Here is a 1069879-nt window from a genome sequence, read left to right as displayed (position 1 = left end):
GAGTTGTAGTCCTTGTGGTCTAGACTGCCCATCAGATTTATGTAGGACCCCAGAGCACTTTAGCCCATGGTGAGAGGCTTGCTGGAACTAGCATTCCAACCACTCAGAAGGACAATTCCCCTCTTGCTGCCGCCATTAGCAGATGCCAGCTGAGTTCAGCCTAGTTTGGCTATAATAGGACACCACTGAATTCAATGCAATGTCTCATAGTGCTGTGCTTTCCCTCTCCCAAGTTTACAGGTTCTCTGCACCAGGCAGCTGCTGCCAGGGGAGGGGGAGAGGTGACATCAGCAACACAAGACTCTCTCTCCTACCCTCCTGAGTGCTTCTTTCAGCAATATATAGTCAAAACCAGATTTGGGGAGAGCTCATCTGATTTTTGGTTCTTACTAGGGTGCCTCTTTTGTGTAGATAGTTGTTAAATTGGTGGCCTTGTGGGGGAGGGAGAAGATTGGAGGGGGTTCTATTCAGCCATCTTGGTCCACCTCCTCTTATGCCACCTTAAGAAACAAGAACAAGACTGGGTGCAGTGGTTCATGCCTGTAAACCCAGCACTTTGGGACATGGATCACCTGAGATCAGGAGATTGAGACCATCCTTGAGTGGATCACCTGAGGTCAAGAGTTTGAGACAAGCCTGGTCAACATGGTAAAACCCTCTCTCCACTACAAAATTTAGCCTGACATGGTGGCATGCACCTGTAGACCCAGTTACTTGGGAGGGTGAAACAGGAGAATTGCTTGAACCTGGGAAGTGGAGGTTGCAGCTAGCTGAGAGAGTGCCACTGCACTCTAGCCTGGATGACAGAGAGAGACTCCAACTCAAAAAAAAAAAAAAAACAAGCATTGGTGAAGATATGCAGAAATTGGAACCTTTATACATTGTTGGAGAAAATGTAAAATGGTGTCGCCCCTATGGACACAATATGGCAGTTCTTAAAAAGTAAAAAATACAGTTTCCAAATGACTCAGCAACTCTGCTCCTAAGGTATATACCAAGAAGCTTGAAAAATATACGTTCCTAAAAATCTTGCACAATAATGTGCATAACAGCCTTATTCATAACATTCAAAAAGCAGAAACAACCCAAATGCCCATAAACTGAAGAACAGATAAATAAAATGTAATATATACATATAATGAAATCGGTCATAAAAAACAATAAAGTATTAATATACCTACAATACAGATGGACCTTGAAAACATTATACTAATTTAAAGAAGCCAGACACAAAAGGCCACATATTAAATGATTCAATTTACATGAACTATACAGAACAGGCAAATCTATAAAGATTCCAGGGGATGGGGTGTAGAGGAAACTGGGAGCAACAGAGTTTCATTTTGGAGTAACAAAAATGCTCTGGAATTAAGAAAGTAATCCTAGTTCCACAACATCATGACTATAGTAAAAAGAAAATCCTAGCATCTGCGGATTAGGAAAAAAATAATAATAATAAAGAAAAAAACAACTCCTCTCCATTGTATACGTTGAAATGTTTAAAATTGTGAATTACATGTTGTGTGAATTTTTTTTTTTTTTTGAGACAGAGTCTCACTTTTTTTGCCCAAGCTGAAGCGAAGCAGGGCGATCTTGGCTTACTGTAACCTCTGCCTCCCCGGTTCAAGTGATTCTCCTGTCTCAGCCTCCTGAATACGCTGGGATTGTAGGCACACGCCGCCATGCCCAGCTAATTTTTTTTTTTTTTTTTTCAGTAGAGACGGATTTTTGGCACGTTGGTTAGGCTGGTCTCAAACTCCTAACCTCAAGCCATCTGCCCATCTTGGCCTCCCAAAGTGCTGGGATTACAGGGGTGAGCCACCGCACCTAGCCTGTTGTGTGAATTTTATCTCAATAAAAAATTGTAATTTGAAGGTTAAAAAATAAAATAGGAGGCCAGGCGCAGTGGCTCCCGCCTGTAATCCCAGCGTTTTGAGAGGCCAAGGCAGGCGGATCACGAGGTCAAGAGATCGAGACCATCCTGGCTATGGTGAAACCCCGACTCTACTAAAAATACAAAAAACTAGCCAAGTGTGGTCGCAGGTGCCTGTGGTCCCAGCTACTCGGGAGGCTGAGGCAGAAGAATCGCTTGAACCCAGGAGGCAGAGGTTGCAGTGAGCTGACATTGCACTACTGCACTCCAGCCTGGCGACAGAGCAAGACTCTGTCTCAAAAAAATAAAATAAAATAGGAAAAATAATACCTAGCCTAATACTGGAACATAAGAAATGCTAGATAAATAATTTATTGAATAAGTAAATAAAACTTTAATGAAGTAAATTATTATCATGGGGTTGCTTTCCATATTTAAAAGTTGCTGATTTGATACTGCCAGAGAAATCCTGGATTTGACTTATACACGTGGCATTAAGTTACATATTTTGTATTTTTTTTTTTTTGAGACGGAGTTTCACTCTTGTTACCCAGGCTGGAGTGCAATGGCGCGATCTCGGCTCACCGCAACCTCCGCCTCCTGGGTTCAGGCAATTCTCCTGCCTCAGCCTCCTGAGTAGAGACGGGGTTTCACCATGTTGACCAGGATGGTCTCGATCTGTTGACCTCGTGATCCACCAGCCTTGGCCTCCCAAAGTGCTGGGATTACAGGCTTGAGCCACCACGCCCCGCCAAGTTACATATTTTGTTATGACAATAATGAAAAAAGGAAAGAACAAATGCTAGATAGACTTTACATCAAGAAATTCCTATTTTCAAGAAAGAAGAAAGGTTCACCTGTTGAAATTGTTTTCGTTCCTCCACATAGCTGACAAGCTCAGAAATAAAAGTCCTACCGTCATTGTCACATAGGTTTATGATGATTATAGAAGGTATGTCTTTTTCCTTTTTTTTTTGAGGCAGAGTCTCACTCAGTCACTCAGGCTAGAGTGCAGCAAGCAATCTCAGCTCACTGCAACCTCTGCCTTCCAGGTTCAAGCAATTCTGCCTTAGTCTCTGGAGGAGGTAGGATAACAGCCACATGCCACTATGCCTTGCTAATTTTTGTTTTGTTTTTGTTTAGCAGAGACAGGGGCTTTTGTCATGTTGGCAATGCTGGTCTTGACTCCTGAACTCAAGTGATCCGCCCACCTTGGCCTTCCAAAGTGCTAGGATTACAGGTATGAGCTATCACACCTGGCCAAAGGGTATTTTTTTTTCTTGTTTCAGATTTCAAGACCCTTCTAAGTACACTCTGGGCTTAAGGTATATTTCTCTATTTAAAGAAAGCCAGGCCACGTGTGGTGGCTCACGCCTGTACTCCCAACACTTTGGGAGGCCGAGGTGGGCAGATCACCTAAGGTCAGGAGTTTGAGACCAGCCTGGTCAACATAGCAAAATCCCATCCCTACAAAAAATACAAAAGTTATCCAGGTGTGGGGGCAGGCACCTGTAATCCAGGTGGCAGGCTGAAGCAAAGAAAAAAAGATAGTTCAAAAAAAAGGAAAGAATGTCGAAACAGAAAGAGGGAAAGAAAGGAAAGAAAGAAGAAAGAAAGAAAGAAAGAAAGAAAGAAAGAAAGAAAGAAAGAAAGAAAGAGAAGGAAGGAAGGAAGGAAGGAAGGAAGGAAGGAAGGAAGGAAGGAAGGAAAGAAGGAAGGAGAGAGAAAGGAAGGAAGGAAGGAAGGAGAGAGAAGGGAAGGAAGGAAGGAAGGTCAAAAAGAAAGTTTACGGCTGGGCGCAGTGGCTCACGCGTGTAATCCCAGCACTTAGGGAGGCCAAGGCGGGTGGATCACAATGTAAAGAGATCAAGACCATCCTGGCTAATATGGTGAAATGCCATCTCTACTAAAAAATACAAAAATTAGCAGGGCGTGGTGGCATGTGCCTGTAGTCCCAGCTGCTTGGGAGACTGAGGCAGAAGAATCGCTGGAACCCAGGAGGCAAAGGTTGCAGTGAGCCAAGATAGCTCCACTGCACTCCAGCCTAGTGACAAAGCAAGATTCCATCTTAAAAAGAAGAAAAGAAAAAAGGAAGTTCAAAATAAAGACAGAAAGAATGTTCAAAAGAAATAAAGAGGCCAGGCGCAGTGGCTCATGCCTGTAATCCTAGCACTTTGAGAGGCCCAGGAGGGTGGATTGCTTGAGCTCAGGAATTCAAGACCAGCCTGGGCAACACGGTGAAACTATCTCTACTAAACCACACAAAATCAGCTGGGCATGGCAGCGTATGCCTGTAATCCCAGCTACTCAGGAGGCTGAGACAGGAGAAGGCTTGAACCTGAGAGGCAGAGATTGCAGTGAGCCGAGATCACACCACTGCCCTCCAGCCTGGGCGACAGAGAGAGGCTCCATCTCAAAAAAAAAAGAAAGAAAGAATGTTCAAAATAACGTTTAAAAGAAAGAAACAAAGCTATGTTCAAAATAAGAGTATCATACTAATTAGTTATGCTGATAATAACTTTAAGTATATAAGATTAAATTTTATCCTGAGCATATTTTATTACTGCCTTTCTATTCTATGCTGCCTAGGGAGACTAGATATACCAAGACCACTGCTTCTTCGAGCTGTGCTACATTTAATCTATTTATTCAGAGCTGGGGTCTCTGTCACCCAGGCTGGAAGGCAGTGGAATAACGACAGCTCAAGTGAGCCCAAGTAGCTTCTACTACAGGCACACACCTCATGCATAGCTAATTCTTTTTTATATTTTTTGGAGATGGATCCTGCTATATTGCCCATGCTGTTCTGAAACTCCTGACCTCAAGCAATCCCCCTGTCTCAGCCTCCCAAGGAGCTGATATTACAGGTATGAGCCACTGTACCCTGCCTCATGGTAAATTAAATGTCTGTTCAGAGGACTGAACAACTGCACTCCTGATGTGAGACACGAAGCACATCTTCTGAGATTTTTAAAAAATTTAAACATGTGCTTTGCATGGCATGCCTGGGAACTTTGAATTTAGGTAGGTAATTCCTTTCCTTGTTAGATGCCTTCCTCTACCATAAGCCACTTGCAAGCTAGATTCCCAGAAAAGTCGATGGCGTAATTTCGTCCAAATCTGAAGGTTTGACACTCAGAGGCTCCAAGGTCCAAGGGCAGGAGAAGATGGTTGTCCTAGCTCAATGAGTGAAAGATCAAATTTGTCTTTCCTGTGCCTTTTTGTTCTCTTTGGGCCCTCAGCACATTAGATGAGGCCCACCAACATTGGTGAGGGAAACGTTCTTTACTCTGTTTACTAATTCAAATGCTGGTCTCTTCTGGAAACATTCTCACAGACACACTCACAAAAAATGTTGTTGCTGAAACAGGGTCTCTTACTGTGTCTCCCATGCTGGAGTGCAATGGCACAATCTTGGCTCACTGCTGCCTTGACCTCCTGGGATCAAGCAATTCTCCTACCTCAGCCTCCTGAGTACCTGGGACTACAGGCATGTGCCACTATGCCCTGCTATTAATAATTTTTTGTGTGTGTATTTTTTGTAGAGTTGAGGTTTCACCATGTTGCCAAGGCTGGTCTCGAACTCCTGAGCACAAGCAATCTCTAGGATCGAGGCAGAGCAGCCAGGAGTGGGGCATTTCCTGCAGGCCCCAATACTCCCATGGCTGTCTAGCTCAGAAGGCAGGGAAGACTCACCCTTCGTGGGGCCTGGTGTGGTGTGGCTCACGACTGTAATCCCAGCACTTTGGGAGGCAGAGGCTGGTGGGTCACCTGAGGTCAGGAGTTTGAGACCAGCCTGGCCAACATGGTGAAACCCTGTCTCTACTAAAAATACAAAAATTAGCCAGATGTGGTGGTGTGCACCTGTAATCACAGCTACTTGGGAGGCTGAGGCAGGAGAATCCCTTGAACCCGAAAGGCGGAGATTGCAGTGAGCTGCGATTGCATCACTGCACTTCAGTCTGGTAGACAGAGTGAGACTCCATCTCAAAAAATAAAAAATAAAAAGGAAGAGAACTCACGCTTTGCAGATTTGAGGGAAGGAAACTAAGGCACTAGCTTGGCTGTGCCTGGAGCAGCAAGAGTCTCTCTCCACACCCTGCCTGTGCCCCACATCTCCCATATTCCATGTCCCCACCCAGCCCATCTGGCTAAAGACAGAGCCAAAGGCTGACTCCTGCCAGCTTCATCGCTGGCTTTGACGTCTGGGACCTGGTGTCTTTGGTTCTGGATTTGTTCCTTGCAGACCTGGAGGGAGGAGCTGCTGAGGAGTCTCCACGTGTTGTCAGAGACCCCTCCTCTTCATCAACTCCCTGTGACCCCTGTTTCTCAGACTTGGAGGGAAATAAGGTCACACAAATTGTCACCGTGGAGTTGGGGCAAGGCTGCTAGGAGAAACACGGAGTGTCTGCTACCGAGTTCAGGGTTTCTTTACTTTTTTTTTTTTGAGACAGTGTCTTGCTCTGTCACCTAGTCTGGAGTGCAGTGGTGCGATCTCTCCTACCTGCAAACTTTGCCTTCCTGGTTCAAGTGATTCTCGTGCCTCAGCCTCCCAAGTAGCTGGGATTACAGGTGTGTGCCACCACATGCAGCTAATTTTTGTATTTTTTTTCAGTAGAGATGGGTTTTACCATGTTGGCCAGGCTGGTCTCTTGAACTCCTGAGCTCAGGTGATCTGCCCGCCTCAGCCTGCCAAAGTGCTGGGATTACAGACATAAGCTACTGCGCCCAGCCTAATTTTTAAATTTTTAACTTTTTTTTTTTTTGAGACGGAGTTTTGCTCTTGTCACCCAGGGTGAAGTGCAGTGGCGCTCGGCTCAGTGCAACCTCTGCCTCCCGGATTCAAGCAGTTCTCCTGCCTCAGCCTCCACAGTAGCTGGGAGTACAGGTACGTGCCACGCCCAGCTAATTTTTGTATTTTTTAGTAGAGACAGGGTTTACCATGTTGGCCAAGGTGTTCTCAATCTCCTGATCTTGTGGTCCACCCACATTGGCCTCCCAAAGTGCTGGGACTCCAGGCGTGAGCCACCACGCCCGGCCAGTTTTTCTTCTTAAATTGTCTTTAGAGACGAGCTCTTGCTCTGTCACCTAGGCTGGAGTGCAGTGGCTCAGTAAGAGCTCACTGCAGCCTCAAACTCCTGGACTCAAATGATCCTCCCACTTCAGCTTTCTGAGTAGATAAGACCACACCCTGCAAAGTTTTCATATTTCTTGTAGTAACGGGTTCTATGTGGCCCAGTCTGGTTGAACTCCCGGCCTCAAGTGATTCTACCCTCTTGGCCTTTCAGAGTGCTGGGATCACAGGCCTGAGCCGCTGTGCCTGGCCTTGAGTACAGAATTTCTTTAGGAGGTGATGAAAATGTTCTAAAACTGGTGACAGATATACACTAAAGTGTAAACTTCAAATGGGTATATTGTATGTGAATGATATCTCAGCAAAGTTGGTTTATTTAAAACAACAAAAGGCTGGGCGAAGTGGCTCATGCCTGTAATCCCAGCACTTTGGGAGGCCGAGGTGGGTGGATCATCTGAGATCAGGAATTTGAGACCAGCCTGGCCATCATGGTGAAACTCTGTTTCTATTAAAAATACAAAAAATTAGGTTGGGCGCAGTGGCTCACGCCTGTAATCCCAGCACTTTGGGAGGCCGAGGCGGATGGATCACAAGGTCAAGAGATCGAGACCATCCTGGTCAACATGGTGAAACCCCGTCTCTATTAAAAATACAAAAAATTAGCTGGACATGGTGGCGCGTGCCTGTAATCCCAGCTACTCAGGAGGCTGAGGCAGGAGAATTGCCTGAACCCAGGAGGTGAAGGTTGCGGTGAGCCGAGATCGCGCCATTGCACTCCAGCTTGGGTAACAAGAGCGAAACTCCATCTCAAAAAAAAAGCTAAAAAAATACAGTAAATTAGTAACTTGAATGAGGGCCAGGGCATCCCACCTGCTCTGAGCAGCTCTTCATGAACCCCATCTATTTCTGGGGTCCTCAAACGAAACCTCCCAAGTCATACCCAACATGGGCCTCCTCCCCTGTTCTAGCCCCCCAGCTGGGAGATGATGAGTGACAGATGCTCAGGCTTTGGGTGTTCCTGGCAAAGCCTCACCCCAGGAGCCCCTCAGCTCCGGCCCACTCCGTGGTTCACATAGCCCCATTTCGTCCTCTTTTTCCCTTGAGAGCGGTTTGTCCCTGGGAGATCCTGGATCCCTCATTCAGGCGCAGTGCTGTAGGGCTACACTTCTTCCCAGGGATGACCTAGGCGTACAGGGTTCCAGTGTCACCGGCAGACCTTGACCCGGCCTCCACCGGAGTCCCTGCTCCTCCACTCCCATAGGGAACATGACCTCCTCTTCCCAGGGTACACTCACCTGCTGAGGGCCCAGACGCTTCACTGGAGCCGCTGGATCCTGAGGTGAGCTGGGTGAGGTACAAGAGCCATGCTGGAGGGGAGGACCCTGGCTGCCCTGACCCTTGTGCCCCTGGCTTCCCACAATCATGCCATGCTGCTGACCCTAGACTCTGAGCGGCCGCTGGAGGTGCGGAAGCTGATTGGTGTCCTGCCCCTGGGGAGGTGGGTGAGGCTTCAGTGCCTTAAGGGCCTGGTGGGGGTGGCTGCTGCATAGCCTTAGGGATTGACAGATGAGCTGGGAAGGGCAGAGAGGATAGAAAGTCGGGTTATCTGCTCAGAGGGGGACCCTGCATGGAACCCCAGCTCTTTCTGAGGTGTTGATGTCCAAGCCAGTGAATGTATCTGAGCAGGGCTGGAGCTCTTCAGTGAGGCTCCTAGTGAGTCCAGCCCACTGCCCTCAGCCTGACATGTGGGAACATGGGTCCTGCACCCATGTCAGGAGACAAGGGTCCTGCACCCAAGGCAACTCGGTGCTTGGGGATAAGTGTTCTGAGACATTAGGGGGCAAGTGTTGTGCACCCAAGGCAACTGGGCCAGGGAAGAGGCTGAGCTCCAGGCGGTTGCCCTGGCAAGTAGGACTTCATTCTGTGTGTGTGTGTGTGTGTGTGTGTGTGTGTGTGTGTGTGTGTCTGTCTGTCTGTCAGGGCTGCCTGCCAGGAGCCCTGGTCACCATGAATCCCTGTCTCTGCAGCAGCGCCATTTCGGGCAATCCCCTGGGTATGGAGGGAGAACTGCTCTGAGCAGGTGAGATACCCTGCCCTCCTCCCTAGGGAGAGTCACCCTCAGCACCCGCCAGGACACACAGACACACTAGAGGGAAGGCGGCCTGTGGTCCCTGGTGAAACCATCACTCATTGCCTATGGGCACTGAGCTTATCCAGGCAGGGGTCACCCATGGCAGGGGTGCCTGGTACTGAGAGACTCAGGGCTCCTATCTCCCTCCTGAGACTGGAAAAGATGCCTCCCCCCAGCTCCCACCCCACCCACCCTGATCCTCTTTCCAGGGGGAAGGGGCCAGGCAACCTAGTTAGGGGAGAGGAGGCCACACTCCCTGTTCTCCAGCCCAGCCCTGCTTCCTCCCAACCCCCAAAACTCAACTTTGGTGCCATCACTCTTAACAGCATGGATGCAACCAGTGAGCATGACTCTGTGGGTGAGTGTTGGGGAGCCAGTCCCCTGCCCTGTGCCTCACTTCTGTCCCCCAGCCCGGCGTCTCTCCAGTCTTCTCCTGCCCCTGTATGGTCAGACTGGTTGTGGTGATGATCGCACACTAAAGTGTAAACTTTAAATGAGTAAATTGGGCAGGGCACAGTGGTTCACGCCTGTAATCCCAGCACTGGCCAACATGGTGAAACCCCATTTCTATTAAGAATACAAAATTCAACCAGGTGTGATGGTGGGCGCCTGTAGCTACTTGGGAAGCTGAGGCAGGAGAATCGCTTGAACCCAGGAGGCCAAGGCTGCAGTGAGCTGAGATCACACCAGTACACTCCAGCCTGGGTGACAAGAGTGAAACTTTTTCTCAAAAAATGAAATAAAATAAAATAAAAATAAATAAATGGGTAGCTTGTATGTGAACGATCCCTCAGTAAAGCTGGTTTATCTTATTTTTTGTTTTGTTTTGCTCTTTTGCCAGGCTTAAGTGCAGTGGCACGATCTCAGCTCACTGCAACCTTCACCTCCTGGGTTCAAGTGATTCTCCTGGCTCAGCCTCCCAAGTAGCTGGGGTTACAGGTGCATGCCACCACACCCAGGTAACATTTTTGTATTTTTATTAGAGACAGGGTTTCACCATGGTGGCCAGGATGGTGTGGATCTCCTGACCTCATAATCTGCCCACCTTGGCCTCCCAAAGTGCTGGGATTATGGGAGTGAGCCACCACACCCAGCCAAAGCTGGTTGATTTAAAACAACAATAACAAAAAACAGGCTAGGTGCAGGGGCTCACATTTGTAATTCCAGCACTTTGGGAGGCCAACGCAGGAAGATTGCTTGAGCCCAGGTGTTTCAGACAAGCATGGGCAACATAGCAAGACCCCATCTTTACTCAAAATGAAAATTTAGGTCAGGCACAGTGGCTCACACTTCTCATGGAGAACTTTGGGAGGCCAAGGCAGGTGGATCACGAGGTCAAGAGAGTAAGACCACCCTGGCCAACATGGTGAAATCCTATCTTTAATAAAAATAGAAAAATTAGCTGGCCGTGGTGCCAGCTACTCAGGAGGCTGAAGCAGGAGAATTGCTAAAACCTGGGAGGTGGAGACTGCAGTAAGCCAAGATCTCACCACTGCACTCCAGCCTAGCAACAGAACAGACTCTGTCTGGAAAAACAATGAAAATTTAGCCAGCTCCCCCCCACCACCTAATCTCCTCTCCCTGTATGGTCAGGCTGGGTGAGTACCAGCAAGTAAGGGAGACCTGTGGGGATTGCTCCCGTGTGAGGCCCCTAGGAAATGGGCCTCAGCATACGGTGAGCTTGAGCCCGGACACAGATCCCCGGTTGGGGGAGTCGAGCTGAGGGAAAGCAGGAACCGAGAGAGGGACTATGTTATTCTAAATAATTAACAGACATTACTTTATGGATATGAGGACTTGGGAGGCAATGTGTCCACTTTTGGCTCCTTATGGTTTATTGCTTGATTGTGTTCATTTTGGACCCTTGTTACCTTAATTGTAAAATATTAACTTAAATATTTACACTTGGTAACTTACCGTAACTTACTGGGCGTAACTGTAACTTACTTACCATAGCTTACAGGGTGTAACTGTAACTTACTTACCATAGCTTACAGGGTGTGACCGTAACTTACTTACCTTGATCTATTGGGTGTAACCTACTTACTGGAAGTAACCTACTTACTGGGCTTAACTTACTGGGCGTAACTTGCTTACTGTAACTTAAGTACGTTGATCTGGCGTAAACAACTTCAACTTCAGAAAAGTATATAATGAAACATATTGCAAAAATAAAATTGCTGCATGGGCATAGCGCATGTAGCCCTCCAGACCTCGCTCTTTTCTATCTCCTTTTTTTCCGGCGCACGCTCTCTTCCAGGTTTGGAACCCTCTCGCTGGACGAGATTCCCGGGCTCATGTTCAGTTCACAACAGCTGGCGCCCAACATGGGGCGAGTCAGTTCACAACAGGAGAGGCTTGGTGACTGGGAACCTTTTCTTTCTCCCAGCTGAGTTCCTGTTCTGGGCTGCATTCTTCATGACCCATCTCAGCAGGATGGCCAGGGACCTCATCCTCTGCGGCACCAAGGAATTCAGCTTCCTGCAGCTCTCAGATGCCTACAGGTAAGCCCCAAGCTGCCACTTCCACCTGCCCCTCCCAGCCTCTATATTCCCTATCCCCCTTGAGCATGGCATCCTTCCTCCCCACCCCACCCCTCTGCCAGACCTGGCCAGTGAGGTGGTGGACCAGCGAAGGGCCCAGCCCCTTCAGTGCCTGCATCTCTGTCCCCAGCACCAGAAGCAGCCTGATGCCCCAGAAGAAAAACCCCAACAGCTTGGAGCTGATCTGGAGCAAGGCGGGGTGTGTGTTTGGGCGGGTGAGCAAGGCAGGGAGAGGAGTGTGGATGATGGGGGGTGCACAAGGGGCAGGATCCCGGGTCCAGCCCCTGTGCCTCCCTCTTCCCGCAGTGTGTGGGCTCCTCATGACCCTCAAGGGACTTCCCAGCACCTACAACAAAGACCTACAGGTACGAGACTGGGGACGGTGGCTGGGGGAGGCCTGCCTGCATACACACCACGTGCCAGTTCTTGGGGCTCTGGCACACCCAGGCAGGGGCCCCTGGGATTGCCATAGCTATTCTCCTCCTATGCATTCAGCCCCATCTGTGGCCGCCCTTAGAGCTCTCTGGCCTTCCTTTGCTTGGGTACTGAGTGTTCTTCCCATGGAAGGCAGCAGGGATGCCCAGTGTGGGTTGGGGCTGTGGGAACCCTGGGTTCCAGGGGGCTGCTAGGCCCTCACCTCCTGCCATGTGCCTTCCAGAAAGGCAAGGAAGCTGTGTTTAAACTGTCAGACACCGTGAGTGCTGTGCTCCAGGTGGCCACCGGCATCATCTCTACGCTGCATGCAAGACTACACCCACCTGCCTCTCCTCCCCTAGATCCCAGGCACTAGGGTGGGCTTGCCAGGAGGGTGGCCTTGGGAGGAGGGAGGAGGGGCCGGAGGGCCTGGGGTAGGGAGGGAGAGGTGTGCTCACTCCTACTCCTGGGGAACAGGGAAGGGATAGAAACTGCTGCCATGCAGTGGAAGTAGATGGGTCTCAAGGGACCTGGGGCCCATCAACTGGCCTGACCAGAACCCTTTTAAAAAAAGAAAAGGGTTTATTTATATAAAAAGTTGGCACAGTGGCTCATGCCCAGAATCCCACCCTTTGAGAGGCCAAGGCAGGAGGATCACTTGAATTCAGGGGTTTGAGACCAGCCTAGTCAACACAGTGAAACCTCATCTCTACTAAAAATACAAAATTTAGCCGGGTGTGGTGGCAGATTCCTGTAATCCCAGCTACTCAGGAGGCTGAGGCAGGAGAATCACTTGAACCCAGGAGATAGTTGTTGCAATGAGCCGAGATCATGTTATTGCACTCTAGCCTGGACAACAGAGTGAAACTCCATCTTCAAATATATAAATAAATTAAAATCTAAATAATATATTTTGTAGCAACAGAGCTTCTCTGTCACCCAGGCTGGAGTTCGGCGGTGCAGTAGCTCACTGCAGCCTCGAGCTCAAGTGATCCTCTCACCTCAATCTCCAGAATAGCTGGGACTACAGGCGTGCACCCCCAAGCCTGGCTAATTTTTTTTTATAGAGACAGGGTCTCCCTATGTTGCCCTGGTCTTGAACACTTGGCTTGACCCCAAGCCATTTTTTCCACCTTTATCTCCCAAAGTGCGAGGATTACAGGCATGAACCACTTTGCCTGGCTGATTGCTATTATGGGAAATTTCTGTATATAACAGCTAGAAAATGCATAATGAGCCCTATGTACTGACACCCAGCTTCAATAATAATCAATGCACGGACATTCTGGCTCCAGCTGTCTTTACCCACAGCCCTCCCCCTCCCCAACTCCTTCAACCCCTTATTATCTCAAAGCAAATTCTCATCATTGTATCATTTCATTTCTAAATAGTTCAGAATGTATCTTGAAATCATTGTTTTTTGGTTGGGTGCAGAAGCTCACACCTGTAATCCCATCACTTTGGGAGGCTAAGGTGGGCAGGAAGTCAGGAGTTTGAGATCAGCCTGGCCAACATGGCGAAACCCAGTCTCTCCTAAAACTTGAAAAATTAGCTGGGTGTGGTGGCACACGCCTGTAATCCCAGCTACTGGGTGGGTGAGGCAGGAGAATCACTTGAAGCTGGTAGATGGAGATTGCAGTGAGCGGAGGTGGTACCATTGCACTCCCACCTGTGTGGCAGAGCTCCTTCTCGAAGCAAACAAACAAAAGCATATTTCTTGAAGCTACCACCCCAACTAGCAGTGCCAGTATCACTTAAGAACTCCTGAGAAATGCAATGTGAGGCCCCACCTTAGATGGCTGAACTAGAGACTCAGGTGGTCCCCAGCAATTGGTATTTTTAACAGATTCTTCGTTCGTTAGGCCTGGTAGCTCATGCCTGTAATCCCAGCACTTTCAGAGGCTGAGGCAGGAGCATGGCTTGAGCCCAGGAGTTCAATACCAGCCTTAGCAACATAGCAAAACACTGTCTCTAAAATTAAAAACATTAAATTATCCAGTCGCGATGGCGTGTACTTGTGGTCCCAGCCACTCAGGAGACTGATGTGCAAGGATCCCCTGAGTCCAGGACATCAATGATGCAGAGAGCCATGATTGCGCCATTGCACTCCAACCTGGGTGACAGAGCAAGGCCCTGTCTCAAAAAAAGCCCAAAACAGGCTGGGCACAGTGGCTCACACCTGTCATCCTAGCGCTTTGGGAGGCAGAAGTGAGCAGATGACAGATTCGAGAGATCAAGACCATCCTGGCCAACATGGTGAAACCCCGTCTCTATCAAACATACAAAAAAAATTAGCTGGATGTGGTGGCGCGTGCCTGTAGTCCCAGCTAGTCAGAGGCTGAGGCAGGAGAATCACCTGAATCCAGGAGGCAGAGGTTCAGTGAGCCAAGATTGCACCACTGCACCAGCCTGGTGGACAGATCTGTCTCGGAAAGACTAGCCCCAAACAACAACGAATTAGCTGGGCATGCTGGCATACACACCTGTAGCTCCAGTTACTCGGACGGCCTAGGCTGGAAGATCACTTGAGCTAGGTAGGCCCAGGTTCCAGTGAGCTCTGATGGCCACTGCACTCGCACTCCAGCATGGGTGGCAGAGCAAGACCCTGTCTCCTAAAGAAGAAAACGGAGGCCGGGCACGGTGGCTCAAGCCTGTAATCCCAGCACTTTGGGAGGCCGAGGCAGGTGGATCACGAGGTCAAGAGATCGAGACCATCCTGGTCAACATTGTGAAACCCCATCTCTACTAAAAATACAAAGGATTAGCTGGACATGGTGGCGTGTGCTACTCAACTACTCAGGAGGCTGAGGCAGGAGAATTGACTGAACCCAGGAGGCGGAGGTTGCGGTGAGCCAAGATCCCACCATTGCACTCCAGCCTGGGTAACGAGAGCGAAACTCTGTCTCAAAAAAAAAAAAAAAAGGAAAAGAAGAAAACAGATCCTCCAGGAACTTCTAATGCGTGCTAAAGATAAGGACTCTTTGAAATCATAAAGGCCAGTAAAACATACAGGCCAGTAAGCATTAATAGCACATATAAATGCTATCAATAGTTAATGAACAGATGGTTCAAGCTGAGAGTGAGACACAGCTGAGTGGGTAAGACAGGATCTGCCCAAGGCAGGGACATCCTGGCAGAGGGGCAGGTCCTGGGCCTGCAGCTTCAGACCCCAGGGTCCCCAGGGCTCACCACTCGCCCACCTGTGCCCACAGATTCACCGAGAGAACATGGGACAGACTCTCAGCCCCGACATGATGGCCACTGACCTTGCCTACTACCTGGTCTGCAAAGGGGTGAATGTGTAGCAGCCAGTGGGAGGGGGAGGAGATGGGGTGCCCCCTCGAGGGTGGGGGAGCTCAAGAAGGGGCACAGGTGGCCCTGCCTGGTAGCTCACACCTGTAATCCCAGCATTTGGGGAGGCCTGGTTGGGCAGGTCACTCGAGGCCAGGAGTTTGAGACCAGCCTGGTCAGCATGGTGATACTCCCATCTTTACTAAAGATATAAAAATTAGCCAGATGTGTTGGCACACTCCTGTAATCCCAGCTATTTGGGAAGCTGAGGCAGGAGAATTGCTTGAACCTGGATGGTGGAGGTTGCAGTGAAGTGAGACTCCACTGCACTCCAGCCTGGGTGACAGAGGGAGACTGTATTAAAAAAAAAAAAAAAGGAGTGCTGGCAATGGAGGCAGATCAGGGCATAGAGGAAGCTGCCTCAGTGCCACCTTCCTCCCTGGGCCCACGAGACCTCCAGGAAAGCCATGTTTATGGCCAAGACCAACGGGGGTCACCTTCAACCAGCTGTCACTGCAGGAGCTGCAGACCATCAGGTGCGGCCCACCCCCTGCTCACACTGCCTCCTAGGAGGTGAACCTGGGTGCCTAGAGGCCGGGGTTGCTTGCACCCTGGCCCACCTCTTTCCTTCTCCCCAGCCCCCTGTTCTTGAGCAAGGTGAGCCGCGTGTGGGACTACGGGCACAGCGTGAAGCAGTGTGGTGCCCTGGGTGGCACTGCGTGCCCCAGCGTCAACTGGCGGATCCACCAGGTGCGGACGCTACTGCAGACAGCCGGCCTAGGTCCTCCCGCATCTGCCCCCAGATAAAGTGGGTGAGAGGAGGCTGCTGTGTGTTTCCTGCCCCAGCCTGGCACCCTCGTTGCTGGGCTCTCTGGGACTGGTCAGTGGTTACATTTAGGGACTGGAAAGGCAGGACGGGGTAGTTTATAATCCCAGCACTTTGGAAGGGCAAGGTGCTGGGATACTTAAGGCCAGGAGTTTGAGATCAGCCTAGGTAACACAGGGAGAACCCTGTCTCTACAAAATAATAAGTAATTAGCTTGGCATGGCGGCACATGTGTGTAGTCCCAGCTACTTGTAAGGCTGAGGCGAGAGGATCACTTGCGCCCAGGAGTGGAGGCTGTGCTGAGCTATGATTATGCCACTGCATTCTAGCCTGGACAGCAGAGTGAGACCCTGTCTCTAAAAAAATAAAAACAAAACCAAAATGGAAGTGGAGAAAACTGGCGAGGGCAATGAGAGTCATAGATGGGAAATGAAGAGGGGGCTCCCGACACAGCCTCCTCCCTGTCCAGGACCCATCCCCTTCAAACAGGGTATCACAGTGACCTCCTAGACCAGGAGTAGTGGCTCACACCTGTAATCCTAGCACTTTGGGCAACATTACAAGGTCCCAGCTACCACATTTTTAAAAAGCCATGCTAGGCACATCTGTAATCCCAGCACTGTAGGAGACTGAGACTGGTACAGCACTTGAGGCCAGGAGTTTGAGACCAGCCAGACCAACATGGCAGAATCCGATCTCTAATAAAAATGTAGAAATCAGTTGGGCCCCTGCCTGTAATCCCAGCTACTCAGGAAGCTGATGCAGGAGAATTGCTTGAACCCAGGAAGCAGAGGTTGCAGTGAGCCGAGATGGCACTACTGCACTCCAGCCTGGGCCACAGAGCAGGACACTGTCAAAACAACAAAACTAGCCAGTTGTGGTGTGTGTCTTTAGTCCCAGCTACCTGGAAGGCTGAGGCGGGAGGATTGCTTGAGCCCAGAGGTGGGAGGCTGCAGTGAGCTGTGACGGCACCACTCTACTCCAGCCCGGGTAACAGAGCAAGACCCTGTCCCCAAAAGAAAAAAATGCCTGAAACTTATATTTCATTAACAACAAAGATAAGCTAAACTCAAGGAAGAATGGATAACCCCTACCAGTGATTTTGAGAGCAATGACAGACTTTGTTAACTAAAGAACCAAGGCTGGGTGCGGTGGCTCCTGCCTGTAATCTGAGCACTTTAGGAAGCTGTGGCTGGTGGAGCACCTGAGGCCAAGAGATGGAGACTAGCCTGGCCAACATGGCGAAACCCTATGTCTACTAAAAATACAAAAGCTTAGTTGGGCGTGGTGGCACATGCTGGTAACCCCAGCTACTCGGGAGGCTGAGGCAGGAGAATCGCTTGAACCTGGAAGGCAGAGGTTCCAGTGAGCTGAGATTGCACGATTGTACACCAGCCTTGGCAATGAGAGTTAAACTCTGTCTTAATAATAATAAGGCTGGGCACACTGTCTCATGCCTGTAATCAGCACTCTGGGAGGTCAAGGTGGATGGTTCACCTGAGGTCATGAGTTTAAGACCAGCCTGGCCAACAGGGTGAAACGCCATCTCTAAAAAGACAAAAAATTAGCTGGGCATGGTGGCAGATGCCTGTAATTCCAGCTACATGGGAGGCCGAAGCAGGAGAATTGCTTGCACCCAAGAGGCAGAGGTTGCAGTGAGCTGAGATTGTGCCACTGCACTCCAGCCTGGCAACAGAGCAAGACTCCGTCTCAATTTTTTTTTAAATGAATTAAAAAAAAAAAAGGCCGGGTGCCATGGCTCACACCTGTAATTCTAGCACTTTGGGAGGCTGAGGTGGGCGGATCATGAGGTCAAGAGATCGAGACCATCCTGGCTAACATAGCGAAATACTGTCTCTACTAAAAAAACAATTAGCTGAGTATGGTGGCACATACCTGTAGTCCTAGCTATTTGGGAGGTTGATGCAGGAGAATCCCTTTAATCCGGGAGGAGGAGGTTGCAGTGAGCTGAGATCCCACCACTACACTCCAGCCTGGGTGACAGAGCAAGACTCCATCTCAAAAAATATAGACATGTTAAAATTAAAATTAAAAATTAAAAAAAAACAATTCAAAGGTTGAGTGTGGTGGCTCACGCCTGTAATCCTAGCACTTTGGGAGGCCGAGGCGCATGAGAGAAGTCAGCGGAGGTGGCGGCGTCGGTCCGGTCCAGCCCGGTCCAGCCCGGCCCGGCCCGGCCAGGCCAGAGGGAAGTCCCTGTAGGCGGCGGCTGCCCTGGCCCGGCCCTCGAGAAACGGGCGGCGGCGGTCCTCGAGAAGTCGGCGGTGGCTGCCCTTTAGAGGTCGTCCGCGGCGGCACTCGAGAAGTCGGCAGCGGGGGCCCCGGCCAAGTCAGAGGGAAGTCAGCGGCGGTGACGCGGCCCCATCCCTCCCGCCGGAGGGAAGTCGGTGTAGGCGGCGGCGGGGGCGCGGTTGGAGCTAGTTTCTTTGGAGAAGCTGTGGTGGCTTCAACGTGATGGTGGAAGACGAGACAGGTCTCTGCGGTAAGTGGCGGGGACTTGTACCCCGCCGGGAATCCTCCAGACCTCCCTGCTTTGTCTGGGATGGGTTGGTGGCACTATGGGGTGCAACACTGCCAGCGGCGACGGATGGTTTTGGGGTGCTGTCAGGTGTTACGTTGCCCCCAGTGTGTGTGTGTGTGGGGGGGGGGTGGGTGTGAGATCCACGACATCATTGCCTGTGTCTGGGAGCTGGTTGGGGGCACTATCCAAGGCTGCATCGCCCACATGGGGAGTGGGTTGGGGGCACTGTCTGGGGTTGCAATGATGGCGGTGGAGGATGGTTTAGCGGGTGCTACACTGCTAGTGGGGGGAAGGCGTCATGGGGACTACACTGAGACAGAGGTTGGGGGGCTTGTTGGGAGAGCTACACGGGGTTGGACTGCCTGTGGAGTGGGGTAGAGGGTTGGTGGGGGCACTCTTGGGGCCGGATACACAGCCTGAGTGGTGGGGAGGCGGCGGGTGGGCCAGGTTGGGGGCGGCGCTATCCGGGGCCGCACTGTTCCCAATGGGGAGTGAGTTAGGGCACTCACTATTCAGGTTGCAGCGCCCTCAGTGGGGGGTGGTTTGGGTGCCATATGGGGGCATCACTGCCTGTGGTGGGGGTCTGCTTGGGGACGCTATCTGTGGCTACACTGCCCACCCCAGGGAGCCTGTTGGGGTGCTATCCCGGGCTGTGCTGCCCATGGTAGGGGGGTGGTTTGCGGGTGCCATCGAGTGCTGCAGTGTCTAAGGCAGGGGCAGGTTAGGGGCTGCCATGATGTGCTACACTGCCGGTGGTGGGGGATGGGGTGTTGGCACTATCCTGGGGCTACACTGCCGGTGGCAGCGGGTTGGGGCGCTGTGGGAAGCTGCACTGCCGGTGGCAGGTGATGGAGGTTTCAGTGACAGCGGTGGTCTCTGAGAGAGGAGTGGTCCTCCTCTCCCCGGACTCTAAAGGGCCATCTGCTGCTGTGTGGCGGGCACACATTTCTGTAGCAGACACCATGGGGTGACAGGGCCCTGAGGGTGGAGGTCTCAGGAATGGGAACCAGCACATGGGTGGGGAGGGCTGGCTGGGGCTGAGTTTCTGCTGCTCCTGCTTCCCGAGCACAGCCTGGGTGGTCCCAGTGGTTCCTATGGAGCGGGAAGCCCAGGCACCATGGTGTCTCCAGTCTCTATTTCCTAGCCAGTTTGGGCCAAAAAGAGATGCTGTGGCCTTTGGAGGGTGGGTGTGAGTGCCTTCACTGAAACTGGCCCATGCCACCCAGTGGCCAGCAGGACAAGGTGGGGGTCTAATGCTACCATTCTCTTGTGTCCCGTTCTAGGCTTTTCTGACTTTGCCCCGCCCAGCTGCTCCATGCCACGAGAAGGAAGAGCTATCTGCTGCATGCTGGAGGCTGGAGCCTGTGGCACCACGGCTCGCCTCGCTGCAGTGGGTGGCAGCGGCGGAGACTGCAGAGCGCCGGAGAGGTAGACGCGTGGCTGGCTGCCACCAGGGCAGGGACGGGTGCAGAGGTGGCCAGGTGGCAGCCTCTGAGGTGGCCTTGGTCCCTGGGTTCCCCCCACCGCCCCTGCTGTTTGTGGCAGGCAGAGCTGGGGTTGCCACTGCTTCTGATGCGCCGTGTGTATACAGTTGAGCCGTAGGGTGGCAGTGCTGGTTTCTGTTCTTCTGTTCCTTTTTGTCCCTGGTCCAGGGCACTGTTCACAGGCGCTGGTTACCCTACAGCCACTGGGATGGGGCTGGGCGCCAGTTCCAGTCCTCCTCCTGCTGTGGGGCCTGATTTAGGCGCCGCAGCAGGGTCTGGCCCTTAGGTCCGCGTTGCTGGAGGAGGCGGGCAGGATCAGGGGTTGCCACCACGCTGCCGAATGCCATCTCTAAGTGGCAGGTGCAGCAGAATGCACGGGAGGCTGCAGGGCTGGTCTCAGACACCCTAGGTCGCCTAGGGCACCTCCTCCCCACCGTAAGATCCGTGCTTCCTTGGCCCAAGCCCAGAGTGTGGGGTCGCGGGCTCTGGGCCCACTGCAGCACCCAGGATGAGTCTGAGCGCCGGTTTCCATCACCCTGTAGCTGCGCTGCCGACCGCCTAAATTAGGCACCATGGTGACATCTGGCCCTGGGATTCCTGCTGCTGGTGGGGGAGGACAGGGCCAGGGGTTGCTACTGATACTGACTTGTGCCATTTCCAGGTTGCAGCTGTGGCTGAGCCCATGGCAGATTCTTGTGGGGCTGCTCCCCGAGGGCGTGGGGGTCGGGGAGTGTACCGCCATCCCACCCTAGTGTCCACTTTTCCTTAGGCCTGGCCCAGAGCACAGGTTTGCAGGCGCTGGGCACTGTGCAGCCACAGAGTTGTGACTGAGCGCCTCCTGCCCTCCCGCACCTGCGGGCTGACTGTGGCAGTATCTGGTCCTGGGTTCCATGCTACTGGGGTCAATGTCCAGGGATGCCACCGCTGCTGCCCCATGCCATGTGTAGGCTGCTGCGGCAGCTGATCCCAGAGCAGAGGCTGTCAGAGCTGGTCCCAGATAGCCTGAAGGTCACCTAGTGCACCAGCCAAAGGGTCCGTTCTTTCTTGGCCCACACCCAGAGTGAGGATTGCAGGCTCTGGGCACTGCACCACCGGCATGGGGAGACAAGTGGTGGGGGGCTCCCTTACCTACTCCACACAAAGCCCAGGTTGTCGGGAGTCCGCTCTCTCTCCAGCATGCCCCAGTCTCATCCTTGGTGAGCCCAGAGCACAGAGGCCCACTCAGTCCTGGCTCCATATCTTGTGCCAGGCAGGCACAGAGGCACAGAGCCTCAGCAGCTTTGTCTGTGGCTGGGCTAAACTGGTGCCCGCCTCATCTTGACCATCTGCCCAAGTGGGCACAGCCTCCAGCATTGCTTTCCAGGCAGCACATCTGTTGCCCGTGGGGCACTTACTGCTTGGCCTCCCAAAGTGCTGGGATTACAGGCATAAGGCTCTGCGCCCAGCCTGTGGGAACTGTTTTAAATGTCGGCTGAGAAGAGGAAACATTGAAAAGTGTTGGGGAAACAGCATTTCCTGACCGCACACCCCACACCAGGCTTGTATCAAAAGCTCCGCTAGGAAAACATATTCAGAGAGGTCTGGTAACTTGCCTCAGGTCACACAGCAAGTGAGAGGCAGAGTGGTAGGCAAACCCAGGCCTGCTGGGCTAGTTTCTCCCCCTGTCACGTGGCCCTGGGCCACCTCTCAGGCACAGCAGAAACCCACCCAGGAAGACAAACGTCGAGGACCGACAAGTTTGGAAAGTCGGGAAATCTCTGGGCAAGGCTGAGACCTTTGCCGCCCCTGGGGGAGTGGACTAGGGGAAGTGAGCCATGCATGTGAACACCAGGCTGATGATGTTTACCAGCTGCCTCCTAATGAAACCCACCCCAGGGCCTTTGCCCCAGCTACCTCCTCACCCCGGGGCCTTTGCCCCAGCTGCCTCCTCACCACAATCACCCCGGGGCCTTTGCCCCAGCTGCCTCCTCACCACAATCACCCCGGGGCCTTTGCCCCAGCTGCCTCCTCACCGCACCCACCCCAGGGCCTTTGCCTCTGCTGCCTCCTCACTGCACTCACTCCAGGGCCTTTGCCTCTGCTGCCTCCTCACCACACCCACCCCAGGGCCTTTGCCCCTGCTGCCTCCTCACAACACCCACCCCAGGGCCTTTGCCCCTGCTGCTTCCTCACCACACTCACCCCAGTCAAATGGTATTTCTGGTTCTAGATCCTTGATGAATTGTCACACTGTCTTCCATAATGGTTGAACTAAAGTAATATTTTTCTTAAGCTGCTCATTGGTGATGTGTACTCTCAAAGCAAAAACAGCCAAGTATGTTATTTTCACAGATGTCAGACTACGCAAGTGTGTTTCCAAAATCTCTGGTTACTTGGGTTTCTAACCCTTCCCCTCAACTATGTAGATGGTATTCTGGTGTTTCCCTGAATTTCCTATCACAGAGGAAAAGCCAGGGTCCGCCTGATTTTCATTCATTTCTAAGTACTTTTCTCAGATCCCGGAATGGTTTAAAGTTTTCCAGCATTTCAATACATATTCTGCCAGGATATGTCTATGTGAGGATTTCTTTTGATAGAACATGATTTTTTTTTAAAGGTCAAGAAAAAAATGTACTCTTTGTTGTTGTTTTTTTCATTAGTTTGTTGTTCTACTCTATTCTGAAAATGTTATTGTATTAATCTTGGAGTTTTAAAATTGGGTTTCACAGAGCTCTCGTCGTCATCACTTTCATTCTGTTATCCTTTGCCTCTACATTCTTGGAGGACTTCCCCAATTTATTCTTGATATCACTGATTTGATTTTCTTTTCTTTGCAGTATCAGTCTTGCTGTTGAATATCTTCATGTGGATATTTAAATGCTTTTTGATTCCTTGCAAATCTTTTTGTTTTTTAAATTGTACTTTAGGTTCTGGGTTACATTTGCAGATCATGCAGGATTGTTGCATAGGTACACACATGGGAATGTGGTTCGCGGCCTCCATCCCCCCCATCACCCACATCTGGCATTTCTCCCCATGTTATCCCTCCCCGACCTCCCCATCTTCCCCCGCTGTCCCTCCCTTGGCCCCCACCGCAGACCCCGGTGTGTGATGTTCCCCGCCTTGTGTCTGTGTGTTCTCATTGTTCAACACCTGCCTATGAGTGAGAACATGTGGTGTTTGATTTTCTGTTCTTGTGTCAGTTTGCTGAGAATGCTGGTTTCCAGATTCATCCATGTCCCTACAGATGACATGAACTCATCATTTCTTATGGCTGCATAGTATTCCATGGTGTATATGTGCCACATTTTCCTTGTCCGGTCTATCGTCAATGGGCATTTGGTTTGGTTCCAGGTATTTGCTATTGTAAACAGCGCCGTTACGAACATATGTGTTCATGTGTCCTTATAATGGAATGATTTATAATCATCTGCGTATATTACTCAGTAATGGGATTGCTGGGTCAAATGGAATTTCTATTTCTAGGTCCTTGAGGAAGCGCCACACTGTCTTCCACAATGGTTGACCTAGTTTACACTCCCACCAGCAGTGTTAAAGTGTTCCTATTTCTCCACATCCTCTCCAGCATCTGTTGTCTCCAGATTTTTTAATGATCGCCATTCTGACTGGCGTGAGATGATATCTCCATGTGGTTTTGATTTGCATTTCTCTAATAATCAGTGATGGTGAGCATTTTTTCCATATGTTTGTTGGCCTCATATATGCCTTCTTTTGACAAGTGTCTGTCCATATCTTTCTCCCACTTTTGGATGGGTTTGTTTGCTTTTTACTTGTATATCTGTTTTAGTTCTTTGTAGATTCTGGATATTAGCCCTTTGTCAGATGGGTAGATTGCAATTTTTTTTCCCATTCTGTTGGTTGCTTGTTCGCTCTGTTGATTGTTTCTTTTGCTGTACAGAAGCTCTGGAGTTTAATTAGGTCCCAGTTGTCTATTTTGGCTTTTGTTGCCAACGATTTTGGTGTTTTAGTCATGAAGTCCTTGCCTATGTTACATATATTCCTTTTCATCTCCTTCCATTTCATTTTTTTTTTTTTCCTTTTTTTCTTTTTCGTGAGGCAGAGCCTTGCTCTGTTGCCTAGGCTGGCGTGCAGTAGCACCATCTCAGCTCACTGCAACCTTTGCCTCCTGGATTTCAAGCAATTTTCTGTCTTTGCTTCCTGAGTAGCTGGAATTACAGGTGCCCACCACCTCTCCTAGCTAATTTTTTTGTATTTGGGTCATGAGAGCATGAACCTACATCACAGGGCTGTTTCCTAAATGCCGGGGCCGGTTTTAATTTTCACAAGCTCTCATTTTGCGGAGGAGGAATTCCCACCCGAAGGCCCCGCCGCGCCAGGATGTGGAAAAGCTGAAACCTGAGCTCAGGTCATACCAACTAAATCCAGGTTCCCATCACTCCATGACGCAGCCTTCAAGCCCCTTCCCCCTGGAATGATGACATAGCGGTGGGCTTGGCCATGAACTGCCTGACCCTGGCCGGCAGTGAACCGAGGAGACCACCCAGCTGGGACCCAGGGAGGAGGCAAAGAGGAGACCCCGCAGCAGGGTCTGTTTCTCCTGCCTGGGCTTGTCCTACACCCAGGGCCAATGTGGTCCTAGGGGGTATCCAGAACCCTCCCTTCCCCTTCCACGTGTCCCCAGAGCTTCAGAAAAGTCCGTGCTTAAAGAAAGAGTCAATGAAATCATTTTCAAAAAAGAGGATACATACATACATGCATACATACATACAGAAGCAGGAGTGTACAAGCCCGGACAACATAGCAAGACCCCACCTCTACCAAAAAAAAAAAAAATTAGCCAGGCATGGGGATGCATGCCTGTTGTCCCAGCTACTCAGGAGGCTGAGTCAGGAGGATCGCTTGAGCCTAAGAGTTCAAGGCTGCAGTGATCTGTGATTGTGCCGTTGCACTCCAGCCTGGGCGACAGAGCAAGATTGTGCCTCTAAAAATAAAAAATTTTTAAAAGGAAGTATGACTGTGTGTCTGTGTGTCAGAGCAAGCAAATTCGACAGGTGTGTGTGTATGAGAGAGAAAAGACCACACACACACACACACACACACACACGTGATGGAAAGAATGAGGACAGTTAAAGGAAGGAGAGACACACACATACCCTCAGCCAGAGTGACACTGAGAGGCCTGGCCCACTGGCTGGGGGTGGGGGGCGCTCAGTTGTTTGAAGTGGCTTGGGTTGAACCAAATAAACAAATGTCACAGCTCTAGAACTGGCACACCCGGCACCCCATTGAATTTTCTTTCTTTTTTTTAAGCAAAAACAGGGTCTCACTGTTTCCCAGGCTAGTCTCAAACTCCTGGGCTCAAGTGATCTAATCGCCTTGGCCTCCCAAAGTGCTGGGATTACGGGCGTGAGCCACCAAGTTTCACCTACTGAACTTTCAGAAAAGTGCCATGAGGTCGCTCTTCTAATCCATGTTACATCTGGTGGGGCTAAGGCTCGGGAGGGAAAGCCTGCTGCTCAGGGTTACTTGTGACACTTGAGGAGTCGCCCGTGAGCCAATTCATTCCAAGCCCAAGCCCTTCTCCCATGCACCGGCATGTCCAGGTCCCTCAGCAGCAAGGACACAATGTGGGGCCCCCTCAACTGGGGGTCTCTTCAGGCCTCTTCACGCCCCACCAGTGGCATGTTCATACATTGGCTCTTTCCTTTGTGTGCATTAATTCATTTGTGTGCATTCATTCATTCATTCTTTCTTTCTTTCTTTGGTGTGTGTATTCATTCATTCCTTTGTGTGTGCATTCATTCACTCATTTCTTGGTTTGGGCATTCATTCACTCATTCCTTTGTATATGCAGTCATTCATTGCCCCCTCCCTCCCTCCCTCCCTCCCTCCCTTTCTTCCTCACACGTTTTTGACCCCTCAGGGCTATGCTCATTCCATGTGCTTATTGGCTCCCATCTAGGTCATACTGGGTAAGAACAGAGAGGACACTTCTGCCGGGCCATCGGCTGGGACCTAGTCCAAGGCAGTGAGCTGTAAGTGGGAAAGGACCACCATGCAAGAGCTCAGCAGGACATGGAGGCCTGACAAGGCTGGGGGGTGGGAGGAACACATCCTGGGTGCCTTCCCCAGCCTCCCCTCCCCACCCCTCCTCATTCACTCAACACCTATCAGGGGCTGCTCGGGGCCTGGTCCCGCCTGCCCTCCTCCAGCTCACAGGGCCAGGGTGCCCAGAGAGAATTACAGGACCAGTCTGGGTGCAGTGGTTCATGCCTATAATCCCAGTACCTTGGGAGGCCATGGAGGGTGAATAATCACTTGAGGTCAGGAGTTTGAGACCAGCCTGGCCGACATGGTAAAAACCCGTCTCTATCAAAAATACCAAAAATTAGCTTGGCCCACTTGGTGGTGCATACCTGTATCCCAGCTACTAGGGAGGCTGAGGCAGGAGAATGACTTGAACCTGGGAGTTGGAGATTGCAGTGAGCTGAGATCATGCCACTGCATTCCAGCCTGAGTGAAAGAGCAAGACTCCAACTTAAAAATAAAAGAGAGGCTGGGCGAGGTGACTCACGCCTGTAACCCCAGCACTTTGGGAGGCTGAGGCAGGCAGACCACGAGGTGAGCTGCATGAGTCTTTGCATGACTTCCCTGTTTTATGATTCTGTGTAAAGTCTCTGAGGCCTTTGTCAGGTGTGAGGGCTCTGTGTGAGAACCAAGGAAGGTCTCTGAAATTTGCAGGAGGTCTCTGTGGGACTGAATGAAGTCTCTCAGTGTGGTCTCTGTGGGGTTCTCTGAAGGGGTCTGTGTGAGGACTCTGGGAATCTCAGTGCTGTGTCTCTGTGGGGCACCATGAGGTCTCTGAGAGCTCTGTGGGGTCTCTGGAGGCCGCAGTGTGTCTCTCTCTGTGGCAGTGAGTGGTCCCGGTGGGCTCTCTGTACGAGATGTCTCTGTGAGCTTTCTGTGGGAGGTCTCTGTGGCCTCCACTGCTGGCCTTGCTGCACCCCATGGGAGACTGAGTAGCGGAGGGGTAAGGGCTTGCTCGTGCCTTCCTATGTTCTTGTGGGTCGGCCAGCGTTTCCTGTGGCGCTTCTCCTGGCCTGAGCCGTGGGGTCCACACGCCCAGCTCCTCCACGTCCCAGAAACTCGCCTGTCGGTTTCCTGAGGGAACCCAGCAGCAGCCAGGCATGGCCCATCCTCAGCAGTCAGGCTCCCAGCTCTGTGACTCTCTCTCCTGAGCTCCCCGGGGGGACTGGAGCTGATCTCTGCTCCAGGTCCCAGCCCCTCCTGCTGGTCCTGGCTCTGCTGTCACTGCTGGGTCCACCTTGGAGGCTGCCTCAGTCATCTGGGCCCCAGACAGGCCTGGCCCTAGGACAGGCCACATGCTGGGGACTGTTGCTTACTGCCCCCTTTACCCCAAGTGCCAACCAGTCCCCCACGTGCTGGGGGCAGGGCCATTTCCATTTTCATCTAAATCAGTGGCACTGCCTGGCACGGTCCTCTCCACCATGGAAACGAGGCCCCCGGAACTGGGCCTCCTGCGTGCCTGTATGTGCACAAGGCATGGAAACTCCCTCTAGAGACCTCACACTCCTCTCCCTGATTTGTGGGGACTTCCTGCTTTCCCATAGGGAGAGGGCCCAGAGAGGAGGAAGCTGTGCTGAAAGCAGAGGGAGACAGAGCGGGGACGGCTCCTGCCCTGCCCACCCCATGCCCATTCTGGACAGGTCACTTCCAGCTGCCTTGTGTGTTCAAATCCTGCCTGCCTGCCTGCCTGCCTGCCTGCCTGCCTGCCTCTTCCCCTACTGGTCTGTGGGGCAAGAAAGGACCTCAGGAGCCGGGGGAGATTTGCTGTGTGACCCCAGCTCAGCTGCTGGGGTCCTTCTAAGTCACCACCTCTCCTCTGGGGGCAGTCCCGGGGCTATGTGTATGTTAAAGGTCACCAGACTCCCGAGTCATGCCTGGGGTTCTCTAGTCCTTGCTTTTTCACCTGTCGTCAACACATCCTTTTAAAAATTCAGTACGTAGGCCAGGTGCGGTGGCTCATGCCTGTAATCCTAGCACTTTGGGAGGCCCAAGGCTGGTAGATCACCGGAGGTCAGGAGTTTGAGACCAGCCTGGCCAACCTGGCAAAACCCCATCTCTATTAAAAATGTAAAAAATGAGCCAGGTGTGGTGGTGGGTGCCTATAATCTCAGCTACTTGGAAAACTGAGGCAGGAGAATCACTTGAACCCAGGGGCTGGAGGTTGCAGTGAACCGAGATTATACCACTGTACTCCAGCCTGGGCAAAAGAGTGAAACTCTGTCTCAAAAATATTCAGCAGGTTACTATGCGCAAGCTTATTAAAGATGTTAAGAAATTCATCTTCCCTTATTCACTTTGCCTTCTCACTGGTCTGGCCCTCTGTGTTGGGGGAATTGCGTTTTTAGGTCTGCGGTCTGGGAGCTGGAACCGGGACAGACCCTGGGGTTGGGGGGGCGGGGGGGACCAGGATGAGCCATAGGTCCCTCTATGCCTGTGGAAGGGGTTGGAATGTCAGAGGCTCACAGGTCATGGCACCGCCTACGGAGCCCTCACACCACTTTGCCTCCTTTTCAATTCTCTGTCTGCATCCCTCTGTAGTTCTACAGAGTCCCACCATCGGAAGCCTCTGCGCACACAGGCATGCCCTGCCCATTCACCCAGAGCTACTTCTCTGAAGCTGAGACACTCATAGGTGAGATAGACAAAGGCAGGTGACCCAGGAATAGGGTCATTCACTCATTTCAGGCAGGGGAGCTCAGGGTCCTCAGCAGCCTCCATAAAGGCCTCCCCCCACCCCCCATTTTACATCCACAGTGCTGGAAGGTCTGTCCCCACCCCCACTCCAGAGTGCAAGAAAGGGAGAGGCAGTGGGATGGGGACTCTGAGCTTTGTATGTAGGCTGAGCTAAGAGGGCCCATCTCCATCCCAGCCTTTTTGAGGGAGAGAAGGGGCTTCCCAAGGGCAGGCATTAATATACTCTCCCCCAGGATATCCAGGGTCAAGATTTCCCTGGCTTCTGAACTCAGGGCCCACACTCTCCCACCCGAGCTTCCGCTATTTTGTGACACATGAAGCTACTTGACTGTGGCAGTTCCTGGAGCCTGCATGGAGATATTCAGTCCTATGACATCTCTGCAAACCTTCTTCCTACAGGTGCATAAAGTTTGAGGTAGAGTAAGTAGTAGAAAGATGGGTTTGAACCACATCTCTGAGTGGGATCTTCATAGGTTTTCTCATCTTGTTTTTAGAATTTTTTTTGTTGTTTGTTTAAAGACAGTATTATGGAAACCTAAGTTTCAGTGAAGGAACTTAGGATGAAGGTCAGCTTACAACACCATTCTCAGAATCCCTCCATGTCCTGTCACTTCTAGAAAACAAGCCCACACCAAGCACGACACAAATAAAAGCCATTATCCTTTTATGGGGGAAAGAAAAGGAGATATTTATTTATGTTGGAATATTAAATGTTCTGTCTTCAGTCTGCCCCTGAGGGGCGCTGACTGGGGAAGACAGCCTTCTTGGGGAGCAAGAGTTGGGGCTGTCCTGGCCCCGTTGCTCGTTGTTGCGCCGGACACTTTTCAAGGACTGTTGATGTCTGATATGCTTCTCTGTGTTGGGGTAACTCTGGCTCTTGAGAGTGGCTTGTTGACTGCTGGCTGCATAGCCCAGCATTCTGCTGTGTTCCGGGTGGAAGAGGTGCCTGCGGTTGCAGGGAAACCCACAGACTGGGGCTTGGAACTCCTGTTTGTGCTGATTTATGTCAGAGGCACGATGCTCACGGCAAAGTGTCATTTTTTTCTCCAGCATGTGTCCAGCTGCTGCCGTGAGCCCCTCAGCTTCAGCAAAGCTGCTGTACACATGTGATCTGTTCTTCACTATTTTCTGGCTCTTGGCAGTGACTGGAACTGGCTTGCTTTTTCTCACTGAAAAGACCTGCTGAAACAACTGTTTGATGTTTTCTCCGAAGTCGCATATTGAAGGAGGCTGTTTCTTTGACGGCAGCAGCCGGAGGCCTTCATCCTGACGGGTTTTTTCTGTTTTCCTGACTGGGGTGAGCTGGGGAGTCCTCAGTTCTTTAAACCTTACTTCACGTTTTTCTAAGTTGGGCTTCGCTGGGTTCTCACTGTTGTGAGTAGGGGTAAACATCCGGCTCTGGCTCTTGCATGAGCCTTGACATTTCGGGTTCTTGGGCTCCTTGTACCCCAGGTTTCTCCTTCTGGCTGCCATAAGGTCACTTAGCTCCCGGGAAGCCTGCATGTTCCCGGTAGCCATGCTCTGGAGACGGCCGTGGGGCACTTGAGAAGCCAAACTCTCTGTAGCAAGGGGAATGTCAGTAAAACCATCTGGAGGGAGCACAACGACGCCGCAGACTTGAGGCTGGGTCTCTGAGTTAGGGAGTTGAGAGCCTTTACTGGTTCGTGGAGCCTCTGAACCACTCACATCCTTACGTGTGGCTTGGAGGTTTGCCAAGGTTCCCAAGGGGACTCTGGGTTGTGGCGCTTCCTCCATGATCTTTCCAGCCCTTGAAGACTGGGCTCCTAAGCTCCCGCTCTGCTGGGCACTGCCTGTGAGGCTGCATGTGAGGGGCTTAGAAGGCCACCTGTCCTCCTGTCCAGCTGGAGGAGGCTTCAAGGGCCCATGGGCATTCCAAGACAGGATCCCTTGTGGGGCCGTCTGGAACTTCGTAAATGTGGGTGAAGACACCAGAAGACTGTCTGGCATCTGAACAGATGCTTTGGTCAGCACCTGCTTTCTCAGACCTGCCGGTGGTGACTCTCTTAGGAACGTGGCTTTCTCAACTTTTGAGCTAGGCTTAGATTCATAGGTGGCTGAGGAGGGACCGGCAAGCTGTGTTAGGGATAAGGATGAAACTTTTTCCAGTTTAAAGAGCTTAATGGGCTTGAGGACCCTGAGGGGTAGGCTCCAGTTGTGTTGGGCCCACAACCTCACAATGTGGTGTCCCAGCACCTGTTGAGTGCACGGATCGAGGAAGGAAAGCTCCTGGGATGTGTTCACACTGGCTCTTACACTTTTCGGGGGTGTTAGATTGCTGGTCTTCATGTGGGTGCTGGACACAGAAAAAGCCTGGTTGACAGCAAGCCAGGATCGACGCACACGAATGGGGATAAAGCCCTCATTGATCTGGCCGAACTTCATGTCCACGTGGGCTTTCAGGATGTTTTCTATACGATTTGTCTCTGTGCGTCTTAATAAATCACTTTCTGAGTCTCTCCTCAAGGGCATCTTCAAGTCTCTTTCTGATTCCTCAGAGACTTGAGGTTCTGCCCCCAGAACCTTCCCTGGGAAGCTTTCCATGCACCTGGCTAGATTTTGCGGGGTCTGCCCCCGAATTTGTCCCAGAGGTGTGCACGGATTACTCTCTAGCGGGAACGTCACCTTCTGTATGTCCTTGCTGCTTTCGCCCGTGGACTTGGAGAACTGCAAGAGTCTGAGTTTGCCCTTGGCCTGACTTGTCCCCGGCAAGTTCTCCTGAGGCTGCATCAGATCCGGAGACTTTTGGGTCATTCCCAGGTTGCTCCGGAGTTCAGGACTGACTGGAAGGTTCTCAGGAATGATTGCTGTCAAGCTGCCCTGGGGAAGGTTAGGAGTGGAGGCGCTAAAGACATCCTGAGGTTTTTGGGCCCCAGAGGGTAAAGCCAACCCACCTTCTAGTTGTTTAGAAGACCATTCAGGGCGCTGCATTTCAGGTAAGGTGAGAGCTTGCCTCTTATTCTGCGACGCAAGGCAAGCTACTCTAGAATTATTAATCGGGGATGCAAAAGCAGGAGACTGGACTGGGAAAGAGGATTGAAGACAGGCCTCAGCCTCCGCCTGAGCCATGTGTGAGAGCTGGAATTGGGATGTGGGCGAAATAAAGGGTTGGGACTCAGGCCTCAGATGGGATAGGCGCTGGGCCTGGTAAAGCAGTGGAGACATTGTAGTCTCTGTTTGAACCGGGCGGACATTGGGAATGCCATTGAACAAGAAAGGAGGAGACTGTAAAGTATAAGATCTCTCAGACACCCAGGCATTAGCCTCCAAGGATTCGCTGTGCCGAGAGGGGAGGCCCCAGAAAAGCTGCCTATAATTCTTCTGAAAATGTTCCTTCAGGATTCCAGGATCCGAGAGCTTCTGAGGACTGGACGATTGTTTCAAGTCTTCCATGTCCCAGACGGGTTTTAGGGTTGTGGTGTCCTGCTCAGCATTCAATGATTTCACCAAATTCCCCGAAGAATTCAAGTGCTTTTCCGTGTTCGTTTGTTTTGGAAATGATCCATCTTTTTCTATTTCCTCCCGAATGATAATCCTGGCTCTTTCTGTGACTTGTATTCCCACGACATTCTGGCCATCAGAGCTGAGCAAAAAGGAGCTTCCAGCTTCCATCTGACTGTTTGTGGGGTCTCCCGAGGACGAGGTTTCTGGTGGGTGGCCGGAAAGCTGATCTTGCTGGACCGATGGGTTGGAGACGCACCAGGTTCTGGTAGTTTCCTGACACCAGAATGCAGACACAGAGACATGACTGCTTAAGCCACCAAGGCCTGAGATGGCTGGGCCAGAAGTCGCCAAATCCTCACACGGAGATGAGCTTTGATGGATGGTGCCCAGTGGAAGCGCCACTGAGTCACAGTGAGATGGAGTCATCAGAGTGGAGTCCCGCAGGGGAGGAGCAATGAAGCCTTTCGGAGGAGGCGGAGAGCAGGCCAGAGGATCAGGGGTGTGTGGTGGGTTAGGGAAAAGCTCAAGTAGCTCGGGTGAGGGGTGTTCCAGGGGAAGGGAAGGCTCTGGTGGTTGGGAGGCACTCAGAGGGGAGACTGAGGTGGCCATTGGGCCTGGTGATGGGGTGGAGACCAGAGGCAAAGGATGCTGGGTTTGAGGATCTGGGGAAGCTAATGGGGAAAGCATGGGAGGGGCATCTTCCATCGGCTCCTGAGGGGACTGGGAGGCTCCATCGGGAGCTCTTTTGCACTTCTCACCTGGGGGATCTGGACCAGAGAGCCGACCAGAGTTGCCTTTCTCAGGATGTGGCCCTGGGATGCTGCAGGAGACAGGAGGCACAAGCTGCAGCCAGGAGCAGATAGGGCCGTAGGGCAGAGTGGGCGTATGGGTCCCTGCCCCTCCACCGCCCCACACCCAGACCCCCCAATTCTCCTAAGCCCCTCCACCGCCCCACACCCAGACTCCCCAATTCTCCTATGCCCCTCCACTGCCCCACATCCTGACTGCCCAATTCTATGCCTCTCCACCGCCCCACACCCAGACCCCCAAATTCTCCTATGCCCCTCCACCACCCCACACTCCGACTCCCCAATTCTCCTCCTATGTCCCTCCACCACCCCACATGCTGACTGCCCAATTCTCCTCCTATGCGCCTCCACTGCCCCACACCCAGACTCCCCAATTCTTCTCCTACGCCTTGCTCCAGGGTTTTACTCCTATCCTCTGTCCCCCTGGTCTCCCCATCCCAGGTCAGCTCTAGGCTGCCAGTAAGAAGGATGCAGGGAAGGGGAAGTGCCTCACCGCTGCAGTTGTGAAAGCAAGTCCAGAAGCCGCTCCAGGCCTGTCAGGAGGTCTCTATAAGCTGGAAATCAGGAGACCGGGTTAGAGCAGTGAGAGAGGGGCCTGGGATCTCACAGGAGGCTGAGTGAATGTTTCTTGAGGGAAAACCATGGGGAGTCAGACCCTGGAAACCACATGTCTGTGTCCAAGGCCACATGGCCTAGACAGTGATAGCGAGGCACGGAGGGCAAGGCTTTGTTGTCCACAAAGGGCTTCCACACACAGACCCCCCGTCCCCATAGTCCTCACAGCTGCCCTGTGTGGAGAAAGGACTGGGGTGGTCTCAAAGAGGAGTCAGCCTTAGCAGAGTTGAACAGCTGTCCACAGCCCCCTCACCCCTCTCCTGATTCAGACAGGCATTGGTCTCCTCCCCCTACACTGTGCCCTGCTGGGGAACACCCAGTCCTTGGCCCACCATGGTTTCATGCTAGCACGGAATCTGAGAGGGACCCGGGGTTCTGATTTCCTTCCTAGGAGCCCCCACTTCAGGCTTCTTCAATTGACTTCCTCAGACAGTCGCTTCTCTCCGGGGACAGACGAGATCAAATGAACTCTAGTGTGCCCCGGCAGAGCCTTACCTTTCAGACTGCAGTTTTTCTTCCTGCCTTTGGGCCTCCCCCTCCGCTGACCCTGGGAGAGAAGGTGACCCTGGGAGACAAGAAAGGGCGAGGGGCTGAGACCAGCTCTTGCTCTCCGCACCCAGTCCAGCTGTGGCGCTCACGAACCGCACAGCTCCCTCGTCTTGCTCAGGGAGCGGTGTGCTTCCTCCCACTCATGTTTAAGTAAGTGGATGATAAACTGCTTTTCTTTTTTTTTTTTTTGAGACGGAGTTTCGCTCTTGTTACCCAGGCTGGAGTGCAATGGTGCGATCTCGGCTCACCGCAACCTCCGCCTCCTGGGTTCAGGCAATTCTCCTGCCTCAGCCTCCTGAGTAGCTGGGATTACAGGCACGCGCCACCGTGACCAGCTAATTTTTTTGTATTTTTAGTAGAGACGGGGTTTCACCATGTCGACCTGGATGGTCTCGATCTCTTGACCTCGTGATCCGCCCGCCTCTGCCTCCCAAAGTGCTGGGATTACAGGCTTGAGCCACCACGCCCGGCCTGATAAACTGCTTTTCTTCTTAGAAAAACACAAAGAGGGGGCCAGATGCGGTGGCTCACGCCTGTAATCCGAGCGTTTGGGGAAGCCAAGAAGGGTGGATCTCCTGAGATCAGAAGTTTGAGACCAGCCTCGCCAGCATAGTGAAACGCTGTCTCTACTAAAAATAACAAAAATTAGCCGGGCATGGTGGCGTGTGCCTGTAATCACAGCTACTCCGGAGGCTGAGGCAGGAGAACTGCTTGAACCTGGGAAGCAGAGGCTGCAGTGAGCCGAGATCATCATTACACTCCAGCCAGGGCGACAAGAGTGAGACTCCATCTCAAAAAACAAACATAATAAAACCCACCACAAAGAGGGGTTTACTATATGAGGAAATATATATATAATATATTTCATATATAAACTATAATATACATAATGTATACTATATAATATAAAATATAATGTAAGTAACGGTAGAGGTGCTCCTCTACTCGACAAACACCCAGGCTCAGGCCCGCGGGCACACCTGAGCTGTCAGGTAGGATTCTGCTTCTCAGATCAGAGGAGACTCCAGGCCCAGGTTGGGGGAGGCCCTCACAGGCTCAGCACAGCCCCCAGATCACCCCACACAGACGAGGCTGGGTCCCCAGCCACCTGCCCCAGGAAGGGGCTTATGAGCGCCCCCCCCAGACCTCCCCCATGTCCTGACTGGTCCTCACCACTGAGTCCAGGGGTTTGGTTTTGCCCTGACGCCTCCTGTGCTCCCCCACAGATGGACTTAGAGCTTGGGATGGAAATTCCAGTCCTGACCAACCCGTGGCTGCTCTGCCTCTCCCTGGAAGGACCATGTTCTGGTCTCTCCTGACACTTCCCATTGCGGAAGTCTCTCCACTGGATTTGGAAAAGTAGAGCTAATAATAGAAAGAAAGGAGAGAATTGTGCTGTGTGGGTCTGGCCTGAGGGCTTCTTACCATTCTCTTCTCCCCAGGCGATGGTGAGGGTGGATCATGATGGAAGTAAGAGAGGCAGGGGGCTAATAGGAAATATAACTCCACAACAAATACCAGGGTTAGGAAGATATCCAATACCCATGGTGTAAAGCTGGGGGTGTTTATCCACAAATCACTAAGAAATTTTAGAGGAAACGGAATATTAGCCATCTGAATAGGTATGCTGCCTTCAAGCAACTGAGCTCTGGGCATTCCCTTGCAGACTAGGGACTGGGGCCCAGGCCTGCGTCACAGAGCTGGGGCCTTCACATCACAAAGGGCCCCTGATGGGGGAGGGGCAGCGAGAGGGGGAGGCTGAAACACAGCCCCTCCCCACCTCGCAAGCCTGGGATCCCTCCACCCTCTCCCACCTTCCAGATTCCTCCTTCCCGCTAAGTTTTGTCAGTGACAGAACTCAGCCAATTTTCTGTTCTTTCTCCCTGGAACACAGATATTATCTGGTTCCTTTTATCTGTTGGAGACGGTGGTATGAGGTTATCTATTTTATAATCCTTGAAAATCTGAAGTTGACTCTGAAACTTTGACTATGTACCAGGGATTTTTATTCTCAGAATCTCATTCGTCCTCAACTCCAGCTTTCCCACACAATGTTTTTGTCTTATATCAATCCAGGGACAAAATGTAAATTTGTTTTACTCTTATTTAGTTTTGTAAATTTTGAATAGTAAGGTGTTTTTTTTTAATTGTTTCCATTTCACTTTCAGTCAAAGGGACCTACCCACATACAATTAAGATAATTTTTTAAAATTTTCTTTGTGTGTTTATTTTCTTTATAGTTCTGGGGTACATGTGCAGGACAGGCAGTTTTCTTACACAGGTCAATGTGTACCCTTGGTAGTTTGCTGCATCTGTCATCCTATCATCTAGGTACTAAACTCAGCATGCATTAGCCATTTTTCTCGATGCTCTCCCTACCACTGCCCTCCCCCAACAAGTGCCAGTCTGTGTTGTTCTCCTCCCTGTGTCCACATGGTCTCGTTGTTCAGCTCCCACTTATAAGTGAGAACATGTAATATTTGCTTTTGGGTCCCTGTGTTAGTTTGCCGAGGATAGTGGCTTCCAGCTTCATTGTGTATGAAAAGACATGATCTGATTCATTTTCATGGCTGCATGGTGCTCCATGGTGTATATATACCCCACATTTTCTTTATCCAGTATACCATTGATGAGCATTTGGGTTGATTCCATGTCTTTGCTGTTGTGAACAGTGCTGCAGTGAACATACACGTGCATGTATTTTTGTAATAGAATGATTTATATTCTTTTGGATATATAATAATGATATAAATGCCATTACATATGATAATATATAATATATATAATGTAATATATACATTATAGCTGATTATATATCCTAGCTAATGCATATGTAATATATAACATATTTGGATTTGCATTTCTCTAATCATCAGTGATGTTGAGCTTTTTAAAATATATTTGTATATATATTTAAAACATAACATATAATGTATGTGTGTATGTATATAGTATATATGCATATATAGTATATAGCTTATATACATGTACATATACACACTATATATAATATACTTTATATATATATATATACTATATATGATACATACCATACTATATGTATACAGATGGCGTATATATATATAGTATAAGTAAGAGCCCAACCTCACTCTTTGCATGTGGATATATACATAGTGTATATACATAAACTAACTCAAACTGGATCAAAGGTCTAAACATAAGACTTAAAACTATAAAGGTCGTAGAAGAAAGCATAAAGGAAAAGTTTCGTGATTTGGATTTTGCAATGATTTGTTGGATCAATGACACCAAAAGCACAGCCAATAGGAGAATAGATAGATTTAATCAAAATAAAAGTGTTTTGTGCATCAAAGGACACTATCAGTAGAGTGAAAAGGCAACTCATGGATTGCAAGAAAATATTTGCAGATCATACATACATATATAAGATTAATATCGAGAATATATTTTAAAAATGCCACGTTGATACTTACACGGCCACTTGTTTTTACTTTTGTTGCATTTGGATGATGTGTCTTTGCCCAGCGTTTTATTTTGTACCCATATCTGTTTCTACGTTACATTACTTATTTGTTTACAATAGACACCTTTGTTTTTTTCTAATCCAACTTACAGTCTCTGTTGATAGAATTTTACCTCTATTTACTGTAATAATGATTTATCTGATTGTATGCCTTCCATTTGATGTTCACTATTTAGCTCTTGTTATTTTCTGCCTTTTCTTTATATATTTTGATTGGATGGATGAAATTTCTGCCCATTGTTTCCATTCTGCACCCCATTTTTTCTGTTTTTTCCTGCCTTTGTCTGTCTCACCTATGAGTGTCTCAGCTTCAGAGAAGTAGCTCTGGGTGAATGGGCAGGGCATGCCTGTGTGCGCAGAGGCTTCCGATGGTGGGACTCTGTAGAACTACAGAGGGATGCAGACAGAGAATTGAAAAGGAGGCAAAGTGGTGTGAGGGCTCCGTAGGCGGTGCCATGACCTGTGAGCCTCTGACATTCCAACCCCTTCCACAGGCATAGAGGGACCTATGGCTCATCCTGGTCCCCCCCGCCCCCCCAACCCCAGGGTCTGTCCCGGTTCCAGCTCCCAGACCGCAGACCTAAAAACGCAATTCCCCCAACACAGAGGGCCAGACCAGTGAGAAGGCAAAGTGAATAAGGGAAGATGAATTTCTTAACATCTTTAATAAGCTTGCGCATAGTAACCTGCTGAATATTTTTGAGACAGAGTTTCACTCTTTTGCCCAGGCTGGAGTACAGTGGTATAATCTCGGTTCACTGCAACCTCCAGCCCCTGGGTTCAAGTGATTCTCCTGCCTCAGTTTTCCAAGTAGCTGAGATTATAGGCACCCACCACCACACCTGGCTCATTTTTTACATTTTTAATAGAGATGGGGTTTTGCCAGGTTGGCCAGGCTGGTCTCAAACTCCTGACCTCCGGTGATCTACCAGCCTTGGGCCTCCCAAAGTGCTAGGATTACAGGCATGAGCCACCGCACCTGGCCTACGTACTGAATTTTTAAAAGGATGTGTTGACGACAGGTGAAAAAGCAAGGACTAGAGAACCCCAGGCATGACTCGGGAGTCTGGTGACCTTTAACATACACATAGCCCCGGGACTGCCCCCAGAGGAGAGGTGGTGACTTAGAAGGACCCCAGCAGCTGAGCTGGGGTCACACAGCAAATCTCCCCCGGCTCCTGAGGTCCTTTCTTGCCCCACAGACCAGTAGGGGAAGAGGCAGGCAGGCAGGCAGGCAGGCAGGCAGGCAGGCAGGATTTGAACACACAAGGCAGCTGGAAGTGACCTGTCCAGAATGGGCATGGGGTGGGCAGGGCAGGAGCCGTCCCCGCTCTGTCTCCCTCTGCTTTCAGCACAGCTTCCTCCTCTCTGGGCCCTCTCCCTATGGGAAAGCAGGAAGTCCCCACAAATCAGGGAGAGGAGTGTGAGGTCTCTAGAGGGAGTTTCCATGCCTTGTGCACATACAGGCACGCAGGAGGCCCAGTTCCGGGGGCCTCGTTTCCATGGTGGAGAGGACCGTGCCAGGCAGTGCCACTGATTTAGATGAAAATGGAAATGGCCCTGCCCCCAGCACGTGGGGGACTGGTTGGCACTTGGGGTAAAGGGGGCAGTAAGCAACAGTCCCCAGCATGTGGCCTGTCCTAGGGCCAGGCCTGTCTGGGGCCCAGATGACTGAGGCAGCCTCCAAGGTGGACCCAGCAGTGACAGCAGAGCCAGGACCAGCAGGAGGGGCTGGGACCTGGAGCAGAGATCAGCTCCAGTCCCCCCGGGGAGCTCAGGAGAGAGAGTCACAGAGCTGGGAGCCTGACTGCTGAGGATGGGCCATGCCTGGCTGCTGCTGGGTTCCCTCAGGAAACCGACAGGCGAGTTTCTGGGACGTGGAGGAGCTGGGCGTGTGGACCCCACGGCTCAGGCCAGGAGAAGCGCCACAGGAAACGCTGGCCGACCCACAAGAACATAGGAAGGCACGAGCAAGCCCTTACCCCTCCGCTACTCAGTCTCCCATGGGGTGCAGCAAGGCCAGCAGTGGAGGCCACAGAGACCTCCCACAGAAAGCTCACAGAGACATCTCGTACAGAGAGCCCACCGGGACCACTCACTGCCACAGAGAGAGACACACTGCGGCCTCCAGAGACCCCACAGAGCTCTCAGAGACCTCATGGTGCCCCACAGAGACACAGCACTGAGATTCCCAGAGTCCTCACACAGACCCCTTCAGAGAACCCCACAGAGACCACACTGAGAGACTTCATTCAGTCCCACAGAGACCTCCTGCAAATTTCAGAGACCTTCCTTGGTTCTCACACAGAGCCCTCACACCTGACAAAGGCCTCAGAGACTTTACACAGAATCATAAAACAGGGAAGTCATGCAAAGACTCATGCAGCTCACCTCGTGGTCTGCCTGCCTCAGCCTCCCAAAGTGCTGGGGTTACAGGCGTGAGTCACCTCGCCCAGCCTCTCTTTTATTTTTAAGTTGGAGTCTTGCTCTTTCACTCAGGCTGGAATGCAGTGGCATGATCTCAGCTCACTGCAATCTCCAACTCCCAGGTTCAAGTCATTCTCCTGCCTCAGCCTCCCTAGTAGCTGGGATACAGGTATGCACCACCAAGTGGGCCAAGCTAATTTTTGGTATTTTTGATAGAGACGGGTTTTTACCATGTCGGCCAGGCTGGTCTCAAACTCCTGACCTCAAGTGATTATTCACCCTCCATGGCCTCCCAAGGTACTGGGATTATAGGCATGAACCACTGCACCCAGACTGGTCCTGTAATTCTCTCTGGGCACCCTGGCCCTGTGAGCTGGAGGAGGGCAGGCGGGACCAGGCCCCGAGCAGCCCCTGATAGGTGTTGAGTGAATGAGGAGGGGTGGGGAGGGGAGGCTGGGGAAGGCACCCAGGATGTGTTCCTCCCACCCCCCAGCCTTGTCAGGCCTCCATGTCCTGCTGAGCTCTTGCATGGTGGTCCTTTCCCACTTACAGCTCACTGCCTTGGACTAGGTCCCAGCCGATGGCCCGGCAGAAGTGTCCTCTCTGTTCTTACCCAGTATGACCTAGATGGGAGCCAATAAGCACATGGAATGAGCATAGCCCTGAGGGGTCAAAAACGTGTGAGGAAGAAAGGGAGGGAGGGAGGGAGGGAGGGAGGGGGCAATGAATGACTGCATATACAAAGGAATGAGTGAATGAATGCCCAAACCAAGAAATGAGTGAATGAATGCACACACAAAGGAATGAATGAATACACACACCAAAGAAAGAAAGAAAGAATGAATGAATGAATGCACACAAATGAATTAATGCACACAAAGGAAAGAGCCAATGTATGAACATGCCACTGGTGGGGCGTGAAGAGGCCTGAAGAGACCCCCAGTTGAGGGGGCCCCACATTGTGTCCTTGCTGCTGAGGGACCTGGACATGCCGGTGCATGGGAGAAGGGCTTGGGCTTGGAATGAATTGGCTCACGGGCGACTCCTCAAGTGTCACAAGTAACCCTGAGCAGCAGGCTTTCCCTCCCGAGCCTTAGCCCCACCAGATGTAACATGGATTAGAAGAGCGACCTCATGGCACTTTTCTGAAAGTTCAGTAGGTGAAACTTGGTGGCTCACGCCCGTAATCCCAGCACTTTGGGAGGCCAAGGCGATTAGATCACTTGAGCCCAGGAGTTTGAGACTAGCCTGGGAAACAGTGAGACCCTGTTTTTGCTTAAAAAAAAGAAAGAAAATTCAATGGGGTGCCGGGTGTGCCAGTTCTAGAGCTGTGACATTTGTTTATTTGGTTCAACCCAAGCCACTTCAAACAACTGAGCGCCCCCCACCCCCAGCCAGTGGGCCAGGCCTCTCAGTGTCACTCTGGCTGAGGGTATGTGTGTGTCTCTCCTTCCTTTAACTGTCCTCATTCTTTCCATCACGTGTGTGTGTGTGTGTGTGTGTGTGTGTGGTCTTTTCTCTCTCATACACACACACCTGTCGAATTTGCTTGCTCTGACACACAGACACACAGTCATACTTCCTTTTAAAAATTTTTTATTTTTAGAGGCACAATCTTGCTCTGTCGCCCAGGCTGGAGTGCAACGGCACAATCACAGATCACTGCAGCCTTGAACTCTTAGGCTCAAGCGATCCTCCTGACTCAGCCTCCTGAGTAGCTGGGACAACAGGCATGCATCCCCATGCCTGGCTAATTTTTTTTTTTTTTGGTAGAGGTGGGGTCTTGCTATGTTGTCCGGGCTTGTACACTCCTGCTTCTGTATGTATGTATGCATGTATGTATGTATCCTCTTTTTTGAAAATGATTTCATTGACTCTTTCTTTAAGCACGGACTTTTCTGAAGCTCTGGGGACACGTGGAAGGGGAAGGGAGGGTTCTGGATACCCCCTAGGACCACATTGGCCCTGGGTGTAGGACAAGCCCAGGCAGGAGAAACAGACCCTGCTGCGGGGTCTCCTCTTTGCCTCCTCCCTGGGTCCCAGCTGGGTGGTCTCCTCGGTTCACTGCCGGCCAGGGTCAGGCAGTTCATGGCCAAGCCCACCGCTATGTCATCATTCCAGGGGGAAGGGGCTTGAAGGCTGCGTCATGGAGTGATGGGAACCTGGATTTAGTTGGTATGACCTGAGCTCAGGTTTCAGCTTTTCCACATCCTGGCGCGGCGGGGCCTTCGGGTGGGAATTCCTCCTCCGCAAAATGAGAGCTTGTGAAAATTAAAACCGGCCCCGGCATTTAGGAAACAGCCCTGTGATGTAGGTTCATGCTCTCATGACCCAAATACAAAAAAATTAGCTAGGAGAGGTGGTGGGCACCTGTAATTCCAGCTACTCAGGAAGCAAAGACAGAAAATTGCTTGAAATCCAGGAGGCAAAGGTTGCAGTGAGCTGAGATGGTGCTACTGCACGCCAGCCTAGGCAACAGAGCAAGGCTCTGCCTCACGAAAAAGAAAAAAAGGAAAAAAAAAAAAAATGAAATGGAAGGAGATGAAAAGGAATATATGTAACATAGGCAAGGACTTCATGACTAAAACACCAAAATCGTTGGCAACAAAAGCCAAAATAGACAACTGGGACCTAATTAAACTCCAGAGCTTCTGTACAGCAAAAGAAACAATCAACAGAGCGAACAAGCAACCAACAGAATGGGAAAAAAAATTGCAATCTACCCATCTGACAAAGGGCTAATATCCAGAATCTACAAAGAACTAAAACAGATATACAAGTAAAAAGCAAACAAACCCATCCAAAAGTGGGAGAAAGATATGGACAGACACTTGTCAAAAGAAGGCATATATGAGGCCAACAAACATATGGAAAAAATGCTCACCATCACTGATTATTAGAGAAATGCAAATCAAAACCACATGGAGATATCATCTCACGCCAGTCAGAATGGCGATCATTAAAAAATCTGGAGACAACAGATGCTGGAGAGGATGTGGAGAAATAGGAACACTTTAACACTGCTGGTGGGAGTGTAAACTAGGTCAACCATTGTGGAAGACAGTGTGGCGCTTCCTCAAGGACCTAGAAATAGAAATTCCATTTGACCCAGCAATCCCATTACTGAGTAATATACGCAGATGATTATAAATCATTCCATTATAAGGACACATGAACACATATGTTCGTAACGGCGCTGTTTACAATAGCAAATACCTGGAACCAAACCAAATGCCCATTGACGATAGACCGGACAAGGAAAATGTGGCACATATACACCATGGAATACTATGCAGCCATAAGAAATGATGAGTTCATGTCATCTGTAGGGACATGGATGAATCTGGAAACCAGCATTCTCAGCAAACTGACACAAGAACAGAAAATCAAACACCACATGTTCTCACTCATAGGCAGGTGTTGAACAATGAGAACACACAGACACAAGGCGGGGAACATCACACACCGGGGTCTGCGGTGGGGGCCAAGGGAGGGACAGCGGGGGAAGATGGGGAGGTCGGGGAGGGATAACATGGGGAGAAATGCCAGATGTGGGTGATGGGGGGGATGGAGGCCGCGAACCACATTCCCATGTGTGTACCTATGCAACAATCCTGCATGATCTGCAAATGTAACCCAGAACCTAAAGTACAATTTAAAAAACAAAAAGATTTGCAAGGAATCAAAAAGCATTTAAATATCCACATGAAGATATTCAACAGCAAGACTGATACTGCAAAGAAAAGAAAATCAAATCAGTGATATCAAGAATAAATTGGGGAAGTCCTCCAAGAATGTAGAGGCAAAGGATAACAGAATGAAAGTGATGACGACGAGAGCTCTGTGAAACCCAATTTTAAAACTCCAAGATTAATACAATAACATTTTCAGAATAGAGTAGAACAACAAACTAATGAAAAAAACAACAACAAAGAGTACATTTTTTTCTTGACCTTTAAAAAAAAATCATGTTCTATCAAAAGAAATCCTCACATAGACATATCCTGGCAGAATATGTATTGAAATGCTGGAAAACTTTAAACCATTCCGGGATCTGAGAAAAGTACTTAGAAATGAATGAAAATCAGGCGGACCCTGGCTTTTCCTCTGTGATAGGAAATTCAGGGAAACACCAGAATACCATCTACATAGTTGAGGGGAAGGGTTAGAAACCCAAGTAACCAGAGATTTTGGAAACACACTTGCGTAGTCTGACATCTGTGAAAATAACATACTTGGCTGTTTTTGCTTTGAGAGTACACATCACCAATGAGCAGCTTAAGAAAAATATTACTTTAGTTCAACCATTATGGAAGACAGTGTGACAATTCATCAAGGATCTAGAACCAGAAATACCATTTGACTGGGGTGAGTGTGGTGAGGAAGCAGCAGGGGCAAAGGCCCTGGGGTGGGTGTTGTGAGGAGGCAGCAGGGGCAAAGGCCCTGGGGTGGGTGTGGTGAGGAGGCAGCAGAGGCAAAGGCCCTGGAGTGAGTGCAGTGAGGAGGCAGCAGAGGCAAAGGCCCTGGGGTGGGTGCGGTGAGGAGGCAGCTGGGGCAAAGGCCCCGGGGTGATTGTGGTGAGGAGGCAGCTGGGGCAAAGGCCCCGGGGTGATTGTGGTGAGGAGGCAGCTGGGGCAAAGGCCCCGGGGTGAGGAGGTAGCTGGGGCAAAGGCCCTGGGGTGGGTTTCATTAGGAGGCAGCTGGTAAACATCATCAGCCTGGTGTTCACATGCATGGCTCACTTCCCCTAGTCCACTCCCCCAGGGGCGGCAAAGGTCTCAGCCTTGCCCAGAGATTTCCCGACTTTCCAAACTTGTCGGTCCTCGACGTTTGTCTTCCTGGGTGGGTTTCTGCTGTGCCTGAGAGGTGGCCCAGGGCCACGTGACAGGGGGAGAAACTAGCCCAGCAGGCCTGGGTTTGCCTACCACTCTGCCTCTCACTTGCTGTGTGACCTGAGGCAAGTTACCAGACCTCTCTGAATATGTTTTCCTAGCGGAGCTTTTGATACAAGCCTGGTGTGGGGTGTGCGGTCAGGAAATGCTGTTTCCCCAACACTTTTCAATGTTTCCTCTTCTCAGCCGACATTTAAAACAGTTCCCACAGGCTGGGCGCAGAGCCTTATGCCTGTAATCCCAGCACTTTGGGAGGCCAAGCAGTAAGTGCCCCACGGGCAACAGATGTGCTGCCTGGAAAGCAATGCTGGAGGCTGTGCCCACTTGGGCAGATGGTCAAGATGAGGCGGGCACCAGTTTAGCCCAGCCACAGACAAAGCTGCTGAGGCTCTGTGCCTCTGTGCCTGCCTGGCACAAGATATGGAGCCAGGACTGAGTGGGCCTCTGTGCTCTGGGCTCACCAAGGATGAGACTGGGGCATGCTGGAGAGAGAGCGGACTCCCGACAACCTGGGCTTTGTGTGGAGTAGGTAAGGGAGCCCCCCACCACTTGTCTCCCCATGCCGGTGGTGCAGTGCCCAGAGCCTGCAATCCTCACTCTGGGTGTGGGCCAAGAAAGAACGGACCCTTTGGCTGGTGCACTAGGTGACCTTCAGGCTATCTGGGACCAGCTCTGACAGCCTCTGCTCTGGGATCAGCTGCCGCAGCAGCCTACACATGGCATGGGGCAGCAGCGGTGGCATCCCTGGACATTGACCCCAGTAGCATGGAACCCAGGACCAGATACTGCCACAGTCAGCCCGCAGGTGCGGGAGGGCAGGAGGCGCTCAGTCACAACTCTGTGGCTGCACAGTGCCCAGCGCCTGCAAACCTGTGCTCTGGGCCAGGCCTAAGGAAAAGTGGACACTAGGGTGGGATGGCGGTACACTCCCCGACCCCCACGCCCTCGGGGAGCAGCCCCACAAGAATCTGCCATGGGCTCAGCCACAGCTGCAACCTGGAAATGGCACAAGTCAGTATCAGTAGCAACCCCTGGCCCTGTCCTCCCCCACCAGCAGCAGGAATCCCAGGGCCAGATGTCACCATGGTGCCTAATTTAGGCGGTCGGCAGCGCAGCTACAGGGTGATGGAAACCGGCGCTCAGACTCATCCTGGGTGCTGCAGTGGGCCCAGAGCCCGCGACCCCACACTCTGGGCTTGGGCCAAGGAAGCACGGATCTTACGGTGGGGAGGAGGTGCCCTAGGCGACCTAGGGTGTCTGAGACCAGCCCTGCAGCCTCCCGTGCATTCTGCTGCACCTGCCACTTAGAGATGGCATTCGGCAGCGTGGTGGCAACCCCTGATCCTGCCCGCCTCCTCCAGCAACGCGGACCTAAGGGCCAGACCCTGCTGCGGCGCCTAAATCAGGCCCCACAGCAGGAGGAGGACTGGAACTGGCGCCCAGCCCCATCCCAGTGGCTGTAGGGTAACCAGCGCCTGTGAACAGTGCCCTGGACCAGGGACAAAAAGGAACAGAAGAACAGAAACCAGCACTGCCACCCTACGGCTCAACTGTATACACACGGCGCATCAGAAGCAGTGGCAACCCCAGCTCTGCCTGCCACAAACAGCAGGGGCGGTGGGGGGAACCCAGGGACCAAGGCCACCTCAGAGGCTGCCACCTGGCCACCTCTGCACCCGTCCCTGCCCTGGTGGCAGCCAGCCACGCGTCTACCTCTCCGGCGCTCTGCAGTCTCCGCCGCTGCCACCCACTGCAGCGAGGCGAGCCGTGGTGCCACAGGCTCCAGCCTCCAGCATGCAGCAGATAGCTCTTCCTTCTCGTGGCATGGAGCAGCTGGGCGGGGCAAAGTCAGAAAAGCCTAGAACGGGACACAAGAGAATGGTAGCATTAGACCCCCACCTTGTCCTGCTGGCCACTGGGTGGCATGGGCCAGTTTCAGTGAAGGCACTCACACCCACCCTCCAAAGGCCACAGCATCTCTTTTTGGCCCAAACTGGCTAGGAAATAGAGACTGGAGACACCATGGTGCCTGGGCTTCCCGCTCCATAGGAACCACTGGGACCACCCAGGCTGTGCTCGGGAAGCAGGAGCAGCAGAAACTCAGCCCCAGCCAGCCCTCCCCACCCATGTGCTGGTTCCCATTCCTGAGACCTCCACCCTCAGGGCCCTGTCACCCCATGGTGTCTGCTACAGAAATGTGTGCCCGCCACACAGCAGCAGATGGCCCTTTAGAGTCCGGGGAGAGGAGGACCACTCCTCTCTCAGAGACCACCGCTGTCACTGAAACCTCCATCACCTGCCACCGGCAGTGCAGCTTCCCACAGCGCCCCAACCCGCTGCCACCGGCAGTGTAGCCCCAGGATAGTGCCAACACCCCATCCCCCACCACCGGCAGTGTAGCACATCATGGCAGCCCCTAACCTGCCCCTGCCTTAGACACTGCAGCACTCGATGGCACCCGCAAACCACCCCCCTACCATGGGCAGCACAGCCCGGGATAGCACCCCAACAGGCTCCCTGGGGTGGGCAGTGTAGCCACAGATAGCGTCCCCAAGCAGACCCCCACCACAGGCAGTGATGCCCCCATATGGCACCCAAACCACCCCCCACTGAGGGCGCTGCAACCCTGAATAGTGAGTGCCCTAACTCACTCCCCATTGGGAACAGTGCGGCCCCGGATAGCGCCGCCCCCAACCAACTCCCTGCCTTGGGCAGTGCAGCCACCGATAGCACTCCAAACTCCCTCTCCACCTTGGGAAGTACCCCCGTGGCTAGCTCGGGTAGCCCCTGATAGCGCACCCAACCTGTCCCTGCCACAACCCACACAGTCCAGAATAGCACACGCACCCGCTCTTTACCAGGCAGCGCAGATCCCTGAGAGCACCTGGCCCACCCGCCGCCTCCCCACCACTCAGGCTGTGTATCCGGCCCCAAGAGTGCCCCCACCAACCCTCTACCCCACTCCACAGGCAGTCCAACCCCGTGTAGCTCTCCCAACAAGCCCCCCAACCTCTGTCTCAGTGTAGTCCCCATGACGCCTTCCCCCCACTAGCAGTGTAGCACCCGCTAAACCATCCTCCACCGCCATCATTGCAACCCCAGACAGTGGCCCCAACCCACTCCCCATGTGGGCGATGCAGCCTTGGATAGTGCCCCCAACCAGCTCCCAGACACAGGCAATGATGTCGTGGATCTCACACCCACCCCCCCCCCCACACACACACTGGGGGCAACGTAACACCTGACAGCACCCCAAAGCCATCCGTCGCCGCTGGCAGTGTTGCACCCCATAGTGCCACCAACCCATCCCAGACAAAGCAGGGAGGTCTGGAGGATTCCCGGCGGGGTACAAGTCCCCGCCACTTACCGCAGAGACCTGTCTCGTCTTCCACCATCACGTTGAAGCCACCACGGCTTCTCCAAAGAAACTAGCTCCAACCGCGCCCCCGCCGCCGCCTACACCGACTTCCCTCCGGCGGGAGGGATGGGGCCGCGTCGCCGCCGCTGACTTCCCTCTGACTTGGCCGGGGCCCCCGCCGCCGACTTCTCGAGGGCCGGGCCAGGGCAGCCGCCGCCTACAGCGACTTCTCTCTGGTCTGTCGGCCGGCCAGGCGGGGTTCCGCAGGGGCAGGCAAGCTGACAGACACTGTCCTCAAGGCTGAAGCACCACACCCTTTTAAGGGAGCCGCAGCTCAGCCTGGCTAGAATAGCTTCGGGTTGGATGACAACAAGTTTTAGGTTAGCCAATCAGACTATAGAAATAAAGCCCAGTTAGAGTAGACCTTGAAGTTTGCTCTCATCCAATCCAAACATGTAGTCTAGGAACCCCGTATATAAAGGATGCCAAGCGGGAGTCTCGCCATTTCAGACATGGGCTCACCTGCTCAGAGCTGGCTTCAAGGAGAAATGGGAGTAGCCGGCCACCGCCCATGCTGGAGGCTAGAGTCTGCCGTATCAGCTCTGCTTGGCTCGCCTGGGTGTTGTGCTTGTTGGCACTGACCAAGACTACAGCGCAGCTAGAAAGGTAAGATGGCGGGATCGGTTCACTATCTTGGCCCGCACAGCCGTAGGCATGGGGGACGACTTGGGAGTGACCTGCCCCATGGCAGTGGGCACTATCCAGGGTGTCACTGCTGGTGTTGCGGGGGCTGGTGGGGGGGCGGTTATTTGAGGCGCCACAGCCCGCGTAGGGGAGAGGGTTGGGGGCCCTTTCCTCGGGTGTGCTGCCGATTGCTGGCGGCTGGGATGGGGCCTGTCCCAAGCGGTACTGCCAGCAGCAGTGGTGCTCCTATTTGAGATCCTGCAATGGCTCCTCACTGCTCTCAGGATAAATGTGTACTTTTTATTCTGACCTACACAATCTGGTTCTGTCCAACTTTGTGTTGTGTCTCTGTGCTCCTTGCTCACTACACTTCATCCGCTCTAATATTCCAGCTTCTTAAACATGCTAAGTTCACTCCTATTCAGAACCTTTGCACAGTCTAGCCCCTCTGTCTGGAATTTTCTTGACCTGATTATCTCCTTATCATCTTTAGGTTTCAGCTTCAATATTACTTTTATACAGGGGCCTTCCATAAAAATCCCATAAAAATACATCCTTGACATTATTTTTGATTTCATCACCTCTGTTTCTTTCATAGCATATATTGCAATTAATATTTTTGAACTTGTTTGTGTTGGTTCCTTTCCTTACTTAGTTGTGATCTCCACTAGGGCAGTGGCTCTGTGTCTCTTTGCCATTCTGTCCTGGGTTCTTAGCAAACCGTCTTGCACATAGTAGGTATTCCAGAGATACTTGTTCAATAAATGAACCACTTAATTCAAATTCCTCATAATAAAATGGGAAATTAAGTCTGTTGAGGTGAAGTATTTTACTCAGTGCAACATGAAGACTTAATGACTGGATCCATCCCTTTCTATGTCAGGCATTGGATTTAGTTGTACAATGATGGAAAGGTAGTAGAAATAGTTTCCTGAGCCTCTCATTCAGGTATTGGATGAGACTAGCTACATGTTTTTAAGTTACATGCTTGATTTAGGTAGGTGAAATGCTATGACTCTGTAGTTGGAATTTAATCAACTTCTGTCAGCCTGTTTCTGAATGTGGGGACTGTGGGCTTCCCTGCAATCACATATTCCTGATGACTCGACTTATGAGAATCACATAAACCAAGAAGAAACTTCTCTACTAAAGTTCATAATCTTTTAAAAGGATCATTCAACATGGTCAGTCTGTAAGAGAGTAATTCTTGATAAATGACTGAGAGACCACTGCCTTTTCTTTTCCATTTTCCTGTCTGGAACCTCCTACAGGGATCCTTCCTGACAAGAACAGAAATCGTTCTCAAGAGATAGCCTACAACACAACCAAAGCCTATGTCTAGCCTGGAATAGCTGTAGGGACAGAGGTGGACACTGAGGTAGTGCTTGTTGTGATTCAGCCTTGCATTTATATTTCTCACCTGCACAGCACCTTGGCACATGGTATTTGCTCAGTGTTACAGTCACTGTTGGTTCTCCTTCCTTTAAAGATTCCTTTCATGGGGCCAGGGTGCCTGTTGGCCGCTGCTGTGAGCATTGGTTGCTCACAGTTCAGACTTGTCCCTCTTGTTGGCCTAGAAAGCTGCGTCATCTAGAAATGTTTGGGAGGTACGTTTCTTGCCATGCCTACACTTAACCAAGGGCAACCCCCAACCAATGACTGACAAATATGTGGATAAAAACATCTGGGCTTGTTGAGAAAGTGGGACAATTGGGGTGCTATTCATGCTTTAAAATTCCCTGTGGAAGCAGAAAAAGTGTAGACATTGGCTTAATGTGCATCTTCCTCTAGGTTTTTTCCTGTTCTATCCTCCCATCACTTCCTTACAGATTTTACCTGCAAGCATGTCCTCAATCAGTCATTTGCACAATATTCCCTGTCTCAGACTCTGTCTCTAGGGAACCTGACCTAGAAAGCTTAGAATTTGGGAGCAGTTGTAAATGATATAGTTGAGAGATTATCTTAATGGCTCAAACTGCTAATATCCCTGGAGCCATATTTCAGGGTACCAGTGACAGTCCCTGGGAATGAGATGTACGTATAAAGTTCCTGTTTTCAATTTCAGCCTGATCCATCCCAATTGTAAAGGATTGTCACTATGTATTACTTAGCAACACCTCAGTCTCTAGGGCTGAAGTGAAGACAGAATGGTCTTTTTGTTACCAGAAAAGGGTCCTGATCCAGATCCTCCCGCATCCAAGAGAGGGTTTTTGGACCTTGTCCAAAAGAAAGAATTCGAGGAGAGGCCATAGAGTAAGATGAAAGCAAGTTTATTAAGAAAGCAAAGGAATAAAAGAATGGTTACCCCACAGGCAGGGCAGTGGCATGGACTGCTTGATGAATTACAGTTATTTCTTGATTATATGCTAAACTCTTGATTATTCAGGAGTTTTCTGGAAAAGAAGTGGGCAATTCTTGGAACTGAGGGTTCCTCCCTTTTAGACCACATAGGGTAACTTCCTGAGGTTAGGTTGCCATGGCATTTGTAAACTGTCATGGCACTGGTACAGGTATCTTTTAGCATGCTAATCCATTATGATTAGCATATAATGAACAGTGAGGATGACCAGAGGTCACTTTCATCACCGTATTGGTTTTGCCAGGTTTTGGCTGGCTTCTTTACCACAGCCTTTTATCAGCAAGGTCTTTGTGACTTGTATCTTGTGGTGACCTCCTGTCTCATCATGTGACTTAGAATGCCTAACCTCCTAGGAGTACAGTCCAGTAGGTCTCAGCCTCATTTTACCCAGCCCCTTTTCAAGATGGAGTCACTCTGGTTCAAACACCTTTGACATTTGAGTACTAAGTCATTTCCCTGTCAGTTAATTACAGACTAAGCACCCTTGACAATCCTATTTCATCTATCCCAAAATAAGTTCTTCTTGTAAAAAAACAAAAAACATGGCAGTGTTCATTTGCACACTGCCTCTTCAATTCTTCTGGTCTTTCTATCTTCTTCTGGGACTGCACCAATTTATTCTCATCTTTTGTTATAGTAGTCTAGGAAAATTTTGTCCTAGAAATTCTGATTTAACCCAGAAGAACTTGACGAAACGGGTATGCTCTTAGAGAGTATGGTGACTAAACATTAGCACTACTTGAGCTGTCCCGAAAGCAGATTCTGAGTGGAAATGAATGCACATGAAATTTAAGGAGTCCTTTGGAGACTGGCAGTTGTGGAAGGGAAGAAAAGAAAGTAAGGTTGGGCAGAGGGAGAATTGAACTGCAATGCAGTCACAATGGAAGCCTCAGCCAATCCATAGGGAGCTTTGATGTTGGAATGGTCCTTCAGAATTGTCCTGGACGCACCATCATGATAATTGTTCATCAGACACGGCTGCCCCAGGAATGAGGTGATCTGGAATGTGGAGGCTTTCTTTAACAGAAGCAATCCTTGTGGGGTGAGGACAGCTGAACGCTGTCTTCCTGCAACACTCCCAGCAATGACAGACTAGTTCTTTCATTTCTAAAGAGAAATATGGGTAGTATAGGGACACTTACAGTTACTTCTGTGCTTAGGAAGTTCTGAGACAGACAGAGGCCTGGTCAAAGATTTACTTTATGTGGTCTCACTCTTTCAGGACACACTTGACCCAGAGCCTGTCTTCAAGAATGTAACTGGAAAACTCATACAAGTGTGTAAGTTGCTGGCTCTGGCTGTTTTTAGGTTTTCATAGATGTGTGGGGCTGGATTTGAGCATGGGCTTATTTCTATGGTGGCTCGTAGGTGCTGGTCCAAGAAGAAAATAGAGTTGTTTGAAGTCCTGGGTGTTCTATTCGAGGATGGTGTTTTTGTAACATAAGATTATGAATTCTATTCCTGGGATCATATGATTTATATTTAGCCAGGAGTTGGGCTAGCTGTGTGTCTTTGACCCCATATCTATTAAAAGAAAGCCCTGGGCAAAAATGTCTGTGGTTTGTGTGTGTGTTTGAATTACACATCTATTATACATACATCTATTTCTAATGACTGCTACATACAACTAGAAGAAAGGCTTATCTCTTACCTACTGCTCTAATATGTGTTTATTATGTAATTTCTCTTACCTAATGCTGAAGAGGCAATGGTGGGTAGGCCTCATGAAGGTTTTGTTATAGAGATAACTTCCCTATCTATAGAGGTATTGTGTTATCTAGCTTCTAACTCTGGGAATATCTGGCAAGAAAGACATAAATATTGAGTTGCAGGGAAATGTTTAGTGTGTAAGGAGTAACTAGCTGACGTGTATATAGGTGTTGTAGATTAACTCATTGTTTGGCAAATATTTACTCTTTCTCCCTACTACCTCCATGGGAGGAGTGTATTTCCTTACTCTGCTGATCCGGATTTGGGACTGTGATTTGCTTCAGCTGATGGATTATATAGGAAGTGACAGTGTGTGAGTTCTGATTCCAGGTCTTAAGATGCTTCACGTGTTCAACTTCCACATGAACCTCTGGAAGTCTTCAACTTCTTTTGATATGAGCAGCTGTCTCTCTAGCAAAGGGTCTAGAATGACCACTTGTGGAATAGAGTTATTCTAGCTGACTTGCAGCCTAAAACAAAGTGTATTAGTCTTTCTCACACTGCTAAAAAGAAATACTTGAGACTGAGTAATTTATAAAGAAAAGAGGTTTTATTGAGTCTTGGTTCCACAGGCTGTACAGGAGGAATGGCTGGGGAGTCCTCAGGAAACTCACAATCATGGCAGAAGGTGACAGGGAAGCAGGCACATCTTCACATGGCCAGAGCAGGAGAGGGGTAAGGTGCTACACCCTCTTAAACAACAAGATCTCATGAGAACTCTATCATGAGAGCAGCACTAGGGGGATGGTGCTAAACTATTAGAAACTGCCCCCATGATCTGATGGTCTCACATCAGGCCCCACCTCTAACATTGGGTATTACAATTGAACATGAGATTTGGGTGGGGACACAGATCCAAACCATATCACAGAGTCTTAAGGTGTAGTCACTGAGTTCTAGGTTGGCTTGTTACTCAGCATTATTATGACAGTTGCTGATTGATATAAGAAGTGTGTTTCAACTTATGTGTAAATTTCTTTTTCCCGGAGCTTGTGCTTATACATTAAGTTTGCTTGCTTTTATGGTTGCAAGTTGGATGAAACTTTAAAAAAAAACGGAAAATATGATAATCAAACCTTTGGTTTATTCAGAGTAGTGAGTTTGTGATGAGAAAGGATGGCTGTCAGATGAGGACAGGATAGAGGACTGTGTGTAAGGTCACAGAAGAGCTGCAAACTAGACAACTGAGCAACTGGGCATGTATCACAGGGAAGGTGGGGCAGTTCTTCCATTGCTAGGGATTGCATCTGTTATTTGAATTAGGTAAGTGGCCTAGTTGGACATACACAGTTGAGGAAGAGCCCTATAATGGTTTCTGGTGTAAGGGGAAGAGAGGAGTATGGATTTGCTTTATGATTAACACTGCAATTAAATTTCCTTTATAATTAACACTGCTAGAATACAATATAAAGTTCCTGAGACCACTCAGTTTTAAAACTTTGAAGATAAGCAATTATGTTTCAAAACTGGATCAAAAGCTGGATAAACATCTCCACTCAGGGAGCTAAAAGAAATCTCCAAATTAACATTTCCAAAAATAACTTCCCAGTAGTCTCTCCCATGGTCTTCTTTATTTCAACAAAGGGCAACTCCATTTTCCTTGGTTCTCAGGCCAAAAATCCTGGAAGCATTCTTAGCCCTTCTCTCTCTTTCTAGCACCCTAATAAATCCCATTGGCTCTGTCTTCAAAATATATCAGTGGTTACCTTGGGTAAACTAGGCAGGTACTCCCTGGAAATGGTTTATGTCTTGATCTGAGCAGGGAATATATGGGTATGTGTATACATATACATGTGTAAAACTCTACTGAGATTAATGTACTTTGCATATATGTTATACCTTAATTAAAAAAACACACATGGGGTTTTAATATATATATGTGTGTGTATATATATATATAAAGTGTATAAAATCCCACCCCTTTCATTGTTTTTACTACCTCACCCTCATCCATGCCACCATCATCTCTAGCATTAACACCTGAATTATTGCAATAGCCTCCTAATATATCTCTGCCTCTGCTCTTACCCTCCCTCACCCAACCTTTTATCTACCAGCAGCCAGAGCAACTCTATAAAAAAAAAGGTCAGATTACCCCGTAGCTCAAAACTCTCCAATAACTTTTATTTAGAATAAAAGTCAAGAAATAAAAGAAATATTTAGAATAAATTTTTTATTTAGAATAAAAGTCAAAGTCCTTGCAGTAACCTACAGGGCTTCTCCTACTACTCTCCTCTCTGCTTGTGCCACTTTATCTTACTGTAGTAAGTAGAAGAATTTTAAAACTATATGGGTTACACTAAGAAGCTCATGCCTACCCAATAATCTATACTCTCAAATAGTTGATTTATCTACTGCCTCAAAAATAAAATAAAAATTACCTGTGCCAATAGTTGCATGTAATTCATAATATTTGAGAAGTTCATCATAATCTTTCATAGTACTCTTGGAAGTTTAGTCAGAATTAGAAAAACAACCTGTAAGATAGAGATAGTACATAATCAATAAATGAAATGATGCCGGATCATCTCCACCATTCTTTTTTTTTTTTTTTTTTTTTTTTGAGACGGAGTTTCGCTCTTGTTACCCAGGCTGGAGTGCAATGGCGCGATCTCGGCTCACCGCAACCTCCGCCTCCTGGGTTCAGGCAATTCTCCTTCCTCAGCCTCCCGAGTAGCCGGGATTACAGGCACGCGCCACCATGCCCAGCTAATTTTTTGTATTTTAGTAGAGACGGGGTTTCACCATGTTGACCAGGTTGGTCTCGATCTCTCGACCTCGTGATCCACCCGCCTCGGCCTCCCAAAGTGCTGGGATTACAGGCTTGAGCCACCGCGCCCGGCCTCATCTCCACCATTCTTATAGTAGTATATTCCAGGGGAGAAGACAAAGGCAAATAAGTAGACAACAAAGTAATAATTATAATTTATACGCCAGGCACGGTGGCTCACGCCTGTAATCCCAGCACTTTGGGAAGCCGAGATGGGCGGATCACAAGGTCAAGAGTTCGAGATCAGCCTGGTCAACATGGTGAAACCCCCATCTCTACTAAAAATACAAAGATTAGCCAGGCGTGGTGGCGTACGCCTGCAATCCCAGCTACTCAGGAGACTGAGGCAGGAAAATTGCTTGAACTCGGGAGGCAGAGGTTGTAGCGAGCTGAGATCATGCCACTGTACTACTCCAGCCTACGAGACAAAGCAAGACTGCATCTCAAAAAGTTTTATAATTTATAATAAATACTGAAATAAAAATAAGTAAAAGTGGTTTCTGAGAAGGTAACTTTTAAGGCAAGCTCTAATTCAAAGGATGAGAATTGAGAAAAATCAGCCCTGCATGTAATCAGACTGCCATATTCCTATCAAATCTTGAACAATGGTTTCAATAGAACCTGAACATGACCATGTAAACAATGTTTCCATACAAGGCTGTTTATAAAGATCCTTTATTTGGCAGACTTCATTCTCTTCAATGATATCATTAGCCCCACCTCATTCTTCCCTCATCTGCTCCTTTCAAGCCCCTTTCAACTCACTCTGAGACTACCCAAAATTCTCAGGAGTATGGTTTCTCTTGCTGCAGCAAGCTAAATACATCTAATAATTTTTACTACAGATGTGGTCTTTGGCCTATAGGCCTTAAGAGTCATAGCCCACTAAGACCGGGTGCAGTGGCTCACACCTGTAATCCCAGCACTTTGGAAGGCTGAGGCAGGCTGATCACCTAAGGTCAGGAGTTCGAGACCAGCCTTACCAACATGGAGAAAACCTGTCTCTAAAAAAAAAAAAAAAAAAAAAAGAGTCATAGCCCACAAAGAATTAAATGGAGAATATTCCAGACAGAGGGAATTTAGGTGCAAAGATCCCAGAGGAAGTAAAAGTTAACAGGTACTGAACTGAGACTGCTTTAGAGGTAACAGGTGATGGAAATGGAGATCTGGAGCTGGGACAACTGGTTAGCCATGAGGCGAGGGAAAAAAAAAACACATTGGATCTCTAGCTCACACCATACCAAATCAGTAATAGTAAAGACTTAAAAGTAAAAGGCTGGGTGGGCACAGTGGCTCACGCCTGTAATCCCAACACTCTGGGAGGCCAAGGTAGGTGGATCACCTGAGGTCAGTAGTTCGAGACCTGCCTGACCAACATGGAGAAACCCCATCTCTACTGAAAATAAAAAAAATTAGCCGGGCGCGGTGGCTCAAGCCTGTAATCCCAACGCTTTGGGAGGCCGAGGCGGATGGATCATGAGGTCAAGAGATGGAGACCATCCTGGTCAACATGGTGAAACCCCGTGTCTACTAAAAATACAAAAAATTAGCTGGGCATGGTGGCGTGTGCCTGTAATCCCAGCTACTCAGGAGGCTGAGGCAGGAGAATTGCCTGAACCCAGGAGGCGGAGGTTGTGGTGAGCTGAGATCGCACCATTGCACTCTAGCCTGGGTAACAAGAGCGAAACTCCGTCTCAAAATAAATAAATAAATAAAATTAGCCGGGCATGGTAACACATGCCTGTAATCCCAGCTACTCCAGAAGCTGATGCAGGAGAATCACTTGAACCTTGGAGGCAGAGGTTGCGGTGAGCCGAGATCATGCCATTGCACTCCAGCCTAGGCAATAAGAGTGAAACTCCATCTCAAAAAAAAAAAAAAAAAAAAGAGCAGGAGAATGAAAATGGAGGAACAGGCCGGGTGTGGTGGCTCAAGCCTGTAATCCCAGCACTTTGGGAGGCCGAGGCGGGTGGATCACAGGGTCAAGAGATCGAGACCATCGTGGTCAACATGGTGAAACCCCGTCTCTACTAAAAATACAAAAATTAGCTGGGCATGGTGGTGCACGCCTGTAGTCCCAGCTACTTGGGAGGGTGAGGCAGGAGAATTGCTTGAACCCAGGAGACGGAGGTTGCGGTGAGCCAAGATCACGCCATTGCACTCCAGCCTGGGTAACAAGAGCAAAACTCGTCTCAAAAAAAGAAAAAAAATGGAGGAACAATGGGCTATAAATCCGAATGCATGTCTATATTCCATGCAAAGGGCTGAGCTATTTCAAATTGTCACTCTCAGAAAGAGAAAGCAATTTGTGAGATGTTGGAATTCACTTCTAAGATTAGGGATTTAAGAATGTCATAATTACAAAAATAAAAATAAAAAGTGTCATAATTAACTTGATAGACTTCTCCCAAGAGTTATAAACATCCAGATCATGGCCTCTGGTCAACCAGCAGAGATGGACTAGTTGTCCATTTAACAACTAAGGTAAGAAGCCATGCACTTTTTTTTCTTCCCTTTTCTTTTTTTTTTTTTTTTGAGACAGAGTTTCGCTCTTGTTACCCAGGCTGAAGTGCAATGGCGCGATCTCGGCTCACTGCAACCTCCGCCTCCTGGGTTCAGGCAATTCTCCTGCCTCAGCCTCCTGAGTAACTGGTATTACAGGCATGCGCCACCATGCCCAGCTAATTTTTTGTATTCGTAGTAGAGACGGGGTTTCACCATGTTGACCAGGATGGTCTCGATCTCTTGACCTCGTGATCCACCCGCCTCGGCCTCCCAAAGTGCTAGGGTTACAGGCGTGAGCCATGGCGCCCGGCTTTTTTTTTTCTTTTTTGTTTTTTTGAGATGGAGTTTTGCTCTTGTTACCCAGGCTGGAGTGCAATGGAGCGATCTCGGCTCACCGCAACCTCCGCCTCCTGGGTTCAGGCAATCCTCCTGCCTCAGCCTCCTGAGCAGCTGGGATAACAGGCACACCCAACTATGCCCAGCTAATTTTTTGTATTTTTAGTAGAGATGGGGTTTCACCACGTTGATCAGGATGGTCTCGATCTCTTGACCTCGTGATCCACCCGCCTCAGCCTCCCAAAGTGCTGGGATTACAGGCATGAGCCACTGCGCCCAGCTTTTTTTTTTTTTTTTTTTTTTTTTTCTTTTTTCTTTCAGAGACGGAGTTTCGCTCTTGTTTACCCAGGCTGCAGTGCAATGGCGCGATCTCGGCTCAGGGCAACGTCCGCCTCCTGGGTTCAGGCAATTCTCCTGCCTCAGCCTCCTGAACAGCTGGGATTACAGGCACGCGCCACTATGCCCAGCTAATTTTTTGTGTCTTTAGTAGAGACGGGGTTTCACCATGTTGACCAGGATGGTCTCGATCTCTTGACCTCGTGATCCACCCACCTCAGCCTCCCAAAGTGCTGGGATTGCAGGCCTGAGCCACCGCGCCCGGCTTTTTTTTTTTTTTTTTTTTTTTCAGACGGAGTTTTGCTCTTGTTTACCCAGGCTGGAGTGCAATGGCGTGATCTGGGCTCACTGCGACCTCCTGCCTCCTGGGTTCAGGCAATTGTCCTGCCTCAGCCACCTGAGCAGCTGGGATTACAGGTACGTGCCACTATGCCCAGCTAATTTTTTTGTATTTTTAGTAGACACGGGGTTTCACCATGTTGGCCAGGATGGTCTAAATCTCCTGACCTCGTGACCTGCCCGCCTCAGCCTCCCAAAGTGCTGGGATTACAGGCATGAGCCTGCGCCCGGCTGGTCTTTAGTTTTCTAATCCATAAAATGAGAAAAGGAGGGAGGGTGGGAGGAGGGGGAGAATCAGTAAAATTTATGAATGGATACTATGCTTAATGCCCAGGTGATTAAGCAATCTGTACAACAGGGCCCCGTGACACTCATTTACCTATGTAACAAACCAGCACATCCTGCACATGTACCCCTGAATTTAAAATAAAAGTTAAGGACTGGGTCCAGTGGTTTACGCCTGTAATTTCAGCACTTTGGAAGCCAAGACGAGCAGATCACTTGAGGTCAGCAGTTCAAGATCAGCCTGGCCAACATGGTGAAACCCTTGCTCACTTAAAAATACAAAAACAATTAGCAGGGTGTAGGGGTGCACATCTGTGATCCCAGCTACTCAGGAGGCTGAGGCAGGAAAACCCCTTGAGCTCTGGAGGTGGAGGTTGCAGTGAGCCGGGATTGTGCCACTGCTCTCCAACCTGGGAAACAAACAGACTTTGTCTCAAAAGTAAGTAAATAAATAAACGTTAAATAATAAAATAAAATTAGAAAAATATCTGTCCAAAGAATTATTGTTATACTTTATTTTATTTTTTTGAGATGGAGCCTTGCTCGGTCCCCAGCCTGGAGTGCAGTGGTGCGATCTTGGCTCAGTGCAACCTCTATCTCCTGGGTTCAAGCGATTTTCCAGCCTCAGCCTCCTGAATAGCTGGGACTATAGGCATGCTCCACCATGCCCAGCTAATTTTGGTACTTTTAGTAGAGATAGGGTTTCACCATGTTGGCCAGGAAGGTCTCAATCTCTTAATCTTGTGATCCACCCGCCTTGGCCTCCCAAAGTGCTGGGATTACAGGCATGAGCCACTTTCACGGCCCAGAATTATTGTTATCAGAAACATAAAAAATCTTCAAGGTGGGGCATGGTGGCCCATGGCTATAATCCGAGCACTTTGGGAGGCCGAGGCAGGTGAATCATGAGGTCAGGAGTTTGAGACTAGCCTGGCCAAGATGTTAAAACCCATCTCTACTAAAAATACAAAAATTAGCTGGGCACGGTGGCACCAGCCTGTGGTCCCAGCTCCTTGGGAGGCTGAGGCAGAAGAATCGCTTAAACCCAGGAGGCAGAGGTTGCAGTGAGCCGAGATTGTGCCACTGCACTCCAGCCTGGTGACAGAGCAAGACTCCGTCTCAATTTTTTTAAAACAAATTTTAAAAAAAAGGCCTGGTCCAGTGGCTCACGCCTGTAATTCTAGCACTTTGGGAGGCTGAGGTGGGCAGATCACGGGGTCAAGAGATCGAGACCATCCTGGCTAACATAGCGAAATACTGTCTCTACTAAAAATAAAAAAAAAAATTAGCTGAGTGTGGTGGCACGCACCTGTAGTCCTAGCTACTTGGGAAGTTGATGCAGGAGAATTCCTTTAATCTGGAGGGAGGAGGTTGCAGTGAGCTGAGATCCCACCACTACACTCCAGCCTGGGTGACAGAGCAAGACTCCATCTCAAAAAATATAGACATGTTAAAATTAAATTAAAAATTAAGAAAACTATTCAAAGGTTGGGTGTGGTGGCTCACGCCTGTAATCCTAGCACTTTGGGAGGCCGAGGTGGGTGGATCACCTGAGGTCAGGAGTTCAAGACCAGCCTGGCCATTGTGGAGAAACCCCATCTTTAAAAAATAATAATAAAAATAAATAAACAATTCAAAAACCCAGCCGGGTATGGTGGTTTACGCCTGTAATCCCAGTGTTTCGGTGGAACAGAGTAAGGAGGATCCCTTGAGCCCAGGAGCTATGATTGCTCCACTGTAGCCTGAGTGACAGACCAAAATCTTGTCTCAAAAAAACAAAAAACCGCCGGGCGTGGTGGCTCACGCCTGTAATCCCAGCACTTTGGAAGGCCGAGCAGGTGGATCACAAGGTCAAGAGATCGAGACCATCCTGGTCAACATGGTGAAACCCTGTCTCTACTAAAAAAGAACAAAATACAAAAAATGAGTTGGGCATTGTGGCGCGTGCCTGTGGTCCCAGCTACCCAGGAGACTGAGGGAGGAGGATTGCCTGAACCCAGGAGGCGGAGGTTGCGGTGAGCCAAGATCCCGCCATAGCACTCCAGCCTGGGTAATAAGAGCGAAACTCCTTCTCAAAAAAAAAAAAAATAAATAAATTAAAATAAAATAAAACAAAACCCTAAGGAGGAGAACTTCAAAACAATGAAGCTTCTTCACTGGGCGCGGTGGTGCGTGCCTGTAGTCCCAGCTACTCGGGAGGCTGTGGTGGGAGGATCGCTTGAGCCCAGGAGTTCTGGGCTGTAGTGCACTATGCCAGTGAGGTGTCCGCACCAAGTTCGGCATCAATATGGTGACCTCCCAGGAGCAGGGGAACACCAGGTTGCCTCAGGAGGGGTGAACCCACCCAGGCTGGAAACGGAGCAGGTCAAAATTTCCATGCTCATCAGTAGTGTAATTGCGCCTGTGAATAGCCATTGCACTCCAGCCTGGGCAACATGGTGAAACCTTGTCTCTACTAAAAATACAAAAAATTAGCTGGGCATGGTGGCGCGTCCCTGTAATCCCAGCTACTCAGGAGGCTGAGGCAGGAGAATTGCCTGAACCCAGGAGGCGGAGGTTGCGGTGAGCCGAGATCGCGCCATTGCATGCCAGCCTGGACAACAAGAGCGAAACTCCGTCTCAAAAAAAAAAAAAAAAAAAAAGATGGCGGAAAATTACAGGCCGTGGGTCCCGCCTGTAATCCCGGCACTTTGAGAGGCCGAGGCGGGCGGATCACGAGGTCAGGAATTCGAGACCAGCCTGGCCAGCATGGTGAAACCTCCGTCTCTACTGAAGATACAATAAATCAGCCGGGCGTGGTGGCTCGGGCCTGTAATCCCAGCTACTTGGCAGGCTGAGGCAGGAGTGCACCCAGGCTGGAGTGCAATGGTGACATCTCAGCTCACTGCAACCTCCGCCTCCCTGGTTCAAGTGATTCTCTTACCTCAGCCTCGCAAGTAGCTGGGATTACAGGCATGCACCACCATGCCCAGCTAATTTTTTTTTTTTTTTTTTTAAGTGGAGATCGGTTTTCGGCATGTTGGCCAGACTGGCCTCAAGCGATCCACCAACCTCTGCCTCCCAAAGTTCTGGGATTACAGGCGAGAGCCATCGCTGCACCGGGCAGGCATGGAAGAGGTTCCGCTGGGGTCTGCTTGGCGGAGTCGCGCTGGGGAAAGCAAGTGGAGGTGCTCCTAGACGAAACTGGGGAATCCCAGATCTCATGGATTCTGTCCTGGCCTGCCGCCCTGCATCGTCCAACCTGGACGGGAGCGGGGAGAAGACCTCGCCCTTCTTCACTGGGGCTGCGTGTGAGGGTCCAACTTCGCCAAAGGCCTAGCCCGGGGTTCCCAGCCCTTGGCCCCACCCAGTAGTGCCCGGACCCTCCTCCCCTCCAGACCTAGCACTCGCCCTCAACAAACATGGCACCGACGGCCTCAGTACATCAAGCGACACGGCCACCCGCCTCCTCCCGCGCTTCTATTAATCACCGCAGCCGGAAGCCGAGCGGCAGAGTGGGCAGCCTGGCTTCCGGGCCGGCGGCGGCCTGAGCGGCTGGTGTGTGGTTGCGCGCTGGCGCTGCAGGGCGGGATACTGTGCCCCAGGGAGAGCGCATCGCGGAAGCGCAAAGAGTTGGGCGGATTCTGGAGCTTCCGCGCCGACGACCGGCGCCAGGGCTTCCAGGAGCAGTGGTAGCGGCCGCTGCTGCGGTGCTCGGGGCAGGGCCGGGAGGCGCGCGGAAGCCCGGTGGAGGGAGTGGGGGAGCCCTGGGCGCCCGGGGGTCGGGGGAGGAGGCGGAAGGAGGAGGAAGCGCCCCTGCCAAGCTCCCTCCCGAGGCGAGGGCTGAGCCCGGGGAGTGTCCTTTTTTTTTTTTTTTTTTTTTTATGTTTATTATTTTTAAAACATTTTTTGAGACCGGGCTTGGCCCTGTTGCCCAGGCTGGAGCACAGTGGCGCAATCCTAACTTCTGATCTCAAGCAATCCTCCCGCCGCAGCCTTGCAAGTTAGCTGAGGCCGTCACGCCTGGCTAATTTTTTTAAAAAACTTTTTTTTAAAATATAGGGTCTCACTACTTTGCCCAGACTGGTCTCAACCTCCTGGCCTCAAGCCAACATTTTAGGTTGACCTTCCAAATAACTGATTATAGGCATGAGCCACCCAGACACTCCTCCCACTAGTCAGGCCAGAGCGGCTTGTGCTGCACAGAGCTGGACTCGGGGATGGGAAAGAGGGGACAGTTTGGACATCCTGAGGTCAGCTCTGCCAAGGCAGGAATGTACCTTGGTCCCACATCTGTTTGGGGGCCCAAGAGCTGAGCTCCGGCCTTCTCTCCGCAGTCTGGCCCCACCCTGGACATGCAGGTTTTCTCCAGCTTCAAGAACATCTTGCAGGACTGGCGGCTATGGCATTTTGTCGGCTGGGTGTGGTACAAACGCGAAGTGACCCTGCCGGAGTGGTGGACCCAGGACCTGCACACGAGAGTGGTGCTGAGGATTGGCAGTGCCCACTCCTATGCCATTGTGGTGAGTGCAGCCAGGAGCAGGTAGGGCAGGTGGGTGGGCTTGACTACCGGACAGCATGGGAGTCCCAACGTGCCACCCACAGCCTGTCTCCTGGGATGGGACGGTGGGGGGCCCTTCCTTGCTCTGCCCTGGAGGCTGTGCCCTGTGTAGGGGGATAGGTGACCTGCTCTACCCCACTGGGATGCCATTCTTCCCGTCTGGCTGGCAGGCCTCAGCTCTATGCTGCAGGTTATGAGGGAGTGCCCGATAGCAGGGCCCCTCCTCATGCTCTGACCCACCACCCCCTCCTGATATCTCCGCTGTATGCAGTGGGTGAACGGGGTCGATATGCTAGAGCATGGGGGGTTACCTCCCTTTCAAGGCCAGCATTAGCAGCCTGGTCCAGGTGGGGCTCCTGCCCTCCCACCTCCCTGTCACTATTGCCATCAACAACACACTCCCTCCATCCAGCCACCAGGGATCATCCACTACATGACCGACACCTGCAAGTGGGTACCACCCTGCCTCCACCACATGCCCCCACCTTCCCGCCTCACCCCGTGGTCTTCCTACTCCTACGGACAGGTTTGCCTTCGCAGACTGGAGGGGCCTGGTATCTGGGGAGGCCACAGACATGTGAGCTGAGGTTAAAGGACCCACAGCAAGGGTCCAGCAAACCACAATTCTCCCACCCTGGATATCCCAACGGTTACTTTGTCCACAACGTAGACTTTGACTTCAGCTCAGCGGGACTGCAGCAGTCTGTGCTTCTGTTCACGACACCCACCACCTGCATCGATGACATCGCCATCACCAACAGCATGGAGCAAGACAGTGGCGAGGGCTTCTGGTAGGATCCTTTCTCAGCGGGGCCGAGGGTGGCTTTGTTTATTCCCTGTTTGGAAAGCTCTCCCAGGAAAAATGTTCTCCCAGCATCTCTAAACCCTCACAGGTTCCCATCCACCTACAAAGCTAAAATCCAGACTGTCGGAGCAGGCACTGGCTCCCGAAATCACCTGTGTGGTTGACCTCGTTTGGTGAAGAGTGGTCTTGCCTAAGGTCACACAGCTCAGGATGGCAATCCTGTCCCTTCCCCATGGAGCTGCCCTCATTCCAGCTCCTCTTGGTACACATCATGCTCAAGGAACGGGCAGCTTACCAGGTACTCCCCATGGCCAAAGCCCCTCCCTGTGGCCCCAGGCTCCCACCAAATCCCTGAGCAAATAGTAATGTTGCCAGGGTGTGGTTTCATGTTGAACTAATTATATACTCAAGTGCTGTTTAACTCTGTGCCTTGATGACTGCCTCTCTCCATCCTTTAAATTACCCCTGATGCCCACATGGCTCATGGGTGAAGGTGTCCCCACCCGAGATGCCTCCTCCCAAGGTGTGCTTCCAGGACTCAGCTCCTGGACAGGGACAGTCAGACATGAGGGATAGGGTGGGACCAGGGCAGAGGCTCTCCTGGCTCCTGATAATCTGCTCACCTTCCCCCAAGCATTGCTGCCACCTGCTATAGGTGACTGAGAAGTGGGCCCAGGGCACTTTGAGACTCAACCCCAATGAGGAGGACATCCACACAGCCAGCGAGCGCTGTCTGAAGGTACGACCCTTGCAGCCCCACCGCTTTCCTGGCCTCCCGTCTCCACCTGACCCTGGGCCACTTTGAGCATTGGCACCATCGTTCTGTTTACTTTGCCATTGGCAGACAGCAATGGAGACCTCAGGACATGGGCCGGTTGCGGTGGCTCATGCCTATAATCCTAGCACTTTGGGAGGCTGAGGTGGGAGGATCACTTGAGGCCAAGAGTTCGAGACCAGCCTGGGCAACATAACAAGGTTCCATAACTACAAAAAAATTGAACAAATAAAAAAACAGGGCTAAGCAGAATTAATGAGAGATTTGGGCAAGACCTGGGGCGCTGGGGTAGAGAGGGAGGTTGGCAGGGTTGGCTGATGAAAGCTGCCCTGCCTGGATTGACTCCTCTGGGCATATAGACTGTGACCCTGGGCCTCCCTTCACCTCCAAGAGCTCATTGGCAAAACTGCTGGGAAGCTGCATATGGGGTGCAGCCAGAATGACCAGGTGCCTCTAGCCCCTCCACCCCATCTACTCCGTGCTGTCCCAACCTTGGGGAGCCCGGGGGGGGCAGTTAGAGCTCAGCAGGGTCCTGGCTCCCCAAGAAAGCAGCTCGTCGGCCTCCCTGAGCATCATCCCCTGTTTGCACAGGTGGTCATGGACCTTAGACTATGGATGCGGCAGACCTGCTCTGTGCTCTCCTGCCCCCTCTGTGAGCTCATCAGGACCATGGTGGATCCGACAGAGGTGTGAGTTCCCCAGGGACACCCAGGGGGTCAGAGAAAGGTGCGATGGCAGCCTGAACAGCAGACTAGGTGGCAGGGGTGAACAGGGTGGGCATGCCAGGCCATGGGGGACAGCGGTATTGCGGAACTCTGGGATCAAGGGAGAGCAGCCAGGAGTGGGGCATTTCCTGCAGGCCCCAATACTCCCATGGCTGTCTAGCTCAGAAGGCAGGGAAGACTTACCCTTCGTGGGGCCTGGTGTGGTGTGGCTCACGACTGTAATCCCAGCACTTTGGGAGGCAGAGGCTGGTGGGTCACCTGAGATCAGGAGTTTGAGACCAGCCTGGCCAACATGGTGAAACCCTGTCTCTACTAAAAATACAAAAATTAGCCAGATGTGGTGGTGTGCACCTGTAATCACAGCTGCTTGGGAGGCTGAGGCAGGAGAATCCCTTGAACCCGAAAGGTGGAGATTGCAGTGAGCTGCGATTGCATCACTGCACTTCAGCCTGGGAGACAGAGTGAGACTCCGTCTCAAAAAATAAAAAATAAAAAGGAAGAGAACTCACCCTTTGCAGATTTGAGGGAAGGAAACTAAGGCACTAGCTTGGCTGTGCCTGGAGCAGCAAGAGTCTCTCTCCACACCCTGCCTGTGCCCCACATCTCCCATATTCCAATGTCCCCACCCAGCCCATCTGGCTAAAGATAGAGCCAAAGGCTGCCTCCTGCTGGCCTCATCGCTGGCTTTGACTTCTGGGACCTGGGGTCTTTGGTTCTGGATTTGTTCCTTGCAGACCTGGAGGGAGGCGCTGCTGAGGAGTCTCCACGTGTTGTCAGAGACCCCTCCTCTTCGTCAACTCCCTGTGACCCCTGTTTCTCAGACTTGGAGGGAAATAAGGGCACACAAATTGTCACCGTGGAGTTGGGGCAAGGCTGCTAGGAGAAACACGGATTGTCTGCTACCAAGTTCAGGGTTTCTTTAATTTACTTTTTTTTTGAGACAGTGTCTTGCTCTGTCACCTAGTCTGGAGTGCAGTGGTGCGATCTCTCCTACCTGCAAACTTTGCACCTGCCTCAGCATCTCCAAGTGCTGGGATTACAGGCATGAGCCACCATGCCTGGCCATTGGCCCAGTCAAGCTGACACATAAAATAAACCATCACAATACGGGTCAAATAATTTTGCATTCTTTCCTGCAACATAGGAAATTGACTCTTTTTCCACAGTCTCACTAAAAAAGTATATCATTTAAGATTTGCATTTTTTGCTAATCTGACAAGTGATAAAAGAGATTTCTATGTATTTATCATTGACCAAAAACTCTTTCTCTCAAAAAAGAAAAGGACATAATTTGAAAATATAGTACAGCTCTCTGAACTGAATACATTTCGATTTATGCAAATGTCACTACATATTCACATTTTTATCATTTTTCTCTAGGCTAGTGAAGACTTGTTCACAGATTAGCATCAGTCTGAAGTACATAGAAACCATTGCTCTGGCCAGTGCTTCTCATCCACACAGATAAAATAATAATATTTGTAAGCACTCTGAGGTCAAAGGGTGAGGACGCTCATCGCCAAAGACAGCAGTCTGACCATCCCAAGAATCTGCCTCGCCACCCCAAAGAGAAGACCTTTCATATTTCCACACATCTGGAATCCATACCTTTTGCAAAGCTCTGTATTATAAAACCAACCCAGTCTATGATACATGGATTCTTGTTAGTGTCCATCTCAGAAGTGTGCCTTTTCCTTACGTTGAATTACGACTACATCTTCCTCTGGGGACTGTAGCCTTTTGTCTTCTAAGTGCAGTAATGCCGAAACAACTTATGAGGACAAAGACCAAATTGTTTTCAAGCCCCATGAAGCATTTCAAAAGTTCTAGTCACATCTAAATTTTTCCTCTTTTTTTTGAGATGGAGTCTTGCTCTGTTGCCCAGGCTGGAGTGTAGTGGTGCAATCTTGGCTCACTGCAACCTCTGCCTCCCAGGTTCAAGTAATTCTGCCTCAGCCTCCCAAGTAGCTGGGATTACAGGTACCTGACACCATGCCTGGCTAATTTTTTTGTATTTTTAGTAGAGATGTGGTTTTACCATGTTGGCCAGGCTGGTTTCAAACTCCTAATCTCAAATGATCCGCCTGTCTCGGCCTCCCAAAGTGCTGGTATTACAGGTGTGAGCCAACATACCTGGATCACATCTAATTTTTTAGATGTGATCACGCCTGTAATCCCAGCACTTTGGGAGGCCAAGGTGGGTGGATCACGAGGTCAAGAGATCAAGACCATCCTGGTCAACATGGTGAAACCCCGTCTCTACTAAAAATACAAAAAATTAGCGGGGCATGGTGGTGCGTGCCTGTAATCCCGGCTATTCGGGAGGCTGAGGCAGGAGAATTGCCTGAACCCAGGAGGCGGAGGTTGCAGTGAGCCGAGATTGCGCCATTGCACTCCAGCGTGGGTAACAACAGCGAAACTCCGTCTCAAAAAAAAAAAATTATAAATTATATGCTAGGTATAATATTAATTTTTTATTTGCCCAATAAAATAAGGCCTATGCACTATGCTGCCTATCTGATTTTAGTTGTGACTATGTGTTTTGCTTTGGCCAATGAAATGTGAGAAGTTACTTGTGTCACTTTCATGCTGAATCTCCTATTTTCCTTTGTCGTAGCAACCAGTATTTTTCCAGTTAGCTGCTCCATCAACCTGGGTCTTGGAGTAGGAACCACTGTATTGCAGCAACCAACTCCCCATGGACAAGCAGCCAGAGTGAGAAATAAACCGAGGCTGTTTCAAGCTACTGAAATTTGGGAGTTGCTTGTTAGTGTAACATAACCTAGCCTATTTGACTAATAAAGCAGTCTTTCATTTGACTACATGTTATGGAGATCCCAGGTTTCAATGCAATTGAAGACATTGGAAAAGTATTATCTTTGAAATAGCACAGAGGTACCAAATAATTACTCTGTACTGAGAGAAAAACATGTATGGTCTGTGGAATTAATATCAGCTTACAGGGCAATTAAGTTGTTAATTATTCATGGAATCATAGATGTTCAGAGCTTGAGGGATCTTGGAGATGACCAAGCCTAATACTTGATTCAACACATAGCTCCCCTATACACCATAGCCAGAGGGGGGTCTTCTAGGGTCTTATTGGAAACCCTCATGGATAGACAGCTTATGCCACATGAGGCATTGTGCTCCATTTCCTGGCAACCCTGTTTAAATATGCTTTTTTTTTTTTGAGAGGGAGTTTTGCTGTTGTTACCCAGACTGGAGTGCAATGGCGCGATCTCGGCTCACCGCAACCTCCGCCTTCTGGGTTCAAGCAATTCTCCTGCCTCAGCCTCCCAAGTAGCTGGAACTACAGGCACGCACCACCATGCCCAGCTAATTTTTGTATTTTTAGTAGAGACGGGGTTTCACCTTGTTGACCAGGATGGTCTTGATCTCTTGACTTCGTGATCCACCCACCTCGGCCTCCCAAAGTGCTGGGATTATAGGTGTGAGCCACCGCGCCTGGCCTTAAATATGCTTTTTTGTATAGCAAGTTGACTTCTTTCTTCCTCTTATTGCAATGCATTGGTTATGGGAGCAAACTTAACTCTTCATGCTATAAAGCCCTAATATGCCACCTTCTCATTGTACAGTATTCCTCAATGTCATTCAGACCACTGTCTTTTCCAGTCATTGACCTGGGGTCCACCTGTAAGTCTGGTAGACCATTCTTCAGTCAAATAAAAAAGACTCTTCCAGCCAGGCGCAGTGGCTCACGCCTGTAATCCCAGCACTTTGGGAGGCCAAGGCGGGCGGATCACCTGAGGACCGGAGTTCGAGAACAACCTGATAAACATGGGGAAACCCCTTCTCTACTAAAAATACAAAAAGTAGACAGGTGTGGTGGTGTGCACCTGTAATCCCAGCTACTTGGAAGACTGAGGCAAGAGAATTGCTTGAACCTGGGAGACGGAGGTTGCGGTCGGCCGAGATTCCATCATTTCACTCCAGCCTGGGAAATAAGTGCGAAACTTCGTCTCAAAAAAAAAAAAAAAAGACTCTGCATTTGGCATGCATTATTCTCTACTCCCCACCTTGTCCTGCCCCCAACTCCACCACCTTCCAAACTGGTTGCTGATAAAATAGAAGCCCTAGCATAGTAAAGCAAACCCATAAAAATCTAAAAAATCATAAAAAGTCTAAGAAACCAAAGCGGGCTGGGCGTAGTGGCTCACGCCTGTAATCCAAGCACTTTGGAGGCCAAGGTGGACAGATCACCTGAGGTCGGGAGTTCAAGACCAGCCTGACCAACATGGTGAAACCCTGTCTTAAAAAAATAATAATAAATAAAAAGAAAAGAAATCAAAGGCACATCAAGAAGAATGGCTAATAGTTAGGTCTGGAACTGTAATAATAATAATAAAAGACAATTCTCTGAATATTCCCTTCAGGGAGAAGTATTGGAACAATGGGTTTATTGTATAATTCCAGCCGAATTAGTTTTGGGACCAAGGCAGTCTGAAACCAGAAAAGAGAAACCAGATGCAGTGAATTCCAGGAAATATCAACATGTGTGTACTTCTTAGAGGGAAATTTCCAGGGATTTCTGGGAACATTTTGTAACTTCTGTGCTTACATATGTTTAGTGTATATAAGGCAAAAGCTTACCCCAAAGATATTTAGAAATTGACACAGTATTTTCTTTTTCTTAAGAAAAATGTGTCCTATTTTCTCCTGATTTACAAAAATACTACATTATCACAGAAAGTCTAGAAAACACAGAAGATTATACAAATGTAGAAACTAAATCAGGGCAAATACTCATAATAAATTCTTTATATTATTCAATAGATAATGGTATACCTATTAATGATCACATTTGATGTAAAAACAAATTATGGAGCCAGGTACAGTGGCATAAAGCTACAGTACCAACTATTCAGGAGGCAGAGACAGGTTTTGAACCCAGGAACTCAATGCTGTAATGCACTATGATCATACCTATGAGCAGCCACTACACTCCAGCCTGGGCACATTGTAAGACCCCATTTCTAAAAATAAAAAAATTTTTAAACTAGGTTGAAAATTACTTTGGTTGTGTTCTTAAATTTTGTTGAATACAATTTAAGATTCTCAGAAATTTAACTCTTCTTCGGGCTAGAATTATATGTTAATTTCTTAACCTTACCAACAAGGAAATCAAGAATAATAAACTCCATGACTGTTTCATAGCTGATCAAAATGTCAAAAAGGATTTCTAGCTAGGCTTTTTTCAGTGGCCCATAGCAAATATTTACAGTCATTTCAAACTCAACATGTTTAAAAACTGAGTTCATCTTCCAACAAATTTGAGGTTGTTCCCAGTGATGCCATTTTTTTGGAAGAGACAGGTAATGCTATTTTTCTGGCCCATCAGACAACATCAATGCCCCTGTCTCTCTTATCAACATATTCAAGGGCCTGGTATAGTGGCTTATACCTGTAATACCAGCACTTTGGGAGGCCAAGGCAGGAGGATCACTTGAAGCCAGGAGTTGGAGACCAGCCTGGGCAACATAGCAAGACCCCATCTCTACAAAAAAATTAAAAATTAGCAGGAAATGGTGGTGTGCACCTGTTGTCCCAGCAACTCAAGAGACTGAGGCAGAAGGATAACTTGAGCCCAGGAGTTGGAGGTAGCTATGATTGTGCCATTGTACTCCAGCCTGGGTGACAGAACAAGACCTTGTCTCCAAATAAATAAATAAACAAGTCATATTAAAGAAGATAGCAATTCTTTTTGGGCAGGTGGGGACAGAGTCTCACTCTGTCACCCAGGCTGGAGTGCAATGGTGCAATCTCACTGCAACTTCCGTCTCCCAGGTTCAAGTGATTCTCTTGCTTCAGCCTCCTGAGTAGTAGGGGCTACAGGTGTGTGCCATCATGCCCGACTAATTTTTGTATTTTTAGTGGAGATGGGGTTTCACCATGTTGGCCAGGCTGATCTCAAACTCCTGACCTCAATTGATCTACCTGCCCCAGCCTCCCAAAGTGCTAGGATTACAGGCGTGAGCCACCACACCCAGCCAAAGAACATAGCAATTCTGTTGATTCTTCCTTTAAAATTTCTATAGGATTCGAGCCCTCCCTTTGAAATTTCATGCCACAGCCTTAGGCCTTATCAACTGGGAAGCTATTCATAAAGGAGAACGGGAATTAATCTCCATCCAGCTGCCTTCATTATTCTTCCGAAAGCATCCTTATATTTTCAGTCCTTTTGTTCTTACAATATGTGTTAGCACCAAACTGCTTTCTGACTAGAATCAAAACTCTTTGGCCTAATGTTATTCACCCAAAAACCACTGATTTAACTACTCTGTGCCAAGCACTGTGCTGGGCAGGAAGGATACAATGGTGACCTTGACAGACAAGATTCTCTGCCTCATGGTGCTATACATCTAGTCAGGGAGACAGATCAAAAAAAATGAGCAACAACAAGAACAACAAAATAAATGTTTAACTTGTGGCAAGTGCTCTGAAGGACATCAACAGAGCTCTGTGCCCAAGAATCACGGAGACAGTCTATCTACTCTGGCTGCTGCATGAGGTGCAGATTCGAGGGAGTTGAAAGAGGATGTGGGGAGAACAATAAACAGAATGCTACCATTGTCTGTGTCTGAGCAGCAGATGACAGTGGCCTGGACCATGATGATAGCAATGGAGAAGAGACATGGTCATATTAGAGATGTAGTTAAGAAGTAGAGATGATAGGACTAGCTCATGCATCTGAAACAAGAGGGTGGTAAGAGAAAAAGCCGAATCAAAGATCATGTCCAGCTTTCTGCTTTGAACAATTGGATAGATGGTGGTGCTAATTACTGAGATGAGAAATATAATAGAAGAGGGTATTTGGGATTACAATCAAGGACTGTACAGGGCACTGTGTCTCACGCCTGTAATCCCAACACTTTGGGAGGCTGAGGTGGGCAGATCACCTGAGGTCAGGAGTTCGAGATCAGCCTGGCAAACATTGTAAAACCACATCTCTACTAAAAATACGAAAATTAGCCAGGTGTGGTGGTGCACACATGTAGATCCAGCAACTTGGAAGGCTGAGGCAGGAGAATTGCTTAAATCCGGACCTCAGTGATTCTCCTGCCCCAGCAAGAGGCAGAGATTGGAGGCGGAGGTTGCAGTGAGCCAAGATTGTACCACTGCACTCTAGCCTGAGCAACAGAGTGAGACTCCATCACAAAAAATTAAAAAAATCAAATCAAGGGCTCCATTTTTGGATATAACCAAGCATATAAGGAGCAGAACCAGTCCTGGCATCACAACAATAGCAGCAGCCACTAGAAGCATGTTCCATGTGGTCCCTCCCCTTGAGCCCAGCTCTCCCAGAAGGAATCCAACCCTCTGAGCAGCCAGTGGTTGATCCCTATCCCTGCTGGGGACCCCATTTACAGCAACTTTGACCTTGGCCTATTGAATTTGTCTTCTGCCACCTTACAGGAGGTTCCAACCCTCCAGAGCAGAAAGAGGTGTGACCAAAATACCTCCCGAGATGATTGAGCAGGAGGGACAGAGAAAAGGGAATTTCTCCTGAAGATCCCCTGGCTTAGCAAGGCCACCCTCTCTAGTGACTGCCTGTGGAAGAGAAAGAGGGGAGCCCCTATCTTCCATGGTTCTAAGGATGGGATTCCTTATAAAAAGTCCCTTGGAAGCAATTTCATCCAAAAGGAAGCATTGCTATACCTGTCTCCACCCAATGCTATGTTGAACAGGAAGAGATGGGTCTGCCTCAGATCTGGAGGAGTTGCTCTTTCTGCTGAGAGCAGAGAGAGGCAAAGTCAGCCCCTCCCTGGTCCACAGCCACCTTGAGGCTGAGTCCTGGCATCCTGTCCTGTCTAGTGTTCTTGGCCAGGGCCTGCCAATGGGAATAGGGCCTCTGGCCGGACGGCTTCCCCCCCACCCCGCCAGGTGGCCCTCCCTGGACAAGCTGAAGCAGGTCTGCCTCCCTGACTGTGATGTGTTTCGTGGCCCCTGGAACCTATCCCAGGCTGGCCATTCTTACCTCAGCTACCATGGTGAGGCTCTCAACTTCCTAGACAGAGAGATTAATCTCTGTGCTGCTGCCATTATCACTCAGGCTGCCCAGATCATGCAAAACTCATTCTTTGAGGCCAAGGGCTCAGTCCAGCCAAAGAATATCAGAGCTGTCTGCAGCTAGGAGAGACAGCTCAGCTCCCCTGTTTACAGAGACAGATCCCTTAGAGAGACGAGAGTAGCCCTTTCTCTTGGGTTGGGACAGGAGACAGTGGACAAAGACAGGAACATCTACCACCTGAGGCATTCCTACTTTGTACTTTGCACCCTAGCCACTGACACCATTCAGAGGTAGCTGTGGGCTGACCCTTCATCAGGAATACAACCAAACTGCTTACAGGAGGTACCTGGGAGAATGCTCTTGACTGCTACTGTGACTGGGACCAGGTTACCAAGCCCCAACACCACTCTTGTTGCAACCACACTTCCAACTCCACCCAAGATGAACCCTTCGGTCTTTGGACTCCTTACCTCAGTCATCACTGGGACAGCTTGCTTCTTGACCTCCTCTGAGTCGCCCCATCCTCACAGGCCAATTCTGTGAATATCAAAGAGTTACTGCCAAGTGTAAAATAATCCCTGGGATGATCTGGGACTTGACTACCACTGCTTGACCAGCACCTTCTAGAGCAGGTCTGCCATACTAGAAGGAGAATCAGCCTTCATCAGTGACCTGTGCGTCCCTGACAAGACTCTGGCAAGATCGTGCTCCCTGCTGTGACCAGAAACCTGAGTATATCAGTCAGGGTCCTCCAGAAAAAGAGCCAACAGGGTGTGTGTGTGAGATTATAATATACATGTTTATTATTTGTATAGTAATGATATATATAATATATCTGATGTATCATAAGAAATTGGCTCATGCAATTATGGAGGCTGGCAAGTCTCAATATCTGGAGGCTGAGTCAGCAAGCTGGAGATCCAGAAGAGCAAATGGTTTAATTCTAATCTGAGTCCTAAGGCCTGACAACCAGGAGAGCTGATGGATATGGTGCCTGATTGAAGGCTGGCAGGCTCACTTCCCAGGAAGAACAAATGCTCCAGTTTGAATCCAAGGCAGGAAAAAGCTAACGTTCTAGTTTGAAGGCAGACAGAAAAAGGAATCCCCTTACTTGGAAGAAGGTCAGCCTTTGGTTCTATTCATGCCATCAACTGATTGGATGAGACCCACCAGTGTTAGAATGAGCAATCTATTTTATTCAGTCTACCAATGTAAATGTTAATCTAATACAAAAACACAAAACATTCAGGATAATATTTGTCCAAATAGCTGGGCATCCCATGGCCCAGTCAAGTTGACACATAAAATTAACCATCATACCTGAGGAGGCAGACAAACTACCTCAACACCCTCTAACTGAGATGCGAGTATATTAAGGCCCAAGAGGAAAGAGTATTAGGCCCACTGCAGAACTGCAGAGGGACTAGATAGTGGGTGGTGCCCTACCCCAGCTACTCCAATAACTCACTAGCTCTAGTTTTGATACATTAACTTGAGAAACCTATGAGTCCTCCAAATGTCACTGTCAAGTAGGCAGTAAAATGTTGAAGCTAGGAGGTCAGATGGGAGAGAGTTTGGGGACACATATTTGGGAATCAGCACAGAACATTAAACCAAAGGGTAGTAGGGCCAGGTATGGTGACTCGCACCTGTAATCCCAGTACTTTGGGAGGCCAAGACAGGAGGACTGCTTGAGCCCAGGAGTTCAAGACCAACCCGAGCAAGATGGGGAAACCCAGTCTCTATAAATTAATCAGTTAATTAATTAAACAAATGATCAGAGCCAGTTCTCTTGGTTAAAAAAAATCAAACCAGTAAATGTAATATAAAAAGATAAAAATAATTTTTTAAAACCAACAGGTAAAGATTATAGAGACAAAAGAGAAGAGCATCCAGAATGGATCCCTGAAGAACTAAACCATCTGAGATTGAATAGCAGAAGATGGATACAGATAGGTGAAGAAAACTGAACAGTGCCGGGGTAAGGGGAGGAAAACCAGGAGAATATGGGGTCACCAAAGACAGGAAGAGAGTACGTAGAAAATGATTGTACCAAATGCCACCGTGAGGCCGAGTAAAGAGGAGAACATAGAAAAGCTCAAGACATTTGACCATTTTTATTTTATTTTATTTATATACTACTGATCAGAAGGCAAGACCATTTTCATTTCAAACCTCTACAATTTGGTTCCATTTCCCCTAAATTTCCTGATCTCTTGTTGAATTCTAGCTGGGGTCACATATCCCAGTTTGCTGAGGGCAGTTTTCCAAATAGTCATGTTGTGCTCATGTCAAAATAGAATTTTTAAAAGCAGTTTGTTTTTTTCTCTTTACATATTTTTTGTTTTTCCTTAAGAGGTCATGCTGAAGACCAAATGTAATTATTAACAGTGCTCTCTTTCATTCTCAAAAGTACACACATTGTATGATAAATTACATGGCTACCCTCTTTCTAATACAAACCTTTGTGCCAGGTGAGCAGGGGTAACTTTCCTCCCAATTCCTGCCATTTTTCTTCCGATGGTGGGGCTTCTGCCCAGGGTGCTCCCCCTACACCAGAAATGCTTCTGCTCTTCCCAGGGTGCTCCCCCACACCGGAAATGCTTCTGCTCTGCCCAGGGTGCTCCCCCCACACTGAATATGCTTCTGCTCCTTTCTGGCAAACTCAAGTCTCACCTCTCCATGCTACTTTGATGCCCATCCCACCAACGGCCTAACCTTTCTCTTAATTTTTTTAACAGTATATTTTTATTCCAAACAACATCTGATTTATAGAAAATTTGAAACATTAGAACAAAAACTGTTTTCTCCTCATCTCTTTGAGATTAAGTTGCCAACATGGTGTCTGTGGCCCCCAAATACTTCAGCATTTTCTTATAAACAAGGACACTCTTCCTACCAAAATCAGGAAAGTAGCACTGATGCATTGTTACCGTATAATTCTCACACTCATTCAGGTTTCACTAACTGTCCCAGTAGTGTCTTTATAGCAACTGAGTGCAGTTCAGAATCATGTGTTGCATTTACTTGTCACAGCTCTTTTAGTCTCCCTCAACTGGGAAAAGTTCCTGTTTTTTCTTGACTCTTGTGACTTTTTTGACTCTTTTGCAGTTACAGACTAATTGTTTTACAAAATGTGTCTCAACTTGGGTCTGTCCATGTTTTCTAATGATTAGATTCGGGTTATGTATCTTTGACAGAAATACAAAAGAAGTCATGTGTTCTTCTCATTGGATCCACACTTCAATATGTTCTATTATTAATGATGTTAACTTCAATCATTTCATTAAGGTGGCATCCTCTGTGCTTCCTGGCTGTGAAGTTATTCTTTTTCCTATTGTAACAAATAAATGTTTTGTAGGGAAGAACTTAGAATGTGTACATTTCCATTCCTCTTTAAAATTAATCTTATCACTGTACATCAATAGGGACTCATGAATTATAAAGTATCCAATGGGTATATTACTATCAGTGGGTTATATTACCATCATTATTAAGTTTGATGCTCAGATTGTCTCAGATTTGGCCAGCAGGACATTTCAAACTGGTTACAGTGTCCTTCTTTGGGCACTTTCTTACTTTCTGGCACCAGAAGCTATCCCAGACTCATCTTTTACTTTTTCTTTATTAACCCTTAGAATCAACCATTTCTCTTAAGGGATCTTGGTTCCTGTAAGTGAAGAATGATATTTAGAAACCAGGATTGAAGCCAGGCATGGTGGCTCATGCCTGAAACTGCAGCACTTTGAGAGGCCAAGACAGGTGGACTAAAGTCAGGAGTTCGAGACCAGCCTGGCTAACATGGCAAAACCCCCTCTTTACTAAAAATACAAAACTTAGCCAGACATGGTAGCAGGTGCTTGTAATCCCAACTACTTGGGAGGCTGAGGCAGGAGAATTGCTTGAACCAGGGAGGTGGAGGTTGCAGTGAGCCAAGATCATGCCACTGCACTCCAGCCTGGGTGATAGAGTGAGACTCCATCTCAATAAAAAGAAAAAAAGAAAAAGAAAAACCCACACAAAAAACCCACAAAAACAGAAACCAGAATTGAGACCAAGCACAGTGGCTTATGCCTATAATCCCAGCACTTTGGGAGGCTGAGGTGGGAGGATTGCTTGAGGCCACGAGTTCAAGACCAACTTGGCCAACAGAGCAAGAACCCATCTCTATTTTTTTAAAAATAAAATAAATAGAAACCAGTATTGGTCATCATCAATCTCAGGCCCTCTCGGGACACAGAAGTAGGGACTATAAGGATGTACGTACACATATACACACAATCATACATATATGTACACTTATGTTTCTCCACATATGTAATAAAATATGGATCTTATTTGTTTATTGAAAACCATGAATTCATAACAATACTTCTCATTCCAACCCAACACAGGTTTCATTCTAGTTTTCTGTCTGTCCATAATTTATTTTTTTGAGTTGGGGTCTTGCTCAGTTGCCCAGGCTGTAGTATGGCCTCAGTCTGGGCTCAAGTGATCCTCACACCTCAGCCTCCTTCCTTGAGTTGGCATACAGGTGCATGCCATCACGCCCAGCTAATCCTGTTTTTCAGTATCTGTAGAGGCGGGATCAACCTATGTTGACCAGGCTGGTCTCAAACTCCTGGCCTCAAGCAATCCTTCCGCCTCAGTCTCTTAAAGTAGTGGGATTTACAGGCATGATTTGTTAACTCCTCTAACAGCGAGAAGCTTTGCTCTCATTATCCCTAATATTATACATTTACATACACGGCCTTGGCAATACCTTTCTCTCCCCACTGGGACTCCAACACCCCACGGCAGATTGCTTCTGCCGGGACACCCCTCACCGTAACTTGAGCTCTGACAGCCTGGCCTGGCCTGGCCTGCCCCTGAATGCAATCGTGGTCAGGTTCTGACCACCACAGCTCACCTCCACCCCACTTATAGCTGCCTACCTTGCTTGACCCCGCACCTGATGACTTTTGCATTTGATTTTTCAAGGAAGGAAAAGAGGAACTGCAGCTTCTTTCTTATTACTTTTAAGCACTTCCATTTCATTTATACTTGGACATTCAGAACTTAATGGTTATTTCCTCCATGCACTGTTCTTAAATTGTGTGACGCCTTTAAAGAGCGCCCCTTCAGTGACACTGGGTCTATGTGGAGAGTAGCGGTCCCGCCTCCTCCCCCTTCTTCCTCTCCACCACTGTTTGCCCAGAGCTGGGAAAGCTGCAAACCCTCCTCCTGCCTCCCCCCTTGAAGGTCTCTGGCTGAAAGCTCTGTTCTGTCGGGAGGAAACCCGCTTAGCCTCCAGCTCTGGCCTGGCCTGATTGTTTTGCCTAGAGGCCAGGCCAGCTCTATCAGTTCTGAGCACAGGGAAGCCCTGGTGCAGAGCGGGAGGCAGGTCGGGGAGGAGGAGCTGTCGGTGGGGCCCAAGGCTTTTGCTGGGCCTACTTCCCACATCTCAGGAGAATAAAGTACTCAGCCCAGAAGAAAGATTCGGGCTTTCAGACCTTGGTTCGGGAGAGAAACGACATTCAAAGGTTACTCACGTAGGCATTCGACAACACGTAAAGGAAACTGGATGACTAACAGAAATTACAGGATGGCTCCACCCTCTCGCTGAAATGACACATTCATTTGAATGCCTGGGTAATTCACAACAGGCAGTGCTGGCAGGGAGCACCGTTCCCTCATGAGGATGGAAATAAGGGTAATTGCTAATTTCCTTCCCCTCTACTTCGTTACCTGCCCAGCAACCCGCTGCCAACAGCCTCCTTTCACGGCTTTTCTTGTCTAAAACTTCATGCCTTCAGAAATCAATGTACTCAGCTTTGTCCTGGGCTAGATGAAAAAAAAAAAAAAAAATCAATGTATTCATACAAGTAGGACAATGCAGACAAACTGAGTAAGAAAACATAAATCCAATTACGCAGTTTTTGAGGCTTGAATTCCAGTAAATCAACCAAACTTCGTCTTCTTCCGCCCTTCAGGTGAAGGCATTTGTATTGACACAGCGCCGCCTGCTGGCAACTGGAATCTCAACAGGATATACTCGCCTTCTAGTCCAACGTTATGCTGCTCATTTCACACGTTTTAATTTTTATTTTTAAATTTCAGTTCCCTTTCAAGCTCTAGACTCTTTCATTCAGAATCCATTCTCTGTGTGCTTATAGTAGATGCTAAAGGTCTAAGAAAATATGACTACTTCATGTCTAGCGCAGTGGCTCTTAAACTTGACTTCTCTTAGTCACCCAGGCTGGGGTACAGTGGTGTGGTCTCAGTTCACTGCAGCCTCAACCTCGTGGGCTCAGGTAATTCTCCTGCCTCAACCTTCTGGGTAGCTGGAACCACAAGCGTGAGCCACCATGCCTGGCTAATTTTTGTTTTTGTTGTTGTTGTTTTGTGGAGACGGGGTTTCATCATGTTGCCCATGCTGGTATTGAACCCCTGGGCTCAAGCAATCTGCCCGCATTGGCCTCCCAAAGTGCTGGAATTGCAGGCTTGAGCCATCACCCCTGGCTGAGAAATTTTTTAAATGCAGTCTCCTAGGCTCTGCCCTGCAAAGATTCGGAGTTGGTGGGTCTGGGGTACGTCCCAGGAGCTTGTGTTTAAACTCTCCGATTCTGAAACAAGGAGTCCACAAATCACATGTTGAGAAAAACTAAAGATGGAGAAGCAGACTGGAATTTGTTATTGCAATGTAATCTAGCAAATGCCACGAAGTATGAACAGAGTCTGCTAGGGACACAGAGAAAGGATGTCTAATCAGACTAAGAAAAGAATAGACAAGGCTTCCCAGAAGGTAAGACTCTAGATGAATAAAAGTTGGTGAGATGAAGGGGAGCAGGGGGATCAGATATAGGGCATAAGATATGGAAGGTAAAAGGGCATGAAACTCCCTTGGCCCTGCCAGCAGTGTGGGAGGCTGGAAGGAAGGAGAATGTGGCAGTGTCAGAAAATGAAGGGCCTGGGGCCAGGGACAGTGGCTCACATCTGTAATCCCAGCATTTTGGGAGGTCAAGGCAGGCGAATTACCTTGAAATCAGGAGTTTCGAGATCAGCCTGGCCAACATGGCAAAACCCCGTCTCTACTAAAAATACAAAAATTATCCAGGCATGGTGGTGGGCACCTGTAATACCAGCTTCTTGGGAGGCTGAGGCAGGAGAATCACTTTAACCCAGAAGGCAGAGGTTGCAGTGAGCTGATATTGTGCCACTACATTCCAGCCTGGGAGACAGAGCAAGACTCTGTATCAAAAAAAAAAAAAAAAAAAGAATACCAAGCTATCTTTCTCCCCAAAGATCCAGGGAATGCAGAAATTTTAAGCAGGAGAATGACTCGAGCAGATCTGCATTTTAGGAAGACCCCACTTGGCAGCAATGCTGAGCATGCAGGACTTGTAGCTTGGGTGATCAGATGTCATTTTCTAAGAGCACACAGAGGGAGGGACAGGATTAGGGGCAGGAGGTCAAGGAAGAGTAAAAGAGACACAAAAGGGAGGCCAGGCGTGGTGGCTAACCCATAACCCCCACTACTCAGGAGGCTGAGGCAGGAGAATCACAAACCCAGAAGATGGAAGTTGCAGTGAGCCGAGATCGCGCCACTGCACTCCAAGCCTGGGCGACAGAGTGAGACCCTGTCTCAAAAGAAGGAAAAACAAGAAAGAAACACAAAAGAGAAAGAGGAGGCGGGGTGTGGTGGCTCCTGCCACAGGCAAAGTTCAAGAGATCCATGGACACTGTAGTTTAACAACAATGTATTGTATACTAGAAAATTGCTAGGAGAGTAGATTTTAAGTGTTCTCACCACACACAAAAAAGAAATGTGAGGTAATGTACATGTTAATTGGATTGATTTAGCCATTCCACAATGTGGATGTATATCAAATATCATGTGGGACACCATAAATATATACAATTTTTATTTGGCAATTTAAAAAATTTAAGGCCAGGCGCAGTGGCTCACGCCTATAATCCCAGCACTTTGGGAGGCCAAGCGGGGGTGGATCACGAGATCAAGATATCGAGACCATCTTGGTCAACAAGGTGAAACCCCGTCTCTACTAAAAACACAAAAATTAGCTGGGCATGGTGGTGCGTGCCTGTAATCCCAGCTACTTGGGAGGCTGAGACAGGAGAATTGCTTGAACCCAGGAGGCAGAGGTTGCGGTGAACCGAGATTGCGCCATTGCACTCCAGCCTGGGTAACAAGAACGAAACTCCGACTCAAAAAAAAAAAAAAAAAAGAGATGGGGTTTCACCATGTTGGCCAGGCTGGTCTCAAGCCCCTGACCTCAGGTTATCTATCTGCCTCAATTCTCAAAGTGCTGGGATTACAGGTGTGAGCCACCGTGCCCAGCCTAACTTCTAAAAGAGTTAATTTCCTTTTTCTTTTCTTTTTTCTTCTTCTTTTTTTTTGCTTGCCAATTAACACTTGTGTCCACCTAAAAGGAAGAAGCTGAGGCAAAATTAATATAGAGAGTTTACTGGGGTCAAGATTGAGATCTGCAGCCTGGGACACACTTTCAAGTTGCTTTGGGGAGTGTTCCCAAGAACAAAAAGAGAGACTCAGGTGTTTAAAGAATAAAAGATGAATCAGGAGGGGGGCAATTACAAAAGTCATTCATCAGAATTCTCATTGGTTTACAGAAATAACATTGGTTAGTGATTGGCTAGACTTTGTTGAAATATAGGGTGTATGGCATTTTTTTTGGCTAATTGGCATTAGTTAGTCTAGAGCCTGCATAGCAAGAGACTTCAAGAGATCATTATTTAGCTAGAGAAGGAGTGAGACAGTGACTGCCTTTACATCCTAATGCCTCTCTGGGCCTGATAATGTAAAGGAGTTTGTATTTCTCAGATTAAAAATGTATCTTTCTTCAGTGGCTCGTACCTATAATCCCAATACTTTGGAAGGCCTAGGAAGGCAGATTGAGCTCAGGAGTTTGAGACTGTCCTGGGCAATACATCAAGATCCTACCTCTACAAAATTAAAAAATTAGCTGGGTGTTGTAGCATGCACCTGGGGTCCCAGGTACTCTGAGAGGCCGAGGTGAGAATCACCTGAGCCCAGGAGACTGAGGCTGTAGTGAGTCATGTTTGCACGACTAGGGCAAACATGAGACAAAGTAAGACTGTCTCAAAACAAAACCTTTTCTTTTCCCTCCACACTTGGTAAGAATGGTTTTTCACCTGCTTATCCACAATTTTCCATGCCATTCTCAGGAAAAGTGAATTACAAGCCTGAAGCAAAACTGCAAAGAGGGCGGGATTTGTCTGGAGCCTCCTTCTTCCCCCACTTTATGTTCAGGAGTTTTCTTTGAGAGCATCTAGAGCTGAGAGCCAGAGTATTCTGGATTCCATTCCCATCCCATTCAAATCCCAACCTCCCTGTGCCCAAAGCATCGTGGTTCTGCTGTCTGCTATGACTAATTTGATTAATTAACTTTTAAAAAGTTATTGCTAGATGATAATATGTTAATATACTAACATATTTGTCTTTTAATAGCAGTCTTTAAAACCTGGAGCCAAAGATGGGAGAGTGCAGTAAAGAGAGGGATAATTTTAATGTCAAATTATGCAATTTGCCTGAAGAGATTATTTGTAGACAAGGCCTTCCATTTACATAATGATAGGGAGCCTCACCACCCCTCTGAGACAGGTCTGATCTTCCTTGTGCTGTTCAGACAAGTGTGGGTCAGAAAGGTCAAGTGCTTGCCGGGGTCTGTGGAGCTAATTAGTGATGAAACCAGGAGAAGGACTCAGCTACCCTAGGCTAATTTGCATTTCATTTCTTTGCTACCTTATTCTGCTGTGAGAGAATATTTGATGAGGTAGGAGTTGCAAATATTGACTGAAAAGAGACAGATATTTTTAAAAATTGTCTACAGGTTTACATTATCTTTTGCTTTTTTAAAATAACACTTATTATATTGAAGAAATTGGGAAGAAAGAAGAAAAAATAAGCAGAGCAAAAAAAGAGGGAGCAACTAGTATGTACCTAGCATTTTATACATGCTGAATAAAAATTATTTGGACTAAGTTTCTGCACTAGGCCCCAGCAGATCAGGCTAAAAACCAAACGCTGAAGTTCCATGTCCATGTCACCAAACCCAAACTAAGTTGTTATCTGACCTTCCTAGAAATCTGAAGAAAGAGATAACAGCCTATTTTCCAAATAGGGCAATCTTCAATTGCCAGGATAATGAAGTGCCCTGTGCTTTAATCCCTACCTAATAGAAGTAGCCTGCAGTAACCTGATGTTAACTAATTTTTCTTTTTTTTTTCTTTTGAGACGGAGTTTCGCTCTTGTTACCCAGGCCAGAGTGCAATGGCGCGATCTCGGCTCACCGCAACCTCCGCCTCCTGGGTTCAGGCAATTCTCCTGCTTCAGCCTCCTGAGTAGCTGGGATTACAGGCATGCGCCACCATGCCCAGCTAATTTTTGTATTTTTAGTAGAGACGGGGTTTCACCATGTTGACCAGGATGGTCTCGATCTCTTGACCTCGTGATTCACCCGCCTCGGCCTCCCAAAGTATTGGGATTACAGGTGTGAGCCACCACGCCCTGCGTTAACTAATTTTTCTATTGTTCTGTCTCCACCTCACAGGAAGGCAACTTTGAAATGCCTAATACACATTGTTCTTTGCCTCTGCTTTCTTCACCTTTCCTGTCTGTAAGCCAGCCCCTGCTCAGCTCCTGGGAACACTTACTCTGTTTTACAAAAAGAAGTGTTGTTCAACTCTACAATCACAAATAAAACCAGCTGAGATCTTTAAATTTGCTGTAATTTTGTCTTTTGACATGTACATAATCTTATTTCAATCTTGCAACAACCCCATAGGGTAGGTATAATCCTTCCCCTGTTTCATAAATGTAGGCTTGTGAAGCTAAAAGAGGTTAATTACTTTGCTCAAGGTCACCCAGCCTGTGAAAGTCAAACCCAGCTATGTGTAACTGCAAATCCTGTGATCCAGGAAACTCTTGAATTTCAAGGAGGAGTATTACCCTCATGGGAGTATATGATTACTTTTGAAAACTAAAAATAAAACCCTAAGCTTCCCCAACCAATGGATTAGATGCTTTCTTGCCCAAGAGAAATCTGAAAAACTGAGTCCCTGGCCATGACAGGATGGGAGGTCAGGCGTGCCTCATTATCCCCTCACTTTTGCAGTTTAGACACAACAAATGCACAGCATTCATGTTAAAATAGAGACCATAAGACTTAGCAAGAGGGACTCTTTGTGAAAATAAAATACCAAATTATAAACAGGACCTGAGGCTGTGCCTGAGGAGAGTTAAGTCACATGCCCTGCAGGTCACTCTGACCCAGACATCCTTGACTTAAATGTTCCTTTCTGCTGACTTCAATTTTTTAGACAAACCTTTACTCCTTTAACAAGTTTTTTTTTTTTTTTGAGACAGGGTTTGCTTCATTACCTAGGCTAGAGTGCAGTGGTGTGATCACTGCAGCCTTGACCTCCCAGGCTCAAGTGATCCTCCCATTTCAGCCTCCCAAGTAGCTGGGACTACAGGCACCTGTCACCACACCAATCTAATTTTTTTTTTTAGATGGAGTCTTGCTGTCACCAGGCTGGAGTGCAGCGGCGCAATCTCGGCTCACTGCAACCTCCTCCTCCCAGGTTCAAGCAATTCTCCTGCCTCAGCCTCCCAAGTAGCTGGAACTACAGGCACACACCACCATGCCCAGCTAATTTTTGTATTTTTAGTAGAGACAGGGTTTCACCATGTTGGCCAGGATGGTCTTGATCTCTTGACCTCGTGATCCGCCCGCCTCGGCCTCCCAAAGTGCTGGGATTACAGGCGTGAGCCACTGTGCCTGGCCCAATCTAATTTTAAATATTTCGTAGAGATAGAGTCTCACTACATTGCTCAGGCTGGTCTTGAACTCCTGGGCTCCAGCCATCCTCCTGCTTTGGCCTCCCAAAGTGCTAGGATTATAGGGGTGAGCCACTGTGCCCAGCCCAATTGCAAACTAAATAACGTCTCAGTCCACCTATGACCTGTAAGCTCCTGCTTCAAGATATCTCATCTTTGTGGTCCAAACCAATATATATCTTCCATGTATTGATTTGTCTTTGCCCATAACCCCTGTCTCCCTGAAATGTCTAAAACCAAACTAACCAACTACCTTGGGCTAACTTTCTCGGGACTGCTCTGAGGCTGTGTTTCCAGGGGCCATGGTCACACATATTGGCTCAGATTAAACCTTTTTAAAATACTTTACAGCTTGTTTTATTTCTGGTAGCACATTATACCTGGGATCTGGAGTAGAAAGGCCCTGAAGGGCCCACAGCCTCAGAATTAAAGGGATGTTATTAGGGTAAAATGATGTCTCATTTCTGGAGACAAGGCAGTGCTATGGTGGGGGATGTTCAGTATCAGAGGAGAAGCAATGCCCAAGGCTGAGAGAGAATAACCAAGGAATTATGCTCTATGGACCAGGCTACAGTATTTGCCATCTATATGGAATGCCAAAAATAGATATGTGAAGATTTCTAGAAAATTCCAAGAGAAAAAACTTCAGAACACAAGTGACCTCCATTCCAAAGGAAGCCACTAGCTGTACTTAGATTTCTATGAGCTAATCAGAGAGCAGTCACAATTTATAAAAATAGAACCGGTCACTACACAACCAGATTCATTTGTTTTATTTTGCCTTTGACTTTTAGGGGTTGCTTGCTTCCTTTTCTTTTTTTTTTTGAGACAGAGTCTTGCTCTTGTCATCCAGGCTGGAGTGCAATGGCATGATCTTGGCTCACTGCAACCTCCGTCTCCCGGGTTCAAGTGATTCTCCTGCCTCAGCCTCCCGAGTAGCTAGGATTACAGGTGCCCACCACTATACCTGGCTACTTTTTGTATTTTTAGTAGAGACGAGGTTTCATCATGTTAGCCAGACTGGTCTCGAACTCCTGACCTTGTGATCTGCCCACCTCAGCCTCCCAAAGTGTTGGGATTACAGGCACAGGCATAAGCCACTGCGCCCAGCCTGGGGTTGCTTTTTAAAGTGTTTTAGAAAATAGGCCAGACGAGATGGCTCATACTTGTAATCCCAGCACTTTGGGAGGCCAAGGTGGGTGGACAGCTTGAGCTCAGGAGTTTGGGAACAGCCTAGGCAACATAGTGAGACTCCTTCTCTACAAAACACACAAAAATTAGCTGGGCATGGTGGTGTGCGCCTATAATCCCAGCTACTCAGGAGGCTGAGGTGGGAGGATCACTTGAGCCCAGGAAACAGAGGTTGCAGTGAGCCAAGATTGCACTATTGCACTCCAGCCTGGGTGACACAGTGAGACCCTGTCTCAAAAAAAAAAGGAAAGAAAGAAAAATAAAAGAAAGGAAGGAGGAAGGGAAAGAAAGAGAAAGAAAGAGAGAAGAAAGAAGGAAAGAGAAAGAAAGAAAGAAAGAAAGAGAGAGAGAAGAAAGAAGGAAAGAGAAAGAAAGAAGAAAGAAAGAAAGAAAGAAAGAAAGAAAGAAAGAAAGAAGAAAGGGAAATCTTACCGCATAATTAACAAAGTGAAATCTTCAAAGATATATGGCTTCCATTCCTATGCCTCAGCTCTATTCCCTTCTCCTCCTGGAGGTAATCAGGGTTTTTTGTTGCTGTTCATTTTCATTTTATTTTTCTACTTCTCCGTCTCCTGTGCTCAAGCCATCCTCCTATCTCACCCTCCTGAGTAGCTGGGACTACAGGTACACACTACCACGCCCAGCTAATTTTTGTATTTTTGGTACAGACAGGGTTTCGCCATGCCACCCAGGATGGTCTCCAACTCGTGAGCTCAGGTGATCCGCCTGCCTCAGACTCCCAAAATGCTGGAATTACAGGCATGAGCCACCGTGCCTGGCTTGCTCTTCTGTTTTAAAAATGTAACTATAAATATATGTCCATATCCTCTTCTCCCTTTAGTTAAATGGTAGGATATTACCTTTATTTTTGGCCACTCTACTTTTTTCAGTGGTGATCATGCCACAGAGATACTTTTTATGGGTTCTACAAGTGCATAGTATTTTACCATGTTAATGAATCTCAGATTATTCAATCATTCTGTGCTGAATGAACTTTGGGATATTTCTGGTCTCTTACTATTAAAAGTAGTGCTCACTGAATAACCTTATGTATATGTCTTTTTTGTATTTTTGAGATAGATGGATCAATTGATAAGTGGTATATAAAATTTGGCTAGATATTGCCAAATTTCCCTTGAGAAAGAAAGTAGCTCAGAGCATTCTGAAGAATGTGAGGTATGTGAAATTTATTAGGCCCAGAGAGACATGAGAATGAGTCTTTAGGCCAGACTCAGTGGCTCACACCTATAATCTCAGCACTTTGGAAGGCCAAGGCAGGTGGATCACCTGAGGTTCAAGAGTAGCCTGGCCAACATGGTGAAACCCCATCTCTACTAAAAATACAAAACTTAGCCAGGAATGGTGGTGGACACCTGTAATACCAGCTACTCGGGAGGCTAAGGCAGGAGAATCACGAACCCAGGAGGTGGAGTTTCAGTGAGCTGAGATTGCACCTCTGTACTCCAGCCTGAGTGACAGAGCAAGACTCTGTCTCAAAAAAAGAAAAAAGAATGAGTGTTCAATCACAGGCCTGCCCCTCTTCTCAGGTGTCATCCTCTACCCAACCAGGGTAGCTACTTAAAGACATTTTTTTTCCTTTTTCTGTTTTTTGTTTGTTTGAGATATAGAGTCTGTGGCCCAGATTTGAATGCAGTGATGCCATCTCAGCTCACTGCAACCTCTGCCTTCTGGGTTTAAGTGATTCTTGTACCTCAGACTCCCGAGTAGCTGAGATTACACGTGCACACCACCACACCTGGCTAATTTTTGATTTTCTAATAGAGATGGGTTTTGCCATGTTGATCAGGTTGGTCTCAAACTCCTGGCTTCAAGTGATCTGCCTGCCTCAGACTCCCAAAATGGTAAGATTACAGTCGTGAGCCACTGCACCTGGACTGCTTAAAGGCATTTAGATTTTTCTCTCCTTCCTTGTAGTTTCCAGACTAGCTGATATATTACCTAAAATGCTATCACAATTGCACTATGTGGCCCTCACCCATTATCTTCATGTTCATGGGATTAGTGATATAAAGAACAATGTATAGCCAATCAATAGCTTATGTTCAATTTAGGAACCACCCCATATTTTCCTTTCAAAACTCACTTGTGACTGCTGCTAATTGGAGCATATATTTCAGGGGAACCTGCACATATGTCTCCCAAGTTAAAGTACGCAAATTTATCCCTGATAGACTTTCGATTTATACTAATTTTACCTCAGTTTCATACTTGAGGCTGACACCCTCCTCATGGATAATACCATTTTTGCCTTCCCACTAGCAAAATATGAGTACCTCTTTCCTCACTGCCTTGGAAACACATTGTATTGTCGAACTTTGAGATTTTTCCCTATCTGATAGTTGAAAAATGGTATCTCATTTTAGTTTTAATTTGCATTTATCTTCTGAGTAGTAAGATTCAACATCTTTTCACATATTTAAGGATCCTTGATTTTCTGTGTGTGTGTGGGTACTGCAAAGTGACTGTATCTCTTGCCTATTTTCCATAGGCTGGGTTTCCTTCCCCTCTCCATCTTTAGAAGCCCATCATATATTAGGGATATTTGCAGCAGTGTGCTGGAGCTGGCTAGTGCCAGCTTGCAAGTGCTGACTGTTAAATTTTTAGGAATTTTGTAGTCCAGCTGATGTAGCATTAGTGCAGCTGATGTTACATTATTAAGTTAACATTGGCTATGGTGGGAGTATTTACTCTATGGAAATTGGCAAATGCAATAACACGCTCCTGACCCCCACTCCCTGAAAGAACACATCACTGGTCATTAACCCATTGTCTATGACAGAAATTGGAAATTGAATTCCCAGTTTGTCATTTATCTTTTTATTTTGCTTATGATGTGTTTTGCTATGCAAAAATGTTGTTGTTTTGTATACTTCAAATGTTGGTCCTTCCCTTTATTGCACCTGGATTTTGAGTTAGAAAAGTTTTCTCAATTCCTTTTTTTTGTTTGTTTTTATTTTTTTGTTTTTCAATTTCTTGATTATAGAAAAAATTTATCATAACTTCTAGAATTTAGATAGCTTTACTTCTTTCAAAAAATTAGATCTTTGATCCACTGGAACTCATCTTACAGTGGAAAAACTAATATGATGGTGCTCTGGTTTGAACATGTCCTCCTAATTTCATGTGTTGGAAATGTAACTCCTAAATTTATAGATTGGTGGCATTTGGATGTGGGGCCTTTGGGAGGTAATTAGGATTAGATAAAGTCATCAGGGCGAGGCCTTCATAATGGGACTGGTGGCTTTACAAGAAGAGAGACCTGAGAGGTTGACATGCTCTTGTTCTCTTGCCATGTGGTGCCCTCTGTTGTATTATGATGTAGTATATGAGGACCCTCACCAGATGCTGGCACCACACTCTTAGACTTCCCAGCCCCCATAATCATGACTAAATAAACTTATTTTCTTTATAAATTACCCAGTCTCAGGTATTCTGTTATAGCAACAGAAAACAGACTAAGACAGACTGTAATTTCTTCCACTGGCTACCCATTTATCATAGGACTATTTATTAAGAAAGTCTGCTTTTTCTCTGTTGATTTGAGATGGCATCTTTATTATTTATTATACTTCCAGATGCCATTAAATTTATTTTTTGGTTTTCTTATTTTTCAAAATGTTTGGGCTTTCTATTCTGTTTTACTCATGTGCTGCCATGGGTTTGAACATTTGTCCCCATCAAAACTTACATTGAAATTTATACCATTGAGACAGTGTTGGGAAGTGGGCTCTGGGAATAATTTGGGCCATGGGGCTCCACCCTCCTAAGTGGATTTAGTGCCTTAATAAAGGGACTTTCGGGCATGCTCTCTGTCTGTCTCTCTCTGTCTCTCTCTCTCCCTCCCCACACCCTGCCTCTCTCTTCCTCATCAGATGCTAGCACTCAGATCTTGGACTTCTCAGCCCCCAGAACTATTAGCAAATAAGTTTCCTTTTTATTATAAATTACCCAGTCTCAATATTTTGTTATAGCAGTACAAAATAGACTAAGGTATGTGTCAGTATTTCTTCTTATTGTACAGGCTTCGTCGTTGTCCATTTTTCTTAGGGCTTGCTTTCTCAGATCTTCTTATTTATCCTTCCAAGTGAATGTTGTAATAAAATTGTCTTAGTTCTAAAGCTCCCTCTTCTGTTTCTTTTGCAAAGTGTTAAAAAAATATGACATTGTAGCATCTGAGTTACCTCCTCTGTTCTGTTCCTATCTTTCTTCTTTCTCTAACATCTTTGTCTGGATAATTTGAATTCTACTCCCGTAAGTTTCTCCTGAGAGAAAGCATTTCCTATATTCATCCAGTACATTTTGAAATCACTAATTTAGCTGCTGAATAGTTATGGAATCTTGGGCAAAATTATCCTCATTTTTTAAATCTATACATTGTTAATGAAATGTAATTTATTTAATAATGTGTTTCCTTGGCAATTAAAAAGTAATTTTCAATCAGTTCTCAGTCCTACCTATCAGCAGAATTTGACTCATTTAATCATACTCATGTTGAAACATGTTCTTCAGTTGACTTTCATGACACCGTACTCACCCAGTTCTCCTCCTAATTGGCCTCTCCCTCTCTTTCAATGTTTCTTCCACAGCTTCCAAACTCAAAATGTTGGAGAACCTCAGAACTCAGATTTTAGACTTCTCTCTATTTAAAGTTACTCCTCAGTGAACTCATACCATCTCATAAATTTAAATATATTGACAACTCTCAAATTTATATCTCCAGCCTGGACCTCTACCATGTGGTCAACATTTATACATCTGCCAGCTTCCTTATCCTCTCTGCCTGGATGTCCAGCAGGCATCTTGGAGTTAACTTATTCCAAAACAACCCTAATATTTTCACCCAAACCTGTTTCTCTTATAGTCTTCCCAATCTCAGTTAATGATAATTCTATTCTCCTAGTAGCTCAGGAGAAAACTCTGCTTTTCCTCCACTTTGATCCACCTAATCCACCAGAGACTCCTGTTGGGTCTACATTTAAAACATATGCAAGAAGAGGGCATCTGCAGAGGAGAGCTGCCCAGCACAAGTGACAGAATCCGAATGAAGTGAGGAAGATGTCTCCATGTGGAGGGCACTACAGTGTGGCTCAGGGTTTTGGAGCCTGCGCAGGGTGAGTAGAATGCTCATAGCGATAAGCAGTCTGTCCTGTGACGTCAGATCCCAGAAGTGGCAAGAAGGATGTCTGTGGAGGGGGTGGTCCAGCATAGAGTGTCAGAGCCCCAGCAAGATGAGAAGCATGTCCACATATCAGGGGCTGATGAGTGGTCGGCATGGAATTCTGTAACCCAAGTGGAGGGAGGACGGTAGGCAGTGGTGATGGAAGGTTGGGTATACACAGGGTGATTGATCGTAAATGTGCATACATGAAAGACATGAGAGTCTGTTAGAGACACTCAAAATCCAGAAGCAATGTGTTACTGTGTGTTAGGTAGATAAGAATAAAAGAAGACTGAATGTAGAGGTTCACACCTGTAATCCCAATATTTGAGAGGCTGAGGTGGGAGGGTCCCTTGAGCCCAGGTATTTCAGACCAACCTGGGCAACATAGCAAGACGCTGTCTCTCCAAAATAAAAATAAAAATAAAAATAAAAATAAAAAATTAGTTGGGCGTGATGGCATGTGCCTGTAGTCCCAGCTACTTGGGAAGCTAAAGCAGGAGGATCACTTGAGCTAAGGAGGTCGAGGCTGCAGTAAGCCATCACCATGCTGCTGCACTCTAGCCTGAGTGACAGAGTAAGACCCTGTCTCAAAATAAAATAAAAATTGGTGGCTTCAGTGTATGAGGAGAAGACAAGACTAGGATTGTAGTGAAGGATGAAAGGGAAAAAATTAAAATAAATCCTAGAGTATTAGATCAGAATCGAAGGTGTCAATGTAAACTCATGGCTTCAATAGTACACACATAAACACAGAAATAAATGTAGATGTAAAGGTGTGTGTAAACGAATACAAACATATTTACATATTCCTTAGCTCTGTCCTCTGAGAGGACTTTAAAGCAGCAACACATTAATAGTAATGAGCACACTGAATGCATGACCTGAGTTTCTAAATTCTGTAATCCACTAAAGGGAACCAGGAATTCTTGGAGAAATGATTGATCTCAGCAGTTTCAATGTGTTGCTGGGTCTAGGAAGTACAAGATGAACCTGGACCTTCTTATGCCAGAAAATAAAGAACTGCACAAAGAGAAATGGGGACATGCCAAAAGGACACAGATGCTAGCTGACATGAAAGAGATTCCATTAGCCAAATCTTAAATGATTTGAACATGAAAATAAATAATAACAACAATGGCTTATAACCCATTTAATAAAATAAGAAACCACGTAATTAAATGTAAGGTAAGAGAGTAAATTTAAAGTTTGATGAAAGATGAGGTATTTACAAAGTCTCAACTTCATCTACCTTCTCACAGAATGCCTTTTTTTTTTTTTTTTTAAGACAGGGTCTCACTCCATTGCCTTGGCTGTAATGCAGTGGTATGATCATAGCTCACTGAAGCCTCGACCTCCTGGGCTCAAGCGATCTTCTCACCTCAGCACCCCGCTCAACCCACTCCCTGAGATGCTAGGAATACAGGCTGGACCACCGTGTTCAGCTAATTTTTTTTTTAATTGTTGCCCAGCTGGTCTTAAACTCCTGACCTCAAGCAATTCTCCCTCCTCAGCCTCCAAAGTGTTGGGATTACAGGTGTGAGCCATTGTGCCCAGCCTAGAATACTTATTAACTACAAATGGGAAAAGAGTAACTTTATAATGGAGAGATCTGGCAGACACCACATTAACTAGGTGATCAAAGTTAGCACCATCAATATTCAACACATTAAAATCATATGCCATCTAACAGAACATCACAAAATCACAGCACTATTTCTGTAATATTCTCTACCAAAGATGAATAAGCTGAATATAATAATGAGAAAACATCAGATAAACTCAAAGAGGGTGTTTTACAACATAACCTTCCCACAATCTTCAAGAGTGTCAAGGTCACTACATTGGAATAATATGGGAAGTTAAAAAAAAATTAACAAAAGAGTGTCAAGGTCATAAAAGCCAAGGAAAGACTAAGGAATTACTCCAGATTGAAAGAGAACTGAAAGAGAATAAAGACATGCAAACTAAAAGCAATATGTGATTTTGGAAAATCACACAACTAAAATGTACTGTATGATTTCATAACCTCTGTTATAAAGAACATTAGTGGAACATTTGGGGGAAATTGAATAAGGTCTGATTAAATGTTAGTCATGTGACTTTTTTCTTATTTTAAAAGTTATATTGTGGTTATACAAAAATGTCATTGTAGGAAACATACATGAAAATATTCAAGAGCCAGGCACAGTGGCTCACTTCTGTAATCCCAGCACTTTAAGAGGCCGAGGAGGGTGGGTTGCTTGAGGTCAGGAGTTCAAGACCAGCCTGGCCAACATGGTGAAACCTGTCTCTATTAAAAAAACAATAATAATGAAAATAAAAAAATAAAGTATTCAAGAATGATGGGCATCTCAAATGGTTCAGAAAAAAAGAATCTTTGTACTGTATTTGCAACTCTTCTGTAAGTTTGGGATTATTTCCAAAAAATAAATATTTGTATTTGGAATCCAACTAGCTCTCATCATCTATGACATGCAAGCCCAAGTAATCTTCCTCTCTCACTTGCATTACTTAAAAGCACCATGATCACTTTATTTTCTCCCATGGCTTCCGTGCCTCAGTAATTTAGGAAAAGCTCAGCTATATGGTTTTGGCTTGAGGTGTCTCATGCAAGTGCAGTCAGATGGCTAGAGTTGGGACACCTAGAGAATAAAGCACTCCTCTCTCCAAGTCATCTCAGCACCTAAGTGGTTTCTCCATATGGGCTAATTTGTACTTCCTTAGAGCCTGGTGGCCTCAGGGCAGTCAGATTCCCCATGTGGCAGCTGAAGGCTTCCAAAATTTGTGCTCCAGTGAATAAATCAGAAGCTGCTTTGTCTTTTATGACTTAGCCTCGGAAGTCACATAACATCACTTCCACCATACTCAATTGGTAAAACAGTCATAGAAGCCTATTCAGTTAAAGATGGAGGGACAGGGACCTCACCTCTTGTTTGGAGAAGTGTCGAAGATGAGCTCATGGACTGGGAGTTGGCATCGTGGCTGTTTTTGGACAATATCATTTGCCACGGTGGTTTGCTAGGCCCTGTAGGGTCTGGACCCTTACTAACTCCCTGAGCTTTCCCGCTATTTTCCTTCTTGCTCTCTCTGTTTCAGGCAGAATGGCTTCTTTGAAAACTCAAGCACTCCTCCCTCAGGGCCTTTGCCTTTGTTCTTTTTCTCTCTAGAACATTCTTCCCCTATATATTTATTATTTTGTTTTAATTTTTTTGGAGACAGAATCTTGCTCTGATGCCCAGGCTGGAGTGCAGTGGTGCGATCTTGGCTCATTGCAACCTCCATTTCCCAGGTTCAGGAGATTCTCCTGCCACAGCCTCCTGAGTAGTTGGGATTACAGGTGTGCATCACATGCCTAGATAACTGTTGTATTTGTATCTATCTATCTATCTATCTATCTATCTATCTATCTATCATCTATCTATCTATCATCTATCTATTATCTATCTATCTATCTATCTATCTATCTATCTATCTATCATCTATCGAGACAGAATCTCACTCTGTCAATTAGGCTGGAGTGTAATGGCATGATCTTGGCTCAGTACAACCTCTGCCTCTAGTTAGGATTACAGGTGTGCACCATCACGCCCAGCTAATTTCTGTATTTTATTTATTTATTTATCTACTAAGACAAAGTCTCACTCTGTCACCCAGGCTAGAGTGCAATGGCATGGTCTTGGCTCAGTACAATATCTGCCTCCTGGGTTCAAGTGTTCAAGCGATTCTCGTACCTCAGCCTCCCAAGTAGCTGGGACTACAGGCTAACACCATCATGCCCAGCTAATTTTTGTATTTTTAGTAGAGATAGGGTTTCACCATGTTGGCCAGGCTGGTTTCGAACTCCTGACCTCAAGTGATCTGCTTATCTTGGCTTCCCAGAGTGCTGGAATTACAGGTGTGAGCCACCGTACCTGGCCAGGATATTTCTTTCTTTCTTTCTTTATTGAGACAGAGTGTTGCTCTGTTACCCAGGCTGGAGTACAGTGGTGTGATCACCGCTCACTACAGTGTCGACCTTCCAGGCTCAAGTAATCCTCCCACCTCAGCTTCCCAAATAGTTGAGACCACAGGTGCATACCACCACATTGGCTAATTTTGTTCATTTTGTTTTGTTTGTTTTTTGGTACAGAAGTCTCACTATGTTGCCCAGGCTGGTCTCAAACTCCTGGACTCTAGTGATCCTCCAGCCTTGGCCTCCCAAAGTGCTGGGATTACAGGTGTGAGCCACCACACCTGGCCTGAAGTGGATTTTTATAGCAGTAGATAACTGATGCACCTTCCTTCTCTTTGTCACACTACAATCCTGGTCATGACTTCTCAAACATAAACGCTTCTTTTCTTTTGTTCTCATCTAGGTAGCACATAGTGTGAAGCAACATACAAACACATATACATATATATATATATTTCTTGGAAACAAGATGCATTAGTTCTCTAGAGCTACAGTAACAAATTACCACAGGCTAGGGTGCTTGAAACAATAGAAAGTTATTGTCTCACAGTTCTAGTGGCTGAAATTCACAGTCAAGGTGCAGGCAGGGTTATTCTCTCTCAAGGTCCCTAGGGAGAACCAGCTTTGTGTCTTTCTCTTGGCTTCTAGTGTCCCCAGCAATCATTGGTGTTCCTTGGCTTGCAGCTGTGTAAGCTCAATCTTTGCCTCACTGTCACATGGCATTCTGCCCCTATGTTTTCAGGTCATATTGGATTAAGAGCTGGACATCATCCACTATGACCTTATCTTAGCTAATTATGTCTGCAAAGACCCTATGTGCAAGTAAGGTCATGTTCTGAGGTATTGGGGAGTAGGACTTCAACATATCTCCTAGGGGAATACAATAAAACCCATGACACATGCCTATCATTTCCCCCTCAGTTGTACATTCTAGAGCCCTTAAACATTTCAATCTTCACTGTGACAAAGGCCAGACATGGTGGCTCATGCCTGTAATCCCAGCACTTTGGGATGCCAAAGCAGGAGGATAATTTGAGGGTAGGAGTTCGAGACCAGCCTGGCCAACATGGCAAAACCTCTACTAAAAATACAAAAATTGGCTGGGCATGGGCGCAAGCCTGTAGTCCCAACTGCTCAGGAGTCTGAACAGGAGAATCTCTTGAATCCGGGAGGTGGAGGCTGCAGTGAACCAAGATCGTGCCACTGCACCAGCCTGGGTGACAGAGTGAGACTCTGTCTCAAAAACAAAGAAACAAACAAAAATGACAAAACAGTAATTCTTTGTATTCAATAAACAAAAACCTACTGAGTGCCTACTATGTACAAAGCACTCATCTGGGCTTTATTTGCTTCAATCTAATCTGTATAACACTTGGTCATTAAATTAGAATTTGTACTAATTTGACCTCAGTGTTTTTCCATTGGAACAAGGTAAGCAAGCAATGAGGAACAGATCCACACAAATACCTGTGAATGGTGAAATGTCTATGCCAGGCATAGTTGCCAGACAGACTGGCAATTACTCATTTGCATTCAACAACCTTTTGCAAAGCCAAAGTTGGTTGGTTTTTGTGCGCCGGTTAATATGACCACAAAACTCAGCTTTTCGCCCTTGCAATGAGAGAGGATGATTCCTCAGCTATTGTTGTTCGTTTGAACTTTTTTTTTCCTACGCCAAATTTCCTCAGGATTTTCTTTCCGGTTTCTTTTGGAGTTGGAACCTCCTATGTTCCCACTTTGGAGATTAGAAGTACTTTCTCCACACCTTCAGATTTTCTAGTATTGCAAATTCGTACTTGTCCAAACTTTTTCATTCTTTAGTTAGTTCTGTTTAAGTTTTCTCAGGCTTTCATTTATGTTGTTTACTTTGTCCCGTCCTCTGCATTCCATGGGTTATTTTGATGTCCTTTTCCCAATTACACGAATTCAATGTTTAATTCATTTATTTTCATTCTTTCCTGCTTAGTAATGAGCATGTATGAGCTCGGATAAGCACGGTGGCTCAAGCCTGTAATCCCAGCACTTCAAGAGGTCAAGGCTGGCAGATCACTCAAAGTCAGGAATTTGAGAGCAACCTGGCCAACAGGGTGAAATCCCATCATCTCCGCTAAAAATACAAAATTAGTCGGGCATGGTGGCAGGCACCTGTAATTCCAGCTACTCACGAAGCTGAGTCATGAGAATCACTTGAACCTGCGAAGCAGAGGTTCGTGTCACAGCACTCCAGCCTGGGACCCTGTCACAAAAAATAAAACTGTACAAGGTATGTATTTTCTTTCTTTTTTTTTTCCACAGCAGAACATAAAGGCTAATGCCTTTTCTAAGTATCAGGCTGTCTACCTATTGAAATCTCCCCACCCATTCACCCAACTAAGATTCACTCCCTGAGCAAGTCTTCCCTCAGTGTCTTGCCCTGAAATCATCTCTATCTTCTTTGAAATCAGTTCTACCTTTTCTCTGAGGAGAAAGGTAACTGTGTTTATTTTCACAGAGCCTTCTTTCTGCCTTAGCATAGTGTCCCAGCACAAAGAATAAATGGACTTGACCATTTACCCTGCAGCTGTCATTGCACTAAGTACTACAGTACTTGAACTCCTCCATTCTAATCCTCTATGTCCATTTTACAGACAAAATGCGACTCACTGAAATGTCTGTCCTCTGTTTCCATTCTTGAAACATGCCAAACCTCCAGTTTTAGGGCCTTCCTCCTTGCCTCTGTCTCTCACCTTCCATATTCTAATTCAGTACTCAGCACAAAGGCCATCTTTTCAAAGCTCTTCCGATTGCCTATCTACAGCAGCCTGTTTCCACTCTTTTACTCTTTTATGTTATTTATAAAAGAATCTCACTTGACCAAAGCTGGATTTCCTCTCCTGTAAGATGAGGCAGGCCCTCTCAGCTCAAGGTCACTCCCTGTGATTCTACACAGAGAAGGAGTGGGAAGAGACGGCGCTCCGCAGCAGAGGAAGAGGAGGAAGGAGGGAGGGGCGACGAGGAAGTGGGTGCAGAAGCGGGGCGTCTGGCAGTCCAGGGGAGCAGAGGGAAGGGGATCTCGAGTGGACGCCAGGTGGAGTGGGTTGCCAAGGGAGCTCGGAAGTGCGGTGTGTCTGGCAGGGACTGGGGAGGGCAGCGCCTGCCATGGACCGGGGCGAAGGCTACGAAAGGGTTGATGGAGGGGTGGGTGAGGATGGATTCCGAAACCAAGCGGCTCCCAGGGGCGACTAGAGGTAGGCATGGGGCGCTCAGGAGTTACCAAGGTGGGACAGAAGGCAGCGCGGTCCACCCGGCCGGGACTGGGCCGGATAGGGCGAGAGGTGCGTGGGTCGCGGAGAGGCGTGGAGTAGATCTGAGCTGAGTGGAGGGCGCGCGGAGGTGGGTGCAGAGAGGCGCCCAAGGGATCCGGGCCGAGCTTCCGTTGGAGAGGGACCGCGGAGCGGCGCAAGTGGGAGCCGGGCGGCCTAGAGAGTGCTGAGCGGGTGAGGCTTGCACTGCGGGACCGGGCCGGTAGCCGGGCAGGGGGCGCGCCGGGGTCGCCGAGAGGCGGGCGCAGCAGTGGGTCGGGCGCTAGCGGAGCGGCCCCAGAGGCCGTCGCCTCACTTCCGGGAACGCCTGGGAGCTGCGGTTACCGCCCCTTAGGGCGCTGCCAGAAGGCTGGCGCGGGCCGCAGAGCCGGTGAGCGCACAGGCCAGGCCAAAGCCTTGGTGCTGGCGCGGCGCGGGCCTCGGTCTGCGGCTATGGGGGCGTCCGCGCGGCTGCTGCGCGCGGTGATCATGGGGGCCCCAGGCTCGGGCAAGGGCACCGTGTCGTCACGCATCACCAAACATTTCGAACTGAAGCACCTCTCAAGCGGGGACCTGCTCCGGGACAACATGCTGCGGGGCACAGGTGGGAACTCTGGACCCAGGGCCGGCCGTGCGCTGTCGCCCGGGTCGGGCTTTGCGGGCGAGGGGTTGGACTGGGCACGCGGGTGCCTGACTGAGTGCGCAGCATTTCCCTCCTGCTGCCCGAGACAGAGACCTCGGGCTGCTGAGCGACTGCGCCCCGAAAACTCCGGCCTTCGTGGGCCGCTTTGGGCGGGTTATGGGGTGGGGAAGGGACTGGAAAGTTAGGTCAAGCTCGAAGTCCAGAGAAGAAGGGAAACCACCGGGCTTTGTTTCAGAGCCACAAGTCTCCCCGGTGGCAGCCACTCTTGGGGGTCCATCGAGTTGAGTGAGCTTCGGCTTATTCAATGTGCTGGTGTATACAGAAGACTGGCGTTAGCCCTGCTAGAGCTTGCTTGTCTTGTCTTTTCCTCCTCCCATTCTTCCTTCCCTTCTTTTCCTGCCTCCCTCCCTCCCTCCCTTCCTTCCTTTCTTTTTTTTCTGTTTTCTATTTCTCCTCCTCCTCCTCCTTCCTCTTCTTCTTCTCTTTCTTTTCTTCTTTTTGGTGTGGTTAAGCTCTACAGGATCTTGTAGTTGTGACCTTTCCCCCAGAATCCGAAGGCCAAGTATTATTTACCCTTGTTACGATTCCAAAATTATCTCAAATTTTGATATCCCTAGATTTCTTAGACAGCAAAGCTATTCTTGTACTTGGTTACATAAAATATTTCGTTTCTCATGCCAAATAAATTCTTACAACTCAGCACAAAAGCCAGTTAACAATCTACACTATACAGTGGGTGACTTTGTGGTATGTAAATTCTCTTGAGAAGGTTGTTTTTAAAAAGCCAATAGCAGGAGTTATTTTCTCAATAAATGTTGACCTTTACTTTTCAAAATAGAACCTGTTTTGAAACTCATTTTGAAACCCATTTACATAGAAATAATGCCTACACAGGACTGGGTGCGGTGGCTCACGCCTGTAATCCCAGCACTTTGGGAGGCCGAGGCGGGTGGATCACAAGGTCAGGAGATCGAGACCATCGTGGTCAACATGGTGAAACCCCGTCTCTACTAAAAATACAAAAAATTAGCTGGGCAGGGTGGTGCGTGCCTGTAATCCCAGCTACTCAGGAGGCTGAGGCAGGAGAATTGCCTGAACCCAGGAGGCGAAGGTTGTGGTGAGCCGAGATCGCGCCATTGCACTCCAGCCTGGGTAACAAAAGCGAAACTCCGTCTCAAAAAAAAAAAAAGAAATAATGCCTACACAAGGGCTTTTTTTTTTTTTTTTTTTGGGATAGAAAACAGGATAGAAGTGCGTAGCATAAACAGCAAACACCCTCTTTCGTTCCCTACCTCAGTCCCATTCTTTGGTGGAGAACAGTGTTTCCTTCTAGAGTGGTTTATTTTACAAGCACAGGTATGTATATCCTTTCTCGTATGTAATATGTGATCATACTATGTGTATATACTCTGCACCAGTGTGGTTTCACTTTATATCTGGGATATATTTCACATGAAGATGGACAAATCCATTTCATTCTGTTTTTGTAGACATGTGTTTTCAGAATCTAGTATGATTTATTTAACCAGCTCCCCCTTAATGGACATTTATTTCCAGCTGGGTTTTGTTTGTTTGTTTGTATATTTAAAAATGACTGACGTTTAAGTGAAAAAAAAAAAAAAAGCCCAGCGTTTTTAGTTTGTCTCTTGGAGTTCTTTGGTTCAGTACCCAGCATCTCTGATGCATTTCTACTTTTCTTTCTTTCTTTCTTTTTTTATCCCTGCCCTCTACTTTTCTTTCTTTCTTCTCTAACATCTTAAAAAATAATGAAGTGTCTTGTGGTAATTAAACTTCTTCAGAAGGTTAAGTTATAAGTTAGGCCCAGTTAGGCTCACACCTGTAATCTCAGCACTTTGGGAGGCCAAGGTGGGCGGATCACTTGAACTAAGCAGTTCCAGGCCAGCCTGGGCAACATAGTGAAACTTTGTCTCTATAAAAAATTCAAAAACAATTAACAGGGTGTGGTAGCAGGTGCCTGTGGTCCTAGCTACTTGGGAGGCTGAGGTGGGAGAATTGCTTGAACCTGGGAGGTGGAGGTTGCTGTGAGCCCAGATCACAATGCTGCACTACAGCCTGAGCAAGACCCCATCTCAAAAAAAAAAAAAAAAAAGAAAAGAAAAAAGGTTGTTTGACTTGCTTGCTAAATGTTGTTAATGCAACATATTGAAGTAGTTAGGTAACAGTAAACAGTCCCACATACTAGTACTGTTTGAGTCAGGTTAACCAAAGTATAAGAGAGTAGGCCTGGCTTGGTGGCTCATGCCTATAATCCCAGCACTTTGGGAGGCTGAGGCAGGCAGATCACTTGAGGTCAGGAGTTCAAAACCAGCATAGGCAACATGGTAAAACCTTCATCTCTACCAAAAATACAAAAAATTAGCCAGGCACGGTGGCTTGTATGTGTGGTCGGGAGGCAGAGGTTGTAGTGAGCCAAGATTGCACCACTGCACTCCAAGCTGGGTGACAGAGTGAGATCCTGTCTCAAAAGAAAAAAAAATAAAGCATATTTATTATAAAAGAAGAAAATCGTGTCTATGTCATGCAAATATAAAAAAGGGAAATTAAGATCCCTCATAATTCTGCCTTGCCACACAGAGATAATTATAATTAACCCTTAGGTGCATTTTCTTTTATTCTTTTTTTTCTTTCTCTCTCTCTCTTTTAAATCTCTGTTGCATTTGTATTTGCAAAATGGTTATATTCTAAAAACAAATTGTCATATGCTAAATGATGTTACTTTTGTATTCTCATTTATAGTCAGTATGTTCACACGTCATTAAGCAGTCTTAAAAATGATGTTTAAGCTGGGTGTGGTGGCTCATGCCTGTAATCACAGCACTTTGGGAGGCTGAGGCGGGCAGAGCACCAGAGGTCAGGAGTTCGAGACCAGCCTGGCCAACATGGCAAAACCTTGTCTCTACTAAAAATACAAAAATTAGCCAGGTGTGGTGGTGGGCACTTGTAATCCCAGCTACTCAGGAGGCTGAGGCAGGAGCACTGCATGAACCTGGGAGGCGCAGGTTGCAGTGAGCCGAGATAGTGCCATTGCACTCCAGCCAGGGCTATAAGAACAGAACTCTTTCTCAAAAAAAATAAAGATGTTTAATTTTATCAAGGTCATATAGTTATTCAACATTTTCCTGTTATTGGACATGTGCGTTGTTAACCACTGTTGGTAATAAATACTGTTAACCTTTCACAGAAACATTTGGCATGTCTTTGCTTATTTCCTTCAAATAAATTCCTAGTATAGAATTTCTACAAATGTGGTACTATCAAATAATACAACAGAAGGATTATGCCAATTTACTTTTCAGCCATTGTTTCATGAGAGTGCTATATTCTATAGCCCATGGCTGTATTTTATAGCTAAGGTTTAAGGTCATCCCAGGAAATATATAAGGACTCTGAAAACATTAGGCAACCCATTGACAGTAGCAAAGCTGGAATAACTGTAGATCATCTCTGAACCTTTGAGTCAGGGAACTTGAGTCTGACCTTTAGACATTTAGTCCAGTCCTCTCTTTTATTTTTTTGAATAGAGTCCCACTCTGTTGCCTTAGGCTAGAGTGCAGTGGTGCCATCTCGGTTCACTGCAACCTCCAACTCCTGGGTTCAAGTGATTCTCTTGCTTCAGCCTCCCAACTCAAGTAGCTGGGACTACACCACTGTGGCTGGCTAATTTTTGTATTTTTAGTAAAGATGGGATTTCACCATATTGGCGGGCTGGTCTCAAACTCCTGACCTCAGGTGATCCACCTGCCTCAGCCTCCCAAAATCAGGCCTCTCTTTTAAAGATGAGGAGACTGAGTTCAGCAGAGGTTAAAGAACTTGCTCGATAGTAAACAGCATTTATTGGGGGATTAGGGTGAAAACATAGATTTCCTTTTGTGCTAATTAAATACTCTTTTCTCTATGCAGTATTTCCCACATTGAGATTCATGAGATAGACATGAATAGATATTTTAGGTAGGAAAAAACTTTTTAATCTATTTATTTCAAAGTAGATTTGAAACAACCAAATAGACACAAAACTAGCACACCAAAGCTGTATTTCAGGAAAATTGTAGCTATTAATTTTTAAAGCTAAGTCCCTATAAAGAACTATATAGTAAAGAAAACAGTATAGTGAATAGTAGTTCAACTATGGTAGAAATTGTGAGGTTGGTATGTGGTTGCTCAGTCTGAGAAACTGCTTTTTTTTAACTGTTGAGTTGTAAGAATTCTTTTTATGTATTTATTTATTATTTTTTTTTTCAGAGATGGAGTCTTGCTCTCTTGCCCAGACTGGAGTGCAGTGGCATGATCTTGGCTCACTGCAACCTCCACCTCCCAGGTTCAAACAATTCTCCTGTCTCAGCTTCCTGAGTAGCTGGGATTACAGGCGTGTGCCACCAAGCCTGGCTAATTTTTTTTATTTTTGGTAGAGATGGAGTTTCACCATGTTGGGCAGGCTGGTCTTGAACTCCTGACCTCAGGTGATCTACCCACCTCAGCTTCCCAAAGTGCTGGGATTACAGGCGTGAGCCACTGCGCACAGCCCTATGTATATATTCTTATACTGGTACTTCATAGTCTTGATTACAGTTTTGAAATACAAAATGTGCATCTTGCAACTTTGTGCTTTTTTTTTCAAGATTGTTTTGACTGTTTTGGGTTCCTAGCATTTCCATGATTTTTAGGATCTGCTTGTCAGTTTCTGCAAAGACACCAGTGAAGTTTTGATAAGATTGCATTAAATCTGTAGATCATTTTCAGAGAGTATTGCCATCTTAACAGTATTAACTCTTAGGCCAAGCACAGTAGCTCACACTTGTAATCTCAGCACTTTGGGAAGCTGAGGTGGGAGAATAGCTTGAGCCCAGGAGTTCGAGACCAAACTGGGCAAAATAGCAAGACCACATCTCTACAGATAAAAATTAGCCAGGCATGGTGGTATGTGCCTGTAGTTCCAGCTACTTGGAAGGCTGAGGTGGGAGGATTGGCTGAGGCCAGGAGATCAAGATTGCAGTGAGTTATGATCAAGTCACTGCACTCCAGCCTGGGTAAGAGAATGAAATCCTGTCTCAAAAAACAAAAACAACTCTTAAAAGGTATGGATATGAGATGTCTTTTCATTTAGTTAGATCTTCTTTGTTTTAACATACTGTAGTTTTCAGATGAAAAGTTATGTACTTCTTTTTAAAAAATGTATTGCTTATTTTCTTATACTTTTTTTAAATTTTATTTTAAAAAAAGACAGGGTTTCACCATGTTGGTCAGGCTGGTCTTGAACTCCTGACATCAGGTGATCCACCTGCCTTGGCCTCCAAAGTGCTTGGATTACAGGCGTGAGCCACCACGCCTGGCCAATTTTCTTATTCTTTTTTTTTGAGACGGAGTTTTGTTCTTGTTACCCAGGCTGGAGTGCAATGGCGCGATCTCAGCTCACTGCAACCTCCGCCTCCTGGGTTCAGGCAGTTCTCCTGCCTCAGCCTCCTGAGTAGCTGGGATTACAGGCACGCGCCACCATGCCCAGCTAATTTTTTGTATTTTGAGTAGAGACGGGGTTTCACCATGTTGACCAGGATGGTCTCGATCTCTTGACCTCGTGATCCACCTGCCTCGGCCTCCCAAAGTGCTGGGATTACAGGCTTGAGCCACCGCGCCCGGCCTCTTTTTATGCAACTATAAATGGAGACTGGGCATGGTGGCTCATGGCTGTAATCTCAGCACTTTGGGAGGCTGAGTAAGGGGGATCACTTGAGCCCAGGAGTCCAAGACCAGCCTGGGCAACATGGCAAAACCCTGTCTCTACAAAAAATACAAAAATTAGCCAGGCGCACACACCTGTAGTTCCACCTTCTCTGGAGGCTGAGGCAGGAGGATCACTTGAGACTGAGAAGTTAAGGCTGCAGTGAGCCGTGTTCATGCTACTGAATTCCAGCCTGGGTGACAAAGCAAGACCCTATCTCAAAAAATAATAAAATAAAATAAATGGAATCATTTTCTTAGTTTCATCTTCAGATTTTTAATTACTAGATTTTTGTATATTGATCCTGTACTTGGCAACATCGCTGGACTCATTTTTTTAATTTTTTATTTTTGAGACAGAGTCTTGCTCTGTCACCCAGTCTGGAGTGCAGTGATGTGATCTCGGTTCACTGCAATCTTCGCCTCCTGGGCGGGTTCTAGCGATTCTCCTACCTCAGCCTCCCTAGTAGCTGGGGTTACAGGTACGTGCTACCATGCCTGGCTAATTTTTGTATTTTTAGTAGAGATAGGGTTTTACCATGTTGGCCAGGCTGGTCTCAAACTCCTGTCCTCAAGTGTTTCGCCTGCCTCAGCCTCCCAAAGTGCTGGGGATTACAGGCATGAGCCATCACACCCAGCCAAATGGACTCATTTATTAGTTCCAATAGTTTTTTAGTGGATTCCTTAGGATTTTCTATGTAAAAGATAATGCCATCTGCAAGTAGACATAGTTTTACTTCTTTTTTTCTGGATGCTTTTTATTTCTCTTTCTGGACTAATTGCCTTGGCTAGAATCTCTATTATTATATGAAGCGGCAAGGGCAGAGAAACTTTTCTTAAAGCTATTCATATACAGATGCAATTAAGTACTTTATTAATTAACCCCATCTTTTAACCCATCTGTTGCAGCTGGTTGGGGATTTAGAAGAGGGCTTGGCCTGTTGAGTGAGAGGTAAGGGGAAGGGCCAATAACAATTTTTTTGGGACTTGGCTCTAGAGAATTGCACGCTTTTACAGTTTTTTTCCAAATGCTGTTGATAAGGTTGAAGCTCTCCTCCCCCGAGCAGTGGTCAAAAGCCTGGAGACACAGAGGTTCACACATTAAGTATAAGGCTGTTTTAGTGAGTCCTGAGCTCTACATCTGCCAAGCCCTCTTCTAAGAGCAGTCTGCAAATCCAGCAGCACACTTGCCACATGACAGCCGGTGTCCATGCAGTTATTGTTCTTAGTTAAAAATCTAAAGTTTCATGAATTTGACAATTTAGAATCTGTTTTGAGGTCAGTATGGTAATTCATTCCAAGTTCTTAGGAAAATGTTTATATATACCTTGATCCTTTAATCTGACATCTGGGAATTTATTCATTGGAAATAATTCCAAAGAGAAATAAAAAAAAAAGCAAAGTCAAAAAAAGAAGAGTCTTTGGTGATGAGGAAAAGTCAAGACAAATTTATGCAATTTAAATGTCTAGCAGTACTGTTGTAATAAAGTGTATTTTTATATATTTATTTCTAAAATCTTATGTAGATATTTATAGTGGACTATATGTATTTATTAAATAATACTAAGTGACAAAAAGAACATAAAATTGTAGGTATGCAGATTACAATAGTATTACAGTTCTGAATGTATAACAATAATTTAGTAAAGGAACATGAGGAAATTCAGATACTGTTGCATAAGAGTGACATATAGTTAGTTGTAGGTAATTATTAAATTGTTCATAAACTCTTTTCGAGCGTTGTTTTGTTAATTAAAATGGAATATAATCATAATGCTAATCTGGTTAAAAATTGAATTGTGTCATGATAGCAGCACCTGTTTTACAGGATTGGAAAAGTCTCTACAATAACAGGATAGCAGGCATTTAAACTGAATCATTTCAAAATAATGATAATTTCAAATTCTTATTTTATTTTAAAAACGATTTTAAAAGAAATAATTTTAGCTATTTCATAGTTTTTTTCTGGTAGAAAATACATAAAAATACGTATATATTATTTAAAACACTTATAAACCTATCACACAGAGATGACTATAATTAACTTATTGGTGTATACCTTTGCAGTATTTTTTTCTGTCTGTATATTTACATTTATGTATTTTTCCATAATGAAGAATATGAAGTTTAGATTATTTTGTAACCTTTGTTTTTTGTTTCTTTGTTGTTTTTTTGTTTTTGTTTTTGAGACGGAGTCTTGCTCTGTTGCTCAGGCTGGAGTGCAAATGGCATGATCTCTGCTCACTGTGACCTCTGCCTCTAGGGTTCAAGTGTTTCCTCAGCCTCCCAAGTAATTGGGATTACAGGCACCCGCCATCATGCCCAGTTAATTTTTGTATTTCTGTAGAGACGGGGTTTCACCATGTTGGCCAGGCTAGTCTTGAACTCCTGACCTCAGGTGACCCACCTGCCTCAGCCTCCCAAAGTGCTGGGATTACAGGCATGAGCCACCGTGCCCAGCCGTAACCTTTGTTTTTATCAGAAAAGTTGATGATGCACGTTTTCATATGAGTATGCCATTCACACTTCCCCTTTAGACAACTCGTTCGAGGTGCCTGGAATGGGATAAAACGAATGCACTTACTGATTTTCCCCCCTCTGCTGTAGAAATTGGCGTGTTAGCCAAGGCTTTCATTGACCAAGGGAAACTCATCCCAGATGATGTCATGACTCGGCTGGCCCTTCATGAACTGAAAAATCTCACCCAGTATAACTGGCTTTTGGATGGTAAGTAGAGTGTCATGAGCATATCACCTGCCCAAAATAAAGAGTGCTGGCAGGAGAATGAGCATTTCATGGGCTTTGGACAGATGTCAAGGATGGTGGTTGGGGGTGCTTGGGACTATCCTGAAGCCAGTCATCTTTTTCTCTGGGACCAGTTCTATATCCAAATGGAAAGAGGAAAGTGAATTGCGTGATTTCTAAGCTCCTTTCAGATGTAGCTTTAGTTCATTTCCCTTTCTTTGACAATATTCTGTGATATGGGAGGATCACCACAGAAGAAGCAAAACCCAAGAGTAATCTACAATAACCTGTAAACTTTCCCTAGCCAGAGGTATGGCAGAATCCTTGAGGGTAGGTTGATTTTTAGTTTTGTTAATATAGAGAGGACACAACAGAGATTTGTTTTAATTGAGTCCCGAGCTCTCACTAAAATTGGGATAAACTTGGGATAAGCCTTTTCTTCAGGAAGATCTGAATCATAATATCCTTTTTTGGAAGAGGGTAGCTAATCTAGTCTTGCTGCTTACATACTTTTCTCTCTTACTCAACCCCAGTACTCCACCTTCTCGTACAGGCATGCATGCAGTCAGCTGCCCTCACCAAGCCCTGCAGCCCTGACTTGCTTGCTTTATCTAAGAAGAAGTGGGGAGGCTGAGGTGGGGGGGATCACGAGGTCAGCAGTTCGAGAGTAGCCTGACCAACATGGTAAAACCTCGTCTCTACTAAAAATACAAAAATTAGCTGGGTATGGTGTCGTGGGCCTGTAAACCCAGCTACTCAGGAGGCTAAGGCAGGGGAATCACTGGAACCCAGGAGGCAGAGGTCACGGTGAGCTGAGATCTCACTAGTGCACTCCAGCCTGGGCTACAGAGCGAGACTCTGTCTCAAAAAAAAAGGTTCTAAAGTCCTTGTCCTTATGTAAAGTACATTCTAGTAGAAGACAAGTAGCAAACAAGTAAACAAAAACGTGGGTAAGCACAGATAAAAGTGCCAAGAGGTAAATTAGAAATTGATGTGGGCTGGGGGTGGTGGCTCATGCCTGTAATTCCAGCACTTTGGGAGGCCGAGGAGGACAGATTACCTGAGGTCAGGATTTCAGGACCAGCCTGGCCAACATGGTGAAACCCTGTCTCTACTAAAAATACAAAAATGAGCTGGGTGTGATGGCACACACCTGTAATTCCAGCTACTGGGGAGGCCGAGACAGGGGAATCGCTTGAACCCAGGAGGCCGAGGTTGCAGTGAGCCAACATTGCACCACTGCACTCCAGCCTGGGTGACAAAGTGAGACGCTGTCTCAGAAAAAAAAAGAAGTTGATGAGAATAGAGAGTAATGTAGTGGAGAGACAGGTACTTTTTTTCTCTTTAATTGGGACAGCGTCTGGCTCTGTTGCCCAGGCTGGAGTGCAATGGTGCTATCTCATCTCACTGCAACCTCCACCTCCCCAGTTCAAGCGATTCCCGTTCTGAATGTATATGTGTATATATATATATTTTATCACTAATTGCAGAAAAAATCCTAATATATTACATACCAATAAATTAAAAGTAATTATTTCTAAAGGATATGATCATTGGGGATTGCGAGCCTCTCTGTGATACATTTACATCTTTCTTAATTTTTAAAAAGGAAAGGTATTTTTGCAATAGAACAATAACAAAATTGTCATTGTTGTCCCTCAGTAGCCTCAGGGGGATTGATTCCAAGACCCCTCCACCCACCTCCTGTGGATAACAAAAGCCATGCATGCTCAAATTCCTTATATAAAATGGTGTAGTGTTTGCATGTAACCCACGCCTAGCCTAGCCTCCTGTGTACTTTAAATCATCTCCAGATTTCTTGTAACACCTAATACAATGTAATTGCTATATGAATAGTTTTTATAATATATTATTTAGGGAATAATGACAAGAAAACTAAGTCAGTACGTGATCAGTACAGATGCCACTATCCACTTTTTTTCCTGAATATTTTTGATCTGAAATTGGTTGAATACACAGATGTGGAACTCAGAGATACCACTATATTTGGTATAAGATGTGAGTTAAATTTCTAGCTCCCCTCACCATGAGTAGTATCTAATATGTTTATATCTATTTTGTATAATACATACACATACATATATATATACCATGTTTTGCATTTTGCCTTTTCATTGAATAAATCTGTATTTAACACATAGATTTGCCTCATGAAATAAAAAAATGCATGGGCTTGCATTTTGTGTCTGTATCATAATTTAACTAATCTACTGAGGAACATTTAGGTAAGGCAGCTTGTGTTCAAATCCCACTTCCATCACTTTGCGAGCTTTGTGAGCAAAAGAGTAAGTTACCTAGCCTCATTCTGCCTCAGTTTCCTTATTCATAAAGTGGGAATAATAGAAATACCTCTCTTAGGGTTGTTATGATGGTTAAAAGAAGTGATTCTTGTAAACCATTTAGCATACAGTACTTGGCATCTAGAAAGTGCTTGAGATTTAGTTGTTAAAGTCCATTTGTGCTTGTTAAATGTACTAAATTGTTTTCACCAGGATCACTTACTTTAGTGTAAATTTAATAATAAATACTTTATTTTTTATTATATAAAATTGTATAGATTGAGATTTTGCCATTATAAGCTTTCTTTGGGGGCCATTATTTCTCCCAAATCCAGTTTTCCTGGGTATAGTTTTAGTCATTATCATTATCTTAGCACATTGTAAGGTCTAGGTCACTGGCAAATTTTTCCACATTTCATGGTTAACAAGAAAATGTAATTTTTCAGGCAATATTTTTAGTGCTAACAAATTGTGCATGTGCAGTTTTAACCTTTGTCACTTTTCTTTTCTTATTTTGAGACGGAGTTTTGCTCTTGTTACCCAGGCTGGAGTGCAATGGCACGATCTTGGCTCACCGTAACCTCCGCCTCCTGGGTTCAGGCAATTCTCCTGCCTCAGCCTCCTGAGTAGCTGGGATTACAGGCACGCGCCACCATGCCCAGCTAATTTTTTGTATTTTGAGTAGAGACGGGGTTTCACCATGTTGACCAGGATGATCTCAATCTCTTGACCTCGTGATCCACCTGCCTCGGCCTCCCAAAGTGCTGGGATTACAGGCATGAGCCACCGCACTCAGCCTCTTTTCTTTTTTTAAAATTGGAGATAATGTCTTGCTGTCACTAGGCTGGAGTGCAGTGGTGCCATCATGGCTTATTGCAACCTTGACCTCCTGGGCTCTGGCAATCCTCCTGCCTCAGCCTCCTGAGTAGCTGGGACCATAGGCATGTGCCACCACACCCTGCTAATGTTTTTCTTTTGTTATTTATAGAGAAGGAGTCTTGCTGTGTTGCCCAGCCTGGTGTCAAACTCCTGGGCTCAAGCGATCCACCTGCCTTAGCCTCTCAAAGTGCTGGGATTACAGGGGTGAGCCACCACACCTGGCCGAATTTTTGTTGCTTTTGAAAATATATTATTTCTACCAATTTTAATTTTTTTCTGGTATTCTGGATAAAATGTCCTTAATAACAACATTGCAAAGTCAAACGTTTTTGATCCAAATATTTTAAATTCCCAAATATGCTTGGGTATATTTCTGAATTCACTCATCGGGTACATTTACCTCTCTATTTTTGAATCACATTGTTTAGCTGTATGACACATCTGTTAGGGTTTGTTCTTTTGCATTAATAGTTTTCCTTTAGCTGAACTTCAGTTTCATTTTGTCGTATTTCAGAAATACGGAGTTTTTGTTTGTTCATTTGTTTGTTTGTTTTTGAGAAGGAGTCTTGCTCTGTCACCCAGGCTGGAGTGGAATAACATGATCTCGGCTCACAGCAACCTCTGCCTCCTGGGTTCAGGCAATTCTCCCTCCCCAGCCTCCTGAGTAGTGGGACTACAAGTACCCAGCATCATGCCAGGCTAATTTTTGTATTTTTGTAGAGATGGGGTTTCACCATGTTGGCCAGGCTAGTCTTGAACTCCTGATCTCAGATGATCTGCCCACCTCAGCCTCCCAAAATGCTGGGATTACAGGTGTGAGCCACCATGCCCGGCCAGCCTCTGGAGTTTGACCAAAGATCCTGAGTTCAGTTTGAGTTCAAAGACAAGAAAAGACCTGTGTCCCAGTTAGAGGTAGCAGGCAGGAGGAATTCTCCATTATTTGCATAAAGGTCAGCCTTTTGTTCTATTCAGGCCTTAACATTGATTAGATAAGACTCACCCACATCAGGAAGGGCAATGTACTTTACTCAGTCTGCCTATTTACATGATAATTTTCTAACAAGAGCAGCCTGACAGATATGCCCAGAATAATATTTGCCAAATATCTGGGCACTCCTGCCCTAGTCAAGTTGACAGGTATCCATCAGAGTTGCCCTGCAGCTGTGATCAACCTGCCTGGTGAGCCTCATTCCTTTTGTTCAGATTGTTTAACATTAAGTCTTTTTCTTTCTTCTCTCTCTACCCCTCTCCCCATGCTTTCTTTCTTTTTTCTTTTTCTTTTTTTTACTTTATAAAGGTTTTCCAAGGACGCTTCCACAGGCAGAAGCTCTAGATAGAGCTTATCAGATCGACACAGTGATTAACCTGAATGTACCCTTTGAGGTCATTAAACAACGCCTTACTGCTCGGTGGATTCATCCCGCCAGTGGCCGAGTCTACAACATTGAATTCAACCCTCCCAAAACTGTGGTGAGTAATTGTTGTGGAACTGTCCTATGGCAGACGATCCCTGAGTCCTCTTGCTCTCACAGACATGTTTTATGAACTTGGAAATCCTCTGCCTGACCAAAACTCCTGAGGGTATATTCTCAGGTTACCTGGTATAGTTGAGTGATCTAGTCCACTGAGCTTGGTGCTAAAGGTGCCCCAGGAGCAACAGGGGTTTGTTACTCATTCAAAAATATTTGTTGATTTCCTACTCGGCCAAGGAGTGTGTTAGGAGTTGGGCTGATAGAGATTCATAACACCTTGGTTTATTTAGGACTTGCAGTTGAGATTCCTAGTTTATAGCTGAATCTCTTTGTATATATGTGAACGTACTTAGAGGCTGCTTAGAAAACCTTTTACTCCAAGGCTAAAGTGACTGATAACTATGGAAATGAAACTGGCGTCTCCTGTTTCTGTTGGCGATGATCTGTCTTGAGGTTGGATTTCATTTATTTAAAAGTTAGCACATTTTTGTGCTTGGCACTTGCACAGAGATGTCTGTTTAATAATAATTGAACTGCTTATGAAAATATCTTTCAGAAATATGATATCTGATACTAGTCTCTTCTGATCCTGTTTAGGGCATTGATGATCTGACTGGAGAGCCTCTCATTCAGCGTGAGGATGATAAACCAGAGACAGTTATCAAGAGACTAAAGGCTTATGAAGACCAAACAAAGCCAGTCCTGGAATATTACCAGTGAGTTTTTGCTTTTCCAAACTACTCTTGCATAATGGTGTACTAAGTCTAGTTTTGATTTACCTTATTCTACAGCTGAAATGCTAAAATGCCAAAAGACCCTGTTCACATGGGCTTAAGTAATAAAGGAAATACATTAGCTTGTGTAACAGAAGTCCACAAAGTAGATTGTGCTTCAGTCACACTTGGGTTTGACCATGTTGCTGTTCTCTTGGTTTTGCCTTCCTGTGTGTATTGGCTTTGTCCTTAGGCTTCCTGCATGGTAGCACACATTTGGAGGAATAGCCAGGGCTTCCTCTTTCATGACCTTTCCCCCAGTGAAAAGAAGCCCAGAGCGTCACTCAGACGGAGCTAACTTGAACAGCCACTGCAGTCAGGGAATGCCTGGCACTTTGTTACAGGCTTGGGTTACTGCCCATTGCAGAACCAGTCATTGGGGTGGGAAGGATTACACTGATTACACTAACTAGTCCACATCCAGAGCTGGTGGTGGGACAGTCTCACCCAAACTATGCTATGTACAGATATTCCTCAATGTATCATGAAATTATGTCCTGATAAATTCATTGTAATTTGAAATACCAAGCACCATAACTTAGACTGCCTTAAACATGCTCAGAACACTTTAGATTAGCCTACAACTGGGTGAAATCATCTAACACAAAGACTGTTTTATAATAAAGTATTGAATATCTCATGTAATTTACTGAATATTGTACTGAAATTGCAAAGCAGAGTGGTTGTACCGGTGCTCGAGGTACAATTTCTACTGAATGCATGTTGCTTTCATACCATCATAAACCTAAAAAATCCTGTCTTGAATCATCGTAAGCTAGGGATGATCAGTAGCGGAGGGAGGGCTGGAATGAATGCTGGGGAGGCAAATCTAATATTGCCCACCATATTTGCCAATACAGGATGCTGTGGTATAGAAGAATCTCAGATGAGAGCTACTCCCTCAGACTATGTAATTGGCTAGCAGTCTATAAAATCTTATATTGTAACATTGTTTTGTCTGCAACACATATGGGAACTCTACTGAATAAGTATTTGACTTAAGCTAAGAAACAGTCCAGTTTTCTTACTGAGCCTTCCCTCTCCTTGCAGTGGATTGACTGCCTCCCCTTTCATTCATTTGCTTATTAAATACTGATGCTGATCACAGCAGAACAGTATCACAGGCAGAACACAGTCTCTGCAGCCAGAATTACCATGTTCAAGTCCCACTCACCATCTTTGCCTTCACATTCTGCTTAACCTCTGCCTGTTTTTTCCTCTATTAATTGGGGAAGAGAGTAAAGGGTTGAAAGATTAATGTGTATGACTCTTAGAACTGTGCTTGGCACATAGAAAGCACTATAGAAATGTTAGCTATTGTTATTGTTGTTGTAGTAGAATATGTATGCAGTAAAAATCTGAAGGAATAATTTCCAAACTGTTATTTTGTATTTATTTATTTTTAGAGACAGGGTCTCACTCTGTTACCCAGGCTGGAATATAGTGGTTCTATCATAGTTCATTGCAGCCTTGAACTCCTGGGCTCAAGCAATCCTCCTGTCTCAGCCTCCCAAGTAGCCAGGAATACAGGCTCGTGCCACTACACCTGGCCAATTAAAGAAACATTTTTTAGAGATGAGGCTCTCGCCATATTTCATGGGCTGGTCTCAAAGTCCTGGCTTCAAACAAGCCTCCTGCCTTAGCTTCCCAAAGCATTGGGATTACAAGTATGAGCCACCATGCCTGGCCTTTCAAACTATCTTAATTGTCTTTGGAGCATAAATTTACAAGGTTGGCAATCCACTTTTTATAGTAGCCATTACTGTAATTTTGTCATTTGTTTAATGAGGCTGGTTCTGAAATTTACCATCTCTTTTGCCCTGCCTGGGCAAGTTATTTAACCTCTATGCCACAAATTCCTTATTTGTAAAATCAGGCAATATTAAATAGTATCTACTTTATAGGGTTGTTAAAGGAATTAAGTGTTAGAATTCACTGAGGGTGGTTGGCACAATATTAAGGGAAATATTAGGGAAAGTTATAAGGCTATAGATTATAACTTATAACTTTCCCTAATATTTCCCTTAATATTTTGCCAACCACCCTGAGTGAATCTTAACAATTAAGTGAGAGATCCTAGAAAGTCTTAGAACAGCCCTGATGGCTATTAACTCATTCGTTGTCAGCAATTATTGTTTACTCTCTTGACACTGTGCTAGGCCCTTGGTCCACACAGACAATTAGATCCAGTCCCTGACAGGTCCCAAGAAGCTCTGTATGTGGGTGAGGCGGGGTGCTGGGTAGACAGTATTTATTATTCAATGTGAAATATGCTTATATTAACTAGGAACCTAATTCACACCAGCTTAAGCAAAAGGGAAATTTACTGGTAATGTAACTAAAAAGTCAAAAGTAGATGGATGGGTCCAGGTGTTGAAAACACCCATCATGAGGACTCAGTCTCTCAGCTCCATTGTCCTGTGTTGGCTTCAGTCTCAGGTGTGCTCTCCCTGTGTGGCAGCCCCTCAACTTTCTAGTTTACCTCCTACTAGTCAGGAACCCCAGAAGAAAAGAGCTTCTTTTGCCAGCAAAAGTCTTGGTGTTGGCACCGATTAGCTCTGATCATATCCATCCTTGAAGATGCGGAGTGGGCACAGTCTCTCCTGAACCTCGTGACTGAGTCTGGTGGAGAGGTTGTTTCCCAAAAGTAACCAGAAGGGAGAACGCATTGTTGCTGGGCAGTTAACACCAGCACTGTAAGTCTATGAATAGATAATCCCCCAGTGCAATCACGTACCAGAGGTAGTTGGGATTCGTTCCGTCAAAATATCAAAATATGGGAAGGGACCCGGGACAGTGCCTCATGCCTGTAATCCCAGCACTTGGGGAGGCTAAGAGGCAGAAATTCAAGATCAGCCTGGGCAACATGGTGAAACTCTGTCTCTACAAAACATGAAAAAAAAAATGAGCCAGGCATGGTGGCACATGCCTATAGTCCCAACTACTTGGGAGGTTGAGGCAAAAGGATTGCTTGGACCCAGCAGGTTGAGGCTGCAGTGAGTTATGATTGTGCCACTGCAGTCCAGCATGGGTGTCAGAGTGAGACCTTGTCTCAAAAAAAAAAATGTAGGAAAGGAAATCGAGGGAGGCTGCAAAGATGAAGTGAATGACACAGATCTCTATCTTAGGAGATACCTTAAAAGTCTTTCTAGGCTGCTTCTGGCTTTTGCTGTTAATTCAAGCTTTTCTTTTCCTTTCTTTTCTTTTTAGAGACAGAATCTCACTCTGTCTCTCAGGCTGGAGTGCAGTGGTGCCAACTCAGCTCACTATAGCCTCCGTATCCCAGGTTCAAACTATTCTTGTGCCTCAGCCTCTCCAGTAGCTGGGACTATAGGGGCCCGCCACTACACTTGGCTAATTTTTGTATTTTTAGTAGAAATGGGTTTTGCCCTGTTGGCCAGGCTGGTCTTGAACTCCTGACCTCAGGTGATCCACCCTCCTGGGCCTCCCAAAGTGCTGGAATTACAGACATGAGCCACCGCGCCCGGCCTAATTCACACTTTTCATTCTTGACTCCCACACATAGAACTAGAGCGAGACTTAAAACAGTTATATTTGCAAGAAGATTAGTAATAGTGTTATTATTTTATTTTATTTTTTTATGACAGAGTCTTGCTCTGTCACCCAGGCTGGAGTGCAGTGGCACAGTCTCAGCAACCTCCGCCTCCCAGGTTCAAGCAATTCTCCTGCCTCAGCCTCCCAAGTAGCTGGGATTACAGGCTTGTGCCACCATGCCCAGCTAATTTTTTGTATTTTCAGTAGAAACTGGGTTTCGCCATGTTAGCCAAGACGGTCTCCATCTCCTGACCTCGTGATCTGCCCGCCTAGTCAGCATTGTTATTTAAAAATGCCGACAGCTGTATTGTTGGGTTTTTTTGTTTTGTTTTAAAAAAGCCTCTTAGCTGTGGGACATTATAGAGTAATTGGTCTATGTTTACAAACAACATGATGCCCTTACTCTTTGAAGGACCAATTGTTGAAGCTGCTTCCATTTTATTACACAGAAATAAAAATGACAAATGTTCATACACGATTTAGGATTGAATAGGCGCCTGCAATTGTGCCCTCAGTAATTAACCCACTTGTGACATTGGCTTGTTTTTTAAAGTGGCTCTTCAAGTGGCTTACAACAGTTAAGAAGCTTGCTCCCTTGAAAGCTATACCAGGTGTCTGTGAATTTAGAAGCAGGAGGGTTTCTAATATCCCAAGAATATCGTATTTGCATAATTTCCCATCTTTGCAGTGTTTCTAACCCAGAAAACTGTGGGTGTTATTTAAGTTAACTGTGGTAAATTTTATGAGGTATCAAGAAAGGAATGCTTTTGTCCTTAGTGAAACCCCTGAAAACCTAGTAAGAAGGGCTACAAAAGTATGAGGGATCCTGGTTTCACAGAAAATATTTCTGTGTAAAAATAAACCAGAGTTCTTAGGTTGTCCTTATGCACCCTTTAAACCAGTGCGTATATGTGTAGGTGGGCTAGAGGAGGGGTGTTAGCAAAAGGAATGCCAGAATCTTTGGAGGGAATCTGTGTGACTTTAAAAGCAACCCCAGTATTCTTATCCTCACTCCTCACTATATTATCCGCAGGAAACTGGAGTAAATAAAATATACATTGGCTGCTGGTCTAGTGACAAGCTAGACAAATCTGCCTGGGGAGAAATGAAGATAGTCAATAGGAAACCCAATAAAACTAACACTTTTATTCCCCTTTCTGTTAAAATTCAAAGAGTGGAATAGAGGAAAAAATAAATGTTGGCCTAGGCAAAAAGGAAGGATACTCAAGTATTAGAAAGCAGCTTTTGCAAAGGAGTAAGTAGACAAAAAAAAAAAAAAAAAAAAAAAAGCTGACAGTTGTCCTAATATCTTACAGGTTCTCTTCAGAAATGTACTACCAACTTGGTGACTGGGGCCAAGCTACATTATAAAGATGTGATTTTTATCAGTAAAATAAGAAAATTTGAGCTTTGGAAAGGATTAAACAAACTATTATATGTAAAGCATGTAGCACAGCCTTTGACATACAGTGCATGCTCAATAAACTCAATAAACAATAGGTGCTGTTATTATTTACTTAATTTTATTTACTTACTTTTTTGAGACGGAGTCTCCCTCTGTCGCCCAGGCTGGAGTGCTGTGGTATGATCTTGGCTCACTGCAACCTCCGACTACCTGGTTCAAGCAATTCTTCTGCCTCAGCCTCCCAAGTAGCTGGGACTACAGACATGAGCCACCATGCCAGCTAATTTTTGTATTTTTAGTAGAGATGGGGTTTCACCATGTTGGCCAGAATGTTTCGATCTCCTGACCTTGTGATCCACCCGCCTCAGCCTCCCAAAGTGCTGGGATTACAGGCTTGAGCCACCGTGCCTGGCCTGGTGCTGTTACTTTTTTAAGCGCCCATTTCTGTAAGCCAAAGAGTACAACTGAAACTAAAATCTAAATTTTCCAATGCCCAGCCAAGTGCCTTTCTCTCCTGATTACGCAGACCTATACTTACCAAAATTCCTAAATCTACATCATCATCATTTACAGAAACGCTTTGAAAGAGCTTATTAGGAAGACTCAGACCTGTGTTTGTTTTGTTTTTGTTTCATCTTTAGGAAAAAAGGGGTGTTGGAAACATTTTCTGGAACAGAAACCAACAAGATTTGGCCCTATGTATATGCTTTCCTACAAACTAAAGTTCCACAAACAAGCCAGAAAGCTTCAGTTACTCCATGAGGAGAAATGTGTGTAACTATTAATTGTAAGGTGGGCAGACCTCCTAGTCCTTGCATTTAGAAGCTGCTTTTCCTAAGACTTCCAGTATGTATGAATTCTTTGAAAATTATATTTTATTTCTATTGATTTTGTTCTGGATTAATTTTATTTCTACTGATTTTATTCTGGATACTAAGAATGTGCCAAATGAGTCAGATACTAAGATTCATCCTTTGAAATCAACTAGTGTGTTTTATTCAGTTATCCTCAAAAATATCAGTCATTTCTGAACTTTTAAAACATCTGTTAGAGCAAAATTAAAAGAGCATTTGGTAGTAATCTAACGTTTTGTTCAGTTAATAAGTGGTCAGTAAAGTTTCCATATTTTTCTGGAAAAGTTAAAAAAAGTTACATGTCATTAGGGAAAATGTCAGAAATTTTTGCCTAGAGTGATGCCAAAAAAGACATTTCTAGCATTTTGGAACATGGTGAGACACTATATAAAATTCCAGAAAGAAAGCAACTGGATTTACAGATTTGTTGTAAGACACAAATTCACAGCTGCCTTTACACTAAGAAATGTATATGCTAACCACATATGCTGTATTTTGTTGTTAACCATACTTTGTTTACTCAGAATTTTCAATTTGCTATAAAAATTTATCAATTCACATAAAGAAAAGTCTTACTTTAAGATGACTTGTTTCCTTTGAAAATGCATGTGTACTGAGGGTTATGATTTATGTCAGAAATTGACATTATAAGTCCTTGGACAAGCACCAAAATTGAATAAATTTTCAACAAAATGTAATTATAGTCTGTTTTCAGATGTGACTCAGGTTAAGAAATGTGTTTTAGGATCTACTTGCCAGTTTCTCTCTTTTTTGATCCGAATGATTGATCTGCCCTAATAAAATAACAAGTTACGGTACCGTCCCCAACCCTGCAAAAAAGAAAAAAGAGAAAACCCATGGCACTATGTAAATAAAGTAAGCATACTGTCACTAGTAAACAGATGAGGCATGCCTGGGAAATGCTCCTTTGGCATAAATAACAATCAATCATAATTAGTAAAGAGGTATGCCAATAAAAAGAATTTACATGATATGTTAACAGGAAAGTGAGTTTCCTGAAGGAGTTCTTTGTTCCTGATCAAAGAAATCAATACCTGTTCTCCAAGATGGTGATGAAAAAAAAAATCAGTACCTGTTAGCATTCACTGCCACCTTATTTTAAGGAGAAAGAACTCTATTGGTGTCATCTGAGCAGCCATTTAAAAATTGGAATCTAAAGTGATTCCTTAGTGGGACAAGGATGGTTGCTGATGTACTGTTTGGTTTGGTAGGAGAAGTGGGGCAATATGAGAGGTGGAGGAGAAGCTTGATTATGTCTTTGATGGCATATTTACTCTTAGTTTACTTGGTGCCAAATCAAATGAAACAAGCCCTCGTACAAGCTGTTATTAATTACCTTTAAAAATCTGTTTTTATTTTCTTCCAGGTACTTAAAATACAAGTGCCAGTAAGTGGTTCGTATGTATTTTTGGGGGAAAATTTTATTTTCTTTTTCTTCCGATACTTCAAAAATTCATCGATCTTTTAAGATGAACTAAGGTTTTTAAAAAAGAATTATAGTAAACATTTCATTGTTTATAAAACTTTCTCTAATGTCTTATTTGAATGTTAATCTTATGTGCTTTCTAAAAATGTTGTGAACTACCAAACTTATGGATTATCACTAGGTTATCAGGCATACATTAGTCTTTATTAGAATAAAATGAATTTCATAACTGTGGCTACTACTTTGTTGTTGGTTCTTCACAAGGCCTGCTCCATCCACCTTCCTTTCTGCTGCCTGATGTCTCAGTGGCTTTGAATGTGTTCTCATAAATGATTTTTTTTTTTTGAGACAGAGTTTTGCTCTTATTGCCCAGGCTGGAGTGCCATGGTGAGATCTTGGCTCACTACAACCTCCGTCTCCTGGGTTCAAGCAATTTTCCTGCCTCAGCCTCCCGAGTAGCTGGAATTACAGGCATGCGCCACCGTGCCCGGCTAATTTTTTTTTTTTTTGTATTTTTAGTAGAGACAGGGTTTTCTCCATGTTAGTCAGGCTGGTCTCAGACTCCTGACCTCAGGTGATCTGTCTGCCTTGGCCTCCCAAAGGGCTGGGATTACAGGCATAAGCCACTGTCCCCAGGCCCTAATAAATGATCTTAAAACACTCCATAGGCTTGTTTCAGTTTATGCAGTACTTTATCTCCTGCTATGGTAGCCATACCTGCCTTTGTAATACCCGTAGGAGATTTGGAAATCAAAGTGAGCAGAAGAACATGGCTATGAGAATTAAGACTCTTCTTTCCTGTGACCATTCCCTCCCCACTCCCAAAATACTTAGCCCAAAGTTTTGCACATACATTCATTACTTTGGGAATGAATATGACTGTAATACAACTTTTTTTTTTGAGACAGGGCCTCACTCTGTTGCCCAGACTGGAGTGCAGTGAGTGGCATAATTGGGTCACTGTAACCTTGAACTCCTCAGCCTTCCAAGTAGCTGAACTATAAGCGTGCACCACCATGCCTGGCTAATTTTATTTTTTGTAGAGACAGGGTCTTGATATGTTGCCAAGGCTAGTCTCCTGGCCTCAAACAATCTTCTGGATTCAGCCTCCCAAGTGCTGGGATTACAAATGTGAGGCACTGTTCTCAACACACAAAAAAATTCTGTAATGACCATCATTAAGATTTATGTACCACATGGAAATACATGTATGGAGCTGACTGCCATGGCTAGGAGAAACCACTATGCTTTAAAAGTCAGAACAGCACCTCAACCCATTTATTTTATAGAGTAAAAGTTATTTTGCTATACTTCTTGTAAGCAGAGTGTACTGTGGGAAATGCAAACTGGCAGTTATTAGTACCATCCAGAAGTTTTCTTTCAGTTCTGAGTTCCATTTGAAATAGCTTAAATACTGGCTCAAATTTCTAAACCCCACTTGCTGGATACTTTTCCCCCAGCTATTCTAGCAAGATATTTTGGATCCTTAATAACTTGTGACAAAACTGCCCTATACTAACAACAAATCATTGTAATTATACATCTCAAATTATGTTAAATTGCTATACTTGCAACCAACCACAAGAATTTGTATTTAGAACATGTTGTCTTCTCATTGACAGAAGTCTATCTTCAGACCCTGATAAACTGTAGAAATAGCTTTCCTGTCTTTGCAGTTAGAGATTTTCATCTTGGAAGTTATGGTTAAACAATTTTAAAACACAGTTAAAATAGTCTAGCTGTGTTTAAAGCTTCTGGTAAAAGCCAGTATGCTTTGTAGAGTCCTTATCCCCCTCTCCTGCTTTCTGTTTTTAGCTCACTAAATGATACTAAACACTAAGTGAGTTTTTCCATATACAGTACTGAATAAACTGTCATGCCAAAGTATAAATCAGTCCAGCACTGTGTCAGATTTTTCTAAAAGATTCCAAGTTAAATGTCTCAAGTGTAAATAACATGAAGAATCATGCTGTTAACTATGAGAAAGATGTGGGAATTTTAAAAAATCATTTTCTATATTTAGAGAAGATCAAACAAGTCTAATTCTTCAAAGCTTGTGAGAATGGTTTCACTTTATATTAGAAGGTAAACAATCCATAATGAACTTATATTCATCCTTGTATTCTCCTCCCCTGATCCCCTTGGCTCACATAGTAAGCAAATACTTTTCAGATAAATCAATTTCTCAGAACTATGCAATTGTATATAAATGACCACTACAGAGAAATGGATGGATAGGATTTGAGGATTTTATTAAAAGTATAATGTTTGATATAGTGGCAAAATTGAAATGGAAAGCCTAACCTCAACCCAGACAAGTACCATGGTTTTCTCCCACATGAATTTAAGAACTGAAATACATGACTTTTAGAAAAGTAAGCCTATGTTTTGTTCTCCTCTGAAAATATCCCAAGGTTAACTTCAGGATCACTTTGCCTAAACCTACAATCAACTTTTTTCATCCTGTAAGAAAATCTACTTACTAAAATGGATGCATGTTTTTTGGGCAGCATGTTCATTTTTATTTTTGAGATGGAGTCTCGCTCTGTCACCAGGCTGAAGTGCAGTGGTACGATCTTGGTTCACTGCAACCTTCTCCTCCGTAGTTGAAGCAATTCTTCTGCCTCAGCCTCCCAAGTAGCTGGGACTACAGGCACATGCCACCACATCCAGCTAATTTTTGTATTTTTAGTAGAGACGTGGTTTCACCATCTTGGCCAGGATGGTCTTGATCTCCTGACCTCATGATCTACCCACCTCGGCCCGCAAAATGCTGGGATTACAGGTGTGAGCCACTGCACCTGGCCGTTCATTCATTTTTAAAAGGGCAATATGCCAGTCTGAAAGAAGAGGAGGACCCGATTTTCCTAAAGATGTAAGAGATTGTGAGCTCATTAGACAAAATTTGAAAAAGCCCACTAATGGTATAATAGGAAGAGAATGTTACCCATCTACCTAAGAGTAATAATTTTAAGTCAACATTATCTCCACTACCACTTAAAAAAATGACAATGAGTTAACAGTAAATGGACAGCTATTTATTAAAAATTTTTTTATTTGAAGATTAATTGTATCAAGTGAAACAAGAATCTTTGATGATACTTCGATGTAAAAAATGTTTCATTCATGTGTTTGTACTTCCCATGGTTTAGTTTCAGGGTAAATTGTCCAACCTGAAATCTACATTATCCCTTTGCTTAGTATACTCTCATTATTTCTTAAGAAACAACAAAAAAAAGGACATTTCATTTGGTCGGAATTAGTTTTTAATACCAAAGCAAAATAAAAAGGATGTCAATTGACTGTTTCTAGTGCTAAAGTACGGCCATGTAATTTATAGTCTTTTAAGTGCAAATTATGGCATCAGTCAGTGGTTCCCAAAACAAACCCAATCATACTTTCATACTCAAAACACAGCATTTTCTTTTGCAAGTAAAAATATATAAATCAAGTTTCAAAGAACATCTTTTCAGTAATTCCTGTTTTAGAAACAAAACCCCTCAAGAATAGTTTACTCAGGTTTTGATACTTTCTTTCCCACCAGTCTTCAGTCATTAAATACCTCTAACTTAAAGAAGGCAAAATGAAATTCAAAACAATTTGAATGCTTACAGGCAAATCCTGGGCAAGAAGGGAAAGTTATAGTTCAAGTAATATTTCTGTGAAACTGGGAATATGGCTCCTGTGTCTGCCCATTCTGTCAATTTGGTAGGAAGGGAAAAACAAGAGCTTGCTTCAGAACAGAATAAAAAGAAAAAAATGTCTATGACTAGGTCATGGGTTAAAAAAAAAGTACAGGTTGACAAATACTACTCTATAAATTAGTCAAACATTTTATTATAGAGTACATAAAGCACAAAAAGACTTTATTCTGAAAACCAGGAAGATTGTGATGTTACAGAAGTAAGATTCAATAATTCCAGTCCATTTCTAGGGTACTAAGTGCCTGATCACCTCGGTTAAAACAAGATACAAATGAGGCCAAGGTCACAGGTCTGATCACCCTATGGGTCCCTTAGCACTATTGCGTTTTTCAAGTTGAGACATGTATTCCCAATCCCAGTTAGCCATCTTCCAAGTGTTAGCTACTAGTCTTAGTGGGTACTTAGCCAAAGATTACACCCAAATATAACGAAAGCTTATGTTTAAGTCATAAGATTAATCTTTCAAGCATAAGGATAGCATGATTAGCATTGTTACCTAATTCTAAATAAACTAAATTATCAATATCCTGGCATAACTGAAATGACTTACAGAGGAACTAGTAAAGCTTGGAAGCATTCTATGGTAACTGAGCTGAAAAAGGGGAAATGCCAAATGTTGTAAATACCATCATTACTGATAAGTCACCAAATTCTCAGAAATAGGTAATTGGCAGCTCAAGGCAGTTGGCACTACAAGATTTCTCTTGTTTTTAAAAAAGCATTTTTAAGAGTCCTTATTTAAAGGGCTACAAGAAAAATACAAACAAACAAAAAAAACCCTAAAAGGCGACATCAGAGTGAGACAACCTCAAATTTAAAAATCAGATTATTCCTGTTTGTTCTTACAAGCCATTAGTATTCTTTTAAAACTTAACTCCCTGAGAGATCCCAGACTATGTTAAGAAATTAAGAGTGGGCTTGACATTATTCTTATTAAAAAAGAAAATCTGTATTAGCGCATCACTTTCATATTACTAAAACTCTTAATATTAAAGTTAGCAGAGTAAAATCAAATTCTAAGGAATTCAGTTTTGAGAATCATTTGAGGGTAAATGTAGTGTCCTCAAATTTGAGGGCAAATTTGTATTATAGTCAAGTATTTAACTGATGGTGCCGAAAGTCAAGTATTTAAGAGTTAAGACTTTTAATAATTGTACCCTCCCAACTTTAGTAAAGCCGATTACCAACTACTGATTTATTGCTTTTAATGTGATGAAACACCAGATTTGACAGCTAAATTAGTAGTGGGATACAGGTACATTTTTATCTTTAATCATTTTTGTATAATAGGACATGTACATATCCATATAAAAAGAGACTGTAGCAGATGCCTCCCAGAATCAACCAGTTCTTGTAAACATTGCATTTGTGCAGATTTTCATACTTTGATTCCAAAATTGAGAACAATAAGATTAAAGGCAAATTTAGTAGCCATAAAAAGTCCAGTTTGACTTCCTGCAACATACTGTACCACTCCTCTCTTCAGAACAAAACAAAACAAAAAACCTAGCAGCACATTAAAAAAAATTTACAAAACGTTTCAGTACTCTTTCCCTCCCATCAAAAAAGGAACAAAAATAAAGTGCAGCACCCATAAAAGTGTCAAGAAAATAGCCAAGTTCTTCCTTTCTTGTAACAAAATAGCACTTGGCCTCAGCAGTTTTAACCAAATTATACAGTGTCCATCATTTTGGGTTCATCATCTTCTTTATGTACCACTGAGTTTAAGCTGCAGAGAGCTGTACTGATAGAATACTGAAGGTAATCTGGATTCTGGGGAAAAAGAAAAGGCGGATCAGGGGAGAAAATGCATTATAACCAGTTTTATGATAGTACATACATACATATTCAACTTCACGGTCCTATGTCTCTGCAGTGTAGTAGAGTAGTAGGGAAGATGAAGTCAGACTTGGGCTGAAACCCAAGAAAATAAAGACAAAAACAGGATGCTATCACCTAAGAGATGTGATAAAAGAATGATACATGTGAAAAACAGAATTGTTAACAAATACCACCTTTCTTCTCCATTTAACAAAACCATATATTATTTAATCACACAAGGCAAGGCTACAACTTCCATGTGATTATATATACATAGCTACTGATAATTTAAATACGGTTTGAAGCCAGCAATGCATTTTTAAGATTACCATCTAACTACAACAGTAAACACTAAATTATGCAAATAATCTGAATAAAAAAAATCCATTTACTGGGTAAAAATTATGGGTATCTTCAGGGTCTATTTTGTTTTCCCAAAAGTTAAAACAACTCAGTGAGAAATCTGTACTCTTTTGAGAGGTATTTAGACCCTTATTTTTTAAACTGAGAATAAAATATCAGGTTGTATTATACTATGAATAAAGGTATAGCCCTTAAGACCCAGAACTTTGGAAAATTCTTTCCCAAGAATTCAATTTTGTCTACTCAACTGTTTGAGTATCTGCTAGTTACTTAAGACTTATACCACTTTTATTACTAATTTTATTTATATTTATTTTATTTAATAAACACCAATGAGGAAAATAGTCCAAACAGGAGAGATGCCTTAAACCTCACCATCTAATAGGAGGTTGGGAGGCAGAGTTTTCTAAAGATCCTCCTAAGAAAGTACAACACTTCATGAGATTCCTTCATTGTAAAAGTCAGAAAGCTAGTTGGAGTTTGGATGACTCCCAATCAGGTCTTTATAAAGGAAGTAGCAGAGACAACTGACTGAGGTCTGGGACACTCACACTGGGCCCCAGTTTTAATCCTGCCTCTATTTAGTATAGCAATACTCAAGGAGAAAAAAATTCACAATTTGGTAAAATTAAAATCTAGCCTATAGGATACACCTAAAGTAATTGTTGTTATATCTACATCCAAGACTTGGATTAGACCTCTTAAAAGTAAGAATAATGAATGGTATTTGGCTAATTTCACAAGATTACTGTTAATTATATATAAAAAAAGAAAAACTAAATAGTTATCCACACTTAAGCTTTATCCAAAATGATCAATATTCTTATCTTGTCCCATTCTCCAAAAAAACAGCCTTAAGACCTTTTTCTGACAATCCAAGCCTAATTCTCTGTAAGTTCATTGGAACAGAACTTATAATTAATTACTCTGTTAAGACTGGGCTCCAGTTTTCCATGACACAGTTTTGAATAAGAGAATTGGCTGAGGAGATTCTCCAAAACTCATCCACCCATCTTCCTAAGGACTATAAGATACTATCATAAAGAGACTTTCAAAAATAAGGAATTGATATACCCAACCTAACCTATACTTAAATTTCATTAACTGTCCCATATTTTCATCTAGTAACATTCTCAACACATATGATTCAACAGTCTGTGGTATAGGTAAACAAATAGTGAAGCAGAATAGAAATCCAAAAGTAGAACATTAATCACTTATTGCGCTGACTTCAGGCAAATTACTTAAGTTCCATGACTTTCAGTTTACTTATCTATAAAAATGAAATGAAAATGAATCATAGGAAAACTGAGAAGATTAAATAATATGTGTGAAAGTGCTTTGTAACCTATAAACGGATATAAAAATGGGATGCTATTATTACGGTAAGATTTTTCTTCCAAACCTCTAAACTGATGATTTGGTCCCTCAAGTAGCCTCTTTTGATTTCCTTCAACTAGCCAATGATCCTTTCTGCACATGTAGTATCTGACTGAAATTTTGTCCAGCTCTTGTATCTTTCAGAAGGACTATACCAGGATGCTCAAATTACTCACCAAGAGAAATTGGTCTCCCACCATGAGGAGATTAGCCCAGCTTAATTAAATCTGAATAACCCTGATAATATCAGCAATCCAAAAGTGTCAGAATTGTATAATCCTAGTCCGCCTATGACTCTAAGGGATGCTTAGTATCTGATATCAGTTGCTATCTAATATGTGTAACAAGGACTTACTTCTCTCAAACCAGAGGCAATTTCTAAATAATATAGGCCTAAGATACTATAATGTGTACCTTTTCTTCTTATGTTTAAAATCAATTACACCCTTCCAAAGTCTCTTTTTTCTTTCCCATGCATTATGTGACATTTTAATTGCAGGAGGTTTATATATTGGATTTCACAGTGACTTGGTCACAGAATTCCCCTGGAAAAACTACTTCCCAGTGGGCTACTTCTCAGGAACTGAAGGGAAAAATAATCACTGACATAAAATTAAGAGATAATCTGTAGGAAATCTGTAGGGGGAATATTTCTTACATGTCTAACTAAGGGGGAACATTACTAATTATTTAAAAATCAGACATTTATTATTTCCATCCTTGAGAAATTTTTTTTTTCCAGGCAGCCTCTAGAACCAGAGTAGGCTCAGAGACTCGTAAGAATAATATTTTTGAGTGGGGTAAATATGATCAATTACTTCCTTTAAAGGGCATACACTACATGTAATTGGAATGGTGAAATTACAGCGACATAAGGTCGAGTCACTGAAAATCTCAATTTTTAGCACTTTAGGAGGTTTAAAACTAAATATAGGACTCTCCTCACATTGTCTTTTGAATGAGACTTTCCTTCTTACAATGTAGACAACAGATTAAACTGGCTAAAACTGGTCTTAAAATCTTGGAGCCTGGAAAGGAGAGATGATTGGGCTCTATTGAAGTGCTACTAGTAAAATCAAATGGATAGGAATTATCTAATAACTTAAATCCTAACTAAATGCTAGTTGGAATCCTAATGAGAATCAGGCAGACCAGTGGTCTGATGACCTCTCCTTTTTGATGTAAATTGTTTTGTGTTGCCAATATGACATAGTTTTATCTTGATCAAACCACTGAAGACTTTGAAGAGGCTCAAACAGTTGGCCAATATTACCAGATACAATATTATCAGCTACATTAATGTGTTCTAAAAATGTCACCTCTGGCAGACAATACCAACACTTAACAAGAAAATACTAAATAAATGTAAGCAACAGATCATACTGGTTCCACCTGCATGTTCACTTTGAAGCTAATTCATCCTAAAAAATTCAACATGGCATAGTTCTAACTCAGAATGAAATTTTTAAATCTGAGACAGTCTCGCTCTGTCACCAGGCTGAAGTGCAGAGATGCAATTTCAGCTCAGTGCAACCTCTAACTCCCTGATTCAAGCAATTATCCTGCCTCAGCTTCCCCAGTAGCTGGGATTACAGGCACATGCCACCATGCACAGCTAATTTTCGTATTTTTAGTATAATTGGAGTTTCACCATGTTGGCCAGGATTGTCTCGATCTCCTGACCATGTGATCTGCCCACCTTGGCCTCCCAAAGTGCTGGGATTACAGGCGTGAGCCACTGCATCCGGCCTAGAATGAGATGTTTTAAGGAAGAGCCATCTGGAAGAGTTTATGATTGAGATGATCAATAGCTAACATTTGTTCTTAAGAATGGTTAGGTACAACTAATCACTACCACATTAAAAGGAGAGGAAATCTGGTATCTCTTAAATACTTAATAGGTGAGATTCAGTGCCAAAACATGGCATGAAGTAAGATTCAAGAGTTATCTTCTGAGGCAGGAATATTTAAAATGGTAACACATATTAAAAAAAAAAGGGTGGACCAAAATAACAAAAATTATGTGAACTAATAGGCTTATAAAATAAATATTTGGCCGGGCACTGTGGCTCACACCTGTAATCCCAGCATTTTGGGTGGCCGAGGCAAGGGGATCACGAGGTCAGGAGTTTGAGACCAGTCTGGCTAAAATAGTGAAACCCCACCTCTACTAAAAATACAAAAAATTAGCCTGGTGTGGTGGTGTAATCCCAACTACTTGGGAGGCTGAGGCAGGAGAATGGCATGAACGCAGGAGGCGGAGGTTGCACTGAGCCAAGATTGCACCATTGCACTCCGGCCTGGGCAACACTGTGAGACTCTGTCTCTAAATAAATAAATAAATAAATAAATATTTACTTTTCCAACTTACCTGTGGTAAGGATTCTGATAAACCTATAGATCCAACACCAGAATGGGGAACATGATTCTGAACTGCCATAGGCTGAAAACTTTGTGATTGAGAATAAAGTCTTACTCTTGACTTGAAAGCTTCAAGTTCATTTTTGAATGCTTCAAAATAACCTTCTTCCTCTGCCTAGAAAAAACAAAAAAACAAAGACTGTGTTCTTCAAGATTTCTAGACATAGTAAATTCCAGAAAGCATATAACAAGTCTGAAGTAAAGAACTAATGACAAGGTGAATAGTCTAAACACAGAAACCACTACAATCCCTGCCACATTTGTGAAAACTACCTGATTTATAGGAACATTAATAATTGGTTTGCTCCATTTCCTTATGCTTCAGCAAAGTAAACTGATAAAAAAACAACCCTTCCCTATACATATGCACACAACTTAAAGAAGCCTTTCTCTGTATTTTCCTTGATTTATCTGAATCTTTAACAGGATCCGAAATGGTCCTCATTCAATCTCTCAAATTCATTCTATCATATTCCCACTACCAAACAATCAAGGGATATTCTTAAAACCTTTTAATTCTTCAACAATTTATGAGGGGGCATTATTAACCTGTTTTTAGTAATTTTCTAACTCGATATTCCCTACTTACAGGAGCTATGAAAATCAAATAGAATTCAACAGTCAACACCATTATGGAAATATCTTCTTGTTCTAGTTAGGCAAGTACCTTCTTTTCAATATTGTGGAAAGAAAAAGTATGGTAACTTACATTGAGGGAGAACTCTTAGGCAACTCCCTATTGGCAACTGCCTCTGTTTATGTGTCCTCTGAATACAGAGAAATGATACAGAGATTTATTCTACCAATAGAATGCAGGTTTTAAGTTCAAGTAGTGTGGACTGTAGGTTGTGTAATCAGGTTAAAACCTGTGGATTTGTTATTAGCATCAGCATCTATTCAAATAATGCAGAGAATTATCTGTGCTGCCATCCTATCTTCTTACACATTTAGGAAGAATTTCCTCAATTACATTTTAGCACCTTACTTTATAAGAACTTGTGTGGACACACAGTATGTCATATCCAAAAGTATTCTTTCTGAAAATTAAGAGCCACAATTGCTGACCTCACTGCATGCCTAAGGTTTAGGGATACAGATACAGAGTGATGACAAATTTTGTATTATTAAGTAATCTATGGGCCACTTGCTTAACTTCTTTATGCCAATTTCTTCACCTATAAGATAGCAACAATAATCTTCATAAAATGTTATATGGATTTAATGAGTTAATCCATGTGAAGTGCTTACAACAGTCCCTGGAACAAAGTAAGCAAACCCTGAAAGTGATTATTTCATAATTAAAAAGTATTATTAACAATACAATGTTAAGATTGAAGACTAATGCCTTTCAGTTTTACTGCATTTACTCTGTTAAAGTAAATGTCAAAGAATATATATATGGTTTGGCCATGTTCCATTCTTTTAAGGACCAGTTTAAACATATCTATTAATGTAAGATGAAAAGGAAAGTACAGTTTTTACTACTTTTGTGTGTCAAGTCAAAATTTAGGCTAGATTGGGCGAGGTGGCTCAATCCCAGCATTTTGAAAGGTTAAGGTGGGAGGACAGCTTGAGCCCAGAAGTTCGAGACCACCCTGGGCAACATAGTGAGACCCTATCTCTACAGAAAATTAGCTGGGCACGGTGACATACAACTGCAGTGCCAGATACTTGGGAATCTGAGACAGGATGATTGCTTGAGCCCAGGAGCTCAAGGCTGCAGTGAGCAATGATTGCACCTCTGCACTCTAGCCTGCATGACAGACCTTGTCTCTAAAAGCAAACAAACAAAAATTTAGACTAGTCACCAGAAGTAGCCTAGCTAAAATACCAAGTCAAGCATTTACTATTAAAGTCCAACTGTTTGAGGAAAACTTCGTATTTTGGTTCCATTTCAGAAGAGTTTAGGGCATTTAAGTTAGGACTACTGCCACATTGATAGGTTTTTTAAATATAAAAATAATAATTTTACCTTTTTATAAAAGGAAATGTTCATTGTAGTACAGGAAAAGAAAATGGAAATCATTTTTTTTTTTTGAGACGGAGTTTCGCTCTCCTTACCCAGGCTGGAGTGCCGTGGCGCGATCTCGGCTCACCGCAACCTCCGCCTCCTGGGTTCAGGCAATTCTTCTGCCTCAGCCTCCCGAGTAGCTGGGATTACAGACACGCGCCACCATACTAAAATTTTTTGTATTTTTAGTAGAGACGGGGTTTCACCGTGTTGACCAGGATGGTCTCGATCTCTTGACCTCGTGATCCACCCGCCTCAGCCTCCCAAAGTTCTGGGATTACAGGCGTGAGCCACCGCGCCCGGCCCTTGGAAATCATTTATAATTCTACCACACAAGTATAACCGAAGTTAAACTTTTGGTATATTTCCTTTTAACTTCTAATTGTATATGTCCAAATATATCCTATGTGCAGAAGAGCATGTAAAAGATATATGCACAATTTATTCAGCAAAACCCCCACTATGTACCCATAGAAATTAGGAAATAGATCATTACTAGTATCCTAAAAACTAGTTCACAAGAGCATTCCCCCTCCCTCCCTGAGGTTATCATTATTGTAACTTTTGTCTTCTTAATTATTCCTTTGTTTCTTTGGTTTTACTGCATATATATGTATCCTTCAACAATATACTTAGTTCTGCCTGTTATTAAAAAAATACCTTATGGCTGGGCATGGTGGCTCATGCCTATAATCCCAGCACACTGGGAGGCCAAGGTGGGTGAATCACCAGAGGTCAGGAGTTCAAGACCAGCTTGGCCAACATGGCAAAACCCCATCTCTACTAAAAATACAAAAATTAGCAGGGTGTGGCGGCGCACACCTGTAATCCCAGCTACTCGGAAGGCTGAGGCAGGAGAATTGCTCCAACTCAGGAGGCAGAGGTTGCAGTGAGCCAAGATCACACTACTGTACTCCAGCCTGGGTGACAGAATGAGTCTCCATCTCAAAAAAAAAGTTTATACACACACACACACACACACACACACACACACACACACACACATTCATATACTTATAAAGTACTATATATACTTATAAAGTATATACTTTAAAAGAAATACAAAATATGAACTTTGATACTAGATATATCTATTTAGTCTCTATCTAGACAGATATATCACTCTGTGGTTTGTTCGATTCACTCTCCTATGTTTTTCATCCATGCTGATGTTGGCTAGTATTTTATAGAATGAATATACAGGTTGCATATAAGAAATGCTTGTTACCAGAAGTTTTTCAGATTATGAATTTTTTCAAATATGGGAATATTTGCATTACATTTACCAGTTGAACATCTCTAATTTGAAAACACAAAATCTGTATTTCCTTTGAGTGTCATGGCAATGCTCAAAAGTTTTGGATTTTGGAACATTCTGAATTTTGGATTAGGAATACTCAACCGGTACCACAATTTATTCATTGTTCCCAGGCTTTCTATTATGAACAATCTACCATAAATATTATGGCAATTGAATACACATGTGTTAAGAGTTTTTCAAGGGAAGCAGTTCTCTTTACGGTCTTGGAAATTATTGAGGACCGTAAAGAGCTTCTGTTTATGTGAGTTATATCTGTCAGTATTTACTGTTAGAAATTAAAACTGAGGAATTTAAAAAATATTAACTAAAAATAACAATGACAAACTGATTACACCACCATTAGTAACATTTTTATTAAAAAAAATTGTTTGCCAAAACAAAAAAAATTAGTGAGAAGAGAGCTGCTTTTCCTTCAGTTTTTCTAACTCTAAAGTCTGGCTGTACAGAAGATGGCTAGATTCTCATATTTGTACTTTTGCATTAACCTCTATTGTACACTACTGAGAGAATGAAAATGAAAATGAAAAATAACATCTGCTATTATTATGAAAATAGTCTGGACTCAGGACCTCCTGAAAAGGTCTTGAACTGCCTCAGGGGTCCCTGGACCACACCTTGAGAATCTACTCTCTAGGTTATATACACCTAGGAGAATTTCTGGGTGTTAAGGTAGGCACTTGTTGAACTTTACTAGGAAATTTTGCAAAGTGGTTGTTCCAATTTATACTTCCACTAGCAGTGAATGCAAATTCTTATTGCTCTACTTCTTGGGCAGCTTTTAAATTATTACTAATCTTGTGAGTGTGAAATGTACTTAATCTTTCTAGACATCTATTTTTCTTCAACAGGGCCAACATCCTGTAGTATGTACTGCTTCTTGTGACTTTATAAAATAAGCATTTCTTCTGCTCACTACAAATGATCCATTAATATAATTTTAAAGGATGCATAATATTCTATGTACCATAGGTATTTTTAAATATTCCCTTAACTGATAAATTTTTAGGTTGCTTCTTATATTTTCTTTATAAAAGTCAGATTTTTCATTAAACTGCTGAGTTCTACACATGAAGAATCCTGTATTATTTTGCTCAACAATGCATCCTGAGCATCTGAAACAGCTGTGCTTTGCATCAGGCACTCAATATTTACTGAATGAATTAATGATAGAACACAAGTTTCCTGAATACACACATTCCTTTGAATGAGTCTCAATTTCATACATATGCTATAGTACAGCCTCTTATATAGCTCTTGTAAGTCTAAATTAGCATGAAATTAGCAATATAAATTTTCTTTTCACAAGAAAATCTACAGAATTTAGCGTGTGGCATACTTCTCGGATGCTTTCTATTGATATGAATAGAACAAAGAGGTCTCAGCTGGTGCCTAATCTTCCCATTTATATCAAATAACTACTTACTTTGGCTTTCTGGAAAAATAAACGAAAACACCCTCTTGGATCCACATTACAGTTTTTGGCCATTTCCATAATAAACTGCATTACAACAGCCTGATGTGCTATTTGTTCCATTAAAGCCCCTTTCTGAAAAGAAACAGATTTAAATGATATAATAAATATATAAATATATTTAATTGGCATACTGATTCACATTTTGAATTTTTAGAATACTTTTGATTTACTCTCTTTAGTTATAAGTCAAATACTTTACAAACATATAAACAATATATCTTAGGGTTCTTTTTTTGATAATTTGTATGTGGACCAGAATAACTAATGGAAGACCATGCTCTGAACTTGATTTAATACCGTGATTACTGTCTGGATTTTAAAAAAATATGACTTTCTGCCAGGCATGGTGGTGGCTCACACCTGTAATCCCAGCACTTTTGGAGGCTGAGGTGGGCAGATTACCTGAGGTCAGGAGTTTAAGACCAGCCTGAACAATGTGGTGGAACCCCATCTCTACTAAAAATACAAAAATTAGCCGGGCATGGTGGCAGGTGCCTGTAATCCCAGTTACTCAGGAGGCTGAGGCAGGAGAATCGCTTGAACCCGGAAGGTGAAGGTTACAATGAGCCAAGATCTGTGCCACTGCACTCCAACCTGGGCAACAAGAGTGAAACTCTGTCTCTCTGTCTCTGTCTCTCTCTCTCTCTCTCTATATATATATGACTTTCAGCAGGCCACGTGTGGTGGCTCATGCCTGTAATCCCAACACTTTGGGAGGCCGAGGTGGGTGGATCATGGAAGTCAGGAGTTCGAGACCAGCCTGGCTAACATAGTGAAACCGTTTCTACTAAAAATACAAAAAAATTAGCTGGGCATGGTGGCACATGCCTGTAATCCCAGCTACTTGGGAGGCTAACGCAGGAGGATCACTTGAACCCGGGAGGCAGAGGTTGCAGTGAGCCAAGGTTGCACCATCCCACTCCAGCTTGGGCAACAAGAGTGAAACTCGGTCTCAAAACCAAAAAAATAAATAAAATAATAAAATACTTCCAAATTAGTTTGAAAAAAGATTATAGTGTATGGAAACAGGAGAGATGGGGGTAGAGTGGCAAAGAAAGTATAGTGGAAAAGCCTCTGCATGCTAACTCAAACAACAACAAAATCCCACAATAAACTCAAGCACATCTGAAAGCAGAAAATGGTAATTCCATCTAACAACCTTCCTGCTTTCTTTTAAAGGACATAATATAGAAAACAGAACAAAACATCAATAAAGTATGAAATCAGATTTCCACTAAAGTTCCCAGAAACTCAAGGTTCACATAATAATACCTTCTCAGCTTCTAGGTGAAAACACCATAGAATAAGATATTTAGCAGTTTCTTCACATACAAGGTATGGATGGTCAGACAAAAATCTCTGACTATCATCCCATCGACTCAACATACCTGTAAAAAAAAAGAATTGAACCATAAATGTCAAATAGTTTCTTTCTTCCTATAAGGGAAGAAATGCCAACCATTCTGAATTCATTAATTTCTCAACAGTATTTTTAAATGATTCTCTTTAAAGACAACTCATATTACCAGAGCAACAGATTATGGTAAAAGAGCAAGTGAGGGTTAATACTCTTTAAAGCAATATACAGTAGATTGGAAATAGCTTCTAAAATTTACAGAAAGCTTTATTTCAGATAATTAGGCTAGAGTGGCCAGTTCAATATTAGAAAGTCCTGCCATCTAGGAATGCCCGAAATCTTGGGCAAACTGAGTTAGTTATGTAAGCTATTTATTCATGAGTCTGTTATAAACAAAGTCTTTGAAAAATTAGTTAAGCATATCTGAAAATGATTGCCATTTTATTTCAAGATGTCAAAGAAATCCAAATACTATTAAGGTATATCTGTACCTTTATCTAAATTAGTAGGAAATTTGGTCAAAGTTAATACCACCACCAAGAAATCATGGAACCAGCAAAATGTTAACTTTTTGGTGTTGTCTAGTCAGTTTTTTAAATGAATAGATTTTTTTTTTCTTTTCTTTTTTTCCTCTATGAAGATGAGGGTCTCGCTATGTTGCTCAGGCTGGTTTTGAACTCACGGCCTCAAGAGATTCTCCTGGCTAGGCTTCTTGAATTGCTGGGATTACAGGTGTGAGCCACTGTGCCTGGCTAACTGAATAAATTCAATATAGCAGTGATAGGTTTAGATTCTTCAGACTCATGCAAAGAAGTCTGATATTCATGGAAATTTTGTAGCGCTGACTCAATAGTTAAGCAGTAAGCCTTTCCTGTGGGCACGAAATGAACTCCTATATATTTAATTCCACATCAGTACACAAGAAAGAACAAAATTGAAGACAAACGTCCTAATGAGAATACACAGCAAAAATGCGAGGTCAATTAAAAATAAATGATTAATTTTTCCTCACTTAAAAAAAGGGGATAGGGCCAGGCATGGTGGCTCATACCTGTAATTCCAGCACTCTAGGAGGCCAAGGCGGGCGGATCACCTGAAGCAGGAGTTCAAGACCAGCTTGGCCAACATGGTAAAACCCTGTCTCTACTAAAAATACAAAAAACAGCTGGGCACAGTGGCAGGTGCCTGTAATCCCAGCTACTCAGGAGGCTGAGACACAAGAATTGCTTGAACCCAGGAGGTAGAGGTTGCAGCGAGCCAAGATTTTTCCACTGCACTCCAGCCTGGGTGACAGAGCAAGACTTCGTCACAAAGGGGATAGGCTGGGCATGGTGGCACATGCCTGTAATCTCAGCACTTTTGGAGGCTGAGGCCAGAGGACTGGTGGAGTCCAGAAGTTACAGGCCAACTTGGGCAACATAGTAAGACCCTGTCTCTACAGAAAAAGTTTAAAATTAGCTGGGAATGGCAGTGTGCACCTGCAGTCCCAGCTACTTAGGAGGCTGAGGAGGCAGGATCACTTGAGAGCACAGGAGCTGGAGGCTGCAGAAGGTATGATGGAGCCACTGTGCTCCAGCTTGGCTCACTGCAGTCTCTGCCTCCGAGGTCCAAACAATTCTGCGTTAGCCTCCTGAGTAGCTGGCATTACAGGCACATGCCACCATGGCAGGCTAATTTTCCTATTTTCCTTCATCATGTTGGTAAGGCTGGTCGCGAATTCCCGACCTCGTGATCCACCCACCTCAGCCTCCCAAAGTGCTGGGATTACAGGCATGAGCCATCGCGCCTGGCCAAATGTTAATATTTTTTAACTACCTATTTAATACTTCAGACAAATTAACATTTGACATTAAAAAAAATTTTTTTTTAAAATCTGAGAAATACTTACCATCACTTGATTTCAAAAATGCACACTGAATCAGTATGAAATTGAGAAGGTACAGGTAGTTGATACAGACCTTTGTGGAAATAGTGTGGAATTTTGTAAACAAAATACTTAAAGAGAGGTGGGGTATGGTAGCTCATGCCTGTAATCCCAGCACTTCTGGAGGCCCAAGCAGGAGAATCACCTGAGGCACAGAAGTTTTAGGCCAGTCTGGGCAATAAAGCCAGACTCTGTCTCTACAAAACACAAGATAATTAGCCAGGTGTGGAAGTCCCAGCTACTTGGGAGACTGTGGCAGGAGGATTGCTTGAGCCTGAGAAATGGAGGCTGCAATGAGCTATGATTTTCCAGCCTGGAAAACAGAGCAAGACTCTGCCTCAAAAATAAATAAATAAAAGACAATCAATAACTTAGTGGAACAGAATATACCTCAAAATAATCATATTATTTTGGAATTTGTAAACAAACTTGTATACAAATGGAGAGTAACAATCTAAGACGGTGACTAAGAAAACAGCTTAATGGCCCAGGTTCAAATACTGGCTTCACCATTTTACCATCATGGGCAAGTCCCTTTATATGCCTCCATTTCCTCATCTGTAAAATATGGCTAAAAATAGTATCCAACTCAGGATTTTTGTGACAATTAAATGCTATTAACTCATATAAAGCACTTACAGTGCCTGAGACATAGCAAATACTCGATAAATGATGAACACTAATTAAAAAATGTTTATTTACCTAATCCTTTGGTTAAGGATAATACAGTCATTTAACAACCTAGCCAAACAAATTCTTTGAATGCTTGGCCACTTTGACAAATTTATATTTTAATTATATGCTTTGGCCCATGTATTTCCCTAGTGAACATCTAAGTCTGAATCCATCCATTAACCCTCAATATGCCACCTGCTTCCTAAAATGGTCTTGAAATACACAAATACACATGTCCTTATTACTGATTTCCCTTTCCTCTTTCATTATACTGATAGAATTAATTTTTTTTTTTGAGAGACAAGGTCTTCCTCTGTTGCCTAGGAGTGCACTGGTACATTCACGGCTCATTGCAGCCTCAACCTCCTGGGCTCAAGCAATCCTCCCGCCTCAGCCTCTGGAGTAGCTGGTACTACAGGTATAAGCCTCCACAACTGGCTATTTTTTTTTTTTTTTTTTTGGTAGACATGAGGTTCCACTGTGTTGCCCAAGCTGGTCTTGAACCCCTGGGCTCAAGTGATCCTCCAGCTTCAGTTTTCCAAAGTGCTGGGATTACAGGCATGATCACCATGCCAGGCCTAAAATGATACATTCTAAGACATTACAATAATTCATTTAAATTTCTCTATGTACTAAAAATCTCCCAGCTAGTTTGTGAATTCCTTGAGGAAAGCTGTATGACTTTCCCATATTCCTGAACTCCAGATCTCCTATATTTCCAATCATCTACCACCATATGCATTTCTACCAATATGCCTGCACATAAATCCATCTTACTTGAATCCAAACCCATATTTGTCTCTCTGCCATCCTACAATGCTTCCTGGCCTCCATGTTACTGAATCAAGCATTCTAGAAATTCCTCTGACATTTCCATTTCTCTCATATCAAATTGATCACCAAGTCCTGTGGTTATACTACTCTGATCAATTAATATTGTGAATCACATAATGAATTTTCTAATATTAAGCCATTTTGAATTCTTAGGATAAACTCTTTGAAAATATGTTTCTCAGATTAAAAAAATAAAGTTTATTTATTGTGAAGAATTTTTAGAATCCAGAAAATAAAAGTTATCTGTAATTCTACCACAAGAGATGATTATTAACATTTTGATGTATTTCCTTCCAGGCATATTTTTGAATAACTTTAAAAAATTAAAATCATATACATTTTATATTTATTTTACTTCATACGTAAGAGTGCTTTACATTAAATGTTTTTCAAAAATAGGATATTGATTTTTTTAAAAGCAATAATTATATTGAAGTTGTAAATATTCAGTCAGTACGAACAAAAAAAATCCTATCATAGTATTTGCACAAATGTTTATAGCTCTTGATAAAATTTTCAGTGACAACATCCTACACATTAAAAAAGGCTGAATCAAAGCTAACTTTCCTGAAAGTGAAGATGATGTGCTATGAAAAATTAGATGACTCAAAAAAGCTTCTGACGATTATAAAGCCAGTGATGTCACAGATGCATGTAACTGAATATAACTGTTGTGAAATTTAAAAAAGGTTTTGTTTCTAAATTAATATTTTATATTTATAAAATGTGAATTAACTAAATTAATAAACTAAATACAAATATAGGGGAAAAATCAGATTTCACTGTGTTATAATATTCTATGATACACTGTACCATTTACTATTGGGTGGTAAACTCCACCTAATTTCCAGGGTAAAAGCAGCACAAGAAAAGTAGTCAACAAATAGTGTAAAGGAAAAGTTAGGAAAAACTCTGAAGAATGTTAAGTACAGATTAGACCAGAGAAGCACTGTAGTGAAGGCCCTACAGCCCTACACAACCCCCATACATACCAGGCTCCTGTCATCCAAGAGTCTAGAATGCAATCCAAGTCCAGAATGCCTCCAACTGGAAGCTTTAATGACATCTCCTATTGTAGATGTATTTAAAAGAGTATACCACAGGCCATTATCCTGAGCAAACTAACACAGGAACAGAAAACCAAATATCGCATGTTCTCACTTCTAAGTGGGAGCTAAATGATGAGAATACATGCACACACAGAGAAGGAACTGGAGCTTACCAAATTTGAGTGGAGGGTGGGAAGAGGGATAGGATTAGGAAAAATAACTAATGGATACCAGGCTCAATACCTGGGTAAGGAAATAATCTGTATAACGAATCCCCATGACACATGCTTACCTACGTAACAAACCTGCACATCCTGCAGGTATACCCCTGAGCTTAAAACAAAAGTTCAACAACAACAACAAAAAAACTCAGAGGAGTTCTACCAATATAGTCATCATTTTGCTAAGCTTTCTTCTTAAGCATACATCAGAAACCTTCCATCAAGCAGGTATAGCCACAAATTTTTACTGTCTTGTCTCACACCTCTATGAACTCTGTGCCATAATTCAGTCTACAGGGATTTTTATTATCTCATCGTTCCCCATGACTACAAGTTGGTCCACTCCCCATAGATGGAATTTGGTAATGCAGAAATAGCAGGTATTCCAGGTCCCTTGTTAAGATATATCTATGCCAGAGTGGGAAATAAAACACATGAAAATTTTGGGAGCGTACTACCTTCATACCATTCCTAGGGAATCCAAAGTGCTTTGGCAACTAGTGTATCTCCTCTGAAGTAAAAGGCAATATGCATTTCCACTAAGAAACAGGCACAGTGAGACTCTGGGAAAGGCTATTGATCTGGCCGGGTGTGAAAACAGCAAGGCTCTGGTATTACAAGGTAATATATGGGAAGTTCACAACACACAATGGCAAAAATTAATCACCTGCAGATGTTAAGTCAGTCTTTTTCCTCAACTATCTCATTATTTGCATGACAGTTTCATAAACTCAGGGGTCATGGTAGCACAGGTTTGAGATTATGCATAGATTCAACAGTGTAGGCTTTCCCCATCAAGGATGTTCCGGTATCCTAATCCAGTTTAGCGACTGAACACCTAATTTGCCAGTAGCAAAAGACACCAAAATCTCAATATGGCACAATGCACTGCAGACATCAGTCAGCAATCAAGTAGCAGGTTAATCACCTTGGTTCCATTTCATCTCAGAGGGACTGGATATTCCTCACTGGAACGGGCCCACTCTAGATCTGAAAGTGCCCTCCCTCCTTTCCATGCCTCCAATCAGTAATTTTTCTGTAGTCTTACTAAATGAATTATTCACCACACCACATTATTTTTTGACCCAGAAACTCATTTTACAGCAAAAGAAATAAGACTAGGGTTCATGAAATTCACTGTTCTCATCACGAACATTACTATCCAGAAGCAGCAGGTTTTATAAAATGGTGAAATGGTTTACTGAAGATTTCTAGTGCCAGATGGCTTACAACACTTTGTATTATTTGGCTATTTTCCTACACAAAATTGCTCTGAACAAGGCACTCAGCTTACAGTAAAAGTGAAACTGTTTCTCATTTACTATGTTTCTCAGGGCTTCAAAGCAACCAGCTTTCAGAGTGCCAACTGGGTGAAAACACCTTGAGGAATGTTGTTTCACCAGATGCAGTACATGCTCTTAAAGAGCAATCAGAATATGGTAGTATTTCTCTTTCAGCAGAAAAACATGGGCCTAGAAAGCAAGAACTGTAGGCGGTAGTGGCAACTCACATATCACAAGTAAGATTCATGTGCAAATTTTTTTTGCCTTCTATCCTTATGACTCAAGGCTCTGCTCATTTAAAGATTTCACTATCAGTCCAAGGGAGGCCTGTGTATTCATTTTTTTCCTATTATAAATAATGCCACATTGATTTTATGTTGAAAAACTTTGCCTTTATTTCTTCAGGTACTATTCTTGAGTTAAATACAGTATTTTTTTTCTTTTTTTTTACAATAAAAAGTATGAGCAAAGTGAATATTTTATGAAAAATTTGCAAAAAAGGAAGGGAAAAAATTGTAAGTAATATTTTTCATATTGACATAACTGAAGCATAAATTAAATAAAAAATTTTAGGTAAAAAAAAAAACACCAATAGAAAAAGGATTTCAAAATACTATTTAAAAAGTTCATGAACATATTACAAATAAAAACCATGCTTACTAAATTAACAAACTACTTGGAATTAAAAGTTTTAAATCTTAACACCCAACACTTCCCAGTGGCATTTTCATGCCAGCAGTATCATAATGCCTAGAATTCTCAGAACACACCATGCTGTTCCCTAACTGCCTTTCTCATGCTGTTGCTGTTGGCTTGCCTCCCTTATACATGAAAAACTCCTATCTGTTCCTCAAAATCAAGCGCAGATGCTGGCTCCTTGGGGAGGCCTTAACTTATATCAACCACCCTCTTACCCCTTTTCCCCAGTAGAAAAAAACTATTTCTCAGTTATTTATATATACATTTCTATTACTATATTTATCTGAGTAACAGTTCAAGGATCTGCCTGAATTATAAAGCATCATATCCAAAACCTGAAAAAAATGAATACTAATCTTTTAACCAATAGATAATCAGATTCCAAGAAAGCAAAGAGGAAAATGAAAAAAGACTAGCTAGGAAATGGAAAGAGGCTATGGAATACATAAAGTGGCCTTAGAATGTAGTACTATACAATAGTAATTTTGCTTCTTTTTGCAAAATATATTGGGTTTGCTGTCAATTAATTTTATTTATAACAAAAACAAATTCTAAAACAATATCTATACAGCTGTGCCAGAAGTATTTACAAAACTGGAGTTTGCCACTTTTCTTTTTGCCTCTCATTTTATAAATCCACTTATTGCACATGTACATATGATACCAAACATTACCAAGAAGGAAACCCAAGTAGTAGACTTACCAAAATGTCTGATTTTTTGCTCATATTTTTGCATAAATGATTCTGATTTATCTTCAACTTCTGTTTCTTTTCTTTTATCTTGATTAATAAAACTCTAAAAAAAATTTTAGAAACTTAAATCAGATTTTAAACTCTAATTGATTCTTCTTTCTCTGATACTGAATACCTAGCAATTCTTCCTATGTACAATATATGTGGTATAGTATCATACTGATACTACATGATTAAATTCATCTGTTAAACTTTTTTTAAAATTAAAATTTTCTTATATGGGAGCCTTATTAATTTTGTTTAAAATGATGTATATGTGGAAAATTATAGGTTCATCTTAGAAATCATACAGAAAAGCAACTGAACTAACCTTTTTGGTAAGCTGAATTTCTCAATTAAAAGCAGGTATAGAAACATCCTTTATATTTTACATGCATAATTTACTTTTGCATTATTTATTTCCTATAAATATTTGCAAATCTTGCCTAATCTTTTGAGTTCTTGCTGGAAATAAACTCAGAAATTCAAAGCATATAGAGAATAAAGTATATTTACTATAAATTCTTTATTAAGACATAAATCAGAAATAGATCTTTATTGCATGCCTTTTTTTTTTTGAGACAGGGTCTTGTTCTGTCACCAAGGCTGGAGTACAGTGACACAATTATAGCTCACTGTAAGCCTCAACCTCTTGGGCTCAAGTGATCCACCCACCTTAGCCTCCAGAGTAGCTGGGACTACAGGTGTGAGCTACCATGCCCAGCTAATTTTTAAATTTTTGTAGAGATGGGGTCTTGCTATGTTGCCCAGGCTGGTTTTGAACTCCTGAATTCAAGCAATCTTTTTCCCTTGGCCTCCCAATGTGCTGGGATTACAGGCACGCGCCACTGTACCTGGTCCTTTCTTGCATTTCTAATAAACGTCTTAGAAGAGGCCAAACGGTTTGATTCTTAAGTCAAGTACAAATTTCTATTAAGGAAGTGCTTATTCTCATTTAAATAAGTCATAAAATACACCAAGAATAAAGTTTGTATCTAGCTAGAAAAACTGACAGAAGTTTCTTAGAACATTCTGTGATCACATTTATACTGTTATCATCACTGCCAAAAATGAAAATTGCAAACTAGATCACTGCCAGTTTACAATCAGGAAGCACTCAAAAGGATCTCAAAGTAGCACTCAAACTAGATCACTGCCAGTTTACAATCAGGAAGCACAGACATAATTAAAAAGAAAAGATTTTGTTCTGGCCAGGCACAGTGGCTCATGCCTGTAATCCCAGCACTTTGGGAGGCCAAGGCAGGTGGATCACCTGAGGTCTGGAGTTCAAGACCAGCCTGGCCAACATAGTGAAACTCCATCTCTACTAAAAATACAAAAAAATTAGCTAGGCGTGGTGCCAGGCACCTGTAATCCCAGCTACTTGGGAGGCTGAGGCATGAGAATCACTTGAATCCGGGGGGGAAAAGTTGCAGTGAGCCGAGATCACGCCATTGCACTTCAGCCTGGGCATCAAGAGTAAAACACTGTCTCAAAAAAATAATAATTTTTCTTCTTTGTATAGTCTGCCAGTCTACAGTCTATCTACAGTCTAGATAGATCAGCACTGTCCAATAGAAACGTAATCCAAGTTGCAAATGTAATTTAAAGTTTTCTATTAGCCACATTAAAAAGCAAAAAGAAACAGATGACATTGATACATTATTTTATTTATCCTAACATATCCAACCTATTATCATTTCGACATGTAAGCAATACAAAAAAATTATTAATATTTTACTTTTTTTGCTACTAAGTCATTGGAATATGGTGTATATTTTACATTTACAGCACATCTCAATTCAGACTAGCCACTTTTCAAGCACTCAATTGCAAATGTGGCTAGTGGTTATCAAGTTGGATAGCATAGATCTAGACCAGTTCTCTCAAGTCTCAAGCTCCCAGACAAAACCAGTGTAGGATTTCAGGCAAATAACTGGAACATAAAGATAGTCCTAATTAATTTGTGAGATAAATGTAGGCTATCTTAGAACCTAAGTTTAAAGAAACATTTTCTTTGTGACCACTGTGTTAAAAGAGAGACATTAATTTTACAAAACAAGAAATATTACTTTGAACATTCCTTCTGGAAGAAAAAATTATTTTAACAGTTTTGGGATATAAATGCAGAACAGAAAATAACAAGAAGATGTACTCCTTTCAAACAATATATACAGATAAAGCAAATGATTCAGATAAAGAATAATCCTATTGTGGAGGGGGAGAAAAAGTATATATAAATTAGTACAGGCACAGAGAAAGTTCAGAAAGATATGACTCACTGTTAAAGTACTGATAGGATTAGTGGTGATGTACATTTATCTATGTGTGTTACTGACTGCTGTAGCAGAACTAGAGCTGGTCCAGGGAAAAGCAATTAAGAATGCTCATGAGGGTAGGTAAAAGCCAGGAGGACAATTAACAAGTAGGTTACATGCTAATAAGTCTAGAAAATGATGGTAAAAGATAAGATTCATTGTGGACTTACAGAAAAAATGAGCAGTCTTTCCCTGAAACTTGAGGGTGAAGTACAAATATAAAGAAGTACCATTTTACAAATTAGTAGAAAATGACTGAATTTCATTGCCCCATAAGTTACAGACTAAAGATTTAAATACTTATTTTCTAGGTGCTACATATCATGTCTTCAAAGGAGTGTGGATTACACACATGAATGTATTTGTTAAAAATTTACACCTTCTTACAATAAAACAAAGCCTAAAGCAGAGTAAAAAAAAAAAAAAAAAGAAAAAAAAATTTTTACACTTAAGATTCGTGCATCTCAAAGTATGTAAATTTTACCCAAAAATTAAACAAAAAGTAACAGTAATATGCAGGAATGGGTGTAGTGGAAGGTACAGATGAAATGAGAATGGCAGAATGATGACAGCCGTTGATGTGGACTGTGGGGTTTATCTGTTTACCTTCTGTATGTTGAAATTTTCCACAAAAAAAAGGTTGAAAACAGGTTTAAAGTCCAAATTCACTCCTAGATGATATATCCATGGGCTAATTAAGGAAAATGAGGAAAATTGAAGGCCTCTTTCTCCCTATTCTCTGATGTTTCAGACCTAAAGAACACTCACAGTGGATAACATACATAATATACATTTGTGGTAAAGCTAAAAGCTTTTAGCGTCTATGAACTGTGTTTCTTTCAGCCATTATGGGATAGTGAAAAAAATCAACACCAAAATATCTGTACCCATCAGCATGTTCACAGACTTCTTTATAAATGTTTCTCCAAAATAAGGCTTAATATACACTATTTTTCTTTTTTTTTTTTGAGATGGGTTTTCACTGTTGCCCAGGCTGGAGTACAGTGGCATGATTTTGGCTCACTGCAATCTCCACCTCCTGGCTTCAAGTAATCCTCCTGCCTCAGCCTCCTAAGTAGCAGGGACTACAGGCACACGCCACCATGCTCTGCTAATTTTTGTATTTTTTTGTAGAGACGGGGTTCCATCACATCACCCAAACTGGCTTCGAACTCCTGGACTCAAGTGATCTGCCTGACTCGGCCTCCCAAAATGCTGGAATTACAGGTGTGGACAACTGAGCCTGGCCTATTTTTCAATACATATCATTTTATTCCACATTTAAAACATTCGTTCACGAAGTTATTAGGCTTTGCCTTTCCCCCACTTTTTAAGCATTTGAAAATCAATCTTTAGAAACTTTAGTTTTCAAATGGAATACTGAGGTATAAAACCCTGAAGTCTGAATACCATGTGATTTTAAAAGTGTAAGCCATCATTCTTAAAGGCACTTAATAACGGATATTCAACATTTCTCTTTATCTTGTCTCTCAATCCCACAGTCAGGAATTTTTCACATTTAATCCACCACTAAGTTATCAAGTCACTCTATTCATTTTTCTAGTTTCTTCATTTATGAAAACAAGGTGGTTGAATTAAAGGAACTCTAAAGTAGTGACAATAAATGTAGCAGGTACAAAATATGAGATATGGAAGAAAATATTTCATAACTGATATATTTTCTTATCCCAATAAATATCAAATTTTTCTGAATGTTGTTTAATATATGTAATATTTGTTGGGCAGTACATTTATATAAATATGTATTTGAGACTGGTCAATTAACTGCCTAGAGTCTGTAGTTCTAGAGCAAGAGCTCTGAGATGTTTTGACTTTCATAAACTTTTCAAGTCCCTTTCACTAACTGTCAAAATTGGACACTGTTTATGGGATTCTGCTACTTTGCTAGCAAATATGCACAACTGGTTTGCACAAACATGTAAGTTTTTCTTCTTTCATTATGGCTCCATAAAAGGTCATACCTTATTAAAAACATCCTTGCTAATGGCATCCATGCTCCACAGACACATCTTTTCTCTTTGTACCAAAGCCTCTTCTTTCTGTCGCCACTCTTCTTCCCGTTGCCTCAGTTCTGATACTGCTGTTTGTGCTTTGGCATGCTCCTGATCCAAGGACTCAGAATTATGCAGTGCTAAGCTACCAAGTTTCTGTTGAGCTTCAGCGAGATTCCACTTGCATGCTACAGAGCTCTTCACAAACTCTTTCTGCTTTTGGCAAGCCAATTCAATTCCATGGCTATACATCTGGATAAAAACAATATTTGTAAGAAATGAAGAAAGCAATGGATGTTTGTGTAGCACAGTTCAATTTCTTTTTAATTCAAAGGATTTCTGTACAATAATTTGGTACATAGGATATCCTGTGTTCCAGATCTGCAGTCATGTTTTTATATCTTGGTCCTTGTTTCATCAACTAGATTCTAAACTTCTTTGTTAATTTACACCTATGCCATGACAACAGCAACAAAAAGCCTGGCAACTATCACAGTGTCATGCATAAAACTAGTGCTTAACATTTAATTAATAGTCTTCATAATCCTCAACAAAGGGAATGAGAATGAGGTTTAAATCTAGTTCACCACCTCAATACTCAACATGCTGACAACCAGACCTTTACAATTTTGTTCTGCAAATTCGTCACTCCAAAAAAACCTCCTTTCATCTATAAGTAATTGTTTCTTGGTTTCTATTTTCTATCTGTATAGTTCCAATCCTTGGTGATTTAAGAAGTTCTTACTGGAAATTTCTATTTATAATTGATTATATCTGACAGATATCCTTTAACTTATTCCTAATCAAAATAGGCAAAGTTAACTTTCTTTGAAGTGCCAATGGTCTACCACGCTGACTGTACTACTCAGAAGAGTAGTAATTAGTTTTAATATTTACTTAATTATTACATGTAAAGTACTGTTATACACATTCAATTCTCTATATTCCTTGGCTCTATAAAGCAAAAGCTGAAGGTACATTCTTCATGACTTCTTCATCAAATGTAGATCAACTTCAAACATTTTATTAAGAATAATTTCTCGGCCGGGCACGGTGGCTCAAGCCTATAATCCCAGCACTTTGGGAGGCCGAGGCGAGTGGATCACGAGGTCAAGAGATTGAGACCATCCTGGTCAACATGGTGAAACCCTGTCTCTACTAAAATACAAAAAATTAGCTGGGCATGGTGGCGCATGCCTGTAATCCCAGCTACTCGGGAGGCTGAGGCAGGAGAACTGCCTGAACCCAGGAGGCGGAGGTTGCGGTGAGCCGAGATCGTGCCATTGCACTCTAGCCTGGGTAACAAGAGCGAAACTCCGTCTCAAAAAAAAAAAAAAGAATAATTTCTCTCCAATCTGTTCCCATATCTGGATTACTCTTTAAGCCCTGATTTTGGGAGGCCGAGGTAGGTAGATCACCTGAGGTCAGGAGTTCGAAACCAGCCCGACCAACATGGCAAAACCGCGTCTCTACTAAAAATCAAAAAATATTGGCCGGGTGCTGTGGTGAGTGCCTGTAATCCCAGCTACTCGGGAGGCTGAGGCAGGGGAATCACCTGAGCCTGGGAGGCAGAGGTTGTGGTGAGCCAAGATTGTGCCACTGCACTCTAGTCTGGGTGACAGAGTCAGACTCTGTCTTGGAAAAAAAAAAATTAGAAAAAGAAGGAAAGATGACAATATTCCAAGAAAAGTAATACGGATACACAGAAATATCTTGCATTTTCAAATCATTTGGGAGCAAATATTCTTTTCTCAACTGAAACAATTCTAAAAATAATTTATGTCTAAATTCTCCACAAACTACCCAGACAACATTTGGCCATTTGGGCACACTATCCAACATGTATTCAGGTGATTAAATAAAATATTATGTCACATTCTAATCCATGAACATACAGAAGTTTTGGAGGGACATTAAACATGGTCTTCCTTTACATTAATTGGATCTTAGAACTACATATCACATACTACATTAAGGAGTCTAGATCCCCCCATTTGACAAAATTAAGCCAAAGCTGTTTTTTAAATATTATAAAATGTAATTTAACATTTTATTTTTTCCAAATTGGAATATTTTTCCAAATTGGAATATTTCCAGATTGGAATATCTAAAAATTTAAGTCTTAAAGCCAGCAAGACCAATAGGTAGGTTTGTAATAAACACATGAACTTAGAATTAATAATCACTTTGCAAATTTTTTTTTGAAACGGAGTTTTGCTCTTGCTGCCCAGGCTGGAGTGCAGTGGCGTGATCTTGGCTCACCTGCAACTTCTGCCTCCCAGGTTCAAGTGATTCTCCTGCCTTAGCCTCCAGAGTAGCTGGGATTACAGGCACGCTCCACCACATCAGGCTAATTTTGTATTTTTAGTAGAGATAGGGTTTATCCATCTTGGTCAGACTGGTTTTGGAACTCCCAACCTCAGGTGATCTGCCCAACTTGGCCTTCCAAAGTGCTAGGATTACAGGCGTGACCCACCACTCCTGGACCACTTTGCAAATTTTAAAGGTGGTTTCAGACAAAGTTTTACAGTACTTCACAGGGTAGGCAGTGCAGTAGGTGGGAAAATATACTGGACTAGGAGTTGTAAGTGGGTTCTAGTTTTAACTTGGGCACTAACTAGTTATATGGTCTCTGGGAAATCCCTTTTAATGAGAGAGACAAGCTTACTTCTAAAATCTCTTCCAGCTAAACGAATTTATAAGTGCACAAGTAAGAAACTTACAGATATTTCTCTAGAATACTTCTGTGATTCAACCACAATGCAATGAAATTCTTGACACCTTTTTTTCTCTTCATATGCCTTCAAAATTGACAATGGTACCTACGGTTCACTCTTTCTTCCCCTCTCCCTAACACATCATGTGCTTATAATACATTTTGTATATAAAGATGACACTAGTGATCCAAAATTAGAGGGTGACTAACGACAGACCCATCAACTCTCATTCTGTCCTAAAAAAATGCCTTGTAGCTCCCCAGTAACTAGCTGGCCACAGTACAGACTGTGGTTATGAAACAGCATTTTTCTCTGTGTGAAGCCAACTAACCCTGTTAGCTGGGCATAAGATCAATAATCTCACGCTTACTGGCAAACAATTTAACTCATCCTCATTTAACATCTAGCAAAATAAGTCGAGAGGAAAACTACTCTTAAATCTGTTACACTCTTGGGAACCCCATTTAGCAAGAAGGCGGCAGAACACATATTAGTGTTCAGTCTGTGATCCTCAAATATACATCCAAAACACACATGGATTTGGAGAAAAAAACAGGACAAGGTGATATGAGTATGTATCTCCTAAGATAGGTCCCTGAAAAAAGGCTTAATAGTATATCACATTTGGATACGTTTCAAACACAGGAAGGCAGGAAAGCCGGATTGAAAACACAAGTAAGTATCAGGAACCTAAGAGAAGTCTGAAGGAAAAGGCAGATATTTGCGTATATATTTTCACTGGAGAATGACGTGAAGCAAAACTAAAAAAACAAAAAAGTAAGGCAAAAATAGGCGAATGGGAGAGGCGTACGCCAGCGACAAAAGCGAGGTTTAAAGAATTTAATCAGTTGTCCATGTGGGTGAAATAGGATGTGAAATCTTTGTCAGGACTCAGTGTGATGTTGAACTGCAATCATTCACTGTGCCTATCAACTGTGCACAAGTATGCTTAAGCCTTTAACAGAATAAAGTGCTCGGGGAAAGCCTCTCATAAGAGGACAAAGGGTCAATGTTACCGCACGGGCCGCCCCCAATCTGGGTGCTGACAGGAAGGGGAGATGTAGGAACGTATTCCAAGCGTGAGAAGCAATCAGCCAAGGCGAAAAAAAAAAAAGGTGTGCGTAGAGGTGGAGGTTGGTAATATAGGGCCACCCTGTCCCCCCTCCGAAGATGCTATAAAAGGGGTGGGATGGCATCAGGCATCAGGTCCCCGGCCCCCGGCCCCCGGTCCCCAGCAGTGAGGTGGGCGCAAAAAAGACGTAGAAGAGGGTCTGGGAGACGCGGCATTCTAGCGGTTTGGCGAAAACACCACTCCATCCCTCCGCAGAACGCGGCCCCTCTCACCTGGGCGCCGCTGCCCGGCAGCTGCGGGCAGCGGGGAGAACTGGGGGACACATCCAAGTCACTCTCTTCCTCAGCCTCACCCTCGGCCCGAGGGAGGCTCCAGGGGCCCGGAGGCGGCCACGGTTGCTCCATGTCCGGCTGCCCCGGGTCCTACAACCGCCCCCGGCCCTACAACTGCCACTGCCAACTGACTTGGCGTGAAGTGGAACCTGCTGCGCCGAGCCAAGAGTCCTAGCCGGCCGGGGCCGTTACCCAGAATCCCTCTACTGGCCGCGACGCCACTGCACACCCCGCGATAGCCTGGGCCTCGCCACTGGCGGACGGCGGAAGAAATAGTCGGCATGGTGCGTCACTTCCTGTTGGGGCGGAGCTGTGGCGGCGAGTCAGTGGACCAGCTGTATCTGCAATTGTATTCCTGTTTTAAGCACCGTTCTTTGGAGTATTTCGGCACTGGAGCTTTAACCGCTGATGGCGCTGTGGGTGGAGAAACGTTTGTTAGGTAGTGTTAGATATTGCTATGTGGTGTTCCCTACGCCGAAAACGGCGGGTCCCGGCCGCCGGGAGGTACTCAGACCAGGTGTCCACTTTGCATGTTGCTTGAAAATTACAACTCATTCCTTTACATTGACATTGAAGCCAGTGATTCTAAGGCAGAGCTGGGGTGGCAGGAGGAAAATTTTGAATAAGCGGAGCCAATTTTCCTCTCATTTCTAATTACAAGCAACAACAGAATTCTGAGAAACTTGGTTGGTTGGAGGAGTACACCAAAAATAAAGTGCCGGAGCGAGCACGGGTTCAAAAAATTAGGATCAGTACCGCTAATAGCGAACGTATAAGGAGGGCTTCCTGTATTCCTACGTATCTTGTTTAAGCCTAAAGATATGTGCTCTCTTTATCGCCTCTTTTTGAGACGAGGAAACAGAGGCAACATGCTCGAGATCATACATTTTACGAGGAAGAGGTAGGATCCAGCCCAGGGAGTTTAACTTAAAAACTTGCACGTTTAACAATCAGGTCTTGCTGCCCTACTCATAGAGACCCAAATAAAAAGAACATGACGCCATTTTTTGCCGTGTATTTAGATTGGCAAATTTGTGGAGTCGCTTAATACCAAATGTACACCAAGACGTAAGGAAATGATGTAAGAATGTCATTTGTGTAACCTTTTGGGAGGAGTAATTTGACAATGTGAGAGGCTTGAGCGGATTGATTCAGCAATTTCACCACCAAGAAAGTATGCAACAATTATTTTTGCACCAATATCCAAAGATTTATCTACAAAGATTTTTGGCAGCAATTGTGTGTGTGTGTGGGGGGGGGGGTGGGTAAGTAAAAAAAGCATTCTAGTTGTCCATCAATAGAGAAACTTAAATTATGGAATCTTAATACAGTGGGATATTATCTGTTTTTAAAAAAGCAAATTGTAGCAAAATATGCTGATACAGAAATACCTCCTAAAGGTATTGAATTTTTAAAAAGAAACTTGCAGAATTAAACATGTGTGTACCTATACAGAAAGAGGGGAAGAGAAAGAGATCGTATTTATTTGCGTGCAGTGTGTGTATGTGTGTGTGTGTGTGTGTGTGACATTCCTGGAGAGTATACAGGAAACTTAATGAATGATTACCTCTGGTAGGTGAGCCTGGGAAGGAAAGCTTCTGAGGATCTTTTCCTTTCCACATTTAGCTTCTCTGTACTGTGCTGTTTGAATATTTTTCTAATTAAAGTATACTATAATAATAATTATAACAGTACCAGATTACCATAAAATTAATTCATTACAAATAAAAGCTAGAATCACTTTTGCACCTAACCCTTTTGAATTTAGGGGTGAAAGTCACAGGAGAGACTGGAAAGGGAGGAAAAAAAAAAAAGAAAAATTTTTATTTTTGCTTCCATGAAGCCATAAAGTGCTTTGAATAGTGCCTAGTGTAAAGTAAGCCCTATAGAAACGCTGATGCCGTTGTTTTTTCTCATACCTCTTTCACTACTTCTCCTTAGTCTTCTTCCCTTCTAGCTGATCTCTAATTTTAGAGTTCCTCATATTTTGGCCAGTGGGGAGAATCCTGTTTATTCCTGTGGCTTTAAATAACACCTGTGTATCTATAATTCCCAACTTGAAATCCAAGTCCTGACCTTACCCCTGTGGTCCAGACTCATGTCTACCTGCTGATTTGACATCTCTTTTTAAATGGTTCATACACATCTTAAATGTAACACATCCACATCCTTGATCTCAACCCCTTCCCCAAACTTCTATCTTCTCTGTGTCAATCAATGGCATTACCGTCCAGTCCAAAACCTAGAGTTCAGCCTTAGTTCCTCCCTCTCCTTTACCTCTCATACCAACAGCAATTCCTGCTGTTTTTACTCCCAAATACACCTTGAATCTGTGTACTTTTCTCAAGCTTTACTTCATCCTCGCTAGGCCAGAACACTATGATTGCTTCTAAGAACTACTGTAGTAGTCTTCCTTGCTTCTGTTCCACTCTTGCTCCTTACAATCTCTTCATACTCTTACCAGAGACATTTTTTAAAAATACACAAATCATATCATGTCTCACCCCTGCTGTATCCATTATATGCTTTCAATGCAAATAACTAAAACCCCAGCTAAAAGAAACCTAAACTATAAGGACATCTATTTAACAAAAAGAACGATCCCAGGATAGGCTTAGCAGTTTGAAGAAGTCATTAAAGATTCAGGCTCAGGCCAGGTGTGGCGGCTTACACCTGTAATCCCAGCATTTTGTGAGGCTAAGGCAGGTGGATCACTTGAGGCCAGGAGTTCAAGACTACCCTGGCCAACAAGCCAAAGCACCGTTTCTACTAAAAATACATAAGTTAGCCAGGTGTGGTGTTGTGTGCCTGTAATCCTGGGAGATGGAGGTTGCAGTGAGCCAAGATCTCACCATTGCACTCCATCCTGGGCGACAGAGCGAGACTGTATCTTAAACGAAAAAAAAAAAATGATTCGAGTTATTTCAATCCCTGTCCCTCCTCTTTAGCATCCTAAATCTGTTGACTTCCATTTTCAGGCTTGTTACATCATGGTTGCAGGATGGTTGCTACAGCTGTGGACATCACATCAAAACATGGCAGAAGCTAAAGCAGGAAGAGAGAGGAGGAGGCAAAACAGCTTTATTCACTTGTGGCTCTCATGAAGAATAAAGATATTTCTCAAAAGCTTCTAGTGAAGTCCTTATATCTTACTGGTGAGAACTGGCTTAAATAAATTATGATTCATTCTCTGGAGCTGGATGCATTGCTACCTAAACAAAACTGGAGTTCTGTTAGCAAGGAGGAAGAGTGTCAGGTAGGCAATCACCTTCTCTGCCATAACTGATAAAGTTCCTGTGCAACCTAGTGGCAGCCTAACTCCTGAATGTCAGAATGTAATTTCTTTTCTTTTTTTTTTTTAGATGGAGTCTCACTCTGTCTCCTAGGCTGGAGTGCAGTGGCACGATCTCAGTTCACTGCAACCTCTGCCTCCTGGGTTCAAGCAATTCTCCTACCTCAGCCTCCTGAATAGCTGGGATCACAGGTACGCACGCGCCACCATACCCAGCTCATTTTTGTATTTTTAGTAGAGACTGGGTTTTGCCCTGTTGGCCAGGCTCGTCTTGAACTCCCGACCTCAGGTGATCCGTCCACCTCAGCCTCCCAAAGTACTGGGATTACAGACATGCGCCACTGTGCCCGGCCCTGAGTGTCATTTCTTTTTTTCTTTTTTTGAGATGGAGTTTCGCCCTTGTTACCCAGGCTGGAGTGCAATGGCACAATCTCGGCTCACTGCAACCTCCGCCTCCTGGGTTCAAGCAATTCTCCTGCCTCAGCCTCCCAAGTAGCTGGGACTACAGGCATGTGCCACCATGCCCAGCTAATTTTTGTATTTTTAGTAGAGACGGGGTTTCACCATGTTGACCAGGATGGTCTCAATCTCTTGACCTCATGATCTGCCCGCCTCGGCCTCCCAAAGTGCTGGGATTACAGGCATGAGCCACTGCGCCTGGCCTAACTGTCATTTCTTAAACCCTTTCCTTAACACCTTCCCTGCCCTCACCCACCCCGATATCTCTCTTGGCCTTCTTTCAGTTCCTCAAACATACCAGTTCCTTTCCAGACTCCTGGCCCTTTGGAGTTGCTGTTCCCTTTGCCTGAATATCTTTTCTCTTACTTTGAAAGGCTTGCTAGTGGTCATGCTTCTCTTTGTAGATCTTAGATAAAATCTCATACCCTTAGGCCAATCTGGCCAATGAGTCTAGAAGAGGTTCTCATTTATTCTTTGATCTGTAACCTTCTATCTCACCATCTTGTATATTTCCTTTCTACTATTCATCATACTATTATTTTATGTTCACTTAGTTATTATGTTTCTTCCCCCAGTAGAATGTAAGCTCTATGAGAGCACAGATTGTTTCTTATTCACCCTTGTGCATGCATGGCTCAGAATAGTACCTGGCTTACAGTAGACACTCAGTAAATGTGTGCTGAATAAATGGATAGAGAATGAATCAATGGAAACAAGGATAAAAGAAAAGGTTAAATAAAGGCAGAAGATGGTGAAAAGAAAACAGAAAGAAGTATATTTTGGTAGGCGATAAGGGGTGGATATAATGACATCAGAAGTAGCCTCATCTTGAGCTATTGCTGACTTCAGGATCAGAATTCTGTGCCCTGGCATAGTAAACACTTTTTATTTATTTATTTTTTTTTGAAACAGTTCTTGCTATGTTGCCTAGGTTGGCCTCAAACTCCTGGGCCCAAGAGATCCTCCTGCCTTGGCCTCTCAAGTGGTTGGGATTACAGGCATGCACCACCAGGCCCAGCTCCAGTAGATACTTTTTAAGCAAGTCTTGGAATGTAATCATACTCTTCTACTTTCTTATTTTGGGTAATAAATAAAATTCCTTGGAAATTGCTTTGGGTCATAATTTGCCTACTACTTCCATGGTTATAGAGCTAGCCAGCTGAAACTCAAAGGAGCAAATTGATTTTTTTCTGGGTTGAAATTACTTTTAAATGGAAAGACTATGTAGTCCAAAATGCCCAAGGGCAGCCCTTATGGAAGAGCTTGTGTGGCATCATTAAGCATTGAGCCTACAAATGCCAGTAAATCAAAGTGCAAGCCAAAGTGTAACATATGAGTCTGACTCATGAACTCTAATAAAGTTTTGTGAAACAGAACCCATGTGTGAGTCCAGATCCCAAATGACTTCAAGATTGTTAAAAACTGTGCAATTGCAATTGCAATTTGATTCTGTCCTTGGAAGATTCCTGGAAAATTCTTGAGAAGTGTGTATATGTAAATAAATACTCAAATTGCCAGCTCCTGTTTTCGAGATTCATGCAGAGATCACTATTTTAATACAGAGCTACTTTTTTCCCTTTAAGTGGATGTCCCTCTGAATTACTTGTAAGGTTTTATTACACACCACAATAATTTTCTCATCCTATCTGCATTTGAGGTGAATAGATCCACTGTATTTTCTCTTTCAATATGTATAAGACTCATATTGAAGGGAATTGTATATGTTAAAGATTTTTTAAAAGTGTTATTATGGTTTTTTTAAGAGACAAGATTGTGCTCTGTCACCCAGGCTGGAGTGCAGTGGCAAGATCACTGCAGCCTTCAACATCTTGGCTTGAGGGATCCCCTAGCCTCAGTCTCCTACTGCTATGCCCAGCTAATTTTTTTTTTAATGTAGACATGGAGTCTCACTAGGTTGCCCAGGCTGGTCTTGAACTCCTGACCTTAAGCAATCCTCTGGCCTCTGTCTCACAAAGCACTGGGATTACAGGTGTCAGCCACCATGCCCAGCCTATTGTGAAGTTTTTGAACACACAAAAGAATAGAATTACAGAAACACCATTCATTCATCATCCAGAGTCAATAATTATCAAGATTTTATAGCATTTGCTTTATCTATTCCTTTTATTCGTTGATTGGAATACTTAAAAGCAAAATCTTAGACATTAAATAATTTTACCACTACATACCTTAATATATATCTCTAAATGTTAATATTTGCCTTACATAAACACAAGGGCATTATCATATGTATCAAAATTAATTGCTTGGTGTTATCTAATGCCCAAACCATAATCAAATTTCCCTGATAGTCTCAAATATTACATTTGGTTTGTTTGAATTAATGTCCCAACAAAGTCCACATATTCCATTTGGTTGTGGGATCTCTTAAGTATCTTTTAATCTAGAGCCGTTCCCTCACCTCTTCCCCTTTTTTTTTAATTTTTTTAAATGCCATTGATTACATTTGGTTTGTTTGAATTAATGTCCCAACAAAGTCCACATATTCCATTTGGTTGTGGGATCTCTTAAGTATCTTTTAATCTAGAGCCGTTCCCTCACCTCTTCCCCTTTTTTTTTAATTTTTTTAAATGCCATTGATTTATGGCAGAATAACTGGGTTAGCTGTCCATTAGAATGTCCAGATTCTATTTATTTATGTATTTGCTTATTGATTGATTGATTGATTGATTGAGACAGGGTCTCACTCTGTGGGCCAGACTAGAGTGCATGGCACAATCATGGCTCACTGCAGCGTCGCCCACTCAGGCTTAGGCGATCTTCCCATGTCAGGCTCTCAGGTAGCTGGGATTGCAGGTATGTGCTGGAATGTCCTGCATTCTATTAGATATGTCTGCCTGCTTCCATATGTTGTCATTAACATGTGTCTCTATCCTTCATATTTCCTTTAAGTGAAAAAAACTCTAGAGCAATGCTGCCCATTAGAACTTTCTATGATGATGGAAATATTCTTCCTGCACTATCTAAAACCAGTAGCTACTGGCAACATGTGGCTATGTGTGCTCTAAATGGGACTAATGCAAGTGAATAACTGCATTTTAAATGTATTTAGTTGGCTGGGCATGGTGGCTCATGCCTATAAGCACTTTGGGAGGCTGGGGCGGGTGGATTACCTGAGGTCAGAAGTTCGAGACCAGCCTGGCCAACATGGCAAAACCTCGTCTCTACTAAAAACACAAAAAATTAGCTGGGCATGGTGGCGGGTGCCTGTAAACCCAGCTACTTGGGAGGCTGAGGCAGGAGAATCACTTGAATTCAGGAGGCAGAGATTGCAGTGAGCCAAGATCATGCCACTGCACTCCAGCCTGGGTGACAAGAGTGAGACTCCATCGCAAATAAATAAATAAATAAATGTATTTAGTTTTAGTTCAGTTAAGTAGCTATAAATGGCCACCATATTGTTATTGGACAGTGCAACTCTCAGTGTAGTTGATTAGATTCAGCTATAATTTTCTTGGTAAATGTGCTTCATAGGTACTTCCTATGAATCACATAGGGAAGTATATGATGTTAACTATAATAATGTAGATTAGGGCTGGAATTGATCAGTGAGTTCATATGGTGACAGCCAGATTCCTCTAGTGTAAAGTTTGCCCAAAGGATATAATGTAAAGTTTGCCTAAAGGATATTATTTTAACATATATATTATATAAATTATATATGTGTATATATGTATGTATGTGTATAGTATATATGCACGTATGTATATATATGCACACACACTTCATCTTTTTTTTGAGACTAAATCTTGCTTTGTTGCCCAGGGTGGAGTGCAGTTGCATGATCTCGGCTCACTGCAACCTCCATCTCCCAGGTTTAAGCGATTCTCCTGCCTCAGCCTCCCAGGTAGCCGGGATTACAGGCAACTGCTACCATATCCAGCTAATTTTTGTATTTTTAGTAGAGACAGCATTTCACCATGTTTGTTAGGTTGGTCTTAAACTCCTGACCTCAGGTGATCTGCTCACCTCAGCCTCCCAAAGTGCTGGGATTACAGGTGTGAGCCACTGTGCCCTGCTATACTTCATCTTTATGCTATTTGTTAGAACCAAGGAAAGAACTCAGTGTAGTTCATTGGGCTTTCTCATACACACAAAAGTGAGAAAGGTAAAGCTTTCTTCTCTGTATATCAGCGTATGAGAAAACTAAACTCTTATAGAAAATTTTAGAGAAAGACTTTGGAGAATGCCAAATATAAGACAATTATTTCTTGGGTCTTGAGGCTGGGCCAATGCTTTAAAAGAAATAAAAAATCAATGACCTGGAAATGCACTACTACTGAAATAATCGGATCATTTCATGTTCTTGGGTGTTTTTTGTTTTTGTGTTTCTTCCTTTGCAGGCAAAGGCAAGTGACCAACTCACTTTGGAAACTCAATCTGCTGGTGTTATTCATACTTGCTAATGAATAATTCACTGGCTTAAAAGATTGTAGGGCCTGACAAATGATTCTGTTGAGTTCAGATATAAACAAATGGCTTAGAACAGGACTTTGAAGGTCTTTTTTTTTTTTAAAATTACTTATTATGGAATACAGCTGTCTTTTTGCTCTAATAACAGCCCTTCTTTTCTTACCTGTGACCTTGTCTGATAACCCAGGTGGCCTTTCTTTTTGCTGTAGGTGGGGAACTGATGGCAGGAAGAGGACTCAGCATGCACTGAACAGTGTTGTAAAACCTGACTTGACTAACCTTTCCCCTTTCAGATTATGAAAGCTACAGACTCTTTTCTGGACAAATGCATATATGCACATGTGGAAATGTCGCCTATCATTTCAGGAGGTTCATGACCCCTGAGATAGCCAGGGATCACCGGATAAGAAGACCTGCACTGGAAGTAGAAATGGCAGACACACTTGCATGGATATTTTTATGGCATACTGTATATACAGTTTAGCTAAAAAAGCTGAAGAGGCCAGTTTCTGCTGCTTTTGATATTCCCAGACCAATCCTTTCTATTATTTTACATTTTCTACTTGTTTTAAGGTGGCTTCCTTTTTGGACTAAATAATGCAAGTCCTTGGCAAAAATATATTTTTAAGTACCTAAAGGTATTTAAAGTAACTTCCTCTCTGCTCCCCCACCTTGGGTCCCTCCCCAGAGGCATACATTATTAGCAGCTTCCAGTGTATCCTTTCTGGGATATTCTAAAGCATATATGTAGATATAATATTCTCCTTCTCTCCCAAATGGCAGTACACTGTGTACATTTTTATGCCATTTTTTTCTTGGCTCTATAGTTTAGAGACTATTTACTTTTAGAATGTATAATTCTGTCTGCCTCATTCTTTTTCCATGCTGCATAATATTCCACCATATGGCTAAACCATAACTGATTTAATCCGATCCTAACTAATAAACATTTAGTTGGTTTCCAGTATTTTTTTTAACTAGAAATAATTGTGTATCATATGTTTTTGTGAAAGTATACCTATGGGATAAATTCCTGGTAGTAGAATTGCTGAGTCAAATTAAACATTTGACAGACATGATCAAATTGCTCTTCAGAGAAGTTATACATAGTAGGCAAAATAATGGCCCCCAAAGATGTTCACATCCTAATCCCTGGAACCTGTGCATAGGTTACGTTACATGGTAAAGGGGAAATTAAGGTTGTAGATGGAATTAAGGTTGCTAATCAGCTGACCTTAAATTAGGGAAATTATCCTGGATTATCTGGGTGTTCCCAATGCAATCACAAAGGCCCTTAAAAGTGAAATGGAGGCCGGGCATGATGGCTCACGCCTGTAATCTCCGCACTTTGGGAGACGTAGGCAGGTGGATCATGAGGTCAGGAGTTTGAGACCTGCCTGACCAATATGATAAAACCCTGTCTACTAAAATTACAAAAATGGTGGCACACATCTGTATTTGGGATGCTGAGGCAAAATAATCGCTTGAACCTAGGAGGTGGAGGTTGCAGTGAGCCGAGATCGCCCACTGCACCCCAGCCTGGGCGACAGAGTGAGACTCCATCTCAAAAAAAAAAAAAAAAAAAAGGAAACAGAATCAGAGAGATGGCAGCATGAGAAGACTTGGCTCTATATAGCCACTTTTGAACACGAAAGAAGGGAACTTTATTTATTTATTTATTTTTAATTAAAAAAATTTTTTTTATTGCATTTTAGGTTTTGGAGTACATGTGAAGAACATGCAAGATAGTTGCATAGGTACACATGTGGCAGTGTGATTTGCTGCCTTCCTCAAGAAGGGAACTTTAAACCAAGAAATAAGAGCAACCTCTAGAAAAGTAAGAAAACAAAAAAGGCAAGGAATGCAGCCCTGCTGGCATCTTGATTTTAACCCAGTGAGATCTGTGTTGGACTTCTCACGAAATTATATGATAATAAATTTTTCTTGCTTTAAGCCCCTAAATTTGTGGTAATTTGTTAAGTTGCCATAGAAAACAAATACATTGTATGTATTTACACTCCCATCAATGTGTTTTCCTATACCCTTCCTATCAGTCCTGTCTTTTTAATAGTTTCTTCCTTTCCTATGAATACACCTATTATTTGAAATATTTACAGTTTTTCTCTTATAATTAATTTTAGTTAAAAGAAAAATTTGAGCCATAATTATCTGTCATATTCTTGTTCTTTATAATTTACTCTTTGGAAAATCCCCACTTGGGGCATGTTTCTTTTTCTGGTCTGGGGCCCCGATGTGAACAGGATGTGCTGCTGTATCATTTCTGCAATGCTGATGTCATTGCTGGCCAAGCTGCACTGCAGACACTCTCTGGAAATAGAGGTTGTTCATTGAAATATTTGCTGTCACCAAGAGGTACCTACCCAGGTAATAAAGCCTATCTTTTGAAGTGGTGACAGTTCAATTCTTAAAAGGCTTTGTTGGCTCCCTGCAGAGGTAGACAGCCTCGATGATAAATTACTTTGCAAGATGAGTGAGAGGCATCATGTAAGTAGCAACTTCCACATTTCCACAGCAGCTGAGAGCCTCAGGTGACCATGGTGGGTGGGGACAATTAAGAGAGTGTGAAGTATCCCCATCAACTCATTTAATATCACCATAGCAGACTAGCAGAAGTAGCTGTGCCTGGTCCTTTCTAATTCCACAGATTTCTTTTACCCCATGTAATGGGACCTCTCTTTACCCATGTACGTTAACCCCTACAGGTTGGTTTGACCATCTCTGCATTTAATATTCAAAAATATTTGTTGAGTATCTTCTATTCTATTTAGGGTATAGACACTTAGCCATACAGAGTTTACTAATTATGGAGACAAATAGTAATCAACAGTCACAGGAACAAATGTAAAACTGCTATTATGGCAGTAGCTACAAAGAGGAGACACATATTTATATGTATGATATAAGATATGATATTGAAATTCCACCTTGTCAGGGGCAGCAGAAGAGAGATCTTGGTGGGGTATGTAAATCTGTGTACATGTGTTAATCAAAACCTGACACTCTAAGTTTCAATGGATGACATTCTAAGTAAAGGGTAGAGTGAGGAAAGGAAAGGACCTAGAAACATTGCTTAGCTAGACAGAGGAGGATAAACAGACAGAGAAAGAATGACCAGAAAGTTGGAGGGAAACCAGAAAAGAGCTGTGCCCTAGCAGCCAAGCAAGGAGAGTCCAGTTAGATCAAGAGTTAAGACTAGGAAGGGCATAGGATGGAACATTGTGTCTCTAGAGATCAACAAGATGTCTATGTTGCGGACCCAGTGACATGGTAGGGCATGCCTGGATTCAAATGTGGCTGCTCCCTTATTAGGTCTGTGGCTTTTAGTAGAAGGCTGTCTAGTTTCAGATTCTGCATCTGTAAAATAGGGATAATATCTCCCTAAGAGTTATTGTGGGGATGAAATGAATTAGCATATGCAATGTGCCTAGCACTTTGCAGATCCTCAGTAAAGACTGATTCATGGCAAGGCACGATGGCTCACATCTGTAATCCCAGCACTTTGGGAGGCTGAGGCATGTGGATCATGAGGTTAGAAGTTCAAGACCAGCCTGGTCAGCATGGTGAAACCCCATCTCTACTAAAAATACAAAAGTTAGCTGGGCATGGTGGTGTGCGCCTGTAATCACAGCTACTTGGGGACGCTGAGATAGGAGAATCACTTGACCCTGGGAAGCAGAGGTTGCAATGAGCTGAGATTGTGCCACTGCATTCCAGCCTGGGTGACAGATTGAGACTCTGTCCCAAAAAATAAGAAGACCGATTGTTCTCTCCCAATAAATCTCCAGCTATTTATTAGTTTTGCTCGTCACTCTCCTTGATTTCTTAGCATTGGTGCTGGTGACCTACAGAGGTAGACAGCCTCAGTGATAAATTAGGATCATCACAGGCCCTGTCCCACATTATTCTGGGTGTCAGCAAGTTGTGAGTGACAAATCAGTGATCTGGACACTATAGGTAGCTAGGTTTCCACCTGTATCTCTTGGTATGCAGAGACACACAGAACTAGGAACTGGATAAGAATACAGAATACCCTTCTTCATCGTACCAAGTCTTTCCCTTCCAGGGAAATGAATACCTAATCTTGTCTTGACCATCTTTCTGCACTATTTCCAATTGTATAACTCTCTAAGGCAAAATATTAGTAATAAATGACAACACAATTTAGGATTTTTAATACTTTTTCAGAGACAGCATTGGCCTTACTAGATTTTTTGGATTGCCAGAAGGAGCCACTACCTTCTCCTTGCCTTCATTATTGTCTATTAGACATAGTGAACATCCCCTGTTCATTCAGAGCTCTTGCTATGTCCATCACCTCTGACGGTTTTCACAGCGTAACTGTGGTTTTGGCAAATACAGTAACAACCCATTAGGCTACTTAATTCTTGCCTTAAACAAAACCCCAGAAAAGTCTGGAAACCTTTATGGAGAGAACGACATACTTCTATTGTTGCTAACACGGGATACCTAACTTTTAAATCTGTTGAAAAATTAGCCCTGTATTTCTAATTAGCACACGTTTATTATTATGACCATGTTTTCTGAAGCAACTATGAGGACCTAACATTTAATAAGCAAAAGACCTTTTAGAACAGGCAACTATTTTAAATGAGAATTGTTCCAGAAATTTCAAGGCTTTGGGGGTCGTACAGCTACTAAACATGGGTACTATTTAAATTATAACAGAGATATATAGACACTTCTCATTCTACTTTTAGAAGGGAAAGGGTAAACATTTTAACATGGTAATTGGGGATAACAGGAGCTGATGGAAGGAAATCTGGTATTGTTAGCATTTCTCGATCCGCCTACCACGCCAGACAGGGCCAGTCTCTCTGGTTAGGGCACTGCGTGGGCAACTGCGGCAGCACCTCCAGGCGGCGCACCGCGAGTGCGCTGGGGCCTCGCGCGCTTTCCACAATGGAAGACTGCGCATTTGAGTGTCCCTGGCAACGCCATGCTTCCGCCTTCTGGAAGCCTGCGCTCCAGCTTCGAGTGTGAGAGACCCGTCCTGGTGGGAGGGACCCGGGCTCGTGGAGGACGGATGGGGGAACAAGGGGTGGGGGGCTGGGGAAGCTTCTGGGAACATTTGCTCTAGGAATTGAGCTAAACTAAGAAAAATTGGTCCAAGGCTCGGCACAAAAGGATCTTTTCACTACAGTCCTTTCGCCCACGCAGGGAACGATGCCTCTGGAGGTGGTGGTGGAGCTGCAGATCCGGGCGGTAAGAGATAAGTGAACTCCCCTCCTTAACCTCAAGTCGGACTCTTAAACGCTCTCAGGTGGTTTTCAAATCCTTCCCCCATCTCCCCCACTTACCACAAACACATTATTTTCTGGGACAAGTCGTACCTTTGTCCAAAAGATTCTCCATACTGGTGTTCCCAGACTTCCTACCCTTTAATTCAGCTCCACCTGTTCCCACTCTTTTTTTTCTGTTCTAAAGCTAACATGTTTCTTACCTTTATCATGAATTTTTTGTTCTTTTGAAGCAACCCTGCATTAAGTCCAGGTAGAATTTTATTTTCTTCTCCTGGATAAAGATTTGTTAAAGCATTTTAAACTTAAGTAACCAGGGAATGATTTTAAACAGCTTCATCGCTTCCTGATTATTTGCCAACTCTATGAACCAATCAGATATTTTCTATGCTATTTTCCCCTCAGTGATGGCTCTGGCTTGCTAATTCCAAAAGGGGAATCAATTGATCAACAAATATTTTGTAATTAACCACCAAGTCTTTCCTAAGTGAGGTGCTGTGGAAGAGTGACTTCATGGTTCCTACTTGGGGTTCGCCATTCCCTTATTTCAGTTTCCATGTTACAATCCTTCCATGTAGTTAGTGACAGAATGTCATGCACTGGAGGTGATTACAAGCACAATGCTAACAGAAAATTGTCATGGAATCTGGCTAGCCTCCAATTGGCAAATGCCAACGGATGTTTCATCATACATTCGGCTGTGAAACAAAGGTGATCAAAACTTCCTGGATTTGTCCCACTTTGCTGACAGCAAATAAGGCTAGATCATATTAGTCATGCTCTCAAACTTGTGCAGGAAGATGAAGGAACTTTTGAGAAGCTAAGTGATAAAGCAGTCTCCCTCCTCATCAAGGCAAAAATGAAGCAAGTTGTCATCTCACTTTGTTCAACATTATTGGTTAATTTTATTTTGATTTTTAAAAGGCATTCCTTAGTGTACAATTAACAAAGAAATCCATTTTCTACTCCACAGTACTTAGGATGCTTCAAAAACATCAGGTGAAATTGACTTATGCTTTAAAAGCCAGAAAACTCAGGCCCCAACTAAAACAGGAAATTCCAAAAGTGTAGTTTCGAACCAAATGGTAAGCTTAATTTCATGCCCCTAATATTCAGATTTGTGGACACTGCAAGAGGAAATATCATTTGCTTCCAAATATCTGGCCTGAATATTGCTGCAGTTAAAACAATCTCCCTAAGGTTAAACAACAAACCCAAACCACTTAGAACTTCACAGTTTAGCTGCTTTAGCAAGTGAAGAGGTAGTCGGTGTTCAGGGTGTTGTGGGAATGCAAATCATTTGATTTTGAGGCATAGCTGTTCCTTTTTCAGTGTGCCCCTCATTCTCAACAAGTTCATGGTGTCACTCAATCAAAACATACTTATCACAGCCATTCTCCAGGTTCCTATCCACACCTCAGTATGGTAGATAAAAGTCCATAATCATTTCTATTTATAAATGCCAAGATAGTCATTAAGATTATCTACGGACAACACTCCCATAGGTAATTTAAAGGATTTCTTTTCAGGCAGAGCAGCCCTTAAAGCACATACCTTCTCCAGTCCTTCTGGGTCAAATAATAATGAGCAGAGCTCACCATGTGTTTGGTGGTCTTTGGTTTTATGATTTGGGGAGGCACCATGGATGAATAGCTTTAAATGTAAAGATCAATGTAAACAGAAATTTAGGAGTTATACTTTGTGCCTGGTATAGCAGCAGACTCCCCTGATGAATTTCAAGTTAAATACTGTTACCTAAAATGTGCTATATCTCGGAAAACGGAATTCCATGTGAAAAACTGTAGCATACAGATATATATGAGAAAACTTAAGTTTTTGCATTGAGAAGACATTCTTTCCCCATTTTATTACCCTGCTAGAGGAACATTATTCTTTATTCAGTGGAGATGACTGGCAGCAGGGCTCCATCTCCTGTCATACTGGTAACTGGCATAACGTGGTCAGTCTATTTCTAAACTTTCAGTTCCTCTTACTCTCCCCAGCAACTTAGTTTCTCTGCCCTCTCTCATGCCATGTTAGGTTGTAAACAGAAATAAGCATGGGGCCATGTCCCATTCTTTCTTTTCTATGAGCATCTTAGATATGCCTACCTTTGAAGTGTTTCCTCTTTAAGTAAGTTCTTGGCTTTTTCTCTGAATGTTAAAAGGCAGGGAGTAGTGGGAAATCAAGCTCTTTTGAGGGTTGGAGTGAGAGGAGAGAAAGACAAGTATTATAATTTCTTTTCCCACTACCCTATCCACAAATATGGATAGAGAGAGATAATAAATAAAAGAGATAATAAAGTAAAAAAGCTTACCAAGAAAATCAGGATTAAGAAGAAATCTCCCAACTGTGGCAACAGATCTTCAGGGAATAAATTAGAAAAACCTATTTTTAAAGTCTCTTGGACTTTAAAAATAATGTTTAAAATCTACCTCAGGAAAAGGACTAGGATTATTATGTGGCCTGTCTGCATGTATATTTACAGAATGAAGATGATGTTTCTTTTTCAAAGTTCAGTTTACAAGTGATATGTTGATTTAGGGATTACCACAAAACACAAATCTTACTGATATCAACTTTTGAAAAACAGCAACAGTACAGCCACCTCAGCTTGGCTTCTTTGCAGTTGTCCTGGAGATAGAAACAATTGTTGAATAAATATACAATAGAGGGTTTTGGTTTTTTTTGTTTTGTTTTGTTTTGTTTGCTTTCCCTAATATGGCTGTGTTCAGCAATGGCCAGCGTGTGCTCCAGCCTAGCAGCACATCAAGATGGGACACCTGAAATCCAAAGGAAGCCTGAAATGCCTAAGAGGGACAAGCAGGATGGCTGCTGGTTTAGGTTGGCATCATCGAATGTTTCCACATTCGAACCTTCCGACTTCCTGGTGCCATAATCAATGAGATGGTGTCACTGTTGACTCCACAGTAAAAAGAGGACGGGAGCATTATGGGGTGAGAGCCAGCAATAGTCCACGATGCTGTACTGCATGTATCCCAGAAAAAAGCCAAAAGCCACGTCGGTGACATTGTGCCGCCCCAGCATGACCCTGGAGAGGCCCAAGACGAAGGCCCACAGAACCACCAGCACCCTCAGTGGAATGGCCAGCACCAGGTGGTTCAGGATGAACCTTGACATCAGGGCGGCCCTTGTGGCATGGCCTGACGGGAAGGAGTACTTGTCCACCGAGAGAGTGACAAACATGTCCATCTGGTTGTGGGCCGGGCGGCGCCTGCGGACCAGCCCTTTGATCAAGGCCACCAGCAGCAGGTCCAAGAGCAGGGCGAAGAGCAGGTTCATCAGCACCTCGCGCCCGGCCCAGCTGTCGCTCCTGCACAGGCAGTAGAGAGTGCCCACCAGCCAGGGGATGCCGTGTCCCGAAATCTCCAGCAGCTTCATAAGGGGTCGCACGCTGCCCCACGACGAGCTCTCTCCCGCGCACACCCCCAGCTTCTTGGACAGCCACAGGTCAATGGCCAGCAGGGAGCGCAGAGCGATGCCCAGGAAGGACGGGTTCAAGTCCATGCGGTCCTCCTCGGGCAGCGGAGGCGGGGGCGCCTGCGAGGGGCCCGCCGCGGCCTGGGGGAAGGAGCCGCGGCAGTGCACCGGGCTCTCAGACGCACGGAGCCGGGCGCAGGCGGGGTCGACGCCCGTAGCGCGGCTGCTGAGCAGCGACTGGAACTCAAACCTGCTGCCGCCGCCATGGGCAGGGCTGCCTGGGCTGCTGCTGCTGCTCGAAGCGGAGACGCCCAGGGGCCGTCCCTCGACGCTCCTCCGGGGACTTGGCATCGCGGCTGACGGCCCCGACCCCGGGACCCGGCCGTACTAAACAGACGCTTCCCGGCCCGGCAGCCTCTTCCGCTTCCGCACTACCATCCTTGAGGGGCGGGGAGAGGAGCCGGGGAGAGCGCGACTGTGACACCTGGTGGAGGCGTGGGAGGGAACTGGAATTTGCAATGTGAGGAGAGCAGAGGGGAGGATGTTGGCGCTGGGAGGTACAGGTGAGGGAGTGAGGTGTTGGGGGAAATGTCAGTGTCTGCAGTAGCTTAAGAGAAACAAAGCAAACAAAACAAAAGCAAAGCCTGTTTTCGCTCTCTTGTTTGTTTTCTTTCTTTTTAAGATTTCTTGCCCGGGGGTGTTCCTGCCTGGAAAGCAAGATGTGTACCTCGGGGTCTACCTCCTGAATCAGTACCTGGAGACAAACAGCTTTCCTTCTGCGTTCCCCGTTATGATTCAGCAAAGCATGAGATTTGAAAAGGTGTCCTTGACTTTCTTACTGGGTTTTGTTGTCTAAAGATAACCTAATAGTTCTTGTAAAGAACACAGTTTTTACAGCATTATTTTGTAATTTTCCTTTAAAAAATTATCCGAAAGCACTTCAGCACAGTGCAAAACCGCAAGTGGCCTTGAAGCAAACCCACAGTTCAAGACTTGCTTTTGTAATGCAGGTCTGAGCCAAGTTCTGTCAATCTAGTGCTAAATACCCCGGTTGATGCTTCCTATTCTTGGAACTCCCATGGCATTTTTTAACTGGAGCAAAGAGAGCATTTCTGAATGTTTTTGGAGGTGTTAGAGGTAGTTGCATCACATTTATGAAAGGGATTATTAATAAACTGTGGACCTGAGGAAAAAAACTGTATTAGACCAAGAAAAGTAATGAAATAACTAGAATGAAATTAGTTAAATACTGTATTTGAAATTCTGAAACAAAAAGTCTGTTCAGATTTACTGTTTCCTCAGATCTACCTGTTTTTTTAACTACAGTGATAAAGGCTAGATTCCATTCTGGTAAATAACGTGGTGATATAAATAGTTAAAACATTACCAGCCCTCTTCCCACTAAACTATTTCACAGAATATTGATGCCATTACTATGTCATCACTGACAATCTCTTAAGGTTTTTGTTTTGGAATTTGGAGATGGAATCAGTTTTAACCTTAATAAGTCTAATGATTTTGCTCCAAACAATGTCACTGAGGGAGATCTGGGGAGAAGGAAGGGTACAGAGTACAGCTTGTCACTTTTCAAGCTCTGGAAGGTGATGCCCAGAAAGTGACCTGTTTCAACCTGAGATTGAGAGAGGAGAGAAGGATCGATTTTCTGAAGGGCTAAGTTTGTATGTAATATTTTTATAAATCACAACCTATTAATTTAAACGAAGAATGTACCAAACTGGCTAGATAAAAGAGGAGAGAAACAAATGGCTTATTACTGTGGAACATAGAATCTAAAGGAACTTAGTTCTCCTATTTAGATGTTAGAACTAGTAAAAAGTTGGTGGTAAAATTTCAGTCTTTCCCCCACTCCCCGCCGAGAATTTTCTTATTAGTTACATCAATTTTGAATTTGCTCTGTAGAAGTCTTTTTTTTTTTTTTTGAGGGGGCAGGCAGAGTCTTGCTCTGTCACCCAGGCTGGAGTGAGTGGCAAGACCTTGGGTCACTGCAGCCTCTGCCTCCCAGGTTCAAGTGATTCTTCAGCCTCAGCCCCCAGAGTAGCTGGGATTACGGGCATCTGCCACTACATCAGGCTAATTTTTGTATTTTTAGTAGAGTCAGGGTATCACTGTGTTGGCCAGGTTGATCTCAAATTCCTGGTCTCAGCCAGGCACAGGCTTATGCGTGTAATCCCAGCACTTTGGTAGGCTGAGGTGGGCAGAACAAGGTCAGGAGTTCAAGATCAGCCTGACCAACATGATGAAATCCCGTCTCTACTAAAAATACAAAATTAGCCGGATGCGGTGGCGCGTGCCTATAATCCCAGCTGCTCAGGAGGGTGAGGCAGGAGAATCACTTGAACCTGGGAGAAGGAGGTTGCAGTCAGCTGATATCCCACCACTGCACTCCGGCCTGGGCAACAGGGCAAGACTCTGTCTCAAAACAAAACAAAAACTCCTGGCCTCAAATGATCTGCCTACCTTGGCCTCCCAAAGTGCTGGGATTACAGCATAAGCCACCGTGTCTGGTCTGTAAAAGCCTTTAAAAATATTTTTATAAGAAGCCCAAAGATACAAAATCGTAGAAGCACATAAGTAGATAACTAGATAACTAGTTAAAGAGTAAGCCTGAGTCACATTTCTGATGCCACTACTGCTGCTCTGTTGAAAGCTGTACATTTCAGATTACTAGTCAAAAAAACTAGTATGTTTTTCGTTTTATAAAATTAAGTAATTGTCCTCTTGCACGAGTTGTTTGGGTTCATATTCTTTTCTTCCTGTTGGTTTTAGCTTCCTTGTATCTGTTCCCTTCTCTAACTGCAACTACTTGCAGCAGGTAGTGACAATATTTTCTCTTCCTTGGATTTTCTGTTTAAAATATAGTCAGGTCTGGTGGTGTGTGCCTGTAATCCCAGTTACTCGGGAGGCTGAGGCAGGAGAATCATATGAACCTGGGAGGTGGAGGTTGCAGTGAGCGGAGATCACACCGTTGCCCTCCAGCCTGGGCAACCATGCAAGACTCTGTCTCAAAAAAAAAAAAAAAAAAAAAGAAGAAGAATATATGAGCCATTGTTCAAGCAGCTCATGTTGATCCTTTATTTTCCAAGATCATACTTGAGAAAATCCTTAGATATGGATATCTTAGTTTCCTAGAGCTGCTATGCAAAAGTACCACAAATTGAATGGCTTAATCAACAGAAACATATTGTCTTACAGTTCTGGAGGCTAAAAGTCTTATAATTGGAGTGTTAGCAGGGCCATACTCCTTTTAAAGGCACTAGGGAAGGACATATTCCTGGCCTCTCTCCTAGTTTCTGATATCGTTTCTTGGTTTGTGGCAGCATAATTCCAATATTTACATGGCATTTACTCTGTGTGTACATTGTTAGGAAAATTGGAGGTCAGGAGGCCATTAGACTGGAGTGGCTCTAGTGCCTTAAGTTCCTGTGTAAGCAAACTGAAGCCAAACATACTATCAACTAACCTCTGACTAGAGATTTTACCAATAAGAAGCTGCCAAGTTTTAACTGGAGACTTTACTATCAGAAACTGCCAAGTAATCTCTAACTAGGGTCTTTCCATTCCAACCAATTTAATGTATTTTCTTTGTCTTATTTTCATATTAGGCTGTAAAAGCTTGCTGCCCACAATGCAGCAGGGAGGTCTCTGAACCTCTTTTAGTTCTGAGTGCTGCCCAGTTTATGAATTGTTCTTTGCTCAAATAAGTTTAATTTTGCCTAAAGTATTTTTCTTTTCTTTTTTTCTCTTTTTTTTAAAACAGTTTCTGTGCTCAAATTTTTGCCTTTCATAAGGACACCAGTCATATCAGATTAGAGGCCCACCCTATCCTGGTATGACCTCATTCTAACTTAAGTAATTTTATTTGCAGTGACCCTTTTTGCAAACCAAGGTCACATTCTGACATACTGGGTTATAATAATTCAACCTATGAATTTTAGGGGGGACACAATTCAGCCCATAACAATGGGTGAAATGAAAGGATTATTAAAAATAGTTTAGGCAAAAAATCCCACTTACCCACGTTTGCTTGATAAATTCAAGTCAGTAGGACAAAACTGGGTTATATGAGACAGTTTCATTTTTGTTTAAGTTTAAACACCATCTAAATCAGAACTTTAAATCCCAAAATCAAATTCTGCTGAGAATGTTTTGTTTTTCTTAGGGTTCTAGAGTTTAGGTGGAAAGACATGGTGTACCTTTATTTCAGTCCTATCCCAGGCCCTTTTATTTCAAGAGCAAAATATAAAGATTTGGCTGTGGCTAGACAGATATTACAAGGTTTTTCTTGTGCTTCAAGATACACTTAAAACTTATGAGACTTTTCTTTCTTTCTTACTCCATGGGAATGTAGCTGCTAGTACTAGCTTTTGTGTTACACATAGGTAAAATTTCTTATGTTCCTTTTTAGCACAACCAATTACCTGGAAGATCAATCATTCATTGAGTTAACATTGAATAAGTATCTGTTGTATACAGAATGTTTTCCTAGGTGGTCAAACAAGACTTTTTGAGGTTGATTCAAGATGTGCTTTTAGCAACAAAGAGTAGAGCTAGGTCAACTTAATAACATTTTTAGCATGTGGTAGACTTAGCTAATTGAGATTTTTCTCACACTGCTTATCATTGTGTTAGTTATCCTTCATTTATTCTATCATCACTTGTTGAACTTTTAGTCAGAAACCTACTAAACATGCATTTGTTGAATTCTAAAATGTTATGTGACTGGATTTTACATATATTATTTGGAAGAATATAATTTACAGTTTCTTTCTTTTTTTTTTTTTGAGACATGGTCTCACTCTTTCTCTCATGCTGGAAAGTGGTGATGTGATCTCAGCTCACTGCAACCTCTGCCTCCTGGGCTTAAGTGATCCTTCAGCCTCAGCCCCACGAGGGATACAGGCACGAGCCACCATGCCCACCTAACTTTGGTATTTTTTGTGGAGAAAGGGTTTCACCATGTTGCCCAGGCTGGTCTCAAATTCCTGAGCTTAAGCAATCCACCCACCTTGGCCTCCCAAAGTGCCAGGATTACAGAACTGAGCTACTGTACCTGGCATTTACAGTTTCCATATGCACTTATTAAGACAAATTTATTTTCCTCTGCAGGTATTTGAAAATGCAGTAGATCCTGGAGCTGTAGCAGACATTTTGGAAAGTAGGTACTCTGAACAAAAAAGACAACCAAAAGACTATTGTGTGTAATTCACAGTTTTAAAATTCTGCTGTTTTCTAAACTGTGATATATTCATGTTTCATAAATATTTACATTCAAGACAGTCTATATACAATTTGAATCGTGTTTTTGATTCTCTCACATACCTTTTTAAAATATAGATGGCTTTGATGGATAGTATGATTCTATTTGGTTGTTTATTTATAAAAATTGTTTTTGTGTATTTCATTTAATTAAAATATTTTTATCATCGCAAAAGGCAGCCCTATGCCCAATAGTAGTTACTCGCTGTTCCCTACCAACCCTCCCAGCCGTAGGCAACCACTAATCTTTCTGTCTCTATAGTTTTGCTTATTCTGGGTATTTCATATGAATGAGATTATACAACTTGTGCACCTTTGTAATTGACTTCTTAGTGGAATGTTTTTAAGTTTCATCCATGTTATAGCATGTGCACACTTAATTTTTTATAGCCGAATAGTATTCTATTGGAGGAATATATCACATTTTGTGTTTCTAGTCATCAATTGATGGACATTTGGGTTATTTCCACTTTTAGGCTATGATAAATAATGATGCTGTGAATATTTGTATGTAAGTTTTTGTGTGAACATATGTTTTAATGCCTCTTGGGTATACCTAGGAGTGAAATTGCTGGGTCATATGGATATAGGAGTGCTGGGGAGGGAAGAGGGTGGTACCTTTAAATGATAAGGAAGAGGGAAGAGAAGTGCTGGGTAGAGGAAGGGTGTGGTCCCTGGCTGGGGCTCCATCCACACGGACCTAGGTCAGGACAGACACTGTGCTCAAATGTTGCATCTCCCAAGAGCATCCTGGCCTGCCACGCTCCCATCTTTTGCCTATAAAAACCCAAGACCCTAGCAAGGCAGAGACAGAAGTGACTGGACATCCAGAGGAGTGCCTCAGCCTTGTAGAACAACACAGAGTTTGGCTGGGGCAGTTGGAGGAGAGCCAGGGCTGCCAAGTGGCCCAACTCCAGGGGAAAACCATCTCCCTTCTGGCTTCCCCATCTGCTGAAAGCTACTTCCACTCAATAAAATCTTGCACTCATTCTCCAACCCCATGTGTAATCCGATTCTTCCGGTATGCCAAGGCAAGAAACCCGGGGATACAGAAAACCCTCTGTCCTTGTGACAAGGTAGGGGTCTAATTGAACTGACTAATACAAGCCAGCTATAGATGGCAAACTGAAAGAGCACCCTGTAACACACGCCCACTAGGGCTTCAGGAGCCATAAACATTCACCCCTAGACACTGCTGTGGGGTCGGAGCTCCACAGCCTTCCCCTCTGTATGTTCCTCTAGAGATCTGAGCAGTGGAACACTGAAGAAGCAAGCCATGACCTTATCGCATGTCCTGTGAGGGGGAAAAGGGACCTTTTCCCATTTCAATATGGTAACTGTATGTTTAACCTTTTAAGGAAGTTTCACATTATTTACCAAAGCAGCTGAATCATTTTACATCCCATCAACAATGTATGAGGATTCTATTTTCCCATATTCTGGCCAACACTTGTTATTATCTGTCAGTTTGATTGGTAGTCATCTTTGTGAGTGTGAAATGGTATCTCATTATTGTTTTGATTTGCTAATGATGTTTTTTCCTGAGATAATTGGCCATTTGTATATTTTTTTGGGGGGGAATGTCTATACAGATCCTTTGTCTACTTTTTAATGGGGTCATTTGTCTTTATTTATTTTTTTGTTTATTTTGAGACAGGGTCTCACTCTGTCACCTAGCCTGGAGTGTGCAGTGGCATGATGATAGCTTATTGGAACCTCGACTTCCTGGGCTCAAGCAGTCCTCGCACCTCAGCTTCTGAAATAGCTGGGACTGTAGGTACACATCACCATGCCCAGCTAATTTTTGTTTTTATTTTTGTTTGTAGAAACAGGATGTCACTATGTTACCCAGCTGGTCTTGAACTCCTTGTCTTAAGTGATCCTCCCTTCTGGGCTTCCCAAAATGTTGGGGTTACAGATATGAGCCACCATTCCTGGCCTGTAAATATTCTTTATATATTCTACATACAAGACCTTTGTCAGATATATGATCTGCAAATATTTTCTCCCATTCTAGAATTGTCTTTCACTTTCTCGTGGTATTTTTTGAAATGCAAAAGTTTTAAATTTTGATGAATTTCAATTTATCTGATTTTTCTTTGTTGCTTGTGCTTTCGGTGTCATGTCTAAGAAACCATTGCCTAACTTAAGGTCGTGAAGACTTACATCTATGTTTTCTTCTAACAGTTTTGTAGTTTTGGCCCTTACATTTAGCACTATGGTTTATACTGTGTTGAGTTTTGTAGACAGTGTGAGGTTGGGGACCAACTTCATTCTTTTGCATATGGATATCCATTTGTGTTAGCACCATTTGATAAAACACCTTTCTTTCCCTCATTGAATTGTCTTGGCACCCTTGTTGAAAATCAGCTTACAGTAATGTGAGGATTTACTTTTAGGCTCTCAGTTTTATTCCACTGATTCATATGTCAATCATTATGCCAACACACAATCCTGATTACCATAGCTTTGTAATAGATTTCTTTTTTGTCTTTTTTGAGACAAAGTCTCGCTCTGTTGCCCAGGCTGGAGTGCAGTGGCATGATCTTGGCTCACTGCAACTTCTGCCTCCTGAATTGAAATGATTCTTCTCCCTCAGCTTCCCAAGTAGCTGAGACTACAGACGTGTGCCACCATGCCCAGCTAATTTTTGTATTTTTAGTAGAGATGGGGTTTCACTGTATTGGCCAGGCTGGTCTTAAACTCCTGACCTCATGATCCGCCTACCTTGCCTCCCAGAGTGCTGGGATTACAGGTGAGAGCCACTGTGCCTGGCCTAGCTTTAGATTAAATTTCAAAACAAGGAAGGGTAAATCTTCCAGCTTAGTTTTTCTTTTTCAGAACTGCTATTTTGGGTCATTTAAGTTTCCGTAAGAATTTTTGAAATAGTTTGTCAATGTCTGCAAAGAAGCCAGCTGGGATACTGATAGGGATTCCATTGATTATATATCAATTTGGGGATTATTTCCACCTTAGCAATATTAAGTTTTCCAGTCATGAATGTGGGATGTATTTCCATTTATTTAGGTTATTTTAAATTCATTTCAATAATGTTTTGTAATTTTCAGTTTACAAGTGTTGCATTTTTTGGTTAAATTTATTCCTTTGTACTCTGAAGCTGTCGTAAATAGAATTTTTAAAAATTTTGTTCTCAGATTTGTTCAAGTTTATAGAAATGCAATTGATTTTTATATACTAATATTTTATCCTGAAAACTCACTGGACTCATTTATTAGTTTTAGTAGTTTTTTTCTTGATTCCTTAGAATTGTCTATATATAAAATCGTGTTGTCTGCAAATAGAAACAGCTTTACTTCTTCTTTTACAGTTTGTATGCATTTTATTTCATTTTCATGTCTAATTTCCCTGGCTAGAATCTCCAGTACAGTATTGAATAGAAGCAATGAAAGTGAACATCCTTATCTATTTCTTGATAGTAGGAAAAAAGCATTCAGTTTTTCACCATTAGTTGTAATATTAAATTATGGTTTTTTATAAGTGCTCTATATCAGATTGAGGAAGCTCCTCTTTATTCCTAGTTTATTGAGTTTTTATCATGAAGGAATGTTGAATTTTATCACATGCCTTTTCTACATCTATTGAGATGATCTATGGTTTTTTTTTTTTTTTTTTTTTTTTTTGAGATGGAGTCTTGCTCTTGTTGCCCAGGCTGGACTGCAGTGGTGCCATCTTGGCTCACTGCAACTTCCACCTCCCTGGTTTAAGCGTTCTCCTGCCTCAGCTTCCCGAGTAGCTTGAATTACAGGCACCTGCCATTCATGCCCACCTAATTTTTGTATATTTAGTAGAGATGGGGTTTCACCATATTGGCCAGGCTAGTCTTGAACTCCTGACCTCAAGTGATCCTCCCACTTCAACCTTCCAAAGTGCTGGGATTACAGGCATGAGTCCCTGAGCCTGGCCAATCATGTGATTTTATCCTTTATTTTATTGATAAGTGATTTTTAGATATTAAACCAACCTTATGGTATATAATCCTTTCTATATGTTGCTGGATTTGCTTTGCTAATATTATGTTGATGATTTTGGGGCTTACAATCATAAGAGATATTGGTCTGTAGTTTTGTTTTCTTATGATGGCTTCATCTGATTTTGGTAATGTTAACCTCGTGGAATCCGTTTCAGTGTGTTCTGACCTCTTCTATTTTTTGGAAGAGTTTATGAATAATTGATACTAATTATTAAGGTAGTATTTACTAGTGAAGCCACCTGGACCTGGGTTTGTCTTTGGGTTGTTTTTTGATTTCTAATTTCTTTCTACATATTATAGGTCTCTTCAGATTTTTTGATTTTTCTTGAGTCAGTTTTATTAGTTTGTATCTTTCTAAGAGTTTTTCCATTTCATTTATCTAATTTATTGGCATAAAGTTGTTCATAGTATTCCCTTAATGCTAGTTTTTTTGGAGACCCTGTCCATACAACAACAACAACAACAACAACAAAAATTAGTGGGGTGTGGTAGCATGTGCCTGTGGTGTTCACTCCTCAGGAGGCTGAGGTGGGAGGATCACTTGAGTTAGGGAGGTTAAGGCTGCAGTGAGCTATGATCATATCACTGCACCCCAGCCTGGGTGACAGAGCAGGATTCTGTCTCAAAAAAAAAAAAATTATTTCTAGGCCGGCATGGTAGCTCACACCTGTAATCCCAGGACTTTGGAAGGCCAAGGTGTGGGGATCATTTGATGTCAGGAGTTTCAGACCAGCATGGCCAATATGGTGAAACCCCGTCTCTACCAAAAATACAGACATCCCCCCCCAAAAATTAGCCAGGTTTGGTGGTGATTGCCTGTAATCCTAGCTACTTGGGAGGGTGAGGTGGAAAAATTGCTTGAGCCCCAGCAGCAGAGGTGGCAGTAAGCTGAGATCGTGCCGGTGCATTCTAGCCTGCACAACAGAGCAAGACTGTCTCAAAAACAAACAAACAAACAAAAAAATTATTTCCGTAAAATCAGTGGTAGTGTCTGTCCTTTCATTTATGATTTTAGTAATTTGAGTCTTTTCTGCTTTTTCTTGGTGAGTCTAGCTACAGGTTTGTCAGTTTTATTGATCATTTTAAAGAACCAACTTTTAGATTTATTGATTTTCTGTGTTGGTCTTCTGTTTTCTATTTCATTACTTTTTGCTTAATCTTTATTATTATCTTTCCTCTGTTTGCTTTAGGTTTAGTTTGCCCTTTTGTTTTCCCAGTGTCTTTAGGTGAAAGGTTTGTGGATGGTGTGACTTTTAATCACATTTTTAAGCTTCATGAAATTTGCAGCTGAGATGTTACTCAGTTGAAAGAATTGGACCAAGGTCACAGATAATAGCAGAATCTAGGGAAAGGACCAGAATCTAGGGAAAGGACTAGAGAACTTACTCATGTAATCAAGTACCAAGTAAGCTGAGGCCATCCTGGGTAGAAGTCAGAATGGTAGCAGGCTGTGCCTCAGGCTGACATACCTGGTAGATTAAAGAGTTTGAAATTAGGTAAAGAGTAAGTCAGTGCCTACAGAGGTAGTATGGGTTAGGGTAGTCACTGAGCAAGTACGTGTTTCAGGAAGCCATCAAGGCAACTGGGTATAAAAAAATGATGCCTTTGGCATTGGCCTTTTAAAAAGTGGATTCAATACCAAGTTGATTTACTGCATTTATGTTTCTATCTGAATGTTAAAAAGCAGGAAAGTGAAACATCTCTCTGAGATGGGTCACATCTGTAAGAACACTGATTCTCTCAAGCCTCTTTGACTTCAGAAGAAAAATTCAGCATTTTAAATGATCCTATAAGAATAGGGATATTTTAATTTCATTTCCCAATATTAATCCTGAGAGGTGGACTGAAGCATAAAAGAACATAAGAACAGTTCTCTAGGTCACTCATAAGTGATTTCCTCTGTCCTTGATATTTAAAGCAAGTATGAATTATGTTATGCCATTCCAGAAGGCAATTAAAAGGTGTAGTTATTTTATCAAGCATCCTAATTAACTCGCTCTGTGGAAGAATATAATTTTTCAATGAAGTATCATGTGGATAAGAGGACAGGCCCTGAGAGCAGACTACTTGGTTTCAAATACAGCCCTGTCACTGTTAGCCAGTGTGACTTTGCCTATATTACTATAGTTTCCTCTTTGAGATTTAGTTTCTTCATTCATAAAAATGAGGCTAGCTCTTATTTTGGACTCATAGAGTAATGTCGAGAATTAATTGACTATATAGAATTTAGAGCCTGACCATAATAAAAAAATAAAAAAATAGTAGATGTTGGCATGGATACAGTGAACAGATAACTGTTCTACACCACTTATGGGAATGTAAACTAGTACAACCACTATGGAAAACAGTGTAGAGATTCCCTAAAGAACTAAAAGTAGAACTACTATTTTATCTAGCAATCCCACTAATGGGTATCTGTCTACCCAGAGGAAAAGAAGTCATTTCAGTAAAAAAATACTTACACTTGCTTGTTTATAGCAGCACGATTTGCAATTGTGAAAACATGGAACCAACTCAAAGCCCATCAATCGAGTAGATAAAAAACTGTGATATATATATATATATATATATATATATATATATATATATCATACATATGTATACATATATATCATACATATATATGTATATATCCCATCATATATATGATATGATGGAATACTACTCAACCATTGAAAGGAGTGAATTAATGACCTGAATGAAATTGAAGACTATTATTCTAAGTGAAGTAACTCAGGAATGGAAAACCGAACATCGTATATTCTCACTCATAAGTGGAAGCTAAACTATGAGGATGCAAAGGCAGAAGAATGACACAATGGACTTTGGGGACTTAGGGGGAAAGGGTGGGAAGGGAGTGAGGGATAAAACACTACAAATAGGTGGCAGTGTCTACTGTTCCAGTGATTGATTGGTGCACCAAAATCTCACAAATCACCACTAAAGAACTTAAGTAATCAAACAACACCTGTTCCCCAATAACCTGTGGAAATAAACACATTAAAAAAAAAAGAATTTAGAGCCTGAAACAAATGAGGTGCTTAAATTACCATTGGGGTGATGTCTGGTAAATATATATTCCCTCCTCTCATTTTGAAAGCCTAAAGTTTCAGGCTGTCTTGGCTTTTAAGGTTCTTGGCATTTAAAGTTTTGTCCTATAAATTCAAAATTTTTTCATAAATCTACAAAGTTAGAATTTTACTTTTCTTGTCTATTTAAAATGTTTTCACGGCTGGATACAGTGGCTTACGCCTGTAATCCCAACACTTTGGGAGGCTAAGATGGGCAGATCACCTGAGGTCAGGAGTTTGAGACCAGCTTGGCCAACATGGTGAAACCCCATCTCTATTAAAAATACAAAAAATTAGCTGGGCCTGGGGGCAGGCACCTGTAGTTCCAGCTACTTGGGGGGCTGAGGCAGAAGAATTGCTTGAAGCCAGAAAGTGGAGGTTGCAGGGACCCAGAATTGCACACTGCACTCCACCCTAGGTGACAAAGTGAGACCTTGGCTCAAAAAACAAAACAAAACAAAAAAAACGAAAATGTTTTCACTTGTTATGTTATTTTGTGAGAATTATCTTTGTTGATGTTTAAATTTTATAATTGCACTAACCTAATATATCATTTGTTTTAAGTTGTCTTAAAGATCTGAATTTTATTCTTGTCCTTATTTTAGTTTTATTCTTGTCATTGTACATAGGCTCACTGTTTCTAAATATATTTTGAACTCAAGAAAAGTTTAAAAACTTATATTTTATATCTAATTTTTATAGCCATATTGCACACTTTTAAGCAAGATAAACTTTTGTATGTTAATGGATAACAAGTGGATTTTGAATTTTTAAGATGAAAAGTGCATTGCTATTTTAAAGCTCTATGTATACACTTATTTATTTATTGTATACACTTTTAGGAGACAAAATATTGCATGATTTTTTTCCCAACACTTTTCAGGAGGTGAAATGCTGTTTTTTTTAATTAACTTTTAGGTTTAGGGGTATATGTGCAGGTTTGTTATATAGGTGAACTCATGTCATGGGGGTTTGTTGGACAGATTGTCACTCAGGTATTAAGTCTAGTATCTAAGAGTTATTTTTTCTGATACTCTTTCTTCTCCCACCCTCCACCCTCAGGTCGGCCCCAGTGTGTATTGCTCCTTTCTGTGTGTCCATGAATTCTCATCATTTAACTCCTACTTATAAGTGAGAATATGCTGTGTTTGGTTTTCTGTTTCTGCATTAGTTTGATGGCCTCCAGATCCTTCAAAAGACATGATCTTGTTCTTTTTTATGGCTTGTAAAATGCTATTTTTTTTTCTTTTTTTTGAAACAGAGTTTTGCTCTTGTTATCCAGGCTGGAGTGCAATGGCATGATCTCGGCTCACTGCAACCTCTGCCTCCTGGGTTCAGGCAATTCTCCTGCCTCAGACTCCTGAGTAGCTGGGATTACAGGCACGTGCCACTATGCCCAGCTAATTTTTTTGTATTTTTAGTAGAGACGGGGTTTCACCATGTTGACCAGGATGGTCTCAATCTCTTGACCTCATGATCCACCCGCCTCGGCCTCCCAAAGTGCTGGGATCACAGGCTTGAGCCACCGTGCCCTGCCTATTTTTTTTTCTTTTGAGATGAAGTCTCACTCTGTTGCCCAAGCTGGAGTTCAGTGGCTGTGATCTTGGCTCACTGCAACCTCCACCTTCCGGGTTCAAGTGATTCTTCGGCCTCAGCCCCTCAAGTAGCTGAGACTACAAGTGTGTGCCACCACGCCCAGCTAATTTTTTTGTATTTTTAGTAGAGATGGGGTTTCACCATGTTAGCCAGGATGGTCTTGACATCCTGACCTCGTGATCCACCCGCCCTCCCAAAGTGCTGGGATACAGGCATGAGCCACCGTACCTGGCCCGAAATGCTATTTTATAACTGTTACTCTCATTCCACTCTCCTGATCTTGGTTGATTAATTCTAGAAATACCTGATTTGATGTTGATATGGCAGTTATTTTTAATTACTGTTTTTATTATTGTTACTATTAAATGGATTTTATGACAGTTTAAAACTTAACAATTATTGAAAAACTGTGGCAATTTTTGGAAGTATTAAAATCTCATTTTTTCCTTTCTAGGCTTCCTAACCAGGTTTGAATTAATACAGCTAGTTCCTCCAGGTAATGTGCCAATAAGTACATTTCTAAATTAGCTTAATTTTAAAATAAACTTGGCCTGACAAAATGGGGACTGTACTTATGAGCTGTGTTTTAAAATAACATATAACTTCAATATCTGTAAGTCTATATAACACCTGCCTTTTTTCTGCCAATCTATTAAATTTTGTCTGTTTTCAGAAGAATAATTTTATGGTGTTTGGTGGCAGGGAGCATAAATTAAACAGGCTCCTTATCTTTCCATTTTCAAATAACTTTAATTGTTAAATATTTTTTCAATTCTGGCTTAGCTGATTTCAAGTTTTGGCTTTTGGCTGTGTTCTAATTTGCAGTGTGTGTGTGTGTGTGTGTGTGTGTGTGAGTGTGTGTGTGTGTGTGTGTGTATGTAAAACCCAAAGGTATTTTTCCTGTTAGATGCTAGAACAGGGTGGGTAAACTATAGTCCCCGGCTAAATCCAGCCTGTAGTCCCTTGCTGTATGGCCTGCAAACTAGGAATGGTTTCCATATTTTTTGTTGTTATTGAAATTTTATATCATACAATTCCTCATTTTCAAATGTCCACTTCATTGGTTTTAGTATGTTCATAAGATTGGGCAGCCATCACCACTAATTCCAGAACATTTTCTTTACTCCAAAAAGACATTTTATATTTATTAGCAATCATTTCCCATTTCTTCTTCCTCCAGGCCCTGACCACCACTAAGTCTGTCTATTGATTTTGTTATTCTAGACATTTCATATAAATAGAAGCCTACAATATGTGGCCTTTTATGTCTGGTTTCTTTTACTTAGCTTAATGTTTTCAGGGTTCAGCCATGTTGTAGCATGTATCAGTTCTGAATTCCTTTTTGTGCCTGAATAATATTCTTCCATATGGATTGGGTAATGAGGGCTCTGCCATTATGAATGGGTTGATCTATTCATGGATTAAAGGATTGATGGGTTATCATGGGGGTGAGACTGGTGGCTTTATAAGAGGAGGACGAGAGACCTGAGCTAGCATGCTCAGCACCTTCACTATGTGATGCCCTGTGTCACCTGGATACTCAGCTGAGTTCTCACCAGCAAGAAGGCTCTCACCAGACACAGCCCCTCAACCTTGGACTTCTCAGCCTCCGTAACAGTAAGAAATAACTAGTGTTTTAAAAATAAATTACCCAGTTTCAGGTATTCTGTTATAAGCAACAGAAAATGGACTACCATATTTCTACTTTTTGGATGTTATAAATAATGCTGTTATGAATGTTTATATACAAATTGTTATATGTTTGCTTTCAGTTCTCCTGTGTTGATATCTGGGAATGGGATATATGATAACTGTTTAACTTTGTGAGGAACTGTCAAACTATTTTTGGCTTTTACATTTTTAAATGATTGGAAAGAATTTTTGAAATGAATATTTAGTGATGTGAAAATTATATGAAATTCAAATTTCATTATTTATAAATAAAGGTCTTTATGGAACATAGCCATACTCATTTGTTTAAGTAGTGTTTATAGCTACTTTGGCAGAGCAATGACAGAGGTGAGTAGTTCTGAACAGATGGCTACAAAGCCTAAAACATTTATCTGTCTGACCCTTTACAGAAAAAGTCTGTGACCCCTGTGCTAGAATCATGAGATTCTAGGAGGAAACTGTTCTGTGGTACTTTTGCTTTGCGGTGTGTCTTGAGTGACATAAGACCTGAACTGGTGAGAGAGGTTAGGACCTGATACCCAGTGGCACCAATTCTCACAAATAGTCTTTCAGTATAGCTATCTAGTGATTTTAGGGTTGTCAGCATAGGAGTGAGGACGTGTGTGTAAGAGAGAAAGAACACTAAAAACTCAGAAAATTCTTTTCTAATCTTTGCTACTACACATTTCTGCTTTTTTTCTTTCTCAAAATGAAAATAGCTTCATAATTTTTACTTGTAAAAACAACCCCAATTCACATAATCCTGAGATAACCTTTATTTATATTTTGGTGAACGTACTTCTTGATATTTCTCTGTAGATGGAAGAATAGATATGGAATTTTTACATAGCATCACATACATTTTTTTTCTTTTATTAACTTTCCCCATTATATGTTACCATTATATTGTTTAATTTTTTTATTTTTTTGAGACGAAGCCTCACTCTGTTGCCCAGGCTGGAGTGCTGTGGCATGATCTTGGCTCACTGCAACCTCTGCCTCCCAGGTTAGGCAATTCTCCTGCCTCCCTCCTGAGTAGAGGGATTACAGGCATGTGCCACCACGCCCAGCTAATTTTTGTATTTTTAGTAGAGATGGGGTTTTACCATGTTGGTCAGGCTGGTCTCGAACTCCTGATCTCATGATCCACCCGCCTCGGCCTCCCATAGTGCTGGGATTACAGGCATGAGCCACTGTGCCTGGCCAAATTTTTTAAATTAAATTTTATTTTTTATATATATTTTTTGAGATGGGATCTGACTCTGTCACTCCTACTGAGTGCAGTGATGTAATCATGGCTCAGTGCAGCCTTGATCTCTGGGGCTCAAGCAGTTCTCCTGCCTAAGTTTCACAGTAGCTGGATCTACAGGCATGCACCATGCCCAGCTAATTTTTTTTTTTTTAAATAGAGATGGAATTTCACTATGTTGCCTAGGCTGGTCTCTAACTCCTGGATATAAGTGATCCTCCCACCTTGGCTTCCCAAAGTGCTGGGATTATAGGCATGAGCCACCATGCCTTGCCTATGTTGTCATTTCTAAAAGCATAAATCTACATCATTTTTATTTTTTTTGAGACAGAGTCTAGCTCTGTTACTCAGGCTGGAGTGTAGTGATGCAACCTCGGCTCACTGCAACCTCTGCCTCCCAGGATCAAGCGATTCTCCTGCCTCAGCCTCCTGAGTAGATGGAATTACAGGCACCTGCCAATGCACCCAGCTAATTTTTATGTATTTTTAGTAGAGATGGGATTTCACCATATTGGGCAGGCTGGAGTTGAACTCCTGATCTCAGGTGATCTGTCTGCCTTGGCCTCCCAAAGTGCTGGGATTACAGATGTGAGCCACTGCACCTGGCCTACATCATTATTTTTGATAACTATAAAGAATTTCATTAATTTATATATCTGTTTTTATAGATCTATAAATGGTATTTACATAGTATTTTGGGTTTTACTTTTCTTACTTACATTGTTAACCTATAGTTTACTTGTCATTTTCAATAGCTATGTATTTTTCCATAGTGATGGTGTTATCTATAAATTAATATTGTTGAGCATTTAGGTTTTCTTTGTCTTTCGCATTTTTATAAAAACAATATTTCTCTCTTGGTATATTTACAAATAATAGAATTACTAGATTGAGCCATGCCTTCTAAACTGGGGTAGATGAATCCCCAATAAGGTTCCAATGCTTGTACCACATTCAGGAGTGCATAGTGTGCCCATTCCTCCTATCGTGGTTAATGCTGGATACTGTCATTTGGATTTGTTGTGTTTGCAAAGTATGTCATGGCTCACACATGTAATCCCAGCACTTTCGGAGGCTAAGGTAGACAGATCACCAGGTCAGGAGTTTGAGACCAGCCTGGTCAACATATTGAAATCCTGTTTCTACTAAAAATACAAAAAATTAGCTGGGTGTGGTGGCAGCCACCTGTAATCCTGGTTACTTGGGAGGCTTAGGCAGGAGAACTGCTTGAACCTAGGAGCTGGAGGATGCAGTGAGTGGAGATCGTGCCACTGTATTCCAGCCTGGGCAACAGAGCAAGACTCTGTCTCAAAATAAATAAATAAATACATACATAAATAAAAATAAAATAAATTTTATCCTATTTTATGATCTGTCTCCTTTTCAGATATGACTTGTGACAACCCTAAATTTAAAACTTCTTAAAAATTTCCATTTTACCATATTATGATTCGTTTTCTTTATTTCCTTCTGTATAAAGTGACTGTCACTGTCTTTTGATTACTTATGGAGTGATGTCTGGACATAAATGTTGTATTTTGGTATGAATTCTTATTTTTAACAAAGTTTTAAATCAGTTATGCTTAAAACAGTTATATTTCCACTGTTGTGTTGCATTATTTTGATGTTTTATGGTGTGTGCTTTTCTTTTTCTTAAGAGAAATGGGAGAAGGAAGATGAGACTAGCAAATGCCTCAGCTAAAGCAGAGGGGACTGAGGAGGCTTTTATAGGGATCATAGTCCTGCCTGTTGTGAATATCACTGGAGCAGGTCAAGGGCCCGAGGGAAGTGCAGTGAACCCAGGAGTCTGTAGTTCTTTCTTCTGCTACTTTGTTCTCTAGCAAAGGCTGCCTCTGGAGACAGATAAGAACCCCACTCTGTGAATTTAAGAGTAAGTGTTTATGGAGATGTCATTACCTTCATAGGTAGATGCAAATGAGCAGGTGCCTCCTGCCTACTTTTTAGAAATTCTCATGGAATGTTTTTCATCCTAAAACTGACAGGCTGAAATCAGGACATTGAGTTTTTTTCCATACGTTTCTTATTCTTATTTGACCCAATTTTATGTTCAAACATATCACTACTGGCAAATTATATTTTAGTATGCTAATAAAGTGGAAACATCCCCAGTTTGGTCTTATGTAATTTCACATGGATTTTTAAAAAGTTACCCAATACCTAAGTAATCTCACTATAAAAAATTCAACTAACATGAAAGTATATAAAATAAAATGTCAAAAGCACATTCAACAATCTCTGACAGATAATTACCATTAACAATTTGATATGGGCTAGTAATCCCAGCACTTTGAGAGGTAAAGGTGGGTGGACTGCTTGAGTGCAGGAGTTCAGGTGCAGCCTGGGAAACATGGTGAAACCTCATCTCTAGTGAAAGTACAAAAATTAGCTGGGTGTACTGGTGCATGCCTGTAGTCCCAGCTACTTGAGAGGCTAGGAAGGAGGATCACTTGAGCCAAGGAGGTTGAGGCTGCAGTGAGCCATAATCTTGCCACTGCACTCCAACTTGGGCGACAGAGTGAGACCCTGTCTCAACAAAACAAAACGGAACAAAACAATTTGATGTGAATCTTTTTAGACCTTCTAAAACACATTTAGTATTTTCAGCCAATCCTAAAATACATACACATGCACATGCATACTCCATATATGGTTAGACCTTCTGATTGTCAAGATCCACAGCCATGAATTCAGCTAACCATGAATCAAAAATGTAGTTAGACCTATGATGGTTGTGTCTGTACTGAACATGTACAGACTTTTTCTTGTCATTAGTCCCTCAATCATATAGCATAATAACTATTATATAATATTTACATTATATTAGGTATTATAAGTAATCTAGAGATGATTTGGAGCATATAGGAGGATGTGCATAGGTTGTATGCAAATACTACACCATTTTATTTATTTATATTTATTTATTTATTTGAGACAGAGTTTTGCTCTGTCGCCCAGGCTGGAGTGCAATGGTGCTCACTGCAACCTCTGCTGCAATCTTGGCTCACTGTAACCTTTGCCTCCTGGGTTCAAGCAATTCTCCAGCCTCAGCCTCCTGAGTAGCTGGGACTACAAGCATGCACCACCATGCCCAGCTAATTTTCATATTTTTAGTAGAGATAGATTTTCACCATGTTGTCCAGGCTGGTCTCAAACTACTGACCTCAGATGATCCTCCTGCCTTGGCCTCCCAAAGTGCTGGGATTACAGGCATGAGCCACCGTGCCCAGCCTATTTTTTATTATTATGTTCTTTTTACCTTCAATCAAGTTACCCCAACTACACCATTTTATATCAGGGACTTGAGCATTCGTGGATACTTTCGTATCTGCAGGGGTTCCTGAAACCAACCCCTGCAGATACTTAGGGATGACTGTATATTAAATATGGTATATATAAACATGAATATTTTTAGTATTTAGTATATATAGTTGTGTGTGTATATATTTTATGGTTGGTTGAATATAATAAATGTTGGTTTTCTGGTTTCTTGAAAAACATATGACAGTCCAAGAGATATTACATTTTAAACAGCCAGTTGCAGAATATGTATTTAGTTAGTATCGAGGACACATACACACATGTATGTTGACTATATATATTCTACAGTTTGCCTGTTAAAACTTAATATGTCTTGGACTGTTATATGTTTTTCATGTGACCAGAAGCCTATCTGTGAGAAGATTATAAGAATAGTTGTTTGAAAAGAATGATTGCAGAATATTCTAGTTAAGGGCGTAAATACCGGTTATAACTAAAAAGTTAATCAGATGCAAAATGGAAGCTGTGTTATACTTGTTTTCTTTTTATCTCCTATCAATTTCAGTTTGCAATTTTAGTGGAATTGCTCAAAATAACAATTCAATTGTTTTTACTTAGCTTCAGATGTAATACAGAGTGATCCATTAATTTGCTCAACATACGTTACTGCAGGCATACTTTGCACATGATCTACACTGTGCCAGTCTTCGTAGTGTGATGTTGGTAGCACTGGGCATGTAGCCATGGCAGTGAGCCCTCATCAAGGATCTGCTGGTCCTCGATACTAACTAAATCTTTTTTTTTTGTCTTAAAGTCTCTTGTGGACTGCACTCTGGGGTCACATGGGCCACATTTAGGTTCCCAGAAACTAATTTCTTTATTGGCTGAATTGTTACCTTTTCATTTTGCTGAATTTATTGCTTGATTTTTTTCTCATTGCTTTCAAACACACTTAGAATCAAAAGACATGTTACGATCATTAATAATACAAGTAATAATATCCAGATGTGCATATGACTTTACTTTCAAAGAATGAAGAAGTCCAGTGATTTTTGCAGCTAAGTAGTAAAGATCCCTCCTGATCTTCAGTTTACAAAGTGGGAAAAAGGGAATGGACACAGGGGGGCAGTGTGATCCTGTTTGACAGTCAGCTTGGCGCTTTCCTTTTATTAACCTCTGAAATAAATACCTTTACTTTGGGTAAGTCATGTATATTCAATCCAACTGTAAGAGCCTATTCTAGTGGGCACCCATTCATTTAATCAGAGCTTAATTTTATACTTTTATAGCAATACTTGTATAGCAATATGTTATACTTTTATAGCAATGCTTTTTTTTTTTTTTTTTTGAGACGGAGTTTTGCTCTTGTTACCCAGGCTGGAGTGCAATGGCATGATCTCGGCTCACCGCAACCTCCGCCTCCTGGGTTCAGGCAATTCTCCTGCCTCAGCCTCCTGAGTAGCTGGGATTACAGGCACGCGCCACCATGCCCAGCTAATTTTTTGTATTTTTAGTAGAGACGGGGTTTCACCGTGTTGACCAAGATGGTCTTGATCTGTTGACCTTGTGATCTACCCGCCTTGGCCTTCTAAAGTGCTGGGATTACAGGCTTGAGCCACCACGCCCGGCCTTATAGCAGTGCTTTTATAGCAATATTTTATACTTTTATAGCAATGCTTTTATGCTTTTATAGGCACCAGCAAGGAAAGAACTTTTGCCTCAGATGATTTGGTTTTGAATTCTCCTTTGCCATGAGGTATCTATCACTAGCCATGTGGCATCGTGACAGGTCAACTCTCAAGCCTCAGTTTCCTTATCTGTAAAGAGGGAATCAAATGTGATCCTGTATCTGGAAGCACAGTGTCAGTTCTGATATGCACTAAAAATGTTAGATATGCCTCCAGCCAATGTTGTTATTAAAATTGTTATTTCTCTTAAAGTCTCATTTGTTTCCTTTTTGGGGGAGAAGTTCATTGGTGCCATTGATGATGTCACTGTCTGTGTAATTAGCTCTTTTTTTTTCTTTCCTCTTCCTAAAGCTTTGAGCAAAATGTAATTCGCTCTTTAAGGAGAGTACTGAGTTCTTTTAGATACTTCCCTTGACGTATAAGACTTGTTCAGCCTGTAAATATGTTTATTATTTATAACCTAGGCTCTTGCTGTACCATCCTTTTAGTGTGCTGACATTTTCACACTGGGTAACAATTTGGATTTCTAGAAAATGACTATACCAGAGACACTGTCTTGAGAAGCTTCATAGCCTTCTATTTATTTATCTAACCATGTTTCAGTCTATTTTTATTCCTGTGATTCTAAAAATAGAGTATGAGCTCACTTTCAATTTTCCCAGCCTCTTAATTTTTTATCTAAATTCCTGCTAAACACCGGAATAATATTTTAGCAGTTATTTAGGTGCAGTGACAAGAACTAGACAAAAGCACATGAAAGGAAAGAGGGAAAAGGAAAGGCATCCTGTGTAGAGCATCATATCATACATCTACGTGTTTGTTTCTGATAGGAACATAATGATGTTTACAGAGACCAGAGCAGTTCTGGGTCCACTGCTGGGCTGGTGTCAGGGAGCAGTTGTGGTAATAGTAGGTAATGTCAGGTGCTGTGCTCCGCACTCTACATACCTTTGTCATTCATCCTCACAGTAATCCTAAAGGGCAGGTACTGTGAAAGTTTTTACATTTTCTTGAAGAGGAGACTGAAATTAGCTTACATGATTTGCCCAAGATCACATAGTTAGTAGATGGTGGAGCAGGGGTTTGAAACCAGCCCTGCCTGACCCTAGAACTTGAGTTTTTTTTTGAGACAGAGTCTCACTCTTGTTGCCCAGCCCGGAGTACAGTGGCACAATCTTGGCTCACTGCAACCTCTGCCTCCCATGTTCAAGTGATTCGTCTGCCTCAGCCTCCCGAATAGTTGGGATTATAGGCGTCCACTACCATGCCTAGCTAATTTTTGTATTTTTAGTAGAGATGGGGTTTTGCCATGTTGGTCAGGCTGATCTTGAACTCCTGACCTTAGAGATCTGCCTGCCTTGGCCTCCCAAAGTGCTGGGATTACAGGCATGAGCCACCACACCTGGCCTGAAAATAAATTATTGAAAAATGAATGAAGGGTAAGAGTTAGAAAAGCTTTTAGAGAATACTTAGTCTCTCTTTACCCCTCACTCTTTTTTAATAGTGTGGAAACTGAGTCTCGAAGAGGGTAACTAATGCTTATTGAGTGCTAACATAAGCTGGCACTTAAGCAAGTTACCTTACTTTAGTCCTCATGTTCATTCATTTAAGAAGCATTTATCAGGTACCCATTATGTCCCAAGCAGTGTTCCACAGGGTTGGGGGCAGCATCCAGGATGCTGCACTTCACTACTCGTCTCTGAACATCGTTGACGTTCAATTTTAAAATATCTGTCTTTAGTGATATTTCAAGTGGCTTGTTGAAGATGCTGACAGTGAGGCCCCTTTTCAGGTGTAATTGTCTTGGCTAGGCCCTGTACTAATTGAACTGCTCTGAGTTCACACCTTTCTAGTGACAGCTCTGCCAGAAGTAGAATAATGTGCAGAAAAGACAAATTCACTGCTTTCATGGAGCATTGATGGAAGCAGATCATGAATAAATACATGAAGAAATATATCAGTTAGTGGTAAATATTATGTTGAAAGTAAAATAGCGTGATATGATGGGGAGCATCTGGGAAGGAGTGCTCTTTTGGGTTGGGTTGCCACCTTCTGATAAGATGACATTTAAACCAAGCCTGTTATTCAGTAAGAAGGAGCCAGGCATGCAAAGACCTGGGGAGGGAACCTTACAGGGAGGAGAACGATGAGGCAAAAGCCTTACGTAGAGGTGAGCTTGGTGTATTTGAAGGACAGCAAGAAGGGTAAAGGATGACAGGGAACAGCGATCAAGGAAGAGAGTGGCAATAAATGAATTAGGAGAGGTTATTAGAAGCCTGATTATATAGAATCTTGAAGTCTAGGGTAAGGTGCTTAGATTCTGTTCTAACATGATGGGAAGTCATTGGAACATTTTAAGCAGGAGAAAGGCACAGTCTGATATATTTAAAACATCGTAGTATGTGGACAGTGGATTTGAGTGCAGGAGAATGGAGGCAGGGAGGTCAACTAAGGCCATCACAGTAGTGCAGGAGAGAGGTAGATGGTGGGAGCTTGGACCTGATAGTAACTTAAAAATGGAGAGAAGGGGACAGAGTTTAGATTTGTTTTGGAAAGAGTCAACAGTACTTGATGATGGATTGATGTAAGGTGTGAGAGAAAGAGCAGAATCAAGGATGAATCCTAAACCTTTAGCTTGAGCAACTAGTGCAGATTCCTCTAGGGAGAACTGATGTTTAGGAAACAATCAAGAGTTCCACTTTGGACCTATAAGGGGAAGATACTATAAGACATTTACAGTGAAACTTTAAAGATTAATAGGGTCCCAACAGGATGAGAGGAAGGAATAGCACGCATGGTGGAAGTACATTGCGGAGGAGGGAACATCAATCATTCGTGGCTAGAGCATGGCTGGGAACATGAGTGGAAAGAAATGCTGTTTATGATGAAAAATGTAAAATAATTTCTTTTTGCCCTTTGATTCTTTCCTCAGTAGAACCCAAGCATTCATATTAAATGGAGTTAGTAGGAGGAAGAATTTAATGCATCATATTATTTTATGTAAGGTCAATTATGTTCTACAGTTGATGTACCGAAACAAAACCACCCTCGTCAGAATTCTTTTTAAAGTAAAAATTCTTTGCAGTAACTAAATAGCAAAACTGCCTCATTGGCTACAGTTACTTTTTTGATGGTCCTCTGTGCAGGGACCACTCTCAGTCCACATCACTTGCGTGGTACCTGCTGTGCGGTCGAAGATGATTCAGATGGTAGCTTTCTGTCCTTCAGCTCAGTAAATGTCCATCCCATTAGACCCAAGATCTTTTGGTAATGAGTATTTTGTAGGATCCCTTTTGCAATAATGAAAATAATATTGTAGTTAATATAATCAACTTTTACAAATAAGTTGATTATATTGATGTAATATGCTGACTAACATAAAGGAGAAATAAAAGGAGAGTGGTTTATAATAAAATGTGTATGTTAATAAGTAAGTGTCAAGCATAATCAAGCATTTAGATGGGACGTGATTTTCAAAATGTCAAACAGGTCTGGTTAAAGATTCAAACAAAATAAAATACAATTTTTTCTTGATTTACATGATACTTGGAAAAATTCAGTGTATTTCTAAATCATGTAAAAAAAGTGCTTTGTGTTTACATGTAACACAGAGTTAAGTTCTAGGCTTAGACAATTAAATAGTTTTTAGCCTGCAAGAATGCCTGTAGGATATTAGAAAGTTATTGGGGATGGGAAGATTGCATGATATGCATGAGTATCTTGAGCACTGCAGGACTCCCTCACACCTCTGATTCCTGCCCTTGAAATATTTCCACAAATGTCCAGAATGTCCCTGGGGTTGGTACCCCTCCTGAGAACCACAGTTGTTGCTGTCTTCTGGGTCCTTGGCATCCATGTATCACAGAACACATTGAAACCCAGTCTAGATTGTAAACTTTGTATGCTATGTTCACCTTGTTCCTCTTCTATCTGCAGTGCCTGGCTTCCGGTAATATTAGTAAATATCTGTTGCAGGAAAAATTGGATGAATAGATGGAAAGATAGATTTTCCTATTCTGTTTTGTGGAACACCTCTTTAATCTTTTTTTTTTCTCTGTTATGACTTGGGAAGGCTTTAAAAAATTATCCACAAGATAAAAAGTAGTAGAAATTAGTCTCCTCTTGAATAACAGGTGCTAGGATCAATATGTCTATTTTTACCTGAGTGCCATCTCTGCTGTCATCTGCCTAAACTTTTTGTTAAGCCTGGAGCTGTAAATATAGACATTTATGCTTTTTTCCCTTTCTTTCTAGTATGGGATGAGTTGGCCTGCTATGAAGAAAACACACGGGATTTTCTTTTCCCTGAGCCCAAGCTGACACCTTCATATTCTAGGAGGTATAGGGACGTGCTCATGAAGACGGCTGTAGGTTTTCCAGTAAGTGATTCACCCATCTGGGCTTCTGTTAGGAGAAAAATTCTTGGGACCTGAACATTTTATTCCTGACAGGGTTTGATATTTATCTTGATTAGTATCCCTGCTGTTCTGTTTAGTAGCTGTGTCTAGATGCCCAAATCAAGGTACCAAAGTATACTGATTTCCAGTATTGATCTGAGAGGTGGCAGTTTTATCTAATCAGGCTAAAACCATTGCCATATTTACATTGTCATATAGTTATAAAAGCCTCCTTTTGTTGCAGATTAGCAGAAAGATTTGTTTGTTTAGTCATAGCTATTATGACTAAATAGCATAGCAATAGTAGCTGTGTTACCTCTCATTTATTTTGCGCTTTCAATTTTTTACATAAGATTTTTTCCTCCCAACAATTCTCAAGTTAGCCAAGGCAGATATGGTCTCCATTTAACAGAGAGGAAACTGACAGAGGCCCACAAATTTATATTTCTGATGGGATCTTAAAGGATACAGCAGATATTCTGTTGATAATTTAACTCTTAGGGGGACATTATCTGAGCCCAAATTCAAGATATTCTTTTTGATGTGTCTTTGACGATTCTATCCCGACAGCAACCCTGACGATTTTCTTGACATTTACATCACTTGAATGATCTCCATTTAAAGGGCCACACCTTTGAGAATTATAAAAAATTTTGATACTCAGCTTTTCTCTTATTACCCCATGAACTGCAATCATTATAATTAGATGAAGTGTTATTGTTTCCACTTTGTTGAGAGTACTGTGTAGAATATATTTAATGTAACAGTCAGGAACTCTGTTTCTGTGAAGCTTAACATGACAGAGCTTCTAATACTTCAAATAGCAAACATGCATCAAAGGTTGTCCTAGTCAGGATTCCTAATGACTATAACCCCAAGCCCTTCATTATCTTTGAGAGTTTAATGACTCTCACTGAAACTATCTTTGTTTCTCCAATATCTTTGTGTATCATTTAAACCCATGGTACATGTGAGAAGCTTGCCTTTAATTATTTTATTTCGAGTTATTGGGATATTGCTCTTTAGAAGCTGACAGGGAATAAAAACTGATGAGAATCAGTTAGGGGATACTTTGTTATAGTAACTTTGGTTTGCCTAGTTCTCTGTTAAATAAAAGGCATCTACAAACACTGAGCTGGCATGCAGCTAAGTATGAGGATAAGAAGAAACAAACTTTCTTATATTTTTTTGAGTGTTAACTCTATTTAACTTTATGGTCATAAATAAGAAAAATGACCTGTAGGAGGTTGTATTTATAGTTATTTATAAATGCAGTTAGTCATTAGAGAAAGGGGTTTTTAAATGTGTGGAAATACCTGCATGCATTAGAGGTATTCTTACAATTAAGTTTATCAAACTGTATTTTAAACAATTTGTGAAAAGATAGAGGAACTCAACGTCTCTCAACCATTCTATAAAACAAATTAAAATAAATTGCCATTGCAATGGTTTTTGGAGGGTGGGATCTGATCTTATTTGTTACTCAAAAATTTTATTTTTTACTGGACTCAGAAGTAAAAGCTCGCAGAGAGGGCAGCCTGCATCTGTTGGCAATCTATTCCTGGCATTTTTCTTTCATTCTCTTGGCCAAAAGTTTAGCGTATTCTGCAGCCTTTTTCTTATTTCCCTTAGTAGTCTGTTTCTTCAGAGCAATATACCAGAGTTTGTGTTACAGGACATGTGGAGTAACAAGACACTGAAACTTGGGTGCTTTAGTTCTAGATTTCTTACCTTCTTTGTTTAAGGCCTTTATTACAATATATTGGCAGCTATCATCTTTTTTAGAGTGATTGAAAAGTGCAATCTTTTCTGCTAGGTCTTTTGGGCCCCAGGTGACAAGGCACCATAGCGTCAGTCAGTCCAGGAATATCCTTCTCTCCTTTTCTGATGATAACCAAGTTGAGAATGATCAGACTGGTGACCACATTGTCACCCTGAACATATTTGTACTTTCTTTTTCCAATTCTCTTTGGTTTAAAACAGGAATACCCCTTACACGGTAACAGGTGGACATGGCCGTGGGTCAAGACACCCTGCTTTCCAGAGAAAACATGTTTGTCATTCCACCACTGATTTGGATTACATAACCCTCCCATTCTTCACCTAGAGCATCTCACTTCTGTGGCCATATGCTTTTCATAAAAAGTTTGCTTTCATCATCGCCTTCAATGAGTTTCTCGCAGCCAGTGGCTGGAAAGGAAATATTCAGCTTCAACTTCTTTTGTTTATTTTTGAGATAGAGTCTTGCTCTGTCGTCCAGCTGGAGTGCAATGGAGCCATCTCGGCTCACTAACCTCCACCTCTAGGGTTCAAGCGATTCTCCTGCCTCAGCTTCCTATGTAGCTGGGATTACAGGTACCCACCGCCACACCCGGCTAATTTTTGTATTTTTAGTAGAGACAAAGTTTCATTATGTTGGCCAGGCTAGTCTCAAATGCCTGACCTCAGGTGATCCCCCTGCTTTGGCCTCCCAAAGTGCTGGGATTATAAGGATGAGCTACTGTGCCTGGCCTTCAGCTTCATCTTCAATTAGCTGATTACCTCCAAGATACCACACAAAAGAGCCATCACTTTCAGAATAGCTGATGTTCCAGCCTGACCAACATGGTGAAACCTCATCTCTACTAAAAATACAAAAGCTAGTTGAGCATAGTGCCGGACGCCTGTAATCCCAGCTACTCAGATGCTGAGGCAGGAGAATTGCTTGAACCCGGGAGGCAGAGGTTGCAATGAGCCAAGATCGTGCCACTGCACTGCAGCTGGGTGACAGAGTGAGACTCCATCTCAAAAAAAAAAAGCTGATGTTCACTGTGTGCTACCTGTATACCAGGCACTGTGTTAAGCTCATTACATGGATTATCCTATTCAGTTCTTCTCCATCTTGTGAGGTGGCAGCTATTCTTTCCCCACTTTAATGGTGAAGGAAGCTGGTGTAAAGAGTTTCAGAAATGCATTCAGTGTCACAGAACTGGTGAGTGATGGAGCAGGGATTTTCATGCTGGCCTGTCTGGCTTCAGAGACTGCGCTCTTACTCACTGAATGATGCTCATTTTTTTTTCTTTTTTCTTCACATGTCCTTGAATTAGATGCTCATTTTCTTATATTTATTTCAGCCCACTATCTGATTTCTTTTCATTAATATTGTAAGAAGTAAGAATGAATTACATGTACATGAAAAAAATCATTCACTTTATTTTCTTCTAATTTATCAATTCATTAATTAGATTTATTTCCTCCCCTAGAATGTGGCTTTTTCTTTGTATTTCTATATTTTGTTGTTTTATTTCACTTGATACTTTAACAGTATTTTTCATTTCCTGGTGAGGTCAATTTTTTTATTTTTTATTTTTGCAATGGTATCTAGTCTCATCTATTAGATAATACTATGGTCTCATCTATTAGGTAATAGATAGTAAAAGATATTGGGAGGCCAAGGCGGGTGGATCATGAAGTCAAGAGATTGAGACCATCCTGGTCAACACGGTGAAACCCCGTCTCTACTAAAAATACAAAAGTTAGCTGGGCATGGTCGTGCGTGCCTGTAGTCCCAGCTACTCGGGAGGTTGATGCAGGAGAATTGCTTGAACTTGAACCCAGGAGGCGGAGGTTGCAGTGAGCCAAGATCGTGCCATTGCACTCCAGCCTGAGTAACAAGAGCGAAACTCCGTCTCCAAAAAAAAAAAAAAAAAAAAGGATAATAATACTGTCTCCCTATGAGGCAGTGACAAGATTGCACAATTATCTATTATCATGTTAGGTTAACATTGACTTTGTAAGGTGAGCAGAAAAAGCATTTTAAAAAGATTATTCTTTATTTTTTTGGTGGAATGATTCTAGAAAAATTCTGTTAAATCCTTTAATTGACCTATCCATTATCACCATCATTCCATTGGTAAGGAGAGTGGATAAGATATAGTCTCTGAATTTCAACTCTAAACTGTTATGCTAAAAGCAGCACTGTATGAAAAAGAAAATACGTTATTCTTTATTGTCAGTAAGTCATTGCAAGGAGTGGAGATCAAATAAAATAAACAAAAATGTGTTACAGAGTGTGCATTCCTTACCAGCAGGGGACTTCCTTCCTCCTCTCTAGGCAAAGTGGATCAGGAATCTGTTAGGCAGCTGCATGTATAGTAGTTAAGTGTGGAATCAGATTGTCTGGGTTCGTTCCCAGTTTTGTCATGAATGGCTGTGAGACTTTGGGTAAATTAATCTCTGTATGCCTTAGTTTACTCATTTGTAAAATGGGACTGTAAAAGTACATCTCTTCTAGGATTATTGTGAGTGTTAGATGAGGTAATATATAGTATTTAGCACAACACCTGATAGTTAAGTGTACAATAAATATGTTATTATTTATTGTGCTGTCATCCAAGGGTTAATACTGTCTCCCTGTGAGCCAATGAGAAGATTGCACAAGTCTGTGGCATGAGAGATGATGTTTTCGGGCTTAGGCCACTGGGCTGTGGAGGACCTGGAACTTGACACATGTGTGAGGGTCTTGTGATTCTACCAGTAGCACTGTGGACACTGCCTGCCTTCTTCATGTGCACCATCTCATTAACAGGAGATGAGGCTGTGCTAGTCATATTATTGTATATTCTTTATCAAATGTCCCTTTGCATTGTCTGACTCTGTGTAGCATCTTGGCCCCTGTGTTTATATGCCCCAAAACATTTCCTTGAATTGCCATCCAGGCTTTGCACTCTTGTGTGCATACTGTGCATCCCACAGGCAAAATAAAAAGGAGTTAAAGATGTAAATTGTACCTGTAAGGACTTGTATAGACAGGATAGGTGCACATGAATGAATGAATGCACAGGAAACAAGCGGACTAGCTGATTCACAAGGCCCCTCGAGAGATAGCATGGGGAAATGGAAAGAAGGTAGTTTTGCAGTTCAGTGGAGTTTCAGATCCTGTCTCTACCCACCTGAGTGACATTGGGCATACTATTAAACCTCTCCACGCCTGTTCTCTCCTGTGTAAAATGGGGATACAGTAGTCTACTACACAGGTTATATGAGGATTAGGTGAGATTATGCCTCTGGAAATTTTTAATAGCACTTAACACATGTAATAAGCATCCAATTCGACTTCTTTTCCTTCGAGGGCTTTATTTAGCTGGGGCAAACCCTTTTTGGAAGCACCTTGATTATAAATTTTATAAATGAAAATGAAATATTAGAGACTGGAGGGAGAGACTACTGTCGGCTTACTTGGAGGAATTAGAGTGAGACCAGACATTGAGAGATGGGCAAAATTTGGATGGAAAAGAAGAGAAAGAAGGTGCCTCGGGGCAAGAGGTAACTTGGCCAAGTGGTGTTTTCTGGGGGAAGAGTAGAGCAGAGAGGTCATGAAGAGGGGCCACAGGTGAGTTGATGGGGTCAGATGGAGAGAGTGTAATTTAGTCAGATCCTGGTCCTGTCACTGTGGTGCCATTTATAAGCCTTGTACATTTCAGAAAGTTGCTTTAATGTCTCTTTAAGCCTCATTTTTTGGGGGAAAGTAATTGTATTTTAAAAATTATTATACAACAAATTGATGCTTTTTTGGTCTACAGTTCTATAAATTTTAACACATGTATAGATTTGTAAAGCTACTGCTATGATCGGGATATAGAACAATCCCATCACTCCTAAAATGCCCCTCATGTTACTCCTTTATAGGCACACCCTTCCCCTGACCCTAAGTACTAGTCTTTTCTCCATCACCATAGTTTTGTTTTTTTGAGAATGTCACATAAATGGAATCATACAGTCTGTAACCTTTTGAGACTGGCTTTTCTCACTTAGAAGAATGCTGTTGAGATCCATCCATGTAGTTGTGTGTGTCGGTCATTTGTTCCTTGTTATTGCCAAGTAGTTTCCATTATGTAAATCACCACAGTTCATCTATTCACCCATGAAGGACAATTGGATTGTTTCTAGTTTTTGGCTATTTTTCAGTTTTGTCATCTACAAAATACGATGATTATAATAATTGTACCTACCTTATAGGATTATAAAAATTAAACAGGATAGGATATATATATATATAAAACACAGTATTTTAGACAAATGGTACTGAGGACAAAAAATAGAAGTATCAAATCAATGAAACAAAATGAATTTGGAATTCGATCTAATAAATATAAGTATCTGATATGAGATATAAAGCAAGTTTTTCAAAGCAGGTAGGTAAAGAGGAAGACTGTCTATTCACACCTCTCCCTAGATATTCTCATTTAATTCCATGCTCCTGTGTTTTAAATAGAGTAGCTAACATCATGGACACTGGAGCTGGAATGCCTGGGTTCAATTAATAGCACTTAGTACTAGATGACAAGTTACATAAAACTGTGTTTTAGTTGAGGAGATACTACCATAAAACCTGCCTCATGGGATTGTGTTAGGAGTAGATGAATTAATATGTACAAATTACTTAGGCCTGGCTCTGATACATAGTATACACTACATAAGTATTTAGCTATTTTTATTACAGATATATTTTTATATAATGTGTATAGATTATGCCAACCACTTAGTTAGGTTCTTGTATGATTTCAAGTTAGAATGAGATGGCCAAATAACTGTTTCTAGTAATTTTATTTGCTTTTTTATGCTGTTTTATTTTTAGGGCATTGCTCCCAAAATAGAGTTTTCTACAAGGACAGCCATCAGAGAATGTGTGTTTCTGCACAGAAACAGATTTCTTGTAAGTACAATAAAAAATCTAGTGATAGAAATGACCGGATTTTTTTTTTAATTTAAAGAATTTTTGCCCAAACTCAGTTTATCAAGTTTACATGAAACTAAACAAGAAGAAACTTGGAAAGTTTTTAGTAGGTTTGAATTTCTGTAATTCGAACTCTGCTCAGCCAGTCATATTAGAGTATGTTCGGCACATATGTTTGGTAGCATGATAGAGCTGGAAGCAGGGTGATTTCGAAGCTAAAATCACAGCTCAGCTACTTAGCTTTTGTTGTTGTTCTATGACTTTTACTTTTTTCGTTGTTGTTTTTTCTTGAGATGTAATTTCGCTTTTCGCCCAAGCTGGAGTGCAATGGCGCGTTCTCCACTCACTGCAACTTCCACCTTTCGGTTTCAAGCGATTCTCCTGCCTCGGTTTCCGGAGTAGCTGAGACAACAGGCGCCCGCCACCACGTGCGACTAATGTTTGTATTTTTAGTAGAGACGGATTTCACCATGTTGGCCAGGCTGGTCTCACTCCAAGTCCTGACCTCGTGATCCTCCCACTTCGACCTCTCAAAGTGCTGGGATTACAGGCATGAGCCACTGAGTCCGGCCGACTTTTACTTTTGATCTTATGAACAATAGTTTACATCTTTCTTTTTTAAAAATTAAAAAATTTTAGGCTGGGCGTGGTAGCTAACGCTTTTAATCTCGGCACTTTGGGAGTCCGAGGCGGGTGGATCACTTGAGGTCAGGAGTTACAGAAGAGCCTGGGCAATATGGTGAAACCCCATCTCTACCAAAAATACAAAAATTAGCTGGGCTTGGTGGCATGCACCTGTAGCCTCAGCTACTTGGGAGGCTGACCTAGGAGAATCACTTGAGCCCAGAAGGTCAAGGCTGCAGTAAGCTGAGATGGCTCCACTGTGCTTCAGCCTGGGTTACAGAGTGAAACTGTCTAAAAAAACAAACAAACAAAAAAAACCAAAAAATAAATAAAATAAAAATTTTATAATTTAAGTTTTTGTTTTTTTTTTGAGATGGAGTCTCAAGTCTCACTCTGTCGCCAGGCTGGAGTGTAGTGGCCCGATCTTGGCTCACTGCAACCTCCACTTCCCATGTTCAAGCGATTCTCCTGCCTCAGCCTCCCGAGTAGCTGGGACTACAGGCGTGCGCCACCACGCCCAGCTAATTTTTGTATTTTTAGGAGAGATGGGGTTTCATCATGGCTTGACCTTGTGATCTGCCCACTTCTGCCTCCTAAAGTGCTGGGATTACACAGGTGAGCCACTGCACTCGGCCAGAAATTTTAGTTTTTTATGGATATATAGTACCTGTGTATATTTATGGGGTACATGAGATATTTTGATATAGGCATACAGTGTGTAATAATCACATCAAGGTGAATGGGGTATCCATCACCTAAAACATTTATCATTTGAGTTGCAAACAATCCAATTATATTATTTTAGTTACTTTAAAATTTACAATTAAATTACTATTGACTATATAGTCCATGTTGTGCTATGAAATACTAGATCTTATTCAGTCTATTTTTTTTGTACTCATTAACCATCCCCACCCCCCACTACCCTTCCCATCCTCTGGTAACTCTCATTCTACCCTCTGTTTCCATGAGTTCAGTTGTTTTAATGTTTAGCTCCCACAAATAAGTGAGAACATGTGATGTTTGTCTTTCTGTGCCTGGCTTATTTCACTTGATATAATAACCTCAACTTCCATCCATGTCGTTACAAGACAAGATCTCATTCTTTTTTGTGGCTGAATAGTACTCCATTGTGTGTATATATTTTCTTTATCCATTTGTCTGTTGATGGACACTTAGGTTGATTTCAAATTTTGGCTATTGTGAATAGTGCTGCAGTAAACATGGGGCCATCTTTCTTTTGCTGAGGCTGACACTCAGAATTGTATTCATGGTCCATCTTTGGTAAGCGTGATGGGTCTTAGGGCATCCATGTGTACTACCGCAATTTTACTGTCTTCTTCAGTCCTAGTGTCCCTTCACCCCAATTTCTTTCTGTTTTGCTTTTACCTTATTGTATACAATGTTGTTGCCATTTAAAATCCTTTCTAGACAAGATGGAGAAGAAATAAAGGTAGTGTGTGAAACTGGGACAGGGTAGAGTAAAACCTGTAAGTGAAACAAAATGCTTATCCCAGATCCCATGTATGGTCATAGAAAAGACCTTGAAAATGTGGGCTGTGTGTTAAGGGCTATTGAATGAGAAGAGCCAATAATCTGTACAAATCTATCAATCCTCTCAGCATAATAACTCATATAATGGGAGACTGATGATTAATTTTAAGGAAGGCATTATCTGCTTTTTGATTTATCCTTATTTATCCTATCTTCTCACCAATTTATTTGTGATATGTTTATAGCAATTGTTCAGTGTTTCTTTCTCTTCCATTCTACCATTTAAATTCTGTTCCTAGTATAGGTCTTCCTTTCAGGGTTAACTTTTTAAACAAATAGGTTTTTGTTTTCTTGAACTCCTGACCTCAAGAGGTCCTCTGCTTCAGCCTCCCAAAGTATTGGGATTACAGACATGAGCCACCACATTCAGTCTGTTTTTTTCTTAAAATAAAATATCACTTTATTTTAGAAAATTACAAAACAAAGATAAATAAGCAAAAAGGACCAAAAATTAAAAAAAACCTGTCTCATTCTTGCCATTTAGAGATCAGCATTAATGTTTTTTAGTATATTCTGTACACACATACATACTTTTACAAAAGATTGAGATCACGATGCAGTGCATATTATTTTGTACCCTTCGTTTTTCTTTTTTCCCTAAGACATCGTTGCTTTGGAATGTACCCTTCTTTTTTTCATTTAATTTATCACGAACATTTTCTCATGTCCCCAAGATGCCAGACAATTTTTTATGGCTTCCTGGTATTCCATATGGAAATAGTATAATCTATTCAGCCAGTCTTTTCCTTTTGTTGAGCACTTAATCGATATATCAGTAAGGGTCCAGTCACGAAACCATACCAAACTTGTGATTGTGACAGAAAGATTTAATTTTTAAAAATTGCTGGTGGGGCGCAGTGGCTCATGCCTGTAATCTCAGCACTTTGGGAGGCCGAAGCAGGTGATCACGAGGTTAGGAGATCAAGACCATCCTGGCCAACATGGTGAAACCCCGTCTCTACTAAAAATATAAAAATTATTTGGGCGTAGTGGTGAGTGCCTGTAATCCCAGCTGCTTAGGAGGCTGAGGCAGGAGAATCACTTGAACCAGGGAATCAGGAGGTTGCAGCGAGCCGACATTGCACCACTGCACTCTAGCCTGGGAACAGAGTGAGACTCTATCTCAAAGAAAAAGGAAAAAAAAAAAAAGGCTAAACAGGGGTGGGAAGACTGAAAGATAAAAGGGGAACGCTGAAATAACAGAGTAACTGCAGGAAGCAGCTTCCACCTTTAGGGCTGGGAAAACAAAGGGAAGATATTGGGTCAGGAAGAACACAGAAGCTTAAAGAAGAGACTGCAGAAATGGGACCCAGATTTCTGGAGAGGGGCTGTTTTCCTGGATGCTTCAGGAATTCAAAGGTGGGACTCTGATGAGCTGGGACTCAGATCTCTAAGGAGGGGCACTGCTCACTGCTGGTGCCACAGGAGCTCGGAGGAAGGTTCCTGTGGTGCTAAATGCAAATCTGAACAGGGGGCTTTGGCCAGCAGCTGCTGCTATGTCTGAAGGGGTGCAATGGAGCTAGGTCTGGCATAATAGGGGAAAGGCTGTAATGTGGAGCCATTTGCAGCTGTCAGTGCGAACAATGGTTGCTGGAATGATGCTAACAGGAATAGAATGCAAAACTGAAAGTAGCCAGTCACCATAGCTCCTCCAGCCTTGCACTTTCTATAGCACCCTCTAGTGGCAGAGGCTACAGAGACCAGCTGGAAAAGCAAAAAGAGGGTTTGTAGAGTCCCTGGACCAGTCTCATACAGGTGAGGTGGATTTGCAAGTGAGCACAATTGCTTACTCACTAATACAGTTGATTTCTAACTTTTAAACTATCGTAAGCATTTTTGTAGATATACATATAGCCATAGTTATTTCCTTATAGTACATTCCTGGAAGTGAAATTGCTAGACCCGTCAGTCAAATTCTTTATCGTGTATCTATTGGAGGTGTCTGACACTTTCTAACTTTCCCCTATTATAAATGAAGGTGACTGTTAATTAGTTGAATATATTATACTAGCAAGTTATAAATACTACTGATGTTAAACTGAACAGGAAAAAAAATTAGAGAAATGTCCTTCCTTAAGTTTATGTTTTATATATCTGAGATGTCCAGTCTTCTACCTTAATTTGTAAAAGTTCAGTTAAATACAGTTATATTCTGATAGAATTTTCTTCTTTTCTTTGTTTGTTTAAAAAAATATTTTTTTTTTGTTTGGTTGTTTCAGGAAGAAAGACATAAGTCACGAAGGCCTTTATTTACGTCACATGAACCAATATTAAATACTATAAAGATGAAACCAAAGGAGAATAATCTCAATAGACTGCCCAAAGGCATGCAAGCTGGGGCTCCCTCTCCATATTCTACCAGGCGTTTCTTCCAGGACCAGCCAGCTCAGTTGAACCTTGGAAATAATTTCAAAATCTTCAGTGGAAGCAAGCCTCCATTTGTTGTTAGACACGTGAGCCTAAAATTATTTTTTAGAGTATTTTGCAATAGTGAGGGTGTGGATGAGAGTAGAATAAAGGAAGGTTGAGCTATAAAAACAAATGAGTAATATTAAATAAAAAGGGACTTCAAATTGAATAATAATTGTGATTAAATTATGTTAATTACCTAGATCATTGTCAGGAAACTCCTAGAAAGGTACCTTTACAGGGGATTTGCTCAGTAAATGTCAGCCATCCCTATTTTTAATTTTTGAAAATTATTAACAGAGTATAATGTCTATACATGATAACTTGCCATTATCCCGAAGAGTCAATGAACTGACAGAGGTTGAAGACACATAACAAAGGTTGACATGAACTCTGTATCAATCCAAAACTAAAGCTTAGTCAGTTTTAAAGAAAACTGCCTGAGTTTTCTTTCTTTTTGTTTTTTTGAGATGGAGTCTTGCTCTGTTGCCCAGGCTGTAGTGCAATGGCCTGATCTTGGCTCATGGCATCCTCCACTGCCCAAGTTCAAGCATTTCCCCTGACTTAGCCTCCTGGATTTTCTGAATGAGATTGGTGCTCAGTGGCCATACTTTGAAAAGCCAGAAAAGTTTGTTTGCAGGAAGAAGCAATGTTGTGGCATACTCAAAGCCCTTAATTAAAGTCATCTTAGATTTTGCCCTCAAGTAGTAGTGGGTAAATTTAATCACACTAATTCTCTTAGTCTCTTTACAAGTTTTTTTTTTTTGAGACTGAGTCTTTTTCTGTCACCTAGGCTAGAGTGCAGTGACATGATCTCAGCTTACCGTAACTTCTGCCTTTTGGGTTCAAGTGACTCTCCTGCCTCAGCCTCCTGAGTAGTTGGGATTATAGGTGCTCACCACCCCACCTGACCAATTTTTGTATTTTTAGTAGAGATGAGGTTTCACCATGTTGGTCAGGCTGGTCTCGAACTCCTGACCTCAGGTGATCCACCCGCCTCAGCCTCCCAAAGTACTGGGATTACAGCATGAGCCACTGCACCCAGCCTACAATTTTTTTGCTACTATAAAAGTAACGGAAAACATGGAAAAGTTCAAGAAAAAAATTATCCATTGGCTCACCAGTATAATAAAATCATTGCTTGATTTAATTTGACACAATGTCTCTGCCTTATTTTTGCATTCATAGGCTTTATTTTTTCCACAAAGTTGTAATTTTACTGTATGTACAGATTAGTTTTCCTATATATTCCAATTAACATTATATTAAAAATTTTCTGTATTCTTTTGTAGTCTACATGAACACCATTTCATGTTCTAATTAATGACTTATTCTCCAGAATGTTAACTGTTAATAGTATCATTACATTGCTATTTTGATTTAAAGCCACCCCTGGTAATGTTTGTGTATTAGACAGAGACTGTGAAGTGTAGTAAGTCTTGAAGTGAAGGTGCTGTTGAGATGACTGTATGTAGAGTTGGTTTGTAGGTAGAACAGAGCTGTTTGGCTAGAAACTGCCGAACAGCTACCTACAAAAAATATACAACAGCTGTTGTCTTGGAGGCCTGGGTAATAACATTTGGCTAAAAATCTAACGACCAATCTTTAAGCATGGCACCGTAAAATATCTAATTTAGTTCATTTATTTCATTTTATTGAAAATAAATCTGATTTACTTCATTTGATGCAAATTATTGTAAAATACAACTTTAGTCCATGTCTTTATGAACTAAGTAACCTTAAAATCTTGGTAGATTTCTTAGGGGATTAAAACTTGCTTGATACTTATTTAATTTGACAAATTCTTATACAGCTTTTCCTATGTGCCAAGCTCTTTTATCAATGATTTTACATAATTTTTTTATTTAGTTAGATTTTCTGATATGTGATATTTCCTTAAGTAGAAGCATTAAAATTTAGAAAACCTGATGCTGTAAAGACTGTAAATTCAAGTCAGTATATTAAAGTAGAATGAAAAGTAACATTATAACCTGCCTTATTAAAATTTAAAAACACGGAAGTAAGCAAAGTAAAAAAAATTCAGCAACTCTATATTGTAGATATTTTAGAAGAGTCCCTAGTTCAAGTATTTTGACCTGTTTGCAGATCATGTTACCCAATTTTTCTTTAGGAAAATATGGTCAGTCACCATAGGTAAAATCATAGTTATCATTATTCTTTTTTCAAGAATGTAGACACTCAGCCCAGAAACGAATGTGCAAAGTAGAAATGTCATCTTGTGGGATTCCCTTGCTGTCAGTGAGGACCCCACTTAGGCCAGCACTACTCATAGTGTTTAAGGAATATGAGATGCCGTCCTATTTTACGAGATTGTGAAATAAAGTTTCACTTGCTCTCTTTCTGTGTGGGATCCTTACCAGTTGTTGGAATATAATGTGGGTCCAACCATAGTTTTTTATGCTAATGTTTAGCCCATGTCCTCAATGTTCTAGCCTCAATGAAGGACAGTTTCTTCTTTTAGGCATAACATGTAACACACTTGGAGTCTGTGATGTAGATAGTTTTCCAGCCTTCTCTTTACAACTGTGTGATTGAAGGGGAGACAGTTATTACCAGTAATGAGGGGAGGGTTCTAGAAGCTACAGTGGATTCTAGTCTTCTTTCCTTTACTTTCAGGTGGACAGTGCAAAGCCCTTTGGTGAGAATATTTCAGAGCATCATTTGAGGAGGTCTAGAAGAAAATCTAAGTTTTCAGACTTTCCGTTTCCAATGAGAAGAGGTACTTGAGTTTCTTGTTACTCCTGTACATTTCTCTATGGCCACAAATGTGTCCTATGTATACTCTTTCATTCTGAGGAATCACAGGTTAAGTTGGGAACTTTGGGCCTAATTCTCAAGTACTTGCCAGCTGTGGAATTTCCAGGGCAGTATTCCCACAAAGCACAGTCAGCTGAGAAGCTTCTGTCTGAGTTCCCCTTACCGTTGGAGGGCACGGTTCTGAGAGGCATGCTGAGTGAGCTGTGGTTGCAATCGTTCCCTAGCTGGGCTGGGAAAGCAGAGTACAGCTTGTCCTGCTGCGAACTCCTTGCAGAGTCGCCATTGATGCCTAATAAATAAGGCTTTTCATTTTTCTTAATGGAGAAAAACAGGATATTGATGGTGAGCAGGTGATGTAATATTTGCTTTAGAAGATTTCATGTGAGGTAGGTGGGAAGCCAACTCTATCTGAAGCAGTTAGATGAAGGCAGGGTGTTCTCAAACCTTTAGATTTCAGGCCCTTTTGCATTCTTAAATATTCTTGAGGAGCCCAAAGAGCTTTTCTTGATGTGGATAATATCAGTATTTAGTGTGTTAGAAATAAGAACTGATAATTTTTTTTTTTTTCTGAGACAGAGTCTCCCTCTATTGCCCAGGTTGGAATGCAGTGGCATAATCTCAGCTCACTGCAACCTCTGCCTCCTGGGTTCAAGCAGTTCTCCTGACTCAGCCTCCCAAATAGCTGGGACTACAGGCATATGCCACCAGGCCCAGCTAGTTTTTTTGTATTTTTAGTAGAGATGGGGTTTCACCGTATTGGCCAGGCTGGTCTTGAACTCCTCAACTTGTGATTCGCCTGCCACGGCCTCCCAAAGTGCTGGGATTACAGGCATGAGCCACTGCACCCGGCTAAAACTGATAAATTTTTAAAATACAAGAATAGACTAGCACACATTTCGTTAGCCATCCAAATGGTGATACCATGACATCATTGTAGCTTTTGGAAAACTCCATTGTGCAGTCATGAGAGAATAAGAATGAAAGCAGCAAATCATGTCTTAGTATTATTATGACAACAGTTTGACCTTGCAGATCTCCTGAAAGGTCTTGGGAACCCCTGGAGGAGATCCCTGGACTACACATTGAGAGTCACTGGGTTAAGGAATCCCTTGTAGGCTTTTGACTGAAATCCATGAATCATGGCAGTAGTGAAGGTGGTGTCAGTGAAGATCAGTCATTCCTGAACTTACTCAAAATTCTTAGGCTGGAAAGGAATGGTGGTGGTCCATTCTTTTGCCTGCTGGTAGTACTGGACTTTTCATCTATTGCCATCCCTGACAATAGAGTTTCTTATCTTAGACTTAAAGGTTTATACTTTTAAGGGGCTACTTTTAAGTCTCTTAAGGTGACTTAAGCTAGTGTTCTTAGACTGTGGTGGCTGTTTGACAGCAGCTGGCCAAGGACAGAGTACAGGGTTTGAAGCAGAAAGTGCTTCATTACCTATGGCATTTAATTTAAGTTATTTGAATTGAAAATCACCTGTGTAGCTTATAAAGCAGCATTGTTTTCCCTACTGTAGAGAAATCAGGCAACAGCAAATGTCCTTTCCTGGGGAGGACAAGCTGGGTTAATGCAGGCTCTATTGTGATGGGACTCACATATCACATTGGTCTCGGCCTTTGTCTTTTCTTAATCCTGGCAGGTGGAAAACTAAGGTTCCGGAGAGGTTACAATGTGTGTAAAGGTCACACATCAAGTTTTTGGCCTACCTACATTTAGAGAAGACGTTCAAACCTATGGGCTCAGACCCTTGGAATCTCTGTAGCTTTCAAGCCAGACCTTTGCTTAGGTCACCTGTCAGCTCATTCATCCAGGCCTAAGGTAGAACACAGAAGTGCTTCTCAAACTTGAATGTGCATTTGAGTCACCTGGAGCTCTTGTTAAACTGCAGATTCTGATTCAGTAGGGCTGATGTGGAGCTTAGGATTTTCCTTTGCTAACAAGCTTCCAGGTGATACGGATGCTGCTGGTCCATGGACTGCACTTTGAGAAGCAAGGGAATGAAGGCAAGCCCCTCCTGTGAAAGGAAGGGCTCAAAACCAGTAGGAAGGAGGTTATGAGGCCACAGGGCAGGTTTGTGGCTATTGCTGAAAGGGCCTTAGCATTGCTAATTCTCTGCCCAGCTGGGGGTGGGAGAGAAGAGAGCTCCTGGGACAAGGTGGCACATACATATGCGTATGCCCAAAGGAAATGAAAATGGTCAGACTTTTAAAAAATCTCATTTTATATCTACCAGTGACATGGGGAGGGGGATCAGCAGTCCAGAAAAAGTCCCTTGTCATTGCCTGAGTCCCGGTCACATTGGGGGAAGCCATGGTGACCTTAGCATTGCCTTACAAATACTCATTTTAAAAACATTTTTAAATCAACCTGGAAATGCCCAACCTAGTTTTCACTTTCCCTATATGTATTTTGTACTTAATTTCCTAGTCAGCCTTACTGTACTCCAGCATTAGGTCTACTTACATATCATGATCATTGAGGGTCATCATAATGATTTCTGTTTTTACTGTGTTCTTTGTTTCTCCAAGCTGTTACATATTTGTTGTCTCAATTTAACATTGTGTCCATCTTGGACAAATATATTCAAGAGCTCCTGCATAAATGGGATTCCATGAAACCCAAAGAAAGTGGCAGGGGAGGCAGAGTTTATACATTTTATATTAGACCACAGTGCTTTCTTTCAGGTTTTGGGCACCTGCTCAAATATGAGTTTTTTAGGCTGCTTAAGGGTTATTGAACTTCCACATTCACTTTAGACTTGCTTTACCCTTCCCTCTTCCATATATTCTGTCATTGAAAAGAAAACCTCATTGTTGACCTCTCAAGGGAGACTTAAAAGTGATAGTGTAATTTACAAGGGAACATTTAAGTTTTTAAATAATTCATTCATTGTCTAAAATTTTTGTACTGCTGTTGAATAAATATAATGGCAGTTTTAAAGTGAAATGGTATTAATGAGTCATTGAAACACCTGTTCCTCTTTCTTATAGCTTCTTCTCTTGACAACCTTGCAGCTAACATAAAGGTAATTTTAGAAGTAGAATTTGTAAAATGATTTACTTCCAGCTATCTTATATCAATTATTGTGCTTTTTCCAATCAGTGGTGGATATTTCTAGTTAGTCTGCTTAGGTGGAATTGTTGTAGTTTAGTGTTTACATGAAGATGTGTCCAGACGCCATGTTATACTTTGTTTTGGGGTTAGTGGTTTGTGTCCCTTATATAAGTAGGGTGAATCACCAAAGAGAGTGTGTCTATACCCAATACCTACTTTATTGGTAGTTATTTTCATTGCTTTTTCTTTAATCAAGTACCTTTATACATAGAGGTGGCAAATCACTTGTTCTTGAAGTTTGATTGGTTTGTCAAAGTGAAGCTTAAATTTCTATGGCACAAGATGAGAACAGATTTACACAAAGAAAATGGAGTATACTATATTTCTTAAGCCATAGTCCTTAAATATTTTGTTAAAATTATATTCTTCCCAGACCCAATAATCCCTAGTCCCCAGAAATCAAAGTTCAGAGCATGAGTTTATTTTGGTTTATTAATATATCCCAAACATACAGACTTTTGGTTATTTTTCTTTAGTCTTAACTCCTGAGCATTTTGTCGCTGGTCTTCTCTGCTCCACACCCTCTTCTATTTGCAGGACATCCCTGGGCCAATATTCTGTCACATTAGCTCTAGTTGTCTTCCTTGTCCAACCCCATCCCCAGCTCTAAATTAAGCAAACAGAAGCAAAATTACAACTAAATAATGTTCATTGTCACTCAGGTTATCAAAGAGCCAGATGAACAGATTGTTTTAAGGAGCAAGTCATCATCACGTTTAGATTCAAGTAAATTTGGAAAGCCCTCACCCAGTAAACAAGGGGATGCCAGATTCCATGGGAAAGCTTCATTTTCTGCCTCCCAGCATTCCAGATCTCCTGGCCCTCTGGATCAACCCCTTTTCCGAGAAAGGTCAGTGGCTAGCACCCATCTGTTTGCCAGAAGAGTGTATTATGGCCTGGCAGAGGTAAAGCCGGGTCATTTCATCAGTTTCTTTTCTTAGGAATATTCAGCTGGTGACACCTTGATATGAAAAAATGATTGTTTCTTTAAAAATCTACCCAAAAGTCAGAGTGGAGCCTTTCCTCTTGCCTCTGGAAAGCATATATCAGGATATTTGCTATAAATGGGATAGACATCTAACTTTGACATAGGTAGTATTTAGATACCCATTTTTATTTGTCATAAATTTAAAAACTAACCCTTTTTATTTTACCAGTACTAAAATGTTCACCACAGGAAGTTTGAAAATTACAGAAAAAAAAAAGTGAAAAAAAATTACACAGTCCTTCTGCCCAAAGACCAATATTGTTAACATGTAGGTGTATAATCTTTGTTTAGACTTGATTTCTTTGTTTACATTATTTTCACAAACAATAAAAATGCGTTTGCATATGTCTGGAGAGCAGGTCAGAGAGTAAGAGCAGAAATCTTTTTTTGCTAAACTGCAGTCTCTAGTAGAGTAAGGAACCATTGGTTTGCTTGGGTCTACCTAATTTTAGCCTGAAAGGCCTGCATTCTAGGAAACCCTTGAGTCTTAGGCAAATCAGGACAGTTGGTTACTTCAACTTCAGGGAAGTGGCACTGAAAATAATATTTATAAGATCATTGTTTTGAATGAATGATATGCCAATCTGCTTTTCTCTGCATTATTAGTGACGAGAATAAGAAGCAAACTCTGCCCACCAAAATAACACAATTGCTCACAAAGAGACTCAGAGTAAATATATCCCAGAATCACATTAACCCTGAAATGTTTACAGGAATTATATTAACTTTGAGGTAGACTAAGAAAGTGGCAATCCTTTCTTAGTGTTTTCAGAAATGACAAAATAACTCTATATTCAAATGTTAAATCATAAATTTAAGAAAGTCAGATCAAATATTTTAATAAAATCAATTAATGTATGGTGAGCTTTTGATTAGTTACTTTATTAGAAGAAAAGAATACAACATAGATTTTTAAAAAACTGACTCTGGCACAGAGACAGGTGGTCAGAGACACACTTAAACCCCTTTCTGTGCCTGGCCTCTGGCCCCTCCTGTCTTATGCTTTTGCCACCAGGCTGGAATTCAGCAGATTGTCAAAGTACAGGAGATAATCCTAGATTTAAAGACTTATAGAGGATTGGTTTTAAATGAAGAATGGAAAGAACTTTCAATTGGCAGTGGTCAGGAGACATGCGCTCTAGTGTTCAAGTGTCTCTAAGTGCTGGGTGATTTCACACAGCTACTCAATCTATTTTTTTAATTAATTTTTATTTTTGAGGTGGGGTCTTGCTTTGTCACCCAGGCTGGAGTGCAGTGGCACAATCACAGCTTACTGTAACCTTGACCTCCCCAGCTCAAGCAATCCTTCTGCCTCAGCCTCCTGAGTATCTGGGACTACAGGTACACATCACCATGCCTTGCTAATTTTTTTAGAGATGGAGTCTCACTGTATTGCCCCGGGTCTTCTCAAACTCCTGGACTCAAGCAATTGTCTTGGCCTCCCAAAGTGCTGGGTACAGGCATGAGTCACTGTGCCCAGCTTCAACTTTTTAGACCTCAGTTTCCTCATCTTTAATAAAATGGCTGTGACGGGCTGGGTGCAGTGGTTCATGCCTATAATCCCAGTACTTTGGGAGGCCGAGGTGGGTGGATCACCTGAAATCAGGAGTTCGAGACCAGCCTGACCAAAATGGAGAAACCCCATCTCTACTAAAAATACAGAATTAGGCAGGCATGATGGTGCATGCCTGTAATCCCAGCTACTTGGGAGGCTGAGGTAGGAGAATTGCTTGAACCTGGGAGGCAGAGGTTGCAGTGAGCTGAGATCGCACCTTTGCACTCCAGCCTGGGCAACGAGACCGTCTTAAAATAAAATAAAATAAAATAAAATGGGTATGATGATCAAAGATCCATCTTCTTACAGACATAAAATGCTTCTCAGCTGCCAGAACTGGGGATAGCCATGGTTTCTGTCCCTCTGCCTTGTATATATAACACCTCCGAAACTCCTTAAAGTCAGTACAGCAAGCTTTTCTGAGAGACTGTATTGAGCACACTGTTACTGGTCAACTGTTATGGGCAGTAGACAGCATCACGACACATCTCTGCTTTCCACTGGTCCACACACTAGACAGGAAGGCAGACATACTGCCATGTCACTGAATATCAGATAGATTTGTGGTAGGTACTTAACAGAAGTACAATCCAAATGCAGGGGAAAGACAGAGGGGGAGGAAATTAATTCCATCAGGAGAGAGATCTGAGAAGGGCTCTTTTCTTTTTAAATACATATTAGATGGCTTATGCATTCATTCAGCCAGCCTTTCCTGAGTGTCTTTATGCAGCAGGCCAGCAATTCTCAACTGGCTAAAAGAAGAATTGCCTCATGTTTACTGAGTCAGAATCAACTGGGAATGGAATTGAGTATGTGGGTGGGGAGCACATGAAATCCGTGGTTAAGAGGGAAAGCAGGATTGATACTCAATCTGCTAGGCCTGGAATGGGAACACTAACATTTAAGACGTTTCTTCTGACTCTGAAAACTTGCAACCTAGCAGAAGATATAAAAAATAAATAATAATAGAAAAGCATGCAAAGAGCTTTCTACAAGGCAGAACTTTGTGAATATTGTGGAACAAAAGTTACCAGGGTATAAACAAGAAGGTGGTACTTCCAGAGTGTTTTGTGGAGGAGGTGATGCTTTCTTGTGGCCATGAGGGGATAAGATTGGATTATGATAGGGTTCAGGGAGGTGAGTGAGGGGAGATGGGAGGCAGGGGCACTGTCAGCTTCCAGCAGTGAGATGAGTTTGGGAGAAAGTGGGTGCCAGGGCTCAAAGTTCTGAGGGGGACCTTGTTGGCTGACCTAAGGAGTTTGAGCTTTGCTTGGAAGGAGTGAGGCGCTCTGTGATGTTAGTCATAGGAGTAGGCACAAGTGATTTCAGAAAGATGAGTCTTAGCAGCAGACCAGAGTTTTATTGACCGTCTCTGATGAGGCAGAAAATTCTTTGTGCCCAAAGTCTCTCTAAACTGGTAACTTGGGACTAGTTGGACTATGTGTTTGTAAATAGGCCATGATTATCAGCGACAAAGAATAACACAACCACAGAAAGGCCATCCAGTTTGCCCATGGCTGTCCTGGTTTTAGTACCAAAAGTTTGCACCCTGGGAAACCCCTGAGTCCCAGGTAAACTAAAACAGCTGGTCACTTTAACACCAGAGAAGTGGCCCTGAAGATAATATTTTAAAAACAGTTCTTTTGAATGAGGGATGTGTCCTTCCTATTCTTGCAGAAGAACCCATTGCCCATTGGCTTTAGAGTGATCATAGGGGCAGATTCCTGGGACACTGGGTGTTGCCAGCACTGTGCCTCCACTCATTCACCGCTCTTTCCACCCCAGCACTATCAGGATCGCTTTTTCTGTGCACAGATCACAAGGGTGCATGAGAATACCTGTTGCATTTCTGCAGCTGAACTCAATAAGGGCCAAACTTGTAGGGACGAATTGGGAGACAAATTTTGGAGTGAGAGTCAGCCCAAGGTTTGAATGGAAGAAGTAGAAAAGGCTTTATCAGAGTGAACAATGGTAGTACTAAAGGAGGGAGGAACACTGCCACGCCTGTTCCCTATATCCACCTTCTGAATAGTGTCATGCCCCTTCAGCATATCCTCTCCCTCCACATTGCTCGAGGAGAAGGTAGATCCCATGGAGAAGGCTATAGTAAAGGCACAGCCCTGCTGCCGTCTGTTGAGTCATCATTCTCCAAGATCTTCAAATGTAAAATAAATTGCATGTAACAATCATGGTAACAAATATAGGAGTCACTTTGGTACTGGTTACTCTAAACCTATGAAAAAACATTTACTGTATCCAGCTGCTGGTGGCTGTTTTTAAATTATGGCTTTATTTATAGCTTCAATATATTTCTATTCCTTCCTCTTAAACATTCTTCAAGAAAAGCTGGGCATGGTGGCTTACTCCTGTAATCTCTGCACTTTGGGAAGTGAGGTGGGCAGATCACTTGAGATCAGGAATTCAAGACCAGCCTGGCAAACATGGCAAAACCCATCTCTACTAAAAATACAAAAATTAACTGGACATGGTGGCGCATGCCTGTAGTCCCAGCTACTCGGGAGGCTGAGGTGGGAGAATTGCTTGAGCCCGGGAGGCGGAGGTTGCAGTCAGCCGAGACTGTGCCACTGCATTCCAGCCTGGGCAACAGAATGAGACTCTGGCTCAAAAAAAAAATTCTTAGAGAAGTGTAGAAATAATGTATGTAGTTTTAAACATGGGCAGTGCTTTAGGTGGTGCTTCTATTTGCTATGAGTTTTCTTGGTTTGGCATTGGATTTGTGTAGATTCATTCATGCTCTTGGTCTTATCTCCCTGGAAACCAGTGGGACATGCTTGTTGCAGAGAGAGCTGGAATGGAGGCCCGGATGTGGGGCGGAACCAGCCAAACAGAGGGGCAGCTGCACAGTGCGGTCATTCGTATGGTAGCCATAGTAACAACTAAATTTCCAGATGTTCCTGTCATTTCCAGTGTTTACTGTACATTAATTAAAGATTATCTTTTTTCCTTTCCTTTTTTTTTTTTGAGATAGAGTCTCACTGTGTCACCCAGGCTGGAGTATACTGGTGCCATCTCGACTCACTGCAACCTCCGCCTCCTGGGTTCAAGCAATTCTCATGCCTCAGCCTCCAAAGTGTCTGGGACTACAGATGTACCACCACCACAATGACTAATTTTTTGTATTTTTATTAGAAATGGGTTTTCACTGTGTTGACCAGGCTGGTATGGAACTCCTGGCCTCAAGTGATCCACCTGCCTCAGCTTCCCAAAGTGCTGGGATTATAGGTGTGAGCCATTGCACCTGACCACAAGTGGCTATAATTCTTTGAGTGTTTTTAGAAAACAGTATCTGTGCCTTTCATTATTAAATTGCTATGTACACTTTTAGCTTAGTTATACCTCAGACTTTAGGATTTGGTAACAATCCCTCTCCTGAATACAAATGAATGGATGAATGAATGAATGAATGAATGAGAGAATGAATTCAGTCACCCAAGAAATATTTGTTAAATACTTACTGTGGTGTTCAGTTCCTCTTCTGTCCTGGGATGAGTTATTAAGCAAAGATTTTCAGTCCCGATTTCACTCTAGGAGTAAAGACTGCCACTAACCGAATAATGACAAAATGTCCACCGGTGCAAGTGGTGTTAATGAGGTATAAATAAATGAAACCACAAGTGCGTATAACAGGAAAGCTGACCTACTCTGCAGGAGAGGGCTCAGGAGGGATTTGCTGAGAACTCAACAATTGAACTGAGCTCTGAAGGGTGGGTAGGAGTTAATAAGAGTAGTGAGAGGGGTTGGAAAGTAGGAGAGGGGTTGGAAAGCAGAAGAGGGAACAAATAGCTGTGCCAAATGCATATGGAAGGTAGAAAATGTTCTGTGTTTGGGGAACTGAAAGAGACTATCAAACCTATGGTTCAGTTTGGAGTTTGGGTGGCCTAAAGAAAATGAGATATAAGATAAAATCCTGGTGGTAGGGTTTTATCCTACCAGGATTGGGAGCTGGGCATAGTGGCTCACACCTGTAATCCCAGCACTTTGGGAAGTTGAGGCAGGAGGATCACTTGAGTGCAGGAGTTTGAGACAAGCCTGGACACCACAGGGAGACCCTGTCTCTACAAAATATTTAAAAATTACCTCCTCCTGGTGGAGCATACCTGTAGTCCCAGTTATTTGGGAGGTTGCGATAGGAGGATCCCTTGGCCCAGGAGTTTGAGATCATCCTGGGCAACATAGCAAGACCCTATCTCTTAAAGAAAAAAAAAATAGCCAGGCATGGTGACATGTACCTAGTTGGTCTTCTGTATGTGAGAGGCTGGAGTTGGAGGATTGCTTGAATTCAAGAGTTCAAGGCTATAGTGAGCTATGATCATGCCACTGTACTTCAGCCTGAGTGACAGAGCAAGACCCTGTCCCTAAAACAACAGCAACGGGGATTAAGTTGTATATTAAACATTTTTGGATTAAAATTTTAAATGCAAAAGTGGGGTTTGTTCATGAGAGAAATATCTGAAAAACACAGAAAAGTATAAAGAAGAAAAGAATCACTCAGCCACACATAGAAACACAAAAAATTCTTAGTATCTGAGCAGTTTTTATTCCCCAGTGTTTTCCCTATGGGTAGGTTTAAGAAAGATGTTGAAATCACACTACGTTTACCATTTTGGATGCCGCTGTTTTTTGTGATGATTAAGTTTTAAATATCAATCCATATTGTCATATGCTTTAAGTGTCTTTTTTGGTAGATGGTTACTACTCCACCCTATTCCATCTGTTGTGCAGGTTCCATCCTGGTTCTCAGTCCACATGGAAGAATATCCATGAGAGGGTATGCCATCTTCTGACAGCCTACAGAGCTCAGCAGCACAAAAACAAGGTTAGACTTTCTTATAAAACTAGATATTTTCTCACTAAATAATATGGGAACAGGGACTTACAGTCTGGTCGGGGAGACAGACATTAATCAAATAACCACAAAAGTAAGTGGAAAATTGTGAGGCTTACTGAGGAGATTACCTGTTGTCTTGAGAGTGAATGGTAGCAGATATTTGACTTGGTTGGTAGTCAGATCTGGCTCCCTGAGGATGAGACAGTGGGGCTTGGATCCGACGGAAAAGTAGTAGCTAATTTGATTCACAGCAGTCATCAAGCAGAGGTCCTTTCAAAAGACCAATAGAAGACAGGCCCACAGAGCATTCTCTTCCTCTGCACACATGACTCCCAATCCAGGGAAGAATACAGTTGGATGTGTGAGCTCTGTAAGGCCACAACCTGAAAGAAACTTGTTCTAAATTTAATAAGGTGGTTTTGGCTGTATGACTTTTATGGAGGTGTGGGGAGTGCTTCTGATTCATTGGTAGATATTCCCAGTCCTCTGTCACTGCTTCAGATACACAGCTAAGTGGCCTTTCACCAGTTCAAAAGAATTCAAATAAAGGGTAACAGTGCCCCCAGTGGCTGAATTTAACGATGCCATGTAGTTGAAGGAGTCTTCTTGACTTATTAAATACTGGCATATGCTAGATTTGCAGGATGACACTTAAATGTTGTTTACCCTAACCATGGGGGTAGCGAATTATTTTACTTCTTTTTTTTGCAAAGTCATTGGCCTTGCTTTAATTCCCAACCTTTTCAAGTAAGGAATCTCTTTAAAATGTAAACAAAGGCCTGGTTTGGGGCTCAAACATGTAATCCCAGTACTTTGGGAGGCTGAGGAAGGAGGATCCCTTGAAGCCAGGAGATTTGAGACCAGCCTGGCAACATAATGAGACCTCATTTCTACAAAAAAAAGAAAGACTCCACATACACACGTATATAGTGAATTGCATATACAGCATAAATGGGATGCACAGACCTCTTACATGTAAAACTATACATCTGGGTATCATCCATCTATGTTACATTATTGATAATATAATTGCTGGATTTGTTTTTGTTGTAGGAAGATTCTACGTCTGAAGTAAATTGTATCATCGAAAGACCAAGCTGCCCTCTGAAGCAATACCCACTGAGATATTTTTAAGCTACTGTCTTATATAAGTAAGCAGCTTAAGTGCTTTTCCTTATATGGATTTGCTAAAAGACTTTCAGTTTCATCCTTTCACTGTGAAATAACTAGAAAGTGTGGAGGATGGGAGACTTGGAAGAGACCTAAGAACCACGTTCTCTCCTCACTCTGTATAATAATGGCAGTGCATGTGTCTTCCAGCTCTCTTGACTCCTCTTGTAATCATTTCCCCGGCCCCAACATCACCCTTTATCTAATGGGCCTCTGGCCTTCTTTCAGCTCTTTGAACACGAGCTCTTTCCTGCTGTGGGGTCTTTGCACATGTTGTTTTCTACATCTGAACTATATCGTCCTGACTCTGCCTGGATAACTTCTATTTGTCCTTCTAGTCTCATGACTTTCTATGACACAACACTCCTTCTCCCTCCGATGTGTACCCTTTAGCACCCTGCATTTTTCCTTCATAAATTATGACACAATTTATTATTATATTTGATCTGGGCTGCTTGTTTAAAATCCATCTCTTCTACCAGAATGAAACCTTTATGAGATGAGGGATCTGTGCCTGTTGCTCACTGCTTTATACCCAGCATTTAGTACCATACAATGGAATCACATTTAATTTTTCAAACACATGTACTAGGTGTGTGTACTGAACAAGAACCTGCCTTCCCACCTCCACCTTGCTGCTGTCCCTGTATCATCTGACCCTTCACGATGGTTGTTGCTCAGTAGAGAGCTTTTATAAATGTATGTTGAATGAGGTAACAAGGCAACTCTAGAATTCAGATTGGTGGCAGGTAGTTAGTCACATTTTGGGACATCATCGTTTCTCATATGTTCTTTTGTTTTCCATTTCTAACCCAGGCCCAGAATAATAATTGCCCTTCCTTATAACATGCGGCCTGAGTGCTGAGACTTGTCCACATACTTCACATATATTAAACAAGTTCATATCTAATTCTCAGGACAATCTGTTGAGTTAGGTACTATCATTAGTTTCATCTTACAGATAGGGAAACTGAGACATAGGTTAGGTCCCTTGCTCAAGGTGACATGGCTAATGAATGGTGGAGCTGAAAATATGGACGTGGGTAGTGTGGCTTCAGAGAACAGTCTCTTAACCACCACATTCTATCGCATTTCCAAAGCTAGAGTATAATCATACATGGAAATCCATGGGGAGAAAGAGCAGGTGTGTGAAAGAGGGCCCTTTGGAACCCAAGCAGAGTTTGTGGGCATTACCTTAAGAAGCCTCCCACTAGGATCCTATAGCTTTGTACTGTGTAGTCCTCATTCAGCAGGATCAGAATAATTATGCATCTTTCTAAACAGTAAAGGAGTGTGGGATGACCTGCTAAGTTTTCATTGTAGTCTGGCTCCTGAAAGTCTGGTTTGAGGGTCACCCGTGCTTTATAGCACAAGTTGGCTTACCCTAGGAGTGGCCAGGGCTCCTCACCTTTAGCACAGAAGAAGGTGTATGTAGGACAGCTAAGTAATTGCCCATTCTGCAGGCTTCTACCTTAGAACATTCTGCTTGCTAGATTAAAGGATGGATTCTGGGCCATTTACTCTCTGGTTACCAAAATAGCCATCTAGGCAATTACTTAGGTAGTTACAGGAACATAGCCCACATGATTACTAAATGCCAAATTATGTTGAATTTCAACATGCGTAATATCAAGTTACATAGAGCCCTGAACCAGCTGATATATGTACTCTGATGTTGGGGGATAGAGAGTAGGTAAGAAAAGAAAAAAAAATCACATCAATTCTATCTTGGAAAACAGGTTTCCTGCGTAACAGGAATTCCCACCCAGTGGTTTGGAACACGCTTAGAATACCTTCTCTGGAAGCTCTCCCCTGACCCCACTCCTTGAGTCATGGATTCCTGGTGAGGCTGGGATCCTGGAGGGTCATTTTAGTGAAGGTTTAGTGATTATGAAAAAGACTCTGGCTAATCTTAAACAAACAGGGCATGTATTTGAAAGATGCTGAGTATCCATCTCAGTGAGTGCGGGAAAGATCGAAACAAGCAGGATGAAAAAGCTAAAACAGGACAGCCAGAGCCACTCCTACGGGTTGGGAAGACAGATCCCAGGCAGGAGGCATCTGACACACACAACACAGTGGCTCCCACTGTGTGTCCCAGTCCTGGCTTTTCTTGAGGACTCTCTTGTAATGGCAGCACCAATTCCTGTCCCTCCCCTTCTCCGTATCACCTGTTTCACTGCCAGCCAGCTTTCCCTCTCCTGTCTCCCCAGCGATCTTGAGATTCCAGGGAGATGAAAAAGTAGATTCTTACCACAAAAAGGTCAGGAATTCTTGAGCCAAAAACAATGAATCCAATTGTCTGACTAGGTAGAGGGAGGGAATGAGTGGAAGAAATGGGTTGAAGGGGTCGGAATACATCTATTTCTGGATCTTTTGGGACTTGGTACTTTTGGTATAAACAGAGTATCCCTTGTATATTTAGAAATGGTGAATTTTACCACACAAGAAACAAATACCCCTCAAAAAAACCTAAACAAAACCTCCCACAAAGAAACCCCTCAGATTATCCCTAATTCTCTTGGAAGGCATGATTGCCATGACATTGTGGCCTTGCCAAGTGTGTGACCTGGTGTTCGTTGACTGAGATTCTGCTTCCAAGGAGGGCTGACAAGGTCGCTGCTGTGACACCTCCGGTCCCTCAGGCAGAGTCAGGCTCTCTGCCTCTGTGAGGTGGCGGAGATGGCTGAGCTGCATCCACCCTGGCCTGCTGACTTCTTCCTCCCTGTGCTTCAGCAGCTCCCTGTGATTCCAGGTTCCACTATGTGCCTGGCCTTCAGCAGGAGCCAGTCCCTTTGCAATGCTCCCAACTGGAGTGTCAGCAAAGAATTCAGACCTAGATTTCCTCAGATGCAGACAAGAATTGTAGTTCTAAACCTTTGATAAATTAAAGAACAGCAAAAAGGAAATAGCCAAAACATTTTTTAAAAAGGGAAAATTAATTGACGTGCTGGTTTCTGACCATGTTATTGCTCGTTAGGACTCCAGTTCCTAAGACAGTGGCTGGTACTGGTTCTAACCTCGCCTGTCTCCATTGGGCAGGGGTTATTTTACTTTCCCTCATGGGGTTCCATTACAACCAGCCTGCAGATTTCAGCTCCACTATTTGGCACTCACCCTCTCTGATTTGGTCACCAGCTTCTGAGGAATTGGTCATTTGGTAGCTTGTGGGCATGGATGCACAGATGTACCTCCCTTTATCCCAGTACTTCCTGGTCTTGTCAGGGTCCAACAGACCACACAGGGAGTGACCATGCACCCAAATCATAAGGCAAATTCCTGGATCAGCTGTCCTCAGTGGGTGTTAGAATCATCTGGGGAGCTTTGAAAAATACCAATGCCCAAAACCCACTTCAGACGAGCTTAATTGGAATCTCTGCAGGTAGGGCCTGGCATTGTTTTTTTTTTTTTTTTTTTTTTGAGACAGAGTCTCGCTCTGTTGCCCAGGCTGGAGTGCAGTGGTGTGATCTTGGCTCACTGCAGTCTCTCTCTCCTGGGTTCAAGTGATTCTCCTGCTTCCGCCTCCTGAGTAGCTGGGACTACACGTGTGTGCCACCATGCCCGGCTAATTTTGTACTTTTAGTAGAGATGGGGTTTCACCATATTGGTCAGGCTGGTCTCCAACTCCTGACCTGGTGATCTACCTGGCTCGGTCTCCCAAAGTGCTGGGATTACAGGTGTGAGCCACCATGCCCAGCCACATTGGTATATTTATAAAAGTTCTTCAGGGGAATTTTTTTTTTCAGTTTTCCAGGCTGTAGTGCAGTAGCGTGATCTCAGCTCACTGCCACTTCTGCCTCCCAGGTTCAAGCAGTTGTCGTGCCTCATCCTCCTGAGGAGCAGGGATTACAGGTGTGCACCACCACACCAAAGTAATTTTTATATTTTTTGTAGAAATGGGGTTTCATCATGTTTCCTGGGCTGGTCTCAAACTCCTGGCCTCAAGTGATTTACCTGCCTTGGCCTCCCAAAGTGCTAGGATTATAGGCATGAGCCACCACATCAGCCTCTTCAGGGAATTCTGATGTACATTTAGGATTAAGAATCTCTGCAGTCAGATGTGAGTTTCTTAAGGATGGGGAATTTGGAAGCTTCCCATCCCCAATCCCATAGTGACTCCCATTTATGCTCAAATATAATTATTCTGGCTGGACGTGGTGGCTCTCTCCTGTAATCCCAGCACTTTGGGATGCCAAGGTAGGAGGATTGATTGAGCTCAGGAGTTCAAGACCAGCCTGGGCAACAGAGCAGCACTCTGTCTCTAAAAAATAAATAAAAAAGAAAGAGGCCAAGTGTGGTGGCTCATGCCTGTAGTCCTAGCACTTTGGGAGGCCAAGACAAGTGGATCACTTGAGATCAGCAGTTAGAAACCAGCCTGACCAACATGGTAAAACCCTATGTCTACCAAAAAAAAAAAAAAAAAAAAAAAAAAAAAATTAGCTGGGCGTGGTGGCCAGTGCCTGTAATCCCAGCTACTTGGGAGGCTGAAGCAGGACAATTGCTTGAAACTGGGAGGTAGAGGTTGTAGTGAGCCAGGATCACACCATTGCACTCCAGGTTGGGTGATAGAGCAAGACTCCATCTCAAAAGAAAAAAAAAAAAGAAAAGAAAGAAAAATAAAGAAGAAAGGAAAGAGGGAAGGAAGAAAATTTGTTCAGTAGAATATAGTTGATTAGAACATGTTTAACGGCTCAACTGAATAACACCTATTTTGGCACATTTACTATTGTAGCAAGGACTCTGCTAACTCGTCACAGTAATAATAGAAGGTAGATACTCTGTCGTCATCCTGATATTTTACAAAGATGTCAAGTAACTTGCCTAAGGTCACAGAGATGCTCACTGGGTAAACCTGTTGTAGGAATCCAGGGAAAAAAGGCTCAGAGACCAAGTGATCCCAAGGCATAGCAACATGCCAAGACTGGGGTAGTATGAAATCATCTTTTTCTCCTTACTTGTATTGGATTGTTCACCTTTTTCTCAATACCACATGTAGAATGTGATGTTTCAGATTTTGCATGGGAAGTGAATGAAAGCCGAATGAGGATCATGAAGAGCTCATTCATCGAGACAATTGAAGCATCCTTAGAGAAATGAACAATTTTTGTTGTCTGTGTTGAGTCACTGGTGGCTAATCCCCTTTAAACCAAACCCTGTACTCAAGTCTTTGTGCCCAGGTAAGAATTGTTGATTAAAGTGTTTGCTGTCTGGGGGCTCACATTTTCTTGTCAAGCTGGAAAATTTGTGTTTTTGTATGTTTGTTTTGAACATGAAATAGAAAGCACCATAGTTGGGTGACAGGTGCTTTTCCATTTGGAAAGGACTTCTTAGAATTCTAACGAAAATGTCAAGATGCCTTTTAAGGTATTCTTCATTTTTAACAGTGAATGTGTTCTTGAAAACTTCTTTTCTTCTATTTTCCTCCTTCTGATCCCTTCTTCCTCCCCTATCTTTCTTTCTCTCTCTCTCAAATTAGTTATATATGAGCTAGAGGAAGGCTATTCAGAGGAATAGCCTGATAAATCCTCCAGGAAAACTGTCAACTTGACCTTCTCTTTTTGGTAAATCTGTTTTTGTTGTTGTTTGTTTATTTCTTAGTGTTAGGCTTGATTTAGATGAAGTCCGCTAAAAACCTAGACAAGAGAGCACTGCCTCTAGAGAATTCAGATCTTGTTTTAAATGTTGAATTTCTATAGTAAATTGCAAGAGGAGGCTAGTTCCTTTGGAGTGTAGTTTAAACTACTCCTTCTGTTTCCTACTCCTTTGTTCCAGCAATTCTTTGTAAATTTAGATGAGGAACAAAAGCTTCCTCAAATATTTCTCCAAAAGAATTACATTAAGTGAATAGGTTCTACAGATAGGACTACCAATGTCATGTTTTAAAGTTGGTTAGGAAGGTGCATTTATAAATTGCTTATGCAGTTTGAGGGAGCAGGAAGAGGACGCGGATGGGATAAAGACAGACTAGAGGTACATTTGTCTTCGTTGATACAGACCCAGAGAAGAGGAGCCTGAAAGTGGAAACTCATGTCCCTCCTTCGCAGTATAACCATAGCGTTTTCCTCTACCAGCCCTGCTATAGTGTGAATGTTTGTATCCCCTCAAAATTTGTATCTTGAAGTCCTAACCTCTGAGGAAATGGGCCTTTTGGGAGGTGAGGTTGTGAGGGTGGACCCCTCATAAATGAGAATAGTGCTCTATAAATAGGCTCAAGGGAGCTCGTTTGCTCCTTCCACTGGTGAAGAGACAGTAAGAAGGCTCCATCTTTGAACCAGGAAGAGGGCCTTCACCAGATTCTGAATCTGCTGACGTTTTGATCTTGGACTTCCCGGCTTCCAGAACTGTAATAAATAAATTCCTGTTGTTTATGAGCTACCCGTTTTATGATATTTTGCTATAGAGCCTGAGTAGTAAGATAATACCTTAAAACTTGTTCCATTTTTAGAAGATTCAGTGAGAGCCAAGTTTTTTTTTTTCCTCATTGTGATAATAGTGATTAGTTCATTAGGTAAATTAAGAAAATGAAATTAAAAACTAAAACAGAAAAGGGACTCCAGAAACAAAACAACGAAACAAAATTCATTTATCTTCTTAGAATTTCAGCCAAATAAAGGTATATCCAAGTTGAACATCCCAATCTAAAAATCTCAACTCTGAAATGCTCCAAAATCCAAAGTCTTTGAGTGCCAATATGACACCATAAGTGACTGCATCTGTGGAAGTGCATTCCACATCTGACTGCATGTGGCAGGTTGCAGTCAAATGCATTTGGAACTTTGTTTCATGCTCAAAATTATTTAAAATGTTGTGTAAAGTTACCTTCAGGCTTATGTGTATAAGGTATATATAAAACATAAATGAATTTCATGTTTAGACTTAGGTCCTATCCCCTATCCTGAAGGTATTTCATTGCATTTATGTAAAAATTCCAAAATACAAAAACAGAAACCCAAGTTTGAAACACTTTTGGTCAGACCCAACCATTGAAGATAAGGGAGATTCAACCTGTATTACAACCAGCATTCCACCTTGGCAAGGCCGTCAGCAAGCTTAAATTAAATGTGCTAATATGTTCTCGGTCTCTCTGAAACTATAGTTGTCAATTTATAATTTTGATGTCACCTCTAAATAGTCATCAAAAATAAGAAAACATTTTGTTACATTAAGATTATTCCCTAAGTCTCAGGAGAGGACTACTTACGTAAGAAGCTGAAGGAAAGCAGCCCTAATTAACTGGTATACCATTTCAGTTATTATTAAAATATACACCATGACATTCAATGTTCAGTGTTTTTTTGAAATGGTTTGAGAATAACTCTTTAATTTAATAAGATCTTAAATGCCCATTCCTAAAGTCATTTTTATTTTTCACACTAAATTGTGCTTTTTTCTCTCTACTTTCAAGTCTATTAACTCTATTCCTTAACTTATTTTTGTTTTAACTTTTTGTTTTTCAAGGAATTATTTCAATTTTGAGGAATCATGCTGGGGCAAGGGTTTCAGTTGAGGTATTCTGCTTTTGGAGCATGAATAATTTTGTGATGTTTTGGGGTTTGGATTACTTTGGGAAGATCTGCGTCATTAAACATCATAAATAGGATTCCCGTCTGTCTTGCTTCAGTTTATAATTCCTTTCTTGACTTTTATGGTTGCAAATCTGTCAAAGCCTGGAGCATATTTCATGAGCATGTTTCATGGGGTCTTGGTTTGCAGAGGCTCCTAAGAAAATCTCTTTTGTGGAACCTGGGCCCTCCAAACAAAAGCTGCTGCACAATGAGGCCATTTCTCTATGGTCACCTGACTGACCCAAAGTTAGCCGAAGCCTGTAGGCCATGAATTATAGATGAGATTTTTAAAAAAATGAGAGTGCAGATGATATGTTTGACATAAAAGGAGTGGTTGGTTTTAGGTGTAATTTTAGAACTGATGGATGTGTGTGAATTCAGCCCTAGCACCCAAATTCTGCATTACTCTCAGTATAGCCAGTATTCCCCACAGTTGCTTACATCAAAGAAGCCAAAGTCTCTGGAGAGCAGCCTAAGGAACAGGATATGCCCTCTAGTCCATGCTGCGACTAGAGAACCCGCTAGCACCACCCGATGGGACTGCTGTCTTTCTCTGGTTAGGGGACCCCCTCCTAGCACTACTTGGGGGACCTCCAGGTCTTGGGGAGACCTCCTCTCCTCTCTTCCCTTGTGCTGGAAACCCTGCTGACAGTGATAACAGCCCCAACTCTTTGCTCCTTTGGCGTGGGAGCCTTCTATCCTCCACAATGGATCTAGGGGCACCAAATTATGGCAGTAAAGTTACTTTGTTTATCAAAGGAAAGAACCTATGCTTAATTTCACATTCTAAAATAGGGAATTTGGTCAAAATAGGGTCATGTCTAGGACAGGAGCTTTTCCTTGGTGCAGATGAGTCCTTTTCTTGATGGCTGAGTTGATGGAGCTTCTTCAACAAAATGAGGAGTTTCTAGTCCAAAATTTTGCCTCGGGATTCTGTATCTTTTAGAGTGATTCATTAGCAGCGCCCCACCTCACCCTCCTCACCCTCCACCGTGTGTGTGTATGTGTGTGTGTGTGTGTGTGTGTTTGTGTGTATGTGTATTTTTATTTATTTATTTATTTATTTAAATATAAAAAATAGAGACGGGGGTCTTCCTATATTGCCCAGGTTGGTCTTGAACTCCTGGCCTCAAATGATCTGCCACCTCAACCTCCTAAAGTGCTAGGCTTACAGGTATGAGCCACCATGCCCCACTGAATACCTGGATTTAAATCCTAGTTCTGCCATTTACAGGCTGAGTGCTGTGGACAGATAATTTAAATATCCTAATATTATGATGTTTAAAGACACTCTTTGTGTCTCAGTGTCCTCATCTGTAACATGGAGGTAATGATAGTATCTATCTAGTAATGTTATTGTTGGTAGATAATACATTTAAAGCACGTCAAATCAGTGCCTGACACAAATAAGCAGTGAGTGAGCATGAGCTGTTCTTATTCTCATCTCATTTAATTTTTTAAGGAAAGCATTGCTCCCCCTGTTTCTTGCTAAGGACACTGAGGCTCAGAAAAGCAAGTGTCAGAGCCAGTTTGCAAACCCTGCTCTGTCTCATTTCCAAGCCTCAGGTTCTCTGTACCACTTCCTGTCACCCTTTGGCTGCCACCTGGTTGGCCCTGAGGCATCCCAGATGATTCAACCTAAAGGGTTTGAAAAACATGAACTCAGAACATTTCAAAATAACAGAGCAACTAAGGTCTCTTGACAGAAGTTGGAACAATTAACCACTTCTTATTTAGGCCAACAAGAGATACTTTCTGCTGTTATTTCCTGTCATTGGAATGCTATGTTTGTAAACAGCATTTTTAGGAAGTCCCCTCCTTCCCACCACCCCCAGATAAACTTTCCTGTTCCTTTTCCTCCAGGAACTGACACTCACTAGAATTGGAATTTTGAACTGGGATAAACATCTTACTTGTTTTATTGGGATGACTTCCAGGAACAGTCTGTAGGCAGTAGGTGTTATTGCTGGAAGTGTGGCATTTGTGGTGGGAGATCTTCATTATGAAAACTCATTTGGTATTGCGTAAGGGATAGGATGACATCCTTTGTTCAATGGGTCTCCTCCCAGCCCTGAAGTTAACCAAATTGATTCCACAGCTTTGCATGGACCCACTCAACTTATACTGATTAAACTCCTTCTGTGTGCTCAGTATTATGCAGGACCCTGTGGGGCAGGGAGGGGTCACACTAAGGGGTATAAAATACAACCTGTGCCCTCTTGAAGTTTGCAGACTTACTGGGGTAATAAGATGTGAAATGAGGTATTTCAAGTGTGATTCCCAGGTGTTGCAAACTCAGATGTCTTTAGGACCAGGCAGGATTTGTGACTGTCAGAAGCAGTGGAGTTTGAAATAATGGTGAGTGAAGGAAGCTGGAGTGAAGTGGAGCATATAATCCTCCACCTCCCACATGATGCGCTTCTTCAAATTCAAATCTAAATCAGCCAAAAGCTCTACAGCCACATAAAGCTGGTCTGAAGCTGGGTCTTATCCACAGCCACCAGTTTTGACTCCTGTTTAGTAGTGTAAAATAATGATTTTGATTTACAGTAAGGTTTGTGGAACAAAATTTTATTACTTTATAATCAAGTCTCATATTGATTTACTTAATAATATAAGGCAGTATTTGATTATGTACCAAGATACTGTTGCTTCTGTAAGTTTCAGGAGGTTAGAAACAATGGGGCTTTGGGGTTGGAGGCCAATAATTTATTTTCAGTGTTTAAAAAATACGCAGACCAGGTAGAGAAGAGATTTGGGAGAAATGAGGCAATTGGGGAGAGTATAATGAAGCATATGTGTATGGAGAAGAGGAAATATCCTCTGGGGTATCTTTGGAAGTATCCTAAATATTCAGGCAAGTATTTTAAACTTTGTGCTATAGACAATAAGAAGCCATGGAAGGATAATTTAAACATCATAATGTTATGATGTTAAAGACACTCTTTGTGTCTCAATGTCCTTATGTGTAATATGGAGGTAATAATAGTATCTAATAATGTTATTATTGGTAGATAATACATTTAAAGCACATTAAATCAGTGCCTGGCTTAAAATGAGCACTCGGTGAGCATTAGCTATTCTTATTCTCATCTCATTTAATTTTTTGAGAAAATTATTGTATGATATAAAATGCTCATCAGGTTAATACTTTGCTTTCTGGCTCTTTTATATCTGTTCATATGAAAGCATTATATGAATTATAAAAGCAATTTTAAAAAAGTGAGTGCAAATGATATGTTTGACATAAAAGAAGTGGCAGAGGGGAGACTCTGACAAAGCCTTTGAAGAAGTCTAGAAATTAGGGCAATAGAACCTCAACTGAGTGGGAGAGTCACAGGAAAGAGAGGGCTGATTAGAAATTGGGGCTGGGAAGACATCAGGAGACAACTTATTTTATGGGTACTTAAAAACCTGTGGGTGTATGGGGGAGGTGTCCGGCCCTTTTAAGGAAGAAGTGGTTAAGTCAGGTGGCCTGGGCTTGTTGTAAGTGCAGGTGAACTACTTAGCAGAATGAAGCACTGATGTAAAGAATAATTGCCCTGCAGAAATGAGGACATGGTGTCCTTCATTTTGTGGATTCATATTCTTCAGGATGTGTGAGGCAAGATGAGCTAAAGGACTAAGAGAACAAAATAGGAGCCCAGATGAATTCCTTTAGGGAGGGACTTTTGTTTTTGTGGTCTCTTTTTGACCAGGGAGATAGAATAGGGAACACTCAGAATTACTAGGGGTCAGGGTGGGTGTTTCAGAAGCAATGGAGGCCTTGTCTGCGATTTTGTTTAGTACTTTTTAAATCCCTCTGAATCTTGTTCTTATTGTGAAGGCCTCATGGTTGTAATTAGACTTTAGAGGATGATCAAAATACAAGTTGTTTATTCAAGAATTGCATGGGAAGAGAAAATACTGGAGTACACCATGTCCTGTGATTCATGTCTGGACAGTGGCTAGGCTTGGGCCACTCACTTCACAAAGTGGCATGACTGTTCACTCAGGGTTCTCACCTGAAGCCCAGAGCAAAGGGATTCAAATAAATGGACCAACCTCTATAGACCCGTCTTGCAACCTCTTGAGGTTAAAAACAAGAAGAAATGTTTATGATCCTAGATTGCAGGAGAAATAATGATTTTTAAAAACACAATTCCCAATCTAAGAGAGACTACAGAAAAGATTGAAGAGATTGATTTTGGATAAGTTCGGTTTAAAAAGATGGTGACAAGGCTAACAGGAAGTGATCATTAGAAGTTGGAAGTGCGGAGCTGAGGTTTAGCTTGGAGATCAGGACAGGAGAAACCAAGGGCACCTGCAGATTTTGTGGATACACATTTTTGTTAATCATCTGCATAGAGATGGCAGTTGAATCCATAATGTTGGAGGAGTAGCTGGCGGATAGAGAAAGACCAGAAGAATGTAAGCCTGTTCATTCATTCCACAAATATTTGTGGGGACCCTGTGTGTGTGGCCCAGGTAGAGATGAAACCCACAGTAAGTGGAGCAGCAGGAGGAGGAGATTACAAAGGTGATGGAAGAGTGGTGGAAAAGGTCAGGTGGGGCAGAACGTGATAATGTCTTGGAAGCCAAGGAAAAATAACTTAGTGGAATAGAAAGCTAATTAGTAGTGACAAATGTTGTAGAAGAGTAAAAATTGGGCGGGGCGCAGTGGCTCATGCCTGTAATCTCAGCACTTTGGGAAGCTGAGACGGGTGGATCACGAGGTCAAGAGATTGAGACCATACCGCCCAACATGGTGAAAGCCTGTCTCTACTAAAAAAATACAGAAATTAGCTGGGCATGGTGGCGCACACCTGTAGTCCCAGCTACTCGGGAGGCTGAGGCAGGAGAATCACTTGAACCCGGGAGGTGGAGGTTGCGGTGAGCTGAGATCGTGCCACTGCACTCCAGCCTGGCGACTAGTGACGGAGCAAGATTCTGTCTACAAAAACAAAACAAAACAAAACAAAACAAAAAAACAGTAAAAATGACTGTGAAAATACCTTTAGGATTTCATGAGCAGGGCATTGATGACCTTGGAATTTCAGGAGCATTGTGGAAGCCCGACTATAGGGAATTAGGAGTTTGTGTGTGGGGAGGAAATGGAGTCACAGCATAAAAACCAAAAAGCAGCCCCCAAAATTTGGCAAGAAAAGGAAAAGAGAAAATAGGGTTCCAGTTTTTATTCTGACACCTCCCCATCCCTGGTTTTGGAAAAGAAAGGGATTTTGGGAAGACTTAGGGTTTGAATGAAATATTTAAAGGTGAGATGAGGGAGGGATATGATGTTACTGTATACCATAAAGGAGGTGAGTCTGGGCAGCTAGATGAGGTGGGAGATAATCTAGACATACTTTAACTTAATCTTTGCTAGAATGAGAAAACAAATGGGCAATTTGAGGGAGCAAATTTGGTTGTATCAAATAAAATGATATGATTAGAAAAGGTAAACAACTTTTAAAGAGGTGATGATTAGATACTGTCATGCATTTCCTCGTATCTTGTAGGCATTTTGAAGCACTGTATCTTAATACCTAGGAAAAGACTTAGAGTCATGTGAGTCCCAACTCTGTGAACTTGGGCAAATTACTTAATCTTTCTAAGCCACAGTTTCTTCAACTGGGAAACAGATGGTAATTATGACCTGCCTAATAGGGGTGGTTGGAGGAATGCGTGAGACTATGCATGTAAAATATTTAGTACAATGTCAGCACATAGCACTTGGTATTAGGAGTGATTCTTTTTGTCTTAAACTACTTTATTGAGGTTTGACTGGCATACTGAAAGCTGTACATATTTAGCATGTACAACTTGGTGAGTTTGGAGATAAGTATATCCCTGTGAAACCATCGCCAAAGTCTATACCATAAATCTATCCATCACCTCCAAAAGTTTCCTCTCACCATATTTATTCATTTATTATTTTGGAGGGCATGATAAGAACACAAGAGCTACTATATTAGCAGATTTGTAAGTAGACAATGCAATGTTAACTACTATGCTAAACAATAGATCTAGCCAATGATTCTTATCTGCTTTGAAAATTTTAGACCACCCCAGTCTTGAGTTATCATTAATATTCTAGCACTCCTGGCACTCTCTGCCTTATAATGCCTGGTGAAGAACCATGATACTGGAGCTGAATGGCTGAGCCACCTATTTGTTGTGTGGTCTTTGGGGAATGTTGCTTAATGTTTTGTGCTAGTTTCTTCATTTGTAGAAAGGGGGTAATAATAGTACCCACTTCATGATGCTATTATGAAATTAAATGAGTTCATATTTAAGAGGTATGAATAGTGCTTGCTACATAGTATTTGCAATGCCAGCGTTTGCTGAGTAAATAAAAATGTTTTTCCTCTGTGTTGTTGTCGCTGGGTTTTTGTTGTTGTTGTTGTTGTTTAGACGGAGTCTTGCTCTGTTGCCCAGGCTTGAGTGCAGTGGCATGATCTTGGCTCACTGCAACCTCCGCCTCCCAGGTTCAAGTGATTCTCCTGCCTCAGCTGCCTGAGTATCTGGGATTACAGGTGCGTGCTACCACTTGTGGCTTATTTTTGTATTATTAGTAGAGACAGGGTTTCACCATGTTCACCAGGCTGGTCTTGAACTCCTGACCTCTGGTGATCCACCCATCTCGGCCTCCCAGGCATGGGATTACAGGCATGGGCCACCTTGACCGGCCTATTGTTGCTGTTTTTCCTTCTGGGCTCAGAACATCCCACTTGCCTGGGCACTCATCCTAACAGGGAGAAATCTCAGAGGATGCCTGCAGCTGTTAGGTCAACACCTTAAAAGAAACTGGACCTTGGTTTGCCTTAGAATGTCATCTCTAGGAAAGGTAATGATGCCCAAGAATAGGGTAGGTGACTGTCTGCCTGGATTGATATAGAAGGAAATATTCTCTTAGTGGCAAGAAAAGCAGACTAAGTGTCCTTGCAGGCAGAGTCAGCCTTGTTTGCATGTCTAATGTTTTCATCAGCTAAAAGTGGTATGTTTATCTAACTTAACTGGCCCCTTCTGATGGAGCAGAGAGCCTTGGGTTTGTGATTCATAGTTGACACATTCTTGTCTATCTTAAACTTTCTGGCTAAATTAGGAAATGAGAGGATTAGCTCCAAAGTACCTGAGAGTTAAAGCCAACTTAGCATGCTGGGAAGACAGAAGCAGGTGTTGAGGACGGATCAGCCAGGGTCCCTCTGTCACTGACTGGTATTGCTTTCTTTCTTCACATGAGTTTACACAGTAGTACTTCTCTGACACCCGTCAGACCTACCTGGTCTCCTGAAGACCCGGACAGGATAACCTTGGACTCATTTTGGAGAATGTTTATAATTTTTTTTTAAGCCCTTGGCTCAGAAAAGCCTTTTGGCTGGCCTTTTGTTATTCTTGCCAAGCTAAGCTAATAACCTTGGAAACACAACACAAATGTTCTTTAAATAAATGTTAAGTTTGAATGCTTGGAGGAGGATCAAAGTCATCTTTAAAACGTGCGATCTTTGTGAAGACATGCTCATAAACTGAAAGGAGTAGTGCCTTTTCTCCAGTGACTATCCTCCCAGGAAGACTGAAGTCATTTCAATCTGTTTTACCTTCACCTTGGAAAAGGTACTTTTCCATGGAGCGAAGAAAAGATAAAGCAAATCCTGGCTGGTGTTAGATCTCCAGACTCCTCACCCTTTTCCCTGCAGCCACACCCTTGGCCCTGAGATGCTCAGATGATATAACTCTGCATCACATTGCCTCAAGTGCCCCAAAGCCAAAGAAGATGATGCAACATGGTTTAAACACTTGGTGATAGCTTTCCGGAGTTATGGAGGAATGGCAGCTACCAGAGCCTGCAGTCTGTCAGGAAAAGGCAGCTCTTGGAGGGAAAACGGGGGGTACACACCCAGACACTACTGCTCAGTTTAGTTGATTCTGCATTTAGTTCCAGCGTTATTGCCTTCCTCCATTTTTTTGTAAACAGTACTTTTGCAAGGCAAATTCCTCTTTAGGTGATATCGTGGTGTTGTCCCCATGGAGCAAGAGCTTCCCGGCTACAGGCTGCCAGAGCTTTCTAGAAACCAGTGGAACTTCTCCAGAAGAGGCCATGGCATTCCTTTCTCATTTTCTTCAACCAGAATACCCAAAGACATATGAATGTTTATCTTGTCTTTTGGGGGTTTACTCATAACTGTTTTGAACTTGGTGATACTTTAAAAGTGGCAGGTCAGGTGGAGATTTGTAGATGAAATCATGTCACCCTAATTCTGGAGAGACACCTTTCAAATCACACATGACAGTGGTTGGTCCTAGTGAGGGAGAAATGGAACATCAATTGTGTGGTTAGATTTCACTGCTTGCTTAGGAGCTTTGTGGCACTGTGCATGTAGCCTAGGCCATTGAGAAATGTCCCGATCATTTCCATCCCTGAAAGATAACTTTATACCCTTAGGTGCAATCACCCAATTCTGTATATACAGGCCACTCTGTTGTTCCCAGCCAGGTGCAGTGGCTCATGCCTGTAATCCTAGCACTTTGGGAGGCCAAAGCAGGCAGATCATCGGAGGTCAGGAGTTTGAGACCAGCCTGGCCAACATGGTGAAACCCCGTCTTACACAAAATATAAAAATTAGCTGAGGATGGTGGTGCATGGCTATAATCCCAGCTACTTGGGAGGCTGAGGCAGGAGAATCACTTAAACCTAGGAGGCAGAGGTTGCAGTGAACCAAGATCACACCACTGCACTCCAGCCTTGGTGACAGAGTTAGTCTCCATCTCAAAATAAAAATTTAAAAAAAGGTATATATATTGTTCCCAAAGATAATTTAACAAAGTCTGCTTATTTATATTATCTGGCTTTCACTTTAAGAGTCTATCATTACAGAGAGGTACATTTCTTCCCACGGGGTGTTTTAAAAAGTCCCAGGTGGGGCCCTGCTTCCATCAGGTGGGGAGAGAATTTTTGAAGAGTCACATGAGATTTATAGGCTGACTGCAAAAGTGAACTTCATGGTGTACTCTCATTTTCAGAATGTATGAAGGGGTGTTGTTATGCGAAGGTATATCTCAGCTTGACACAGCCCAAGCATCTCAAACCCCTCTCTGTGTCTCAGGGCATAGGAAAAGGACTGCAAACACTTATTGTTTGTTTACTTCCTACTTTATATGTTTACTTCCTACTTTATATGACACTTTGTAGGAAAAATTCAGTTTGATACTCTTTAGATTAAAATGTCCCAATTTGGGATGTAATTCAACAAAAGAGCTATGCACAGGAAAAGAAACTATAATCAGAGTAAACAGGCAACCAATAGAATGGGAAATTTTTGCAATCCATCCGTCTGACAAAGGGCTAATATCAAGAATCTACAAGGAACTTAAACAAATTTACAAGAAAAAAACAACCCCACCAAAAAGTGGGCAAAGGATATGAACAAATACTTCTCAAAAGAAGACATTTATGCGGCCAGCAAACATATGAAAAAGAAACTTACCATCACTGGCCATTGGAGAAATGCAAATCAGAACCACAAGATACATCTCACACTAGTTAGAATGGCGATCATTAAAAAGTCAGGCAACAACAGATGCTGGAGAGGATGTGGAGAAATAGGAATGCTTTTACACTGTTGGTGGTTGTACAAATTAGTTCAACCCTTGTGGAAGACAGTGTGGCAGTTCCTCAAGGATCTAGAACTAGTAATACCATTTGACCCAGAAATCCCATAACTGGGTATATATTCAAAGGATTATAAATCATTCTACCATAAAGAAACATGCACATGTATGTTTATTGCAGCACTACTCACAATAGCAAGGTCTTGGAACCAACCCAAACACCCATTGATGATAGGCTGGATAAAGAAAATGTGGCACATGTATACCATGGAATACTATGCAGTCATAAAAAAGGATGAGTTCATGTTCTTTGCAGAGACTTGGATGAAGCTGAAAACTATCATTCTCAGCAAACTAACACAGGAACAGAAAATGAAACACCGTATGTTCTCACTCATAAGTGGGAGTTGAACAATGAGACCACATGGACACAGGAGGGGGACATTACACACTGGAGCCTGTCGGGGGTTGGGTGGCTAGGGGAGGGATAGCATTAGGAGAAATAACTAATGTAGATGACAGGTTGATGGGTACAGCAAGCCACCACGGCACATGTATACCTATGTAACAAATCTGCATATTCTGCACATGTATCACAGAACTTATATTAAAAAAAAGTAATGAGAAAGTTAAAAGACAGCAAGACAAGTCCCCTAGAAATGAAATAAACCCATTTAGAAGACAAAAAATAAATAAATAAATAAAATGTCCCATTTCTGGGAGAATTTCCCCTTTATAGAAAGGGGCTGTTTGTGAACTCTCACTAGGTTAAATATACAGTTCACTCTCATAAACCAAACAGGACCATGTGGTAGGAGCTACATTCCTTCATCATGTAAGGGACATGGGTCCTAAAACACTGGAACAGCAATTGCATCTCTGTGGATTACCCATGTTAACAAATGGGGGAAGGAGAAGGGTGTTATTTTTTCCCAGATGCAGGAGTTGGGGAGAAGAGTCACTGGCGTTTATTAGACATAGTATGTCTTCATGCATCACATGCATTTTCTCATTGACCACTGAAAGCAGTCTCATGAGGAAAGAATTGTTATTTGTATTTCATGGAAGAGGAAACCAAGGCTTAAGTGGTTGGCAAGGGACACAAAGCTGGCAAGGAATCAGAGCTGTGTGCCCACTCATTGTGTTCCATGGTCCCTTGCTGGGCAGTTGGGGAATATAGAATATCAATCTTGTTGCATAGAAGCTTCTAGCAGCCTTCCAAGGTTTCCAAAGGACCATTTCTTATCTCCTGTTTCAGGAGGGAAGATTCCTGAACCCCTGCAAAGCAAACACTGCAGCTAGCTTACTGCCTGATTATAAGCCCAGTACACTTCCCAGGGTTTTTCTCTAAGAATCAGGGTGTGCTGTAATAAAGGGCCTTGTATCCACTGGACTCATAAAGATTTGCTGGAAGAATAAAGTCATTTGCCAGCTGATAACACCATTTCTCTGTTCATGAGTAAACTTTGGCAAAATCAAAATCACATGGAGGCCCAGGGGCACCAGCTCTTCCAAACAAATATCTTTTTCTAAGGAGTTGTGTTGTTGAGTATTTTCTCCCATGTTGTACACAAAGGAAACTACCCAGTGTTCCTTTGGCCAGGTAGTGATAAGCATTTTTATGAGGAGGTAGGATCCTCTCAGTGGGAAACAGCGAGCTGGCCTTTCCTTTGTTGTCTATCACAGCAAGTGAGTCGATCAACCCCCAACCCCTACCCTGCAGAATCCCCTCATGACTGGGGTATTTCAGGCAGGACTGCACCATCCCATCAGAGATTACTCTGAACACAACCATTTGTAGCTTGTAATTGTATTGCAGAGGGCAGGATTGGTCCTTTAGTGAAACCAAGCCACCACCATATTGAGAGAGAATACTTTCTTTTTTTAAAAAAATTTATATAGGATATCTGTTGCTCAGCCAGGAGTGCAGTGGCACTATCACAGCTCACTGCAGTTTTACCTTCCCCAGGCTCAGGTGATCCTCCCACTTAGGTCTCCCGAGTAGCTGGGACTACAGGCACACACCACCATCTCCGATTAAGTTTTGTATATTTTTGTAGAGACAGGGTCTTGCTATGTTGCCCAGGCTGGTCTCAAACTCTTGGCCTCAAGTGATCTGCCTGCCTCAGCTTTCCAAAGAGCTGGGATTATAGGAGTGAGCCACCGCACGTGGCCAACTATCTCTTACTAACAAAATTCTACTTTCATCTCCGTCACAAAATATGCATGCAACTATTCATAATGGCACTGTATTTCCACCTTGTAATCCCACTGGCTAACATGAATGATTGGATTATTTTCCTCAAGCCTCACTTTTCATTCTTGGCGTATAAAGTTTTGAAAATCATAATCCAGCTAGGCACAGTGGCTCACGCCTGTAATCTCAGCACTTTGTGGAGGGGAAGCAGGGCATCACTTGAGGCCAGGAGTTCAAGACAAGCTTGGGCAGCATATTGAGACCCCGTTTCTACAAAAAAATAGAAAAATTAGCTGGGAATGGTAGTATGTGCCTGTAGTCCCACCTACTCAGGAGGCTGAGGTGGGAGGATCGCTTGAGCCCAGTAGGAAGAAGCTTCAGTGATCTGAGATTGTGCCACTGCAACTCCAACCTGGTTGACAGAGCGACATGATGTCTCAAAACAAACAAACAAAAAAACTGTAAAATCTGATTCAACTGACCATATCTCTGCCTTTCCACAGCCATCCAAGCACGTAAGATAAAAGGACAGATAACAGGAAAAAGAAGTCAGGGGAGAAAGAATAAGGGAAGTGTTTATTGAGACTGAAATAGAACATTGTTCTCTTTTATGAGTTAACAGCACAGTATGTTAAGAGGCTGATTACAAACTGACTCCAAAATAAGGATAATTCGCAGCTCATGAACAGCTCTGTTAACTCTAGTGCCACTAGTTGGGGCAACCTAGTAAGGGATAGAACCATTCAGCCCAAGAGAAATTACTGATTCAACTTTATTTATATTTAGATTTATTTCCTATAAACAATACCAGTATTTGCATTTTAAAATTTACATTGAATCATTATTTACTATTTATGATGTTTACATAACAATTCAGTATCATTATGTTGTAGATTTCCGATGTAGGTGGTCAGTGCTGAGCACTTATTTACTCTTCTGCTATCTTTGGCACAATTTCTCGTTTCTTAAACATGAAAGCACAGGTTTAAGTTGGCTACACAATACTGCAGAAACATGACTACTTTGGATCTCTGTAAGTACAAGTTTATGTTAAGCATTATTTACAAGATGAGAACTGAGGCACAGACTTTAATAAACTATCTTCATAAATTAGCAGAATGATAAGCAGAGGGTATAATGAATAGGGCCAAGATTACTAGTTAGAACAGTCCTCCCTGGAGGAGGAGACAAGTGTCATAGAATGGAACTATTTACCCCGAACCAGTGATATCAGTTTATGTTGTGGGATTTACTCTGCAAGAACCCAGGTTAGGGGCAGCTCTTTTTCTGCAATGTGGCTTGTTCAACCCATGGAATTTTTATTAAAATACAACTTAGTTGGTAGCTTGCCACTCTTATTTGGGCCCTGAAAACAGAAGTGCAAGGATGGCAAAGTACTGGCCTCTTTGAGTGTGAATGAACTTGGAAGAATAAAGCCTTCCAGTTGGATAAAATCACATCCAACCTTTTGTGAGTGACACCTTTGTATATAATATTACGCAGAGTTGATATGGATTTCCTCTAGGCAGCTCATATCTGGAAGTTTTATATGAATGGCTATGCTACCTTAGAGTATCACAATAATACATCTCTGCTTTAGGGCCGATATACAGATGTGAAATGATTGAACAACATGATTTCTCTTCTAGTGCTCCTGAGAAAGGAGTTCTGATAAGCCCCAAAGGAGACCTGGGTTGGAATTGTAGTTATTATTCAAGTACAAGGAGAACTCTTTATTTCACATTGACAGTTCAATTCTGATCTCTGTCTGGCAAATTATATGAAAATAATAAATACACACACACACACACACACACACACATATATATACATATGTATCTATCTATCTATCTATCTATCTATATATATATATATATCTATGCTGAACACTGAATTAACAGTTACCAGTGTCCCAGTACAGTACATTGAAAAAACAATCCTTCTCCCTTCCCTCCAAACCCTATGCCTGCCTTAAAACTATTATTGCAGAACTGTGCTGGTCTGTTTTCTTTGAAATTGGCTGGAGATAAGTTGAAAATGGACATTTTGGCACATTAACTGGGTAGAAGTGGTTTAGATGCATTATAATTTATAAAAAAGTGAGAGGTCAAAGGAAATCCATGCCAATAGAAAGCCTGAGTAAGAATTTGTAACTGATGACAGAATATTTTTTAAAAAACCCAAAACAGTTGTCTGTGCATGAGAAAGCATTTTCTCTTTCATATCCATTACCTAATTCTAACAGTTATTACTTTATATACTTCCAAACTTTGTCTCTTATAGAATTTCTAAAACCCAGATAATAGAACTTTCCTTTTAATCAATTTTCCTTCATCTTACCCCACCCCCAAATCCTAAAACTTGGAAAGCAAAGCCTGAATCCAAATATAGAAAATAATCTGGAGGTCTGTATATCAAATCAAATGTACACTTGGCCATTGGTGTTTCTCTTTTTCTTAACCAGTGTTTGAGATGACTCTCATGGAGATGTCCTTCCTTGTTTCCAGTCATCTGCAGCCAGGGGCCCTAGAACTGTGAGGTCTGGGTGAATGAGATGGTATCAGACTTGTCTACTGCAAAGCCTCCATTGACATAGGACTTCTTGGTGTCTGAGTCTTCATTATCAAGGGTTGTGGATTCCAAGGCAAAGGGGTTCACAATGTTGACTTCAGATGAAACATCCATCTGCTCCAGCTCCTTCTTGGAGAGCTTTTCCACGATGCCTGTCCCGAAAGCATCGCCGAGGACATTGACCATGGTCCTGAACCGGTCCCTGGGGAGAGACAGGAGGAGTCAGACAGGAGGCCCAGATATTATTTTCCTTCATCATTGGAGAGATGGAAGGACCTGACGTGTTCAGTTTCAACTTAAGTAAATGCAGAAAGTGCTGTCCTCAATCTTTATTAAAATACAACTTAGTTTATTATTGTATTAAAATATAACTTAGACTGTAGGCTCCTCACAGGCCTGGGGTTTTTTATAAAGGCACAGCATGAGCTCCCCAAAAGTAACAAATGACTCCCCTGAGTCTCCCTAAATTCCCTCCTCTTCTCCCAAAGAAACATGAATAGAGTCTTTCCAGATATTTCGGGGGGACTGAGGGAGGTTCAGAATTCAGTAAGTTTTTCAGTTCTAACCCCTCTGTCTTGTGGTTTTCTAGATCCCAAAAGCCACTGTGGGAAATCATTGGGCTAAGGTCAGAGAACTTGGGTGTTTTGTGGGTAGTGTATGTGCCAAGTGCATGTGGGGTATGTGTGTGTTTGTTCAGGTCCATGGTGTACTTGTTTATTTACCAATTTAGGTCACTCTACTTATGAGCAAACCAGTAGGCATGGCACAGAGAACAGGGTCAGAAAACACAGGTCAGCCCAGGAATGGATTTCTCCATGAGTCACCCTTATCCAGTCTTAACTCCCAGACAGCCTGGAGAAGAGGCCAGTGGCAGGAAGACAGGTAGAGAAGGCCCACTGCAGAGGGGAGAATCCAGTTTGATACTGGTGCTTTGTTGATAGGAACAGCGTGCAGGGGGAATCTTGTGAAAACGACACCTGCAGAATAGAAAAGGCTGACAGTGCTTACCCATGGCCACCCTGGATGCCCTTCTCTTATTTACAACAAGGCCAGGGATTGAACTGGCCCTAGTGTCTTTTTATCCCATGTCTCCGATTGGAACTTTGACTCATCTGGGTATCTTGGCAATGAAGGTAACTGGTACCAAGAAGACTCAGGGAAAGGGGAAAAATGCAAATCAATAATTATCACTAGAAAGAACCAAATCTTTCCTCAATGACAGGATATCTTTGCAAGAAGGGTGCCACCTCATTTGGGCCTATAGCCCAACTAGCTGCTGAAGGGGTGCCCCATGGCACAGCTTTCAAGCCAGGTGCAGGGGCTTTTGCCTTCTGAAAGGTGAATCTGTGTTTTCAAGCCCTTCCCTTTCCATCTCATCTGCCACCTGCAAACTACAGTATATAGCACTGGATTCCCCAGTGAGCCTGAGCTGGTTCTGAGCAAAGGCTCTATGTGGAGCGACACTTACCTACAATGCCAGCGGACAGACCCAGACCTAGATGCTGCAAGATCCATGCACAGGAGTGGGCATCAAGGGTAAAGCTAGGAGTCAGACTGGTTCTAACTTTAACCTTGAGGGTCACTGAAGGTACGTTCTCACCCAGATGTTCTACTGTATTGTGTGTGTGCGTGTGCGTGCGCATGTCTGTGTGTGTATGATGTATGTGTGTGAATGAGAGACAGAGACAGAGAGACAGAGAGAAGTGTTGTTGATTAGGGCCTGAATAGTCCAACTCATTCTAATCATAACAATAAAACATGCCATTTATTGAGCACATATGGGCTGCCAGACACTGTTCTAGACACTCCATTCACATGAACTCACTCAGTCCTTAAAACAACCCAATGAGATAGGCAGACTTTTTCCCATCTCACAGATCATGCAGCTGAGCCTCAGGTTAAGGAACTTGCTCAAGGTCAAGAAGCTGGTAAGACACTGGATGGAGATTCAAACCCAAGTCAGTCTTACTCAAGCCTTTCCTCGTGCCACTGTCCCTGATGGTTCAGAAGATGCTTAGGGTAATGGACTGATTTTGAACTAGGTGGTTCTGAGCCCATGATGCTGAACCAAGGCTGTGCTAGGCCAGGATGGTCCCAGGGCCCTGCCTGGCTTCTTCAGCTTGTTCTTCTGTGTTTATCTTTGTCCCACACCCAGCTCCTAACCTTGAGCATTACCAGATATAATGAGCTAATGGAGCTCACTGGCTTTTTAAAATCACTGCTCCACGTTATGAGGAGTTAATTATTAATCACGTTATCAGATGCCCTGGTCAGAGGAAACAAAGCAGCAACAGGTGGCTCATTAGGTAATCCGAGGAGATAGTTGCAGAGCTCATGAGGCTAGGAAGCTCGTCTGCATATCCGGCTGAGGCAGTGCATTTATTCCAACTCACAGGAGCCAGTCGACAGCAATGATCAGGGTGACATCCTCGGCGGGCAGGCCCACGGCACTCAGCACAATCACCATGGTCACCAGGCCGGCCTGGGGCACGCCGGCAGCCCCGATGCTGGCAGCTGTGGCTGTAATACTGGAGAAACAAACCAGCAGGAAAGGAGTTAGACATTTACCTCTCCTGTTAAAGCCTCTGGCCTGAAATGGTTAGTCCCGCTTAGTCCCGATGGCTATTACTGCTGTGTCCTTAAATTGGGCAGTCAGAATCTGTGACCTGCTGAGTCCCAGCTCTGCCTCATTACAGGATGAGAGCTGTGGGATGGGGCTGAGAGGGGTATAATGCCATCTCCTTGCAGAGGGAGATATGGCACACCACTCTAATGTAAGGAAGAACTGCATAAGTAGCACCACAAAAAATTAGCAAGATAGATTTTCAAGAGGAAGGCAGGAGTTTACTAAATGAGGTATTAAGAGAAGGCTTTGTCTACTCATCTACGTATACATACACTCGTCCTAATTAAGTGCCAGGTACTTCTGCACCTGCCTTCCTACTCCTTTCTTCCATCTACTCAGCACCTAATAATTTACTGAGCACCTAATATACGGCAGGAATTTAAGTTGCCCTGAAGGATGGACAGAGGGACGGTGGTAGGGGCGGATGGGCAATGGCATTTCAGGTGAAGGCAAAGGAATGAGACAATGGTTAAGCAGGCTTTATGCACTCTCTTTACATCCCAGGACTCTACCTCTGGGAAATGCTCTTTAGGGCACTGAATTGAGAAATAGCTGACTCCTGTCCAAGGTACAAGCATTTACTCCTGACTGAGATGCACTTTGTGTGAAAGAAAGATCTGGAGGATGTGGAGAAAAAGGAACACTTTTACACTGTTGGTGGGAGTGTAAATTAGTTCAACCATTGTGGAAGACAGTGTGGCGATTCCTCAAGGCCTTAGAAATAGAAATTCCATTTGACCCAGCAATCCCATTACTAGGTATATATCCAAAGGACTATAAATCGTTCTACTATAAGGACACATGCACACGAATGTTCACTGCGGCACTGTTTACAATGGCAAAGACCTGGAATCAACCCAAATGCCCATTGATAATAGACTGGATTGGGAAAACGTGGCACATATACACCATGGAATATTACGCAGCAATCAGAAATGATGAGTTCGTGTCGTTTGTAGGGACATGGATGAATCTGGAGAACATCATCCTCAGCAAACTGACACAAGAAAAGAAAATGAAACACCGCATATTCTCACTCATAGGCGGGTGATGAAAAATGAGAACACATGGACACAGGGAGGGGAGTACTAAACACTGGGGTCTATAGGGCGGAAGAGGGGAGGGCCAGTGGGAGGGGGAGGTGGGGGGGGATAACCTGGGGAGAAATGCCAAATGTGGGTGAAGGGGAGAAAGGAAGCAAAACACACTGCCATGTGTGTACCTACGCAACTGTCTTGCATGCTCTGCTCATGTACCCCAAAACCTAAAATGCAATAAAAAAGAAAAAAAGAAAAAAAAAGAAAGATCTGGAATCCAGGAGAGGCAGCCAGATGAACTTTATTACCAGGTATTTAAAAAGATCCCGCTTGGTAAGATCAGGTGAGGCAGTAGATATTTTTCTGTTTGTAATGTGCAGTTTCTTTTTATCAGCAACATCTTTCTTATTTTAACCGTATCATTCTGAAGGAAGCAAGGACTCACCATGCCCTGAAAAGTCCCTGGACTTGGATAAGCTTGAGGCTACACCCATGATACTTTCTGGAGACAAGTCCTTGCCCTTGGGCCAAGGCCTCAACTGCTGCCTAGGTGCCACTGGGTTGAAAGGTGAAAATGTAAAAACTGCCAATTTAAATGGGAAGAATCCCTGATTCTATCCACAAATCCATATTCTTTGGGGTTAACAAAGTCTTAAGAGTTCTTAGGAGGCTGATTTTTCTGCCCATTCATCTGCCTACTGAGGTGTTGCAGAAAGCATTTGAGGGTACAGTCAAACACAGGCCAGATGTGACAAACATCTTTGACAAATGTGTTTTCATTCAGTGGTTTGACCACCAAATTACAGTAAATTAGAGATTTGTGTACCAATCACTCTAAAGGTTTCTGGCCTCTATAACCCTTCAGATCCCTTCTGACCTAAGTCCTCTTTGGAAGGCCCAAGTTTATTTTAATGCTGGTTCAAAAAATTTAAATGGAATGCATCAACAGGTTTTCTTTGTCAGCAGTGATTTGTGTCCATACCAACAGATCCCTCTTAGAAACCCTGATGTGTCACAGTTAACCATATCTCTATAGCCTGAGGCTGGGCTTGAAACTCAAAATTCATTTAGTCAAAGAAAACTCTGTCTTTGAGCCTTGATCTTGCTTGCTAGACTATGGCCATCTGACTGGCATTGGTCTGAAACTCAGGACTATAAACCTTTAGATGGGAGAAAATAATATAAAAAGCTATTCCTGCTGCTTGAACATATTCTACTTTGAGTTAGAGGATTTTTACAGAACTATCAGTGGTACAAAGTTGTTTCCTCACACTGAGGCCTAGTTTTAGGACAGACCATTGAACTTGGCTCTCTAAACGGGTTGAAGGATGGGTTGTAAATTGGAGGGAATACAGGTTTTGGTGTCAGGCACACCTGGGTGATATACTTTGGGCTCTATTGTTTTACTGATGGCATTTCTTTAGGGAAATTACTTCTCTGAATCTCAATTCCTTGCCTGTAAGATGGGAACATTATGTCTACTGCAAGCTGCTATGCAGATTAAATGAGGTTTATACACATAAGGTATCTGGTATAGCACCTGTATAGTAGATGCTTAAAAACATGCCATTTCCACGTGTATACTTATGTAACAAACCTGTACATTCTGCTCATGTATCCCAGAGCTTAAAGTAAAATAAAACAAAAAACAAAAAAAAAGATTGAAAACATGCCATTTCTGCTGCTGCTTCTGAAATAACAGCAGTGGCTGCTAATGCTTCTTCTACTGTCGCTGCCGCCGCTGGTATTATTACTACTGCTACTGCAGCAACCAAAGCAACGATTACAATGACAACTACCACTGCTATCACTACTGCTACTTTTTTTCTATCAGCCCTTCCCAGGCCCCAAATCTTATAATTATTTTTCTTCTTTATGATTTTTTTTTTCCAGAGACAAGGTCTCACTCTGTTACCCAGGCTGGAGTACAGTGGCATGATCACAGCTCACTGCAGCCTCTACCTACTGGACTCAAGCAATCTTCTTACCTCAGCTTCCTGAGTAGTTGGGACCACGGGTGTGCTCCACAATGCCTGGCTAATTTTTGTATTTTTTGTAGAGATACGGCTTCCTCGTGTTGCTCAGGCTGGTCTCAAACTCCTGGGCTCAAGTGATCTGCCTGCCTTGGCCTCCCAAAGTGCTGGTATTATAGGCATGAGCCACTGAGCCCTGCTGTATAATTCGCCTTACTTTTTCTTTTTTTTTTTTTTGCCTAGACTAGAGTGCAGTCGTGCCATCTCAGTTCACTGCAACCTCTGCCTCCTGGACTCAAGTAATCCACCCACTTCAGCCTTCTCCTGAGTAGCTGAAATTACAGGCGTGGGCCAGCACACCTGGCTAATTTTTCTCTTTTAGAATGTTTTTGGTAAATATGGGGTTTTGTCATGTTGCCCACACTGGTCTCGAACTCCAGACTCAAGCGATTCACCCACTTAAGTCTCACAAAGTGCTGGGATTACAGGTGTGAGCGACTGCTCCTGGACCTAATTATCTTTATAAGACAATTCATCCAATTTCTTTTTGACATGCATACTCACACCAATTTTCAATCAGTTGTAGCCTTTGCATATTATGATAAAGCCACAACAGGGCATGTTTGGGGTAGATGGTACCTATGTTTCTTTGATGTCTAGTCCACAGAAACATACTTTGGGCCTAAAAACTATTAGCCAAATGAAATATAACTGTAACTCTCAAGTAAAACCAACTTTTATTATTTCCCAATTAGAACCAGCGACGATTTTTAATTTTAAGCCAATGATTACTTTGGGTTTCACAGTTGTTACAGGTTCTGGGCCAGTAGTTATCAGCAAATCTGATTCAAGAATACACCAGAGAGTAGGGAGAGAGCCTTTAATGTGAATTGACTATTTAGGCTCTAGACCCAGAGTTGATTCCTCTGGCAGTCAGGTTAAAAAAATGATTAGAAAGATTTAGAAAACTTATAACTAAAAAAGAGGCAGGGATTTCATCATAAAGTGGCAAATACAAAAGAATTGGCACCTCATACAATCACTCCTTGGAAATCAGTTCAGTGGAGAGTGGGTTCCATAGGCCAGGGTTAGGGAAGTGGGAAAAAACCCTTGGAAATGTAAAAGTAACAACTGTTGGAAGAACAGGGGTGGTTACGGAGCAGAAACTTTCTCAGGCATGATTCCAGATTTCAATTTTAACATACTCTCTGCTGTTATAATTACAGGACTTTACTCAATCTCTTTGGCACGGACTTCTTTAGCCACTAACACTTTTTATAGATTACACGGCATTGGGATAGTTTCCCAGCTGGTGTGCCAAATGGTGTATTTTGCACTTGTCTTTAGCCAACAGAAATACTTTGTGATTTAGGGGTGGGGAGGATTTAAAAAATGCATTGTATTAGAACATTGTTAGTTAACAAACTCTGACTTTATGCCTAGAATTTATGTCTAGGCTGGAAACACAAGAATGAATTGACTTAAAAAAGTTCAGATTCAACCTTGAGCAGGCCTAGGGACCCAGTTTAGTCTTAAACTTGCATTCTAAACTGAACAAAAGCCTCCAGGTTAACTCTAATCCCAGCCTATCACTCTAACACAACACTGTCCAAAACACCTTTTTGCAATGATGAAACTATTTTACGTTTGCACTATCTAATTCGGTGGGCCACATGCCTAGTGGTTACCATACTGTACAGTGCTGTCCTAGAGAAACAACTTTGGCAAAATCCACTAATGACAGTTCTGCCATCTACTTGGGCAGACAATTTCTGTCCTTATTTCGTTAAAATTATCTGCAGCATTTGACTCTGTGGACCATTTCACCTTTGAAAATCTCTCTTTTCTGCATTTCCATGATACCAAGGTTTACTGGCTCCCCTCCCATCTCTATCCTTCTTCCTTTCCCTCTCCCTCTTGGATTTTTCCCTTCTCTATCTGCTTCTAATATTAGGATTTTCCAAGCCTCAATCCTTAATCTCCTTCTCTTCTCTACAAACTCTCCCTACGTCATGCCATGCATACCAGGATATAGTTGTATTTAATCTTGGAAATGGACTTTGTAGATCAAGAAAAAGAATCCATCACTGGGACATTCTTGGTGTCCCTTCACAAACCATTTTTAGTGGAGGTAATCCCTATATCACCAATGACAATGAATGTGACACCACACCCCACCTGATGGTGATGATCTGTCCAATGCCCAAGTCCAGATCATTCAACTGTGCGATAAACACTGCTGCCACTGCTTCATAGAGCGCCGTCCCATCCATGTTGATTGTAGCACCAACGGGTAACACGAATCGAGTGATCCTCTTGTCCACTTGGTTCTTTTCTTCAGCACAGCGGAAGGTGACAGGCAGTGTTGCCGAGCTGTGTGATGAAAAGAGAAAGGAACTTAGGGCCTAGAATGCCAGTCTTCAGTCCCCACCTGAAGACATGCCTGTCTTCCAGAAAGGAAACAAAGGGTCCTTTTAGGTTATCTTGTTGAGAAAAGTAAAGAAAGCTACAAAACAAAACAAAAAGCAAAGGGTCCAAACTATGCTGGCCCTGTTGGCAGGTCCAGGAATCAGAAGGTGTTGTGTGCATTGCTGCTCCCAGTGACACCATAACCCTTCCCTGAGCTGCAGACCATGCTAAGAGGGCAGGAAATAAGCAACAGCATGAAGCAATGTATTCAGGGCCAGGGGCAGAAAATATGGAGGTCATTTCTCAAAGGCAGCTACAAAACCCGCGAACTGGAGTCTGTTTTGTGAAATGAGGTGAGAGTTGATAATGTTAGGTCTGGAGGCTTCTTCCCGAAACCCCTTGTCTGTTTACCTGGAAGAGATCATGAGAGCTGTCAGGAGAGCCTGGGCCATTCCCATGGCAAATCGGAAAGGATTCTTTCGTACGACTATGAAATATATCAGTGGGAGAATTACAATGGAGTGGATTGCAAGCCTGTAAACAAGAAAGATAATTTAAAGTTTCAAAGATAATACTACCTCCCCACACTTAATCCTTTTATCAAACAGCTTTTTAATTTATTAAACTATTCGACTTTCATAAGAAATGGGAGTAGGGCAGGAATATACATCCCCATTCCACATGAGGGTGTGGAGGCTCATTCAGCAAATGAAGCATCTTGTCAGAGTTAATGACAAAGCTAGTAGCTGAATCCAAATTTGAGGCTTCACAGAACAGAGTTATGTCATGCTGCCACACCCCTGTGTGTGCTATTCCTGCCACACGCACAAAAATGCCCTTTATTTCCTTCTGCTGCTGCTGAATTCTTCTCCTCTAAGACTCAGCTAGGCATCCCCCTTCCTCCAGGAAGCCTTCCCTCACTTCCCCAGGTAAGGCCCAGCCTTCCCTCCTTGGTGTCCGCTGTGTCACTACTACATTATACCTCATTATACCCCTCATCACAGGGCTGAGTCCTCACCCCCTCCATCCCCGTACCAAGCTGCCATCTTGCTGGTGGGGCCCACTGCCCAAGAAGGAAGTCAGAGTTTCAGTAAGGAAAGAAGTCTCAGCTCTTCCAGTCATATTTTAGGATGGACTTTCTTTTCTTTATTATTCCTGCCTTCTCAAACTGTTCCTTATTTCACATGGAAATACACAGGTCACATGAACTAGGGGGCTTAATATGAGCCTCATTTGGCAGATGGATATATATGTAACTGGCAACTTAGAGTTTACAGATCAGTTATGTGTGTTTGAAATAATAGGAAATGGTCGTCAAAAATATAGATCCTGGAGGTCTGGAGAGAGGATATTCTTGAGAGAGAGCTTGTAGCTAAAAACCATGAGGATTGACTTTTAGTTTTCTGTTAGACACCTAGCTGGGGTGAAAGAATAGAAACCGGCAGAACTCCATTATGAAATGGCTCAGCTCATACACTCCAGCCACATCACTGCTGAGAAACAATCCCTGGCACTGTCTGTTTCAGCAGCCCTGCAGCAGGGTGGCCTCCAGTGAGGTGGAGGTCCTGCCTCCCTTGGCACCATGGTCCTCACACTGTAGGGACCAAGGCTGCCTCTGTGTTGATCTGTGTTTTGGCAAACACAGATTAATAACTAAATTCTCTGTGCTGGAAATCTCCAGTGCGATCAAGTTCCAATAGATGAGTTGATTGCTCAAGTTGGGTGTTTGTAGGTATTGACTTGTGGGGTCAAATCAATGATATTTACTTGTTCCCTTGGTCTGTATTTCTTAGCATATGTGACATATTCTGTCCCTGGCTAGGTGTCCAGGGGCATCATTCATAACTTACCACATCTTTTCTCAAGGAAACAATAGCTAGGCTGCAATAAATATGCAAACAACCCATTCCCTCTGCCTTCCTGTTTAATTGCTTCTATAAAGGCCCATGTAATTCCTCCCAGCCTTGAGATTCTCCTGGCACCATCTCTGACATTCTGATGGTGTAAGCCATGGTGGTGGTTAACAGCCCCAGCGACAGTGTTGGAATGAACAGCCATCTGGCTCCTACTTGCTCAAGTCTGACTTCATTCAGGCCCTTGCTAATTTCTTTCAGGTTCAGGGTACATGGAGGCTATTCTTACTTACTTAGCTAGTTTACATTCTTAAGGAAATGAAGGCCAGGGGAGAGCCAAGAGAGGCTACAAATGGGTTTCTCTCTTATTTAAAAAATTGTTTTAACATAACCAATAAAGGCAGTGACAAAGCCTGGTCCAGGCTGTTCTGCCAAGAGCTGACAATTAGCGCAGCATGATCCACCTACAGTATGGCTGTTAAAGGGCAGCCTTCTTCCTGCTCTCTTATCTCTGAACCCTATCTTTCCCAGCACATAGGAGAGAAGCCAGTTTTAACCAACTAAAACCCAGCCTCTCAGTGGCCATCCTATTGGATCAAAGGAGCTTTCTCTCTCCTCACTTGAGTCTGACATACCCAGTCAGGACTGTAGCCATGTAGAGGCCCAGCTTGCGGAATATTTCCCAGTCTTCAACTTCTATGATCTTCCCGGCAATCAGGAACAAAATACCTAGTGGCATGTAACTGGAAAGGAAGCACAACAGGGCGTGATTCCGTCATCAAGCGTCTTCTCATGCTGGGTTGGTGGGGAAGGAACATGCCAGAGTGTACACCCCCAGCTGGCCATGAGCACAGGATGCAGAATTGAAGCTAAGAGCTGTTTCAAGTCCTGGGTGAACTATATTGGCTCTAGTTTTTAGTACCTGTGTGCACCTTAAATTCTACCCATCCAAACTACCATAGGGTAGTTTGCAAACTTGGCAAGAACATGTGGGTAGATGGGTGCACACCTCATGCCGTGTTCCTAGTGCATATATATCCTGCTGATTGTCGTATCTGCAGCTCTCACTTGAGCTTGATCCTTACTGCCAAATATGGCTCTTTCTAGCCATGGTCATCTCTCGTTTCCCATGTATCAGCAATGGAGGCAATAGTATTAGTAATGGAAGTGGTCATAATAGCTCTATTTGTGGAGCTCTCATTACATCTTGTGTTAGGAAAAGTATTTTATGTGCATCATTTCATTTGATTTACTTCTATCCCTGGGTGTAGGTTTTATTGTCCTTTTTAACAGATGATGAAGCTGAGGTTTCTGCAGTATTAAGTGCCCTGTCTGGCCGTTTTTACTGAACCCTTTACGTCACTGTCAGTGCCTACACTTTGGATTAAGTAATGTTGAATCAATTAAATATGAGGTAAGTGAGGCAGATGCCTCCTAAGAAAGGCGGGCTTTTTGGCATCTCCAGGAATAAGGCAGACATTTACACAGTGTCACTGGTATGCCCACAAATTGGCATGGGTTAGTGCCCATGCTGTACCAGTTATAAATATTTTGAAACTCACTTTTGCATGGGGCATAATAGGGAAAGCACTTTGTGTTCTTATGTACAATGAACTCCTTCAGATCATTTTTTAAAGAATTACTTCTTACATGAAGGCTGGTTGGGTGCATGATCCCCCAAGGCTTTGAGGGAAAGACAATGGTTGAAAGCTAGACTTTTATTCATGTACTCCTGTGTAATAATGTGAAATTATTTAATACTCAGGTGGTGGCTGGGTATAAAGGTTCATGCCTGTAATCCCAGCACTTTGGGAGGATGAAGTGAGTGGATTGCTTGAGCCCAGGACTTGGAGATCAGCCTGGGCAACATGGCAAAACCCTGTCTCTACAAAAACACAAAAAAATAGCTGGGCATAGTGGTGCATGCCTGTAGTACCAACTACTCAGGAAGCTAAGATGGGAGGATGACTTGAACACAGGAAGTAGATGCTGCAGTGAGTTGAGATTGCACCACTGCACCCCAGCCTGGGGTGACAGAGTGAGACCCCGTCTCAAAAACAGAAAGAAACAACAAAAGCCCCCACAAAATACACTGGTGACTTCTCTAGCATGAGGTCACTGAGAAACGTAAACCTCTTCTTTCTAATTTTGAGGAGAGAGAATTGTCAGGGGAAGCAAAATGATATTAAACAGTGTCTGCTCACCACATGATGATCTGAACGATTTTCATGGTTGCATCACTCAAAGCATTGAAGAAATCAATCAGAATCTGTCCCTTTTCTCCCATTTTTCCAATGACAAGTCCAAAGACAAGGCAAAAGACAATCAAGCCCAGGACATTTATGCCATCTGAATACATGCCAACGATTTTATATTCCTTTGTTTTGTTCTGTAGATCAAAACCAAGAAAACATAATGATGCATGATTATAATCTTGTTAGAAAGTACAGGTCCTGAAATGAGAAGATACAATGAACAAACATAATAAACTGGTGGTCTCCCAGGGAGAATCAACAAAATTTTAGAAAATATAAAAACAATAATAAAAACACTTATGCATGTAACAAACTTTACCCTTGCTCCCTGAAGTTAAAATGCTTTTTCTTCTCTCAACAAGTTCATATTTGAATATTTCTTATAAAGATTTCCTATTCTGGAATGGTTTACATTTTTATTATGAATTTTAGAATCAGGGCACTTTTCAGGGTCATTTTAACTACTAGCTATATATGGAGTCTGCTTGAAAAAAGACAGGAATTAATAATGTAGGAAGTACAAAGTATTTACCAGTGTGAACACTTTTAGGACATCTTACCATCTGTTTTACCCTGGTAATGAAGCACAGTAACATTCTTTATGCCCGTGGTCTTGGATGACCAATAGAATGTTTTTTTTTTTTTAGACTTGCTCTGTCAGGCTGGAGTGCAGTGGCATGATCTCAGCTCACTGCAACCTCTGCCTCCCAGGTTCAAGCAATTCTCCTGCCTCATCCTATCGAGTAGCTGGGATTACAGGCACCTGTCACCATGCCTGGCCAATTTTTTGTATTTTTGGTAGAGGCAGGGTTTGCCATGTTGGCCAGGCTAGTCGTGATCCGCCTGCCTCAGCCTTCAAAAGTGCTGGGATTACAGGTATGAGCCACCGCGCCCTGCCAGGATTTTTTTAAACTTTTATATTTAGGGGTACATGTGGTGCAGGATGTGAAGGTTTGTTACACAGGTAAATGTGTGTCATGGGGGTTTGTTGTACAGATTATTTCATCACATAGGTATTAAGCCTAGTATCCATTAGCTATTTTTCCTGATCCACTCCCTCCTCCTACCCTTCACCCTCCAAAAGGCCCCAGTGTGTGTTGTTCCCCTCTATGTGTTCTCATCATTTAGCTCCTGCTTATAAGTAAGAACAAGTGGTATTTTGTTTTCTGTGCCTGTGTTAGCTGGCTGAGGATAATGGCCTCCAGCTCCATCCATGTCGCTGCACAGGACATGATCTTGTTCTTTTTTAATGGCAGCATAGTATTCCATGGTGCATATCTTTAACCAGTCTATCATTGGTATGATTTTAGACATATAAAAATTAATCTAAATTCCTACTACTGTGATATGATCATAGCTCACTGTAGCCTCAAATTCCTCAAGGGAGGGCTCAGGTGATCCTCCCACCTCTGATTCTCCCACTTCAGCCTCCCAAGTAGCTGGGTCCACAGGTGCATGCCACCATGCCTGGCTTAATTTCTTCACTTTATCCTGGGTAAAAGCCTGAGATTTACAGAGAGACAACTGAGTGGTGCCAACTAGGTTTATAAAGAATTATGTTGGCCAGGCACGGTGGCTCATGTCTGTAATACCAGCAGTTTGGAAAGCTAAGGCAGGTGGATCACCTGAGGTTAGGAGTTCGAGACCAACCTGGCCAACATGGTGAAACCCGGTCTCTACTAAAAATACAAAAATTAGCCAGGAATGATAGCAGGTGCCTGTAATCCCAGCTACTTGGGAGGCTGAGGCAGGAGAATTGCTTGAACCCAGAAGGTAGAGACTGCAGTGAGCCAAGACTGTACCACTTCACTTCAGCCTGGGTGATAGAGTGATACTCCATTTCAAAAATAAAATAAAATTATGTTGAGGAGCCACTGGGCTGCCAGTCATTTCTTATGATCAAACATATATTTAGGGAAAAGCTAGAGCATTACTACACTGGCTACAGCATAAGGTCTTAGGATTCAGTTGGAGAAACAAGACTGTGAGAAGCATGAGCCAATCACAGCAGGATGGTATGTAATTAATTATGCAACCAAACTATGAGATACAAGCATCAAATGGAGAGTGGGACATGAATGAGGGTTTCGAGATTAGGGAAAGCTAGGGCTGAGGAGTCAGCAGCCAGGAGAAAAAGCATATTTCAGAAAAATGGCAAGCAAAGGCAAAAATCATCATGCATTGGGCCTTTGCACCCTGCTTGAATATAATTATTGCGAATTCATCATGGCCCCCAGATTAATTTAACACCCCTTGCTGAATGCCCCCAAAACATCCCATTCTTCCTGATTATAATACTCATCATTCTTTGCATGAGGACAGAGACCTGACATCTGTCTTTTCACTGTTATAATCCCAGTGCCTAGCAGGGCCTGGTGTATGGAGGGTGCTCAGAGAGTATTTGTGGAACAACATCAAAAGGCAGGAATAAGGAGTGATGGAGGCAGTGGATCTGGAAAGAAGAGAGGTGCCCACTAGAGGTAAGTCCTGAAAACTAGAGAGGAGCCAGGTCATGCGGGGCCTCTGAACCCAGCCAGAGGAGTTAGGGATTCCTGCAGTAGGAAGCAGGGAGCCAACCGTGGTTTATTGAGTTTGAATTTTTTTTTTTTTGAGATGGAGTTTTGCTCTTGTTACCCAGGCTGGAGTGCAATGGTGAGATCTCGGCTCACCACAACCTCTGCCTCCTGGGTTCAAGCAATTCTCCGGCCTCAGCCTCCTGAGTAGCTATAAAGTCCCCATGAACACTGAATTAGCAAATACTGAACTCTTGCCCCTGAGGGAAATGCAGGGTTAACTTTCTGGGAACCTTGGACACATCCGTTTCAGCAAACAATCAATATATAACATTGTTGTATGTGTTTCTGTTTAAAGACACCTTGTTTCATATAGATTGTTGACTTATTAATATTGACCTCATAGCCAACAGACTATAACTCATGTCTGAATGAAGCTTGTCTAAAGCACCAATTTTCTCCCTAAGGCACATCACAGTCTCCTTGTGCTTAGCAACATTGGAGAGCACTTCAGCATGATGATTTGGTCCTTCTTTTTTTTTTGAGACAAGAGTCTTGCTCTCTCACCCAGGCTGTGGTGCAGTCACAGCTCAAATGATCCTTCTGACTCAGCCTCCCAAGTATCTGGGACTATAGGCATGTGCCACCACACCTGGCTAATATTAAAATGTTTTTTAGAGAAAGGGTCTCACTATATTTCCCAGGCTGGTCTCAAACTCCTGGCCTCAAATGATCCACCTGCCTTGTCCTCCCAAAGTGCTGGAATCACAGGTGTGAGACGCCATGCCCAGCCTGGTCCATCTGGTTCATTTTATTCTTTTTTTTGACACAGGGTCTCACTCTGCCACCCAGGCTGGAGTGCAGTCATTAATCATGCTCACTTGACTTCCCTGGCACAAGCAATCCTCCCACTTCAGCTTCCCAAGTAGTTGGGAGTATAGGTGTGCACCATCACACCTGCCTATTTTTCTTTTTTTGTGGAAGTGAAATGTCATTATGTTGCCCAGACTGGTCTGGAACTCCTGGGCTCAAGTGATCCTCCCATCTTGGCATCCCAACATGCAGGGATTATAGGCATGAGTCACTGAACTGAGCCCTGGTCCATTCTGAACAGTGAAAGCAGCAAGAAAAATCACAAAAATGCAAAAAATGTGACATGAACACACTGCAGAATGGACACTGTTTCCAGTATGAGAACCAAAGCAAGGCAGAGCCCAGCCTCATTCAACCTCAGCTGGGAATGTGCCTGTTGGGTGACTCAAATATTTTGCCGCTATTTGTGTGCCTGCAGATTACTGAAAGCCCTGTAAGGATGGGTTTTGGGATCAGAAATAAATTTTAGCAAGTAGGTGAATTCACAAGTGCAGATATTATGAATGATATGGATTGACTATATTTCCTGCTCAGTTATGACTCAGTGCCTGCCTCCTGGGGAAGAACAACAGGAAACAAGAATGGTACCTTGGAAATAGCAGTTGTCATGACGGCTGTGAAGGACTGTTCTGTCATGTTCGTATCTGGGTCGCTGGGAGGCTTCACTTCTTCACGCTTAGTTTTGTACTGCATGTTGGAGAAAATCAAGGACAAGCAAACAAAAAAAGACTCTTTTAAGCTTTTGAGACCAAATCACAGGGACATGTTATTTTGGCCAAACATGAGCCACTGAAGAGATCTACCTCCCATGCCTCTTTTGGCTCCAGTTGTCAATGATCCCTCCCATCACATTTTGGAACTAAAAGCAGGACTGAGACATTTAAACTCCTGACTCCCACAATCCCATTCAATTATGTCAAAATGTTCCTTCACTTTCACAGTAAGTGACAAGTTGATGGAGCAATAATACAAAAGAGAGTACTGGCTAGATCTGCAGGTGCTTTCAGAGACAGACTCTGTAAGGATTCCTGTCAATCATTTTTGTTTTTATTAATTCATAAATTATTTAATATTTATTATTTTAAATTAATAAAATATTTTAAATATGAGCAAAAACACTTCACCACTTTGATAACATCACCACAACTTTAATAAGTGTCAAGAAAGGTTTAATGATATGGGTTGTTTCAAAATCAACAGTCCCCCTAGGGCTATTCAGTGAGTGAGACTGCTGTTGAATTCTCTTATTTCAGCCCTGTTTGGTTCTGTGGAGCTTCCACATGGGAGTTTAAGAAAGAGTGAGTATATTATTAAACCAGGGATAAATGTCCCCCCACAAGGCTCTGCCAACACCGAGAACCTTACAAACAACCACTGTGACTGATCTGCAAGGCCTCCCTGCAATAGAGGAGGTTCTGTTCCTTGTGGAGGCCAGCAGGGAGCAAAAGAATTGCCATTTTTGTTGGTATATACAGAAGTCTCTGTTAATGCAATTTATGTAAATGAATACAGCACTTTGTGATGGACTCAGCTGTCTTAAAGCACACAGATAAATAGGAGGGAAAGGCTTGAAGTAAATGGATTGAAGAGATTGTTCAATTTTCCTAGAGAAAAAAAAATCATGGCTTTGTTACACTGCTCTGTAGAGCTCCAGCAATGGGGATGAAATGATTTTTTATTTTATTATTTCTTTTTAGAGACATGGTCTTGCCATGTTGCCCAGGCTGGTATGGAACTCCTGAGCTCAAGAGATCTGCCCACCTTGACCTCCCAAAGTGCTGGGATGACAGGTTTAAGCTTCTATGCCTGTGTGGGACACAATGATTAAGGAGAAGACTGAACCCAGACGTGGACCACACCATGAAGGTTAGATTCTGGGTTCTGATACCAGAGGAAAAGGAAAGAGGAGATAGAGAGCTACCTTTTTTTTCTGCAGACAGTTTAAATTTCCATACAAATATATCATGGTTCTCTAAAAGTAGGTACTGGAGGCCACATTTTAAAATACTCATTATTTGACAGATTTCTGACTTGTACTATTTGAGCCTTTTTGGGGTAAAAAGCATAAAGGAAAAGGAAGCAGAGTAAATTGTGACATGCACCTTACTGTGAGCCAGCAAGGCTGGACACAAAACAGAGACATCACCTTAAACTCTGCCAGTCACAGGTGTACTTCCTGCTGCCATTTTCATCAGGCTTATTCCATTTCTTGGGAAAAAAAATCTCTTAATTAATAACGGGAAGCAGAAAAAAATCTCTTAATTAATAACTGGAAGAGAGTAGCAACTTAAGGGCACAAGTAATCAATATTACCTGCTGAAAACAGGCCTGGACAAGATTCTCAGGGAACATATTCCTGTTGGAGACATGAAAGGCAGTATTATGTAGGGCAAACAGTCTTGTTTTGTCATACCTAATATATTGGTGGAAATGAGTATAATATAATATTAACACTCTGGTTTCTCTTCTGGCCTCTCCTTTTCCTAATACTTCCTTGTTTTGAGATTTCTTTTTTCCTGCTGTACTTCACTCAAGTATAGAGAGCTCTTCTAATCAGCCATAGAGGAGGTTGTATAGAAAGCTCTCCCAATCAACCGTCACTTAACTGATTCACTGAGTAACTGACATGCTTGCTTTCCTTGGTGAAATGGACACTCACAGTTAAGAGACTATTTGTTCTTTAATATTCTGAACATTTCTGTTTTCATCATCGAGGATGTATGCTTATTGATATGATTTGGCTCTGTGTCCCCACCCACATCTCAGGTCAAATTGTAATCCCCACAAGCCAGGGGAAGGGCCTCATGGGAGATGATTGGATCGTGGAGGGCAGTTTCTCCCATGATATTCTCATGATCATGATTGAGTTCTCATGAGATCTGGTTGTTGAAACTGTGTGGCACTTCTTCCTTCACCTCATTCTCTCTCCGGCAGCCATGTAAGATGTGCCTTGCTTCCCCTTTGCCGTCTGCCATGATTGTAAGTTTCTTGGGGCCTCCCCAGCCATGTGGAACTATAAGTCAATTAAATCTCTTTTCTATATAAATTACCAAGTCCCAGGTAGTTCTTTATAGCAGTGTGAAAACAGACTAATACACTTACCAAGAGTTCATTGTATTTGTTCCCAAATTCTTTATACAAGTTGCAAATATAATCATAATTACTGAATTACATATTATATCAACCAATAAAATATGAATATAAAATGAAAGGTATGGTTTCTGAAACTCTAAGCTGCATGCCTGGAAACTCAATAAAAGCCAGTGACTAATATGTTTATGGTTAGATTAGTTATGGGGAGACTATAGAAATAAAAAGAAAAACTGGAAAGATTTACACTCAGCTTTCTTTGCAATGTCTAAACGTTTTGGTGCTCTCTTCTATAGAAACTTTATCTGGAAATTGCAGATGATGCATTTATTAGGGCTGCATATGCAACAGAAATTGTATGAAATTACCATGAGCTGACAAACTTGAAGAAAAGACCTTGGCCTTATGTCAAAAAATTGGTGAATAAATTCATTAAGTTTTAAGTGAAAGCAAAATATGTAACATGTATCTTATATCATTTTTTATGAGACTCTGCTTTAACTGGCATTTTTTTATTGACTGACCTATTTACAGCTCTGGTTGCTCTAGATAAAAAGGTTTCTTCTGTACAATTTAAAAATGTATTTTTCTAAGGGTGCTCCAGAACTGACTACCAATCCATCCCAGCATCTCTCTGCAACATGCATCTGCATCTCTATTGATTCTAAATCCTGACGCAGAAGCCTGTTTCTGTCCTTCCCTCTTGGAACCAAAACTTGGCAAGTGGTATTGGCTATGTAATTTGTGGGTTCCTGGGCAAAATGAAAATACAAAATAATTCAAAAATTATTAAAAATTTCAATATAGGAACAGCAGAACATTAAATCACGCACAAAGCCTTGTGCTACTATAGGGTTGCAGGCCCTTGAAGCCACCTTGTGGCAAGAAACTTACCTGATGAGGTCTAACATGGCATCTACTGTACTGACTTCAGGGGTGCTGCCTGTCCTCTCGATTTCAGTCACCTTCTGGGTGACACCAGGCTTGATGCTCACCACCAGCACAATACCTGTGGCCAAGGACAGTGTCCACAGAGCGTTAGGAAACTTCCAGGGCACTTGGCACACCTAGCACCTTTAGAACAGTGGGCATGGTTGTACCAGACAATACTGTGATGGGGAAGACCCTGAGGTCCAGCTAAAATGCTGAAAATGCTGAGCCTCCTCTGGAACCTCAGCAGCTACCTTAATTACTCTTCCATTTAAATGAGTAAACAGAAAGAACTCCGTGTGTGTGTGTGTGTGTGTGTGTGTGTGTGTGCGTGCGCACACACATGCTTCTGGAAACACCTGCTGATGAGAATATTCTATTTCTTGAACTTATGAGATCAGTCTAGGAAGGTGTTAGGGTAGGGATGATCCATTTTCCAGCCCAGAGAATGCATTGATGTCTTTCTGCAACTTTTATCCACACATGCTACAAAACAAGCCTTGCCTTCCTTCCATACAATAGGTCTTCAAGTATCTAGAAAGCAGCCATGTGGGAAAATGTTCCAGAGATTGAATGAGGAAAAATAGATGGAAGTTATAGGGAGAGAAGGTTCATCTCTTTGTAAGGAAGAACTGTCTACATGACAGAACATCTGACAGCACCATTGTGGCCGTGGGAAGTAATGGGTTCCTGTCACTTGAGTGTCCAAGCCAAGGTGGGAGGAAAAGAGACCAAAGCATTGGAGGGTGTTTGACTGGAGGGAAGTGAAGAAGAAAAAGGACCTCATGTTCTTTATTGCTCCTCCCTCAAGAGGAGGCAATGCTAATCCAAGGGGTATAGGGCTCTGGGATGCTGAATGGGTCCATTTTGCTAGTGGGAGGAGTCACAGGGCAGTAAGGGACCATGAGTGGGCATGGCCCACTCTTTTCCTCTCTCAGGGTTCTAGAAGGGATGTACACCTCCAGCTAATAGGAGAGCAGTATATCGCTTCTTAATGCTACTTTTTCTCTGTGTCTGTCTTCCTCAGCAAACTCATGAGATGATGTGATTTTGTTTTATGGCAGAGTTCAGGCCCTCCTGGGTCCTTTGGCCTAATACCACTAAAGCCTCACCACATCCCACCCCTTCTTATCAGCTCATTAAAGCAGAGCTACAAGGGCCAAGCTGCTGCCACATCTGAGTACATGCTCTTTCTGTCTTCCCATTCTGGGCATTCTTCTTAAAATGTCACACAGAGCTACAAAGACTAAGCATTCTTCAAGACACCATGCTAAACGTATAAGAACAGCTGCTCCTTATTAGAATTTTGTCCCTCTTACAAGTGGGGTTTATCCTTAGCAAGCCCCTATTAGCTGTTAGCTCTTGTTACTGTGTGAAATGCACTAAAATGCTATATTTCTGGAAATGTTTTATAAGTATACTCAAGTCCACTATTAGAGAGTAATTATCCACTTTAAGAATTATATAAATGGCCAGGTGCAGTGACTCACACCTGTAATCCCAGTACTTTGGGAGGCCAAGGTGGGAGGATCACCTGAGGTCAGGGATTCAAGAACAGCCTCGCCAACATGGCAAAACCCCGTCTCTACTGAAAAAAATACAAAAATTAGCTGGGCATGGTGATGTGCACCTGTAATCCCAGCTGCTCGGGAGGCTGAGGCAGGAGAATCGTCTGAACCCAGGAGGCAGAGGTTGCAGTGAGCTGAGATCGTGCCATTGTACTACAGCCTGGGTGATGAGAGTGAGACTCAGTCTCGAAAAAAAAAAAAAAAAGAACTATACAAGTGCTTGGCTTCCTTTCCTTCTACCTAGTGATCCTGACAAGGCATAAGGCATAGACCTGTTACCCTCTTTCTGTTTTTCACTTGAAACTTTTATAAGTAGCACCATGGCTCAAATATAGCCAGCATTATATTCATCACATGAAAGAAACCATGCAGACAGACTTCAAAGGAAAAAGCTTCATGGTACTTTGACAGTACTACTTTCTGATATAAAAAAATTATGTGTTAGAAAAAGCCCAACTACTTTTTAAAAAATATATTTTTCTAAATTATAAGGAGATTTGGGGGTCTTGCTATGTTGCCCAGGTGGGTCTTGAACTTGGGGATCTGCCTGCCTCAGCCTCCCAAAGTGCTGGGATTATAGGCATGAGCCACTGTGTCCAGCCCTAACTACTTTTTTTTTTTTTTTTTTTTTTTGAGAGGGAGTCTCACTCTGTCACCCAGGCTGGAGTGCAGTGGTGTGATCTCAGCTCACTGAACCTCTGCCTCCCAGGTTCAAGCGATTCTCCTGCCTCAGACTCCCAAGTAGCTGGGACTACAGGCACACACCACCATGCCCAGCTAATATTTTTGTATTTTTAGTAGAGACAGCTTTTCACCATGTTGGCAAAGCTAGTCTCAAACCCCTGACCTCAAGGGATCCTCTGCCCACCTCAGCCTCCTAAAGTGCTGGGATTACAGGCCTGAGCCACTGCGTATGGCCGCCAACTACTTTTTGAATGAAGAAATCACCATTATTAGAGTAATAAGGATTAAGAAATAAATTTTACCTAGAACTACAGCAATGACAGTCGTACAGAAATAATACACAACAGCACGTAGACCAATTTTTCCAGATATATTGGAATCCAGTGCAGCAACACCTGAAGCGGGAGACAGAAATGAAATCACATTAATTTTAAAAGACAGGTTTCCAGGACGGGCGATTTAATCCTCAAGGTGTGAAATAAAGAGCTGAGGGATGTTCTCTGCATCTACCAGACAATGGGCAACAACAGGCAATGGGCAAAGGCAACACTTGAAAATTTCAAAAAAAGTTAAGAGAGGAAAGCCCAGTGAGGTGCAAGTCCCTCTGCAGGCAGCTTCCCGCAGCCTTAGCCTACAGGAGAGCCCTGCCTTCAGATCTTCCTGGAGTTGGTCAGGAAATAGTCATAAGGAGACCCCCTTTTGCATTTGCGCTAAGAACCTTACCAAGATTTGTATTATGTCATTCAGCATCCCTTATGGTAAACCTCTTTTGAAATTAGTTATCAAGGAAAAGTTTATCTTGAAGAACTGAGACAGTTTTTTTTTGTTGTTGTTGTTGTTGTCTTGAGACAGAGTCTTACTCTGTTGCCCAGTCTGGAGTGCAGTGACGTGATCTCGGCTCACTGCAACCTCTGCCTCCCAGGTTCAAGCAGTTCTCCTGCCTCAGCTTCCTGAATAGCTGGGATTACAGGCGTGCGCCACCACACCTGGCTAATTTTTGTATTTTTTGTAGAGATGAGGTTTCACCATGTTGGCTAGGCTTGTCTTGAACTCCTGACTTCAGGTGATCTAACACCTCAGCCTCCCAAATTGCTGGGATTACAGGTGTAAGCCATCATGCCTGGCTTGAGAGAGTTTTGTTTTTTTTTAAACACTTAATGAGAATCATGTAACTCATAATAGTTTTCCTTTCTGGCTTTTCTGTCAGGAAGCTCAGGTGCAACTGAAAAAATAATGTTTATATACGATTGTAAAGGTAATATATATTCATTACAACTATCTGAAAATAGGAGAAAAGGTAAAGATGAAAACAAAAATCACATCATTTCAACCACCAACTTAATATTCTGGTGAATTTTCTTTTAATATTTTTCTCAATTTTTTGTAAATAGCTGAGAGGATTTTATATTTTTTAACCTTCTCGCTTCTTAATATTGTAGTTGTAAGCATTTTCCCTCATTGATACAAACCCTGGCTCAATAATCTGTCATGTGGCTGTACCAGAATGTATTTAATGATACACTTACTGCTGGATCTTGAAATGATCCCGGGGCCAAATTCACAGTAATGTCATTAAGCATTCTGGCTAGCGTGTTTCCTTCCTCTTTTCATGATTTTCAAATTGCTTCTACGTGAAAAACCTTCTTATGTATAGCTTTTATTGTGAGACATCTTAAAATTTCCATTTGAAAGAGGAAGGATATAAATAAATAATTTCCCAGAACACAGGTAATGTCAGAGACTTACGATCAGATTATTAGATCTTGCTTCAAACGGTCCTTGGCTACCAATAAGGTGACTAAGTGTTGCCCACATTTGAAAGAGCTGTCTGAAATGTCAAGAACAGCTGGATTTGAGGTGGAAGGCAGGCATCCCTCTTTGCCAGAAACCCTTGCTCTCTATCAAAGATGCTCATATAAATGGAGTCAAATGCCACTCTTCAACTGGACTTGGACATGGGAAATGGGCCAAGTTGAGAAGCAACTGAATCATCCTTCAGCAAGCTGTTTTTGGAGGTTTCAGACACTACCCAGCCTGATTTCCAAAATGACGGTAATATTTTGAGTCAAAGGATCATCACAGAAAATTATTTTTGCATCTTCAACACACATAAGTTGTCCCATAACCATTTGCAAAGCCTAAAAGTACAGGGTAGCAGGAAAAAGGAAGAGGTGGTCAGAAGGCAACCCCGAGGGAAAGGGTAAACCTGTATGCCTATCAGCGTGCACACGTCGCTTTTTTATTCATTTCCCACATTATTCAAGGCATAGCCATTTTTTTTAAGTAACTAGGGATTATGCTTCTCGTATATAATCATACATATTTGACGTACAGGAAAAAAATCTGCAAGGAAGTGATCATCATTATGATGACAGAACAAGTCACTTCTCACTCTAAACACACCATTTCTCTGGCTGTTGATTGCTCCTTTGGAAGTTAATATTTTGAGAGAAGGTACTCTGGCAGCTACCCCAGGATGTTGTTAAGGGGCCATTTGCCAACTTCCGGGAAAAAATTGTGCAATTGCCGTATAATGGGCATACTGCAATAGTCACATTCTAGAATAACCTTGATGATGGATTCTATTCATTTTGAGAAAAATGCAGTTTGCTGTGCTGAAGAGACTTTCTTTTCTTCACAGTAAAACAATTAAAAATGACAATCAGGCAAGGAACAACAGCAACAACAAAAAATTCAAGAGGGATCGAAGGCCAAAATTCAGAAACAAATTCACTATCTCATATTTAGTTTAGGTCTCTTAAAGAAAGAGCAAATCATTATGCAAGTATGTAAGCTTGCTAAGTATATTATATAATTTAAAATATATGCCTATTTCACTTTAGAGCTCAGTACATTATTTTGATAACTATAATAATTATTTCTAACAATAATCATAGGTTAAAAAGAAACAAAAAAAATCACCTTAACAGACTCCAAGTAACTCACATAACTACCTGTAACCCTAACATGGGATCTATTTCCAGATATAACATCTTTCTTTGGTAGATGGCCAATTTAGGCAGATTCCAGCCCCTAAAGCACGGTCAAGTGAGAGTCACAGAGTGGGTACAGAACTGTTCTCGGGTATGTGTTTGGTGCCCTCTCAGGATTTTCTTCCAGCAGTGAAACAAACTAAATCTATATGGGTAATTGTTTCCAGCATACGCTAATATATCTTAATTTGTCCTAATGATTTGGCCATGGGCTGGTGCCTCTGCTTGTATTCCAGGACTCAGCTGGCAATAAAAGGCTTGATAATAATGAGCTCCTTGGTGGAAATACCTTAAATAGTACATCCCCAAGTAGTCATCCAATTTCCCCTCTGTCCTGGAGTACAGCAACTATCCTGTAATAACTTTCAGCAAGGGCCTTCGTTTCCCATTCCTCTAATCTGCCTCCATCCTATCATTTTCCTGGATATATCGGAAATGTACTCAAATCAACAATTATACTTCTCTACACTGTATAGTTACCCCTCTTCCTCTCTAGTCATCACTGACGGGGGCAGAGCTGGCCCCCCAAATCCAGGCTTTTAGATGATTTATTGCATTGTTGGGGATAAGGGTGGTGACCACTGTAGAGGGAGAGGAGAAATACAGGGCAACAGCCGAATCTTTGAAAACCTCTATAAATAGGAACATTACAGAACTTAATGACCATAAAATGTCTGTGTGGATGGTTATAAACACCCCACCTGCCAATAATGTCAATAATGATGAGAATGATCATTATAATACAAATAACGATAATGATCACAACAGACACCATATTGAGCAATGACTACATGTTAATGCATCATCTTTAATTCTCATTGTAACCCAAGGAGGCTGGCATTATTACCCCTGTTTTACAGAGGACAAAACTGTAGCTCAGAAAGTCTAAGTACCATACGATCATAGAGCTGGTGAGGTGAGTGGATTGCTGGGATCCCAATCTACGTTTGACCTCAAAGGCCATATTCTCAACCACTGTTCCATATTGGCTGTATCCATGTGCTACAAAATTCTAGACCAGCGTTGTCCAGTAGAGCTTCCTGATGATAGAAATGTTCTATTTTTATGCTGTCCCCTGCAGTAGCCACAAAGTACACATGGCTAGCAAGCACTTGGAAAGTGGCTAGTGTGACTGAGTTTTCATTTTAATTAATCTCTCCTGAGCTCAAGTGATCCTCCCACCTTGACCTCCCAAAGTGCTAGGATTATAGATGTGAGTCACCATACCTGGCCAATTTTAATTAATCTCAATTTAAATAGCCACACATGGCTAATGGCTATCATATTGGACTGCCCAATCTCTCTAGACCCTACCAGTGTTTCATGTTTCATGGGTGCTCAACATGTTGAGTGAACCAACTATAGCTTAACTCCATTACCAAATTCGGGAAAAGCTCTTTGCCTTGCAAACATGGGCAGGGGAAAGGAAGACACTAAGCCCAAATCTCCTGGCACGTAGTTCCATCACTGCGCTGACCATATTGCTCTAAGGCCTGAAGCTTATTCTTAACTGGGTCCCCAGTGCATTAAATAAGGTTCCCCATGAATGTTTGTACTAGAAGCTTTCCACATGACAGAAAGAGCTGCATTTTTACAAGTAATCCTTCCCTTACAAATGACTGTACTTCAAAGATCCACTTGTGCGTTCGAAACTTGGAACTCAGCATGTAGTCTCCTTAGAAACCACTTGTACATGGTGGTTTAGTTTGGCTCCCAGGGCAGCCAAGGAGAACACTTTTCAGCCATAAAAGACTTCATGAGAACATATGTAGCATCTCAGTGTTTTTCAACCTTGTTTGTTGTCATTATTGTTGTGCAAACCCCACCCCTCCATGCCTTTTTCCTAATCGCCACCCCTGTGAAATTCGAAAACCACAAACTATATCTGGTTATACAGTAGATGATACATGTGTTGTTGTTGTTACATAAAAAGAGTAAGATTTTCTCCCCGAACCCACCACCACCAAATAAAAACAGCTTTTGTTGCTTTGGAGACGATATTGTCTTGGTGAGAACTGGTGCTCTAGCTCAATGAATGTTGACTGTGAGAATGATAATCCAGGCATTAGACTATAACTGTTGGGACGTCAGACAGCTGGCCCACCCTAGTCCCAAACAAGTAAACCATTTGTGCTTTATTTCTGAGTTTTTACTCTCAATGGCCACCTGGGTTTCTTGCTCTCAGACCATCTTTGGTGGCTGGCAAGGCCTCGAAGACCCCCTCTCTTTACAGTTCACTATCAGAACTCGTTTCTCCAGGGAGCTGAAAGCTGTCCTATGGGAGGTGATAATGACAGGAAACTAAGCAGGTGTGATAGCATCTGCACAAAAATCAACAGTGAGTATTTAAAATGTTTATAGTAATTGGACAGTAACTATTTCTGTTGAAGGTAATAATAAAAAATAGAGGCTGGGCGCAGTGGCTCATGCCTGTAATCCCAGCACTTTGGGAGGCTGAAGCAGGTGGACTACCTGAGGTCAGGAGTTCAAGAATAGCCTGGCCAACATGGTGAAACCCCATCTCTACTGAAAAAAAAAAAAAAAAAAAAGCTGTGTGTGGTGGCATGCATCTATAACCCCAGCTACTCAGGAGTCTGTCAGGAGAATAGCTTGAACCTGGGAGGTGGAGGCTGCAGTGAGCTGAGATAGCACCATTGCACTCCAGCCTGGGCAATAAAAGCAAGACTCCAACTCAAAAAAAGCAGGGAAGAGGGCTAGTATTTTGTATGTGATATAATTTCTCTAGTAATTTGCTTTAACTATAGTTTACAAAGGTTATTAATCTGTAACAGATCATAAATTTTAACAACTGGATTTGCTCCAACCAGTTTAAAAACTAGATGCTTTGTGAAGCCCTGGTGCAGGGAATAGGTACTGTGGGCTTTCAGAAGAGCCTGAGGTGGCACCAGATTGAGATGACCAGGAGAGGCTTGATGGAACAGGTAGCACCTGAATTGGGCAGAAAACGAAGAGCAGGATTCCAGTTCTCTATGAGCCCAGAGTTGTCCGTTAGAACCTGAGACAGTTTTGAGGCTGGGCTGTGGCCTAGAAACAGGGATAAAATCCCTGGTTGTCCTTGGAAATCAGGGGCACCTGCTAGCTCTTTATTTTAGGAAAAGGCATTTGCTTTCTTCACCTCAGGATAAGGCTCTGATGAGCAAGTGCATTGGCTCCCAGCCAAAGCAGTAATCATCTGAACTTTTTATAAAAACACTCCAAAGGAAGCAGTTGCCTGGCTAAACAATAGCATGTTTTAAAAATAAACATCCGAGGGCAAAAGACTCCTCCTAGAGCTCTCTGATTAGGCAACCACCCACTGAGAACAAAGCTTTCGTGACAATCTCTCCACATTGTTGTTAAGGTATCAAAATTAAATCCCTTATTGGAAGTTCTTTTAGGTCTGGCATTTGGTGGTGGTATACCATTTTGAGCGGATACCACATCCAAGAAACCCATTGTTGCATAAAGTTAAAATCCACCATGTAGATGACTCCTGTCTCTGTCACCAGCCGAGAGGCCACCTGCGCAGAGAGAAGGCATGGGCTTTGGTGGGACAGACTGGGCTCAAATCCCAGCCTCCTCCCGGACTCAGCTTCTCCATCTATAAATTGGAGGACCTAAAATGCCTCTATCGTCTTAAGGTTGTGAGGAACAAAAGTGAACAACCTCAGCTTGCACAGCTGTTGTGAGGATTAGAAATTATGTCTATAACAGGCCTAGTACAGTGCCCAGAACCAAATGTGTTCTCCATGATTACTGAATAAATGATAAAGATGACGTGTGTCACTGAGAAAATGGAAGGCATTCAACAAGCATTAACTGATTCATTCCCTCCCTCATTCATTCCTTCAGTACATGGTCACTAAAGAGATCTTTTACAAACATAAATCAGGTCATTTTTTTTTTTGGGACGGAGTTTCGCTCTTGTTACCCAGGCTGGAGTGCAATGGCGCGATCTCGGCTCACCACAACCTCCGCCTCCTGGGTTCAGGCAATTCTCCTGCCTCAGTGAGAATTTTAGGTCTGGCATTTGGTGGTGGTATACCATTTTGAGTGGATACCACATCCAAGAAACCCATTGTTCTTGGCAGTGAGCACGCGCCACCATGTCCAGCTGATTTTTTGTATTTTTAGTAGAGACAGGGTTTCACCATGTTGACCAGGATGGTCTCGATTTCTTGACCTTGTGATTGACCTGCCTCGGCCTCCCAAAGTGCTGGGATTACAGGCTTGAGCCACTGTGCCCGGCCCGGGTCATTTTATCTATCAGGATAACTCTTCAATGGCACTGAAGATAAAATGAGAAAATCCTTACCTTGGCAAACAGGCCTTGCAGGGGGGACACTGTCTGCCTCTCCAGCCCTGCCTTGTTCCATCTTCCTGTCTTGTCACCTCCTCCAGCCTTTTCTGGAACAGACCAAGCTCCTTCCCACCCCAAGGCCTTCAGGCACTTCCATCCGCCTGGAGTGCGTGTCCTCATGTTTCATTTGCCTTTTAAGTCCTTTCCTCAGAATCCTTCCCTGCTTATCCAGGCTAAACCAGGGAGTCCTGATTTCCTTGCTTGGCATCCTGTGCATATCATGTCTTAACAATTCTTATCATGGGTTCATTATTTTACATCTCTTTCTTGCTAAGTTTTAAGCTCCATGAAGTTTGGAGACCTTGACACATGCTTGTTCACAAATGTATACTCAGTGCCCAGCACATAGGAGATGCTCTATAAACATGCTGATTGAATGAATAACCGTCATTTAAGTATGGCTGCCTGCCCTGGATCCCTCTCCCAGGCTCTGACCCACTGGCAGCAGCATGTTGCCAGAACAAAACTCGCCAGTCCCAGGTGCTGCCCTTATGATCTGTGTGATCTTGAAAAAGTGGCTTAATCTGTCTTCAACCTCCTGTTTCCTTATCTCTAAAGATGGAGTTAAGGTCCCACCTACTTGACAACTTCATAGGGCTACTATGAGGATTAAATAAACAGGTTCACAATTTTCAAATTCCAAAATGTTTCTTTTATTCCCCAGGGAAAACAAGGCAGGATATGATCTTACTTTGTTAATCCAGGGCATAGGGAAACCTCTGCAGCCTGGATTAGTACTCCCTGGATGTTCAAAGGGAAGGGAAGAGGCAAAGGGGAACATGCGAAATATCTTTCTGTGCATGTGTCACCTACGACATCTACTTTTCTTAGAGACATTAAGAACTCCCTTAAAATAGGTAATATCACCACTCCAGGCTATTTGGTGATGTTAACAAAATAAACTGGTCTTTGAACAGAATCAGCTAAAGATCCCCTTGAAGCATCTGTCAGCTGGTCCACATTTGATGTTCAAAACATGCATCAAGAAGCAGGGGGCTGGACGGGCGCGGTGGTCCATGCCTGTAATCCAGGCACTTTGGGAGGCTGAGGCAAGTGGATCACTTGAGGTGATGAGTTCAAAACCAGTCTGGCCAACATGGTGAAACTCTGTCTTTATTAAAAAATACAAAAATTATCCAGGAATGGTGGCACACACCTATAATTCAAGGTACTCGTAAGGCTGGGGTAAGAGAATCCCTTGAATCCAGAAGGCAGGGGTTGCAGTGAGCTGAGATCTCCCCACTGCTTTCCAGCCTGGGCCACAGAGTGAGACTCCATCTCAAAAAAAAAAAAAAAGGGGTGGGCTATGTCCTGGTTTCAGCAGTCCAGGAGCTGTTTTAACATTTTTACATTTTTTTCATTACTAAGGAGCATAGTGGTATTTGTAGTTAGGACCAGGTTTTCAGAAGACTCTATGAACTTTTTGACTCCCTGAACTCATTGTCCAATAAAAGCATTAAACACACGCCAGAGGATCTGAGGAACTCCACTCTTCTCTTCCAAAGTCCGTATGATTGCTCTGACAGCAGCAGCTAGCTAATGGGTCAGTGAGACTTTCCCGGGCTTTTTCCACAACCCACCCCAAGGCCTTCAGGCACTTCCATCCGCCTGGAGTGCGTGTCCTCATTTTTGTAAATGTGGTCATTTCATCTTTGGAGGCCAGGCATTACAGAAATCAAATTGATATAATAAGTCCTTTTGCTTCAACATCTGTATTCTAAGTCAACACAAGTTCTTGACAATCTTAGGGAAAGGAGCACTTAAAGTACAGGAAGACACCACTGGTCCCAGATGTTGCAAATGGGACAAGAAGTTCACTCTCAGACTATAGTCTTAGGCAATAACTTTGTCTTCCCCAGCATGGAGTTTTAAGTTTATAAACCACTTCGAATGGCAATTTTTATAAAACTAAACTGCACAACAGACCATGAATGTTTCAAGAAAAAGAATGCATACTTCTCTCTCATAGCTAAAGGTGACATTAAATGCTCTTAGCCACCTATGTTTATGAACAGAGGCTTATATTTAATAGCACGTTGGACAACGAAGTGATGTGCATCTTCAAGTCTTACAATTCTTGCTAACTAGGGACTCCTAGATCTGGCTATCAGGTGACCTCAGCTCCATGACCATGTGAGTGGCAGGACCTCATATCTTATATATGTTTTCTGTTAGTCTGCTTTCATGCAATTGGAGTTAACAAATGTTAGCTGATTAAAACTGAACCTTGTCTCAGGGAGGCACGTGGCATGGTTCTTTTCAATGGAGGATGTGGGATTCTTTCCAGATACACAGCCGCCTCTGAGTAAGTGAATACATAGCCTTTAAAAAAAGCCTTCCCCAGCACCAAAGATTTAAGTGTGTTGTCTGCTGTAAAGCCTGAGTTTACGAATAAGGTGCTCTAAAACTATCACCAACTGCACTTGATTCTGCTGATTCTCTATTCTTCAGTCTCTTCAGTGCATTCATACTCATTCCCTGATGTGGTAGTTTATTTTTTACCCAGATTCACCCTCAACTAGATTGCATGTGGAGTGTCAGAGTCTAGCTGGGCAGGGGTCAGCTCCAGGCTGGCCACCTGTTTTTGTAAATAATTGTTTTGTTGGCACACAGTCACCCTCAACCATTTACATATTGTCTGTGGCTGCTTTCCCATGACAACCAGAGATGGGTAGTTGGGCAAAAAACACAGGGCCTGTAAAACCTAAAATATTTACTATTGGACCCTTTATAGAAAAACCTTGCTTGAAAGGTAACCGACTCACATACGTATTCTACATCTGGCTGTTGTTTAATAAATACTGAATATATCCAAGCTTTTATAAGGCTTTAAACTTTTTTACTTGGTAATCACAGCAGTTTGGGAGACCGAGGTGGGAGGATCACTTAAGGCCAGGAGTTTGACCAGCCCTGGCAATATATCAAGACCCCATCACTACAAAAATAAAAATTAGCCAGGCATGGTGGTGTACACCACCTGTAGTCCCAGCCACTAGGAAAACTTAGGTGGAAGGATTGCTTGAGCACAGGAGTTCAAGCCTGCAGTGAGCTATAATGGTACCACTGCACTCCAGCCTGGACCACAGAATGAGACCCTGTCTTCCCACCCTCTCCCCAGAAAAAGTATTAGAAAACCTCTGATCTTATGGTTGAGGTCAAGCCCTAAAAATTTTGAAATCCTGACATGAAAACTGTAGTAACAATCATCTAAAACTCTGGAGCAGATTTTTTTTTTTTTCGATCTTCCAAGGGTAGAGTGTTAAATTTATCTTTGGAGAAGTTCCTCACTTGTAAATTCAATCACCTAACCAGTGTCTGGCGGAAACTGAAAGTCATTGATAAACAAAACACAAATATTTTCTCCTGATGTCTAGTGTTTAGTAATGTGACTTGCCCAGGAAGCATAATCAGTACTAGGACTCATACTCAGTGGCTGTGGGGAGAGAGGAGAGGACGGAAGGGAGGGAGTTTTCTTGGGTTGATATCTGCTGAGCTGCAAACTTGTGCTATTTCTTGAGGAGCTGTGTGTGGCCTTGTTTGAGCAGGTGTTTATAGGAAATCCAGAGCTGCGATATCATAGGAATGGTTAGGAAGGAGCTTCTCCTTGCTCTGCAGGAAGAAATGTGCGCAGGAACTGGCATAGACTGACCTGGACATACTCCCAAGTTCTGCAAGCAGGGTGGTTGCAATAACCCAGCAGGTACTAAGGTATGGATTCTACTGAAGGCTCCTGGTGGAGTCCATGAGGAAAAACTATCCCCCTGTGGCTGTGAGCGGGGGTGGATCTAGAAGATCTCTGAGGTGGATCTTCTAGAATGGCAAGCATTCCAGGAAGAGGTCACTCCAGGTCAGAACAGGATGGCCTGTGTGATAGTGGAATTTTTCCTTCTTAGAACCTGGTGTCAGATTCTGGGATCTGTGGTGCAGGGACTCTCTAAACACCGTCAGTGGAGAGATGAGCTGGTCCCAGCCCCCTAGAGGCAAGCTGGCAGCTAAGAAGAGGGGCATCCCTCTTAAGGGACCCTGGGAGCCCCTTAGGGAATAGCTGGATGTCACCAGTGGTGTTTCATCTGCTTTTGGTTTACCTTTAACAAAGATTATGTCCTAAGTAGCAGTGTGGTCTCACTGCGCTTTGGAGAATTAAGCTTCTGCTCCTTAGGATGGAGAAGCAAAGACGGGAACTCCTCAGGTCATAGGGGTAGTGGCAGCTGTAGCAGACACCAGGAGGTGGAGCTGTGCCCACTAGAGCTTCTGGCCCAGGCAAGGGTGGCAGAGGCTGGAGTGGAAGAGCTGGAACCTCTGCCTGAGCAAAGTTATGAGCATCAGGGAAGGATGCTCAGGGGACCTCTGGGAGTGGGACTGGAGGTGCTGTTTTGTTCCTGTGCTGATCATAGGAGGCTCCAATCATGACAGTTTAATTTTGAGGGGTATTAAAGAAAATGTGACCTGAATTTAAACTCACTGGCTACTGAGACATGGATCAGGATTTTTCCAGTGCCACAATTCTCAGGCATATTCATAAGCTATTTCCTGTTATTTCTCTGGTGGTTTGACATAAATGTGACTTACAAGCCTAAGTGTTAGCAGACCCCAAGCACAGATATTCCTTGGCATGGCATGAGTGTGTTCTTTAGGATGTAATTTATGGGTGGGTTTCTATTAGTACCCACAATGTCTGTCTTGGAAAATGTCTTGACTTTATATCGACTGTGCCATTTCTTTCTTTTTTTTTTTTCTGTTTTAAAGTAAATTTGAGACATTATGTCATTTCATGACTCCATATGCATTTAAAAAGTAAGGGCATTTTCTTATACCACTATATGCCATTATCATATTTAAACAATTTATTGATACCATCTAATAGCCAGTCTGTATTCAAATTTCCATGGTAAATATGACTTCTTAACCTTACCATCACGTAAAAGGGGGTTCTTCCTGTTTTTTTTTTAAAAAACCTATAAAATATTTTTAAAATCTCACCAGAGACTTTGATGACAGGATTTTTTTCTACCTGTTAATTTGGCAAGAGAGTTTCCTTTAGGCAGGAGCATAGATGATTAATCTTGTGTCTGAATTCCAGCTGTGTTTCTGCTTCTAATTTACGTATCCTTAGGGGACTCATTCAACCCTCCCCAGCTTCCCACCTGCATCCTCCTTTGGCCTAATAACTGTATACATTAAGCTACCAGCCTGGCAGACTTATGAGGGTGTTTGCAATGTGAAAAGGCCCTTCCTGTGTGTTTTCCACAGCCATCTTCTTTGTTGGGAGGCTGAGGACAACTGCAGGGTTTGGAGGAAGGAGCTACATACCAGGTAGAGGTGGTACTGAGCTGGCATGGGCAGAGAGCAGAGATGGGGCAGAGAAGTGACCAGAGGCAGAATTGGAGGGGCTCAGGGCAGAATCCATCCCCATCTCTTTCATTAAAAATACAAACCAAACAAAAACACATGTTCACTTGAAAATGTAAAGAAAGCACAAAGGATCACGTTTTCTTACTTTCCAGATCAAAATGTTAATCTTTTGGTTTTGATCACAACTTTAAAAAACGTATATACACAACAGGATATTGTATACAATCCAAATTTTAGTAAAATTGGATAGAATACAATTTGGTTTCTTTTCCCATTTCATGCTGTATTGGGTTTCCACATGTCATTAAACATGATTCTAAAACAAGTTTTTAATAGTTGCTTAGTATTCGAACATGTATACTATGTACACATAGTATACAATATAAATTTGTATACACAGTATACATTTATACATTTGTATGCAAATACACAAGTATACAAATGTATACTGTATTTAGGTATAGTATACCTAAATGTATACTATACATTTAGGTTGCCTATAATTTATCACCATTATAAAAAAAATGCTACCATGAATATCCTTGTACTTAGGAGTTTGAACTTATCTCTGCTTATTTCTTTATGATCAATTCTGAGGAACAGAATTACTAGATTTGGAGATTAGAACATGCTCCAAACTATCCTCTAGAAAGCTTGTTCCAATTTTTATATGGTAACTGAAAGTGTATGAATGAACTAACTTTCCCGTAACTGTGCCAACACTAGTCTTGTTGCTCTTCCCCTGTAATCTGACAATTTAAAACATGAATATGCCATCATTGTCCCCACCCTGCTTTGTTCATGTCCCTTGAATCTTTGACTATTTCATTGCCCCAAATCAAAAGATGGGGTGGTGATTTTGCTCGCTGTCTCTGGTTCTTGACTGGCTGCTGGGATTTGGTGAAGGAAAAGTAGAGAAACTACCTGAGCCATACTATAGCTTCAAAAGTAGCTGGGCTGTCAATGGAATGCTGAGTTGTAAATTATTTTCCTAGATTATTTGCAAGGTTGAGTTAACACACAAAACATCCAGACTGCAAAAATCTCACTAGAGGAAGTACCTGCTTTTGGCTTCTGGCCAGAGAAAAACAAACAAACAAACAAACAAACAAACAAACAAACAACCTCATTTGTTATTGACTGCCAAGAGTGGTGCGTATTTTCAAACATCTGATATTACAGAATTAGTATATTCATACATGTATTTTTACCTTTTCTTCTAAAACTCGAGTTTTGGGTTTGCTGCATAACTTGGATCAAGTTTCTGTATTTCCCCTCAGAGACACGAGTTAAATAGTATTGCTCATCAGGTGGTTTATGCATCTTGTGCATAAGCACTGCAAAATACAGTATATATGTACAATTGTGCATGTTTTTCTTGAAAAGAAGTCCAAGGCTTTCATTGTATTCTCAAAGGAGCCCACTGAAAGATTAAGAATCTTTGGCTGGGTGCAGTGGCTCACGCCTATACTCCCAGCACTTTGGGAGGCCAAGGTGAGTCTTGCTTGAGCCCAGAAATTCGAGACCAGCCTGGGCAACAGAGCAAGACCCCATGTTTTAAAAAAAAAAATTTTTTTTTTATGGTGAAACCCCATCTCTACTAAAGATACAAAAAATTAGCTGGGCATGGTGGCGCATGCCTGTAATCCCAGCTGCTCAGGAGGCTGAGGCAGGAGAATTGCCTGAACCCAGGAGGCGGAGGTTGCGGTGAGCTGAGATCACGCCATTGCACTCCAGCCTGGGTAACAAGAGCAAAACTCCGTCTCAAAAAATAAAAAAAATTATTTTTTTAAATCTTTGATATGGAGAAGATTCTAAGGGATTATAACTGCAATCCTTATAGGGGCCAGGCAGGTAGTGTAAGAGTGAAGTGGACAAGGTATTAGACAATAGGAAGTGGTGGAGACTGTGATATTCTTAAATGCATTTTCTCCAGCTAAATGGAGTAGCTTTCTCTTGGTTTCAGACCACTGTTGGTGGGTGGAAATATTGGGCCAGTGTTCCCAGATCTTCATCCCCCTCACCCGTGACCTGACAGAAGAAAGCCTGCAATCTGGATATTTACATGAAATCTTTCCAATTTTGAATGCTTATGACAATTTAAACAAACAAATATATGGGACAAACAATTGGTCTGCTACTGTGTCACTCAGGCTGCTAGGCTTAGAAGAAACCAGGCATTTCCAAGCATAATTAAATACATTCATAAAATAATTAAATGTTCTCTTTATGTTTTTCATAAGCCAAGAACATCAAGACCATTTAAAGACAAAGCTCCCAAGGGACTCTAGTTTGTTTGGAGTTTGGTGATTGGGAAATTCAAAGGCCAAATGAGACAGCTCTTCAAGCAATACGGTTGCTGAACGCAGGAGATCCTGATCCCCACCCTCCCTTCCCCCCACCAATGTCCAGTACTCTACCAGGTCCAGTCCTGGGCCTTTACAGTGGCGGTGGAGAAAAATGTTCTAGAAGGGGACGTGTCACGACTTCTACTTGCATGTTTACATAAGACCTTGATTTTCAAGCCAACAACACCAGCTACTATCATGCCAGGTTTTACCAATTACCAGAGTTAAGATAGGTGCAAGAAACTATGCAATGCAGAGAAACTTACCACACCCAGACAAATGACATTTTTGTAAACCAAATTCATCTCTATCTATATAAGGAAGCTTGGTCTTTAAAGGAACACTGCAATATGATGATCAATAAGGAAAAAGTCATTTCCAAATGCAACTGTATCACAAGTTTTAAAAATACTGGGCTTTTCAAATATGTTGCACATCTGTATTTAAACCCTTCTCACAGAACTTGACTGCTGGTCCCCACAGCAAATATGTAGGGCATGTACATAGCAAGTTCTGGGTTTGAGTAGAAAGTAGGGGAGGAGTAGAGAGATCTTGAAGGCAGCTGCTGAGAGGCTCGGGGCAGCACAGCTGCAGTTGGGAAGTAAATGAGTGAATGACTGAAAACATGATCAAAATTGACAACCATATTTTTCCTGAGGACACTAGCTAACATTTCAGTGACCAAATATGCCTTTTTTTTTCTTCTATGCACAGAGAGTGTTTTGTTTATATTATGTTTGAAAATGACATTTTCCTCCCAAGACATCAAACGCTGGTCAAATGAAGATTTGAGCAGTGGTGGACAGTGCTGTAGGCACAGCATATGACAAAGCAATGCCATGTTGAGAACAGCGAAATGTTTCCACAGAAACAAATATAGACATTCCAGGTGGAGAGAAGTGGAGAAAGATGGGTGGGGTGGGGGCAGGAGGGGGGGGGGAGAGAGAGAGAGAGAGAGAGAGAGAGAGAGAGAGAGTGTGTGTGTGTGTGTGTGTGTGTGTGTGATGTATCTAATGCATTTCAATTTTTCCCATTATTAGAAAAGAACAACTTAGGTGAAAGCTTTTTAAATAATTATAGAAAATGACATGGTTAGGCTTTGTGTTCCCACCAAAATCTCTTGAATTGTAATCCCCATAATTGTGTCAAGGGAGAGACCAGGTGGAGGTAATTGAATCCTAAGGGCAGTTTCTCTCATGTTGTTCCCGTGATAGTGAGTGAGTTCTCACGAGATCTTATGGTTTTATAAGGCATTTCTCCTTCCCGCCGCCTGTGAAGAAGTTTGCCTTGCTTCTCCTCTGCGTTCCACCATGATCCTAAGTTTCCTGAGGTCTTCTGAGCCATGCTTAACTGTGAGTCAATTAAACCTCTTTTTTTTTTTTTTTTTTTTATAAATTAACCAGTCTCAGGCAGTTCTTTATAGCAGTAGGAAAATGGACTAATACATGAAACATTAGTTTTCTCAAGGTACCTGTAATCATGCTGGATATAATTAATGGCAAAATGATGAGTTTCAGCATCCGCATTAGAATTTCTCCAGGAAAAGCAAAGTAGAATTTGTCCAGATTTGAGAGATTGCTGTGTTCTCGAACCAAGACTCCTATGGTAATGCCTAAGAAAAACAAGAGTTAGAAAGAAGGAAGAGGAATGTTATTGAGTTCTCCTGTATCCATTTTTATGAAAAAAATACCCGAAAATGCACATTTTAATGGCAAGAAAAATAGTTTAGATTATCTCCCATGAGTTTGTAAAATTTAGACTTAAATTTATATTTTAAAAGGTAGTGAACAGAAAGTACACATTACTCAGTAAACCTGTAAAAAGTATTCTACACATGAAAGCTTTGTCGTCATTTCTTCCTCAATTATACTTATTATAATGACAAAATATCAAAGAATACTATGAGAAAAAAATTCATCATCTTAATCCAATATAACTCTTTTGCTTTTACATACCACCTTTGTCTACCTGCAGAGATATTTTACATCTTTCATTTTATTATTTATTTTTATTGAGATGGGGCTCGCTCTGTCACCCTGGCTAGAGTGCAGTGGTTCCATCTCGGCTCACTGCAGCCTTCACCTCCCAGGCTTAAGCCATCCTCCCACCTCAGCCTTCTAAGTAGCTAGGACTATATGCACACCACTATGTCCAGCTAATTTTTTTTTTTTTTAGAGATAGGGTTTCATCATGTTGCCCAGGCTGGTCTCAAACTCCTGGCCTCGAGTGATCCACCTACCTCAACCTTCCAAAGTGCTGGGATTATAGGTATGAACCACCACTATTGACTATTTTACATATTTTATAGTTTACATATCAGTTTGTATTTTTCTCATATTTTTATTGTAAGTACTTTTTATGGTATATTTGTATAATCTTTCCCGTTTATACAACTTTTATAATTTTAAGAGGACTATATTCTCTTGATTTGACATATTTACCATATTATCAAATGACTGTTCTATAATGTTTGATACTCTTTTCAGTTATTTCTAGATAATATGTTCAAATTTATCTGATTAAAAGGCTTTTTACAAAGTTTCTGATCTTGAGTACCTTGTACATGAAGACTTATAATTATGTGAGTGTAGGGATGTGTTTACTATTAAGAAATGTTAACATTCTCTGAAAGCTTTCCCTTAACAAGATGCCCATATTGAAATTCTGCAGTTGTATGGATAACACAAATTAATGACTTTGATAACTAAAAATCACAAATTTTTAATTTCTTCTTTATTCTCTTCCAAATATTTCTAATAGCATCTAACTGCTTTACCCTTTCCTTCTCCCAGTATACACACCCACATTTTATTATTATACTTTAAGTTCTGGGGTACATGTGCAGAATGTGCAGGTTTGTTACATAGGAATACATGTACCATGGTGGTTTGCGGCATCCATCCCTCCTCCATCTTTGGGTATTTCTCCTAATGCTATCCCTCCTCTAGCCCTGCATCACCCAACAGGCCCTGGTGTGTGATGTTCCCCTCCCTGTGTCCATGTGTCCATTGTTCAGTGCCCACTTATGAGTGAGAACATATGGTGTTTGGTTTTCTTGTGTCAGTTTGCTGAGATGAGGGTTTCTGGCATCATCCACATCCCTGCAAAGAACATGAACTAATCCTCTTTTTATGGCTGGATAGTATTCCATGGTGTATATGTGCCACATTTTCTTTATCCAGTCTACCATTGATGGGCATTTGGCTTGGTTCCAAGTCTTTGCTGTTGTGAACAGTGCTGCAATAAATATACATGTGAATGTGTCTTTGTAATAGAATGATTTATAATCCTTTGGGTATATACCCAGTAATGAAATTGCTGGGTCAAATGGTATTTCTAGTTCTAAATCCTTGAGAAATTGCCACACTGTCTTCCACAATGATTGAACTAATTTACACTCCCACCAGCAGTGTAAAACCATTCCTATTTCTCCACATGCTCTCCTGCAACTGTTGTCTCCTGATTTTTTAATGATTGCCATTCTAACTGGTGTGAGATGGTATCTCATTGTGGTTTTGAATTGCATTTCTCTAGTGACCAGTGATGATGACCCTTTTTTAATGTGTTTATATGTTTCTTGGCTGCATAAATGTCTCCTTTTGAGAAGTGTCTGTTCATTTCCTTTGCCCACTTTTTGATGTTTTTTTTTTCTTGTAAATATAAGTTCTTTGTAGATTTTGGATATTAGCTCTTTGTCAGATAAGTAGATTGCAAAAAAATATTTTTCCCATTCTGTTGGTTGCCAGTTCACTTTAATGATAGTTTCTTTTGCTGGGCAGAAGCTCTTTAGACTAATTAGATCCCATTTGTCTATTTTGGGTTTTGTTGCCATTGCTTTTGGTATTTTAGTCATGAAGTCCTTGCCTATGCCTATGTTCTGAATGGTATTGCCTAGGTTTTCTTCTAGGGTTTTTATGGTGTTATTAGGTCTTATGTTTAAATCTTTAATCTATCTGGGGTTAATTTTTGTATAAGGTGTAAGGAAGGGGTCCAGTTTCAGTTTTCTGCATATGGCTAGCCAGTTTTCCCAACACCATTTATTAAATATGGAATCCTTTACCCATTGCTTATTTTTGTCAGGTTTGTCAAAGATGGAATGGTTGTAGATGATACACCTGTATTTTAAGGCAAAAAATAAATAGGATGACTTTTGCATCTTTTTCCTTCATTGGCCTCTGATGGATGTTAAGATACTTGGAAGTAAAATGACTAAATGGCAGAAAGATTCAAGGAGGATATCACTGGGTATGTGAATCTATAAACTCAAGTAATTAGTTTGTGAATACCAAGAGTTGTTTGGGCACAGTTAAAAACTATAGAGCAATAAAATGATATGTGAATTATAATCAGTACTAGAATTTTCATTTAAATTCAGGCATCCTTACCATGCCCACTAGTAGACCAAACAGATGAACCTCACAAGATGCATTTTGTGTACTAACCTTATCCTTAGCTTAATTTTATTTCCCTAAATATTCTACCTCCGCTTTGATCTCTGTTTTGTGCACACACTACTGTAGGCATTTCTGGTGATTCAGTAGTGTTTACACACTACTGCATTGTGAATACAGAATTTTAAAACATTTTGGAACAAACATATGCACATAAACATTTCCCAAATTGTAGCTAAGACAAAGATGATATGAAACTCTATTGTTAATGCTATTTTGTTTCTATTTTACAACCCTAGTGTTAGAGACTCTTGAATGGATAAGAACACCAATAATTCAAAATATTTTAAGTGAATCTAAAAAGCACAATGTGCTCACTTCCTGCTTTATAAACTGTGTATGTTCAGCTGTTCTAGATGAACATACCTGTATTATGCCCTAAGGATGCTCTGTAATTCTCAGGACTTTAAAAAACAAACATTCTCTCACACTATTCAGGTTGCTTCAAGTAAATTTTTGGCTTGTATGTCAAAGAGAGCTCAGTACATAGAAAATAAAGATGTGTCTGTGCTCAAAAACTAGACACAAAAGGACTCTGTTGAGTAGCAAAAGAAGCCCATGTGCTGCAGTCTCAGGGCTTATAATACTAATGATTAACTTTGCCTCTAATTATCTCTGCACTAAATTAATGTAGGGTCATTAGAAAGATAGGTACTTGCTATTTTTCAGCCTTCAGCCAGATACAGGATTTTTTTAAAAGGGAGAAATAAAAGAGTTGCCAGGTACAGTAGTTTGAAAGCAGTCAATGTCGACATGCACCCTAAGTAGGTTACTGTATTTGGCAATTACAACTTTCTGTCAAGCTTGTTCTTGAAATTGAGTGCCACAAATTGTACTCCAATCTTTCTTTCTTTTTCTTTCTTTCTTTTCCTCCCTCCCTCCCTCCCTCCCTCCCTCCGCCCCTCCCTCCCTCTGTCCCTCTGTCCCTCCCTCCCTCCCTCCCTCCCTCCCTCCCTCCCTCCCTCCCTCCCTCCCTTCCTTCCTTCCTTCCTTCCTTCCTTCCTTCCTTCCTTCCTTCCTTCCTTCCGAAGAATAGAACTACCAATCTAGTGCTGGAAATGAAGTTGAGAGAGTCAGCAATGTCACCCTGCGACCCTCAAGTACAAGAAATGGCCAGTGAATCACCTCACCTAGGCGTTATGCCTGGTAAATTGGTGTGCTTCATCTTGGTCTCAAGCAAGTTTGGAAACAGCAGATTTGGGACAAGGAAAATCACCAGAAGATTTTCCAGATTCCAAGAGGAGGTCAGAGACTCATAGGGCACAACCTTTCCTTACCCATTAAGAGTCAGAACCTTGGGCTGGATTAAGGATTACGGAGAGGTCCCCAAAGTCAAAGGCTGCTAGGAAGAACTGCCCTTCTGGGAGTCTGCAGGCCAGGCCCACGTGGTAGGGCCACTCCCAGAACTAAGAAAGGTGAAGATTGTGAAAATAAGTAATTCAAAATATCACCTGTTGAAACTTTATTTTGAGCCTTAAGGGAATGTGATTATGGAACCTGAGTGGAATAAATAGACAGCTGTAATGTTTGTTTATCTGATTATAGATTAGCCTTTGCCTTACCTACACATTGCTTTGTAAAATGTTGTAAATGACTGAAGGGTGCCAGGGAAGACCCCTTCCCTCTAAGTGTGGATCTTCATTATAGATTAACCTCCCTGTTTCCTCTTTCACACAAAGGCTTCATGATTATCACACTGTCTAGGATGGAATGTTAAATACTCACTTTTAAGTTGGAAAGGAAATGAAAAGCTGTATGGAAAAGAAAACAAACTAATTAAATTGTTACACATAAACCAGCCTTGTATAGAAAATATTATAATCCTACTAAAGTTCTTTGTTTGCTGTACGTAAGCAAGTACTTAACTTTTAACTTCGAAGCACTGACCCCATTTCTCTGGGGTTCATGTTTCTTGGATGGCCATTCCCAGTTTTTCACTCGAATTAATTCTTTAAAACTGGATTCAGATCCTTTTGATTATTTCAGGTTGACAAGATCAACAGTTTCCCTGAATGGTATAGCAGGAAGGACTTCAGCAGGGCCAATAAGGAATTCCCAAAGGTAAACTAAGTACCTGGACCCCTGAAGCCTCAGCAATGGATGCAGGACACCATTCTTGGGCTTCCATCCTGCCACAAGGCAAGGTGATCCCAAGCAGATGCTTGGGAGGCTTGAGAAAGACACTGGTATTAGACAAGCAGGCTCAAGTCTGGTTCTTCCAATTGTGAGGTTTGGAACCTGGGCTATAACTTTAACTTCTATTGTCAAGGGTTAGATGAGCTGCCTTCAAAAGTCCCTTCTAATGCTGCTAATCACCTCTGAGCCTTAATGTCCTCAACTTTAAAATGAGATTACATTATCTCATTTTTAAGAAAGCTGTCTGTGCTTTTGAAGCAGGAAATTTCCCTGACACCTTTGCAGGTGGGAACTGGAGTGCTGGATCTAGCTGGCCGCTTTGGCTCTGGCAGGGGCAAACTCCACTTACTTGGACCCATTGCACTTCACCTCTTGCAGGAGGGAGTCCGCAGGTGAGAAGGTGCAGGAGCCGGGGCGAGTGCTTTTGGGCACTGGCCAGAGTGAACTCCCTGCAGAGTCCTGAGGCAGCGAGGGCATGCCTACTACCCCCGAAGCCCTAGAGGGCATGTGTTTCAGTCAGTGCTCTTTTAGGTTTTGCCATCCATGGGTGGCTCACATGTTAACAATTCAGTGGGCCCTCTGTCTTTTCACATGAGACAGTTGCTCTCCACCGAGGGTAGAGGGTCAGTGTGACAGGCTTTAGCATCGTCACTTACAAGAGCACCCAAGCTCTTGTTCGGTGTTCAGGAAAAATCAGGTTACACAAACGAATTGAAGGGTGGTCAATATGGAGGATTTTGTTGCTGATGATGAAAGTAGCTCTCAATGGGAAGGGGAGCTGAAAAAGGGATGGAGTGGGAAGATAATCTTCCCCTAGAGTCCAGCTATCCCTGGCCAGACTCCTCCCCGAGGCAACACTGTCAAGCCATCCCTCTGAAGGGAAGCTGCTTCTCTACTGTCCAGCTGCTTCTCCTCTTCTCCTCTCTCTGCTGTTGAAGCCTAGAGTTTTTATGCGCACAGGATGGTGGGTGGGTGGGCCATGGGTGGTCTTGGAAAAGGCAACATTCCAGCAAGAAAACAATAATGCATGTTCTCACTTTGGGCTGTGGATCCAGGTTTCAGAGTGAGGCCCTTGCTGGCGACTGCCCTCTTCTGCCCAGAATTACCCTGTCTTCTTGCCCCTATCACTTTCTCCAGCTTTTATGCTAAATATAAGTAAGTTGGTAAAACATGAAGAAAGAAACATGGGATGAAAACAGCCAAGATCTCAGGTAGGGATTCTTTTTTTTTTTTTTTTTTTTTAATTTTTTATTGGATTTTAGGTTTTGGGGTACATGAGCAGAGCATGCAAGACAGTTGCGTAGGTACACACATGGCAGTGTGCTTTGCTTTTCTTCTCCCCTTCACCCACATTTGGCATTTCTCCCCAGGCTATCCCTCCCCACCTCCCCCTCCCACTGGCCCTCCCCTTTTCCCCCCAATAGACCCCAGTGTTTAGTACTCCCCTTTCTGTGTCCATGTGTTCTCATTTTTCATCACCCACCTATGAGTGAGGATACAGCTAGGGATTCTTTAAGTTCAAAGACGAAAATTTAAAACAGAAGATGTACAGAATGTCATTTCTTCCGTATTGTCTCAAAAAACAACTGCCAGTCCACAGCCTTGTCTCAGAGGTTCTGAGGTGATTAGTTTTTTTGTTTCTAAATTTATTTAAAAAAAAAATGCTGCACGGGAAGCAATACTGGAAATCAGAAAAGAACAAAAAATTTGCATATCATTACAACAGTCTCTCTCTCTCCCTTTCTCCTTATTTCCAGGTCCTAACCAGTCCTTGTTTGTATGCACACACACGTTTTCCAGTTATAAAATTCACCTGGGGATAGTAGTTGAACTGCATTTGACTAAGATCTATGAAAACAGCATTGTTTTTCTTTTGGGGTATTTGCAGAAAAGAGATTAAAATCATACATGGTTTTTAAAATGAAAACCAGAGTAGTTCTCTGGTACAAAAATTAATTGTGGCTTGATTAAATAAGAATTACTGGCAAAGGAAAAGATATTTTTAATTACTGCTGAAACAGATATCTAGCCATCTCATCATGCTAGGTACCACATGAAGCAAATTAATTATGTGCCTTTTTGCCCTTTGGGAGCTAATCTAAGATGAACGTTGATATGAGTAAATAAGTATATAATGAACACTTATTGACGAATGACTACATGCATTCGGTGGATAAACAGAAGGATAGTTTCTCCATCCTGTCCTTATGCTGTAATATCTGTACCTCCTTCTCATCTCTTTTTGCATTCCTAAAGAGCTGACTAGCTCCACCAGTACAGGCTCTTCACAGGAATTCTGCCTCAAAACACAGATGCCAGAGTCTGTAAAGCTTATATTTTTTGTTTTCAAATCCTTTAAATAAAGTATTTACTATACTGGCAATATATTGTCACAGCTCTACCTGAAATAAAAATAAGTGCAAAAATCATCCACAAACACGCCAACTCTAATATATGCAAGGTTGAATTGTTCCTACTTTTCCTTATACTATGGCAGTTGTGAAAGGAAAATAAATCTTGGGGCCCCCAAATCACTAAGCTAAAGGGAAAAGTCAAGCTGGCAACTGCTGAGGGCAAACCTGCCTCTCATTCTCTTCAGTCATCCCTCTGCTCACAGGGATAATCCCGTATCTCTGATTATTGCAATATCTGATTGCCTCCTCTGGAAAGGCTAATCAGAAACTCAAAAGAATGCAACCATTTGTCTCATACCTGTGACCTGGAAGCTCCCTCCCTGCCTCAAGTTGTCCCACCTTTCCTGGGCTGAACCAATGTAGATCTTACATACACTGATGTCTCATATCTTCCTAAAATGTTGAAAGCCAAGCTGTGCCCTGACTACCTTGGGCACATGTCCTCAGGACCTCCTGAGGCAAAATAAACTTCCTAAATTAACTGAGACCTGTCTTAGATATAGTGAACACATACTATATGTCAGGCTTTGCACTAAACATTTCAAGTCAATTATCTCTTATATATTATCTCTTATAATTTTAAACATTATTTAAAATCTGTATTCTGAAATATCTCATAATTTTAAATAGCTATATATGAAATTTTTTGTATGCTTTTATTGAGATCAAATTCATTGAACGTAAAATTTACCATTTTAAAGTATATAATTCCATGGTTTTTAATATAAAATGTTGTACAACTGCTACCAATGTCTAGTTCCAGTAAGTCTATCACCCCCCCAAAAATTCCATACCTGTTAGTCATTTCCACTTCCCCTTACCCCCAAGGGCTCCTGGTAACCACTAATCTACTTTTCTGTCTCTATGGATTTGCCAAATCTGGCATTTCATATAAATATGATCATGTAAAGTGCAGTCTTTTATATCTGGCTTCTTTCACTTAGCATGTTTTCAAGGTACATCTGTGTTGTAGCTTATGATTTTTTTAAAGGTACTTTTCATTTAATATTACATCATAAGCATTTCCCCCACATTAAACATCTTCATCTTTTAAAAACACTGAGTAATACTACTTTGGCTGTTTAGATAGACTTGCCTCTTGACTATCAGCCAACTATTAAATGTTTCAATCCTTGTCAATTTTGCTGAATATTGCTGACTTTTTCTAGCAACCAAAGAGGCAAGCACTTTGAATGAATTGGATCTACTCGTAGTAATATAAATATATCTCAAAAACACAAAGAAAACAATTTCAGAAATACAAAGCAAGTTGCAAGACAGTACATCCAGGCTGATACTGTGTGAGTTAAATTTTCAGGCACAAGCAGCATAAGACCTTTTCATGGATAGAAACATGTAGTAGATTTAAAAAGGCATGGACTAAAAGTAGGCTCAAATTAGTGATTATCTCTGAAGAGGGAAAGAGAGGATGGAATTGGGGAGGATACAATGAATTCTCAACCATAATGATTTGTTTGAAAAAAAAAAAAAGATCTGTGGAGGATTTGTTCAGTTTGTATGGTGGGTGTAGATATGTTTTATGGTTTTTTACTTTTCATTGAAATATTTCAAAAGAATACTCTTTCAAAGAATCAATAATTCAGATTCTGTACACTGAATAGAATTCTAACAAAATTACAATTAAGAAATAAAGTTAATGCCAGCGTTACATGAGGTTTTTACTCATGTGGTTTGGTTGTGGGAAGGGATCTATAGTAGATGTGGTAGGCAATTCCAAGATGGTACCCAAGACTCCCACCTCTTGGCAAACATACCCTGTGTAATCCCCTTCCTTTAAGTGTGGATATCATGGGATTTCATATTTGTGATTAGATTAAGTTCTTTGGCAAAGGTAGAGAGATTTTTGCAAATGTCCTTAAAGTCCCTAATCAATTATTTATTCCTTACCTTTCCAATATGCTCATTTTAAGATGGATAATGGAGTCAGTAAATATTAAAATTGAGAGTTCCACAATATATAGGAACGATCTTGCTACATCAAGCACTCATTATATTAATGCAATCATTGCTTTTCAAGGTACTCCCATGTAAGCATGTAGAATAAATCATCCAGCAATCATTTACAGATCACCTAATTTATACAATGTATTGGCCAACAGGGAAATATAGATTAATATATAAACTAAGGGCCTTTAATATACACAATGAAATAAGGCATGTTAAATCACATGAGGCACTTTTGAAGAAAGGAATTCAGCAGCAACCCTTCAGATTCTGTAAGGAGAGACCGTGTTCAAATCTTGGCCTCACCACTTTATTAGCTGTGTTATCTTGGACAAAATGCTTATCCTCTAGCCCGTGCCTCTGTTTTCTCATCTATAATAATGGGAATAACAAAATATCAACCTCATAGAGTCATTAGGAGGTTTTAAAATGAGAGTGTATATAAAGTACTTAGAATAAAAAATACCTGGCTCACACTGTAAGCATAGCTAATAAATGTTAGCTATTATTACAGGCTGTATACTTTTTATAGATTTTCTCATGAAATGCTAAAGAGTTTTGGCTCTGACAGGTAAGTCATGGTTACAGAGCTAAAGAGCAGCAGAGTCAGAAGTTGAGGAGAGGAATTAATGTTGAATATATTTGGTATGACCAAATTTATAAAATTCTTCCCTCAGTCATATTTATTTTGGTAGAGAAATATTTACTTTTGTTCTGTAAATTAAAAACTTCAAAATTAAAATTATGATATATAAAGGATCCATGAAATGAATATAATGTTTGTTAATGTTTATACCACTTGATATCACCAAAATAAAGGTCTCAGGGTCTTAGTGGTACTAGAACAAATGGCATTTGAAAAAAAAAGGAGGAAAAGGCATTTGGTATTTTCTGAAATAATTTCCAGTGTGACTCAATTAAACTTAATTAAATGTTGCTAATATTTACTATGTCCAAGGACCTGTTTTAGGTCCAGGGGTGGGAATCAAGATATAAAAATGGATGATGTAAAACCATCTAATGAGGGCTAATCATAGATGCAACTCAGCACAGGCAGGAGTCAGAGTGGGGTACTGAACAATGGAAGGTGGAAGTATTGAGCTGTGAGAAGACAGGGAGGGTGAGAAGAAGGAAGGGGAGAGGGCTGGGGAAGGCTCGAGAGTAAACACAAATAGGTACCTATCTCAGGATTTCTACGAAATTGTTTATAAGTGTTTCAGGGAAACACTAGTTGATCAAGAGATTGTTTTTCTTTGCCCAGTAATGAAAGGAAGCTGCAGCTAGTACCAGGATGGTGATAGGGTTTGGCTGTGTCCCCACCCACATCTCATCTTGCATTGTAATCCTCACGTGTCAAGGGAGGGACCTGGTGGGAGGTGATTGGATCATGGAGTTGGAATGAGTTGTCATGAGATCTCATGGTTTTATGAGGGTATGAAAGTTCCTCCTTCACATGCTCACACTCTCTCCTGCTGCCTTGTGAAGAAGGGGACTGCTTCCCCTTTTTCCATGATTGTAAGTTTCCTGAGGCCTCCCCAGCCATGCAGAACTGTGATTCAGTTAAACTCCTTCCTTTATAAATTACCAAGTCTCGGGTATTTCTTTATAGCAGTGTGAGAACGGACTAATACGGATGGCATCAAGAGTAAATCAGGTGAAATCCATGGAAGACATGAGAAGAAAGAGGAAGACTGACTCGAACAGACATTGGACTGAATAACCATGTGAGATGTGTAGGGATAGAGAGAATATAATGTACATTTAAGCTTCTTAAACTCTGATGTGCCATGAATCACCTTGGGGTCTTGTTAAAAAGCAGATTCAGATTCATTAGGACTATGCTTAGAATAGCAAAGAAGGAAATGAGCCTAGCAAGGGCATCCGTAAGACCTTGCCGCCAATAGCAGCACTCCCTTTGAAGAGCATAAAGATGCTACTGCAAGCCTCAAGCAACTGGACACTGAGGTTTGGTTCAACCAACATGCAAACAAATAGGGCTGCACCCTTTGTAAAGGTCCTAAATAAATAACTGTCTTTGCTGACTTACTCTCCCACTTAGTTGCCACCTTAAACTGCACTTCCTCCTTCCCTCTGCTGCCTCAGTGTGGGGCTCCAGGACTTCCATAAAGTATGCAAGTATAAAGTCACAGTTGAGCCTAAATGAGGGAAAATGACACTTGCCAGCCATTATAAAGCGTCTAACCATACCATCTCAAACAGTAAACTCATCATGATGCAAATATCCTTCCTGGATGATGATGGGGGTTCATCTGCCCCAGAATTCTTCTTTAAGACCAGTTCTGAAGCAAAAACAAGGTCTCCATCGCGCCATGGATAAAAATGGATAAACCCACATGCTTCTTCCATGACATGCATCCTTAGCCACCAGGCACTTTCTACTATACCAGATGTAACCACAGCTTTCCTTGAGGTGGTGGAGAGGATTAATGCATGGCCTCAACAGTAACACCCTCTCCAAACAAAGTGCTTCCTTCTCACCCCAAACTCCATTTTTGAGCATAAATCCTGATGACCTTCCAAATACTTATGAGTAATTAGGAGGTAGGACCTGGTAGAGACAACCAAGCTTCACAATGTAGCAGAAAGTTAAAAACTGTCTTGTAAAATGTTGCTTTGCAATTTATTTAAAAAACAGAAATGTGAAAAGTATATATCTAATAAGGGTCTAGAATACATAAACAATTCTTACAACTCAACAATAAAAAGACAACCAACTTTTAAAAAATAGACAAAGGATTTAAATAGACATTTCTCCAAGGAAGATATACAAATGAATAGTAAGCATATAAAACGTTGTCCAACATTATTAGTCATTTTGGAAATACAAATCAAAACCACAAAAGATGTCACTTTGTACTCATTCTCTCAAGCCTGTAATCCCAGCACTTTGGGAAGCTGAGGCGGGTGGATCACAAGGTCAAGATATTGAGACCATCCTGGTCTACATGGTGAAACCCTGTCTCTACTAAAAATACCAAAAAATTAGCTGGGCATGGTGGGGCATGCCTGTAATCCCAGTTACTCGGGAGGCTGAGGCAGGAGAATTGCCTGAACCCAGGAGGCGGAGGTTGCAGTGAGCTGAGATTGCGCCATTGCACTCCAGCCTGGGTAACAAGAGCGAAACTCCATCTCAAAAAAAAAACAAAAACAAAACAAAACCAACAAACATGAAAAAATGCTCATCATCACTGGTCATTAGAGAGATGCAAATCAAAACCACACTGAGATACCATCTCATGCCAGTTAGAATGGCGATCATTAAAAAATCTGGAGACAGCAGATGCTGGAGAGGATGTGGAGAAATAGGAACACTTTTACACTGTTGGTGGGAGTGCAAATTAGTTCAACCATTGTGGAAGACAGTGTGGCGTTTCCTCAAGACCTTAGAAATAGAAATTCCATTTGACCCAGCAATCCCATTACTGGGTATATATTCAAAGGACTATAAATCGTTCTACTATAAGGACACATGCACACAAATGTTCATTGCAGCACTGTTTACAATAGCAAAGACCTGGAACCAACCCAAATGCCCATCAATGATAGACTGGACTGGGAAAATGTGGCACATATACACCATGGAGTACTATGCAGAAATCAAAAACGATGAGTTTGTGTCCTTTGTAAGAACATGGATGAAACTGGAGAACATCATTCTCAGCAAACTTACACAAGAACAGAAAATGAAATACCACATATTCTCACTCATAGGCAGGTGAGGAAAAATGAGAACACATGGACACAGGGAAGGGAGTAGTACACATTGGGGTCTATTGGGGGGGAATAGGGAGGGACAGCAGGGGGAGGGAGCTGGGGAGGGATAGCCTGGGGAGAAATGCCAAATGTGGGTGAGGAGCAGGAAGGCAGCAAAACACCCTGCCATGTGTGTACCTATGCAACTATTTTGCATGTTCTGCACATGTACCCCAAAACCTAAAATGCAATAAAAAAAACACAAAAAAGAGAAAATGATATATGTTGGTGAGGATGTGGAGAAATTGGAATCCTTTTGCCTTTCTGGTGAGAATGTAAAATGGTGCACCCTCTGTGGAAGACTGGCAGTTTCTCAAAAATTAAACACAGAGTTACTATATGATCTAGCAATTCCATGCCTAGGTGTATGCCCTCTGGAATTGAAAACACGTCCTTACACAAAAACTGCACAAGAAATGTTCAGAACAACATTATTCATAATAGCCAATAATAAAAACAATCTAAATCCCCAACTTATTATTGGATAAACAAAATATTGTATCTCTACCCAATGGAATGTTATTCAGCCATAAAGAAGAATGAAGCACTGCTGCATGCTATGCTATAGATGAACCTTGAAAACACTATACTAAGTAAAAGAAGTCAGTCACAATAGGCCATATATTGTATGATTCCATTTATATGAAATGTCCAGAACAGGCAAATCTAGAAGCAGAAAGCAAATGAACCAAACTGATTTTTAAAATGAGAAAAAAGAAAAGTATAGAATAATAATATTAAATGTGTTCGTAATTTAATGGCTTTTTCATGATGTGGGAAAGCTGATGACATCACAGTGAAACTTTTTTTTCCTTTAATCATCATACTAATAGCACAGAGATTGCCAAAGATGTGACATTTTGCTCAAACTTACACTTGGCAGGATGTGTGTGAGCTTATCAGATCTGAAAGTCTCACCATCTGGAAATAACAATTTGAAAACCTACCTGAAGCCAGATATGTTTATTAACAGCTCAAAAGAAGATGATCAATTTAAAGAAAAGTTGTGATTACAGATTGTGGAATATAGCCTGTAAAGGAGATGCTTAAGAGCTTAATTTTCAGTTACAGTATCTAAAGATAAAACAGACAACAGAAAACCAGAATTATTTTTAGAACAGCGTGATCTGAAAATCCCTGTAGGAATAATAAAATAAAAACTAATGGCTCAGAAAAAAAAATCAGCTAACATTAATCAATGACTTGCATACCTGTGCATACAACCATTTTGCTAAGCTCTGTGGAAGATGTGGTCCTGGTCCCCATGTGGCTTATAATCGAGGTGAAGATGTAAGACATAGCAGAAATTTCCATGAGTCACCGAGATCTGGAGTTGAGTATGTTCTACCAGTTACTAGCAGTATGACTTTATATAAGTTACTGAATCCCTCTAAGCCTTTGTATCCTCATCGGTTAAAGAGAAATAAGAAGAGTACCTGTCATATGGCTGCCGTGAGCATTAAGTGAAATAATGAATACACAGGACTTAGCCCTGCCCTTGGCCAGCAGGAAGGCTCAATAAATGTCTATGATTGAGTAATAACAGCAGATAAAATAACAGCACAAGTAAAACGAGAAAGCTTTCAAAATTAACTTATGGCCTGGTGTAAGTAAAAACAAAGCAGGATCAGATAATGAAAAGAGGAGTCAAAAATCTGGATTCCGATTCCATTTCTACCATATATATACTTAGCTATGTCATTTAATCCTCTTGCTTTTTGATTGCTTTATCTAAAAACTTCAGTGAGGGTATCTTGAAAATGTTGGGAGAACCAAAGGAGAAAATGTACATAGGAAACACTGTGCAATCGAAACCAATGTCATGCATTATTCTTATTTAAAATGTATTTATTATTCTTATTTGTTCCTATTACATTGGAGACCACTCAAATTATACAGATATTTATGGTTTAAAATTTAGAGGCCTAAAGACGCACTCCCAGTGGAGGGTTGAACAGAAACTTCTCTTTAAAGCAAACAGAAACCAAAGTTTTATTTCAGCTCAGTTTGTAGCTGCCTAATAAACAGACCTGCTAGTTTGCAGGACTTATTAGTTTATAAGCAGGGCCGCAAACACCAGTCTTATAAATATAGCTGCAAGGAGTTGGAGAGCCCTGAGGCAGATAGACTAGTGGAAAAACATGACACAGACACAACTGGGCCCAAATCACTCATCATTTATTCTCTCTGCCCCATTAGTTTTGGAACAGAGCATAAATGACAACCTCTATGTGCCTTAATTTTGCCATAAGCCAAGAAGGAATGATGCCTGACTCAGACTCAGAGTGAGTATTAAATGCAATAAATCATAATGTGAGAAAATTCTCTTCTTTCTTCCTTCCTTCCCTGTCACTTCTGCCTCTCCCCTTAGGGAGTGGAGCCATCAGTGCTGATAGGTGGTAGAGGCAGCAGAGTGACCTGATATCTTTCTCTCTACTCTGATGGACTGAATGGGACTGATGGCTTCTCCATCTGAAAGAAGCTACAGATACTGTATTGACAGGCAGCTGGAGTTGGAATAAGGCATGAGGCTTCCATCACCGCAGATTCTAAACAAATGAAAGATGTTTGCAGAGGGAGAGCACAAAGATATTTAAAAACCATGCTGCAGGCCAGGTGCAGTGGCTCAAGTGTATAATCCAAATTACTCGGGAAGCTGAAGTGGGAAGATTGCTTGAGCCCAGGCTGTTGAGGCTTCAGTGAGCTGAGATCATACCACTGCACTCCAGCCTGGGCGACAGAGTGAGATCCTGCCTCAAAAAAACAAAAACAAAAACAAAACATGCAGTAGAAGAACCTTTTCACCACTCAAGGAAATAATATCTCCATGGTCATCTGTCCTAAAATAAAAAAAAGTAGCAACTTCATTCATTTTTTTTTTTTTGAGACAGAGTATTGCTCTGTCACCCAGGCTGGAGTGCAGTCGTCCAATCTTGGCTCAGTGCAACCTCTGCCTCCTGGGTTCAGTGATTCTCCTGCCTCAGTTTCCTTGAGTAGCTGGGATTACAGGCACCTGCCACCATGCTTGGCTGACTCTTTTTTGTATGTTTAGTAGAGACAGAGTTTTGCCATATTGGCCAGGCTGGTCTTGAACTCCTGACCTCAAGTACTCCACCCACCTCAGCCTCCCAAAGTGCTGGGATTACAGGCATGAGCCACCGTGCTCGGCCACCACTTCATTCTTAAAGATAGAGTTGAAATACATTTCAACAATTTGCAGTTGACATCAAAGACTGAAAACGTCCAAGGCTACAGGGGTCAGGGCAGAAGTGAGGGAAGCAGGCTTGTGTGTCTGTGGTGGTCCTGATGTCTCTACCCAAGCCCTGTCACAGGAAAGTGAAGGTCCAGGGTACCCATGTCTTCTAAACTTTTAAAGAGAAACTAAAAATCTAGGTCTCTATGTGAGACCACCCAATTTTTAAAATCTTTCCAAAAGCTTAAAAACAATTGTTAAATTCTGTGAGCTCACCCCAAATACCTCTGCAAGCCAACTTCCTCTTGGCTATTGTCTTTCATTCTAGTACACAATAAAAGAAGAGGGAAGGTGACCAGTGTTCAGCTGAAAGCCAATATCACAGCAATCAGGAAATGAGCACGAGGAACACAAGAAGCCTCCCGTGGTCTTGAGTCAATCTTACAAATATGTGCTGGGTGACTTCTTTGTGCCAGCATAAAGAGGAGGCGGTATGTTGTGAGGTCAAAGAGAGGACTCTGCTCCTGCCACTTGGAAATCATATTCTAGTAGGCAGGACAAAACGGAAGACAACAGAACAAGCTGGTCTGCAGGAACGGCTACCCCAAAGTTGTAGTAGTTCAGAGCCACCCTTGAAATTCCCATTAGGTGGGATTAAGAAAGGAAGAATTTTAGATGAACCTTGGATATGAGAGTAAGTAGGAATTCACCAGGTGGGGACTACTGAGGAGGGTGGAGAGTGGAGAGAACACCTAAAGACAGAGGAGCATGGGAAGAAGAAACTAACATGTCAAGTGTCTATGGCCCAAACACCTTTATAATATATTATTTAATCATCTAAGCTAACAAGCCTGTTATTTACAGATAAAGAGACTAATGTGAGACAGGTTAGGAAACTTGTCCAATGTCACATGGCCAGCCTCGATATCCAGTTCTGATGGACAGTAAAGTTCTGTTTCTTCCATAAAGAGGTGATAAGAGTGTGCTGTCAGTAGCTTGGCTAGTGCTTGAGGAGTGGTTTAGAGAACCAGCACTAGAAAATCCCTGGGGGCACACCATGAAAAGCCTTGAATGCCAGGGAGGAGAATTGCTATTTCTCTGCCCTATGTTCCCTTCCATTTACAGGTTCGTTATGAGGATTAAATGAGATAAACCGTGTGTTAAACTATAAAGTAATATACAAAGATTAGACATTAAAAATGATGAATAGCCATTGAACATGTTTGTATAAGGGCCAGCCTAGATTGGAGATAAGCCCAGTATGTGTAGAATGGGCCGTGCGTGGTGGCTCACACCTGTAATCCCAGCACTTCAGGAGGCTGAGGCACGTGGATTATGAAGTCAGGAGTTCTAGACTAGCCTGGCCAAAGTGGTGAAACCCTTTCTCTACCAAAAATACAAAAATTAGCCAGGCATGGTGGCGAGTGCCTGTAATTCTAGCTACTTGGGAGGCTGAGGCAGGGGAATTGCTTGAACCTGGGATGTGGAGGTGCAGTGAGCTGAGATCATACCATTGTACTCCAGCTCTGGGTGGCAGAGCAAGACTCCATCTTGGAAAAAATAAATTGTGTAGAATGGATTGGCATAGGGAAATTAGGCAGTTGGGAGCTGTTTATAGGCAGGAAAGTAAAGCCCATAGAATTGCAAGATGAGAAGGAGCATCAGGAGTGGGATAGATTGAAGGCAGGAGAAGAATAAGAATCCCAGACCCATGATTTGGATTGGGCAAAGGTTTGGTGAGATGATAAGCGTGGTTTATTTCAGACTTTGGGTAAAAGGGAGTATGAATCAGTTTGTTAGTTCATCTTGTTTCCCAGAGAGAAGAAAAGATCAAGAGAAGCCATTCTGGCTCTGCCACATCCCCACAGCCAGTCCTGTTTTATTTCAACTGTTTGCTCAAACTAAACCCAGCACAGTGGGGTGCAACCTGACAGGAGCCAGCTGGGGTGTATTGTGTTCAGTTGTTCAAATAGTTAGGCCTGTTCTGGGTAAGTTCATGCTGGTGCCTCTTGGAGGGATGCCTAGGGTGAAGAGCTGAGCTCTGAAGTCAGACAAATCTGTTTTAGAACCTGGCTGTTTCATAGATTGCAGGTCACTTCTTCTTTCCTTATGACAACTCACAAAAAGAGGAACCAGGGAAGCTTCTATACCAATGTGGCTCTCTAACAGGATCTGGAACTGAAGACTAATTATTTGGATGTGGCTTGAATTCAAAAGGACATTTTAAAGTGGTTGAAGAGGAGGAACTTTCCTAACAACTTGTTCAAAGACTCTTTTACTCCAGGGGACACAACTGACTGGAATAAGGGTAGAGGAGCTAGTGCCTTGTCCCACACTGGAAACACACAGGACAGAAGGCTCCACAACAGACCCTGGCCTTGGGAGGAATGTAGGAAGTCCTGACTCAGCAGCCAGCTGAGAGAGGTGGGAGAAGACCCTTGATCTGGGCAAGCAAGCGTCCAGTCCTGCTGGAAAGATGACTCTTTAACCAAGCGAATCCTGAATCCCAGAGATAAAAGTCTCAGACTACAGTATTCTAGGAGTGAAATGAGATGGACGTCTAGAGGAACTCATTCAGACTGGGAAAGCTCTCATTTCTCCCTCCTTTGAGACTGTGCTCCACACCGATGTTGATGTTCACCAGTGGTTTTGTCTTCCACCCTGTTCTAGGGCAGCACACTCTCCCACAGGGATTCCATCTGCTCCTATGGCTTCCATCTCTGTCTCTATCTTTGCCTCATTCTGTTTCCCAAGTGACAAACTCAATATACAATTATCTGCCAGGAATCTACCTGGATATCTGCATATGGGACCCAACAAGGGAAGAATAAACTTATCTATCCTCCCTTAAGAAAACCTCAGACTTTTCATCTTGGGCCCCTTGCTGGTTTAAAAATAGGACTATAGAATATTTGATAACTCCTGCCATCAGAAAATGGAGGCTCTGTCCCTGCCTCTTGAACCTGTGTTGGCGTTTGTGATCACCTTGATAGACAAAATGTAGCGATAATGAGGCTGTGTGGAGTCCAAAGCCAGCATCTGATGAGCTTTCTTGGGACACTCACTTTGAAGCCCTGAAGCGTCATGTAAGAAGTCCAGCTACCTCGAAGCTGCCATGTTGGAGAGACAACATGGGAAAACCAGAGCAAGAGGAAGGGTCTTGGGGGTGAGGGGGGAGAGAGAGAGAGAGTCAGAGAGTCAGAGAGAGAAGGATACAGGAACCCCATCTGCTTGAATCTTGGCAGCCCAGGCAGAAGACAAGCCTTTAGATGATCCCAGCCCCAGCTACCAGCTCCCTGCAATCACAGAAAAAGACCCTGAGTGAGAATTGTCTAGCTAAGCCCAGTCAATCCTCAGAACTGTGAGCAATAATGATACGGTCATTGTTATTTTAAGCCACTAAATCTGGGGGTGATTTGTTATCTAGAAATAGATATTGGAGAGCTTACCATGTACCAGACCCTGGGTTAAGCATAATTAACTCTGATCTGCTCAACAACTCTATGAAGTAGCTTGATTTTCAGGTGAGAAACTGAGGCACAAGCAAATGAAATAACTTGTGTAAGACCCCACAGCAAATAACTGATACAGCAGATACATTGAAGCAGTTTGGGTCCAAAGTGGTACACTTTTGGAACATTCCAACTGACTCTGCGTTGCAAGCCACATTCCAAGTTCTGCTGATTTTACTGGCCAAATAACTCTAATTCATCTCTTTCCCTTCTACCCTCACTGACACTGCCTTGGTTCAGGTCTGCTGCAGTTCTCACCAAGGCTACTTCATCAACTCCCTAAAACTCTTTCTGCATCCAATCGTCTCTGCTGATTTCATTCTGCGTTCTAAGTCAGAGCTATCTTTCCAGGATGCAAATCTGGCAGAGTCACTCTCCAGCTTAAAGCCCCTTCAGTGGTTCCCTAACACAGGGTGGCACGTGAGCTCCATGACCCACCCTAGTCCCAGCCACAGCCCCAACCATGCCCACTGTATCAATTCTGCCCTGTGTTCATGTCTTTGAGTCTTTATTTATTGCTCCCTCTGCTCTCTCATTTATCTGATTACCATTTCAGTGACTTCAAAACTCAGCTCAAGCATATTTGGAAAGCCTTTCCAACCTCCTCCATGACCCACGTGACATGTGTGTCCTTGAGCCGGACAACCAGGGAGGCTCTGGTTGGACCTGTGGATTTTATCTTAAGAAGTCAGTGAACCTTCCATGCCCAACAATACCCAAAACAATTAGGTCACATATCCTTAGTGGGAATTAGGGCAGCATCAAGCACTCAAGGTTTTGCTCTTTGCAGGGATGAGAACTCACTAGAAAACAGGAATTCCCCAGCATTAAATACAGACCCCCTCTTGCAAATGCTGGACATGTGTCTACCAACTGACTTGTAAGGAGATGTATGTGTACATGTGTTGATCATATAATAAAATTGATTTTTTTTTAGTGTACAGTTCTATGGTTAACATGTTAAAATTCTTACAACCACCATCAAAATTAGAATATAGAACTCCATCACACCAAAGAGCTCTCTCATGCTATATCTTTATAGCCACACCCTTTCTCCACTTCTAACCTCTAGCAAACACTAATCTGTTTTCCATCACTATGGTTTTGTCTTTCTGAGACTATCATGCTGATGGAATCAAAGTCTATGGAAATTTTGAGACTGGTTTCTTTCACTGAGTATAATGCCTCTCAGATTCACCTGAGTTTTGTGCATGTCGATCCTATGTTCCTTTCTCCTGCTGAACGGATCAAATTTTATGGATAAACTGTAGTTGGTTTATTTACTTATTGAAGAATATTTGAGTTGTTTCCTGTTTTGATTGATTATGCATAGTGCTGCTATAACATTTATATACAGGTTTTTGTGTGAACATGTTTTCCTCTCTCTAGGACCTGTATGTAGGAGTGGGACTGCTGGGTTATATCATAAAGCTGTATTTAAGATAGTAAGAAAGTGCTAAACTGTTTTTCAGAGTGGCTATATCATTTTACATTCCCATCAGCAACGTCTAAGGGTACTAGTTGCTCCACATCCTCATCAGCACTTGGTGGTGGTGGTGTTTTTTTTTTTAGCCACACTAATAGGTATTTACTGTTATTTTCTTTTTCTTGTGGCTTTAATTTACTTTTCTCTAATGGCTAAAAATGCTGAACGTCTTTTCATATATTTATTTGCCATCAGTATACCCTCTTCAGTGAAGTTGCTGTTCTGGTTTTTGCCTTTTTTTTTTGAGATGGAGTTTCGCTTTTGTTGCCCAGGCTGGAGTGAAACGGCATGATCTCAGCTCACCGCAACCTTTGCCTCCTGGGTTCAAGCAATTCTCATGCCTCAGCTTCCCAAGTAGCTGGGATTACAGGCATGTGCCATCACGCCAGGCTAATTTTGTATTTTTAGTAGAGATGGGGGTTTCTGCATGTTGGTCAGGCTGGTCTTGAACTCCTGACCTCAGGTGATCCACCCACCTCGGCCTCCCAAAGTGCTGGAATTACAGGTGTGAGCCACTACGCACAGACAGTTTTGCCTATTTTTAGAGTTTGATCATTTGTTTTCTTAATACTTAGTTTTGAGAGTTTATATATTCTGGACACAAGTTTAGACATATTGGATATGTGATATCCAATTCTTTTCTCCCAGTCTATAGCTTGTTTGTTCATTCTCTTAAGTGTTTTTATAGAGAAAGAGTTTCTATTTTTTAAAGTTTAACTCATCAATTTTTTCTTTTATGAATTGTGGTTTGGTGTCTAAGATATCTTTGCTTAATTAACTCTGGGTCATGAGGATTTTCCCCCTATGTTTTCTTCGAGAAGCTTTATATATTACTCTTTTCCTTTTGGAGTTAATTTTTGAATGAAATGTGATTTTAGGTTGAGGTTTATTTTTATTTTTTTCTGCATAAGATGTCTAGTTGTTCTAATACCATTTGTTGGAAAGACTATCCTTTCCTCTTTGAATAGCTTTTGTACCTTTGTCAAAAATCAACTGGAGGGCCAGGTACAGTGGCTCATGCCTGTAATCTCAGCACTTTGACAGGCTGAAGCAGCAGGACTGCTTGAGCCCAGGAGTTTGAGGCTGCAATGAGCTATGATCATGCTGCTGCACTCCAACCTGGGAGAGAGTGAGACCCTGTCTCAATTAAAAGAAGAAGAAAAAAACACCAACTGGGCATATTTCCATGGGTCTATTTCTGGAATCTTTGTTCTGCTTCATTGATCTATTAGGTTGGTGCAAAAATAATAGTGGTGTTTGCCATATATGTCTTTCTTTTCACCAATATTACACTTGGTATCTTGAAGGTTATTTATTTATTTATTTTTTTGAGATGGAGTTTTGCTCTTGTTACCCAGGCTGGAGTGCAATGGCGCGATCTCGGCTCACCGCAACCTCCACCTCCTGGATTCAGGCAAGTCTCCTGCCTCAGCCTCCTGAGTAGCTGGGACTACAGGCACACACCACCATGCCCAGCTAATTTTTTATACTTTTTTTTTGGTAGAGACGGAGTTTCACCATGTTGATCAGGATGATCTCGATCTCTTGACCTCGTGATCCACTCGCCTTGGCCTCCCAAAGTGCTGGGATTACAGGTGTGAGCCACCTCGCTTGATGGTCATATTGAAGTAAGATAGGATGATTCCTCCAACTTTCTTATTTTTCAAAATTAGTTTAGCTAATCTAACTCCTTTGTCTTTCCATATGAATTTTATTTTTGTTTGTTTGTTTCTTTGGAGACAGGATCTCACTCTGTTGCCCAGGCTTGAGTGCAGTGGCATGATCATGGCTCACTGCAGCTTCCATCTCCCGGGCTCAAGCAGTCTTCCCACTTCAGCCTCCCAGATAGGTGAGACTATAGGCACGTGCCACCATGCCTGGCTACTTTTTGTATTTTTTTGTAGAGATGGGGTTTCCCCATTTGCCCAAGCTGGTATTCAGTTCCTGAGCTCAAGCAATCTGCCCTCCTCAGCCTCCCAAAGTGCTGGGATTACAGGTGTGAGCCACCACCTCCTGCCTCCATATAAGTTTCAGAATCAGCTTCTCTGATATATCTAAAAAAAACCCTGCTGGCATTTAGCTCAGAATTGAATTAAACCTATAAATCAATTAAGGGAGAAATGACATCATTATTATGTTGCATCTTCCAGTCTAAGAACAAGCATGTCTCTCCATTTATTTAGGTATTCATTGATTTCTGTCATCAGTGTTTTATAACTGTCACAGTATAGATCCCACATATATTTTGTTAGCTACATGCCTAATCTTTACTTTTTGGAGCTATGATACACAGTGTGTGTAACTCTCCATTTTCAATTATAGATTGTTAGTATATAGAAATAGCAAGTGATTTTTGTGTGTTAACTTTGTATCTTGTAACCCTGCTAAAATCTCTTATTAGTCTTAAAAATCATTTTGTAATTTATTGGGATTTCCTATGTAGAAAATTATGAAATCTGTCAACAGGAACAGTTTTCTTTCTTTATTTTCAATATGCCTTTTATTTCTTTTTCTTGCCCTGTTGCACTGGCTCAGGGTTCCAATGAGGTATTCAATAGAAATGGTGAGAATGGAGAGCTTTGTGTTATTCCTGCTCTTAGGAGGAAAGCACATTCAGACTTTCAGCATTAAATAGAAGCTGTAGGTATTTTGTGTATGTGTGTGTGTGTGTCTGTGTAAAATTCTTAAGCATCTAAGGCAAAACTTGCTTAATTTTTCTCCTCTCCTCTATGGTATGAATGTGTTTGTCCTCCCTCAAATTTATATGTTGAAAACTAATCATCAATGTGATGGTGTTAGAAGGTGGGGCCCTTGGGAGGTGATTAGGTCATGAAGACAGAGCCCCCCTGAATGGGAATAGTGCCTTTATGAAAGAGTCCCAGAGAGCTGCCTTGCCACTTCCACTTTGTGAGGCCACAGCTAGAAGGCATCACTCATAAGCCAGGAAGTGGGTCCTCAGCCGACATGGAATCTAATGGCCCTTGAACTTGGACATCCTGGCCTCCAGAACTGTAAGAAATTTCTGTTCTTTATAAGCTACCTGGTCCGTGAGATGTTATAGCAGCCAGAACAGACTATGACACCCTCTCTCAGGTTTTAAAGTGATTTCTGTCTAAATTCCATCAAATTTTTTTTCTTTTTTCTTTTTCTTTCTTTTTTTTTTTTTTGAGACAGAGTCTTACTCTGTCAGCCAGTTTGGAATGCAGTGGCACGATCTTGGTTCACTGCAACCTCCGTCTCCCAGGTTCAAGCAAACCTCCTGCCTCAGCCTCCCAAGTAGCTGGGATTACAGATATGTGGCAGGGATTACATGCCCTGCTAATTTTTCTTTTTTTAGTAGAGACAGGGCTTCTTCATGTTGGCCATTTGAAACCATGTGGTTAATAACTAAACAACTTCACTGGCTTTTGTAACTATGAATTCAATAAAATTTAACTTATGAGCGTTATATTGATTGCTCTCAGGAAATAGCTCAGGAGCATAACAGATAAAAGGCAGGCTTGTTGTTCTTGTCAAGGGACAGTATCCCTTGTCCCTGCTGTGAACAGCACACCTGCTAATTCTCAATTTGTTTCCAGCAGGCTGAAGCCCTAACTAGTCCAGAAGCTTGGGGGAACACAGTAGGATGAGGGAATGACTCTGGTCTAGCCAATCAGATCACCATATTCATTTGGTCCCAAGACTGCATTGAGGAATGGAGCTCTGACTCAGTTAGGGCTGAGTTAGCCTGAGGCTAAGGCCCAGGCATCTTATTTAAACTAGTAGGTATCAGAAACTTTATCTTTCCTGCTGGGTGTGGAATTGGGAAAAAGAAACCTCTACCTGTTCTGGCTATCTCACCACCAGGGAAGCCTGGGAGTAAAAACAACACAGGTATAAAGAGACTATGTGTAAAGAGAGAATAGGTCTAGATGATATTAAACCCCTGTACCTGAAGCCAGGTACTGTTTCTAGACTCTTAAGTTGTCTGAGCCATAAATTTTATATGTCACCCCCCACCCCTGACCTTCCACCTTTCTGGATAAAGCCCTTTTGAACTGAATTTTCTTTTACTTAGAATTAGAAGAGTCCTAAATTATAGTGGGGAGACAGAGAAGGTATCACTGGTATTCTGGGTGCCTTCTCCACCAACCACACTTGCCTTCCATGCATGGAAGAAAGGCTGGTGGATGCAGGAGCAATGCCCTCTAGATGTGGAGGCCCAGGTGAGGCTTGTGTGACCATCAGAATATGGTCCCACTGGTACCTAGTTAGAGGCTGTGGGAGCAATTCTTACCTCTCATTTCCCACAATGCCCATAAGTAGCAACCACCAGTATCACCAGATGTCATCAAAATAGGCCAGGCATGGTGGCTCATACCTGTAAACCCAGCATTTTGGGAGGCCGAGGTGAGTGCATCACTTGAGGTCAGGAGTTTGAGACCAGCCTGGCCAACACAGTGAAACCCCATCTCTACTAAAAATGCAAAAATTAGCCAGTCATTGTGAAACGTGCCTATAATCCCAGCTACCTGGGAGGCTGAGGCAGAAGAACTGCTTGAACCTGGGAGGCGGAGGTTGCAGTGAGCCGAGATCATCCCCCTGCACTCCAGCCTGGGTGACAGAGCAAGACTCCAACTCAAAAATAATAATAATAATGATTTCCCTGCCATCATTCCTAGACTTTGTATCTTTTCAATACTTCTTGATGTCCCGAGAAAACCTTTCACCTGGTACTTCATGCCACATGGCTCTGTGCTGTTCACTCTCCATTTGCCCTCAGATTCACCCTGTCTTTCTTTGTCCTGATCTGTGTGCTGGGAGGCTAATCCAGGGTTCCTTGCCTCTGGTTTTGGCTGGGTTTAGCAAATGAAAGGCAGTAGCTGTAAGTCTTAACGGTGGAAAGAGACAGAGGTTGGGGTGTTTCATTTTCTCCATCCTTCCCTGCCTGTGTTCCTCTGCTGCCACAAAGGCTCTGCCCTGCCATTTGGTCCCTGGCACAACTCAGCTTTCACTGGACTGTAGAAACCCCATCACCCTCCCTTGCCTGTTCAGGCCTAGAGGAGTTAATAGCTTACCAGTTATTCATCACTGGGTGCCTCACCATCCCTTGCTGATTCCTTTTATCCTGCAGAACTCTATAAATAGTCCCTTGATTCAGTTCTGCTCAGTGAAACCCTTTTGAGTGAGTGCACCATCTGCTTCCTGCCAGGTCCCTAACCAATACAGGCCTGCATGTCCTCACTCCCAATCCCAGCAGATCCCGTCACAGCAAACTCCTTGCTAGTTCTTAAAGATGCTCCGTGCTTTTTTGCTTTCACACTCTTGTTCACACAGATCCTCCTCCGTGGAAAGCCCTTTGCCACTATCTCTGCCTAATAAACTCCTACTCACCTCTTAAGGCTTTTAAAAAGCCACCTTCTCCAGAAAGCCTTTCCCAGGCTCTCTCACCAGGTGGAAGGAATCTCTCCTCTGGATCCTAATTGGTTTTATCTGTATTTCTAATACCCCCTCAAAGAGGTCTAATTCATGCTCCCCTTCCCTTTTATCTCAAGTTTCCGAGGCAGAAGCATTTGTCTGCTCATTCCCATACCCCCCCGCCCCTGGCAGAAAGCTTGACACACTGTAGGTGTTTGATTGACACCTGCTGCATTGAGCCGAACCAGGAATGCATTTTAATTGCAATTTAATGCACAGGCCCAGGAAGCCACTGTGTTTTCTACCCTTTGCTCATCAAAATTATGAAACTTTGAAAGGCAGGAGAAAATCACTGAGGGAGAATGTCATGAGCAGAGCATGAAAACTGGGCCACAGGAATGTGGATAAATTCTGCCACATTGTCTCAGGGCCATCCAACCCAGAAGTGTGTCATAAACATAGCCTCTCCAGTAACTCCTGACTTGTGAGATGTTTTCCTTTTGCAATGGCTATGATGCTCTTGAGAAGTCGAGTGCCCAGCTCCTCTCCTGGGGATGCCACCTGGGAATGCCTCCTGGGGATGGAGTCTTAAGAGGCCTTTGGGCTTAGTTGGGAAAGTTAGGACCAGCCCACAGGAATCTATTCTCTAGAGCGAGCATCCAGCTGGCTTAGAGCCCAGCAGGTGGGTGAAGCTCTAAGTCTCAGAACAACCAGACTCTCACTCCTCCACAGGTGTGTCAGTCCCACTGGATTATTTTCTGAGATACGTATCTGTGACTTGACTTTTGGATACCAAAATCTTGCATTTTCTACCTGTGGTTCTATTTTTCTTTATTCTACTTTTTTCCTCTTCAAGTGATTCCTTTGCTAATATAATGGGTGAGTCTACCTATCAACTTGTTTGCAATTTCTGTGAAAATCCTCTATCTATTCTTTAGCCACATTCCACTCTTTCCTCTCCTCATATCTGGGCAAATATTTGGCCTCCAAGCCACTGATGGAATCACTATCCCTTCACTCAGAATTGTAAGGTTTGGAGAGGCCCTGGAATCCTCTGCTTGAAGGACACACCTTTCCCTCCAGTTTAATATCACGTCTCCCTAATATCACGTCTCCCAAGATCTCTTCCTCTTTACAATAACCAGTTTCACATGCCTGTAAACACCTTTGTGGTTCACTACACAATTTTAGGAAGACCTCTCCCTGTGTGTAAATAAAATCCAACCATCTCTTCTCCAGCAAATTTAAGTCAGGTGCAACTTAAGATCAGATTATCAGATTGACCTCTGGGAGAAAGAAGGTGGCCCATCATCCTAGATTTTCTAGACCTGCCACAAGCCTGGAATTCCTGGATGAACCCTCAACCCAGAATGCTAAGTCTAAGTAACTGGGTCTCTAGGACTTTCTTCAGCCTGTTCCTTTTCTCTGCTTATAAAACTCATGTCATCTTGAATGCTCTTCTTCATGACTCCTAACCATGCTGCCTGCCTGCTGTCTACTTTTCTCTCCTAATGTTTGTGGAACTGTAACTTTCCTGAGTCCCAGAAGGACCACAGAAACATTTACTTTTATCTTCAAGTGAGTTAAGACATATTTTAAGAATTTAAGACATAATAACATTCGTAAGGTACTTTATGATTTCAGAAAGTACCTCCATATAGATGAGCTTATTTAATAACAATAGTGGATTAGATTAAAGGTCCAGAAATGACTGAATGCATCTAGGATGACCACCAAAGACTAAAAGGAATCAAACATGGTGAGTATAATCTTTCCACAGTAACACTGGAGGATTTTGTTTACTCTTGGAATCTTTTATTATATGTTTGTGAGAATCTTCAGCCCCCTTAGTATGACCCTCATGGAAAACAGATGTTCCCTGAAAAATGAGAGGAGGTTGTAAGAGGGGAGAGAGAATCTAAGGAAAAAGTCCTGGCTGCATACTCCACACACTGCAATCTGCCAGCGCTTTTTCCTGGTACACAGGGTCCTGAATAGGCTTCAGGAAGCCTACAGGAGCTCAGTGATGAGCACCGATTCAGATAATTTCAGGGTTCTAGATCTTAGATGCAGTAAGTCCAGTCTTTTGTGGTTATTAACTTGAGGTTAAAAAAGCAACCAAGAATTACTCAATTATTTCCACTTAAGCAAAAGTAGATGTAGATTTCTAATTTTTTTTCAAAATAAATAAACTAGCTGGAGATTATTAGAAAATACAAATATCCAATGCAGGTGTTAAACTAGATACAGAGGAAACCCAGGCATTCTTTTTAGGGTTATGGTTTCTGAATTGGCAACAAGATCTTGTCTTAGGTTGTATCAATTTACTTCACATAGAACAGTGTATTTCAGGCCTTTTCCATGTAGTAATAAAAACCATCTGTACAGAAATTCCAAACACAACCATATAGCATTATATGTAACATGTGAAAATGTACTTTAAAATGCAAGTTATTCTATAGCACTTGCAGGATAGAATTTCATAGTAATTTGGCCAGGCACAGTGGCTCATGCCTGTAATCCCAGCACTTTGGGAGGCTGAGGTGGATGGATCACTTAAGGTTTAGGTGTTCTAGACCAGCCTGGCCAACATGGTGAAACCATGTCTCTACTAAAAATAAAAAAATTAGGCCAGAAGCAGGGTCAGGCTCCTGTAATCAACAGCACTTTGGGAGGCAAAGGCAGGCGGATTACTTGAGGTCAGGAGTTTGAGACCCGCCTTGCCAAAATGGCAACATCCCGTCGTCCAGTAAAAAATACAAAAGTTAGCCAAGCATGGTGGTGGGCATCTGTAATCTCAGCTACTTGGGAGGTTGAGGCAGGAGAATCACTTGAACTCAGGAGGCGGAGGTTGCAGTGAGCTGAGTTGGTGCCACTGCACTCCAGTCTGGGTGACAGACTCTCCATCTCAAAAAATAAAAAATAAATAAAACCACAAAAATTAGCTGGCCATGGTGGCACACACCTGTAATCCCAGCTACTCACGAGGCTGAGGCAGGAAAATTGCTTGAACCCAGGAGGCAGAGGTTGAAGTGAACCAAGATCGCACTGCTGCACTCCAGCCTGGGTAACAGTGTGAAACTCTGTCTCAAAAAAAAAAAAAAAAAAAAAAATTTCATAGTAATTAAAGAATATCTTCTTCATCCTAACTTACTTAATCTTTTACATGAAGGGTCAATGGAAACCTACAAGGCCCAACTTAGCATTGATGCTAAATTGTGAAACAAACACCCTCAAATTATTTATTTGAATATGCTCAATTCTAAAGCTTTATAAAGTATTACACTGATAACATATGTGTGGTCAGGACAAACTGTTCCCTGAATTTAAAAGGTGAAAGACAAGACCCTATATTGCTATCCAGTATTAAAAAAGAAATATAGGCCAGGTGCAGTGGCTAACCCTTGTAATCTCAGGTGGATCACCTGAGGTCAGGAGTTCAAGGCCAGCCTGGCCAACATGGTGAAACCCTGTCTCTACTTAAAATACAGAAAAATTTTTATTAGCCAGGTGTGATTGATGTGCATCTGTAATCCCAGCTACTCAGGAGGCTGAGGCAGGAGAATCGCTTCAACCTGGGAGGTGGAGGTTGCAATGAGCTAAGATCATGCTGCTGCACTCCAGCCTGGGTGACACAGTGAGGCTCAATCTCAAAAACAAACAAACAAAAAAAGGAAATATACATATATGGAAACACACAGACCCAGCCCCACATCACATGCATGAAACTCCCTATAATCCAAACAGAGGCCATTTCCTTATTAGCAAAGGTATTTCATGACAGTTGAAAATTATTTACCACCTGTTTTGGTCAATCTTGCTACAAAAAGACAGTGAAACAGACAATTTTCTTCTTCAAGGTAAAGATGATGTCTAATTTAGAAGATCTTCCAAAACTCCAGCAGGGACTCAACAAAAAAAAGAAAACTTCAGGCCAATATCCATGCTGAACATAGATGCAAAAATCTTCAATAAAATACTGGCAAACTGATTGCAACAGCACATCAGAAAGCTTATACATTACAATCAAGTAGGATTCATCCTGGGGATGCAATACTGGTTCAACATACACAAGTCTATAAATGTAATCCACCACATAAACAGAACCAAAGACAAAACCACATGGATATCTCAACAGATGCAGAGAAGGCTTTCAATAAAATTCAGCAGCGCTTTATGCTACAGACTCTCAATAAACTAGGTATTGATGGAACGTATCTCAAAATAATAAAAGCTATTTGCGACAAACCAACAGCCAATATCATACTGAATGGGCAAAAACTGGAAGCATTCCCTTTGAAATCTGGCAGTAGACAAGGATGCCCTCTCTCTCCACTCCTACTCAATACGGTACTGGACGTTCTAGCCAGAGCAATCAGGCAAGAAAAAGAAATGAAGGGTATTCAATTAGGAAAGGAAGAAGTCAAATTGTCTCTATTTGCAGACAACATGATTATATATTTAGAAGACCTCATTGTCTCAGCCCAAAATCTCCTTAAACTGATAAGCAACTTCAGCAAAGTCTCATGATACAAAATCAACGTGCAGAAATCACAAGCATTCTTATATACCAATAATAGACTAAAAGCCAAATCAAGAGCAAACTCAAATTCACAATTGCTACAAAGAGAATAAAATACCTAGGAATGCAACTAACAAAGGATGGAAAGGACCCCTTCAAGGAGAACTACAAACCACTGCTCAAGGAAATAAGAGAGGACACAAACAGATGGAGAAACATTCCATGTTCATGGTTAGGAAGAATCAATATTGTGAAAATGGCTATACTGCCCAAAGTAATTTACAGAATCAATGCTATCCCCATCAAGCTACCATTGACTTTCTTCACAGAACTGGAAAAAACCACCATGAACTTCATATGGAACCTAAAGAGAGCCCGTGTAGCCAAGTCAATTCTAAGCAAAAAGCTGGAGGCAACATGCTACCTGACTTCAAACTATACTACAAGGCTACAGTAATCAAAACAGCATGGTACTGGTACCAAAACAGAGATATAGACCAATGGAACAGAACAGAGGCATCAGAGGCAATACAACATATCTACAACCATACAATCTTTGATAAACCTGACAAAAACAAGCAATGGGGAAAGGATTGCCTGTTTAATAAATGGTGTTGGGAAAACTGGCTAGCCATGTGTAAGAAAACAGAAACTGGACCCCTTCCTGACACCTTACACTAAAATTATCTCCAAATGGATTAAACACTTAAACATAAGATCTAACACCATAAAAACCCTAGAACAAAACCTAGGCAAAACCATTCAGGACATAGGCATAGGCAAGGGCTTCATGACTAAAACACCAAAAGCAATGGCAACAAAAGCCAAAATAGACAAACGGCATCTAATTAAACTCCAGAGCTTCTGCACAGCAAAAGAAACAATCATTAGAGTGAACCAGCAACCAACAGAATGGGAAAAAATTTTTTGCAAGCTACCCATCTGACAAAGGGCTAATATCCAGAATCTACAAAGAACCAAAACACATTTACAAGAAAAAAACAAACATATGCATTCAAAAGTGGGTGAAGGACATGAACAGACACTTTACAAAAGAAGACATATATGAGGCCAACAAACATGAAAAAATGCTCATCGTCACTGGTCATCAGAGAGATGCAAATCAAAACCACATTGAGATACCATCTCATGCCAGTTAGAATGGCAATCATTAAAAAACCTGGAGACAACAGATTCTGGAGAGGATGTGGAGAAATAGGAACACTTTTACACTGTTGGTGGGAGTGTAAATTAGTCCAACCATTGTGGAAGATAGTGTGGTGATTCCTCACGGACCTAGAAATGGAAATTCCATTTGACCCTGCAATCCCATTACTGGGTATATAGCCAAAGGGTTATAAATTGTTCTATTATAAGAACACATGCACACGAATGTTCATTGCAGCACTGTTTACAATAGCAAAGACCTGGAACTAACTGAAATGCCCATCGATGATAGACTGGACAAGGAAAATGTGGCACATATACACCACAGAATACTATGCAGCCATAAAAAACAATGAGTTCATGGCCTTTGTAGCGAAATGGATGAATCTGGTAACCATCGTTCTCAGCAAACTGACAGAAGAACAAAAAATCAAACACCGCATGTTCTCACTCATAGGCAGTTGTTGAACAATGAAAACACATGGACACAGGGAGGGGAGCGTCACACACTGGGGTCTGTTGTGGGGAGGACTAGAGGAGGGACAGTGAGGGGTAGGGAGCTTGGGGAGGGATAATATGGGGAGAAATGCCAGATATAGTTGATGGGGGGATGGATGCAGCAAACCACATTGCCGTGAATGTACTTATGCAATAATCCTGCATGATCTGCACATGTACCCCGTAACCTAAAGTACAATAAAAATACATATATATATAAAAGAAAATCTTCCTCTTAAGATTGCACAGTGAAAGGTAACATTCAATTAAATATAAAAGCTTACTGCCTTTAAAGAAATTATTTAAATCTACACAGAAGAAAACGTCAAGTTTTTAAAAACCAGTAAGAGCACTGTCTGCAACACAATCCAAAATCTTTCAAACCCAATCACAGTGCTCTTTGCTGTTTTATGATAACAAGACCTTTATCTCCATCACTCTGTAGAGCTCAGAATCTCTTCAGTCTTGTGAAATGTCAGAAAATTCTCCACATGCAAGAAAGAAATTCAAGAAGCAACAGCAGAAATGGAGCAAGCCTGTTACATCTTCTGGTTGACAATTAACTTTTGCTAATAAAAAAGTAAAAACTTATTTTCAGACTCTTTAATGACCACACCTAGTGTTTGCTCACTCAGTTGTTTAAAGTATCCTGGAACAGATAGGACAGACAGGCTAATTAATGTCTTATCACATACATAATCTCCAGACAGGGAGAGAAATGGGCAGAATTTGGATAATGATACTTGGAGGGGGAAAATCCCAAAATAAATTCACTAAATGGTGTAAGCGTTGCTAAATACCACAGATGAAAACCCACCCAGGGTTGATTAGACTCCAAGCCATGGTGCAATTATAGGAAAAAGAAATGGATATTCCATTTTCTCTTATTAGCCCAAAGAATTCTCTGGAGATCAGACTGGCTCTGGCACTGGTTTCTTGAGAAGGTCAGAGCTTCCTTAGGGTACAGAGATGCTCTCCAGTGTGGGAGCATCAGGGCTATGCTATGCTCACACTAAAATGGCTTCAGAACTGTTAGTAACCAGACTTGCTCTTCTTCTAGTGTCCCCAGTCCAGGAGTTAAGTATGTTTGGGATGACTCAGGCTAGCATAAGAGTTCCTCATGGTCTTCACTCAAGAACTCATACAACTGAGTGGGTTTCTAAGGGATCAATGAGACTGGCTCGTCAAAGATTTACTTTTTTTTTTTTTTTTTTGAGACAGAATCTTGTTATTTTGCCCAGGCTAGAGTACAGTGCCACAATCTCGGCTCACTGCAACTTGCACCTTCTGGGTTCATGTGATTCTCCCGCCTCAGCCTCCTGAGTAGCTGGGACTACAGGCATGTGCCACCACGCCCAGCTAATTTTTTGTATTTTTAGTAGAGATGAGGTTTCACCGTGTTAGCCAGGATGGTCTCAAACTCCTGACCTTGTGATCCACCTCGGTCTCCCAAAGTGCTGGGATAACAGGCGTGAGCCACTGTGCTCGGTGAGATTTACATTTTTTATTTTTCAATGAAGAAAGTTGTAATAAGCCAAAAATATTTGGGGGCACCTCCTGTGAAGTAAGTGCCATGCTAGATGCTAGATACTACTACTGTGTAGTACTGCATTCTTGTCCTAGGAAACAGGTAAGAAAAAGTGGGAAAGCACAATAACACATTAATTATCGTTCCATGTAATATTGAAATTGAACCTAAGAGATGATAAGCCCTCCTTACTCATATCATCACCTTTATGCAGGCTTGCTCTTACTAATCTTCAAGCCCAGAAATCCTACCACACCTGCTCAAGGCCATTCCAACTATGGCCTCCTCCAGGAACTTTCCAGTTGTACCTGTCTTCTTTGAAGGCTCACAGCATGCTGCAGCCTTCTTGCAGCATTTACCACACTCAGGATCATGTTAGTGATTGTGTATGTATTGCCACCAGTGGACTGAGAGTACAAAACAGATTTTGACTCTGCTTCTTCTCTTACCAGTATCATCAGTAGTTGCTCAATTTAAATTCAGTTTCTAGTTGGTTGCCAAATGAATAGATTTTTTTCCAGCAACAAACAATACTTTTCATCTTATGTGCCAGTTCTGCTTGATTAACAGTGGTTGCCTGGAGCAAAGTTTTGAGGATTCTGAGGACATGACAGAGCTCAGTAGTGAAGAGTTCTGTAATCAATTAGTGATGTCTGCCACAGAACAGGCATGGGAATGATAGTGCAAATGCCGACAAATCAAGGATTAAGAATGCGGAGAAGGGATATTATCTCCAACCACTGTCAGAGAAATCTACAGGACAAAAGTGGGGATTGGATCCATCTTCAAGGATGGGCAGGTTAACAGTGAGTAAAACATTTGAGCAAAAGGATTAGGGGATGAATGTACAACAGTTCTGGGAAAGCAACCAGACAAGTTCCACTAGAATTCAAACAGAAACAGAAGATTTATGTAGGAGAAGTGTAGGGGAAAGGACTAAGCACACATGATAAAGAAGAGCAACAAGACTGACAAAGGATGAAGCAAGAAGGAGGAGAATAGGCTTTATTTCGCTACTTTGCAAGAATAAAGCCTGTGTTAGGTTTGCTAGGAAGGAAGAAGACTTGCTTAATGGTTCATAATTAATAACCTAAGCTTTGGAATCAAGACAGTCCTGGGTGCTAATCCTAGCTCTGACTGTGTGCTCAACTACATGACCTAAGCCTTGTAAATTCCAGTTTCCTCATCTGCTAAAATGGGAACTCCCTAACTCATTGTGCTGAGGGTCAAATGGGAGATAATTACAGTAAACTCTCAATAAATACTGATATTAGGGTTACTTAGCCACAAGAGAGAATTTTCAAAAGAGAAAGTATGTCACTCTCTCTCTCAGTGTCTCTCGTACTTTAGGGAATCTTTTCTTTTTTTTTTTTTGAGACAGGATCTCATTCTATCACCCAGGCAAGAGTGCTGCTGTGGCATTATCTTGGCTCACTGCAGACTCAACCTCCCAGGCTCAAGTGATCCTCCCACCTCAGACCGCTGAGTAGCTGGGACTATAGGCGTGAGCCACCACATCTGGTTAATTTTTGCATTATTTGTACAGATGAGGTGTCACCACATTGCCCAGGCTGGTCTCAGACTCCTGGGCTCAAGCAATCTGTCTGCCTTGAGCTCCCAAAGTGCTGGAATTAGCACTTTGTGTGTGTGAGCCACTGTGCCTGGCCCAAAATTTGGGTAAATCTTTTTTTTTTTTTTTTTTAAATTTGGGTAAATCTTAAATGAAACCTGAAAAATGGCTAAGTGGCTCAGAAAAAAAGTCTTTGAGATACCCACAGAAATTGAGCAGTATCAGTTTATTTTCCAGTAATAGGGAGAGGCTGAGAAGTCAGGCTGTCTGTACTTTAGGCATTTCTGGTAATGGTGCATTTTTTGTTGCTGACTTAATTCCTTACTGAATTATAAGTAACTAGATAACTCTTAAGCAACAGAACAGTTGTAGAAAAATAATTGTACAATCTCACCCAAGCTGTCTCCTATAAGGATTTCCCCCTTGGTTGAGTGAGCGCTGTAGTTTTAACCATTTGAAACTGTTACATCTGAATAGTTGTCTCAGAGAGATTGTAAGAATAAACACACTGTGTGGCCATGTGGACCCTCTCTGAAGGTGTTTCTGAAGCCAGGTTCCAGTCCCAAAGACCACTATTGCTTCAATATGCAGACCAAGCAGAGTCACTTGATGCTACTATCAAGAGCCTTCCTAGATGTGTGGAGATCTGCTGTGACAATTGTCCTGTTTTGGACTCAGTGAGGGACTCCAAGACTAAGAAGGGGCCGGGAGCGGTGACCTCAGCCTGAGTGCAGAGTGACTGGTGGAACGCCTTGTCTCTCAGGGCTGGTTCTAGGGCTTAGTAGCAGAGAACAAGGCACTGTATCCCTCCCTGTCTTGTCTGAGTGGGGACCACTGCCCTGAGCTCACATAGCTGAGGCTGGGCCTGGGAGAGGAATGTGAAGCACCTGTGAGCTGGGATGAGGTCTGTCCATCCCAGAAAGTACAGGACTATTTACTAGAAAGGAAATATTCTACCTTTGGTAATGGAACAGGCAGTCAGCAGATATTTTTCAAAGTAAGGTTAGTAACATTTCTGGCAGAGTGAGTCACTGAAACACTTCCTTTCCATTAACAGAGGTGTTACTGTGGAGTGTACCAATTACAACAGCGCACTCTTTGTTGCAGTTTGGGGCTGTTCCCTGAGCAAGTATAGTGGATTAACTCTTTCTAAATCAATCTCTGGAGTGAGGCAGCTCACACCTGTAATCCCACTGAGGTGGGCAGATCACTTGCAGTCAGCAGTTCAAGACCCTCCCGGCCAAAATGGTGAAACCCTGTCTCTACTAAATATACAGAAAATATTAGCCAGTTGTGGCAGGCACCTGGACTCCCAGCTACTTGGAAGGCTGAGGCAGGAGAATTGTTTGAACCTGGAAGGTGGAGGTTGCAGTAGCCAAAATCACACTACTGCACTCCAGCCTGGGTGACCGAGTGAGGCTCTGTCTCAAAACAAAACAAAACAAAACCAGCAAAATAGAAAAGGTCATTTAAAACACTTACTACTTTAACAGACACTGCTATGGAGGATTTAAATGGGCCACTCAGTGTCATCTAAAATGAGTTCATTTTATTTGAGAGTGCTTGAGTTGCCAGAGCATATGTGACCCTAGATCTCCAGCGACATGGGAAATTTGCAGTTCCTCAGGCGAACACAGCTTCCCTGGCACCAGGCCAGTGTGTCATGGACTCTCTAGGATAGTTATTTTCTGTCTCGGTTCTGTTAAAGGTAGTCACAATTTCTCACAAGTAATTAATGTGGAAAGCTTTCTTTCTTTATAAGCAAGGGCTCTTTTTCACATGCATACATGCTCTGTAATGACTGATTTCTAATCTGACCTGTTTATACCTTGTCTGACATAACCCAGGCTTTATTCATCTGAGCTCCACCACATCCTGAATTTGCACACAAAAATTTTCTATGCAGTGTGTCTTCATTTGAAGCTTTCTTTTTTCCTTTCTTTTTCTTTTTTTTTTTTTTGTGTGTGTGATGGAATTTTGCTCTTATTGCCCAAGCTGGAGTGCAATGGTGTGATCTCAGCTCACTGCAACCTCCCCCTCCCAGGTTCAAGCAATTCCCCTGCCTCAGCCTCCTGAGTAGCTGAAATTATAGGTGCATGCCACCACACCTGGCTAATTTTTTTGTATTTTTAGTAGAAATGGGTCTTCACCATGTTAGCCAGGCTGGTCTTGAACTCCTGACCTCAGGTGATCCGCCCACCTCGGCTTCCCCAAGTGCTGGGATCACAGGTGTTAGCCACCATACCCGGATGCTTCCTTTATTTCTTATGTCCAGTACTCAAATTTTTGACCTGTGGGCAATTTCTATTTTGTAATTTTACTATACTAACCATATATCTTTTTTTTTTTTGAGACAGAGTCTTGCTCTCTTGCCAGGCTGGAGTGCAGTGGCGTGATCTCAGCTCACTGCAACCTCCGCCTTCCAGGTTCAAGTGATTTCTCCTGCCTCAGCCTCCTCAGAAGCTGGGATTACAGGCACCTGCCACCACAAACACCATATCTTAAATTAAGCAACATCTAACAAGATATTCAATATTTGCCAGGCATTAGCAATTTGTATTCAAAGTCTTCCCAATAGGTAGCATTAAGATTATGTATTCTTCTCAAAGAAAAAAAAAAGATTATGTATTCCAACCTGCATGTGCAGAGTCTAATATGTAAAATCATTTTCAAGATTCATTTTATAATTTTGTGTTTAGATCATTTTGTTTGGGGTTTTGATTTGGTAGACTTGATTTATATATACCTTGCATAGAACAACCAAGATTTTCAGAATCTTTTCAGTGATGCTTCAAATCTGATTCTGATTTGGCTGCAAAAATGAAACATCAGGCACAGGCATTCAAAGCTCAAATTCTCTTTATAATTCTTTAATATGTAGAACTTTGGCTACACCAGAAGAAAGATCTCTTCTCTAAGGTACTTAACTAAGGGGATAAGTGAGATAGATAGATGATAGAGATACATATTATATATACATATATAGAGAGAGACAGAGAGAACACATATCTCTCAGTATTTTAAAGAAAGTATAAGCAATATCATATATATATATATTCTAATGAACTTAACCCACTATCAACTCCCACATTTCTAGAAGATATTGTGGAAACCAATTAGTAGTGCTCATTATTTTGCTAATATTGTCATGTCTGTGGCATGCTATGGAATAAATATATTAATACAAATTAAATATATATGAATCAACAAGAAACCTTATCTGTTTTCATCAGTTTTCAGAAATATATAAACATAAAGCTATATTCCTCATTAAAAGCTAAAGTCCCCATTCTGTATGAATAACTATGCTTTTTTTGTTTTCCCTATGTCAAACTGATTATTTACTGTTGTGGAAATGACTGGTTTTAAGGATATAGGAACTACGCTATTCCTATCATTTTAAAGAAACTATTATTTTATTTAGTGTTTTGGAGCATTCTGTACTTCGCAAATATTTTAAGTTAGAGATATCTAAAGTTCAAAAACATATATATATATTAGAGCTTCTATTACTGTCATAATAATCTAATACGGACACAGAACATATTACCATGGTAATAGCCCTGTATACAATTTACATTTATTATCCTTATGTCACTGATCAGCAGTTCAAACACAGAACAGTTGACTCAATGTCAAAGTCATTTCATCCTCTGGTAATGCCCTTTAATCCTCACTTAGCTCCCTACAGAAGAGTTCCTCTGGCTCCAAGCAATGTACGGAGGAATGACTATACAGTCATAGAGCTAAAGGTTCTTAAAGCTAGAAGGACTGTGAGAGATTTTATAACCCAAGTTAACAATTACTCAGCACACATTCCACTAGTTCCTGATCCTAAGCCCTTGGCAGACAGCAGTAATCAATTTGAGAACTTTTGTTTTCAACAAACATCATACCAGATAGTCCACTACCTATAAATGGTAGTAGGCATATGAATAGTCTTCTTTGCTCTCCCAGCTAATCTAAATCCCTTTCTTGTTAATAAGAAACAAAAACCCAGAGAGTGTAAGTATCAGATACACTTAAAAAATTATTTTTAATTAGTTTTTAAGAGTCAGTCTCATTACTTTATGGTCTCATTTTATTTTTTAGTGCCTGTTAAATGTAAAAAGAGGGACCTCAAGGGGTCTGTAATCCAGTTTTGAGAAAGAAAAGGTTAACATGCTTGATATTTAGGCAGACTCATTAAGTGTTAATTTGTGTTGCTGACATAGATCAGAGGGGGCTGAAACAGGCAGAGGAGAATTTATGAAGGAAATAGAGTTTGATCTAAGCTTTAGGCTCTTTTATTCCCTTGACAAAAAGGACAGCCTTTTACTAACTCTCTGGGTCATAAATGGCTCAACAATTCAACAAATGTATTCAGCCTACTGTGCAATGTGACAGATACTGTAGGCACAGAGAAGAGCAATACAAAATTCCTTTCCTCGGGGTTGGGTTCATGAGTTGGTGAGGGAGGCAGAAAAATCAGAATATAGGATGAAAAACACCACACAGCAACAGGAGAGGATAGTGGTTAGAAGCAGAGTTTCTGGAGCCAGACTTCCAGGGTTTGAATCCCAGCTCTGTTCTTGGCCTTGGGAAAGTTTCTTAACTCTCTGTGCCTCAGTTTTCTGAAAATATCCTTGATGGAAAGATTATATAGATTAGTAAGTATATAGCACTCAGAACAGTACTTGGCACAGAGTAATGGATACATAAGTCTCAGAAAGAAATTCTGTGTTGTTTTAAGCCCCCTGGTTTGTGGTAATTTGTTACCATAGCCACAGGAAAGGAATGCAGTGCTTCACCCTTAACTCCTCCCTTCCATCCCAGGATTATAATGTCGTGTTCTCTGTTCAGGGCCAATCTGTGACCAGATCCCCCACTTCACGCTTTTACTATCCAAAGCCTCACTCCACCCAACATCATTCATTGTTTTCTCTCTCTCTCTTCTGCATTTATTATTCTTATTATTTAGAGACAGGGTCTCACTCTGTCACCTCGGCTGGAGTACAGTGGTGTGATCACACTCACTGCACCCTGGAACTCCTGGCCGCATGTGATCTTCCCACGTCAACCGCCTGAGTAGTTGGGGCTACAGGTGCATGCCATCATGCCTGGCTAATATAATTTTTATTTTGCAGAGACAGGGGTCCTGCTGTGTTGCCCAGGCTGGTCTTGAACTCCTAGTCTCAAGTAATCCTTTCACCTTGGCCTCCCAAGGTGCTGGGATTACAGACATGAGTCACCATGTCCAGCTGCATTTTTATTTTTAATGATTGTTTCTCTTCGGGTTCAATTAGACTCCGGTCTCCTTAAAAAAAAAAAAACAAACAAACCAAAAAAAAACAAAAAAAAACAAGGCTGGTGCAGTGGTTGGCACTTGTAATCCTGGAACTTTGGGAGGCTGAGGCAGGAGGACAGCTTGAAGCCAGGAGTTGAAGACCAGCTTGAGCAACAAAATGAGACCCTGTCTCTTAAAGAAAAGAAAGGAAAGAAAATACTCTCTGGATTTTAAATGTGACTTCCACTTTCTCTGAATTCTTTCAAACCTAAGAGCCTCCAGATAAAAACCCAGAAGGTCAGGTCTATGTCTTTTGTTTTCCCAATCCTGCTGAACATCATCCCCAGACTCCCTCACTCCTGCCCCTGTCTCTCACCCATCACTGTTCCTGTTTTTAATTTCTGTCACACCACTTCCAGTTTCTCCTATGGGCCCCTTCTCTATCCAGGCCTCCAATGTTGGGGTTGTCCAGGACTCTGCCTTTGTCTTCTCTTCTCCCTGTTCTCCGAGAATAGGTTCATTCATTCCCAAAGCCTTAACCAGGTGCCTGTTATGCTCTCTTAAGTCAACACTTCACTTCACATTTGTCTCCTGGGCACTAGACTCACTTAGCCAGCTGCTTGCTGCCTATCTTTACCCAAACACCGCCTGGCTCCTTGAACTCAACATGTCCACAGTGGAACCTGCCATGTTATTTTCCAAGTTGGTGTCCCTTCCAGGACTGTCTATGCTGCTAGAGATGGCCACGCCTTCTCCCTTGGACCAAATCCAGCCAGGTCCTGCAGGTTAACCTCGAGCAGCTGTTTTTTTCATTCTGTTCCACTGCTGGCTGCTTCACTGAGGCACCCATCCACCCTTGCCTGGACCTTGGACCTGAACCACCCTATTGCTCTCCCCCCGACCTCACCTTCACTTCATCTCCTCCTACTCTCTCCCTCCCTCATTCCAGTCCTTGATGTTTCTCAGACAAACTAGGATGCTCCCCAGGTATCTGTGCGACTTGTTCCTTCACCTCTCCTCAGTCTTAATTGTCACCTCCTCAGTATGGCCTCCCTTGTCACCCTGTTTAAAACTGCAACCCCCCACCTTGCCAGCCCACTCCCTGTGCTAAACTACTTCGGAACACTATTCCCATCTAACACACTCTATACAGTAGCTTACCTATATGTTCTGTTTATGGTCTACCTCTCTCTACTTGAACATTAAGTCCCATGAGAACATGTAACCGGGTGACAGGAGCAGGGCTGTGGGGGTGTCCCAAAGATGCTCACTGTTCCCCTATCTTTTCCCAGGTCCTTGGGCCTCACTCACCCAAGAATGGGGAGGGGATTCCAGAGAAGGAAATCTGTATAGGTGAGGGAATAGGGGGAATTTAACCCTGGAGTTACTTCCGCTGCATTTAAGTTCTTGTTCAGTGAGAGGAGCTTTTCCAGACCTCCTCTGGAGTGATCGATCTTTGACTCTGATATAGGATTGGTTGCCTGGCCCGCGATCAAAGCCTCCTCCCTTGGAGCTTTTGGCGGGCTTTCTAAACAAAGTAAGCTCACCTGGGCTGTCTACCTAGCCCATGCACCACACAGGAAAGTTCTACGAAGAACTCTAGGCTCCCGGATGGGGAGGTGGATGGAGGCATTGCGCTGGGAAGTTCTTGCCTTTGAAACCGCGCCCCTTGTGGACCCAGGAAGAGAAGTTAACATAGTCCCTCAGACATGTTGTGTGACCCAGCTCTAGAACAGTCCCTGGTGCATAGTGGGTGATGTCTGATACATATTTGTTGAACGAATGGCTGAAGTGTTGATTGCTGCAGGGATATTCCTACACACAGCTGAGCCAAGGTTCTGTGCAGATGCGTGGCCGGGCCGGGCCTTGCCCTCAGGGCCTTCACAGACAAAGCAGGAAAGCCTATGCCACGTCTCAAATTGGCACGGCCAGATGCATGCTACATGAGCTCCAGGGTAGGAGACATGAGGCTGGGCAAGGGTATTACTAAGACCGTGAAGGAACTGTTTCTGATTTTAGACAATGGAATCAGAATCTATGCATGATTGCTTCCTTAGCACTCCAAAGAAAACAATTTAGAATGAATAAGCTTGCCAGATCTATCATGTAAATCCCAATACCTATTGCTTTATCTGAATATCTCTAAGTTGAAATCATAGAGTTTTCAAATGACTGAAGTAACAGCATAACTGGTCTGGAAAGATTATGTTTTATATTGTGACTAGGGTAAGGATATAAGAAGTACCTTAACAACATTATGTACTATCTAATCATTATTGAGTGGCCTGAATTAGAAGGGTGGCAGAATTTTCACTTAGTAATTCTGCTGGGACAGAATTCCCACTTAGAGCAAAAAACCTTATAAATAATATAAATTAAATATATAATGAATATATATAAATTATATATTTAAATATTGTATTTAAATGAATTGAGGATTAGGGTGTGGGGCACAAAACAAAATGATTTATTCTACTTCCCCTTTAAAAAAATGACTAATACTACAGAGGCAGGTATTAGCTCAGACAAAGCATGGCATCAGAACACTTGAATCACCCTAGACTAAATTATAGGCTGGACACTAAGCAAAACTGAGAAAAAAATATAGCATGAGAAAATTTATTTCATAAGAAAATTTTAATTTTCTCATAATCAAATTATTCCGATTTACCTTAAAATAACAACTATTGAGTGCTGAATATATTCCAGCCACACAACTGAGTATTTTCACATTATCTTAATCACCTGTAATAACAAATGAGGTAATGACTGATATCTCCAATTTCCAGAAGGGGAAACTGAGGCTTGAAGGGAATACACAATTTGCCTAAATGATAGAGCTTGATAGTCAGGGAATTCAAATCCCAAGGATTCTTCTCTCCAGGCTCTGCGTTCATTCTGCCATTGTATGGAAGCAGAGAATAAACCTATGAGAACTGTAATGAAAGCCATGAAAATGTTCCTAGTGGTATGTTAGTAGCGGATTTTCCTGTGAAAATCCAAGATATTATTTTCAGGACCATGTAGGGTGTCACAGAAACTGACAAAGATGGTCAACTAGCTATTCAACCCCTTCATCTTGTGAACAAGATTTTGAGAAATGTTAGTTCTTAGCATTTTCTTGTCCATGAAAAGAGTGAACTTTCACACCTAATAAAGATGACCTTTTATTACATTTTCCCTCATGTGGTATATCTAGAAAAATCAGAGGCTTTAAGTTGGCTCATAAAAATCTTTGTCCCTTATTTCCATAATCAAATATTTTAAAGAGTTAGGGCTACTGAGTTATATATAGCAGGGACCTAAACTACATTTTTAGGAATAGAGATGAGATCAGGCTGGTCTCAAACTCATGACTCACTCATTCCTCCCTCCTCGGCCTCTCAAAGTGCTGGGATTACAGGTGTGAGCCACTGTACCTGGTCAGGGACCAAACATTTCAATGGCTATAATCAGAAGATGATGCTTTGTCATGATAGTTAATACATTTCACAGGTTTGTTTCTTTTTGAGTTGCCCAGGCTGGAGTGCAGTGGTGCAATCTCAGCTCACTGCAATCTCCACCTCCCGGGTTCAAGCAGCTATCTTGCCTCAGCCTCCCGAGTAGCTGCGATTACAGGTGCCCACCACCATGCCTGGCTAATTTTGTATTTTTAGTAGAGATAGGGTTTCACCATCTTGGCCAGGCTGGTGTTGAACTCCTGACCTCGTGATCCACCTGCCTTGGCCTCCCAAATTGCTGAGATTACAGGTGTGAGCCACCGTGCCCAGCCAGTTTTTTAATTCTTTAAGTTCCACATGCTGAAAAGTCCAGAAGGGTGGCGACATCAGAACTCTTGTGATTTTCCTAGATCAATTAAGGCAGTTATAAAATAAACTCTTACTATCATGATCTAGCAAAAGCTTATGAATAGACTCAGCATCACTGTTTTAAGTCACTGGAATTTCACTGCCAGTTAAACAAGTCAGCCCTTACAGGCCACACAAACAGAGGTATGATTTTCCACTCAGGCACAGTACTCTGAAGAAACAGGAAAAGAGAGGACCCCCGTTAATGGTGTGCAGTGGCGGATCTAAGTTTGAGACTTCTCAGACCAGAAGCAGGACTGCCCTTTGTTGCCATCTGAAGGAACAATATCCAGGAAGATTTTAGCTGGGCACTTAACAATTTTTAAGTAGTGGCTTTCCTTTCTGGAGAAGAGTACCTAAACCAAGCTCACACACATTAAAATTGGAGGAAAGTGTCAATCTGAGACCAAAGGTCATGTCTGCAAAATGGGCATGTATTTCTTGACCCTGAAGATGTATTCATGCAACTGGTTCCAAAAGCCAGGGAACAGTTGCTTAAAATATTTTCCAAACCAGTCTCTAGTGAATCGGCATGCTGACCACCTGTGCAACATTTAGGTAACAAGTGAATGTCTCTGGAGAGCCCCATGCTGAAAAGGCAGGATTACTTCACTTTCACAGGGAATCAGGAGGGAGACACAAGCCAATTTTTACCTTGAAAAGTCTTTCTTTTCTTTTAGACAGGGTCTCACTCTCATTGCCCAGGCTGAAGTGCAGTGTCATGATCACGGCTCACTGCAGCCTTGACCTCCCTGGGCTCAGGTGATCCTCCCACCTCAGCCTCCCAGGTAGCTAGGACTACAGGTGTGTACCACCATGCTAATTTTTATTTTTTTTTAGTTTTATTTTGTTTGTAGAGATGGAGTTTCACCACATTGCCCAGGCTGGTCTCCAACTCCTGGGCTCAAGCAGTCCTCCCTCCTTGGCCTTCCAAAATGTTGGGATTATAGGTGTGAGTCACCAAGCCTGGCCCTCTAAAATTCTTCTTTTTTTTTAAGGTGGATTCTTGCTCTGTCACCCAGGCTGGAGTGCAGTGGTGTAATCTTGGCTGCCTTCAGCCTCTGCCTTCTGGGTTCAAGAAATACTTCTGCCTCAGCCTCTTGAGTAACTGGGATTACAGGCATGTGCCACCATGCCTGACTAATTTTTTATTTTTAGTGGAGATGGGGTTTCACCATGTTGGCCAGGCTGGTCTTGAACTCCTGATCTCAAGTGATCCACATGCCTCAGCCTCCCAAAGTGCTGGGATTACAGGTGTAAGCCTCTCTCAACGTCTTTAAAAAGAGTTTTAACAATTAATCCTCAACTCTTGTCACTAGAAAAATAATCTCCTCTCTTTGCCCTAAAGGAAATAAAATTGTTCTTTGTAGCTGTGATTTAAATATGGTGGAGTAAGATAAACCTTCCCTTAAAAATGTCCAAAACCACTGGGCACTTCTTGGGGGAAAATATTCCAGATTTGCTTCTCTACTTTCCTTCTTTCATCCTACAAATAGCCTCTCCTAGGGCTATTCCAGGATGTTATTTATTTACTAGAAACCTCACTTTCCTTTGCACAAGGTTCTGGAGAATCCAGTCTGACCCCAAGAATCCCATTAACTTCCAAAGGCCATTTCCCTCCCCTTCCTCCACCCTGAGGGAGAGAGGGGGGTTCAGAGGGAAAGGAGGTAACACCATGTATTCTGAGATTTAGAAACAGCAACTGGAAAGGAGCCTGAGGTTGGGAGGGGACAAGGTGTCCCCACTTGTGTTTTGGAAGCAGCAACTGGAAAGGAACTTGAGGTTGGGAGGGGACAAGGTGTCCCCACTTGTGTTTTCAGCAGACACTTCTGCAGTTTCCAAAGGGAAGGTGGAGACTGCCAAGGAATCCACATTCCCCGGAGGGTGCAACAGCCCTTACCTGCCGAGAGTCCCTACTTTGGAGCTATCACAGGAAAAGGAGACAGATAGGGCCCTAGCCCCAAGGAATTGCATCCCCAGGCCCAAGCTAGAAAACACACAATCAGAATCTAACCTATGCAACTGTCTTGCACGTTCTGCACATGTACCCCAAAACCTAAAATGCAATAAAAAATTAAAAAAAAAAAAAGGAATAACTCATACCTCTGAGCAATGGCTCAGACATCCACCTGGTCCAGTGATCTATGAGGGGTGGATCACTTAAATACACCCTTGTTTAAAACAGGCAAGAATGACTTAAACATTATTTTAAATACAAAAACAACGTGGAGAGCAAGGAAGGCAGGAGTTCTTTTAGCTCTCTTCCCCTTAACCTCCCGTGGGCCACAATGGCACATCCCAGAATTCAGGCATGAAACTGGCAGCTTTTCAGAGCCCGAGTGCAGGCAGTTGGCGCTTGCCGCGTGGTAAGGCACCTTTCCACGCACTGCCCAGGGTGAGCGGCGGCAACGTTCTCAGCCTCCCGTCCCTAAGGGTCCGGCCCATCCCGGAGGCCAAGGTGCCTCTTCCAGTTCGACTGAGAACTGTAATCCACACTCAATCTCTGTCCAGGCAGCGTGGCTGGGGGTGGGGGATGAGAAAGGTGTCGGTGGTAGGGGGAGATACGGTGCAAGATTAACAAAGAAAAAAATCGAACCCTGTTTTCAAACGAGCAGAATCGAGAGCTGCTTGCTTCCTTTTCCACCCCCAAGCCCCTTTGATCATTTTGAGCAGGAACCAGCAGCTCAAAGAGCACTCACATGCGAGTCCCTGAGGAGCTTTGTTCTTAGTGTGCAGTAATCAGATCGCTTGGGGTAAAGCCCCGGCCAGGAGAGTGGGGCGAGGCTAAGACCTAGGGGGCGCCGAGGGACCCTGCACGGAGTGCGCCAGCGCCAAGCCCACCCTCACTGCCGCACGCGGCCTGGGCGCAGGGAGCGCGTGAGGGTGCGCGCATCTCCCACCCACCGCGTCGCTCACCTAGCACCACCGCGGCCACGGTGGACAGCAGCAGCCAGTTATTCTTCAGGAAGCGCTTCCACTCGCATCCCTTCCTCGCGGGTTTCCCCATGGCGGTCGCCGCTATTGTGCGCGGAGCTCGGCCGTGCACGCGTGCTAGGCGACCCGGGGACCGCTGGCTGCTAGGCGGCTGGCGAGATGCGGGTGTATAGGAGAGAGGTGAGCGCTGGTCGCTGCAGTCGCCGCTGTCACCACCGCCGTTGCTGTTGCCACCTGGGATCGCGCACCGCACCAGCCGCCCTGCCAGCCTGGTGGCTTTGCGTGGCAGGCGCGCCCGGCTCCTCCTGCCGCCGCCGCGCTCGGCGGCGCCCGGGCCAACCAGCGAGGCAGGAGGGAGGAGCGGCGAACCCGGGGAGGGAGGGTGGGTGCGTGCGTGGGGCGCCCGGGGTCCCCAGGGAGCAGGCGTGGGAGGGCGCCCAGCGCTGCGGCAGGAGCTGGGGCGGCCTCTCTGGGAACCCTGCGTCTTACTCCACAGCCTTCCGCTGGAGTTTGTCTCGCTTTCCACGTCCCCACCTTAGGTCTTTGGGTTTAGGGTTTTCTTCTGTTCCTACCCCAGAGAGGCGGAGCCACTGACCCCCCTTGGCGTGAACTTCATCCTGCACGCCTCCCTCTCCTTTCTTCACACCAGCAATTTCCAGTGCTGGCACCTGGAGAACCGGTGCCCTTTGGAGTTGGGGGAAACTGATTTTGCCTTGGGTCTCTCTTGCCCCGGCACGCAGGCTGGCATTTGACAGCAGCCGCAAAAGCCTGAAGCCTCTGTGAGGAGAGAACGGAGTCCTGTGGCAGAACAGGGCTTTGGAAACTTTAATGCGGAGCTTCCGTTGCCCCACAGGGATTATTAACTCTCCTCTTCGAGTCGCGGGAGGTGATTTGTCTGTGGACACTGGGCTTGGAAGTGATCCCTGCACACGGAGATTGTGATGCCTCTTAGAACTTTACTTCCGCTCCTTGGGACTTGCTCTGTGACCACAGGCCCCGGAGCTTGGAGAGTTGGTGCAGTAATTAGGACTGAGAACCCACCGGGGAGCTGTTCTGGGGAGAAAGTGGGCGGCCCATCCCTAAGGCCAAACCCATTGGAAAGGCAAACACAGGAGAAACTAGGTTAGTGGTGCCAAATATACTTGGTGTTGCTAAGTGAATTTCTGATTCTATCCCATTTTTCTACCCATTTTTTTTTCACTTTCGCACAAACTCTTTCTCTCCCCTTACCAAATGAGTACCTCCACAGCTGTAAGCTGTCTTCTTACCAGCTTTCCTAATATTAAGCGAGCCTGGAACACTTTTTGCTTATGGTAGAATCTACCCTGATTGCGGGTAGGGAGAATTTCCCCTACTAGATTTTCTAATGACTAAATCCTCACAATTAGAGTTATTCCTTTGGCGTAAATTGATACAAGCATCTTTGAAGCGATAATAGATTAAGATTTACAACCCCGTAGACTTTGGTATGAATGAGTTTATCATCTCCTTTCTAGAAAGTAAACTTTGAGAGAAAGAAGGGTAGAGGAATATTAAAGTTACTGGGTGTCTGAGGAGGATGTAAAGAAATGTCAGAAGGGAAACTATCAAGAAAGAGAGAACAGTGCTGGGCACGGTGGTTCACACCTGTAATCCTAGCACTTTGGGAGGCCAAGGCAGGCAGATCACTTGAGGTCAGGAGTTCCAGAGCAGCCTGACCAACAAGGTGAAAGCCCGTCTCTACCAAAAATGAGCTGGGTGTGGTGGCGGGCAACTGTGGGAGGCTGAGGCAGGAGAATCACTTGAACCCACGATGTGGAGGTTGCAGTGAGTCGAGATCATGTCACTGCATTCCAGCCTGGACGATGGGAGTGAAACCCTTTCTCAAAAAAAAAAAAAAAAAGGAGAGAACAGATTTATCCCACAGTAAAAAGCAGCTGGAAAAAACTCAAATGTCCAACATGAATGGTAAACATAATGTGGAACTGCCAAGCAATATTACCTTATGCAGCCTATATAAAGGAAGTTTATGAAGTTTTTAACATCATGGGATGGGATAGCATGTTATAAATCTATATTTATAAATATAAAGGGAAGAAAGAAATACTAAAATTGTATATACAATTTGGTCACATATATGTAAATTAAACATACTGGCCAGGTGCAGCGGCTCTCACCTGTAATCCCAGCACTTTGGGAAGCCAAGACAGGAGGACTGCTTGAGCCCAGGAGTTCGAGACCAGCCTGGGCAACGTAGTGAGACCCCTGTCTCTACAAAAATTAAACCAACCAACAAGCAGATGGGAAAAAAACCATGTACTTAGAAAAAATAACCAGAAGAAATATGCCAAAATTTTTAACAATGGTCATCTTTGCCTTCTATCTTTTGTATTTCTAAAGTGTCTACCATAGAGCTGGTGTGTCAGCTCACATCTATATTCCCAGTGCTTTGGGAAGCTGAGGCAGAAGGGTCACTTGAGGCCAGGAGTTCAAGACCAGCCTGGGCAATATAGTGAAATCTTGACTCTACAAAACTTAATAATAATCTGGGATAGCCGGGCGTGGTGGCACATGCCTGTAATCCCAGCTACCTGGGAGGCTGAGGCAGCAGAATTGCTTGAACCTGGGGGGCAGAGGTTGTAGAGCCAAGATTGTGCCATTGCACTCTAGCCTGGGAAACAAGAGTGAAACTCCATCTCAAAAAAAAATAATAATATAATCTGGACATGGTAGCATACACCTGTAGTCCCTGCTACTTGGGAGGCTGAGGCAAGAGGATGGCTTGAGCCCAGGAGTTTGAGGTTGCAGAGAGCCTTGATTGCACCACAGTACTCTCGCCTGGATGACAGAGCAAGACCCTATCTCAAAAAACAAAAAGCAAAAAAAAAAAAAAAAAAAAAAAAAAGGGTCAACCATAAGCATACCCATGCTCATCACAGTTGTAGATAGGGCAGTACTTACAAAATAAACATTCCTGAAGGGAGAAAAAAGCGGAAGCATCTGAGAATCTATGTGTACATCACAACTATTTGGGTTGTAGTAAGACAATTACACCTGGGTTCTGGGGGTATTTAAGTTCAAATCCCAGCACCATCACTTATCAGCTCAGTGACCTTGGGCAACTTGCTAAATTTTTTATGTCTCAGTTTCTTCATCTGTAAAATGGGGGCATTAATTATCTTTACCTCTTGGAGCTATTTTAAGAATTTAATATAATAATGGGTGTGAAAGGCTTAGGACACTCTGGCACAAAACTAATATCATCACCAATTTTACTTGGAGTCAACCTGAACAGACATCTTTTAACACCATCTTTTAATACTTGCCTGTCATCGACACACCCTGAACCACTTCAGACCCATGAGAATGCTTGCTTATTGATTAACAGGAATTGCCCTTTAGAGGTGCAAGGGGCCTTATATCACCCATTGCACTTTCACATGGCAGGGACCAAGGCCGCTGGTCCCCTGAAGATTTGCTGCAAAATCACTCACCTGAGGCAGATTTATTTATTATTATTATTATTATTGTTTTTTGAGACGTAGTCTCGCTCTGTCACCCAGGCTGGAGTATGGTGGCATGGTTTCGGCTCACTGCAACCTCTGCCTTGTGGGTTCAAGTGAGTCTCCTGCCTCAGCCTCCTGAGTAGCTGAGACGACAGGTGTGTGCCTCCACACCCAGCTAATTTTTTTGTAGTTTTAGTAGAGAAAGTGTTTCACCATATTGGCCAGGATGGTCATCTCTTGACCTTGTGATCCACCCATCTCCACCTCCCAAAGTGCTGAGATTATGGGCTTGAGCCACTGGCCTGGAAAGAGGCAGATTTATTAATAGGAAAAAAGGCATACAAATGTGTTTGACACATATACATGGGAGCCTTCCAAATTAAGCCCTAACCTCCCAATGAGGTACAGCAGTTTATATACCATCTTGAGGTTACAGAAAGAATGGGGGCTTGAATCCTGGTAAAACAGGTTGTGGGAGGTAGGGAGAAGACAAATTGCTGAGGGAATTACTAGGGGAATGAATGGATCCCTGAACACAGATTAATTTGTGAATAGTTCTCTTTGATAGTGAAAGTGTCTCTTCTAGTGTGGTTACATTCTTGTTCTTACAGGGAGGGGAAGAAGAACAAACAATTATTTTCTTTGGTGGGTCTGACTCTTAGGCAGATAAAGGCACTTCCACTTCTTTGTGAGAGATGGTGGCTGGGGAGGTCAGAGAGAACTTGAGGTTTCTCCATTTCAGCATGTCAAAATGCCATATTTTGGGGTATTGGTTTCTGAGTCCAACAACACTTAAAGCCTCTATAGTGCATACTTGTTTTATGTTCATTTAAATTATGCATTGAAAATAGTACAATATAAAAGATTAATAAATTTCAGTATATACAAACATTTTGAAATAATAAAAATCTCCCCAACTAAAAGCAAGTCAGGCCAGGTGCTGTGGCTCACACTTGTAATCCCAGCACTTTGGGAGGCTGAGGTAGGTGGATCGCCTGAGGTCAGGAGTTTGAGACCAGGCTGGCCAACATAGTGAAACCCTGTCTCTACTAAAAATACAAAAAAATTAGCTGGGTGTGATGGTGGATGTCTATAATCCCAGCTACTCAAGAGACTAAGGCTGGAGAATCGCTTGAACCCAGGAGGCGGAGGTTGCAGTGAGCTGAGATGTCGTGGCATTCCACTTCAGTCTGGGCAACAAGAGCGAAACTCTGTCTCAAAAAAAAAAAAAAAGCAAAAGTCAGGAGTCTCAAAAGCTCAAAGCCGATAGTGTAATCCCCTGATGGGTTCTTCTTGCCTGCTGCACAGATAGAGCTGATTCACTGAGACACTGGAATTGTTGTCAAACAGTTTAATTAATGCAAAGCTAGTCACATGGAAAGATAGGAGGTTATTACTCAAATCAGCCTCCCTGGAAACTTAGAGACTGGGGTTTTTAAGGATAACTTGGCATTCAGGGTTTAGGGAATAGATGCTGCTGGTTTGCTGAAGATAAAATCACCAGGGGCGTGGAAAGTGGTCGTTATGCTCTGAGTCAGCCTCTGGGGTGGGGCCACAGGACTGATTGAGTTGTGGATCTGGGTGTCGTCAGCCAGTCCTCAGAAATCCAAAGGTCTGAAAAACATCTCAGAAAACCAACCTTAGGGCTGAGCGCAATAGCTCATGCCTGTAATTCTAGCACTTTGGGAGGCCAAGGTGGGTGCATCACTTGAGGTCAGGAGTTTGAGACCAGCCCGGCGAACTAGGTGAAACCCCATCTCTACTAAAAATTCAAAAATTAGCTGGCCATGGTGGTTCACGCATGTAATCCCAGTTACTTGGAGGCTGAGACAGGAGAATCACTTGAACCAAGGAGACAGAGGTTGCACTGAGCCAAGATGGCACCACTACACTCCAACCTGGTCAAAGGGAGGAAAAAAAGTAAGAAAAGGAAAAGGAAAACCAATCTTAGGTTCTACAATAGTGATGTTATCTACAGGAGTAGATTGGAGAAATTACAAATTTTGTGACCTCTGGAACAATGGTTGGTTATCATTTATGCCTACATCTTAGCAGAATTCAGGCCCCCTTCACAATCCTAATCTTGTGTCCTTTCATTGGTTCTACAAAGATGATTCCTGTTCTCCAATGAGGAGGGGATAGTTTGGGAAAGGGCTGTTGCTCTCCTTACTTTAAGATTAAACTATATATACTTCCTCCTAAAGTTAGTTTGGCCTATGCTGGACACAGTGGCTCAAGCCTGTAAGCCCAGCAGTTTGGGAGGCTGAGGCAGGTGTATCACCTGAGGTCGGGAGTTCAAGACCAGCCTGGCCAACATGGTGAAATCTGTCTCTACTAAAAATACAAAAATTAGCCAGGCATTGTGGTGGGCACCTATAATCCCAGCTACTCAGGAGGCTGAGGCAGGAGAATTGCTTAAACCAGGAAGGAGGAGGTTACACTGAGCTGAGATCACACCATGCACTCCAGGCTGGGCAACAGAGCAAGACTCCATCTCAAAAACAGAAAACAAAATTACCCAATGGCCTATGCCCAGGAATGAACAAGGACAGTTTAGAGGTTAGAAGCAAAATGGAGTCAGCTATGTCAGATTTCTCTTACTGTTATAGTTTTGCAAAGGCAGTTTCAGCGGGCCAAGTGGATTTTAAACTGTGTTTATACTATTGCTACATTAGAAGTTCCATTTTAGTTGGTAATACACACACACACACACACACACACACACGCACAAAATAAATAAAATAAAACAAACACTTACAAAGCACTTACATACCAGGCAATGTTCTAAGCACGTGACACAAATTAATTCATTTGGTCCTTTCAATAGCTCAGTGAGGTAAGGACTATTGTTTCCTCATGAGGCTGCTGGAAGAATCAAATGAGCTATTGTGGCTCATCATCCTTATCTTACAGCTGAGGAAACTGAGGCACAAAAAGATTCAGCTCCTTGTCTAAGTTTCCCCTGTTAGTAAGAGGAGGAGCAAGGGGTGAGTGAGGTGGTCTGGCATGTAACCAACACCTCTTATGTAAGGAACAAATATAGAGTTGTTACAAAAAACTAGCCGAGTTACATGTTGTATTTTGCACAAGGTCTTTAAGGTCCATTTGCCTGTGTCCAGCAGATACTTTGGTTTCTAATGTGCTGTGCTCAGTTGGGCACTAAATACATTTTATGGGGGCAGTGGTTGAAATCCTGAATCCTCTCCTTGTAACTGCTGCTGGCACCTATTTCTATGGCATTTCTCTGTCTAAAGCAAGCCATAGTATATGAAGCATCACTTTGGGGACATGTCTAGTGATCCTAATCTTTAGATTCTTTTTTACTTTATTGCCCTGTGATAGTCATGGACAAAAATGATCTCAAACTGGACAAAAGTTGAGAGGCATTTCCCTTGCAATCTCTACTTAAGAACTTGGCCACTCAGTTCCTGGAAGAAAAAGTTCTCTCTCCAAGCCATATAGAAAGAATTGTTAGATTTTTTTTTTCCTTCCGGTAAATCTTAGCGTCTCTCTCTTTTTTTTTTTTTTCATAAGTCCTTTGAATTCCATTGTCCAAATAAGCCTTTGGCTTGTTTTTATTAATTGCAGTTTACTCATGTGCTGCTGCTGCTTTTTAAAGATTTAAGTAACTCTGGTATTTCCTTTGTTATTTTTTCCCTTTTTAAAAAGTAGTTGACTCATGGACTCTCCTGTTAGTTATGAAAGGAAGGAGACTTTGACTTAGCCACACAAAGTTACATCAGCAGGACTTATATATTATTTGGGACGTAAATGAAAAGGCATTCAGAAACAAAAAGTAAGACATCCGCTTCTGAGAGTCTCTAGAAATAGTTTCCTGGTGTATTCTATCATCATAAAACAACTGTGGTTGGTTGCTTTGTCCACATGCTGTGGCAAGGGAGGAGGAAGTCATGGAGTACCAGAGTCTCCTTCAGCATCTCAGCTGCACAGATTTTTATGACCCATGGGTCATGGGTCAGGGGAGAAAGATGCTGTGAGCACAGCTAGATACCCTTTTTAACAGTCTCTTCATCTTCCAACCTCAACTGAGATCTCACTTATCTTGGAATTATAAATTGAAGAGCAAAAGAACTGTAACTCATTAAACTTTCACGACAATTCTTCAAGTAATATTTTATAACGATAATTTGGCTGGAAGGAACTTATCTATTAGTTATATGACCTTGAACTCTTGGCTTCAATAGTACTTTACCCCATGGGCATTATTGCTCACTCTGACAAATTGAAGAACAATTTTATTTCATTTTAGGATATGAAAAAAAAGTTCTCTGCCTCAGACAAGCTGTGCGTCCTTGACCAAGTCATTTAAACTCTCTGAAACTCAACTTTCTTATTTGAAGATACCATTTAAATTAATAAATACAAATAGTCAATATGTATTTGAAACATGAAAAAAATTTTCAGTCTCACTAGAACTAAAGGAAATACAAGTTTAAACCAATATTTAACAGCTGGGTAAAGATATTTTGCCATAAAGTATTTTAAAATTTACAATTCCAAAATTTATACTTTTAACACTATAAACTTAGAGAAGGTATAGAGAAATGGGCAGTGTCACACCCTGCTGGTGGACCCAGAAAATGCTGTGACTTTTCTTTTTTAATAAACAAAACTTTATTGAAGTTAAATTCATGTAACATAAAACTATACACTTTAAAGCTAACAACTCATTGGCATTTTGTATATTCACAACGTTGTAGAATCACCCCTTCTATCTAGTATCAAAACATTTCATCACCCCGAAATAGAACCCATTAAACAGTTACTCATCATTTCCACTGCCCCTCAACTGCTAGCAACCATGGATTTACCTATTCTGGATATTTCATATACATGAAATTATAGAAGATATAACTTCTGTCTGTCCTCTTTTACTTAGTGTAATGTTTTTGAGGTTCATCTACGTTATAACATGTATCAATACTTTATTCCTTTTTTGGACTGATTAATAGTCTATTGTATGTATGTGCCAAAATTTATTCATTCATTGATAGACATTTGAGTTGTTTCCATATTTTGGCTATTGTGAATAATGCTGCTATGACCAATTGTCTTACGAATATTTGTTTGAATATCTGTTCTCAGTTCTTCGGGTTGTGTATCTAGAAATGAAATTACTGGAACATTTGGTAATTTTATGTTTAACTTTTTGAGGAACTGTCAGTGTTTCCCACATCTTTTTTTTTCTTTTTAAAAATAATTTTATTTATTTATTTATTATACTTTAAGTTCTGGGGTACATGCGCAGATTGTGCAGGGTTGTTACATAGGTATACATGTGCCATGGTGGTGGTTCGCTGCATCCATCACCCTGTCATCTACATTAGCTATTCCTCCTAATGCTTTCCCTCCCCAATCCCCCCATACCCTGCTATTTCTCCCCTAGCTCCCCGCCCCCCAGGCCTCGGTGTGTGATGTTCCCCTCCCTGTGTCCATGTGTTCTCCTTGTTCAACACTCACTTATGAGTGAGAACATATGGTGTTTGGTTTCTGTTCTTGTGTCAGTTTGCTGAGAATGATGGTTTCCAGTTTCATCCATGTCCTGCAAAGGAAATAAACTCATCATTTTTTATGGCTGAATAGCATTCCATTGTATGTATGTGCCACATTTTTTTAATCCAGTCTATCATTGATGGGCATTTGGGTTGGTTCCAAGTCTCTGCTATTGTGAACAGTGCCACAATAAACATACATGTGCATGTGTCTTTATAATACATTTATGCAGCCAACAAATATGAAAAAAACTCATTATTACTGGTCATTAGAGAAATGCATATCAAAACCACATTGAGATACTACCTCACACCAGTTAGAATGGTGATTATTGAAAAATCAGGAGACAACAGATGCTGGAGAGGATGTGGAGAAATAGGAACCCTTTTACACTGTAGGTGGGAGTGTAAATTAATTCAATCATGGTGGAAGACAGTATGGAGATTCCTTAAGGATCTAGAAATAGAAATGCCATTTGAGCCAGCAATCCCATTATTGGGTATATACTCAAAGGATTATAAATCACTCTATTATAACACTGTGACTTTGCTGAGGACAGTTAGGCAATTAGTAACATCAGTCATGAGGGCTTGTACTCTCTAACTCAAACATTCTATCTCTAGAAACTTATAACAACAACCAAAAAATACCCTGAGATGTGCACAAGGGCTGTTCATCCCAGCTTAGTTGGAAACAACTTAACTGTCTGGGAAAGTGGACTGCCTATAGATTAAGTGTGTAAAAGTACACTAGATAATGGAACATCACTTAGAGATTGAAAAGCATATTTTAGCTTTGACCTGAATTACATGGGAACTACATGGGATAATGAATTACATTGGAAAATGGTGCACACACACACACATGCACACACGCACACAATTATGTTTATATTTTTAAATTTTATTTATTTATATATTTTGAGATGGAGTCTTGCTCTGCCGCCCAGGCTGGAGTTCAATGGTGCGAGGCTCACTGTAAGTAACCTCCACCTCCCAGGTTCAAGCGATTTTCCTGCCTCAGCCTCCCAAGTACCTGTGATTATAGGCGCTTACCACCAGGCCCAGCTAATTTTTATATTTTTAGTAGAGAGGGGGGTTTCACAATGTTGGCCAGGCTGGTCTTGAACTCCTGACCTCAAGTGATACACCCGCTTTGGCCTCTCAAAGTGATAGGATTATAGGTGTGAGCCACTGCACCAGATCTTTTGTTTTATTTTAAAGTTTAAAGTATTAGTACAAACACATGGATTTATATGTGTTTTGGATAGATTTTTGTATTCCAATTACTTACAATCATGATCTTTTCCCATGCTCAAATCATCCCATCTTTGGTCAATGGGAGCCCCTTCATTTTGGCAGCTGTGTTTTTTAAGCAACGATTTGTCTTCCATAGTGTCTTTGTTTTCTGACTCAGCAAGATGTCCCAAGATCATTTTGTATATTTTTTTGCCCTGAAACCAGAATCAGTTATTTCTCTAAAGGGTTCAGGTTTCTTTTCATGGGGAATAGTATTCAGGAACTACAGTCTTGGTCCTGGGGGTTCATTGCTATAAGGTTGTCATTGTTTCCAGGCCTTTTCAGTGGAAGGCTTAGAAATAGGTATTTCATAGCAAGAGACAAATAAATAATAATTTCATATTGTTATTTCCAATTTTTTTATTATGGTATAATATACATAATGAATTTTACCATGTTAATGTTACTATGTTTTTAAGTTTACAGTTCAGTGGCATTAAGTACATTCATATTGTTCTGCAGCTGTCACCACTATCCGTCTCCAGAACATTTTCATCTTCCTAGACTGAAACTCTGAACCCATTAAACACTAACTTCCAACCAGGAGTGGTGGCTCATGTCTGAGATCCCAGCACTTTGGGAGGTCCAGGCAGGAGGATCACTTGAGCTCAGGAGTTCAAAACCAGTCTGGACAACATAGGGAGATTTTATCTCTGCAAAAAATACAAAAATTAGCTGAGTGTGGTGATGCACATCTGCAGTCCCAGCTACTCCAGAGACTGATGCAGGAGGATTGCTTGAGTCTGGGAGGTTGAGGCTGCAGTGAGCCGTAATCATGCCACTGCATTACAATGTGGGTGACAAAGAGAGACCCCATCTCAAAAAAAAAAAACCCAAAAAGCCATCCATTCCAAAACCCACTAACATCCTATTCCCCACCTGCCACCCACACCCCACTCTAACTCACAGCAAACATCATCCTACTTCTGTATCTATGAATATTTGCTCTTTTGTGAGTGGCTTATTTCGCTTAGCGTGATGTCCTTTAGGTTCACTCATGTTGAAACTCGTGTCAGAATTTTCTCCTTTGTAAAGCTGAATAAGATTGCATTGTGTGTGTTTACCACATTTTTATTTGTCCATCCATTGGTTGATGGACACTTAGGTTGCTTCCACCTTTAGGTTACTGTGAATAATAATGAATATGGATGTCCAAATTTGTTTGAGTCCCTGCTTTAAATTATTTTGGGTATATACCCTGAAGCATAATTACTGGAGCATATGGTGATTCCATATTTAATTTTTTTGAGGAGCTACCATACCATTTTCCATAGCAGGGGCACCATCTTATATCCCACCAGCAATGAACAAGGGTTCCAGTTTCTCCACATCCTCACCAATATTTTTAATTATATTTTCTAGCTTTTAAAATTCAAGAAAAAAGCTATTCTAACAGAGATTAATCAATTTAAATTTAAGATTAGAGAATTTTGACTATACTTTAAAAATTTTAATTTTTTTTCTTTCTCTTTACCTTGAAAATCTTGATCCTTAAAAACATTAATTCAAGTCCTAATACTGTAATGTACACATAAAAGTTAAAAAAAAACAAGACCCATATTACTTCTAATAATAAGACCATTGAATTCAGTTTAAGATTTCTCTGTTGTTCTTGTGGTCCCCATAGAAACACCAGTAGAGATATATAATTAAATTACTGTATTTAAAAGTTACTGTAAATAATTATTTTCCCTGTTATTTCATCAATTTGATATACAGTTATGATTATATTCATCAATGGATTATATTCATCCATTTGTTTTCAGATGTTAGAAACTGGTTTTTAAGAATTTAATAATTTTTAAATTATATAAAGCATTTACATAATCACTCAAAACTATAAAACAATACAATCAGGCCAGGCATGGGGGCTCACATCTGTAATTCCAGCAATTTGGGAGGCTGAGGAGAGAGTATTACTTAAGCCTGGGAGTTTGAGACCAGCCTTGTTAACATAGCAAGATCCCATCTCTATTTCAAAACAAACAAACAAAAAAACCAACCAAACAAAAAGCTGGCATGATTAGAGAATTCTCACATTAATATCCAATCCCTCTCTTCTTCTACTATCCTCCCTCCCACTGTAGGTAGCAATTATTTATCTATTAGAGTGTTTAGTTTATTCTTCAGTTGCTTCTTTTTAGAAAATATAAACACATATATTCATATTCTCTTCCCTTGTACACAAAATGGCAGCTTGTAAGCCCTGTTCTGTGCCGCTTTCTTTCATTGAACAGTATATCCTGGTGCTTACTCCATATCATAATACTGAAATCTTCCTCATTCTCTCTTCTACTTAATATTCCTCTGTGTAGGTGCATTATGAAGAAATCTTCCTCATTCTTTTGCATTGCTACAGAATACTACACTGTGTGGCTGCATCCATAGTTTATTTAACGAGTTCACTAGTGATGGACATCTGGTTTGTCTCCAGTATTTTGCTATTACAAATAATACCACAAGGAATAGCACTGACCTCACTCAAGAGTACTCTGGTAAATGTTTACCAACAAGCTCTCTGGAAAAATGAAATGAAAAAACAAGCTTGATTGAGCACCTTTTCATGATATTTAGTGGGCATTTGGATAGCTCCTCTTCAGTGTAGCATCTGTTTAAGCCTCTTCTTACTTTTCTATTAGGTTGTTTATCTTATTTTTTCCTCTATATGATCCCTTTGCTGAACATATGTATTTCAAATACCCTTTCTCATTATTCACTGTCTTAGAGATTTCTTCTGAATTTAAAAATTTTAAGATAGTTCAATTTATGAGAAGTTTTCTTTAAGTTTGGAGCAGGGTTCTGTTTAATAAATATTTGCAAGCCTGGACAACCTAGGGAGACCCCATCTCTACAAAAAAAAATTTTTTTTAAGTGAACTGGGTGTGGTGGCAGGTGTCTGTAGTCTGAGCTACTCCAGAGGCTGAGGTGAGAGGATCACTTGAGCCTGGGAGGTTGAGGCTGCAGTGAGCCATCTTCATACCACTGCACTCCAGCCTGGGTGACAGAATGAGACCCCATCTCAAGAAAAAAAAATTGCTTTGGACTTCACATTGAAAGTAAAAAAGAAATAAAATAAGAAAATACATATTTGCTTACTCCAAAGGTATGAAGATATGATATGTTTTATTCTAAAAGCTTTATTATTTTGCTTCTTTCATTTCTATCTAAAATCCATGTGGAATTCATTATTTTCTATGACATGGATGAAGATTAATTTTACTCCATATGGATATCCAATTAACCCAGGAGCATTTATTGAAAAGATCATCCTATCTCCACTACATTGCAATGTGACTTTGGCACATGAATCTGTTTCTGAACTTGTGTGTGTGTGTGTGTGTGTGTGTGTGTGTGTGTGTGTGTGTGTGTATTTAGGGTTTTGTTTTGGAGAGATGGGGTTTCACCATGTTACCCAGGTTGGTCTTGAACTCCTGAGCTCAAGGTATCTTCCTGCCTTGAACTTTCTATTTTGTTTTATTGATCTATTTGTCCATCTTTCCATTAATATTCTCTGTCTTGCTTGTCATAGCAAGACAGAGAAAGACATATGTGACTTTGATATTTGATATTGTAAATCCTCTAACTTTTTCTAAGATTGTCTTGCTTATTAATGATCTTTTGAATTCCCATAAAAAATGTAGACAGCTTTTGAATGTACACAGAAACGCTTTCTGAAATTTTGTTTGGAAGTGACTTGAATCTATAGATCAATTTGGAGGAATTAACATCTTTACAATATACTAGGTTCATGAATTTTGTTCCTTCTAATACATAAAGCTGGTCTATTTTTTCATTTATTTTGGTCATTTTTAGTTTTTCTGAATAACATTTTGCAGTTTTCTGCATAGATGTCTTGTGCATCTTCATTAGGTTTCTCTTTCAGTATCTAATGTGCTTTGATATTATTGTAAATGGCATCTTTTAAAATTTTTATTTAACTTTTAAGTTTAGGGGTACATATGCAGGTTTGTTATATAGGTTAACTTATGTCACAGGGTTTGTTATACAGATTATTTCATCACTCTGGTACTAAGCTTAGTTTTTTTTTTCCTGATCCTCTCCTTCCTTTCACCTTCCACTCTCTGATAGGCTCCAGTGCATGATTTTTTTCTTCCATGTGTCTATGTGTTCTTATCCTTTAGCTCCCACTTGTATGTGAGAACATGTGGTATTGGTTTTCTGTTCCTGGGGTAGTTTGCTAAGGATAATGACCTCCAGCTCCATTCATTTTCCTGTAAAAGTAGACATAATCTTTTTTTTTGAGACGGAATCTCCCCTTGTCGCTCAGGCTGGAGTGCAGTGGCCCAATCTCAGCTCACTGCAACCTCCACCTCCTGGGTTCAAATGATTCTCCTGCCTCAACCTCCTGAGTAGCTGGGATTACAGATGCCAGCCATCATGCCCAGCTGTTTTTTGTATTTTTAGTAGAGATGGTGATTCACCGTGTTGGCCAGGCTGATCTGATTCTTTTTTATGGCTGCATAGTATTCTATTCCATGGTGTATCTGTATCACATTTTCTTTATCCAGTCTTTCATTGATGGCCATTCAGGTTGGTTCCATGTCTTTGCTATTGTGACTAGTGCTGCAATAACTGGCAAGGTTGCAGAGAAAAAGAAATGCTTATACACTGTTGGTGAGAGTGTAAATTAGTTCAACCATTGTGGAAAGCAGTGTGGTGATTCCTCAAAGACCTAAAAACAGAACTACCATTAGACTCAGCAATCCCATTACTGGGTATATACCCAAAGAAATGTAAACAGTATTTTTAAAAAGATCTTTCAATTGTACATTAGTGATATCTAGAAATACAGTTAATTTTTAAAATACTTCTCTTTGTATCTACAATTTTGCTAAGTTCATTTACTAATATCAATAGTTGTATATGTGTTCTGATTTTTTATATATACAACATGTTATCTGTAAATAATGACAGATTTAGTTCTTTCTATTGATTGGGTTTTGCACGATACATCAACCTGCATTCCCAGGGTAAACTCCATTGATTATGATGTATTATCCTTTACATATGTTGTTAGATTAAATTTGTTAACATTAAAAATTTTTTTATATCTATGTTATGAGGGCTAATGTTCTGTTATCCTATCTTTTTGTGGTGTCTTTGGAATAGGGTAATACTGGCCTCATAAAATGAGTTGGTGTTTCCTCCTTCTCTATTTTCTGAAAAGGTGTGTATAGGATTACAACCTTAAAATGTTGGGTAGAATTCATTAGCAAAGCCGTCTCGGGCCTGGGGTTTCTTTGTGGGAAGTTGTTAACTATGAATTCAATTTGTTTTACTGGTGTTGGGAAGTTCAAATTTTCTGTTTATTCTCAGGTCAGTTTTAGTAATTTGTGTGTTTCACTGAATTGTCTATTTTATCTGAGTTATCAAATTTATTGGCATAAATTTGTTCATAATATACCATATATTTAACGTCATTTAGGTCTGCAGTGATGTCTTCTTTTTCACTTTTGATATTGGTAATTTGTGTCTTCTCTTCATTTTCTTCTTGATCAGTAAAAATTTATGAATTTTATCATTTCCCCCATCAAAGAACCAGATTTTGAGTTCATTGATTTTCTGTATTGTTTTTCTGTTTGGTGGGCCACATTTTTAAAGTACTCTCATCTCTATGATCTTTTGCTCTCAAATCTTGGCAATTTTCTGTCAACTTCAAATGTATTTAATACTTCCAAATCGATTTTTAAATTATGTTTTCTGGCTTTTCAAGTGGTTCTCAGCAGGAGCACTGATCTGCCACATGTTACTTCATTAGAGCCAGAGGCAGCAATCCAAGAGGTGTAATTTTGTGTGGCTAGTATTGCATGATTCCTGGTTGCAGGATTCCTTGGTTCAAGACTTTTTACTGTTGCTTACTAATAATGCTACTAATAGCCTTGAGCAAGTAATACAACTTGATTAAGCTTTCATTTCCTTTTTCTGTAAAATGAAGCTAATAATGTCTTACATTGCAATGTTTTTGTAAGAATTAAGTAATTCAAAGTGAAACTTTTATGAACTATGACAAATTTTTTAAATATAGCAAGGCTCATATTTAATGTTTGTAACTGTCAGTGTCTTGAAGGCAGGACTGTGTGTTTTTGATTTTTGGCTCAACACCTAGAGCGGTTCTAGAACATATTTTGGTGCTTAATAAATGTGTTGAGCTGAACCAAAGCTATTATAATTCTCACATACTGACTCCAGAGTATGTGTATACTGTATACCCTAGTTACTGACAACATCTGAATTAGTTAGAATCATGCTGATTTTTTTTTTTTTTTGGAGACAAAGTCTTGCTCTGTAGCCCAGGCTGGAGTGCAGTGGCATGATCTCAGCTCACCGCAACCTCTGCCTGCAGGGTTCAAGTGATTCTCCCGCCTCAGCCTCCTGAGTAGCTGGGATTACAGGTCCACACCACTGCAACTGGCTAATTTTTTGTATTTTTAGTAGAGACGGGGTTTTACTATGTTGGCCAGGTTGGTCTTGAACTCCTGACCTCAGGTAATTTGCCTGCCTCACCCTCCCAAAGTGCTAGGATTACAGGCATGAGCCACTGCACCCAGCCTGAATTGTTTTTTGTTGATTTTGTAAATTTTTAAAAAATTTTTATGGGTACATAGTAGGTGTATATATTTATAGAGTATGTGAGATGTTTTGATACAGGCATGCAACATGAAAGAAGCACATCATGGGGAGTGGGGTATGTATCCCCTTAAGCCTTTATCCTTGGACTTACAAATAAATCCAATTATAAGAATTGTTATTTATTATCTTTTTTTTTTAATAGACGGAGTCTTGCTCTGTTGCCTAGGCTGAAGTATAATGGCATGATCTCAGCTCATTGCAGCCTCTGTCTTCTGGGTTCAAGAGATTCTCTTGTCTCAGCCTCCCTAGTAGCTAGGACTACAGGTGTGTGTCACCATGACCAGCTAATTTTTTGTATTTTTAGTGGAGATTTTTGTATTTAGGGCTGGTCTTGAACTCCTGACTTTTGGTGATCCCCTTGCCTCAGCCTCCTACAATGCTGTGATTACATGCATGAGCCACTGCACCAGCCTATTTTCTTTATTTAGACTAAGAATGTATGCAATGTTATATGTAAATTTCCTGCATTCTTACAGGATTACCTTTTCTCTGGTCATGAACAGAAAAATGTGCTGAAACATCTGTAATTGATGGACAGTCCCCATGGACAATTTTATAGGAGGAAGAGAAAGGAAAATGCCCTGACTCTGGTAATGTTGTAGCTTGAGTATGCAAATATAAGGCAGAGTTTCTGAAGAAATGTATCACTGAAGTTTGTTATTGCTAGCCATTTGGCCACATCCATTTATAGCTTGTGCAAATATATTTATTTAGAGGAATAAACTACTCTAACTACCAGTGACAGGTTTGTGTTTTATCTTAATACCTTTTTGGGGGATTTTTTTTCCCACATTCACATGTGTCTTTCCCATCAAGTTCAATTGTGAAGTTTATTAAGGTCAGATCAGCATTTCCTGGCTTCAATATTCTGCATACAATCTTTATAAGTCTTTGCTTCTTCTATGTGCCACTTATATTATTTGCCTAAGATTTTCTTCGAACTCCTTTTCTTTTTCTTCAATTAATGCCTTTTAAAAGAAAATACCAGGCTGGGCATAGTGTCTCATGACTGCAATTGCAGCACTTTGGGAGGACAAGGTGGGTGGATCACCTGAGGTCAGAAGTTCAAAATCAGCCTGGCCAACATGGTAAAACCCTGTGTCTATTAAGCATAAGATAATTAGTCTGGTGGTGTTGTGGGCACCTGTAATCCCAGCTCCTCAGGAGGCTGAGGCAGGAGAATCGCTTGAACCTGGGAGGAAGAGGTTGCAGTGAGCTGAGATGATGCCACTGCACTCCAGCCTGGGTGACAAATAAATAAAAATAAAACAAAATAAATAAAATTTTAAAAATAGAAGAAAATATCATTATCACAAATTGAAAATCAATGCTGCTTGTCAAAATCACGGTAAAAATTAAAACAGTGAAAATAAATCAATTTTATTAAATGCTACAAAGAGACCATGACCTATTGAAAACTCTGACCCACAGCCTGTTCTCTTTAAAAATAAGCAACGCTAGAGAGTTTTTTTTTTTTTTTTTTTTTTTTTAACAGCAGGTAGAGTGAAACTTCAGAGAGGTTTTAAAGCCCACATAAGCGGAGCTGTTCTTCTTGATATAATAAGAAAACCTGACACAGAAATGAAAAGAGAATGATTTCTTTCGTATGCGATTCCACTTCATTCAGCAATTTGCCAGCGTACCACATAAAAGCACCTCATACTCTACACTTCAGGATACACGGGATCGGATCATCTCCAAAGTTTCTTTCAGCTTGCATCTATAACGTTCCAAATATTTTTCAAAGTATTTTTGTATTTCCTCCTTCCGTTCTCACTCATGGAAACTGCCTTTTACTTATACCACGTGTGCAAACGACTCCTTTCTAGCAGTGACCGCCTGCACTCCTGCACTGTTAGTGCTGAATGTCACTGTGAAAAAACTTGGGAATTTTATATAAGAAACAGAAAATGGGAAAAATGGGAAAAGTAGGATGTAATTAGGAGACAATGGCTCAGACAAAAGGCATCCTGCATCTTTGACCTGGAACGTTTTTATCTTTTCCCCCAACATTTTTTCACTTTCTTATATTTCCCATTTGAGGTTTTTTGGGTTAAAATAAGCGTATTCTCCTAAAAAGGCAGATATCTCTAGGAAGATTAAGATTCCACCAGCTACCCACACTTTAGCATAAACTAATCTTAGCAGCTTGTGTATTTTCTTGATGCCTAAGATAGCTGACGTTAAAAGAAACAGAAATAAATAATTTTGATGAGTAGTATATTTTCGGGGCCTGGGGGAGCATAAGAAAAGAGAGGGTTGGTTGAGAGAGCATGAAGAGATAGAAGAGAAACAATAAAGGAATGTGAGAGAGCCCCCAAAAAAAGTTTAAGATAATTTAAGTTTTCTCTCTTTCCCCTCCTTTTTACTTTATCAGCTTAATTCCTGTCCTACAGATGCAGAAGTCAGGTGAATATAGAAAATGACAGTTAAGCTACTTCTTAAAGTCAACTTTTATAGGCAAGGACTCTCCCCACCATTAGTAAAATTGCTTCTAAGGAAAAATGTATTCTGTGTCTGTGATGAGCAGCATATTCACTGAGTTCTGTGACACAGTATTTGGTAACCTGACACTATCTGTGTTGATTCTGTGTACAATTGGTAACTAAAAAATGCTATTTATCTTTCTGCCTTTGTAAATCTCCAGTGGGACAGAAAAATGCCAGGAAGATTGTTGGTACAGACATGGATTTCCTTTAGAGAATGGTTCAATTTTACATAAAGTGTTCCTGTGCCCTTTAGGTCCTGTGTTAGGTTTCCTGTCATGTTAAGTGCAATAGTTCTATTGATGACTTTCAAGCAGGTTCTAGGCCAGTGCTTTTCAAACTATCTGGGATGAAGGACCAGACTTTTTTTTCTTCTTTTTTTTGAGACAGGATCTTGCTGTGTTTCTCAGGCTGGAGCACAGTGGCACAATCATGGTTCACTGCAGCCTCAACCTTCTGGGCTGAAGCAATCTTTCTTCCTTAGCCTCCTGAGTATCTGGGACTACAGATAAACACCAGGCCCAGCTTGTGTGTGTGTGTGTGTGTGTGTGTGTGTGTGTGTGTGTGTATTATAGAGATGGAATCTTGCTATGTTGCCCAGGCTGACCTTGAACTCCTGGCTTCAAGCGATGATCCTGCCTCTGCCTCCCAAAGTGCTGGAATTACAGGCATAAGCTACTGCTCCTGGCCACCTCCTTCTTTTTAACTCTCTGATCTGCGGTAGTGTGGTAGAATCCTAGAATACAGTTTACGCCACATGTGACTCAGCATACAAGTCTGAAAACATTGGTCTCTTACCTCATTCAACAAGACAATGTCACCAGTCTTGAGCTTGGACATCCTGGCAATGTCAAGTTGCTATAAGAATTTCTACACACTTGTTCCTGATTTCTGGGCTTATATTATTGCAGACTGGTGAAAAAGTTTACAGATCACACTTTGAATAGTGGTCTTGTAGGTGTGCTCTGAGAGTCCTTCTTATAAAATGACAAGACCCCTGTACCCCTGGGGAGTCCTTTTATTGACCTAGAGCAGATATATCTAATGGGGTTGGCCCATGGCCAAAAGTAATCTAAGAATTATTGGTGTGTAACACAGAGTTGCCAACTTACTTGGCGTACACTTCTTGCTATTCCCATTCCTTTGAACTGTACCAGAAAATCTGGAGATCTTATTGTTTTTACCAATTATTATAAAATTTGTGTTACAAAAACATAATATGTAACACAATCTACAAAGCGCTTTGTCACTGCCAGACTGTTTTGCTGCAGTAACAAATGATCTCTGAAGTCTCAGAGCTTGGCAATAGCAAACTTTTCTTATTCATGCTTTATGTCCCTTAAGGGTCAGTCAGAACCAGCTCCACTTGGTCTTCATTTTAGGACATATGATAGGGGTGTAGTGCTAGTTGAGACATGGCTGCTGATATTGGGTGAGGGAAAAGAGATGATGGTAGCCATGTGATAGCTCTTAAAGTGCTACATAAAAATGCACATATTATTTTATCTCATATCTCATTCGCCAAAGAAAGTCACAGGACCAAGCCTGAAGTCAAGGAGGCAAGGATGAACAAGCTCCCAGAGGAAGGATCTTGGATCGAGAGGCAGCAAAGAATCCAAACCCTAGTAACACCTACTGCAATCATTCCAAAAATTTGAGTGAGAGTTGAAGAAAGAGTAGAGTGGCATTTCAGAATGTGAGAAATCTATCCCATAAACAAGGAAGATAAAATTACTTTTACTAATTTTAATACCAATTTGAGAACATTTTACTCTGATTTGAAGGCTCTTTGAGAAGAATTGGTTCTCTAAGTGCATAATTGAAAAATGTATTCCTTATGTAAGAATTACAGATGATTCATATTAAAAAGAACACCATAATGGGTATTGATCCATCTTTCTGGAGTGTATAAGGCTGACATACAAAGAAGCATGAAGTAAACACAAATGAGAATGAAGTCCCACCTGATATGAACTTAATTTGTGCCTGAGGTTTCAAAACTTTAAGGTCTTTTATTTTGATTTGCATGGTTCATTTAAAAGGTGAGGGTATCACAGAAAAAGAGTGACATATTCATGCTCTGGGACTTGTTAGAGAATTCCTCATTTGGTAAAATAAGAGAACATCTCCAACTCCCAGAGAAGAAGTAAGAATGGTTTTAGTAGTTGTTAAAAATTCTTAATTCTCTATGGATGAGAACAAAATTTTCTCACATTTTTGTTCAAATAGTACTCATTTTGGTATCAAAGAATTAATAAGCCTCCTTAAGTACCTGACATACAGCCAAGGAGTAATTGGGTTCATCTGGGGTTAGGGCTCTTCAAGATCTCTTTTTATATTAAAAACACTTCAAATTTGAAATACTTTGTCAGAACTAGAAAGAAAGAACAAGGACAAATCCCCATAGCATACAGACATGTAAAAGAAAAAAGGAAAGAGAACTCCTTGATTTGCTTCTTTTCTTTCCCTCTTTGCCAATGATTTCTTATTTTTCTTGGAACCTTACATTACTACTCTTTTAAACTCCTCTTGGGATGGCTTCTTCTACTTCTGTTTAGTGAGATGTTAACAGCACATTTTTCTAAATGCTCCTCATATTCAAACTCAGCTCAGGGATCAATGAATAATTTTGACCTTCAAATTTTATTATTAAGAAGTACATTGAGGAAGGTGATGGCTGCCATAGATAGCAGTTTCTGTAATGAATGTGGGGAAAGTAAATTGAAGACCTTCTGGAAATGATTCACCATTCTATATGCCACTAAGAACACTTACAATTCATGGAAGGAGGTTTAAAAAACATTAACAGGGGTGTAGAAGTTGATCCCAGTACTCATGGGTGACTTTGAGGGGTTCAAGAACTCAGTGGAGAAAGTCACTGCAGATATCATGGAAAAAGCAAGAGAACTAAAATTAGAACTGGAGCCTGAAGATGTGACTGAATTGCTGCAATCTCATTATAAAACTCGAACTGATGAGAAATTGCCTTTTATAGATGATCAGAGAAAGAGGTTTCTTGAGATATAATCTACTCTTGGTAAGGATGCTGTGAGCGTTGTTCAAATAACCACAAAGGATTTAGAATATGCCATAAACTTAGTTGATAAAGCAGTGGCAAGGTTTGAGAGAACTGACTTCAATTTTGAAAGGTCTACCAAGGATAAAATTCTATCAGATAGCATCACATGCTACAGAGAAAGCTTTTGTGAAAGGAAGAGCCCATCCATGTAGCAAACTTCATCGTTGTTTCATCTTAAGAAATTGCCACAGCCACCCCAACATTCAGCAACCATCAATCTGATCTGTCAGCAGCCACTGAGGCAAGACACTCTATCACCAAATATTTACAACTTTCTGAAGACTCAAGTGATCATTACCATTTTAAGCAATATTTTAAAATTAAGATATGTACATTGCTTTTTAAGACATAATGCTTTTTTTTTTTTTTTTTTTTTTTTTGAGATGGAGTCTCACTCTTTCGCCCAGACTGGAATGCAGTAGTGCAATCTCGGCTCACTGCAACCTCTGCCTCCCTGGTTCAAGCGATTTTCCTGCTCAGCCTCCTGAGTAGCTAGGACTATGAGCGTGCACCACCACACCTGACTAATTTTTTGTATTTTTACTAGAGATGGGGTTTCACCACGTTGGCCAGGCTGGTCTTGAACTTCTAATATCGAGCAATTTGCATGCCTCAGTCTCTCAAAGTGTTGGGATTACAGGTGTGAGCCACTGTGCTGGGCCTAAACATAACTTTTATATGTACTAGGAAATGAAAAAAATTCATGTGAATCACTTTATTGCAATAGTCTTTTTATTCTGGAACAGAACTTGCAATAGCGCAGCAGTATTCCTTTTAGGATCTGGACAGATACAACCAACACATTATTTTTGAATGTCCCATTATTGATCACTTCATGAAGATATTAAGAATAGAGTGTTTTTGAAAAATTAGTTGCATTAGTGACTGGAGAAATCCTACAATGTTAGATTTGGAAGGAATGTTAGAGGCAACTTCATCCACCCAAACAAATGATAGGATCCACCCAGGATAACTTGTTTAGTGACAGGGCTGGAACTGGAACGTAAGATCCTATGTCTGTTTGACCCTCAGTACAGGCTTTTTTTTACTATACAAGATGCCTAATTTTTTCTTGTCTCTCTACTTCCAACCTGTTCTCAGAGGTTGCAACCTGAGAACACGTAAACTCTGTTAATAATCTCTCCATCAATAACTTGCGGATAATGCTATTTAGTTGTCTACAAAGAGTGTGGTGACACATTTTAAATGAACTGAGAATAACTGAAGACCATTAGATGGAAGGCAATCTCATGCTAGCTATGAATTAAATATAAATCAATCCAAAGTTGGCAATTTATGGGCTCACCCACGTGAAAGAATAATAACTTTAGAATATGCCACAAAGGCAGGCTTAAGGCTCATTGTGAGTACTCTTTTTATATTTCTATTTTAGAATGAGAAATGGATTATTATTTTAGAGCTATATTCTACTTTGCCCTATCCACCCAGGACTCTGAAAAAAGGTATAAATTACCCAGTGAAGTGGAAAAACACTAAGCACTTCTTAATTCTTAATAGTTTTGAGGAAGTGTATAAGAATAAGAAAGAGTTATTAAGAAAAAACAAAGGAAAAACAGAATTAAAGGCATGTGTGTGTGTATGTGTGTATAATTCAAGATTATATGAAATAAAAATTTCTTCAAATTTGTGAGATCCTCTGCTTCAGGGTGCCAGTAAAGAAATGTATCACCTCCAACTATACGTTCTTTCTTGAATAATTCCCCTCATTTTGGAATTATGAGGGAGAGAACTTGACTGTCCCAGCCCAGAACACATCAAACCCACAGACCAGAGGAAGGCAAGGTATATTCCCTGCAACAAAGGAGAGCAACTCCTCAAAACAGAAATGGAGCTGCATTTACTAAAATAAGAGGAGATACATGCTAGAAAGAGTGAAATAACAGGTGTTTACTAGTATCTCCTAGATTTACCCTTTCATCCTCTCTTCCATACTATCATAATGTGTTGAGAAACAGCAAGGTGTAGGGCAAAGGGACCTGGACTTGGATTTGACCTTCAGCTCTCCATAACTTTAGACAAGACACATATAACCTTTATGGGCTTTATTTTGCTCATCTGTATAATTAGAGGACTTTAGCATAGTATTGCTAAGATTTCTTTCTTCTGCAGATGAGTTTATCATGCACACTTAGGTGCTGTCCATGGTTCTGCCAATTTACAGTGAAATTTGGTAAAGGTACTTCAAAGAGTTTAGAATTTACGCAGGTTAAACAGCAAGATTCTGGTGTGGGGCAGATAAAACAGACAAACAAACAAACAAACAAAAAACAGCAAGATTCTGAAGGCAGGGAGTCAAATAGCCACCCATTTTACGGTGACTAAAAGCTGTGGAACTAGGTTCTGGTTCCAGCCCTGTCACTAAATAAGTTATCCCAGGTGGATCATATCATATTGGTCTTGGTCCAGGAATTAAGAGGTGTAGGGCAAGGCTCATCTGTGCTTTTGTCTTTGTGGCATTTATTTGCCCTTCGTCAGTTAACAGCACCACAATTTCCCTTTGATCAATCAACTCCTATTAGTCCATGTGATTCAGGTTGGGTTGGCCTCCTTCCCACCTCTCCTACCCACCCCGTACCCCTCATTGTTGCAGTGAGGGACTGTAGTTGTGTACACAATTCCAACCCTGGATGACTGCAGCTAAAGGCAATCCTGGGATTTCAACTGAAAAAAATTTAAATTCTATTTCAACTGAGGTTGACAAACTAGTAACATGTTATCTTGGACCTACTTGGGAAGAAATCTTGTGAGAATAAACACAACATAGAAAAAAATTCAAACGTGAGAAATGGGAACAAATAACATTTTTAAAGCATCTGAATCAAGTTATGCCTGGAACCCATAACTCATACCTGACTATTTTGATTTTATAAGCCAATAAATACTAACAATTTTTCTTCTCCTCTTTCTCCTCCTCCTTCTTTTTCTTTTTGTTGTTGTTGTTAAGGCAGTATAAATTTGGTTTTAGAGCTTGAAACAGAATTATGTCCAAGTACATCTAGAATAGTGGCTCAACTCTGGCAGTCCTAGGTCATTTACCTTCTCTGAACTTCCACCCACTCACCTGGAAAATAATAGAATAAACAAATCAAGTCTGCAATTCTTTAGTTTTTCATTGAACCAGCAGCATGCTTTCTCAAAGTCCTCTTTCAATGAAATACAATTTTTTAAAGATACTCTTTGGAGATATTCCACTAATAGATGCAAGTAATTACCCTTAGAGATAAAGGTGCAGGTGCCAACACTGAGGTAAAATTTGAATCCCAGGATAATTCCAGTCTCTGCTAAGGGTTCAAGAGCTTGAACAAAGTAAAATTAGGATTCTGGCCTGTCAGATATTTGTGAACTTCTGCTGCTCTGCTCAAGAGTCATTAATTTAGATTTGTTTAAATTTGTGTTCATTCACAATCCCATATTCCCTCTTATGGCATAGCCCCCTACTTTTTCTTTGAGGAATGATTTGTTTCCCAATTCACATGGTCTTGCTAAGACTATCAGTCAAGACATCCCACCACCCTCTCCAGCTGGTCAAGAATTTTGGGGGAATGTGAGTCTTGAGTGACACAGCTGTAGCTGATTCCTTCTTTATTTATGATATATTGTGAACACATTTTAAAAATATTTATTTTGAAATAGTTATAGACTTACAGAACATTTACAAGAATAGGATAAAAATTCTCAAATACCTTTTACCCAGATTTCCCAAATGAAAACATTTTACAACTTTCTTTTCATCTCTGTTTCTTTTTTACTCTGTCTCTCTGTATCTATCTACTTATCAATTATCTATTTATTTATTTACATCTATCATTCATCTACATCTACATCTATCTAGTTTTCTGAATCATTTGATAGTAAGATATAAAACAAAATAACATTTTTTTTTTTTAGACAAGGTCTCACTCTATAGCTCAGGCTGAAATGCAGTGGTATGATCCTGGCTCACTGCAACCTCCATCTCCTGGGTTCAAGCAAGTCTCTTGCCTCAGCCTCCCAAGTAGCTGGTTTTACACCCACCACCACACCCAGTTAATTTTTGTACTTTTAGTAGAGATGGGGTTTCACCATGTTGGCCAGGCTGGTCTTGAACTCTTGACCTCAAGTGATCTACCCACCTTGGTCTCTGAAAATGCTGGGATTACAGGCATAAGCCACCATGCATGGTCACAAAATATACTTTTTTTTTTGAGACGGAGTTTTGCTCTTGTTACCCTGGCTGGAGTGCAATGGCGCAATCTCGGCTCACCGCAACCTCTGCCTCCTGGGTTCAGGCAATTCTCCTGTCTCAGCCTCCTGAGTAGCTGGGATTACAGGCACACGCCACCATGCCCAGCTAATTTTTTTGTATTTTTAGTAGAGACGGGGTTTCACCATGTTGACCAGGATGGTCTCGATGTGTTGACCTCGTGATCCACCCGCCTTGGCCTCCCAAAGTGCTGGGATTACAGGCTTGAGCCACTGCGCCTGGACCACAAAATGTACTTTTTAATTGTAAATATGTTAGTGTGTACTTCCTAAAAACAAGGACATTCTCTTATATAACCACAGAAAAATTACAAAAATTAGAAACTAATATTTATACAATATTCTTATGTAATCTACAGATTATATCCAAATTTTGCCTCATTTCAATAATACCCTTTATATAACTGCATCATTCTGGTAGTGGTTCTTTAAAGATGCAGATTATCATTAATTCTTTCTCCCAAGACTGCTAGAGCTCCACTGATTTCTGCCCTTCATATGGCTTGATGGTCCAACATTTCTTTTGAATCTCCGGGTCACACTATGTAGAAGAGATAGTTGTGTTTGCCAAATATGCTTATGCATGCCTATATTTCTCAGCCTCCTTATGTATATGGGTTCATATTGTTAGATATGGCCAAGAGCTGTAAATGAAAGTGACATGGCACACTTAAGAGTGGGCATGGATTCTATGGCTTACACTACTTTGATAATCCTAAAATTTCAAATTGCCAAATGCAGGAGACTTGTTCTAAAGAGTTGTCATCATAATCTCAGACATTTCAGAAATGAAAATATACATACTTGTCTTAAACCATGAGATTATGGGGTTGATTTGCTACCACAACATAGTTTAGTTTATACGAAGCAGATACCCAATATCCTTCCAACATTTTTCCTTGGTGTAAGTTAGCTAGGGTGGTCTTCTCAGTTCATGAAATTAAAGAACCCTAAGTACATACACCATGGTTACTGTAACAGTCTCCTAGATGGTTTCATTGCTATCTCTCTAGTCTCTGCTCACTCCAGTACTACCTCCAAACTTCTGCCAGTGTAATCTTTGTACAATTTGGGATGGATCACTCACCTGTTCTCCACTGTTTACTGTATGAAGTGAACTTAAGATTCTTCCTAACGAGGTTAGCTCTATATTTTCTACCACCTTTCCTCTAGACGTATGTTGCTAGTCTTCATTTCCCCAGCATTAGGCTTTTACAGATAAGGAACAAAGTTGTGTTAATCTCTGTACTTCTCAGCCTTTGACATCACTGGCACAGGGCATTTTCCTATTGGCTGTTGTTTCTATCTAAATGCATGGTCACAAAGTTTCCATCTGTTTTCCTGACAGAAGCTCTCATCAGTGGGCAGGAGCAGATGAGATAAAATGCAAGGGGAGAGGCTGAGCAGAACTTCCACTCCGGGTTAATACCCTGGTTCTACCACTTACTGCCCGTACAATTACTTAACTATGGAGAGCCTCATTTTCTTCCCATAGATTAAGGATGACCATATTTAACTTGCAGGGTTTCTGGCACAGGATGCTGGGGGTACCAAGAAAAAAACAGTCACCCTCCTCTTTCTCTTAACAAACCAGAGATCAGGCAAAACAAACAAACAAACAAACAAACAAACAAACAAAAAACTGAACTCTTGGCTTGTGTGATTTGAAGATTAGCCTCTCAGTAAACTTGGAATTTAAACTATACTACAAACTACTCTGCAAACTTTGTGAATTATGAGCTAGTTGAGGTGTTTCTAGTTCCAGATTTTTTTTTCAGAATTTCCTTTCCTTTCAGACAGAATATATACCTCATGTAGATACTATGATCTCTTGATTCTGAACCCTTGCACATTATGACAAAGAACGGAAGCATTTTACAATAAAAATCAAGCATGTACTTCTTGACTAAAGCAGAATTGTTAGGAGGCAGTTCTTACAATGGTTGGAAAATTATACTGATATAAGTGTAGCTGCTACCAACAAGACATGTCTCCCACCGTATGAGCATTTATAAAATTGATTAAGCATTATGTCAAAATGGGAAACTTATTAAAATCTCAAATGTAGAAACCTTCAGGCTACATTTCTTAAGTTGCAAAATATGATGGAAAGATACTTTTTTAAAAACCTAACCACATGGGATTTAAAAATACAATAAAACCAAAAATTTTCCAAATAATTATTTTATACATTTAAAAAATATTTGTAATTAAAAAAATAGAGATGGGGTCTCACCATGTTGCCCAGACTGGTCTCAAACTCCTGAGCTCAAGTGATCCTCCTGCTTTGGCCTCCCAAGTGTAGGGATTACAGGCATGAGCCACTGCACCAGGCCAATAATTCTTGAGTGAACGTGGAAAAAATGAACTCATGTGGTGAGGTCCCATATAAAAGCTATATGACTTCATAATCATTTATGTATGTATAATCAAGATAGTCTAGACTTCAATCACAATTCCAAAATACTGTTTCTTTATGGAACAAAAGGTTACTTCTACAACAAGACATATATCTGAAGTAGTGTGGTGGCTCATGCCTGTAATCCTAGTACTTTGGAAGTACCAAGGCAGGAGGATCCCTTGAGCCCAGGAGTTCGAGACCAGCCTGGGAAACATGGGGATATCCTGTCTCTAGTTTTTTTTTTTTTTCTTTTTTTTTTTAAACAACCCACAAAGTAAGCTGGTAACAAAATTTAGCATAGTCATCCAGGCTACTGGAAACTTCAATTCATCATGGTTCCAGGGATCAAAAGGGAATGATGATTCTCACACAGGCTCTTAGAGTTTCTGCCCAGAAGTGATATGTTACTTTGACTTTATTGTCCAGGACAAAGTTATATGGTCATACCTACTTCAAAGCAGGAAAAGAAATGCATCCCACAGCATGCCCAGAAGAAGCTGGAAATATCTGTAAATGTCTCTAATGACAAACACAATGTGTAAAAGAAAGAACATGGGGCTGAAGTGAGGACATCACTTAAAGATCGACTGCCCGTCAGCCACTCTGTTCATTGGCTCAACTTTGAGAAGTGGTTCAACTTCTTTGCCATCAGGAGATAATGAAGCTGTTGAGACACTTTCAGCCTCTGTGCTCACAGGCATGGGAATGGGTCTGGTTGTTTGAGTAGCTGGGCTGACCAACTCTACTTGTGTGGGTTTGTTGGGTGTGGATTTGCCCCAAGTTCTCAAGTTCTAGGAAAGCACTAGATGATATCATCCCTGATAGATGAATAGACAAATGGGATTGGGGAGTTTGCAAAGAACCAGACTATATCTGTAACTAAGGAGATTGTCTTAGAAGACAATCAACCTTAGGTGGGACAGGAAACAAGGAATCATATGAGAGCTTTAAGGAGATAAGTTTAGTAACTGGTATCAGTCAAGGAAAGCTGAGCTCTATAGAGTATAAATATGAACAGGCCAGTTGCAGTGGTGCATGACTAATCTCAACCCTTTGGGAAGCTGACATGGCAGGGTCACTTGAACCCAAGAGTTTGAGACCAGTTTGGGCAACATAGTGAGAGCTCATCTTTATAAAAAATAAAAATAGAAATACATTTAAAAAGGACAGACACAAACAGTGAAAAATATTGTAAAAGGGAACCAGAAAAAGAAGGACCAGAACATGGAACAGGCTGGTCTTAGGTGTTGAACAGAGGACTGGCCTTAGGAGGCTGGCTGCTTTCCATGACTTCTTGGCAAAAGAAGAGGTAAAGTCATCGAGTCCTTGTGGGAGGGTGTCCTCCATGAAGCCATCTAATGGAGAAAAAAATTTCAGCATTTCTTTCATCAGATCAGCAGTACCTAGAGGCAAAAATCAGTCTAGAAGCAGACTGAGGTTCAGGAAGGGAGATTCGTTGTCACTTCTGAGCAAGAATGAAGAGTTTAATTTTAACTTAACATTCGCTGAGATTCTGCTTGGGACAGCAGGCATAAAACAAGTACCTGTAGTACTTTGGGGTAAATGAAATAAGGTGAACATGTTGGTGGTAGTGTTGTGGTTGGGAGATAGTTCAGGGACCACTCCTTGTAGAAATAAGATTTGAACGATCTTAAAAGAGATTTAAGGCCAGGCTTGATGGCTCACTCCTGTATCAGGCATGGTGGCTCAAAACTGACTCAATCTTAGGACTTTGGGAGGCCAAAGCAGGAGGACTGGTCAGGCCAGAAATTTCAGACCAGCCTGAGTAACATAGTGAGACCCATCTCTATAAAAAATAAAACTAGCCAGGCATGGTGGCACATGCCTTGTAGTCCCAGCTACTCAGGAGGCTGGGGTGAGAGAATAATTTGAGCCCAGGAGTTTGATGCTGTAGTGAGGTGCGACTGTGCCACTGAATTCCAGACTAGGCAACAGGGTGAGACCCTGTCTCTACTTAAAAAAAAAAAAAAAAAAAAAGTAAGCATCATGGCATAGAGGTCCATTGCAGGCATAGGGTACATCATGAGCAAGGAGCAAGGGTAGCTGAATGAGAATCACTGGGGATGTTTGCAAAAGTTGGTGGATGTGTTTGTTGAACCATAAGCCATTCGGTGCAGCTGGAACCTAAGTACAGGCAGAGAGGTAGAAAGTGAGCTAAAGAAGGAAGCAGAGGTCACATAATGAAAGGATTTTCACATCATGAGAAAGAATTTGGGACCAGGGGCAGTGGCTCATGCCTGTAACCCCAGCCATTTGGGGAGGTGAAGCAGGTGGATCATCTCAGTTCTAGAGTTTGAGACCAGCATGGTCAACTTGTTGAAACTCTGTTTCTTCTTTAAAAAAAAATTAGCCAGGCATGGTGGTACATGCCTGTAATCCCAGCTACTTAGGAGGCTGAGGCAGGAGAATCACTTGAACCCCAGAGGTGGAGGTTGAAGTAAACAGAGACTGAGATCATGCCACTGCACTCAAGCCTGGGCAACAGAGCAAGACTCCGTCTCCAAAAAAAAAAGAATTAGATGTTTCCCTGCTGTCTTAGTCCATTTGGACAGCTACAACAAATTATCTTAGACTGGGTTATTTGTAGATAATAGAAATTTATTTCTCATGGTTCCAGAGGCTGGGAAGTCCAAGATCAAAGCATCAGCAGATTCCGTATCTGATGAAAGCATAGCTCTCTCTTTCATCGATGGTGCCATTGGGTGCATCCTCACGTAATGGAAACAGGCAAGGATGCATCCTTCAACCTCTTTTATAAGGGAAATAATCCCATTCATGAGAGAAGAGTCCTCACAGCTTAATTATTTACTCAAAGACCCCATGTCTTAATACCACCACCATAGAATTTCAACATGAATTTTGGAGAGACACATTCAGACCAGAACACCTGTAAATTAGAGATCACAACCTGCTAAACCACGGGCTGGTTTTGACCATCAGATATTTTGTTTGGCAACACAACATTATCTTAAAAATTGAAATATAATTTAAAAATTGAGAGATTTCATATAACAAAAAAAAATCTGTAATTTTGGTCTTTCTAGGGAAAATGAAGAAGTTTGGCAATCCAGGGCCTATATTCTGATATGGTAAAAATTACTGGAGATAAATATAAGCTGTCTTCTTGGATGGGACAGGTCCATTTCCAGTTTCCTACAGTCCCCACCATGCTGTTGATTCCTCAACTAGCAGCCAGCTTCTCTCTCTCCTTTTATCTGCATGGCCCTCATAGTGAAGTGTGTACTTGAGGATTCAGACATCTGCATGGAAAGTTTGAGTTGCCCCTAACATGCTGTGTCCAGGAGTAGGTCATTTGGTCCCTCTTGTCCTCAGTTTTCTCTAGTTTATTTTTATTACTTATTTTTATTTTTAGAGTGGTACAATCATAGCTCACTAGAAGTTTGAATTCCTAGTCTCAAGCAGTTCTCCCACCTCAGCTTTCTAAGTAGCTGGGACTACAGGTGTGTGCTACCATGCCTGGCTAATTATTTTTATTTTTACCTATTGTAGAGACAAGGTCCCTCTATGTTGCCCAGGCTGGTCTTGAATTCCTGGCCTCAAGCAACCTGCCTCCCAAAATGCTGGGATTACAGGCATGAACCACCACACCTGGGCTAGACAAATTTATTTCTATTGTCACTTCCTGCTTCATCACTCTATGACTTGATATAATAAAAATAGTGATGAAAAATGCTATAGTACTTTACAGTTTTCAAAGATTTCATATACATTCTGACAGCCTTTGTTCAATAAATAGTATGTTCCTGATTGAACAGATGAATAAACTGAATTCAGTGAGGTGAAGAAACAAATCCTGTGCCTTTTCTCCCACACCTTATTGCACCACTGTGCCGTGCTTGAGTTTCCATCTTTTTAATATTCTCCAGAGTTGATTCATAATGATTAAAATAATGAAAGGCTACCAACGAGCATACATGAGATAAGTATGAGATGTAACTCCAAGGCAACGGGAGAGGTTCCATGTGAAAAACAAAAAATAGTCGTGTATTTTTTAACCCTCATGTTTCTTGTAAGATGCTTTGACATCTTAGGCAAGAAGGAGCTCAACTGAGCCCCTATGGAGGTTTTTCACTTACCACTTTTCAGAAAATTTATCCAAGCCTGAAATCTTTGAAGCAATTTTGTAATCAAGTCTGAAAACAAAATTTCAATCCCCAGATGCAGCAAAGCCTGTATAGTTAGAGAGAGTAGGTGTGTGTAAGGAATGCAAATGCCACTGGTTCCATATACCCCAGGGGCTTTGGCTCTACTTATGTGTTCATTTGAAGGGAGTGGAAGATGGCTTGCTTTCTTCATGATAACCAACAAAGTTATCAGATTACCAGACCTGCAAAATCACATCAGCAGCCAGATGTTTTATTTGATATGTAGGTGAGTTTGAAGTTGTTGGAATACAAAGCAATTACAGGAATCTGGCTTAATGATTCGCATATGACAGACAGATTAGAACCAAGAGCTTGTCATTCTGTTCATTCAAAAAGAGTGTATACTGAAAGATAATTGAGCTAATGATGTTAACTAACTCAGACAGGAAGATTGGGGGAAAACATAAGCTGAGCATGTGATTACATAATATCTCTGATGGAGAGGATGGAAGGACATTGCTTAGGTGTCTTTATTATTGTGTATGAGAAGCATAGTAATTATTATGCTGTTCTTGTGAGTTACGATAAGTGTGTATTTTATTTAGCAGAAGAGCCTTTGTATGTCTTTGTATGCTGCTTGGTAGAAGGACATTCTGAACTGAATGAAAACTGGATCACATTTCAGACAAATAGCTCCCATCACTTTGTCCTGGTCATCGCTTCTATGACTGATCACCAGATCAAGAGGTTACTCTTCTTTTGACCATGGTCCCACCCTTTAATCCTTTTCTTGTTGGGGTGTCTCCTCTGTGGTGAATCATCAACATATTACACAGCTTTAGTTGAGACTCTTTGACTGCAATGTAGAGAAGCCTGGGATATAACCTCTCTGCAACAGGACAATAGATACAAACACACACAGTGGAATTGTAGAGTGTCAACCTGAGACAGATTAACATAATTTGGACATGAGTCAAGCTTTTTGACACCAGGCCCGCTAAGCTATTTCTTTTTGCATTTGGGAAAAACAAGGACCTTTCTAAGTTCCTGGGCAATCTGGAATTTAAGTAAAAGCTGCTTTCTTTGCAATCACTTGACATATAAGCTTCTTATTTCTTTTCCTGTTTCCCACAGCCACTGCTTGAACTGGAAACATGCTTTGCAAGTGACTTTTTTAACAGTGTGCTCTTGCTTCCTTTAATGTCATCTTACTTCCCTTTTCAACCCTGGTTACTTTCTTCTTCATCATTACTCCCTCCTATATTGGTCTCCTTAAATGGGTGACACTGCTTTCCCTTGCTTTCCTCTGATCTTAAGAACCTGCATCTTCATTGTTTATTTTTCTGTTAGTCAACTTCTAATTTATTATGAATGAGAATTCTCTTTCTCATTCATTCATTCATTTTCTTTTCTCATTCATTCTTTCATTCATTCATTCTAGGGAAATAAGAAACTTCTGGTCAAATTGGAAAAGTAAATTTATATTTCAGCACTTTCTCACTGCCCTATAATGTAGACATGGACAGAAAAATTTAAAGAAAGTCCTTGCTTATCAGAAATGAACAATGTAAGCATTAAGTGGGTCTGGAATTACAGGCTTGCCTCTAGAAGCAGACAGAAGCTTGTTACTGGAAGCAGGGACTCAAGAATGTTCCATGAGATTTGGAGACCTGGACACAAATTTGTTACTTGAACTAGGTACTAGAATGGGACTCACTGTTTCATAAAAGAAGGTTAGGGGCTGGGAAACTGCTACCAATCAATGCTTGGAGCCTCTGTATCCTGGCAAATGCATGACTTGAGAGGTGGGAGGACACAGACTCAACGGCTTCACCAGCAGCTGAAACTAGCTGCCTGCTGACTCAGTGTCTAGATTTGTAACACCCCAATTATCACCCTAGGGAATCTCTTTATGAGCTTGTGTTCTGGATTGAGGTCTGGGAAACTAGATGGAGGCAACTTCAAAACTCCTATAGTGAGGGAAAGAAAAAGGGAGAAAGAAAATAAAAACAAAATCCATTCAATTTAAAATAAGTCTTCATTTCAATAGCTGTAAACATGTAAAGGAATCTAATGGTAAAAAGAAATGGATTAATAACCGATAAGATTAATTTATTAATTTTATTTTATTAACCTAGTCAGACCAAGACTTTGAACTATATATGTTTAAGATATTTAGGGAGAAAAAGGAAGTCATAAAATTTATGAAAAATAAGAAATTATAAAATAAAAGCAAGACAAATGAAATCTGATATGAGAAGAAATGAATTAGAAATTTTGGAAAGTAGAGCACTGTTTTGCTTATTATCTGGTTGTGTTTTCCTTCCACAATTCTGGAATACTCAGGGTGGTAAACTTGCCACTGGATGGTTACCAGTTGAAATGTTTTGGGGGGTAGGAGGGAAGAGAACCCAGAGAACTTTCTAAAAGATAAACAAAATCAATAAACCTTCATCTAGACTAAGAAAGAAAAAAGAGAAGACCCAAATAAATAAAATTAGAAATGAAAAAGGAGACATGATAACTGATGCCAGAAAAGCACAAAGGATCATAAAAGACAATTATGAACCATTATACACCAACAAATTGAAAAATCTACAAGACACAGATAAATTCCTGGGCACATGTAACCTACCAATACTGAATTGTGAAGAAATAGAAAATCTGAAAAGCCCAATAATGAATAAGAAGATTGAATCAGGAGTAAAACATCTCCCATCAAAGAAATGCCTAGAACCCGATGGTTTCACTGTGAATTCTACCAAACATTTAAAGAATAATTAATACTAGCTCTTCTTAAACTATTCCAAAAAATTGAAGAACAGGAAATTTTTCCTAACTCTTTCTATAAGGCAAGTATTACCTTGATACCAAAATCTGACAAAGACAACAATGACAAAATTATGGCCATCTGTGTTAGCTGGCTCATGCCTGTAATGGCAGTATTTTGGGAGGCCTGGACAGGCAGACAGCCTGAGCCCAGGAGTTCCAGAACAGCCTGAGGAACATGGCCAAACCTCGTCTCTACAAAAAATATGAAAATGAGCTGGGTTTGGTGGTGAGCACCTGTAATTCCAGCTACTCTGAAAGCTGAGGTGGAAGGATGTCTTGAACTCAGGAGGTAGAGATTATAGTGAACCAAGATCACACCACTGCACTCCAGCCTGGGTGATAGAGCCAGACCTTGTCTTAAAACAAACAAACAAACAAACAAAAACAAAAAAAAAAACCTACTAACAACAAAAAAGAACACCTACTAGCCAATATACCTGATGAATTTAGACACAAAAATCTTCAACAAAATACTAGCAAATCAAATTTAACAACACTTTGAAAAGATTATTTATCATGATCAAATGAGATCAAGATGAATCCATTCCAGGCAAGTGAGGATGGTTCAATAGATGCAAATCAATAAATGTGATTCATTAACAAAATGAAGGACAAAAACCATACGATCATTTCAAAAGATGAAGAAAAAGAATTTGAGAAAATTCAACATCACTTAATCATTTAGGTATTATACCAACAAATTAGGTATAGAAGGAATGTGCCTCAACACAGTAAAGGCCATGTATGACAGATCCACAGCTAACATCTATTGGATAGGGAAATGCGGAAAGCTTTTACACTGAGATTTGGATAAGGCAAGAATGCCCATTTTTACCACTTTTATTCAACATAGTACTGGAAATTCTAGCTAAAACAGCTAGGCAAGAGAGAAAAAATAAAATGTATCCAAATTGGAAAGGAGGAAGTAAAATTATCCCTGTTGGCAGAAAACATGATCTTACATATAGAAAACCCTAAAGACTACACCAAAAAAACCCCCAGAGACCGATCCAAGATGGCCGATCGCTAACATCCCGGGATTGCAGCTCTCAGGGAAGGCGCGAAGAACTAGAGGACGCCACACTTTCAGACAAATTCTGGTCACTCACGGAGCAGGAGATCCCCCAGTGGAGGAAACACACGGGTGGCCAGCGCGACTCTCCTGGCCGGTGCAGCGGTTCCGCCGGCACCTTGGCGCGGCAGCTCTCGGAGCAAAGTAAACAGGTTCGGAGGACCGGCCCGGGTCCCCAGCAGGACACCAGAGCCCGGCAGCGGCTGTGACGGCACCTCGGCGCGGGAGCGCTCGGCGCAGAGTAAACAGGACCGGTTTCCCTTCTGACCGAGGTTTGGAGCCCCAGGAAGGCAGAGTCGCCTACTACGGACACAAGAAGGAAGCCCGACAGGAGAATCCTGGGCAGAAAAGCACCATCAGTTTTAACGCCACTGCTCTGGCCCTGGGAACTAACAACCTGGACGTCCACTCAAGAGACCTAATCTGAAAGTTGGTAATTTCAAAGAGACAGGAGGATAAATTTACAATGATGGGAAGAAACCAGCGTAAAAAAGCTGAGAATACTCACAATCAGAACGCCTCTCCCTCTAAAGATGATCACAGTTCCACATCAACAATGGAACAAGGCTTTATGGAGAACGAGCGCATCCCAATGACAGAATCACTCTTCAAGGAATGGATAATAAGAAACTTCGGTGAGTTAAAAGACCATGTTGTAGCCCAACGTAAAGAAACTAGGAACTTTGAAAAAAGGTTTGATGAAATCCTATTGAGAATAGACAACTTAGAGAGGAGTATGAGTGAATTAATGGAACTAAAGAATACCATACAGGAACTCCGAGAAGTATGCACAGGTTTAAACACTCGAATTGTTCAAGCAGAAGAAGGGATATCAGCGGTCAAAGTCCAACTTAATGAAATAAAACGTGAAGAAAGGATTAGAGAAAAAAGGATAAAAAGGAATGAGCAAAGTCTCCAAGAAATGTGGGACTATGTGAAAAGACCAAATTTACGTTTGATAGGTGTACCTGAATGCGATGGAGAGAATGAATCCAAGCTGGAAAATACCCTTCAGGATATTATTCAGGAAAATTTTCCTAATCTAGCAAAGCAGGTCAAAATTCAACCCCAGGTAATACAGAGAACACCACAAAGATATTCCTCAAGAAGAGCAACCCCAAGGCACATAATCGTTAGATTCACCAGGGTTGAAACGAAGGAGAAAATACTAAGGGCAGCCAGAGAGAAAGGTCATGTTACCCACAAAGGCAAGCTTATCAGACTTACAGCAGATCTCTCAGCAGAAACTCTACAAGCCAGAAGAGAGTGGGGGCCAATATTCAACATTCTCAAAGAACAGAACCTTCGGCCCAGAATTTCATATCCAGCCAAACTAAGCTTCACAACTGAAGGAAAAATAAAATCTTTTATGAACAAGCAAGAACTCGGAGATTTTATTACCACCAGGCCTGCTTTACAAGAGCTTCTGAAAGAAGCATTACACACAGAAAGAAACAACCAGTATGAGCCTTTCTAAAAATACACCAAAAAGTAAAGAGCACCACCAACATAAAGAAGAATTTACACCAACAAATGGATAAAACAGCCAGTCAACATCAAATGGCAGTAACCCTAAATTTAAATTGACCAAATCCCCCAATCAAAAGACACAGCCAAAACCCAATGGCATGTTACATCCAGACCTGTTTCACATGCAAGGATACACAAAGACTCAAAACAAAGGGATGGAGAAAGATTTACCAACCAAATGGAGAGCAAAAATAAATAATAAATAAATAAAAAGCAGGAGTTGCAATTCTCATATCGGAGAAAATAGATTTTAAAGCAACAAAGATATAGTGGTAAAAGGATCAATGCAACAACAAGAGCTAACGATCCTAACACCCAGATAAGAGACTTAGATTCAATGAGACAGAAAATTAATAAGGATATCAAGGACTCGAACTCAGATCCGGAACAAGTAAACTTAATAAATATTCATAGAGCTCTCCACTTCAAATACACAAAATATACATTCTTGTCAATACCACATCACACCTACCCATAAGTTTAAATGAAACATTGATTGGCCATTATTAATACTCAATTTTTTTCAAAATAAAGCAATATTTCCATTTACTCTCCCTCTTTCTCTTCCTCTTTCTTCCTCTCCTTTACTTATTTTTTTTTCTTTCCTTCTCTAAAAAAAAAACAAAAAAAAAAAAAACCCAAAAAACTAGTAAATAAATTGAATAAAGTTGCAGAATAGAAAATCAATATGCGAAAATCAGGAGCTTTCCTATATGCTAATAGTAAACTATCTGAAAAAAATTAAGAAAACAATTTCATTCATATGAGCTACCAAAAATACCTAGAAATAAATTTAACCAAGGAAGTGAAAGATCTTTATAATGAAAACAACAAAAAACTGAGGAAAGAAATTGAAGACTACACAAGTAAACAAAAAGATATCTTGTGTGCATGAATTGGAATAATTAATAGTGTTAAAAATGTCCATATTACCCAAAGTGATCTACAAAATCAATGCAAACCCTGTCAAAATACCAATGACATTTTTCATAGAAACAGAAAAATTTCTAAAATTTGAATGGAACCACAAAATTCTTGAATAGTCAAAGCACTTCTGAGCAAAAAGAACAAAACTGAAGGTATACCACTACCTGATTTAAAAATATACAACAAAGCTAAAATAACCAATAAAAACAGACAAACCAATGGAACAGAATAGAGGGCACAGAAATAAATCCACAATTTATAGCCAACTGATATTCATCAAAGCTGCCCAATACATATTTTGGGAAAGGTCTTCAAAAATTGTGTTGAGAAAACAGGATATCCACATGCAGAAGAAGGGAATTAGACCATTATCATATAAAAAATGAACTCAAAATGGATTAAGGACTTAAATCTAAGACCCCAAACGTTGAAACTGCTATGAGAAAACGTTGGAGAAATGCTTCATGACATGAGTTTGGCACTTTTTTTTTGGATAAGCCCTCAAAATCACAGGCGACAAAAGCAATATTGGAAAAATGGGATTACAGCAAACTAAAACACTTCTGCACAGCAAAGAAACAATTAGCAGAGCAAAGAGACAACTTATAGACTGGAAGAAAATTTTTGAAAACTACACACCTGACAAGAGATTGATATCCAAAATATGAAAGGAACTCAAACAACTCAATAGCAAGAAACCAACCCTATTTCAAAACGGGCAAAAGACTTGAATAGACACTTCTTAAAAGAAGACCTGTAGGCTGTGCATGGTGGCTCATGCCTGTAATCCCAGCATTTTGAGAGGCTGAGGTAGGCAGATTGCTTGAGCTCAGGAGTTCATGACTAGCCTGGGCAACATGGTGAAACCTTGTGTCTACAAAAACACTCATAAAAATTAGCCTAGTATGGCAGCATGTTCCTCTAGTCTCAGCTGCTTGAGAAGTTGAGGTGGGAGGATCACCTGAATTGGGGAGGTTGAGGCTGCAGTGAGTTGTAATTATGCCACTGCACTCCAGTCTGAGCAACAGAGTGAGACTCTGTCTCAAAAAAACCCCAAAAACCAAAAGCCAAAAAACAACTGCATAACCTCGTGTGAAATCTAAACAAGCTATTCTTATAGGAGAGAGTCGAATGGTTACCAGAGACTGGAATGGTTATGAAAAAGAGAGGATGAGAAGATGCTGGTCAAAGGAAATACCATCAATCACACAGTTAGACTGGAGAAGTAAAAAAATTTTGCCCAGAATAGGCAAACATATAGAAACAGAAACTAGACAAGTGATTGCCTGAGGCCAGAGGGTACTGGGGAGAAGATAGAAGGAGAAGAAGAGAAATGGGGAAATTACTGCTAATGGTTGTGGAGTTTCTTTATTGGATGATGAAAATGCTCTAAAATCGATCATGTTGATGGTTGCACAGCTCTGTGAACATACTAAAAACATTGGAGTGTACATTTTAAATGGGTGAATTGTATGATATGTGAATTATATCTCAATAAACGATTTTAAAAATAGAAATCTTGGAAAATAGAAAAAAATACAGCTTTTGTAATACAAAAATTTTATACTTACAAGGATGATTAGGGATTTGAAAGGTAGTACTGAAGAATGCCCTCAGCATGCAGCAGAGAGAGAGAAAGGGGTAAAACATGAGAGCTCATTGAAGAGACAACAGATGCTAGGTGGTGAGGAATCAACATAAGCCATAACATTTTAATGGCACATTATAGCCCCATGTATGTAATTCTTAAAAGCTGGTCAAGCAATGCTACATTTGAAGAAAATTGACATATAGAGTAGGATTATACAAAACATATATATTAGTCTGTTCTCATGCCTCTAATAAAGACATACCTAGGATTGGGTAATTTATAAAGGAAAGAGGTTTAATAGAATCACAGTTCCACGTGGCTGGGGAGCCCTCACAATCATGGCAGAAAGTGAAGGGGAAGCAAGACATATCCTACATGGCAGCAGGCAAGAGAGAGCTTGTGCAGATCTCCCATTTATAAAACAACCAGATCTCGTGAGACTTATTCACCACTATGAGAACAGTATGGGGAACCCACCTGCATGACTCAATTATCTTCACCTGGTCCTGCCCTTGACAAGCAGGGATTCTTATAATTCAAGGTGAGATTTGGGTGGGGACACACAGCCAAACCACATCAACATGCAAAGTAAGAAAAACACCAAAATCAGGATAAGCTATTTCTTCTGATGTGAGATGAGGTGAAGGTGGGAAAATCTTCACACTGCCACTGTCTCATCATCTTTTTGACTCATTCCACCCTCCTTAGGAAAATGATTATGGGGTGGAGAGGCTTCACTGGGACATGAACAAATGAAGTCTATTTGTCATTTCACCTTTAACTGCTTTTGATTAATGTAACCTTCACTACTAAAACATTTTAGCTATATCTGTAATTTTTTCTTTAGATATTACATATGTAAACAAAATATTGCAAAACATTAAGATTCATTAGGGTGGCATGAGGGGTACTTGAACATTCATCATTTTAGCCTCATTATTATACTTCTGTGTAGAATGGAAATATTTTATTTAAAAATAAATTTCCAAAATACAAAAGAAGCCATTTAGTTAGCATAGTGTTCAGAGCACTGGTTCTGGAGTTAGGTTTCTTGGGGTTATTTCCTACCTCCTCAACTACAGATGACCATTGAACAACATAGGAAATTAGGGGCACCAACCCCCTATACAGTCAAAAATACACATATAACTTTTAACTCTCTGAGAACTTAACTACTAATAGGCCACTGTTGAACAAAAGCCTTGTTAGAAACATAAACAGTCAATTAACACGTATTTTGTATGTTATATGTGTTATATATTGTATTCTTACAATAAAGTAGGTAAGAAAAGATAATGCTATTAAGCCATGTGCAGAAAGCAGAAACTGGACCCCTTCCTGACCCCTTACATTAAAATTAACTCCAGATGGATTAAAGACTTAAATAGAAGACCTAACACCATAAAAACCTTAGAAGAAAACCTAGGAAAAACCATTCAGGACATAGGCATAGACAAGGACTTCATGACTAACACACCAAAAGCATTGGCAACAAAAGCCAAAATGGATAAATGGGATCTAATTAAACTCCAGACATTCTGTATAGCAAAAGAAACAATCATTAGAGTGAACCAGCAACCAACAGAATGGGAAAAAATTTTTGCAATCTGTCCATCTGACAAAGGACTTATATCCAAAATCTACAAAGAATTAAAACAGATTTCCAAGAAAAAAAAAATCATTCAAAAGTGGGTGAAGGATATGAACAGACACTTTTCAAAAGAAGACATATATAAGGCCAAGAAACGTATGAAAAAATGCTCATCATCACTGGTCATTAGAGAAATGCAAATCAAAACTACACCGAGATACAATGCCAGCTAGAATGGCGATCATTAAAAAATCTGGAGACAACAGATGCTGGAGAAGATGTGGAGAGATAGGAACACTTTTACACTGTTGGTGGGAGTGCAAATTAGTTCAACCATTGTGGAAGACAGTGTGGCAATTCCTCAAGGACCTAGAAATAGAAATTCCATTTGACCCAGCAATCCCATTACTGGGTATATATCCAAAGGATTACAAATTGTTCTGTTATAAGGACACATGCACACATATGTTCATTGCAGCACTGTTTACAATAGTAAGGACTTGGAACCAACCCAAATGCCCATCGATGATGGACTGGACAGGGAAAATGTGGCACATATACACCATGGAGTACTATGCAGCCATGAACAACTATGAGTTTGTGTCCTTTGTAGGGACGTGGATGAACCGGGAAACCATCATTCTCAGCAAACTGACACAGGAACAGAGAATCAAGCACTGCATGTTCTCACTCATAGGCGGATGTTGAACAATGAGAACACATGGACACAGGGAGGGGAACATCACACACTGAGGTCTGTTGTGGGGAGGACTAGGGGAGGGACAGTGTGGGGGTAGGGAGTTGGGGAGGGATAACATGGGGAGAAATGCCAGATATAGGTGATGAGGATGGAGGCAGCAAACTACATTGCCATGTATGTACCTATGCAACAATCCTTCATGTTCTTTACATGTACCCCAGAACCTAAAATGCAATTATATATATATAATATATATTAATATATATTATCTATTATAAATATATATTATATATATCATATAAATATATATTAAATATTATATATATTAAATATATATTATAAATATATATAAAAGAAAGAAAATCATAAAGAGAAAATATGTTTACTATTCATTAAGTAGAGGTCTATCATTGTAAAGGTCTTCATCCTCACTGATTTCACGGGGAGTAGGCTGAGGAGGAGGAGGAAGAGATGGGGGTGGTTTTGCTGTCTCAAAGGTGGCAGAGGCAGAAGAGGTGGAGGAGGTGGAGGGGAGGCAGGGAAGGCAGGCACACTTGGCATAACATTTTTTTTAAAATTTTTTCTCTCTTTTTTTTTTCCCACTCGATATCTGAAACTTTTATTGAAAAAATTCTGCGTATAAGTAAACCCAGGCACTTCAAGCTCATGTTGTTCAAAGGTCAACTAAAATAGTTTTTTGTAACTTTTTAAAGTTTGGGCCTGCTGCCAAATCTCTCTCTTTGCCTCAGTTTCCCCATCTGTAAAATAGATGCCATTATGGTGCCTAATTCTTGGAGGTATTTGAGGATTAAATGAAATTATCTATCTATCTATCTATCTATCTATCTATCTATCTATCTATCTATCTATCTATCATCTATCTATCTATCTATCTAATCTGTCTATCTATCTAGATATACATACAGTCAAATATTTAGAAAATATGAATACATAAAAAGCATAAAACAGTCTCATTCAAATCATATAAATATTTTGATGGCTAAACCTGCTGTCTTTTATTCTCTTGTGGCTGTGCGTATAAATATAATAAACCCAAGACCCCCATGTGGTTTGGGGTACAGCAACCAAAAATAGTATTTAAAGAACTCAAATACTTCATTGCCACTTCTCCAAAACCATGAAAGGATTCAAATACATTTCATAAAAAACTTTCAAGACTCTTCCTTTTCCATTCTGTTTCCTCATACCCTGGTGCTGTTCCACACCCCCTAGAAAATTCTTCCTTTTCCCAGCTCAAGATACCTTCTCTCTACACTCCTACTGCAGCACTTTGTTATGTAGATTTAGTTGTCCTTTTGGTGGAAGTCTTGCTCCTTTTTTTTCCTCTTTAGTTCCTGTTCTCTCTCCATTATTCTGACTACACCTCACAAAACATAAATAATTTGGCTGAGAAAACAAGGCAAATTCTTGTCTTCTCTCTCACTCTCTCTTTTGTTTGAGATGCAGTCTCACTCTCTTGCCCAGGGAGGAATGCAATGGCTCAATCTCAGCTCACTGCACCCTCCACCTCCTGGGTTCAAGCAATTCTCCTGCCACGGCCTCCTGAGTAGCTGGGATTGCAGGTGTCCACTACTACGCCCAGCTAATTTTTTGTATTTTTAGCAGACACAGGTTTCACTATGTTGGCCAGGCTGATCTCAAACCCCTGACCTCAGGTCATCCACTCACCTTGGCCTCCCAAACTGCTGGGATTACAGGCTGAGCCGCTTGGCTCAGCCCTTGCCTTCTCTTAAGGTAATATGTCATTGATGGGGATGGTGAAGGTAGCTTGAGGGTCATGGTGGCAGTGATGTGAGGAACCTGAGCAGACAAAAATTGAATTCACTTTGGAGGTAGAATGTGACTATCATCATGTTACAATTTTATCTTATTTCCTATTAACACAAGCTAATATTGTTTATATTAATTTAAAACTAACTTTTAATATATTACAAATATTTCCTTTGTCTGTAACATTTTTCTATACCACCATTTTTCTTTGCATAATATGTATTAAATATTTCCCTATAGTCGTTTCCAATTTTTTATTACAAAGCTTTGTGATCATCTTCATAGATGTAATTATGTTCATACATAAATTCTTAGAAGAAGCATTGTTGAGTCCAAGGATACAGCAAATGTCTAAAATATGTGAGCATTAGTTCTGTGAGCTACAAATGGGCTTTTTTCAAATATTAACATTTACAACTAATATTCTTAATATATTACAACCCACAGATAATTTAGGGGAAGATTTTTATTATCAGCTATTGTCTCAGCTTTCTCTGCAGAGGTTTAAATATAAAAGCCTTGGGCTGGGCGCGGTGGCTCACGCCTGTAATCCCAGCACTTTGGGAGGCCGAGGTGGGTGGATCACGAGGTCAAGAGATCGAGACCATCCTGGTCAATATGGTGAAACCCCGTCTCTACTAAAAATACAAAAAATTAGCTGGGCACAGTGGCGCGTGCCTGTAATCCCAGCTACTCAGGAGGCTGAGGCAGGAGAATTGCCTGAACCCAGCAGGTGGAGGCTGCAGTGAGCCGAGATCGCGTCATTGCATTCCAGCCTGGGTAACAAGAGCCAAACTCCGTCTCAAATAAATAAATAAATAAATAAATAAATAAATAAATAAATAAATAAATAGTCTTTAAAGGAGTGATAAATCTGTCTTTAAGTACTGGTTAGATCCAGGATGGTACAAAATTAACATCCAAGGACCTTTGTAAAACAATGCCTTTTGATGATCTTGTGACAAGAATCAGAAGATCATCATCGGATGCAGAGAAGACAAAGGGAATTGGTCTGGCAGACTGAGAAATGTGCTCCACTTGCAAGCGAAGAAGCAAGAATCTGCTCAGCTCTCAGAAACTCTGCCTCTTGATTAGTCACCCTGAGACTTTACCCAGCCTTCCTTATGTCTGTTGCTGCTGTTTCATAATCCCATTCAATCTACACTGTAATCCCATTCAATCTATACTATAATCCCATTCAATTTACACTATCCATTATAATTATGAGTATGAAACAGACAATGAGGGAAAAGGAGAAGGGAAAAAGCAAGCAAAGAAAGTTTCTGTCAGACCAAGCATTCAGTCATTGAGAAGAAAAATCTGGAGTTCTTCAGGTTGACCACATTAATTCTCTGTCAACTAGCTCAAAGAATCTTATCTCCATGGTGTTCCAGAGAATTGTCTGTGAGAGAAACATTGAAGCTTCTGCTGTATTAATGATTGTGAACAACCCAAATTCTTGTACAAACTTTGAGTCCAAATCATACAGTTTGGTACTTGACAGCTTTATTTTGCTTTTTGAATATATACTCATGATTTTCCAGTGAGGTAATAATTTATTGGTGGCCTGGATCACATCTTCTTTAATCTCTCTCTAGTACCCAGCTCAGCAGTGGTCTCACATGGGTTGTAGTCAGCATCCCACTTGCTTAAAATGGGCATTAGAATGAAACCCCCTCAATGTCAGGATTTTTAAATTTTAACTTAATGGAGTGAGAAAAACTAAATGTCTTCTGGGGAAATTGTAATCAAACTTCAAGACAGACTGGAGATCTGTAAGGAAGAAGAACTGGCTTACATCTGGGTTGAGGGGAGTATTGGAAAATATACAACCTCTAGAGAAGATTTCTTCACCTCCATGTATCCATCTACTCATCCATCCATCTATCCATCCATCCATCCATCCATCCACCCATCCACTCACCCACCTATTCATCCTGTCAGCAAACATTAATTGAATATACACAACCCTCCCTAATGACATGCTTTGGGTATTTGCTGGTTTCCCTGCCTGAGATGCTGTTCTCTCACTCTCCCCGAAACTTCTATTATTTTTAATGTTTCAGCTCAGATACTATCTCTTAAGAAAGGTTTGTTTGACTGCATAGTTTTAGGTGCTTCTTTTCTTATGTACTACTTTGACTTGGACTTACTCCCATAAAATAAATTATAATATTGTCATGTTAACACTTGTTTCAGGTCTGATCTTCACAGACTACTGCTACCACTAACACCAGTAGGGTAAGTATCTGGTATAGAGAAGCTGCTTGAAAATATATAAAATACATGTGGAATAAATAAATGGACAAATAACTGTATTCATTAAATGTTAAAATGTGGCAATGGCCTCAGTATTCCAAATTTTGAGGCTTTTTACACAATTGCAATTTAGGTAGAACACTCTTAAATATCAGAACAAATTGCTCCACCAGCAAGTGGAAGCAGGGATTTCTGTGCAAAAGCCAGCCAAAATCAAGCTTTCAACACAGATGGGCTCTGACAATAAGCCCAACAGGTTTGCATCACTTAGAGATAAGTAGTTCTTTTTAGGGATCTAGAAATGAAGACCTAGCTAAACATACTTCTGACTTCATAGTTTCACCTTATGCAAATCATTTCTCAGTATCCAAATGAGTTGGCAAGAAAAAGGAGTTCATATTTTATCACGGCACGCCCTTCCAGGAATTTCAATAGTTGGCTATAAATCTCTGTATGTGTTAACTGAGAAACTTCTCTATGAAAGCTCATTTTATTTATGTATTTGTTTTTGAGATAGAGTCTCACTCTATTGCCTAGACAGGAGTGAAGTGGCTTGATCTCTGCTCATTGCAACTTCTGTTTCCCGAATTCAAGTGGTTCTTCCACCTGAGCCTCCTGAGTAGCTGGGACTACAGGTGTACGCTACCATGCCTGGCTAATTTTTGTATTTTTAGTAGAGACAGGGTTTCACTGTGTTTGCCAGGCTGGTCTCAAACTCCTGATCTCAGGTGATCTGCTTGCCTGGCCTCCCAAAGTGTTGGGATTACATGTGTAAGCCACCACACCTGGACATTTTAGATTAAGATCATGATAATCAGAGCAACATTTATATACCTCCATAGCTGAACTATTTTCTGTGCATGTTGAGTAAAACAATTCTCCTTTGTAGATAGGTAAGGGTTCTAAACACCTGGGAAGCAGGCTTCTGTGAACCAGGCTGGGACTTGAACTCCCATTGCTTACACTGTGTTAGAAAACAGTCTGTGTTTCAAACAATGAATTTACAAACATTTTTGGAACACAAGGCTTGTGTATGTAGTTCTCAACAAATTTACTTGACTCCCTATTGCTGCTGAACATCTGAACTTTAAACCTGGCATTTGAAGACTTCTTACCTTTCCAGACTTACCCCTCATAATGCTCCACATAGCTGTGTTATGGCCAAACTGAATTACATGTGCTTAGTCAGCCTACAACACTTTCTTGCTGCTATACATTTGTTCATGCTGTCTCCCAACTTTTGTTTGTTAAAAGCCTACCCTAGCTTTATGAATCAACTCTGACCTTTCCTGATCAATTAAGAATGACCACTTCTTCCTGTAAGTACTAAAGGTACTTTATCATTTAAAAATGATGACAGTTGTCATTTACTGGCAACTCCTATACACTGACCTTTGCACGAGGAACTTTACAAACATTGTTTAATATAATCATCATGACATTGTATGGGGATAGGCATTAATTTCAGATGTGTCTCTTTTGTGGTGCTCTTCCTTTCTCTACTGACTGGCCAAATGCACAGGAGGACAATGTTTGAGAGCAGAAGTCAGCAAACTGTGGCTCACGGGGCAAATCGGTCCTGCTGCCTGTTTTTGTAAAGCAAGTTTTACTGGAACACGGCCATGTCCATTCATGTACATATTACCTATGGCTGCTTTTGTGCTACAGTGGCAGAGTTAAATAGTTGTGACAGAGACCATAGGGCACACAAAGCCTAAAATACTTACTATATGGCTTTTTTTTTTTTAAACAGAATTTTGCTCTTGTTGCCCAGGCTGGAGTGCAATGTTGCCATCTAGGCTCACTGCAACTTCCACCTCCCAGGTTCAAGTGATTCTCCTGCCTCAGCCTCCCAAGTAGCTGGGATTACAGGTGTGCACCACCATGCCTGGCTAATTTTGTACTTTTAGTAGAGATGGGGTTTCACCATGTCTGTCAGGCTGGTCTTGAACTCCTGACCTCAAGTGATCCACCCACCCCAGCCTCCCAAAGTGCTGGGATTACAGATGTGAGCCACCCCGCCCAGCCCTACATGGCTTTTTACAGAAAACATTTTCCAACCACTGAACTAAGAGTATGGTGGAACCACAGGATAAAAAGATCCTGACTCCCTGATTGACTATGTAGAGCAAAACTCCTCATCCCCCCAATCATCCTACCAATCTACACTGAACTGTAATAGAAGTAAGAAACAAGTTTTTATTCTGTTAATACGCCGAAATCTCCTAGTTATTTTTTCCTGTATGTAGCTGGCTTCACTAATAGAAGAGCAAAGTAAGGTTGCTAACTATCTGGATGGCAGCCAAACAATTCCTCTATCCATGATTCACGAATATGTGAAAGTTATTGCTAAATTATTCCATTGGCATCAAATGTCTTTTAAAATTAGAGGAGGATAAGGGAAATTCTAAGACCTCAAAATTTTGTGCCTTTTATTTTATGGAATGTGCTCCACAAAATAACTTTCAGGAAGTGAGTGGTGCCTGGGTTGCTGGTGATTTAACTGAGTCAGTAAGAACTATAGAAAAAAAGACCCAACAATTTCTGATCCATGTATTTTGTTGGGGTTCAATTGAGGAAGGAAAGATGGAGAAAACGTGTGAAGCTCTTCTGTATGCCAGGATCTTCCAGAGTTAGAGGAACTGAAACTGAGGAGCAGATATGCACTTCTCATAGCTTCTCTCTTGGAAGAGCAGTTTGTGACATCCTTTTATTTCTCTAATGAGAAATGAACCTAGAGATAAATATAAACTTTCCCATGGTCTCTGGCATGTCGAAAGTGACTACAGTGCCCAAATGGGAATTTGAATTAAGTCAACAACCTTTATCTGCTTATCTTTGGATTGTATTTTCTTTGAAAGGAGAATAGCATTCTCAGTAATTTATACATTCTCCAGTGGCCATGGGGCTCCTAACCATTGCCTTCCTATGTTCTGATAAATCAAAGAACAACTAGCAAGAGGATAGACATCTTCATACTGTGAGGTATCTTCACTCTGTGAGATATCTATCCTCTTGCTAGTTGTTCTTTGATTTATCAGAACATAGTGATCTTGAAACCATAAAGCCAGTTATAAATTAACTGATCCCAGTTTCTCAGTCTCATGGAATCATCAAAGTTCAAGTTGGATAACTATTGCTATGATTATTTATGAGGGCCCTGCCCAAATATTTTCTATAGAAGACATAAGCACAGGTGACTACTGGCAGTAGTGCAGCTTCTCAGCTGATCTCCCATTCATCTGGACTGGGGGCTTCAAAGTGGTATCCACGATCCACAGTCCTTTTTCAGATATGTTATGCGTGATCCATATATTATTTCAAAATCAGAAAAATTTAACACAAAAATGGAGCTTTGAACTTCTCTAAAAAGAAAATAGGATGACCTAACAATGCTGGACCCATATTCTCATGCATTAATGATAAGCTGGATCTAGAATTAGATGGGCATGCACATTCTAGCTTAGTGTGGTTTCCAGAGCCCTCTCTTACCTTAGCTTTGGCCTGCTAGTTTTTACATTTCCTTACTGGAATCTGTAGGCATTAGAGTTCCTGGATCTCATTCCTGGGCTCCTTGCTGTCTCCTCTGCTTGTCTCAAAGTTTTGTTTGTTTGTTTCTTGGTTGTGTGTGTGTGTGTGTGTGTGTATGTATGTGTGTGTGTTTTAATAGAAAGAGGACAGAATTTGGATTCAGATAACCTGGACTGGCATCTTAGATCTACCATTATTTGACCCTGAACACAAGTTATTTATGTCTCTTGTTTCCTTGTCTATAAAATACCTAAATCAAAAGATGGAGTATTCAGAACATTAGCTAAGGTAATGCATGAAAAGCCTGCTTTAGATTCAGGTCCTCATCTTTTCCTGTAGGGCCACTGCATCAGTCTTTACCTTGGTCACCCTGCATGCAGCTTCATCACTCTTCCATTCCATAATTTTAAATGTTTTGTTTAGTTTAGAAATGTGTTGAGCACTCACTCTGTGTCTGACATAGAGCTGGGGATTCAATGTTTGGGAAAAACAGACTCAGTCTGTATTCTCATGAAGCTTATAGAGTTACTAGGGGAGGCAGAATTAATCAAATAGTCACACACATAGAAGTAAAATTGTCATGAGGTCCAGAACTATGAAGTGGATGACCTTACCATTAAGAGAACATGTGACAAGATTCTTGACAAAGACAGGGGGTCAGACAAGGCTCTTGTGGGGAGCATCGCTAAGATGAAATCTGAAGGTAAGAAGAAATTGTTCAGTTGAAGAGGGGTGAGAAGAATATTCTAGGCCATAGGAACCACATATGCAAAGGCTCTGTGGGAAGAGAAAACATGGAAAACACAAGGCACTAGAAGAAATTCGGTGGGTCAAGAGGCAAGGGAATAAGGAAAATTGGGGGGCATGAGACTGGAGAGAGAGAGAGATAGGGGCCAAATCACATTGCTGGTAATACTCACGAACTTTATCATCTTAAGAATAGTGGGTTGTAGATGTGTGACTTGCCTCCGAGGCATCTACAACCATCTGATCTTTGACAAACCTGACAAAAACAAGCAATGGGGAAAAGATTCCCTTTTTAATAAATGGTGTTGGGATAACTGGCTAGCCATGTGCAGGAAACAGAAGCTGGACCTCTTCCTGACACTTACATTAAAATTAACTCCAGATGGATTAAAGACAAACATAAGACCTAACACCATAAAAACCCTAGAAGAAAACCTAGGTGAAACCATTCAGGACATAGGCATAGGCAAAGACTCCATGACTAAAACATTTGAAATCATTGGCAATAAAATAGACAAATAGACAAATGGGATCTAATTAAACACCAGAGCTTCTGTACAGCAAAAGAAACAATCATTAGAGTGAACCAGCAACCAACAGAATGGGAAGAAATTTTTGCAAGCTACCCATCTGACAAAGGGCTAATATCCAGAATCTACAAAGAACTAAAACAGATTTACAAGAAAAAAAAAACCATTCAAAAGTGGGCAAAGGACATAAACAGACACTTTTCAAAAGAAGACATATATGAGGCCAAGAAACATGAAAACATGCTCATCATCACTGGTCATTAGAGAAATGCAAATCAAAACCACATTGAGATACATCTCACACCATTTAGAATGGCAATCATTGAAAAATCTGGAAATGACAGATGCTGGAAAAGATGTGGAACACTTTTACCCTGTTGGTGGGAGTGCAAATTAGTTCAACCATTGTGGAAGACAGTGTGGCAATTCCTCAAGGACCTAGAAATAGAAATTTCATTTGACCCAGCAATCCCATTACTGGGTATATATCCAAAGGATTATAAATCATTCTATTAGAAAGATACATGCACACGTATGTTCATCGCAGCACTGTTTACAATGGCAAAGACCTGGAACCAACCCAAATGCCCATTGATGATAGACTGGACAAGGAAAATGTAGCACATATACACAATGGAATACTATGCAGCCATAAAAAAGGATGAGTTCATGTCCTTTGTAGGGACATGGATGAATCTGGAAACCATCATTCTCAGCAAACTGACACAGAACAGAAAATCAAACACCGCATGTTCTCACTCATAGGCGGGTGTTGAACAATGAGAACACATGGACACAGGAAGGGGAGCATCACACACTGGGGTCTGTTGGCGGGGACTAAGGGAGGGACAGCAAGGGGTAGGGAGGCGGGGGGAAGGATAACATGGGGAGAAATACCAGATATAGGTGACAGGGGAATGGAGGCACCAGACCACATTGCCATGTATGTACCTATGCAACAATCCTGCATGATCTGCACATGTACCCCAGAACCTAAGGTACAATTAAAAAATATATATATGTATATGAAAGAATAGTGGGAAAGCCACAAAAGATTTCAGTGAAGGGTAGGTGCAACATGATTAAATTTCCTCTATGAAAAGGTAACTCTATCTGGAGTGTGGAAATCAGATGGGAAGAAATATTAGGTTGAATCCTATGAAATTGCCACTTCCAGACTGTTTTTGACTTACAAGATAGCAATTTTATATGGTACCATCTGATAGAGTAGATGCAGGGTAGACCAGTTCAGGAGTCTGGTGAGAGATGATAGTGGTTTGAACTTTGATGAGGTTTTGGAAATGGACAGATTGGGTAGATCTTTAGAAGGTAAAATCAATGAGGCTTAGTGATGAACTGATGTGGGGGTGTCAAGGAAAACTCCTCGCTCATGTGCCTTAATGGGAAGTGGTGTCATTCATCAGTAGGGTACATTGGCAGATGAACAGGTTTGGTAGACAGGAATGACTTCCCTTTAGCTAAATGTGCCTTTGTAACAACTAAGAGGAGATGGTCTCTCAAGTGTCTCTATAGAAATATCTTGCCTTGGCTTTTGCTGGATTCCTAGGGCTTTAAATGACCCTATATGCTATGTTAAATTCACAGTTTAAGATTCTACACCATGAAAGTTTTAAAAATTAAGGCCCCAGACTTGTGAGCAGTATAGGCTCAGAGGTTGATTTTCATTGGTGAATTTTTTTTTTAACTCTTCCAAAACCACAAATAATAGCTTGTTTATGCAGATAGCTCAATTTTATTCTTTCCCTCCTTTAGGCCTAAACTGACTTTTTTTTTTTTATTGAGACAGAGTCTTGCTCTGTCGCCCAGGCTGGAGTGCAGTGGTACAATCTTGGTTCACTGCAGCCTCCACCTCCCAGGTTCAAGCAGTTTTTGTGCCTCAGCCTCCAAAGTAGCTGGAACTTCAGGTGCTTGCCACCAAGCCTGGCTAATTTTTGTATTTTTAACAGAAATGGGGTTTTGCCATGTTGATGAGGCTGGTCTCCAACTCCTGGCCTCAAGTGATCCTCCCGCCTTGACTTCCCAAAGTGCTGGGATTACAGGCATGAGCCACCACGCCTGGCCTTATTTTATTTAATTATTTATGTTTTGGTAGGCATGCGAAACCTAGCTCTCCTGCCCTAGGGGGTCCATATTACCATATAAAACTCATATGGCCTCCTCCTGTTATCAGCTCATATTTATTTCTCTGATTTGATTTCATGCTATTCCTGGCACTGGAGATTTCTCCTTTTCTGATTAAATTTAGTTATGTGAAAAATATTTTTGCTATATTTTGTTCAGGATTTCTGTGTAGTAAGGGACCTGTTTATGCCAAGTCAGTGGTCTGGGGTGGTCAGCAGCAACCTACTTAATTTCCTACATAGGTTAGTACGATTATTTTCTAATTGAAAGATGACATACTGTTATGCAACTTTTTTTTATGGAGTCTTGCTCCATCACCCAGGCTTGAGTGCAGTGGCGCAGTCTCAGCTCACTGCAATCTCTCTTCCTGGATTCAAGTGATTCTTGCACCTCAGCCTCCTGAGTAGCTAGGATTACTGCATACCACCACACCTGGCTAAGTTTTATATTTTTTGTGGAGACAGGGTTTCACCATGTTGGCCTGGTTGGTCTCAAACACTTGGTCTCAATTGATCCCCCTGCCTCAGCTTCCCAAGTGCTGGGATTATAGGCATGAACGATCGTGCCTGGCCACTGTTCTGCCATTTGACATAAATATGCATCTTTTGTCACATGGTGGGGAAATCCTGCAGACCAGTTGTTATCTGGGACTGGGCTTCAGGCTCAAGGAATATAAAAGTGTGTATAAATCCTGAGTGCTGAGCTTGAAGTTTGATGTCAGATAGAAGTTGCTTTGCAGGACCTTTGGAAGGACATCACTGATTCCCACCCCTTACCACAGTGTCTGGCATCTAATAGTCACTAAATAAATGTCTGTGTCATTGAATTGAAATGGAAACAATTAGAAGTGGAGAAGATGGGAATTCTTGCTGTGTCCTTCATGGTGATATAAAAATCCTGGGATTGGAACAGAGAATTGCAATCAGGATGGTTTTTCCAAACCCCAGAGTGATTTGTATTCTCGATGGAGCATCCATCTTACTATTCCATGGCCTCTTACCCATGCATAAAATATAGATGGCAATGGTGCTGTGTGAAGTTCTTAGATAAAACTTTTATGGAAAATTCACTTTCATTCACATATTATACAGGGAGTATGTACAAAGTTTTTGTGCTAGGTTCTATCAGGTACAAAATGGTGACTAAGACCCAGGCTCTACTTTCTGTCTTCATCTACTCTACAGTTTAACTGCAGTGGGTGTGGACAAAAGTGTATAAGTAACTGACGTCAAAGTTATGATTCCTCATCAGATACTTTCAATGTGCCAGGAACTGTGCTGAGACTTTTACATGGATCAGCTCGTTTAATCCTTACACAACCCTGAGAAGTGGGAACTGTTATTGTCTCCATTTTACCAGTGAGGGAACTGATGCACAGAAAAGTTAAGAAACTTACACAAGGTCACAAAGCAAGAAAGAGACAGAGCCAGGACTGAAACCCAGTCATTCTGGTTTCAGACCTCAACGATTCAAATATTTTGCTATATAGCTGCCCAAACAATCCGTGATGGATGGTGATATGTTCTGGAACAGATGTTCAAGCTCAGGCTGTGTGCACAAAGGAAGGCTCAGGAAAGCTTTATAGAGAAATCTGTTTTTCCACAGTCTTAAAGAATGAGTAATATTCTGACAAACTGTGATGGGCAAAAAGGTATCCTGGGAGTAGGAAATTGCCTGAATGGAGACAGGGGGCAGAAGAAGGCATCACTGCCTGTGTGGGAAACTGAAAATAAACAGTTCAATGTGGCTGAGTGTGAGATAAGACAGGAAAGAAGAGTTGGTTGGGACTTAAGTTTCAGATGAAGAACTTTGGAGCAGGAAGTGGAGAGGAGGCAAGTGGCATTTCTCTCATAAAAACCGTACAGCATGTGAACAACTGAAGCTTCTAAAATTGGCTCAGTCTTCTCACTGTTTGGGAGAAGTAGTGGGGCTTATCCCAAGGAGGAACTCAGATGACTTTAGAGGTTTTAAAATCTATTCTGGGGTTCAAAGGCAAGGCTTCTTAGCCTGGGGTCTCTGGACTCATGGATGGGTGTCGGGAGCTTGGCACCTCAGGAAATTGTGGGCCAAGTTTTGCGTTGCATGAACATATGTACTTTTTGTCAAGGAAGATGGTTCATGAGACACATCACTTTCTCTAAGGGCTCTTGATCAAATAAATATTGTAAACCACTGCTCTGAGCACAGAGACAGCAACCATCTTTCTGGGGCCTTCCTTGAACCAAAGAACTGGAATTAATGTTCTGCAAAAGTCAGAACTGAGGGTTTAATTTCCAGATTCACAAGTAAAACTTTCCATGGAAATACCACCACTGTGCATCAGTGGAGGCCTGCCTACTGTTCACCTCTGCCCTGGGATTGCAGACTACCCAGGTGGTACCAGGTAAAGGCACATCTCATGTGAGGTGTCAGCAGGAACTGGAGCTTCTGTCCCAGGAGGTTTACAAGAGTAATAGGAAGCTGAAATTTCCAGGCAGATGACAGCTCTCTGGTAGTATCTCTACCCACTGCATTGCAAGCCCAACCCACTGGAGTCACTCAGCAAGAAAGCAGTCTTGAGAATGGGGCAATCTGTGGGCAAAGCCTATGAGAAAATCCTTCATTTCCTTCTCTCTGTCACATCATTTCAAAACTTGCCCCACAGGCCCTGCCATTCCCAATACCAGATGAGGTGACTGAGGGCAGCAAGGCAGATATGTCAGTGATGAAAACAAGGTTTCCAGGCAAATCCTTTGATTCACGGAAACAGTTGTGGTAGAGGCTGGTTTGGTCATTAGTGGCATATTTTGCGTAATGATACTCTTTGAAAAAGGGAAACAGTCTTGTGTATATTACTTAGGATTAAGACTCTCTGCATATGACAGAAAACTCAAGAAAGCAGTGCCTTAAACGTGATACAAATTTATCTCATTCTCATGTAAAACAGATCTGGAGTTGAGCAATCAGGGTTGTTTTGGCAATGACTCCATGATAAGCAGGGACCAAGGCTCCCGGCTTGTTCTTCTCTCAAACTTAGGGGGCTGCTTCATGATCCAGGTTGACTCCTCAACTTCCATTGTGTTCATATGCCAGCACAGAGGAAGGAAGAAGAGGGAAACACGGGAGCTCCCTTCCTTTTAAGGACACTTCCCCAGAAGCCTCAAGTCCCAGTCTATTTACACTTCATTGTCCAGAACATGTTGGCCGTTAATATAATGCCTGGTGTGTTCTTTTAATCAGAAATCTCTGATTAAAAAAATAAAAATTGGCTGGACACAGTGGCTCACACCTTTAATACTAGTGCTTTGAAAGGAAGACTGCTTGAGCCCAGGAGTTTGAGACCAGCCTGGACAACATGGCAAAATCCCATCTCTACAATAAATAAAATAAAAAAGATTAGCCAAGCATGATGGAAAGTGCCTGTAGTCATAGCTACTCAGGAGGCTGAGGTGGGAGAATCCCTTGAGCCCAGGAGTTTGAGGCTGTAGTGAGGTGTGATCATCCCTCTGCACTCCAGCCTGGATGACAGGGTGAAATTCTGTCTAAAAAAAAAAATAAAATAAAATAAATAAATAAATAAATAAATAAATAAATAATCCACTATCTGCTGTCGTTTCTCAATGAATGTGGCAATAATCAAGTATTCTCTAGGAGACCACATTAGACCTTTAAAGATTATTTTCTGGGGTCACACTCCTGTTAGGAATCTAGGCTAGAATCTGTTGCCTGGTACTTACAGGCCTGTTCTAATAAAAGAGACAGAGATTTACAATGGTTGAGAGCTTCAAGAGGGCTTTAAAGTATTCCTTCTAACTGTATAATTTCACAGATAGGAAAACAGAGACCTGTAGAGACTTAAAAATACAGAATAAAAGCAGGTTGGAGTCACCAAGAAAATCAGTGGCAGAACTTGCTCTGGAACGTATATCAACTGATTTTAAGTCCAAAGTTCTTCCTGCTACCTCACAGGCTTTTTTTGAAATATCACTTAAAAAAGAATGATTCACTAGAATTTCAAGGATATTGGGAGTTTTCTTGTAATTGAACTTTCTATCAAAAGTCCTTTTGCCTCAATTGATTTTGGAGGATATTTCTAGCATTTACCAATTCTTTTTCCTGTCCTCATTCAACTGAAGTGTGATAGATGGAACTTATATTTTCTTTAAGTTTGTACTATTTTTTTTGTGGATTAGGGTCATTGTTCATCAGATCACATTTCCCACTTCACTACAAACAAAAGATTAGACATGTTTTCTAAGAGATGCAAAATCTTCACTGATTTTCTTCTGACGTTATAAGTATGTCTGGTATGTGTGGATGTTATGATCAAGAGTAAGGCAGCTGAAGGTCTAGAAATACCAGGAAAGACAGCCTGATAGAAGCAATTGGCTCATTTTTCAATAAAAATGATTCCATGTACCCTTTATGGCATTTGTGCAATAACTTAGCCAACATTTATTATAGGGCATTGGGCAGAACAGTCTGTGACCTTGTGATATCCTCTAGAAATTATTGGTTTTTCAAAAATAAATCCCTTATATGAGCTTGTTTAATAGCTGCTAGGTAGGACTTTTGTGGATTTTAATAAGGTATAAGTGATGTCCTATAGGCTGCTGCCAGATAGGAGCTTTGGTGTCATTTTTTATTAGGAAAGAGAGTGGTTTTTCTAAAGGTCTAGGGGAGGGGTGCTGGAAGGTGGGAGAATGAATAGCTTTCTCTGGATCCAGCTGGGAAAAGATGGGTTGAGTGGAACTCTTGTGCCCACCAGGAGGCCTTGGGAGCTTAGACTAAGATGCAACTCAGAGAGAAATAGCTGCCCGTCCACATGGTGTGGTAGAGGGTAGTTTCAGCTTCAGCTCCCTGAAAATTAGGGGGCTCAGGCTTTGTCTGTTAGGTGATAAATATTTGTGGATCCTCTCCAGGCCTGAGGAGGGTCTTCTGATGTTCAGAACTTGTTTAAAAGGCAGACGGTGATGAACTGGGCTAGGAAAGGCTCAGAGTTGCCCAGAAGTGGGGAGGGGTGGGCCCTGACCTTATTCAGGGGACTCCACCTATGGAGGTATATACTGCAGCACTTGATCCATGTCTCCACTGCTGCCTCTGGCCCCTTGTGTCCACCTGATCCTTAGACCACCCCTAGTTTCTTCTTCTGACTCCTGTGATGTGCTTCTTTCTCCAAAAGCAGGGCTTAGCAAGGCAACAATAACCACTATTTAAGAAGTCTGGGTCCTGGGGTTCAAAGGAACTGAGGGTTTACTTTTTCCATCTCAGGGTCTTTGTCTTGTGTCTTAAATGTATCCCCCATATCACTTCCTCTAGGTTTCACTGCAAATGTCAACTCTGCAAGAGGTGTTGTCCAGGCTTGTCTCAACTTCCCTGTGCTGCCCCCTCCCCCAGCACCCTCTGACATTCACTCTTTATCTCATTACCCTGGTTCACTTTCTTCAGGGCTCTGATCTCTAACTGAACTTATCTGAGATCTGCATTTCCTTATGTATGGTTTGCTCTGACTTCCGCCAGTAGATTGGCAGGCAGAGATTTTGTATCCCTAGTGCCCACACAGGACCTGACACAGGAGATATATGTAACTGATACTTTTGATGGACTTGTTGACTGCAGCAGAATATGATGTTTTCCTGGGGAAACAGAATCCAGGTGGATCCCACTAGATTCCTGGGGGTAGCCCACTAACCCCAGATTCTGGGAGAGCTGTATATTCTTTTTTGTCATCTCACATATGTGGGCTTTTTCTTTAGAGATCTTAGCACTGTCTATAAGTATGTATTTGTAAGATTATTTCTTTAAGGCCCATCTCTCACTAGGACAAGGATTCATAATGATTTTGTGCCAAGGTTTGCTTTGGTATCTGCTGAAGCCTATGGACTCTTTCTCAGAACAATGTACAAAATAAAACACATAGGATTATGAAGAAAACCAATTATACTGAAATATAATCATTAAAGTGTTGAAATACAAATTTGTGATATGGTTGCTTTTTCATTAACACAAAATCTTGCAGAGGAACTGAAATCTACCATAATCCTTGAGTGGTGATGAGCACAATTGACTTTTTGGGAAACTTGCAAACACTGTAACTTGATATGAAAGTGTCTGTGATTTCTATTGGTGACAGAGGCACACGACCTTTTTTACTGCTGTGGTTTGTTGCTTACATTCACAATTGAGTAAAATGCTAAATTTTGGTTAGAGATGAGTGAAAATAAAGGCCTGATTGTTTTTCCACTCGTGTTTAATGACTCTCTGAAGCCAATCCATGCATTCTAGGGGGCATCCCTGAATCCCACTTTAAGAATTCCTGCACTAGAATATATCCCTTATTTGGTTTGGTTCACTATTTTAACACTAGCACCTAGGACATAGTTGGTACTCTTTACGTATTTGTGGAAGGTGGGTAGGGAAGGAGGGAGGGAGGGAGAAAGGAAGGAAAGGAAGGAAGGAAGGAGGGAGGGAAGAAGGGAGGGAAGGAAAGAAGGAAGGAAAGAAGAGACTTTTATGTGTCTAACACTATTTTCAGAACAAGTTTGCTGAATGAATTAGTGAATTCTGCAGACAAGGCAGTGAGCTACTCAGTAATAAATGAGAGTACCCTCTTCCCCTGGCAGTTCTAGTAATAACTGTATCTTGGGTGAGATCCTTTGTATTCTAGTGAAATCCATTGAGTGCCTCACCCAGAACTAACACTGAGTCCGTATTTGAATGTTGAAATGCCTCTAAACCTGAGAAACAAGCACCATCTGTAATTGAGCAGGTATGAAGGCTCAGTGCATTGGGACTTCCATCAGACCAGCCAGCTTTCTCTTTGGGCATCCTTTGGTTTCCTTCCCCATCAGCAGCCTCAGCAGCTTTTGTTAGCCAATGTCTTTTGCCTGACAGCATCTCTCAGTTGGAACCAGCCTTGTCTTCACCACCTCCTCTTGGAGAATTGTCTTGGATAGACCCCATATCCTATTCTGTGGGAAGAGAGAGTCCTGTGGGATAGCAGCCTCACTCAGAAGTTGACCCTGTCATGTGACAGATTAATTTAGGTTTTCATGAATATCAACTAGAAAGACCACTGTTATGTAGATTATTGCATTCACAGTGCTTTACAAGTTAGCAGTCACTGACAGTACTTAAAACTCAGTGCTAGCGAAGATGTCAAATTCACTATTTGGTGCCTCAGAAAGATTCTTACTATATCAGCAGTGCAGAAGCAAACATGCAACTTTTGGTAGCAGACACTTCTTTAAAATTTTGGAATGCTAAGACAGGAATAAATAAATATTCATGCAAGTGCTATAAAAATGAAGGCTCTATTTCTTAATGGGGAAGATATAAATAACTTGGGGAAAATATATAACAACTTAAGGTGGCTGTTATAACTAGGTGTTATACATGGACTAGCTTTATTGTAATTGCACAGTGCAATCCATCTTTCTGTGTTATATGCTCAACATGTATAACATAAGACATGTGGATTCTCACCTCTTTTCTTTGCAATTTACCCAGTCCCAGGTATTTCTTTGTACCAATGCAAAAATGGACTAGTATACTGGGGCTTGTGCTTGTTTTTTGTTTGTTTTTGCTTTGTAGACACCCCCAAAATGTAACAAAGTCATATTGTTCACCTCTCACAACTTACTTCCATGTTATGACATGAAGCTATCATAGCAGACTAAGCCCTCCACCTTGGTTGGCCTGAAGGTATGCCTTCTTAGGAGAGTGCCACCTAAACTTTGGGTTGGCTGTTGGGCTGTCTGGGTGGTAGGACAAGCAGGACATTTTCAGAAACTCACTTAGACAATTTTGCTAGATGATTTGAACCTTCTCTCTTGATACTTAAGATTGTGTGCTGTCTCTTAAAATAAATGTTTCCGGTGTTTAAAGCTCATTTGGTATTAGGCCAGATTGGTAGGCCCTAAACAAGTTAGGACCATACATGAGCCAAAATGTTCAATGGCATTTTAACCAAAAATGTTCTTAAAAATAATTCTATTAGCGTTCTCTGACTTTGAGACCACATATTGAAAGCTCATAGAGAGGAGGATTGCAGAGAAAAATGCGAAACCTTTAGCGTAAGCCTGTTGTTCCTTTGGGAGAATGAGCTGTGAGTTTTTATTTTGTCATTTTAGAAGAGTTGTTAAGGGTGTGTACCATAGCGCATACAGCACCATAAATCAAAAGTATGGATTTTCTAAAAATAAGATCAAATGGAAAATGAAAGTAGAATGAGAAGATGGGATAAAGGAAAAATGGATACATCACTATCTCCCAAATTAGTGATTTCCAAACTGGAATACACAGACAAATTCTGAGGGATTGCCAGTTTTCTGTGAGCATTTAATACGTTTGTTTGCATGTTGATTTTCACAATAACTAAAAAATATGTGCAAGAACATTATGGGTCATCTGTATCACCACCTCGTAATGCAGTACTGCCATGACATTGTGTGCCTGAGGTTGTATTTCTGTTTACAGTTGGGAGGTCATGTGGGCGAATGAAAAAGGTGTGAAGATAGACCTAATATCTAAATGGTTTGTTTGTACCAAATGAAGGACAGAAGTCATTACAACACATTGTAGGAGTGAAGGTTTCACAGTAGTTTAAATGGAGAAAAGGTGTGAGAGAATTAAGTTATCACATCACACATGTAAGCCCGAAGTTCAAGAGGATATCATGAGTAGTAACCAATTTTGACAATATGGCTTCACCTATTGTGTTTACTAAGACTATTTAGATGAATTGTACTGGTTCTATCATTTTGTTTGGTTTAAATTTTATATACTTGTTTTGGTTCTTACAAATGTTTAAAGGTTATATACATAAGGAATTATAATCCTTTTTAGGCTCATACACAATTTAAGAAAAGAACACAAAGGTTTGTGAGAAATATATTTCTCACAGTGACTAAAGGTGGGCCACAGAAATCTGCACTGACCTTTCTCATGGCTAAAACTAACAGAGAAACTTGATCAGCTAAGGATTAATTTTATCAGTAAAATTAAAATATCCCATTTTCTCAGAAGGACAACTTTGGCTGGCAGTTAAATGTGAGCTAAATTTTGCCAGAGAGTACCTATCAGAGTGATGCTGATGAATGCAAAGTTCAGTATCCTTGACAACATCCCATGATCACTAAAACAGTGAATTTAATGCTGCTGTTTCTATAGCATCCTTTTATGCAAGACAATGGAGGCTACATGGCGATTAAAATAATTTTATGCTGGATCAAAGCAAATGTACCACCATCTGACCTCTTTTAGTTTTTAATAAATTCAATAAAATTTTAACTGATTTATGTGAAATTCTTATGAATTTTTTTAAAATTATATTTTCAATAGATGCATGAATTTATTATATATACTTAAGATTCTAATATTTTACTTCCATAATTAATGTTTTCCTTTTTGGCCTATAACTATAACTAAAATAAGGATGTTTTTTCTCTATACCTCTATGCTAAAGAGAAAAAGCAACTGCTTCTCTGATACCTTTTTCTTAATATTCAAACCCTAATAAAGAACCGAGTTTTTTTAGGCCAAGTGTGGTGGCTCATGCCTGTAATCCCAGCACTTTGGGAAGCCAAGGCAGCCAGATTGCTTGAGGCCAGTAGTTTAAGACCAGCCTGGCCAACATGGCAAAACCTTTTCTCTGCTAAACACACACACACACACACACGCATGCACGCATACACACACACGCACACACACATGCACACACACAAAGTAGCTGGGCATGGCGGTACACGCCTGTAATCCCAGTAACTCAGGAGGCTAAGGCACTAGAATCGCTTGAATTGGGAGGCAGAGTTTTCAGTGAGCTGAGATCTCACCACTACACTCCAGACTGGGTGACAGAGTGAGGCCCTGTCTCAAATCACCACCCCCTAAGACCTCCAGAAACTTAGTTTTTAAACCACAGTATTTCTGTGTTTATGTGTACTGTCAAAAAAGATACAAAAATAACTTATAGGCATCTGGAGATGGGGGAGCTTCTAGTAGCCATGTCTGAAATTGGAACTAGCCAATAACAAGCAAGTTCAGGCTTGTTTTTCCTGTAAACAATATATTTTTTCTTTGATAATCTTTGTTTTATGAGAAATTACCTTTTTCACATTGATAGTTTGTGATTTATTACTTGTTCCTTGCTTCTTTAACCCGTATTTAATAATTCCCTAACCAAATTATTGCATCTAGAAGCATAATTTGGTTGAACTTACTAGAATCTTCAATATTTTCTCTCTCTAATTATCTTTGTTTAGGACATCACACTGTGACAATAATTCTCATTGTGTATGTTCCATAATAATCATTATACTAGTAAGCATGTTCACCTTATAATGAATGACATAGGAGACTGCCTTTACAGTCATGGCAAGGGCAAATTGGGCCATAAGTATATAAGTAAAATGATATTCATATCTTGATTTGGAATTATTGTTAGAATATTTTAGATAATATACCTCAATATATGATAGTAATATCCACTAAGTGAAAAATGGAGAACATTATCCTGATGTTCCATCTCCCTCACTCACATCTCATCAGTTAAACCCTGTTAAAGTTTACCTTGTCAACCTGAAATAATTTAAAGGATCAGAATCAGTTTAAAAGAGCTCATTCAAAAACAAAACTGATAATAGCCATTCTGGTAACACAGACTCCAAAAGAATGGTCTCAGTGCTCTAAGATGAGAAGTTAAGGTCTTGCTTATATAGGCAGAAAACAAAGAAATTTACCAGGATTACAACATTTCCCAAACAAGACTGGTATAGAAATTTGGTAAGTTACACCCTGCGTTCCTCTTTTCCAATTTAAAAGATTGTGTGTGTGAGAGAGAGAGAGTGTGTGTGTGTATAAGTATATATATATATACACACATATACCCACATATATACATATCTATTTAATGGTTTAATTTTTATTTTTTGTGGGTACATAGTGGGTGTATATATGTATGAGGTACATGAGATATTTTGGGAGAGGTATGCAGTGTGTAATAATCCCATCATGGAAAATTAGGTATCTGTCTCCTTAAGCATTTATCCTATGTTACAAACAATCCAATTATACTTTTAGTTATTTTAAAATGTACAATTAAATTATTATTGACTATAATCCCCCTGTTATGACATCAAATACTAGGCTCTATTCATTCTTTCTATTTTATTTTTCTTTTTTTTGGAGAGGGAATTTCACTCTTGTTGCCCAGGCTAGAGTGCAATGGTGCAATCTCAGCTCACTGAAACCTCCAATTCCCAGGTTCAAGCGATTCTCCTGCTTCAGCCTCTGGAATAGCCGGGATTACAGGCATAAGCCACCACACCCAGCTAATTTTGTATTTTTAGTAGAGACGAGGTTTCTTCATGTTGGTCAGGCTGGTGTCAAACTCCCAATCTCAAGTGACTCATCCGCCTTAGCCTCCCAAATTGCTGGGATTACAAGTGTGAGCCACCATGGCTGGCTCATTCTTTCTATTTTTTTTCAATACCCATTAACCATCCCACCTTCCTCCCTACCGCCCCAGGTAACTATCACTCTATTGTCTATAGTGAATAGTTCAATTATTGGCTCTTGTGAACAGAGCTGCAACAAACATGGGAGAGTGCAGATATCTCCTCGATATACTGATTTTCTTGCTTTTGGGTATATACTCAGCAGTGGAATTGCTGGGTTATGTGGTAACTTTATTTTTAGTTTTCTGAAGAACTGCCACACTGTTCTCCATAGTGGTTGTACAAATTTACATTCCCAAATCTTTGTTGAAAATGAGTTTACTGTAGGTGTGTGGATTTGTTATTCTCAATTCTGTTCCATATATCTATGTGTCTATTTTTATACCAGTACCATGCTATTTTAGTTACAGTAGCTCTGTAGTACAATTTGAAGTCAAGTAATGTGATTCTTCCAGTTTTGTTCTTTTTGCTTAGGATAGTTGTGGTTATTCTGGGATTTTGTAATTCTATGTAAATTTTAGTTTTTTTTCTATTTCTGTGAAGAATATCATTGTTATTTTGATAGAAATTGTACTGAATCTATAGCTTGCTTTGGGTAGTATGGACATTTTTAACAATATTGATTCTTCCAATCCATGAAATGGTGTATCTTTTTATTTTTGTGCATGTCTTCAATTTCTTTCATGAGAGTTTTAGAGCTTTTATTATAGAGATCTTTCATTTATTTTGTTAATTTCTAGGTACTTAATTTTGTGTATGGCTATTGTAAATAGAATTATTTTTTAAATTTCCTTTTTAGATTTTTCATTGTTGGCATATAGAAATGCTACTGGTTTTTGCTTGTTGATTTCATATCCTGCAACTTCACTGAATTTGTTTATCAGTTCAAATGGTTTTTTGGTGGACTCTTTAATTTTTTTTCCAAGTATAAGATCATATCATCTGCAAACAAGGATAATTTGACTTCTTCCTTTCCAGTTTGGATGCCCTTTATTTCTTTCTCTTGCCTGATTTCTATAGCTAGGACTTCCATTACTATGTTGAATAATAGTGATGAAAGTTGGCATCCTTGTCATCTTCCAGATCTAAGAAGAAAGGCTTTCAGTCATTCCCTATTTGGTATGCTACTAGCTGTGGGCCTGTCATAATTATGTTGAGGTGTATTTCTTTTCTACCCAGTTCTTTGAGGGTTTTTGTCATGAAGGAATGTTAAACTTTATGAAATGCCTTTTCAGCATCCACTAAAATGATCATGTGGTTTTTGTCCTTTATTCTGTTGAAATGATGTGTCACATTGATGAATTTGTGTATGTTGAACCATCACTGCATCCCTGGGATAAATCCCACTTGATCATAATGCATGATCTTTTTAATGTATTGTTGAATTTGGTTTGCTAGTATTTTGTTGAGGATTTTTACACCAATATTCGTCAGAGACACTGGCATTGTAGTTTTTTTTAAAAAAATGTGTCTTTGTCTGGTTTTGGTATCAAGGTAATACTGGCTTTGTAGAATGAGTTGGGAATTATTCCTTTCTCCTCTATTTTTCAGAACACTTTAAGTAGGGTTGGTGTTAGTTCTTCTTTAAATGTTTGGTAGTATTCAGAAGTGAAGCCATTGGGTCTTGAACTTCCCTTTACTGTGAGACTTTTATTATAGCTTCAGTCTTATTACTTGTTATGGGTCTGTTCAGGTTTTGGATTTCTTCCTGATTCAGTTTTGGTAGGTTGTATGTGCCTAGGAACTTACAACCATTTCTTCTAGATTTTCCAATTTATTGGCATATAGCTGCTCATAGTAGCCACTACTGATAATTTGAATTTCTGTGGTATCAGTTGTAATGTCTACTTTTTCATCTCTGATTTTATTTATTTGGGTCTTCCCTCTTTTTTTCTTAGTCTGGTTAAAGGTTCATCAATTTTGTTTATCTTTTCAAAAAACTTAATTTTTTGTTTTGTTGGTCTTCTGTATTGTCTTCTTCATTTCAATTTCATTTATTTTGCTCTGATCTTTATTATTGTTTCTTTTTTTCTACTAAGTTTTGATTCATTTTGTTCTTTCTTGTCTCGTTCTTTAAGATGTATCATTAGGTTATTTATTTAAAAATTTTCTTCTTTTTTGCCATAGGAATTATAGCTATAAATTTCCATCTTAGTATTGCTCTCACTGTATCCCATATGTTTTGGTATATTGTGTTCCCATTATCATTTGTTTTAATAAATTTTTCAGTTTCCTTCTTCTTTTCTTCATTGATTCACTAGTCATTCAGGAGCTTATTGTTTAATTATCATGTGTTTAATAGTTTCCAGATTTCCTTTTGTTATTGATTTCTAATTTTATTCCAATGTGGTCAGAGAAGATGCTTGATATTATTTTAATTTTCTGAATATTTTAAGACTTGTTTTGTGACCGAATACATGGTCTATTCTTGAGAACAATCTATGTACTGAGAAGAATGTATATTCTGCAGCTGTTGGATGAAGTGTTTTGTGACTACTTATTAGGTCTATTTGTTCTATAGAGCAGATTAAGTCCAATGTTTATTTGTTGATTTCCTGTCTGACAAATTTGTCCAATGCTGAAAGTAAGGTGTTGAAGTCTCTAGCTATTATTGTATTTGGGCCTGTTTCTCTCTTTAACTCCAGTAATATTTGCTTTGTATATCTGGTTGCTCCAGTGTTAAGTGCATATATATTTACAATTGAATTCTCTTGTTGAATTGTCCCTTTTGTCATTACTTAATGACCATATTTGTCTTTTCTTACAGTTTTTATCTCAAAATTTACTTTTTCTCATAAGTATAGCTACTCCTGTTCTTCTTTGGTTCCTATTGTCATGAATTATCTTTTTCCATCCCTTTATTTTCAGCCTATGTGTACCTTTATAGGTGAAGTATGTTTCTCGTAGGCAACAGATAATTGGATCTTATATTTTCTTTTTTTTTAAATTTTTTATTGCATTTTAGGTTTTGGGGTACATGTGCAGAACGTGCAAGACAGTTGCATAGGTACACACATGGCAGTGTGTTTTGCTTCCTTTTTCCCCTTCACCCACATTTGTCATTTTTCCCCAGGCTATCCCTCCCCAGCTCCCCCGCCGCTGGCCCTCCCCTTTTCCCCTTAATAGACCCCAGTGTTTAGTACTCCCCTCCCTGTGTCCATGTGTTCTCATTTTTCATCACCCTCCTATGAGTGAGAATATGCAGTATTTCATTTTCTGTTCTTGTGTCAGTTTGCTGAGAATGATGTTCTCCAGATTCATTCATGTCCCTACAAACTCATCATTTCTGATTGCTGCATAATATTCCATGGTGTATATGTGCCACATTTTCTCAATCCAATCTATCATCGATGGGCATTTGGGTTGGTTCCAGGTCTTTGCTATTGTAAACAGTGCAGCAATGAACATTCGTGTGCATGTGTCCTTATAGTAGAACGATTTATAGTCCTTTGGATATATACCCAGTAATGGGATTGCTGGGTCAAATGGAATTTCTATTTCTAAGGCCTTGAGGAATCGCCACACTGTCTTCCACAATGCTTGAACTAATTTATACTCCCACCAATAGTGTAAAAGTGTTCCTTTTTCTCCACATCCTCTCCAGCATGTTGTCTCCAGATTTTTTAACGATTGCCATTCTAAATGATGTGAGATGGTATCTCAATGTGGTTTTGATTTGCATCTCTCTAATGACCAGTGATGATGAGCATTTTTTCATATAATTGTTGGCCTCATATATGTCTTCTTTCGTAAAGTGTCTGTTCATATCCTTTGCCCACTTTTGAATGGGCTTGTTTGTTTTTTTCCTGTAAATCTGTTTGAATTCTTTGTAAATTCTGGATATCAGCCCTTTGTCAGATGGGTAAACTGCAAAAATTGTTTCCCATTCTGTTGGTTACCAATTCACTCTAGTGACTGTTTCTTTTGCCGTGCAGAAGCTGTGGAGTTTGATTAGGTCCCATTTGTCTATTTTGGCTTTTGTTGCCAATGCTTTTGGTGTTTTGTTCATGAAGTCCTTGCCTACTCCTATGTCCTGGATGGTTTTGCCTAGATTTTCTTCTAGGGTTTTTATCGTGCCAGGTCTTATGTTTAAGTCTTTAATCCATCTGGAGTTAATTTTAGTGTAAGGTGTCAGGAAGGGGTCCAGTTTCTGCTTTCTGCACATGGCTAGCCAGTTTTCCCAACACCATTTATTAAACAGGGAATCCTTTCCCCATTGCTTGTTTTTGTCAGGTTTATCAAAGCTTGTATGGTTGTAGATATGTTGTGTCGCCTCCGATGCCTCTGTTTTGTTCCATTGGTCTATATCTCTGTTTTGGTACCAGTACCATGCTGTTTTGATTACTGTAGCCTTGTAGTATAGTTTGAAATCCGGTAGTGTGATGCCCCTGCTGTGTTCTTTTTGCTTAGAATTGACTTGGCTATGCGGGCTCTCTTTTGGTTCCATATGAAGTTCATGGTGGTTTTTTCCAGTTCTGCGAAGAAAGTCAATGGTAGCTTGATGGGGATAGCGTTGATTCTGTAAATTACTTTGGGCAGTATAGCCATTTTCACGATATTAATTCTTCCTAACCATGAACATAGAATGTTTCTCCATCTGTTTGTGTCCTCTCTGATTTCGTTGAGCAGTGTTTTGTAGTTTTCCTTGAAGAGGTCCCTTACATTCCTTGTGAGTTGTATTCCTAGGTATTTTATTCTTTTTGTAGCAATTGTGAATGGCAGTTCGTTCTTGATTTTGCTTTCTTTAAGTCTGTTATGGGTGTAGAAGAATGCTTGTGATTTTTGCACATTGATTTTATATCCTGAGACTTTGCTGAAGTGGCTTATCAGTTTCAGGAGTTTTTGGGCTGAGGCGATGGGGTCTTCTAGGTATACTATCCTGTCGTCTGCGAATAGAGACAATTTGGCTTCCACATTTCCTATTTGAATATCCTTTATTTCTTTTTCTTGCCTGATTGCTCTGGCTAGAACTTCCAGTACTATATCAAATAGGAGTGGTGAAAGAGGGCATCCTTGTCTAGTGCCGGATTTCAAAGGGAATGCTTCCAGTTTTTGCCCATTCAGTATAATATTGGCTGTTGGTTTGTGGTAAATAGCTTTTATTACTTTGAGATACATTCCATCGATACCGAGTTTATTGAGGGTTTTTAGCATAAAGGGCTGTTGAATTTTGTCGAATGCCTTCTCTGCGTCAATTGAGATAATCATGTGGTTTTTGTTTTTGGTTCTGTTTGTGTGGTGAATTACATTGATAGACTTGCATATGTTGAACCAGCCTTGCATCCCCGGGATGAATCCTACTTGATCATGATGGATAAGTTTTTTGATTTGCTGTTGTAATTGGCTTGCCAATATTTTATTGAAGATTTTTGCATCTATGTTCATCATGGATATTGGCCTGAAGTTTTCTTTTCTTGTTGGGTCTCTGCCGGGTTTTGGTATCAGAAAGATGTTGGTCCCCTAAAATGATTTGGGAAACATTCCCTCTTTTTGGATTATTTGGAAGAGTTTCAGAAGGAATGGTACCAGCTCCTCTTTGTGTGTCTGGTAGAATTCGGCTGTGAACCCATCTGGACCTCGGCTTTTTTTGTGTGGTAGGCTCTTAATTGCTGCCTCGACTTCTGCCCTTGTTATTGGTCTATTCATAGTTTCAGCTTCCTCCTGGTTTAGGCTTGGGAGGACACAGGAGTCCAGGAATTTATCCATTTCTTCCAGGTTTACTAGTTTATGTGCATAGAGTTGTTTGTAATATTCTCTGATGATGATTTGAATTTCTGTGGAATCTGTGGTGATTTTCCCTTTATCATTTTTTATTGCATCTATTTGGTTGTTCTCTCTTTTCTATCAATCTGGCTAGTGGTCTGTCTATTTTGTTGATCTTTTCAAAAAACCAGCTCTTGGATTTATTGATTTTTTGAAGGGTTTTTTGTGTCTCTATCTCCTTCAGTTCTGCTCTGATCTTAGTTATTTCTTGTCTTCTGCTAGGTTTTGCGTTTTTTTGATCTTGCTCCTCTAGCTCTTTCAATTTTGACGATAGGGTGTCAGTTTTGGATCTCTCCATTCTCCTCATATGGGCACTCATTGCTATATATTTTCCTCTAGAGACTGCTTTAAACGTGTCCCAGAGATTCTGGCATGTTGTGTCTTTGTTCTCATTGGTTTCGAAGAACTTCTTTATTTCTGTCTTCATTTCGTTGTTTATCCAGTCAACATTCAAGAGCCAGTTGTTCAGTTTCCATGAAGCTGTGCGGTTCTGAGTTAGTTTCTGAATTCTGAGTTCTAACTGGATTGCACTATGGTCTGAGAGACTGTTATGATTTCAGTTGTTTCGCATTTGCTGAGGAGTGCTTTACTTCCAATTATGTGGTCAGTTTTAGAGTAGGTGTGATGTGGTGCTGAGAAGAATGTATATTCTGTGGATTTGGGGTGGAGAGTTCTGTAAATGTCTATCAGGTTTGCTTGTTCCAGGTCTGAGTTCAAGCCCTGGATATCCTTGTTGATTTTCTGTCTGGTTGATCTGTCTAATATTGACAGTGGAGTGTTAAAGTCTCCCACTATTATTGTGTGGGAGTCTAAGTCTCTTTGTAAGTCATTAAGAACTTGCTTATGTATCTGGGTGCTCCTGTATTGGGTCCATATATGTTTAGGATCGTTAGCTCTTCTTGTTGTATCGATCCTTTTACCATTATGTAATGACCTTCTTTGTGTCTTTTGATCTTTGTTACTTTAAAATCTATTTTATCAGAGATGAGAATTGCAACTCCTGCTATTTTTTGCTCTCCATTTGCTTGGTAAATCTTCCTCCATCCCTTTATTTTGAGCCTTTGTGTATCCTTGCATGTGAGATGGGTTTCCTGGATACAGCACACTGATGGGTTTTGTTTTTTAATCCAGTTTGCCAGTCTGTGTCTTTTGATTGGTGCATTTAGTCCATTTATATTTAGGGTTAATATTGTTATGTGTGAATTTGATAATGCCATTTTGATGCTAGCTGGCTGTTTTGCCCGTTAGTTGATGTAGATTCTTCATTATGTTGATGCTCTTTAGCATTTAGTGTGATTTTGGAATGGCTGGTACTGATTGTTCCTTTCTATGTGTAGTGCCTCTTTCAGGAGCTCTTGTAAAGCAGGCCCGGTGGTGACAAAATCTCTGAGTACTTGCTTGTTTGCAAAGGATTTTATTTTTCCTTCACTTACGAAGCTCAGTTTGGCTGGATATGAAATTCTTGGTTGAAAGTTCTTTTCTTTAAGGATGTTGAATATTGGCCCCCACTCTCTTCTGGCTTGTAGTGTTTCTGCCGAGAGATTTGCTGTGAGTCTGATGGCCTTCCCTTTGTGGGTGACCCGACCTTTTTCTCTGGCTGCCCTTAGTATTTCCTTTATTTCAACCCTGGTGAATCTGATGATTATGTGCCTTGGGGTTGCTCTTCTTGCGGAATATCTTTGTGGTGTTCTCTGTATTTCCTGAATTTGAGAGTTAGCCTGCCTTGCTAGGTGGGGGAAATTTTCCTGCATAATATCCTGAAGAGTATTTTCCAGCTTTGATTCATTCTCTTCGTCCCCTTCTGGTACACCTATCAAACGTAGGATAGGTTTCTTCACATAGTCCCACATTTCTTGGAGACTTTGTTCATTCCTTTTTGCGCTTTTTTCTTTAATCTTGGTTTCTCGTTTTATTTCATTGAGTTGATCTTCGACTTCTGATATTCTTTCTTCTGCATGGTCAATTCGGCTGTTGAAACTTGTGCATGCTTTGTGAAGTTCTCGTATTGTGTTTTTCAGCTCCTTTAATTCATCCATATTCCTCTCTAAGTTATCCATTCTTGTTATCATTTCCTCGAATCTTTTTTCATATCTTTTTTCAAGGTTCTTAGTTTCTTTGCATTGATTTAGAACATGTTCTTTTAGCTCACAGAAGTTTCTCATTACCCACCTTCTGAAGTCTAATTCTGTCATTTCGTCACAGTCATTCTCTGTCCAGCTTTGTTCCCTTGCTGGTGAGGAGTTTTGGTCCTTTGTAGGAGGCGAGGTGTTCTGGTTTTGGGTGTTTTCCTCCTTTTTGTGCTGGTTTCTTCCCATCTTTGTGGATTTATCCACCTGTCATCTGAGTAATTGCTGACTTTTTGATTGGGTCTCTGAGTGGACGCCCAGGTTGTTGATGATGAGGTCTTTCTGTTACTTGGTTTTCCTTCTACCAGTCTAGCTCCTCTGCTGTATGACTGCTGAAGTCCACTCCAGGCCCTGCTTGTCTGGGATACACCTATAGCAGCTGCAGAACAGTGAGGGATGCTACCAGTTTCTTCTTCTGCTATCTTTGTCCCAGAATGTTACCTGCCTAATGTCAGTCTGATCAGTCCTTTTTGAGGTGACTCTGGATATACAGGGGTCAGGGAGCTGCTTGAGGAGACAGTCTGTACTTTATAGGAGCTCAAGTGCTGAGCTGTTAGCTCTGTTGTTCATTCAGGGCTGTTAGGCAGGTGCATTTAATTCTGCTGCAGCACAACTCTTATAACCCCTTTTTTTCCTCAGATGCTCTGTCTTGGGGGGGGTTGGGGCTTTCTTTATGAATGTCTGAGGCACTATCCTGCCCAGCTAGGAGGCAGTCTAGTCAGTATTTGCCTGCCAAGGCTCCGCCCTGCTGATGTGGTATGGGCCCTGTTGCTGCAGGCTCCGCCCTGCTGCCACCAGCTCCGCCCTGCAGCGGAGTCTGTCTGTTATGGTGTATTGCCTCGGCAACGGCAGGCTGCATCAGCAATGGGAGTGTACCTCCGTAGGGGTGGATATCCTCGGTAATGGCGAACGCCCCTCCCCCACCGAGCTGCACCGTCCTGGGTTCAGCTGTGCTCGCAGTGAAACTCTCCACCTGGAGTGTTTCGAGTTGCCATTTTGTTTGTCCCTGTGGGGGTGAAACCCACCAAGCCCGCTCGCCTGGCTCCCTGCCTCAGAATGCCTTTCTTTCTTTCTTTCTTTTTTTTTTTTAAGTTGAACGGATGGCTCTCTCCCAGGTGTTTCAGTCGCCTGTTGTTAGAGCACCGGGATCTGTGTGATTTCCCGTGCAGCTAGCCACTGTGCTGGCTCAAACGCCACTTCCCAGGAATCTCCTGGTCTGGCTCACTGTCCAAGCCTGTTTAATCAGATGGATATGCTAATCTGCCCTCCCAAATCTCAGATTGCCAGTTTAGCAGGGCACCTGGGCCCGTGTGTTTTGTGCGGATTGTTGGAGAGTGCCTGTGCTGCGGTGCCGGCCGAAGCGGCCGCAACAGCAGAACCGGCTGCGCTTGTGTCCCATGTCTTTCCTACACCTGGGACTTTCCCCGTTCTGTGGGCAACAAAGATCCATCTGGAAATGTGGCTTTGACTCACCCTCTGAGCATTCGCTGAGAGCTGCGATCCCGAGTTGTTCTTACTGCGCCATCTTGAAAAACCCCCTGGATCTTATTTTTTCATCTATTCAGCCACTCTCTGTCTTTTGATTGGAGAGTTTAGTCAATTTTTCTTCAATATTATTATTGATAAATAGGGACTTACTCCTACCATTGTATTCTTTGTTTTCTGGTTGTTTTGCAGTTTTTTTCTTCCTTCTTTCCTTCCTTCTTGTCATCCTTTTAATGAAGGTGATTTTCTATGGTGATATGGTTTAATTTCTTCCTTTTTATTTTTTGTGTATTTGTCATTATGTTTTTGTTTGAGGTTACTATGTGTCTCTCAAATATTATTTTTTAATCCATTATTTTACACTGATGACAACTTAACACTGATTGTATATCCAAAGAAACACACATCCTAAAAGAAAACTAATAAAAACTCTACACTTTATAACTTTGTCCCCCTGCTTTTTAATTTTTTGTTGTTTCTCTATATGTCTTATTGTGCTGTATATGTCTTAAAAAGTTGTTGTAGTTATTATTTTTGATTGGTTCCTCATTTAGTCTTTCTACTTAAAACAAAGGGTAGTTTTCATACCACCATTACAGTGTCACATTATTCTGTGTGCTTACTATTACCAGTGAGTTTTTTGCCTTCAGACAATTCCTTCTTGGTCATTAACATCCCTTTCTTTCAGACTGAAGAACTCCCTTAAGCATTTTATGTAGGACAGGTCTGGTGTTGATGAAATCCCTCAGCTTTTGTTTGTCTGAGGAAGGTTTTTATTTCTCCTTCCTGCTTGAAGGATATTTTCACCAGATAGGGTAAACATTTTATTCCTTCAGCACTTTATATATGTCATGCCATTCTCTCCTAGCCTAGAAGGTTTCTACTGAAAAGTTTGCTGCCAGGTGTGTTGGAGTTCCATTGTATGTTATTTGTTTGTTTTCTCTTGCTGCTTTAGGATTCTTTCTTTATTCTTGATTTTTGAGAGTCTGATTAATAAATGCTTTGAAGTAGTCTTCTTTGGGTTAAATCTGCCTGGTGTTCTATAACCTTCTCATACTTGAATGTTGGTATCTTTCTCTAGGTTTGGGACACTCTCTGCTATTATCCCTTTGAATAAATTTTCCACCCCTATTTCTAGCTCTATCTCTTCTTTAAGGCCAATAATTCTTATATTTGTGAGGCTATTTTCTACCTCTTGTAGGCATGCTTCCTTGTTTCTTTATTCTTCTTTCCCCGCTGTGTGTTTTCAAAGAGCCTGTCTTCAAGGTCAATAAGTCTTTCTTCTGCTTAATAAATTTGACTGTTATGAGATTCTGATCCATTTTTCAGCATATCAGTTGCATTTTCCAACTTTAGAATTGCTGCTTGGTTCTTTTTAATTGTTTTAATCTTTTTGTTAAATGTATCTGATATAATTCTGAATTCCTTCTCTGTGTTATCTTGAATTTCTTCAAGTTTCCTCAAACAGCTATTTTGAACTCTCTGTTTGCAAGGTCATATATCTCCATTTCTCCAGGATTGTTCCCTGGTGCCTTATTTAGTTCATTTGGTAAGGTCATGTTTTCCTGGATGGGTTGATGCTTGCAGATGTTAATCACTGTCTAGACGTTGAAGAGTTTGGTATTTGTGGTAATCTTCACAGTCTGGACCTGTGTGTGCCTGTCCTTCTTGGGAAGGCATTCCAGGTATTTGAAGGGACTTGGTCCTCAAGCCCAATAATGCTGTGATTTTTGAAGACTTGTAGAGGTACCACCTTGGTGGTCTTGGATGAGATTTGGAAGAATTTTCTGAAGACTTTTGTTCTTTTGCCTTACTCTCTGTGCTAAAATGGCCTGGAATTGGAAGTGTGATGATTTGAACACCTCTGTGGCCACCACCACTGGGACTGTGCTGGGTCAGATCTGAAGCCAACACAACACTGGGTCTTGCCCAAGGCCCTTCCTTTCAGGATGGTGAGTTCCCGTAGGCCCTGGGCATGTCCAGAGATGTCATCTGGGAGCCAGGGATTGTACTAAAAAATGGCTGTTTATCTGTTGTCTTTTTCTACTATAGCTAAGCTGGTGCTCACACCACAATATGAAGTGCTTCCTGCTCTTTCCACCCCTTTCCACAGGCAGAGGGACTTCTCTCTGGGGCCATCATCACCATGATCCACAGGGATTCTGCCAGGCCACCACCAATGCTCACTTAAAGCCCAAGGCCAACAGCCCAGGCAACATTGTAAAACCCTGCCTTTACTAAAAAAAAAAAAAAAATTAGCTGGGCATGGTGGCCTGCATCTGTAGTCTCAGCTACTTGGGAGGCTGAGGCACAAGAATCACTTGAACCTAGAAGGCAGAGGTTGCAGTGAGCCGAGATCATGCCACTGCACTCCAGCCTGGGCAAGAGAGTGAGATTCAGTCTCAAAACAAAACCAAAAACAAAAACAGAAAAACTCCAAGCACGGGGGCTCACGCTTGTAATCCCAACACTTTGGGAGGCTGAGGTAGGTGGATCACCTGATGTTGGGAGTGTGAGACCAGCCTAACTAACATGGAGAAACCCCATCTCTACTAAAAAAAAATAAAAAATTAGCCAGGTGTGGTGGCACATGCCTGTAATCTCAGCTACTTGGGAGGCTGATGCAGGATAATTGCTTGAACCCAGGAGGCAGAGTTTGTGGTGAGCCAAGATCACGCCATTGCACTCCATCCAGCCTGGGCAACAAGAGTAAAATTCCATTTCAAAGAAAAAAAAAAAGCCCAAGGTCTCTTCTGTCAGCTCATGGTTAATGCTGCCAGGTCTGGGACTCACCATTCAGAGAAGTGGGGGCTCTCCTCTGCCCCAGGACAGGTACAGAAATGCTGTCTAAGAGCCTAGGTCTGCACTTGGCCACCTCAAGGGCCTGCTTGTTGCTCTGTCCTACTGTGGCTGAGCTGGTACCTAAGGTGCAGAACAAAGTCCTCTTTACTTTTCCTTCTGCTTTTTTCAAACAGAAGGAATCTTTCATCATAATCACAATAGCTAGCAATGTGTTAGGTTTCCCCTGAGGCCAGCACGTCTCAGAGCCTTAGGCCTATGGCATACCCTCTGGGTCCAGCTGCTGGTTATTCAGGGACCAAGGGCTCTTTAGTCAGCAAGTGATGAATTCTGCCAAGACTGAGTCATTCCCTTTGATACAGTAGATATCCTTTTGGCCCAGGGTACATCTAGAAATGTCATCCAGGAGCTAGGGCCTAGAGTGGGGTCCTCATGAGTCTGCCCAGTGCCCTATCCTACTGTGGCTAAGCTGGTATCCGAGATGCAAGATGAAGTCCTCTAAAAGAGTATATTTAACATTCCATTTTAGTCAACGTGTTAGTTGTGTGGTTTTTGTGTAGGAGAAGTAAGGGAAGTTAATCTACAATGAAATCAAGAGTGAAGAGGAAAGGAGTCTTCTCTGGTGCCCTTTAGTCTTTTACAACATTTGACAAAACAGTATAGGTAACTAAATGACTCATCTATAATCAGAGGAACAGAGGTTACAGCTGTGTAGGTTACAGCTGGCTGTCAAATAATTCAGGTCCCATAATCACATTATTTTAAGGCTCAAAATAATTTAAGTTCCAACAGGTTTGATTTTGAATTACTTATTTTTACAGCCTCCTGAAGAGCTCTACCTTTTGCTTCTCTAGCCTGCCTGCTTTTATCCCAGTGCAGGTCACCATCATTTTTTGTCCATATTATTTCAACTGCCATCTAACTCCTCTCCATCTTTCTTTACATGCTCTCCCTTCAATCCATTATCACATGGAAGAGTGATCTTTCTCAAACACACATGTACCTCCTGCGCTGAAAATGTCAGTCATATTCCTGGTCCTTGGGATTCGGAGCAAACTCCTTACATGGCTTCCAAGATTCTTCATAATATGAATCCTGCTTGCCCTGGGGCCTTCTCTCATCCCGTTGCCCATCCTCCTCACTCTCCACTCCACTCCCACTCCCACCTCCTATTTCTGCTCCAAGCATGCTGTATTGCTCTCTGTTCCTTGAACAGATCACATGGTATCTCACCTCTGACCTTCACACTATTTCCTTCACTTAAATATTCTTCTCTCCATCTTTTCCTTCAGGTCTCAGCTACAGCATCATGCCTCAAAGTAAACTTAACCTCATGCCCAAGGCTGGGTAAGATGCCCCTTCTGGGACTGCTCATATCACCCCACACATTGCACTGTTGTAGCATGTATCCCATTGTATTCTACTTCACTTGTTCGTAACAGCCTCCAGATGTGGGCTGCATGAGGAAAGGGACAAAATCTTGAGGGAAAAAAATAACTCTCTGATGTACATATTTAGATATAAATTATCTCGATCCTGAGCACCAAGTAACAAATTACAAAATCACACCTAGCATCATGGTTATAAAAGAAAGGTAGCATGGCATAGGGGAAATGGCAGGCCAGGACTTGATCTTGCCTCTGCCTCCTGGCCAGCTATGAGACCTTGGGAAAATTGTTTTATCTTCCTAAGCCTTAGTTTCCTCATCTATAAATTTGGATGAAACTATTCACTTTCAGGACTGTTGTAAGAGGGTCAGTTTAATGATACATATAAAAGAGCTTAGCACAATGCTTGGCACATATTAGAATACTCAGAAGATGCAGGATTTAAAAAAAAATTATCACTATGTACCCCATATATATTATTTATCAATTAAAAAAATTTTTTTTGTTTTGATACATATAATCTATAGTGCTCAGATAAGGATAATTAGCATATCCATCATCTCAAACATTCATCATTTTTTGTGTTGGTGACAGTCAATATACTTCTTCCAGCTATTTGAAAATACATATTAGTGTTAACTATAATCATCCTAAGATGGTATAGAATATTAAGAAGTGGTTGTTACTGTAAAGTGTTCTGGTCTTGCCCCAAGCATGAAATATATGAAAGTGGAGCGGAAGACAAAGGAATCTAAGAGCTTGAGCAATGGCTTTAAAGTCCAGAGGATAATAGTGAGTGGGGGGTAGGAGAAGAGGGTGAATGAGGAGTCACATTCAGCTAAAGGTAGGGCTACTAACCTAGCCCTTAAATTGAACTGGAGCAGTGGTTGGAAGAAGAAAGAGGCAGTGTTCTCCAGGTCCCCACCCCCTCAATGCAATGTACAGGACCCCAAGGCAACTACAGCATGGGTGATAAGGCTATGAGGAAAGTGGTAGAGGACACTTTAATGTGCACTGGAATCACTTGGCAATGCTGTTTAAAATGCAGATTCTGATTCCATAGATGTGGGGTGGAGTCTGAGACTCTGCATTCCTGACAAGCTCCCAGGTCACGCTAATGCAGCTAATTCAGGGATCATATTTTGAGTATCAAGGATGTAGAAAATAACCACTTACGCTACTTCTTATTGTGTAATTATATATGTATGTATATATGTATAAATATATATATATATTTAAAAAACCATCTGCCTCTTAGCAATTTTGTGAGGATTCCATTGGGGAAGAATATTCTGTGTGTTTGGAAAAAATATTCTGATAAATCACTTGGGATTGAGGTGTAGGTGGGATGACTCACCAAAGCATGCATTGAAATAGTAACTGAGGATCTTAAACTGCTTTCTCAGGAAGGGGTCCCATTGACTCAAAGTCTTTTTGTTTCTGCATCACCATGAGAGGGGCATTTGGGTTTGAGGGCAGAGCAGAATGGCTATCTGTAGGGTGAGGGGGAACAGAGTCTGAGTGGGGAACTGAGTCTGAGTGGGGAACTGGAGATGTAGGGAACTACACTGGTGGACTGTCTATAGAGAGCTTGACACTATGCTCATTTTTCTTCATTCCATCCAAGGAATACTTTGGATTGCTTAGCAGTGCTTTTGTGTATGCAATTTTCTTTCTTTCCCTCTCTCCCTCTCTCCTTTCCTTCCTTCCTTCCTTTTTTTCTCCTTTCTTTTATTTCTTTGCAGGAGGAAAGGGCTTGAAGAGATAGATGAGGGGACAGCTCACAGCAGGATAATACTAGCCTTGAAGGCCCTTGCTAGGTTTTCTTCAACAGTTTCTGGGTAGTGGGGAGGCAGGAGGAGGCAGTGGGACACATCCTACCTTCTGTGGTTGAGTATTGTGACTGTATTGCTATCAAAATCAGTAATTGAAGCAAAGAGCAATAATGTGTTGGAAAATATTTTCAAACTTGCAGTAGGTTAAAAACTAACCAAACAAAACCCACAGAATAAAAATAATGGATTGGCACAAACAGAGAGGAACACAATGATATGGGAGACAAGAGAATAGGCTGTTTATTAAAAGGGTAACAGTGCCTGGATGTTTTCCTAGAAAAGAGGAGGCAAAGGGGCAAAACTCTGATGAAGTCAAATTGATCAGACGTAACCAGGCTTTCTTTATTTCAGAAACTCACAAGCCCATAACTCAAGGGACTGGCATTAATTTTAAAAGAGAATTCTAACCTGGGGTCCATGAAAAGACTAAAGAGGTATGCCCTAGAATCTCCTAAAATCATATGTGAAATTTATATCTGTACATATGCATATCATTCCAGGGAGAGGCTACTTAGCTCTCATCAAATTGCATATCAAATTGTGATATTAAAATGGTCAAGAATCACTGACTTCAAAATTAAAACCACCTAGAAGTCTGTGTTTGATCATCTTTTCTATAAAAACAATGAGAAAGTAGAAATGAAAGGAAACTAGAAATTTTGTTACTAAGAAATCAAAGGAATCAGTTCAGAGGTAACATTGTCATTTATTTTAAAATAGTGAAGTCCAGTTAGAGGATAATGAGATGTTTATATCTGCTTAGAAAAGTAAAAATGGGCTGGGCATGGTGGCTCATGCCTGGAATCCCAGCACTTTGGGAGGCTGAGGTGGGCAGATCTTGAGTCAGGAGTTCGAGAACAGCCTGGCCAACATGGCAAAACTCCATCTCTACTAAAAAATACACACACACACACACACACACACACACACACACACACACACACAAACTTAGCCTGGCATGGTGGTGGGCAACTGTAATCCCAGCTACTTGGGAAGCTGAGGCAGGAGAATCGCTTGAACCAGGGAGGTAAAGAGTGAGCCAAGAGCATGCCAGTGCACCACAACATGGGTGACAGAGCGAGACTCCATCTAAAAAAGAAAAGTAAAAATGGCTTCCCTTGATGTTATTCAATAGAAAATGGTGACCAGGCCAGGTCCGGTGGCTCACGCCTGTAAACCCAGCACGTTGGGAGGCTGATGTGGGAGGATCATGAGGTCAAGAAATTGAGAACATCCTGGCCAACATGGTGAAACCCCATCTGTACTCAAAATACAAAAATTAGCTGGGTATGGTGGTGCATGCCTGTAATCCCAGCTACTTGGGAGGCTGAGGCAGGAGAATCACTTGAACCAGGAAGTTGGAGTTTGCAGTGAGCCGAGATCACACCACTGTACTCCAGCCTGGCAACAGAGCAAGACTCCATCTCAAAAAAGAAAAAAAGAAAATGGTGACCAATTATTCTCAATGTCCATAGTAAATGGCAACAAAAACTTGGCGTCAGACATAAAATAAATTCAAGTTAGATCAGTTAGTTTTGCCCCACAGAGAGCACTTGCCAAAGTCTGGAGATATTTTTGGTTGCCTCAACTAGGGGGATACACTGACATCAAGTGGGTGGAGGTCAGGGATGAAGGAGAGGTGTTACCTTCCTGGGCACCAGTACCAAAATTACTAAGGAGTTACAGGAAATTCTTCTTTAGCTAGAGCATCAGGGCTGGGTTTGGGTAGCAGATACCACCAGCTATCTCAGGTTGCCTACTGGAGGCCTAAGAAATCAGGTGGATTAAAATTTCTATAAGGATCACACATTCACACTAAAATACTGTAGTAAATGAGAAGGGAGAAATAGAAAATCATGTCAGCGCCTCAACAAAATACACAGAGTATATGCAACACTCACCTAGTTTTGGAGGTCATGTAAATAATTATGAGTCAATGAATACATTTATATTTGACTTGTAAAATAGTGCCTTTTAAGGGAGAAGATGTGACTGGAGTTTAATATTCTGAATTACTAAGACTTAAATTCATGGGCACAATTTGTAAATGTATGAACATGGTCTGCATAAAACCCTTAACATTAACCTTTAAGTATGTTGGAGACATGCAATAAATGCCCCTTTAATTCTTAATGAATAATTCAAAAACATTTTACACCATTATAGACGCTCTAGATTCATGGTTCCGAATTTTTAAATCAGCAATTAGTCATCTACAGGATATTCAGTGCAAGAATAGCACTCATAAATAATAGTGTATTTTCCCTAGTCAGACTGATTAGGTAGCTAATTATAGTGCTAGCTATTACGGCTGTGGTCTCCAAGTATAAAGACATTCATAATAGTTAGACATGGCTATATTTGGCAGTGCTTTGTTATTGCTATAATACAGGGAGAGCTATATGAGGTTATAATCTTTCTCATTAGTGGTGAAAAGAGTGAAAAGTGTGCTTGCATAAGTCTGTACTCAGCAAAAACAAATGCAGAGTCAAATGTGCAAGATTAGGTTTTTTTTCAGAAGAATGGAATGAGTGCAGTGGGCTTCCTGTTCTGAAAGATTTTGGTATAAGATATGAAGCTGACCTTTTGAATGGCTATGAATTGTTTCTCAGATATATTTCACCTGAATTAAAGGTAAATCTTCCTTCCACCCACTCAACAATACACAGCATCACCAAATTAAAGCTAGACAGTTACGGGTTTCCTATGCTTGTTGTTCAAGAACTTTGACCATAAAGAATTCTTCTATATTTGATCCACAGATCCCAAAGCCTAATGCCGTGTTTCCTGAGAGAATGAAGACTCACAACAACCTCACATGACTCCTTTAGTCCTTGAGTTAGGGACTGTGAAATAATAATTTTAAAAAATTGAATCAAGGTCTCCTAAAAGAAAATCTCAAAAATCTCAAGCCATTCTGGGCTTTATGCACTCCTTGAGAAGAGTTCTGGGTCTTCAAGGTTAGCAACCAAGGGGGTCGTAACAAATTCAGAAATAAATTCAGTCAAAAACTCAAAGTATGAAAGAACCCTTTTAGTTTTTTATTTTTGTTTTCATTTAAAAAAAGAAAAATTTTTTGGCCGGGCATGGTGGCTCAAGCCTGTAATCCCAGCACTTTGGGAGGCCAAGACGGGTGGATCACGAGGTCAAAAGATCAAGACCATCCTGGTCAACATGGTGAAACCCCGTCTCTACTAAAAATACAAAAAATTAGCTGGGCAAGGTGGCGCGTGCCTGTAATCCCAGCTACTCAGGAGGCTGAGGCAGGAGAATTGCCTGAACCCAGGAGGCGGAGGTTGGGGTGAGCTGAGACCGCGCCATTGCACTCCAGCCTGGGTAACAAGAGCGAAACTCTGTCACAAAAAGAAAAAAAAAAAAAAGACAAATTTTTCTGGGATTGGGCCTTTAATGGAACTAGGTTCAGCAAGTCCAAATTTTCCCCCTACTGGGTCACTGACCATTTTCTGTTTGAGTTTAGGCAGCTTTGTAATTAGGGTAGTAAATTCAAACTCGGGCCCACTGGGTCATAAAGGTCATAGAAAAGATAATTTATTATTGGCAGTAAAAAGAGAATCAGATTAAAACAGAGCCCTTCTTACATGTTTAACAACAGTAAAAAAAAAAAAAAAAAAAAAAAAGATCATCTCCTCTTAACTAATAAAAGTTAACATTACTAACAATGGAGAAACTAACATAATGTGCCTCCTGATTTGATGTAGGAAGAAGGACAGCAATTACTTCTTTAGTTTTCCTGCCAAAAAATGCATAACCTGAATCAAATCACAAGTAAACATCAGCCAAATTCAATATGGGGGACATTTTACAAAATAACTGGCTCCTTTCCTTCCTTCCTTCCTTCCTTCCTTCCTTCCTTCCTTCCTTCCTTCCTTCCTTCCTTCCTTCCTTCCTTCCTTCCCTCCCTCCCTCCCTCCCTCCCTCCCTCCCTCCCTCCTTCCCTCCTTCCCGCCTTCCCTCCTTCCCTCCTTCCTTCTTTTTCTTTGGCAGGGTCTTGCTCTGTTGCCAGGCTGGAGTGTAGTGGTGCAATCTTGGCTCACTGCAGCCTCCGCCCCCTGGGTTCAAGCAATTCTCTGCCTCAGCCTCCTGAGTAGCTGGGACTACAGGCACATGCCACCACACCCAGCTATTTTTTTTTGTATTTTCAGTGGAGACAGGGTTTCACCGAGTTGGCCAGGAGGATCTCGATCCTCTGACCTCGTGGTCCACCTGCCTCGGCCTCCCAAAGTGCTGGGAGTACAGGCGTGAGCCACTGTGCCCGACCCAATAACTGGCTCTTAATCTTCATAAATATCAAGGTCAGAAACAGAAAGAATGACTGAGGAAATGTTCCAGATTAAAGGGGACTAACAAAACATGACAACTAATGCAATGTGGGATTAGATCTTGGGATGGAAAAACCAAATGGTTAGAAAAGATATTTTAAAGCAGTGGATGAAAAGAGAATATGGAATGTGGATTGGGTAATAATACTGTATTAATGTTAAATTTCCTGGTCTTGATAGTCACAGTTTGGTTATATAAGAGGATATCCCCTTTAAAAAGAAGTAAAATATACAATTAATATTTAGTAAGGGGCATAGTGTCTCCAAACTTACTCCCAAATGACTTAAGGGATAAAAGTCATAACTAGAGTTAGAGCTAGAAATAGAAATCGTAACAAAAATAGAAACAGAAATGCGTGTGTAGAGAGAGACAGACATGCATGTATAACAAATGGAGAAAATAGAAAATGTAAGCAACCTGTGTAAAAGATGTAAAACATTTCTTGTACTATTATTGCAAAATATACACATTAATTTATAATATAAAAAGACTGCCATTGATTAAAATAAACAATTTGTATACACATCATCATGCAAGTCATTTTTTTTCTATTAAATTTTCCAAAGTGGGATTGGTGGATCAGGAAAAACACCCTCACTTTAAAAAACAAGTTAAGATCCAATATGCGGTGATTCAGGAAGAATAGTGACCTAAAGACGTAGCTTTGGATTTCCTTCCAGTTATTTCATTCTGGCAAAGGGCATCTATTGCATAATGTCCTCTTGTGTGTTTCTACTTATCATTATAAGCACTTGCAGGATTGACTCAGAGAATGGGGCTACTTTGAGGTGCTCCCTTGGGTGATCACAGAAGCAAATAATTCATTGATTCAGAAAGATAAGAACGTCATGAACAGGGTGTCCCTTCTCCCTTAGTTTTAATACTTCAAAGGATGCTACATTTACCAGGTAATTTGAGAGAAAGAAGAAAACATTAAAGCTCTGGACCAGATGAGAAAGAAAAGCTGGAACTATGTCCCCTGTTAGAATATAAGGTTTGGTGCCATACTGAAAGATAATTGACTTCAATCTCCCTTCCCCAGAAGAGGTTACAGATACCAGTGAGGTGGTGAGGAGGCAGGATCTACCTAGACCATCCTAAGATCCCCTGGGAAAGATGTATAGTTTTTAAAAAAATTTAATTTAATTTAAAATTCTGGGAAACATGCAGGATTTGCAGGTTTGTTATACAGGTAAACGTGTGCCATGGTGGTTTGCTGCACCTATCAAGCCATCACCTAGGTATTAAGCCCAGCATGTATTAACTATTTATCCTGATGTTCTTGCTCCCCTCATCCCCCACAGGCCCCAGTGTGTGTTGTTCCCCTCCCTGTGTCCATGTGCTCTCATTGTTCAGCTTCCACTTATGAGTGAGAACCTGTGGTGTTTGGTTTTCTGTTCCCGTTTTAGTTTGCTGAGGATAATTGCTTTCAGGTCCATCCATGTCCCTGCAAAGGACATGGTCTTACTCCTTTTGATGGCTGCATAGTATTCCATGGTGTGTATGTAACACATTTTTTTAATCCAATCTATCATTGGTGGGCATTTGAATTGATTCCATGTTTTTGCTATTTATTGAGAATAGTGCTGCAATGCATATGCATGCATATATCTTTATAATAGAATGATTTATATTCCTTTGGGCATATACCCAGTAATGAGATTACTAGGTCAAATGGTATTTCTGGTTCTAGGTCTTTGAGGAATCGCCACCCTGTCTTCCACAGTGGTTGAACTAATTTATATTCCCCCCAAAAATGTACATTTATAAGAATATTAACAGTACCAGGTCCTGGATGTGTGTTTTATTATACTAAGTGCTTTACCAAAACCCTATTGGCAGTACAAATCTCTATCTGAATTTCCTGCTCTTAATGGAGATTATTTAAATGTGATTTTTCCCCAAATTTCAATTAAATCTTTACATATCTAGTGGAATAAACTGAACATCTCAACCTACCCCAGCCCAACACACACACACACACACACACACACACACACTTAGAATGGTAGAAATCTAGCAATGAGGAAGAAACTACTTGAACTTGGTGTTAGGTGACACAGGCAGAACGATTTTCAGTTATTGGGAAAAACCTTAATAGAAGAGGGAAAGAAAAAAAGTCTACTGTTATTAATTCAAAAGAAGTAGAGTTAAAGTTATACCAATAAGATAACACACCCCCTATATAGACTAGGCAAAGCAATCTTTGGAAGAACTTGCTTTTCTCACAGACACATTTGACTGTCTGTAAGGAATTTCTGAAGCAAATCTAGAGGCAGGCTCTTCTGGAGGTGAAGTACCCCCTGCCCCCACTGTCCCTTCCACCAAAGATGAGTGTGTCTATGAAAGACAGCTCAGAGGAAGCCTCACTGGCCTGCAGCTAAAGCCAGAGGCAGCAGAATATTACAGACTAAAGAAGTGACTGGGTCTAAGGCTTTCTATCCTTGCAGGGACAGTGGGCAGTGCTAGAAAGGGAGAGGGGAGACAGAGAAGAACGACATCCAAACAGAGGAGAAGAAGGCAGGAAGATAAGGAGACAGAGAAATAGGTAGGAAGCAAGGCTTTGTGGTGATACAAAGGCCCCAAATGTGGAGAACTTACTTCCCTTCTGAGACATAAGAAAGGGCATTAACTTTTTTAAAAAGATACAATTCCTGTTTCTGCCTCCAGCTTTTTACTGCTTTGGTTGTAAATGAATCCTTCAGAAAGACAACGATCTAAACCCTCTCCCAGTGGAATCCAAGGAAGGTAGAAAGTTGGGATAAGGAAAGGTAGCCCCGTTGTATAGGATGGGCATCTGTCCTGTCCCACAGTGGACTACTGGTTGGGGAAGAGTCACCACCAACTCTGGATCATCCAGCCTGAGAGAAAGGCGATTTCCTTACTCCTTTGACTTCTTACCCTCCTCAGAGTGTTGCTGAAGGTATCTTTATGGCACCAGAGAGGCTGGGCACACCCGTGGGTATAAGCATATAAACTCTACCTGCAGTTTCAGAAGTTTATCAAGCACCACTGGGCACGAGGTCATGTGCCCATAGTCTCAGCTACTCAGGAGGCAGAGGAGGGAGTATCACTTGAGCTTAGACATTTGAGACTGCAATGAGATATGATGGCACCACTGCACTCCAGTCTGGAAGTCTGAGCGAGATCCTGTTTAAAAAAAAAAAAAAGGCCTTTTGTTAAGTAACTAATATATAAAAAACAATGTCTGGGTTTGGACTGCCATGAAGTCTACTTGTGCTGTTTCCTTCACATAGTGCAAAGTATTGCACCCTCTGCATATTATGAATGATTGCTCTCAATACATAGAAGTGATTGCACATTTCAGCTGCAGCTGCTGCTTTCCCTCTCCAATTTTATTCTCCACAATTCGAAATGTTTCAGAGATCTTCAAACATGTCATGATCTTTCAGACATCTATACATGTCTATAGTTTCCTATGCCTCAAATGTCTGTCTTGTCTCCTCTGCCAGAAACTTTTTATTTGTCTGGGTTTTAGCCGATTGCAGCACATAGTATTTGTTCAGGAAGTGTTGATAGAATGAAAGAAAGAATGAATGAATGATTCCCTTCTCCACTGTCTTAGAAACTGTATGTGTCACTCATTTTACTTATCACACTGTGTTGCCTCTTACTTATCTGCCATAGATTCTTGATAGCTAGCACTGTTGCCTGGCAGGATAAACCAATAGAAGAATGCCTGAAATATAGCAGATGTTCAGCAAATTATTGCTGAATTGATCTGAACTGTTCACTCACTCTTGGACATCTGCTTAGCCCAGTCCAAAGCCACACCAACCTGCATGTGCCCAATGTTGTCTCTTGGAAATACAGCGTGGAACATGGTCTGTAGATGTGTCCCTATTGGTGATAGAAGAACAATTAAAGAAACTCTGAGCTTACCCACCACACTTGGGCACCTGTATGTCTGTATGTGGTGTAGTATGTGTGTATTTTTTCAAGTGGAGGTATCTTTGTAATAGGGTTTTCTGGCTTGACATGACGTGATTGTCCTGGGCGGAAGTCAGCACATTTCCAGTGTCCGGGACTAAGAAGTATAACCAGCTGGTTATTTTGATTTAGATTCTTTTCTTGAACTCTAAATTTTTAAATTAGTTCAAGATCTAAGAACCGTTGGACATGCAGACTCTAAAGGACCATATTTCACAAACATGGGCTTCTAAGTTCCAGCAGACTTTGGAAGTCCCACGTGGTTCCATGCACTGTGGGATGTCCAGGCAAAATGAAAGGGGGATCAGAGGAAGCCTCACTGGCCTCTAGCTAAATCCAGAGGCAGCAAAATATTACAGACTAAAGAAGTGACTGGGCCTATGAGTTCTAGGCTGTGAGTCATGTCACTCCCCACATTTGTATAGGGGGGAAATCCAGTACTTCCTTGAAGGGGAGGAGATATTCATGAATGAGTAACCTAGATGAAGGCAAGACAGCAGAGCTGTTAGGAGAATAGATTTTGAAATTAGCCCTGAGGTCGAATCTCATCTCCAACCCTTATCAGATGTGCAACTTTGGGCAAGTTACTGAACAGGTCTTAGCCTCAAATGATACCTATGTGACAGGGTTCCCTAATGATTCAGTGAGTTAATGCCCATCAAACATGCAGCTCAGAGTAGGTACTCTGGGTCATTCAACCAATTCAGGTGGATGAAGGCTGTGGCACCTCAGTCGACCTAAGTGCTCTTACTTTGGTTTTGCGTATAGAATCCCCTTAAAATCAACAACGGTTGGTACCCCCATTCTACTCCCTTTTCTTCACTTTCTGACATTTTGAAAAATCTAAGAGCTTAGATTTCCCAAATGTATAATCTAGAGCGTATCTTTTGTTCTAGGAGCAGCTTACTATCTATTGTCATTTGGAATATTTTTTGACTATTATTATTTCAAATACTTTTCCTGCTTTATTCTCACTCTCTTTTTTTGTGGGACTCCAATTACATATATGTTAGATGACTTTATATTGTACTATGAATTCTGCAGGCTGTTTTATTTTTTGTCAACCTTTTTTTTTTTTGCCTCTCTATTCTTAAGATACATTTTATTGATCTGTTTTCAAAGTCACTGACTTTTCTGCCACTCCAGTCTGCCATTAAGTCCTTCTGGTGAATTTTTCATTCGTTGTTGTCATCCTTATGCTTTGTTAGGGAAGATCTGTGGAAAGCTCATGGCATTTCCCAAGCCCCTCTCACTTGGCAGAACTCAACTTCTAAACTCTGTCTCCTCTGTAGATCTTGATGGGGCTTGGTTGTGAGCATTATTAGGTCAGGTGTAGAGTATGCCTTGCTCTGAATCATGCTCCTTGCTGCCATGGCATAGCTATACTGGTGTCTCAGCTGATTCCTGGCTTTGTTAAAAGAGATGCAGCCCAGTCCAAAGCCATACCAACCTGAATGTGCCCAATGTTGTCTCTTGGAGACACAGTGTGGAACATGGTCAGTAGATGTGTCCCCATAGTGATAGAAGAACAATTAAAGAAACTCTGAGCTTGAGAAAGACCTGTGTAGGGAGGGAACGGTGGATGGATGAAACATGGGAAGCACTGTCACATCACAGAAAGGAGGGGCAATTTCTTTATGGCTTAGACCTAGCACTCATGAATGGAGACTGAAAGGAGATTGTTTTCAGCTCAATATACGACGACTTTTCTAATTGTTATAGTAGTCCAAGTGAAATATCTAGCGGGGAACAGGAGAGAGAAAGATTGCTATCAGCAAAAGTAATAAAAGGTTAAATAATCCTTGTGAACAATGTTGAGAGGATAGCCTCATCAAATGAGCATTGAACTTAAGGACTTTTGTGGCTCCTCCCAATATGGCATCATTTGGTTCATTGATTATTGTGAGTTCTTTTAGTAAAAACACTAGTTGTGTATTCACTGTAGTGAGGGAATCCTCCTTTCCTTTCTGCAACTGCAGGTTTCTGGCCGTGGTCATTGAAACTAAGGGGTTTCCATCTGGAGACACCTAACTGCCATGGCCTGGTTCACTAAAGGAATCTGGACCTTTTTTATGGTTTTTCCTCTATTTCTTTTTTGGTCTTTCAACAACTCTTTTCTAGTAGCCCCTTGGAATTTGAGAACAATTGGCTGGGGTCACACATGTTTCAGGGGACTTAAATCTTCTTTTCTTCTGCTAAATTCTTCCCTTATACTCAACTGTCTAAGGGCAAAGGAAACCCACCCAGCCTGTAGTTCCTATCATTAAAGTTCATGGAAAGAGAAGCATGGGAAAGTGTGGCCTTATCAAATTATAAGGATGCTAAAAGTCGGGGATTTCCTGGTACCAAAGGAAAGCTCACAGCAGGCTCTGGAGGGAATGCATGCAAAGTGGCATTAGTGCTCACCTAAGGCCAGAGATGTCTGGAACTCTAAGATTGGAACCCTGAGGAGGATACTTCAGAGGATCCTCCTGACCTCAAACTCTTCAAAGAGGATGCTCTTGGCAGAGGTTCTGAGGACATGTGGAGTTGGCCATATACCTAGCTATGCTGGATATAGTCAAACCTTATCGGAACATAACTTACGAGGTCTTATGTTGAAATTTGCCATTATAACATGCAATTAAAACTACTAGCAACAGTTTTACATGCAAGGTGTGTAAGAACAGTAGAATGCTTGCTTTTTTGGTAAAAGGTTATAAAAGATTTTTGCATCTTTATAATTTCTGAGTCATTATTTTGACAACATAAATAATTTACGGTAATCTGGAATTCCAAAATTAAACTTCAGTTTCAAAATTGTCTTTCCTAATTCCTGGTTTTCTGGATGAATCTGAGGTACCTGAAAACACCCAGAAAAGAAGTAAAAAGGATTATTTGACATGTTTAGGTACATGGGATTGCCAAAATGATGTTTAATCTTCTTTAGGTTATATTTTTGTGAATAATACTAATAGAGATTCCTAAATTTTATGGGAGTTCTAAAACTCTAATGTCTAAGTGTATGCTATCAATTATAATTACAGTTATACTAAGTTATAGTAAACTGCAAAAATAACCAAATTTTCTTGTCAGTGCTATGTACCTAATTTGGAGAAACAACTGGTATTTAAGAGGGTAAGTCTAATGTTAATTAAGCATGAACTGATGGAGAACCAGGATATAATGATCCAAATTTAATACATTGGCAAAGTGACTTATAAATTACTAAAATAGTTTATAACCAACACTTGATCCCGTATTCCTGGGAAAACAATTAAAGTTTCAGGTACATTTGGTAACCTGGCGGGCCATTTAAACATTTTTTAAAGGGATTTCATTCCATTGTTATTTTTAATGCATGTTTTCTGGTTGTATAAAAGCATTCCCATGCAAGAGAGCTGATGTTATAAAGTAGATTATTATTATTATTATTATTATTTTGAGATGGAGTCTTGCTCTGTCATCCAGGCTGGAGTGCAGTGGGGTGATCTTGGTTCACTCCAACCTCCACCTCCAGGGTCCAAGCAATTCTTGTGCCTCAGCCTCCCAAGCAGCTGGGACTACAGGCCTGTGCCGCCAAACCCAGCTAATTTTTTTTGTGTTTTTAGTAGAGACAGAGTTTTACTATGCTAGGCAGGATGGTCTTGATCTCCTGACCTCGTGGTCTGCCCACGTCGGCCTCCCAAAGTGCTGGGATTATAGGCATGAGCCACCATGCCTGGCCTATAAAGTAGATTATTATGCTACAGTGTATTTTCACCAGGCAAAAAAGCTTTTTATGGTTTGGATCCTCTGAGAACATTGGAAAAAGACTGTCTTTGCCATCCACACTACAACAAAACTTTGGGAACTTGAACTTTGGGTTCGTGGTCTCACAACTGAGAAGGGTCCCTCCATGCTCTTGGAATTGTGCACCCATTGCATCCCTGGAGGTAAAGCTAACCAGGGAAATTTCTCCCAAGAAGACGTTGCATCCTTGATGTGAACAGCTTTTCCCAAGTTCACAGATTAAGACTTCTACTATCATGAAACTCTTACCTTTTCTCGCTTATGCCTCTACAAACATAGAAGTGGAAAAGGAGTCTGTCATGTGCATTTATGGGGTATACTTTTATTTGTGAAGAAGTTTGCAGCCAGTCTTATACATGGATAACTGTATACTTTGACAGATAAAAGACAAAGGCCCAATGCAGGTAAGAAACTTTAATGGTACATGTGTTGTCTCATAATCAGTCAAAAACAAAACATTGGTTCACTCCTCTTAACCCACATCATGGGTTAAAGAGAACATTGCCAGAAGGCCCCCACTATTCTAAAAGGGCATCATTTGTTAGGTCCTTTTTCAATGGTTTAAAATAAAAGAAACTATGATTAGAGATATATCTCTCATGATAGGTTCTATAGTAAGTTCTACTGTAAAGGCTATAGTTACCTAACAGACTTTAAATCCTCTTGTGAAAGTTATGCCAAATAATAGAATTGGCTAAACAGAAAAATAGCTGTGCAGCTGCTGGCACTTGTGGCCTATGGGGAAATACATCAAATGAAATTCATTGGTAGGGGATTGACGAAGAAATTGCTTAGTCAAGTGTGTGAACTCTTTACCTAGCTCATTCTTCGATTTATTTAATTCTAGGAGGTTTTGTTTATGGGTAACTTGGATAAGAAGCATACACCAAACTCTTGGTATTATTCTCACAGTAGTCATAGTAATAGTCTCCCTGGTGCTCTATATTCTCTCAAAGGTTTTAAATGCTTGCATGCAGCTTGCATGACCAGAATGTCATATGGTCTCTTTTCAGTTTGAATGACAAGAGCTGAAAGAAATGTGCAACCATAAGTACACTGTAACCTATGAATGACATGCTGAAACCGGAAACCCAAAATGATGGCAACTGAGAATGGTGATAAGGTCATAAGATTTTGTCACACTCTCACCTAAGTAAGAACCTGACCAAAAAAGGGGGGAATTAAAAAAACATTCTGGGAGGCCATTGTTTTGGATTGAGCTCATGCACTAGGCCTCAGCCAACCAAACAAAACCAAAATGGAATCGCTCCTGCTAAGACCTTAAGGAAACACATAGATTCTAGAACAGAACAGATTTGTTTTTTTCCTCCTGCAAATCTCTATAACAAACATTTCTGACAGCATAGGTATCCACCCCCTGAAGTTCCTGTTAAATCTTTTAACCAAATTCATTTCCTGTTGCCCAGAGATCATCAAGCCTCGGATGATTATGCAACAAAGTTTCCAGCCAGTTCCTGGTGAAGACACCACCCCCAGCCATTCAGTCCCAGCTACTCGGGAGGCTGAGGCAGGAGAATTGCTTGAACTTGGGAGGTGGAGGTTGCAGTGAGCTGAGATTGTGCCACTGCACTCCAGCCTGGCACCTGGAGACAGAGCAGGAATATGTCTCAAAAAAAAAAAGATTTTAGTAATTTTTAATATTTTTTTAAAAAGGGAAGAGAAAAACTAATGAAAATAAAAACAAAGCTAAAATATTCCTGGCTACACACAAAAGATTTGGCCATGAAAATGTTTATTGCAGCCCTATAATACACATTTAAAGATAAAATTTTTATTATTATAATAACTGTAATATAGCTTAGTAAACAAAGTTCCTTCTGAGAGAGGAGATTCTATTTTTATTCTCTCTCTATTGTTTCCTCCTTAATCTCTGCTGTGGACATGTGCTATTACAATAAAGAGAATAATCCAAATAAAGCATTTAAGGAAGGGATAAATTCCTCATCCCAAGGGGTGGTTTGTCACTGGTTGGCCATGAGTGGTGAGGAAGCAAAGATGATGGGAATAGGGATCTCAAGGTATTTCTTTGTGTCCTGAGGCATTCTCTGTTAAGTGTCACTTGATTGGTACAGATGGTAAGCCCATCCAGAGATTAGAATCTCTCTCTGGATGGGCTCAGAGGTGGCATGAGCCTGTGGACCAAGAAAAAGAACTGCATTTTCTTTCTTTTCTTTTTTTTTTTATTTTGAGGTAGAGTTTCGGTCTTGTCTCCCAGGCTGGAGTGCAATGGCACAATCTCGGCTCACTGCAAATTCTGCCTCCTGGATTCAAGCATTTCTCCGGCCTCAGCCTCCCGAGTAGCTGGGATTACAGGTGCCCACCACCACACCTGGCTAATTTTTGTATTTTTAAATAGAGACAGGGTTGCACCATGTTGGCCAGGCTGGTCTCGAACTCCTAACCTCAGGTGATCCACCTGCCTATGCCTCCCAAAGTGTTGGGATTACAGGTGTGAGCCACTGCACCTTGCCAAGAACTGCATTTTCTAGAAGCCCAGGCTAGGTCTAAGGTTCATGAATGAGTCTAACATCTATATTGCTTGGAAAGTGCAGCTTTTGGGTTTCAGGTATCAATTTCTATCTTAGGGGTTAGGAAAATACTTGAACTTTTTAGTTGCAGAGGGAATCCATGGAGAAATGGAATGTGGAAAATTCAAGGAATTGCAGAAACAGTCCTGCAGGCAGACTGCAACCCATGAGATCCTAGCCGTTATCAGTTCACTGTGTACAGTAAACTGTTCCTGAGGAGTGTTAGGAGATTTTTCCTGTTTCTAGAAATTCAAAACACACTTCAAAATATATTGCTCCATTATTGTTTTACAAGCAATTTCTTTTTTTTTTTTTAAACCCCGAACCACATGGAATGGATTTACAAGTAATTTCTAAAAGGCTGAGGCATCTGCCCTTGGTTTTTGCGGCTCTGTTGAGCAACATTCTGAAGGTGGTATAGCTGAATGCTGACAGGTGAGTTGAAGTTGTGACAATGACCGTTAGAACCCAAGGTTGTACAACAGCATCTGGCTCCAGGTTCCCAGTTTGGAACCGAAGGAAAGGAAAGTCTTTTAGCTGATATGTTTTGGATGTTTTCAGGGGGAGCCTGAATGGAGTGGGAGTGGGAGACATGAGATGGTAGGAAGGGGAAGACCCACAACTCTGTAGATATTAACCAGCTAGTGTCGGAAAATTTTTCAAAAGGAAATGGAATTTATTACCTAGGCCTTGAATAAGCAGTAAGCTGGGAGACCATGATTTAGGTTAGGGGTAAGGCAGTGGGTAGCATCTTGCTGTACAGGGAAGAAATGAGATGTGTGTGTGTGAAAGAAGTAATGAAGGAAAGAAAGGAAAGAAGAAAGGAGAAAGAGAAAGAGAAAAAGAAAAAATTTCAATGCAATTAGCAAACATTGACCATGAGTAATAGTCCTTGTTAAAGAACACAAGCTGATATTGACAACTTCGAAGATAAATTTTTATCTACATTTGAAATTTCTAGAAAGTTTTTTTCCTATGAAGGTGAGTCCTGGCTAACTGAACAGTATTATCTAAAAAGTGGTTTCATTTTCCCCCTCTGGCAGCATTGCTATTGTTTCAAAAGATCCCTCCATGATGGAAACCCCTTGTGGGGTCCAGCAACCTGTGTTCACCACCAGTGTGCTCCACAAAGTGAGCAGGAGGAAAATGTGTACACCTCACTGGCACAATCTGTGAACAGTGTGCTGGGCAGTAGCTGGTTAACCCCCAAAGGTCACAACTTCTTCAGGACCAAGTGGGAAAGAAAGGAGACTACTTTCATCTGATCTATAAATGAAATGACTGATCAGCAGCCAGTGGCGCACAAACTCCCCCAACAGATCACTGAGAAATGGGGATAGTTCCGTGGATATTTAAGGCTGGAAGTCTTGAAGGAGAGTAATTTAGGGGTTCGTGTTCCCACCAGGACCACCTAGCTAACAAAGGCCTTTATTGTAGACAAGGAGAAGCCCATTTCAACTACTGGAGATCCACTTACCATTCATTATCTCCCTCTTAATTAAAATTTAAACCTCTGAACATAGAAGTTTGTGGTCAATCAACACAAAGAGGCTGATTATCCAGAAAAACCACTTTTCTGGAAGTGTTCAAATAGTGATGGTCAAGTCATAATATTACCTAAGAAGGGTTTTAGGGGACATTTGGAGACTTCTTTTGGACACATAAATCTAGATTTTATTTCATTTTAACCATCTGAATAGATTTGTAATGCATCCAGAGAATTAGAATTTAGAAATGTTGAAATATGGCCAGGTTTGAGCTTGTATAGAAACTTCTTTTGGAGAACATGCTGCTCTTAATCTGTTAGTAATTAGAAGTAATTACTAAACGGCTTCTTCCAGAGATGAAGGTTCTATGTCAGCTTAGATGATACATAATAAATGGTAGAACTCATTTATTGTAGACTCATGGTAGAACCACATTAGTTTGCTTATCCATGAATCAAGAATAATTTAAGTCAATAAGAAAGTAGTAGATAAAAAGGAAAATTAAGCTTTCAAACAATACCTCCAAATGTTATGGAAAATGAATGAGATTGTAAAAGGTGAATAAAAAATGCAATCTAGTTGGAGTTTGGTTTTGCTTGCAAATTCGTTAAGCATTTATTTCTGAAGTTTGTTCTATAGAATGTTAATGCCAAGAAGCTAGTGCAATGAAATCTTAGGCCTTGGGCCAATGGGAGGCCTACTTCTGCTCTTTTTAGTTCTTGCTTTCTCACAGGAAGCCTGGCAGCCTCAGAGTGTGCCATCATTTCCTTTCAGAAAACACAAGTTATTGGTACTGTTGAAGTTTTGCTGTCTATTTTCTTGGTAAGTTTTCTGCAACTCCCTCTGAGGAAAATAGATGGGAAGGTGGATTCAAGCACGTAATTAATGAGTCCAGGAAGGTCAAATTTTGCTATGTGAGATGCCCTTCCCTGGGCCAAAAATATTAATTAGGCGGTAGTGACACCAGCTGGTCTTCCTGGGAATTTTCCCTCATGTAATTCATTAGAAAATAAACAGATTTTTGTGGTCTGCCTAAATTGTGTTAGGTAGAGTAAAAGCTACATAATAAATGAAAAGGCCCTGATCTTGAAGGGTTTATCATCTGAGCATTATAAAAATATATATGGATGCTGTCTCAACCCTATACTACCCACCCCTCACTGTAGAATTTTGTCTCAGTAGGTTAGGACAGGGAGTAGGGCCTGGTATCTATATTTTTCTGAGAATTCTGATGATCACTCAGGTTGGGGAGTGATCAAGAGGAAAACTGATTGACAACATACCTGGAGAAACACTCTAGAAATCAGAGAACAAAAGAACCATAGGAATTCAGAGTAAGCACGATCATGTTTGAGTGAGGTAATCAGGGAAGCTTCCAGGAGGAAGAGATTCTTGTAGAATTGTGTGAAAAAGTAGAGGAGTTAAAAACAATCACAGTAATAAGGTATTATAATCAGGGAGGTATTCCAGGATGGGGAAAAGTCATTTTATTACCTACACATATGTTTAATAATGCTCTGACTCTCCAATGTAATTTCAGTTTTCATTCTGGATTCTTTTTGAACAAACAAAATGTTCTCCAATTTGTACTTTCAACACGTAGTGTAATCATATTTACCCTGATTTTTCCAGGGTCTGGCCAGAAAAACAAACCACTCTAGATGTTTCAAATAGAAGAGATTTGCTACAGATTTTGGTATTATGGGTGTTGAAAGAGATAAGCAAGGGAGCTAAAGAAGCAAAAAGGGAAAAGGGTGACATTCAGAGATTAGTATCTGCAGAGAGAAGCTACCAGCCTTAGGAACTGGGGGAATAAAACTGAAGAGGAGTTGTCAAAGTCCGGGAGAGGCTTTAAGGAGTTCCACCCAGCCTGTGCTGGGACTGCCAAGCATAGTCTCCCTGGCCACAGCTGGGACCAATAAAGAAGGGCAATTGCAGCAGAACCTAGGATCACTGAAAGGACACAGCTACTTCCAGAAGCAGCAGCAGAAACAAGAGAGTATAAGTAAGAAATAATGGCTCTTCCTCTTGCCAGACATAACAGCCAGCACAGCCCATCAATACAGACTGGATGGAATAAGGTGGAAGTGGCACTGAGGGGCAGCGGGTAGACAACTGATCCACCAAGTAAAATGAACCAAGAAATACTTCCTTCAGGAAGGCAAACAGACATGCCCCAGCTGGAGGATCATGCATGCAGTATTACAATAAAATATGCCTGAGTGCTGTGACAACCACTTAGCAGCATAAAAATCAAACAATGAAATCTGTGACGTTTCGGGAGTACTATGTGATCATGCAATTCTTGTCTTGTCTTTTCCTGTGTTAACTTGATTTACCCATCCATTTGTCCATCTGGTTTGGCCTACTATATGTCAGACAATGTTGAGCTCTTGGGATCCAAAGATAATGCCATACTGCCCTGTTTAACTATCTTATGCCAGGCAGGCAGTGAACAAATTTGATAATCACAGAAAATACTGCAAGTGATAACCATATAATTCATTCTTTATACTTTTCAAAGTACTTTCTCATCTTCTATCCTAAAATTCCTGTAAGATATTTCTAAAAGGTATTTTCATGTTGAATTCACTTTATTTCCCCACCAACAAATTTTCCATGAAGATTATATGTCATTTTCTTATAAATGTAAAGTCATTCACATTTTTGCTGTTTTTTCACTTAATTGGTTATTCCTTTCCTTTTTGATGAGTAAGATTTCCCCTCTGACCAGTGACTTTGCTAAATTTCTCCCATATTTTTACACCTCAACAATTTGATCATCCCCCAGACTAGTTATCCTGTGGCCATTTCTGCCTGTCCTCCCACACTTTTCTTCTAATTGTATATGGCTTCTTTGCCCTTGGGTTTGTACGTTTTCCTCCATGGTCTTCACTAACTGGCTCTTGTAGATCCACCTTAGCGACATTTTGAGAGATAAGACCGTTGGAGGGAGTCCTTCTCTTCTCACTCCACCCTTGGGTCTTGTCTCTCCCATCCCAAAACTTTATATTGAATTAAATCCGCATTCTGCTTTCTACCAGTTTCTTTCTTACTTTATTTAAAAATCTTAACTATTGTTTATATTTGATTGGTAATGACCAATGTTTCTCAAAGTATCCTCAAAGTACTACTTGCTTCTGAATCAGCCAGGTAGCTTCGTAACTATCCAGATTTCTTGGCCAACTTCAATCCTACTGACTCAGAATCTCCGGTGTGGGGCCCAGAAATCTACATAGTTAACAAGTTCTCCTAGGTGATTCTGCTTATGCAAAAGTGCGAGATGTACTGATAGAGGTCTTTGTCTTCAGCTCTGACATTTACATTTTTATGTCCTTTGGTGCTTTTAAAAATATTTTTGTTATTAACAGAATAATCTTATTTATCACCAGACTTTTTGATGGGCAGTAATGATTTGAAGTTTCCCCCCTTATTTCTGAAATCATTTTGCTTTGAGCCAATTGTTATCTTTGTGTATGTGTGTGTGACAGAGGTTTTTTATTACTTAGAATATTTCAAATAATAGCAGAGAGTTATTAAAAAAAAAAAAGAAACAGAGTTAAATACATGTCTAATTAGCAGGCACCAAGAAGTCAAATTTATTCTGTTAGAACTTCTTAAGGAAGAGTCAATAATGAACCAATTATAAATCTTTCTCCTAGCTATATACAGCTAAGATGCCTTCTAGGATTGAAACCTTGTCCCAAAATGCTCCTGTGGAAGAGAGCAGATATTGATGCACTATAGTGAAAATGAGGCTCAGAAAGAGTAGGGAATTTGTGGGTGGTCACATAACTAGTTACTTGCAAAGCCGAGATTGGAACCACGTCCTTCTGGGACGCTTTCACTCTGCCTCTAAGTCAGACCTCCTCTTTTTAGTTTGATGTCTGTGCTAAAACATATGCAGATGCACACACACACACTTGCTCCTATTCTTTGCAATGTAATATGACGTGTGTCAAATATTGATCCTTTTTGCACCTGTTTTTTGCAAAAGCAAAGTGAGCTCCTTCCTTCAAGAGCAAAAAGATATTTGAAAATGCCTCTGTCATTGTTAAGGAGACTGCAAATGAATATATTTTATTCTCTGAGTGGTGGGGACTGCAAATGGAGTGGGATGGTGTACACTGAAGTGATGCAAATAGTAACGATAATTTCAAGGTCCACCGAAACAGCAGAAAACAAGTCAACTGCCACCACCCAGTGGAAATGAAGCAACTTGAGGTTTAGCTGTCAGATCCTAAAATCTCATCAACTCAAAACAGCTTATAAGCATTTCCACATTTGATCTCCCACCTCTGGATTATTGGTATTAAAAGAAGGGACTAGTGTTGCCAATCTTCAAAAATGGCTGAAAAATCCAGGGTCATTTAGAGTCAGCTTTGCAACATATTATCTTTAGCATTTGAATTTGGGCTTAATATATTTTGAGAATTGTTAACATTTTAAATAACATTAACATGGTGTTTTGCCAAACCCCTATTAACCTTAGTAGGGAAGGCACCAGGTTCAAGAGGGTAAAGAAGAGACCTATAGCCAGCAAACAAGACATGGGGCTAACATACAGAGGAGAGAGTGCAGTGACTGGGGGCTGGACGGGAGAACTGCCTTATGTACAGAAATGGTACAGTGGTGGTGAGCTGGACAACATATCTGCCTTCCTACAGTTCAGCGGTGGTGGGCTGGATAACATAACTGCGTGGCTCAGAAGCTGCAGGCTAGGCAGGAAAACCACAAGCACTTGCAAACAGCATGCAGCTTATGTAGCGTTTTTACTAACAATCTCCACCTGTCAGCCTTCATTTAACCCAGAACACTTGGCCTCAATCCGCTGTATAGCCTGGCGGGGGCTCAGATGTCCCTCATAGACAAAGAATCAATCTCTGGGTTGGCCGTACCCAGATTCTTTAACTTGGAATTCAGGTACTTCTGCCATACAGGGTCATTCTAAAGGTATGTTTAAGTTATTGCTCTCAGGGGAGTTTACCCTACACATGGCATTGAGAACCAAGAAATAATATGTGCCTTTCTCATTCTCCCTCTGGATTTAGGATTTCCTCCTTTATATAATCCATATTAGGAATAGTGGGTTATTTCCCATTGCACCAACCAAAATGGAATCTCTCTTTCTCTCTGTTTCCGTTATATATATAATTATTTTACCTGTTTCATAGGATTGATGTAAGGTTGCCAGAGAAAGTACAGGGTGTCTAGTCAAATTTCAATTTCAGATAAACAAATACATTTTAGGTATAAACATATTTTAAGGCCTTCTCTTCCTGGTTCTTCCTGTTTCTTCCTGGAGTCAGGAAAAGCTGGATTGAGAGGGCAAAAGAAAAAAGTTAAAAAAAAAAGATGTTTAAAATATTTCAGAGAAACAATGAATATGTTTTTAGGGTATCCAAAATATTTCTGATAAACATTGAATAATTGCACATGGGATATACTTATACTAAAAAAGTAAGGTTGCGGTGAGCCGAGATTGTGCCATAGCACTCAAGCCTGGGTAACAAGAGCGAAACTCCGTCTCAAAAAAAAAAAGGATTCATTTTTTTATCTGAAACTCAAATTTAACTGGCATTATGTATATTTTCGAAACCTGGCAACCCAGACTGAGGATGAAATGAAATAATATCTATACAGTATCTGGCATATAATAAATGTTCATTAAAATTATTTTTATAGTTGAGCTTCTACAGACCCTAATAAGTGGTAATAATTAGCTGTGGTGTATTACCTTACTATCTCCAAACTCCTCTCATGTTCACGATCATTCTGATCCTTTAATGGTTCTGTGGTATCCCCATTTACCAGATGAATAAATTAAGCCTCATACACATAAGTTTTACTGGCTTAAGAGTAATCCACTGTATGCTTTACAATCTTTTACTTTATAGACATGTATTTTTGAATATTGATTTAATATTGGTTGCTATTATAAATATTATTAAATGAGCATCTAAGAGCATGTTTTTTTACAACTATGTTAAAAACTTCTTAGATTAGAGATCAAGACTGTTTTTTCCTCCACTGCCCACCAAAATGTAATGCTCGGTAAATATTGCCGAAACAAATACAACTTTTAGATTATTGCTAGCTTTGTCTAATAATGGAAAAAAACAATAATATTAATAACATCTTATGATACATCAGCCATATTCTAGATGGCCTACATTTCCTAATAGAATCTTCACACTACTTTGTGAAGTAAGATAGCATTATTACCCTGTGTTAAGGTTCTCCAGAGCGACAGAACTAGTAGGATGTATGTATATATGAAAGGGAGTTTATTTGGGAGAATTAGTTCACATGATCACAAGGTGAAGTCCCACAACAAGCCCTCTGCAAGTTGAGGAAGAAAGAAGCCAGTAATAGTTCAGACCATAGCAGGGAAGCTGACAATGCAGCCATCAGTCTGTGGCCAAAGGCCTGAAAGCCCCCAGCAAACAACTGGTGTAACTCCAAGAGTCCAAAGGGTGAAGAACCTTGAGTCTGATGTCTAAGGGCAGGAGGAACAGGAGGAAGCATCCAGCACAGGAGAAAGATGAAAGCCAGGAGACTTAGCAAGCCAGCTTATCCCACCTACCTCTGCCTGCTTTGTTCTAGCTGCACTGGCAACTGATTGAATGGTGCCCACTCATGTTGAAGATGGGTCTTCCTCTTCCAGTCCACTGACTCAAATGTCAGTCTCCTCTGGCAGCACCCTCACAGACACACCCAGAAGCAATACTTTACCAGCTATCTAGGCATCCTTCAATCCAGTCAAGTTGACACCTAACATTAACTGTCACACACCCCATTTTACAGATCAGGACTTTGAGGCACAAAGAGGTTAGAGAATTTTCTGCCCAGTTATTGGGCTAGTGAGTGATGGGGGTAGGAGGCAATCTCAGGTGGTCTGGCTCAGAGACTGCATCCTTTGCCATTGCACTATTCAGCCTCCAGCAGTGGAGTCAAAGAACATGCACATTTGCAAGCATCCTGATGCGTATTGCTGTTACCTTCTGGACATGAGTGTCTCAGTGCAGCCTTTCCAGCATTGAGTATTCTCTTCAAAACTTTTTTTCTCATATTTGATAGGTTATAAATAGTATCTAATAGTTTTTGTTATATTTATTTGATTACAATAGGTTGAGCTTTCTTTTTCATCAGATTGAAAAAGTTCTATTTCTTCTTTTGTAAGATGTATAGTTACATTAGTACTCTGGCATATTAGGATGAACTAACTACCTACGAGACTTCTATTTTCATGTCTAGCGAATGACTTGCAAAAGTCAGGTTTGCTTGTCTTTTAGCGTTGTGTTTGGACATTTGGCTTATGAAGTTTAAACATAAATAGAGAGAAATATGTCAGTCTTTTGTGATTTCTTTTGTTGCTCTTGTGTTTAGAAAGAGAGCTTATAGGTTCTACTTTTTAAACTGGATATTGTCTTCCATTGTTTTTTCAAAAGCTCTCCCTAGGAAAAACAGTCTTCAGCCTTTGCAATCAATTCTTAACACCTGAAAAGATGGATTACTTTTTTTTTCCATAAGCTTTCCCCCACCAACCTGTTTCCTTCCTAACAGAGGAACCCTTTGTCTCTGCTTCAGGGACAATCTCTCCACCAGTGTCATGCCTGAGAACTTAGAAGGAGTGCATACCACACCCCACCCCATTTTTTTTCAATCCAGATTGCTAACCCAACTGTTCTGAACAATCATAAGGCTTTATATTTTGTCTGATGTCTTAGCAGAATTCAGCACCTGTCTCATATATTACCTCAGCATTCCTGTGACACTCACAGCTCAGGGACTCTCTTCCTTTTACAGATGAACAGAGACTGAGAGGTTAAGTGAGCCAGTGAAATGTGTAGCTGGCACTAGAAACTGGTTATGCTAATGCCTGTTCTTGTGATCTTAGTACTACTCCAAAGTGTCTTAGGAATAACTTACTATGACAACAGGAGAACTAAATACTCACACAGTAATGTTTTCTGTCAATTACTAGTGTTTGAGAAGGTTCTAAAACTTTCCCACTCACACCGGATTGTTATTTGTTGACAACAGGAAATGCTTTTAACATTAGTTTTATGTGCACGTATTTTTTAAAGCCACTAAACAATGATGAGCATGCTTTATTACTGTAGAAGCAAACATTCCCTTAAGGAGGGGCTTGTAGTTCTACTTAGTTGTTACTTCTCACATCCTTGCACACTGGAAAGCCATGTGTCTTCTTTGGATTATCTTTTGTGTCAGCCACAAGATGGTACCATTGCACAGCCTAGAGAGAGCATCAGTCAGCTGAAAACGTCATCAGAAAGATTAATCTTACATGTAGTACAAACACAGAAGAAACTTTACATTTATATTATAAAACAGCCCCAAGTTGTTTCCATTCTTCATTAAAGGTATAAAGGAAATTTGCATGTACTATAATTTGTTATATCCCTTTTCTCTCTACACCCACACTCTCATCCTGAAAAAAAGCCAAAGTTCTCTTTGTCCTACAAAAACATTGAGATCCCCTTCACTTCTACTGAAGGAGATACTTGTCATTCTGATGTTGGGAGTTCACGAGGCTTGACTGAAACTCCCCTTCCTTTCAAACCTCTTTCGAAGGAGGCTGACTATAGGAGGTCAGCACTCCCGAAAGAATTCGAAATTCGTTTTTGCAAAATGGGAAAAGCCTAAGAACAGTGAGTTGTGTCAGGAGAAGATAGGATTTGAATTTAAGATCAAGCAGAGAGCAATCAAAGCATCATTTCGTTATAATGGTAAAAAGTTAGAAACAACACATATGTCCAACAGTAGGGATGGTTGAAACCACCATCTAGAAGCAAACTGTTGTGGATTGTAAATAGCAAGCTGCAGAATAGTATTTCACTATATAGAAAAATGCTCGAGATGGGTTGTTGGGTGGAAAAAAAATGGATGGCAAAACAGTATATTCAATTGTGTGCAAGTATGTGTATGTGCGTGATGGCAGACATGCACAATAAACGAGTGATGGTGGTTCTCTCTGAGTGTAGCTAATTGACTTTCTTGGACCTTTGAGTATTGTCTACATTTTTTATTATAAGCCTGTTTTGTGTCGTGATCATTCATCTCGAAGATGAGAGGGCTCTCCTGCTAACTTAGGTCTCATTCCCTTCCACCTGATGGGGAAGACAGGATACTCTGATTGACAGCCTTGACGGAATCACACAGAGAAGGAGCGGGGGATAGTTCCCCAAGAAACGGATGCGAGAGAGAGCTGTCATGTGTGAGCTTTGCCTGGACAGGCATAAGGGCATCTTAAGGGCCTCAGGCTGGGCCTGTGCAAGAGGCTCTTTTAGAGACTGGCCAAAAATTAGTTGGAAATCCTATCCGTATTAGATTCAATATTGGTTATTTTGAAATATGCTATAAAGTGGAAGTTTCAAGATAGCAAGGAGCCCAGAGAACAGTCAATAGTGCCAACCAGCCCTTTCCATCTTTTTGCTTTGCTGGGGTGGATAAAGCAGGGGGTAAGATGTAGAGGATTTAATCCGTAACAGCCATTGCTTCAGAGAAGAGGAGTTGTTCTAATTCATTTTGTAACTTTTCTTGGAACAGAAATACCTGACGGTGCTGGCATCCAGTTAGAAGGCAGTATCACTGAAGCAGTTTCAACAAGCAGGCCCTTCTCTGCACTTCAGTAGCAAAATTAGAGGTATGCAGATGGACAGGGATTTCTTGTATCTCCTGAAAGCATCACCATTACCTATTCCATTCATTGCAAGATGTGAAATGTAACTGTCAAAAAGGTGCACTTGTATGAATTGTTCAATAGTCACAGTTTGAAAATTACGGTTTCCCCCTAGATAACAAAAACTCATTAATTTCTGAGTGTTAGGAAGTATTTTTTAGCTCCCAAAAGGAGAATTTGGCGAGGGAGTTTATATCACATTTATATGATTTAAATTGATTCTTGGTGTAAATTGAGTGGTCCCAGAAATATGTGCAGCTTCAACAGTTAGTCATCCCAGAGCAGTTTGTTCCCCAGTGCTGGCTTAGGATCAACTCTATCAGAATCATGTGGAGAGGTTTAACCTCCCACTCCCACCCGCCACCTCGCTCAGATTCTGAATTAGTATTTTTTTCAGTGAATCTTAAGATTCCTTAGTTTCCCCCAGGTGATTCTGAAATACAGCCAGGATGGGAAACTGCTGATTTAGGTGACAGGGACCTGGAAGCTGTTAACTGCTCAGACTCCACCTTAACGCATGTATGATCAGCAATGTCTGAGAATGGCATTCTGGGTTCTCCAGGTGCTGTCACGGTGCCAGGGAATTTCAGTTTTATGTAGGTAAGCATCATTTTAAGATGTGGAAATCACAAAACCCCATATTTTTCTATGCTTGGAACTTAGGAAACAGGGAAGCCACTTTTCTGAGGCTGATCCCTAGTTCTGAGATATGCCATTTAATGTTCCAACTTGTGTTTTTCCTTCTGGTACATTTTTGCTTTCTGTAAACTTTTGTGCAGTGCCTACTAGCACCGATCACTGGATGAGGACTTGAAGTAGATAGAAATATCAGCCATTCTCTTTGTTCCTGAGAAGTCACTGCCCATTAGAGGATAGGGAAGAATGGTGGAGTTCCTACCATTGCGTGGGATAATACCTGCCAAAGTGGCAGGAGGTGGGAAGAACATGGGTGAAATAAGGATAATAGCACAAGATTCCTTCAGAAGTTAGATGAGTTGTCATTACTTTATAGCATCTTCCCCAATTCTTGATTCTATTTTTAGGAGTCTCTAGGAAAATCATCTATTTAAGTTGATCTGGATCTCCCCAACTCACAAGACTTTATCCTTTTGGTCACCAGTCCCTCAGATTAGTGGAATTTAAAAAGTTTTAAATTTGAAGCAAATTCCTTAAGTTGGAATTTAGGTGCACATGCTATGTTTTATTTTTTATTTTTCTATTATTATAGGGTCGCTGTGCAGAGGAATATTGCCTCCTAAAGTGGAAAAGCCAGATAGGGGAGGTGATTTGAAGTATTGACTCTGGACTGGTTGGTTTGCATGTTGAAGACATGCTCACAGGCAAGTTGATGTTTGCTGTCTCTAGGAATTAGCTAACCATGGGAGGGGCAGTCCCGCCTCACGTCCACAAAGCCCCAAGATGTCAAAGCACCATAAAACACATTAAAATAAATTATTAATACAACTTGGTTCAAAAATAGAGTTATTAAAATTTTCAAGATGGCAACAGCAGAGCAAGTCCATCTGAGCACAGGGTCCTGTGCAACTGCACAGGTTGTACATATATGATGAAACTTTCATTCTCTCTTTCTTCAACTGGAATTCTTCCTAAACTAATTCCTCCAGCTTCAGGACACTTTGGCCACCCTTCACAGCATAAGCAGAGCTAGTTCAATAGAAGTTACACAGTCACATTTTCAAAATAACAGGGATCCCACAGGAGAGGAGGGGCAAGACCCAAGACCAGACCTATTCATAGAGGCTGGACAAGAAGTGGGCTGACAAAGACCCAGGGGCAGTTATGGCCAGCGAAGGGGTAAGCAGACCAGGCAGAGCTGAGCATCCAAGTGGTTGGGAGGACACAGTTCAATTCTGGAAGCGTTTATTGTATGATAATCAAGAGAACTAAGAGGTGTCCTCTATCTTTGAAGCAAAAGTTCAGATCTTCAGGGGGACTGGAGTCGGGCTAAGGAATTTAAATTCATTTTGTAGGAAATGGAGACCCATTTTAAAGCCTAAGAGAAGTAATGTGGTGTGATTTCTATGTTTTGGAAAGATGACTTTTGCCACAATGTAGTAGTGGGCAGTGAGAGGGACAAGTCGGGGCAGAGGCCACCTGGAAGGTTGTAGTGGTAGTCCCATACCTAGTGGATCCCAGTGAGAGATCAGCAAGGAGGGGCACAGGCTGGGGGTTGGAGGTGGTGAGGTGTACCCCTTGGCAAGTCTAGGCAGGGAAAACCATCAGAACTGCTCTTACTGGGCCAGGATTTGTGAACAAGACTCCAACCTTTGGGTCAAGGAATTTGCAGGGCAACACAGGCCACATACAGAAGCTCAAAGGAAAGGATTAGCACTTATGGGGAGGAGGAGCCTGGGGCTGAGGACTGAGGTCATATCTGGTAGAAGTGGAGTGGGTCTTTGGCGACAGCCCATAGAAGGACTGACTCAGCCATGCCTAGTTCCCAGCAGTGCACTGTGGCTGCTTAAATGCCTTCTGTCCCAGTCAGCCAGGACTTGCCATGAGCATGCACTGAATCAGCCAATGGAAATTGTGTTTCCTCTTTTGAGAAACAGAGGAGCTCCAAGCCTAGGAACCAGGCCTGACCAAATGCATTTTTTAAAAGAACCAAAAAATTATATTTTTTCTTATTACAATAAATAGAATTTTAGACAAAACAAGTGAATAAAATGAAAAAGCCAAGGCAAGTCTAATCCTACCACCCCAGGTCACTGTTAACATTTGAGGGTTCACATCTTCAGTAGCTTAATCTTTGCAATTTTCCTCCTTGATTTACAAAAACAGGAGTCTTTTTTGCTATTTTGAAGGAGTTATGATATCTTTCACCTTTTGAGGTTTTCCTAATTTGTGGTTCCTATATATTCATATGTGTTTATTTTGAGTCTTCCTCTCTGGAAGCAGGAGCAGGTCTGTTGTCTTCTTTTGAATTTCCAATATACATTGAGTATGGGAGAACTTTATACTTTAATTGAACAAAAGGATATAATACAACACTAAATTTAATTAATTACAAATAATATGTTTTATTTATGTATTACAGAAAATAAAATACACTTTATTATGTATATTGAATATATATTAAATATAGCATATTTAATATTTGGAAATTCTGATTTATGGAGCTTCTATTCTTTTGTTCTTCCACATAAGCTGCAGTTTGAGATCCATCATGATCCAGAGGAACAGGGACTGTGATCAAATAAAAGTCTTCAAAAGTCTTGACCATTTAGAATAATGAAGAAAATGAACTAGACTTAAAGAGATTTAACTAAGTGAGATACAGTCCTGTATTTACAGCTGAAAATCTAATGAGAACCCAAGAACAGCACACAACACTGAGCTAGAGACGAGGCAACACATCATGGCTCTGAGGGAAGGGTTGGAGGAGCAGGGCTGCTGTCCTGGAGAAGTCTGAGGAGGTGATCCTGCTCACTCATCTGAAGACTGTCACATGGAAGGGGAGGGCCCCACTGATCCAGAAACCCAGGACAATATGAACTTTTTTTTTTTGGAGATGGAGTCTCGCTGTCACCCAGGCTGGAGTGCAGTGGTGCTATCTCAGATCACTGCACCTCCGCCTCCTGAGTTCAAGTGGTTCTCCTGCCTCAGCCTCCCAAGTAGCTGGAATTACAGACATATGCCACCATGCCTGGTTAATTTTTGTATTTTTAGTAGAGACGGGGTTCACCATGTTGGCCAGGCTGGTCTTGAACTCCTTACTTCAAGTGATCTTCCTGCCTCGGTCTCCTGAAATGCTGGGATTACAGGCATGAGCCAACATGCCCAGCCTGATTCTCTTGAATTCCTTTCACTCTCTCTCCATTCATGTCCTCCTGCAATTGCATGTTTCCTTTTTAGTTGTTTATTTTTTTGATCATGAACATAGGATTTTATCTCTATTAAATAGACTCTTTTTAGATCTAGTTAATGGTTTCAACTTGTCAAGAGGTCCTTTGGGATTCTGATGGTCAGTGAGCCTCAAAGCCAAGTTTTCCAAAATAAGCACATTTGAGCAGCATGCCATTGTTATATCATAATCCTCCATGTGCAGATGAGGAATGGAGGGCTAAGAGGGATAACTGTTCATACAAGGCCCTACAGCCAGGGTAGGGTGTATCAGAGCCCGGACTACACCTGAGTCTGCTGACTCTCAGGCTAAGGTTCTTCCCGTGGCACTCTGCTATCTCAAGACAATTTTGATCATATGGTAGAACTTAAGGTAGAAGTCCTAGAAACAACAGAACAGAAACCTGCCCTTGGAGTCCTGCATGCATGAACATTTTGCCATCAATTCTTCTGACAGCATTAGAATTGGTATTAGGGTTCTTATTTTATAGATGAGAGAATCAGGAAGCTTAAATATTTTTATTCCATGTCAGAGAGCAAAGTGGATGCTCATATCCAGAAAACAATTAGATTGGAAATTAGCTTCCCTTCCTGGGATTCTTAAAATACCTTTAGGAACACTCCTTTAGAAGACCTAGAAAGGCGGCTGAGTAATCCATCAGGCATTATTAAAATGGGAGGACCTCAAGGTCTGATTGGTGGAGATGCTAGTCTTAACAATGTGCAAAAATTCCAAGATGAAGCTGATTTTTAAAGAGATACATAATAAGAAAGCCTGTAAGTACTTGGGATCTGATTAGAATTCCGAGTCTAGTTCTTTACATTTAGAAATAGAGAAATGGAGAAAATTTTCAGGAAAAAAGAAAACATCATTCTTTTGGCCATTATTTGTTCTGTTTAATTAAGCCCTTGGTTAATATAAACCAGGTTTAGATTATTCTCACTGGAGAAGTTTGAAGAGGTCTTTTAATACCAAACAAAATTGCCACCTTGCTTCAAGTATAAACCAGCAACTTCTTAGAGACCAGTTCCACTTTGAATTAGAACAACAGAATTTAAGAGCAAGAGGGGTCCTTCAAAAATGACTCCAGTCCATGCTACTATCCACTTCTTTTTAAAGCCAAGGAGCCAAGGTTCAGAGGCATGAAATGGCTTAGTCAAAGTCTAATATTAGGCTCTGGCCAGTGCTTCGCTTAAGAATAGGGGTCTTATGCACTCCCTCCCCAGTGCTCTTTCATTTCTCTCCCTCGTGATGCTCTATTGCCTTCTGGCTGAGAAAGCTCCATAGTAAGGGCTTTCCAGGATGACTTAGTTATTTTCTTTGGAGATATTGAGAACATTAAAGAAGTCCTTTTTTTAAAATGTAAGGAGAAAAACACCACTTAAAAGCTGATATAAGTGATTTTAGGGTTATTCACTATTTGAGAATAGTCATGCCATGTGATACATTCATTAACATGAATAAGTAAGATTTGACTGGTTAACTTGGGCTACCTAAGAGGAAATATCATACAGTTTGGAATTACACTTGGTTGCAAATTCTGGATTTGATATGTTCTTTTGTGTAGCTTTGGCTATACTACACAAACCTCTCTGAACTTAACTTTCCTTACTATAAACTGAAGGTAACAACATTTTCCCTAGTTGTATTAAATGAAGATTAAATGAATTGATAGATGTGTGAGTATCTAGCCTAAAACCTGGCTCATATCTGGCATGTAATAAAGGTCTCTTTTTTTCCATTCTAGAATTTGGTACTTCTTCAAATGGATATTCTCTCAATAAGTATGTACAGTACTTGTGTGAGGTATGGATATATTGGTAAATGACAAACATAGTATCTGCTCTCATAGATAACTTTTTTTTTTGACATAGTATCTTGCTCTGTCACCCAGGCAAGAGTGCAGTGGCATGATATCTGCTCACTGCAACCTCCACCTTCTGGGTTCAAGCGATAGAGAACCTTTTTTTTTTTTTGACACAGAGTCTCACTCTGTGGCCAGGCTGGAGTGCAGTGGCATGATCTCAGCTGACTGCAATCTCTGACTCCTGGGTTTAAGTGATTCTCCTGCCTCAACCTTCCAAGTAGCTGGGATCACAGGCACACATTACCATGCCCAGCTAGTTTTTATATGTTTAGTAGAGATGGGGTTTCACTATGTTGGCCAGGCTGGTCTTGATCTCCCAACCTCGTGATCCACCTGCTTCTTCCAAAGTGCTGGGATTACAGGTTTGAGCCACTGTGCCCAGCTAAGAACATTTTTTAATGGGGAAGATAAGCATTAAATAAGCAATTTAATGATTACATATCATAAATTTAATGATTGCTTATCATAAATAAGTAATTTAATGATTGCTTGATTCCAGGGGGATCAAGCAGGAAGACCTAGTTTAGGGGATCAAGAAAGGCCTCCAGAAGATGAGAGTGTTTCAGTTGAATCCTAAAGGATATATAAGACTTAGCCAGATTAGATGGCTGAAAGTGGGGAGTCACAATTATCCCAAGCAGAGAGAGCAGTCAAGTGTGAAAATGCTGAAGGGAGAGAGTTCAACAAATGTAAAACGGGAGAGAGAGTGGTGACTGATGAAGCTGGAGAGTGGGCAGGGTATATACCATCGGTGGCTTGCAAGCCATGATAATGATTTTGTAAGTTGATTTCAAGGGCAATAGAGGATCACTGGAGAGCTTCGAGTTTGAGTAATATGATTTTTGTCATTGAAATTAGAAGGGCTTTAACATTAGCTCTGTGGAAAGATGAAGATAAATGCCACTATTCAAACGGGCTGATAGGATTGCTTTAGAAAGCATCCTCATCATTCATGGAATTCAGGGATGTCTTTCTGCTGGAAAGTGGCAGAAATTTAGTCATTGTACTCCACCACAAGAGGGAGCTAGTGGTCTTCCACGAGCCGGTAATTTTCTTCTGGCCCATTGTTTCCTGACAACATGGTGGCATTGGCAGTTGACTCAACTGTTTGGCCATTTTCCAGTGACAAGGCCGTTACAGCAGTTGGTGGTTGGTAAATTCAGTCCCTGCTCTCTGTGCCCAACCATATGTCCAGACCTTATTGGCACTCGGAGGCCTGGAGCCTCCAGCCAGCTCAGAACAAAGACAGTCTGAAAAGGCCTCTCCTCGTCGCCATCGCAATCACTTGAGCATTTATGCTCACAACAGCTCTCTTACAGGAAAACGTTTGTGTTCCTTGAGAATGTGAAGGAAGGTTCATGGTTTTTAAAATTCATGAATTGCGTGGAATGGAACGTTCCTTCTCTGAGTACAGGAAAGAAACAGAGAGGCAGTGTCTTCATGACACCCAAGCTGTGGGTCATCTCAGGCAGGAAAAAATCTAGTCAAACCAATTATTTGGCATGGTATAGACCTGTTTTCCTCCCATCCCAGGAAAAGGTTGTGAGTTTTGTTTTTTCACTTTTTAACTCGTTGCCTTGGATTCACTTGAAAGTACTCAGGCTTAGGCAATTAGCTAAAGAAACCTAGTGTTTCTCTTTTCTATTTTAAATTATTTGAAGGCAATGATTCTGGCTGGGTATATGATCTAAGCAAAATCCAATTAAAATATTCAGGTGACCTGCTTTGCTTTGGTTGGTTTAAATACTGCCATGTGGGTATGATAGACCAAATTGTGGATGGTTAACGCTAACTCCACATCTCCCTTTATATGCGCTTCCATATCTCATTGGGCCCATTCCTTCCATTTCTACCCTTATGCCCAAAAATCAGTCCTCAGTTCCTCACCGAAGCATTTTCAATGGCCTTTACTTCCCTGCTAGCTTTCCCTCCTACACTTTTCAACAACACCTTAGAATGTGAATTTGAAACAAAGAATTTGGTTAAGTTGATTTTAATAGACTCTAGTGTGTTAACACGGGAATGCCTATCACACTCTCCATAGCTCCTTGACCCTTTGGGGTGGAGGGGGTTGCATTTTAAAGGGTGGAGGGGGTTGCATTTTAAAAGAAGAAATTGACACCTCAAATGAATACTTGGTGGTGACATTTTAGATGTAAAGCATAACATGATTTTTCCACTATATTATGTAAAAGTAATACTTTGGCAGTCAGTGGAGTAGGGTGAGTTTGAGCAGAGCTTTGCAGCATTGCAAACCAGTTTTTCAGATGAGGTTTTTGGAGTCCCAACTTTTGTCCATCCAAGTGAGCAAGTCAGGGTGATAAGATGCAAGGCAGGGTTTTTATTATGTTTGATTTTATCTTTCTTTTTTTTTTTTTCTTTTTCTTTTTGAGACAAAGTCTCACTCCGTTACCCAGGCTGGAGTGCAGTGGTGTGATCTCAACTCACTGCAATCTTCTCTTTTCAGATTCAAGTGATTCTCCTGCCTCAGCCTCCTGAGTAGCTGGTACTACAGGTGCCCGCCACCACAACTGGCTGATTTTTAATATTTCTAGTAGAGTCAGGATTTCACCATATTGGCCAGACTAGTCTCAAACTCCTGACCTTGTGATCCTCCTGCCTCGGCCTCCCAAAGTTCTGGGATTACAGGCGTGAGCCACTGCGCCTGGCCTGATTTGATCTTTCTAATTTGCATATGATCTTTCTCATCTCTTACGCCATGCATGTGATCTTTTGCATGGCATAAGCCATCTCTATTCCAACTGCCTTTCTCCACCCACTCATAACACTTAGCAGTGTGTCTGTGGAAACTGGAAATATTGTTTGCTGATAATATCTGATGACCTACACCAGACACAGGATCCTCTGAACACAGAAATTTCTCTCTTATAAAGAAAGTGTCTTGAAGGAGCACAGACTTTCTTCATAAGTTAAAAATATTGAATTTATTTTCACTTCAAAATAAAAATCACTGTATAGTTTTCTTATTTTAAATACCAGGTACAGTAGCACACACCTGTAGTTCTGGCTACTTGGGAGCCTGAGGCAAGAGGATTGCTTGAGGCCAGGAGTTGAAGGCTGTAATGTGCTATGACTGTGAATAACCACTGCGCTTCAGCCTGGGCAACAGGGCAACATAGTGAGACCCTGTCTCTTAAAAAAGCAATACATGATGACAGCATAAATACATAAAATATATATATATTAAGTATAATAAAAATATAAAGAAAAGAGATAAGTATGATCCCATCTTTAGAAAATAATCACTGTTAAAGTATTAACGTTTTAGACCATGATATTTGAGATATTTTTCTATGCCTGTAAGACATGTTGAACCTCAGCAATATTGCATTATCGACATTATTTTGTAACCTGACTTTATTCACTAGTTACATATTGTGAGCTTTATTTATATGATGATTTTAATTGGTAACATACGATTCCTTTAACTGAAAATATTGTCATTTATTTAAGCAATTTAACCAATTTCCTATTAATGCAACTGTTCACACTTAAAAATGGCCAAATATTGTACCCTAAGACTTATCCTTACCCAAGGTATGCTACTCACTGTTTCTGAAGAAGCAATTTTCCAATGTAAACCAAGAATACTGTGATTCTATCCAGTTTTTCAGAATTAATTTCAAAGAGAGGACCAAAGGTTTACAGAGATTTTGGGAGGGATTAGTTGTTCTGCTTGTCAATAGTTCTTCAGTGGACTCAGGGATATATCTGAAGATCAAATGAAAAGTATTAAGTATTTCCACTTTTAGAATGAGACCCTTGAATATTTTATTTAGCTGATGGACAGATTTTGTGAGTTGACCACACATTTTGCATCAATGGTATATGTTTTTAATATATAGGTTAGTCTCTATAGGGATTTTCACTCCTGTTTCCCAGGCTGGAGTGCAATGGCACGATCTCGGCTCTCTGCAACCTCTGCATCCTGGATTAGGCAATTACTGCAACCTCTGCATCCTGGATTCAGGCAATTCTCCTGCCTCAGCCTCCTGAGTAGCTGGGACTACAGGCACGCGCCACCATGCCCAGCTAATTTTTTGTATTTTTAGTAGAGAGGGGGTTTCACCATGTTGACCAGGATGGTCTTGATCTCTTGACCTCGTGATCCACCTGCCTTGGCCTCCCAAAGTGCTGGGATTACAGGCATGAGTCACCGCGAGGGATTTTATGTTACCTACTGTTGAACCAAGGCTACCAAAGGGAAATTTAAGCCAAAGGTTGAGAACTCCTAAAACCTCTTTTATAATATTGGACTAGGAGTCCTGCCTTGCTTCATCATAACTGGCAACACTCTTGGAACTTAGCAGGAGTTGTTCCAAGAGGTTGTAACCCAGCTCATTAACCTCAACAGCCATCCAGCTCTTGTGGGATTATTTAGCTGGTACTAGGGTTGATCAATGATAGTTGCATATTTTTATGCATATGTTTTCAGAGAAGATGAATGAAATTTCTAGGGGTAAAGCAAAGATGTGAATAAAAAACCAGTGTACTTAGAAATGTTGCAGAGTGCCTATCAGTTGAAAACTGATAGAGGTAAGGAGAATCCAGTTCTGGATTAAATAGTTCTGGGTAAACTGACCACCAGGGGCTCTTTTAAACAATGCTAACTACTCAGATTCTAGGAAACATTTCTTGGACAGGACTCTTGCTGTTGCAATATGATTTGCAGAATTTCTACACTGAAATTTGTGTTTAATTTATAAATATCTTAAATATGTTTGACGTTTAATTGCTTTTTTTTAAAAAATAAGTTAATTTTGATCACTTATCCTAATGGTTCCCAGTTCCTTGGTGTTAAAACAACCAAGTTATTGAAAACCTTCTTTGCTTATTCTTTTTTTTTTTTTGAGACAGGGTCTCACTCTGTTGTCTAGGAGTGCAGTGGTGCCATCTCGGCTCACTGCAACCTCTGCCTCCCAGATTTAAGCGATTCTACTACCTTAGCCCAAAAATGTTTTTGACCACAAAAATAATATCCAGGCATTGCCCCATAAGGTAAGATCCCTTTCCCACTGGAATCCTTGAAGGTGGCAAGCACATGACCATGAGCAACTTTGAGGGAAATTCATCATAAAATGCCTGTTTTTGAGTGCTGTTTGAAAAATAAGCCGTTGCTATAGGATTTTAATAAGACTGGCCCCATGCCGAGATGGAAAGCGTGTGGTCATCAACTACAAAGGGAGCTTCAGCTGAGATGGCTCATTTTGGGATGAAAATTGTCTTCCTGTTTTCTTACTACATCAATGATACAGCAATTTGTTTTATAATTTCCAGTTGTGCACAAGCCAGTCAGCAAAAAGAATGAGAGTTTCCTTCCTAGCTGAGAGAATATTCTTTTAAAAGAAAGGAAAGTAGGTAAAAAGAGAGAAGGAAAGAAAGAAGTAAGGAAAAAAAATCCACAGTAAAAATGCTTTTAAAAAATCTCCCCCCTTTCCACTGATTTCAGGGAAAAGAGACTACTTTGACACATGATGGCCAGTCCTGGGTTTTGTCTTGACAATTGCCTCCCCACGCATGTGTGGCTCTTGAGGGGAACTGGTGAGCACTTTTTAGTGATCCAGTATTTTGTAAGTAGATTTATCCCCCTTTGCTGACCATTTATATTTTGCTAATCTAGAGAAAGGATATCAATTGATCGTTGGAATTTCACTTAGATTTTTCTCATTAAACTGCTTGCACATTTTATTTCTTTTGGATGGGGAGAAGAGAGATAACATTCCATACTTGCAAAAACAACATACAAACTTCAAAGATTACAAGGTCCTTCCTTTTACCATCAGGGAAAAAGCTTCAAATTAGGCTGTAGATTTTCTACTCATCTGCAACCAAATTTAGCATTTTAAGATGTAATAAAATCATCATGTTACAACAAGGTAAGGAAATGTGTTTAGGAGCTTCACTGATTTTTAATGCCAACTCTTCCCATTATGTTTGCAAGGTCAGAGCAAGGTCAAATCACAACTGCTTATAAACTGGCGAGGGTAGAAATGTGGGGATCTGAAAGCTTGAGCTTCTACTTAGATTCTGTTCCAGGGTAGACCTTGGCATCTCAGGTGAGTGACGGGGAGAAGTGGTTCATACACCACAGCCTTGTAAATCTAAATCTCTTTGCATGTACAACATTATTGATTAGAGAATGGAAGGGAAAGTCATCAACCCTATTGTATTTATATGAACTGTTGTCTTAGATCAGGTTCCCCAGGAAAGGGAACAGCATCTTTTGGGGAGTAAGAGAAGCAAGATTGGTTAGAGGGAGGAAGAGAAGTTGAACTTTAGTGCAATTGCAGGAGACATTTCAGACAATCTCACAGGGACCTTTGGAACTGAGATGACTCGTCAGAGGAGCCACTTATTGAGACAAGGAAGTCAGTCTTTGGTACTTCCTTATTTCCACCAGTCATTACATGAAAGCTTCCCAAAAGAAAAAATGAAACTGCTCCCTTCTACAGAGGACAGTTTCCAAAGAGGGACAGCTGGGAGCTGTCAGCAACAACACTCCCAGGTATGAGGGCACTGACCGTAAGGTAGAGATCAAAGGTGTTCCATAGCATCCAGTAACAACAGTGTTGAGTTTCATGTGTACTCTAGATTGATGCTGCAAAGTGGGGCCTATTTCAGAAAGAAAATGTCTCGGCTAGGATAAAGGCATCGGGACAATGTGAGAATGAGGTCAAGGCTACTGGAGGCTGGCTATTGTGGAAATAACACCATCAGATATTCCTCTGTTTCTTCTTGTCATATGCCTTCCTGAGCAGCCAGGTCCTCCACCTCAGTGGCATCATTCCCAAATGCACATGGCTAGGAAATGCCTCCTTACAAGTGAACACCTCCTTCTGCAGCATCCTTCAAGGTATCTGTGCCTCAACACACTCAACACAACTCTTTCTATATCAGGAAAAGGCGACCTAACATAATTTTAAGAACATAAGCTTTGGAATAAAAAAGCATTGACTCAGACGCCAACCCTGAAACTTATTAATGGGGGCCACAATCAAAGGACTGGACATCTCTCATCTTCAGTTTTTTCTTTTATGAAATGTGTCCAATAATATTGACCTTGGGGAGTTAAGATGAGGACTAAATGAGATAATCCTTGGAAAAGGTTAAAGTGGTGAAATAAATACAAAGGGCTTGATGTATGTTAGTAGTTATTGAACGACAGCAAATTAATATTACTAGTAATATTTGTATTAGTATTACTGGCTATCAGTTACATCTGTCTGAGCTAGTGGGGATGATTTTCTGGGGCAGAAAGCAAATGGACTTTGGCTGGGAGCATTGCAATCTCTGAGATGGGTCATGTTTTTCTCCTAATAACCAAACGTAGTCAGTCGCATGCTCTTTTGTTACTGCTCCTCTTACATGTGGAAAACATGCTGAGACACAGAGCACTTTGATGTTAAACCCACTAAAAGCCACAAGCGGGTCAGGTGATTAGGTGATGATTCCAATCCTTCTCAGCCTGCTGCCTCACCAGGAACAAACGGCACGGCTTGCATAAAACCTGTGCCCTCATTGAGTAAAAACAGCAGAGGGAAATGACAACTTCATTAGGATGTGGGGAATACCTTAGATGGGCTTCCATTTGTGTAATTTGCCTTTTTTTGCAAATCCTGACATTCCAGTAAAATGCTTAAAATATATGTACATGTAAACACACTTATAAATATATACAGAAAATAAATGTATATATAAATACATACAGAAAATAAATTTTTATGTCATATACTTAACATTCATCTCAGCATAGAATGAAGGAAGAATACATATATTGGTGCCAACTTTTATTTAACATCAAGATTAATTATTTTTCAAGGTAAATATTAACTAAAGTGGAGACCAGGGCAATGTGTACCTCTCAGTTCAATAATTCTTGATGTTAACTTCAGCAGAAATCAATGTCTGTTTATTGTACTCCCAAGAGCCAATGCAGGCAACGTTACCATTTTAAATACATTTTAGTTCTAAAATTAAATTAAAATCCTGGTCTTGGATCTCACAGGTACTGTGTACTCCCAAGTTCTTTCTAAAAAATATGAAATAAAACATTTATTGGGTCTATTGCCCCTGTTAACAGTCAGAAGCTATTATTCCCCTGCAGATGAGAGGGAATCACTCAAAGGTGGTAGGACGTGGGCAGTAGCTCACGAAGGGGTCAGCTGAAAGATTGTAGGACTTAGTCTCATTACAGTAAAAATTGCATTCAGAAGCCTGTTCTGCTCTTTGCTGTGAAGGAAGTTAAGCAGCTGTTTCTAAGGCCAGTGGTTCCAAAAGCAGTTTGGGTAACCACTAGGTAAAAGCCGGAAAGTAAAGATAAAAGATCTGATGAGTCATACGCCAGTTGCAGCCACTCGAGCAATGGAGCCAGGAAGGGGCTGTGAAGCAGGAGTTGCTTGGGGAGATTTGCACTTCTTAGTGTAGGCACAGTGGTGGGCGTTCCTGGCATGCTGAAACAACCGTTGCAATTGAGTTAACTGGAAGAGCCACTTTCAACCCCAGGAAAGTAGTAAACCTGGATGACCAACAAACCAGAATGAGGTATTTGTAACCTCCCTTTCAGGAAACTTTGCAAGCTTCTGTCTCTACAAGCCACCATGGTCCTACCAGTTGGGAATGTTGAAGATGGGACTAGTGAGGAGTGTTAGGAACCTAGCCACATCTTGAACTGCAGCCAGACTGAAAGGCTTGGAGTGGAGGAGTGGAGGCAGCAGCAGCAGCAGTAGCCCACACTGAGTTCTATAAGATGACTTTGGTCATTACTAAGACTTTACATCTTACAGGGACCTTTTATACACCTCATCTGCCTACCATATAGGTTGTCTGTTGAATGCCAATCAGACTATAACCTGGACATATATCATGTACACACATATAAACACACACACATGTGTGGCCATGCCTCTGGAGCATTTGTAGAAAGACTACGCACAAGGCATGCCAAGGCCACGTGAATGTGGTGCACAGACTGCAAAATTCCCATCTACATAGGGAGATGGTAAGAACTACGAGGGCCAAGGTTTTTTCTTCTTGGACACTTGTGTATCCCCAGGGACTAGAAGCATGCTGGAGCATAGTAGGTAGACAAAAATGTTTGTTTAATTCACCACCTATAACATGAACACCAATTATACTACCAGCAACAACTATACAAACAAATAAGAAAATTTCACTGGACAATGAACATTTCAATTTGTGAAGGGACTTAGCACATTGCTTGATACATGATAATTATTGAATAAATTGATCAACATTTTTTTTAATTACAAAAATGATGCTAGGCCATGGTTTTTTTTTAAAAAAGCAAACATTAAAATGAATATACAACAAAAAGTAGAATTCTGGTCACTAGTCTCACTTTCCAGCAGCAACTAGTATTTACGGTTTACGCAGACTTCCAGAAATTTTCTTACATATATACACACATACACATATATACATATGGATATGGATGCACACGCACATGTTCGTCTACATGCACGTAAATGGGAACATACTCTACACACTGTTCTGCCCTTGTCCTTGCCTTTCTCATCTTGGGCATCTGTTCTTATCAGATCATATAGCCCTATCTTATTTTTAAAGAAACAAAGGCATAATATCCATGGTATCCTATAATGTAGATGTAACATAACTTACTTAATCATCCTCCAATGGTGGAAATTTGCATTGTTCATTTGCCATTTCAAACAATTTAACAGTGAACATCTTTGTCTTGCTTCAGAGGCACCACTGACACAGACTCAATGGGAATGGAGCCCCCTGACACTGCAATGTGGTGGCCCTGATCCCTGTACTAAGTTCTTTGACTGTGTCCAGGTATTTCAGTAGGATAAATTCCTAGAAGGTCACTCTTTGGATCAAAGGCTACGCTCAATGTAAATCTTGATACCTAATCCCTAAAAAGTTGAAAGTTGAATGATGTTCACACGAATCAATGAGTCATTTGAGTGTTCTAGAGAAACAGAACCAATAAAAGCACACACACACACACACACACACACACACACGAATTAGTTCACATGATTCTGGAGACTGAAAAGTCTCAAGATCTATAGTCAGCAAGCTGGAAACCCAGGAATGTTACGGGATAAAGTCTGAGTCTGGATACCTGAGAAGCAGGAGAGCCGAAGTGCAAAATCTAGTCTCAACTGAAGGCAGGAGAAGACTGATTTCCAGCTTGAAAACAGGCAGAGAGGGAATTCTTCCTTACTCAGGTTATTATTCTATTAAAGCTTCTAAGGGACTGGATGAGGCTCATCCACAATGGGAAGGGGCAATCTGCTTCACTCAATCTACTGATTCAAATGTTAATTTCATCCAGAAACACCTTCACAGACACACCCAGAATAGTTGAAACATCTGGGAACCTCGTGATCCAGTCAAGTTGACACAAAATTATGGATCACAGGGTTATTCCCCAAATATTTTAAATAAGAACAAATTTCACTCATTTTCAAATGCAACTTGAAACTAAAATAGAACTTTTGTTTCAAGTTCTGTTTGTACAAGTAAACTCACTGATATTCAATGATTTGTACATGTTAGATTTCAATTTTAGATTTCTAGTCTTTGGAAATGATAAGATTTAGTACCAGTCAATATATTCCACCTTTTGAAATACTTATTAAAATATTATGACAATGCCAATTCCAGCTCCTGGTTAATGCTCTCCTCTGATAGTCCAATTTAACCTTCTTTTTACATGTGTAATCTTAAAAACACTGGTGGGCATTTTGTATCCAAACGGCTTTGTAATTAAACCTTTAGAGATTTCCTTACTGATGGTTTTCAGCTTTTGGTTCATCAGCAAATTCTAAATTCATTCTTGATGATCTTTGTTGCTCTAATAGTCATGAAATTTTATTTATAAATGAAACAAGTGGACTTTGATTACACACTCTTTGTAAAATCTGATGCACTCTGTGAATCTGCTGTGTTCCCTTTGTATTTTAAAAGCAATAGCTGCAATAGAGACAGCTTGACCTTACCGTGAGAAATAGCATTTTATCATGAAACTTGGCAGAGCCTTCAATTTCCTCCCATCTAATATCTGTCAGTCATTCCCATTGTCCAGGAAACATTTTCTCTGCTCTCCATGTGAAAGTTGTTATCTCTGGTGGCAGATACAACTTTTCTGAAGCCAGATCATTCTCATCCCATGGCTCAATCATATTGCTTTGTTGGATCCCTGTGGAAAACCAATCGTGCTCTTTAAAGTGTAGCTGGAGAGTTAGAGTGATACAAAAGAAAGACACTGGATCACTTGCACATACCATTAAGTTACTGCTCAGTCCCCCTAAATTGTGTGTCAATCTCTCTGGCTCTGCTGCTGAACTCAGTGTGAATAAAATGGAGATTGAAATGAAAGAAAGAGGTCCTGTTTACCAAATCATATTGTTGAGCTGGAAGGAACTTTGTCTAATTGTAACCCATCATTATAAGGAAAAGAAAGGTAAAGCCAGGACAGTTGACTTGGATTGACTTGGCCAAGATCACTCAGCTCTTTAGTGTCAGAGCTGGGGCTGGAAAATGTATTTTTGATTCATTTTCCTGACGTATAATTTGTGTACTATAGAATGCACAGAACTTAAGTGTCCAGTTGATGCATTTTGATAAATGTCTATACCTATGTAACCATACTCAACACATGCTAATCAAGATATAGAACAATTCATTGCCCCCAGGACTTTCCTACATGCCCCTTTATAGTTAGAAAGCAGATGTTTAATTCCTTATCTGGTGTTTTTCCACCACTCACTCTTTCATCATTGTACAATGGTCAGTTGGTAAAAAGAGTCCATGGTTGGAAACAGGTGTATAGGCTCTCATTCCAGCTGCTACTGAATTAACTATGTGACATTCGGTAAGTAGTTTTGCTGAGTTAGTATCTCTAGCTGTTAAAAGATGGGATGTGAGTGTGAAACCACATTGTAAATAAGGGTGATAAAACTTGTCTTTGATTCCTCCTTCCCCTCTTTTCTGAGATTCTTCTTACAGTTCCTGGGCTGTGAGGTGTTACTAGGACTGTCTAGCACCCATTTCATTTTTTACCTGATTTTGAGCTAGCTAGGTACAATGACAAAGGAAACAAGTCTATTTTATGCCAAGTTATTTTTCCTAGAAGTGCTTATATTTAATAAACATAGTGATACCTATAGTTTATTGGGCACCTACAAAGTATCAGCCATGTGCTTAGCCTTCTAGATGCATTACTTAAATGAGCCCTGCCTTACAGGAGCCCTCTAAGTTTGTCGTGTTTCACACAAAGCCAATCTGACGCTCATGGAGGTTAGGTTGCTTGCAGACAGTCACACAGCTGGTAAGTGGCAGAGTTTGCACTGGGAACCAGATGTGCCCAACTCCAAATCCAGGACACTTTCCCACTCTACTACTTTGACTCAGGGAACTCTTAAAGGTGACAGTAGCTTATCCCAAAGGAATGACTCTTTGAAGGTGGAATTTGAGGTAGCATGTCTTCTAAAGGGAGAGTGAAATCTGATCAAGGAGCTCATGGACACTTACGCATCACTCCAGTGTGCCAATGGGTTACTCTCCTGATCCCAGGACCACAGTGAGAGGCCTGAGAAAGCCTGTTGAATAGTGCACTGTTCCGTGTGAGTGCAGCTGTGCCTGTGTCTGGGACAATCTCATGCACTGAGGTTTTGACCTGTGTAAGATGAGTCACATGAATTCTGGAGGGTAAGCAGTTATAATAGGGAATATCGTCTATAGAAAGTGGGCTTCTGAGCTATAGTGTATAATTCTTAATTAAATACAGCAAAAGAAAAGAAATAATCACCACTCACTCAAGGAGGTGACTCTGGCTAGGGAGCCCATGCTGTAACAGAGTGCTTATATCCTCCTCCTTATGGCATGAAGAGAGGTGTCCTGTTTCAAGAGTGTGAGCTAAATCTCATTCAAACACACAAAAAGGTCTCAGGAAGTTTGGCTTGAGAGAGTACTCAGTTTCAGTTGGGGAATCTAATTTCACATGGCGTTGCTTGCCATTGTCTGATTTGTAAGTTTAGCATAACACTCTTTTTTAAAAAGCCCTCTTGGCTATTAAGAGTTTTCCTGCAGTTGTTCAGAGGAGATTGAGAAACAAAAGTAAATCAATAGCTACAGGCACCAAATTAAATATGGAACATATAATTCAGAACATACATCTCTGTGCCTAGGATAGACAAACAGACCCCCAGAATAATGATGGAGGATTATCATGCTGTGTGGTTTAGGGGTCTGGCTCTATCTCCAGAGCATCTTAGACTCTAACTTACTCCAGATTATGGCCCTTTTTGGGTAACTTCTTGACTTTGGACCCGCTAAGAGATACTGTTCGGTAAGGAATCAGAGTGTAGTCCTTCGTTTTGTTGGCAATACACAAGTATACATGCCAGTGCTCTGAGGCAGTTCTTGATGGGCACTCATTTCTTGGCTGGGCTGAGTCCAGAGACAATCCCTGGCCCTGAACTTTGGAATCCTGAGACTCAATGGACTTGATTAGTTTTGCTGCTGGTGAACTCACGCACCTCTTTCTCATAGTTTAAGGAAAGCTGCTGGAGGTCAGAGGATTGAGAATTCACAAAATCAGATCATATAACAAGCAATTTCATGCACAAAAAGGGCAGTGGAATCTTTGAGGGGTTGCTGGGCTACCGACATCTGTACCTGGCCTGTGGTTTTGCCTGGCTGGTAGGGCACAGAAGTCTGCTCACTTTTGCCTCAAATTTTAGCCTTTAATGACACAGGGATGTCAAGAGAGGAAACTTCTGAGTCTGAAAGAAGCAGAGATTGGATTAAGTTGTATTGTTCACTCAGGGATCCAAAGATGAGGCTGAGTGTTGACAGGTGGCCACCATAGCCCAGGCTGAAATAACTTTCCAGAGAGAGAACTGACCTCCTAACCAAACCAATGAGCCAAGAAACCACGGAGGGCTGGAATCCTGAAGGAGCAAGAGGACCCCATATCTCAGCCTGAGGACTGGCTATTTACACCTGCTAAATGTGTAGTAAACTGGATTTATTCCATGCACCACAGAATATGGTTTTCTTTTAAAGTTCACAACATCTCTTCATGGTTTACCTGTCAATATTCATTTTGGCTAATGTCCGAAAAAGTTTATTTATGATTAATTCTGTATTTTGATCTGATCATCAAATATTGTTTCTAAGAGCCAGCGACACAAAGGCACAAGGGCCAGCTGAACTGCCCATGGCCACACATGGCCCTTCGGGCCTGCATTGCTCTTGATCATCTCCCACTAACCAGGTCTATGCCCACAAAAGCCTACGGTGGCCAAAGGAAGAAACTTCCCTCTACAGAAGTAGTCTAACCCAAGACAGAGTTCACTTAAATGGCCATTTCTAAGGCGCATGGTTATTTGGTTTCAATTCTATGCTCTCTGATACAGTGGGTCAAAGAAGGTCCTTGGGTTTACCCAAAAGTTGCCCGCCGTGCCGTAGTCCTCTGTGTTTCTATGCCTCCATGCCCTCACAGGCCGAAAGGACCCAAGGTGAATTGTTAGCAATTTTAATTTGGAGATAAATGACCAAGGGACCGTACACAAAGGGCCCAGTGTAATTTTAGTAGTCGTAGGCCAACCCCAGGTTTCGCTCTTGTTCCTGAGCCATATTCCTGCATGACTTTGAGAAAATCACTTAGTTCCCCAAAGAGAGCACAACTGGGTGTTGCCTGAGTCTTACTGATGTCGGCAAATTTTAACACAATGACTGTATTTTTTTATGTAAAGGAGACAAAGAGTGGATTGAGACAAGCTTTCTCTGTAATAACAAAAATCTCCTTTTCCATAGTAGTTGTGAGTCTGTCTTCACAAACACCATAGCTTGGACTTACACTGATGTTTACTTCATGAAAAGAAAGAGATTTTAGAAAATTGATCTTGCTTATTTACTTTTTAACCAAGAACAGCTATTAACCTTCTAGGAGTTACATTAAACTCTTTAGATCCAAAATGCTACTCAAAGAGAGGTACTGCTAGTTTTATATTTTTCTTCAGATTCAGAATCCTGCATGCCTTTTTTTTTTAAAAGAAAACTGTGCATTCATTTTCTCTGAAAATGACTTCTTTGTGCTCCAGTTTTCTAGCTTAAAGATAAAATTGGATTCTTTAAAGAGGCTCAGAAACTAATTTTAAAAATCTAATGCCCCATCAGTAAGTGACAGAGAGTCCTTTGGGTACCATTTTATCCTCCCTAGTTCAAGGAACCAAAACATTTTTTAAAAAAATGAAATCTTTCCTTATCATTTGATGTTCATCATTACCAAATTACATACTTTTTGCTCTTTTTGCCCATGAAAATTTCACTGATTGTGAGCAATTAAATGGAAAGTTCATTTTCAATTAGTGTAATAAATTGAGTAATAAAGAATTCTTAGAGAAAGATATTTTTGTGTTTTGAAGTATATATTCTAAAATTCTGCAATAAATTCAAGCACTAAATATTTTATCAGATATGTAAAAGGTTTCTCCTCACCCTCCAATTTTTTTTGGGGGGACACTCTGTTGCCCAGGCTTGAGTGCAGTGGTGTGATCACAGTTCATTGAAGCTTCAACCTTCTACAGTCAAGTGATCCTACATCCTCAGCCTCCCAGGTTGCTGGGACTGTAACCACACGCAGCTAATTTCTATTTTGTTGTTTGGAGACAGTCTCACTTTGTCACCCAGGCTGGAGTGCAGTGGCCTGATCTCAGCTCACTGCAACCTCCACCTCTCAGTTCAAGCGATTCTCCTGCCTCAGCCCCGTGAATAGCTGGGACTACAGACACACACCAGCCCGCCCAGCTAATTTTGTATTTTTAGCAGAACCAGGGTTTCATCATATTGCTCAGGCTGGTTTGGAACTCCTGAGCTCAAGCAATGCACCTACCTCGGCTTCCCAAAGTGCTGGGATTACAGGCAGGAGCCACTATGTCCAGCTATCCTCCGAAATCTTAATTCTTTTTTTTGTTTAATCTTTTTATTTTGGAAATTAAAAAAAATACAGAACAGTATAAGGAATGCTAAACAACCTATGTACCCACTACTCATTAATCTTATTTTGTTTTTAGTCTTTTTTAACTAAAAAAAATTACAGATTAACATCCTCTTTGTTTCCCATTCTGTTTCATCTTCTTCCCAGAGACAGTGAATGTTATGAATTTAAGGTGCATTGTTAAAATATTTTAGAATACTTTTTACATGCATTATTATGTATCCAAGGACAACATATGCTAGTGTGTGTGTGTGTGTGTCTTAGTATGTTTTAAATGTACACCAGAAACACTTTATTCTACAGTTTTTCTATGTATCATTTTAGAAGTTTCTTTTTTTAATGTAATGTTGATTGATCCATGGATATCTCTATTATGAGTGAGTCTTATTTGTTTGCGTTATTTGTGGTATCTGACATACTTGGTATCACTTATGCCATTTTAATGTGGTAGTTTTTGTTTGCTTTTTATTGCTCTTCTCATCTTCTATTGAAGGTCAATTTTTCTTTATTTCCTCTTCTAGATTAAAAGTTACACATTCTACTTTTGGTCCTTCAGTAGGTACCATTAAAATATTATTATACACGATTCACATTACTTTTGTTTTTACTTTTTGAGACTGAGTTCCCCTCTCACCCAGGCGACAGTGCAGTGGTGTGATTATAGCTCAGTGCAGCCTTGACCACCTGGGCTCAAGCGATCCTCTCACCTCAGCCTCCCAGTAGCTGGCACCACACCTGGCTAATTCACATTATTTTAAAATAAATACTACAGTTTCTTTATATTCTCCTAAACAAGAAAGGAATTTAACACATTGGCATTTTACTCTATAAAATCTCCTTCTGGCTCCCATGTTAGCTATTGTCTAGTGTTTTAGTTCTACCTTGTTTTTAAAGATTGATTATTATTAGCAATTCACATATTTTCACCAGATTCCCCCCCCCTCACTATTGTTGAATTTCATCTTTCATTCTTGCTTTTTTTTTTTTCTTTTTTGTTGAAATCTTACTTTTGGTAGCTTTTTGGTGAGAGTTAGTTAACTCTCTTGGACTTTGGATGTATTAAAAATAGGCCAGGCACAGTGGCTCATGTCTGTAATCCCAGCATTTTGGGAGGCCAGGCAGGCGGATCGTGAGGTCAGGAGATCAAGACCATCCTGGCTAACATAGGGAAACATTGTCTCTACTAAAAAAAAAAAAAAAAAAAAAAAAACAAGAAAATTAGCCGGGCCTGGTGGCATGTGCCTGTAGTCCCAGCTACTCGGGAGGCTGAGGCTGGAGAATTGCTTTAACCTGGAAGGCAGAGGTGGCAGTGAGCTGAGATTGTGCTACTGCACTCCAGCCTGGGTGACAGAGCCAGACTCTGTCTCAAAAAAAAAAAGTATGCTGGTCACATCTGGTGATTCTCGCCTGTCATCCCTTTGGGAGGCCAAGGCGGGCATATCACTTGACATCAGGAGTTTGAGACCAGGCTGGACAACATGGCAAAACCCCATCTGCACCAAAAATATATATTTAAAAAAATTAGCCAGGTGTGCTGGCACATACCTGTAGTGCTAGTATACCTTCAGCTACTCAGGAGGCTGAAGTGAATGTATCACTTGGACCCAGGAGGCAGAGGTTGCAGTGAGCTGAGACTGGGCCACTGCACTCTAGACTGGGGAAGAAAGCAAGACTCAAAAAAAAAAAAAAAAAAGGAAAAGAAAAAAAAAGGTAAACTATTTTTACTCTTGAATGATCACTTATTTGGGGATAGAATTCTATTGTGTCAGTTTTCCTCCCTGATGACTTTGAAGATAGAATTCATTCTCTTCTGGTACCTGTTGCTTCTGAGGAGAAGTTTGTTGTCAGTCTAGATGTGTGATTGTTTGTTTGGAGATACGTTGCCTTCTCTTTCTGTTTGCTTCTAAGATTTTCTCTTAACAATTTGTAGTTTCACTCTAACTTGTTGGAGTTTGAAAATTTTAATTTATGCTGCTCATGAGCAGTGTGATTTCTTTTGTTCTGAGAAATTCTCACCATTCTCTCTATTCTTCTAGAATTTCTACTAGAAATATATTGAATAGTCTCTTTTTTTTTTTTTGAGACAGAGTCTTACTCTGTCACCAGGCTGGAGTGCAGCAGCATGATCTCGTCTCACTGCAACCTCCGCTCCCAGGTTTAAGCAATTCTCCTGTCTCAGCCTCCCTAGAAGCTGGGACTACAGGCACACACCACCATGCCCAGCTAGTTTTTGTATTTTTAGTAGAGATAGGGTTTCACCACATTGGCCAGGATTACCTAGCCATAGATATTTCTTTATAGAAACACAAAATGGACCTGAAATTCCATCCATTAGTAAATCTTGTTGCCTCACTGCCTGTTAGTCCTTCTAGAGAAGCTGACCAAGTATGGGTGTAAAGGTGCAACTAAGACTGGCAGTTCTGCTCTTTTCCATCAGTTGATTGACATTTTGTGGCTCTGGATGTAAAATAATCGCCACACTTATGAATAATGGATATGATACTTTAGAAATTATTTAATGTATTTTTCATTCTCCCTAAATCAAGATGCCATATGGCTCTCTATCCTTTTAATCAATGGGTTTTAATGCTTCAGGGGCAGGGCAGTCATTGGCTACAACACGAAAGTCATCACTCAGCTTCAACTGTCAAATGAAGCTTTTTATGTATTGTATCCCCAGGGAGAAAGTGCTGTTGAAAGCTAGGCTGCATCAAAAGAGAAAAGGAATTTCTAAATTTCCAAAGCTCTCTTTATATATCATTTATTTCTAATCGTATTGGATTCCTATTAGAGAATGAGGTCTGTAAAATCTCCACTTTTTATATTTGCTTGAGGTTTTTTTTATAGCCACATACATGATCAATTTTTGTAATATGTCTTTCTTTCAATGGATGTCAAATTCTTTAGCTATTAAAACAAGTGAGTTGATCATAATTTCAGTTCTTCTGTGTCTGTATTTATTTTTTGTCTCCTAGATCTCACTGATTTGAAAGAAGTATATTAGAATCTCCCACTCTAACTATATTTTATTTGTTCTTTTTGAATGTTGAATATTCTTTTTGAATTTAAGTTTTATTTTTATCAAAGGAATATTCTTTTGCTGTCAAATTATACTCTGATGCTTAAAACAACCAGAAAAAAAGGCGTGTCATTCCCTGCCATACTCCCCTCTTCCCCAGATTCTCACTCCCCAGAAGCAATCACTTTCAACTCTTTTTCTTTATCTTCTTGTGGTTACCTGCATATTTCGAAATTCCATATGAATTTTGAAATTCGTAACTTTGGCTTTTAAATTTTAAATATTACCTATTAATGTTCTACTTTGGAAAATGAGTTTGGAGGGAAATGAAGATAAATTCCCATATCCAATCTGCTAGACTAAAAATTTTTAAGGATGGGGAAAAGAGGAATAAGGGCAGTTGGTAAGATACATGGAACCTGGTTCTTCCTCTCCAGGCCAACATCCCAGGTGGGAGTTTGATGAGTATTCAAAATTATGATACACTTACAAATATTTATTAAGCACCTATCATTCTAGTGAAAATGACCTTATGAACTTGCATTCTAATGGGAGAGCCAGACAATAAACAGATTTGGAAAATTTATGTCAATTGATACAAAAAGGAAAATGCTATGAAGAAAATAAACAAAACACGGTAGATAGATAGGGTAGGGAGGGGGTTAAGTGGGATAATTAGAGAAGGTCTGACTGAGAAGGTGGCATCTGAGCAAAAATGCCTGAAGTAGGTGAGAAAACTGGCTAAGTGTGTTCTGAGAAGAGCAGAATGAAGGAAGGGCAAAGGTTCGAAATGAGGTCACAGAGGTAACGCAGGGGACCAGTGGCAGGAAAGGATGAGACTCAAATTGTGTAGGATCTTGTAAGCACTTATGCTTTTACTCTGAGAGGGAAACTTCTGGAGGCTTTTGAATAGAGGAGTGAGCTGATTTACGTTTAAAGGGATCACTCTGGCAGGTGTATTAACTATAAATAGACTGCAGGGGGAGACAAGGGGTGGAAGCTGGAGACCAGTGAGAGGTAAGTACAACTTGGACTGGAATGCAATGGTGAAGATGGTGAGGAATGTGAACGCTCGATATATTTCGAAGGTAGAGCCAGTCAGATTTGCTGGTGGGTGAGCCTTGGCAATCTGAGAGGAAGAGAGCAGACAAGGAATTTTGACCTTAGGAACTGGAAGGATTGAACTGCTGCTTCCTTGGAGGTTGCAGTGAGCTGAGATCGCACCACTGCACTCCAGTCTGGCGCCTGGCAACAGAGCGAGACTCTTTCTCAAAAAAAAAAAACAAAAAAAAACAAAAAAAAAAAACGAACTGCTACTTCCTGGAATGGGGAAGATTGTGGTACGGAACATATTTTAGGAGGAAAAAATTCAGCTGTGGATAAGTGTCATGTTTGAGCTGCCTCTTGGTGATCCAAGTGAAACTGTGAACTAGACAGTTGGATATTTAAATCTAAAATTCACTGGAAAGGTTTAAACTGAAGAGTTATTAGCATAGATGGTATTTAAAGCCAGAAGCCTGGATGAAAACACCCAGGGAGTGAGTGAGTTTGAAAGAGAAGAGGCCTAAGGGCTGAGCTCTGGGTTACTTCACACTTAGAGGTCAGAGGAGGAGGCAGGGAAGACTTGATAATGAAGTCAGAAAAAAACCAGGATTTCCAGGAGGCCAAGTAAAGAGTATTTCAGGAGAAAACACAACTTGGTTAAATGCTGCTGATACGTGAAATAGGATGAGGACTGAGAATTAACTGCTGGATTTACCAACTTGGAGGCCTTGAAGAGAGCTGTTTTAGTGAAAGGGTAGCGGGAGTCGGAAGGAGGAAAGGAAATCCTGGAGGAAATAAAAATGGTGAATATAAATTGTATCAGGAGATTTGCTGTAAAGGGCACAAGACAAGTGGGGGTGGTAGATGGAAAGGGATGGAAGAGGGTGTTGCATTAAGGTAGGAAATGAAATTCTGTGTGTTTATTTACTATTGTTATTTTTTTGACTTATTTTAGGTTTGAGGGAGTACATGTGCAGGTTTGTTATGTGAGTAAATTGTGCGTTCCTGGAGTTTGGTGTACAGATTATTTTGTTACTTAGGTCATAAGCATAATACCCAGTAGGTAGATTTTCAGTCCTCACCCTCCTCCCACTCTCCACTGTCAGGTTGGCCCCTTGTGTCCACTGTTCCCTTCTTTGAGTCGGTGTGTACTCAATGTTTAGCTCCCACTTAGAAGTGAAAACATGTGGTATTTGGTTTTCTGTTTCTGAGTTAAGTCACTTAGGATAGATAATGACCTCCAGCTACATCCCTGTTGCTGCAAAAGATATGATCTAATTCTTTCTTATGTGTGCATAGTATTCCGTGGTGTATATGTACCACATTTTCTTTATCCAGTCCACCATTGGTGGGCATTTAGGTTGATTCCATGTCTTTATTATCACTAATACTGTGATAAACATACATGTGCACATGTCTTTATGGTTAAATAATTTATATTCCTTTAGGTATATACCAAGTAACAGGATTGCTGGGTTGAAAGGTAGTTCGGTTTTAGGTTCTTTGAGAAATCTCCAAACTACTTTCCACTGTGGCTGAACTAGTTTACATTTCTATCAGCAGTGCGTAAGTGTTCCTTTAAGTGTTCCTTTTTCTCCACAACCCTGCCAGCATGTTTTTTTTCTTCCTTTTAATAATAGCCATTTTGACTGGTGTACAATAACATCTCATTGTTTTGTTTTGTTTTACTTTTTTGAGACAGGTGTTAGTTCTGTTGCCCGTGCTGGCGTGCAGTGGCACAATCAGAGCTTACTGGAGCCTTGAACTCCTGGGCTCAAGCGATTTTCCCACCTCAGTGTTTCAAGTAGCTGGGACCACAGGTGTGTGCCAGCATGCCTGGCTAACTTTTTTAATTTTTTGAAGAGATGAGGTCTTGCTGTGTTGCCCAGGCTGGTCTCAAATTCTTGGGCTCAAGTGATCCTCCCACCTTGGCCTCTGACAGTGCTGGGATTATAGGCATGAGCCAGCATGCCTGGTCCTCACTGTGGTTTTGATTTGCATTTCTTTAATGATTAGTGATGTTAAGCATTTTTTCATATGCCCGATAGCTCCTAGATCTGATTAAACAAATTCGGCAAAGTTTGAGGATACAAAACCAATGTATCAAAATCAGTAGCATTTCTCTAATCAGCAATGCCCAAGCTGAGAGCCAATTCAAGATTACAATCCCATTCACAACAGCCACACACACAAAATGAAATACCTATGAATAGGGAGGTAAAAGATCTCTACAATCAATTACAAAACCCTGCTGAAATCAGAGATGACAAAGTGGAAAAACATTTCGTGCTCATGGATTGGAAGAATCAGTATTGCTAAAATGGCCATGCTGTCCAAAGCATTTTACAGATTTAATGCTATTCCTGTTAAACTACCAATGACATTCTACACAGAATTAGAAAACAAATTTCTAACATTCATATGGAAACAAAAGAAGAGCCCGAATAACCACAGCAATTCTAAGCAAAAAGAATAAAACTGGAGACATCACATTACCCAACTTTATACTGTGGCCTTGAAGTATACTTTAAAGTTGAGTAATGTGATGTCTCCAGCATGGCAGTTATACACAGCATGGTAGTGGTACACAGACACATAGACCAATGGAACAGAATGGAGAACCCAGAATTAAAGCTGCACACCTACAACCACCTGATCTTTGACAAAGCCAACAAAAATAGACAATGGGGAAAGGAATGAAAGCACCAGGCCACAAATGGGGCTGGGATAACTGGCAAGCCACTTGCAGAAGATTGAACCTGGATCCCTTCCTTTCATCATATACAAAAATTAACTCAAGACAGGTTAAAGACCTAAATGTAAAACCCAAAACTATAAAAGTCCTGGAAGACAACCTAGGAAATGGCATTCTGGACATAGGCCTTGCCAAAAGATTTCATGACAAAGGTGCCAAAAACAATTGCAGCAATAATAAAACTTGACAAATGGGACCTAATTAAACTAAAGAGCCTCTACACAGCAAAAGAAACTATCAACAGAGTAAACATACAACCTACAGAATGGGAGAAAATAAACTATGCATCCAACAAAGTTCTAATATCCAGAATCTACAAGGAACTTAAATTAACAAGCAAAAACAAACATCCCCATTAAAAGATGGGCAAAGGACATGAATAGATACTTCTCAAAAGAAGACTGACACATGGTCAACAAGCATGTGGTATGTTTAAATGTTATGAGATTTAATCAGTAGTGTGAAAAAGGTAAGACAGAGGAAAAAGGGGAGATCCCAATTGTTGGCAATGGGCTCTAATGCTGAAGTGGAGGAATTTTCCTTAGAGAATTGATTGCTTGTCCCTAAGAGGGAAGGCAGAGTCTATGGACACAGTTATCAGAGCTGGGTAGAGGCACTGGTGCAAGATTGTGATTTTTTTCTATTGTTTTTCAAATTATCAATAAATTGGATGAGCTTGGATTGAATGAATTGGTTGAATTGGATGGAAGTGAATATAGGTGAGGAAGTGCTAGGGGTCTGAGGACAGAAGAGAACAAGGGAAATAAGTCATGGAGGAGAGTGGGAGAAAAATGATATAGGGCAGCATTATGAGTCTACTGGAGATCAGTGACCTTGAATGTGAAACGAGACAAGTCTTCACAACGGTGAGCTTTTCTCCATTACATACTGAGCTGTGTGCACGTCAGCCTAGAGAAGAGTTAATTTGAACAGGGTCAGATGTTGCCAGATAACTCCAAGTGTGTAATCCCAGAGTAACAGAGTTTATCTTTCACTTGTGTGAGTGCAGGCCAGGAGGTCTTTAAGCTCCAATGATCCAGATAGGTTGGAAATGGCTGAAGAAGTGGAAGTAGATGGATAGAGAGCAGTCTTGTTTTGTCCTACAGAATGTTGCACATGTCTGTGGATCAGATAATGCAACTAGGAAAGTTTGTCCCGAAAAAGAGAACACAGAAATTCTAAGGATACCGATCAACCAGAAGAGATAAGAGATCATGTGGATTGGAGATAAGAAAGACTTGCAGCCCAGAGGCTACTTCAAGGATGACAGATGCCAGTTGTGAGTGTTACCAGAGTTTCTAAAATGATCAGGTGGGGCCGGGTGTGGCGGCTCATGCCTATAATCCCAGCACTTTGGGAGGCCAAGGCTGGTGGATAACCTGAGGTCAGGAATTTGAGACCAGCCTGGACAACATGATGAAACCCCATCTCTACTAAAAATACAAAAATTATCCGGGCATGGTGGCATGCACCTGTAATCCTAGCTAGTCAGGTGGTTGCGGCAGGGAGAATTGCTTGAACCTGAGAGGCAGAGGTTGCAGTGAGCCGAGATTGTGCCACTGCACTCCGGCCTGGGTGACAGAGTGAGACTCTGTCTCATCTCAAAACAAAACAAAACAAACAAAACAAGAATCAGGAGGTAGGATTGGGTCCTGACAGTGATGTCCAGGTTGAAGCGTACATGGTGATCAATGGCATGGATGTGGAGATGAACACATGGACTATCACCCTCACTCCCTCACTCCTGCTGTCCTGGCACCACAAATACACAGAAGCTTACCCCTAAGACCCAGGAACCATCTGGGCAAGAAGAACAGGGATGGAGGATGCATCCTGAAAGATGGGGAAATTTACCCAAAAGACACAGAGTGAGACAAAATAAAAGAATGTTTTATCCTGGAATTGAGTTGCCTTTTAATGGGAAAGTTGAAGTTTTCCCCCGACCTCCTCACTTCGATTCAGCTCAAAAGTCAGATGACATCAGTCATGGGAAACAAAGGAAAATGACATACTTTTTTCCCCCTCATTTGATTTGCAATTACTAAACTATCTGGGTACAGATGTTTTGGATTATTCAGAGAATTAAAACATACACACTACTTCTGTTCCCCTGTGGTAATTAAAAGTTGGCCATGTAAGAAAATATTAAAAGTATGGAGAAGTCTGTAGAAAAAAGGGCTAGATCCAGACATTTAGGGGAATATCAACCTCATGCTAAGTCAAGCCATGAAGACAGGGTGAAATTACTGATGAGTAAGAAGCAAAGCCGCGTGTCAGCCGGTATTAAATGTGGACTTCTCCCTAGTCTTAGTGTCTTGGTCAATACCAAATGTGAAAATGTTTGCCCTTAAGTTCACTCTAGGAAAGTAGCCGCCGAAAACATGCTTTACTTTTCTTTCTTTTTTTATCTTTTCTTTAAGCAAATACTGTCACAGACTTTTGAGCATCACATACATTAGGGAGATGTCGTTTTGGACTTTGACCCTGGCATGCATTAATGATTCCCCCCACATCACTCATCAGCCGTTGGGATGCATCCCTGATGTCACCATGGCCTGAATGTCCAGTGTCCTGTTTATTGATAGTGCCACAGCTGTTTGAGAATTTTGCCTTTATTCAATCTGAGCCAAAGACCACTGCAGCTCAGGGGAATTGTGGACTCAAAATTGGAGGGAAAATAAAGGCAAAGTGGTTTGACCAAGGACTCTCTGCAGAGTTCAAAGTTGTGTATTTATCCAGTAACCCAATGGGAAGAAAAGGGCGTTGAGGAGGTTTCCCTGTGGAATGCAAGGCAATAGCACTTGAGAAAATGGGTCGTCCAGAATTATCCTGGGTCACATCTTTACTTTCACCAGGGGCTCAGGTTGGCAGAATGTTCCTCCTTGGAACTGGAGCTGTTTTATGTTAAATGGCATCTGGATTTGGACAAATTTGCTGTTCTTCATGCTCTTACACCAATTAGGCTACCATTAAGTAATATCATAAAATAGGTAACTTATACGCAACAGAATTTTATTTCTCACCATTTTAAAGGCTGGGAAGTCCAAGATCAAGAAGACAGCAGATATGGTTTCTGGTTCTGGCTCATTTTTTGTTTCACAGAAGATACTTTCTTGCTGTGTCCTCATATGGTAGAAGGGGCAAGAGGTTTCTCTAGGTCCTCTTTTGTAAGGGCACTAACTCATAAGGGTTCTGTCCTAATGACCTAATCACCTCCCAAAGGTCCCACCTCCAAATATCTCATATTAAGGATTAGGCTTCAACATATGAATTTTGTACAAACCAGTGGCTCTCAACTCTGGCTGCATATTAAAATATTAAAATAACTAGAGAGTTTATTTACAAAACTTAGAGAATCTCTGGGCATGCAGACAATGGTTTTTAAAGAGCTTCACGGGATTCTAACGTGCCACTAAAGTTTCTACACTTTGGTTCATATCATTATCTGAGGTGCTTGTCAAAAATGCCCATGTCCAGGCCCTGCTGTTGCCATATTGAATCAGATCTCTTTGAGTGGAAGCCCAAGAATCTGCATCCTAGCAAAGCGTACAGGTTAATAAGAACAATTTTGAGAACCACAGTTCTAGACCAATAATTCTCAAACTTGGTTGCACATTGGAAGCACCGAGATAATTTAAAAAGTATTTATAGTCTGATCCCACCCCCAGATATTCGGATTGAATTGGGATGGGATGTGGCCTGCTCATTAAGATTTTTTTAAGCTCTTTAATGTCCAACAAAGCTTGAGAGCCAGTGGTAACTGGACTAGTAGCATCAGCATTATCTTTTGAGAATTTGTAGAAATGCAGATTCTCAGGCCCCACTCAAGATCTACTGAATTGAAAACTCTGGGAGTGAAGCCCAGCAATCTGTGTTTCAACAAGCCCCCAGGTGATCCTGATATGCAGTAAGGTTTGAAAACCAGGAGTTTAGACCTTACCAGTTAGCACTAATCAGCTAGCAAGGGTGAATGGTTCACATTATCTGGTGGGTACTTTCAAGTCTCAGCCCAGTCAATTTCAGCTGGGGGTTAGGGAAGGCTGGTAAGACACACCCGTTTGAGAGGTGCACAGTGCGATGCGGTTTGCCCAGAGAGGTCAACCTCAGAGTTGATGAAGAGCTCTGATCTCTGTCCTGAACAACTAACTGGCTCTTCCTCAACTGAAAGCTGTGCTCCACAAAAAGGGAGCCCAGACCACCATTCAGGGCAACCCAAGGGCTTTCCACAGCTGTTCCTAGGCTTTGGTGCGAATAACCACTAGCCACCACTTGCAGTGGCCTGTAGAAATTCACTTTCCTGAGCCCCACACCTGTAGTTTCTGGTTCTCTGGGCACATTTTGACCCCAGTGAGAAGCTTCTTTGGTCTCAAACTTCCCAAATCCCATCGCTGACTTTCTGTCTGTCTTTGAAATGCCACTGTGGCATCCCCACCCTTGCTTGGGAAACTTTGCTGAATGAAAAGTCCAATTAGCTTTACCTGACCTTAAATACATGGAACAGAGACAGAGATCACAGTGGGGCTGGAAGCAACAGGTTGGAGAGGCTCTTTCCGGTTAGAAATCCAAACCTCTGCACATATTTGGCCTCTAGGCGGCGCCAGCCCTTCAAAAAACAAGGCTGTTTATGTAACAGATTGGCAGTTTGAATGTCTATATAAATGTCATTCTTTAAAAATAAAGTTGAAACTCTCAGTTAACTCAAACAGGAGCAAATTAAAAAGTAGAGTGAAGCATGTATTTCACGAACACAATTCATCGGCTGTCTTTGGTACTTCAAAATGATACGTTTTCTCCAAATAACTGGCACCCTCCCACTGGCTCTAGCTGCACAGTGACAAAACAACAGATCAATTCACTTCAGTGAAGAAGACAAATCCAGTCAGTGAGGACCGGCTTCATGTGACTCATACACCTGGGGACAGAATTCTATCTATGCCACCAAATACATAAGCCAAGCCACTACGCCATGACTGTGGTGTTGAGTTTATCCTCCAAAACATATTGAGGAAGTTTCGTATGTTTTGAACATGATTATTTTTCTTCATGAACTCACCAGGAGGGTCCTTGAAATGCCACTTTTCAATAGAGTTTTAAGGGTAAGTCTGTAACACATAAAGCCATCTTATTTTGAGAGCTTTGTATCCTTGTGTTAATGCAGCATCTCAATCTTAGCTTCAAAATAGAATCACTTGGGGAGCTTTTAAAAAATCCCAAGGCTCAGGCACATACCCCATACCAATTAATGAGGATCTCTGGGGTTGGGACCCAGGTAACAGTATTTTTTCCAAGCTCCTTAGGCGATATAATACAAGGCCATCTTTTTGGTTCCTCTGCTTTCCACTTGCAGCTCTTTCTGCCATGGGGCTGGAAACAGGAGCCAATATCCAATACTTACACTGCTTTCTCCCAGTTCCTTTTTCTCCTTGGGTCTGCCCCCAAATTTCATGCAGACCAATGCCTGTGAACACGTCACACGCCCTTGAGATTCTGCCCAGACCTATTTGAAATTCAATGGTAGCCACGTCTTGACCTCAATTTGGGGCCCTACATCATCATTGACAAATATGAACAGTACCTCATAAGTTGTCTAGTATGGTGGCTCCCAAATACCGGTCCTGAGATGAATTCTCATCCTGAATAAGAATAATCCAAGGATCTTGTTTAAAAAATTATGTGTGTGTGTATATATATTATATATATATATATATATATATATATATATATATAAAACAGATTGGGAAAGGGAGCTCCACAGAGCTTTACAGGACAACCTGAAAGCTGTGTTTTAACAAGCTAAGCTTAAAGGAATCTGATCTAGTCCAACACTGCCAACACATAGCAGTAGCACAATCTCAATGACCTAGGACTCGTTCAAGGAAACTTGGCTAGTCAGGAGGAGAGACAGTATTAGAATCAGGTGTCCTGACTCCTGTGAAAAGAAGTCATGCTGTGGACAAATACAGTTTTGCACTTCAAAATTAAAAAAAATACACATAGCCAATGAATTTTCTTGCTAATCTTACCAGACATTAGAGAAAGAGCAGAGTATCCTGGGAAATCAGAACTGGGTCCTAGCTCCTGCTTGGTTACATAAGCTGTGTGGTTTGGACCAAACATTTTTATCTCTTTGAACCCCAGTTTCTTCATCTTTCCAGTGGTGGTAATAGTTGTCTCATAGAGTTTTGTGAGAATTAAATGATACAACTTACCTAAAAGATGGATAGTGGAGGCTGGTACTGAGTAAACAAAACTGGTTACTACAACTTCTGCTATGATGATGATGATTATTAATGTTACTCAACTTTTGTCTGGCTTCAGAATATGGTAGAAAGAGTCAGATGTTGGCCCAAAAGGATTCTCCATGTTCTTGTCCAACTCAGCATGTCAGAAAGACCTGAAGGAGCCTGAAGCTTTTTGTTAGTTAGATATATTTTTTTGATTATAAAGAAAATACACATCATTGTAGAGAACATAGAAACGTTCAGACTCATTGCAAAATACTGCCTTCATCCTTTTAAGTCAAAAGTATGATAATACTGTCCATACAATTTTATTTATCTTTATTTTCAAATTAACATTTCCTATGTTATCAATTTTTTGACTTTATCACTTTAATAGCTGCATTGTATCTAATCACATGACCGTATTTAACTATTTTCTGATTATTAGACATTTATGTTATTTCCAGCTTTGTTACAATAATTAACACTTTGATGAATGTCTTTGTAGATAAAGTATTTTTCTGAGTTTCTGATTATTTCCTCAGGACTGAGTTCCACAATGAGAGTTTGGGGTTAAATGATTTGCACTTTTAATGATTCTGGTTATGTGCTGCCAAATTGCTTTCTGGAAAAGTAGTACCAATTTGTTTGTGTACTAGAAGCCAATGACACTACCAACTTGGAGTATTTTACTTTTCCTATTTTCTCATTTTAGTGTATTTTAAAACATTTACCAGTAATATTAGATTTTTTATATTTATTAGTCATTTATATTTTGTCCTCTGGAAATTGTTCATTTACTTGACCTATTTTTCTCTTGGAATTTAGTGATTTAATGTCTTCCTTATCAGATTTTATGAGTAGTCATACAGAATTGACAGATAACTTTGTAGACCTCTTTTTTAGATCTTTTTAGCAAATCTATAGTGCACTTAGTATGTACATCTCTCTACTATCATAAAACGTTGCCAACTAAAGGAAATAACACACAAATTGTATAGGACTTGGGACGTCAGCTCTAGAGCAGCGAACATCCCATGTTTCTCATAAGCAGTAGTTTGGTGGAATGGCAAGGTTTAGAGTTAGATGGATCTGAGTCTGAATCCTGGTTTTGCCACTTACTGGTTTTGCATTCTTGGTTTTGTTGTTTATCCTGAGTCTTACTTTCCTTTTCCATAAAATGGAAATTATATGTCTAGTTACAGGGCTCATGTGAGGATTCCAAGAGATGGGGCTAATATTAACACCCTGACTCATATATCAGTGCCCTCAGGGTCAGGCACCAGAAACTGTAGTAATGGTCCTAAGGGATCCAGGTCCCTGGCCCAGAACTGGCACCCAGAGTATTGGTGACCTGGCCTGGCCTGGTGGCTTTGACTCTGTGGAGCAACTTTAATGCTGGTTACACCAGCACCAGGGGCTTAGTGAACAGCAGAGGCCGTGGCTATGGAGAGCTCTGAACGTGTTCCGAGCTAAAGAAGAGGGAAGTCATATATCCCATGTGGCCACGGAGAGAACTGATTTTGAATGCATATGAGATGCTTTTTGGAGACTCCTAAAATTAGAGAAGGGAAAGGATTTTGCAGTGGGCTAGAGCCAGAGAACTATTGCTTTCTGCTACTGCTATTGTGACCCTACTTTAACATCATGCTATATGGCTTATGCGTAACAAACAAGTTGAGAAATGGAGGCCCCCAGAGGTGTAATGACTTGCTCAAGATCTCGCAGCATATCATCTCCAGACTCAGGTTTTCTAATTGCTTGCTCCCGGACCTTTTTCTCCATTGCCTGCCACCAAGAAAATTTACCTAAGTCAGCAGATTTTTACCTTAGGTGTTCATAGACCTGTATAAGCTAATTGAATTTCTTGGAACTGGATACAAACACTGAGGCTGGAATGAGGGAAGAATCACCTTGTCCTCTTAAATCAGGTTCAATAGGAAAAGGATACTGGGGCAATTCAGAGTAGGGTAAGGGACCCAGGGCGGTGGGGGGGCCCAGTGGGTTCTGAGGCTTCTTGAAAGGGTTGGATGCCTCTAAGAGAGGTCTAAATGGATCCTGATGTTTCAGGGTTAAACTGAAACTCCAAGCCATGTTGAAAGTGCCCCTGTTTAATCCCGGGCTACCTAGGGTATTACAGGTGAGATGCCAGGTATAAGCTAGGTTAATGCCATCCCAGGGCTGGTGGCAGGGATAGACACCAGAACCACTGAATTCTGCCTCTCTGTTTTCCACACTTGAAGACTGTCCACACAGGAAAGCACGTGGAGCAGAAGTCACATTTCAGATGATTAGAGCGGAAACCCTTTGTGGAGTAGCAGTACTGGATATTTTTATTTGCTCTATCTGGCAAGTTTAGGAGCAACTGAGGATTTACTTTAACGGAACCGTTTGGTTTAGCTGTCTATAATTAATTGATCAATTTCACAGGTTAATTGGCTTAGGACTTCATTTCACTTTGTGGTATAGACTTTGATCATCACCAGAGTTATTTCTTATGCTTCTAATTTGCTTCAATTATGGCACTAAGATGCTCAGTAAAAATGGATGGAAATGATTTCTGAGAGCTGCTCTTATTTTAGTTGTGGGTTGAAGAGAACAGTCATGACTGCCCATGGCTGGCCACGCTTTTGAAGGTCGGAGTACAAAATGGTCCTGGACAAGCCCCCTTCTGCAAGTGGCCTTCTGTAGCACCTTTGTGTGTCAGAATGAATGCTGTCACTCATAAATGCAGCAGTGTGGATTGAGGCAGTGAGGGAGTATAAGGAGAGGGCAGGCAAAGCAGTATGGGGACAGTGGCTGAACAGGCCCATTGCTCATTGGGCCAGGATAGGCCTGTTTGGTGTTCCCCTAGGTAACCTGTTGCCAGGAGGACAACTTCCCCATGGCAACACTGGAGCAAGATCCCTGGCACTGCAAACAGGGTCAGAAAAGTCTGCCCTAGCTTGGACTTGCTGATTAATGAGCATGCATTTGCACTACAATTGTTTCAGGAAGGGTGGAGGGGACAGAGGGCACTGACCAGCTTCCTAGCCTCTCCAGCCACCAGCTCCTTGACAGCCAACATTTTCTGTCCACCCACATACCCTGGAGCTGCCATTTTTAAATTGTTGCCTGTTTTGAGAGGTTCCTTGCTCTCTCTGTAATTTGTAGAGGGACTGAAAGTTATATCCAGAAAGCTCCTTGGGAAACAGATTTAGAATCGGCCTGGAATTTCCACCATCTGATGGTCTTTCACTATCCCCTTGACTCAGTTTCTTCACCTGTAGTAGAATCAATTCCTGATACCTAAATTTGGGTGAATTTATATGAGATTACACTGCTCAGTCACACTTTTTGTAACTGTCTTGATATTCAAATTCAAGCCCTCTGAATTACGACACTAGCATATTATCTGCCTCATGCAAGAGATCACTTTTGTTTCTAAGCACTTAATCTCCTAACAGGAACCCTAGTTCTTTCCTCTCCTTCAGAGGTCATCAGAGCAGACAAGGTGGCAGCATTCCAGGGAGGATTTAAAGCATCCAAGAAATTCTGAATGCAAGATGGTTTTCCCTGGTGTTGCCTGAAATTCCAGCTTTTTGTAGAGCTTTCTTTGGAGTTTTATGATAATGTCATTTCTCTTGGGAGGATATTTCCAATCAGGTGTAACACTTGGAAGTGATGGGGAATCAAAACAGACAAAACTGGGGCGGGGGTCCCCCATCACATTGCTTCAGATTACGTCTAGAGCCACCCTTTCCAAAGTCCTACGGGAAGCTAACACATGATTTGAAAAAAGGTTCTCATAGCCAAGTATGTTAGGGAAACATCGGGTTAAAACACATTGAATGGGTTCCTTTTCTGAACTATTGTTTCATGTATCAAATTTGGGAAACTTGTGTAGAGCAATGTGGTCACTGAGCAAGATCTTGTTCTGTCACTCTTAACTACTCAGAAGAGTAGAAATCTCTCCTTCAGTTTTAAGATTATATTATTTGCTTATTCCGAAGCAAATTAAAGTCAATTTTTTAAAAAGGCTTAGTTCCTTCTTTCTTCCCTCCCTTCCTTCCCTTTTTCCTTCCTTCCTTTTCTTTCTCCTTTCTTTCCTTTCCTTCCCTTCCCTTTTTCCCTTTTCCATGCCCCTACAATTCCCCCTCCCCTTCCCATTTTCCTTTCTTTTCTTCCCGTTTCTCCTTCCTTTTCTTTTTCCTGTCCTTCCTTTCCATTTTTCATTCCCTTCCCTTTTCATTCTTGTCTCACTGTGCTGTCCAGACTCAACTCAAACTCCTGGTCTCAAGTGATCCTCCTGCCTCAGCCTTCTGAGTAGCTAGGACTGTAAGAGTACAGTGGCTGGTTAAGGCTTAGTTTCTTAATTTGTAAAATTGGAGGCATAACACCTGTCTCATCAGGTTGTTCTGAAGATTGAAGGAGGTGACTTAAAGCAGCTGTCACAGAGTAAGCACTCAAGTTATAAAACTTAGGGAGCTGAAAACTATTGAATCAAGATTAATGTTAGTCCTGTTAGTCACAATAATAAAGATTGTAAACAAAGAACACTATGCTGCCCATCCCAGAAACATTGATACTACCATGTGTAAGGTTCAGAATACATCGTATCTAGTACCCAGTAGATGTTTTGACATATTTACTGAATAGATGGGTAGAGGAACACCTGTCAGCATTTGTCTCAAATTCAATCTGTATCAATAGAGAGCACATGAGGCTGACTACCGCATATTAGCTACAAGAGCTCAAAGGTTAGAGAACATTTGATCTCATCTAATAGTCCAGAGGTAGGCTGGTAGTCTAGAGTGGGTATACTGCTCTCTCTCCCGAAGAAGGCATCCAGAGCCCTGGGTAGGCTGGTTTGTTCTGCTGTCTTCAGTGTAAAGCTTCCATCTGGGTGCAAGGCTGCTACCATCACTGTTTCAGGCAGCAAGATGGGAAAGAGGAAGACAAAAGTAAGTGGTTTTGTTAAAAAGATTCTGTGCACCAGAACTTAGTCACATGACCATATTCAGTTATAAGGAAGGCAGGGATGTTAGTTCCCAGCTGAGCAGCCATCTGCTCAGCTAAAGCTTGGGTGCTTCTGTCACTGAGAGGAAGAAGGTGGTAGTGGATAACGAGGGCCAGTTAACAGTCCCTGCCTCCAAAACCTAGCCCAATTCTACACCTGGATCTGGAAAGGAAAGGCGTTGTCAGTGATCGTTGACCATTAGAGTCAGCATGTCAATCCTATAGCGTTGGGTTTGGGTATTTTCTTCTATTTTGGGATTTCTATTTCAAGAGATTTAGATAAGCGAGAGTGGATTTGCAGAATTTCAACCTGAATAGCTATTGATGGGATAGGAATCCAAAGGATATGAGAAGGCATCCTTGGAGGCATTAAGTTTTTTAACCTGAAAGAGAGAAGATTTGGACAACAGGTTTCTGTCTTTAAGTACATAAGAACTTCCAAGTTGAAGAAGAGTTAGGAGGGGCTCACGCTTTAGTCTCCCTGGTACCCTTCCACCCCACCCCTTGCACCGGTCAACAACCCTGGCTTTTGAATTTCTTTTTGTTCCTGTAATACGTCACATTTTCTCTTGCTTCTGGGCCTTTGTCCATGTATTCTCTCTGTCTGAATCACTCCCAATTTCTCTCTTCCCACCCAGACGTTCATCTGGTTCTTTCCTGCTCATCCTTCAGGTCTCACCTTAGACATTCTGAACTTTAGGAAACTTTTCCTCACACCCAAGACTGTGACCAGTGCCTGTCTTCCATATTTCTTCATCATAACTTATCACACTCTATCATCATTGTGTAATCGGGTGAATTTACCACTGACCACTCTCACTAAAATACAGGCTCCATAGATTTCCCTATAACTCCATTATTTCTCTGGTTGTCAAGAACTGCAACTTCTGCTTCAAGGGACTAATCAGTGTTATGAGCTGTTTAAAAGAGAGAGAAAGAAAAGTTCATTGATGGTAGCTTGGATGTATGGTAGGTTGAATAGTGTCCCCCCAAAATTCACATGTATCCAGAACCTTGGAATGTGACCTTTTTGTAAATAGGGTCTAGATTTATGTAAGGAATTATGTAAGATGAGGTCATAGTGGATAAAGGTGGGCCCTAAAACTGATGATTGATGTCATGAGACAAGGAGAGGATGCAGACACACACACACACACACACACACACACACACACACACACACACAAGAAGGCTTTGTGAGGATGGAGGCAGAGATGAGAATTATGCTGCCACAAGCCAAAGAGGGAGTGTAGGCCTGCTGACAACTTGATTGCAGACTTACAGCTGTGAGAACTGTAACAGAATACGTTTCTGTTGTTTTAAATCACGCAGTTTATGCTAGTTTGTTATGTAGCCTTAGGAAACAAATGCTAATGACTCAGGGCAAGATGGACCTCTTTGCTCCTGGACAGTCTTAGGGTAACAGGCATGTAACTGCCAGAGGGTCCTAACCATACACAGCAATGAGAAGCACAGCTAACGTGATCCTTTAGCACAGTGACACAGTGCTTGCGCCAGTGGTAAAAGGTGATCTGCAGGCATTGGGTTAGCCCCCTACTAGCTCCCCTGGTGCTGGTGGTAGATGATTCTGAAAACTCTCTCAGCATTGACTGAACTTTTTCTAAGTTATCCCCTGAGTCCAGTCCCTCTTCTCAGCAGGCTCTCACTCCCTTCCAGATATTGCCTCTGACTTCATCTCCATCCAACCTTCATCTCCACCTTTCTTCATTTCCGTACAACCTTCATCTCCACCTCTCTTCATTTCCATCCAACCTTCATCTCCACCTCTCTTCATCTCCATCTCAACCTTCATCTCCACCTCTCTTCATCTGCATCTCAACCTTCATCTCCACCTCTCTTCATCTCCATCCAACCTTCATCTCCACCTCTCTTCATCTCCATCCAACCTTCATCTCTACCTTTCTTCATCTCCATCTCTCTTCATCTACATCCAACCTTCATCTCCACCTCTCTTCATCTCCGTATCAACCTTCATCTCCATCTCTCTTCATCTCCATCCAACCTGCATCTCTACCTCTCTTCATCTCCATCTCAACCTTCATCTCCACCTTTATTCATCTCCGTATCAACCTTTATCTCCACCTCTCTTCATCTGCATCTGAACCTTCATCTTCACCTCTCTTCATCTCCGTATCAACCTTCATCTCCACCTCTCTTCATCTCCATCCAACCTGCATCTCCACCTCTCTTCATCTCCATCCAACCTTCATCTCCACCTCTCTTCATCTCCATCCAACCTTCATCTCCACCTCTATTCATCTCCGTATCAACCTTCATCTCCACCTCTCTTCATCTGCATCTCAACCTTCATCTCCACCTCTCTTCATCTGCATCCAACCTTCATCTCCACCTCTCTTCATCTCCATCCAACCTTCATCTCCACCTCTCTTCATCTGCATCTCAACCTTCATCTTCATCCAACCTTCATCTCCACCTCTCTTCTTCTCCATCCAACCTTCATCTCCACCTTTTCATCTCCATCCAACCTTCATCTTCACCTGAACCTTCATCTCCATCTCCCTTCATCTTCTCCACCTAAGTGGAGGTTGTTTAACTCTTTGACTGACTGGGTCTTTTTCTTTTCAATTAACTGTCAAGGCCTAAACACTGCACCAATAGTTTTCAAAGTGTGGTCCTGGACCAATAGCCTCAACAGTACCTAGAAAAGTTTTAACAGTGCCAACTTGCAAGTCCTATGCCAGATCTACTGAATCAGAAACTCTGGATGGGTACCAGCAATCTGTGTTTTAACTGGCCTTCCAGGTGATTCAAATGTGCACCAACGTATGGGAACCATTTGTCTACATTTTGCTGTCTTGTGAGCCCTGCTTCTTGAATTTTCTTTCCTTCTATTGGTAAAATTCAAACATCACAAAACAAAAAGGATTCGGCTTTCATAACCATCATTTCTGATATGGGTTTTGGGAGTCTACATTGAATTTCATAAAACTAAGTTTTGGCCATTTCTGTGTATTTGCATTCCTGATGGAAAGCATTAATTTTCATTGAGGATATGTGAAAATCTCCAGCTTACTTGGGGAAGGGTCCTGTTCAAGGAAATATGGGAGAGAAAAATACAAAGATTAATTGAAATTAATTGATACACTAATATAACCTAATATCACACTGCATTCACTTATTTACCTGTGTCCCCATCTAGACTAGAAGCTTTCTGAGGGCAGGAACTGTTTCAGTCTAATTCACCATTGTATTGCCAGCACCAGATGTAGGCCTGGTCACTTGAAGAAATGACAGTATTAATATGTTATAAAGATTGTGAGTTCCCCATTACTAGAGGTATTTAAACACTGGCTAGATGCTACTGGCACGGATATTCTGCAGGAAGTTCACATATCAGGGGGATGGGCACACTAGATGAATTTTAAAGTTACCTCTCATCCTGGAATGCTGTGAACCTTTGTTACGGCACCCTGTAGAGATTGAAGGTGGGTTGTGCTGTACTTGGCACAGTGTGTAGCACACTCTTATAGATAAATGCTTTCTAGCCTATTGACTTCTCTAGTGAGGGTGAGGTAGATGGGATTATGGTGGTTTTGTTATAGACCCCCAGATACCACCTACTTCTAGGGCAAATGGTAAGGCATTTGAAATACCATTGGGAGGCATTTTACCATTCAGAGGTATCTTTTTTTAGTTGCCAATATTTGTAAATTTGGAGAGTTACCCTGACGTCAAAATTAAAACATTAATTATTGGAAACAAGTTAACAGAGAAAAGTCTGACAGTATGAATGGGGAAAAAGGCACTGCACACACACATGCAAGGTTTCCCCTGGCTGGTTACATGCAGGCCTGGGGGTCATGGACTCATAGAATGTTATGGCAGGAGTGGGCTTCAGAGAGCTTTTGGTTCAAGGAAATGGAAGCCTACAGAGGTAGAAAATTTTTCCATCTCACACAGCTGCTCAAGTAGGCAGTATATTAGTAGATCGAAAAGGGTCTAGGCTATTTCTTTAAGTGTAAAACGATAGCCTGGCAAGCAGGCAAGATTTGTGAACATCTTATTCATCATTCTAAACTTTTTGTAACAAATGCTGTTGGTGCCCTTACACTCACCTCAACAGCTGTGGTTGCTGGAGCTTGTGAGAAGCAGTTAGTGAACTGTACCCTGTCAGCCTGACGTCTTTGGCCTGGGAGCCACGTCACACTCCTGTTCTAATAGTAATAACAATGAACATTTATTGCATGCTTGCCATGTGCCAGGCACTGATCTAAATGCTGCATGTGCCTTAATGCTTTCAGTCCTCACAACGCCTGGTGTGGTAGAGAGATTATGACCATCCCTGTTTTACAAAGGGAATAACTGAGGCACAGAAAGCTTAAGAAACTCATCCAGGGATGGTGTAGTGGCTCTCACCTGTAATCCCAGCACTTTGGGAAGCCAAGGCAGGCAGATCACCAGAGGTCAGGAGTTTGAGATCAGCCTGGCCAACATGGTGAAAGCCTGTCTCTACTAAAAATACAAAAATTAGCTGGGCGTGGTGGCACACACCTGTAATTCCACTTGGAAAGCTGAGGCAGGAGAATTAGAATTGTTTGAACCTAGGAGGTGGAGGTTGCAGTGAGCGGAAATTGTGCCAGTGCACTCCAGCCTGGGCAACAAGAGCAAGACTCCATCTCAAAAAAAAAAAAAAAAAAAAAAAGAAACTCATCCGAGGTCACAAGCTATAGACAGGCAGAGCAAGATCCAGCCCAGGCTGTCTGGCTTCAGGGCAACTGCCTTGCTTCTTAACATATATAATCGTGCTTGGGTTTAGAAGTCAGGAGCTTTGTCTTTCTTGGGATCCAGGTTTTGGCTCCTCTAGGTTTCCACTTAATGGAGGGGTTGATCTGGCACAGGATCTTGGTTTATGGCAGAGCCACATTTTACCTGTCCAATCTGGTGAGAAGGTAGGGGCAGAATGACGTGTTGAGGATCCATGGATTCCACGTAGTGCTCCCTGTTTTCCTGACTCTCTGAGGCATGAACACCTCTATCTGCTGCTGGTTAGTGGATTGAATGGGTTCTGGTTTCATTCAACTGGAACCTCACGTGGAGCTGGGACCAAGCTCTCTTCTTTAGGGGCCACAGCATAATCCAAGCTGCCTTGCAGTCTCCTGCAGAGGAAATGTGGAGAGAACGTTGTTCTCTTGGTCCTGCCCTCTCAAGCTGCCAGGGGTGAGTCAGTGGCAGGTCTTGGGGCAGATTCTAACAGGACATGACTTACTGGCACTGGATCCCTGGGGTAGCAGCATCCATCAGTGGGCCACATGACCAGAAGACCCTATGTGCTGGGCTCTGTGAGCCCCAATAACAGTGAGGAGTGGGAGAGTGAACAACCCGGGAACATGCCTTCAGCATGAGTCATGTGCATGTTGAGGCTTTTGCCTTCCTATTTTCCTTTTGCCCCAGATCCTTCTGAAGGCCCAGGTTCTTGATGCAATTTCAGTGGGATTAACTTGGACAGCTCAATATGAGAAACTTGATTCCACTGGGCTTCCAGTAGTACATCAGTCACTGAGCACAGCCTTCAGATGCACCTCGTGGAGTGACATGTAGGAGGAAGTTAGGTCCGTGTCCAGGGAGACACTTCTCACCTGACGTGCTACTGCTCATGCCACAAAGGCTGTTGCTTGTGCAAAATTCCAGGGGCACCAGTCCCATTGGCTGCAAAGTGGATGGTGCCCCCTGGAGTTGTGTGGTGTGGTGAGACTAATTGGCCTTTATTCAGTGGGTCTGAAGGTCCTCTCTGGCCAGCTTCACAAAGCAGAAAGCTCAGAGTTGTTGGTGACCCCTCCTCTCTCACACTTCCTACCCAATTCATTTCAATGTATCCTGTCTTTTCACTTCCTATATCCCACTTGAATCTGTCTAGTCTCCTCTGCTGCTCCAGAGCTTCCCTAGTGCCCGCTTCACCCCACCTCACCTGGACTACTGCAGAAGCCTCCTAACTTACCTCCCGAATTTCTCTTGACAACTCTTTCCAAAGCTCAAACTGGATCAAAGCATCCCACCCTCCCCACCTTCCTCTTCTACTCTAATGATTTCTCTTTGCTCTGAGGAGAACATGGCCCTACATCCTGACATCTATCCTCTGCGCATACCCACCTCCCCAAATCCCCCACCTCCCTCTGCTGTCTCAGTCTCACTGCTCTGGCCTTTTTGTTCAGATCCTTGAAACCTACTGTTCACTCTGGCTGGGACACTGGACACTCCTCCTTCTCACCTCCACACCCACTCCATCATTAACTCTCAGTCAATCTCACTGTCAGCCTCTGTGCCACTTTTTCATCTGACCTCCTTAACACAGATCACATTATAACCTCCATTTGTGAGATTATTTGTTTCATGTCTGTCTCCCTCATGTGACTCTAAGCTGTATGTCTTGCTCTATACTGTACCCTCAGTGTCAGCACAGGGAACTTAATACATATTTGTTGTTGTTAAAGGAATCACTTTATCCATTGGTGGCAAGAAGGGAAAACGTTGCTGGCCTGAGAGGACAGGCAAGCCCACAGCCAAGATGCTCCATGCCTAAGCCAGTCCCTATGTACTTGTTCTCCCAAACCCAGCCCCAAACCTTTCTCCTCTGCAGGCACTGCAAGCCTATGTTTCCAGTTCTCTCTTATTTTTTGTCCTTACTGTTGCTATAGATTCCGTTTTTTATTATGATAAAATACATATAACATAAAATTTACCATTATAACTACTTTTTGGTGTATAGTTCTGTGTCACTAAGAACATTCACATTTGTTGTGCCATCATTACCACCATCCAACTCCAGAATTTTTCATCATCCTTAAACCAGAACTCTGTACCTAATTGAAAAAAAAGCCCATTCCTCCCTCCCCCTAATAGCCACTACTTCACTTTCTGTCTCTATGAATTTTACTATTGTAGATACTTCATAAAAGTGGAATCATACAGTATCTTTTTGTGACTTGGTTATTTCACTTAGCACAATGTCTTCAAGATGTATCCATGTTGTAGCATGTGTCAGCATTTCCTTGCTTTTTAAGGCTGAATAAGATTCCATTATATATATATATAATTTTTGTGTATCCATTTATCCACTGATGGACATTTAGGTTGTTTCTACCTTTTTCACTATTGTAAATAATGCTACTGTGAACATGGTTGTATATATATTTCTTCAACAGATTATTTTCTTCTTCAAATTTTATTTTAAGTTCCTGGGTACATGTGCAGGATGTGCAGGTTTATTACATAGGTAAATGTGTGCTGTGGTGGTTTGATGCACAGATCAGCCCCTTACCTAGGTATTAAGCCGAGCATCCATTAACTATTCTTTCTGAGGCTCTACCTCCCCACCACCCCCCAACAGGCGCCATTGTGTCTTGTTCCCCCCGGTGTGTACATGTGCTCTTATCATTCAGCTCCTACTTATAAGTGAGAACAGGTGATGTTTAGTTTTCTGCTCTTTTGTTAGTTTGCTGAGGATAATGGCTTCCAGCTTCATCCATGTCCCAGTAAAGGACATGATCTCATTCCTTTTTATGGCTGTATAGTGTTCCATAGTGTATGTACACCACATTTTCTTTATCCAGTCTATCATCAACAGGCATGTAGGTTGATTCCATGTCTTTGCTGTTGTGAATAGTGAACAGACTCTATTTTTAATGACATACAATAATTGTGAGATCAAATGCTATTTCCCTCTTCTTCATATAACTGAGCCTTAAAAAAAAATTTGTTTTGAGAGGGGGGCTCTTTCTGTGTTGCCCAAGCTGGTCTCAAACTCCTGGCCTCAAGGTTTCCTCCTTTCTCAGCCTCCTGAGTAGCTAGGACTGCAGGTATGGACCACCATGCTTGGTTGTATAACTGAGTCTTGAACTGAGTATTTATTCCTTCCAGCAAGTACCTGCTAACCCTTTCACCTAGCTAGCTTCAAGTTAAATATTGTCCCCACTGAGAAACCAAACAAGCACAGGGAAAGTCTATGCCCTAAGGGGCTTACACTAGAATGAGGAAACAGACTTTGTGGAGTTTGGAATGCTATGTTGTATCTTCAAAGTAAACCGAAATTCAGAGAAGGAGAGATTGACATGAACCCGAGGGTTAGAGAAGGTGTGTTAGTTTCCTATGGCTACTGTAGCATACCAGTGATGTAAAATAACACAAATTCATTCTCATTGTTATGGATGCCAGAAGTCTGAAACCAGCTTTCACAGGGTTAAAGTCAAGGTGTCAGCAGGACTGTTCCCTTCTGGAGGCTTTGAGGGGAGAATCATCTCCTTGCCCTTTTCAGCTTTTAGTGGCCTCCTGTATTCCTTGACTTGTGGCCCCTACCTGCATCTTCAGTGTGCAGCAATCCAATCTTTACTTTCACCATCACATTGCGTTCTCCTCTAATTATAACTCCTTCTGTCTCCCTCTTATAAGGACCATGATTACATTGGGCCTGCCTGGGTAATCCAAGATAATCACCTACCTCAAGATCCTTAACTTAGTCATGTCTGCAAAATCCCCTTTGCCATGTAAAGTAACATGTTTACATATTGTGTGTGGTGGAGCCTGCCACCAACTAGACAGTAGGCTTTGCATGAGCTTCTCCTCTGACATAGGATTCAACAAACATGTGCCAAGGGCCACTGTGAGCCTAGACTCTCATTGCACATGCTTGAGTGTTCTGTATCCCACAAGTGCCCAGCAAATGTTTCTGACAGGTAGACAATGTCCTCATCCCTGACAGCACAGCTGCAATGGAGAACATTGGCAATGAATGCTCACAAGTCTGTAACAAATTCATTCCTTAGAAACATTTATGGAGCTTCTGCAAGTGCTGGCCACTCTGTTAAGCTCCATGGACACAGGTAACTGACACATAGCCCCTATGTCTAGGGCATCTTTTTATTCTTTTTTTTAAACTTTGATCTTAAGGTCAGAGGTACAAGGGCAGGTTTGTTACGCAGGTAAACTTGTATCACGGGGTTTGCTGTACAGGTTATTTTGTCACCCAGGCATTAAGCCTGATACTCATTAGTTGTTTTTCCTGATCCTCTCCTTCCTTCCACCCTCCGCCCTCTGGTCAGCCCCAGTATGTGTTATTCCCCTGTATGTGTGCATGTGTTCTCATCATTTAGCTGCCACTTATAAGTAAGAATATGCGGGTTTTGGTTTTTTGTTCCTGTATTAGTTGGCTAAGGACAGTGGCCTCCAGCACCATCGATGACCCTGCAAAGGATATGATCTTGTTCTGTTTTAATGGCTGCACAGTATTCCATGGTGTATATATACCACATTTTCTTTATCCAGTCTATCATTGATGGATGTTTAGGTTGATTCCATGTATCTTTTTATCATTTATTTCTCAAGCTTTGCATCAGGAACAAAATTACTTTGATAGATGAAAAAAATAAAAATAAACATGACATTTGTCTCAAAAAAAGGGAGTTGATTTTGGCTCAAGTGCTAGTTGAAAGTGAATCTCAAGTGTACCTTGTCTGGTTCCAGTGCTAGTGCAGGTTAAAAGAAAGTAGAAGAGGCATCCTGGAGGTTATTAGTAGAAATGTGGATATTTTGCAAGAAAGGGAAGAATTGTAGGAGAATAGAGAGCAATTAGAAGGTGCAGTAGGGATGGTTTTGAGGGAAGTGGGCTTAGTAAAAATTTTAGTGAGCTCTGAAGGCTGTCACAAATGCTGATTTAAAGATGAACCGTATATTATACCAAAAACTTATATTTCTTTCAGGTTTGCCCAAACATTATACCTTAGCACACTTTTCAGGATTCCAGTCACCATATAAAGGGGTATTCTACCCTTTTTAAGTGGTTTGAAGGGGAACTTGTCCTTCATCAGGAACACATAAACAGCCCCAGAATAGGTTCTGTGCTAGCCTCAAATGTAAAACATACAGGAGGAAAACTGTGATTGTATTTGCAGATTGGAACACTCACATTTATGCATTCAAGGGTAGAGAGTGGGATGCAGCTATGGGCTTTATAGACATATCAGTTGGATTGAGGTCCCAGTTTGAGGACTTACCAGTTGTGTGGCCTGGACAAATTATTTAATTTCTGAGTGATTCTGTGGTCTCAGCAATTAGCTGTGGACAAAAATAGTACCTACAGCATTAGGCTGTTGTTGAAGATTAAATGAGAGTATTTGACATATTATCCAGAACACAGAAGGTTCTTAATAAATGTTAACTGCCATTCAGCACATAAAGATACTACCTAAGGTTGTAGGGGTACAACTTTTAGTTTTTAAAGCAAGGTAAGAGAAAATGATGATCAAAGTTATTATTTTATTTTTGGAAACTTGAAACAAATCACTCACAGCCAAAACAAATCAAATGACTTACAGAAAATGGTACAAAGCAAATCAAGTGATTTACAGAAAATGGTGCTTTGCTGAGTCACTGGCAGGCTTCCCACTTCCTTGCATTTTTCTTAGTGATTTATTTGAATCCTGGACTATGTGTTCAGATTGACCTCAGTCTCTTTATGAGAAGATATTTCAGAATTCAAATCTGCTGCCAAACTTATGTGCAAAAGGAGGAGAAAGAGTTTGATATCATCAAGGAAGGATACAAATAACAACTACCATAACGTAACCAATGTGTATTTTCTCTTATTGTTGACAAAGACCTTTTCACCTGTTTTATTTCATATGGTTCTCAAAAACAATCCTGTGAGGTGTCTAGGGCAGATGTTATTATTAATCCCATTTTACTGATGAAAATACTGAGGTTGAAAGAAATTAAGTGACTTATATACGATGACACTAAAAATAAGTGGCAATGATCCTGACTCCATATCCTCTGTCTATAGGAAGTCAGTATCCTAAGCTCTCAGCATCACTGTGAAGTGATCTTTTAAATAAAAACACCCAGCTTTACCTAGCCACATTTTCAGAAGATGGCACAGCATAAATAAAGATAAGGTGATGGGAAATTATCAGGTACAGTTTAGGGAACATAAAGTGCAGCTCTTCTAAATATGAGTTATATGTGCAGGAGTCACATAGGGCTGAGATGGTGTATTGAGATAAGCACCATTTTCAAAGAAGAACTAACAAAAGTGAGCAAATGATCAGATGTGAAGGGTCAATTTTCTTGGGTCAATTAGGCAAGAAAAGATCTAATATCAAAATTTTTGAGGCTGGGTAAATGAAAGAATGATGATGGTGCTAAAAATATAAGAAAGTCGTGCAGAGAGAGTGGTTTCACAGTTATTTCTTTCTTAATGTGTTTAGTGACATGTACTGAATAGTAGAGAAAAATGCTTCTTTTCATGATTCATCAGAAAACAACTTCTGCTGAGCCCCTATGATGTGCTAAAGGCTGAGGCTTTAATAGCACTGAAACATAGATATGGTGCTGCCCTTAAGGAGCTTCTAGTCAAGTGGAGGAGACAGGTCCCAATCATACAATCATGCAAATGTGAGGTTGCTATGGTAGTAATGACCACAGGGGAGACCTACATGGTGCTTTGAAGGTCTATAATAAATGAGTGGGTCTGACCTAGTTATGAAGGTCAGGAAATATCTCCTGAGGAAATGATACACGAGCTAAGATCTGAGAGGTAAATAGGAGTTAAGTAGGCTTAGAAGACAACATTGCAGGCAGGAGGGCATTCACATAATTGACTATTACACAGCAGTATAAGTGAATGAATCCCTGCTACACACAGCAATGTGGATGAATATGGACAACATAACATTGGGTGGGAAAAAGCAAGTTCTGGAGACTATACATAGCATAATACTCTTCTTAAGTTTAAAAGCAAGGAAAACGGAACAATATGTTGTTTACATATATAAATATATGTGATAAAATAAAACAGCACTTTGGGAGGCCAAGACAGGCAAATCACTTGAGGTCAGGAGTTCAAGACCAGTGTGGCCAACATGTCAAAATCCCATCTCTACTAAAAATTCAAAAATTAACTAGGTGCGATGGTGCACATCTGTAGTCCCAGCTACTTGGGAGGCTCAGGCATGAGACTCACTTGAACCCAGGAGGTAGAGGCTATACGGTGGACAAGACTGAGCCACTGCACTCCAGCTTGGACAGTGAGACTCTGTTTAAAACAAAACAAAATGGCCAATAAAAATAAACACAAAATGCAGGGTAGTTAGGTAGTTACCCTTGGAGAACGGGTGGCAGAGAAAAATGGGAGGTTCACAAAGATACATATAAATTATTGGTGATGTTCTAGATACTGGGTGGGTGGCTGGGGAGTTCTGAAATGTTCGTTGTCTTATTTTAATTACATAAATAAAGAGGGCCATGCATTGGCTAATTTAATAGCATTATGTAAACCATGGATTATGATTAATCCAATTTTAGGCACCTGAGATTTTTTAAAAAAGGAGAGACTATGCCGAGCACTGGGGACTTAAAGACTAACAGGTGACTGGAATAGAAAAGCAGAATAGGGAAAGGTAGGAAATAAGGCTGCAGAGATGGCTGGGGTCCAGACCAAGCAGAGACTTGCAGGCCTTTTCAAGCAATGTTCCTTGTATCTTGAGAGCTGTGGGAGCCATTGAAAAATGTTCAAGCAAGAGACAGACTTTCAAAACTTGCATTTTGAAGAAAGTCGTTCTGCCTTCAATGTAGTGATCAGATTGAAGAGAGACCAGAATGAATATGGATGCACCACTTAGGAAGCCTTCTTAGACATAATCTGATGGTGGGTGCTTGGAATAGTGTATGACGGTGCTGAAACTAATAGTAGTGATGATGATGGTGATGGTTCTGGTGGTGCTGGTGGTGACAGTAGAGATAGTGGTAGTGATGATGATGGAAGTCGTTATGACAGAAGTCATACTGATGGGTCAATAGCAATCATGGTGATGGTGTAGGTGGCAATGGTGGTATTGGTAGTGTTGGTGATGATGATGGGTTTTGTGTTGGAAATAGAGATAGACAGATTTGAGAATATTCAAAGAGTAAAATCTACAGAATGTAGAAATAGATTTGATAGATGTGTTGTAAGAGAGAAAGATGTCCAGGATAAATCCCTAGGTTTCTGGCTTGGCAATAAAGTTGGGATGGGTCAGGAAGGGGAAATTAAGAGTTCAGTTTGAGGCATGGTAAACTCAAGATGACTTTTCAGCACCACCTCCTTCTCAACTCCCTTCCAGAGGTGATGGTCTCACTTTCCTCTGTATTCTTTATTAACTAAAAGTCAGCTCACAAGCTCAGATTCTTTTAGGGCCTAGGCAGGCAACTGGAGTGAGTGAAGCATCCAAGGTCAGGGAGAAATTCAGAATGGTGGGGAATTTGGTGACCTATAAAAAACATGAAACATCAAAAGCAGGGTAGCTGTGACTCAGATGAGATCATTGGGAAGTCAAATGTTGCCAGCTTTTGATTTTTCGAAAGAAGCTAAAAATCATGATTTTTATGTTTCTTACTTAGCAACTAATTTAACTCTTATACACACACACATACACACATACACACACACACACCCACACATGCCCACACCCGCTAACCTACTGTAAGGACCAATTCTATAGGCCAAACAAAACAAATCTGTGAGTCATGCATAGCCAGATTGGAATTCTGGTTCTAAATCATGTATTAATATTAGTTTACTCATATAACTATCAAGTATACTTCAATAACATTATTGGGGTAGAAATTTTCTGATAACATTTTAAGAGGTACTAGTGGGAAAATGAGGTGGGAGGATAGCTTGAGGACAGAGTTCAAAACCATCCTGGACGACATAGTGAGACCCTGTCTCTACCTCCCAAAATAAAGTTGGCCAGGTGTGGCGAACACCTGTAGTCCTAGCTACTTAGGAGAGTGAGGCAAGAGAATTGCTTGAGCCCAGGAGTTTGAGGTGACAGTGAGCTATGATCATGCCACTGAATTCCAGCCTTGGTGACAGAGGCAGACTCTGTATTTTACCGAAATGAATTACATAATACATTTTAAAATATCATTTAAAAAATTTAAAAATCATTTCTTAGAAAAACATCAAGTTCTCAGAAAAATTGCAAGAATAGAATAATGAACTTCCTCATATATTCTCTCTTGTTCGCATTTTGCCATATTTGGGTTCTGTTTCTTCCTGCTCCCCCATCTGAATCATTTGAGAGTGAACTATGGATATAATGACCATAAAACTTTAGTATGTTCCCCCTAAGTACAGTGATATTTTCTAACGTAACCACGATACAATGATCAAATTCAGGATCAATACAATACCATTACCTAATATACAGTTAATATTCAATTTTGTGATTTTTTTTTTCTGATTCAGAATTCAGCCCAGATCACTCATTTCATCGTGTTGTTATGTGTAGTTAGTCTCCTTTACCCTAGAATGGTTCCTCATGTCATTCACAACACTGACATTTTTGAAGGGTACCAGCCAGCTGTTTCATAGAATACCCCTCTAATTGAGTTTGCTTGATCATTTCCTTATGATTAGATTCAGGTTATGCATTTTTGGCAGGAATACCATGTAAGTACTGTTGTGTCCTCAGCAGCTCACTCCAGGAGACACATATGTCACTTTGATGAACCCACTGTACAGGAACTTCCCCCCTTTGCAATCAGCAAGTAATCTGTGGGGAGATGTTTTGAAGCTCCAAAAATATCCTGTTCACCAACAAACTTTCACCTAATAGTTTCAGCATCTATTGAAGACTGTCATCTTAATTTGCTATTACTGCAGAGGCTGCAAGTTTGTGATTTTTAAAAATGAATATTTCTTCTATGTTAGCATTTCACTGTAAAAAAGAGGTATCTCTTCCCCTTTATTTATTTATTTATATATACTTTTAAAAATCTTGTGTGGACATTTGGACTCTTTTTGCTGCCAATGTTTTATAACTTATTATTGTTATTTTGATGCTAAAATTGCCCATAATTGGTCAGTGGGAGCCCTTTCAAGCTGGCTCCTGTGTTATTTTGACACTGCTCCTTATATTTTGGAGGGTTTACTTTCTGTCACAAGCTGCTTACGGTTCACTTTGTGCTTTCCCTGCCCTAGCCCTGGAATCAGCTATTTGCCCAAGGGGCTCGGCTTCCTTTTAATGGGGGATGTTTTCAGAAATAAAACTCTGGGCCTTGGGTGTGCCCACAATTATTGAGATGTCATTGATTCTAGGTACTTCCAGTGAACAGAACTGGGAGATACACATTTCTTTAAATTTGTGGGTTCATCTTGGTTTCTAGAATTCCAATCCAACACCAGAGAACTCTTCCTTACCTTCCCACTTTCCGTCACTGTAACCGCCCTCCACCCACGGCTTCTCCTGCAGCGAGTACCCCAGCTCCCAAGGATACCAATACATTTGTTCAAAGCATGCATTTTAAATCAGAAGTGCTTTCCTTCCTTCTTTCCTTCCTTCTTTCCCAGCTGTTGAAATAACTTATTTTGACATTCCTCAGTTTCTATAATTTTCTAGTTACTTTTCTCACATTATACACATGTTGAGGTTTTTCTAAGTATATCTTCACAGAGATTTTACTGTGTAGATGTGCTATTTTAATATTATTGTTCATCAATCATGCAAGGAATAATTCCCTTGGTTTGAGTAAGGCTGAAGGGGGTTATTGATAATAACTTCCATCTGCTTGGCAGCTTAGAGTTTACAAAGTCCTTTTTTACGTGTTCAACTTCATTCACTCTCCATGTTTGAATTCTTTAGATCCCAGACAAAAAGAACAACAAATAAATTCTGAGCTTCATGGATGTTTCACATAGTAGGGACTTTAAATAATGCCTGCTCATTTTCTTTCTCTTAATTTTTTTCTGTAGACCACCTCTGTGTGACTCAACCTGCTGATTTTTTTAAAAGATACATTTAGAATCAGTGACTAATGAAAACAGGTATCATTTAAAAGCATGAATAATCTTAAGCAATAGGTAATCTAAAATGTTTTATACTCACTTTAACATTTTGTGCCATTGTTATTTCATAAGGATTTTATGTCTTCTTTGGATATATATTTTTAAAAAGACATCTGCTTCCTAAAGACACACCAATTACAAATACCTTTAAAGCAGTGGTTCTCAAATGTGGCTGCAAGAAGAAGGCCTTGGGGACGTGTGTGTGGGGGCTGCATCCCACAGGGATTAAATCAGAATCTCTAGGATAGGCATCAGTACTGTAAAAAACTGCCTGGAAGATTCCACTGAGAAGCCACTGCATGGGTAAGGAAAGGCGGTGCTAAGGATTGGTGAGAGCACCTTGGGTCACAGGCTAAGCACAGGAGAACTTGACCTGTGCCTCATTTCTCATGTAAAGACCGGTACTTAAAGTTTACAAGAAAATGTTTTGAGCTTAACCTTGCAGTTGAAAGGCACTGAATACATTCTTCTTTTACTTAGCCAATATGGTATTAAAGACCATCTTTTCTTTATTCTAAATGCCCTGCTCAAGCATCCTCATTTTTCAACTAGATTAATCTCTTTGAAGGGACAGCAAGTCCTCACTTAACATTGTCAATAGGTTCTTAGACACTGTAACTTTCAGCAAAACAACATATAAAAAAAACAATTTTACCAGAGGTTAATGGATATAAACAAGAGTTAAGTTCCTCTGATGGTTTTCTGGTCACAAAAACTTCCAAATAAAGACCCAAGACACTTCTCATATTAAACACTGAAATAAATGTGAGCTATGCATACATTTTTAAAAGATTAATAAAAATAAGTAAGATAATTATTTACCTGCTTATTCAAGTTCAGGGTTGCAGAGGGTTGAAGTCTGTTCCAGAAGCTCAGGGTGCAAGATAGGAACCAACCCTGGACAGGCTGCCATCCCATCACTGGGCACACTCACACACATAGCCACACTTACTTGCACTGGGACCATTTAGACATGCCGATCCACTGAGCATGCACACTTTTGGGTGTGGGTGGAAACTGGAGTACCCAGACAAAACCCACATAGACATGGAGAACATGCCCATTCCACACTGACAGTGGCTCTGGCCAGGAATGGATTTTGTTTTTATCATCAATGTTATCACAAAATGATGTTAAATGAAATACCATTATTTAAGAACCTGCTGTACTACTCTGTCCCTAGTAAGTAGTAGGAGCCGCTAGCTAAAACATATGTTGACTTGCAATAAAGTCAGCCAGTTAAGGACCCACAAAAAATGAAGATGTGGTTGGGCACGGCGGCTCATGTCTGTAATCCCAGCTCTGTGGGAAGCCGAGGAAGGTGGATCACCTGAGGTCAGGATTTCAAGACCAGCCCAACCAATATGGTGATCCCCCGTCTCTACTAAAAGTACAAAAAATTAGCTGGGCATTGTGGTGGGCACCTGTAATCCCAGTTACTTGGGAGGCTGTGGCAGGAGAATTGCTTGAACCCAGGAGACGGAGGTTGCAGTGAGCCAAGATTGTGCCACTGCACTCCAGCCCAGATGACAATGCATGACTCTGTCTCATAAAAAAAAAAAGATGTATTTTAAATGCAAGACAAGTTGTGGGACCTTATGGGAGAATCTGTGAATTGGTTATGTGAGCAATCATTGGATTTGCAAAGCTAGATGAGTTTAATGATTATTCTTTAGAGTGTAGCTTGTAGGAATCCTAACCTCTCTTCAGAAAAGATGGAGAAGTCTTTCTTTTTGAGGATAGAATGACAGTGGCATTCGGAAAGGTGTGCTGGTGTGATGTATGCCTCATAAAGGGGAATGGCATATGAATGTATTTAAAATTTCCATGGTGATCATCCCAGATGAGAATGTGTTTTCTTTTAAAAATACACTATGTAATACCCTGCTTCCTTTATAAAATTTAGGGCAGCAGAGTTTTGTGAATAACTTGATGTTTCAGGACAACAATATCCCAAGAGGTAACATGAGACTTCTGGTCTAAGAGGCCTGCATTCTTGAAGCCCACACCTGGAAGAACATGTCCAGGTACTTCTGAGCTAGGGACAGGGCGAATGCTGGGGAACGGGCGCCACCTACTGACAGCCCAAGTCACCCTTTCCCCTGCCAGGAACCTCCCTCTTGGTTTGGCTAAGAGCAGGCATCTCAGAGAAGCTGACCCCAGAAGACCCAGGGAGGTTGTCTGCAGTCCCCACTGTGTTTCACGGGGAAGTTCTTGAGAATGTAGCCACACAAAGTGAGGTGTTCTGAGTGTATGTCTTCCATAAGAATCTCTGTCAGGAAAAGAGTTTTCCATTGAAAACTCTTCCATTGCACAATGTATTAACAGCCTTGGTGCAGAAAATAACAGAACCAATATTTGATTGAATGCTGTTATGTAAAGTTATGGATCTGCAACATCAGATTTAAAGACAGTTGTATTTCCAAGGCATATGGGTGGCAGAGGGTGAAGTTTAGGAATTAACTCTGTTTTAGAAGGGTTTGAATCAATTTAAAGGCTTTAAAAAATAGAGGTTTGTTTTATTTAAAAACACATCTTTAAACTTATTATTCAATGGAGAGCATTTAGAAAGGTGTCATTGTATACAGAGTTTTAGGACATGGACTGAGTGACAAGGCCCTGAGATACTAACAGCAAGGAGCCCAGAGTCTCCTGGCAAACCATTCAGTCTCAGGCTTCTGGTGTAGGAGATGGGCATGATCACTTGTCCTCTCAACATCATGTTGGGTCAGCTTGAAAAGTGCACTAGAGACTGACAATATGGACGGATGAGCTTTGTTTCTTCCACTAGGAAATGCAACTAGGACACATGATTTTAAGTGTGAGAAAGGCCACTTTCCAAATTAACTGAGATCCAAAATTAGACTCTTCCTCTTCTCTTTGGTGGGAATTGTATCTACAAGAAAAGACACTCTGGTTGAGTCAGTACAAAAAGAACAGGAGAGAGTGGAAGGACCAAAAGGGAAGAGAGGAAATACTCCTTCAGCAGCTAGAGAATGCCTTCACAAGGTATGCTCTTGGCAAACTGGCTTTCGGAGCTTCCCATTTTTGCCCTCAGCAGCACTGAATCCCTGGGAGTTCCAGCACTACTCAGCCCAAAGGAATAGAACTAACAGCAGGGTTTGCTGAATGCTCAGCACTGAGCTTAATGCCTTTTGCTGATTGGTACATCCATTCTCCTTACAGCCCTATGCAGGCTCAGGAACAGAGGTTAAAAGAACTTGCCCCAAACCCCAGAGCTAATAAATGAGAAGGCCAACATCTAAACCCAGCTCTGCCTGGCTCCAGAAAAATCAGCATTCTTGTACATGAGGGTTCTGAACTTCCCACGGTGACTTTTCAGAAACTGCTAGTGGAATTATCTTGGAGCTAGAGAAAATATGAAAGACTCCACAGCTCCCTCACTTTTTAGATGGAAGAGGCTTATCCTGCATTGTGGGTCACAGAGGATCCCCTACTTCCTTTTTTTTTTTGACTGAAGACCACGTTGAGTCTAAATCATAGTTTAGACTACCTCAAATGGAAAAAGCAGTATTTATCTATTGACTTGAATGTATATGCACATGCAAATATATTGTGTGCATGCATCTTTTTTGCATGGAGTGGGGAAGTTGAACAATAGTAAGGACACTGAGGAAACAGAGAGCATTGAGTGGCAGGTAGTTACATAGTGCCAAGACATGGAGCCTGGGAGAAAGAGCACTGAACCGGAAGTCAAAAGTTCTTGATTCTAATTTTGATCCTGCCATTAATAAAAACACAACACTAGCTAACATTTGAATGCTTACAATGTATAAAGTGCCATTTCAAACATTTTATATGTATTAATTTACTTAATACTCATGACCATCCTATGAGATAAGTACTATTATTATTCCCACATTATTGCTGAGAAAAGTGAGGCACACAAAGGTTAAGTTACTTGCCCCAGGTCACACCAGCTAATAAATGCTAGAGAGTTAGCTTAAACTCAGGCAATATGGCTAATCACATTTTTACGTAATATCTCTCAATTAACTGATTTATTGATTTTGTCAATGAATCTTTCTGGACTTTAGTTTTTTCCATTTATACATTTATAGTTTTAACAGATACTGAGGCCCAAGCCTGTGTAAGACCTTATAAATCAGATAGAGATGGAAAAGACCATGAATACTGATCCCCTACCTCCCTCAACACACACCCAGTGCAAAATGCGAGGGAGAGGAAGTCTACGTGCAGTTGAGACTCCCAGGGAAGGCTGCAGGAAAAGCTGGCATTGGAACTTGATGTTAAGGTGGGAGACTGGCCCAGGAAGGGCCTCTCAGCAGAGGTAACACTCAAGGTGTGTTTGGAGACTCTATAACCAGTCCATTTTGACTCAAGAACAGAGTATTGGGCAGGGGACACTGCCAGAGAGAAAAATCAAGATCCAAGATCAAGGAGTTACATGCAGGATGATTGATCTGACAACAGCATGTCAGCCAAATTTGTGTGGGGAGAGACTGGAGGCCAGGAGACTTATGAAGAGGCCAGAGAAATGTTCTGGCGAGAGAACTGAGGACCCCAAGTTGGATGGTGGAGAAGATGGGTTCTGAACAATGGGAGCTGATGCCAGAGACATCCAGAGAGCAGGGAGGGCAAGATGGAGTGGGGGAGGTGGTGCAGTGAGCAGAATGGTTGAAGAGAGACCAGCAATGGTTCAGAAAGAAGACAGCTGCTTAAACTAAGATCCCTGTGGGCTGTGGAGGCAGATGCACTTGCCAGAGTTACTGGATTTGTGTGGAGGAAGCTTAGGGTGATGCTCATTAGAGGAGTGTGATGACAGCTACCTGCTATGTGCCAGGCATTCTTTATGTCCAGCCTCCACCTCCATGTTATCTCTAATCAACAAAAGAGTACTATTACACAGGTATGTGGACTTCAGTTTGAGGTTTTTTTTTTTCTCCTTCTCCAAAGAAGCATTATAGCCTAGTGCTCAAAGGGCAGACTCTGAAGCCAAAAGACTGGAATAAGCAGAGGAGCTACTACCATTCTCTATCCTGGGCAGGTGATTTAATTTTTCTGTACCTCAGTGTGTGCATGTGTGAGATGGGGCCAACGTTACCAACCTCATAGTGTTACTGCGAGGATTAAATGAGCTAATATGTGTAACATGCCGGGCCTGAGTAAGCACCTGGAAAATGTTAGCTCTTCATATGGATGAGTAAACTGAGGAGGAGAGACGAAATGATCTGGCTGAAGACATAGCCCACAGGGCTGACATACCCAGCTCTGCCTGCCCCAAGGCCTCCTTCAGTCCTATAAGCCACACTGAAGTGAGCAGAGCCATAAAACAGAGAGAGAGAGAGAGAGTATCAAAGAGGCCTGAGATAACAGCACAGTCAGGTGAAGAGAGGAGGACGAGTGCAAGTACAATCAAGGAGAAATTGGAAGAGCGGATTAGTTTTCCCTAGGCATAACTACACTGAAAATAATTTATTGGCAAACTTTGCATGTATGTACATGCATGCTCACATGGGTGCCTATGTATGTGTATTATTGGAAAGTTTCTTTCTTTCTTTTTTTTTTTTTTTGAGATGGAATCTCACTCTGTCACCCAGGCTGGAGTGTAGTGGTGCAATCTCAGCTCACTGCAACCTCAGACTCCCAGGTCAAGTAATTCTCCTGCCCCAGCCTTCCGAGCAGCAGGGGTTACAGGCACACACCACTATGCCTGGCTATTTTTTGTATTTTTAGTAGAGATGGGGTTTTGCCCTGTCGGCCAGGCTGGTCTCCAACTCGTGACCTCAAGTGATCTGCCAGCCTCAGCCTCCCAAAGTATTGGGATTACAGTCATGAGCCACCATGCTCAGCCTATAGTTTCTTTTTCTAAAAAAGACTTTTATTTTAGGCTTAGAAGTACATACTCAGGTTTGTTGTACAGGTAAACTCATGTCATGTGGGTTTGTTGTACAGATTGTTTTGTGACCAAGATACCAAGCCTTGTACCCAGTAGTTATTTTTCTCTGCTCCTCTCCCTCCTCCCACTTTCCACCTTTGAGTAGACCCTGGGGTCTCTAGTTCCTCTCTTTGTGTCCATGTGTTCTCATCATGTAGTTCCCACTTACAAGAGCAACAGGTTTTTAAAAGATCTTTTCTGTTTTCTTAATCATTTAAGTAATATGGGCTTGCTCTAAACATGAAGACATCATGGAACTAAATTCCTAACTACCTCCCCTGATCCCCTGTCAGACAAGCACTGCTGACAGTCTTTAAACATAAAACCCAAACTCCCAGGACAAGACAGTGTTTTATAGAAGGTAGGGGAGGTGACTCTAAAAGAGGGAGGCGGTGGGTGATAAGGCTGATGCAGAAGGGTCTGGGCCACCACATTGCCGTTGTGGAAGACAGATGGTGGAAGTCAGGGCGGGGCTAGGACTTGGGGGATGCAGATCTAGTCGTTGAGTTTGGAGTTATTCTGTCTTGGCAGGGAGGGGCAGTGGGCCCTTGCAGTTGCAGGGGTTGGAAACTTATTGTGTAATGGATTCCTTTGGGAGTCTGGTGAAGCTTGTGCACTGGTTCTCAGAATAAAGTTTTAATGCCTAAAATGAAATACATGTGATTACAAAAGGTAAATACTTTATGTTTATTTAGTCACTTTTTTGAGGCGGAGTCTTACTCTGTTGTCCTGGCTGGAGTACAGTGGTGTTCTCTTGGCTCACTGCAACTTCTACCTCCGCAGCTCAAGCGATTCTTATGGCTCAGCCTCCCAAGTTGCTGGGATTACAGGCATGTGCCACTATACCTGGCTAATTCTTGTATTTTTAGTAGAGATGGGGTTTTGCCATGTTGGCCAGGCTTGTCTTGAACTCCGGGGCTCAAGTAATCCTCCTGCCTTGGCCTCGTAAAATGCTAGGGATACAGGCATCTGCCACCGTGCCCAGCCAGAAGGTGAACACTTCTATCCACAGACTCCTTAGCATTAAAACTCCTGCAAAGACACTCTGGCTTTAGAATTAGGTACTTGTATGAAGTCTCCATCCTTAGAAGTTAGTTGTCCACTGCCCTCCAATCCTCAACACCCTGTGTGTATTGAAATCTGAAGATGGACCCTGAATGCAGAATGGGTCCAAATCCCTAGTTTCAGACAACAATTGTAGACAAAGACCTACCTTTGGGTGATATGGATGCCCTAAAATGTAGAGAAGTGTAAAACATCAACATCACCATTTACTTATTTAAGAAGGAAGTGGGCAGAGTGGAAAGTGCTTCAGAGACTTTATGTGCTGATCAAGTCCCCATCACCTTCCCAAAAAATCCTTCTGAGACCCAAAAGCAGGTAGTCCTGGTTGATAGGCTCATTACAGGAGGTTCTTGGTGTATCATGCATGCTTGCAAGATGGCTGGTGCATGTCATCGTGGGGCTGGGTCCGTTCCCCTTTTGTGTGTATCTTCACACACACATAGTTTGGCGGTGGGGGCAGGGAGGGGCACTACAAATGTGATTTGACATTGAGACAAATGTATATATTTGGGGTTTAGATTTGCAAATGAAGTTCAAAAAATCAGCAGTGACTCTTTCTTGGATTAGGTGGAGAGCAGGAAGAAGGCTGGCAGCAGGTGTGGCTCGGGCAGATTGGAGAGGCATGCTGGGGCACCCTCACTAGTTAAGTGAGTTTCTGAAATGTTCCTTATTCCCTATTCACATGGAAACTGGCTGAGTTTGCCTAAGAAGTATAGAAGAGGCAAATCAATACAGTATAAAAGAGGGAATAATTCCCATAATTCCATTTACTATTCAATTGTATATATATATGTGTGTGTGTGTATGTGTGTATATATATATGTGTGTGTGTGTATATATATGTGTGTGTGTGTGTGTGTGTGTATGCCACATGAGCATGTTGGTAAGAAAAGGGCCCATCTACCCCTTGCGCATAACTTGATGTGAAATTATCATACCAACTACATCCATTGTTGGAAGTACTATTTTGGGTTGGCCCTATGTAATGTGAAATGAAGAGAAAAAGTGTGTAGCAGAATCCTGATATGGAAATCCAGACTTAAAAACATTCTCTGATGGTTTGGCATCCTCAGGATAAATTGGTCATAGTTTTCAACAACTCAGATCAAAGCCAAATGTTGTTTGCGTTCAGACAGTGATTCAGGGACCATGTCTTATTTGGTTTCTTTGAAAATACAGCACAGACATTTTCTCATACCTTTGAGAGAAATATTTGGCCGCCAAATTTGTGCATTATAAATTTTATTGTACTCTAATATAAAGTTCTACATCTTGTCTCAAATGTCCTTCAGAGTTATCCCAGCATTTCTAAGCTGAGTTGCTTATTGCAATGATGATCTCCTGATGTCATGTGAAGAAAAAAGAAATAGGCCAACTGGTAAAGATAAAAAATAAATGAGAGTAAATAAAACACATATGGAACTTCTACTTTCAGAGTTAAAATGTATATGAGTGTGTATGCAAATCAGCCATCAAAATAGAAATGTAGACTGGGCCTGACTTAGGCACAATTATAAAGTAGTAAAGTTTGCTTTTTGTGGCCTTTTATTCTTCTGACCTGGGTAGTTTTTCATAACCTCCACTTCTCTTCTTTCAGCCTACTTTATGACCTTCAGTAACCTCAGTTAGATATCAGAATTGTCCAATTTCAGAACTCACTTCAGGACTCTTCCTTATGCCACAGATTTCCTGTTACTTATACCGTGCCCCCCCATCCTCTTCCTAAAACCTGTGCTCATAAGAGGAAATTGTTTAAATGACAATTAAAAAAAATTAACTCACAGCCGAGTCTTAATTTGAATGAACAGGTTATATATATTTTGGAATAATTTCTTTCTTTTTCTATGTTCACTTCACAGACTATTGAGTGCCTATTAGGCAGAGAGCAATGGCTTTGGTGTGGGTGAATGACAGAAGAGTGTGGTTATAAGCTGGGCATGGCATGCATACAAAAGGTTAAACAGCTTGACAAGATAGAATAACAATTCGGAGATGATGCAGGCTGATTTTGTTTTATCTAAAAAAATGCTTTCATCTTACATTATGTGTGACAGCCACTGTTCTAAGCACTTAACAAATATTAACTCAGTCTCCAAAACAATGCTGTAAGGCAAATACCTGACTATATTCATTCTCCTTTTGCAGATAGAGAGACAAGCACAAAGAGCTTAAGTGACTGCCCTAAGGTTGCTCAGCTATTAAGTGTGGAGTCAGGACTAAATCCCACCAGTTTGGCTCTGGGGTCTGGGTTCTAATATCATCTCAGTTCAGCTTCTCCAGCTGTCAAGTGTGAGACCTAGACCAGGGCTCTGAGTTTGACTGTAGGAGCCATCCCAAGTGAGACACAGAGATCAAAGAGGGTTTTATAACAATGGCTCTTCACCCTGGCTATCCAATTGAGTCTCCTAGGAAGCTTATAAAAAGTCCCTGTGCCTAGATCTCATCCAGGCTAATTAAATCAGAATCCCTGGGGGGTGGGGCCTGGCAAGTTTCTCCAGGTATTTTAAGGAGTACCCAGCACTGAGAACCACTGCAAAGAAGAGGCACTAGGACTGGATCCTCAAGGCTGCGGGAGATCTCAGGGAGGAGGAAGAAGAGGGAGGAGAGGATGTTGAGGTGGGAGATGGGTGGGGGCAGAACAAGGTCCCTCTTCATTCTCTTTTCTCCTCTTCCTTGGCACCCTAACTTCTGTATCCTCCTCCAGCGCCCTTCCTTCCTTCTCCTCTTCTTTGACCGTGTTTTCCCCCTTCATTTCTTCCCTCCCTTTGTTTTCTCACCTCTTCTCCTCTGGTAACTCCTTTTCCTCCTCCTTCCTGCATCCCCTTGCTGCTCTCCTCTTATTTCCTTTTTCTCCTGCCCTACCTGTTCCCTCTAGTTCATGAGCTGTGGGTCATTTCACTTCACAGTGCCTGTCCTTCCAGCAGAAAGTGGGTGGTGGCAGCGTGAAGGCTCTCAGATGGGTCGTGATACCCAGCCACAGTTCCTGAAGGAGCTAAAGGAAGGATGGCATGTACGTGGCCAGGCCCCACATAGTATCAACAGCATTAAATACTCTAAGGACAATGTTCTGTGAGATCCCGGAGCCAACAGTGTTTGGCTCTGGGGGAGAAGGGAGAGAGGAAAGTTGAGAAAGTACATTACTTTTCTATTGTTGCTGTTACAAATTACCCTAAATAGAATCTTAAACAACCCACAATTGTATGTCACAGTTTTGTAGGATAGAAATCAGACATAGATTTCCTTGGGCTAAGGTCAAGGTGTGGCAGGGCTGCTGCCTTTCTGGAGGCTCTAGGAAAGAATTATTCCATTGCCGTTTCTAGCTTCTAGAGCTGCCCACATTCCTTGGTTAATAGCTCCTTCCTGCACCTTCAAACCCAGTAACATAGTCTCTCTATGGCTCTGCTTTCCTGACTTCCACATCCATAATCCAGGGCTCACTTCCCTAGTCCAGGATAGTCTCCCCACCTTAAGGGCAACTAATTAGCAAACGTAATTCATTCAATAGTCTTAAGTCCTTTTGCCCTGCAATCTAACATATTCATGGGTTGCAGGAGTTAGGATGTGGATATGTATATATATATATATATATTTTTTTTTTTTGCAAGGGGCGGGCATTATTCTCCCTATCAGAGAAAGCCTTACAGAGTAAGACAAGGTGATAGTAAAGGTCATTCCGTGTAGATAAAATAGCAGGTTTGGAGGCTAGGGAGAGTGTGCAAAGCAGGCTTTGAGGAACTATAAGAAGTTCAGTATCACCTGGTAGTTTTGTATAAACAGGTCAATACATATATAATTTATACAATATATCTTGTTCTTAAATTTTACATATGTTTATCACATATATCATCAACATATATTACAATAAGTGTACTTCACGGAGGCAGTAGAGTGCTAGAGCTAAGAGCATGTGCCCTGGAGCCATGGGAGGCTGGGTTCTACTCTCACCTCTACCACTCATTAGCCCCTATACTGTGAGAATTAAATGAGATCAAGAATCTTAAGTACTTTGCTCAGCCCTGGCACATAATAAGCCCGGAATAAATGTGAGTTGTTATCACTGCCATAATTAAACTGCATCATCATGTATAACTCACCACCCTCACTTTCTCCCTAATGTCCACTATTTGCTGGAAGGAAAAAGAAAGCAGTGACAGAAAGAACATTTCTGACTTATTCAATCTAGTGAGATAACATCATTATTACCAAGTTCCCATTGTCTAACTGCTGGACCTTAAATTCAATCTAGAATCTAAGCTGCCCCTGTTGCTTATGCCAGGAGGCATATCTATAGCTAGAGTTTTAAATGACATTGAGTTATAAAACAGAAGACAGAAAAGCATGGGGGTGGGGAGGATGTTCAAGAATGAACTGAAAATTTCCAAGGTAGAATTAATAACAGGAGTGACAGCAAAAAGGCATGAAACTCAGAGATGCCTGGGCAGACACTTCTATATGATTCCCTCTCTATTTCTGATTGCCATTCCAGGAAAATCTGGCTGTCTCCATTTTATCTAGGAATGAGAAAAATCCAATTTCAGTAGGAATTTGGAAATACATGTATTTCCTATTAGGTGCTGAATTCTGGGACAACATTTGTTAACCAGTAACTGAGAACATGTAGAAATGGCCTGGCTTTTCAAGGTAGCTGTCTGACAACCAAATGGATAAACTACTCTATCTGATCCTCACAGGGTTGACTAGCTGGTCTGAAAGGGGACATTGTGAAACTACTGGGGAAATGGAATTTCTCTTGCATAATATTACACTGACCAAATGGTAGGAGGGTCCTGAAGAGAACATGAACCATAAATTTACTTGAAAAAACCCACAGCCTGGACAACATAGTGAGACCCCCCCCCGCCTCTACAAAAATAAAAGAAATTAGCTGGGCATGCATCTGCAGTCCCAGCTACTTAGGAGTCTGAGGCAAGAGGATCGCCTGAACCCAGGAGGTTGAGGCTGTAGTGAGCTATGATCACATCACGCATTATAGCTTGGGTGACAAAGTAAGACCCTATTTAGAAACAAAAACAACAACAACAAAAGACTAAAATGATGTCATAAAAACTAAGTATAATATTTATTAGGTGGTGATCCCCTTGAAGTCTGTCTTGCTTATGTTTGTATTCATGATGGTGCCTGGAATACCTTAGGTACCTCTATAAGTTGTTGTAATTACTGGTTTAAAAATTAAAAGGGATTTACTGACTCTCACAAATGAAAAAATTAAGAGGTCAGGTAGAAATCAGGTGTGGTTCCATTAGGGCTGTTCTCTGCAATCTTCTCCACCCTTCCCTCCACCAAGTGTGAGCCTTTCGTGTATGCTGAGAAGACAGTTTTGCTATTTTTCTCTCTAGGAAAGGCCACCTCTCCAGTGGCTCTCTAGAAAGAAGAGAAGCTACTTTCCTCAGAAGCTATCAAATAACTTTCCCATTCACATCTCATTTAGCTCAAACTGGGTTACATGACCATTTTTTAACCAATCCCTATGGCCAGGGGAATGTCTTGTGTGGATTGACTTAGGCCCAGATTTATGACCTATTCACTTTGACCAAGAAAGTGAGATTCCTCTCTGAATCATCAAATCCATCGGTAGAGCTGGGGCTGGGGTCAATTTCCATTGAAGCTCTTGAGCTGGGCTCCTTATTAATAGGGGATGCCCCTGGTTTTACATGTGTTCTGGCCAGTGTCACAATTCCCGTTGAATATTTGCAATAACTCATGTAGTGGAACTGAAGTCCCCCATGGTTTAGGAACCAGCACAAGTTCTTCCGTTAGTGGTGAGGTTGGGATTCCAGGTTTTCTGATTCCCAAGTCTACTTTTCTTCCAACATACCACCTGCCTGAATGAAGAAACAAATAAATGTTTTGTGGAAGCAGGGTTTCCTGCCTTGAAAGGGTAATAGAGCAATGGTTAGGGTGGCAGTGGTGAGATAGCCTACCTCTCTCTGCCTCTGTTTTCTCATCTGTAAAATGGAAGTTGTGCTAGGTCTTACCTGATTGGGATGTTATGAGAATGAAGTGAAAAAATGTAGATCATAAACTTGGAGCCGTGCCCCAGTCTGAAGGAGGTCAACACTTTTACCCAGAGCGGTCTGCTTTGAGGGCAATTGGTCCTTTGTTCCATGGACAATAAAATTACACTCTTCCCTGCTCTACAGGGTTAAGTAAGAACAGAAACATGTATATATGTGAAAAACTCCTGAGTGCTTTTAACATTGTAAGAAGTTAGGATTTGTGGAAAATTTCCAAGTTTCTTCAAACTCATTTGCAGGTATACTTAAGACTTGAGGTGAGTTGGGAAGGAGTCTGAAAAGCCACTGAATAGCTTTTGTTCCAGAGCTGAATTCTGCTGGAAACTAACTAATTGCTCTCAATTATCCTCATGTCCCAGTGCTGTGCTGCCTTCTTCATTTTCACTAGTTTTTACATAATTCACCTTCTTCTCTGCACCCTCCATCCCTATTTTCCATTTCTTTCTTCATTTTTCTCCCCATTATTTAGTATATATTTTTATTTTGAGGCTGGAATTCAGGATATGAGGCAGATGACCTGGTTTGGTAGTGGATGTCAGACAGGAAAGGGTCACTAGTGCAGGGCAGAGACAGGTCTCCTCCTTACTCTAAACATTGTATAGTCTTTGAATTTTCTTCCTCAAGGAATAGGAAGAAACATTTAAATCTTTAGTTTACCATAAAAAGCCTAGGGAGTATAGAAAGGTACTTCATATCACATTGTAGGAAGTTATTCCTGCCTCCTCCACACTCCCTACACACTAGTTGTGCTAATCTGACATAAATCACAACATGCCTTGTACTTTATACACTTGCAATGTGCTTTGCACACATTCAAAGAGCATCTGTTAGTGTCTTTTGGAACACTGAAATGATACACATACGTAATGATGAGTTGTGTTAGTCACCATCTCTAAAGGTAATTCTTTCATTCCCTCATTAATTAATCCATTTATTAGATTAGCATTAGTTACTTACTAGTGCCCAGTACTATTGCTAGGCCATAAAAGGCATATCAAGAAAAGTAAGTTGCAGTCATTAAGTGGCACTTATAGAAGGCAGTTATAGATAAGATAGCATCGTGATTAGGTAACTAATTTTACAACATCACATAGAGTCAGTCAGTGTAGATTTTAAATGGTGAAAGAATAACTGGCTGTCTGTAGAATATTGTATATATCTATGAATTTATGTTTGTTTTGGTAAGCTCTTTGTAGGTATACCTAAGTAATATATCAAGGAATACCTTGTCACCCTTTCTCTGAATTTTAGATGCATCTCAGCTTGGTTTGCATTAAAAAGGAAGAAAAATTTCACCAATTAGACAAGATTGAGAGATATTGTATGGAGTAAAATATTTCAAATTTTGTTCAGTTGCATTTGGTATGATACATTCTCGACTCTGATTTACAGTTTTGATTTTGAAAGGAAAAGAGGTATGATGCTGTGAATGTGATAGGTGTAAGTAAGAATTTTTTTGAAAAATTGCCGTCACTGATGTGTATGTAAATTGAAGAGTCTGTGCTGAACATGTTTGTGAGACATTAGTAGAAAAATCAGCTTAAGTTTTCTTAGTATATCGCACACTGATAACGTGAAATTTGCTGCATTCCACTATTTGTACTACTCACTCAGGAAAGTTAAATGGAAATTTTCCATTTTACACATTTAGTTCCCCTTCTTAAAGTTGGCAAACATTAACTTTTTCCGCTGCATTTCTACGTAATTGGCCTCTTGCCAGCTAATATGTGTGTGTGAGTGTGACTGTGTTTGTGTGTCTGTGTTTTAATAGCTAGGCTAGTGCTATTAACTCAACTTATCTGCATTTTGAGGTTCAAACTTGTTTCCTTTCGTGGACACTTCATGGCAGTGGGAATCTGATCATAGTTCTTTGCAAGTTTGTAAGTGGTTTACTGTCAGAGCACTCAGAGTCACTCAAATAATAGTTGTGAAGCTTTGCTGTTAGGATGTTCCTTCAGGAGTGTTTCCTTGCTATTGGACTGCGGATGTTCCTATTTTGTACTCTAGCTTTGAGTGAGCTGCTTGCTTCACAGGACTTAACGCTTTCTGTGCCTCTACCTGAAATGGTCTCCTTTGCTTATCAGTTTTTTACTCATTCTTTAAAATTCAGCTCAATCAGCCAAGCTAGTCTATGTCACATTGCAGGAAATTATTCCTGCCTCCTCCACACTCCCTATAAACTTCATTGTACTCATCCAACATTGATCACAAGATGCTTTGCACTTTATACACCTGCAATATGTTTTATACACATTCGAAGAGTATGCACAGTTATTTCCTAGTACAGTAATGTTGATTGAATTTGGGGCTTCTAAACTGACATAACTAGCTCTGCCTCTGCCTCTCTTTAATAGTTTATTGAGCTTCAACTTCCTTGCTTCTAAATAGGAGATTATTCATGGCCATCGCATACAACTGCTTTGAGGATTAGATGAAGTAATATATGCAGAGTCCCCATTTCTTGAGGGTTTGCTTTAACTGAGACACTGGGCAAAAAGTTTTCTGTAATATCCTCCCATGTACAATGCCTACAAATGTTAATTCCATTAGTCCCAATACTTGGACAGAGTATGTACTCACTGAATATTTCTCAAATGAATGAGAACTGGACTGGAGTTGGCAGCAAGGGTCTGTCTGCTGAGTCAGCTGCCCTGAGTCAGCGGTTGAGGCACATACAACACAGGTCTCTAGAGAGGGAAGATACTGACTGGGCTGCAGTTCCAGCTATCTGACTGAAAGGTTGCCAGAGTGTGATTCCTAAGCATGATGGAGAGCTCGTGGGTAGGGGAGAGAATCATTTCAGAACTACATTATTTCCTTTCTCACTGTCTCTCATTACCACCCTCCTTCACCGCTGCTGACCTCTTCTGCCTAGAAGAGGTACAGATCTCATTCTGAGTCACTTCAGGGTTGTATTGGTGCAACAACAACTGCATTTTTACTATGACCCATGGAATATGTTTTTATGTATTGTGTAGATCTGTTATTGCAGAGCTACAGAATCTTGGCCAAAAAAAAAAAAAAAAAGAAGGAAGAAAAGAAAGAAAAAATTCAACCAAAGCACTATACCCCTTTAGTGGTAAATATTTTAGGAATGTTAGAGGCTCATGAAAATCACACCTAAATATAAAATGACATTCCCACTCTTGGGCTCCTATAAATGAAGAGATTTTGGGGATCTCCAGTTTGATGACTCATAACTTTCCCAGTGTTTTATTTTCATGAGCCATTGATTAAAGTTGGGTGTAGCACTATATAATTTTTCTCTTCCAGCTAAGCTGTTTCTATTAGTTGGGAAGTTTTAGAAGCTTCTGCAAACCCCCATGATACCATTCTATGCATCAAAACCATTGTATTTAAAATGATATTTGAGGGACATTGGAAAGGTTTTTTTGCAGCCTCCACCCAGGCTTGTCTTACTTCTGGGGAACTGTTGTACAGCACAAGAATCTGATGAACAGAAGTTCCCATGATGCATTAAAGGGTTAGTCTTCCCATCTTGCTGTGTTCCTGAAGGCTGGAGTTAATGAGGAAGAGTTTTTATGGTGAATGTCAGGCATGTTGCAATAACTAGCCACAATGGAATAGTCATGGCAATTTCCACCACTTAGTTTCTTTGTTTTTGTGATGTTGCTGCATGCTTCATTTATGAGTATTTTCTTTTCTTATATCTACTGCCATCTTGGGCTTGGATACTTGTATTTAAAAGAGAGGAACAGAGAGAAATTGTAAAATTGACAGAATGACGTATCCTAAACGTATCAATTTATCTTCCTCCACTTCTGACAAATATTCTGGTGATAAATATTCTGATGAGTTTGTGTCCCGAGGAGAAGGAATAGAAAAGAAAAAGTACTGTGGAAACCAGGCTTCTTTTGGTTATGTTAACATCATGGATACAGACCAAGCCTAGTAATATTTCCACTGAAATTCAATAAATGAAAACTGCCAACAGTCTTTGAGGTTTGGTTTTCTGGGGTAAGTCGTTTGTGTCCTTGAGTACTTCTATCTTTATCAGATAAAGACTTCTATCTACTACCTGATTGCTAATTTATATTGGAGTGGGAGCAGTAGAATAGAATATAAAGACTTATGAAATTCTAAAATCTGGTGGCATCCTCACTCATTTCATTCATGAACGTGAATAATCCTCTCGACTGCAGAAAGGCCTACCGGGAGCATATTGTATGCATTACAAACCTAGATTCCCAAGATCAACACAAGCAGAAGGGGTGGTGGGTCAGGTGGGGTATGAGGCTGAGGAAGTTGAATTCATAAGGATAAAGCACCAATTTATGAATGTAACATACACAGGGAATATGCCTCCATTCCTAACAGCCTGTGTTCAGAATTGTATACCTTGACAACACTTTCATCACCTTCCTCTCTTCCCTGCCTATACTTGGAAAAGATGCCAAAGGCATCCTTAGTGCCTCACCTATTCAGCTTCAAAGTTGTCATGTGCATCGGATACCGTATTTCGAACCCACCCTTCTGCCATTTTAAACCGTGTTACTCTCTCTCTCCGTGGTTACTACTGGGTTTTTTTTTTTGTTTATTATCTGACATCAAATCCTGTCTAAACACTAACACTTTGTCTTGTTAAAATAAAAGTCAGTGTAACAAACAAGGCCGGGAAGAAGGCGAAGTGTCTCTCTGCTGTGACCCTGTTCTGTAGTTCCTCGACTTCTGGTGCACGAGGAGAGAGAGAGAGAGAGAGAGAGAGAGAGAGAGAGAGAGAGAGAGAGAGAGACAGAGAGGAGAGAGAGAGAGAGAGAGAGAGAGAGAGAGAGAGAGAGAGAGAGAGAGAGAGAGAACGCGTCAAGAGGGAAACACAAGCAGGGCCTTCGAATTGGCCAGCCAGGCGACCAGCGAGCCCGCCCCCACTCCTCCCCCTCCCCCTCCGGCGCTCACACTCAGGAAGCAGCTGGCTACAGGCCGGCCCCCACGGCCGCACACACATCCACACTCCTCGCCGGGCCGCCTCCCTCCCTCCCTCTTTCCCCTTCCCCTCTCCCTGCAGCAGTGTCCACACTGCGCCGCCAGGCCAGCCCAGACCGCGGCGCACACGGGCACCGGCGCCGAGTGCCGCCGCCAGCCGCCCCTCTCGGGACCCCCTATACGCCGTCCAGCCGTCCAGGGTCGCACCCGCGCTCCCCCAACGGAACCCGCCAGCAGCAATTAGCCAGCAACCTGGGGTCGGCCCCCAGACGCACCCCCTGGCCCAGGACGAGGATGAACAGGGCAGGCGAGGCACAGAGTCGCAACTCAACTTTTTAGAAACATTATTTGCGTGTGTATGTGTGTAGCAGGGGAGAATGAGCTGATGCCGAGGGTCCAGCCACCCCGCCTCTGCCTCCTCCTCCCTCTGTCGCCGCTGCCCTCGCAGACGCGCGCGCACACACGGCACTTGGGCCGGGTTTCCGTGCTCCGTCCCCCGGCTTGGATGGGGGTTTTCATTTCCGAAGGAGGCAGAGCCTGCGGAGCTCGCTGAAGGGCTGGAGCCCCAAGTTACTCCTCACCAGCGCTGGCCACCCGCTGTCACTCGCACTGGCTGGCTGGGGGAAGGGACCGGCACACCGGGCTTTGTTGTGGAAATCCCGGTTACCTGGTAAGTGGATGCCATAGGAACTTTGCTCACAGGCGAGAGACAGGGAGAAGCCGGGCACTTGAGAGTGTGGGGGAGTTAAAGCTCAGAGACGCAAACTAGGGATTAGAAATAGTTTTCCACGCTGAGCTGGTGGCGTTAGCGCGGGTTTAGGGATATGCGCAACCCCCGCCCCCCCCCCTCCCCGCCCCAGTCACAGGTCACTGAGAGACCTGCGCTTACTGAGATTGATAGCAACAATTAAGGTTCAAACTGTGTTCCTGTCAATGGCCGAAGAGCGCCCAGTGTAGAAGACAGAAAGAGCAATAGCGTTTTAAAGTTTCGCCAATTAGAAACAGTTTTTGCTTTTTCTTTTCAAGTAGAGGGGGCAGAGGGGTAAACAACCAGGGCAAGTTACAGGACGCACGGGCAAGGGGCGCGCCACTCCAGAGTCCCCACTGAAGGGAAACTTTGGAGAAGTGGGAATTGACGGGTTGACGTGAGAATTCTCGCGCACACACGGGGCTGTAGTTGTCTTTTAAAGTTCCACGTGTTTGTGGAGCTTCACGAAGGCAGTTTTCTATGCCTGTGTCTCATCCAAGCCGGTGTCCCCATGGTTGCGGGAGGTGGTCGGATTGAGGGTACCGGCCCGGCGACCCGCAGCCGCAGCCGCCGGGTCTATAACTATAACCTCCCACGCCGCCAGTGCGCAGACACAGCCAGACATGAACCCTCCCCGCTGGGTTCGTCACCTCGCGTTTACATTTTTATGGGGCCCGACAAAATGTCAGCACTGTTTGGAAAATGTCTCAGTCTCAGAAACTTTGTCCTGCACACGGCTCCAGTCCCTATAAATGACCCTGTGTGTATTTTGAAGTCGGCCCGGGTCGCTCTCTGGAAAGCGTGAGTGAGCTGCCGGCTCTCTCCTAGACACACACCTTGCCCCGAGCAACAGTTCCAAGTTACTCACTGGAGCTGACAAGTCACCTCGGGGACAAGGAAGTCACCCAAGTGTCTGGAAATCTTGGCCCTGGCTGATTTGTCATCCTATGGATGATTCAATTAGCTACCTGGCGGGAGAAACTTTGGGGAAGGTTTTCTGGCTCTGCGTTTGCGCCCTCCGAATTCTGGAGACGAGAAGCGAAAGGAAACCCGAAGGTTAGGACACTGGTTCAGCGGGGCTCGGGGGCCAACGTGCGGGGACTGCGAGCCCAGCTGTAGCTCCCTCGGGCTCTAGACTCCGGCTGGGCCGGGCCGCGCGCGCAGGTCCCGCCGCCCCGCTTCCCAGCCGCGGCGCCCTTTCGGTCCCCGATTTACTCAGGAGCTGGTTGCACAACAGGAAGCCGGCACTAGTTTGTTTTGTTTTGCTGCGTTTGCTAGCTCGCTTGCTCACGGGCCGGGCCGAGGGTTGGGGGCGGAGGCGGCGGGGGAGGGACGGGGTCTCAGCGGCACGCACCCTTGCTGGGCGCTGTCGCCTCCGCCTCTGGACCCGCCCTTAGCTCCGCGCCCTGGAGCCCGGACGTCCGACCCCGGCAGCAAAGCTAGTGACACAGGGAGCCGATAAGGGCTGCCCTCCTCCTGCCTTGTCCCACATGCCTCTCCCTGGCACCTCTGCCTACTTCTCCAGCCCTCCTCTTCGCAGGAGAGGTGGACCTGGAGGACTAACGCGGTCTCCGACCTCCTGCTCTGTTTGCCTTCCCGAGCCCCACGCTAGGCTGCTCTGGCAATAGCTTGGCCCTCGCATCTCGGGAGCATCAAATCCCAGGGCAGAGGTAGGGGCTACTTTCGGAATCGCAGGGAGCAGGGTCCATAGAGACAGGACTCCTGCAGCGCGGCCCTGTTTCACAGACAGGAGGGCTCTTGTACCCTCTCCTCGAGCTGGTAGAGCCACCTTCCTCCAGGATTTCAGCATCTCCCAAGAGTTGGGGCCCCGGGGCCCTGGAGTTTGTGAGAAGAGAGAAATTCTGCAGCTCCCCCAAGTGGACCAGTTCCCTTTAGTAGGGGACCAGGAATCTCAAGGATAGACTGTTAAAGCTAGAGTGGACCTTGGCGTCACTTACTGGTGAGGAAACCAAGCCTCAGAGACAGGGGTTTTGCCCAAGGCCTCACAGCCAGTTGTTGCACACCCAGGACAAACCCCTAAAGTTCTCAGTTACCTGGTTAAGAGATCATTTCTTGGCGCGAAGACGAACTCAAGATAAATGCAAAGTCTGGTTCTGTCCGCTCTGAAAGCTTTGATGAGTCATGAATCTACCTTGAGAGTTAGCCAGACGTCTGTTTACCCCTCTGTCTTGTACCTTACTGGACCTCCCTTTTTAGACTAAACTTTTTTTTTTTCAGTACACAATCGATTTGTGTTCGTTTAAACCTTCCTATTTCTTCTCTTATATCTCCTCCTAGTTTGCTTCCAGTGGTTCTGTGTGAAGCAGGTGCAACCTGCAAAGGTTTGCAGAAAAAGAATCCGCCATGATGAAGGTCGTTCTGAGAAAGTTTGAAGCAATTTAGATAGCAGAATGTGACATTATATGCATTTTCTTTTCTTTTCTTTTCTTTTTTTGGCAATTGAGAACAAACTGAAGTGTGAGGATCATCTTTAACCGTACTACAGTTTTCTTTTTCTTTCTTTCTTTCTTTCTTTTTTTTTTCTCTGAGACGGAGTTTCGCTCTTGTTACCCAGGCTGGAGTGCAATGGCGCGATCTCGGCTCACCGCAACCTCCGCCTCCTGGGTTCAGGCAATTCTCCTGCCTCAGCCTCCTGAGTAGCTGGGATTACAGGCACGCGCCACCATGCCCAGCTAATTTTTTTTGTATTTTTAGTAGAGACGGGGTTTCACCATGTTGACCAGGATGGTCTCAATCTCTTGACCTCGTGATCCACCGGCCTCGGCCTCCCGAAGTGCTGGGATTAACAGGCGTGAGCCACCGCACCTGGCCCTACAGTGTTCATATATTTTTTACTAGTTACCTGTAGAGCCAAACTAGTTTTAAGGCTACCTTTGAATGCAAGAGTCGAGGGCATTTTTTTCTCTGTTTTCTTTTTTTTGAGACGGAGTTTCGCTCGTTACCCAGGCTGGAGTGCAATGGCGCGATCTCAGCTCACCGCAACCTCCGCCTCCTGGGTTCAGGCAATTCTCCTGCCTCAGCCTCCTGAGCAGCTGGGATTACAGGCACGCGCAACCATGCCCAGCTAATTTTTTGTATTTTTAGTAGAGACGGGGTTTCACCATGTTGACCAAGATGGTCTCGATCTCCTGACCTCGTGATCCACCCGCCTCGGCCTCCTAAAGTGCTGGGATTACAGGCTTGAGCCACCGCACCCGGCCCCTCTATTTTCAAAAACCTTTCCTTATTGGTAGTTTGTTAATTGCTTTCTTTTTTTGCGCAGAAGACTCAGTAATCCTTGATTACATCAATTTAACTGCTGCTAACTTCTCCCATTGGTTCACCTTAGGCCAGTTTGGGACAGCATCTTTTCTTTGATCCCCTAATTACACTGAAGGTCCTTAGTAGTCGTCATGTTATCAGAGGTTGAATACCTAAGGTTAGTTGGTTTGCTTGGAAGAAGTGGTCATCACCTCAAATAAGAAAGGAAATCTTTATTGGGGTGGTGGATGGACTCCAAGGTCCACATAGTGGGCAAAATTCCTACTGAGCTAAAATAGGCTGGGTTAGGGGAAGTTAAGTAATACCCAGATAATGTTTTGTATCAACCCTGCTTTCATTTATGCAGGAGAAAGTGGTGTTTCTGCCATTTCGGAAGAGAGCTCAGTGTTCTCCACCTTTTTTTTCCCCTGACTGTTCTTTCCGGCTAGTTAATTAAGCCTGAGAACATTCATTCTTTCCACTGTTGTCGCTTTCATTTTATAGTTACTGATCTTTGTAGTTGGAGAGTTAATTTGCTGTTCTCCCAGATTATAGAAGATATACTTCTTGAAGGGGATAACTCAGAAAGTGGCAGCACATGCACATTCTCATCTCTGGAGAAGTCATTTTCTGTGTTTCTGTAATTATTTTCTGTAGAGGTTATTATATTGTAAATAAGGTGGAAATACAGGACTTAACTGTTCTACTTTTCCCTAAGTTTGGTTGGTTCATAGACTATCAGGATTGGGGAAAAAAGGCACATAGGAAATCTGTATGATAAAAATAAACAAACCTGTTGCCATTCTCATTCAAGGAAGATGACACATAACAAAACCTTCAAAATGACATTGATACATAGTTTCATTAAAAGATGCCAAAGTCCCCAGTTTTCCTGGTTTCCCACTTACTTTTTGACACAAAAGCCAAATTTTCTGTTGAGATAAAATAGGATATCCTTATGGAAAAGCGTACTTATCTTGAGCTTGATGCATTTTTTGCAAGTGGAACACACCCACATAACTAGCCTCCAGATCAAGAAACAGAGCATTACCAACACACCAGAAACATCTCCCACACTCCATTCCAGTTAGCACCTCTGCCTAATGTAACCACTGCCATGGTTTTTAGCAGATATATTAGTTTTGTCTGTTTTACAAAAAATCTTATGTAAATGGAATAATTTAATATGCACTCTTGGGTCTGGCTTCTTTCTCTCAACACAACAACCTTTTAGTAGGTCAAATAATTTGGACTCCCCTTTAAGGATGATGGAAACAGTCTGGCTTACAGAAATTAGTTAGTGAGGCATTACTTAATGTGATAGAATTAAGGAAAAACACTAACCAAACTGAAGCCATATTTATATTCTGATGACAGTCTGGTTAGGAAGACTAAACAGACACAAGTGAAATGTCTAATGTGACACCGGGGTAGGTGAGCAGGAAAATCCAGAGGAGTTCCTTCCGCTAAGACAACCCAGAGTATATTTCACAGTCCCTCCGTGAGGGCCAGCAGTCCCCATAATAAAAAAAAACCATAAGTGCCTGGTTTCAGTACTAAACTGTTCATTCACAACTTTTAGCTGGGAGTTTTCATTGTTCACCAGTAGGCCAAGATAAAGGCAGAATAACATGCCTACCCAGAATAGTAGAGTAGAATTTCTGTGCTACTTTTTCCTAGCAGAGAAAGGAATAAACTAGGAAACATGGAACTGTAATTAAACTGGTTCCACAAGTCATGGGATGCATGATTATGGTCACACTTCACTTACATTTTATTTATTCAGGCAATACTTTATAGATATGGGTTATAATTATATATTTATTTCACTTATGCCGTATTTCTCAGTATGAATGATCAGTATAAAATGAATAATATAAATGGAATAAATATATGTGAATATGTAGATGTAACATAGAATATATTGTGAAAAATATAAATAGGTAGGTATAGTATTAAAAAAAATCTATGTACATGTAAGGGCTGGGGAAAGTTCAAAGATTAGCTATAACCCCAAATTTAATAAAATTAGAATTTATTCTAATTTTAGAATAAATTAGAAATGAAACATAGGTAAATAACTGTAATGCAGTGTAGAAAGTTACGAATGTTTAAAGAGAGGCACGTAGAGTAAAATAACATTTATTGGGTCCTTTTATGTACTGAACAGTGTGCTAAGCATGTCATATGCCTTCTCATTTATTATTCTGTAATTTTTTTGAGACAGAGTTTTGCTCTTGTTGCCCAGGCTGGAGTGCAATGGTGCTATCTTGGTCCACTGCAACCTCCGCCTTCTGGGTTCAAGCGATTCTGCTGCCGCAGCCTCCTGAGTAGCTGGGATTACAGGCGTGTGTCACCATGCCTGGCTAATTTTGTATTTTTAGTAAAGATAGGGTTTCACCATGTTGGTCAGGCTGGTCTTAAACTCCTGACCTCAGGTGATCCATCTGCCTTGGCCTCCCAAAGTGCTGGGATTACAGGCGTAAGCCACCATGCCTGGCCCATTATTCTGTAATGTTACGAACTATGCACAGTAGCGGCATTATCCCCATTTTGCAGGTCAGATTTGTAGATACTATAAAAGGATCAAGGAGGGCCTAAAGTGGATATTTGGGGTGGGCCTAGAGGGTGAGTAGGATCTGGATTTGAGGGAAAAGAAAAGGAGGAGGGGAAAGACCATCAAGGTGGACTCTAAGGCAGTGTGTAGAATGAATGGAAACAAGGATCCAATCACGTTGCACTTTGGGAAGAAAATCAAGGAATTTGTAAAACTTGAATCATGAGGTTCTCAGTAGCTGAGGGCATACCTGAGTCAAGGACAGCTGGTGGGGCCATCCTTGTCTGATGTGATCTCTTCAAAGCTAGGAACAAGAATGACTGCGCGTTCCTTCAGGCGCAGCAAGCTTTGCTGAACTACAGATGGGCAGATAGCATCACAGTGCAAGATCAGATCCTGTCCTATGCTCCATGATAAAGAGATCAGACTTTCTGAATACCAGTGATTTCTAAAGTTCTGAGCCAGCTCCATCAAATGTGTTTTATAGGTGAGGGGAATATTGTACACAGAAAACCAACCAGATGCCAGGGCTAGTTATGAATTCTTGTTATTCTTGTGTGTGAAGAAATGGATTAATGTTTTCCCAACCTTTTCAGCATGACTGATAGATTCCACTTCTGTCTGTAACTTGGCTGAGTCATTCATGGAGGTTTTCAAAAAATCTTTTTAATAAATATGTTGTCATGTTGGTTAAGGGCCTAGTCATTGTTGTGGACATTCATACTTCCGCAGTGATGTCAGTGGACATAATTTAACTTGTGTAAAACTACTGTCTACCAACAGCCAGAAATAGTTACATTGGTCACTTTTAAGCAATAACTATGTTGAAGGAAAAAAATTGCTCAGTTAATGTGTGATGGGGGCACAATAAGATGCCTAAATATTAGGGTTTAAGGAGTGATACATTTTATTTCTAGAATCTTCCACAGGTAGATGTTACCCTTTTTAAAGTATTGTGATTTTTAGCCTTGAGAATACCGAGTCATGTGGACTGAGTAGTTAGTTATACAGTCTAAAGGATAATGAATGGTCTTTTCATTTGCCACATTTTATTTCATATGTACCCTCTTGTGCGAGGATGGGCTTTTTTTTTTTTCCTCAAAAGGAAAAATCTCCAGCCATTTATTTTATATTTCTGAAGAAGAAGCTTTTGTGTCCCAAACCCTGGCCATGTGCTATTCACTTTTTGCAATTCAGGTAATTAATTCAGCAGTGACATCATAGGGAATGTGTTCATTTTTCCATCTCAAATTCCTCTTTCCAGAATCTGATGGCTAACTCATATTAAGAACACATTTTGAAAGACTCAGTTCTTAAAGACATTGTGTGTTAATTTAAACTTTACCCACTTTAGCAATGTAAGAGGGGGGTCTGATTCCAGGGAAAGTTATCTATCCCCTGCTGTGAAGAAGATCCAAAATTGTCAGTAATTTTAATACTGATTCTGTCAGTTGGTTGATCAGTTGTTACTAATTGAGTGCAATTGATCAATTGATATTTATTGCACAGCGAAAGATAGCAGTGGCAGGAATGCAGCTTTATATCATTTAATCCTTATGTTTCATAAAGCCAAAAACATAGAACCTTTAGATCCTTTCTGTTCTTCATTCCAGCTATATTTTTTCATTTATTTTACTTCGACTGTTCAACTCTGTCTATACCTGCAGATGTTCTTTGTAAGTTCTTGGGTAGGCAGTTAGTCAAAATGCTTTTCAACAGTGACTTTTATTTTGTTTTGACTGTGACTCACCTTACAGTATATTTTTTATCTTACCCAGAAGACATATATGCATACAAATGGGCAGATAGATACACCCACAAATAACTAATAAACAAATACTTGACCACTAATGCATTTGATGTACTCCAATAGCTTCTATTTGATTCTACTAGTCCTATTTCATTTAAAAATGCTTTCTCTGTTGAATAATTAATCTCATCGACCACCAATGAATTGCAATCCAGTTTGAAAAACACTACTTTAAAATGAATACTTCATTAAACGTAGATGTAGGAACTTATAGCCTTATGGGCCCAAGGTGTGGAACTTTCTGAACTTACTATGTTTGTCTTCAAAATCTTTTTGGTTCCAAGTTCATTTGCATTTTGTGTGATTTCTTATAGCTGACCAAGAAAATCTTTAATTATCCTCTTCTCCCTTGCCATTTTTGGTAGGACCATGGCTCTCTAGACCTTTCTCTACTCATTGTTGAGTTAATGACTGAGGCAAAGTAAATGAAACACTTCTAAGTAATTGCTACTAAAAGCTGTGACATTTAGTAAACCAGGAGGACATAAAAGTTATATATATGCACTGAAGAGTGGGATTCTAAGAGAGGTTATTGAACTTTTAATATTGCCCTCCAGCAGTCTATTCCTGAAGGCCCTGAATTTCCTCCAGCAATCTGTAGCCACTATCATTGTGTGGAAGGTTCTTAATGCTACTTCTGATTTTTAAATGAGGATTGACTAGGAGGAATAAATTCCTGAATTGGATGTGGTTATTCCTTTTTTTCCTACTCCCTTTCCTTTTCTCTGCTTTCTTTCCTCTGTGTCCTGTTCATATTTACCACCCATATTTTGAATGTGATAGCCATTAATTTAAATTTAAAGTGACATGGCCAGCAGTCCTTTCACTCTAGAAACTTAGGAAAGATTATTTTAATTTTTGAGAAAATTTTATAAAATATAAAAATGAAAAGGTGAAATATGTCTATCTCTAATTAGATATAGATAGCAAAGGGTTTGAATTCACAGATAAAACAAAGTCAGTGTTTCTATTAGGTGAGGTCCCTCATTTTCATTGCATTGTCTTTTCTGAGTGGTCTTTGGAAGAATAGTCTTGAAGAATCTCTGCAGAGGACATTAATTTGCCTTCATATTTTTCAATTGGAATAACTCAGAAATGAAACCTCTTTTATTTCATCTTATTGGCGATTATATTGCTTAAATAACATTTGTACATCTCAGTGTTCAGAATAAATGTATTCATATTCTCAGAATTACCAACGTTAGGATTTGGGAGTGCCCAAGGGAATAGGTCTATACGTGCTAGTTATTAGACATAACCTTCCTAACTTTCTGCTCCAACTTTCAATAATGAGGAATTATCTCAGCTCTGTTTCTATGTAACTTCTGTTGTAAATTCTATGAATTTGTCAGTTTCACTGAATAAAGTTGTGGAACCACAGAAATGATCAAACTCTACCTTGTTATGGGTTACCATATCATAATATAGTACCCTTCAGTTTTAGTTTGGAGAAATAATATTGTACACATCCAATATATTTCCTCTATAATATCCTCTAGTTTCACAGCCACATGTTTGCACTTTCCTCTTGTTAAAATTGCAGACAAGAATAATTTTGATTTATAGGTGACATCTAATATAGCTGTGTTTATATTGTTGCCAATAAAATGACTTACATGATTGGTTTTTGTTTATACAATCTTTTCTGAGGAGTCAGTCACCTGTGTTAGGACAAGGTACATTCTGCTTATTTAAATGAACTCCTAGGATCTAAGAACATTCAGCTCTATCTGTCCTTGATTGAATTGCAAAATGTGCTTCACACTGCAGCCGTGCATGAGAATAACTTATATTATCTATCAATAGGCTTTTCATTTCTATATTCTTCTGGCTACAAAAGCTGTAACAAGAGAAGCCCATGGGAATAGTAGAGGCCTATTAACAATTAAGGCAGCGATGTTGAAAAGGCGGCATTAATGAAATTATACAGTCATGAACCTGAAGGGAAAAAATAAAAAGAACCAATAAAAACTCTTATTGTAGATGGCTTAGACAGATATATAAGAAGTAGACTCAGAAGCAGTTTGTTTGCTGGCCAGTATTTTGTGCCTCATTATCAGGTTTTGTATGCACAGTTAGAAGTGCTTGTGGCATAAGAAATGGAAAATGTAACAAAGGCTAAATGTAGCCTAAGGAAATGAAATGATGTATGAAAATTAATAATTAACTGGCTCATCTGATGAATTATGACTCTAGATGAGTCTATTAATGATATTTACTAAGAAAGGGCCTTTGGCTGTAAATAGGCATTATAGAAGTCGTGTTTTTGAAATTTTCTGGAATGGATGAGTTAACATTGCTTGTCGTTTGTTTAATCTTTTAATCCATGACGAGCAGTGCCTGGAGCCTTGGGTAGAAGGTAGAGTCATGATTTTATATTTTGATTAAAGTCATGCTTTTTCAGAAAACTAGGGGAACTGCTAAGTGGTTTTGTGCCTTAGTTTCCTTAGGGGTTAAGTAATTTCTTCTCTGACCTGATTTACAGAAGTGTGTTCTAAGAGTTTGAACGTGGTCAAAAGGAAGGATTTACTAACTTTGATGTTGACTCATATTAGCAGAATGAACATTTTTATTGTAGGAACCAATGTAGTATTAAAACTCTTAACTATGTCACTGTGTCAGATCCAAAATGTCCTAAATCTCTACCTCTGGGTATTCCTTGCTTTTTCTTTTTCTTCTTTCTTTTGTCTTTGTTATTGGTAGCCTAGGGTAGAGTAAGTAGTTGGATGGAGAACAGAGGAGAAAATGCTGACTAGAATAATGTGATTGGATTTTTAACTAGAAAGGTGCTCTTCCAGTGGACTCCTGCCAGTTAAGTTTCAGACACTGATTAGCTGTGATTTTGCCTTTTTGGCAAAGTGTAAATGTAATGTTAAAATTTATTCTTCATGGTTATAGTTAGTATTGTGCATTGACACATTGCTGATGGGTGCGCCTATCAGCTCGTACTTTGATGGGGGTGGTAGAGAATGCTATTATTTTTCTTTCTTTGCCTACCCTCCAGATTTAAATGCCATAGGTTTAAAATCTACATGTTTACTACTGATTATAGCAAATGGGTGTTCTTGATAGTCTTTCTTTTCTAAATTGCCTGGCATAACAGAATTTCAAGAGACCATAGTGAATACATCCGAACTCCTCAACTTTTATGGATGGAAAAACTGTTAGTCCAGAGAAGTTATAAATGATTTGTCAGAAGTAGAACCTCAGGTATCTTGACTTTCTGAGTGCTATTTGACTCTGATTTTATGAGGGTCTTTCTTAAAAGTTACAATAGCAGTTTATCCCTTTTTTTGTTACCAAGTGGACTTAGAATTATATCTTGATCATATGGCCTAGCTAAAAAGTATACAAAATATTACCATACAAATAGATGAAATTTATTTTTACATTTTGATATCCAATGTTTGAGAAATCTGTGGCATAATTAATGTGAAAACTGGAATATTAGGCATATTTTCATGTTTAGTTTCTTTTATTTTTGTCTTGAGGCTGGATTTGCTCAGCCCCCATGCGATTGACCTATTGGGTTTTTTCTTTATGGTATTAATCACTTTACCTTCTGGCTGTTGCTTTCTTAGTAATAAAATTTAAGTACATTTTGTTGTTGTTTTTACTTTCAACCTAAAACTATTTAAAACAGGAGTGCAGTTTATAAAAAATAAATCAAATAAATATTCAGTCTAAGACAGGCAAGTGTGAATGTCTGATAATTAAGTTCTCAGTGCTCTAATTATTTTTCCTTCTTGCAAACTCACCTTCTTAATGATCATGCCTAATGCTAAGTATCTCCTTATATGTTTTTATCCAGATTTTGGATGAGAATTCCTGCTTGTATATGATCTTTCTGCCAAAAAAAATGACTCCCTTATTTTTAAAAACCTGGAAATGGGCACAGTCTGCAAATCTGCAGACACTTGTCACTTGGACCATGGTCTTACTGACTCATATTTCCAGTCATGTTGAACAATTCTTTATTTCTGAAAAATTGCCAATATTACATATCTCTTTTGCCTTTTTTGGGGATTTGCTGCTGAATAAGTGCTTTCTTCTGTAAGGTTCAGAGTGCTCAGAAAACACTATTTTATCAATGAGAGGAAAATAGATGGCCAATTTTATCTGGCATAGTACAGAGACATTAAATGACCATTACTCATGATCTACCAATGAATGGATCAACAGACTGACTGATGACACACAAAAGTTCTCCTACATAAACATAACATAAAAAGCACTGGAATTTTTTCAATGTAAGAATTGAGGTTTTCTTGTCACTCCTGCTTTGTTCTCATGGGAGGAGAGGGTAGGAGTGAGACCCGACTTAGAGGAATATGGTTGAATGTTTCCCCTAACTAGATGGCAAGACAGTATTATGTCACAAACTGATGGAATTCTTAGTGAAAATAAAGAATTGGTAAGAATGAAGAAAACATTCTAAATTTTATATTGTTAATTACTTTTGAATTTCCTCAACATAGGCACACACAGCAAACTTTGCAGAAGGCATAGCTCACTATGAGTTAAAATTAGATATTTTTGATGTTCTAAAAATGAAAAGAAAAATAAACTTTTCACAAAAGATTTTTTCTCCTTGATAGCCTTTTCTTTATTATTTATGGAGTCATTTATTTGGAAGTTAACTTGAAAAATGTTTGTTCAACACTTTGTGTGGATTGTACAGAAAAAAGTAGGAATCATCCACTTGAGGATATCTGGTCATTCCTGGTTTGTACTCAGTCCTTATTTCCTGTGTTTGTTCAGCTTTGGCTTGTTTCCATGACTGTCATCTCTAAAAGACTGATTGTGACAGTGTCTATAATATATTTGGCCTAGTGGCACAACCATGGCACTTTGCCACTTCATTGCATACATTTTGGGGAGCTATTGGTCAAGGGAGGGAAGGGCCTTCCTTAGTGATTTACAACCGATCATGATCACATGGGTGTATCATGATGTCCTGCGATCATGTCAGTACTTCTCTTGGTTCTCATTCTGCTTCCTTAATGTTAGGAAGCTTTATGAAACTATGGTAGATTTACTGAAAGTCATGCATCATGTTCATACTGGACAGGTCACTTTTAGAAAGGACATTCTCTCCTTATTCTCCCTGTAAGGCATTTTGCACAGCCCTTCTCTTTTCTAGGATTTTAGTAGAAGGTAATAGTATTGTGGTGTTGATTCTTTTCCCCTCCCTATAACTCAGGATCAGTATGGAACATAGACTCTAATGCTGCCATGAATATTTGAATATATGGATATATGAAAACCTTATGGTATTCCCAGGCCTAGGTGTTTATCCTTTTTGAATCTAGGGACTGTGAAGAGATAGTTCTTAAGGTGGAAATCAGAGATGGTTTAGTGTCCCCATAGCCTCATTTAGATGCCAGGTCTGCTTCGTGTTTGTTTACTGGAACTTTGAAGCATTGGTCTCACAGCTCATGTAGGTGGTGCTTTTGGGTTTCCCAATACCTGCTGTAGCAAAAGTGAACTAGTATGGACAGATCCTCTAGGGAGCAAAATCAGTTTTGTTTTGCAAGCTGGCACCAGAAGATTGTTGTAGTTGCCAAGAGCACTGTATTGAGAAGGGCTCAGTGGCAAACAAAACAATGCAGTGATCCATAATCCATGTCCACCATGAATGCGGAAGGGGAGAGTGCCTGCCAATGAGCCATGTATTTGAGGACCCTGTTCTACATAAAAGGCCATCTTGCTATGAGTGCTTCTTTTCTTGCTGATATGAATGATACACAGGTTGAAAAACTCACTGTATCTTATTTTCATTTTTGCTTTTAAAAATGCCTGCATTTATTTTTTTTAAACAGGCTTATAACCCACATCATGGATAACTTATTGGACTTTGCCTGAAAGGAGTCATTAGTGACATTGGATATTTGACCATCTTGGCCACAGGTTTTTCAGAATGAACGGAAGATCATGCAGCATGAGTCTCCACCGGACATCAGGAACCCCACAGGGGCCTGGGATGGTCAGTGGCCACCACATTCCTGCCATCCGAGCCCACTCCGGGACTCCTGGTCCCTCACCCTGTGGCAGCACATCGAGCCCCATTATGGGAAGCCTTGCTAACAACCTCAATCTCAAGATGCCCTCAGGAGGAGGGATGGCTCCTCAGAACAACGTGGCTGAGAGCCCCATCCATCTGCCTGCCCTAAGCCCCAGGCAACAAATGCTCACCAATGGGAAGCCACGATTCCAGGTCGCCCAGGCTGGAGGCATGTCAGGGTCACACACTTTAAAGCCAAAGCAGCAGGAGTTTGGAAGCCCTTTTCCTCCAAATCTTGGGAAAGGTAGGATTATCTTTCTGGGATCTTTTAAAAATGGAAACAATTTTTTTCTCCCCCATTCCATTTTCTGCCAGCAAATCCTTTGGAAAAATACATGATTCAGTGTCAGGGTCAAAGTTGATGGTCTCTTACTGATATATAGCTTGCTCAGTAAGGGAGTGGGTGTGGATGTGTTGAAGTGGAGGGGACCATAGGGGTAAATACTGAGTATGAGACATCTCATGGCATTGTGAAACAGAGTAACAGTTAGATAGAAAAATGGGAAATAGGGAGGCAGACTGGGTGGTGGTGGTGGAAGGGTAAGAGCCAGTTTAGTAAGATCCTGCCCTCCGGACACATGTAGCTCTGTTCTGGCTCCCTGGGGGCTGAATTCTGCAGGCCGTGGACAAGATGAGTATCTGGAGCTGTCCTTATGCCAGTGCTAAAAGTATAGTGTAGAAGAAAGGTAGGGTTTGGAAGGAAAAGGATAAAAAAGGGAGAAATTTTAATAACCAATAAAATGAGGAATCAGTACATATAAATGATAAGAAAAATTACTTTAAGATCAAAGCCTGTAATTTTTATCATACAGCTAGTAGCAAGAGGGAAGCAACCTAGAAGGGAATAATGAAAAAATGTATTCGTGCTTGCAGAGAACTAGAAAACCTCATCAGTTTGAAGTACAGAAATAATGTGCTTTTAATTCAATAGTGTTTGAATTACCGTATATTTTAAATAACAATTGTTGGTGAATAGCAAATTATTTGAATGACACACTATTTCTAGAAACTGATGTTAAATTAATGAGGTTATATTATAGATGACATATGTATTTGGAGAAAGAGCATGCACCCCATGTAAAATATAGCTTTGCTGTATAAAATAGCACAATTATATATTCTTTAGGATATTTTTAGCATTCTGTCTTAAATGTTTATGTTAAAAATGGTTACAGTACCAAATAGAATTATTAGCAACCTTCAGAATAGCCACTCATTGCGTTAATTAAGGTGAATAATGATTTCTATCAGGCAAGTAGCCAGAAAGTTGTTTGTTTTAGTGTCTGTATTTCTGTGTTTGGAGAAATTGGTATAAATGGGCAGGTTAAAAAAAAAAAACAATAGCACTAAACATACACATGCCTTTTAAGTTAATTAAGTAACTTTTTGAGACAGGGTGTCACTTTGTCACCCAGGCTGGAGTGCAGCGACATGATCTTGGCCTCACTGCAGCCTCTTCCTCCTGGTTCTAGTGATCCTCGTGCTTCAGTCCCCCAAGTAGCTGGGAGCACAGGTGCCTGTCACCATGCCTGGCTAATGTTTCTTTTTTTGAGACAGGATTTCACTATGTTGCCCAGACTGCTGGTCTTGAACTCCTGAGCTCAAGTGATCTGCCAGCCTTGACCTCCCAAAGTGCTAAGATCACAGGTGTGAGTAACTGTGCCCAGCCTTAATTAATTAATTTTTTTCTTCTTCTGTTTTAGTGTAGATTAGTTTTGAGTCATTTTATTTCTTAGAGGTACTGATATTTAATGTAAGTATAGGAAGAAGTTTCCCTGGGGCTACATCCAAAATAGGTTTCTCATTGTCAGGTTGCTGTGTTCATGGCGTGGCAAGCTAAGTTCCCTCATATTAAATTTAGGTGTTTAGATTTTCAGGGGCTGAGGCCCAGTAAAACTTTTCATCTCATGCTTGACTAGTGAACTGCAGCTTGCTTTTATATGTACTTATGTTTGCAATCCTGATTGACAATAATAATGCTGATAATATTAATAACTTGCTTTTATTGTATCATAACTCAGCATATGTCAGGCACTGTGTTAAGTACTTTCTAATACATGGTCTCAGTTATTCCTCAAGTAGCACTGAGTTGTATGTTATGGTTGATTTAACTGATAAGGGAACTAAGGTCTAGAAAGAACAAGTAACTTCAGAGGCAGCAGTCAGTAAGGAGCTTGGGAATATTAACTTTGATGGTGATCAGAAGGGGCGGTAATTAAAGCCATGTTTTTTAAAAAACTTCAAGTTCTTAAGGAATAGTGAATTCTCAGGGTCAATATACCTTGAAATGCCTGTCAGAAGTAGTGCTGCTTCCTGATTCTCTTCCCTCTGGCTTTTTGTCTCCTTGCTCAGCTTCCTAGCTTACAGTGCCCCCCTAGATCTGCATGGTTGGGACATGCACAAGCGCAAATGAGGGGTGGAGGACAGCTGTATCATTATCACCTCTAGCTTTGGAGCTCATATACCCTTAGTGGTCTGAGTGGTGAGAGAAGTGGCTCCATGTATTGTTTCTTTCAGATTTTACTTGACAATTCCTAAACAAAGCCAATAATTGGTTGAGGACTGTGATCTAGGATTGTTCGAACTTTGATCATTTACTCTACAAATAATTATTGAGCATATATTATGGGTGAACCACTGTTCTGGAGATGCAGTAACCAATAAAGCATAGTCCTTTCCCTCAAGGAGTTGGAGAATTCATACACACAAGTGGTCAGTTAAAATATAGCACAATAGGCCAGGTGTGGTGGCTCACACTTGTAATCCCAGCACTTGGGGAGGCCGATGTGGGCAGATCATTTGAGGTCAGAAGTTGAAAACCAGCCTGGCCAACATGGTGAAACCCTGCCTCTACTAAAAATACAAAAATGAGCCAGGTGTGGTGGTGGGTACCTGTAATCCCAACTACTTGGTAGGCTGAGCAGGAGAATTGCTTGAGCCCAGGAGGCAGAGGTTGCAGTGAGCAGATATAGCACCATTGCACTCCAGCCTGGGCAACAGAGTGAGAGTCTGTCACACACACACACACACACACACACACACACACACACACAATAAATAAATACAGCACAGTAAGGACTGTGGTAGGGATATGCTCAGAATGATATGGCCACATTTGAGAAGGGTTCCTGGTCCATGCTATATAGGCAGACACTTGAAAGGTAAAGAGCTAGCCTTGCAGTCATGCAAAGTGTATGTTGTGTGTGTGTGTGTGCATGCATATGTGTGCATGGAGGGGGTTGTCTGGAACAACTGGGAAGGAAGAAAAATGCACTCAAAACCTGGAGGGGAGACATCCTGGTGCATTTCATGGACTTCCACCTGGTTCCACATGGATGGGGGTACAGAAAACTGTGGTAAGAGATGAAGCTGGAGAGGGATCAGCAGAAGCCAGAGAAAGGGCCATGAATGATATACCAAGGAGTTTGGATCTATTTTGAGGACACTGGTGGAACATGAGACTCTTGTGGGTTTATTAATTAGGGTTTTCCAAGAAATAAACAAATAGGATACATATGTACATATGTATATTTGTGTGTGTGTATATATATATATATATGTATGTATATATAAAGAAATTTGTTATAAGAAATTAGCCCTGGGGATTATGGAGAGTGGCAAGTTCTGGGATCTACAGGGAGAGTCAGTCAGCTGGAGACCCAGGAAAGCCAATGGTTTTGTTGGAGCCTGAGTCTGAAGGCCTGAGAACCAGGAGGACCCATGATGTAGTCTTTGTCTGAAGGCTGGCAGGCTCAAGACCCAGGAAGAGCTGATGTTTCAGTTTGAATTCAAAGGCAAGAAAAAAGCCAGTGTCCCAGTTGGAAGGCAATCAGGCAGGAAAGAATTTTCTCTTGTTGGGGGCAAGGGTCAACCTTGTTCTATTCAGGACTTCAGCTGATTGGCTTAGAACCACCCACATTAGGAAGGGCAATATACTTTACTCAGTGTACTGATTAAATGTTAATCTCACCCAAAAACGCCCTCATAGAAATGCGCAGAGTAGTGTTGGACCTAGTGTTAGGGCACCTAGTGGCCCAGTCAAGTTGACACATAAATTTTAACCAAAGCAGTATGATTGCTTTGGGACAAAGTACAATTTACATGGTGGCTAACAAAATGCATTTTCTACACTTTGACAGTGATTATAGCAGCTCTTAGGGATGCAGTAGCCCTGTGTACAGAGGGTTTAAGTTGCCTAAGAATTGCTACACAGACAAGCATCTGACTTGGAGACTGGAGAATCTTTGATGGAAGCCTCATGAGAAGTATACATTCGATATTAATATTTATATTATTTAAAAACTGAGTTCTGCTCAACTGAAAACTCAAGTAACAGTGGCTTTAACCTCATAGGTTCTGGTTCCCAAACGCACATTCCCAGTGTGTTAAAGTCACTGGAGTGCCACAGTGAACTTGGTGAGTCACAGGTCATTATAAATTTAGAAGGAAAGGGGGATATGTGATATCCTTTGGACACCAGGTAAACTACTAGGTTGAGAGGTTGACAGTTTTAACAGTAAGTTGCACTGTTTCTTTTGGTGACATCATGTCTTGAGAGGCTCCAATTTCAGTAATTGTTGTATAGAAGAAGCAAGTACTTTTCACACCCATGTCCATGGAAACATTATTTATGATAGCTGAAAGGAAGAGGCAATCCACTGTGGTATATACATATAATGGAATATTATTCAGCCTGAAAAAGAAAGGAAGTTCTGACACATACTACAACATGGATGATCTTTGAGAAAATTATGCTAAATGAAATGCACCAGTCACAAAAGGACATGTATTGTATGATTCCTCTTGTATGAAGTTCCTAGAATGGTCAAATTCATAGAGTCAGAAAGAGTGGTGATCACTGGGAGTTGTGGGGAAGCTGGAATGAGGAATTAGTGTTTGATGGGTACAGACTTGCCGTTGGTGAAGATGAAAATGTTTTGGACATGGGCAACGGGGATGGTTACATGATAATGTGAAAGTACTTAATGCCACCGAATTGCACACTTAGAAATGATTAAGATGATCACTTTTATGCTGTGTATATTTTACCACAATTTTAAAAAAGCAAATAATAAGTGAAAATCAATGTGGAAAGGGTGATGGTGTCCAATCTTACTCCAAAGTTTGAGAAACATTAGAGTACACAATTGACCACATATCCCATTAGTATTTGTGGTTATTTAAGAATGAAATAAAAATACGATTTTTCTTTTAATTTACATGTATTATGTTTTCAAACAACTAATGACTGTTAGTACATACATGTTATTGAGTTGTTTACACCTAACTACATAATACATGCAATTGTAGGTATTTCTTTTGGCCTAGGGGTACCTTGAAAAAATTACTGAAACACTGAGCTTTCCATGAACTGAGAACATTTGGGAACTTCTGTTGTAGGACTTTATTTTTATCACACAGAGAAGGCTGGAATAGGTGCTTGCTGCTAGTGATTGGCTACTCCGTTCTCTCTGTCCAAGATGATGGAGCTTTCTGTAGTCTTCCTCTTGATTTCACGCCTGCCTCCTTTCAGCTCCAGCTGTCAGTCTGCCTTCTGAGAAAAGTGAGGAGGAAGGGAGAGGACAAAAGGCAAAAGACAAAAAGGACAACTCCTCCCAGATCTGTACCTTTTTTTAAACAGCTTTCCTAGATGCTCTACCCTGCTATTCCCACTTAAATTAACCAATCATTACATACCTTCTTTCTTTATTCTTTGTCGTCTTTTTTTTGTTGTTGTTGTTTTGAGATTGAGTCTCACTCTGTTGCCAGCCTGGAGTGCAGTGGTGCGATCTTGGCTCACTGTAGCCTCTGCCTCCCGGGTTCCAGTGATTCTCCTGCCTCAGCCTTCCGAGTAGCTGGGACTACAGGCGTGTGCCACCACACCCAGCTAATTTTTGTATTTTTAGTAGAGGCAGGGTTTCACCATGTTGACCAGGATGGTCTTGATCTCTTGACCTCGTAATCCGCCTGTCTCATCCTCCCAAAGTGTTGGGATTACAGGCATGAGCCACCGTACCCTGCCAACTTATTTCTGAAATGCAGTTCATTCTTTGATGCTGAGTTTATCATTTTTTAAAGTTTGATCTTATGCTGCTTTGTATTATATTATATGGTATTTAACGTTTTTTGCATTTTGCATTTATTCTCTCTCTCAAGTAAGGTGAACCACTTGAAAGCGAATTGCAGACATTATGAGCTTTCACTTCCAAATTCCTAAGCCAGTATCTTTCATGTTATATGACCAAAATATATTAATTATAACCAAGGAATTTAACTTTGAAACAGAATACTATTTATATATAGTTAAATTTTAAAATACACTCCAGGCTGGGCACATGGCTCACACCTGTAGTCCCAGCAATTTGGGATGCCAAGGTGGGAGGATGGCTTGAGGCCAGGAGCTCAACACCAGTCTGGGCAACAAGGTGAGACCCCTGTCTCTACGAAAATTAAAATAATTAGCTGGGTATGTTGGCATGCGCCTGTAGACCCAGCTATGCGGGAGGCTCAGGTGGGAGGATCACTTGAGCCCAGGAATTCGAGGCTGCAGTGAACCATGATTGTGCCACTGCACTAAAGCCTGTGTGACAAAGTGAGACCCTGCCTCAAACATAAATAAATAAATAAAATGTCCATATTTAAATTTTATATTATTTTATATTTTATAAATTATATCATTATTAGTATTTATTTATATCATTATTAGTATTATGATATAAATTATTATTTTCTTTCCCCACTTATCATCCAAATGTCCTTTATAGCTGTTTTTTTTCCTTTGGACCAGGATCTAATCAAAGATCATATATTACCTTTGGTTGTCATATCTCTTTAGCCTACATCAACAGATGTTTTTCATTGTCTGTTGTTTTCCCAGGGATAAACTTAAGTAAAGGAATGATATAGGAAGATATGGATGATAAAGGAACGATATAGATAAATCAGTGTCAGTATTTTTTAATTTATGATGTGGCAGTGGAGAAAAACAAGCAAGCTCTAATCTAAGCCCTTGATTAAAACGAATTGAAGTAGCCAACCACAAACAGTAAAAAATAAACATGAAACTTGATGTGTTATTTAAAGTACATTAATTTTTCGACCTCCCAGGTTCTTACAATACATTATCTTTCTTAACCAGGTCTTTACAAGAGACACCAACCTTAAGTGACCTAAGAGTTTTTTAATCCCAATTAGTTTGGTGTCTTTTTTTTAAAATATATAATTCTGGTTTTTTTTTCTTCTGGTTCTTCTACCTGTTCTTTGTGTTTCATGAAAAAAAATACGCTGATTTTTTTTTTTTTTTGAGACAGAGTTTCACTCTTGTTACCCAGCCTGGAGTGCAATGGCGCCATCTTGGCTCACTGCAACCTCCGCCTCCTGGGTTCAGGCAATTCTCCTGCCTCAGCCTCCTGAGTAGCTGGGATTACAGGCATGCACCACCGTGCCCAGCTAATTTTTTTTTGTATTTTTAGTAGAGATGGGGTTTCACCATGTTGACCAGGATGGTCTCAATCTCTTGACCTCGTGATCCACCCGCCTCGGCCTCCCAAAGTGCTGGGATTACAGGCGTGAGCCACCACGCCCGGCCTACGCTGATATTTTTAAAGAGTTCGGGTAAGTTGTCTTCTTCCACAGTCTGGTTTGTCTGATAATTTCTTCATGATTGAATTCAGGTCAAACATTTTTGACAAGAATATTATGTAGGTGATTTGTGTACCCTCCATTACGTTATACCCAGAAGCACTGAATGCTGCTTCATCCTAGTATTTGTGATGCTGTATTTTATCACCTGGCTAAGGTGGTATCACCAGATCTCTGCATTGTGAACGACACTTTCTCTTTCAAAATGTATAAGTGATCTGGTGCAAAAATCTTGTCCTCCAACAGTCTTTCATAGCATCCATTGATATTTGCCAGAATCAGTTTTTACATTGTTGATTGTGCAATGGTGATTTTCTGATTCTTTTATTCCTGCTATGTTTATTAACTGGCATTCTTCTGGAAAGAAGAGCTTCTCTTCCTTCCCTTTTTGTGAATCACTATAGAATCACTCATGAGTTTAAAAAAATTACTCTGCTATAATTCATTACCATCATTATTCTTTCTGATGCCCAAATTTTCCCAAATCTGACCAGTGGGAGCCCCTTGAAGTCAATTCTTGTCTTTATGATTTGACTTTTTAAGTTCCCATTAAGTACTTCCTTGCTTTCAGGCATAACAAGATGTTCTACACTCACTTGTGGTTGTGTGCTCCAGACCTGGAATCACCCATTTTCCCAAGAGACTCAAGGCCCTCTTAGTGGGGAATATTTGGAAAACTGGCTAAAAGGGTGTTCTTTTGACTTTTTTTTGTTCTTTTTGCTTCTTTTTGAAGCATTGACTGTGAGATGTCATTGCTTCTAAGCTCTTTCCATGGACAGATTTAGGAAATGTATTAGAGAAAGTTAGTGAGTTCCTATTAAAATACAGCATTACTGAGTTCTTCCTCACGCTTTCTTATTGCACACTTGTCAGTGTTCTCAGCAACATCAGTGTATTTTTATTTGTCCTGTCTACGACAAAGAAGAGTAACTTTTAGTTTTATCTTTCTAAGATAATAGAAATTAGTTTAAAAATTGATCACTTACTACATGTAAATTTTTAATGAGTGGAGGTGAATGTGTTCCTATTTATCTTGACCACTGAGTGAGCACGGAGGACAGCGTGCAGTTGTCAACTCACTAGGCTCGCTAGGATTTCTGTGTGAAGGATCCCAGTTATATTGTATTTCCCCTACTTCCTGCTCCAACAGTTACTCACTGTAATTAGACTGGTAGAAATGCATTTTTAAAAGCATCTGGGAAATCAGTTTTATGATCCCCACTTTAAGCACATTTGACACAACTATTTAAATATTTAAGACAATTTTACATTTGTAGTACCCAGAGGAGTTTATAATTGGGAAGATTTTCATTATAAGAGTTTTTATTTTACTTCAGGGCTTCTGACATTTCTTGCTGGGCTTTGCTGTCCTTGGAGACAAAGGGAGTTAGTTATTCATTAGCGTTTGTGGGTTATTCATTATTGTTGGTCAGAAAAGAAGACAGAATAATATCAACAAAGGACACCAAATTAATTGGGATTAAAAAACTCTTTTGTGTCACTTAAGGTTGGTGTCTCTTGTAAAGACCTGGTTTAAGAAAGATAATATATTGTGAGAAGCTCAGAGGTCAAAAAATTAATGTACTTTAAATAACACATCAAGTTTCATGTTCATTTTTTACTGTTTGTGGTTGTCCATTTCAGTTGGTTTTAATAGAGAGCTTAGGTGAGAGCTTGCTTGGTCAGTGGGTTAGATAGCTGTGTGTTTTTCTCCATTGCCACATCATAAATTTTAAAATACTGACACTGATTTAAAATGCTACTTTCCTATATCATTCCTTTACTTAGGTTCATCCCTGGGAAAACAACAGACAGTGAAAAAAGTCTGCTACCACCAGTGTGTGTACCGTGTCGAATGCAGCCATGTTAGAACTGGGATAAGAGTGGTGATTGAGGTCCCGCAGTTTTGAAGAGATGCAGTTAATACATTACCTAAAAAACGTTGGGGCAAAATCCTTGGTTGCTTTTTTTCACTTCTGCTTTCTAATCACTGATATTTTCTTGCACTTCCAATGTGGCTTCCTGCAGAATTAGAGCAAATAAAGTTAATATTCCATAAACTGTTCCAAAAATAACCAAACAGCCAGAGACCAAAGGCATTATTCTAGTGAGATAGCCAGAGTTTTCATTTTGTCTCGCCAACAAGTCAGGTGAAACACAGTGTTTACTTTTGTTTACTCTCTTAACTACACAGGGTCTACTTTGTATGATTTATTGATGCTGCATATAAATCAAATTGATAATGGATTTCCAAGTACTAATCAATCACAGGCATGATTTGTTCCAATTATAAAAGTGGTTTGTTAGTCTCGTAACATTACATCTTTTAAAGAATCTTCTCCATTAATGCCCTTTTTCACTTCAAATGCTATAGGACATGAAGCTGAAATGTAACTCATTAGTCACCTATAGCACTTTCTTTTCTTTCTTTTTTTTTTTGAGACAAAGTCTTACTTGGTTACCCAGTGGAGTGACACTATCTCAGCTCACTGCAACCTCCACCTCCTGGGTTCAAGCAGTTGTCCAGCCTCAGCCTCCCAAGTAGCTGGGACCATAGGCACTTGCCACCACCGGCTAATTTTTATATTTTTTGTAAAGATGGGGTTTATCCATGTTGCTCAGGCTGCTCTTGAACTCCTGAGCTCAAAGAGATCCATCTGCCTCTGCCTTCCAAAGTGCTAGGATTACAGACATGAGCCATTGCTCCTGGCAAACCTGTAGCATTTTCTAAGGCTGTTAAAGGGGAGCAGTCTTGGACCTGTACGGTACTTTGTAGTTCACAAACTTTCATATTGATTATCTCATGTGATTTGATTAAAGGCAGCATCTTGTGAGATGGGGCAAGGGTAATTGGCCCCATTTTAGGGATGAAGAGACCAAAGAGACCAAGGCTCAGTTTGCTGGTTATCTCATTCGTTTTAAACATATTTATTTATTTATTTATTTACTTATAGAGACGATCTTTCTCTGTTCCCAGGCCAGAGTGCAGTGGCACAATCATGGCTCACTGCAGCATTGAATTGCTGGGCTCGTGATCCTCCCACCTCAGCCTCCCAAGTAGCTGAGACCATGAGGGTGTACCACTACACCTGGCTATTTTTTTTTTAAATTTTTGTAGAAGTGGAATCTTGCTGTGTTGCCCAGGATGTTCTCAAACTCCTAGGCTCAAGCAATGCTTCCACCTCGGCCTCCCAAAGTGCTGGGATTACAGGTATGAGCCACCATGCCCTGCCCAAACTCACTTTTTATGTGCTGTGTGGTTTTACATTGAATAGGACCCCACAGTCTTAGGTCTTCTGCTCTATGAGTTCTGAGAAATCTTTCTCCTTCTTTCTGTTGGAATAGAGGTTGCTGCCATTCCTGAAAAAGTATATTTTTAAAAACTCAAACCATTCAGCTGTCACTTTCATCCATGAGCTGAGGAAATGGGCCCTTACTTCTGTTTTGGAAAATTTTACTTGATAGTTTTCAACAATTGGCACCTCTGAGCATGAAGAGTGTTGTCTATGTTGGAAGGAGTGAGGCAGCCTTTTGTGTGGCCACCTGAGTGACATTAGTATATGCATAAACACCTTTCCATGCCTCTATCTGTATGAAGTCTTTAAACTCAGGCAGGCAGTTACCATGAATGCGAACAGATTTGCTACTTCTGACTTGTCACATTTTAAAGACACAATAGATGGTGACTTGTATTTAGTACTTATTTTTATGGCTGCCTTATTTGAATAATGAAAGACTTAGAAGGTTTGTAATTGTCTCTGACATAATAAACAAGTTACAAAATGCAACTTGTGGTGTAGGACCTTGCTACTAAGTATAGTCTGAGGACCAGCAGTTTTAGCCTTCCTCAGAAGCTGGTTAAAAATTCACAGGGCGACTCCAGACCTCCTGAATAGAATGTGCACTTTAACAAGATTCCCAGGTGATTCGTGTGCATAGGGCTGGCTTCATGGATATGTGAGCAGTCACTGCACAGGGTCTCCTGCTCTTGGAAGGAGTGCCCTGTGCTTAGGGTTTAGTGTTCTGTGGTCACCATCTTAACATTCTTAATAATTTTGTTTTTGAATCTGTGTTTTGCTAGTGAAATCACATGGGACTTCTGGAGCGGTTAATGCGTGGTCCCTCTCCCTGGCAGGATGACCACTGACTCTTCCACTTCCACCCAATATCCACTGCCATCTTCTGCTTCTGGCAGGGATGGGGCCTTGCAAGAAGGTGTGGGGAAGGTGGGGTGGGGTATGTGTCCCTATGTGCTCAATTGTCAGTAAGGTTCTGGGTACCTTTCAGGGTCTGCACTTGTCCTGAGAATACCCAAGGAACCCAATCAGTGTTAAGTAGCAAATGAAAAACACCCCAACAAGTTCAGAGAGAGACCTAAGAAGAAAGGAAAAAGCTTTTTTTTGCTTTTTGCTCAAGGGATGCAGCATTTTTATTTTGCACTTGTCCCCACAAATTATGCAGCGACCTTGCAGATACACGTTGACATTTGAGAAGCACTGCTGTAGAGAAACAACATGGACATTGGACTCAAGACCCACACTCCAGTTCAGGCTTTACCACTATGGGTGACCTTTTCAAGCCACCAGGCCTTTCTGCCTCAGTTTCTTCATCTGGAAGATGGGAGATAATATCACATCCTCATTCACAAATGGGCAGAGTCTAGGCAAAGGGCAGTCTCCCTAGGCAAAGGGAGACTTTCCTACTCCATAACATGCTCTTTTCTTTGGTTTCATGAAGCTGATGAACAAAGTTGCACATTATGGCCTGAGAGTGGAATGCAGGTACAGGACAGGGTATGAAATGGAACAAGAAGGCCAGAAACCAGTTCTTCAGATCCATGGGAGCATTTGGAAATTTGGAGTCAAGAAGCTGAGGAAGACAAAGATTGGGATCTTGGGTAGGAGGAGAGTAAGCATCAGAGAACCTCTGAGTTATATGGATTGACTTTTCAGATAGTCACCCACTTGTGTGGAAATCTCTGGCACACGTAAGATGATGGAACAGAAAATGGCATTTGCTTTTGAGGTTGTAATTAGATGATAAATGTGAAAATGCATTTCATGAATGAATGAATGACATGGTCTTGCTTGGTCACCCAGGATGGAGTGCATTGGTACCATCAGAGCTCACTGCAGCCTTGAACTCCTGGACTCAAGTGATCACTCCACGTCAGCCTCCCAAGTAGTGGGGACCACAGGCATGAGTCATCATGCCTAGCTAATTATTTTATTTTTCTGTAGAGATGGGATGTCCCTATGTTGCCCAGGCTGGTCTCGAATTCCTGGGCTTAAGTGACCCTCCTCCCTTGGCCTCCCAAAATGCTGGAATTATGGGCATAAGCCACCATGCCTGGTACAAAAGTACATTTTAAAAGGCAAACTGGTAGGGCAGGTAAAGTGTAGTCGTTCCTTGATTACACATCCATGTGAGGTAGTGTAGATCTCTATAAGCCACAGCAACTGTGCCGCACAAGAAGGGCTCACTCCGTTGCCGTCTTCATTCTTGTTACTTGTCTTTTGAAATAAAGGTCTACAGCTTAGTCATAACTCCCCAGTCTAGGCAGTATGAAAAGCTACCTGATATATGGCTTTAGAACCCTAAAAGCTCTATATTTTCAGTTTACTTCAAACACTAAGAGAAAATAAAATCTAAACAACAGTACACACAAAGTGAGGTGAAATAAAGTATTCTAAACACGTATTTCCCATCTAAAGATTTTACTTTACTTAGGTAGGTCATATAATTTTACTTTACTTAGGTCATATAATTTGTTATACAAACTTGGACACTGTCAGGACTGAAACAAGACCCTATTAATAGTTATACTTAGGACTATCCTGGTTGAACTGGAATGTCAGGTCCCCCGACATTTGGGGAGAGTTTCGTCACATTTAGATTCAGAATCTTACTTAACGGCCTTCAGGTCAAGTCATTGAACCTACTTGACAGGATTAGCCTCATATAAGTTAATAGCAAAATTACTTCTTGGGGTCAGTGAGTTATTATTAGTGTATTACATAAAACACACAAGTTTCTGGTTATTCTAGAGTTGAAAATATAATAACTAGCAATTATTTAGCTTTTTTTTATGTTCTAGAACTGTGCTTAGATTTATATATCTTAATCCTCCATAACCCTATGAGGTATTTCCATTGAAAATATGAGAATAGAGAGGCTTGGAAAGATTAAGAAACCTACTCAAGCACACCCAGCAGAAGAGGTAGGTATTTTTTATCCCATGTTGTGCTGACTTCAGAGCCCTAAACATTTCCATAGGATGTTGTTTTGTTTTTTGGCAGAGATTGCCTCAAAAGGTTGGGTTCTTGGCAATTGAGAATAATTTCCTGAAAGATATATTATGTCTACCAGAATTTCTACTATGTGTGGTGGTATAGTGTCTGGTATATATTTATTTCGAAAAGAACAGCAAGCTGAAGCAGAGAAACCACTGCCAACTGAATTATTGCAGGTGTTTGTGTCTATTTGAGTTAAAAGAGCCACTCGCAATTTGCTTAAAATGGTGGTTTTGGTGCAGTCAGGTAGGCAATTAGAAGTGAAAAGGAAAAATAGAGTAATGGCTAAATTTTGAGCCCTTATTCTGGGTCAGCTATTGCACTGAGCCCGGTTGCTTGGCCGCATGATGAGGGCACAATCTGCAAGCCTTTCTATGATGACTCTGGAGCTCATTTTCTCTTAATTCTCATAAAATCAGAACTTTATGAGATCCCCTGCATCATTTTATTAAGAAAATGAAGTCTTGAAGCAATTAAGTGACTTAGCCCTGGTCATATGGCCTGTATGTGGCAAAGCTGGGAACTGAATCCAGGTTTGCTCTCACCCCATGGTCTTGTATCTTAAACGTCTTACTGTGTACTGTTGGGATGTCAGAGAGCCATGTTTCTGGTAGCATTATCGTGAGCAGCAGGAGACGGGTGCTTTCTATAATAATGCGTTCATTCCCCAAGTATCTTCTTCAAGACTTTCGGTTGCTGGTACCTGAAATTCACTGTGCTACCTTATGTAAAAGGGGATTTAATTATAAAATCTCAAGAGTTGCCTTATGGCACCTAAGAGGAGGATATACAGCCAGATATTTTGAGGGATTATAAGAACATGCCACTTAACTCATGCTGCTGCTTCCTAGGCAACATGATCTTGCCTCTGCTTCTCTTTATACATCGCTTCATTCTTCTCCCTAGAGATTACTTTTCTCTGTTTTTTAGTATCTGTGTTAGTCAGAGTTCTGCAGGGAAACAGAACCAATAGGATGTATATCATTGAACAACATGGGTTAGGGGTGCTCACCCCTCATGCAGTTGAAATCTGTGTGTAACTTCTGATTCCCCCAAAACATAACTACTAGTAGCCTACTGTTGACCAGAAGCCTTGCTGATAACAGAAACAGTTGATTAGCATGTATTTTTTTTTTTTTTTTTTTGAGATGGAGTTTTGCTCTTGTTACCCAGGCTGGAGTGCAATGGCGTGATCTCGGCTCACCGCAACCTCCGCCTCCTGGGTTCAGGCAGTTCTCCTGCCTCAGCCTCCTGAGTAGCTGGGATTACAGGCACGCGCCACCATGCCCAGCTAATTTTTTGTATTTTTAGTAGAGACGGGGTTTCGCCATGTTGACCAGGATGGTCTTGATCTCTTGACCTCATGATCCACCCGCCTTGGCCTCCCAAAGTGCTGGGATTACAGGCTTGAGCCGCCGCGCCCGGCCGATTAGCATGTATTTTATATGTTATTGTATATATTGTATACTGTGTTCTTACAATAAAGTAAGCCTGAGAAAAGAAGATTTTATTGAGGAAATCATAAGAAAAAGATATTTACTATTCATTAAGTAGAAGTGGATCATCCTAAAAGTCTTCATTCTCTTTGTTCACATTGAGTATGCTGAGGAGGTAGAGAAAGGGTTGGTTTTGCTGTCTCAGGTAGTTGAGGCAGAAAAATTTGTATTTAATTGAATCTGTGCAGTTCAAACCTGTGTTGTTCAATGATCAATTGTGTATATACACATACACACACACACATACACACACACACAGATTGAGAGAGAGATTGATTTATTATGAGGAATTGGTTCATGCAGTAATGGAAGCTGAGAAGTCTTACCATCTGCAGTCTGTAAGCTGGAGACCCAGGCGAGCCATTGGCATAGTTCCAGTCTGAGGCTGAAGGCAGGAGGAGACCAATGTTCCAGCTCAGAGATGTCAGAGAGAGTGAATTCGTTAGGCTACAAAAAATTTGACTTCTGTTTATTGTCAGACTCTCTATTGTCTTTTTGGTTTGTGTGCTTCATGAAGCAAGCTGCCATGCTGGAAAGGCCTGTGTGCCCTCTGGCCAACAGATGGAAGAATTGAGGGCTCAGTCCAACTACTACCTTTGAGAAACTGCTTTCTGTCAACAATCCTGTGAGGCTGGAAGCAGATGCTCCCCCATTTGAGCCTTCAGATGGGGCTCTAGTCGGCAACTCAATTACATCCTAGGGGGACTCTGAAGCAAAGGACCTATCTAAGCCATGCTCAGATTCCTGACCATGGAGACTGAGATGATAAATGTGTATTGTTTTAAGCCACTAAGTTGATGCTAATTTGTGATGTAGCAATAGACAATTAGTACAGTTATTGTCTAGGCTTTCCTCTTTTAAGAAATACTAGAAAATGAGGGAAAATATAAGAGCAGGAAGGCAGGAAGTAACTTCTGTCAAGGGCCTGTGATACACCAGACATGGTGATAGGCTTTAGGATTCAGCAGTGCCAATTTGTAAGGTTTTTTTCTATTATCTCCATTTTAGAAATGTGGAAACTAGTATTCAGAGAAATGAAATTACTGTTCAAGGTCACAGGACTGGTAAGAGTTGTCTAGAGCCAGGGTGGGAATGCAGGTCTGTTTTACTGCAGAACGCTGGTTTCTTCCACACATTTGGCTAATTCCCATGAACCATTACAAACACCTGTATGGCATTTTTGCCTAGAGGAAAGGTAAACAAAGACAGTTGATCCTTAAGCATTTATAGATACCTTGTTTGGGCTTGTTTCCAGGCCTCACTTTCCACCCACCTTGTTGTGTGTTCCACCAGATATTTGTTTGCTCTTCCTGTCCTGCCCTCTATCTAAACCTGTGCTTCACAACACTATATTTTTTTACCCTCTTTATTATTCTCAAACAAAATTAATAGTATTATTTATGAACAATAAGTTTTAAAAATCAGTATAATTTCCTAACTGAAATACAAAGGAAATATAAAAGCAATATAATTTATAATAAAATAATATACATTTAAATATGAAAATACTCCAGCACAACTACACTAGCAGATATAATGGTGTAGTCAGATAAGCTTGTGTCTAAATATGAAATCGGGTAAAATTCTGATGATTTAAGTAGATCATGTTGGTGGTTCAGACATCTAGTTATTTGCCTTCAGTGATATAATTGATAAAATGTTAGACAATACTTCATAATATTTTAATCAAAATAGTGATTAATTTTCCCTTGATGTGCACTGTAGCTGGTAGCATAAGTGTAGCCCAAATAAGAATCATGAAATAAAAGGGACATAGGTTTTAAACTCAGATCAAGACTGGTGGGACAGGTCTTGTCACATGACTTGTGCATATGATATATATCTGCAGGCAGGGAGGATTATGTCTATGGTTTACAATAATGACAGGCTGAGAAAAGAAGATCACAAATCTCAAGTAGAGGAATTGAAATTAGACATTGAGTGGCGCTCCCTTAGAGTAACGTATAAACACTTTAACATGTTTCATGTGAAGGATTGGAGTTGCCTTCTCTGTCAATTTTAACGATAAGGAGTGATTCTGTGTAGTGTGAGAAAGCTTGGACTAAATGTTTATGTGATGATATATTAGCTAACATCCAGTCAAGCAGAGAGATTACTATGGTGATTTTTAACATAGAGAATTTAATACCAGAGTTTTGTTAAACAGCTGTTGAAGTACTGAACAGATAGAAAAAGAGAACTGTGAGGAAATGTGTAGATAGTAGCTGCAGCAAACAGCTACTGCCCCAGGGCTCAAGGATAAAAGGGAAGAGGTTGGGAGATACCAGAACCTAGAGTCTTGGAGCTGGGACCCAGAGCTGAGGAGGTCCTGTCCCACTGGTGCTGGGACCTTGGAGATCTGGAACAAACTATTCTTTCAGCAACTCTTCCAGAATAAAATCAACGAGTGTGGGTTCCCACTCTGCGACACATCACCACCAGTCCTAGAGTACTCTATATGGGTGTTGATCAATAATGATTCTTAAAACAGAAGTCAGGGATTATACCTATGAATAATAATACCTTTCCCATCTTTTATTCTTGTTCTTAAATCACCTAGAATGATGGGACTACTTAGGTGTAGGCAAAGTACACTAAAAACCATGTTACTGAATTCCTTTCAGAATGCTCTATATCAAATGAAGCTGATATATTTGAAAAGTATTCAGAACATTCCTAGAGAAATAATGCAAAGCAAGACCGTGACCTCCTTTTCAGGATTTCTTAATAGTCTTAATCATATTTGAAAGAATAATGGTAGGTAATACATAGATGACACTTATGATATGGTAGATGCTATTTTAAGTACTTGAAATTTTAATTTTTTCATGTGTTAACATGAGACATCATCTCATTTAAGCTGTCCAAAAACCCAGTGAAGTGGGTACCATTATGCTAGCTGTTGTTACTATTATTATTATTCCTCCTGTTTTATAGATGAGGAAATCAAGGTATAATTGAGTAGTTTTCCCAAGGTCACACATCTAGTGAATGGCAGAGCCAGGATTTGAACCATCCACTTTAGCTCTAGAGTACATGCTTTTAATAACTAAGCCATACTGGCTACGTGTGTGTGTGTGTGTGTGTGTGTGTGTGTATGTGTGTGCATATGCATATATATACACATCTATGTATATATACACACACATGTAGCTATACATATGCATACACACACGCCCATATATTTACAAACACACACATATATTTTTATAATCTGCTTTTTACTTATCTGTGGATGGATGGATAACAAATCTATTTGTCTTTAGCAATGATCTACCTAATAGAAATGTTGTCTTGGGAATTAGGATAATGAGTTTTAAAAAACTCAATCCTGGTACTAACTTTGAGACTTTAAGAGACTAACATTTGAATATGGGCTCTTTATAAAATGGGGAAGTTGAATGAAATGACTTAAAATATTCCTTTCTAACAACCAGTACCAGCCACTGCAAAAACGTACCAAATGGTAAAGACTATTGACACAGTGAAGAAACTGCACCAACTACTGGGGAAAACAACTAGCTAGTATCAAAATGGCAGGATCAAATTCACAGTAACAATATTGACCTTAAAGGTAAATGGGCTAAATGCCCCAATCAAAAGACACAGACTGGCAAATTGGATAAAAAGTCAAGACTCATCAGTGTGCTGTATTCAGGAGACCCATCTCACATGCAAAGACACACATAGACTCAAAATAAAGGGATGGAGGAAGATTTATCAAGCAAATAGAAATGATAAAATGGACTTTAAACCAACAAAGATCAAGAGACAAAGAAGGGCATTACATAATGGTAAAGGGATCAATGCAACAAGAAGAGCTAACTATCGTAAATACATACACACCCAATACAGGAGCACCCAGATACATAAAGCAAATTCTTAATGACCTACAAAGAGACTGAGACTCCCACACAATAATAGTGGGAGACTTTAACACTCCACTGTCAATATTAGACAGATCAATGAGACAGAAAATTAACAAGGACTTGAACTCAGATCTGGACCAAGTGGACCTGATAGACATCTACAGAACTCTCCACTTCAAATACATAGAATATACATTTTTCTCAGCACCATATTGCACTTACTCTAAAATTGAACACATAATTGGAAGTAAATCACTTCTCAGCAAATGCAAAGTAACAAATCATAACAACCAGTCTCTCAGACCACAGTGCAATCAAATTAGAACTCGAGACTAAGAAACTCACATAAAATCACACAGCTACATGGAAACTGAACAACCACTCCTGAATGACTACTGGATAAATAATGAAATGAAGGAGGAAATAAAGATGTTCTTCAAAACCAATGAGAACAAAGATACAGCATACCAGAATCTCTTGGACACTTTAAAGCTGTGTATAGATGGAAATTTATAGCACTGAATACCCACATGAGAAGCAAGGAAAGTTCTAAAATCAATACCCTATTGTCAAAATTAAAAGAACTAGAGGAGCAAGATCAAACAAATTCAAAAACTAGCAGAAGACAAGAAATAACTAAGATCAAAGCAGAACTGAAGGAGATAGAGACAAAAATTTCTTCAAAAAATCAATAAATCCAGGAGCTGTTTTTTTGGAAAAGATCAATAAAATAGATAGACCACTAGCCAGATTAATAAAGAAGAAAAGAGAAGAATTGAATAGACGCAATGAAAAACGATAAAGGGTATATCACCACCGATTCCACGGAAATGCAAACTACCATCAGAGATTACTACAAACCACTCTATGTACATAAACCAGTAAATCTAGAAGAAATGGATAAATTCCTGGACACTTGCACTCTCCCAAGACTAAACCAGGAAGAAGTTGAATTCCTGAATAGACTAATAACAAGGTCTGAATTTGAGGCAGCAATTAATAGCCTACCAACCAAAAAAAGTGCAGGTCCGGTCCAGACAGAGTCACAGCTGAATTCTACCAGATGTACAAAGTGGAGCTGGTACCATTCCTTCTGAAACTATTTCAAACAATATAGAAAGAGGGAATACTCCCTAACTTATTTTATAAGACCAACATCATCCAGATACAAAAAGCTGGCAGGGACACAGCTAAAAAAGAAAATTTCAGGCCAATATCCATGATGAACATCGATGCAAAAATTTTCAATGTAATATTTTTGCAAACTGAATGCAACAACACATCGAAAAGATTATGCATCGCAATCAAGTAGGCTTCATCCTGGGGATGTAAGGCTGGTTCAACATAAGCAAATCTATAAACGTAACACATCACATAAACAGAAGCAAAGGCAAAAACTGCATGATTATCTCAATAGATGCAGAGAAGGTATTCAGCAAAATTCAACAGCCCTTTATGCTAAAAACTCTCAATAAACTAGGTATTGATGGAATTTATCTCAAAATATTAAAAGTTATCGATGACAAACCCACAGCCAGTATCATACTGAATGGACAAAAAATGGAAGCATTCCTTTTGAAAAGTGGCACTAGACAAGGGTACTCTCTCTCACCACTCCTATTCAACATAGTATTGAAAGTTCTAGCCAGAGCAATCAGGCAAGAAAAGGAAATAAAGTGTCTTCAATTAGGAAAAGAGGAAGTCAAATTGTCTCTATGTGCAGATGACATGATTGTATATTTAGAAGACCCCATTGTCTCAGCCCAAAATATCCTTAAGATGATAAGCAACTTTAGCAAAGTCTCAGGACCAATGGTACAGAAAAAAGGCCTCAGGAGTATAATGCCACACACCTACAACCATCTGACCTTTGACAAACCTGGCAAAAACAAGCAATGGGGAAAGGATTCCCTGTTTAATAAATGGCGTTGGGAAAACTGGCTAGCCATGTGCAGAAAGCTGAAACTGGACCCATTCCTCACACCTTACACAAAAATTAACTCCAGATGGATTAAAGATTTAAACATAAGACCTAACACTATAACAAATCCTGGAAGAAAATATAGGCAATACCATTCAGGACATAGTCATAGGCGAGGACTTCATGACTAAAACACTAAAAGCAGTGGCATCAAAAGCCAAAATAGACAAATGGGATCTAATTAAACTTAAGAGCTTCTGCACAGCAAAAGAAACAATCATTAAGAGAACCAGCAACCAACAGAATGGGCAAAAATTTTTTGTAATCTACCCATCTGACAAAGGGCTAATATCCAGAGTCTATGAAGAACTAAAACAGATTTACAAGAAAAAAAAACAACCCCATCAAAAAGTGGGTGAAAGATATGAACAGACACTTTTCAAAAGAAGACATTTATGTGGCAAACATGAAAAAGTGCTCATCATCACTGGTCATTAGAGAAATGCAAATCAAAACCACCTTGAGATACCATCTCACACCAGTTAGAATGGCAATCAATAAAAAATCTGGAGACAACATATGTTGGAGAGGATGTGGAGAAATAGGAACACTTTTACACTGTTGGTGGGAGTACAAATTAGTACAATTATTGTGGAAGACAGTGTGGCAATTCCTCAAGGATCTAGAAATAGAAATACCATTTGACTCAGCAATCCCATTACTGTGTATATACCAAAGGATTATAAATTGTTCTATTATAAAGACACATGTACACATATGTTCATTGTGGCACTATCTACAAGAGCAAAAACTTGGAACCAACCCACGTGCCCATCAAGGATAGGCTTGATAAAGAAAATGTGGCACATATGCACCATGGAATACTGTACAGCCATAAAAAAGGATGAGTTCATGTCCTTTGCAGGGACATGGATGAATCTGGAAACCATCATTCCTAGCAGACTGACACAAGAACAGAAAACCAAATACCACATGTTCTCACTCATAAGTGGGTGTTGAACAATGAGAGCGCATGTACACAGGGAGGGGAACATCACACACTGGTGTCTGCTGGGGGGTGGGGGGCTAGGGGAGTGATAGCAGGGGGTGGGGAGGTTGGAATGGCTAACATTAGGAGAAAAACCTAATGTAGGTGAATGGGGAATGGAGGCAGCAAACCACCATGACGTGTATACCTATGTAACAGTCCTGCAAGATCTGCACATGTACCCTAGAACTTAAAGTATAATAACAAATATGAGATATTTCTTTCTACTTATCATTGTTTTATGATTTGTGAGGATCCTGGTCACCTTTTAGGAACTGGGAGCTAGTAATAAAACCTGATTTGCAGGATGAGTTAGCGCAGTTTCCTAACATGTGCCAGACATAGACTTGGTAGTGGTGGTGCTATCAGTAGCTAAGTAGCTAGGGATTGTCCAGGACAAAGAGATTACAGACTTGTTTTATTCAGATATTTGGGCACTGTGGGTTTAGAAATTTCAATTTCCATTTTTGCTCTATTTTCATTTTTTCTGCATGCAGAAATCAATTTTGCGAGGAACTGGCAAAGCACTGCTTTGAAGCCATTACATCTCAAGATTTAGCCATGAAACGATGGTCTTTTCTGCTATCTTCACCTAACCTGAAAGGGCTGTTTAGTCTCTTAATTTATAGATGATCTATCTATAGACTCATCTTTGATCTGAATACTGGAGACCTGGAGTCCAGATACCAGAAACTGCCCAGAATAGTCTAGGAAAAACACTCCCAAATTAGAAGATGGGAGATGTGATGGCTTAGGAAACCCTGTAAGGTTAAGGAAGAGGATAGGGGTGTGTGGGGGGTTGGGAGAGCACGGGAGACAGCTTTTCTCTTTTTCTCCAAGCAATGACACTCACCTTTTCATTCATGCATTCTCCTTTTTGCTTCCTGATTATTTTCGCAAACGAACATTTTTTCTAAGTCTTGATTTTTAGGAAAGAATTGAGTCTATGAAGCTTTCCATAAACGGGTTATATCACAGCATGTAGCAGTTGTCAGCAGGTCTGTAAAGTTTATGAGTTTATTTAGAGTCAAAATGGATTTCAAATTAGGTTCTGAGAGTTGCCAAATGTTACATTTAATGTTGCTTTTGGTAAATTTAGAAGAAAAGAATAGTTTTGGCTCCTGTTCAGTAGTAAAGTCGAATGCAGATGTATAGTTTATTTTCCGAGTAACTTCTAATCTTTGAATTGCATCAGTGTAGTTTTACTATTTATCATATTTTACAGTAAAGTAACTATGTATCATTATCATAGTGGATGATATTCATTCTGTATACAACAAGCATGATGTTAAGGGGGGAGAGAGAGAGAGAGTGTTTGTGTGTGTGTGTGTGTGCGCGCACGTGCACATGCACCCATGTGTAAAATGTAGGCCTATATTTGTGTATGCTAAAGAGCATGGGCAGTAAGAACCAGTGTTACCTGAATAGAGTACACTGATGGTTTGTTCCTAATTAAAGGAGAAGAAAGAAACAAAGTGACTGTTGTATCTCTTGAACTTGTGGTGATGGCTCTTTTGTACGAGCTGGTTTTGGATTCAGATGTAGCATCTCAGAAAATTTTCTTAGAGCTATGTCAAACTGAGAGGGGTCCATCAGAGGCACTCTATCCATCCTCCATAGTCAGATACTGAAAGTTTGAGTCAAAGAATTGTTTTTTTTTCTTCATGAGCGAAGTGGCTGATTTTCCTGATGAGAAAAAGTTAAGAACCAGGGTGAATGCATTTTACTAAAACATTCTGCTTTTGGTTGACACCCGGTTGTGAATTTGTCACCTTTGGTAGTTCTTGCTTAAATTTATAATTTTTAGAGGGGGAAAACTCATACTCTGGGTAATATGATGCTGAAATGGCATGACAAAAGTTCCATTTGATGCCTCTGCACCCTAACGTGACATGTGATCTCTGTGTGCATGCTTCTGCATTAGTCCGTGGACAGCTGTCTTTATTGAACTGTATTTGGATAAAAAAGTTCTTGTGATTTAATATAGAAATTAAATTTCAATCAACACAGGTGGCAACATTTTTGTTTGTTTATTTTAGGACGTAGAATCGAAGCATTAGAGGTAATTCTAGCTTTATCATCCCATTTTCTGGAAATGACAGATAGAGGCAGTACATAGCACAGCCTAGTGGCTCAGGGTGTAGAGTGTGACGGATGTGAGATTGAATCCCAGTTCTGCCCTGACCAGCTCTGGGACCTTGCACAAGTGACTTACCCTTTCTAAGGGGCAATATCTGTACCTACCTCATAGAAACCTGAAAAGATTAAGTAAGGCAATACATTATGCTAGAATTTTTGTATAATACCTTGTACATGAGAAATGCTACTGTGTTAAGTAGCCTATTATGAGATTAGCACAGACTGTAAACCAGACAACCAGTTCTTTTCTTATCACATTTCACCAGGTGTAGACCCTGTGAAGGCAGAAGATTATTATTTCACTGAATATTTTAAAGTCCACTGCATGTTGTGTGAATAGTAAGGCAAAGTAACTGCATTTACTTTATGTTCTAATGAAAGTAACAATCAGTGAGTAAACACCTATGATGTAATTTCATGGGGGTTAATAAGTGCTTTAGGGAGAAACAAAGCAGAATAATGGGGTTCAGAAGGATGAGAAGAATAGCATAGAAAGGACATCTAGGGAAGGCATCTCTGATTCAAGTGAAGAGTGTGGCATCTGCAGACCTAAGGAAGAGCATTCCCAGAAGAGAAAAAAAGCAAGTGCATTATGTCCTGATTTGATTCAGGTACAGCCAGGTCATTTAGGTTCTTATAGACTGAGATAGGAAGTTCAAAGATTTCAAGTGTGATAGGAACTCTTCTGTGTTTCAAGTAAAGGATTAACATGATGTAACTTACTCTTTAAAAAAGAACATCTTGTTATTATGTTGAGAACAGTCTGTATGGGAAAACAAGAATGAAAACAAGAAAACCAGTTAGGTGATTGTAGCAACCCTTGGGAAAGAGATGGTGGCTGGAACTAGCGTCATGGTGGTGGTGGTATGTTTAGATTCAGAGTAGGTTTTGAAGGTAGAGCCAAAGGGACTTACTGAGGATTGGTTGTGCAGCAATAAGAAACAAGAATCAGGCTGGGTGCAGTGGCTCACACCTGTAATCCCAGCACTTTGGGAGGCCAAAGCGGGTGGATCTCAAGGTCAGGAGTTCAAGACCAGCCTAGCCAATATGGTAAAACCCCATCTCTATTAAAAATGCAAAAATTAGCTGGGCATTGTGGTGGCGCCTGTAGACCCAACTCCTCAGGAGGCTGAGGCAGGAGAATTGCTTGAACCCTAGAGGCAGAGGTTGTAGAGCTGAGATCACACAATTGCACAAAAAAACAAAAAACAGAAGAATCACCAAATACTTCTAGGGGTTTGATCTGTACATGTAGTAAATAGCAATACTATTTCCTGAGATGGAGAAATCTGGGGTTGGGGGTCAGGGATCATGTTTCTTGTCTGAAAATATTATATTTGAGATACCTATTAGGGCTTCAAGTGGGGATGTTGAGTACATGGTTGGATATACAAATCTGGAGCTCTGGAGTGAAGAGATAGAAATGTAGGAGTTAATAGCATAGAGATGATATTTGATGTCATAAGACTACAAGGGCCAGGCACGGTGGCTCACACCTTTAATTGAAGCAGTTTGGGAGGCTGAGGCAGGTGGATCACGAGGTCAAGAGATCGAGACCATCCTAGTCAACATGGTGAAACCCCGTCTCTACTAAAAATACAAAAAAATTAGATGGGCATGGTGGTGCGTGCACCTGTAATCCCAGCTACTCGGGAGGCTGAGGCAGGAGAATTGCTTGAACCTAGGAGGCAGAGGTTGTGGTGAGCCGAGATCATGCCATTGCACTTCAGCTTGGGTAACAAGAGTGAAACTCCGTCACACACACACACACACACACACACACACACACACACACAGACTACAAGGGACCACCCCAAGGAGAGAGTGAGGATGGAGAAAATGGCCAAGAACTAAGCCATGAGGAAATCAACATTGGAGGCTAGAAAGAGGAAGAATCTAAGAAGATACAGCTAATGAGGTAGGAAGAAAACCAGGATAGAGGGTATTTTGGAAGCCAAGTGAACAAGTGAAAGGAAGGGAGGAGTGATCAACTAGGTCAGATGTTGCTGAGCGATCAGATAAGATGGAGCCAGAAAATTCTCTATTGCATTGGGGAAGACAAAGGTCACTGCTGCCCTTGACAGGAGTTGAAAGGCCATGTTGTGGTTGGCGTTTTCACTTCTGTGTCTCTGATGTATTTGGAACATGACAGAAACTTTAAAACATCCATAGAATGAATGAATTGACAAACCTGAATTTCCTCCTCTTTTTTTTGGTCTCAATGCAATCTTTGCTTGTCTTAGACTTTATCTTTCTTTTAGTCTTACGAGGGGCAAAATTATATGATTATCAATAAAACGTACACATGGCATCTTCTTTCTCTGTTAGTTTGTATTTGATTCAACATTTATCTCACATGTCAAGTAACGAAAAACATCTAAACCGTAATAGTTCTTAATAATTGTCTACATTATTAATTGTCCACTCTATACTATAGAGTGAAGTAGTTTTTAAAAATGTGATCTCACTCATCAACATGGAACCACTTGTCCTCTCTGTCCCAGAGTCTACAGAATCTCTCTGTGAGCCACCAAGAAGTTTATCTCTTACCCAAATGATGCTGTGAATTGAATGTGGAACACTTTTAAAAGGGCAGGGCAGAGGTTGCTTTAGAGGTCAAGCCCATAGCCATTTCAGTGTGGGTCACATTTTTTTAATCGTGAAATGTAAACCAGAGAGGATACTCTTAATTGGTTGCATGGGGAAGAATCTAGCCTTGCCTTTTTCCAAACTATTCTCTGAAGGCACCCTGGAGTGTCACAGTGAATTCATGGAGAGGCTGTGGGCCTTTTTTTTTTTCCCGAGGCAAACACTGAAACAATCAGCATCTGTCAGCTACCATGTGAACTACGGGCTTAAGGTAGTTCATAGTTTTAATATTAGATCACTACATTCCTTTCAATGAAGTCATATCTTTGAAAAGCTGGGCTTTCAGGGGTTGCTGTGATAAATAGCCAGTGTGGTATAAAAATCAATGTGAAGCAGGAAATGGGGTGGCAGAATCCCATCTAATTCCAAAGATAGAAAAGCTGTGTAGTGCCCAGCACCATATAGGTCTCATTAAAAATGATGATTATATAAGAATGAAATAAAAATAGCACCTTCACATCAATTTATATCTTTTTCTTTTTCTTTTCAAATAGTTACTAAGTTATTAGGACATAAATGCTTTTTGAGTTGTTTGGATCTACCTATTTAACTCATGGAACTGTTAGGTATTTCTCTTTGCCTGAAAGTGACATGAAAAAAAATACCTGAGATACCAGAGTGACATGGACTGAGAATGTTTGAGAACCTCTGATTTAGCTTTTTAGGTGCCCATCCTGCTGCCCTCTCCAGTTTGCTTGTTTGCTGCCCAGCATCCTTCCCAAATCCATGCCACTCTGCACTCTGTCAAGTGTTCCCTTGAGCTACAGAGTGAGTCTGCAAAAATAGTGGGTATCAGGGAGCAGTGCAGGTTCTCTCAAATGAGGATTTTTACCTTATAGCTTGTTGGGGACCTCAAGAAATGGTTAATGACACCTCCCATCCAGGAGGTAGCCAGAGTTTTCCGTCTCCTTTTCCTCTCTTTCCGCCTTGCACTGTACCATGGCTCCCAGATCCAAGAGCACTCTTCAGTTGCATAGTTCAGACACATGGTTAAGGAGACTTTTTGGACTAGACTGGGTCTCTTTCCAGCCATTCATTTCTGTTTTAGTTTCCTCTCCATGAAAATATGTTCTAAGCACTAGACAACCACCTTACACAGGAACTTTTAGAATGCAGCCCTTTGTATCATGGGTACCCCCTGCATCTGCTGGAGAGCCCTCTTTGGAGACAATATTATAGGGTATACTAGTTGTGATGTGCTATAATTGTATCTTAAAAACTCAAAGAAGTCCATATCTGTTCATAGCAAAAGTATGCTTTTTTTTGAGATTCAAGATAAGAGAGTGAAAAGGACCTATTTTCATGGGTATGCGAGGCAGTGCCGCCTGCTTTAAAGACTCTCTGGAATGGGAATTGCACTTAGCGAAATTGCAGGTTTATGGCCATTGACAAAGATGAAAGGCAGAGAAGCGAGTGAGTTACATAATGTGGTTGCATCCATTTGCTCAGGAGTATTCTGAGGGCTGCCTTTCTTTGAGTGGAGCAACCCTCTTGAGTTGTTTCTCTAGGCCATTGTCACTTCATTTTTGATACTGGCCTTCTTAGTTTAGCCTTCAGAATTCCTTTAAGCAGTAAGAAGAATGCTTGGCTTTATTCTGTCTTAGAGATATTCTTCCCTATCTCTGTCTGTTTCTTCTTAATCTCCATGTTTCCATTTGTACTTTCACCATCCCTTCTATTCTCTTTTTATCTTAATCTATACCCTCCCTTCTTTCCTTTCTTCCCTCCTCTTCTATCCCCAGTCTCCTCTCACTGCTTCCATCATAGCAAAGTCAGCAAGCCCCACGCCTCACTGTCATGTATCCCTAGAGTAAAGAGGTGCTCACGTTGAAATGGGAGCATTTATTCTGCACCTGAATGGAGCATCAGAATTTTGCAGTATTTTCCATGTTGAACTCATGGATAAAAGTCAGATGATCCTATGAATAAATTTTACCTTGGGATGAGTTAATCAAGACGTTGTTCCTGAGTTTTCTAGAATGCCATAAAATTTAGAAAGATTAGCTTATACTTGCTATTTGGGCTTAAACATCTCTAATTCTAGTACTATATTATCTTTATAGCAGTGTTGACCTGTAGAAATAATAATTATAGCCACAAATTTGAGCCATAGATGTAATTTTAATTTTTTTAGTATGCACATCTCAATTTGAAGTAGCCACATTTCTATTGCTCAATAACTGCATATGCTCATGGCTGCTGTATTAGACAGTACAGCTTTAGGCAGTAAGACATGGAGAGAAAGAGACAGAGGTATCAGGCCAGTACCAGAAGTATCTCTTGAGTGAACGGAACAAGTGTTTGATAAGTAAAGTGAGCCTAGGAGGCACCTTAAAGTTCAATGCCAGTCTTTTTTTTTTTTTTGAGACAGAGCCTAGCTCTTTCACCGGGCTGGAGTGCAGTGGTGTGATCTCAGCTCACTGTAACCTCTACCTCCCAGGTTCGAGTGATTTTCTTGCCTCAGCCTCCCAAGTAGTTGGGACTACAGGTGTGCATCACCATGCCCGGCTAATTTTTGTATTTTTAGTAGAGACGGGGTTTCACCATGTTGGCCAGGATGGTCTCGATCTCTTGACCTCATGATCCACCTGCCTCGGCCTCCCAAAGTGCTGGGGTTACAGGTGTGACCCACAATGCCCGGCCCAATGTCAGTCTTTTAAGAACATTAATCAGATAGCTGGTTAGCTGATAGATATGGGGAATTGGCCTGAAGTGGGTAGAAGACCAAAGGTTACTGTTGTTTCTTCCATAGAACCACCTAATTTTCTTTCTTTTCTGTATCCATGCTTTCACTTCCCTTGCTTAAATTTCCTCACTTCTTGGAAGACTAGGGATTACACAAAGACAAGGTCTGCTGGTGAAAAGAACTCAGCAGTTAAGAGCATAAGTAGGTCCTTTAAATCTTGAAAACACATTTTCTCTCTTTTACATCTTAGTTCGCATGGCAAAGGAGATTTATTATTTGTCCTTGAAATTACAAAATGGCATCTACTTCCAGAAGGGCTCAAAAGCAAGAGTTCTGAATACATTTTCTTAGCTCACATGTTACCGTGACAAGAGGGTGCTGCCCACTTCACCCGCATCTGTGAATGGAGCAAGTTTGAACAGGCCCTGCTTCCTTCACTTAAGCATTATCTTGTATTCTTTGGGTTACTCTTGCCTAACACCAACACAAGCAAAAACTGAAAGCATCCCCATTTAATTCTGGTCTGAGTTTGCCCTGAGGATGAAGCGATAGGATTATGGGGGTGGGGAGTTGGTGAGTTGTCAACAGCTAGGTAAATAAGAATACAGTCAACTTTAACTCCTCCCACCTTAGTTCCCCTACTCCTAACTTCTTTGTATTTTCTTCTCTATGAAATGAGGAATTTGAGTTAGGTGAGGAATCTCCAGTTTTTTTCATGGGGAGGATCTGTTTTCAATCCCCCATATGGAGAGGGGAAGGTAGAGGGGATCTGAGTGCTAGTTGTGGATTGGGGGCTCTTGGTTCTGCAATCAATTAGCTCCTCTTAGAAATGAGCAACTAGAGACCCTGACCCTTGCTTGGATCTCATGAAATCTGAAGTTTCTCAGTAGTACAGGTTTCCAGGTTTCTGAGTCTTGCAGAAGAGTAAGAATGTTCATCTGTGCTCTTGCAACAAAGAGCTAGGATCCAAGTACTGAGGTCTTCATTAATTACAGAAGTATCTGGAATGTTTGGGGAGGAGTTATACAGGGAAGCATCTGCAGCAGGCAGGAGATGGCAAACCCACGAGAGTCCATTGGCGTTTCTGGAGTAAAATGGTTTGCTAGGTTATATCTGGGGCTTTGTAATAGTAAGTCTGAAAAACTATGTTTATAAATATGACTGGAAAAGTACAGATGTTGAATTTTTACCACATTTTAGGAATGTGGAAGGTTGCTTGGATAAATGAGAGAAAAAAAAAAAAAGAAAAGAATGCAAGTAATGTCCTACTGGGGTAGCCCAGTATTTTGTTTCCAAGTAGTTTTAAAGTATTAAATATATTTACATTAACCCATGAAGCTAGCAATTAATAAAATAAATTAATAATTGAGAACGTAAAATCACCCCCAGTTCTGCCACTCAAAACTAATGAATGTTTCTGAGGTTTCTAAGGGGCGATTTTCAAGTGAACATGCTTCCTCTTGGTGATGATGTTCTCAAAAGCAACATCTTCCAGATATGCAAATTCTTTACTCATTATGAATCTTCTTTTGTTAAAGTAACTTTTTCTTTTAGCATAATTTTAGATTTACAGAAAAGTTGCAAATATAATAGAGAGACAGAGCCCCAAAGACAAATGGCCAATACTTCCCAGCAGACCAGTTATCTGACTAAGGGAACTGAACTTTAAGGAATTTCTCAATGCTGTCCTAGTCACTAATATTACCTCAATTATGTTATATCACATTTATCAAAATTAAGAAACCAGCACTGGTATATATATTACTGTAAGCTAAAACTGTAGACTTTATTCAGATTTCACTATATTTTGTGGATCTATTATCTATGAATTTAAGTCCTTTTTTGAATTCTGATATTGTCTGTAGTACCTCTTTATTTAAATAATGCTGTTTTCCTCCCTCTGAAAACAAAACAAAGCAAATATATATATATATATATATATATATATATATATATATATACACACATGTATATACACACATATATATATATTTTATTGTAGAGTTGGGAAAGTACTGAAAAATATAAAGAATAAAATAAAATTAACTCTAGCCCTATTTCTGTTCTGATTTTGTGTTGTGTATATGTAGGTATACATTAGCAAATGAAGTTCATTATACCTACAGTATTGTTTTGAATTGTGTGTTTTCTATATAATATTACCTTGAGAGAAATTTAATAAAAAATCTTCAAATTAGATATAAATGTATATATTTTAAATGTATATACTTAAGGTGTAGACCATGATGTTTTAATATACATATTAACATATCAAGCAAATTAACATGTTTATCATCTCATATAGTTACTTTTCTTTCTTTTGGCTTGTTTTTTTGTGGTAAGAGTACCTAAAATCTACCCCCTTGCCAAATTACCAATACCATATAATTAACTTTAGTCCTTTTGCTCTATGTTAGACTCCAGACTTGTTTATCCTACTTAACTGCAACTTTGCGCCCTTTGATCTGCCTCTCCCACCCCCACCTCCCTTATCTACTCTCTGCTTTTCTGTATGGTATTCAGTACTTAAAAATTTTAGATTCCACGTATGAGATCATACACTGTTTTTCTTTCTGTGTGGCATTTATACTTAGCATAATATCCTCTAGGTTCATCCATGTTGTCATAAATGGCAGTATCCCTTTCTTTTAAAGTCTTAATAATACTTTATTGTATGTATATATGTACATATCAGCAGATGAATGGATAAAGAAGTTGTATACATACATACATATGTACATATAATACATGTTAATACATATATATACACATGTAATTATTAATACATATGAATGTACTACATTTGTATTAATATGTATGTATACCACAACTTGTTTATCCATTCATCTGTTGAGGGACATTTCAGTTGTTCTGATAACTCAGCTGTTGTGAATAATGCTGCAATAAACATGAGAGTGCAAATATCTTTGCAAGACAGTGATTTCATTTTCTTTGGGTGTATATCCATATGACGTATTGCTGGATCATATGGTAGTTCTCTTTTAAATTTTTTGATGTGCTTCCGTACTCTTTTGTGAATGTGTAATTTTTAAAAGTCATATTCCACTGTGTAATTACTCAGTCCCCTACTGATGAACAGCCCTTAGGCTCTTTCTACTTTTGACTACAGTAAGGTGAATTTTAATGTGAATTGTGTTACATAGACCTTTTACTACCTCTCTGATAATGTTCTAGGAATAGAATTACTGGATCAATAGGCCTGACATTTGATATATGCTGCCAAGTTAACATTCAGAAAGATTATACCAGTTTTTATTTCCAAAATGTCCTTTAGGATACTCACCAAACTTCACTTTTACCAGCATTCAACATAATGATTTTTAATCTTTCACAATTTAAGTGGAAAAATTAAATGTCTTTATTATTTTAAATTGTGTTTCATTCAGTGTTACTAAAATTGTCCAGATATTTTCTTATCTCATGCAAATTCACATTTTATTCTTAATGCTTTAAACCATCCCTGATTTAATTTGCAGAATGGTATGATACAAATATCTAAAAGGACTCTTTTTTTTACACAGTGTTCCCTCAAATTATAATTAAATATTGACTCTCTGGTTCTCATTGAACTGTGATGCTCTTTTTAGTAGAAGTGCTTTACCTGGGATCACTCATCTGTGTCAGTGACTTTTCTGTATCTTTAGCCGGTACCATTGTTGTTTTACCTTTATAACTCTTTTTAAATAAGGGCTTGGACGAGTTCATTATCCTTTTTTTTTTTTTTTTTTTAAATATACTTAGTTTTTAGAAGAGTTTTAGTTTCACAGCAAAATTGTCCAACAGGTACAGAGATACCCCATATACTCCCTGCACTCACATATATATAGTATTCCTCATTATCAACATCCCCATGGAGTGGTACACTTGTTACAGTAGGTGAACCTGCATTGACACAGTCTTATCTATCTTTGTACCCCTTGTGCCTAGCCTGTTACCTGACATGCAGTAAATGTTAAATAAATGTTTGTTAAAATGAACAATCAGTTTTTGGAAATTTATCTAGTTATCTAGTTATCATTAAATTATTTTACTTGAAGTGGCTGGCAAGATGGTTGAATGGGAACAGCTCCAGTCCGCAGCTCCCAATAAGACCAATGCAGAAGGTGGGTGATTTTTGCATTTCCAACTGGCTCATCTCAGTTGGACTGGTTAGACAATGGGTGCAGCCCATGGAGGGCAAGCTGGAGCAGGGTGAGGCATCGCTTCACCCAGGAAGCCCAGGGGGTAGGAGAACTCCATCCCTTAGCCAAGGGAAGCCATGAGAGACTTTGCCATGAGGAATGGTGCATTCCAGCCCAGATACTACACTTTTCCCACGGTCTTTGCAACCTGCAGACCAGGAGATTCTCTCAGGTGCATACACCACCTGGGTCCTGGGTTGCAAGCACAAAACTGGGCAGTTGTTTGGGCAGACACCGAGCTAGGTGTAGGAGTTTTTTTCATAACTCAGTGGTACCTGGAACACCAGTAAGACAGAAGTGTTCACTCCCCTGGAAAAAGGGCTGAAGCCAGGGAGCCAAGTGGTCTAGCTCAGCAGATCCCACCCCCACGGAGCCAGCAACTAAGATCCACTGGCTTGAAATTCTCACTGGTAGCACAGCAGTCTGAAGTTGACCTGGATGCTCAAGCTTGGTGCAGGGAGGGACATCTGCTATTACTGAGGCTTGAGTAGTTGGTTTTCCCCTTACAGTATAAACAAAGTGTCTGGGAAGTTCAAACTGGGTGGAGCCCACTGCAGCTCAGCAAAGCTGCTGTAGCCAGAACTGCCTCTCTAGATTCTCCCTCTCTGGGCAGGGCATCTCTGAAAGAAAGGCAGCAGCCCCAGTCTGGGGATTCTAGATAAAACTATCTCCTTGGGACAGAGCAAAGGGGAGGCTGTGGGTGCAGCTTCAGCAGACTTAAACGTCCCACCTGCTGGCTCTGAAGAGAGCAGCAGATCTCCCAGCATAGCACTCAATCTCTGCTAAGGGACAGACCACCTTTTCAAGTTGGTCCCTGGCCCCCGTGCCTATACAGTAGATCTTCAGCTGCCATCTGGTAGGTGCCCTTCTGGGATGACGCTTCCAGGGGAAGGAACAGGAAGCAGTCTTTGCTGTTCTTCAGCCTCTGCCAGCAAAACCCAGGCAAACAGGGTCTGAAGTGGACCTCCAGTAAACTCCAGCAGCCATGCAGCAGAGGGGCCTGTTAGAAGAAAAACTAACAATTAGAAAGGAACAGCATCAACATCAACACAAAGGAGGTCCATACAAAAACGCCATATGAAGGTCACCAACATCAAAGACCAAAGGGAGATAAATCCACAAAGATAAGGAAAAGCCAGTGCAAAAAGGCTGACAATTCCAAAAACAAGAATGCCTCTTCTTCTCCAAAGGATCATGGACCTCCTCGTCACCAAGGGAACAAAACTGGATGGAGAATGAATTTGATGAATTGATGGAAGTAGGCTTCAGAAGGTGGTTAATAACAAACTCCTCCATGCTAAAGGAGTATGTTCTAACCCAATGCAAGGAAGCTAAGAACCTTGAAAAAAGGTTAGAGGAATTGCTAACTAGAATAACCAGTTTAGAGAAGAAATAAATGACCCAATGGAGCTGAAAAACACAGCACGAGAACTTTGTGATGCATACACAAGTATCAATAGCCAAATCAATCAAGTAGAAGAAAAGATATCAGAGATTGAAGATCAACTTAATGAAATAAAGCATGAAGACAAGTTTAGAGAAAAAAGAATGAAAAGGAATGAACAAAGCCTCCAAGAAATATGGGACTATGGGAAAAGACCAAGCCTACATTTGATTGGTGTACCTGAAAGTGACAGGGAGAATTAAACTAAGTTGGAAAGCACTCTTCAAGATATTATTCAGGAGAAGTTCCTCAACCCAGCAAGACAGGCCAACATTTGAATTCAGAAAATACAGAGAACACTACAAAGATACTCCTAAAGAAGAGCAACCCCAAGACACATAATCATCAGATTAAACCAAAGTTGAAATGAAGGAAAAAATGTTAAGGGCAGCCAAGGAGAAAGGTCAGGTTACCCACAAAGCGAAGCCTATCAGACTAACAGTGGACCTCTCTGCAGAAACCCTATAAGCCAGAAGAGAGTGGAGACCAATATTCAACATTCTTAAAAGAATTTTCAACCCAGAATTTCATATCTAGCCAAACTAAGCTTCATAAATGAAGGAGAAATAAAATCCTTTACAGATAAGCAAATGCTGAGAGATTTTGCCAGCACCAGGCCTGCCTTACAGGAACTCCTGAAGGAAGCACTAAATATGAAAAGGAAATACTGGTATCAGCCACTGCAAAAACATACCAAATTGTAAAGACCATCAACACTATGAAGAAACTGCATCAACCAACAGGCAAAATAACCAGCTGGCATCATAGCAACAGGACTAAATTCACACATGACAATATTACTCTTTAATGTAAATGGGCTAAATGCCCCAGTTGAAAGACACAGACTGGCAAATTGGATAAAGAATCAAGACCCATTGGTGTGCTGTATTCAGGAGACCCATCTCACATGCAAAAGCACACATAGGCTCAAAATAAAGGGATGGAGGAATATTTACCAAGCAAATGGAAAGCAAAAAAAAAAAAAAAAAAAAAGCAGGGATTGCAATCCTAGTCTCTGACAAACCAGACTTTAAACGAACAAAGATTAAAAAAAAAAAAAAGAAGAAGGGCATTACATAATGGTAAAGGGATCAACCCAACAAGAAGAGCTAACTATCCTAAATATATATGCTCCAAAAAAAGGAGCTCACAGATTCATAAAGCAAGTTCTTAGAGACATACAAAGAGACTTAGACTCCAACACAATAATAGTGGGAGATTTTAACACCCCACTGTCAATATTAGACACTGTCAATGAGACAGAAAATGAACAAGGATATTCAGGGCTTGAACTCAGTTTTGGACCAAGCAGACCTAATAGACACCTACAGAATTCTTCACCCCAAATTAATAGAATATATATTGATCTTTGCACCACATGGCACTTATTCTAAAATTGACAATTGGAAGTAAATCTCTCCTCAGCAAATGCAAAAGAATGGAAATGGTAACAAACAGTCTCTCAGACTGTTCCCATAGAAATACACCACTGTTCCCACAGAAATGCAAACTACCATCAAATAATACTATAAACAACTCTATGCAAATAAACTAGAAAATACAGAAGAAATGGGTAAAAACAGCCTCTCAGACTGTTTGTGCAATCAAATTAGAATTTAGGATTAAGAAACTCACTCAAAACTGCACAACTACATGGAGACTGAACAACCTACTCCTGAATCACTACTAGGTACATAATGAAATTAAGGCAGAAATAAATAAGTACTTTGAAACCAATGAGAGAAAAGACACAACATACCAGAATCTCTGCGACACAGCTAAAGCAGAGTTTATGGGGAAATTTATAGCACTAAATGCCCACAAGAGGAAGCAGAAAAGATCTAAAATCAACATCCTAACATCACAATGAAAAGAACTAGAGAAGCAAGAGCAAACAAATTCAAAAGCTATCAGAAGACCAGAAATAACTAAGATCAGAGCAGAACTGAAGGAGATAGAGACACAAAAAACCCTTCAAAAATCAAGAAATCTAGAGCTGGTTTTTTGAAAAGATCAACAAAACAGACCACTAGCAACACTAATAAAGAAGAATAGAGAGAAGAATCAAATAGACACAGTAAAAAATGATAAAGGGGATATTACCACTGTTCCCACAGAAATACAAACTACCATCAAATAATACTATAAACAACTCTATGCAAATAAACTAGAAAATTCAGAAGAAATGGGTAAATTCCTGGACACGTACACCCTCCCAAGACTAAACCAGGAAGAATTCGAATTCCTGAATAGGTCAGGATCAAGTTCTGAAATGGTGGCAGTAAGGAATAGCCTACCAACCAAAACAGCCCAGGACCAGACACAGCCCAATTCTTTCAGAGGTACAAAGAGGAGCTGATACCATTCCTTCTGAAACTATCCCAAACAATAGAAAAAGAGGGACTTCTTCCTAACTCATTTTATGAGGCCAGCATCATCCTGATAACAAAACCTGGCAGAAGCACACCAAAAAACAAAAAGAAAATTTCAGGCCAATATCCCTGATGAACGTTGATGCAAAAATCCTCAGTAAAATCCTGGCAAACCAAATCCAGCCGCACATCAAAAAGTTTATCCACCATAAAGTCAGCTTCATGCCTGGGATGCAAGTCTGGTTCAACATATGCAAATCAATAAATGTAATGCATCACATAAACAGAACCAATGACGAAAACCACATGATTATCTCCATAGATGTCAGAAGAGGCCTTCAATAAAATTCACTACCCCTTCCTGCTAAAAACTCTCAATGAGCTAGGTATTGATGAAATATATCTCAAAATAGTAAGAGCTATTTATGACAAACCCATAACCATATCACATTGAATGGGCAAAAGCTGGACGCATCCCCTGTGAAAACCCCAACAAGAAAAGAATGCCCTCCCTCACCACTCCTGTTCAACATAGTATTGGAAATTCTGGCCGGGGCTATCAGGCAAGAAAAAGGAGTAAAGCATATTCAAATAGGAAGAGAGGAAGTCAAATTGTCTCTGTCTGCAGATAATACAGTTGTATATTTAGAAACCCCATCGTCTCAGCCCCAAATCTCTTTAAGCTGATAAGCAACTTCAGCAAAGTTTCAGGATACAAAATCAATGTGCAAAAATCACAAGCATTTCTATACACCAATAATAGACAAATCATGAGTGAACCCCCATTCACAATTGCACAAGGAGAGTAAAATACCTAGGAATAAAACTTATAAGGGATGTGAAGGACCTTGTCAAGGAGAACTACAAACCACTGCTCAAGGAAATAAGAGAGGACACAGATAGAGAAACATTCCATGCTCATAGATAGGAAGAATCAATATCATGAAAATGACCATAGTGCCCAAAATAATTTACAGATTCAATGCTATCCCCATCAAGCTGCCATTGACTTTTTTCACAGAATTAGAAAAAAACTACTTTAAATTTCATATGGTACCAAAAAAGAGCCCATATAGTCAAGACAACAAGCAATCAGGAAAGGATTCCCTATTTAATAAATGGTATTGGGAAAACTGGCTAGCCATATGCAGAAAACGGAAACTGGACCCATTCCTTCCACCTTATGCAAAAATTAACTCAGGATGGATTAAAGACATAAATGTAAGATCTAAAATCATAAAAACACTAGAAGAAAATCTAGGCAGTACCATTCAGGACATAGGCATGGGCAGAAACTTCATGACTAAAACACCAAAGGCAATGGCAACAAAAGTCAATATTCACAAATGGGATCTAATTAAACTAAAGAGCTTCTACACAGCAAAATAAACTATCATCTGAGTGAACAGGCAGACTATAGAATGGGAGAAAATTTTTTCAATCTCTCCATCTGACAAAGGGCTAATATCCAGAATCTACAAGGAACTTAAACAAATTTACAACAACAACAACAATAACAAAAATCAACCCCATGCAAAAGTGGGCAAAGGATATGAACAGACACTTCTCAAAAGAAGACATTTATGTGGCCAACAAACATATGAAAAAAGCTCATCATCACCGGTCATTAGAGAAGGACAAATCAAAACTACAATGAGATAGCATCTCATGCCAGTTAGAATGGTGATCATTAAAAAGTCTGGAAACAACAGATGCTGGAGAGGATGTGGAGATATAGGAATGGTTTAACACTGTTGGTGGGAGTGTAAATTAATTCAACCATGTGGAAGACAGTGTGGCGATTCCTCAAGGATCTGGAACTGAAAAAACTATTTGACCCAGTAATCCCATCAGTGGGTATATATCCAAAGGATTATAAATCTTTCTACTATAAAGACACATCACACATATGTTTATTGCAGCACTATTCACAATAACAAAGACTTAGAACTAACCCAAATGCCCATCAATGATAGACTGAATAAAGAAAATGTGGCACATATATACCATGGAGTACTATACAGCCATAAAAAGGATGAGTTCACATCCTTTGCAGGGACATGGGTGAAGCTGGAAACAATCATTCTCAGCAAACTAACACAGGAACAGAAAACCAAACACCTCATTGTCTCACTCATAAATCAGAGTTGAACAATGAGAACACATGGACACAGGGAGGGGAACATCACACACCAGTTCCTGTCAGAGGGTGGGGGTCTGAGGGAGTGATAGCGTTAGGAGAAATGCCTAATGTAGATGATGGGTTAATGGGTGCAGCAAACCACCATGGCACATGTATACCTATGTAACAAACCTGCATGTTCTGCACATGTATCCCAGAACTTATAAAATAAAATAATAATATAATAACAATAAAATAATAATAAAAAAGTTGAATTCATAGAAGAATAATGGTTCCCAGAGGCATGCGTAGGGGTGAAAGAAAGGGGAATTACTGGTCCAAGTGCACAAAGTTTCATCTAGATAAGAGGAACAAGTTTTGAGATTTGCTTCACAGAGGATGACTGTAATCAATAATATGTTGTATATTTCAAAATAACTAAGAGAGTAATTTCAAATGTATCACCACAAAAATATTAAGGAAGTGAAGTGATGGATATGTTAATAAGCTTGATTTAATCACTCTGAATTATAGACATATATCAAAACATTACATTATGCTACATAAATGTAATATAATTATGAAAAAAATTCTCAATTTATAATCTTGGGATTTTCTCAATATAGTATCATATTCTACAAGTAATAATAGCTCTGTTACTTTTATTAATATTTAAATCTTTGCTTTTTATTTTACTGAATTGTCTATATCTTATCCCAAGTGGTAAATTGTAATGGTGGTAGTAAGCTTTCTTGTCCCTCATTTTAATAAGGACATCTCTGGTACAGGAATTAACATTCCTAGGGAATCTATGGATGGGAATTAGAGACAGTCTCTTAACCTCCAGAATATATGTGCAAATTTGATTTGATGAGACAGAGTGCACAAGAGAGTACATTTGTATATCTATTCTTATAATTGTTTTTGCATACTTTATGCCTCTTTATAATTTTAAACATGTAAATAATAATTTTTTATTCCTCTACTTTTTTTTTACCATGAGATTATTATCCTTTGAGTTCACCGTTCCTGTTATTTGTTTAAAACAAGTGTACTTTCAGGTTTAACGCTATGTCCCCTTAAAACAACTGCTTTTTACTGATGAGTATGTTAACATAGGAGAAACAGCTATTCTCTTAATCCAAGTAGTTGTGAAATTCAAATTTTGTGGAGGCTTGAGATATTTACAAATGGCAGAGGGAGTCTATTTTCGTGGCACTTTGATGTGTACCAAACTCAGGAAGACCAAGACAAGGAGGGCTGACAAAAGCCACCATAGCTTTTAAAACCCAAAGTGGTTTACAAACTCAGTTGTTCCAGTGACAAAACGTAGAACAGAGAATTCAACCACTTTTCACAAATGTATTATGTTTAAATCAAACTAGATGTGAGCTGGTTTTATTTCCCTTATTGCCAATGTTTGGGTAAACAATGTGAAAAAGCCTGGAGAAAATGACAGAGACGATCTCATTGGACAATATTCATTAAATAATATTCATAAAAACCAATGAAACACAATTTACAATTTATATCAGGGGTTCCAAAGAACAGAATTTGAAAAGCCCGTTTAAGAGCCCCAAATAGCTACCACAACAGGCCATATACAGTTTTGTTTTAAGAAATGATATGAGGAAAAGGATGAGATGAGTTCTTACCTATAACTTTAGCATATTTCATATCAGGTAGCTGCTTTGAGTCAGCAGCAGTCAGCAGGGATACTGAACTGCAGTCTCAGTTTGGAAAATGCTTTGCTGCATTGATGGGCTATGGTTTCTTACGTGATTACTCACAGCTTAGGTTTTAAGGGTAACAGACATCCTGAAACAACCACAGATGGCACTTAGAGAAAATGCTTGGAAATGATAGCCATATAAGACCATACCTCTTGAGTTGTGAAACTATCTTACTTTAAACAAGATCTTGAGAAGTACACTTCCTGTCTACATTCTTGGGAACATCAGTGGTCTGTTTCTTCCTCTGGGAAGTGACTAGCTTCATATTAGTTGGTTGGTGTATGTGAAGGTTCTTCATTGCTGATCAACAAAAACAAAAGCATCACTAACCATTTAAACAAAATAGATATTTAAATTGTGTTTTATTTAATTGTTTTTGTTTATTTTGGCTTATTCTTGTATTTTTGGTAGAAACCGGGTTTTGTCATGTTGCGCAGGCTGGCTTTGATTACTGGTCACAAGCAATCCACTTGCCTCAGCCTCCCCAAGTGCTGGGATTACAGGCATGAGCCACTGTGCCTGGCCTGAAATAGGTATTTTAAGAGGGTTTATTGCTTCTTAGCCTCATGAATGAAATGGGTCCTACTCACAAAGGACTTTTCCTTTTCTGGCAGATAGGGGACATAGAAACACAGCCAAAAATTACTTTTCCCTGATTATTCTTTATGTGGTTTGCTAAGACAATTTGGAAAAAGAAAAATAAATGCTAGAGCAAGGAATAGAAGATATGAAAGCAAACAAAACTTGTGAACTTTATCTACTTTGCTAGTCTGTTGAAATTCTGTGTTCAGGCCAACTTTGCATCAATACAGGGCACTTTATTATTCTTTTTAATAGACACATAATAACTGTATATATTTGTGGGGTATAGTGGTATTTATATACCTGTATATAAAGTGTAATGATCTTATCAGGATAATTAGCATATCCATCACCTCAAACATCATTTAGAAATTATATCAATTTTCAAACAATCCTTTCTCCATGCCATTGGAGTCTTAGAGAGTTGCTTGTTTCCATTGTTCTTTTATATATATGTGTATATATATATATATATATATATATTATTTTTTTTTTTTTAATTGCACTTTAGGTGCTGGGGTACAAGTGCAGATTATGCAGGATTGTTCCATGGGTACATACATGGCAATGTGGTTTGCTGCCTCCATCCCGTCACCTATATCTGGCATTTCTCCCCAGGTTATCCTGCTCAAACCTCCCTACCCACTGCTATCCCTCCCATAGTCCCCCTAAACAGGCCCCAGTTTGTGATGCTCCCCTCCCTGTGTCCATGTGTTCTCATCGTTCAGCACGTGCCTATGAGTGAGAACATGTGGTGTTTGATTTTCTGTTCTTGTGTCAGTTTGCTGAGAATAATGGTTTCCAGATTCATCCATGTCCCTACAAAGGACACGAACTAATCATTTTTTATGGCTGCATAGTATTCCATAGTGTATCTGTGCCACATTTACCTTGTCCAGTCTATCATAGATGGGCATTTGGGTTGGTTCCAGGTCTTTGCTATTGTAAACAGTGTCACAATGAACATACATGTTCATGTGTCTTTATAATAGAACGATTTATAATCCTTTGGATATATACCCAGTAATGGGATTGCTGGGTCAAATGGAATATCTATTTCTAGGTCCTTGTGGAATCACCACACTGTCTTCCACAATGCAAGGACTTCATGACTAAAACACCAAAAGCCAAAATAGACAAATGGGATCTAATTAAACTCAACAGCTTCTGTACAGCAAAAGAAACAATCATTAGTGTCAACCAGCAACCAACAGAATGGGAAAAAATTTTTGCAATCTACCAATCTGACAAAGGGCTAATACCCAGAATCTACAAAGAACTACAACAGATGTACAAGAAAAAAACAAACCCATTCAAAAGTGGATGAAGGATATGAACACTTTTCAAAAGAAGATGTTTATGAGGCCAAGAAACATATGAAAAAATGCTCCTCATCACTGGTCATTAGAGAAATGGAAATCAAAACCACATTGAGCTACCATCTCATGCCAGTTAGAATGGTGATCATTAAAAAATCTGGAGGGAACAGATGCTGGAGAGGATGTGGAGAAATAGGAACACGTTTACACTGATGGTGGTGGGAGTACAAACTAGTTTCCATTGTTCTTTACTCCCTTATTTAAGAAAAACGTATTTGGCATCCACTGCACATCCTTATGCATATATAGCTCTTTTCACTTTTCAAATTGCCTTTCTAATATTGTCTACCTGTTTCCTGTACATACAACATGAAGTAGTTCTAGTGTTATGGTTCCTGTTTTATACATGTAGAACCTGAAAATTGCTCATAATTGAAATTGGGCAGAGTGGCGAATTTGCACCAGAATTTGGGTCTTCTGATTCCTAGGCAACTGTGACCCTGGCCTTTTGTAAAACACTTGATCCTGTGTGGAATGCTGAGGACTGTGGACCACAACAGTCTCTTCTCTGAAAGAGGTAATAGTAATCATTGTGGGTTTGAGGCCACATACCTACAAAAACAATAGAATCCCTCTAAACTAACATGATCTGGACTGATTGTTGCTCAGATCATTAAGGAAACATGGTTCAAGTGGGAAGTCATAAATCTGTGATACATACATAGCCTAAACACATTACAGCAACTTAAAGCATCTAGATGCGTATTTACTTACCAGTCTTTTGATGTAGAACCATGGTCTTTTATTTGATTATCAATCATTTTTTTCTTGGATAACTCTTTTATAATTTAGAAGTATTGATTTCTTTGATGTAGAATAAGAACTTAAAAATATTTGAAAACCACTCTTGAGTATAGGATCATTTTAGATTTAGAAATTCCCTGTGGTTGGGCACAGTGGCTCACACCTGTAATCCCAGCACTTTGGGAGGTCGAGGTGGGTGGATCACCTGAGGTCAGGAGTTTGAGACCATGCTGGCAAGCATGCTGAAACCCTATCTCTAATAAAAATACAAAAAGTAGCTGGGTGTGGTGGTGGGTGCTTGTAGTCTCCATTATTCATGAGGCTGAGGCAGGAGAATCACTTGAACCTGGGAGGCAGAGGTTGTAGTGAGCCGAGATTGCACCATTGCCTGGGTGACAAGAGCAAAACTTTGTCTCAAAAAAAAAAATTCCCTGAGATTAAAAAAAAAGATTCCCCGATATCTATCTCTTACCTAATTCACCAGCAGTTTTTAAAAAGCAGTTCACCTTAAAAAAACTCTTCCAATGTAGTGTTCAGAATAAAGCAATTTCTTTCTTTTCATATTCATTTTATGTAATGTTTAATTGAATTATGTAAATACTAACAGCATACAACTGTCATAAGCATGTGTGTCTTTAACAGGTTTGGGAACAAACACAATGACTCTTGGTAAATATCCAACCAATAGTTAGGGGCTGAAGGACACTGGCATATTAGAAAGTAACTTCCTAGCCAAGTGTATTTACTGTGCCATGTACTTTTCACACAGGGAATGAAGGACATGAGCAATTCTGGAGAGTTGAGAGATTTAGCTGCAATTTAATCTACAGCTGCATATAACACTAAAGAGGTCCAGAGTATGGATGAGCTGAGGTGGTCCTGAAGGATTTATGGAAGGCTTGGAATGTTAGTTGGGGCTGGAAAGATGGGTGGGATTCAGGAAGGGAAATTTTAGGGGTGTGTGTGTGTGTGTGTGTGTGTGTGTGTGTGTGTGTGCGCGCGCATGCGCGCGCACGTATGTGCATGGGGGTTGAGGGGAGAGGAAGGAGTAGGCAGGGAAAGTTCATTTTCTTGTAATACAAAGAAGTGGCATACTCATATAGACCGTCCTTTATTCCAGATCCTGTTCTAAGTTCCACCTCATGAAGGAAATCTTCCCATACCAGGTGGATTAGGTGGTGATTTTGATTTACTTCCTAATGTAAATCATTGCAGTAGTTAGAAACTTGACAGCTGTTTTGCCTCCCACCTTCAATGTGGATTACACCTTATCCATTCCAGGCAGATGAGAGGCTGCTACACTATTTTAAGAAAACTGCCAGGGAGACATTTCGATTTTCCTTAGTGATACACTGTGATGTTCTGACCCTGTGTAATAACCCTTCACATATTTGAAAATGGTTATTAAAAATCTTTTTTCCAATGTCTAGGCTGTATTATCCCAAAGTAATATAACCATCTTTTCATATATTTTTTATTCTAAATCCATTAAGTAGAAAGAATGAGAAATTAAAATCCTTAGAACTGTTTCTTACAGTTTTCAAGATTATCCTGGTGTTAGTACTAAATATGTATATATGTGTTAGTACTCTATGTGTGTATGTGTATGTGTGTGTATACATATGCATGTGTAAACGTAATGTGTATTGAGGTTCTGTCTGCTGGGATCACCTGACTACAGGGAAAGTTGATTTTTTTGATACCCTCTCACCTCAATCAGTCTGACAGATCCTTTGCAGCCACTTCCTCTTCCTCCTTCCTGTACTGTACTCTGTCACAGGTTAAACAAAATCTGACCCTCTCAGCTTGCTAAGCTCCCTTAATTATTAAGTGGGTTTTTATATCAAAAATGGATTAAGGTGTCAGTCTCCCTAGGGTTATTTGTTTCTCAAGAGAGGATTCTTAATGACAGCAGGCCTTGAAGACCCAAAGCTGGAATCTCTAATGTAGAACCAAGTGGTTGAAGTATTAATTATGGTAGATTATCTGGAGTGCACTAACTCTCACTGATGTACATATAAGGCTGGCCTTTTCTGTATTTATGGCTTATCAAGAGTAGTACTATCTAAGAGAAATATAATGTAAACTATACATATGAACGGCATACATAATTTAAAAGTTTTAGTAGCCACATCAAAGGCATAAAATGAACCAAGTAAAGCTAATATTAATAATATGTTATTTAATCCATTTTATCTAAAATATTATTTCAGTCCATAATCAATATAAAAATTTGTTAATAATATATTTTATATGTTTTTGCAGAGTCTCCTGAATCTGGAGTGTATATTATATATCACATCTCTATTCCTACTAGGTGCATTTCAAGTACCCAGTGGCCACATACAGTTAGTGGCTTTCTATTGGATAAGCATAGATATAGAGTATCCCATGATGAGGACAAGGAGTATGTTACCTTTTAAGTCTTGGAACTCACTGGGTATGGGGAGCCTGTTGTGAGACAACCTCCATCAGCCAGGGTCGTTCCATGGTATGCATTGGTCATGCCCAGCAGCTAGCTGGAGTCAGTGTTTGGTGGAGCATGGGGCTTTGAAATGCCACTGTGGTTGGTTTCACCTCAGAGGGAGCAGCTGGATTCCTATAGAACTCTGAATAAAGGGAATTGTTCCTCAGAGAGCAAGCTGTTAAGCAACACGTATAGGATTTCCTGGATAATAGCCAAACCTGGGCAGGTTTTCTATAGATTGGTTGGCACATTTTTTCCGCACTTCCTGGAGATGTCCTAGAATTAGAAGGTAAAAGACAGCCCTATGTTACTGTGGAGAATCATAAATGGTAACGTTTATCCAAAATTGACCAAGGTGGAAGGTGTTTCATGGGGTTCAGGTTAGTTCAGGAAGTATACACAGCAGCAAACCGGCTTTCCCTTACTGCTCAGACTCCTGGGGCACCCCGTGTGCTCTTTTTCATTGCTGAGAGACCCAAAGCAGCAGCATAAATATGGCATAATTTTACTCCAAGATGTAAGAAGAGAAGACCAGTATGATTTTTGTATTAAAGCAAATGTGCTGTGGGGCCAGACGTGATGGCCCATGCCTGTAATCCCAGCACTTTGGGAAGCCAAGGCAGGCAGATCATTTGAGGTCAGGAGTTGGAGACCAGCCTGGTCAACACAGCAAAACCCTGTCTCTACTTAAAAATAAAAACATTAGCTGGGCATGATGGCACACGCCTGTAATCACAGCTACTTAGGAGGCTGAGGCACGAGAGTTTCTTGAACCCACGAGGCAGGGGTTGCAGTGAGCCAACATCATATCATGCCACTGTATTCCAGCCTGGGCAACAGAGCAAGTGAGGCTCTGTCTCAAACAAAACAAAACAAAACAAAACAAAAAACACAAAAAGCACCAATGTGCTGTGAGTATAATGTAAAATTCCCTTGCATTAATTTTTTTTAATTGATAATAGGTGTACATATTTTGGGGATGTATGTGATAACTTAATGCATTTGTATAACTTAAAAAGATCAAATCAGTGTAGTTGGGGTGGGTGGACATCATCTCAAGTATTGTCTTTTCTTTAAGCTAGAGAAATGTTTGAATTATTCTCTTCTAGCTGTTTTGAACAATAGAATAAATTATTGTAAACCATAGTCAATTTACTGATGTATCAAACACTAGGTCTTATTTCTTCCATCAAACTGTATATCTGTACTTATTAATCAACCCCCTCCCTTGTATTTTAAAACATAAAATACAAGTCTTGCAAAAAAAATAGTTGAGCTGACAGTGAATTGCTTTGGGACACACCCTCTTTTGCCTCAGGCTTGGAGTGCATTTTCTTTGGTTTATTAGGAATACTTGCATAAGTACTGCTTTTCCTGTCTGCTCTACCACACTTCATCCAGTCTGGAGTTGAATGTACCTTTAGATTTCAGAGTGTGCACAAACAAGCAGGGAAATTCTGGTTAGGTCACAATTGTAAAGGTGGTTTGTCCAGTCAGAGAGAGATGTTTATTTGAAATCAGTATTTTGAAAGAATAGGATAATAAATACATGTTAAGATTTATTTCAATGGAAAATTAGTTTAAAATATGTACACACATATATATATCACCCCCACACATGCACACACACACACACACACACACACCCATACATATTTTCTTAAAGAATATCCAAAGTTCTCTTTTTCCTCCTATGTCATTAATTTTTATTTACTTTGAGTTTTACATTTTTTTTTTTACTTTTATTTTAAGTTCAGGAGTACACGTGCAGGTTTGTTACACAGGTAAACTTGTGTCATGACGGTTTGTTGTACAGATTATTTCATCACCCAGCTATTAAGCCTAGTATCCATTTTTATTTGAATGTACTTCTACTGTGATTTGATGAACAGGACTATGTTAGATAGTTGTCTCATTCTTTTTAGGATTCCAACTTGTCTTGGAATTTTTTCTAACTTTTTTACTTTTCTGTGATTTTAAGGCTAATGCATATTGATTATGTGAAGAAGATAAAGTGTAATATTAGTACCCTTTTGTAATCTTGTTTATACTTATTACTAGTTTTATTTTTTTGGAGAGAAAATCTCAGGAATAGACAGTTGAAGTTATGCTTTAGATCAGGGGTCCCCAGTCCCCAGACCGGAGACTGCTGCTGGTCTGTGTCTATAAACTGTTAGGAACCGGGCTGCACACCTCTCCGTGGATGAGTGAGCATGACTGCCTGAGCTCTGCCTCCTGTCAGATCAGCACTGGCATTAGATTCCCGCAGGAGCGCAAACCTTATTGTGAACTGTTCATATCAGGGTACAGGTTGTGTGTTCCTTATGAGAATCTAACTAATGCCTGATGATCTGAGGTGGAACAGTGTCATCCTGAAACCATTTCCCTCCATCTTCCCCTCCTTTGTGGAAAAATTCTCTTCCATGAAACTGGTCCCTGGTGCCAAAAAGGTTTGGACTGCTGCTTTAGATGGTAAGAAATATAAAATATGTGTCCACTACTTAACATAATTTTATCTATCTTCAGTTGCCACTGAAAAAAGATCAAGTTAAATGGTTGCAGAAATAATTCAACACAAAAAACTGAAGTAAGGAAAAAGTAACTTAATAATGACTAAGGCAGATGAGTTTGAGACAGGTGCTGTTAGCCTTTATTCTTATAAAGGTCTAATGATACAAAGTTAGGAAATACACAGTGTCATTTGCAAACACTCCTGAAATCTAATGACCATGGTAGATGGTACAAATCGACCACAGTCCTTTTATCTACTGCATTTAGACATAGCCTCAAAATACTTTGCAATCGGCTGTTAGTATATTCAAATGAAAACCTATTTAATGTCCTAGATGCAATCTAATAAGGGAGGGAAATAGGTAATGGAAAAATTGGAAACAATCTTTAGATTACTTATTCAGGTCCAGTACAGCCTCCAAAGCCTAGACCTTCTGTTACATTGAATTTATAGAAAGATAGAGTGCATTAGTATGGTAGTTCTCAATCTTGATACAAAGATCTCAATGACTGTTGCTTTGGGATAGTTGTCACAAATATTTTCTCATTAATGATGAAGTAGTTTTTGCTCCCAGTTCTCTAGGAATAGTCCCAAGCCTGCCACCTGTAATCTGGGTTCGTTCATTGGAATACAAATACGTAAGTCTGAGAACTTCATCTTCCTCATCACAGATTAAAAAAAAAAAAAAAGAAGCCATGAACTTGTATGGCTTAAGAGAACAACCAACTAATTGTTTGTTTTGAATTGGCTTCCTAGTGATGAAAAAGTCACTGTAGTAGCTGTTGCAGCTGTAGTAGTCTTAGTAGTTAGAGTCCATATCTCTGCCAGTCATTGCAAAAGTCTTAACCCCAGGGAAAGCCTGACTCATAGAATGCTTTGGGACATTAGTGCTGAAGGGTTTAATTAAAGAAAGCCAACTCTGGAAGAAAGATGTCAAGTGGGCACACACTATAGTGGATAGAAGGTGTCTGACTCATGAGGAATGACACACAGAGAGAACACGTGTTCAGTAAATTGTTCTTTTTTTTCTTTGTTATGAAGAACTGAGAGAACACTGGTAGAACTTTTATTCTACTTCCCAGAAAGGGTTAAGCTTTCTTTGGTTGCTTCACAGGGGCCTTCTGAGTTCAGGAGCCACAGTGGTTTTAGACTGTAAGGTGAGGGCATATTTGTCACTTTAAAAAAATTATTGTAAACTGGTAAAAGTTATTGTAAATATTTCAGGAAGGAAGTTAGAATGTTGGGGGATGATTTACATCTTCTCTCATGTGGGTAGGCTCTCTTGTTCTCAAACCAAATGGAGTATATTCAGAGTCATATTCCTCTTCTCTACCAAAACAATTCTCTTTCTTCTGTGTCATCTATTCTGGGCAGAGGTTAGGGGTGGGGAGGATTAAATACTGAGTTCTATTAAGAGATCACCTTTTGTTTCAGTCTCTCGGGAGGTTCTTTGCGGTGGTTGGGGGGATCGGAAATAAACTTCATGTGAAGCAGGAATGAGAGGTCCCAGTTCCCTTTGTAGGGAGTGATCCTAAATGCTTACGCCTGATGTTGTGCTCACTGGTATAGAAACAGGACAGGGTAGCAGCAGGAAATTCCTGAGGAAGATTTTTGTTCTAGAACATTCTTAGGTAGAAATTCTGAGGAAGTTCTGGACATCCCTGCTCAAAGGTAGACTAAAGGGAACATGGAAAGTATTCATCTTGTCCCTGGAAGCTGCTGGGCTAGTGAATTAACTAGGGAAGGGAAAGTTGTTTAAAGCCACACCAAACTCAATAAAATGCTGAAGCTGGAGAGAATTGGGAAAGAGAAAATGTGCTTACAGTGTGTCCCAAAACAGGAAGAGAGAAATGAACCTGTCAGTAGTTATTCTCTCAATTTAAAGTTAATCTCAAATGAAACAGTGGAAAACATACTGCAAAACAAAAGGCATGTCTGATTAATGAGTGGGTTAATCAGGTCATGTAACAGTTTAACAAACTGTACTTTTAAATTTACATTTATGGAATTAGGGGTTAAAAATGGTAACAGAATTTGGTAATGAAAGTGCTACACTGAAATAGCTGGTTTAAAAAAGTACTATCATTTTGAATGATAATGATGCCATTTGTAGGTTTTCAGCCATGCCTCAGGGCTCAATATACTGAACCTGAAGTTGAGATTTCATCTATCTTTCACATCAAGCTACTATTGTTTTGCATATCTATGTTATATGCAACTTGTAGTTATATAATAAAATTTGCATATCTATGTTATATATAACTTGTAGTTATATTATAAAATTAATTCCCTGTTCTGATTTTTTCCCAGTTAATATAAAGTTGCCATGAGTGGTTATTCATTCTTCATGTTGTGTCATAATTTTTATGGTTGTATAATATTTCATCTAGAGACTGTACTGTACTTAACTGGCTAGGCCTTTAATACTTAAATTATTTCAAAGGGTATTTTAGGTTATTTTGAAGGATATTTTCTTTATTCTAAATAACCTGCTATGATACATAATACACTTTCCCCTTATTTTGGATTATTTTCTCAGGATTATTTTTGAAATGAAATGAGTGAAGGACATGAGCATGTTGGTGATTCTTTATTGCTAAATTGCTTTCTAAAACACTTCTGTGACTTCCACATGGCAGAGTAAGAATGGCCACTTGTGCCTAATGAGGCTACAGAGTAAGGCTTCCCTAGATTTAGTGCAATTGGAAACGATTCTCACCTGAGATGATATTGAGCCCATACTTGTTTCAAAAAAATATTTTTAATGAATTATCATGGAAAGAAGTAAGAAAAGCATTTGCCAATCAAAAGAGAAGTTTTATTCAGCCTCAGCTGGAAGGACTTCTTTTTCCGGTTTACATTGTCTTATGTAATAGATTTAGGGCCTAAAAACTTAGGGATTAAATGAAACTTTAATAAAATTAATCTTGTTTTATGTAAACAGCACCTAAAATTGCCTTACACATAGTGGGAGCTCAATAATATTTATGAGTAAATGAGGCACTGTGGGAACCTTGTCATTGACAGTAACCCTGAAGTGAATTATATTTGGTCATGTGGTGGAAATTAGACTGTTGTGCTTGAAGTTTCAGATGTTTTTTTCCACCAGGTTTCCTTAAAATTAGGTATGCCTCTACAGTTCATGGTTGCAGCCAATATTTGCAAATACTGTAACATAAAAACTGTTTAACTTAAATATTAAATCCTTCCCATCCCAACCCATGTGGAAAAGAGAGGAAAAGGGAAATACTTTTAAATAGTGGGAATTCTTAAATATGATACTCTGTTTCGAGCAGGAACTATTTAAAAACTCACAACTTTAATAAGTGAAGGAGACATACTGATGTAAACCACAAACATGTTTAGGGCATGAGATCATCCAGGCTCCTTCTTACCTTCAGAACAAAGGTTTCCCCTCTTCTCTAGTTTTTCTTTTTTTTTTCTTTCTTTCCTTCCTTTTTTTTTTTGACAACCACGTCAAGTTTTCCTGGCTGTGGCCAGGGAGCAGTACTCCAGCTATTAAGCTGTGTGAGAACAGTGAACTTGGTCAGCAAGGATCATTTGTCTCCAGTTGTCAACAAAGGCTTGTTTTACTAGGAACAATGACTACACAGGTTTGTGTAGAGTGTTGTGTGCAAAAGCGTTAATCAGTAAGCAGCTTGAGCCATACTCAGAATCTCTTTTACATAGTTATTTTGCTCTTTAGAGGTGATCGTTGTTTCTGTCAATTGGCACCATTTGAAAAAGAAGTTCATCAGTATGCCAGGATGCTTTCTGCATAGTGAGATTCTCAGTCCTCTGTTTCTTTCTTTTGGTCCTCTTTAATCAGTTTTCACCAGAGCACAGTCCTCTTATTATTGATGTTTAAGTACAGCAAAGCAGTTAAATGATAATAATCTTGGTTTTCATCCAAGATAACAGATTTTCTTTTTTTTTTGCTTGGGGAGTACTTCAGTGCCCCTGATGGAGTGCATTTTTTTACACACTCACACTTGCATCTGTACATTCACACTCATATTAAACGTTGGTTCCAAAGAAGACAGACAGGAGGACTGCTGGCCATTGGAAAGGGTGCTAGTCTAGAGCCAGCAAGAGTAACTGGGGGTAAATGAATTCTTCTGCTTGGTTTGGCACTTACCCAAAGGACTAAATCACTTCAAGAAACATTCTGAGAGTAATTCCAGCATGGCTGAATGACTGAGATCAAGTTGTTAGAAACTTAAAGTTGATAAAAGTTTCATTTTGAGTCTTCTTTTTTTTTTGAGATGGAGTCTCGCTGTCACCCAGGCTGGAGTACAGTGATGTGATCTCAGCTCACTGCAACCTCCGTCTCCTGAGTTCAAGCCATTCTCCTGCCTCAGCCTCCTGAGTAGCTGGGATTACAGGCACACACCACCATGTCCAGCTAATTTTGTTTTTTTGTATTTTTAGTAGAGATGGGGTTTCACCATGTTGGCCAGGATGGTCTCGATATCTTGACTTTGTAATCCACCCACCTCAGCCTCCCAAAGTTCTGGGATTGGAGGTACATTTTGAGTCTTAAGCGGTGGTACATTCATGAACCTTCTGTCTGTACACACATTTCAGGAGACCCTCCCCAACTTTACCCACTCAGTGACTCCCCCATCACGTTAAGTCCAGTGAGGTGAAGCTTTTCTTGCCTAACTGAGGCAGGTGGGACTGATGGTATAGAGTGTATATGGCAGTGCCTTTTTTAATCCCTGAAACTCTAGGGATTCTTAGTGAGGGAGCAAAGAGCTTGGACTAAGAGGCCCATAGTCAGATAAGCCTATTTTCTGAAACAGTTGTATGACCTTGAGCAGGTCACTTAAGGTCTTAATATTAACAATAAACACACAAATATAGGCATGCCTCATTTTATTGTGCTTCAATGTATTGCACTTTGCAGATACTGTATTTTTGACGAATTGAAGGTTTATAGCAAACCTGCATCAAGTAAGTGCATCGGCACCCCATTTTTTCCAAACAGCATGTGCTCACTTCATGTCTCTGAATCACATTTTGATGATTCTAGCAATATTTCAAACTTTTTCATTATTATTATTATATCTATTGTGAAGATCCATGATCAGTGATGTTTGGTGTTACTACTACAATTGTTTAAGGGTGTTATGAAATGGCCCATATAAGACTAAAGTGTCAAACTTAACCCATAAATGTTGTGTGTGTTCTGACTGTTCCACCAAGTGTCCATTGCTCTGTCTCTCTCCCTCTCCTTGCGCTCTCCTATTCTTGAAACACAACAATATTAAAATTAAGCCAATTGATAACCCTATAATTGCCTCTAAGTATTCAAGTGAAAGGAAGAGTTGCACATATCTCCTTTTAACTCAAAAGCTAGAAATGATTAAGCTTATTGAGGAAAGCATGTCAAAAACCAAGATAGGCCCAAAACAAGGCTTCTTGTGACAAACATTTAGCCAAGTTGTGCAAGGAAAAAGGAAATGCAAATGAAAAGTTCTTGAAAGAAATTAAAACTGCTATTCCCATAAACAGAAGGATAGGAAGCAAAATATTCTCATTGCTGATATGGAGAAAGTTTGAGTGGTCTGGATTGACAGTTATACCAACCACAACATTTCCTTAAGCTAAAGCCTAATCCAGAGCAAGCCCTAACTCTCTCGGATGTTATGAAGACTGAGAGAAGTGAGGGAGCTGCAGAAGAAAAGTTGGAAGCTAGCAGAAGTTGATTTATGAAGTTTAAGGAAAAAAAAGCTGTCTCCATAAGATAAAAGGACAAGGTGAAGCAGCAAGTGGTGATGCAGAAGCTGCAGCAAGTTCTCCAGAAGATCTAGCTAAGATCATTGATGATGATAGTTACACTAAACAGATTTTCAATGTAGATAAAACAACCTTCCAGGAAGATGCCATCTAGGACTTTCATAGGTAGAAAGGAGAAGTCAATGTCTGGCTTCAAAACCTCAAAGGACAGGCTAACTCTCTCATCAGGGGCTAATGCAGCTGGTAACTTTAAGTTGAAGCCAATGTTCATTTACTGTTTGAAAGTCCTAGGGCCCTTAAAAATTATGCTAATCTATTCTGCCTGTGATCTATAAATGGAACAACGAAGCTGGATGAGATCACATCTCTTTGCATCATGGTTTGCTGAGTATTTTAAGTCCACTGTTGAGACCTACTGTTCAAAAAAGAAAGATTTCCTTCAAAATATTATTTCTCATTAACAATGCACCTGGTTACTGAAGAGCTCTGATGGAGGATGTGCAAGGAGATTAATGTTGTTTCCATGATTGTTAGCACAACATCCATTCTGTAGCCCATGATTCAAGGAGTAATTTCAACTTTGAATTTGGTCCTGGTATAAAGTACAAACCTATTTGGAGGGGACCTGGCTAGTGCCTAGATTGAAGGTTTCTGTGGTGACAGTGGGCAGGGTGTTTGAATGGAGATTATCACAAGAGAAGCAATAGCTAACCAAGAGTATCAGAGTATTATCTCATCTGTCAGGTTTGAAGATCAAAGACAGTGAGGGAACACACTCCCTTTGAAAAATGTCAAAGATGTCACCTTTGTATTCATATCATTGGTATCAAAATTATGGAATTGGCCATTGGAGCTCATCCTCATTATTAAAATAAGTATTGCTGTTGTGTGGTAGTGGTAGTGGTCTTGGGAGTGGAGTAGCAGATGATATTCCAGGCCCAAACACAAAAACATTTTGTCTATCTACTGATTCTACCACTGGTAGTATAATAAGATTAACAGTCTACTCTTTGGGATGGCCAAAGTTCCCTGGGTAATTTTAACTTACCACTATTTACATCTTAGTGCCAATTGTTTAAATAAGAGTTAGTGGATGAACAGTTTAGGAGGAAAAACAAAGAATAGGAATGACACAGATAGTCTTCTAATGTTAGATAACTTTCCTAGCTCCTCCAACTCCCTCATCTTTATTCTAAGTACTTCCAGAAGCCTTTATTGATAATGGTAATAATAACTACTATTGTTTTGAAATAGTCTACCTGTTGCTAGTACTGTACTGGTATAATGTTTAGGAAACTTCTTGTATGTTGACTTCCAAACAAACCAATAAGTTAGAGATTATTATCTATATTTTCAATAACACTTCTGAAATTCAGAGAAGTTATATTGCTCAAAGTCAGACAACCAGCAAATGCAGTGTAAACACAGGAACTTGAAGAAGTGTTGTGCTAAAGGTAGGTGTCTTTGTTTCTTTTTTCTTTCTTTAAGAGATAAGGTCTCCCTCTGTCACCCAGGCTTTAGTACAGAGACACAATCATAGCTCACTGCAGCCTTGAACTCATGGGCTCAAGTGATCCTCCCACCTTGGCATCTCTGGTACTGAAGGGGTACATGCCACCATGCCTGGCTAATTTTTAATATTTTTGTAGACAGAGCCTTGCTATGTTGCCCAGGATGGTCTTGAACTTCTGGCCTCAAGCAGTCCTCCCACTTCAGCCTCCTAAATTGCTGGGTTTACAGGTATATGCCACCATGCCCAGCCCTGTTTCATTTTTTAAAATATTTTTTTGAGTTGTAAAACAGCAAGTTACATTTATACAAATCCCAGACAAAGCTAAATGTCTAGAGAAATTATTTTTCATGATTTCTGGTTACCCAAAAAAGTATTGGTTGGGCAAATTGCCTATTGTAGATCAGAGGGAAGGGCTTTAACAGGAACATATGACAACTACAGACTTTGTTGCAGGCCTTCCATTAAGTTCATTTGAAGTATATCCTTTAATATTTCCCACATGGGCCTGTGAGTAGTAGAACCATGTACTTGTACTTCCTACAGAAGTCTGTGAGTGGTAAAATTTTGATCTTTGAGTGCCGGAAAATGTCTTTATTTTGCTTTAATGATTGAATAATACTTAGTTGGTCATAAAATTATTGATTTACAGCTATTTCCCTCAGAAATTTGAAGATTTTGACACTGTTGGCCTTGATGTTTACTTTTAAGATGTTTCCTAAGCATCTAATTGTTGTTCCTTTAATAGTTTTGCTTTATTCTAACGTTTTTCTGTTCCATCATAATCTATCTAGAACGGATTTATCATTGTCCTGCTCATTCTTTCTATGTAAGGACTTCTTTCTCTAATTCTGGGAGATCTTTCCAAATATTCCATCTTCATAAGTCTTTCCATTCTTTTCAGAAATTGATATTAGATATATATTGGAGCTGGCCAATCTATCTTACAACTGTTTCAACTAAACCTTAATTTTAAAGAACAGACTCTTCTCTCCCATGCTTCCTCTAATGTGAAGCAAGATAACAGCTTCTTGGCATTGTCTTCAAATTGACTGTTCTTTTTTAATATGTCACATATACATTTGAACTCATCTATTGAATTTTTCTAGTTCAATTGACTATACTTTTATTTTCTAAGATTCTTAATTGTTTTTTATATCTATGTGTTCTTGCTCTTTAATTTTCATAAATTTATAATTATTTAAATGGATGTTTATCTCATTAACTATCCTAACATATTTATCTTATTTTATTTTTTTATTTTCTTTACAGACAGTCTCAATCTCTTGCCCAGGCTGGAGTGCAGTGTTGCTAAATCATAGCTCACTATGGCCTCAAACTCCTGGGCTCAAGTGATCATCCCACTCCAGTCTCCCAAGTTGCTGAGATTATAGATGTGAGCCACTACACCTGGCTGTAAACATATTTATTTTAAAGTCTTAGTCTGACTGTTCTATGAAATTTATTTCATTTGGACTGAATTTATAATTGGATGGAGGATTTGACTTTCTTAGAATTTGATTCTTTTATATGTTATGGAATTTTAGTTTGCAGGTTCACTTTGAACTTGAGAGATTTTTGCTTTTTATGGTATTTCTTTTATTCTTCCTCTTTGACTGATGCTTTTGTAGTTTCACAGTTACTTTCACCTGGTTCTCCAGGCCCAGTTCATAATTAGGCATTATAATGGTCTTTCATGTTTCCCTGCTCTGTGTAGACTTGGGCAATATCACAGATGCACTGAGTAAGCAGAGAACCTGACTCTATTCTTTTCCTAAGACTTCTTTCTTCGTTTTCTAGGTCCAAAGCTGCTGATACCCCTGGAGCCCCAGATAGTAGGTCCTCCGCCATTTTGTACAGCTTTCTTTTATAAATGTGTGACTATCTGAGTATTTGCAGAGAAGGGAGGAGGCCCTACCTCAGTATCTGGCTTGAAGGAGTGAGCCAGACTCCCTTCCCATCTAGAACATGGCAGTTTGGGTTCTCACACCCCTCAGAAGTCCAGTTTTCTGCTGCCCCTGACTGCTTCTGGCCTGTAGTTTGGCATTTCACTGAACTTAGCCTGACTTTCTCTATTTCTGTTTCTTTTTTAGTTGATGATGATTTAGCTGGCCTTTAAGACTGATGATGCTTACTGGTTTTCACGTTTTAAAATTAAATTTTCAAATATAAAATATGGTTTTAGATCAGAGGGACTGTTTTGGACTTTGAACTTACAGAACTGACTTGACCTGACCTATACCATTTCACTTGGCCTGTCTGCCTTTCTTTAAAGTCCTTTCCCCAGGAATTCCAAGGAACTATTTTATTGCTGTCGCCTGTCCTTTCCTCCTTCTCTTGCAGAGTTTCTTCAGAAATTAAGGGATTTACTTTCTTCCTAGTTACCTTGATTGGGCAATGTTCAGAATAAATTTCAAAGCTCCACCTTCAGTGTAAATATCAGTGTTATCCCAAGCTAGGGAGAATAATATTAAGAAATAAGTAAGTTTACAGAAACTATTCTCAGGAACCAATTTTCAGGAGATGTGACATTTGATATCATGTATATTCAAGTACAAACTTCCACTTAGCTTTCATGTGTGTTATAAAATAGCTGAAAGAGCTTCATGTGTTGTTAGATTTCTCTTTCTTTTCCTTTTGAATAAGAAGTAATATTTTAATAAAAACCTTCTTTATATCAAAGCTCTTTAAAAGTAAATGTTAATAAAACTGGAAAGTTTTTTTCTTCATTTTAGTAAATCCAGAGAACCAGAAAATATCCATGTTTCAGGATACTTTTAAATGTACCCTGAATCCTTTAGGTTTAAGAATAACATTGTGCTGGAGACAGCTTTTCTTGCCCTCCTTTAAAATCTTTTGAAGACCCACTCTAACTTTCCTGTCGTTCCAGTAGGTTGTGCTCTTTTGCTCAGATCCAGAACTCTGGTCATGCTGATCAACCAAAGTTAGACAACTTGCAATGCTTTCTTTATGTATAATAGTTTAATATTAACTATTGTTTTCAAAATTAGTATTTATTTTTAAAACAATTATTTTAAAAATCTTTTGAAAGTATGTGTGCATGGTAAAATGTTTGCACAAAGTGAAAGTGAGTTCACTAAAAGCAAATCTCTAATTCCAGCCGATGCCTTCAGGCTTCCTCTTCAGAGATGGCCAGTGTTGCTGTTCCCTCATGTATCCTTCCTCACATCTTTTATGCATGGATATTATCTTTGCCATCAATGGTAGTATATCATACCTACTCTTATGAACATTGTGTTTAACACTTAACAACTTATTTTTGAACTTATTCACCATCCATATGTACACAGCTCCCTCATGATTTTTTACATTAAAACAGTTAACTGTGGCTAGAATCTTGCTGTACTCAACAAAGCATGATGTAGGAGTTGTTAATGTCCATGGCATGTTTGTTTTTTTTTAAAGTAGGATAAACTGTCTTTCTTTGGCCCTCCGGGTGGGTAGATTTTGAAACATCATACTCAGAAAGTTCACAGAGCAGAGTTCCACTGTATGGCTCTTCAGTTCCGTGTTTTCAACAATAGGTGGCACCAGCAATTTCTGTATTTGGGCTGTATGTAGAGAGGAAGCATCATCAATTTGATCATTTTTCATTTCATATTGTGTTCACGGATTATTAAGAGCAAAGATGTGTTTACCTGAAGGCCTAGAGGCTTGCACATGGATACATGCATATATAGGGGATTAAGAAGCACTTTGTAGAATGGTACCTGTACTATGATGCTACGTCTCTTCCCTCACCCCAGCCGTACTTGCAGCTTCATCTAGTGAGACAAGACACTTTGTTAACACATAATATTTTATAATTATGAATATGATTTTATATACAAAGTAGATTTTTGCAGGTGCATCTTTTGAGATTTATCGTGGTAGAAATTTGGTTTTGGCCACACATATGAGAATGTATCACTGCACTGGAGAGTTATGTACTCGCAGGGCATCACCTGTTACATTTGCATGGACAGTTCTCCATCTGTGGCTCAGCTCCGCCTTCTCCCCCATGCTCCCTATCAGTTGTGCCTAGCAGTCCCATCAGCATTTAAAACAGCATTTTAAAACTGAAGTCAATCATCATTCTTGAGAGTGGTTCCCTTCTTCTTTTTTTTTTTTGCCACTTTAGACTTCTCTTTATCAATTTCTATTTACCCTTCCATCTTTCAAAAAATTTCCTTTATTGCTATTCTCTGGCAAAAAAAGCCCTGATCACTTCATAACTGTGTGATTCTCCTGGCCATTTCCCTTTCGTTCTTGTAAGATGAGGAGAAAAATTCTGGTTTGAGGATGGGAAATGGATACAGTGGTCCTCATTGAAGTTTTCTAAGTTAAACATGTACTGATCCCAACACATGTGTGATCCCAAACAATTTTGACACAAAGTACATTCTGATGTCACCATTTCTTTGCCTGTGTCCCTTGGGTCCCTGGGCAGACCTTGGAAATGAAGTGAAGAAGATTTCGTTCTATGACCCTTAGCAGCATTGGTTTTTAATTGAATCAGAATTGCCTTTCCCTTGCTTTTCCTTCCTGAAGGGAGTCCAGAGCCCCTTGGCTTCACCTGGCTTTATGCAATGGTTTCATCCCATGATAATATGTTGCGCTTCTGTCTTAATAGAACCTTTGGTCTTATAGAAGTCCCAGATAGGTCTGCTGTGTATCTTTATCCCAAGACTTTATACATTCCAGAGTTCTTGAAAGCTCTTGCAGTTACTGGCTTTTTCAGGATTCAAGTCACTCTTGCAGTCAATAGGAAGATGCTCACATGGAAATATTACAGCACACATTGAGAATTATGAGTATTCTTTGTGCCCAAACTTTTGACTGATATTCCCCATATTTTGCCATTGTGCTAAGATGGAGTTCCGTACCAGAGAGGCCAATGCAATCTGAAAGTCACTGCCTCTTCTATAAGTCCTGCTTTAAAATCTTCAGTAACTCTTCTTAACTTTCCCTTCTAGGCTATCATTGTGCGGCCCTAACTTACTTTTTTTTTTCTTTGTAACATAACATGACATAGAACCATCTTTAGGAGTATGGCAAATTCAGCCCTGTCTTACTAGGACTGGGGAAGATAAGCTGTTTCAGGGTGGAACCCCCAACAGAGGGAGGAAGAGAAAACTAGGGGTGCTTGCTGAGGTTGCCAGCTACCACAGAAAGACCTGAGGCTACAGTGCCTCCTTCTGTGCCAGTTCCCATCGGCAAAGCAAAGGCCCAGAACTGATGTGTCATCCTTCCACAGACCTCTCCCTGCACCAGCCTTCCTCCTTGCATGCGAGGACTCTTGTTTTTCCTTTTCAGGATGCTCCCATTGCTAGTTCTCACTAGATTTCATCTCTGTATGGCTGAGATCAGCTGTGCACCTCTGAAACATGAATAATTCTGATTCCCTTTAAAACTGGATGGGTTGGTTTTCCAGGAATTTACTTCAAACTAATTAATAATAATTGCCACCACTTACTGAGGCCATGGGCACCCACTGTCTTTTTTATCCTCACCAACAGCTCTTAGGTGATAAATATTGTTACTCCTTATGTATTTTCAGTAGCGGAAGTCAAGATTCATGAGAATTAAATAATTTGCCTAAGGTCACACAGATAAGGAGTAGCCAACTAAGGAGACTTGGCTCTTCTCCTGAGACCTTGCTATCTCCAAACTTTGAAGCAGTGCTATAAAGTTCTACTTCAGAAGGAAGCAGGAAGCCATATCATTTTCTTATCTTGACCTCTGCTTAGCTCCGCCTTACCGTTCACTCTCCCTTAGGCGTAGTTGGATTGTTTCTGTGAGGCACAGCTTGAGCCAAAGCTAGCACACCTTAACCTTCTCTCTGGAACAGTTCATCTTTCTGTTTGAGTTTCAGATGTTGTCTCTGTTGGTAGTTTCTTCATTATTCAATATATATTTATTATATTGACTACCTGCCAAATACTGAGTATAAAGTTGTTAAAAAGATGTATATGGACCTATCTTCATGGAGTTTTATAGATTAGTTGGGAAGAAAATGCAGGCTATATCTAAATAAGAAAAACAATTAACCAAGAAAGAGGTCAGCTTACTTCTGTTCATTCTTATTGTCAAGATATTGGAAAGCAGAATTAATTTGAGTATCCAATATGTAATCTGTTGAGAAGAGCCACTTATGTGAATATGACTGTCTCAGAGGCAGGAATTAGTAATTTAAACCAGAATATGTTTGAAGTTGATTAAAGAAAAATATTCAAATTCCTGGATAATGATTTAAATGTGCTGGAACATTACCTATTACCCACACATTACATTGATATATTTAAAAAATCTGGCCAGTGTTAAAATGATAACATTTCAGGTAGGTGGCGCTAATAAGTGTTCTTGCACTCACAGAATGTTGAGTTAGAAAATGTTGTGGGTTGCTTTGACCTTCTCCTTCCTCATTTTCCCTGAAGAAATTAAAACTCAGAAAAATTGCATATGCATTCTTCTCCTTATTTCTCAAATTCATGACTCGTAGGATGAATAGACTCTGGTTTATTCAAGGTCTCAAGAGTTCAAGTTGTCAACATTTCACCCTCTCATACATTAGCAATGTCAATGACTTGGAAATTAATATGATTTGAACTTCATGAGTCTTTCCCTTAGATGTGGTTGAAGTACTGTGAGCTCATCATTAAGAAGCAGTTAGTTAGCTCTTCTCTTTAGCCTGCCTTGTCTAAATTTCATCTTCTACTACTAAATGGTTTTACTAGTTCTAGTGACTCAAGAGGCAGTCTTACTCTGTGTGACTACTTTAGCAGACCACATTAAAGCATTTATGCTCCTTGTTAGGTTGCAGGAATGAGTTTTCTTAATGCCATCACTGAATTCCAATGGAAGAAATAGATTACTCATGCATTTTCTGATGGTTAAAAAATTTTCCACTTTCTTGGCTGTCTAGTTCTCATCATGCAGAGGTTCCATTACCAAAGAGTAATTGTATAATTTTGACTAGCAGGTCTATACTACTTAGAAAATCAACTAAGTAAAACATTTGAGTCATAGGTTCTAGGCCAAAATTTTAGAGTGAAGTATATGAGAGTCGACATTTTGCAGTTATAGGGAAAAACACAAGACTTAGAAGAAAAAAACTAATCTCATCTTATTATCAACTTCATATATATGGGCAAGCTCCTTAACATCTCTGAGGCTCATTTTCCTCATCTGTAGGAATGAAGACAGCCATAATAATGCCTGCTTTAACTATCTTGTATGATTATTGTGCAAACCAAATAAGATTGAAAATTACTAGGAAGATCTATATAAATAGTGTATTATTATAGTTTAAAAATATTGTAGTAATGATAACGATGCTCATAGTGATAATTGTGATCTAAATCTTGGCATAAAATTATGTATACCAGAACATTACGTGAGTTGGTATAGTGACAATGTTTGAAAAATGCAAGTCGCTAAAGGAATGATTTTGCTGTTCAACATTGATGTCAGTAAATGAAAATACCTTGAAATGCTTCCTTTGTTTCAAAAAGAATTGAAAGCAGCTTTCAAAGACAGAAAAAAATAAAAAAAGATGGAAAACAGGTAAGTGAAGGAATAGGAGAAGGGAAAGTGGGATGTAACAAAGGGTAAAGTTAGGACTAAAAATGCATCTCGTAAGCCATGTTCCATTTGCTAGAGGTGTGTCAGAGATTTGGTTCTGGATTTTCCTGTGGCCAATGTGGTTAGAAAACATAATCAGCTGTGTAGGGGCTTAGTGTCTATAAGGTTAATTAGTGAAGCCCAGAACTCTTCCTCACAATGGGACACAAGATAATGATTTTCCCAGGGAGTCCTCATAAGGAGAACAAGTGTATGATGAACAACATCTCACAGAACATCTCAACGGTAGACATTCAGACACCTTTGGAAGCTATCACCAGTAAGATGATCAGATGAAAAATCATTGAAATAGTCACAGTTTGTTCGCAAGCTGTTATTTACTTGGTTATCATCACGATCGAATATTTTAAGACTGGAAATATTCTCTGAGATCATCTTGGTCAATCACTTTCTTTTCTAGATTAGGAAACTAAGGCCTGCAGGACTTGAGTGAAGGCTCAGGGTTATAATGTGGGTTTGAATCGGAGTGCGAGGGGCTCCAAGTGAAAGTGTGCAGTTTGCTCCCAGCCCATTGGGTGTGATTTGGGAGCTTTCCTTGTCTCAGAGAAAATACCATTTGGCACTTTCAGTGTGTTTCCAATTGTGAGTTTAGCAGTTTACTCTGGTGTGTTTTTTTTTTTCTGGATGTTTATTGTAGAAGTGCAGAAGCTATTGAATTTGATGGCATGTTTCCCATGTTGTTTATTTGTTTGCTTTGTTTTCACTATAGGAGCGACAGTGAAATTGGATCCTAAATTTACTAGAGAACAGGTCTTCACATGTAGAAATCCCAACATTTGTAATTATGCTACCTGGGATGCTCCTCCTCATAAAATATCCTTAGTCCTCAAAATGAGAAAATAGAGAAAAAAATCAGTATTTTAAGCAAATAGAAACATAGGTGGAATTTTAAAATATTGGCCAGAAGCCTAAGGGAGTTTTAGGTTAGCTTCTCTAGCAATCTTGTTTGCTCACATCCATGGGAAGTGACTTTGAGTAGCAGTTGTTCACGTGGTGTTTTAGAGGCCAATTAAAACAAACTTCTTTCATAAAAGAACTTAGATCAACCCTGTGAATAAACAGGGGACCCAGGTTCTAGAGAATATAAGGGTGGATCTCTAAAAAGAGGAGGCAGTGGCCTTGAAAAGTATTAGAGAAATGTGGCTCTGTATGGTTTGTTTGTGAGGCAATCTGATTGAGTCTTTGAGGGAGGCACACTTACAAGCTTTTAACCTTGGGGGAGTGAATCGTAGAATGTAAATATTAGGAGCAGTGATCCTTCTCACCCACCAGATTAGATAACTTGTCCAAAGTGACACAATACAAGTGGCAGTAAGTTTTGAGTCTTTTTACTCCAACTTCGAGGTATGTGGGAATGTGCTGGGGTGGAGAGGAAGAAGCGGTAGTGCAGATGTGAAATTCCTTTTTCCAGCTGTCATTTCATTTCCTAAATTGTAAAATGAAAAATTTGGACCAGATTATCTCATAGACACTTCATAAATATGAGAAGGTTTCTGCTTGTGAAGTATAGGTGATATCTGTACTGAAAAAGTGATCTTTCTCTTTCCTGGAAAGATCCCTACCTACCTAAGGGGTGTTGTTTGTTCCCTAATTCCCTCAGGAACAAGTTAAAGGAGTAAACCTGAAGGCTACTGAGATAAACAGAACAGAGCATAATCCATTATTCCCTATTCCCTCTGCTCAGGGCAGCCTTGTGAATGAACATGTCAGCCCGAGAAATGGAATCTTACTAAATCTTACTGACAGCAAAATGAATTTGATATCTTTTATCTCAAACATACACACTTGCTAAACAAATTCGTTAAGATACAAAACGTATACCACATTTTTAAACTCATATTACTAGCCCATAGTTAAAGTGTAATGCACTCCTCTGGACTTGGTGCTTCCCATATCTAGTCTGTGTGATGTTTTTATTCTTTCTTTTAAAGTAGCACTGTTTTTTTGACCTTCACATCTAAATGCTTGCCTGCTGAATTAGTGATCTGTGTGTGTACTTGACATTAGATAATGACACTGTGACTTGAAACATTTGGCAAGCTCCAGTACTATGGAGTTAAGCAAAGTCTTGGCTGGGTCTATTTATGTTTATTGCAGGTGGTGAGTGTTAAGTGATTCACAAAAGAAAGGGTCAGGTCAACAGAGGGGGATAGAGTAGGCTAATTCTAAGTATCTCACTCCTTCCTGTCCATTTTCTAGGTCCTAAGATGAATCAGCATGTGGCTTTCTGGAAGAACTGAGTCATGAGAAATCTGATGCAGAGAGAATTTGTCTGTTCAATAAGCAGGTAGTGGGAGGAAGTTCGGTAGAGAGCATAGTGTTTTGTTTGGGGTTGCAATAGAAGAGAAGGAGGAAGGTGTACTTTGCTACAGTGTTTAGAGAAGAAGCTGTGGTCCACAATGGCCTATAGCTGTACTGCACTTAGAGCTTACAAAGTGATGGAATGCTCATCATCTCACGGACCCTGGTGGAGAAGAGGGAGGGAGGAAAGGAGCCTGGAGGCGGCACTGGCAGCATGAATGATCAAAAACAGATAAATCCCGATGCTTCCCTGAGGCCTGTGGCTAAACTTCAACTCAAGAGCCGAAGTAGTTTATCCTTCTTCCCCTTCTGGTTCTGTGCATATGCAGTGGATCGGGTCCCAGCTTGCTTTGCAGAGCTATACACAGGATGGAGCCCAGACTCTTAAATAAGTGGCATGAAGTCTTCTTGGATTTGCAGTAGAGATGGATCCCAAAAGAAATATTTTGCATAGAAGATGGAGATATGGTGTCCTGAAAGGCAAGAGTTCTGGGTTCTTGTTTCAAACTGGAGACAAGTTGTGGCCCCTTTCTTTCACTGGAGGCCCACAGTGCTTTTCTCCACTATTTCTACCCCTTGGTAATGTGTTTCCATATGTTATCTTTGTCCCTTTCTCTTATGGTATAATCACATGGTAACCAAAGGCAGGTATTAGATTTTCCACTCCATGTACTGGTAGTTCTTTATTCAGACATTCTTTGATATTAAAAGTAGGGTCTTGCAAAAAAAATCAAGTCAGGTATCTAAATTAAATCTAGAGAAATTTCAAAGCCACTTGCTTCACTAATTGATCTTTACATTTCCACTCATCTAAGGAGAATGGGAGAAGAATATTTTCAGTTAATTCATGGACTCTGCATGATACATGTGTTTTGCACATGTTTGTAATTTCCAAGAAAATGCCTAATAAAAAATAATTTATTTCTTTTTCTTTTCATTTGTTACCAATATATTTTTGGTTAACTTTTTAATTTTTAAACAATTTTGAACTTACAGAAAAGGTTTAAGAATAATATAAAGAATTCCCATATTCTTTTCACCCAAATTCCCATAATTTTAACATCTTACCTCATTACTATCTTACCGTTTTCTCTTTCTACTCTTCAAAAATGACAAGAGTTGATCTGGCGTGGTGGCTCACGCCTGTAATCCCAACACTTTGGGAGGCTGAGGTGGGCAGATTACTTGAGGTTGGGCGTTTGAGACCAGCCTGACCGACATGAAGAAACCCCATCTCTACTAAAAATACAACATTAGCTGGGCATGGTGGTGGATGCCTGTAATCCCAGCTACTGGGGAGGCTGAGGCAGGATAATTGCTTGAACCTGGGAGGCAGAGGTTGCAGTGAGCTGAGATCATGCCATTGCACTCCAGCCTGGGCAATAAGAGTGAAACTCTATTTCAAAGAAAAAAAATGACAAGAGTTTTTACCTGTGTATATATGTATGTTTCTTTGCTGAATCATTTGAGGGTAAGTTGTAGGCATATTATCTTAAAACTTCAAAATACTTCAGTACGTAGGTCCTAGAAAACAAACAAAGAAAAAAATATCCTCTATTTTTCCCTTTCCTTTTTATACTAGGATCCAACCCAGAGACACACTTATTAGTTAATTAGTTAATTAATTAATTTATTTGAGACAGGGTCTTGCTGTGTCTCCCAGCCTAGAATGCAGTTGCACAATCACGGCTCGCTGCAGCCTCCACTTCTTGGGCTTAAGTGATCCTCCCACCTCAGCCTCCTGAGTAGCTGAGATTACAGGTTTGCACAATCATGCCTGGCTAATTTGAGACACATATTGTTGCTATCATATCTCTTTAGACTCCTAAAAGACTGTTCCTCAGTCCTTTTTTTTTATGACTTAGCTTTTTATTTTTCTTTGAAATGGGGTCTCACTTATGTTATACTGGCTGACCTTGAACTCCTGGCTTCTAGCTCAACCCTACTGCCTCAGCATCCCAAGTAGCTGGCACTGCAGACATGCAGCAGTGTGCCCAGTTTGACTTGGCATTTTTGAAGACTTGCCACTCACTTTGTTGATGTTGCCTCATACTGAGGCCCAGGCTATATACTTTGGGCAGGAATACCACAGACACGATGTATGTTCTCAGTGTCTTATATCATTGGACATCCATCTGTCTAATGCTGGTGCTGTTAACTTCTATCCCTCAGTTAAGATACAGTGTGCCAGTTTTCGCTACTGTGAAGTTAATTAATAAAGATTTCATACCCATGAATTTACAAGTGATTAATACATTTTTGATGTGAAGCTATTTTGAGATTATTTAAATATCTTATTGCTCATCAAACTTTTACCCTCTGCTTTTAGGGTAAAAGCAAATCATGTTTGAGCTCCATCATTCTTTCTAAATTTATTAGTTGTATTCTCACAAAATTTTTAAAAAGAGATTACTTATTTCTATATTATGCCATGGATTTTTACTGTTACTTCATTGCATTATAGTTCATTGTTATCAATATTTATTTTGATGTTAAAAATGTCCCAATGTAGTCAGTGGGAGTCATTTCATGCTGCCTCCTGAGTCCTATAGAAATGCCCCTGATATTCTTTGATCAATTCCTTACTTTCTGGTACAGAAAGATGTTCTGAGCTTATCCACTACTTTCTTGCCATAGCTCTGGAATCAGCCATTTCCACAAAGAGCTCTGGTTCCTTTTAGTGGAGAGTGGTATTTAGAAACCAAGATCTGGGTGCTAGGTGTGCTTGGCTACCGAGGAATCATTGCTTCTGGGTTTTCTCAGCAGGGAGACTTAGGAAATATGTAGCAGCTGGACAAACTCCCACCCTGCTTTGCCCTGCTTGGGCCTGCTGCATGTGCTGCCTATACCAGCCAAAGCTCCCCACTTCCTCCTATTTGTGGGTTTTTAAAAAAAGGTATTCATGTTTTTTTCATTGAAAGATGCTTAGAATAGTGGTTGCCTTAACTAACATCAAATTAGGAACTGGAGGTATTTTATCTTTCTTTCTGTTCACTATGGGTTTGAGAGATGTGACTGTGTTCCAAATATTTGAGTGATAGTTTGAGATTGCTGGATTGGTCACATTTATTGAGGGTAGGCTCAGTGGTTTAGAGTGCTTCTTAACCCTTTTTGTATCCTGATGTACATAGGAAACAGTGATATTTGCATACCACACTAAGTTAAATAGATATAATTTGTAGAGGATGCAGTCAATGGGCCTGGGGCCTGTGGGTGTCCAGATACCCTTGTCTTGTCATACCTGTTACCCAGCAAGAACACAGTGTTTAAAAGTTTCTAAGTTAGAACATGGTACTCCTAAGATGCTAAGATTGTTTGAAGACCTAGCCTATGTACTTGATGTTGTCAGATCTCATTTGTGTCAGTGGTCACAAGGGAAACCATAGAAGAGGGCATGGATGTCTCAGGACAACCTACTGGCATGTCAGGTTCAGAAGCTCAAAGCACTTGACTATATTCATGGAGGATTCACTAATCACCTCTGTTAGTGGAGGACTGTGGTAAATCAATAATTGATTTCTGTATTGGATTATTCATTTATTGATTTAGTATTTATTGGGCTGTTACTTATATGTCAGGCAATGTTGGAGATAATAGGAATACAGTTATGACCATTTTTATCTTTCATGAGGCTCGCATTCGAGAAGAGGAGGAAGAATAAAGGAAGAGAAGGGGCGATTGTAGGTAGTTTATGAGTGCTCTGTGGAAGATAAAGCCCTGAAAGTGTTTTGAAGTTGGGAGCTGTGATTTACATTTTTAAAAGATCAGTTCAGCTCTAGGAAGTGAAGAGTGGTTGTGAGAGACTAGGAGAGTTGACGGTCCAATATGTTAGCCATTAGCCCCATGTGGCTATTTAGATTTAATCCAAAATTAATAAACATTAAAACAATTCAGTTTTTTTCCCAGTTGCACTAGCCACATCTCAGGTGCTCAATAGAAACATTTCGGTGATATCTACCAGACTGGACAGTAACATATAGGATATCTCCATTATTGTAAAAAGTTCAACTAAGCAGCTCTGGTTTAGACCATGGTAGTTGCAGTGGAGATGGGGAGAAGTAGACGGATTTGGGATAGGTTTGTGAAATATAATTAAAGACTTGCTGATTGATATGAGGTGGTAATAGAAGGGAGGAGACAAATTAGGGATGGAATGTGGCTTTTTAGCTAGAGCAACTGGGTAGATGGGTAAGACTGTGGAGGAACAGGATTGGGTCTGTGAATCAGGAGATCCACTTGGACATATTATGCTATGTGTTTTGTAGCAGAATCCAAGTAAATCTTAATGGAAGTGGAGGGAGAAGGAAAAGTCCATTTTGATGAGCTTTTCAATCTCATAGCAGATGCTAAATAAGTCCCATATGTTTGCAAGTCCTCATCTTGCATTAATTTTAAAGAGGCCATTATTGTCTGTTGGTTGTTTTATTAAATGCTATTTCATGCGGCTGCAGAATTTAATTCCACAGAAATCCCTTTGTTTATTTTAATTTTGTTTGAATTGTGATTTGGGATGCCAACTGAAAGTGACCAGAAAATGAGGCGTTATTTTTCCTCATGGCTTACTTACTAAGAGACCACAGGTTATAGAATCCTGCCCTGGGCCTGTGATAGGTAAATTAAACCATACCAGCTTTATCTTTTTGGAGTTTAGAACCATAAAATATGTACATAAGGCATGTTGGAATAACTGTGGGGAGATGAGGGTATTGCAAGTAGCCTGCCTTAAAACCCAATGACATTTCTTGATCTCTTTATAGACAGGTGATACCTTGAGTCACATGGACAGTAGTCCATGCTGTATACTACATATAAGTGCACTTCAGTCTTGGAAATGTCTGCCCATGTTGTCCCTGCTTGGAAGCAGTCAGTTGCCTTTGTTGTGACAGCTCATACTTAGGGTGAGAGGCTGGATTCTGACAGTAGTCATGGGATGAAGACTAAACAAGCTTTTACAATTTTTATTTTTAATTACTACAATGCTTTTAGGGCAAGTGGTTTACAACCAGGTATGGAGTGTGAGCTGAGTGAATGAGTCCACATGCATACACTATGTTCTTCACAGCACATATTCTTCTGAAGCTGAAGGTCTTCTTTGGGTGCTAGGGTTTTGGGTTCCCCACTGTGTTCATGAGCCTGTCACCTTGGTTCTCTACTTCATGTTTCCAGACCCCATTTAATTGTTCCGTGGGAATGTGAGAGATCACAGAGGGGTTGACCAATGCAAATGGGAGTTAACTTTGGAAACATCACCCTCTCTTTTGTTCACTTCACTCTTGGATTTTACAGAACCACAATTCCTAGTAGCAGACAAATCCCCTTAATGTGGCTCCATTCTCCTTTGAATGTTCACTTGTTAATGTATTGAGGTCTCTGTGCTCTTAGATTATTGTGTAAATCAAATCAATTCCATTTGCTATTCAAGAGAGGAGGGGTTTTGATTTTTAATATAATACACGTGACATTCCTTGTCTGCTTCATTTCTGTTTGTTATGACAGCCCCTCCCCCACAGCCTGCTCTTCAGGTAGAGAATGAATAGCTATGGTAAGAATAAATTTACCAGGAAAGTGTTGGGAGTTCTGAAACCTGAATCCTAGGCCACATTGGACTTTGAGTACACTGGAAAGCATAGGCATATTGGGATAGAACTTAAAACAAGAAACAGCTAGGTGTGCATCACCATGAACTCATAAATGGCAGCTGAATATTGGCTTTCCCCATCCTTCTTTCAGAACTGTGGCTGGGGTTCTCTAAGTCCATTGAATTTTCCAATGCAACCCATATTTTCTCCTTGCATGGAATTACTTTAGAACCAAGGAATAAGAACTACCCTGGCATCTATTTAAATGGAAGAAAAAGTCAAAGTTTTTTTTAAAAAAACTACATATGTCTTTGAGCATATGTAGTCAATTTATGTGGACCTAATTTTCTCAAACATAGGAAGGCCACAATGGGACCATCACCCCAAGCAACATGGAGTCCAGCATCAAAATGAGAGTTATATTTGAATTAATAATTTCATTAGAATCAGCTTTTTTATTTTTAAGTTCTTGTATGTCTATCCCTATATTGCTTGAACCATTTTTGAAAAGCATTTTAAAAACAACCAAGTGCGCCTTTCTTTTAAAGGCAGGCAAATACCAACCAAGTATTGTCATACTATTAAAGAAGTAAACACTGAAAGCTGGAACATGACTTTGTAGTAACACAATGTTATGAGGAAACTTTGAAGTGGTTAAATTATATGGACATATTTTCAGAATCTACGGCTTTCAGTAGGTATTGGAAATGGAAGCTGATGATGGGAACATTTATTGTGTAGAGATCAAATCATAGAAAGATGATTCTGTGGCATAGATCCAGGCGATGGCATTATAGTGAAGCTCCGGAGTTTTTGATGGACGCTTGGAAAATGAAAGCAGAGCATTGGGAAATCCAGGAGTCTTTTCTTAGTAGAGTTGTAATAAGGCCAAACAGATTTTTTTCTTCACCATAAATGATAGGCTGTGTGTCATCCCCCACAACACTTGCAATCATGATTTAAAAAGAGGTGAACTTCCTTTCCAAATGTAAGTTGAGTGTATATATAACATATGCATATGTATTTATATGTACACACACACACACACACACACACACACATACACACTCCTCTTATTTCTCCCCTCACAGGCAAACCTATTGCCAATAACTGTGCATGTGGATGTTTAGTCCAGTTTTAACTAGAGACTTTCAGAGGGGATGGTGGAAGGCTTTCATGTAGATTTATTTGCTTGTATATTAATCCATTTCTTCAAGGAGTAGGTTGGAAGTGGTCTTAGAATTTTGTCCTTACCTTCATGAGACTGCGTTTCCAGTCTCTCTTCTTTGCTCCACTCTTTGTGATTCTGTGCACCATCAACTAATGCTGTAAAGGTAGAGCCATTGTTTTTGTTCTAATCACTGTACAGGGCTTTTCAAAGTACAAGGAGAGCTGCCTCACCCGCTCTCACTTAACACTCACAAACAGGTGAGGTTAGCAAATAATTTTAAAGTCCAGGTGAGCCTGTCTGTGAATCCCCTCTTGGATAAATGATTAGTTCAGGTTATATGCCATTGACCAGCCTTGCAAGGTGAATATTTTCCAGCCTATGAAATGCACTTTATAGTCTAACATGTTTCCCAGCTGTGCAATTTGTAATCTCAATGGTGTAACAAGCCACGGTAGCTAAGGAAAATTTCATCTTATTCAAGATGTGAAATTATGAAATAACTTTGGTTTTATGAAAGAATACGGCATCCTTAGAGATTTTATGACCGGGAAAAAAGAACATTTAAGGAAGCTAAATGAAAACCAAAAGAAAGAAAGTGACACACTAAGCTATGCCCACATTGTCTTTTGTATTTTATGTGTGATTTCTCTTGTTCTTCCTGGCGTGGGAGCTTGGGGAGGGCAGACACCAAACAATTTCTATCTTGGGACTTAGCATAGCCCTAACACTTAGGGAGATTCTCAGTAAGTGTGGGGTGAATATTATTGCACACAGAAGACATATATGTAGATGGAGATATTGATTGGGTGCTGATTCCGACACATGTTGTGACACTAAGTAATCCAGAAGATGTTTTTCTTTAAAGTTTGCAGAAATTCTCCGCCTGCTGGGGCCAACCATTTGACACATTAATAGCTTTGAAACAGAATATGGGTCAATTTTGCCACTGCCTCCTTTCCACAAAAATGCGTACTTGAAAGCTTTTATGACAAGATGATCAGAGAGCAGAATTTATTTTTGAGCAATTATCCTACTTTCTGTTAAAGTTTGTTCCATTAACTTTCATCATGAGTTTTGTTTGATATGTATTAGAATGCAACCTGTGCTGGGCAGCAGAGGCTCTGGCAAAGGCTATTAGTGAGATGAGGTGTCACTAAGACCACGTATACTCTCTCCAGCACTATTTCTTAACCTTGCCTTACTTACATTTTAAATAACACCTGTCTCTCTCTGAAATTTTTTTTGTTTATTTTTGTTTGGTTTTTGAGTTTTTTTTTCTTCAATGTTATTTTCTGCCTTCCCTATTAAAACATAACCTCCACAAAAGCAGGACACTTGATCTGTGACCCTGATAACTAGAACACGATTGGGCCCATTATAGATGCTTGGTTAATGTTTGTTGGATGAATGAATAAATGAGTAAAAATATGTGTACTCAGAGCCCATATATATTATACATTAATTCCCAAATATTTATCAAGTTTCTATTATGTGCCTAGTGCTTTTCCACATGCCACGGTTTCAACAGTGAACAAGGTACACAAGTGCTTACAGAATGTAATGTCTAGTGTTGTGCTGTTCAGTATGGTAGCCCCTAGCCACATGTGGCTATGTAAATTAGTTAATCTTAAATAAAATTAAAAATTCAATTTCTTAATTACACTAGCCACATTGCAAGTGCTCACAGGTAGCTACTGGCTACCATAGTGAAGAGTGCAAATGTAGAACATCTTTATCATCATCAAAAGTTCCACTGGACAGTCCTTGTTTAGTGATACGACAGATCAACATGGGGATACTTCCATTGCAAAGGGATAGAGTATATGCTGCGTAAGGAATATGTACAGGGTTTAAAGGGAGCAGCTAGTAATCTAGTAGAGGCTACTAGCCCAGATTAGGGTGTGGCTGGGTTGTCAGGGATGGCTTCCTGAAGGACTTCTAACTGAGACAAAGATGCATAGAGATCCGACAGGCTATGGGAGACAAAAGAAGGAGGAAATCTAAGTCAAGGAAACAGCTGGTGTAGAAAGGGCTTGAATAATAAGTGTTTTATCTGATCAACTCTAGGATACCCTAGTATTTTATACCAAGGTCTAAGGAAGGTGAATAGATGACATGTAGGAATAAGCCACTTCTGGTAAGGGAGATAGTTTCTTTCCATGGCAGGCTCTGCCTCTTCACCAACCCAGGTCACAATCTCCTACAACCTCCTAATGAATGGGTCTTTCTGCTTCTAGTTTTGGCTTCTTCCATCCATCTCCAGCAAACCCCAAATCTGATTATGTTATTCATTCACTGAGAACACTGCATTGCCTCCCCATACCCCTCAGGGTACAGCCCCAACTCCTTAATGTGCCAATGAAGCTCTTTGTGGTCAGGCCCCCATTTACTTCTCTGAAACTTCTCTTCTACTCATCTCCTCTAACACTGTGACCCATCTAGATGGAGTAGCATCCATTCCTCACATGTTCTATCTCTGTTGCCTCTAGGCTTCTGCATCTGCTGTTTCCTCTGCTGACGAAAACTCTTCATCTCCTGCCTCATTCTGTTTCCATACTTGCCTTTTAGACCGCAGCTAAAAGTTAGTTTTTCAGGAATCTCTGATATCAAAATCAAGGTGAGGGGCCCCACCTGTGTGCCCTGTGTGTCTTCCCCACCATCCCCGCCCCCACTGTAGCACACACTGTGCTGTATTGTTTTGTCTGCTTTTGTGTCTGTAAGGCTCAGCCCTGGGACTGCAAAGGACCACATTTGCCTTGTTTTCTGCTTTGTCCTAAGTATCCAGCACAGTGCCTGGCTCATACAAAGACCTCATAAAATCTTTTCTTACTGAATGGATGAATGGGTTCCATGATCTATCCACATCTCTGTGGATCTTTAGAGGAAGCCCCTAAACTCAACCACTGGCGAAAAGAGATGAAAGTCAGTGTTTGAAGAAAGCAGATTAATGACCCTGGTTATTTGTTTTTATACTTAATTTTTAAAAATGGAGGTATAGTTTTCATATGTCATTCACCCACTTGATGCATATGATCCAGTGACTTTTGGTAAATTTATCAAATTGTGTAGCCCTGACCATAATCCCGTTTTAAAATCCCAGTAAGATTCCTCTACACATTTACAGTTAATCCTCTTTCCCACTCTCAGCCCCAGGCAACCACTAATCTACTTTCTGTCTCTATGGATTTGCCTTTTCTGGGCACTTGATATAAATGGAATCACACAATTTATGGTGTTTGTGTCTGGCTTCTTTCATGTAGCAAAATGTTTTCAAGGTCAATCCATGTTGTAGCATGTATCAATATTTCATTCCTTTTTATTGTCAAATAACATTCCATTGAATGAGTATTTCACATTTTACTTTTCTGTTCATCGGTTGGTGGACACTTGGGTTGTCTCTTCTTTTTGGGTATTATGAACAATGCTGCTATGAACATTCACATACAAGTATTTCAGTGGAAGGATGACTGCATTTCTTCTGAATATCTACGAGTGGGATTTCTGGGTAAATTTATATTTAACTTTTCAAGAAACTACCAAATTATTTTGCAAAGTTGCTGTACCATTTTACATTTCTACCAGCAATGCATGTGGCAGCCCTTAGTCTCCAGGGCTAACTTTAACTAAGGTTATATGCCCTTTGTGTTGTGTGCTGGCTATTAGAAAGAGTGTTTCTTTCCTTACAGAAAAAGGTATGTGCAGGATGGGTGAGCTGGTGACAAGGCTTGATAGATCTCTTTCTGCCCTGAGTGTGAATGAATTTAGGACCTTCTAAGTGATACTGTCTTAGGAGCCTACTGAAAAGCCCACTGTTGACAGTCATCCAATGAGAATTATATTGTGTGGATTTTATTAGAGTAGAGCCCAGTAGACCTTACACTTACACAAGTCACGTGGAATTCATGAAAATGCACATAAAGATTAGGGCACAAGTTCATATATTCAGCACAGTCTGGAATAGTCCAGCGAACACATTTTTGCTGATTACTTACCATGTGGTCAGGATGGAGCTAGACGTTGGTGGAGCATGAATGGTGCAGAAGCTCAGGGAGTTTAGCCTTGTTGAGGGGGCCTGTTTCTGTTTAATCCATAGGAAAGTAACTGTAAATAATACGTACAGTTTTAAATAGAGATTACTAGATGCTCCCTTCAAATTACAGCCTAATCTTGCAAGACAGGGTTCACATAAGTGGAGAAGAGTGTGGTACAGATTCCAAATTTATCAATGTAGTGGCGACTCTGCACAGAGGATGGCCTATGGAGCTAAAGCTGTCAGAGAAGCTTCCTAGATAAGGAGAGTAGATGTGTGTGGAATTTACCTTAGAAGAAGGAAAATGGTGGACAGTTCAATTGGGGAGACAGCACAAGAGGAAGCTCAGAGGTGGGTAGGCCCATGGCTTGCTTATTGGTGAGATCATGAGGAGACTGGCTTGAGCGGGTGAAGCTGCGTCAAAGTGTACAGCTAGTGGGGCCTGGAGATACCCTGCCTCCTTGGACTATCAAGGTAAGCATTGTATTTCTCTCTTTATTTTGAAACTCTGTCATTTTCCAGAGAGCGTTACTTTTTTTTTTTTGAGACAGAGGCTTTCTCTGTCGCCAGGTGCCAGGCTGGAGTGCAGTGGTGTGACCTTGGCTCACTGAAACCTCTGCCTCCCGGGTTCAAGCAATTCTCGTGCCTCAGCCTCCTGAGCAGCTGGGACTACAGGCACACGCCACCACACCTAGATAATTTTTGTATTTTTTAGTAGAGACGGGGTTTCAACATGTTGGCCAGGATGGTCTCGATCTCTTGACCTCATGATCTGTCCGCCTTGGCCTCCCAAAGTGCTGGGATTACAGGTGTGAGCCGCCGCACCCAGCCAGAGCGTTAGTTATATTTAAACTGAAGACTTAAGTTTTCTGAATTGTAGAATTCCCACATAAGAAAAGAGTCCCAGGGTAGCTCACTAAAATTTGCTCTTAAAAAAAATTCCCTGCTTAGCAGTCATAAATAGCTTGCTGGATATGAATTTAAGCAGGCCACATTTGAAATTCTATTCTATTCTAATTCAAAGCATGTTGTGAAGCTCTGTTTTCAGATTGGCAATTCAAATGCTTTCCCAGATAATGCAGAGGGATGTTAAGATAAACTAAGGCCACCACAAAATAGAAAAGGCAATTGGATGCTGAACTTCGCTGATAACAAGAGGCATGATAATCTGATGGTTACTTTCTGGTTGGGTTGTTCAAAGATGGAATGATTAACCATACCACAAATCCTTTACATATTGCAAAGCTATCATAATAGGTACTTTCTGATGTTTTCTCAAGAAGGTCTTTGGGGCTTCTATTACTGGAATTAGGCTCATTTATCAAGGCTTGAGTTAACTGAGGTATGTATTGTTTGAAGAAAGCTTCTTTCATTCAGTAAATACTCAATGGGGTGCCCACTATGTGCCAGAAATTACACCAGCACTGGGGACACCAAGCTGAACAAAACATCATCCCTGTGTTTCCTGAAATGTGCAGCCTATCTTGACGTTAAGAAATAGACACACATTGATGGAAAACATTAAGGATGAGGGGATGGCATGTCCTGTCTCCTTTATGTTTATACACAGATCCTCTTTGCAGTTGGCCTAGAGCAGTGGTTCTCAACTTGGGGTGATTTTGGCAATGCTTGGAGACATTTTGATTGTCACAACTGGGGTTGGGAGAATGCTACTGGATTCTGGTGAATAGTGGACAGGGATGTTGTTAATCATCCAGAGATGCACAAAATAACCCCAAAACAAAGAAGTAGCTAGCCCAGCATCTCAATAGGAGTGACATTAAGAAACGCTGGCAGAGTAACATGATAGGAACTCTATGAAGGCTCTAGAAATGAGGATCTTTCTGACAAGTACTATTATTAACATTGGAGAGAAAAAATAAAATGGAATTAACGTGATTTATAAGAGTCCAAGAGAATGGCAGGCACAATGATAATTGCACAGACTTGTTGGTGAAGTTTGTATTGGGAAAAGGAGTCCATCTTGAGAAAGTTTCTTCAAACAGGGGCTCTTTTGCCCCCTAGAGTAGGAGGGTTCTTTGTGTGTGGGACTGTTTTACAGATTGCAAGATGTTTAGCATCGCTGGTCCACACACATGAATGCCAGTAACATGCCCTGACATTGTGAGAAACCCGGTACCTCAGGCATCCAAATGCCCCAGAAAGGAGGTAGCACAAGCACCTGTTGAGAATCTTCAGGAAGGAGCACAGGTCTATTGGTCAGGATATGTGGGTTCTAGGTGGACTTGGGGAGTGATTTTCATGGGAAGTAATTTTACCTCTTTGAATGAGCAGCTTCATTTATAACATGAGAGGGTTGGGTTAGATCAGGGGGTCTCCAAAGTGGTGCATGAGCATCCATTTTGATGCAGGAAGAAAATCTTAGGACTTCTGTAATTTTATATGTCATCTTTCAAAATGACATTTTTACATATATCTTTTGATGCACCTGGCATGAGCAGTAGCATGACTGCAATGTTATATGAAAATGTACATTTATGAGACGTGTTCTCAAGAGGGCTTTACTGAAGAAGTGCACCATCAGAGAAGTTGGGGATCCAGACCTCCTCCCATCCAGACAGCCTGCATTATGGAAAGGAATATCATGAAAGCCTGAGTGTTTCTAGTCACAGATTCACTTCCATTGAAGGGCAGGCAAAGTATTGGTCACTGGTGTCACCAAGAGCCAGCCACCCACTGAGTTCCATCTCCAGGCATTTAGAATGTGGCATAAGGCTTTGGGCAAAAATGGACACATGTCTTTGTCACATAGAGTCAGAATCTTTAAAAGTTGGTAGCCATCCAGGGTTTTTAAAATTATTCTCTACCCAATTGTGGAACATACTATTCCCTGAAAGAAAATTTGAGTCATGCTTTACAGAGAGCATGGGGATATGGTTAAACTGTAAAATCTCCTCTCCCAAATGGGCCCTCAGTAGAAACGGCTCTTCCAATCCTGCCCACTCTAGCACTGGCAGAAGAGCACACTTGTTTTCAAATGCTCATGTTACACCATGTTGAGCAACTTAGCATGACTTTATATTCTTAAGATCACTTTCTGGAAGCTGTTCAGAGGCATGGTCCTTGCTCAGTCCTTTTGCCATTGACGTCAGGCCGAGCTGCAGGGAAGTGTGCCCACTGAAGATCAGAACTTGTTCGTGGCCATTGCAGTCTGGAAATTTAAAGCAGAAATCCTCTCCATCACCCATGCCCAAGTGGCTTAATTATCAGATCTCCTTTGTCATTTAACTTGGGGAGAATGTATACTTATTGGTATGTAAATAAACCATATTTTAGGAATCAGTTAGTTTCTTAGATTACTTATGTGTGGCAAGAATCTGCTATGACAAGTACAAGCTTTTCTCCCAGGGGACTGAACTCAAATGAAAACTGCAGGCCTGGTTAGGCCTGCTCTTGGCAGGCAAGGAGGTTAATGTGACGTTAGTGGAATAAAAGTAACTCTCCTGTTGGTATACAGAATGATCATTGAGTCACACACACTAACTGTGCTGTTTTAAGCACACCATTGCCCCCAGCGTGGTTCAAGGGACATACAGTGTTCTCGTGGCCGCTAAAATGGAAGTATTTTAGCCAGATAATGAAAGCGAAGTTAGAATTATAGAATCAGTGACCCAAAAGTGATCTTAAAAAACCATTCCCTTTGTTTTTTTTTCTTTGCCTCATACCCTGCTTGGAGGAAGTATGGTATAATGGTTAATACCGGTCCTGGACCAGGCTGCCTGTTCTGAATTCCCCCTCTGCTCCTCATGAGTTGTGTGGCTTTGGGCAACCAGTATATCCTCTCTGTCCTGCTATTTTCTCATCTGCGATGCAGGCACAATGAAAATGATTATGCTTATGTCATACATAGTATGGGCTGTGGAGATTAAAGGCAATAATGACTGGGAAGAACTTACTATGTGTAAGGCAAGTAGTAATATGTTAACTATTTGTTTAGTTGTTATTAACTTTAAACAGGAATAATCACGAATCCTCCCAGATATGTAACCTGTTTCTAAATTGCTCCATAAGCATCATTTTGAGGTAAAGGCGTAATGAAAAAAATACACATTTTAATCCTGCAAATGTTTATTTTGCATCCAATGGAAGAACATAAATCACCGATTATTTGCCTTGGACTGAATGGAAATTCCTAAGTTGAGAGTGCTCCTCTTCTTGTGCTGGCTGTTGTAAATATTTTGTGTGCATCCTTAAGTTTAGGTAAGGCTGGTGGAGGCCACTTTCCCTCTGCATTGTGTGGGGACAAAGCAGGCAGCTTCAGCACACACGTGGCTGCTCTGTGTTGGGAGGGAAGTTGGGGTTGGATGATAATATTGGACTGGGTTATGAAAGATATTATGGATTATTCTCCACATAGAATTATGGATTGGGAAGTGTAGCCCAGAGGTAGGGATGAATGTATTGCCTTTGTAGGGGCCTCTGGTCTAGGGATTCTCTCATTTTAAAAGGGTGAGTTGTCTTCGTTGGCTTCCAGTCCCTCTGGCTCCACAAAATATGTATTTGGCGTCAGTGGGTATGAATGTCCAAATAGGGATATTAAGCAGTTGTTGTTTGTCAGTATCACGATCTTCGTCTTTCCCCTTCCTACCGGCGCAATATGCCAAGTATCTACATTAAAATGTGAAAACTATGTTAATCCCTCAGTTGTACTCAGATTTGACAGGTCACATTTCAATAGACAGTTAAACAGTTCAGCTCTTGGTAAACTGACCCAGAGTTCCTATCTAGCAAAGATTTTTATTCAAGCTGTTACCACAATTCTGCATTTTTTTTTTTTTTACCAATATATCATTTCATTTATGGATGGTTCATACCCCTTATTAAACCTGAGAATTTAAGGTCTGAGGCCTATAGTTCTTCCAGTCCAGCAACATGCTTTGGGAGAGATTATAAAGTATTCTCTTGTTTTATTGACCTCAGAGGTCAGGGAATGTGGTGGTTTAGTTACATGTCTACTGCACATAGGATTTCTGGGATTTTCCAAAGCAGTTTATAAAGCTATGCCTATATATTTTGCGGATAGGCAGTCTGAGTTTTATATTGTCATGACTTTCGGTTGGAGATAGTAATTCTATTTGTAGAAAATAAGCTTCTTTCAAGGGTAGATGTCAGGCAGTCTTTATATACTGCAATTCGGTGAGAGAGATCCTGTTTATGCCAGTTTTTTAGTAATTTCTTAGAACACTCTCATTACAGCCTCTCTGAGCTTTTTTCTTTCCAGAATAAAACATTTTGACCCCTTTTGAAAATGTTTTCAATAAAAATACAGAAGATAAAACTCACTTGCAATATTCCTTGGTCACTATTAAGATTCCTTTTTTAGATAGTTCTGTTAGAGATTTCCTTACATCTAGTGACCAGAAGGCATGTAGAGTTTGCCTTTGTAATTTGAAAATGGGAGGATCTTGTACTAGTTATACATTTTCCCTTCCATACCTTCAGCTCTTCTCTCTTCTAGATCAATTCTGTCAGTTTCTAAATCAGGTTTAGATATCTTGCATCTTGGAACAAGCAAGCAAACAATGAACACAAACAAACTAAAAAAAGAAAAAAGAAAAAATCCTCTGTTGACCACAGCTAATCCTTTGAGTACAGCCTAAACAGTTTCCTTCTATTCATATTTCTTAAAGGAGAAGTCACCCATATTTAATATGTCCACCTATCCATTCAAACTGCTTTCCTTGAAGTCACTGCTGACCCTCTCTGTCTGCCTGGATTCTTTGTCTTGTCTTGCGGAACAATTTTAACTGGCTTAAACAATCATGGAGAATTCTTGGCTCATGTAACTGAAAGATCCTAGAGTGGGTGCTGGCCTTAGGTGAGGTTTGATCCAGTGCCTGAAATGATTCACCAAGAACCTGGATTCTCTCCACATCCATGTTTTGGCTTCATCCTTTAGCTCCTCCATGCTACTTACTCATCTTCCAAGCCCCTACCTCTAGACTTTCTTCTCTTGTAGCACTAGGTCTACAAGCGGCTCCAGACATCACATTCTCGCATCAAATCTTCCAGGGAAGAGAGACAACATATCCTCTTCTCAGGATCCCCAGCACATATCTCCTTGTATCCCATTGTCTCTGCTTGAGGTCCTGTCTATCCCTGAACCAATTTGTAACTCTGGCCAGGGACTTTGGAATATGAGGATTGACTGCACCCAGTCATGGCCTATCCTTGGAGTTGTAAATCCAGGTTACGTGACTACAAATGGGGAAATAGTTGAACTGTGGTGCTGTACATAAAGGGGGGATGTTGAGCAGCAATAATAGTGACTTGCTGTCTTGAAATGGTCATAGCTGATTGCTGCTGCTTCTTCTTCCTGGATTCAACCTCCACCTCCTGGATTCAAGCAATTCTCCTGCCTCAGCCTCCTAAGTAGCTGGGATTGTAGGCATGCTCTACCAAGCCCAGCTAATTTTTGTATTTACTAGAGACAGAATTTTACCATGTTGACCAGGATGGTCTCAAACTCTTGACCTGAGGTGATTTACCTCGTACTCCACCTGACTCCTTCCTTTTTCTTTTTTGAGATGGAGTCTTGCTCTGTCATCCAGGCTGGAGTGCAGTGGCACAATCTCAGCTCACTGCAACCTCCGCCTTCTGGGTTCAAGCAATTATCCTGCCTCAGTCTCTCGAGTAGCTAGGATTACAGGTGCCCACCACCAAGCCCAGCTGATTTTTTTGTCTTTTAGTAGAGACGGGGTTTCACTGTGTTTCCCAGGCTGGTTTCAAACTCCTGAGCTCAGGCAGTCCACCCGCCTCGGCCGCCCAAAGTGCTAGAATTATAGGTATGAGCCACCGCGCCTGGCCTGATTCCTTCTTGATACTTGACTTCCTCGGTATCAACTCCCTTCCACCTTGGTATGTCCATCCTCCCTGGTTCTCTGCATTTTTCTTGGGCTGTCATACTTTAGTTCCTTTGTGGGCTTCTCTTACTCACTCTGCTTGTTAATAAGCATTGGTTTCCCTGGGTTGTAGCTTTTTCTTCCTCCTCTTGCTTTCACTGGTTCCTTTCATATTGTATCTTCTCAGCTTCTGCTTGCAGATGTATGCATGGAGTCTCTTACTCTCAGACTTAATGAGTTCCTGAAAGTGTATCAGATGGTTGTATGTACAAAAACCAAAGCCAAATATATACTAGAAGGCATTGGGATGGATGTGTGAAAGAATCATTATAAAATTTCTAATTATACTTCTCTTTTTACATTATCTTCAACCAGAAGGTATTTTCAAAATTGTGTACCTGTTTTCTTTAATTTAGTGCTTTTCCCTCGTAATAGATCATTCTTTCATCAGCTTAAACTCAGTGGCTGACATTTTAGTAATCTCTTTTTTAAGTAATTTCAACTTTTATTTTAGATTCAGGGGACACTTGCATGTTTGTTACCTGGGTATATTGTGTGATGCTGAGGTCTAGGGTACGATGGATCATGTTACCCAGGTACCTAGCATAGTACACAACAGTTTTTCAACCCTTGCCCCATTTCTCCTTCCCCACTCTAGTAGTCCTCAGTTTCTATGGTAGCCATCTTTATGTCTATGAGTACCCACTATTTGGCTCCTACTTATAAATGAGAACATGAAGTATTTGGCTTTCTGTTCTTGCATTAATTCACAGCCTCCAGCTGCATCCCTGTTGCTGCAAATGACATGATTATGTTCTTTATTATGGCTGTGTAGTATTCCATGGTGTATGTGTAACACTTTTTCTTTATTCCATCCGCCATTAATGGACACCTAGGTTGATTCTGTGTCTTTGCAATTGTGAATAGTGCACAATGTCTTTTTGAGTGCATATGTCTTTTTGGTTGAATAATCTGCTTTCTTTTAGATATATACCCAAATCCAGTAGGGGGATTGTTGGGTGAAATCATATTAATAGTGCTGGTTTTTTTTTTTACCTTTTCTTTTAAAATATTTATTCATTTATATTTTTAATTTAATTTAAAGTTCCAGGGTACATGTGCAGGATGTGCAGGTTTGTTAAATAGGTAAATGTGTGTTCTGTTTTTAAGTTTTAAGTTTTAAATTCCTTGAGAAATCTCTGAACTGCTTTCCATAGTGGTTGAACTAATTTGCATTCCTATCAACAGCATATAAGCATTCCCTTTTCTCCAGAGCCTCACCAGCATCTGTGTTTTTTTCACTTTTTAATAACAGCCATTCTGACTGGTGTGAGATGGTAATTCAGTGTGGTATGGATTTGCATTTATCTGATATCTAGTGCTACAGAGCATTTCTTCATGTCTGTTGGCCACTTGTATGTCTTCTTTTGAGAAGTGTCTATTCATGTGTTGTGCCTTTTTTTTTGTAAATGAGTTACTTGTTTTTTGCTTGTTCAATTGTTTAAATTTCTTATAGATTCTGGATTTTAGATATTTGTCAGATAAATATAGTTTGCTAATATTTTCTTCTATTCTATAGGTTGTCTGTTTGCTCTATTGATAATTTCCTTTGCTGTACAGAAGCTCTTTAGTTTAATTAGGTCTCACTTGTCAACTTTTGTTTTTGTTGCAATTGCCTTTGATTTTAGGACTTAGTCATAAATTCTTTCCCAAGGCAATGTCCAGAATGGTGTGTTATAGCTTTTCTTCTAGGATTCTTATAGTTTGAGGTCTTACATTTAAATCTTTAATCCATCTTGAGTTAATTTTTGTATATGGTGAATGGTAAGAGTCCAGTTTCATTCTTCTTCACTTGGCTAGCCAGCTATCTCAGTACTATTTATTTTATAGGGAGTCCTTCCCCCATTGCTTACTTTTGTTGACTTTGTCAAAGATCAGATGCTTATAGGTTTGAGATTTTGTTTCTGGATTCTCTATTCTATTCAATTGGTCTGTGTGTCTGTTTTTTGTACTTTCATCATGTGATTTTGTTTACTGTTGCCTTATAGTGAGGTTTGAAGTTGGGCAATGTGATACCTCCATCTTTGTTCTTTTTGCTTAGGATTGCTTTGGCTATCTGGGCTCTTTTTTGGTTTCATGTGAATGTTGTTTATTTTTATTTTATTTTTTGAGACAGAGTGTCGGTCTGTCACCCAAGCTGGAGTGTAGTGGTATGATCTCGGCTTACTGCAACCTTCGCCTCCCGGGTTCAAGCAATTTTCCTGCCTAAGCCTCCCCAGTAGTTGGGATTCCAGGCGCATGCCACCACGCCTGGCCAATTTTTTGTATTTTTAGTAGAGATGGGGTTTCACCATATGTTGGCCAAGCTGGTCTCGGACTCCTGACCTCAGGTGATCTGCCAACCTTGGCATCCCAAAGTGCTGGGATTACAGGCATGAGCACTGTGCCTGGCCTCATGTGAATTTTAGAATAGCTTTTTCTAGTTCTGTGAGAAATGAAGTTATTAGCTTAATAAAATAGCACAGAATATGTAAATTGCTTTGTCCAGTATGGCCATTGTAATGGTATTGATTCTTCCAATCCCCAAGTATAGAATGTTTTTTTCATTCGTTGTGTCACCTGTAATTTTTTTCAGCAGTCTTTTGCAATTCTCATTGTAGATATTTTTCACCTCCCTTGTTAGCTCTATTCCTAGGTATTTTATTTTTTGTGTGGTTATTGTGAATGGGATTTTCTTCCTGATTAGGCTCTCAGCTTGAATGTTATTGGTATATAGAAGCACTACTTATTTTTTTACAGTGATTTTTGTATCCTGAAACTTCATTCAAGTTGTTTATCAGTTCTAGGAGCTTTTTGGTGGAGCCTTTAGAGTTTTCTGGATATAGAATCAGATTGTCCACAAAGACAGATAAACTTTTTTTTTTTTCTATTTGGATACTTTTTCTTTCTCTTATCTGCTTACTTTAGCAAGGACTTCCAGTACTCTGTTTGATTAAGAGTGATGAAAGTGGTCATCCTTGTCTTGTTCCAGTTTTCAAGGGAATGGTTTCAGGTTTTTTTTCTATTTAGTATGATATTGGCTGTGAGTTTGTCATAGATGATCTTATTATTTTGAGGTATGTTTCTTTGATGCCTGTTTTTTTGGGGATTTTTATCATGAAGGGATGTTGGATTTTATAAAAACCTTTTCTACATCTATTGAGAGATCAAATGGTTTTGTTTTTAATTCTGTTTATGTGGTGAATCACATCTATTGATTGGTGTATAATGAACCAATCTTGCATCCCAGAAATGGAGCCTAATTGAACGTGGTGAATTAACTTTTTGATGTGATTCTGAATTTGGTTTGCTAGATTTTGTTGAGGATTTTTGCATCTGTGTTTGTCAAGGGTATTGGCCTGAGTTTTCTTTTTTCAGTGTGTCTTTTCTAGGTTTTGGTCTCAAGGTGATCCTCACTTTATAAAATGAGTTGGGGAGGAGTCCCTCCACTTTGATTTTTTTGGATAGTTTCAGTAGAATTAGTATCAGTTCTTCTTTGTATGTCTGGTAGAATTTGATTATGAGTTCATCTGGCCCAGGGCTTTTTTTGGTAGGTAGGTTTTTTGTTGTTGTTATTGTTGTTGTTGTTTTTAAATTACTGATTCAATTTTGGAGCTCAATATTAGTCTGCTCAGGGTTTTAATTTCTGTTTCAATTTTGGCAGATTGTGTGTTTCCAGGAATTTATTTATTTCCTTTAGATTTTCTAGTTTGTGTGCCTAGAGGTGTTTATAATAGTCTCTGAGGATCCTTTGTGTTTCTGTGGGATTTGTTGCAATGTTGCCTTTGTCATTTCTGATAGTGCTTCTTTGGATCTTCTCTCTTTTTTTCTTCGAATAATCTGGCTAGCAGTCAACCAATCTGATTTATTCTCTCAACTTTTGGATTTTCTGACTCTTTGTATGAATTTCTTGGTCTCATTTTTCTTTTTTTCAGTTCTTCTCTGATTTTTGTTATTTATTTTCTTCAGCTAGCTTTGGAGTTAGTTTGTTCTTCTTTTTCTGGTTCCTCTACATTCGAGGTTAAATCATTAATTTGAGATTTTTCTAACTTTTCAAGGTAGGTATTTAGCACTAAAAACTCCTGTTAGCACTTCTTTTTGCTGCATCTCAGAGATTTTGGTATATTGTATCTCTTGTTTTAATTTATTTTGAAGTTTTTTAAAAAAAATTCTGCATTAATTTTATTGTTTACCCCAAAGTCATTCTGAAGCAAGTTGTTTACTTTCCACATAATTGTGTGGTTTTGAGAAATCTTCTTGGTACTGATTTCTATTTTTATTCCACTGTGATCCAAGAGTATGATTGATTTGATTTCAATTTTTTTTTTAATTTATTGCAACTTGTCTTATAGCTGAGCATGTGGTTGATTTTGGAGTATGTTCCTTGTGTAGATGCAAAGAATATATATTATTTGGTTGATAGGTGAGTATTCTGTACATATCTATCAGGTCCAATTGGTCAAATGTTAAATTTAACTACAGAATTTCTTTGTTTTCTGCCTCAATGATCTGTCTAACGCTGTCAGTGGGAATGTTGAAGTTCTCCACTATTATTATGTTGCTCTCAAATTCTTTTTTGTAGTGTAGAAGTACTTGTTTTATGAATCTGAGTGCTCCAATGTTAGGTGCATACATATTTTTTATTTATTTATTTATTTGTTTGTTTGTTTATTTTTATTGCATTTTAGGTTTCGGGGTACATGAGCAGAACGTGCAAGACAGTTGCATAGGTACACACATGGCAGTGTGTTTTGCTTCCTTTCTCCCCTTCACCCAGGTGCATACATATTTAGGACAGTTAAGTCTTCTTGTTGAATTGAGCCCCCCTCCTTTTTTTTTTTTTTTATTATGTATTACTTTTTTTGTGGTCCTGTTTTACTCTTGTTGGCTTAAAAGTCTATTTTGTATGATATAAGGATAGCTACCTCTGCTCTTTTTGTGTTGGATTTGTGTGATATCTTCTCTAAACCTTTACTTTGAGCCTGTGATTGTCATTACATATAAGGTAGGTCTCTTGAAGACAGGAGATACATTGGTCTTGCTTTTCTATCCAGATCACCACTCTGTGCCTTTTAAGTGGGGGCATTTAGGCCATTTCATTCAAGATTAACACTGGGATGTGAGATTTTGACCCTATTATGAAGTTGTTTGCCGGTTGCTTTGTAGTTTCTATTGAGTGGTTGCTTTATAGGATCTGTGGGCTATGTGATTTAGTGTGTTTATGTGGCAACAGGTATAGTTCTTTCCTTTCCATGTTTGGAACTCTCATGGTTATCTTGTAAGATTGATCTAGTGGTGATGAGTTCCCTTAGTGCTTGCTTGTTTGGAAAAGATTTTATTTCTCCTTTGCTTATGAAGCTTAGTTTGGTGGGATATGAAATTCTTGGCTGGAATTTCTTCTTTAAGAATGCTGAAAATTGGCATCCAGTCTATCCTGGATTATAAGGTTTCTGTTGAGAAGTGTGCCATTAAACTGATGGGGTTCCCTTTGTATGTGATCTGACCTTTTTCTGTAGCTATCTTCAAGATTTTTTTCTTTAGCGTTGACCTTGGACAGTTTGGTGACTATATGTCTTGGTGATGTTTGCTTTGTTTAGTATCTCATAGGTGTTCTCTGGATTTCTTGGGAAATTTTCTTTAATTATTCTCTCAAATATGTTGTCCAAAGTATTTTCTTTTTCTCCACTTCTCTCAGGAATGCCAATAATTCGTAAGTTTGGTCACTTTATTTACATAATTCCATATTTCTCAAAGACTGTTCATTTAAAAAATTCTTTTTCTCTTTATTTTTATCTAATGGGATTAGTTTGAAAGACTGGTTTTTAAGCTCTGAAAATGTTTCCTTTTGCTTGGTTCAGTCTATTGATGAAATTTTCAATTGTATTTTGAAATTCCTTAAGTGAGTACAATTTCTAGAATTAGGTTAATGATTAATTTCTTTTTAAGATGTTTATCTTTTCTTTCATTTCCTGGATTGCTTTAGGAAGTTTCTTTGTGTCGATTTTTCAACCTTTTCTTGGATCTCGTTGAGCTTGCTTGCAGTTCATGCTTTGAATTCTTTATCTGTCATAACTGAGTTTCCATTTTAGTTAGCGGCCATTGCAGAGAGTTAGTGTGATTTTTTGGTGGCATTACTACATTCAGATTGTTCTTGGTGATAGAATTCTTGTGCTCATCCCTTCTCATCTGGAAATGCTGGCACTTCTGATTTTTGTAATTAATTTCATGCAGGTAGGATGTTTTTCTTTTTCTTTCCATATATATTTTTGTTCTTTCTCTTTTTCTCTTTCTCTTTCCCTTTTTCTTTACCTTTTCCCTCCCTTCCTATGGGGTGTGACTATAGAGAATGCTGGATAGAGTCTTTTGGCTTTACTTCTGTGGCCCTGTGCACTTTTGTTGGTAGTTTTACATTGGACAGTGCAGTTTGACCGACAAGCCAGTAGATGGCGCAAGTGAGTAAGAGCTGGCTGTGGCCAATGTGGCTGGGTGTTATCTTTGATCCTTGTTTACTGGGAGAAACTATTGCCTCAGAAAACAGGCTATATTCATGGCGTGCATAGTGGTTTGAACTCCTTCCTCAGCCCCAGTGGGGTGGGTGGCAAGATGGGCAGGGCTGGACTGGGCAGGTTTGCCTATATTTCCCCTAATGGCAAGCACAAGCACCAGCACCAGCACCAGCACCAAGGGAGAATCCAGTGGGTGGTCACCAAATGCCAAGATGTGTGCCTAGGCATGGAGCTGGGAAACCTCCTCAGCCTCAAGGTCTCTGCAAGGGGATGGAATGAGGGGTGGAGGCAGAGGCGCAGTCTAAACTGAATGCTCCAGATGCCTGAAGATCTGCCTTGTGTGGAGCAGATAATGCCTCCCCGTACCACGATCTCTACACTGGAAAAGTAGATCTGGAGATCAGCTTGGGCGTGAAGTGGAGAGGGCCCCCTTGCACAGGATCTCTGCATAGGAAGGGTGGGGCAACTCAGGCTGCTAGTCTGTGTGAGTCCTCCAAAGGCCTGAAGATCTGCTTACTGCCTACGTGTGGAGCAAAGAGAGCCCCACTGCACCACGATCTATGTCCATAAAGGGCAGGGTGGCTCAGGCTGCTGGACCAGGTAAGCAGATGCTCCAAATGCCTAGAGTTCTGCCTAGGGGTGGAGTGGAGAGGGCTCTACTGCATCATGATCTCAGGGAACAGGCTAAGGTACTTAGCAGTGACACATGCAGACTGGTTCCAGGTTGCCAGCCTGGTCTTGGCTGTACATCTCATTGTCTAGGAGAAAGAGCAGCTGTAGGAGCTCTTCTCCTGCCCCAGGCTTACAATGGGGGAGAGGACAATTCTAGCCTTACTGCTGCGGCACTTTTCACAGTTGTGGCTTTGTAGGCCCCTACTCTACTCCAGAGAAGGCACTGTAATCTCTGGCCTGAGACTAAAATGCCTTTGTGGCTACTCTGTCAGGTTACTACAGAGCAACTGACTGTGTGTGCATTTGGATTAAAAATGGCATTTTGCTCTTGGTCCTTGGTCTGCAAAAACATCTACAGCTTTTCCCAGTGTCTTTCCCTCACTGCATCTCCAAACCTTTCCCCAAGTTAGCTCCAGGGCTTGGGAGAAACAAAGTACTCTTCCTCAGCCTGGGTTGCTCAGACCCCCAGTGGAAAGGTCAGTCACAGAGGGAGACTCTCTGTCTCTTTTATGTAGTGAGGCTTCACTCACTTTTAACAGCCAGATGCTGCACATTCTCCTCCCTTGGATCTGAGGTGTCTATAGTGATTCTGATGAATTTCCACTTTCTTTCTTGAATTAAAGCTCACAGAGTTTATCTTTATGCACTATTTTGCTATTTCCAAGTGGCTGAGGCATGCTGAAACCCTCTCACATAGGCAGATTTCCAGGCATCTGGATGAGAGTATCCACCATGTTGGAAAATTTTTTAAATAATTTCTGACATTTATGAAGTTTATATTTGTTACTAGTGTCAACATGTTAATTTTCTTTTTATTTTTTACTTCTCTGTCTTTTAAAATAATAAAGCAGCAAGGCCAAAATGTAATAAACACCAGCAGCCACAAAATTACACAAACATTGTTACATAAAGATGTTGCTGTTACTGCCAGAACCAAACATCTGGTTGTTAAGGACACTTACCACATGATGGGTTAACATGTTCATTCATTGGCCAGGGGAACAAAGTCCATATTTGGCACATGAAAAGTGATTTATGGATTTTAGTGTATAATTTGCAAGGTGAAATGAATGGGTGTTTGTTGCAGCCTGCATTTTTAGTCTCTGTATCTTCATTTGCCTCTATGACACCTGCACAGACATGTCCTCAAGAGTACCTCATTCCTCCCAGCCTCCCTTCAGCTCAGGTGGAGACACCACTGTCTTCCCTAGTTATTCAAAAAAAGAAACCTGAAATTATCTCTGACATTGCCTGTGTTCTCACACCTTGCAGATTTTATACCCTAGGTCATTAAAACTGCATTGCCCTTTCCATTTTTATTACCACTAACCTAGTTCAGCCTTGTGTCATTTTTCAGCTGTCTATTGAGTTATAGAGCCATCTTGCTAATCTTCCTTCCTTTATCCATATTCTATAACAGGGATCTGCAGGCCTTTTCTGTAGTGGGCCAGATAGCAAATGTTATAGACTTTACAGGCCATATGGTTTCTGATCTAACTACCCAACTCTGATAGCAACCATTGACACCATGTAAATGAACAAATGTCTGTGTTTCAATAAAACTTTATGGGCACCAAGATTTGAATTTCATAAAATTTTCATGTAATACAATTTTTCTTTTAATTTTTAAAAGCCATTTTAAAATGTAAAGAACATTCTTAGCCCATAGGGACATACTAAAGTCTCGCAGGCTGTAGGCTTGCTTTACCTGGTTACCAGAATTAGCTAAGTAAAATCTAAGTCTGAACATTTCATTTGAATGCTTAAACCCATCAAATGTTTGCCAACAGGGGCTGAAAGAATAAGGCTCCTCTTACTTAAAATGGTTTATTGATTCCCTCATGATCGCAGTTCCAGCATCATAGCTTGCCAATTTATAGCTCGCACTGCATTCTTCAGAATACTGACCTCCCTGCAGTATCTGGCCCACACTGAGATACTTCTTTTTGAGGCCTTGGCCTCCCTTTCTGGAGTGTCTCCCATGCACATTTCTTTTTCCCTCCCTTCCTTCCTCCCTCCCTCCCTTCTCCTTTTCTTTTCTTTTTAAATATTGTATTAGAATTGTTGGTTTATTTGCTACACTAAGAGGTTTTCTTAGTGAGACATGGTTTACCACGTCTCACTCTATACTGTGTTCCTATCATTTCACTTCCTGCCCAGGGCCCTGCTAAAGTAGACACTTCATAAATATTTGCTGAATGCATGTATACGTGCATGCATGCATGAATGAATGGACAAATGAATAAATGGAATGGAATAGTTAAATGAGCCAATTTTGCTATTTTGCTAACAACCCTGACCAAGCTGTTGGTGAGTTCACAGGTTGAAACCAGTACAGGCAGTTCTTAACATAGGAATGGGTTGAGTTCCAAAAGTTTGTTTGTAAATTGGTTGTTCGTAACTTGGAATATATTTTCCCATATAAATGATGTTATAAATTATGCTTAACTATTCCTCTTAGTCCACAAAAATATTATCTAAGGTATCATATCACTGAAATAAAATGAGAAAATAATAACTGAGGTGTCACTTTTTAAACTTCATTAAAATATTTTAAGCCCACATTTCATCTCAAGAAACTCTGAAAGACATTTTCTGGTCCTGTGTAACATTATAAATGAAACAGAAATGAATGCTAGTGAAGGCTTAGTGTGGGTAAAGCAGGGAGATAAAGAGATTCTGAAAATTTTATGGGAAACTGAGTGTTTTTAAGAAATCAATCCTTTACTCTTTTTGTTCTACCTCAGAAATTATGGCTCTCTTTGCCATGCTCAATGTTTATCACAAGAACATCTTTTGAGATCATTGTAAAGATTATGGCCCTTTTTCGAGACTCAAATGTAAAGATGTATAGACACATTTTAGAGACTCCTCCAAAAAACTCTTTTTAATCACTCATTTCTAACCTCCTTTAGCAAAATTCTTTAAAATCTAATTTGTTTCTCTTGCTTTAGAAATATTCATTAATATTCAATATTAATTTTCTTTTTCTCTTTCTCTTCATTTTCCTTTCTGATTCATCAACATTTTTCATATGGTCTTCAATTTCCTTGGACCTTGGTAGAGGAACAGGTAAGTACCAGTGGGGCCAATGATTAAACTACTTTCCTTAATTCACTTTCATTTGCTAATTGACTTCTTTGTTAAATCTTCCCTTTATTTAACACATATTTATTAAAATGCTTTCTAAATGTAAGGCAGAAGGCCAGGCTCTGTATCAGTTAGAGAAAAGGGTTTGGAAAAATAAAAAGGAGTTAATAGGAATGAAAGGAAGTTTGAAGAGGAAGAACGAGACTTGGTGTTCAGAAACCATGAAGATCTAGGTCTTTCTTGGTAATAGGACATGCTCATTGTAAAAAATCCTAAAATTACTGAAGTGTTTAATGCAGACAAGCAAATTTCATCTTAAACTCTCCTCTTGTAGATGAGGTGTTTGTCTCCAGATTTTTATACATATATGGACATTATTATGCATTAATTATGATGATTTTTATGAAACTGGAATCTTTCCTTATTTCATCAGGTCTAGAATGCTCAGTTGAAGATACGCCATTATTTTGTGTATCACTAAGAAAGAAGAAAACTCTGCCAGTTTAGCTTTGAAACACTGTGCCAGATATATATTCTGATTGTCCTTCTGTATCCCTTCTCCACCTTGCTCTCTTCCCTGAAAGGCTGGTTTGTGTGGACCATATCACTGGGCTCCCTTGCCCTCCAGCTTCTAGTTGGGTCTGGCCAATGGGGCCTTGGAAGAGGTCAAAGGAAAGGAAAAGAGTGATGGAGGGCAATTCATTTTTATAGCTTTGTTCTTGACTGATGCCTTGTGCTGAACATGGTCCTAGCTAGAAGAACACTTTCTTCTCAAGGTGGCAGACTGTTATCCATATGACTGACTCTCTTCTTTTTCAAACTGGCCATTACCTTTATTAAACCTTCCCTTATTAAACCTTATTAAACCGTCCTAAAGCATTGTGATTTGAGTGTGCCATCTGCTTCCTTATAGGACGTTGATGGATACATAAACCATGAACTCTAAGGTACATCCTAATTTCCAGGATATTAAACTATAAAGCTCTTAGAATTGTTGATATTCTATAACTTTTTTCCCCTACAAAAAAGTATATATTACAAAAAAATACACATATATTAGTATGTCAAATCAAAAACCTGCATGTGAATATTCATGGGAGCATTATTTATAATAGCCCAAAATCAAAACAACCCAAATGTCCATCAGCTGGTGAATGGATAAACAAAATATGATATAGCCATATAATGGGATACTATTCAGCAACAAAAAATAATGAATTCTAAAACATCATAGGCAAACTTCAAAAACATTATGCTAAGTGAAAGAAACCAGGTGCAGAAGACCACATATTGTGATTTGCATTTTTCATTGGTACAAATGTTCAAAAATGGCCGGGCATGGTGGCTCACACCTGTAATCCAAGCGCTTTGGAGACAAATGTTCAAAAGTGAAATTGATAGGAATGGACAGTTGATAAGTTGTCACCCAGGGTTAGAGATGGGAACAGGGATTAACTATATATAGGTACCATGGATCCTATTGGGATGGTGGCAGTTGTCTAATCTTAGATTATAGTGATAGTTACATGATTTGATAAGTTTGCTAATAATCAAAGGTGAATTTTATTGTGTGTAAACTGTACCTCAATAAAGTTGTTTTTGAAAAAGTACACATTGACTCTCTTTTTGTGTCAGCAACTGTGGCTCTAATGTAACCCATATGTTTGATGCTTTTGTATATAATGCATTGGCTTTTTTTTTTTGCTATGTAATGTTGATAGATATACAACCTCAGTTCCTTTTCACTCCTTCCTCCACCCCACAATAATCTACTTACATGAAAGCAGTAAATATACTATAGACTTTATCAAATGTTGTACAGGTAGAGTTAGTATCCACACAGATAAATCTGCTGTTCAATTCTCCCTAGATTGCTCCTCCAACCAGCGGTTCCCCTAGTAGGAACTCTTTGTCTATATGAAATGCCAGCTTGGGTTGGGTGCTCTTTTCTCCTGTCTTCCTTTTAAGCAAACACATCGATCATACTTATCGCAGACCAGTTCTACCTGTGTCTCTCAGTCCCAGATGCTACTGGCTCCTGAGTCTCAGATGCCCACCCAGAAGACTTATCCAAGCAGTTGCCCAACAAAAGCAAGTCTCTCTCTTTTGAGTGGGGGTATTCTAATACAGCTGTTAGGAAAAATGAGATTATATTATAACATTCATTATTTTATTGCTGCATGATATTTTCTTATATAGATAAAATAAGCTTTTAATCAAGTTTTCTCCTTAACAGCATCCTTGTGCAGTCACATATCTTCATGCAAGGACACCAGGGTGCCCTATTGTTGAATTTAGGTTAGATTTAGTGTTTATCCACAACTGTGCTTAAGCCATGCCCTCCACATTGCCAAGGATAATCAAGAGTTGGCTGTAATCGCTTATACCCTTGATTTTGGAATGTGTGATTAATTATATGTAAATATTATTTCCTGTTAATTGGCATTTTCAGTATAAATGGTCTAAGTTAAAATTTTTTTCCAGTGTTTGTTTCTTTTATAATCATAAAGTCATTTTTCATGTTCCTCATTGATTTCCTATGGAAATAAAAATGAAAGGCATTGAAATTTGTCACATGAATTTAAATTGCAAGTACAGCTAATTTAACTACTTAGTTTAATTAAAGTGCCTACTATGCTAGACAGGAGCAGTATGTTAGAAGGATCACCTATAATTCTCTGCTCTTAAGGATCTGATTAATAGAAAGTCAGACATGTAAACAACTTTCATGTGAAAGATTCAAATAAACAGTCAGAATCATGACCAGACAGTAAGACATAGAAAGAACTTTTATTTTTTTGAGACAGTCTTGCTCCTTTGCCAGGTGCCAGGCTGGAGTGCAGTGGTGCAATCTCGGCTCACTGCAACCTCCACCTCCTGGGTTCAAGCCATTCTCTTGCCTCAGCCTCCCAAGTAGCTGGAACCACAGGAGCGCGCCACCACACCCAGCTAATTTTTTTGTATTTTTAGTGGAGACGGGGTTTCACCATGTTGGCTAGGATGGTTTTGATCTCTTGACCTCGTGATCTGCCCGCCTTCGCCTCCCAAAGTGCTGGGATGAGTGCATGAGCCATAGAAGGAACTCTCGAACCAGTTGTCATGTAAATCTAGTCTAGTTGAAAGTAATTTAGGAAGTATTATTTTTTAAATTTTTGTAAGAGGTAATTAACATATTAAGAAGTTTAAGCTGAAAGAGAACTTCAAAGTAAATATAATCAGTGCCCTTGGTTTACAAATGGAGAAACAGAGGTCTTGAATGGAAGAGGGACTTTATAGGGTCACACAGCTTGGAGTCAAGGAACTAGGGCTCAGAAAAAAATTCACTTTCAGGATCACTACTTCCTCCAGTGCAGTAGGGTGTGCTGGGCTATGCAAATGAAGCTGAATTAAGTTAATGAAAATGAGGCAAATTGAATTAAAGGAAAAGGCATGGAGTCTTTGCTTAGGATATCTATTATATGAGTAATGAATGGCATGGAAACCTTTGGGTGTAGGAATGTGGGTTCCTTTTAGAACTCTCGAGCTTACGGCTAGTGTTGCTTTCATAAAACCATGGGCTCTTATGGCTGAAGTGACCCTAAGAGTCACTGAATTTCTCCTTAAACATCTATGTTGAATTTAAATTTTTGTTTCTATGATATCTACCTCCCGGTTTCAGCTTCTTTCTCAGAATTAACATGGAAGTCACGTAATGCTCTTTCCTTGTGGCAGTGTCTTAACAACCCAAGGATAGCTGTCTTTTCAAGCCTCTCCAGGCCAAAGAGCACCACAGGAAATGACTTCCAGACAGCACATGGCCTCACCACTGTTTGTTTTAACTACCAATAACCACCTTCCACTGCGACTGAGAAAGAGGGGTTAGAGGTTTTTTATGTCCTTTGGCAAGTTCCATGTATTTCTGCTCCTCAGTTCCCCTATTAGTAAACTAGGAGTTGTGGGGAGAATCAGACAGGGTGATATATGCAGAGCACTCAGATGCTTTTATACATGGTAGGTGTTCAATAAATGGTAGCAGTTGTCATCACCCTTGAGTGATCCTGGTCATTATTACTATTTCTTTTTCAAGACATTAGTGGTAGCTAGACTCCAAGATAGTCCCCAATGATCACATATATTATCTTGTGTTTTATTCCTTTATTGGGAGAACCATGACTCATGGAGACCTTGCCCATATAAAGGAGGAAGATGAAGAGTAAGCTCTTATAGACTGAATCTCTTTCCCTGTGAGCGTTCTCCAAGATGTCTGTGGTGACACCCCCAACTCCCCATGTCTTATCATCATCTTTTCTCATGTTTTAATCCATTTTTCAATTCAACCTCTGCCCTGTACTGTCACTGATGGTAAAGTATCCCCAACAGTGTGGGGAAGGTTCAGGTTTTCTGTACCTAGTGTCCCATAATTGATCACCTTACCTAGTTAAGAGTGAGGGAAAATCAGGTATTTCTCAAAGCCGTGTAGGTAATTTAAAAGTGTTGAAGAAGTATGGACTATAGAGTGATGAGGACTGTGGCAGAACTGAGGAACACATGCCCCAATATGAAGGAATTCACATTCCAAAAAATTTTTAACACACTGCTGCTCAGTTAAACTATTTGTCTACAGAATTCCTCCAGATGGCACCAATTTGAAAACTCAGACCAAAATGAACAATAACATTAACAAACCCCAAAGCACAAAAGGGTCCTTACAGGAACCGTTTAATTCTCTGCTTGTCTTCCCATTGGCACATCATAGCTCACCACAGATATACATAGAGAATGGATGCATTTGCCTCTTCAGAAAGCTATACTTGCTTTATCAGTTATCTGTTGTTGTTTAACATCCACCCCAAAACTTTGTGGCCAATACGTGATTATTATTTCTTGCAATTCTGTGGCTTGCCTGAGTGCTTCTTATGGTCTGGGCTAACTGAGTTGGGGCTGGATGGCATAGGATAGCTTTACATTTCTGGTCCCTTAGCTTGGATAATTGGAACAGGGTCTGTCTCTATGTGACCACTCAGTCTCAAGGATGCTAGCCTTCTTTGCCTGGTGATCACAGGACTCCCAGCAGCAATAAGCTCTAATGCTCAAGGACTTTTCAAGTCCCTTCCTCTCCATCATTGGCCAAAGCAAGACTCATGGCAAAGTATAGCTTCAAAGAATACACAGATAGGTGCCACCTCTCAATGGGAGGAATAGCAAAGTCACTTCGATGTGCATGGGAGACTGTACAGTACTTTTAGCTTCTATAGAGAAAGAGGGCTGTGCTTGGTGGGAAAATTTCCAAATATAGGAAGGAAATTATGATGATGATGAAGCAAGAAGGACAAATGTCCATTATAGTGCCTTTGGGTCTCATCCCTCTGTGTAAGCCAGCATGGCATTAGCAGCATGGATGCCATGGAGCACAGTCATGCTGGAGTACCTGACCCTTATCAGCATGGAAGCAGAGCTCAGAGAGATCAGAAGGAGTAGGCAGGGGAGCCATGTGGCTGGAGTGGGTCTGAGGATGGTGCCTGTGAATGGTGGAAAACCAAAAATAAAAAGCATGGGGTGAGTGCTGTCCATGGTCAGCCCCAGTGTCCAGGAGACAGGTGGGGCCTGGCCCACACATGTGGATCTTTAAAGGAGCATCTCTGAATGATGCTTGCAGAGAGGAGCTATACCTGAAGCCCTTCTCATGACCATGAGGCAAAAGCATCCTGAGGAGCTGGCTGGTTGCCAGGCATCTGCTCATCTTACAGTAGGAATCATATGCCTGTGCCTCGAAGCTTCACTCAGCTCATCTTAACTGTCTGAGGTGGACACCCTACTTAAGCATCCAAGGGCAATTGTTATCCCCTGGTTCCCCACCTCCAACATAGAGTGACTTTCAGGATGCCCAGGGAGATGGTGGCAGTCATTGAGCAAAAGGGACCTGTACTTGGGATGAGCACCTGTTCTTGGGTGGGTCGGAACAAAACCAGTTTGAGATTTTATTCACCGGTATTTTGCCCTCTGCTACCCCACCACCCCTCAATTTGGGATGGTGGTGAACTTATTTTTAGATTGTGGCTGTTCAATTTATAATTCTTACATATGTAAAATGAAAAATCAATGCATAAGAATTGGGAGTTTGGCTTGCATATAAGATGGAAGGATTTTATGCTTCCTTCTTTTAAAATCATCTGTTCTCTGATGGAGCAAGAAGGACAGAATCCTCAGATTAAAATTGGAAAGAGAAAGTTTCCAGAAACTAAATACTTCTGATGATAGGCCTGATATTTGATGAGTGCCAACTATGTGCAACACTGGGCAGTATGTCACATAAGGTATTTCATTTGATCCCAAAGTAACCATAAAAATTGACGTGGGGGCATCATTGTTGATGAGGAAACAGAGGCCCAGAGCAGCTAAACAGCCCAAGCATGCCCACTGAGCTAAGAAGAGGCAGAGGCTTTGTTCTTTCTGTTGTGGCATATTTCCTCCTGCAACTAAATTGGTGAGCAGGGTTGGAAAAATGTGAATGGGGTAGGATTATTTCTGTCCTAGGACCAGAGTAGCTTTGGAGATCATGCCGCTAGGAAACTCTGTCCCATCTTTGTTCCCAAGTTTCTCCAGTCCCCATACTTTCCTTGTGCATGGTCCCCCTCTAACTCTCATCCTGTTCTCTGTCCCAGAATCTCTGTCACTGCCTCTCACTGACTCTCTCCAGTTCAGCTTTGACATAGGCAATCATTGATAACTTAGAGGTGGCAGGGTCTTTAAATCAGGTATCTGTCAAATGGCATAAACAATGTGTGGCAAATCCAAGAAGGTGATGCAGGCTCCTGGAGAATGTCAAGTTTGAATTTCAAGCCTAATTTTTCATAAAAATGCTGTTATATGGCTAGAAATTATTATTATTTTTATTATTTGAGATGGAAATCTCATACTTTGTCACCTAGGCTGGAGTACAGTGGCATGATCTTGGTTCACTGCAGTCTCTGCCTCCCAGGTTTCAGTGATTCTCCTGCCTCAGCCTCCTGGGTAGCTGGGATTACAGGAATGCACCACCACACTCAGCAAATTTTTGAATTTTTAGTAGAGATGGGGTTTCACCATCTTGTCCAGGCTGGTCTCGAACTCCTTACCTCAGGTGATATGCTCACCTCAGCCTCCCAAAGTGCTAGGATTACAGGCATGAGCCACCATGCCTGGCCTAGCAATTAGCTTTTAAATGATGATCTTTAAAGGCTTATATTTCTTCTCTCTACGGGAGATTGTGTCCTGGGTTAAAAACTAGAGAGACTTAATAAATAGGGTTTCCAAATAATGTATCATCTAAACGGAGCTCTTTTGGGGGTTAAAATGATGCTATTATTAATACACCAGGACTATCCCAAACAAACAGGGATGGACAGTTACCTACATAAGGGAGTCTTAGAAGATCTTTGAAAGCTGGGGATTACTCACACATGTTTTGTAATTTGCCTGCAAGTTGTTTTAGATGATGTCTCAATAATTTTAAAGAAAAGGCATGCATGTCTCTGGGGCAAACCTTGACGCAGGGAAAGAAGAGTAACTTCTTGGCTTGCTCGTTGTTAAGAGCCCCCGTGCTCTCAAATTGCCAGTAAGTTTCTCTTGTTTAGTTCACACATTTGGATTCAGTCTTTCCTGATGAACATTTGCAGACTATCCAAACATAAGCATCTTTAATGAAGCAGTAAGATACTGAGATGAAACAATGTCCAAGGTGTGAATTATTGCACCATCCAAAACTCAGGCTGAAGTGTGACTTTTTGTGTTTGCAGAATGGCTGTTTGCCAAGTTGTATAACAAAAGCTCTGGTAATTGTAGCCGTAAATCATTCATATTATCCTTAAACTATCTATTTTTAAGTTGGCAGAAATTGTAAAATAAACCCCAAATAGTAAAACCTCTTCTTCAAATTCTTAAATTTATTAATATTTAACTGATGTTGATGCTAGATACTCTCAAAGATTTTTGTTTCTTAGTGCTTTTATTGTGAAATTATTATTAGTGAATAATGGGTATGGGGTAGGTAACTGATAATATTTTTAGTGAAAACTGATCAACCTAAATACATCAGGAAAAATTGTATACACTCTAAAATTGCGTATTTATTCTGAATTTCTGTAGAAAGTTTGGGACTATATTTTCCTGTGGAACTGTGGTTCCTGTGACGGGGTTATATTTGCACTCATGTATTCGGAATACCTAAGGCATATGTAGGCCGAGCCCTAGGCAAAACCAACAATCAGGCAAAACTCAGCAAAGCTTGATAGCTATTTATTGTATTCAGCAGCAGTCTAGACACTGGATGCTCCTTGCTGCAGATTTTTCCAGTATCTTTTCTCTCTTCCCCTCCTTCTCCTATTTCATTCTCGTGACAGTCACATCTCTACTCAACCTAAAGGCTGTTCATAAGTGATAATAGGTCACAGTATCTCCTATCCAACCTCTTCCACCCTCGTTTGCAGGATATCTTTTAGAAAAGTGACCTAGAAGAGTAAGTAGGTATCTCAGGCACTGTGGCAGAGTAAATTGTGGGGGCAGAAATTTTTGGAGCAGAGCTGTCTTACTCAGCAACTCTAAGATCTCCTGTGTAAATGCCTAGTCCACCTACCCATCCTGCATTATGCAACTGACCAGAGTCATTCTAGTTCACTTGGAGATAGGAACATATCTTTAAGAATAAGAAACAGTCCTATGAAAAGATGTTCTGAAATGTGGGGCTTTTGAGAAAGGACATAATAATTGCTAGCTTCACTCCATAAATAACTGTATTTCCCTGAAGGTAGTGATAATCAATGTGCTTTGACGCTCAGTTTCAGCTGGAAGAATCAAGGAAGAAATATTTCACGTGGATTCACCTCATCCAGGACCCACGCTGTGATGGGAGTTAGTGAATTCTGAATAATGGTTGACGCATCTGCTGGAAACATTCAGCATTGTGAATACTGTCTTTCTGTCACATAGCTTATTCAGTACTGCTTTCTTTGTTGGCGCCAACTGCACTTTCAGAAAGAAAAAAAAAAAAACTTCAAACCCACCAGGAATACTTTCCATATGAAGATTTCTTACTATGTTTCTTGGATGCTGGCTTTCCCAAGTCATCCAATCTTAGTGTAATTTCTAAGGTTTCTTTTTACACCCTGAGAAAGGTTGGTTTCAGAGAAGCTAAAATAGATCTGAGAAATCAAGAAGCTCAGTAGCATTTCATTTTATTAATTAGAACTCTAGGGTTCCTCTGTGGTGTCTTGGAAACTATGGGAGGAGTTGAGTGAATGAGGGGAAGGTGGGGTACCTGCTTCAGCTCCAGAACCTTCACCCGTATCTGTTTCAGACATTGGGCTGTGTAAAATTTCAATTGACCCTGTCAACCAAAATTTGAAAATTCTGATCCAGAAGTGATTAGCCCCAAGTGTTCTAACTAGTTAATGGCAAGGTCTAGGTCTCCTGATTCTGTAGACTCCTTGTTTTGTTATACTGGTGCACCTTACAAAAAGATAATTCAAGGTCATATGTTGCCAACCAGTAGATAAATGGGCAGAGTCATGAAGAGACTATTCATAAAGGGGAAATAATCCTTTGGAGAAAACTGAACTCAGGAATATAAATTAAAGCAGGGGTAATTTTGTTTTTGCTCATCATATTGACAAGATAACACTCAGTGGGAAAGTAGCGCACCTTGAGACTAGGGTTCCCATACATTGGTAATGATGGTACAAATTTGAAGGGATACCCATACTGTCAGAGGTTAAATATATTGATGTTGCTCCAACACATAACCCAATAGCCCCATTTCTACAAATTGATCTTGAAAAAACCATTTGAAGTATGGTAAAAGAGACCGGGTGCAGTGGTTCATGCCTGTAATCCCAATCCTTTGGGAGGCTGAGGCAGGTGAATCACCTGAGGTCAGGAGTTTGAGACCCGCCTGGTCAATGTGTCTTTACTAAAAATTCAAAAATTAGCTGGACGTGGTGGCAGGTGCCTGTAATCCCACCTACTCAGGAGGTTGAGTCAGGAAAATCGCTTGATGAACCTGGGAGGCAGAGGTTGCAGTGAGCTGATATGGCACCATTGCACTCCAGCCTAGATGACAAGAACAAAACTTTGTCTTATAAAAAAGAAAAAGAAAAATGGTGAAAGAAATGTGCATAGAGATGTTCTTTGCAGTATTTTTTCTTAAAACAGTGAAAAAAGATCCCTTCTACCCTGAAAGTGCAACAGTAAAGAAATAGTTAAGTAAACTTAATGCTGTATGATAAAATGCTAAAATTAAGTCAACAAATAGTTTTAAGAAGTGTTAAAATAATTTTAACGTACAATTAAATGAACAGAATTTCATGTAATATTGCCTATAAAATATAAGTTGAATGTTTCCAAAAACGTATAGATGGAGAGGACAGACTTGAGAAAGAGCCTAAAATGTTATGATTATCCCTGGGTAGTTGTACCATAAATTGTTGTTAATTCTTCTTTGACTTTAAAAATATTTTCCCATTTTTTTATATGCGTGTTACTTTTGTAGGAGAGAGATAAATGATTTTTTTTTTCTTCCTGACAAGTCCACTGAAAGTGCCACCAGATCTTGGTTCTGGGTTATTTTCCAATAGAATCCAGGATTGAGGAGGTGGCTGGAGCCTGCCTTTCACCGAACGGTTTTGGTTCTGTGAACAGAAGACATTTTTCTTGTGTCATTTGGCATGCTCCTGGGTCTCTGTGTGCAGGGTTGGAGCTCAGTTAGGGCTCAACAACATAAAGGCACTTTCGTTAGCTCAGAAAAAGGAGCAGCCCTGGATTTCCATTCTGGCTACATCATCCCCTATCTATGGGTCTTTGACTAAACTGGGAAACCTTTAGCCTCAGTTTTTTATCTGTCAAATGAGGATGATGATACTTCCTTTATAGGGTTACTGAACCAAAAAAAGACAGGTAACATGCCTAACAGTGCATGAGTTGATGTAAAAGAAATATTCAATCCCTGTTCATTACATTGCTTCACTTCCCCTGGGCCTTCTCCCAGCATTATGGTAGTTATATATGGGGGAAAGCACTTGGACTTTGAAAATTTATTTCTTATCCAGTGCAGTGGGGACTTAGGTAGAATCAGAAGTACAGTCCCAGATGGCTAGATCATTCCAGCCTTGCCAAGAGAGTAACAAATGGCAATTTCTGTTTTTCAGGGGCTGTGGGCCGTCATGGTTAAGAACCTTGTGTGTGTTTATGTGTGTGTCTCAGAGGATATATAAAAGTTATAGTTATTTGTCTTCAGTAGCTGGAGGTCCAGCTTTTTGTTATGTATTCATGACTAGAAGAAGGCCTAGCATGGGACAAGTTCCAGAACTGTGGAGAAGGAGACATTTCTTTTCAGACCTCTTTTTCTGCTTCCATTCACCCAGTGCCCAGTTCCCTAAAGCTCTGTCTCCCTTCTTTGTCCTTTCAGAAAACTGCTGTCACATCCTTCATTTTGACAAAATAACATTGCCAACAGATTTCGATGCTACCTTTCTTCAGTGCCTTTGCTTTTAATAAAGAGGCTTGGGGTCGAGAGTATGAGGTTCTAATGGAGGAATTCTCAGGTCCAGTTAGCAAGGGAGAATTTTGGATGTAAACAGCCCATCCAGAAAGTCCTGGAAAGAACTACTGAGGAAACTTCCTGCTTGAACTGTCTGCTCTTTAAAAGAAGGAAGGAGTGGTGAGCTTGGAAAACCATGTGCTTGAGGAGGGCCTGGCCCTGTCAGTTAAGTGCACTCTGATGCCTTCCCTTTATACACTTGACCTATTTCTGAGCCATGTCACTACTTCCAGCATCTTTACTCCTATTTGGTGTGAAGATGGTCAGATCTAGATTCTTAGAGGCCTGTTGTTGGAAGAAACTAAAATTAAACCAGGTCAGATGCCAATATATAAATAAAATGCAAATGAATCATTAAATAATTAAAAGTGGAATCAATATGTACTGCCTCCTGGAATATAGCCCGAGAACCTGAATGTGAGATTGGCACACATCTCCAAGATGAAGCAACTGCAGCATGGGATTTAAAAGCCAGTATTTCCAAAGGAACAATTAATTAAAAAGGGAGGTTAATTCACAGTTTATAGACTTAGCATCTGCTTGTTTAGCATATGCAATAAACGGCGAAGTAGTGGTAGATTTGTAAAAATGTCAGTTAGATAATTGATTTTATATATATATATATATATATATATGAATCATTTTTTACACAATCCTCTTTTTCTTTTGATGATCCTAAGATATCATTTTAGAACAGAATGTGGTATTTGTACCCTATGTATTTTATGATTTAGTTGAAAGAATTTATATATTTTTTGTATACCACATTTGTTACTGGATCTCTGGAACTTTAAAAAAAAAATCAGTGAATTGGAAAATATCTATTTGTATATTTTCCTTGGCATGTCCAAGCTGACGTTCACAGGTTATGTTTTAAGTAGGTATAATACATGAGACCTAATTACTTTGCTGATGATAAGGACTTAAACGCAGCTTATTGTGATATGAAGAGATTCATGTTGTTGCTTTATGTTTTGCATACTGATTGTTACCTGTATTCTCTGGGGAAAATCCATTATATTAATTGATTTTTCTCCTAGAGTGACGTCTCCACTGTAAAAGGTTTACAGTCTGACCTGCTTAACCAGACTTTCCTAAAGAGCCCAAATACACTGAAACGTAACAGTAAAACCTGAGGCAGACATGTGGAAATTATGTTTTTTTTTTTAACGAAATTTATTTATAGGAGTGTTTAGGTTATTTTTCTATACAGAATGTGTGTGTGTGTGTGTGTGTGTGTGTCTTAACTGGGTACTCAGACTAGGATTCATGTCTTCTTTAGCTCAAGGCCCAAGAACATAAATCATCTGAAGAAAAGATCTTCCAGTATTTTTCAGTGTTAAATTTTGGATATAGAACTTTTCAATAACATGTATTGCTTCAGAAAAATCTTACCCTTCAGGGATCACATCTTGTTTCAAAAATATATAATTCTTTAGCTGGGCATGGTGGCACATGCCTTTAGTTCCAGCTCCCTCCGGAGATGCGAGATCATTTGGTCCCAGGAGGTTGAGGTTGAGGCTGCAGTTAGCCGTGGTTGTGCCTCTACAATCTGGCCTACGTGACAGAGTGAGACCCTGTCTCAACAAACAAATTTACACACACACACACACACACACACACACACACACACACACACACACAGTAATACACTTGCCTGTAATTAGAATGTGAACTTCTGAAATACTTTTTTTTTTTTTTTCCTCTCATTCAAAAAGTTGTCTTTTCATTTTATTGATTGTTTCTTCTGCAGGGCAGTAACTTTTCATTTTTTTTTTAAATTTTTCATTGCATTTTAGGTTTGGGGGTACATGTGCAGAACATGCAAGACAGTTGCATAGGTACACACATGGCAGTGTGTTTTGCTTCCTTTCTCCCCTTCACCCACATTTGGCATTTCTCCCCAGGCTATCCCTCCCCACCTCCCTCTCCCGCTGGCCCTCCCCTTTTCCCCCCAATAGACCCCAGTGTTTAGTACTCCCCTCCCTGTGTCCATGTGTTCTCATTTTTCATCACCCGCCTATGAGTGAGAATATGCGGTGTTTCATTTTCTGTTCTTGTGTCAGTTTGCTGAGAATGATGTTCTCCAGATTCATCCATGTCCCTACAAATGACACAAACTCATCATTTCTGATTGCTGCATAATATTCCATAGTGAATATGTGCCACATTTTCCCAATCCAGTCTATCATCGATGGGCATTTTGGTTGATTCCAGGTCTTTGCTATTGTAAACAGTGCTGCAATGAACATTCATGTGCATGTATCCTTATAGTAGAACGATTTATAGTCCTTTGGATATATACCCAGTAATGGGATTGCTGGGTCAAATGGAATTTCTATTTCTAAGGCCTTGAGGAATTGCCACACTGTCTTCCACAATGGTTGAACTAATTTACACTCCCACCAACAGTGTAAAAGTGTTCCTTTTTCTCCACATCCTCTCCAGCATCTGTTGTCTCCAGATTTTTTAATGATCGCCGTTCTAACTGGCGTGAGATGGTATCTCAATGTGGTTTTGATTTGCATCTCTCTGATGACCAGTGACGATGAGCATTTTTTCATATGATTGTTGGCCTCATATATGTCTTCTTTCATAAAGTGTCTGTTCATATCCTTTGCCCAATTTTGAATGGGCTTGTTTTTGTTTTTTTTCCTGTAAATCTGTTTGAATTCTTTGTAAATTCTGGATATCAGCCCTTTGTCAGATGGGTAAACTGCAAAATTTTTTTCCCATTCTGTTGGTTGCTGATTCACTCTAGTGACTGTTTCTTTTGCCGTGCAGAAGCTGTGGAGTTTGATTAGGTCCCATTTGTCTATTTTGGCCTTTGTTGCCAATGCTTTTGGTGTTTTGTTCATGAAGTCCTTGCCTACTCCTATGTCTTGGATGGTTTTGCCTAGATTTCCTTCTAGGGTTTTTATGGTGCCAGGTCTTATGTTTAAGTCTTTAATCCATCTAGAGTTAATTTTGGTGTAAGGTGTCAGGAAGGGGTCCAGTTTCTGCTTTCTGCACATGGCTAGCCAGTTTTCCTAACACCATTTGTTGAACAGGGAATCCTTTCCCCATTGCTTGTTTTTGTCAGGTTTATCAAAGATTGTATGGTTGTAGATATGTTGTGTTGCCTCCGATGCCTCTGTTCTGTTCCATTGGTCTATATCTCTGTTTTGGTACCAGTACCATGCTGTTTTGATTACTGTAGCCTTGTAGTATAGTTTGAAATCCGGTAGTGTGATGCCCCCGCTGTGTTCTTTTTGCTTAGAATTGACTTGGCTATGTGGGCTCTCTTTTGGTTCCATATGAAGTTCATGGTGGTTTTTTCCAGTTCTGTGAAGAAAGTCAGTGGTAGCTTGATGGGGATAGCATTGATTCTGTAAATTACTTTGGGCAGTATAGCCATTTTCACGATATTAATTCTTCCTAACAATGAACATGGAATGTCTCTCCATCTGTTTGTGTCCTCTCTGATTTCGTTGAGCAGTGGTTTGTAGTTCTCCTTGAAGAGGTCCCTTACATTCCTTGTGAGTTGTATTCCAAGGTATTTTATTCTTTTTGTAGCAATTGTGAATGGCAGTTCGTTCTTGATTTGGCTTTCTTTAAGTCTGTTATTGTTGTAGAGGAAGGCTTGTGATTTTTGCACATTGATTTTATATCCTGAGACTTTGCTGAAGTTGCTTATCAGTTTCAGGAGTTTTTGGGCTGAGGTGATGGGGTCTTCTAGGTATACTATCAAGTCGTCTGCAAATAGAGACAATTTGGCTTCCACCTTTCCTATTTGAATACCCTTTATTTCTTTTTCTTGCCTGATTGCTGTGGCTAGAACTTCCAGTACTATATTGAACAGGAGGGGTGAAAGAGGGCATCCTTGTCTAGTGCCGGATTTCAAAGGGAATGCTTCCAGTTTTTGCCCATTCAGTATGATATTGGCTGTTGATTTGTCATAAATAGCTTTTATTACTTTGAGATATGTTTCATTAATACAGAGTTTATTGAGGGTTTTTAGCATAAAGGGCTGTTGAATTTTGTCGAATACCTTCTCTGCGTCAATTGAGATAATCATGTGGTTTTTGTTTTTGGTTCTGTTTATGTGGTGAATTACGTTTATAGACTTGTGTATGTTGAACCAGCCTTGCATCCCCGGGATGAATCCTACTTGATCATGATGAATAAGGTTTTTGATTTGCTGTTGCAATCGGCTTGCCAATATTTTATTGAAGATTTTTGCATCTATGTTCATCATGGATATTGGCCTGAAGTTTTCTTTTCTTGTTGGGCCTCTGCTGGGTTTTGGTATCAGGATGATATTGGTCTCATAGAATGATTTGGGAAGGATTCCTTCTTTTTGGATTATTTGGAATAGTTTCAGAAGGAATGGTACCAGCTCCTCTTTGTGTGTCTGGTAGAATTCGGCTGTGAACCCATCTGGACCTGGGCTTTTTTTGTGTGGTAGGCTCTTAATTGCTGCCTCGACTTCTGCCCTTGTTATTGGTCTATTCATAGTTTCAGCTTCCTCCTGGTTTAGGCTTGGGAGGACACAGGAGTCCAGGAATTTATCCATTTTTTCCAGGTTTACTAGTTTATGTGCATTGAGTTGTCTGTAATATTCTCTGATGATGGTTTGAATTTATGTGGAATCTGTGGTGATTTCCCCTTTATCATTTTTTATTGCATCTATTTGGTTGTTCTCTCTTTTCTTTTTAATCAATCTGGCTAGTGGTCTGTCTATTTTGTTGATCTTTTCAAAAAACCAGCTCTTGGATTTATTGATTTTTTGGAGGTTTTTTCGTGTCTCAATCTCCTTCAGTTCAGCTCTGATCTTAGTTATTTCTTGTCTTCTGCTGGGTTTTGAGTTTTTTTTGATCTTGCAACTCTAGCTCTTTCAATTTTGACGATAGGGTGTCAATTTTGGATCTCTCCATTCTTCTCATATGGGCACTTATTGCTATATACTTTCCTCTAGAGACTGCTTTAAATGTGTCCCAGAGATTCTGGTATGTTGTGTCTTTGTTCTCATTGGTTTCGGAGAACTTCTTTATTTCTGCCTTCATTTCATTGTTTATCCAGTCAACATTCAAGAGCCAGTTGTTCAGTTTCCATGAAGCTGTGCAGTTCTGGGTTGGTTTCTGAATTCTGAGTTCTAACTTGATTGCACTATGGTCTGAGAGACTGTTTGTTATGATTTCAGTTGTTTTTCATTTGCTGAGCAGTGCTTTACTTCCAATTATCTTGTCAATTTTAGAGTAGGTATGATGTGGTGCTGAGAAGAATGTATATTCTGTGGATTTGGGGTGGAGAGTTCTGTAAATGTCTATCAGGTTTGCTTGCTCCAGGTCTGAGTTCAAGCCCTGGATATCCTTGTTGATTTTCTGTCTGGTTGATCTGTCTAATATTGACAGTGCAGTGTTAAAGTCTCCCACTATTATTGTGTGAGAGTCTAAGTCTCTTTGTAAATCGTGAAGAACTTGCCTTATGTATCTGGGTGCTCCTGTATTGGGTCCATATATGTTTAGGATCGTTAGCTCTTCTTGTTGTATTGATCCTTTTACCATTATGTAATGGCCTTCTTTGTCTCTTTTGATCTTTGTTGCTTTAAAGTCTATTTTATCAGAGATGAGAATTGCAACTCCTGCTTTTTTTTGCTCTCCATTTGCTTGGTAAATCTTCCTCCATCCCTTTATTTTGAGCCTTTGTGTATCCTTGCATGTGAGATGGGTTTCCTGGATACAGCACACTGACGGGTTTTGGATTTTTATCCAATTTGCCAGTCTGTGTCTTTTGATTGGTGCATTTAGTCCATTTACATTTAGGGTTAATATTGTTATGTGTGAATTTGATACTGCCATTTTGATGCTAGCTGGCTGTTTTGCCCGTTAGTTGTTGTAGATTCTTCATTATGTTGATACTCTTTAGCATTTAGTGTGATTTTGGAATGGCTGGTACTGGTTGTTCCTTTCTATGTGTAGTGCCTCTTTCAGGAGCTCTTGTAAAGCAGGCCTGGTGATGACAAAATCTCTGAATACTTGCTTGTTCACAAAGGATTTTATTTTTTCTTCACTTCTGAAGCTCAGTTTGGCTGGATATGAAATTCTGGGTTGAAAGTTCTTTTCTTTAAGGATGTTGAATATTGGCCCCCACTCTCTTCTGGCTTGTAGAGTTTCTGCCGAGAGATCTGCTGTGAGTCTGATGGGCTTCCCTTTGTGGGTGACCCGACCTTCCTCCCTGGCTGCTTTTAGTATTTTCTCCTTTATTTCAACCTTGTTGAATCTGATGATTATGTGTCTTGGGGTTGCTCTTCTTGCGGAATATCTTTGTGGTGTTCTCTGTATTTCCTGCAATTGAGTGTTGGCCTGTCTTGCTAGGTGGGGGAAATTTTCCTGGATAATGTCCTGAAGAGTATTTTCCAGCTTGGATTCATTCTCTTCGTCACATTCTGGTACACCTATCAAACATAGGTTAGGTCTCTTCACATAGTCCCACATTTCTTGGAGACTTTGTTCATTCCTTTTTGCGCTTTCTTCTCTGATCTTGGTTTCTCGTTTTATTTCATTGAGTTGATCTTCGACTTCTGATATTCTTTCTTCTGCTTGGTCAATTTGGCTATCAAAACTTGTGCATGCTTTGTGAAGTTCTCGTATTGTGTTTTTCAGCTCCTTTAATTCATTCATATTCCTCTCTAAGTTATCCATTCTTGTTATCATTTCCTCGAATCTTTTTTCATATCTTTTTTCAAGGTTCTTAGTTTCTTTGCATTGATTTAGAACATGTTCTTTTAGCTCACAAAAGTTTCTCATTATCCACCTTCTGAAGTCTAATTCCATCATTTCGTCACAGTCATTCTCCATCCAGCTTTGTTCCCTTGCTGGTGAGGAGTTTTGGTCCTTTGTAGGAGGTGAGGTGTTCTAGTTTTGGGAGTTTTCCTTCTTTTTACACTGGTTTCTTCCCATCTTTGTGGATTTATCCACCTGTCCTCTGTGTAGTTGCTGACTTTTCGATTGGGTCTCTGAGTGGACACCCAGATTGTTGATGATGCAGTATTTCTGTTACTTGGTTTTCCTTCAACCAGTCTAGCCCCTTCACTGTACGACTGCTGAGGTCCACTCCAGGCCCTGCTTGTCTGGGGTGCACCTATAGCAGCTGCGGAACAGTGAGGGATGCTACCAGTTTCTTTTTCTGCTATCTTTGTCCAAGAATGATGCCTGCCAAATTCAGTCTTTTGGATATAGAGGGGTCAGGGAGCTGCTTGAGGAGACAGTCTGTACTTTATAGGAGCTCAAGTGCTGAGCTGTGAGCTCTGTTGTTCATTCAGGGCTGTTAGGCTGCTATGTTTAATTCTGCTGCAACATAACTCATAAAAAAAAACCGTTTTTTTCTCAGATGCTCTGTCTGGGGGGGGGTTGGGGCTTTCCTTGTGAATGTCCGCCGCGCTGTCCTGCCCCCCTAGGAGGCAGTCTAGTCACTATTTGCCTGCCGAGGCTCTGCCCTGCTGGTGTGAGGTTCGCCCTGTTGCTGCAGGCTCTGCCCTTCTGCTGTGATCTCTGCCCTGCTGCCATGGGCTACACCCTGCGGCGGAGTCTCTCTGTTGTAGCGGGTTGCCTCGGAACGGCAGGCTGCGTCAGCAATGGGCGTGTACCTCAGTAGGGGCGGTTTGCCTCGGTGATGGCAGACACCCCTCCCCCACGGAGCTGCGGCCTCAGGGAACCCCCTCCATGGGGAGCATTTGGAATCGCTGTTTTGTTTGTCCCACTGCGCTACCCCAAACACTGTCACCCTGGAATCTCCTGGGCTGGCTCACTGTCCAAGTCCCGTTCAGTCTCAAGTTCAGCCCTCCCAAGTCTCAGGTTGCTGGCCCAACAGGGCACCTGGACGAGTGCGCTTTGTGCAGGGCGCTGTGTAGCGCTGCCACAGCACGGTCCGCCTCCGCACCAGCTGCCAGCTGCGCCAGCCAAAACCTCTGCCTGGAGTCCCACGTCTCCTCTATACCTAGGAATTTCCCTGTTCTGTGGGCAACAAAGATCCGTCTGGAAATGCGGCCCCGACTCACCCACTCCGCGCATTGACCGTGAGCATCAATCCTGGGTTGTTCTCACAGCGCCATCTTCACTTCTGAAATACTTTGTTGAAATTTACTTATGCCCACCTTGTTCCAAGAATTTGAAGCTATTTACAAAATGATAAGAAGACATACATGGCAAGGTTAATAAATAGGAAGAGTTAGGGACAAATTAGGGGATGAGAATAAGGGTGAAACAAATAGGAGAAAACACATTACCACCTGAAGTTTGAGCATAATTCCTGAGATTGAGGGCATTAAAGTCTTAATGTAATATAAGCTTTTACTGGAATGTAGCCACTTAAAAGCTCTGCTTGTTTTTCCCACTTGTATTCCTGTTTTGGCTAATTTCTTTAGTGATATTGGTATGACACCACCACCTCTCACCCTTTGCCAGATTTAAAGATAAGGTAAAAATAAGCAATGAGTTATTGATATATAGAAAGATTTAGAGGTGAGGTTACAAAGGGATAGTCCATGGGTGGAATGTGGCCCACAGCTATGTTTTGTTAAGTCCACGTAGTGTTAAAAAAATAAATACAGAGACAACATTTAGAAAGGAGAGCATTTTACAAAAGGAATCAGAATTTGGCTTTTCTCAGAAAATCGAAAGAGCAACTAACCATCTGGCCTGCTTCCTTACATGACAGCTTGATCTTTAGATGGAGCCTGTACTGTTTCCATTTGCCTGGCCTTGGAGAGCAGTTTTGAGTATGGCCCTGATTAAGACAGCCCTTGCTTGCAGAGAGCTTGCAATCTTTCCAATGGTGATCAGTATTGCATAGCATGAGTTTATTTCCTAATGATTTTATGATTTTTGCCTTCTTATAGACTTTCCTCACCCTAATCTGTGGAGAGGACATGCAAAACTCTTTTATATCATGATTCATTTCAGATGACACATCCTCATTAGATATTTTTTTTTTTTTTTTGAGACGGAGTTTAGCTCTTGTTACCCAGGCTGGAGTGCAATGGCGCAATCTCGGCTCACCGCAACCTCCGCCCCCTGGGTTCAGGCAATTCTCATGCCTCAGCCTCCTGAGTAGCTGGGATTACAGGCACGCGCCACCATGCCCAGCTAATTTTTTGTAATTTTTTAGTAGAGACGGGGTTTCACCATGTTGACCAGGATGGTCTTGATCTGTTGACCTCGTGATCCACCCGCCTCGGCCTCCCAAAGTGCTGGGATTACAGGCTTGAGCCACCGCGCCCGGCCTCATTAGATATTAATTCACTCACTTATTCATTTATAATTCATTCGGAAAATATTTATATCATATTTGCTATCAAAACCCAGGTCCAGAAAACTGTCTATAGTTGATATTTTTGAAAATGCCAAATACCCTATATAAAAGGGGACTTTAAAAATACTGTATGTTCAGATTTGGAATAATCTCAGATGTTGAGAATCAACTCTAGATTCCCACTTAATGTATCATACAAAACAAGGAGAAACTGCTTGCATGTGTCTTACTCAGTAGGGGACCTAGTGACCTCAGTGGAGTGGACCATCCTATACCTGTTTTGGTGCCCTGCTTGCCCTTGGAAATGGAGTTGTAGGTAAGGGGCTACATATACTGAAGACTGGAGCTGAGCCACTACCCTGGAAAAGAAAGCTCATTGATAGTAAGAAAGACAGATGCAAATATAAGACTTTCCAAGTAAATAAGAAAATACATATTCATGTGGATTTATTCCAAGCCTGAATGTGATTCATTTTGGGGGCACATATTTTTTTCTCAGATCTTAGCATTTGGAGGCAGAGCTAAACTTCATTTCTCATATACCCTTAAATACAAGAACGTGATATAAAAGAGGCATTTTACAAAAAAAGAAATATTTAGCAGATATGTTAATTGTTGGAATTTAAAAAAAATCTACCACAAAAAAACCCTTTTGGTGATTGTCACCTCAAGTAAAATAAAATAAAATGAAAAGATATTCTGCCACTTTTTGACCTTTGGTTGTTGGTTTCCCTTTAAATGACTTGTTAAATGTATTCCTTAGCAGCCAGCCCTCTTCAGTCGTTTAATCATCAGCCAATCTGACATTTGAGTATTTGTTCTGCGTATGGTACTGTAGTTCCAAATTACACTCATTATAAATCTGCAATGTCTAACCATTGTAGACCAAGTTCTAAGCTTAATCTATATCAAAAGAAAAACAGTTCAAGCCATCTTAGATTCCTTCTATATGATTGCTTTTGTCATAAAATTTTATATTATGTGATGACTTATCAGTTCGCTAAAGGTCACACTAAATGTAAGCAGTTCTCCCCTCAGATAACTAAAGATAAATTCTTTAACGAAATCAACCAGCAAGAATCTTTTCTTATTCCAAATTTTGAAGTCTGCATCTGATTTTCAAATTAAGTGAATGAGGTTTATTCCATCTGTGTTTCTTTCTTTCTTTTGACACTAAAAATGGAAGCCCAAAGACAGAGTTTAACATTTTTTTCAAGTTGGAGAACAGAATGTGATAGGTTAAATTTCAATCCAATCTCTCTCTAAGCAGTATCTATGGAATCTTTCTTATTACTAGGCTTGGGTACAACACATTTCATTTTTGAAGCCTTAACTTCAGCTATTTCCTAGACTCTATGTTAGGGAATCAATAGAACCCTTTTATCTTTATACTGTTATGGTGAATAGTGTACTTATATGTATGTGTATATGGCCATGACCATCCCTGCAAAATTGAATTGTAATAGCCCTTCAATGATGGAAACTGATAGTATTTCAGGAGTGAATGTCTGGTATTCTAAATATGACTTACAGGTGATACTCACCAAAGTGCATTCACCATATATGTGGGTGGTGATAAATCTCATCTTTTGATAGAAGCTTGATTGTTCTCATATGATTTCCTTTGTGTGATCTGCATGCGCTGAGTACCATGACACAGTTCTAAATGTATTCTTTCTTAATTAAATAATTGTTGATTGAAATGAAATGACAAAATTTTCTGCCTCCTGTGTTTCCTGCCTGTCTCTAGGTATGATCCCCAGTTACGAGACATCATGAGAATTTCATGAACATTTTTTACTTACTATTTAAAAAGGAAGTCTTTTGAATGTTCCTGCCTGTGTGGATTTAGGTAGTTTTTAATAAAACATACACCCTGAACATGTAGGAAAAGTCAGATGGTATATGGGTAGCCTTTCAAAGTCTTTGAAAAATAGAGAAAGGAGTTCCACTGTACCTTTAGTCCTGATGGAGGCTTACTGTTTTAGGGTCAGAAGAATTGTTCATTGACTGCACACATGCTTGATAACTGGCATATTGTGTTGGGTATGTGCTTGGAGAACAAGATTGAACTGTGCTCCCAGATGACTGTCTCAAAGATGTTCAGACACTGTACTTGGCATGTGGAACTGGAGATTTCCCATAGAGCTGGGAGGGTATTCTGACACCATGTCCCATGCCTTGGTTGCTGACTCATGTGTGGTTTTGGAAACTTGACCAGAACAGTGCAGATCTGTTGACCTGCCCTGCTTCACTCATCCCAGCCATCCATACCCACTTGCCTGGTCATTCTGGCAAGAGACTTCTTCCAGCCTATTTCCATGCCTCTGTCCAAAAGAGTGGCCCTTTCATAAATTTTTTTCTGATTTTATTCTTAATGCCTATCTTTATTGCCTTTAAGAGTCCATTTCAAACTTGTAATTTCAAGAAAAGTTTCTTCAGATCACTTTGACTCATCCTGGACACTGATTTATTTTTTATCACTTCAGCCTTGGTGAAGGCAGGAAGCATGTCTTCCATTGTTGTTACTGTTTTCTCCATATGTTATAGGGCAATTACTGTATCTGTGATTTACTACTTATCACAGAATCAGAGACAGTTTGGGCTAGCCAGGTTTTAACAATTCTTTGGCTTATCCCTTTTTCATTTTGCATATAAGGATACTTGTGTCTAAGAGAAATTAAAGTGGCATTTGGTGAATATTTACTGATTGCTAATTATACTTCTATGCTTTATTATATTTTAAGCTTTATTTTGATATAATTTCAGAAAACAGAAAAAATTGCAAGAACAATACACCAAAGTCTTCTATATTTTTTACCCAGACTTCCCAAATGTTAACTTTTTCCACATTTGCTTCATCATTTCCTCCGTTTTATCCTTAACCATTTAGAGTAAGTTACAGACTTGATGCCCCTTTACCCCTAAATACGTTAATGTGCAGTCTCTATAAACATGCACATTCTCTTACCCAAGTTATTCTCTTAACTACAGTAAAATTGTCAAAATCAGGAAGCTAATACTGATATATACTATTACCTAATATACAGACCTTAGTGAGTTCATCAATTTTCCCAGTGTCCTTTGTAGGAAAAGAAAATACTAGATCACAAGCACAGTGTCTAAAGCCACACAGCACATTAAGTGGTAGGTATGAGACTGGCACCCAGATCTTCCAGCTCATTCTGCTGTATTCTTTCTGCCTCATTAAATTAAAATGACATCTGTAGACCTCATCTCTGACAACACCATGGAGTTATCTGAAAGCCTTGGTAAACTTAGGGTGTTCAAACTGATGAGTAACTTCCAGAATCTGAGGCTAGTAACAGTGATATTTTTTTAAAAGGTCAGTGATTACAAAGTAGAAATCTTGATGACTTTTCTCATGCAGTAGAGGTCTCATTTATGACATAAAAATTCAGAGAAGTACCACTTGATAGTTGGACAGCTGCAGAAAGCTTGACTAACAACTAACTAGAGTTACAGACTCCTAAAATGTAGAGATAGGACAATCAGTTTTCCCATCTTTCTCATTAGAGATGATGGTGATGATCTGTGACCCATGGGAAAAAAATATCAAAATGCTACCTGAGGCTTAGTTTGAAAAGCTCATCGCTTATAAATTAAATAACATACTTTTTCTATGTTGTTGCCATGATTTGCATAACCAAATTTTCTTGTTATCTAGCAGTTACAGAATCTAGATTAAACAGATTGATGTTTTGACAATTAGGCCTAATGAGGGACCAAGGCTTCTGTCTATTTTTATGGAGTCCCTTGTTTAATTCACCATAGGCATCCCAACGTGGCCTCCAGCATTAAAGAGAACATACTACAGCAGAAGGTTCAGCTGGAAAAGTATTTGGCATTGTTCAAAGGTTCAGAGGACAATTACAACACTCATAAAACCAAAAAATCATACATAAATCTTTTTTAAAGTAAAAATGTTGGCTTATTTCTCAGAATGTTTTTATTACTTAATAATATGAGTATCAGAGCCTTTGTTCAGCACATAATGTTCAGGATAATTTAGTAGACATGAACTAAAGAGCCTTTAAACAACTTGCTTTTATCACAATTCAATTTCATTCTTCTATTCAAGCATAGTGACATTCATTTAGTGACTTTGTTGTGGGAACATTTCTTTGCATATAATATACAGAACCATTCAGATGGAGTCTGTTTTGGATCATTATCCATTTCATTGGGCTTTCTTGGATGGAACAAATAGAGTCCGGTTTTCAGTCTGAAGTCAAAATTATCTGGAAGACATGACTTGTCTTATATGTATAATTAGGAAAAAAACCCTTTTATTTAAAAATATTCTTTAGACAGTGATTTACAACAGAGAGTGAATCTTTGGCAAGTGTGTGTGTGTTTGTGTGTGTGTGAGAGAGAGAGAGAAGAGAGAGAAGACAAGAAAGGCAACAACTGGTCTGATTTACGAGCTGAATTTTTAGTTGAGAGCCTTTGGTGTCAAGGAGGTGAAGAAAAGATTGCATTTAACCAAGCCAAGTATGTTATCTCCACTTGGTAGGAACAGACTCCAACTAAAGCCCTAGGCCACGGTGCTCCTCCTGTGGTTCCTTGCTTCCTTGCTTCTGGCCCTTAGAATGTGTCCTGGTTAGGGTCTTTGGAGATTCTGATCAGGCTTGGCCAGTGTAGAGGAGTAACCAGACTGAAAATGGCACCTTGAAACAAACACTTTGAAAGAGGAAACGTGAAGAGGATCTGACAGCCATAGGTGCCATGTAAACCAGTCAGTCCATCTGTTAGAAAATAAGTATTATTATTGGATTTGCAGAAATGTATATGAAAGGCAGCCTGTCCAGTGAAAGGAACATGAATGAGCTGTGGTATCAGGTAATCCTAAATTCAAATCTCGATGCCGCCACTTGTACTAGCAACATGTACACCTTGAATAAGTTTTTTAATCTCTCTGATCCTCACTTTATACACCAGGAAAATCTTACATTCATTCAGCAAGCATATATTGGGCACCTACTGTGTACCAGCACTCTGCCAGGCATGGAGAATGTACTGATGAGTGAGACACTGCCCTCTCTTCAGGTGGCTTAGAGGTTGCTAGACTCACAGAGTGTCAAGGCTTATGTGAGGATATATGTGAAATTACTAGGCAGAATATCTGGTGCATAGTAACGGCTTAATATATTTATTTTCCTTTCCTGTTTGTCCTCTGAGCCTTTCCTGAACATGGGGAAATAAAAAAAAAATTCCCAAGAATTTAGCAATTTCAGTCAATTACATCCCACATGGTCTCTTAGCAGGAATTGTCATAATTTGGAATTTAACCAATTAGATACATACTTCTGTGGAATCTGTACTGGACTGAGTCAGCCAAACAGGAGCTGCTGTTCCAGCTTTGCTCTTGGGAACTTTTCTTAACCTATTTGGACGTCATTTCTGTCAATGGTACAATGAGGGTTTGGGATTAATTAGGCATGATCGTTATCCTTTCGGATCCAAATGAATTGATTTTACTTCTGATTCTCCACTTGCAGCAGTGTTTTGTTCATTTGTCTGTCTTTCTGATATCCATCTTCTCCTGGCTCTCACAATCAAAGCTTTGTTGGAGTTGTTTGCGAACAGGAACACACTTGGCTTTTGTTTTCAACCTTGATTTAGCTACTTTTATCCCCTTCCTTCCTCTCATCTCTGGTTTTGGGGCAAATGGAAGGGGAAAGAGGAGGAAGACTTGGCTATCTTTTATCTTATAGTCTGCCCTCTTAATTACCCTAAGGTGATTTTGGGGTTCTCTGTTTCATGCTGGGAACACAGGAGGCTGAAGACCCTCTGTTCCCTCATGTCTTCATCAGAGTAACCACTTTCATTTGTAACAAGGTAATCCTTAAGTGAAATTATACAACAGTAAATTGTAAATGGTGCAAACTGCAAGGGACTTCAATGGCCATTTGGGAAGCCATAAAACTGAAATCCTGGAAGGTGAAGGAACCTCTCCAAAGTTGGGAGGTTGGTTAGTAGTCAGGCCAGTGCTTGAACTTCTATCATTAGTGTAGTTTTCCTTCACTCTGCCCTTTGGTTTAAGAACGGTTATTTTTGTGTTGTTTATTCTTCCCATGACCTCCTAAGTGACCAAATATCATATACCCCTTTTTATAGTAAAGATTAGCTCGAGGCTCTCATCTGCCTTGTTCTGTGTTTTTTTCTTGTCCTTATGGGTTATTTCCAGTGTCTCCTGGACTGCAACTTTTCTTTCCACCCTTCGGTGTATCAAAATATACCCTGGGAATGGATCTGAGGTGCTCCTAGTCATCCTCAACCTTATAGATGTCTTCCATTCCTATTTGCCTCTTAATAAACATGTTGATTATAGCTAACAGTTTTTGGATGCTTAAAATGAGCCTGACACTGTGAGAAGTACCTTCCCTCAGAACAATTACATGATGTGTGTTTGTTTTCTGCATTTGCCAGAGGTGGTAATTGATGTGCAGAGAAGTTCTGTGCTTAGCCTGAGGTTCCAAGTCCAGTAAGCAGCGGCCCAGGCTTTGAAAGCACCTGCTCTCACTTCAGAAGCTGTGCTGTTAAATATTTTGCTCTGTTTCCCTTCCAACCAGCTCTCTCATACTTCCCTGCCCCCAAGCACAACAGACTTCCTCCCTTGTATGCAGATTCCTTTTTTCCTGCCTCCCCAAACACTGGAGAATCCCAGAGTTCTATCCTTGACCCTGTTCTTATCCCCTGTATGCATGATGCCTGAGAAATCTCACCCACATTGAAGACTCTTACCTAATTGATATTCCCAGAAACTTGTTCTAGCCCCATTTTCAGGCTCTTCTTTCCAACTCTATATGTGTAGTTCTATCTGGATATCTGCACAGGCACATCATACTCAAGTTGTTCAAAACCATGTGGCATCTTAGGTGGTTGGAGTAATGCCTATCAGGCATCAGCCCAGAGGAGGAATTTTGGAAGCCTTCCTGATTCTTCTGCAGTGAAACTCGGAGTATAGTTTTATGTCAGACTGTAGGGGTATGGATACTGAAAACTATTATTCATAAGCATTTATATATAAACAAATCAATTAGAAAATATTTTCCCCCCCTATGGAAAATAATGTAGGGTTTTTTTTTGTTTGTTTGTTTTTGTTTTTGTTTTTTTTGAGATGGAGTTTTGCTCTTGTTGCCCAGGCTGGAGTCCAATGGCAGAGTCTCCGTTCACTGCAACCTCCACCTCCTGGGTTCAAGCGATTCTCTTGCTTCAGCCTCCCTGGGATTACAGGAACCTGCCACCATACCTGGCTAATTTTGTATTTTTAGTAGAGGCAGGGTTTCACCATGTTGGCCAGGCTGGTCTTGAACTCCTGACCTCAGGTGATCCACCAATCTCAGCCTCCTAAAGTGCTTGGATTACAGGCATGAGCCACCATAACCTGCCAGGAATGTAGTTTTAAAAAGAATAGGGTGATTTGTTTTTTGCCTTGGGTAGTCAAGGAGGTGTTCATATCATCTCTGCAGAGATGATGTTAGGAATGGTCTATTCGCTATGTGTGAGGGGCCCTCCAGCCTCTGTTCTCCTGCATCCATGGACCCTCAAAGGCATAGGTATGTTAGAGCCTCTCACAGTGTGGATGAAACACAGCCTATGTGGGTTTCCACAAGTCCCAGTAACCCAGTGTACCCAACCAAATATGATACCTTAAAAAGGAAACCAAGAACACAATTCAGAATCAATCTCTCTTCACTCCCCTTCACTTCCCCTAGACTCCAGCTGCTCTGCTATCTTTGGTTTACACAGTGCTATTTTTGTCAAGATTAAGCATCTTTTGGTTTCTTTTAAGTCTGGTCTTCGCTTTGCTTGGAAGTGTTCATCTGGGTTTTACTGTCTTCCTCCCTGATCTATTCATTTTCATTCTTCAATAAGCCTCTCACTTTATACAATATCTTTTGCTTTCCAATATTGTTTGTTCCATGCTTATGGGATGTTCTTTGCCATCTAATTTTAGATAATACATAATGCCCTCTAAGCAGCCTTTCCTTTGGAGGGATAAAAGCCATGGTTAAGATGTCACTTCCCATAAATCAGTTTTGGTGAAGATGAAGGCAGCTGTGGGGAGAAGCGAGGGGAGCAGGAACTCACGAAGTCTGACCCTTTCAAAGTCGAGTTAATCCTGCCTCTTATCCCCCGTCATCTCTGTGCTACTCTCCAGAGGGTGGATGGACCCTCTAACAAGAAGAAATGAGCTTTTGCATTGTTCCTCTTTGTCACAACAACAAAAGCTCTGGAAAATTCCAATTAATTAGCAAGCCTTGGGCTAATGAAAGAATCAAACTGAAAGCGAAGTCCTCTAAGCTTTCGGAGAGGCGTAAGCGTGGGAGGACAATGCTGATTTCAAATATTTGGGGCTGTTTGTATAATTTTCCCAGGGTTTGCCTTCCTGAGACAGAGCTAAGCCGAAAGAGACAAGAGCAAGGATTTGTCAGAGTCAGGATATAATAACATTGTTGGCTTTTAAGGACACTAAATGACCTACTGTCATTTGAAGGAGGCAGTTAAATGTGGACTCATAGCATCTGGGAAATTAAAACTAGCATATAGACCTTTGCACATTTTGTGTTTAGAGGAAGACATGATGATTGGATGGGCATAAGGTAGATTATGATATAAGGTTAAAGTTAATTATTATGAAGGACCAGGAAATCACCATACCATTGTATCCTTGAATGAGGGCTTATAGCCAGTGTGGTTGCTAGAAATACATGGTGATGAAAAGCACTGGCCTTACTCATTTATAGCCTTTTTATTATATGTTGTTATTGTTAATAGTAATAATAGTATAATAAGCACAGCAAAACCACCACCAGCAACTAACATACTGAGCATTTACCGCACACTAAGCATTATTCTGAGCACATCTAATTTTCTTAACAATCCTATGAGATACTAAATACTATGTGGCTGATGCTTTTATTACCTCCATTTAAAGTAGTTATACTAAACGACTGGCCCATATATATAAGCAACAGGCCTTGATGTGAATCTATGCAGTCTAATTTCAGTGTTCACCCTCCAAATTGCCATGCTGTCCTGCCTGTGAAATGTGGTCTTACTGCCTGGGTAGAAATACCATTTGAGAGGCTACATGTTGCCAGGCTGGACTAGGAGCCATGAAGTCTGGGGCCTTATTCTCAGTTTGATCACAAATTATTCTCATGATCTTGGACAGATCACTTGCTTATCATTTCTTATTTATCTATAAAATGAAATTGTTATGTTAAATGATATCTGAGGTATCCTCCACCTCTAATATTCCATGGATTTTGAAAATGATGCATTTCAGGCATAGGTAAATTAAATGGGCATGTTTGAAAAATAGTGTGTGTGTGCATGTGTGTTCACGCATGTGTGCACATGTGCACACATGCCCTTGTGCACGCATGCCCAGACATAAAATATGAGGCAGCAGCTATGGATCCACGCAGATCTGTGTTCAAACCCTAACTCTCCTGTATGACTTAAGGCTGATTGCTTTATCTCTTTGAATTTGAGATTCTTTTCTAGTGGAGGTGATATATTACATGTATAGCGTCCCTAGCATTATGCCCAGGCATTGTTGGTACTTCCCCTTTTGATCCTCATGTGGATGGTGAGAGGCAAAAGTACCCTACTTAGGGAGCTGGGTCTAGAGAGGAGATTAGTTTAGTTAAAAAGAACATTTTCTTGAAGAGGTGGCTGTGTAGGTATTTTTGCATGGATGGATCTGTTGGTCATTGATATCATACATGAGACTCTTCCATTCTGAAACCATCAGGCTTCTGGTGGATATTCTGAATAGACTTTTTCATGGAATTATATCACCTTCCTTTCATTGTTCTTGCTTGGGTAATTATTTTGTCTGCAAATGTTCTTCAGATTCCTTGGACCAAGTGATAATTGAAAGGATGCTGGCTGAAAATCTCACTGGCTTGAAAATAACCCCCCAAATTCATGCCCACCTGGAACCTCAGAATGTGGCTTTTGTTTTTTTTTGGGAAATAGAGCCTTTGTAGATGTAATCAAGTTAAAAAATGAGGTCATACTGGATTAAGGTGGGACCTAATCTGATGATGATATCCTTATAGAAAGAAGGAAATTTGGACACAGAGACAAGAATGCAGGGTGAACACAGAAGACGCACAGGGAGAACACCACGTATGACAGAGGAGGGGATGGGAGACTCGTGTCTATAAAGTGAGGGATGCCCAGAGTTACTGGCAACCACCAGAAGCTGGGAAGAGGCAAGGAAGGATCTTCTCCTAGAGCCTTCAGAGAGAACCTTTCCCTGCCAACACCTTGATTCCAGACTTCTAGCCTCAGGCTGGATGCAGTGGCTCACAGCTGTAATCCCAGCACTTTGGGAGACCAAGGTGGGTGGATCACTTGAGGTCAGGAGTTCGAGACCAGCCTGGCCAATGTGGTGAAACCCTGTCTCTACTAAAAATACAAAAATTGGCCAGGTATGGCAGTATGCACCTGTAATCCCAGCTACTTGGAAGGCTGAGGTAGGAGAATTACTTGAACCTGGGAGGTGGAGGCCGCAGTGAGCCAAGAGTCATGCCACTACTGAACTCCAGCCTGGACGGCAGAGTGAAACGCTGTCAAAAAAGGAAAAAAAAAAAGACTTCTAGCCTCCAGAACTCAGAGAGAAGAAAATCCTGTTGTTTCAAGTCATTCAGTTTGTTGTACTTTTGTTACAACAAGCGAAGTGTCTTCTTCTAACCATAATAGTTGGGGCTGGTCTAGTGGGAGAGAAAGTGGACACTTACTAAAGGGGAAAAGAAAAGAAAATCCAATGCATCCACGAAGGGGTGTTTTTGAAACCCTTTATTTGTCATGGCTCTTCCCCATGTGTATGAGCACTTTTTTATTCTTATTGTTCATGATCAGAACAAGTGTTGTCAGAATGCTAAAACAGAAGTTTTCAAATTGATGAAAATTTGAGGCTCATATTATTTTTTATTTAAATTTTAAAATTTTCTTTCTTTCTTTCTCTCTCTCTCTTTCTTTTCTCTCTCTCCTTCTTTCTTTCTCTCTCTCTTTCTTTCTTTCTTTCTTTCTTTCTTTCTTTCTTTCTTTCTTTCTTTCTTTCCTTCTTTCTTTCTTGTCTTTTCTTTTCTTTTCTTTTCTTTCTTGACAGGTCTTGCTTTGGTTCCCAGGTGAGAGTGCAGTAGCACAATCATGGCTTACTGCATCTTTGGTCTCTTGGGCTTAAGCAATCTTCCTGCCTCCCCCTCCTTAGTAGCTGGGACTGCCACTATACCTGACTAATTTTTAAACGATTGTCTTTTTCTTTTCTTTTCTTTTTTTTAAGAGATGAGATCTTACTATATTACCCAGGCTGATCTTGAACTCCTGAGTTCAAGCAATCCTTCTACCTTGGCCTCCTTAAGTGCTGGGTATGAACCACCATGCCCAGCCAACATTACTTTTTAAAATTTGACTTTTGTAAAATCAGTATCTTCTAGACTGCAGTGATTACCAGTACAGATATGGAAGTGTTGCATGCACAACGAGTATTGAGACAGGTGCCACTGCCTGGTTTACCACCTGATTTAAATACTCTTTTGAAGTTATCCACATGCTTCCAGAAGTTAGAAAAGAATATATTTGAAACTTAACTTGGCTATAGAGTAGGTTGGAAAGTATAGAGTTTGTTAGAATTACATTATTATTTGTAATCTGGGATGTGTCTTGAAATTGTAATAAGAAAAGTAAGCGTTACTTACCTAAAATATAAGGACATTGGAGAAAATAACATGGTAAGACAAAACTTGTCAAACAAGCTTGGATTAACGTGGACTTAGTTTGTTCCAGAAAAGCTCAGAGTGAAGACAGCTCGTGAATTCTGTCATCAGGCAGTAAGGCCTGTATCGCATGTCACTTTGCTTTGTTTTTAACATGTGGCTCACGCTCTGCCAGGCCTACTGCTGTGCGGGAGATGTACTTTCTGACAAAATAAGGCATTTTCCTGGCATCAGACCCTTTTGGAATTTTTACTGGTTTGCATAAACCCGGCGAGTTTCTATTTCCCACACATATCCAATGCAGTCACACTGGCATTGCAGATTTATGGTGGTCTTGAAGCCCATCAGTGCCAACGTGGTCAGTTCTTTATCACCACTGCAGGTTATTCTGAAGAAATGAAACCAGGTATTTGTTCATCCATTGTTTAAAAATTGTCTCCCACCTACTATGCCTGTAATGAGGAAGAAATAGTGGAGGCAAAATAGATAGACCAATTTTGGAAGGACTGAAAATATTTTGTGGAGTGGAAAGTATTTCTAGCAGGCTGTCTCCTTTTCCTCTTTCTCCTCATCCTTTATGATAATAAAGTTCACTGCAAAAGTTCGTTTGCATTATTTTGTGTTCAAAGCGATGATAGTGGTGATGGTGATCACAATGATGATATTAATACTAACATCCATTCTTGGTTGTCTGTTACCGGCTGAGTTGAAACACTGTATAAATAAACAAGTCCCAGGACATGAGGCTGAGCTTTTCTGAGCTACTTTTGGAAACCCTATTGGCTTGCCGTCTTAATTCCTGGATCTTCTCTCCTGAATGTATTTCATTTTTGGTCACAAGAGAGATCTGTGGAACTACGTGGGCCAACCCCCAAGCACAGATTTATTATTATTATTATTATTATTTTTGAGATGAAGTCTCGCTTCTTGATCCATGCTGGAGTGCAATGGTGTGATCTTGGCTCACTGCAACCTCCCCTTCTGGATTCAAGTGATTTTCCTGCCTCAGCCTCTCCAGTAGCTGGGATTACAGGCATGTGTCACTATGCCTAGCTGATTTTTGTATTTTTAATAGAGACGGAGTTTCACTATGTTGGCCAGGCTGGTTTCGAACTCCTGACCTCAAGTGATCTGCCCACCTCAGCCTCCCAAAGTTCTGGGATTACAGGCATGAGCCACCACACCTGGCCACAGATTTATTATCTCTTATGGAAAAATAACTTTAAGAACCTTCTCCAGCATTGAGAGCCCATGGTCTATTAACTTTGCATAGAAAGGATAGTACACGATCATCCATATTGAAAGAAGGAGCCAAGACAAGGCAGAGATTGTACAAAATGCTAGAAAACTCTCCAGTGTTTCACATATGACCCTGGAGATGGTTCATCTGGTTTATTCATTCAACCCGCATTTGTTAACCATGAGAGTCATATATGGAATGGGGACTAGTAATGCAAGCTCAAGTACTACACAGGCCCTGTTCTCTAGGAGCTTATAGTCTGAAGTTGAGACTGGCAAGCCATCTGCAAATTTATCTGGTACCACACTCTCCCTTGCCGAGTACATTCCAGTAGCCTAGCTTATTTTTCCTTTTCTCCAGCACACCAAGCTGGTTCAGCCTTCAGGTCTTTGTACTTGGCATTTTTTTTCTACCTGGGACTCTACCTCCATATTGTTGCATGGATGGTTTCTTCTATTTGCATCCCAGCTGATGAGCATCCTCTTCCACGGGCCTTTTCTGCCACTCACTTCAGAATAGTCCCCCATCTTATCTGTCTGTTTTGTGTCTTTCATGGCACTTATCCTTATTTGAAATTATATTCTCCACTTACTTATTTATTGTGTATTGCCTCTACACCACAATGTGCACTTTATGAAAAAGGGGGAATGTTACTTATTTACCATTGTATCCTTGCTAATATGTTTTTATTGAATGGATGAACAAATGAATGAATGCTATCATACATTATAATGCATTCAGTAGTGAAAACCTTAACAAAGTGCTATAGGAAAATGAGGAAGAGTGACAACTTCTGTGTCTGAGCATGTTGGGGATATCTTTACAGAAAAAACATGTGAGCTGGACCTGGAAGACAGGAGACAGTATAGCAGAAGGCACTACTTCTGCTTAGGTAAATGGAACTCTTCTTTTTTGATCTTGACACTTCCTGCCTGACCCACTTCATGCTGGTATTTGGTGAACAGCCCAGATAATTCCCTGACAGAGGGGACAGTAACAGCCCAGTAACTATAACCCCTGCCCTCTTTTGGACACATGTATCAGAGATGTGGCAAACATGTGTTTACTGAAAATGTCTCTTTCATGCTACAGAAAGTTGCTAAAAGCTTGTCTTTCCAATAAAGAGAAACTCAGAATTGATGTAATGGAGAAAAGGAGCTTATGAAACATAAGTAGGCATTCTCGACAGAATAAAAATAGAAGTTTAAAAGAAGCATCATTTTGGAAAGGAAGAAAAAGATTTTTTCCCCTCTACTGTAAGAAAATATGTGTGGATGAGGCATGTGTGTTAAACTACAGAATAAAATTTGCATGTTACTTCAGGGTGCTGCAACCATGGCAATTCAGAGTTTTGTCGGTCCTGATAGGCATGCTTGCAATATATACATCCATTAACAAGATTATCACTTGAAGAGACAATCATATTTTTACTGAAAAGGTTTTTTGAGGATAAAATTTATTGATATTTAATGAAGCATGAAGTTTCTAAATGAACCATGGAAGCAATAGCTAAACTAATTAACTGCACATAAAGGCTCCCAGAATGCATACGTGATGTGGGCTGTGTGCTTATCAATCATGCCTGGTTACACTGACGTCTTGGATAACATGCTCCTCATATATGCTTTCTGGAAGCACTAATAAATCCTCCTGTAATGCATGCACTAAAGGAGGAAATAACCATTTAGATTTCCTGAAAATGTGGGATGAATATTTAAGTCAAGAACTGAGGGTTTATAGGTTAGAATTTAGCAGAGTTAGGACTAGTAATAACAACATGTTATTTCCATGCACTTGATTTAAGCCTCTATGTATGTTGTTTCACTGAATGATAAATCATTCCCTTGTACTAAAATTTTGCATATTCCTTCCTCCTCTCTGCTCCCCACCTCAAAGAGAGACCAAGGATGCTAAATAACATGAGATGAACATTTCATTCTGCAACAGGGATTCATGTGGTCCTTTTTCAATTACATGCAAAATCATGCCCTATTGAGAGCTCTGAGAATTTTCAGAAGTAGGCAAAATCAGGCCTGCTTTGGTGGTCACTGTAAGTCACACTAATTTGGGAGGCAGATGACTAACCCTAACGAAACTGTTAATGTTGACCTTTATCAGTGGCCATCTTCCTTTCAACTAGTGTTTCCTTATTCTTAGCCACATGTACCTACCTCTACCCCATTACCACAGAGCCTAGCTCTTAACAAATAACTTATTGGCCTGGTGCGGTGGCTCATGCCTGTAATCCCAGCACTTTGGGAGGCCAAAGTGGGTGGATCACAAGGTCAACAGATCGAGACCATCCTGGCCAACATGGTGAAACCCCGTCTCTACTAAAAATACAAAAAATTAGGTGGGCGTGGTGATGTGTGCCTGTAGTCCCAGCTACTTGGGAGGCTGAGGCAGGAGAATTGCTTGAACCTGGGAGGCAAAGGTTGCAGTGAGCCGAGGTTGCACCACTGCACTCCAGCCTGGCCCCTGGTGATGGAGTGAGACTCTGTCTCAAAAAAACAAACAAACAAAAAACCCCACAAATAACATCATTTCTGCATACACCTTTCTGAAAATAATATTCATATACTAATGAAGGAGTTTGACAAATTATTAGGACCTGTAGTAATTGTATATATTAATGGGAGAGATACAGGGATTGTGACAGATTTTACAGCAGTACTTTTCAAATGTAAGTGTTGAAAATGCCAGTGGGTTGGCCCTGTCTGTCCCCAGTCCATATACCTACCGAATCAGAAACCCCCAGGTTTATGGTGGTCTTGAAGCCTGTCAGTGCCAACGTGGTCAGTTCTTTATCACCACTGGAGGTTATTCTGAAGAAATGAAACCAGGTATTTGTTCATCCATTATTTAAAAATTGTCTCCCACCTACTATGACTGTAGTGAGGAAGAAATAGTGGAGGCAAAACAGATAGACCAATTTTGGAAGGACTGAAAATATTTTGTGGAGTGGAAAGTATTTCTAGGTTTCTGATTCAGTAGGTATGGAGTGGGTACAGAAACTTTGTATTTCTGACAAGCTCTAGGATGAGCTGATGCTGTTGGCCCAGGCACCACACTTTGAGAGTGACTGCAAGGTAAGCTAGGAAAGGGCATTTTTTCAGGGACACTCTTGTCATATACCCTTTTGATCCTTAAGGAGTGTTTCTGTTCTTCAAGATAGCCAGTGTCCTGTTCATCAGATAAAGGCATGAAACTTACTCACATTTAAGCATAATGATCCTTAAAAAGGCCACCCTTCACAAAGAATATGTACATTTTAATGGGGTGAAATCAAAGGAATGAAACCCTGAAGAAGGTATTTTAGATATCTACCAGTGAGTGGAAGGGTTTTAGGAAACAAAATTTAGATCTGAACTATTGATGATTAAATGTATTAACAGATACAAAATAATATACTGTTAACATGAATAATAGGGGATAAATAAATAGCAGTAGCAAATAGTGGGAAGATGCTTAGCTGATCCTATAATCTTCTTGAGCAGTGGTTCCCACAGCAGGGGGGTCCAGGGACCTGCAGCATCAGCGTCACCTGGGAACTTGTTAGAAATGCAAACTCTCAGGTCCCACCCTACACCCACTGAATCCGAAACTCTGGGTTGGGCCCAGCAGTCTGTGCTTGTTCACCCCTCTGTGAAATTCTGATGCACACTTAAGTTGGAAAACCATGTGCCTGGGGAGTTGCTTGACTTCTGGATCCTCCATTTGAAGAAGTAGAGATTGTATCTGACTCGGATCCTCTGAAATTCAGGTGGGCTTTTGGTTAAAAGATGACTGGTGACTAATGTCCTATGTGTGAGTACAAATTATTGCTAAATATTTCATCATTTAAAAGGCCTATGAAGGCAGAAACGTTTGAGTTCAGCAAAGAAAACAAATATGCTAAATACTGAAAGGGGTAAAAGTTTAGAGTCATGCCACGCAACTGCCTAAGAATCTACGCTATGGATGGGTCATGAGCCTGGGAAAGTGACTTGATTATGGATGAAATGGGCCATGTAATGGGTCAGTGGTTCCAGGTGTAATCACTGCTGATGTCATTGGTTGCACAATCATGCTTATTCTACTGCTTTTTAACTTGCTTTTAAAAAAATCTTTTGGCAGTGATCCTGTAACATGACCTTTTTAGTGTTTTACCCATTAACACTAGTATTTCATTCTTTAAACAGCATTATTTTTTCAGTGTAGAAAAGTTATACATGTTTACTGTAGAACATTTTTAAATACTGAGAAAAAGAATAAAATAAAGTTACCTACAAGTACTTTGTAGGTGCAAATATCAATTGTTAATATTTTAGGAAGCAAATACATGTTTATCTTGTGCCTTTACTCTTAATAAAGTTTCGTGTTCTCTTTGTCCACATTGTGATACAAACTTTCCCCATGTTGTTCGGTATTCTTTGAAAATGTAATTTTTAATTACAGCAGAAACTTTTTGTGTTCAGGAAGTGTACTATAATTTGTTTAATTGTTTGCTTTCTTTTTTATTGAAATTATATTGTAACAAATATCTTTAAACATGACAGTCTAAAATATCTAAATATTTCCATAGGGTAGATTATTTGGTCAAAAGGTTATTTAAAATACCTCTGACTGTGTTACCAAGTTGCTTCCCCAAAAGTTTATATAACATACTACCCTCTCAACTCAATCTGTTGGCAGAATCTAGTGTCCACTTTATGTCTCATCTAGTAGATTATTTTGTGAACTGTTTAGGCCCTTTGTTTTTCTCCCTACATGAATGTTTATCTTTATCATTGATTCATAAGGACTCTTTATTTAAGTCTTTAACTCTTTGTGATATAGAATGTTAATATATTAGATATAGAACGCTACTATATTTCTTGGTCTTTTGTTTGCTTTCTCATTTTGTCTGTGGTGGCTTTTTGAGCTAAAATATTTTGTAGTTATATCAGTTTATCTTTGCCTTCTGCATCCTAAAATGAAGAAAAAAATTCAAATACATTTTCTTTTAGTTGTTTTATATTTTAATATTTAGCTCTTTATTTCCCTGGAATTTCTTGTGGCATATGATAGCTGATTGTATTTTCCAATGATGACTGAAACCATAGCTCCCATTCTTCTGTGGTATGACACTGCCACTCTCATGTCAAGAGATGGAGTCTATTTTTCTACCCCCTTGAATTTGCAAGGGCCCCAAGACTGTATGGGCTAATGATATACAGCAGGAGTGATGCTGCATCTGTTGGAGGCATGTTTCTAACTGGCCTGAAATTCCCCTCTTTCTGCCTCTTGGAAGCTAGCCACCATGCTGCAAGAAGCTCAAATCGTGTGCAGAGGCCATGTGTTGGTGGTCCTATTGACAGCCCCTGTATAGCTCCTAGCTGATGGTCAGCATCACCTGGCAGCATGGGAGTGTGCCACTTAGATGTCCATCCAGCCCACCCTTCAGATGACTGCTGTCCTAGGTGACATCTAACTGCAGTGCATGAGAGACACCAAATGAGAAGCATCCTGATGAGCCCAGTCAACCCCTAGAACTACAAGAGATAATAATAAATTATTGTTTTAAGGATGCTAAGTTATTGAGTGGTTTGCTATATAGCAGTAGATAATCAGAACATCTCTACAAGTAGTAATGTGAATAATCATTTAGCTTTGATTTTTCCTTCCAAACTATAATAAACTGTTGCCCTACTACCATTTATTAATCTCCTTTTCCCCACTCATTTGTAGTGCAACAAAGTGCTAATTTTACTATATATTTGAGGTCATGATTTTATGATTCTGTTCTCTTTCTTTGTTCAGCTTAATTAGTCTTCCTTCTGTGTTCCACAATATGTATATATTTTTGAAACAGAATCTCTCTCTGTTGCCCAGGCTGGAGTGTAGTGGCGTGATCTCAGCTCATTGTGATCTCTGCCTCAGGGGCTCAACTGATTCTCCTTCCTCAGCTTCCCAAGTTGCTGGGATTAAAGGTGTGTGCCATCACACCTGGCTAATTTTTGTATTTTTAGTAGACAGTTTCAACATGTTGACCTGGGTGGTCTCCAGCTCCTGATCTCAAATGATCTGCCTGCCTCAGCCTCCCAAAGTGCTGGAATTACAGGTGTGAGCCACCATGCACGACCCACAATTTTTATTTTCATATTTCTGACTATTGGTACTATTTTATTCTTCTAAGTTAGAATCCCATTGTGAAGGTAGCAAATAAAGAAAGACCCATTAAGACTTTGCATAAATTCAGTGGTTTTCTATCTGCATGATATTGCCCCTTGGGAACATTTGACAATGTCTAGACAGAGTTTAATTTTGGTTGTCACCACTAGGGGTGCTACTGGCATCTAGTGGGTAGGGGCTAGAGATGCTGCTCAACATCCTAAAATGCACAGAGCAACCTCTGCTCTTGCAACAAAAAACTATGGAGCACAAAATGTCGGTAATGCAGAGGCTAAGAGACACTGCATTCAACCTCTAGGAAGGTTTGGAAGAATGAGCATAGTACATAGCTTTCTCAGCCAGAAACATTTACGTAACTATGTTTATTTAGGTCTTCAGAAACAAGTGGTTTTCTTCATATTACATGCCATTCTTAAGAATTTTTAATTCAAAATTTTTTTCCAACACAAATATAATTGAGTTATATTTTAAAACTCATAATTGATGGTATATAAGAAAACTATTGCTTTTGTAAAATTTACATTGTGTCTTGCCACCTTACTGAATTTTCATTTATAGCACTTTTTATCAGATTCTGTTGAATTTTATAGGTAGACAGAATTCCTGAAATTTGACTTGGTGAAAAGGGGAGAGAGTGAACACAGCATTTACTCAGAAAATGGGTTTGAAGGGTTTTGAGAGATTACTTATTTCCTTGCCTGCATTTTAGTGGTGATAAATCTGAGGCCTAGAGAGGTTAAATACTCTGCTTCATGTCACATAATTTGTGTAGGATCCTAGAATGGAAAGTAGCCCAAACAATAGCTTTTGAATGAAGGCAGTGAAAGTCCTCATAATCTACATAAAAATGTAAACCTTGGCATTGTGTTTAAAGCCTTTGACATGTTACGTATGGAGTTGGGAATGGCCTTAGGGATTTTCTCTTCCATTCCTCTCCCCCTACATTCTCTGCAATATCCTGGCAACCCCGCCATGTATTCTTCCAGGGACAAGAACTCTGCCTCACAAAGGTTCCCAGTCACTTCTGATTTCTAGAAAGTTCTTCCTTTGGTTCCTTCCTGAGGCTCACACATCCTTTATGGTTGAATGGTGTTAGAGGAAGCGGAGCTTTTATCAGCTGCTGAAGTGGCAACTAATAGAGATTTGAATGGCCGTAGAGAAAGACCGTGTTACTTGTTGGTTGTCTAGGTGAAATATGAGACTGGGAGGGTTTGAGGTCCTGGTTTCTTCATACAAGACCTGTGCGAGCTGGAGATCCCATACATATTTGTTAAATAACACTGAATTTTACGTGATGTTTTTATGTCTTCTCTTTCTTTTTTATGAGAGTCTGTGGTAAGAGTTCAGCCCAAGGAGGACTGAGGGTCTTAACCTCAAATGCCCCTCATTCTGTCACCTTTCAAAGGTTCTCTCCTGCTGTGGAAGGTATGAGCAGGTTTAACTAGAAAGGGATGATTATTATGCTTCATTACCACGCATGGTCTCTGTGCCACAGGACTCTATCCAAACTCATAAACGTAATGAAGAGCCCTTTCATTGTTTAGGACTCCTGAAGGTAGAATTTTTCTTTAGAACAAAGATGAAGAAAGTAAGGCCATAGTGCAAAGAAATCCCCTCAGTGCACAACTGTGAATTGGACAATTGTTCTGACGTTATCATTTTGCCAGGAAATAATAGCCTTAGCGCCTCACCTACTGCTTGTAAACGTTCTTTGAGATGAGAATCTTTAAAAAAATTATGCTGTCAATTTCCATATGCTTAAATTAGACTTTCCCCCTTTCTTAGCAAGGTGCTTGCTCTCCCTGAGCAGTCTGAATGTTGGTTCAGTGGCAAATTTACATTTGGTGGATGAATACACAGGCACCAGTTCCAATAAAACCTGTGGTTTAGCTGTACTTCTACTAAAACCTATCGTTTGAGGAGATAGAGGCAAACTCAAACTGAACCTCTTTTTAAAAATGTAAACAATCTCATTTCTTTTTTCTCTTGAGTTATATATTTTGTCTGATCTGGGAGAATGCAGGCTTTTGTATCTTCTAGGCTCAAAGACGAATGGAAGAGAGAAGTCTCTGGCAGCATTTTCAGATTCAACTTGTGGACTAAAACAGAGTTGATCTCTAGGCACAGTTGTTAAGTTGGCATCTCTGTGTCACTGTTCGTCCTGATTTCTTCCTCTGTGCTTACCCTTTTTCCCTTCAGCTCTTCATCTCTTCATGGACGCTCCTGTCCCCAACCCAATGCTCATTGTGTAGGAGTCGATCATCTGCCATCTTCACTCTATTTTGAAGGTAAAAGACATTTTTAACTGCCTCAGAGGTATTTGCATCATTAAGCACCATTTATAACTGACAGCCCCAAAAAAGTAGTAAGATACATTAGAAAGTGGGTTTAGTTGGGTGCCCAAGTACTTGGATTTTGTCCTAATGCTGCCATTAACTAGCCATGTGACCTGGTGAAAGTCACTTTACATCTCTGGAGTTGAATTTTACGATTTATAAAATTTTACAATTTACATGTTGGACACATGATTTCTAATCTTCTATCTTGGCATCTAAATCTATGAATTCAAAGCATTGTGGGGGCAGAAATACATCCTTTTCTTATGAGGGAAACACTTGAAATTGTTTAATCATTTATTCTGGTTCAAAGATAGTCTTTTAAGATATGAAAGAGTACAGGTTTTCTGATGTGATTTGCATATGGGAAGAGGAATTGGTATTTATTGAACATTTGGTTTGTGCCTTGGCCTCCTGGCCTGTGACTTTGTCCTGGCATAGATTTGTCTTGCCTCCCTATAGCTGGCACCATCTATCTACACAGTTACCTCTTCTTCCTCCTCATGTTAATATTTTTATTGGTTAGTGAAAGTAGAGAACAGTCAGTGACTGGTTGGACTCTGCTTTTAGGTCAGTCCAGTTTTGCAAGATCAAAGCTTAAGCTACTGAAGCAGAATTTTAGAAAAGACCCCCTTTCAGCCTTATTATATTGTTTTTAAAGTAGATTTGTTTCTAGTAGAAAGGAACCCTGTAAAAGCTTTGGGTCTGTATGGGAAGTTGCTTCTCTGGGGAACTAGGGAAACTACCTTTTATTGTACCTGATACATTGTGAAATTGTCTTTGTGCTCATCTGTGTGTGTGTGTGTGTGTGTATCCCATGTGCATTATGTTCTTATATCCCTAACATATATCCATATGAACTGTGTGCACCCAAGACTCTTATTGAATAAAAAGTAAATCTCTTTTGTAATAAGATATATGAAAGTGCAGATATTTCATATCTTGTTTCTAAATATCACCATCATCATCATCATCATCACCATCTTTCTCTCGATGTCCCAAGTAGCTTTTTTATCTTACCTTATTTTACCAGACATCATTTCGTGCTGTGATTCTCTTGACCTGTTTCACCTGCTCTTACCATGCAGTTTTTGACTCCTGAATGAGTGGAAGAACAAATGAATTTAATATTATGCATCAAAAATTCTTGAAAGTAAGAGGGGTTATATAATAGACACTTAACCACTACTTTTAAGGTTAAACTAGTGTCATCTATTTATACTTGCATGCCTGACACCATTTATGGTACCTACACAGAATAAATTAAGGTGTCATGATGACTATTGCTTATATATGGAAACCAAGAGGTTGGAGGCTCTAGGTGAGTGTGAGTTCCAGCTTTGGGAAAATAATGGCAGTTGTCCTGTGTTCTCTCCATCTAGAAGTATTTGTCTAGTTGTATGGAAGGTGATGGTTAGGGGAAGATGACTGAACTCATAGCCATCCGTGTGCTTTGTTTGAGTTGGGCTAGCTGGCATTTGAATACTCTTAGCAAGTTAATATGGTCCTGGAATCTCAGTTTTCCTCCTCTGTGAAATGGGATGGTAATAATCAAGGTTGTTGTGGGAGCTAAATGAGTTAATCTGGGAATATAGCCAGGCATCCTCCTCTGGCACCGCCAAGTAAGCCTTCCATTAAGTCTACTTTAGTTTTCACTTCATTTTTAATGTATAGATGAATCACTATCATTATTATTGTTAATAGTAGTAGTAGCAGCTGTAATAATACAAGTTCTTGGTGAGGAAGTATGATCACCATGTTGATAGCTAGGTAAACTCTGCATCTCCTTTGTGGTATTTATGAATAGCTAAGAAAGGGGAGAGGAGATACAGGTTTGTTATAATCTTGTTTCCACGGAGGGCTTCACGGGAAAGGTGACTAGTCAAACAGTTTGGAAAGAGCTGTGTTGATAGGGAGGAACTTTGTGTGCAATGAAGTGTGGAGTCGGCCTGGGGAGGAGAGAGAATGGGTTAGGAATGGCCAGAACAACAAAAAAGTGGAAGTGGCAGCTCTGGCCACATTACCCCCTCTTCAGGCTTCTCAGCAATTTCTCTGTTTATTTTTAAAAAAATTTCCCCCTATTTTAAATTATACAATCCCATCCTCCTTATAGTCCTCTGCCTACCTACCAGTGAAAAGAGGTTCTTTACTAAAACTTGCTACAGGTGTGGCGTGGGCATTACTTGTTCATAGCATTTAGTGAGTGTCTGCCCTCTGCAGGAAGCTCTGACCTGATATTCTCGGGGTGATGGGTAGGGGTCCAGGCAGATAAGATATAGTTCCTGTTCTCATGGACCTGCCAGTTTAGGGGGAAAAGGGAGAAATAGGTACATAAGGAATTGATCCACAGCACAAAAGACAAAGAAATAACTATGTGGGAGTTTAGAGGAGGGATAGAGCACTGTAAACCTGGCATAGGAGGCAGGAATCTGGAAGGTTTGCTTCAAGGAGGAGGCAGCATTTGAGCTGATCTTTGAGGATGGAACTATGGGGAGTATGGGGATGTGTGGGGTGTGGTTGACCAGGAATTTCAGGCTGCCTGGAGTGGAGTATGTCTGAAAGAACTGTAGTGGTGAATTCAAGCTGAAATCTAACCTCCTGTGAGTGCAGCAAAGAAACTGATGTAGCCAGATCTCATCTAGAATCAGCAATAATTAGTAAGAGTTTTCCTGAAGCTATTTTTGCTATAATAAGAAAAAGGGGGGAGGGATTAAGAGCTCAAGCATTCCCGGTGTTCAAGTTAAATGTTAACTCCTTTGTGTAGTTAACCAGTAACTTACTCTTTTCTATGCAGAGGAAAAAGAGGAAAGGGAGAGTGGTAACCACCTCACTTCAAAAAATCCTTGTTTGTTTATGTGGTTGCTTATTTTCAATGTAATACATATGTAGCTATTATAGAGATGTGTGCAAAGTTAAACAACAGACAGTAAGCAGACTTACCTTTGTGAATTCCCTGGATGTCTTCTGCAGGGTTGCAGAGTTAGCTATTTTCAGACACATTCCTAGTTTAGCAATTAGAATATTATAGTTTTTTTTTTTTTTTTGGTATAAACTCAGCAGGTGAAACTTTGCTTCCAGAAAGGTGGGTGGGTCTGACCCAGGCAAGTTAATGACTTGCCCAAGTATTGTTACTGCTGGCCAGTGCTGGCTGACTTCACCAGCAGTTCCACTTGAAGGGAGACATTGTTTCTTATCCTGCATTTGTCAGATTCTTTCCTCTCTGCACACCACACCAGCCTTTGCTGAATGTCCTAGCAGTCCCTGAATGTTCCTGCTGCCTGTATTTTATAAAACCACAGAGCAAGTAGCCCTGGAAATGTATGCAAAATACTCTGCACAGCTGTCTGAGGCCCCCAGCAAAGAGCAAGATGTAAACACCTCTATACCCACATAGGTACACAAGCAGACACTGCATATGGAAGCCCCACAGTGCGACGACTTCTCACTTCTAACACTGAAATGTCAGTGGCCAAGCAGCCTGGGAACACAAATAATTTAAGCACAAGGTGCTTTTGGTGATGATTCTGATCGTTTTTCAGGAAGAATAATGGTAATGTATGGAATGGAGTTACTTGAAGGAAGGGGACTAGGAATTGTAGAGTTTGTATTTTCCGTAAGAAATTAAAATATAGTATGATGTTGAACTTTCAGAACTTTTTAGGATATTGCCTGCCTAATGTTCAATTTGGGGAAGGAATGAATGGCCAGAGAAGATTAATTGCAGTGGGCTTAAAATTCTAATGTCACGTGCCAGGGCAAGGTGGCTAGAAAATGAGAGGAACATGGTGAAATGTTTTTAATTTGGTATAAGATCAAGTGCATCTAACTCTCAAGATGATTTTGGACAATTACATTGAAAAAGAATAGCAAGATGATTTTTAAAAGTCAAATGTAGTGCTCTTCAGAACGGTGCCAAATCCTTGTACATTGGTTCTGGCCTGTTTTAAATGAGTAGCTCTTGTAGCATCCTTCCTCGTCTGTGTTTATCTAAAGAACTGTTTAATTTTTATTAGTAAGCTAATTCTTGCATTAAAGACATAAGAAATTGCATATTTAGGTAGGAGAATAGGCACTTGAGATGAAGTTTATTCAGGGTTCTGTCCCTACTGCTGAAAAATCTAATTCGCCATTGAGTGGATCATAATTGCAGTTGCTAATTTCAAAATCCATTCGCCAGATTCCAATGACTTTGATAAGACTTTTATTCTTTTCAATCTTATGTATTTGTGAACACATTCTTGGGAAGATTGCTGCTGGGTAGTGTTGCATGTCAAAGATGAGGACAGTTTAGTTATTAACCCTAAATAGAGGGTAAAGACTGGCAATAGGCAGCCTGTGGAATGAGGAAAGGGCCAGGCTGAAATATTTCTAAAAGGTATTTTCGTTGTTTACCCTTGTTAATTATTAATACTAATTATTGATGAAAAATAGTTTTGAGTTACATGCCACACATTGTTTAGGAATAAATTATCAAATTCCTTATCTAGAACTACGGTAGATATTCAACTATTTCAAATAATCAATATTTATTAATTTAGTAAGATGTCCTCCCTTCCTTCAATATTAAAGACAAAAATTCGTAATGTTCTGGTACATAAGGAATATATTTCATGAAAGTACACTTTCCTCCCAGCTTGGGTAGCTTCTTGCACTAGATGAATGTGTTAAGAACTGAATTTGACAAAATTAGTTCAGTAATTAAAAAGTATTTTTAGCACAAAGTGCCTATCTCATGTAAGACATGTAGATAATATATAGGATTTGTAGGTTAAAATTACCAAATTAGTTATAAATGTTGTGCTGTCTCACTTGTCCATGCCTTTGCAGATTTGTACTTAAAAGTTGGCATTCATGCTTCTTAGGCATTATGGGATTTTTGAATGTTATTAGATTCATTTCAGCCTCAATCTTAAGAACTGTGTATTGGATATCCTAGGGGCTTTGGTCATTTTTAGTTTTAGATCATGTTGTTCTAATCAATTAGCTGCACTACGTATCACAGTAGTTGTGTGCAAAGGTAGTAGCCTTGGCAACCTAAAGATATGTTTGGTTACAGAAAATAACACACACAATTGAACCACATTTGGGTGTAGTTTTTCATTTGCCAGGGTGTTCTCCAGAGGTAACCTGTATTGGTGTATTTTCCCAATAGTGTGAGGTTGTAGTATTGGCTTAAAAACCTTACCTAACAAGGAGTAAGTACGCTGATCCTGGATCAGTTCATTTTCTCTGTCATTTGAAAGACTTGCCCACTGACCTCATCCATAGTGTGGTGTTTGGTCTATGAGCAGTTGATTCACCAGTTTTCAGAGCCCAAGTCTAAAATCACATATTCTGTGGGGGATCTGGGAATGTCTGCCTTACCTTTATGAAGGTTATGGTCAGTTAAACTTTGCTTTCAATGGGCTCGTTTCACGATGGGAAGAAAATTCTGCAGTTGTTAAAAACGAAAGGACGCTGCCTTTTCCAAGGGAGCTGACAGCTATTGCTTTTTCCAGAGGGGATTACTGGTGAAGACAGTTATGAAGAACAAGTAACTCTTATAAATGAACAACATGTTTTTGCTTAAATATTTCCCAGAACAATTCTAAAGAAATATAATACAGGTAAGTTTTGTTATGTTCTCATCGTGAGTTATGTTTACGAGAAGCAAAAAATAGGGATTAGAATCACAGAGGAGGAAAAAAAGCCTTTTCCTAACAGTGGCTTATGTTTTATATCTCATGAATTCTAACCATTTATAAAATTATCTGGTTTCTCGCCCCTATTCGTGGTTGATTTTGTTTCTCTTTTTCCATCTAGAGACCTATGAATTATTTTTATTCATAAGTGAAAAATGTATTACAGCTTTATTTCCTTTTATTAATAGTTCCTTCTTGCCCTTAACCACATCTCTGACTTTTTGGCATGTAGAGTCCAATGAGCTCATGCTTAATCATGTATAAACAACCATCTAATTATATGGTTTTGAATTTTCATTTGACCGACTAAACAAAAATGACACAGAAACGAGAAACTTGCAACCTTCCTGTCTTCAGATACCTGGCCTTTTTCTTCCTCACTCTCTTTACATGCATTTAGTAAAATGCATGTTATAACCTATCAAAAAATATCACTTTGCATTTGCCAAGTTTATGAAGTAAAATTGTTCTTTTCAAGGCTACGTGTCAAAAAACAAGTTGGCGGAGCTGAATTATCTGCCTTCCTTTCAGATTTCTTTCAGACTCTATTCTTTCCTCCTTTGGACCAAGGTGTTACTAGCATTCTTGTGCTGTGGTGTCAGATGACAGGACAGCATTTATGGAGCAAGGTTTCTCAATCTTTCTTCCCTTGCCTTCAACCCTGAGGTCCCATGACATCTCTCCCACTTGCCCTGTCTCCCACCCTCCCTCAAACCATGCTGAAACATTTTTGAAAGAAGATAGTGGGAAAATCTTTCCATACAAAGGTGCTCGCTGTGTTTAAACAGGAAGGGAGAAATCATCTATTCTCTTTTCTTTCTCACTGGCTTGATTGATCCTAGAAATGTGAAGATGATGGAAAATCTCTTCCAAACATTTAGATGGTTTCACCAGCAGGCAAGCCTGTAATCCCAGCACTTTGGGAGGCCGAGGCGGGTGGATCACGAGGTCAAAAGATCGAGACCTGGTGAAACCCTGTCTCTACTAAAAATACAAAAAATTAGCTGGGCATGGTGGCGCATGCCTGTAATCCCAGCTACTCAGGAGGCTGAGGCAGGAGAATTGCCTGAACCCAGGAGGCGGAGGTTGCAGTGAGCCGAGATTGCGCCATTGCACTCCAGCCTGGGTAACAAGAGTGAAACTCCATCTCAAAAAAAAAAAAGAAAAAGAAAAAGAAAAAGACAAAAGATACCACAGAAAGGCAAATACTGGCTGATCTCACTTAGGTGTGAAATCTAAAATACTGGAACTCATAGCACTGGAGGGTAGAATAGTAGTTGTCAGGGGTTGGGAGGTGGGGGAAATGGGAGATATTGGTCAAAGAGTACAAAGTTTCAGTGAATGCAAGATGAGTAAGTTCTGGAGATTGCTCACGCACAGTGTGGTGACCATAGTTGACAATACTGTATTGTTTACCTGAAATTTATTAAGAGAATAGATCTTTGCTTTTCTTCCCCCCTTTTTTTTTTCCTTTTCTTTTTTTTTAAAGATGGAGTCTTGCTCTGTTGCCCAGGGTGGAGTGCAGGGGTATAATCTTGGCTCACTATCAGCTCCACATCCCAGATTCAAGCAATTTTCCTGCCTCAGCCTCTCAAGTAGCTGAGATTACAGGTGCCATGCCTGGCTAATTTTTGTATTTTTAATAGAGATGGGCTTTTACCATGTTTACTGGCTGGTTTTGAACTCCTGACCTCAGTTGATCACTCACCTCAGCCTTCCAAAGTGCTGGGATTACAGGTGAGGGTCACTGTGCCCATCCAAGAGAGTAGATCTTAACTTCTCACTACACACACACACACACACACACACACACACACACGAACACACGTATGCACGTGCTAAGGTAACCATGTAAGGTTATGGGTTATGTTAACTACGGCTTGTGGTAATTGTTTCACAATGTATACGATGTCAAATCATCATGTTATACACCTTATATTTACCTAGTTTCTGTTTGTCATTTATGCTCCAGTAAAGCTGAAAAAATACACATAGCTTTATTCCTTTTTTCTGGATATTTTGCAAGGTGAGTATGTCAGAGAGTAGGTTTGGCTAACTAGTACTTAATAGCTATAAGAGAAGAAAGGGAAGTGGATACCTGTGAAATTTGGCCAAAGTGATTTATTTCCTCACTAATCTTTCAGCCTTAAAACCTAATATGATTTCTTAAAATTTCTCTGAAACATGCATATCCTTAAGTGTGAAAATTTCATACACTTAGATGGGTTAGGTTTGGAAGGAAATTGTATTGATTCCATTTTAAGACTTTAGAGTTAGTACGAGCTTGCTGAGATTAATACTTAACAGTCATCCTTACTGGAAATATTTAGGAGATTACTTCATAATTTTCCCACCCATTGTAAGGTGCTAATATTACCCAGTGACTTTTCGGGATTTATTATAATATTTTATTTCAAACTGTGGATTTGTTTCAAGGTTTGTATTCCACTCATTGTACAAGAAGATCAAAGTGAGATTTCTGCCTGTCCTTTTGTTATTTTTGTTTTGCTGTGGAATATTTAGAACACAGGAGATGACATCTTGGCAGAGTTTATAATTTGATTCACCTGGAACAGTTGAATGAGGAGACACTCTAACCCCCAAGCTAAGACCTCTACTTAATTGACCCTTTGATACTTAGGAAAGGAGTTTGTTTCTTTCCTTCTCATTAACATTGAAAGCCATAGGATCTTATGTTGTTTATTGTGTGTTATTTACTCCCTTCTAGATTTTATGTATTATTCAGGGAATAAGCTATCAACTTGATTAGCATTTAACTTTTTATTCATGTTTATTCTCAGCTTTAGCATTCAAATTCAGATAAATAACTACTACTTTTAAAATAGTATTTTAGGGAGAATATAAGCACAACTCTTAATTTAGATTTTTTTCATACTGGCATCAATATTTATTATGGTTGCTTTTTCACTTTGATGGGAAAGAATTTGGATTGAAAGTGAGTGCCTACTCTGTTCTTCCTCATTTTTTGACCTAATTTCAGATATTAGTTAGGAGTTATTGCTGGTACAGTGTCTGGATTTGCATCTACAAGGTGCAGAGATAAAAGTCACATTTACTTTGATACTAACTCATGTTCCAATCATGTTTACAGAAATACTTACATTACTCTAGTTCTCTTGTAAGTTAAAAAATAGCATTAAATAAAAGAAACAGAAGGGAATTACATTATGCAGGACTCAGCCAGATTGCCTGTGTGTTGAGATTTGTGATGTTAAAATTTTATTTTTATATTTTGATATTTTAACTAAAGTTATGTGATTTTATACAATGACAAGTTTTCTGGGCCAAAAGGTAGATATTTCAGCCTTCCTACCTCTCCAATTTTAAGCAAATCTGTAGTATGACTTATTCTACCAATTCATGTATACAAGAAATGGTTCTTTAAATTATTTCCTTTAAATCACAACAAATCAGATGCCAAGATTTCATCTTACTTATTAGTGGGAAATAATCTCAGTCATTACTAGCTAGAGTGGCCTGATATGCTACCAAGGTGACACAGTATCCCAGGGTCTTTATGGAGAGCAGAACATTCCAGGAGCTTTTCTTACCATCAGATTACTGCTGACCTGCCTTTTGACCAAGCCCCACATGTCCTCGAGGAGTCTGCTGCTGTGTGCATTGCTTGGACACAGGAAGTTTTGCTGGAGCTGGGAGGCCAGGCCCAAAGGTCTGGCCTTTGTATGTTAGCCATGCTGCCATACCTTTTACCCCCACTGTCTTCCTTGGGAGCTGCCTTGCTACTCAGGGACCATCAAACTATTGTTCTTCTCACATTTTGGGCAATCCCACCTCTTTCTCTCCTCCTGTCTCCCTCTTAGAGGCGCTCTCCTCTTTTAGAAGGCTCTGCCACCTTCAGAGCACCTAGGATAATCTCAGCGATTTAGATTTCTACAAAAGGCTGTAAGAGAGGATGAATTTGGCTGGGTGCAGTGGCTCACACCTGTAATCCCGGCACTTTGGGAGGCTGAGGTATGTGGATCACCTGAGGTTAGGAGTTCAAGAACAGCCTGGCCAACATGATGAAACCACGTATTTCCTAAAAATACAAAGAAATTAGCTGGACATGGCGGCCTGTACCTACAATCCCAGCTACTAAGGAGGCTAAGGCAGGAGAATCACTTGAACCTGGGAGGTAGAGTTTGCAGTGAGTGGAGATCGCAGCACTATACTCTAGCCTGGGAAACAAGAGCAAAACTCCATCTCAAAAAATAAAAGATAAAAAGAAGATAAGAAGATGAATTCAAGCAGTGCCTACTCTTGGCTCTTTTTATAATAACCTCTCTTTAGACGAAGGAGCACAAAATACAAATAATAGCTCACTGAATTTTCTTGCCATAAACATGAGCTGCTGAATGGTCTTTGGAGCTCAGAGTTAAGAATCTACAATCCACAGGAGAAAAGGGTATCTAGCCCATAAGACAGTTGAGCAGCTCTAGAGGACTTCTGGGAGGAAGCTGAGCACTTTCCATTTCTTGGAAGTATTGGTGACTTAATTTTAATGCAAAATAATGTAACCTTCCCTCTGGATCTGAGGCTTCTGGGCATCCCATCTGGACTTGCAAGCCCATGCAGAATATGGAACAGAAACAATTTATGACACAGAATTTGTCTTCTTTGGGCAATAATGGGAAATTACTAGTTGGGGAAAAACAAAGGTAGTCCGGCGGCTTTTTGTTTTGTTTTGTTTTTGTTTTTTTAGACGAGGTCTCACTTTGTCACCCAGGCTGGAGTGCAGTGGTATCCTGGTTCACTACAGCCTTGACCTCCCAGGTTGAAGCAATTCTCACACCTCAGCCCCACAGGTAGTTGGGATTATAAGCATGCACCGCCATGCCTGGCTAATTTTTGTATTTTTTGTAGAGACAGCATTTCGCCATGTTGCCCAGGCTGGTCTCAAAACTCCAGAGCTCAAGTGATCTACCTTGTCTGATGGCTATTATGACTATGTAAGATATACATTTTAGATACTAAGAAACTATATCTCATGTGAAGAATTGGCTGGGATTTTGCCTGTGAACCAGCTCTTAGATACTAGAAAAAAACCTCCCATTGATTTATATAGAGTAGCTTAGACAGGGGTGTCCAACTGCCAGGCCGTGGACCTGTATGGGTCAGTGGTCTGTTATGAACCAGGCCACACAGCAGGAGGTAAGCAGGTAGGCAGCAGGCATTGCAGCCCAAGCTCTGCCTCCTGTCAGATGCAGTGGCATTAGATTCTCAGAGGCAGGAATCCAATTGTGAACTGTGCATGTGAGGGATCTAGGATGCACGCTCCTTATGATACTCTAACTAATAATGCCTCATGATCTGGGGTGGAACACTTTCATCTCGAACCCCACCCCAACCCCCAACCTCCCAGTTTGTGGAAAAATTGTCTTCCATGAAACCAGTCCCTGGTGCCAAAAAGGTTAGGGACTGCTGGCTTAGACTACCCTTCCTTCACATTGAATGTGTTTGTGTATATCTGTATGTAACAGGAGGGAATATTGACAAAGGAGGCAAATGAGTAATATTTCTGGCTGTCCAGTGATTTAGAGACATATCAACAGTTGTGTCCACCAGGGACCTCTGTTTTCTTCAGCATCATAATGCACACATTTCAGAGGAACTGCTCAGTTTGATTCGTGGTCTTGAACTGTGCTTGACTTAGGAATTATTCTTACAAGTTGTGTTTGTTACCTATTCATCCAACAGATATTTGGTGAGCACTTGCTATCTGGGGGATACCAGTCATTGTTCCATACAGTGAGGGTTCTCACCCACAGGCAGCTTTGCCATTTCTCACCCAGCCTCTGCTTTTGGTTGTCTTGGGGCAGGGGGAAAGGCAGGTGGGGAGACATACAACCTTGATTCATGGAAGAAAGGTTTTGAATCTAGTACTTCCTAAAGGCACTTCAGCAACCACCTTACCTGTTTTCTTAGTAAGATAAATAGGGCTAGTCCTGTTTGCTCCATTTGCCTCCTCCCGGCCTGGTCTCATCCTGAAATCAGGGCACCATCTTCCTAGCTTGGTTTTCTGCCTTCACCCTTTGCTCTGCTTCCAAATGTATAGGAAATAGTTAGACTGCTCTCTTCTTGCTCCCTCCTCACAACATACCCATGCTTACAAACCTACTGTAGCTTTCTGGGGTGGCTGGTTTTGGAGGTTGTGTGCAATCTGATAACACCTTAGTAATAATATGAATGCTTACAGCTTATACAGTACTTACTGTGTGCTGGAAACTGTTTTAAGTGGTCTGCATACATGACTTATTTAGTACTCCAAATAGCCTTATGAAGGTGGGAAGAGTTATCATCCTAAGTTCTCAGACTAGGAAATAGAGGCACAGAGAGTTTAAGGCATTTGGCCAAGGTCACACAGCTGGTAAGTGAAGCTATTCTGGCCCTAGTGTCTCATTCTTTACTGCTTCCCCCATGCTGCCTCCATAATACTTTCTCAGCACATGCCCCTCACTTCATTTTGGCCATTCAGCTCTTCATACCGCCCTTTCCCCTCCTGCCATTAAAAGGCTCAGCTGCAGTCCCACTCCTCTACTAAGCCTCCTCCAGTTTATACAGATCTTTTCCTTGTTTGAGCTATTTTTGTACTCAGCAGCAAGGCAACTCAGTTTAAGATTAGGTGTTTCCCACTTGTTTCTTGTGTTAGTTAAAACTCTCCTCCAATTGGTTGGAAGATCTTTGACCAAACGCTAGCCCTATGGCCTAGGACCAAGCCTAATACGCAGTAAATGTGTCTTTGGGAAACTGAGGCAGTTTTCTCCCATGACAACATGCATTCTCCCGCCCTTCCCTTTATTCTTTCTTATATCTGTGGAAGTCCTATGGCCTAGGACCAAGCCTAATACGCAGTAAATGTGTCTTTGGGAAACTGAGGCAGTTTTCTCCCATGACAACATGCATTCTCCCGCCCTTCCCTTTATTCTTTCTTATATCTGTGGAAGTCCTCTTCTTCTACAGTAAGCATAATAATTCCACTTTTATATATTTTCACAGATGAATCCACCAGATGAGGCTTGATCTAAGCCCATTAAATTAGATGGTAGGCAAGAATGATTTGATGAATCTGTGTGTCCATAATCCCTAGAGTATATAGTGTAGCACAGAGTAGAGACACAATATACAAATACCTGATCTGTGAGCAATAAATTACTAAGTTGTGCCTCTACTGGCGTTTCTGTTTTTCAAAGTACTTGTTTGCTTAGCTAGCAAATGTATCTGCTTTCTTCCCCTGGGATTGCTAGAAAATTTGTCAAGGGAGAAGCAGTAAAATGTTCTTATATTTCCTCTTTGGGTTTTCCAGGCTAATTGTTGGTGAACTTTATTTAACACTCTTGCTATACTAAGAGTCTCTATGGAGCAGAGCAGCTTTCAGTTAACTTGGCAAATCATTACAAGAGAGAACAGAAGGGTCAGTATAAGCACTCTCTACTAATTAGTTGATAATTGATGTACAATAGCTGACGGTTGGGACTTTAGAATATAAACTCCAGGAATATTGTTTAATTTATGTTTGCATCCTTATGAAGTGGTTCAGAACTGTGGGTTCTTAATATCATCTTATTGGGAGTGCCCACTGGTGGGGAGCAAGATTGAGGCTTCATGTACAGAAATCCAGGGCACTGAGGGGTACAGAAAAGAATATGATACTTTTTTAATCTCTTAGATATAAATGTGATTCCATTTAATTCAGGGATAAATGCAGTGAGTAATGCTGGTGATTCCATATTTGGTGAACAACATTCCTGAATGCCGACTAAGGTTGGAAAAATGTTGGTGTGAAAGTTATATTCTTCGTGGGATAAACATGGAAGATTAAAACTGAACTCCTGAGGACAAGGTGATGGGAGATTGCATGATTCATGGGAATCTCCCTGGGTTTAGATTTGACCTATATATTGGCTCTCTTCAGAATGATGTCACACAACAGACATTGTATGACCCCCTCTCTCTCATTAAATGTTATTGCCTAGATCTTTAGCAAAACTAACTATAAAATCCTTCCTCTAACTTGCTTCATAACCATTTCTTTCTTATTTTTTTTTTACCACCCTGTGACTGCCACATTGTCTATGCAGCTGTGCTCCTCCAACCTTTCTCTCATCTCTTCCAGATTAATCTTGGGTAAACTCTGCTTCCAATGGAATACACCACTACCACAGGGTCCCAGGTGAACATCAGCTGACTGACTAATCATACCAGCATCATCTGGTTTAGTTGGTTTGTAGTGGAGCCTAGGATTTGCATTTGAGAAGCTTCCCTGGTGATGCTAATATGTAGCCAGGCTTGAACCACCATTGGATAAGTAATGTCCAGCTTTTAAATAGTTCTTCAGGGCTGACTGAACCAATCCTCTAAGCTCTGTCTCCTCCCTTTCTCCTGGTCAGAGCCTCCTCTTGTAGGCAGCTCTAGCTCATCTTTATTTGTCCAGGATGCACTGTGCCTCCTCCCTTTTGTTTCTGTGTCTATACCTTACTCCTTCCTTCTCATTTGCTGCACTCATTCTTCCTTCATGTTTTAGCTTATTGTTTTCTAAAGGGTGTTCCTTAGAATGCCAGTCTTAGGTAAGTCCCTGGGAAAAAGACTCCCTAAAAAAATGTACTTTAAATACTGTATGCTCTTCTGGGACATTTATAATATGCATTCACATTTTAAAGGATCTGAGAAGACTGATAGTAAAGATATATGTTTAACTTTGTTGTTATTAGGGGTTCTCAAAGTTATTGGTCCATGGACATCTCCATGAGGCTGCCTTAATTGTCATTTAATATCTTTAGACATCCTGAAGGACTTTGGGAAATGTATTTGTAGTTGATACTCTTCTTCTTTGATGAATTACCTAGTACAAAGAGGTTGCCCTCTCCTCTGAGCTCCTGTCTCTATGATTTAGCTTCCTGCTTAATTTTCAACAGTCCAGCAACATTATCCAATTGTTCCTAGGTAAATATATCTTATCTCCTCAGAGCCTGTGAGCTCTATGGAGGCAGGATGTTATATATAGCATTCCTTATCTCCCATAGGTTAGCACAGTTTTGAGCATTTGTTACAATTGCCAAATTGAATTGCTTTGCCCTTGAATGTAGGAGCTGGTTATTTCATTCTGATTCTCATCCTTTGGTGTTCTTAGCCATTTAGCCATGCCTTACTGTATTTCAGAGCAATGCACCACATATTCACATATATTCATTAAATTGTTACTAATGTATCTCAGCAGTGAAATATTACGCATTTGACAAAACATTACATAACAAGCCTAGGGTGTTTGGTATGCAGGATGTTTCTAGCTCTAGGGAGAAGCCGTCATGAAAGGTGAGAGAATTTGATGATCTGTGCTTAACTTCATTGATCTGTTTTTGCATAGCAGATGAGACAGAAGGATACCTGTTTCTTTCTGTGATGAAAGCATATACTTTTTTCAAAGTTCTTTCATATACTTGATACTTCTCCCATTTGAGAAAAGAGGAAAGGCTTGGATTGATACTATGCCTTGCCTAAGATTCTGTACTTTCTTTATTGGTGAGCCTCTATGTTTCATTATGATATGAGAATGAATATGTATATTATATTAGACATGTTATTTCCGTATTAGTTAAGAGATATTATTCTTTATCAAAACAGTCATAATTTGGTGACTTCTCTCAAGAATATAGGGGTCAATGTGCGCCTAACTTACATTGCCTTCAAAATTAGAACATACATACTCATATTTGAATGAATTCAGAGAAGAATGTGGGAGGATACATGTTAGGCCATTAGAGTTTATTATCTTAAGAGAATGGCATGGATTGGGGGGAGAAGATGAGCTTTTTCTTTTTATACCTTTGCATTATTTGCCTTATAAAGCACATGCACACATACACAAATACATATTATTTTTAAATTTAAAATAGCAATAAAAGGTAATCCCAAATGAAAGAGAGATAATGCTATCTTAAATAGACAGTTCTAGACAATGCTTTGACATGTGCTAAGCTAATAAACCTCAGGGATGAAATGTATTCACCATAATTTCTAACATAATTTGGGGGTTATGAGGGGACCCACAGTAAATATTATATTTCTTTTCCATCAGAATATCTCTTTTTTTCCTGATAGAGGATGTGTTGGAAGGCATAGCTTTGTGTGAGCATCCAGTGGACCTGCTGACTGGACCATAGAATTAGGCCATCTTACCTACCTAGTCCAGGGCAGCTCTTTCAGGACAAGCCTCCTAGGTAAGGCATATATCATGTGGCAAAGAACTCTGTCTTTCCATGAGTAGGTAAGCTTAGTCCAAAGTGGAAAACAAGAAGCGTTTCCTGAATTACTCATCCCTGCTTATTCTTTCTACTTTGGCAGAGAAGGGCCAGGGCGTACTGAGAGACGGTTCCTTTCCTTAAAAATGAGGAGCCAGAAAGAAGTGTATCCACCATTTTGCACACCTAAGTTAGATAATTATTCTCCCCATTATGGCTCAATTTACATGACTAAAAATATCATTCCATTACATAATGATAAGAATAACATTAACAAAAATTATAACTACTCTTTACTGAGCAGGCACATTATATATGTTGAGTCTCACTAATCCTTGAAGCAACCATGTAGAGTGTATAGTATTATTTGTCTTTTAGACATGGAAGAAACTAAGGCTAAGAGGTAAAATTATTCTGCTAAATGACCATAACTTCCATGAGCTAGCTATGGAGGCCAGCCACCATTTCCCATGCAAAATCAAAATATTTTCCAATAGCATCTGGAATTTATTTGCTTTTTTGAAGGAGGTATAAGACTCATATTTTATATTAGGCATTAATTTCATTATTAAAAGAAGTCTTGCCAGTTAAGGATAGTTAGGTGCTTAGAACTAGAAGTAATGGGAAACTTTGAGTCTCAAAGTTACAGAATCTTCATTTGCAGGTGATCTAAATTGCCTTTCTACTTCAATTGTGTATTGAATTTGTGCTTGCTAGGAAATAAAAGGGCCAGGCTTATATAAAACAAGTTTGCACAGTAAAAGGGTAGGTTGAGAGGTTTAAAAAAATATTCCTTCAGTCTTTCTTGCCAAGTTTTGAAATTTTAACTATTTTCTATTGTATTATTGTTTTATAGTCAAATGTTCTTGAGCTTTGGCTAGTCATTGACACTTTAGTTTGAAGTAATCATTCTTTTCTAAAATAGCTGAGAGAAAAAGAAAATGGATGTGAGGAACAAGAGTGGCCTAAAAAATCCTGGAGCCCATTCAGGAGAGAACAGATGTGCAGTGTGTGTGTGCATGGATGTGTGTGTGTGTGCACGTGTGTGTGTGCACGTGTGTGTGTGTGTGTGTGTGTGTGTGAAGAAGGTCTTGGGCAGGAAGGCATCAGCATGCTGTTTCTGGGCACTCAGGAGAAGAGGTACTAGAAACAGTATCAGAAAGGTACCATATAAGAGACAAGTTCTTCAATAAAATATAAATGGCACTAACAATGAATTTATTAAGTGCCAGGCCCTACTACATATATTAGACTTTTTAATTCTCTAAACTGAGGTAACTGCTAATACTAACTTCATTGACAGATCATGACACTGAGGCACAGAGAGCTTGAGTAACTTTTCCAAGGTAATGCAGCTTGTCAGTGCTGGAGCCAAGATGGAAATCTATGGCTCTTAACTACTGTGCTGTGTACTATTAACCTCTCACTTCTTTCCTTCCACCATCTTTTCCACTTCTCTGTCTGCTTTAGTGCCCAAGTCTTGAGTGATATCCCAACCCTAGTTGGTGATATCCCATTCTTGAATGCTTACCTGAATATGAGTCTCAAAACCTGTCTTTGCAAAGCATGATACTGGATTAGAAAACAATTGTTCTATAAGTAACATTTGAGTATAGATGGTATATTACATACTAATACTATATCATTGCTAAATGTCTTGAATTTGATGATTGTGTTGTGGTTATATATTTAGGAATGAAGGACATGAAATCTGCAACTTATTGCTAAATGGTTCAAAAATTAATACTATTAATAAAAAAACAAGTTTGTATATAGAGATGGATAGATAGACCATTAGATAGAGTTGAAGCTCATTGTACTATTCTTGTGACATTTCTGTAGCTTTAATAATGTTTTCAAGGGCAAGTTTGGGAAGGAAACCCTGCTACTTAGTGGTAGTGAGGCATATATTAATATTTACTAAACTTTTTAATCCGCAGAACAACCTTATGACTTAGGTACTATTACTGTCCCTACTTTAGAACAGTGTGCTGAGGCACAGAGACCTTAAGGACCCTCTCAATATCACACAGCCAGTAAGGCAGGAAGCAGGACTCAAACCCTGATAAGTGTATGTCTGTTTCTGTAACACCTTGCATATGTGTTAGGTTGAACCATATAGAAATTGCTCTTATATAGTCATTTTGGACCTATTAAGAATGTCATTACATATGACCCTGCGTAAGAGCAGGGATCACCTCTTTTATAATGAATAGTTGGTTTGGTGTGCATCTTCACGGCCAGACTCTGGGCTCCGTGGGGGACTGGGTTAATCTTGCTCACCATTGTCTCTGCGGGCTGCCTGGCTAGTGGTTGGCATTTGATAAGTGTCAGATAAACAAACAATAACAACATTACTGTTGGTTACTTCTTTTTGCTTTTCCCAAATGTATTTCATTTTTGTTCCCCCTGTATCTATGTTTAGAACCAGTAGATAAAATAGTTCTGAAGGATGCAGCCTCAGTAGTGATAAGTGACATAATCAGCCATTTGATTTCAAGAGAACCCTTTTAACTAATGAAGACATTAATTAAAAACATGCCCTGCTAAGATGAACTCTAGGTTCAGAAATTTGAAAATGCAAAACATTTGCATTCCCTACTAGCATACAGTGATTTTGGCTAGAATGTATGTCAGACTCAGAATGCCAACCACTTAGGTCCTTATTTGAGCAGTAAACACATTTTTAAAACACATCGTGTAGTCTCTAAAAATAAGCAGTCTTTCAAAATGAAAACCAGTGCACAAGTAGTTGGCACATCTGGTAGTCGGAAAAGTTGTATGGTTTGTTTTCAGGAATAACAAGCTAAGGAATATTCAAACTTGGCCAATTGAAAACTCTTCTTTTATCTGTGATGACACGTGATTTAAAAAAAAATTGGCTGTAGACTTAAAGCAGAAAGAATATTGGAAATGAGAAGAGAATTAAACAGCATCATTTACTATCTTGTTTCATGCAAGAATTACAAAGGAATGTTTTCTTTAGAAAGAGAATGGAGCCAAAAAGCAATGACAGGCATGTAACAATCATAGTAACAACAACAACAATAGCAGTTAACGTCCATTAAGTACCTACTATGTGGTTGAGGGTGTGTTGAGTCCTCTATGTATGTTGTTAATACTACTAGATGCACAACAACCATATGAGGTTGTATTAGTCCATTCTCACATTGCTGTAAAGAAATACCTGAGACTGGGTAATTTATAAAGAAAAGACGTTTAATTGGCTCACAGTTCTGCAGGCTTAACAGGAAGCATAACAGTATCTGGGATGGCCTCAGGAAGCTTTCAGTGATGGCAGAAGATGAAGGTGAAGCAGTCACATCTTACATGGCTGGAGCCAGAGGAAGGGAGAGCCCAGGGCAATGCCACACACTTTTATACAACCAGATATCATGGGAACTCAAACATGAGAATAGCACCAAAGGAACAGTGCCAAACCCTTCATGAAGGATCTATCCTGATGATCCAGTCACCTCCCACCAGGCCCTGCCTCCAAAATTATGCATTATAATTGAACATGAGATTTGGGTGGGGACACAGATCCAAAGCATATTACCCCATCCCTGACCCCTCCCAAATCTCATGTCCTCACCTTGCAAAATACAATAATCCCTACTCAACAATCCCCAAAGTCTTAACTCATTCCAGCATTAACTCAAAAGTCCAATGTCCAAAGACTCATCTGAGACAAGGCTAGTTCTTCCACCTATGAGCCTGTAAAATAAAAACACAAGTTAGTTACTGCTAAGATACAATGGAGGTACGGGCATTGGGTAAACATTCCCATTCCAAAAGGGAGAAATTGGCCAAAAGAAAGGGGCTACAGGTTCCATGCAAGCCCCAACCCCAACAGGGTAGTCATTAAATCTTAAAGCTCTCTAACTTCTTGTTTCACATCTGGGGCACACAGGTGCAAGAGGTGGGTTACTAAGGCTTTGGGCAGCTCTATTCCTGAGGCTTTTCAGGATGCAGCCCTGGCATGTTTTCATGGGCTGGCATCGAGAACCTGTGGCTTTTCCAGGTGCAGGGTGCAAGCTGACAGTGCATCTACCATTTTAGGGTCTGGGAGATGGTGGCCCTCTTGTCACAGCTCCATTACGCAGTACCGCAGTGGGGACTCTGTGTGGAGGCTCCAACCCACATTTCACCTCCACACTACTCTAGTAGAGGTTCTTCATGTGGCCTCTGCCCCGAAGCAGGCTTCTACCTGGACATCCAGGCTTTTCCATACATCCTCTAAAATCTAGGCAGAAAGTCCCAAGCCTCAACTCTTGCACTTTGTGAACCTACAGGCTTAAGACCACGTGAGAGCCACCAAGGCTTATGGTTTGCATCCTCTGAAGCAGAGGCCTGAGCTGTACCTGGGCCTCTTTGAGCCAAGACTGGAGCTAGAGTGGCTGGGAGCAGGGAGTAGTGTTTGAAGGCTGTGCAGTGCAGCAGGACCCTGGACCTGGCCCATAAAATCATCCTTTCCTCCTAGGCCTTTGGACCTATGATAGGAGGGATGCCAGAAAGTTTCTGAAATGCCTGTGGGGCCTGCCCCCATTGTCTTGGCTGTCAGTATTTGCCTCCTCTTTACTTTTGCAAATTTCTGCAGCCTACTTGAATTCCTCTCCTGAAAATGCTTTTTTCTTTTCTACCATATGGGCAGGCTGTAAATTTTCCAAACTTTTGCACTCTGCTTCCCCTTTAAATATAACTTCCAGTTTCAGGTCATTTCTTTGGTCACACATATAAACATAGGTTGTTAGAAACAGCCAGGCTGCTTCTTGATTGCTTTGCTGCTTAGAAATTTCTTCCCCCAAAAGATACCAAGTCACTCTCAAATTTAAAGTTCCACAGATCCCTAGAGCAGGGGCACAGTGCCCACAACCTCTTTGCTAATGTATAATAACAGTGATTTGCTCCAGTTCCCAGCAAATTCCTCAACTCCAGCTGAGACCTCCTCAGCCTGGACTTCACTGTCTATGTCACTATCAGCATTCTGGTTATAATTCAGACAGTCTGTGGGAAGTTCTAATTTTTTCCACATCTTCCTGTCTTCTTCTGAGTCCTCCACATTCTTTCAACCTCTGCCCATTACCCAGTTCCAAATCTGCTCCCATATTTTCAGGTATTTTTATGGCAATGCCCTTCTCTTTGGTACTACTCTTCTGTATTAGTCTGTTCTTGCATTGCTATAAAGAATTAACTGAGCCTGGGTAATTCATAAAGAAAAGAGATTTAGTTGGCTCATGGTTCTGCAGGCTTAACAGGAAGCATAACAGCTTCTGGGGAGGCCTTAGGAAACTTTCAATCATGGTGGAAGGCAAAGGGGAAACAGGCATGTGTTACATGGCTGGAGCAGGAGGAAGAGAGAAGGGGAGGTGTCACACACTTGAAACATCCAGATCTCCTAAGAACTTTATCATGAGAACAGCACCAAAGGGATGGTGCTAAACCATTTACGATCCATCCCCGTGATCCAATCACCTTCTATCAGGCCCCACCTCCACAATTGGGCATTACAGTTGAATGTGAATTTTGGGTGGGGACACAGATCCAGACCATATTAGAGGGAGGGTTAACTTTATTCCTGTTTTGCAGATGAGAAGACAAAGACATGGAGATATAGCACAAAAATGATAAGTAATTTGCCTAAGTCACCCAACTAGCAGATCTCAGGCAACCTGCCTCCAGAGCCTACACTACAAGGCACAGGACAATTCTGAGTAGTCTGGAGGTATAGGTGTTCGTTATGTTTCTGGCATTATGAGAAAAATTTAGATGGTTGTATTGAGCACAGTGGTTCTTGGTCAAACTTGTTTGCCTGCATGTGTGACACAGATGATGCCATTTTCCAGAGCATCCTCATAGTTGTACCACAAACATTTACATGTTTCCAAGAAATTCACTGTCAATTTTCATGCTTCAAGGACACCATTTGTGATTCACTTGTGGTTAGATGAGGTTAAAGTTGACCAGTAAACTTGGGAGCAGGAGGTAGTATTGTAAGAATGTGGAGATATTAGGGAGAGAATTAACATTTCTTTCTTACAAAGCAAGAAAACAATGTGAATGTATGAAGCCAGGGTAAAGTTTTACACAGGCAGCCTTGACTAGTGTAAAGTCTGGCCCAGGAAGATGGATTTATAATACTACCTCTGCTGACTTCATATTCTGTTCAGACCTATTAGCAATTCTGTGGAGAAGCATCAAAAGATTGACCTAGTGTTTGTTTCTGTTTTTTGAAAAATGGCACTGTTTATCAAAAAAGATGACCAGGAGGGTTTCAGTGGAATAACTTGTCAGTATTTACTATTCACTTATAAGTGTTTTTTTATTTTCATTCATTCATTCTAATTTCACTGGATAGAGTTTATTGAGTAATGTACACCAGACCCTAGGTTAGGTGCTAAGGAAGTAGCAATGCCTCAAACAAGGGCTTTGTCTTTAAACAGCAGTGAAATATAAAAGTGAGAGGATGGCAAACATTTAAAGAGCTCAGTTACCTGAAGCACTGTGTAGGTGCTGAGGCACATGTGTGATGGGAGATGTGGCCAAATGAAAGAAGCAGTGTTCAGATCTGCCTAACAGGTAGCGGAAAAGGAGGTCATATAGAAGGTTTTCCTTGAATTAAGACTTTAAAGATGCAGAGGTGCTTACTAGGTGGATAAGTTAGGGAAAGGGCATTCCAGGCAAAGAGAAGAGCAAGAACAAGATAAGGATTAAAATAAACGTTTCAGTGATCACATTCGTTTTTATTGGCTCTAAGGTGTGCATGTTTTTACATGACAACATCTCTGAAATCTTGGACATCATGCACTAGTTGGACTGGCAGTTCATGTTCTTACTAATACATAAAATAATGATTCACATTACAATATGCGGCATTTTCGTTTTATGAAATAATCTATTTGTATGTTTTGCCATCAAGAAGTATTTATTGGATGCAGTTCTGGCTGCTGTGTCTTTGTTTTAGAGGTAGACAGATAATTAATACATTTTTACTGAAGAGGAAACAGGAACGAATGACTGAATTTCTTAGATAAATATATGACATTAAATTTGACAGAATACTTGACTTTTGATGTTGCTTTTAATAGTAGTGGCTAGTAGCAATGGAACCTGGGGAGAGAATTCATATAGATGATTCATTCATTCAGTCTTAATATATTGAACTAGGCTATGAACCATCACATTGCCTTTTTTTTCAAGGTAGAAAGGGAGTTTGAAAAGCTAATGCATGTAGCTTATGGAGATTTTTTAAGATATCAAATTTATGATACATCACATAAAAATGTACCTACTATTCTTGGTGTCAAGATGAAGCCCTTATGATACAGAGCTTTATGAGTTATGAAAACAGAATATCTATAACTGATCTTTTAAGGCACAAGAAGATGGATCAGATATAAACCACAGTGGGAGGGGTAAAGGTTTATGTATCTGGGAAAGAAAATCAGAGAAATTTCGATTGCAGCGAATGATCTTGGAACGTGTACAAAGAAGAAACTAGGCATGTCAGAGCCTAAATTTAAGCACACAGGTGTTATGAAAATACACTCTAGTAGAATTAGCTTCTGTTCTCTCTTTAAATCCCTGTGCGATTTTGGGCAGGTCAATTACCACTTGGAATTTAGTCCCATAAGGCTACACTAGATCAGGGTTCCTGGCAGCTGATAACGCTGTGATTCCCCCACCATTTTTGAGATATGGCTGCATTGATGGAAACAGTGATTGCTCCAATGTTTTGTTTGTCCTATTGTTTTGGGGGATGGCACTCATAGAATGTTACAAAAGGTGACAAGTAATGGCACTTTGGGGCTATCAATTTAATTTGGGGGAAAACAAAACAGGAAATTATGCCCCCTACAGCTAAGGAAACTGACAGTGACACTTTGCCTCCTACTTTGATCCCAAATATAGCAACAAAAAAGATGGGAAATTTGCTGAGAAAAATGTAAAGCTTAATTTTTTAGAGATTGAGATAACATATATTTTTGTTTGCTAGAAATGGAAACAGAGTGTATAGTTACTGAGACTTGACCAGGTAGTTGATTAAAAAAAGGTTTGAAAAAGTTCACCCATGTGAAAAGAACGTCTAGAATGATTCAGCTCGTTATTATTTTTTAATAAATGAGTCATGGCAGTGTTTGCCTTTCTCAAACTCTTTGCTTTTCACTTTTCCATAACGATACAGATTCTTGTGGGTTCCTTTTTTCTTTCCTCATTGGGTATGTACCAACTTTTACTACACTGAAAAATTGTTACTAATGAAAATGAAAAATCTATGTCCGATTTGGTTACCATGTTGTTTTACCAATGAGCATTTTGTTTACAACTCTCTCATCCTGATTTTTTAAAAAATTGGGTAGATGTCCAATCACAATCTATTCAGATGAGGAGAAAAAAGTCAAAGTTAGAGAAACACAGCCAGACTACATCCTTGTAAAGAGACTTTTTGGAAGTACAGATTTGGAATGAAGAAAACCAGTTAAACAAGTTTTTTTTTGTTCCAGTAGTGTCAACTTTCCTTGCTGGGTGATTCAAGATATTAGCTATTCTAGGAAAAAACTTGGTTTGATACAGGTAATCCCATCTACTTACCACCTTAACCCTTTATGTAAGGATATTATAAAATAGAATTTTTAATATAATTGGAAACTTCTACACAGAAGGAGTAAAATTTAAGCACATTTTGTGTGAGTGCTGATTATGGGAACGTTTCTATTATAGCATTATGACTTTGTCATTGGAATTAGAGAAAGCCTTTTGGTATCACCAATACTAAAAAAATAAAGAAATGATCCAAGGACTGTCTCTAAAGATGGGTCCTGATATAAACGTGCACATGTCTGTATTTACTGATTTCTGATGTAAGGGACATGAAAGCTAACCTGATTCATTTGTTTTTAGGGGCTCTTGGCTTTGGGCCTCAGTGCAAGTCCATTGGAAAAGGCAGCTGCAACAATCTAGTGGTCACCAGCAGTCCCATGATGGTTCAGCGACTGGGACCCATTTCACCTCCAGCAAGCCAGGTCTCTACAGCATGCAACCAGATCAGTCCTAGCTTACAGAGGGCAATGAATGCAGCCAACCTGAATATACCTCCTTCAGATACCAGGTCTCAAGTTAACTTTTTTTTCCCCCTTCTTTATGGTATAAACACACCCCACGAGTGTCTTCCCATCTCTTTCTGAACACACACACACACACACACAATACTCATACACTTACACACTCAAGCAACTCTCTCAATTTGAGGTTTGTAGGGGAATATGTCAAAAACTAAGTATGTGCCATCATATCATCTTAATTGGAAGGAATGGTTTAATACCTACTGTCTTGTGGTGTGAGTGAAATGAATACCTAATTTGAGATTGTGGGGCCTCAGTGACTGAAACACGGTGTGTAAATTTGTCAATTTCGGTGAAGCAATCGTATCATGGCCTAGTAAATTTGCATGGTCCATGCACACCTATCTTACTTGCCAGGTTTTCTGTGAATATGAGGCAGAGTTTCCAGGCTGTTGTACTATCTGTTTTATCCATCTGTCTATCCATCTAGCTATGCATCTATTTAAGTACTTGTTAAATACCTACGGTCTGCATAATATAATAGTTGAAGTTTAGGGAGAGAGTAAAGATAGAAAGCATAAATTTTAAGACTTTCCAAGGTATCTGTAAAGGCATATTTTCTTGTTTGAGTTACATAACATTTCAACATAATGTCGATTAGGTTCCAGAGTAAGTAGGTATTATAAATGCCATATATCTACCTCCAAGGGAGGGAATCGAATAGAAAAGGGAAATTAACCCCTCAGACAGTTTAATTTCTCTCAAGGTTGATATTAGGTGTGAGGGGGCATAAAACCAAAATACTGTGCAGTGTTTAAGGTCTATTTCTATGTTCAAAATAAATTATTTTATCGTCTTGAAGTTATCTTCTTGGAAGAGCACAATCCATAGTTTCTGCCTCTTAGTCCTGGTTCTGCCATAGCTATGATCTTGCAAGGGAATTTTACTCTCCAAGCCTCTGCTTCCACTTCTTTGGGATCTGCAACCTGCTCTGTGCCTTGCAGTTCTGGGATCCTGTGTCTTCTTCCTTTCCTTCCTCCTAACCCTGTTTTCCCCTTTTGTATCTCTGTGCTGTTCCTCCTAGTCACTATTTGAGACTCTGAAATCAGAGTTCCTGGATCATTTATTTATGCCAATTTTTTCATGAGATAGAAACTTGTTTTTCACCTGTGACTTTTTGTGATGGGAAGCTGCTGTCATTTTCCCATTGATGATTATGCCTTAAGGGACTCCTCAGACTTGCCGAGTGCTGCATGTAAAATGAACCGTGCTCATGGGGTGGGTGTCATTGGGAAGCCTTCAGCTTTCTTTCTGTGGCAAGTCCAGCCCATGCCTTGAAGGCAGAAGTCATAATTAATGGCGAAACTGACAGTAGTCAGGGCACAGAATGCTTAAGCCATGTATCTTATGCAGTCCCTTTTATGGGTCGGCCAGAGAGGGGTCATTATCTCAGTGTTTTCTGGCATATTTGATTGCTTAGCATAATTTTATAACCTTAAAAGACAACACCATAACAATGCACTGACGAGTGTTTTTGACTAGGTATTTATTCTTTGAGTCCTTCTATAGAATTTTTTTTTTCAGGATGAGCAAAGAAAAAGGAATTGGGAATTGGCTTGGTGAAATATGGAACCTACTTTTAGCAATTTGGAAAGGTTGCATTTATTTGTAATCCTTGGTTTATGTATTTCATCAGTGGAGAGAAAGTAAGAAGCAACAGTTCAATAAGAGGCAAAGTTCAACATTTTACTAGAGATAAAGAGAAGATGGAGAGAGAATCAGCTTAGTGTTTTATACATTGGGGGCATGCTGGGAGTGGATGGAAATGGAAAAGGGGGCATGAACTGTCCAATTTGAGAGATGCTGCCCTATGAAAAGCTGTAAAATGTATTGTTTTTCCTGGTTATGTAATTCTTATTCATTGTAGAAAATGTGGAAAATATGGAAAAGTACCAAGCATTAAATGATAGTCATCCTTCATTCTATCTCCAGAGATAATCATGGGTGGAATTTTGATATACATCCTTCCACTTGTATTCAAGCACATACAATAAACATAGGCTTTCCTTTCCACTAAATCAATCTAGTAATCTACCTAGTTTTTAATTACCTTTTTCCAGTTAATACATTATACACTTTTATAATAAAAGCCTCTTTCAGCATCATATAATGGCTTCTTCCTGATCAGGATTCCACTTTAAAAAGAAAGTATAGAAATAAAATTATAATTTTAAAAATCAGTCTTTTGTTACTTGGCACTTAGTTGTTTCTTTTTCTTTAGATATTATAAATAGTGCTTTATTGGATCAACTCTGGGCATCTTTTGTTGCACAATTCTGATTATTAGAATATTCTTAAAAGTAAAATTTGTCATGTTAAAAGTTTTGAGGCTTTTTATATGTATTCTCAAATTGTACTGCAGAAACTCACCAGCAGTCCAAGAGAGTGCCTGTTTTCTAAGATACCATTCATTATTATTTTTAGAACTTTTGACAGTTTGATCTGTAAAATGTTATTTTATCTAATTTGCATTCTTAATTATTAACAATATTGAAGTTTTCATAATTTATTGGTTGCTTATATTTTTTCTTTTGGCCTTCTTTGGGTATATTTTTTGGGGGTGCTCATCTTGGGAAAAGCTCTTTTTCCTTAGCTTTGTTGGATTCTACTTAATCCAATGATAAGAATCATGCCCTAATGCTGTATATTTGCCTAGATTAATTTCCCAGTCATTTCTGATTACCTGTGCTTAATGATAAATGCAAACTCTACCTTACCATCTTGAAGATCCAGAAGTCATTCTTGATTTAGGAATTGCCAAAACTCGAATACAGAGGCCATTGTATGTATTTCTCCTAACATGACAAGTCTGAGGTGCTGATATAATAACTTCATCAGCATTTTCATATACCAACCTAACAAACATTGAGCAGTAGAATAGATCAGATGCTACCTAGATGGGTTTTGTAGCATACTTAGCTTTTCTAGTGTTTTCGCATATGTTGTAATCCTGCATTTTAGGATTGAATATTCATAAACTACCTGCAAATATTTCTCTTTAAGACCCGATGGGACCAGAACACAGAAAGTCCAAGTGCTTCACTTGTCAATGAGAAAGTTCAGCCATCACCGAATGTCATTTTATATCCAAAAAGGCACCATATTTAGCTTTTTATTTTCTAAATCAGAAATTATTGGTGATGGTTCCCTTTGAGAGTGTATCCACAAAGGTCAGAGAAGTCTAAGGGGTCTGAGGATGCACTCCAGGCTGTCTGTAAATTTTAACAGTTTATAAAGCCATCCTGTCTTTAGATATAGTACTAATTCTTTTGGGGGATTTGCTGAGGTACATAGACACAGATTTCCAGACAGACTAGGACTGGCCATCTTTTTCATGATCAGTATATATAGGAAATGTATCTTTTCTCTTGAGGAATTGTCCATGTGATCTGTTAGAACTTCTTTTGAGCTTGGCATTGAACTATGCATCTAACATTGTCATCATGCCTCTCATGCTCTTATGGCCCCATACAAGTTACTGAGTTCTTGCTTGACCAGCCACCCTAATCATTTTTGCAGCTGGTTTTGGAATTTTTCATGGTTTTATTTTGTTCAAGAGGCATCTCCTTTCCTTTTACATATAGTTTCAGATTAACCAATCACCAGAAATAATATCATTAGGATCAGATGAGGATATGGAAATGGAGATTGCTCTCAAATGATGATAGAGCTGTCACTTTCTTTGTCATGGGCCTGGTGTGGGTAGCAGCGGGGGTTAGAGGTGAGAATCCTTTGGAACCATTCACATTCATTCAACATATTATTGCAGAAAGAACAGGAAATTTGGGTGCCCATCATAGCTTGTGTGACTTTAAGCCTGTTATATCAAGCAGAGGATTGTGGGTCATGTGGGATACAATGTAAGGAAAACAATAGAGAATTTGTGTGATCCAGTAGGCCACTGCCTGTCAAGCACTGCTTCACTTGTATTTCTCTAAGAACTTTGTTGTGTGTGACACTGGGAAAAATTTCCCAAATCCTGTTTTATTCTTTGTAAAACAGAAGTTATTTTAAGGCTGGGTGCGGTGGCTCACAATTGTAATCCCAGCACTTTGGGAGGCCGAGGCAAGCAGATCATGAGACCAGCCTGGCCAACACAGTAAAACCCCATCTCAACTAAAAATACTAAAACTTAGCTGGGCATACTGGCGTGTGCCTGTAATCCCAGCTACTCAGGAGGCCGAGGCAGGAGAATTGCCTGAACCCAGGAGGCGGAGGCTGCAGTGAGCCAAGATTGCACCATTGCACTCCAGCCTGGGCAACAAGAGCGAAACTCCATCTCAAAAAAAAAAAAAAAAAAAAATTAGGAGGGCGTGGTGGTGGGCACCTGTAATCCCAGTTACTGGGGAGGCTGAGGCAGGAAAATTGCTTGAACCCAGGAAGCAGAGGTTGCAGTGAGCAGAGATCGCACCACTAAACTCCAACCAGGTGACACAGCTAGACTCTGTCTCTCAAAAGAAAAAAAGTTATTTTAAAAATCCAGTTTACTTACCTGACAGGTTGTATCAAATGAGATCATATATAGAGAAAATTCTTTGTGAGCACTATAAATAATGTTCAGTTGTCTTCATATTGGTTAATTCTTTACTTTCCTAATCAACAGTGTTTTGAGTACTTAGTATGTATCTAACATTCTGGTAGGCACTGGGAAGAGAAAAATGATCCCTTCTGTTAAAAAGCTTTGAAATTTATTGAAGAATATAATACCCACAGATGCCTGAAGTTAGCTACATTTAAGATATGATGCAGACAGTACACTACTTCTTTGGGAAGAGAACTCTCACTGGGAGCTACTGTATTGGGGAGAGATGTCATGGATTAGAGCTTTGAAAGACTAAAGGATCTGAGTAATCACACAGGAGGGAGACTGGCTGCTAGACAAAGGCCATTGGGGAAGTTTTGTTCTTATTAGGTATTTGAGATAGAAGAGAGTTCTCTGTTCTTATTAATACATTAATGAAGAAAATATAGAATTTGCTTTCTGAAAAATATATGACAATTCCTAAAAACTCAGATGTCCAAGAAGTTATAGAATGTGCCTTCATGGGTTTATGCTCAGATTTAAATTGAGCCATATTTTGGTATAATTTGGGAGAAATGAGAATCATCTCTCAACAATGGAGCAAATGAACGTTTTACCATAGGCTGCCCTGAAACTAAGTAATACAATTTTATAAGCAAAGTATATATAGATGGATAACATACTTCTGTCTATTAGTCACTGCTTAACAATCTAATATGCTCCAGTATGACAGTGACAGGCAAATGCAGCACCTGAGAATATGCATCCGCTCAGGCGTGCAGCTCTGCCACAGCTCTGGTTCTTTATGTTCTATGAACCTTTTCAACCTCAGGGTGTAAAGCAGTCAGTTGTCTCTGCCTCATATATGACAAGACTACTAATTTAGTTTGGGTCCGAAAGCAATTCCTGGATCTCACTGGGCAAGAGACCAAAAGGCCCTTGACATCCAATCACCAGGAGCCTTCAGCTGAGCTCTGCAGGAAGAGCCACATGCTGCAAGTGTTCTGGGAAAATAATTGAAAAGTGTCCATGAGGAATTAAAAACTAGATGGTTCCAAAACTACTTTGGGGCTTGCAAAAAGACCACAGCCTGAATTAAGGATGTGGACCTAGAGGAAAATCTGTGTCAAGGGCAACTGCATGTAAATTCCTGCTGTGTTTATCATTGGTAAACATTACGTCACTCAACGGTAACATCTCGTGGATCATGGTGTTATCACCTTGTACTCTGTGTTTCGGAGCTGAGATGTTTTTCTTGCTAATATCATATGCTTGTAGGAAATGGTGTTTGTGGCTTCCATTTTGTAAAATGGAGTAAGATGAACAGGTGGGAAGAAAATGCCTCTCTTTTCCTTCAGTTCCTTTGCCACAGGTTGATGTTTAACAGCTGGAAATAGTTAATGTGTTCATTTTGAGAAGACACACGCTTTATATAACGTTTTGTTGTGATAAATTTTTTTGTCAGAAAAAAATCTCAGTAGAAAGTCAATACAGGTACATATAAAAAGCCAGGTTTTTCTGATACACACCATCTCTGAGTCAAGAAATACAATGTATTATGTCTTGCCTCTGTGGCAAATTTGCCATCCAAGAGACAAATCTTTTCTCCTCAATTATGTTCACACTTGACATTAGCCAAAAGGCTGAGAAGTGATTTTTATTTTCAAGGCAACAATGTCACAGTAAAGCAAAATGAATTTTAAAGTGACTAGAGCTACATTCTGAACCATTTTGATATACAGTTAATATATTGTGAGAGATAGGGTGTGCTTTGTAAAGGGTAAGAAGAACAGGAGAGGAATTGTTGCAAAAGTGAACTACAGAAAGTGGATGATCTGCTGTTGGTCCAAAGCTGCTTGGATTTAAGAACAAGAGTTCACAGAAAACCCAACTAGCAAGTGTGATTAAATCCTGCATGGCTCCAGGGCATAATTCCAGATATGACTTGTTATCAGTTTGTTACTTACTCCCTTATATATTATAGCTGTGTTTTATCCATATTTTTTTTCATTTCCTGGGATGATTTGATGTGACCAAGTATTGGCAATGTGATTTATTATCTTTTAAAAAATCAGAATAATTCCTTAATATCAGTGAAACTAAATTGTGAAATTATTAAGTCACCTGGACAACCATTTGACTTTGAGGGTTTACTTTTTTTTTTTCCAAATAAATCATGAGTTTATATGTTACTTTCTCAAACAGATTTTACTGGAAGGCTGAGACTCTATTTAGATCTGTATTGCCTGCAAAGCCTGTCATAACATGCTGCGCACAGTAGGTGCTTAACAAATACTTATTTGGTTGGCTTTGACAGATATTAGTAATTTTTCCCAGGTCTCTAATTTTTCCCCCATGTTGAAAACGTTATTTAAGAACAAAGCAAGGACTATTTATTATTAAAGTATTAAGATTATTTGTAACAATAGCTGTTTTGTTATATTATTTCAGTGAGCATTAGGTTTTATTGTTCTTCTTGGTAAAATGTTATTTACCTGGAACTAAAAGCCTTGGATTTTATCTCAGCCCAAGAATGTGTGTTTAGCAGAGAATGTAATTAGGGGAAATACTTAAGGGATTGTCAATGCAGTGTTCCTTTAGCGCTTAAGCAATCCATATCCTGCTAAAATGTTTATCTTGTTTTTTTTCTTCCTTTCTGGCTGCTGTTCCAGGTCCCTTATTTCGCGTGAGTCTTTGGCGTCCACGACTTTGAGTCTGACGGAAAGTCAGTCGGCCTCGAGCGTGAAGCAGGAGTGGTCTCACGGCTACAGGGCCTTCCCTTCGCTTTCCTCCAACCACGGCTCTCAAAATGGCATTGATCTAGGGGACCTCCTTAGCCTTCCTCCCGGGACCTCCATGTCCAGCAATAGTGTCTCTAACTCCTTGCCATCTTACCTTTTTGGCATGGAAAATAGCCACTCTCCTTATCCTAGTCCTCGGCACTCGTCCACCAGGTCCCACTCGGCTCGCTCTAAGAAGAGAGCACTGTCCTTGTCCCCGCTGTCTGATGGCATCGGGATAGATTTCAATACCATCATCCGCACGTCTCCCACGTCCTTGGTGGCCTACATAAACGGGTCGAGGGCTTCCCCGGCCAACATGTCCCCACAGCCAGAGGTCTACGGGCATTTCCTGGGCGTGCGTGGTAGCTGCATTCCCCAGCCGTGCCCGGTGCCCAGCAGCCAGAAGGGCGTGCTGGTGGCCCCTGGCGGCCTGGCGCTGCCTGCCTACAGCGATGACGGGGCCCTGGAGTATGAGCGCATGCAGCAGCTGGAGCATGGCGGCCTCCAGCCAGGCCTGGTCAACAACATGGTGGTGCAGCACGGCCTGCCTGGCCCCAACAGCCAGCCAGCCGGCCTGCTCAAGACCGAGCGCCTGGAGGAGTTCCCAGGCAGCGCCCTGGACCTGCCCCCTGCGCCCCCTCTCCCTCCTCTGCCGCCGCCCCAAGGTCCCCCACCCCCTTACCACGCCCACCCGCACCTTCACCATCCGGAGCTGGGGCCCCACGCCCAGCCTTTGTCCTTGCCCCGGGCCACCCTGGACGATGACGGGGAGATGGATGACGTGGGGGGCAAACACTGCTGCCGCTGGATCGACTGCAGCGCCCTGTACGACCAGCAGGAGGAGCTCGTGCGGCACATCGAGAAGGTCCACATTGACCAGCGCAAAGGGGAGGACTTCACTTGCTTCTGGGCTGGTTGCCCTAGACGATACAAGCCCTTCAACGCCCGCTATAAGCTGCTGATCCACATGAGAGTCCACTCCGGGGAGAAGCCCAACAAGTGTACGGTGAGTTTCCGAAGCGCAAGGGGTTACCTCTCTGGAAGGCCTTGCTTGCTTCACATACATGCTTTCCCCAACTCAGCCCATGGGACAGGTGATCTTTTCTTCTTGTATGGAGTTTGCGCATGTGGTGGTCTAGGTATCCATGAGATAGGGCTCCTTTTCAGCTTAAGGGGAAGGTTTCTTCCATGATTAGTGGCTCTTCAGTTCCAGATTTCCTTCTGCAAATGTATATACATGATCCATCCCAGTATATACTGATCCCAGCAGGGGATCAGTCTGCCACCCTGTCTAAAATTTTGGAATGGAGATGCCAGCCAGGTACCAACTTTGAGTTTCCTTAATGTGCATGGATGTGCCAGAGCAGAAGGACACAGACTGCACATAAGTAAGCTTTGGTTCGTTTCCAAAGCAAATATTCAGTGACTTTTCCTTCCCTTGAGTAACTGGGCTAGAATTGGGATGGGAAGAAGAGTGGTTTTGATATTTGAAAAGGAACTCACCACTTAGCAACTTGGCTAGTAAAACTATTTCGACATGTGTCCTCATGCCTGCACTCTGTACCTTCCAGGGTTGAGAGACTAGTTAATGATTTATAGTCGGAATAAAATCACCCAGGGGATACACTGGAGCAAAATCTCACAGGATCTCAACTAATTTTAAGAGGTAGTTTTTTTTAGAGAGGTATGAGGAGAAAGAGCAGAGATGCCTCTGATGCCGAGGGAAGTGGGCCTGATGTCGCTTTCTCTTTGCCTCTGCCTTTCACAACATCCATCCTGGAACTCTCTCTGTTTCTTGGCAAAATTTACTATTTTAAATAATATGATTCTTAAATGATTTCACAACAATTTCACACCTCACAGAAACCCTCAGGGTTTATAAGCAGGGCATCACCCGTGGGATCACAGGATGGCTTTGCACAATCTCAGACAGCTCACTTAAGTCTTGGAAAAAGAAGAACATATGTTTTATATTAGTTTAGATGGACAGAAATATTTCATTTAGAGTTAGAGTCTAAGATTTCTATGTATTCCCTGGATATTGAGTATGGCGCAGGTCACTAAATATGTGAAATATATAAATAAATTTGAAAAGAACCTTATTTGTACTGTGGTTCCCCAGCCGTTCCTTCTTTCTGTAGTATGTCAGTGATGATAAAGAATCTGAACCATGTATATGTTTGATTATAGATTGGCCAAGGTTTCTCATTCATGTAAAAGCAAACCAAACAGGTGATCACTATAATGCAAGTATTCAAAGCACCTTTTCACTGCCCAGTAGGTATTTTTGAAAGAGTTTTTAAGAATTTCTTATGGAATTGAATTACATTTCTTGTCACTACGTTATGCATCACATTGTGATTTTTCTCAAGGAAAACCTGAAGCTGATACATTGCGAGAATGCCAGGTTATATGAGTGAAAAGAATAATTACTTTCCAGGTGGCAAAACCTTACTCTGTCACTGGGGTTCTGCATTAAAAATGCCAGTAAGAGACAAGCAATTGAAGGCAATTTCATTTACTTTGGAACACACCGGCCTATTGCAGGCAGGAAAGACATTCAGACTCTGAAGGAAAACAGTCCAACCTTTTAGTTCTGACTAATCCTGGCTGAAAATAGTTTACTGGATTTGGCTTTACTAAAATAAACATAAAGGCTCGAATTATCCAGAAAAATATTTTTTGCATTGCAAAATTAATTTTTATGCAATAGGACTTCCCCATTTTTCTACTGTTCCCAGACTTTGCAAAGACATATAACTTTATAAAGTTGACTTTTGCTAAAGTACATGATGAATATCAAAAATAGAAATAGTTTAGTGAAAGAATAAGCTGATAGGTTAATGTTTGCAGGCTTATACATAGCTTCTGATTTTCTTGTTCAGGATGGGTATAGGAAGTGATTTCTCTCCTCCTGATCTGCCCACTCTCCACTTCTAAATGGAATCTTTATAAAATTCAGATTGGTGATTTAACAGTGTATCGAATCTAGGACCACAAAGCATTTATTTACACATGTAATAGTGCTAATAATAAACAGGGTTCTTAGGAGCTGACTAATGCTGCAATTCTAGTTCTGGGGCTATATATTTTTAGCAAAAAGCCTTCATTTTCTTATAAAACATACATATCATAGGCAGTATGTCTTCTGAAAACTGTTATGTTTTACATGTCATTTGCTTGACTTCTAGGGTGATAGCAAACTGGCAGCAATTAATTTTGCTGTAAAAGTTTAGCAGTCCTCTTAAGTTGTAATCCACAGATAGAAGACCTGGTTTTTAAAGTAGATGTACACCTGGAAAAAATGCATTTTTCTGCCTTTTTCAAAATGCATATTTATAGACTTGGAGTCCAGACACATACAACTGTTACAACTAAAATGTTTCATCTCCCACTTATTTAAAATCTGATGGTAATTGATTCAAAGCTCAAGATTCTTGCCAAGTAAAATGGCCACATTCTTCTTTTGGAAATGTGAAGTGATCTTTGGTTTTTGTGGCTGTGTCATACACTGCAGGGCTAGGAGCAGTCTAAATTATAAGACCCAGGCCATTTTTTGTTTTACGTATGTTTAACTGCTATTTATTTTCTGTGAATGGTAGAGTTAGTCATCATTTTTACTTGCTTAGCTTATTGACCCAAGAAAGAAATGATGACCACATTGTGTTTGGTGACCATGACTACAAGCAGCACAGAGAGCTTCTGGAAGTTATGATAAAAGAGGGGTGTGTGAGAGGGCTACTCAGTGACAGCTTGCTTACAGTAAGCGGCTGCCGCTGGTCTCCTGCCTCATGCCAAATTCCATGTCATGCATGAGAGAACACATTCTCAGAATCTCTGACCATGACTCCCTGGACTTATCAGAACCCTGGGATTCACATCACTCAGGATTCTAGGTGACAGGACTGCGGGAGGGCTGTGAATGTATTATTTGGTTAACTTACTGGAAGAAGAAAATGGGTTCTTTTCCTTTTCCCACCCAACCGATTCTACCCTTTTGTAGATATCTTTCTTATTGCTTCTGTGGAAAACCCAACCAGCTGCTCTCTTTCCAGGCCTGGCCTCGATTGCAGAGACATTCCCATCCAGTGGCAAAGGGCTTGAGAAGTAAAGCCTCCATAGACAGACAGGCAGACCTCAGCTAGTCAGAAACCAGGATATAGCAATATTATATTTAAACATACCTGACTCCATTCACTGCTGTCTATTAACTATAGTAATTTTTAGGTGCTGAATCATTCTATTTTGACCTTCCTGAGCTTAGACCAACTGCAACCTTCGTAAATCTCAGAATTATCAAAATATTTGAACATTCTCAGGTACAACTGTGGAATTCTATTAAATTTTTCTCAGATGGCAAGGTTTCACATTCTCAGGTCAGAACAAGTCATGGAGTCTCTGTATTTGTCCCTTTCCCAAACCAGTTTCATGTTCCTAAAAGGATAACATGAAGTGTATCCCCAAACCATAGATGTACACTAATCATCCTTAACCCTCTCCGTAGTAATGGTTCCAACAGAGTGCACTCTGACAGTATTTTTACTGTAGATCTTTTTGCCATTAAGTTGAAGAGTGTGCGATGGCTGGGTAACGTGCCCAGTGTGTTCTGAATGATCTTAGGCATGCTCTATCTGTTGGTGCTTCTGATGAGAAAGCTTGTCTGCCTGTCTGATGGAGGCAAAGTGAGTAGAGGGATAGGTTCTGTTGCTAGGATCAGAAACTCTGATGACTTGCCTTAGCATATGATTGAAAGCAGTTGTGCTAGCAGGCTAGGGAGTGCCGATAAGTGAATTAGGGGTAATATGGGTCACCACTTAAATGTTTCTTGTTTTTCCTGGATGAATTTTATCCAATAGCAAAAAGGAATTTTTCAAAACTTTTACCCACCCACGGATTTTCATGAAAATGTCACTGACCAAAGACCAGTTTTGAATTTTGTATGATTTGACTCATTTCTCTACAGGCATTTTGCCTGGCAAAATCCAGAGTATTTGCTTTGGCTTGGATACTGGGTGGTGGTGCTTTTTAAGTAACATTGGATTATGATTTCAAGAAAATAAATACAGAACTAGGGCCATGTCCCCATTCCTCTTTTATGGCCTGATGGCCAGCTTTGGCCTTGTAAGACATATCTTGAGGAAATGTAAATTCATTGTAAGCTGTGGAATGTCTTCTTCACTTCCACTGTTATTTTGATAAGACTTGGTGTTGATGTGGTCTAGGAACACAGGGAACTTAGGAAAATATCATCTAAGCATAATTCTTAATCGCCACTTCATAATGCTCACATTGGCAACAATGAATAAATTATCATAATACCAAGTATCAATAAGGGTATGGAGAAGTGGACATACTTTAGCATTGTTGGAGAAACTAAATTAGTATAACCACTTTGGAGATCAATTTGGTAATACCTAGTAACGTATAGCCAATAAAACTGTATCTAGGTACCTACCATAGAGAAGCCTTTGTACATGGTGGCAAGGAGACATGAAAAAAGGTGTTTATTGCTTTTGTTTTTTTAAAAAGTATAAATTATGTAACTGTCCATAGATAAGTCAATAAACTGTGGCTTATTTCTAATGAAATATAATAAAGGAGTTTAAAGTTAAAATACACATACATACATTACATATATATCTATTATCATGGATACATTTCAAAAAACAATGTTGAGTGAAAAAATTATGTGCAAAAGGGTATATGTGGTATTAATATAATTTATGTATCTTTAAACACAAACTGGGCAATATTATATAGTTGTAGATAAATATATGATTAAACAGTAAAATCATGTGGGCAGGGTACTTAGTAACGTTAGGATAGTGGATACATCTAAAAAGGAAAGAAATAGAAAGAGATGGGATATGAGGATTTTACTTTCTCTTTTTTTCCCAGAGAGAGAGAACTGAAACAGATATGGCAAAATATTGCTATTTTAACTTGATGGTGGTAATATAGGTGTCATAAGTGTCTGTTTAACTATTTGGTATACTTTACTGCCTATTTGAAATATTTCATAACTATAATATATTTTTATCTAAAAATATATGAAAGCCAATTAATATCACACTCCAATTTCTTTCCACCCATACCAGCTTTTCAGATGAGAACAAAGCCTAGAGAAATTGTTTTTTCCAACACTGTTAAGGTATTTAGCTTTCCCATACTTAGAGCTTCTGAGGCTGTAGTTTTTAACCTTGGCAGACACTGGAATCACCTGGGGAGCTTTATGAAGCACCCATACCTGGGTCCCACCTTCAAAATTTGTGATATAATTGGCCTGGGATGCAGCTTTCAAGGTGATTCTAATGGGTAGCCAAGGTTAAGAACCAGTATTATGAAAGTTTCCCAGTTCTGACATTAGTGCTAAATAAATAAAAACCTATTCTGCTATGTCTGTTGAGATGCAGGAATGCAGTGTTTAGTAGAAAGTACATCTCTACTTATCAATGTCCTGGCAATGATACCTACATTATCATCAGTGTCCCGACAATGATTCGGTGAGTTTAATGTTCTCTTGTAATAAGATTCAGAGACAAGATAAGATATTAGAGTGATTGATAGTGGCAGAAGGCTTTCAACTGAGTGTCTATTTCATGTTCTGAGTATTCTTTTTTTTTACAATTATTAGTCAGAGTTTGGGAGGAGTCTTGTACTGAGCCATGTGTACATTGTCGCCACCTCCCTGCCTTCTTGATTTAGAAGTGGAACTGACAAATCTGTCACACTGTTTCCATTTTTAAAGGTAAGATAGAGTGTTCTCTCTTCCAAACACAATGCAGACTTTCAGCTTTTAATAGAAAATGATCTTCAAAACACTTTTGCTACTATGGACACTTCTGAAGAGTTGGTAAGTTACCAAAATATTGAATTTTCTCTTTTATCAAATCTGCCTGATGTGATTAAATAAATAAAATTAACATTAATATCCTTTTTGTCTCCTGAGGCTGAAACACTACCAGTGAACATCTGGTAAAGATCAGAGCCAGTGTAGCTTCCAAGTCATATCCCACAAGGCATCGGTATGTCAGATATTAAAAGCAAACTCAATGATTTAAAAAATAAAACCAAATCTTAAGATTTCTTTCCCAGCAATTTTATATGAGATACAAACATATTTATCTGTGTAAATACATGTTCCACATACTGTAGACACATATATGTCACCATGAATTACAAATCCCTTAGTATAGGTAAAAATGAAACCACAGAAATTCTCGTTAGATGGGGCATTGACTACACTCTATAAGGCATCTGTCAAATTGGATTTCACATCCCAAAACACAGTTTAGAAACCTGCCATTTGGTAAAGGTTTACTTTGGTTTCCCTTTAGAAGGCATTTAATTCAGTTTACCTGGGGAACTGACCTTTCATGAACTTTGTCCTGAAAACAAATTCATTGCAGATTTGGGCAAATGTTTCAAAGCTAATCGTGGTTTATGTTTCTTTGCCCTGTGAGTCTAGGATTAATGAAAAACAATAGATAATGAGAGCAACCCTAAGAGGTTAAATATTTGAGGCTTTATCCTCATTAAACAAAATCATTAACTACATGATGGTTAATGTTCCTTTTAGTTCGTATTTGTTTTGTGGTTTTTCTCTAATTTCATGCCTTGAATAATGTCTTTAAAATTACGAAGATTTATGTAAATCTTTCATAAATGATCTGATTAAGGGAATGTATGTCAAACCTTTGAAGATTTATTCATATATAAATTCTGAAATGTGTTTTCTTAGTTCTTTCAGACTGCACCAGTGTGGAAAATTAGTTTGACAATATATTAGAAACATTCTTTTGACCTTAGGAATATTTCTTGATTACCTTTTCTTTGAGTGGTCATGTTGCCATCTTTGGGTCCAGATAGAATTTGAATGTGTAGAGTGAAAGATCAAACACATTTAGTTTTCCAAAAAGAAGAGGTCATCTGATTCTTTTTGATCTTTCAGAAAGGTTTTCTCTAAGTTCGGAGTAGAATGATTTGGAAGAGAGATGTTTACTGTAATTACTGACTCAGGGCTTCTAAGCTATCAATAAGACAATGCTTGTTATAACCCTGGGCAGTGGATCTGTGGCTGGTGAACCCAGAGCCTGAGCACAGAAGGCTTGATTTTACATCTGCTCTAATTCTGGAAAGCCATGTGTCCTTCATCCAGAGGGAAGACCAATCTCTTTAATAGGTGTCATCACTCATATAGGAGGTTGGCGTAGAAAGGAATGTGGTAAGAAAGTGGGATGAAACCTCTGTGTTTTTATTGTGCAGCACTGTATTTATTTTTTTTTTCTTGGGCCACAGTTACTGAGCTTGAGTAGGGAGAATGGTTAATCTATTAGAAGGAGAGAATTTTGAATAATATTTTAATGATTAGTTTAAAGAGTTGTTGAGAAATTAAAAAATGATATGACCAGTTTCTGGGCTGGCAGAAGCAATATGCTTGGGTAAATATATAGCCTAATGCTCTAAAATTAGGGTGAGCATATATTTTATTTTTCAAATCAGGACACTTTTGAGAGTGAAAGTGGGTTTGTCTCACTGAAATGTCAGTCTAAATCAGGACTGTCCTGGAAAACTAAGGTATATAGTTACCTTACCCAAATAGTATGTGTACTGATGTGCCTACTCATTGCATGTTCATTCATTCTTTGGATCACTGAATGAAAACTGTGTATTATATCTTACCTGGGAGGTACAGAAATAAATGAGACATTCCCTTTGGGAGCTCACAATCTACTAGGGGTGACAATTGTGTAAATAGTAAAACAAGAGCTGTGATATGTGGCTATGCAAACTTTTAATGGGAAACCTACGGGAAGAATCTCTCAAGTATGCCTTTAGAGTTTGAGCAGGCTTGTTAGAGGAGGTAACTGCATCCTGGAAGAAGACAGTAATTCTTAGAGAGAAAAGAGAAGAGGCTGTTTAAACCTGCACACCACCATGTGAAATAGCACAGGAGTCTGAAAGAGCACAGAGGAAGAAACAATTCCCAAGCAGTTTGATGGTCCAAGACCAGGTAGGAGTGGAAGGGAGGTTGGAAGAAGTCATGAAGGACTCATACTACCAAATAGGGATAATGTTTAAGAATTGTGAACCTAGTTAATATAAATACAAATCTAGTAAATAAAAAATATCTTAGGAGGGTAGCATCACCGAGTAGCAAGGACTGTTTCAGTGCACGTGAAATGAAACTTTGACTTCCCCAGGCCTTCTCCATTGTCTCTTAAAGCTTATAGTTTAATTCCTCATTAAAACATATCTCTTGGCAGCTATCATATGAAACACACATTTGTCTTATGCCAAGTGATCAGCTAGGGAAACAAGTACATGTAGACTAGTATGAAAGCATTTTCTGTTGTGGACTTTAAAGAAAACAATTAAAAAGCTGGGGAAGACTTAGAGACCAAAGTTATTTGATCAATTATGTAGAATGATTAAGATGTGGACGGAGGCTGCATACATTATCCTGTGTATGAGTAGCTTTCCATTAGTTAAATATTTCCTTTTATAATCTGTAAAGAGAGTGAAGTATTGTACTGTTAAACAAAGGTTTGGTCTGGTGCTCATTATGCTGAGCTTGTCAGCCTTTTCAAGATATTTTTCCTTCACTGCTGAGATTTACTTTGGAAATTTTTTTTTTCCTGCTCAGACTGAATTAATACAGAACAGAGTGAAATGCTTGAGCTGTTTAGAGGAGAACAAATTAAATCAATTCCCATCAAAATGGCACCCGTTCACAGTGATTCAGTCCTGAACACCACAGGGCCCCATGTCTCTCTAGACTGGGGAAGGCAGTATGAAAAGAAGTCTTGCCTTTTGTTACTTGAGCTTCTTGCTCTGGCTGTGTGAGCCTTCCCTGGGTTTGAGCCACCTAAGGCTGTAGAGTCATTTGCCTGTTGACCAAAGGGCACAGCTGAAGCTCAGGTCAGTGGACTCAGGCATTCAGAGTGTTTTTAGAGAGGGCATCTGATTGGTCCTGGATCCTTGCTTTAAAAATTTATGCAGCAGCTTCTCAGGCTTCTCTCACCAGAACAATTGTCTTTTCTGTGTTTTAGAATGTTTGTTTGAAAGTGCTTTCATTTTCAAGTAGGGGCCTTGGTATTGGGCCTGTTGTGTGTGTTTTGATGAGAAATATTGTACTGCTGACTCTCTTTTGTCATTGTCTTTCCCTATCCCTACTCCCAGTGTCTAGTATGAAAATTGTCCAGAAAAGAGCAAATGGTGATTTATTAGCCAAGAGAATGGATTTGGGGTTGGGAGAACAATTGTAATGAAGCGAAAATGGAGAACTCAGCCTTAAACAAAATTCTGAAATAGAAGTTTGTCTTTCATCTCATTTGTGGTGACCCCTACTGCCTTCTTTCCTCAGAGTTTCCATGCTGCTTCACAGGCCCCATGCCTTGCTCCTTACTTTTCCTCTCCATTGAATGGAGGCTTGCTTTTGGAAAAGAACTGTGGAAAAGAGAAATTCATACATATAATGGTGAACAGCTGAGAAAAGATTCAGTGTGCTGGCTCTCCCAAGGGTAGCTACATTTTAACTAGAAAGAAAGTATTAAACCTCTTCCTTAAGACCAAAAACTCTTTCAGATAAATGGAGGTGAAAGAAAATGACTATGTTACACAAATTCTGAGCTACCATATTACCTTAATTCTCACTATTGCCCTTGGAGCTAATTTGTGGGATTTGAGATTCAGACTCTCTTCTTCCTACTACATATTCAAAGATCATTAATTATTCACCTTTGAGTCCTACCCACAGCACGTGGCTCAATGATTAACATACTGTAGACCTCAAATGTGCACACATACACACGCACGTGCGTGCGGGCGTGCACACACACACACACATGAAACTAGGTGTTGGATTCATAGAGGTTTATTATTATTTTCAGTGTGTGAAGATTTGAAATTTCCAATAATAAAATGTTAAAAATAAAGAAATAAAATTGTTTTGAGTGAATTCATAGGAAAGAAAAGAACAGTTTGTTCTCTCTAGCACCTCAGAAAATGATGCCAGCCACGTGTTTTCTTTAGGTAACTTGTGTTATTCTGATCTGAAAAGAAATTAATTTTTCCATTGCTCTTGACAGTCTCTGAGATCACTCTGCTTAGGAATGAGATGAGAGATACTCTTGGACAGTAACATGATATTTAAAGAGGCAAATGATAAGAAGGGAGTACTATTGGAATACATTAAAATAATTAAACCCAAATCTCAGCAGGTTACTATGATAAGAGTTTATTTCTTGTGCTTGTTCTAATATGGCTAACTCCTTATGATCATATAGTGACTCAGGATCCTTCAACCTAATGGCTCTGAAATCTGAGTCTAGGGTGAAAGAGATGTTGAGGATTGTGGAGAGGTTTTAGGAGCCAGGCATAGAAGTGACAGGCTTGACTTCTCTCACCCCTCGGGCAGCACTCAGTCACATGACCTCAGTTGGTCAACTAACTGCAAGGGCAGTTGGAAAGAGTGGTCTTCCCGTGTGTCCAGAACACTTATATATGCAGTATTGGTGAACACAGAGTATCTGCCACAAGGATCTAGAAGTGTCCCCTGCTTCTCCTCTGACTTACCCCAGTTTTCTGTATCCCCTTGAAAAGAAAAAACATTTCAGTCTTGATCTTTGAGCTATCTGTGTGTGGCAACCCGGTCTCATCAAAGAGCTTTAAAGACCACTTATTTTTCTCTTACCAGTGCTGGCTCCTGTAACTTGCTTTTGAACTTATTAAATCTTTCCCAGCCCAACCATATTTTTTCTTATTGACTCTCCAAGGATTCCATTGACATACAATCACCACTGCTGGGGAAATGCTCCTTATCTCAAGCAGATTACTCAGTTTTCCCCACCTTGTCCAAATTACATGTTTTTGGTGCACAGTTCCCCCAGCTCGTCATCTTTCTAAGCCATGAGTATGTGTGATGTGTTCATGTCCCATGGGCACTAACCCTTAAGGGAGATCTGCTCATTATCAAGGGCAAGGTTATAAATGAATCACTGAGAGTTCTACCATTGTGCACAGAAATTTGGTGTGAAGGGCTATTTTACTAAGACCCTGAAACACAATATTCCCCATCTATTCATAAAGTAGCTTATTTGATACACACAATGTAGTCATAAATGCTCTTCTATTCTCTGAATGCTTGCTTTTGGTCATGAACTGGCACACACTCAAGGAAAAAATGACAATGTGCCTCTATGGACACTTTTGGTCCATTTCCATAAATATATTCAAACAAAATGAAATTGCCTGGCTCTTTATAATATGTCCTTTAGTGTGTTTAAGCTTGCAAAATTACCCCCAAGGATGACAAATTGTAAACATCATGCAATACCACAGCCCTGGGTCAAGGCCTGTCTCAGTGTTCTACAGACATTCGCCCTTCTTAGAAATGTTTAAAGTGTTTTAGGAAAATGAAGCTAGGCAAACAAGCTTATCGGGAGCGACAATAAAGAAAAATCATTGATTCTAATTAGGAGGCGTCACGTATACAGGAACAAAGCTGCTTTGTGTAGTTGAAAAGTCTACCTGTTCTCTGAAACACATAAAGTACTTTCCAGTGGCTTTAGATAATCATGCTGACAAAGTTTCAGGGCCCTGACCTTTTGGCCCATCTCAAGTGATTCAGCTGCACTTGTCGAAACTTGTCTAAGGTGTTGGTGGAAAGTGTACTGGGATACAAGTTGTTATAAAGGTGTGACAATGGGACAGGTGCCGTTTGCTTCTGAAAGCCCCAAACTGCATCATAAATTGAGGTGGGAAGTATTCAGATTCTTAAGGCATGGATTGAGTTTATTGTAATTATCTCTAGTTGTCCCTCCCTATAGCAATTATTCCCCCCAGCAACGTAGTGCAAGGACCCACTGCTGGTGAGGACTCCAGCTTCTTTTGGCTTGGGTCACCCCATCCTGTCTATTGTGTGTCCTGGGAAGGCCAGCCTTAGATTGCGACTCTGGTTTTGTGCTGTACCTATAGAATGAGGCCTTTATAATGGAACAAGTCAAGAAAAGAGCTGTATAATCTGAACAAATAATGGAGAAATCACTCTAATTGCTTACTCTATTGAGATAGTAAATCAAAATAAACAACTGTGTCACTGTCACTTTTCTTGAATTCAGAACTTTGGAAAAAAATGAATGTCACTAGCCACAGAGTCAGGAAAATAGATCTTCATAAATAAATGGGCAATTTAGTTTAAAATTAAGAGTACATATTGACCATTTGCAGTGTCAATGATTTATTTTCAAGGAGGAGTTTCATAAAAGGCATTTTCAGTTGCCTGATTGTACATTTCCTCCAAAGATGGCTTGCTAATTACCATCAGTGAGTAATAGGGGTTGCCAAAAAGAAAAAAAAAAAGCCCATTGTGTTCCAAAGGAATGATGCTGCCAAGTGTCTTGACAGGCTCCTGCTGCACTTGTCAAACAGCTGTGCCTGGGAGTGAAATTATGAAGTTGGATTCTCACTTAGCCAAGATTAGAATAGGCTTAATTGAAGGTGTCTGCGGTGGGGGACAATTTAAAATTCTTAAGTACAGAATTCATGCATTTCTAAAAAACATTCTACTGACCATCTCTAAATTACTTTGTTTTGTCTCTACCTTCATTTTCACTCAGATAGGTATGATATAAAATTCAAAAGAGGAAAGGAAATAAAATTGTCTTTATATGGAAAAATTCTAAGGTTATTAATGTAATTGTTTCACTTAAAGATATTTCAGATCTTTAAATATTTGGCTTACCTTTTAATACTGAATCGTTTATCTAGTTCATCTAATTATAGGTTTGCATGTTTTCTGTGGTCTCTAAATGTGACTTTCAGGTGCAAAACAGAAAGTTCTCTGACGACTATTCTATTTCAGTCATTTAACTATTTCTTAAGCAACTGTGTCATGCCAGGCTCTCTTCTAAGCACTGGGAATACAGCAGGGAACAGATCAGACTCCTAACTCCCATCCTCCTGGAGCTTACACCCTGGAGCGGGAAGATAATAAATAGATTTATTATCTTCTCACAGATACCTGTGGGAAGAAAGTTCCAGGCAGAGAGAATAGCAAGTGCAAAGGCCTCAAGGCAGGAGTGCTGGCCAAGTATGTTCTAGAAACATCAAGGAGTCCAGGGTGGATGAGGAGAAGAGATGGTGTGGGAAAAATGGGGGCTAGATTGTTTAGGAGGCCACTGAAAGGATGATTTTGAGTAGAGGAGTGATAGGGTCTGACTTAATTTTTAATAGAATCCCCAAATGCTACGTGGAGAGTAGATTGAAGGGGAACAAGGAGTTGAAGTTAGAAGACCAAACCTCTTAGGATTGGAAGCACTGTGGTAGCATTCTGTCTGGTCTTTCTACTTAATATCCAGTAGTAGAAGTTGGGATAACTGGTTGGATTCTAGCTATATAAACATAAATAGCTAGACCTGAATTGCATATTAGGTGTAGAGACAGAAGTGTCAGAGGTGACTTTAAGGTTTGGCTCATGCACCTGGAAGGAGAGGCAATTGTAGGAGATTTAGGGAGGAAGCAGATAGTTTGATTTTGGACTTGTTAAGTTTGAGGAGCCTTTTAGACATTCAAGTGGTGAATCTGGAGATCAGAGGAGAAGACTAGACCGATACCGTTTTGGGGACCACCTGTTTCTACATAACATTTAAAATTTAGGAGATTGATCTAATTTAAGTCTCTACGTCTCATGACAACATTGGTGCCTACCTGGGATTCCATGGTTGAAGGGCTGGTTGGTGGAAAGTGAGAAGAGCAGAAGAAAGAGTGAATTTCTCTTTACCAGACACCATGTAGCTCCTTCATCCTATGTTGCTGTGTTGCCCTGACCCCACCTTGGATATATCAAGGAGAATTGCAAGGGGCCATTAAAAGCAACAAGGTAGAGTTGAAGAGATTGTTCCAAGTTAGCTGCCATCAAAATACCTGTATTCATGCTTCCAGACCAGAAGATAGGCAAACAGAAAACCAAGGGGACCTTTCCCAAGAGAATACATTGATTTCTACCCTCATGGTCTTATGCTCTTAAAATTGGTAGGCATTGACAACAGGATCCATACATCTTAGTTCCTACAGAACCCAACAGTGTGTAAGCAGACACTCTGAGAAATGGTATTATGTTAGTTCTACCGTGAGGGTGACATGGGCATGACAAAGAGTCCAGGAACAGACTGGAAGACTTTTTGGTCAGTGTGTGTTGAGAGGATTCAAACTGCAATTGGCAGTTTTTTTCTATCTTTCTAATAGTGAGATTCTAAGATTGTGTCTATTAATAAATTAATCTCTTGCGTTCCCCAAATACATCTTCTCAGTATCCTGGCTGACTTTTCCTTAGAGTGCCTGCTCTGGTAATGTCTCTATGGTGTTGATGAGGAACAATATGAAATGGCTACTGGCTGGAATGTCTTATGGGTTGTACTCAGGTTCACATTCTCAGTGCTAAAGGCTCAGGTACAGTTCTTGACCAGTGAAGCCCAATGAGTCTGTGAAAATAATTTTATTATTTTTTTTTTGAGAGGGAGTCTCACTCTGTTGCCCAGGCTAGAGTTCAGTGGTGTGATCTTACTCACTGCAGCCTCTGCCTTCCACCTCAGCCGGCTGAGTATCTGGGATTACAGGCGCATACCACTATGTGGCTAATTTTTGTATTTTAGTGGAGATGGGGTTTCACCATGTTGCCCAGACAGGTCTCAAAGTCCTGTCCTCAAGTAATCCACCATCCTTGGCCTCCCAAAATGCTGGGATTACAGGCATGAACCACCATGCCAGCAATAATTTTAATTTTAAGATCGCACAATTATATTTCTTCTCACTATAGAAACAGCTAAATGAAAAAACCTTTTGTGTACCATGTGTTGAATTTGTTTACTGTGATTATGATAGCTAGGGAATAAAACTTCATGTTTTAGCTTTTGGAAAATTTTATGATGTTCATGTCTATGCCAATAAAACTTCATAGGCTCCAGCAGGATGCCTCTTTTGTTTGACTGGAGTGTTATGTCCAAACCCAGAGAAAGGATAGGGATTTTTTTTTTCATTTTACATTTATTTTTCCTTTCTATTGCCTCCTGTCTTTCTAACACCTACTTATTCCTCTGTCTTTTCCTTCTATGTAAAGCTCTTAAGAATAACATCAAAAAGAAAATGGAGGTTGCAACAGTGCTTAAAAGGTGTGTGTGTGTGTGTGTGTGTGTGTGTGTATTTTCCATACAGTGACTATGAAAGAAAGCATAATCAGTGCTTAAAAACAGTGACATTTAATATTTAAGACTATGTCTTATAGACTTGATTTATTTGAGGACCATCTTAAATATTCTCTAGTAAGATATACTGTACTGCTTGTTAGGGCAGTACTTTGTGAGCTCAGCCCTATTGACATTTTGGACTTTTGGCCTGGGTAAGTTTTTGTGGATGAAGGGCTCTGTCGGATAGTGTTGGTTGTTTAGCTGCATCCCGGGCCTCTAACCACCAGATGCCAAAGCACCTTCTGTACCCTCAGTTGTGACAAACATGTCTTCAGGCATTGCTGTATGTCTCCTGGGGAGAAAAACTGCCCCTGGTTGAGAACCACTGGGTTAGGGGAACCACTGGGTTAGGGGAACCAGAGTTTATAAGCCTTATTCATTGTAGAGACAGGACCATTTTCTGAGATTTCAGTCAATGCCTGAAACACAGATACTTGGCTTAGAAAACAACTTCACTTGGCCACTTCCCCAACCTCACAAGGACCCTGGCCATGACCTCTGCAGCTTCTGATGACTAGTTGAAGAGGGAAGTAATTCTTTTTGCTTCCAGAATTGTAGTAGAAAGGGATGTAAACTGTTCCAAGTACTTAGTTGACACTGGGATTTTCTTATAGAAATACTGATATTAATGGAGAATTGTCTTAGAAGAATGGTTGTGTCTAGAATTTATTCTCTTCTGGTAGAGAAACTCTAGGGCAGTAATAGTGCAATACTTTAAGCCGGAATTCTAGACTTAGATGGAGAATAATCCTTGTAGATGATCAATTGCTCATCCATTTCAACATTCATACTAAAACCATAATATACTGAAAATATACAGAAAATTAGTGGTCTAAGTTTGCAGTTTTACAGCACCTGTGTCCTTGGATGCTCTGACACTTTGTTCTAGAAGTGAAACCCAGTTCATTCTTCTGATTAGAATAAGTTGTAAAAAGGGTGCACTTTTGGTGCAAGATGGCATGAGGTACAATGACTCATTAATAGGAAAGAGTTCTCTTTCTGTCATGACCCAACTTTTATAAGAAAAGCCAAAAAGAAGCTTGAGATCTACAACTGTGTCAAGCCGGCAGTGCTTCTAAGATTAAACTTTTTTTTGAAACAGCTAATTGGAAACAGTTTAAAAACAAACAACTTTCTGAATCTTAATCTGGAGAATAGTAGGCATAATTATTGGTAGTTACATGTATTACCCTAGAAAATTAATTTTTAAATTATAAGATTGTTTAGCTAATGTGTTCCACCCAGGAGACCTCAGTCTAGACTGAGTTTGGGGATATTTTGTATAGAACAACTAGTAGCAATAATGGACACTGACAAATGAAAACAGCTTTATATGGTTTATACAGAATAATAAATATCCCACTATGCTCATGAAAGACCAAATTAAGTAAGAACAGCTGCATTTGTACATTACATTTTGGACCCCAGGGAGAAAAGAGTTTTCATAGTTTGAGACAGACTGTAGGGAAGCTATACCCCAGATAGTAACATCTTCCATTAAAGTCAAGTTTACAAAGCAATGTCCCATGTATAATTGTTAGATTCTCACAGTAATCCTTTCCAGTAGAAAAGATGGTTGCAATTTTTATTCCCATTTTAAAGCGAGGAAACAGCTCAAGTGATTTTGTCTAGGATCACACACCAATAAATACTGGATTATGAACCAGGACCCAGGGTTGTTTGGCTCCTTGGCCAGTGCTCTTTCTGTTCCACTACAGTCTTCCATGAAGTTGCTGTTAATTATGTTTACTTCATTTCATATTCTGCTGTTTTCCAGGGTCCCCCATCCCAATTCCTTCCTACATTCCTACCAGGGCTGGCTATGAAAATTGCCTAACTCCAGCAGTACCATTTATTTTTTGTGCCCCCTAATATTGTACAAGAAGATTCCACAGGGATGCCATGCATATACATTACATATAATTGCATCTAAAGGGTCAGTTTCTACCCCAGTGTTAGTTAAAATTGTGGAGTGATACCATAGATGAGGAAAATGGCTCTTTATGCTCGAGAGACTTATAAGAATTCATTTTATATGTGTATCTATATCTATACATATATATATATTTTATTACACCTTAGGTTCTGGGGTACATGTGCAGAACATACAGGACTGTTGCACAGGTACCTACATGGCAATGTGGTTTGCTGCCTCCATCCCCCCATCACCTATATCTGGCATTTTTTCCTCATGTTATCCCTCCCCAACCTCCCTGCCCCCCGCTGTCCCTCCACTAGTCACCCGCAACAGACCCCAGTGTGTGATGCTCCCCTCCCTGTGTCCATGTGTTCTCATTGTTCAATGCCCACCTATGAGTGAGAACATGTGGTGTCTGATTTTCTGTTCTCGTGTCAGTTTGCTGAGAATGATGGTTTCCAGGTTCATCCATGTCCCTACAAAGGACATGAACCCATTGGTTTCTATAGCTGCATAGTATTGCATGGTGTATATGTGCCACATTTTCCTTGTCCAGTGTATCATCCATGGGCATTTGATTGGTTCCAGGTCTTTGCTATTGCAAACAGTGCCGTGATGAACATATGTGTGCATGTGTCATTACAATAGAACAATGTATAATCCTTTGGATATATACCCAGTAATGGGATTGCTGGGTCAAATGGCATTTCTATTTCTAGGTCCTTGAGGAAATGCCACACTGTCTTCCACAATGGTTGCACTAATTTGCACTCCCACCAATGGTGTAAAAGTGTTACTATTTCTCCACATCCTCTCCAGCATCTGTTGTCTCCAGATTTTTAATGATCGCTATTCTAACTGGCGTGAGATGGTATCTCGTGGTTTTGATTTGCATTTCTCTGAAGGCCGCTGATGATGAGCATTTTTCATATGTTTCTTGGCCTCATAAATGTCTTCTTTTGAAAAGTGTTCATATCCTTTGTCCACTTTTGAATGGGTTTGTTTGTTTTTTCTCATATATCTGTATTAGTTCTTCGTAGATTCTGGATATTAGCAGTTTGTCAGATGGGTAGATTGCAAATTTTTTTTCCCATTCTGCTGGTTGCCGGTTCACTCTAATGATTTTTTCTTTTGCTGTACAGAAGCTCTGGAGTTTAATTAGATCCCATTTGTCTATTTTGGCTTTTGTTGCCAGTGCTTTTGGTGTTTTAGTCATGAAGTCTTTGCCTATGCCTATGTCCTGAATGGTTTTGCCTAGGTTTTCTTCTAGGGTTTCTATGGTGTAAGGTCTTATGTTTAAGTCTTTAATGCATCTGGAGTTAATTTTAGTGTAAGGTGTCAGGAAGAGGTCCAGTTTTTGCTTTCTGCACAGGGCTAGCCAGTTTTCCCTACACCATTTATTAAACAGGGAATCCTTTCCCCATTGCTTTTTTTTGTGAGGTTCGTCAAACATCAGATGGTTGTAGATGTGTGGCATTGTCTCTGAGGCCTCAGTTCTATTGCATTGGTCTATATCTGTTTTGGTACTAGTACCATGCTGTTTTGATTACTGTAGCCTTGTAGTATAGTTTGAAGTCAGGTAGTGTGATGCCTCCTGCTTTGTTCTTTTTGCTTAGAATTGTCTTGCTATGCAGGCTCTCTTTTGGTTCCATATGAAGTAGATGGTGGTTTGGTTCTGTGAAGAGGGTCATAGGTAGCTTCATGGGGATAGTGCTGAATCTATAAATTACTTTTGGCCATATGGCCATTTTCATATTGATTCTTCCTAACCATTAACATGGAATGTTTTTCCATCTGTTTGTGTCCCCTATTATTTCCTTGAGCAGTGGTTTGTAGTTCTCCTTGAAGAGGTCCTTTACATCCTTTGTTAGTTATATTCCTCGGTATTTTATTCTCTTTGTAGCAATTATGAATGATAGTTCATTCTTGATTTGACTCTCTTTAAGACTATTATTGGTATATAGGAATGCTTGTGATTTCTGCACATTAATGTTTTATCCTGAGACTTTGCTGAAGTTGCTTATCAGTTTAAGGAGGTTTTGGGCTGAGATGATGGGGTCTTCTAAATATACAATCACGTCAACAGCAAATAGAGACGATTTGACTTCCTCCTTTCCTAACTGAAAATTTCTTTCCTTTGTTTCTTTTTCTTGCCTGATTGCTCTGGCTAGAACTTCCAATACTATATTGAGTAGGAATAGTGAGAGAGGACATCCTTGTCTAGTGCTGGATTTCAAAGGGATTGCTTTCTGTTTTTGACCATTCAGTATATTGGTTGTGGGTTTGTCATAAATAGCTTTTATTATTTTGAGATATGTTCTGTTGATACCTAGTTTATTGAGAGTTTGTAGCATAAAGTGCTGTTTAATTTTGTTGAAGGCCTTCTCTGCATCTATTGAGATAATCATGTGGTTTTTGTCTTTGGTTTTGTTTATGTGGTGGATTACATTTATAGATTTGCGTATGTTGAACCAGACTTGCATCCCTGGGATGAATCCTACTTGATCATGGTGGATAAGCTTTTTGATGTGCTGTTGCAATCTATTTGCCAGTATTTTATTGAAGATTTTTGCATCTATGTTTATCATGGATATTGGCCTGAAGTTTTCTTTTTTTGTCGAGTCTCTGCTGAGTTTTGGTATCAGGATGATGTTGGTCTCATAAAATGATTTGGGAAGGATTCCCTCTTTTTGGATTGTTTGGAATAGTTTCAGAAGGAGAGGTACCAGCTCCTCTTTGTGTGTCTGGTAGAATTCAGCTATGAACCCATCTGGACCTGGGCCTTTTTTTGGTCTGTAGGCTATTAATTGCACCTCAACTTCAGCTCTTGTTACTGATCTATTTAGGGTTTTGACTTCTTCCTGGTTTAGGCTTGGGAAGGTGCAAGTGTCCAGGAATTTATTCAATTCTTCCAGGTTTACCAGTTTACATGCATAGAGCTGATGGTAGTTTGTATTTCTGTGGAATCTGTGGTGATATCCCCTTTATTGTTTTTCACTGCATCTATTTGATTCTTCTCTCTTTTCTTTTTTATTAATGTGGCTAGTGTTCTGTCTATTTTGTTGATCTTTTCAAAAACCAACTCCTGGATTTATTGATTTTTTGAAGGGTTTTTTTGTGTCTCTATCTCCTTCAGTTCTGCTTTGATCTTAGTTATTTCTTGTCTTCTGCTAGCTTTTGAGTTTTTTTCATCTTGCTCCTCTTGCTCTTTCAATTTTGATGATAGGGTGTCAATTTTAGATTTTTCCTTGCTTCTCTTATGGGCATTTATTGCTATAGGTTTCCCTCTAGACACTGCTCTAAATGTGTCCCAGAGATTCTGGTACATTGTGTCTTCATTCTTGTTGAAGAACATATTTATTTCTGCCTTCATTTCATTGTTTATCCAGTCAACATTCAAGAGCCAGATGTTCAATTTCCATGAAGTTGTGTGGCTCTGAGTTAGTTTCTTAATCTTGAGTTCTAATTTGATTGCACTGTGGTCTGAGAGACTGTTTGTTATGATTTCTGTTCTTTTGCATTTGCTGAGGAGTGATTTACCTTCAATTATGTGGTCAATTTTAGAGTAAGTGCCATGTGGTGCTGAGGAAAATGTATATGCTATGGATTTGAAGTGGAGAGTTCTGTAGATGTTCATTAGGTCCACTTGGTCCAGATCTGGGTTCAAGTCCGGATATCCTTGTTAATTTTCTGTCTCATTGATCTGTCTTATGTTGACAGTGGAGTGTTAAAGTCTCCCACTATTATTGTGTGGGAGTCTAAGTCTCTTTGTAGGTCATTAAGAACTTGCTTTATGTATCTGGGTGCTCCTGTATTTGGTGCATATATATTTAGGATCATTAGCTCTTCTTGTTGCATTGATCCTTTTACCATTATGTAATGCTCTTCTTTGTCTCTTTTGATCTTTGTTGGTTTAAGGTCTATTTTATCAGAGACTAGGATTGCAACTCCTGCTCTTTTTGGTCTCTATTTCTTTGGTAGATCTTACTCCTCCCCTTTTTTTAGCCCATTTACATGTTCTTATGTGTGAATTTGATCCTGCCATTTTGATGCTAGCTGGATATTTTGCCTGTTAGTTGATGCAGTTTCTTCATTGTGTCGCTGCTCTTTACCATTTGTTACATTTTTGGAGTGGCTGGTACTGGTTGTTCCTTTCTATGTTTAGTGCTTCTTTCAGGAGCTCTTATAAGGCAGGCCTGGTGGTGATGAAGTCTCTTAGCAATTGCTTTTTCATAAAGGATTTTGTTTCCTTTGCTTATGAAGCTTAGTTAGGCTGGATATGAAATTCTAGGTTGAAAGTTCTTTTCTTTAAGGATGTTGAATATTGGCCCCCACTCTCTTCTGGCTTGTAGGGTTTCAGCTGAGAGATCCGCTGTGAGTCTGATGGGCTTCCGTTTGTGGGTAACCCGACCTTTCTCTCTTACTGCCCTTAGCATTTTTTCCTTCATTTCAACCCTGGTGAATCTGACGATTATGTGCCTTGGAGTTGCTCTTCTTGAGGAATATCTTTGTGGTGTTCTCTGTATTTCCTGGACTTGAATATTGGCCTGCCTTGCTAGGTTGGGGTAGTTCCCCTGGATAATATCCTGAAGAGTATTTTCCAGCTTGGATTCATTTTCTCCATCACTTTCAGGTAAACCTATCAAATGTAGATTATGTCCTTTCACATAATCCCATATTTCTTGGAGGCTTTGTTCATTTCTTTTCACTCTTTTTTCTCTCATCTTGCCTTTCTCACTTTATTTCATTGAGTTGATCTCAGTCTCTGATATCTTTTCTTCTGCTTGGTTGATTCACCTATTGAAACTTGTATATGCTTCGCAAAGTTCTCATGTTGTAATTCTCAGCTCCATCAGGTAATTTATATTCTTCTCTAAGCTGTTCATTCTCAATAGCATTTTGTCAAACTTTATTTCAAGGTTCTTAGTTTCTTTGCATTGGGTTAGAACATGTTCTTTTAGCTCAGAGAAGTTTGTTCTTATCCACCTTCTGAAGCCTGTTTTCATCAATTCATCAGACTCATTGTCCATCCAGCTTTTCTCTCTTGCTGGTGAGGAGTTGTGATCCTTTGGAGGAGAGGCATTCTGGTTTTGAGTGTTTTCATCCTTTTTGTGCTGGTTTCTTCCCATCTTTGTGGATTTATCTACCTGCGGTCTTTGTAGTTGGTGACTTTCAGATGGGGTCTCTGAGTGGACATCCTTTTTGTTGATGATGAAGTTATTTCTTTCTGTTATTTTTTAGTTTTCCTTCTAACAGTCAGGCCCCTGTGCTGTAGGACTGCTGGAGGTCCACTCCTGACCCTGCTTGCCTGGGGATCACCTGTGGTGGCTGCAGAACAGTAAGAGTTGCTGCCAGTTTCGTCTTTGGTTATCTTAGTCCCAGAAGGATACCCACCAGATGTCAGCCTGAGCTCTCCTTTATGAGGTGTCTCTTTGAATACATGGGGGTCAGGGAGCTGCTTAAGGAGACAGTCTGACCCATATAGGAGCTCAAGTGCTGAGCTGTGAGCTCTGTTGTTCCATTCAGAGCTGCTGGGCAGGTACTTTTAAGTTTGCTGCAGTGGAACTCACCACTGCCTTTTTTCCCAGGTGCTCTGTCCTGGGAAGGTGGGTTTTTATTTATAAGTTCCTGACATGCTGCTGCCTTTTTTGAGAGATGCCCTGCCCAGCAAGGAGGTAGCCTAGTCACAGTCTGCCAGCAGAGGCATTGCTGAGCTTCTGTGGGCTCTGCTCAGCTGCTATGCGAACTTCCTTACAGCTTTCTTTATAGAGATATAGTTAGAACTGCCTCAGTAATGGCAGTCTGCCTCAGTAATGGTAGACTGCCTTTGTAATGGCAGACTGCCTCAGTAGTGGCAGACTGCCTCAGTAATGGCGGACACCCTTTCCCCCATAGAGCAGGACCATCACAGGTCCAGCTGTGCTTCCTGTGAAACACTCAATCCAGAGTGTTTCAGATTGCTGGTCTTTGTTGGGGTGGGACCCACAGAGCCAGATCACTTGGCTCCGTGTTTCAGCCCCCTTTTTTGCAGTCAAATGGGTGGCTCTATCTCCTAGGCATTCCAGGTGCCAGTTTAAATGGCCACCCAGATTTCTTTGAGTTTTTCTACAGAGACCTGCTGTGCCGGCTGAAACAGCCGTGCTGGAAACTCATGGCACTTTTCAGCTGGGGAATTTCCTGGTCTGTGGGCAGTAAAAACTCGTTTGGAAATTGGTGATCACTCACCCTCTGCATTGTTCTCGCTGGGAACTGTACTCCAGAGCTGTTCTTATTTGGTCATCTTGGATCTGTCCTCCAAGAATTAGCTTTTTTCCTTTGTTTCCTCCTCAATATTATAGCACTTACAGCACTAGATAATTCTGTAATACTGCTTGTACAAACAGCCAAATGAGTCCTGCTAAATTAAAAAGACACCACTGGTTTATTCCTTTGGTTAAAACAAGACCTCAGAATTTGACACAGAATCATTTCATTCTGTTTAGGATTACATAATTTTGTCCTTTTAACTTTGGTTATTCTAGAAAAGGTACATTTTTACTTAATACAAAAAGTGTACATCTCTGAACCATATTTCCAAGGAGTATCAGAAGTGAGCTTTTTTCCCTGTTTGTTTTCCCTGATCATCCAGGTGTCTTTTATCCTATGTTGTTCTACACCCCCATTTAAAAAATACAAATATTCTCTCTCATGTTTTACATAAGTTATTTGTCTTTTTTTCATGAGACTAAAATGCATGTAAGATTGCAAGCTTAATGACTAGAATAGTATGTGGTTTAACAGTTCAGCCTTGGCAGGGAGCAGGGCCAATTATGATGGAAGAGAAATGACTTCCCAGTGTAAACTTGGTACCCACATACTACACCACCTGTTCTCCTTTCTGTTGTAGGAACTCTTTTACCAATATATAACAGAAAGAAAACTAAGTCAGACTGAGAATACCATGACCTTTCCTTATTACACAATTTTACGTTTCAAAGCAATCTTCTATAGTATGTGTCACTTTGTTCTTACAAAATCTAGTATGGGAGACAGAATGGGTGGTCTAATTGTTTCCAGTTTATAGGCTGGGAAACTAAGAGTCAGAGAAATTACGTGAGAGAATTGCCCAAGTTAAGAAATTATTAAACATATGACAAAGTCTTTATGTTATGATGTAAATCTTTTCATTTCCCCTCAAAATAATATTAGGAATTTGAGGGTGAAAACAGATCTTAAGCAATGTAAATTCTTTGTGGAACAAGGTGAGGTATGAGTGCAATGCAGACAACATTTTAAAGTATGATATTTTTCTTCATACTTAATATGCAACTTACTGTATCCTACAAAACAGAAACCAATAGAAATTAGGTTTGGAAGGGATGTAGAGAGAGCCAAATCCCATTTTGAAGTGGGACTTTGTAATGGGTTGAATTATGCTCCCCTAAACAGGTATGTTGAAGTCATCGTCCCCAGCACCTCAAAATGTTACAGTATTTGAAAGCACAGTCTTTACAGAGAGACTCAAACTGAAATGGGTTCATTAGGGTAGGCCCTGGTTCAATGCAACTGGTGTTCTTATGAAAAGGAGAAAGTTGGACACAAAGACCAGTGTGCACGGGGGAAGATGATGTGAAGAAACAGAGGCACGGGGGAAACTCCGAGTGAAGGTGATGCCAAGGATTGGAGTGATGCATCTACAATCCAAAGACTGTCAGAAAACCACCAGAAGCTAGCAGAGAGCCATGGAACCGATGCTCCTTCAGAGCCCTCAGACCCACACCTTGATTTCAGACTTCTAGCCTCCAGACCTGTGAGATGATACATTTCTGTTATCTTTAACCACCCATTAAAGTCAATGCATTTCTGTTATTTTAAGGTTGTGATGCTTTGTCATGGCAGCCTTAGTTATCTAATCCAGACTTCCCTCTGTGCTAGCCACCTGCAGGCTGCAGGCGCCCCCATCACGTATTCCTATTCCTTCTTGCCATCAAGACTGCAGCAAGCCATGCTGTGGGACATTGCACTTTGTCTTGAGGGCAGTGGGAAGGGTAATCCAGATGTCTCTTTGGGACACATTCTGGTCTGCTACGCATCAGGGCTTCAGAATTAATTGTGGTGTGTGTTTTCTGAAGCTGACTATTGGGAATATTGGGATCAACACTTTGAGACCTGGATATGAGTATCTCTTACTTTAAGCTCTGGATACAGGTTTATTTTATGTCTGGTGGCAGTACGTGAGAACTAATTTGGGGTGATAAACAAGTAGTTTTTAGGGGAAATTAATTCAAGAGTATATTTTTATTTAAATCATGATCCTTGGAATTTTACCTCTCCATTTTGATCATAACTTTTTACTATAAACATAAAGTAAAAAGGTAAAGAAGTATGACATTACAGCAAGGGATGAGGCAGAATAGTTCAATAAATTTGAGATTACGTTTTCAGAACTGCACCGATGGTTTTAAGGCACAGTTGTAGGATACATGGTTGGGAGAAAGAAATGCTGCAGAGGCCTGAGTTCATATCCAATTAATCTCTCGGGGTAATTTGTTTACTGGATTCTGCTGCCAAACCTATGGGTTGCTTTCTTCAGGGGTGAGGGTTAGTTGATGAAGCCATTTGTTATGTTTCTGTTACACAGTGTATCGATCTTGCTCATGGAAAATGTTAGTGGTGTCCCTTCTATTATCATTCATCTTCCACTCCCCCCATTTATTCTTTCCAACCCCCTATTAGTAATTCTTGTGTCACAGAGGGACATCTCATTAGGAATATACCAAGGTCAGTGAATGACATGGCTTTGTGTTGCTGCAAGATTTTTTTAAAAGGCAGTCATTACTCAGAATTGCAAAAGGGAATTAGCATTTAAGTAAGAAAGGGTTACAAAGTTTTGAAAGTGAATTCTTCTGTAGTTTTGGTGAGATCCTGAGAGATGGGAATTTGTTTTTGTTTTCATATCTCTCAACTGCATCAGTTTTCTTTCTTTAATCATCCAATGTCCTGCTGTGTAGAAGACTCTATGGGCCTTTCAGTGTGATGCTGAGTCCCTCTTTTTAAAAAGTTATGAACTATTTCTGATATACATAAAGCTGTAATAGTAATATGGCAAATACCAAAAATAGACTGATGGACCAGAATGGAGCCCAGAAATTACCCATGAAATAAACTTAATATTTTAGAATTCAGACTTTTTTATTTCGTGTGTGTGTGTGTGTGTGTGTGTGTGTGTGTGTTTGTCTTAATTGGTTAGTGGGCCTTCCCACTGCTTTTGTGCATGATGCAAATCTGGCACCATTGAGTTCTTAGGATATGATCCCAATAATCTGCTATGTCTATCAGAGTCAGGATCTAACCAGGAGGTATTTTTGATATTGAGCAATTCAGTGTGCTTCACATTCAACAACAGCACTGCACATATTAATGATTGTTTTTATTCTAAAATATTTTATCCTGGCAAAATATTTTGGTCAGTATGTGAAGCTGGTGAAATCTCTGGTATTCTGCATTGAATTACTCATAAATTCCTGAGGTCTTTAATCAAAAAAGAGGGAGGAAGAGGGAGAAGAAGGAGGAAGCTTGTGGAGGTGGTCCTAGGAGATGCCTCCTCCATTCCTCTGCCTTCTCACTGAAGGGTGTGCCAGTGACTTCTAGGAGGGGGTGACAAGACCATCAGGTGAGCCCACCCCTTCTTGCCTAGGTGGGCACTGAGTCCCAGGATTTTATCTAGGCCTACGTGTTTCCCTATTCTTTCTTCTAGGGTAGATGTCCCATTATGTTATAAATCTTCACTCAAGCAGAGACTCACTCATACTTTTTTTTTACTTTGAATCCTGAAAGAATATTTTCCTTTTGACTCTTAATATATGGTAGAGTCAATCTCAGTTCTCTGTGGCATCAGGTGACAGGAAAATGGAAGAAAGGGTGCTCTGCTCCAATAAGTTGGAGATGTGCAGCTTGCCAGACTTGTAGGGCCCTAAAGGAAGGAAGATTTCTGTGAACAGAAGCCCTCCCCCCCGCCATGGAGTGAGGAGTGACTTGTTTCTAGCATATCACAGGCTTTATTTCCTTTCCTCCTTTATTAATTAATTAATTTAAGACAGAGTAGTGCTCTGTAGCCCAGGCTGGAGTGCAGCGGTGCGATCTTGGTTCACTGCAACCTCTGCCTCCTAGGTCCAAGAGACACTCCTGCCTCAGCCTCTGGAGTAGCTGGGATTACAGGCATCCACCACCATGCCTGGCTAATTTCTGTATTTTTAGTAGAGACAGGGTTTTGCCATGTTGCCCAGGCTGGTCTTGAACTCTGGGATCAAGCAATGTACCCGTCTTGGCCTTCCAAAGTGCTGGGATTACAGGCGTGAGCCACCATGTCTGGCCAACCTCCTTTAGTTTAGAAGCTGTCCTGCCCCCACTTCATTTCTGCCTCTCCCCTGTCCTCTCCCTCCAGCCTTGTTAAGAGGACTGGATCACATCGTAGATAACTCTCCTGAACTCAGGAAGGGAATCGTCCACACTAGGAGTAAATTCAGATTAAACATAATTTTAATCCTTCAGCCACTAACTTTAGGTAAATTCAGTAAGGACTCCACCCCACCAGCTCCAACCCCATGTTGAAAAATTATAAATGACTACTGAATTAAAGAAAGGGCCATTGAGAATGTAAGAGTTCTGGAGTTATTTACAGGATGAATGTGTTACTTTTGTTTTTCGTATGAGTTAACAATACAAATGACCTTTCAGTTGAAAACTATTTCTGGACTATGTAGGAGTGATTCACTGTATGTCCTTATAACACAACTGGTAGGAAAAAGAACCAAGCACCCAAATTTTCCTTAGTCTAAACAGAGTTAATTAACTGCCCATCGTCTGGTTATTTTAGCACTATGTAGAAACATAGATTTTAAGTAACTTCTGGTGATTCAGAGAAGTTTTTTTTTTTTTAATGTGAACTTACGAACTATTGAATCCTTTGGTTAACAAATTTATCTTTGTTTTTTTCCTTATTTTCCTTTAAAAATATGTCTCCTTTGCATTCGGATGTGTTTCTATTGTGACAAAATCTGTGATAGAGACTTTGTGTGTGTTTTTTTTTTAAAGTATAGGTTACTGGGTGTAGAGAAAATACAATGAAGAGCAAGGAGTCCCACTCTTGTAGGTAGGATCATTTAGGCTTGATTCCTTGTTCGGTAACTTGTTGGCTTTGAAACCAGGACAGTGACAAGAGACTTCTCTGAATGTTGGTTTCCTAGCTTGTGAAAAGAGATTGATAATACTTAACCCTTGTGGCAGGGTTAAGAGACATAATGGAGAACTACAATGTCAGACAATTAGTAGGAACTCACTTCCGAAGTATTAATTCCTTTTTCCTTTTGTGTGGGTTTAGCTCAGTTTAGTCATAGTATACATGGATCATTAAACATGAGGCAAATGTATAGCTCATTCACTTTCATCATTCATGGATGAGTAGAGGTGTCTTATTTAAGAGGACAGAATTGTTGGTAGAGGAAACATTAGAACTTGTATATCCCTTTCTTGGGCCCAGAACCTTCCCCTTCTAGTATAGCTTGAGCCATCATTCAGTAATCCTTACTGTTGAATTCTATAGAATGTAGCAGCCACTTCTGCAAACCTCTCAATCTAGTCCCACTGAAAGATATGGAGTTATGAGCAAATGCAATCTCCATCTACTTGCTAATGAAGACAAAGTTATAGTACACATAATTTGTAGGTCCTGTGGTTGTTATGTTATTATGAAACCCCTTCATTACTATCTCTCCTGAAATTTAGAAATACTCAGAATTTGGATACTTTTTTGGTATAGCATGAGATGACACCCAGTTAAAGCATTTATGTCTAGAGGTAGAAAGGCTAGTTCAAAGGAGGTGTACGTAGAACAGAGAATACTAGAGACTGGGAAGGAAAGAGGGGAAGGCAGGTAGGGAGAGATTTGTTAAAGGATACAAAATTACATCTAGATAGGATGTTTCATTCATTTGCAGGATGACAATAGTTAATAATAAATAGAGTATAGTTTCAAATAGCTAGAAGGAGGATATTGAATGTTCCCAACACAAAGAAATGATGAATGTGTGAAATGACGGATAAGTTCACTGACATGATCTGATCACTGTATACATATTGAAACATCACTATGTGCTCCATGAATATGTACAATTATTATGTTAAATAAAAATAAAATTAAACAATTAAAAATACTGCTATATATCATTTGATATGTAGCAATAATCTTTGCATTATGATTTAAAAATTTTGTCCTAGTTTGTGAGCCAAATACCTTCAAGTGGCTATATTAAAGTAAGCCATCAGATCCAAGATCATTAATTTTAAGACCTCCTAATTTTAGGAATGTTAAATGAGAACATGTTGCCTTAGAATAGAAGAAATGTGGTACAGGCTTGGTCCTTTAACACTGGCTAGTTGAGAAATAAGAGTATTTGGATTTTGGTATGTGCACACAAATACTCTTACAGGTTTTATGACTTTCATTCAGTTATTTATAAATATTCAGTTGTATTTGCCATGGTAATGGCACATTCCTGTTCTAGGCCGAGCATTGTAAAACATTACTGATCTAAATTGTTCAGGATCAAACTATCCTACTTCAACCTTTATAGCACTGGCTCAGAACCTGTCTCTATAAATAGGAACTAGTAAATATATTTTATTTAGAGTAAAAAATAAAAATTAAAATGGAGTAGATGTTGGCAATTTCATTTACATAGGAGATTGTACTGATTTGCACTCTCACTAGCCATATATGAGAATGTTAACTTCTTCTACAGCTCTCCAACACAGTATATTAGCAAAATTCTGATATTTGCTAATCCGGTAGGTGAGAAATGTTTGTCTTTTTAATAATTTGATGACCCAGCTTATTTTCCTCAGTTCCTGTTGTTCCTCATTTCCTCTTTTCTTCCATGTTCCATTCCCATCTCTTTCTGTCATCAGGTATTTTTGGTTGAGATTTTCAATTGCTTAAAATAATTTATTGGGAAAACTCCACTGAACAGATGATCTAGAAGAACCCAAAGTTAAGGTATTTGTAGGAAACTGAATTCAACTAGGATGAAAAAAGCCTTGAATCACTCTTAAGAACTAGTCAGTAGCAAACTATCAATTCAATACACAGTTGACCTAAAATTACACAGTTTCTGGAATGAAATTTTATAAGGTGAGACCTCAGGGTTACTGAAGTATTGATAAGGTCATCTGGTCAACTTGTCTTGTCATGGCCAAAGAATACATGTTTGGCCTTAAATGGCCTAAACTTAAAAAATATATATTTTTAGCAGTATGAAATCCAGCATACATAGCTGCAATCTAGAAGAGCTGTAGATATACAAGTCAAATTCAGCCAGTGGGTTAGCAAGGAAGCTGAAGGTATCTTGTCCTGTGATAAGCTTCCTCAAGACCAGTATCCGATCTTCTGACTGGAGTATTTACCTTATGGTACCACCAGAAGGCCAAGCCCATAATAAGCATTTGCTCCTTGCCAGTTTAAAATGTGCTAGGAAACCAAGTGACTTTGGATTTAGGGCCAGCACCCCGAGTTAGTTTTGAGCCTTCAGGCCATTCTTCTGTTCAGGCTTTGGCTGAGAAGCCCTGCCAAGCCTGGGGAGGAAGTACCAAGTATCTGAGTCTACTCTCCTCTGTCCTCCACATGCCTTGGTTCTTCTCTTGTGCACGCTTTGCAAGAGCTGGCCTTACTCAGTGAAAACATCGGGAGAAAAGTGACTGACTCTTTTCAGTATTTTTCCAGCAGGAACATTCATTCATTATATTAACATTTTTTTTTTCCAGGCAGCATAGCATAGTGATTAAGAGCATGAACTCTGGAGCCAGACTGCCTGGATTTAAATCACGACTCTGCCACTTACAGGCTGTGAGGCTAGCATGTTACTTATCCACTTAGTGCCTCATTTTTCTCATCTGTAAATGAGGATAATTAAATATACATACAGGCATGTGCCACATAACATCATGTTGGTCAAGGAGAGGCTGTGTACACATACAACAGTGGCCCCATGAGATTATAAAGGAACTGAAAAATTCCTATCACCTACTGACGTCACTGCTAATGTCACATCATGGAGCAATTTATTATTCACATGCATAGGGGTGATTCTTGTGTGTACAAACCTATTGTACTGCCAGCTGTATAAAAATAAAGCACATACAGTTATGTGTCTCTGTTACTGGTTTATGTACTTACACTTACTAAACTATACTTTTTATTATTATTTTAGAGTGCTTTCCTTCTATGTGTAAAAGAAAAGTGAATTAAACAACCTCAGGTTGCTCCTTCAGGAGGTATTTCAAAAGAAGGCATTGTTATCATAGGAGATAACATCTCTATGCATGTTACTGACCCTGAAGATCTTCCAGTGGGATGTGACATATAGGTGGAAGACAGTAATATTGATGATCCTGACCCTGTGTAGGCCTAGGCCAATGTGTGTGTTCATGTCTTACTTTTCAACAAAAAAAGTTAAAACAATTTTTAAAAAAGCTCATGCAATAAGAAAATAAAGGAAATATTGTAATTGTGTACAAGGTATAGCTGTACAGTGTATTTGTGTTTTAAGCTAAGTGATTTTACAAAAGAATCAAACAGTTACAGTTTATAAGGTAAAAAAGTTACAGTAAGATAAATTTATTATTGAAGAAAGAAAATTTAAAAAATTTTAAAAATTAGACTTTACAAATACTGTATACTTAGGCTACATCTGTAGGCTAAACTGTAGACTTTACACTAGATGTAGCCTAAGTGTGCAGTATTTATAAAGTCTACAGTTGTATACAGGAATATCCAAGGTCTTCACATTTCTCAGAACTCACTCACTCACTTACCCATAGCAACTTCCAGTACCACAGACTTCATTCCTGGTAAGTGCTCTGTACATGTGTACCATTTTTTGTGTTTTATATGATATTTTTTTACTGTACCTTTTCTATGTTTGGATACTGTACCATAGTATGTTTGGATATGTTTAGATACACAGATGTTTATTGTATTAGTCCATTCTCATGATGCTATCAAGAACTGCACGAGACTGGGTAATTTATAAAGGAAAGAAGTTTAATTGACTCAAAGTTCTGCAGGGCTGGGAAAGCCTCAGGAAACTTACAATCATGGTGGAAGGGAAAGCAAACACATCATTCTTCACATGGTAGCAGGAAGGAGAAGTGAGAGTGGAGCGAAGGGGGATGATCGACATAAGTACATGCTATAATGTTAATCCAACAGAATCACCTAACACATTTCTTAGAATGTGTGCCTATCATTAAGTGACACTTGACTGTACATTCATACTTATATGGTTTTGTGTGTGTGTGTGTGTGCACGTGCGCATGCATGCATGTAGCCTAAAGAAGTGCCTGGCTTATTGTAAGTGATCTGTGTTTATTACTATTGTTTTTATTTTTATTTCCACTAAGGATAAGTAGAAAAATGCTTACTATGTACCAATCTCACAAACATTTTATTATTTTTTTAACTTAATTTTTTTTGAGACAGGGTTTCAAACTCTGTTGCCCAGGCTGGAGTGTTATGGAGCAATCATGGCTCACTTCAGCCTGAAACTCCCAGACTCAGGGAATCCTCCCACCTCAGTCCCCCAAGTAGCTGGGAGTACAAGGGTACACCACAATGTCTGGCTAGTTTTTAAAATTAAATTTTTCTTTTTTGTAGAGATAGGGTCCCACTGTGTTTACAAGGCTGGTTTCCACCTCCTGGACTCAAGTGATCTTCCCACTTGAGCCTCCCAAAGTGTTGGGATTACAAGCATGAGCCATCATATCCAGCCTCAAACATTTTATACATAATAACTTTACTTGCAACAACTTAATGGGTATCATCATCCTTTTTTATATATGGACACTAAGGCACAAAGAGGTTAAATAAATTGCTCAAGGAACTTACCTAAGTCAGAAAATGGCTGAGCTGGGATTTGCAGTCAGACTCTAGAACCTGCAGTTGTAACCAGTGTGCTATGCATGAAACTTCTCTTGCGGGATGTACAGTCTAGTGACTCCACCATACCAGCAATAGTAATGGTCGCAGCCACAGCAGTATCAGTATCAGTAGCAGTAGCAGTAACAGAGGGTGTGTTTTGTGCTATGCTTGCCATTTCACATGCCTCAGCTCACCTGTTCTTCCCAGATCCTTATAAGGGAGCTACTATTAGGGGAAACTGAGGAACACCGGTTACCTATCTGATTAGTGGAGACACCTGATAATTCAATTGTTACGGTTTTTTTTTTTTTTTTTTGAGTCAGGGTCTTGTTTGTGGCCCTGGCTGGAGTGCAGTGGCATGATCAGAGCTCATCTTAGCTTCGAACTCCTGGGCTGAAGCAATCCTCCCACCTCAGCCTCCCACGTAGCTGAGAGTACAAGCATGCACCACCATGCCTGGCTAATTTAAAAAAATGGTAGAGATGAGGTCTTGCCCAGGTTGATTTTAAACTCCTGGCCTCAAGAGATTCTTTTGCTTGGGCATCCCAAAAGCGCTGGGATTACAAAAGTGTGAGCCACCACACATGGTCAATTTTTAATGTTTTTAACATATTAATATTTGGCAATGTTCTTCCTTAATAATTCCTCAATAATTTTCTAATAATAATATATTTTCCTTTTTTATATTCATGTTGATTGAATTTGTAAGGTCATATATGTAAATACACAGTTTTTATTAATTTATACATATACATATACATTTTCTCTTAAAACTTTTGTGAAGGAAAAAATGTTATCCACTCTTCAAGATTAGACTGTTCAGACATTTTCATTTTTGAGATACACCAGCATTAAACAGCAAGGTTCAGAGGTGATATGTGTCTTCTTAGTACTGTTCCATTTATACAGTGGATCAATGCATCCCCATAGAACCTGAGTTTAAACTTGCACACTGCAGTTGAGACAGACATGAATATTTGGATTATTAAGAAACATGAAAAACTAGGCCAGAACAAAATATTTGGGACAAGTTCATAAAAATAAAGGTAAAACAAACATTTACAGTTTGTTTTAAAGCAAGTTGCAGGGGAAAGTCTTTCCACCAGCTTTGTTTTAACACAGCTCATGGATATAGACGTTTCTGTCAAATTAAGTCATTGGTAACTCCATCTGAGGAGTTATCTATTCTATTTTCTTTTCGAGGAATGAAGACAGGCCTTTTGGGGTGAAGCCCTTTGGACTCGTAGCCTGCCATGTAGGATTTTGGCTGTGAAGTATCTCAACTTTTGAAAAGAAATATCCATTTTGGCCTTGGCTTTAAAATGTGGGACTTCATAAATATGAAACTACATAATTTTATTTCCATCATAGTAAAAGCCACTAAAATTTACAAGGAATGAGGAGAAGGGACAAGGTCACATTTATCGCTTTACTCTCTGGCATTCGGAATACATCCTATATATAGTTGGGGCTCAGTTAATACTTATTGACGTGAATTCCATCTACGATGGGGAGTATCCAGTTTTAGGAAATAAGAAGATAATTGTCCTGTGAATTTTACCTTGTAATCTTCTTTCAAAGTTGGTTTAAGGAACAGGCACAAGATCAAATCACTCAGGACCAACTTAGGATAGGAAAATAAGGGAGGATTATACGTCTGTTGACTGTCATTCATCTCTCATTTCAGGGACCCTAATCAAGTGAGAACATTTATTTTTCTTACCTTCTTCTATTCTTTATTTGATTCACCAAATAATTGTTAGCCTAAACATATTTTTTATGACAAGGATTTGGCTAGTCCCACAGGACTGCAAAGGCAAATAAAAACCAATGCCTTCTCCCAAAAGGAGGCAGGTGCCCTGATAGAAGGATTGATGTACATGATACTAACCTCTCTTTTGTCACTTTCTTTCCTATCTTCTTTGTTCTTTCTCCCTTTCAGAAATTGATTTCTTGTGGATTATGTTGGGGTTGAAGACAAATCCAGGTCTGCCATGGCTATGCTCACACCTTGTCTAGCTAGTGAGATGAGTTTGACTGTGGCAGAGGCATTGGGGAGTTGTTAGTGCATGGATGAGATATGGAGTCTGCCCAGAGCAGTCTAAAGTTCACTGGGGACCAGTCCAGGTACATTGCTAACCACAATGCAAGATGGACAACAGTAAATGAGGTAAGCAAGGTATGGATAGATCCCTGTGTTGAGGAGCCAAAGAGAATAATTCCTTGTGGGTATGGGTGGGAAGAAACTGAAGGCTTTGTGGAGGAAGTCGTCAGGCTTAGACTGTGTAGCAGGAGTGGTACCTTACCCTTAGCTCATATAGGAATGTGCATACTAAAAATTTCAGTATTAAGTACTCAGAGTTTTTTTCACCTATATCAATTCTATGATGATATATCTTTCCCCCTTAAATCTGTTGTTTTTTAACTTTTTGTGTGGGTGTCAATACAACTCCATTTTAAGCTCGACGAGGACAGAGCCCACATCTTTTACTTGTTGCTTTTCTCCATAGCAGGGGGTTTTCAAACAATTCCCTGGCCCTAAACAATTAAGTTGGGGTATTTTCACTGGAGGAGGGAGGCCTTAGCTCTATCTGGAAATTACTGATTGTTTTCCTGTTTTGTTTATGAAGCTATCATTTCAGAAACCATTTTCCTTTTATTTCCTTCATCTCAAAACTTTTTTTATCTTCACCCAGTACTGGTTCTATACAGTTTTGGATGTGTATATATTTAAGGCTCTCACTTGAAAGTATGTTTTGCCACCACAAGTGGAGAAGGAATAATATATATTTATCCATGACCTAAATAAGGGATGAAAAAACAGCTGATATGTTTTTGTAGCTATTCTACCTCTGTACTCATCTGACTGTAGCAAACTTAGTATTTATTATTATTACTTATTAGTAATAATTTAGGTTTTATCTTCTTTGCCTCCACTTAACATAGTTTATTGGCTGCAAACAAGTATAGTCATTCTTTTTATTTTCATTTCAGGCTTTGCCATTTCTTCAGGGCCAGTCCAACTCAGTTAAACAATAACGAGTTGGCTACTACATGTACACATAGCACTATACTAGGATTTTGTAGAGGATACAGAGGTAAAGAGTAGGGAGTCTCTGCCACCTAGGGGTTCAAGGTCCAATGTGGAGGGAATGTCTCTAAATCATGCCATTATCAGCTAGACTATGGAGAATGCCACAACTGAAGAACAGCAAGGCTCTGTGGGAGTTGAGGGGAAAAAGATTAACCTTCACAGGGGTTATTCAAGTTCATGGAGCTCTCCAGTTAGTGAAGTTGTTCATGACACCGAAAGTCCCCCTGTGCACAGTGCCAGGCACATGCTGTAGAGTCTCCTCAGCACTGTGTTGACAAGTGATACACTTACATGATAAAAAATTCCAAAACTCTCCAAAAGCACATACAGTGGAAAGTCAGTCTCTTAACACATTCCGTCATTCTTCCTCTCTGGAGACATACACTTTTCATAATTTCCTGTGTCGGAATGATTGTTTTCTGGAATATCCTTTTTCAACTTTATTGAATTCAACCCAATGTAATAAACATTCTGCATATGTGCCAGGTGCTGTGTTAGGTCTTGGGAATACCAGAAATCAGATCCTGGTCTCTGAGAGCTCACAGTATGATACACATAAAGATATAGCTTGGAATATAACATGTTCAGTGATATGATTGAGATATGGGGAAGTACTGTGATAACTCAGAGGAGGGAATTAATGACTCATTGCCCCAGGGTGGGGGTTGAGGAAGTTTCATAGAGGTCATGATTCTTCAGCTGGGACTTGGGGGATGAGGATTTCACAAGATTGAGGTGAAGACAAGTGAATTCTAGGCTGAAAGAACGATATGTTCAAAGAACTAGTAGACTCAAAATACATGTCCGAGTAGGATATATGCAGTGGTAGATACATCTGGTGGTTGAGGCCAAATTGTCAGGGACATTGAATTTCTGATCCTGGGAAGTTTGGACAGCATCTCATGTAAGAACAAAGATAAATGGTTGGAAGCATGTACACATGGTAGGCACTTGAGCATAGCTGTCTCTTAGCAGGATAATTGTATTAGACTGTTCTTGCATTGCTATAAAGAAATACCCAGGACTGGGTAATTTATGAGAAAAGAGGTTAATTGGCTCACAGTTCTGCAGGCTTTATAGGAAGCATGGTGGCATGTCCTTCTGGGGAGGCCTCAGGAAGCTGTAATCATGGCAGAAGGTGAAGGGGGAGCAGGCAACATGGACATCACTTAGCAAAATCAGGAGCAAGAGAGAGAGTGAGGTGCCACCATTTTTAAACAACCAGATCTCATGAGAATTCACTCACTATTTTGAGGACGGAAGGGGATGGTGCTAAAGGAGTGATGACAAATCCACCCCCATAATAAAAGCCAGTCACCTCCTCCCAGGCCCCATCTCCAACACTGGGGATTATACCTCAACATGACATTTGGTCAGGGACAATATTTATAATATATTAATTTTGATGATTCTCGGAAGGATAGAGTGGGCAGGGGAGGAAGGGTCAGTATAGATAGCTGTGGGGATTTTAACTCAACTATCATGTGGACAGGATAAAATAAGAAGGTGGCAGTAGCCATAAAGAAAAGTGAGGTCTGAGAGATACTACAGAAGGAGAAATGGTGAGCTCTGCTGGCACAAGAAGATTCCAGCAATCTGGAGAGAAACAAAACAGCCTCAAAATGCAGAGTAAGAAATGAGAAGAAAAAAGAACCTTGAGAAAATATCAATATTTAAATGGAGAAAAGATTTGAAAAAGCCATCAGTGATAGAGGCAAACCAATTGATTATAAAGGTAGAATGACAGTAGAGAATAGCACAGTGATGGTAATTTGAGCATGGAGTGTTCCTTAGTGTCTGACCATTGCTTTACTTGACCTGAAGTCAAGTGAAGATTGAGAGAGAGCTTTTTATTGATCTATTCCTTCATTTGCAAGCTGTTTTATTGTTTCTGATGAGTATATAATTTTACATATAAACACAAACAAGATTATTTTCTATGGGATTTTTTTCCCCTAAAAGTTTTGCATTGCTTTGTTTGTAAAACTTGATAGTCACTTTTTATCTGGGATGGAGTCACCCCTATCTGTGTCTTTTTGACCTGCGTCAATGTGAATACAAGAGGCTTCTTTAAGAACCCAGTGTCAAGCATTTTGGAAGATTCCTGTGTGTGGATTGAGATGTACAGATTTAATGGCCACAAACCTAATGTGGTGTTCTAGAAACAGCATCAGTCCACACGAGGAGGAAGCCAAGGAATTTGTTAGGTCACCAGAGCCCGGAGCTGGAAGCACAGCTTTACTGTACGGCATGCTTCTGTTGTTTATAACTTTCTGTAATGTGTGATAACAAAGAGCAGTGTGTGGTAACAAAGAACACTCTGTTACCACGAGTTATTTTAACCACCATCCTTCGGCTGCTCAGCCTTTTTTCCCCTTCTTCCTCACAGCTCTGTTTCTGGCTCTATGTCTCCGTCACCCACTTCCACCTCCTCCCCAGCTGCTCCTCTTCGTCTCCTTGTGTGAAGTCCTTTCCCGTGGCTGTTTCTCCTCCACCACGCCAACCTGCTGGAGGCTCTGGGCTTGATAGCATCAGCAATTTGCCATTATTTTTTCCTCTCCTTGCACATGCATTTCTACCAAAGGTTCTTCAAATGTAGGGAACCACAGGCAAGAGATATCCCATAGATCCCTTTAAGATGTTTAAAGGAAGACTAGGAATAGAGTGTGTGTGTGTGTGTGTGTGTGTGTGTGTGTGTATGTGTGTGTGTGTGCATGTGCTTGATAGTGAGAGAGAGAGAGAGACGTGAAGGAGAGAAAGAGAGATTACACATTGCTGGTGTCCCATCACTCTGCTCTTGGTTTGAGGGCTTTGTAGTCTTTTTCTCTTTTCCCAAAGAAATTCTTGCTGTCTTTTTAATGCTACCAAGCCAAAAACACAGAATGGGCTTTTAAAAATCAGACCTGGAAAAGTTGCTGTGTTTTGTTCTAAAAAACCTTATCTCAGACTCTGAATGGTAATGGAGCTGCCCTGAGCAGCTCAGTGTGAACCCCTGGAGAGGGGCGGGAAGTCATCTGCAATAGTGCAAAGGTGATGAACCCAGAATAGTTAAACAGAGGCAGTTTCATTCTCTAGAGTTGATTTCTACATGTATTGGCTTTTATTCTGGTGTGAAGTAGCAAATGGAATCAGAAATTATTGATGTAAGCAAATGGTACACAGGGCAAGAATACAGTAAGCTTTTCTGGTCATCTTGCATAGATTTCAAGGTAGAAGGTAATTTTTATAGCTCTTTCTGCAGTGGATTTTTTTTCTTGTGTTTTTGGCTTGGTTTATAAAACACACCTGAGATATTTTTCTTGACCTCATTACTTACTCTTAAACCTTGTCATGAACATCTTCAGTTGTATAAATCATACCAAGAAGGAAGATAAAAAATAACTCAAAGAGTTTAATTAAAAAGTCCCTACAGATTGGCTGTATGGTCTATGGAAAGTAAATTAATGTCTCCATTTCTCAGGGATTTTTTACCCATAGAATGGGAGAATTGAACAGCATAAATGCCAACATCTTGTCTATTTCATTTATTCGTTTGTAACGAGATAAATTCAAGGCTGGGAACTGCATTTCAACTAGTATTTAAGTTCCCTGTATCTGGTAGCAGCTATCTAGAGGGCTGTGGTAAGGATTATGGACTGCCAGGCTCAGTGAAAAGAGTAGGGTATTGATTAGTGATGTCTGCTTTGGTTGCACCAATGAGTAGTGGCATATGTTTTGTGCTTTATTCTTGCCCAAATGCTAGTAAGAGGGACCACAAGACAATTGTGTTTTCATTAAACACACACACACGTAAAAACGCACACCACTTAAACCAAATTGTGGATGAAGCTACATGCATGAGTTCTGTTCCTTTTTCAGATGATTCAGCTTCAATTAAATCAAATTTCTGTTTCCTTATTTATATGTCTCCAAACCAAAGGGAACAGAGAAAAGGGTTTGTGGATAACTCAGTTTAAACACGTCACCACTTCAGACCTAGGTCTTCTAAAAACTTTGGCATCTGCAGAGAACAGGGTACTAAATTACAGCTAGTTACCCATCTAAAATAGCATTAAGCCCCCAAACATAACTTTTTTATGACCATGGGCCTTGGAACAAAAAGAGGTGTTGAAAAATACGTGTGGGAAATGATACAAACTCCATCTTAAGTCTATTTCGAAAGTGAATATGAACAGTTTTTAGGGCTGCTTTAGTATGTCTGACAAAATTGTGTTTCCCGAATATCCAAGGAAAAAGTGGAGAGTTACAAAACAGCGTTTGTAGAATGTTAGATGGGATGGTGAAGTTAATCAGATTTCAGGGTTCATCTTGACCCCCTGCCTCCCGGGACACTGATCAAAGTTTCGTGAGTCCTTCTGATGCAGAGTTATTCATTAGAGTTCTCAGCACATAATTATGGACTGTCAGAAGATTTCAGTTTTGTGTAATAAATGAGAAGCATGCCTGCAGCTTGCTGAGGTGTTAGCTTAATAGCCTCATAAGATAGGTTGTTTTTCTTCTCCCTCAAGACCTGAGCAAAATGGCTTATATTTTGCCCACCCCATTTCAAATGAAGATGTAATGTTTAGGACTTAGATTTCGTTAAAAGTTTATTTCTAAGGGGAAGAAATACAGCTTCTCATTCTATTTCCCTTTTCTTTGTTCTATTTCTCTTGAATTGGAAGTGTAACAGATTTTGTTTTTATGCCTGAATCTTGGTAAGGATGTAGAAGTTTTTCTTCTACCACACATAGTTATATACAGTAAGATGTTAGTAAATTGGTGCTGATAAGCAGTGCCACATTGAAATTGCTGCCTGCATGATACTCTTACTCAGAGATGCAATTATTTCCCTTGGTTTTGACAAGATGTCAACTGCGATATGCACAAAGCACAAACATATCCTAAGACACCATAGCGCATTAGAAATCTTTCCAGAGGAAAACTCAAGTTATGTGTCAGGGGCTCCCATTCTGATTCTGTCCTCTGTCTTTGGATATTTGTTTATATTTAGATTATTAGCTGATTATGCATATGAAGTGGCATTTAAGAAGCATGAATTATTCTTTTTAGTGATCATAATTAACAGTGGCTTCTAGGAGTATTTTGCCTTTATTTTCAAGTTTGAGAGTATAAAAAGGAGAACAATTTACTATTAGTAATTTTCTTGGTAATGATGGTAGAGGTACTTCTGGAGGGAAATTATGGTAGCTAATTTATGATAGAATTGTACTGCAGTGCACCTCACTGTTGAGAATACAGAGATGCATCAGATTCAGAATCTGCCAGTGAGGAGTTTATAGTCTAGTCAGGGAAATGTATTAGTCACAATAGGCTGGTTGCTATTACAGTCCCCCCAAATCACGTGGCTTAGCACAATAAAAGTATATTTCCAACTAGTTGGGAGGGCTTTACACGTGTTTATCTAGGGACCCAGGCTCCATCCACCTTAGATTTCACTGTCATGGGTGTCTACAGTGTTTTCTCCATTTAGCAGATTCAGAGCAAAGAAAATGAGATTTCTCATGAGGGGACTGACAATGGGTAAGTCTCTCTCCTCACATTGCATTGGCCAGAACCCAGGTACATGGCCAAATGTAGGTGCAAGGGAGGCTGGGAAATGTAGTCAGATTTACTATACAACCGTTATCCTCTGCCATTGTATTACATATGAGACAGAGAAAAAGGGTTAATGTGGTAAGAACAGGATGGACAAAGGACAGTAGAGGCCTGGCTGGGAGGGTCCAGATGCTTAAGAATACTTTGCCTAGAAGGTAACTGGGTCATTTTTGTACCAGCTCTACCTGGTAGTCATGCTCCCCTCTAGTACAGTATTTCTCAGTGATGTGCAAGAATTTGAGTGCCTGGCCTGCATTGAATATGAAGCTCATTGTGTAACCTAAGAAGAATGGCCAAACGGTTCTGGGGAAGATTCTACCCTCTACTGCCGTGATCAAGGACAAGCCAGGTAAGTTTGGAAAAAGGCCCTGTGGAGCAGAAACCCTGCTCATAACAGTCAGTTTCCCTGTGTTGCTGCATGTGTACAAGGACTGTGGTGAGCAGACCTGCCTCAAACACCATTTCCTTGAGTGGTGAAGGGGTCGTTCAGGTTGTATGATGTATGCCCGGGGCTTGAGATGATCCAACGGAACGTCTGGCTGCAGGTATTGCCATTCAAGAGCCTTGGGATAGCTGCCCCCTCTCTTTTTCTTTGGTATTTGTAATATATTTTAATGCCCCTAGACTTCTCCCTTGTGTTGACGTTAGTATTTCAGGTTTCAGCCAACTACAAAATATGTCCAACTGAGGCCCAGTATTAGTGTCAGAAATCTAAGGGGGTGCCAAAAGCTCCATAATAAGGGTAAATAAAATTTTAATGTAATATTTAATCAGTATTAATTTCTAAAATCCATGCTGAGGAAAATACCAACATTTTAAATAAGATAGAATACATATTAGTGATTTTTTCTTTCCCTCAGCTCCAGTATGGCTCAACACCACAGTATTAAATCATCTTGTCTTTATTTAAAATTTTGATATTTTTTATCCTACATTTTATTGTATTAATGTTAATTATTTTAAATATTGCATCAAAATGTTTCTTATCCTGATTACTGAGTTTTTGGAGCCCCCTTCAATCATTCACCTATGGGGAATATATCATGCCTCTTCCTAGTCTACGCTCTGGCACTTATTTCTGTGTCTGCAGTGTCTAGACATGGTGAGTGCTCAGGAAATGCTTACAAATGCAAGAATACTGGAAAAACAAACGGGAAAACTAATAGGTGAGTTATCTTGGAATTGGAAGAAAGGATGGTATAGGAACCACAGCACACAGTTTCCAACCCAGTCATAAAGCCGGGTTTTAGGGGGCTCCAATATAGTCAGTCATTGAATTTGACAAGCTGGCAGATTCCTGCACAAATGCTTTTGCGATAGCATTTTCCAAATGGATCCTGTGTGTCACCTTCTTAAATCATTGTGCGTATTTTCCATACTTTTTTTTTTTTTTTTTTGGGAGACGGAGTCTCACTCTGTCGCCAGGCTGGAGTGCACTGGTGTAATCTTGGCTCACTGCAACCTCTGCCTGGGTTCAAGCGATTCTTCCGCCTCAGCCTCCCGAGTAGCTGGGACCACAGGTGTGTGCCACCAGGCCCGGCTAATTTTTGTATTTTTAGTAGAGATGGGGTTTCACCATGACCAGGATGGTCTCAATCTCTTGACCTCGTGATCCGCCCGCCTCGGCTCCCCACAGTGCTGGGATTACAGACGTGAGCCACCGCGCCCGGCCCTATTTTCCATTCTTTTTTTTTTTTGAGACGGAGTTTCGCTCTTGTTACCCAGGCTGGAGTGCAATGGCGCGATCTCGGCTCACCGCAACCTCCGCCTCCTGGGTTCAGGCAATTCTCCTGCCTCAGCCACCCGAGTAGCTGGGATTACAGGCACGCACCACCATGCCCAGCTAATTTTTTTGTATTTTTAGTAGAGACGAGGTTTCACCATGTTGACCAGGATGGTCTCAATCCCTCGACCTCGTGATCCACCCGTCTCGGCCTCCCAAAGTATTTTCCATTCTTAAGGAGGAGAGTATTCATAGTGTCCTTCCTTTTTAAAATATCTGTTAAATAACTACTGTTTTCTTATTTCTTCTATATTCTTCCTTTTTTTTTTTTTTTTTGGAAGAGTAGTGTTTATGTTTGCTTATCAGTACCTCTGATTCATTGAATTTCCCTTATGTATTGGGTGCTTTGAATGATCACTGTTTTAGGTAGATTTTCATTTCTTTTGTTCACATCCATCTTTTGAAGGTAGAAAAGAAGGCCTTTCCTTATTTTGAGTGGATTCAAGGCTAGAATTTTAAGCTAGGTTTCTCTGGCTCTATAGCCATGCTCTTCCAAGAACTGAGGACATGCTTAGGGATAAAGGCATTCCTCTGGTTGTGACTTTAATGGTATCCCAAAGGCACAGGAACAGAATGAGGACTTTGAAACTGCCCTGACCTCTGCTGATGACAGAAACATTCCTGGAGCAGTAGATGAGAATCCTATCAGTGGGAGGAACTGCTGCAGACTTGCAGAAGCTTCCGGATGGTGGGCTACCTTTTTTGCTCTCTTCACTATGTCTGGCAAATACTGCAGGAGTTTAAGGAGGCAGCATACCTCTCAGTGGAAGTACAAGGAGGTCTTTTTTCCTAGTTTGCCTTTGACTAGGATCTTAAGCCAGTCAGACTCTTCGAGCTTCAATCTTTTAGTTTGCAAAGAGAGGGCAAAGAGGGAATAATTCTAATACCTTTAACTTGCCACCCATGTTGACCGTCATTGAGTATTTGCAAGTCATAAATGTCATCTGTGAAAAATTTAAATGTTTGGAAATTACTCCAAAAGCAATGGGACCCTATTTCAAGGAATCAGAGAAGGTAATGATGACATAAGCTGAAACCAAAGCACAGTAGAACCTGGATATAGGAAACCCATCTTTAATATGAAATACCTTGTTTGCATTGAACTGTTTTGCCTTGGAAGAGTTTGGTTCTATTTAGCAATTTCCTAAAGAAGCAAGGCTATATTTTCAGCCAATGACCTGGAAAACATTTGTTTTTAAGAAAAGGTAGCTTAATCATTTTTCTGATGTGGTGAGGAGCGGGGCAGACGGGAGGCATTTCAAAGCACAGATTTCTCTTATTCAGATCTTCCAATGCCCTCTCTGAGTTCTAAAGTAGCTAAACACGTTCTTAGTAGCTTCACTGAATGTAAGTACAGCCTAAAGCCAAAACTTTCACATCAAACTTTAAGCTAGGACAGATTTTTTTGTAGCCATGTTAGAAACCTTTGGAAGAAGGGGTATTATAGTGAAAAATGCCGACCTGTCCTTAACCTAATAGCAGGAATGACAGCACCACAATCATAATGGTTTCTCCACTGTGTTATCCTGCCTGGTTGGCAAGGATCTCTTGGTTTCCTTTTGTGGCCTGATCTGTAGATGGGACAGCTAGGTGTATACCAGGCAGCCTGTGGAGTTCCTCTGTTTTGCTTGAGCTGTTATTGGGCCACATAGATATCCAGAGAGCCTTGAGGCCATGCAAGAAGAATTATATAGTTACAGAATCAGAAGATCTGGAAGTGTACTTGAGTTGTCTAGTTCAGAAATTGTCAGACAGACACCTACTGAACCCAGGGCTTCCCAGAATGGGGCAGAAGCAGGACTTTGCAGAAGCATCTGGTGGAGGGGGGTCAGGCAGATAGGGACAGGATACTCCATACCTCCATTTTAGCCAAAGCCTCGCTGCTTTTATGCATATTGGGTTTGACATAATATTACATTTGCAAAAGGGATTGTATTGAAAAAAATGATTTTAAGACCACTGATCTGGTGCAGCTTACTTTCAGTCCAGGAACTTCTTTTACAAATTCTTAGGCCAGAGGTAATTAATTCTTAATTTCCTCAGCTCCAGCAATGGGGCGGGGGCGCATATCAGTCAGGGTCCAATGAAGAGACTGGAATCATTTTAACAGAGAACTCTCTATAAAGAATTGTGAACTAGGTGTCAGAAAACTTAGAAAGTAAAAAAGGGAAGAAAGTGACCTGTTCCCTCTTGAGACAGAAACAAAGGAGAGAGGTTGCAATTATTAAAACTCAGACGCTCAGAGGAAGGTGTGGAGCTGGGAACCAGATTTCTGAGGAAGAGACTGCTGAGGAGGCTGGTTCTGGGAGTGTTGGAAAAATGATAAACTGGAATCCACTGCTCTGGTCAAGATGAAGAACCATGAGTGGAGGGATGCTGATGAGAGAACAGGATGAGCCAACCCTTTCTTTTTCCTTCAGTTTCCCCCCCAGCTCCCCCTGTTGGTAGAGACTGACAGGGAATCCCCTGGCAAAGGAGAAATGTAGATTTCCAGTGTCACAAAGAACAGCAAAGAAGGATAATTTTGAAGCTGAGATGTAATAGCTTAATAGCCAACCCAGGGTTTCCTATTCTGTTGTTGAATCAGCTTTAAATGAAAAACAAAGAAGCAGACAGAAAAACAAATCTCTTTCCTTTTTTTGAGGGAAATTATCTTTTTTTTTTTCTAAGTTTTATTTTCTCCAGGACAGCTATGCCCAGTCTCCTCTCTTGTTTCAAGGACATGCGGCGTGGACGTTTTGGTTGCCATGCTTTGGACACATGCCAGTTTGTCAGCATCTCTTTTAAATGTGGTCTCAATTTGTCAGTGCCATTTGAAAGCCTTAAGAATGTGCAGACTTTCTGTATTAACAATTACACTTCTAGGAATTTATCCTTACAAATTTTTGTTTGCCTAGAAATTAAGCTATAAGGACATTAATTTCATCTTTTTTTTTTGTAGAAAGTGATTTATTTAGAGAGAGAAAAAGGAGAAGGAGAGAGAAACAGCTAACTCTCACACTGAGTGAAGAGAAAGAAAAGCCGTTCTCACACTGAGTGAGAAGCGTTCCCAGAGGGGGAAAACCAGAGAAGGAAAGCTCTTCTCACACAGAGTGAGAAAATCCAGGAAGATGGAATCCAGGAGAGGAAAGCAGCTTCCACACTGAGTGGAAGGGAATAGAGAGAGAGATGCAGTTTAGGAGAGGAAGACAGGCTTCCATGAGTGAGTGTTCATGGAAGGGGACCCAAACATGGAGTCCAGGATATTAATTTCAAAGTTGCTGACAATTTTTTTGAAATGTGGAAAAACCCTAAATGTTCACTAATAGGAGACTGCTCTAAGACTGTGGAGTACTCAGCAGATACCACTGACAAATAAGAAGAAAATCTAACATTATTGTCACTACTATGTTTTCAGTCAGGGTCTCCATCTGTCACCCAGGCTGGGGTGCAGTGGCGTGATCTCAGCTCACTGCAACCTCCACTTCCCTGGCTTAAGCCATCCTCCAACCTTAGCCTCCTAGGTATCTGAGACTATAGGCATATGCTACCCTACCTGGCTAATTTTTGCATTTTCTTTCTAGAGACAGGGTTTTGCCATGTTGCCCAAGCTTGGCTCAAACTCTGAGTTCAAGCCATCCTCTTCCCTTGACCTCTCAAAGTGCTGAGATTGCAGGCATGAGCCACTGGGCCCTGCCAAAAAAATTAACGTTGTGAAAAGAAACTCACATTATACTTTTACGACAAATAAGGCAGGCTATGAAGTGGCATCACAGAAATACTCTTTAGTACATATTTAAATTCACATTTTTGAAGGAGAGGAGGATATATTCTACAGGTAAATATCCAGCATATGATTGGTGGCTATTTTCAGGTGTTCTTTTTTTTCCTACTTATTAGTATTTTAAACATAGTTTACAATTTACAGTTCATTGAAATACACTAATTATAGTACATTTTCCTTTTGAAAGAAATAAAAATTAATGTGGTACTCAGAACAAAACTTCAGGTATAGGAGCATAGGAGTTGGTCATAGAAGATAACACTATAGGTATACTATGACGAATGCAAAGTATAATAGGATCACAATTTCCCTTCATCTGAAAAACACAGTTCTAGTAAGACAACCTAAGATGGCATTCATTTTCTTTTGCAATTATGTTGCTCCAAGGTAAATTTATAATCATTTAAAATTTAATATATTTTTTCACATGGAGATTATAGTTCTTATGGAATAGTAAATGGAACTCATTAATCAAGTTTTCCTACCCTCTACAGATTTAAAACGTATTCTTTAATCAACTATCTGGGCCATAATTTACATTTAATAGAATGTACTCATATTAAATATAAAGTGTGTACACTTGTGAAACCACCATCACAGTCAATATATGGAACATTTCCAGCACCTTACAAAGTACCCTTGTGCCCCTTTGCAGTCAGTCCTTCTGTTGGCTCTGGGCCTAAGCACCCACTTCCCTACTTTCTGTTTCTATAGATTAGATTTGCCTTTTAAAGAATTTTATGTAAATAGAATAATCCTGTGTGTACACTTTTGTTTCTCACTTCTTTTGCTCAGTATAATGTTCATGAGAATCATCTGTTCCTGCATGGTTAAGTAGTTCCTTTTTGTTGATGATTAGTGTTCTGTTCTATGACCACATCACAATTCGCCCATGCATACACACTTCTTTGTGGGCACTTGGGTTGTTTCTAGTTTTGAGCGATTTTGAATAAAGCTTTCGCAAATACCGTAAAAGCTATTTTTAGCACCTATGTCGAGGCTATATATTGATCCCTATTGAATATCTTTTCTTAAAGTTTTTAAAAGGTCTGACATCTGATAAAAATTGCACATATTTAATGTATACATTTTGATGAGTTTGGACATATGCATAAACTCATGATACCATCACCACAGTCAATATACCAAACATATTCATCTCCTCTAAAAATTTCATTTTGTTGTTGTTGTTGTTTATCTCAGTTTTTTAAAGGCTCAGTTCTATCACTGAATGAATTTCTCATCTTTTTCCTCCTATGGTAGCTACTTATTTAATGAGTATGTCTGTCATCTTCATCATGAGATCAGAAAATATGCTGCTCCCTAACTATGTGACCTTGAGCAAGTCTCTTAAAGGAGAACTTCAGTTTCTGTATTTGGAGAATAAGGAAGATTATGGTAGATGAGCCTCTTGAATTGGCTTCAGGCTCCAAAATTCTATAGTTTGGTAAAAATACCTAATGACCAAATGGAGGCAAGATCTCATTACCAAGATCATGGTGGCTTTGGAAGAGACAGAGATGGCCGAGACCAGGAGGCGGAAATGTAATTAAGTCCCATGATGTTGCTTTAAGCTAATGCTATTGGAGAAAATGTTCTGGTAGAGGGGTGTGGCCCCAAACTTAGCTTCATAGTGATGGAGTTTCCAAATCACTGGAATAGGGAAAGCAGATTTCCTATGATACAGTAGATGATTCAGTTAAAAATAAAGAACCATAAGAAAATATAATACAATTGGGTAGAATCTTCGTATCTGACAAGGGAGGAAACCACCATAGGACATTGACCACAGAAGAGTTGAAGAACCAGGATGGAAATTCGTCTGAATCTCTCAGGATTGTGGGGCTTGATGACATCAGCCCTCCAGAAATCACTAACAGAAGGAGTGTGTTTACAGATATGTTACTGAGTGTGTTTACAGACATGTGAGCCACAAAAAGAATTCAAAAGAAGTATTCAGAAAAGAGGAAAACTAAATATCTAGAATTTCGATGACAAAGCCCAGATGATGAGGACACCAAGTCATGGCTTAGGCGGGATGCTGTTTCAACCTGAAACTAAACTGTGGTTTGGGGACCCACACAGAAATGACCCTCCTCCTCTGGAGACCCCAGGTTCATGATATTGACCATCTCTAGGCTGGAGCAGCTTAATGATAAATTAGCAAGAAGATTAACTGGTGACTTGTATTGAAAGGAGGAGGAGCCAGCCAGGGGGAAGGGAGTTAGAGAAACAGAAATACTAGAGAGTGGGAGGAAATGCTTGGAGTGCATGCCTTGTGCAAATTTAAATGAATACAACTTCAAACTTGCACCTTGGCTCTCAGTTCGTTTGATGGCCTTCTACAGCTTACTTCTTCAGTGATTGTTTTACTCTGCATTGTAAGCGAGTTTGTGTACTTATATACATTAGACACACAGAACAATTACTGAGCATCTCCTATATGTCAGGTGCTTCCCTATATACACTTTTATGCATCGTTTTACTTAAAGAATTTATTTAAACAAATTTTAAAAACAATTTCTAGTAACTCATTATTATACCCATATGAGAGATGAAGAAACTGAGGCAGAGAGAAGTGGAGTGAGGGTGTGAATCCGGGTAGTCCGACTGCCGCATATGTGCTATGTCCTGGTCAGGGTTAGGGAGGAGGGCTTCAAGGGAGCTAAATGTGATATGACAGCAACATCTGCCCTTTGATGAAGTGTTACCACCAGCAGGGGCAATCCTGAGTTTCTGCTTTGCAGCTGTGCATTGTATTTCTTAGCTAGCTTTGCTTATGTGTCCCACCCCGAGAGTCTGTCTACCAACTCTGTAAGTCTGAGTGTGGAGATGCAGGATCCACTTATGAGTGACTCCCAAAATTTGTGAGACCATGAATGCTTTAGAATGACCTGGGTGCTCATTCAAAATTATAGGCCTTATCCAAGATGGTCTGAATCTTCTTCTGAATTTGAAAAGTGTGCTGTGAGACCTGATGACTGGAAGATACAGCAAATCCCCAGGTGATTTGATTGTGCACTGAGGTTTGAGACACACTACTCGAAGCATCCTGTATTTAGATAAATGTTGCCGTCAGTGCTGTGTGCTAGCCCAGCTGTAGTGATCATGGTTGTAAATTGTGGCACATGAATGTATCTCTGACTCTAATATATATTTCAGTTGGTGGGTGTTTGAGGAACAGGTGTGCAACTCAAATGTATTGGTTGCAAGGTTATAAACCTGCTTTCCAATTTGAGATTCGCAACCATTTGTACCAAAAAGGGGGTGTATAATTACTTAAGGGACCTATATATATATATTTTTTAAAACAAAGCAGTAAACCCAAGTGAAAAAGAATTATAAATACAAACATCATACTGTATGGTTAAAGCATATGCTTATATTTAAGAGTTATTTTACTGTTAATTTGGGCTTTCAGTTCTATTTGGGGCTGTACATGAACTATAAAATGATAAGTATGACTCGGTGAGGTTGTTCATGTATATCACAAGGTTCTCTTTTAAAATTCACTCTACTTATAAAGAAGAAACTAAACAACCACAATAGCAGCACAATGATATAACAATAACAAAAGAAAACAAAACACAGTTCTCTTTAGAAAGTCAATACCCTGTCATGAGCAGAAATCTCAGTAAGAAGCAGGATGTCATTAGGAAGAAGTTCATGCTTGGCTAAACTTTTCAGCAAATTATAAAGAGGAAAAATGTCATGTTTTACTTACAGTGAATGCATTTTATACGTGGGAATCAAATCCTGATAGCTCAATAATGGCTATTTTTAAAATGTCCCTGGAAGTTTTAAGAAACATCCCCCACAAAAAAAAAAAAAAAAAAAAAAAAAATTAACCCATTACTGCTTAAGTGTTTTGGATAGATTAAAGACATTCTGACTCCATTGTGGTGGGGGAGTTGACCTGCTGTGAGACTCTACCCACCACGTGAGAACATTGTATACTGTGTACTTGTGAACTAAGGGCTTCGTAGCTAGAATATTTTCACAATATTTCAAGCTGCAATGATTGTGAATGGCATGGAAAGCCCATCTTTGATGGGTTTGAGCTGTGTGTGAGCCTATGCTTAGAAAATGCTCAAGCCTAAATAATATTATCAAGTTGACCTCTAAGAAAGAAGATCAGTAACTTGAAAGCAGTCCATCCTATAAAGGAAAGACCCCTAAGACAGAATACAGAATTGGAAGTAAAGGATGAGGAGTTGATTTTCATAATTTAAGAAGACATCCCTGCACAGCTTTGCCTGGCCTTCTTTAGTGGCTGAGACAACAGGAAGACCTAGCAGGTGGGTATATGTTGAGCTCAGTCCTTTATGTGGCACAGAGCTGTCTGCGTCATTCTCTGGCCAAAGGAGGTGCTACCAATGCAGGTCAGTGTTACCTGTTGCCTTGCCTCTTCTGGTGTGTTTCTTGATATTATATTATCTTTTGCATTCTTGTGGCTCTTATGAAACTGAGTGACTTTTAAAAAGATATATTAAGAAAATACTTTAAAATTATAAAACCACCTTAATAATTTTTTTCCCAAAGATAAAAATGCCAAATTAGAAATTGTGGATTTCAAGGAGTATGGGAAAGGGAAAAGTGAATTTGTCCTTCTTTCCTCTGATTTTAGCAGTTCTCAGAAGAGACATGTAGTAGTAAGAGTACCAATATTAGCAGCTGCCGTTTAAACTTTTGCATGGTATTCTTTTCCTTAACATGTAGGAAATATTCATGCACTCCATTTAAAACTGAAAACATTGATGGAGTTTTCAAGGTCATAGATAAATTAGAAATAATTTATTTCAAATCTTTATTCTAACCTAACCCCATTGTACCTTAGTGGCAAAGTTAGTGTTTAGTTTGGCGTCAAGAGAGTTAATTGATAACATTTTCTGTTTCTCTAGGATCATTTTGGATTGTTGAAAGCATTCCTCTGTACCTTGAAAAGTCCACAGAGTAAGAGAAAGAAAGAAACTGCAAGGTTTTGATTAAGGACATCTACTTCTGAGTTATTTCCTTATTCAAATTGGACCAATGGTTACATAACAGTTATCTGGTGGGAACATTTCCAATACACTGTACCTTTGAAATGTGTCTTAAGGCATTTGAAGCCCATGCCTCCCAATGTTGCATTGTCTCCTTATTTAAATTCAAGAAGTACTTTGTGACAATTGCTAATTCCTGAGTGGTAACTTCTAGTGTATTAGTTCAAACTGAGAGAGCTTATGGATCTCTTTACATAACATTGGTCAAAGCATCATAAACGAGTTTTATAGGAAGTAAAAAGACTCCAGTGGTGAAAGAAAAAAATAATGACAAAGCTGTTTCCTCTGAGTGTCCATGTGCATATTTCTGTCCATGGGCTAACATACAGGGTGCTTTAATTTTGCTACTGTGTTGAGAAACTATTTTTTATCTTACCTAGGCTCTTATGGCTAGCCCATCAAAGAACTGTAAAAAGTTTTCTTGTAAATAATTGGAGACTTGCTGGCAACAGATGACTTAATTTATTAGTCGAGTGCATAATTATTTAAATATCTGAGTGCTGATAACTTGCTTTGGGATATAACAATTTAGATATTTTGAGCAGAGTAATAACACAATAATAACTCAAAGTGTTTCACCTGGGTATGTAAGAGAAAGAATTGTGTATAGCTTATGTATACCCACACATACCCACTACCCACATACACACACTCCTTTTTCTCTTGCTTGCTCTCCATCTCTCTCACACACACACTTATGCACATACCCAGAGTAACCACCACTTCCTTTGGGGACTGTTTGGTCACAGTGTATAGAGAGACAGTACTGTGTCTAGGTACATAGTCTTCGATGTCTGAGAGACCTTCTTTAACAAATAAAACTTCCCAGTAAGTAGTCTTTGTCAGTTTGCTTATTAGTTTTCCCTGGTACAAACTTGAACTTATCCCAAGTCATTATCCATTAAATTGTTATACCCAAGAGAGGAGAATTCAGCTCAGAATGGATCTGTATGGAACTTTCTGATAAGGAATGGGTGAAGTAATTGAAGAATCACAAATACTATTCTGTAAAGCTGACTGAACCACAAAATCTCAACCTAAGCCAAGGTAGTGAGAACAGAATTGGGATCTAATAATGGAAGTCATATATATATCAGAATCACTTGATTTCAGATAAAAGAAAGCTGTACCAAACGGACTGTGGCTGAAATGGCTGCCCCTGTGCCTTGATCCCATAGACCACGTCGCTGGGTCTCTCCTGGCTCTGACAGTCATGTCAAGGACAGCTGGAGAATGTCCAGAGCTTCTCTTCCTGACACCCACAGGCTTCTGCATCCAGATGGAAATGCTCAGAGTTACACCTTAAGCTAGAGAAGGCATAGTGTCCTTGGAGGGAGTTTTTCTTTTAAAATCCACCATGGTATTTTAGAATGATTCCCAAATCTTTCATAAAAGAGCTTTGGCAAAATAGCAAAACAGCTGTAAAAGGCTCTTGACTAAATTTAATGGCTTAATTTCCCTGTAAGTATGCACCGTAGACCAAAAAAAGCACCTCTCCACACTTACTTTCATTTCATTTCAAGGCACTTCTCGCCTCAATCTGAATGTGGGTATGCAGTTGAAAAAAAGAAACTGTTTTATGTTCTGGAGAAAAACAACAACAAGCTAGTATTTGACAGATAGGTTAAAAAGAAACCTTAGTTTCACAGATAATAAGTATCTGTGAAAGTCACTGCTGGCTGTTCTAAACTCAGCGACTGGTCTTTTAGTGTGCATTGAGGCCCATGTACTTTTTAATGTATTAATGATTTTATATGGAGATATCATATCTCCAGTCTTGCTCTCTCCCAGAGATAGCAACTGGAAGATTTCTGAGCCTGTGGTTTGGGATGGCTGAAAAGCTGATTCAATAGCTCAGCTATCAGCCAGCCAGGCTCTCCAGTGGTTTGAGGCTGGAATCTGAAGGGCAACCTCTAAGTCTCAAAATCTGGAAGACACAGTAGCCAGTTAATTCCTGCAAACATAAAGTTTTAGAGCTGGCCAGTATCTTAGAAATCTGCCCAGCAGGTTCCTACATATTCAACACAGCATTTTTATTGAGCCTTATCCAAGGCCCTCAAGGCTTCATAAAGCTATGAGTTTTATAGTATTTCTGCTAATCCCATACATTTATTACAACTATTGGCTCTGTGTGAACGTCTATTGGCCTGATGTGAACAAGCCACTTACTCTTCTGGCCCTTAGTTCTCCACAGGTAGGGCAAGGCGGTTGCATTTCCAATGATTTTTAAAATCCCTTATGTTTCTGATACCTTTAATCAGTGGACAGACCAGGATTTATTACCCAAATGTTAATTGTGAGGAATTAAATAGACATATTAAACACCCTCCCACGGCACCTCCTGACACATGCACACATACAAAATAACAAAAACCTGTAGTCAATAAAGAAAAAAAATACCTTGACAGTACTCTTTTTTGAGGTTGTCACTGTGTGACTAGGCTCTCCTTACATGGTCATTTGAGGGCATTTGTAGGTACACGTTGACTGACTGACTTCGCAAGTGGTGACAAATGGGCATGTCTCTTCTGAAATTCTTGCTCTTTGAGCTCCAGAATTTTCTCTAATATTTGTTTCTGGTTTCTGATTATACAGGTTATACTTAGTCATTCTAAACAAAATTGAAATTAGCTATAAAAGATATAAATTCACCACTCAAACACATTTTAAAAAGATACCATTAGCCTTTTTTTTTTTGCCTACGTAAAATATTTTTGTCCTTTTTGCCTTTTGCAACTTGGAAGTTATAAATCTTGTGTTTTGTTTCAGATTAATTTTCTAATTAAATATTTTACTGCTTATTTTTCTCTAGTTTTTAAAATCATGAATAAAATATTATTGATTCTCTGTAACATAAGAAATGTAGCATCTTTTCTATAACTTTCTTGCACTGAAGCTTTAGGATTAGATTATTATGATGATTTCAAAATTATTGTTTTTATTGCATTTTGTATTTTAAGTAAAAAACAGCTTTTAAAATTTGCCTTGTTTTTACGGTCTTGCAAATGACATTAAATTTTAATTAGAACATTTAAATTCATGCTTGCTGCCAGCCCTTTTATATTAATACTTCTCCATTTTTTGAGCTCTCAATTTTGAGTGTTTTCTCTACTAGTTGGAGGTTATTTGAGGATTTTTTTCAGGAAAAATACATAGCATAATGCTTTTTGACTTTACATATTCTGAGGACTTTTTCTATTATCTATCTTTACCCAAGAATGATGACACTACTGGATACGGAATAATTGCATCATAGTGTTTTTCTCAGTGGTTATTGCTTTATTTTTATTTCTAACTATTATTGTTATGGAGGAGAAGTCTGGGATCAATCTATTCTTTGTAGGTAATCATATTTTTTCTTGCTCTAATGTTTATGTTTTTTTCTTGAAATGAGATGTTATTAATTTGTTTACTCTCCTATAATCTAATCTGCAATTCATGTCTTTATTGAGTTTTAAATTTGGCAAATTTATTTTTCATCTCTATACTGTCTTTAGGAGTTCCCCCTTTGTGAGTGTTTGTTCTAGTTTCATACATAAAGTGCCTGCTTGAATCCTGTTGCATTTGAGAAGATAAATTGGGAATTATAAGAAATATTCTCCTTTTATTTCATAGGGATGTTTTTACTCTGATTTCTTATGGCTGTTTCATTCTTTTTGATCTACAGCATCTTTTTCTATGTTCCGTGCTCTTTCTCTCATTGTTCACTCCTATAAAGGAGCTTCTCTGCTTCTGTGAAATTAAGTGTTAAGACAGTGTATCAGTCAGTTTCCAATCAGGAGACAAAATTCACCAGTTGGAGAGAATAATTATATCATAAAGTATTATTACAAATTATAGAAAGAATATAATACAATACTTTATATTAAATAATTTTAATATAAAGTAATTCTTTGATATGAAGTAATATAATACTTTATATTATACTTTAAAGTAACATAAATAATTTTAATATAAAGTATTAACCAGTCAAAGGTGTTAAGTACTAAAAAAAAGAAAGAAGATCCTAAGACCACATGAATGGCACATGCATGGAGCAGTTACCCTCTCCAGGGCAGAAGGGGAATATGTAAGGAAGGAACTAGGAATTTGGAAGAAAGATAGCTTCCTGTCCAAATAAAGTTGAGAATTAGATCCCGTTGGAGAGGATCTGGCTGCATGTCACTGTGTGGTGGAGAGGTTTGTGGGGTGCTGGTGGACCAGAGCTGTTGAACAAGAAGCTCTCTGCCTGGGTGTCAGTGGGCTGGGTCTAGTTGCCAGAAGGATACCCACTGGGGTACTGGAAAGGCTTGCTGCAGAGTAAGTGCCACGGGTTGTCCCACACACGACTGCACCAGTGCAATGAAAGCAAGCAGAAAAGCACACTAGTACAAGGATGAAAACCCCTTCTTTCACTCCACCTTGCATTGTCTCTCTAGCTTCCTTTATTGGCAAAGCCTAGTATTTCTACAGCTGGCAAAGGAGAAATGTTACAGGGTCCAGCTGAAGTATCACAGAGCAGGACAAAAAAGGGTAGAATTGAAATTGACAGTCAATTATTTGATAACTGTCACAGATAGGTTCTCTAAGGCTCAGATGAAAGAAGGAGGAAAAAGTTTTAGTACAGTTTTACATTACCCAGTCAGAAATCCAGCAGCCTGGAGTAGTAGGGAGAGAAATGGGGTTGTAGCAGCAGTGGCAGGGAGCTTCACCTCTGGGCTGGTGAGTTGCCTTTTTACTCTTGTTTCATAACCAGGAAGTAGCTGCAAAAATACATGTGCTCTGCAGAGGATGTACTCATCAGCATCAAAGATAAGACAGGAATATGCAATCTAGAGGATTTCCCACCCAGAGTGCCTCCCTGCCTGGATGCTTCTGGAAACCCTAGTGAGGTTCAGATAGGCTCCCATCTGCCCCACAGCAATGAGTGTTAATGATCTGCTGGAGTCTCTTTCACTTACTTCTGTGCCAGGGTATTGCAGACAGTGATAGCCTTACCTAGAAACAAGTACCATTTGCTCTTTTATTAAATAGAAATGCCTTGAAATTTCTGGCGTGTGAATTTTTTCCTTATGAATTCATTAAAGAATTTAAGTTTCACCTTTTTTTTTTGTAATGCTCTTTGGGTCATTTTAATGAGATGTTGGAAGGAGGCAGAGCAATAGATGTATGATTATACCATTTTTTCCCCCAGGAAGTCTCATATTTTTTATGTGCCAAAAATCTATTTTCCTATCCTTCTTTTAATCTTATATTGAAAAGTCCAGTCTTCTTAGCCTGTATTTCCTATATCCTTTCTAATTAGAGTTAGAAATATGTGATATCATCTCAGGGCTAAAATATATTGCACGCTTTAGCCATGTAATTTTTATGGATGTCATCTATACATACAGTGTAGCCAAAAACTAACATCTGAGACCTCTTCACCTGGAACATTCTATGCTTGTCAGTTTAGTTAATTAATATCACGCTGATTTGTGGATTTTGAAGCATTTGCAACTTGCCACTTAGTTTTTTTTTTCTGACCCAAAGAAAACTTACACAGTTAATACATAAAGTTCTGTTTTTGTATGCCTGCTTGCTAATTGGTAGAACATATTTGTGTTACTGAATACGTTAAGGCAGAAGAGTTGGGAATTTGTATAAAACAAACAAATTTGATATTAAATTTTGAATAATGACAGAAAATTTCTCACTTTGGCTGTTTTACAGTGTTAGTATGAAAAGATTCAAAAGAGGTAAAATGAAAAGTGAAGGGCTTTATACAGTGTATGAAAATAGAACAAATATTATAGTACTTAAAAAATAACCCATTCCACTTGCTCTTGAATCATCCTTTGTTCAGTTTCTCTGATGCCCCTTTTCCTGACTTGGGCTGTGTTTCTATCACAGCAGGGCACTGTGGAGGGTAGCTGTGAGTTAGGGAAAGCCTGAGAAGGGACCCAGAGGTATTTTCGCCCCTAGGAAGGACTGGTTTATAAACTCCACAGCCTGGGAGAGTTGTGGGAAAAATCAGAAACCTAGGCCTACAAAAGAAGAAACTAGCTAGCTCTATACACTTGACTGGGAATGGGACTAAAGTCTTTGACCTTTTATAGTTTCTAAACTCTTTTCTAAAAACTTAGGAACGGTGCCAGTTTTTATCTTCTAGCCTCTTTGCCCTGCCCCCAAGGGATGAATGGTGATACTCCAGTCAAATCTACAGATGCAGCTACCTGGGCTTTCAGGACCCATCGGTGTCAGGACATTGGGACCTAGTAGACATGCACTCGTGTTTTTTTTCTTTTTTCTTCTGAATTAGTCCTCAATTTCAGTTTGAAACCTACTTCCCTATATGAGAAAATGGAAATGAAATAGGTTTTAAATAGTTTCCTCTGTGACATTGGTGAATTTTATACATTTTCCTTGAGCAGAGGTGGCTCTGATTACTGGTAATAGGCAAGGAGCTAAGTGGGGTTGTGAATCTTTTTTTTTTTTTTTTTTTTTTTTTTTGAGACAGTCTTGCTCTGTCACCTATGCTGGAGTGCAGTGGCACAGTCTCAGCTCACTTCAGCATCCATCTTCCTGCCTCAGCCTTCCAAGTAGCTAGGATTACAGGTGTATGCTACCACACCAGGCTAAATTTTTAGTATTTTCAGTAGAGACAAGGTTTCACCATGTTGGCCAGGCTGGTCTCAAACTCCTGACCTCAAGTGATCTGCCAGCCTCAGCCTTGGGATGTGAATCTTGCATAACCATTATTATAAATCCAGTATATATATTTTCTGAAATAAAAATTTTAGAACCCCATAGAAAATATGACAATGAATGAAACCTTTGAACTAATGCATCATTTTATGTAAGCATCATTTCTGTGCTTTGTTGTATAAAAGCTTTAATTTTTTGGTAGGCATAGGCATCAATAACTTCTATGATTTGTGTATTTTTATCTTATTTAAGAAGGTTTTCTTTAGCCTACTATTTTTAAAAATTATCTGTTTTCTAATGCTTTTTATAATTTTTCTTCTCTATCTCTTTATTCCTTGTGGAATTTATTTTTATGTACTGTATAATGCAAGGTATGAATCTAGTTTTTTAAATCAGTAAATATGGTTTCTCAACATAATTAAATAAGATATATCATTTTCCTATTGAGATAATATGCCTTTAGCATAAACTATATTTTAATGTTGTCTTATTCTATTACTTGATTCTTTCCTCTGTTTCAGTGGTCTACTTGTCAACTATTGAGGTTCCACATTTCAGAGTTGGCAAAAAAGTTCATTAAAATGTATTTGACATCTGAAACAGGACCTTTTTTGTTTTGCTAAACAGGAAATTTTATGATCTGTTCTTTACTTTAGTATTTCACTTTTTTCAGTAGGTATACTATTGAATATTGGGAACTCATACATGTACACTGAATGAGATGAAATCCCGTTATGCCTTCACTTTTTAATTAGTTGGTAATGTGTAGAGAAGTTATTGTTCTGTGATGATTTTGTGTCTGACCAACCTGCTGAACTCTTTCATTTGCCTTAATTTTTCTCAATTTATTTTCTAAGATGTTCTAGGTAATCCATTCTAACATTTATATCTCTTTTGTTTTCTTGTTTGTCTTATTTAGGACCTTTTATACATTATTGAGTTCTAGTAATGAGTTAATAGCAAATATGTAGTACTTCTGATTTCAGTGAATATGTTTTTAATACCATACCACTTTTAGAATTTTAATTTTTTAAAAATCATGAACTTGCATGGCTCTTACCAAGGGCTTTTAAAAGCTCTATTGAGACAATCACCTGGTTGGTTTTTTTACTCAGTTAATGTGCTGAATTACATGAGTAGATTTATTAATCATCATTCATTCCTGGGGTAAGCCACTCTTGGTGGTGGGATGTGGTTTCAATCATGTTATACTTTTCTGAACCAATAGGCCAAGTATATCATCCCCTTTCCAAAATAATTCATTACATACTCATAAAAATCTCTTCCATACTGAGTTATCAATCATATTACTTATGTTTGATAAAATCTAAATTTTACTAAGTGAGGAATAAAAACACATATGAGTAATAAGTAAGAAAGAACACATCTTATATATTTTGCTCCTGGTATATTGTGAAATGTGCAAATCAGATCCCTAGGCAGACATAAGGTGGTTTTGACTCAGACATGTATTTTACTTTGTGCATTCTTTTTTTTTTTTTTTTTTTTTTTTTTGCAGAAATGGAGCTCAGTTTGCCACCTGTATATCAATCTGGTGAGACCAGGAGTTAAGAGAGTTTATTCTAAGTGTTTGGTCCATAAAGCAGCAATAAGAATTTGGATCATTTGCATACATGCTTCCTGTGTACTTCACATTCGTACACATGCTATTTCATCTTCACAGCAATGATGGGGTAGGCAGAAGAGTTATAACCCCATTTTATAGGTATGAAACAGAGGCTCAGAGAAAGTAAGTGCTTTAACCTAGATCACATAGCAAATATGTGATATAGTTGACACTAGACCCTCAAGCCTCTTAATCCTAAACCAGTATTCATTCTATCTCTGCCTTGGATTATTTTGTATGATTAAAGCTAGGCCTTATATGTAGCAGAAACTGGCAAGAAGTAAAACAAGTTTAGAACTTCTTCTTTTCACCTCTCTCCCAATCCCACCAGTATGTTCAATATGAGGAAACTGACAGTGAATCTTCAAGGAACACTGATACAACATCATGAAGATTTTCATTATGAAGCGCCATTTCTTTCTCTCCTAAGTTAGTCACTAAGGCACAGGGGCAACATATCATTTTAATATGACTTTGAATTTGTTGAACTCCTTTGTATCAAAGAATGCACAGTCCTTTATAGACATTAACTTTCACAACCTATGTAGTTAGTGTGGCAAGGAAGTAATTCAATTTTCATATCTTGGTAATAAAATTGTGTCCAGGAGTGATGTTGGGACAGCCTGAAACCTTGAGGTGAATGAAGTGAGGACAAGGAGGATGAGGACTCCTGCCACTTTCCCAATTTTCCATGCTCTCTTTTGCACATGACTTAAAGAAGCTCAGATCTCCCAGGCAGAAGAAGTTGTCTCAGGACATGCTGAACACTGATAGACCAGGAGGAGCAGAGTAACATGTGCAGTGACAGTTATTCTCACTTGTGGCATTCTAGCATAATTCTTCATGGACACTGCGCAGTATAAGCTTGCAGAAAGAATATCATACCACTTTTTTTCTCTAGAAACATTTTGGGACATCGTGATGTTGGCCATCATGAAGCTTTTGATAATTCAAATATTTTGCTGGACTGTCATGTATACCTGAGACTTTAAAAAGAATGAATATCTCATTTTTACACTAAACTGTGTTAATATATATCCTTTGTAGTTCAGTCTTTACAAGTGTCCGGTTAAATCATTTTATGGCTATTTACATGAGGTTCCAAGTATAGAATGGAATGTCCTCCTTTTTATTCTCTTCTCATGTTGTGATTTAATGTTAATGATTGATCAGCAGCCATTATGAAGCAGAGGATGTGCAAGTGTGACTGAACCGGAAGAACGGGGTATTGGAAGCATGCAATAGATAGGCCAGAAAGTAGGAACTAGTAGGCAGGTTGTGAGTCTGGAAAATTCATGGGCAAAGTGGAAGTGGTGGTACATTCAAATGGTACCTGTGAGCACAGTTGGGACTTGATTACTGAGCAGAGGCTGGATGACCTACCAAGAAGAATAAATTAATGCCACATGTCTTAGTCCATTTTACTGTTGCTTATTAAAAGAATCCCTGAAACTGGGCAATTTAACAAGAAAGGAATTTCTCTCTTACAGTTGTGGAAGCTGAGGAATTCAGGTTGAGAGGCTGCATCCAGTGAAGACCTTCTTGTTGGTGGGGAATCTCTAAAGAGTTCTGAGGCACACAGGGTATCACCTGGCAAGGAGACTGAATGTACTAACTCAGATCTCTCTTCCTCTTCTCATAAAGCTGAAAGTTCCACTCCCATGACCACCCATTAATACATTAACACATCATTCATGAGGACAGAGCTCTCATGGCCCGGTTGCCTCCTAAGGCTCTACATCTTAATACTGCCATATTGGGGATTAAGTTTCAACATGGGGACAAACATTAAATCATAGGACCACATATTAGTGAGCTGGGAAGGAGCAAAGCAAGGTCCACTTGAGAGGGATGACAACCGAAGGTGACAAGAAACAGGCTGGCTGCAAGGAACCAGATTTATGGTTCAAAAGACAGTGTTTGTTGAAATGGAAAGTTGAAATGAAGACTGAAATGGGAGGTTTAGTCCTTTAAATTGGCAGTTAGTCTTGGAGAACTGAGAGTAGTATGAAGTGAGATATGAAAATTCTATTGAGAGGTTCTATTGAGAGTCTATTGAGGGTAGACTGGGATGTCCAAACTCAGAGTTTGGATAAGATATCTCTCAGTAAAATGCCTGGTATGTGCTACGAGGGAGAGCAGATGGGTCCACATGAGCTGACCAGGTTGGCCAGGAACCCTGGGTTCCAGGAAGAAGGATGCATTCAGAATTCAACATGCCTTAAAAGTAGGGGTAAGGTTCTGGTTCAACATGTGTAGAAAGTTGCAAGAAACCTTCACACATGCATTAAAAATGAGAGTAAACAACAAAATCATAGACTTTTTATTTTTTGAGCTAGTAGGAGAGCCAGTCACACACACACACACACACACACACACACACACACTAAATTTGAGAAAATGACAAGCCCTCTCAGGAGAGAACAAGCTGAGGCCTTCTTTCATCCCTGGCAGAGTGCTGGGAGGAGGAGTAATCTCTCTTTTTCAGGGTAAGAAGAAAGTAGCCCAACTTAACTAATTTTGAATGGCTACATGTTGGCTATTTGGAATCCTAAGGATCTCCTGCCACAAAGCATCCCTGCACCATTCTCAAAGTCACTCCCCTGGATGTTCAAGTGCAGAAGGGTGATAGACAGAAGGCTGAGAATAGGCTAGAAAAGCCAATGGAACTTCTCTGTAAGGTGTGTGTGGTTTTTCCACAAAGCAAGGCAATGGCCTGGTATAGGTGAAAACAGGGCAGGAGAGTTGAGAGAAATCCCATCATGGCACTCTGGGAGTTTTCTATAGTCACTGTCTGAAGGATGAAGGCAGAGCAGTATTGCAGAGGTCTCCAGAAGTGCAGAAAGCCAGAAATATAATGGAGAATGAAGAGAATTTTTTAATCACTTAAAAAACAGCCTCCCATGCTTTAAAACTGAGAGAAATGTTCCCTAGTTTGGAAAACTGATGGCTTAGCCATAAAGCATAGAGAAAAACATCTTAGAAATCTTCTGTGATCAGAACTCAAGCCTCACCAAAAGGGCAAGGCCTGATCCCACCCTCAAAATATTTAAGCTGGTGGTGATTTGAATCTAATTAAAGCTGCAGTAACACTCAGACCTAGATCAACTTTAACTTAGATGACTCTGGGCCCCTTTCCTCAACTAGTGGCCTGACAGAAGAAGGTATGAGGCCATTTCTGTAGATAAATATTAACTTAATCTCTGTGGTTCTTTTACACAAAATGTTTGGCAAAAAATAAGTTATGAGACATAAGAAGGAGTAAGCAAATGTCGCTCTTGGCCAAGAGAGGAAATAGTTAATAGAAGTAGACACAGAGATGACCCAAATTTGGAATTATTAGTCAAGATTTGAAGTTATTATGCTAACTATATTCCAGGATCTCTTGGAATAAATGGGAAATTTGAGCAAAGAGATGGGAATTATTTTTTTAAGTAGGGGCAAGAAAATATGTCTTGGGAGTCTAGAAAGTCAGAGAGATCAGTAGGCAAAGAAAGACACTGTTGAATATGGCTGTGATTTCTGAACCCAGAGCAGTATCTTCTTACTCTCTGCCATGCTGTTTTTATGCCCTCTTGTGTATGTATGGTTCATAGTTGTTAATTACAGACAAGCAAATAAAAAGCAAAGGCAAAACAAGACAAGAAAAAATACAAGGCCTGCAGATAATGACTGGCTGGAGAAATCAGTGACCCAGGAAGCTAGGCTCATAGCTAAATCCTGGATTTACTTCCTTTTTCTTTTCTCTAGAAATAAGGCTTGTGATACAGGTACATTTGTGATTCAGTACAATCCTTCCATCAGAGGATGTTTTCTTTATCTTTTGTCCTTAGCTCTGTTTGGAGAGGTCACTCATTCAAAAGACCAGGTGTGCTGGAAGAAAATGTTTGAGTTCTAAAACCCAGAATAAAGATAAACACCTATACATATTTTTAGAATATTGTATTTTCTCTGCAGTTCTGTCTTTTCTTCATATATGTAAAAAAGATCAAGGTTCATAGCAAGGCATGTACATTTTGCATAAGCCCATCATCAAGGCCTCTTTTCTGAAGTTTTCTCAGTGAAGATTCTTTTTTTTCTTACAGCGTTAAAAGTATTGTCATGTCTTTGTCAAGAAGTGTCAAAGGTTCCTTTTGGTACCATTGAAAAAGTTGAGTAAACTATTATTTTTTTCTAGCTGCATTTTTCTGTTCCCTAGGAAGTCGATTTGACCTTTCTTTCTTTTTTATTTCTTTTTCAATTTTTTTTCATTTGAAGAGGAGTAAACTGGTTCACACAAAATGTGACTTTACATTGTGCTTTTTATTCAAGGCCAAATAATGATTTTGAAACAGACCCCAAATGCCTGCTGAACTCAAGCTTTTTTCAGGAAATGAAAAAAGTATTGCTTTTAATTTTTCTGTGTTTATCCATTTAAAAATTGTGTATTTTTACCTGTTTTTGTGCGTTCCTATCTAGCTCTTTAGAATAAAACTGTTATGCTATATTCATTAGAAATGTTTCTTGGGGATGGATCCAACCATGGAGAATTTAGTCCTAAATTAGGGAGAATGAGTTTCATAATTGTCAGGACGCAGTGCAAAATGAAAATGTGGGACCCTTTGTTCGAAAACGATTAAGAATTTTAAAATGGTGGCAGCAGAGCATGAAACCTAGTGTGGAGCCCTTCTAAGGGTAGGGGCTAATGGGACTGCATACCCTTTGATGCCTACGAAGCCAGCCCTGGAATTAGTATTATCACTACTTCTAGTTCCTTAGGGCATTGTTGACTCTTCATGAAGCTTCATATCCAGGTGTTCTAGATTCATGGTCTGAAATGAGATTAAATTTAGGAGCCTAGTTGTAAATGTGTGATGCATGGCCAGTATGTAAGACCATGCAGATAATGCACTGGATAATTCTAGGGAGCACGATTCACATTCTTAGTCATCATAAATTTAGATGATTATTGTGGCTTTTTTTTCCTGGCAGATGGCAAAACAAGTGTCTTGAAGATGAGCAGCTTTTTCTATTACCCAAAGATGATCTTATTTGGACAATTTGTTGGCTGCTTTTTCCAACTCCTTTCCCTATCCATTAACATTTTCTCTTCTCCTTATAGATTGATTCTACTTTTTTACTAAGTGCCCATTTGACCTCATGGTTTGTGTGTGCATGGTTGGGGGGTGTGTGTCACTGCATGTATATATGCACATGTGTGTGTGTCTGGATTTGTCTCTCTTTTCTCCTTTCTCTCGTATCCTGTCTCTCACCTCCTCTCTGTTTCTTCCCTTTGCTTTTTTCTCTCTTCTCTCTTCAACTTTTACTTTTTTCCCAAAGTCTGGCTCCATAGAAAGTCTCCTGTAAAGCTGGCATTTGAATCTTAGGTTGAATTTCATTTCATTTGTCACCTCTCCCAAGGGTATTCAATTTGAAAGTCTCAATTCTAAATGGGAAAAGGAAGATTTTAACAACTTAAAGGAAACCCTGTGAGCAGATGGTGCCCATCTCAGCTACTCTTAAAACTAGTAGCTTAAAAAGGAGTCTTGTATTTGAAGCTGCATCCACAGATAGTTTACATTGTGACAGTGAGATAAGAATAAAATCCCCAAGAGGACAGTTTGATTCCTAAGTCTTCAAGGTTGGTCCTCAAAAGTAGGTTCTGTGAGCTGGAAGGGATTTTAAAGATAAATTAGAAATTCTGGTTTGCAGGACACCCTGCTATTAGAATTGCTATTGCAAACCCCATTTGGTTCCATTCTTTATACACTAGGATGAATCATATCTAGGGTCCATATAATTAGGGCCAAATGGGGGCTGGATGATGCCTACAATAGGGACAGTTGTAGCTGATATGTGGAACTAATCAAGGCATAGTATGAACTGCACATGATCATCCTATCAACCCTTTACCATTCCCCCTGTCACCTTCACAAAGGAGAAAGAGAGTTTCCTTTCCCTGCTTACCCTTTTCAGAATATAGACTTCTTTCCTTCCTCCGTCACTGTCATCGATGTTTATTTAACCCAATTTTAGCTGCAAATGGACCATTGGTAGGGATTCTTTACATCCCCACAACAAAGCTGGAAGTTGGCTATTGTTGAACTTGAGCCAGCTTGTTGTGGTTGATTCATGGAAAACAAAAGCCTCTGTGCATTTTGTTTTGGACCTGATGACAGAGGCCTGCCATTGACAGTGATAACACCGTCATTCCTTATTTCCTCTGCAGGCCTTTGAACATGCAGCAGAGCAACATACTTGCCTCACATTTCAAGTTGAACCTTCCATAGGAAGGTCCTGCAAGCCTTCTTAGGAGGTTTAACATCACAGAATCTCTATGGTGTAATGATATGTTTTAGACTTCTGTGCATCTCAAGATTGCAAGCTTCTGAGAACTTACCCTTTGTTGATCATCTTGGAATTCCCATGGTCAGGCCCTGAACTTGGCATATGGAAAGAGCCCAGTAAAAGGGCTTGCCAGGGATACTGAGGGACATACAAAAGTAGGATCAGGAACAGGGATTCACAGAGGCACCCTTGATTTAGTTGCACCTGGAATTTAGAGTAATCTGAGGCCAGATTCTGCTTAGTCAGACTCGACATCTGTAGCTACATTTCTCAGAATAGCCCGGGAAAGAGAAAACAGAGGTTCTTGCCAACTCTGTTGATATCAAGAATGACAACTCCATATGCTGAGAAGCAAGGACCCCAGTTGCACTGTTCATTCTTGGTTCAGGATGCAGAAGTAATGGAAAGGAGAAAGAGGAAGGAGGCATTGCCTTCTCTCATTCCTCACTTACCCACTGGACCAGGAAAAGAGGAAAATACAATTTTAAAAATCAAGTACCATAATCAGGATATTTTTAAAAGCTCTCTAGATACAGTGCTAGCCAGATCCTTGTAAATCCCAGGAAGGCTCATTTGTAGCTCCCGTGGGAAGACTTGGGAGACCATTATTTAGACCAATATCTTCATTTTAACAAATGGAATCTTCTGAGCCCTGGAAACCTATTGTGGTCAAACATGTCAAGGGGCAAAATGTGGAAAACTGTCAGTTTCTCAAATGTTTTGCTCAAGAACACACACATACACAAACATACAGAGACAATAAAACAAAACATAAAAAAAAATCCACTTCAACTTCAAAATGTTCTAGTTTGGCCAACTGCAATGTGCTATGACTTTTTTTGTTGAGAAATAGCACAGGTTTACAGGGGAAATAACTAAATAAGTCAAGGTTCAGAAAGAATGACAATTAGATCTTTAAGCTCTGAAGTGTCGTGGAGGCAGTTTTGTGGCAGTGTGACTTGTGCCCTTCTCCACACTGATCAGACTTGTGTTTGCGTCCTTTTCTGTAAACTGCCATTTCTGTACTTGCAGAACCCAAAGGCCCTGACTGAAGAATTCACCCAAGAGCACACCCTCCTGTGACTTTCACCAAAGTGTTTATAATCAACCATTAAATTCAGGTGGTTCCACTGAGCTTGGGAATATATTTGTTGGTCTGTGTCTTTGAGAGTTTGGGAAGTTGGAGGTCTTACGGAGTTGTGGAAAAATATATAAAGTATGTTTTTTGCAGGCTCTGATCTGGGCTGAAAATAGAGCAGTGACCGTGAAGGATGAGGTCTTTGCCCTCACGGAGCTGATGTTCTGTTGGCGAGTGTGGACAGGCTTTCTGCTGTGCCACCAGAGAGTCCTGTGACTTCAGATGGATAGTTAACCTCTTCAAGCTATTCTGTCTTCATCTTCAACTCTTCATCTTCAAAGGAGTTTGATCTTTTGAAGGCTTTGTGCTTAACTCATACATTTTTTCTTTGTTCTTCTTTCTCATTCAACTAGCAAGAAGCTATTCAAAGAGTAACTTGACTTTTTGTTTTGACCTTGAAATAAGTTCTGGGAGGCTTTTATTTGATAAACAAAGCAGAACAAAATAAAATCTCAAAGCCTGAAGCAAACTGTCTTTACCTCAGGAACAAAAACAACAGATTGCCATGTCTGATGGTCTATGCAACATAGAGAAAGGCAGAGCTTTACAAGAACATTGGAGGCCAGGCATGGTGGCTCAGGCCTGTAATCCCAGCACTTTGGGAGGCCAAGGCGAGTGGATCACCTGAGGTCAGGAGTTCGAGACCAGACTGACCAAGAAGGTGAAACCACATCTCTATTAAAAATACAAAAATTAGTTGGGTGTGTTGGCAGTCAAGGTTCAGGAAGTCAGTAGCTGCCCCTAGTCCCAGCTACTCGAGAGGCTGAGACAGGAGAATTGCTTGAACCTGGGAGGTGGAGGTTGCAGTGAACTGAGATCACACCACTGTACTTCAGCCTGGGCAAAGGAGTGAGTCTCCATCTCAAAAAAAAAAGGAAATCTCAGCAGTCTACAGTTGGCCAATGGTGTCACTAATTGGGTGGCCTCTGGGGCCATATTTTTTTCTCTTCTTGGGGCTCTGCTGCCAGTGCTATCCAGAATTGTTTTTTCTTTGTGGAGAAAAAAAAAATAGGCACCGAGTCTGGCTCTTCCTCTGTCTTGTACTTTTTTTTTTTTTTTAGCCTGGAGCACCATTCAGACATTTATCCACTTAGGAAAGACCTGCTATGTGCCCGGGACTGTTTTAAGCACGAGAAATACTGTGTTGAACAAGACAGGAAGCGTCCTGCCCTCATGGAGTTTAAGTCTAGAAAGGAAGAGAGGTAGACAATTAACTAGTGAATGAATAAATAAATTGGGGGAATCTGAAAGTGAGAGATTGAAACAATGATGTCTGTGAAGTGCCTGGGATGGGGAGGAGGAGCTTTGTAACTTGCTTGACCAAAAGTATCTGTCAGAGGAGGTGTTCAGTGAGCTGGGCCTGGATAATAAGGAGAAGCTATTGCTTGATTCTACACTGGCCCCTTGTGCTAGTTAACCGTTGGGTTGTAAAATCAAACATGAGGCTGGAAGCGGTGGCTCATGCCTGTAATCTCAGCACTTTGGGAGGCTAAGGCAGGCAGATTGCTTGAGGCCAAGAGTTCGAGACCAGCCTGACCAACATGGTGAAATCTTGTCTCTACCAAAAAATACAAAAATTGGACATGGTGGTGTGCGCCTGTAGTCCCAGCTACTCAGGAGGCTGAGGCAGGAGAATTGCTTGAACTTAGGAGACAGAGGTTGCAGTGAGCTGAGATCGTGCCACTGTACTCCAGGCTGGGCAACAGAGCAAGACTCTGTTTGAAAAAAATAAAAATAATTAAATTTAAACATGAATGCAAAGTGGCATAACTGCTGTGGAACACAGTTTGGCAATTCCTCAGTAGGTTAAACAGAATTACTATGTGACCTAGCAATTCTACTCATATATATATATATATATATATATATATATATACCTAAACACACATGTGCAAATATTCAGGTGTGCACATCTTTCCAATGATTCTTTTAAACCCTAATTTAGTTATCCATGGCCTCTCCCAGTGCACTCTAATCCGTAACTGTGTTCTACAAATGAACAACGAGACAGATCAGCCCCTGTATATATGCAAGATACATATACATTCAGCATGTATGTGTCACCTGTAAGAATTAGTAACTTCCACTGGTTCAGCACCTAAAATAAATGCAAATGGCAAAAAGTCCACCTTTGACTGAACATTAAAATAACAGCCACCGCAGTTGTGCCATATTTGTTAGTGGAGTTTGGTGTGTCATCCCTCTGATATATGGGAGAAATTGGTGAAAATTCTGTAGCCTAGAAAAGTGTTTGATGACATCTAAAGCATTTTCAAACTTCTGGTAAAAATTATTGCTATGTTCTTTAAAAAAAAAACTCAGTTCTCAATATACATTCACTTTCTCAAGTCTTTATGACCTGTTCTTTCTTTAAATGACATGAACATAATGCTAGTTAGGCCTCTTTGGCCTTTTCTTTCTGCCAGTTCCTCTGATCCACATAGTTATTAGAAGGTGGAGATACGTTTGGGTACATTTTTCAAGGGGTATATTTTGATATATGCAGGCTTAAATACAATGCTCTATACCAGCCTGTCTTAGAAAACATCAAGACGATAGCAATTTCCAGCAGTCCAGAATGTTCCCAATAGCTTCTGTCTACCTAACCACTTGTAAGTGGCAACCCCCATCCCCACCCCGCCACATACACCTTTCCTTTTCCTTCAGATACTTTTTCTACTGCATTCCACATTAGAAATAAGAAATTATATGTCTTATTTAAGCCATGTTTGAATTTCCTCATAAAAACACACGTGGGAGAAGAGAGGCTCAGTCTGTTCTGTTTGTTTGAGGCTCATTGTCTGCTTCCATTTTGACCCAGTTTCTTTAGGGGCTGAAAGTACAAGGGAAATTTTAGGCCTCACAGGAGTTTATCAATGGATGCTTTCAGGCAGTTCTCTGAAACATGTGCCTTAGTAGTAATTATTTGCCTAGGATCCTACATTCACCAGAAGGAGCTTATTGTTCTCCAACAGGAGGAAAAATAAATCTTTGTCGTTTATTGTGAAACTTTCGGCTTCCTCCAACTGCAAGGACCTTATCAGGTTTAGGATTTCACATGCAGGTGTGAAGGCTTACACTTTTTATCTCCTCTTACATGGAGGCCCATCTCTGATGAGGGGGGAGGGTTAGGGCCTAACCAGTCTTATAAAAGTGATGCCAGTGACTTTCATGATGCTAGTGTTTGAAGGCTTCAAAAATTTAGCACTGAAAGATTAGAATCCTGCAGGAAAGGTATAAAAACAATAAAGGTCCCTAATATGACATAGGGTATCTTCGGTACAGGATATATACTCCACATTCTTGACACATCTTCAGAAGATTCTTATGTAGGAAGCTTACTCCTACGTGTATTGGAGCACAAGTGTGTTAGACGTGGGGATATATGTATGAAAAAGAATGAAGGAAAGAATCAGACTATGAGTAGCTCAGCACAGGACACTCCTGCTAGCATCCGTGGGTTGTGGGCACTGGCAGTAGCTACAGTCTTTAATAGTCAGCCTGGCATAGGCACTGACCAATTGAAATAGGCATCAACTAATGGAGCAGGTCCTGGATGGCCCAATTCATGCTAGGCTTTTATCCTTTAGCAATCCTGTTGTAGGGTTTGAGGAAGGGGCCCTGCAGAAGGAGTCCAGGTGGCCAGGCCAGTAGCAGGCAGATCTTAGGTATCAAGGCAGAGGTTATTTATCAACCAGTATGATTGTATTTGAGTATCTTGACAAGCAGTACACTGGCTGCAGCTCTGGAAATCTCTCTGTATCCTAGACTTCTGGAGCAATTCCTATCAAGGTGCAGCTGTTGCTGTTGTTAGATGTGTGTTTGTTTCTTGTATTGTGTGCTTGTATGATAATTTGCTCAGACATCATTGGTGTGTGTCTGAACTGCTATTTGGTTAGAACCCCACCATTTGTGTTTAGCCCTCTCTGTAGGCCCATGATGTTCAGTGCAGATTGAGGTTGCTGACTTGGTTGGTTCCCAGAATGATTTCCTGTCCTGCCACATGTCGGTGAATATTTGAAAGTGAAAGCATGCAGTAGGGTCACTGGCATTCCAGAGATGGTTGTTAGGAGGTCTGCATTTCCTGTTTCCAGAAAGGGGCTCAAATGTTGGAAATAACAAAAAAGTTGTTCGTCAGACATTTGTGCAGGAATCCTAACAGGCGCACAGACTAGGCCTAGTCACCTGATGGGTGGCTGGAAAGACAGCTATCGAGAGGGGTGAAATTACGGAGAAAGTTTGCTTCATGAGTCCCACAGAGAGGACTTCAGTGCTGGAAGAGACGCTGCCACCTATTGATCATAGTCTTAAAAGATGCTTTCATGCTCTCACGAGATGCTTCTCTCTTCATTAGATCATTGGCTTCAGAGCGATTTGATGCAATTTAAAAATAAGCACACAGTTGAATACCATAATGTGGTTAAGCCAGCTGTTTCTGACTGTGCTAGCTAACTTTTTTTCTATTTATGAGAGCAGCTTATATTATATTATGCACATTCTGAGCCATGGTGTGGCTATATGATAGCCCAATATAATATCAGCATTTCAGGTGGACTGGCCGAAAAGATCCACAGGAATTAAGTTTCCAGCAGGATCCCTTACAGTGCATGAACCATCTTACAGCTTGATTTTTACCCTTCCATCTTCTGCTAAATGTGTTTTCTTCTCGTGATCCTCACGAATATCATTCTGAATTAAAAAATACTGTTTACTTTCCTTGGTTTTGCTTAAATGTTGCATTATGTTTTACTCTAGCCCTACATGATAGAATTTTCTAAATGTTCAGAGTAGGCCTTGTCTTCCCAAGGTTACCCCTTACTCTTCTTCAGGGGTTGGATAAATTCAGTGTGAACACACAGAACCGCATTAAATGGGGGCAAAGGTTTTTGTTTGTTTGTTTGTTTGTTTTTGCTATAAAAATGTTTTATTAGGCCAAACTAGTTACTATGAAAATGCTTTAAAATGCAGCAGGAGGAGATGTAAAGACTCAAAGAAGTGCATAGTGACAATGGCTATCAGAACACACTAAAGAATCCACACTGCTTCCCCTTTTACCTAGAAAAGGAAGTTTCTAGGCTACCTCCTCCTCCTCAGTTTTATTTAGGGCTCTCTATTCATGGGTTCAATTGGAGAACCCAGTCAGGCCTCTTTCCTCACTGCCTGAGTCTGGAGTCTTGCCCACAGTTCTCACCCAGAGATTGTTGGAAAGTTGGAACCAGAGAACAAAGACCTCCTTGGGCCTACCAGCTGGTGAAGCAGCTATCTGTGGTCCCAACAGAGTTCATCTCACAGAAGTTCATTGACCTTGCCTAAACTAATTGGAATTATTTTTCTGTGTAACCAAAAAGGCAGACAGAGAGGTTAGGAATTCTGGCTCTGGAGCCATAACACCTAAGTTCATGTCTTTCCCAGAACATTCCTGGATCAAATAGGGTCCCCTTTTCTGTGCTGGCATGGGGCAGCATACTGAGCTGACTCAGTATTATTTGTGAAGCTAAAATGCAAAGTAAATGAACCAGAAGGGGTAGGTCACAGGTGTGGATATAAGTTTGTTTGTAATTTGGAGCAGTGACAGATTTTTGAGTTAGTGAAATGATCAGAACTAGAATATAGGACTAAAAAAGTAATATAAAAATACTCTTAAGATTTAAAAGGACCTTAAAAGATTACACAATTGTATCAGTCCATTTTCAAACTGCCATCAAGATACTACCTGAAACTGGGTAATTTATAAAGGAAAGAGGTTTCATTGACTGACAGTTCTGAATGGCTGGGGAGGCCTCAGGAAACTTACAATTGTGGCAGAAGGGAGAGTTGTCACATCTTAAATGGTGGCCAGCAAGAGACAGAACAAAGGGGGAAGAGCCCCTTATAAAACCATCAGATCTTGTGAGAAGTCATTCACTATCATGAGAATAGCATAGGGGAACAGCCTTCATGGTCCAGTCACCTCCCAGTCAGGCTTCTCCCTCTACACATGGGGATTACAGTTGGAGATGATATTTGGGTGGGGACACAGAGCCAAACAATATCACCAGCTCAGCAACCCATTTTAAAGTCTACACTCTGACAACTTTTCCATTAGTGATTGTTGGGCCTTTGAGCATCTGCCAGGGCTTATTCTGTTTTCACAAAGAGCTAAAATATCCTTTACAGCTTTCATCCCTAATTGTGTCCTCTGGCGATACCTAGATGAAGTATTGCTTCTCTTCACTTCTCATTTATTTGAAGAAGAATTGCCAAGTCCCCCAACCCATACTTTTCAAGTAAACATACCTAGTTCTTTCAGCCATTCTTCATATAATGCAATTTAGAGTTCCTCCATTATCCTGGTAGGTGAACTCTAAATATATTCCAGTGAATGTACATCCCATAAAAAATGTAACACTAGAAGTGCAGATATTTCAAGTATGGTCCAGAGTAGAAAAGATTGATCATCTACCTAATTCCAAAAATCACATGCACATTAAATGCAACTTACCTTATTAGCTTCATTGGTTGCCTGGCCTTGCCTTTGACCCATGTTCAGCTTTCTGTTGATGAAAGCATAGCATTTCTTTATGCTGCTGTTTAAACCATGTATCTCTCAGCCCCTGCTTATATGGTTGTTTATTTGGGACCCAAAGTGTTATATCCTGCTAGATCAAACCCATCTCTCATGCCTGCCAAACCTCTCTTTGGATCCATACTGTACCATGCAGGGTCTTTACTCTTTTTCTCAGCACTGTGCCTCTGAAGATTTGGTAGGGTTGCCTTTACTGTCTTCATGTAGGTTCATGATGAAAATGTTCAACTGGGCAGGTCAAGAATAGAGCCCTGTGATAAGCTACTAGAATCCTTTCTTGAGGTGATTATCAACTTTGAAAACAGTTTATAACAAGTTTTATACTTCCCTCCACAATTTATAAGACTACCATAAGAGACTTTATAAAATACGTTGTTGAAGTCCATATTCTGGTATAATAATACAAATAAAGGGAAAAATGAGCTTAGGCTTATGTGGCCAATTGTGAGTAAAATTAAAATTTTGCTGCCTCCTGGTAATTGCACTTTTTTTCTGTCTTCTCATGAGCAGCCTAATAAACCATTTAGTATTTCCCCCCAGATCTCCCAAGGTGACCTCTGTGTATTTTTTTTAGAATCTACCTTCTTCAGTTTAAAAATATGAATGACATTTCCCAGTCCTCCAGCTTTTGGCACATCTTCCATTTTCCAAGATAACTGGAAGCTTTCTGATGGGCAGAACATTAGTGATCTCTGTTGCAAAGACTCATAATATCTAGAGCTGTGATTCCAAGACTGTGTTTAATTTCACCTTCAGCCTGTTGTCTGATTCTTTCCAGGCATCTGCTATTGGGGCCAGGATTTCTTTTTTTTTTTTCCAAGTTGTTACATTGCATGTACAAAAGGAAAAAAATTCATTTTTACAGCAAAAAGTCCAGAACACTTCATCTTTCTGCAGCTTTCTAGCTATGTGAAATCCACAAGGCCCAGTGTACACAGCAGTTTCTTTCATTTGCCAGGGGACCTTCTTCAAGTAATAGAGCTTATGATAAGGATGTAGTATCAATATGGCCAAAATGGCCACTTGGAAACAGAAAATTGAATCAATAAATGGCAGGACTTGGAATTCAAAGATCTAAGGCAATTCTAGGTGCTAGGTTATCTGGACACTGCTGTTGACAGCAGGAGTTTGGTGACTTCCACCCCAGTCCTATGCTAGAAACAGACTCTGCTTTGCTTTTTATTTCTGCACTACCAAACAACTTCCTGAGTCTTCCCTTTCTCAAAACTTACATCTACCCTTGCTTCTAGCGTAATCAAAAGTTTTTCCTCACCCGCTGCATTTCGTAGTCTGTTTCTTACTCATTCTGTTATCCTGGGGGACTTTTCAGACGGTATCTGGAAAAATTTAGCAATGAATCTGCCCAAATGTCAAAAGAAATTAAAGAGTCTGTGTTTGTCCCAGGTTTTTGCTTTTCTTTTCAAAGAAATATGAGGAAACATGCCAGTTTCTCTAACTCTGTGACAGTACTGTGAGCAGTCGCCCCTCGGTCATGCCCATCACCTCTTTCTGAGGTAATGGTTCATCTTGTAGACCATTGGGTCTGCTCTACCCAACCTGGACTGCAGATGTGCACCTGACTCAAAGACAGTCAATCCATGGGCTGGCCAGCAAAAAGCTTTTTCCCATGTAGGATAAGATGGACCCATTGGATTCCTTCTCTCCAAATAATTTTCACTGAAAAACAGGAATAGGACCAGGCATGGGGTAGCAGGAACAGAAAATGAAAGAGAAATGAGAGACTATCAGAGAAAGATTATGTGTTATTTTCTTAAGGGAAAGGAACAATCAGGAAAACAAATGCTGATGTTCTAAGGGGCTTTGGGAGGTGACTTAATATCACCTACAGTCTTAGGATAGATCCATATAATCACATGCATAAATGCTTTATGCCTATTTTATTGAACTTGGCACTAAGGGATGGAGTGTGTGGTTTCGCAGGCAGAGTTAAGAGCCACATACTGTTCCAAAGATTTTGATCTCCCTTCTGTTGTAAGAACTTCATTCTCCTCTTGAACAGACTCCCTCCCACATGTCCTTTCTGATGGGCATCCCCAGAAGGTTGTTGAGCTTCTCTGGAACACTGACGGTGTCTTCCTGTTTTCTGTCCTGTGCCAGATTCTGTTGGTGATGTTGCCTACTCTGCCCTCTTGGCCCTTACCTGTGCTATTGACAGTGCCCATAATATTGCCTTTTATTGTTGGTGACAACAGCTGGCTGCAGGTGCTGACCAGTGCTCCAGGTGCCAGGTTCTGCTTCTCTTGCAGCTGATATATCTGGGAGACCCCAACCTACAATTTGTATTGTGTTCTTTAGAACTACAAGTGAACTGAAGCTGCATCCTGTTCTTGTGTTCATAGGAAATAATTACTCTTCTCTCCTTTGTGTTACTCAGTCATGTTATTCTAAAGAGGTACTGGGTCAGTTCCCAGTAGCTAAAATATGTTGTGAAAACAGATATTTCTGTTATTGTTTTCAGGCTTATTCACATGTCCATAACTGCTAGGACTTGTATAGAAGAAGATTTTTCCTGGGAGCAAACTCGGTAATAGAATAGTGCACTTACTCAAAACTACCTACCCAGCCCTCCAATAACAGGCATTGTTTGGGATCAAATTTGTGGGGCTGACCTTCTCCTTCTTTAGGATATGATTAAAAGGTCCCTTCCCAGCCCTGCTTGCAGACTGACTGACAGAGCCTTTAGCCTGCCAGTCACCCCAAATCAACTGTACTTGAATATCTCCTGGGAATCCAACCACAGCTAAAGCCAGAACTGCTCCCCACCCTTTCCCCACCTGCTTTAATTCTTATAAAAGAAAATACATTAAATAAAACTCAGTGTACCTCACTCTGATCTCCCACCTCAAAACTAAGAAAACTGGATTTCTTGCTCAACACTCTGTAGTTCATATTTGAAAAAAAAAATTCTGACAGAACCACCTCTGGCCCCTTTCCAAAGATGTGAAGTCTCACTGAAAGTGACTGGGAGGAAAGGAACAAATGGGTGTTTAAAAGGATTAAAATGCAGGAGTTAAATTGGGACCTTGAGTGGGGCTGTGGGAAGGGGAGGGACTGGGAAGCCGCAAGTGCAGAGAGAACCACAGCTGAGAGCATTGTGGCTCCGGGGAAGAAAACCATTTTGGGTTCTCGGTAGAAGAATAGCCATTTCTTTTGATATTTCCAAGATTGTCACTCTTAGGGTTTGTGCTCTTTCTCACTGTACCTTTTTTTTTTCTTTTCAAGCAAGCTCTAATGACTTGGCATCCTGGCACATAGCTGCATTCCGCTCATAATAATGTGTACTTTCAAGTCTTTACTCAAACTCAGTATAATTTCTTTTAGAAAAACGTTTTTAAGAAACACAGTATTAAATCAAGAAAGTCCTTGCTGCTTTTATTGTCACTAAAATCATATATTGTTTTCCAAAGAATACCGCCATTTGTTTATATTTCCCCACAGTTTTTGTTTTGGGGAGTTTGTTTTGTTCTAGTGGCAGCTGAAGTGATTTTGAGTGTTTGCAGCATGATGTTAATTAACCAAATGTTTCAACCTGGAACTTCGAACACCTGGGCTGACATAAATTGCTCAGAATCAGTGTGGAAATCTTCAGAACAGTGGATGTGGAGGATTTGGGATAAAACAGGCCGTAGATGGTGAGGGGTTTTATGCTCTACTTATTCTTTAGGCAAAATAAAAACAGACAAGTAAGTGTTGGTCTCTTTGGTACAGTTGATTCCCAGCAGCAAAAGGCATGTTTTATACACTCATGGTTTTACCGGCAGCAGCTCTCAGAATCTATTTGAATGAAGATAGCTTAGGTTTAGTCTATATTTGACTGACAGTTAACCCTGTTCTCATCTCACTTCTCTATTCTGCTGACCCTTGGGATTGATCATGTTTACATCTTGGATACTTGCAAATGCAGAATCAAGGCTGGCCGTGGGGATTACTAGGGTGTCAGAGTGAGATTTTGGTACCCAAATCTCTCAACTCATCCTTCCTTCCTTCAGGGAGCTCCTGACCAAGAGATTGTTGACTAAAGAAAAAAAAAACCCAAGCTTTTGAAGGGATTAATGTTAGTTTTATTCAGAAGTCTTATTGAGGACTGTAGATGAGGCCCATAGCTTGAGAATAACACTCCTGAGAGGTTCTGTCAGCACAGTTTCAGTCCACTGCATATATACAGGTGGTGGAGGTTCAGAACCTGCAAGATCACATCAAACTTGCTCAGGATTACACTAAAGCAGAGTCATATCAAGGTTTGGGCATAAGTGTACACCTGAATGTAGATTACAGAAGCATGATCACTAAGACTGTCAGGCATTATCTTATGTGTAGAAAAAGGCAAGGACTAGGGTTATTTATCTTTTAAGGAAATAGTGACTCAAGCAAGAGACATGGGGGGCTGTGTGCTCTATCTGGTTTTGTCTTTAGGACTTCTTTCTGGAGAGCTTCACATTGTCAGAGTCAGGGACTTTGTGAATATTAGGTTCCAGAGAAGGAGAAATGAAACATGGTGTCTTACATTTGTTACTTGGTCTCACAAGAGCATAGACAAACAAGAACCATACTGACTAGGAAATGAAGCACCGTTTTATGAATAACTGAGCAGGCACCTGATAATATCACTGAGACACAAACACTGAAAATGGGGCTCTGGTAAGGCAGAATGAGACAAAATGGCAGTGCTCATGAAGTTGATCCAAGCTTTTTTTCACCAAGTCTAAGGTGCAACAACTAAAACAGATTGAAATAGTTGATTTGCCTAAAGCCAGGGATTCCTCAAAAGCAGCACTAATGACACTGGGGGACAAGATAGGTCTTTGAAGTGGGGGCTGTTCTGTGCACTGTAGGATGTTTCGCAGTTTCCCTGGTTTCTAGTTGGCAGAGGGAACTAGAGGCCAGTAGCAAACTCTCACTCCCAACCCCTTGTTTTAACAACCAAAGATATCTCCAATCATTGCTGACATCATCTGGGGCTTTTAATAAGCTTCCCAGGGATTCCCATGTGCAGCCATACTTGAGAACCAGTGCTTTAAAGAAGTACAATCACTGGTGGACATGGCCAAAATGCCTGCCTTGCAAGTGTCCTGTATAATGAACAGCTTCTTGATGTTACTCACTCCACATAACTATCAGTCACTTTCAAAGTGTAGTATGCATCAGAATCACAGGGTGGGGCAGGGTTAGAGTGTTGAGAAAATAATCTTTCTCATTTACTAGGTCTGGGGTGGGTCCTGATGTTTTGCATTTCTAACAAGTTTGCAAGTGGTGCTGCTGCTAAACCAGGGGCCCACCTTTGAGAACCACCGTTGATGACCTTCACTTCAACTCTTACCTAAAGAGCAGTGACCCAGTTGTCCCAAGGTGACAGCACCACTCAAAGACTGGTAGAACGATTTACTGAACACCTCACTCCACCACCTCTTTTCATCTTTGTATAGTGTTTTCTCCTTTTCTCCATCTTTTATAACTCACTGCCCACTTAGTTCTACTGAAGGAAATCTATCATTATTGTCCACTTTAGTAGTTCTCCAAAGTGCTGGGGGTTCCCGTTCAAATTCTTTTCATTCCTTCCATATCCTTATTCACTAAATATTTTTCTTCCTTTGCTAACATTAAAGATTTTAGGAAAAGATCTAAAATCTAGTTTTGTTGTTCAGATTGTCCTTATTTGATGAGATACCATCAGTGGGGATTTCTTCCTTTTTTATTGTAAATGTAGCATGCTGTCATACTTTGTTATCGAAATAGACTTTGGGAGCTAATTTAAAAATCTGAGATAGCCTGGGGAGAAATGCCAGATATAGGTGAAGGGGAGGAAGGCAGCAAATCACACTGCCATGTGTGTACCTATGCAACAATCTTGCATGTTCTTCACATGTACCCCAAAACCTAAAATGCAATAGAAAAAATCTAACAACCATTTCTAAACAACGAATTAACAATATTTGACAGAAAATCTTTTTAACTAGGGGACTGTATATTCAATGTAGCATGTTTTTTGGGTTTTCTTTTTGGTCTGTTTTTACCTTGTGAGGTACAAGGTTTTATAATTTAGACATATTATTTAAAACCCTTTGAAGTTTGCAAAACTCTTTGAAGACCAAGGCTGTGATTCACACGTCCCCATTTATATTTTTCATTAAAATCACCCCCCTTCATAAATAAAGGTGTTAATGGGTAAATATTTGGCCAGTTAAGTACCAGGACTATGTAGGGGGCTTTCCTGCAGGATGTGCTGAGGATGTCATTTCATCAAGCAGGAGTCTCAGTTACCCTCTGTTTGGAATCCACTGAAGCAAGGCTTCCCTTGCCTCTCCTTTTAAGACTCAAGTCTTCCCAAACAGTTTTGGCGTCCGTATTTGTGATACACTGACCCTGGGCTTGGTGTTTACTCACTGGCTTTGTCGATCCTCCAATTTATACTGTGCAGTTAAATTCTAAAATGATGCTTTTGCTCCATCTGTTTCTAACTTGAGTGCTCTAACTCCTGTAATACTTGACCATTGTGACATTATACTGCAGTAATCATTGAAAAACACTCAACATTTCCCAGACACTTCTGTGACCATAACAGAATTTGGACAGATGGTAGAGGAAAACACATGGATCTTAGAAAATATACTGGGAAAGAGCACTGGGCTGCGAGTCAGGCAGGCTCTACATCAGGCTCTGGCACTAAATAGTGGTGTTTCCTTGGACAAGTCACTTCTTTTGCCCAGCCTCTATTTTTCTGGCCTGGAAAATTGAGGGAGTTAGATGAGGTGGTCTGTAAGCTCCTTTTTGAGGCATCCTGTGGCTGTGAAGTTTTGTATTTTGTGGACTAGAGACCCACCAGAGCAGCCTGTTTCACTTTCCACATAACTCACAGGGAGTACATTGTCTGAAAGAGAGAGAGAGAGAGGTGCTTAGGAACCCATAGAGAATGTTTGGGGCTTCTCTGTTTTGCTTTTCTATGGCTAGAGAATACTGCATTGGGCAGATGGGAAAAATAATTTTTTTTCACTCAAGTCTTCAAATTTTGGTCCTCAGCACCAATTATATAATATATGCAGAAATATCTTTATGAATAAGTATGAGAGACCCTCTCCAGAGAATAACCAGGTGTCCTATTAAATTCCATATGAAATGGGTAGAGTGTGGAACCACCCTGGCTGTGAAAAGAGTCCTTAAAATGTTGGCAAAGGGCAGGATTCGCACAAGGTGTGGTGCCCAGCCTTGTTATATTAGCTTTCTGTTTTTATTCTCCCTCCTCAAGTTTGTAAGAGATGGATGATTCCTATTGTTGTGGCAACTGTCCAACTTTACCGAATGGCTCATAGTGAGAGAAGACATGGGGTGGGCAGAGGAAATGAGGCTGCCTTGGAGATCATTGGGGGCAAAGGTGATGATCTTTGCCCAGTCTGTCATCTCCATGATGTTTCTAAAGACAGGGATACTGGAATGCACAGTCTTTAATTTATTTAAAGGCTGGATCCACACATTTAAGAAATCAGGATTAAGGAAGTTGTACAGATGTAAACTTTGAAGAAAACAATGAAAAAAGGAATACTGGAGAGTTGAATACATGTGACCAAACGATGTCACTCACCAAAGGGCCAGTTGTCACTTTTTATATTATGCTAGCATAGTGGTTTGCAGAATGTATTCTCCATGCCCACTTTCAGGACAAAAACATTAAAGGGACAGGCCCAGGAAATTCCTTTTCCTTTTAATCAGGATAAAGCAGCCTATTGAGACCTGAGAAATCGTATTGGATTTCACCTTTGATCTCCCACACGTCAGTCTCTTTATAAGTGGTCATTTCTCTGAAAGGTACAAGCTGCGACTATTTGGCATTGAAGTCCAGAATGGCCTTTATCATCTTGATGACAATTTTTCCAGTTTCATTAACAGTTTATTCAGTTGTAAAACTGCAGTGACTCATGTAATTAGAGGTTTCCCTCAGTGTCAACAGAGAGGATTTTGGAACCTGGTAACAAGTTGGACAACTTTCCTACTACACTTCAAAAGAAGTAGTCAATCATGGGATAATATTTTTAGAATGTCAAAACTGGAATATGGCTGGCTGCTAATCATCCCCAAATAAAACCCTTGATTAATTACAAGTAAATTAATCCAAGAGTGACAACATTTCTTGGGCCTTACTGAAGTTTTACCAGGTTGCTTCCTCCAAGCCAGGTGAACAGGAAGTGGGAAAAGCTGTTCTCCATCATTAAAGTTCCACTTAAATAAATAAAAACAAAAACACTCTGAACTCACAAAGACAGATGGGCTATCTTGTAAAACATTTTATCCAATGAAGTGATTTTTTTTTCTGGCACTTCCTGGATTTTGTATCTCCCCTGAATGTGATTTTGTATCTCCCCTGAAAAGTGTGTATAAAATATTCCTTCAGGAAAACACCAAAGTGAAATTTCTCCACAGCTGTCATAATAATAGTTCATTAAATAAAATGGTGTATTAAAAAAAAACGAGCGTTTCATAAGCAACTCTTGGAGAGATACTGCAGATTAATTAAGTGACCAGAAGGGCATGATAAAAATCTGAGGTTTAAACTTCAGGAGAATTGTGACTATGAGTCTGTTGGCAAGGTTATTATCTATTTTTCTGTTCCTGAGAAGTTTATCTCCTAATGCTTGGATCATAGATTAAAAAAATGCCTGGGCCTATGAAATTTCCCCTAGGATTTATTCTGTGTGTGTGTGTGTGTGTGTGTGTGTGTGTGTGTGTGTGTGTGTGTGTGCACATACGTATGCCCACTGCAGCACTCAGCATGGTACTTGGCTTATAGGGTATTCTCAACCAGTGTATTTGTAAAACATGTGTAACATTTATTATATGCCAATCCTTGTTCAGGTAAAAGCATAGCTAATTTAATCTCATGATAACCTATCCGATAGACAATCTTACCATCCTATTTTAGAGATGAAAAAACTGAGGCACAGAGGGGTTAGTAACTTGCCAATAGTCACAAAGTTAGGAAGTGATAGAATTAGAATGCAAGCCCTAGGCTTTGTTTTAGGACTCCCGTGATCTAGACTCCTGTGTTATGATGCCTCTCTCAAGAAATCTTTCTTGAAGTGAAAATAACTGTTTTGTCTATGAAGAGTTTATAAAGCAAGTTCACATGTCATTTTATTCAGTCTTCATAGTATTCTGTGAGGAAGGTAAAGCTATTCCCATTTTAGGATGGGGAAAACTGGTGCTCAGAGAGTGCGGTGATTTTCCTCAAGTCACCTTCCCCAGTAAATTGTACAACAAAGGTTAGAACATGGACACCCCTGTCTTCACCTCTGGCTTTTGATTTCTGCCATAGCTGCAATGGGGCAGTAACTCTGAAATGACCAAGAATCCACTACAGACTGCCCCTTTTCTTTTTAGCCCCTCTACTGGTCTTTATTTTTCCTGCAGATCAGTAGTTATACTCAAACACAAGAAGTGGGGAGGGATTTTGGCATCAAGAATGAGTCCTCCAAGTACCAGCTTTCCTGAAGTTCCTTGTGGTATATCACCCACAGTTTTTCTCCCACCTCTGTCCTATGAACAGCTAGCAATCACTATGGTGGAAATGAATTTGGGAGTCAAAGTTCAAAGAAAAAATTCTCAGGTAATGCACCATTTACTGAGCACCTATTTAGTGTGAGAGTCTCGGTGCTTAAGGCTGCAGGTCTTCACAGTAGCCTCTGTTTTTCCTCTAGCACTCTTAGAGTCTCAAGGAGCAAACTGCTTTCTGGTTTGAGTCTTATATCCTCCCGTTTTGGCTATTGATAGAAACTGTTCCCAATTCGGGCTGAGTTCTCTACTTTCCCAACAGGAGTCTTGCTTTCAATTCAAGTTGTCAATCATTTTTCAAAATCCCACTCTTTATTTATACATCTGTTTATTTATATCCTATCTTGTTCTACTGACATTAAGGGAAACAGAGAATAGTAAAAACACAAGTATAAAGTAGAAAATAAAGATTAGAGGCTGGGCGCAGTGGCTCAAGCCTGTAATCCCAGCACTTTGGGAGGCCGAGGCGGGTGGATCACGAGGTCAACAGATCGAGACCATTCTGGTCAACATAGTGAAACCCCGTCTCTACTAAAAATACAAAAAATTAGCTGGGCACGGTGGCGTGTGCCTGTAATCCCAGCTACTCAGGAGGCTGAGGCAGGAGAATTGCCTGAACCCAGGAGGGGGAGGTTGCGATGAGCCGAGATCGCGCCATTGCACTCCAGCCTGGGTGAAAAGAGTGAAACTCCGTCTCAAAAAAAAAAAAAAAAAAAAAAAGATTAGAGAGGATAGAAATTAGAATAGGACAAGGCCTGAGAGAGAAAAAAAAAAAAAGAGATTTGATTTCTGTTTTCTTGGCCAGAATAAAACAAAACAAAGAAACAACAAAAACATAATGTAAAATGCAGTCCATCCCAGAATTTTTGTTGCTGGTGAGGAATAAAAAAGTCTTCAAAACTCTAAAAGAAAATCCTCACTTGGGGCTTTTTTCAGATGGTAATTCCCCGTGAAAAGCACTGAGGTTTTAAAGATGACTTTGAATCTTTCAGCATAGCAAGGAAATCAGGCAAATTGAAACTTATAAAATAAACTACAGGCAGCTCAAGGCCAAGTCATCTGTACAGAAGGTTGTAGGAAAGGATTCATTCTGACAGAGGGATCTGGGCAGGCAGCAGGAAGCTCCACCTGAGTGAGCCTTGAATGAATGGATAGATTTTGGCTAGAAGAGGGAAGACATGAGCATCCCAGTCCCGGGAGACGAAGGAGCAATGGTCCAAGGTGTGGGCTTGCATTTGGGTGGGGCAGGGACGCAATCATTTGGGTCAAGTACAGGAAGACTGGTGTGGTAGAAGGTAAGACAGAAAGGGAGGTTAGTATGAGACTGTGCCTTCTAGGAAGCTGCATAGTTTCTGAGGAGGGGTCATCCCTGACCCATGCTTTGGGAAGCTCATTCTGGCACTGGGTGGAGGATGAGTAACAGAAGTGAGAGTTTTATGGAGATGAGTTAGGGCACTGCTGCTTAACAGAGGAGAGAAGAGACTAGAGCCTCAACAAGGCCACTTCCACTGGCAGGGGGAAGGGAAAGCAAAAAATGGAGAATCCATGGGAGCTAAAGTTAAAGAATTTGACCAGATGTGGAAATTTAAGCAGGAGACAGATAGAAGGTGGAATGGGAGATAAGAGGTAGCTTTGGGATATTCTGGGGTTATCAAACATGCAGGGATCTAGTTGGACCTTCAGGAGCCTTCTGTTTTTTGCTACAGTGTAATACACTGGTCAAGGGTTTTAACTTTAGCTAACTGTCCTGGTTTTTAATCATAGCTCAGTATCTGTAGGTTCTTCTAACAAGCAATCCTAGTCTTAATGCTTTCATCTGTAAAATGGAGATGACATCTGCCACAAAAGGTTATAGTGACAATGAAGTGACAACATGCATGTTTGGAAACTGCTTAGCACTCTGTACAGCTGTAGTAAGCAGTCTTGTTGAGATGATTTCTACTCCGAGTACTTTTAGGCTAGTGTTGCTGCTTCTCTGTGTTTCTGCTTTATTGACTCGTCTGTAATTCTTCTATCAGAAGCAAACATATTCAGAAACTCCATGTCCTGGCTCACCTAGCAATAAAATAGTACACAGAACAGCATGGTGAAGTCAGGCGCCCTCTTGCTGCTGTGAGAGTAGGCGTGTTTTAGCTCCCACTCCCCACTCCCCTTCTGAAGAGGAAGGATGTTCTAAGACTCCAAGTGACATTCAGGTTCCAAAGGCAAGAAGTCATACTCCGGGGTGTGAACAATCGTGCTGTTGAACTCTTCTCCCAAGAAGTGCTCAGGTTGAGGTTAAAGGGCCCCTAAGGGCAGAAAGGTAGATAGTGTCGAAAAAGAGAGTTCCTGTGATCCCAGCATCATGTGGCCCCCAAACAATTTCTTGAAGACTTGTAAATGTGACAGTCTGCAAAAGCAGCAGCAAAAGTGACAACTGGGAAAAATTGAGACACCGCTTTCTGTGAATCACCGAGGAGAGCCAATACTACAAAAGAGTCTCTGAAGGGTCAGTGAATTGTTATAACATTCCTAATTATCAGGTGTTGTGGGCTGAGCTTCTTATTGGGAAATTCTGTCATTAATTAGCATATACCTGCTCTGAACATGCTTACAGGTCTCTGCTAATTCAAGAAACAAGGGGAAAACATACCAGGAGCTCAGGTTTAATTGAAAACATAATAATTAGGTTATGGAATCCTGCTTTTGATTATAGAAACAGACTTTTTTCTGTTTCTAACTTGTTTTCTGTTGGTGTTATGCTTTGATAGAATTAATAAAGCTTTTGGGGATCTGTTACAATTTTTTTTGAGACAAGGTCCTACTCTGTTGCCCAGGTTGTAGCACAGGTGTTGTGATCACAGCTTACTGAGCCTGGACCTCCTGGGCTCAAGCAGTCCTCTTTCCTCAGCCTTCTGAATAACTGGCACTGCAGACATGCATCACCATGCCCAGCCAATTTTTTAACTTTTTGTTTTTCGGTAGAGATGGGGTCTCACAGTGTTGCCTAGGCTGTTCTTCAACTCTCTGGGCCCAAGAAATCCTCCTGCCTTGGCCTTCCAAAGTGCTGGAATTATAGTATTACAATTTTTTTTAAACTTCATGGCTCAATCTGAACCCAGAAAGGTAGATAGAACCTATCTCATTCTAGTTCTTTCAATCCTTTGCCTATGTTTTTGGGATAATTAAACAAGTCCTGTGTTGCCACTTGCATGAATGGGATTTTAGTTCATCTTAAATAGCTGGCATTCATTTTTGAAGCTGGTTAAATAGCAGTTTCAAGGATTTATTAGTCTCTGGATACAGCATCATGCTTTGATTTGGACAAAATGGGTTCCTGTTTTAGTACCTGCCCTATAACTTGAATGTGCATAGGAATCACCTAGAGATTTTGATGGAATAGGTCCAGGGTGGGGCCTGGATTCTCCATTTCTAGCAAGCTCCCCAGGGGCAGACCATGCTCCTATTTGGAAAACACTTTAAGAAGCATAGCTTTGAAGGGCCCTACTCTGGCCCTTCTCCATCTTCTCCTTTCCCCATGGGACAAGGAGTCTGCAAGCCCAGGGAGCTGTGACTGCTCACAGCCCATGTCTCCTCCTTCTAGACCTTGCTTTGGATATTTGGGGCCCTAGAATTCCCTGCCCAAATTGCCTGGGGTCTTCTAGGGCCTTCTCTGGCTTTTTCTTTAGCTCCATCATCCTGAAGTAGATGCATCGTAGGCCTGAGGGGTGACCAAGGGACAGCTGTTTTGGGTGAGTGCACAATATCCTTCATGAAATAAGAAAGATCTTAGGGTGGAAAGAGAAAGGGTCAAGTCAGGGTATGGGATGCTCTCCCAGCACTGTGCCATTTTGGTACAGAACTTGGAGAAGTTCAAGAATTCTCCATTTCACTTGGAATTTCAGCCTCAGGATTTTTGAGGAACTTAAAAGGAGAATGCTATTGGCAGTAGGGGCAGGAGCATCCTGGTGGTGTAACCAGGATGGGGTAACCAGAAACCTTGTGGCAAAGGGTATATGGGCTTCCATATACTTGCCTGTCTTGAAAATATGGAAGCACATCTAACTGAGTGGAAAAATTTTATTCCTTTGTCACTTGACACTTCGCATATGTTTTCCTTGATGCACATTAGAAATACTCAAATTTGTTAGGCTGCTACGTGATATACAGCTCTATGCCTTTAGTTTGTTTTATGAGCCATTCTGCCATCTCTAAATATATTTGTCAGCTGACAACTTCTTTTAAAGATATTTTTAAAAATATATAAAACTTAATATGAAATTTTGAAAATAGCATTCTATGAAGAAGAAAGTAAGAAGATATGCTTTTTGCATCTTGTAATTTTTATAGCCTTGTGTGAAAGTTGGTTCTTGGTGATTACACTGCTGAGGACTTAGGTTTGTAGCTGGAATGCAGATTTTAGAGCCAATTCCAAGAAACCTGGGAAGGCATGAAGGGTCTTCTTCTGAAACCAACCCCTCTTGCTCTGCCTTAAGTGTTCACTTGGACTTTGGAAACCTCCTCCTATGTATAGTGAACATCTGTGGTTTCAAGGTTTCCACATCCGTACAGCAGGCAGGCTGCACAAGACTGAAGGCATTTAGATCTCACTGACAGTGGATCTCACTTGGTGTCCCTGGCTGTGCAGGGCTGCTCAGGCTGCCTTTGTCTCACCTCCTGATCCCTGCACCTTACCTGCCCAGGCTAAAAGGACTTCCTGGGCTCCTTTGATTTCACTCATCCTAACCTCCTTCCTCTCTTTCTAGACTCTTGCTATCCCTTTCCTGGCTAGCCAGAGTCTAGGCTCCTTGCCCTATATATATTGGCATGAAAAAATGACAGTTTAAAAAGAATGATTTAAAACCTTTATTGTATTCCAAAGAGAAAGGGACTAGAACCAGTGGAACAATTTCTAATTACCTCTCAGTTGAATTGCTTGGTTGTTTCGTCATCACCTTTATACTTGAGGAGTATTTTTTTCCTTTGTTACCTATGAGCAGTATCTTTGTTTCCCTCTTTTTGTTTTTTATTTATCTCTCTTGACATTGTAAGAATGGAAGCGAAGTGCACATGGCATAAAATTAATCGTTTTTAAGTCTATAGTTTGGTGACATTCAGTACATTTGAAATGTTTTGTAATTGTCACTTATATCAAGTTTTAAAACATTATCATCACCCTAAAATAAATCTTCTACCCATTAATCAGTAGTTCTCCCTTCCTACCTTCTCTCAGCCCCTGGCAACCACTAATCTGCCTTTTGTCTCTATGTACTTGCATATTCTGGGCATTTTGTATAAATAGAATCATATTTTATATGACCTTTTGTGTCTGGCTTCTTCTACTTAGGATGTATTCAGGATTCGTCCACATTGCAGTACGTATCAGTGCCTCATTCCTTTTTTAGAGCTGAATAATATTCCATTGCATGTACATAGCACATTTTGTTTACCCATTCATTCATCTGTTGATGGAAATTTGGGTTTTTACATCTTTTGACAATTGTAAATAGTACTGCTATGAATTATTTGTTTGAGTACCATTTTCAATTCTTTTGGGTATATACATCTAGGAGTATAATTATCAGGTTATATAGTAATTCTGTTTAACTTTTTGAAGAACTGCCAAAATGTTTTCCATAGCAGCTACACTATTTTACAATCCTACCAGCAGTGCATGAATGTTCAAATTTCTCCACTTCCTGGACAAAAGTTATTTTTCATTTTTTTTGGTAGTCATCCTCATGGCTGTGGTATCTGTCATGGTTTTGATTTGAATTTCCCTAATGACTAATGATGCTGAGCATCTTTGTGAGCAGTTTATGATAATGACAGCACATGATGCTACGATGTCAGTGACTAAGATTCATTATATAGTAGAATATTTGAAAAGCAGGTAACTCAGCATTTCTTGCTTCATCCTAGCATCCTGTACTCTTTGTTAACCTCTCAGCGAGTTATGTAAAGTTCCAGTCATGCCATCAAAAATGATGGGGTCAAAGGTGCCTAGAACACAGTGGGGAATAGACAGTCTCTTCAATAATTGGTATTTGGAAAACTGGATACCCATATGCAGAAGAATGGAACTTGACCCCTATCTCTCACCGTGTACAAAATTCAAATCAAAATGGCTTGAAGACTTAAATCTAAGACCTCAAACTATGAAACTACTATAAGACAACATAGGGGAAAAATCCCTAGGACATTGATCTGGGCTGAAAAATAAAAAGAGAAAAGCTCTATTTCTTTCTCAGTGTCCTATATGCTCTTGATTTTAATATAAGGGCTGCATGATTTGAGAAAATGGAAAATTCTTTGGTCCTGAGAAGAGAACCAATATAGGGTTGAAATGTAAATGTTCTTTGCATGCAAGAGAATTGCTTTTTATTGAGTAGCTCTTTATGAAGTAACATGTTATGCTAGATGTCTTACAAAATGCATCATCTCATTTGATCTTCACAGAAATCCTGTGAACTGATGTATATTATCACCATCTTGCAGATGGAGAAACTGAGGCCCAGAAAATTTAAGATACTTAGGCTCCTATATGTGCCCTGGAGTCAGGAATGGACCCTAGATGTTGTCTAGCTTCACAAATTCTCTATGGCACATGGTGTCTTTGTGACCTGGTTGATATTTAATTACTATTTATTTAAAGGATGAATGAATTACAGGAAGATAAGTGCTATGCTGCTGCTGTAGTGGATCTGGGTTGCACTGGTTTGATTTGGCATACAACCTTGCATACAGATCCCTTGGAATGAACTCGACAGGATTCTCACCCACTGGGTTCTGCCTTGATTGAGGCTCTGAGCTGGCCTTCAGAAGGACAAGGCTGAGGGGGCTTATGAGCCACTGACAGATTGACGGCCCGTTAGCTGGAGCATACCTCTCCACTGAGGGTTCCACCAGAGCTGTTCTCATTTAGAGACAGGTGTCTGAATGCCTCATCTGCCTGGAAACTGGCAGAAATAATGGACTGGTTAAGAGGCTGGATAGAACAGGATTCTAGAGAGCTGTCAAATGTGATTGCTGAAATGATTTCAATATGAGCTTATCAGACTGTTTAGGAACAGAGAACAAGCACAGTACATGTTATTTATGGCATTCACACTCTTGCAGCTAGAAACAAAATATAGCATATTCCAGGCTCAGATTTAAATTAGAATATTCTGGCATTCATGCACAGATTAATTGAACAATAGATTTGGGAGAAAAGAAGAGCCTCAAACCTAGATCGGGGTGGGGGAGGGAATATGTCTAAATTTACAGTGCTTGAAAATGTTTCAATCCTCAAATGAACTGGTTGTCCTTTACCAAATCTGGGAATGAGACAAGCATTCTAGTGTATCCAATTGTGAACTATTTTAGCAAAACTCCTGCTGTGAATAACTGCTAAATTACCCTATTTGTGAATTACATTGTCTTCTTGTGCCTTAAAGACCTGCTTGGATGAATCTTTCAGAATCTTCTGGAATCTTTGTAGTGACTCTGAAATGGCTAAGGGTTGTTCAATTAAATAAATGTGTACTTCTAGCCAAGTTACTGACATTGTATCCGGTGGATTGCTAACTACTATGTGAGTGGAACTGATTACAGTGTTGTGTTTGTGTTCAAAGGTTTGCCTTACATTTATTGTTGAGAGAAAGATGGGGCAGGGTTGAAATGTAAAGAATCGTCATTGCTCTCCCTGGCCTCTCTATCCCTTTCCCCCATGTGTCCTTAAGTTGTGAGACTCCGTGGAATTCAGTATGAGACAGTCCTAGCTTTGACTCCAGCCCCACCTCTTCTCAGCTGTGTAAGTTTTACCTTTGTTTGTCCCTTTTCATCTGTAAGAGAGTAACTAGACCTTCTTGAAACAATGCTGTGAGGATTAAATAAAATCATATTTACAGCGTTTGGCCAAAAACAGTTAACTTTATCACTTTTACCTCTTTTCCCCCTGATAATTTGAATAGATAAAATGATATTGGTAAAGGTGCTTTAATGCATATCTTAAAAATAATAGCCCAATAAGTATGCTTCAAGAAAAGAGATGTCAAAATATCCACTAGTTAGGTTTAGAAATATCTTATTTATTACAAAATGATTTCTATTTTATTGAATTACTTTATTTTGAACTACATTACATATGCAGATGAATTTTTTTCCTTTCTTCTGTCTCATGTGTATACATATATACATATATATATTTATTTCCTCCTTTTTTGAATCATTTCAAATGCTTTTTGGAAAATGGAGAGCAATAAAATGTAAAGTATATAGATTTTTATGCTTTTGTTGAGCTTACTTCAATGCATGTTAATGAAACTCATTGTAAGCACTGTTGCTTCATGATAAGAGAAAAACATTATTATTCAGATAGTACAATGATAAAAATAATTTGTGTTTGCTAGGAAAAAATTAATAGACCTATGTTTATGTGGCTTGATAATTGAGACTAGTCTGTAGTCTATCTAATGACACTGTTTCTTAGTAAATAAATTTAAATATATACTAAGTGGGTAAATCCACTCTCTTCAACTAAAATTGAGACAGCTTAGCCACTGGAGTGTTGAGGGCCTAATTGGTAAAACACCTGTGCATTTATAATCTTGAGGTTGGAAGAAAGCCTTTGTAGACTAACCATATCGTCTCAGGTTTTTACTATTTGTAATTGATAATGTTAATGTTCTAGGGATTATGATTAGACTCAAAGCATAGATTATGTTAGCAAATTTGTTCTTCTCTATCATGACTTTTACTTTTAAACATTGCCTGTAGCATTCTGTCCTAATTGTAGTACAGAATAATTAGGTCTCTTTATTACTTCTCAATAATGTATTGATTATTCCAGAAAAGAGAACTGCTTCATTTATAAGACTCTCTCTGGGCAAGAACCCTGTTAGTATATTTCTTACCCCTGAATACTTAGGAATGTTTCCTTTTGAGTTGATAATAAGAACTCTGTGGCCTATCCTCTCTTCTTAAAAATTTTAACAATAGGCCAGGGGCTGTGGCTCACACCTATAATCCCAGGACTTTGGGAGGCTGTGGTGGGCAGATTGCCTAAGGTCAGGAGTTGTATTGTAAAATACAAAAAGTTAGCTGGGTGTGGTGGCAGGCACCTGTAATCCCAGCTGCTTGGGAGGCTGAGGCAGGGAGAATCACTAGAACCCATGAGTTGGAGGTTGCAGTGAGCCAAGACCATGGTGCAGCATTGCACTCCAGCCTGGACAACAGAGCGAGACTCGGTCTCAAAAAAAGAAAAATTTAATAATAATGTGAGACTCATGATTAATTCTATTGTTTGATCTAAAATGTGAGCCAAAGTATTATATATATGGTCTGATATCTAGAGACTTCGTTTTCCCATCAATCCATTCATTTACTCATCCTTTCAGCAAATGTTTGGTTACGTTCCTTTTTTTTTTTTTTTTTTTCTTTGAGGTGGAGTCTCACTCTGTCTCCCAGGCTGGAATGCAGTATGCAATCTTGGCTCAATGCAACATCTGCCTTCAGGAATCAAGCGATTCTCCTGCCTCAGCCTCCCAAGTAGCTGGGATTACAGGCGTGTGCCACCAAGCTCAGCTAATTTTTTTGTATTTTTAGTAGAGAGAGGGTTTTGACATGTTAGCCAGGCTGGTCTTGAATCCCTGACCTCAAGTGATCCAAAGTACTGGATCACAGGCGTGAGCCACCACGCCTCAACCTCCCAAAGGGCTGGGATCACAGGCGTGAGCCACCACGCCCAGCCTCGAGTACATTCTATTACTCATCACTGTGCTTAAGTGCTAGGGATTGAATGATGAACAGGACAGGCACCATTACTGCCCTGTGTAGATGACTGAACTGTAGGGGAGATGGATACCAATCTAAGAATCACAGAACTAAATTGGTCATAACTACAAGAAACAGGAGGAAGCAATCTAATCTGTGAAGTTGGGGAAGACTGTGACAGTTGAGCTGAGATACAAAAGTAGAAGAATTAAGTAAATCTTGCCTGTAAACTTAAAAGTCCTGGCCTCTATCTTTGCCCATGTGAATCAGTACAGTTTTATCAGCAATTAGGAAGAGCAGACCTCTTCGCATGTATTCCCTGTGTTATGCCAGGTTACCTATCTGTCATATACTCTGAGCTCCCACCAGTAAATCATTGTGAAAAACAGGAGAAATGAAGAGACTGAGTTTCCTGGGCTTCATTTAGTTCTTCCCTAATTAGTTTTAAGCAGTGGCCTCATGGAGCAGCCCCATCTGTGTCTGCTGCCTTGGCTGCTCCAAAAACTAATGGGGCTGATTCAAGAATAAGTGTGTTCCTACAGGGATGCAAAAAAAATTAATTAATTCTATCCACGCAGTCATTATCATGACCTTCATTTTGATTCTTGATGTGATGACAACAGTATTTGCAGCTTCTATAGCCGTGATGCTAATTAGAATGGAAACATAGCACTTTGGATAAACTTCCTTTTTGAGAACATTTATTTAATTCACCGTACAATCTCAGTCTGAACACCTGCAGTCAGACTGGGGGTTGCATGGATTTGACTGGCTATTAGAGAATTGCTTCTTTCTGGCTCTTGCCATCATCACTTTGGGAAAAATTAACTTTCATGGACCAAGCAGCACTATACAACTCTGCCTCTCAAACCATCTGTGGAATAGGACCACTTGTTTTTTTTTTTGTTTGTTTGTTTTGTTTTGAGATGATGTCTCGCTCGGTAGCCCAGGCTGGAGTGCAGTGGTGCGATCTCGGCTCACTGCAACCTTTGCCTCCAGGTCCCAGTTCAAGCAATTCTCCTACCTCAGCCTCCCAAGTAGCTGGGATTACAGGCAGGAGCCACCATGCCCAGCTAATTTTTGTATTTTTTAATAGAGACAGAGTTTCACCAGGTTGGCCTGTCTGGTCTTGAACTCCTGACCTTGTGATCTGCCCACCTCGGCCTCCCAAAATGCTGGGATTACAGGTGTGAGGCACTGCGCCATGTCTGTTTTCTTTAATTCTTAATTGTATCCTCTATGAATGAAACATGGTCTTACTCTTCATGACTAAATTCATCATCCTTGTTTGGCAACACTGGATCCAGTCTATTCCCTGTTTAACAAGCATTGAGGCCACCGATCACAGCAAAGTCAAAATACTGTATGAGTTTCTGAACACTCTCTCAGTTTCTGTACTTATCTAATTGAGTGTCAGGAACAAAGTTTGTGAGCCAGTACAGTCAGTCACATGGATAAAGGCTTCAGTCTCACTGCAACAGGAAGGAGAGGAGATGAGAGCAAACCCACAGCTGAGAATACTTGCTGGTCTCTGACCTCTGTGGGAGGTCTCTGTATTGTCACCTTCTTTCCCCTTATCCTTTGTCTTATAGAAAACCTGAAAGTTCCAGCACATAAGATTGTACTTGGCTTTCAGAGGCAATGCTTGGTCTGTGGGCCACAAAATCTAACACGTCTCTTAACATAAAAAGGATTTTGGAAAAGTTCTGAGACTTTCTTGCAGGTGGTTTTTCACTAACTGTCTGGAGATTTTGGCAATCTTTATATGATTAGGAACAAAAGCAAACATCTCCTTGATGACACTTTTTTAGGGTCTAATGGCCAAGCTAGCAGGCTCACTCTAGATTCTGTTCCCAAGATTTCCTTGGAAAGCAACAAAAAATAGCAGAATGGAGTTTTGTTTAAATTTTCTGAATACTTTCCCTGCCTAATGCTGTGTTGGGTAGTGCACATGACTTAAACTAAAAAGAAAAATTTGTCCTTGACTACCAGGAACTTAGAATCTAAAACAAATAATGTAGATAGCTCAAACCATGTGTAACACTGGATAAGGACTCAGCACTTTCAAAAAAATTTTAAGTATGTTTTTAAAAAGGTTCGATCACTGGAGTTCAATATATAAATGCTTTCCTTTACAAACCTATATAATTTATTTTTAAATTTGTTGAAGTATTATCTGTACGTAATAAATTACATTCTTTTAGAGAGAGAATGCAATGGGATTTGCATCTGTGTACATCCATGAAATCACCACCATATACAAGACAATAGAGAGAGCATTTCCGTCACCTCCAAAGTCGTCTCATGTCCCTTTCTTATCCATTCATCTTTCAGCCCCTGGTCCCAGGCAGCCACTGATCTGGGTTTTGTTACTGTAGATTAGTTTGCATTTTCTAGAATAAATGGTATCATATTGTGTATACTTTCTTGTGTCTGGTTTCTTTCACTACTGTAATCACCTTGAGATATTCATCCATGTTGTGGCGTGTATTATTAACTCATTTCCTTACTTTGCAGAATACTACTTCACTGGGTGGATACATACCACATTTTGTTTATCCACTTCCCTATGGGACCATTCCCAATTTTTGACTATTGTGAAAAAAAGTCCATGAACACTTGTTTACAAGTCTCAGTGTGGACAGATGTTTGAATTTCTCTTGGGCAAATTACTAGGAATGAGATGGCTGGGTCACAGGGTAGGTGTGTGTTTAATTTTTTAAGGTATTAGGACAGGATACTTTCGCTAAATCCAGCCACCAAACAGTCCATACATATTTGCATTTTGGAAAGTTTAAATTTTTTTGCATAAATGGATAAAACCAGGTTGGAGAATGGATAAGGATTTTTCCATAAAAAGGAATGCTGAAAATGTGCTGTGATAAAATATATTCTCAAGAAAGGAGAAAACCTAAGATATCAATGGAGTGAATTGTAATCATCGAGGTATCAAAATAAGCATGGGACCCGAGATGTAAGCTGTAGCATTTTCTAGCCATGCAATGTGCATCAGCTGCTTAATCTCTCTAAGGACTCATTTTGCTTATTTATGAAATAGGGATGATATTAGTAGGATGACATTTTATCAGGTCGCTATAAGAATTAAATGAGAAATTCTATATAATGGTCTTAACACAATACCTAGGCATAGCAAATCTCCGGACATGACATTGTCACCATCTGTCTTATAGTTAGGGAGGTATTTAATCAAACCATCTTAGAAGTGCCTAGGTGCCTTGGAGACTGAAAAACCAACCAACAAAGAAACACAATAACCGAACCACTATTTAATATGTTTTCTTTGTGACTGTGTGTATCTGCTTTCTACTCTTTGGCTAAGGAGTGAACCCAAATAACTGCCATGACAGCTTCAAATTTTAGAGATATATTACACCTGATAAACTGAAAAAACTATTACTTTGTGAATTAGCCAGGTGAAGCCCAGCTGGTCACATGCTTTGTTCTCGAAAAATTTCAGAAAGCTTGTTAAGGGTTTTTGCAGCTTGTTTCTGACAGAATACTGGGAGACTTCTTAGAGCTAGCTCAAGGGAAGTCTCTAAGCTCCAATGTATCCCGGGAGGAATCTGGCAATAACCTCATTCTGTTAAGTGCTCTGTTATATTATTTGAGAATGAGATTCCACCAATGTTCATCTGTTGAACAGGAAATTTGACTAATGTACAATGGATGCTTATATTTGTAAAGCACAAAATAAAGGATGAGAATTTACCCAGGCCTTGAAGTTACCATATATCAAGAAGATATGAAGCTACAGATTGCCTTATTCTGTGATGATTTGCTGTGTATAGGATACAATCTTGTCTCTACCTGATGGTGACATTAACTGATTAAACATTAGTCAGCTAAGTTTGGCTAGGGTGGGTTTTGCAAAGGACCATGAGAAATGTCTTATTTGGTTGCATCAAAACCACATATAAAATGTTATAAATCATTTAGAAATGAATATGAATTATTGATTCAGGTTCTTTGATGGCCTACATTATGTAGTTTGAACCATCCTCCAAAGTTGGTTTTTATCTCTAATGTAGTGTTGTATAGTGTATATACACATATACATGTACAGATATTATAGCATACTACATATAGCACACTGTATATATAGTATATATACTTCGTATGATGTAGTAAAATGCTAAGGTGACAGTCTCGGACTCTCTGAGCTCTTTCAGCGTCTTGTCCAAGAATTGCAGATGCTTGGTTCCTGTTACTCTTGAACAAGTCCTGCATCTCAGCTGTGTCTTTTTCAATCCCTAAGACCAACTACTTTCTCTAGCACACAGAAATCTCTGTGCTGCTCTATTTTTGGAACTGCGAGCAGGTGGAAGTTGATTTGTGGTGAGTGTTACTGGGGCTGTGATCAGGAGATACACGACTGGTATCATTTGCTTACATCAGGGTGGCAGCAAGAGAGAATTGGAAACACAGCCCTCCATGTGTGCTGCTGGTAATTATTTGCTTTGTTCTTGCAGCTCAACACTAATTCTCATAATATCAGACATTTATCATCTAACACTATGTAAATAATTGGGAGAAGTCTAAAAAGCATCTCATAGCTCAGGCTTTTACTGCAAAATCGATTACATCTCAAGATTAGAACAAAGGTGAAAAGCCTGGGGACAGAATCCATATCACTGCATTAAGTATGTGGTTTGTGACTCTTAGATTACACGTAAAGCCAACCTAATTGGTTTAAAGGATGAAAAACACACTATGCTCTAATACTAAACAAGAGGATTGGTGAAATTTCTTCAAATTGACCAGGCGTTTGGTTATGAGGTAAATGTAAACACTCAATGAACAGCATGCTTGGTTTGAGAGGAGCCTTGACAACCCAGATCTCTGCCTGGAAGAATGGCAGTGCTCATAGCACCCTTGCACCAGTCTTAAGAAAAAAACAGAACTTTACCTTAAGTTACCCTCCTCTTTTACAGGCATTCCTACCACAAGGGCGGCTGTTCCTGCTGCATGCACACTGGGAGGAATGCCCCTGACTTAGCATCCTTCAATGGAGTGTTCCCTTTGCCTTGAATTCTCTTCACCTGTTTTTACCTGCTTTCTCACTCTCTCCCCTCCTTCAAGGCTTTGCTCAGATGTCACTTTCTTGATAAAGTCTATTGTTACCATTGTCTTCAAAATTGCAGGCTGGGTACAGGGGCTTATGGCTGTTAATCCCAGTGCTTTGGGAGAAGGTGGATCACTTGAGGCCAAGAGTTCACAACTAGCCTGGGCAACATAAGAAAGACCCATCTCTAAAAAAAAAAAATCTAAATATTATCCAGGTGCTAATTTTTTAAGTGGCACTCACCTGTAGTCCTTGCTACTTGTAGGGGTCGGGTGGTGACCTGTGGCGGGAGGATTGCTTGAACCCAGGATTTCGAGGTTACAGTGAGCTGTGATTGCCCCACTGTACTCTAGCGTGGGTGACAGAGTGAGACGCTGTCTCTAAAAATAAATAAATAAAAATAAAATAAATAAAATTGCAGCTGCCACCTTCCCCTGACCCTCACATTATCAATCTCCCTTACTCTAATTTTTCTTTTGCTTTACTCCATAGCACTTACCAACATGCAGCATGCTATAGGCTTTGCTTATTTACTGTGTCTCCTGCCTGTAAATTTTCCCTGCCTTTCCTCTCTACTGCCCTCTCTCCCTGAGAGCAGAGATCTTTACTGTACTGTTCACTGATGGATGCAAGTGGCGCATAGTAGGCACTCAATACATATTTGCTAAGCAAGCACATTTATGGTGTGAGTGCTGACAAAATACTATTGTGGGTGGTACAGCTGCCAGACAGTGAGGCTGTGTGATGTAGTCAGAGATGTGCATGTCACATCTATTTCTATCTCTGTATTTCTTTGCTGGCTCTGTGATGTCAGGCAAATGACTCAACCTCCTAGGCCACCATTACCTTCTAATGATCCTCAAGGATGATTGTGAGGGACAGAGGAGTCACAAAGATGAGAGCACCATTTAAACTTTAAACACCATTTCATAAGAACTTCCATCTTTTGTTATCAAGGTTTAATGTTCCAAAGAATAAACATTCTTTATTTTCATTAGATTCTTTATATTTTCTTCTAATTCCTAACCCCATTCTTCATCCTGCATCAAATGGATTGAACTGGTGTTTATCAGCTGCCTCCTCAATGACACTGTGCCAGGTCCTTGACTCATGTCACCTCCTTGCCCCTCACCACCCCTGCATGAAGTAACTGCTATTATCTCATTCCTTAATAGGAATTCGAGACCCAGAGGGACACACACAGTAAGTAGAACCCTTGAAATTTGAAACACAGCCTGTCACATTCAAAGATTATTCACACTTGCTTTTCTAGCTGAGAACACAGGATCTTTCTTACCCATTCAGGGAAAGCTGGTCTCATTAGCTTGCCCCCATTTATATTCTTTCCCTCCATTGCAGTGACTCCCAAGGGGCATCGATCAGAATCACTGGGGAAACTCTCTTTTTCCAGGTGTGTATACCTGCCTCCCTAGGGATTGGGGATCACTGACATAGCTATTCCCATGGGACCGTCAGATCCCAGAGTTTAGATGGAAAACAGTTGAGAGCCATTGCACCTTTGATTTGGAAACTACTCTCTGTCACCTTCCTCAGCGTTTCCCTTCTTGAAACCCACTAACCCCACTCAAGATCCCAATGATAGCTAAGAACCTATGAAGCCCCTCGTATTTTCTTCTGTTTGACAGGCTTAATGTAATTCAAAGATGATAAACAATGACTTGAAAAGTACATCCCAAATGTTCCTTTAGTTTACGGGAAACAACCAGCAAGAAAAGCACTTCATCTTGTTTCCTTCCTTGGTGACTTTCAGCTGTGCGTTCTGGGGACAGATATGTGCATCCCTGCCCCATGGATGCCAGAGCCAGCCCTGTGTAACCAAGGAGAGAGGATAAAGAAGCAGAGCCTAAAAGTTACTTCTAAACCTCATCCTAATTGCTTACTTTATATTCAGTCCTCCTCCTGTGAGGATGTGACAAAGGCCTAGCAAGTTTACTTCAGTTTTCCTACCTCCTTTCCTTTCCTCCTGCCTTCCTTTTGGGATGTACTTTACAACTGTGATTCCTTTATAGGAAGAGTTTTGTCTCTCTTTCAATCCAAGATTTCAAAATGCATGTTTATGAGGATTACCACAGCACTGAGAGGTAGATGTGTTTCATTAGAAGTAGGTTCCCCGGCATGGGACTGAGCCTTGGGACAAGGCCTGCCCTCCTGGCTGATGGGGAAGCTGCCATGTTAAAAAGACATTAGAAGACGTTAGTTTCATTCAGTGTGGTCAATTCATCTCACAGTCCTACTGCCCATGTTCCAATTACATACTAAACGGACTGACCTTTGCAATCACACAGCTTCTGATGAATTCTTTTCATCAGAGTCTTAGTGCCCATTCTTAAATACTGCTGAAAAACTACCACTTTGGAAGCATGTATTTTTAGGAGGCATGTTTCCCCTGCACATTCTTGGATTTCTCTACCGACACTTTGATACTAGGCTGTTCATCCTGAGTTCTATCTTTGCCTGTGACTCTTCCCCTCCTGAGAATCTCCACAAACTAAACAGTGTATCTAAACCCCAGCCACCTTTCACAGCTCTCTCTGGTCATCTCTACTCTGGGAAGACTTCTAAGACTACTTCTGCTCAAAGAGAGATGTCTCCCTTCTCCAATGCTTATGTTTCCTTGGTTTCTACCCTTCATGTGATGTTTGTATACTGCCTTGTATTACTAGTGTATGTGCATGTGTTTGTGTGTGTGTGCAAGCTCCCACAAATAGATTGCCAACTTCTTGTACAGTGTATCTTTTGTCTCTTCTGTATCTTTTGCATTCAGCACCCAAATTACATCTTGTGTTGGTTGAAGGACATGCTGCTTGCTATCCTGCTGCAGAGTATAGACTAGTTAAACCACGCTGCCTAATAAATATCTTTACAACTAAACCAGCATCTCTCTTCACCTAAGCAAATGTCTACCTTATGTACAGAGACATGTACAAAGCTAGTCTGTAGTAAGAACTGATCTTTGCAGATACGGTGGGAAGAAGTCTAGAAAAACAGTGGTTTCTAAAAGAGAAAAGGTTTGCAGAGAATAACGGCCAAACTGCCTTTCTCAGAAGCACTCAGGACCAAATGACAGGCACATGATGGCCAATTGAATGGTTGCTTCTGGATATCGAAAGCATTTTGTAATGTGATTGTTTGGCTTGTGGATTGGGTGTCAGAAAATCTCTTGGGCTGCATTAACCAAGAGTGAGACCTCAACATTTCCTTGTGCTGTTTAAGTGTTTGTGTTCACTTTAATTATCATCTGATCATATGCTTGTCGGTAATGGGATTTGCACAACAGTGGAGTCCTAAAAGGGCTGAGGAAACCTGACAGATATGGTGAGTGGTAGAACCCTTAGATATCTCATCAAATGCTGGGTGATTGAGTGCATCCATGTGGAGGAGTTTTTTCAAGTCTGCATCAGAGCAGAGCAATTGCGGAAAGACATCACAGCCTTTCCTAAAGGAGGTGGGATGGGTAGGCAAAGGCAATTACTGCAAACACACTCAGAAGTCTTGAGGCAGAGGAGTTGCATTGTTTTTCAGCATTGGAAAACCTCTCTGTCACTTCACATGAAATCTTCTGAAATGCCTGCTTGGCATTTCTGAACTGATGTATTATGTTGAGCTCATCCAGTCTCTTTGTTCTGTTGAGGAATGTATAATTCTTCTTATTTATTTAATGTAGAATAGAAATGAGAAAGTAAATGAATCCCCAAACTTAAGGTCCCACTATAGAAATAAAATAAGGCAGCTTGGCCAGGAGCTCATTTTAAGAAACAATGGGAATTTCAGTTGTTTTGGAGTCTTCCTGAATTCATGGTTAGACTCCATATAAAAGAGCTTCAGAAGTGTACAGCTTTTTATGAGATGACAGTGCTATTGATCACTGACTTTCTGGGGTCTGGGGTTAACCAGTCATTCACTCACTCAGTTTACTTTGAATGAAATGAACTTGAAGTGGAAAATATGACCCATTTTGAATTAGCATTTGGTGCCTTCTTCAGAGAAGCAATGCTGTGTGCAGGACAGTTGTAATAGTGCCATACATTTAATAGCCTTCCTATCAACCTTTGAATTTGATAGGCATGTATAATTGAGACAATTGATCAGCTATCCAGTATTTACGAAATTCTTATTTATGAGGGCCAGGTTGGTTATGACGGTCGTTGTGGAGGAAAATCTTTATTATTGTTGTTGAACTTCTTTTGTAGGCAGGATAGATATAACTTCATATATGGGATAGGTGGATTGGAGAGGGTGTTCTCAGCATCACAAAAGGTGAAAGTTTTCAGGTAGCATGTTATAATATTTCTAGCAGATACATAGTTTGGTTCATGCTGCAAATGAGAGTTTCCTCTGTCTTTTTTAGGCTGTAAATATTTTATAGTTAACATCTCATTGACAGTTTTTGAAAGGACAATGATATTGCCTTATTTTGGTATGAGTTTCCAGGAAAGGCAGTATAGAAGAAAGAAGATTGAGGAGAAGGTTAGACCCTTTGTCTGGCCTGTTCTCTAATCCTACCTATTTACCCCCTCGAAAGTCCCCTTCCTCATATCCCGCACACCGAGTCTTTTATGCCATGGTCAGCTAACTCTAATATATCCTCTAGATTTCCTTTCAAATGTCTCTGTCTCATGGACACTTTATCTAATTCCCAGGTTAGGTCAAATCCCCAGGTGCTCTTATTGGACACAATGTTTTCCTGATAGGTGAAAACCTTACTGGCAGTTAAATAATTGATTGTGTAAATAGTGGTTTATTATCTATCATTCTTTAAGAATGAAAGTTCCATGTAGGGAAGGGTCTGTCTTAGTGTTCTTTAATCATTCCCATCGTCTGGCACAATGACCTCAAAGAGCTCAATGAATGTTGAAAGGAATGAAAGAACCAGTGAGGAATGGTAGAATTGTCTCAGCTCTGCAAGTATTCAGCCCTGTGACATTGGGTAAGCTATTCAAGTCTCTCCAGGTCTGAGTGTGTACATCTGCACTTTGAAGGTACTAGACTAGGTGATTTCCATATTAGTTTCTTGTGGCTGCCCGAACAAAGTACCCCAGATTGGGTGGCTTAAACAAATCTATTCTCTTTCAGTTGTACAGGCTAGAAGTTTTCAATCATGTTCCTTGACAGGGCCATGCTTACATTGATGGCTCTAGAAAAAATCTTCTCTTGCCTTTTCCTAGTTTCTAAGGATTTCTGGCAATTCTTAACATTTCTTGGCTTGTAGCTACATCATTCTAATTTCAGCCTCCATTTTCACATGGCTATCTTTCCTCTGTGTGTCTTTGTGTCTCTCTTCTTCTTATAAAAACCAGTTATTTTCTATTAAGGGCCCACCCTACTCCAGTATGACCTCATCTTAACTAATTACATCTGCAGGGACTCTATTCCTAAATAGGGTCATATTCTGATGTCCCAGGTAGACATGAACTTCGGCAGTGATAGGGAGGTAGTGGACACTATTCAACCCAGAACAATTTCTAAGGCCATGTCTCAGTTTTCTGATTCTGGGACTTAGCCTTCTACAGTTCTCTTCTTTCATATTCAAGGCCCCCTTCTCTCCACACTGGTTTTACAAACCTCGTAGGTTTCATTGAGGCCAAATCCAGGCATTGGTTTTGCTACCAGAAAGGCAAGTATCAAAGCTTACTGGCTAGGAGAAAATCTTGAGTTCAAATGGGGGTCTACTTGATTCTTGGAACACATATGAAACCTCTTCCACAATTTGCCTGCCTTTCCTTTTTCAAGGCTCTCTCAGAGTCACGGTGAGCCATGTGATACCATTACATGAAGAAGTAAAAGGCACTGCCCCATGTTTGAGATTTGAGAATTCTTGTACTGAATACAGTCTGCCCAACTGTACATGGAGGCCCTAGCCTCTCCAAATTTTTGGCAAGTGCTACCTGGACTTATGTTCATCTGCTTTGCCTTTTCCCTTCACAGTTGGGTCATCCAGATTTTATCTCCTACCTGGCCTATACTATTAGTATTGGCCTTCCAATACTAATTCATGGAAGAGTTCTGACCCTCAGATTCTTTTCACTCAATACTTCCTCTTGCCACCAAAAGATCAAGCACTGACTGGAAAAGTGAAAGGTGGCCTAGTACTTTCTACCCAGAGAAGAACATAAGCCAATAATAGTAGCTCTTGAGCCCTCCTGTGTTCTACATTTGCTAGAGAAGCCAAGTAACATTTACTGAAGTCTTGCTATGAGCCAGGCCCTGCATGTAGGCTATAAATGTACAGATGTGTACACAGATCAGTCTTTTATTCATATTAGCATTTTTAAATGCTACAATCATACAGAATGAAACAATGAATCTCCAAAGACAATAGATTATATTATAAGAAAGTATACCTTGAATCTTAACGTAATTATGACAGTTTCCTTGGATGTTGGGAATAAAATTCACAACAACCTTAAAAAAGAAAACATACAAGAAAGAAAGAGAGTTTGCTATGGGAGCAGTATTTAAACTCATAGGCTGTCTAAAAGACTATTGTGTAAGTCTTCAAGCTGCTTGAATTCTGTAGTGGCTCTTCCTCTGGGAAGTGCATGCACTGGTGTTTGTGAGGTTGGGGATGTGGATGTCACAGGCCTAGAGGACCCAAATTTACTTACAGGCATCACAAGAAACTACACTGTCGCAGAGAGCTGAAGATGCCCAAAGGACACCACATTTTTGTTCAATTTCCATATAAGAAACCAGAGACAACTATAACCCCAGCACTTTGGCATGATGTCAGGAGTTCGTGACCAGTCTGGCCAACATGGTGAAACCCTGTCTCTACTAAAAATACAAAAATTAGCCAGGCGTGGTGTCTGGTACCCATAATCCCAGCTACTCGGGAGGCTGAGGCAGGAGAATTGTTTGAACCCAAAAGGCAGAGGTTGCAGTGAGTCAAGATCATGCCATTGTACTTCTGCCTGAGCAATAAGAGCAAAACATCATCTCAGAAAATGAAAGAAAAAGAAACCAGAGACATGTGAAGATCTAACACATGAACAAATAGAAGGCAAAGATGAAGAGAGATGGTGGCTAGAGTCCACCAGCCCCCGCATTTCCTGACAGCTCATAAAAGAACATAGTGGTTTTCACAAAAATGTATGGAAGAATGTTTTTACACACTAGTCCAATGGAAACATGAATCACAGTGTCCTCAAGAAATTTCTTGAATATTTAAAATGCATCAAAAAGTTTATATCCCCAGTGTCCTTTAGAGAATTATTGGAAGGAAGTTAGAAATGATCATTGACTTTGTGTGTGTGTGTGTGTGTGTGTGTGTGTGTGTGTGTGTTTGTGTTTTGTCCCCAATACAGGTAAAGTAAGACATATAGCCATCACCAAAAGGAATTTGGTTTGCTAGATGTTCTATATTGGGTCTTCCAAATGTACATTAACTACTTTAACCCACACTTTTCTGATAACTAATAGAAATTCATTGGTTTGTTTATTCATGAGCATTTATCAGTGTTCCTCATGCCAGGCATTTTGGTGCCTGCTGTAGAGACATCTGAGTTACGGAAAACACTGCCCTATACTTGCGGTGTGTGCAGCCTAATGAGTAGGTATGAAGAGGTAATGGGACGGTGGTTTAGCCCCTATATTTAAGAAATTTCTCTGAATAGCACATAGAAAAGTTAGAAGTGGTTTTGTTGTATGTTTTTACATTTTTTTCATTCTTCCCATGATGTTTGTTTTACAGGAAGCCTTTCTGCAAATGGAAAAAAAATCTCAGTGCCTCTAATACCTCCCTTTTCCCTGTCACCTTTCTGACTTCTGCTGCCAAAAGTAATCATTTTTAACGAGAATTCTCAACCATAAAAATCTGACTTTTGAAAGCAGTGCTGTAAAGAGAGACCAATCTCTTGGTGGGTGTGTCAAAACAATAAAAAAATGTTAAGTGTAGATATGTCCAGTTTCCCCTGAATACCTAGAGTTTCAGGAAAAGTAGAAGCAAATGAAAATGAAGTGTGAGAGCAGGGTGTCCAGCCTACCCAAAGCAAACTGGCCAGAGGAAAGCAATTTACCAAAAATCAATTAGAAAATAAAGATCATAAGGCAACCTCCTCCTATTCAGTGAGGTTGGCTGGACTAGAGATGGAGGGTCCAGGGCAGTTCAGCCACTCTTCAGCAGGTACATGGGCCACCAGATCTTAGCTCGAGCAGCTTTATATTCTAGACCCTTTGTGAATGAGCTGCCCGTCCTTCTCTATGAATCAATGAGAGCACCGTGCTCACCACACAGCCCAACATCTATTCCCCAAGGTCTTGCTAATAGGACCTAAGACACTCAGGCCACTGAATGCTGAGTGCCTCATACCAAGACACATTTCTACATTCTCTTTCTCTTCTGGTCCCTTGCTTCTGTTTTCATCTGCCATTTGACCACAAACTCCATGAGGACAGAGACTCTGCTTCTTACTCACCCTGTTTTCTCCCTGGGGCCTGGCAGAGTGCTCTTACAAGCCTGACTTTCCAGTACTGCACCTCGGCAGCTGCTTGCCACCCTCTTTGTGCTCTGGACACACTTTATTTGAACTTCTGCTGTAACACTTCCTATGCATAAAACTGGCATGCATTTTGGATCCTGCTCTTACTAAAGGGATTTGCACACAGGGTGTTTCAGAGCCTCAGGATTCTGCAGGTGTGGGGAAGAAAATGTAAGTGAGTGGTCAGTCCATCTAACTTCACTCCCCACTGGGCTACTGTCCATCTTGAGTAGCTCGACTTTGACCTATTTTCTATTTTGCGATTTAACAAAAAAGTAAAGGTTCTACTCTAAGTACATCCATACACATGCATGCATACCTGCACCCACACCAGGGCATTTGACTCCCAGGAACATTTTCCTAATGGTAGGACTTTAGAACCTCCATCAAGTTAATGGCTTCATAAGTCAGAGTTTGGTCTAGAACACATGACCCACTCTAGGTATTTGATGCATGAAAGGATTTAGTAAAATTATGCTTTACAGGACTACTAGATGAGCTGGTGGAGGATGGGACAGGAACAACTGTATCTGGCTTTTTGAAGATTAGGAGGCTTTAGAAATCAAAGGAAAGAGCCATAGATGATCTCAGCCACTTACAATACCAAAGCAGGCAATTTTCATGGGAAAGTTTGGAAGCCGAGGCAAATTTCATGTCTGTTCTTTCATATGGTCCTGGTTGCTATTACCAGAGGGGAATTGTGACTTCTTCTTCACTTCTGCTTTCCAAGTTGTACACAGATGCCTCTCAGTGGTAGACTCTAACCTGGAACCCTGCGGTAAGGAACTTGGAGAAATGTAGTATTCCTGGGCTTCTAAAGAGTAGACGAATGCTAACTCTGGGCCAGTCACCATTCTGAGGGGTTTGTCTGTAGGAAATAAATTAATAGTTTCAACTGCCCTGTAAAGTGAGTGATATTATCATCTTCCTATATTACAGCTGAGAACACTGAAGCACATCAAGTTGAATAACTTGGTGGGGATTATATGTCTAGTAAGTGGCAGAGTTGAGATTGAATTAGGCAGTCTGGCACCCAACTCTGTGCTCTTGACCTAGCACATCAAGTTGAATAACTTGGTGGAGATTATACGTCTAGTAAGTGGCAGAGTTGAGATTAAGAGTTAGGCAGTCTGGCACCCAACCCTGTGCTCTTGACCTCTATACCAGTGGCTCTCTATTGACAGCTATTCTATCTATCTTGTTACCCTTGTCCCCACCCCACCCCAGAGGAGATCCCTGGAGATATTTTTAATTGCCACAACTTGGAGGGTGCTACTGGAGTCTAGCGGGGAGAGGCTAAGAATACATGCCCCTCCCACCACAATGAAGAATTATTTAACCCAAAACGTCAGCAGTGTTGATGTAGAGATCCCCTGCTCCACACTCTGCTGAGCAGGTTGGCAGAGGAAAACTTGGAAACAGAAGGGGCTACCGAAAGCCCCTACTACTTGAGAGCTTCCTTTGTGTCCTATGACCAGGGTGGCCAGACCCTTCCTCAGACCCTGTCTCTCGCTGCACAAGGGGCCTCTTCTCCATGTGCGTTGAATCCAGGTGGACCTTGCCAGGTTGGAGGGCAAGAGGCTCTTCCTGCACCTGAGGTTACCAGATTCCTAAATGTTTAGCCCATTGTTCTGGTGGTGCCTGGGGTGTGTTTCAGATGCAACACTTTGCCTCCTGTTTCTACTTTTTGCTCTTCTGGAACTGTCATTCTTCTACCAAATGTAACACAGAACCTTGGGGAGCATTGGAACAACTGTTGGCTCTAACCATGGCCCCAACCACCTGGCCAGAAGGAGTATGCTGGTGCCTCCTTCCCCCACTCCCCAGCCTGATGCTGGTCCCAGTTCTGCTCTCTGCTAGGAAGTTCTGTGGAGGGCTGCAGGTCTCAGGCCCAGGGCCATGGCTGCACCTTGCTGGCCAGCAGGGATGCCACCCATCTTCTTGAGTGGCAGCTGGTGCCTGTCACACATGTCCTGGTAGTGCCTCTGTTGGAAATGAGGAGTGATCTGTGCCAGCTGGCTTGTTAGCTGTCACAATAAACAATGAGCATGAACCACCTTGTGTATGCAGCACAGCTGAGGGGCTGTCTTTCCACACGGGCTGTGCCAGGGAGGTGGGCAGCCTCTACATGCTCCGTGTGAGCAATTTTCATTCTGTTGTTTTATCTCACACATGGTGTTCTGGAACAGCTCTGGAAGGAGAGAGAAAGCGAGAAATACTGACTCAGTATGTGAACTTAGATTCTATGACATTCATCGATAAGTGCATCATTTTCTTGTGAGTAAGAGAAGGAATATCAGAGGACCAAGTGGATGAGTTGCATGTGTGGCTCCGGTTCAGGAGCGCATCTGTCTCATGCATTTCAGAATGCCAACCCATGAAGAACAGAGGCTATAGTGGAAAGAGCTCTAGGCTGTGAGTTAGGGGACCTGAATGTTACTTCTGACCCTGCTGGGTCCAGTCCATGACCATGTTACGTTACCTCACTTCTCCGCATCTCCATTTCCTCACCTGTAAAGGATAGATGTTGGAATAGAGTCATCTGTAATGTTTCTTCCAATTCTAAATGTCACTGGCTTTAGAGTTCATTTGGTGGCATTTAGACCAGGGTCAAAAGCCTCCAGATTCCTAGCCTATAGCTCTTTTTACGTCAGGAAATTCACGTGAGCATGTACTTTGTAAACTGCTCACAGTCTAAGTGGGGAGATGAATACAGAGTCTTCTGAGAGCCACCAGCTGGCCACAGAAATCAACTCTTGCCCCTCTTTTAAAAGATGTCAAGCTCAGGATAAGAGAACCTGGAGGTATGTCACCTACACAGAATTCTGCAAACCTTGCTTCTTTTATTTAGGGGTCTTAGAAGGGGTTGGATTTTGAATGTACACTGGGAGCATTTTGAACAAACACATTCTATTCCCCTCTTAACCTTGGTGTAGAATGAGGGCAGGAAAAGGCACTGGCTACTCTTGTTAGGACCAGTGTTCTTACTGGGGTTTGATGGATACTTCTGACCCTGCCTGAGATGCTATACTTGTCATGGCCAAGTGATTCAGGGCCACTAACCAAATATAATTTTAGGGCCTACTCTGAGTTAAGCGGATGCATTGCTGGGCCTGTGGAAATGAACCTTAGAGATCTTATAGGATCCCTCTGAGCTGTGCAAAAACTAGGCCAAGCCCTCTCTCAACCATTCTCAGGCCCTTTAGAGTCAACAAACATTTCACAGACTGGGGGCATTTGCTGGATAAGTTTAGATAGAATCTAAGAAACTTTGGAATTAGGGCTTTCTTCAGGCCAGGGGAGCCTAGGTGCAGAGGGAGTGTGGTCATACAACCCTGGTGTACACAGAGAAGGACACTGACAGAAGACTGGCCTTTGGTCTCAAAGGCCCAGGCTATCTGGAGTGACAGAGGCTAGAGTGACCCTGCCATGGGTATTTGGAGGAAAGCAATAGCCTTAAGAACGTCTGTGATTTCTACCCATGTCCTGATCCTTCCAAAGCAGGAGGGCATATAGGTACTTCTTGATTTATGTGCTCCAGATATACTTTCTTTTATAATTATATTTGTGTTTGTTATCTTTCTTTTACATATGTCTTATGTGTGCCTATGTGTGCACACAGAATTTGTATAGGCTGGGAGTGGTGGCTCATGCCTGTAATCCCAGCACTTTGGGAGGCCAAGGCAGGCGGACCACATGGTCAGGAGATCGAGACCATCCTGGCTAACACAGTGAAACCCTGTCTCTACTAAAAATTACAAAAAACTAGCCATGCACCTGTAGTCCCAGCTACTCAGGAGGCTGAGGCAGGAGAATTGCTTGAATCTGGAAGGTGGAGGTTGCAGTGAGCCAAGATCGTGCCATTGCACTCCAGCCTGGATGACAGAACGAGATTCATCTCAAAAAAATAAAGTGTAAAATTTGTATATTTCATTAGTTTCTTTTCCAGAGTATCTGAAATTCTACCATCAGATATGCATTCTTTTAGTGTCTTTAGGCTTCCTTCTTAAAGTGTTGATGAATCCCCATTGAAATTCCAACTATCCCTGAGACTGTTAGTATCATACTTCTGTTTTAGTTGACATTTTAGCAAAGATTGATACATCTCTTACCTGGGGCAGAAAATGGAGAGGAAGACATTCAGAAGGAAAGATGTAGCTGGTACCAGGGTAAGGAAGGGGACCATGAACCAGAAAGAGGAAGAGAGATAAAGAGAGCTTTGGACTTCACTTCTGTCTTCAGCCTAATGTGTGGGGGCAGAAACAGGTGGGGTAAAAAGCTCAGATCTTGATGGTTTTACTGACCATTCAGAAGGAAGGCAGCCAGGGCTTTTTGCTACTGTACCTAATCCTGTTGCCCTCTCTATTTTAGGGTCTTCTGAGGCAGGCAGCACCAAGCAGGCTTGATCAGGACTAAACCAAACACTGTGACCCTGCTGGGTGTTTGGATGTACAATGGGTATCCTGGGCTTTTCTCCTATCTGTCTTTTCCTCTAGAAAGATGAGTTGGATTCTTGGTCTCAAGGTTTATTCCTTGTAAACAAGAATTTCTGTGTCAGTCTCAGGAATGCGTAGCTCACCAATATATCATCACTTCATTTTCTCCAACAGTAAAGTACCTCAGTGACATTGGGCCTTGGCTATAACCTTTGCTTCTTCCCTAGGCAGCTTGCATCCAGGACTTTATGAAACATCTGCCACCTTGTAGCCTTGCTGAATGCAGCTGGACCATAGGAGTTTTTGATAGAACTGTTCTTCAGTCTTACCCTCAGCTTTTACTGTTATGGAAAATCTAATCATGAACTCTTACCTGGACTTACTGGTCTTTAGAAGAAAGAGCAGGGTAGTTTTAGAAAAAGCCAGCTTGGATTTTAAATATAAGCTGTATGCATTTCCTGTTAAGTAAACTTAGGCAAGTCTTTAAGGCCACTAAACCTCAGTGTTTTCATCTACAGCATGGAGATTATGGTGCTCCATTCATTAAGATTGGTCTGAGTACTTAATGAATATAAAGTGCTGGGTGTTTGGTCGTCAAGGAACATTCCTGCATTCCCTGCTCTTTCCTGTACCCTTCACCTGGAAACCATCCTAGGTCCTCAAAATGTTCTTCATCTCAGTGATATGTTCAGGGCATGACTTCCATTAAATAATGGCATGCTTTTGTAATCTGGTCTACAACTAAATCATATTCTTGACTGGCTTACCCATTTACTTAATTTTTTTAATTGCATATGTATGGCTGTTTACAATTTAGAAATACTCCAGTTTCTGTTTTTGTTTTTGTTTTGAGACATATGAGTAACTTTAGTTAAAAACAGTTCTCAGAATAATCTGTGAAAGGAGCTCTCATGCTGTTTACCTGTCAGGCAAGGAGTGTGAAAAAGAGAATTTATAGCAAAGGGCCTAGCATTGTAGATCCAGGCGGGAAAACACATTCTCTCAAATTATTTTGGCAACTTTTGTGGAAAGTTCGTTGAAAGCAGAGGAGAGAGAAAGGTAGTTCATATGTTTTATTCCCATAATAGCTAAGAATTTCAGAGTGGAAGGGTCTGTAAAGATGCTATGTCCATGTGCAAGTATACTCACATTTCTGTCCATCCCAAACCACTTCAGAGCACAGTAGTGCTTTACTAATTCAACAAACGACTAGCAGACAACTGAAGAGAAGAAACTCTCCAGAGAGCCCCAGAATAGAATTCTTTGGCTAACAAATGTTTGTTCTTTCACTTCTGGGCAAGCCACTCATATAGATAATTTAAGTATCTTTGATGGCATTATTTTCTTTTATATGGATATATGATCATGAATTCATTCTATTCTTGCCAGATGTTTAGGTTATTTTCAGATTCTTTTGCTATTGCAATGTTTGATATTCATGACAACAGCTACCATGTGTATAGTATGTAATAGTGGCTGGCCCAAGTCCTTTACATGTACAATTAATTTGGTCCTTTCAGCAAACTTATGAAGTAAGTTTCTTAGTCTTCTTTGTCTCCCTTTATTGATGATCAGACTGAGATTAGAAGTCCAAGAGGCCAAAGGTCACAATTAGAATGGGTAGAATCAGAATTTGAACTCATGCAGTTTAGCTCCTAGGGCCATGTTCTTAGCCATGTGTTTCTCTGCCTCCTATTGGCCTCTTGTGAGTATCAATATGTATGTATCTGTGGATGTGTGCATGATATACGTATGTGTGTGTATATACATATCTGTGTGCATGCATGCATGAATGAACGGCAGAACGTACTCTTATTGTCTAACAACAGGGGAAGTTTATAATAGTAGTGTTGTGAGACAAAGAGTATGCATATTTGAAATTTTAATAAGCATTACCAAATTGCCTGTCCCCCACGCTCCAAAACAGAATGCACCAGTGTATTCTCTTACAGCAGTTATTTCAAGACATTTTGGGTGCCACAAAGAATACCAAATGCAGAAATGACACAAACATGTGAAAGTAGGAGCTGTAGTTTGAATGCCTCTGATGACAGTTCAGAACAGAATGGAGAATTCACTGGACACCGCGGGACTCAGGGGCCTAGATTTCTGACTGTGAATTGAGGAGCTGTAGCATTTAGTCCTACTTTGGTTTTGCTGTGCTTCATTGGGAAGGTTACTTCTTTATTCAATTACATTTTAAATGTGTGCCATTGTAGAAACAATATATGATAGAGCTAAAACTCAAATATAAGTATATATTAAAAGTCCATATTCTAACGTCTACTAAATCGAGGTCACTAGTAAGAATCTCATAGGGTTGTTGAAAAGATTAATGGGTTAACTTCCATAAGGCCTACACAGTATGTCTTCTCAGTAAATGTTAGTTTCCATGTGTTTTAGTGTTCTGTGAAACTTTAGGGCTAAGAAACAGTACCCCCACTTCCATTGTGCCCCCTAAACCAAGAGATCTGCTCGGTGGCCTGGCCCTGGATATGCCATAGAGATACTCAGTGATGCCAAATTTCTCCAAATTGCCCTTTATTTTCTTGTAGATCAACATTCCCAGTCGCTTGCCAACTGTTTGAGTTGAGTTCACACAACAGTATCTGGCTGGATCCTCCTTTCATCCCTTCGCCTTTTGGATGACTTTGCTACTAGCCGTTAACTCATTCCTCAGCCTCATCCTCAAAAACATTTTTAGGTATTTGTAGGGGGATTTAGGTGATTCATGTATTAAATCACCCCATCACTTCCATCCAATCTGTTATTTTCTTTACTGAGAACAGTCCTTCTCTATTAACCTACCAAATATCAAGGAGTCTTTTTCTTGTTTACTTTCCTTGGTCTGGTCATCAATCATCGATTGATAAAACGGAGTTGTTTTGCTCATATTTTTAATTCATTGCCTTCTTACTCCAAAACCACTTGCAATTCCCTTTTTATAAGCTTTAACATACCATATTTATTTGTTTACATCTGTTACTTGAATAAGAATCTGAAATTCACAAGATCAAGAACTGTGGTTTCCCTTTGCCACAGTTTCTCATACTTCACCTGGCATAGAGTAAGTAGTTGATGCAGGTTGTTTACTTCAGCTTCTGAATGTTTTGCTGCACTGAGGCATCATGATAATAGTCATCATAAATGGAATGTCCTGATGAAAAAGTTCTTTTAAGATCTCTGCTTTAACCACGAAAGATTTACCAAACAAACATTAACAAATCTCAAATCTCATAGGGTAATCCATGATACAAGCATCAAAGAGAGAATTTTAGAAAGTTGTAAGAGTAAGCGTCTGTCTGCATTGACACTAATTTCCATGAGACAGCTCTGCACTGTCCAGATGATTGCCCTGGGAACTGTATTATGTGGATTCTCCAGCTCTCTGGAGCAGCTTATTTGGAACCAGTGAATGAAGCTTCTTTTAGCAATTTTTTGAGTTACTTTAGTATTCAAATGTGCAGAATGGTGACGGAGAGACTTAGAGACACTCAATACATTGAGCAAGATGTTAGATGGATTTGCTGGAAGCTTGGGATTCTCAACCAGATTCTCATCGCAGTTCTTCAGTGTGTATTTACAGCATGGAATTTTGTAAGACTGAGACAATTAAGGTGGATGTCACTGTTCTTAAGCATTTATTTTTAAATTTGTGATTTGGTACCAGTGACTCAAGTTCAGGTTTAAATTTCTTCCTTTCTTCTCTCCTTCTTGTGTCTCCTACCTCTACCTCTGTCCTCTTTCTCTTTAAAAATATATATAGCAATGTTTATAACTATGTGCTATGGAGAATTCTGTTATATATTTTACTAAACCTCAGTGGACCATTTTTATGTGGTATAATGGAGGCTACCAGAAAAACAGACTATATTACATTTTTAAAATAGAGATAGGGTCTTGCTATGTTGCGTAGGCTGGTCTCAAACTCTTGGGCCCAAGTGATTCTCCTGCCTCAGCCTTCTAAAGTACTGAGATTACAGGCATGAGCCGCTGTGCTCAGCCTATATATGAAACTTTTAAAAGGTGGCATATTAAATTAGAAATACTTTCAGCTTCAGGTAATACCAAACCATACTACAGTGACTTAAACAAATACTGTTCTCACAAACCAGATGTTTCCAGAAGTATGCAACTATGGCTTTAGATCTGTGACTTAGCAATATCAGAGCCATGTCATTGTGGGTCTCTTGACCTTTGGCTCATGGTTGTGACAGGACAGCTATTGCAGTTCCAACTATCATACTCATATTTAAGGCAGACAGACAGAGAAATGGTAACATTGATCATATCTTTCCTTTTTACCAGGGAAACAAATGTTTTCCTCAAACATTTTCTTTCTCCCAGCAGACATCCATGTATGCCTCATTTTTCCAGAACAGAGTCATATTGCCATCCCAGTTGCAAGAAAGATTTGGAAAGAGTGTTTGCCTTTCTAGCCACTGCAGAATGAGGAGGCAAGAGAGCATAAGTGGGGAATAATTTGAGGTAACCAATCAATAGCCTGTGTCACAGGTGAAAAACAACTATCAGGTTAATAGAAATCATGGCAGAGTATGAAGGATTACCAATGAGACATGAAGATAGTTTCAAATATGAGAGAACTGAGTATTATGTAGGGCCCAGAGCGATGCTGGGGCAAGATAATGCAAGCAGGGATGGATCCCACTCAGTGGGTGAATTAGTTTTCTATTGATGCTGTAACAAATTATCACAAATTTAGTGGCTTCAAATATATTGTCTTAATATATCTGGAGATCAGAAGTCTGAAATGAATTTTCCTGGATTTACTTGGTGAAAGTCAACAGGGCTGGTTCCTTCTTGAGGCTCTGAAGGAAGAATCTGTTTCCTTGCCTTTTTCAGCTTCTAGAGGCCACCTGCATTCCTTGGCTTGTGACCTCTTACTCATGTCACTGCAACCTCTTGCTTCCATTGTTGCATCTCCTACTACTCACTGATCTTCCTGTCTTCCTCTTATAAAGACCCTTGTGATTACCTTGGGCTCACAGTTCCTCCCTCAGAACTGTGGAGGGAGGAACAGCAGGTTCTCCTCTGGCTCAGCCTAAGCATTTGTGTGCCCACTGCCCCTAGGAGCCCTTCTGGGAGGCCACCCTGTGGCAAAGGACTGATTAATTCAGGATAATGATACTCTCTCCATATCAGAAATCCTTAATTTAATCACAGCTGCCAAGTCGTTTTTACCATGTAATGCACATCTTCACAGGGTGTGGGGATAGGAAGTGGACATTATTAGAGGGGCCCCTGTTTATAGTATCACAATGGGACTAGTGAGAACCACCAGGAGGGCCAGAATAAGATATATGTGGGAAAATGGTAGTATTGATACATTTGTCCCACTGAAGGATAGAGTCCAGTTTGGGAAGAATGAAGTTATATCCAGATGGCATAACCACATTATACCATCATTATACCAAGTATATGTTAATCATATATTGATCAATACTTGCCTTCCTATATTTATTAAAAGCTGGCATCCATAAAATGTATCATTGAAAGTATTCCTTAGCATGTAATATTCATAAGTGGCAGATATGATGACTGATTGCTTACTTAGATGCCTGAAGCTATTTAGAAATTAAAAAGTTTTAAAGAAAGCTTAATTTGAAATCTTTCTTGGGGATTTTTTTCCTTTTAAAGAAAATGAACAGTAAGTAAATGTATTTACAAGCACAGCTTCACATGGGAGAGACCAAAAAGGAACTTTCATTAACATTTTCCATTAATACAATGTGTCTTGTGTTATTGTTTGGTATTGTGGTATAATGAATCTGAGTTTTAATTGGTTGGCTAAATTCATTTGTTTCTGGAAGTTGTCTGAGAATAATGAAAATACACCCATTAAGATCAACATTTGGTGTTTTATCCTTAAGTAAACTTTAGTCTTTGACAGGCATATGCAATTTACAGCCTTAAAAAATAATGGATAAAAGCCACGGAAAGCGTGATTCTTTGCCAAAAGATTTTTGTTTTTGAATAAGAAAGAGGTAATGAGTCTTTCTCTCTTAATTTGTTCATTTATTCATCAGACATAGTTTAAGCCTATGCAAAATGCCAGGTATTGTAATCAGCATGAAGAACACAGACATGAATATGAGTAGATTGCAAGCTGTTTGAGGGGAGGAAGTAGAGCTTACTTTGATAAATTTAGTGTCCGACACAGTGCATGACATAAAATTAACACACAGGAAATGTTGGTTGAACTGAGCTGAAAACACATTTCCTGGCTACAAAAATCTTACAGGCAAAGGAGGAGAGACATATAAACAGAAAAAATGACATAGAGCTTTGTGAAAGTAGGGAGGAGAGAGTGACCATCAGAACAATCAGGGAGGACTTGACTGAAGATCTGACATTTGCTGAGATTTTGGAAGTGTAGGAGCTGACCAGATAGAGACAGGAAGAGCACATGCCTGGCAGAGGGAGCTGTGGGTACATAGCTTAGCTATGGGCTTGGGCATCTGATAATTCACCGTGTCACTAGAATGCAGGCAAGTGACAGGGAAGAGATGTGAGATGAGGCTGCAAAGGTAACTGGAGGGCTGATGGGGAAGATTCCAATTTGCCTTGCTAGAAGTTAAAATTTGTCCTGTAAGTGGCAGGGAGCCACTAGAAGCCTTTAGACAAAGGACTAAGAAAAACAACCTTTTCTTTTTCTTTAAACAAACTTTGGGTGTAGATACATTTGTCTACACTCTGGTAGATAAATGTATTTTACCTACCAGAGTGAATGTAACATTTAGGTATATTTTAAGTAAAACGAATAATAATTAAATAACACTGATGAATCCAACATCCAACTTCAGAGACAGATGATTCTTGATCTCTTAGAATCTGTCTCTTTCACAAATCCTCTCCCTCCTCTCCTCCTCAGAAGAAATTCCTACTTTAATTTTCATTTTGTATTAACAATTTTCTTGCATTTCCTCAAAGTTTTACCACACATATAGGCATCCTTAAAAATATATTGTTTAGTTTTGCCTTCTTTTGAAGTGTATATAATAGAATCCTCCTGAATGTATTTCTTCCTTGATTTCCTTTCATCACTCAGCATTGTTTTCAAGAGTTATCCATGTTGATGTGTGAATCTATGGATCATTAATTTTTATAGCTATGGAATATTTATTAAGTAATTATACCAAATTTTATTATTCATTTCTTCATGGATAGGTGGATTTTTCAATTTTTTTCTTATTCTAAATAGCATTGTTCTGATTATTTCTATACGTGTTTACTGGACGCATATGTACAAGAGTTTCTCTTGGAGAGAAATCACTCTTTTGTACCTTTTCCATATATTAATGGTTCTGTTTATGGGATCCCTGTTCTTTTCCATTTCTCTATTTTTCTTTTTTTTTGAGACGGAGTTTCGCTTTTGTTAACCAGGCTGGAGTGTAATGGCGCGATCTAGGCTCACCACAACCTCCGCCTCCTGGGTTCAGGCAATTCTCCTGCCTCAGCCTCCTGAGTATCTGGGATTACAGGCACATGCCAGCATGCCCAGCTAATTTTTTGTATTTTTAGTAGAGACAAGGTTTCACCATGTTGATCAGAATGTTCTTGATCTCTTGACCTCGTGATCCACCCGACTTGGCCTCCCAAAGTGCTGGGATTACAGGCTTGAGCCACCGCGCCTGGCCCCATTTCTCTATTTTTCTATCCCCACATTTAAATGTTGCATTGCGTAATGACTATGTTTTATTATTTGATGGGCAAGTCCCCCAGCCCTATTCTTCTTTACACCTGACTTGGCTGTTCTTGGCTATTAATTCTTCCATATTCATTTCAGGATAAGCAGTTCATTAAGGTCCTTGAAAAATCCTCTTAAGATTTTGGCTAGAATTTATTAAATATGTAGATCAATAATAGAATCATTGACATGTTAACAGTGGTGACTCTTCCTATTGAATTGCTGTCCATGAATATGCTTTGTCTCTTAATTAATATCTTTGTTAATGTCTTTCAATAAACTTTTATACATTTATTATTTTAAAATTTCATACAAGTTTTGTTAGTCCCCCCACCATGGCATATTATTAATTTTTATTATTGTTTAATAAATGGTAACTTTTAAAAATTAAATATTAAACTCTTCATTGCTGGTGCATAGAAATGCACCCTTAGTTTTTTTAGAAAAGCACTCTTGGAGAATCTAGAAAAACAAGCATTCCGATTCATTGCTAGTGAGAATGCAAAATGATTAAAACTCCCATGGAATGAAATTGCATACAGATTTTACATCTTTCAAGCTAACAATTTGACTTTTAAAGGTTTATCTTGATGAAACACCTCTACAAATATGAAACAACAGAAATATCTGTTGTTTGTTGTAGCAGTATTTGTAATAGCAACATATCCGAAACTCAGATATGCCATTATAGAGACTGGTTTAATAACCATGGCATATCCATACAGTTGAAAATACCATGAAGCTATAAAATTATGAGGAATATTTCTATAAACTGATATGGTGCAATATGCAGGATAATTGTTAAATGGAAATAAGCAAGGTACCAAAGAATATGTTTTTTATGCCCCACAGTTTTTCTTAAGAAAGAAAGGGAAGTAACTCTATGTATGTGTGTGTGTTTGTGTTGGCATTTATTTGCTTAATTTTGCAAAAAGAAGCACAGGATAGATAAGCCCAAAGGTAATAAGAATGTTGACTAGATGGTGTTGGTGGTAATTGTATTGAAAGTGATAATGACTGGAGAATACCTATTTATATAGTTTTGACTTCTAAACCAATATGTATTTTAATAAAATATTATTTAAAATTTAATAAAATATTTTACTGTTAAATATTAATAACATGATATTAATATTCAATAAACAAATATAAATATTTAATAAAATAAATTAAAACCATGAAGGATGAAAAATAGTAAACCTTAAAACTGAATGGAAACAGAAAGAAAAGAATTTTAACTGTATATCAAACAGATTTCTTACCCGCAGAGCTACTAATTAATTCACACTATTTTTAAGCTTAGTGTTCTGAATATATATTCTTATGGGATAAATTTTAAGGACAAAAAATATGCAAAACATCTTAAATGCTACTTACTAGATTTATTGTTACTGTTAATATTTATATTGTAATTATTAAAAGTATATGTAGTAATATAAAGTAGGTAAGTACATTATTGTAATTATAAACCCCAATTTTTACTATAAAAGATGTATAAATACAAGAGTAAGAAAAACTCTGTGATATATTTGAATGGGCTCTATTAAATGAATTTATTATTTAAAATAATCTATTTCCTAGCTCTGTGCATTGAAGGTGCCTGGAGTATGATAGCATGCACATTCAGCACTCACAACTTGATTTCTAAGCACCATTTTCTACCCAAAGGAAACAGTACTTTTTATAGAAATGCCTAATTCCAGATCTGGATTAGGGAAAGACTAAAATGAGTCTGGATCATCTTTTTGGACCAACAAGCAAGGAGTTGCTCAAAGAGTAATGGGAATCATGTCACAAAGATGCAGGAGCTGGCCTAAAGGGATTTCCACAGGCATGTAGGGCGATTTAAACACCAAAAAGAACAGTTACAATACTGGATTATCATAGAATGATAACACAGAAATGAATGAAGCTTCTTTAAACTCTTAATTCTGGTAATTAACATATTCTGTAGGGGTTTTATGTATAAGATTATATAACCTATATGCATTTATTTTTATGGCTTTTTTTATTATCCTGATACATTTTATTTCTTTTCCTTATCTTATTGTTATAAACTAGGACTTCCAAAGTGATGCTGAATAGAAATGCTGATAGCCTCTTTTTCTTATTTATATTTCCTTTAAAGACATTTAAAGAAATATTTCCCCACTAAGTATGATGTTTGCTACATATTTTTAACAGGTTAACAAGTTCCTTTATATGCTTAGTTTGCTATGAGTTTTTACCCTGAATACTTGCTGCATTTTTTTAAGCTTTTTTTTTTTATCCTGTAGACGTAGTCATGATTTTCTCCTTGATTTCTTGGTGGCATGATCAATGAATCTTACTTTCCTAGAAAAATGTTCAACTTGGTCATGATGTATTATATTTTTAATATATACATTGAATTAGGTAGTTTGTCGATATTTTTCTTAAGATTTTGGCACTATAGTCATGAGTGGGGATCACATAAAACTTTCATTTCTTGTCCCATTTTTGTTCTCTGATAGATTTTATGTAAATTTGAGCTTTTCTGTTTATTGAATGTTACCACTCATCTTTTAAGGCATCTAGACCAAGTGGGAAGATTTTAAATTTCAGATTCAATAATTTTAGTGATTATGGTATTAATATTTATTTTTTCTCCTTAAGTGTTCTGTGGTAATTCGTGTTGTTCTAGACACTTGTCCTTTATCTCAGTTTACAAATTTATTGACATTTATTGACATTTTTAATCTCTACTACATCTGAAATCATATCAACCTTTCATTCCTGTTATTATTAACACATGTCATCTTTCTTTCTCCTTATTAGTCTAGGCAGGAATTTGTCAACTTTATTATTCTTCTAAAAAAATCAATGTTGGACTTCATTCATTCTCCATATTGGGTCTACATCTTCTGTTTTGTTAATTAATTTTCTAATCTTCGTTATTTCTTTCTTCTACTATTTCAGGTTAGTTATGCAGTTTTGTGTTTCCTGACTCCTAAGTAAACAATTTTTTATTTGCTACCATAACCATATCAGGTTATGAATTTCCTTTGAAAAACTGCTTTAGCTGCATACTATAAGTTTTGATATTTCAACATGCATTTTTGATGTAACAAGAAGTAAAGTTAATCAATGTCTTTACCTTTATCCCAACCAACACGTTAGCTCAACTCACACGCCACTGGAATGTATCTATATTTATATTTTGATCTCACAAATTAAACCTTGGTGTTATTATTTTAATGACTAATCTTTTACTTGCCCATATTTTTCTGTTTTCTTTGGTCTCCATTCTTTGTTTTATATCTGGACTTACTTCTGAGATATTTTTTCTTTTTTCTGAAGGACATCTTTTAGAAGTTCCTTTAGTGAGGATCTCTTAGTTTTTATTTTTCTGAAAGCATTTTTATTTCATTCTTGCTCTTGAAAGGTATTTGTAAATTGCATGCAATTTTGATAGTTATTTCTCACAGCATTTTGAAGATATCTTTCCACCTGATGTTGCTGTTGAGTATAATGGTCATTTTTTAAGAAAGTAATCTGTTTTCTTTTAGGCTACATTTAAGGTCACCCTTTTATCTTTGGTGTTTTGCTACAATGAATTCATTTTTATTAGTCTTGTTTAGACCTTATTAAGATTCCTAAAACCTAACTTGTGTTTTTTTGAATTCAGGAAAGTTCTTATTCATTATTTTTCAAAATGTTGCCATTCCTCTATCACTGTATTATCACCTCCTGGAACTCTGATTTAGCATTCTATTATGTGTTTTAGTCTACCTTCTGTGTCTTTTAAACAGTCCTTCATAATTTTTTCTTGATTTGTCTCTTTGCTGCATTCTACTTAATTTATACACATCCATTTTCACAGTTGCTAAGTCTCTCCTTAGCTGTATCTTTTCCACTGTTTAATTCATAAATCAAGCTTTTCTTTTTAATAATTACATTTTTAATTTTTAGAATTTTTTTAAACTTCAAGTTTTATAGCTTCTTCTTTGTTATACAATTAGTTTTCTTTTTAAAACATTTTATCTATTACTTATATATCTGATATTTCCATACTTACATAGTTGATCATCTTTTCAGTTATTTTTTATATTGTGTTTTCTACTGGCTGTTGCTGCTACTCTTTACGATAGTAAAGTTTTTAGTATAACCTGCCATCCTTTAAAACTTTATCTTTGGGAATTCCTTGACACCTAGGTTTAGATGCATTCTTCCAGGGAGTAGTTATCATTGTTGCTACCTAAAGCCTAGGGACTATATTAACTCTATATAAATTGAAACTAAAATACCAGCTTTTGAGTGTTTTGGACCACGTGAAAAACATGAATTCAGGATTCAAACCCAGATTTTGTGGTTACAAATTCTTAAGAGATTCATTTTTTCTCTCTCCACCAAGAGCCAAGATGTCTTTGCCAATTGCCTCACTCTGTAGGTCAGTCTTCTATTTTGTTTTGTTTCGTTTTGTTTTGTTTCTCCTTGTCTATTTGCTGACTGTGTTGCCATGTAGAAGTTCTTGGTTTGTGAATGTGGGTTTCTGTTTAAACTCAGAACCAAATCCGAACTCATGCTCTTTGTTTCTTCTTCTCGGCTGACTCCTTAGAAGCCAAGCACTAGGGTTCCTGGAATTGATAGAATAGTCCCAATTCTTGCTCTCTACTCCTGATTGCTGGGCTTTTTGTTTGCTTGTTTCTGGCCTCTGAGGCATTCCCTCACTTTATCTCTAGGTCAGCCATGCATTAAAAAAGAGATTCTTTTAAACACATTAGCCGCCATTTTAAAATGTGCTGCATCAGAGTGGTTTCCCTGAGCATTTTATTCACTATATTGCTGGGGAAAGAAATAAATAAGGAATCAGTTTTGATTTTTAGAAAGACAAAATTGGTGCAGGGTTGAGCACAGGCTGACATCAGGGAGTTGCTGGAGGTCAAGAGACCTCCACGTTTTAGTTCTGATAATTTATTCACACAAGAATGTAGAAATTCCATGTAAATACTTAGATCTCATTTTACAGGCAAATTATGTAAAAACTAAAAAATATGTTTTAATAATTATTAGTTATGGAAATAGCTGTTTACTCCTTGTGATGTTTTTAAGCTAGGTTTGTGAGTCAGAGCTTATTTTCAGTCTGACTTTAAGGAAGACGTACACTTGCCAAATCTTGAGTGAGAAAAATGAATCCAAAATCATGGTGTAGGTGTCAAAACTGCAGTTTTTCTTGCCAGCATTCCTTATTTGCCAAATATTTTCAACATAAAGAGGGCACCTGTGGACATTCCAAGCCATGGGCTGTACTGTGAAATGGCAATTGAAGTAGTTTTGTATTTTTCAATGTAAAAGAGAATGAGACCATAATGAGAAACTACTGGCTGCATCAGTTTCATAGATCCAACAGGTGCTTTTTTAAAAGGCAGATTTATATGCTCTGAAGAAAAGCCAGGGTATAAAACAGGTTATTTGGAGCAACGGTTCTCAAAGTGTGGTCCTAGACTTCGGAACTTTTTAAAAATTCAAAGTCTTGGGTTCAGCCCAGACCTTCTCAGTCAACAAACTCTGAGGGTGGGAGCCAGAAATCTGTTTTAACAAGCCCTCTGGATGATTCTGATGTGTAGTAGAGTTTTAAAACGACTGCTCCTAAGAAGGCTAGGATAGAACAGAAAGGAAGTGAGTATTCAAAAAAGATAAGGCAATACTTCCTTTGCCAAAATACTTTTAAAATATAGCACTGCAAATTACTTATAACAGAAAATATGACAATTTTGTGGCATTAGCAGTAATCCAACAGTAGGCCAATAGTAATCCAGGAGTGGGCCGATATTAAATGATTTATGGTATAGCCATTAGCTGAAATCATGCAACCATCAATGTTATTTAATGTTTAGAAAATGCTTATGATCAAATGTGTAAATGAATGTTCATATATACACACAAAAAAACATGCTTATGATAGCATATATAGGTATATATGGGCATTCATTAGGATCCTAGGGAATTCCTTACTTGTCCTTGGAAATACATGAAAATGATGTTAGTTTTCCTTGGATAGTGAATTTATTGTGGATTTTTACACATACATGAAATGTACATATAAATTCTTACTTTTACATATTTCTAAATTATCTATGATAAACAAGTGTTAGCATAGTATTAATAGTATTTTATTGACAAATTTCATAAAATACTATTAATATTAAGAAAATAAGCTACTTTAAAAATGGTAGTTGAATTCCACAGAATTTCAGCCTTCAGAAGATTAAAGATTACACCTGCCTTGCCGACTTCCCTCAGAACTGTCAGGGGAAGCAGCAGTACAAAGAGATCCTGATCAGACAAATAGTATGAGGCGATGGCAGAGTCAGGTGTTTTGTCAGTGGGTTTTACTCTGGGATATTTCAGGCCAGTTCATGACACTGTTGACTGGCCATGAATCTTGAAAGTTTGAGAGCTGGAGTGAGAACACAGGAAATACAAAAACCTTTTCCCCCATGATCCTGTAGCTCAGAAAATCCCCAACATCTGGCTCACGTGTAAAGGCAGGAAAGATATGATTTACCCTGGCAACCGGCCTTACTGAGAGCCTTAGCTGGTTGGCTCCATGTCACACAAGGAAAATACTCTACAAGGATTTGTTGAGGATTTTATTCGCAAGTGGAAAATCTTCATACATATCAAAGTAAACTGAAGAAAATTTTGTATGATACCTCCTGGGGAATAAAGTGTTTGACCTTATCAGAATTGGTCATGGTAGAGATTATTAGATGTCACACTGTCTGATCTTTTGTTTTCCACCGGCTAAATTAAAACTGGAATAACATTGAGAGAGGAATACCTTTACAAAGACAGTGAATATACTATCAATTTTTTGTTTTTATTTTTTGATGAAAATTTACAAAAATTGTCAAAAGTTGAAAAAATAGTTACATTGAAAATGTCCATCATTCAGCTTGAACACTGTTTACTCCTTAATAATGGAAATAAATACAATTGTTCATAATGAGTTTCTGGGTAAATAACTGTACCGACTCTATCCCATAAATGAGCATTTCCTCCTTTACGCTGAGAGGGATTTGGTTTAGTACCTCTATGCATTCACTGTTTACCCATGAAAAAGGAGGGAAATGCAGGTTTTTTGAACTCTTCTCAGCAGAATCTTTAAAAAGGAAACACATTTCTTTATTTCCCTCATTTCCAAGAGAAGCAACTATCATTAAATAGACAACTCATTTTTATTAATTCCTTTTATTTACTTACTTTAGTTTTCTTCGTATTTCAAATAACTGAAATGAATCACTTTTTCCCCAAAAAATTACTTCTGGAAGACATATATATATATACATTTACACTAATCATTAGCCTAGGCACTATATGAAGTGAAAATGAATGCCACTACTCTTGTCCTTGAAATGTTCACATTCTAGCCTCATTTGTTGTGACTATGACATGAACACACAAAGCTGCTGTAAAGCAGAGTTTTAAATGGGGAGTCTTATTTTCTCATGTACTATATATTATAAAATCTAACCTGCATTTTTCTTAAAGTAATTGGCCTTAAGATATAATGTCTCATTTAAAAATTCAGCCTACTTAATGAAATTATGAACTATATAGTAATAAAACAGGAATCCTAAGATAAGCAACAGTTAAAATATGAAAATATCATTAAAACAAAAATGAAAGTATCAGTAGTTCCACTGATGACCATGTGAAGTATGGCAAATTAAGATATAGGAAGTTAAGACTCTGAGATGTGTATAATTTTTCTAAGTGTTCCCAACATATTAAACCTTCAAATGGAATCACAACTTCAGCTGTTATGTCCAGGTTTTTTAACTTATTCATTTTGTTTACTTTCTGCTATCTCTTGTACTTACTAATATCTCTTCAGACTTGGACCCAGTGACATCTGCTGTGACACTATTTTTTGTATCTTCATTAAAGAGGCTTTGAGTGGAAAAATAAAAGTCAAATGGACATTTGTCTTAACGATGGCTACTAATGTACCCATTTGTACTCTCATCTTCAAGGCATCCTAATGAAATGTCTTCCCACTTTAAATGCAATCCCAGCTTCCTTCTACAATATGTCTGGCAGGTGACTGCTTTTTACCTAACATTCTCTCCCTACCAGTAGTTGCAGGAGCTGGGTGTTTCTGCTGCTATGCTGAGAGCTACCTTTAGCTTGAGAACTAGTTGAAATAAAGAGACTTTAAGGTTCTTGTCAAGTTCCTTACCCCTAATTTTTGACATCAGAAACATCAGTCTGGTTCCTGGCTAACAAAACTGTTTCACTTTGACAATCCAAGTTTCAAAGAACCCCTTGGTTGGTTATGCCTGTTTTTCAAAACTGGGGGCATGCTTGATGCCAGGGATACACCTGCATATTTTGGAAGGGAGGGAAAAAGTCAGTTCTGTTATTAAATTTGCATGAAATTTAATTTGTAGAAATTTTAACATTTTTAAATATTAAAATAAACGGATATATTCGGCTATTTGAAAACTAATTTCCATGTTATGGCTGGACAGTTTCAGGTTAGTTACTTCCTTGGCTGTCTGAGTGTCAAGTATTTCTTCCCTCTCCTATATAGTAGAAGACAAGTGCTATTTTGGAGGGAACCTTTAAGCAATAGGGGCTCCACATAGCCAAGTTAATTCTAAGCAAAAAGAACACATCGGGGGGCATCACACTACCGGATTTCAAACTATACTACAAGGCTACATTAATCAAAACAGCATGGTACTGGTACCAAAACAGAGATGTAGACCAATGAAACAGAACAGAGGCATTGGAGGCAACACAGCATATCTACAACCATACAATCTTTGATAGACATGACAAAAACAAGCAATGGGGAAAGGATTCCCTGTTTAATAAATGGTGTTGGGAAAACTGGCTAGTCATGTGCAGAAAGCAGAAACCGGACCCCTTCCTGACACCTTACACTAAAATTAACTCCAGATGGATTAAAGACTTAAACGTAAGACCTGGCACTATAAAAACCCTAGAAGAAAATCTAGGCAAAACCATTCAGGACATTGGAGTAGGCAAGGACTTCATGACCAAAACACCAAAAGCATTGGCAACAAAAGCCAAAATAGACAAATGGGACCTAATCAAACTCCACAGCTTCTGCACGGCAAAAGAAACAGTCACTAGAGTGAATCGGCAACCAACAGAATGGGAAAAAATTTTTGCAGTCTACCCAACTGACAAAGGGCTGATATCAAGAATTTACAAAGAATTCAAACAGATTTACAGGAAAAAAACAAACAAGCCCATTCAAAAATGGGCAAAGGATATGAACAGACACTTTACAAAGAAGACATATATGAGGCCAACAAACATATGAAAAAAATGCTCATCATCACTGGTCATTAGAGAGATGCAAATCAAAACCACATTGAGATACCATCTCACGCCAGTTAGAATGGCGATCATTAAAAAATCTGGAGACAACAGATACTGGAGAGGATGTGGAGAAATAGGAACACTTTTACACTGTTGGTGGGAGTGTAAACTAGTTCAACCATTGTGGAAGACAGTGTGGCGATTCCTCAATGCCTTAGAAATAGAAATTCCAATTGACCCAGCAATCCCATTACTGGGTGTGTATCCAAAGGACTATACATTGTTCTACTGTAAGGACACATGCACACGAATGTTCATTGCAGCACTGTTTACAATAGCAAAGACCTGGAACCAACCCAAATGCCCATCGATGATAGACTGGACAGGGAAAATGTGGCACATATACACCATGGAATATTATGCAGCAATCAAAAATGGTGAGTTTGTGTCGTTTGTAGGGACATGGATGAATCTGGAGAACATCATTCTCAGCAAACTGACACAAGAACAGAAAATGAAATACTGCATATTCTCACTCATAGGCAGGTGATGAAAAATGAGAACACATGGACACAGGGAAGGGAGTACCAAATACTGGGGTCTATTGGGGGGAAGAGGGGAGGGACAGTGGCGGGGGAGCTCGGGAGGGATAGCCTGGGGAGAAATGCCAAATGTGGGTGAAAGGGAGGAAGGCAGCAAAACACACTGCCATGTGTGTACCTATGCAAATGTCTTGCATGTTCTGCACATGTACCCCAAAACCTAAAATGCAATTAAAAAAAAAAAGCAATAGGGGCTCAATCAATCCAGATGATGCCATTTCTGTTCACCCTACAGAGCCAGAATATTGTAAACTACTTAATGGGAACTTCTTTTGCATTTCACAGATTAGATTGCAAGAAAGGTTAGGGATGCATTAGGTATGAGTTTTTTCCTCATACACGGATCTACTCTACTGGGTTTCTTTCCATCATGATCCAAGGACTATGCCAGGTGCAGATCTGCCTTTGGTGAATAAAACAGATGCACCATTGCTATGTGGAACTTAACTAGCATCTACCTTCCTCTGGAATGATTCTAATATTATGTTAATGTAACATTCCCTCTCCTTGCTCTTATAAAATTGTGGCTTTTTGGTGATGATTAACAGAATGATGAAGTACTATGCAAAAAGGCAGTTTGCCCATGACTCTTTCCACACTGTACAGCAGGCCTTGGTTGTAACATGCCATGTTTAAAAATGTACTTCATGGTAGAAATATTGCCTGGTTTCATCATTCACATTGTGACAGCTTTCACATTGTGACAGCCTTCAAGTGTTTATTGAGATAATTGTAAATTCACATGCACTTGTGAGAAATAATAGAGTCCTTGTACACATTGCCTAGTTTCCCCCAATGTTAGTATTTTGCAAAACTCTACACTGTGATATCAACCTGAATATTGAGCTTGATACAAATCATGATGTATTCAGGCTTCCTCAGTTTTGTAGCGTGTGTGTGTGTGTGTGCATGTGAAAGTTCTACACAATGTGTTTCCAGGCAGTTTCTTGTGTTCACCATCACAGTCAAGATACTAAGCATTTCCAACACTACTAATATCTATCCTATTTCCCTTTCATAACTACACCCACGTGCTTCCTAGCCATGTCATCCCTCACATTCCTGGAAACCACTTATCTGCCCTCTTTTGTTTAGTTTTTTCATTTAAGAAATGTGACATATATGGAATCATACAATATGTAACTTCCTTAGATTGACGTTTTTTACTCAACTGGATTCACTGGAGATTCATCCAAGTTGCCATGTATTGTATTCCTTTTTATTGCTGAGTAATATTCCATGGCATATTTATTCTACAGTAGTCCACATTTTGTTTAACTATTTACCTGGTGAGAGACATCTTGTCTGATTGTAGTTTAATCTATTACAAATAAAGGTGCTATGGATATTTGCAAACAGGTTTTTGTCACAACATAAATTTTCATTTCTCTGGATAATTACCCACTACTACAATTACTGGGTTATATGGTAATTTTATGATTAGTTTTATAAGAACACTGTTTTCCAGAGTGCCTGTAGCATTTTACATTTCTACCAACAATATATGAGTGATTCAGTTTCTCCACATCTTTGCCAGTATTTGGTGTTGTCAATATTTTTAATTTTTAGCCATTCTGATAGACATGTAGTAATATTTCACTGTAGTTTTAATTTGCCTTCTCCTAATGGTTAATGATGTTGAACATCTTTTCATATGTTTTTGTCATTAGTATATCCTCTTTAGTGAAATGTCTTTTCCCATTTTCAATTTAGATTGCTTGTTTTATTACTATTGAGTTTTGAGATTTTTAATAATATACTCTATATACTGGTCCTTAGTTGGATATGTGATTTGCAAATATTTTCCCCAATCTCTTTGTCTTTTCATCTTCTTCCCATGAGGTTTCACCAAACAAAAGTTTTTAATTTTGATGAGAACAAATTTATCAATTTTATGGATTGTGCTTTTGGTATGAAGTCTAAGAACTCTTTGCCTAACTCTAAATCTCAACAGTTTCTTTTTTTTTTTTCTGAAAGTTGTATGGTGCTATTTCTTACATTTACATATATGATCCACTTAGAGTTCATCTTCATATAAGGTATGAGGTTTAGGTCAAGATTCTATGCATGCTTAATGGCTCCAGCATCATTTGTTGTAAAGACTATTTTTCCTTCCCTGATTTGATTATGCATCTTTGTCAAATATCAGTTGAGAATATTTATATGGGCCTGTCTGGATTCTCTATTCTGTTCAATTGATCTATGTATTCACTCATCAATACCACATTGTCTTGATTACTGTAACTATACATTAATATAGGGTCTGTGCCTTTTCACATGTATTTTGAACAAATTATAAGAACCTCACTTCCATTTAGGTTTCTTTACCTTTCCCATTTTTAATTATCGTCATTTCGAGTATCAAGTGGTATTATAATTTTTATTTCAATCATCAAATGTGATTTGTAAAACTTACTAAGCAAGTGATAATCCATTTTACCTAACAATAAATTTGCTTTTTTTGTTGTATCGTCTTCCTTCTTGATGCCTCAGGATTTCTTTCTTTATCGTTTTCTTTCTGTTGGAAGATCTTTCTTTAGCCAGTCATTAAAGGTGGGTCTGCTAGTGACAGATTCTTTTCCTTCATCTGAGAATGTTTTTATTTTTTCTTCATTTCTGAAGGATAGTTTCTCTGAAAATAAACTTCACAGTTGGCAGGGCTCTCATTTCACCATTCGAAACCGCTTGATTCTGGACTCCATGGTTACAGATAAAAAGCCCAGTCATTAGCTTGATTGTGTTGGGTATTTCACAGTTTTCTATATATACATATACCGAATCATCAAGTCATAGACCTTAAATATATGCAATTTTAATTGCTTCCATACCTCAGTAAAGCTGGAGGGAAAATGTTCTGTTATTTGAATTGATGTTCATGTATCCTTTTTCCTCTGGATGATTTCAAGATATTCTTTCTCTTTTGTTTTCAAATTTTAGTTGTGATGTATTTTAGTCTACACTTTCCTGAGTTTATCTGGTTTGGATTCATTGTTTAATGAATCTGTAGGTTTATAGGTGGGGGAGGGGGTTCCAAATTTGGGGAGTTTTCAGACATTCTTTCTTTTTGGTATTTTTAGTAGAGACTGGGTTTCACCATGTTGGCCAGGCTGGTTTTGAACGTCTGACCTCAAGACGATCCACCTGCCTCGGCCTCCCTAAGTACTGGGATTACAGGCATGAGCCACTGCACCTGGCCCATTATTTCTTTATATACTCTTTCGATTCTACTCTTTGTTCTCTTCTGGAACTCTGATACAAATGCTGGGTCTTTTGCTAGTGTCCTACAAGTCCCTGAGGCTCTGTTAATTTATTTTATCATTATATTTCTCTTTTCTGTTGAAACCAGGTAAATTCTATTGTTCTGTCCTCAAGTCCACTGATTTTGTCTTCTCTCACCTCTGCTTTTGAGCCCTTCCAGCAAGTTTTAAAATCTCTATTATTATTTTATGATTATAGTTTTATACTTTTCATTTTTTATAGCTTTCATTTCTTTTCTGAAATTTTCTAATTTTTTCCATTTGTTTCAAAAGAATTTGTAATTCATTGTTGAAACATTTTTATGACAGCTGCTGTAAAATCCTTTTCAGATCATTTCAAGATCTAATTCATCTGATCCATTTTGGAATTGGCATTAGTTGATTGTCTTTTTTTACTCAAGTTGTGATTTTTTGGTTCTTAGTTGATGGGTGATTTTAAATTATATCCTGCACATTTCGTATGTTTGGAAACTCTGGGTTGCATTCCAAACTTTTACTTTAGCAAGCAGACACCCTGTTAAGTTTAGCACATGGGTCTTTGCCTACTTTAGTGGGCTGTGTTTCCAAGGGCAGTGATTTTCAAAGCATTTGCTATTTTTGTTTGGCTCAGTTTATCAGATGCTGCTGGGGCTTCCACTGGTCCCTACTGGTACTGCCTGAGGGGACAAAAAGTCTTCATAGTCAGGCCACCAGATGACTTTCAGTGGAGGACACATGTGGTGAGATTTCCTTGCGAGTGCCTGTAGTAGGAAAGGAGAGCATCTGGCTCCAGGGGTGAAAGGTTCCCCTGATTGGAAGACTTTTTGTATCCAGGTCCTTATTGCTAGTTCCACTTGCCCACCCTGAGTATCTCTTAAAGGATTTTCTCTATTGTACCTTTATTATAAGTATTTGTGTCACAATTCTTGATGCATTTGTGAGCCTCATTCCATCCTCCATTACTGAGGCAAAAGTTCCATTAGTCGGTGGCATTTTGGGTTAAGTGGCATTAGGCCTGTAGGATCTTACCAGGTTGATTTCTTATCAGCTGTAAAGTCTGCCTCTGTGCTTTTGATTGTGTGTGTGTTATTGGATCTGGTTCTGTTTGCATGTCCATAAAACCTTCCATCTCTTCCATTACCCCATTTCCCAGGCCACAGTGCAGCTGGCATGAGGTGCATGGCCCTTCCACGTGGGTGGCCTCCTATGAGCAAAGTTCCCACCAATTTGAAGCTTCTTCCTGGTGTATGCAAATGGCATTATTTTGTTGTCCAGTTACCATGTTACTAGGACCTGCTCTCGAGACATTTAATATTTAATTAAGAGACCATTCCTGTGCCTCTGGGGAATAGGTTATATGAAATGGGAACTCATTGGTACAAATGGAACTGGGGAAGAAAGATCACAGGGCAGGATTAATGGTGATAGAAAAGTTTCATAAATCTGCCTGAGAGATTAAGATGGAGTTGGGAGAAGGGGGTGGAATTCTGTGAATTATATGACACAAGAAGCTTCAGTCCATATTTAGAGTTTGATTCATAGTGATCATCAAAGCTGAGTAAAATTATCTACAGTCACATTTGTTCCTTTATCTTTTAGTCATAATGGACTCCTAAACTGCTGAGAGAGCACATTTAGATCTGCTTTGCTCATGAGAGGTATTAGCGGAACACAGAGGTCATCTTGTTAGAGACAGCACATGCCTGCAATGTAGACATGCAAAACACCACTGTTCACCGAACCCAGTGTCTCCAAGGTATTGAGAATGCATTTTGTAGCTTTAATTTTCTATAATTTATTCTATAATTTAACTAAAGAAGTCTTCCTTTTTCTTCAGGAAAGTCCTTCTTGACTGTTTCTTGCTTAATTTTTTTTTTAATTAGCATGACTGATTTATTTCTCTCCTTTTTCTCCACAAATGGATTTAATAAATTACTCCACAATTTATAATTGATGTGGGTAGAACAAACTACGTAGTTTATAGTTTAGCAATATTGTAAAGTTTTAATTTTAACTGGGAATGGCAGGAACTAGAAGGAAAATAACATTTACAAAAGCAGATTGTTGCATCATGAAATTGTCTGGGTTTGTACATAATGACCCTACCATGGATGACCTCTGCTTCTGTTGAATGTTGCATATGAGGAAAGCTTTCCTTTCCGAACCTTAGATTTCTCACATGAGCTAAAACTTTGCTTCCTTTGCTTAAATTTTTATTACTTGAAAAATCTCTTCCTATTACTAAATGACATTGTTTCTTAAAAAATAATGAATCTAGTAGAAACTGTTGTATATCCACACAATCTGTGGGAGAAGATAGCATTCTAGAGAGGAACATTCATCTGCCTCCTGGTCCCAAATATTCGTGTACCAAGAAGCAGTAATTGTAATTAATGATTCCTCAAATTGTAGAAGTTCCATTCCGACAGGACACTTGTATTTAATGTTGACTGGGTTTGGGTACAGCGGCTCACACCTATAATCCCAGCTCTTTGGGTGGCCAAGGCAGGCAGATTGCCTGAGCTCAGGAGTTTGAGACCAGCCTGGGCAACATGACAAAACCCTGTCTCTACTAAAAATACAAAAAAAAAAAAAAATAGCCAAGTATGGGACCACGTGTCTGTGGTCCCAGCTACTCAGGAGGCTGAGGTGGGAGGATTGCTTGAACCTTGGAGGTGGAGATTGCAGTGAGCCAAGATCACTCCACTGCACTCCAGCCTAGACAATAGAGTAAGACCCTGTCTCAGTAATAATTAATAATTATTATTATTTTGACTGAAATGGTGAGGAAAAATAGTGTGTTTTTTCGGTGAATTAAGCTCTGTACTAGTCTGTTCTCATGCTGCTAATAAAGACATACCTGAGACTGGGCAATTTACATAAGAAAGAGGTTTAATGGACTTACAGTTCCACATGGCTGGAGAGGCCTCACAATCATGACAGAAGGCAAGTAGGGGCAAGTCACATCTTACATGGATGGCAGCAGGCAAAGAGAGAGTTTTATAGGGAAACTCCCCCTTTTAAAACCATCAGATCTTATGAGACTCATTCACCATCATGAGAACAGCACAGCAAAGAACCGCCCCCATAATTCAATCACTTCTCACCATGTTCCTCCCATGACATGTGGGAGTTGTGTTCCCACACAGCCAAACCACATCAAGCTCCATGTACAGCAACTATACCAAGGAAAAGAGAATGTTGTTTCTTGGCCAAGAGAGCCTCAATCAATGCCCTTCAGTTCAATTTTCACTCGGGTTTCTTCTAATTCTAGGAATTATAGAGACGGCTTCATCTGTGCTTTATATTTAAGAGCCAGTGACCCTATAGTGATGTAGGCCTCAGTTATCCTACCTTCTATCTGGGTAGCTGCCTGAAGCCTTCCATATAGCATGGAGAAAATAAGAGAAATTGTGATGCAAGCCAACATTTTTTCTCTTTTGGTGAGAAAAGTTTTGATGAAGAAAAGTGTTTGAAACTATCTGTTGACTAAAATCAAGTCAGCAGATATGTAGTATCTTTGCTAGGCTTGGCCCTTCTGACTCACCAGAAACAGAAAGGATCTTATAAATGTATTAGTTTTCACTTATTTAGATATTAAATATATAGCAAATCTTTTCCTGCATTCATGAAGTGATCCAGCTTTTGTCCACAAGAAAAAAAAAGAAACTTCTCCTTTGTTTTCTGTCATGGGCTACTTGTTAAAGCGGAATGAAGTCAGTCATACAAACATTGTAGTACGTAGCAAAACATTTGAACTTTATAATTCCAGATGACTAGAGTTGTACTAAGCTGTGGAGAGCCTGGTGAGAGTAAGTAGGACTGTACTGGGGTAGGGGAGATGTGGAAGAGATGAGGTCTTCTTGCCAAGATTGCCTTGGATAGGAGCTGTGTTTAATACAAAGGAGTGAAAATAGAGACAAGAAGAGGCAGTGCAGTCCGATGATCTCTTTTTTAAATTTATATAGCTGTGTAGGAAAAAATAAATCAGACAGAGGTAAAGGTACCTCATGCTGGTAGAGGAAGGGCAAATCATGGGAAAGAGTACATTTTAGAATGTCATGTTCTTTTCTGTTCCCTGCATTAGCAAGTAAATACAATAGCACTATGCGGAAATAGCAAAGGAATTAAAATGTGCCATTCTTTAAAGGCATAATAAAATTAGACAGGCCAATACAGCATTTTTTTTAAGTGTAAGCAATTACTTTGCAGGTGGAATAAGATTAACGCTGTTACATGACTCTCTCCCTCCCTCTGTGGCAGATATACTGGAGCTTAGACCCTGCCAAAGCTCTCCAGAAACTTTTGAAATAACTCTAAGGGTTTTGAATGTCTGTGAAAGCAATTTGCCAGAAAGTGGCTGGGCATTAACCTGGAGAGGTTCTAGTCTTCTGGATCTGCTTAGTAACGTTATATGATACAAGAGGTCTCATGAAAAGTATTAGCTATGATGTCTTCCAAAGCCCCGGAAAACCAGCCACATCATGGCCCCAACCCAGCCAGAGTTCTTGGGTTAGATTTAGGTTTATCATAAACTATGGATGGCAAGAGTCTTTTATGGAGTCTCTAGTTAGAAGACCTTCAAGAAATGTGAATATGTTAGCACAAAGAATGAATATACTAGCTTCCATCTATCTACTCATCCATCCATCCATGCAATGGGCTTTGAATTTTTTATTTATTCAGAGTGTTGAGAGATGTGCCAACTTTATTAAGTCATTGAGGGGCCATAGACCACCTTGTATTTTAGTGTGTTTTGTCACTTCTCTTGCAGTGCTCTGTTAATAACCCAAGAAAGAGTTAACTCCTCCCTCCCACAAAAAAGTTTCTCACTTAACTATTTATTAATAAGACATATTTTTAAGAGAGATTTAAATTTAGTGTCTAAGTACTTCTTGATTTCCAGAATAACAGATACCATGGTAAACTGACAACATTATGAGTAATGTGGCTGTAAACCAGCCCTAAAATGAATAAACAACTTGTTCACACATCTTGGGAAGCAGGGTTGCACCCAGGTTAACAGGATAAAAGTCTCCCTGGATTCACTCTGTTAAAGGGGAGCCTGGGAAAAGTATCAAGTCTTCCGAGTGTGACTTGTGGATTCCTGCTGCCTCGTTTTTGTTGTGTTTTATCTCGGAGATTGAATTTGGTGTCTGCTGTTGCTCCCGCTCTCTTCTTAGCTAATCAATGCCTTTCAGTTTTATTTGCCCCTTGCCAGTTCCCTGACAGAAGTGACTCTGACATCAGCCCTTGGGCCTCCTTGACTGCTGAACATTTAGTATGCATAGGTTTCCATATCTCGCCTCCTACTCCCTGCATTTTAATCTTATTCTTTCAAGTACAGATGAAAGTCAAGGCCTAGGGGACACTGGGAGGGGGATTTCTTCAAGAAATGATTCCACAGTGGGCCAAGTTTCCCTGTTGAGGCCAAAAGTTTCCCATGGTCTGTGGATAGGAATTTCTGCTATGTTCAACCCATGTCTTCCTATCCCTTCTCTGCAGCCAGTTCTCTCCCCTGCATTCCAATCCCCATCCCTCAACCCCTCCCCATCCCAACCCCCATACCTCAACCCCTCCCCATACAGCTCCAAGTGCTTTCCTCTCCCCCATCTTTCCCAGGGTCTTCTTCACAATGAAGGTGACCTTTCTCCTTTATTCTAGCAGACGGTTTAAGGCCTCCTCAGTCTTCACTTCTCCATGATCCTTCTGATCCTCCTAACCTATGATCTCCCTTCTCTCAACTTTCACTGCCTTCACCTTAATCTCCCAAAACTGTTGACATTGAATTATTCTCTCTGTGTTTCATATGCCTTCATTTTGCCTTCCCAACAACAGTGGTAAGCTGTTTGAAGATAAGAATGAGGTTCTTCTTGTTTTCTTATTTTTTTTTTAGCTGACAAATAAAAATTGTGTCTATTTGTCAGGTATAGCATGTTTTTTCTTAATGTGTACCCATTGCAAAATGATTAAATTGAGTTTGTTAATGTGAGGATATTCTTCAGGATGGCTCATAGTGGCACCAGAGCTTTGCCTGGCAGCAGGTCCTCATGGGTATCAACTGACTAGGGCAATGATTGCATGCCTGTGAGGAGACCCAGTTCATGCTTCCAAAGAGCCTCTGTAATGTTGAGGACGGTAAAAAAACATGTTAATTCAGCCCCATCTCCCAATCTCTGTGAAGGCCTGCTTTAGACAGTTTTGTGCTGTTGTCACAAAATTCCTGAAACTGGGTAATTTATAGAGAACAGAAATTTATTTTTCACAAGCTGGGAAAGTCCAAGATCAAATCACCCACAGGTTTGGTGTCTCATGAGGGATCTGTCTCTACTCCCAAGATGGTGCCTTGAATGCTACATTCTCCTGAGGGGAAGAATACTGTGTCTTCACATGACAGAATTACAGAAGAAAGTGAACCCACTCTCTTCCAGCCTGTAATTCCACCACTATGGGAGTCTGAGGCAGGTGGATCAGTTGAGGTCAGGAGTTCAAGAACAGCCTGGCCATCATGGTGAAACCCCAACTCTACTTAAAAAACATACAAAAATTAGCCAGGTGTAGTATGGTGCACACCTGTAGTCCCAGCTACTTGGGAGGTTGAGGCAAGAGAATCACTTCAACTTGGGAGGCAGAGGCTGCATTAGCTAAGATTGTGCCACTGCACTCCAGCCTGGGTGATAGAATGGGACTAGGTCTCAAAAAAAAAAAAAAAGAAAAGAAAAGAAAAGAAAAGAAAAGAAAAGAAAAGAAAAAGAAAGTGAACCCACTCTCACAAGCCCTTTTTATAGCAGCATTAATCCAGTCCTGGGGGCTCTGTCCTACCTTTTGTTAGACTGACACTGTTACATTGAGGGTTTAGTTTCTTTTTTTTTTTTTTTGAGACAGAGTCTCACTCTGTTGCCAGGCGCCAGGCTAGAATGCAGTGGCACAGTCTCGGCTCACTGCAACCTCCGCCTCCTGGGTTCAAGCAATTCTCCTGCCTCAGCCTCCTGAGTAGCTAGGACTACAGGCGCGTGCCACCACGCCCAGCTAATTTTTTGTATTTTTAGTAGGGATGGAGTTTCATCATGTTGCCTAGGATGGTCTCGATCTCTTGACCTCATGATCCGCCCACCTCGGGCCTCCCAAAGTGCTGGGATTACAGGTGTGAGCTGAGGGTTTAGTTTCAACAGGAGTTTAGGAGGGGACAAAAACATTCAAACCATAGCAAGGCCCAGGAAAGAAACAGGAAAAGTTTGTTTAAAGTAGGTAGGAAGAAAAAACTTCCTGGATCCTGCTTGAAATTCAAGAGACTGGGATTAGTGATAGACTTGTACCTTATTCATCTGAATCAATTTGGAGCCCTTTAAATCATGAAAATGTAAATACCCTTAAGCCAGGCAAATTTTAGTGAGATGTATTCAGACCAATAATTTTTATATCTACTATATTGCTGTTTCCTTGAGATGTTCTTTCTTTCTACATCATTTAAGTACTTTCTATGTGTGGCTATATTGACTGATTTTAATTTTTCAGGTTAATCTTTCTTATTAAGCTGTAAATTCTGTAAGAGTAAAGAGTATGCCTCTAACACTACTCTTCCTGTGAAAACAAATATTTAGGGTCTGGCATCTGTGTGTCAGTAACTCTGATGATTTTGTATTTAAAATGCCAGCAAGGTGAGTATCCTAATTGCATTTCTCAACGTCAGATACAGCAGTAGGTGTCTCGAGCTAATTATATTCCATCCATGAGGCGGGCCGGAGAGGAGATGGGGATAGAGGCAGTGGAAGGAATTTGGGGTAAGGAAAGCAAAGGTATTTTGCAAAATTTGTCATTCTATAGATAGTTACTGAATGCCTCCTATGTGTCAGAAATTCTGCTAGTAATCTGAGAGTACAGCTGTGAATAACATAAAACAAGATCTCCACCTTCATGTGCTTGCTACCCTATGAGAAAGATTGATAGTATGGAATTATTTACTTCACTTGAGAACCTAGCTATAAACAACAAAAACAAGATCTCTGCCCTCATGGTGCTTGCTACCTTGTGGGAGAGACTGATAGTACAGAATTATTTGCTTAAAATGGATTAAGAGCCACAAATGAAAAATAACAGGGTGCTTTGAAGCCATATAAGGGGAGGAAGGCTTCTACCAGAGTTACACTGAGAGATCCATCAAGATTCAGTTGGCCTGAAACTAATCTGAAATGCTTTTTCTCAGTGTCAGGGAGAAACACCATTCTTGTGTCAGGAAGAATTTTCCAGCATTAGGAACCAATGGCATATTTATAGCCCCTTTTACGTCAACTTGTCAAGCAGCATCTTTAACAGCGGCTGCTCCCTAGATGCATCTCATGCTTGTTGCAGGCTGCGGTGACATTGAAGCCAGACATTCTGTGGTCTCCGTTTCAGCATAGCAGGGGATGCTGGGAGTTAATCTGCCTGTAGCATATTGTTAGCACAATTGTTCTGAGCAAGTAAAAAGACAATGGCAGTTCTGATTCCCTGGAGTCCAGAGGTACTTATGTGGACAACTGGTGTCATATGTAAACCTCTAGACCTTGGAACTAGATGTTGGTAACTAATCAAGAGGCTTAATTCTGTGGTCTCATTTGTGTTTTTTAAATGGTGATGATGAGATGTAATTTTTTGGACTCTAAATACACCTTCAAGGGTAGGTTGTTAGAATTTTTGCTGCATAATAGTGTATTGGGTCTAATTTGGATGAGTGCAGTGATGCTTAATGCTATTGGAGTGCTCCATGTTACAGAAATGTGCACATAAAAAGAGTTGAGCCATATTATGCTGAAGGAGAATTGCATTATTCACAGAATGAAACCTCAAACAGAATATAAAAATGAAGACTATGAAGAAAAGATCAACAAAAATCCAGCCTTGGTGATTCAGCTACCTTGGCTTAGGAGTCCAGCCAAAAAGGCTCCACTATGGACTAGGTTGAATTAGCTCTCACTAGTAAATAAGGTGACTAGACTTTGTGCACAATTACATATAGGAAAGCTCAGAGTAAGAAATCACGTAATATTCTTTATGAAAAAAATCACAAGTGGCTCATAGCTCATCTCTAAGCTCAATCCCACTTTGATCTGTGCAGTGAGGAAAGTGTATTCATACAGCTGTGCTTTAAGCCATCTCAGATCTTCTGTTCAGAGGAATGGAACTTTCTTTGGGCTTTCTTTGATGACTATCTGAAACCTGGATATGGCACAGTTGAATAGAATTCTGAATCATAACCATTGTGAGACCTGGGATTAGGAGGGAGGGACTGCCTTGGTGAGTCAGGGGAGGTTTCTCTAAGGAGGTGACATTTGAGCTGCATTTTGAGGATATGCAGATTATACTCAGAGCAAAGGTGGACAGAAGAGTGTCCTTTGCAGGGAGCACTGTGTGCTAAAGCACATGGGTACAACATATGTAGGAAATACCTTACAGCTAGGTGTGCCTACAGGTAAGATCATGGCAAGAAGGGGTTGGAGGTTGGGATTTGATACCTTCCTATCCTGGCCTCAAGACTTTCTCCTGGTAGCAGTGAAGATGCATGCAGCCTTTTTCAACAGCCAAATGATAGAATCTCATTTGTTTTTCAGAGAAGTTGGTGGCAAGTGAAAAACATACACAGTAAGAGTTATGATGAGGGTAATGTAGGAGGTGCTGAAAACCTAAGGCCTTTATGGCAATGGCGAAGGGAAGTGGGAACAGAGAGAAGAAATGCTTAGGAGAGGTCTTGGTCAGAACCTTCATCATCAAAAGAGGAGACACTCTAGGAAGACATGGCACATCCATTGTAAGAAGCCAGATATGAAGAATTATTGCAAGAGATGTAACCAGCTATGACTTTCATGCCATTTTAAACCTGGGTACCTGGGATCTGGAGATTTTTCTCTTGGGTTCTAAGACTGACAATGGGAGAATTTATTTAAGGTTTATTATGCAACTGGCACTGTGCTAAGTATGAGCACTTTACTGGTGTTATTTAAGTGAATCCTTACCAGAAAGTTTTGCTATAATGTAAGTATTCATGTGCCCCCCATTTTGTAGATGAAAACATTGAGGTCTAAGAGGCTAGATAATTTACCCAGAAATGTGCACATTAAAAAAGAGTTGAGCCATATTATGCTGCAGGAGAGTGACATTATTCACATAATGAAACCTCAAACAGAATATAAAAGTGAAGACTATGAAGAAAAGATCAACAAAAAGCCAGCCTTGGTTATGCAGCTACCTTGGCTTAGGTAAATTATCTCAGATCTTCTCTTAAGCAAATTATCTTCTCTTAGGTAAATTGTTTAGCCTTTTAGACCTCAATACTCTCATCTATAAAATGCCTTTCCTACAGTATTTGCTTCAAGATTGGGTGTTAGAACCTAGAGCTCAACCTTTTTGCCCTTATACCCACTGCCCAATGAAACATTTCTTTGCTTCCCCATAGGTATATAAAAAAGAGAAAGTCCAAGACAGAACTTTGTGTGTCATCATTGCATCTTTCTCTGTATTAGTTTGTTTTCCCACTGCTGATAAAGACATACCCAAGACTTGGTAATTTATAAAGAAAAAGAAGTTTAATTGTTCCACGTGGCTGGGAAGGCCACACAATCATGGTGGAAGGTGAAAGGCACATCTTACATGGCAGCAGGCAAGAGAGGGAATGACAGCCAAGTGAAAGGGGTTTCCGCTTATAAAACCATTAGATCTTGTGAGACTTACTACCATGAGAATAGTATGGGGGAAACTGTCCACATGATTCAAATGTCTCCCACCAGGTCCTTCCCACACATGTGGGAATTATGGGAGCTATAACTCAAGGTGAGATTTGGGTGGGACACAACCATATCACTCTCCTTCTTTATTTCCTTGCCTTACTAATGACAAACACTCTTTTCTCAGTTACTGAAACTAGAACACATGTAAGGTCTTACTCTTCCTCTGTCTTCCTTTCCTCCTTGCACATCATCAGTTAGTCACCAAATCTGAACTCTTTCTGCTCCTAAATACTTCACATAGGTGTTACTTCACTAAGAGTCAGTCTCTCCTCTCAACCCCTCTATCCTTCATAAGTGCTTTGTACAGTGTATGAATTACTTCTCTCTTACCTTCTCTATTGGATTATAAACTCCTTAAAGGTGGGGACTGTGTTTTATGGGCATATTTTGTATGCCTTGTGACCTCTAACATTCACTCTGTCATAGCAACAGTAGAAGCTTAAAATGTTTTCCTGATTAGTCAAGGCAGCTCTTTATAATGAAACTTTTATCATGGTTTACTATTTGTGCATTTAGAGTTCACCCAAATAAGGAGAATAATTGTGGGTGTGTGTGCTGCAGAACGACCAGAACGTTTTGTATGATTTCTAAGTAGAGAACAGCAGATGCAATTAATGGGTTGGACATAGAGCCAAAGATTGGTTCCCAGACCTTCTCAAAAGGGGAGATTTATACACGAAGGACTTGGAAAAAAACATTTGGACTTCATATGAGGCTCAGGTCTTAGGCAGCTTCAAGGATTAGCATGGGGTTTGAAGTACTGGAGTGCTTAGACAAGAGTGCAGACATGTCCCAACTTCAGGGGATATAAGTTGCATTGCCAGACATTACTCAAAAAGAGGATCTGTTCTCTTTTTTTTCTCTCACATTCTCCATCCACTTGGCCTTTTAAAATGATATGTGACATAGTTTGCATTTTTAATTATGAAGAAAAACGAGTTTCATAATAAATTACTTTAAAATTGGCAGGCATTATTTTCATAATAAAATAGCTCCATTGTATTTACAAGTGAAAATTTAACTTTCTCTGCTATGCTATTCTATATTTAGTGATCATCTAAAATATATCACATGATCTCCATTTTTGTTTTCTCTGTCATCGTTTTAAACTTCTACTTTAGTGTCCCTTGGTGAGGGCTAACGTTCTGCTCAATCATTAGAACTGTGGACAGGGTACAGGCCAATGCTGAAGATTTTTCATGCTGTAAAACTCATTAACTTGAATTACATTGCTTTATATTTGTGATAATTTAGGCCTGGAAAGTGTAACTGACATTGAGTAGAATGGCCTTTAATGTATAAAATTTTCATTTTTTCCAGTAATTTTCAGAATGGTATTGCTGAAGGAACTTAAGCCTTCTTCACTGATACCTTAGTTGACAGATAAAGAAATGGAAGTAAAGAGGGTGGAAGAATGCCTGAGAGTAGCAAAGTTCTGGTCCTCTAGCCTCAGATCCCATAATACTATATACAAAGGAAATACCTTTTTGTTAAGTCCTAAACTTTTCTCACATTGAACCCCATGCTGATGTAAGCGAGGCTTTCTTTCCCATCATTTCCTCACCCCTCTCCGATCTCACATTACTCCAACTGTGTGATTATCCTCATGTGCCAGTGGGGCTTTAATCAAGCCATATATACTTTTGGCATTTTCAGAATACTGGAAATGCACACTTTTGTGTTTTTTATCTTCAAAGACAACCTGAAGTGGTCACTTCCAGTTGAATGGACAGAGAGGACAAACCTGTGTGGTCCCCTCTCCTTCATGGCTGATGGTGCAGTCTGTAACCAGACTACTTTCTTTTTCTACAGAAAGCCTTTGATTGAGCCGTCAGCCCTCTAGGCTGGCTACCAGGTTGGCCTTATAATCCCAAAGGTTCTTCAAAGGTGGGCAAACTCAAGGAATTGCTGTGAGCTACAGTTGTCTTGGGGGCTATTTCCATTCCCAGAATCTTAGAAAAGCACTACAGAAGGTCTAAAGTGACTTGACATCTTTCCCTGCAAGATCTAGAGCAGTGGTGTACATCTGCATCTGTTGGGGAGAATGGATGACTTTGTAAATCCAAGAAAGGCTGTGGCCCACTCCTCCTGCCCTAGCCCTAAATATAGAGAATCATGTACACACCTGCATTCATACAATTTTGCATGCTATTTCAGAGGGTCTGTGGATTTTCTGAATCCCGTCTATGGAGTATAAGAATCAGGCTCCCTAAGCTAGAGTTTTCAAACTTATGATCAATACCACCTAAATTTGTACAGCACTATATTGTGATGACACCTTTGACATACAGTATAGGATTTGATCACGAATATATTCATACGGTACATATATTTCTCCCATTTAATAGATGTGAAATGATAGAACATAGTAACGGTAATAATAATAGTATTACTTTCATTATTATTTACTGTTGTTGTTAACATTTATTGTTTGCCATATGCCAGGAATTGTCCGGAGTACCTTCCATGTATTAACTGTCCTTCATTATGTCCTTTAGAGGTAGGAACTGTTATTAAACCTAGTTCAAAGGTGAAATGACTAAAGGGTGGGGCAGTCACAGGATCCGTGAGGGTCTTGAGGACCATGCATGTGATTGAGTGGAACCCAAGGCATTTTTCAGAGTTTGTGAATGGGTCTGATTTCTGTTCAGCACACTTTCCCTATGATGAACAACCTCCAACTGATTCATTAACAGTTGAATTACTTATTCAAAATGCAGTGCCCAGGGGAAATTATCCTACAGTGGCCCAACTTTTAGTTTTTGAGACAGAGTTTTGCTCTTGTTGCCCAGGCTGGAGTGCAGTACATGATCTCAGCTCAATGCAACCTCCACCTCCTGGGTTCAAGTGATTGTCCTGCCTCAGCCTCCCACATAGCTGGGATTACAGGCATATGTCACCATGCCTGGCTAATATTTTTTATGTTTAGTAGAGGTGGGGTTTCACCATATTAATCAGGATGTATTAATCAGGATGGTCTTGATTTTTCTGACCTCAGGTGCTCCACCTGCCTTGGCCTCTGAAAGTTCTGGGATTACAGGCTTGAGCCACCTCATCCAGCTACAGTGGCCCAACTTTTAATAGATATTATCCCCAATCCCTGGCTGAACTTGTCCTTTTGGCTTCTATATAGAGTAGCCAGTTCCTGGATTTATCCTTGTACTCATACTGTACTTACTGAGGAAGAGCTAATTCTCCCAAAAGAAATTGTGGTAAATTAGTAAGGCAGAATGCATGTTGGGCAGCTAAAAATGATACATGGACTGATGGTCTGTTGCTGTCTCTCCCAGCCATGAGATTTTTGACTTGGTGATCTGGTGCCATCTCTTGATTGAAAAATTGAATGAATCGTTGATGATTGAGTCCATGCCCAAAGTCTGGTGCCAGCAATTGGAACTGTTGCTGCATCCAGACCCAGGGGCCCAAGATGCCACCACATGCTCTTGGAAAGGAGATAGGAAGCAAAGCCTATTTTCCTTAGGGAAATAAAAAGCCTTGGAACTAATTGTCATATTAATGGAAGCTATTTTCATTAATTCTTGGAGAAAGAATTTTATGTGTTGTGATAATAGGCTATAGTACAAATTTTATTTTTATCTTTAATTAGATGCTGGTTTTCAGATGCTTTGGACCATACTAGTCTGTGAAGAGTAAATTCAAAACTTACTGGGTTTTTAGAGGGTTTTTTGTGTAAAAGCAGCTCCTTGCTCCACTATAGTTTTTCCTGATGCCTGATCACTGTAGCCATAGCCAGCATGCTGGGGACTGAGTTTTGTACTCAGGACACAACCCCACATCTAGTCATGTATTTCTGCCCAGGTCTGATATTTATACTGGGAAGGTCATGAATATAGATTACCCTCACACACACACACACACACACACATATACACACACCACCATCATCATCCATCATCATCATCTGGAATAGCCACCTCAATGAGGCAGTCAGATGGTGGCAGTGAAGGCGTGATTAACCACCATGGAGCTGAAGTAGCATGTCAGGGTAGAAAGAACACAGGCTATGAAGCCACACATAACTGGGCTGGCTCACAGATTCTATGATCACAAAATTCTTTTTTCTCTATGTTTCTTTTTAAACACAATTCTCTTTAAAATTTATCTTTTCTCTTTATGTTTCATTTTGAATATTTTCTATTTCTTTGTCTTCATTGTGACTAATCTTTGCTTCTTCGGTGTCAACTCTGCTGTTAATGTTTTCTAGTGTAATTTTCCTATCAGACATTGCCATTTTCATCTCTAGAAGTCTGATTTTTTGAAATATATCTGCTATGTCTATTATTAACTGTTTGAATATATAAAAAACACAGTTACAACAACTAATTTAATGGCATTTTCTGCTAACTGTAACATCTGTGTCAGTAATCACATCCATCAAAGCTGGTTTGGTTCTTCTTCACATTGGGGGTCATTTTTGCCTGCTGTGTTCCATGCCTGACAGTTTCTGAGATTTTTTTTTCTCTGATCTACTTTCTTTTTTTTTAAATTGTACTTTAGGTTCTGGGGTACATGTGCAGATCATGCAGGATTGTTGCATATGTATATACATGGCAAGGTGGTTTGCTGCCTTCATCCCCCCATCACCTGTATCTGGTATTTCTCCCCACGTTATCCCTCCCTACCCCCACTGTCTCTCCCCTAGCCCCCCTAACTGACCTCAGTGTGTGGTTCTCCCCTCCCTGTGCCCATGTGTTCTAATTGTTCAACAACTGCCTATGAGTGAGAACATGCAGTGTTTGATTTTCTGTTCTTATGTCAGTTTGCTGAGAATGATGGTTTCCAGATTCATCCATGTCCCTATAAAGGACACAAACTCATCGTTTTTTATGGCAGCATAGTAGTCCATGGTGTATATGTGCCACATTTTCCCTGTCCAGTCTATCAATGATGGGCATTTGAGTTGGTTCCAGGTCTTTGCCATAGTAAACAGTGCCACAATGAACATACGTGTGCATGTGTCTTTATAACAGAACAATTTATAATTCTTTAGATATGTACCCAGTAATGGGATTGCTGGGTCAAATGGTATTTTTATAGATCCTTGAGGAATCACCACAGTATCTTCCACAATGGTTGAACTAATTTACACTCCCACCAACAGTGTAAAAGTGTTCCTATTTCTCCACATCCTCTCCAGTATCTGTTGCCTCCTGATTTTTCAATGATCGCCATTCTAACTGGTGTGAGATGGTATCTCAATGTGGTTTTGATTTGCATTTCTCTAATGACCAGTGATGATGAGCATTTTTTCATATGTTTGTTGGCCTCATCAATGTCTTCTTTTGTAAAGTGTCTGTTCATGTTCTTCGCCCACTTTTGAATGGGCTTGTTTGTTTTTTCTTGCAAATCTGTTTTAGTTCTTTGTAGATTCTGGATATTAGACCTTTGTCAGATGGGTAAATTGCAAAATTTTTTGCCCATTCTGTTGGTTCACTCTAATGATTGTTTCCTTTGCTGTACAGAACCTCTGGAATTTAATTAAATCCCATTTGTCTATTTTGGCTTTTGTTGCCAATGCTTTTGGTGTTTTAGTCATGAAGTCCTTGCCTATGCCTATGTCCTAAATGGTTTTGCCTAGGTTTTCTTCTGGAGTTTTTATGGTGTTAGGTCTTAGGTTTAGGTCTTTAATTCATCTGGAGTTAAATTCTTTTTAAAGACTTTAGTTTTTGTTTTTTTTTTGAGATAGAATCTCACTCTGTCACCTAGACTGGAGTGCAGTGGCACAACCTCAGCTCACTGCAACCTCAGCCTCCTGGGTTCGAATGATTCTTCTGTCTCAGCTCCCCTAATAACTGGGACTACAGGTGCATACCATCATGCCCACCTAATTTTTGTATTTTTATTAGAGACGAAGTTTCACCATATTGGCCAGGCTTGTCTGGAACTCCTGACTCCATGATCCGCCTATCTCAGCCTCCCAAAGTGCTGGGATTACAGGCATGAGCCACTGCACCCAGCCAAGATTTTAGTTTTTTTAAGCAGTTTTTGGTTCATAGCAAAATTGAGAGGAAGGTAGAGAGATTTTCCATGTCTCCCTGCCCCCATGAATGCAGAGCTTCCCTTATTATCACCATCCCCCATCAGAGAGGTACACTTGTCACAATTGATAAACATACACTGACACATCATAATTGCCCAGGGTAGTCCACAGCATACGTTAGAGTTCACTCTTGATGGTAAACATTCTATGAATGTAGACAAATATAAAATGACCTGTATTCATCATTATAGAACTATACAGGGTCATTTTACTGGCTAAACATCCTCTTTGCTCTATTTATTCATCTCTTCCTCCCCGCAACCCCTGACAACCACTGATATTTTCACTGTCTCCATCGTTTTGCCTTTTCTAGAATGCTATCTAGTTGGAATTATACAGTATGTAGCCTTTTCAAACTGACTTAAGGTTAGCAGTATGCATCTAAGGTTCCTCCATGCTGTTTCATGGCTTGATAGTTTATTCCTTTTTAGCATCAAATAATATTTCATTGCCTAGATGTATCACAATTTATCCATTTACCTACTGAAAAATATCTTGGTTGCTTCCAAGTTGGGCAGTTATGAATAAAACTTATGACTAAAAGAAGTCTTTTCAAACTGACTTAAGTTAGCACTATGCATCTGAGGTTCCTCCACACCTTTTCATGGCTTGGCAGTTTATTCCTTTTTATCATCAAATAATATTTTATTGCTTAGATGTACCACAATTTATCCATTTACCTACTGAAATACATCTTGGTTGCTTCTAAGTTTGGGCATTTTTGAATAAAACTTATAAACATCCATGTGCTGGTTTTTGTGTGGACATACATTTTCAACTCCTTTGGGTAAAAGCCAACATGCATGATTACTGGATTGTATGTTTAGTTTTGTAGTACGAGAACATTTGAGAGTTGGAGAGTTTGTTTAGCTTTTTTAAGAAACTGTTAAACAGCAGAAAGTGAGTTTCTGTTGTTCTACAGGTTCGCCCACATTTGGTGTTGTCAGTGTTCTGGATTTGGTCAATCTAATAGGTGTGTGTAATGGTGTCCCATTGTTGTTTTAATTTGCATTTTCCTGATATTGTATGACATGGAGCTTCTTTTCATATGCTTATTTTCCATCTGTATATCTTCGGTGAGGAATCTGTTGTTTACTAGCTTTTGATTGAATGCCAGACAATGTGAATTTTATCTTGTTGAGTGCTTAATATTGTTAGGGACATTCCCGTAAATATTCTTGTACTTTGCTCTGGCATGTAGGTAAGTTATGTGAAAATAGTTTGATCCTTTCAGGTCTTGTTTTTATGATTTCTTAGGCAGATCTGGGGAAGTGATCATTCGAAGGCTTCTTGCTCTTTCCTACTGAGGCAAGACTCGCCTGGGAACTCCAGTCAATCCCTGTGAATTAAGTATTTCCAATCTTGCTGGTAGGATTGACAGGGATCCTATCTGAGTATCCAGCATTCCCCCTCCAATTACTTGGTTAATTCTTCACACTCAGTTTACTCCTGTGCAATACCTACCAGTTCTCTGCCGAATATTTGAGGGGGGTCCTCTGCAAATCTTCTTTTTCTGGGATGATCTCAGTTTTGCTCTTCTGTCCTGTGAGCTCTAGCTTCCTTGATATCCCCTTGCTCTACTTCCTCAACTTTTGGGGATGTGCTGCATTCTGCCTAGGTCTTTCTTCCTTGTGCTGCTGCCTGGAAACTTTCTCAGAAAGTAAGCCATGGCAATAGTGGGCCTCATTTCATTTTAAAAAATTATTATTTTTCTTTTGGGAATCACTGTCTTTCATTGCCCAGTGTCTAGTGTCTTGAAAATCATCGTTTTATATATTTTGGATTAGGTGTGTGTATGTGTGTGCATTTTATATCAAAGTATAAATCCAGTCCCTGTTACCATCTTGGATGGAAGCAATTTGTAGATTAATGGGAAGTGGGGAAGCATAACGGTAACATCCCACTCAAGGACGTGTAGCCTCCTTGCATGTTAATTATTGATTTCACCCCAAATAAAATTCCCATAGTAAATTATTTTCATGTAGGTTATACTCTTTTTTGCCTTTTTTGTATCCCTAAAATGCAGTAGTGCCTCCACACGGACAGAATAGTAAAACTGAGTTACTCACTTATTCACATTTTCACAAATACTGATTTAGCATCTACTAGATGCCATATACTCTGTGAGGGCTTAGCAGCTCTGTGATGTGATGGCTCCTGCCTCAGACTAGCCATGATATGGTCACTGATTGGAAATTTTCCCCAAAGCACTCATAACCCAATTTCTTACATGTAGCCTGTGAGTTGCTTTTTGGTTGGAGAAAGTAAAGACTCTTACAGGAGGAAGAAAGAGAATATTTGAATAGGGAGTCCTTTGGACAATGCCTGGAAAAATACTAGGTGGTCAGTAAATATGTGTTATTTGAATGGATGAATTAATAAAAATTTCCTATGAATTTAGTAATCATATTGATTTTAAGACCATATGTAGCTGAATGTGGCTTAAAGGGATTTGAAAAGACTTTTTCAATCTCACTTGCAAAGCATTTTAATTGAAACTGTGTATACCCCTGATATGTTTCAGGTACTCTGTTTGGCATGGGACAGTGGCAATGAGTAAGACAGGGTTCCTGTCTCTAAGTTTATGGTCTAGGACTGGCTGCATCAGAGCACCTAGGAGGGCACTTAACCCAGACTCATGGGGTCAGGGAGGGCTTCCAAGAGAAAGTGATGGTTAAGCTGCAGGCTGAACACATGACCCATATGGTGAAGAGACACATTTTGAATTAGGCAGGACTTCCAAGGTCTAAATTACAGCCTTGGAAGCTAAAGTCAGACTTTTGCATCCAGTGTCTACTTCCATCTGACAAATAGCTTTTGTATAAAATTGGGTGAGCTTATAAAGGTGAATTCATTTTCTAATTCATGTATAGTGCAATATTATGGCAGTATCTTGTTGAAATGAAAAGACCTAAAGTTCTGTCCCCTTAAATACAAAATCCATTTTAAAAATGTCCCAGTAGAGGGCTGAACACAGAGGGCTAAGGTTTTAACAAATGCTTGTGTAATTGAAATAAGGTCATAAACTCCAAGAGGTGGCAAGGAGAGAAGTTAGGGAATCTGCTGACTCCCCCTTCTCAGTTCTGGGCTGCTGCCCGAGTTCATCTTTCTTCAGTTTGTCCAGCTCTGCAACAAAGGAACGCTTCAGTTCAGCAGAGCAGCTTAGAGCTTGCACGCATGCTGAGCAGGAGGGCTGTCGAGATAGACCATGTAGTAAATACAGAGCACTCATTGAAATGCCAAGTGTCACTACTTTGGCATTTAGTTATCTGACTTGCTGGCAGCTGGAAGTAGGGAAGCAACCAGAAAAAAAGAAGAAGAAGAAAAAAAAAGTCAGTGAGAAGCAGAAGGCAGAACTGGACAGTGATCTGATGTAGAAAACCGGCCAAGGGCAATACTTTCTAGGCACATTCTTACAAAACCTTTACCTTGTATTTACTGTTTAGAACTAACTACACTTTTTGAAAAGAAACTCTGATTAAAATGCCTTCTGATTAAAAAGCATTATCACTGAACATACAGAGGCACAATCAATGAATTCTTACAGTGATGACCATTTTAGGTATATTCAATATGGGCTGTCAAAGGTGTCTAAATACACAGCAAGGTCGTGTGGGAAGCAAATGGGAACAAAGCAATACCAGTGCTGCGGCAGCTCCATCAAATTTGAATTAAAATGACTTGGCAGCCTGCTGGTCTGGCTGGCTTATATTTCAGGGAAGAGAAAAGAAATGTGGACTCTGGAGGTAGCAGACAAGGAGTTTAATCCCAGCTCTGCCACTTACATTGAGTGTGAACTTGGGCCTCCTCTTGGTATAACAGTCTCTCAACACTTACGTGCTTCCCACCAGAAGCTTTCATTGTTTGGGGAGTTATGCCAGCTTCAAAGTCACACTATCTTGTGCCTAGCACAAAGCCATTTACACTAGGGACTATGTTTGAAAAATATATCTTTTTCTTGGTAAGCAGCAGACCTCTTATATTAAACAAAATATGATATAAGGCTTGTGTTTCTGAAACCAATAGGAAGAAGTCAGCTGCTCAAAGGAAACTGGTCTCTCCCAACTCCAGACACCAAGAGATCTCTCTTCTGAGGTCATTTTTTTGGGGGAGACCTCCTCTGACCCCAAACAGCAAGTCTGACTCCTAAACAGCAAGCCCACCCCCCTGCCCCCGTCTTTTGACTGCCTCCATGGTAGTTACCATTATCTGCTGTGCTTATATTGACCTGTTTTGCTGTCGATCTGCTTCTCCCCAATGGAGAGTGGGGACTTTATGTGTTGTGTTCTCTGCTGTATCCCTAGTTCCTCCAGATATACCATCTGGAACTTAATACTTACCTTTTTAAAGTAGGCACTCAATAATTATCTTTTTCAATGAATGGCATATAAGTAGTGACCAAGATTGATACCTGTGGATCCTACTCTGATAGTCTAGTGTTGGGGGAAAACAGATAACCAGGCATCCATAAAACTCTGTGCTAAATGTTGTGCTGAGTGAAGTATGGAGTGTTGCAGGGACACAGAGAAAGGCCCTAACCTAGAGGTCCAAGAAGCCTTTCTGAAGGAGGTACTCAGAATATTTAAGAATCTGAGGCACATAGAAGAAAAGTCACTGTCACAAAGTCACATAGCCTGAGATGAGGCAGATGCAGAGCAATGAAATGGCATTGGCACATGGGCCTTGGTCTTCACTCAAAACATTTGCTATTTAGATGTGGCAGAAGTCAGCGTTAAGACAACATGAAGGACATTAGTCAGGTCTATGAGGAATCAATGCACCTTTGGCTACATGACTGAAGGTTGACCAGAACAGGGAGGGAGACTTGCAGGGATTGGGTCCAGAGAATGTTCAAATTATTCTGGGGAGTGATGAACAGCATTACAGAGGAGGTGGAGATAGAATTGTGGATTTGAATGATGCTGTGAAAGTGATAGTAACAGGTTTTGAGTATTTTGTCAGGATCTGATCCAGGAGAAGATGCTTCTAAAAAACACATTCTGTACCCATTAAAACAGTGATATAATATACAGTCGTCCCTCAGTATCCATGCAAAATCGGTTCCAGGACCCCATGAAAATACCAAAATCCATGGGTCCTCAAATGCTTGATATAAAATGGTGTAGTAGTTGCATACAACCTATGCAGCCTGTATACTTTATATAGTCTTTAGATTATTTATAATATCTAATATAATATAAATAGTTGTTATACTGTATTTTTTATTTGTATTATTTTTATTGTATTTTTAAAAAATATTTTTAATCTGAGGTCAGATGATTTTCTGCACATGTGGAACTCAAGGATATAGAGGGCTGATTGCATGTGAAATCTTTTTTAAAAATGCCGATACTTTGACCCGGGAGTGCCAGCTTTAATAATTTGTCCTAAGATAATTTACTCTAATATAATCAAATGATATAATGTGTGTGTATAATACATATTCATATATAGAGTACATGTTTATGTACTCTATATAACATGTACTCTATATTAGTATTAATAGGTACATTAATAATATATACATATTAGTATTAATATGTAGTATTAATATAGACATATCATTGCAAAATAATCTAAGACTATCTAAATGTCCAGCAAGAGGGGATTGATTTAATAGTGTATGGATTATTTGCACAATGGAATAGTATATAATTGTTAAAATTATGACATTAGTATATATTTATCAACATGGAAAATAACCATATTAATTAGAAATATTTATAGTAGGTATAGAATGGTTTCATATTTTAAAGAAAAGTGTACACACATATTCCCATCAAAGTATGGAAGATATATATCACTATAGTAATGGTTTCATTATATTAGAATATATGATATTCTAATAGTGGTTATATAGTATTTATTCAGCCAATATTTTTATTTATGTAACAAGAATCAGTGGAAAGGGATACAGTGAAAACTCTTTATTATCCCCACCCTGTTAAAAAAAAAAGTTTGGAGTTTGGCCAGTTCTTCACTCTGAGATTACCATGTACTTTCCTGTACCATCTGAGCAGAGGAGTGTTCACAGTTAAATGGGAACTTCTCTAGGGGGCTTCACCCTTCATCCCAGATTGAGTCCTCCCTTCCTTCTCTGGGAGCTTTTCATGAGAAAGACTCGCTTGTTTGTCAGTACTCAACTAAGACCTCCCATGTGTCTCTCAGGTCTGGACCAGTGGAGGGTGCACCCAGTGGTGTCAACTGGCCTTTCACTGTCATGAAATATTACCATTTCACATTCACAAATAGAAGTTAGCAGAATTTCATTGCTGTGTGGTGTGAAATTAGACCTCCTAAGCAGCTGGATACAATAGCCTGGTGTAGAAATGGTGATGACTGCTAGTGTTCCTGGTTCAGCTCAATTAAGAATATTTTTTTCTCCTCTTTGGTGAAAGGGGTAGTCCAGATGAATGCCTTGAAAACTTCTGAAATATGTACTTGTATAAAAGAACTATTAAAGTAGAGTAACATCTCTATGATCTTTGAACTAAGCCGTCATTGTGCCATTATTGATGTGGCTGCTTTAAGCCGTCTAATTAAAATCGGAGTGACAGATTTGTTATTGAAAATCCGAAACCCAGCTCACATCCCATACAGCACATCTGAGCAGGGTATATATCTGCTGTTTTGATGGGCTCTCAAAATTGCTAAGCTGTGCTGGGTGCCAAAAGGAATTCAATAAATCTTTTCTTTTCTTACTGAGCAGCTCTCATTAGTCTTTTTAATAATAGCACTAGTGGATATCAACCTCAGTTCTCCAAAATAAATTAAGTGTGTCCATTAGGGTTGTAATTACAGCATCAGATAGGAGTTTATTCTGCTACAAAGAGATGGCAAGCCTGATAGAGCCAAGAGCTTTCCTTTCGGTTCTCACTTTTTAAACATTGCTTAGTGTATAAAATGTGGATCTAATATCTGGGTGGAGGAGGGGTGGCCTAGCAAGGTCTTTTGTCATTTCAACTGACAATATTTCTCCCCTCTTGGAGTTCTGAGCATACGGTATCAAGTGGTGTGAGTTCTGCAGATTCTAAGTGAAAACTGGTCATCAACTAGCAGTATGCAGTTCAGAGCCTGCTAAACAAACCGCATAAACCTCAGAGTAGGAGAACATGACAGAAGGCTGCGTTATCTGAAATTTTAGCTAATTTTTTTTTAACTAGCAGGAGCCATCTGTCATGATTATTCTGATTCAAGGGGTAAATTGAACGGAAGGCATTGCTGGGCGATCAAACAAGTTCTCTCAAAATATTTTCATACCTTTTCGTCTTGTCAGAAGCTTTTTTTTCCTCGGAAGATTTCATTCGATTGTGGGACTTTTTTTTTTGGCGGGGGAGGATTTCTGTCTCATATGCCATAGAGAAACCTTGTCACTGTGTTGGCACTAAGGAATGGGATGAGATGCGAGTAAATGGATGTCGTATTTGAAGCTTATTCTGCACTTCTGGCTCTTGCAGCTTCATGATGGTGTTACTCTCAGTCCTGATTGAGATGTTCTGAATTCATCCAGATGTTCTAAATTAATCCATTAGAGAGTTCTTCAGAGGGTGTCAGAGGGGAGCATTTCAACAGAGTCCTTTCCCTCCCCATGCTTAGAAAAGGGGAAGGAGTTACTGAGCAGATAAAAAAAATAGGCAAGGGGGCAGAAGACTGCATTTGGTGGCAAGAATCTGCCATCACTTTCTTGTCATTCCAGTTATTTTTCCACGTCAGCCTCCAATTTGGAAGAAAAATTTCTGTGATTTCCTATGTCATGAGCAGTAACACAGATTTTGGAAGCTCTGTCCTCTTGGACAAGTGTGGAAATATGAAGTTTGGAAAGATACTTACATCTTTTAAAGATGTATGGAAGGTAACCTGCCTCCCCTCTCATCTTCTAACTTCATTATTAAAAGAAAAAAAATTCACGTGTTGATGTGAAGGCAACTGGGTGTCATTTCCCTTTAAATAGTACAAAACATATGGGGGCAGGATTGCATTTGTCACCAATTGTCAAAATATTTTTTTAAGGAAACCAAAATCTTCTAGGGATGGTTCCAAATGTGCCTGATTTCCCTGAGCAGTAAGCAGTGCGACCTTTACATTAGCAGATATATTTATAAATACACATATGGCCCACCAGGACCTGACTGGCTCCTAATCTGATGAGACAGCGACAGATTTATGGTGTTTCACCTACATGAGGTTTAGTTTTTTGGGTTTTTTTTCTTTCATTACTGATTTACCTTAGCAGTTTTCACTTACAGTCACCTAATTAATCTGCATTTTATTGACAGGTGCAATTTTTTAATGAGGGCTATGGAAGCAGAGAGAAGTTTTGAATTTCTTGATGTTTTCTGTGGGATTTTATATGATGATAGTTTGATATTTCTTCCCCCTAATGAATCTGTGAGACTTGTCAAGATGGACAAAACACAGTGATATAAAGAAAAACTAAATATGTTTATTTGGAAGAGTGCAAGTAAAACCTTAAGGAGGGGTGTTACTGTCTATTTTAGACTTTTTATTTTATTTAAACATTTACATCTATAAGGTTCTTTGGGCTTCTCAAAAAAAAAATGCTGCTTTGCAACATAGAAACACAATAAAGTGCCCTGTGCAGAGGTCAGCGAGGTTCCAGAAAGTCTAATGCCCCAAGGTTACTTTGGCAGATTCAGCAGTAATGGCTCCTATTAAACAGGGTGCTGAAGGTGGCAGTGATACCTGTAGGATGACTTCGGAGACTTTATTCAGTCTTTTAAAATGTAATGCCCTCTTCCGATCAGCACAAACCAAATCTCAGTCCTTTCCCTATTCCTGTACCCGCCTGGGGTGTACTTCTTTTGTATATTACTCTTCCAACTGCTCACTCCCTCTCCTGTAGAGAATCTTCTTGGCTGCTGGTTTAGAATGGGCTTATCACCATCAGCCAAGATTTCTTAGGGCTAGACTCACCAAGGTTTGTGTTACAAAAATGAAAGGTATTTTTCCATATTCACAATATAAGATTATACTGTTTAATGTCCTTTTGCAAACTACACCACAACCCCAGGAAATTCTAATCTTTTCCCATCCCAGCTGCAAATCCCTGATTTAGGAGGCTTCTCTCCCATCTCCTCATGCTTCTTCCTCCAAATCCCATGCATCCTCCATGTGCCTTATCACGTTTATAGTCCTATCACCTTTCTTTTTCTTTTTAATGTTAACATTTCTGGTGCTTTTTGGTTCCTAAATATTCCCCTTTTCCTAGCTGATGTCATTAAAGGACATTTTCTCCTACGCTAAGACAATGAAATTGCCTGAGCGAACTGCATACTTTTGCAACTGAGTTCATTTCTTTTTCAGCTTTGCAGGCACACTAAAATGTGTAAATAGGGACTTTAATTCTCCCTCAGCTGCAATTCATAGTCTTTAACACTTCCTAGGTGGAAAAAAAACATATGAATGCTGTTCTTTTAAACTTGTAATAGTTTCATTGTAAATTCCCCTTGTACTCTCTGCCCTCTACATTAGGGAGTGATTGGTTTTTCTGTGGGCACAAATGGTGCTGATTGACTTTTAGAAAATAGCAGAGGCCCCATATGTCTGTTGATGGGATAGTTTTCTGCTCCCAATCAGTGCCTCGATTGCATTAAAAGCACTAACCAATAGAGATTTTGAATGGGGACAGAGATTCTTTATGGAACTTGCTACGTTTTTATATGTGTGGACAAGGTAATTCAGCAACTTCTGTTGAATAGAAACACAACCCCACTGTTAACTCTGCATTTTTTTTTTTTTTTAATTTTTTATTGGATTATAGGTTTTGGGGTACATGAGCAGAGCATGCAAGACAGGCTCTGTATCTAGAAGTTAATTAGAAAAGGAGGAAAAAGTTAAAACTAAACCATAGTCTATTTGTATTCACTGAATTTGTCGATTGCAGAAGAAACCATTCATTAATTTATTCAAACTCAGTTCTTGACCTGCCACTGTGTGTAATTCATAAAATTTCATGTTGGGAAAGAAAAAAAAAGGTGTAAATCCAGAACTCTTTCCTCTGTTTTCATGTATGGTAGGGAAGGTCTTGAAGAGCTTTACACATCTCACTTGCAAAATAAAGTAGAAATGAGTGAGAATTTGTACCATATGTCCACTTATTTTTTGTGCTTACAGAAATCATACGTGATCTGAGCTCATAAATGTTTACTTTTTACAAGAATTTTCTTTTAAGAAATCTAACATAGATCTGTGAGGCTTGAGATTACAATAAAAACATTGGTTAGCTTTCAGCAGCAACATTAAATAAACATGTAAAAGTTTTACAAAAATAAAATGTTGAAAACTGTAATGGTTTCCCTTCTTAATTATGTGGCTTGAAATAGTGTATATTTTTCAAGATCTTTCTCTGTGACTTATTTTATTTTTAACTGTTATTTGGATGTTGCCTTCTGGTTTTGATAGTCTTAATTTTGTGTTATTAGCGATATTTATTCTTAGATTTAATTTGTTTCTCATTTAAAAATTTCCCAACAGTTTTGTGTGAAAATGATTTTTATAGTAAAGTATCATAGTTAGAAATAGGCTAGGATTAGCACAATTAGTAATAACAGGTAGATTTTTTGTGTAATAAAGAACTTGACCTTACCCAAAGAAAGTTCTCCTTGCCCTCAACTTCTGGGAGGTAATTCATATTCATATCTGATAGGAGTGTCTTTGTTTAATTTGGAAGTTGGTCACACCAGATCTTAGGTTGGACCAGCCACATCCAACAGTGTTAAGGTAGGACAGGCCATGCCATGAAGACAAATCAGGTAATCTAGAGTGGGGGCTTTGGGACACAAGATATCAGTCAACTTGGAGACTGAGATTTACCTCATGAACAATTAATCACTGATGCAATGCAGCCCTAATAAAAACTCTAGACACCAAAGCTTGGGTGACCTTCCCTGAATGGCAGGGATGACCTTCCCTGTGTATATTGTCACACACTGATCCCAGGAGGGTAACACACTCTGATAACAATGGCAGCATGTGTATTTGGAACCCTACCAGACTTGCCCTATGCATCTCTTCCCTTGGTTGATCTTAATATGTATCTCTTCTCTGTAATAAACCATAACCGTGAATATGATAGCTTTAGTGAGTTCTGTGGATCCTTCTCATTAATTACTGAACCTGAAGGTGTTTTGAGGACCCCCCCCTCCACTGACTTATGTTGTAAATGTGAAGGAATATGCCCTCAAACTTAACTCGTGCAATCAGCATCAGAAGAGAGATGCACTAGAACTGCCCTGATTCACCCTAACTTGTGTTTTGGGAAGAAGTATTATAATGCAAAGATCAACGTATGCTCTTCTATAAGTGAAGTCTCTCTGAAAATCATTTTTAAAACAATTTTGAGGAATAAATTAAAACATATATACTTACTAATACTAGAAAAGTAAATATATCAACTAAACACACAGGTAGAAAGTTTTCAGAGTACTATTACCTCAAGTCCTAAAGCTTTTTGCTCACCACATTTTGTAGCATTTTACAAGGAGAAAAATGCTTAAAGATAGCTTGAAATGTGACCCTATGATAATCTATTAGAAACGAAACAAACAAACAAAAAAAACCCCACCACCTTTCTGAAACTACAGTCAGGAAACCAGAAATAGAATAGAAGCTTGCTCTGAATACTAAAAGAGAAGCTCATGCTTCCTATGGGGGGGCTCCCCTCCAGGACCCCATTATCCATAACACAGGGTCTTTGCAGCTCGAAAAGGCTAACACGCCCTCCAAAACTGAGCAGTGACCATACTCTCCCCTCCCAGTTTTAGGATCCAGAGGTAACCAATAACCAGAGTACAGAATGAGAGAAGTTTGAGGTTATATTAAGTAGAGGAATAAATAACTGGGATGACTTGTGTCATATGCACAGATTTCATCCTAAAAAGAGAAGAACCATCTTAAACTTTACTGGGGGGGTAAAAAGGGACCTATATCTAATTTTGTTTCCCTAAATCAAGCAGTACCCATCAAAGCAGAAGTTTTTTGTAAATAGCATAGACGTTTACTCTTCTATAGGAAAGCATCTCTTTATATGGCAGTATGATCTAGACATAAAAACTAGTAGAGATATGAAATGCTAACACACTAGTGTGTTATGTGAGCAATAAGTGTCCCAAAACAACTTTCTGGACAAAAGCCCCTTCTTGGACCACAAATAGCAGGATCTTGCCTTTTACTCACTGTTTCCTCAATAGCAAACACATGCCACTCAAAACAGCAATATCCTCAGTATCCTCAGCACTGCCTCTAGTGCCACTGCTGACCTGAGTGAGGTGGATGAGATGTGAGTCAGGCAGCAAAACAATCCAGCATTCTAAAGTGTAGTAGGATTTAATTGCTGGAGCCGATCATCAGTTCAATACAAGACAGTGCTTTTCAAAGAACTATTACTGCAGGCTTAAGCGTAAATCCATGAAATAGAGCAGTTACAGTGTACCAATCAGGTAACCATAGTCCTGCCATGCTACTATGTGTGCCGTGGGTTAGTTTGTTGTGCTTAGACCCAGCTTTGCATCCTGGTGGTCATGTGCCAACAGAGCCTTTGCAGGTCAGTTGTGTCTGTGTCTTCATTTCTCTTTCTTTCTTCTTCTCATAAACCTGTTATTAGTTTCCCCCAATGGCTTATTTCAAATTTTCTCATTTCTGAAAATGCCATTTTTGGGTGTAAGGGATGACTGCATAGGAATCAGATAATGACTTTTTATTTTAAGACTGGGTTACTTTTCCCTCAACCCAGTGAGGGCTGCTTTGTGCCAGTGACACTATTAAAATGCAAAATAGAATTCAGCCTCAAGCTCCTTCTGATGTGACATAACCAGAAAGTGTGTAGCGTCTTCATGTGGACAGGAGTTCTGAAATGAGCTCCAAATGTTCTCCACTTTGAGAGGGGTGGGTGACATGGCTGTCTTATCAGTGCTCTATTCTTTGGTGGTGATGGAAACCATAAGGCTTCCTCCCTCCCTCCCTGCCTCCCTCCCTCCCTCCCTCCCTCTCTTCCTCCCTTCCTTCCATCCTCCCTCCCTCCCTTCCTCCCTCCCTCCCTCTTTCCACCTATTCCCCCTCCCCACCTCCCTCCATCCCTCATTCCCTCCCTCCCTTTCTCTGTTCCATCCCTTTTTCCCTACCTTCCTTCCCTTTCTTCCTCTTCATCCTTTTCTTATTTCCCTGCAGAAGACTAAAGTCATATAGCAGGGCAAATACAGCCAATATTCTGCTTCTGAACCTGCTTTGAACTCATTGTTTAACTTTGGGAATACTCATCTTCTCATCCTTGTCTCCTCAATTTCCAGCTTCACACTAGGATATTTACTTGGTAAATTGTTCTCACTGTGTTGAATGAGAGTTTTATGTGTATGATCAACTTGATCTCAGTTTCTGCTCCCCTGAATAAAGCAACTAACTCCATGCTACAGGACAGGGCTTGTCAACTTCTACATTACTAATATTGTCACCCAGATAAGTCTTTTTATGAGGGCTGTCCTGTGCATTGCAGGATGGTTTAGCACCATCCTGGGCCTCCTTCAGGGGCAAGGAAACACTGGTAGTCTCTTATTTCTGTATTGTTTAAGAAGATGTCTATGGTAAACTTTTAAGTTGATAAAATAAAAATTTCTTCTACAAATAAAGCATTTGTTTGCCCAAATTGTCTAGGAAAGAAAAAAATTGCATTTTGGACTTCCCGTTCCATGAATTACCAAGAGTCTCTGTCAAAAGAGAATCAACACAATTCATATTCTCATAATATAAGGACTGTAAGATTAAATTGCTTTTGAGTTTTCCACCATTAAAAAATCTTGTTTATGACTATTTTAATCCCTTTCCTACCATCAGTGAAACAGAGACAGTCTTGTTTACTCTCCTCTTTCGGAAATCTCTGAGCTAAAGTAGAAGGATCTGTGCAAGATATTTGGTGATTATGTTTGTGGACCAGCTCTGAAACCCACCCTTAATAATTGTTTTCAAATTACCTCACATGCCAGATTTTTGCATTTAGGCAGAGACAAAAGCTAGCACTAAATTACTGACTTCCTGGTTGTATGTGAATGCAGCAAACGTTATTCACTTGGAACACGAAATTACTGTACAATTCTAAATAAAGTATTTTATCATAGGTAGCATTTGTCCACCAAGTTGCAAGACTTGCCCCCGAAACAGGAAATAACAGAATTGATCTAAAGCCCCTCACCTAGCTTCCTTTCCTGAAAGTATAGTGTGAAAATGCCTCTTTTTGAATTTTACTCAGTTTCTGGACAGAGGTGCTGAATTGCCTAACTTTCCTGTCATTGGGAGCGACTGAAAGCAACCATCTGGGGCTTCTGACAAGCTGGGCATGGAACTCAGAGACAAGGGGCCCAAGTTATTTTGGTTGCTGCATACACAGCAAGCTGAGTTCTTCACAGTGGCTCTATTTGGTTGGGGGAAAAAAAAAGATCTCCAGAAGAATCAAAGAACTATACTGGGCTTTTGGAAGATTGAGCATGGCCGAAAGTGCCATTTACTATAAGGAATAATCACTTCATAGTCCATATTCCTGAGATATCTCTGCTTTCATGAAATTGATCTTGATTACCTTAGATCAGTTCTGATTAAGTCAGCAAATAGCTATGTATCTGATATGTGCAAGACCGAAAGAAGGTCTACTTTGGATGAAAACATCGGGCTTTAATCAATCCTTCCTGCAGACCTCTTCTTCTTTGGAGATATTTCCTGCGAGGTGTAGGGAGCATACCACAGATTTGCTCACTTTTGAACTTCTGCATTTTTAACCGAATGTGAATTATAAGCAACCTTTTATTCAAAGAAAGAATAATAGACTGAAAAAGAGATTGATATTTCAGCCTTCTGAATCTTCACGTTGTGCTGACAAATTAATCATCTGTTTTACCTTCTTTGAACAGTGAGGCTCATTGTTCAGTTTGCCAGGTCATATGCATTTCATTACACTACACCTTGGTGACAAAGGAAACAAGGGTAAAAATGAGCCTAAAGATGAGTCAAGAGTTTGGCTTTAGCTCTGTGACTCAAACATGGACAAGTCATTGATCCTGACACTTGCTCCTGTGACACAATGGAAAAAATGCCAAGCCGTGTTGAGGGAGCCTAACACATTTTTCCAAAGGATGTTTTGTTTCTAGACTCTGTAGAGTCATATTTAAATTTGCTCACTCACTTATTAGTTTTTACCCAGATAGCCCATTCTAACCCCAGTGGATGGAGTAACTCCCTAAATGTACCAAATGTATTTGGTAATTTTGACTTTCTTTCCTGGAATTAGAGATTGAATAGGATAATAATGAAATGATCTATTTCTTGATCTACGGTGGTTACGTGAATTCTTCAATTTATAACAACTAACTAAATTATATACTATCATTTATGTAGTTGCCTGGGTATAATACTTTAAATTAAAGTAATACTTGCCTGGTTAAAAATGATGAAGTGGTTAAGAATAACTAAACATTATAAACTTACCTATGGAAAAAATAGAACTACAGTACCTTAGCTTTCTGATATCATTTGTATTATTTAATCAAACATTTTTCCTTAAATATTACTATTAAGCATTTTTATAGGTGGCTTATCACACAAATATACATATACATATGTATAGATACATATGTATATGTGTGTATACACACACACACACACACACACACACACACACACATATATATTTCGAGACAGAGTCTCAGTCTGTTGCCCAAACTTGAGTGCAGTGGCACAATCTTGGTTCACTGCAACCTCCGCCTCCCGGTTCAAGCAATTCTCCTGCCTCAGTATCCTGAGTAGCTAGGATTATAGGCATGCACTATCACACCCAGCTAATTTTTGTATTTTTTTTTTTTTTTTTAGTAGAGATGAGGTTTCACCATGTTGGCCAGGCTGGTCTAGAACTCCTGACCTCATGATCTGCTTGCTTCAGCCTCCCAAAGTGCTGGGATTACAGGCGTGAGCCACCACACCTGGGCGCAAATATTTATTTTTATATGCATATAGTCAGCATTTCATTTGGTGATACTGAAAATGCTACCTCCTTTAAAAAATTTTTTATTTGTTGCTTAACTGATATGCTTTCTGTATTATTTAATTAGACTACCATCAGTATTGAGATAAGTCCTGTTAAGCTACCTATCATCAGCACTGGGAATCTAAGCACTTAGCATATCTCCACTGTCCTATACAGTTAGAAGAACTTTGAAAGCCACTAAAGGTGAGGCTTCCTGCTGATAATCATTCTGCTCCTGTTACTTGATAAAATCATGTTGCCAAGGTCTTCACCCCTTAGACTAGTGACAATGGGTTTGAAATCCAATTTTGAAATCTCTAAAATTATAATCCAGAGATCTCAAGAATCCACATCATATTTTAGCCCACACATTAGGACAGATTGTATTAATTTAGGTTTATGGCAAAAAGGCAGGGATGAGAAAGTTAACCTGAGTTAATGGAAAATGTAATTATATTTTTTTGGAGATATGATTTATGAAGTCTTTCTTTTCAAACAACAAAGCATTATTTGCTCACAACATTGCACAAAGTATTTTCCTCACCTCCTGAGCCTCCATCACTCTCTCCCTTAAAATAGTAAGTGTGAAGAGCTTGGTGTCCGTCCTTGTGCATATTTATTATGCTTGTAGAAACATACAAATATATACACATATATGATTTCTTTTCTTTACAGAAAATGGGATCATATTATGCATCTTTCTCGTGACGTTGCATTTGTCTCTTAGCATCATAGTACGGATATCTCTCCAGGTCACTTCATGTAACTCTACACCGTCTTGATAGCTGTGTCACAGTTCACAGTATTGATGTATTGTAACTGAGGATTCAGGCATGTGTCCTGTGTTTCTGCTCCTGTAACAAATTAAGCAGTAAATATGCTGGCATACTTATTTTCATGTACTAATATCTTTATTTCAGCTGGATAGAGAATTTTTTTTTTTTTGAGATGGAGTCTGCTCTGTTGCCTAGCCTTAGGTGAGTGGTGTGATCTTGGCTCACTACAACCTCCACCTCCTGGATTCAAGTGATTCTCCTGCCTAAGTGGCTGGGACTACAGGCGTGTGTCCATGCCCAGCTAATTTTCTGTTTTTAATAGAGACAGGGTTTCACCATGTTGGCCAGGCTGGTCTTGAACTCCTGATTTTTGATCTCCCAAAGTGCTAGGATTACAGGCATGAACTGCCATGCCCAGCAGAATAGAGAATTTTTAAAGAAAATTTGATTTAAAAACAATTTTTAGGTACACCCAATGACTAAAAATGAATTGGCCAGATGTTGACAGGTAGAGATCCTTACTGGACTTCTTTATGAAATGCCCAAGAAGAACTGCATGTATATATCAATCATGTACTTGATTGAGAAGTCCTAAAAATATCTTTTTTTTGTTTTAATTTTTTGCAGAAAGTAGATTAGAAGTTGTCTGGGGTTGAGGGTAGGAATAAGGATTAACTGTAAATGGATGTGAGGAATCTCACGAGGGTGATGAGAATGTTCTAAAACATTATAGTGAGAGTTGCAGACCTCTGTAAATTTACCAAAAAATCACTAAATTTCACTTTTATATTAGGTGAATTTTGTGGTACTAATTTATACCTTTAAAAATTTGTTTAAAGAGGTAAAGCCACCTCCTGGGTTTTAAGTGATTCTCCTGCCTCAGCCTCTTGCGTAGCTGGGATTACAGGTGTGGACCACCATACAGGGCTAATTTTGTAATTTTACTAGAGACAGGGTTTCACCATGTTGGCCAGGCTGGTCTCAGGACCTCAGGTGATTTGCCCACCCTGGCCTCCCAAAGTGCTAGGATTATAGGTGTGAGCCACTGCACCTAGCCTAAAGAGGTAAAATTTTAAAGCAGTTCATGTGACATCTTTTTTTATATCATCAGTTAGCATTATCTGAAAAAAAAAAAAGCTTCGCATTATTGAAGTCAAATTTAGCCTATCAACACCTGTTTGATTTAATACAGTCTCATAATTCTTGGAATTTGCTCAATAAATATTTTCTGCATTTAATAGAATACACGTTTTTGCTCCTGCTGATTACAATAGTCATGCCCCATAATGGCATCCAGGATTTTGTTGCGATAGTCATTGCTTTCATCAATCCTATCCATTCATTTAACAGTTATATAGTAAGCATTCAGTATGTGCCAGACATGTGTTCTAATCATTAGGAACATATCAGTTTCCAAAAAGGTGAAGAGATCTTCCTTCTTAGAGCTCATCTAGCTTAAAGTTTAAGAATGGACAAATGACCACAATTTCACATTTTAAACCTGCGTTTTCTGTTGAAGTAAAAATTATCATTCATTAGGAATTGGGTCTGGAATTCTGAATTTCTATCAAGCTTCAGGTGATACTGATACTGCAACTGGCCCGAAGACCACCTGGTGAAGAACAAGGTGTTAACATACAATGACATGTGCATACACAGTGGTCACAATTGTGTGAGGTTTTAATATATCTCTTACCTTTTGTTTTCCCCAATTCTCTTCATTTTCTGGGGTCCAAATAATCAGCACAGAATGAGAGAGGAGGAGCTGGTTGCCAGTAAGTAACTCTGGGTCATCACCTGGCACATCGGCCATTTGTCTTTGCTCAGTGAAAGATGTACTGCCTGCTGCAAATACTAGGAACATAGCTTGGTTCGGAAGCCACGCCTTCCACTCCTGCTACACTGGCCTTCCCGTGCACGTGTTTGGTCAGGAGGTTAGAGGGCTTAAATTTTTCTACAAATCTTTTACAGCTCTTCTTTAGACTGCTGATGATAAAGACATGGGATTTGACTCAAAGTTATGAACCAGTGGATTAGAGTGATAGAATTAGGAAAGAGGGGCTGGTCACAGTGGCTCACACCTGTAATCCCAGCACTTTGGGAGGCTGAGGCAGGCAGATCATGTGAGGTCAAGAGTTCGAGGATAGCTTGACTAACATGGTGAAACCCATTCTTTACTAAAAATACAAAAATTAGCCAGGAGTGGTGGCTCATGCCTGTATTCCCAGCTACTCAGGAGGCTGAGGCAAGAGAATTATTTGAATTTGGGAGACAAAGATTGCAGTGAGCTGAGACTACACCACTGCACTCCAGTGAGACTGTCTCAAAAAAAATATTAATTAGGAAAGAGGTAGGGTGAAGGAAACTACTGTTGTTTGACAGCCTACTGTGTGCATTTAAGCACCATGGAAACCTTAGGAGAGATTTATTATTTTCATTTTCAAGAATGACAGTTGTGAAACTGGCCCTCAGAGTATTTTATTTCATTTTGCTAATTTTTGTTTTTTGGTTTGTCCAAGATCACACAATTGGTAGTTAACAAAACTAAGTTTAGAATATAATTATTTGTATCTGACTTCAGATTTTCTTCAGATTTAAGATGTTCTTAATTCAGGAAAATTTCTTTTCTTTTTAAGATAACCTTCACTATTAACAACTTTTGAGCACCATAATTTCCTTAAAAAGCATTACCTCACATTCATATCCTACTACTACCCAGAAACACTGAAAATTCAAAGGCGTTGGCTTTTTCTATTATAAATAATTTTACCTGATGTCTATTGTGAAGACAAAATATGAAAAAATTCTGTCCCTGTGTCTTGTTCTTTTTCAGTATTCCAGCATGACAGGCAAGGTATGTTCTAGACACAGGCAACTTTAGAAATATAGAAACATCATCTGCTGGAGAATAATTGATCCTTGTTATATGTCTGATAATATTTCTGGCTAGTCATCTTCAGAACATCAGATTTAATTAAATGTAGTAACTAATTAAAGGACAGAGTATGGGACTGAATACCTGGAAAATTAGAAAAAGAAAATTTTAAATAGGTGGAATTATCTTCATTTGTTCCTTTTTTGGGGGTAACTTCTTGACCTTTTGTCAAATGCAGCGCAAAGAAAATGTAATTAATGCAAGTGTGTTTTGTATGCCCAGTAATAGATTTTTTCATTGAAACATAACCTTTATAAGATGCTTCTGTTATTACTAGCTGTCAGGCGAAAATTAAATGAGCTTGCTCTGAGCTTCAGATTTATTTTTCTGTCTACAAAAGGCTATGTGAGAGACTGAGGAGATACATAGCATTTACTGATGATTCTGTAAATTAGTCCCATCAATCTGTGGTAAACACAATACGTCCTGTCCCTGAAGCTAATGGCTTGGGCCAGCAGTGATACTTTGCAGCCTAGCACTCTTTTCATGTCTGCTTGGAAAATACCTCTAGCTACCAGGAGCTTCTACCAGTTAGTGTGCTGATGGAGTTGTTTACTCAGAAGATGCATGGCAGCTTGAAGCAGTTCATGCACCATCACAGATTGGAAAAAGGGTCCAGTTTAACAAGTGGTATAGAGTGTTTGGTTTATTGAAGTTTCATGGCAATCAGATTCAGAAATGAAACATGAAACTGACTCAAGTGATATGGAAGGTCCTTCCAAGCACTGTCTCCAAAGGTCTTATTCTTTTAGTTTCTGTTCCGGGAACTGTCATCCTTGGTGTCTCAGTGAGGCCTGATGCCACTTCAGCCTCACAATAAGATTATCAGTCTGGATTGGCAATGAAACCCTATCTGTGCTTTACCTGCATTTCTGAAGCTGAAGAACTAAGCAGAAGTTAACTCGTAAATGTCTGCCCTGCTTTGAGAGTCAAAGAGGAAACTTCTATCATTCAGAAATTAATTTTCCTCTCATTTGGTCTCTGTGTTAGAGGATGGTCTCAGTGAACACAGAGCTGACTTTTACTCTGGCTGAGTCACCAGTTATTTGGAGATGGGAAACCACTTGGCTAAGCACCAAATATTTTCAGTCTCCTGTGATAACTCAGACTACAGAAGGGTACAGAGTTTGCCTTAATATCCTATGAGAAAAAGCGGCACATCTCCAGCAGGGCCAATGATACTGGGGGAGCAGTCCTCACTGCAGTATTCCAGCATACTCTTGCTGCCAGTTTTGTTCAGAGCTCCAGAAGTGCAGGGGATGTGTGAACATGTCGAATTAATGAGAAACAAAGTTAAACATTTCAGAACCTGCAAAAGGGTTCAATTCCAGAAATGAGCAAAGGTTTGGGAAGAGCCTTATTTTTTTAAGTGAGGTTTATTCATCCTCCGTAGACACAAAAATAAGTCTTTCAAAGAACATGAATATTTGAGGCACTTGGCAACATGCAGTCTTTGGCAACCTCTCCCTTATTTATACCATGTAATTATACTTGCCTTTATATGTGTGTCCTTTTCATTATTGAGCCTAACATGGTCTTTTGTCAAAATCCAGTTATTGATTAGCACTGGCAACTCTGAAATGTGGTTTTTTATACCTCAATAAATCTCTTTCCCCCCTTCTTAAATCACAGCAGATCTTGTTGGACATTTGGGGAGAAAACAACTTAAAATTCACATCCAGATCTTGGCTGCCAATTCAGGACTTTGTTACTATGCCATTTGCCAAGTTTTTAGCTTACACCTCCTGAAAGTGCAGGGTTTGGGGGTGGGGGATCCCCGTTGCTAGAGTGAAGACCAAGTGACATCATTAGTACTCCACTGAATCTGTGACTCCCATGAAATTCTGGCCTTCACATTCCCCCCAGCTTTCTCTTGTTTCTCCCTTTTTACTGCTCCTCAACTCATCCTGTAATCTCTTTTCAAACAAAAAGCAAAGAAAAAAACTGCTCAAAGGCATGACATCAGTGACAAACTATGAGCCTACAGATTTGTTTGAATAAATATAAGTAAACAACCAAAGACTTGGCCTTTTGTCAAGAGATTTAATCCTTTTGCCAGTTGTACCCTTACAGTGTTAATTTTCATTAGGCAACAGTACCCTGTTTAAAAAGAGAAAATTAAGATTGCTGGGGAAGAAACTTGTGAGGCATGAGTATGGCCTCTAAATTATTCTAAATTCAGTTCTATTTAGGGTTGAATCTTTTCAGGAAGAAAAAACAAAAGTTCCTTGATACTGCTATTTTCCCCTTTCTTTCTCTCTTCTTTTCTTTTCTTTTTCTTTCTTTCTTTTTGTTTTCTTTCTTTGTTTCTCTTTCTTTCCTTCTTTCTTTCTCTCTCTCTCTCTCCCTCCCTCTCTCTCTTTCTTTCTCTCTCTCTCTCTTTCTCTCTTTCTCTCCTGCCTGCCTGCCTTTTAGAAACAAGATCTCACTGTGTTCCCCAGGCTGAAGTGCAGTGACACCAGCATGGCTCACTGCGGCCTCAGACTTGTGGGTTCAAACCATCCTCCTACCTCAGCCTCCCAGGTAGCCAAGACTACAGGTGTGCACCACGACACTTGACTTGTTTATTTATTTATTTATTTTTTTGTTTGTAAAGACAGAGTCTCACTGTTTTGCCCAGGCTGGTTTCAAACTCCTGACCCCAAGTGATCTTCCCAAAGTGCTAGGATCACAGGCATGAGCCACCATGCCAGACCAGTAATGCTATTTTCATATTTCATGTTTATATCAAGATTCTTTGAGATCATAACTAATTTTTTTTGAAAGTTTTTGTATTAAATGGTACCCTTCAGCCTGAAAGAGTTAATGCAACTTTTCATGATGCTTGATTGGCAGTCACCGAAGATACCCTCATCCTTTTGAAATTAATAGATTTGTTCTTACCTTTGTCTAATTGTGCAGAGACTTGTGTGTAGACTCACTAAACCTGCCAACTCTAGCAAATGGTGTGTAACTATTCTCAATATGGGAGAGCCTACAAAGTACTGTTTCAGAACGGGATGCTATTTCCTCACAGCAAGTTTCCTTCTTCCTATTGAATGTTGGCAACCTTGATTTTGGAATATTTTTGCATTTACAATCAAGAAACTTTCAAAGAATGTTATTCTGACTGGCTTATTAGAGACACATGATTTATGGCATGTTTAATTCCACCTGACTTCCATCGGATGGTTGCATGGAGAGAACATGTAACATATTTGAATTTTGTCAAAGCTGGAGAATAGTATATTTTTGTCACATATCAGATTCAAGCTTGTATTCCAAGCATTTATTCATTCTACTTGTTTATTTATTTTTAATAACACCAAAATGATTAGTACAAGGGTTTTGTGACCTGTGTCACTCATGGGATACTGTTTCCACATCTTCTGGAGTCAGAAGGCCATTATAAGGCACACAGCAAGAGCACAGTGAGTTCTGATGAGCCATTTACTTTCTTGTAATGCAAGAGCCTATTTAGGGTGATCCTTGGGCTGCTGTCAGAGCAATGCGGGTCAGCAGCTGTGGTGACAAATTAGTTTTGACAAGCTTAATGACCCCAGAGAAGAAAAGTCTGTGGCTCTGATAGCAACTGGGGAATAATTGGTGAGCTCAGCCAAACGGGGAATGTGTTAAAATCCCCAAATTCCTTATGGCAGGTCAATTACACCATTCAGCAAAGGGGTGGAAGGTTGCCATCCGCTTCTTTAGCCTTACAAAAGCATCAGCAGGCTATATTTCAATCAATTGAATTTGGTTTGGCGAAACATCAGGACATTGAAAGAAACAACTGGATCTTTCAAACTATGTTCATATGAAAAACTTGGGCAAAGAGCAAAACGAGAATTTTTGTAGGCACCAGTGGGTAGTGCTGACCTCACTACTGGTAAATTCTGTTGATTCACAAAGGGCCGGTTTTCTCTCATCTCCCCAGGGTGGGTAGACCGTGTTACCAAATGTAGGTTCATAGAGTGCATTAAAAAAAATGATTACCAATTATCAGTCCACCAAAACACAATCTTTTCATTAACTTATTCAACGTATTGTGGACTCACTGTGTACCAGCATCATCCTGAGTGTCAGAGAATGATGGACAAAGCAAGTGAAGAACTCTGCCTTCATGGAGACTACATTCTATTGGATAGGTAGAGTAAGAGACAAGTAATAAATACACCAGACGATTCCAGATGGTGGCAAATACTGTAGAAGAAATAAATAGAAAATGTGGCAGATGAATTAGTTTGCTAGAGCTGCCATAACAAAGTACCACAAACTGGGTGCCTTAATGAACAGAAATTTATTGTCTCTCAGTTCTGGAGATTAGAAGTCTGAAATCAAGGCATCAGCAGGTGGGATCCTTCTTAGGGCTGTGAGAAGAGGATCTGCTCCAGGCTTCTCTCTTTGGCTTATAGATGGCCATCTTCGTATTCACACAGTGTTCTCCCTGTATTTTCACATCATCTTCCTCTGTGTGTGTCTCTGTGTTCAAATTTCCTCTTTCTTTTTTTTTCTGTCTTTTTTCTTTCTTTCTTTCTTTTTTTTAGATGGAGTCTTGCTCTGTCACCCAGGCAGTAGTTTGATCTCAGTTCACTGCAACCTCTGCCTCCTGGGCTCAAGCGATTCTCCTGCCTCAGCCTCCTGAGTAACTAAGATTACAGGAGCCTGCCACCACGCCAACTAATTTTTGTATTTTTAGTAGAGACAGGGTTTCACCATGTTAGCCAGGCTGATCTCGAACTCCTGACCTCATGTGATCTGCCCACCTTGGCCTCCCAAAGTGCTGGGATTACAGACTTGAGCCACTGCACCCGGCCGAAATTTGCTCTTTCTATAAGGAGACCACACATAATGGATTAGGGTCCACCCTAATAACCTCATTTTAATTTGATTACCTGTGGAAAGACCCTGCCTTTTCCAAATACAGTCACTGTACTGTATTTGGAGGGGACAGGATTTCAACATATGAATTTGGGGTAACACAGTTCAACCCATAATAGCAGATAAAATGCCTAAGAGAAGGGTGATCAGGGAAGTTTTAGAGGGAGTGATAATGAAGTTGAGACTCAAGGAGAAGAAGGGTTCCTGAGAAGAGCCAAACTGCTGGGGCAGAAGATTGCATGTGAAAGACATGCAAGGGCTTTACAAGTTTTAGGAAGAGCAGCTGAAGGGCTTTCAAGGATGAGGGAAGGGGTTTTGCCAGAGATGTTGCAGAGACCAGATCACATGGGCCTTGCTGGGCAACTGCAAAGAGGAATTTGGATTTTCTTGTGAGTACTTTAGGAAGCCAGTGGAGGGTTCTAGTCATAGGAGTTAAGTTTCTGATTGTCATTTTAAAGCTGCCTTAGTCCTCTCAGGCTGCTATAACAAAAATACAGACTGGGGGCTTATAAAAAACAGAAATGTATTTCTTACAGTTTTGGAGGCTGGGAAATCTAAGATCAAGGTGCCAGCAAATTCAGTGTCTGGTGAGAGCCTTCTTCCTGGCTGATGGACAACACCTCCTCCCTGTGTCCTCACGTGGTAGAAGGAGCTACCTAGCTTTCTGTAGTCTCTTTCTATAAAGGCATTAATCCTATTCAAGAGGGCTCCGTCCATTAATCCTTGTAGAATGCCCTCCTGGCTTCCCAAAAGACTCACTTCCTAATATCATCATCTTAGAGGATGGGATTTCAACATATGCATTTTGCAGGGATGCAAATAAGGGACTCTGAGGGTCTGCGAGGGGCAGGGTTTCAAAGGCAGATGTTTCCGGCTCTACTCCTCCATCTGGGAATGTAAAGTTATTTGTCTGGGTTTCCTGGCTGCGGGCTAGGTAGAGATATCCAGGTGGGCTTCTTTGTCCAAAAAGCCCTCCGAAGGCTCTGGGAGGAGGGGGCTCTAACTCAGAGTTGTGGACCAAGTAGCCAATCCAGTATCAGAGTCAAAGATCCATCACTCCAGAGGAAGTTTGAAAAAAACTCCTTTCATTGGACAAGAAATGAATGGGGAGGGAATAACTCAAGGGTTAAAATCCTGCAGCTCTCTCTCCCACCCCCCGACCCCAGTCTTTCTCTCTCTCTCTCTCTCTCTCTCTCCTGTCATAAATCACTCTCCACAAAACTCTTTGGGTCCATGATATTTATTTGAAAGGCAAACTTACTGTGCCTCCGGGACCCCTTTCCCCATTCTTAGGGGTAAGAGAGGTCCTGCCCCCCAGTTACACGAACATTCAGACAACAGCAAAATCCCATATTCACAGAGTGCCTACTGAAAATAAAGCAATATGGGAAGTACAGAGTAGAGCCCAAGGCTTTCCTGTAGTCTTTACTGAAGATTAATCTAGACTTCTCACCTCATGTTTAACCAGGAAGAAGTTCTTGCTGCTCTCTTATGGCTTCCTCCAACACTGTGTTGTCTTGTTTTTCCATCTCTGGGCTTTAGCCAGTATTATTTCTTCTGCCTGTTTCCCTAAGCACCCACTCTGCACATTGAACTCCTATTTATACTTTGACACCCAACTGTATAGTATCCCAGATTTACAATCTCTCTTCTTTATTTATATCTTTTATTACATCTGATTGTATTGCATTTGTTTGTTTACATGGCCACCTGACCAATACTGGGCACAAGGAGACTATCTCACTCATCTTTGTGTGCTAAGATCCTAGGCAGCATCCAGCCCAGAGTAGAAGCCGAGCCCCTGTTGATTAAATGAAGTCTAAGACAGTCTGCACTTAAGAAGAGAAGCCTATTGAAAGACTCTTGGAATAGCAGCATAGAGTGGAGAGAATGAGGAGATTTGTACATCACTCTGACTCCAGCCCCAACTGGGCACTACTGCTTAACTTCTTTGAGTCTTGATTTCTTTATTAGTAAAATAATTCTAATGAGTCATGACTTTTTTTTGAAAAAAGAATTGATTTAGGGAACATTTATGAAAGCATCTGGTCCATGTCGTAGCACATACATACTAGATGCTCAATAAAAATGGTGCCTTCTTTCTTTTCCTCTCATCTTCAAAAAGCCTTATTGTTATTATATGTGTGGGAGGGAGAGCTCATGAAGATTCGTGAAAACTATGAATTGTGTGGTTGTTCACTTAAGGGCTTGGTAGTTGTATATGGCAGACATTTACCTCCAAAATACATTTCCAAGGAACTGAGAGAGTGGAAGGCAATGTTGGAACAGTCTGGTGGAAAGTCAATCAGAGGTTATTAGTATGACTGAAGGAGCCACAGCTTTCCATTACCAATCAGCTTTTCATAAAGAACTTTAAGAGTGTAATATTTGCTACCACAGAATTCCCTCACTGAAGATGTGATTCATTAACCATGATAATCTCTTTGTTGGGGGCCTTATTTCCCAGTCCCACAAAACTCCCTGATTTGCAATGTGGGCATTTCAGGCAGAACATTTTGCACAGCCTTGGAATATCTACGGTGTGTGTCTTTGTGTGAATCTGAGCAGATGCTATAAATGCTTAATTTTTCAGACAAAAGAAAAAACATGAAAAAGCTCTTTCCTTTGTGCATCTGAGCTGGACTGGGAATGTCAATAAAAGAAACCTCACCAAGAAGTCTATTGGTGCTAAGATTTCTTTGTCTGTTTTCCAGAGTCATGGTATATGTATGTGCCTAATAGCAAGGTTTTAAATGTGACTTATATTTAAAATCCCTGTTCTCTAGTGTTGCCTCTGGGGTGAGGATCTAATTTTCTCTGTCAGTACTGCCCTGGTGGTATATCCTTAGGGCTGCTTGATAAGTCCCTTGGTTGACAAGTCTGCAATATGCAAATCCCATCTCATGGTTCATCTTGCAACTCCCTGTAGTTTGAGTCTTTGTTTCTCCTGCACACGTAGGCTCAGTGCCTTCTCCTCACTGCCACCTCAATAGCAACTTTTAAAATCTTCTTTTAAATGTGCTAATTATAAAGGTGAAAGCAAAGACATTAATTGGCTAGGCAGCCAAACTGGGGAAGTGTTATTCAATCCAAATGCATTGATTACTGCATAAACAAGAACAGGTTTAATGTGTAGGCAGTGTAAAACACTCTCAGGAAAGGGCTCCAAACCCACTGCTTGATGATTATTTTATCCTGCTTTTCCATTTGAGACCCCTAGGCCATACCTTCAAAGAAAGAATAGATATATACTATAGATAAGGAGTCACTTTGAGATTTTCCTCCCATTCTGCCGCACTATGGGAGGCAGGTGGCTTAGAGGCCTAGTAAAGATTTTTCAGGTTTTAGTTCCAACTGCTTATGCCCTGCTGTGAGTTCTGGGGCAAGTTCTCAAGGATGGAGCTCTTAGACAATTTGCCAGGGAAGATGTGGGAGCTTAACCAGCTGGTGACTGCAAGTATAGATTGTTCTTGTTACTGATGAGCTGAGGCAGAAGCCTGCCCTTTTTGGGGAGCTGTCATCATGTCAGTGAATCGGCAAAAGAAAAAGCCGGATAAAGACGAAACATCCAAAGTCATTACAGCCTGGTCAGCTCTCTCAAGTACAAGATTGTTTCTGTAATGAAATTACTGTTTGAGGATTATTCAAAGTTGGCTCATGGAAGGAGCTACTTTGGTAATGAAAGGAGGAAAAAAATACAACTGGTCTGTGAGATCAAAACGGGAAATCAAAACAAAAACACCAACCCTTCATGCACCATCTTTTGGTGTACCCTAAAGCTAGGGGTTAGATCCATTGTGTTGAGTTACTTAAGAATGGGCTGAGAATCTGAGTCATGTCTCCAAGCCCTTTGACTTCCTGGGAAAGGCTTTTATTTGATGGGCCAAAAATATTCTGCTTGAGGATTGGGTCTCCACAGAATTAGACAAAGGGCATCAAAGCCTGTTCCATGGTGATCTGAAGGCTTCTGTCCAGGACATTTCTGTTTATTTGGATACCATCTATAGTCTCAAACCCATGGCGGTTGGTTGTAACATTTTAATAGCCAGCCTGGGTTTTTGGCAGGCTTTTGTTTAGTTTATTTTTCTCGAAGCTTGCGACTTGAGAAACTGAAATTTGAGAGCATTGCTGTGTCTTGGAACTTAAAATATAAAAAGCTATTGGAGGTGATTTTTTTTTTCCTTTCAACTGGTACACGGAAGAAGGGAAGCCAGCTTTTGTAAATGACCATTAGGTAATGTAACCAGAACAGTTATTTTCATAGACAATGTAAGCAGGTAGTTTGACCACAGATAAGGAATTCTTTTCATTTTTCTTCCCTTTCTTTTCTTTTCTTTTTTTCTTTTGCTGAATCTGGAGAATGTCGACTGTGGTAGGAAATACTTATGGGAGCAGTCTATGATACAGTCACTTGTATGTATATACTACTTCATTCAGGTTTGCCAACTTTCCCCATAGCTGTTGTTAAAAGGGAGGCTTCTCATTGCTGATTATATTAACCCCTTTCTTTCCTCTAATTTTCCCTCTTTATGGTCTGTCTCTTAAGTAAGTACACTTATCATGAAGATTTCTGAAGAGCTTTGTGTGTTATTCAATCACTAGGTGAACAGTCTATTTCTTTAACTATAATTTCTCAATTATTATTCTCTATGACTTTTGAATCCCTAAGTGCAGGGACAGAAAATTAATCTCAGATTTTGGTACTTTCATGCTTAGTTCTTTACAACCCTATTTGGTAAGAATCTGTTTCAGGATCCTGGAAGCATCTTGGCTATTTCCCGTTCTTTAATCCAATGCCAACCATAACTTGCTCATGACTCCTCTTTCAATGGTATGATGTTTTTAAGTTTGTAAAATATCATATATATTATCTCTCGTGGTGTCACAACAGCCTCTTGAAGCAGGCCATCCTCAGGGGTGGAAATTCCTTCTCAGGCACCATGACACCTCCATCCTGTCTGCCATGGAACACAACTTCAGGGATTTTTTTGTTTCTCTTTCTCTCTTTCAACAAATAGAAAATATCTTAAGCTGAGTTGAGAAACTGTCATCCTTTTTTCTTTAAGCACAAATTGACCTTCAGCTTTCAATTTAAAACCTCACAGGGATAGGCAGAACACCACGTGTCTTCATGGGTGCAGTGACTAAAGATGGAAAGGCCTGACTCGTGCTGGCCGTCTTCCCTGGCTACTGACCTGGGAGGCCATGCATTTGCAACATCTCTCTGATTTACAGCTCTGGTCCCCTGGTCGTCTTCATCTGGCACAACCACTAACTCCAGCCAATGCTCTCTCTCTCTCCCCAGCCTGTCCCCTTGTCCCCTCTACGTGTTGAATTCCCTTGCTTTCGCAGAATTTCTGCTCACTGGGTGGGTCCTTTTGAGCTTTCATATCTCTCTTTTATTTATTTATTTTTACCCACCAGCTTATTCCATGTGCACCATTGTCTGAATTGTCATGCATTTTGGATTTAATTCCAGATCGTCAAAGGCATGTTTTCAGCTGAACAAACCAAATGAAGTAAAAAGCTTCATCCTCTTTTACTTTATTCTCATTACCCATCCCAGCGGGGAGGATGAGTAAAGAATGCATCCTCTAGATCCTGAAAGAATTTCTAATATTCATTCTTTCTCCATAAGATACAGAGCTTAATCCTTCCTTTAGACATTTTCTTTTTTTCTAAATAAACAGGGCCTAATTGGAAAAAGCTGAGAGAGCTAAGCAGAAAAGAATAGAAAACATTTACTGAGCTTGGAAGTGCATATTGAATACTGCAGGAAATTTGCATATGGATTACTTGGTGAAAAAATAGAAACATTCTCAGCCCATTAGTTACTGTGATGGACTCCCACTGACTAAAATCCAAGTACTTTTGCCTTGTTTTCTCCAACTGTTCTTTTCTGTAATCATTTCTCTTTAACCACGGGGCAGCTATTCTGTTACTGCACTTTGTACTAAGGAAAAGACAACATAGAGATTGTAGCTGTGCCTAGAATGTGAGCAGACTGGCTCTGATTTAATCCTCCAGCGAACATTGCACCATTATTTCTAAGCTTTGGCAGGAGGGTTGCCTCTCTATCGAGCAGCTTCTGGGTCACATCTGCAGGTCCGCAGTTGTGTTAAGTGACAACCCATAGATTTCTCCTGGGTGCCTCAGTTTCTCCAAATGCAAAAAGAAAGGGATAATGTTTAGCACCATTAATAGAGTTTGGAAAAATCAATGAATATTTATAAAAGTAAATTGAGACCCTGGAATATAAGATCCCACAGAAATTCAAAGCATAATTAAGGTAGGGAGAACAGCTTAGTGTTAAATATATGTGTGAAACACATTTTACATTTCCTTCCAACAAAGGCTGAATTTAATTTACTCCAAGTGAGAGGGAGAAAAAAGGGAAAAAAGTGGTATTGTGAATTAGGATTCTAAATTTGGATTTTGATATGCTGATTGGTATACTACAGACATAAAGCCACATGTTTACTTTTTCAGCAAATGCATGTGTGTGTGTGCGTTTGTGTGTGTGTCTGTGTCTGTGTGTATGTGAGGTGGAGGAGATATATATATAATGGGCAAATCTAATTACCATTGGCAGTATTCCTCCAGGAAAGCCAACAGCAAGTACTAACAAAAGAATTGTTATCAAAAAGATGTTTTCAACAGCTTACTTTTAATCCATTGAAAAGTCATTAAATATGCATCATCAGCTCTTTGCATTGTGGTATGAAGCAAGACCATTTGTACAAAGAAATATCCAGTATTGCCTGCAGAAAACATCTATATTACTGTGTCATTGTTTGAAGAAACAACTCAAACCCTCACTTCACAAAGGAATCACTGAATATTAAGAGATGTGGAAGTCAGTGTAAAGATCAAAATATCAATATCCATCAGCCCATTTTAGTCTATCCACAATGGCTTAGAAACAGTTGGAAAGAATGATCTGTGCAATATTGATTGCATAAATGGAAAGAAATCCTAAGAGATAAAGGGGACCTTCTGTATATAGTAAATACCTAAGTGCTGCATATGTAACAATTTCTTAAAAAAAGATAAATATTCTCAAAAGATTCTGTCATAAAAAGAACACCTTATGGAAAATCCAAGGTGACTTATTTCCCCTGGCCAGATTCCCTTGATGCAAGTGAATCTTTCATTGGGGTAATAAAGATATGGCTAAATTTTCTGGTGAGAGGAAGAATTTATCAAAGAATATATGTAGTGTAGACTTCTCAAATCCCGGAGAAAACCAAGAAGTGGTGACTAGACTCTTCATCAGCCCAAGAATACATCTTTATGAATATCTGAACCAGGAACTACCTAGGTAGCAATCATAATATGATTTTTTTAATGAAAAATAAATAAGATTCACATAAGGGAAAAGCTGGGCTGGGGTTGTCAGTTAGATCCCTCAGGACCTTACTAAATAAAGTGTGGCCTTAAGACCAGCTACATCAGCATCGCTTGGGAGTTTTTTAAAAATGTAGCATCCAGACCCCATCCCAGACCTATTGAATCAGAGTCTGCTTTATAAGGAGCTCCCAAGGAGATTAAAGTCTAAGAAGCACTGCGCTAGAATACCATTTGGTATGTTATTGTTTCAGGTATTATGTGTTGTTTCCATATAAAAATTACCTGATAAAGTCTCAGGAATTGACTTTTGGTCATTGAATAAATGATGATCCAAAGAGTGGCTTTAACATTTGGATAATCTGATTCATTATTATTACTCGTCAATCCAAGAATTTGTAATTTTCATGCACTGAGCACCTAGCAAGTTCCAGGCACTGTGACAGGCTCTGGAAATAGATTAACAAAATAGATGCAGAACTCGGGAGTGGGCTGTTAAGCAGATGATTACTGAAATGTGTTTTTAATGGCAGATAGGTAAAGAATTAGGAAGGAAAAATATAGTGTGCAAAGAAGATGCAAATTGGGTGAGTCTGCTGAGGTCTGGTCTGGAACATCAGAGAGTGCCAGAGATCCCCTGGGTGGTGGTGCCTCTGGGAGGCTTCCGTTTCAAATGGGCCACAAGTAGGCGGAAGAGCAGAGAGGTGGATTACGATTTCCCAGTAGTAAGGTGACCAAAAAGTAAACGGACCTCAGCAAACCAGCTATTTCCCCCTAAACAAACATTTTATTGGCCATATGATTTTAGTTTTGAGATATCAAAAGCTTACATGGTTTGCACAAATTAGAAAAATAATAAGGCCAGTCGTGGTGGCTCACGCCTGTAATCCCAGCACTTTGGGAGGCCGAGAGGGGTGGATCACGAGGTCAAGAGATCAAGACCATCCTGGTCAGCATGGTGAAACCCCATCTCTACTAAAAATACAAAAAATTAGCTGGGCATGGTGGCACGTGCCTGTAATCCCAGCTACTCAGGAGGCTGAGGCAGGAGAATTGCCTGAACCCAGGAGGTGGAGGTTGCGGTGAGCTGAGATCGCGCCATTGCACTCCAGCCTGGGTAACAAGAGCGAAACTCCATCTCAAAAAGAAAAAGAAAAATAATAAACACCAAAAGTCCAGGGAGCATGCAAACAGAAACTGTAGATAGGATATTTTTTCCAGATCTTCCTTGAGGATCGTCGTTCTCCAAATTCTCTTGGCCTGGGGGGACCTGTGACTAGGCAGTTTCTGGTTTTCCCCCTCTCACCGTGGTTGTCTAAAAGTTCCATCAGTGAGCCAATGATCAGCCAAATCCCAGATCTGTCTTTACTGTGTCTTCAGCAAACCTCAAATCATCTAGAAAGGCATGTGTGTGTGTGTGTGTGTGTGTGTGTGTGTGTGTGTTGTGTGTATTGTGTGTGTGCTGTGTGTGTATTGTGTGTGTACTGTATGTGTGTGTGTTGTGTGTGTGCTGTGTGTGTGTGTTGTGTGTGTGCTGTGTATTGTGTGTATTGTGTGTGTGTGTGTTGTGTGTGTGTGTGTGTGTCTTCATGCTTCTTTCTCTCTTTGTCTCTCCTCTTTTCCCTGTTGAGGTTGCTTTTCCATCTCAGTCATTTCAAGTTTGAATTTGATTTGCATTTCTAAACTGCTAATTATACCAATTACTTGCAGTGCTTCTGCATTCTAAAAAGAAGTCTGAAACTGACCCCTTTTATTAAAGTCAGTGTCAGTTCACTCTGAAATTTAGAGCTATGGAGACAGGTCCCTTTTTCTTATTTTTTTTCTTGTATATTTTTAAAAGGCCAACTGCCAGTGACCATATTTCTCAGGTCTCAAATACTTATGTTTCTGGTCATGTTTTTCTGTAGTCCAGCATACATTCCTTAACTAAATACTACTCTTGAAAGATCAAAAGGAGTACTCCCTGCTTTCATTTTGTTCTTGGCTGTAGCTCATGGATGGCTTGCTTTTTTTTTTTTTCCTTTCTTAATTTACAAAAAGCTTTCTTTTCTTCAGAAGAAAAAGAAGTGGCTCTGTGGATCATAAAGAGATCATTAGCATTTACTAATACAGTATGTTCTTAAGTTGCTTTACTACCATGTCTTTTCAGTATTATTTACTGAGCAGCTGAAATAATTGGGCTTTGAATTTTTAGATTACTATAAAGCAAGACCTATTGTCACTTATTGCTGGGTGTAATTGCACCATATGTATTTAGTGAAGCTATTTATTCATCTCCCTGGTGGATAACTTTGTCAGAATGAGTTGAGATATTTCTGTGTGTGCACTTAGAATCTAGAAAACATGCATTTCATGTTGAACTTAGAAATTATAGAGGGATTCACAAACATTTTTTTTTTGTCTCCAGACCCGAGGGTCTGTTCTGTAAGTTTGTCTCATCTTTCATTATTCCCCATTGTTAGAACAAGCACTGTTCCTTTTAATGTACTGTTATTCTGAGTGGATTTTAAGCCCTAGAAGCATAGTTTCAAAAAGAGAAAGAAAGGGAGGAAGGAGAAGAGAGGAAGAAAGCATTTTAATATGAATGACTTGGATTTTAATTTTTAACAAGTCACTTGTCCATCATTTAATACATCTGCATTGGGTCCATCATTTAATACATCTGCATTCCTACACATGCTGCTGCAGCATGAAAAAGGAAAGGCCTGGTTCCTGTCGTAATGGACTCACATTCCATGAGGATGCTATAAGGGCATATATGTGAGAGACTAAACCTAACCACCAGGACAGAGAATGCTTTTCTAAAAAAGGAATATTTCAGCTATGCTCTAAATAATGCATAGGATTAACCAGGCAAATAAGGGGAAAACATTTTTCCAGGCAAAGAAAATAGCATGTACAAATGCCCTGAGGTGAGAAGTGGCATGGCACCCTTGAGAAACTGAGCTGAGGGAGCAGGGGGAAGGGGAGGTGAGGATGAGGCTGAAGAAGTAGGGAGGAGCCACACCAAGCAAGACTTCGGGGCCATGGTGAGACTTTGAACATTATCTGAAAACCAGTGAGAAATCTTTGAAGAATTCTCCACAAAAGAGGAACATTATCAGATTTCTAGTTTGCAAAAGTGACTCCAGCAGCAGTGTGACACCAGATGGTGGATGAGGATAAGAGTGGGTGGGAGAGACCTTTTAGGAGATCACTGAAGTTGACCAGGTGGGAAACCATGGTGGCTTAGCTTAGGGAAGGTCAGAGGGTGATGGAGAGAAGTATTTACTCATGTTTGAGAGATACTTGCAGACTTGGAGATTAGAGGTGGGTATGTGGGAGAGGGAAATGTCAAGAATGACTTGTAGGCTTTGGGGCTGGGTGAATAGAGAACAGGGAGTGAAGACTCTGCGGGGAAAGGTCATTGTTAAGTGTTGGAATCGGTACTTTGAGGTGCCTGTAGGCCCTCAGTATAGAGACATTGAATAGGCAGTAGAGCTTGGAGTTCAGAGAAGAGAGGTAGGTAAAATAGTAAAATGAACTATTTTTCTCTTTCTTGAGGAGTTTTGCCTCAAAGAAAATTGAAAGTGTTACAACGAATATTTAGGCAAGTATTCCATTGATGTATTATTTTTCCAAAAAAGATGCTTTGTTGAGCACCTAATATGTACTAGGCACCTGTTAGATTATGGGAACTTCTAAAACATCTTTCTTTTTTCCATTAGTAAAGTTACTTTGAAGAAAAGCTAAGCTAAGAATGCACCTAAGAAGGGCCAAGTTTTGTTACTGTTGGTAATTTTTCTTTCTTTCTTTTTGTTTATTTTTCCTTTGGTACTGTTGGTAAATTGGTAGTAATTCTCAGGATCCTACATTTGATAAAATGAAAAGTGATTTTGCTGTAAGGTATTTTATTGTTTGGCTGAATGTGCAATCTTGTAGGTTCTTCTAGAATTGCCATGTTGACTCTTTTATGCCAGGTATCATTTTGAATTTTTCAGCAGCCCAGGCTGCTGAGTGGCTCACAGATGCATACCACATTTGTTTTTATTTGAGAAGTATAGTTAGTTAAAAGGAAGATCATGCCAAGGACATAAGGCTCACAGTACTTTCTAGTCATTGCTAGTGGTTTAATTCTGTGCTCAGATTTTGATAAGAATGATTACTATAATTTAGGATAGTTGGTCTTTGTGAATTTAAATTTATTAACATCTTTTACTTTGTAAGAGAAAAAAAAGAAAGAGAGCAACTGGATTCCTCCGAAGACATGTTTCTTTCCTTATCTCCTTGACCTCTTGAAAAGTAACATTCCTTTGGAATTACATGGAGGGAATACTTGGTTAAATAACTGAACCAAAGGCCATGATCCCAGCTGGGGCTCTTTACTTACTAGCTGTGTGACTTTGGCAAGTCACTTAAACTCTCTACATCTCAATTTCCTTCACTTGTAAAATAGGAACAATAATGTTAGAGCATTTGAATATATATGGATGATGATAATGACTAACATTTATCGAGAATTTACTATGTGCTAAATACTTTCCTGCCAATATTGTTGGCCTGGTAAAATGGCAAGGAGATTGTGTAAAGGGAGAAACATACCATGGAAACAACTCATTTTACTCATTCTTTTACTTTTTGTGGAAATAATGAACAATAGTAGTTAAATTCAATGCAAAGACCAACTACTCTAAATAATTAGACCCATATTCTCATCAAATTTATAGTATCTGAGATGATAAAATATTCTCATTTATCCCAGACTTTATAATTTTAGGCAGAATTTTTCATAGACCTGTGATTCTTGTGATAATTGGAGTCAAGTTCCAGAGAGAGGGAATGGAAGGTGTGTTAAATAGAACAGTCAGGGGGATTGAGGTTACAATTCTGAGCCAAGGCATTTTCATAAGAATTATAGGGATCAAAGTGCAGTGCATGCATGACAGTGATTGAATAACATGTGGGTCCTAAGACCTTAAAGTGGAAAGAGTTAGTGTATTTAATGACAGCGTCTTACCCACGAGTGAACATATAGGAAGAAGGGCATATAAGAAGAACAGGCAAAGTGTGAGAGAGATTTCCTCATCAACCAACAGAGAGAGAGAGACATTCAGAAATGGGATAGAGTAGTTTAAAATCAGGACAAGAAAGGAGAAGAGCAAGTGGAAAGAATGAAGGATTTTCTGAGTTCCTGCTGTGTACCAGCGAGGGCTTGTGATGGGAGAACTATGCAGAAAAGTTCCACCTTGAAAGAAAAAAAAACTGGAGATGATGCATTTTTGAAGCAAGTGAGTGGTTTTGTTGAACCAGTGTGGGTTGTCACAAAAGATTGTCAATCCTAGGACAATGGAGCTGCAGTGAAGGCATCACTCTGAGGTCTCCCCTTTGTAATGGCCGCCAGGGCTAATGCAAGGTTTTGAGTCCCATTATTTTCATATCTCCTTCTTTTTTAGGCAGCCAGTCGCAGATGATTTTTAACAAGAATTACAGAATTTATATTTAAGAAGCGCATAATGGAAATCGATGGCTTTTTGTTGAGAAAAGCAGTGTCAGGAAAATATCGCTGCCACTCTCTTTCCCCCTGTCACAGTGGTGGAAATTTTACATTTGAAAGTGAAAAGGCTTAAGATATAATTTTTTAATCCCATCTTTCCTGCCCACTTGCATCTCTTCCAAAGCTTGTCAGGGCCAGATCTGGAATAGCAAGAGCCATTAAAAATTTGGCATCTTGCACTCCGTTTTTTGGAATAAACTCAGTGTGGGCCAATTTATGGTAAATTATTCTCTTCGTGTGTGAATTTCCTTTTCTCTCTTGGCAAATTTATGCTTGCTTCTACACCCCTGCACACAGATCTTAAACACACACATTTATTACAGAATCTGTGTGGGATATGTGTGCAAGTGTTAAAGTGTGTGCCCATGGCTGTACCCACAAATGCATATGCACATATTTGCACCTATATGCCTATATGATGAGCAAATTGACTTAAACAGTTTGTCTTGGAGGTTTGTGTTGCTGTATGTATGTTAGCATACATTCTGTTGCAACCCGCAAACAGTTTCTCAGTCAAGAGATGACAGAATTCAGCAATCATTTTGGGAAACACCATAGTAAATAAATATATTGCTTAGTTCTGTTAAACCAAGCATGCCAATTCTTAATAAAACTGAAGGCAAGCAGTGGCAATTCTCATCTTTGCAGTCAAAGACAATTAATTACTGGGCAGCCAAGTCCATTGCCAACAGGGAAGACAGAGCCAAGGCTTTGCTTCAGCCCGTGTGCTTTGAACACAAACCCTGTAGCCAAGCATAGTTATAACCTCGGACACCGGATTGGAGTCTTTGCCTCCCATTCAGAGAGGTTGGTTATAGGATGGTTGACAGAGGCATGGCATCATGGGAAACTGCTTGACCTGTTCTTTGGGGACACTTGACTCAGGGCAAATGAGGGCAAGGTCAAAAAGATCTTTTTTTCTTTGCATGAGAAACTCGATGAGAAGCTCTTTTCTGGCATATTTGACAGCATATTAGCTCAGCTTTTAAAGGGCAATTCAAAACAGTTTCTTTTCCTTTATGTTTGAAGAAGGCACACATTTATGTGCCTTGAATTATTGCTAATAACATGTTCCCAATGGATCTGTGTGTTTAGCTCAAATTTGGAAAAGGGAGTGGTAGGAAAACAGCTCACTTACTTCACCAGTGTTGCTAAAGATTTCTCAGAATATCAATAAAGAAGTAAATGCATCACATTCACAAAAAATATAACCATATGTTGTTATTAGTATTTTTCCTCATGTGGTTAAATATTAAAACAATTAAGATACATTTTACAGTGGGTCTATAGGACATTAAAATTCAGCATCTAAAGCCTATAAATGCATCTTATAAAAGCTTTTGCAGTGTTGACCATTTGATGTCATCGTGAGCAGTAACTAACCCAATCTAATTAAAAGGCCTTAATGAGCTTACTGCACAAGGAAGTCTAGGAAATCAATATGCTTTCTTACAAAGAGTTCATTCTCTCCATTTTCTTCAGCATTTATTTAGCAAATAATCTACAATCACTTGCCAAGTACATGCCAAGCACTGTACCTAGTGCTGGCAACAAAAGTATTAATAAGACTCAGCACCTTGTCCTTATAAAGCTCACAGCCTAGTAGGGGAAACAAACAATCCAAACACTGTACTTCCAAGTGTTAGCAAGGCAGTAGGCAAACGCATGGTGGGGATGTGTGGTCACTGATCTGTTCTGCCTTGGCAAAAGCCTCAAGGAAGGCTTCCCAGAGGAGGTGGCACCAAGCTAAAGGGTTAGTAGGATGTAATCAGGCACAGGAAGTTGTATATGCAAAGGTGAGAGGCAAAATGCAACAGGCTGCTTAATTAGGGAATTGCAGCTGGGCTGGGCTGGCCTGGAGGCCAGGTGGGAGATGTGGGGGAACAGGGAAGAGGGGACAGGCCTGATCACATTATGGTAAGCCATAGGTCTCATACTTTTTCCTTCCCCTTCCCTTCTTTGACCTGTAGTCTCTTTCTGTTTTTGTTGTTTTTCTGCTTTTTCTTTCATTTTGCTTAATTATTTGTCTTTTACTTTGTCTTTCCCTTTCTGACTTCTGAAAGTTGAAAATATATTTCTGAGGCAGATCATTTGGAGAAACTAGAGTTACAGAGAATGCTTCTGACTTTTATTTTAAATACAAAAATTATTACCTAAAATCGAAAGGATGAATTTTCTAACCTTCTCTTAGCTTCCTCACCTCCCCAATAGTCACCTCATTTTTATATATAGAAAATAATATGGGGGTGTTCGAGCAAGCAGGTCAGATTCCAAGTTTATTCTGCATGTATTTCTATCTCCTGGAACACATTATGAACACAGGAAAGGTAAGATGAAAACCAATGTTACTTTTGCATCATCTGCAGGGCCTAATGAAGTACTGAATGTGTGAGAAACTCAATATGTGCCTGAGAAACATCAATGCGTCCATGAATGGACTAGGGAATTGGTCACTTGGTATATTGCTTGTACTTAGAGTTTGAAATAATTATTTTCTTTAATATAGAGTAGTAAAATATCTGAGCACTGCTTTTATTTGTGTGCTTTATACTTTATACTTTTTATTTTGATCACCACATAGCCAGGTACAATTCCATATACAGGTATCTATAATATATAAGCATAATACTTCTTATACATAATACATGTATTCCATATATATAATACATGTATATGGAATTATACCTGGCTATGTGGTGACAGGTATCTATAATATATCAGAAGTATTATGCTTATATATTATAGATACATATATATGGAATTATACCTGGCTATGTGGTGATCAAAAACACAGGTACACAGAAAATTAAATACTTTGATTCCTTTTAGCTATTGCTATGGTTTGAGTATGATATCTGGAGTTTATGTGTTGAAAATTTGGTCCGCTATGCGTCAGTGCTGTGAGGTGGGGCCTTTAAGAAGTGGTTAGGTTGTTAAGAGGAATTAATGTTCCCATGGGCCTTGGTTAATTGTCACAGGAGTGAGTGAGTTCTCACTCTAATGGGACTGCATTAGTTGTCTCCAAAGCAGGCTGTGGTAAAGTGAGGCCACCCCTTATGTTCTGCCCCCTTTTCTCACATGCCAACTTCCCCTTTGGCTTCTCTGCCATGATATGACACAGTATGAAAGCCCCCAGCAAATGCTCCTGCCATGCCCTTGGACTTCTCAGTCTTCTGAACTGTGAGTTAAATAAACTATTTTTTTGAAATAAAATACCCAGTCTGTGGTATTCACTTCTAGCAACAGAAAATGGACTAAGACAGGTATGTTTACGCAGAACTAATTACATAGCCATGCTCTACTGGCATGTTATCAAATGTATTTTTTTACTGTCTGTCAACCCCTGAAGTATACATGTTTTTGTGGATATATATTCACAGAATGCATGAAATCAATGCTAATAAATAACAGCAGCAACAAAAACTTATTGTTTTGCTTACACAACCTCCAGGCAACCAGTTTTTATTATTTACCTACTCACAGAAATAATTACTCACTTGAAATTGTAGTTTTCTGGCATTGTATTGATATAACATGTATAACATATGATACCTTGTATGTGTATAATAACTAGAGAGGGCCATATGATATGTCTTAAATATCAGTGTTGCACTGTGAATATTCTGTTTCCCGTCATGATAAATGCCCATGATGAGGTTCCATTTGTCCCCAGCTCCTTTCAATGTTACAAACCAGACACTTGATAATTTCCATAAAAATTTAATATGGTTAAAATGCTGGCACAGAAATAACATATTTCTCTCTACATTGTCTTGTGGCTTCCTAAAAAGTTTTTCCATTTTCATTTTTTAAGTTGAACTCTCATTAATTTTGCAACCTTATTTAAAGGACCCTTTTAAGAATCAGCTGCTTCCTCATGACCCAAATGTTAGAAAACAACAAATTCCTTTAAACCAATATGAAACATGTATCTACTGTCCATTTCAGTAACCCTTGTTTTATACAGATTTCTTCATCAAAAATAAGCCGAACAACAAGCCAGGAAGTTGTATTTAGGAGCTAGTTAATAGGTCCATTTTGTACACCAGATTATTATACAAAGGAAAAATACAGTAACTTGAATCTCTTTATTACAGTTTAGGAAAACATTCCAGAAAGAGTTTGATATTAATTCTACAACATTTTTAATAGTTCCAGATAATCTGGCTAAATGAGGACTGTAGGCCACTTCAGAATGCCAGTTGACTGGTATGCACTCAGTGAGTGGGTGATTCATTGAGACCAAAGTGTCATAGCCTTTTCTCTCTTCCACCTGCCCCATCCAAACCCAGGGTCAGGGAAACATTGAAGACTGTTGTAGGAAATGCAAGTGAAAATCTGTTTAGCTACCTGGAGCTTTTGGAAACTCAATTTGGGTTACACTGATTTCCCTGAAGTTAAGAGGACTCTCAAATTAACCAGGGGCAACCCCATCCTAACTTTAAATAATTTTCCAATGAGAGAGTTATTATTCTGGATCAAACCTTTGAAATGTTATAAAATCAGATATTACCTTTTGGCAACCAAAAGGAAACACAGAAACTCCTGAGTACAATGCTCTGTTAAGGACAAGAGTGTGATTTGACATGAGTAAAATCGCAAAGCAAGAATACATAGAGACGTGTTCTCTATTCCCATTGTGGAGTTATTAGTCTGCACAAAACAAGGAGCAGAAGGAATTCCCTATTATTCCATGTAATCGATTCATGAAGTAGATACTTTTGAAAAGCCTCAAAACATTTGAATGATTTTCTTTTTCTCTCCTTATGTAGCACTTTCTACAAACTGATGTAAATATTAAGATTTGCTAGAGCATCCAGTACTATTAAGAATGCATTGGAGAATGTGTGCGGTGGCTCATGCCTATAATCCCAGCACTTTGGGAGGCCGAGGTGGGTGGTCACGAGGTCAGGAGTTTTAGACCAGCCTGGCCAGCATAGTGAAACCCCGTCTCTACTAAACATACAAAAATTAGCCAGGCTTGGTGGTACACACTTGTAATCTCAGCTACTTGAGAGGCTGAGGTAGGAGTGAGGTTGAGGTAGGCTGAGGTTGCAGTGAGCCGAGATAGTGCCACTGCACTCCAGCCTGGGTGACGGAGCAAGACTCTCTCAAAACAAAACAAACAAACAAAAAGGAATACGTTGGAAACAGAAACCAGAGTAGCACAAGGTGAGCCATATGTCCAAATGCAAAGTCTGCAGAAGGAGAAACAAATCAGATGGCCCCAGTGTGCTTCTACAGTCTTTCTTGTGATTCTTGGTCTTTTTTTCCTGACCTTTCTTCTACTTTTTTCCCCTATTATTTTCCCACCTACATTTTGCAATTAGATTGAACTGTTTCACAATCTAAGATGTAGAACTGCCACAGTCTGTTTCTTTCCTTTAGTATTTTATTAAGTTTCTAGTTCTTTTAAGTCATTTCTTCTTTTTAAAATCCCACTATACATTTTCAAGATTAGGGTGACCTAATGATCCCTAGAATGTTGCTGCTCAAAGTGTAACCTTCAAACATCTACCATTTAGAAGTATCACCTGGGAGACTGTTAGAGATCCAGGATCTCAGGTCCCACCTAGCCCTACTGAGGCAGAGTCTGTATTTTAACAAGTCTCCCAGGTGAAGGTGGGAAGCACTGCTCTAGAAAGAAGATTCCAGAACTAAATCCCAGCTGAAAACACGCATCAGCTTTCTCACCTCTCCTCAACTGTATAAGGTGGCCTTTTGACCATCTTTTTCTGAGTCACAGAAGTGACCTTTCACTTACAGCTTTGAGGTATGTGCTTGATTCAAGTGGACTTGAACTCTTGGACTTATTGTGGAAGTCACCTTGACAGTATTTGCAGGATTAGAAATATTCGCTGATCCTCCCGCCCATGTCTTTCTTCTCTGTTATCTTTGGGCTGTGTGTGGAGATGTGAACTGGCATATTTGTCAGTTCTTGCTGCATAGCTTGGCATCAGACATCACTAATTGGATTAATTGGTCTTATTGACGAAATTGTGAAAGTGTGTACCTCCCAGGGTCATAAACACTAAGCCTTAATTCAAATCAAATGTATATTTTAAAAAGCATGTCCGGCATCATAGACTCCTTTCTGTTTGGATTTCATTGACATTAGTGATGGTATGGAAGCCTGATCAGGAATGGTTTGCTGTTATTACTGCTTTGAATATGAACTTATGCTTCTCAGCACTCTAAGTAGCTGATTAAGGGAGGGAGTAATATTCTACTTAATTATTGGTTACACATATGGAATAAATCCTATTTTAATGGTGTCTAATGAGCCTTTCATTTTTAGAACCTTACACAAAAGCCTCTAATAGAAAGAGAAAGTAATATTTCAAAGGTCTTCTTAATGCCACTTAATGTCAACAATCTGTAATCAAGCCAATATATATAGATGGTGATTACAGTCCAGTTATGATTCTTTAAATATAAAATAATCTAAATTAGCACAGTGGTACAAGCTAAGGTTCTTTAGGTTTGCAATAACTTACACTTTCTAATTAAAGTTTGTTACTTGAAAACAACCTCAGAGTTAAAGAAATTTTTCTCAAAGTGAGGCTTCATGCAATGTAGTATTTTCAAAACCCATGAGTATAAGTTCTGTCACTTACAGTTTCATGCACCATTCCCATATGTGTCCGCAAAGCCACTGAAATGTGCAAATAGAAAATGATGGCTTCCCTTCTGTGCTTTTTCTCAACAGTGGAATATAATGGGCAGTAGAAATTTGGGATGTTTTATTGGTCAGGAGGCCACTGAGGAAACTTGTAGGCACACCTATTTCAGAACCAGATGCCTGCCTGCTAGCAAATTAAAAAGCTGGGAATTTAAAGAGTCTCCAGTAAGAGATGGAGATTCTGAGACTGTGCTTTTTGCCCTGCTCTGTAATGGAGATGACTTTTCCATCCTAGGATGGTTGCTGCTACACTAGTCCATGCAACTCTTGTCTGAATTAGAAATGGGTAAATTCTGCACAACACTTGACTTTTGTCACAAGATTTTCATCATAAATGGACAGTGATCACAGTATGAATGGCATTTCCTAACTCACCTGCTCACACTGTGGCAGTGTTCATCAGAATATCCAAATCTTCTTCAGGGCTTGTTAGCAGTCAGATGGCTTTCCTTTTTAGACCCTTACACAAAAGCCTCTAATGGAAATTTTTCTCAAAGTAAGGCTTCATGCAATGCAGTATTTTCAAAACCCATAAATGTAAGTCTATATACTATTCTATAGGTCTAGGATGGGGCCAGAGAATTTGTATTTCTGACAAGTTCCCAGGTGATGCCAATGTTGCTGGTCTAGGGACCTCTTTGAGAACCACTCCTCAGGGGTGCATCAGCATGTAACCTGCCCAGCTGTATATATTGACCTTGCTTCCATGCCCATAGGGCTTACTCAGTATTTGTTGGGGAAAAATAATGCTATTTAGATAAAATCACTAACATAGGGGAAATTTTCTAGCAAGAAACTTGGTATGGAAATAAGTCCTCAATGCACACCAGGCCTCTTTTCCACCACTGCTGCTCCCTACACGTTCACCCTGCATTTGTCCCACTTATGGTCTATTCAGCCACTTTCTGTTTCCCCCTTAGATTCTGAGGGTTTGTTTGTTGGTTGGTGTTTCTCTTGTTTTTCTGTATGTAGCCTGTTTTTGAACCTTGGACAAACTTTGGCCTGATAATTCAGTCGTGTATCACTGAGTCCTGGGCTCATGGTCTACAGCTAGCCCAGAAAGCTGAGTAGGAGTTGTCCAGTGGCAGTGATGCAAGCAGTCAGTTGACAATGTGGACCTTAGGTTTCAGCATGAACTTGAACTTTAGGAACCTCAGTGAGAAAGCCTCTGCATCTGGCCAAACCCAAGGAAACACTCCTAATGGTCCTTGCTTCCCTAAGCTTAGATGTCCATTTACAAGGTGAGACATGCTCACTCATGAAAGATTTGGAAAACGTGAAAAAAATAAGGATAAAAGGCATCCATTTGCTCAGACAGCCAAAGAATCCAATTTTGTTGTATTTCATAATAATCTTTTATAAGCCTACCTAAATGTTTTATTTTTAATGCATTTGCATTTAATTGAACTTATAAATCTAGGGGTAAAACTGTCCAAGGGAGGGGAAATTCTTGTGATGAATTACAGGGTTGTTCCCATAATAAATGATAATGATTCATGATAAAATTGTTTGCTTTCAAGTTTCATCCAGATGCTGTTAGAGAAATGAACAGCACCTCCTTTCTCTTTTTGCAGAATTGTCAGTGTGACAAGTTCATTCAGGTGTGGTGCCCTGGACACTCCTGTGATGAGCTGGATATTTGGCACCTCGCTAAGTCATTTATTAATCCTTTAGTGCCTGATTTTACTGGTCTTAGGTTCTGTGGTTCAAGCAAGTGAATTTTGTCAACAAGAGTGAGCTGGTGTTGTTATGTTATGAGCCCCTGACTATATGAAATTGCCTTTCTTTTGCCTTTATTCATACAACATAATGAGGTCAAACCCTTCATTCATAATCTTTTCCCCTGAGAATATTGTAATGCTATTCTATGGTCTTCTGCCTTTTCTTGTTACAGAGGAAGCATCTGATATTAGCTAGATTTTGATTATTTTACACATAATCTTTTTTGTTGTCATTTTCAGTCTGGGTGCCTATTTTTCTTCTATCCTTGCTATTTGGAAATGGTCAGGATGAATCCCAGCACTTTGGGAGGCCAGGGTGGGCGGATCCCGAGGTCAGTAGATCGAGACCATCCCGGCCAACATGGTGAAACCCCTTCTCTACTAAAAATACAAAAAAATTAGCTAGGTGTGGTGGCGTGTGCCTGTGATCCCAGGTACTCAGGAGGCTGAGGCAGGAGAATCACTTGAACCAGGGAGTCGGAGGTTGCAGTGAGCCGAGAATGCGCCACTGCACTCCAGCCTGGATGACAGAGTAAGACCCTGTCTCAAAATAAAAAAAGGAAGAAAATGGTCAAAATGTCGTGAGATATTGTTCATTTTGCAATGATTTGCTTGGAATACAATAAGCCCTTTGGTCTTTGATTATCACTTCTGTTAATAGTAATCATAGCAATTATTTTACTTTTAACTGAATATTTAAGTGGACATTTAGCTGGAAAGAACTTGGAAATGGTATTCTTACATATAGTTTATATTGTATCAAGTGAACAGTTTGAATTCATCAGAGACATGTCTTGGATCCTTATGATCCCTCTGTAGTAGAACTAGGGATCTTGTTTTATCCTATACTCACAGCTTATTCTGAAGTAGTTCTTCACTCTCATCCTGCTGCTGAAACAATGCAGCTTTCTCTCAGACCAAGATCGGGGTGACTGTGGACCAGAGTGGATGTGGGGCCTACTCAGGTTTGGGAATGCGGCCCTGGAGCTGGCCCCAAAATGGAATCCACCCTACAAAAGAGCCTTGCTAGAAACTAGGCTACAGACTTGGCGTGTCTAAAACCACAAGCTCATTTCAGACCTAAGTGTGGTCCACCAGGTGATTCCAAGTCAAATAAACTGAGCTCCAAGAGTTTTCTCTGAGTTGTCATTCAAAGAGAACCCTAAAAACAGAGGTTTGGTCAGCAGAGGCCTCTTAGCTATGAGTTGAGGGTTAATTTTGATTCCCTTTATTCTTAAATTTTAGAGTCACTTGAAAACCTGCAGAAATGAGCCCCCTCACTCCTCTCTCCCTCTAGTGACGTTTCCTTTTACTCTGCTGAAAAAGTAGTTGGCTTTGTCAGCATTCATCTTCTGTTCAGGCTAAATTTATTTTTATGTGAAATAGAAATCAGGAAAACACCAAAATTATTTTAAGCAAAATATCAAAATTGAAATAAACCAACATATGTCTGTGAAACATGTATAACTCTCAATCAAAAATAAGTGCAACTTTCATAAATTTCTTAAAATACCCCAGCATGCAAAATCTGGACAACTTAAATAGATGGAGTTATGACATGTTTAATTATTTTTTTTTACTTAGTTCATCCTTTTCTTAAAGATGAAAATTCCAATAACCAAAACTTGGCCAGTTCTAGGTCGTTCTGTTGTGAACAGTGTCCTCTACCATCTATTATAGTAAGAAAACCAGAGAGTTTTATAAAATTTCTTGTAGCAAGTTTAATTCATACCTGCTAATTTTGAATGGAAACCATATGGAACTTACTTTCCTTCCTTACCCACCCTCACCCCCCTGCATTCCTCTATCAAGATGTGAGTCTTCTTAATTGCTTTAAATGTATTATGCTTCATTCTGGTAGGTTTTCCATATTTCTCAGTTTCCCTTCCAGTGGGAACTCAAATGGGATTAAAACTGTCTAAGTAACATAAATTTTCTGGGGTTTCGCACCAAAGAGAGAGTTGAAAGATAAATCCCCATCTCACCTTTATGCTTCATTTATAGGACTTCTCCAATACGTTCTCTTTATTAGATCGTTACTCCAAAGTTTGACCCTATTAACAGTAGCTGATATTTTGTCCTTAGAAGACATTAAGTAAATGTTACTGTCAATAAATGTTATTGACAAACCAGTGGACACATTTATTGAAATCTTAAGCCTTTCATCTTCTTTTCCTCATGAATTAGATAACAAAATGTTTAAAAAATAAAACAAATATTAGAATATTACAGTACTTTATTTGGAAAATGGTTTTACACTAAATGAATTGTCTTTTAGTTTCTTTTATAAAACGTGTTAAAAACTTTATCTCGTTAGTCTTGGCATTACCGTATATGTTAACATGGTCACTCTTTTGAGAGTTGGAAAAAACTTACAAATACAGTTAAGGAAATTTATGGTCATTTTGATCTAATGTACACATGCCTTTTTCATCCTGGACTCACGGATCTTCAATTCTCCTTTTTCTCATATATCACTCTGATTTTTTATTAGTTTATTATTTGTCAAAAAGTTTCTTCCTTTCCACTTCCTTCAATTTAGACCAATTTGGAAATGGAAAACTGTGTTAATTCTCAATACATCTTTAAGACACACATGACTGTTTTTTTTATTAACAGAGCCAGATGGCTCACAGTGAATTTTCTCTGACATAAGTAATCACAGAAATAAGTTTGGGACCCAAATCTGGTACAGAAAGTGGCATCTATATTCAGTGGAAAAATGCACTTCACATAAACATTTGGATATTTTTAGAAGCAATATTTATTACTATTTGGGTTTGATTTTATTTTATCATTTTAGGCAACGTAGAAACGAAGGACATTATTTTTCCTTTCCCCTAGACTCAAATATTCAAGGTTCTTCTCAACAACCAAAAATTGTTTTCTTTTTGCAGTTTGAAGGTTGCAAGAAGGCCTTTTCAAGGCTTGAAAATCTCAAGATCCACTTGCGGAGCCACACAGGCGAGAAGCCCTATTTGTGCCAGCATCCGGGTTGTCAGAAGGCCTTCAGTAACTCCAGCGACCGCGCCAAACACCAGCGGACGCATCTGGACACTGTAAGAATGGCAGGAGTTTGCACTTCCCAGCCCAGAGCCCAGCGTGAGGAAGTACCTGCTTGACAGTGGGCTGGTGAAATATTTGCTTTACGGTCTGCAGGTTACAGGGACAATGCCAAGGGCGGCAATGGAGTCTAGTAAAAGGCCAGATGGGGCCCTATTTGGCTGTTTCATTTTTCTGTAGTAGCAGGTTATTCTAAATATTACAACCTCCTGGGACAAAAGGGTTACTCGGTCACTGCTATGTACAAAGCAAACGCAGTTTAGGGGCTGTCCTGTAGCAGATTTTAGTACACAGAGTGATCAGTAGAGACTGGCATTAAACTCAGTATTCAGATATCAAGTCGGTAATGCATGCTATTGCTAGGAATATGAAGCAGTTTTTGGTTTTTTTTTCTTTGTTTTTTTTTTAATACCCTGGTTCTTTTCCTCTTGACATAAGAACTTTGTGGCTGGAATGATTTTCGAGAGTGAATTTGGCCCTTTGCTTTAGAATCCACCTGGTATTTCCACCTTCAACTGATCTAAGAAGAAAGCAATTCTTTCCCAAGAGTTCAGTTTCTTCATGCTTCCTATCTGTTAACAGCCACATATTCTTTGACATCAACCCTATGAGAACAATTGATTTTCATTATGACACCCTTAACTCCCTTAACGCTACATTTTGCTCATTCCCAAATGCCTTTTCTATGATTCTTGTCTTTTATTTTCTCAATTACATTGATAGCCCTCCTTTGCATTTCCAAGGCTTTGATGCCATTTTCCTTACACTAGGCCAGATAGACTCTAGGTAATTTCACTTCACTTAACAAAGCCATCAGGGTAAGTGTATTATACACATCACAGATCTCTTATCCCACGTTCCTGCAAATAATGTATTCATGACAGTACTTTTTCGGTGCCAACATTCTGATATCTATTATTAAACTACACCAGAGTTTGAATTTTGAAAAGATACTGTTATTTCTACATACCTTCTCATACATATTTAAGATTCTTCTGATGTTATAGTTGACATATTTATTAAATTTTATATTAGTCTCTATTAGTCATATCGATAGAAGTCATTTTAGCTATATGTCACATAACTTTTCTAAACAGAATTATCCCCTAATATGCATAAATGTGATGATTTGCCTAGTGAATATCTCAAATATAATTAGAGAAACAAGGGTGTAGGATGGACCCAGTTTCTACTCTACCTGAATTCAGTGATTTTGGGACCAATAGAATAATAGAATACTATATAAATAAATGTGGTGAATAGTGGGATTTTTTTTAAGTAGAAAAAGAAAAAAAATAATAAATTGTGTTAAAATGCCCTATTTTCTTGTGCTAAAATGGTCTTGGTAGGAACCAATAAATTTTCCAATTTGTCATTAACCTTTATCATGGAAGAATGAACATTTATGAGACAAGATTGTCTTGAGAAATTGCTTCTACTCCAGCTAGTTATCTGTAGTTTGAAAGACTATTGTGAGGCTAAGTGTTACGGTTCTGCACTGCCCTCCTTTGCTTGGAGCTAATTTTAGCTAATCAAACTAAGAGCATTTTCAGAAATCATTTTGGAATAAAAATCTATATCTTTGTTAAAAACTTTTGGGGATAGCTACCTAATACAATAATTTCCTGATTTTTATTCAATGGAATTGCTTTTAAAAACTCAGCTACTTTTTTTTTGGAAAAACTATTTCTCTACTAAATATTTTTAAACCATTGTTCTTCCTTTAAGCTCCAAACTAGCTCCTGTTTAAATTTTTACTACATTTAACAAATTAGTAAGCTCTTTTAAGAGCTTATAGATATCACACACTTGTTTTAAAAAACAAACTGTACTTGCTTGAAGAATTTATTATTTAAATTTAAGTTCTTATTCCTTTTCATTAAGTACTCCTTATGCTAATGCTGTCAGAATTTTAGTTAAAGTATCTTTCTTCAACTAAGTGGATTGGATGCTTTATTAGTATAAAAAGTCACCTTCCCATAAAGATTATTGAGTTCTTAATTCTAACCCTTAAAAGTTGTATTAATTAATTTCTCTATTAGAAACTCAGTATCTAAACAGGGAAAGTAATCATACAGTACAGGTGGAAAATACAAAATATATGGTTGGATGAAGTGTAGCATGCTAGTTAAAGCTTAGGTAACCTGAGATAAAATGACAGCTGCAGCAGTACTACTTAACCCAGTACCTGACATTGCTATTTTGGCATACCAGTTCCATCCTGGTGGCTGACAACAAGAGAAGAAAATGAAGGTCAGCTGAGAGGAAAAGTGGGTGTGTAGTCAAGCTTTCTCTAGAACATCTCAAAATCAAATAGAAAATGACATCACCAACCTAAATTGTAGTGATCATGGTAATAATAATGGCATCAATTTATGTAACTTCTTAATAGTCATTAAGCCTTTTGTACATGCAACATCTCCTCTAATGCTCAAAGCAGAAGCTTTCACAATGGGATTGCCAGCAAAGATCTTAGCTAGTTGTACCCCTGAGGCCAACGCAGGGTAGGGAAGGCTAGTGCAAGAAGGCTATGTGAATTCGGAAAAGATTCCCAAGTTAAAGAAAACCTTTGCTTGCTCAATAGAAACTAATTGGCAAGTGACTTTAGCCAATAATAAGCTCACTATTTTGTGGAAGCCATGAGGTATGGAGAAGCTGGTTTATCCGTTGTTCACCTTTAAATCCCTAATCTGAAGCACAGTGCCCAGCACATCCTGGGATTGTACTTTGGAATGATTCAACCAACCAGTCAAATAGTCAATGAACATAGCAGATATCAAACACAGTATTCAAGTTTAGTTTCCCAAATTAAATTATATATTCATGATTTTACCTTGTTCTTAGAATCAAAAAAGACACAAAAATGGAGTGAACCATAAATATGGCTTCTAGTAGGTTAAATGATATAATCCACTTATTTCTTGGCCCACAGAATGACACACATGCATATAAAAACAGAAGCAACATTAAAAAGAAATTAGATATATATATTTTAAAACTATAGCAAGTTTCTAGAGCAAGAATCCCAAGATAGGCTTTCAGGTCTCTTTTTTACATTTCACATTATACAAGCGCAGCTCAAATACCTTACCTGAGGAGACACTAAGCAGACCAGTTACTATTAATATATGTTATGAACATAGTTAATCATGTGATTTTTAATTTTTCATTTCTTGAAATAAGCAGAAGATTTTGATTTATCTCACAACTGACGAGTCATAGTCTCAAACCTTTGATGAGTTTAAGGATCATAACAGTAGGAATAGGTGCTGAAATGTGAATGGATATGAGTTGCTCTTATTCATTCATTTCTATTTTGTACCAAGGACGAGGAATACAAAAATAAAAAAGGCCGGAGGGGGTGGCACACGCCTTTAGTCCCAGCTACTCGGGAGGCTGAGGCAGGGGAAATCCCTTGAATCCAGGAGGCAGAGGTTGCAGTGAGTGGAGATCAAGCTGCTGCACTCAAGCCTGGGCAACAAGAACAAAACAACATCTTAAAAAAACAAAAGCATAGCCTAGACTCAGCTTTAAGCACACACCTCACATCTTTCAGGAGCATGGGGGGAATCGGAATAGCCAAAATGTGTGTTCTGATTGCACTCCATCAAGAGCTTATTCAATTAACTCAGGCTTACTACCTGGACTCCTCTGCAACTAATATTATTAATGCTTCTCTGGATAATTTTTCACATGTCCGTTTGAAACCTACTGTCTCTTACTCACTTTACACTAATTTTCTCTTCTTAATTCTCTCCCTCTCTCTTTCTGAATCAGGTTTCTTCTGAAAAATACCCAGTTTTTTTCTGGACTTTTCTACAGCTTCTTTACCTGAACCCTTAAAGAATATGTGTTTACTAGTTTCTGACAGTACCAAAGATTATTCTCAGGGAAACATAACTGTAAGTATGACTGGAGATGCTTATTAATAATTTCCACATTAAAAAATGCCGCAAGAGGTTTTGTGGTTAGAGTGCACACTAAAGCAATCTCTTAGAAATCATCAAGGATAGGGCATCTCTTTGTTCCTTGAAAGTTTACCCTTCTCTTTACCATCATGCAAAGTTGCTAGACTTTGTAATTAAAATGCATGAGTGTTAGCCAGCATTTCACATTAGTCAGTTGGTAACAGTTCATGCTCTGAAGTCAATAGTCTTTGAGTAAAACATTCCCCAGTTACCTTTATGATTTAACCACAGCTGTTTCTTTCTTTCTTTCTCATTTAGAAACCTTATGCTTGTCAAATTCCAGGATGTACCAAACGCTACACAGACCCAAGTTCCCTAAGAAAGCATGTGAAGGCACATTCTTCCAAAGATCATCAAGCAAGAAAAAAGGTAATTTTAAAAGAGAATTTTCCAGCCAGGAAAAGCATGTTTAAATTATTATTTCCATGCACAGAACTTCTGTAGGGTGCTTGAAATTCTTATACTTCTCATGGTGTAACCTGCTTTATAGACCATTTGAGGAGGTAAGTCTCCCATGAAGCAATAGCAAGGCTATGCTTTGCATAGCTGGTATAGCTCTGCAAATTTCTGGAGAAAGCTTGTATAATAGGAATCAGAGAAAAGTAGTGAAAGTCCCTTAAACTGGAAAGCAACATAAAAGCTTTTATGGAAGTTAAAGTTAAGTTCAGATAGCGAAAGAAAATTGAATTGGGAAAAACAATGCCACAGACGTTTTCTCTAGAAAGAAGTACTTTTTCATAAAATATCAATTGGCCAAAATCATAAAGCTCTAATGAAGAAGGTAAGTAAGTCTCTAGGACAAGTAGAGAGCATTCTTTAAGCTTAGAGAAAAAAGCAGATTTCTGGATTTTTATGAAAATCTGAAAAAGGAATTGAACTTAAAATCACTTTGACATTAATGAGGGGTTAATGCATTTTCAAAGTTCATAAAAATAAGAATATCTTAGATTTGTTCTAACTCCATAAGATGTCTAGCAAGTGGTTGGCTGTACTGTACTTCAACCCCTCCAGAGACAGAGAGCTTACTACCTTTCAAGGCATTTCCTAATAACCAAGTTTTTAAATTTTTGGACCAGTGAGAGTATCTTCTATTCATGGCAGAAAGCATGTTGAGCTGACCTTGGGTTTTTGAGTGTTTCATCAGTATTGAGATAGGTGCCTGATTCATTTAAGGGCCCTTTGTAGCAAATTTAAGGGCAGTTTTAAGACTCAACGTATTTCAAGTGATTGAACCCCATGGCAAGGGTTTTCAGGTCACCGTGGCTTCTACTTAGAAATCTTGCATTCTTTCATGGTTTATAGGGATTTAACACTTTTATGTTGGGAAATTCTCTATAGTCTTTTTGTTACTTGAGATTTTTTTTTTCTTCCTTGAGAGGTATTAGCACAATGCCAGCTGAGGGTGCATATATGGAAAGAATTTGACCTTTCCCTGTGAGTTAGAAAAATGCTCAGTCAGGGGGATTTGATAGATAGTCGTAATTGCATACAAACCCACTCTTGTAAGTTAATTGTTAAAATAATTTACCAGAAATATAGTTAAATTTCTTTAATTGGAATCCCAGGAAATTCATATTGGTGATCATTAGACAGACACTGAATATATTCCTGTATTTCAGAAAAGCAAAGGAACTGCTAATTGATAATGTAAATAAGTTAGAAAGGGTGTGCTCAATCTTCTTAAAATAACACACCCTTTTTGTGTACTATTAACTACTTTCAGCAGGACCACTGTCTATTGTTTTTGTCATCATCTATATATACCTTATAAATTTGAAGTAATGATTAAAAAAAAAAAACCTTCTAGATGAGAGTTTTTCCCCACTAAGTCTGACCATTTTCTGCCTCCAAGTTGTCCGAATGTGTAAGGTTTTATTGTAATAGTAAATCTATCAATAACATCGGAGAGTATCCTTGTAGTGATTAACAACTGTCATGGACATGAAAGAGTATAGGTCCCCTATCTAGACAAATAAACAACGCTGTGATGTTCAAGTTAAGAAGATAACCTAGGTTGACAGGTTTGGAAACATAATAGGGAATATTTTCAGCAATTATTAATGGTTTCTGTTCAAACATGACGTGTTTCAGCCTTTATATAAAGAAACAGTACTTTTGATTGTGTGGACGATTCTTGAAGCACCGCCTGAAAAAATAAAACCAGATATTGAGACTACAAACTATTATTTTATTGACAATTTGGAGACAGCCTTTAACAAGCAATCTAAATAAACAAGGGCATACTTTTAAGGAGCAGTATTATACTCTCATGTCAAATATTGCAGTGTTCTCTTAATTTTGTCTTAGGTACAAGGAGATATTGTCTCTCAAATAGATTAGCATTTCATGGTCACTGTTTTCTGCAAGTGGTTGAATTTGATTTCATTGACTTGTTGACTTGCATTGCCCAGCCCTTAGTGATGTATTTGCAGTGTTTACTTTCCAAATTTTAGCCTGCTTTTTATCCAAAGATTATAGAAATTCTTTATGAATCCATGATGGATTAATTTGTGAAAATTAAAATGATGAAAGTTGCTCCATCCAACAAAAAGAGGAAATGTCACTCCCAGGAGAAGCAGTTCCTAATAAAGCTGAAACTAGTCAATCCACATTTTCAGATCTTGTGCTGATATACCAGTGTGTAATATTTACATGATACAATGTTGTTACTAGACCTTGGAGAGAATCTAATTGCTCACTCGCATCAGGACTTGGTATTTGAAATATTTCCTGGCAGCAATAAAAAAAAAAAAAAAAGAAACAATAAACCTTTTAAGGTAGAATTAAGATTATTTATGACTTTAATTAAAAATTGAAAACTGGCATCATTTCAAAAAAGCCTTTACAAAAATGTGAATTAATCAAAAATAACCATAAAAATTCCAGCCTGATAAAGGCACAGTGGAGTAATGGTCCCAGTCCTAGGGAACTGTTCTGTTGAAAAGAATAAAACCCTTTTCTGTCATACCCTGTTAGTCATGGACTTATTTAATATACCCTGCTTGCCTGCCTGCCTCTAATCCTCTTTGTAACCTCCCCCTAGACACTAAATGACATTATTTTGGTCTTAACGTTGCCAGCTTTATGAGTCCTACTGTGGAATTGGGGCCAGTGACAAGGCATCCATAGCCATAGATAAATGGGTGTGAGGAGGGGCAGGGATCTCAAAAGTGATGCCCTGACCATGGGCATGTGGCCCTTTTCCACACCTGTCGGATCCTACTGCAAACCAAGAAAAACCTGAAATCTCAGCCAAACATTATTCAAACTGTGAAAAGAAATAAAAGGAAGAAGGAAAAAAACCTCTCCTGTAAAGGAATGGGGATAATTTGGTTCATTGCATGCAGAAGAGTAACTTTTCTCTTTGCATACTTTGTGTACACCCACACATCCCATCAGTCGATGTACAGACGTCTTTCATGGAATGTGCTTTGCAGATCTCAAGTCCATTAAATCAAGGGCTACACAGATAAATGGGTGGCGAAATACTTAAGTAACCAGCTATGGTCTCCACAGAGAATAGAAGTTAGCCTATAGAGCAAAAGGCAGAATCTGTCCTTCAATTCTGTCTGATAATGAATAAGTGAAATAAGAGAAAACTAAGGCAATAAGCCACTTGAAATTTTCCTCAAGGCTATGAGCTTTATCAGAATTTTTCATTTTCACCTTGGAAGTGCCATGAACAGGCAGGTTTCCTTTAACTCCAGCCTGGTATTGAAATGGACTTTTAAAAAGTGGATACAAAGAATGCCTGGCCAGAAGTTAGAGGTGACAAGAATCTTTCATCCATTTCACGCTTCCACAAAGATTCAAACTTTAGTTGTGATTTGTTAAATGTTTGTTAAACATTGACCTATGATCCACCATGGTTGATGGCTTTCACTTTTGTGACCTCAAAACAGGCTGTTATAAACCAAGGGCAGCATTTTAAATGGGTGTGAATGCAACACACATTTATATTTCCTACTTAGAGAACAGCACTGTATTGCTTTCTGGCAAAATTAGGGCAGCCTGTTAACTGCAACTCTTTATTGAGAACTGGTAACTTTTTGGAATCTGTTCAGAGCCACCACCACCTCTCCCCCAGATATACTCAAAAACAGAACATTTTCATTAAGTACCACATAAGCTCACTTTGCTTTGTACAGTTCTTTGAATCTTTAAGAGCTATGTGAAAAAAATATATTTTTTCCTTTAAATTGAAGCATAGCTTAAGTGGACCAACAAGGCTCACTTTTTGTCAGTTGCTTTTAGTCATGGTCTAGATGGCAGATGGTTTGGTATATGCACAAATGGGTACACGATTAAGGGCCACCCCAGATTTTGCAATCCCTTTTCATTTTTTTCCTGTTTCTGCTCAGGAATAAATTAAAAATCAGTCTTACTATTAATAGAATATTAGTAATAGGCACATACCACAGACATATCATCTCAAGATTAACTAGTCCACCTCTTCCTCTCACATTTTAGAAACTATATTGGAATACAAGTGAGGGAGAGTAATGCTGTTATAGGGATGACATTCAAATAGCACTGATTTTTTAAAAGTGAGTGACAAACTTCTGTACTTTCACCATTGTTGATGATGCATTACTTACCTCACACCTCAAAATAATGGTGAGACATACCTGAATATCCTGATGTTCATTCATTTGAAAGTAAATTATTTCAAGAAAGCTCTGGGAGATTCTTTTGTAAAACAAGTGTTTTTGGTTAGAAATTTTGATGCTAATTAATAATTGAACTCAAATGAAAAAATAAGCCATCTTAAATTTAACCCTGTGCCGACAGCACTGATTTGGAGTTGCAACCAATTTCTTGGAGGCATTCCTTTTAAGTAGACCCAATATGATGTCAGCTATGCTTTTAAGACCATTTTGATGCTACATGGTAATGGAAGCTATTTAAAAAGAAGTAAGAATCCATAATTTGCAGGAGTTGGGAGACATTGTCAATGAAAGTGACCAGTTAGTGAGAATAAGCTTTTCTTCCTTTCTTGAGTGATCAGAAAAAGCTGTCTTTGGCCTTTCAACAAATACAGAAAAATATCTACCATCATCTCTAGGGTAATGGTCCAGGATCTTAATTGGTGCTTAAAGCTATTTCACAAGGTGTGTTCTTTAGAATACATTTCACAGAATGTTATTAGATAGTTCTTTTAAAAAGTTTTTCTTGGTCATATAAATTTAGAAAACACTAAGCACTAAGTTAAGTACTATTAGTACTATAGTACGAAGTTAAGTACTGTTCAATGGTTTCCTTCTTGCAAAAGTTCTCAGAGCCTTGGACATGCCAATATTCCAGAAGGAAGATAATGTTAGGCATTGCTCAAAATTATTTGGCCAACTAAACCATCTTTTCTCCAGAGATCTCAACCGACTACCCTTCTACTAAATTAGCACTTTGGGAGGCTGAGGTGGGTGGATCACCTGAGGTCAGGAGTTCAAAACCAGCCTGGCCATCATGATGAAACGCCATCTTTAAAAAAAAAGTATTGAAAAGTACAATCTCAAAGAATACCATTTATTCCACTCAACAGATAAATATATTGAGTACTTACTGTGTGTCAGGCATGAGGTTATATCCACAGATAAAAATGTATATAAAACAGATGTATTCTGTGCCCTCATAGATTTACATTCTCTTGATAAAGTCCAACACCAATGAAAAGATAAACAGAAAATCAACAACATAAATACAGACAGGGAAACAATAAGGGAATTGATACAGATATTAACAGAGGGTGGCCTATTAAGGTGAAATGGGCAGGTAAGGCCTGTGTGAGGAGCTGAGCATATCTTTAGTGGGAACACATTTAAATGATTAATTTAGAAATAAGGCCAGGTCCCGTGTCTCATGCCTGTGATCCCAGCACTTTGGGATGGTGAGGCAGGTGAATCACTTGGGGCTAGGAGTTCAAGAACAGCCTGGCCAACATGGGGAATCCGCATCTCTACTAAAAACACAAAAAAATTAGCCGGACACAGTGGTGTGTGCCTGTAATCCCATCTACTCAGGAAGCTGAGGTAGGAGAATCGCTTGAACCTGGGAGGCAGAGGTTGCCATGAGCTGAGCCAAAATGGTGCCAGTGCACTCCAGCCTGGGTGACAGAATGAGACTCTGTCTCAAAAAAAAAAAAAAAAAAGAAATGAAAAAATATATATAGATTGATATAGATTGGCTGCAAATTTTTAAAAAGCATTGCTTTAGTTGCAATACTGTACCTTCCTTTTTGAGCTTTTTAAAAAAGAACCTGATACTACTAATACCACAGCAATCGATGTTAGGATCATCTTAATTTGTTTTAAATGCACCTTTCTGCAGCCTGTCCTCCTTAATTGAGATGGCACTAGAGGGACTGCATTCTAGACAATGAGAAGCATAGCTTAGTGCTTCCATCTAAGAAAATGACTCAGACGGTCAGCATATGTGATTCTCTGAGCACACTGTGTCCTCATTTAATGGCCTCAATAGGTTCTTGAAAACTGCAACTCTAAGCAATGTGATATATAACAAAACCATTTTTACCAAAGGCTAATTGATAAAACCAGAATTAAGTTCCTATGGCATATTTCTGGTCACAAAAACATCATCAAACTTCTAAATAAAGATCTCAATCACTTTTTTTTTTAAGGAGAGAAGGAAAGAAAAAAAGGAGTGGAGGAGAGGAAGAAAGAGGAAGAAAAAGAGGGAGAGAGAATGGAAATGTTGCTTTATTCTAAAAATAGGTATTAATTATGGCCGATCAATAATTCATTTAAACCTATGAGTAGGTGTGATGTGGTATTGACAAGAATGTATATTTTGTATATTTCAAGTGGAGAGCTCTATAAATATTTATTAAGTTTACTTGTTCTGGATCTGAGTTCAAGTCCTGGATATCCTTATTAATTTTCTGTCTCGTTGAGTCTAAGTCTCTTTATAGGTCTTATGTATCTGGGTGTTAGGATCGTTAGCTCTTGTTGTTGCATTGATCCTTTTACCACGATATCTTTGTGGCTTTAAAATCTATTTTATCAGAGGCGAGAATTGCAACTCCTGCTTTTTATTTATTTATTTATGCTCTCCATTTGGTTGGTAAATCTTTCTCCATCCCTTTGTTTTGAGTCTTTGTGTATCTTTGGATGTGAAATGGGTCTGGATGTAGCATACCGTTAGGTTTTGGCTGTATCTTTTGATTGGGGGATTTAGTCGATTTAAATTTAGGATTACTACCATTTGATGTTAACTGGCTGCTTTATCCATTCGTTGATGTAAATTCTTCTTTATGTTGATGCTCTTTACTTTTTGGTATATTTTTAGAAAGGCTAATACTGGTTGTTTCTTTCTATGTGTAATGCTTCTTTCAGAAGCTCTTGTAAAGCAGGCCTGGTGGTAATAAAATCTCTGAGTACTTGCTTGTTCATAAAAGATTTTATTTTTCCTTCAGTTGTGAAGCTTAGTTTGGCTGGATATGAAATTCTGGGTTGAAAGTTCTGTTCTTTAAAGATGTTGAATATTGGCCCCCACTCTCTTCTGGCTTGTAGGGTTTCTGCTGAGAGATCTGCTGTAAGTCTGATAGGCCTCCCTTTGTGGGTAACCTGACCTTTCTCTCTGGCTGCCCTTAGTATTTTCTCCTTCGTTTCAACCCCAGTGAATCTAACGATTATGTGCCTTGGGGTTTCTCTTCTTAAGGAATATCTTTGTGGTGTTCTATGTATTACCTGGGGTTGAATATTGTCCTGCTTTGCTAGGTTGGGAAAGTTTTCCTGAATAATATCCTGAAGAATATTTTCCAGCTTGGATTCATTCTCTTGGTCGCATTCAGGTACACCTATCAAACGTAAATTAGGTCTTTTCACATAGTCCCATATTTCTTGGAGGCTTTGCTCATTCCTTTTTATCCTTTTTTCTCTATTCTTGTCTTCTCGTTTTATTTCATTAAGTTGGTCTTCGACCTCTGATATCCTTTCTTCTGCTTGATCAATTCGAGTGTTTAAACCTGTGCATACTTCTCGGAGTTCCCATATTGTATTCTTCATGTTCCATTAATTCACTTATATTCCTCTCTAAATTGTCTATTCTCATTAGGATTTCGTCAAACCTTTTTTCGAAGTGCTTAGTTTCTTTACATTGGACTACAATATGTTCTTTTAACTCCCAGAAGTTTCTTATTATCCACCTTCTGAAGCCTGATTCTGTTAATGAAATGCACTCGTTCTCCATCAAGCCTTGTTCCCTTGTTGATGAGGAACTGTGATCCTCTTTAGAGGGAGAGGCATTCTGATTTTGAGTATTCTCAGCCTTTTTAGCTGGTTTCTTCCCATCATTGTAAATTTATCCACCTGTCGTCTTTGTAATTCCCAACTTTCAAATTAGGTCTCTGAGTGGACGTCCAAGTTGTTAATTCCCAGGGCTGAAATCTGAGCAACCCACTGCACCAAAACAGCGGCGTTAAGACTGATGGTGCTTTTCTGCCTGGGAATCTCCAGTCTGGCTTCCTTCTTGAGTCCGTAATAGGCGACTCTGCCTTCCCGGAGCTCCAAAAGTTGGTCAGAAGGGGACCCAGTCCCGTTTACTCTGCACCAAGAGCTGCCGCGCCGAGGTGCCAGCAAAACTGCTGCGCTGGCCACAAGAGTCACACTGGCGACCCGCGGGGCTCCTCCACTGGGAATCTTCTGGTCCGTGAGTGACAAAAATTTGTCTGAAAGTGTGGTGTTCTCTCGTTCTCTGCGCTTTCACTGGGAGCTGCAATCCCGAGATGTTAGCAATCAGCCATCTTGGATCGTTCTCTCTCAATCACTTTTAACACTAAACATTGAAGTGGGGCCGAGCGTGGTGGCTCACGCCTGTAATCCCAGCACTTTGGGAGGCTGAGGCAGGTGGATCATGAGGTCAAGATATCGAGACCATCCTGGTCAACATGGTGAAACCCTGTCTCTACTAAAAATACAAAAAATTAGCTGGGTGTGGTGGCGTGTGCCTGTAATCCCAGCTACTCAGGAGACTGAGGCAGGAGAATTGCCTGAACCCAGGAGGCGGAGGTTGCAGTGAGCCGAGATCGTCCCATTGCACTCCAGCCTGGGTAACAAGAGCGAAACTCTGTCTCCAAAAAAAAGAAAAAAAGAAAGAAAGGAAGACTGTTAAAAGCAAATTCAAAAGTTATTTTCCAAGTTGTTTAAGTTCCAGGTTGAGGGTAGCTGGATCATACTCAATGGCTCAAGGCCTGGGGAGTATACCATCTCATCACAGTGTGCATGTGCACACACACACACACACACACACACACACACAGGAACCATGTAGACACACCCATTCACCTAATGGTCACATCTTTGGTATGTGGTAGGAAACCAGAGTACCTAGATAAAAACCCATACAGACATGGGGAGAATGCACAGACTTCACATAGACAGTGGCTATGGCCAGGAATCGATTTTTTTTCTCATCAGCATTATACAGACACCACATTATTCGAGGACCTGCTCTATCAGTACAGTTGAGGCCCTGTGGCAGCTTTGAGGATTTAGAAACAAGACCTAGCCCTGCCCTCCTGAAGATTACATTCTAACAGGAGACACTGAGCGATGTTTGCTTTCAGTCCAGTGGAGGAAATGCTGTGATAAAGTCCCACAGAGAAAGCTTCTGGAACATGGTGCTTGGGAGTTCCTTTGCAAATGATAGAGATTGTTAAGGAGTAAAGTCTTACAGTTTGCTGTCTAAAAGCAATAAGGAGATCAGTATTATTCTTTATTACATTACAACATTTTGTCAAATGTAGCAAAGTACTTTTATTTCTGTTCCTCCTGAAAATAGGCAATTGGGTCCAAAAAATATGTTTTTGGGGCACAGTTCTGGCCAACTATGTAAGGAATGAGGACCCTCTGACAGGTCCTTTAATGAGCTATTCAGGCTGTACAGTGCCTAGCACAGCTACATTATGGAAAGGGTTCCTAGATAGTTGTTTTTCTGATTGACTGACTGACAGAAGCCTTCTAAGCCTCTTATTCCTTTTCTCTTATTAAATTTTATGCATTCTTGATGAAAGTGATTTTGGAATAAAAGCATTTAGCTCAGGCTCTCTACTACCTAAATATAGTGTCCTAAAATATCATAATACAGCTCACTCTATTGCCTTTCTCAGATGCTCCCTCTCCATCCCCATTGAAGTGTTCATGTCCCTTGTGCAATTACTGCTCCCTCTGCCAGTTCTCTCTTGTCTTTTCCTTTTCAGCTTCAGTTGAACTTTGTCACTGATATCCATAGGCAGTATCTTCCCATTTGTTTGTATATTGGATCTCTGATCTGTGAAGATTTGTTTTCAGGGTGACTTCATACAAGGGCGTGGATAAGCCTAATACAAAAGCTTTTCATGGTGGATACTGGGCAGGTGGCCGTGTCTTAGAGAGGTGTTTGGATTGGATATCAAAAGGTATGGTCTTCTTTTAAGCAGTGCCACGAATGCTTCAGGACCTAGCTTAAGTTACATATCCCTGGTTTTTCCATTTTCCCTTCTTTGCAGCTAGCTTGAAAGGCAAACATGGGGCCCCAGAAGTGAAAGGGGAGCTAATTCAGTAGAAAGCATTGTTATGCCACATACCTGCAATCCATGGCAGTCTACTGTGACTAATAACAGACCAGTAGCGTCCTTGAAAATACTTTCCTTTTTAAGAACACAATATTCTTTTAAGTGGACTCATCTTTCAGTGATTACTAGAGCCAGTCTTTCTGGGTCATAATGGATACTCGGACAATAGCACAACAGAAGATCCAGACAAAGGAAAGGAAGCTAGAACCCAAACTAGAGGGAATTTAAATCAAATCTGAACCTGTGAAATCTAATTATATTCACGGGTTATTGACTTGGGGCTCATAGACCATGGGCAAAGGCCCATAGATGGCTGTGTTTTAGGAAGCTCATGAACTCCCAGAAATTATATGCAAAATGTGTTCTTCTGGGGAGAGTATAGATTTTACTGACTCTCCCAAATTAAGATTCTCTGAGATAAAAGAAATGCAGGACTTCTAGTATTTGCTTCACCTGGCTTTAGTTATAATATCCCAAAAGACTTTCCCCAACTAAGAAGATTATATGCCTTGTATTCATTCCCTGGAGGATTGACTCCTATGCCTTCAGAATTTCAAATTCTTCAGCAAACACCTGATAACTATGGAATGTCTGATATTTTACTAAGTGTTTGAGAGTACAAAAATGAGATCAGCTCCTTTCTCTTGAGATAATCAGAGATGTAAAAGCTGGATTTTGACAAGACTGACCACATAGATGGTGAATTAAATCACTAAGTGGAGATAGACTAGGAAAATTGTACCAGTTAGGACTGTGTGCACTTTTAACAAGATTTAATAGAGGCTTAGACAAAAGTAGTGCCAGTTGGGATGAAAATGAGCGGACAGGAATTGGTGATGGACTGAATGCCAGGAGTGAGGGAGGAGAAAGAGTAAAGATAGCAGCAGAGTTCCTAGTTTGTGAGATTTGTTGTACAGGAGCTAAAACTCCGGTCCATAGGTAGAATCCATTCTTCCTCTGGTAGACCTCAGTTCTGCTCTTAAGGCTGTTCAGCTGATTGAATCAGGCCTACCCAGGTTATGAAAGATAATCTCCTTTACTTAAAAGTCAATGGATTATAGATATTAATTACGTCTAAAAATACCTTGACAGCAGTACCTAGATTAGTGTTTTGTTGAATACCCAGGGACTACAGGCTACCCGAGTGTACATGTAAAACCTACCATCACACTCACACACTAAAATTCATTATGCTAAATTTTCACTGAGGTTACTTTATTTGAAGGTAATGCTGGCCACATGAAAATGGTGACTCTCAAATTATCCTTTATATTAGTGCACTAGAAAAACACAAGAATTTTTATTTATTTATTTTTAGAGACAAGGTCTCATTCTGTCTCCCAGGATGGAGTGATGCATTCATAGCTCACTACAGCCTCCAACTCCAGCTCAGGTGATCCTCCTGCCTCAGCTTTCCAAGTAGCTAGGACTACAGGGGCAGGCCACCCCACTCATTATTGTTTTTTTAAATTTTCTGTAGAGATAGAGTCTCGCTATGTTGCCCAGGCAGGTCTCAAACTCCTGGTCTTAAGAAGTTTTTCCCAAAGTGGTAGGATTATAGGTGTGAGCCACTTTGCCTGTCTAAGAAGGAAATTAATTATTGGATGTACCTGGTCCCACTCCCTTTCATTTATGAAATTGACTGTTCAGAGCAAAAATGTCCCTGACAATTAAGACATCATGCTGGGAGAGTGAAAGATTAAACTTTAAGCAAATACATAGATACTTTATTATTTATTTAACTTAGATTTTGCATTATTTATAACAAAAGTTACACAATACATGCTTATCACAATATGTTAACTTGTAAATCAGTCATTTTTGTCATAATTTTATATCATATAATGTTTGTTAAGATTGTGTGTTTGTATCATATTAAATAAGATAATGACAGTAAAACACTCAGCATGGTACCTGACACATTACACATACCCAATAAAGGTTCACTACTACTACTAGAATTACACGTTGTCTATTAAAGTTTTTAAGAGAGAAGACAAGTGGTTGTTGAAATTTCAGTAAACTGGGTTTGTCTACTCTGGAATCCTCTACTAATTAACTTTTTCCTTAAAGAGAGCTTCCTTGTTTAAAGTGATTAATGAAACTTAGATTATGGTATAAATATGAATTAGTTATATATCTATTTTGTTTTTCCTTTATACAAAACATATATGTGGTTATGTTTATGTGTTTTAAAATCACAGCCAGACACTCTACTAACCTAATGTCTGTTTTCATCTAGAACTCCATGTCTTTGGATCAAAAATCCCTGCCAATTGTCAGTTCTTCCATAGATACTGTTATATGAATGGGAGATATATGAGTTTAGATATTCTATTAGTCTGTTTTCATACTACTGATGAAGACATACCCAGGACTGGATAATTTATAAAGGAAAGTAGGTTAGTGGACTCACAGCTCCACATGGAGGCCTCACAACATGGCAGAAAATGAAGGAAGAGCAAAGGGATGTCTTACATGGCAGCTGGCAAAGAAAGAATGAGAACCAAGTGAAATGGGTTTTCCCTTATAAAACCATCAGATCTTGTGAGACTTACTCACTACCACAAGAACAGTGTGAACAGTATGGGGAAAACTGCCCCCATAATTCAGTTATCTTTCACTGGATCCTTCCTACAACACATGGGAATTGTGGGAGCTACAATTCAAGATGAAATTTGGGTTGGGACACAGCCAAACTATATCATTCCACCCCGGCCCCTCCCAAATCTCATGTCCTTACATTCAAAAAGCAATTATACCTTCCCAAAAGTTTCTCAAAGTCTTAACTTATTTCAGCATTAGCTCAAAAGTCCACAGTCCAAAGTCTCATCAAAGACAAGGCATTTAAGTTCTTCCACCTATGAGCCTATAAAATCAGAAGCAAGTTAGTTACTTCCTAGATACAATGGGGGACAAGCATTGGGTAAATACAGTCATTCCAAATGGGAGAAATCGGCCAAAGTAGGGGACTGCAGGCCCCATGGAAGTCCAAAATCTAGTGGGACAGTCAAATCTTAAAGCTCCAAAATGATCTCCTTTGACTTCATATCTCACATCTAGGTCACACTGATGCAAAAGGTGGGCTCCCATGGCCTTGGGTAGCTCTGCCCCTGTGGTTTTGCAGGGTATAGCCTCCCTCCTGGCTGCTTTCACAGGCTGGCATTGAGTGTCTGCAGCTTTTCTAGGCACTTGGTGCAAGCTGTCAGTGGATCTATTATTCTGGGGTCTGAAAGATGGTGGTGGCCCCATTCTCACAGCTCCACTAGGTGGTGCCCCAGTAGAGAGTCTGTGTAGGGGCTGTGACCCCACATTTCCCTTCTGCACTGCCCTAGCTGATGGTCTCCATGAGGGCCCCACCCCTGTGGCAAACTGCTGCCTGGGCATTTAGTCATTTCCATAGATCCTCTGAAATCAAGGCAGAGGTTCCCACACCTCACTTCTTGACTTCTGTGTACCTGCAGGCTCGACACCATGTGGAAGCTGCCTAGGCTTGTGGCTCGCACCCTCTGAAGCCACTGCCTGAGCTGCCCCTTTCAGTCATGGCAGGAGTGGCCACCAAGTTCCTATGAAGATCTGTGACATACCCTGGAGACATTTTCCCCATTGTCTTGGTGATTAACATTTGACTCCCTGCTACCTATGCAAATTTCTGCAGATGGCTTGAATTTCTCCTCCAAAAATGGGATTTTCTTTTCTATCACATTGCCAGGATGCAAATGTTCCAAACTTTTATGCTCTGTTTCCCTGTTAAAACTGAATACTTTCAACAGCACCCAAGTCACCTCTTGAATGCTTTTCTGCTTATAAATTTCTTCTGCCCAATATCCTAAATCAGCTCCCTCAAATTCAAAGTTCCACAGATCTCTAGGGCAGGGGCAAAATGCCACCACTCTCTTCGCTAAAGCATAACAAGAGTCACCTTTGCTGTAGCTCACAAGTTCCCCATCTCCATCTGAGACCATCTCAGCCTAGATTTCATTGTCTATATCATAATCAGCATTTTGATCAAAGCCATTCAACAAGTCTTTAGGAAGTTCCAAACATTCTCACATTTTCTTGTCTTCTTCTGAGCCCTGCAAACTGTTCCAACCTTTCCATGTTACTCAGTTCCAAAATCACTTCCACTTTTTGGGGTATCTTTACAGCAGCACCCCACTCTACTGGTACCAATATACCATATTAATCTGTTTTCACACTGCTATTAAAGACACACCCAAGAAAGGGTAATTTATAAAAGAAAGAGATTTAATTGACTCACAGTTGTACATGGCTGGGGAGGCCTCACAATCATGGTAGAAGACAAAGGAAGAGCAAAGGGACGTCTTACATGGTGGCTGGCAAAGAGAGAATGAGAAACAAGTGAAAGGGATTTCCCCTTATAAAACCATTAGACCCTGTGAGACTTGTTCACTACCACAAGAACAGTGTGGGGAAACCACCCCCATGATTCAATTATCTTCCACTGGGTCCCACCCACAACACATGGGAATTATAGGAACTACAATTCAAATGAGATTTAGGTGGGGACAAAGCCAAACCATATCAGATTTCATCATGAAGAGTTTTACCTTTATGACCATCTTAGGCCTTGGCTGTTTCCTGAATCTGCCTTTTCTAAATTGACAGAAGACTTACAATTATTACTTATTCTTTTAATTTTTTTTGCTATTTTATTTTCTCTCGTGATTATCTGCTCATTTCTTTGGCATATGGACTCTTGAGTCATGGATCTGGATTCAGAGCCCTCCTTCACCAGTTTTAATAATATAACCTTAGATGAATTACTTAGTATCTCTGAACTTCAGGCCCATATTTGGAATGTCAGGATGGTAATAGCAATCTTGTAAGATTTTTGTAGAGATTCATGAGGAAATACACAAACAGTGCATGTTGCAGTCCTGTGCATAGATGGAGTTCAGTCATTAGAGGAGGGGCAGTGGCCTCAGGGCTGTTGGTAGTGGTGATGGTTATTATTAGAAGGTGATACAATACAAAGGAACATGTCTTGTTATCCTTCATTTTTTTCTGAGGAAACTGGTATAAGATGTAAAAGTCAATTAATAGCAAGAATTTTCTATGAGAAGAGTATTTTTCCTGCCCTAGCTGGTTTAGTTGGATTCTGGCTTGTGAAAGGAGAACTTGACTACTAAATACATCTTGGAGCCTTATACAGTCTCCATTTGGAACCCAATCTCTGATTCAGATGCTTTAATTCAGAGCCATTTTATAAATATTATTTTCTTTTGGCCTTTAGATTCAGGATGCATTTTTAAATTACTTCTTCTACCCTCTTTAATTTGTTCTCAAGAAATGAGAAAGTTTAGAAATGGTAAGGGAGCCAATTATGATACCAAAAGGTAGAATGCTGTTTCCTACAAGCCAAAAGACCTGCAGAATATGCTACAGGATTAGTTAATACTGCTTAATGCAAAGCCGTTCATTAAGTCTCAACATACTGTTTACAATCTTAGCATTCCAGAAAATGTTTCAGCAAAAGAGTATTTTCCTACTCCACAATCTAGAACCCTCTTTTAAAACCTAGCAAAGTGTCATGTGACATCTTAAATGCCCAGTGTTTCTCTGAGTAAGGACTAACTTGATTTAACTGTTCAAATACTACAGACACAGTAGCTGCCTCACTAAGGCTATTCTTTTTTGCTTTTCTTTTTTTTCTTACTTTTTTTTTTTTTTTTTGAGACACAGTTTCACTCTGTCGCCCAGGCTGGGGTGCAGTGGCACATTCTTGTCTCACTGCAACCTCCGCACCCCAACTCAAGCGATTCTCGTGCCTCAGCCTCACCAGTAGCTATGATTATGGGCATATGCCTGTAATTTTTGTATTTTTAGTAGAGACCAGGTTTCACCATGTTGTCCAGGCTGGTCTTGAACTCCTGACTTCAAGTGAATCACCTGCCTTGGTCTCCCAAAGTGATGGGATTACAGGCGTGAGCCACTACACCTGGCTCAAGGCTATTCTTGTAACTAGTATAGAAAGGGATGGCTTTTAGGACATTTGCTTGCCACTACATGAGGTCTAGGCTACAGCTCATCAGCATTATATGCATCCTTAAACGTAATCTTATGCATCCTGCAGCCTAGTATGGGAGTCACATTTAGGAAGTCCCAAAAGATATTGATAAAGCTTCATGTAATCTTAAACTTTCTGACTTTTGTGGTATTCCTATTATTTAGCAAGTCTAATATGTTCAAACATTCTTTATATTATAGAGTAAATTAAAAAAAAAAAAAAGCTTTCTGAATCACCTGCACATGGGCTCTACTTTTGTCTTCCAAATGTGCTGCTGCTTTTCTATGGTGACCTTGCTGATGTCTGTGAAATTTTGCTTTAATATCTCTAGTTTCCCACATTTTTTTCTTATTACCCAGATTCCAGGTTTTTTGGCATATGGATTACATTTTTCTCTATGCTCTTTATGTCATTCTTGTTGTAGAGTACAGTGTCAGCAAGGGTCACATGAGGCTTGCAATGTCATTTATTGGCTATTGAGATACGCATGGGGGTAAAAAGGTCGACAAAGGAACCAGTCCTAAAGGGCCTTATATGCCCTGCTAAGATGTAGCACATCGTGGTCAGATCTGTGATTTAGAAAGATACTTCTAGTGGTAATGTGGGAAATGAATTAGGTATTTACAGTGAAAGGAGACAAGGCAATTAGTTCGGTTGGCATATTGCCATTAATCACCAGACTTTAGATACAGTGGCATATCCAAATATGACTATACCCAGCCATGCTGTCATCCGTTCTAGATTTCTCAGTCTTTTTCAAAATGCTGTCATGAGAGACTTTGCTAATTATCTTGGGATTCTAGGAGCGTTATATGTGTGGCTTTCACCTAATGGTATCTAAAAAGGAAATGAGGATTCTCTGGTTGTTCCCAATAACCCCATCCTAACTCCAACTGATGTCCTTCCTTCTTTACTGCTGGGCAACCCATTATTCTTCCTAGACTCTTTCCAAGCATGAAGTTGAAGCTCTCTGGTAATTAGGTACAATTCTAGGCTCTATCTGTTTTACCTTATTGAAATTTTGGATATGCATGCTTTCTCCATTTTTTGGCCTTATCTCTTTGTATTTTTTCAAAGCATACTTTTATAATCATACTTAAGAGTGTTTTTGGTAGCAGAGTTTGTAAAGACTTAGGACTTTGAATTCCTTGACTAGCCAGATGAGCTCTCTCGTAATCTTCTTCCCTATTCTTCCCCACCTTACCCTCAGCAATTGTTTTTCCACATTTCCCCTTCAGCACTCCCTCCTGTGGAAAAGATATAAGCCAGGTAGTAGCAGATTCGTTATAACATGCTCAGAGTCTATTCTTTTTTTTAAATTACATAAGTGATACCTATTGGTGTAAAAGAAAATGAGGACATAGGCGGACTTTCATTGAATCCAAGACACCACTGACAGTAAGACTGGTCTTGATTTCAGAGTCTTAAAATCAATGAATCGCAATGGCTTAACATTGGTGCCTATCTTTCTGTATATTATTTCCTATCATATGTAATCATATTATCAGTCCCTCTGTTTTGATTCTTCTTACTAAGTGGTATATAGTGAATATATTGCCTTGACAGTAGCTATATTTTTAATGTCTCTATTTTAAAGATATACTGCATTTCACTTAACCAATTTTCTATTTTCAGACAATTAAAGATTGTACTATCACAAACAAGTCTGTAGTGCATATGCTAGTATATAGATCTTAGTACCTATCCTAAAGTGGTTCAAATAAATTCCTTACAACATGATTTCCCCAAAATTTGTAACAATTTGAGTTTCTGTTAGAACTATATAAAACAAACTTTTTTCTTATACTTTACCAATATGAGGTGATGTGTGTGTGTGTATGTGTGTGTGTGAACACAGTATGATAGATGAACTATTGATATAATATACAGTTCTTAGATTGCTGGTAGATTTAATTATTTCTTCAAAATTTATTAGCCATTTATACTTCAATTTTATGAATTATCTGTTGTCTTCTCATTTTATGGATAATTTTTATATTGATTCAAAGTAACTATATATAACAGACATTAACTAGTTAATTGTCATAAATATTGCAATATTTAGTAGTTTGCCATTTTTGAAACTTGATTTGTTGTGTGGATTTTTTAATAATAGAAAATTAACTATAGATATGCTTTTATATATTTTTAGATTTTTCTCCCCCATCTAAAGCTTTCTGTTTTTATGTCACTTTTACAAAGGCCAACTCATTATTCCATTATTTTGTTTAAACTCCAGCTTTCTCCTATTTTAGTTAAACTACTATTCTGTTGGTGGTAGTTCTTGTTTTTGTAAAGAACAAGTAACGCTTTGGAACTATGCCTGACTGAGTTTGAATCTTAGCTCTGACTCTGGGAGAAATTACCTACCTTCTCTGAGCTTCAGGTTCCCATGCTAAAATGACCTACCTCCACGGGGTGATTGTGTGAGTCAGATGAGACCATGCCTGTGAATGGACTTAGTGAAAAACCCAAACTACAGAATATAGAAGGTGCTCAGCATGTAATTTTTTTTTCTTTTCTCCTGGACACAGCTTAGTGAAATGAGAAGGGCACTTTCTTATGGGGTGATCTGAATACAATTTTAACTGTCCTCATTTTGTGATACACATCACAGGCAGCTGTTGAACTGCACACCTTATGTTGAAGGAATAGTACATGACACCACTGTGCATAATCAAAATTTTAGCTCCAATTTGCTTTCAGATTCAGTGACAGCCATACTGCAAAGTCCTGTAGCATTATGATGCAAGATCTTTAAGTCTGGTGGTAAAAAGGATAAATTACTATAATGAGAAGTTTTCCTCATTTCATATCTCTAAGGACATCACTGAGCTTTGAAAAAGGAAACTCGAAAGGGAAAATGTAGGTAGAGAGCTGGCAGGGCATGATGACAAGAAGCTCTGTTTCACAATAGTGCTTTGGGCTACCCTACCACACAAGCACCAGCCAGGCTATAGGAATTTAGATAATGTTTACCCATTGTAGACTTTGAATAGAAACTGTATTTTGAGATAATAGTGCAAAGGACATCCTTGACATTTCATTTCCTCATGTGTACATAAGCAAATACAGAAATCGGATTTCATTTCTGTGTACTGAAAATAGCAACCAAGGATCCAAAAGTGATCCCCCACCTCTTCTTTTTTTAAAAAAAAATCCTCTTATTTTATATTCAAAAATATGTCGAGTAAGTTCCTGAATTTCTGAGTCACAAAGACTCAGACACATAGGGAGCCCTAAATCATGGCATAAATGAACTGAGGAACCTAATGCTTCATAATATTTTCTCCATCTCCCATCTCTACCCGCCTTATAATTTCACTTCCCCATAGAATATTAAGCTTAAAATTGATTAGAGACTTAACATAGCAAAAACATTCACAAACTCACTACATTTTTATCTGTTCAACCATCGCCGAAAGCAAGGAAGGGTGATGTGATATTTAAAACATTCACTAAGAACATAATGCATGCCTTTATCTATTTTTATTCTCTTTACGTACGAAATAATAATTTTTAAAAAGTGGGAGGGCCAACAATAATAATCACCAAATACCAGTTTGCTGGGTATTTTCATGCATGTTTACTTTTTCAGTCTCCACAACAATTCTATAAGGTTAGTGTTACAATTATGATTATGGCCTTCTGTTAGAGATGGTGGAGCCTTCATTCTTTGAAGTATCTTTTGCAAAATTCTCCAAGCCCCTTTCTTGGTAACTGGACCAATAGCACCATCCAGTTGGAGTATGCAGGTCCCATTTCACATGATTTTAGAGATGAAAGACCTCAGGTACAGAGAAGTTAAATGACTTACGAAGCACATTCAGTAAGCAGTAGAACTGTACTCAAGCTACATTTTCCTAACTTAATATGCAGTGCTCTTTTGGTTTTAACATTCTAACTATGGCTCTCTGATCTCCCAAAATTGAACATTTTGTAACTTGTCAACAAGTTCTTGGCATGAGTTCTATAGTGGCTTCTGTTAGAGATGGAGGTAGAGTTTCCCCGTGCTTTGACATACCTAGCTCAAAATTGACTAAGCCCTCCTCTTGGTGGCTAGCCCAGCAGTACCATCCAGGTGGGCAACCTGATCCTACACTGAGACCCATATGGGCAATGGCCCCCCTTCCATCCTTCAGGGCACTTTCCCACCCTCTTCCCTATATGTAGGGTCAACTATGTACCCTAAGGAGCTCTAGAATTCACACCTATCCGATCCTTCTGGGGCCTTGTAAGCAGAACCTAATTCCAAGAGGCTGGTTGGTGAACATTGGACATTGTGGCATTTCTCTGCTGACTTGGTTGAAATTGGACTTCTACAGTGGTGCTGGCATACTGATTGGGGGGTGACTCAAATTGATTATATAGACAAGAATCCCATAGTTTTTTTTCTTTTTTCAATGCCATGTGTATCCTAGGGATGGCCCTGTATCAGGCAAGAATTGCAGAGTCTGAGATTTTACTCTAGGTACACGCTAGCAAGTTAGCCTGTCAGAGTTTCATGGATACTGGCAGAAGACATGAGACTCCTGGATCAGAGTCTGAAAGGACAGTGTATTATTTACAGTAGTAGTGGTAGCCAGAGTATCATCATTTTCTTATGCCAGTTTTTTAAGTACTAGTTCCTGTAACGTGCCATAAAGAGAGCCAGGCACTAGGTTATATTACACAAAGGAAATTCTGAGTTTAGGAAACTTGGAACTTTATAATAGACATAAGCATGCTTGCCTTTTGATCAGGAGGGAGGCACTGTCATGGTTTTTCAAAGCATCTTTGAAAAGATAGTTCAGAAAGATTGTCAGTGCCCTTCCCTGCTCACAAGATACATCATGGAGAATTGCCTTTCAATATGAAGTTCCTGTTGGTCCCTCTTAATTGCAAATGTGCAAGGACACCCAAACACTAATCCCAGGCTGCCCTCAAATGACCCCAAATCTTCAGGATAGTCCTGAAATAAAAGTAGTTTCCAAAAGAAAAGACTGAAACCAGGAAAAAGGGAACAGGGATATTTGAAAGACATGAGTCTCTATCTTGACAGTCTATTTGCCTTAAACATTTTCATCCACCTTTGCTTTAGATTCTATAGCCCTGCCCATGAGTGCCATCAGTTATCTCATGATTTGATAGAAGTTCCTCACTGCCCCACCTGAAATTTTTCTTACCACTAGCTTTCTACAAAGCATAAAATTGCCACCATTACAATCATTCTTTTCAGTTAAAGGATGATCTCCAGAATATCCCTACTAGTTATTTTTTTGTTGTATAGCAAAGACAGTGCAACAGCCCCATCACTCCCACTAATATCTCAATATGGCTTCAATTACCAATTTTCAAGGAGTAGCTATGTCCATTTTCTATGGATACTACACAGGAATGGTGGTTTCAATAGGAATATGGGGTTGAAAAAAAGTCAGAAACAGAGCATACTTGGACCAGGGTGAGGTCATTTCAGTGAGGTCCCCCCGGAATAAAGGAGTAACTTGAAACCAGTAGATGACAAGGCAGAGAAAAACTCAGAAGTAGAGAGCATTGAAAAAAAATGGTTGGAGTAGTGTTCTGGAAGTCACTTCACAATTTATACTGGAGCTCATTCTGCCATTGGGCTTTAAGAATAGACATTAAAAAGGAGTTTTATTATGCTCCATCTCCTCAGTTTTCCTTGGCTTTTTAAAGGAATGTAGGCAGTTTATTCAAAAATGAATTTCAATGGAGTGCTTTTAGAGGAACAATTCAAATGGAGTTGTGTTTGCTCACTTGTCAATGTCACCCTTTCTTCTGGGTGCCTGACTCAGCCTCAGCCGAGTGCACTGTTCATGCAAACATCTTCAGCTCTGACATGCTGTTCATGGTATCACCCCTTTGGCCACACTCCTGTGACATGTCGGTACCAGGAAAACTAGCAACTTGGATACAAAGCAATGATATTTACATTGTTATGGTTAAGTTAACTTTGTGGTAGTGAAAACCTCAGTTTTTCCTTTCCGGGCTAGTATTTTTAATTTGGAATTGCAACACTGCATTTGCATGCATTTTGCCTTTTAAATGTTCTGCAGTATTGCATCATTTGAGAAATTCCCAGGGACCCTTAATCTTCCTGCAAACACTGGTTTGTAAGGTAAGGAGACCAGCTCACTATCTCAGTTATCTTTTTGTGCCCCTGCTGAATAATTCTGATTTTGCATTGTACATCTTTAGACTGTCCCTGTACTGTCTTTTAGTTCAGGTTTCCCTCCTGAATGTACTAATAAAAGGACAAAGAAAAAGGATTAAAAAAAATGTAGCTGCTTATTTCAAGAGCAATTGAACTTAAAGCTACTTTTCCTATTGTTTTCCATGAAGTCTCATTTAAAATATTTTATTAATGCAAAGAGATGTGCATTCAGGGCTAAGGAGCAGTGAACAGTAGCCATGGCAACCAGGAAGCCATTCGGGAGGAGAAAAAAATGCAGTAAAGAGTAAGTGTTTTAATCCTTAACTTTAATCCTTTTACTTCCTGTTCTCAAAATGAAATATAAATCAGGCACCATGCAGCGCTGCAATTTTTCTCTGAAAGGGATGTTGGCAAAAGAGGATTAGTAATGGACAGACGTGTTTAAGGAATGTAATCACACAATTTGTTGTAAAACTTTTGAGACCACGAGTGACCAGTTCCTTTGAGTGGCGTCAATGAGAACCAACAAAACATACTTTGAACATGATTAGAGAGTTGGCGCAGGGGGACACCCCTGTTTGCTGTTATTGTTACATCATTTCAGGCTGTAGTAATGACATGAGAAATCAAGGAATTTGCTTGGTCCCCCAGTGGGGAGGTAGAAGACTTGGGGTGTCTCCTTGGTAGAACAGAGATATTCTTTTGATCTTTGCGATGCTAGGGAAAAATTAAGTCGCCTGTATTGCACATACTACCTTTTCTTGATGTTCGATTGCTCTGGGAGTTTTACAAAGACATGTGCTTTCTATTGTCAACAGACTCTTGGGTTTCTGCTGAAAATCTCAGGCTTTTTATGGACAGTAAAACAGCATTCTCAGAAGGATTGATTGTTATTTCTTAATGTTTCTACTGACTGTTTCTAAGATTTTCTTCTACATGGACTAGAAGACTTGCTCTACTTGTTAATTTCTAATTGTAAAAAAATATCTGATTTTCTTTCTTTTAAGTCAGATAAAAACTATGGCCTCACACTGACTTGCCTTGCCTAATTTTTTAGAGGATGACTGGGGAAGAAAGAGAGCTTTGTCCTTTTTTTGCATTTTCCTTCCCTCAGCATATATAAATTTATTTCTTTGATAAATTTATTTCTAGTGAACTAAAAGTTACCAGCACACATGGCTCTTTGCAGAGATCTGAGGTACCTACAACTTATACTAGCTTCCTGCCATGTGAGAATGTGAAATTACTTCCAGTAATAGCATCTTTCCAGGGGGCTGCTGATAATTATGACAGACAAGCAACATTATGAGGGCTAGAGCATTTGCAAGTGGAGTTAGACACAGCAGACTGCTGAGCTTGGAGTTTCCTGTAGACCTCGAGAACAAAAATATACAAGCTAATACCTGAAGATAACAGGGCATCTGGAAAAGAAAAATACTATCCTGTTCTCTAGCTTATAGGACAGCATGCAAGGTTGATCACCTGTTCCTGATTCCTCCTCTTGACCGGAGGAATCAGGAACAGGTGATCTTATTTCTCCCCATTCTGTCAGAACCAGCAAGACTAATGTGATCCTGGGCAGTGCTCCTGAGATGGAATCTGTACACTGTGAGCAGCCACTGGCTGTCGTCATCACCCCTGCCATACTTTCCTTAGATTTTTGACTTTCTATTCTGAATTTCTGGGATGTAATTTTGTTTTTTTGAGAGAGGATTGGGGTAATTGCAGGGAGTAGATGATAAGAAGAAAGATAAAATAGTGTCAGTACCTGAAGGAGGAATAGTAGATGATAAACATGAAGATGACTTTGGCAGAGTCTACATATGCTGCAGGAATGCTGTGGGAGAGTCTAGTCCCCATCTTGGGCTTCACTCTGAGGTACTTCTTCAAACCAGTCCTCTTTTCGGATGAACAAGGAGAGGAGCTTTATGGTCATGCATTGCGATTCATACATTGCTCTAAGGCATACACTCCTTAGATAAGAAAAGGGAAGTAACTGACAGCAATTCCGTGCACTGATGAAAAATACACGACCGGCAAGCTCTTACTTTAGTGGCATTACATCAGGGGGAAAAACAGCTTTGTGGCAGTGTTAAAGACTGGGTGTGGAGCAGGGCCAGTATGACCAGGGTTACCAGCTGGTCACTTACTTAATCCAAGGTCTGAAGGAAGGTTCTCATCTTGGCTGTGCAGTCTGTCAAACAGGGGACTGGAGTGTATAATTTGGGACTCAATCAGCTTGAAATTTCTGTTTTCTACTTATCAAATTTATACTAGACATGGACTCTTTAGAAGCAAGGTGGAAAATTGGATTTGTTTCCAGCCCTTCCAGATTAATGAAAGATATGAAGTATAATGTAATGAATTAGCATTTCCTGTTGGAAGGATTGCTCATTTGCACATTCCAAGAGGCAACATATAAATGTGAATAGTGTTATATAGTGACATTTGACATGAATGGGGGCTGAATATTATAAAGAAATAAACTTCAGCTGGGTATGGAGGTTCATACCTATAATCGCAGCACTTTGGGAGGCCAAGTCCAAGGAAACACTTAAGCCCAGGAGTTTGAAACCAGCCTCAGCTGGTTTGAGAGACCTTGTCTCTCCAAAAAAAAAAAAAAAAAAAGGCCAAAAACTCAAAAATATTTAGCCAGATTTAGTGGTGCACAGATGTAGTTACACTACTCAGGAGGCTGAGGCAGGAGGATAGCTTGAGCCTAGGAGTTCAAGGTTACAGTGAGCTGTGATCACGCCACTGCACTCCAGCCTGGACAAACACACTATCACTAAAAAAAGAAAAAGAAAGAAAGAAACTCCCCAAGTGTCTTTTAAAAAAAACTTCTGTTCAATGTCACTTGGCTATTTTCTGTTTTATTCTTAATTGATAATGTAGGCATACTTAAATTGCCCCATTCTTTTCTTCCCTTGGGGTTGCAGGAGACATGATTTCATTTTTCTTTGGGGCCTGCCCCAAAGGTTAAGCATGGAGTAATAAACCCTCTGCAGGCATTGACTCATTTGTTATTCATTCATTCACTTGTTCACACATTCCCCAAACATTTATTGAGTACCTTTCATGTGAAAAGAAGGACTGTTTTAGATTGCATGATCAAACACTCAAGGGTTTATAAAGCCCTTTTTGTCTTTTATGATGTGCATACATATAAATATAATTTCTAAATAGCTATTATAAAATGTAGAAAACCATGAGTGCCAACAGCAAGATGAAGAGAAATTGCTCTTAGAATATGAAAAAGAATGAAATTACCTTGGAATGGAAAGGCCTGGTAAAACTTTAAGGGACAAGTGACATTGAATTGGACCTTGGAGAATATGTAGAATTTATTGTAGACATGTAGAATCCAGAGAGAAGGGGACTCCAGATGAGGGAGGTTTGTGGCCAGAGTACAGCATGAGACTTGAGTGAGAATAAACAAAGACTACAGGAATATCTGGGTTCTGCACGACCTCCAGCGTGGACATGAAGCCACGTGAAGCTAGGTGAGAGCCAGCGTGTTAAAGCCCATGAATTTGGGCTGTAGGTAATGTCTGGGGGGAGAGTCACTAAAGGGCTTTGAATGAGAAGAAAAACTAAACTGACTATAGAGTATAGAACCGATGGGAGAGGAAAAAAGCAAGTGTTCTCCATTGAAACAACAGCCTTCAACTTTTAGAAGTAGGTACTTTTAAAATTGTCCAAACACTCATGCACATGAAAATCAACCTTAAATCTTCTTCACTCAATCTGTTGTGATTAAATGAAAGGCAGAAAAAAATGAGATCCACTGACTTTTATAGTGAGTCTCTCCCCACACTTCCTAAGCTGTAACATAGGCAGGAGCGGTAGTCAGAAATCAATTCAAGGGAAGACAATACAGAGCTGGTAAGATGGACGGGGGAAGTAATTACTAGATAGCTGGCTGCTTTAATTAAACCTTGAGAATACTTGAATAGAAAGAAAAATGCTACACTTGAATGGATGGGATGGAATGTGTGTGGTCACATTAGTGCAATGAACCAGTGTCAGAGGAATTTATGAAGCTGTGATAAAAGTAAACCCTTCATCTTGCTTTGAGTCTTCACAACCCCATAACCAGGCCCCAAAGGGTGAAGGGGGATGTTTTTCATGGCAAAGTGAAATTCCATATTAACATTTCTCTGTTTTTCTAAAAGAAAGAATGCATTCTTCAGTTTAGTCGTCTGCTTTTAAGAAGCGCCTCTGAATGAAGCTTGAGTTCACCTTTGGCTGTGTCATTTGTGTATCATTTTCCAGTTAGAAAAATAAATGTAAGACTCTCAGTGTCAGTTTTAGAAAAATATTGACTTAGGAAGAAAATTATGTTTTCACAAATGTAACAATGCAAAAATTACAAGTTGCGTGCCTTTCTGATTTCAACATCCTTTTGAACTTCAGGTCCTCAATTCTGTCCAGCATAACTAGATAGTGGGACAGATTTTGGTATTAGGACATCTAGATGAAGTTCTCAGAGTGCTCTAAAAATGTTTTGTTGTTGGTTCTGGTTTCTATTATGTGTTAGTCTCTTCTAAGAGGGTGAACACTGGCTGCATTCTCCTGAGATAGAATAATTCCATGGTTCTATGTACCCTCGAAAACTGTGCTCATATCTTGATTAGGACACTGGCCAGGACTCTAGTTCTGAGGCTAAGCAAGACCCCGGTGTGTTACTAACAAAGGTCTCACTCTTAATGAATATAATAGCCTCTTCTTGAGTAAAAAAGAAAATTAATTATATGCAACAAGAGCCATTGTCCTTAGGTTACCACATGTAATTCTGTTATAAGCCTATGGAGTTAATGTTATCAATCCATTGTGCAAAGGTTCTGAAATCTTGAGAGGTTATCTTGCCAAAGGCCACACAGAGCTGAGATATGAATCTGTAGCTATTTGACCCCAAAGTCTCCATCCATTTCCCCTTGCCGTGTTGCCACACTTTGGCTTACAAAAGGAAGAAACTGATAAAGAAAGAGAAAATATATCCCCCAAAAATGGGTGGGAGAAAAGGAAAACAGGAGTGCATGCTATGGAGTGTTAACAGTGCTTCTACACTGAATGTTAGTAAAAATTATAATAGAAATGGCAGCGTGTGTTTAACATTGATTATATACCATGTATTGGTGAAATGCTTTCTTATCTGTTTGTGATCCCTAACAGCAGCCTTATAAATTAGGTGCCATTATTATCCACATCATACAAAGAAAACAAAGCTAAAGAGATGTTAAACATCTTTCTCATAGTTGTCTAACATTTTGTTAGTAAGGATACAAAAGTTCAAATCCATGTAGTCTGGGTCTTATATTTTGTGATCCATATTGTGGATAAGCTATTATAAGTGGTTACTAATGACTTAGTGTAATTCATAGGGTGGAGATAATTTTTTTAGATAACTCACTTTGGGGCAGACATTTAACATCATCCTTAAATGCCAGTGAATGTTTTAATCAATTTTTCACAAGGCACTGAAGAAGGGTACACGGTAGCCCACTGAGTGCTTGACTTGAATGATATGTAGCCAAGAAGAGGTTCTGTACCACTCAACAGCAATGCAGCTTTAGAAAGCTAGCTTCTTCCCAGGATAAAGAGCCATCCGAAACAAAGAGCGTAACATCTAGAAAAAGATCTAAGGATTTTACTTGATGATGAGCTTTATTCATGCCACACTGAACTCTGCGAGAGCAAGGAACTTCACCTGTCTTATGCAGCACTTAATCTCCTGGACCCGGCGTAGTTGGGGTACATGGTACAGAATCTAGAAATAATGTGCTGAATGAACGAACGAATGAAGGAAACAACATGGATTTTAAAAAGCTATGACTATTTTAGTTTGTATGAATAGAGACAGAAAGTCTAGAATGAGCGATGTGTTTGTTCTGTTGTATTCTGTTCTGGTCAGACAGCTGGTTAACTATTAATATTTGGATGTCATTTACATGTAGGCCATTGAGCCTCAGTATACAGAGTAATTATGGTGCTGAATGGAATAACATGCTATATGAGAGAGCAGGGACTGATGGTTTATAAATGACTTCTGTGTTCCAAGCATAGGGTTAGATGCTTTTTGTATCTTTTTTTTTTTTTTTCTTTTTTTGAGACTGATTCCTGCTCTGTTGCCCAGGCTGGAGTGCAATGGCATGATCTCGGCTCACTGCAACCTCCCTCTCCCGGGTTCAAGCGATTCTCCTGCCTCAGCTTCCTGAGTAGCTGGGACTACAGGTGCATGCCACCACACCTGGCTAATTTTTGTATTGTTAGTAGAGACAGGGTATGTTGGTCAGGCTGGTCTCAAACTCCTGACCTCATGATCCTCTGGCCTTGGCCTTCCAAAGTGCTGGGGACATGAGCCACTGTGCCTGGCTGGTTTCTCCATCTTATCTGATTTAGTTCTCAAAACAACCAAGATCTCTACTGGTATTATCCTTATTTTACACAGGGAAACTAATACTGAGGAAAGTGAATATACTTGCCCAGTATCACACAAGAGTTGAACTAAAAGCCCCAAGCTCTTTCTACCTAAGTGTCCTCTTATCTATATAAAAAACTTTGCCTGCTTGTAATTTCAGCACCTTGGGAGGCTGAAGTGGGAAGATTGCTTGAGCCCAGGAGTTTGAGACTAGCCTGAGCAACATGGTGTGACCCTGTCTCTAAAAAAAGTTGGTTTTTAATTAGCTAGATGTGGTGGCCCATGCCTGTGGTCTCAGCTACTTAGGAAGCTGAAGCAGGAGGATTGCTTGAACCCAGGAGATTGAGGCTGCAGTGAGTCATGTCCATGTCACAGCACTCCATCCTGGCTGACACAACAAGACTGTCTCAAAATAAATAAATAAGTAACTAAAATAAATAACAAAATTTTTTTAGTCTGGAGAAAAATCTGCTAACAGGGAAGGGACAACAAAGAAGCTAAACCCATGGCCCCTTCCATGGCTGAAATTCTGTAATTCTACAGCATTTTGAAGCATCTCAAATACTAAAGTACTGTAAAAGTAGACTATGAGCAGTTATTCTGTGTGGGCTAGGGGATGAGGGGAGGAATAAACCCCAGGGGTGTGGATCTACAGTTGGCAGATTATAGTTCAACTTGAGGCAAAACTTTTTAAATGATGAGATCTGTTTAGCAATGGAGGGTGCTTAGTGGTAAGGAAGGAAGTTCCCTGTCATCAAAAGGATTTAGACAAAGGCTGAACTGCTACCATGGTATGCAGTAGTGCTGTACACTTCATTACTATAAGTTTAAATTTAAATTAATTAAAATTAAATAAAATTAAAAGTTCCTCAGTTGCATAAGCCACATTTTGAATGCTCATTAATCACATGTGGCCAGTGGCTACCAATTAGTGCAGTGCAGATGCTTTCCAACATCACAGAAATTTCAATTGTATAGCCTTGCTGCAGAGTTGGCGGGTAAGAATTTTGTGCCCTAGTTCCTTTTTGCTCTGAAATTGTATGTTTCTTTGAACAATTTCCATAAATCATCATTTTTTTTTACTAAATAGTTTTATTGTCTCCTACTGGCACTGATTTTTCATGACCTTATTGAGATATACCCCAGCATGTGTAACCATTTACATATTTTGGAATGTTCATTAATCAGCTATGGATAAAATTTTGCATCTTTGGAGTCACTGCTAACCAAATAGGTATCCCCTATACAGATGTTCAGAGCACCAAGTTGCACATTTATGTTCTCGAAAAGATTTCTTCCCATGCCGTTTCTCTAAGTCTTCACTCTCATTTCTGTTTGCAAATTGGTCCTCTTTACAAATTGGTCATTCCTAAAGGAAACGAATTTAACAGCAGATTGTTGGAGATTAATTACCTATCATATGCCAAAGCCACTTCCTATATGTCAGTGCTAAGGAATCCCCCAGAGATGGAATTCTTAGATTCAACTGAAAATTGTGATTAATATAATAGGTTAATTCATTGTAATTATTTTTAAGCCTTTTGGCAATGAGTTAATTCCCCAAGATCTACATTGCTTGAAGTGTCATAGAGAACACTTGATGAGAATGTTCTGGTAATAAACCTTAACCCTCTGGGAAAAAAATCCTACTCATCTTTCCTTCTGGCTTAGTTTCTTCAGAAACATATTTTGGTGGCATTTGATTTCTGGAGAACAAAGGGATCCCTACAAGGTGATGCATAAACATGCATGGCCCAGATGGACTGTGCTCATTGGAGAAAGGGAAAACAAAAGGCCCCTGTGCCTCGTTTTCTTTGGAAGTATGTCTCGCTTCAGACTAACAGAATGCGTTTGCTCCTAGAATAAAATGAACTGAAAATTGAAGATTCTGGGCCTTTTTCCCTTTCCTAATTATTTCCACTTGACTCACTTAATCTTGGACGATTATTCAATCATATCTGAAATGAGAAAATGACAGGAGTGAAATTTCCATCTCTTGTTGCAAGAGCTTATAAACATTAACAGAATAGTCCTGTACAAAAAAAAAAAATTACAAATCACAATTGATGGTGCCTTGTTTTTATATATTAGAAAAAAAGTTCCTGCATTGTTAGGGAAGCAGCTCAAATTTCGGCATATAGGAACCCTGTCAAACCCTGATAGGTGATTTCACTATTAAGGTTGAAAAACTATCATTCTAAACAAATATTTCATATTGGGAGACTGTATAAAAACGAAGGAGCCAATTTGTTTACTTGTACCTGGATAGGTTGGGAAATTGGGCCCTAAAATAGTTCCTTGAAGACCAGAATCACTAACATTCAGAGGCTCACAAACTGGTTTCTGAGACTCAGAGTTGTCCCAAGTCTATGTCCATGAGCCTTCCTGCAGGTGTGTGAATAAAAGGATACAAGCGATTCTAATAGTTTCTGAGGGTCAGATTAGGACTCAGTATACAAAAAGTCTTTTTGACTATGGGAACTGTCTAAAGTTGTGCCTAACAACCAAAATGAGGTCATTGCCCCTTACTATACTGTATCAAGCAGCAAAGTCTGACAAGCTACTACAGGTTGCTGTTAGGGAAGTCACGCATAGATAGAGGTTTGGACACAGTGACATCTGAAGCCCCTTTCAGTCCTGATTGTTCTGGCAAATTGGGGTCTTATTTTTAATTTAGCCTCCACAATTATGCTTTTGGTATTATCCAGAATGGTTTAGAATACCCCACTTCCATTACACATCTACTTTCCATACTCCTGGCATGTGGGTAAAGCAGGTACAGAATATCCTTTTAAGTGCTGCTGATTGTCTCTCGACATTCCTGAACCAAATCAAAGTAAGTTTGGAATGTTTACTAAATTGGCTGCCCCACAAGCCCACTGTGAGCCAAGGATTCAGGTGCATGTAATTTATGAAGGGCGTGCTTGCAAGAGAACTCAGGAGAGGATGGGGGAAGGGTAAAAGCTAGGCACGGGTGTCAGTTCAGGTGATCTTAGCCTAGCCCAATCCCACAGGGAGCTCCGGAACATAGCATCTCAGCATTTGTCCCGCTTTGAGTCAAAAAAGTACTGTTGTGTGTGTGTGTGTGTGTGTGTGTGTGTGTGTGTGTGTGTGTTAGGTATGGAAAATGCTAGACATTGGATCTAAAGTACACAGAAGCTGGGGCAGGGACACACCAAAGCAGAGGGCGGCAGCACATTGCTAATCGAAGGGATCAGAGGGGAGCTGAGCAGAGCATCAGTAGTCTCTCTGCCACATTTATATTACCAGTAATCTTTGAAAATTCTCCATTAGGAAGGTAAATTAAGAGAGGATCACATTGTCTATTTTAAACATATTCACTCATCAAGAGATTATAGCTTCCTTTGCATAAAGAATTGTGGCTCATTCTTACAAATCCACTTGGCAGTTAGTGATTAAATGATTAACCATGATGCTAGTCCCACACTGCCAGGTGTTGCGGAGTTTTAAAAGCTTAAGAGGGAACCAGCCTGGTCCTCATGGACTGACCAACACAATTGTGCAGATTAAATTTATAACAACGAAGACCGCTTTCCCTAAAGGGCATGGTGTCAGAATATACACAGTGGTGACAAGGTATACTAAAGACTTTTCCAGAGAACCTGGTTACCCAGGTTCTTTCCCTCCTAGAACAAGCTCTGAATGACAAGCTTCAGGCTAGAATATAAAAGAATCATGAGACGAAGAGAAGGTGTGCGAGCCTGTAAGGTGTAGTGTGGTGTGGACACAAGGAGAAAGTTGGGGGTGGGCTATTTTTCGAACCAGTATAATGTAATGTCTGAAAGCCCGATTGGGATTCTAACACACCCAAATCCACACCTGACATTTGGTAGCTGTGTAATTTATTTTCGATTTCTTATCTCTACAATGGAAGTCACAATAGTATGTACCCCATAGAGTTGTGAGGCACACATTATCCAACACACTGTAGAGACTAGTATCTATTTAAATGAAATGCAGTCTTTAAAAGCATTTCCTGTTGACAATCCACATCCAACCCTTTTCTGTAGGATTCAGCTGCATGTTGCTCTTTTCCTTCCTGACCTGAAACAAAGTGTCATATGGTAGTGGTTTTAAAGTACATTGTAATAGTATCTGTATCAGTCAGGGTTCTCCAGAAAAAGAGACTAAGATAAACATCTATATATTATGTGTGTGGGAGTGGGGAGAGAGATACTAATTTCAAGAAATTGGTTTATAAGATTATCAGGGTTGACAAGTCAGAAATTTGTAGGGCAGGCCAGAAACTGATGCTGTGGTCCACAGGCAGAATTTCTTCTTTTTTAATGAAATTTCAGCTTTTTTGCTCTTCAGGTATTTCACTGATTGGATGAGGCCCACCCAGACTGTAGGAGATAATCTGTTTTTAAAGTCAACTGACTGTAGATGTGAAGCCCATCAACAGAATTCCTTCAGAACACAGCAGTCACATACCTAGATGAGTGATTGAATAACTGGATACCAGCTAGTTATTTCTGACCCCAGAAGTGGAAAACTGCTTGGGGGTGTTCTAAAGTACTAAAGAGTATATGTATATCATACACCAGTTACCCTGCCCCTGTGGCTCCCTCGTGGAGAACGCTTTCTGGTTTGCCTTTGATCAGTGGTAAGCAAGCACCAGCTGCCTGCCTAGTTTATCTTGGTTCTATGAGAAAACACAGAACACCTGCCTGTTGATAATAATCACCTGTTCAGAGAAGATAAATACATGGATCAGCGTCTACTCAAGACACATAGCGCAGAAGGCTGTGTGTGAAGCATGGCCTTGGATGCTTTCTTTTTCTCTCTGTTTGCTGTTCTTAATACTTTCAGCACTAGATTTTCGTTTCATGAGCATAGTTCTATGTGTACGGCTCTCTCGGAAATTTTACATAAGGTCTCTAGGCACGTTTAAGAAGCATATTTCTAGAACTATGCTTGGGTGGGTATTTCTACAATCGAGCTGGTCTCGGTACTCCAATTTTTTCAAGGGTTTCCTCAAAAATCTCTCAAGAAGTTCCCAGTTTTCCCCATCACTTGCAATCTCATCTATGCTTCTGTTTTTTTCTGTAGTACTTGTCACTTTCTTCATAATTTAGTTTACTGTTTATTATCTGCTTTCTCTCAAATGGAAACTTCTCTGAAGTCTTTTGATTGCTGTTGTATTTCTGGCCCCTAGAATAGTGCCAGGCATGGGGTTGAGGCCCAAGAAATATTTCATAATGAGAAGGACAAAGTGGGGCAGAACCTCTCTGGAACCAATGGAGTGTGATTAGGGCAGAAGAGCTGAATGATTTCAGGAATGGGGTTCACATAACTACAATGTGAACAAAGGTCCTTGGTGTCCAGTAACACAGCTGTCCTTTGAAAGAAGTGAATTGACTCAATGGCTTCAAATTCCACTTTTTCTGCAAAAAGCAGTCAAGACTTTAAGGGCAAGTCCTTTGCTCTTTGCTAAAAGCACATAATAAACTAGATTGAAATTTAACATTTTATTCCTGTGAAAATACAATCCAAACCCTTTTTAAGACAGCCTCATTTAACCACTTTTTATAATGAGGTCTGAAGAAAGTCAGATGTGTGTTACAGGAAAGCTAAGAATTATTTTGCGTGTATGGTCCTGTGCTTAATGGTTGCTTCTCACTGGAGATAACATTACACTTTAAAGGTCCAGATGTCCCAAGGAGGCTTCTTAGAAAATTGTCAAGATATGACAACAAGCTACAAAACATGACGTGTTCATCCCTGCATGAGCTGGAATTTGCTTTCCCAGTATCTCCAAGTCCAATGACTTGCAGACATTCTAGCACTTGGACATATTCTCTCCTCATGTAGTACCTCACCTAGTACCTGTGAACTGGAGTTCCAAAGTCACTGCTTCAGAAAGATCTTTATTAGTCACAGCTAATTAAGGAAAATAAGGTTTCTGTTCTCACAGTAAAAAACACTAGGTTTTTATATTTCCTCGTTTCCACCGTTCATTTCCTCTTTCCACCACCAGAAAAATCTTAGGTTCTCCTCAAAATTTTTATAGAGACTGGTAGTTCGAAAAGTGTAATCCCAAGACCAATAGAAGCATCCTCACCTGGGAACTTACCAACACTTGGCAGACTTACTGAATTGGCAGCTTTGGGGTGGGGTGCCGCAGGTGATTCTGATGCATGCCCAAGATTGGGAACCACGGATAAAGACCCTCCCTCCTGCAATTGAAAAATTTCCCTCTGTCTTTATTCCTAATAGCTAAGAAGATGTTGGTAAAACATTCATTATACAATTTTTTTTTATCAATAGTTGGGCTTCTTATTTCAAATATAAAACTATTGAGAGACCAGCCTCCCAAGAGATTCTGCTATGTGCCTCCTGCCTCACCCTTTAGATAATTCCTGTACTAGAGAATGTTTAAAAACCTTAAGGGGTCTGAAAGTCCCTTTTCTGGTCTGAAGATCTGGGCAGGATACTATACTTCCATGTGATGACTGCATTTCTATGCATTTGGCTTTCTTTTGGAAATTTTACATCAAGTCCCTAGGCATGTTCAATTTAAGCACTTTGTAGAACCATGCCTAATCCCAAAGAAAACCAAATTAACTCTGACCATAAAGTTGTATGGAATCACACTGTTGGAAAACATGAATGTTTAGTGAAACGACCAAAGAACTACCAGCTTTTGATGCCAGGAGTAACCCTAGCTGTGAAATTCCTTGCGAAGACCTATTAGTACTGATAACTGTAAAACCCTAGAGTAGTTGGTAATAGAAAGCAGAGAGGCATCCTTGTCTGCCCTTAGTAAAACATGTGGACCCCAGATCACTTTTAATTTATGTTCCATCATTAAAATGTGATCACCAGAACTCATTCCAAGCCTTGATTTTTGTTTTTGTTTTTGTTTTTTGTTTTTCCCCAGTGTTTCTTACACAGCATGTGTTAGGTTAGTATCGAAATAACGAACATATCTTCCAAAAAGTCCTGAAAGAGTTGGGCACTAACAGTCTTGGCCAGAGATCCCAATGTGCCACAGCTGAGGAAATTAGAAGTCACGTCTCAGTCCCTACCTGTGTTAAATGCCCCTTCCCTGTATTTAGGGTCACTGTGCCATGTTCATATTCTTGGGCTAAATAAAACCAGGACATGTATTTGTCTCTTTATGAAGCTTTCTGAGATCCAAGAAATACTTCTCTAAATAGTAACTTATTGGTGTATGTATGTGTTTCTTTCTGATCAGAATTTGGTCATTGTCCTTGCCAGTGGTGTGCTGGTACTGTTTAACAACCAGCTCTTTAGATGGAAAAACCTGTTTGTAGAATTGCCAATTTCCATTGGTGTAAATACTTCTCTATGACCGATTTTGAGCTATCAGTCTGTCATCATTGCATGGAAAGTTTGGAAAAGATGCACACAATTAGCACCTCAGATTGGTGCAAGCCAGCTTTGGAACATTATTGGAATATAGAAAACTTGGAAAGCAAAAGAAAAGGTTTTTAAAAAGGGAAAACACGTTCATAATAGTGCTACTGAAAGCAAAAATCAGTTTTAACGTTCAATCACATTACTTTCTGATATTTTAGCTATGTATTTTTATATAATTCTCATATTTGTTTTGCTTTTATGTTCATGAATATCATTTTAAGTGCATACTACTCTATCAAATTGATGTAAAAGCATTAATTAGCCCTACTTGTGGACGTTTAAGACATTAAGTTGCAATACCAAATCAGAAAATGTTATAAATGCTATTTTTATATATTTGCATATATTTAGGGGAGGTACAAATCTTTGACAGGTCTATTTAAGACAAGTTCTAGAATCATTGATTATGGACCTTGAAAAAATATATTCTCATATACTCTCTAGACTGTTTATACCTGTATTCACTCCTATAAACAGTGTTTAACAATGTCTCCCACTACCTTCACTGCTACCGTTTTTAAGTTTTTGATAAGTAAAAATGTTTTAACATCGCTCTTTGCAAGTGTGCTGAACATTTTTTATATTTATTTCGGTTTCTTCTTTTTCTCTTGAACAGTTTCTGTTCATGTCAAGGCTTTATACAATGTTTCCTTCCCATTTCCACGTCCCCACCTTTCATCTCTAGTTTTATCTATTTCTCTTCCCCAGGTCCCCGGCTCACCTGCTTGACCCTTCTCCACACAATATCCAGGCACACTTCAGGGTAGGCAGGTTCTCTTGTAAGTCTGCAGGGCTTATTCCTCACTTCTTTCAAAGTTTTTTACGAATGCCATCTCCAAGAGCCTTTCCTTGATCGCCTGTCTGAGGTTGCCATCCCTTACTCCTACTCATTGTCTGGCTTCTCTGCATTGCTTTTCTCCACAGTATTTATCACCATCTGAGGTTATATGTCCTTTATTTGTTCATCTGCTTCCCCACCTAGAGTCTAACTTTCATAAAAGCAGTCAGTATTGCTAGGGTCTAGAGAAGTACGTAACTCAATTGCTGAATGCATAAGCATACTCTAAAGGTTTAGTCTGTATAAAATCAATTTATACACATGTGTTTTAAATACCAAAGATGATTACCATTTGCAATATTTATATTTCTAGATTGCTTTCAAGGTATTTTTTGCAGAAGCAGAACGTTAATATTTTTGACACAACCTCTTCCATTGTTTTATTTCAATTACACTGACACAATTTTTAAGAGATCAGATAACTTTTCACCTAAGTTTATTCTAGTATTTATTTGGCTTTATTTTTTTTGACATGTAACTCATCCATGTATAGGATCTAAATTGTTCTGTTTTTGTTACTTACTGTTTTGTTGCTCTTAATGACATTTTTATCTTTGAATCATGTTCCATAATATTTGAAAATTTAACTTGAGTATTTTCCTTTCATGGAAAATCTATAGGAGCTAAATCTCAATGGGCATTTCTTAATCATTTCTGGGATATTTTCATGACAGTGTTTCTATTTTAAAAGCACTTTCCAAGACGAATTAAATCTACTTGAGTTTGTTCTTGTTATCACTACAAGTTCTGATAAGATACAGAGCAAATAAAAGGAAGTATAATAGGAAGTTGAGTTCCCAGAAGTGGAAATATCAAGGACTGAAGTCAAATCCGCCTCTAGCCACATTTTTCCGGAAGCGCTTGCCAGGTGTTAGGATTGGAGAACTGACCCTTTTATTGACACTCGGTTAAGCTCTGTGCCTCACCCACAGTTGCTGCTTAATTTTTTGTGGGTTGAGTTGTACTGATAGAGCATGATGACTTTCCAGGAAAATAATCCAAGGACCAGCTTTCCTTATCGATGTCTCTTCCGTTTTCTTCTCTCAGTTGCGGTCCAGCACAGAGCTCCATCCAGACCTGCTCACGGATTGCCTAACTGTGCAGCCCCTACAGCCAGCCACTTCCCCTAGAGATACTGCTGCTGAGGGGACTGTGGGACACTCCCCGGGACCTGGGCCTGACCTGTATTCAGGTAAAGACAGCAAAGGAAGAGCCAACCACAACTCCTTTAGGCCCTTTACTCTGCTTAAAGGGAATGCTCACCTGAGAAAAATTCTGTTAAGATCATCTGTTGCTTATCAATGGGCTGCAGATTGCTCTCCACCCCTTCTGATGCCTTAGCTGGGTTTGGCAGCAGATTTTTTCTCATAAAGAAATAAAAATAGTGCATTACCTCTTTTAGTTCTGGACTTCTGCCAGAAATTCACTGCACCTAACCCTCACAGGTATGTTAAATTTACTCACTTGATTTAGACTTAAAGGAAACGTTTCCCCTTAAGCGGGTAGCAGGCTGCATGTGGATTTCTTAATGAAACAGTTGTCATCTTTGTTTTAAAAGGAAGCCCCAGGTCTCTAAGGAAATTTCCACATCAGCAAACCAACTTGTAAGAATGTTTGTTCATGTTTGCCAACCATTGTGGGAAAGAAGATGAAATGACACTCCCAGACCACCTTCCATCTGCCTAGGTTTGAATAATAGGTGACTATATTTGGAAAATTACATGTATGTAATAAAGAAAAACAAGAAAACATTAATATGCAATAAGGAAGTTATTTTTTCTTAGCCTGGATTTTTGTGCATTTTCTACTCTGTAATGGTGACATACTTATGCAAACATAATTAGTGATTGTTCTTACATATGGCATGCTCTTACTGTCATGCTATGAAGATGAAAAATTTACCAGTTCCACATTCCAGACAATGAGAATTTTCTATTTTCTGTGGTTTGCAGATACCACTCCCACCCCCATCTGATGCCAGGTTTGGCAGCAGACTGTTTCTTTTGAAAAGTATGAATAAGCCATTTGAATTTAAAATTTACAGATGCATTGCAGTGGAATGGGAGAAAAACATGCTTGTATAACTTTTTTAAACTTGACAGTTCTCAGTTGATTCAGATGCAGGGGGAAAGGGCAGTAAGCAAGTATTTCAAGAGTCATTTTCCATGATTGAGAACACTTGAAACAGTCAGAGGCCCATCTTGTTCAGCTTTGTTCCCAGAATTTCACTTCTCCAGGTAGCTTATCACTGAAAGTGTACCCTCTCTACTCCTTGCCTTTTTTTGTTTTTTAATTCAGATGGAGTTCTGCTCTGTCACCCAGGTTGCAGCACAGTGACATGATTTTGGCTTACTGCAACCTCTACCTCCCAGGTTTAAGCAATTCTCCTGCCTCAGCCTACCTAGTCACTTGGATTACAGGTGTGTGCCACCACACATGGCTAATTTTTAGTAGAGACAGGTTTTGCCATGTCGGCCAGTCTGGTCTCAAACTCCTAACCTCAGGTGATCCACCCTCCTCAACCTCCCAAAGTGGTGGGATTACAGGCGTGAGCGACTGCACCCAGCCCCTACTCTCCTTATTTCACCTTCTCTCGGGTATAATTTTGCTTTCTAACTTCTTGTCTTTAAAAAAAAAAAAAAATGGATTATGCCTTTAGTTGATTGGCAACAAACCAAGAGGCAGAACCAAGCAGGAGAAAAAGTTACAAAACAAAAATTGTAAGCCTTTCTTTTAAAGTTCCAGAAACATGCTTGTTGGAGTGCGTATTAACATCTGCAAACCTTTTCCCTAGATCTATAGAAGGAAGCCAAACCATGAAAAATGGAAAAGGTGCAAAAGGAAACTTCATCAGTTAAATGTAAAATCTGAAGCGTTAAGACAATTTGATGAAGATTAAGACTTGGCTAAATAGCAAAAGTACTTGGAGTTACTCCCTTTGTGTCACAAAATCAAAAAAATTGTTTAATGATTGTCAGGCACATCTACCTTTTAAGTGCTAGTAAATTTATCACAAATGTTTTGATGGAAACCCATTGAGTATGAGCATAGATTAAGAGGCGGTTAAATTTGACTTTGAACACTAATCTTTCAGAAGCCACAGCAATTGAACTTGGGGTGTGAAGTAATGATTTTGCAATGGAAATTGTCAAGTAGATGATGCTTTATACAATTCTAAGAAGGATAGTTGCATAGCATGAAGATGAACAGAAAAGATGGCAGTTTGGCACATACGAGTCTTGCACATCTCCTGAGGGAACAGCCTTCCCTCATTGAAACAAACTTTTCAGGTTGAAAATTCAGAGCTTGATTAGGAATGATTACCTGAAAAGACTTATTTCTGTGAAAGATAGTGTCTCAGGTTAAAGCAGCCAAATACTACTTGAGGCCATGCTGAGGGTGACTTCAATAAAATTAAGATATTTACTAATCTATTCTGAGAATCCCAGGGCTCCCCCACCCTGCTCCTGAGCTAACCTGAGAGCAGTGTTGTAACCTAACAGGAAAGCCAAAGCAGCAATGAGCAGGCCTGAATGAAGAACGGCTCATTTGTACTTTTTGCCTGTTTGTTCAAAGGTTCTGTGTTCCAGATAATGCCACAGGCCAGGCCTGTAAATTTAGGTGATTTTAACTGATAATCTAAGGGGAACTGTTTCATAGCCAGTAGATCAAAATGTGAAAGCCGCTTTCAAGAATTTGTACTTGCATAGGTCTTCTGATGAACACCTGTGATGAACTAATGATGTATAGAAGCTCACAACTTGGTGAGTCTGAGATACCGTGGACTGTATGGACCAGTGCCTGGTCTTGGCAGGGAGTCCATTTATTAACAGTGAATGATGTATGGAAGACGATCTGTCCCATGAGTGATCACAAAAATTATGGCTCCTTTTAAACCTAAGCTATACTGCAGATTCAGTAAAACGTGACCTTAATAACCTATGCCATGAAGCCATTGTAGAGGCCAGTGTGGTTGATTTGAGTCCCACAAACTACTCGGGAACAAACACAGCTGGACTAAGAGAAATCTACAAAAGGAATTTTATAACTTCTCTTGGTTTGTAATATAGTTATGTTTAGAGCTTAAGTCCTGTTGAATTATCCAAATTTTGAATGTAAACTTGGATTTTTTTTTTTTTTTTTTTCAGTAAAAAGGTGCTTTGTTCAGGTAATAGGGAAATGTAGAAGCAAAAAGACTCTTTAGAGCAGGGTTATTTGAAGTCATGTGGTGTTCTCTTCCCTCTACCCTCCTTACTGGGAGGTGATGGCTTCTCTATTACGACATTACTTTTTGTGATAAATAGCACCTTAGAAAATCTATACATGATTTAACATGAATTTGTGAAAGTTAATATTTCATTTTAATGTAATTTTATGGTCTGTTTCAATACCTTTTCTACTTTCTTGAGTACTTGCTGTCATGGGACAACTTGCAGAGTTGTTATAAATTTTCTGTAAAAGTGCCTCATACAGTATGTCCTCCAAAAACAGTAATTAGCAATTTATTAGAGGTCCTAAACTAACAAATCTCCGAGTAGATTAAACCTCATAGGAGAGTTGTGAAGATTAAACACAACTATATAGAAGTCTTTAAGAAGGCTTAAGACATAGACCATTGTAAAAATGCATAGTTATTACTTGCATTAAATTCATAAATCACTGCTTTGCTTGAAATTCACAAAGGTGAAAGTATCATTTTGGAAACTGGTGGTGGTCAAAAGGGCGTGGAAACTCAAGGCACAAAAGAAATTTAAAGGGAAACATTTGGCAAAGTCTGAATCATTTTTGAACTATCAAAACCTTTCAGTTTTTGTAACCTCTCTTGCATCTGGATTGTCCACCAAGTTAGATTGGGGAATGTGATGAGGTCTGGAGCACGCCTCCAACTTCTGTTGTAGGCACTGTTCGTTTTAACCTATTCAGCCCTCTGTAGTCCTAAGTCAGTCCTTCAGTATGCATTAAATCTGGAAACCTTGTGAAAATAGTTTGCTGGGCCCCATCCCCAGTGTTTCTGATTCAGTAGGTCTGAGTGAGTCCCAAGAATCTGAATTTCTGCCAGGCGTTTCTAACAAGCTCTCAGGTGACACCACCAGGCGCTGCTGGTCCAAGTGCTGCTGGTCAAATAGTTTTTACCCTTTGAAAACAATTGCACTGGATCATAAAACTTAGGAATATGACTTCTGGCAAAACATGACCTGAATTTTGAATTTCGACAGAGGAGTTAGAATTGTACTCTAGTATCTATTTGTTTCTTGCTACATAAAACCTATAGGTGGATTTTGCTCATTACCCCACAGCAGAGTTATAATGGCACTGCTCATATTTTAATTAAGAATAAGATCTTATAGCCACTTAACTGAAGAAAATGAAGATTCTGATTCCCAGCCAGCGCAGGGCACATCTGCATGTATGCAGCTAATGTTAATGCCTTTATATGTTTGTAGGCTGTTGAATTTGGTGCTTCAATTTTTCATATCCACTATTCCCTTGTATTCATGTTGGTTTTTCACGCAAGATTAAGTTGAATTACTCAGTCTTACAACATATGCAAGTTTTTGCTGTAAAAATATTTTTGTGGGTGAGCAAAAACAATTCCCTACCTCATTGAGGAGGAGAGGCAAGTAGCAAAGCTGGGCAGCTGTAGCTTCATCCTTATTGGGAAAAATACTGGTTATTTTTATATTTCTCCCATCGGAAAGCAGAGGATGAGAGGAGGGAGAGGATTGGGAAGAACAATGGGTACTAGACTTAATACCTGGGAAATCTATATAACAAACCCCCATGACACAAGCTTACCTGAACTTAGAAGTTAAATGTATATAATTTCACCAGTAATCAACTGGCATATGAGAAGATGAAAGTTGGCTTTGTGTACCCAAAGCAGGTCTTAAGGGTGGCAAAACAGAATACAGGTAGAATTTCTGGAATGAGAAGCTAACACTTTTTATGGCTAAGAGGTTATAGACCAAACTGCTGAGTCTAAATTTCTGACTTTGTGCTTCAACTGAATTTACCTTCCAAGGAAAAAAAACATAGGTGGTTATGTCTTTCACATGAGTTAAAAAGAAACTGTTCATATTCGGGTGTTTGTAGCCATAGTGAATTTTCATCTTTTTAATACTTCTATGGATACTGAAAATGTTAAGAATAGCAGACTCTAAGGGACATTAAAGAATTGTAACTTAGATATTACTTGCCGTATTTTACAGTAATAGCATATTGCAGGCACTGAAGAGAGGATTGTGGAATTTGTTCATTCAACACAGCTATTGGCACTGTCCCAGGAGACAAGCTTTTATGGCGTCTTCCTCAACATTGTCATAGGCTGATCGGCCCTGCTCAGGTGCTCTGGCCGTGACTCAATCCATTAATGGCTCCCTTCACAGCAGGCATTGATTCATCAGAAGTTGCAGCTGCCTCCTTGGAGTATTAGTTTTTCTACCTAAATTTCCAGGATGCTTTTGCCTTGCTTCCAGAATTCCCCGTTTCTAGTTGTGACCTGGGTTTGCTCCTGAGACTTCAGTCCTGTTCTCTCTAGTGAACTTAGCTGCTCATGTCCTGCTTCTGCTTTCACTACCCATCAGCTCTGGATTTCAGAGTTGAGTCTTACCCTAAAGTTTCTACTAATACCTAGTCCCACCCTAAGTCAGGGGTCTGTAAGCGTCATTGGAACCTTCTTTGGAGACATAGAGAAAGTCTCTTTTTTTTTCCTGCCTTCTAGGAGTTGAGGGGCTGCAGAAAGGGAACTCTTCAGTATTAAAAAGAAAATAGGATAAAGTCTCATCAACGTGTGTAGGCATTTGCTTCTCAGGCTGGTTCACTGGGATGCCTATCAAGCATTTCTGAGAAGTCGATGTATTTCATAAAAGATGCAATGCATCCGCTGCCCTAGAAAATTTTGCAGTTGGGAAATTAACGATCTAGGATTCATAGTTCTGGAGGACTAAGGCAGTTTGGAGTTATAGCTGTACAAAAAGAATGGACAGTATTTTGTCTTTGAGACAGCATCTCGTTCTGCCACCCACGCTAGAGTGCAGTGGCATGATCATAGCTCACTGTAACCTTGCACCCCTGGGCTTAAGTGATACTCTTGCTTCAGCGCTCTGAGTAGCTGGGATTACAGATATGTGCCACAACACTTGGCTAATAGATTTTTAAAACTATTTTGTGTAGAGACGAGGTCTTGCCCAGGCTAATGTCAAACTCGTGGCCTCAAGTGATCCTCCTGCCTTGGCTCCCGAAGGGCTGAGATGACAAGCATGAGCCATGGCACCCAGCCCTTTTTTCTTAAATCACATTACTGATCATGTTTTGTACAATCCCTGTGATCATCAGTGTAGCCAGTTGGTGCTCAGATGTAACATTTACAAATGGAAATGTTCTTTCTGTACCTTATATTTTCCTCTTAGTGTGTTCAGTTGCTGGATTAATGACAGTTGTTTAAACGTAATTGTTCAGCATCCAGTAGTCCTTTTATATAAATGCTAGAAAAATACATGCCACAGTTCTGAAAAGTAGAGAAGTAGAGAACAGGTGCCACAAGTTACCGATTACCTACCTTCTTCTCATTTCTTTTTAGAAGGAAAATGGAAGCCTAAAAGTTTGGGAATATAACTAACATCATTCAGTAGAATAAAACTGAAATATGTTTCTTTACATTTCGTATTGCAGTACTTTGCCAGCAGTTCACATGACATTTTTCTAATGAAGGAAATCTGCAGCTCTCTAAAGGAGAACAAATTGCAGTTTCAAACCCATCACTGGGGTGGCAATGCCCTCAAATTCACAATGTCAAAATTGTGTTTTGATGGTTACTAGGGTTTGGATATTCAAAAATAGTGGGTTTTGTGCGTGCGTTTTGTTTGTTTGAGACAGTGTGTTATGCCAGAAAGAATGTGGAGCTAAATCTAAACTCCCAATTCTGGCTCTCCACTCCCTAGTGTTCAGTTTGGGGAGGTTACTTTTCCTCTTCTATAATAATGCTGATTCCATAGGTCTGTTACGAGAACTAAATGAAATAACATAAGAGTTTGGTACACTCCTTGGCAATTGGCAGATGCTCAGTTAATGTTTTTTTTTTTTTTCTTCCTCTTTGTTTAAAATCTTAATTACTTGTGAATCAAGTCAATGTCTGTGACGGTGAATAGAACCTCTTCTATCCATGTCTCTTATACTGGATTCTACTACTTGGTAGTCAGTAACAGATGTGCTGAGATAAAGCGTTCCTTCCAGGAATTTAAGTCAAGGTGAGGACTGGAGCTTCTGTATTCTAAGACCCATTTTCTGGCCGACTTTTCTGTTGTCATGAAGAGTAGAAGTATGCTTATGCTAGTTGTACAGAGTGCCATTGTCTGATTAAAAAACGAATTTAATGAACAGTGACTTTGTGAGGGTGAGGCCAGGTGGAGGAAAGAAATGGGATTATTGGCCTTGGCCAATGCAATCTTACACATTCTTTGTTTTGGTATTGCTGGGGTCTAGCCCCTGTCCTGATATCATTTTGTAAACAGGCTCTTTCTAAGCCATGTCATTTATCTCAAAATACACTCTAAGGTGTCTTAAATTGTTCTGGACCATTGATTACCTCAAATTTACTTGCCATATCTCAAAAGCAGTTCCCTAGTCTTTTCATGATGGTTCTTAGTAGTTAGCATGCAACAGGCAGTTATTACATCAAGAATTGGCAAACTGTGGCCCACAGGCCAAATCTGGCCTGCCCCATGTTTTTGTGTGGCCTGAGAACTAAGGATGCTTTTAAGATTTTTTTTTTTTTTTAATTCTTACATTAAAAACAAACTTATTAACCCTTAGGGGAGAATAGTTGCTTGAAGAAGGTAAATATTGCCTCTTACCTTCAAAGCCTGAAGTATGTACTGTCTGCTCCTTTACAACAAACGTTTGCCAAGCCCTGTTCTATACTTATATCTGGGACATTCATCAAAATGACAGTGAAATCAAGGCATCCATAAAGTGGATTAATTAAAATGAATTAAAGAGGAGAATGTATTATAAGACAGTTGAGGATCATATAGTACATGCAGGTCTTACTGATACCCATAATATCTTAGTTTTAGGAAATGTTTTGGTGGTCTTCTAGTCCATAGGTTTTCAGAGATTTTTATAAGGCTTAATATTTAAAACAGGTAATGGCAGAGCTGTTTGTATTGAAGGCATCCAGAACACATGTACTACACGACATTCCTAGTTCTCCCCAGGGCACTCTATGGAACCCCAAAAGAAGTGGCCCGCAAATGGAACTACTACTGGTTAAAGTCAGCAAATCGCAAGAAGACATCTGCAGAAGCAGCCTCGGCCATTGTAGGAGCACTTAATGTGGCTCTCACTTAGGAAGAAGCTGCCGTAGGTTGGATGGGGCTCCCTTCTAGTTAGAGGTGACAGAAGCTGGCAGAGAGGATCATAAGCAGGAGCAGTCCTGGTTTTATTCTGCCCAATATTTTTTTTTCCTAGAAGTATCTCAAACTTTTGAATATCAAAAATTGATGTTGAAAACCTAAGCCTCTCCTGGACTTATAAATTAAAGCCTAGAAGTAAAACAAATAACAAATACTGAATTTCAGAGACCCATCTGGTCATATTCTAACAAGGGATGTTACTTGCTTCATCAAAATGTATTTTCTACCAGCAACAAGGATGTTGGAATTAGAACTGAAGGCTGAACCCTCCATTTCAGATACAGATAAAAGCCTTTAAATAAAAATTGGAGAAATGTTTTATGTGGGTTGTATATGGGCATAAACTCATGACAGCGTGTGAATGTCTTCTAGCATCTATCTTGAGAGTAAAGTAAGCTAGGAGGTAACACAAAGCACCTGATGGCCAAATGGAAGAGAGTGATCAGAATGAAAAAACGGGGAAACGGGGTTCTCTGGGGTTACAACAAAACTAAGTAAATTGTTGATGCAGTTTTGCCCAGGGCTCACGATAATCGAAGCTGTGAGTTCCTAACTATACCATAATTCTTCAGAAGGACTGTTATTTCATTTTACAGATCTAAGAGAAGCTTTCTTCGAGTTCAGAGTTGGTAGATCAACCCTTAAGTTGAGCAGGAATAATAGGGCATTAAAAATTGGATTGGCTGTTTATGCCAAAAATCTGTTTCCAAGAAGCCATCACTATGAAGTGTGTTTAGATGTCATGTGAAAGAGTGGGTGGGATTGTCCCAGCAGGCTCTGAAAGGGAGGAAATATCTTTTGTGGTCAACATGGTACAGGTGGAAGATAATTAAGGGATGAGTAATGAGACTGGGAACCCAGTTGTTGTTTTTGTTTGTTTTTATGGCAACGTTGTTTTTTGTGGCCAAGTAAAACTTCTAATTCCAAAAAAGAGTTGAGGGTTCCTACTGTAAGAGCTTCCAGGAGTGATTGGCCATGCCTGCCCTATCTTTTTTTCTGCTTTCCACTCTGCACCAGTGAGAGTTAACATAACACACAGACCAGGAGGAAATGACAGATTTCCCAGGGGCTAGTGTGAATCGTTAGCTTGTTTCAGTTATTTTACTGACTTTGTGTAATGAATCCTTTGAGGGTGAGTAGCAGGCAGGTTGGGAGGTGGAAAAGATAGATGATTTGAGGTTAGCTGTGTCATGCATTGTCTGGAAAGATCTAAGAGGGCTGTATGAAATATTGGTCCCAGAGAAGTTGAGAGAGCTGCCAGATGATGCCATTCTACTGAAAACAATGTCTTTGTTCTGCAATGCAGATGTTTCCAGAGCTTTTCCTAACATGAAGTTAATTAGACTTGGTATTTAGGAATGCTCGATGGTACCTTCTGACGGTTATGTGGATGGCATCAGCCATTTTCTTCTAGTTGTATTGCAGGGTACTCCAGAAAAGTGTATAAGCCTATATCTTCCAAACACCAACACCTCTTCCCTGGCTATAAATCCAGCTGCAGGATGTGGAAATGTAGTTAGGCAGCCTACACAGAAGTTTGGAGCTCATGGGGGAATATCTATTTGTAAGAGAACCTGAATATTCATGTAGCTGTCCAGACATCAATAAATTCTCATTTTGCTTTGTTTCTGTTTGCTAGAGAACAGCAGCATGCTTAAGCTCAAAGTTAATAGGCATGTTCTATAGTGCCATATCCTCACTTACTTTAATAGAATGTCTCCCTAGCACATCTGTTTATCCATTGCCAGGTAGCTCTCCCATCAGGTGACATGAGTGTGTTTTCTTTGTCTTAATGCACAGGAGACAGTTGCCATTGTTTGCCATCAATTAGCTTGGGGTAGCATGTCAAGGATGTATGGGTGGTGTCATTTTAGTGACAGCCACCTGATCCAGTTGAGAAGGGATTGTTTCATTATCCTCTTATCAGGGCTGCAGGATAATGATACTCTACACTGCGAAGTGGGAAGGAAAAAAAAAGGCAGAAATAATAGATTTTTAGGGATTGGCAGTATTGAAAGTATTCATGCCACAAGGAGAAGGGAAAGATTAGATGACTGTGCAAACCCTTAAGAAGCTGTATTTTCCTGATATAGGTGGAATATAGAGAGGCAGGGGAATGGGGGAAATGCTCAGACATTAAGAAAGAAAAAAGAAAACCAGCTCCTACTCACGGACAGCAAGGCTATGATTAGCTGAGGCCTCTCTCCCATTCTCCAATTAACCTCAATATCAAATGCAGCCTTACAAGTGACCCTGACAGGGCGTTTTCCTTGCTAGAACTTTCTGGTTCATGAATTTAGGTTCGCAGAGCATTTTTCATTGAACAACATAATTAAATTCCTCCAAGGTGAAATGTAAAAAACCACAGAAGATACCTGACCTTGTAATTTCACTATTGGGGCCAAAACTTGAGTCACCCCCAATATTGATAATTCTCTTCAGAATGCCTGAAGGGAGAGTCTTTCCTGAATCCTGAAAATTCTGGATCTTTATGCTCTTGGAGAAACAAAAGGAAGTGCTGAAAGTGTAAAAATACTTCAAGATAAACTAAGCTTCAAGAGGGACAATTGTGTTGACATTTTAGTAACAGCCCATTTTCGCTTTTTAACAAAGTGCAGTCATGCATGAAAATGACTTGTTATCTTTTAAACAAATGCATTATGGGTTGTAACTCAAAGGTGTGTATTACTCGTGCAAAATAGTTTAACCCTTGAGGATTCTTTCACAGGCCCCACTTTGACAACTTTTATTTAAAAAATGGGACAACAAAAAGCTTCTTTGAGTATGGTATGTAAACTCTTCTGCATTTTTTAAAAAACACCACAGTTGATGTTTGTAGGAATTCTTCCATCTGTAGTTCAGATAGGCAATCATACTTTGAGATTTACCATTTGGGAGCAACATGTAACCTTATCTTTCCCTAGTTCTATTAATAATGGTAATAATTGCAATAATATAAGTAGCAGATAGGCAATCATACTTTGAGATTTACCATTTGGGAGCAACATGTAACCTTATCTTTCCCTAGTTCTATTAATAATGGTAATAATTGCAATAATATAAGTAGCCAAATAGCAACAGTGATTTCTTGAGCATTTAACTGGAGTTCAGGCATATGCTAAGCGTTTTCTGTTCTGTAATTCTTATAAATCCAGTTAGGTATTATCCTTATTTAAGATGAAGAAACAGGCCGGGCGCGGTGGCTCAAGCCTGTAATCCCAGCACTTTGGGAGGCCAAGGCGGGTGGATCACGAGGTCAAGAGATCAAGACCATCCTGGTCAACATGGTGAAATCCCGTCTCTACTAAAAAATGTACAAAAAAATTAGCTGGGCATGGTGGCGCGTGCCTGTAATCTTAGCTACTCAGGAGGCTGAGGCAGGAGAATTGCCTGAACCCAGGAGGCGGAGGTTGCCATGAGCCGAGATCGCGCCATTGCACTCCAGCCTGGGTAACAAGCGCGAAACTCTGTCTCAAAAGAAAAAAAATTAAAAAGCCTAACTTTGTTTCTTCATCTAAGTGATTTTTGCCTAGGACACATTGCTATTAATAGCTAAAGCTAAGAATCAAATTCACGTCTATCTCATTGTGTATGCTTTGTTCTGCTAATAACCACGCTGATACTGTCTATAGAGTGCCCAGTTTCTGATGAGGCCAAGGGAATCAATGTGTACTGTTGTCCAACTGTTCCTGAACATCGCCCAGCTCTAAAATTCTCTGGAGACAAGATTGAGCTTACCATTGACATGGGGGCTTCTCATTCTTTTTAGTCCCTCTGAGAAAGCTCATTTACTGATTCCATTGATTAGCTTACCCTCTGTGCCTTGACCCTGCAAATACTGCCCAAGAAATGGTGAGCCGATACCTCTTCCCATGTACCAGCCACCAAGCGACTAATGTCATTTGTCAGGATCTCAACATTACTCTGGCACTACTTACATGTGAATTAGCAGTCTGTGGGTAATACTGGTTCCCCGTTTTCTATGGAAGCAAGCCTGCCACAAGGAGCAGCACCATAGCTGTAATACAGCCATAAGTGACTCCAATGCAGGTTTACAAAGCAGCTCAGTGACTGCAGATCTGCACAGTACACCTGCCCTTGGTGCATCATTGACCACTGTGCACAGTACACTTGCCCTTGGTGCATCATTGACCATTGTGCACAGTATACTTGCTCTTGGTGCATCATTGACCATTGTGCACAGTACACCTGCCCTTGGTGCATCATTGACCATTGTGCACAGTACACCTGCCCTTGGTGCCTCATTGACCATCGGTGGCCTTTCGGCCCACAACATCATTCTTGCTTGTGGTAAAGGATGCATGTAACTAATTGCTCATGAATAACCCTTCCCTGCCTGCCTGCCTTTTGCCGGCAGTGGATCAATATGCCTCTAGCAAGTATCCGAAATTTTTGTTTGGGGGAAAAAGCACATTTCCTACTAGCTGTTTGTTTTCTAAAGCAAGTAATTCAGTTAATTTCTTGTCTGAAATAATTCTCAGAGCTGGAAGACTTCTCTCATCAACTCTTGAGTTGCTTTCAGGATGAGCAGAAACAAATGGGAATGTCTGTTTTGCATTCTAACCTGCAGTTTGATGCTAAAGCTAATCGCGTGTGTTGTGTGTGGTGGGGGATTAGTGGCTATTGGCAACAAGCAGCCTTTGCAAACAGTGTTCAGGGGCTCTGATACACCACTCTTGTTTTTTCTTGAATCCATGTTGCCTTTGGAAAGCAATATAAGGTGGTGGTCAGGGTCATGTGATCTGTTAATAAAATCAGGCTTACTAGGTTTGAATTCCAGCTCCACTGTTTGCCCACCATGTGACCTAGGCCAGGTAACTTAACCAGGAATCAGAATAGGCCTCAAGTTCATCAGTAAACTGGACAATTGTTTACAAAGAACTTGGCACATTATAAATGCTCAATAAATCTTAACTATTGATTCCAAGATATCAAGGGGCAGCAAGCAGATGAAATGAAGCTGAGACAGGATCCCCAACACCTACTACTGAGTGCAGTTTCCATACCAGCAGCCTCAGCACCACCAGGGACTTTGATAGTTTGTTAGAAGTTCAGAATCTCGGTACCCCCCAAGACCTGGTGAGTCAATCTTGGGGGTAGATTTATTTGCACATTAAAGCTTGAGAAGCAGGACTCTTGCTGCTCACATAATTTTAAATAGGAATGCATATTGGCTGATTTTAATATACTTTAGCCTGACAAGGGAGGTCTTCATACTTTCCCTCTAAAATGATGAAAACGCAGTTACCAAGCAATGCCTATGGTAGTCTTCCTCTGCTCTGGTGATGGTCAGAGACAAGTACTCTTCATTTGGGGATGCTACTAATACTCTTGGCCTCCCTCCATCCACACAATAAATGTTACAGCTAAAGTAACCCCAAGGGTGCCCCATCTACACCTATTAGAAATACAGATTAATAGTTTTCATTTGGACAGAACTGTATAGTAACCAAATCAACCTGAGCTAAAGGTGCCAGCCTAGAATGCCCTGGTAGCCAATGAGATGGCATCTGAGAACCACATAGATCAACAGATGCTGCTTTGTTAAAATTACAAAGCTCAACTGAGTTACCTCTACCTACCTGTACTGGTACTGGTAATGGATGAGGGACTGCAGTGAGCCAGGCCACTAAGAGAAACTTCATGACAGGAGGGAGGCCAGTTGCTGGCCCTCTGCTGAAGACTGGGCTGATGTATTCATCCCAAGAACAGCCTTTTATTTCCTTAGGGAGACTACCATGTCTTAATCACAAAAGCAATAAGAATTTCCAACATGTTCCTTTGCTGTGCTTAATCAGTTGTTCCAGCTGCCAGTCATCAGCTACGTCTGGAAGTTTACTTAAAAGCCCTCTTCCAGCCTTGAAAGCAGTAATGACCCGAGTTGACAAAGACAATGAAGGCTGCTTTTGTGGGCAGCCTATGTCAGCAGATGTGATCACAACAGTTTTGTTAATATTGCCCTGTATTCTGGAGGGATCAGCTCTCTTCTATATGTTTTGATCGATAGGCTACATTGTGTGCCCCATTGGTTGAATTTGGAAAAACATTTTAAATGTGTATGGAAGGAAATTTTTCCTCTTTTGAATGACATTATAGTTTTATTCTAAGGTGGAGATTTTATTCCTGAGGTTAGAAATCACTTGGCAAAACCTGAATATTTGTCTGGAACCATATGTTGTGGTGGGCAAGTCTGTATAAAGTCAGCAAGTATTTAGACTTAAAACATTAGTAGAGATTAGCACCTTCCTAGTGCAGAGTAGGTGCTGGAAAATTGTGTTTGAAAGAATTAATGAATAGAATATTCCTAGACTGTAGTGATAGATTGAATTCTAGATGCATTACTGATATGGTCAGAAATTCCTAGAAGTCGGGATAAGAGTCGTTTCCTGTGCCACAGTGTATCATTGAGAGACCAAGGACAATTCTGTTGAAGCAATAGCTCTCTGACTCCAGAATGTCGTCCATTTTATTGGAAGGGTATATGAGATGAGGATAAATGTTAGAAAGCATGCTTAAGTCTCTTGTCACTTTCTCTAAATTTCTGGTCGTCATCTTGGTCACAAGAGACATCTACAATGAGCAGTCATGGCCTGGACTCAGCATGCAAAGTGCTCTCATGTAGATACTGACTCACAAGCTTCTACTAGTTTGTAATCACACCAGAAGAAAGATCTTCCTATACTATAGAAAATAAAGGCAAGCTGTAGGCATTGTTTTGCAGAGAAGTGATTTCCTACACCCTATGTAAGAAACGATTCAGTACATTTTTCAAATCGATTTTAAATTGAACCTTAAAGCCCCTTCTTTCTTCTCATTGGGTCCTAAAAGAGGACCACTGCCCATTTCTGTCCCCTTCACCAGCCACAGCATTCAAGGGGAGGGCTATGGACGTGGGCTTGACTGGTGATCAGTCAACCCAAGCACAGCTGGAGGACACATTCTGGACCCTTAAGCCCTATACCAGGCACCTCATATACCCCACCTAGCATCCCCTTCACCACCTGTTTCTACTGGCCTTTGCTAATCCACCAGGTATAGCTTGGTAGCACCTCTCCTCAACTGTACCATATCCCTCTAGCTTTCTGTGCTGAGGCTTTTCTGATACTCTGATGTTGGGCATCTGAGAACATTTAGCCACACTGGTACATGTGCCTCTGAAAGTGTAAGCAAATTAACCTTGATTGATGGGGGCAAACTTTGACTGATGAAGAGTAGGAGTTAGTAGATAAATGTTCCCTTCTGTCCCTGTCCTAGTCACTGAGCCCCCAAATTCCATTGGCATTTATATCCCCTTCATCCTTATTTACTCAATGAACATGACACACTGTCTGGAGATACAGGCACCAAGGATGTCTTGTTTCCTATCCTGTCTCAGGACCTAGCTCCATGTCTGCCACATGATAGGTACCCCATACATATTTGTGGAATAATTGTTTGCTAAGAGAATAAAAAGAACACAGTTATAACTTTGCATATAGAACAAATATAATTAAGTAGAAAGGGTAGAAGACATCACATAAAAAAAGCACAGCAGATAAATTGTTTTAATACATTTGAGTGTGGTCAGTTGGTTTGGCCAAGGCTTAGGATGCATTGTGGGGTCACAAATAAGACAAGTGTTAAAGTACTTTTAACACTGTCCAAGGATTTACACTAATAGGTCTTGGTACTTTAGTAAAATCAATGAATAGCGGTCTATTCCCTTCACTAAATTACAATTTTCCCAGGGGCGGGAGCCTGCATATAGTACAGTGTCTAGCTTGTAATAGATACTTAATACTGAATATAAAAAATAATGGCTGAATGATAGATGGGTGGATGGATGTATGAGAAGTTAGATGATGGGCGGTCAGATGATAGATGCTTGTTCCTGGCTCTTAGATGAGAGGTCCTAAACCAGTCTTTACTCTGAGTGGCAGGGTACAAGCAATCCCCAATTTCCCAGCCTACATCACTGTAGCTAATGCCAATTGTAGCTAATACAGACCTCTGGGAAGCAGCATACTTTGTTCGACCACAGAGTAGAGCACAGTGTGAACATCAAGTTTTCCTGTTGGCTATTGGGTTGTAAACAGCAGGGACAATGCTTCCTTTGTGATAAACACATGCACATACATTAAAAAAAATCTCTGGTGGGGAAATAAATACTAAGTGCATTCAGCAACTACAACAAAATAGAGCTCACATTTCTACACTGAAGCAAAAAAAGCTAGCTGTGTTTTCACAGTATCTCTGTAACCTTTATTATTCCATTAGATTTTGGAATAGTATATAAAACACCAAGCTCCATGCTGACGAACACCAGTTTTGAAACTATTGCCACAGTCAATCCAAACAGCCTTCTCCCCTGGGTGTAAAATTATTTGGAATACAAGAATAATTGTGGTTCCCTTAGCTAGCTGAGCATAAATGAGGGTAGTGATTCATAAGGTGACTAGTGAGTTTACAAATATGCAACTCGTATGGAAGCTGACGCACGCAACAGAAGCTTAGCCTTGACTTTCTGAGCTGGTAAGCATTTTCGGGCCTTTCCACCTCTTTGGAGGACTGGTGGATACAGCCTTCTGAGAACAAGACTTAACCTGACAGAATGCTGACTTACCAGAAATAAACCCTTCAAATCAGATCACACCCCTGTCAGTAGCTTTTTGAGCGGGAAGATGGTAATTCTGCCTCTTCACATGTTCCTTGAAATACTTGAACTCTTGTTCCATTGGATGAAGCTTTTGGGGGCTGGGTCATTTGGGGTACTCATTCTATCCTGGAGAGGCTGGGGAAAAGTGGTACCGGTATAAAAATACAACTCCCTGAACTTTTAAACCCTCAAATCTTTTTGATAATGTGGCTTCTCTTAATCCTGAACCTGATTTCTTTTTAAAAAATCATTTATTCTTTGATATCAGTAAAGTTCAAAAAGAACAGAAATGGGTATAGAGCTCAGCATAACTTTGTACAAAGAAGGAAGTTAAAGAGAATAGGCCTAATGCTGCTGCTATGGTTGCAGCATAATGAGACGTCTACGGAGTAGGTCCCAGACACTGAGGGAGCCTTTCTGATAGACTCTGAAAGGGACTAGCCCCAGTTTCTTCGATGACATCGTACCAATTAGTGGAACTAAATGGGCACATATTCACATTCGAGGTCGCATACAGTTCTTGAAGGCTAGGCTGCCCCTACAAATGGGGCTGTAATTCACTGTGTCATAACAGGCAACAGTGGGTAAAAGATTCCAGAGCTGTGTTTTCATAGTTTGACTCCTCTTCTGATGAAGGCCAGGTATATTCATCACACCACTAGGAAAATATCCTGGGTTAGTTAGACTCTTAAGTTAAAAGAGTGTAGGATACTATGTGTCTGCTAGGATCAGCGAAGCTCCAGTTCTCATTACATTTAGTAGTGACAGAGGGGCCCCAGCCGACCCACCATGGCTCACTACAGTGGTGAGAAGAGGAAAAAGGCCTGTGCTGTGCCCTTCTCAGTCAGCTGACCAAATATTCTGTTACCTGACTCTCTCCTGTGACTGAAGAGTGCTAATGCAGAGGCCTTGGCACAGATGCAAATGGTACAAGATTGACTAATTATACAGTGTCCAGACAGGGAACTGGCGGGGCACAGCAGCATTTAGGAGACAGACCGAGAACGTCAGCCTGAAGCGAGCCAAGCGTGAGCTCCGGAGGAACCTGTTCCACCACGAAAATAAAAGCTGTGTGTACCCAAGAAGGCGAGAACTGTTCCCTGAAAACCACCCAGAGAAAAACAAGCCCCTCAAATATGCTTGCTGTCAGCCTTCGGTATTTAAAAAATGTGGGCTTCCTTGGGGGCACGGTCTCATGTTTGTTCTCCCTTGATTTCAGCTCCCATTTTCTCCAGCAACTATTCAAGCCGAAGTGGAACAGCTGCTGGGGCCGTGCCACCCCCACATCCTGTCAGTCACCCTTCTCCGGGACATAATGTACAGGGGAGCCCCCACAACCCCTCCTCCCAGTTACCTCCTCTCACAGCTGTGGACGCGGGAGCTGAGAGGTAAGGCCATCTGTCTCTCTCCTAATAGGTGTCGCCGCCAAACCTCCCTCCAAGGAGAAGTGCTTTGACAGTTGCTGAATTTTATTAATAATCCGTTGGTGGGTTGAGTTACCCAAAGGTGACATTTTAAAAGTACACACACAAAGCACATGGACCAAATATCTCATTATCTGTTTTATTTTTTCACGGGAAAACAAATGAAGTGATATTGGCAATAGCCAGCTGAAGTTTCAAATGCTGGAAACACACCAGAATTTCCCTGTATTTCTACCTTTGTTCGGTCTGTTTCAGAGACCCAGTTTTAAGATAATGTATGTGCAGGTTGAAACACCTTCCCAATGTCGGATGGTGCTCTCCCCATATAAATCAGTATTGTTAGGGCACAGGATTTTATATAGGCTGTTCACTGAATACTCCATATTAGTATCACTCTCATAAAGGACTTCTGGGAGAAAATTTTTAAACTATGATGTTCATATTTTTATTTCCAAATTCTTCATTAGCCACAGAGGCCTTTTGAGGCCCTTCATACTTCTTCCCAATCTCTTGTGTGCTTCTTGGGACCACAAACCAAACAGGAGTCCGCATCTCTTGCTTCTCCATCCCCTTCCCCTTTTGTGGAGCAGGTTCTAATGAACATCCCTTGCCTAAGGGCAGATGTATGGCTGCATCAGTACAGGGAGCTTTGGAAGAAGGTCAGACGCTTCAGTCCTCTTCTAGCTGCCCAACACACCTCGTGTCACCTTTCTCCGCTTGTCATCTGGCTTGAGTTGACCTACCTGGGGGTTACTCCCAGACATCCACAGGATAAAAACTTGTAGGGACTCTGTGCAAGGCTGGACTAGTGGGCAATTGATTGAATGGGCAGCAGGAATAAAAGTTTCGAATCTTGGATTTCACCAGCAGTCTCAGGTTCCATCATTGTTGGCCTGACATATGAGTTTGTTAGTAGGTGGTTTTAATTCTGATAAAGCATATATTTTATTGATACCTTCCTCCCTTTATTAATACTTTAATGAATGTCTGTTGAGTACCTTGTATGTGTCAGACACTGTGTTGGATACTGGAGTCTAACAGGTAATTAAAACATGCTCCTGCCCTTACAGGTTTGAATGGTGAGGACAGGCATGCAAATGAAGTATAATAAGGCTGTTTGGTTAAATGATGAAACAAATAACACAGGAGCCTAAAGAGGATGTCCCTAAATCTGTATTGGGGAGTAAGGGAAAGAAAGACAGCGATGTAGGCATTGAAGGAAGACTAAGGCTTTTCTGGATGCCTCAATGGGGGCAGCATCCCAGGCAGCAGGAAGAACATATGCAGGATGTAACAGAGGACACCGCCAAGGGAGGTCTCAGTAGCTTGGGTGACAGCATCCAGGCGTACATGCCTGATGACGTCGGATAATGGTAGGTTGGCTCATATGGGTCTCTGTATTTGATGCTAAGGACTTTACCCCTTAGCCTACTGGGAGTGAAGAACCATTATAGGCTTTTAGGAGAGACATACAAGCAGATTGACATTGCAGTGAAAGAATCCAGGTGACATGATAGTGCAATAACTGAACCTGGAATGAGACAAGGTGGGGGTGGAGGTGGGGAACAAGAAGAATATTGCAGGAGTCCTTGTAAGTAGTATGGTTACTTGAAGCAGGGTGAAGCAGTGAGGATGGAGAATATTCAGGAGGAGTTATTTAGGAGCAGAATGACTAATCATTAACATATGTGGAGCAAAGAGGAGGGACCAAAATTCGCTTATGAGTTCTACCCTTAGACACCAAGATTGGGCCATTAATAGAAACTGAAAAATGCAAAAACCATGTGGTATTGCGGAGGAATAAACAATACTGAGTGGAGGGAAAGAGGAAGAAGGAATAATAAATTGACTTTTAGGAGTTAGAGTTCTAGGTGGTTATAAAGATCCATGTGGATAGGTCTGATGGGCAATTAAAAATATGAATCAGAAGATGTTGGACCATTTAAAAATGGTTCTATGGACAAGGTAAAGTATAAATAAATCATTAGCCTCCTCACATAAGACCTGTCAGCAATGCAGCACAAGTGATAACTGTTATGTTCAGACAATGGGGACAGGAAATGTTTCCCTCCACTTACCTATTTTTATAAATTAAGACTTTTTTTTTAAGCATTTTATGTAGTTTTCTTTTGGGTTCTAAATGCTATTAGCCATCATTTCATTCTGTCTGGCTGAGAATCTTACTCCACAATGTTTTGAAGCTCAGAAATGATCAATTGGAAACTCCCTTTACTGCATCTCCTTATCCATAGTCATAACTCTTAACGAGAATATAAGACAAAAATAATAGTCTCCTTTTTGTACACAGCCCTTAAAAGAATACATGTAGAGAAAGATTTTACTGATTATCACAGTCAAAGACAACGACTATCATAACCCTAATGCCTGAAGTTTGCATCCCGGTTCTGACAGTTGCTAATTGTTTGGCTGAGGGCAAGTTCCCTAGCTGCTCCTGCTGCTTGAGGTTTATGTGTTTCTTTTAACATTTTATTTTGTATTTTTTATTCCTTCTGAAAGTTTTAACATAAAAAATGGCAAGAGTAGTACAACGAATACCCACACTTACACCCTGCACTCACATTCATCCATTGTCAATATTTTGCCATTCTTTACCTCTGTCTGTCTCATCTTTGGGAATACCTTGTTTTCTTGCCTATTGTTGAAGAACCATTTGACAGATGGTTGCAGATATCACTGAGCTTTACCCCTAATAACTTCGGTAGGGATCTCCTAAGGAGGACATTTCCTATATAAACCCAATATAATAATCACATTCAGGAAATTTAACTTCAATATAATGCTATTCTCTAATAGTTACTATTCAGATTTCCCCAATTTTGTGAATGTTTTTTTGTAGCTGGAGTTTTGTTTTAGATCTCTTATTAGGGATCTAATAAGGATCTCACAATGAATTTTATTTTTCATCTTCTGGAATCTAATGAAGTTCTCCAGCTTTTTATCTTTCAGGGCATTGACAATTTTTGAAGAACTCGGGACATTTATTTTACAGTGTTCCAGTGTTCCATGGTTTGGATTTGTGTAATTGTTTTATCCTATAAAGATTCATTGTAAATATTTTTGACAGGACTACCATATAGATGATGTGGTATGTCTTAGCTTTTTTGGAGATTTAGATTGCACCTATGGGGAATTGGGATTAAATAAACCAAAGTAGGTAAAGTGCCTAGCAAGTTACATGTGTGAAGCAGGCCTTTCATAGCTGTGGATACTAGCATATAAAGGCAGGCAACTTTGGCATAGCTGAGTGATTCGGTTTGAAAGTCAGAGGATGTTGTTAAATGGTCCTAGTGGCTGATAATGTAAATAATCATGGAAGGGGAAATGGAGAGGAAGGAGGTACTTTATATGATGGGGGAATGAAATGGACATTAGCACTTTGTGGTTTTGCTTTGCTGCTATATTCTCTACTGGATGTGTGCCCCATCCCTTGCCTGCCCAGCTGGAGTGGGCAAGTGTGGCAGGTTCTGTCTTCCGATCAGGTTTGGAAAGGAGGATGACATGAAACAGCCCTGCCTTATTCACCAGGTTTGCATTAGTGTCCAGCATAAAAACACTGAGAGGAAATGTGCTTACCTTCCGCTTTTGGTTTGTATATCTTTGCCTCTGTTTGCCTGGGAAATCCCCCAGTAAAAACTCCAGCAGTTTTCTTAACGGAAATAAGTTTATCACACTCTGCGATTTTTAGTGGGAAACTGGCATCTTTTCCTGCTTTGCGGGCGTTGATTCATCATTTACTTAGCTTTAACATGCTAAAAAAAAATGGGCTGAGTCACTGTCAGAAGTCAGGAAAGGTCCACCACATCGACCCAGTTAGCATCAAGTTTTTTGATCCTTACCATCATAAAATAAATCCAAGTAATCTCAATCTGACAAGACTCCATTTTTATTTTGAAATATTATTGGAATGACACATTATTTCAGTGATCTTAAGCAGCACACCACATCACCTAATGTTGATTTAACTTATTACGGGAAGTGGTGTTTTACTATGTCTTGTTGAATGAGCCAGTGGCACCTTGTTTATGACAGTGGCTTCCCATGAGAGGAACTCGGTCTTTGGAAATGTTAATTCATTGAGTTTCGTAGTATGTCGGTTAGACCAGATAAAACAAACAAAATATTGACAGGAGTCTTTGAAATGGAGAAATCTTACAGTTCCAAGAATAAATCCTCTGAGTTTGTGTTACTAATCTTCTTACAAGAGAATGTCATCTGCCTCCATTCTGAAGACCACAAATGTGTACTCTGTCGTACGGGTGATAGAGCTGAAGGAAGCCTGTGGATTGACCATAGTGGAGAAGCTTATGAAGAGCTCCTTATGAGCCCATGGCTGAGCCTGAAAAGTCTGAAAAGAAAGTGTAAATGTGAGGAAAATGCTTTTCTGTTCTCCGACTCAACAATCGACACAGAACAGAATGCTTCTGTAACCAAATGCATGGAGGTTTTCACCCAACCCACAAAGCTCGCAGTCAGTTCTGCAGTAGATATCAGCTGAGTGTCCTCTAATTGCAATCTGTTTTTGGAGAGTGTCAGATTCCACAGGTGGAGGACACAGTTCCACAAGACTGCCCCTACTTCTGATGCCAGTTGCAAGATCCTGGGTGGTTTTGCCTGTACATCTCACTGACTATAAATCAGGGCTCTCACAGCCCCCTCCTTGGGTTCTATTTGCTGAAGCAGTTAACAGAACTCAGGGAAAAACATTTACTGGTTTATTATAAAGGATACCAATGAAAAGATGTATAGGTCAAAGCATATGGGAAGGGGCACAGAACTTCCATGCCCTCTCCAGGCTTACCACCCTCCAGGAACCTCCATGTATTCAGCTATGCAGAAGCTCTCTGAATTCTGTCCTTTTGGATTTTTATGGAGGCTTCATTACATAGGCTTGATGGATTAAATAATTGGCCATTGGTAATCAATTTACTCTTTGGCCCCTCTTCTCTCAGAGGTTGGGGAGTGAGGCTGAAAGTCAACCCTCTACTCCTGCCTTGGTCACTCCATGGCCGTCTCATCCTTTCAGGCTGCCAGAGGCTGCCAGCCATCAGCCAACTAATTAGCATACAAAAAGACACCATTTCTTTGAAGAGTCCAAGGACTGGGGAGGAAGACCAAATATACATTTTGGAATATCACAGAAAGAAGGGATATGTAGTCTCTTTGGAGAGTCTTCATTCTAGTATATGAATCATCAGAAAATGGAAGGAATAATTATTTTTGAGAAGTAGTCAAAGCACCTTTACCTAGTAAGGAATGCCAAATGTTTTAGTCTCTATGGAGTATTGGGAAGCCTTACTGTTTTCACCATAATGTATTATTTCAGATATGCCATTGCTAGAATTCTAGGTACTTTTATACATGTGTGATCTTTCTAGGCCTTTCAGTAACCAACACTAAGTTTGACTTTTTTTTTTTACTTTTTAAATCTTTTAGTTTATTTTTACACAAATTTATGGAGTATAATGTGAAATTTTGTTATATGTAGATAATGCATAGTGATCAAGTGAGGGTATTTAGGATGTCCAACACCAACTACAATACATTTAACTATATTCACCGTATTCTATCAGATACTGACTTTATTTCTTCTATTTGATGATTGTATGTTTTTTGCCCCCATTCTTAGTGTTACGTATCCCATTTCTTGATCTGTATGTGTTGAACCATCCTTGCTTCCCTAGTTGATGTGCTGTTGGATTTGGTTCGCTGGTATTTTGTTGAAGATTTTTTGTCGATGTTCATCAGAGATACTGGCCTGCAGTCTTTTTGTTGTTGTTGTGACTTTGTCTGGTTTGGGTATCGGGATGATGCTGGCCTCCTGGAATGACTGCGAGAATTTTTTGGGTTAGTTTCCAGAGAATTGTTGTTAGTTCTTTGTACATTTATTTGGTAGAATTCTGCTGTGAAGCTATCTGGTCCTGGGCTTTTCTTTTGGGGAGACTTTTCAATGCTGATTAGATCTCATCCATTACTGGTCTTTTATTTCTTCCTGATTCGGTCTTGGTAGATTGTATGTTTATCAATTTTATTTATATGTTCAAGTAACCAGCTTTTAGTTTTGTTGATTTTTTGGTATATTTTTAGTTTCTATTTCATTTTGTTTTGCTCATATCTTTTTTTTCTGCTAATCTGGAGTTCGGTCTGTTCCTCCTTTTCTAGTTCTTTGAGGTATGTTGTTACATTGTTAATCTGTAATCTTTCTCCTTTTTTGATAAAAGCATTTATTGTTACAAACTGCCCTTGTAGCACTGTTTTTGCTGTATTCCCTAGGTCTGGGGACTAATATAGTTTGGCTCTGTGTCCCCACCCAAATGTCATCCTAAATTGTGTTCCCATAATTCCCACATATTGTGAGAGGGATCTATTGGGAGATAATTGAATCATAGGGAAGGTTTCTCCCATACTGTTCTCTTGGTAACAAATAAGTCTCATGAGATCTGAGGGTTTTATCAAGGGTTTCTGCCTTTGCGTTTTCCTCATTCTCTTTGCCTGCTGCCATCCATGTAAAACAGGATTTGCTCCTTTGCGTTTTCCTCATTCTCTTTGCCTGCTGCCATCCATGTAAAACAGGATTTGCTCATCCTTACCTTCTGCCATGATTGTGAGGCTTCCCCAGACAGGTGGAACTGCAAGTCCAATTAAAACTTGTAAATTTCCCAGTCTTGGGTATGGCTTTATCAGCAGCATGAAAACAGACTAATACAGCAAATTGGTACCAGTAGAGTGGGGTGCTGCTGTAGATACCTGAAAACGTGGAAGCAACTTTGGAACTGGGTAAAAGGCAGCAGCTGGAACAACTTGGAGGGCTCAGAAAAAGACAGGAAAATGTGGGAACATTTGGAACTGTGACAGACTTGTTGAATGACTTTGCCCAAAATGCTGATAGTGATAAGGACAATGAAGTCCAGGTTGAGGTGGTCTTAGATGGAAATGAGGAACTTGTTGGGAACTGGAATAAAGGTGACTCTTATGTTTTAGCAAAGAGTGGTGGCATTTTGCGTCTAACCTAGAGATTTGTGGAACTTTGAACTTGAGAAAGATGATTTAGGGTATCTAGCAGAAAATATTTCAAAGCAGCAAAGCATTCAGGAGGAGACTTGGGTGCTGTTAAAAACATTCAGTTTTAAAGGGAATCAGTATAAAAGTTTGAAAAATTTGCAGCCTGGCAATGCATTAGAAGAGAAAATCCCATTTCCTGGGGAGAAAATCAAGCTGCTGGCAGAAATTTGCATAAGTGATGAGCCAAATGTTAATTCCCAAGACAATGGGGAAAATGTCTCCAGGGCATGTCAGAGGTCTTCTCAGCAGCCCCTCGTGTTACAGGCCCTGAGGCCTAGGAGGAAAAAGTGGTCTCCATGGCCTGGCCCAGGGGTCCCTGTGCTGTGTGTAGCCTAGGAACTTGGTGCCCTGCGTCTCAGCTGCTCTAGCCATGGCTGAAAGGGGCCCAGAGCTTGGGCCATGGCTTCAGATGGTGCAAGCCCTAAGCCTTGGTAGCTTCCATGTGGTGTTGAGCCTATGGGTACATAGAAATCAAGAAGTGAGGTTTGGGAACATCCGCCTAGATTTCAGAAGATAAATGGAGACGCCTGGCTGCCTAGGCAGAAGTTTGCTACAGGGGTGGGTCCCTAATGGAGAACCTCTGCTAGGATAGTGCAGAAGGAAAATGTGGAGTTAGAGCCCCCATACAGAGAGTCTCTACTGGGGGACTGCCTAGTGGAGGTGAGAAGAGGGTTACCATCCTCCAGCCTCCAGAATAGTAGATCCACTGATGGCTTGCACCTTGTGCATGGAAAAACCGCAGATGCTCAATGCCAGCCTGTGAAAGCAGCCAGGGAAGGAGGTTGTACCCTGCAAAACTATAGGGGAACCCATGGGAACCCACCTGTTGCATCAGCGTGACCTGGATTTGAGACATGGAGTTGAAGGAGATCATTTTGGAGCTTTAAGATTTGACTACCCCATTGGATTTTTAAATTGCATGGGCCCTGTAGCCCCTTTGTTTTGCCCAATTCCTCCTTTTGAAATGGTTGTATCTACCCAATGTCTATAACCCCATTGTATTTAGGAAATAACTAGCTTTTGATTTTACAGGCTTATAGGCAGAAGGGACTTGCCTTGTCTCAGATGAGACTTTGTACTGTAGACTTTTGAGTTAATGCTGAAGACTGGAGAACTGTTGGGAAGGCATGATTGGTTTTAAAATGTGACCACATGAGATTTGGCAGGGGCTGGGGTGGGATGAAACGGTTTGGCTCTGTATCCTCACCCAAATCTCATTTTGAATTGTACTCCCATAATTCCCATGTGTTGGGGAGGGACCTGGTGGGAGATAATTGAATCATGGGGTTAGTTTCCCCCGTACTGTTCTCATGGTAGTGAATAAGTCTCAGGAGATCCAATGATTTTATCAGGGGTTTCTGCTTTTGCGTCTTCCTCATTCTCTTTGCCAGCTGCCATCCATGTAGGACAGGACTTGCTCCTCCTCGCCTTTGGCCATGATTGTGAGGCTTCCTCAGCCATGTGGAACTGTAAATCCAATTAAACCTCTTTCTTCTGTAAATTGTCCAGTCTCAGGTATGTCTTTAACAGCAGTATGAAAGCAGACTAATACAGGGATGTTGTGTTTTCACTTGTTTCAATAAATTTTTAAATTTTCATCCTAATTTTCTCATTGGCCCACTGGTCATTTAGGAGCACGTTGTTTAATTTGTATGTATTTGTATGGTTGCCAAATTTACTTCTGGTATTGAATTATTGTTCTATCATAGCCCGAGAGGATGCTTGATATTAAATTTGAGACTCATTTTGTAGTCTCACAGGTATCATTTTCTGATTAATCATTGGGAATGTAATGTTGCTTACCTGGATGCTAAAGGGTCAAAGACAGCAACTATTTTCAATTTGATGACTTTGCAATTCTGTAAAGTTCTTTAGTTCTGCTCAAACTAGTCTGACTTCTGACTTGGTTTTCTTTTTTCTGTCTCTTCAGGCTTTGTTTCTGTATAAAGAATTCATTTCTCTTCCTATTCTTGACCAAGTGTTCCCAGCCTTTGGAGCTCAGTTTAGTTCTCAATGCTGGAAGCTTCTTTTCTGCCTCACAGTTCACAAAATCAAGTCCCCTTGATGAATCTTAGATCTTATCTGTTTCATGTATGTACCACTTACCAGATGTCCCCTTGCTAACTGGATTGTTAGTTATTGGTGAGCAGGAACCTTAAGTTTGCTGGTGACCTTCATACTGCCATGTACTGAGTAATACTGTAATAGGTGCTAGGAAAGGTTTGACAAAGAAGACAACCAATGAGGGGAAAACCTATGAAGCAAGAGGTCATTATCAAGTCCCAGGGTCCTGCCAGAAAGCAGCAGTTCCCTTGGTTTATTGATCAGCAGGGCAGTAGCCCTTACTCAAAGTTCCTACCATATTGTGTAACCTGCATACTTTGATACAATGCATGGCTGCTCTAATATGTACATTCATGCACACCCACACATTGCTAGGAATACCTTGCCACCATCCATTAGTGGGTTCTCTACATTGCTTTCTTGAGATCTTGAATACTAGTGCCTGACACTCACTGTTCTCATTTATTTGTATATGCGGTATCTGAACAACTAAAAACTAAGCCTGTTGCCTTGCTGATCTTTCTGCTCCAGGATTTTGAGTAATCGGGCATATTGGTATCTGAAACTGCTCAGCTTTTTCACACACACACACACACACACACACACACACACACAGGCCCTTAGGTAATTTTTTCTCGCTCTCTTTAATGTAGTCTATGTGCAATAGTCATACACATCATATCAAGTATTAAAGCTTATCAAAATCTATCCCAGCACTGGAGGTTTATTTGGTTATTATGTTTGTTTATTGAGTCTTTTTTACTGGAGGTTATGTACCAGGCAGTATACTGGACACTGAGGCTACAGTGGTAAATAAGACTAAGAAGTCGTCTTGCCTTCTCAGAGTATCCAGTGTAATGGAAGACAACCAAGCCAATAGTTAATCATAGTTTAGAATATTATGAGGGGGTGATATAAGGGCCTATGGATGCATAGGAAAGAGCACATAATCCACAATTTTGGGAGAAAGGACAAGAAGAAATTTCTTACTGAAATCTGTTAGTCTACAGTCAAGAAGGGAATGTACAAGTGTGTACAAAAGCTAAGAAGGAAGAGAGCCAGCAAGCGTGGAGCATAGTATAGAAATGAGGATGTAGCCTTAGCCACATTAAGGGGTTTGGGCGTTAACTTGATAAGAAGGTGTGTGTTTGGCTGGTAAGGGGGCTGTAGTGACTCTTGTATACATTCCAAATTCCTTCCTAGCCTGTTATCCGCCCACAAAGAGTTCAGAATGCATTCTCTGGCTGATAGCAGAAAAAAGGCAAGGAATTGAAAAGTGGTTCATCCTGTTCTCAAATAGCCAAAGGCTCTGTTTTGTACCTCCTGGACTAGTGAAGCAGCACAGTGGCTATTTTCCTTTTTGATACCATTTTTAAAGACAGTTTTGTCCCTTGAAATTCAAAGCTTGTATTTCATATAGTCATGACCTACCAGGGTTTCGAAGAGTCACTGAGTGTCAAAATTCCGTTTAGAGACAAAGTGAGCTCTAGTATCACTAATCACTTGGTCTCATTTGTCTCCATGATATCAGAAAACTTGGATATGACTAAAAGTTCACTGCATGACTGTCATAGTTGCAGTTTGTCCAGTGAGCACTGCTCTGTGGTCATTGATGTGTATCACAGACTTTTCCACACATACAGAAACATACCTAACTGAGGAGGTAACAAACACAGGCAATTAAGTTTGTCAATCTTGATCGCTGGAATAGTTGAGAAACGCCTAGTCAAAAGACAAATATAAGCCTCAAATAACGATTTTTTTCAGTCTTCATGTTGACATCGACATCATCCTCTGGTGGAGCCTGTCATTCTGGGGTTCACCTCGTGCCATGTCATCACTAACATCCTTCTCTTTGGGCCACAACACTTTTATGCAGAAGTAAAGCTGCTATCCTCCTTTAGCATCCTATGAAGGGACCAGTTTCTCTCTAAAAAGGTAATTTCCACAGATACTCAAGATTAAGAGGTGGGATCCAAAATACACCCCCTACCCAGCACATGCACACATGCATGCACACAAATGCATGGACACGAGAATTGCTGACTAATAAAAGTTGTTTCTGATCTCAATGTTGTGAGCAGTACAGAGGCAGAAAATTCTGATATCCTGTTTTTGAAAATGAAGATGAAAGCTTTGGATCTTAGATTATAAAAGGTTGGTGGCCTCTCCCTATTTTGTTTTCTTTAAATCTATGGAAAGTTCCTGGTATTTCTCAATGTTTATTTCAGGGTAGAATGGCCTAACAGTCTTTAAACTTCTAAACTATTGAGGATCCATGGCCAGAGCCATGCTTCATCCTCTGTGGTAAATATCGGGTCATTAGCCTTTGGCATGAACTTTCTCTTCTTTACTAATATAAATATATTCCCCTGATAAACTCCTAGAAGTCATACATACACTTACAGGAAAATAAATGACATTACTTTGTTCTTACCAGTCTAGTGATTGTGAATGGCTCCAGAGGAAAAGAAGAAAATCAACCACCAAAATCATTGCTGACTGGCTTCTCTAGTCTTCTCTGACCTATCTCTGATTTAAATGTCCATGTGTTTCTCAAAAGGTTCATGAATGTAATTTTCAGTCTAATGTGTTTCTTGATAATGGAGGAAAATCAAGAGTGACATCTATGTGGTTATCTTCAACGTACTGTTAAAAACCTAAAAAGCCTATTAGTCAACTGGGATTTCTCCCTGTTCCCAAACACTCACACATCTAATGCATCTGTAGGTCCTGTTAGCTCTATCTTAAATACATTTCAAGCCTATATCAACTCCACTCCACCACTGTAGTTCAAGCCTCCCCTCCCATTACAAGCAAAATAGCCTCCTCACTGTTCTCTCTACATCCAATCTTGCTTCTCTACGATCGTCTACCCTCATTCCACCAGCATACACTTGGCATTGCTCCACACCAAAAAAGCTATCCTTTAAAATGTAAATGGAATAATCTTTTCTGTTCACACCTCTCCCTGCTTAATACTTGGAGTTAAATTCAAATTGCTTTTTGTAGTGTACATGAGCCTCTATGGTCTGGCCTCTGCTAAATTCACCTATTGTCAATTCCCTTGTTTCATCTGTTCCAGCCACACTGGCCTTGTTAGCGTTTCTAGAAAACACTAATCTTGCCTCAGGGACTTTGCACTTGCTGTTCCTGAAACCTGAAAGCCACTCTCATCAGAGCGTCACATGACTTGTGGCTTCCTCTCTGGTGTCTGCTCAAATAGTACCTCTTTGGAAAGGCCCTTCTTGACTATCTAAAACTTCCTTTCCCACCTCCCTTTACTCTTTAACCCTGCTTTAATTTTTCTTCATTGACTGTTGTTCCCTGGAATCACACTGTTTACTGATTGCTTTCATTCTACTACTCAGGTCTCGGTTGCCTTGAGCACAGAAACTGTCAGGTTGATGGCTACCTTGTGCAGAAAGCTTACCCCTTAGTGCTTATAGGAGAAGCCTAAAGAATTTTGTGAAATGAATGAATATGGATGGAAGCAGGAATACTACTCATTCCTTGTTATTTCTGAGAGTGGTTACAGTATCCCAAAGCAGACGACTGTTGTTTTCCCACCTCCACAGTCTCCTCCAGGCCACTTCATGGGATGGCAGGAGACATTGACGTAAGCCTCAATGAGGTGCACTTTAAAGCAAACAGCTCCACTTATGGTTTCAGTGTTTGTTATATCAGATTGTTATCCACATATGTTTTTATTTTGAAATGCACTAGTTCTTCATTTTACATTAATTACAGTCACATACCAAAAACCAACTATTAGGATGCCTGTAAAAGAAACCAAGTGCCAAGGAAGTCATTTGCCCCCCAAAAGCCAAATCAACCATCCTTATTTTGTTTCTATATTCCAAATAAATCCACCTCATGTAAAGCCCAAGATGATATTTTCATAGTCCCCTTGGATTTTCAGTCAGGAAAGTGAGTCATGACAGTAACAAGAAAGGCTTAGTTGAAATAGAATTTCTCTTCTTGCAGCTACTACTTCATTGCATTAGCATGAAGCAACAGTGGAGGTCAGAGTAAGCCATGGTATTATTCCAGCATGTTAGTATGTTCTTGTCATATGCTGTCTCTGAAACAGCAAGTCATACATAATCAGAATTCTCAAAGCAAAAGCCCACAGGCCATTCTAGCCTGAGCCAAGACACCTACATATTCCAAAGTGCTTCCTCTCTGACATAGAATAGGCTGGTCAAAGGATAGCCTCTACTTAATGTTTTAAAGGTATGATCTAGAAATCTTCATGGTCTTTTCCTAAGTAGTGACAGTCAGGAGACTTAGCTGCTACGAGATTATCCTTTTGCAAGTGAAGAACTACATTGATTGGCGGTAAGGAGAGTATTGAGGTGAGCAGAAATCAAGAGGCAAAGTTGGTGGATAAGCGTTTAGTGTTTGTGTCCTTTTCTGGGAAAGTTTTTGGTTGCTTTCTGCTTAGTTACAAGGAGAAAAAAAATTGTTTTACTCATCCTTCCTCTCAGAGAAAATTATTAGGCTAATTCTCTTGAATAGAAATTCTCCCCTCAGAACCAGAAGCTGTGCAAATAGAATATCCAGATGGACATTTGCACCAATTGGGAAAATGTATCTACCTGGGCACAAGAATTGGCACCAAGGTGAGAACCACATCTGTGGAACCATGTTCAGCTGATTATTTCAGCAGCAATGACCTACAGTTGTTAAATACTTATCTTCTCATAGGACTAGATAAGGTGCTGGAGATACACAACAGTAGCAAGTATCTGAGAGTTTATGCTTTCTATCTATAAGAGACAAAAGCCCTTCACTAATTGTGAATTTTTCAAAATAGATGCTGTTTCCTTCACTTCATTTCACTAATCAAATGTTGAGTCTTCAAGAGAAGTGCAGAAAATTCCTGTGTCTGACGTTCTATATATGGGAAAAAAATGCACATATAAACAGCACGTTATTAGTGACTGAACCATCACCCAGCAAGTTTCTTTCAAATATATGGATTATGTTGACTTTTGAAGTTTTCTATGGCTGTGGCTTCCAAAAGCACCTGACCACACTTGGCAGGAGTATTGTTGGTTCTTATGTGTTCAAGAGACTTGTTTTTGCATTTTGAAACCATGAGAGGGATATTGGATAACCCATTTTTTGTATACCTATGCCTCTATTTCTCATGCTTAGACAAAACTTTTTGTCTTGCTTCTCATGTGACATTCTTATTACTCTCTCTTCTGAAAGTGTTTCTTTCATCTAATGCATTCTCTTGTAAAGCAGATTGAATGCTATGTCTGATCCCATGCTGAACAAGAGAAGGATTCTTGCCTTTACTACAGGACTGAGTTAATCCCCTTGCTTTGACCTACTCAGAGCAAGCGAAGAAATTATATCATTGCAGATTTTTTTTTCCATAGTAGAAATTTTTACATCAAATGTCTAGGACCACTCTGGATTAATTTTCTTCAGTGTGGTGCTTTTTTTTTAAGAGAATTTGGCAGAATCGGCCTTTCTTCCCTCTCCATGTCTGATTCTGAAATAGACAAACAACTGAGTCACAGCCAATTCTACAGTCAAGATATTCCAGAAAACTCCTCTCTTGGTCCTGCATAATTCATTTCTCTGACATACCCTAGACATTCTCCCCTCCTCCCTTTTTATTTCCACAGGGGAGAAACATTGCAATGTTCTGGGTCCTATTTCAGCATTTAGAAGAAGAAAAAAAAAACCACTTCTCTGCCTTGGGCATTGATTACTTTGTTTTGTTTTGACTTACAACTCGCTCCATATAACCAAGTGGAGAGACTTCCCTCCAGAAAACGTTGTCCTGTTTTCACCAATGCTCCTTCAAAGCGCATTGGTGATCATTTCACCTACAGCCAGCTTCATAGACTTCATTTTGTCATGCTCAGTGTAGACTCGTAATCGTTTTTTGAGTCCTGGTCTTTTCCAGCCCAATGAATTATTTGCAGTTAATATTGACCCAGTGTCTCATAGGGAACATGCTCTTCCAGGGGATGGGTTAGCGTTTGGACTATTTGGGGACAGAGTCCTCAGATGGACACACAGCTCTTGGTCTGCCTTGGTCTTACCCCAATGGACAGTGTTGCAATTACCCACACTTCCCAGTGGCTGTTTCTTCTTTACTGAAAGCTGGTCTTGATTGTCTCAGAAGCCGAATTCAATTTGCAGTTCCCCCAGTAACGTGCTGTGATTCATTTGGGGACAAATCTGGATTGAACTGAGTCCAAGTGTCTCTTTTGTGAGACAGAAGGGAAGTATAAGTAGATACTATAGTCACCCAGATGAGTCAGCCAGGAATTCATGAAGTGATTCATAAATCGTTATAAAGACCACTAAAGTCTGCTAAAATGGAGTGCTGTCTGGCTATACAAAGTGGGGTATTATCACTGCGGGGTTTTTTTAGATGTTAAATCAGATGTGAAATCCTTAAAACTGGGCTTTCTTTTTAAGTTTTGAAAAGGATTCCTTTCTTCCCCCTCTGCAGTTGGCCAACTGCTACAGCCATTTTTCATTGATGAGTTTTCACAGATGAATTTTAGAACTGCCACAGATGATACCCCGCAATTCTTTGGGGAAATAAAAAATACCTCCCCAAATCCATCGTAGACTAGTTTATATCCATTATTTCTACTCCCTGGCAGCAAATCAATAATATTTTTCATGTGAATACAGTGAAACAAGCTGTTCTAATGTATTCTTCCTTCGTTGGGAGGTCTGAAGCCGCTGTGGAAGAGACGACGGGAAAGAAAAACTATCCAGAACACATACCAACTTTTAATCTAGTTGATCATGTAAACACATACATTCCTTCTTTTCAAAGTGTTAACCCCCAAAGCAATGCTAAAACACACAGTCCTACATTGCTGGCTAGAACTGCTTGTGAGTACAGCACAAATGAAGAAAAGAAATATTCTTGACATACTTAACTTGTAATGCAATCTATTAGTAAATTTTGTTAAAGAAATAAATGTATACATTGACAAAGAAATACTTTGGACTTATACACAGGGGAAAGAGCCCTACCTGAAAGGAATTGTCCAGTTAGAAAGACTAATATGCTACATTGTTCAAGAACTCCAGTTCAGGGCTGAGCAAGTTCACCAAAGCACACTGAGCAACACTTGCCGTTGCTAGACTTTTTTTTTTTTTTTTTTTTTGTGAGATGGAGTTTTGCTCTTCTTACCCAGGCTGGAGTGCAATGGCATGATCTCGGCTCACCGCAACCTCCGCCTCCTGGGTTCAGGCAATTCTCCCACCTCAGCCTCCTGAGTAGCTGGGATTACAGGCACGCACCACCATGCCCAGCTAATTTTTAGTATTTTTAGTAGAGACGGGGTTTCACCATGTTGACCAGGATGGTCTCGATCTCTTGACCTCGTGATCCACCCGCCTCGGCCTCCCAAAGTGCTGGGATTACAGGCTTGAGCTACTGCGCCTGGCCCATTGCTAGATTTTTTTAAAGATAGTAGGTTGCTGACACACCCTCCCACTCACCCACAATAAAGCTTAAAATTCATTCTTCCCTCATCCCACCACTCTTGCTTGCTTTACATCTCCACTAGAGAAGTCTTTATTACCTTTGTGACTTTAAGCAAATTATTTTACCTCTTTGGGCATTTGTTTTTTTTTAATCCAAATATAATGGTGCTCCAGTGCCCTTTCCAGCTAAAACATTCAATTATTATATGAATTTGTGGACTAAGGATAGTCCACTGGGAAACCCAGTACCAAGACATGAGATCTATACACAAGACCAGGATTACCTACTTATAGAACTAGAAGATCATCCAGTTGAGTAAATGCTTCGCTTTAAGTTCTGAAACGCATGTAGGAGATGTGCAGGTGTGTTTACAGAGGTAAACGTGTGCCATGGCAGTTTGCTGTACCTATCAACCCATCACCTAAGTATTAAGCCCCATATGCATTAGCTATCTTTCCTGATGCTCTTCCTCCCCTGCTCACCCTGACAGGCCCCAATGTGTGCTGTTGCCTCCCTGTGTCCATGTGTTCTCATTGTTCAGCTCCCATGTATAAGAGAACATTCAGTGTATGATTTTATGTTCCTGCATTAGATTGCTGAGTAATGGCTTCCAGCTCCATCCATGTCCCTGCAAAGGACATGATCTCATTCCTTTTTATGGCTGCATAGTATTCTATGGAGTATATATACCACATCTTTATGCAGTCTATCACTGGTGGGCATTTAGGTTGATTCCATGTCTTTGCTATATAGGATTATATACCCAAAGCAATGAGATTTGGGCATTTAATGGGATTTCTGGGTCAAATGGTATTTCTGGTTCTAGGCCTTTGCAGAATTGTCACACTGACTTCCACAATGGTTGAACTAATTTACATTCCCACCTACAGTATAAAAAATGCTTCATTTTCTTTTGATCTTTAGTGTTTATATCTGAATAGTCAAAGAAGAGTCTTAAGATTTTCTAAGAATTCTATAAATGTTCCGATACATTGCTGGGACCATAGCAATGGTGGTTACACAGTTGTCAAACGCTGGGGGTACATGTCAATGTCAGGGATGCCTTAAATGTACTTTCAATCAGTCATTCCATAAACATTTATTGATCACCCAGAAGGCATCAGACATTCATTTTATTAAGTACTTTGATAGTCTTAACTTCCTAATTTAAAATTATTCCCAATCCACCCCACCCTTTGCTATCTCCATATTTTTCTCCATAGCACTCATTTCCTCTAGCCCAGTAGATACATTGCTTTCTTAAATTTCTTCACTGCCTGCTTCCCCTTACTAAAATATAAGTTCCACAAAGACAAAGATATGTCTTTTGTTGCTCTATCCCTAGTGCTTAGAACATTGCCCTACATTTAGTGCTCAATAAAGATCCCTTGAATGAATAAATGTCACCATGGGCTTTATAACCTTCAGTGAGAGTTGAGATTACCATTATTTTATAATTGTAATTGATGCTGGGAGAAGGTGGGGAGTTTACTCATTGAGCCAGCTAGTAACAGATATACCTAGGATCCAAGCCCAGGTGGGTGTGACTTCTGGCCTGTCTGTCTTCTCCTTTGTTCATCTGCTTCTCCTACCATTCCCACTTTTTCTGCACATGAACCTAAGCAGTCTAGGTGTCTCTGTTGGGACCTACTGATCTGAGAAACCGTCTAAGGTTGAATGCTGCTGGGCCACCCCACTGCATGGCTGAGGAGCTCAGTGATAACAGAGGGTTGGGGCTGGGAAAGCAGAGAAGGGCGTAGAAGGGAAGGAGAGTGGCCAAGTAAATACCCCCAAATAATCAGACATTCTCTAAGACAGGTGGAGATACATATTTGCAGAAACCTTTTAAGTGTTTCTTCACCCCACAGAGGATTTTTTACGAGGTTTTAAAATCTGTTCCCCTTCTTTTCCCTTTTTTTTTCTTTTGCATACCATTACTCATGGTTATACAAACTCTTCTACTAAATGAGTGGAAATGTTTGACTCGGTTCTCTGGTTTGCTCTTGTGCGATCTGTCTCTGGTAAGCAGTAATTTTTGTAGTCTGTTATGTGCCTGTTTACAGAACAATCATCTATTGTTTCAAAAAAGTATAAAAGGCTAAAGAAGAGACTGGTAAGGCATGTCCAGTGAATTCTCTGAAATGTCTACTGCAGATCAGCAGCTAGGGAACAGGGTTGGACCTAGAAAAGAGGTAGGAAGGTGCCTCTTCTGGCTCTGGGACACGCTGTAACTCAAGATGAATGAGAGTGATGCCATCTTGGTCTGATGTAATTGGGGAATAAGATACTCCATAGGAGGGAAAATGGTAAATAACCGCAATTTATCTTCATCACAATGTTGTGTTATTTTAGCATCAAAAAATTCAATTCGCCTTCACTTGATTTAAAGTCTCAACTTTTGGGGGGCAGAATATTCGGAGCATTTTCATTTTGATATGTGTGTGTGTGTGTGTGTGTGTGTGTGTGTGTGTGTGTGTGTGTCTGTGTTTTGAAGAAACAGTTGGAAAGTAGGTGCAGGCACTTCGAAAATCAGGTTCGGAGGCCCCCACCCTGACAACAATAGTGAAAAGTTTATTTTTGCTTAGTGAGCATCTAAGTATGTATGTTTTGTGTGTGTTGTTTGCTTTTGCACCAAATAACCTCAAACTACTTGTTGGCTTGTTGAATCACTCTCCTGGCATCTCTCTTGCTAAGAGAAGAGTTGTCTCTTATTGTTTGGACATTCCCAGGGACCTTACCTTGAACATGAAGACTCTCCATCTTCACGCCTCTCCTGTTCCCTTACTCCTGATTTTGGTTTACTATTTCTACTCTTCTATAAGCTAGTTAAGAACGGACTAACTTTCTAAACTTTAGATTTACATTAATATCTTTTAAAAGATTTAAGTATGATACTATGGTGTATTTAGACAGTAACAAAATTGATTCTATCTGCTGTACTTGAAAATCAGTCATATATACACTCACTTCCTATGTTGGACTTTTTAGTGGTGACTTCTTACCTACTTTCTTGTTCCTGGAAATTGTCTGGATAATTGTGATCATTTCTTGTCATGTTTTATTTCTCTACATGTATAAGAGTTAAAATTTTTGTACTATTTCTTTCCTTTCAAAATCAAAGCCTATTTTAAATGTATATTTTACTTAGAATAGTTTACATATAAATTTTTATTAATACTTTCTATGGGGTGACAGTGTGTTTTGAAATTATATTAGCTTTATATTATATCATTTATTTGACTAACATAGAAGAAAATTCAGCCTGAATTACTAAAAAGCCAAAATCTTGAGTCAGTTGAAGCTATAATATTTTATTCCTCCACATCCTTGAGATAGCAGTGCTAAAACTATGGTTCTTACCTATCATAATTTTATGCGATGATGTTATTATACTGAGTAATATTTGGTAGCCAAGAGAGCATGGCCTTGGTTTGGAACTTCCATCAATGAGTACACAAGAATGATTTTAATTAGCATATAATTATATGGAATCATATATATGTAGAATCTATATATAGATCTACTTGCTGACTCGCCCATCCATACATCTCCACATCCCATCAGTCCTCAACAGAAAGAGGATAGCAGACATTCCAAAAGGGACTGGAAAACTATCTAGAGCAAGCTGCATCTTTTATTTACAACTGAGGAAGCAGAATTAGGGAGCCAATCAGAGGATCTTGTTCCTTTGCCCAAAAAACAAAATTGGGACACTAGCGATGACTGTTAAATAGCACCAGAGGTTGCTTTGTAATTCAGATCCTTCCTCCCTCCAACCCTGGGGATCTTTAGGGACCAGAGGATTTGAGATTAGGTAGTAATGTGGATTCCTTCGGCCCCCGAAGTCTATGATCTCAAAATTCCTCATCCCCCTCCCATAACCTCAGAGAAACTTGTGAGACACATTAAAGACATGTTCCCCCCAGAAAATAGCCTCCATATGAGGAATCCTGGCAAATGAATTTTACTAGATGTTCTCAGGGCAGTGCCAGGATTCATTTGCTGTGTTTTCTCTCAGGGCTATTCAGCACATCTTTTCAGGGTGATACCAATTAAGATGACATGCTCAGAAAAATGTATTTACCAGCACGGGACACTCAGTTACTATTCTCTTTCAGGGGAGTGAAGATGTAAATGATCAATTAAAAGGCATCCCAACCCAGCTGGTTTGTTGAAGCTCCTTGTCTTGGCTCCTCCTTTTTTGGTTCTTACATTCACCTTCTTCTCTAGTCTCATCACACATCACATGGTAAAAAAGCAAAAAGAACATGAGATTTTTGTCCCATGTTTTACTGCTACAATACAAACATAGAAGCTCTGCCTTATTAAATATTCTGGTTCAGAATGTTTCCAATCACTTTATAAACTTGACTGGTTCATCTTCCCTTTTTATCATTTATGGCCCTCCACAAAAGCCCAGCAAAGTTAAAGTGATTTGTTCCTGTGAAATAAGCAATGTAAGCAGATGGTGACCTATACGTGTTAGTGCAAAACAAAGCCTGTCTTTCTACACAGTGTAAGGAACAGCTGATTGAAAGTTTTCAGCTTACTGGGACTTTTTAAGGGAACTAAACAATACTTTGCTAGGCAGTTTTCCCCCTAAGTTATTTTGCTGCTTCATTCTACTGCACTGACAGACTCCCTGCTTCTTTCTCCACTATACTCGTCCCAGTCCCCTACTGAACTGGCACTGGAAGGATCATTTTGATATTTGACAGACATTGTCAAACTTGAACATAGTTCTCACAGTTACATCTTGCCTTCAGTGTTAGAGCGCATAAACTGTCATTTTAAATGTAGTAAGTTGGGTCTTTCCAATTTTCCTTTACCGTTGGAAGATCAATGTACAGTCATCCATTTCACATCCCAAGTTTCTTGACAGCATCACCTTATTTAAACATTGGTATGTTCCTCCTCAGAAACCATGGATAGTCTTACTGTGATTGGCGCATGTGACTCCTACACCATGTTCCTATCGCACCCTCAGGAATACTCTGCCAAGCACAGAGCCCACGCAGATCTTTTGGGTTCTGGGTTTCAAGCCACACTTGACCTTTGAGGTTTAAGTTAATTCATCCTTGGCAAAAGAAAATGCATTGTTTAAAGAGAATAGGATTAGAGAGGCTCATAGTAAAGACTTGTAACAACACTTCTTGGACCTCAGATATATCTTACAAAACAAAATGTTTATGAGCTAAGTGTAAATGATTCAGCAACATACGGATCAAATTTCCCCTCAAATGCAAATGGATTTTGAAAATTAGCAGAAAAAGGGTTTGGCAAAAGATGTGCTTTGAATTTCACCAAACAGTGTATTTGAAATGCAACTTAGGAATCTTGACAAACCCAAACTGAGTAGGTTTTCCCTTTATTGTTCTTGTTTATTCCCACTGTATCTCTGTTGAAAATTCAGTGGTTAAATGAGAAACGGCAGCGGGGAGAAATGAGAAATGGCAGTGGGGAGGGAGAGGTTAGAAAAAAATCCAGAAGGATTTTTTTTTTTTTTTTTTTTAAAGGGCTTGTTGTCACGCTCTTGTATAGCCAGAATGGGAGGTGAGAATTTGGCTTTGGAGAGTTTCTTTGTTCCTGCTGTTTTATGTCCCTCATGTTTCCTTTTATAATTGTTCAGGTTTGCACCTTCTGTTCCATCTCCTCACCACATCAGCCCCCGGAGAGTTCCAGCTCCTCCTTCAATACTGCAAAGAACACAGCCTCCCCATACCCAGCAGCCATCAGGTTCGCACCTGAAGTCCTATCAGCCAGAAACAAACTCTTCTTTTCAACCAAATGGTATCCATGTCCATGGTAAGCAAGGAGCTGGTAGTCCCTTGAGTTTTGAAAAATGACATTATGCTGTTGCTTTTAATCTTAATTACCTGTTGTGGATTTCAGATGTTCTGTTCTACACCAGGCTTAGGCTTTTATAACTTGCCTCTGAAATTTCACACTTGATAGGCGTGAAATCCTATGGTATTTTCCTGACTTCGGCTTGATGATGGTATGATTTACGACACCTCACACTAGTCAGCTCAAGTTGATAGTGTTGTCATTGGCCAGGGCTCTAACAGCAGGAATAGCATCCTGTTTCTAAACAATAGCCTGTGGAGAAAGAAATGACAGGAGTTCTTGTGCCCAAGCATGCCTCTGCTCTGCTAGGTTTTTGCTCTCATTCTCATATGTCCTCATGCTCTCCATCCTTCAAGGTGCGGGTAGAATAACACCTCTCTGAAGCCTTTCCTGATACCCCAGCTGATGCAATCTCTCCAGCCCTAACCTCTGCTTTTATCAGCTATCTTTCTCTAATAGTAATTATGCTTCCTCTATCTTGTGATTTACTTATCTGTGAATAAACATAGCTTCACTATTAATGTGTAAACTTTCTGAGCATTTTCTGACCCATCAGAAAATTGTATCTTTTAGGGAACTTAACACAGCTCTTCACAAATGCCAAAGACACAAGGATACTTGTCAGGTGAATGGAGGATGAAAAGGAGAGAAGGAAAGCAAGAGAAATCATAATTTTCTAAATATGCAGATCTTGTGTGTAATGGGAAATATGCATAGAAAACTAAGTCTAGCTTAATTTCTTTTCTTTAAACTCATTTTGCCTATCTTAGTGAACAGCCACAGAAAGTTGAATAGCAAAATCATAGATTTAAACTGTCACAGCCTTGTACTTCCTAGGGCAGTTAGATCTGTATAAGTGGAAGCGATACTGTATTTTTAGGCTGAGTGTTTCAACTTCTGAAACATATGACTCTCCTCTATCTGCCTCTTGCTGATGCCTGAATTTTCTCCATATGAGTTATTACTTGAAACTGATGGGTGGTGTTCCCAAACAAATCTAAAACAATATGCAAACTGAGTGTGAATAATTTTCCAAAGTGGCAGAATCGTCCAGTACTATGGAGCTAGGCTTGGATAAGAACATCAAAATAAAGGACTGAACAGCAAAGAGGGGGTGATATAAAAACAGCCAGCTGTAGGAAGGAAGAGACCTTGAAGGACCAGAGCTATTGGTTCTGGCTCAGTTCATGCATCTCATCTCCCCACTTCCCCATTGTAGCCACACAAACCCCCTGTTCCCCAGCAAAACTTGGACTTGTACCATTCTGTAGGCCTATGGTCTTTTTTACCTTCTGATTATAAATTCTTTCTCAAGCTTCAGTTATGTATTTATTCAACTAAGAAATACTTCTTGAGTGCCTACTCTGCGTAAGGCAAGGCTTTAAGACATGCATAAGACGGGCAAATTGAGCCCTATTACTTCTGAGGAGGGCCTGTCAGTCCAGTTGAGGAGTTTGTGTACTCTGAAAGAGACCCAGGTCCCCTCTGCCATGAAGCCATCCTCACCACTCCAGGCAAGAGGTGCACAGCCTGAGTGTGGGCTATGTGAAATGTAGAGTAGACCATTGATTTGAAGACACAAATTTTTCACCTTCACATTTTAACATTGCTGAAATCTGGACAGAACTCAGTCAGTGGCGGCATATAATTGACAGTGATTTTTCTTTCTAGTGCTATTTAGAATAATGGAGCATTTCACAGCTGATGGTGTCAAAGTTCCAAGGAAATGCAGTATAACACATTTTGATTACAACTGTGAAACATTTTTAAAAATTTAAAAATTGACCTATGTGTAGAAAAAAAATGGGAAGGAAGTTCTCAAATATTGATGGTTTTACATCAGGATGGTAGGATAATGGGTGATTTCTTCCTTTTTTCTCTGAAATCTTTAGAAAGCGTTTTGGAATTAGACCCATATGAATGCAAACACTAGTCCACCCTGAGCTGTGTGACTCTGGGTAAATTATGGAGTCTCAGTTCACATTCGTTAAGTGGGGAGCGTTTCATCTGTCTTCTCTCATCAGTTAAGAAGTTTGACAGGAAAAGCACCTGGCACAGAGTAGGAGCTTAATTTAATGCTCTTTCTTCTATTTCCTTCTATTTTTATTTTAATTACTCTTTGAGAATAGGGATAATGTTTGCAGCCCTAGGGCAGGCATAATACTTGGTGTAAAGTAGGCATTTAGTATATATTTACTGACTAAGTGATTGACACTGTCTCATTGAACAAATGAATAATGGACAAGATAGAGAAAATGGGATCTACCCTATTATTTTCCCCTACCTCTTGGCAAAATAGTTTTCTTCCACATTTCTCTTTTTTAGTTAAATAATGAATATACTGTCAACTGGAAATTGTTGGAATTTTTTTAAACGTTTACATTAAAAACAATTTATTTTTTAGAGACAGGGTCTTACTCTATCCCAAAGCATAGAGTGCAGTGGTGAAGTCATAGCTTACTGCAGCCTCAAACTCTTGGGCTCAAAGAGTTCTCCTGTTTTAGCCTCCCAAACAGCTGGGACTGCAGGCTCACACCACTATACCTGGCTAATTTTGTTTATTGTTTTTGTAGAAATGAGGTCTCACTATTTTGCCCAGGCTGGTCTTGAATTCCTGAGCTCAAACGATTCTTCTGCCTCAGCCTTTCAAAGTGTGGGGTTAAGGTGCTGAGGAATCACCTGTGCTGAGCCCTAACTTTCACATTCTAATTGTCAAAAAATTCCCCATGGGAAACTGCTAATATCAGCCCTAAAAATAAACTTAAAATATAGTTAGGCTAATTGAGAAATCATGACTTTCTCCAGGAAGATGGGCAAGTGACTGCTGCAATGAGGTTGCAAAGGGAGTGCCCCTATGTTAGCCACTGGTCCACTGCTTGTGGTTAATTGGTAGGTATCCAGATGTAGCCTTACTTCCTTCTCCAAGCACTTTCTGAAATTTTTTTTGAAACTTCCTAGGCAACATTTCTAAAAATTCTCATCAACTACTCTATAGGTTAAGGATAAACTTTATTTTTCAAGTGGGCAGTGCGATGCTAAGAGTAAGAGAAGACCTTCTTAATGAGTCACATTTATTGACAGCTTTTGTTGGACAAGTTTGCCGGCTGGAGTTACACAGCATCCTGGTGATAGGGAACTTTACCCCCTAATAAAACTTGATTTTTAAAGCCCAAAGCAGTGTCAGGGTTACTAATGTGATAGCTCAAGTGAGTGTTTGTTCTCTTTCAAAAAGTTCATGGTTTTAATGAGTGTGGTCACCCCATTTCTTCTGTACTCCCTGCAATAGGTAGAAGTCAGGGAGAAATGCCATCACTGTATTTTTAGAGACAAGAATATAAAATGTCTAGGCATTGCTACCTTAGCAAACTATGCAGGTGCCTTTTTCAAGAGGTCTAAATTTCTAAGCCATATATTTTTTTATTTTTTTGTGTGTGAGATGGAGTCTCACTCTGTTGTCCAGGCTGGAGTGCAGTGGCGTGATCCCAGCTCACTGCAACCTCCACCTCCCTAGTTCAAGCAATTCTCCTGCCTCAGACTCCTGAATAGCTGGGATTACAGGTGCATGCTCCCAGGCCTGGGTAACTTTTTTTTGTATTTTTAGTAGAGATGAGGTTTCACCATGTTAGCTAGACTGGTCTCGAACTCCTGACTTCAAGCAATCCGCCTGCCTCGGCCTCCCAAAGTGCTGGGATTAGAGGCATGAGCCACCAGGCCCAGCCCCGTGCCATATTCTTAACAACATGTTTCTAGGCCAAAAGCACACTAAAATAAACACACATTTATATTTTTTTATGGGGAAATGTAGACTCCTGTATGTAGATGCTGTTGCATTACATAGAGCTATGAAAAGTTACAACACAGGGGCTTTGGTCTTAAAAATGAAGAAGGTAAGGTCCATCGAGTTTTGTTAATCTTGCTATAGTAAATGATACTAAGCCTAGACACTGTGTGCTCTGTCTATATTTTTATTGAGGCATCTTATAAAAGGCATACGTTGAAAGATTACTAGTGCTGCATTTTCAAGTTTCCTCACCTAGTGAGTGATCCAGGACCAGAGCTCGGGTTTGTTGGCTCTGTATCCACCTCATTCATTTTGCCTTCATTAGTACAGGGAATGAGGTATCATTTTCTTTAATGTTTGAATCTTGGTAGCATTTGTGGGTCTCTGTTTGGGTGAGATCTCCAAGGCAACTTCTTAGCACATTTTGGTTCTTTATTTTAGATGTAAACATAAGGACACTCTGCAATCATGTAAGCTTGTTTTTCAGTCTTTTCTTTCTCCTTAGGACAATTCTCTTGCCCAGACAAGCTTCAGAATGTTGCCTGGATTAGTTGCCCAAGAGTTGATATTTGCATGTTTTGTTATTGGACTAATGGATCATTTCCTACTAAATACCCTGTTCACTCCACAATTACTAGCATGCTGTGAGAATTCCTACAGCAGCATTTTCACAACCTTCATGCTTCTGGGCCCATAAGGTGACACTGAGTTAAGTTCAGCAAGTGTTCATTGGTCATCACTATGTCCCAGGCAAACATGAATATCATTTAATCAATGCACTGTGGCACATGCAATAAGAGAAGGTACAAAAGGATTAATTCACAAGATGGTTTCAGAAGGATCTGTAGAGGTGATACTTGAATAGGGTTTTGAAGATAAATACCTTATTGGGCAGGCCACGTGGGAAAAGGCATTCCAGGCAGAGGGGAAGCAAAGACCACAGGTGAGAACAAAAATGTCAGCGTGGGGGGTGTGTGTGTGCGCGCGCGTGTGTGCGTGCACGCACACACACAAAAGGAAGAGCCAAGAGGATGATTGGAGTGCACAGGTTAAGCCATGGCGTAGAGGAGGAAGAGCCTGGAGAATTTACAAGGCCAGCTCACAAAGGGTTTTGTGCCATGCTAAATGTAACTACAGAATAAAACATCAGCCTAACATTTTAGGAAAGTCAAGTGGAGTGCTGCGTAGAGACCGCAATGGGAGAGGTAGGAACAGTAGGCTCTGTTGGGATCATGTTGGGCTACATGTACAGAACACCCAAACAACAGTGATTTATTAGAGTTCAGTTCACTCAGATGCAACTGGTACATAGGGGAAAGATGTCAGGATAATGTGCAATTGTGTTTGTCACATGCAATCTTTCCTAGAGAAAAGCTGGAATAGCAAGAGAAGAACAAAAACGTCCTTAGTCGAGCTGCTGTCCAGACAGGAGCCCTTTCAGCTCTATTTTAATAACATTTGAAATGAGCATAATCCCGGGGAGCTGTCTCCCAGAGAGGTACACACCCAGCCTTGCATGGCCCTCGGCTCATGGCAGATCACATGCCTTCCTGTGCGTTGGGCCCTGCTATCACTTGTCTCAGTACTTGTAAGCCAGCCTTTCCAGTCTATTTTGTGTATGTGTTTTTAAGAACCACCCAGGAGCCTACAGCCACACTGACCTGCCTGCCTAAATTTCCTTTTGCCTATTTTGTTACTGCTGTAATTAGAAGGTATTGAAGACTTCCAGTGGTCTGACCCAATTTTAGATTTCTCAACAACCTTATTTTTAATACACATTTGTCTAGAGGACAAGATTTTTCAGGGTTTATTTATCACATAGCAACAACACTAACACTGGTATGCAATTTACTCTTGTCACATGACGAGATGTCTCTTTTTTGAGATGGAGTCTCACTCTGTCGCCCAGGCTAGGGTACAGTAGCATGATTTCTGCTCACTGCAACCTCTGCCTCCTGGGCTATTCTGCCTCAGCCTCCTGAGTAGTTGGCACTATAGGCACGTACCACCATACCTGGCTAATTTTTTGTATTTTTAGTAGAGACGAGGTTCACCATGTGGGCTAGGCTGGTCTTGACCTCAAGTGATCCACCTGCCCCAGTCTCTCAAAGTGCTGGGATTACAAGCATGAGCCACTGTGCCCAGTGTTCTTGCATGACAAGATGTCTAATAGGAAACAGTGCAAGGTGGATGAGGAGCCCCACAGAGTCAGCAGTGCCCATGCCTTCTCAAACTTTGTGCTTTGTCACTGTTAACAGGTGGCCTCCATCCTCCTGGTCACAGCATGAATGCTGATACTCTACACATCTCATCCCAGTTTCAGGCAGAGAGGAGGGTGAAGAGTAAAGTGTACCCTTAGTCACATGGCAAGGGGGTCTAGGAAGAGGGATATTTTAGTGCATTGCCATACTTAATAAAACGGATATTCTGTTAACAGTGTTCACTGGATAGGGCCCACTGGAAGGGCTGCCAAATACACTCTAGGATGGTTTTCTAATCTGTAAAATGGGACTAGTATGACCTGTCTCATGGCCAACTTCATTCATATCTTCCCTTGGAAGTCAGGGTGGAGCTCACAGGCCTCTTTCTGAGGGTTCTACCCCGTAGTTTCCCATCTCTTCCATTCTCTTAGGTTTCCACACTTTCTACTGTGTGCTCTTACTTTGCATCCCTCTGGAGTTTCCAGTTGCCAACACAGACTTGTGTCATCCATGTACCATTTATTAGATTTCATTAAGAAAACACCATGAAGCTACCTCCTCAGCCTGGACTGTTTGAAATCAGTGCAGCAGCAGTGGGTAGGGGGCATCTTCCCTGTTGGTCACGGCTGCTCTGGTTCCTGAGCAGTCTGTCCCAGGATTTAAAGCATGCCCTGCCTGCAGGCTCCCTAAAGCAGGCCAGTCAGCTCCCAGACAATGGTGGCATTTTCTTACCTCAGTATGGAGCTGTAAGCTTGTCAGTCCAGTTCAAATTGACTGCAGCACCAAACAAAGGGTTTCCAGCAACCAACAGGCCTCCAAGAACAAAACACATTGTAAATAGCTTGTCCTACCAGAGAGCCAAAGCATCTTTCAAACTGTAGCGTTATCAGAGCATTGATATTTAAATGACAGTGAGGTGGCCAATAGAAGTTGAGCTAACTTCTTCCTCAGTTGGCTGTTTACTCAGTGATTGTGCAATGGTACTTTCCAGCAAGATTCCTATGGGCTGTAGCCATGACTGATCTCATTGCTGGCAATTTATAGTGTTAAATATTTAAATATTTTTATTTTCATTTATTTTGAGACAAAGTTTTGCTCTTGTCGCCCAGAATGGAGTGTACTATCTCGGTTCACTGCAACCTCTGCCTCCCAGGTTCAAGCAATTCTACTGTCTGGGCCTCCAGAGTAGCTGGGATTACAGGCATGTACCACCATGCCTGGCTAATTTTGTGTTTTCAGTAGAGATGGGGTTTCGCCATGTTAGCCAGGCTGCTCTTGAACTCCTGACCTAGGTGATCCGCTCGCCTTGGCCTCCCAAAGTGTTGGGATTAGAGTGAGCCATGGCACCCAGCCTAAAGGTTATTTTTAAAGGCTCATTTTGAAGACAATAAACATACTCACACAGAAAATTTCATCACAACTGCATATATGAGGTATGAAATAAAGCAGTAACTTGAAGTTGTATTGCCTAGAACTTAAGCAAGTGTCACAACTTTTGAAATCCCCAAAAGACAAATACAATTGATTACAAATCAACAGTGTAGTATATTTCATGGAGGAAGTTGTGACATACTCACAAAAGAAATGAGCCAATGAGCACACGTCATGTTATCTTGATGTTACCATCAGCAGTCATAATCAGGAATAATTTTCTATATCAGCCATGACATTAACGCTTACATAGTACCAGGGATTGATGATTAGAGTCGGAGAAATCCTTAATTAGTCTCATATGCTTAATTGCTACAAAATTACCCCAAGAATAGTTTTACATAAGTAGTACTTGATAAATTCTGACAGTGTTCTAATTCTAAAAAACAAAAGTTAATTTTAGGTGTATAAGCGGAGTGCAGTGAGCATTTCAACATGCTGAGTTTTGTGAGGTGGGAGATGGTCATCTTAACCAGAAAAACGGTTGGAATGATTGATTATTCACAGTTCAGTCATTTCTCTAATTTACGTATATAACTAAACAACTGCACACACAAGCAAGAGTGTGTGCACACACAGATAAAACTCGCCATACTAATGTGCCATGTTTGATCAAGAACAGAATTAAAATGATTGAATCAACTATCACTAAATTGTAACTTGTCTCAGGACAGGGACTGGATCATCTCACAATGTTCTGCACACTGTAAGTGCTTAATAACTGCTCATTAAATATGAATGAACAGAAAAGAGTAAAGATTTTTGCTCATGGCTTCTTAGACTGATTGGCAGAGCCAGCATTTGGCAAAATTGTGACTTATGGTCAACTTTTTCTGGGTCCCTCTTTTCTCTGGGCAATTCTGCCTGTTTCTCTGCCCCTCTTTTACTTTTTTTTTCCTGAAACAGTCTCACTCTGTTGCCCAAGCTGGAGTGTAGATGCATAATCTTGGCTCACTGCAACCTCTGCTTCCCATGCTAAAGCGATTCTCCTGCCTCAGCCATCCATCCCTGGGTCAAGCGATTGTCCTGCCTCAGCCTTCCCAGTACCTGGGATTACAGGCACCTGCCACCATACCCGGCTAATTTTTGTATTTTTAGTTGAGATGGTATTTTGCCATGTTTGCCAGGCTGGTCTTGAACTCCTGACTTCAGGTGATCTGCCCAACCCACCCTTCCAAAGTGCTGGGATTATAGACATGAGCCACCACACCAGGCCCTGTTCCCCTCTTTAAATACCCAGTGCTGACCAACTGCCTGATCCTTCTTCCCAGAGGAAATAGGATGAACTAACATTCACTTACACGTTGAGGTGAATTTAATATATTACTGCTTCTTGTGAGTATCTGCATAATAAGAGGATACTGAGACACACAGCTGCTACTGAGTGCTTAGTAGTGAAGTTCTGGGCTGTGGCAGTCTTGTGGAAGAAGGATTGTGAAGAATTCACAGTGCCCATAGATGCCAGTCCCTTGCTTATGAAAGCATTTGCAGTTTGGAGTCAGGCAAATGGCAATTAACTGGAATCCTGTGAGCCGGTCATGAAATGTCCTAGTTTTGAGGTTCTCAAGTTTAATAGATAATACTGACACCCCTGTTTCAGAGTTGGTACAAGAATGAAAGAATGCCTGGACTACAGTAGATGCTTACTTCATTGCATCTGTTACAGCTGTTATTTTCGTGTTATCAGATACTTGGTACTCTGAACGAGTCCAGAGCAGCCTCCCAGGTGAGACTACGGGAGAGCTTAAGCACCATGCCCTAACTCGTATACCTGGTGAATATCACAGGTGGTTTTATAAACCTAGTCTGACCCCAAAGCCCACACTGATACTTTGTGATGGTGCCTGTTGATAGAGTATTATGGAAATTGTTAGTTACTTGGGAACTGCTTTTGTATGAAGGTTAAGTATGGAATCTCATAAATATGAGATTCCTTATAGGGTTAACATTCTATCAGTGGAGGTGCTGTGATTTGCAAGATGAAGTAATTTCCCACCAAGTGCTTGATTGCATGTCTTTGGACACTAATAGCTGAAAGTCACGTTTTTCTGTGTCAGGTAGTGTCCTCAATGCCTGTCATGCCCTTGCTCACTAATTCTCTTAACAATACTATAAAGAGAACATTTTTACTCCCGTTTTACAGGTGGGGAATCTGAATCACTGTAGTGCCCAGAATGTATTAATCTTGAAATGGTGGAGCTGGAAATTACACCCAGGACCATCTAACTCCAGATCTGTGGTTTTAACCATTCTGTGATGCTGCTATTATTGATTGGGGGTTGTCCCCTTAGATAGGGGAAGGGAGTGTTCCCTATCTAATAGCTCACAATGGGATTATCCCACTGCGTGTGTATGTGCACGTGTGTGTGTACATGCCTTCATGCACTGTGCTTGCTCCAATACAGGTATGCTGGGGGGAACTTTGGAAGCCTAATTACTGTACTAAATCAACAAACCTGGGTTCCTGGGCTTTTAGCAAAGTCTTTACATACCATTTACAAATTCTTACTGACTTTTTAAATTATAAAAGAAAACATTTATCTGTTAATTTTTTAAAGTTCTTACAGTACTGCAACTTGTAGAGAGTTTAAGTCCCTTCCCAGCCTTATGTTTGCCCCAATTCTACTGCCCAAAGGTAACGACTATTAAAAGACTGGCAAGTATTCTTTTAAACCTTTTTAAATGCTCGTAGGAGACGTATCTGTGTCTATGTATATGCCCATATGCCCTGTTATAAAAATGGCCTCATGTTCTGCACCTCACATTCTACATTTTGTTTTATGAGTTGATTTTTTTAACTTAGCAAAATATATGCTGTTGCTTTCCAGGTCAATACATATACAGAGTCTTAATTGTATTGCTCTCATAAGAATAGGTCATCATTTTTTTAAAACATTCCCTTATTGATGGACAACTTTTTTCATTTTTTACTTTTTCTAGCAATGCTATGTTAACTCTCTTCATATATGTATAATATATATATGCGTGTTTATATAAACACTCCTATACACATATTTATAGATCTTTGCACAGTTTCTTAGGAAATATTTCTAAAAGAGAAAATGCTGGGTTACTGGCTATGCACATTTTAAAGTTGGATAGGTATTGACACATACTCTTAGAAAGGCTACATTAATTTAGATACTCATCAGCAGCATATTACAGCGCCCATTTCCTCACGCTGGATGTTAGTAGTTTAATTTTTGCCAATTTGTAAAGCAAAGATTAGTAACTTGTATTTTTTCCTCTAGCTAGTAATATAATTGAGCATCTTTTTACATTTTTGTTGAATACTAAAGACAGTATTAATAGTAACAGGGATTAAATAACAAGAGCTATGACTTGGGTTTTTACATTATTTAAGTAGTCGCCCTGCTCTTCCTCCCTGTCAGTCAAGCTGTGTCATCTGCAGCAAGACAGTTTGTTTTCTGATTGGAACTCAGAAATTTATTGATGAGAAAGAAATGTGCAGAATATAGTCAACTTAAAAATCCCTATAGAAAGTGTTTAATGCATATTACAGATTTAGCACTTTTTCTTTGGGGGAAGTAATGACATATTTCTAGAAGCAAATGTTCTTATATATGAAACTCATGAAGTCAGCCTCTAATGAAGGGAACTCTTAAAATCAATTATTTTTTTGACAACTATTTTAGGGGTTCCTTTGGACTCTTTAGGGCTAAACATGTTAGTGACAATCTATGTGTTATATTTCTTATTTTAAACTAGAATTACCCTTATAGATATGGTAAATAATTGATAGAAGAAAAAGTAACAGCTATAGATGGAGCTTCATTAAAATACATCAGTAAACATCTGGGTCACTGGTAGCGACGCCACTCTCTTCATAAAACAGAACAATGGAAACAGAATACTAGAACCGGCTTTTGATCTATCTGCACTCCCATCCTCTGAGCTCAGCAACACATTACAAAGCAATCCCAATTCCCTTAGAATTTTTTGTTGGTTTACTTATAATTGTGAGTGCTCTTTCTGACTCCAGGAATTTCCCCTCTCTAACCAGGTTGTTCTGACTAAACTCTTTATTTTATTCCTTTGTGAGGTCTTTGAGAACTAGACCTTACAAGATACAAGTCTATTGAAACAAAAACATTCAGGTATTGTTCTAGATCACTTAAGTATGACAACCAAACCCTACCTTCTTACATTCATCACCAAACCCAACCTCATCTCACACATCCCAAATCAAGTTCTTAAATTTCTTTGCCACTGTAGCAGAAATCATTCAGGGAATCTGAATTAGCCAAATAATTACCCAAGGTTCTTTGCATCTTTGGATCTGGGCTGATGAAATATTGTTGTCAATACCAATGAAGTCAGTGGCCGTATCTATATTCATGCATCAATGTTTCATAAGTCACTTTATTTACATAATTTGTATCAGTGCCTAGTAACCACAGGTATATAGAAACTGGCCAAAAAATACTTGTTGGATGAATGCCTGACAAGATACAAAGGCAAGCTTCCTGGTAGCCAGATGGAGATAAGAGATTCTGGGATCCAGTGTATTTGTCAGGTTTCCCCAAATACAACATCCACTCTGTCTCAAAGCTGCTTATGTCAATTGCTGTACACTTACTTCAAGCCCAAACGTAATCTGAACATAATGTTCTAGAGAGTAGGTTTTTGGGGAAGCCTAACCATATATAACAGACTCTGCTATGAAGCAGAGGTTTGAAGGGAAAAATAATTGAGTCATTGGATTACTGGCAAGCATGAGATAGGGGCCCACTTTTAGATCAGAGTGCCGGAAATTTGTATAATAACAGACTTGGATTTGAAGAAGCAAAAATCACCTAGTTAGTACAACAGATGTAACGTGGGAGTTTGGCTACAGCTGGACAACATAAGTCTAAGCCACAAGATCAGTATCGGACCAACAGTGAGACCAGGACTTCTGAGTCATTTAAATGAGGTCCCATGATTTCACCTTGATAAAGAACTGACATGTGAGAGGCAGGCACTGGGAGAAAGAGCCAGACAAGTCATCTGCATCCATATCTGCCTTTATCCCAAGAGCCCCATCGACTAGCAGAAAGCGCTGGGAGCCTGCCTAAGGGGAAGAGATGTCCATCGGAAGAACTCCCTCTCTCCATTTCAAATGAAATTAGAGCCTTTCTGTTGTTGTTTTAAGAAGGTATTTCATTTGGAAAACTTTCAGATGTTTGTAAATCATCTAAAGATGTTCTTAGAGCCTCCCAAACTTTAACAAATACCTTATTAAATATACAGAATTCTAGACCCTTCCTCCAGAGTTGGCCATGGAGTTCAGGAATGTGCATGTTCAACACACATGCCAAGGTGGAGCTGATGCCCCCAACCCTGGTAAGAAGCATTGGCCTAGACGCCAAGTGTAGAGCTCAGTGCTGTCTCACCCTGGCTCCCCAGTCAGAGAACCCAAAGGAAGCAATTTGCCTGTGACTCAAGAGGTAAAGACTCCAGTTTCTTCCTCCCTTTATCTCTTGCGGTAGTCTTTTAAAAAGCTGTAGAGAACCTGGCTGGCTCACGCAGACCTCAAGGGAGGCTGAAGAGAATTGAGATGCAGCAGCATTTCCTTTTAGTAACCCATGAAATCCCTGTCTTCAATCTTTTTCTTTGCCAGATCTTTCTTACAGCAAAGCTTAGTTGGAAAGACAAGGGCATTTAGAATTAAATCTTCCTTTTTTTACCATGCTTTCCTTGTTATGTTTGAGGTTCCAGGTAGCCCTGGTCAAAAGAACGATTGTGAGTATGTGAAAGTAACTGATACTACTATGGGGAGATTGACCTTTCTACTCAGAGAAGGGAGGATGACACGAAACACCAGGCTTATAATGAGACAGTAGGAGCTAGAATTTTTAGTGGGTTTTACTGTTGGCAAAATACTTTAATGTTTATTATTTCACTTGATCCTTGCAGCCACCCAGTAGGGATACATGTATACTAGCAATGAGCAGTTCCCCTCATAGAAAAATTACCAACACATTCTTATCAACCTGGGTGAAGGGTTTGCTCCACGCTGCATCAGATACAGAATATGTAAATCCTCTGCCCTTCATTCTGATCCTTACTTGTGTCCAGGATTTTTTAGTTACAGCAAGTAGTTGGCAGGTGATGGAATGTGGGTGGCTACTCATGGGCACTGAATCCTTTGTTCCTTGTGCTGCTGCTGCATCCCATGTTGAGGATTCTGCTGCCATGGGAGTGTTCTCTCTTTTTGTAAATCATAGGCTCAGAGATGCTAGAGTTTCCTCGGCCACACAGCTAGTACATGGCAGAGTTGGCTATCAGATCTATCTCAGACCCCTCAGGACTTGTTAGTTTTGAAAATCTCTATGTAATTTCCAAATGTGTATTATCACCATCAGGACTCACTGAACCATTTTACTATAACTGTATATATCCACACATGGCAATTACGGAGACACATTGCAATTAGTTTACTTTGGCAGCTTATCATTTTGAGAATTTGGAAGCCATAGGCCACCGCACGCTAGGGTTTTGGGTGGTTTGGGAATATTTAAATGAAAATTGATTTCAACTTTTAACCAAGAGTGTTTTAAGCATGCTGCCTTCTCACTGGATTTTTTTCCTATTATTGTCCCTTCTTGCCACCTGTTCTGCCCACTCCTATACCCTCATTTGAACCTTTTGCAGATGCGACTAGCAGAACCTCCTCCTCCTCTGCTACCCAGGCCCTGGAAATGAGCATATAAGCCTAAGGGCCCAAATGTGGTTCACAGTGATAAGTGCTGTTCCCAGCTAGATCAGGTGTGGTGCTGTGAGGGGCACAAGTGGAGAAAGTACTCGGCATGTTCAGAGTGCATCTTGCTGTGGCCTGCAAGCTGGCAGCAGGAGTTATAAATGAAAATGGCCTTGCTTCTTGGAATGAGATAGACTTTTCTAATTAGAAGCTTTCCTGCTACACCCCATCTCTCCAAGGACAAAGGGACCAGGCAGTTGCTCCAGTGGTCAACTTTTGAACTACTTTCATGGGTTCCTTCAAAAAGAATGTGCCTAAGTGGAATTTTGAGGGTTATTATTTTCATTATCTTCCTCTTTCTTAGTAGAGTAGTTGCTTAAATGTCAGTTGTAAATAGCTTGAGTGCTTTGCAAGCTGGTTCAGTTCTCAGCCCAAAGAAAAATCTGTCTTCCTAACACAGTCTGTGAGCTGTTCTGCAGCTTCCCCATTTATAGACTCTGTATTAAAATGAAGAGTCAGTTTTTATACCTCCTCCAGGAGGAGGCTTAGTAGAGTCCTACCTCAGATGAAGACCTGGATGGTACTGATGGCCAAGACAAGGAGCCAAGGCAAAAATGATAACCAAATTGTGGCAGTTTTAAGAGCAGCACAATTTTATACTTAATGGTGCTAGGTTGTGTGATTAAAAATGGTTTAAGAATTGCTTAGGCGTTGCACAGAACCTCTGTATTTCTAAGCTTATTTCTAAGGTCTGAAGTGAAATAAGGCCTACTATGTGCCAGAGAATGCACAAAATGCATTTATAAACACTCATATCTATTTTCAAAATCCTATAAAATTTCAAAGAAATGAAGCTCAAGAAAGAAAATCATTCATCCAAAGACACACAATTGGTTAATGGATCACCTGGGATTCAGACCCAAATCCAAGTTGTTCATGCAATGGAATGTAAATAAAATTGAGGCTAAATCAGAAAATTGGCCATGATAAATTGCTGAAATATCTGTTTCTACACTTGAGGATTTGTAGAATTTTTTCAGTGATTAGGTGACTTGATCAATTTTACTAATTAATTCAATACTTTTCTCCCTAATGAGAATATTTGTACTTTCTAAAATGTTGATGCAGTCTGGGTAACTTTGTCTGTAACCTGGCAGTGAGAAACCTCAACACAAGTGGCAAGATGGTGTTTAAATTGATTTGATCATGAGCCTGAGCCCCAGTGATCTGACGCGAACTGTGTCCCTGAACAGATTTAAAAATTTGAGTCCTGATTCTGAAATACGGTAGCTATGAGGATTTGGATAAATTTAGTTATTTTAACTTCTCTCTCTTTCTTTGGGTGGGGGAGCTGTAAACTGGGGAAAATATTACTTAACCAAAAAGTTGTTTTAATGATGAAGATTTTCTATATAAAACACCTGAGGCAATGCCTATCTCTGAGCAAATAAATATTATTTCCTTTCCTACCTCATCACAGAATTCTGAGTGGCTGGTATAACACTAAATATTTTTCCAAAATGCCAAAGCAAGGAGCCCACCAGTGAGAAAGCTCTGGACTTAGTAAGAGATTGCATGATTGCTATTTTCATCCTGCTGCCCATTTTTTTTTTTAAGACAAAGCCTACACCCCCCCAAAATTCCAAATATCTGGGTATTTAGAAATACTAGAATGGTTGGATGAATTTTGCACTTTGTTTATATGATACCATATCAATAAAAGTATTGGTTACAAAGGCAAGATATTCAACATTTCCTCTGCTTTCATCTCATTGTCTAAAATGGGAATATTTGAAGTACCTGCTAACAGGACAAACGTCAGAAGGGCAGTTAAGAAATGTTTAAGGTATTTTAATACTAAGTTACCATGTAGGTAGTGAGTGTATGATTCCCTGGGCCTTTCTCTGAGTTCACAGTTTGAATGCATAGAATTAGGCTGAGCAGCTGTGGCCAAAGACTATATTCTTATGGCCTTTAGGAGCTTTTCCAGAAACTAATGTGTTCATTATTTCTCATTGGCTGTGTCATGGATTACAGAAGGTTTTCTAACACAGGAGGTCAAGGGTCCCTAGAGAGTAAGGGTTCCACAAATAGCCTGAGTGTTGAAGAAATGAAGTCAAGCAGAGTGAGGACATTTATCTTGTTTCTCTTCTGTCCCTTTTCTTTCTTTCCCATCAAAATTTGTATTTTCAGAGACTGTTTAGTGTGATTGGATGGGGGAATTCATAACTGTCATTAGTGATTGAGAGCTTTAACCTGGACAGAGCATTTGAATCCCTGGGAAGCACCTAAGTGACCCAAGTAAATCTCCCACTCCTAGGCTGCGTGGAAGCATATTTTTAGCAGGGATTCTTTCTATACTTGCTGTTGTCTTTGTCATCGGCTTTCCCATGTCCATTCCATTTACCAGGAAGCAGAATCCCTGGATTCAGCAAACCTTCCCTTATTCTACCCTCTGACTTTGCACTCCAAGGCTTAGTTGAAACCAAAGAATCTTCTCAGCAGGAGAAAGTGTGGGTCAGCCAGAGATGAGCCTCAGTCCCACAGAGAGCTGAGGGTTCCAGGTCTCTATTAAGTACTAGGGTGTATGGAAAAAAGAAAGATGTCACATCAGTAAAAGGCCTGTAGTTTAATTCTGACTAAAGTAACCAAGATTTCCTTACATTTATTCCGTCAACAAATATATATTGAATGTTTACTGCATGCCAGGTACTAGTCTCAGTGCTATGGATACAATAATTAAACCAGACAGGGTGTCTCCCTTCATAGAATACATATTTTGGTGGGGAAGGCCTAAGACAGATACATAATAAAAAGTTATACGTGCAGATTCATAATAAAAAGTTATACGTGCCCACCCATTTAATAGACTATTTTCAGAGCCATTTTGGGTTCACAGCAAAATTTGGTAGAAAGTACAGGGAGTTCTCATATACCTTCCTCTTCCCAACACCCTCCACACCCAATCTCTCCCACGACCAACATTCCACACCAGAGTGGTGCATTTGTTACCATCAATAAACCTACAACGATACAGCGTATTCAAAGTCCATAGTTTACATTAGGGGTCACTCTTAGTATTGTACAGCCCATGAGTTTTAACAAATGTATAATGGCATCTATTGACCATGGTAACATTATACAGAATAGTTTCACTACCTCTGTGCTCATCTCCCCCCACCCACCAACCTGTGGAAACCATGGACTTTTACCATCTCTATAGTTCTGCCTTTTCCAGAATGTTCTGCGTTTTCAAATTGGCTCCTTTCACTTAGCAATATGCATTTAAATTTAAATTCTCTCCGTGTTTTTCATGGTTTAATAGGTCATTGCTTTTTAGTGCTGAATAATATTCCATTGCCTGCATGTACTACAGTTTATTCCTTTGCCTACCAAAGGAAATCTTGGTGACTTCCGAGTTTTTGGTGATGATGAATAATGCTACTATAAACATCCATGCCTGGGGTTTTATATGGACATAAGTTTTTCAAACTCTTTGGGGAAATACAAATATTTTTAAAATGGCTTTAGTTACAGTAGATGTGGCATCATGAGACTTGGTGACCCTGAAGTGGATTGAACAACAGTGTCTTTATTCTGTGGGGATATTCCAACTCGTAAAGGAGCCCAAAGGCATAGGGTGAGTTCTTTTCCAGGTGACCAGAACTTCAACGCTTGCACAGTAGGCTGGAGTCCTCCAAATCCAGGTTTGCTGTCCTTCATTTGCTCTGGCTTAACTAACAAGCAGAAGGCTGAGATTGTCCTTTAATATAGGGACACAGAGAAGAAGAGGAGCAGCAGAAATATAAGAGGGCAGTGATGAATGGTGGTGAGATGTTGGCAGTTGGTTGCAGAAGTGTGGAGCTGCTAGTATTTGGGGGAGACAGCAGCCCTGGTGTGGCCTCCAGTATATGGCTCTTGTCTTACTGGATCTTAGGGGATGCCACCACTATCCCTAAACCAAGGAGCAAGTTGCCCTAGGGGTTGTGTACCAGCTTCTCCTTTTTTCTTTCCCTGGACTTGGTTTATGGGAAGTATTCAAAGATGGCAGGCCAAGGGTCCCCAGGAGTAGGAGAATCCACAAAGAGCCATAGAATGTTGAAAAAGAAGAAATGCAGGGGCAGAGAAGAGTGGGGTCATGCATCTTCTGTGTCCTTGTCCCTGTGGTCCTGATTCGAGCCATCCACTCATCCCTTAGGCTTCTCCATGTCCTTGCATATGCAGCCTTCACATGACTGGGGCCAAAATCTCTGCACTTCCTAAAGTAGTAACCCACAAAATTATAGTTTCTGTGGAAAAATAATTAGAGCTGTAAAGCTCATAAATATACATCCTTCCTTCCACTTGGCTAGCAAACAGCCATACGACCAAGAAACTGACGGGCTGCCAACTCTGCCTCTACTGCTGATATCTGCTTATTCTATGTAGGCACAAACTGCTTAGCACCAAAGGCAGGAAATCAGCCTGCCAGGGCTGGATCTCAGCAGAGCTGTGGGATGGCCTCCTGACTACACCTGCCATTAGCAGACAGGGCCCAACAAAGGGAACCACAATCAAAACTTCCTGGTTTGTTTCTTTTCATTCTTCCTATCTTGAATGCATTCCAGAAAAGAGAATTTCATCTCTATGTATCCCTTAAAGAAAATTTTCCTTTTATTGTCATATGTGGTATGAAATTCTATTACTTGACTTCTGATTTATGTTTGTTGTCTTTGTTTCTCATTAAAATGCAAGCTCCAAAAAGGCAGTGTGATTTATTCACAACTATATCCCCAACACTTGAGTAAGTGCTTAGTAAATAGATGTCAAGTGAATGAAAGCATAGAAATTGAAATGCTTATGTTATTAGAATAACAGAAAAAGAAAAAAGTAAAAGTAACATAGAATGTGAACTGTGTGTGAGCCACATGCTCAGCCTTTACATTGGATGGTCTCTGTTAATTAGTCTTTGTGGTTACCTTACAAGTAGATACTGTTAACACCCTCATTTGGCAAAATTACAATTATTTTAACAAAGGCAAGTACTCACATTAGTCACTGTTACTTCTGAGAAGCCAAAGGAACAGATGACTCCTGAAAGTTGGGTAGTAGCTGAAAAACTATAGCACTTGGCCTGGATGCCTGAATTGATACAGTCTGCATCACAAGGTAGTTAAAGGGTTTTCCCATCTGACATATCAAGGGTTCTTGGAACCTCAGCATTGTTTCCAAGGAGTCTCCTAGAGGATCCTGCCAAGCCTGATTAGGTCACACACTGGTGGGATAAGTTCTGGGGGACTGATGTTTTTTAGGGGTTCCTGTTATATGTGGACATTCTGGACCTATGAGAGGTCATCATGGTCCAGGCTGAGCCTAGTGCAGGGAAGGGGCAGTCTTGATTCTGAGTGTTGTCCATTTAGCACTTTTCCTAGTGTCCACGGTTTGGTGGTGGTTTCTCCAGCCTCACTGTAAAGGAAAACAAGCATTTTGTTTTGCAAGGCCATCTGCTGCATAAACAAACCTAAGAACACAGATCTTGACTTGTCCCCTTGAAGGGGTATAGGCTGATGGTATTAATCACCATCCATGTTCAACAGTTGGATAGAGCATTCTGGGTTGACACTCCACCATCATATTGTAGGAAAAATGGAGACCCACAAGGGCACATCGCCACCCTGGTGCACATGGAGAGCTAGACCTGCAATCTGAAGTGAAGAAAGTGGGTGACACATTTCTTTCTCCTTTTGCTGTTCCAGAAGGGAATGTGGTACCTCTAGGAGAGTTGGAGTACCCTGGCAGTTTAGCCTAAAATGCTCCTCAACTTCTTGAGGGGTTGGCGGTTGAGGGACCATTCTTTACTTATTAATGTATTTATACTCTGGTTCCTTCCACAAAGATTGAAGTGACAAATTTGCAGGGAAAAGATAGATGTATTAAAAAATGTAATATACTTTCTATCTTACAGGCCAGAAATCTAAGATTATTTATGTGACTTAAACTTGGAATGGGTCTTGTATTTTTCTTTCAGGAATTTAATCCAAAACGCTCTTGAAACAAAGTCTGGTACACCTGGGAATTCAGATTGCCCTAGAACTCTGCTGTCAGGTGTACGGTAGCCATAAGCCATGAGTGGCTATTTAAATTTGAATTAATTAAAATTGAATAAAATTTAAAAGTCAGTTCTTGAGGCCACACTAGTGACATTTGAAGGATATAATAACCACATGTAGCTACTGTATTGGACAGCACAGATAAAGAACATTTTCATCATCATGGAAAGTTCTCTTGGATGGCACAGCCCTACAGGGTGTCCTTCTATGCTTATATTTACTCATGTGATTCCTTTCTCCTCTAACCTTCCGCACTCCCTTTCTACTTTGGGAAGGAAACCCAAAGCTTCATGGGGCTGCTTTATCATTAGCAAAAAGGATTGTGAACTCTTAACTTGAACCTATCATCAGAGACACTAGTGACTCCATGACTAAAAGCCTTCTAAGAATGAATGTTAGTGATATGTGAAGAAACTCATGCATGATATTAGAAGCAAAAACAGAAGAAAAATATATAAAACATTTCAGTTTTGTGAGTATATAGCTGGCCATTTCTGAATTGTGGAAATAAAAATAATTTTTGCCTTCTTTGTTTATACTGAGTCTGTGTTTTCTAGTTTCTAATTAGCCTCAAGTATGTTTCTAATTAGAAAAACAAGTTTGTTTTTAGAAGAAAAACTTGCCAAAACTGAGAGGCAGAAGAATGATTCTCTTTGACCTTTGGGAGCTGCAGTTTAGGTAGAATACATTTATCTGCAAGTTCCTCCCCTCCTCCATTCTTGAAGGCAAAATAACTTTTAAAGTAGAGGGGCAATTCTATAATTAAATGTATAATATCAACTAACATTTATTGCCAATTTATATTTATGTGCATGCTCTTATGCTATTTATAAATGCCTGTGTTCTGACTCAAGCTACCTTATCAATCCTCAGAACAAGGATGTCATCTCCCATGTCTTTGGTCTCGGCAATACCCTACCCAGCACTTGATAGCCACTACTCACAGACAGATTGGCTGACCTTGCCACCACTCTCAGGTTTTATGCCCACAGAATGTGTTAACATCTTGCCTCATTTTGCTTTGGGTCCGAGAAGTAGTGTTCTTTCCAAATTTGCTACATGAAATCCAACCGCTGGATTACAGGAGCCATTCATCAGAAAATGAGTTGGACCTTCTCTGGGTTTGTGTGTGTGGCAAGACCCTAATGGAATTTTTTAAAAATTTGTTAGTTTTGTGGAAATAGGGCTGGGAAGAGAATATGTGAAAACTCTTTGAGTGACCACAATCATCCACACCAGTGTATTTGGCATCTCTAGTAACTGGCTACTTGGAGGGAGAGATTTAATAAAGAGGATTTTCTTTTCTTGAGTTGGCTGTTAGAGTGATAAAACATGCTTGTGGGGCCATTCTGGTTTTGACAGTTTCCTGTGACAGCCAAGACACCCACAGGCAGGAATTAGAGTCTGCTCTGCACTCTTCACTCAGATCCAGACTAGGATATGAAGCCCAGAATGTTGGGTTTGATATTTAACTTTCCCAGGTATATTTTCCCACGTCACAGACCTTTTATACTCATGTATATCACAACACTTGATTGTAGACAGAAGCATGTGAGACACTTCTGTTCCTTCTTAGAAATGGAAGAAAAGATAGGAAAGGGAGAATAAATTGGTTTTCACGAAAGGCCAAAGTCTCTACCATTGCCCCTGAATGATTGATGTCCCTATTTGTGAAGTTCTGGGAGTTTAGTGAAAAAATACCTTTTTTTTTCTTAGAAGGGTAATATACTGAGTAATGCTACCAGGAAATTTATGGGTGACACATATGCAAGCTCTGCTCTCATAAGGGTATAGAAAGAAAGATACTGTTTATTTTGCTCAGGAAACATTACATTCTAGTAGACCAATCATGATGGTTTATGCTAACATTTTCCTCCTGATGGGTATGCCATGTTTGCATGTGCCTGGCCTCCAGGTACCAAAGTCAAGATCATCCTAAGGACGTACCCAAACCACACATAGCAGGTTCCTGCAAACCACTCAGCCATGTTGCTCTTTTGAGCCCCCAATGGGGTGAATGAAGAAATTAGTATGTGTGTCAATTAGTGCAGGATTGAGGAGCCATGAGCAAGAAGAGGTATACAGCTCAGGTGTTCAAAAGGCCAAAAATATTGTAGAAGATTCCACCTGGGAACAGGGGGTATGCCACGTACCTGCTGTTTTGTCCTTTCTTACATTGGTTATTGTTAAAATTTCCAAAAAGAACCAAGAAGTTATTTATTTCCCTTAATAAACTTTTAAGAACTACATTGTCATTGTGAAATAATTATATCTTTTATTTAGCAAACATATATACTATATAATTTATATTGTTAAATTATATAAATGCTAATTATAAAATTACATTGTATAATATGTAAATATTAATTTTTATAACCCAGTATGATGTAATAACTATTATTAACCTCATTTGACAAGTTGGAAAACTGAGACACCAAGAAGCTAAGTAATTTCCTAGTTGACCTAGGATGTGAAGGCCAGGAGGTCTGCCTCCGGAGTGCTTGCTCTTCACCATTGCTAAAATTCAGAAAAAATGTAAAGGCGAAGAAAAATCCGAAAAGACAACTCTAGATGTGGTAACTTGCCACCTTTATTCTGTAACGTAGACATCCGTTTAATGGATCCTAGGCTTTGTATTCAATTTTATGTCTTGCTTTTTGAAAAATGAATCTTAATTTTTTGATCACTAGCACTGCAATAACTGTCCCTGTGCAGAATTTCTTAATGTTCTTCATAATATATTTTCAGGACACTTCCTCAGAGGTGAATTTCCTTAATCCAATAGCCTGAACACTTTTAGGATTCTACATACTGGTCATCAAACTGTTTTCCAAAAGGCTTGTCCTCTCTTGCAGTGTCTACAATACTACATAGAAATGCCTTCATCATTCACACTTCAGCATTAAGAATGATTTTTAGAAATCTTTGTCAATGTCGTAGGTAGAATGTAACATTTAACCGTTGTTTTCATTTGTGTGCTTGAGAGTTTACAGTTTGCTCATATTGTATGATTAATTATGAGTATTTGAGTGGTCTGTTTGGGTCTTTCACCAACCTGTCCATTAAGAACCATGCCTTTGGGGACCAAAAGGAAAAGAGACAATAGTTTTTCATTCTTCCTCCTTCTGGCTTGAAATGGAATTTCCTTAGGCATTTTCTTAGTCTATACTAACAACAAGCAGTTAATCTTCTTCCAAATGTTATGTGGATTTTTCTGTTGATTCTATATAAAGTGCACTCTAGTCTGCTTACAAAAGATATTATTTTGTTTTCTACTATGAATATGCCCTGTTCATAAATCTGCATTTGATCTGTCTTGGATAGTACACTCCTAGAGGGTTACTAGTGTATTTATGGACAGTTAAGCACAAATTCTTGGCAATATTCATAACCATAGATTAGGCATTCCAGTGTCCCAGCCCAGGGTGATCTGAATGGTTCCACAGGCTACACTGTGGGTCCTAATGAGAAGTAAGAAGGGTTGAGAGCATAGTAGATTGTATGTATCAGTTCACTCTGTTTTTACTTAAAGAGAACTAAGAAGAAACTCAAATAGCACCTCTCTATTCTTTGGATAGGCAGTTCATTTCTTTATTAAGGAATGAAGCCTTCCCATCTCAAGAGGCAGTTCTAGTAGAGGAAGTCACACAGGATTACGGGTCCAAAGTCCTTGGGTTTGTTCTGTATTCTCCATTATTTAGTGTTTGTGGAAGAAATCTTGGGGTACTTTACTAATCCCTTTTTTCCATAAAAAACAGAATAGTGATATCAATAATTACTGACATTTATAAAGTACTTTAAAACATTACAGATGGACTTCCTTATCCAGTGACTCACTGAATCTTCACAATAGCCCTGTGAAGTAGACAATGACATTCACATTTTACAGTTGAGGAAACAGACACAATGAAATGTAGAGAGTTAGCAGCAGAGCCACAACTCTCCTTCCAATAACGTATGGAACTAAGATTTCATTATTACATTGTTTTCCTGGAGCATAATATGCTTTTAAAAAAATCTATTGACTTAAATTTCCTGTGAGGTAAGGAGAAAGAAGAAAACGCCATCATGAAAGGAGTGGAGCATCATAGAAAAGACCTCACAGGACCCCAAAGAAAACTGCAGTGAAAGGAATAGATGAAATAAGATTATCAAAACGTTGATGAGTCTTTTCAAATATTACTCTTGTCTCATATTTTTCCTTCTTTGGAGTTTTGTTTTTATCTTCTAACATTTTTATAAGATTCACTCCTAGTTTTTCTATTTACTGCAAAGATCAGTGATAGAAAAGTAAATCATAGTACATCCAACTATGAAATACTGTCTAGTCAGGATAATATGATCTTAAATGTGTATGAATTTCTCTATTGGAAAGACAGATAGGTGGATACGTTTTTAGGTGGCCCTTGTTAAGAACATTCTGCAGGTTTTTAACTAGTATGAAAACAGAAGAAAATATAGGATAAGGAAGTTAGAGAAGATGCATTCAAAATCCAGTGGGAGACTCAGGGGTAGGAATGTCCCCTGAAGGTCTGGCTTTCAATGTCCAGGACTCTTTGGAGTCTAGGGAAGGTAGGAAGCCTTCCCACTTGAGATACTAAAGCACATAATAAAAATGTTACATGTTAACAAGCGTGGAAATTCCTCTAAGATAGAAGAGCTTCAGCCAATAATACATTCCAAATGTTTGCTTGGAAGATTTTGCAGGTGTCCTTAAGAGCTAAAGGCATTGGTCATATGAAGCCAGGCTGAGGTTATGGCTGGGTTGGAATGATCTGTGGAACTTGTGCCCAAAGGAGCTTAATGCTATGCTTGTGTTTCAGGATTTTATGGGCAGCTGCAGACGTTCTGCCCCCCACATTACCCCGATTCCCAGAGAACTGTGCCACCTGTCAGCTCCTGCAGTGTGGTGCCTTCCTTTGAGGACTGCCTGGTCCCTACATCCGTGGGCCAGACCGGTTTCGATGTTTTCCACAGAGCCTTCTCGACTCACTCGGGCATTACAGGTGTGTTGGGTGTCTGTGACTTAGAAATTCCTGTCAACTGACAGGAGAGACCAGGTGGGCTGCCTGTGACCGACCTGGGCTAGACTTGACCAAGCACATGACAGCATGATTCTGCAGAATGACCCCTGAAATGTCTCTCCTCTTCACCGTCCTCTCCAGCCCTCCTTCAGCCCCTCTTCCACCGCCCTGGTTCAGGAGCCATCATATCTCTCCCAGACTATGGCCATAACCTTCCAGTAAGTCTCCCTGACCTGATTCCTCATCTTTACCATTCTGCCCTCCATAGTACTATGAACATTGCCTCCCCAAAATGAAAGAATAAAATATGCCACTTTCCTGTTCAAATAGATTAGTTTTCAATCACCTAGAGAATAAATTCAACTCTCCAGCATGATATTCAGAGCCCTCATGAGTTAGGCCTGGTTCAGCTCTCCACACCTACCCATGCACATTTGTCCCTACATGCTCTTCACCTGAGCTTTGCCAGCACCCCTGACCCCACATGCCTTTCCTTCTGTCTTTGTTCTGTTTCCTCCTTCTGGAATGTTCTTTCCCAATTTCTCCATCTGTGATAATTCCATTCTCTTTTACAACTCAACTTTAACATCACCTCCTTTTGAGGCAACCCCCAGCCTTCCCTAGAACACTTTTCTTTTACTTCGACTTAGCCTGTCTTTTGTGCAGTCATATTTTAGCAGCTGCCTGTAACTCAGCCTCCTCCCTCACTAAGGTCGCTGAGAACAGAGACTCGCCATAGGGCCCAGGCTGGTTGTGGTTGCCTCCTTAGCCCCCAGTTTTCACTTGGTGGCTGCATTACTGTAGTGCACCTTTAGTGGGTGTGGCATGGGAAGGAGTTACTGACTTACTGTGTTCTTTCTCTTCCAGTGTATGATTTACCTTCGAGTTCCTCAAGCCTCTTTGGGGAGACTCTCCGCAGTGGGGCTGAAGATGCCACCTTCTTGCAGATCAGTGCTGTGGACCGCTGTCCCAGCCAGCTCTCCTCTGTCTACACCGAAGGCTAATAGCTCTCTTGGCCACTCCTGCACACCCAGGACCCTGATGTTGCTTGCTACCTTTTGTTTTCATACTCTCAGAGACTGCATGAGAAAGGATGTGAGCCCGATCTGTGGGACCTGCAGAGTCACTGATGTGTCTTTTTTTGGAAGGCAGGACTGAATGACAGACCTAGCTTTGCAGGAATCATTGCAGTTGTTCCTTTTTATCTCTGGGTTTGCTGGACTAGGTGACAGGCAGGATTGTCTTTTCAAAGGGAATTTAGAGCCTCACTCTATTGGATACATGTTACTTCCTGGCTGTCAACCCTTAAAGGACACTAATGAAATTATGTGCATGTGAAAATGTAGTTTGGGGATGACCCTGTCTGAAAACTCCAAATAGGAAAAAAGAACCCAATTACCAGTGACCTGCCTCACCTAATCTTCACCCTCACTGCTTCTGATATAAAGCCAGGAACAACAAGGGAAATCCATGTCCAAAGCGCAGAGTGGTCTCAACTCCTAGAAACTCCCTGCGTTTCCTTTTCCTCTTAGCTGCATGCTAACCAGTTCCTTCTCAGTGTTTCTTTAATAGCAAAATAAGGTTTTATATGCCAGCAGCCTATCTTTGTTTTTGCATTTTAAAGACTTGTTATTTATACCTGCTCTAAAAGGAAAAAATATGTAAAGGTCTCTTCTTTGGATGGAAATCATTATTGTTGTAATCACCCCAGCTATAGACATTTTGCACAGCTGTGGTTCTGCCCCCCCCCACCCCTGGCTTGTTATTTTGCAGTTAGCAAAGGCTACCTGAGGGAAATGGAGTGGGCATCTCCTGCACCACCAGTGCTGTAGCAGGAACCTTCCTGGTTTGACTGTTTAGTGACTCCACCTCAAAGACTTTCTTCCAATAAAAACGTTGTTTGACTGGTTTACCCATTGCCTCCACTCTGGTGCTGTGCCCAGAGAAGTGCCAGATGTGAGAACTGGACAGACTGAGTCCTGTACCGGGTTCCCATAGAATACCAAACTAGTGATGCTTGACTTCCAGTGCACAGATTTTACTAACATTTTTCAGGATATCCACTCATCTGTCTGTCTTGTTCCTATACTTCTCTCCCCCATCTTTTTGCATCCCTCTTACCCTCTTCCTGACTGTGGTTCAGCTATGCCCACCACAGCTCTTGCCTGATCATCTTGGGAAGGTAGAGGTGACAGTTCTTAAAGTCTGCAGAAAGAGGCAATTCCTTTTCTGAGTTCTAGGATTGAAGGCCTGGAATTTTCACAGAGCACTTGGTTGAAAATATCAAGCCTAAATAGGAAGTCATTTTCTGTGACGTCTTTACATAGCTATTACAGATCCCGAGTCCTAGGGCATCAGCTATAAAAACTGGCCAATCACAAAGACACAGTAAGTTCTGACATTCTGGTACTATCATATTTCAAGTATTTTTTCTCACTTTTTAAAATGTTTTTCTGAGCAAAAGTGAAACAATGCCATTTGTCAAACAGATCACTTACAATCTTCAACAAGACAACTAAAACAGCTTGGTGTTAGATGGGATTCTGTGACAGTTTGTATACTAAGAGGTCCTTCCCGTCTGGCTCTACGATCCCACAATTGGAAGTATTCTTCCTGATTTCCTGATTCCAGAGTTCATTCCAACGTGTAGTAGAATGAGGTGAATGAAGAACCAAGTGTGGTTTCCGTTTTCCCAGTGCACTTGGTCAGTCTAGTTCCTCACAGTAGTGGGCGGTGTTCTAAGAAAAGCTTTCATATAGACATCTAAGTCTGCGAAAGAGATAAGTTCGCCTCTTTACAAAAACCTGCTCTGCTTTACAAAAGGACACACATCAGGCTTCCTTTACAAGTGAACTCCAAGGCTGCATGTAAAGTACCACCCTTCTTGGAGATTTCATGGGTCATGTCACTTGGCCTAAGCAAGTGACCTAGCATATGCACACTCACAGTTGGTAGCATCCCTCATGTGTCCTTTGTCACACTCTGGAAAGAAAGAAAAACTCTGCTATCTTCAGAGAGATCATCTATTCATACTTAGATATGGAAGCCTTTACAAGGAACTCAAAATACATTTCATTTGTACAATGAGAAAAAAGATGAAGGCAAGGTTGTGATTGCAGTTAACATTGTCAGCCCTGCCTTTTGGCTTTATGTAATTTAAAGTAAAAGGGGGACGGAGGACAAAACAGAAGCTCAACTTTAGAAACCATGGACATCACCTGGGAGGAGCTGCTTAACCAGGCTCCTGTCTTCTGTGGCCTCTCACAGTAACCCTGCCCCTTTCTTACTTCACCTGGGCTGGAGGGACTCTAAAGAGAACCTGGGCAGTAGAGGCACCTGCAGCCCTCCTTCCTCAGCGGGAACTCAATGTGGAGTCCCCGAGGGACATTTGCCTCTCAGAGCACACAGGCAGCAGGACCCAGTGCAGCCCTGCTTCCTGACCATGGGCCTTTCCTGATAGCTGCAGGCGTGAGATTGTGGCCTCAGGATAGGACACATTTAGATGCCTTCCAGACTACACACACTATGCTTAGATTCTCTCCTGACCTTAAAATGTGTCCCTTGCTTACTTTCACGCTGCTGAAGATTTATATATATTTTCGTCATTATTTTTGCAGCAGTACAAGTGGAAACTTCAAGAAATCATTCCCTTTCATGTCCCAGTCTTTTTAAGTCTTGATATGTAACCATTTTCATAAACATACAGAGATTGTCATTCTCCTTTAAAAAAACAAAAAACTAGTGCTTGTGAAAACACAGTGCAAAGACAATTATCCTATTGCATTAAAAAAAATCGGCCTGCCTGGAAACATTTCATTTGCTGTGTTGTCTTAATTCCCTAAAGAGACTGCATCAAAATGATCAAAATGCCAGTTTGTAATTTAGCCTCTGATCAGCTGTTAAATATTATTTAAATATTTACTGGTCCTGTGGGGTATCTCCTATTTCCCATGTCTCCCTCCAATTACATAAGCAATAATAAAAAATAAGGTCTTTAGTAGATCACAGCAGAGTTACCACTGATAACAGTGTTGGTTCTGTTCAGTTGTTTTTGAATTATCAGCTGTCAAGTACAGCAGCACCCTAAAACCAGTTTTGAACAAGGATAAATTCAACCCCCTCATTTGAGAACCCTGACTTTCCAATTGCCTTGAAGTATTGGGAATAGTGACTGTACATGTTCAGTTGAATTATCTGGTATTTTGACTATTTTGGCCATGCCATTTTATAGAAGCATTTTTAAATAGCACTTTTTGTTAGTGGTGTGGAATTTCTGCAGTTTTTTTTTTTTTTTCAACAGATAAAGCAAAAAAAGCACTCATTGGCAAAATAGTGAGTGTAAAAAAGAAGAGATTTACTTTATGCAGGATGCTTTGCTGTCTGTACAATGTTGCTGACATAAAGCACTTTGGGGGGGGAGTGGAAATCTGTTTTCCATAAATCACACAGACTCTTGTACATAGTTATATACACTCACGTAGAGAAATGAACTGCATATATCATACTGGATATGGGGCCGATTTTACTCTAGAGGCACATCTGGTGCTTATTGTCATAAATCTTTTAAAGAATTAGGTACACTTTTTTCTATTAATATGTATAGTTTTGTGATTTGTCACAGTTATGTTTCATATAATCATAAGTTATTTTGTCTTGTTCATGAAGTCCTTTTTTTATGTAAAAAGTAAAATGAAGGGATTGTGCACTTGGTACAGAATAAAACTGGAAATAGAGGAGACGCCCTCCTGCCTAAAATCCTCCTCCAGCCTGTTGCTTGAAAACACGATGGCAACCATCATTGTTTGTTTGTTTGTTTTATTATTTTGTTTTGTTTTACCATCAGCCTCCTACATACTGGGAATGGTAATTATAATTAAAAGCAGATGTGGGGGAGGGAATGTTCAAGTCCAGCTTTAAAATGCCGCATTGCTTTGGGCCAGAGCTGCAGCCTGGATTTAATTATAGATATGAGGACGAAATGGCAGTAAAAATGAATGTCTCCCTGAATCCTTTACATGTTGGGAGTGTCCATAAATAAAACATGAAGTTTTATTTCATCAGATTTAATTAAAGCTTTTATACATGTTTTATTGGTTATTCTATTAATCCGCTTCACAAACTGGATAAATGTGTGCTAGGATTTGGGGTTTATTTGTGCCTTTCAAAGTAGCACTACATCATGCTTCAGAAATGCCTCTAGTGCTTGGTACTCCCGGTGCTGGGATTTCAGCAAGCTGACAGTTGGAGGAGGGGGTCTTTTCAGCCCTGTTTTCCCAAAACCATTCAGAGAAAGACACAAGCATCAATTTCCCATGAGCTGATGCCCTGATCTTTATAATCTGATTCCCTGGAGAAAGGGGTAGGTACTATCTCCCTGGTTTCCTCATCCTGTCCACTCTGCATGCTTTAGAATACCACCTGCCCCATTGGCTGTGATGAGTTTTCTTCCTCAGCTCCCAGCTGGGTGGGGCGGGGTGTGGGAGGATGGGGTTGGAATATTCTTCTCATACCTGGTTTACCTGCTAGCCAAGCATGTGAACCCAAAAGAGATCACATCTCAAGATCCATTCGTAGAAAGTTGACTGTTTCCTTACATTATTTTTTTTAAGATTTGAGAATTATTTTAAGAGAAGATATAAAGCAGAAGGGACGATGGTCCCATGAACCTTGTCTGGTCTCTCCGGGGTCAGAGAGCAGACACCATTAGGTTCGGGGTTGTGGAGATAGAAATGTTGCTAAATGATGACAAAGAGCTCCTCAGCTTCCTAAAAGGAGGTGGCTGGTGGGAATGTGATTTTTGTCCAGCCTCTCCCAAGGAAAGTTTGGCATTAAGTGGCGGAGTTGAAAGTCCACATATCCTAAAACCCAGCAATTCCACTACTTTCGAGAGACTCAAATCCATAATGGCTCAAGTATGAGATGTTCATGGCAATGTTATTCACAGTAGCCCCAAACAAGAAATGATCCAACTGTCCATTAACAGTAAAATGAAAAATGAAGCTTGCCTAAGGAACATAGTGAAATGCCATGGAAGTGACATTTGGAAAGGAAATGACAGAACGACAGCCATACACAACTCAGGGCTGAGTCTCACAAATTTGAGAGAGAGAAACAGATGCAAAGGCAAATATTCAGTGTTATTCTGTTTATGTATAGTTTGAAAACAGGCAAAACTCAGTAATAGAGTTTAAGTGGTAAAAGTAAAAAGAACAGCAAGGAAAATGTCAGAAAGGCTTATAGCTCTGGTGGAGGAGAAAGAACATATGGAAGACTTCTGGGGTGCTGATGGACGATGTTTTATTTCTTGACTCAAGTGTTAGCTTATACAAGTGTTTGATTTATGATTATTTAACTGTCATATATATCTTATAGTTTTTAGTTCCAATAATAGCAAGAGGCAATTCTTACATTTTCCTATTCGAGGGCACTGCAAACTTTTTCTGCCAAAGGCCAGATACTATACATCTAGGGGGCCATATGATCTCATGTCTATTACTCAACTTTGCCACTGTAGTTCAAAAACAGCCATAGATATTATGCAAACAAATGGATGTGGCTGTGTTCCAATAAAACTTTATTTACAAACACTAATTTGAATTCATCTAATCTTCAGATGTAAAATATTCTTTTGATTTTTTTCAATTCTATAAAACAGTAAAAAATTCTCAACAGGCTGTACAAAAACAAAACTAAGCTAAAAAGGCAGCAGGCAGGATTTGGCCAATGGGCCATAGTTGGCTGACCCTGGTCAATTGAAAGGGTATTCTCCAAGTCCTTCCCAGAAATATCCACTCAGAAAACTATGGATAGGAGCCCTCTGCTTATTCTTCTGCTATGTTGGGTCCTGGTTCTAGAGGAAATTCATGATTTCTATTGATTAAACTTTTCTTTGTTTAGATACTGGGTTCTGCTCCGTGGGATACAGGCTTAGAGCCTGAGTGCCATTCAACTTTGTCTCTGGATTTAAAGTTTTTATTAAACAGAACTGGGCATAGAGAAATCTGTGAGAATTGGAAAATGAGGACCCACTCTTTCCAAGCTAACCAAATATTTGCTGGATCTTGGCAGCCACCACCAACCTTTTTCCTCTGAAATGCTGAGAGGTTATAAGTAATGGGAGACTTCATTTTTCTAAGGCCACAGCTCTTGTGAGAAGCTGGAGCTGCCTCTCAAAACCTGCAGAGTTCTCACGGAAAAGAGACTCAGGGTATTATATTCAGTGACGCCTCTGACAAGTGACCATAGAAGAGTTAGAGGGCCCTGATGGTGTTAACAGTTTCCCCACTCCACAGGAAGGCAGCTAAACACCCTAAGCTCCTCCCTGGCCCCTGGTTTCCCATAACGCCTAGCTGCCTAATTCCCAAACTAGGGATTTGTCATCCCTGATGGCACGCCTGTTGGCTGCTCACACTTATGGGAGAGAATGAGACTGAATTCACATGGCATGAGTGTATGCCCCTCTTTGTGGATCTAGCCTGTGAAAACATTACTAGTTTCAAAAATATGGATTTAGCTTGAACTAAATCCTCTTCAGCAGGTCTCCCTGGTTGTTTCATGCACTTGAGTTTGTGTATTATATATGGTTCTATTATTAAAGCTGCCAAGAGTGTAGAATTTTTGGTAAAATATCCTAAATTATATGAAGTTTATGCCAAGAAAAAGCTTAGAGGACATCTTCCAAGCTCATCATTTTACAGAGGAGGAAACAGATGATTTCATTCATTCACTCATCATTCATTTGTTCCTTTGCTCACTTATTCATCATTCTTCATGCCTACTATGTGTTAAACAGGTAGAAGTGGCTCTTTTCCTCACAGAGCTAAAGGGAATCACCGGAATTATCTGCCTGAGAATATTCCCTGGGGCTTGTTAAAAATGCACATTCTGGAACTACTACTGAATGCACACCACAAAGTTACTGAGTTGGAACTTCAGTGAAATGGAGACATCTGCATTTTTAATAAACTCTCCGGGTGATTATTGATATGAACTAAAGTTGCAAACTAAAGCTGACCACCTTTGATATAGTGGGAATAGCAGGCAGTTTAACAGGACAACACTGTATAATAAGGGCTCAGCAGTAGAGGTGCTCTCAATTCCTATCTGGGGAGCTAGAAGAGCAGAGTCAGAGTTCCCTGAAGGAAGCAGGGAGCAAGGATGCCTGAGCTCGTCCTGAGAGGTAAGTAGAGCTTCAAGAAGCAAAGAAGCAGAGGAAAGGTATAACAGGCAGAGAACATAGCAGGTGCAGAGCTGCCAAGGGAAGGAAAGCCACCCAACAGGCCAGTTGGAGGGCGGGAAGTAGTCCCATCTCTGTGCTCTGAGTAATACTTCCACGACCCACTAGCCCTAGATCACTTCCTGTGTAGGCCTGCCACTCAAAGCATTTTTTCCCAAATGAGCAGGGGGCTCATACATTACCAGTTACTCTACACAAAGGGTTTCACAGTCACATTAATTTGGGAAATGGCAGGTTAAAGTTACATAGGTGTCTTTGCTTCAGGACCTCTCAGATCCTTTACTTTGCCAATGTGCATTGTAACTTTCCAAGAGGGAGTCGGGATGCTGTCTGTTGACCAGGGAGCCCTATGTCCAAAAAGCACCTTGTTAGTAACATGGAAAGAGTTGAGTGATTCCTGAAAAAAGTTAAACATAATTACAATATGATTCAGCCGTTCCATTCTTAATTCTAAAGAATTGAAAGAAAGGGCTCTAATCCGAGTATAGCAGTGTTCCTAGGAGCATTATTCACAATATCCAAAAGGTGGAAACAACTTAAACGTCCAAGAGCAGATGAGTGGATACACAAAATATGGTCTGTACCCACAATGAAATAGTATTCAGCCTTTAAAAGGAGGGAAATCCTGATACATGCTAAAACATGGGTAAACCTCAAAGATAACTGTGCTGAAATAAGCCAGACACAGAAGAGATATTCAAAAGGACAAAGCATGATTCCTCTTACATGAGGTAACTAGGATAATCAAGTACATAGAGAGAGAAGAACAGTGATTAGCAGGGGCTGTGGGGAAAGAGGAATGGGAAATTGTTGCTGAAAATAGTTTGAGAAGATGAAAAAGTTCTGGAGATGGATAGTAGTAATGTTTGCACACAGAAAAATGAATATACTTAGAGCACTGAATTGTACTCTTCAAAATGGTTTAAATGGTAAATTTTATGGTATGTTTATTTTACCATAATTTTTTGAAAAGATAATACAGGCAAGAGTACCTAATAGGATGCCTGATACCCAGCAGACAATATTAAAAGTTTTAAAAAGCTATTCGTTAGGCCAGCAGTGCTCTTTGGATTGAGGATCCTCTTTGGGAAGATGGGAGTAGAGCCCATCTACTACTCTGGAGAGGATGGGAGTACAGGATGAGTCAGTATTTGCTCCTGATGGGTAAAATGGTGGCTGTAAACGGACCCTGGCTTCCTGAGAAAAAGAAAAAGCTGGGGAGATGGGTTTGGAAGAACTGCAGAAGGTGTTCTGATCATGGAACACTGTGCCTGATAGAAATTTTCAGGAATTGAGGAAGGGAAAGAGGATGGAAGGGGTATGGCAGAAGGAGGAGATAATCAAATAGGGGATGATGGAAGAACTACCTCAGACCCAGCTGAACCCAACATGAGCAAATGCCAAGATTAGTTTGAATTTCATTCATTCACTTAACAATTGTTTACTGAGCTCCACACCCAACCCTGTGTAATAACCATTCTAGGTGCTGAAGACTATTCAAAAACAACAACAAAAAAACATTATATTCTAGAGGATTGGCATTAGAGTTTTATTTTGGTTACCGGTGAAGTATGAGACTCCACAGAAGGTTAGGTTAGCCAGGAAGCAGATGCCGAGACAGAGCTGGGAGTGTAAAAGGTTCTGTGGAGAGTTACACGTGTGAAAGGAACCATGCAGAAGCTGGATTAGGCAGAGGGCACCATCAGACTGTGATGCCATCCAAACGGAGGCTTTGCCAGCCCATTGGGATGCTGTAGAGCAAAGATTGCTCTCAAGCAGTAGAAGAGTTCCATGTTGGGTAGAAATAGCTAGGCTATCATACCACTCCCTGCTGAAGCCCACCCTAAGAGTGTGTCTTGGCTATCACTGTCTTGCCCATTCATTGAGTAGGGTCATTCCTGAGAGCTGGAAAGCTGAGGTGGACCCTGAAAAATTAATGCCATCAATGAACCACAATCCATGTAACTGGAGATCTGAGCAGCAGAGCCCTGTGCCTGCACAAGACATTGGGGGAAGCCATAGGTCCCCTATTATACTTCCCAGTTTGTAATAAAGTATGAACTGGGCACACACATGCACACACCCTTTTGAAAACAGATTTCTGCCTCAGCTCTTCTCCTGTTGGCTTTATCTCACACCCACACCCACATACACAGTCACTGAGATTTCAAAACCTCTCAAAACTATTCTTTCTCAGAACTAGAGTACTACTCCTTTTTGGAGAATAGTGGTGAGGGGTGTGTGTGTGTGTGTCTGTTGGTGAAGGGTGGTGACCTGTTGCTTTTTCTTTTCTACCAGGAGGCACCAAGAAAGGGCACAATCTTTGGCATCAGGCAGACCTTGTTCTCTAGTTTGTGCTTTGTAGCCTTCAAAGCAAGTCCCCAACTACATTGCTCTGAGCTCATTTCTTCAGCTTGCAGCAGGCATCCAGCTCATCTCATAGGCAATGAGATGAAGGCATAGATGATGTGGCACTGTTCCAAGTATATGTTAAGTACTCTCTAAAGGGTCACTGCTATCTTTTACAAAGCACTGATACTGCATTCTGTGTGGAATAATTGTGAGAAGACCAGAACAAGGATCCTATTTCTGCAATTAGTGCACAGAGCCACGAAGGAAATGCACTGAGTGCACCCAAGTTGTAAAATCTTCCAATGGTATTGCCTAAAGAGCCTGCTTTTATCTTAAGCTTAGTGCAACCTGTGGTTCACACAGATGTCTCTTTGGTATCTTCCTGGGGCCATCAAAAAGATGGCACCACTTTTAGAATCAAAAAGAGGACCTCCTGTACTGGGCCCTGTGTTTCAAAGGGCTCCACTTTGACCATTCTGCAGCCATGCCCGGCCCCACACAATAGGGAGTTCACGTGACTGAAGTGACGTCACCACCAAAAACCCACTCTTCTTCACCTTATGGGTTCACTCCAGGTATTTGGAACCCCAGAACTCCCTGTCCAAATAGCCTGTGCTACTTCTTGGGCCAGCATGGGGTTCTTTCTCAAATAGATTTGGGATGGTCCCCCACCCCCAGCGTGGATCAAGTCTCCCATGTGCATCCTGAGGCTTGAGGGGTGGCCATGGAGTGGCTGTTTGTGGGGCTGTGGATGAAGCTGGACATGAAGATGCTCACGGTTGAAGATGGAACTAGGGGTTTTAGAGAGAAGAGGGTTGGATCGCAGGCAGGAGGCCAAGGACTGCTCTCCTTGTACCACTACATTCTAGCCAAAATACTCAAGGAGTCTGAGCATTCTAAATCAAACCTGGCCATCCAGGTTGCTGTGAAAGTATATTTGTTAAGAGATGAAAACACATGTTTATTTAACAAGTTTGTTAGCTAGCTTTGGAATTTTTAGATATTTAGATGTATGCGTTTGTTGGTCTTCATTTGCAAACTTGCCCCTGGCCCTGTAAATATTAGAGGCAGGCCTGGGAGAATTCTCACAGCTTTAGCCTCAGTAGACCTCAAATACCAGGAGAGAAGATGTGCAGTGCAAATTCTAAAATCCATGAAAAATCATTAAGAAGTGTTAGAGCATTGGGACTCAACAAATACCTTGACAGTTGCCAGACAGCAAATGGTGCACCATGCAAACATTTGTTGTAGTCTAATACATTTTAAAACCAAATAAAGTATTTTTATTTCTAATCCAAGTGCTTCCTGACTTGGCTGTGCTCTATAGCCAACAGTGAACATCTGTAGACCACATCCCCGTATATGGATCATCTGTACGTAGTCCTTTGTCATGCTCATCTAGGTAGCATGACCCATTATATTGAAGAGTGGCTTTACGGAATGACCCCTTTCCCCTACTGGAAATCTGGAAGGTGCATTAAGCTAACAATCCCCCTGGGGTACTGGGGGGCCTAGCTGTATTGCCCAACCACACAGCTGGGTCTTCCATCATCAACTCCAAATTACCTCCCCTCTCCCTGCATGTACCCAGTACTATCTTATGCTTAGATTTTTAAAAGGTCAATTTCCTGTCCACTGAAAGGGTTTGTGTGAGACCAAGGGCTCATGGTGAAAGAGGCTCATTTGTGCCCCAGTCTCCCATGACGACCAAGAAAATTCCAAGCTCAGTTACCAAATACTATTTAGTCCAGGTACCTCCTTTGATACTGCACAGTAACTGAGATGTGAGGGTAGTGGCTTATTCAGGGAAAGAGCTGGAAAATGTGAAACCAGGAAAAGAAGCCTGGGCTCTTTCTTTTCCTCTGTGATTACCTCCTTTGCCCCTGCTAAGGCCCTCAGCCCTTATTAAAACTTGACCTGGCTGTGCTGAACTATTATTGGGCATACTTCCTCATAGCCCCCGGTGGAGGCAAAGCTGCCATGGGAAATTCTGGGCTCCGGATCCATTTTATCCTTTTCAGTAGATCTCAGGATGCCTGGCTGAACTCTAGCCAACTGGCCTAAGATCAGTTCTGCTCCAGGCATCCAAACTGTATCATGACACGGGCAGTATGACAAGATGTAAAGAGTACTGATCTGGGAATCTAGAGACCAGGCTCTAGTTTGGTAACTAAGCCAAGTCAATTCTGACTAGAGCTTGTGCTCTGAAGTGAGGAGCCTTCAGAATCCACTCCAACTCCACCATAGAAGCAAATTACTTGACCACTCTGAACCTCAGTTTCTTCATCTATTCAACAGGGATCATACCTGAGTTGCAAGGTGTTTGGGGGATTCATGTGTCTATCACAAAGCGTGCCGTTAATACTGATTTCCCTTCACCACTTTTAAAATTCAAGTTGAATCAGTTAATCTCTCCAGCTCTGACATGCATTTGTGCTTCATATTCCAGAATTTTCTCCAGGATACATGATCTGTGATCTATTTTCCTCTTAGGCCATTTTCCTCCTCAACCCAGCTGTGTTCATTGGAAAGTTTGCAGCCCGGGCTAGTCCACCTAGCAGTTGGCACTATTAATGATTTACTGAGAAGATGGATTCAGGAAGTGACTTACCATAAGAAATGCCTTCTGTGCAGTTTGAGAGAGGTTCCACTAAGGCTCTGAAGTCAATGGGCGCCATCCTGAGGCATGGGGACCACAGCGTTCATGTAGGCAGAAGAAGCTCCACTGAAGGAGGCTGGAGCTGCACAGAGCAAGCCAAGGCTTCATCTCTTAGTATTACTTCCTGTGGGTTTCAACCTCAGGACTGGTGCACAGGTCAGGGTACTGAGGGATGTAATGCCAAGCTATCAGAGTGAAAGAGAAACTCTATACAATCAGACTGAAGGCCAGCAACTCTTTTGTTTACAAATAACAAAAGCCAATCTGCATTTGCTTAAGTTTGGAAGGGAAAGATCTTGAAAAACAAAGGGCACAAATGCAGTAAGATACTGGAATATAACTAAACTATTAATCCAGCTCCCCTTCTCTCCATCTTTCATTTCTACGAATTTTGACTTGGTTGCTCTATTCTCCTACCTCTATAGACCTGCCTCCTCCTCCTTTCTGATTCATATAACTACAAATGATGCCTATCCCATATTTCCCAGGTTTATACTTTACCATCCTGAGGAGGGAAAAGAGAGTAAGTCAGCCAGTCTCTCTATATGCATGGATAAATAGGCATATGTAGATGTAGATACAGACATAGACATAAAATGAATACATATACTAGCAATCTGGATTTCAAATCCACAAAGAGAACGTTCTAAGCCATCCATCTTGATTCAGGTACTCTTGTTCTGGTCAAAAACCTCCAACATTTGGTATATTTGTTAACAATAATTCCCACAATGAGGGAGCAAGAAGTAGGTGAGCTTGGCATATGATTCAAAAGCTGATCACAGCAGCCTAATGAGGGGCCATTATGAGAGCCAGAATCATGACTCTAACAGTTATAAGGAGCCCAATAGTTCCAGGATTGGCACCTACCAATGGTGAATAAGTAGTGAACCTTTAGCAAAACCGACCTTGATTGAGTTATCACAGAACCCTGCTTCTGGGCCCTTATTATCATGACTTTTTGCTGCAGCATTTACTGAGTTCAGACAGTAATTCACACTTGGGTCCTTGTCTTTTGTGGGTTTCCACAAAAGGTCTGCACAGTGCCACAGCTCACCCTCTATCCCTAATCTGAGCATCATGTGTGACTTGTATTCTCTCTAAAAGCTACATGTATTCTGAAGAATAATTCCTCTGAGGAGCCCTGAAATAAGGAGCTTAAAATACTTTGGGTGTCAAAAGTAGGAGCAACAGATTGCCATTTGATGTACTTTGCTCTATCTAAAACTTCCAATAAAAAAATCCTTTATGGGGAGGGAGAGCATAACCTAATGCATGTGGGCTTAAAACCTAGATATGATGGGTTGATGGGTGCAGCAAACCACCAGAGACATGTATACCTATGTAACAAACCTGCACATTCTGCACATGTAACCCAGGACTTAAAGTCTAAAATGAATCATTTACTAAGCACTTCTTAACCATATAACTACCTCAGTACTACCTTAAAGAACTACTTATTGGTAAGACGGACTCAAGATGGCACGGTGAGAAAAACCCAGGATTGAAGCTCTTGGTGAACACGCGGAGGGTGAGTCAGGGCCGCATTTTCAGACGGATCTTTGTTGCCCACAAAACAGGGAAATTCCCAGGTATAAAAGAGACGTGGGATGCAAGCGAAGCAGTTTTGGCTGGTGCAGCCGGCAGCCGGTGCTGCAGCGCAGCGGCACTCCACAGCGCTCCGCACAAAGCGCACTGGTCCAGGTGCCCTGTTGAACCGGCAATCTGAGACTTGAGAGGGCAGATTGGCATATCCATCTGATTGAATGGGACTCAGACAGTGAGCCAGGTCAGGAGATTCCAGGGAAATGGCGTTTGGGCCAGGGCAGTGGGACAAACAAAATGGCGATTCCAAACGCTCTGGTGGAGAGTTTCACTGTAGGCACAGCTGAACCCAGGATGGTGCAGCTCAGTGGGGGAGGGGCATTTGCCATTACCGAGGCAACCCGCCCCTACTGAGGTAAACTCCCATTGCTGACGCAGCCTGCAATTGCCGAGGCAACCCGCCACAACAGAGACTCCACCACAGGGCATAGCCCATGGTAGCAGGGTGGGAACCACAGCAGCAGGGCAGAGCCTGCAGCAACAGGGCGGACCTCACACCAGCAGGGCGGAGCCTTGGCAGGCAAACAGTGACTAGACTGCCGCCACGCTGGGCAGGACAGCACAACGAACACATAAAGAAAACCCCAACCCCCCAAGACAGAGCATCTGAGAAAAAAAGGGTTTTTTTTTATGAGTTCTGCTGCAGCAGAATTAAATGTAGCAGCCTAACAGCCCTGAATGAACAACAGAGCTCACAGATCAGCACTTGAGCTCCTATAAAGTACAGACTGTCTCCTCAAGCAGCTCCCTGAACCACCTATATCCCGAGGACGGATATTTGGCAGGCATCATTCATAGCAGAAAAAGAAACTGGTAGCATCCCTCACTGTTCTGCAGCCGCTATAGGTGCACCCCAGACAAGCAGGGCCTGGAGTGGACCTCAGCAGTAGTACAGTGGAGGGGCTAGACTGGTAGAAGGAAAACCAAGTAACAGAAATACTTCATCAACAATCTGGGCATCCACTCAGAGACCCAATCGAAAAGTCAGCAACTACTCAGATGACAGGTAGATAAATCCACAAAGATGAGAAGAAAACAGCGTAAAAAGGAGGAAAACACCCGAAACCAGAACACTGTGACTCCTACAAAGGAAAAAAACTCCTCACCAGCAAGGGAACAAAGCTGGATGGAGAATGACTTGACGAAATGAGGGAATTAGACTTCAGAAGGTGGATAATGAGAAACTTTTGTGAGCTAAAAGAACATGTTTCAAATCAATGCAAAGAAACTAAGAACCTTGAAAAAGATTTGAAAAAAGATTCGAGGAAATGATAACAAGAATGGATAACTTAGAGAGGAATATGAATGAATTGAAGGAGCTGAAAAACACAATACGAGAACTTCACGAAGCATGCACAAGTTTCAACAGCCCAATTGACCAAGCAGAAGAAAGAATTTCAGAGGTCGAAGATCAACTCAATGAAATAAAACGAGAAACCAAGATTAGAGAAAAAAGCGCAAAAAGGAATGAACAAAGTCTCCAAGAAATGTGGGACTATGTGAAGAGACCTAACCTACGTTTGATAAGTGTACCAGAATGTGATGATGAGAATGAATCCAAGCTGGAAAATACTCTTCAGGACATTATCCAGGAAAATTTCCCCCAACTAGCAAGGCAGGCCAACACTCAAATGCAGGAAATACAGAGAACACCCCAAAGATATTCCACAAGAAGAGCAACCCCAAGGCACATAATCGTCACATTCACCAGGGTTGAAATAAAGGAGAAAATACTAAAGGCAGCCAGAGAGGAAGGTCGGGTCACCCACAAAGGGAAGCCCATCAGACTCACAGCAGATCTCTCAGCAGGAACTCTACAAGCCAGAATAGAGTGGGGGCCAATATTCAACATCGTTAAAGAAAAGAACTTTCAACCCAGAATTTCATATCCAACCAAACTGAGCTTCATAAGTGAAGGAAAAATAAAATTCTTTCCAAACAAGCAAGTACTCAGAGATTTTGTCACCACCAGGCCTGCTTTACAAGACCTCCTGAAAGAGGCACTACACATAGAAAGGAACAACCAGTACCAGCCATTCCAAAATCACACTAAATGCTAAAGAGCATCAACATAATGAAGAATCTACATCAACTAATGGGCATAACAGCCAGCTAGCATCAAAATGGCAGTATCAAATTCACACATAACAATATTAACCATAAATGTAAATGGACTAAATGCAGCAGTCAAAAGACACAGACTGGCAAATTGGATAAAAAACCAAAACCCTTCAGTGTGCTGTATCCAGGAAACCCATCTCACATGCAAGGATACACAAAGGCTCAAAATAAAGGGATGGAGGAAGATTTACCAAGCAAATGGAGAGCAAAAAAAAGCAGGAGTTGCAATTCTCATCTCTGATAAAATAGGCTTTAAAGCAACAAAGATCAAAAGAGACAAAGAAGGCCATTACATAATGGTAAAAGGATCGATACAACAAGAAGAGCTAACGATCCTAAACATATATGGCCCCAATACAGGATCACCCAGATACATAAGGCAAGTTCTTAATGACTTACAAAGAGACTTAGACTCCCACACAATAATAGTGGGAGACTTTAACACTCCACTGTCAATACTAGACAGATCAACCAGACAGAAAATCAACAAGGATATCCAGGGCTTGAACTCAGACCTGGAACAAGCAAACCTGATAGACATTTACAGAACTCTCCACCCCAAATCCACAGAATATACATTCTTCTCAGCACCACATCACACCTACTCTAAAATTGACCACATAATTGGAAGTAAACTACTCCTCAGCAAATGCAAAACAACTAAAATCATAACAAACAGTCTCTCAGACCATAGTGCAATCAAGTTAGAACTCAGAATTCAGAAACCAACCCAGAATCCCATAGCTTCATGGAAACTGAACAACTGGCTCTTGAATGTTGACTGGATAAACAATGAAATGAAGGCAGAAATAAAGAAGTTCTTCGAAACCAACTAGAACGAAGATACAACATGCCAGAATCTCTGGGACACATTTAAAGCAGTCTCTAGAGGAAAATATATAGCAATAAGTGCCCATATGAGGAGAATGTAGAGATCCAAAATTGACACCCTATCATCAAAATTGAAAGAGCTAGAGGAGCAAGATAAAAAAAAAAAAACTCAAAACCTAGCAGAAGACAAGAAATAACTAAGATCACAGCAGAACTGAAGGAGATAGAGACACGAAAAACACTTCAAAAAATCAATAAATCCAAGACCTGGTTCTATGAAAAGATCAACAAAATAGACAAACCACTAGCCAGATTGATAAAGAAAAGAGAGAACAACCAAATAGATGCAATAAAAAATGATAAAGGGGAAATCACCAAAGATTCCACAGAAACTCAAACCATCATCAGAGAATATTACAAACAACTCTATGCACATAAACTAGTAAACCTGGAAGGAATGGATAAATTCCTGGACCCCTGTGTCCTCCCAAGCCTAACCCAGGAGGAAGCTGAAACTATGAATAGACCAATAACAAGGTCAGAAGTCGAGGCAGCAATTAAGAGCCTACCACACAAAAAAGGCCTAGGTCCAGATGGGTTCACAGCCGAATTCTACCAGACACAGAAAGAGGAGCTGGTACCATTCCTTCTGAAACTATTCCAATTAATCCAAAAAGAGGGAATCCTTCCCAAATTATTTTATGAGACCAACATCATCCTGATACCAAAACCCAGCAGAGACCCAACAAGAAAAGAAAACTTCAGGCCAAATCCATGATGAACATAGATGCAAAAATCTTCAATAAAATATTGGCAAGCCGATTGCAACAGCAAATCAAAACTTATTCATCACGATCAAGTAGGATTCATCCCGGGGATGTAACGCTGGTTCAACATACGCAAGTCTATAAACGTAATTCACCACATAAACAGAACCAAAAACAAAAACCACATGATTATCTCAATTGAAGCAGAGAAGGCATTTGACAAAATTCAACAGCCCTTTATGCTAAAAACCCTCAATAAACTCGGTATTGATGGAACGTATCTCAAAGTAATAAAAGCTATTTACAACAAACCAACAGCCAATATCATACTGAATGGGCAAAAACTGGAAGCATTCCCTTTGAAATCTGGCACTAGACAAGGATGCCCTCTCTCACCACTCCTATTCAATATAATACTGCAAGTTCTAGCCAGAGCAATCAGGCAAGAAAAAGAAATAAAGGGTATTCAAATAGGAAAGGTGGAAGCCAAATTGTCTCTATTTGCAGACGACATGATAGTATATCTAGAAGACCCCATCGCCTCAGCCCAAAAACTCCTGAAACTGATAAGCAACTTCAGCAAAGTCTCAGGATATAAAATCAATGTGCAAAAATCACAAGCATTCCTATACGCCAATAACAGACTTAAAGAGAGCCAAATCAAGAACAAACTGCCATTCACAATTGCTACAAAAAGAATAAAATACCTAGGAATACAACTCACAAGGAACGTAAGGGACCTCTTCAAAAAAAACTACAAACCACTGCTCAACGAAATAAGAGAGGACACAAACAGATGGAGAAACATTCCATGTTCATGGTTAGGAAGAATTAACATCATGAAAATGGCTATATTGCCCAAAGTAATTTACAGAATCAATGCTATCCCTATCAAGCCACCATTGACTTTCTTCACAGAACTGGAAAAAACCATCATGAACTTCATATGGAACCAAAAGAGAGCCTGCATAGCCAAGTCAATTCTAAGCAAAAAGAACACAGTGGGGGGCATCACACTACCGGATTTCAAACTATACTGCAAGTCTACAGTAATCAAAACAGCATGGTACTGGTACCAAAACAGAGATATAGACCAATGGAACAGAACACAGGCATCGGAGGCAACACAACATATCTACAACCACACAATCTTTGATAAACCTGACAAAAACAAGCAATGGGGAAAGGATTCCCTGTTTAATAAATGGTGTTGGGAAAACTGGCTAGCCATGTGCAGAAAGTAGAAACTGGACCCCTTCCTGACACCTTACACTAAAATTAACTCCAGATGGATTAAAGACTTAAACATAAGACCTGGCACCATGAAAACCCTAGAAGAAAATCTAGGCAAAACCATCCAGGACATTGGAGTAGGCAAGGACTTCATGACCAAAACACCAAAAGCATTGGCAACAAAAGCCAAAATAGACAAATGGGACCTAATCAAACTCCACAGCTTCTGCATGGCAAAAGAAACAGTCACTAGAGTGAATCGGCAACCAACAGAATGGGAAAAAATTTTTGCAGTTTACCCATCTGACAAAGGACTGATATCCAGAATTTAAAAAGAACTCAAGCAGATTTACAGGAAAAAAACAAGCCCATTCAAAAATGGGCAAAGGATATGAACAGACACTTTACAAAAGAAGACATATATGAGGCCAACAATCATATGAAAAAATGCTCATCGTCACTGGTCATCAGAGAGATGCAAATCAAAACCACATTGTGATACCATCTCACGCCAGTTAGAATGGCGATCATTAAAAAATCTGGAGACAACAGATGCTGGAGAGGATGTGGAGAAAAAGGAACACTTTTACACTGTTGGTGGGAGTGTAAATTAGTTCAACCATTGTGGAAGACAGTGTGGCAATTCCTCAAGGCCTTAGAAATAGAAATTCCATTTGACCCAGCAATCCCATTACTGGGTATATATCCAAAGGACTATAAATCGTTCTACTATAAGGACACATGCACATGAATGTTCATTGCAGCACTGTTTACAATAGCAAAGACCTGGAACCAACCCAAATGCCCATCGATGATAGACTGGATTGGGAAAATGTGGCACATATACACCATGGAATATTATGCAGCAATCAGAAATGATGAGTTCATGTCGTTTGTAGGGACATGGATGAATCTGGAGAACATCATTCTTAGCAAACTGACACAAGAACAGAAAATGAAATACCGCATATTCTCACTCATAGGTGGGTGATGAAAAATGAGAACACATGGACACAGGGAGGGGAGTACTAACCAATGGGGTCTACTGGGGGGAGAAGGGGAGGGCCAGTGGGGTGGGGGAGCCGGGGAGGGATAGCCTGGGGAGAAATGCCAAATGTGGGTGAAGAGGAGAGAGGAAGCAAAACACACTGCCATGTGTGTACCTATTCAACTGTCTTGCATGTTCTGCACATGTACCCCAAAACCTAAAATGCAATAAAAAATTAAAAATAAATAAAAATAAAAAACTACTTATTAACATATCAAGAATTTAACATACTCTTTTCATTGACCTTTTTTATTCCCATCCATTGTGCCTATATGTCCAACAGCATTACACTAAAGTTCTGCACTTGATTTCTGGGAAGATATCTTTCTGAATTTTATTTCTGTGATCTCCCAATTTCTTGAGTTAAATTGGAGACAAAATTGTCCCTCTAATCATTAATAGTTCTTCTAATCTAAAATAACTTGAGAAAGTGTTTTCATAATGAACTGGAGCAACATCTTAGCATCTTCTATCACAGTGGGAACAAGAAGAGTACCCACTATCAATGCAGTTACTATTGTGCTGGAGATTCTGTTCAGTACAGTAAGGTCAGGAAAAAGAACGAAAGCCTTCTATTTCTGTGATGATGGCTAATGACCACAGGCTATTGCTTCCCTCTTTCAAATCAAATCCGTGGGAACCATAAAAATGAGATGAAAATTTGGGTTTCAGAAGCAGCAACAAAATCTGGAATATTAAGAAGCTCCTGAGGATATTGAAGTCAGTATGAAACTGGAGTGAGAGGTGGAGTGTGGAACGATGTGGGAGGAAGGTAGCTAAAGCCCTGAGAAAGGATGACCAGAGATCCTAAGAAGACAATTCAGATTTCATGTTGCATTTTTGCCTCTCCCTTGAATTTCCTTAGGCCCTACACTGGCTGCCTTTTCACTTAGAAATCAGTTGACATCAGCTTACACAACCCAGTCCACCAGTGCTAGGAAGTATGAGAGTAATGGCAAAGTCTTTTTAAGATGAGGAATTGATGAAAACTGGTAGGGAGAGACAAGCCTCCCTAAACCTTCATTTCTCTGTTTGACTTCCACCTCAATATCCCCAAAACTTTTTAGTGCAGACTTAGGAGATAACTACTTTCTCCCAATACTGTTTTGGCCTAAAGATCTAAAGTCAAAACCCTGTGGATAGTTGCCTCAAAGAGTGGCAAAAAAATATTAATAGTCAGCAGTAGTGCTATGGTTGTTTCTGTGACACTGTACCTTGGAGCTAAGCCTACTCTATTTCTTAAACTTTCCAGCACTGACAAAGGCTAGAACTGTGCATAGACCTTTTTAAGTACATAGTACCTGACAGAGTCCATGACCACTGCATGGCTCATGAGCTCACAGGCTAAAGTAACCAGACTCCTGTGCAATACTACGAACTGCAACACATCATTCAAAACAGACATATGAGAACAGAAGAAAAAGCTTTAAATAAAGCCTGCTATGATATTTAAGAAAATGATAAAAAATCACCATATGAAAAAAGAACCAAAATAATAATGGAAGTAATCAAGTGAAAATATTAGCTATAAAAAATAGAATGAAAAAGAATACAGTAGGGTAGATGAAGCTAAAAATGAATAAAAGATCATATTGAGGTATCATAAAAGATAAAAAATATGAAAGAAAAACTAAAAGAAATGGATAAGTTGAAATGCAAACACCCAGAAGCTAGAAACTCTAGGACAGGAAAATAATTTTTTTTTTAAATCTGAAGAAAAATAATGAAGAAGGGAATATAAATGACATAGATTAAAATAGCCCGTACACTGCCAAATATAAGATTAGGAAAAATTGACACCTAGATGTAGTAAAATTTAAAAACATCAAAAGCAAGAACAATTACTAATACTTCTAGAAAGAACAGCTCAACCACAAAAGAATGAACATCAGAATAACATCAGACTTCTCAACAGCAACACTGAATACAAGAAGATAATGGCATAATGGCATAGAACTTTTAAAGTAATAAAGGAAAGGAGAAAGAAAAAAGAAAAAGCTAAAGTAAGTGTAATGGCTGGAATATACTATGTAAGATGAAAAATTCTAATACAATAATTCAACTCACCCTTTAAAACACACAGATTCTCAAATTGGATTAATAAAAGGCTTCAACTATGTTACTAGAAGAGCTTACTGAAAACAAAAAGATACAAAAAGATTTAAAATACGTAGAAATATATAACAAGAAAATATTAGGCAAGGAAAGGCTGCAGTAGCAATCCTAATATTTGATAAGACTATTAGAAAAACGTCTTAAATCGCAAAGATCTCATATACAAATAAAAGGAACTAATAAGACAGATTGATTATAAACATATACATACCTAATATACAGACTCAAAACATACCAGGTAACAACTAACAAAACCAAAGAGAGAAGTCAAGTAATGTAAGTTACCAATTTTAACACATCAGTTTCAGGAACTGAAATTTATAGGTCAAGCAGAAAAACATGTAGATTTATCAAAGACATGTAAAGAATTACACAACACACAAACATAAAATACATAGAATTCTTTTTGAGTTTATACAGAAGATTTCTTACAAAAATAAACCTTTATGATGCCAAATTGGCTTGGCATTTCAAGGCTGCTTTAGTCTTATGAAACCTTTACATTAACACTTTTTTTTCCCACGACTGCCATGACTGAGGAAAGGGTGTGGAAATTGCACTCGAGCTTTTACATACTTTCATCTGGAAATGACACACATACTTTCATTTACATATATTGGCTAAGGAAATTAACAAGGTTATGCTTAACTTCAAGAGGCAGGAAAATAGAATTCTCCTATATCCTGGAAGAAATAGAAAACTAGATATGAGTGACAACAGCAATGTCTACTAGAAGCAATTTAATGAAGGTGAAAACCTACAAGATTAAAGTATGCACATAGCAATATTGAGAAACCTTATAAAACACCTCTGACTAAAAAAATGAGAAAACAAAGAATTCACTACAATACACAATATCATTTATATAAATATAAAATTCATGCACATGTTGAAAATACATATGAAATACATTTTTACATTTTAAATGATATCTAGAGGGAAAAGGCAAATAGCAGTAAAGTATGGGGATAAAGAGAATAAATAAGTCGATAAATAAGAGAAGGGCTTTGTGAGACCAATGATAGTAGCATAGAACAAACAGAAGAGTATGATTAACTCCACCCTCTGATGCTGAATTGTTGTTGTTGTTTTAAGGTATAAGGTTCAGTTTAGAAAAGAATAAATAGACTTTTTCAGATGACAATATAAACTTCCTAGAAAACCTAAAGTAATATGCATAAAAAGTTTTTAATTAATAATTTTATCAATGTTCTTGGATTCAAAATCCTTATAAACAAATTTGTTGCATCGGTACTAACTTGCATAATTAGTTAGGAAATGTAATTTTATAAAAGACTGTTTGCAATGATATGTTTAAAAAACTTTAAGGGCCTACAAATAAATCTAACTGAATATGGAAAAGATTTTAATGAAGAAAAAACACAATTTTATTAAGTAATTTAATAGGACCTAAATGCATGGAAAAAAATATCACATTTATGGATTGGAACACTAAAAAATCATAAAGCTGTCTGTTACTACTAAATTGATCTATATATTTAATAAAATCTGGATTTAAAAATACCAACAAGTCTTCATATGTATACATAAGGGAAGAGGGCTTAACTTGGCAAAAACAAAACAAACAAAACAAAACTTTAAAGAAGAAGGAAAAGAAAAGGTAGGAGGAATAGGAAGAAGAGAAGAACAAAGAGAAAGAGAAAGAAAAGAGAAGTTGTTTGGAACAGTGATTACTGACCTTCACAAAAATTAAGAATTATTACAACAGAATGACATTATCACAGGTGAGTAACCAATGGAATTGAACAAAAAGCCAAGAAACAGACCCACATGTATGTGAAAACAATTTATAAGAAATCAGATCAGTGGAGGAAAAAATGAAATTCCATAAATTATGCTGAGACAATTGGTTACACACATGGAAAAAAATTAATTGGATCCCTATCTCACACCACACATTAAAAATAAATAAATCTCAGCTGGATTTAACTGTGAAAGGCAAATCCTTAAATAGTGTCTTAGTGACATTATAATATTTAAGAGTTTCTTAATGAAATAGCACAGTGAAATTTCATTTTGAGAAACTTATTAAATATCCTTAAATATCCTTTCATTTTCATAAAGAAGATAAATCTGACTTCATTCAATTTAATATTACATGTATTTCCAGGCTCCTGAATAAAGCAAAGAAATGAACTACAAACAAGAAGAAATTATTTGCAGCATTAAAACTAACAAAATGGTAGTATTCAGAATCTATGAAAAACCCTAAATCATTAAGAAAATGTCTTGTTTGCCCAAAAATGGGCAAAAGTCTTGAATAAGCACTTAGGAGAAAATAAATCTTGAATGGGCAATATATTTATGAAAAGATGCACAGCCTCAGTGTATTTCACAGCCTCAGTGTATTTCAAATAAATGCAAATTTAAACCAAAATGAGATAACATTTCAGACATTAGATTGATTTAAAAAAAAAAAAAAAACAGTTTATATGTACTATAGTCATCCCTCTGTACTGCAAGAAACTGATTCCAGCATCTACTGCAGATACCAAAATCTGAGGATGCTCAAGTTCCTTATATAAAGTGGCATAGTATTTGTAAATAACCTATACACATCCCCTTGTATATATATATATTTTTTTTAATGGAGTCTTGCTCTGTTGCTGGCTTTAGTGCAGTGGCACCATCTCAGCTCACTGCAACCTCCGCTTCTGGGGTTTAAGCAATTCTCCTGCCTCAGCCTCCTGAGTAGCTGGAACCACAGGTCCCTACCAACATGCCTCGCGAATTTTCATATTGTTAATGGAGATGGGATTTCACCATGTTGGCCAGGCTGCTCTCTAATTCTTGACCTCAAGTGATCCATACCTCTTGGCCTCCTACAGTGCTGGAATTAGACGTGAGTCATTACACCTGTCCCCTCCTGTATACTTTAAATCATCTCTAGATTACTTATCATATCTAACACAATGTATATGCTATGTAAAAAGTAGTTACATTGTTTTAAATTTGTATTTTTATTATTAGATTTTTTTAATCTAGTTGATTGAATCCATAAAAATGCACAACCCATAGATACAGAGGATCAAATTTAATACCATGTTGGTAAAAATGTGAAGCAAATATAACAGTTATACCTTGCTGGTATCAGTGTAAATAGGTATAACTGGCAATGGCTAGTAAAATTAAATATGCACATATACCATTACTCAGCAATTCTACTCATTTTATATCCTGGAGAAACTCTTTCACATATGACAGACAAAGAATACTCAGGGCAATATTTTTGTAATAATAAAAATCTCAAACCATATGATCATCACCATCAAAACTGATACAGATTGAGTATCCCTTATCTGAAATGCTTGGAAACAGAAGGGTTTAAGATTTCAGTTTTTTTTTTTTTTTTTCAAATTTTGGAATATTTACAAATATTGAGATTGCTTGGAAATTAGATCCAAATTTAAACACGGAATTCATTTGTTTCACATACTTCTTATACACATAGCCTAAAGGTAATTTTATATTTTAAATAATTGTGTACATATAACAAAGTTTGTGTATATTGGACCATCAGAAAGCATGCTGTCACTATCTCACATCACCATGATGCCTGACTCTTAATCTATATGCTACCAATAAGTGATCATTTTTCATACTTCTTCACATCTAAGTACTTAACAGCAAAAAGTATGACATGCCATTAATGCAGTGAGAAAATAATGTGTTCAGAGTAACTAAGCAGCCTAGCGTCACCAGAATACCTGTATGAGCTGCTAAACACTAACAATGACAGGCTTTCAGCCTCCACCTACGATGCTGTTTTGATTAAAAGGTTATTGTATACTGTATTTTTTTTTCGGTGAGAAAAAAACATCAGAAGTAGTTGATGGGCCAGGAAATAAATTCCTGGCATTCCAGTGAATGGCTTTTAACAATTTCCTCCAGTCATCTGCCTCATTAACAAGGCTTTATCTTACAAGTCTTTTCTTAGATTTTATAAACTGACATGATTTCTTGTTTTGTTATAAATGCATACAGCCCTCATCCTTCAAAAGCCCGATGACACATTTTCACCATGTCATCTACAGGCACTTTTTTTGCCAACAGTGTAGTTTTTATTGTCACTATTACCATGATCTCCTTGATTCAGCATCATTTCAGCTGTTTCACCATTGGTCAATGAACAACTGGAGCTTCATGGTTGATGTTAAAAACTTCTTTAATATTTGCTTCTCCCAGTTTACTGATGAACTCTGAAGGTGTATTTTTGCATATGCAAGGAAGTCAGGCATCATTTTTTTCTCACTTGACATACAAAATTCTTCAAAGTTATAGTCTTGATCATCTTCACTGAATATGGTTGCAGCCAGAACTTGTGCCAGGCATGTCCAACTGTGTCTTTAATCACTGTGTTCCAAGCACTGACAACAGCATATACAGCATCCTTCATGTGAAACTTCTTTTGAAAACCTTTCACATCGATGCTTCGCTGCTCACTGCTGTTAGCATACTGCTGAGGAAAGTGTTTTTATATTTACTTCATTGATCTAAGAGAACCTGGTCACATGGTTGAATTAAAGAAATCACATTTGAATGAAAGTACATGTCATTAACGTTTTTGACGGGAATTTCAGCTGAAGGATGAACAGAATGGTTGTCCAGTAATAACAAATCTTGCAGTTGTCATCTGCTCTGGCTTCCCTGCAGTGAATATGAGGCACTGGTACAAAATGTTTGTGAACCCAAACAGAAAAGATGCTCCCAGAGGGATCTGCCTTTTTATTAGCATAATACAATAATGGACTGGTAAGAAATACACTCTTTGAAAACAGTGAGGATGCAAGCTTCTGCCTATCATAGCAAGTTTACACTTAGGTGTGCCTGTTGCATTAGCGCATCAGCACAGTTATTCTATAGTACTAATTCATGTAGGGGGGCTGTCTCATCACATAGTGTGTGCAGTTACAACAACAGAGTGATGTTTCATTCACATTATATGCTTGTTCTGACATCATTTTCATCAGTGAGAATCTTTGCAAACTCATCAATGAATTTGTCCACTTTGTGATCAGCAGTTGCTTTATTATCACAAGTCTTGACAGATTTCATGCTAGGTCTTTTCTTAAATTTTTGCAGCCAGCCTGTTGAATAGCCACCATTCCCTTCAATTTTCAGTTCATTGTGACAGATCTTTGCTTATTTCATAATCAGCATACTATTGAGTAGCATATGCTCATTGTGACACTGATCCACTATTTTCATACATGACTAAGATCTTCAGTTTTAGCTTTATGCAGTATTTATCTATTTTTTTCACTAACTTCCATATATCACTTGCAGCATAGAACTTCAGGTTTATTCTTCCATTTCTTCAGGTCGTGTATGGTGGTCATTCCAAAACCATACTCTTCCATAAGATGTTTTGGGCTTACACTGCTGCGTATTTTCTCCAACTACTTGACTTTCTGTGCTGTAGATAAGTACTTCCTCTTTTTTCTTATTACTGTTACCCATAGGTATATCTGCAGACATTTTTGACATTTTCCACAACATCTTTAAAGCAGAGAGCAGAAAATAAGCAAAAAGCAAAACCACCAAAAAACGGTAGTGCACATAGGTCTTGGCCCCGTGCAGGGCATCGTGTGGAACTTAGTATTGGCATATCCCACCTGCATGTGTGTAGGAGCCATTTTATTAGCCTTTATGAGTATGCTCACATAGGGGAATCTGGGCATGTGCAGAAAAAATAAATTGCAGCTAAAGTAGGAAGGGAGAATCTTTATTCCTTTAGGAATGTGGAATAAATTGTGTTTTGTGCACCCAGGTTAAGGCTATGGCCGATTACAAGATCATGTGTGGAATTTTCCACTTGCGGCATTGTATTACTACTCAGAATGTTTTGGACTTCGGTGCATTTCAAACTTTGGATCATATTAGAAGTGTTCAACCTGTATTAGTTTCAAAAGATTCATATGAAGGAATGTTATATAGCATCAAGGGATGAGTTATGGCTACACACAACAGAAATTGGTCTCAGGAATATACTTTATTTAAAAAGCAAGTCAATCACAATGAATGTAGACATGCTCCTCGGCTTATGATAGGATTACACTCTGATAAATCCATTGTAAGCTGAAAATGTAAGTCAAAAATTGATTGGGCACACCTAACATGCCAAACAGCTTAGCCTAGCCCAGCCTGCCTTAAACGTGCTCAGAACACTTACATTAGCTCATAGTTGAGCAAAGTCATCTAACACTAGGCCTATTTTATGATAAAATGTTAAATATCTGATGTAACTTATTAAATGCTGTGCTGAAAATGAGAAACAGAATGATTATATGGGTACTCAGCATTAATATACACAAAGCACCATCGTGAAGTTGAACATTCCCAAGTTGAACTACTGTAAGTTGGGGATGGTCTTTTTAATACAATCCCATTTAAGGATACAAATGTGGTAAAGGGATAGAGAAAGCAAAGGGATAATACTCATGAAATTCAGGCTTGTGGGTACATTGGGAAGAAGGAGAAAAATATGGAGGCTTTGAGGGACACAGAAGAGGTTGCAAAAAAACAATTAAGATTTTATTTTCTGTAAGTTGAATGATGACAAGCTCCTGTTATATTGTTATAAAATATGTGTGTTTTAGCCTTTTTTGGTTTACTTTCCATTTTTTATATCTTTACAATTGTCAACATATTCTCAAATTTGCCTATGACAAAATTCTTTGTTCTTTTTAATTTATTTTTCCTTAGCTCATTTTAATCAAAAATGGATTTTTGCATCTTGGAAAAGTTCAATTCAAAGACTCTCTATATTTAGCAGGTAGCATGGCCAAACAAAAATAGGTTTCTTCAGTACAGATACCAACAGGTGGTGAAAGTCTAGATGCCTCCTTGATAAAGGGTGGGTCTCAGAAGAGTAATTCACGCGGGGTCCAGAGGCTGAATTTCTCGACACACCAGGCAAGGTTTTTTAACTCAGGACTTACGAGAAATGAGAAGCAGATGTTTTAAGGAAGAGTGAGCCTACAACCTATGATAATTCTATGTAATTTGTTGTATATTTGTATGTGACAACCAACAGAAAGGAAGATACAGTTAAGCCTTTCTCCTTACTAACAAGCAACTGATGATTGTGGTTCGGGAGGCAAGGGGACAGCTTCACTGTTGGCGTGGTCAGTATCTTCATCATCATGCCGATCGGTTTGTCCTGCAGTGTCCACTTCTTGATTCAGGTGTTGGTTGTTGTCTCTGAATTTTTTTTAATAAGTTTTAAAGATGTCTTTATCTGAAGATCTTTATGGAAGCTTCTAGTTTCTGCAAATATCTTTACCAGTTTTGGTTTTGTTCATGTAGTACTGCAGTAATGTAACTCTATATCCTGAATACTGCAGGACTGTTCTTTTGGTGGTCAACCAAAATCACTTTGAGTTCAACATTCCTTCAAGGCACAATCTGAGGACTGTCATTGATTGGGATAGAGTCAGCACTGCTTAGGCAGCCTTCCAGGATATTGCTGTTTAATTATTTCATTGAAAATTTAACAAATATTTATTGAGTATCTATAGATCAGGCACTTTACTAAACATAGCTTATAGTCTTCGTTCTCTCAATAGTTCCTCAGTATTTAGTTCTCCCCTTCAAAATGAATGAATGAATAAACTGCTTTAAGAAGAAAAAAACAGGGAGAGAGACTTTGAGAAAGAGAAGGAATAACCTTTGCTCTTTAAATTTTATATATTCTGTATTACCTTTTCTATCTAAATAGTTTAGAAGCCAAGTATCATTGGTCTTAAGGAAAAAGTATCTGGCAGCCACTGCTCCTGTCCTGGTCACTGCTTCCCTTCCTCAGTGTAGTAAGCAGTAGCCTGGCAATTTGATCCTGTTGGTCAGGTAACATTTAAAAGAAAAAAAATAGTAAGAGTGAGGACTAACAAGGCTTCTTTACTCAGTATAACTACTGGACAGTAATTTAACTTTTTTTTATTCCTCCAAGACAAATCATGGACCCCTTTGACAAATGTTCTTTACCCTGCCCACTGGCTTAATAATTGTCACTTAAAAGTTGGCAATAAGTTGTGCATCTGTGTGTGCATGTGCTTGCACATGTGTGCTTGTGTGTGTGTTAGGGAAGAATCAGAAAAGTTTTAATGGGGAAAATGTTTATTTTTCAAAATGTGTGTTACACATATGTGATGGGGAGGGATGCCAGTGAACAATATGGGGTACCTCTTTTAACTATTTACACACACGAATGACGACACTATAAGAGATTTTATCAGGCACTTCTTGTGTACTTAAAACCTGAGGTTCAGAGTTGAGAACCCCACAGGAATATTGTGAAGTTTGAATGCGGTCATCACAGTGATTATCAAATTTTAATGTGCATTGAATTAGGGGAGGATCCTAATAAAACACATATTCCAATTTAGTAGGTCTGCGGTGGGGCCTGAGGTTCTGCATTTCTAACAAGCTCTCGGGCCATGCTGACACTGCTGATCTGGAACCACACTTTGGGGAGGAAATGCAGCGAAAAGGCAAGCACTTGAGTTAAGAATTGGACATCACAGTACGAACCAATCCGCCTACACTACAGAGATACTGACACACCACAGAGAGGCGATTCCCTTGGACACTGTGGTTAAGGCCATCACTTGCTTCTGAGTAAGAAGAAAGTGGAGACTTAAATATACCCTCCTTGAGATTTGCTGTCCCCTACCTATTCTATCATTCACATATTACTTAGAAGTCCAAAATTTTCTGAAATTTAGGCTAAAATTCTTTCAGCAGTAGGTTTCAAATCTCTACGCTTTTGCTTATACACACAACAGGCTTTGTTGAACAATTTGCTGTACCTATTGCTGTGTGTATATACAAAAACCCACATTTCCACCCAGAAGAAAAATGCTATTTAAAGGAAAATTGTCCAACTTTTGAAATAATATGGAGATTTCTTCATATCTTTCAATATCCATGATACTTAATATCCTCTGCATTTGGGGTCCATCCCACGTGACTTGGTTTATTCGGGTCTGTGTTTTCCTTCTGTTTGAAGCAGGGCTGCCAAACAGACACAAGAAAGCATGACACCAAAGCAAACAGATCCAGTAGACTCATTTCAGTTTCCCTCTGCCCTCTGAAACCTTTCCCTGACACCTTTGCCTTCCCCAACCCCAGCCACCATTCCTAAAGAATAAGTGATTTCTTGCTGCCACAGGCCTTCAAGCATGCCCTCTGGGAGAACCTGCTTACATTTTTTGTCCTTGTTTACTTATGTTGCCCCTACTCCACTCTTGTGAGCTCCTCAGAGACTTTATGACTTATTTATCATCATATCTCTTGAGCATAGCAGTGTTTGGCACAGAAAAGGTACTCAGTAGGCTTTGTTGAATTGAATTAAATGAATTGCAGGTAAAGAAAAAAAATATTTTCAAGTTCTTGGTGGAAAGTAAGAATTGTGGCTTCTAAAGTGAGAATGGGGAAGGGTCAGATGTAGAATGTAGGGGTATGAAAGATCACCTGTGCAGGGAATGACAAGTTACTCAGTCTTGCTGGTAGAACAATGTACGTGGGTGGGAGGAGAGAAAGGGAGGTAAGAAATGGAGCCTCAGGGGGCTATGGATCCCCACCCCACTAAATTGTTTTGAATATATCCTATGAGATCTGGAGAAGTAGAAAACAATTTTAAGTTGTAAGCAGCATGATGCTATTTTGTTTGTAGACAGAACACTGGCAGTAAAATTAAGGCTGTTGAAGCAGATTGAGACTAGAGGCAGGGATTTTAATAACCAAGACCATGATCCTTAGAGGGTTGGAAGGATAATGCTTAATATACCCGAGGTAAACATGTAAATGTGCCTGCATCTCCAGTACCATCCTAGTGCTACCCAAAAATGTTCAGTCATTTTCCCAAAGTTTTGAGAGCCCATTGGGTTATGTCTGAAAACAACAAAAATGGTCCTCTCCTCCAAAGACACGAGAAATGTATTTAGTGTTAAAATAACAAATATATGTAAGAATCTGGGGGTGACCATTTTGGCAAAATGCGTTTCCCATCAGCCTGCTTGATTTCACTTCCTGCCTTTCATGAAATATATGTATATAGAAAGCATGAGACTCCCCACTGGGCTCTGCATTTATGCGCATCTGCTGTCCAATTTACAGCTTGCAAAGGAGGTGTTAATTAGTTGGCAGAAGCACCTGAACAGGGAGTACTGGGTTGACTGAGGGGGTGGGAAGGTCTCTGGCATTTCCTTATTCACATAGGCAGGAAAAAAAAAAAGAAAGGAAACTCACATTGCTGTCCAAAATGGCAACATCCAAGCCAAGGCAAGTGGTGCAATTATGGCAGGTCCTCTTTTCTCTAAAAAGAGGGTCTATTTCTGGAGTCATGTGATTAATATCAGATGCTCATAAGTATTTACTTTAAGTTTTATCTTTACACCCTACTCTCTGAATTGTTAAAGATCTTTCAGAGAAACATGGAAAAGATTTTTGCTATTGAATAGGGTTAAATGAACACTGAAGACGGAATAAGACTGATTTCCACAGGAGGAAAAGTAGAGGATATGTCTTATAAGCGAAAGGGCACTGATCCAGAGCCAGGAGAGTCTAGGAGGTGAAGGGTGGAGAGGGGAAGTCACAAATCCAGGTGGAGCTCAAAGGACTTTTCATTCCTGGTCAATACAAAAAGTTGGCTGAGTTGAAGGAGGTTGTTCCAGTCAACCATTTGTTGGGGAGAGTAGGAGGAGAGCAAGGCTAAATGAAGATCAAATCCAGGTTTCTTCAATTTGTATATCAACAAAATTCATCCCATCTCTGCAGCTCCAAACCAACAAATAGTTGATGAGACAAAATGAAGAAAGAATTATAGGATATGAACTGGTAAAATATTTTCATTTTAGAAATGGCACACTGCGAGGAAAAGAAGAGAAGTAACCTCCCCAGGGATACTGATGAGGGAATCATACTTGCACCTTGGGTTCCTGACTTTCTGCTCATTATTACTCTTGCCAATACAACATACTATTTTTCCAAAATTCTTTGGAACATTCCTGGGGCAGTACCCTGCCCTCACATGTGATCCAGCCCAGCAACTCTTAACAGCACCGAGATGTACAATGTTGCTGCAGAAAGAGCAGCAGGGTCAAAGCAACAAGACATGTCTAGAAAAAAAGACACGGGCACACAAAGCTTGAATCACATAGTTATTTATGTCTCCAGTGACCATCAAGAGGAAATCAATCAAAAAATTGGTGAAATAGAAACTTACAGTTGGTTAATAAATATTGCATGCACCAATGGGGCAGAAGACATTGTGTTAAAAATTCAGAGGTGCTCAGATTACATATATAAAGAACTCAGAGCAAGTGCTTACTTTCTACTTTGGAATATGCCACTGAACCTTCATAAAATACAGCTTGCACTGAAGCAATGCAAAAAGGAGAAAGAAACGTAAATTGAGCTTTTAGCACACTCAGCAAGCACTCTTTCAAGCTGCCAAGGTACAAGGTACCTGAACAAAGAGAGAAGAAATACTTTTTATCCAACCCCAGGATGGCTGCTCCTAGCTCCTAATCAAGTTGAGGTGTCCAAACAGAAAAAGCAAACAGAGTAGAGGAAATTCAGTGAGGCAAACAAATTAGGGCTGGGTCTTTCTAAGAGATCAGAGGGCTCCAAGCTCTGCTGCTTCCTTCAGCAAATGCTAATGAGCCCACGAGAAGACAAAACACAAAGTGTTTTCTAAACACATCCCAGACAGAAAAGAATTCTTGGAGTATATAATTAGGATCAATTAAGGAGTAGAGAGAAGCAGAAATAGGATGTAGAACAGGGTGATTGCATTACACTTCCCCTAATAATTGTGAAAGGTAGCCTTTTTTTTATTGCATTTTAGGTTTTGGGGTACATGTGAAGAACATGCAAGATTGTTGCATAGGTACACACATGGCAGTGTGGTTTGCTGCCTTCCTCCCCATCACCTATATCTGGCATTTCTCCCCATGTTATCTGTCCCCAACTCCCCACCCCCACTGTCCCTCCCCTATTCCCCCCGCGACAGACCCCAGTGTGTGATGCTTCCCTTCCTCTGTCCATGTGTTCTCATTGTTCAACACCCACCTATGAGTGAGAACATGTGGTGTTTGATTTTCTGTTCTTGTGTCAGTTTGCTGAGAATGATAGATATTTACAGAACTCTCCACCCCAGATCCACAGATTATACATTCTTCTCAGCACCACATCACACCTACTCTAAAACTGACCACGTAATTGGAAGTAAATCACTCCTCAGCAAATGCAAAAGAACAGAAATCATAACAAACAGTCTCTCAGACCACAGTGCAAACAAGTTAGAACTCAGAATTCAGAAACTAACTCAGAACCGCACAGCTTCACGGAAACTGAACAACTGGCTCTTGCATGTTGACTGGATAAACAATGAAATGAAGGCAGAAATAAATATGTTCTTCAAAACCAACGATAACGAAGACACAACATACCAGAATCTCTGGGACACATTTAAAGCAGTCTCTAGAGGAAAATATATAGCAATAAATGCCCACATGAGAAGCAAGGAAAGATCTAAAATCAACACCCTATCATCAAAATTGAAAGAGCTAGAGGAGCAAGATCAAAAAAACTCAAAACCTAGCAGAAGACAAGAAATAACTAAGATCAGAGCAGAACTGAAGGAGATAGAGATACGAAAAACCCTTCAAAAATTCAATAAATCCAGAAGCTGGATTTTCAAAAAGATCAACAAAATAGACCACTAGCCAGATTAATAAAAAAGAAAAGAGAGAATAATCAAACAGACGCAATGAAAAACGATAAAGGGGATATCACCACAGATTCCACAGAAATACAAACCACCATCAGAGAATATTACAAACAACTCTATGCACATAAACCAGTAAACCTGGAAGAAATGGATACATTCCTAGACACTTGCATCCTCCCAAGCCTAAACCAGGAAGAAGTCGAAACCCTGAATAGACCAATAACAAGCTCTGAAGTTGAGGCAGCAATTAAGAGCCTACCACCCAGAAAAAGCCCAGGTCCAGATGGGTTCACAGCCGATTTCTACCAGACATACAAAGAGGAGCTGGTACCATTCCTTCTGAAACTATTCCAAACAATCCAAAAAGGGGGAATCCTTCCCAAATCATTTTATGAGACCAACATCGTCCTGATACCAAAACCCGGCAGAGACTCAGCAAGAAAACTTCAAGTCAATATCCATGATGAAAGGTGGACTTCTTAGAACTGAGCTGGCCTTAGTCTGTGTGCTTACGAGCTTGAGGATAGAGACTGGAAAATCAGAGGAAATTTTCTTTTCCAAGTTTACCAAATATTTTCTCTGTTTATTGTTTTAAACCCCAGTTCTCAAGCCAGTCTGATGATAGATTTTCAGTAATATTTACCAATGAGGACATGAAATGAAGTGACAAATGAGATACACACATTTCCTGCCCCCATCCTTACCCTCTGTACAAGTTGTGAAGGTTTTGCCAGAGGTAGGGCAGGCAGCCTTTAGTTAAAAATAAAGCCTTCCTAGTAGTTTTGTACTAGTTCCTCGCAGCCTATAAAACCCAGAAAAGGGAAACCAGAGTGGCATTTTCATTGCTTGAGGATTCATTAGGTGCAATAGAAGATAAAAAAAAAAAAAGAGAGGCCTTCCTATAGCCTATGGGAAGATGTGTATTGGAAAGAGTTGGTTCAAATCCAATATCCTCTACTCAACGATTTGATCTTTGAGTCTTGGTTTGCTATCTGCAAAATGGGCCCAATCATCCTAGATTATTGTGGGGATTAATAAGATAATGTCCCCAACTGGCTTTTGTGAACAACATGAAGTAACAGGCTAGTACATTCATTTACCCAAATGTGTACTTTAGAGTCAGTTTATCTTGGAGGGTTCACCAGGAAACTGCATTGCTCAAAATTAGACATTCTAAACCTGGGAGATTTACTGGGATTTTTATGGCCAAGGTGGGTGTTTGGCAATGCCTACTTTTAAAGGTTTCAAATTAAAACTGTGGCTAGGCATTAGTGGTGTCAAACTTTGGAGCCATTCATCCATTTTTGGAGTGTTCCTAATGTACTGTTTTCATTTTGTAAACGGCGATAAAACATACATAGCAGAAAATGAACCATCTAGTCATTTTTAAGTGTGCAGCCAGCAGCATTAAGTCCACTCACATTGTTGTGCAGCTGTCGCCACCATCCACCTCCAGAAGCATTTTACCTTCCCCAACTGAAACTCTGGATCCGCTAAATATGAATTCTCCACTCCTGACTCCCACCAGCCCATGGTCACCACCATCCTGCTTTCTGTCTCCATGAATTTGACTACTCTAGGAACCTCATATAAGAGGAATCATATAATATTTTTTTTGGTGGGGGAGGGGGTGGGGGGGAAGGAAATACTGGCTAATTTCACTTAATGTCCTCAAGGTTCATCTGTGATGCAGCATGTGTCATAATTTCCTTCCTTTATAAGGCTGAATAGCATTTCATTGTGTGTGTGTGCACCACAGTATTTTTATCCATTTATTTTTCAATGGACACTTGGGTTGCTTCTACATTTTGGCTACTGTGATAATGCCATTATGAACGTGGTAGCACCCTGAATTTCATCTTTTAAGAAAGAAGATTTGTTTCAGTTCGTAGGTACTCTCCTGATTCATCTCTGATAATTGTTGGGTTGGTTTTCTCTTCAGGCAGATTGCCTCCTCAGTTTCTTAACATCTTACAAAAATGTCAGCCCTAACCCTAGCTCAGTCAGCTGTTAAAGCATATGAATTTTCAATTAAGGAAAAAGAACTAAATAGCTGCACACCAGGTACTTGCCAGAGAGTATAACCTGAAATTTAATGCACTTCAGTACCCTTCAAAAGATTCATTGAGAAACACGTACCTTATTAAAGTAGAGCTGCTTGAAGGTTTACTCTTTCCAATTTGGTCCCAAATTAAGCCAGACCACCATGGAGAATCTCTGTTAGGGCACTGCAGTAGGAAAATGTGGGGTCAGAGTCCCAACACATAGTCCCCACTGGGGCATTGCCTAGTGGAGTTGTAAGAAGAGGGTCACCATTCTCCAGACCCCAAAATGATAGATCTACAGACAGCTTGCACTCTACATCTGGAAAAGCCACAGACTCTCAATGCCAGCCCGTGAAAGCTAGGAGGAGAGCTGTACCTTGCAAAGCCACAGCAGGTGGAGCTGCCCAAGGTCATGGGAGCCCAACTCTTGAATCACAATGACCTGGATGTGAGACATGGAGTCAGAGAAGATCATTTTGGAACTTTAAGGTTTAATGACTTCCATTTTGGATTTCAGACTTGCATGGGGCCTGCAACTGCTTTGTTTTGGCCAAATTCTCCCATTTGCAATAGGCGTATTTACCCAATGCCTGTACTGCCATTGTATCTAGGAAGTAACTAACTTTCTTTTGTCTCTATGGAATCATATATCGAAGGGGCTTGCCTTGTCTCAGATGAGACTTTGGACTTGGACTTTTGAGTTAATGCTGAAATGAGTTAAGGCTTTGGGAGACTGTTGGAGTGGCATGATTGTGTTTTGAAATGTGAGGAGGGGCCAGGGGTGGAATGGTATGGTTTGGCTGTGTCCCCACACAAATCTCATCTTGAATTGTAGTTCCTATAATCTGCACATGTGTTGGGAGGGACCTAGTGGGTGGTAAATGAGTCTTGGGGGCAGTTTCCCCCATGCTCTTCTTGTGATAGTAAGTTCTCATGAGATCTGATGGTTTATAGGGGTTTCTCCCTTTACTTGGCTCTCATTCTTCTTCCTGCCACCATGTGAAGGATGTGTTTCCTTCTCCTGCCATGAGTATAAGTTTCCTGAGGCCTCCCTAACCATGCTGAACTGTGAGCCAGCTAAACCCCTTTCCTTCATAAATTACCTAGTCTCGGTTATGTCTTTATTAGCAGCATGAGAACAAACTAATACACTATCATATGTAACTTCCCACAGAAAAGTGTCATTTTTGGAGAAATTATAGCTATAGTGATGTTTGTCACAGATCTATTAAGGCTAGAAGAAGAAAGTGTGCTAAAATTCTAAACCATTAAATCTCCAAACAATTTTTATTTCATCTTCATTTTTACCGAGCTACCAGGGTGAAATACATGACATCAAAAAGCCTGACAGGTGAATGAATTCCTCTATAATTTTCTCTCAGAAAATAAAACACATGGGAGATTAAGGGCTCCTCCTGACCCTCTAGCTAAATTTTTAGACCAGAAGCAGGTATAAGCAGTGATATCCATGATTTTTCTCTTAGAGTCCAGTTTAGTTTCACCTGTTCTTCCAAGAGAGGGATAAGGAGAGACTCCAGCCAGAGTAGAGGAGACATGCAGTCCACCTATTGCACCAGCCAAATAAGAAAGAATGGAAAGGAAACAAAAGGGTGGGGAGGAAAAGTAGAAATGGAGAAGGGGAATATAAAAAGGGGGGTAGAAATAGAAAAAGGGAAGGAGACAGGAGGGGAAGGGAGGAAAGGTAAAGGGAAGGATGGGAAGTCCTAAGATTCAAGTGTTCCTTCCAAAACCACATTGAAATGTACTGTCATTGTTATGGTATGAAGAGGCGGGGTCTTCAAGAGGTGATTAGGTCCTGAAGGTTCTATCCTCAGAATGGATTAATGTTGTTATCAGGGGAACTCCTCATTATCTCAGGAGTTGGACCCCCTTTTTCTCCGTCTCATATGAACTCACCCGCTCTCACTCTCCTCACCACTTAAGGCCTCTTCCATGTTATAATGCAGCAGGAAGCCTCACAACAGATGAGGCCCCTTGGTCCTGGACTTCCAAGCCTACAGAAATGTGAGCCAAATAAATCTTTTTTCATAAATTTCCAACTGTATGGTATTCTGCTATAGCATCAGAAAATGAACCAGGGCAGGAGGGGAAGGGAAAGCAAAACAAACCCAAAAGAGAGGACTTCTGAGGAAGCTTCAAGGAAAGGAGAACTTTAACCCCCATTGCTCCTTCCATGTAGAGCCCACATTGATGGCAGCCCTCTCATCTATGTAGGCTTTGGCATGTCTTAGCAGACATCAAGTTCTTTGTCCCTTTCCAGGGTCATCTGACACATTTTATGATTGGAGGTCAGGCTTCTTTGAAGATTGCACATTCTAAATAGACATTTTGACTTCATATCCCCACTGCCCACCATGTCAAATGATCTCAAACATCTGCATTCAGCAAGTTTATTTTTCCTGGTTACCTCTCTCATATGCAGTAATCAGGTAACATGAGGATACCACCTCTACTTCTATGCTCACCAAATAATTTTCTAATGAAAACTTGACATCCCATTAGCATATTAGGGAAGAATATATTGGCATGCTAATGTGAATATCTGGTGCCCCCTTGCCTGTTCTAATCTTGCTATAAATAAACAAATTGATATAGGGACAATTAACCCTTCTATCAATTTCCGAGCTCGGTTGGTACAGGATAGTCTCTTGAACTCACTTAACTCTTCAGGCACTGAGTAGATCACATTTCTAAATCTACAAAGCTGTGTATCCTACCAGGATGCTCAAGGGTCATGATGACTTCATCCACTTCCACACTCTGAAGTCCTATAGAAGTGGCTAACAGGATTCTGGAATAGTAACAACACTTACCATTTGTCACTCATGTACCAGGCACTATTTGACATACCGTTTTATTAAAAAAGAAAACTTATTCCTACAACAGCAGTGTGAGATAGGTACTATAATTATCATTTTACGGATGATGAAACTGAGGCACAAAGAAATTAAATAGCTTGTCCCAGTGGTGGAGACAAGATTCACTCCCAGGTAGTCTGGCTCCTAAGCTTGCCTTCTGGAGCGTTACACTATAATGCCTCCAGGGATTGATGACGTTTATTCTTTGCTCTACAATTAATATTTGGATGACTACAGACATTCTACATTCACCATCTTTTTTAGCCTCAAAACAAGTTGATGAGGTAGGTACTATTTCTTTTTCTTCTAGACATGGAAAATAATGTTCAGAGAGAATACTCTCTAACGCACCTGGTGAGTAGTGGAGATGCAATTCAAATCCACTGGTTTTTCTCTACCTTGGTTCTCATGGGCTGCCCGTTAGAATATCTGGAGAGAAGCTTTACAAGATGCTGATGCCCAGGTTCCAGCCCCCAAAATGCCAGTGTTATAGGTCTGGAGGGAAGCCTGGACAATATAATTAAATAGCTTTATTGAGGTCTACTTACATAGTAGAAAATTCACCATTATAATGGTAAATTATATTTAAAGTATATAAAGAATTATGCAGGCATCACCACAATCTAGTGTGTTTTTTTACTGATACCTAATAGTTGCACATATTTTGGGTGCACATTTGATATTTGGATACATGGATACATTGTGTAATGATCAAATCCGAGTAATTGGGATACACATCACCTCGAACATTTATCTTTTCTTTGTTAGGAACATTTCAATTATTCTCCACTAGCTATTTTGAACTATATAATACATTATTGTTAACTCTAATAATATTATCAAACACTAGATCTTACTTCTATCTAACTACATTTTTGTAACCATCAACTGACTTCACTCTTATCCCCCGTTCCCCCTACTTTATCTGCCTCTGGTAACCACCAATCCACTTTCTACCTCAATGGAGGGCACTTTTTTAGCTCCCACATATAGGGGAAAACATACAGTACTTGTCCTTTTGTGCCTGGCTTATTTCTCTTAACATAATGACCTCCAGTTCCATCCTTACTGCTGCAAATGACAGGATTTCATTTCTGTTACAACTGAATAGCATTCTATTGTGTACATACACATTTTCTTTACCCATTCTGTTGATGGACACAGATCCACAGCATCCAATATTTTCGTTATTGTTAATAGAGCTGCAATGAATGGGAGTGCAGCCATTTACATGATCTAGTTTTAGAACATTTCTATCACTCCAAAAATTTTCTCTTGGCAGTTTGCAGTCAATCCTTGAGCCTACCTGTGGCCCCAGACTGCCACTGATCTGCTTTATATCAGTTTTTCTTACGTGGACACTAACATAAATAGAATCATAACATCTGTAGTCTTTTGCATCTGGTTCCTTTCATGTCTTATAATATTGTTGAGGGGTATCTATGCTATAGCATGTTCCTTTTTATGGTTGAACACCATTTCACTGTACAAATACATTATATCTTGTGTGACTTTTCAGAAGTTAGTGGGCATTTGGGTTGTTTCCAGTTTGGTGCTATTATGAAAAATGCTTCTATGAATATTAGCATAACATGCCTTGGTGTGGAAATACATTTAAATTTCTCTTGAGTATATTTCTAGGAGTGGAATTGCTGGGTTGTATGGTATGCTTATAATTAACTTTTTTTAAAAACCTGATTTTTTCCCATTTCACATTCCTACCAGCAAGAATTGAAGGTTTCATTTTCTCTATATCCTTACCACAGTTGGTGTTTGGAATTCTAATTTCAGCCATTCTAGTGACTGTGGTCATACGTCACTGTAGTATTAATTTGTATCCCTTATATTCTTCGGATTCCTCATTACGTTGAGTATCTTCTCAAGTGCGTATTAGCCATTTGTGTATCTTTGGTGAAACTTCTATTCAAATCTTTTGCCTGTTTTAAATTAGATTGTCTTATTACTGAGATGTAAGAGTTATTTTTATACTTTATTATGAAGTATTTTATTAGATACATGATTAGCAAGTATTTTCTCCAATCCGTGACTGAACTTTTCATTCTCTTATTTGTGTTTTTTTAAAAATACAAACATTTAAAATTGTGATGAAGTATAAAACATGTATTTTTTGTTTTATGCATTGTGCTTTTCTGTCATATCTAAGAACTCTTTGGTCAACCACGGTCATGAAGGCTTTCTCCTGTTTCCTTCCAGAAGTATTACAGTTGTAGCTGTTATTTTGAGGTCTATAATCCACCTTTAGATCATTCTTGTGTGTGTCGTGAGGCTTTGCATATAAATACTTGTCCCAGAACCATTTGTTGAAAAGATTGCCTTTTCATTAAATTGTCTTGTCTTTGTTGAATGGGCCCCGGATTTTTAAAAGCTCCCCTGGTGCAGCCAACGTTGAGATTCAAGCTGCCTGAAGATGTTAGCATCCATAGCTCTTTTCTGTCTTTTCATATTAGACAAAGATCTTGATAATGTTCTAGAATCTAGAATACTTCTAGCCTGATGAAAGACTGATTTTTCCCTAGAATTGCTGCAAATAGTGTCACCGTCTGGACAGAAACCTCCAGAGGAAACTGTGATTATACAAAGACAATCTTAAACATGAAAATAACCACAATCCTTACTTGTAGAACTGTCCTATCTGCATGAACCACACCCATGTCCAGTTTTCCCATGAGACTGAGAGCTGTTCAAAGGCAGGGGCAGTGATTTAATAATAAGAACAATTTGAATAGCACCATTTGAAGAACCAGCCATGTTCCAGTGCTGTGCTCTGTATCTCTTTATAGATACTGTCTCATATATTCATCGTTTTCCAAGACTCCTGAGTTGTGTTTCACAGAGGTTAAGTAACTTGCCCAAGGTCACACAGCCTGTAAATGGCAGAGCCAGGATTCATGCTATGGAAAGTCTCCCTATTAAACCATTAAAAATAACCAAGGAAGTGTTACTGGATAATCTAGTCTCTTATAGAAAATGGCCCTGGGTCTTCCAACCTATTTCCAACATATATGTATGTATGTATGTGTGTATATATGTGTGTGTGTGTATATATATATATAAATATACATATATAGAGAGAGAGAGTCAAAACAGACAAGCAGGAGAGGCAGGCAGAAACCTTAATCTTGAGTCTCTAGTGAACTTGGTCTCTCTATGAGGCTGGAGGAAAGCCTACAAGGAAATTATAGGCTTTGTATTTATTTTCTATTGTGTTGACAATTTAGAACTTTTATCCCACTGTGGGGAGTGGTAATACATTTCATGTTTAACATGGCTGGCTTACAGTCCTTCTGAGTTTTTCCCCCATTTTCAATAATGTAGTTATTGATCTTTTCTCTAGAATGATGGATATTATTGATGATTAATCAATAATAATTGATTGGGGGATGATGTGTTCTCTTCCACCAGCCATTCGCAAATGCACAATGCTTGTCTATATTTCTCTAATAGCCTCTTCATTTTGGAAGATGATACCTATGTAATTCCTGACTCCTGCCCAGTCTACATTCCCACGTGCAAGGTCATACCTTTGCTTCTCTCAAAAATAGGGCCCTCTGTCAGTTTCTCATCAAGCATTATATTAATAGCTGTGGAGCCAGCGCTGCCTGTACCAAGAAAGCATATAAAGAGACAGGACTTCCACACTGTTCCACCCAGAATGGCTTGTGCTGCTGTCCTCTCCAGCTCCTATTGCCTTTTAGACCATGCCTCTTGCCCACCAAGCCCACCAGAACAACCCAGCTTAGCCCTTCCTGTGCTGGCTTAGCACAGGGGCTTCTGTGCCTCTGTTCAGGAATTTGGAAGAGTCTTTAGCTCAGACATCCATGAAAAACAAAACAAAACTAGTACTATTCCAGCTAGCTTAGCCCAGTGACTTCCAAGCAATTATTTTTCTAGCTATTGGGTACTTGTCAGCTCCGCATATCTGCACTTCTGTTTTACTAGAAGTAAAACAGAATGCTTCTCCCCTTAGCTTTTTTGTTTTCTGATAAAAACCAGGGGGGGCTGTCCCCTCCCTATGAGTCACAGCTCCAGTAAGAAAATACCCTGTCTTAAAACTCAGTCCTCATCAATTTATTAAAATGTAATTCAAGGTCCATTTTTATTGGATGTAACAACATGTGGAGGCTATCTATGGTGGTAAGATTTTCTGAAACAGATTTTTCCCAATAATTTGTACATGAATATAAAATTCACTGTGAACACTTGGTACTCACCATGCTTCAAAGCCAATGAGTTGGTAATGTCCTGATCACATAACAGCTATGGTTAAATTCATGACTCTAGATAGTACCTACTAAAATCCAGTACAAGGCTGACTGCTTCTCTTTGACCCTTGATCCTCAGGATTTTATGTGAAGAAATTGAAAGAGCACTATTCTGGTGATCACGAAGTCCGACTTCTGATGCTTGTCCTGCCACTCTCTAGCTATATTACTTTGATCAAATTGCCTAACTTCTGCAAACGTTAATTTCTTTGTTTAAAATTAGCCCTGGATCTGTATTTCCTAAGTGCTGTCCTATGTAATAAAAACCTATAATATTCTTTAGTAAAATTGAGCTAAGTGATCATTTTAAATTGAGATATCTCTGGAAATCTATCTTGTCCAGTGGGAACTTCCTATTCCTCCTTTAAAGCTCCCCTCTAAACCTTGATTCCTATGAATCTTGTTCTCATCCCTCCTTCCCAAAAGAATGCATCCTTTTCCCTCTCCTTCTCCCTTACTACTTTTCAAATTCGTCTACTATGGTGCTCATTCGATCGCACCCAGTTTATTTTCACGAGTCTATTTAGCAATAACTCAAACTCTGAAAGGTTGGGATCTTATCCTATTTCTTTTTGTGCCCAATATCTAACACAGATATGACACGTAGTAGCTACAAAATAAATGTTGATAGGAATAACCAATAACTGGCGCTATTGGAGGACTGGGGATATGTTCACACTTGGCTGGACTCCTGTAACAGTTTTGTTGGTTGTACACAGAAAAGTATGAACCTTTCTCCCTTCTCTTCTTTGGGAAAGAGCTTCTCCCTGACTCCAGTTGTGTAATCTTGGTGGGGCTGTTAGTCACAGCACTTGGCCCCTCCCCACAGGAATAGCCATGATGTGACTCAACCTGGCCAACTGTTGTACCTTGTCCTCCTTCCCCAGTGACAAAGCAAGTGGGGAGGGTGAGCACAGGATCCAGGCTAGGCCCATCATTGCCCCTCTGGGTTTATTGCATTATTGTTTATGAGTCTTTTATCAAAACTTGTTTTTATGTTAATACTTTTTAACCAGGTAAAAGCAGCTTTATAAGGAGCCCCAAATTTATGGGCAGTTTCCCAAATTGGTGTGTCCAATGACAGCATTAGGCCACTATTATTCAAGAAAAGCACTGTGATATGCTTTTGTATATCCACATGCTATGTGACAGAGAAATGTGACTTTGACTTTTTTGTGTTGCAAACCTTGTCAGAAATTCTTTAATCACACGCTACTTTGTCCCTCTATAGTGTCTGATTTTTTTTTGACCTTGCCTTTTCCTTGAAATTCCATCCTGTCCTGGTTTCTGCATCCATAGCCCTTCCTCTCCTGCTTCCAGGTCACTCTTCTCTCATCTTCTTTATGGAATCCTCTTTCTCTGGGGTTTTTCCCCAACTGGAGAAGGACAGAGTGTGTTGCCTTTTGAGTCATAGAAATTGAAGGCATAATCCCAGCACTTTGGGAGGCCAAGGCGGGTGGATCACGAGGTCAAGAGATCGAGACCATCCTGGTCAACATGGTGAAACCCCGTCTCTACTTAAAATACAAAAAATTAGCAGGGCATGGTGGCGCGTGCCTGTAATCCTAGCTACTCGGGAGGCTGAGGCAGGAGAATTGCCTGAACCCAGGAGGCGGACGTTGCGGTGAGCTGAGATTGCGCCATTGCACTCCAGCCTGGGTAACGAGCGAAACTCCATCTCAAAAAAATCTGTTAGGCAGAAGAGAATAAAGAATGGAGAATAGGGAGAGATGGAGGGAGAGAATGAATGTGAGTGAGTGAGCCTTGGCAGTGGCAACACCCAAAAGCCCAGAAATTTCCCTCCCTTTAATTCCATTAACCTCCACTGTCTTTCTCACATAACCCTTTAATATGTGAGTTCCTGTTAATTACAATCTAACTGAACTAAAACCCGCACACATCCTTTACTTTATATCATTCTAGGAACATAATTTCTGTGATGGTGTAGTGCGATGAAATAAAGATGCAGTCCAGGGTCTCAAAAAGGGAGGCCCGTGTCCCGGGCCCAGAAATGGTTTTTCCAGACCACAACTCAGGAAACACACAGATTTTGCGATAATTCTTTGTTTCCGTGTGAACTTTGAAAAATCAATCTACTCTTTGCCTCTAGCATAGCCCTCTGAGAAACCTGAAATACTTCCGAAGGATTTCTATATTTGGATGCTGACTCAGCAAAAAAAATTTTTTCTCTTTCTTTCTTTCTTTCTTTCTCCCAGCTAGTTTAATTCTGCAAGCCCCACCAGTGATTGACAGTGTTCCAGATTGGGAGCACTGTAACTGAAGGCAACGAGTTGCCTGCTGTTATTTTCTGCTTTGTTCTAGCTTAATTGCTTTTGTACATGTGCCTATTACATGAAGAACTAAATGAAAACTCTATAAGACTGAAAATCGCACTTAAAATAGCATCTTGTCCCTTCAGAGTCTCCTATTCGACTGTAGCCAGGCAGGTATTTTTCAGGAGAAAGAAAGACTTAAAGAAAAGTTACTCTGGATCTGGGGAAGCGGGTAGCAATGATTTATCTTTGCCTACACCACTCTCTCCAGCAAATTCTCTCACTGCAATGACACGTTCTGCCATGAAGCTCACCTGTAAAAAGATCACATTTAATGCTGACAAAAGAAAACTCGTGTGACAATCCGCAAGGTAAATTGTCTTAGTGGCATTTTCTTAGTTGAATACACTTGGATTTGGGTAATGGAAAGCTTTGATCATAAAAATACTTCAGTGTCCAAGGAGTAATGGCTATTACAGTTGATATACTATTGACTGGTCCTCTCCTCCCCTTCTTCTCTAACCTAGAACATAGTAGGTGACCCCTGCAGACTGTGTTCTTTGAGCTACTGTGATAGCATCATCCTTTCCAAAGGATTTGGCCAGTGAGAGAAATGGTTCTTATCTTGCCACCAGAATCTAAGAAACTGTTTCAGGATGGTATAAATAGAGAGGATACAGAAGCCAGAGTTACAGAAACTCTTCTGAGCTTCTGGTTCATGCCATGTCTGAAGTTAGACCATCCTAACACTTTTCATTGATATGACCAATAAATATCCTCTCTGATTTGGCCTGTTTGGGTTGATATTTATTTTTATTATTATTTTTATCACTTGCTACTGAAAGAATTTGATACTGATTGCTTCACTCTTTGGATTCTTTCTTGATGAAAAACGGTCTTTCAAGGAACCCTAAGGACCATGAAGTATAGCACATTCACCTCCACACCCAGACCTCCCTTGATACCAAGCTCATCCTTCTACGGCTGTATAATTTCATAGCTGTTGACTTTGCTAATTCTACCCGGGTTCACTTCTAAATCGACTGGTTTTGCTTTTTGTTTTCTTCAAGGAGTAGTCAAAATAGAAAGCATAGGACAATATCAAAGTAAAATCTCAGAGCCAGCAGTATCAGCTTTGCCTGGGAACTCGTTAGGAATGAAAGCTTTCCAGCCTCACCCCAGTCCTCTTGAATTAGGAACTCTGGGGGTGGGCGCAGTAATCTGTACTTTAACCAGCCCTTTTGGAGATTCAGACACTAACTGAAGCTTGAGGATTGCTGGCGTGGAGGGTGTCCAAAATCATTCTAGGTGGGTGTGATTGGCAATTATAATGAAGAATTTGGAAAAAGCCATAGTAAGACTAGGGTGGCATCTTATTAGAAATGTTTTATGATGGAGGATGCAAATTTCAAGTGGTGAAGTAGGTCAAATATGACATTTGGCAAGTGCAGAGACCAAAACAGGGTTAGCATTTAACAGACCCTTGTGCTATTCTAAACACCAGTACAGGTGAACTGGAAGAAAATAAAGGGGCATGTGTGTGTGTGGTCGTGGGGTTGGAGAAGAACTTAAATGTTTCTTCTGTGGAAGGTACCATTGTAGCCTTGCATGTTATAGGACAATCAGTTTCCCAGACAACCACATTTCGGTGTTACCTTCAGTGGTTGCCAGTCTAGGAACTCTGAAAGCTTGGGGGTTAATAATTTTACTTCTGTGCAAAATAAATAGTTTCTTTTGGATAAGCAGTAGCTTTTCCAATAACCTCCTACCTTATAGTGATGCCTGGGATTTGAAGAAAACCAGAAAGAAACATTTCATCCCTTTTGGGCATTGAGTTCTTGGTGGCCTTACTCATTTACCATATCAGCACAATTAGAAGGAGTGATTCCCTTCTAAATACAGCCTTCAGTAGAGCCTATGCATTTTGGCAAACATTCTTTCCCTAATGTTCTTTGGAGCCTTAACATGTAGAGTAAGCCTGAAGTCCAGTAAAAAGCCTAACTACCAGCCAGGAGGAGGCCTGGTCTTGACTTTTCTGTGTTTGTTCCCTGTCTGCTGAAACCCAGCCTTCTTTCTAGACAGGATTTCTGTGGTAGTGGCATTCTCTCAATACTGTCCGACAGTCCTCAGCATTCATCAGTGGAAGCCTGGAGCATAGAGAAACAGCTAACCGGATCTCTGCACCAAATCCTAACGGCAGGTGGTGGCGGTAGGCCCAGGTCACGAGCAGCAGTTCCAGAGGAGTCCAGGCAGAACTGCCTAATCTTGAGGCTCTTGTCTGCAGTGTCACCCTTGCCTCTCAAGGTCAGAAACCTTGTAGGAAATAGAGTTTCTACAAGGCAAACGTAATGCAGCACTTGTTGGTGACTCTTTCTGAAAGACATCTGTGAATGACCAACATTTCATCCTGAGTCAGGTGCGCTCTGTATCCATGCATCTCCTGGTCTCTTGCTCTGTTGCCAGATAATTCATTGGTATTTAATAATGCTACCTTTGTTAAATACCTGCCAAATTAGATAAGGCTCAGGATGGCAGCCAATGCCTCACACACACATTCATGCAGGATGTCTTTTCCATCATGAATTTTATTATTTAAAAGAAAGAACCTGCAGCAACAAATTAGCAAGGATAGCTTGCTCTCTCCTTCACTGCAGCATTGTCCCTGGGGTCCAGCATCAGTGTGACTGGTGAAAAATCCCACCACCAGTGCTACCAGCATCAATACTTCAGCTGGTTTTCCTTTCCCACTTGGGCAATGGCATGATCCACTGGGCAAACTTGAGTCCAAATGCTGGCTTTACCACATATTTGGATAATCTACCAAATCCTTACTCTCTACCACTTGATAAGTATTTATCAAGCACCTCCTCTGTGTCCAGCACTGATCTGACCACTTGGAATTTTTTCAAAGCAATAGACAAGGATAGCTGCCCTCCTGGAACTTATATTCTAGTGAGAAAAGACAAACAATACACATAATTAATAAGAAAATATATACTAGATTAGAAAGTGCAAATTCCTAAGAAAAAAATGAAACAGATTGAGGAGGGTAGATTCGTAAGATGATGGCTCATCAGGTTGCAAAATGAAATAAGGCAGGTCAGCACAACCTTCAAGAGTAAAGATCTATAGATGAGAAACTTATATGAGGGATACATGAAAGAAGAGTGGAAGCTCCAGGTGCAGGGCACAGCTGGAGCAAAGGTCCTGAGGGAGGAGTATGTCTGCTGAGTTTGAGGATGAAGTAGGAGGCCAGTATAGCCAGACTGGAGTGAGTAGTGTGGAGAGGAGTAGAAGAAGGGGTCATGAAATACCATAGATGTGGAATTAGCTTGCTCACTGAAGTCAAATGCAAGAAAATGAACTTTAGTGCATTGTACTATTTTCATCAGAGACATTAGAAGATTCAATATGGTTTCTAAAGGGATCTTCCAGGCTTCCATATGGAGAATAGTCTGCAGGGGGCAGGAGAGACGCGGATGCCTCTTCCAAGGCTGTGGCTGGAATTCTGGGGAGAGAAGAGGAATGGGCTGTGCCAGGCTGGCAGCAGTGAAGAAAAAGAAGTGGTTGAATTTGGATGTATTTTGAAGATAGTGAGCTCACACTTCTGGACGAAGTGGATGTAGGATATGAGAAAAAGAGATGACTCCAAAGATTTTGAGTAACAAGAAAATGCAGCCTCCCTCAACTGAGGTGCGTACTGTTTTATGAGACTAAACCGTGAAGCATTCCCCATGGAGACCAGCACACAGCAGGCACTCACTAAATGCTTCTTTCCTCCATACCAGCTTGTCGTCACCCTGCTCCTTTCTCTTCAAGTTGCCTGCCAGTGACACAAGACTTTGCTGCTTCTTTAAGATGCAATCTCCTCATCTTTTAACTTGGTGTCAATGAAGACAGCCAGGAATGTACTGAGGATTACACCAGATGAAGCATTTTTCAAAGGCTTGATACAGAGCAAATGCTTAACAAATCTAAGCAGAAAGAAAATCGAGCAAGTTTTTGGGTACTTGGGCATACATGATATGGGCTGGTCTTTGTACTTCTATCTCTGCGGCTTCGCTGGAGGCCTGAGGAACCTTCTCAAATGCTGGTGATCATGTCACTCAGCTGCTCCCATTCGGTGGCTCCCAACTGCTCACCTGCTCGAGGCCAGGTTTTTAAGCAAAGTTAACAGGCCCATCGCAGTACACTCCAGCCAGATCAGTGGTTTCTCCCTAACCACTTATGCTCTGTTCACACCAAGCAACGTGTTTGTCTTCCCAGCCTCTACATACGTTCTCAGACTGCAGAACATGATCCTGCTCCCTCAGTCCTCTAGAATGCCCCTTTCCACCTCCAAGTGATGTCCTACTCTTCCTTTAGCATACAGACCAAATGCTACACCTCTATAAACCCTCTTCAACTGCACCAGTGATTTTTCCTTCTCTGTACTACTACTGTGGAGTGTTCATGTGTATCTGGTTATACTTCTTACACATCACAGAGCAGGGATGATATTAAAATACTTAAGAGTTGGTACAGCCCAGACCCCAGCCAGTCAGAACTGACACCAGCCATCACCAGCCTGTGTGTTCCAGCAGAACATCAGCCCTCCCACACAGCATTTTGCATTGACCTGCCTGCCTCCTGTATTTCATTCCAAGGTCCTACATGCAAGAGAATATTACTTATTTATCTCTGTACCCCTAAAGCATGTCTGCCATGTATTAGCCTGTCTTTATTCATATATATAAATAAACAATTATATGAAAAAGAAAAGCAAAGGTCCTGGCCTCATTTGAAGTCACCTCAGCACGAACTTCTTACTCCTGGCACTTTTTGGATCAAAGAGTCCTTCCTTTTACCTTGCCTTCTGGCTATCAGAAGACCAAATCCCCCACTGCTTTCCCATTCTTCCCTAATGCTCGATTTCAATCAAACACTCATATTGGAGAGGAAGGTGTCTTCCCAAGAGCAAGTTTTCACAAGTGTTGAAGCCAAAACCCACAACATCCTCCTCTGCCATCCGTTCCAGAGAGTACACTTGGCCCCGGATGCCAAGGGGGCACAGCAATGTGGCGAAGGAGGTTTCCTGAATTCACAGCTTCCAGCTCAGCTCAGCTTTGGCAACTTCCGTTGTCTACTTTTCCTCACTTGTACACTCACCTTTTCTAGCCTCAACCTGAAAGTGTGTTTTATAAACTTACTCCCTCCCCGTGAGGAAAAACAAGCTCCAAATAGGCCAAAATAAATTGGCTGAGCCTTTGAATAAATGATGATTTTTCCTAAGTGGCCTCTCACACATAGCCAAACTTCATGATGTTAGCCAAAAAATAAATAGAGGGAAAGTGAGAAAAATTAGATTAAAGAGGGTTTGGACAATCTACATAGAATTCCCCAAAGTTCAAGCTGGAAGAGGCCCTTGAGACCAGCTACTTCAAGGTTTCTCAAACTGTGCTCCAAGGAACTACAGGAGTTTCAAGTAGCCCCATCAAGGAGCTAGGGCTCCAGTATCCTCATCAACTCTCTAAGCAACTTTGGCAAGGTTTTATCTATTTTGCATAAGAGTTTACTTGAATAGAGAGTTTTGTGGTTAAAAATGCTTACAAATTACTGTTCTAAGCCCGATCCACATGCTTTACAAATGAGGAAACCAAGACCGAGAGAGGTGAAGTGCTTTGCCTGGACTTTCACAGCACACTGACAATACAGTTAGAATTCCATTTCAAGTCTTCAAATTCAAAGCCAATACTTACCTTTGGTACCTGGCTGCCTCGTGGTGTTTTATGTCTGTCGTCACTTGCCCAGAATTCCTTTCTGCTTCAGTCAAGAAACGCTGTTTCCCCTACCACAGGGGGCTGAGGAGTCACGAACTTCACTCAGGCTGACCTCCCAGAGCCTCTGATCCCAGTCACCAAAGACACAGTGCTTGGTCCAGGGAAGGAGGCGATGTCCTTCTGAGACTGAGGGTAATTGGAGCTCTGTTGCAATCAGATTAGCATTTGTCTGAGACTGACACCAACATAAAGGAGAGCAAATCAGAGTGGTGGAGAGAAGTGTGGCAGATTTCTGAAGGCATTGTTTAAACCCTCAGACCCAGCCATGTGGAAAGTTTGGGCTATCTCTGGACTTTTCAATAATGTAAGTCAATAATTTTTTATTTTGCTTAAATTGATTCAGTTTCTATCATTTGTTGCAACATTGTCCTTCTTAACATGTGTTCTGGAGTTACTTTTATGTATAAGGTATTATAAAGTTTAGCAAGCTTTTCCATTACTCCAGGTCATAGAGGTGGGTGGAGCTACCCTCCCTCATGCCTGGATGGTATCACCTCCTCCCTGGATAAGAGCTGGCTACAAGGACACATGAAACCTAGGATGTCGCAACATGGCAGGGAAACTCCTGTGGCCAACAGATATTCTTTAACAGCCCTCTAAGTGTCATTGCCATTTCTTGCACACCTGATGTGAACCTGTAGTCCAGTTGGTAGCCAGATAGAGCAAGAGAAGTATCGACTTTGGAGTTAGATGACTTGTGTCTGTGATGTCTTGCCTTCCTGGGTAGCACCATTACAATAAAGAGAAGAATCCGTATGTATCAGTCAAGGTCTAATCAGGAAATAGAAGCCACTTCAAGGGTTGAACATAGAGTAGATTTATTCAGAGAATTGTTTGCACAGATGACAGATAGAGGAGCTAAGAAACCAGATGAGGTGGTGAGACAACCCTGAGATAAGCAACAATAGGAAGCACCTACCAATCCTAGGACTAAAAGGATGAAGGGAGAGGGTGGTGATCTTGGAGTTCAGCAATTACTAGATGGAAGTCATAGTGGGCCTGTCTGGAGGGACTGAGAGATAAGAATAACGCTCAGCCACCATGGGAGACCATGTGGATACAGAGAGAAGGCATGTGAGGGACATGTCTTGGGTGGAAACACCTTGGCTTCTCTTCCCCCACTATCTTCAGGCAAACAAGAACCAAAACATGTTCACCATCATGATGTATCATTGGTAGAATTTCACAGGTGAGATCTCATGATAGCCCTTGTTTCATTTCCTGTATTTCAGAGTTATAAAGTGGAAATGTTTCAACCAGGTCAGAAGAATAAGGTCCTGCTTCACGATTTGGAGGCTTCCTCAGTCTTCACTGGTTTTTGTGTGGGAAAACTGTTATGTTTTCTTTTATATTGCTTTCACATGGAGCAAACACTTGCTACTGAGTTACATCAGCCATGTCCTGAAAACATACAGGGGAGCTGGGAGCAGCCACATCTCCAGAAGCTGCTGACCTAGGCCTTTTGTTCCTCACCCATTGTGATCTGGGTGGGCAAAGTCCTGGTAATTTTCATTAAGCCAGCTGAGGAGATCAGCATTTGGCTGTAGGCCCACCCATTCCATGGAACTTCATAGTTATCTGAGCCTGCCAAAGAATAATTAAAAGACAGGCCATCCATGGGAAATAACCCCATCAACAAATTCCAAGAAAGGAGACAGAACTTCCTGAAACTCTTCGGTCATCTTCTCTGCCTTGTTTTATTTCTCCATAGAATGTGCCAAGCCAAGAAAGCTTAGAAGGTCATTGAGCAAAGTTACTCATTTATGGGTTCTTTATTTGGTCCAGCCCCAATTTGTTATAGTTTGCTTCTCAACAGCAAGCAAGGAAAAGTCTCAGCTTGGCAAGGAAATACTGCCTAATCTTTGTTGATATTGGGAGGGCCTGCAGTTCATCAAGTGGAAAATTGAGATTTAATAGGAAATGACTCTCAGGGAGGAACTGGGACATCTTCTTGTTTTACATGTTTTAAAGGGTTGCGTGACTTCTTACTGCTTAATTATGGAGCCATTCATTCACCAAACATCTGTTGAGTAATCTGTTAGTGTGTCTTCTCAGTTTTTCCTCAGGAAACAAAACTGATGAGGGCAAAACCATGATAAGCCTTTGGTAAAGATGAAAGATACCCTTCAATATTTTTTCTTTTCAAGAAAGTCAATTTCACTAAAATTCAAGTGAGTTTTTAAAACAGCTAAATTTCGGGTGAAGAAGATGTTTTACCAACTCAATCCCACAGAAGAATGATGTTTCCTTCTTTAATGTTCTGAAGGCAGAATTGGATTTGATTCCTGAATCTGCTGTCATCAGCTGCTTGGACATGAGTGAATCACATCCTTTCTGAACTTCAATTTTCTCATCAAAAGAATGAGCTTCACAACAATGACTATGTAAGGGAAGACAAGCAGATGAAGAAATCTCTAACATATTAACAGTCTATTAGGCACATATTAAGTGATTGCATAATTATGAATATTATTTACTCAGTATCCTCAGACATGTCTCTTTGCCAAATGAAAGTGAGCTCATATTATCTCTGTCCCAAACCCATAGCTTTCTCCCTTCACTCCCTCATTAGGTTAACCAGGAACACAATTCAGTCCTCTGATCAGTCTCCTAGCTTTAGGCATTTTGTGAGCTCTCTTCACCCTTCTCCCACCTCCCAATAGCTAATGCTATTGAGCAGTTCCTGGTTTATATAAATGCACCGAGCATAGTGCCTGGCACGGAGTAGGCTCTCAGTAAATATTTGTTGAGTGAGTGAACAAGTAATCTGACCTAATAAATGAAATGATGGAATGGTATGTAAATTTCTTACTAACATCCTAAGTACCTTGGGAGTATTTTAGGATGAGACTACTGACACTATGGCAAAGAACCCAAAGGAGGATCACTCATGTGAGAATTGTAGGAATTCTCACATTAGAATTGTGGGGCAATGAGTAGAGCAAATCCTTTTGGGAGGGGTACTCCTCAAATGGGTGTTCCTCAAATCACACCCTGACATTGTACTCCCACACCCTCTGTGAAGCATTGCTTATTCTAGGAATATCAACCACATTGGTGGTTGGATAATTATTGAATAATTACTAGGGATGGCTTATAAGCTTTTAAAAACCTTGCCCAAAGATACATTTGAATGCCTAAGTATCTCACCTCTAACATATACCTAGGACACACACTGCAAAATTATTTGGGGGTGCAGTGGCAATAGATGTGCTCAGGTCTCCTTGTAATAATGGCAGGACACCAAAGCCTGAACTGTGTCATCTGTGCCCATATAACTCTGGTGCCCATGTGCCTGAACCTCTGAATTTGTCCTCATCAACTCCAAGCTCTAACCAAAAGACCTACCCACACACAGACTGGAGACAAATAATCAGTTCCATATTTGTCACAGTATCCCTTCTTGAGAAAAAGCCAAATAATGAATATTTAGTGTTTTCTCTTGATGTTGAATTTGAGAAATTTTTTTGCATAAAATTTATAACCTATATATTTTATATCACTCTTTTATGCATTTTACACCCCACAAAAATAAATGAGGTGAATTTCCAGTTGTTTTTCACTTGAAGTCTCCCCTCTGCTTTCTGCCCCCCTGAACCCTACTCTGTGCTTAGAGAAGGATGGAGGGGGCTCTCCAGACTGTATTTCCCAGGCTCCCTAGGGCCTAGCTTCCAGTCGTTCTCAGCCAAAGGAAAGCACCAGCAAGAGATTATAGAGCCCGAGAGAAGGGTCAGGGTATTTTTTCTTCAGTGCCTTGCTGCTTTTCTCTTTGTCCTGGCGATAATTGTATCTCTAAGTCTCTATCTCCTCTCAGGAACCCTCTTTCTAGCCTCAGTTCTCATCAGGCTTCAGAAACAATGTTTTCTCAGTTGTTCCTTTAGGGCTAGGTGGTAATGGCTTCTTTCTGTTGAAAGCTACTAAATTCCCTCACGTTTTTTTGTTGGTTTATGAAATCTTTCCACACCTGTGTAAAAACTCCTCAGTAATTTTTTTCAAAATCCAAGCTGAGTACACCTTCTGTTTTTTGTTGGGATCTTAAATCCTATAGGTAATTGTAACATTTTATCTGATTTTTTAGTTAAAGAACAATGCTCAGAATGTCTTGCACAAGAACATCCAACTTAGAATGTATAGAATACAGGAACTGACCTCAAGACTTCAAATGTAATACTCTCAACATGTCACTTTATGGACAATAGAAATTGTCTCCAGATTACAATGCTCTCTGTGTCCTATAGAACATAACTATTTCTTAGATCATCGAAAGGGTCTAACCCTTATAGAGTTGTACCAAGACCAAATACATTTGTAAAAATTCATCCATTCATCTAACATCCAACATACATTTATTTAGTGCCTACCTTGAGGCAGAATTTGGAGATTTAAGAAAAGATATGGCTCCTGTCTTTGAGGAACATTTCCATTCTAAAATACGAAGGTACATCTAAAAAAAATGAAGCAGTATCCTTGAATTGAGTCTTGAGGATTGAGTATGTAATCATCAGATAGACAGGATCAGAGATGGAATTCTATGAAATTCCAGAGGGAGGGAGCAGTTTAACAATGATTGAAAAAGGAGAGTGAGATGACCCAATTTGTTCAACGTATTTCAGAATATCTACTATTGTGCCTAAGTGCAAATGGAAGGTGGGGGGGGGGTACAGAATAAGAGATTTGATTGGAGAATTAAGAAAGGACCAGAGCCTAAAGGGTCTTACGTTTCATGCTTAGGAGTTTAGACTTCTTATTTAGATTAGTGTACCCACTGAGGGCTTTTAAATTGGAAAGTGGTGTGATGGTATTGATAGGATTTGAGATGAATAATCTGAGGATATTATGAAGACTACATTAAAGGAGAACTGTAACTGGATACTTGGAGATCAACAAGATGTTATAAGTATATTTTGGCAATCCAAACCCAATATGATGGATATGATGTTGGCTGGAGGAAGCTGGTAGCTAAGCAGGTGGAAAGAAGGGAACAAATTCGAGAGATGCCAAATGCAACTACAATTTGAAGTGACAGCCAGGGTCTCATCAGGAGACAGAAGCCACACAGTAATTTGATTAGAAAAGCTTAATATAATTATCTATAAAAAGAGATTGTTGGAATGAAGAATTAGCAATTAGTAAGAAGTAAAGAATTCTAAAGAATATAAGGATAACATGTACAAGGATCACACACAACCCCTAGACTCAGAGTGCCCAAAGAAAAGGAAAATGATAGACCTAATTAACAAAGCAAAATTACAATTAAAAAAAATTAACAGAATAGACAAACTATTAGTTAGCTTGATCAAGAAAACAAGAAGTAGGCACAAACATATCAACTGGTAAGGGAGATAAAACTGTCAAAGCAGAATAAATTTAAAAAATAATAAAAAGCCACTTTGTAGATTTCTAAGGCAAAAAATTTGAAAGCCTAGATAAGGTGGATAATTTCTTAGGGAAATGAAGATTACTAAATTTGACACCATTAGGGTAAAAGCTTAACAAGACTAATTTCCACAAAAGATATAAAATTAGCAAGGAAGTAGCCTACACCAAAATAGTTACCATGCCCTATTGGTTTCATGAGTGAGTTCTACCAAATTTTCAAAGACCTGATTGTTCCACTGTTCCACAAATTGTTTTAAAACATTGAAAAGCAAGAAAAAATTCGTAATTCCTTTACAAGCAAGTGTAAAAATGATACACATATTAGATAAATACTATCAGGAAAGAAAACTACAGACAGATATCATTTGTGAACATTGTTGTAAAAATTCTGAATGAAAAATTCCCAAACCAACTGGGATTTTGAAAAAGAAAATTGAATAGAGTCTTTTTAAAGCTATGGCAAAAGTTAAGGGAATCGCCAAACAATATAAGCAAATAGAATCCATTACCACATTAAAAAGAATAATACAGGCCGGGTGCGGTGGCTCACATCTGTAATGCCAGCACTTTGGGAGACCAAGGCAAGCAGATCACGAAGTTAGGAGATTGAGATCATCCTGGCCAACATGGTGAAACCCTGTCTCTACTAGAATACAAAAAAAAAAAAAAATTAGCCAGGCATGGTGGCATGTATCTGTAATCCCAGCTAATCAGTAGGCTGAGGGGAATCGCTTGAACCCAGGAGGCTGAGGTTGCAGTGAGCCAAGATTGTGCCACTGCACTCCAGCCTGGTGTCAGAGTGATACTCCATCTCAAGAAAAAAATAATACAATATGACCAAATGGTATATATTTGAAGGATACAAGTTGGCTCAACATTAGTAAATCAATTTATATAATACACTATAGATAAATCTAAGGAAAATTTGTATGCCTATTTCTACAGATCCTGAGGATGCCTTTGACTAAATTCATTACCAATTCATAATAAAACCCGCAGGGAAATGAGAATTGAGGGCTACTTCTTCAACACGATAAAGTATGTATATCTCAGTCCTAAAGTTATTATTATATTTAATGAGGAAACACCAGAGGTATTTTCAGTGTAGTCAGCAACACGCAAGACTTAAACATTGTACTAAATGTGTTGGCCAATGCATTTAGGTGAGAGATCGATTAGAGGCATAAGAATGGGAAAAGAAGTAGTAAAACTACCTGTATTTGCAGGTAATACAATAAAGTCAACTCAAACAATAAAGTAATTCAGTGAAGTAGCACGTTATAAAATTAACATAGCAAATCAGTAGCTTTCATATATAAAACAACAGTTAGAAGACATAAAAGTGAGGAATGCCCATTTATACTAGCAGCAAAGGAGATTAAGTGCTTAGGAATACATATAACCAGAAATAGGCAAAACCTATATCTGGGCAATTTGGAAGCACTCGTGAAAGACGCAAGAGCAGACTTGAACAACTAGAAATTCATTTCCTGTTCTTGGCTAGGATGACGAGATTAAAGAGATGTTAGTTCTCCCTAAGTTAATTTATAAATGCAATGCAATTCCAATAAAAATACCAAGCTATTTTATAGACAAGCTGATACTAAAGGTCATGGCAAAACAAACATGCAAGAATCACTAGGAAACATTGAAAAAGAATAGCTACAAGGGGGGATTATTACTACCAGACATAAAAACATAATATAAAACTCACGTAATTAAAACAGTGTGGTACTGGCACATGAATAGACAAATACTATAGTCAGTATTTGTCCCAGGTATGTATGGATCTCTCTATACTTCTCTCTTTCTGCCGCATGAATGTATAAGGAGAAGTCAGCAGTTTGCATTCTGGGAGAGGACCCTCACCAGAACTCAACCATGTTGACACTCTGACCATGGGCTTCTAGCCTCTAGAACGGCTATAAATATTTATTATTTGAGCCACTCAGTTGATGATAATTTGTTATAACAGGCCAAACTGACTAGAACATGAGCCCTCATACATTTCTGGTGGGAATATGAAATGGTGTAACTGCTTATAGAAACAGTTTGACAATTTCTCAAAAAGTTAAACATAGAATTACTATATGACCCAGTAATTCCACTCCACTCCTAGTTATATACCCAAGACAACTGAAAACAAATTTTCATACCAAAACATGTGCACAAATCTTCATAGCATTATTATCTGTAATAGCCAAAAAGTAGAAACAACCAAATGTCCATCAACTGAATAAGTAAAAATATAGATAGACAAATATGGCATAGCCATACAATGGAATAGTATTTAGCAAAGAAAAAGAATGAAGTACTAATACTTGCTACAGCATGGATGAACCTTGAAACCATTTTGCAAAGTGAAAGAAGCCAGATACAACAGTGATAATGGTTATACAACGTTGAGAATATGTGAAAAAAGTCACAATACTTCCTATTTTAAAATAGTAAACTTTAGGTTAAATTTCACCCAATAAATAAAAACAGACACACACACAAACAAGAGACCTGGATTTGGAGAAGTGATACTAAAGTGATCAATGGCACAGTGTGCCCTTTTGTGACCTACTTTCCATATGTATCTTTACACATTTGAACTCTGGTACACTCTGAAAACAGAATGTTCAGTATAAATGTGAATAATTTCACAGGATCTGCTTACATTCTGATATTCTTTTCTCTGCCCCTTCTCTGTCTGAAAACAACTCCATTTGAATTCCAAATTCTTCTGGATCCCATAGGGTGATTTTACATCACTGCACCACACAAAAGGAAGAGATAGAGGTGATATGCCGCTTTTCTATCTTCAGTGAATCTAGAGCCAAACATAGATACAAGCAAATGAGATAGGCAGTATAGGTGAAATAGCCTGGGAAAGCCCTGAATTTTTTCTATCTTCAGAATAAAAAGGGATCTTGCCTTCAACCATCCTGGGTTCTTAGTAAAAGGGAAAAGTAGGAATAAGAGGGCTGCTTACTGTGCCTGCTCCCCCTGGTCCCAACCCTTTTTCTGGACCAGCTCTCCAGATTCTAAGTCTTCCTAAGCAAGGTTAGGCTATGGAGGGCTGGCGGGGAACTTAGAGCAGGGCTTTTAAATGGACATTTCTAGAATGAAGTGTTATATATATTTTTCCTACGTGCTGATGTGTTTGATGAGAATGTTTTAGAAACACTGGTCCTTCACATCTTCCTCTGTATGTTTGATGGTTTATTATTTTGCCCTAGGAAGCCCATTTATGCATGGCCAGAGTGAATTCATTCTGAAAGTGATCCATTCTTGATAGCCAGGTAACACAGTGAGGTCTATTGTCTAAATCTGCCTGAAGCCCTTAAAAGATTTGTATTCGTGTTAAGGTATAGCAAGCAGTGAGTATTCCTCTTAAGAGTGTGTCCGTTTTCCTTGTGGTGAGGTAACAAAACAGATGGCTTTGGCACGCAGTTCTCTCACCTAAGCTGTCAGTGAGCCAGCCATCTTGTCTTGATTATACCAACATTCCAGTCCTGGCAAAACGTGGAACAACAAAGGATCTTCATTCAGCATTGGCTTCAGTTGTGAAGAAAACAAAGCATTTATCCATTTCACAAAATCGTGATCACCTAGGAGGTGCTGTATTTTTCTATAAATTGATTTGAGTTATTTTGTTTTAAAGTAACCTTTCTTTTCTTTTTTTTTTGAGATGGAGTCTGGCTCTGTCGTGCAGTGGTGTGATCTCGGCTCAGTATAACCTCTGCCTCCTGGGTTCAACTGATTCTCTTGCCTCAGCCTCCTGAGTAGCTGGGATTACAAGTGCCCACCATCATGTTGGGCTAATTTTTTTTTTGTATTTTAGTATAGACAGGGGTTTCTCCCTATCAGTCAGGCTGGTCTCAAACTCCTGACCTCAAGTAATCTGCCCGCCTTGGCCTCCCAAAGTGCTGGGATTACAGGCATGCACCAACACTCCCAGCTACCTTTTTATGATTATGGGAATTCAGTCTATTTTAATTTCCTGAAGTAAAATTTTCTATGATAGTTTTGGGTGGACAGGAATTGGGTGAGAGGAAGAGAGTAGAATTTTAAGCATTCAACATTAGTTTTAACCAGGACCTTCAGCTAACAGGGATTTCCCTCCTTTAGGAAAGGGAGCAAAATTTTAAGAACTCATATTGAGGAACTTTAAACAATTTCCTGGGTATTTCTTGGGGTCAGTTTACCTTCTAGATCTCTATCCCTCTTAGAAATAAACCTTTTGAACCTGATGTTAAAAAAGATAAACCTAACTAACTAGAGGATTCCCAGTTATCAAAAGAAAGAATTCAAGCATGGTCGTTCTATACTGAGTAAGCCATGAAAGAGGGTTAATTCATTTATAAAAATTATTCAGTGATAGTGGTTTAAATGAGAAAATTTGAGGTCAATGTTTAATTAATTTATCCAATTCAGTGAATTTGGGCCAGAAACTTTGAGTAATTGAGATTTTATAAGGATTCATACATATACATGCCTTCTTTAAGAATTCCTAGAAACATTCATTTGGTCATAAAGATCTTGCCTTAAAAATGTGGTATATAATGAGGTGACTTTTTTATTCAATGACAGTGCTGTGTTTTAATCTGGAAACATTATTTGGCCTTGCTTTGTTTGAGAGAATCCTGCCCTGGCATCCCTCAATAAGCCCCATTGACTTCCACCAGCCAAAATCCATTGATTAGGAGGCCCCTCTAGGAGTTACTGGGGCAAGTGTGGGGGCAAGAAGAGAATAAAGGATGCACTATCCAATTCCCACCACCAATTCACCAGGCCAGGCTTGTCGCACAAGCTTTGTGATTAATTATGTTCCTTCACCTACCCTTTGTTTACATTTAACAAAGTCCCACTGAACAGAAAATAGCTAAAGGAGCAAGGAGAAGCAAATTTGGCAGAGCTCTTCAATTAGAAGCTAATAATTAAATTCATTTGGTATTCTTTGTGCCGTAATGACATTATTTATAAGAAATTCTTTTGGTGGGAATGTAGCTGCCTTTTACACTTCGAGCAACATTTCTTATCCATTATCTCTAAATAATCTTTAGTTCTTGTAAATCCCTTAGCAAAGTCGTCTTTTAAAAGAACTTAAAAAGGAATAAAACCTCTGAGATATTACAGGATTCTTGCTGTGTACCTCCCATAGACTTGGATGAGAACTGCTCAGCTTAAACCCTGCGCATTGCTTTGAAGATCCAATTCATGTGTCCATAATTCAGGAGGGTGAAAAACACAGCCATAAATATTTGCAACAGAGCGAACATCACTGGTTTGTGATATTTTTGGGGGTGGAAAAAAGGGGAGAGTAAAACTCTGACATTTATTTGCAGCTTCCTTTATGGAGAGAATTTCAGTCTATTGCTTGGGTGCAAGGAATTAGAATTTACTGTGGAGAGCATGGATTGGACAGAATCGGAAGACTGGGGTGGGGATGGAAATAAGGAGAGAAAGTAAATAATTTTTGACATCTAACTATTATTAAGAAGCCACTTACATGGTTGTTCATATATGCCTCTGAAATGTAGCCTTTTCTCCCCAAAAGGGCCATGGATAAACACCTGTCACACACTGCTTTCTGCAGCTGACAGTGATTTCAGCTTCCCAAGGTATGGCCTTGCAGCTGCCAGATGAGCGACTTTCATGATTGCAGAGTTCCTATTTTTAGTCAGACTTGCAGGAAATTGCGGGCATCTCTGTTTTATTTACTTGGTTTTAAAATGTTTCCTGCATGAGTTTCTGTTTTCAGCAGAGAAAATAAATTGTAGACGATATTATCTGTGGACTTCAAAAACATTCTCCGTTGGACAGTGGGCTCCTCTTTTTACAGTCTGTAACGTAGGTCTTGAATGTTTAACAAAGTCCTGAGCTTTTCGCCACCAGTTTCTACACATGATTTTTCTTCCTTTATTTCAGAAGTGAAAGAAATAATCTAATAAATGGAATTTTACTGAGTATATGTTGAGTAGTACTGAACCAGTATGGTCAGAAAAGAGCAAGATGACTTCCTCTTTACTCTGTCATGCCGAGTAAATTCTCACAACACCAAGTCACCAAATGAGGAATCAGGGTCAAGATTGTTATTTACTATAATTCATGTAATCTATGAGGCTGCTAAAAAAGAAAATAAAAGTGCCAGTTAATTCTGATGCACCATCAATTGAATGACCGATTTCAGAGTGTTAAATGTAACAAAGTATGTATCTTTGAATTGGAGAAAATTCTTAGTCCACAGTTATTTCCTGAGAAATGTGTGTGCCTGCCTCTTGGATGCTGTGGTGGAAACATAAGACTTGGCCCTGGTGTCAGGGAAAGCATGAGGAGGTAAGACTATCACACATGGACCTAAAACACAAACAGCTGCCTAATGTAATGAACAAAACGGAATGCCATGAAGTGGTAGAGAAAGCAGAGGTGGGAGTCGGGAGAAAATCTGAAGAGTAATTCAGAGGAACAATACGAACTGAATGTTAAGGATAGTCCTATGGGTAGAGGAGAACATTCTAGGGAAAGATAAAAGTTCTGATGACAGTGGAAATGATAGGAAAAGATGTAGTGTGAACAGCCTCTAGAAGCAAATTGCCTGAATTCAGATCTCAGCTCAGCCTGGCTTTAACCTCCTCCTGCTTCAGTTCACCCATTTGCTGAAGGGAATTAAATTTGTTACTGTAGTTATAATGTTATTTTATAAACAACAGGTAATTAATAGGAAATAACTAAAAAAGTAATAACAATGGCATGTGTAGAGGAAAATACTTTTCTGCTACTCCCTTAGGTTCAGTTCCTAGGGTCTGTGAATTAAACTGACACAAGACAATAATAGGAGAAAAGGCACAGATTCTATAAATGTTAATATGTCTGCGTAAATAGGGGTCACAGAATGGAAGTGAAAACCCAAAGAAGTGGTTAGACTTAAGGGGTTGTATACCATCTTTACAAAGGGTGATAACTTGTGGAAAAGTAAGTAGATAAAGGAAAAGGGGGTTGGGCTTCTAGGGCCAGTAAGTTCTGGGAAAGTGACTAGGAAATACATTGGGAGAACTAATGAAATGTGAGGGTTATTTTAGGAAGATCTGTTTATGGACACTCTACTCAGTGCTGACTCTCCACCTCTGGGAATGAGGGTCACTCTCCTCATTGTGGTATAGAAAAAGCAGGAGTATTTATGCTACCTTCACAAAGGGAAATTTAGGCCTTACCTCTAGGCAGAAAACTTTTCCTTTATGTGTTTATTCTAATTGTCTTGAGTAAAAAAATCAGTATGCCAAAGTGGCATATTTCCGGGTGTTATATCTTGGTCTCTTTCCACATATAAATGATTTCAGTTGATGGAACATGAAGGGAGAGGAAAATAACCTGGAAGAAAGAATTGTATATTTGGAAGGCTGAAGCTACGTTGACCTCTATACTATTCCTTAAACACAGGAACACATTGAAGCACCACGGCCTTTGCATAAGCTAATTCCCTGGCCTAGAATACTCCTTCTTTAGCTGGCCATCTGACTTGCTCCTCTATACTAAAATGCAATCTTTTTTTTTTTTTTTTGAGACATATTCTCATTCTGTTACCCAGGCTAGAGTGCAGTGGCATGATCTCGGCTCACTGCAACCTCTGCCTCCTAGGTTCAGGTGATTCTCAGCCTCTCAAGTAGCTGAGTTTACAGACACCCACCACCACACCTGGCTAATTTTTGTACTTTCAGTAGAGATGGGGTTTCACCATGTTAGCCAGGCTGGTCTCAAATTTCAGACCTGAAGTGATCCGCTTTCCTCGGCCCCCCAAAGTGCTGAGATTACAGACAT

General features: G+C 40.5%; 9 protein-coding genes and 2 long non-coding RNA genes across 30 annotated transcripts; 5 read left to right on the top strand and 6 right to left on the bottom strand.

Moving 5' to 3' along the window:
- The first annotated feature begins 11167 nt into the window (after positions 1 to 11167).
- On the top strand, positions 11168 to 13980 carry LOC118142844 (uncharacterized). Its single transcript, XR_013526629.1, has 4 exons — positions 11168 to 11582; positions 11752 to 11820; positions 11928 to 11986; positions 12280 to 13980. It is a non-coding gene; the product is annotated as an uncharacterized LOC118142844 (long non-coding RNA).
- A 15607-nt stretch (positions 13981 to 29587) lies between these two features.
- Positions 29588 to 36024, bottom strand: LOC100407604 (spermatogenesis-associated protein 31A6-like). Of its 4 annotated transcripts, XM_035305105.3 has the most exons (6): positions 35874 to 36024; positions 35529 to 35720; positions 34302 to 34371; positions 33685 to 33745; positions 33141 to 33202; positions 29588 to 32843 (listed from the first exon to the last, which is right to left on the bottom strand). In XM_035305105.3, the coding sequence occupies exons 1-6, from the start codon at positions 36009 to 36011 to the stop codon at positions 29614 to 29616; spliced, it is 3753 nt and encodes a 1250-aa protein (XP_035160996.1). In that variant the 5' UTR covers positions 36012 to 36024; the 3' UTR covers positions 29588 to 29613. The 4 variants fall into 4 exon arrangements, with proteins under 4 accessions (XP_035160996.1, XP_035161001.1, XP_035160984.1 ...); XM_035305110.3 differs by lacking the exon at positions 35529 to 35720 and having other exon boundaries at positions 35781 to 36024; XM_035305093.3 differs by having other exon boundaries at positions 29588 to 33202.
- A 27325-nt stretch (positions 36025 to 63349) lies between these two features.
- LOC118150595 (putative inactive beta-glucuronidase protein GUSBP11) lies at positions 63350 to 70840 on the top strand. The gene is made up of 7 exons (XM_054255902.2): positions 63350 to 63550; positions 64178 to 64363; positions 64814 to 65192; positions 65295 to 65504; positions 65841 to 65945; positions 66573 to 66668; positions 68087 to 70840. The coding sequence occupies exons 2-4, from the start codon at positions 64243 to 64245 to the stop codon at positions 65368 to 65370; spliced, it is 576 nt and encodes a 191-aa protein (XP_054111877.1). The 5' UTR covers positions 63350 to 63550; positions 64178 to 64242; the 3' UTR covers positions 65371 to 65504; positions 65841 to 65945; positions 66573 to 66668; positions 68087 to 70840.
- A 6009-nt stretch (positions 70841 to 76849) lies between these two features.
- LOC103793066 (uncharacterized) lies at positions 76850 to 100332 on the bottom strand. 2 transcript variants are annotated; one of them, XR_013533840.1, is made up of 3 exons: positions 100198 to 100332; positions 80466 to 80561; positions 76850 to 78072 (listed from the first exon to the last, which is right to left on the bottom strand). It is a non-coding gene; the product is annotated as an uncharacterized LOC103793066 (long non-coding RNA). The 2 variants fall into 2 exon arrangements; XR_013533834.1 differs by lacking the exon at positions 100198 to 100332 and adding an exon at positions 80650 to 80732.
- On the bottom strand, positions 97095 to 100534 carry LOC144582048 (uncharacterized). Its single transcript, XM_078368455.1, has 2 exons — positions 99794 to 100534; positions 97095 to 99180 (listed from the first exon to the last, which is right to left on the bottom strand). The coding sequence occupies exons 1-2, from the start codon at positions 100177 to 100179 to the stop codon at positions 99102 to 99104; spliced, it is 465 nt and encodes a 154-aa protein (XP_078224581.1). The 5' UTR covers positions 100180 to 100534; the 3' UTR covers positions 97095 to 99101.
- Positions 99915 to 122265, top strand: AK3 (adenylate kinase 3). 2 transcript variants are annotated; one of them, XM_035305076.3, is made up of 5 exons: positions 99915 to 100420; positions 109209 to 109328; positions 113823 to 113995; positions 114595 to 114713; positions 120372 to 122265. In XM_035305076.3, the coding sequence occupies exons 2-5, from the start codon at positions 109268 to 109270 to the stop codon at positions 120490 to 120492; spliced, it is 474 nt and encodes a 157-aa protein (XP_035160967.1). In that variant the 5' UTR covers positions 99915 to 100420; positions 109209 to 109267; the 3' UTR covers positions 120493 to 122265. The 2 variants fall into 2 exon arrangements, with proteins under 2 accessions (XP_035160967.1, XP_002742949.1); XM_002742903.7 differs by lacking the exon at positions 99915 to 100420 and adding an exon at positions 100579 to 100829.
- Positions 122266 to 124266: 2001 nt separating this feature from the next.
- On the bottom strand, positions 124267 to 153994 carry CDC37L1 (cell division cycle 37 like 1, HSP90 cochaperone). Of its 2 annotated transcripts, none has more exons than XM_078368438.1 (7): positions 153693 to 153994; positions 149602 to 149883; positions 145272 to 145365; positions 137799 to 137914; positions 136476 to 136598; positions 131671 to 131835; positions 124267 to 127691 (listed from the first exon to the last, which is right to left on the bottom strand). In XM_078368438.1, exons 1-7 carry the CDS (start codon positions 153822 to 153824, stop codon positions 127590 to 127592), a joined length of 1014 nt encoding a protein of 337 aa, XP_078224564.1. In that variant the 5' UTR covers positions 153825 to 153994; the 3' UTR covers positions 124267 to 127589. The 2 variants fall into 2 exon arrangements, with proteins under 2 accessions (XP_078224564.1, XP_002742948.1); XM_002742902.6 differs by having other exon boundaries at positions 124267 to 127508.
- A 2736-nt stretch (positions 153995 to 156730) lies between these two features.
- On the top strand, positions 156731 to 227843 carry SPATA6L (spermatogenesis associated 6 like). 8 transcript variants are annotated; one of them, XM_078368427.1, is made up of 15 exons: positions 156731 to 157008; positions 157115 to 157236; positions 167137 to 167181; positions 171340 to 171477; positions 175785 to 175833; positions 185047 to 185088; positions 196734 to 196858; positions 203493 to 203570; positions 207989 to 208222; positions 210816 to 210918; positions 213950 to 213984; positions 214736 to 214923; positions 221360 to 221453; positions 222519 to 222616; positions 227647 to 227843. In XM_078368427.1, the coding sequence occupies exons 3-14, from the start codon at positions 167143 to 167145 to the stop codon at positions 222597 to 222599; spliced, it is 1206 nt and encodes a 401-aa protein (XP_078224553.1). In that variant the 5' UTR covers positions 156731 to 157008; positions 157115 to 157236; positions 167137 to 167142; the 3' UTR covers positions 222600 to 222616; positions 227647 to 227843. The 8 variants fall into 8 exon arrangements, with proteins under 8 accessions (XP_078224553.1, XP_078224552.1, XP_054111845.1 ...); XM_078368426.1 differs by having other exon boundaries at positions 227632 to 227843; XM_054255870.2 differs by lacking the exon at positions 227647 to 227843 and having other exon boundaries at positions 222519 to 223140.
- PLPP6 (phospholipid phosphatase 6) lies at positions 168098 to 171090 on the bottom strand. Its single transcript, XM_008996446.5, has one exon. It carries the CDS (start codon positions 171006 to 171008, stop codon positions 170130 to 170132), a length of 879 nt encoding a protein of 292 aa, XP_008994694.2. The 5' UTR covers positions 171009 to 171090; the 3' UTR covers positions 168098 to 170129.
- A 14693-nt stretch (positions 227844 to 242536) lies between the features above and the next one.
- SLC1A1 (solute carrier family 1 member 1) lies at positions 242537 to 331422 on the bottom strand. The gene is made up of 12 exons (XM_002742901.6): positions 331064 to 331422; positions 282892 to 283032; positions 266670 to 266762; positions 264080 to 264194; positions 262409 to 262451; positions 260684 to 260782; positions 256659 to 256843; positions 255090 to 255197; positions 253013 to 253135; positions 252371 to 252565; positions 246950 to 247084; positions 242537 to 244758 (listed from the first exon to the last, which is right to left on the bottom strand). Exons 1-12 carry the CDS (start codon positions 331152 to 331154, stop codon positions 244512 to 244514), a joined length of 1575 nt encoding a protein of 524 aa, XP_002742947.1. The 5' UTR covers positions 331155 to 331422; the 3' UTR covers positions 242537 to 244511.
- A 180562-nt stretch (positions 331423 to 511984) lies between these two features.
- On the top strand, positions 511985 to 1008765 carry GLIS3 (GLIS family zinc finger 3). 7 transcript variants are annotated; one of them, XR_013533763.1, is made up of 12 exons: positions 511985 to 512541; positions 526070 to 526555; positions 687926 to 688133; positions 695341 to 696457; positions 894933 to 895094; positions 898876 to 899000; positions 899325 to 899435; positions 937532 to 937676; positions 955773 to 955941; positions 978231 to 978406; positions 1003477 to 1003659; positions 1004545 to 1008765. XR_013533763.1 is itself a non-coding variant. In XM_078368403.1 (11 exons), exons 2-11 carry the CDS (start codon positions 526168 to 526170, stop codon positions 1004679 to 1004681), a joined length of 2796 nt encoding a protein of 931 aa, XP_078224529.1. In that variant the 5' UTR covers positions 511985 to 512541; positions 526070 to 526167; the 3' UTR covers positions 1004682 to 1008765. The 7 variants fall into 7 exon arrangements, 4 of the variants coding, with proteins under 4 accessions (XP_078224529.1, XP_035160896.3, XP_078224541.1 ...); XM_078368403.1 differs by lacking the exon at positions 898876 to 899000; XR_004744698.3 differs by lacking the exons at positions 898876 to 899000; positions 937532 to 937676.
- Positions 1008766 to 1069879: the final 61114 nt, after the last annotated feature.

The sequence above is a fragment of the Callithrix jacchus genome, chromosome 1 (assembly GCF_049354715.1).
Source record: "Callithrix jacchus isolate 240 chromosome 1, calJac240_pri, whole genome shotgun sequence".
Lineage (NCBI taxonomy): Eukaryota > Metazoa > Chordata > Mammalia > Primates > Cebidae > Callithrix > Callithrix jacchus.
The sequence above is the reverse complement of the archived record's forward strand: the minus strand, read 5'-3'. Positions and strand labels throughout refer to the sequence as shown.

Coding starts and splice junctions, on each gene's coding strand:
- AK3 (XM_002742903.7), top strand. CDS start 100,679: ATGGGGGCGTCCGCGCGGCTGCTGCGCGCGGTGATCATGGGGGCCCCA. Junction 113,996..114,594: donor TCAACCCTCCCAAAACTGTG/GTGAGTAATTGT, acceptor GATCCTGTTTAG/GGCATTGATGATCTGACTGG. Junction 114,714..120,371: donor CCAGTCCTGGAATATTACCA/GTGAGTTTTTGC, acceptor TTTCATCTTTAG/GAAAAAAGGGGTGTTGGAAA.
- GLIS3 (XM_078368403.1), top strand. CDS start 526,168: ATGAACGGAAGATCATGCAGCATGAGTCTCCACCGGACATCAGGAACC. Junction 895,095..899,324: donor AGCGGACGCATCTGGACACT/GTAAGAATGGCA, acceptor TTTCTCATTTAG/AAACCTTATGCTTGTCAAAT. Junction 978,407..1,003,476: donor AAATGGTATCCATGTCCATG/GTAAGCAAGGAG, acceptor CTTGTGTTTCAG/GATTTTATGGGCAGCTGCAG.
- LOC118150595 (XM_054255902.2), top strand. CDS start 64,243: ATGGCATTTTGTCGGCTGGGTGTGGTACAAACGCGAAGTGACCCTGCC. Junction 64,364..64,813: donor CCCACTCCTATGCCATTGTG/GTGAGTGCAGCC, acceptor CCCTCCATCCAG/CCACCAGGGATCATCCACTA. Junction 65,193..65,294: donor GACAGTGGCGAGGGCTTCTG/GTAGGATCCTTT, acceptor AAACCCTCACAG/GTTCCCATCCACCTACAAAG.
- SPATA6L (XM_078368427.1), top strand. CDS start 167,143: ATGCCTCTGGAGGTGGTGGTGGAGCTGCAGATCCGGGCG. Junction 171,478..175,784: donor AAAGCATGAGATTTGAAAAG/GTGTCCTTGACT, acceptor TTTCCTCTGCAG/GTATTTGAAAATGCAGTAGA. Junction 213,985..214,735: donor ACCTTGCAGCTAACATAAAG/GTAATTTTAGAA, acceptor ATTGTCACTCAG/GTTATCAAAGAGCCAGATGA.
- CDC37L1 (XM_078368438.1), bottom strand. CDS start 153,824: ATGGAGCAACCGTGGCCGCCTCCGGGCCCCTGGAGCCTCCCTCGGGCC. Junction 136,599..137,798: donor TTCACCTAGAAGCTGAGAAG/GTATTATTATGT, acceptor GTTTCTTTTCAG/AAAGGGGCTTTAATGGAACA. Junction 131,836..136,475: donor TATTTTTCCAGAAAGCCAAA/GTAAGTAGTTAT, acceptor TGTTTTTTCTAG/GCAGAGGAAGAAGGTTATTT.
- LOC100407604 (XM_035305093.3), bottom strand. CDS start 36,011: ATGCCCAGAGCTCAGTTGCTTGAAGGCAGCATACCTATTCAGATGGCT. Junction 35,721..35,873: donor TGGATATCTTCCTAACCCTG/GTATTTGTTGTG, acceptor TTCTATTATTAG/CTCTACTTTTCCAAATCCAG. Junction 33,203..33,684: donor TTGCTTTCACAACTGCAGCG/GTGAGGCACTTC, acceptor TGTCTCCTGCAG/CATCCCAGGGCCACATCCTG.
- PLPP6 (XM_008996446.5), bottom strand. CDS start 171,008: ATGCCAAGTCCCCGGAGGAGCGTCGAGGGACGGCCCCTGGGCGTCTCC.
- SLC1A1 (XM_002742901.6), bottom strand. CDS start 331,154: ATGGGGAAACCCGCGAGGAAGGGATGCGAGTGGAAGCGCTTCCTGAAG. Junction 262,452..264,079: donor GCCATGTTAGACCTCATCAG/GTAAGTTTCTTG, acceptor TGTCTCCAACAG/GAATATGTTCCCTGAGAATC. Junction 244,759..246,949: donor ATTGCTGTCGACTGGCTCCT/GTGAGTTGGAAT, acceptor GTCTCTCCCCAG/GGACCGGTTCAGGACCATGG.
- LOC144582048 (XM_078368455.1), bottom strand. CDS start 100,179: ATGCCTACCTCTAGTCGCCCCTGGGAGCCGCTTGGTTTCGGAATCCAT. Junction 99,181..99,793: donor GGAAATCCAGCTTTGGTCAA/GTGAGATTCTTT, acceptor TTTTTGTGACAG/GGTCCCAGGCTGGAGTGCTG.